General features: G+C 44.1%; 7 protein-coding genes and 1 long non-coding RNA gene across 33 annotated transcripts; 5 read left to right on the top strand and 3 right to left on the bottom strand.

Moving 5' to 3' along the window:
* Positions 1-70,695: 70,695 nt before the first annotated feature.
* On the top strand, positions 70,696-114,214 carry LOC142021305 (uncharacterized). Its single transcript, XR_012647658.1, has 4 exons — positions 70,696-70,824; positions 92,455-92,619; positions 92,791-92,835; positions 114,163-114,214. It is a non-coding gene; the product is annotated as an uncharacterized LOC142021305 (long non-coding RNA).
* A 2,885-nt stretch (positions 114,215-117,099) lies between these two features.
* Positions 117,100-311,054, top strand: NR3C1 (nuclear receptor subfamily 3 group C member 1). Of its 2 annotated transcripts, none has more exons than XM_075009950.1 (9): positions 117,100-117,128; positions 166,541-167,699; positions 267,097-267,260; positions 275,122-275,238; positions 287,871-288,149; positions 293,555-293,699; positions 307,058-307,188; positions 308,700-308,857; positions 309,695-311,054. In XM_075009950.1, exons 2-9 carry the CDS (start codon positions 166,555-166,557, stop codon positions 309,845-309,847), a joined length of 2,292 nt encoding a protein of 763 aa, XP_074866051.1. In that variant the 5' UTR covers positions 117,100-117,128; positions 166,541-166,554; the 3' UTR covers positions 309,848-311,054. The 2 variants fall into 2 exon arrangements, with proteins under 2 accessions (XP_074866051.1, XP_074866050.1); XM_075009949.1 differs by lacking the exon at positions 117,100-117,128 and adding an exon at positions 163,786-164,264.
* Positions 311,055-350,631: 39,577 nt separating this feature from the next.
* Positions 350,632-895,297, bottom strand: ARHGAP26 (Rho GTPase activating protein 26). 10 transcript variants are annotated; one of them, XM_075009637.1, is made up of 28 exons: positions 895,274-895,288; positions 867,456-867,487; positions 819,620-819,730; positions 810,949-810,999; positions 698,526-698,692; positions 678,933-679,284; positions 578,815-578,910; positions 577,133-577,194; positions 573,042-573,113; positions 566,069-566,170; positions 560,612-560,722; positions 556,396-556,500; positions 553,921-554,050; positions 551,693-551,793; positions 547,731-547,825; positions 538,922-539,000; positions 504,366-504,402; positions 494,251-494,316; positions 492,219-492,293; positions 477,759-477,846; positions 475,261-475,319; positions 472,808-472,913; positions 438,631-438,790; positions 423,083-423,221; positions 410,952-411,105; positions 365,561-365,671; positions 358,805-358,896; positions 350,632-351,004 (listed from the first exon to the last, which is right to left on the bottom strand). In XM_075009637.1, the coding sequence occupies exons 7-28, from the start codon at positions 578,822-578,824 to the stop codon at positions 350,916-350,918; spliced, it is 2,043 nt and encodes a 680-aa protein (XP_074865738.1). In that variant the 5' UTR covers positions 578,825-578,910; positions 678,933-679,284; positions 698,526-698,692; positions 810,949-810,999; positions 819,620-819,730; positions 867,456-867,487; positions 895,274-895,288; the 3' UTR covers positions 350,632-350,915. The 10 variants fall into 10 exon arrangements, with proteins under 10 accessions (XP_074865738.1, XP_074865740.1, XP_074865741.1 ...); XM_075009639.1 differs by lacking the exon at positions 810,949-810,999; XM_075009640.1 differs by lacking the exon at positions 698,526-698,692.
* Positions 706,774-771,505, top strand: FGF1 (fibroblast growth factor 1). 3 transcript variants are annotated; one of them, XM_075009646.1, is made up of 5 exons: positions 706,774-707,026; positions 711,195-711,394; positions 757,927-758,128; positions 766,497-766,600; positions 770,216-771,505. In XM_075009646.1, exons 3-5 carry the CDS (start codon positions 757,960-757,962, stop codon positions 770,408-770,410), a joined length of 468 nt encoding a protein of 155 aa, XP_074865747.1. In that variant the 5' UTR covers positions 706,774-707,026; positions 711,195-711,394; positions 757,927-757,959; the 3' UTR covers positions 770,411-771,505. The 3 variants fall into 3 exon arrangements, with proteins under 3 accessions (XP_074865747.1, XP_074865749.1, XP_074865748.1); XM_075009648.1 differs by lacking the exons at positions 706,774-707,026; positions 711,195-711,394 and adding exons at positions 726,713-728,561; positions 729,094-729,193; XM_075009647.1 differs by lacking the exons at positions 706,774-707,026; positions 711,195-711,394 and adding an exon at positions 739,905-740,038.
* Positions 895,298-895,543: 246 nt separating the features above from the next.
* On the top strand, positions 895,544-913,150 carry SPRY4 (sprouty RTK signaling antagonist 4). 2 transcript variants are annotated; one of them, XM_075009937.1, is made up of 3 exons: positions 895,544-895,727; positions 908,026-908,978; positions 910,750-913,150. In XM_075009937.1, exon 2 carries the CDS (start codon positions 908,073-908,075, stop codon positions 908,970-908,972), a length of 900 nt encoding a protein of 299 aa, XP_074866038.1. In that variant the 5' UTR covers positions 895,544-895,727; positions 908,026-908,072; the 3' UTR covers positions 908,973-908,978; positions 910,750-913,150. The 2 variants fall into 2 exon arrangements, with proteins under 2 accessions (XP_074866038.1, XP_074866037.1); XM_075009936.1 differs by having other exon boundaries at positions 908,026-913,150.
* Positions 913,151-1,003,056: 89,906 nt separating this feature from the next.
* On the bottom strand, positions 1,003,057-1,037,735 carry NDFIP1 (Nedd4 family interacting protein 1). Its single transcript, XM_075009692.1, has 8 exons — positions 1,037,375-1,037,735; positions 1,022,003-1,022,090; positions 1,017,548-1,017,678; positions 1,014,983-1,015,070; positions 1,012,100-1,012,224; positions 1,010,638-1,010,704; positions 1,008,751-1,008,856; positions 1,003,057-1,004,023 (listed from the first exon to the last, which is right to left on the bottom strand). Exons 1-7 carry the CDS (start codon positions 1,037,417-1,037,419, stop codon positions 1,008,753-1,008,755), a joined length of 648 nt encoding a protein of 215 aa, XP_074865793.1. The 5' UTR covers positions 1,037,420-1,037,735; the 3' UTR covers positions 1,003,057-1,004,023; positions 1,008,751-1,008,752.
* Positions 1,037,736-1,051,063: 13,328 nt separating this feature from the next.
* GNPDA1 (glucosamine-6-phosphate deaminase 1) lies at positions 1,051,064-1,061,621 on the top strand. 11 transcript variants are annotated; one of them, XM_075010147.1, is made up of 8 exons: positions 1,051,094-1,051,241; positions 1,054,146-1,054,241; positions 1,055,663-1,055,792; positions 1,056,575-1,056,676; positions 1,058,028-1,058,210; positions 1,059,352-1,059,536; positions 1,060,411-1,060,585; positions 1,061,483-1,061,621. In XM_075010147.1, the coding sequence occupies exons 3-8, from the start codon at positions 1,055,669-1,055,671 to the stop codon at positions 1,061,578-1,061,580; spliced, it is 867 nt and encodes a 288-aa protein (XP_074866248.1). In that variant the 5' UTR covers positions 1,051,094-1,051,241; positions 1,054,146-1,054,241; positions 1,055,663-1,055,668; the 3' UTR covers positions 1,061,581-1,061,621. The 11 variants fall into 11 exon arrangements, with proteins under 11 accessions (XP_074866252.1, XP_074866245.1, XP_074866248.1 ...); XM_075010146.1 differs by having other exon boundaries at positions 1,051,096-1,051,241; positions 1,054,107-1,054,241; XM_075010150.1 differs by having other exon boundaries at positions 1,051,166-1,051,184.
* Positions 1,061,622-1,066,216: 4,595 nt separating this feature from the next.
* RNF14 (ring finger protein 14) lies at positions 1,066,217-1,083,070 on the bottom strand. 3 transcript variants are annotated; one of them, XM_075010138.1, is made up of 9 exons: positions 1,082,981-1,083,070; positions 1,079,120-1,079,282; positions 1,076,717-1,076,868; positions 1,072,890-1,073,417; positions 1,072,101-1,072,329; positions 1,071,875-1,071,904; positions 1,071,419-1,071,591; positions 1,069,804-1,069,934; positions 1,066,217-1,066,355 (listed from the first exon to the last, which is right to left on the bottom strand). In XM_075010138.1, exons 2-9 carry the CDS (start codon positions 1,079,271-1,079,273, stop codon positions 1,066,298-1,066,300), a joined length of 1,455 nt encoding a protein of 484 aa, XP_074866239.1. In that variant the 5' UTR covers positions 1,079,274-1,079,282; positions 1,082,981-1,083,070; the 3' UTR covers positions 1,066,217-1,066,297. The 3 variants fall into 3 exon arrangements, with proteins under 3 accessions (XP_074866239.1, XP_074866240.1, XP_074866241.1); XM_075010139.1 differs by having other exon boundaries at positions 1,082,897-1,083,009; XM_075010140.1 differs by lacking the exon at positions 1,071,875-1,071,904.
* Positions 1,083,071-1,083,848: the final 778 nt, after the last annotated feature.

Raw genomic sequence — 1,083,848 nt, forward strand, 5'->3', positions numbered from 1 at the left:
TTTCTGACGATGAATTAGCTTCTTATCCACGCCGCATTTAGCATTCCTCCAACCACAAGCAGCTGTTCCCTCTCTAAATTACAGATAGTGCAGACAGGTTTATTTTGGTTTTTGTCTCTAATCTGATAGTATTAAGGCCTTTGTTCTCCTGGGTGTCACTGGCTCCCTAGGGGAATGGTGCAAGGGATTTGCATGGTGGCATTTGTGAAATGAGTTCAGCTCAGTGACAGTTCTCAGTGGATTTGCTCCTTTTGTTGGGAGACTTAGGCACATAGGCTGAACTTCTTTCACTCAGAAAGGGATTTCTTCCAGTGAAAGGTTGAACACATCTGGCAGAGAGACAGCCTTAAGCACAGCTGCTGTATCTGTGGTGTGCCTGTGCCTGGTGGCCTTTCAGAAGGCTGTTCGCAAGTGCCTGGGTATTCACCTTCCCTCCCTCGCTGACAGCTGATTTGGGAGATGTTATTAACGTTAACTTCATAACTGATGCAAGAATCTAGAAACCACAATGAAGGGCCCCCATTTCCACTCACCCCAGCCAGTTAAGCTAAGCCTCAGTTGGTGCCAAGAAGCTGCACACATAACTAAGAGTGAGACCAAAATGAGATTTAAGTAATTACTGTTTAACCAAGCTTAAAATATAACACAAGTGTTCAGAAAATGACTCATTGTGCAGGCTGTGTGAGCATTGCCTTAAGATGTTGTCTTGAAGGCTGACTTATCAAGATACATAAATTAATCAACTAACAACAAAACTGATGCAGGAATGAATGTTAATTTTGACATTTAAAACCGTTAAAATCTTTTAAATGTTGCCTGTGAGTTGGAAGTTTTTTCTTTTAATTTTTAAAAATGCAAAAGTATACGTCCTCTACATTTGTGTCTCCAAACATGCTGGAAGGCTGATGCACTACTAACTTCTCTTGATCATAACTGACATTGACACAACAAATGCAAACCAGATACTGCTCACTTTCAACTTCCTGTCTGATGTAAAACACACGCTCTTCAAATTTTTTCAGTCATGTCCTGTTACTTTTCATAGCAGTGACAGTCAACAGGCTTTAGGCTAACATGGTAGAAGCAACCTTAGCATAACGTATTGCAGCAAATAGATTTCAAACACAAATGCCTTATTATCCTATCTCACACTATAGTAGTATGTTCAGCAGAAAATTATTGCACCTGGTTCCTGCAAGTTGTGGTTCATGCAAATCTAAACAAAATAATTCTGAAGGATGTTTTGTACACATTTTCTTATGAAACCTCTCTAATCTGGGACCTGCACAGAGCCCTTCAATATTAAATTGTATTGCTGAAAGCACAACATGTTTACCTTAACAGCAAGAGTGAAGAGCCCCAAAACACTACGTTATATACCCTGTTGGCTACCTGCCATTCATATTTGTCCAACACACTAATAAACCAGCTGGAAATCTTCCCATTTGGCACATAATTTCACATTAGCAACTTCCCCTTTGTAAAGAATAAAGGAGGTAACCATGCATGAGTTCCAGGTTTGAGCAACTGAAACCACATGAGGTCAAAGGCCAGACCAGTGTGTGGGTGTGGAACCAGGAAAAAGCATGTATAGCTTATTTAAAGATTTCAGTCTTGTGGAGAAGGGTTTTGTACTTAGTGAATATTTGAAATCTGAAGTATTAGGAATAGAATTTTTTTCTTCTGTCTTTTTAACTCACAGACAATTTTTTGGAAGCTTAAAGGAACATCCTGTGAAATCAATATCACTAGGAATAGAACTATAGTTAGGTTAATATTTCCTAACTGAGATGGCCTCCCAAAGCTCACCCCACTTTCCTACCCACTGCAATGCGGGCTGGCTGGGATTAAATGAACTCTAAGCAATGCAAAACAAACCAGCAGTTATGTAGCACTTTAAAGACTAATAGGTGATGAGCTTTTGTGGGACAGACCCGCTTCTTCAGTTTGATCAGAAGAAGTGGATCTGTCCCACGAAAGCTCATCACCTAATAAATTATTTTGTTAGTCTTTAAAGCGCTACATGATGGCTGGTTTGCTTTGTTAGAATACTGACTCACGCAGCTACCTCTGTGTTCCTAAGCAATGCAATGTGAGAGCCTGCCTGATAAGGCTGTGTCAATAAAAACCACCTCTAGTTTTCTCCATTTCTACTAAATTGTTCTCTAAAGCTATTCTTATTGCTTTCTCACTTTGGTTACCCTGTCCCCTCGTGATGCATTCCCAATTCTGTAGAAAAGACACCTGTTCTTTGGATTGGATCAGTTCCAGCCAGAGGATTCTCTTCAGAAGATGAAATCCATTGACCTAGGGAAGGCTGGGGAATGTGAGAGGAGAGGCCATGCCTGTGTGACTTCCAAGAGATCTATTTTTAATTCCAACTAATTTTCCTCAGTCTTCTTAGGACAGAATAAATCTTTCTCTGATACTTGTGATCGCTCAGCAAAGGTCACTGTAGAATAACCTAAAGCTCCTTGCCCATCTACAAACTAATCTCACAATTCCCTTGACTGCTAGTAAACCTCTCGCCCCGTAATAATAACTCAGCATGCTCTCTGCAAAGCAATTTGCCAACACTGATGATTTCACTCCTCACACTTTTGTGAGGTAGTTAAATGTCATCCCCATTAGGAGGTGAACAGGGCAGATTTTCAAAAAGTGCTCAGCATCCAGCAACTCCTTTTACTGTTCCCCTTCTTACCGCCTCCATATGGGAAACCTGGGTTCATATTCTGACCATTTACCCTTTCTCCTTGGAGCAGCTAGATACTTGAAGTGTGTGTGTGTGTGTGTGGAGAGAGAGAGAGAAAGAGGAGTGTTTTAGTAGTACAGGCATGTGATTTTATCTCTAGTTGTGCCAGTTGTGTGATCTTGAAAATCATTTAGGGCTATATTTTCAAGAATTCAGCACCCAGTAGCTCTGAGGTATACATAGATATAGGTATATAGATATAAAATCATGTATATACACACAATCCAGCCCCTTGGCACTGCCCTTTGTGAAATATGTTTGTCTACCTGCAGGCTAAAGTTAATGGTGAGAGAATGCCTGTTTTTGCATCTGAGACAGCTTTTAATTTTCCCCATTAGGGGACTCTCTGGATTTTGCTTTATAAAACTGAGCAGCTAAATTTATAACAGCTGCAAAATTTTATCCAGTTTCATCTGCCCTTTAAAATGTCACCATCTGCAACTTAAAACATCAGCATTTCACTTTTTAGTTTTCCTGTGTCTCCTCCTCTCTTCTCAGCCCTACTCCGAAACAAATTGTCTGCCTTCTCCTCCCTTTCCTCTTGTCCTGAGTGCAGATGCTGTTACTCACAAGGAAAAGAAGCATGGAAGCAGAATACCAGCTTTGATGCTGATATATTGGTGTTTTTCCTCTCATAAGATGAATGTGCTGGCACTTTGGCTTTAAGGAAGCGCAAATAATGATGTAACCAGATGGAGAGTTGATTAAAACACATCTACTTGTACATATTTTAGTGCATTTTCATATAATGGCATCATACAACTGTATATCCCCTGCTGGAATTCATTACTCTGTGGGTGATATCTCAGTTGGCAGCTGTGGAAATGATAATGTTACCACCTAGAATTGTGACCTCAGGTGGAAAATAAGCAGCGGAAGTAGAGGAAATATTAAGCCATAAGGATTCTGTTTTCACACAAATTTTATTACAACTGAAGGAAGAGTTGAAACCCTGGCCTGCAAAACAGAGACTTTCTAAGGAAGTCCCTACCCATAACTGCCTGAGTGTCTGTGAACCATCAGCTCTGGCCCTCCCTCTTACTGGGACCCCACTCTTTAAATACCCCTCTGAAACCACCTCCTCACTCATGCATCTGAAGCAGGTCTTTGCCCACGAAAGGTTATGCTCCAAAATATCTGTTCATCTGTAAGGTGACTCAAGACTTCTTCTTGTTCTGTGAACCATCAGCTGCTCTTTGATATATGTGTTCTTTATCTATGCAGCTTATCAATGATACTGAAATATGGAAGAAGCATCTAGGCTGATAGTTAAGTATGTTTGAATTAATGCTTCAAGGTACTAGGGGTAGAAGAAAGGAGTCACGCCTGGTTCTTAGCAACTCTGCTATGCTTCTTTTGCATGTCTGTGGATAATGAAAACTTCCTCAGGACCTGTCTTAGAGCAGCTACTCCTCTTTTCAGATTCCCACTGGGGGTGGGAGGGAATTAAAACTCTGAAGTCTGTTGGTGCTAGTCCCAGCTGGCCCAAAACGGGGGTCTCTGGAGGGTTCTAAAGTATTTCTTCTTCTCCCACAGCAGGAACTGAATTCTCTTGCTGTGCATTGTCCAGCTGAAATTTGCTCGTATGATCTGGCCCACATTTTCTGAAAGCTTCATGAGTCAGGTATGAGCTTTGCTTTATTGGCAAAACACAAACCCTGGTATGTTTTGCTTGTTTTTTTTTAATAATATTACACACACCTCCCTCAACTGACCACGCTGCTTCCGGGGCATCAGTCCCATCCTTGGCTGGAGCCTTCAACTTTGGAAATTGCCAGAAAAAAGTATTTATGTTAGGTATTTTTGGATAGCACATATTTAATCTCTTGTAAGTGACATACATGACCCATTACTTTCCCAGTATTCGCTGCCTTTAATTTCTCTCAGCATCAGCCACAATGAACAGAATTCATAACTTCTTTAATTCTTCATTTGTGTGACCTAAAGACCTCCAACCAAAACCAAACCGAAACCAACAAGAAGTCCTGTGGCACCTTATAGACTACCTCTCTGATACTTCAACACCATACTGCACCCTCAAGAGAAAGCAGCCTCTCTTTTCACCTTAGAGAAAAGTGACTGTAAGGCGAGAAGCTTTAGAACGGTTCTCAGATCTGCGTGGAAGCCAAGTTAACGTGTTATTGTCTCTGGATCATTTTATTTTAGGTTGTTTAGTTTCTGATAAAATGTGGACTTTGCACCATGTGAAGTGTACTTAGATTCTTTGCTCAAATGAAAAATGATTCCTTATCTGTGCCAGTGTTAAAGCACACAGAACCGTGGGGGAGGGAGAGAGAGCTGAGAGAATCTTATGAGCTGCCAATGGTAATAACCGCTAGAAGGTTTTACTGTGTATTTTACTTGAAACCACATAAAGCATATTGTGAGTTCTCTATGAGGGGAAAAGTGGCAGAAAGGGCAGAGTGACATCAGAGAGGGTGTAATAGTATGTATTTATCCTGTCTACACTGCCTAAGAAAGCATTTGGGCAGTGGGTGCTTTGCTGGTGTGCTCTAAAAAATACCTACTTCACATTAATAGGACCATGTTAATATGAAGTAGGTTACCTTTTAGAGCACATCTGCAGGTTCTTACATGGGGAAGTTAGAGCTTAACATGTGAGAGAGCTCTATAGCAGTGGTTCTCAACCAGCAGTACTCACATGCCTGGGGGTACGCAGAGGTCTTCCATGGGGTACATCAGCATTTCTCAACCAAAGGCTGGAGAATGAGTGGGTCGGGGGAGGGTCGCAAGTGCAGGGAAGGCAGTTAGGGCAATTACCAGGGGTTCTATGTCACAGGGGAGCCAGGAAAGCTAACTTAATATGCTTCAGGACCAGGCTGTGGGCTTCGGGCTTCAGACAAAGTTCACAAGTGACAGGTAAGTACAATATACGTACTCCAATTGACTGAAGTTATAATCTTAGAGTAAAAATGAGAAAGTCAGCATTTGTTTCAGTAATAATGTGTTGTGACACTTTTGTATTTTTATGTCTGATTTTGTGAGCAAGTAATTTTTAAGTGAGGTGAAACTGGGCATAGGCAAAACAAATCAGATTCCTGAAAGGAGTACAGTAGTTTGAAAAGATTGAGAACCACTGCTCTATAGATCTCCTGCCTCTAGAGCTCTCTGCCACACTGTGTAGAGAAGCTCTTAATGTGTGTGTGTGTGTGTGTGTGTAATCAGACTGGTCGCAACTTTGAGATGGCCTATACTGCTAACAGATTGGGGAGGAGCCTGTGTTTCTTCACTGTGTCAGTGTTGCAGGAGTAATCATGATGACCAGCACAGTAACAACTGCAAAGTCCTTGGTGGCCAAAATATTTGCGACAAAATGATTGCTGCCTTCTTAAGCCCCAAGCAAGCATGGAATAGATAAAAGCAAAAAAGCTGTCCAGTAGCACTTTAAAGGCTAACAAAATAATTTATTAGGTGATGAGCTTTCATGGGACAGACCCACTTCTTCAGATCAAGGTTCTGTCCCACGAAAGCTCATCACATAATAAATTATTTTAGTCTTTAAAATGCTACTGGACTGCTTTTTTGTTTTGATCATATATAGACTAGCACGGCTTTCTCTCTGCTACTATGGAATAAATAGTGCAAGTTTGGTGCAAAAGGTACAATTACCGTAGGCAGTACAAAAGTATGAATTAGTTATTGAAGGAGGAGCCACCAGCTCAGATATGGTTCGAGGATGGTTTTGGAGAAGTCATGTAGCAAGGCTAACCTAGATATGAGGCAATACCTGTGGCCTAAGGTTACATGCAGGGAACTGCAGATCCCATGAGCATTAGTTACAGTGTTAGTTGCACCAATCAGGAATTAGTGTGAGTCCAATGTAATGAGCACAGTCAAAACAAGATACAGAGTACTGACTCCACTATGAGTTAATGCCATTGCAACTGTGGAAAAATATTGGCTTCATTGAGTGGTAGATGCAGATAGAATAATAAAATAATAGAACACTAGAACTGGAAGGGACCTTGAGAGTCATCAAGTGCAGTCCCCTATATTTGTGGCAAGACCCAGCTCCACCTAGATTACCATGACAGATGTTTATCTAACCTGCTCTTAAATATCTCATCAAAACAAAAAGCAGTTCAGTAGCACTTCAAAGACTAACAAAATAATTTATTGGATGATGAACTTTCGTGGGACACACCCACTTCTTCTGTCCCACGAAACCTCATCATCTAATAAATTATTCTGTTAGTCTTCAAAGTGCTACGGGACTGCTTTTTTGTTTTGATAGTATATAGACAAGCACGGCTCCCTCTCTGTTAAATATCTCAGTGATGGAGCATCCACCACCGCCATAGGCAATTTATTCCAGCGCTTAACCACCCTGACTAGAATTTTTTTCTAGTGTCCAGCTTTAACCTCCCTTACTATAATTTAAGCCCATTGCTTCCTGTTCTATCATCAGAGGTTAAGAACAATTTTTCTCCCTCCTCCTTATAACAATCTTTTAGGTATTTGAAAGTTGTTTTCCTGTCCCCTCTCAATCTTTTCTTTTCCAAACAAAACAAACCTAAATATTTCAATTGTTCCTCATAGGTTATGTCTTCTCCATCTTTAAATATTTTTGTTGCTCTTCTCTGGAGCTTCTACAATTTCTCCGCATCTTTTCTGAAATGTCGTGCCCAGAACTGGGCACAGTACTTCAGCAGGGCCCTAATCAGTCCAGAGCAGAGGAAGATTTACTTCTCAGGTCTTGCTTATAACACCCCTATTAATGAATCCTGGAATAATTTTTTCAACGGAGTCACACTGTTGACTCATATTTAATTTCTGGTCCACTGTGACCCCCTAAGTCCCTTTCTGCAGTAATCCTTTTGAGACAGTCCCTTCCCATTTTGTATGTGTGAAAATTATTGTTCCTTCCTAAGTGGAGGCCCCAAGAGGCCCCAGGGACAGAATGGTGCTGTCAGTTGCAAAACTCTTCCTAAAGCTCCTTTGATGCTTTAACATTGATATTAAAATAAATAGTTTCAGAAGGGTAGTCATGTTAGTCTGAAGCTTCACAAACAAAAAGCAGTCATGTAGCACCTTAAAGACTAACAAGTTAATTAGGTCATGAGCTTTTGTGGGTAAGACCCTCTTTTTCAGTAGGAGAAAAATCTACTCCAGTCATCTGAGGAAGTGGGTTTAACTCACAAAAGCTCATGACCTAATTACTTTGTTAGTCTCTAAGGTGTTACATGACTGCTTATTACAGCTAGCAAGAGAACATACTCTTTCGCTCTTGTCCCCTCATACAACAAACACTTGTGAGGCAGTGGGTCATTTAGTCACTGTTTATCTACATCAGTGTTTTTAAACCACAGATACAGGTACTCTTCAGGTTATACGGAGGTCTTCCAGGGGGTACATCAACTCATCTAGATAGTTGCCTAGTTTTAGAGTAGGCTACAAAAAAAAAAGCTAGTCAAGTCAGTACAATCTAAAAGTTCTTTCATATAATGACGTATTTCTACTGCTTTATATGCCTTATGCTGAAATGTAAGTACAATATTTCTATTCCAATTCATTTATATCATAATAAGATGGTAGAAAGTCAGCATGTTTTCAGTACAGGTTGAACCTGTCTTGTCCAGCACTTGTTGGGACCTGACCAATGCCAGGCAAGAGAGTTTGCCAGACGATGGAAGGTCAATATTTTCTATCACATTACCAACACTTCCACTGCTTATTGGGCTCTTAGAAGAGATTTTGGAGGTAAATTACAGCATGGAATACCAAGAGCCAGGACTGGTGGCTGTATATAACATTCCTGGGACCATGGGAAACTTGGCCACACCCATGATGAATGGTTGTCTGGCTAACTAAAGTCATGCTAGACTACAGAGTTGGCTGAATGAGAGAGCTCTGGATTTGAGAGATTCAACCTGTCGTGCCCTTCTGTGATATTTTTGCATGTTTTTGTAAGTAGTTTTTTAAGTGAAGTGTAACTTGGTGGAATGCAAAACAAATGCAACGAAGGGTCCTGTGGCAGCTGATAGACTAACAGAAATGTATGAGCATAAGCTTTTGTGGACAAAGACGCACTTCGTCAGATGCAGGTCTTTGCCCACAAAAGCTTATGCTCATACATTTCTGCTAGTCTATAAGGTGCCACTGGACCCCTCGTTGCTTTTGCAGATCCAGACTAACACGGCTACCCCTCTGATACTTGATGCAAAACAAATGTGACTCCTGAAAAGGAGTCCTGAGTAAGGTTGAATGGCAGTTGTTTCAAGACCTCAGATTACCTTTAGGATCATTTTTCTCAGCCAGTGGTACCTGTACTCTTAGGGGTACATTACAGAAGTCTGGAGGTACTTATCTTTTTTTTTTAAAAAGGGGTGCTTTATAACAAAAGATTGAGAAACACTGTTCTACATGGTGTGGCAAAGGGCACCAGGAGTGTTCGATTTGTATAAGTCTAGCATTCTGTGCTCTAACTGTCCTCTCTAGATCCTGCCAGAGACATCAGCAGAGTTTACCTAGGACTGGTAGAGTAAAACACATTTGTGTACGATACAGATCACACCTCTCTGATGTGTTTTGCCATGCCATGTAGCAAGCTCTTATCCTTGTCTCCCTTAAACTGCCTGTGGCCCTTCTTTATAATATCTATACTGCTGCCCATGCTGAATAATAATCTACTGTCTCCTGTAAATCAGTTTAAGCCCTATGACATGGCTACAGTAATGATAACAGCACTTCAAAGTTACATGATGCAATGGGTAGTTACTGAATAGCTTTTTATTTTCCATATCTGGCCACAGAGGCAAAAATGAGTGTAGCAGTGGGTGGTAGTAAACATGTCTCCTCCTAGTCACCTTTCAGCCAAACTAGAAATCCACTTCTAGGTTGAGCGCTGCTCACTCCTCAGAAGAGAAAGGATACTTTAAGACAGGACTGAGAGGCCAGGATGAAGTTGAGGAGCCCAGATCTGCACTATTCTCTGCTACAACAGCCAGTTCAGCAGAGCTAGTCAAAAATTCAAACCACCATTTTCTAGGTTAGAAAAGTGGGACACACACACGCGCTCACACACATACACATGCACACAAACTTGCCCATTTTTCAATCAGCTCTTACACCCTCTCCTGCCCAACTAGAAACCCCAAAATGAAAGAATGCTGACATTTTAGTGTCTGCCTTTCTGTGTCTCTTCCCTTGGCGATGATGACAGCATTTCTGTTGTTAGACACAATTACCAGTGGGAGCCTGAACTGTGTCTTCACTATAGTTACCCATAATATCAGAGCTATAATATAAGACACAGGATGGATCGAGAACAAGCATAATCAGTACTGCAGGAATTAGAAGCCAGTTCTTAAAACAATTAGTCATATTAAACTCCATCTACCTTCCACTGCCCTCTATATTACATCAATCCATCCTCCCTTTGCTACCGTTTGCACGAGTAACTTCCATTTCTCACAATTCCACCTCTTTCATTTTACTCTATTCTTTGTAAGTCCTTTTTCCTTTTCTGCCTGCCTGAGCTGCTGAGCCCAGCTCCCTAAGCTGTACTGCTCTCTGCCACAAAACATTTTGCAGCTAGTTTTCCATTTGTAAGAAGGATCAAGTGATGGACTATCAAAGCATCACCTAAAATGAGAAGAATGATTTTCCTATTGAATATCTGATCCTCAAAAATGTAGGAACCACCTTTTATTTTGCTTTGATTAGCAATGCCTATTCCTGTACAATACTAAATAAATCAACATCGTTGCTTGGCTAGTAATTTATAATGCCGAGGAAACCAGTTCTGTTGTCATGTAAAAAAAAAATCAGAGTTATTTGTAACAGGCTAACATCTTGTTATTGTGATAGGCATGTCACCAGCGTGATGAGCAGTGACTAATCCATTTTAAAGGGTGCTACAAAGGATAATTCCACCTAATCTTCCTTAGCAACTGAACATTTTATCTTGCTAATCTCTGAAGAATTACCGACCCTCATCTCCCATTTGCAAATCACTGCTACAATACAACTCTTATTAATTAGTATAATTGTTAAAGTACTGTAAAGCTGCAGGGTTGAACGACTTGCTTCAGCCACATTCAGAGTAAGATTTCTAAAGTGGTTTGATCATGTGAAATGCTCCTGAAATATTTTACCTTAGTGTTAGGCTGTAGAAATATTGCTAGTCCCTGAGATTAGAGAAAAGAAATTTATATTGACACACTGACTCGTTTAGAGGTTAGACACCATCTGTAATATAATATAAGGACATACACATCTCATAGAGCTGAAAGGGACCTCAGGAGGTCATTGAGTCCAGTCCTTTGCCCTCTGGGCAGGATCAAGCACCATCTCATTTTTAATCTGTTTGCCCCAGCTCCCTAAATGGCCTCGTCAAGGATTGAGCTCACCACCTTGATGTTTAGCAGGCCAATGCTCAAACCACTGCACTGTCTGTCTCCCTACTTCAGGCTAGATAGCAACAGAGGGAGGAGATGCAATGAGGAAAAGATCTGTCTTGCTAAAGAATCATCCCCAAAGATTCAAAGATAGAGAAGATGAATAAATTAAAGTTTGTAGATAATTCCCCTGGCTCTCCCCTCACTTCCCCATCCCAGAAAATCCCATAACTTCTACTTGGATATCTTTATGATAAAAAGACTACTGCCTCATAAACATAAAAAAGCATGAAAACAAGCCCAAGGACTAGGAGACCAAGGGGAATGAAGTAGGAAAGCCAGCTGTGGATTGCATAAATTGCAATATTGACACATTATTCCATCTGAATGTTGATTGGGTTGGAACTTGTTTATGTTCTGATAAAGGTATGTGATAATAGACTCTTTATCCTTGCCATGAAAGGGCATAGAGATTGTGCAGGATATGCCCTGGGTGAGGGGTCATACTGATTGCATGAACATATGAGGAGGTTAATGAAGCCCACACTCAGAAATTAAGTAGGGGAAAGGGCTGTGGAGTGTGATCCAGGATTCTTCTGGTGACCGGATTTGCACTGAGTTCCCCACCTGGAGGTTTTTCTTTCCTGAATTGGAGAAACTAGACCAGGCAGCTGCAGGAAGAGCAAAGGTGAATTGACAGCAGGGCTGGAAACAGTATGGAGGTGATTTCATGTCTGAGCCCGGCAAGGCTGATATGGCTAGCCTATTCCTGTCATTTATGTAATGAAGCAGGGCCCAATTTTCTCTGGACAGGAGCAAGTCAATGAAAGAGAGCCACCACTAGATGTTCTCAACTACCACTGGCTTGACACCCACAAGTGGAATTTTAGGTGGGTGGAGTTTGAGTGCAACAGAAATCCATATCTCCAAGAGCTAGATAGTTCTTATCTTGGACTGAGGTCTTGGTTGAAGTCCTGGTGTATTGGTTTATGTTTCTCAGTTTCTTTTGTGGCAATAAATTGATATTTGTGTTCCCATGCTCCCACGGATGCTTGAGTACAGGCAAGTGAGAGGAAAATGTCTTCAAAGGTATGTGGGGTGGTTTAATTTAATTTCCCAGAGACAGGAATAGAATAAAAATATAAGAATGGCCATACTGGGTCAGGACCAATGGTATCCATGGTATAGCTCTACACCCTTTTTTCTGACAATGGCTTAACCCACTACCTTCAGAGGGAATGAACATAGCAGGACAATTTTGAGATAACTATCTTGTGTCCTCCAGTCCCAGTTTCTGACAGTCAGCACTTTAGGACCCTCACAGGATGGAGTTGTATCCCTGACCATCCTGGCTAATAGCCACGGATGGAACTACCCTCTATGAAATTCTCTAGCTCTTTTTGGAAACCAGTTATACTTTCGGTCTTCACAACATCCCCTGCCAATGAATCCCACAGGTTGACTGTTCATTGTGCCTATGTCTACAGTAGCCCACCTTTTGAATGGGGGATGCTAATGAGACACTTCGGGATATGGTAATGAGATGCTGCAATGAGCTGCAATGTGGCTCATCTACATGGGGTCCTTTTTGAAAGGACCCCACACACTTATTCCTATAACCAAATAGGAATAAGGGGATTTCAAAGTGTGTGGGGTTCTTTTGAAAAGGATCCCACGTAGATGAGCTGTGCATGATAGAAAATGGCACTTTCTAAGTGCCGTGGCAGCCATTATGCTAATGAAGCACTGCATATTCATTTCAGCACCTCATTAGCATATCCTGAAGTGTCTTATTAGCATCCCCCTTTCAAAAGGAGGGAGCTAGTGTAGACATAGCGACTGGGTCTACACGAGCCCCTTCCTTTCGGAAGGGGTATGTTAATGAGCAGGTTCAAAAGATGTTAATGAGGTGCTTCCATGAATATGCAGTGCCTCATTAGCATAATGGCAGCCACGGCGATGCAAAAGTGTGGCTTTTTGAATCACGTGCTGCCTGTGGAGAGGGGGACCTTCTGAAAGGACTGCCCAGTTTTCGAAGGCCTCTTCTTTCTAACACCAGATAGGGTGGCGCGCAATTTGAAAAGCCACACTTTCGAATCACCGTGGCCACCATTATGCTAATGAGGCGCTGCTTATTCATGGCAGCGCCCCATTAGCATCTTTTGAACCTGCTCATTAATATGACACAGGGAGCCTGTATGAAGTAGCAGTTCCTTATATTTGCATTAAACCTGATGCTTATTAATTTCACTGAGTCACCTCTGGTTCTTGTCTTATGTGAAGGGGCAAATAACATGTATTCTTTTTCTCTACACTATTCATGATTTTATAGTCCCCTCTCCTCCTATTATGTCTCTCTTAATCATTTCTTTTCTAAGCTGAACAGTCCCAGTCTTTCATCTGCCTGATATAGAAACAGTTCCCTAAGTCTAATGCTTTTGTTTCCTTTCTCTGTACACTTTTCAATGTTTTTTGTTTTGTTTTTTTTTTGAGATGGGACAACCATAATTGCACTTAGTGTTCAAGGTTATGGATTTATATAGTGACATTATGATATTTTCTGTCTTACTTTCTCTTTTCTCATAGTTCCTAACATTGTTTGCTTTTTTTGACTGCTACTGCACCTTGACCATATGACTTCAAGATCTCTTTGTTGAATGCTAAAAATTAGTTTAGGCCTCATCATTGTGTATGTATAGTTGGGACTACATTTTTCAATGTGATTTTCTTTCTACTAATATAGTTTGGGGGTAAAGGTTGGGGGCAAGAACCATAATTCCTTTTTTGTGTCTCACACTTCTAGAAAAATGGCCCCAGCCTTTGCTGCCATTAGTATGTGAAAAAAGCATCTTATGTGCATACAATCTTCATGCCTGATAACCAGAGCAAGCAGTTGTCTGACATTGGCCAAATGCTTGAGTGGAAGGATAATAGTGTAACATTTTACCATGTATCCTTGTGTCTTGGAATAAACCTGTAGTAGCACTATCATGCTGCATGAAATTCCATTCACCAGCCTCTAAAGGTTATAAAAAATGTCAAGGCCCACAAACTGCAGTGTCAATTTTCTAAGGCCTTCCAAAGTCCTTACTAATATTCTTCATTTTTTGTAAAAGTGTGTGCTCAATTAACAAGGCCACCCACCTCTCCACAATGACTAGTGGTTTCTAATCTGATAGTCATGCCAAAAGTGCTTTTCCTCAAGTGGTAATTCATAGATTAGTAGGACTGGAAGGGAACGCTGATAACATCTCATATGATAACATTGACCAAAGAATTTTAGCCAGGGATTCATCCATCAAGCTTGTATCCTGTGGTTCATCTTGAGCACAGTGGCATGGAAGGAGGAAGTCAAGTTCTGCCTGTTCTGATGCACAATGGCTGAGCGAGTAGTAGTGATTGTCAAAGCTGGCTAAAATCTGACATGCTCCAGGTACTCCCTCAATACCGCACTTCATGATCACAGATTATGACTCCTGTGGTTCTAGTTAGGATCTCCTGGACAGACGTGTCCTGTCCAGAGGATGAGGTGGGGTGGCTGCCCGGGCCCAGCACTTTTGGTAACCTCACAGCAGCTGCCCCAACTACCCTATGGACCGAGGGCTGTGGTAGCAGGGGTCACCTCCCATCCCTTCTCCTCACCATGTGGGCAATGGGAGCTTGGAAACTGCTCCACTCGACAGCACCCTCCTGGCCTGGTGCTGCCTCTCCACTTCCTGCTACTGCAGACAAGTGGGACACAGCAGGGGGCTGGGAGAGTAGTATGACAGAGCAGAGCACTGCTCCCGGGCCCACCACCCACGTAGTAAGTGGGGTCAGTGGTGGCCCCTGCTGCCACAGCCCCGGGCCCTGTAATTCCCTGGGCACAGTTGCTGAGGGGAAGGGATAAGGCAGAGCTGTGGCGGGGACTGTGGCACGGTGGAGTGGCAGGTTGCTCTGGGCCCTGGACCTGGGCCATTTGCTGGGGGAGGGTTACCCCAGGCCTGGGCCCGTCACCCCTCCTCAGGACAACCATGCTCCTGGATAATCTAACCTAGCCCCTACACATATTTAAAGTGACAACAAATAGAACATCTCATTGCTCTTAATTGACTAGATGTAAGAAAATCTCCAGAATGATTATGCCAAATTAAAAATAATAGTCTAGTAGTTCACCTAATATCACCTAATATCTATCTTGGAAATTCTGTCCTTTACGGAACTGCTAGAATTTACACAAGTCAAATAAATAACATAATTTTTTTCATGTCTCCAGTTTCACTTTGTTAAAATTGAACAAATATTAATTGATATTTAAAATTAGTATCATTAACAGCAATTGAGTCCATTGGAAATCAGTAGACTCCAAATTAAATTCTATTTTATTAGACTATGACATTTGCCTTTGCTTCCTTTTATAAACTACATTAACACCTCAGTATCTGTATCCCTAGTCAAGTTTCTTTGAGTCATGTACTAGTTACAGGGAATAAAAGACGTTTGGGGAACTATAAAAATGTTGTCATTTCTTTGGAGGTGCAGTTGGTTAGACATCTGATCCAACCCTTTTAGCAATGTTTTGAACATGGTATTATCGGTCAGTCATTTGCCCATCAGCTCATCTTTGTACTAGAGGTAATGGACCTCCCATTTAGTTTCCTAAATATCCTGCTTATATTACCCACCAATGTTGGGCTTGCTTTGGCATTGGGCTTAGTAACGAATAGTATTAAGAATGATTGATTGATTGATCTCTGGATTTTTCCAGGTTTGTTTTGAACAGATTAGCTATTTATTACCAAGATTTCTTGGTTCAGAATTTTAGAAAACAACTCTTAGTTGTTTTTCATGTTTTGCTGAGCTTAATAGTATCTCATTATTAATGTCCTACCCCAAATTTATCCTAATCATCAGAGTATCACCACAATATTCAACGGACTACATATCCCTTTAAAACAGGATCCTATAAATGAAGGCATCCACATTTAGGGATGTATTTAAGTGCTATCGTGAATAGAAACAGAGTTAAGTTTGTGTTTAAATACTTTCCTAAATTTTAACACCCTTAGTTACCAATCCTGAGTTACCAATGTCTTTCCAAACAGCAAGTCTAAATAACCTCACTAATTATAAACCAATCCTTTGTTTAAAAACAAATATCCCTTGCTATGCTTGGCTCTACTTTGGACCAGCTGAGAAAATGTGTAGCCTATTCCCCTGGGAGACAAGATTTGTTTACCACTTTTTAATATAATTTCCTCTATCTAACAGTAAAATGAAAGGGACTATAATAATAGGTATAGTTTGTAGTGTTATAGTCACCCTAGGCCAAGTAGTGGAAATGGTATCTCCCTATGGTACATGTGGAACACTTGTTAAAATTACTTGTATTCAAGTGAGTTCGGTGGCAATCAATCAGAGCTATGCAGTACAAATGTTCAAATTAACATCAAGTTGATTGCGGCCCTGTTAAAAAAGAAATAATTTGTAGCCGGACTATTTTGTGTACCTGCTTGTCTTCGAGGTTTGCACAGGGAGAGTTGAAACATACATTTCCATATACCTTTTTCAAAGCAGATTAGGGGTGACTGACTAACCTGACCCAACCCTCCCTACCCTGTGCTCTCCACCCTGCAGGCCTGGCAGGGCCCCGAGACAGACTTGTCTTTCCTGATATCTGGTGCCTCATCTACTGGAGACAGCATATTGGGGGGACACAGGCCCTCTTCTCAGATTTCTGTTGGGGCTCACACCAGAATGTGGTAAGAAGCAGCCTTTCTGCACTGTGTGGGAGGGAGGGAATGGGAGCTGCTCCAGCTGAACGAGGGTGTGGGTGGGCATAGGGGTGACACAGAGTCATTATTAAGGGTACAACCGCAAACTATTTCAGTGCATAGAAAAGATAGGACATGCAGCAAGAGACCACTCTAGCTTAACCAGGAAATCTTGACTGATTTAAAAATCAAAAAGGAGTCTCGCAAAAAATGGAAACTGAATCAACTCACAAATGACAAATATAAACAACTAAGACAAGTACGTAGGGGTAAAATTAGATAAGCAAAGGCACAAGATGAACACAAACTACTAAAGACATAGAGTGTAACACAGAAACATTCCACGCATATATTAAAAGCAAGAGTAAGATTCAAGGCCAAAGCCCATTATTCAATGAAGAAGGAGAAACAATAACAGAAAAGGTGGAAATGACAGGAGTGCTTAAGGTCTTCACTAGAAAGGCTGGTGGTGTTTGGAAGCCTATCATAGTGAATGTTGGAAAAAAAGATATAGGTTCAGCAGAAAAAAAAAGGAAAAGAACATGTTAAAATTACTTAGACAAGTTAGATGGATTTAAGTCACTGAAGGCTAAAAGCAAGACCTCCACCATTTTGATCATAGAGCTCCACTACACAGATGACAACATGGCTGCTGCTCTTTCTCCTCTAATACATCAAACCATGCTTAAGCATCTTCCCCAAAGTAAATGAGAATCGCAGGCTCACAATGAACATCAAAAAGACCAAAGTGCTCCACCAACCCTGGCAAAGAGGACAATTTCATGTGTTCTCTATCAAAGTCAACAGAGAACTGCTGGAAAACATGGAACATTTCCAGTGCCTTAAAAGTCATCTTTCTGCAAAAGTCAACATTGACATGGAAATCCAGCATCATCTGAGCTGTGCAAGCTTTGCTGTTACCTGCCTGAGACAAAGGGTCTTCTGTGCCAAGACAAAATTCCTTGTATACTGTGCCGTGGTTGTTCCAGTACTACTGTATGCATGTGGAACCTGGACAATATGCAAATATCATTTGAAGGCATGTGAACAATACCATCAATGCTGCCTCAGGAGAATCCTAAGTATCTCTTGGAAAGATAGGCATACGAATACTAGCATCCTGGAACAGTCAGACGTGACCAGCATTGAAGCCATTATCATTTATCAACCACTTAAGTGGACTGGTCATGTGGTCTGGATGGCTGATCAGCTCCTCCCAAAACAGATTCTGTTTTCTGACTTGAAGGGAGTATGGAGGATCATTGACGGTCAGGAGAAGCAATTTGAGGACATGCTGAAGACACACATGAAAATGGGCAGCATCTTGGGAGAACCTTGCCCTGGACCATGGACAGTGGAGAGCAGTATCCACATGGGGGGGTGGCACAATTTGAGAAGTTCCACTGGAGCACAGATGAGAAGAGGCAGAGAAGGTGAAAAGAGCAGCAAAAACTGTCCCATGCCCCTCCAACAGCTACCAACATTTGCCCCTTCAGTGATAAGACCTGTGGCTCCAGAATAGGGCTGGTCACAGCCATCAAAGTACTTACAAATAGGAGGGTTATAGGAGTGACTGCCAAGACACCTGCTGAGGATATAACTTTCACTTTAAACATAGCACCAGCATAGGAGTCTATAACATGGCTTTGGTTCAAAGGGTGCATCTACACTTGCATTCCTCTTTCAAAAGAGGTGTGCAAATGAGGTAAATCAAAAATGTAAATGAGGTATAAAATTGCATATTTGGTACCTTATTTGCATATTCTAATTTTGAAAGAGCTTCTTTCGAAAGAAGAAAGCCAGTGTAGACATTGCTCTTTCGAAAGTAAAACCCATCTTCCAAAGAAAGATTCGAAAGAAGTTCTTTCAAAATTAGAATATGCAAATGAGGCACCAAATATGCAAATTTACACCTTGTTTGCATTTTCAATTTACCTCATTGGCATACCTCTTTCAAAAGAGGAATGCAAGTGCAGACATACCCAAAATGTCTTAAGAGTATGTTCACAGAACGCAGTTTTTAGAAACACCGCCATTCTAGTACTATTCAAAATCGTCTTGTTTACACTGGGAAAATTTTAGAATTTCTCACTGTTGTAGCACTGGACAGCTACATGGGTGGACGTATACATGGATACCAATGAACACAATATGGCCTTAAAGGTTTATCTTGATGGTGTTTACAATGTCTTGGCTTATGCTCTTTGCAAAGATTTTTTTTTATTTTGTTTGCTTTTCATTTAATTGCTCATATTTCTAAGATTAACTGCCAACACAACCTATTTCCTCTGTTCTTTTGGGTTATGTGGCATAAATCCACTACAACTCAGTGGCTATGGTTACATTACACTGCTCTGTCAACAGAAGTCACTGTCAGAAGAGATTTCCCAACAAAACTTCTGTTGGCAGAGTGCAGCCACACACAAAAGCAGATTGCGAGAGTGCTCAGCTCTGTTGACAGAGCAGCCAGGCTGCCCAGCTGTTCTCTTGACCAAACTGGCACCCGGAAGCACAGCAGACAGGGCAGCCCATTGTTGTGAATGCCCTGTCTGTCAAGAGAGGCTGCCTGGGGGTGCTTACGCAAGATTCTGTCGATAGCGGTATTATGCCTCAAGGCTTTGAGGCAAAACGCTGCTGGCAAAAGCACTGTGTTTTGTCAAGATACTGTCGACAAATCCCATTTTGTGTGTGCACACTGCAGGAGTTTTGTTAACAAAACTCACTAGTGTAGCTGGAGCCAGTGAGTTAAAGGTTATGGACAACCATTATTGACAACCACACCTGTTCCAGTAGCATGTGCCAGAGCCTCACCTCTTCCCTCCTCACCCTGCTGTGAGTAGGGATTGATCATGAGCTTTTCAAACTTGGGGCTCTCTCTATTTGCTTTTTGAATTTTGAGCCTTTAGGGTTTACATGCTTATGCCTTTCTCTGCAACCATCAGGGCTACAAACATTCCTTGTGGGGTTTGTTTTCATTATTTTTTTTAAAAACAACAAGAAGTCCTGTGGCACCTTATAGACTAACAGATATTTTGGAGCATAAGCTTTTGTGGGCAAAGACCCACTTCATCAAAGTAGGCCTTTACCCACCAAAGCTTATGCTCCAAAATACCTGGTAGTCTATAAGGTGCCACAGGACTTCTTGTTGTTTTTGAATATACAGACTAACTCGGCTACCCCTCTGATTATTTTTTTAAAAATACCTTCGGGTAATTAAATTAATCTGAGAACTGGGACCTTTTGGAAATAAATATTATGGCTGTCATTAGAATTATGACAGCTGGTAACACTGGTGAGGGGAGGTGGAAATTAGAAAATCAGGGTTCCCTCTAATTTTTTCCTTCCATAGGCAGGATAAATTTTGTTATGTGCCTTAAGGCATGTGCGGATGTGCACCGCCAATAGACGCATGTGCCACCAGCTGTGTGTGGGTGTGAGTGCTCTTCTAATCAGACGGATGGCACCTGAATCTCTCCAGGGTGGTCGCCCAAGCACTCAGCTTACAGGGAACTCTGCCTCTGACCTAATCCCAACTGAAGCCTCATTGCCTAAACTACACTACTCTGCTTTAGAAGGATGAATTCAGCCATAAATTCCTGGCAGGGAGTTTGTGCTGTTGCTTGATACTTCAGAAAATCAGCCTCCAGTTTTTCCATTTGAGTTTTCATTTTCATTAATTATTTGTTTTTATTAATTAATTACTTTTATGAATTAATCCATTTCAAATCAGATTGCTAGGTTTTAGCCTTGTAGGATTCACTGATATCACTAAGATATGGTGACACATAAATCAATGTGCAGGCATTGCTTCTGAAGGGTCCCTGGGTATAAAGAATCACAGACTTGTGATGAACTGGGCAAGCAGGAGTCTACAAATCCCTCCCCCTTCCCACTGCACAGTACCTTCCTCTTAGGTATAAACACATGCCACATACACCACGGCTCTTTTAAAAATAAATCTCAAAACAACTTTCCCCCACTGGCAGCATGGTTTTGTTGACTGATCTAGTGTTTATGTTAACACACAGCTGTGTTTAATGACACCAGCTTTGTCAGGGATTAGAATGGGTCCATTCAAGCTGCCCTTAGTCACTGACTTCAGGAGGCATTTTGCCTAAGAACTGATGTGGCCCAGCGAATGTGATGACAGGTATGTGGGAGAGAATGGATGCACAGAGTGAGGGCTGCACTTGGTCAGTCAGAGTGCACGGACATGACAAAGAAATTGCTGTAAGTCATTAACCACCTTCGGAGAAATTGAATTTTAGAATCAGAGGAGCGAGTCTCCCTCTGGAACAGCCTAGGCCCATCATTCGTGTCCAGGGAGGCTGGCCACTGCCATTACTCACATGGAATGGTTCCTTTTTCCATCCGCCTGGGACCACTCCCAGATGAAAGGACCTGCTCAGCACTTACAAGATTGGCAGAATTAGCCATTAAAATCATACCTGACTTCTACCTTTCATTCCCATCGCCTCGAAAGAGCAAAGCAGCAGCAGCAGATAAAACCACAGAAAGCGGTGTCAGTGCTGAGGCAAGTACGAGAGAAGTAAGTCTGGGACATGAATATTTAAATCTGAAATAATGACCATCAGTAGGCTCTCACGCTTTTTAACATACAACCCGTGGTAAGAGGTGGTGTGTGGCTACTGTGCCTCAAGGAAGTACCAGTGTGGACGGTACCTACCAGGGCAGGACTAGAGCGGGAGTCATTTCCCACACTCTTGTCAGGGGTAGCATACTCTTTCCTCCCCTTTGACTAGCCAGCTTCTCTGCTCCATCCACTGAAGCACGGAACTGTGGCCCTATTCTCCATTTTGCCCACCTTATTTCTTCCCCACGCTCCTGGGAGAAGCCACTGGACATATGCCCTGGGGCATCACAGCTGTAATTGTGGCTGGTTTGTGCAAATAAGTGTGATCTTGCTTCCACCTATACTCCTGCACAGCCACAAGAGAGCACAGCATAATCTAGTGCAATGAATCTATGGGGAAAGAAAAGCTCCATTCTGGGGGTCGGGGGTGATATCATCTGAGCTCAAAAACCTAATTAATGAAACAAGAGACAGTACTGCTGGTTCAGGAATGGTGACAACTTTAGTTCTAAAGGATATTAAACTCTTAAAAGATTAGATAGGGAACCTAAATAATAAGACGGTGAGATCTAATCTCAACGTTATTGGATTTCCAGAATGCTTATATGCCATGTCTGCTGTGAAAAATGAACTGCCAGCCTTTCCCAAGCATGCTAGGAAAGAATGCCTCAAGAACCAGTTCCACTTGCTTTCGGCATCAGCAGGCTTCTCTCTCAGAGATAAGGTTATAACATTCCCCAGACCTGCAGACCATTAAACTCCGAAAACCAGGGAACCAAGTGATACTAAGAGCCTTCTTGGCTTTGCACCGCCGTTATATGTTATAAACCAAGCACAGCACTGAATTGAGAATGTGAAGAAAGGGCAACCGGGTTTAGACACAATGAAAATAATTCCTTTTGACAAAAGATGGATGAAACCCCACACAGCTAGCAGTTTTCAGTAAAGCTGGGAGAATGGCAGATCATTTTACACAAATGGGTAAAAAATCTAAATGAATGTATGAAACAAAACACTTTTCAATAGCATGGCTTCTCCCCCACCCCTTCCCTGGTGAGGCTGAAATCCTGCCATCAGTATTCAGACAAAGGCCCCAGTAATTTGAGTTGACGCCCAGTTTACATTTAAATTGGTTGTTAAAGAAGCATTAAGGTTTTTTATCCATCATGGTATCGCTACAAAACAGTGTGAAGGTTGATTGGGTCCTTTAGCTATATTCCTTTTCATGCTTTTCACATGTTCTGATTTAACTTTACCATGATTTCTAAATTTCAGATTTGGAATTGAGTTTGCATTGTTTGCTTTAGTCATAATTATATCATTGTTCCAATGGCTTACCTCAAATGACCAATTACTCTCTAGCAGCCTCTACTCCAATTTAATGTAGTGTTGTTTGTTCATTTGTTCTGGGAAAATATGCATAGGCACCGGCTTCCCATTTCCCACAGGGAAAAAGTCAGTTCCAATCCACCCCATCCCTCAAGCCCCTACCCCTGTTCTACATCTTCCCACCCTTGCTCAACTCCCTGCCCAGCTCTCACTCCAGCTCTTCCCCCCAGATCCCACCCTGCCTCTTTCTGCTCCCTGTCCAAGCACAACCCATCCTTATTTCACCCCCATCGTCCCAGCACTTCTTGCATGCCGCAGAACAGCTCCGTGGTGGGTGGGAGGTGCTGGGAGGGAGAGGGAGGATTTGACTGATGGGGCTGGCAGTGGACAGGAGGCACTGGAGCAAGAGGACGATTATAACTGCTAAGCATCTGCTTATCTTTTTCCACGGATACTTCAGGGCTGGAGTAGCCACAGCATCAGTGCCCATGAATATATTTAAAGTGCCTAGTGAGATTTTTTTCAAAACCACCTGAGGAGGAATTTGGAATCCAATTAACTTTAATCTACACCCCCCAGGTGGCACTGAAAATGTATTCCATAAAGTACTGTATAATGGGATCTATTATTTCATTGATTAGTGAAAAGACCCATTTGAGGTACAGAAATACTAATGACAAGATTATCAAACACTCAAAGGCATACATTACATTTCAGACCACCTCAAACTTTTGTTGCTGTTATAAATAGTAATAATTATGGTAACCCCTCAAAGCCCTCATCATGAACCAGGACAGCTTTACGCTAGCATCTGTACAAACACAGAAATTCTCTGCCTCAAAGTGCTTACAAATAAACGTAAGACTAGCTTGATCAGGATACCAAATGGTTCACAGGGAGTGAAAGGAACTGGCAAGACAATGTTGTCACATTGTTGACAAAAGCTGGTTTCATGGAGAGTTTTGAAAGGAAAGTAATGAAGTAGCTTTGTGGATGTTTATGGGTTGCTTCTTCCAAGCCTGAGGGGCATCAGGGGAAACCACAAGGGGGGCTGGCAATGTGACAAGCAGAAAATGGAAGCTGATAATAGCCTATGCCTTTTGATGACAAATGTGAGGTGATGTCCCCTTTACCTATCACCATGGCTTGTGAGTCACATATTTCTCTTTTACAGTTAAATTACAGCTCACACCCCTCTTCCCTCCACACTAACCCCATTCTCCACCCACCAGACTGGCAGTGGAAGCTTGGGACATCTGTCCCACAGTTGGGTGTTGGTGACAGAGGCTTCTGTCCCACTGAGTTCACCTGCCAGGATTCGGGGTTTTAGCAGGAGTGGGGCTGAAGCCCTGATCTCTGATGGGCAACCCCCATGGGGCCAAAGCCCCAAGACCCAACAGGCACACCCCATCTCTTGAATTTCTGAAGATTGTCATATGCAGCTTGGATGGTCAGTAAGTTTGGCCATTTCAGCATAAGTCATGAATGGATTTGAAAGAGAATACAAACAGTGTATGCAGAGGATTTTAAGAAAGGGATGACACAATCAAGGTAGCAGGCATTCTTAATGGAGCTGAGAGAGACAAGACTGCATTTGCCCATAGGAAAAGATGTTCCTATAGTCGATAGGTGAGATGAAAAGCATCTGGATAAGAGATTTAGCTGCATGGACAGATACAAAAAGCCCTCTCTTAGATGTTATGGAGAAATAATTGCCAGACATTGACATAGCTTGAATGTGAGAACCCAGAAAAAAAGGATACTCATTTTGTGCTTGATTAAAAGGCAGACTAGTGGTGGTGTCCAGAATGGTTGGGAAAGGAAGGGATGAATGGGAGGAGAGAAAAGAAGCTCTGTATCAGCTGTGTTGAGTTTGTGGTTTTGATGATGATGAGAGCTACACAGAGAGGTGTCAGAGAGACTGGCCATGTTTTTGCTTGGACAGAAGGGACTAGGTCTGGAGTAGAGAGGTGGAGCTGTGAGTTATCAGCATACAGATGATAATTAAATTAGTGTTTCTGGATGAGGTTATCCAGCAATAAGGGGACCCAGGACAGAATCTTATGAAACCCCCAGAGCAGGTTAGGGAGTGGTGATGAGGATCCTTTGAGGGTCCTGCTGAAGGAGTGATTACAGAGCCAGAAGAAGCAGCAGGAGATAACAGAGTCAGGGAAGCCACAGAAGGACAAGATGAAAAAGATGAGAATGGTGATCTGTGTCAAAGAAGGCTGAAGTATCAAGGAGGATGACAATGGAATAACAGTTCTGAGCTTCAGCTAGGGAGAAGTGATAAGAGACTTGGACAAGGGTGGCTTCAGTGGTGTATGAAGGGTAGAAGTAGGGTTGGAAATGATCTAGGCTGTAATTGGAGGAGAGGAATTCCCATCAGTGATTGTAGCCAGAGTGTTCAATGAGCTAGGAGATGAACCAGTAGTTGAAGGGTCAGGAGGGTTCAATGTTGTGTTTTTTAAAAGATGAGATTGACTAAAGCATTCTTGCAGATGGGGAGCCAGGGGAACATGGGTGGGGGATGGGAGTGAACAGAAGAGAAATCAAAAGATGGGATGGGATCTCTACAACAAGTACAGGGGTCAGAGGAAGAGAGCAGATGAATTGGGAAGTGAAGGCAAGCCAAGAAGAGGGAGACGAGGTGTTGTTGCCATTCCACTAACATATGGTAATGTTTCTCTCCAAATCGTCTATTGGAGAAAGATTTATAGGCCAACAATTCATACATTTAAAATAAATAACGGTGTTTTGTAAAATTATCTGCAAACAAAACACTTTTTAGGTGAATTTACTGTACAGAATGTGGTTAAAGCAAAAAATCTGTAAATTCCTTTGGCAAATACAAAACTCTTTTTAGTGTTTAAACAAACAGCTGTGACAGCACCTCTCAGCCAAGATGTTTGTCTGCAGTTTCATGCTTTAAGGCCTTAACTTCACATTTACGGTGGAATGATGGATGATGATTTCAATTCCTGCCCTTTCTAATCCCCAAAAAACAAAAAGTGTTTGTGTGTCACAAACTGGAATTAAATTTGGAGCCAGATTCAGATCCTACTTCATGGCAACATTTGTAAATCAGGAGCAAATTCATGGAAATCAATGGAGTTTATGCTTGAGTAATATTGGTGGCCAGTGGTTTTTTTTGTTTTTTTGTTTTTGTTTTTTTAAATAGGAGACAGTACTCTGCTGACTCCCTGCCTCCCCAGGCAATTCCAGGGCTGGGGCTGCCAAGGTACCAGTACTAAGTACTGGCAAGTATTGGCACAAAAAAGCACTGTGGGTGGGGCAGCAGAATTAGTTCCTTAAGCTTTCAGTTAAAAATTAATATAAGTAATAGAGCTTTAGTACATCTGCCATATATTCTCTGCCTTTAAAAATAAAAAAAAGAAAACAAGGGTCTGAAGGTAACACACCATCTAAATCCTTTAAATCAATTAAAATATTCTAGATCCAGCCACCACTGTCACTCTTTTTGACCTCTTCCTTTGGATCTGACAATGAACACCTGTCACTCCCATTGCTGTTTCTCAGAACTTGTGAAGTTTGAGTCCTGGATAATAAAACCCAAAGTTTATGTAAATGTCTCAAGAGGATGTTTTAGAGGAAAAAGAACAAAAGGCACACTTGTAAGTATAATTGCCCACATCTATTTTTCTAATGCAACCAGAACCCTCTGTTAATCAACTGGACACACTATTTTCTGTCATTTTCTCACCCAAATTAATATAAATGAAAATAAAAACAAGCAGCAAAGACAGAATCTGAATTTTGAACTCCTCAAACTTCAGTGGGTTTTGGATTCGAGGGTTGAATCATGCCCCTCTCTTTCAGAATGTATGATTCCAGCTGTCCTGTGCAGAAAGGGTACAACACCAGTGTTTAATAACTACCATGAAACAAAGCTCCCCTATGTCAGTAGAAAAGCTCCCTGTGGTGGTGATAGAGTTAACATACTTTCTGTGTAACAAGATACATAATTAAGATACAAAATAAGGTCATAGTAAGATTAAATGTTAAATAAAGTAGAAAAACTGAGATTCGTGTGAAGCTAAAACTCAAGGAAATGTCACCAAACAATATAGTTCAGGTTAAATACTAATATAATATAACATAGCAACCTGCACCAGGAAAATCAGGTGTATGTGTTGAATGTCTTATTTAGCCTAAAGGTTTTCTTTAACTGTGCCACCCCTCTAATCATCTTAAAATGGGATCCAAACTTGTAGTGTAAGTCACCAGATTTGATATGATCAGAATACTCAGCCAGCCAGCTGCAGTGATTGGCTGAGCACCCCTGCTGGGCCTAGAATGCTAAAGTTGATCAAATGTCATTGCTATAAATGTTATCATATTTTTGTCAAAAACACAACTGTGTTCATTATTTGACCAGCTCTCTGTGTGGATGAATAGCACTCTGCAAATAGTGTCCATGGTAAACATGGTTTTGCAGAATAATTTTTGACAATTATTCATACTACTTTAGTTCATTCTATTGTCTTTGAAAGCTTCATAATGAATTTCTAACGACGCACGTCGGCCACATCCACACGGGCAGCCTCTGTTGACAGAGATCACTGTCTACAGAGAAACCTCAGCAGTACCTCTGTTAACAGATAGCACCTACGCACAAAAGCAGATTGAAACAGCAAGCTGCTCTGTTGGCAGAGAGCAGTCAGACTGCCCTGCCGTCTCTCAGCAGAATGACTGGAAGCTCTGCAAATGGGGCTGTCTGGGGAACTGGAAGCCATCTCTATCGACAGAAGTGTCTATGCAGGCATTCTGTCATCAAAACACTGTTGACAGAGGCATTATACCTCTGGGAACAGGGATAACACTGACAACTGAACAGCTGAGTTCTATCAACAAACTCTGGACAGGGCACTTCAAACATGTAGATGCTTGGCAAGTTTTGTTGACAAAAGCCCAGTTTTGTCGACAGAAGCTGCCTGTGTAGATGCAGCCACCTAGATTCCAGTGAATGGTAAGTTATTGACTGAAGGAATAAAATCCAGGGACCGATAGTAAACACAATCTTTTGAGGATGTCCCTCACTTAAGACATCCAGTCCACACAGATTTATCATTCCCTGCACATTATTGTAAATGATTTATATTAGAAATACTCAGTCATAAGGCAATGGTTATGAAAAAATACTATTTTGTTGAATAATTGAAGTTGCATTGTGTTTTTTAGCCTTGGATTTAAATCTCCATAATTTGAGGGAATAGGGGTTCAAAAGCAGGATCAGTCATAAAGGTATTTGAAACAAAAAGACCGTGCATCGTACACAGTCTCACAGGGAGTTGTAGAACACTACTAAGAACTTGGTGCAATTCTTTGGAAAATAACCCTGCAAAGGTTACTATGTTTTGTGAGTCTATGAATATAATTCTCTGGAAAGGGAATATACTGAATGTATTTTATTCCAATCTCTGTAAGCTGACCTAAACTAACGAACAAAAAAAAATCTGACCTAGAACTTACCACTTTGGTTTGGTTCCAAATTTTACATTTTAGATAAAACCATAGATCTTCTTTTCAAACATTACTCTTCATTACTTGTTGGCATCTGATTTTTGTGCATGAAGGAGGACTGGCTGTTCTCCCTTATATACTTTATCTAGGCCAAGTTGAAACATCTGGTCATTATTATGAATCCTTATAGATATACTGGTTAGAGATTCTCTGGCAAAACTGAAAGGGATCATTTTAAAATCTTTTTCATTTCTCATTTTCAGAGTAAAGAGGTGCTTCTTTGGAAACTGAATACAATTCAGTACATAGTTTGTACATGTAAATCTTAGAATTTTCTTGTACACTCCTGACTGTAAAAAGGTAGTTGAATTTGAAGCCATTTGTTAGCAAATGCTTCACAACAATCACAGATTATTGCTGCATTTGTGTATCAGTTCAACACTCATGCAATATGGGATTGTAGCCCCTGAAATCAATTGGATGGACTGTCCATCATAAACAAGCTGGGTTTGTGCTCTTTCATGTTCAAGTATTTGCTTCACTCTAACATGCCCCCTACTTTCAACAGTGTTCTCAGCTTTTTCTTTCTTTCTTTCTCTCTCTTTCAAATTTAATTTTTTCTGATGTTGCAACTCACTCTAAATCAGCTAGAAAATAATCTTGAAAGCTCTCCAGGCATGTCTTTTGTATATGCTAAATGCACAACATGAATCTGTGAAACTGCTCAAGAAAGCCATAATTGCATGTGTCGTTGTTTCTGGTAGCCTAAATAGAAGCTGCACCGTATTTGTCTGTTTCATCTAAGTTAGATTTTGTATTCAAGCTTTTCTCAACTTCAGGCTTCAGATATCTGACTGTGCTCACTGCAACAGTACCTAAACAATTTTAGTGATCAATATATTTAATCTGCTCCATTAATATTGTTAGTGTAGGACTACACAACACAGTTATTTCAAAATAATTATCCCAGCTTCTACCCTGGGCAGCTGTTATTTTGAAATAATTTTGAAATAGTGGCCATCTTATTTTGAAATTGGTAAACCTCATTATACGAGGAATTGCACCTATTTCAAAATAGCTATTTCAAAATAGTGGCTGTTAAGACAGAAAATAGCACCTATTTTGAAACAAGCCATAGTTCATCCAAAGGCTCTCTAGCAAAACAGGTGCTATGTGTGTAGACGCTGCATTTAGAAAAATAAGTGCTATTTCAAAATGCAGGTTTGTGTGTAGCAGCATTATTTCAGAACAAGCTATTTCAGAACTGCCCTTCTGGAGCAGCTTATTTTGGAATGAGGCTGCTGTGTAGACATACCCTTACAGATGCAGTGTAAATTCACTATTCTTCTATGTCTGCAAAACTTGTCTGCCTTGCATATATTTCCCAAGTAGCCAAAACTAGTTGGCCGCATATGTAGGTGTTTGAGTATGACAAAGTTGCAGAAAGACTGTCTCTCTCTACATTTACATTTTGACAGAAATTTTTGTTTTAAGGGCCGCCATTGCGACTATACTGCAAAGAAACTTACAGACATGACAAGTTGCAAAAGAATATGATATTTCTCTACACACGCCCCTATATGTCTCCTTCACTTCTTCCTATATAATACATCAAGCTCATTGGAGACCCACATCTTTAGGAAAGAGACCTTTCTAAGTACACAGATTTCAGTTGTCAGCCTCAATTATTCAGCATAGTAAAAGATTATGCATAGCCATGACTGTTAGGAATCTCACAGCAATAGCAGGGAGACCAAGCCCTCGCCACTTGAGTTATAAGAGGCCCTTACAAAAGGAAGGATGGTCTAGCGAGCAGGTACTAGGCTGTGACTTCAAAGTCCCAGAGTTCCCTAGAGTTCAAGTTCTCATCTCTACTATTTACTTCCTATGTGACCTCATAGTTGGGCGACCGTTTTCCATCTATCAAGGCTTTGTTTCCTCTCAGGGGTGCTGGGATAATATATATACACTGAAAGATGAACACTGCAGAAGGGTTCATATAAGTACCATTGCTTAGATGGATTACACACTATTAATGGCTTGGCAGAGTTCAACTTTTTTAATCATATGAGCTACGTCTACACATGAAGCCTACATCGAAGTAGCCTATTTCGATGAATAACGTCTACACGTCCTCCAGGGCTGGCAACGTCGATGTTCAACATCGACGTTGCGCAGCACCACATCGACACAGGCCCTGCGAGGGAATGTCTACACGCCAAAGTAGCACACATCGAAATAAGGGTGCCAGGCACAGCTGCAGACAGGGTCACAGGGCAGACTCAACAGCCAGCCGCTCCCTTAAAGGGCCCCTCCCAGACACACTTGCACTAAACAGCACAAGATCCACAGAGCCGACAACTAGTTGCAGACCCTGTGCATGCAGCACGGACCCCCAGCTGCAGCAGCAGCAGCCAGAAGCCCTGGGCTAAGGGCTGCTGCACACGGTGACCGTAGATCCCCACAGGGGCTGGAGAGAGAGCATCTCTCAACCCCTCAGCTGATGGCCGCCATGAAGGACCCTACAATTTCGATGTTGCAGGATGCACAACGACTACACTTTCCCTACTTCGACGTTGAATGTTGAAGTAGGGCGCTATGCCCAACCCCTCATGGGGTTAGCGACTTCGACGTCTCGCCGCCTAACGTCGATGTTAACATCAAAATAGCGCCCAACACATGTAGCCGTGACGGGTGCAATTTCGAAGTTAGTGTCTCTACTTCGAAGTAGCGTGAACGTGTAGACACGGCTTACAACAGATATCAGTGTTTGATTTTAAGTATTTTCTTCTATTTTTATTTTTTTTTAAATTGTGGGACAATATGTAGGGGGGAGAGCTCTGACTATCATTTTTCATCACCACCTAGGCTGAGTTTCAAAAAGTTAAAGCTTTGTAACTTTTAAAACTCAAGTTGTCAATATTGTGTCAAAATATACAAAGCAATATAATCAAAAGATTCTCAAACAGCATTTTTCTTATTTTGCCTACGTGTACATTTGATTATTATCTGTGAGAACAACTTCTTCATTTGTTTGCATGTAGTGAAATCAATATTGACTGATAAAAATCTAATCTTTCAATCCTAAAGCTTATAGATGAGTTGTTCAGATTCTACCCACTAACAGGGTCTATTACATGGGCACAGTTACGGTATAACAGGAGTTATTTGAAAACCTCTCAAAACCTTGCTGTCAAGTGTAATTTGTACGACCTCACATGCATTGCTGCATCACCAAGAGCATCCTCCACTCTGATAATGTGATAAACTCTCATCTCGATTTGTACATGTTCATCTGCTGATCATCTCCTTTATATGCCATTACATTCCTGCCCACACATTTCCAGTTGTTCTCTTGAGGTTAACAAACACGTTATCCAGCTCTTTGAATGACTACTAGAGTGGCTTTACCAACCAGATGCTAGAAAAGACTATCCAGGTTCCCAAACATGGTCATCCCTGATGAGTAGTCACTTCAGGGCCTAAAGGGCTCAGGACAGCTCCTCACCTCAGTTTCCTTTCTTGGATCCCCAGATAAACTCCACAGAGGCCTTTTCCAGTCTAATCACAACAGCCCATTTTAGGTCTGATTTATTAACCTGAAGTTCAAAACTAAACACAAAATTCTTCCCTCCAGCCAGGTACAGCCCAAGCTCCCCTACTCTGGCCAGAGCCCCTCTTGCTTTGGCAGGCTATTCCCAGACATTCCCAGCTGCAACAGTTCCCTGGGTCTCAGGTTCTTTCCTACAAGAATTTCCCACATTCTACAGTCTGCAGCCTCAAGAGCATCTTTACAAGCAACCACCTCCTTCTCTATATGAAAGTAGGACGTTTTTTCAGCTTTGCCTGGCTCCAGGGCTGGCTTGAGGTGATGGGGCTCATGCAGCCTGACAGACAGCTTCTCCCCAGGGCTGGTCCAGGGCAGTGGGGACTACATGGGCCAGTTGGCAGCTGCTCCCCAGGGTCAGCCAGGGATGATGGGGCCGCACACTATGGTGGCCCAGGGGAGACTTGGGGCAGTGGGGACTGTGTGCTAGCCAGCAGCTGTTCCCCAGGGCAGGCCATGATGGCACAGGCCATGCTGCCAGCCAGCAACTTCTCCCTATGACTAGGGTGCTTATTGCCTCCCTCCATGGTCATTCATGAGCATAACTGTCTCTCCTATCACACCCTTCCCTCTCCATTTGATGTGAAACAGTAGCATTCCACACATATCCCATTGTCCTGGCACAACCAAACCCTGACTTTGCTCTAAGTCATGATAAGAGGAAGCTGAATACCATATTTGGTGGGCCTAGCTCTTACCATTTAAGAGGCATTCTTGAAGAAACACACTAACAGATGGACAGATAGGCACACATATGGCAGATGCACAAACTTTCTAAAATACACAGTAGATTTCCTGAATCCAAGCAAGTAGAGCTCATTTTGTAACCATGTTTGGCTTGCCCAGGGGCGACCTACCCTCTGGCAATCATCTGATGAAGGGGCAAAGGAAATAGCATGTTGCATTATAGTAATTGCATGTGCTTACTCCTTTGTATCAGTGATTTTGAATGAAGCTAAAACTGAGCAGTGACTAATGCAGAACATGATGTCTCTCATTTCCCCAAGTAGCTCTTGTGCATAACTTTTGTATTCATAATAAATAATAATTCCACAAGATCATCTCTTCAAGGGTCTCCAAGTGTCATAACAAAGCATTTATTTACGTCCCTCTCCATGTTCTTTGGGATGCTGCATGATTCAGTAGATATGACACTTAAGCGGGAACCATGAACTGTAGGTTCTGTTCCTGCCTGTGACCTACTGCGTGATTTTTTTGGTCAAGTGTATGGCCCCACAATGAGCTGTGAATCCAAATAGATTCAGTTTTATTTGACTATCTTGTACAAGCTCCTTATTATATTATAATTGTATCCAATTGCAGATGGGGAAACTGATCCTGTTTTTATCCACAGACATAGAGTTGATAGTACAGTTGGGAACAAATCCAGAGCTCTGGGCCCTAGTAGCATGCCTTGACCTTTATGCTATGCCCATCATCACTGTCTGTATTCATTATGCAGTTCCAGTCTCATTTTAACTTGTCCTTATCCTCCAGTTTTTACCAGGTGACCATGTTGTTAAAACAACTTTTTGAGGTAGTGCTCTGGCTTTTCAACTTTTCATGCCACTCAATCCTTTTAGCAGAGGTTGACAAAGTACACCAAAAGTTACTTGAGTAGAAGTGCAGCTGCTTTTACTATGTGTGCATCTGTGTGTGTGTACTTTTACACAAGTAGTTTTCCAGGGAGACACTGATGGCTTGTACTTAAGTACATTTTCTGCTTCCCCCCCCAATAGCTGCACTTTTACTCAAGTAACTTTTAGTTCTCACCGTATCTAACATGAGCCTCTCTCAAATACAGAACTTTTATATCACATTAAATGTAAGTTATACTTAGGTATTTTGAGCTAATAAATTGAAGCAAGCTTCAGGAAATTAGATTGAAATATGTGTTGCTTTGGTTTTATATCATCAACCCTCTTAGAGGTAACAATACAGCAAATCCTCTTGTGTCAGCGATCGGACTGTTTATATCCTTTGTACAGTTACAGTTTGTCTCATTTAGACATCCCCATCTAGCCTCATGTCTTCTTTTTTTAAAATATATATATATATAATATTCTGAAATTAACTAGGCCATTTAGTATGTATCAGATTTTTGGGAAAATTCAAACTAACATTACTTCAAATATAAATCTAAATACACCTGAGAGGTTAATTTTGGGAGGAGGTAGAATTGCAAACTGGAAATTTTTTCACTTCTCACTCTAGTGTTCATTATTAATTACCATCTCGTCTTTCCCATTTTCAAGCTGTGCTCCTCATCCACCCAGCACTTTAGAGTCTGTATGGAAAATGGGCTCTTTTTTCCTCCGTCTCCTATTGAGCTACATCATTATTTTGCATACCCCAATCTTCCTCATGACATGTAACGAGTGTTCAGAGTTGACAGAAGTACATCAACACCTAATAAAGCAAATGACTAAATCCATTCTTTCCACTATGACCTATTAGACCAGGGATGGCCAACTAGTTAGAGACAAAGAGCCAAAATAGCTGTGGGTAGAATATAAAGAGCCACGCATTATATATTTATTTTATACATCTATATGTCTATATAGATGGATGGATGGATGGATATAAATAAATATATAACACGTGGCTCAGTGCCCTCCCGCTCCCCAAGAGCTGTGCACTACCAGCTCCCTCCTTCCCCCATTCTAACCCAAACTCCCTTCTATCCCCCAGATCCATGCAACCCCAATCCAGTCACCCTTCCGTCCTCCAGAGCCAGGCACCCCGAGTGCCCTGCTCTAACCAAACCTCCCTCCCCGACTCCAACTCTAACCCTCCCATTCCACCAGAGCCAAGCACTCTCAGCTTCTCGCCCCCTGCAACCCCTGGCTCTAACCAAATGCCTGGGACTCACTAGAGCCACCACCGCCACCATGCATTTCTCCCTCCAGGCTCTGGAGCGCATGCACAGAGTGGCAGTAAGCAGTCCAGTTGCATGGCTCCAATCAGAAGCTGCATTTCATTGATGAAAGAGCCAGCTGCATGTGGCCTGAGAGCTGTGGGTTGGCCACTCGTGGATTAGACCATATATTTGGTAACTGGAGGAAATAAAATGGACATTATTAAAATCTTCCTGAGCTATCAAAGTTTTTTCATCCTCCACCCCCACATAGTGTCTCTGCTATCCTCTCCACAGTCATAGACCTTAACAATTACAAGGGAGTACCTGGGCCCCAACCCTCCCCTCACCGAAGGTGATGACTAACCTGTCACTGGCTTCTTTTGGACCAGGATTAATGCCGTAACTTTTAATGGAATTAGATATAGGGCTTAATCAAAGGAGCTTAGTGCCACCGCAGTCAGTGGGTGTTGAGACTCTTCTACAATCACCCCCTTAGTTTCTGTGACTCACTGAGAATAAACACATCTCATTTCTTTGGGTATGGAAGGAGCACAGGGTTTGTTCTGCATTTCTTTAGTGACATGATTAGCATATACTCTGTTATTTGTAGCTTCTTCCCAGAACAATTCATTATAATGTCCTTATGATAGAGGAGACTTTATAGCACATCCTTCTGTGACAAATTCTCACCTTATTACCTTCCATCCACTTAGAACTTTGAGAACAATTTATGTGGTGATAATTCTGTGAGCCAATGTAGATCGCCTACTTTGCATTATAGTATCTGCCACTAAGCAATGAGTAAACCGTAAAGGCTATTAATGCTGTATTAATAAAGACTTGGCATTAGAGATGGGCTCAAATAAAATTTGGATCCAAACTCTTCTGAAGTTCAGATTGTTGGGTCAAGCTCATCTGAGCTCAGAATTTGAATGCAGAACAGTGGCCATGGAAAAGTTAATATAGCCTTAGGTGTATCCAAGTGTTCCTTGCAGGAAAGCCTCATCCTTACCTATTCATCCTCTTCCCATTGCCTTTCTGCCCCTCCCTGCAGAAATCTGGGAGAAAACCTGTAAAGGTATCCCACACCCAAGGTGGAATTAGCCAGGCAAGTAGGTGAACCCAGCAGCTAGCTGTGACTGTCTTTGCAATGCAAGACTATTTATTCCACCACTGCTCATCCTAGATTAGGATCAACTTCCCTTTGGGGAATACAGAATTAATCTAATCCTTTGTCCAATTCAAAATCTAGAGTGAGGTGGTAGATTGAACAGCACTAACAATTAATTGGCTTTTGGGATTGAATGCCAACGTTAAATTCAGATGTTGAATTAGAGTCCCAGGTCCCAGCTGCCTCCCTTCATTATTCCAAGGATGGTAACTCACCTTTAGCAACACAATTCACGCTTACATTTTAGCTCTTTGTCTGCTTCCCTTCACTGCCAATGTTACACTCCTCTTTTCACCATCCAAAAACTCCGTAGCTGCACTTTGAGGAGCCTTCAAGGCCCTTGCTCCCATATCTACCTCCTGCTATCCTCAGTGTTAAGAGAAAATGTCAGAGTAGAAGCTGGCCTTTCTGAAGTGCCGTTCAGAAGCACAGGTGTGATCAGACTGAGAGATGATGTATTAGCTGTTGAGTGGTGCAAATGAGAAGTGTTAACAATTCTGCCGTTCCTCACAGGAAGGAAAAAAAGGTCCCCAGTGAGATTCAAATCCAGCTGATCTTTCCTAAAGACAATTATAGGATGCAAATATTTATAAACCACAGATTTATTTTGCACCCTTCAATATATTGATGCACTGTGCTTCCATGAAGGTTGAACAAATCCTGTTCGTGAATTCTTTTGCTCCAGCTGCTGCTGAAATGGGGAGCTAGCAGCATCAGCAGGATGCTTTTTGTAGTGCACACTGACTTGAGGAGATGTGGTTTTTTGTTACATCCAGCTTGGCTCCGATGCCCAATAGCTTTACAAGTAAAATCAGATTATTTAGGACAAGTAATTCCCTACGACAAAGTATGGTCCCATCCAATGTTCCCTGTAATCTTTCCCATCCATATGTTAAATACTGATGCATGTGTAGCACTGATAGAAACAAACCATCTAGCTGTGGGTGAATAAACTGTCTTTAAGAAGACTTTTACATATCATTTCACTATTTTTTAGATGTTTGCAAATAGATTTCTTAATTATTTGCTCCTTTGCCGGCACAGAAGTGAAAATGACTGATTTGTAGTTTTCTGGGTGGTGTTTATTTCCTTTTTCACAGATGGGCACTCTATTTGCCCTTTCCAGTCTTCTGGAATTGGCCCTGTCTTCCATGACCTTTCAAAGATAATAGCTAATGGCTCAGATACCTCCTCAATCAGCTCCTTGAGCACTCTAGGATGTCTTTCATCTCACTTATCAGAGAGGTAGCGGTGTTAGTCTGTAGCTTCCAGAACAAGAAGAATTCCTGTGGCACCTTACAGACTAACAGATATTTTGGAGCATAAGTTTTTGTTGGTAAAGACCTGCTTTGTCAGATGCATGGGGGGCGGGGTTCAGAGGAGTATTTAAAGAGGAGGGTCCCAGTAAAAGGGAGGGCCAGAGCTGATACGGTCTATTCAGTCAGTGGAAATGGCCCACTGTCAGCGGTATACATCAAGAGAGGAGAAAACAAGTCAGATCAGTCAAGGGGGATGTGGCCCATTGTCAGATTCTAATGTGGAGGTGTGAACATGCAGAGCAAAGAAACTGCTTTTGTTAGGGTCCAGCCACTCCCAGTCTCTGTTTAATCCTTGGCTGATGGAGTCAAATTTGCAAATGAATTGTGGCTCAGAGATTTCTCTCTCCATTTTTTGTTGTGGTTGTTGTTGTAGGACTGCTACTTTTAAATCTGTTACTGAGTGTCCAGGGAAATTGAAGTGTTGTCCCTCAGATTTTTGTATATTACTGTTTCTGATGTTTGATTTATGACCATTTATTCTTTTACACAGAGACTGTCCAGTTTGTCCAATGTAAATTGCAGTGTGGGGGGCATTGCTGGCACATGATGGCATATATTATAATACTTTAAATTCTTTAAATACTCCTCTGAACCCCCCCCCACTCATGCATCTGACGAAGCAAGTCTTTACCAACAAAAACTTATGCTCCAAAATATCTGTTAGTCTGTAAGGTGCCACAGGACTTCTCATTGTTTTCATCTAACTTGAAGACATAACTTGGTTAAGCAATCTTCAACTTGTTCTTTTCCTAGTTTAACTTCTGAACCTCCTCTGTTTTCACCAGTATTTACTATGTGAGGTGTCCAATCACCACCAACCTTCTTGGTGAAAACTGAAACAAAGCAGTCATTAAGCATCTCTGTCATCTCCACATTTTCCTTTATTGTTTCTCCCTCTTCATTAAGTAATGGTGCTACACTGTCCGGATCTTTCTCCCGTTTCCCATATATTTTTAGAATATTTTTTGTTACTCTTTATGTCTCTAGCTAGTTTGATTATGCATTGTACATTGGCCTGTCTAATTTTGCCCCTACATACTTATGTTATCACTGCTGTTACTTGTTTATGTTCATCCTTTGTAACTTGACCTAGTTCCCACTATTCGTAAAATTGCTTTTTTATTTTTAGATCATTTGAAGTTATCCTGGTTAAGAGAGGGTGTTGTCTTGCCATACTTCTTATCTTTCTTATGCAATGGAACGGTTTGTTCTTGCACCCTTAATAATGTCTCTTTGAAAAAACTGCCTTGTCTTCAATTGTTTCTCCTCTTAGACTTGCTTACCATGGGACCTTACCTACCAACTCCCTGAGTTTGCTAAGATCAGCTTTTTTGAAATCCATTGTCTTAATTTTGCTGTTCTCCCTCCTACCATTCTGGAGAATCATTAACTCTATCATTGCATGATCACTTTCACCCACGCTGCCTTCCATTTTCAAAATCTCAACCAGTTCTCCCCATCTGTTAAAATCAAATCTGGAACAACTTCTCCCCTAGCAGCTTATTTCTCCACCTTATGAAATAAATCTCCAACACATTCCATGAACTTGCTGAATAATCTGTGATCTGCCTTGTTGTTTTCCCAGCAAATGTCTGGATAGTTGAAGTCTCCCCGCCTCCCCCTCCACACCCAGCCTCCCCATCACCACCAAGTCCTCTGCTCAGGATGATTTTGTTAGCTCAAAAAAAAGTCTTATCCACCTCTTCTTCCTGATTAGCAGATGAGTACTAGACCCCGCTACCATGACTTCACCTTTGATTTTTACCCCTTTTACCGTTACCCAGAGACTCTCAACAAGCCTGTGTCCTATTTGCTTCTCAACTTCAGACCACATGTATATTTTTAATATATAAGGCAACACCTCCTCCCCTTTTCCCTGCCTATCCTTCCTGAGCAAGCTCTACTAATAATATTAATATTCCACTCATACATGTTATTCTACCAAGTCTCTCTGATGCCAGCTGTGTCATAAGTATGTTTATTTATCAGCATTTTATGTTCTTCCTGTTAACTCCCCACACTTCTCGCTTTAGCATACAGATGATTAAGATACTGATATGATTTCTGCAGCCCATGCTCCTCCCCTGCCCTCCCAATTTCTGACCTGTCTCGTGGGTCTCCCATGTTTTCTGACTTATCTGTGGGCTTTAATCACCTGCCATCATTGAACCTAGTTCAAAATCCTCCTCCCTAGGTTAGTGAGTCTGACTACAGCTACACTACAGAAGTATTTTTAAATAAGATACTTTGAAACAGCTGTTTTAGAAAATCTTATTTTGAAATAATACAGGTGCACCCAAAATTAATTTCAAAATAGCACCCAGCTATTTCAAAAAGCATTTCTGGAGATACAGCGATATTTTGAAATGGTGCCATTGGGCACCATTATGACTTATTTTGAAATAGGGTTATTCCATGTTTTAATATCTGTTTCAAAATAGGTGTTATTCTGCCTACAATGTGGGTTACCAACTTTGATATAATGCACCCACTATTTCAAACTTATTTCAAAATAGGAGAAGTAGCTCTCTTAGGGGGTAGCTCAGTGGTTTGAGAATTGGCCGGCTAAACCAGGGTTGTGAGTTCAGCCCTTGAGGGGGTCGTTTAGGGATCTGGGGTAAATAAACTTAAAAAGGGATGGTGCTTGGTCCCGCCAAAAGAGTAGAGGACTGGACTCGATGACCTTCCAAGGTCCCTTCCAGCTCTGTGAGATGTGTATCTCCATATATTATTTTTATTATTATTATTATAGTGTAGACACTAGCAAATTTATTTCAAAATAACAGCTGTCACCTCGAAGTAACTCTGTAGAGTAGACGTAGCCTCTGAGTCCAAATCCTCTACCCTTCTTTGATATGTGGACCCCATCTCAGCTAAGCAGTCCTTCTTCCTATGGCCAAGGATGCCAAACTATTATGAACCATAAAGAGGCCCAACTGCAGAACCAAAGAGCATTTGCCTAATATCTCAGCAGTGTTTAGAAGCTGCACTGATTATACTTGTGGCAGATTACTCCACCATTCACCCAATTCCCAACAGCTCAGTTGCACTAGTTGATATGATGATGAACAGAACCAAGAGTCTGCCCGTTCTCTTCCTCTGGCTGTTACTTTCCCTCTGTCCCAGTCAATGGCTCACTTTGATGGTCTCTTTATCCCTGTGAAATGCTGTAAGACCATAACACAATCTGCCTTTAATGGACTTTTGCAGTCCTTGCTCTAAATCTTGCTGTTTTATGCTGCCGTATATTGTGGGGTATGGTACAGAGGAAGCTCTTAGCCTAGCTGTGTTTTGCAGCAGGAAATCACCTAGACACAGCTGAGATTTCTCTTGAATTTCTGTCCATTTGTTAGTACAACATGAGCTGAAGAGACTTATGCAACCATAAATTGGGATTTATACACTCAAAATGCTTTCCGCTCGATGTTTACCATGTCCTGTCTATCCACTTGTTTGTGAACTGAGCTATCTCTTTTTCTGTTACTGCCATGGCAACCACTTTTTTGTTTATTTGTTTAGCCTTCTTGTCGTTAATTTCAATCATGGTTTTATAAGTCCCACTGTCCATGTTATCAGCTTCTGAGTGCAACAATCTGTTAGTATCATTGCTGCATTAGCCTAGCACTAATGAAGCTGACAGCAAAATTGCAGCATTTCAGTGATTATAATTATGTCTATCTCCTATCTGCTATGTGGAGATGAGTGGCCCTCCTCCACAGAGTGCCCATCAAAGCCAGCCTCCATGGGTTCATCAGAACCTTTCAGCTCTCAGCATTTAACGTGCTACATAGAGACAGCTAAGATTCAACAATTTTTCATTCTACTTAGTCCAGGGAAAAACCACAACAACTGTTGACAAATGTTAGTATTTGAATGGTCCACTGGCCAAAGCTAGAACCAGTGTGCTACCATCCAGTGCCCAGCGCAGAAATAATTTATTTTTCTCAGTGTTCTGGGTATGGAAAGTCTGAGTTTGATTAAACTTAGACTGGATTTCATATTCATACAATTTCACTTTTGGGCTTTATTCCTGATTTGCATCAATGTAGATGGGAGCAGACCATCATAAAGACTGATACTGTGGGACAGATTCCTGTGTTTGGCTAAGCTGTGTTGGTGCAGGACTCTGGGACAGAAAGGAGACCCTAAGCCACCGTTCTGCTTCCCCAGTTCTTGGCCGTCTGAGGTCCTCAGGGATGCTCTTCATTGTGTAATTATACCATCAGCCACTGATCACTAGAGCACAGTGCACCCTTGTTATGCCCTTCCACCATGTGCCCTTGCCTCACCCCCTCTGGTGAGAGCCAGGAATAGGTGGTGTTGAGTTTGTTACACCAGCTTTATTACTTCTCCCGACAGCAGGAGAATCTCCAGCTGATCAAGGGGGACACCTTTCTGGGTGTTTTGCACTGTAGGACAGAGGCTGAAGATCTGGCATTGTCTGTCTATCTTAGGGTTTTCCCCCTAAATTCAGGTGAATGTCATGTTAATGTTACCCAAGTGCCTCTTGGAGTTGCATCTTTTAAAGTTGATTTTCCTTTTCATTTTAATTTGATTGACTCTTTTGGTTTTATTAATGAAAAACAAGTTGCTTTTTTACTTTAAGGAACTCCACCAATAACTGCTGTACTTTCAACCTTATTACTGTGGAACAAGCATTCAATAAACATACCTAGTTTGTTTTCCTCGTCTGTTATCCTTCCATCTCTGGCTTATTTTCATTACCGATGGGCAGAGTACAAATACACACTATCCTCAGGTCCTGCCAACATCACTACAGTGTAAATTGTTCAACCTGCCTTGCACCCAGCTCAGCTGAGACTCACCAACATGTAATGCAATTTCTAAGCCACTAACTGTAGGTACAGTTTCACCCATACTGCAATATATTCGATCAACTCAAGGCTCAAGGGATATGGGAAACAGAGGCCTCACATGGACTAGTAAGTAGTACTGGACTTGCAACTGTAAAGTTAAGTCAGCCTCACTTGACTTCTCCATGCTGCCTGGAAAGTAAAGTTTCCTTCCACACCTTTCGCATTTGCTCTGTTAAGTAAATAGAAAACCAGGGGGATATCTTGCCTATATCTGGATTGTATTTACCTTGCTAAATTACTTACAACCTCTGAGATGGGGATTTTTTTAATCCCACATTTACAGCTGCCACCTAGGTGCATTGCAGTTACCACCCTTCCAGATGAAGACTGGAAGCATTCCCTTTGAAGACTGTCAGAATTGCTAATTTAATGGCTAGGATACTGTTGGGCCAACTAAACACTCCCTTCCAAGGATTGCTGGGGATTTCCAGGATTGACTGTGCTTCCCCCATGTTATTCCTGCTAGCCTAGGCCCAGGAACAGATATGCTGCTACTATTTACTTTGGTTTTTGGATGTTTTGTTGTGCGTGAGTCTCTGAATAGATATAATGAAATTATCCTTTGGGGGATGACCACGGTTTATCGTAAGAGCTCCACTGCCTGTGGGCCAGCACATCCTTAAAGGTGACTGTGTTTATAATATACTTAATTTACACTGTATTTGAGTGTGTAATTAAATCCTGCTCTGAAGTAGGCTGATTTTATGCGGTCAGGGGGTAGAATACTGTTTCATGGAGCACAAAAAAGCGTAAGAACCACTTGGAGAAGATGGAAGAGAGTTGGTCACATTAAGAAGTAATAAGGAAAATGAAACAGGTGTATGGGGGGGAGGGTGTCATCAGTGAGTTCTCTGATCACTTAGAATATACAACACAAAAGGAAAGAGGGAAACTATAGTCTGGAACATGGCAATCACCCTGTGAGGCGGCATGACAGCAAATAGAAGAGTGAGAAGGCATTATGGCCAGCTTAGTAATAGGACAAAGTACATGATGGACAGATTCATAAGCCTGAAACTTTGTAAATCTTAAAATGAAAGGCTCAAGATAGACAATCAAATACAGTGTTGGGCTACCAAAGAACACGCTCCAGCCCTTGTCTAGAAATCAGAAATAATTAAAATTCGGAAGGGAAAGTCATTAGTACTTAGTTATTTAGCACCAATAATGTGCTTGGTGTTAGACAAAGAGAAGTATAGTCCCTGATTGAAAGAGATTGGAGAGAGATTTCATATTCGGATGCACACTATGAGCTTTTGTAATGATCTGGAAGAAAATCAAATAGTGGATTGCCCAGCTGATACACGTCATAACAAGACTAGCCAGGCTATTACTGAGAGAAGGAGCTGGAATCCAAGCAGTCAAGCATCAACACAGAGATGTATTTGTGCTTCAGGATCTCAATTCTAAGTTAGTGGAAATCACAAGGCTGGCCTGAAAGGAAGGTGATTTTGAAAACACCACCTCCACTATTCCTACTTATTCTTCACTGAACGTCATAACCCAGTCTTTGTGGTGTTGAACCCATTTAACAAGAACCAAGCATAAGATCACAAACAAAGAATCTGTCGTGACTTCAGGAGGAGGAAAAACAAGAGAACGTGAACTCTCATCACACAGGAATCTTATTTTAGTGTCAATAAAATAACAGAAAATCTCTAATATATAAACAACACTCATATCTTTATCAAGGAAGAAAAGTCTGTATTCTAACAAAACAAAGCAGCAGTCATGTAGCACTTTAAAGACTAAGAAAATGGTGTATTAGGTGATAAGTAAAGTGAGTCTGTCCCACAAAAGCTCAACACCTAATAAATTGTTTTGTTAAAGTGCTACATCACTGTTGTTGTGGAGAGAAGAAGTTATTGAGGGATTAGAGGGGAGTAAATAAGTAATACCAATCTTGAAGGGAAAAAAAATGGGAAAGGCATGATCTCAGTGGTAAATGAGTTGACAGAAATTAAGAGGATGATGTCACATAACAGCTGGAGGAGTTTGAGCTGACATTTTAAAAACTAAAGAAGTCCAATTATTTGTAACTAAATCAGAAAATCTTACCTGACAAATCTACTGGGATTTCTAGATCATATCATGGAGAAAGCAAGGAGAGCTTATAACCTCTGTCAACCTAATAGCCTATTGGCCTTTAAATCAGTGAGTAAAGTATTGGAGGGCATAATACTAGAATGGATAAGCAACTAATAAAATGACTGGGTGTACACTTGTGATGCAGATTTAACTTCTATTATGGAAATTAACCAAACAAGAAATAAAACCTATTCATGAAAATGAAAAAACAATATTACATTTCCCTACAGGAAAAAAAAACAGGAGCTACTCACCCAGGCTGAGTGAGTGAGTGAGCAAAATTTTGCAAGGCTGATTAAATGGTGAAAAGCCTTCTGGCAGAGTAAGGAACGTTATGACTGAGTGGAAATGCCACCAGGATCTACTCAAATTATCAATGAATGATGTAGAGTTCTCTGTTGCTGATCCTCTACAAAGCCTTAGCGCTCTGAGTAAGGTCAGGGACAATGAAAATAGGAAATATGTGTTAGGGTGGGATTGCTGGCTGGCTTTCAGAAGGCACAAGAGCAGAATTGCCTGTAGTGCTATGAATATTCTATAGTCTGTTCTGCATAGCTGAGGCGTTGTGGAGAATGAGCTTGTGTCTGGGGCTTGGGTCAAGCACTGTCCACAGAGCTTGATAAGGTTATATTTCAGGCTGGCAAGTTGCTCCAAATTACATATTGCATTTGGTCTGAGAGGTAACCCTGTGCTAGGTCCAGTGTTGAAACCAGGAGATTCAAAGGACTAACATTAGGATTAGACCTGGAAAAAGTGGCTCCAGGCAAATATTAGGGCTGGAGTAAAAATGTGGCTAAGGCAAGTGCATGACCCTAAGCTAGTGATAGCTGGAGCTACAGCTGGCTATCACGAGCAACCCTATGCTAGCAGTGCAAGTATAGTCAAGGTGACACACAGGTAGAAATCTGGTTGGGCTCAGCAGATGGTCCCCATCCAAAGGCAGGGTTGTGATCACACAGATGATCTGGGAAGGGATTAAGGTTCAAACTTGCATGTATACTTTGGGTAGGAGTAGAGGTGAAAGCAGTGGGAGGTCAAGGGCTTAGGTTAAATTGGGAATGATGAGTGGCCCCAGGGGCTGAAACCAACAGTTGGCCACAGGCACCAGATAGGGTTGGATACAAGATCTGCCCTGGATTAGGGCTCAGATTGCTAAAGATATGTGGCTGTGACCTGGAGATAATTTGGTCTGATAGGCCATGTTAGGACTAACATGGGTGCCAGGTTATGGCAAGAAGTTTACTTCAGGACTGGAGCGTAGGCGTACTTCGGTCCTTAACTTTCAGTAGAATACTAACAATTTCATCACAAAACTGGGAAGTCAAAATAAGGTCTGAGCAGGTTGAACTATTCATAGCACATAATTTATTAACCAACTTTAGCCCTGTTTCAACTTGCACATTGTCCAGAGAGCTATGTTGATTTTGATGAGTTTTTAATGCCAATTCTGAGACTTCAGGTGTAGCCCTGCTCCCCAGAGGATGCCCACTGAAGACAATGAAGCTGCACATGGGCCTGACAGTTCTATCTTTTGCAGGATTCAGACTTTAAGCATTTTTAAAACAATTTGAACATTTTATGTTATAGATTGTCCTTAAACTGAGTTGGTTAGTTTTGATTGGACATGTAGAACTTGTGACATTGTTTCTGTTCCCTAATGGGCTGGCCGTAAGTGTGAAAATCCAGATTTTGGCAAAACATTGAAGTTCATAAATTCAAAACATTATTTTTGTAAACTTCCTCTAGCATTTGTTTCTGCAACCATCCTTGCCAATGCACTTGCTCACCAAGATATTTGCTAAAAACAAGTGCACAATGAGCACAAACACGGGAGAAGCAAATTTTCATTGTAGGTGAATATTCATGGCAAAACATTGCAACATTTGCCCAGCTCTGCTTATTTGTGACTTATACTTACAATGTGTTCTAATAGCCAATTAAAAAAACATCCTGGAATTCTCTGGTGAGTTTCCAGTACTAACTCAGCTTTGAAGTTCTGTAGTAGATTTGTTTACCAAAAAAGACATCTCCTTCATTAAAAACAGTAATGGGAAAAGATTCATAAAAGTCCTCTCCCTATGAGATCCCCACTGCCAAATCAGTAGCGGTAAACATTGGCTCAGAAAACTCTCTGCTTTCTGCCACTCTTTGCAGTGTTTCCTGTTTTGATAGGTAATATCTATCAAGTGTGAATGGAATTAGATTTCAATAAAGCTCATTAAAAAGAGATGAGGAGGAGGGGAAATGGAATAGCCTGTGGCAATGGTACATACCATCTCCTGTGGTTGTAAATGCACCTTCCTTTGCCAATCTCCAGAATATCAAATGGGAGAGAAAATATTAGAATAATGGCCCTATCATTCTGAATAATCTATAAACATAATCAGCTCCTTTTTACTCAGCTCTAACAAGTTATTTTATAGCATTTTGCATGAGGCGATATGAGACGTATTTCAACATGAAAGCCATATTCTGCTGAAAGGAGTAATAATAATGGCCGGCTGTCATGGTATAATGAATTCTTTGGAGGGGTAATTGGCCTAAATTATTAAGTTGTTACTTTTATTTGCGTACAGATGGAATTTGTGCTCTATTTTGAATAGCATGCAACATGTTCAAAGGGAAAACCATGGTACCAGTCAAATCCCAAATCCTATTGTAAGCTTCACTATCTGTTTTAATTAATTTTACACACAGTGTATAGCCAGCTCAGACAGATGACAATGTATTGCCTTAATAATGTAAGACACATGTTCTCATGTAAAAGCCATCACTGATTACAGCATCCAAAAAAAATAGTACTAATGCCCCACTTCACACATAGGCGGACCTCTGCATTTATTCAGGGCCCTATTCACTTCAGCACACACATCCCACATTAGGCTCCAGAGCTTAGTCATCACCACTATTTGGGTCTTCTAATGCACGCTTTCTAATCTGTCTGCAATAGCTCATAAGCAGAGACTGCGTCTTTTATATCTTGTGAAGTACGGAAGCCATTGTTAATAAAAGTCATTTCTTAGGAAGTTAACCCTTTTAATAAGAAAAGGAGGAGAGTTATTTATACAACTAAAGGACTGGTATTTTTTGGTGTTTAGATGCCTATTGCTACTCATGTGGTCCACTGAGATGAAGGAGGGCCACTCATGGAGCCCACTTGGTTGCCCATCACTAGCCTAGTAGTTACTGTAGTTGACCAGAAATCAGGATTCCTGAGTTCTATCCCTGGTTCTATGAATGATAGTGTAGGTCGGGGTGGCCAAACCATGTTTCTAGAGCCGCATGCAGCTCTTTGAGCAATGAAATGTGGCTCCTGCTTGGAGTCATGCACCAGCAGTGCACACCATTGCTCTGCACACGCACCCTGCCCCAGCGCTTGAAGGGAGAAGCATGTGGTGGTAGTGGCAGCTCCAGGGAGTCACCAGCATTGGGTTAGAGTTCGGAGGGGCTGAGGGTGCCTGGCTCTGGGGGATGGATTGGGGATTGGGTTAGAGCAGGGAGGTTGGGGGTGCCTGGCTCTGGGGAAGGAGAGGGAGAATGGATTAGAGTGGGGGACTAAGGGTGCCTGGCTCTGGGGGAGGGAAGGGCATTAAGCCATATATTATTTTATTTATTTATTTCTCTCTCTCTCTCCCTCTCTCTCTCTTTATATATATAATAGATAGCTATAAACGTAGATATTGGTAATACATAGTTATATATAAACATATATGTAAAGACATGGCTCTTTGCACTCTATCCACAGCATTTTGGCTCTTATTCTCTAATTGGTTGGCCACCCTGGATTGTAGGCATTATATGGAGCACATCACTGTAGTGTTTTGACTTCACATGTTTAACCTCTGGCTATGAGCATCCCCCTCTGTAAAGGGGAGATTACACTTGGCTATCTCACAAGGGTGTGGCAAGAAATATTATTTCCACAGTGCTTTGAAATCACTGGCTGCTGTGGAATGCGAGTGAGAAGTATAATGATTAATGAAAATGTAGAGTAGCTGAGCAGATACAGATTTCAGGACACAGTGGGTTAAGGCTGTGTTTTCCTCTACCTCCCTTGTCTTTCCTGAAGTGCAGTAGGACGCTGTTAAAAATGTGCAACACAGTCTGCTGGCAAGAATCCTGGATGTCGCAATCAATAAAGGTAGAGTGTGGAGTATAAAGTATATGTGCACTTTAATATTGATACATTAAAAAGTCAATACTGCGGCTGAGATGAATGCTAAGTTTAATTAAAAACAAAACAATACTGTCAGTTACCGTGGCAGCAGAGAAAACGTAGGTAAACATCCTTTTTTCTAAAAGAGGATCTTGTTCCTAGCGAAACCTACAGCCTCCTGTCCCCAACGTAAATGTGTTTTTGTTGACTTTTTTAAAGCCATGTTTCCTGTTGATGAGTCACGTAAGCAGCTGGCTGAAAAATAAATTATTGAGACCCTGAAAGCTACAAAATTAAGGATTGCAGATGTACAACTGACGTAAACCAACTAATGATGATAGGCTGAGAATTTAATAGGAACACAGGAATTTAATAGGTATGACTGAGTAACACTAGAAAACAAGCCTATGACATACTTTGTTTCTTTGCTTGCTTATTTACAAACTCCATGGCTTTTAGAGCTCTGTGCTTTACATTGCTACAGAGAAGCACCACTACCGCTTTGTTACAAGTTCAAAACAGAGCTGAATGTGGCACACCACTTAGTGCCTGAGTCAAAGCACACTGACAGTGGGAGTACCTCAATTGATATTAATGGACTTTGGATCAGGCCATTAGTATAAGGGGAAAAAAAAAACACTGTTTCATGAATAAGATGGAAAATAAGCATACTGATCCATGACATTTTTATATTAGCTATTCCTCTCTTGACAAATATGCTCCAGGGTGCTGGAGAGCCATGTATGTTATAAGGTATGTGCAAGGTTGTTACAAGGAGGAGCAAGAAAAAATATTCTCCTTAGCATCTGAAAATAGGACAAGGAACAATGGGTTTAAATTGCAGCAAGGAAGGTTTAGATTGGATATTAGAAAAAATTTCCTAACTGTCAGGATGGTTAAGTACTGGAATAAATTGCCCAGGGTGGTTATAGAATCTCCATCATCGGAGGTATTTAAGAACAGATTAGGCTAGAGCCACATTACCGAAAGGGTGCTTTCGGGGGGCAGAGCTGACCTGGGAAATCATAACAAGCAGTGTGGATTAAGGAAAGTCAATGGAAGAAACACTCCCATTGACATTCCTCCATGTGGACAGACATTGAAGTCAACTGCTGCTAAGTCCATTTTAGCTATGCAATTGGCATAGCTAAAATTGTGTATTGGTGGTTGACTTCTATGTCTAATGTAAACACTGCCTTTGATAAATATCAGCAGGGATGATATAGATGGTGCTTGGTGCTGCCGTGAGGGCAGGGGACTGGACTTCATGACCTCATGGGGTCCCTTCCAGTTCTTGAATTTTGTGATTCTATGATTCTGTGTTCACACATATATGAATAAAGTACAGGATGGGCAAGCTTGTTGCTATGACTTCTAGCCTTTAAAGACTCACTTCTGTGGGGAGAAGTATGGGAGAAGTTTTATCCACTAAAAGAAGTAAAAAAACAATCGGCTAAAACTACTGGGGAACAGATATTCATGTTTTTGTTTCAAGACTCCCTGTGCTGTTACTAGCTAATAGCACGATACCGTTTATTCTGCCTGCTGTTGGACCCATGGCATTTTGTCAAATTAAAATTACAAAATATAATATAAAAGTGCTGTTCTGGACCTTTTGTTCCTCAAGGCTTCTGTTTTCTGAATTGTGCATACAGGTGTGGGTATGTGTGTACATATGTGCATCAACTGCTTCATTGACCTGCATGCATCACTATATGGAATGAAGGATGTTGCTAACTCCTTAGCAGTTAGAACCTCATCCCAAGTATCACCACTGTGAATCTGCAATACTACTCTTGGAGTTTTACTTAATAAAACTTCAGCATGCAAATCTGAAGGAAACCAGAACAAAGGAAAAGTTTATTTGAAACTTTTGCAAACTGCAAGTGCTTAACTTGCATGTTGTGGGTGAAATGCTGGTCTCATTGAATTAATTGACAACTTCCCATGAACTACAATAGGGCCCTGATCTTGCCATCTAGAAATTAATTCTTATAGGGTGTGTCTACATTAGAAACTAACTTCGAAGTAGACTGCCGAGAGTCTACACATGTTTTTCCTTACTTCAAAGTAAAGGAGCTCAACTTCAAAGTCCTTACTCCATTCCTGTGACGGGAGTAGTCTCCTACTTCAAAGTTCAGCTTTGAAGTAGGGTGTGTAGACACTCAAATTCCAAGTCTGTTACTTCGAAATAAGCAACTTCAAAGTTATATTTGTAGTGTAGACACAGCCATAAAGTGGACAAATGATAATTTTACTTCGACCTAGTTATAATGTAACAGCATAGGCACTGCTTCTTAATTCTTGCTCTTACACTAGTGCTAAGCAATGTGCTCAGTTAAACCAACCTACAGAATATTTTAGCTGAATTTTTGAGCAATTTTCTCCATCTGTTTTTTCTCAAACCTTGGCAGCTTCTAACACAAATGCCAAGTTTAAGACTTGGGCCTCAATTTTAAATGTGCTCGGCCCTTGCAGCTCCCTCTGAACTTAGCTGGCTTTTTAAGTGCTCAGCTCCTCTGGAAGGTAGGTCCAAGAATTCTCATGTTAGTCTTCCAAAATTAGAGGGTTCTACTGAAAATTTGGACCATGGTGAAAGACACAAAAAGCAGCTTGGAATTATGTACATAAATATGGCCTGATCACTATCCTGTATTTTTACACAGTTTACTTTTAAAAAAATTACTTAACTTAATAGAAAGGTTCACTGTTTTCACCACTGAGTTCAGTGGAGCTTGGATTTCTCTCATAATGGCTGTATTAAAGATGTGCAATTTGAAAGACTTCAAGGGACCTGAATCCCAGAATGAGATTAAGATTGAATTTGTGCTGTTGTACCTTGCAAGATAGTGGAGTCATATGAACTAATTCTTTGGGGTGGCTTCATATGTACAGTAACAATTATGGACCAGCTCAGCATCTCATGGCCCTGATGTTACTGTCTCACTCTTTATTTACATAAATGACCGCTCCCCGGCTCTAATTTTGGTATAGGAATGAGTGTAAGAAGAGTGTAGATTGTGCTCACTATGTCAAACCATTACTTCATTCATTTTGAGACCACCAATGTTCTTGTGGGATAAAAGACCTGATGTTCTACCACTGAGGTTTAATGGAACCTGATGAGCCTGAGAGTCCCCAGGTACATGTGCTTCCAAATAACCTCTTCTTTAGCTTCGTTCTATTACATCATTATGATATTCAGATGAGCCATGACACTTGGAATGAGAGATTGAAAGGTTGTTCTGAGATAGACTGGTGTGCCTGAAAGTGTTTTTCAAATCTTACAGTGAGGCTGTCCAGGAAGCAAAGTGAAGTATCTCTAAAATTCTGATCAAAGCAGCTATGGTGGATAACACACAACCTTGGTTGATCTAAATTATTTGTAGCTGGTGACCATACTATGTGTATTACTGTGGCAATAAGATCACTGTGATTCAGAATGAGCTGTATGCCTCCATGACAGTGGAATAAGCTTGTAGGTGGACTTATGTATATTTGTGTTTTCTTGAGTTTCGCCAGCTGGTGCTGCCTGTCCTGCTGAATATGCTACAATTTACAAAGAGAATCACAATAGCCTCTTCTGACCTTAAAACCCATGTGTCAGTGAGCTCGCACATCTTTCCTAGATATGGAAAGCAACTGGGCAGGCATTTGGTGCACTTATTGAAAAGGTTTCTCAATGTCTTGTTGAAGGACAACAAAGAGGCAACTGTCAAACTGAGATGGGGATGATCATACCTACTGGTCAGAGCCAGGGAGCAGTACCAAAATCAGGAGTCAAGAGCAAGGTTGGCATGAGGCTACAGAGAAAACAAAGCCTGAGATAGCTGTTGTGGTCTGACCAGAAGGAATGCCAAGCCCTGAAATAACAATGAGCAGACTAAGATACTTTTCCTCCTGTGCAGTTTATGGAATTGATGCTAGAATCACCAGACTGGTTCCTGGTTTGTGGATTGGCTGGAGGGGTCTGACACAAGCATGACTCATCAGTGCACATGGCTTAATCAGTGCACATGGCTGAGCCAGCCTTTTTAGGTGACAAATCTGAGGAACTCACTCAGATTGAAGTGACATTAGAGGAGGTTTTGGAATTAATTGATAAGCTGAATAGTAACAAGTCTCCAGGACCAGACGGCATTCACCCAAGGGTTCTGAAAGAACTCAAATGTGAAATTGCGGAGTTATTAACAGTGGTTTGTAACCTATCCTTTAAATCCACTTTGGTACCAAATGACTGGAAGACGGCCAATATAACACCAATATTTAAAAAAGGCTCTAGAGGAGATCCTGGCAATTATAGACCGATAAGTTTAACATCAGTACCAGGCAAATTAGTAGAAACACTAGTAAAGAGTAAAATTGCAAGGCACATAGAAGAGCACGAATTGTTGGGCAAAAGACAGCATGGTTTCTGCAGAGGGAAGTCGTGTCTAACTAATCTATTAGAATTCTTTGAAGGGGTTAATAAACATGCGGACAAGGGGCACCCAGTGGACATAATATACCTAGATTTCCAGAAAGCCTTTGACACGGTCCCACACCAAAGGCTTTTATGTAAATTAGGTGGTCATGGGATAGGAGGAAAGGTCCTTTCATGGATCGGGAATTGGTTAAAAGACAGAAAACAAAGGGTGGGAATAAATGGTAAATTTTCACAATGGAGGAGGGTAACTAGTGGTGTTCCCCAGGGGTCAGTCCTGGGACCGATCCTGTTCAACTTGTTCATCAATGATCTAGAAAATGAGGTAAGCAGTGAGGTGGCAAAGTTTGCAGATGACACCAAGTTGTTCAGGACAGTCAAAAGCAAAAGGGATTGTGAAGAACTACAAAAAGATCTCAGCAAACTGAGTGATTGGGCAGCAAAATGGCAAATGAAATTTAATGTGGGTAAGTGTAAGGTAATACATGTTGGAAAAAATAACCCAAATTACACGTACTACATGATGGGGTCAAATTTAGCTACGACAGATCAGGAAAGGGATCTTGGAGTTATAGTGGATAGTTCTCTGAAGACATCCACGCAGTGTGCAGCGGCAGTTAGTAAGGCAAATAGGATGTTAGGAATTATTAAAAAAGGGATCGATAATAAGACAAAAGATATCATACTTCCCCTATATAAAACTATGGTACGCCCACATCTTGAGTACTGCGTGCAGATGTGGTCTCCTCACCTCAAAAAAGATATATTGGCATTAGAAAAGGTTCAGAAAAGGGCGACTAAGATGATTAGGGGCTTGGAAAGGGTCCCATATGGGGAGAGGCTAGAGAGACTGGGACTTTTCAGTTTGGAAAAGAGGCGATTGAGGGGCGATATGATAGAGGTACATAAAATCATGAATGGTGTGGAGAAAGTGAATATAGAAAAATTATTTACCTTTTCCCATAATACAAGAACTAGGGGACACCAAATGAAATTGATGGGTAGTAGGTTCAAAACTAATAAAAGGAAATTTTTCTTCACACAGCGCACAGTCAACCCTATGGAACTCCTTGCCCGAGGAGGCTGTGAAGGCCAGGACTCTATTAGGGTTTAAAAAAGAGCTTGATAAATTTTTGCAGGTTAGGTCCATAAATGGCTATTAGCCAGGGATAAAGTATGGTGCCCTAGCCTTCATAACAAGGGCAGGAGATGGATGGCAGGAGATAAATCACTTGATCATTGTCTTCTGTTCTCCTTCTCTGGGGCACCTGGCATTGGCCACCGTCGGCAGATGGGATGCTGGGCTCGATGGACCTTTGGTCTGACCCAGTATGGCCATTCTTATGTTCTTATGTAATCAGGATCTAATTCAGGGATGACTCATCACCTCACCGGTGAATTTCCACCTTGGTTCAAAGCGCTCATTACTGAGATCTCTGTGGCTGCCCTCTCTTGGATCACTCCATTTTCTCCTTTGGGAGCTGCTCCTCTGCCCGCTGGAAATTCTATTTTGGTAAATTGTAACACTCCTCAATGCTGAGCATCATCAAACATGGAAACAGCACTGGTGGACTCAGATAAAGGGATTGTATCTGCTTACCCCAGTTGGTCCTTTTTTGTCAAACTCTTAAATGGGGGAAGAGGGTTAAAAAGAACTTTCTCTTGACGCAGTTTCCCTCACATGTATTATGAAACTCATTAGTGCAACATCAGGAAGTGGTTGTTTAGCTAAATTACAGTTTTTCTGGGGAAAGTGAAAACATTCTGGTATGTTCAGAACTCAAACATTTGCTAAAGGATAATTGTGATGAAATTGTCTATGGCAGTAAATGCCTACACTTTACAATTGCTCACAGCCATGTGGGCAATGAGTTTTAGCCTATTTTAATGGCTCTCATGTCAGTAAATGATGATCAAGGCTAAACAAGAAAAAAGTACCCCAAAAGAAAGCTATGCCAATTAATGATTGGGGAATTTGGTAAGAGATGGAGGGGGAAGGCTGTAATTTGAATATATTGAATAAGTTATATTTGCAGAATTATTCGCTCTCTTGAGATCCTTCTAACATTGTGGTTTGTATGTATTACACTCATGCATAACTAGCTGTCTGTATGCCTGGAACAATTTTTTTCCTTTATAAATGACAAGATTTGATTTCACATCATAGTTGGTTTAATGCTCTAGTCCTCTGAGATCATTTTAATATGATGACAACAGTTGTGGTATTAGCTTACTCTGTCAATCCTACAGCACCTGCATTTTAGCTTCCCTTGCTCAGTTTCATCTGAATTATATTTGTGATTGTTTTTATCTTAGCACTTATCCTATAAGTATTTCGATAAGGCTTTAGGAAAGAACTTTGGGCAACAAATAGGATTGTACATCAAACTAGAACATGGTGGTTTCTAGTCCTACATTTTCATTTTGTTTGTTACACACTATCCCTGGTGACAGTCAAAAAAGTTGATTGGTATTTTTAGCCACGGAACGATGATGGTTCCATACTTTTTCTCAAAGAAGAGAAGTAGGATCATTTCCATGTTGTGAAGTGTCATGTAAAGTATCTAAAAGAAATATAGAAGATGCACAAAGGAAAGGGTTCCACAGATATTGTCAAATACACAGCTTAAATACTATGTCCTAACTGGACCCTGGTCTCCCCGGTGAAAGCACATTTGATTTTTCTTATGAAGAATAAGGGACAAACAGAAAGACAACTGTGACATTGTTGGCATCACAGAAACTTGGTGGGATAATACACATGATTGGAATGTTGGTATGGAAGGGTACAGCTTGCTCAGGAAGGAAACACAGGGAAAAAGGGAGGAGGTATTGCCTTATGTATTAAAAATGTACACACTTGGACTGAGGTGGAGATGGACATAGGAAATGAACGTGTTGAGAGTCTCTGGGTTAAGCTAAAGGGGTTAAAAACAAGAGTGATATCCTGCTAGGTGTCTACTACAGGCCACCTACCCAGGTGGAAGAGGTAGATGAGGCTTTTTTTAAACAGCTAACAAAATCTTCCAGGGCCCAGGATTTGGTGGTGATGAGGCACTTCAACTATCCAGATATATGTTGGGAAACTAACACAGCGACATACAGACTATCCAATAAGTTCTTGAACTGCATTGGAGACAATTCTTTATTTCAGAAGTTTGAAAAAGCTACCAGTGGGGAAGCTGTCCTAGATTTGATTTTATCCAATAGGGAGAAACTGATTGAGAATCGGAAAGTGGAAGGTAGCTTGGGTGAAAGTGATCATGAAATCATAGAGTTCACAATTTTAAGGAGGCATAGAAGGGAGCAAAATAGAGACAATGGATTTCAGGAGGGCAGATTTTGGTAAACTCAGAGAGCTGGTAGGTAGGGTCCCATGGGAAGCAAGATTGAGGGGAAAAACAACTGAGGAGAGTTGGCAGTTTTTCAAAGGGACATTATTAAGGGCCCAAAAGCAGGCTATTCTGCTGTGTAGGAAAGATAGAAAATATGGCAAAAGACCGTCTTGGCTTAACCAAGAGATCTTGCACGATCTCAAAATAAAAAAGGAATCATATAAAAATGGAAACTAAGACAAATTACAAAGGATGAATATAGGCAAACAACACAGGAATGCAAGGGCAAGATTAGAAGGTAAAGGCACAAAATGAGCTCAAATTAGCTACAGGCATGAAGGGAAACAAGAAGACATTTTATAAATACATTAGAAGCAAGAGGAAGACCAAGGATAGGGTAGGTCCATTGCTCAGCGAGGAGGGAGAAACAGTAACGGGAAACTTGGAAATGGCAGAGATGCTCAATGACTTCTTTGTTTCAGTCTTCACTGAAAAGTCTGAAGAAGGAACACCTAACATAGTGAATGCTAGTGGGAAAAGGGTAGGTTTAGAAGATAAAATAAACAAGTTAAAAATCACTTAGAAAAGTTAGATGTCTGCAAGTCACCAGGGCCTTATGAAATGCATCCTAGAATACTCAAGGAGCTGATAGAGGAGGTATCTGAGCCATTAGCTATCACCTTTGGAAAATCATGGGAGACAGGAGAGATTCCAGATGACTGGAAAAGGGCAAATATAGTGCCCATCTTTAAAAAGGGGAATAAGAACAATGCAGAAAACTACAGGCCAGTCAGTTTAGCTTCTGTGCCAGGAAAGATAATGGAACAAGTAATTAAGGAAATCATCTGCAAACACTTGGAAGGTGGTAAGGTGATAGGGAAGAGCCATCATGGATTTGTAAAGAACAAATAATGTTAAGCCAATCTGATAGCTTTCTTTGATAGGGTAACGAGCCTTGTGGATAAGGGAGAAGGGGTAGATGTGGTATACCTAGACTTTAGTAAGGCATTTGATACAGTCTCGCATGATATTCTTATCAACAAAGTATGCAAATACATCTTAGATGGGGCTACTATAAGGTGGGTGCAAAACTGGCTGGATAACCATACTCAGAGAGTAGTTATTAATGGTTCTCAATCCTGCTGGAAAGGTATAACAAGTGGGATTCCGCAGGGGTCTGTTTTGGGACCGGTTCTGTTCAATATCTTCATCAACAATTTAGATATTGGCGTAGAAAGTACGCTTATTAAGTTTGAAGATGATACCAAGCTAGGAGGGGTTGCCACTGCTTTGGTGGATAGGGTCAAAATTCAAAATGATCTGGACAAATTGGAGAAATGGTCTGAGGTAAACCGGATGAAGTTTAATAAAGACAAATGCAAAGTGCTCTACTTTGGAAGGAACAATCAGTTTCACACATACAGAATGGTAAGCGACTGTCTAGGAAGGAGTATAGCAGAATGGGATCTAGGGATTATAGTGGACCACAAGTTAAATATGAGTCAGCAGTGTGATGCTCTTGCAAAAAAAGCAAACATGATTCTGGGATGTGTGTTGTGTTAACAAGTGTGTTGTGAACAAAACACGAGAAGTCATTCTTCCGCTCTACTCGGCACTGGTGAGGCAGTATTGTGTCCAGTTCTGGGCACTGCATTTGAAGAAAGATGTGGTGAAATTGAAAAGGGTCCAGAAAAGAGCAACAAGAACGATCAAAGGTCTAGAGAACATGACCTATGAAGAAAGACTGAAAGAACTGGGGTTGTTTAGTTTGGAAAAAAGAAGACTGAGGGGGGACATGATAGCGGTTTTCAGGTGTCATAAGGAGGAGGGAGAAAACTTGTTCTTCTTGGCCTCTGAGGATAGAACAAGAAGCAATGGTCTTAAACTGCAGCAAGAGAGGTTTAGGTTGGACATTCGGAAAAAGTTCCTAACTGTCAGGGTGGTCAAACACTGGAATAAATTGCCTAGGGAGGTTGTGGAATCTCCATCTCTGGAGATATTTAAGAACAGGTTAGATAAATGTCTATCAGGGATGGTCTAGACAGTACTTGGTCCTGCCATGAGGGCAGGGGGAAGGACTCGATGACCTTGCAAGGTCCTTTCCAGTCCTAGCATTCTCTGATTCTAAGACGCTAATTCCATTAAACACAGCTTTAAAAACCACGGCTGTACTTACGTGATTAAAATATTTGTGAACAGCCATATTTGGGGTGAGGATCGCCTCATAATTAATTGATTTTTCCTGCAGATGAGCCAGAACTGAAATGGAGGGCCATAATTACAAGTATTTGAGTCCCCAAATTCCAAATCTTTCTGCTCTTGCATCATTGACTCCTAATGAATACAAACTCAACAGTTAACTGAACAAATGTGATGTTGCCCAAGCTGTCTGAATGATCAGGAACTTACTGTATAGCTATTTTAGCTAACTAACCTAATTTCGTACAGCCTATCCTTGGGGAACAGGGATAGGTGGCTGAGATACCCCCCTCCCATGTGCCCCAGGTGTCGGGCCCAGGCGAACCCCCACCCTCCACAGGCCACACCCCTGCTCCACCCCCGCCAGCCCCTGAGAAGCCTGCACCAGCCAGGTAGCAGCAGACATCAACCCCACCTCACATTCGCCTGCTCTGCTCCACTGCAACACCCTCTCCAAGCCCACTTTGCTTCTCCACAGCAGGGGAAAGCAGAGCACAGTGGGGCAGTCTGCTTCCTGCTGCTGTGGTGAAGCTGCATGCAGTAGGCTGGAAGAGGGCAGCAAAGCAGCGTGAAGTGGTACTCCAGCTCTTGCCACTGCACTGTGTGTGGGTAGGGGCAAGCCCTGCTGCTACCCCATGCCAGGTCCTTCCTACCAAGCAACCCCCTGGGCTTCCTGGGGACCCATCCATAGGATGATTGAGGTGGCCACTGCAGGAGCCCTGAAGCACAGGGCCTGGTACGGCCCCTCCAAACTGTCCTATGGACAGGATGGTTCTGGGGATCGGTAGTCGGATTTGTGTTTAATTCCCAGAATTTACACCTCCAGAAGTATTGTAGATACCTCCAGGAATAACATAACAATCTTCTGAAGACTGTTACTTCACCATGAATTGTCTGTATTTCTAGGAATCAGTCACCAACCTCATGGCTTTTTTACTAATCCAGAATGGATCGAGTGATGCCACGAAGTGTCTGAGGTTCACCAATTAACTCATCCTATCTTAAATGCCATCCTCTTCATTTTTCTGTTTAAAGGAATTCATCACTCAATCCTCAACGTGAATAAAAGGATTTAGGTGTATTAATGACTTGCTCCTCACAACACACCTGAGATAGATGCATAAGGACAGGGAAGTAGAATGCCTAAGCAGAGACAGAATGGGGGCTCAGGGATTAGCTCAAGGTCTTTCATAGAGAAATTGGTAGAGCCTTGTGTAGAATTTAGGCATTCCTGGCTCTCAGTCCCGGGTGTCCGCTGCCAGATCCCACTGAAGCTGCTATAGATCAGTTAACTGAAGTGCCCATTTCAATAAAACACCTACCGGCACACACAACTGGTTTTGCGGTGCTTTGCCAGCTATCAGCAATTTGGCTCTACTAGGTGAAGACATGTTCAGGCAGGAATATAGCATTTTTGATGTAGATAAAGTGAAGAATGTTTCTTCCCCCTGTCCCCCTCCCAAGGAAGCTCTGCTTTTCATCCGTTCCTTTTCACCAAACAGGATGAGTGTAAAATAGGGTCCTTTTGTACCTGTTCTCTTTGAGCGTCTCTCTCACATGCAGAGCACCAAAGTGCAGAAGAACATGTGGAAACAACTAAGTTTCTTAACACAGGTTGCACCTTCCTTGTCCAGCATGACTGAGACCTAACCGGTCTCAGACAAGAGAATTTGATGGATGCGGGAGGTCCAGGGCTTTTGCCTGGGGCTGCTGTAACTCCAGCCTCTCCCCTGGGACTTTGGCCCCAGCCCAGGCTACCTGGGGCTGCCCCAGGGCTTCAGGCCCTGTCCCCCCAGCTGCAGTGAGGCAACGAGGGGACTCCAGCTCTGTCCCCTGTTCTCCCAGGGGCAAGCAGGGGCTCTGGTTCCCTGCCCCACTCTGTCTCAGGGCAGAAGGAAGCTCCAGCTTCTGGCTTGATGCTGCTGTGGAGTAAGCAGGGGCTCTGGCTCCCAGCCCTTCTGCTGTGGAAGTAAGCAGGACTCCTGCACTGGCTCATACACTGCCATGAGAGTGGGTCTGCTCCCAGCCCCAAGTACAGGCAGGGCTCCTACACTGGCCCCAGCCTGGTACTCTCTCATAGGGTGCGTCTACACTAGCCGGCTACTTCGAAGTAGCTGGCACAACATCGAAATAGCACACGTTGCGTCTACACGCGCTGTGTGCTATTTTGACATTGAAATCAATGTTAGGTGGCGAGATGGGACTAGTGCCCTACTTTGATGTTCAATGTCGAAGTAGGGTGTGTGTAGATGATCCGCATCCTGCTACATCGAAATAGCAGGGTCCTCCATGGCGGCCATCAACTGAGGGGTTGAGAGACACTCTGTCCAGTCCCAGCAGGGCTCTGTGGTCACCATGCGCAGCAGCCCTTAGCCCAGGGCTTCTGGCTGCTGTTGCTGCTGCTGCTGCAGCTGTGGGGGAGTCCATGCTGTGTGCACAGGGTCTGCAACTTGTCGGCTCTGCAGACCTCGTGCTGTGCAGGCCGAGTGTGTCTGGGAGGGTGCCTTTAAGGGAGCAGCTTGCTGTTGCCCCAGAAGGACTAGTCCAGACTGTGACCCCATCGGCAGGCTTTGCTGGCCCCTTATTTCGATAGGGAGCGCTTGTGTGTGTGGATGCTCCGCATATCCTTCCAGGGAGGCTCCTTTCAACGTTCCCCGTTGCTACTTCAACGTTGAACGTCGATGGCACCAACCCCGGAGGATGTTCTTACTTCAAAATAGGCTACTTCGACATAGTGTACTAGTGTAGATGTAGCCATGCTGGAAATACCCATGGTCTTGCTGGACCACGGATGTTGCCAGCTGAAAGACTACCAGATTTGAGAAGTGCAATCTGTAATGCAAACAATTTCATTACAAACAAGAATAAACTTAAATCACCACCATCCCTCACCCTCTAATGAAGTGAAGTAAAACCTTTTGATGCTGTGCTACCATATTTGTCACGGAAATGTTTCTGACTATGAATATGCATAACTCAGATATGCTTTATGCAAAACAGTGCAAATAGCCTATAGTTCAAGATTGTAATCCCCAAATGTGTATATTCTATTTGTGAGCAAGGAACATTCTTATATGTCAAATTAGAACTATACAGCACAAACCTGCTTCTTAATCTAGGTCTCCCAGGCTACGTCTACACGTGCACCCAACTTCGAAATAGCTTATTTCGATGTTGCGACATCGAAATAGGCTATTTCGATGAATAACGTCTACACGTCCTCCAGGGCTGGCAACGTCGATGTTCAACTTCGACGTTGCTCAGCCCAACATCGAAATAGGCACAGCGAGGGAACGTCTACACGCCAAAGTAGCACACATCGAAATAAGGGAGCCAGGCACAGCTGCAGACAGGGTCACGGGGCGGACTCAACAGCAAGTCGCTCCCTTAAAGGGCCCCTCCCAGACACACTTTCATTAAACAGTGCAAGATACACAGAGCCAACAACTAGTTGCAGACCCTGTATATGCAGCACGGACCCCCAGCTGCAGCAGCAGCAGCCAGAAGCCCTGGGCTAAGGGCTGCTGCCCACGGTGACCACAGAGCCCCGCAAGGGCTGGAGAGAGAGTATCTCTCAACCCCCCAGCTGATGGCCGCCATGGAGGACCCCGCTATTTCGATGTTGCGGGACGCGGATCGTCTACACGTCCCTACTTCGATGTTGAACGTCGAAGTAGGGCGCTATTCCCATCCCCTCATGGGGTTAGCGACTTCGACGTCTCACCGCCTAATGTCGATTTCAACTTCGAAATAGCGCCCAACACGTGTAGACGTGACGGGCGCTATTTCGAAGTTACTGCCGCTACTTCGAAGTAGCGTGCACGTGTAGACGCAGCCCCAGTGAAATCCATTAGTGGTACTTAAGGAACTTAGGCTGCGTCTACACGTGCACGCTACTTCGAAGTAGCGGCAGTAACTTCGAAATAGCGCCCGTCACGTCTACACGTGTTGGGCGCTATTTCGAAGTTGAAATCGACGTTAGGCGGCGAGACGTCGAAGTCGCTAACCCCATGAGGGGATGGGAATAGCGCCCTACTTCGACGTTCAACATCGAAGTAGGGACGTGTAGACGATCCGCGTCCCGCAACATCGAAATAGCGGGGTCCTCCATGGCGGCCATCAGCTGGGGGGTTGAGAGATACTCTCTCTCCAGCCCTTGCGGGGCTCTGTGGTCACCGTGGGCAGCAGCCCTTAGCCCAGGGCTTCTGGCTGCTGCTGCTGCAGCTGGGGGTCCGTGCTGCATATACAGGGTCTGCAACTAGTTGTTGGCTCTGTGTATCTTGCACTGTTTAATGAAAGTGTGTCTGGGAGGGGCCCTTTAAGGGAGCGGCTTGCTGTTGAGTCCGCCCCGTGACCCTGTCTGCAGCTGTGCCTGGCTCCCTTATTTCGATGTGTGCTACTTTGGCGTGTAGACGTTCCCTCGCTGTGCCTATTTCGATGTTGGGCTGAGCAACGTCGAAGTTGAACATCGACGTTGCCAGCCCTGGAGGACGTGTAGACGTTATTCATCGAAATAGCCTATTTCGATGTCGCAACATCGAAATAAGCTATTTCGAAGTTGGGTGCACGTGTAGACGTAGCCTTAATGTCCCGGTGCTCAAGATAATGATCTGTAAATAGTTTTGTTTGTATGGAAAGACTGATTTGTGAGTGGTCCTACAAAGACAGGTGACCATGCCACCTGGTGCTGGAATCCATGTTGAATTTTGTATTTTTGGAATCGGGAAGGGAGAGAACTGAGCAAAGGATTTCCATCCTGCAGAAGTTCTATTTAATGAATAGGGAGCAAGCAATGATTGTCTCCAGCTGGCTAGACAACTTGTTTCCCTCCACAAGAGGACACATGAAGAAGCCTGGAAACAAAGAATGCTAATGAGACGAGAAGCTATTAGACCCTGGTCAGAGAAGAGATCAGCCCTGTCTTGAGGCATTTTAGCCTGCAATAAGGACGAGGGTGAGGAATTATGTTGTGTATCACTTTCTTTTAGTGTATTAGGCTTAGCTGTTGTGTTTTGTTTATTTTAGCTTTGTAATTTACTTTGATCTGGCTGTCACCACTTTCAACCACTTAAATCTGACTTTTTATACTTACTAAATGATTTTTGTGTATTATCAAAACCAGTGTAAATAACTGTTGCCTGAGGGGGATCAACAGCTGTACATATCTCTCTTCCATTGGTAAAGAAAGCAAACTTTATGAGCTTTCTCTGTGTAAAACTTATACAAAGCAAAATGGTTTTATTGGGGATTGGGTCCCTATTTGGGGCTGTGCCCCTGAATGCTATCAAGTCCCTGTAACTGAGCCCTCCCACAGCTGAGTTATGAGTGTCTGTTATTCTGCGGGGGGGGGCTGCTTTCCCAACTCTGTGCCTTTGCTGGGGGAGATCAGAGTTTCTGGCTCAGCAGGTCATGAAGGTGGGTGGCCCCAGATAGGCAAGTTCAGTGGTATGATCAGGTGACAGTAGAATTTGTTGCTGCAAGTGATAACAGAAGCTCTGTGACCCAACCCATCACAAACATCATTTCACAAAGGTAGACACGAAGGGCTTGTCTACACTAGCACCCTACTTCGAAGGGAGGATGGTAAGTAGGGCGCTGGGAGTTTATTAATGAACTGCTGCAGTGCATATGCAGCACTTCATTAAGCAAATTCCTCCCCCCACCAGCAACTTCGAAGTGCCAGCTCGTGTCTAGGTTATGAGATTTGTCCTAGGCAGTGGTCCTTTAGGCCACCCCCTTCTCAAACGACTTGGTAACATAGCTTTGTAACCACAAGGCAATTACCATAAGAGTGAAGAATGCAATCTTGTGCCACTGAAGGCAATGGCATGGAAGCTTTGCTAGTGATTTCAGTAGGACCAGGATCTTACCTGAACTGCCTCCTTACCTTCGGCAAAGAGAGGTGAGAATTACTTAAGTCGTGTTTGAGATGCACTCTGGAAAGTGTATGGCAAGAGCTAAATATTTGATCATTTGTGCGGAAGGGGAGTGGCCCATGAAAACTGTATAAATGCTACAAGCCTCCAGGAGGCTGAAAATTGCCCATCAAACAAAACTTTGATACTCAAATACTACCTTATTCTACAATGCCCATCACCTGAAGTCTCACCTCTCATCCAAGTTCTCCCTGTGCATGCAGCTACATATTGGGGAACCAGGATATGTGGAAACTTCCTGAGCAGCCTTTAGCCTTGTTTGGTAAATATGGGGAAAGAAGCAGTCAAGCTGTGGGAAGCAAGATGAGCTGCAGAGTTACGGGATGAGGAGTAAGGGAAACCTCCTGATTTGGGCTTACCCAGCTTCAGCAAACACACCAAACAATTTGCCAGGATTGGGGTAGTTTGGCTCCAAGGCTTTGTCTGAAGTATGTGGGGAGAGCTGAGGTCCCAGACATGCATCCTACCCAGAAGAATGAGTATCTTTACTTCCAGTTTTGCATCAGAGTGAAGCTGACAGGACTGTCAGACTGATTTTTATTTACAATTTTTTTCCATGAGTGCCAGTTCTGCCTTCACTACACAAAAGATGGGAGCTAATTATTTACCTCCAAGAAATGTCTTGTTTGGTTGGTTTGATGTTTAATAAACCAGCTTTCTCCCCCTCTGCTTTAGACTGAAAAGAAATTTCAGCTTCCGTTCAGCAGAGGAAAATTCCATATGCAAGTCCAAGTCCCCAGCTCTCTTAAACTTCGTGAATATGTCTGCGCCTATCAAGACAGCATAATAAAAGCCTGCTGGGTGTTGGAAAGCTGAAGAAATATTTACAAAGCCCTTCAGGCTCAGGCTTCATGCAATTACTTTCTTTGTTGTCAAAGAATTTAAACATGCAGTTGCTGACCTGTAAATATTTCCAGAAATTTTCCATGGCTAAATAAAATTCCTCCAAAAATTACTTCACTTTTGGCAACTGGAGACATGAATACGTGCTCTACATTGAATGCCCTCTGGGAGAATTCTTGTGGGGCTGATCCTCTCTGGTGCTGAGTGCACAAAGAAGTTGAGGACACTCACAATACCTCTGTTAGGTATTCAGCAGCTTGCAGAAATAAGGCTTTGCAAGAGAGCCTGGAAAATGTCAACATTCTTTGAGCTAGTAAAAATCTTACTGTAAAAATTCTTCTCATATCTTAATCCTTCCCTCCTTCCAAGAATGCTCTCCCCCCTATTCTGGTTAGTTAAGCTTGAAGCCTCAGAAAGTCAGCTCCCAAAGTCTGTGGATTTGAGAGCCAGGATACAACTTTCCGCATGCGGTTGAATATTGATTCATCTTAATCATATTCAGCACTTTAAATATACAAGTCTTACATGTATCTTTTGTCCATATACTGAAGGCAAGCATGGCTAGCTCAATTTTCCCTCCTTTGGTTTTTCATGTTCCCATAAACTGTTGGGAATGGGCCACAGCCACCCGGATTGCATTGGTCTCGTTAGCACAGGTCCTACACGCAGGAATGTAACATGCCAGTCTTGGCAGCTATATCTATACCTGCCAAACTGACATTGCCAATTCATGCGTCTGGACATGGAGGGTGGCTGAAAGTCTGGCTTGGGAGGGCAAAGCCCTGTCTGGAGCCTTCTGCCCAAGACTGACTCTTCCATGCCCATTGGAGCCCCGTCCCCGTTGTGGCCACTGGCCCCTCTCCGGCAGCCTATTCCCCTCTGTTTTGGCTGCTACCTGCCCCTGCCCAAGGCTAGTGCATTGCTTTCCGCCACCACCACCCGCCCCCTTACCGGGCAGCCATGCAGCCCTAGCATTCCTGCCCTTGCCCTGCCCAGTGCCATCCCCTAGCTGCACACAGAGAGCCATGCTGTGGCCTTAACCCCCACCCCAGCAACAGATGAGCAGCTGTGCATAGGCCCAGCCCCCAGGGGGTACATAGGAGGTCACATGCACCCCCAGCATCATTCTCCCCCCTCACGCCCAGCACTCACTATCAGTGCCATGCTGCGTTCTGTGAGTGTGGGGCCATTCCCACTCCGTCCCCAGAGCGGCACACTTCTGAGCCGGTACTGCTCTTGTGCCACACTGCTCCAAGGGGGGAGACAGCCCCTGCACGTCCCAAAATGGACAAAGTGGAAGAAGTGGGCAGGGGTGAAGCTGGGGAGGGAGCAGAGCAGGGCTGGGAGGGGGAAGGGTTTGGGGGGTACACAGGAGGCAGGGCAGGGGCATGTGGCTGGTGCCTTCCTCTGGAATCTCCACAACAGTTGCCTCTGGGACTTTGAGCAGAAGGAGAGGAACTGGGCTAGTTCCCTCCTTCCCCCCAGCCAACCCTTCAGTGCCGCCTGGGGCTCTGGTAGTGATTTAAAGGGTCTAGGACTCTAGCTGTTGCTGCCGTAGCAGTGGTGGCAGCTGGGAGCTCCAGGCCCTTGTAAACTGCTGGGCTCCAGGGCAGCTCCCCTCTTTCCTTCTCCACCCCCCGCGCCCTCCCCCCACCCATCAGTGGGCCTGAGCAGTGACTGCGACTTAGGTCTCATACCCCAAAACTACATGCCCTAACCCTGGGGCCGGTAACCAAAACAGCAAAAAGATCCAAAATTCCAATTCAGTAAAAATAATAATTCAAGAGCCGCAATGCATGTGAATATGAGACAGTCCTTAATAAATAGCGTCAAACTGTACTTTTTGTAACCCCTATTTTAAGAACAGTGCAGACACAATGATTTATAAAGTGATACATGTTTACTGCAGGGCGCTAACAAACTTCTTGCATATTCTATTTCCTCACACTTTAAAAGTTTGTTTGTATCACTCTGGCTACATCTACACTAGCCAAAAACTTCGAAATGGCCATGCAAATGGCCATTTCGAAGTTTACTAATGAAGCAATGAAATACATATTCAGCGTCTTATTAGCATGTGGGCGGCCACGGGACTTCGAAATTGACGCGACTTGTTGCCGCACGGCTCGTCCAGATGGGGCTCCTTTCTGAAGTCCCCTTATTCCTATCTGTTCATAGGAATAAGGGGACTTCGAAGTAGGCAGGGTTCTTTCAAAAAGGAGCCCTGTCTGGACGAGACGCGCGGCGACAAGCCGCATCAATTTCGAAGTGCCGCAGCTGCCCACATGCTAATGAGGAGCTGAATATGTATTTCAGTGCTTCATTAGTAAATTTCGAAATGGCCATTTGCATGGCCATTTCGAAGCTTTTGGCTAGTGTAGACATGGACTGTCTTCCTGACGATCACTCCCAAACCATCTTTCTCTCTTTCTCTCACTCTCTCTCTCTCGCTCTCTCTGGAGAACATTGAGGGAGTTATCCAACGTTTCGAGGTCACATATCATTTGCTGTTTAGACTTGAGTTACTCATTAGACTTTTAGACATTCACTGCTTATTGAAAATAATCAGGAGGGTTTGTTTGGTTTTGGTTTTGGTTTGTTTGGGTTTAGTTTGTTTTTTTTTTTACTTTGCAATTCAAGTGTTAGGAGCCACAAAGAAGTCCCTCTGGAACCTGCATGTGGTTCCAGAGCTTCAGGACGCAGATCCCTGCCCTAACCCATGGGATAGTGGGATTTAAAAAAAAAAAAAAACCCACAAATGTTCATTTTAATGTGAGAACAAGGGAATTTCACAGTGTGGGGTTTGTTTCAAAGTGCCCATCTCTATACAGCCAGTCTGCATTTTCGAAAGCAGCACTTTCGAAGCATGACTGGCCACCATTATTCTAATGAGGTACTGAATATGTATTTATGTAGCACCTAATTAACCTGTTCTGAAGTGCCTCTTTACCATGCTATTTCCGAAAGGGAGGGGCATGTTTAGACATGGCCAGAGTGCTAGAAGGGGCCTATAGTAGCTTTACACCACTAAGCGATCATTCTTCCTCTGGGTGATCATCTCTGAGTCACTTAAACCAGTTTTAGGCCAAGGCCATGCTGATTGTCTTATGTAAAACAAGAGAAAGCAGGACTGTAATTGTATTTCAATTTCTCACAAATCTCCTGCCAAAAGAAAACACACACACACACACACACACACACACCAGCTCTTGGGCCCCATTGAGGTGCATATACATGTTAGGGTGTTTTCCACAGTAAATATTTTGTCATGTGAATACCACAATATTCTGTTCAGTGTTTTATCTTCTTGTTTGTCTAAAGGTATGAATATGTGAGTAACAGCCTCTTCCTGGATTCAGGTTTAAGAGGAATATTAATAGTACCAGAAAACTAACACTATTTTAGCAGTTTCATGTAATGGATGATTTTTAAATTGGTTTTATTGCTCAGCTGATCTATCCATGATCCATCCATCCTGGACCCCTCTGTGCTCCTAAGCATAATGGGAGTTAGTACAGTAAACCCCCAAAATGTGTAATTTTGAGTTGTACTTACCTTGGGTTAAGCACAACACACAATCCCACTTCTTTCAAACCCCTGACCCCACACAGTCGCAGCTCAACCCCACCTTCGGCCTCAGCTCAATTCCCCCCCACCCCTGCCATGGCTCAACCCCCCCACCCCCACCCCAGCCCCAGGCAGCCCCAGCTTAAACCTCCCAGCCCCCGGCAGCTGCAACTCAATCCACCTCCTATCCCAGCTCATCCCCCCTTATGGCTGCAGAGCCCCAGCTCAACTCCACTACCTGCAGCCCTAACCCAATCCAGGCTTAACCTCCCTGCCCCCCTCCCACAGCCCCAACCCACCGCCAGGCTTAACTCTCCCCACATGACCCCACCATATCAGGATTTACCTTTCAAAAAGAGCTCCAGGTGCTCCTGCTGATTCCCTGGCTGCAGAACGTACATTCTGCTGGAGACAAAAGCCCCCTCCCTCCCACTTATGCAAAGCTCGAGTTACACGAGGGTGTGTAGGAAGGCAACCCTCACATAACTCAGGAGACTACTGTACTGAGCATTCCCAAAAGGATATTATGCTAGAAGTCTATTCCTGTTCATCGTAGGTCTGATGAGCATGTTGTTAGATTTAATCAGACGTTTCCCATTAAAAATGAGGCATACAAATGCATTGATCTGTGCTATTGGATAACTGAGGATATTTTGCTTTTTCTACTAGGCAGTTTCACTTTCAGCACTGCAGTGTCTGGGTTTCAGATGTTAAAGGGGAATGATTTTTTTCTTTAATAAACATATGATTTCACCAGAATTTTTATGGTGGGAATATTGTTCTTTGGCACAATAAAAACAGCCTGTACAAAATTTACATTTGGTCATAGCTTAAGATGTCCATGACTGTGACATCTCTCTGTCATGCAATGGTGAATGTCACCTTTCAATTAATATTTATCCAAAGAAGCACCATCTTCTCCTATCCTGTGATGTGAGGCTGCTCAGTGGAACACGGCTTGGATCCAGTGCCCACTGAGGACAGCAAGAGTTTTATCATTTGGCTTCTGAGATCGGTGAATTGGACCTTTCTTGTGTCTTCCACTTTGTGCAAATGTATAATTTCAAGTACTTGTCTATGTTTCACTGGCAAATTTAAAGAGAACAGCAAAAACACTATGGGCTTGTCTACACTACTATCTTCCTTTGAAGGAAGATGGTAATTAGGGTGTTGGGAGTTTACTAATGAAGTGCTGCTGTGCACAGGCAGCACTTCATTAAGCAAATCTTCCCCCCCACACTCCTGCCTGCAGCAACTTTGAAGTTTTAAACTTTGAAGTACCAGCACGTGTCTAGCCACGGCTCACCCACTGGTATGTCGAAGTGCCGGGGCAACTTCGAAGTCCCCGTACTCCTTCAAAGTACCCTTACTCAAAATTTTGAGGAGTAATGGGACTTTGAAGTGCTGGGGCAACTTCGAAGTACCGGCAGGTGCGCTGTGGCTAGACGCGTGCTGGTATTTCGAAGTTTAAAACTTTGAAGTTGCCGCAGGGGAGGAATTTGCTTAATGAAGTGCTGCCTATGCACGGCAGCACTTCATTAGTAAACTCCCAACACCCTAATTACCATCCTTCCTTCGAAGGAAGGTGGTAGTGTAGACAAGCCCTATGATTATTAGGGGGAAAGCTATCCTTAATTTACTGTACCTGAAATCTCAGCACACAGTAGAGTACATAACATCACATAACATGTTTGCCTCCGACTCTTGTAATACCAGGATGTAACAGGGCAATTTGCAACCCAGGCATCAGCCTGTTCAGGCTGGAGGTTGGTTCACCTTGTGTCAGTGAGTGTATTAGCTTTAGTTAGTATCATCAATGCCATGTTCTTTTTTGACAACTGTAGCTCTCAGCCTGTGAATAGGAATATTCAGGGGGTTGTGACCATGCACTATATTCTATTTTAATTGTTTGTTAGAACAATTTGTTCTCTGTAAACAAAAAAACATTGCATAACCACCGGCAGGAAAAAAAGGGTGCATAAGTAGGTTTGTTCCTCAGCTGTACTATGTGCAGGGCTGTGTGCAGCAGTAATCTAAAGTGAGCTACTTTGAGTTCCTATCTGGCAACTTCACCATGAATGGCCATTATATAAGAGAGAAAATGTTGGGGATGATCTCCACCCCAGTGGTAGAAGGGGAACAGATCTGCTGCTGAGCCAACATTGACGCAGGTAAGGCTCTGTCTTTCCTAGCACTTTTGTCGGTATAACTTACGTTGCTCAAGTGGGTGAAGAAAACCTGAATGACATAACTTACATGGATGGAAGCACAAGTGTGGACAGCGGCATGTCAGTGGGAGGGGCTCTCCTGCTGACCCAGCTATGACCACTTGTTGGGGCCTTTAATTACATTGAGAGGAGAGTTCTCATCAGCATAGAGCAGCTACACAGGAGGTCTTGCAGAGCATCACCACTGCATCAGTGCTGCTGTGAGTTTCCTAGCGTAGCCTTGGCCCTAAGAATGGAGCTAGCTGTTGAAAATGAATCAGTGAAATCTGACTGCGGCGCTACATCCCTAGAAAGCTGGACCCTACCTGGAGCCAAGAGAGTGACGGCAGAGCACCTGAGGAGACAAAGCCGCAATTGTTTTCTATGGCTTCGTTACAACAAGAAGGCGGCTTTTTGCCCACTCAGGCATGATGGAAATGGTGAAGATATGGAAACAATCAAGATACCCTTGCAAATAACTAACGTGTAGCTCTGCACTTAGGCAGCACTTCCATCCACATGTCCTCTGCCCTGGAAGACATAGTGTCAGTTGAGTACAGCAGGTAAGTGTTGTCTGGGCCAGGACTCAAAATATGGGCATAACCAGTGATAAACTGCAGGGGACGTATGGCTCCTCCAGCTGTGAGCCCATGGAGCAGTACCTACTGCCTCTTTTTAGGCTGTGTCAACTCTTGGAGCTGGGGCTGCGAGTCACCACTCACAGAGACATATTTGCACTAGCTTTCTATGATCTAGCATGCTAAAAATAGCAGTAGAACAGAATCCAGGTAGGAATGTTCTCAAGGCCATGGTTCCATTCACCATGGCTCGGGCTGTCACAGGTGCACCACTATTTTTAGGGGACAGACCTGATGGACAGCTAGCACAGGTCTGTCTACAGGAGCTGGAAATCGCACCGCTAGCTCCAAGTATATGCATACTCATGCTGTCCTCTCAACGCAGGGGAAAAAATGGAAGCTGTAGATGGTGACACAGATTAGCAGGGCCCTTAACTGAACTGGAGCCCAGATCTCCTTTTCCAGTCCTAGTTTTGTATAATAAGAAAACAAGGCTGCCCCTGGAAGTTATAAGCAGGACACAAGACACAAGATACATCCTCCTGAGAGAGTGAGCTCAGAAGAAAAACCTGAGCTGGGAACTTCAAGAATGGGATGTCCCTGAAGGAGAGACTGTGAAAGGTCCCTGTTGTGAGCAATGGATCCAGATTAGGCTAGTGAAAGCAGTCAGGAGGAATGCAGGGAGGTTGTCACCTACACATTTCCCCAGGCAACACAGCCATAGCCAGAGAGAGCTACGAGCAGCGGAAGATGATGCCTTGCTATCTCTATGAGCCAGAAAGCTGAAGCCAGTAATTGCTGAAGGCTGGGCTATGGTGGAAGATTGGGCCTGCTGATGTCTCGGGCCAAGACTTAAAACCGTGTCTGAGGATGAAACACAGCAGACAGGCATCCCAGATGTGGGGGCTAGGGTGAGGCACAGTGAGAGAGAACAAAGTCATGCATGAGTGTCCCAGTAGGTTGAGAGATACTAGAGCTGCATTTGGTGTGTTGATGAACTGTTGCATCCTGAAGATTGAATCTGCCCTGTTTGGACTGTGCTGAGGAATTCTGGATTATGGTTATGGGACTCTTATAGTAAATTAACCCAACAAACATTTATTTGTGTTCAAAAAGCTGGTATGATATTACTGGGGGCTCTTGAAGCAGAAAATCAAGGCATGGGTGCTGCTTGCAGGGCTCTTGCTTTATCAACCTTTTGTACAGAGGGGGAAAAACACTTTCTGACCAGCTCTAAATACCCCCAAGGTCCACTTGTGTTCAGATCCAGTGTTGTGGTTCTTTTAAAACATATGTTTAAAAATGTCCTTAATTCCCGCAAACTAACCCTTCAACGAATTGCCATTTTTCCATTTGAAGGGATGGAAGTGGACTGCCCCTAAAGTAAATCATGATGTGGCTCTCTAGGTACAAAACTGTTACAGCAGAAGTGCCGGTCTCCCATTGGACACCACTATCTTGTTCCACCCACTATTTCTGATCAGTAGCACAGTAACAAAGGTTTGAAGTCATTGACTCTGAAGTCATTGCCTTGAATAGTTTCTAATATATATGTGTTTTCATAGCTTTTTAAAATATCTACTTTCTTGCTGTTTTATAGAAATTAATATTTCTACAGATTTATAAACACCAGTTAAAAATTGTGAATTCATTTAGCTGTACAGTGTATTCGTCTTTGATAAATTCAAGCATAGATTTAAAAATGTTCAAGTCCACATATGGATCCCATATTGTCTTAAATATTTCTAGCTCTCCTTTAACATAAGTAATATATTCCAGTGGAACAAAAACACGCATTCATTTAGTTGATTACAGTAATGATGGATGGAATTTGTTATCCAGCTTTTGTGCAGACTTTTTTCACCCCTGCTAATTATTACGACATACTTAGTGTTCAAAAAATGTAATTCTCTTGATACTGAAATGTATCAAGTCATCCCTCATGAGTATCTCAGTTAAATATAATTTCTGTGCTAATTTATACATCCCACGCAACCCCACTGGAGTCGAATAATTGGTTTTAAAAATGTAAGTCACTAAGTATTTTAAGGAAAAAAGTCCTGGTCTGGAAAGCAGTTTAATATGCTATTTAAGCTTATGATGGGACTTAAGTACATGCTTTAGCCTTTCCTGATGGATGTAATTAGCAAGTACTTCCTGAACTGGGACCCTAGCAGCTGCTCTACTGTCTGTGCTCTCAGTGACCCGACTGCTATTTCTTGCACTAGAAATAGGAGCAGAGCCAAAGCTAAAATAACTTTGGTCGATTAATAGAGTAAGTCAGTTGGGTTTAATAGGTTTCTTGCCAATATTGAAATCAGTACTGGCTTATGCCTCTAGCTGGAGGATAATGTTTTATACTTATTAGCTGTGTTCTGGAAATGTTAAAACCCTCCGTGATTGGAATGCCGTTCTAGTGCTAACTACAGCAACCAAGATGATGTCAGCATAATGATGCAATGTTTCCATACATAATTGTCAGAATAGAGCAACTATGAGAATGTAAAACACATTCTCTTGAGCAGACTGAAATCAGAGCAATTCATTTTGAGTTTTGACTTATGTTTCCTGTTATAATTCAGGTTTCACATTCAAGGGTTTTTAATGTGCTGGATTCGTTCACAAGTTAACTGTAAATTATTAGAACAAGAAAATCATAGTCATTTAGTAATGTCACAGTTATGTCTGCTACGCACCAAGGCCACTCAGTACTTTGTGGAATCAGTCTGGTCAGCCTGTAACACACAATCAGCCATTTTTACTTCATCCAGTAGATAGCAGTGGTCCGGGAAGGTTAAGGAAGTAGAGCTGCTCTGTTTGCTACAGAGTCATTGGAATGAAACATAGGGTAGTGAGGGTCCCTCTGCTAATAAGCCTTACAGAAAGGTCAAGACCCTGTATAGCTGGAAGAGGATAAACCTGAGATGGGAAGTGTGTGGCGGGGGGGCAGGGGGGGTGAGTGAGTGAGAGAGAACCTGCTTTTTTGTCAACTTGTTTTGGTAGCAGTCAGGCTAAGTCACAAAAGTTCACCCCTTGTGTATAATCACTTTATCAACACAATGGTAATGGGAGCTAGAGAACCAGTAGGGAAAGACAGCACACCACCACCACCACCCATCCCAGGGGAGACTGAAGCAGATCCATAACCAGAAGCCAGGAGAGGAAAGTCACTCAGTCATGAAGGTATTAAACTTGTTCCTCATGTGGAGCTCAAAACATGTAGAGGTTCCTGTTTCATTTAAAACAATGTTTTTCAGCTATTAGTAAATAACCCAGGATAGATATATTTATACAACATTAATTTCTCCTCTGCTCATCTCTGGTTCTCTGTTGGTCCTATCCAATATTCTAGTTCCAAGAGAACCCATTTCTCGAGAAATAAGATGGTGCTGTGTGAGAACACTAACCTGTGAAGCTTCTTGAGTGACAACTCAAATATGCAGGCCATTAATCCGTGAATACACAGACCATAGTGTTCCCTCACCCCTCTGGATTTTTATGTTGGTGAATTTACAGATAGAGTATTTGTGGAAATTTGTTGGGACTTAAGATATTTATTCATATGGGAAAAACTTCTTTAGATCAGATGTTGCTTAATATTGAAAATATCACGTCTGAAACACCTCTGCATTCTAGTATTCTAGTTCCAAGCTAAACAGAGTCAGCTCAGCCTTTAGTTGCTCCAAACTAGATAAGTTCTTTACAGTTTGTGATACAGGTGTATTTCAGACTAGTTCTTTTGACAAGGAGGCATGGATGTTTAGGGGTCCAATATATTTTTCAGTGAGGCATGAACTTGCCCTACTGTTCCTCATTTTAAAAAGTTCCCTCTAGTGGTGTCTAAAACTTCCTGTGCACCTCTTAATAGTCTTCATAAATTCCACACAGGCTTTTCTTGTCCATTAGTTGCTCCTTCTCGGGGCATCCCCATTGAGTCACATAAATAAAGTTCACTGTGCCAACCCACCCACCTTTTTCTTGAGTTATTCCCAGGCTTTTAATGCCTGTAGCCTCAGTATGGAACCATCATACCTTTTTACTTGAGCCTGCTCATTCCCAGCAATCTCCAATGCATCCTATTGCCAAGTCTTCCTGTTTGGGGCCTTTCCTGTTTTGGTAAGTCGTTCCCTGGGCCTCCAGGGCTGCAGCTTCAGGCTTCTGGATCTGAGTTACAAGTCACCTGGTACCAAGGTCTTTCATGCTGGGGTCTTGTCTTCCTGTAGTTTTCTAATCTCCCTGTTTTGCAGGTGCATGCTTTCCTTCACAGCAAATTACCTGAACCAACCCAGTTGTGCCTCTTTGGTAACCAGGTTGACTAGCTCCAAGCCTTCCCGCCCCTAAGGACAAGCCACCTCCTCCTGTTTTTCCACTGGTGACCTCTCCCACTTCCCGCTGAGATGGCTGCATTGCATTGACAGCTAGTGTGGTTCCTTGAGAGAAATTTCAATCCACAACTAAATTATGAAGGTAGAAAAATGGGTCCATGTCTGTTTTCTGCACTACACTTTGCAAGTGACCTACCATGCATTGGGCATAGGCAGCAAGGGCACCATGTTAGGACAGCGGGGCATGTATACCAAGTCACTGTTTGCTCTTCTGCCCCTTCCCCTGACTATCAGGGAGGGAGGGGGAAGTACATGGTTTGTGTACACGCCTTGCTCTCCTGGCTGAGGAGAAGAAAGGGCAGAGGAGTCTGAGGCACAAGCTGTGTGCTTTCCCCTTGCTCCCTGACAGTCAGAGGAACAGGCAGAAGAGTAAGCGGAGTCCTGGCACATACAGCTGCTGCCCCTACCCCCCAAAAAGGTCACCATTGATAGGCAGCCTCTTCCATGCACCAGCCATTACTGCCTAATGCACAGCAGAATGCTAGCAACAGGGAGTACTTGCCACACTGAAATACCTCCCCCTTAAAGCTAACAGTTGGTTGTCACCTATCTGTTGAATGTTCTAGCCATGCACGTTTTCTGTGCCATTATGAAGTCCCAACACTGTTTTCTGTAGTCAGCCCTGAAGAGGAAGAGGTACCAAACAATATTGCTGCTTCCTCTGTTAGTTTTAACCATTACAGGATTGGTCCATACCATGGGAAGTCCTTTGGTAACCTGAAGGATGAAAGGTGGTTTAGCAGTTTTCTGGAGGTGACCTTCAATTTATACAAATCTAAACTCCCTAAAATTTAGGGGTGTCAGGGAAAATACATTTTTTGTCTGGGCCCCTATCTATACTAATCTGTTAATATTTATCTGGCCAAACCCTGAAGTCCTTTCTAGGTTGATAGTTCTATGGGAGCAGAGACAGACTCCTATTGACATGGAAAAGGAATTTTATACCCAAGTGAGGATTTTGAGATTCATTATTGCTGAGGAGACAAAGAACTGCATACACTCATATTAAAACCACGTTTTATCTTATGTTGGAAATGGTTACCCTTCTGATGTAATTTTTAATAACAACTTTTTTCTGGTTATGGCTTAAAAATGGAAAATAATCATTAAATTCCCCTGTGTCAGATTTGTGACAAATAGCTCTCCCAATTCCAGTCCATTTCCTCAGTGATGATGATACAGAAGGAGCCAAAAATCGCTCAGTCCCACTAACCGTATGAACGATTCATGGGCTCTGCCCTTAGTATTGTACACAGAAACTCAATTTAGATGATGAGAATACTATATAAATACCATGTCCCATTAATCATACATCTGTATTCATTTCAGCTTAATCACAGGAACAGCAATTATTCCTCCCTAGCACAGTTCTCTTTAATGACCTCCTAATGTGCCAAAGATAAATTACTAAATAAACAAAATGTTTAAACATGTTGGCAGTGACCAACAATGTATTTCATGTCACTGGCCCTCTTCTAGCCCCCTGTGGTGCAGCTAGTGGAATCTGAACAGGTTCCAACGGGCTAGCACTGGCAAAGTAATAAATACACTTAAACGTAAACATATGTAATATAGAAAGATCTCATCACCCACCACTGGTATAATACATCTGGGAGCACATTTTTGTGTTTGTACCAGATTACTCATCCTGAAAAAAAAAGAATAGGGGGAATAAGACAGTGCTAAAGAGCCAAAAAACCATCAAAAAATAGGTGTTGGAACAGGGATGCATCCACACCCACTGGCATGAAATGTTTTCCATCCCATACAGTGTTTACTGTTTGGTTCAATGGCTTGCAGCACCCCCCGCCCCTTTATAAGCCCTGTGCCAGCACCTCTGCCTCAAAGAGAGATTTAGAAAACTACTTCCATGGTTCTTACACATACAAGGGGAAATCTTCCCTGTACTATTTGGAGCCACTTTGGATGGAATGAAAGACTGAAATGTAGGAACCAGAATCACCACTGTATTCAGCGGGTGGCGGGAAAGCAAGCTTGCTGGGGTGCACTTGTTATAGTACAAGGTTTATTGCCTTCTCTCCAACGCTTATGTGGAGAAAATAGGAGCACTCACTCATGTGCCAAGTAGCAAAAGTGGGAGAAGTTACTTGAGTAAAAGTGCAGCTGCTTTCACTTCTGGGTACTTTTGAATACAAAAAAGATGTAAAGTGTGTGTTTGCGCAAGTGTACTTTTACTCAAGTAGTTTTCCAGAGGGACACCGCTGACTTGTACTTAAGTACATTTCTCCCTCTCCCCACTTCTCCAAAAGCAGCCGTACTTTTGTTCAAGTAGCTTTTTCCACTCCTGCCAAGTAGCAACCCATGACTAAATCTGTCCAGGCAGCAAATGCTTTTCCCCATCCTAGTGCACTATTAGGCGCTCTTGCAATGCATGTTGGAGGAGGAGAGGAATACATCTGTCCCCTTTCCCCACTTAATGCATTAGAGGGCAGGATTTGGCTCACAGAATGAAATCTGGTCTCAAGGTAAATGAAGGACTGAAACTGATTCTAATATGAAAAGCATCTTAAGCAGAATCAGGCCCTGTACTTGTGCCCTGGTGCCATATGCTGCTAGTTAATTGAACAGCAGGACATAACAACTAAGGTCTCAGTCCTGTGCAATTCTGAGCACCTACTTTAATGTGTGAAGTAACTTTAACTTCCTCAGTGCCAATAGGATCTGAAGGCTCTTTGCATCCTGTAGTCTCAGGGGATAGCCGTGTTTAATCTGTAGCTTCACCGTAAAACAAGCAGTCCTGGAGCACCTTAAAGACTAACTATTTATTACTTATTAAATTTATTATTGTTAGTCTTTAAGGTGTTCCAGAACTGCTCACATCCTGTGGGATTAATGCTGAATATACACATTCCAGCAATTTTTTTGCTGTCATGATTTTGCCTGATAAGCAAAGATGATTTTGCTTTGCATGGGCTGTTTGCAATGACATCTCCAGTGTTCTCTAAACTAGCTCCAGGCCAAAAAACAAAGAGTGAATAGTGTTCGTGTTTGTCTCCTACTGGGTGCTAGCACACAAAATTTCCTCACACTCATTTCCATGTAGGGTAGTGCTCAGTTGGCAGCGTTCCTTTTTCAAACATCGTCAGCTCTAAATGTGAAGATTATCATCATTCTTTTAGCATTTCCTGTGCCAGAGAAACGCAGTAAACACTTCACATTGTACTGATAACACATGACACGCAGTTCACTGGTTTGCATCTAGAGGGAAGTTACCATGTTGCATGCCCCCAGCTGTTCAGGACTGTGGAAACCTTTCCAAAAGTGATTTTTTTAAAACAAGATTTTTAGTCACATTGTAAATAGGGTAACTGTGCAGATCTGGATTTCTAAAGTTTGTATCTAGGCAGGAATTCTGTACATCTGAGCTTATGTCTAATGAGAATTGCCTCTGACCATCTGACTTGTCAGACTGTTAAGCTGAGCAAAATGGATGCTCTTTTCCCTCTATTAGCACAATTTAAAATGGCCTTTAAAGTACTGGATAGAATATTATGCCCAAGGCTATTGACTGATGAATTACGTTAAAGTACTCTAATTTGGTTACATTTGGGAACCAAAATATGATCTATATGTTTTCCATAAATCCATATTTTTGTTTTGTTTTTTTAAATCTTCAGTAAATATAATTTATCTGCCAGTTACCCAGTGCTCATATATACATAGCATCGCAAACAACTCCACAGTTATGCACCACTCTGTGTGTGTGTGTGAGAGAGAGAGAGAGAAATTTCAGAAAACAGATTTCAGATTAGGCTTCCAGAGTGGAAGAACACTGCAAGAGCACTTAACAATGCACTAGGATGTGGGAAATTCCTGATTTTGGGCCTGCTTTAAATGTACAAAATATGAACTTAATCCTATCCAGTGGGTGGGTTTTTTTTCTTTTTTTTTTTGTGGGCGGGGGGTCCACATTTACCAGTTCCAGCCAAATAAAAGCAGATTTTTTTTCTTGTTTATCATGTTACTCAAGTTTCCTTTTTACCCTTCTTGCAGTCACACACCATTCCCGTTACACATATACCTCTCTGCCAGCTGTCCCCCCCGACCCCCAGACAATGGTCTGCATTGTCTGATTGATGCTGTCTTATCCTTGCGTACCTCAAACACCTGTCTGAACAGTACCATTGTCAAAATATCCACAGCACAGCACAAATTATTGCCTTGATGCTCGATTATAGGTGACACTTAAAACAAGCTCATCTGACACCTGTGTTTACTGCATTACAACTGTATCAGGATTTTTGTTTGTTTCCAACACTTTAAATCTTTACCAAAGCATAGCCCTTCTGGGCTATATTCTGCAACTGTTGCCCAACCAGCCAGTGCCTAGCTTTGCATCACCTCCTCTGAAATCAGTGGCACTATATGCAGAATATGGCACTACTCAACTTCTACCAGTGAGGTGCAATCTGGCTCTACATTTTAAAGGTGAGTTATACCCATTGTTCGTTCTTCTTTCTCCCTAGTGCACAGAGTTTATCTTCTACTAAAGTAAAGGATTTATTTTTTCCTTCTTAGGCTGGGTCTATACTTGCCGTGGAAGATCAAACACTTAGGTTCGATCTTTCAGGGTGCCATTTCATGTATGCACAAAACAGTGCATTCCAGGGTCAATGTTGACTCCGGAGCAACTTGCAAGGTGCAAGGATTAAGGAATGCCAGCAGGAGGAGCACTCCCATCGGCATTGTGCAGTGAGGACAGGGACGAATATCGATGGCTGCAGAATCGATTTTTGGTACGTAATTGGCATACTCAAAATTGCGTAGCAGCTGTCGATTATTCAAGGTAAGTGTAGATCCAGCCTTAGTCACCCTTAATCTAACACGATCATTTACTGCCCAGTCCATATTCAGATAAGATTACTGTTGAAATCTATCGAACAGCCGTTTTGACTGATAAAGTCCTGCAATATTAGCTTCTACCCTATGAATCTTAGGAAATTCCCACCTCTATATTTATGATACATTTGACAATGTGGAAAGTTCACTAAGCTACACAGTATGTAGTTTATACAGTTTCAAGCTCCATAGTCTGACCTTCCTTAATCCGGAAACGTCTGTGATCCAGCATCTCTGTGGGTGCTCTGGGGCTAGAAAAGTCAGGCCCCACACTCAGCAGCTCCTCTCCTGCCCACACAGAGTTTTCAGAGTGCTGCAAATACCTCACCTGTAGCATTCAAGCTCAGTAAGGGAGGAGCAGGAATCGAGGGACTCTCAGGGGAAGAAGCAGGGTGACTGAGGAGCCTCCCAACCAGCGGGGCCAACAGCCACGGCAGGCAAAATGGGAAGGGGACCTGGTTCCATGCCTCAGAAGAGGCGGGGCCAGGGAAAGAAGAGGAGGGGCCTGGGGCAGTCAGACCTCAGTGCAGCCAGGACTGCCTTACTGGGGCCCTCTCCCCATCCCTCCCAGACACAAGGAGCAGCAGAACAGTGCTGCTGTGGCACTCAAAGGGGCTTGGAGTTCTAGGTCCCTTTTGAAACACTGGGCCCCAGGACAACTGCTCCTTTTGTGCTCCTTCATTGGTGGCCCTGCTCACGGCTGAGAGCAAGGACCACAGCATATGGCCAGCAGCAGGGGCCAGGAGTGCAGCCCCATGGGGGCTGTGACTGCAATCCAGCAGCCAGAAGCTGTAGCTGACAGTGGGAGTCATGAGCGCAGCCTGGCAGCTGCAGGACTCTGCTCTTAGCCTCTGTCTAACCCTAGAGCTCCACAGCTGCCCTGCCTCTTCGCTTGAGCACCCTCATCTCCGCTTAGCTGGTGCCAGCTTCTCCATGCCTCAGACCCGAGTCCTTCAGCCGGTAGCATCAGATGGATTGGCCCTGGCCTCCCCTGCCCAACAGAGTCCCTGGTCCAGGACCAATCAGGTCCCAAGAGTGCTGAACAAGGGAGGTTCTACCTGTACAATGTGTGCCAGTTGTCATAGGTGCAATGATTTACAATGTCCAATGGGTGGATAGGTCATCTTGTAATTTACAGGTTTTTATTAGACTTAGCCTAACACTCCGAACGCTGTCACTGTGCCACTCTCTTTCAACTGACTTCATGTTTTCATTACACAGTAACATTATTTTCAAATCTAAAGAATCCCATGGCATGTATCTTCCTTGTCTTCCAGTGTTAATTCACAGGAGGGAACTTGATATAGTCGGTGCCTTCTTTCCATTGCCATTACTAATTACTTACCTCTGTTCAGCATCAAAGTCTGATCACCCTGACACACGAGTCTTTATTTTATAAACATGAAAAGAGCAGAGTTTCTTTGTAAGGCTCTTATTAAATCCATCTTGTTGAACAAAAACATTCTAACAAGTCTGGTCTTTTTATCATTCATTTGTTTACTCTTGATATAAGTAGTATTTTTAAATTTAATATGAGTGAGAGGAAAATTGTATCTTTGTTTGACAGGTTCTTTTGTTATTGCTACTTGCTAAAGCTGGAAATTGTTTTTAAAAAGCAAATCAGCCAACAAACAAAATTGTTCTGCATGCATTGACTGAGAAGGTTTAGGGTTTTTCTTTTTAACTGTTTCTCTCTTGGAAAGTAAGATCTAATATGATATTGCTATAATGCAGCTGTACTGTGGTAGCACCCACATGCCCTGCCCATGACTGCATGACAGATAGGGTGACCACACTTCCCATTTTTGACCAGAACACCCAGCTGCATAGTGACCCTGGGAGCTGTAGAGCACTGCCAGCTGCACCATTACAAGTCTGGACAGTGGTGCTATGGCATTGAGGCAAGCCAGTTCCCATCTGTCCTGGGACACCATGCTATGTCCTGGATGTGATCTGCGGGTCTGAATTGAGGAGGGGAGGCCTGTGGCTCCATTCACTTCCCCCACACTGAGCACTGTCTGCACACTCCCATTGGCCTATTTCCAGCCAATGGGAGCTGGAGGGCAGTGCTTGGGGGTGAGCTCAGCACATGCGGCATGCTGCGGAGCCTCCAGACACCCCTCCCACCTAGGAGCCAGACCTGCTGGCTGCTTCCAGGGTGCAGTACGGTACCCCAGGACAGGCAGGCACCAGGCAGCCTGCCCTAATGTCACTGGCACACCAGGAGCCACACAGATAAGGCAGCATCCCAATCTCCTGCCCCAGCTCTGAGCTGCCTTCCAAATCCACAGCCATTTCCTGCACCCCACACCGTCCATCCCAAACCCACTCCAGAGCCCACACCTCCGTCTAGTGCCCTTACCCCCCCACACACACACCCTGACTACCTGCTCCACCCCAGAGCCCCCTTTTTAGAGCAGATCACCAGCCTAGTGAAAATGGAGGAGGAGGAGGAGGGCAAATTACTGAGGGAGTGGGGAACATATTGAGTTGGAAGCCAGACCTGGGAAAGGTGCATGGCACGGCAGGGTAGGGTGTTCAGTTTTATGCCAATGGAAAGTTAGCACCCCTCATCCCCCTTCTTCAGGCAACTGGTCTCTCTGACTGAAGTCTCACGTAACTGAAGTTTTGCAGGTTCACCTCCTTACTCCCTGGCCCTGTGTTCTGGGTAGTGTCAAATAGATGGTTGGGACTCAACAAGTAGTAATCATTTACACACTGTTTGTATGCCTGGCTTGACAGGATGTTTCTGTCACTTGAGAAGCTGTTGGTTGGATTTGAACCTAAAATAATCCTGCCTAATGAGAACAGATTGTCCAAACAGACTATGCACAGAGTGCAACAACAGTTGGGTTAGTCTGTTTGCCCAACTATCTCTTGCTGGGATTCTCCCCATCATTCTGAGTACAGCCTGAAGACACTGGTAGCAGACAATGAAGATTTGTAGTCAATGTTGTGAGACACCTCTCCAGCAGCGACTCATGAAGTACAGAATATTATTTTTGGAAGAGTTTGTGCTTCAAGTATCCCCAGCTACTGAATGTAGTGTCGATCAGTCTGTGCTAATAATCTCATCATAACATTTAAAGATAAGGTAAAATCCTGGGTCCACTGATCCATTGATTTCATTAAGATCAGGATTATACCCACCCTTTTTTTTTTCTAATTATGACACACAATATCCCACTGGTCATTAACAACGCATGACTTTGTACCATTTTTCTGTACTCAGCATAAAAATTATCTGAAATTGTGAGTTCTCCACTAAAATCTTTTCTGCATAACTTTCCTTTCTGTGTCCAAAGTGAATGTTCTGCATAGTTGTTGGTAAATAAAGGTGAAGTCCATCCAGATAGCATTTTGGTAACATAGCTCATTGACTAGATAAGTCAATGAATTTGAATGGCAAGAATTAATTAATGAACTTGCATGCCATTCAGTTGATAGGTTGGAGACGCATTGTAACTGAAATAGTTAGCACCTAGGTGCACATTGTGATTTTTCCTTCTGAAAGCTAAAACTTCCTCAGAGAGCAAAAAGCTTGCAAAGCTTTTTCTCACTTCAGTGAACAATTCTTCATCTGTATAGTTCCACTCAAGTGAGGAGATTATGCCTTGCAGTGAAAGAGCACCATGGGGTGCAACTTCAACAATAAATTGTCATTCTGTTTCACTGAATCCCATAATTAGTAACCTACTAAATATCCCTACCATTTGGCTGGACTTCAGCATTTAACAACTGTCTGTGGGCTTGTGCATTCGTTTGCCTACAGGAGTGTATATTCTAATGCACGCTCGGCTGTCACACGCTAACTGGCTCACATGAAGCCTGCTGCCACACAACATAGCCCGTTAATGTACTCCCATTTCTAACAGCGCTACGTGCATGCATACAAGGGGTCTCGTAGTGCACAGCTATCCACATGGGCCTGTGGTGCATAATACCCCAGTGCACCCTACAATTTACATTCCTGCGGTGAGGATTAATGCATGCTGCTGGCAAGCCTATGGTAGATGACTGTACATCAGGGAGTCAGCAGCCTTCCTGAGGACGAGTGCCAAAATGTGATCTTTTGAGCTCGATTGGATGGACGGAGTGCTGGAGATATTTTTTAAAGTCACTAAGGCTGTGTCTACACTAGCCCCTTCTTTTCAAACGGGGCATAGTAATGGGTGAGGTCAAAAGATGCTAATGAGGTATTGTCATGAATAGCAGTGCCTCATTAGCATAATAGTGGCTGTGGCAGTTCAAAAGTGCCACTTTCGAATCAAGTGCCGCCCGTGTAGATGGGAGCCTTTCAAAAGGGCTCCCCAGTCTTCAAAAGCCCCTTATTCCTATTTGGTTTTAGGAATAAGGGGCTTTCAAAGACTTGGGGGGTTCCTTTTGAAAGGCTCCCGTCTACATGGGAGGCATGCGATTCGAAAGCGGCACTTTCGAATTGCCACAGACATCTTTATGCTAATGAGGCACTGCATATTCATGGCAGTGCCTCATTTAGCATCTTCCAACCTCGCTCATTACCATGCCTTTTTCGAAAAGAAGGGACTACTGTAGACATAGCCTAATAGTCATACTTACAGCGACTTCATTAATGCATAAATTAATAGGCAGAGTTTTACCGTTTAGGTAGTGGTTGGTAGCATTAGCTGGTCTTTCATTAATCATCAGGTGGCATGGCTTTAAGCAAGCTCCCAACTGCAGGGGGGAGGAAGGGTGGGGCTGAGCTCCCAGCCCATGTGCTGATGAAAATCGACTCGCTTGCCACTCTTGGTGCAGTGCTGGAAGTTACTGACCCCTGATGTACAGGAATGGGGATACTCTGATGACCACTTACATGTATGAATAAAGGATTTACAATCTATTAGATTAATCTATCTATCAAGGTTAAAGCCTTCTGACAACTAAACTATGGAGACTAATCTATTAAGTTTAGAGCTGTATATATATCTTCATTTTATTAGTGAGGCTGGAGTTGGTTACTTTTAGTGTTCAATAAAATACACTTCTTTGTCTCATACTGGCTGCATGTTATATTGACTGGACTTCCTCCATTCTGCAAATGCATCTGTCCTTGTTTGCTACAAATCTCCTTTTCCACCTAATAAGCTTCATCTGAGCAGTGAACCTTAATATTGCCAAAGTGAATGATGGTTACACAAAAGCTGCGTCTACACGTGCACTCTACTTCGAAGTAGCGGCACCAACTTCGAAATAGCGCCTGTCACGTCTACACGCGTCGGGCGCTATTTCGAAGTTAACTTCGACGTTAGGCGACGAGACGTCGAAGTCGCTAACCTCATGAGGAGATAGGAATAGCGCCCTACTTCAACGTTCAACGTCGAAGTAGGGACCGTGTAGACGATCCGCGTCCCGCAACGTCGAAATTGCTGGGTCCTCCATGGTGGCCATCAGCTGGGGGGTTGAGAGATGCTCTCTCTCCAGCCCCTGCGGGGCTCTATGGTCACCGTGGGCAGCAGCCCTTATCCCAGGGCTTCTGGCTGCTTCTGCGGCAGCTGGGGATCTATGCTGCAGGCACAGGGTCTGCAACCAGTTGTCAGCTCTGTGTATCTTGTGTTGTTTAGTGCAACTGTGTCTGGGAGGGGCCCTTTAAGGGAGCGGCTTGCTGTTGAGTCCGCCCTGTGACCCTGTCTGCAGCTGTGCCTGGCATCCCTATTTCGATGTGTGCTACTTTGACGTGTAGACGTTCCCTCACTGCGCCTATTTCGATGTTGGGCTGAGCAATGTCGAAGTTGAACATCGACGTTGCCGGCCCTGGAGGACGTGTAGACGTTATTCATCGAAATAGACTATTTCGATGTTGGCTGCACGTGTAGACGTAGCCAAAGTGAGCAAATGCCCCTTATATTATTTGTCTCACATGAGTCACTAAGGTCCATCATTCTTGTGACTTAAACTAAGTTTTGTATTAAATTGTGTAGGGTTTTTAAATCCATGATTCTTAAGCCTATTAATCCTGCATATCTGAAATCCAGTGGCAAGCCCTCTTCCCCCCTCACCTCGCCCCCCTCTCTCTCCCATAGAAGTTGGATATGGCTTTGTTTGTTTGAAATACAGTGATGTGTGTTCTGCTGTAGCTATGATCTGAAGAAGTGCACCTGTCATACAAAAGCTCATCAGCTAATAAATTATTCTGTTAGTCTTTAAAGTGCTACTGAGTGATTGGGCAACCAAACGGCTAATGAAATTTAATGTGGATAAGTGTAAGGAAATGCACATTGGAAAAAATAACCCCAACTATACTTACAATATGATGGAGGCTAATTTAGCTATAACTAATCAGGAAAGAGATCTTGGAGTTATCGTGGATAGTTCCTTGAAAACGTCCATGCAGTGTGCAGAGGCAGTCAAAAAGGCAAATAGGATGTTAGGTATTATCAAAAAGGGGATAGAAAATAAGACAAGGAGTATCTTACTGCCCCTATATAAATCCATGATACTCCCACATCTTAAAACTGTGTGCAGATGTGGTCTCCTCACCTAAAAGAAGATATCCTGGCACTGGAAAATGTTCAGAAGAGGGCAACTAAAATTATTAGGGTTTGGAACAGGTCCCACACGAGGAGAGGCTAAAAAGATTGTGACTTTTCAGTTTAGAAAAGAGGAGACTGAGGGGGGACATAATAGAGGTATATAAAATTATGACAGGTGTGGAGAGGGTGAATAAGGAGAAGTTATTTACTTGTGCCCATAATACAAGAGCTAGAGAACACCAAATGAAATTAATAGGTAGCAGGTTTAAAACTAATAAAAGAAAGTTCTTCTTCATTCAGCGCATAGTTAACCTGTGGAACTCCTTGCCAGAGTAGACTGTGAAGGCTAGGACTATACCAGAATTTAAGAAAGAGCTAGATAAATTCATGAAGGTTAGGTCCATAAAAGGCTATTAGCCAAGGATAGGAGTGGTGTCCCTGGACTCTGATTGTCAGAGGCTGGAGATGGATGGCAGGAGACAAGTTGCTTGATCTTTGTCTTCAGTCCACCCCCTCTGGGGCATGTGGCGCTGGCCACTGTTGGCAGACAGGCTACTGGGCTGGATGGACCTTTGGTCTGACCCAGTATGGCCATTCTTATGTTTATGTTCTTACGTACTGGACAGTTTTTTTGTTTTTATAGTATATAGACTAGCACGGCTATCTCTCTGTTACTAGTCCTTGGCTACGTCTACATGTGAAGCCTACATCGAAATAGGCTATTTCGATGAATAACGTCTACACGTCCTCCAGGGCTGGCAACGTCGATGTTCAACTTCGACATTGCGCGGCACCACATCGAAATAGGCGCTGCGAGGGAACGTCTACATGCCAAAGTAGCACACATCGAAATAAGGGTGCCAGGCACAGCTGCAGACAGGGTCACAGGGCGGACTCAACAGCAAGCCGCTCCCTTAAAGGGCCCCTCCCAGACACAGTTGCACTAAACAACACAAAATACACAGAGCCGACAACTGGTTGCAGACCCTGTGCCTGCAGCATGGATCCCCAGCTGCCGCAGCAGCAGCCAGAAGCCCTGGGCTAAGGGCTGCTGCCCACGGTGACCATAGAGCCCCGCAGGGGCTCGAGAGAGAGTGTCTCTCAACCCCTCAGCTGATGGTCGCCATGGCGGACCCTGCTATTTCGAAGTTGTGGGACACGCAACGACTACACGGTCCCTACTTCGACGTTGAATGTCGAAGTAGGGCGCTATTCCTATCCCCTCATGGGGTTAGCGACTTCGACGTCTCGCCACCTAACGTCGAAGTTAACTTCGAAATAGCGCCCGGCGCGTGTAGCCGTGACAGGCGCTATTTCGAAGTTAGTGCCACTACTTCGAAGTAGCGTGCACGTGTAGACACGGCTCTTTAGTGGTTGTTCATTGTTATTGATTTCCAATTCATGCTGGTCTGAAGAGATTGTGCCCAATTTTGGGACTGGAACAATAGAATCAATATAATCAAGTTCAGTAGCTGGATTTGGAACTCCAGTGTGTATAGTAAGATACTCACATGGAGGGGAAGCAAAACTTTAAGCCCTTTTAATAGCTCAATTAATGTGGAGAGAAAAGCTCTGAACCATATAGAAAGATAGCAAAAACACATCAGGACTCACACCCTTCCTCGGGGCGGTAAGAGAGAGAGGACCAGCCCTGTCTCTGGCATGCCAAATAAGTCCAATAGTCAAGACTGAAATCTCTCAGTAGACCCTCCTTGCATGGTACTCTGCTCTGTCATAGGGTCTGGGGCATGTCATGACTTTTCATTCAAATGTCTAGCCTCTGTCAAACCTTACTTCCCTTATGTAGGGGTGCCTTTATCAGTATTAGTATATTTATAACTCTTTTATCACCATATGCCAAAATAAGTTTGTGTTTAAGCATTTGCCAACACTTTATCCTAAAATAGCCAAGTATCAGTTCAGTGTTCATTGCTTACCCAGTATAAACTTTCCCCTTAAATATACCTTTCCTGACAAAGATAAATGGCCCCAAAAAAGCTTTATGCTGACTGCTTAAGTGAATGTCTTACAGGATACAGGCCTCTAGGTTCCTTTGAGATCCTACTGAGTAAAATAAAATACTAATGCTAGGTCTGTGACAGGAGATATTGCAAACAGTTTACCATCATTAGTCTTTCCCATCTTCCTCCCACTGCCCAGGAAAATAAATCTTATATAAAGTCCTAATGTTGATTTTTTTTTTTACACTCTTTGCCCTTTGTTCTTCCAGAGCAGTATAAAGAGGCCTGATGTGAATGTAACTTATATCCACTTTATGGTCACTCTACACTGTCAGAGTGATGGAGAAGAAAACCAGGCTTGCATTATATTTCAGTAAGCTGCCTTCTTTGTCCAACTGCACAGGTGTATGATGGTGCAATTCTAAAATTATTTGTTCAGTTCATTGAAGAATAATTTTTTCTTGGCTTCTATCTGTGTAATAAGTTTCAGCCAAACTGACGGTAGATTTGCATCCTGAAACAAGCACAAATTTAATCCCATTTAAGTTAGCAGTATACAAGGAGGTTCCATAATTACACAAAATTCTCTTCCAAATGTGGAACAACAATAAACTATATACTAGAACTCAAAGAGCTCCTAATGGCATCTTTGCTTTTTCATGGAAAAAGTACATGGAAGAAGTAACTGCCTTAATTACATGGGATGTAATTTGAGCAATGAATTTCAGAGTAAAAGCAAAGTAGCCACCCTTGGCTAGCCACATTGTGTCTAGATCCTACAGCTCATCTGATAGCATGTCAAATTGCCTAATGTTCTCCTTCAGCATAGGAACCTGAGAGCTGAAATGCCTGGGGATAGCAAGGTTAATTATTTTTCTTGCACTGTAGCACTTTACCCAGCCTCTTCATGTTACCCTCCTACCATTCTTTGCATTCTTACCTTTTCATCTTTAATGGTAATATGAAAATACTTACAAAGCATGAATTCTTTTTGATAAAAAGTATATTTAAAAATGCAGACTATTGAACTCAATGGGTAACTGCATATTTAGATTTATAGAAATAATATCCATTGTAATTCATAGGGGTCCCTTTGAGGGAGCAGGGGGAGAGGGAGAAGAGACTTTTGGCTGGAATGTCAATCATTTTGGCAAGTTCACTCCACTAATATCTAACACAGTGGTTCTCAACCTGTTGCCTGTGGACCGCCGGGGGTCCATGACGGTATTGCAGGGGGTCTGTGAAAAAGATAAATAAAAATTATCATAGAAAATAAGTTTTTATTAACTTACAATCAATTATTATTTTAAATTAAATATCTTCCAGTAAAGTCATTAACTGCTGTCCAAAAATCTATGTTGGGGCACCTTTGTTTTATGATTCCTTATTTATGTTTCCTTTTTCATTTAATGACATGTACATAGCAACAAGAATTGGTTTTGATGAGGGTCTGCAAACGATCTGGGGGAGGGGATTGGAGGTCTGCACTAGTGAAAAGGTTGGGAACCACTGCTGTAATGTGTCAGTCTCCCTTTCTATCTAAATTTGAAAGTAATTCTATTGAAATATTAGGCTACCCAAAACACTGGACAAAAATTAGGAAAATGTAACCAAAAATCTTGTGTCTTTCCTCATTTTAAACTGCTGCCCGAGAAGGACTCTCCATCTATGTCTATACTACAGAGATCTTTCAAAAGAAGCACTTCCAGAAGATCTCTTCTGAAAGAACTTCTTTCAAAAGAGAACATCCACACGCGAAAACGTGGATCAAAAGAGCAATCTTCTCTTTTGAAAGAGAGCATCCACACAGCCCCTGCTCTTTCAAAAGAGTGGGCTCCATGAGGACTGCTCTTTCGGGGAAAAGAGAGGGCCTGCAGGGCAGCTACACGTCTTCCTTCAAAAGAAGCTTTTGAAAGGGGGTGCTTTTCCTCAAATGGGAAAGAAAGAGTGATTTCAAGTGCTGCATTCTTTCAATTTACTTTAGAAAGGATGTTTTTTATGTGCATAGATGCTACATGGGATCTTTCAAAAGAGCCTCCTTCTTTCAAAAAATCTTTTGAAAGAACTTGCTAGTGTAGACGCAGCCTCTGTGGTTGATTCTTTCCTGAGAACTGGAATTCACCATAGCTTCATTACTGTGGGAAGATCTATGCAGAAACACAGGTCTGAAGCTGAACTGACTCAAGCTCCATATCCAAGGAGCATTCACTGTGAATACCTGGCCAGTGGCCAATGTGGGTTTCAACTGTGGACCTCAGCTTGGTTGCGCCTGTTGATTGCAAATCTGCAATTCAGAGCAGAGACTGAGATAATAGCAAAGATACCTAACCTATGTGCTCTAAGCAAGCTCAGGCGATTAAAACTACACGTTATATTGAAAGCTCTTCAAACATTTTTCTCTTTGTAGCACTTGTTAATTTCTCTTAGCATTTAGAACACACAGGCTGCGTCTACACGTGCACGCTACTTCGAAGTAGCGGCAGTAACTTCGAAATAGCGCCCGTCACGTCTACACGAGTTGGGCGCTATTTCGAAGTTGAAATCGACGTTAGGCGGCGAGACGTCGAAGTCGCTAACCCCATGAGGGGATGGGAATAGCGCCCTACTTCGACGTTCAACATCGAAGTAAGGACGTGTAGACGATCCGCGTCCCGCAACATCGAAATAGCGGGGTCCTCCATGGCGGCCATCAGCCGGGGGGTTGAGAGATACTCTCTCTCCAGCCCTTGCGGGGCTCTGTGGTCACCGTGGGCAGCAGCCCTTATCCCAGGGCTTCTGGCTGCTGCTGCTGCAGCTGGGGGTCCGTGCTGCATATACAGGGTCTGCAACTAGTTGTTGGCTCTGTGTATCTTGCACTGTTTAATGAAAGTGTGTCTGGGAGGGGCCCTTTAAGGGAGCGACTTGCTGTTGAGTCCGCCCCGTGACCCTGTCTGCAGCTGTGCCTGGCTCCCTTATTTCGATGTGTGCTACTTTGGCGTGTAGACGTTCCCTCGCTGTGCCTATTTCGATGTTGGGCTGAGCAACGTCGAAGTTGAACATCGACGTTGCCAGCCCTGGAGGACGTGTAGACGTTATTCATCGAAATAGCCTATTTCGATGTCGCAACATCGAAATAAGCTATTTCGAAGTTGGGTGCACGTGTAGACGTAGCCACACAGTTCAGTTGGTCTGTGGCCATACTTTAGGCACACATGGGCTCTTAACTACCATCCTCCTAATAAGTGTTTGAAAATAATTACTCTATCCATTTTTATAATAAGAATATCCAAGCCTTTTTGGTATCTTTTCAAAATCAAATCCTTTTTTCTCTAAATCACAGACATTGTGTCCCTGAAGAGTTAGAAGCCCCACTGACCTTTGAGATTGCCTCTTTGGAAAAGACATTGTACAGCTCAGCATGGAATATTGACATGTAATGAAGAGATTGCCATGGCAAATATGCATGTTTATGGAATCACAGAGACAAAAAATGCATAAAACTCATGTAAGTTGTTGGTGCATATGTTGTTGCTGCTCAAGGCTGAAGTAATTTCTCTTTACTAAAATAAGTTTTTGTTTTGTTTTGTTTTTTGTTTTTTTGTTAAAGGCATGCTAACTTATACATTATATTTAGACAAGGATCTTTTTAAGCTTATTTTTCTTCCTTTTCTGTTAGGGTTACCAGTGAAAAATGTCCACTTACCCAAATTGGAAAAGGAAGGTAATACATTATTTACATACATTTGCTAATGACATACATTGATAGGACTTTTGTTTTACATTTCTTTCTCAATTTAAAGAACCATGCCATGTGTACAATAATAGCACAGTAGCTTGAGAAAATCTTAAGTTTGGCATTCTAAGATAAATCTGCTGAAATCTGCTAATTAACTTTAACAGCAATGAACTGTTTTTTGCTGGAGTTTTCAACTCTCACAACTGCAACACTATGCAGACCTCCTTTAAAAGTCTCCTTAACCCTTTATGTTCTCAATTACAGCTTATCAAAAGTTTTTCAGATGAAAATATTTGTAACAAAATTTAGCTTATTTAATGGAAACTTTCACGAACCTTTTAAATGTTCCAGTTATAGGGTATAGTCCAATTTTCATATGAAAATTAAAAGGGGATCCATACTCTCTATTACTATGCGTAGAGATGTGAGCACAGAAAACTCTGCATGATGAGAAACCTATAGCTCATGGATAATGGATTTAAGGTACAAATTTTAAAGTTTAGATACACTAATGTTATATATAGACCAGACATTCAGATTTCCATATGATCAGATCAGGTTCTTTGTGCATGCAGTTACCTAATTTGCACATGCAGTTGTAGTTGCTTGCACAAATGGCTTCTCGGTTGCACATGCATTTTGCTTACTAAATTGGACTCTTGCCTCTTGAAATCTGCTCTTTACTATTGCCAGGTAGGTCTGCCCCGTGAAAGCTCATCACCTAATAAATAATTTGTTAGTCTTGAAAGTGCTACACAATTGCATTGTTTTTTAATTCCAAGGAGGTAAGGCAGTGGTTTGTGCTGTGAGAACTGTCCAGGTGTGCTGTGAAATTTTGCCAGTTGCCCCTCACCACAGTTGTTTGCAGAGACTGCAGGATGACATCACACCAGCTCAAAGAGCAAGGCTGCCTAACTCCCAGCTGCGTGGGGTTTGTCAGTCCCCACCCCATGGTAGCTCTTTGCAAAGCCATTGTGAGGGAAAATGCCAACCCCATGAGACCCACTTTGAACTGGGAAGCAACTGAAATGCTGCTTCCTGGCCTTCATGAGCTGGTGGTGAGCCCGCCTCACTCCCTGCTGTGGCAAAGGAGAGGGAGGGAGATGGGAGCTTCTTGAATCTGGGATTCAGTTTAAATGCCACGTCGGGGAGCGGAGCTGCTTTCAGTGGTTACTTGTTTACTCAACGTCCCTAGCATGGCATTCAGCAGATTTTGAAAATGTGTCTGTGCTCGATGTCTAAGTGGTGGGTTCTGTGGTGGATTTGAAACGTTAATGCATTTGATCCTTGTTTAGCTTGTTGTGTGCACTATTACATTGTGAACAACTCAAGTAAGTCTGTAACCCTAGTAAATGTAAGTAAATGTGACATTTATGAGCAGTCGATTCAGGTGAAAAAAGTGGGTGGGTTGTGGAATTGTTTCTCATTGAAGTGTGCCATGTTACTGAACTGGTTGGGAGCCACTGGAGTAAGGCACCAAGTTGATATTTCCTTATCAGACTTCTGTGTAAATTACCTTTTAAATCTGTGGTACAGCTTGGAACACTTTGCTACATTCTGAGTAACAAAGTATACCTTTATATAAGTGATCAAAGCAAAAAGTAACACCACATCTGGAAACCCATGTTTTCTGATTCATATCTTCACATTCTTTTCTTTATTTTTGCCATTTCTTCAAGGTCAGTTAATAATAAGAGACTCTGCAAATGATTGTCCCCTGCTACTGCACACACGTGAAGATTCTGGTGCATTGGAGGCCGCTTTGCTGAAGCAACAAAAATATTTGGCCTCACAATCAGCCTCAAGAGAACTATGGTGTTGCATCAGTTATCTTCACCACTCCAGACCACGTCCCATAGCATATCCTTTAGTGCAATCCAATTAAAGCAAGCCAATAGGTAAAACTATTTCAACAGTGACATCTTTAGTAATGGATCTCTTGACAAAGAGATCACGATTCAGAAAATTTCTCCTTCACTAAGGGTTTGTTCACACTCAGACAATTGAGACTGCTGCAGTCGATCTTCTGGAGTTCGATTTAGCACATCTGGTAGGAACACATTAAACTGAACATTCAGGGTGTTCCCATCAACACCCCTATACTCCTTGCAGTCATGAGGAGCAAAGGAAGTCAATAGAAGAGTTTCTCCCATTGACCTTCCACTGTGGGGGTGGTGGAAAAAGTTGACCTACGGTACTTTGACTCCAGCTACACTTTTCTCATACTGGAGTCGGGTATCTTAAGTCAACTTTCTTCCCTAGTGTATACCTGCCTTAAAAAAACTACACAAGAAAGCCCTAAAATTCCACAACATAAGCCTGTCAACAAAAATAAAACTGTGCAATCCTTTTGTGCTTACATTTCTCCTCAAAGCAGTGAGACTTGGACATCACACAAATGCCATATCAGACACATAGAGGTCTTCTGTATGTGTTCTCTGAATGCCATTGTGTAAGTCGGCTGGCAAGACGAAGTTACCAACCTGGAGGGCTCCAAAAATCAAGGGCAATGTTGATAAAATCCCATCTATGCTGAGCTGGGCACATCATTAAGATGCCTGAATCTCAATTCCCCAGAAAAACTTTCTGTGCAGAATTGGGACAAGGACACTAGACTCAAGGCTGCCGCAGAAAGTGCTACAAAGACAGCATCAAGATCAGCCTACACTTTGGTGCAATAAAACTGGATGATCTTGAGAAAGCTGCATCAAATAGATCAGCATAGTGGCATACAACCCTCAAAGCTTTCCAAGTTGTTGAAGAGGATGGAAATAATCAATTCTTAGGTGCATCATAGCACTGCTATAGCTCCCCAGATGCTCACACAAGACTTCACCAAATCTGCTCACAAACACGCGTGTCATAATTTAGACTTCAGAGTTGCTCCAGAACCCACAAAAAGAAAATATTGTTGAATCAATGGACTATGTGGGGAACCATCATATGCTTATTATTATTATTACTACACCATCATTTCTGAATTGCCTCAAGGTCACCGTTTCTCAACTAATTTATAATTTACATTTAAATAAAGCCTCAAGCTTTATATCTTCCCTATATTAACATTATTCAAAGGCTTTCCTTTGTTTATGGCACAGAATTTCTGCAGGTTTGTATTCCACACTGTTACTCTAGGTCTCATTTTCGTCCTTGCTAGATCCAGCAGTGCCCACAGTTTGCAGCACTGCTTATTCAAGGCTATCTATTTTTAGCTCATTACTGATGGTTGCACTGAGTTTAGGTTTTTCTTTTCTCCTTCATCATCAGTTCTAAAATCACATTAATTCCTTTTAATATATGTTAAAAACATACATAAAAGGATACAAAACTCAGTGACTTGCTTATGCTGCCTTTTCATTTGCTGTTATCCTAAATTGTTTAATTGACATTTTGGGGAAGCTGATAAACAATTCGCCCACGAATCACTGATACATTGATAGACATCTAGACAGTGCTTGGTCCTGCCCTGAGGGCAGGGGACTGGACTCAATGAGCTCTTAAGGTCCCTTCTAGTTCTAGTGTTCTAGAATTCTATGACTGAGAGCTATTTAATTAAAATGTAATTGTTTCTTTCCAGGGACCTAATTCTATTCTCTTCCACCCCTCCTCAGTAGCCATGTCAAGGTCTAATAATACAGCCACTCAAAAAACCTCTTTCTCCTTGTTCTCAGAGCTTGTTTTGTCACATAATATTTTGCATATCCACAGCACCTTCTGTTTGAGAATTTTTTAAGCACTTTACATGTAAGCCTCAAATAATCCTTTGAGCTTACAACTGGAGATCTGCAGCATGGAAACTGGTGCAAGTTCACACAGAAAGACTGTGGGAGAACCTAAAACAGAACTCTGGTTCCCTCACTTGCCGTCTTTTCCTTTACTTAACCATTCTGTACCATTTACACATCTCACTGAGAGTCATTGTTCTTTGTATATGAAGGGAACTACTACTGCCTGTTCTCTCTGTACAGCTAAAAACTTTATTTAAAAGGTAACTTTTTTCATTCTTGCAGGTGCATATGTGTGACAAGGTGTAATGACCTCATGCAAGAGTCAAAGTGGTTAAGGAGCTGCTCTGGTCCTAGACAGCTCTGCCCCACCACACCTGCAAAGCCTTCACGGGCTAAAGGAGGAATTTAAAAGGAGAGCAGAGCTGCCCACTTGCAGGCAAACCGAAGGAGCACCATGGGAGATCCAGATGCTGAGAGCTCTGATTATTGACTGTCTACCTCGCCTATTGACGAAAAGGGACTCTGGACATTTTGCAAAGTCTGAGACAAGTCTTGGGTTTATTTTCTTCACAAGTCTTTGCTCTTCCCTCCAGCATGGGAAGGCTGGTATGAAGTAAGGCGGCTGCATTCCATTCCAGAGTGCAGTACTCAGCTGCCTGCCTATGGGTTCTGGGTCAGAAGTTGGTGGAGAGGGAGGGCCTGGCTTCCTCTATCCACTTCCTGACGGGCTGGAGACAAAAAGTCTGTCTTGTGTATCACACTCAGGACTAGGAATACCACATATCCCAGAGACTGTGAGGCTTTGGCTGAGGGAAACCTGACACACCTTGCCTGGCAGCAGAATTAGCCTTTGTTGAGCTCTTGTTATTTACTTCTGAAGGGGTGAATGCAATTTGTGACCCAGATGAAGAAATAAGCCACAGAAGAGGACAAACCATGGCAGGGCTAGAGTGACTATCGGCTAGGTGGCACCAAGCCAGAAGAGTGGCTGTCATGCCCTTGCCCTGCCACTAGGCAACGCCTGTGGAACAGACACCTTCATGATGAGCCTATGCAAAGCTATTAGTAATGCAAACTCTAACCATCTGGACTTCATAAGGTGTAAATCCCACCATATGTGGCATATTGAGGATGGCCAGAGATGCTTCCTGTGCATTCTCTATCATGAGTCCTTTGGGGCAGAATGGAAGTCCCTGGGGAGGACCAGGAAGAAGATAAAGTGCCCATTATTGATCCTCTTTAGATGTTTAGTCTGAGTCCTCAACTACTGAATGTTGCTAACACCTATATAGGCCTTACTCATGAAGTTCTGGATGCAAACCTTGACAACCTGACCTTATTTTGGTGATGTGACCTCATGCCTGACTGACCAGTATGGAGAAATCTTGCCCTACTGTTAATGTTGGAATCAGAAGGTTTCCATATTATTTCTCTGTTTGCCTTGCACTGCCCAGCGCTGTACTGGAGAGTGAAGATCCTGATTTTGCAAAACCTTTTGGTGAAAGGAGCACAGACCTGTAGATAAACAACCAAACTGCAAATCAAAGCCTAGGTTCTGGTTCTGGCTTTGCATCATCTTAGCACCTGCAATGCCAATAGGGCAGTATGGCCCAGTACACCACAACAGTAAGCTATTTATAGCTGGTATGGTGCACTGGAAAGGGAAGAAACAGAACATGGGACTGCAGCTCCTCCAGCACAACTGTATCACGCCCAGCCCTTCCACACAGGGCCTCAGAGTTCTCTGTCTGTACAGCAGCCAGCTTTGCCAGAGAACTGCGCAGGGGGAAAGGCTGGTGAAGGGGGGGTAGTACAGTCATGCCAAAGGAGCTGTGGTATGAGGCTACCCAGTGACCCCAAGTTTTGCTTCTTTCCCTGACTTGATAGCAATAGACAAAAGGTACTATAAAACATTGCAAGTGTTATGGCAATAGCCAAATTAAAATCAAGGTAACAATTTGCAAAATCAGGCATGTTCTGTCATGTTTCCCCGTCCTTCATCACAATTCTGGGGAAAGCTTTTTTGAAACAGTGCAGAGAGAATTAATTATGCAGTGCAAGCTAATAATTGGAGTTCTGTGAACACCTGCCCTGTGCTGTAATACATGCCAAGGGGTAAACTGGCAAATGGTTTACAAAACTAAGCGAACCTACCAAATTTCTTCTTATAAGAAAGAGTCGAGAAATATAACGTATTGAAGCCTGTACTGCTATAGTCTACCAGACTCCTTTCACTGTCCCTTCTTCACTCCCAAGCCCCAAAAAAGAAAAGTATTTTGGGGAAGGTCAGTAAGTTTACATTGGAATTTTAGCTGCACCTTCTGTAGCATATCACTTGTGTCTTTCTAATGCATCCTTATTTTCCAAACAACCCACACCAGCAAAAAGATCACTTTTGTAATAGAAGTACAGATGGAAGAGTTGATCAGCTACAACAATGAAGCTAAATGCAGATGATCCACTTGGGTAAAAAACTTGTCATATGTGGGACCTGTGTCTGCCAGGGTCATCCATGTATAGTCCCTTTTGAAGCATAGACTTTAACTGTAGAAAGTCTGGAAGCTTCACTTCACTTCACTTCACCCTTTGTACTGCAGGTGTAGGTCATCTACAAGTTTCCTTCACTTCACTCTGTCTCAGGACAAAACTTCTAGCTGACTACAGGAGTACTCCAGTTGTTCTTCAGTCTCAGTAGATCTTTACGATGTCCAAGATCTTCCTCTTTTGCATTTTCCTTGTGATTTCCATTTGAGATCTTGACAAACTAGGCTGAATGATGGTTTTTTGAGAGTGTGGCCTCGCCATCCTCACTTTCTTCTCTTGACTTGAACATAAAGCGCATCTTATCCCACTCCTCATCTGTGAAAATAGGGGGTGATAATAGGTACATGCTGTCACCCCATAACTGGAAATTTCCCTGGGAAAAGAAGTAAAAGTCAGAGACAAATCAGTTGTGGTGGTTTTAGTATGCTGGTCAGAAAGAAAGAACAACAAGCCCTGATAACAATAGCAACAACCAAATAAAGAGTATTCATCAGTTCAACAGACAGAATAGATCTACACAAGAAGCCTCGGTCAACAGAAGTCACTGTCAGGAGGGATTTCCTGGCAAAATGTCTGTCAACAGATTGCATCTACAGGTAAAAGCAGATTGAAAGAGCAATCCACTCTGTCAACAGAGAGCAGCCAGACTGCCCTGCCCTCCCTTGACGGAATGGCTTACTGGAAGCTCTATAAACAGGGATCTCAGGGGAACTGGAAGCCCTGTTTGTCGACAAAAGGGCCCCGGAGCATCTACATAGCTGTATTGTCAACAGAATACTGTCGAGAGAAGTGTTGTACCTGAATGGGGAGAGGTCTGATGCTGTCGGCGGATGTGCTGGGTTTGTCGACAAAGCAAATTTTGCGTGTAGATGCTATACAGTTTTTCCCAACAAAAGCCCAGTTTTGCCAGGAAAACCCTCTCGTGTAGACGTAGCCACAGAGTATTTACAGCAACAAGAGTATTAGTTACAGTCCGAAGAATAATGTTTTACTCTACAATAAGAGCAGACCTTGGATGTGGGGGTTAGAATCACCTCACATATACTCAACCCACTTATTAGGCTACGGCACCAAACAGAAGACACTGGAAAATTAGAACATGGAATGGGGCAAGGTAGTAAAATTCCAGAGTGCACTGCTAAGCTGCAAAGTATAGAGAGGGGCCTCAATTCAAACCCACTTCGGGTTGCTGCCCATCTAAAAATCTGAATCCAAAAAAATTCCCTTGGAATTCAAATGCTCAGCCTATGACCGGAATCAGTTGAAGTTGCTAACCCTGTGCTCACATTTGTTAGGCCCATTTGTAGCAAACAAGTGTGTGACATTCATCTCTACATTTTAGCTAAGGTCTTTTTGGTTAGTAATTCAGGGACCACAGCAAAAATAGTCCAGGTCTGGAGCCAAGAGATAATAAATAGGCTAGGCTATAACTGCATTATCTATCAGTAGCCTCATCTCAATAATTAATCCCACACAAAATAAAGCATTAGTGCTGAAGGTAGCTACTTTGGTGCACCAAATTTATTTCTTCCTTTAGAAAAGTACCAAGACTATTATAGGTGGAACTGGTAACTACACCCACAATTAAGGTTTCCCTGTACTTTACATAAGACCTGGTTGTTTATAAGTTTGCCAGATTGTAAGTTTTCAGGCTGAAACTTTCCATGTTGTGTGTGGTAACCATATCTGAACTTCAAAAAAGTGAACACTCCTTCTCAGGGGGTGTCCGTCTGTATCAGTATCTACCAACTCACCTTGTATTAATGTGCCCCTCTTAGGAGTGTCCTTTTGTTTTGAAAGTTCAGCTATGGTAACCCTAATGTTGGGTATTTCCCGCAAGTTGAACTTTTCTGGAAATCAGAGCAAAAATGGTACAACCATTTCCAGGAATAAGATTAAGAAAAAAAGTCCTTTGGTGATGGTTTTTTTAAAAAAAAAAAGATGAAGAAACCATCACATCACAACTCTTTGAAGGAGGGGCTTTATTTGGCAGGGATGTCAACTTGGGTGTCAGGAATGTACCTTCTGCTGTTCTCTTGAGGAACTGCCCAAATCTTGCAAAATCTGGCCTTTGAAAAACTGAAGTTTGCACATACTCAGTAGTGACTCATCAGAGTTCAGCAAGAGACAAAGTGGGTCAGGTAATATTGGACCATATTCTGTTGGTGAGAGAGACAGCCTTTTGAGCTACACCTACCCTCGAACAGCCTCAACATAAAATATTACCTCGTGCACCTTGCCGCTGATATTCTGGGACCAACACGACATACAGCTTCTTAGAGTTTGGAAATTAAATTCTCCAGAGATAGTGTTGATACTGAGCGTACACCATCCTGCGGTTTCAGGGTCTGAGCAGGATTTTCCATGTAGTAACTGCCATGGTGTTGGCATGAATGGGTGATGTGTGCTTTTAATGGTCTAATTCCAGGCAGCTAGGTTCCATGGAAGTGGAGGATGCCTGACTGGATTGCTGACAGGATACGAGCTGGCCTCTGGAAGTTAGCAGAAGGAGCAGATTGAGACAAAATCTATGGAAGGGAGTAAGGGAAGTCAGGAAGACTGGGTGCGGGGGGCAGGGAGAGAGACTGGTTAGTCAAACAGCCTGGAAGTGGAGACGTGGGGATAACAGAAGCAAGGAACCTGGTGTGTAAAGACTGAGACAAAATGTAGAACATGGGGTGAGGGCAAGAGAGGGAGTTGGACTCACTCTCCAGATTGTAATACAGTGTGATCCGCAAATATCAGCTACAAAATGCATAGGGCTTTTTGCCAGCTGAGTGCTTTCTGTGCACCGTGGTGTTGTGTTACCCTGGTAGGAAGTTGGTAGAAACACTATTGGCTCCTGTGAAACTCCTGCTTATTTTCTGTGTTGTGAGATGAGAATCAGGCCCAGTATGTGAGCATGATCATGGTTTCTTGAACACCTTAGTCAGGGCCGTGTGACTTTTGCTGTTCCTGAATGATTCTATTGCTATTGCTGTGCCACTCACTGGCATGGCACTTACCCTACCAAGCACTTACTCAGTTGGTTGTTTAATAATGTGCTTTGCTCAATGTTGCATCTTTTTGCCTGAGATAAACCCTACCTTGCTGAAAATTGTAGAGGATTGCCTGAGGTGTAGCAAGTGTAGCACATCAATGGAAGTCTCTCTCCATTAGAAAAACTGCCTCTCTGGGAAAAAATAAAAAGGAAGGCCAAACAGGAGATCAAACTAGATTTGTAGTTCTACATCTCTCCTAAAAAGAGCTAGGGAAAATAAAAAAAGTCCGTGACATGATGTGAGAAATGGCTGAATGTTTGGAGGGGAATTCTTGGATGGATGAGATCTTAAAGGAGACATTTATCTTGATTAAGCAAGTTCATTGCAAGGAGAAGGAGTAATATTTGAGTTGTTTTCTGTCCACTATTTATGAGACACAAAGAGCAACCCCAGCAGAACTATGAAGTAAGCTCTTATCCTGTTCGTGGCAGATTCTGGAAACCAGAAACCATTGTGCAATGGGATCTGTAGGGTCTCCAGGAAACTTTGGGTGCGATACAAAAACCTTTTTATTCAGACCTCACAGACATGAGCTAAGTAGAAAGAGGACCTTTTGGAGCAGAGAACCACCAATTATACCCTATTGTAGTAGTGGTTTAGTGATGTACACAACATTCTAGAAGCCTACTGGTGAGAATTTTTCCGTTGATAAACCAAGGAATGCACATCACGCTTTTGCATTTTGGGATATGACCACTAGAGTGTAACTCAAGATTCCATCAATCTTTGAACTCTAAGGCACAATATTTAAAAGAATCTAAACATGCCGTTTGCATCACCTTATCAGCCTTCTGGATGCAGGTCAGAGATAGCTATGGCTCATAGAGCGTCTGTGTAGTTAGGTAGAGAGGAACACAGGGAATAAATAGGAGGCCCAGAATAAAGACGTTGTGAGTGTATTCATATATTTAACAAGGTATTTAATATATACTGTCATCATAGAGATCCATTCTGCCAGCCTTATACTTGAAAAGTAGTGCCACCAGCGACAATCAAAGAACAGCTTGTGAAGGTGCTGCTCATCACAAGTAATCAGGCCCCTTTTGAAGGTCAGGGAAATTTCTTGCTGTGTCCTGCTTAGGCTCTGTAGTGTAGACAACCCTTTGCTGGTACAGCTGTACCAGCACAGCCACTTAGAATAGATGCAGTGTATGCCAACAGAGATTTTTCTGTCATTATAGGAATATCCTCCTCTGAACAAAGTAAGCTATGCCAACAGAAGCACCAATTCATGAGAAGTATGAGAAAATCCCTCCTTAAAAGACTGGAATCACAGCAGGGAGAATAGCAAGAAGAGAGAAATGATGCCCACAGGAACAGGGTGTGAAGCTCTTGTATCTTAAGCTAGGTCTACATTGGCCATAGAAGATCAAACGCGTAGGTTCAATCTTCTGGGACATCATTTCATGCATGCACGAAAGGGCACGTTCTGGGTCAATGTCTGCCACAGAACTCCTTGCAAGGCGCAAAGATAAAGGAGTGTCAATGGTAGGAGCGCTTCTGTCAACATTCTGTAGTGAGGATGGGGACCAATGTCAACAGCTGCAAAATCAATTCTAGATATGCAATTGGCATACCTAAAATTGCATAGCAGCTGTTAACATTCCTGGTAAGTGTAGCTGTAGCCTGACTTTGCATTCATTTATTACACTGAACATGACTTGTATTTAATCACACTAGATAAGTATTAATTCTAAAATCCCCTTTCAATGAATTTAAAAGATTATCACTTGATTATAGGATCATCCAGCTGTTACTGTGCGAAGAACGATCTTGCATTAGTCCTTCCTCTCCCATGCCCATCCTTCAGTTAAAAGGAGTTACACAAACCAATCCACATAAGGTGAGTACCCATTGCCTTATTGAAAGAGTGTTAATGACAGCAGCTGCTGCACACAGCTCTTCTGGGAACACAACACGTTTTCTGACAAAAGCACTGATAGACAGGGGCTGCCTGCTGACCTGGGAGAGAACGAAAGGTTAATTTAAGGGATTAAATGTGAAATAAAAAACTGTGCAATTTGCTTATGGTTTGCCCAGAGCATTGAAGAATATCTTCCTTTACATGTTTTAAGGAATTAAGATTGAAGGGGAACTCAGAATGGATCCTTTTTGAGGTGAAGGTACATCTACACTGCAAGGTAAGCCCAGGCTCAGACTCAGATTCATGCACAAACCTCGTTCTATCTACATATGGTTCTAATTCAGGCCTGGGACCAGGCCTCTAGATCCCACAAGGATGGAGGGGTTTGAGTTCAAGTCTCCTGGAGGTTTAGGCCCAAATTCCATCACTTTGCAATGTAGACACAACACAGACGCAGGTTTACTTGGATCCTGTGAGTCCATTCCTGCTAGCCCACAGTCCCAAGTGCCAGTGTTCTTTGTCCTTTCTATCCCAAGCTTGCCCAGTCAGTTCCCAGGAAATAGAGGCAACCCTTCTGGTTCAAGTGCAGCTGCTTGGTGCTTAACTTTGCAGTTTGGTCTGACTGATGAACTGCAAGTGGCGTGAACCCTCTCCTGCATTTATAATGGTCACCAGTGTGAAGACGTGCTTAGCAAAGCCTGTGACTAGCTGGAGCACATCCAGATTTGGGTTACTAGCTAATGCCAGGTGAGCAAACAGTTTGATTTTAGCAGAAGTTCCAGGGTTGCCCAGACACCCCAGCTAATAGTGAAAAAGCTGGCAGTATTAGAGATTCACTGGATCAGTGAGCAGTGCAGGGAGCAGACCAAGTAGCTCAAGATTGACACTGGAAAGCCAGGGACAAGAACTGTACCTGTGAGAACTCACCACCATCATGCCCCTTAACAAGATACGTGAGCAGATGCTGTATATTCTGCTGTGTACTAAGCCACCAGCTCTTTCCTGCAGCCTGGTCAGCTGGGGCAATAACCTTCTCACTTCTGAATCCAGTATAGGGCTGGAGCTGGAGCCAGCAGGTGCCTGATGAGACTGGCAAAGAGCTTCTTGTACAAGATCAGTCCCTGAAGTGGCTTTACCACTGGTGCAGCTGCAGCTTATTGTGGGTTCTTACCTGAAGGAGCTTTTTGATACTTCCCCAGAAGAGCTGCCAGCCATATAACCAGCACCAGAAACACAAAAGACAGAAGTAGCCCCTGATCCTGATTATTTTGGCTCCATTTCATTAATACACAGATGAGAGGGATTTCCAGTTTATTACCCAGTGGAAACTTTATTGGTAACCACAAGACAAGAAGTTGTGCTGCCACCTTAGTTGTGAATAATTGTGACTAAAGTACATTGATTTGTCAAAATTGTGACAAGTGATATAAAATCTTTCTAAAATTACTCTTTTAGGTCACAAAACCTTTTTCCCCCTGGTCAGGTTTGTAGATCTGTGTGAATTCATTTAACTACCACCTTACTGCCCAGATTGCTCAATAACAACAATAGAAACAGCTTAAGATGTATTGAATTCCCGTACATCACTTCCCTGAAGGTTATAAAGTAATCATTGTCTCCTGCATGGTATTATCTTCATGGGTATTAGTTTATTGTAAGTGTTACACTAACAGAACTGAGTTACAAATGATAGTTAAGTTTTTATCAATGGTCTATTAGGGTATGTATTTATCATGTGTAATTTACAAATGATTTGCAGAATTTTCACAACATAGAACAATTCTAACTTACTTAAAATGAATACACTTCTGTGGTTTGCTTGGTTTGCTGTAAATGACCCAGTGATCATGTGTGTAATTCAGAATGAGGCAGGCTAGTACATTGATTTACTGTAGTAGTCTTAAGCTGTGATAATAGCTCTAACTGACAAAGGGAGTATCTATACTTTCAAGCACGCCCATAGTGTTTAGACTGGAAAGCAACAATAGTAATGAAAAACACCCAGTTTTGGGGACAAAAAAGTTCCTCTTGAAAAACTTCCACCTTCAAGAGGAATTTTTTCTTCTCGCCCTCCCTGTACTGTTGACAGTCATGCTGTGTGTACCACCGATGGCTTCCTCCCCACCTCCCACCCCACTTTTATTGACCTCCTGGATGTTTCCCATAATGCCCAAGTAGCCACTCTGGGCAGCACTTTAAACTCTGCTGCTCTGCAGCCAAGTAAACAGACACCTCCCCCTTTTAAGCCCCAGAAATTTTAAATTCCATTTCCTGCTGGCTGTGTTCTCACACCATCTCCCCAGCTGATCAGATCTGGCTATTGCTCCAAACACTTCCTGCCTGGGCCTTTGTGGAGATTTTGGATCTTATCAGTTTGTGGGAACAAGAGCCTATGCTGCCCCAGCTGTGAGTGATTCATAGAAACTGGGACAAGTATGGGCACATTTCTTGTATGAGAAGGGGTATGATCAGGACCCACTGCAGTACAAAGCAAAGATAAAGGAGCTGAGGCAATCATACCACAAGGTGAGAGAGGCAAATCATCATTCTGGCGCTGCACCAAAGACATGCCATTTTTATAAAGAGCTGGATGCAGTCTTGGGTGGAGACCCCCCACCCCTATTGTCAAGAATCATGAAGATACTCTAGAAGGTGCCAAGACAGCAGAAAGAGGACCTAACCCAGAGGATGAAATGGTAGAACTGGATGAGGATGTGGGTCCTCACAGGGGGTCACCTGGCATGGCAGATAGCCAAGAACTTGTCTCAAATCCCAAGGCAAATGGCAAAACTCAACAACAGTTTGACATGGAGCAGGAAGCTGTCACATCCCATTCTTTCATGGGCGTGTGTTACTCAGATGTGGAAGGAATGGGCTGCAGTAGGGAAGCAACTCCAAAACAGAGGCATTTCAGCATCCCTCATTGTCAAAGGGGTTCCTCAAAACCTTCCTGATGTTAATGGGAGCCCTATGGGCTGCTCTTGTGGCCCTAGTGTCTGTGTACCCCAGTGCTGTGCCTCAGTGCTCCACCCAGGAGTGGATATTTCCCTCTTACTTTCATGCAGATGATGTAAACAGCAGCATGCAGCTATGTATTCTGTGGCAAGGCAGGCTGGCGCACCAATTGGAATACGTGTGCCGTTTATGGCCCCGTCACAGTTAGGAAAGCCCATCTCTGCAAAGCCAGTTACTGTGCCATTCATATATCCCAGAGGCACAGTCCTCCACAGCAAAATGTGATTTATTGCCCGAACACACCTGCAGAAGTGCAGCCCCCATTATAGACTTTCCCACCCCAAAATGATTAGCAGTCAGTAGCTGCCAGCTTCCACACAACAATTACCATACACTTCCCTACCAAGAGGGCAACTCGCATATGTGTGGTCTTGCATCACAATTTCGGGAGGCCAGCTCAGTACACATCCTAAAGTGCTGTAGCCACTGGTGTGCAGTCTGCACCCGGGTGCCAATGCTGTAGCCCAAGAACAACAGTCTACAGTGACCAGGCGCTCTGCAACAGCCAAATGCAATGCAAGTTTGCTGCTGTCTGTGTCACTCAGTGGTGTCTGCCTGCAACTCCTCTTCCTCTGTCAGTAAGTTCAGAAAAAACTCTGTTGCAGTGTGTGATGATCAGCATAGGAAAGAAGCATGGGATCCGTGATGCTGAAGTGCATAGCAAAGGCTGGTGGTTTCACAAATGGTATAAAAGGGAGCCAGAAGCCCATGGAGAGCTGGGAAACAAAGCCTGATGGGACATTTTTCATGTTCCCAAGATGTGTTGCTCTCATTTGGCATTTCCACATTGCCTAGTGAAATAAGTTGTCATCTCTAGGTGCTTTTGGGTGCATTGCTCAATCTGTCTATGCGCACGCTAAAAAAGTGGTCATGATCTCTCAACAACACCAATGTAAACTCGCTTTGGCAACTTTTTTTTGGTGATTTCTGTGTGTTGACTTTAATTTCATTACCAAAATGTTGCAGTGTGGACATGACAAAAGATATACTGAGATCAAACGGCTGGACACTGAAGTGACCCAAAAGCTAGAAATAAGGCACAATACCTTAACAATGGGGGTAATTAACAAATGAAACAGCTTAACCAGGGTTGTGGAAGATTCACCATTCCTTGAAAATTTTAAGTGGGGTTTGGATTTTTTTTAAATGATACAATCTTGCTTGAACAGGAGTTAAACCATAGAACTTCTCTGAATTATACAGGATGTCAGACTAGATGATCACAGCAGACCTTTCTGGCCTTAAAATTCTATGAACCTTATAATGACTTGTTTGCTGTAAATTCATTATAAATTATCCCTAAAACAGATATAAATATTACACTGTACTATCTTTAGCATGTCTATAAATATTCATTTCCATTACAGGCAGTCATTAAACTGAAGTGTTACTTCTTTCCAAGCAATGCTTTCCCAATTAACATCAGTAGAATTTTTTATTCTTTATCTTTGTCCTGATCTGAGAATAATTTGACCCACTTAGAGTCCCAGAACTAGTTCTGCAGAGTGGGCTTTTTAATTTTCTTTAGAATCGCACCTTAATTTCTCTATATCCTAGAAGAAAGCTCAAGTTTGTGTTTTTGAACTCTCCAGAATATGAAAAACGCTGCCTTAATATTATAAAAGGGACCTGCAAAGGAACAAAATAGATTGTGCCCTTTTTATATTGTTATGTATAAAGAAGGTCTGAAAGGGTATTTGCCCCTTTTCTAAGGCTTTGTCTACACCAGTGGCTCCCAATTTCTTCAGTAGCATGCCATGCTTCAATGAGACAAACGATTCCACAGTGCACCCATTTATTTCAGCTGTATCGACTTCTCATAAATGTCACATTTACTTACATTTACCATGGTTACAGTCCTACTAGAGAGGTTTGCAACACAGCAGTGCATACAACAAGCTGAACAAGGATCAATGGATAAATGTTTCAAATCCACTGCAGAATAAACTTCCTTAGACCACAAGCACAGCAACATTTTCAAAATCTGTTCAGTGCCAATGCTAGGGATGTTGAGTAAATGAGTAACCAATGAAAGCAGGATCCCCGCCCCATCAGCCTGTTGGAGCGAGGATGCAGTATTTAAACCACGTCCCTGCTCCAACAGGCTCCACGCCAGCTCAGTCAGATTGGAAAGCACCATTTCAGCTGCCTCCTGAAGCAAATGGGGTCCTGCAGGGTTGGCATTTCCCTCATGGTGGCTCTGCAAAGAAATTGATTGTTGGGGAGGAGGGAAATTGATGATCCCCACACTGACTGGTACTCCAATAGCCTTGCAGCTTGAGCCTCAGCTGCCTCAGGGTCACCAAGTCCACCCCCCAACACACACCAACCTCATTGTGGCTCTGCAAAGAGCCACAGCGAGGGGCAATTGACAAAACATCACAGGTGGGGACTTTCTTTCCCAACCACAAGATCAGATAAGAACAACAATTTTTCACTCTCTTCTTCATACCAAGCTTTCACATACTTTAAGAGATATGTCCCCTCTTCAGTCTTCAGAGCTGGACTAAAACAGCCCCAATTAGTTTAGTCTTTCCTTTCCATAGCTAGAATTGATGTATCTGAAATCGACTTACTTGACTCTCCTCACTGAGGGAGGTTGCCTGGAGTGTATTTTCCCCTGACCTCCCTTGCTTCTCATGATAGCAAGGAGTACAGGGGCTGACTGCTGCTGACTGCAAATGCCATAGCTAGAATTGCGTATCTGAAATCGACTTACCAGCCTGGTGTAGACTAAGCCTTATACTGGATGCCTGGACAGCATTAAGGAGTGATTCAATAACAGCCTGAATAACTGCAGTATGACCATTGAATGTGCCTTTGGCAGAGTAAAGGTCTGTTGGTAATGTCTTTACGGCAGGTTAGACCTCAGTGAGGCTAGTATTCCCATGCTCTTAACCAGGTGCTGTATTTTGCATTTTTCTTTGAAGCTAAGGGTGAAGTGTTGAGTCCAGGGTGGAGTGCTGAGGCACTGCTGTGTTTGAGCTGGTCTAGAGAATATAATCTACAAGGAAAGGAAAGACTAAACTAATTGGGGCTGTTTTAGTCCAGCTCTGAAGACTGAAGAGGGGACATATCTCTTAAAGTATGTGAAAGCTTGGTATGAAGAAGAGAGTGAAAAATTGTTGTTCTTATCCACCGAGAACAGGAAAAGAAGCAGAAGTGGGTCTGTTCCACAAAAGCTCATCACCTAATACATTATTTTGTTAGTCTTTGAAGTGCTAGTGGACTGCTGGTTTGTTTTGTTAGAATACAGACTAACACGGGTATCCCTCTGTTACTACAGAACAAGAAGTAGTGGGCTAAAACTGCAGCAATGGAAATTTAGGTTAGGGACATTAGGAAAATCTTCCTAACCATAAGGGTGGTTAAACTGGAACAAATTACCAACAGAGGTTGTGACATCTGTCATTCGCGGTTTTTAAGAGCATGTTAGAAAAACACCTGTCAGAGATGGTCCTGATGATACTCAGTCCTGCTTCAGCGCAGGGAGCTTGATTAGACACCTTACTGAGATCCCTCCAGCTCTGCATTTCTACAATTCGGTGACTGGTGAGCAAGGGTCTATCAGCAGCTACTCTGAAGCTGAGATACATGTCACTTCACTGTATATAGCTGTGTAATTATCACTTCCCTGCAATGTTACATTTTCAAGACCTCTCTGCCGGACCGCAAGACTGAAATAAAAAGAATGAAATTCATTCATTCAGCTGTTTTTTTCAAAGGCAGATTTCCTGCTCGAAGTTCGTGTGTTGCTACGTCTTATGGGCCGTGTCTACACAGCATTTCCCTTTCAGAGGAGGAACGCAAGTGAGGGTGATCGAAAAGGCAAATGAAGTGCTGGTTTACAAATCTTGCACCTCATTTGCATAATCTCGCATGATCAAGTTTCCAAAAGAAGCTTTTCCAGAAGCAAAAACAGCTGCGTAGATGGGGTTCCTTTGAGGAAAAAAAAACATGCCTGAAAGAGCTCTTCTTTCTGAAATGAATGAGGGAGAAGGGTTTTTCCCCAAAGGAACCCCATTTACATGGCTGTTTTTGCTTCCAGAAACAAGATTGTGCGAGATTTGTAAATCGGCACATCATTTGCATTTCAGATCACCCTCATTTGCATTCCTCAGAAATGGAATGCTGTGTTGATGTGGCCATGGTGAATATTCAATAAGTCACCAATTTTTTTACTTCTCTATGTTATGCTGCGAAATGTATTCACCTGTGATATGCTGAGATACATAAAAATTAAGGCTGGAATTTTCAAAATGCCAGAAGAATGAAGTGCATGTATCTCATGGATTTTCAAAAGGTTCTTTTGAAAACCCCAGCCTACATAAACAAAATTTAGATTGAAAAAGACATTTACTCTTTAGCTGTGTCTACGCTACAGAGTTCTGTCGACAGAAGTCACTGTCACGAGATTTTTGTTTTTTTAGTAGCCATCCTTCAGTCTACGTAGACTATGGATCGCGCCCTTCGTAGGTCCATTTGGGATCATCATTTGCAGCATCGACTGTGACTGTGAAGGCCCACACGAGAGTGACAGTCCTTGCTGCATCTGTTGCATGTGTAGTGGGTGTCTGGCAGGTCCTTACTGTGCTTTCTGTGCGCTCGCTTCTCCTCTGCTAGCTGTCTGATCTTCATCTCACCCTTCTGAAGGCCCTTGTGTAGTTCCTGCCTCCATCTGTTGCAATCATCTGCCAGCTCCTCCCAGCTGTCTGGCTCAATGTCTACCTTCCTGAGGTCCCTCTTGCAAACATCTTTGTAGCACAACTGGGGGCATCCGGGAGGTCTTTTGCCAGAGGCTAGCTCGCCATACAGGATGTCTTTTGGGATCCTTCCATCATTTATCCTATGGACATGGCCAAGCCAGCGGAGCCGTCGCTGCCTGAGGAGGGTGTGCATGGTTGGGATTCCAGCTTGCTCAAGGACGGTGGTGTTGGGCACTCTGTCCTTCCATGATATTCCAAGGATGCACCTGAGGCAGCGCAAGTGGAAGACGTTCAGTCTCTTTTCCTGGCAGGCGTAGGCATACGGGGTCCAAGACTCGCTGCCGTAAAGGAGGGTGCTGAGGATGAAGGCTCTGTACACTTGCATTTTGATGTGGGTGTACAACTTGATGTTATTCCACACTCTCTTGCTGAGTCTGGAGAGAGTTGTGGCTGCTTTTCTGATCCTACTATTTAGCTCAGTCTCCAATGACAAGGTGTCAGTGATGGTGGACCCAAGGTAAACGAACTCATGGACGACCTCTAATGAATAGTTGTCAATGCTGATTGATGGAGGTTCAGCAACGTCCTGACCAAGTACATTTGTCTTCTTTAGGCTGATGGAAAGCCCGAAGTCTTTGCATGCTTTGGAGAACTGATCCAGCAGTTTCTGAAGCTGGTCTTCTGTGTGTGACACTACAGCAGCGTCATCTGCGAACAGCATATCTCTGATGAGGACTTCCCGCACCTTAGACTTAGCTTTCAGCCTTGCATGATTAAACATTTTCCCATCAGATCTTGTGTGCAAAAAGATGCCCTCTGTTGAAGATCCAAAGGCATGCTTTACGAGGAGGGCGAAGAAGATCCTGAACAATGTCGGAGCAAGGACGCATCCTTGTTTAACGCCACTCCTGATGCTGAAAACATCCGATAATGTGCCGTCATATTGGATGGTTCCTCTCATGTCTTCGTGGAAAGACTGGATCATCTTGAGTAACCGTGGTGGACAGCCTGTCTTGTGGAGCAGTTTGAACAGTCCATCCTTGCTGACCAAGTTGAAGGCCTTGGTCAGGTTGATGAAGGCAATATAGAGTGGCTTCCTCTGCTCCCTGCATTTCTCCTGCAGCTGCCTCAGAGAGAAGACCATGTCAATAGTAGATCTCTCTGTGCGGAATCCACACTGTGATTCGGGATACATCCTCTCAGCAATCTTCTGGAGTCTGTCGAGGATGACGTGAGCGAACAGTTTACCAGTGATGCTTAGGACGGAGATTCCACAGTAATTGTTGCAGTCGCTTCTGTCTCCTTTGTTCTTATACAAGGGTATGATGTTAGCGTCGCACATATCCTGTGGAACCTCTCCCTCTCTCCAGCACAGGCACAGTAGCTCATGTAGGGGTTCCAGGAGGGTGTCCATGGCACACTTGATTACCTCTGGTGGTATACCATCCTGGCCTGGGGCCTTTCCTACTGCAATGCTGTCAATGGCTTTCTTCAGTTCATCCACAGTTGGTTCCTGATCCAGTTCGTCCATTACTGGTAGGAGCTTGTCGGCATTGAGGGCTGTATCAACCACAATGTTCTCGCGTGAGTACAGCTCAGAGTAGTGCTTGACCCAGCGCTCCATCTGTTTGGCTTTGTCAGTGATGACTTCACCAGATTTGGATTTCAGAGGTGCCATCTTGTTCTGGGTGGGTCCTAATGCCTTCTTGATGCCCTCGTACATTCCCCTGAGATTTACCAGAGTCAGCACTGGTCTGGATGCTGCTGCACAGCTTGAGCCAGTAGTTGTTGACACAGCGCCTGGCTGTCCACTGTACTGTTTTTCTGGCTGCTCTGAGTGCTTGCAGGGTGCTCTGGCTTGGTGAGCGTTTGTGCTCCAGGAGTGCAGCGCGCTTCTTTTCGATGGCTGGAATCATCTCATCGGAGTTAGCTTTGAACCAGTCATTTGTATTTCTAGCTCTTCTTCCAAACACCGACACCAGATATTTCCTGACAGAACCTCTGTCTACAGAACAGGTCCACACCTAATAGATGCTCCCCCCATCAATGCCCTCTGTTGACAGAGAGCAACCAGACTGCCCAGCCCTCTGCCGACAGAGCCAGCTGGAAGCTCTGCAAACAGGACAGCCTGGTTAACTGGAAGACCTCTCTGTCGACAGAGGGCCCACCCCGGAGCATCTACATTGTTCTTTGTTGATAGAGGCGCTATGCCTCGTACAGTCAAGACAGAACTCTGCTGGGAAAATCGCTGTGTTCAGTCGACAGATTCTCACTCCTTAGTTTTGACAACAGAAAACCTCTTCTGTTGACAGAACTCGGTACTGTAGACACAGCTTTTGTGATTAGAAACTATAATAGCCCTCATGATAGTTACCTTTCACTTTCCCCAGTTCCACCCAAATGTCCCTTTTTAGCTTGTTTTTGCTTCTCTCCACACTGTACAGTAGGAAAGAGCAGTCTACCCTCAGGAAGAAGAAAATGCCTCTCTGAGCGCTAATACACTATGTGTGTGGGTCCGTATTCTGTTCCAACTGTACTTGTCAACTGGCATTGGTTAAGGTAAGTGGCAGATTGAAATGACTGCAATGTTTTCCATTTGGAAAACAGCTGCTTTAGCCAGATACTCAATAGAATTTATTTTATTTACCATTAAACACATTCCAGCTTCATTTCTGCCCAAAGATGAGTCCCAGTGACAGCTGTGTCGACTATAGAGCAACTATCAGAGCTACGAATGTTAGCCTCTCTTTTCAAAACTGGAAAAGAGAGCTCTTATTAACTTGAAATTGATTGTATGTGCTCAGCTGCACAGCTCTCCTGGGTCAGAGATGATTACCAATTATTATGGATGGGAACTGCCATCATGATCCAGCAAGTGTGAAGAGTAATAAGATTTAAACCTAGCTCTCCACAGCCTCACACTGTCAGCTGGTAGCATCCGTAACCTGGCTTCTCCCAGTGACCCACAATTCTCAGAGGCCGAATGCCACAGGAAGTTCCATCTTGAGGGATCAGATTGACAGTTGTTTTGCCCAGCCCTCAATGCCTCCTTGATCCTATGCAAGTCCCTGGTGTGAGGTTCCCACAGTGGTCCATCTTCTCTGCCTTTGAACTCTCAGTACCGACCTTACCTCTGACTTGAATCCTGATTGACCCTGGATACCCCAACACTGATTCTGATATTAGCCCTCAGATCAGTTCTTTACTCAGACTGTGTCTCTGACTCTCAGCATGACTCCAGCTCCAGTTCTGACCCTGGCTTTACTTCCTGGTTCCCAAGCTCCTGCCACAAGTCCTGCCTACCTCCACCCAGGAGCCTGACAGCAAGTTGCTCTGCACAGATGTTAGTTGTTAACCCTGTCAGGGCACTGCACATTCTTTTGCACATGAGGCACTTCTGACATTTATTGGGGTATTTATATCATGTCATCTGGGCATTATTACGACTCTCAGTCTATGTATATTGCTCGTGGTTATAGGATAAAGTCATAGCTTGTGTTGCTTTACACTTTAGTTATGGAAGGAAGTGTGTGGCGATAAGGGAGAGGATTGCATAATCAGGCCTGCTGACTGGAGGCCAGAGGTGGGCAATTCAAAAGGTCCCAGGGCTGCCAGCTGTTGCTGCAGCTACAGAAGCAACCACAGTGGACAGAACCCCAGCCCTTTAAATTGATGCCAGAGCCCCAAGTGGTGCATTCTGGAAGCGCTAATGGGTAGGTGGGGAACAGGGTGGCCTGGGCAGCCTTAAAGGCTGGCTGCCCCACCTCCGGCCCTTCTGTCTGAGCAAATCTCTCAGCTCACCTGTGCAGAATCCGTCAGTCACATGAGTGAAACCAAAATGGTCAAACTCAGTTTGTCTCAGAACCATACTAATTCCGACAGAGAAGGTAAATGTATCTTGAAACTAGTTGTTTAACAAAAGTGTATGTACATTGGTAACAAACATACAAATTATAGTCCCTCTCATCCTCATCGTGCTATCTCTCATGGTCATAGATACTTCTACACCCCATCTGTTCGAGCAGTAAAGCACTTCCTCTCTCTCTGATATATTGGGTCAATATGGAGTGGAAAGGAAGAATCTGCCCTTCTGAATCAATCCTGCCTCTTCCTTCAGCTGCTTACTATTCCTTTGAGGGCTGCCATCCAAATACAAAGCTCACTGTCTGCTTTTGAGACATAAGACTCCAGAATAATATGCATTTGTCATAAGCAAAATTGAGTCATTTTATTTATGGACAGAGACACACAAAAGTTAGTTGCAGCCACAAGCAAATCCAACATTAATAAAAACTGAATTCTGTTTGGGGAAAACCCATTCTGGCAAGGGGAACCCATTGCACATCCATGGCACTGGGTCTGGGGTAAAGGTCTTTGTAAACCTCAGCAACATGGGATCATATTGCTGAAAAATATGCAGTAGCGTATTACTTGTTAGAGTTTTGTTTTGACGTTGTTTTTAGCATTGTTAGCATTAAAAACCTCAAAATATAGCTTATTTGTTCTTAGCTTTAGATTAAGGGCCACATGCTGCAAATATTTATGCATGAAAGCAGTAGTGTTTGAACTCTTTGGGCCTCTGCAAACGTAAAGGTACTCCCATGTATAAGTGTTTATGCTCGGACTCTAGCTCCCTTTCTCTGAATGTTGTTTAATATTTTATTTTTAATGTACCCAACATAGGGCCATGCCCACCCTCCCTGGCACAGGGGACAAAGGGAAGAGATGGGAAGAATTCTAGGTCAATGCTGAGAAGTGCTGTGCACCTGCACTTTCCACGAAGTCTGTGTGAACTGCAGGTGCATAGCACCTCTCAGGATTTGACTTCACTGGAGCTAGTGCCATCAGTGACCCATTACAGTTACAGGAGCTTCAGAACTGGAGGTTCTGAGGCCCGTGAAGGGCAGGGTGTCACTGCATAAAGAGGTCTCTTCCAGTTCTCTTATGACAGTGGCAAAATGAGTCTCATTTCTTCTTTTATTTGTCACATACCTCAAAACAATACGTCTATCAACATAGTGTCATTTTCTAGAAAACAACAGGAAGAAGTAGTCAATTCAGCAGGAAGGAAGGAAATACCTATCAAATGGACAAAGTGAGAGAGGCATTGTAGATTGCATTCTGTCCAGTTAAGACCACGTTTGGGAATAGCTAAGGCCTTCGGGTCAGTCAGTCTGCATCTCTTTTCCCAATATCAGTGAGCACAATTTCGTGAGATCTAACCGAACGAGGTGCTGGGCTTAGCATGCAGAAGGGGCTGAATACGCAGTGGTCTGGTTGCTGTTCTGGGATGTTCAATCCAATTGTTCTTGTCGTTTAGTGCACATCTGGAGATCAAGCTGGCGGAAGAGAACTGTAGGAACGGTATGCGTGTATGGAGGTATGTCTTTCCACACTCCTTATTCAACAATGGCGTAATTTGCTGCGGCTTCTATTGATCTAAAATAGGCAGGATTAGTGGAAGTAGTTGTGCGATAACATTGAAGCCTTAAGCACTGGTGATCCAAGGCCTGGAAACCTACTTTGGAAGGGACGGGAAATTCTTCATTGCCAGCTTTGTTGGGCAGTTTTCTGTCTGCTGAAATGAAAGAGCTTTAGGAAAATCCATCTGAATACAGAGGGGTTTTAACTTTCGCTAACTAGTATATAGCTTAGTTTTGAAGGAGGAACCCAAGAAACAGCAAACACGGTGAATAATTACACAAAGCCTGAAGCATGGCACCTTGAAAATAGCACAGTCGCATGCAAGCAACCCAATGTCCAGATAGCATTAATTTTTAAAAAGACATTAGAAATACCAGTAAGTTCTTTGATGAATTTTAGAAGATTTTGCAAGGTTTCTTCAAGTAAATAAGCAAATATATTCAGAAATTTTTTAGTGCTGGTAGTTTGAGGGGCTCTGAAAATTGATCCCATCCATGTGGGGCTGAGCAAGCAAAGCAATGCATCTCTCTACATTCCCTTTTCACCCCAAATTTTACGTATTCTAAAATAAGTTTAACTAAAATAAAGAACACTGTAGAATTAAAGTTATCTATTGGGAAAACAGAGATCACCAGCCATCTGAGTCTTCTCATGAAGCGGAGGGACTGGCTTTTCCTTACTTTTATTTTTGGGGTGCTGGAATTCAGCTTTGGTTGTTTGAAAACAAGGCTGAGAAGCACCAGTCTTCCTTGCTGGGACCATTGGCCTTTGCCTTGTGCAGGGTTTCAGGGCCCCATCCCTTTTCAGGGGCCATGGAGATATTCTGCCATTTTTCCTTTTGAACAGTGGCAGGGGTGGGGAACCTCCAGCATGCCACACTGGCTGTATGCAGTTCATTTGGGTTAGCCCTGGTGGGGAGCCAGACTGTTTACCTAGATGTCCACATGCATGGAGCCCCACAGCTCCCAGTGGCTTTTGTTTGCTCTTCCCAGCCAATGGGAGCTGCAGGAAGCAGTGGCCCAGGGTCTGAGGGTCAAAAGCAGCCAGATCACTGTGTAACTACAGCATGGGCACAAACCTAATTATCTGAAGGATTTATGCTAATGAACGAATGATACCCATGTGTTGCTCCAAACAAGGAAGGCAAAAACATGAGCAAATATTCTGGCCATTTGCTTCAGTTATTCTTTAAAAAAAAAGTTTGATTCGTATACAAATTAAATGCACATTGCCTGTAATGGCCTTCAGATTTGCAGGGTTTATGCATTAGTGGTGAAGAATATGGATTGAGCCCAGCCACATAAAAATTTTTGATACTAATTATCTAGTTCTCAGTAGGCTTCACTACAAGAGGATCAAACTGCCTCTTCTAACAACAGTATATGAAACAGGCCTGAACTACAGCATTCCAATCCACCTCTGAACTTTCCTCACACTTGGGAGTGTTTGTATTTGAGATTTGGGTTTGTTTCAATCTTATCGTAAAAATATGCATACGCCACGGAGTTCAGATCTATCTGCTAAAAATATCTGAGTGTCTCTCAAAAATGTCATTCCCTCAAAGGCCTCATAACGGGCTGTGTGGTTGTGGAGAGCTACAAATGTATTTTCCAGACTCCATCAGTTGGTCTCTGTGTGTTGGCCAGAAGGAAGGGGATACAGGCAGTGTTGCCTGTAAATGGTGCATGTGAGTGGCCACCCAGGAGAGCTTCAGATGCTGCCCAACTGATTAGCAGAGCTCCCACAGCTGGCAGCATATGTTTGTATTGGTGGTGTACATCTGTTCATGCTTTGGTGCACTTAACAAAATTTATTCCACACACAGATGGAAAAAAATCTCCTTACAAGGCAATGATGACTCTTCTAGCCTGATTTCCATAGTATTTGGCAGGGTGTCCTAATCTAAACAAACTAGGAGTTAGTGCAGGAAATAGGACTGAATATTCCTAGCTCCACCTTCACAAACAATAGGTTTGTATGAAGAATTATCTCCTCCAAGCAGGCCTTTATTTGTAATAATCTTCCTGCTTCTCTGTCTTTTCAGTTCCTCCTGCCTCAGTCCCACCATTGTTGATGCAACTCCAGGGTCCACACCTGCAGGGAGGGTACCTTGGGCCCCAGAAGCCCTGGAGTAGGGCCCAGCCTTGACTGCAAATTGTGGTATGTGTGTGGGAGGAGGCTTGTGTCAGAAATTTGTACTAAGCCCAAAAAAATTATGGCTGTACAAGACTTTTCCTGTGCACTTCTGCATCTATGGAATAGACTTCCTATATCTCTGTGTTTCACTGACTCTCCATTTCATTCTCAAGATCATGTTAAAACCATCAGGCCAGATCCCCAACCTTGGTACATCGACATAGGCCAGATGGTCCATAGTGCATCTATGTTGATCTATTTATCTGAGGATATGTCCCATCTCATCACCCTTACTTTGGCCTACCTTTGCCTCTGGTGGTGTTTATTGTTTAGGTCCTACCAGTGCACCTTCTAATATTTTCCATGCATGTGTGGAATAAATTTTGTTATGGGCACCAAGGCATGTGCAGATGGGCACCACCAATAAAACCTATGCTGCTGGTTGTGAGTGGCTGTGTGTGCTCTGCTAATCAGCTGGGTAGCATCTGAATCTCTCCTGGGCAGCCACCCAAATGCTTACCTTCCAGGGAACACTGATCACTAGCTCAGTTTTGAAATTGCAAGCAGTGACACCAAATACTTTCACACACACATGACTTTGGTCACAACAAAATAAAAATCAGAAAATAAAAGCGACTTCCAGACTACACTAGTGCCCTTCAAATCTGAACTAAAAGGATTAAAATAGCTGATTGGTAATGGTGAGGGCTACACTGTAAGAGCCTGATTAATTAATCTAACAAATCACTTGGTCTGATGTTTCTGCATTCCTGAAGTAGAAGTCGATAATTGAAGAGGTCAGAAGCTTTGTGCAAATCTATAAAGATGGCTCAGCTACACTGGCCCTAAGCCATTGCATTTGGCATGTCCTTTTAGGAGGGGAAGAGGGGAAGTGTCTCTTCGCTGCACCCAGATCCTCCTGATATTATTCACTGTGTCAGTTCCAACTCTCTAAATTTAAGTTTCTAGCTGCTATGGGTGTGAATGAAGGTCTGTATGTTCTGGTTCATGGTTTAGCATCCACTCACATTTAGGCATTAGCATGACCAGGGCTGTCCATAGGATGGGTGGGATGGCTGCTGTGGGGCCCCAAAAGAGCAAGACCTGGGGTAGCCACCCCAGTTTGCCCTATGGATGGAATGACTCTGAGCCTGGCATTACATCTACATGGTAGGTATTTTAGTTTTTCACAAAGGCAAATTACATAGTTTAATCAGCAACTGAGCTTTGTATCAAGCAGCTACGGAAAGAAATCTATATTTGAGGTTGTCAGTTTCTATATCTTTCTTTGGCTCAGTTTGGTTTCACTCCCCTTTAACCTCATGAGGGAGAAGAAAATTTTAAAAAAGTGTTAATTGTCCTAAGACAAACTGCAAATGCATTAGCCAAACTATTTTCTTTGCCCCTATCTTCCATTTTTAATCTTGATCCCATAATCAAGAATGAAAATCATATTTCATTCATATTTGTTATGCTTTGGAGCCTCCTTTTAAATCTGATTATAACTTCTCATTTAATTGAAATAAATGCTGAACTCGGGGCTAGAATGAATGAAGTTAGCTCAGTAATTCAGATTATATTATTATTTTGCCTTCCTAATTGAATTTGTACATGAATGTGATTCTGTTCTATTGGCCAGTTGTCATTAAGTGCTTCTGTAATGCCAGCAATGTACCATGTGCTTCTGAAAACTCTTACATTCTAGGTAAATACAATAACAATTTCTGTTTTTCAGCCCAAGCAGTTTGCCTTGGATACGTTATATGCTTCATTTGGGATTCAGCCATAAAGAGGCCATTTTCTTTGGCTAGCAAAGAATGCCATCATCCTGGGATATGACAGCTGAAAATTGTACTATACTACATGTCATGTGACAGTTAATTTCACCCAGTTTTGATGGAAGAGCCCATTTTGACTAATAACATTGATGTTGTTAAGAAGTAGCACTTTTATTATGCCATATCTGGTCCTTCCATAGGCACTTTCCACCAGTTTTGGTTCTCTAAGAATGCCCAAAGGAATCATGTAACATTTTTGAAGCTACAAAGGGCTTCTGAAGGAATTAACAAGGTCCCTCTCCATAGCACTATGATTTGCCATTTTGCTTTTCAGATAATTGAAAGAGTCTCTTTCAAAGACACTAAGCTTTGTTTCTGTCCCCTTCAGTGATAGAAACCCAGAGTGGAGAGGCTTTTATTCCCCTCTTTAAGGATTTGGCCTGTCTTTCTAGCATAAACGCTGTCTCTGATGGGATTCCCCACTCCCCTGGGGTGTAGCCTAGGTCCATGGGAAAACTGTGCCCCTTTCGCTCCTTCCAGCCTGGGCTGCCTTTCACAATGCCTAGCTAGTGACTATTTGGATGCTGGGAAGTGAGCAGGCCTATGCCAGCCTAGTGGGAGTGGCTACCGGACCAAGGACCCAACTGAGTTCTTGGGACAACAAATGAGAAAACAGGAGCCGGAGTGCAGGTCACAGGTCACAAGGGAACCAGAGGGTGACACCGAGCAGAGAGCCTCAGGCAGTGGCCAGTGCTCCTCAAAGCCATCCAGGGAGCCAGGGGACACTGCCCAGTGGAACTCTGCCTGGGTGTGTGACACAAGGGAGAAGAGGAAATAGACCCCAGAGTCTCAATGTACCCCCTCATCCAGCATCCTCCTCCTGGTGGTGTAGCTATAAAGGCTGATGAGGAGGTGCTGTGACTTCATGAGACCTCTGATGGGGTGTGCATAAATAAACAGGTGAGGGGGAAAAGTGCAGCCAGAACCTCATAAGGAGGTTCTGGAGGAGCTGGAATAGGGGCTGCAACCTGGCACACTTGAGGGTAGACATGCACCAGGTTTTCTGTCATGCTGCAGGAGGGCCAAGCATCAGGGATGGTGGTGAACCATGCCAGGTTCGCACCCATGCTTGTGGCTCCATGAAGGAGCCACCAACTGCTGTCCCCAGCAGGCCTCAGGACCAGCGTGGAGTGAAGGCTGGCCCACCAGGGTTCCTCACCCTCTTGAAGGGACAGATAGCCCACCACTTGGTGTCAGGGGTGGGGGAAATGAGGGTGAGGAGGTGGAGCATATGGAGCACTAGCATGTGCAGGAGGTCCTCTGGGCGCTGTCCAGAAGCAGCTTGTTTGTGACAAGCACCAAACCCTTCAAATGCTGTGATCATGCAGCACAACCACATGTGGAGCCTACACTCTGCTGGATTGCAGAAATGCTCCCCGAGTCACTCAGGAATCACACAGAGAAAGGCACCAGAGCCAGATCTCCCCAGCTCCCAGTACTGTACCTCAGGAATTGACCATCCAGTCTGCCAATTGGTTCACCACTTCACCAAGGGAAAGTTGCTCTACACCAGCCTTTGTACAACCTGAGACGATTTGCTACATTCTTCGTACCAACTCACTGGTAAAGATAAGCAGTAAAATAAGTATTGACTACAGAGAGGGAATCTGAGTGGTATTAAGCAATAGGCAAAAAGTCAGGATAGCTTCCAAAGAAAATAAATTTATAAACACACAGTCTAAATTCTCAAACCGATCAGATTGGGCAACAACTAAATCAAGTGGTTTTTTCTCATCCCACTGGATAATTGCAGGCTATAGCATGTGGATTTCACCCTTCAAATCTGGGCCAGTACCCTCAGTTGCAATCTTCTGTCTTTTCAGTGTGTTGGTTGCTTGCAGCATAGGTGGGCAGAGACAGTCATTCCAATTCATGTTGGGGAGAGAAGGCCCCTAGGGGTCCCCCCAAGCTGGGGCCTTGCCCCCTCCTTTGTCTGTCTGTCTGTCTGTCTCTCGCTCTCTCTCTCAGCCCAGACCAACTTCTTTCCAATTCCTTGTTCCAATTCAAAATCCTCAGGCTCCATCTCCCCCTTTGTCTGCAGTACAGAGGTGCCACCTAGGTTACCTTCAGCAGGAGCCCCACGCCCTCTGTGAGCCACACACATATCCCCCATTACATCACAGTGATGGAGGAAGACCTTGGACCCGTAATTGTTTTTTATACCATTAGTCCATGCTTTTGCAGAATGCAAGTTCAGGCATGTCTGGTAGGCATTGCTGAGTCCCTAAGCAAAGCTCAGTAATTCCCTTAATGTGGCCTCAGGAAGGTGAGTCATCAAATTCTGGCTTTCTTACTGGACAAAGTCTATTCAACAACACCCACTTGTTTGTTGGTTACCTCCCTGATCAGTGTCTCTGTAGAGCTAGTGTCTGGGTGCTTCCCAAACCCATACCACTTCACACCATCTACAGTCTCTATGCACACAGCAGGGCCAGGCAAAATACAGCCCATGGGCTTAGTCTGGCCCAACACACCAATGGATCTGGCTTGCAGAGCCTCAAAAAGCCGGTGCAGGGCCATGCATGTTTGTATATGCTGAGACCCCCAGGAAGGGGAGAGGCTTCTCATCTGCCCCACCCCCAAGAGTTTCCAGAGGCTGGTTTCCAGCCTATAGGAGCTGGCTATCTGCAGGATGGGCAGCATGTGAAGTACCCTTCCCGCACCCCAGTTCACAGCTTTCCACTCTGAGACATGGAAGGTAGGGACCTGGCTGAGGAACCTGCTGGGCTGCTGGCCAGGAGCCACCTAGGTAAGTACCTCCTGGCCAGAGCCCGCCTATAGCTCTCCAGCCCCCACACTGTCCCCAACACTCTGCATCTCCTCCTGTACTCCTACCCCATGTAACCCAAACCCTCTGCATCTCTGCTTCTGCACCCATAACCCTTCCCACATACTGAACCCCCTCCAGGTCACAACCCCTTTCCAGACAAATCCCTGATCTCCAGTCAAAACCCAAATCTCTGCACCTCCTCCTACACCTCTCCTCTGGTTCAGAATTCTCTCCTGCACCCATACCCACTTCTAGACCCTGCAACCGTCCTGCAACCTAGTCCCCTGCCCCAAGTCACAACCCCCTCCTGCTCCCAAATTTCCTCCCAGATCCTACGCCACCACCAGCACCCTAATTCCTTACCTTAAATTCCCTTCTGCTCCCACCCAGGGCCAGACCCTGGCCCCATACTTCCACCATTAATGTCATGGAAAGGTGTAGCCTTTACTACTTACCAAATCAAAATTATTGCCACCTCCAAGATAAAGGGGCAGAGATTTAATCTACATTACTTCTGGGCTAAGGCTGAGTATTAAATGTGTCACTCAACATGTTTTCGCTTTCATTCAGGGTGAATAGGAGACTCTGAATTCTTAGATGCTTAAATATTATACTAGCTAGTTGGGCAGCCAAAAGCCGTTTGTTTTTAGGTCTTACTGAATTAAAAAGGAAGCTTTTTGCTGCTAAGCAGCACTACATTTACCATTTTAAGACCTACCCTTCAGGAAACATGAAAGGGATACCTATCTTACAAGAGCTGACAGTATTAATAGGCAATTGGAAGTCTTTGCAACCTATAGTTAGTTACTAGTCAGACTCAGTCTATAGTCTCAGAGAGAGGTGTGTGTTTGCCATCTCCAGGCCTCTAATTTTCTTGTCTGTTAACCCCTGCTCTGCGGGAGTTCTTGTGCTGAATTGTACCAAGCAGCATTCTGATAAAGAGATTTTTTTAATTAATTAATCTTTTTCTTTTGCAATCACATCAGGTCTTGGGCACCAGGATGCAGTAATATGGAGGGCAGGTCCTGACCTTTCATACAAGCATCAAAGGACCATTGATGGCAATATGTTCAAATCTGAACATTTCAATTGTTTCTACAGAACTCAGCATAGAGAGCTGAATTTATCTGTAGCTCTGTTCAAACTTTTTCTGCCCCCATGTGAATAATAAAAAAGTCTCAAAAATAGTATTAATAATTATTGTTAATAATACTTTTTAGTTCCTGTCATCTGAGGAGCTCACAATATGTTATAAACATTACAGAATTAAGCCTTGAAATAACTCTGTGTAGTAAATAAGTTTTCAAGGAAACTGCAATAGGCTAAAACTGAAATTTTTAAAAGTAGTTGGCAACTTTGGCGCCTACATGCTTAAATCACTTTTGAAAATAGGATTTCAGTTCCTGAGACAATTTGATGACCCTCAAAAGTCAACACCCAGGCTACAAATGGAACCCAGGTCTCTCATTCTCCACCCATACCCACTCACTGCCTTCCATGCATGGCTACGGTGACAAACTGGTTTTGTCAGTAAAACTGATGGAATAGCCACACACACAATGTGTTTTGCTGACATGTCAGCCATGAGGTATAACGCTGCTGTCAATAGGTTCTGTTGCCATAAAAAGCTTTTTGGACACTCTAATGGGCCTTCTATCAACAGACAGGGCATCCAGAACAATGGCAGCCCCATCTAGTGAGCTTCTGGGTGCCTGTTTTGTCAAGAGAGCAGCTGGGCAGCCCAGCTGCTCTGTTGACAGAGCAGAGCCCTATTCCAATTGACACTTGCATGTGACCGCACTCTGTCGACAGAAATGTCACCCGGAAATCTCTTCCGACAGTGACGTCTGTAGTGTAACCGTAGCCCATATGTAAACAGCTCTTTTTTTTCAACTTCCACCTGCATTGGGATAATCTTGGAACATTCATTCTGCCTGAAGTAGCCTCTTCTCTTTTTTCAACTGCATCCCTTATTTTCCACAGTGAAAACAAATTACTTCAAAGCTAACTGATGCGTCACATATCCACCTGTTGGCTTTCTCTTGGAACGTAAACTGTTTCTTCACTTTCCTCTCCCTTTTCGTGCAATAACTCGTACATCCATTGTCATTGTTTCATAGAGCAGTCCAGGGCCTGAGCTTGCAGCACTTCCATACCCATGACTCCCATGGAAGGCAATAGGCTTGTTTGGTTTGCCACTGTCCTACACTTTGTGCTTTCCTTGCCTGACAATGTAAGAAGGATGCAAAGTGATGTACCACAATAGCATACCACAATGGTAATATTTCACATACCCACTTGGGGCAGAGAGGTGTGGATAATTCAGCCAAAAAAGCATTTTAGGGGTGTAATAATTGAATTTATAGGCCCACTAACTCTTTAAAAAACAGGTAAAACCTTGTCTGAAAGGAGGTGTGATCTAGTGGTTGGAGGTCAGGAGGAGGAGCTCTGGTATTACACTATTCCCGCAGTGCAAGAGAATTGCCATATATTGTACAGCTGGGGAAGGCATAGTTGAGTGTTACTGAGCTCCAGTCATGCTGGAATAGTCTCTTGAAGGCATTATATGTCCATTCGAAATTATACCAGGTGCCAGGCTGAATCCACTGTCTTTGGCTTTTCTCCCTTTCCTTCCCCCCAGTTGTGTCATACACTGTGTGGCTGCAGTTGAAAACACAGCACTCTGTGCCTCACTTTCCCTACAAGTAAAATGGGATTATATAACTTCGCCCTGTCAACGTGCTGTTGAGATAATAAAGGGTCTCATTCTGCTCCCACTGAGGTCATTGGATGTTTCCCATAGCTAAAGGAAACTAATATTTTAAAGTGCACTGGAAGTAGAAGTGCTCTATAATGCTAAGTCTTCTTAATTTTGAGCAGAAAGTGTGATAGTTTTTCTGGAGAGAACAGAGCAAATCACCAAGAAACCAATCACTTAAAAACATCCTCAATCTCACAGTTTCTGGGATATTTTTCTCTTTGCTTTATTTTGTTTTTCACTCCACTAACATGTCAATTTCCAAATGGTCTGGAGAGAAATAAGGCAGCTAATATTTCCCTTTGCTTCTTCTACTAAAGCAAATGGCGGTTGAGAGCACTCACAGAATAATCTAAAGTGACTAATAGTAGATCCAGGTGGTGGAGGACAGATATCAACCAACAGAGCCATAAAAAAAGATGCTGTGGAAACGAGTTTTAAATACCTTGGTCTATACTTAATAATCTCTTGTGGGAAAAGGGTGACATGGCAGTCTTTTTGCAAAGTAAGAGATGTACCGACTTGGATATCCCCACCTGCAGTAAAGCGCACAATAATATGTAGCACAGTGATTTTTATTACTTTGTGTGGTGTCTGCAGCCCAGAGATGTTTATGCAGGAAATGTTTACAATAATTCACTGCAAATAACTCTGGCTCTTTCTGCTGTTACTGTAGTCTCATAAATCATCCCCCTTGCAGCTCTTTTGCCTTATATAACCTCTCACATTGGCTACATCTGCACTAGGGCACTACATTGCAGTAGCCTGTTTTGAAGTAACAACATCGAAATTGGCTACTTTGACGCATATCTTCCACACGTCCTCCAGGGCTGGTGCCGTCAACGTTCAACATCAAAGTAGCAATGGGGAATATCGAAAGGAGCCGCCCCGGAAGGAGACACGGAGCATCCACTCACACAAGTGCTCCCTGTGAAATTAGGGGCCAGGAAAGCCCGCGGACGGGGTCACAGTCTGGACTAGCCCTTCCGGGGCAAAAGAAAGCAGCTCCTTTAAAGGTCCCCTCCCAGACACACCCGGCCTGCACAGCACGAGGTCTGCAGAGCACTAGCCACACTCTCGCAGACTGAGGCAGAGCAGCTATAGACCGCCAGCAGCAGCACCTGGAAGCCTTTCAGGTAGTCACTCTGGGAGCAAGCGCCCTGCTAGGTGCTGCACGGGAGTCCGCCCAGCAGCCCTCCTCGGAGGCAGATGGGGATGCCCCTGACCACCATGCTCCCCTGTTCCTCCCCTACTGGGTGCTCCGCCGCCTCTGGAGCTACCCCACCAGCTCCGAGTGGTGGGAGCAGCTGGTCATGGGGGAGTGGGACAACGACCAGTGGCTGTGGAACTTCCGCATGCGCGGGCAGACCTTTGTGGAGCTCTGCCAGTGGCTCACCCCCACACTGAGGCACCAGGACACCCAAATGCAGCACACCCTCCCCGTCGAGAGGAGGGTCACAATAGCCGCCTGGAAGCTGGCCACTCCAGACAGCTACCGCTCCGTGGGACACCAGTTTGGAGTGAGAAAGGCCATGGTCGGGGCTGTCATCATGGAGGTAAGGAGTGGGAGAAGGGGGGCCTGGGGGGAGGGGCCTGGGGCACCCTGCACACCCTCATGGGCGCTTGTGTCCCCGCCCCACAGGTGGTCTGTGCCTCAATGCCATGCTGCTCCAGAGGGTCATCCGAGTCGGGGACCTGGACGCAGCTGTCGCTGGATTTGCTGCCATGAGGTTCCTGAACTGCTTTGGGGCCCTGGATGGGACCCACATCCCCATTCACGCCCCAGACCACAGCGGGGGAAGATACATCAACCGGAGGGGCTACCACTCCATGGTCCTGCAGGCCATGGTGGACAGCAGGGAATGCTTCCAGGATGTGTATGTGGGCTGGCCCAGCTGTACACACAACGCCCATGTTTTTAGGAACTCGGGCCTGTGCCGCCAGCTGAAGGCGGGGAGCTACATCCCCCAGAGGGAGATCCCTCTGGGGAACACCACTGTGCCCCTCTGCCTTGTGGCAGATACAGCCTACCCCCTCCAGCCCTGGCTCATGTGCCTGTACACTGGCTACCTCACCACCAGCCAGAAGCGGTTCAATGCCTGACTGAACCATGCCCGCCAGGTGGTGGAGAGGACCTTCAGCTGCCTGAAGGGCTGTTGGCAGTGCCTCCTGGCCCACCTGGATGTCAGCCTCCAGAATATCCCCCAGGTTGTGGGCGCATGCTGCCTGCTCCACAACATTGTTGAGAGCAAGAGGGAGGCATTCGTCCAGGGGTGGGCAGTCAATGCCGGCATGGGCTTCCCCCAGCCAGCCACCGCACCCAGTCGCCAGGCCCAACGGGAGTGGGTATGGGTCTGTGAGGCCCTGCAGGCCCATTTTAACAGGGAAACCCCTGAGCGCCTCCCTGGCCTTCCCCGGAGGGCCTTCCACACACCACCCACACCACCCGTACACCGCCCCCCACCACCCGCACAACATCCCCCCAACAAGCACATGTCTCAGGTTCTTTGGAAAATAAAACTGTGGATTATTGAATACTGCTAAAACTGTCTTATGTGCACAACCAAAACTGGAACCAATATACAAAGGGGGACAATTATATACAAGGGGGACAACTACATACAAATGGGGGGGGCCAGTGGATGGCTTGGCCGTCGGACCATCAATCTGGGGTTGGGTTAGAGGAGTGCAACCCCCAGCAGGTACGGGTCACGGTCCCCCCCTTTGTCCACGGTCCCAGCGTGGCCAACTGGGGTCTGGGAGGACCAGCAGGTACAGCCGGGATGCCTCCACCAGCTGGTCTTCAGCCCCAGTGGGCTCTGGTCCTGGGGGGCTGAGGGGCGGCGTGGCAGGCAGCGCAGCAGGTGAGGCGGTAGGCGAGGCAGGTGGGGCAGCAGGGGGGCATTGGGTGGAGTGGCAGGGAGGGCGGCGGGAGGGCAGCAGGGAGCAGGAGCTGGGTGACAGCTTCCGGGACAGACCCAGCTATGTCCTGGAAGAGGCCCATGAATGCCTGCCATGCCATCCGGCGCCAGGTGGACTCCTCCCTTTGGAAGTGGAGCCTCTCCTCGGCCACCTCTGGAGAGCCGCCAGGAGATGGCGGGGTCCACGGGGGCCATCCCCTCGGTCCAGCAGTGGTGTGCCCATCCTGCTGACCTCGGAGGTGTCCCCAGGTTCTGGTGGTGCCTGAGTTCTGGCAGGCTCTCGGGGACCACGGAGGGTGCCTGGCTGCCTGGGGCCTCAGATGGTGCAGCTGTGGAGATGGAGAGAGGGAGGGGAAGGCTGTTAGTACTGTGCCCTGGCCCGTGGCCCATTCCCCCTGTCCTTCCTTGGGTGCTGGGTCTCCGTCTCCGCTTGGTGAGTGTGGTGTCCCTGTTAGAATCATAGATTCATAGATTCTAACAGGGACACCACACCCACCGATGGGGGATGGAGACCCAGCACCCAAGGAGGGACGGGGGGAATTGGCCATGGGCCAGGGCACAGTACTAATAGCCTTCCCCTCCCTCTCTCTGTTGGCTGGCCCCATTGTATGGTCCCCCCTCCCCCTCCTGATGTTAGGACAGGGAGCTGTCCATGGGACAGCTCTGATGGCCATGCTGCCGTCCTGGGACCATGCTGTGGCTGGGCAGTTGCGGGTCGGGGTCCTCTGGAGGTGTGTGGGGTTATCATTCGTGTCTGGTGCCCCATGTCCCGGGGGTGTGTGCCCTGTGGGGTACATACCTGACTGTCCACTGCTGCAGTTGGGGGAACCCCGGTGGGCAGACGCCTGGCTTGTGCTCCACGAGGGGAGGTCTATGAGGAGCTCCCCCTCGATGCTGCTAACCCCTCCTCCACCGTCCCAAGAAGGGGTATCCTTGGGTGAGCCCCAGGGTGCAGAGCTGGCCTGTGGGCCAGACTCTGGCTCTGAGGCCTGCTGGGATTTCTCGGCTGCAATGTCCAATGTGGCCTGGCGGGAGGAGGTGTCCTGGGGGTTCATAGTAGCCCCGATCTTCCTGTAATAGGGGCAAGCGGCGGGGGTGGTCCCAGACTGGCTGGCTGAGTCCTGGGCCCGGGTCTAACCCTGCTGCAACTCCTTCACCTTACTCCGGATGTAATCCAGAGTGTGGGCAGGGTGACCCCCAGTGGCCAGGCCCTTGGCTAATCAGGCAAATGCTTCCATGTTCCGCTGCTTCCTCCCCATCACGTGGAGCACCTCCTCTTCACCCCAGAGCCCCAGCAGGTCTCGGAGCTCAGCTTCCAACCAGGAGGGGCCCTGCCACTTTTTGGCCCCCCATTTGGCTGCTGCAGTCCCTGGGTCCCCTCAGGGGAGGAGCCCTGGGGGAGCTCAGGGAGATGGTTTGATGCCATAGTGCTGGGTGGTCAGGTCGGAGTCCATAGAGGGCGTGCAGGGCAAGCACGTGCGTGTGCTGCTGCCTGCACACTCTCAGCTTCCTGCCACAGGAAATCTGGGGCCGTGGTGCTTTAAGGGCCACTGCGCGTGGCAATCATAGAGCCCCGCAGAGGCTGCACAGCACATCTCAACCCCTCAGCTGATGGCCACCATGGAAGACCCTGCTATTTTGACATAGTGGGACGCGGGTTGTCTACACACACCCTACTTTGAGGTTGAATGTCGAAGTAGAGCGCTATTCCCATCTTCGGATAGGAACAGCAATTTCGACGTCTTGTCACCTAACGTCAATTTCAATGTCGAAATAGCACACGGCGCATGTTGACGTGGCGCGTGCTATTTCAATGTCGTGCTGGCTACTTCGAAGTAGCCAGCTAGTGTAGACGCACCCATAGTGACAGAATGCATGCCACCTTCTGTTACATGAATATTAACCAGTAGGTTTCATATAATTCATGAAAAACAAGGGAGAAAACATATTGTCATAAACTTTTTCCAAAACAACTGCTATTAAACTCTGCCTTCCATAGCCAACTCCTGCAAACCCTCCTTTAGCAGAGTGCTGCAGTTGACTTCAATTGGATCATTAGCCTAAACAAAGAGTGACAGGTTGAGACCATAAATGCTGCTGCTTCAGTCTGTACTCAGATAAAACTCCCTTTAATGTCAATGAGTAAGGACTTCAGAATCCATGGTATTTGCAAGTAGGGCCAACTTCTTCTCCCATTTAGATTAGTGTGAAGCCAGACCAACTCCAGCAACATTTGCACAGTTACTCTGGACTCAAATGTGTGTAACTTAGAGATGATTGTGGCCTGGAGTCTCCAGTAACTAACGGCCAGAGGTGGAAAAAGTGCCCAAAAAATTGCTTGAGTAAAAATGCAGCTGCTTTCCCTGCTGGGGACTTGAGAACAATGAAGATGTGGGGCGTATGTGCACGTGTGTGTGCTTTTACTCAAGTAGTTTTCCAGAGGGACACCAGTGGCTTGTGTTTAAGTACGTTCCCCTCAAAGCAGCTGTATGTTTACTTAAGTAACTTTTTGGGTATTTTTTCTACCTCCATAAGAATTAATCTTTAATTAAAGACTGTCATGTGATGAAACCTTCAGAAGTGCAAAATTGGCAATACTATAGGATGATCCTACATCATAGGCACCAGCTGGAGGAGCCGGGGAGAAAATCAGTGGATGCCGAACACCCACGACCAGCCAAGCTCCCTGCTTCTACCTCCCTCCCCCCACATATACACCTCTTCCCTGCCAGTGCCCCTGCTGGCTAACTCCTCCCACACTGCTCCCTGAGCACCACAAACTTCTGATTCACAGGGTTCAGGAAGCTCCAGGAGGGAGTGGGAAGGAGATGGGGCATGGAGGGAATGGGGTAGGGGTGAAGTTTGAGGAAGGGGTGGAGTAGGGGGAAGGCCCTGGGATGGAAGGTGAGGTCAAGCAGCCCCAAGCTTCCAGGGAGGTCAGTGCCTATGCCCAATATGCAGACTCAGTTTGCTCTTTCTTTTTTTAAAAAAAAGTTGGCTTTGTTCTCCTACTCCATGTCTTGCCACTTGAATGCAGTGTAGAAGTCAAACTTGTCAGTTTCATGGTATTAAACATCTGGGGACAGGTCTGCTGGTGTAAATCTATGTGGCTGCTCTGATTTCTCTGGTGTTGCATGGATTTATGCCCCCTGAGTATCTGGTCTGCATGTTTTGCAAAATATATTTATTTAAGTAAGCCTACAAACACATAAACCAGCACATGTCTATATGTTCTTGATGCCCTTGATATAACAGGTTGAACTTCTCTCATCCAGCAACCTCAGGACCTGATCAGTGCCCGACGAGAGACTTTGCTGGACCACGGGAGGCCAATATTGTCTGGCACATTACCAACACCTTCACTGCTTGTTGTACTCTTAGAAGACCTTTAGGGGTAAATTACAGCTAAATAACAGCACAGAACACACAGAGTCAGGACTGGTGGCTGTAAACGAACTTTATGGGACCACAGGAAACTTGGCCACGCCCATGATAAGTAGGCGTCCAGCTAACTAAAATCATGCCAGATTATGGATGTTGCCAGATGGGGAGTTCTGAATTTGGGGTGCAATGTATACAAGAAAAATAAAATGTCCAAACATAACTGGAATGTAACTGTATTATTGAATATAACCTTCAAACCAGGAGGCTGAAAAGTTTGAATACAGCCCCAGACAGTTTTTCACCTGTCTAGGAAAAATATAAGCTTTGTAGAATGCCATGAAAGTCCCTGAATTTAGTCTATTTCAGACCAAGGAAGGGGAAGTGAACTGTAAAACTGTGGGTCCCTCACAGTGACCTCTAATGCCACCAACCTTTTCTCACAGGAGGCAGAACACTTGCCTTTGCTGCTGTCGTGGGATGAGACAACAGGAAAAGAGAATGGTTCTGCTGTAAACTGGAGAGGTTAACCAGGAGAAAGAAGACAGCAGTAATCAGCAGCTATGCTTCATTAGAAGCAAGTCTTTATTATTATACATTAAAATGAATTACAACAAGTGAAGTTAAACAGCCAGAAAAATCAATCTGGGTTTCAAGTTCACACAGACCTCTAAATCAACATGTGAAGTCTATCCCACATGCGTGCCCTGAGCCCCTACCTGCATCAAAAATGTGTGGAAAGTAAGGGAAGGAAAACTGGAGTTACTCCCTTCCTTACTGGAGACGTGACCCTTATGCACCATCACATTAGTTCTCTAGAGGCTGAACCTCTGTAATCCAGAACTCTCTCATACGGCAACATCTGTAATCCAGCATGATTTTACTTATCCAGAGTACCAATGTGTGTGGCCAAACTTCCCACAGTCCCATGAAGTTTGTTTACAGCCACCAGTCCTGGCTGTCAGCGTTCTGTGCTTTTATTTAGCTGTAACTTACCCCCTAAATGTCTTTTAACGGCCCAGTAAGCAGTGGAAGTGTTGATAACGTGTTAAACAATATTGACTTCCCGTTGTCCAGCAAATTCTCTCTCGGCACCAGTCAGGTCCCAAGGGTGCCGGACTAGTGAGGTTCAACCTGTAGTACAATGCATTTTTTATGCTTTGTGTTGGCTTCTACTGGAGTTACTTCCCATACAAAGTATTCAATAAAGAAGCTCTTTCCATACAATAAAATATTAATGGATTTCCCCACCCCCCACCAAGCTGTGCTTGCTTTGTTTGCTGACAGTTGGCACAAATTGAAGATTGTATTAGGCAGTGTGATCTCTTGTAATTATGTAAATTATTTCCTTGAACTACTCACCCAAAGATGTGGTGATGTGTGCACAAGGGTTTTGGTAGAAGGAAAGGACTCTGATACTTCATTTAAATTCTACTGAGGGATTCACCCTGTCTTTCGAATAACTCCCTCCAACACTTTTCCCCAAATAAAGACATCTTTCCTTAGCAGTAGTTGATTTTTGCACTGTTTTTCTGATGGACATGTTAGCAAAAGAGAATAATAGATAGGGAGACCTTGAATGTATAGGCTTCCTTCTTTGTTGTCAGACATGCAGACGCAATTTGAAGTCTGCTATTTTATTTTTCCCTTTTCCACTCAGTCTCCAACATTTGTATAGTAATCACTTTACTCTCGTCCCTAGTTCATAAGACTTGTTGTCGTTGCTGAAAATAGAGGAGTTCGAGGGCAGACAATTAAACTGTCTGCCTCTTTAGAACTGGTGCTTCAAAATCTTGCTCAGAACCAAAAAATGTTTGACTTCACTGAAAAGAAAATTGTCTTTTACCTGAATGTTTTACCTGAATATGACGGTGGTGCAAATGTCACTAGCACGACTGGAGGAAAGCACTGAATGCAGCTTTCATTTTCGTTCATATTTTTTCAGTTTTTTTTATGCTGTGGAAATGTATGTTGTTGTTTCCTTTTAAATTGTCTCACAGTTGACCTCCCCTTTTCTTGTTCTCATAAATAGACCTGACTGGAAATAGTCGATTTCATGTGGGGAAAATGAGTTAGTTTTATTCAAACAACTTGATTAAACAAATTGATTTTTTTAATTGGGGGGGAACCCACATTTCTTTAAAAGAAAAATCTTTCCTCTCATAATCTTTTTCATTGTAAAAGAGGAAAGTAGAAGGGTAGAAGAGGAGCAAAAAGGAGGATAGTGGAAATCAAACCTCCCCACAAAAAAAAAATAAAAAAATAAAAAAGATATTTCCACTTTTCAAGTTTTGATTCATCAACATTATTTTAAAGCAATTTTACATTAATAATTTTGTTTTAGCAAAATGGCAATTTTTCCTCCAAACATTTCTGAATGAAAAAAATGTAACCAATTCTATTCACAGACAACATGGGAGAAATGCTACTCTGACAATGTATATTACCAGGATTACAGAATGTTGTACAATTACAGAATGTTGGCAAAACAAGCTATCAACAAATGTAGGAAACACCCCACATATATCTCCTTATATGATCCCAATCACAGTAGCCTCTGAGTGCTCGGTGATCGTTAGTGGAAAGTGAAGAAGGCAAGTATTATCCCCATTATATAGATGGGAATCACAGGCAAAGAGGTTAACTATGTTGAACAAATCTCCCCAGTCTCAGCCTAAAGTCTTACTCCCTCACAAGTGTCTCTCAGGAGAAGGTAGAGCCCACCCACAATGGGGTTTCACAATGTTTGGTGTTTTGTTGCTGCCCTTTATCTGCCACCATTTTCCCTTGCTAATTTGGATGCAAGGTTGCTATGCTGTATAGAGTCCTCTCTGCAATAGCTTGTCTATCTTCCAGATTCAGAATGGTGTCTCACTGAAGCAAACAAGAGTGCGGCTGAAGGTCCGATTCTAAAGCACTTAATGTTGGGCACATGTTTATTGTGCTTTCCTGAATCAAGGTGTAAATCAGGATGGAATTTAATCTTCATTCTCTGGTTTGCCTCTGTTAAACTGGTAATATACATTCCAGACTATGCATATTTATTTGGATAGGTATACAGTGGGGCCAACAGCCACCATGGGCCCCAGGGCAAGGTGGGAAGGGAGCCCGGCTCTATGCCCCAAAAGAGACAGGGCCAAGGGCAAAAGGGATGGGGCCTGGGGCAGCCAGCCCTTAGTGCTGTTCAGACCGCAGTGCTGTCCCCATTCGCAGCTGCATGGAGTAGCATGGCTGCAGGATTTCAAAGGAGCTTGAAGCTCCAGCCCTCACCACTGCCAGAGTAGCAGTGGTGACAGCCAAAACTCCGGGCCCCTTGGAAAGGCCAGGCCCCTGTGCAACTGCCCCTTCCACCCCCAACCCCCACCCTCCAGTCGGCAGGCCTGGGTATATGCAAGTATCACACTGTGTAAGAGACATTTAAAAAAAAACAAAAAAACAGAGAGGTATGTGTCTTCTGTACACAATGTTTTCCCAAGGGGAAAGTAGTTCATAGTTATGTAGGGAACTTCAGGGTTTGTCCCATAACAAACATATTCTCTACATCATTTACACTGATGAATAACTGCCAGTTTGAACAGATACACTCCCACCTCTATGCCCCACTGTGTGTGAAGGGGAGGGAAAAACGAAAATGCAACCACCACCAAAAAATCACCTCTTTGGAAATGGACATATTAAATTTCAGAATTTAAAATAAAGTGATTTTTGAGTTTCCTATTCTCCCCGTCCCCCAAAAAATCTTTAATGCAATCTTGTCTCCTCCTCCCACTGCTCTGATTCACTGAGACCACAAATATAATATGCAGCTTGAAATAACTTTTTCTGACAATTTTATTATTACAGGTTGAACCTCTCTCGTCCGGCATCCTCAGGAACTGACCAGTGCCAAACGAGCATGTGCCCAACCAGAGGAGGTCAATATTGTCTAACACACTTTCACTGCTTACTGGGCTCTTAGAAGACATATGGGGTAAACTACAGCTAAATAACAGCACAGAACCCTGAGAGCTAGGACTGGTGGCTATAAACAAACTTTATTGGACCATGGGAAACTTGGCCACATCCATGATATAGGGTCATCCAGCTAACTAAAATCATGATGGATTACAGATGTTGCCAGACAAGAGAGTTCTGGATTACAGAGGTTCAACCTGTACTTGAAAATAGAAGTTTTGCTGAGAAATCTTTCTCAACCTGGGTGCCTAGCACACTGGGGTCCTATCCATGACTGGGGCTCCTAGGTCTCACTGCAACATGAATAATAAAGGTCAGATGTGTTCCATAGGCAGGCTGGTTAGTCTAGTCTTAGTGTAGTCACAGTATGAGTCCTATGAGGAAACCTGCAGATGCCCTTAAAAGCCTGACTTTCTTAGCATGGACCAGCACTTCAGATTTAGTGGAATGTATTATTAAGCAGCATATGTGCTTGAAAGTGTAAATTCAGAAGTAGGCTGCATCTATCAGAGTCCCCTTGCCAGAGTAGGTGGGGCATTTTCTTGCAGTGCCAAAGATGTAGATTAATATGCCTCTGTGTTGTGTGTGCTGCCAGCACTTATTGGAAGCAGTTAGATTTTTATAAAAAAATTCACGTTGAATGGCTGTGGCACAGATATCCATGGGATGATTTTTATGCAATTTAATAATTGTTTGGCCACTCTCAGTGCACAAAAGATTCTAATTTATCTTGCTTTATTTGTTCAAAGCAAATTTTCCCATAATTCTGTCTGAGGCATTTATAAATTGCAGCAGCTTGAGCATCTGAGATGGAAACTGGAATGTCTGACTCTGGGTTTAAGGACAGTGAGATTCCTGCAATCAGGTTTTTAAGAAGCATTCCAATTACACATATGTGATTATAGCAAACTGGTGAACAGACGATATTTGAATTGTCACTTGGGGAATATTTAATGCCATTGTTATGATATAAATTACCAATAGGTAAATTACGCTGTTGGAACGAAGGACAATTTACAAAAATAGAGAGAACTCTGATCCAGCCTGCTGTAAATTACTGAGAGCTTGATACTGAGAGACTGATACTGAAATACACTGACTGTCCTGAGCTCCCATTCAAATCAGGGGAAGCTCAAGGTAATCAGCATTTGGCAGGACCGTGCTTTCTGTCTTGTGGTTGCACCCCACATTGCTATTGAAGTCAGTTAGAGATTTAGAGTGTCCTAAGGGACATCTATTCCTTTGTGTCTGTACATGGGAAGATGCTGATGGACAGTGTTTCCTGTAAACTGAGTGCTTGTGCAACAGCCCTACCCAGCTGATTAGCAGACTGCCTACAGGCAGTAGGTTGTGTTTCTATTGGTGGTGCACCTGTGCATAAAACAAAATTTATTCCACATGTGTATGGAAAAAATGGGAGGGACGATTGCTCATGCCTGTGGCATTTTTAAAAACAGCATTTCAGAAACAGTTTCTGACCCTGGTATGATTATAATATATATTGCTGGTGTTACCTAAGAGCCCACTCAGGGACCAAGATCCAGGGTGCTTTTTAATTCCTTGTGTTTTCAATACTGATACAACCTTCACCCACCCAAAGTTACAGCCTTCTATCCTACTGATTTTTCCAGCCACCAGCTTAAGGGTGTGTGTACACTCTGCAGCTTTTAGCAACAAGGGTATGTTGATAGCCCTCTACTAAAGTCAGCGCATGTGAATGCTGTTTGTTGGTACTTCCGCCAACAAAATACTTCCATCCCCAACAAGCAGGTTTCACTGAGCACTCCTGGTGACAAAGCAACATTCACATGTGCACTTGCCATGGCAAAACTGTCACTCATAGGGGGCTGGTGTAAATAGGTGGATCATCTGTCCCATATTAGCTGGAACTGTCCCTTGTTTTAGCTGCCTGGAAAACATCCTGATGTTTTTTTAAAAAAACAGGCTAATTGTCCCATATGTTACAAAGCAGGGACCTGAAATTTAAAGACAGCTCCTTAAGCAGCAGGGGCTGTCTGTTTCAAGAGCCATGCTGGAGAGGCTGGAGGAGGTGGGTGAGCTCTTTAAAAAGATTGTTTAAACACCCTGTTTCCAGCAGCCCCCAGGGTGATGGGAGTGGGGATGGAGACTAGGGACTAGGGGGTTGGGCTGTTGTTCAGTCTTTGCTCCCACTTCCTGAGAAAGACAGAGGAGGCTGTGTCTTAGGAACTCCCCCCGTCACACACACAACACTGCCAGCAGGTATTAGGATTGAGGTAGGGAGGTCAGAGCCCTGTGATGGACAACAGGGGGCAGCCACTCAGGGGTAAGAGGGGACAGCTGCAGGGGGTTACACTTAAGTTGGTAGCCCACAGGCAGCAGGAAACAGGCAAGTCTCTGAAGTAAAGGGCAGCTTGACCCAGGCCAGGGGTTAGATGTGGGATCCTGGGTTTGGAGGAGTCCCTGAAAGGGAGGGGGACAGGGCTCAGAAAGGGCCAGAGACAGGAGGAAGGGCACAAAGAAGGTGAATCACGGAGGTGGACTGGTAGGGCTGGATTAACTCTCCTGGAGGCCATAGCTATTAGATTTTGTGGGGCCCTATGCAATTTGGAGGGAGGACAGAAATCAGAAAATGAGGGGGGGGGGGCTCCAGGCTTGGGTGTGAGATGGGCAGAGGGTGCTCCAGCTGGAAGTGCATGCTCTGAGGTAGAGCCTGGGTGAAGAGTTTGGGGTGCAGGAGGAGGGGGCTCCAGGGTGGGACCCAGGTGTTGGGAGTGTGGGACAGGGCTCAGTCTGGCCCACTGATGGATGGGGGGGTAAAGAAGGTGAGTGCTCAGGACTCCAGTCAATTAAAAAGGGTTTGGGAGCCCCAGACTCTTTTAAATTGCTCAGGCATGTGTGGTAGGTGGAAACATGGCCCTTCCTTTGGGGACACCAACTTCCTGTGCCATTCTTTCTGCCTGTGCCTTTCCTCAGAGGCCAGAGCCCCAGCCTCCCACCCTTCTAAAGGAGCTGGAAAAAAGGTGAGGTTATGGGAGAAATAGTGTGGTGGGTAGGGACTTTGGCTGTTCCACTTTGCATAGGTGATAATGGTTTAGAAGGCAAAGAGTTCTTCTTGCAACATAATTCTGTTGGAGTTTCGTATCTATCTGAAAACTGATCATTATTTAAAAAAATCCTGTTATTTTGCAAATTGTTGTATGGTAATTAAAAATGGGAAGAACTTTACCATCGATCCTGTTTATTTGTTTGACTTTTCAATTACAGTTTGATTTCCAGATAAGCGATTCCATCAAGTTTTAGCATTTGTTTGGGAAAGGGTATTTGAACCATTATGCTGCAGCCCTTATCTGAATCTGACCTTGCCCTGGGGAATGGGGGAGCTAGCTAGGTCAGGACTGCAGAGCAGGGGAGGAAGGGGTGGCACAAAGGCAGTATCTAGGAAACAAACAGGAGCAATAATTTTTTTTTGTTGTAAAGTCACTGACGCCAGTGAAATGTAAATGGAGATGGGGCAGGGGGTTGGGTTTAAACTGTCCTAGTAGGTTTCATTCTCTTTTTATACTACTGCAAAAATATCATATGGTTTATACTGTTCCAGAACGCAGCCCCAGGGCTCCTCCCTGCTCTAAGCCTCCTGCACATACACCTAGCCCTATTTTCCAATAGCTCACTCAGTACCCCAGCCCTCCCCCACATACCACCAGACCCCTGCTCTGACTCTTGCATCTCTCTCTCTCTCTCCCTCACACACACACTCACTACTAGCCCACCCTCTGGAACACAGCATGATGAGGACAAGGCAGGCAATTCTATAGGGCAATAATTGCTTAATTACAGGTAGGGGTGTGTGTGTATGTATGTATATAATTTTTACCTACTTTTGTTAAAATAATGCAATATGGTTTAAATGGGGGCTCAGTCAAACTAATGTTATATTGACTGAATGTTTGTATTGCCTAGTTCTGATAGATTGCCATTGATCTCACTGAACTCCAAGCAATTTTACTAGGTGTCCTGAATTTCACATACGGAAATGTGGTCACCCCAAAAGCTTTGTCAAGCAAGTGTAGACAGCCAATAGGATACTAGATTCTGACCTCAGATGACAATAAACAAAAGGAACAGGTATAACCTTATAAATCAATGACCCTCTTCAGCCCCTGATAGTTAAGGAGCTCCCCATGAAAATCAACAACTATAACTCTTTAACACTGATGATTGATCAAAGCTGCATGCTTGTAAATGTTCAAATAATAAAACACAGTGGAGAGGTAACATAGTAAACAAAATATAAAAGGTAGGCCCTCTCTAAACAGCAGGTCCTTCCCCCCCACCCTGCTGAGCTTTATATAAAGATCCAGTAGATGACAAATTTATATGACTCATTTTATACTATGTTTTCATGTTGTTTATAGGAAGACTTGTTTTAAAATTCAGATCCTTTCTGTTTGCTATTTACTTTGCTTTTTGTCATACAGAATAATATTGTTTGGGCTGAGTGTTTTTTTTAAAAAGATAAAAGGTTCTCTCTTGGTATTACAGGAAGAATCCAGAAGGCATTTAAATTTAATACAAAGTCTTTCCCTTGACTTCACCTGTGGTTGACGTGGGCCCTAAATCAGTACCAGTTTGCTGCAGCATGTTTAAAATTTGTATTTTTTTTAAATATTCAAAGACATTTCATAGCTCTTTCCTCATTGGAGTTGAAAAGGATGTTTTTTAAAAGTTATCTGACATTTCAGAAAATACACAGTGATCATAATATATTCTCTCACGTGCTTTTTTCTCTCTGACATATTACTTAGGAACCTGATTTTTAAAACTGCATGATGTTGGCTTCTGAATTCCTTTTCATTAGCAAATTACTCACTTAGAGTTCTATTTTAATGTGACAGGTTTCAAATTTATTAAACTTTTCCTGAAATTACTAACTCAGATAGGACTGAGTTTAAAATAGAGCAAGTAAACATTTGTTGTGTTCCATATTCCTGAAATTTATCATTCACATGAGGAATACACTATAGTATACAACTGTCTATTAATTTAAAAAAAGGTAAGGTTGGGATAACTTCATTAATCTATAAGTATCTCTACAATGGGAACCAATATTTCCAAATGGGCTCCTTAATCTAACATAGGAAAGTATAACAGGATCAAAAGGCTGGAAGGTAAAGTTAGACCCCAGGTGGGCAATAATTTTTGATGGGAGCCATTCAAAGAATTTGGTAAGGGTCAAGGGCTGCATTCTTCCATGATGTTTATGGAGGAGGTACAGGGTCTGAGATAGATGTTGGGTGCAGAAGGGAGCCTGAAGTATGGAATTGGGGTGCAGGTGGGGGTGTGGGATCTGGGAGGGAATCTGAGTGCAGGAAGGGGCTGTGACTTCAGGCAGGGGACTGAGGTGTGGGAGGGGATACAGGTCTAGGAGTAAGGCTGTAGGAGAGAATTCTGACTTGGAAGAAGGTGTAGGAAGGGGTGCAGGACTGGGAGTGTGCTGTGACTTGAGACAGGAGTGCAGGAGGCAGTGCAGGGATTTGAGTTGTGACCAGGGAGCGGAGATTGGGGTGTAAGATGTAGGAGGGGGTTCAGGGTCTGGGCACAGGAGCAGAAGTGCAGAGAGTTTGGGTTACAGGGGTTAGGAATGCACTAGGGCAGTGGTTCCCAACCTTTTCAGTAACATTGCACCCATCAATGAGACAATTCCATGGCACACCCACTCTTTTCAGGTGAAATGATTGCTTGTAAACATCACATTTACTTACATTTACTATGGTTACAGTCTTACTAGAGAGGTTTGCAGCACAGCAGTGCATACAAGCTAAACACTTGTAAGGATCAAATGCATTAAAGTTTCAAATTCACCACAGAATACGCCACTTAGTGAGCACAGATGCGCTTTCAAAATCTGCTCAGTGCCATGGGAGGGATGTTGAGTAAATGAGTAACCACAGAAAGCAGCTCCACCCCCCAGCAGCCTATCGGAGCCAGAACATGGCATTTAAACCATGTCCCAGATCCAAGACGTTACCACCCTCTCCCCCTCCCCCTCACCACAGCAGGGGGTGGGGGTGGGCTCCCCATCAGCTGGTTCAGGCTGGGAAGTAGCACTTCAGCTGCCTCTGGGCGTGAATGGGGTCCTGTGGGGTCAGCATTTCCCCTCAAGGTGGCTCTGCAAACAGCCACAGCAAGGGGAAACTGATGCAATTTCATGACACGCTTGGCCAGTTCTCACATCACACCAGTGTGCACTGGCAAACTCATTGAAAACCACTGCTCTAGAGGGTGAAGAGGGCTTGAGGGGAGAAAGGGGCTGTGGTGCCTGAGACAAGCTCTGGTTGGGAGGCATTTACCTGGGTGACTCCCAGCCAACAGCCCAGAAGTTTTCTTGGTCAGGGTCCCCACCTTTCATGTTCCCACATGTGCCCAGAGCAGCTGCAGGGGCCGGGTGAGTTGCTCTGAACTGAACACTGAGAACCAAGACAAGGGAGGGGTATTTTGCATGCTGGTAGTCCTGCAAACAGGCAGTTCCTATTAGCCAGAAACCAGCCAGTGGGAGCTGCTGGGGGCAGGATGCAGTGTGAGAATCCTCTCCTTCTTCTGCATTCCCCCCACACCCCTGCTCTCAGCATTCATACAAGCATACATGGCCCTGCAGCTGGCTGTTCTGAGTGCCAGACAGGGGTGTGTCAGGCAGGGAGCTGGCTGAGGCTCCCACAGGCTGGATCCGGCAGCTTAGCGGCTGCATCTGGCTTGTTGGCTGTAAAAAGCCCAGTCCAGAGCTAGACAAATTCAGACTAAGTAAAACACATTTTTGACAATGAGTTTAGTGAAATATTGGAACAGTTTAGCAGAGGCTGTGATAGGTTCTCCATCACTGATCCTTTTACATCAAGACTGGATGCTTTTCTGGAACATATACTCTACATATTATTTTAGGAAAGTTTTCCGGTTTGTGTTATACAGGAAGTTAGACTGAATGATCATAAAGATCCCTTCTGCTTTAGAATTTATTAATTAATGTCTATTGTATTAATATCCTAGCTGGTTTGAATTCCATTTATTGTTCCTGCTACAACTCTGTTCTTATGGAATTATTCTAGACTCTGCCACAGAAATGCACACAAAATTCAGATGCTATTATTATGTTACGTGCTGTATGACTTCTAACATAGGGCTACACATGTATCTGGCTTATGCAGCTGTTTCTGGACCCTCCCTCTGAACTCCCCTCAATATTAACATATTCAGAGTTGGAACAGAGCAAGTCTGAAGGCCTCTGTGCATAGCCAATTTACTCCTTTTTTGCCACATACGGTATCAGTGGGAATTCTGCAGCATGGAGAGGCTGATACAGCTCCTTTGCCAATGTCTGAGTTTCATCTCTTTCACACTGTATTTTATCCAACGCTCCCCACTTCCCATTTCATCTTATTAATTTTATATTAGACATTGAACCACAGGAAAAAATTAGTTGTGAAACATAAAGGTGGCTGTTCTTGTCCAAGCATCCTGTAATTAGCTAAAGTTTTCTTTTTTTCACAGCAAGAGCTTGATGCACAAACAGAAAAGTTTCCTCTTTGCTGCATGTTGTTGCCAGATGTTTCCACAAACCTAAAAAAAACAACAGTTATTTGTGTGCACTGGTCTATATGACCTCATCCCTAATGACTTTTTCAAAATGCTGCTGCTCCTCGTCCTCAATTACACCAGTTAATTCTCCTCCAATTTTTTTTTGTAAAGCATTTCTATTGTCTCATTTGTCACAGCATTTCAACCATTTGTTATTGTACTATATCCAACTCTTCAGAAGGGCTCTTCGGTAGAATTTAAACAGTTTCAGGCTAATCTCCAATGCAGCTGAGATGTCTTATATTTTCCACAAGGCTGTGGCTACGCTGCGTTCCACTTTTGGAAGCAGAATGCAAATGAGCAAGATCAGAAATGCAGATGAGTCACAGATTTACATAGCTCATGCCTCATTTGCATATTCTCATGCAATCACGCTTCCAGAAGAGGCTTTTGCAGAAGCAAAAATAGCCATGTAGACAGGGTTCCTTGGAAAACAAACCCCGTTCTTGAAAAAACCTTTCTTCCTGAAACAAAATTGTAAGAAGGGTTCTTTTGAAAATGGGGTTTCTTTTCAAAGGAACCCTGTCTACATAGCTGGTTTTGCTTCCAGAGAAGCTTCTTTCAGAAGCGTGATCATGTGAGAACATGCAAATGAGGCACAAAACATGTAAATCCATTCCTTATTTGCATTTTCAATATTGCTCGTTTGCATTCCACTTCCAAAAGCGGAATGCAGTGTAGCTGCAGGCCAAAGGAAGTGCAAATAAACAAAGTGTATATCTATACTTATCATAAGATCTCCATGCCCCAGTCCATCTTCTGGAGATTGATTTTGCCACGTGTTATGACATGGCAAAATCAATCTCTCTGGGATCAGCTGCCAACCCTGGTATTGCATGGAGTAAGGGACATCAGCATGATCCTGAAGAGCCCTGACCTACGTTAGGGCAGAAAGTCAATTCTGATATGTCGATTCTAGCTATATTAATGGCATGGCTAGAAGTGCGTATCTGAGATCGACTTTATTCCCTAGTGTAGATCTAGTCAAAGACAAAAACACCTTAATGTTTTGACACTTCAAATCCTAGCTATTGCTAGATTTAGCACTCAGCATTGTTTTTGTTGCTCCAGTAAACGTTATGGGCCAAATTCTCTGCTGGTGTACAGCTGCACTGAAGTCAATCAATCTGTCAAGTTATACCAGCCCCATGTTTTGTTTCATTAGTCAGGTATGAACTTGCCTTTAGTTCACTATAAAATATGATGCATTTGGTTGAGAGGTCCATCATATTCAGACTCTTGTAGCGTTATTTGATGAGATTTTAAATTTCACTGAGCACCTTTTCCTGTCTCTGAGCCATTTCTTTTTCCTGTAGGGTGACCACATTGCCCTATGGTAAACATGGGACACTGTCCTTCGGGGATGGGGGCTGCTGTCCCATGTTAGGGATCCTTGGCAAAAGGGGCAGCTGCCCCAAGGTGAAGCACCAGGGGTGGGGGCTCCACAGCCTCCCTATGAGGGGGAGCAGAGAATGGGGGTCCTGCAACCCCCGGCAGGGGGGTGCCAAGAATAATGGTTTCATCACCACCCAGCAGGGGGGAGGCAGGAAATGCGGTAGCTGGCCTGTGGCAGGAGTCCCTGGCAGCAGGGGCTGCTGCAGTGGGGAACAGAGCAGCCAGCCCAGAGAGGAGCTTCTCTGCAATGGGAGCTACCGCTTCTAGGCATGGGGTGGAAGGAAACAAGGCAGCTGCCCCATTGCAGAGCTCACTGGCAGTGGGGGCTGCTGCTGTGGTTTGCAAGGAAATGGGGCAGCTGTCCCATAGACAAGCTCCCCTGCAACAGGAGCTGCAGCCCCAAGACACACTGGGTGCCAGGGAACAGGAGCTACACAAAATATGGGACAATTTGCCCATTTAAAAAAAAAATCTGGACGCCTGTGAGACAGCTTAAATAAGGGACTGCCCTGGTAAACGTAGGATGGATGGGCACCCTGTTTTCCTGTGATCGCACTTCCCTATTCACATCTGATCCTGCTACTGACAAAGATTCAGCCCTTCACAGAAATGGACTCTTCACACCAGCTTAGCTGGCAAATGCACTCTTCATTCTTTGCTCCTTTCTCATAAATGTAGCATGTGTTGGCTAGCTCTATTAATCATAGCCTTTCCCCAGTATAGATCCAGGGTTATATATTTTACCTTAATTTACCTGGTTAAGGTCAATGCCAGACATCCAACAAAGGCCCCAGTCCATCTCCAGTAAAGTTCATGGGAAGACTCCTAATGATTTTATTTGGAGCTGAGTTTATCACAAGGATACCAAAGATTTCAGCATTCAGGGAAGGCAGACAGAGCAGAGTACATGGTATTAGGAAAGTACATTCCAGACAAGGTGAAATTTCCAGGGCAGAACAGGAAATTTAATCCAGAGATGCAAGATTAAGCAAACCAACAGACATTAGAAAGATGATCCAAGTGTGTGGGGGGTTGATAGGGGTAAACCACCCTCCCCAGCTCTCTGGATTGTCACCTTGTCACGGTGAGTGGGCTTGCATGATCCAATGAACCCAAGAGCAAAGCCATAGGGAGTCTCGTGCTCCTGGCAGAGTCACTCATGGCAGCAAGGTCAAAAGGGAGGGTCCAGACCAAGAACAATCCTAACAGTCCTCAGTGGCAGAACAGGAGGCTCTGCACGTGGCTCTGAGTGAGTGGGGGAGGGCACTGGGCAAAAGTAATGCTACAGTGGTTGTGAAGATGGATAAAGGCTGCAGCGGATAGGAGACTCCCAGTCATCGTAGATCCCATGCCATTGGACCTGTGCCTTCTATCCATCAAGCTGCAGTGCAACGGTCCCTGACATTTAAAAGTCATGGACAGGCACCTTCCTACATACTATGAAAAGGAAAAATCAAAATGGGTGCAGGTGGGAGCAATGCAGAAGACTCACTGACTGAGGCAGATGGATAGCAGGGCCAGTGGAAGGGAACCAAGAAAGAGGAAGACGTGGAGGAAGTAGAAAAGTAAAAAGGATGTACCCTAAAGAGAACAAAGGACAAGATCAAGGGTTGCCACTCCTTCCCTGGAAACTTCTTTTTGGATACTACGGCCTCATTAATAAGTTTTTGTTTTATGCTGCTTTTGGTGCTGTTTTGACAAAATGACCACTATGTGTAATCAGTCACCGTGCATTCATGCCATGTTCCTTTTACGTTAGTATATGGGTCTTGTTTTGCAGCATCTGATTTTTCATTCACATTACCTATATAATTGCAGAAGTCCGGAATGTCATCTGACTTATCTGAGTGCCTTTACCTGAGTGCCTTGTAACCTGAACAGCAGTTCTGGAGGCCCATAGGCAAGGTGAGAGGTGAGCCTGGCTTCCTGCCCCAAAAGGGGCAGTACCAAGGGCAGAAGAGGAGGGGTTTAGGGCAATCTGCCCTGTGGCTTGCCACACACTCACTCAGAGCTACATGCGGAGCAGTAGCACAATACTCCAAGCCATATCAAAGGGGGTGAAAGCTCCAGCGGCTCCTGCTTTGGATGTGAAGCTCTGGGTCCCTTTGAAAAGTCGGGCCTCAGGACAACTGCCCCTGTACCCTCCCAGTCAGCAGGCCTGAACCTGAAATGTTGTTTTATCAATCTCTTACTTAATGTGCTCTATCCTATCTTAACAAAGTAGACCCTGTGTTCTGAAACTTGACACCCCAATCCCCTTAATTGAGAGCTGCTGATCCATTCTCTGGTTTCATGAATCTTTTGGAACAGATAGTTGCTATCTCCTTTCATAAGCATCTCAGCAAATGATTTATAAGGAAAACGTCAATTGGTTTTTTTTTCTGTCCTACTTCTAGCCCTGAGAATGATTTAGTTCTGGTCTTCCGGGGTCTCCAAGTCTGTGACCCATTTGTCATTTTACTCTTTTATTACTCCCTGTCAGCAGCCTGTAACTAAAGTACTTTCATTTGGTATTTAAATTTACCAGCAGTTATATGGCAGCAATTTACTACTGTTGGTTTTCCATGCTTCTAGTGTGTACATTTTTCTCATTATAACTCTAAGTCCTCTTATCTACTTTTCTTGCCATTGTCATTATGCATTTTTAAACTTCAAAAGATTGTGTATTATGATCTGTGATAGATCATAATGCACACAGTTTTGAAGTTTAAAAATAAGGTTCTCCGTAGAGCCCAGAAAAGCCAGATCTTCAGTATTTTTGTTTTGTTCCCTGTGGCCCACAATGAACTCCTCTGGTGCTGGCAGAAAGGCCTTTAACATTTTAGAATGTTATAAATGCACACATCTTTTTCTCTATAAATCCCAACAATATCTTTAATGGTAAAATGACTGTCTAAATTAAATACTACCTACATTCCATACATTACGTAATGAAGTTTTGTTTAATGTCATTATTTATTAGGCAGTCAAGGTTACCAGTCTCTGTCTTTCAAATATTGTTATATTGTGAGTTTTATTGTCTCAAAAATGTATAGACACTTACTCATACTCTTTTAACGTAATGTCTTGACAACGGCAGGTCATTCTAATCTGTGGAATAATGTAGCAGCTCACAGAAAAGTTTGCATTCACAAGATATTCATATTTTTGGATATTCCCTAGAAGTGGGGCCTCAGAAGGCATTACATCAATTTTGAAAAGTTTCCAATTCTCTCACATAAAGCTATGGATGAACTTTTTAAAGTCTCTAGGCCAAATTCTTCTATTATGTCAGTGGAGATTTTATGGTGTAACCGAAAGCAGAATTGGATTCAATATAATCACACTTCATGGCAAGGCCTCTTTGGTCCTCTATGTTCTTGCTTCTGCTTTTTAGGCCCTGTTTTTCACTTATCTCTTTTTATTCTAAGTCATTTACTACCTCTTTCACAAACTGAAACTTATAAACTTGTGGAAAGAGCTTTCCCCTCTTACTCTGATTTAACTCCTTATCCACTTGTGGTTGATGTTCTATAGCTATGAAAAATTTTAAAGATGAAGAAAAATATGCTCCTTTTTAGTTTAACTGTTTAGAACTGTTTTACATGGCGTTTGACTACAAAACAACACAAGACATTTGCATGAAGAGTTTTACATTGTGTAAATTATAATGAGCATATGGAAGATCTAAGATACCTGTACATGATAAATTCCACCTGAAGATTTAAAATCAAATGAGGAAATCTCACCAATGTGCATTCTGTTTAGGTCATGGTAAATTGTGTGTGGCCTAAGTAAAATGAGTTAGCTGTCTTAGTACAGCTCTTAGAAGACTGACATTCTCGTCAGGAGAAAAAAAAATAAAACAATATCCCAGATTAAATGTATTGACAAGCATAGTCCCAAATTTGATTGGACATATTTCTTCATAACATATTATAGTCTTTAATTAAAATTAGTCTTTAATTCCTGGAGACTCCAGGACAATCCTGGAAGGTTGGAACCCTAATTGGAACCCACCTGGAGTACCTCAGCTGGACAGAGAAGTCAAGGGCTGTGTCAGTGTACAGTTGTAACTGTGGATGTGCTCCGGTTGCATTTATAGCAGAATGTGTCCTCAGATTTCCTATCCAGGTACTGAAATCAGTGCAGCTGCTAGCAGTGGTGGTAGCGCTAGTGTAGATAGTTCTGAGGTACATTGATAGAGCAGTGATGGGAAGAGGTTTAGTGCAGGACTGGTCAGAATGCACTTCTAAAATGTAAGAACATTGTTACTAATCTGACCACAAGATACTTGCCTATATTTTCTGTTTGAGTGTAGATTAGCGGTGGTAGAATGGCTCAAAGAAGAGTATTGCCTTTAGCAATTAGACTCTCTTGTAGATGTTTTATATTACAAGAACACAAGCCTTTCTGTGCTATCTGGATCTTCTGTAGTCACTGTTCACATACACTGCACAGACGCACTCTGTACGCTGTCACGCTTCACTAGAACTATGTTTAGAATAGAAAATAGGAAGTGTTTGAAGTTGTGTTTAACAGATTTTAAAGCCAGAGGGGACCATTTTGATCAAATAGTCTGGGCTGTGGGCCCTGTTTAATGACCCTAGACACCATTTAGCCCTTTCTCTTTCTATGGTATGATAAAAGAGCTAATTTAGACTCAATTTAAAATCTTGTTGCATGCTACAGAGCTGAAATCACTAGTACCTAGGTCTAAGAATTAGACATACTTTCGGACAGTGTGACTGGTGCAAGAAAACTGTCTAGTATGTACCAGCAATGAAATTCAGACACTAATAGCTGAAATCACTGAGTTGTGGTGTGTGTGTCCGTGTCCTGAAGACATCTTGGTGTCTGGCCAGCAGGGCAGGTGATGAAGAAGCCTAGAGCAGAGCCTTGCAAAGAGGCATGGTGATCAGCCTTCGGGGTGGTGAATAAGTGCCCAAGGAATGGAGTCTATAAGGTGCCTCATTTCCATCCCTCCCCCTCCTCCCCAGGATGGGAGGTGAACTCTGCAGATGAAGTTCTGAACTCTGGGGCTGTACTGACCAAGGACAACAACTGTAAGTGGGGTGCGGAAAAGGGTCAAGCACATTAAAGGGATTTTTTGAGTTGCTGCCCTTAAAACTTGAACACTGTCCAACTTAGTTGGGAGTGGGTCTTTACGCTCACAGTTTATGAAGCCTACTTGTGGTGTTCTCCCAAATTCATGCTGAGTTACTTCCCTCCTTTTATTAAAGGTGTTTGCTATAATCAAACTCTGTGTTTGCAAGACCGGAAGAACAGCCTCTTAAAAGTGCCAAGGAGGGTTCACATAATTGTTCAATATCACTGGATGGGGGCTTAAGTTGTTTTTGTGTTCTGTTTTTCAAAAAGGAACCTCTAGATACTGAAACCATCTCTTTTACTGTAAATTCTGGCTGATAGAGGGGTTACATATACATTAGTGAAGACAAAGTTTAACCTTGAATTGACAGTGACCACTGAATCTACACTACTCTTTTAGAGTGTAACTCAAAAAGTATTCACTAATATATTTTTATAGTTTAGAGAGGGGCTAAGAAACTTCTGTGCAGAGTTCTGAAAGAGAACAAAGGGACAAATCAAACATCATTTTGCTCAATCATATTAGATTACTCATATGAGTAAGACCAAAAGCCAGGTGAGCAAGAAATGGAGGTATGTTAACTTCCACACTCTGGAAGTCTTTTTGTGCATGAAGCTGATAAACCAAACAGTAATGAGTCACCAGGACCAGGTGACATTCACCCAAGAGTTCTGGAAGAACTGAAATGTGAAATTGCAGAATTACCAACTGTGGTTTGTAACCTATCCTTTAAATCATTTTCTGTACCAAATGCCTGGAGGATAGCTAATGTGGTGCCAATTTTTTAAAGGGCTCTAGAGGTGGTCCTGGCAATTACAAGCCAGTAAATCTAACTTCAGTACTGAGCAAATTGGTTGAAACTATAATAAAGAACAGAATTGTGAGACGCACACATGAACAAAAATTGTTGGGGAAAGTCAATGTGCTTTTTGTAAAGGGAAATCATGCCTCATCAATGTACTAAACTTTTGTGAGGGAATCAACAATCATGTGGACAAGGGGGATCTAGTGGGTATAGCATATTGAGATTTCTAGAAAAACTTCGACAAGGTCCCTCACCAATGGCTCTCGAGCAAAGTAAGCTGTCATGGGATAAGAAGAAAGGTCCTCTCATGGAATGATAACTCATTAAAATATAGGAAACAAAAGGTGGAAATAAAAGGCCAGTTTTCAGAATGGAGAGAGGTAACTTGTGGTATCCCCCTCGGGATCCATACTAGGCCCAATCATATTCAACATATTCATAAAATAGAATCATAGAATTCTAGGGCTGGAAGGGACCTCAAGAGGTCATCTAGTCCAGCCCCCTGCCTAAACTAGGATCAACCCCAACTAAATCATCTCAGCCATAACTATAGCAATCTGGGACTTAAAAACCTCTAGGGATGGAGATTCTACCACCTCTCTTAGTAACACATTCCAGTGCTTCACCACCTTCCTGTGAAATAGTTTTTCCTAATATCCAACCTACACCTCTCCCTCTGTAACTTCACACTATTGCTCATTGTTCTGCCATCTGCCACCATTGAGAACAGTCTCTATCCATGCTCTTAAGAGCTCCCTTTCAGGAAGTTGAAAGTTGCTATCAAATTGCCCCGTCTTCTCTTCTGCAAACTTAATAAGCTCAAATTGCTCAGCCTTTCCTCATAGGTCATGTGCTCCATCCCCTTAATCATTTTTGTTGCCCTCCGCTGTACCTGCTCGAATGCATCCACATCTTTTCCGTACTGGGGTGCCCAGAACTAGACACAATACTCCAGATGTGACCTCACCAATGCCAAGTAGAGGGGAATAATAACTTCTCTAGATCTGCTGGAAATGCTTCTCCTAATGCACCCCAATATGTCATTAGCCTTCTTGGCTGCAAAAGCACACTGTTGACTCATGTCCAGCTTCATATCCACCATAATCCCCAGGTGTATTTCTGCTGCACTGCTACTTAGCCAGTCAGTCCCCAGCCTATAACGGTGCTTGGGATTCTTCCTTCCCACGTGCAGGACTATGCACTTCTTGTTGAACCTCATCATATTTCTTTTGGCCCAATCCTCCAAGGTCACTCTGGATCCTTTCTCTACCCTTCAATGTATCTACCTGACCCCCTATCTTAGTGTCATCTGCAAATTTGCTGAGGGTGTAATCCATCCCCTTATTCAGGTCATTAATAAAGATGTTAAAGATGGAACAATACTAGCCCTAGAACCAGTTCTTGGGGCACTCCACTTGAAACCAACCACCAACCAGACATTGAGCCATTGACCCCTACCCATTGGGCCCATCCATCAAGCCATTTTCTATCCATCTAACAGTCCATGTATTCAATCCATACTTCCTGAACTGATGGGCAAGAATGTTGTGGGAAACTATATCAAAAGTTTTGCTAAAGTCAAGGTATATTACACCCATTGACTTCCCCCTATCCAGACAGCCAGTTACCTCATCATAGAAGCTAATCAGATTGGTCAGGCATGACTTGCCCTTGGTGAATCCATGTCGACTTCTCTTCATCACTGTCCCCTTTTCCAAGTGCTCCAAAATGGATTCCTTGAGGATCCCTTCCATGATTTTTCTGGGGACTGAGGTAGGGCTGAATGATCTATGGTTCACTGTCCTTCTTTCCTTTTTTAAAGATGGGCACTACATTTGCCTTTTTCCAATCATCCAGGATCTCTCCCAGTCTCCATGAGTTTTCAAAGATAATGGCCAAAGGCTCTGCAATCACATCTACCAATTCCCTCAGTACTCTTGGATGTATTAAATCCAGACCCATGGATTTGTGTATATCTAGCTTTTCTAAGTAGCTATTAATCTGTTCTTCTCCCACCGAGGACCTCCCACCTCCTTCCAATACTGCATTGCCTAGTGCCGTAGGTTGGGAACTGTTCCTGTACATGAAGATGGCAAAAAAGCATTGAGTACTTCAGCTTTTCCTGCATCATCTGTCACTAGGTTACCTCCCTCATCCAGTAATGGCCCCGCACCCTCTCTGACCACTCTCCTACTGTTAACGTCCCTGTAGAAACCCTTCTTGTTATCCTTCACATTCCTTGCTAGCTGCTGTTCCAATTGTGTTTCTGCTTTCCTGATTACTCCCCGGCATTCTCCAGCCATATATTTATACTCTTCCTTACTATGTCTCCAAGTTTCTACTACTTATACACATGCTTTTTCGGCTTTAGCTTGCCAAAAATTTCCCTGTTAAACCAAGCTGGTTGCCTATCATGTTTGCTTTTCTTACTGTGCATCGGAACGGTTTGGTCCTGTGCCTTCCATAAGGCTTCTTTAAAATACTGCCAGCTCTCCTGTACTCCTTTTCCCTTCATATCTCTTTCCCAAGGGATCCTGCCCATCAGTTCTCTCAGGGAGTCAAAGTCTGCTCTTCTGAAATCAAGGGTCTATATTTTACTGCTCACCTTTCTTCCTTTTGTCAGGATCCTGAAATCTACCAACTCATAGAATGGGTGGCAACTTGGGCTGCAGTGACTATTTCTCCCACTAGTTCTTCCTAGTTTATGAGCAGCAGGTCAAGCTGTGCACAGTCCCTGGTCAGTTCCTTCAGCACTTATACCAGGGAGTTGTCCTCATCGTTCTCCAAAAACTTCCTGGATTTTCTGTGCACTGCTGTATTGGTCTCTCAACAAATGTCTGGGTGATTGAAGTCTCCCATGAGAACTGGGGCTATGATTTGGAAGCTTCTCTTAGTTGTCTGAAGAAATCCTCATCTACCTGATCTGGTGGTCTATAGCAGACACCAACCACAACATCATCTCTGTTTCTGCCTCTAAGCTTAACCCAAAGACTCTCAGCTGGCTTTTCTCCCTCCAGATAGTGGAGCTCTGAATAATAATACTGCTCTGTTCACATACAGCGCAACTCCTCCTTCTTTTTCCTTTGCCTCCTTCCTGAACAGTTTATACCTTTGTGTGACCATGCTCCAGTTATGCAAGACATCCCACCAAGTCTCTGTTATTCTGATTACCTCATATTCCTTTGACTGTGCCAGGTTGTCTAATTCTTCCTGTTTATTTCTCGGGCTTCTTGCATTTGTGCACAAACACCTAGATAATAAGATGATAATAATCTGGGGAAAGGCATAAACAGTGCTACAAAACTGCTCTGGATAGTTAAGTCCAAATCAGTCTGTGAAGAGCTTCAAAAGAATCTCACGAAACAAGGTGACCGGGCAACAAAACGGCAAATAAATGTCAATGTTGTTAAATGCAAGGTGATGTATACTGGAGAACACAATCCCACCCATACCTGTAAAACAATGGGGGCTAAATTAGCTGTTACCACTCGAGAGATCTTGGTGTCATTGTGAATAATTCTTCTAAAACATCCACTATGCAGCAGCAGTCAAAAAAACAAATAGAATGTTAGGAATCATTTAGAAAAGGGTGGAGAATAAGATAGAGAATATCTTCTTGACGCTATATAAATCCAAGCTATGTCCATACCTTGAATACTATGTGCAGATGTAGTCACCTCATTTCAAAAAAAGTTATCTTGGCAGGAGAGGGCATCAGATATGATTAGGGATATGGAACAGCTGCCATATGAGGAGAGATTAATAAGACTGTGACTTTTCAGCTAGGAAAAGAGATGACTAAGTGGGGATATGATAGAGGTTTATAAAATCATGACAGATATGGAAAAAGTAAATAAAGATTGCTAAACCCAGGGTTATGAGTTCAATCCTTGAGGAGACCATGTAGGTGTCTGGGGCAAATAGATTTAAAAAAAAAAATCAGGGATGGTGCTTGGTCCTGCCGTGAGGGCAGGGGACTGGACTTGATGACCTCACGAGGTCCCTTCCATATATTATATATAAAGTTATTCACTCCTTCCCGTAACGCAAGAACTAGGGGGCACCAAATGAAATTAATAGGTGGTAGACGTAAAACAAACAACAGTACCCCTTCATACAACTCACAGTCAACCTGTGGAACTCCTTGCCAGAGGCTGTTGTGAAGTCCGAAATTATAGTAGAGTTTAAAAAAAGAGCTGGATAAATTCATGGAGGATAGGTCTATCAATTGCTATTAGTCAGGATGGGCAGAAATGGTGCCCCTAGCCTTTGTTGTCTTAAGCTGGGAATGGGTGACAGAGGGTGGATCACTTGATGCTTACCTGTTCTGGTCGTTTCTTCTGGGGAACCTGGCATTGGCCACTGTTGGAGGATAGGATATTGGGCTACATAGACCTTTGGTCTGACCCAGTATGGCTGTTCTTATGTAGGCTCTGCTATAGTTCAGTCTTAGTAGCATTTCTAGTAAAAGAACTATGAGTCAGTAATTTTTCTTAGCACCACTGTATGCTGAAAACTGCAGTAGAGATATCCACATGGAGATGGAATGAATTTTTCATCTGCTCTATTCTACACATCTGTTAAAATGAATTCATTTTAAAATCTGAATGCATGTATACTCTGGTGACTCTAGGACAATGATAACATTTCACCTAAAACAAACATGAATTTCTGCTCTTACTTTTGATTTGCAACTTTCTAGCAAATTGTGAGCTCTGTGAACAGTGAGCTGGGAACAAATAGTCTGTTTAAATGATAATAAGTAATGTATTCCCCCATCTTGCAAGGTGATACCTTGCTATGCTGATCATACTATATCACAGGATATTTGGGTCCACTTAAATGTCTTCATTTTTAACCAAGGAAGAGATTCTTTGGTCCAGTGATGTGCAGCCTTTTGTTTACCATTGTCCATGCACCAAGTTGCCGGATTCTGCTGGTTTCTGTCCACGTAATTTTCCTACTGATATCATTAAAGTCAATCCAAGGTTGAGCAAGGGCATGTGAAGTGAGGTGTGTTCTGACTGCACACGGCATTGACTATGAGAGCTGTTTATGGCCTCTGAAGCCAATCCAAACACAGCTATGGTTCAATCAGCACACCCTGCAAATTTTATGTATGCCAACACTGTTAGCAAAACTGCCCAATCCCTGGAAATTGCCTTGGTTATAACAATCTTAAGGCCCACTGAAACGAAGGAGGGCCACATGTGTCCGAGTTGCTCAGCTGAGGTTGCTCAGCCGAGGTTGCTCATCACTGCTTTAGTAACTGTCCTACAGTGTTGTATAATATTACTGAGTGATGCTCCTATATTCTGTAAAGCAAGTTAGTTTGTTTCTTCTGGATAAATAGTGAAATATTGGGATATGGTATTATTATTGTTCATTTCAGAAGGAATGTCCTTACATGCTCCAATTCAAAACCAGCTGCAAGGGAGCATTACAATCTGAGGTTTTTAAACGTGGCTTCAAAAGACAGCTTAGCGAGGTGAAAAGAAGCAGAATTTGGGACACAAATTACCCTCAGGAAGAGGATTGGAGCCATGTGTTATGCTGTCCTAGTTCCCTCAAGCCAGCAAATACTCATCTACTTTATATAGTTAGACTGGTTTTCTGGAGATGGATCTGAGTGTAGGACAAAGCCATATGATGCCTATAGCAGGAAGTCAACAGGGTTGCCAGCTTTCTAATCACACAACACTGAACATGTGCCCCTTTCCTAAGGCCCCATCTTTGCTCAGTGCATTTCCCAGCCCCAGGTGGCTCACTTTCCCTCACCCTCACTCACTTTCACTGGGCTGGGTCAGGGGTTGGGGAGTGGGAGGGATTGAGGGCTGTAACTGGGGATGCCTGCTCTAGAATGGGTCCAGAAATAAGGATTCAGGATGTGGGAAGGGGCTCTGGGCTGGAGTGTGGGGAGGGTTTGAGAGACCTGGCTGAGGGTGTGGGCTGTGGGGAGGAGCTTGGTATGAAAGGTTTGGGGTGCAGGAGGGGTCTCTGGGCTTGGGGGAGTTCAGGGCTGTGGCAGAGGACTGGGGCTCAGGATCAAAGCATAGGCTTACATTGGGTGGCTCATGGTCAGCAGTGCAGAAGAGCTAAGGTACACTCCCTGCCTGTCCTGGCTTCATGCTGTGTCCTGGAAGTGATCAACAGATCCAACCCCTAGGTCTGAAAAGGAGAGTCTGGGTGGTGCTCTCACCCACAGGCACCACCTCCACAGCTGCCATTGGCCATGGTTCCTGGCCAATGAGACTGCAGAGGCAGTACACAGGTCGAGGACAGTGCATGAAGGCCCAGTGGCCATGACCTATCTAGGAGCCAAACCTGTTGGCCTCTCCCAGGTGCAGTGCAGAGCCAGGACTAGTAAGGAGTAGCCTGCCTTAGCCCCCATCATTGCCTACTGGACTTTAACAGCCCAGAGTAGGGGCTGCTGACTGGAGCTACCAGGGAGGGGTTCTTTTTGACCAGACATTCAAGTTGAAAACTGGACACCTGGCAACCCTAGTACGAACACATCAGCAAATTAAAGTAGACCTTCTATGTGGAGACCTAGATATTTAATGGAGATGACTCCTAATTTCCACCCAACATTCTGGTGCTCTGCATAGCGTCTTATGTGGTTTATCTGTCTAGGGTCCATATAGACACATACCATATCTGAGTGCCTGCTGATCTCTGAGCACCTGATAACACTTTATTTCTAAGACGCCTTCACTGTTCAGAGATATTGCAACCTTGTTCTTCCACAGCTTTTTTTGCTGAAGAGAAACCTGGGGCATGTATTTTGCTTTACGTTACAAATCCATTGTGTCATTCCCAAAACATATAAAGGCCTGTACTTCAATGTCATTTCATATATGACAGTCCAAAATAATTTTAGGATAAAGATTATACAGAAATGTCTCTAGTACTACTTTTGTCCAATAACTGTGATGTAAATTAATGTCTCAGAGGGATAGCCACATTAGTGTGTAACTTCACAAAATACAAGCAGTCCTGTAGCACCTTAAAGACTAATGAATGTATTTATTAGGTTATGAGCTTCTGTGAGTGAGTGGAAAGCTTGAAAGCTCATAACCTAATAAATACATTTGTTAATCTTTAAAGTACTACAGAACTGCTTGTCTTTGTAAATGTGAAATTAAGGTGTATGTATTTACACTACATATTTAGATGTGTATTAACATACTCTTGGAAAATATGACATTACAAAAACATTTGAGATAAAAATCTTATCTGTCTTCAGAGTTCAAAGCATTTAGCTACTTCTCAGTTTTTAGCTAAGAAACTCTCCACTCCCCAAATATCACACACCCCGCCAGCTTCTGAAAGCATAGTCTAATGTTTCTTTGCTTTGTACCCAAATATGTCAAACAGTTTTAATTCATATATTACTGTTCATGCTTCCAGAGCCTGACATGTCTTGCAAGTGAATAGTACAATTCAAATACAAGAATTGTTTCATCATTTTCCTTGAGGTTTCTTTTCCTGCTAAAATGTCATTAGTCACCCATGCCCACAGACATAACTTATCTAGAAAAATCAGAATAGTTTATTGTAAGTTAGAAAGCCATGTTACTCACAAAAATACTCCTACAAGTCTTGGTTAACCCTAGTGGAGACATGAGAACAGAATGATTTTTACATGACTAAAGTAGTGTCTGCAACTAAGATTAAAGATATATTGGCATTAGAAAAGGTTCAGAAGAGGGCGACTAGGATGATTGGGGGCTTGGAAAGGGTCCCATATGGGGAGAGGCTAGAGAGACTGGGACTTTTCAGTTTGGAAAAGAGGCGATTGAAGGGCGATATGATAGAGGTATATAAAATCATGAATGGTGTGGAGAAAGTGAATATAGAAAAATTATTTACCTTTTCCCATAATACAAGAACTAGGGGACACCAAATGGAATTGATGGGTAGTAGGTTCAAAACTAATAAAAGGAAATTTTTCTTCACACAGCGCACAGTCAACCTGTGGAACTCCTTGCCCGAGGAGGCTGTGAAGGCCAGGACTCTATTAGGGTTTAAAAAAGAGCTTGATAAATTTTTGCAGGTTAGGTCCATAAATGGCTATTAGCCAGGGATAAAGTATGGTGCCCTAGCCTTCATAACAAGGGCAGGAGATGGATGGCAGGAGATAAATCACTTGATCATTGTCTTCTGTTCTCCTTCTCTGGGGCACCTGGCATTGGCCACCGTCGGCAGATGGGATGCTGGGCTCGATGGACCTTTGGTCTGACCCAGTATGGCCATTCTTATGTTCTTATGTTCTTAAGTCACTCTCTTGTTTTTTTGTTTATTTTTTCAACAAAAATGAAAATCAGAGTTTTAAAAATCTAAACTGGTGAGCAGAGATGTCATGAACCACATAGGTCTGCAGATCTTAATCTGTTTCTTTTTTAAATGTAATCTTTTTTAACATGCTGTAATAAACATTCCTTTTTTATTTAACACGAGCAAGCTTAAGAGATACTGACAATATTAGTATAGAATTACAGGTTTGTAGGTACCCATGGTGCTTAGGGTCCTATATGGAGCTAGACGGAGGGAAAGATGGTCAAGATTTTCAAGATGTCTACTGACTTTGTGTTTAATTACAATTAAATGTTTTAATACTTGACTGCCCTTATTTTTAATTTAAATTGGTTTAAATTAATCACACTGTTTAATAAAACACCAGTTGAAATTTATTAAATTGTGGATATTTCCTACATTTTCAAATATATTGCTTTGTTACAACACAGAATACAAAATGATCAATACAACAGAGGTTATAAATGTAGAATTATGTGCAAAAACCTACTACAAGTCACTCAGTAATACTTTTTCTTCAGCCAATCACTCTGGAAAACAAAATTTGTAGGAAATAAAGCTACCTGCTTCAGGTGACATAAACCAGAAAGTGAGAACGGGTATTTACATGGCACTGCTGTAGCACGTGTTACGAGATGTTTACATGTCAGATTTACTGAAGATTCACATGTCCCTTCACGTTTCAATTACCATTCCAGAGGACATTCCTCCATGCTGGTGAGGGGCTCTGCTCGATAAGCATCCAGACCACTGTGGACACATGCACGTTCATTTTCTTCATCTGTGTCAGAGACGACCAGCACAAGGATGATTTTCTTTGGCTGTTTAGGTTCTGTAAGTTTAACATCACGGTGTTGTTCTTTTTAAGATTTCTGAAAGCAGAAATCCACCCCTCATCCCTCTCAGATATTGGCAAGTATCAGAGGGATAGCTGAGTTAGTCTGTATCATCAATATTGGCAGTTACTTGAGATTCTTAAACCTTGGGTGTAGAGCTTAGCTATCTTTAGAAATCTCACATTGGTACTTCCTTTTGAATTTTGTCAAAACTTCAGTGAAAGAGTTCTTAAAATGAACAACATGCTGCGTCATCATCTGAGATCGCTGTAACATAAAATTTATGGAAGAATGCAGACAAAACAGCAGGAGGCATGCAATTCTCTGTTAAGGAGTTCCGTCAAAGTTAACACATTTTTTAATAGTGTCATCAGCAAGGATGGTATTTAAAGCATAAAAGGGGTATAATAATGTTTAGCATACATGGCACATAAATACCTTGCAATGCCAGCTACAAAAGTGCCATGAGAACACCAAATCTTATTTACAATGTCACTTGAAAGTAAGTAGTCAGGAGCTTTGTTCTGTCAATGGCAATTAATTTGCTACACTGAATGACTGGCAGAACAAGAAGTAGGACTGAGTGGATCTGCAGGCACTAAAGCTTTAAATTGTGTTGGTTTTGAGCTAACATATGTAACAAATTACATTTGTAAATTTCATGAAAAAAGATTGCACTAAAATACTTCTATAAGGCGAACTGAAAAAATACTATTTTCTTTTATTTACATTTTACAGTGCTAATATTTGTAATGAAAAATAGCACTGTATACTTTGCATTAGATGTTGTAATTTAAATTAATCCAAAATATTTAATAAGTTTTAAATGATTTTCTGTTGTTTAACAATGGGATTAAAACTGCAGTTAATCATGTTTCATTTTGAGTTAATTGTATGAATTAATTGCAAATAATTGACAGCCCTAATTAAAATGTACCGGGGTAGCCATGTTAGTCTGTACCTGCAAAACCAATAAGAAATCCTGTGGCACCTTATAGACTAAACAGGTACATTGTAGCATAAGCTTTCATGGGCAAAGACCCACTTCATCAGCTGCATAGGTTATGGTTAGATGCAATGATCTGCAGATGGTGCAAACCACTGACTAGCCAGTTTTGAAGACTGTGGTCATTGTATTTGGGTGTCATCGTCAGAGCTTTTTCGCTTACACAAATGTACCAGTCATCTCCAGGAATTCTAGTAAGTCCGGAGGGTGGTGGGGGAAGAGGGATCACCTGCCTTACACATCCAGAGAGGCAACACATTTCCTAGCAGCTTTTACTGTACTTTTTTCAGGGGCTAAGGTGATTGGCTAAGAAAGCCCTTCTGCAAATTGCTCATCAGCAGTCACAAAGGGGAAATTAATGCAACTCCCATCTGAACCATCTAAATTCCCAGCTGGGATTTAAAATGAGAAACGTTTACCCCATTGCACTGCTTATTCTGGACTTCCTCTTCAGTGCTGCCCCTTGTTGCCAGGACCATTCAGCAACAGGTAGTGCTACTTTTAAAAAAATGCTCTTTTATGTTATATAAAGGTGGAAGGCTTTTAGGGCTTAAACAGCATCTGTCCAACATCTATCACTGCAAGATCAGATAATATACTGCAAGGGATGTGCTGGTAGCTCCAAGAGGAAGAAGTGGGAGCTGTCCAGAAGACAAACAAAACATTAACTCAAATATAAAATCTGTCTGAGCTGAGAGATTGGATGATGGTGCAGCAGCAAGGACCAGATATCAGACAGTAGTGGCAAAGTAAGTGAGTTGCACTTAACATTGAGATTGAAGCTAGAACCATAGAAATGTCAGTTTTTATTGCATTTTTTGGTCCTCTGTACTTATGTATTGTATTGGAAATGAAACTGATCTGATGAAGTGGGTCTGTCCCACACAAGCTTATCACCTAATAAATCATTTTGTTAGTCTTTAAAGTGTTACATTGCTGCAGATTTGTTTTTCATAGAAATGGATAAAGTTGTCCAGGGAAAGAATGGAGGAAGAAAAGAAGGGAACTAAAGTCAAAACCCCAAGGGACAGGGCAGGCAGGTTGGAACCACTGGGAGAACAACTGGTGAGGTCTGGTAAGAGGACAAGGCAGCCACCTCAAGGGTCGTGAGAAAGGCTGATCACTCCCTGATCTCTCACATATTCTAAGTGAAAGTAGCCGATAAATCAAAGGCAGAGAAGAGCACCTAATGCTCAGGGAGATCGAGCCCTATGTACATCCATGGATATTCGCGGATCTCTTCCGTGGATCGCAGCCTGGATGCCCACGCCAAATCTTGTATCCCCGCAACACGGCTCTCTAAGTGCTTTGCTGACAGCCAGGCTGGAAACAGCTCTGAACCCTTCCCGCTGTCACAAGGCGAGAACGAGCTGCTGACCAGGCACAACCCCTGCGAAAAATAAAAGGGAGCGTGGTTACTGCAAGCCCCCTGCCACCCCTGCCACCGAAATCCGCCAGGAGTGGGGTCGCAGCAGGGAGTCGCCCCCTTCCCTAGGGGCGGGAGCCCGGACCCCGCGCCCCGTCCGGAGCTGCACTGGGACGGGAAAGAAGCGGGGCCGCCTGAGGCTTCCCCTCCAGCGCCCATCCAGGGGCTACCGGTGCCGCGAGAGCCAGCCCAGCCCCAGGCGCCGGGGCCCCAGCCCTGCAACGCCAGCCCCGCCTGGCCTCCCAGTCCCGAGCGCAGGGAGGGGGAGGCGGCGGCGGCGGCGGCGGGCTCCGGAGGGGAAGCCGGAGGAACTTGGGGAAAGCAGCGGGGAGGGCCAGTTTACAACCCGGGAAGGGAGGGGAGAGGAGGGGGAGCCGGGGAGGGACGGAGGGAGGAGGCGGCGCGGGCGCTCCCAGCTTTGGGGCTGCAGTTGAGCGGCTCGGCCAACAGGTTGCACCGTTCTCCCTCGTCCGGCTCAGCCCCCGCGGAGACGTGCGAGCGAGCGCGGGGTGCCCCTCTCCGCCGAGCGAGCGCTGCCTGTCGGAGCGCTCCCGCCGCGCGTCTGGGAGGAGACGGCCGCCGCCGCGTCCTCCATTTTGTGGCGGGGCCGAGCGCTGCCGGAGCCCCGGGCTGCCTGAGGCGAGGCGGGCTGGGCGCGGGCCGCCGAGCGGAGCGGGAGGAGCGCCTGAAGCGAGCGGGAGGCCGCCGGGATCTCGGGCTCGGCTCGCAGGAGCGGCTGCCCACCCCCCTTCCCCTTCCGCGCGCCCAGTTGTTTATTCCTCCCCGCTCGCTGCCGCGGGAGCGATGGACGTGGGTGGCTAGAGGTGCCAGCGGCCCCCTGCCGGACGAGGTGAGGGGAGTTTGGCCGGGGACTGCCAGCCCCGCGGCGGGGGCTCAAACTTTTCGGGAGGCGGTGGGGAGTCGCGCCCGCGGGTGGGGGCGCGGTGTGTGTGTGTGGGGGGGGAACTCTGCTCTCGCTCCCCCCGAGGAGAGGCGCCGCAGAGCTGGGCCGGGCCGGGACTCCCGCCCCTATCCCCTGGACCGCTCTTTAGCCTGGAGGGGGACGTGGCCGGGCCCTGCGGCTGCCCCTCTGAGGTCCCGACTGCCGGGCTTCTGGGGCGGGGGGTGTTGGACACAGCAGCTGGCTTGTGTGGGGCCAAGCTACTTCCTCCCTGAGGGGGTGTGTGTTGTGCGCGTTGGGCGTGGGTGTGTTTGTGTGTGTGCTGGGTGCGTGTGGGGCGTTGGGGGGTGACCCCCCCCTCCGCTCTGCTGGGCCGTATTGACCTATTTTGACTGCCCGGTGTTCTTAGGGTCGCGGAAGTCTTCCCCCTTGCCCAACAAACGTGGCTGCTGGCTCGCTCTGGCTGGGCTCGGGGGGCAGAGAAAGGGAAGAGCCAAGCGGGGCTGGAAAGCGCCCGAGCTGGCGGCTGTTGTAGCGCTCGCTCGCTCGCTGCTATTTGGCAGGAGTGGGCGTGCCAGGGGAGAGCTCAACAGGTCTCGACGCATTTCTCCTGTGAAAACTGCACTTCGCAAGGGGGGTTTATTTCAGTTCAAGGAGCCCAAATATCGGCGGATCCCCTTTGCCGTCCTCCTCCCTTCCCGTTAGATCGAATCGTGCTGCTGCTCGTGGTTGCTTTTCGGCAGGCTGGTTATTTTGGACAGTCGATTGCGTGATGACATTAGGTTGTTGCAAACTTGTCAAATGCGGTAACTCCAGTTCTTTTCTGCTCCCATTTTCCCACTTTTCTGGGCCGCCCACGCCTTCCACCACCACCAGAACCTGCTGCCACCCCCCGGGTTATGTTGTCTACGCTAAATGGCCGAAGAATAGTTTAGTGTCGCTTGCAACTTTTAAAGAGAGGATGTGGCTGCAGGCTCGTTTCGATTTTGCGCACGCTGTTTTGCTTTCGTGTTTGGTGGTAGCAGTCAGGAAGGCGGCGTGAAAATACAGTAGGCACCCTTTCTACATGTTCTCAGCTGAACACTGCAAGTGGAGGGGAAGCTAGAATATTCTTTTCTGCAGTATTAAATTTTAGGTTCACGCTTTATGTGAACTTTATTTGGGGCGTAAGAAAGCTCATGTTTTTAAAATATGGTTGCACATACTATTTATTGATCGTTGATTTCAGTCTGAACTTTTTGCTTACAGAAAGCCAGAGCCTTCTACATGCAGTCATAATAGCAGTAGCTGGGTGGTTTATTTTCCTAATCAGTATGGGCTGCAAAGTATAGAGGCTTTAAAATGGAAGTAAGTTTATTGTGGACGCTTTAAGAGACAGTATCCTAATTGAAGGGCAGTGAAACTTATCATAAACAAATTTTAAAGAGGGACAGTACACATAGTTGAAATGTATATAGTGTTGGACACAATCAAAATAAGACTTTATTTTTCCTTTAGATCAGGAAAGGAGGGGTATGTGTGCCTGTGTGTTTTAGCTTTCATTTTCTGTGTATGTTTCAGGGTTTGTAAGTTACACTGAGGAATTCTCTTGGGGGGGGTAATATGTCTGATCTGAAGTTAGCGAAAGTTCTGTATTTTATGCTTTTTTTCTGGTATTATAGTAGTAGACTAGACGGCGGTAGGAAACCATTGGGTTTTGTCTAGTCAGCAGAGAATTTATGAGGAAGTAGCTTGGGAATTCTGACATTGGATAGATTCATGCCAGCAGATGCATCTGAACTCTCGGGAAGATTGATTTGGAAATGGAGGTTGTAATAATATGGTTTTCTAAAAAAACAAAAGTACATTTGAAGCCTAATTAATATTGTTAAAAACGCATGAACAATTATAACTTTTGTAACTGAATGTATTACTAATCTGATACTCCTTCAGTTGGGCAAATGAATAGGTGAGATAGGTGGAACTGTGAAAAATTAATCTTGAGAGAGGTAGGTAAAAAAGTTGTTTTGCCTCCTATCATTACAGAGCCAGAGTTCAGAAAAGTTTTTAAATCTAGTCAACACCATAGCTACCAGCAGTTACATTTACTCAGTAACAGCTAGAAAGTTAGGCTTGTGTTTCTTTTCAAATTAGGTTCATCATATTGCTAATCTGGGTTTCTTGTGTTGTGAAAATATTTACCTCTGTGCTAACTGAGTAAATATCTTTTTTTTTTCTTTTACTAGCCCGTGTTAAAATAATGGACCCCAAAGAATCACTAAATCCCATGGATGGGGAGGAAGCAGGGAAAAATGTTCGCTTCAGTGACAAAGGAAGGACTGTGATGGACTTGCATTCAACCTTTAGGGGTGGAGCTACTGTCAGAGCTCCTGCATCTACATCTCCCCTGCCCACATCTTCTCAGTCAGAATCTAAAAAGCAACCCATTTTGGGTGACTTTTCAAAAGCACTAGTAAGCAATGCACCTCAGCCGGATATTTCCAAGGCAGTGTTGCTCTCAATGGGACTGTATATGGGGGAGACAGATGCAAAAGTGATGGGAAACGAGCTTGGATTTTCACAGCAGAGCCAAATTGGCATGTCATCTGGGGAAACAGACTTCAGGCTCTTGGAAGAAAGCATTGCAAGCTTGAACAAGTCCTCTAGCTTGGCAGAGAGCTCGAAGGGGAAAGTGTCCCTTGAGCAGGATTTCCCAATTATGGCTAACAGCAGTTTCCCTTTAAGCCAGGCTGGGGCTAATGGTGGCAATTTGAAATTGTTTTCTGAAGACCAAAGCACCTTTGATATTCTGCAGGATTTAGAATTGCCACCTCTGTCACCAGGTAAGGAACCAAATGGGAGCCCATGGAAACTGGACCCATTACTAGATGAAGGGGACTTGTTGTCTCCTATGACGGCAGATGAAGCTTTACTTCTGGAAGGAAATGCAAATGAAGATTGCAAGCCTCCCATCTTACCAGACACTAAGCTTAAAATTAATGAGAGTGGCGATCCTTTACTCGGTTCCAAAATGCGGGTGCCTCAAGTGAAGACAGAAAAGGAGGACTTTATTGAACTTTGTACCCCTGGGGTAATAAAACAAGAGAAAATTGGCCCTGTTTATTGTCAAGCTAATTTTTCTGGGCCAAACCTAATGGGTAGCAAAATGTCTGCCATTTCTGTCCATGGTGTGAGTACTTCTGGAGGACAACTATATCATTATGACTTGAATACTGCATCTCTTTCTCAACAGCAGGATCAGAAACCAGTTTTTAATGTCATTCCATCTCTCTCTGCCGGTTCAGAAAATTGGAATACGTGCCAGGGATCTAGGGATGACAATATGGCTCCCTTGGGAACCGTGAACTTTTCTGGAAGACCTGTTTTCTCAAATGGCTATTTGAGGTAAGAGTAGTTTTATTTCTAATTTTATTAAAATTATTGCTATTCAGCAATGTAATTTATATATGCTGACTAAAGAAAAGTTGGGTTTTTTTTCTCTCTCATGGTTTTCATAGCAGATTTCATTTCACATACACAGTATAGAAAAAAAGTGATTTTATTTGTTCAGCTATGGGTATAACATATTACTGGCCTCCTGTTTATAAAAGTATGCTGTAAGATACTTAAGGGGAGGATATGAAGACCTAATAGAGATCTGCTGCACAAAATGATGAAGACTGGTTTGCAAGCCTATGCAAAAACCATTTTACTTACTCTCAGGAATAAAGGGGTTTAATAATTTTATCCTCTTTTTATCTTTTTAACGTTACTCTGCATGTTCAGACCAAAAATTATTTTTTTGCTGTGGAAGATTCTAGAGTTAGATTTTAAGTTGAACAAGGTTTATGTTGGTGATGTGTTTACAGTACCATGCACAGGATAACAAAATTCCACGTGCGAGATTTGTAGGAGTTTGTTCATTAACAGCAGTTTATAAAAGATAAGAGAATTTACAGTAAGATTTAGCTGCATTTCACAATCCAGTGTTTGCAAAATTTAACCGTAGAACTGAATAAGGCAAACAGTTTGATACACAAATAAAAATAATTTTATTAAAATACGTATGTTCGAAAAGTTATTTTGGAATGGCCATTTGAAAAATTGTTGTATTCTTGAATTAAGGTTTCAGATAGCTGGGAAATAACATTTTCCTCTCCTGGATAAGAGTGCTAGTGAGAAGGCATCCATTTCTTATTCACACCGCTTGTGCTTAACTCAACCTTAGTAGGAACAACTATTTGTAAATGGTATGGCTTCAATACTTCTTTATTTCTTATATGGTATATATTAATAGGAACATTTGTTTAAGGTGTCTGTCTCAATGAATTGTCAGTTTTCACTGAGTTTTGTTATAGTCTATTTTAGCAATCTACAACTATTGGCTTTTGCATAAATACTTTGTATGAAAAAGCCATATTTCTGAATTTTGTTGGAATTTCTTATTTTAATACTCTTAGTTTTCTGCTAGTAACAAGTTAGTGGCTGGAGATCTTTACTGGCAGACAGATTCAGCTTTCAAGACCTTTTCCATTCACACTGAAGTGAGACACATTATAAAGTGTTTTGCTTTTGTTTTTTCATATATGTGTAATTAACAATTGAGGAAGTGACACTTTGGTCCTGGGGCTCCTTATCAGTACTGGATATCTTTTTTTTTAAATCATGATTGTCTTTTTTTTTTTTTTTTTCTTGTAAAGAGTTTTAAAGCAACTTGCTGAATAAAAAAAAAACCTGGAAACTTTCAGAAAACTATTAGAATTAACAGAATGGAAATACAGCTCTGTGAATATTTAAAGTTCTTATATTATTCCTTTTGAAATTTTAGTTAAAGTATCTTGTGCTGATAGCCTTTGAGACATCTGTTCAAATTTCTTGCATGGTAAAAATCATCATAAGTAGCATGGTATGGTGGCCAGTAAAAAAAAAAAAAATCAGTAATTTAATTTAGAAAAACAAAACTTTCAAATCTGGGAAATTAACTTCAGTAGACAAGTACAGAAAAATCCCAATGTAGAAAGATCCACATGGAAAAAATATTCTATAAATTAACACTATGCTAGACTACTTTTAAAAGGTTTTTTTTTTCCCTTGTATCATTAGTGGATTTTATATTTTTACTTTTTTTAATTTTACATTATAAGGTGATTTGATTAAGATGATTACAGTTTGGTTGTTATGAATAGTCCACATGCAAATATGTTTGTAGGAAGTGCATTACTTAGATGTGTTGTTTCACATAAGCACCGTTTCTGTGTACTTTTGTCATTAAGTTAACGAATTTAGTGTTATTTTCTAGTAGCTTGTGTGAAGAAGGTATATAGTCTAAATTACTGAAAAAGAACACCATCCATATATGTTGCTTCTGCTACTGTGAGGCAGACTTGAGCAATGTGTTTAAAATTGGAAAATATTACTTCAGTGGTCAAACTCCATATAAGGGTCCAGTGGATCCCTTTGAAGGGTGGAACCCATAGCAGAAGGCAGAGTGGATTGAGCTAATCAAAGCAATTTAAATAACTTATTTTAATCGTGCGTTGCATTTTTACTCTCTAGTTATTTGCCTAACGAGAACCTATTTCTCATTAGTTGGCAATCATCAAAACATGTTGTTTGTAACTAAACATATTCTTTGCAATAAATTTGTTGCTTCTTTTTGCTAAGTAGTAGGACGCATATCTATTACAGAATTTATATACATTTCAGTAATTATATAGCTTAACTTGCATTTTTCAGATTCATAATTTTTACATTTTTTACATTACAAAATGGTGCATGGTGCATCTTATTTACCAAATGATTTGTTTTTTTTTTTTTTTTACTTGTGATTTGTATTGAGCTCTATTTGGATAGAAATTCAAATTCAATTAAAATGCCCTTATGTCATTTAAAACTCTTTATTAAATAAAACAACCTTAAAAGTGTTCATACATACATAAGAAAATAGTTTACCAAAATATCTTGCATTTAAAAATAAATTAAGATCTGTAGTTCATGACCTGAATTGGTACGGTGTCTGATCACTCATGGTCTTCAAGATTTTAGAACTCGTAGAGCCCATCTTCTTACCCCGAGTTGTTGTTGATAGTTTAGAAGAGGAAAACAACTTTTTCTGCTTTTTTTTCAACTCTCAATTAGTTTCTTAACTTTGAACAAACTAGTCACTGAATTGAACTAGCTTAATAAACTGAATATTCTCTCTGTTCCTGTAGGGAGGGGCTACTGCTTTCAAAAGCTTATTTAACACTTCCACATACTCTGGTTCCAGTTCAGTGGTCTGACTTTCTTTAAAAGTGGGCAGCAAACCTACTCCTTAATTTTTTTGATGTTTAACTTGAATTATTTAAATATAAATAGGTTTTAGTATAGGTTGTCACTTCAAATTTAAATTAACCTATATTTAATAAGAAATTCAATTGTACATTTTTAAATTATAGCTTTTTATCTGGCAGAGAGGACTTAAAAATGAAGTGGTAGCCAGGCATTAACCTTGACCACTGACATCTTTAGAATAGAACTGGTAATTCATCATTGTACAAATGACAAATAGTTTATTTAAAAGTGCTGACATTCCTATCTCCTACAGGACTTCATTATCTGTCATTAACTCTTTCTTTCTGCATACTTTGAGATGATGCATTTTCCCCAAAATGAATTTTGAAGGGGAAGGGAATTTTTGAAACCAGTAGCTGAATTTTGGTCAGTAAACCTCACACCTGCAGATCGAATATTGGGGGCGAGGGGAGGTGAGGATAAAATGCTTTCTTATTGTGATTGTGAATGGATTATTAAAATTCTAAATCTAATCCAATTTTTCTGTGTTTTTCCTTTATTTTTTCAACTGAAAATTAGATTCTTTCATTGTATTTCAAAATTATCCTTTACTCTCCAGTGAGTTTTAGGCACAGTGCTGTTAGGCAAATTCTGTTTGTGTTGACATAGGTGTGTAGTCCTAGCTTCTGCAGGTTTTAAAGTTGATGCTTTAAGGCCAAGAGAAAAATGGAAAAAAAAAATTGGTGTGGTTGGGCACCTGTTTTAAAAAAAAAATATGATTGCCAAGGATCCTTTATTCTCCTTATTTCTATTGAAACTGGTTCCTTTAGCTCCAGACTGAGTTCTTAGGCTGTATTTCCTATGTTGATGAGGTGGAAGAGGAGAGACTAGCTAAAGTTATGTTCCATTGAAAATGTTTTGTCAGTCTGTGGCATGGACGGTCTGCTTTAAAACTTAACACTTTTAATTGGTGTGTGAAAAGACCACATACCCATGGTATCATAGTTATGCTGACAACACCCCCAATGTAGTGAAGGTGTGCTGACTGAAGAAAGATTGTGTTGGCATAGATAATGTCATTTGGCGAGGCTCTGTTTTGAAACCAGTAGACAAATTCCTTCTTTTGATTACATCTACAGTAGAGGGTTATTCTGGCATAGGGTATTGTGTAGACAGATCCTCTTTTGATTTTAGCATTACTAATTTGTTAATTGTTGATTAAACAGATAGGGGAAGGAAAGTTTAAAGCTTATCTTTTGATCAAATGGTATTTAATGATTTCTTTAGTGAAAGCACTTAATGTTGACATGGTCTCTAGGCTTGCAGACTTGAATTGATGCAATGCAATTTTTAAAATATTTGGACTTCTTAGGATAGCATAGCATATTGTCTTACAAAAGAGGAGTGGCAGTCGACTAGTACAAGTCTGTTTGTCCGTAGGAAATATAAAGCTTTCACAGGTGAATGCTGTCAGTTTTCTGCAGAATCTAAACTTAAAGAAAATTTTAGTCCTTATGGCTGTGAGAATAATGTGCCAATTATGATATGGGTATAACTAATGCAGTGTTGGATTCTTAAGCCTTCAGACAGTTTGCACCTTTTTGTTTCTTTTCAAAGCTGTAGCACAACAGCTTTTCAACTACTGATGTTCAGAAGGCTTGTGAACATCACTAAAACCAACTGGAGTCATAATAATGGCCATTCTGGGTCAGACCGGTGTTTCATCTAGCCCAGTATCCTGTCTTCTGACAAAGACCAATGAGAGGTGCTCCAGAGGGAACGAACAGAACAGATAATCCTCAAATGATCCATCCCCTTTTGCCCATTCCCTGTTTCTAGCAAACAGAGGTTATCCTGGCTGTCTTTACTGGACCTATCTTTGGTGAATTCCTGTCGATTTTTTTGAACCTTGTTCTTGTCTTGGCCTTCACACGTCTCTTTGGCAAAGAGTTCCATATACTGGTTATGCGTTTTGTGAAGAAAGATTTCCTTTTGTTCGTTTTAAATATGCTGCCTATTAATATCTTTTGGTGACCCTTGTTCTTGTGTTATCAGGTGTAAAATAATACTTCCTTATTTACTGTCTGCACATCAGTCAGGTTTTTTGTAGAGGTGTGTCCTGTCCCCTTTGGGTGTATCTTTTCCAAGCTGAAAAGTCTGTTTTATTAATTCCTCCTCATTTCCACTCTTTTGCCATTTTTAAAAATTCTGAGCATCAAGATAGATGAGCTGTAGCTGTTAGCTGGGCAAGAAGGGTCAGAAACCAAAGTGAAGTGGAAGAAGGAAATGGAATAGGCAATTGAAAAGAAGAAGCACCTTGATTTTCTTACAGAAAAAGTAGAGTGAGATTGGGTGGGAGGGAATCTATTAAACATGGTTGGGTGAATAGCATTCATTAAATCTATTTTTGTTAACTTTACTGAATAATTTGATGTGTTTATGTGATGTTTGATTGGCTCTGATGTATGCCATAAATACCGGTGAAACTTGTTGTACAGTTTTCAACAAGTTCTTTGTGTAGTTCATCTCGCCCTAGTGAAGTTAACTTCCAAATTTAAGTGTTACAGTTAAATACACTCTACAACTGTTTAATTCCTCTAGTATCGAGAAAACTTGGTTCTGTCTGGCACAGTTTGGGTTAAGAGGGGGGAGAGAAAAGAGCAGCATAATATGTTTCTTCCTGTCTAGCAGGCCTGGAGTGAGAAGGTAGTATATACTTTTAGCCTTGCTGTTTAACGTTAATGTAATGATCCTAACAGTGGTAGTGCTTCTCTTATTTTGTCGTGGATCTGCTGATACATCCAGTGCTAGAAGATGTTGTGCGTGGGGCTAATAGAAGAGGTAAAAAAAGGAGAAAACAGGCCTAAGACCATAACCAAGTGACTGAGTTTGCAGAGTGTTTGTTCTACAGCACATATGCTGAAAAGCACCCTTTAATACAGAGAGAAACTTGTTGGAAGAATAGATTTTTGCCCTGTGGGATAATGCATTTATGATGTCCACAGTGTTTGATTATGTGACTTTTGTGGAATAACACTATATTTTTATTTATAGTTTTAAAAAATACTCTGGCATTTTTGGTAAAAAAGGGATTATATCAGGAATTTTGGTAGAACAATGTGAAGCTCTGGTCATTTACATTAAATGATCCGTTATACAAAATTTAATGCATTTTTGTACCCCTATTTGTGCTTGAAATACCTACTTGTACTAGGAGAGATGACTTGGTTTATATGAAAAATTGTATAGGCCTGATTAGAGTTGTTCTATATGATTTTTCATTACAGTTCTTGTTTAAACCTATTTTCTAATTATAGAAAACTATTTGGTTTTTCGACATGATGTTTTGTTTACACTTTAAACATTAATAAATAGTGGATTGAAATTTTACCACTTAGTTTTACTCTTCAGTTGGGAATAACCACAAAACTACAGTTTAAACAAATCTGATTTACTTTAGTTTTTCATAAGTCAGTTGTGTGAAGCTGCAGTTACTGTCTGTGTAAAAGCACTGCATTAACGATTACTATGTTTACACATTGCAATTATATTGTCTGCTGAATGCAGACACACTTCCATTTCTCTTTTTCCTATGATTTTTTCATTTGTATTCTTTAGGTGTTGTGGGTTTCTATCAATGTGAGACGGACGAGAGAGTTGCGAATTAGAGAGGTTCAACCTGTATTCTTACTTGGAAAATGAGTGGAATGGTTGTCTTTGGATTCACTTATTTAAAAAAAAAATCACATGGAAAAACAAGGGCTGATAACTAGTTTTGGTGGTTGGTTAATATTATGCCGTATAAATTTTTAACAGGCAGAATTTTAAAGTTTGTGTTTTAGTTAGAAAAACACTGAATGTGCTGTTAGTTTGTGTATAGTAAATATGAATTTGAATTGGTTCAATCCATAGCATTTGTGTATTTTATGTCTGAGTAATTTGGCTAGATTCTGCCACTCTTATTCGTGTTGACTAGTATCTTATTCTGAGAATAGTCTCAGAAGAAAGATATGGCCAAATATGTATAAGGCAGTGAAATCTGATATTTGATATTACTCATGATCATACCAACCAGTATTTTATTTTGAAAGTAGGTAGGACTTCTATTGACAGGTAGCTTTCAATGACTTTTGGAGGCTGTAGGCCAGATTCTGTCCCTCAGAATGGTTCATAGTTCTCCTTCACTCAAAACAACAAACTTGTTCTCTTGAGGTATAATTTTTGTATTATAGGAATTAGTAAAAAAAAAAAAAAAATTCTGTGAAATATGTTTTGCTGTAACAAAGAACGTATGAGCTTGTCTATACTACCACCTTCCTTCGAAGGAAGGATAGTAATTAGGGTGTGGGAGTTTACTAATGAGGTGCTGCTGTGCATAGGCAGCACTTCATTAAGCAAATTCTACTCCCCCCGCCACCATGGCAACTTTGAAGTTTTAAGCTTCGAAGTACCGGCACAGGTCTAGCCACAGCTCACCCGCTGGTACTTTGAAGTGCCGGGACAACTTCGAAGTCCTGAGTAAAGTACCGGTGGGTGAGCCACGGCTAGACCTGTGCCCGTACTTCGAAGTTTAAAACTTCAAAGTTGCCGCGGGGGAGGAATTTGCTTAATGAAGAGCTGCCTGTGCACGGCAGTACTTCATTAGTAAACTCCCAACACACTAATTACCATCCTTCCTTCGAAGAAAGGTGGTAGTGTAGACAAGTTCTGTATGTAGCTTAATTTAAAACAAATCTTTCTTATGAGTTTAAATTGATATCTAACTTTTGAGGATTTATAAGACTGGACTCCATAATTGCCTTATGCAGAATTGCTTGTACATCCTTTGATGCTCTGGGCACAGCAGTTATTGGACACAGGAGAAAATAGACTCAATGAACCCCGATCTGCCTTAATGTGGCAATTCCTAATCAAAACGTAGGACAGTCCATGAGTAAGTCTGCCAGTTTCAACTGGAGGGATTTTTGCATCCTTTTTCTCCCAACAGGGTAGATTGATGTAAATCAGATCAGTTTAAATAATTGATTTAAATCACCAAGAAGAAGAATCACTGATTTTAAATCAAGTTTCTGGTATTTCTTCATGTATCTCTTAAACAGTGCTGCAAATTGATCACTAGAACATGTTAATTTACAATGCTGTACAACATTTTTGCAACATCTAAAAGGATATAGCTTGATTTTTATTTGTTTTGAAAATAGTACATTATACTCTTTACCTTTATCAAGCTGCAGATGCAGCAGAAGTACATTAGGAATGGTAAGCACTAAATCACACGCATAAACGCAATAGCACTTTCTGTTAAACTAGACCTTAAATGTTATATAAATGTTCCACATTTGCAACTGTAGCAGTATCCTGAGTTGTCAGCTGATAGCAACATTTTTTTTAATTTCTAAATCTTATTATTTCTAACAGACAAGTCCTTACTGCACAAAGTATACCATGTCTTTAACACTTCTGCAACTAGCTCTCACCTTTCCCACTCTCTCTCTGTCATTTTGATTCATAGACTTAAACATAAATATGAGTTTTCCTGCTTTTTCAACTCCTGGTTGATTTCTTAGCTTTAAGTGAATAATATCAAATAATGAAAATATTGAGTGAATAATATAAAATAATGACTGCAAGGAAGCTACTGCTGTGTAAATTTTGCTTAGTAACTGAAGGAACTCTGTTTTAAGGTGCCTGGCTAATGATTTCCTCCAGTTCAGGGGAGTGACTTTGTTCAGAACATCATCAATAAACATGTACTGATTAAATAGTTCCACTCTAGCCCTGAAATTTATTATGATTGGCATAATTGAGGGTGGTTTTAAGATGCCCATGTCATGGCAGTGTCATTGGCTTCAAAACCTAGGCATCTACCTTTATATCTGACATTGAAAATATTTACAAAAAAATGAGTTGTAACTAGTGCTTTGATCCATTCAGTTCTTTATTGCCTACAATTTAACCTTATGGTGAGACAGACAGCAGCAGCATTGATTTTTATCCATTCACAACTGTGGCAGTTAGTTCTGCTTATCTATTTTCTCCTGAACATTTCTATTTTAGAGTGGAGCTTCTGTTATTCAAATACCATTTGGAATAGCATGGTAGAGGTGTAAAGGACCACTAGAGCTGGCACAATCCCCTCAGTGCGACCCTCTTTATTAGGAAGAGTAATCCATGGAGGCTACTTTTAAAATGGTGCCTTTTTGGAGGTTGGGTGTAATAACTGTTCATTTCCCTCCTTTAGAGGGCTGCATTAATAGGGAATAGTTGCAGGTATGATAGCAACAGGAGGTACTATTCCCTTTCAGGTGCCATGTCCTCTACCTCTCCTGTTTCCTGTCCATCTCATCATCCCTAGCGTCCAGAGGGGTAGCATGTCTGTATCCACCTTGAGAATTAAGAGGTACTCTTCTCTTCACACTCTCCCACTCTTCCCAGTGGTGGAGTAGGCCTCAGGGCAGATACTCCTCTCTTTTCAAACTCTCTTGCCTGGTTTGCCAGAGAGGGAGGATGCTCCCCACTGTGCAGGAATGCATTAGTTTGTTCGGCACTGAGAACTATGATGGCCTGATTCAGGCAATATGGTTTGTTGGGTTTTTGTTATTTGCTTGTGGTGTGCACAGGAAGATCTAGGAGTATGGTTGTTCAGATTCAAGGAAAAATTATCTGTTTGCTCTTGACCTATAAATTTATCTTTTCTGTCTGCTAGAAAGGCCATGAGTAAGCATAACTTTTTGCATCAAATCCTGAGGAAGGATCTAGTCAAAGGATTCCTGATTTCCATAGCTCCTTACTATATGTATCTGAAGATTTTTTGTTGTCTAGTCTCAGATTCTGACTGTGATGTAAGGTGACCAACTGTCCAGTATTTGGCTGGACGGTCCTCTGTGTGGGATGCCAAAGAGGTGTCCTGACTTATATTTTAAAAGGGATGAATTGTCTTGTATTTAGGCCCTCAGGGGCTGAGAGTGGGAGCAGGAGCGCCCACAGCCGCTGCTCTCCCAGGATTGTGTGCCGAGAACACCTGTGGGCCGCTGCTGCCCCAGGGCTCTGGGCCACCGCTGCCCCAGGCTGCCGCTCAGGGCCAGGAGCGCCCATTGGTGGGAGGCGGGGCAGGGAGTGCTGGCTCCCCAGGGCTTGGTGCAGCTGGGAGGAGCCTCACCTCCCTGTCCCATATTTGGGGCAGGGAGATGTGGTCACCCAACTGTGATGATAGAAACTAGTTCCTCCTCCTGCGTCCTCTATTATCTAGCCTTGACTCTTGATATATTGAAGTAACTACGTCTTAAAGCTTGGTATGGAGAGAGAATTCTTGGAGGGCCAGGTCATCAATGTTACTGAACTGCTGAAAGTATTTTATTTTGAATACTGAGAGGATTATGTAAATTGAATTTGGGGAAAGATCACTTTCTGGGTACCTTTTTTTATTTCTCAAGATGGCCCCTATCATGTTTATCAAGTAGTGAAATTCTTTTTGAAGGAATTTGGAAGAGAAGCAGCACCTAAAATCATGTGGGGTCTTGCATTATTATTCTTAGAGGTTAGCAGTGATGCATGCAGGGAATCTATTAATAGGTCCTGTTGCAGGAGTCCATCAGTTTGTGCAGTGGTAAAGTTGGTTGCTAGCTCTCCTATCAATTCTAGGTCTTGATTTTTAATGCTTCACTGGCTATTTTTCTTCTCATTTTGAACCCCGCTGCTTAGTGTCCCTGTTTAAGTTCTAAGTAGAGTTGGTAAAGAAGACCAAAGAATTTCTCAACCAGTAACATGGTTAATTTATTAAAGGTTCATAGCCAAAGTTCTCTCTTCCTTCGCTGGTAGCCAAGCCACATTCTGTCAAAGCAATGATCATTTCCCATGCAGTAAGAGATTTTACCGGGCTGCCTTAGATGTAGAATCTTGGAGGCTGTAATTCAAGGGAACATGGTCCAATTTTAAAAACAATGTGAAGTCCTGTGGCACGTTAGAGACTCAGATTGACTGGAGAATAAGCTTTCGTGGGCGTAGACCCAGTTCATCAGATGCTACATCATGTTATCCGGTAAAGTGGTTCTTTGCCATGAAAGCTTATGCTCCAGTAAATCTGTTCATCTACAAGGTGCCACAGGACTTCGTGTTTTTCCGTATACAAACTCACATGGCTACTCCTCTGATACTTGATGCAATTTTGTGACTATTATAGTCCTGATTGGGATTTGTGGGCTCTGATAGATGTAACCTGTGTTCCAGATGAGTGAAGTCAAAGCAGGCAAAGAAATACTAGTGTGATGATATATTTGGATTTCTCCATGATGCTTTCATTTAGAAAGATCATCCAATATTTAGCTGTGGTGTTCTGAAATGGGTTTATTACTAGCTAAAGAAGAAGACACCTGGAGCAGGAGTGTAAGACTGTGTTTTTAAATCCTCAGGTCTGGATGACTAAAACTATAGATTGCCTTGCAAGGAGGAGATACAAGCATGTTCCATAGTTGGAGTTCCACACGCAAAACTCATTACAGAGTAGAATCAAAGCTTCTTTTACACTGAATAGCAGCTCAAGAGAGAATTTGTCTTTTTGTTTCTCCAGGCCTCGTCTCCCAAAGTTTGACAATATGTACATCAGAACTGAAATTTTGATGCACCCTAAAGTACTAAGATATGCTGTGATTTAACCTATTGGTTATTTCAGCTATTTTCATGGCAGGGCAGATGTTTTCCAACTATCTTTAATGTGAAGTCCATTTATGGTACAACATTGATTTAAGCAACTACAGTGTTCATAATTATTTCAAGAACTGATACTATTATAGATGATGATGTGTTCTGGGAATAATACAGATACTATAATTGGGTAACCACACTGGACTGGAGTGGAAAAAAATCAATATATCTGGAGTACCTGGCATGAGTGAAGATTTAAATACTGATAGTGGTTATCTTCAGATTCTCATTGTAACCGGAGCCAAGGTGTTGACTTCATCTAAACTTCTATCAAACGACTCATAAGTAAATAATTCAGTGCAATCATAATCCTAGTTAGTGTTCATGTAAGCCGTGTCTACACGTGCACGCTACTTCGAAGTAGTGGCACTAACTTCGAAATAGCGCCCGTCACGGCTACACGTGTTGGGTGCTATTTCAATGTTAACATCGACGTCGAAGCCGCTAACCCCATGAGGGGATAGGAATAGCGCCCTACTTCGCCGTTCAACGTCGAAGTAGGGACCGTGTAGTCGTTGCGCGTCCCGCAACATTGAAATTGCGGGGTCCTCCATGGCGGCCATCAGCTGAGGGGTTGAGAGACGCTCTCTCTCCAGCCCCTGCGGGGCTCTATGGTCACCGTGGGCAGCAGCCCTTAGCCCAGGGCTTCTGGCTGCTACTGCTGCAGCTGGGGATCCATGCTGCATGCACAGGGTCTGCAACCAGTTGTCGGCTCTGTGGATCTTGTGTTGTTTAGTGCAACTGTGTCTGGGAGGGGCCCTTTAAGGGAGCGGCTTGCTGTTGAGTCCGCCCTGTGACTCTGTCTGCAGCTGTGCCTGGCACCCTTATTTCGATGTGTGCTACTGTGGCGTGTAGACGTTCCCTCGCAGCGCCTATTTCGATGTGGTGCTGCGCAACGTCGAAGTTGAACATCGACGTTGCCAGCCCTGGAGGACGTGTAGATGTTATTAATCGAAATAGCCTATTTCGATGTAGCGTTCACGTGTAGACGTAGCCGTAGTGTACTATAAAGGGAAATCACAGTGGTTGATTTGTTTACAGATGAAAATGGTAATTTATACATTAATGGACAGAGGAAGAGGGCTGCTGGTTTTTTGATAGATATATTGCTTAAATATTTCTGTACTTTACCCTATAGATATCACTGGTTGTGTTCATGATCCAACGTGTTCTTATATATCATACTCTTTTATTGAAACAAATGTGTAAGAAACCAGTATGATGTTGAGTGGTTTCTGAAGTATTGCTTAGTACGTGAGGCATTTATTTCTCTTTCTCACTCATGCTCAACCTTCTAGAAATTTTTTTCCTATCTTATATTTTCATGGAGATCCAATAGTGCAGATATCCTGCCTTGATTTTTTTTTTTTCCTCCTTTAAAGGGAAGTACTGCCAAGGGACATCTGATTGGTCTAACTTTAACACAGGAATTTATGTGGGAATTCATTCAATTCTGCAGGAGCTGTAAAAAGGATAATAGCCCAGGATGCTAATATATATTTATCTGACCAATGTGTTTTGTAGATAGCATGTAGTACTAACCAAAGGGCCATTCGTACAATTTTATAGGCATCATTTGCTGCAGTTCTCTCATGAAAATCTGGAAAAAGAAACAAACTTTAAAAGCCAATTTAAGTACTCTTAAATGTTTAAACTGAAGAAGTCTGTCAAATTATTATGGTCTTGGCTGTCTATTGTATGTTAGACTTCCAGAATCAACCTCTGTTTATCAAGATCTTATTAAATGAACGTGATGCTGAAATACTAATTTTAAAATGCATGAGAATTTAAGTACAAAAAGCTGGTATAAATATACATTATTTTTAATTATCAGTTCTTTTGTGGCCTTTCATCAAAACAAACCATTTTCAACTTTTCTCATACCACTGAAGAAAAATGGCCTTAGTAGAATATGTAAAAAATCCCCATTCTTTAAAGGACTATGTGGTTTAATTACACCACTCTGGTTTAAGCTTTTACAACACTTTGAGACTGGGAATTGGATGGAACATTGGTTTAAAAACAAGTATACATCATTCTGTTTCCTTAAGCCCCAATTCTATGTAAATATTGAATTCTAGGTAGGGCTGTTGCAAGACAGTGACCCCCTGTAAGTGGACAGTTTATTGTGCCATATGGGAGCTGGTTGAAGACACCTTCTGGTTTACTCTTTTCAAATAAATAACACAAATGGGAAAAAATCTGGAGTGAAATATTGGCCCCTTTAAAGTAATTGGTGCATTGACTTCAGTGGCACGTTAAATCATGTGGGTTCAAGGACTAGAAACAGTGTTTTCAGACTTGGAAGAGCCATAGACCAGTCCATCATCAATCCAATGGAGTGGAAATGATTTTATTTCCCATATTTTGTGACTAAGCAGCGACACATAACCATCTATGCATTGAGGTATGAGTTCAATAAATCATAATTAATAATCTAGAGTTTTAACTGATTTTATTTCTTAAATATTCTTACAGGAAATTGGTTTATTAAACATCTCTTTCTGGTTCAGCAAAATGACCTCATCCCACAATAAGCAGTGGGAATAATTGTTGGAAAACATGTATTGCCTCTTTAAAAGTGGATAGAGAGCAGGACATATGGTGCCCTGCTTAAGGGCAGCTAGACAGTAAGTTACTTATAACGTGGAGGTAGCTGCCTCCCAGGTCATCATGGGGATACTTATTCAGCCCTCCCTCAGGTAATCATAGTGAGGACAGGGGGACTATTTATGCCCATGTCTCAATAGTGAAAGCCCTCTTTTTACTTGAACAGGCTGAACATCATCTGATCCTACACAAGGAAGTAGTTGAAATACCAGGGTTTTGGTATGGTCTGTTTTGGACATTATGGTACTCATGGGGTAAGCAATAATTTTTTCAGGATGGGGCACTCCAAGATTTTTGGCAAGTGGTCATGGGCTGCATTTTGCCATTAATATAATGGAGGAGATGAGATGGTCTGGGATGGAGTTTTGGTGCAGGGGGCCAATTTCTGATCTGGAACAGGATGTAGGAGTTGATTCTGACCTGGGACGAGGGTTGGGGTTTGGGTGTCAGATGCAGGCTCTGACTAGGAAGCATTTCTCTTAGCCATCTTCCAGCTGGTGTTTCAGGAGGCATTCATGCAACGGTGATTCCATGCTACTCAAAGTGCCTGGCTCTTCTGGCTAATGTGTCTTCATGTGCCATATGACGGGAGGGGAGTAGTGGGTCTCTGTGTGCTTCTAGTGCCTTGCAAACACTGCCCCTGCAGCTTCTGTTGGCCAATTTTAATGAGCTAAGAGCATTGTTATATAATTTAGTTAAAAAACTTTTCTTCAGAATTAGACTTTACTGTAGTACAGTCTTCTTTCTACATGATGGAGTTTACAGTTAACTCTGTGTGTCAAACAACTGGTGATGATGCTTATAAGTATGCATTATGACAACAGAAAACTTAATCTGAGGCATTTTAGTATTTCATGGGGAGCAATTTACTATATAGTTGCTTGAAGTGCTCAGGGACTAAAAAAATTATATTGCATGTCTTTGAATGACATTACAGCATTCAGGAAGGTGAAACAGTTGCCTTTGACAGTGTGTCAGTTTTCAAATCAGCATGAAGTTCCTCAGTTTGGGGGTAAATCCAGGTCATAAATGCTCAGTGCATCACAAAACCACCGCGTGGAATATGCAGTATAAGGTAGGACTGTTTGGTCGAATAGACTTTATGAACAGATTATTATTTAATTATTTATTTAGTCATTTAAATAGAGACTAGTACCTTGAAATGGAATGGTTGATTTCAATAGGTTCTGAGTACTCACTACTCCCATTGCTCAGCACTGAAGCGTCTCTTTATAAATCAACATATTAAAAATTAAGTTATTTATAATGTATTATGCCACAGGTCTAACTAAATTAAGGGTTTTCTTTTTGTTTGATTTCAGCAAACTGTTTACTATTCTGTATCTATTACTCAATATTCAAATGAAGACCTCTGCTGTAACTTTCGGTGAGACAGTTTCTTACAAGTCTCAATGCTTTCCTTGTTCAAAAGAATATGGAGTAGTCTGGGAGAGAGGAGGGACAGTGAAGGAAATACATACACATTTGTGATCACAAACAAACTCAGTTCCCTTGGCTAGGAGTTGGCAGTTGGCCCAGCTATAAAACTGAGATTTTCTTCTCTGGTTGCTAGTTCTCCAAAGTTCTGATGATAGGGGGGAATTTTTTTGAGAGACATAATTTAATTTTTCAGCTGGTAAATGTTGAAAATCTAAGGCTCCATTGCTGTTTCCAAATCATTTAGTAATCATCTTGTTTTTTCAGTCCTGCATGGTAAATGTGCCAAATAAATTGTGGCCCCTGAACTTACAATGAGGTCCTCTGCCCCTAGGTTGTTAGCCATAGGATTGATTGTAGCACTGTAAAGCATGGGAATTCTTGCTGATGCAAGTTTGGGATTTCTAAATGTTTGTTTCATTTCAGAGTTGATTTTCAAATAATTAATGCACAAGTTTTACAGAGTGCAATTTTAATTTGAAAACAATTGCATGCATATTATTTTTTCTTTAAAAAAAAATCTATGAAATAATTTTAACAGTCATCTGCCTCTGGGTTGCTTGTGCAAGTCATTTCACCTCTTGTGCCCCAGTTTCCCCCACAGTAATTTGCGTAGAGTGAGTTCACAGTTTGAGGATAACTGAGATCGAATTTTCAAATCTTAAGTGTTGAGTTCAGAGTTACTCCACATGGTATGCACCGACGAGCGCTAACACGCTAAATATGATTATTAAATTCCTTAACCATCATCCACTTACCTTGGTATAAGATGACCATGTACACTAAACAGCTGCTGCTACTGATTTTACACTGATTTTACTTTTATTTCTGAGACCAACAGGCTGCTCTAAAATACCGCACAATATTATTTACTATAGAAAACTACATTAATCAGTATCAAAACGAAAAGCGGTCAAGTAGCACTTTAAAGACTAGCAAAATAGTTTATTAGGTGAGCTTTTGTGGGACAGACCCACTTCTTTAGACCATAGCCAGACCAGAACAGACTCAATATTTAAGACACAGAGAACCAAAAACAGTAAGCAAGGAGGACAAATCAGAAAAAGATAATCAAGGTGAGCAAATCAGAGAGTGGAGGGGTGGCGGGGGGAAGTCAAGAATTAGATTAAGCCAAGTATGCAGACGAGCCCCTATAGTGACTCGGAAAGTTCCCGTCCCGGTTTAAACCACGTGTTAATGTGCCGAATTTGACTATAAAAGCCAGCTCGGCCGTTTCTCTTTGAAGAACGGTGCAAAAGTTCTTTTTCAGTCACACACATACCTCAGTCACACACATACTGAAAAAGAACTTTTGCACCGTTCTTCAAAGAGAAACAGCCGAGCTGGCTTTTATATTCAAATTCGGCACATTAACACGTGGTTTAAACCGGGACGGGAACTTTCCGAGTCACTATAGGGGCTCGTCTGCATACTTGGCTTAATCTAATTCTTGACTTCCCCCCGCCACCCCTCCACTCTCTGATTTGCTCACCTTGATTATCTTTTTCTGATTTGTCCTCCTTGCTTACTGTTTTTGGTTCTCTGTGTCTTAAATATTGAGTCTGTTCTGGTCTGGCTATGGTCTAAAGAAGTGGGTCTGTCCCACAAAAGCTCACCTAATAAACTATTTTGCTAGTCTTTAAAGTGCTACTTGACCGCTTTTCGTTTTGATAGTGTATAGACTAGCACAGCTTCCTCTCTGTTACTATTCTGCGTTAATCAGTAGTTTGCTGCAGAGCATTTCACAAATGCTGTGAAATCTGTCAACTTTTTAAGACTTTTTTTATTTTGCTAATTTCTGCAGTTATGTTGTTCTAATAATGATGACATTAGATACTCTCGATCATGTGAAGGTTTTTTAAGTTTTATTGCTATATTTTCTAGTTTGTTTACCAATGCCACCTTCCACATCATTGCTAATGGTATCTAAGTACACTGGACTCTGTGAAAACTAGAATACTGAAAGTTTCAGTAGGCATAAAGTGCTAAAATCTGTATCAGAATGTAAGTATAGACTTCCGGTTTCAAGAAAATCTGTTAAATATCACTGACATAATGCACATTACTTCTGTAGACTTCAGTTGCGTCTGATGAAGCAGGTGTTTACCCACAAAAGCTTACTTTCCAAAATATCTGTTAGTCTATAAGGTGCCATAGGACATCTTGTTCTCGAAGATACAGACTAACACCCATCAAGGGATCTTAAAATATTTCATGAACTTCGTTGAGTTAAGCTTCAGAACATACCCTAGAGATAGAAAAGTATTTTTCCACTAGTCTATCAGCATGTATAACAGGCAGAAATGATTAATGGAGTTGCTGAAGCTCATATAGAAACTCTAGGACAGAGCTAGGGAAAAAAAAATCTTTGATTACATGACTTCCATTTTCATGCTTTAGCCACTTGATCCTGTTGCTTCATATATTGTCAGAGAAAATATGAAAATCATTTCCTCTTTCACTTGCCATCTTCTAAATGCAGCAGATGGGTGCACCACTAACATTAAAGTAGCGCAGTGAATGTACCTCTTTGTAGGTCCCTGAAGAACTTTCTCTTGCTTTTACTGTACTTTGTCTGTCTGTACTGATTGGCTGTTTGGTCCAATCATTTGCTTCCCTTCCAGTCTCTTTACTCAGCATCATTCCGCTCCTTGCCTCTCTTACCTCTTCTTCGCTATCCCGCCCCTCTTTCTTTCAGTGTCCTCTCTGCCCATTTACCTTATCACCTCCTATGTATACCCACCTAAAAGAAAAAGAGAAAAAATGAAACTGACATGCTGTTTGCTACCATCATGTTTTTCACTGTTTGTATTATGCTTATTTTTCCAGCTCACTGGCTGTCTTGTCTGTTTAGTTTGTAATCTCATCGGGGAATAGACTGTCTTGCTTTGTGCATGTATAGTGTCTCTAGCACAGGAGCAGGCAAATCAAGGCCAGCAGGATGGATCCTGCCTGCCAAACATTTGGATCCAGTCTGCCATGGCCCAGTATAACTCTCAGGCAGGCTCCCTGCCTGCTATGACCCCACACACCGCTCAGAGCAGTTGGCAATTTTGGTCAGTGTTTGTCCCTGCAAAGTGTGCCCCTTGGGATGACTGGAGGTCTCTGTGCCCTGTCCGCACCCTCCAGCGCTATCCTCGCAGATTCCTGTTGGCCAGAAACCAGCCAGTGGGAGCTTCAGGGGAAGTGCTTGTGGGCATGTGCAGCACATGGAGAAACCTTGTCCCCTTCCCAGAAGGGGCATGATTTTCAGAGAAACACACCATTCCCAGCAGCTGGCTGCTCTGGGCGGCTTGTGGAGCTGCTGCAGGAGGTAGGTTACCTGCAGCCTGATGGTCCTTCTAGGCCACTGTGTGAGAGCCGCATATAGCGAGCACCTCCCAGCTGGACTCTGCACCTGACACTCCACCAGCTCTCACACAACAATTCCCTGCTCCAGGTTACAACCCTCTCCTGTACCTAAGCTCTCTGCTCTCCCTCCTGCACATCTGCCTCAAACTTTAGCCCTCTCCTGCATGCACACACATTCCCTCCTGTACCCAAATCCTCTACCCCGAGCTTCTTCCTGTACCCAAACTCTTTCCAGGACCTCACATTCCTCTGTTAATGTCAGAGGAAAGTGTGGTCCCTGACTACTTACCAAATTCTTATCAAATAGTTGAAAATTATTGCCCACCTTTGGTCTAGCACAATGAGTTTCTGGCCCTTACCTGGGCAACCTGTATGCTGTAAATGTTTAAAAATGTTATTGTAGGTGATAGTCATGTCAACTGCTTCAGGAATAGTGCATATTCTTGAAGAATGGTCTTAGCATGTAAAAGGCCAGAGCTTCTTTAAACTGATGTATGACTATCAAACTCAAGCTACAAAATAGTTGATGAATGTCGTAATGTGAGTTTCATAAATTAAGGGTGTAAAATCCCATTTAATCGGTTAGCCAATTAAATGCTAGGTTTAACCAGTTAACTGTTGAAATGGGTTGTGGTAGTGGCTGGGGAGGCCATTCCAGCCCAGCTGGAGGAGCCCTGTTTGTGGTGGGCCTGGGTGTGCCATATGCAGTCGTTCTCCAGTTGGGCCAAAGCAGCCCTGGTCCCAGCATGCTGGGCAGAGGCACGCCAGCGCATCGAAAGCAGCCCCACCTGTGTTGGGGGGCTACTCCAGCCCAGCTCGACTGGAGTGGCTTCCTCAGCTGCCCCTCTCTTTTTTTCCAGCTGCCTCCCATCACCCAGTGGCCCTGTGGGACTGGAGCAACCACTTGCCAGCAGCGGGTGAAGGGTTGCATCAGCCTTTGCCAGTTAACTGTAGCCATAAGCCTCATCCATTTAGGGTGAGGCTTATTGGTTAACCGATTAAACTTTGACATCCTTAATGTAGATACATATAGCATTATTTTATTTTAAGGTATAACAACTATGTAGGGGAAGTAGCCGTTGTGTTTTCTACTAAAACTTATGTATGGAATTCATTCAGAAGTGTCAGCTAAAGAAATATATGATTCTGCACTCAGATAGCAGAACTCCTTCCAAAGATATTTTTGTCAAGTTTAGTGCCAGGAATGTACCAATAAGCAACCGTATTAGTTCAAAAAAATCTCTTCTTCCTCCACACCCTAGCTGTGTGATGTGCTCCTTTACCATGCTACTCTTAAATCTTTTGATTGCAGCACTGTTTGTACTGGTGTGATTTCCCATGGAAAGTCTGGAAATGTTTGGGTAATGGCATCCCTGTATAACTGGTTGTAGCCTTATGTTATACTATTAAGTACAGTGGATAGAGAATGACTTTAATAGATTGCATGTGTGTTTTTATGTAGAGCTGTACTTCCCCCAGATGACTGCCTTTGCGTCAGCCTAGTCATGCTCTTAAAAATTGTACAAGATTGAGGCAGCCAAAAGGACAATCCAGTATTATTGTGTAAATGACTTCATCCTTGAGATGCAAAGACATCCTTGTTGGGGCTCATTTAGTTATTTTCATCATATAAATAACCAAGGAACTTTTAGTTATGTATTTCCAAGGGAGGACTAAACCAAGGCTGGGCAATAATTTTTGACACAGGGAGGCGATTCCAAGAATTTAGTAAGTGGTCAGAGGCCGCACTTGCCTGTAATACTAGTGGAGGATTGTGGGGTCTGGGTTGGAGTTTGGGTACAGGAGGGAACTCTGGATAGGGTCGGGATCAACAACCTGTGGCTCTGGAGCTGCATGTGGCTCTTTGAGTCACTTGCAGCTCCAGATGCTGCCGATGGTGACTCTTCTGCACTCTCTGTCCTGCTGGCGCTGAAACAATAGAACTATATTCTGTTGGTTTATGGCTGGCAGGGATTCTGCTGTTAAACCAACTGAATTTAGTTTTTCTGTTTTGGCAGGGGCAGGGCAGAGAGCTGTGGAGGAGTCAGCAGTGACAGCATCTAGAGCTGCAGAGGGTCCATTTGAGCCCTGGGAAGGAGGGTCTGGCCCCGGAGGCAGGTACTAGAGGACGAAGATGGGAAAAGTACCCCCAAAATCACTTGAGTAAAAGTACAGCTGCTTTGCGAGGGGAGGGTGGATTTAAGTATAAGTCTCCAGTGTCCCTCTAGAAAACTACTTGAGTAAAAGTGCACGTATACATCCACATGGTGCATTTTGGTTGTACTCAAGTATCTAAAAGTGAAAGTAGCTGCACTTTTACTTAAGTAACTTTTGAGGTACTTTTTTGCCTCTGTTAGAGGGGGCGGTTCTGCATTCTCACTCTCCCTCCCACCTGTGTCGTTCGTGTTGGCTGGCTCCAGCCAGCTCCCTCTCTCTGCCTGGTCAGTGCAGGTCATCAGCAAGGTGGCATGCCAGGTAAGGTAGGCAGACCTGGGGACTGAGAGGGGAGGGGAAGGGAGAATGGGTACAGGAAGATGGAGGGAGAAATGGCACTGCTGGGTCTCTTGCAGGGGACTCCCATGGGGCTGCTGTCAGCCCCTCTAGCTGCCTTTGCCACAGGTGATAAGCACCCCCTCCCAGGCAAGACCTGGCCGCAGAGCTCACAGGAGCACGTGGCAGCCTGAGTGTGAGGGGAGCATGTCCCCAAATCTGCTTCCTGGTGCCAGATGAGCTGAACTCCTGAGCCCCAACCTGTGAAGCTCAGCTAAATTTGGCAGCCCTTACATCTGGGCAGCACCGCCCTTCCCCTCTCCCAGAGCTGGCCCAGTATAGCTCAGGTGGCCTCTGTGGCGGCTGCTCCTGCTGTCTGTCTTCTTGGAGAGAAGCCTGCTGCAGCCAAATAAGAGTGTCCCAGTTCCCTCCCCACCACAGCAGTGAATGTCCCAGGCAAGTTTACAACAAACTTTCCTCCCTTCCTTCGATCCTGAGCAGCCTCGATCTCCCCTTGGGACAGGAACATGCCCCTCTACCTCACCCACCCACCCACCCACCCATTTAAACTGTGAGGAAATAGAGTATGTAAAAAGTTTGTGAATATCCTGCAGTAAACTTACAAATCATTGTGTGTGAACTGTTCCTTAAATAGGGGTTACCAACAATATGGCTTTATCTTATTTATTCAGGACTGTCTCGTATTCACATGCATTGCGGTTCTTGAAGCATTAATTTTTGTAACTGAATTTGGAAAAAAATGGGTCTTCTATTTTTGGTTGTAGACCCCTGGGACAGGTGATTAGTTGTAGGAGGCAGGTCTGATCTATGGCAGGGGAGCATGGGTGCGTCAGGGTCAGGGCGGGAGTTTGGATGCAGGAGGTGGATGGGACCAGGACCAGAGGAGTGTGAGGGGGTGGAGAAGCAGAGGGCTTGGGTGCAGGAGGGGGTTGTGATCTTTGGCAGAGAGTTGGGGTGCAAGAGGGGTTGAGGGTGCCAAGTGTATTCTCTGGCCAGGAGGTGTTTGCCATAGGCAGCTCCTGGCTGCTGACTCATCAGGATCTGCAGGCTCCCTGCCTGTCACAACCCCATATGTTGTTCAAATTGGCCTGCTGCTGGGACCAGCATGTTTGTCTGTCTGTGGTGCACCCTTTTGGTGGGAGGGAGTAGTGGTCTTCATATACTGAATGTGCCCACAGTCACTACCTTTGATAGGCCATATTCTGTCACCAGTAGAACTTCTTTCTGAGTAAGATTTTACCTACTCATCATGACTGAGAGAGGTGGTATCGGATCCATAAAAATTAATGGGCAGTCCATTAATTTACAGAAGCTGGCTTTTGTGGTTTAGTTTCTCTTTTTGATGATCTGTTAACATAAGTATGAACAGCACACTTAGTAACTACCATGGGTAGAAGAGGAGTTAATCTGCACATATACTTTTTTCAAAAGAACTGCATACATTTATAATGGATACAGGTATGATGGAAGTGAACATTTTTTGAGGTACACTTGCTAAAATGGTTTGGAATAAATTATTAATAATAATAATAATTTCAGAAGACCAGCATGACTATGTACTATTCCTTCAACAAATGATGGTGGTTTCATAGTTTAGCTAAAAAATTGCAGAGGACATAGTTTGTTTTTTGTCATTACTCTAGCTGAAGAGCCTAGTTGACACTGGCTACTAGTAGATTGAATAGTTACTGAAAGACAAGTTTAGATTACTTTAAAAAAAAAAGTGGAGGTCTGTAAAAGTGGATGGTAGCATGATGATTATTTGCTGTTTCAGTAGAACTCTGTATAGGAGAACTGTCACAAACATTGTTTGGAACCATATGGTAACCACTAGCTAGCTATTAATGGGTTCAGCTTGCTGGATGCAACAGTTTTGTAAAAATAATTGTCATTTAATTTATCTGGTTTTCTATCACGGTAAACTAAAATCAGCATGGGTTACCATACAATTGTGCATAAGCTTTCATGGGCAAATACCCACTTCATCAGGTGCATCAGACTGTTAATCTGTAAGGTGCCACAGGACTTCTCGTTGTTTATACAGTGGTGTTCTGTGTAGGAAGCTTGGAATCTGTATGATCTTGAGTCTGCTGTTAAATTTAAGTTCATTGTGAGTTTGCTAAGAGTTGAGGATATATACATGTAGTATGACTTTTTAGGGGAAATTAGGGGAATGAAGATGTTGGTAAAATGAAGATGGTTGTTAAAAGAATGGTTTATCAGTAAAGGATTATGCAGTATAAAAATAATCTGAGAATTTAGGAGTGGAATATGTCTTTTCGATGCCTTCATTGTCATATATCTTGATTTTTAGTAAGAATTCTTACACAATCTTACACATTCTTATAAGCAAACTAGGAAAACATGGTCGAGACAAAATAACAGTAAGGTGGGTGCACAATTGGTTAAAGACCCATACTCCGTTATTAGCGGTTTCCTGTCAAATTGGGAGGGCATGTGTAGTTGAGTATCTCAGAAGTCAGTCCTGGGTCTGCTACTATTTATTTTGATTAGTGATTTGAACAATGAAGTAGAGAGAAGCTTAAGAAACTTGTAGATCCCACCAGAGTGGGAGAAGTCAAAAGCACAGTGTTAGATTTAGAGAACTGGTATGAAAACCAAGAAGATGAAATTCAGTAAAGACGAGTGCAAAAGTATTTCACTTGGGAAGGAGAAGTCAAATGCCCATCTACAGTAATAAGTGAGGAATAACTGACTAGTAATATGTTTATAGTGAATCATAAATAGTATATGAATGAACAATGTGATGCAGGTGCTTAAAAGGCCAATATCATGATAGGGTATATTAATTTAACAGGAGTGTTGTTTGTATGACGAGAGGTAAATATCACACTGGTTGCCACTTGTGAAATTTCAGCTGCAGTATTGTGTCCATTTCTGGGTGCCACACTTTACTATGTGGATACGTTGGAGAGGGGGAAGAAAAATCACAAAAGGATTGGAAAACCTGAAAAATGAAGGAAGGGGTTTTTATTTAAAAAAAATGGACTTGTTTAGCTTTGAGAAAAGGAGACTGAGAGTGGGATCTGATAAATATTCACATATGTTAAGGGCAACAGCCACAGCAGGGTATCAGGGCCAGAGCCACACTGGGAAGGTGGGGCAAGAGCTGCAGGTGAGGTGACAGGGCCTGTGCCAGAGCCACCATGGGGTGACAAGTTGGGTAGAGGGGAGGAGTGCCACCTAGCTCCGGTCTGCCCACAGTTCCACCGGCAATCCCGGGTTCCTGACTGCTTCCAGCTCATGGACACAATGTCAATTCTGGCCCCAGCTTGCAGCTGGGAGGTGGCCAGAGTCAGAGCTGCAGCTGAGACTGTGGCCAGAAGTGGGTCCGTAGTCAGGTCCATTGCCAGGAATGGAGCTGTGGTCAGAACGGGCCAGGATGGCACTCCCTCCTCATCAACTGTCGGGGCTGCCTGGGTCCTGCCATGCCCTATGGTTCCTCCACATACATCTGGGGGGAGTACTTTGCAGTTTGGAGATCACTGGCTTATTATTTCCTAATATCTATTTTTTTTTAAATTTTAAGCCAAACTACTCTTTACAGTCAGTCCTACTGTGTAAACATCTAATATTTACTGGAATATAGGCAGTTCGTGGGCTAATCCTCTAAAATATGAAGTAAATTAAAATAATATCAATAAGGAGATAGCAATGTAGCTATATCGATAGCCCTCTGCTACTTTTATTGAAATTCATGGCAGAACTCTCCAGAGGGCCTATATGTTTTGTCCTTTGTATCTAGCATGACTATACCAGCTTCCTTTGGTAAAAGTTCTTGTGTCCATATCAGCTCCTTGAGTTCGCTTGTGGCCAGTTTGTTTATCTGACTCTTAGCTACCGTCTCAGTCAGGACCTGGGAAACTGCCCAGCGCAGCAATGATGGTCAGTTTCCCCTCTCTTGTGGGCAGCAGGTGGAACGGAACCAGGCTGGTAAGTTTCCTGGCTCCCCCAAGTTATGTGAAATTTACTTACGAGGGGTTGTGCAAGAATGCAACCTCCGCATACATTGGGGGTCTGCTGTACATGTAGTGGGCAGCCCTGATCTAGTGCTTAGGCTCCAGGAGGCAACCTACAGTACCACAGATTTCCACTGTTCTCCATCGGCCTTAGCTTAACAATTAGTAAGGTGACTTCACAGTCTGCCAAGCTATGAATTTTCCCCAAAATGTATACTCTGAAGTGTTCTGGAACATTCAGAGGAATGTAGAAATTAATTCTCCTTTTAAACAACCAGTATCCCACAGGTTGGTACTTCTAGTGTGATTACCAAACACTTCAGTTCAAACACTGCACTGGTTTGGTATAGAACAAAAATAAAACAATTTACTTAATTCCAAAGAGAGAGATTTAAGTGAATACAAGTATAAGGAGTGTAGTAATGGTTACAAAAGAAGTAAAGATTGAAACACTTTCTAGTAACTGAAATGAAACAAGCTAGACTTGGTTCCAGGTAAAATCTTCACCCCATCAAGAAGGCTGACTGAACTCCTGGACCAGGAGCTGTCTACCAGAGTGAAAATGCCAATACAGTAGATCCCCTAGTTACGTGAGGGGTTGCATTCCTTGCAACCCCTGTGTAAGTCAAATTTTGCAAAAGTTGGGGGAGATGGGACCCAGGCAGCCGTGGTTCCTGTCTCTCTGCCGATAGCAGGACCTGGGAAACTGATCAGCCATCTGTGGGTCAGTTTCCCAGGTCCTGCAAGCTGTGGGAGGAGCTGGGAACCAAGTGGCAGCCTGGCTCCTGGGTCCCTACTCCTGGTGGGAGACCGGTATGCCTTCTCTCCCACTCCCCCTCTGCTGAGGGAGCCCAGCAGGCAGACAGCTGCTGCAGCGGGGCTTCTGCCCTCCTTCTCCCCAGCTGGGGGCCTGGAGCACTTTTGATTTGCACTTAACTCGCGCTAATGCAAGTTAAGCGCAAACTGAAATTGCGCATACCGGGGGATTATTGTACCTGGTGTTTCCTTAGGTGAATGATAAAGAGAACATCAAGAAAAACCCAAAGTTTATAGTGCTGAACTTTTTACATGGATTCTTCTGAGAGTTACCCCTGGATAAAATTCATTCAGACCATGAGGAAGGTGACATGGAGTCTTTGGGTAAAGAAAAAGTTTCCTGTTGTCTGATAAAATACTAATTATTTAATCTCTGCCCCGTCTTGGAATTGAATGAACATTGGACATGTAATTTTCAGTCTCATTCCCTGCGTGGTAGTATGATGTTTGTCCATACCTCTTTAGCTTAATGGATCTCTTCGTGCATCGTATAAATACGTTCTCATTGTCTTTCAAATAACTTTGGAAGCAACTTCTACATGGGAAACTGCAGTCTTTTGTGTAGGGTGGAGTAACTCCTTCTTGGTTGACAGATATATTTAAAAAATTATGGTTTCTCTATAAATTTTCATGAGTTACTTGTACTTGCGTGGAAATATTAATAAACATTGAGTTATGAGCATTTTGTTGACACCTGCATGACACTTCTCTGACATTAAACAATTGGGATACACTTGAAGTGGTCAAGCCAGTTGCAGTTTATTACCTGATATTTGGGTGCTCCTTCCTTTCTGCCTGTGGGCTGTTTAATATCACAAGGCTGTTAGGACTTTTTGTTCCATGTTCATATAACATGTAGCACAATGGGGTTCTATGACTGGCTTTCCCTACACCCTATAATAATACAAACAATAATAACTGTCACATTTTAGCGTTACATTTCACAATTTCTATACTAAGAAAATTTATGGGGCCTAAGAGCATTGTAGAATTTATTCTAATAAAAAAATCTCAGTTAAAGAGATCTGATATCTTTCAGTTGTAGTTCTGAGCATGAGGTGCATATTTACTTTAAAGCTAGTTTTCTCTGAAAGGGGCTATCCATTGCCCAGTGCCCATAAACACAGTTTTTTGGAATCTCTGAAAAATTAGCTAGTGATAAGGAAAAAGACTTGGTCTGAATGTTAAGGAAGCTGCCCCAGCCTCAAGATTATGGTTACCAGATGTCTCAATATTATTGGGACCATCCCAGTGTTACATGCCTTGTCTTCTGTGTGCAACAATACCCCCTCTTTGCCTAAAACAAAAATGTCCTAATTTTTCACAGTGAGGTGCTATATGGGCACCCTTGTTAAGGAAGAAAATAATGTAAATCTAAATGGCAGGGTTGTAAAGGACATCCTGAGTCAGCTGGTCCACCCCATGTGCCGTGTTGTCTTAATACAAGCTACACTGCTATTAAAAGTGAAGTTATGGTGTAATAAAATGACACAGTACAATACACCCGTTTTCCTGTCTTCTAAAAAATTTGCAGCAGCACTAAGGAGAGCGAACCCAGCCTTACTTTCTCATGTCAGAGTGTGTTTGTAGATCTGAAAATGAATGAGGAAAAAAAAATGTTTTATTTTAGAAACTTGACGATGATGTTGAAGTCATTGAGAGGCAACAAATACAGTAGAACCACAGTTTTATGAATACCCAAACTTACAAACTTAACCATATACCTGACCTGGAAACAAACGTATGCAGTTAGGCAGTGGCAGAGACAGAAAGAGGGGAAAAAATCAAATACAGTACATTGTTGTGTTAAATGTAAACTACTAACCCTATTTTGTTTCATTAGATTTATTTTTGAAAGAGCCCCGTCTACACTGCTTTTTTAATTCTAAAGAATCTCTTCCAAAATGAGATTATGCAAATGAAACATGAAATATGTAAATCAGTGCCTCATTTGCATTTCTGATTTCCCTCATTTTCATTGCTCTTTACAAAGAGGACTGCAAGTGTAGACACAGCCCAGATGTTTGTCCGAGGTTTTTGTTCTGTGATGCATTTTTAGTCTTTTTAAGAGCAAAACTTCAGTGCTTCTTGAATTACCTTTCATATTTTAATCTGCTTGAAATCAAACTACTTCTGTTTATTAAGGAAAGAAATGATAAAGTAATGTTTACTTTTCAGAAGAAATATAACTTACATATGTTAAACAGTTTTGGGGTTTTAGCAATTGTAACAGTGTTTTTTGTTTGAATTATTACATACAATTAAAATTAGAGTTTCTTTCATGTCGCATATGAATTTCCCCTATTACCACAGTATTTTAATACAGAAGTTTAAGTTAGGAAGTATTTACACTTCAGGGACTAAGAAATTAGGTGTAATGCTGATCCTGACTCATTGTTTTCTTTTGGTAAAGTTTGTTTTTTCTTTTTTTGAACCTGCTAACCTAGGTCATTTGGAGTTTTTGAGTCAGAGCTAAACAAACAGCTATTTAAATTATGATACCATCATAATTGTGTGTCTGCTATTGAGAAGAAACATGCTAGGAAAAGACACAAAGTGTCAACTCTGAATTAAATGCATGATGTAGGACTGAGTTTTAAATGTTGGAAATCAATGCAGTGCTCTGAAGCTTACACACCAAAGCTCCAGCTTTGTGATGATAAAGACCAAATCCATTCTGATAGTCTGTTTTTAATTTATCTTTGAATATATCTTTGACTATATCTGTGCCCTGCTAATGGATGACCTTATAGGTTTGATTTAAGTCAATGGAAATCTTTCCAATGACCTCAGTGACATTTGGAGAAAATTAAAATTGTATTTCTCAGAAAAGACAGTGGTATAAAATTGAGACCAACAAATGAAGAAGTCATAGACTGTATAGGTTAACCAAAGAGCATTAACTGGACTAGAAACCAAAGGAACTTCAGCACCCACTCTTCTTCCCCAGATCACTAAATAAATCAAGATTAAATTCAAGTTTACAGAAGGGCAATGATATGTTTCTTTTGCGTTGACCTTTATCATTTTCTACTCTTGACGTTTTTCCCCTTTGAAAAATAACCTTTAATTATACTTTCTTTATATTCCTGATTGCTTAGATAACATAAAATGCTAAGCCATAAACTGATAAGCTTTTTTTCTTTTGTCCGCTAAAATTATATAGCGCTTCAGTGTTATTCTGCAGTGCATAAGAGATGGAAGTGACTCTTTTCTTCAATAAACAACCGTGGGTTTGTCTACCCTACCACCTTTCTTCAAAGGAAGGATGGTAATTAGGGTGTTGGGAATTTACTAATGAAGTGCCACAGCGGGGAATTTGCTTCTTCCACGGAAGCAACTTCCAGGTTTTAAAGTTTTAAACTTCAAAGTACTGGCATGCATCTAGCCGTGGAGGACTAAGGAGACTTCAAAGTTGCCCCAGCACCTCGAAGTACTGGCAGGTGAGCCGTGGCTAGACATGTGCCAGTACTTCAAAGTTTAAAACTTCGAAGTTGCTGGGGGGGTGGGCATTTGCTTAATGAGGTGCTGCCTATGCACGGTAGCAGTTCATTAGTAAACTCCCAACACCCTAATTACCTTCCTTCCTTCAAAGGACGGTGGTAATGTAGACAAGCCCTATGAGTTGTTGAGTGCCTCCTCTTCTACCCCATCAAGCATATTTTCTAATCCATCTCAGTTGTGGCTTAGGTGCATAACTCCCAAAGTACACCTTTCTCTTTCAGCTGGGGAATTCTAACATTGCTGCTCCTCTCAAGTACCTGTTTCCTGCACACTTATTTAAGCTTCTCCACATTAGTTTGCAGGAAGGCATCCAGTGCTGACTTCTCAGCCTTAACATTTACCCCATTTTTAAAATACCATCTAGCTGGAAATTAGCTAGCTAGTAGAACATTCAAAATGAATTAACTTTCTTCAAATTAGAGGAGAGAGAACTATTCATGTATTTCCTAAAGTGTTCTATGAATGATGCACAGTACTGTGAATAAAACTCTTGTGATAAAATATAAAGATGGTAAAAATGCAGCTGTTTACAATCCTTTAACAAAGGATTACATTTGACTCTTTGTTCATGTCTTTCTTTTTCTCTTTTTAAATTAGCAGTTATGATGACGATGCCTACGATGTTGTATGATTATTTCACGCTAACTATTTAACGGTTAGTGCTAAACAAATAGGTAGCAAGAAGGTCACATGAGTTTGGAGCCAATGAATTTGAAGTAGTTAAGGTTTATGTTGTCTCTGACATGTTTTTTAAATCCCAAAGGAGAAGTTCAGAATAATGTTAACCGTGGTAAAAACAGATGTATTAAGTTTGTCACAACCTTCAGAACAGGAATGTGTGCTGCTCCACTCCTGCAGAATGCTATGAAATGAGGAAGTGGGCTGGCTCCACTTTTTCCTTGGCTGACATTCCTGAGGACAATTTGGGATCATTTAACATTGGTTCTTGCTTCTCTCTAGCATATTACACTTTGCAGGAGTTTCACCTCTTTCTCCTAAAACTTATTTCAAATAAAAATCCTACATTCTATCCAGATAAGAGAACCCACTCCTTTGGGTTGTTGTGAAAATATTCATTTTTGCTGGACTCTGTTGCTGTAGTGATGAGCACCTTAGAAAGTCCACAAGGCTCTTTCTGACTTGCACCTCACGTTTTTTAAAATTGTGAAAAATACCCTTAAATACTTAAATATACAAATAAGGCTACATTGACGCTTTCACTTATGTCAGTATAGCTTATGTATCTCACGAACGTGAATAAATTATCCCCTTGAGCAACATAAGTTACCCAACCTAAATGCCAACATTATGTTCGTGGGAGAGCTTCTTCCGCTAACATAGCTCGTTGAGGATGGTTTAATTAGGTTGATTGCAGACATGCAGTTTTGCTGTTGTAAGCTGTGGATTATGATGTCTCCCAAAATTTTAAAGAAGGTAAGTAGCGAGTCAATAAATATATACAAAAATGGAAATGTAAAAATGTATGTTACATTGATTACTTCTCTATTCAAGTTAAAAGCGTGTTTGCTTTGAATGGACAGTAGTGAGTGAAAAACAAGACTGTATGAGCTACTAGTAGTTAGGACTTCTGGGAAAGCCCACAATTAACTTTTTATTACAGTATTGTGGTTTTATGGTAGGTGTTTTTCTTGATTTCTTGTATTAAGTCCTTGCTACAAGGAAAATAACACAATGCAAAAGAAGAATCCACCACATGCAGCTAATGGAAACTAGAAGTTGCTTGGGGGCGGGGGGGGGGGGGGGCGGGGCGGGCAGTTTTAAAGCTGGCAGGAAGTAACTGCATGAATTCATTGAATTTTAAGCTTGTACCAAATGTGCTATTCATTGTGGTTTACTGTGAACTACATAAACAGAATTTATTTCTGGCTGAGATTATCCATGAGCACATAACATTCACCTAGTTGGTGAGGAATACTGAAGCTAAAAGTGTAAAGCTCCTGAATCCTTTGCAGTAACCCTGGCTTATTGCTCCTTCCATCTGTATCATTAGTACCTAATTTCAAAAGCTTCTCCCAAGCGCATAGATGTTCAACTAGGACAGCTCCTAAATCATAATGTGAGTAGGCAATTACAAGGTATTTAAGGGGGAAAAAAAAGTAAAAGGGGGAAAAAGAAATCTTAGACTTTGTCTGGATTGGGAATATTGACCTGTATCACTGTGGTGTAACAGTTGACAGGGTCAGCACTCTGTTTTGCAGTAAATCACTCTTAGCTTAGAATAATGACTTTGCTCACAAAGCAAAATATTCAGTTTTTGCTTTTCATTCTGGTAATTCTCAGTGGAATAATTTTTGTTTTGTTTTTGTTTCTTGTTGTTCTTATTTACCTTTCTTGGTAGTACTTCCAATTTAAATAATAACCTTTATCTGCATCACCAAATCAACACTTGAGTAGATATGCTCATGCACACAAGGATACATATAAATCATCTCATTGATTTCTTCCTCACTGTTGGGAGATGGAAGGGAATGAGATTCTTTTGATCTGAATTAGTATAATCATTGGCCTTGTTTTTCTTGCTCTTTGCTTTTATTTAACATCACTTATGTGTTTTATTCCTGAATATGTATCTTTTATACTTCCATTTTCTGACACTGAACATCCATGATCTTTGTACAAAATGCATATTGCGAAATTGTCATTTGAAAGCTAAGAACTCGCTGATCATTAATGTTCTTGCCTGATGTACGTATGCAGTGACTGCCAAGTTATGAATACATTCTAGAATTATGGCTGAAGTATGTGTAAACCAGGTATGTTTGGGGGTGGTTAAACTAGTCTAGCCTAAACAAATTTCTCTCTCTCTCTCTCTCTCTCTCACACATGCACGCACGCGCGCGCACACGGAATGTGCTTTTATTTCTCTCACCCCACCCCAATAAACTAAATAGGACCATCAGGTCAGCAGGGGAGAGATTGTCAGGAAACTGAAGCATTTGCTTTCAGCAAAGGTAAGCTGGAGAGAAAAAACCATGGGGCTTCCTTTTCCACTAGACTCTTTATTGCCTTTTTCATGGCTTAAATAAACTTTACTTTGAGGGGTGACTCTCAGAAGAATCCATTTCAGAGGTTTACTGCTCTGTAAAGATAGGAGCAGGTGGTATGATGAACATCAAGGGATAAAAAATGTTGTCAGTTGATGACAATATTACTGTATTATATGAGTATCTAGAGTGATGCCTTACGTGGAAGCTGATACATTGGTGTTAAATTTCATTGTGAAATGTGGGTATTAACACTATATGAGGAAATTTGAGTAGGTAATGATATTTTAAAGGTTGTAGCCTAAAATATTTCTCCCCAGACAGGATGGAAGGAACTGTTTACCTCCCTCTTATGTAATATAAGGGTGGCAGTATCAAAACAGTAGAAAGCCCATTTACATGCAGGGTGATGAGAAGCCTACAGAATGGGAAGAACAACATGAGGTCATCCTATCTTTTGAAACAAAGGCATTTGACTTTTGGAAGAGATAAGCAAAGAGAAGCCATCTTTGACATCCATCACTAGACAGATGCAAGAGACCAGAGCTCTTGCAATTTGAGAAAGATGTGTCCTTCAGCACAGGGAGAGGAAGAGTTGGAGTCTTTGGAACTAAACATGGGGGAGAAACCTGCTTAGACAAGACAAGAGAAGCAAGCACCTTCTACTTTTGTGAAGGATCCTGACAAGGCAAATGATGACTGGTGAGAGAAAACATCATAAACATAGCTTGTATCTTGCTAGGTTTTAGACTTTTAGACGAATTTTCACTGTTTGCTTGTAACACTTTTTAACTTTGTTCCTTTATGCTTGGTCTCACCTAACCTATATCCTATTAATGTACTTGTTATATTTTTGCTATAAACTGACAATGCTCTTTAAACTAAAGAATGTATTTACGCCATATAAATTAATAAACTGTGATGAGCTTTTGTGTCTTTAGAGGAATAGATGAACCCCATTACTTCTCTGGACTGTTTTGGAGAGGGTTGGACATAACAGAACACACAGTTGGGAAACCTGGAAATGGAAGTGTGGTCGGGTCACCTTGCTGGTTTTAACATAGGCTGATGGAAGCAAACATGTGCACAAGCTTTTGTCTCATTGCTGTTGACCCAGAGCTGTCTCTTGCGTGCACACACACTTAGGTCACCTGCATGCTTGTAGGCTTGTGAGTATCCCAGGCTGGGATCTGCAGCAGCAGGGGACTGTAAGGCACACAGAGTTGCAGGGCACATGTGTGACACAATCCCTGACTGATCTGGATTGCACCCAAACCCCATAAGACTTATTAATAGCTTGTGGCATTAAATGTTGTAATAGATTCTGTTAAGATGATGGACATCTTTATAAAGGTAAAAAAGTTTTAAATGACACATTGCTCCTCTATACGATACCTTAGTTGTTGTATTAAATCTGTGTACTTTATTCAGTTTCCATTACTCAGTTTCATATCAGCTAATCATAAAACACTTTTAAAGATTTAAAAAAAAATCTATTGTTTGGCACACATGGGCACTGTTACAATGTAGTATGGTTTGTGGCCCCATTGTATGTGTTTGTATACTGGCAAGCCCCTGCCTCAAGGAGTTTACAGTTTTAAATAGAAAATACAGGCATGGGGGAAGAATTGAAGGAAAAATACAACCAAGTGATTGAAGAGAGAGAGAGAGAGAGTGTGTGGGGGGGGGGGGGGCGGGGGACAGAGAGGGAGCAAGAGAGAGTGAGCAAGCAATATTCACCGTAATTATAGTCCCACTTTCCGTGGTGTTTTGGAGCTTGTCTACCTGGCTTTGCAGTATGAACTATAGGAGCGTGGAATTACATTGTACACTATTTTACTATAATGTCCTTGTGGACCCCATTTGCGTGGACTAAAAGTTCACAATAATGTAGCCCTGTTTCAAAGTAAATCCATTTTGAAGCAGGTGGAAGAGGGGAAAGTGATCAAGAGTAGTCAGCGTGCATTCACCAAGGGCAGGTCATGCCTGGCCAATCTGATCAGCTTCTGTGAACATGAGCAAGTCAATGGATGTGATATACCTAGAATCTAGCAAAGCTTTTGGTACGGTTTCCCACAATATTCTTGCTCCTAAGTTAAGGAAGTATGGATTGATACACAGGGTAGAAAGCTGGGTCAATGGTCAGGCCCAGTGGGTAACGATCAATGGCTCAGTGTCTGGTTGGCTGTTTGGTTTCATGTGGAGTGCCCCAGGGATCAGTTCTGTGGTTGATACTACTCGATATCTTTACTAATGACCTTGATGAGAGGATGGAATTCTCCCTTAGCAAATTTGAAGATGACACTGAGCTAGGGAGACAGGTAGATACGTTGGAGGGTAGGAATAGGGTCAGAGTGACCTAGACAAATTGTTGGATTGGGCCAAAAGAGATCTTGTTGAACCTTATCAAGAGAAGTGCAGAGTCCTGCACTTGGGATGGAAGAATCCCAAGCATTGTTCCAGTCGGTCCCCAGCCTGTTTAAGTAGTAGTACAGCCAAAAAGGACATGGGGTTTACAGTGGATGAGATGCTGGATATGAGTCAAGAAAGCTAATAGTATATTGGGGTGCATTAGGATGCTCATGTTCAGCAGATCTAGAGAAGTTGTTGTTCTTCTCTATTCGGCACTGGTGATGCGACATCTGGAGTATCGCATTCAGTTCTGGGCCCCACGTTGTAGAAAGATGTGGATGCATTGGAGCAGGTCCAGCAGAGGGCAACGAAATTGATTAAGGGGCTGGAGCACATGACCCGTGAGGAGAGGCTGAGGGATATGGGGTGGTTTAGTTTGCAGAAGAGAAGATTGAGGGGCAATTTAATAGCAGCTTCAGCTTCGTGAAGGGGGTCTCTAAAGAGGATGGAGAGAGGCTGTTCTCAGTAGTGATGGATGGCAGAACAAGAAGCAATGGTCTCAAGTGGCAGTGGGAGAGGTCTAGGTTGGGTAGTCAGAAACTATTTCACCAGGGGAGTGGCAAAGCTCTGGAGTGCGTTACCTAGAGAGGTGGTGGAGGAATCTCAATCCCTAGAAGTTTTTAAGTCCTGGTTGGAATGATTTAGTTAGGGTTGATCCCGTTTTAAGCAGGGTGCTGGACTTGACCTTTTGAGGTCCCTTCCAGTGCTGGGATTGTAGGGTTCTGTGAAACAGGAATACATTAACATGAACTAAGCATGCTCTAGTTTGTGGTCTACATATGGAGTGGCAGTATAACACTTCAGTGCATGCTGCTTTTATCACTGCTGTTGTCTACATAGCAGGGTCATGTATATGAGCTTTTAGGCTTAATGCAGGAAAGTTACTTTTGTCTCTGTGAAAAAATTTCATATAAAGTATATTTTGGGGTTTCTTCATTTTTAACATTATTTGCACTTTAATAGGTAGTTTTTGTTTCATTCCTGATTTTTCACTTGCTGTTTATCTTAACATTTTTAAAAGCCTCTTGTTTATCATAACCTCTTATCTGTTTATTTTTAAGTGACAGTAAATGTATTTGGAACACCATGTTTACTTAGAAAATCCAGATTTTGATGGCTTTTTAAGGATGCGCTTTTTTCACTTAAGTTAACTACCTGGAGAATGCTTGATAATCTCTGATGACAAAGAGTATATAGATGCTTTGGTGTTAAATGTAAACATGGTTTTGATTATACCTATAAGGTAAAAGCTTTGAGTTTAAGATGTGGTTGAGCCGGCTAACAATAATTGATGCACACGTTAGCTTGGTAAAGCTTTTTTTGCTGACTTCATATGTATTGCTGTGAACTTAATACATAATTTATCATATTATCAAGAAATAGCCATGAGCACTAATGAGGCCAGTAAGTTGCTGAAGACAGCATAGTTACTTTGGTGTAGTTTAATATAGCACCATTGTTGTGGTATCTGCTTTCTGTTTTATGGATTCAATCATGAAAGTAAAAGGAACTAACCACTTTTCCTCTAGATTGTTTGCATGAATTTGGTATAAACTGTTTCTGTTTTCAAGTTTGCTTGCAGTCTGTGCAGCCAGTTCTTACCTTTTTTAATATTAATTTATATAATATAAATATGAAACATGCACAAAACAGAGTTCCTGTACTTTGTATATGGTCAGGTTGAACCTCTGTAAACAGGGATTCTGGTCAGACAATGAATGTTCCTGGAGCAGAGAGCCATGATGGCAGGAGTGCTGGCACCCAGCCATGGCTGGGAGTAGAGCTGGGTAGCTGGCTGCTTGGGCAGGGAGCAGAGCTGGTCTCATGGCTGAGGTAGGGGACTAGTTGTGGGACTGGTGGCCAGGGCCAGGAGCAGAGCTGGTCTGGGTGGCCAGCGACCAGGAAGGTCAGAATTTACCTCGCCAGATCTAGCAAACTCCCTCAGGCAGCACTGGTTAGGTCTCTTTCTTCCAGAACCCTGTAGTCACTTCTGATCTGTTGAGGGCCATACCTCTCAATATCACTAGTTCCCACAATGATGGTTAGCATGGACTAGCTGTCAGAGTGCTGGCTGATCCTTGACAAGCCCTCTAATGTATTCAATAGGGGCTCCTGGTAGGCAACATACTGCCTGGGATGTCATGGGAAACAGATGTGTGCCTCCATTTCCCTTGGACGAGATCTCCAACTACCAGTATCCTAGTTTCTCTCCTGAGAGTGATGGCTGGAGACCTCCCAGCCTTGGGGATACATGGTTTCTCTTCCTCCACCTGAGGTAGGTGTGATTCCTCATCACTTATTTCCATGGCAGCATGTCTGTTTTCCACCACCATGGTGGATGGGTTGGAGGCAAAGGTGGAGCGCTGCCTGTTGTAAGAAGTAACGGGCAACTAGTGTCTGCCCTGTGACCAAGCTGTATCTTTCTGCCCTGGCGTTGTGACAGCAGTCTTCTGTAGTTGGATATCTTCTTTAGTTTTGGATTTCTCCACATGAATATTCTTGAGGAATTCCTCATGGGCACAGCTTCTTGTCTGCCTAGCTACCTCTTTCTGTAGCTCTACCACCTGCTTCTGAGCAATTCCATCAGCAGGCACCTTTCACACTGGATGGCTGGTTTTCTGTGAATGGGAAATGCAGGCCACATTCTCTGTAAATCCATACCAAAATCAGGATAGAGCATCCATTGCCAATGGTCCAGCTAATCTTTTCCATCCATGTACAGATTTTCTCTATCTAAGTGCAGGAATAAATTTTTATGTGCCCTGAAATGTGCAAATTTTCACCACCAGCAGGAAAAGAAAAGCTCTAGCTGGTTAGCAGAGCGCCCACTCCTAGGTGGCATCTACATCTCTCCTGAGCAGCCACACAAGTGCACAGCTTATAGGGAACACCCTCCATGGTTAGCTTTTCTGTCTGGACAGAGGTGGAGGAGACAGGAGTACTGTTGACACTGGCAATGTGGTCCTTCCTAACCATAGCAATTGTATTATGACTCCCTCTTAAAAACACCCGTTTTGTGGTCTGGTGGCCTCTTAGCTTCTAGCTTGTAAGGCCTTCTCTTCAGCCCTACCACCTTGTTAATCACACCAGGGGAGTAATCTCAAAAGGGTAGCAGAGGGATGGTGATCACAAAGTGATGTTCTTGTGCTTGGAGTATCTTTCCCAAGCATCTGTCACTTCTCTTGTTTCTTTAGAGCTGTTAGAGGCAAATTCTTTGAGAAAGTCACAGAGTACGAGTAGTTCATGTGTGTATTATACTTGTTAAAGAAAAAGTAAACTATGTGCACAGGAGGAAGGATCGTTATACTAGAGTAAAAATGATGACCTCTCACTACAGTACATTTTCACTGTCTTTTATTCTTGTTAGGGCTACGGATCCCTTAAAATTGGAAACTCAGCTGGGCTTTATTTTCAACTTATGTATTGAGAAAATTGATGATGACATTTTGATTGCAGAGTATTTTTTGTTGGTGATATGTGAACCAGAAATAATGCATCCTGCTGTTTAGTGTACAGGTAGAAAGTGTGGTGTTTCAGTTAGGAAAAAAAATAATCTCTACATTTTAAGTGGAACAGATTTAAGGAGTCACACAGAAATGATTCCCCCATTATTACATTTTATGAAGTCACTCCTTAGCATAAAATACCTACTTTAAGCAAAAAGAACAATACAGGACTGTTATAGATGGAAAATCAGGAAATAGAGCTGTTAAGGTTCCACATAAAGGCAACTTCATCTTTCCAAGTCCTAGTCCCCTGTGTCCTGTAGCCTGAGCCACTCTCTCTAGGAGTTAGTCATTAGTTACAATTACCCATAGAGTATATGCTTGCCAAATAAACTGTGATCTTCCACCAATCCCAAATGAATACAAAGAGCCTACAGAGGGATTGAAACTTTTTTGATTACTGGTCCCAAACCAGTGCATTCTGCTGGTCTTGAAAGCATGTGTACTGAGAACATTTGTCTGCTCTGCATTTCTTATTAGCTTTATTTCTTGTGTAACCCAGTTACATCATTCCTTACTTCTGCTGGTTCTGAAGGCATTTGTACTTACCTGCTGGAATGCTACAAGCCTTGTCTGGTTGTGGGAAACTGGTCCTTTGAAGCATGAATGCTGCTTAATATTTATGGGCAGGAGTCAGCAAGGAAAATAGCAAGAAAAGCCATTTTTTCGAATTTGGTAAAAACTCAATAATTCATGAGTTCTCAATGCACATCTTAAAGGGAGAGTTATCCAGCATCTCACGATCACATATCATTTGCTATGTAGATATGAGTTGTTCATTGTTGGGATTTTAGACGTTTACTGTTTATCGAAAATAATCAGGAGGGTTTTTTTTTTTTACTTTGCATTTATAACGTTGGGAGCCGCAAAAGTTGTTAACGAGCTGCGTGCAGCTCAGAGACACCTGATTATGGATGCTAAACCACGTTTGTATTACTGAATGCTTATTTTGTAAAATTTGAAGAATGAAATATAGTAAGCTAATTTTCTTAAATAAAATTAACAACCTATATGTACATTTAAATTTTCACAGTTGCAAAAAGAATATATGTGAATGAATATTAATACTAGGATGTACCTGTGTAATGGCCAGTGCACACCGTATGCCTCAAAAGAGTGGTCTGTAAATTAGGTTTGTTACCTCTCTTGGTAACACCAAGCAGTAACTAGAATTATGGGCTACTTCTACACTAGAGAGTTTTGTCAACAAAACTCATGAGGTGTCCACATTACAAATGCGGTCTGTGGACAGTAAATCAGCAAAACCTGGCACTTCCATCGACAGCATTCTGCTGTTCCCCCAGGAGGCAGAACGCCTTTCTTGACAGAATCTGTCGACAGAGGGACATTGTGGATGCTCCAGGGGACCTTCTGTCCCCAAGGCTTGTGGGACACTGGGCAACTCTGTCTGCTGTGCTTCCGGCTGGCCATTCTATTGAGAGAGCGGCCGGTCAGTCTGTACACTTTCTGTCGACAGAATGGATCTACAGAGCAATCTGCTTTCGTGTTTGGCCACAATCTGTTGACAGAAGTTTTGTTGGAAGATATCTTCTGACAGAAACTACTTTTGACAGATCGCTGTAGTGTAGACATAGCCATGCTGTGCTTCTGTAATGGGAGGGAAGTAGGTTCCACAGTATGCATTCTTGAATTATCTCATGGAATCTTGTTCTGGACATATCGGAGTGCAAAAGAAACCCTTGGCAGTATTTCTGTTTCTTTATTTACAGACTAGTTCATTAGTACTTCTTATAAGGACAGTAAGTTATTAAAAATCCTTTTAGGTTTAGCACATATATGCTATGTCTACACTAGCACCCCCCTTTCGAAAGGGGGATGCTAATGAGACACTTCAGGATATGGTGATGAGGCGCTGCAATGAATACGCAGCACCTCCTTAGCATAATGATGGCCAGGGCACTTTGAAAGTGCCACTTTCTGATCATGCACGGCTTGTCTACATGGGGTCCTCTTTTGAAAGGACCCCACACGTTTCAAAATCCCTTTTTCCTATTTGGTTATAGGAATAAGGTTATATATGGTTATTCCTATTTGGTTATAGGAATAAGGGGATTTTGAAATGTGCAGGGTCCTTTTGAAAAGGACCCCATGTAGATGAGCCACACGTGATCAAAAGTGGCACTTTCGAAGTGCCGTGGCCACCATTATGCTAATGATGTGCTGCATATTCATTGCAGCACCTCTTTAGCGTATCCTGAAGTGTCTCACTAGCATCCCCATTTTGGAAGGGGGGTGCTAGTATAGACACAGCCATATAGTTGTGTAATGCTCACATGTGTTTGAGAGACAGAAAATTGAAAGGCTTTTGAATCAAACCTGGTTTAAGATCAGAGTGCTGTTTGTCTTGCAGCAGTCAGTGATGTAACTAACATCCAGACAACAGTATTAACCTCCAGAGTGCAAAAATTGAGATGGGCTCAAAAATGGAGTTTTGCTTTGTTTTCTATGTTTTTTTTTTAAGTTGGATTCTGATGTTTACTTGCAAGTTGCTATCAGCAGTCATGACTGCTAAAGTTTTTTTAAAAAATGAAATCGGAGATTCTCGTGATACCAGATTCTAGCTGCTTGGGCACGAAGAAAAAACACTAGATATCGTGAGTCTTGAAATGAAATTACAAAAGTAAGCAACTGAAGGAGAGATCTTCCTTGCTGTGCTGGTTGCCTGCTCCCCACTTGGGAGCACACACCCGTGACCTCAGGGAGACAAGGAGTAAATCTTCTATTTTGCTTTCACACACACTGCAAATACAAATAAAAAGTTTAATAATAAAATTCTACATATTTTAAAGAATAATCTTTACCATTTAAATACGAGCATGTAAAGCAACTTTGTCTGTCTTTAACACATTCTTCTAAGATAGGTTGCCTATTCTTAGCTTGATTAACAGCAGATTGCTACACATCTCTTTTAAAAAAGCATTAGCCCACATTAATATGGAGCTGATTTGTAACAACAATCGGTGTGGTGCAACAGCCCCAGAATGCTAATCAATCCTGCATGTCTGAATCATTGCTTGGTGGTTGTTTTGTCTTTTAGGGGAAACTTTAATTCTCTTTGCACTCACGGATTCATTTGTTGTATATATGGTTGGTGGATATCAAACTCAGTGTAAAGGCTCTTTGCCAGCTGGGGATTAGGGTTTGAAGCTTTGACTTGCACTCAGGATTAGGAAGATGTCTTGTAACTTGTTCCTTTCCTTTCAAATGAAAAAAACAAACAAACAAAAAAAAGATCAGCATACTTCTCTGAGCAAACTTGCTAGATAGCATCTCTGGCACAAATTCAAGAAAAGGAGGACGGAGATAATCAAATACTGATGTGCAATATTTTTTCTAAAAGTGTTTGCAAGTTGCATGAATTTATTTAGAACCCTTCAAGGGACAATGCTGAGGTTGGTAAGCTCAGAAGTTTGGCTTACCTTGCAAATTATCTCTGACTGTTGAAATATTTTGATTTCACTCCTGTCAGGATTGCAGAAATATAGTTGTATCTTTCCTGTAGCTCCTCAGAATTGTTCTTTTAAATAAATAAATTAAATTAAAATAGCCTTGACTTACTGAGAGATTCATGCTAAATTGATAACTTTGGCATGTGAAACATACAGTAGACCCGTGATTTACACTGGGGTTGTGTTCTTGCACAACCCCGTGTAAGTGAAATTTTGCATTATTTGGGGGAGCCAGGAAACCGTCCAGTGCTGCTGCGCTGGTCCGTTTCCTGTCTCCTGTGACTGGCACAGAGCTGGGAGCCAGGTTCCAGTTCCCCACCACTCACAGGAGCAGGGAGCTAGAACCTGGCTCCCAGCTTCCAGCTGCTTACAGGAGACAGGAAACAGGTCAGCACTAGTGCCTTGGTCAGTTTCACAGCTCCTGTCAGTGGTGGCAGCCAAGAGTCAGGCTGCTGCCCTGGTAGAAGCTGTAAAGACCCATCAGTCCCATGACCTGGCGGGCCATGCCCCCCACCCCTGTGGCCAACCCACACCATCCCTGTGTCTGATGGCCTTGCAGCCCTGGGGGATCCTGGGCCCTGAGGGGTCCCTGAATGGGTGGGGCATGTGCTGGGTGCAGTCTCCCTCCCCGGGCATGTGGCTTATGGGGCTATCTAGGGGAGCAGGTTCTGAGTGTCACGTGTGGCCCTCTTCATGGCCCTGGGATGCATCCAGATAGGGGCCAGCAGCCATCCTCCTGTGGTGGGGGCAGGTGACCCTCCCCCATGCCCCGGGCTGTCCAAGTGCCCAGTATCTACTGAGGGTCCCTCGAGGAGTCGGGGGAAGCCCTAGTGGAGGGTGCATGGCTTGATGACCTAGATGGGAAGGCAAGTGTCCCATCTGTCGTCATCCGATGTTGGCTCCGACTCCTGCTTCTGGGTGGTGGTTCAGCCTGAGGGTCCTGGCTGGTTCTCCAGCTCTGGCTGGGGCTCTGGCTCGTGCCCCATGGTGTTGAGCGCTGTCATGAGGGGAAGGGGAGGATCCTTGGGCCTGAGAAGGCTATGGAGGCTCTTATAGTGAGGGCAGCCAGTGGGCGCTGCCCCTGAGCAGCTAGCTGCATCTCTGGCCCTGCAATAGGCCTGCTGCAGTTCTTTCACCTAGGATCCTTCTTGATGCAGTGTGCGTGTGGAGGGGTGCCCCAGGAGGACTTCTGCATCCACCCCACAGGCAGAGGAGGTCCCACAGCTCTACTTTGGTGCAGGATGGGGCCCTCTTCTTTGAGCCCTGGTTGGGCTCCTGGGAGCCCTCCACTGGCTCAGTGTGGAACCCTTGCGGGGCGTGGGGCTCCTGACTACTAGCTGTGGGGTGTCCAGGTGTCTCAGAAGGCTGCTGACAAGGCTGGAGGCTGCTGCAGAGTCGGGGGATAGCTGCTGCTAGCATGCTCTCAGCTTCCTGCCACAAGGTTTCTGGGTCCCTGCGGCTTTAAATGTGGCCAGATGCAGAGACCATAGAGTTCCAATAGTGCTGGAAGGGGCATCTCCTCATTCCAGCTGGCCAGCGCCATGCAGGACTGCTCTTTTGAAAGAGCAGCCCGCGGAGCATGTTCACGTTTTCTTTCGAAAGTGTCTTTTCGACAGAAGGTGCTCTTCTTGAAATGGGAAGGAAAGAGTGCTTTCCAAAGGAGCACTACGTTCTTTCTAAACTGATTTTGAAAGAAAGCATTTTGTGGCTAGACGCTCCAAGAGATGTTTCAAAAGAGCCCCTTCTTTCAAAAAATATTTTGAAAGGACCTGCTAATGTAGACGCAGCCTCTCTGTTTAGGAGGATCGTCTCAGAGGCGTAGCCATGTTAATTTGTAGCTCTGCAAAATAAAGCAAGCAATCCTGTAGCGCCTTAAAGACAAACAATTTTATTTGTTAAGTACTGAGCTTTCATGGGAAAGACCCAGAATCTGAAGAAGTGGGTCTTTCCCATGAAAGCTCATTACCTAATAAATAAAATAGTTAGTATTTTAAGCTACTACAGGACTGCTTGTTTTGTTTTGTTCAGGAGGAATTCTTGATCAAATAAACAGACTCTCTATACTGTATAGTAATTTTGCCTAGGTAACTGGGGCGTTTGCTGGGGTGTGATTTTTTTTTTTTTTTTTTTAAACCCCTAACAGACAGAGCTGTGCTCACAAAACTTTTAATAGTACACTAGGCTTCACAGTTACGCCTCTTGTTTTTGCTCTGAAGAGCAAGACTCTCCCTCTCTTCTGCGTTCCAAATGGAGAGCTCTTCAATCCTAGATGACCCTGTAAAATAGGACATGTTATTTTAGGCTTACTAGCCTTGATGGTGATAATATTGCATGTTCCTAAGAATTATGTGTTTGGATTAGACATAAAAGTCCTTTTTAAGGTGAGCTCTATATATACAATAATGCCAGCATACCATACTGAACATAAATGCTATTACTTGCATAGAAATATTAATAAAATCTATTTTGCCTATTTAGTTTGCTTTCAGTAAGCATTATGTTCTAACTGAAATTAGCAGAAAGTTTGTGAATGCCATGGCAATAAAAGTGAAACTATGCAAACATTCCTTGGGGGCAGGCTTGCTTATGCATTCTATAGAAGTTTTGTTTTCAACTTAATTTAACCCTTTTTTTCAATCCTGGGAAGGAGATGTATTTTAATGTGTTGGCTATCATCCAAACAATACTATTTCACAACAGTATCCATTGCAGGCAACTATTTTGCTTGCTTTGCATTTTTATGGTAGTGTAACCAAATAGAATAAACTAGGTAATTAACACCAAGCAAGTGTCATTTCTGCATAATCATAGAAAAGGTTCAGTATTCTGAAGTCTGGAAAAACAGAACAGCTTTAGTAGTTAGTTGTGTTTTGTGAGCTGGTCACTTAGTTTTTAGAAGGCTGAAGAGTAAATAAAAGAAGTTTTTTATTTAAACACTCTCTGTCCTCCAAAATAAATAAAATTACAGGATAAAATGCTTCACATTTTTCTTTTGGTGAAGAAGTGGGGAAGAAGGGCCTCTCCTCTGAAGTCACTTGGAAGAAGATTTTTCATACTGTAACTTAGTACTGAATTGAGTATCTGAGGGAAACATTAAAGTAATTTATTAGGCATTTTTGTTTCTGAGGAATATTTCTTAATGTCCCAAGTGTGATTTCCATTACATATATTTTCATATTAAAAGACTTAGAGCATATAGCATACACTGCCTTCTGTACACTTTCTGGTCCTTCATTATAGATGGTCTTGTACTTTTCAAGATTGAGGAATAGTCATATGATTAATTAGTTTTTCTTTCCTATAGCATTGTGTATGCCTATCTCCACTATTTAATGCAGGAGTGGGAAATAATTTTTGATGATGAACCACTCTAAGACTTTGATAAATAGTGTAGGGCCTCACTTTTCTCTTTTGGAGGTGTGGAGTCTGGGATCAAGGTTGGATGCAGAAGGGAGCTTGGGGTAAGGGATCGGGCTGCAGCATAGGGTGTGATGTCTGAGAGGGAGTTTTGTTGATGGAAGTGGTTGTGGCCTGGCGTAGGGTTTTGGGGTGCAGGGTCTGGGAGGGGATATGGTTGCAGGAGAAGATTCTGGCCTGGGGCGGGGTGTAGGAAAAGGTGCAGGGTCTGGGAGGGAGTCGGGGTACAATGCCAAAAGAAGGGAAGTGCTTATCTTAGCAGCTACTGGCCAGCAGTACTCCAAGGCAGGCTTCCCTGCCAGCTAGTAACCCCTGCCCACTGGCTGTTCCATGTAGTTCTCTGGGCTTCATACCCTGCCCCCACCTCCAGCAAAATCTCTCAGCTCCCGTTGGCCAGATTTGCACGCTGCCCTTGCCCCAGCAGTATCTTTTAGCTTTCATATGAGAAATTGTAATATACTTTCTCTGCTCCCGATTTCCAGATGATAAGAGGTGAAAGATTTTGCTGGGTGTGGGGGCAGTGCATGGCCAAGGAGAGCTGGGCCCCTGTCCCCATCAAAATTTCTCACCTCCCATTGGCTGATTTCATGCTCTGTCTATACCTCCAGCAAAATCTGTCGGCTGCTATTGGTTGGGATCTGGCCAATGTGAAATGAGAAATTGCAGTGCTGCTGCTTCTCTCAACAAAATCTCTCTGCTGCTATTTACAGTCAATAGGAGCTGAGAGCTTTTGCTGGTGGGGTCGGGGAGGGGGGCAGCATGTGAAACTAGCCAATGAGAGCTGAGGCTATGTCTACACAGCCAAGTTATCTTGAAATAACAGCAGTTATTTTGAAATAACTTTTTGGCATTGTTTAAATGACACACATGCTATTTCAAAATAAATTTGAAATAATGGGTGCGTTATTTTGATTGCAGTAAACCTCCTTCCCTGAGGAATAATGCCTATCTCAAAATAGGCCATAATGGGCTCCAATCACTATTTCGAAATAGTGCTATGGACTGGAAATGCTATTTTGAAATAGCTAAATGCTCTTTTGAAGTATATTTTGTTTGGTTGTGTTATTTCGAAATAAGACATTAGGTAAGATATCTTATTCTGAAATAAGATTGTCATGTAGACGTAGCCTGAGAGAGTTTGCTGGGGTGCGGGGACAGCAACTTTATGAAAAGAAGGGAAACAAATATTAACTACAGCTATCTGAAGGTGAGCGTTTGGTCCCTGAAGCTGTGAGGTACTGAAAAATAATAAATGTGGGTTTTATGCTTGCTTTCTGGTTTTTGAGCTTTTTGGAGTTCATAGATTGTCGTGTTTATATGCCTACAACCATGGAGGATAGAAACTTTTTTTGGGAGGGACGGGGGGGTGTGGAATAATGAAAGCTGAGATTCTCACATACTCACGTGAGTCAGGACTGTAAGAAAAATGCCAGGTACTGCAAGAGTTGTGATAAAATTGCAAGTTGTTAGCATGGGGAAATACTCACTGAAATGAGCCATCTACGATTGAGATGAAAAACTTCAGACCTTTGTCTCTGCCTTTTCTTTCAGTCCATTGCAAAAGAAAGTATTAGCTGGAACTTGCACCCTTCATTCCGTATTTCTCAGTAAATACAAGATCAATCTGTGTTTAGTAGTTTTAATTATTTCAAATGGGAAAACTTTAGTATTGGCCGTTCAGGGGTTTTTTTCCCTGATGCCTTGGCACTTGAGTAGCTGTTGAAACAACATGACATAGTATGCCACTAAACTACCAGTGTCCTTACTCTATGGCTACAGCTATGCTGGAGAGTTTTTTTCAAGAAAACTCACCACATGTCCAAGCACAAAATTCTTTTTTTGACTGTTTGTCGACAGAGCTTCTGCCGACAACCCTCTGCCTCTCCCAGATGAGGAAGAGCACCTTTATGGTCAGATTCTGTCTGCAAAAAAGCTGTGTGAATGCTCAGGGAGGCATTCTGTTGATAGACAGGGCTTCCAGGACACTGGGCAGCCCTGTCTGCTGTGCTTCTAGTTGGCTGGTTTGTCGAGAGAGCAGCTGGGGAGTCTAGTGTATGGCCACACTCAGTCAACAGATGTTTTCTCAGAAAAGCTCTTCCGACAGAAACATCTGTTGATGCAAGCTTCTAGCGTAGCCGTATCCTACTTGTCAGCACTCCTGACAAGTTAACATTTAACAAGTTAACATTCTTTATGAAGGGCTTAAACTCAGGGCCATCTGCATCCTGAGCAATTCTGCAGTCTAGCCCATGCATGGTTGCTAGCACCTGAGTCCCTGCAGCCCTGAGGGGGTGTCTGCACCCCTCCCCCCAAGTCCAGCCCCTGCTCTGCCAGTGTCCTGCCTTTTTCTGCTCCTGCTCCCCCCGCCACCTCCATTGCATCCCTTCTCTGAAGCCCTCTCCCTGAGGGATGCAATCACAGGGATTACTGGGATGTGGGGTGTAGGGTGGCAGCAGGATTCAGGTCCCCTCTCCCCCCGCCCCCGATACTCACTGTAGCTGCAGGGAAGAATGCAGCAGCCTCTATTCTGCCGCCATCTTCCAGGTGAGGCTGCTTGCTCTGGTTTACAGCAGTGGTGGGAAGCAAAATGCTCCAGGCTGGGGGCAAGCTAGCTTGGGAGATGGCTGCAGAGCTGAATGTTTTTTGTGGCTTGGCTTCCTCACAGCTCCCATTGCAGTGGTGAGTGCGGGGCCGAGGGAGGATAGGAGGAGGGAGGGGAGCCCCTGATACAGCACCAGCCTGACCAGGGCCCTGCAGGCTAACCTGAGTTTGGTGGACTCTCCTATCTACAGGACAGTTGGGGTGGCCACCGCAGAGCATCCCAAAACATGGGCCTGGAGAAACTGTGTTGAGCCACCAGCTCAGGGCCAACAGGGACTTGTTGACAGTGGCACAGAGCTAGCCAACTGGAAGCCACTCTTGTCCCAATGTGCTTAGTGACCCAGCTAAAGAAGCTTTTTATATTATAATGATACTAATGTCAACATACACTGTTACAAATGGTTGCTTACACATACAACTGTAGAAACAAAGGCATATAATTTACCTTTACAGACTTGAAATATTTGTAGTGAAAATAATTTGATTTTTCACCTTGAAAAAAATTGTAACTTCTTGGCCATTTCTCTGAATTTTCAGCTCCTCTAATCTACTTGCTGATTACATCCTATCTGTGGAAGTTATTTTGTAACTTTGGCAAGTGAATCACACACTTTCACAGATTGTGAGCACAACTGGAATATAAATTGATTAATAGTGCTAAACATGATAACAATTTTGTTTAGCTCAGGTGTCGTAACTATGAAAAAATAGTTCATTTCTCTCTTCTCTCAACTAGGCTTTGTTGTTGTTACTAAGAAACTAATGAGTTAAATGTATGAAATGCTGCTTTTAACTAGTTAGAAATCAAAAGCATTGTGTTTTATTTACTGTGGAATGGTTCTACAAAGATGAAGGCCTAATTGTGGCTTGTTGGGTGTAAGCAGGGCAAACGTAGCACAGATTTACAAGTAATGCCTAATCACACAACTAGCATTGCACTGCATGTACAACCATGAATTTAAGTTAATCCCTCTTAAAATAAGCACTTAACCACAGGCTTTAACAAGAGCTTAGTTGTATAAGGATTGAAGCTTGGGGCCACTGCTTGCTTTGTTCCCTGCCTGCAGACTTTTTTTTTTTATCAATTTGATATTTTAATGTTTCTCAGCTGGATCATACAATTAGCTGAAGAACAGAAACATCATACCTATGCCTTTAAGTCATTAGTTCAAAGGCTATATCTGTTTTGTAGCAAATTTTGACTCAAACAAGATAATCATATGTGATTCCATGTTCTTAAAGCTTCTTTGATGACTGTTTCACAGGGGAGGGCAAAGCACAGACCACAGGCCAAAACAAGCCCACCAAGCTGCTAGATATGGCCTGTGGTCCAGTGGGACCCTTGGGCAGTATCCCTGCCTTGACTCAGGGCATTGGAGGGGTGCGGGGGAGGCACATGCCTCTCTGAATGCTGCAAGTCAAGGGGAAGGCAGGGGGAGGAGGGGAGCCTTTGTTCACTGCCCCCATCCTAGGCAGCTACCATTGGCTGATTTCCACATGAAAGAGTGCAGCCCTTGATCACTTATTAATTTTCTTGGAGTGCCCACCATCAAAAATTATTGCTGTATGGCATCTTAATCTGTGATAGTTTGAATCCTTACAGAAAATGAGTGGCATGCTCTAGAGTGCATTAGACAGGGCCAGGAATAAGTCTGACACTGACTTCCTCTCTAGCTTCAGGCTGTATCACTTTAACTCTTTTTTTTCCTTCGTTTCTACATCTGTTTAAAAATCTAGGTTATGAGAATGTTATTACCATTGGTGAATTACTGTAAAGTTGCTTTGAAGAAGAGCAAAATTATAGAATGATTAAGTACTTATTTATGAACGGCCTGTCCTTTATACCCTAGTTATATTCACTATTAGCCAAGTGTGCTTTACTAACATTTGTGTTGAAAATCCTGAACAGCATTGCTGGATGTTCTTTGATTGAATGACTCTCGATCTGTTACTGTGAGATGGCTGCCACATTCCTAAACTCTAGCATCTGCTGAAGGCCATTGACATTTTCTCCATTGACTTCAATAGGGCTAGGATTTCATCCCTAACGCTTGTACCATTTGGGGAAAGCTGGAGTAAGTCACAGAAGGAAAAGCCTCTTTGTCTGAACTGTCCATGAAAAAGCTTGCAACTGCAAATAAAAGCTTTTATTCTCTGGCAGCTGTGAACAAATGCTTCCATTTCCCAGTCAGCTGCAACCAAAAGTCCCCTTATTACTCCAGAGTTTCATATTTTAAAATGTCTGGAAGTATCTTCAGTGGAATCAAGAAGCAGCTTCAGATTATCAGACAATGATGAGATTTCCAGTTAGATTCATCATGATTTTTCTATAAAGTTCTCTGGCTGATGCTGATGAGATTTCTGGATATGCTCAGCACATGGGTGTTGATGGTGGTAGGAGTTGGGGAAGTCTTTACTCTTTTGTCTACCATCCTCTGTCTCTGGCACATTCAGCTAGTACATGATTACACTTAAGCCATAATACATAATTCTTGTAGGTTTGTTCCTATATCAGAAGGGGAGTGATAGCTCTGTAGTTTGAGCATTGGCCTGCTAAATCCAGGATTGCGAGTTTAGTCCTCAAGGGGGCCATTTAGGGACCTGGGGCAAATAGATTTAAAAAAAAAACAAAAACCTGTTAGGGATGGTGATAGGTCCTGCTGTGAGGCCAGGGGACTGGATTCGATGACCTCTGAAGGTCCCATCCAGCTCTATGAGATAGGTATAGGTATATAACAATAGCTAAATAGTTCTATTAAAATGATCAACATTTAGAATGAGTGATTTTTTTTTCATTATTAGATTTGACATAAGCACATCATCCTTTTGTAATAGGAGGCAGTTCGTACTTCAGGCTATCAGCAATCTCAGATGATAATGACGATTTACGTGAGTAGTGACCCTAGGAGTGACCCACTTGGGATTTCATGCACCACAGGCACCTTGGATCAGAAATTCTTGGTACCGATCCCCTGTCTGTCAGTGCAAGTGCCGTACATCTCCTTATGCTCTGCTCTGAAGGTATATAGGGCTGTGCTCTTAGTTCCTTCTCAACTGCCTTGGCTTGCATTGGAGTGTCTGGTGTGGCTTCTTTGCTATTGGTTTAATTTGCTATTTTTATTTCTACTTGAGACTTTTATTACTACTTGGCTTAGTTTTGTTAGAGTAATCTGCATTTATATTTCCTTTTTAAGATCTTTATTCCTTTTTCTCCCCTCACCACTGCTAAGGTCTCTTTCCTTGGTTGGGGTGGTATGCCAAGATCGTTGGGATTCAGTTGTTGTCCTGGCCAGCAACAGGTGTTCCTGTGCACTTACTGTCTTGGGACAAACACCAACAGCACCTTGCCCACAATTTCCATGGTACAGCAGAATTCTAAACAACCTCATGCTACTTACTCGTGGAGAAAGTAAGCGTCATTTTTACCAATGATTTCCATTACCAGAGACTCGTAGAAGCAGACCTCTTTCTCATCTCTGGAAGCTCATCCAGCACTCCAAGAGTTAGATACTCTAAGGCCGTGTATGTCTTTGAGCCACTCTCCCCTTTTAAGCAGTACTTACTGATACCAAAGGGGTTATGGTGACTGGAATTGCAGTTCTCTCCAGTACTCCTCAATTCTGCACTAAAGTCTGAACTAAGTGGAGCTCTTCCTTTTGGATGTTGCAGAGGACCTCTGATCTGACTTCAGCATTTTGCTGCAAGACTCCCCTGTTTACCAGTGCAGGACTCACTTTCCTGATAGACATGGGAAAGGATTTTATATGTGACAGACATGTTCATGCTCCTCCTTAGGATGAGCAACAGTGGATGCTACCTGCCTATGGCTTATGGTTCCCCTCAGTGGCTATATTGGAACCCTTGGGCTACTTGCCAACCACAGTTTTCATGAGCCTCTAGCCTTTCTTATCAAGACAACCAGTCTCCCGTATGTTCCTCCTCAGCTGTCTCAGTTTCAAGAAGAGATCTTCTAAGAATAGGAAGCTGCTCAACAAACTAATATTTTTGTATCTTTAACAGGTGAAGCTATTATGTCTCCCTGCTCTTTAGGACAGTGACTGTAAGCAAGTTCAGGACCTTGTGAAACAGATTGCAGACTCACTGCAGATTCCATTAGAAGAGATCCGTGAGTCTCAGCTCAAACTCCTGCATAGTTTTCAAATGTCATCCTCTGTGTGAAGGGATTCATTTATGGGCAAAAGCATTCTCTCTTTTGCCAAAACTAAGAGGCAAACTCCAGCTAATGTATGATCTACATATTAAGTGTGCTGATAAAAATTGCATAGAAACAATGATGTGATGGAGAAAGAAATGAGGGTGATTTGCCTGTGCGACCCTGTAATTGCTCAGGTGCATGTGCAGGTGTAATAGTCATTGCTACCAATAGGCCCCATGCACCTTTGAGATGACGCAACCATACACACATCTTGAGGACTTACAGTTACTGGACAAGGTGAATCATCTCACTATCACATTTTGAAGGCTTTTTTTTTTTTTTTTAAAAAACCATGAGGATTACAAACTCATATGTTGCGGAAGTGCATACGGTACAGACCTCTGAAAGACCATTTCTTTTTTGTTCTTTGTTCATACAGTGCAGTTCACAGTGGGTTCTACTCCAGGTCAGAGGCTCTTGGGTTTCTTTGTAGTGTCTAAATTGTGGACCAGAACCCTGTTGTGCTAGGTGTTGTATAAACTCAGAACAAAAAGATGGCCCCTGTCCCAAGTAGCTTCACTCTTACTATTATACAAGAGACAATAGATGGACTTAAATGGGGTAGCACAAATAAACAGTGAGACAATCCTTGTCAGTCTCTGCACTATAGCAGCCTAATCCTTGTCCCTTTTTTAAGTAGGCATCATGGCAAAGGAGAAGGTTCTTACAGTGTATTGAAGGAGAATACTGAGGTAACTTTGTGAATGTTTAAAGGAAAAACCTTCCATGTATGAAGAGCAGTGTGGGAGCAAGTACAAAGATCTAATTTGAAAATATAACGAGGATATTGAAGGCTGGCATAATGGGTGCACAGAAGCAAGGACTCACAACTCAGTATCACATGAGATGGATGATAAGGTGGGGATTGATTGTGAAGAGCCTTGAAAGTGAATACAGTCAACTTGTGTTTGATGCGATAGAGAAGGGGTAGTCACTGACAGGTTTGAAAGAGAGGAGTAAAATGAAGGCTAGTGAAATGAATTTTGCAGCAGTATGAATGGAGATCAATGGGGTAACATTTGGCCATTAACGTCAATAACCGTGGGCTCAGCACCCGTTGTTGTCTGATGCCTCTCTCACTATTTCCTTCCATCTTTCCCTATCCAGTGCAGAGTGGCTTAGTTTCTGTAGACTAGCTCCGCACCAATCTACTACATCATCTATCCATTCTCTGTGGGGTCTGCCTCTCCTATTCGAACCATCCATTATGCCAAATACTAGGGTCTTGATTTTTCATTCGTTGTTCATTCTGCAAATATGTCCAAATAGTTGTAGCTTCTGTTTTATAACCTTCTGCAGCAGGTTCTCTTTCGGCTGTATCTTCCTATATAATTCCTCATTGGTGACCTTCTGCATCCATCCTGTTCTCAGAATCTTTCTATAACAACTCCATTTGAATGCCAATATTCTTCTTTTCAAATCTTTCATTATCACCCATGTCTCACATCTGTACAACATGCTGCTGAATACATGTATTCAAGATGCCCAGCTTCATTCTTAAGCTAATTGCTTTGCTTTTCCAGATTTTATCCATTGCCTTCAAACTCGCTCTTGCTTTCGCTATTCTAGTCGCTATTTCCTTCTTACAGTCTAGATCATATGTTATGTTACTCCCCAGATATGTGAACTTCTCTACATTTACTAGTTCAGTACCATCAACACTGATCTTCCTTCCTATTTCCTTATCTCCAAATGCCATTGTTTTGTTTTATCAATGTTCATAATCAGTCCATACTGCTTCCCTTCTTCATTTAACACCTGCAGCATTTTCACTAGCTTCTCCTCATCTTCCTCAATTTTAACTATATCATCCACGAACTTCAAGTTGTTAATTCTTTTCCTATGCACAGATATCCCTTCTACCTCTTCCTTGATCTTGTCCATCGCTCTCTCCCGATGTGCGATGAAGATACTTGGTGATATTGGATCTCCTTGTCTTGTACCTCTACTTGTTTTAAACCAACTTCCCAACTCCCCACGTGTTCTCCACTGCCTCCACATTATCATTGATGTCTTTCAACAACCGTATCAGTCTGCTATCCACTCTGAATGACTCCAACACCGCCCAAGTCACTTTCTGATCTATACGGTCAAATGCCTTTTGAAAATCGACGAAGCAAGCGTATACATTTTTGTTCTTTCGTCGAGCTGTCTCTGCCATCAGTTTTAGTGCCAATATCTGCTGTATGGTACTTCTATGTTTTCTGAACCCTGCTTGCTCATCTGCTATATGTTCTTCTATCTGCAGTCTTAATCTCTCAGTCAGTATCATCATCAGCACCTTACCTAGGTGACTCGTTAAGGCAATCGTTCTGTAGTTCTTGCACTCCAATGTACTTCCTTTCTTGGGTATTGTCACTAGCACAGATCTTGTTCATTCCTTAGGTGTCTTCCCTTCTTTCCATGCTATATTACATATCAGCGTATTTCCTGAATCGTGCTTTCTCCGCTATATTTGATCATCTCTCCTGTGATCTTATCATTTCCAGGGCTCTTGTTGTTGTTTAGTCATTTCACTGCTTTTTCTGCTTCCTCCTTTGAAATATCAGTCCCGCTCTTGATGCTCAGAGGAGATATCTCTTTCAATTCTTCAACCAGTCTCTCTGAGACACTCAGGTCCAACTGTGCTTTGTATAGATCGGTGCAATATCTCGTCCATCACTGCACAGTCTTCTCCCTGTTCATGAGCACTTCTTCGTTCTCATCTTTGATCACCATCTGCTTTGGTTGCCGTTTCCTATTAATATTCCTAATTGTCTTATACACCTCCCTGGTCTTACATTCCCTGTAATACCTCTCGATATCTTCACATTGCTCCTATAACCATTTCTCCTTATCCTTTCTGGCTGCTTTCCTTACTTCGTTGCATTTCATCCTATATTGCTGTTCTGCCATCTCAGAAACATCTCTTCTGATCTTCAACACTCGTTTTCTCTTGAACCAACTTCAGTGTCTCCTGGGTAATCCACTTCTTATTGGTCTTTTTCTTCTTCAGGAACAGTCTGCTTAATTGCCTCTTCTACAGTGATGGCTGTCCCTGCGACTCTCTTATCTAGGTCTTTCTCTGTGGCGATACTCTTAATCTTCCCTTCAAACGCTGTTCTGTATGCATTCCCTGTTTCTTCCTCACATAGCCTCGCCACATCTCTTCTTTTCTTAAACTGTCTTACATTTTCTTTTGAGTTTTATCTTGATGTTTGCGATCACTAGACTGTGGTCTGAGTCTGTATCCGGTCCTTGGAAAATTCGGCACTGCTGTACTGATGTTATCCATCTTCTTCTTATCAAAATCATGTCTATCATGTTCTTGGACTTCCTGTCATTCGATCGCCATTTCCGCCTCCTACAGTCCTTTTTGTTGGCATCTCGTGCTCTGTAGCAAACAGTTTCTCACCTCGTTCGTTTCTTTCTTGGTATCCAGACCTTCCCGTGACTCTCTCCCAACCTTCATTATCTGTTCCAACCTTTGCATTCCAATCTCCTCTGATGGTCAACACATCTTTCTTTGGTGTCTCCTCCACTGTCTTTGTCAAGTCTTTATAGAATAGCTCAGTCTCTTCGTCCGTACTGTCCAACGTGGGTGCACACACCTGAATGACTGAGATGTTGAACGGTTTTGCTTCGAATCGCGCAACCATCATTCTTGCACTCACCGGTTTGTATCCTAATAATGCTCTTCTAGCTGTTTGCAGCAGTATGAATGGAGAGCAATGGGGTAGCATTTGGCAATGCCAGAGTGGATTTTACAGTAATCGTGGCAGGAGGATGATGAGAGCTTGAACAAGAACTTTAGCTGTGTTGATGGACAGGAAAGGCTATGTCTTACTTATATTATGCGAAAAAAAATTGTCAACATTGAGTAATAACCTGGGTGTGAAAAAACAGGTCCAGTTCAAAGATGACACCAAGATGATGGGCTTGAGTGACAGGCAGATGACTGTTGTCCGCAGTAATTGAGAAAAGGGGTAACGGGGATGACAAGATGGGGGAAGAAGAGTTTATTTTTAGATGGATTTAGCTTGAGCTGGCAACTAGACCTACATGAGACATCAGAGTGACAAGAATTTTAGGTGGGACAGAAAGGGACGAGTCATACATAAATGTGCATTCTCAGCAGAGAGGTGATAGCTGAATTTCTGTCTGAGGATGACTTTAAGAGCTACAGTTGTGATATTAAATAGTCATCCAATGCAGTGGTGTCCAAAAGAAACTAAATGGATCGACCCAGGCATCACCACGCCCCAACAAGGCGCTCTCCCCACCCCACCCCGAGATTACTCACTGGAGTCACCACCATGCAGCTGGAGTCACAGCCACAGGAGTCTGTGGCTTGGAGCCCCTTCTGCCACTGATGCCACATGCTTGTCCCACCAAGTGGTGGGAGTGTGTGCAGAGCAGAAGGAGGGCATGCCCCATGCATGCAGCTCTCCTGAGCTGCATTTTGTCACACCAAACTACCCCATTCGCCACATATGGCAAATGTGGAGCATATTGGACACCGCAGATCTAAAGGTAAGTTGTATTGCTATTGTTTAATTGGTGCTGCTGACAAGAATTAATCAAAACTGGTTTCAACTAAAATAAATTAAGGCCACTTCATTTTGAGTTAGTGTCCATACAGCAGTTTCACCCAGTTTAACTAAACTTCTTTATAGTCACAGTTTTTTAATTTTTTTTTGAATTTTTCTGAGACCTCAATGAACATGAGCCCTTGAAGGAAGAAGAGGAGAAAGAGTGTCTATTTAGGCTTCAAGGCTTTCAGCATACTAGCATCTGTATATCACATAGGTCTCAGTTAAGATAAAATTGTCGATATACCATTTCCCTTTTGTCCACCAAAGAGTTGAAATGCTAAACATTTTTCACCATTCTCTCAATTTTATTTTTGTCAGTAAATCACAGCAGGAGCAACACTATTGTGTGTCTGATTTGTTATACAGCATGTGTACTTAGTTTAAAATAGTGGTTTTGTAAATACACTTTTGTGCAAATTTACAATTTATATACTGTAATGCACTTGCACTTTAAAATCAGCAAGACAAGTTGAATATCAGAATTTTATCTTCAATTGCATCTCTAAGCACTACGTTTTAATATTATAATGACAGTCAAACACATTACTTCTTGAACAACTGATGTTCAAGGGTAGCAGTCTTCACTTTTATTGGCTTCTTCTGATTTTGGAACACCAACTTCGTGTGTATGTGTGTGACACACACAAATATATATTTTCCCCCTTTTTTGTTTTATCAATGGGAGAGAGTTGTGCAAATGCATCTCTTCTTTTCCCTGTTGTTAAATAAATTATAATCTGCAAAAGCAACTTTTTGATGTAGGGAAAAAAATAAGCTTAACTTCATAGAAACTTGAAATGTGCTTAAGCAGAGGTCCTGGATAAGCTGACCATTGTGCAACCTCTTGAAGGGGGTTTGGTATTCTGCTGCCACACTTCATACAGATGCCCACGTGTACCTGTCCTTCATCTGGGACAGAAGTAAGCCCATTATTTTGCTTTCCCTGGAAGTAGATTGTGGTAGTCACATATAGCCTTGATTATTCCCGATATCTAGGGGAAGGATTTTTTCGTTTTGTTTAAGTAAGCAAGGGTATATTGTTCTGATTCTGGGAGAGGAGTGTGAGGGAGAAAATAGTTTTAATGTGCTACTTCTTTTTGCTCCTTTCTGTAAACGTGTGTGTTTTAAGCAGGATGATTTTGGACTAGCCTATGATGTTTCCATGGTTTCTTTGCTCTGAAAGTAAGCTTAGTGGCAGCCTTCAAATGGCGATAACACAGTATCTTTGTGAACTAGGTATTCATGATTGTACAGCCCTTTAAAGATATAAAATACTAGAATAAGTACCACATGTTCAAGGACCTGTTAATATACACATTATTCAACATTCCTTCTGGCTAGTCATACTAATATGATGAAATTTTGTATTTGTGACAGCCTAACCAATTCTACTGGATAATTTCAGCATTAGTTAATGTAAAACTAAGTGCAAACCGGTAGAAATGTGTGTTGGAGGGATGTGATCCATTTCTCCATTCTCACGATTTTTGGGTGAGGAAATACTTATTAGAACCAATAAGATAAGATTAAAAACAGGAAAAAATCAGAATGTGATGTTCACAAATGCATTTCTGAGAGTGGTGAAAGCCACCCAAGCAGTCACAATGACTAGAACTTTATGGTGATGTGTGCCATATCCGTTCTGAACCAGCAGGAGTTGAGCCATCAGATAAGGAGGGATGGGTAGTAACATTGGTGCTTTTATGCACTTGTATTAAAGCTCAGAAGGAGGGAATAAACAACGCTCTAATGAGATTCACAGATGGTACTAAATTGGGAGGAGTTATGAACACAACACAGGAAGAGAGAGAATACAAAGGGGCATAGATTAACAATGTGGTCAGGAAATAATGTGACGTTTACTATGGGAAAAGTGCAGCCTCCTCCTTATAGCCTGAGAAGAAAAAAATCATTTGAAACCTCCAGGAGAATTCTGGAAGGCAGGACCTAGGGAATGTTAAACAATGTAACAGACAAGATGGCAAGGAGATGTCAGTAGAATATACAATGGTACTTGGGGATTCATTCACAAACATACCCTCTTGTGGAGCAAGGAGACAATAGTATACCTCCTTATGGTTGAGAGAGAGTAGTAGTGTTAACTTCACCCTGTTGTATTCTTAAACAAGACATAACACTAGAACTTGTAAGTGACAGAATGTTGGTCACAAAACCAAAATGGACATATTGAGTAAACAAAAAGTATGTGGAATTTAAGTTAATTGTTGCAGCAGTAGTATGAGCATGAGGAGGAAACACATTTCAAGGAGAGAGAGGTGTTTGGTCATCCTAAATATGAAATCCTGGACATACTGAAGTCAGAGTTTTGCTATTTAATTCAGTGGTGTGAGGGTTTCACTTTTGGACCTTTTCCTTCCATGCCTTCATTCATATATGATTTTTTTACTCTGCTGGAAACTGCCTGATGCTGAACACTTTAGATACCTACTCAGAAGCATACACACACAAATCAGAAAGACAGGAATTACACATTTTGAAGTAAGAAAAATATTATTTTAGATATTGAAGTATACAATTAAGATGCCTTTTAATTGTCATTGCTGTTGTGTGAAGATTAATCCCTTTTCAGCAGAAAAAGCCACTGCATTCTTTCCAGGCACACACAAATCCAATCCCTCTTTTGAAAGTGTGGATTTAAAAGCGGAGTGCTCTGTAAATATTATAGTTGAAAATGAATACTTGCTGATCAGGATGGTGTATTGGAAGAAGAGTAGATTGCCTGCTTCCTTCTAAAAGCACACGCTAGTGACCTGCTCTTTTAACCAGAGTATAAAATGGTGAACCATGTAATTGGCCCTAATTATCTGAGTGATCACCTCTGTCTCCATAATCATGTGTGATCTCACAACATGTTCCACTGGAAAAATGAAACTAAATGAACTTAGTGAAGTTTGTGTTGCAGGAAACAACTTCCATAGGAGTTGGGCCTAAATTTTGGAACTCCCTCTTGAGAGAGATAAGACTAATCACTTGCCTCAGAAATTCAAAACTCATCTTTGAATTGCTAATCGTTCTGTTTCTATATAATCCATGTGCACACATCCTATAAACCAATCGAGCTGTTTCTCCCATGGGTTTGAAAGGAAGAAAGAAAGTGTTTTATATAAGTATTTAAGAATAAGTTAATTTTGTAACTTATAAACGTGCACCCATTATGTAAGTCTCAAAACGCATTTAAACAGTAACTTTGCTTAAAAAATCAACACCGCATATAAGGGTCAGTGTAATATTTAATGGTATGGTGTGTGTGTTCTTTCCTTACATCATCCAATGAGTGTTCTAAATTGTCTGTATTATTTCTACTTCTTGGGAAAACTGGAGACATACACAAAGCTGATTCCTTCCCCACCCCAGCTTGGTCCTGTAGTATTGAGAATTATTTAAGTGGTGCCATAATTGTACACTGCAATTTACAAATTTGCAAAGAGGAAAATCTTAAGTTCTTAAAGTTAATGAGTGTGCAGAGTGGGCTGCCACTGCAATACAAAAAGTTCTATGAGCTGATATCAACACATAAAATAATCAGTTCATATTTCGAGCCCTGCAAAACCATAGATATCTGCTTTAATCCACAGGTATCCACATCCACAGAGGTAGGTATGAATATCTGTGGCTCATTTTTTGCAGATACAAAAGCATATACAATTTTTTTTATCTAGAACCCTGCAAAGTTGCAGATGTCCACTTTATAACCAGGAATGTCAATATAGCTGTCTGTGGCTAATTTTTGTGGATGTGGATACAGATTTTGTATCTGCACAGGGCTCTCTTCATAGTTTCTACAAAACAATATATAGCAGTTAATGGAATGGAAGTGGGTACTTAACCTAAGACATATACTTTTATGTAAGTAGCTTTGGAAAATCAGTTAATTTAGAAAATTAGATTTTTATGTAAGTACAAACTGGAAATTGTTTGTGATAAAAGTAGTAATATTCTGCAAAGCATATTGGGAGTAGTGGTTGATTATGAAGTAAACTCCTGTAACCTGAAAAGTATGCAAAGTAGCAATGTTGAAAATAAAATAGCCACATTCCGTTGAAGTGACAGCCTTCAAAGCCAAAGTTCAGAATTATGCCACTTGTTTTAAGTAGGCGCTTCAGCAAAGATGATGTTTTGATCATACCAGGAAGTATAGAAGTGTGGCTGTGGTGAAACTGAAAAAGGAAAAAAAAATAGTGAGATATGCTACGTGAAATAATCTTTCCTGATGCATTGTCTATATTTTAAATGCTAATTTGTGGCTCTTTAAAAATAATTAACCACATGCTTCTTTAAAGAAGCTATTAAAAACATAAAGACTTCAAGAATTCTTAATTAAGACTACTTTATTTCTGAATGAGAACATCATAGAGGTTTTAATTTTCTTTACATTATGAGCATTAATTTACCCCCTTAAGTAAATTTTGTCTGTTTCCTTAGTGTCATCCTGTTGGCAGCCTTTGAATATGTCCTTATACTACTTTTTGTGACCAGATTGATTAGCGCTGTATTTTTCACCATGTGATGAGATTTGAATTTTAGTAGACCTTGTACTAGTTGATCTAGCATGTTTGAACACCATCCCGCATACAGATGTTTAACCAAGTACTCTTTCTAATCAAATACCTGGTGTTTTTGAAGGCCTGCTTAAATTTCATACATCTGAGAACGTAAGAATTGCCATCTAGCCCAGTATCATGTCTTTCAACTGTGGTCTAAGACAGATGTTTCAAAGGGAGAGAACAGAATATTTACCTAGCGATTCCTCTCTTATCATCCAATTTCAGCATTTGCCAATCAAAGACTTAGGGAAATACAGCGCAGTAAGGTACAATCCTTGACCATCCTAGCTAATAGCCATGGCTAGACCTATTCTCCAGGAATTCATCTAACACTTTTTTTAATCCAGTTTTAGCTTTGACCTTCACAACATCCACGGCAATGAGTTCCACAGGTTGACTGTGCATTGTGTGAAGAAGCACTTCCTTTTGTTTATTTTAAACATGCTACCTTGGAGTCTAGTGGCTTCAGTGAAGCTTCAATATAATGCACACAATAACTCTGAAAGTTATTAAAGCTGTTCGTTAAGTTTCTTGAAGATAAGACTCCAGCAAAGGTACATGTTTTTCTTTCTACACAAACACACGTGCACAGAGTTAATTTTGTTTACAATTTTTCGGTTTTTAAAGTGGAGCCAATAGTTTCTGCCCCTTATTATGAAGATGCTAATATTATATAATTAAAACTTGCAAAAGTGCTCTTGAAAAAGAAGACAATATAAAATGAGTTTTTTTTATGAAAGGTCACAAATTTAAAGCTAATTTTAACCATGATAGTTTTCTGTAGTTTTGGACACACTGTCTCCAGAACAATACTTTTCCACAGCCCATGACTAGATGACAGAGATGTGGTGAATCTTGCTGGTCGTCTGACCAATTGTGTTTATCAAATGTCATAAGAGCAGATGAATTTTACTAAACATAGATGTAATAATGGAAATTGTACCCTTAGCTGTATGGCAGTGTTAGCAAGTATAATTATAGCACTCAAGTGAGAGACTTGACTTTCACCTACAGGTGCATAGTCTACACCAACTATGGGCATACTGTAAGTCTGTGTTAACATAGTTTTGCTTCCGAATATTATGACAGTTTGTGTAGATTTTGTTGCAACTAAAAACCAGTCTATTACAGATGTCTTCTTCCTTTTTTTCAGAGCTCCTTGTTCAATGTTGCTGTCAACACAAGTGGCAGGACAGTTGCAAAAAATAAATGAGATACTAAAGAGATTTCATAAAGCTGTTTATTTTCTAACATGGAGAAATACTTTTCTGGTGCAAGTGGCTGGGTTTCATGGTTTGAAGTATACATTCACAAAGAATTTATATGAAATAACATAAATGTACAAAGTATCACAAAACTGGGACTTTGCTTTTTTAGGTACAACCTGCAGTACATTGCACTGCAGGGCAGCCTGATGTGTGCCTTAGGGATCTTAGCAGCATGCCCTCATATTTCTTTTGTTTTTCCAGCAATTTCTTGGTTTCATAAGACAAGAATTTAGTTCACCCAATGATTCCTGAATTTTGCCTTCCACCTGCTCTTCAAGAATTAACATCTTGCAGGAGGTGAAGAAGTGTATTTTTATCACCTATTTCTGGAACTTTGATTCTGCTTTTTTTTTTTCTTAAGTTAAATGACTGTTCATGATCTAGATGGGCTACATTCAGGTATGTGGGCTGGCAATGTACAAATTTTCATTTTACTTTTCTGCCAGTGTTCCTCAATCTTGACCCGTAATGGCTTCTGGAGTGTTTTCAATCATCCACAGCATAGTACTAAAATAATGGGAAGACTTTAGTTGTTTTCCAACAGAACTTACACTGTTGTAAATTTTGTGGGTTTTTTCAGTTTTTGAAACCAATTCTCTCCTTTCTAAATACATGTAAGACATTTGAAACTTTCTGATATCCTTTGCATTTATACTATATTGCTTTCCTTTATTCCAAGATATGAGTTGCATATATTGTTTCTACAGAAATTTTGCATTAACAGGGGCTCCTTTTGTTATCTATTTAAACTACCAAGCCTTATCTGAAGACCAGTGGATGCCGCATTAAATTTAAAATTGAAATTTACTTCTGTGAAGGCCAAAGCCTGCTGATAGACCTGTTGCCTTAAATGTAAAAACAACAGCGAGAACAAGACTTTGTTTCAAAAAAACGAACATACTGAAAATCAATGTTGTTAGAAAGATTAAGACAATACGTGATACAGATTTGAGTCTATCTGCCATTAGAAGGGACTGGCACTGAGAATCTGGGTCTACAATAAAAAGCTTCAAGGAGTTATGTAGCACCTTAGAGACACTGTAGGTTGCACCTCCCTTGTCCGGCACTCTCAAAACCTGACTGGTCCCAAATCAGGGAGTCTGCCAGATGAAGGGAGGTCCTCTACTCTGTCTGCCCAGTCTGCTGCCAGCTCCTCTTTCCTCTCCCTTCGCCCTCCCCCACCACCGCTCTAGCCCTAGGGCCCTCTTACCTGCTGCCTGGACCTTGGCCTCTGCTGAGCCAACACTTACCTGGCCAACTTGAGCCCTGGACAGACAGCCAGACACAGTCCAGGCCCCGTGGGCACCGGCTTTGCCCTGACTGGACTTCTGGTGTGGGCTCTGCCTGTGGCTATGGCCAGGCTGGCAGTGGAGCCCCCCACCCCACAGAGATCAGCTCTGTCCCTGACCGGGTTGTCTGCATGGCCCTAACCCCACAGGCATTGCAAACAGCTCTGGCCTGGCCAGCTGTCACCTCTGGCTAGTGATTCCAGTCCTTCTGGGCTCCCCTGACGGAGGCAGCCAGGCTCCCCTTATTTACCCTCCCACCCCAACATCTCTAGTCCAGTAACATCCATGGTCCGGATCAGAGAGTGCCCATAGGACTCCTCCTCATTTTTATAGGTGTAGACTAACACAGCTGTCTCTCTGAAAATGAAAAGCTTGTGTTTGTTAAAGAAATAATAAACTATTTAGTTAAATGACTTACATTTTCTCTAATTGTTGGCTTTGTTGCATTTTTAACAGGAAGCACCACACTTTTGAGCACTGGGAAGCTGCGTTATGACAAGGCACAAATGATAAGTGCTTTAGTAACATAGTACAATATTCCATAATGAGGGAAGTTGCATCACTTGTTTCATTCACTGCTTATTTGAATTTGTCAGTGAAGGAAAGAGTTCACACTTTCTCCCCTTATGTTCTGTTTTGGAGGAAGGTAATTTTTGACATCACAGAAGAGACTGAATGAAAGATGACAGTTTTTTAAAATATTTAACAGGCATTCAGTAACATTGAGGAACTATATTCCAGCAATGTTTGTGATGGCTTTTAACTGTATTAACTCAAAAGTAGTTGTAGTTTTAGAGGGGAATATTTTCTGTATGTGAATAACATTTCAAAAAGGCCCCAACTATTTTGTATACTAGAGTTTTTTGAACCTTTGAAGTCATGTTCAATTTTTGAAAAACAATAACGTGTGAAAAACACATCAACTTTTTTCTGCTGAATCAATTGTTCATGAACATCGCATTTACTTACGTTTATTATGGTTATGGTCTTACTAGAGTGGTTTATAATACAGTAGTGCATACAACAAGCTAAACAAGGATCAAATGCATAAATGTTTCAAATCTACCACAGAGCACACCATCTTTGACAGCAAGCACACGAATATTTTCAAAATGCGCTCAACTCAATTATTTCTAACTCAGTGCAAATAACAATAAGGAAAATGTTTAGAATCTGAAAGATTTTTTTTTTTAAATTTACGATGAGGTCTACAGATCCAGGAGATTGGAAATGCTGCTGCATGCAGCCCTAGAGGCAGACCAAACCCATTACTCTGAGACCTGAAAGTTTGTGGTTCCACCTCTGAGAAACCACCAGAGTTTTCATCCGTCTGTCTCTGCCAGGGGGTGGGTGGGAGCCTTTAGATGTGTGTGGGCTTGAGCCCTCCCATTTCCCCAGAAACTCAGCAAATTCAAGCAAACTGAACATTCTTTCTCTGCTGCAGAGCAAATTTAAACAAGAAAAAGAAGCTGGGGGAAAAGGTTTAAAATATCCTGTCTGTCGGAGTCAGCCTTAATCTCCAGAGATTTCTTCTCTTCTCTTAGATTCCGGATCTGTTGTGAACCCTTTTTGCCCTTGCAGAGTGCTGTGTGCCCAGAAGGTTTGAGAGGGGAATCCAGATGTTGTTCTTGAATGTCTTTTGTTGATTAAATGGCTGTGTGAAGATCTGTGCCTGTTGAGAGAGGCCTGAGTCTCCATTGAAGGCAGGGTTTCCTGGGACCACCTTTCTGAAGAAGGAGAGCTTATAGGATGCAAAGGCAGCACCTTGGTAGCAAAATCTCATGGTTCTAGCACAAGTGACAGCATCAACCCCAGGATCAGCCAGCCCTGGCTCTCCTTCCCATAACTTAAAGCACATATCAAAAGAGCAGGAAAACTTCCACCAGCTTCTGAAACCTAGGGTCAAAACCACATTTTGACCAACAGAGCAGCTGCTCTGTTCCTCCCCTGGAATTCTGCAACAGAAGGGAGCTTCCCACCTTAGGTAGACATACTTCAGCTAGTTCAGTTCGAACTAACATACTAAAAATAGCAGTGTGGATGCAGTGATGTTGGCAGAAGCTCAGGCTAGCAATCTGCTTGTCTTGGATTGCCTCAGTAGGCCTGCACAGCTTGGGATGTGGGCTCCCAGGTGCAATGTAAACATGCTGCATAGGCCAGCTTTTCTAGCCTCTTCATGGCAGTGGGTGACAGTGAACTTTAATCTTGCTTAGGTATCCGGTATCTTTCTTAAGAGAGCAAATCTTGTCTACAGTCTCCCGATGTAATTATTTTATAGGATCTTACCTGGTTCACATTGTCATTGCAATTATTTTCTAATGGTTAGAGTAGCCCTCTTTTATGTCAGTCGTGTATGGACAGACAACTGAGCTAGGAGCTCTTTCTCTGGAGTCTCAGTACTAAATGTTCCATAATGAAAATGGCAATCTGAGCCAATCCTTCCTTCATTCTAAAGATGAACTCCAGGCTCCTGGAGCACAGAAAATAGTTCTTCCATGTTTCTGTCTAGCTCCGTTGAATTCTGAAGAGAAACTGGCATACTCTGGAGTCTGCAAGGCTCTCAAAGCGTATATTTCTCACACAATTTAGGTCAAAGAAAAATGGTTTGTTTGAGATGCTATTCAGTGTTAATGGGATAGAAAGCTTCAAAATCCACTGTTTACAGGTGGGTAAGATATTGTATCTCAGAAGCAAACTAGTGGGGAAAAAACTTCACTTCCTATTCCCATATCGGAGCTTACTCCCTTAAGGTTGAGGGAGCTTCATGAAAGGATCATAGTCTTACACTGGAAAATCTAGTAAAGCAGCCACCTGGTCATCTATTCATACCACCTTCAAATTCTACAAGCAGGACATTCTGATGCTTCTTTCAGTAGATGGCTGCATACTGCCATGTTGACTACTAAGAATGAGTTACTCCCTTGAACATATGTTCATAGTTTCCCTTCTGTCTCCCTGGACAAAAGAAGTAGCCATTGCTGTAAAAATCCTAGTTTCATGAACGTTATTACAAATAAGAATATGAGAATTCATCTGTGATTTACCTGAAAATTTCCTTACTTAGATTAGATTCACAAATCCAAATGACTCTGAATGGGCTCTTAACTGGGAAAAGATTCTGTCAGACTGGAAGCAGTTGGTTGTAGGAATCTGATAGAGAGCTGATACTTCAGGAGCTGACTGAGTGGGTTTCTATTCCCTGCATTTAAAAAAAACCACACTTGAGGCTTGTTAAGAGGTGGCCTGTAGCAGCAGGCTCATTAGACACCAGCAGCCAGGTAAGGCCTGTGGGTTCACCTTTAAAAGGGTTCCCTCAGGTAAAGGAGGGGGAAGAAGAGGAGGAATGGACCAGGAAATGACACTGGAGAATTGAGGTTTAGAGGAAAGGGGAGACTAGGTACTGGGAAATGGCTCTAGAGGTAAGCGGTAGAAGAAGTGGCCCAGGGAAAGACTGCTGTAATTGGGACAGAAGAAAAGACCCATCAGCTGCTCCTATTTAGCATCCTGGAACTGACTCCAGGGTAGTGGGCAGGCCTTGGTTCCCCTAGAGAGCTGCCCCAGCAGAAGGATGGGGCACCAGGATCATTTGAGGGGTCTTCCCCATACTAGAGACTTACCTATGATGAGAGAGGTTTGGTAAGTGGGAGACCCTTGCTTATGGAGGGATCTGGGGTAATGGTGGTGGGGGTTTGCCACAAGCGTCTGAGGCAGATGGACAAAGCCACCAGGAAGCATGGGAGCCAGATGGCCAGAAGGCCTGCCACAAGAATTAATTAAGTATTCCTTAAATTCTTTAGTCTACAGGAAGAATGCTTTATTTCGTCTTAATGCTTCATTTTTTGTGCTGATATGCACAGTGCTTAGGTTTTCTTCTTCGAGTGTCCCCGTGGGTGCTCCACATTGTGTCCCCGTGGGTGCTCCACATTAGGTGTCGAGCTCGCCCGGCGCCGCAGATCGGATCTTCCAAGCAGTTTCTGCCGGACCGTGCATGCGCCGGTGCACGCCACTCCCCCGCGCACTCCCGGCCACGTGCGCGATCCGGTCCCCGCCAGTTCCTCTTAACCGCCGTCGTCTGCAGACGGAATCCGAACTAGGCTAAGGCCAAGTAGCGTATTCAATGGCTTTAACTGTTTTTTCTTTAAAGTTTTTCAAGTACTTAGGCTACTGCAAGTTAGCCGGTTGTTATTTTTAAAAAAAAAAACAACAACAAACAAACTACAAACGGGACAGCTTCAATCCAGTCCCAGTAACAAGCGCCGGAGGCCAGGAGCATAGGGCAATCAGCCCTCCTGCTGCAGCAGGCCATCGGACGGGGAAAACAGCACAGGGAAGGTGCTAAGTACCCGCTTAACAACTGAAAGACTCACCAACAATGTCCTCTTCAGGATTTAAAAAATGTGAGTCCTGCCCAGAGGCGATTAAGGAGAGACAGGGAGATGCGGCTTAAAATGCTGCTTTTGATAAGGCCCTCCAGCCAGATGTGCCGGAGCGGCCGCAGCAGGAGGGACCCTCCGGGGCCCATAAAAGGAGAGCTGCCTCCCTCACTCCATCAGCGCAAAAACGGAGGAAAGTCTCCCCAACCCGATCCCTGCCGGCAGCAACAGCGAGCGGGACGGGAGGAGCGAGCAGCCCCCAGCCGCAGCAACAGCTGATCGGCGGCGGCACAGAGAGCCACGTGGAAGTGGCTCAGCCTCCGATAATCAGCCAGCCGCCCCGCACCGCAGGCAGGGCGGCGGCTTAAAACTGCTTTTCATAAGGCCCTCCAGCCAGACGTGCTGGAGCGGCCGCAGCAGGAGGGACCCTCCGGGGCCCATAAACGGAAAGCTGCCTCCCTCACCCCATCAGCGCAAAAACGGAGGAAAGTCTCCCCAGCCCGATCCCTGCCGGCAACAATAGCGAGCAGGACGGGAGGAGCGAGCAGCCCCCAGCCGCAGCAACAGCTGATCGGCGGCGGCACGGAGAGCCACGTGGAAGCGGCTCAGCCTCCGATAATCAGCCAGCCGCCCCGCACCGCAGGCAGGGCGGCGGCTAAACAAGCAGCGGTACCGGCGGCAGCGCAGGCAGTGGCACCGACCCCCGGGGAACCGGCGGTGCAGAGCGCGCAGGCACGCAGCCTGCAGGCACCGGAGGACACCGCACCTGCGGCACCGCCCTCGAGCGTGCCGAGCTCGGTGCGGACGGGGCCAGGATCCCCTGTACGTCAGGGGGCGGAGTTACCTCCTCCAGGGAGGGGGAAGGCTGCACACAAGAGGAGGCATTGCAGCCCCTCTCCGCACGGGGCTGTGGAGTTGCTTTCTCACAGCCCTCCGCTTATGTTGCAGACTCCAACCAGAAGGCAGGGGTCCCCCCTAGCCTACCCGGAGCCCCCTTCTCCATTTTTTGCAACCAGCCTCACCCTGGCTGGGACCACCTTCACCCTTCCTGGGGTTTGAACCGCTGGACTATTATGCAAAATCGCTCTCTCCAGCCCTCCCCCAGACGCAGAGGGTATGCACCAAGGGAGTAGTCTAGGTCACCTTCCCAAGAACAGTGCCTATACTGCCATGGTCACCCCACCACGCGGGACATAGACACCATCGGCTATCTACTAGGGAAAGATCCCCACAAACGATCTCGTACCCCCGAGGGCAATTGCGACCGGGGACAGAGACTCAAGCATCTCAGGGGGGACTGGTTATGGAACCCTGAGATTTTCCCTCGCAAACCTCTAGTGAGAGGGTGTACCATCACCAGCAGGAACCGGAAGGGTCCAGAGAGACGTACCCCAACGGTTCCTCGCTCTCCTCCCCGGATGAGGCTACGGCCCCGGGGGACGTCCATCCTCCGGACGATCTCAAACAGTTCCAAGAGCTGTTTTACGAGGGTGGCCTTCACGCAAGGCATCCAGACAGCTAAGGTGCAAGAGAAACACCATAAGCTCCTCAAAAATCTGAGACCTCCGGCCTCCTCCAAAATAGCAATACCGCTTGATAACGCAATATTGGAGTCTGCCACTATGATATGGCAGACTCCTGCGACTATTCCGCCTGTCCACAAGAGAGCGGGGAAAAAAAAAAAACAAACCTTCGTGCCCACAAAGGGCACGGAGTTCCTGTTCAGCCACCCACAACCAAATTCCTTGGTGGTGGAGTCGTCGCAATGTGGGGGAACAGACAAACATGCCAAAAGCTAGAGCTGTTGGGCAGAAAGGTCTACTCCTCCTCCACTCTACTGTTGCGAATGGCAAATTACGCAGCGCATCTAGCGAACCATAATTTCGATAACCACATTAGGTTAACCTCCCTCATGGACTCGCTTCCAGAGGGCAAGAAACCAGTGCTCAAGGCCATCATGCAAGAAGGCTACGCGGCCTCGAGGACGGGAGTTCAGATCGCCCTGGATGTTGCGGACTCAGCAACAGCGTCCCCAGTACCACAGGGGTTACGAGCAAGGGCGGCATCAACAGCACCAGCAGTACAGAACTCCCAGGCGTCGTTCCCAACACAGCCGTGCGTCCTCGGGGCAGGGCCAAAGGCCACAAGTTTGGCACACAGATCCAGGGCTGCGCCATCACTACCATCGCAAGGTCATCCGAAGCGGTTATTCCACCATCGCCTCCAACCATTCTATAACCAGTGGCAAAGGATCACCACAGACAAATGGGTGCTGGAGATCATAGCCACGGGGCACGCCATTCCCTTCCAGTCGCTCCCACCGCCATGACCTCCACCCAGGCCCCACCTCCAGGAGGCCTCCCACGTAGCGAGGCTCAAGCAGGAGGTAGACCATCTCATGCTCATAGGGGCAGTGGAAAGAGTGCCGGAGCAACTGCAAGGGAGAGGGTTCTACTCGAGGTGCTTCCTCACGGGGAAAAAGACAGGAGGCGGGAGGTCCATCTTAGATTTTCGAGGCCTCAACCGGTACCTGCGCAAGCAATGCTTTCGGATGATCACAATCGCCTCCATTCTTACGGCACTAGACGATGGAGATTGGTTCGCAGCTGTCGACTTATAAGACGCGTATTTTCACATAACTATTCATCCGGCTCACCTACAATTCCTCTGGTTTTTCATGGTAGGCAAAGAACATTTTCAATACAAGGTCCTACCGTTTGGCCTCTCCTCGGCCCCCAGAGTCTTCACCAAGCCCTTGGCAGTGGTGTCAGCCTACCTGCACAGACAGGGGGTATTTATATTCCAGTATCCGGATGACTGCCTACTCAAAGGGGCCTCGAAGGAGGAGGTACTACGCATAATATGCGTCACAGCAGGCACGTTCTCTTCGCTCGGCCTGGTTATCAATCTGACAAAATCAAAGATAGACCCCACACAGGACATAGAGTTCGTAGGGGCACGCATAAATTCTATTACAGCGAGGGCGTATCTACCAGAGACTCACTTTCGGGCCGTCGGCTCCCTCGTGCAAGTCATCACCTTCAGCCCTACGGTGCTGGTTCTGACGTGCTTACAGCTGCTGGGCCACATGGCAGCAGCGACGTTCGTAGAACAGAACGCCAGGTTACACATGCGCAGCATGCAGCACTGGCTGGCGAGCGTATACACCCCGGCAGCACACACTGTTCACAGGGTGGCGTCGCGCACAACAGAGGTGCGCAAATCCCTGCAATGGTGGGTAAACCCCGAGAACCTGCTAACAGGGGTACCCTTCCACCAACCACACATATTGGTTTTTCTTACTACAGATGCCTCCCTCGTAGGGTGGGGAGCGCACATGGGCGAAGAGGTGACGCAAGGGCTGTGGTCCTCCACGGAGCAGTCACTGCACACAAATATACTGGAGCTCAGAGCAGTGTTCAACGCCTGCAGACACTTTCGAGACCATATAAAAGGCAAAGTAGTCGGGATCAGTATAGACAATACCTCCACCATGTTTATATAAATCGGCAAGCAGGAGCTCGGTCCCGTGCCTTATGTGCAGAAGCAGTCCGGTCGTGAAACTGCTGCATCGCCAACAATATAACCGTGAAAGCCTCGTACTTCCCAGGCGCTCACAATGTGAAGGCAGACCAGCTGAGCACGCGTTTCGCACTCACGCACGAGTGTCAGATCCGTCCCGATCTGCTGCAACCGATTTTTCATGCATGGGGTTTTTCCCCAGATAGACCTGTTTGCTACTCAGCACAACAAGAAGTGCCCACGATTCTGCTCCAGGGCACGACTGGGATGGGGGTCCCTGAGGGACGCCTTCGCGATCTCATGGAGGGGCCCCCTGCTTTACGCTTTCCCTCCCACAGTGCTCATCCACAAAGTGTTGCAGAAAGCCAGGAGGGAAGGAGCCTGAATGATCCCGATAGTCCCAACGTGGGATCGACATCAATGGTTCCCCCTACTCCTGCGCATGTCGGACCGGCCACCGATGCCCCTTCCGGTGGCGCCGGATCTGCTCATGCAAGCCCAGGGGTCCATAGTGCATCCGCACCCCCAAGGCCTGCGACTACAAACGTGGTTAATCCATGGCTCAGCTCCCTAGAGAGCACATGTATGGAGGGAGTGCAGCAAGTCCTAGAAAGTAGCAGGAGGACTTCTTCTTCGAGTGTCCCCGTGGGTGCTCCACATTAGGTGTCGGGCTCGCCCGGCACCGCAGATCGGATCTTCCAAGCAGTTTCTGCCGGACCGCGCATGCGCCGGTGCGCGCCGCTCCCCCGCGCGCTCCCGGCCATGTGCGCGATCCGGTCCCCGCCAGTTCCTCTTAACCGCCGTCGGCTGCAGACGGAATCCAACTAGGCTAAGGCCAAGTAGTGTATTCAATGGCTTTATCTGTTTTTTCTTAAAGTTTTTTCAGGCACTTAGGCTACTATAAGCTAGCCGGTTGTTATTTTGTAAAAAAAAAAAAAAAAAAAAAAAAACAAACAACAACGAACAAGCTAGGAGAGGGACAGCTCAGCCAGTCCCAGTAACAAGCGCCGGAGGCCAGGAGCTAGGGCTATCAGCCCTCCGGCTAAGGCAGACCATCGGACGGGGAAAACGGCACAAAGAAGGTGCTAAGTACCCACTTAAAAACACAAAGACTCACCAACAATGTCCTCTTCAGGCTTTAAAAAAAAAAAAAAAAAAAAAAAAAAAAAATGCTGCTTCTTGACAAGGCCCTCCAGCCAGAAGTGCCGGAGCGGCCGCAGCAGGAGGGACCCTCCGGGGCCCTTAAAAGGAAAGCTGCCTCCCTCACCCCATCAGCGCAGAAACGGAGGAAAGTATCTCCAGCCCGATCCCTGCCGGCAGCAACAGCGAGCGGGACGGGAGGAGCAAGCAGCCCCCAGCCGCAGCAACAGCTGATCGGCGGCGGCACGGAGAGCCACGTGGAAGCGGCTCAGCCTCCAATACTCAGCCAGCCGCCCCGCACCGCAGGCAGGGCGGCGGCTAAGCAAACGCCGGTACTGGCGGCACCGCAGGCAGCGGCACCGACCCCCGGGGAACCGGCGGTGCAGAGCGCGCAGGCACGCAGCCTGCCGGCACCGGAGGACACCGCACATGCGGCATCGCCCTCGAGCGTGCCGAGCTCGGTGCAGACGGGGCCGGAATCCCCTGTATGCTCCCCAGCCCGATCCCTGCCGGCAGCAACAGCGAGCGGGACGGGAGGAGCGAGCAGCCCCCAGCCGCAGCAACAGCTGATCGGCGGCGGCACGGAGAGCCACGTGGAAGCAGCTCAGCCTCCGATAATCAGCCAGCCGCCCCGCACCGCAGGCAGGGCGGCGGCTAAACAAGCGCTGGTACCAGCGGCACCGCAGGCAGCGGCACCGACCCCTGGGGAACCGGCGGTGCAGAGCGCGCAGGCACGTAGCCTGCCGGCACTGGAGGACACCGCACGTGCGGCACCGCCCTTGAGCGTGCCAAGCTCGGTGCGGACGCCGGAATGCCCTGTATGCCCCCCAGCCCGATCCCTGCCGGCAGCAACAACGAGCGGGACGGGAGGAGCGAGCAGCCCCCAGCCGCAGCAACAGCTGATCGGCGGCGGCACGGAGAGCCACGTGCAAGCGGCTCACCCTTCGATAATCAGCCAGCCGCCCCGCACCGCAGGCAGGGCGGCGGCTAAACAAGCGCCGGTACCACCTACCCCCGGAAAACCGGCGGTGCAGAGCGCGCAGGCACGCAGCCTGCCGGCACCGAAGGACACCGCACATGCGGCACCGACTTCGAGTGTGCCGAGCTCGGTGCGGACGTGGCCGGGATCCCCTGTATGTCAGGGGCGGAGTTACCTCCTCAAGGGAGGGGGAAGACTGCACACAAGAGGAGGCATTGCATCCCCTCTCCGCACAGGGCTGTGTAGTTGCTTTCTCACAGCCCTCCGCTATGTTGCAGACTCCAACTAGAAGGCAGGGGTCCCCCCCCTCCTTGGCCTACCCAGAGCCCCCTTCTCCATTTCTGCAACCAGCCTCACCCTGGCTGGGACCACCTCCACCCTTCCTGGGATTTGAACCGCTGGACTATTAGGCAAAGTCGCTCTCTCCAGGGTCTCGACGGTCTCCCTCCCCCAGACGCAAAGGGTATGCACCAAGGGAGTGGTCTAGGTCACCTTCCCAAGACCAGTGCTTATACTGCCGTGGTCGCCCCTACCACGCAGGGCATAGACACCATCGGCAATCTACTAGGGAAAGATCCCTACGAACGATCTCGTACCCCCAAGGGCAATTGTGACCGGGGACAGAGACTTAAGCATCTCAGGGGGGACTGGTTATGGAACCCCGAGATTTTTCCTCGCACACCTCTAGTGAGAGGGTGTACCATCATCAGCAGGAACCGGAAGGGTCCAGAAAGACGTACCCCAGCGGTTCCTCGCTTTCCTCCCCGGATGAGGCTACGGCCCCGGGGGGCGTCCATCCTCCGGACGATCTCAAACAGTTCCAAGAGCTGTTTTACGAGGGTGGCCTTCACGCAAGGCTTCCAGACAGCAAAGGTGCAAGAGCAACACCATAAGCTCCTCAAAAATCTGAGACCTCCGGCCTCCTCCAAAATAGCAATACCGCTGATGACGCAATCTTGGAGCCTGCCACTATGATATGGCAGACTCCTGCGACTATTCCGCCTGTCCACAAAAGAGCAAAAAAAAAAAAAAAAAAAAAAAAAAATACTTCGTGCCCACGAAGGGCATGGAGTTCCTGTTCAGCCACCCACAACCAAATTCTTTGGTGGCGGAGTCGTCGCAACGTGGGGGAATAAACAAACATGCCAAAAAGCTAGAGCTGTTGGGCAGAAAGGTCTACTCCTCCTCCACGCTACTGTTGCCAATGGCAAATTACGCAGCGCATCTAGCGAACCATAATTTCAACAACCACATTAGGTTGACCTCCCTCATGGACTCGCTTCCAGAGGGCACGAAACCAGTGCTCAAGGCCATCATCCGACCATTTTATAACCAGTGGCAAAGGATCACCACAGACACATGGGTGCTGGAGATCATAGCCACGGGGTACGCCATCCCCTCCCAGTTGCTCCCACCGCCATGACCTCCACCCGGGGCCCCACCTCCAGGAGACCTCCCATGTAGCGAGGCTCAAGCAGGAGGTAGACCATCTCATGCTCGTAGGGGCAGTGGAAAGAGTGCCGGAGCAACTGCAAGGGAGAGGGTTCTACTCGAGGTACTTCCTCACGGGGAGGTCCATCTTAGATTTTCGAGGCCTCACCGGTACCTGCGCAAGCAACGTTTTCGGATGATCACAAACGCCTCCATCCTTACGGCACTAGACGATGGAGATTGGTTCGCAGCCCTCGACTTACAAGGTCCTACCGTTTGGGCTCTCCTCAGCCCCCAGAGTCTTCACCAAGACCTTGGCAGTGGTGTCAGCCTACCTGCACAGACAGGGGGTATTTATATTCCAGTATCTGAATGACTGCCTACTCAAAGGGGCCTCAAAGGAGGAGGTACTACGCATAATATGTGTCACAGCAGGCACGTTCTCTTCGCTCGGCCTGCTTATCAATCTGACAAAATCAAAGACAGACCCCACACAGGACATAGAGTTCGTAGGGGCACGCATAAATTCTATTACAGCGAGGGCGTATCTACCAGAGACTCGCTTTCGGGCCATCGGCTCCCTCGCGCAAGGCTTCACCTTCAGCCCTATGGTGCCGGTTCTGACGTGCTTACAGCCGCTGGGCCACATGGCAGCAGCAACGTTTCGTACAACAGAACGCCAGGTTACACATGCGCAGCATGCAGCATTGGCTGGCGAGCGTATACAAACCGGCAGCACACACTGTTCACAGGATGGCGTCGCCCACAACGGAGGTGCGCAAATCCCTGCAATGGTGGGTAAACCCAGAGAACCTGCTAACAAGGGTACCCTTCCACCAACCACACGTATTGGTTTTTTCTTACTACAGATGCCCCCCTCATAGGGTGGGGAGCACACATGGGCGAAGAGGTGACGCAAGGGCTGTGGTCCTCTATGGAGCAGTCACTGCACACAAATATACTGGAGCTCAAAGCAGTGTTCAACGCCTGCAGACACTTTCGAGACCAACTGAAAGGCAAGGTAGTCGGGATCAGTACAGACGATACCTCCACCATGTTTTATATAAATCGGCAAGGAGGAGCTCGGTCCCGTGCCTTATGTGTAGAAGCAGTCCGGTTGTGGAACTGCTGCATCGCCAACAATGTAACCTTGAAAGCCTCGTACTTACCAGGCGCTCGCAATGTGAAGGCAGACCAGCTGAGCAGGCGTTTCGCACTCACGCACGAGTGGCAGATCCGTCCCGATCTGCTGCAACCGATTTTTCCACGCATGGGGTTTTTCCCCAGATAGACCCTGTTTGCTACTCAGCACAACAAGAAGTGCCCACAATTCTGCTCCAGGGCAGGACTGGGACGGGGGTCCCTGAGGGATGCCTTCGCGATCTCATGGAGGGGCCCCCTGCTTTACGCTTTCCCTCCCACAGTGCTCATCCACAAAGTGTTGCAGAAAGCCAGGAGGGAAGGAACCTGAATGATCCCGATAGTCCCAACGTGGGATCGACAGCAATGGTTCCCCCTATTCCTGCGCATGTCGGACCGGCCACTGAGGTCCCCTCCGGTGGCGCGGGATCTGCTCACGCAAGCCCAGGGGTCCATAGTGCATCCGCACCCCCAAAGCCTGCGACTACAAACGTGGTTAATCCATGGCTCAGCTCCCTAGAGAGCACATGTACGGAGGAAGTGCAGCAAGTCCTAGAAAGTAGCAGGTGGACTTCCACCAGGAAGACCTTCAAGCAGAAATGGACTCGCTTTACGGCATGGTGTTCTACCAAACAGCTAGCCCCCTTTCGGTGCCTATGGCTGTGATATTAGAGTATTTACTGGACCTCAAGAGAGGAGGACTCTCGCTATCCTCGTTTCAGGTCCACCTGGCCGCCATTTTGGTGTTCAGACACGAAGAGGAAGGGCACACGGTGTTCGCCCATCCCATGGTTACCAGGTTCTTCAAAGGGCTGGTAAGCCTATACCCCCCTCAGAAACCGCTTCCACCTCTGTGGAACTCGGACCTGGTGCTTAATGCGAAAAGGGGACCACCGTTTGAGCCTTTGGCCACGGTTTCCCTCCGCCTCCTTATGATGAAGACGACCTTTCTTCTCGCAATCACGTCAGCTCGCAGGGTGAGCGAGCTTGAGGCAGTTATGGCAACGCCGCCCTGCGCTGTTTTTCCAAGGAGGCGGTAACCATACGGCTGCATCCAGCCTTTGTTCCTAAAGTTTCTTTCTGAGTTTCATACTAACGAACCTATTGTTTACCCTTGTTTATCCAAAGCCTCATAACTCTAACAAAGAGGTGCGCCTACACCTCCTGGACGTGAGCAGGCGCTAGCTTTCTATATGGACAGGACCAAGTCCTTCCGGAGAACGGATAGGCTCCTAGTCTCTATCGCTCCCAAATCAAAAGGAGAATGTCTCTCTTCGCAGAGAATCTCTAAGCACATCGTATCTTGCATAAAAATGTGCTACAAACTCAAAAAGACTCCTTTACTGGCCACGCCCAGGGCTCATTCCACTAGGGCGGTGGCAGCATCAACAGTCTTTTTTCAAGGGCGTTGCGCTAAAAGACATTTGCAGAGTGGCGACCTGGTCATCCTGTGACACCTTCGCCAAACATTACGCCCTTCACAGGGTATTCCAAGAGGATACCCGTCTCTTGGCAGCGGTCCTCTCGGGGACAAGCTGCACATAATCCGATTACCCACCTCCTATCTTGGGTTACTGCTGGGTAGTCACCTAATGTGGAGCACCCACGGGGACACTCGAAGAAGAAAGAAAGGTTACTCACCGTAGTAACGGTGGTTCTTCGAGATGTGTCCCCGTGGGTGCTCCACTACCCGCCCATCCTCCCCGCTCCGGATCTCTGTTTAGTGTTTTGCAGGAGCATCCGAGGCGGTTGGTCAAGGAACTGGCGGGGACCGGATCGCGCACATGGCCGGGAGCGCTCGGGGGAGCGGCGCGCACCGGCGCATGCGCGGTCCGGCAGAAACTGCTTGGAAGATCCGATCTGCGGTGCCGGGCGAGCCCGACACCTAATGTGGAGCACCCACGGGGACACATCTCGAAGAACCACCGTTACTACGGTGAGTAACCTTTCTTTCCACCAGGAAGACCTACAGGCAGAAATGGACTCGCTTTACGGCATGGTGTTCTACCAAACAGCTAGCCCCCCTTTTCGGTGCCTATGGCTGTGATATTAGAGTATTTACTGGACCTCAAGAGAGGAGGACTCTCGCTATCCTCGTTTAAGGTCCACCTTGCCGCCTTTTTGGCATTCAGACACGGAGACACAGGGCACATGGTGTTCGCCCATCCCATGATTACCAGGTTCCTTAAAGGGCTGGTAAACCTATACCCCCCTCAGAAACCGCTTCCACTTTCGTGGAACTTGGACCTGGTGCTTAATGCGAAAAGGGGACCACCGTTCGAGCCTTTGGCCACGGTTTCCCTCTGCCTCCTTATGATAAAGACGATCTTTCTTCTCGCAATCACGTCAGCTCGCAGGGTGAGCGAGCTTGCGGCAGTTATGGCAACGCCACCCTGCGCTGTTTTTTCCAAGGAGGCGGTAACCATACGGCTACATCCAGCCTTTGTTCCTAAAGTTTCTTTCTGAGTTTCATACTAACGAACCTATTGTTTACCCTCGTTTTATCCAAAGCCTCATAACTCTAACAAAGAGGCGCGCCTACACCTCCTGGACGTGAGGAGGCGCTAGCTTTCTATATAGACAGGACCAAGTCCTTCCAGAGAACGGATAGACTCCTAGCCTCTATCGCTCCCAAATCAAAAGGAGAATGTCTCTCTTCGCAGAGAATCTCGAAGCACATCGTATCTTGCATAAAAATGTGCTACAAACTCAAAAAGACTCCTTTCCTGGCCATGCCCAGGGCTCATTCCACTAGGGCGGTGGCAGCATCAACAGCCCTTTTTCGAGGGCGTTGCACTAAAAGACATTTGCAGAGTGGCGACCTGGTCATCCTGTGACACCTTCGCCAAACATTACGCCCTTCACAGGGTATTCCGAGAGGATACCCGTCTCTCGACAGCGGTCCTCTCGGGGACAAGCTGCACATAATCCGATTACCCACCTCCTATCTTGGGTTACTGCTGGGTAGTCACCTAATGTGGAGCACCCACGGGGACACTCGAAGAAGAAAGAAAGGTTACTCACCGTAGTAACGGTGGTTCTTCGAGATGTGTCCCCGTGGGTGCTCCACTACCCGCCCATCCTCCCCGCTCCGGATCTCTGTTTAGTGTTTTGCAGGAGCATCCGAGGCGGTTGGTCAAGGAACTGGCGGGGACCGGATCGCGCACGTGGCCGGGAGCGCGCGGGGGAGTGGCACGCACCGGCGCATGCGCGGTCCGGCAGAAACTGCTTGGAAGATCCGATCTGCGGTGCCGGGCGAGCCCGACACCTAATGTGGAGCACCCACGGGGACACATCTCGAAGAACCACCGTTACTACGGTGAGTAACCTTTCTTTCCTGGGTTATTGGAGTATCTGAACTAGTGGTTTCTCAGATGTGGAGCCATATCTCCTCTGCCTCTGACTCGTCTCATCTGCCTCCAGAGTATCCATTTTATCATAAATCTTTTGACCTCATTAATCGAAGACAGGAAATTTTCAGGAAAGACACTTTCCTACTTGCTCTCTGACTGCTGCTCGTTCTGGGCCTCATTTCCAGAGATGACACTCAGATTTTCATGAAAGTAATAATGTGTACAGTTGGTAGCATTTGGAGAACTGGCTACCTGATTTTTCAGACATACACAGGTAGGGTTGTATACTATCTGCTGATTATGAACACATATATGTGGCTGCAGAATTGAAGGCACCATAGAGTCCTGACTGAAAAATCTGGCAAATGGGTTGGAGAGAGGGTGGAAATTGGCCCATGCTGCCACAGGTACACATTAACCAGTGTGCACTGCATCCTTTTGCAGAGGGGCCCCCATCTTTCTGAAGTCACCAACCACTGGGTGGAACAACTCAGGGCCAGGAAGGGAGAGAAGTTTTTGTAGTGGGCTCCACCTGTGTACTGGGTTGAGATCCATTGTGTAGGAGCAGGGAACTAGGCAGATTTGCTCTCCAACATTCCTCCAGGCAGTCAAGAAACTACCTCATCGATATCAGTAGCAATATGCAATATTTTTTGACAGCAGAACTGATTCCACTTTTTTTTTTTACTAGATTGCTCATCAAGCATACACATCACAATACGTTTTGAACAAGGCTTGATAAGTTTTTCTGCAGTTGTATGTGCTTCTCCAGCTAGTGCAATATGGTAATTCACTTTGTAGGATGCTTATCTTGCATTTTCATTGTCCAGTTTAGCAATTTTCATCACTGAGAGTTTACTGGTTTATGGTGCATCAAGCTTTTGCTTGAAAACACCATGTGCCTTTGTCTGTGTTAGAATGATTTGTTTCTAAATGCCTTCACCGTTAGCAGGTATTAGAGGATTGTTGGGAAATACTTCATTGCACACCACACGCTGGGCATCAGTAGCATCTTTATTTCAAAGGAAATAAATCTGAAAGACAAATAATTCTCATCATACTTGTGTTTCTTGTTGCCTGCTGCTTATGCAGTGGATGAGAGTGGTTATTCCTTGGGCACCTTGCTTGCCAATTTTTCCGTCACAAAAAGCTGTGATTATCCTTATTTTCCTGTCTTCACATTCTGCTTGTTTGTTCCATCTAAAGTCTGATAGTTAGAAGCCAAAGTTTCATTTTTTTTTAGCTGCTTATCCGTGTAGAATGTAATTGGTAATAAAAGTAGTTGGGGATGTGGTGTGATACATTGAACAAAAAAGCAGTGTGACGATCACTCTATTGCAGCGGGCTTTGGTTCGAAGAAAGTGAGCAATAAATATCTTAAATCTTTCAGTTGTGAAGATGTAGGCCAGACAATGGAATCAGGTGTTTGAAGCACCTAATACGTCATCAGGCCTGCAGCTCATGTACTGCTTCCTATTTGCTACTGTAGTGTGTCTTTATTTATTTACTGTAGTGTCAGTGTTTCAACGAGGTATGCATAGTTTTTATACCCCAGTACCATCTCATGTTGCAATGTTGAGCTTGTTGCCAAAATAATTCTCAGTGTAATAGGTTATTTATAAAAGCAGTATTCTCAGTGTTTTGTCAAAAAAATTGTTTAATAAAACAGTCAGTATTTTCTCACAGAGCTCCCTGGACCCATCATGCAGCGCACCCTACTCCAAACTAAAGAGTGCTTCTGTGCTTAACTTTATGCACATAGTACAGTAAACTCTATTATCTGGAAGTCTCAAATAACGAGCATTTTAACCATAAGTAAATTTTAGTTATGTTTTCCATAAGTACAGTATAGTGAAATTAAATGCAGGAAAATCCTGGTTATCCAATCCCCAGTTATCCAACAGTCATTTTATCCAACACTGCCTGAAATTGAGTGTTGGATAACTGGGGAGTTAGATAATCTACCTCATTGTTGAAGCTAGCAGCCCCAAAGGGTCAGCAGCGGCTGCCGCTGCAGGCCAGCTGGGGCTCTGTGCCATGGCCTGGTGGCGGGGATGGTTGTCTGCCCGGGGATGGCAGTGAGGCAGCTGGCAACCCACATGGCTCTGCACCCCGGGGCCAATGGTGACTGCCCTCCCTGGGTCAGCTGGGAGTTCATGCCCCAGGGCCAGCTGAGGCTCCCTAACCCGGGACTGGTGGCATCTCTGTTCCCTGGACCGGCAGCAGCTGCCTGCCTGGGACTGGTGGCAGCTCTGACCCCAGGACCAGTTGGGGCTCACAGCCCTGGGACTGGCTGGGTCTCAGTACTCGAGATAGCAGAGACTGCCCGCCCAGGGAGCCAGCTCTGCAGAGGCTGGCGTACTGTGGTCTGCCCCAGAGGACCAGCTGCCAGCACTTCAGAAGTGGCTCAGGCAGCCTCCCTCCCCCACACCCCGTCTCCTGTGACCCCTCCCCACCCCACCCCCAATTATCTGACATTCTTGGGTATCTGACCATTGGTCGGTCCTGATTATGTCAGATAACCAGGGTTTTACTCTACAAATACATACAGTAAATACAGTATATGTTTGTGGTGTACAAACTGTAAATGTAAATAAAGTATTCTGCATATGTTTTTGTTTATTAATAGTTAATCTTATTTTTCTTCAATGTTATGCATTGCTAGCCATACCTTTCTATTATGCAGAATGTTTGGCAATGTCCCAGTCCCGGGGTTACCGGTTATGAAAGCGTTTACTGTACATTGATACCAAAGAAAATATGCATGTGTAATGCAAGAAGGCACTGCAATATTGAAGCCTAGAACATCAAGGTTTTAAGAAGCTCCATGGTGGCTTGAGTCCATGTTTTAACTTAAATGCTTTTTAAAGGCAGGAAGTTGGCTTCTACTTTCTTTGACTCTTCTTCAGGCTATTCAGTAACGGAAGGAAAGGCAGACAATAGAAATAATTGAAAAGACTTTCCGAAAAAATGGGTTACGTAGAAATTCTTGAGTCTGATTGTAATATTTTTCCTGCTTTACTGTAATAAATTAATACAAATAAAATATTTATATAATTGAATTTTATTTGTCTTACATACTGTACTATATATGAAATCCTCAGAGCTCTACCTAAGGTTGCAGCTGCAACAGCAATTTATCCTTCCAAGAAAGCTCTGGCTGTGCCCTTGAAACCTTTACATTCTGGACAGTATCCAAAAAAAAAAAAATCACATCACTCACTGGCTTTAGATGTTTCTTTTCCACTCCTGTGAAAGCTGTAAAATGGTAGCAGACGCCATTTTAAAGAAGCGTAGAAGAATGTCTCTAATGAAAGTGGTACTGAAGTGAGCTGAAGAAATGCACACTTTTTAGAATGTAAGCAAATTCTGTTAACGCCTGCTTTTTCAACTTCTGAGCTTGGCAAATTAAAGTCAAAGCTGAGACCCTATGCAGTAGGTGATGATTCTGATCCTTGTTAGCATATAAGTGCAGTGCCAAAGTAAAGCTGGTCATTGACCACCAAATAAGCTTGCTTTTCAGAAACAAATACACATTTTGGAAAGAATTTCATAGCACTTATTAAAAGACTAAGTAGAACAGTAGTAAATTCACAGGGAAACTACAGCACTTGACTTGTCTGTTTTGCTTTTAGTCATTTGGTGTTTTGATAAAAGCCTGTGTACAGTTAGGCCATTCTTTGCTAATTTGTATTTATATTTACACTTGCATTGCCTATTGCCTCAGGATACATGTATACCAATAGACAGCCATTTATAAGAAATTTAATAAACTGTAGACCATAGTTGCTGGGATCCCTTTGGCCAGGATGGCATGAAAGCACAAATTCTATGAAACTCTGCCCTTCTTGACACTTTTTCATATCTGAGATGCTAACTCTGCAAATTACATATGCTTTCCAAAAAATGAGGACTCTTGTAAAGTGGTTCATTCTGTTTATATTTGTATACCATTCCCATACTGTAGCATTTGCATGTCACTTCCTGCTTTTTTATTGGACTGGGTGATCTACCTAGGCGCCGGCTTCAGACCAGCACCAATATTTCTAATTGCTTTTAATGGACCCTTTGGCTCTCGGATGGATTCTTTTAAGATGTGTTTCATGTATTCTAAGGATTGGTAAGATAGGTAAATATATATTAAGAAGATATTATTGCTGTAATAATACTAATTTCATTATGTCCTTGGGATGCTTGATAAAGGATAGTTGAGGTCTGTTCTCAGATTCCATTTGCCCTTTGGGATATACAGACTTCAAGCATCTCAGGGTCAAGAATTTGTCTGGTTCTTGTGCAACAAATATACAGAGTTTATACTCATTGCATTTTATGTTTGCCCTATATATAAAAGCTTTTGGCATTTTAGAATCTAAAGTTGTTAAAGTCTACATACTGCAAAATAGAAAATCTAAATAATTTGTGTATTTGAACTTTATAACTATTTTACATCTCTTTAAAACTGATTACATTTTACTTTATATCCTTGTACTGATGTGAGAGAAGTAGATGTCTAGGTTTACACCTGGCCAATAACAATTTTAGTTCAGGTTGAACTTCACTAATCTGGTACCTTTGAGACTTGACCAGCGCTAGATGAGAGAATTTGCTGAACCACACAAAGTCAATATTGTCTAGATGCATTACCAACACTTTCTCTGCTTATTGGGCTCTTAGAGGATATTCAGAGGTAAATTGCAGCTAAATAAACAGCACAGAACACTGAGAGCCAGGACTAGTGTCTGGAAACAAACTTTATGGGACCATGGGAAACTTGTCCACACCCATAAGTGGTCATCCAGCTAAAATCATGCCAGATTATGGATGGTACCTGATGAGAGAGTTCTGGATTATAGAGGGTCAACCCATATATGATCATAGAATTCCAAGAAGCGCTTTCTGCCATTAAGCCCCTTGTACAGTAAGAAAACAAATATTTGAAATTTATAGGTCGAGAGCTCATCTTAAGATTCCCTGTAAAAGACACAGAAGATATGTGGGTGGAGGGCAGGAAATGTTATTTAACAAGCAAAATGTTAAAGAAACTTTGACAGGCTTTTAATGACATTTTGGAATGTTCAGATACCAATTAAAGTATTCTAGGAAAGCCCAAGTTAACTACTGTCACGTTGTTTTCATTGTGGAAAGATGCATAGTCCTCCATAAATTAGATTGAAAACACATTCCCATTGTAAGTTTTTCTACGTTCTTGTGCTGAATTTGTTACTCTCTAAAGGCTTTGAAGCATCTTTCTCTTGTTGAGTAAGATTTCCACCTATAGCTGAGTGCGAAGGTGAGAAATTGGGCTTGTTCTATCTAGGAGCGCACTCTGTTGGTAGCTACACATGAGATCTTCGTCTTCATCAGCGCCAGTGTAGGTCCAGATACGCTCCTTACATTGGGATCTTTGGTCTTCGTAGAGATGATGCTTGATTTCAAAGTGTTGAGCATCATTCTTGATGGTGGCTTTCCAAATTATCTCATCCTCCACCAGTCTCTCCCAGGTGTCTTTACCAAGTTGTTCTTGAGGATGTCTCAGTAGTGCTTCTTCTGCCCACCATGAGACCTCAGCTGCTTGTAGAGAATCTGTTTGTGCAGTCTTGTTTCAGGCATCTTGACTATGTGACCAAACCATCGTAGCTGTGCGTGGGTGATTGTTTCTTTGATGCTGCAGGAATCAGCCTCTTTGAGGATGCTAATGTTGGTCCATCTGTCTTACCACATGATGCCCAGTATTCTGCATAGGTCTCTTTGGTAGAATTTCTCCAGGTCTTTCATATGATATCTATGAAGTGTCCAAGCTTCAGCTGCATACAGCAACAGTGGGATGATTGTGGCATTGTTGTTATCAGTCTTGGTCTGCATCTTGATTTCATGGTCATCAAAGGCTTTCTTCTATAAGTGTCCACAACCTCCACTGGCACTAGAAATTTGGTGGCAAATTCATCATCAGTGTTAGCATTGCTGGACCGATCTCTTGCAATGAAGAGGAAGCTATTGATGTTTTCCAGCATTTGCTCATCCACCATGATGGTTGGTTCAGGTAACAGTATGGCAGATGTTGGCTGAAAGACCCCTTTGGTCTTTCATGTATTGAAAGGCAGTATCCACCTGCGGTAGGCTGCAGTGAAAACTTTGACAATTGCTCGGAGACCATCTTCTGAGGTAGCACTGACACCATATCATCAGTGTGCTGGAGTTCTACCACTCATGATGGTGTGGTCTTGGGTCTGAAGTGGCCCAGATTGAAAAGGCTACCATACATCCTGTAGGCTACTTCAACTCAGCTTGGGAAGTCATCTCCAGTAATAAAAATAATCTTCCTGGAGCATGACTTCTAGGAAGATGTTAAATAGCATAGGTGCTATCTCACCCCTTTGTTTTGACTCGAGTCCTTATGTCAGTTGGTTTAGTTGTGTCGCCATTGTTGGGTATCACAGCCTGCCTGTTGTCATTTAAGAGGCGTATGATGTTGATGAATTTTGGTGGACAGCCAAAGTGTCACAGGGTCTTCCAGAAGGCCTAACAGTTGGCTGAGTCAAATGTTCTAGTCAAATCAAAGAATGCCGTATACAGAGGCTGACATTGCTCCTGACACTTTTCTAGTATTAGGCAAGCAGAAAAGATTGTCAGTTGTTCCTTGCCCTAGTTGGAAGACACATTGTGACTCCAGAAAAACTTCCTTTGCTAATGGAAGGAATGGATCAGAAGAACTTGGGCGAGAATTTTACCTGTTCCCCATATCTGTTTTGACATTCTAGCTAAGAGGTTATCTGTTGTTTGTATCAACAACTTAACTATATTTCTATGCTTTTTCTTCTCAGCCTGTTGGGGGCTTCCAACCAACATAACTCACATGGAGCCAAATGGATGTTAGACTCTCTTTCTAGCTGTAAAAATGCTTATTTAATCCTTTCATGCAAACACTGAGGGTGGTGTTACTTGAGCAGCCCAGTAGGAAAGTGATTATTTTATATAAAATATCTTAACTCCTCATATGAAGTGTATGTGGTGAATGATATATAAATTAAATCGTTTTCCCCTGTAAATGGTGTTCTATCTAGGATCATGAAATCCTAAAATGATTGTGTTCAGGGTTTGTAAATATAACTCTATAATTTGAAACACTTTCTGCGTGCTCTTTTCTACCTCTCTGCCACCTCAATTTTTTCTTTATTTAATTAGAAAAGAATCAGAGTTAAGTGATTTTCAGAAGATCTAGGATATGGTTAAATATATGATTCTGCAATGAAAGGATAGACCTTGAAGTATAATATATTTGCTTAGATGGTAGGAGTTTCCATCTTATGATGCTTTACATTACTAGATTATGGATAAAGAATTATGTTAATCACACATCTGGTTAGTTAAATATTTACTAAAAATTGCATTCTGTCTGAAATTCTTTGGTTTTCATTTATTGTGGAAAACACCGCATCTGCCAATTTTTCAACCACTGAAGATTGTCTTTATCTGATGTAGCCTAGCTTATAGTAGATGCCAGAAATCCAGTTTAGACAGTAATGTTCTGTTTACTCTTGTATTAATCAGTTTATTTTTAATTTTGTAGGTCATATTTTCTGCTTTCTATCTCATACTGCATTTTATATGGTGTGTATATATAGAGCAAATGAGCCTTAATAAAACTGCAGCTCTTACTGTAGGTTATGCTTGACATAAACTTCATAAAAATAAGTAAATGTTTCATTGAACAGAGATTTAGTAAAAAATGTCACAGCTTTAAGGAAGGAGGAGCTGGGCCTCAGGTAACTTGATTATCTTTAGGTACTCAAATCTATTTTAAGTAATGCAGTACCCCCCCCATTAGAGAAGTTTCTGAGCCTAATCCTGCCTTCCAAGAATTTATGCTTGCTGCACCTAGCATTGAATAGCAAAATGCCATTATCATACTCATTTTATAGATACTGGTCCAGACTAGAGAGAAAAGGTGTTGTTTTTTTTTTGCTGCTGTCAATGCTGACCTTGTGGTCTTCTCTAGTGAAGTCATGGTCTAAATGACTTTGCCAGAATAACACCTGGACTCTGGTGGAGTGGAGAATAAAACCAGTCTCTCACGTCCCAGGTTAGTGCCTCATCAACTGGATTTACTGTCTGCAATCTCCATAAAAATTAAACAACTGTAGTACTGATTTCATGGTATTGGGGATTTTTATGTTTTTTTTAAATATCTACATGTCGGCAATGTGCTTGGTACAGGTAGAATTTGTCCAATTCTGGATCCATACCACAAGGATTTGACAGTCTAAATCAAAATGGTAATATTTCTTGTGAATAAAATATTCCTCTGACAACGGAACATTGGAAATGGTGAAACTATAATGTACTATTGTTCACAGACATCATATTGTGTAAATAAAGAACAAGTGATGCCTTCAGAAAATATTTTTCTCATGAACTTGTTAGAAGAAGCCGTAAAATTGCTACTTAATTGTGTAGTGTCAGCATGGGAGGAGTGAAGATAGTTTGAGATATACAACAAGGGATATTAAAAGTTTGGTCATATATATGAGTGCTATGAGAGATTGTTAAACTTGGACCCTGTCCCCCACCCCCACGCACACACAGAGTTATGTTTATGTTCCAAAGTCCAGCATCAAAAATGTAGGAGTTACCTGTGCAATTGTAATTCAGAACCCTAGTGCCTATCCATTATGACAGTCTTGAATTAAATGATCAGATATCATTTTTTACCCACACAACAGGTGCACAAGATATACCTGCTCCAGGGATGAAAAGGAGTTGCGTAGTGAAGCAGAATGTTATCCTTAGGATCCCTGCCACATTTGATGCACATGTTGGAAAGTACATAGTGAGAGAGAATTGCAGGAGGAGAGAGTGCCTCATGTTTAAAGTACAGGTTAAACCTCTCTCATCCAGCACCCTTGGGACTGGACTAGTGCTAGACCTAGAGAATTTGCTGGACCGTGGGAGATCAGTATTGTTTAGCACTTTACCAACATTTCCACTACTTACTGGGGTCTTAGAACGCATTTAGGGGTAAATTACAGTTAAACAGCAGCACAGAACACTGAGAGCCAGGACTGGTGACGGCAGACTTGGTGGGATTGCGGGAAGTTTGGCTGCACCCATGATAAGTGTTTGTCCAGCTAACTGAAATCATGCCATATTAAGGATGTTGCTGGATGTAAGAGTGCTGGACTAGAGAGGTTCAGCCTGTAGCTGAATGCCATTGTGCACACCCAGAGACTCTCTTCATGGAGCTCTTGTGTTGTGCTGGTCAGGTCACTCAAACCAAATTTTCTTAGGTGATTACTCATGGGCTATGGTTATGCTACTGTGATCTGTCTACAGAAGTTACTGCAGAAGAGGTGTTTTGACAAAACTTTTATTGACAGATCGCATCTACACATAAAAGCGGATTGAGCTTTTGATCCACTGTGTTAACAAAGGGGCCCTCCAGAGTGTCTACGTGGTTTTTTGTCTACAGAACTTGCTCGTGTAACTGTAGCCATTGTGAATTTCATTAAATTTTGAGGGCCCAGCAAGAGAAACTGCAGTCTCTTGAGCATTCACAACTGCAAGTAAAGTAAATGAGAAATGTTCTTAAATATATTAAGTACTATGTAATATTAAGGTACTCTGAAAAAGCAGCTCCAGATATCTTGTATGTGGCACACAAAAATTTATGAATACTTCATCTTAATCTTGTTGTGCCTCAGTTCTCTGTGCGTAAAAGTGATGGCAATACCCATTTATTTCACAAGGGTGTTTTGAATATCAGTTGTTTTGAAGCACTCAGTGGTGAGTTCCATAGGAAAACTCAAGAACGCATTTGATATTCATAATAGTGGTTGAATAGTGTGAAGTAAATCTGACTAGGGCCATGTACTGAATAATGAGTATAAACTAAAATGGAATAACTATTTACACTATTCATTCTGTTCACTTAATAAAGCATGGTCCTGTGGGAAAAAATGTGATCCTGTGATTGTCATAATATATGTGCACAAGGTTGCATGATCAGTCTTAATTCTGCCTCTTCTGATCTTCAGTGTATGAGTTGGCAACAGTAATATCTTTACCATTGTGTATGTAATTGCCTGCGTTTCTAGAAAAGCAGACTAAAAAACTGCAGAAATTCTGTCATGTGACATCACGATGCCATACATGTTATCTGGCATCATGTACAGATATCGTCTACTTGAGCTAATAGAGTACAAGATAGCGTTTACATTGTCATCCTGTGTGTGGATTCCCACCAGTGGTGGGAGTGAGATATGCATTGTTTGTTGGGGGAGCAACAACACATCATTTGTAAAAGATGTCATGCCTCTCTAATCTACTAGAGTTCTTCAGTGAAAATAAGGATGATCCAGTTGATACAGTGTACTGGGATTTTCAGAAACCCTTTGACAAGCTTCCTCACCAAAGGCTCTTAAGGAAACTAATACTCGTGAGATGAGAGGGGAGTATCTCATGGATAGTAACTATTTAAAAGGAAACAAAGGATAGAATAAATAGTCGTACAAAGTACACAGTTGATCTGAGGTGGGTTGTGTGCAGTTCAGAATATTCACTAATGATTTGGAACAGGTGAATAGCGTAGTTACAAAGTATGCAGATAATGCAAAATTATTCAGTATAAACTTTGCTCAGTCATCTGTGAACTTTCAGGAGGATGTCACTAAACTGGGTGATGGGGCAGTATTCATCAACAGAGTTAAGCAGTAAGTGCAAAGTAATGTACATGGGGAAAAAGTGAAAATATCTAATGAGTGCTAAATTAGCTGTTGCAATTCAAGGAAGAGTCACCATACGTAGTTCTTTGCAGGCTTCATCTCTGTGCACTGCTTGGTCAAAAAGCCTCACAAAATGTTAGGAGCCATTAGGAAAGGGATAGAAAATAAGACAAAATAAAATGCCAGTGTATAAGGGGGAAAACAGTAGGATTTCTCCAACATCCCCTTCCTAATTCTGTATATTCCCCATGAAGCTCAGATACTGGCTAGTGTTGGAGACAGGATACTGTATTAGCTGGACCATTAGTCTGACCCAGTATGGCTGTGCTTGAGTTATCCTGTCTGCAGGGAACATGACAATAATAAAGACAATGTGGAAAGAGAATATTTTAATGAGTTAATAGGTTCTAGTATAATCATATAGAAACAATTTTGTCAAAGAACAGTAATCAGAAAGAGAAGAAATTCAAAAAGTAATCACAACCAAGAAATAAAAAAAAGTTGTCAGTATAAAGCTGATTGGCCAGCAATTGCAAAAGCTAATGAGCTTAAGTTTTCTGGAACTGAAAACAGTTACGCTTAATTTTACAACTATTCAAGGAGCAATTCTGTCATTTCAATGTGGCAAAAGGAGTTTAGTGCATTGTTGGGCCCTGTTCATGTTATGGTATGGAAAAGCAAATTTTTCGTGCAATAGGACTTTGCATACATGAGCAAAGAAGAAAGCATGGGAGCTTTGATCTTTCCTGTGCTTGAAGACCGTGGTTCCTTTGATCTGAGATGCCTACAAGATGATGCAAAAGGAAGCATTCTCTCCTCAGTTTCAAAGGCAGGTAATAACACTGAATACACTATCGAAATGATAGCCAAATAATCTCTAAATGTTTTCCCTCTTCCCTCCTAGGAAAAGGTTAGTTAAGAGTAGGGATGTAAAAATCCTGTTAGTTGGTTAAATGTGATTTTTAACCAGTTAAATGATTGAAGAGTGAGTGGGCTGAAGTGGGTCTGGAGCACTTCCTGTCCCCACTCACCACTGTCAAAGGGTGCTTCAACCTGGCCAGAGCAGCCCCTGCCTGTGGTGTGCCATGGGTTACCATGGACAAGGGCCACTTTGAATGGCAAGAGCAGCCCTTTTCTGTGGTAGGCACCACTGAGCTGGAGCAGCTCCCTGCCCATAGTGGGTGTGAAGCTGCTCCAGCCCTCACCACTTAACTGGAACCAGTAACTATCAAACAGTAAGGTTGCTTAAAGGGTGATGCTTACTGGTTAACCTGAAAGAACTGTCTAACCAGGCAGTGGAAGACTTTGTTAACTTTCCAGCTGTGCCACAAATTTTTCATGAGAACTTAGAGAAGTTATTTGCTCACCTTTTGCTTCAGTTTCCCAGCTGAAAAGCAAAACTACTGCTATTTAACTAACTAAGGCAGGCATTGAGGATAAATAGCAAAGGTTCACTCAGATTGTGGTTGTATAATTACATAGTACAGTCACAGACTATCTTGTTATATTTATAATATATCATATGTATTATTTTTGCTGTGTCTGTCCGTATTTCTGTCTGAGCAAGGTTGCTACCATGTTCTCCCCCAACCCCACAATCTGCAGGCCCCAACCCCTCCCTGGACCAGTGCAGGGCCCAGCTCAGCCCCTTATGTATTTCCAACACTCTGCCAGCCCCTCCCACGCCCAGTGCACAGCTGGGCCCAGCCCTCCATTGGAGTCCCTCTCCCCCACACACCATGCTAGCCCCTGCCCCTTCTCTGGCTAACGCAGGGCCCAGCCCAGAAACTTTGGATATGTATTACAAACAGTTCCTGTCTAGAACTTTCTTCTAGCCCAACTTCTGCTACCAAGCAGAGCTGCAACCAGGCCTCTAGTTACATTGGATAATAACTAAGACCTTTCAGATCATACACATCTCTACACCATAGCTGCTTTGGCCATCATTGGGATAATGTATGGTAATGGGGGGAGATCTAGCTTCTTCTCTATTTCCAAGCCATTTCCTATTCGTGTATTTCTCTCTGCCTAAGATCAGAAATGAGCTTCTCTTTCCACAGCATCTATCAGTAGTTGCCACAGTTAGTATCTTCAAGACCTCATTCAGGTACCTTACATGAAAGAAAATATTAGAAATGAAGATAAAATAATAATAATGAAATACATACTTGTCACTGAATGATTTGGGAAGGTTTGGTAGGTTGGCTTTAATCTTTTTCATAAAAGACAAATTATAAGATGCCTGAAAAGCTCATGTGATACAGGGTTCTTATTTGTCCAAAACAAAAGTTTGAAAGTTTTTGGTTTTTTGTCCCATGTCAGTGTTCAGGTCTCAGATGTCAGTCATTCTGACTAGAGCTCCTGTTTTTGTATATCCTAGGCTACATTTACACTTACAAAAAACTTCGAAATGGCCATGCCAATATCCAAATTGAAGAATACTAAGCGGCACTGAAATGAGTATTCAACACCTTATTAGCATGCCCCAGGCTGCAGCACTTCAGCTGATAGGAATAAGGGGATTTCAATGTTGGCAGGGTCCTTTTGAAAAGGACGCCTCTGTAGGCGAGTCGCTGGTGAGTGAACTGCGGCACTTTCGAAGTGCCATGGACAGCAGTTTGCTAATGAGGTGCTGAATATTCATTTCAGTGCCTCATTAGTATTCTTTGATTTGGTCATTAGCATGCCCATTTCAAAGTTTTTCATAAGTTTAGACACGGCCCTAGTATGGCTATTTAATTGAAACGTAATACTTGAAATCAGTATTGGTGAAACTATTACCCACCCTATTCTGTGTGGAAAGAAAAGGTTATGTCCTCTACTTAGTGAGAACAGGAGCCAATAATAGATGGCGTGAGTTATATGTAATCCCAGGATGAGCAAACTTTTTACATTGGGATGCACTTCTCATCCCTGCAATTAGCAGCTTTTCCCCACCCCAGTCTCTATAATGTAATCCAAACTGGTGGAAATTTCAGTTATGTTCATAAGCAAGGGGGGACCTCTTTTGGCACAAGTAAGGAAATAAGTATGAAGAATGTAAAAACGTTTTATTAATTTGTATATAAAGGTAAATACACATAAAGACAGTGGCATATTTCAATATTTAAAGGAAAAGGATGAGCCTAAGACCCAGCAGCAGATTGTGCTGCACCCCACTTCCATAATTTCACACCCCTCACAGAAAGGGCCTGCCCTGCATTTTGTGCACCACCAATATAATCAGGTTGGCAAGGCCTAGTCTTGGGTACTTCAGCTAGCTGAATCAATCTTGACATCATTACCAATTATCTTTGAGAATTCATGAAAGATGGATAAAGTCCCAGTGGTCTGGAGAAGGGCAAATGGTAGTACCTGTATTTAAATAGAGCAGGGTTCTGCAATGCAAATAGCAAGAAGAAACATTTTTTCAAATTCAGTTACAAAATCAATACTTTATGAGATGCAATGCATGTGAATATGAACCAATCGTTAATAAATAACGTCAAATCGTACTTTGTCACCCGTTTTAAGAACAGCGCGCACACAATGATTTGCGTCAGTCAGAAAGTTAGGTTACCCCCATCTCCCGGCTTTACCAGCCTCAACCCCCAAACCCACCCCATATCCCCATGTTTAACCCCTCTCAGCCCCAAACCTGCCCTCTCCCTATCCCAGGATTTACCTTCCTCAGCTGATGAGCTCTGCACACTGCCGCTGCTCCTCCACGGCCTCCACCTCTTCTGCCCCCATTGCTCCCCCCTGCTGCCTCCTTCTCATTGTGACTGCACAGCTCCAATGGGGCAGGCTCAGCTGCTCCTCCCGCCAGTTCTTCTGCAGATTGACTTCTCCCACATGGAGCTTGCAGGCGGCTCCCTTCCCTGCCATCTTCCCCCAGGCACAGCTGACTGCTCAGTGGCTCCAGAGGCTGCTGTCGCTTAAGCAAAAGAGGCTAAATTCCATCTTAACTGCAGGCATTGTTTAAGCAGTAGCAGCCTCCAGAGCAGCAAGTGGCATCAGCTCTTGGAGCCGCAGGAGGCTCATTAAAGAGCCACGTGCAGCTCCTGAGCTGCAGGTTGCCAACCCCTGAAATAGAGGAATTCATAGAAGTTGGGAAACTATGTGCCAGTCAGCCTGACTTTGATATCCACTGGAACAAAATATTTATCGATTTGTAAGCACTCAGAGGCTGCGAGTAAAATAGCTAACATGAATTAGCCAAGAACTAATCATGCTGAGTCAATTTAATTTCCTTCATTGACTGGGCTGCTGTCCTAGTTGATAGATGGGAAGTTGATATATCTTGATTTTTTAGTAAAGTTTTTGATGCAGTCTCATATGATATTCTCATAAACTAGGGAAATTACTGTGAGCTGGGTGGAAACCTGGTTGAGAGACTGTATTCATAATATTATCAATGGTCTTCTATCAATGTGGGGGTATGTATTTAAGGAGGACCCACAGGGATGAGGCCTGGATGTGATGCTGGTCAATATTTTCATTAGTTAATTGGATAATAAAGTAGAGAGTATGCTCATTAACTTTGCAGACCACACCAAGATAGGAGGGGCTAGTTGGAGGACAGGTCAACCTTGACAAATAGGAAAATCAATTTGAAATCAATAAGATGAAATCCAATAAAGACAAATGCAGGAAACTACACTTAGGAAGGTAAACTTCAATGTACAGTTACAAAATGGGGATTATCTGACTAGGCAATAGCACAGTAGGAAAGGATCTGGGGGGTTACAGTGGCTCACACATTGAATATAAATCAACAATATGGTACAGTAACAGAGAGGGAGCCATGCTAGTCTATATACTATCAAAACAAAAAAGCAGTCAAGTAGCACTTTAAAGACTAACAAAATAATTTATTAGGTGAGCTTTCGAGGGACAGACCCACTTCTTCAGACCATAGCCATACCAAAACAGACTCAATATTTAAGGTTCAGAGAACCAAAACCAAATCAAAGTGGACTAACCAGAAAAAAAAAAGATCAAGGTGAGCAAATCAGAGAGCAGAGGGGTGGAAGGTGGGGGGGAGGGTCAAGAACTATTCATACTTGGCTTTATCTAATTCTTGACCTCCCCCCCCATCTTCTACCCCTCTACTCTCTGATTTGCTCACCTTGATCATTTTTTTTCCTGATTTGTCCACCTTGATGACTGATTTTGGTTCTCTGTGCCTTAAATATTGAGTCTGTTGTGGTATGGCTATGGTCTGAAGAAGTGGGTGTGTCCCGCGAAAGCTCTCCTAATAAGTTATTTTTTTAGTCTTTAAAGTGCTACTTGACTGCTTTTTTGTTTTGATAATATGATACAGTTGCTAAAAGGGATGATTTTTGGGGGGAGCACCATATCTAAAATATAAGATGGTTATTGTCCTGATCTCCTTGGCAGTGGGGTAGCCCCAGTTGGAGTATCATGTCCAGTCCTCTGTCCTTTCTCCCTTCCACCCTGGAGCTTAACAAAGATATTGACAAATTGGAGAGAGTCTGGAAGAGAGCAACAAAAATGGTAAATTAGTTAGAAAATTTGGCTTATGAGCAGTGTTTCCTCCAATCTTTACCATCCATATGCAGAGTTTTTTGTTTCATCCATGTTTGGAACAAATGTTTTTAAGTGCACCAAAGCATGTGCCAGGGTACCTAGCTGTTGAAACTCTGCTAATCAGATGGTTGGCATTTGACTCTCTTCTAGGAGGCCACACAAGTTGACATCTTACAGGGAGCACTGCTCCGGTGGAAAGGTTTGAAAAACTGGGTATGGTTAGTATTGAGAAAGTGACAGAGACTCAGTTACCTGATCATCTTCAGATGTATTAAGGATATTTATATAAAGTTGACAATGATCAGTTGTCTCCCCATTCTCTGAAGGTATAATTAAAAAGTAATGGGCTTAATCTACAGCAAGGGAAAATTATATTAGACAATAGGAAGACCTTCTAACTGTAAAGTTAGGTAAGCACGAGAATATGCTTCCAAAAGAGGTTCTGGAACTCCCTCCTTTGATGTGTTTTTAAGGACAGGCGAGGCACACACTTATGAAGGACGGTCTAGAGATTCTTGGATGTTAACTTATTGCAGAGGGCTGAACTTGGCGATCACTTGTAGTCCTTTCCAGACTTCATTTCTGAATCTGTACTTCACAAAGAAAAGTATTTTTCATTTTTTTTTTTTTTTTAGAATTCTGAATTTATTACTACAGTAAATTATTTTCACCACTGTCTTCAGAAATTATCGGTGAAGTACAGTACAAAGGAAAGGTCATGGCAGACACTAGATGTTAATATCTTTCAAACCTGCTTGTAGGGTTGCCAATTTTGGTTGGTTGTTGTCCTGGAGGTTTTATCACGTGACATAATGAAGATTGATCTTTGATTCCTGGAGACTGTAGGACAATCCTGGATGGTTAGCAACTGATCTGTTGATAGTGTTACCTCCTAAATACAAATGAAATAAAACAGCAACCTGTGGTTTTGTATCAGAGGAGTAGCCGTGTTAGTCTGTATCTGCAAAAACAGCGAGAAGTCTTGTGGCACCTTTATAGCAGTGGTTCTTAACCTGAGGTGCATGCACCTCCTGGGAGTGAGAGACTTGCCAGAGTTTTTTAGAAGTTAAATATCAAAAACACAAATTAAGCCAGGCACATAAGTACAGCTACTTTGTTTTAACAAAGCTATGTATTTATTAACATTATACAATATTTAACAATTACGGTAATATGCAAACAAAAAACTAGTTTCAAGTTTTTAAGCTAATTGTAGTGAAATTATCTCACTACAAAATAAAGTGTACCGCCACGTTGTGGGGTATTTCTTGACACATGCACAGATGATTATGTGGCAGCGCAGTGGTTTTGTTTGAATTCAGTTAGCTGCTAACTGTTAGTGCATCGGTTACGGTTCACTTCCACAGCAAAACTTCATAAAATCTCTGGATAGTACTTGCATATTTTATATGCCTATTCTACCATTATTTGTGGTGAGTAATAACATAAAACTATTTTACATATATCTAATATGCATTTAAAAGTGTATAGGCCCCCCCATCTCCATTTTTGATAAGAGGTGCGAGAACATATTTTGAGAACCAAAGGAGTACAGGCTGCAGTAAAGGTTAAGAACCACTGCTTTTAGACTAACAGATTTATTGAGTCATAAGCTTTTGTCAGCAAAGACCCACTTTGTCAGGTGCTTATTCCACACATGGAATATGCTTTATTCCATACATGGATGGAAAAAAAAATCTGCATAGGCATGGTTTTTTGCAAGCTAAGATCCTCTGTCAGAGGCTTATTTCTTCATCTTACAGTCATCAGTCACTAAGATGATTTGAAGTACTCCAGATAAGCATTGCAAAAGCAAATGGTGAAAACATCTCACTCAAACACGATGTGTGAAGAGGTGCAAAGGAGACACCTTGTCAGAAGTAGTGTTGAATTTAGAAAGCGCCAAGAGGCCATATGATATTCACAGTTTTAGAGAGGTTTGAATGCTACTGTAGAGATAGACACTGGTAATAGCAGTGATTCATTCAGGAACTTTTGTGAAGACCAGATTTTGTGGTCTTAACTCCTGATCTTATTGTTAGAAAAATACTTACCATTAGTGAGAAAACAGCCGAATATCAAAAGTGAATTCAAAATGCAACTCCATTCCATGTATGTTTTCATTCTGTTTCCTGGATTCTCTGAATGAATGGTCCTACTAAATGGCACATTCACCCGTTAATGAAGTTGATTTTTTTCTCCACAATAAGAAATAAAGAAGAGTCATTGAGCATGAGGGTTAGTCATGTACCAAGCCTTTAACTGTTTGATCTTATTACATTTTTCTCTACGATGAACTTGGGTTTGTTTTTATTAATCATTTGATAAACAAGCATGTGGGTTTACTTCCACATGAGACTTCTGGTTGTTATTACTCTGTTTGTAAGCATATCAAGTGGTTTGAGCACTGGCCTGCTAAACTTAGGGTTGTGAGTTCAATCGTTGAGGAGGCCATTTAGGGGCTGGAGTAAATAGATGTCAGAGATGGTGCTTGGTCCTGCCAGGAGGGCAGGGGACTGGACTAGATGACCTCCCAACTTCCCTTGCAGTTCTAGGAAATGTGTATCTCCCATTATATATCATTTAAGATGTTCAATAGAAAATCCTACTTTCTTACTCTACATTGCAATCTTTTGTTTAGGTGGACAAAGTAATTCTGCATTTTGCTGCATTTTGTTGTTTGTCTCAGTGGAATCTGTTTCTGACTAGTTCATACTCTTTCTGCTCATGGATTTTAATTCTTCCAGCCAAATTCCCAGATGTTGGTTGACTTTGACTCTTTCTTTCCTCTTGCTTATCTTACTTGTTGTGGGAAACTATTACAAACTGTGCAGTTCCATTATGAATTTCTGTGATTAATTAGACTAGAAAAGGATATTGTTTATTAATGACTCTGATATAAGCTATACGGCATTTTAATACCTGTTTAATAATCTGTAACAAAGATGATAGATTTCACAGGTCAAAAAATTAATAACTTTTCAAATATACAACATAAATACATTAGAGAAGTTATTCAACATATAATGACCCCTCTTGTCATAAAATATTTGACATGTTTTTCCAAAAATTATTAATGTAATTTTTTTCCCTCCTATTTGTTTTTTAGCCCTGGATTGAGATCTGATGCAGCCTCTTCTCCATCCACCACCTCAACAGCAACAGGACCGCCACCCAAGCTTTGCCTGGTCTGTTCTGATGAAGCCTCTGGTTGTCATTATGGTGTCCTGACTTGTGGCAGCTGCAAGGTTTTCTTCAAAAGAGCTGTGGAAGGTAGGATGTGTTTTGGAGAGTTTATTGTCTTTTACAGATTACAAGATATATATACAAGCTAATGCCTCTGCAGGTAGCCTTTCTGCTCCCTACAGTCCTATGGGAAATTAACTTTAGTCTACAAATGCTGATCCCTTTATGTATTCTATTTTGGGTATATGCCTGAAATTGGAGAATTTTGAAAGCAGTCTGTGGATCCGCTCATGTCCCCTCAGTATCTTCAGTGCTCCAACATTCCATTTGTGGAGGTATAGAACAGAAGTGACCAGTCACTGCTCCAGTTCCTTTGCGCCGCCACGTGGCCTAATTCCAATTCTCCAGTGTCCAGGGCTTTGTCTTCCTTCATTCTTCAATCTATAAAATTATACAGTAGTGAATTTTACTCAGTTTTAGCCAAGTTTTATAATTAGATAAGCCTCCTGATTGGGGAATTACCCTCCTATACTACATTAAGGGTGCTGAATAATATTCAGGACGATAGACTCTAAGAACTGTGCTTGTTACCTATACTCCCCTTCTCAGTTGATGCTGTCTGTACTGACATGGTGAAAATTGGGTCATGGCCTGGCATGGTATCTGGTCCATGTTTTCCAGTAGTGACATAAAGGGTGGAAATTTGTTTAAAGAAGCACTTAATGGAGAAAAACATGAAACTACAATTAGATCCAGGCTGGGGCATCTTCCTCCAACCCTGTTGAGCAGTTTGATTCCTCAAGAATTGTGTATTCTTCCATGAGGTCAGGGTCTTGTCTGGGAGGCAGGGAGCATAGTCACAAATATGAGAAAAAATCCTCCTCCTCGTCCACTTCTAAGAAATTGAATACAACCCTATATGTAAGTCAGTAGATCTTCCTGCTCAGCCCATGTGGACAAAGAATATTTTGAGTCTCATGGTCATGATAAGAAAGACAGTTAGTCTAAGGTTCTGTAAACACCAGACCATGCTCTGAACACATCAGTTTGTCTAGCAACAAGTAAGCCAAAAACTGGAAACTAACAGCATCAACAAAGGGCAGCCATCAGGAACTTCAAACACCAATAATACCAGCTTTCCCTTGTTTGTGGCACAGACTGTATTTGCTTAAGTTCTCTTGGTTGGGACAGCAAGTGTCGTGCTCCAACTGATGATATTTTTGCTGTACCTGATTCACCAGTCTCAATCAACATCAAATCCTTTCCCCCTGAGATGCAGCTTATGGGAGGAATGCATCTCACATCCTATTGTTCTGCTATGGTTTTCTTCCAGCCAAACGGTCAATAACACAGATGTATCCAGAACTGGCATTTTCTTTCTTGGTAGGCTGATTCACCTGAGGAACTGTTGTGTGAGGCACACCTTTCTTGACAGGGAGCATGGACTTGTCTGGGGCCAACTTCCAAACTTTTCGCCTCAGCTCCTGCCTCACAGATGTTGGTACTCCATGCTAGTGGACCTCCACAACCACCTTTTGACTTGTCTTACAAATGTATTGTGGTCCTACCACCCTGCAGAATTAACATGACCTGCTACGGAGTCAGTTCATCCTTCCCCTGAGAAAGGACAGGCAGAGTTTTCTTCTGACAAAATTGGAGGGGGAGAATTATGATCCTCCATAATCCATGGATGAAACATTTGCTTCAAAATCTCCCCACCTCCTTCCCAGTGGCCATAAGCAGTTCCTGGAACTTTTATGTAGAATGGGAGTGGTATAGCCAATCTCCCTTGAGGAAATTCAGAACCCCCAGCATAAATTACTGGGCATCCTTCTGTTCGGATCTAGCCAAATAGTGCTTTTTGTTAGTGAAGCCATTCTGGAAACAGCCAGAGCAGTCTGGCATAACAAAGCCACTAGTGTCCAAACCCTAAAAGGGTGGAAAACTGCTCTTATAGTTCTAGCCAAAAGGACAGAATGTGTCTTCTTCTGCTCTTAGTTCTTTGGTTGTCTAGTTTGTTATGGAGACATCTAGCCATCAGTACCCTAAGTCTCTGGTTGACAGAGTAAACAGCAGTTCAGAATAGCCAGTTAGCAAACACTGTTGCTTAAATATGATTACCTGAAGTACTCCAAATTCATGGATTTCATCATCATGGGAGAAAACCTGTCTTTTAATCCCATCTCCTTCACCAAAAGATAGAGGTAGGTGTCTTTACACATGCTAAGGGACTCCAGGTCCACTTTCCTCTCCCTGGAAATATATACATTGGCTCAAAGAGATGATTCCACAGGCAGCCATATAAACCTCACAGCTTTACCACCAGTAGTTGTATAAAGTACCCAGGTAGTAATGAGTTCTGAAGTTATTTCCCTATGCGCCTTTTGCCAGCATCAGCATCGCTTCCCTGGCTCCCAGCTACTCCCACCCCACCCTGGAATTGATATTTTTGACAGAAGGCCAAGAGCTGACACCAACATCTGCTAATTTCCACAGATCCTAGCACTCTTTTTCCAACCTCGACTGTAATAACAATGAACAAGTGGGAGTTCATCATCATCTATTCCAATTATGCAGCTGAACTTACCCCTTTACTTGTCTCCAAATCCACTGTTCCTGCCCCGTTTCAGGGTCATTCTCAGGAGGAAAGAAGTACCACAATGAGCAATAGAGCAGATTCCTCTTCAGCATCAAGGAGTGGGTAATACATCATTTGGGACAATGATCCTTCAAACAGCTGTGTCACCTGCATCCTCACAACCTCCCCCTGTTTATCATTCACCCAGTGGAATGGACATAGGAACCAGCAGTCAAAGAAGAAGAGAAAATTACTTAACTTGAAAGCAAATTAAGATTCTTCTGTGTCTGTGAAGGAACTGCAGACCTGGTCATTCTACTCGACCCTCTGCAATTGGAGCCATAGAGAGAGTGAGAAGGCATGTGTGACCTGAGGGTACTGCCTTCAAAATTCTTCAATTTTGGAGGTATGAAGCACATTCATACCCACAGTGGAATACATATAAGGACCAACCATTTTGAGGAATTTCTAGTTACTATAAAGTAAGTAACTTTCTTTTATCTAGAGTGTGTTCCTATTAAAATAAAATTGATAGTGATGTGAGTTCCTATGGAGCACATTTACGCTTACATAATACGCCTGTTCAGTGTCACAGGGTTTAGTGCTTTTTTAGCTTGGTATCATTTGTTTTTGTTTTGTTTTCTTTCATTGATTGTATTTTTGGTGTCATTTTATGCAAATTGTGTGCTTTAATATGTGATTGTGAGTTTTGAATATCAGTTGAAGTATATTATATGCCAGCTCTGTGTGATATCCCATACAGAAATTGGTATTTATCTTAAATGACACCGTAATGGTATTATAGCAGTTTTACAACTTTTGCTATAAATAATAATGTTCATCAACACATATTGTTGTGTGAACGTGTGTATATATTTTTGAGATCACTGGATGACAGCATTGTGATAAATGACTGTCAACATTTTTCTCTGATCTCAGGAATGTAACAATTTTAAGAGAGAGACAGAGAGATCCTGATATGAACTTGCAATGTGTAAGGCTGCTCAATGCCACCCTCTGCCCCAGCCCCCAAAGCACCTATATGATTTTAGGCCACATAACACAAGCATTATGTAATGGAACAGGTTCTGTCTTTTTATATGACAAGCAGAAAGATGTGAGCAGCTTGCTGTTGTTGAAGATACTTTTATTTAAAAGAAGATATCTGTTAGTCTGTAAGGTGCCACAAGACTTCTTGTTGTTCTCAAAGCTACAGACTAACACAGCTACCTCTCTGATACTTTTATTTAAAAGCTGACTATAATTCTCACAGCCTAAGATACATACTGGCAGCTTTGCCTTGAAAGAATCAAGCTAACTCTTAACGGTCAGATGAAAAGGTTTGGTGTCTAATGTCTCTTGCTTGCCGCAATCGTTTCCCATTTTGTGGTGAATCATCCACACATCTTTCACAGGTAATACTGACATGGATAGACATTATTTTCAAGCAAAATACCTCTAAGGCCTTTTCCCTGGCAAACAGTAAGATACAAATCTGTTTCACACAGGCATGTTGGTCTTTGGTCCTTGAAATTAAAACTGCAGACAAAGCAGTTCCTAGCTTTCTTAATGGTATAGTGGAAAGCGTTTGTGAAAACCTGAGGCTATTCAGAATGATCTGAAAAGTCAACTTGCAATCCTGGCTCTGGCAGACACCATACAATAGATTACAGAGTTTTGGAAAGTTGAAGTAGTCTCTGAAGTATAACAGGAAAAAATACCACTTTGCAAGGGGTAGCTAGAACAAGGGCTGAAGTGACATGAGTCACTGTTCTCAGTTACCTCAGATCAGATCACTCCACATGGCCTCCAGCCAGCCCTGTCTGGAATTAGACTCCCTGTCTGTTGCCAGAGTCTTTTATTTTGGGACTACATGGCTACCTATAACTTGGGTAAAAAAAAAATTGTCATGAGACATTGGTCTCGTCTGTTACCCAGAGGTGACATGCCTGCAGTGTCGTCGATGATACAGAGTAGTTAGATCAACAACATTTACTGCTCCCATCATGCTCCACTATAGTCTTCAGCACTACATGTCAAGCATTCATTTCTGCAATAAGCACTCATAAAATACTTTGCAATTTGGACTCTGACTACCTACTATGTTGTTACAAAGGTGACTGACAAGGGGGACTTGGGGCAACATCTCTGTACCTTTGCAGAGCTACCAGGCATGCATGAAGCAGAACAGTTTTTCAATCTCCTTGCTTCCATTCATCACACAGTTAATTGTGGGACAGACATCCACAACAACATTGAAGCAGTTGAGCATTCCACTTCAGAAAGGAATGATAGCTACTCACTAATGGTAGCAAAAGACAATGCATCAGCACCATCAGTTGTACCATGTGTCAGGAAAAGAGCAGTAGCCCCTAAAGGCTACTTGCTTGGAACATAACCTGTACAGTAAGGTTGCAGAGTAGGTGGACCCAGAGTACGCGACCCCACTCTTACATGGCTGACCCTCGATTCCTACAGTAAACCCTGGAAATCAGCCATTTCCAGTTGCACTTAACTCATACCCCGCACCCCACCCCGGGCCCTGGCTCAGCCTCCTCTCTCCCCCCTCCCCCAGCTCCGCTCACCACCCACGCATAGCTCCAGCTCACCCCTCAACCCCACCTCTGGCTCTAGCTTGCCACCCCGCAGGTGTAACTCCAGCTCAACTTCCCCGGCCCCAGTTCAGCACCTCTGGCTCTAGCTCACCCCCACGCCCAGCTCTGGCTCCGGCTCACCACCCTTCATGCATGACTCCAGCTCAAACACATATACCCCATGTGCTCTGGTTCAAAGCCCCGTGGCCCGGCTCACTGCCCCCACGCACAGACTGCAGCCCCAACCCACCACCAGGTTTAACCCTCCCCAACTGCCCTCCCCCCCCCCCTGCCCCCAGACTTACCTTTCTGCTGCTTCCCTGGCTGCAGAACATGTGTTCCACCAGGGAAAAAGCCGTATTCCCCACTTATGCGAAATCCAGGTTACGCAAGGGTGCATGGAATGGAACCCACACATACTCTGAGACCTTACTATACTTGTTCTGCAACATTCATAATCTGAAAGCAGGAAAAATTACCCCTTTGCATTCTATCACAGGATTTTGCATTTCTTTCTACTTAGCTGATCTGCAGTGTTCAGTTGCACATGTATCTTTTTGTATGCACGCTTACATACATATTTGATAATGAGAACAGGTGTCCTAGTTGTGGTATCTATTTACTATTTTCATTCTGGTCGTAACTTAGTGATGGCTTCCTATTCTCCAAATAGAAGATTTTTGGAGCTTGTACAAAACTGAATGGAAAAAAGGTTCCGCCGAATATCAAGAAGTCAGAGTACTATCTAAGCAAGTATGCCCAAGTGAAGCCATTGTAATAGTCTTTGTACCCCAATCTTCAGTTATACAAATTGACTGGACACACTCCTTAATACAACTTTTTTTGCTGCTAAGCAGAGAGTTTTCACTGCTCAGTTATCAGGGAAAGCTGAATGCTTATTTTTACCCCAGAATAACCTTCCATAGGTAACAACAAGAAATCTTGTGGCACCTTATAAACTAATAGATATTTTGGAGTATAAGCTTTCGTGGGCAAAGACCCGCTTCATCAATGGGTCTTTTGCCACAAAAGCTTATGCTCCAAAATATCTGTTAGTCTGTAAGGTGCCACAAGACTTCTTGTTGTTCTCGAAGCTACAGACTAACACTGCTATCTCTGATACTTCCATAGGTAAAGTATCGGTTGTCACAGAATCTGGACATACAGTCAGAAGACTTTAAATGCTAGCCAGTTAAGTGAATTTGAAATCTGTTTCCTGTACATTTGATTCATTCTCAGAGAAACTTGCAAAGCAGTTTTTTTACAAAGAAGTTTCTTCGCTTAGGGCAATGTAGAACAGAGGGGGTTACTTACTAAACAATTTGTGCTCGTTGTTCAGTAAACACTGGAATACCCTCTTCCTCTTTGCTGGGAGAGGTGATAATGGTGATACATTATAAAAAACATTTTAAATCACAGGTATTTTTTAAAAACTTCTTGACTCTCTCCTGCAAAGGTAAAAAGTGTTTGTGTGTTTTCAACTTACATGCTGCGGTAGATGAGTGCTATGTAAAAATTGCCAGGATAATGATGAGGACTGTAATGGTCCATTATAGAGAAAGTTGGATTCAGTTTTCTCCTTGATTACAAAATCTTAGAATTACCCTGTAATCAGCTGGTGTAAGGGCATTAGATCAGCTGAAGAGGGTCTATTTTAGTTCTCAGGCTGAAGGACAGGATGTGCTTTGACAGTTATTTCTGAGAGAAAATTAGTCACAGGTTAAAGAGTTAAAATTCACTAATGTATACTATAGTATTCCACCTTTTTTAACTTTGCTAAAAAAATACATCATGGAGAGAAGCAGCTCCTTAAGTTATGTAGTTCAGTTTTCTAGGCTTCTATAAGGTCAGATTAGTTTTGGATCCATAAATACCAGGAATACCATAACTACCAAGGGATTTTGTCTAGCTACTTTATAAGCTCCAAAACCCAGGATCCCTTTCTCAATGTTTAGAAAGTGGTAAAATCAGCGTATCTTGAAGAATTTCAGAATGATCAGTCTTGAACTGGCCTTTCTGGCAGCTGGCCTTTGGCGCTATTGGATTTCTTTAACCTCAGAACTGCAGAGCTACAGAAATCTTATTTTCCTATAAGCAATAAAGTTTGATAGTTTAAAATGGGCTGCTTTATGAATGATTATTTTTAAGCACCAAATTTCTTTTAAGGGGGCTCTTTGGTACATTTAGACCATTCAGGAATTTCCGCTTACCTCTAACTTTCCTTACACTCATCTGGGAATTCTAATAGTAATAATTTTTGTGACACTAAAAAAGCATTATGAAAATTTAAAGAGATAAAGTAGGGGATGACTTATGATAAATTTACATATCTCATAGAGCTGGAATGAACCTTGAGAGGTCATTGAGTCCAGTCCCCTGCATTCACAGCAGCACCTATAACCATACCTCGCAGATTTTTTTTTTCGTTTTTTAAATCTTACCTCTCCCTTCAAGGAGTGAACTCTGGATTTACAAGGCTAATGCGCTAACCATTGAGCCCCCACCTCCCCAAGATTTACAAGAAAAATTGGTCATAAAGGAATGGAATTTTTAAGCATTGATTTAAGAAGTTGATTTAGTGATTTCTTCATATATCTTAGGAAATCTGTATGGTGATGGGAAGTCGTGGATACCAAAATTACTATAATAAGTCAGCTAAAAATGTGTGGTAGATCAGTACATTGTATACTTTCCACTTTCTTTACTCTAAAACCAAATTGTGCTGGCCAAATTTACCCACAGGTTTAACTATCCTGTTTTTCTTTTGTAACTACAGGACAGCACAATTATCTGTGTGCAGGAAGAAATGATTGTATCATTGACAAAATTCGAAGAAAAAACTGTCCAGCCTGTCGCTACCGGAAATGTCTTCAAGCTGGCATGAATCTAGAAGGTAACTTCAGTGTACTTGAATGGATTGTTTGTCTCTGAAGCCCAGTCAAGGTTCATTCCATTTTAAGATGTAAGCAGGCATGTGAGCAGTGCCTTAACACAGTGGTTTTCAACCAGTGTGCCATGACACACTGGTGTGGTGCAAGAACTGTTCAAGTGTGCAGTGAAATTTGGTCAGTTCTTTCCCCACTCCTGCAGGGACTCTTTGGCATTCCCCCTTACAGTGGATCTGCTATCTTACAGAACCTCTATGTACTGGGAGGCAGCTAAAATGCTGCTTCCTGGCCCAAACAAGTCGGAGGGGAGCCCATCTCCCACTTGCTGCTGTTGGAGGGAAGGAGCCTGTTAGAGGTGGGGTGCTGTTTAAATGCTGTGTACTGCCTCCCACGGGCTGGCAGGGCCAGGAGCCTGCTTTCAGTGGTTACTCATTTACTCAACATCCCTAGCATGGTGTTGAGCAGATTTTGAAAATGTTCCTTTGCTGACTGTCTAAGACCACCACCACATGCTGTGGTGGATTTGAAACATTAATGTATTTGATCCTTGTTTAGCTTGTTGTATACACTATTATGTTGCAGACCTCTCTAGTAAGACTGTAACCATGGTAAATGTAAGTAAATGTGTCATTTGTGAGCAGTCAGTTCAGCTGAATGAAGTGGGTGTGCCGTGGAACTGTTTGTCTCATATAAGTGTGCTGTGTTACTGAAAAGGTTGGGAACCATTGCTAACATATTTTAAATATTTATTCGTTATTTAATGGTATATCCCCACAATCTTATTGGTAAAAATTAGTATTTTCTTTGAGTCATTTTTCTAGTCTTTCTTTCTGTCCTACAGCAGCTGTATCTCTTACCATAGTCTGTCTTTTAACAATACACCCGAGACCACTATTGCACTCTTTTCTTGCTGTAACCCTCACCCTCCAGCCTGTTCCTGCATCCTCTCTCCCACCCACACCACTCACCCTCATCCTTCTCCTGCACCCATCCTCCCATTTTTGGTCCAACTATGGGCCCTCAGAAGAGTTAATCTGGCCTGGGGGTAGTCCTGAACCTCAGTCCTCCCCACCATCTACACCTGCTGCCTGTCATGCTGGAGCATGAGGGGAGTGAGGTGTCCGGTTGGGGCCACATCAGTGAGGGTGAAGGAGGGTTTTTTTTTGTGTGGTTCCCCCCCCCCGCCCCGGCTTACTTTTGTGTCCCCTGACTGATGTTTTCTGTGGGTCACTGGCCTCTGACCCAAGAAAGTTTTCCCATCCCTGCAATATAGGGATGGGGATGAGTACTCTTTGTTACATTACCCTTGTAGTATTCTTCTTTTTTTTAAGACAATAACTGGCGCTGTAAAGAGAGGTTAAAAATTAATTGTGTGATTGATCACACTATTAATAATAGAATACCATTTATTTTAATTTTTTGGATGTTTTCAAATAGATTGATTTCAGTTACAATACAGAATATGACATCTATAATGCTCACTTGATATTTATGATAAAAATAGTTGCACCATAAAGAACAAAATAATTATATTTTAATTCATCTCATACAAGTACTGTAGTCCATGCTCTTTATCACAAAAGCTGAACTTACAAATAAAATTATATACCCAGGAAAAACCCTGCATTTAAAAATACAAGTGCATTCAGTCCTACTTCTTATTCAGCTGATCATTCAGGCAAACAAGTTTGTTCACAATTTGCAGGAGAATAATGCTGCCTGCTTCTTGTTTACAAATTCAGTTGAAAGTGAGAACAAGCTTATACATGGCACTGTTTTAAGTAAAGGTCTAGACTGACCTTTGGTCTGACCCAGTATGGCTGTTCTTATGTAGTATCCAGGGTTCATTATTGTTGTTTGTTCTCTAACTCAACTGCTTATAATCAGACTTCATAAGCCCTGTTATAATATTGAGTTCCCAGTGTTTTTTTAATAGAATTGTTTTCAAGTCTTTCTACCTTATTCCTAAACTAATTGTGGGTTTAACAGTAGCATATCATATACGGTCTGCTCTGGGATTTTTTATTTCCCAACTTTTACATAGTGCATGAACTTAACATGCAAGATATTTTTACAAAAGCAGCCAGGTTTTAAATTAGAGTGTGATTTACCTATCCTGGTGTACAATAATAGACAAGTGTTGCCTTGTTATGGGTTGTAGTGGCCTGGTTGTGGGTAGAATTTATAGTAATAGAAATGAGATGGAATTTAATAATGCAACAATTGCACTTAAGCTCTCACATGACAGCAAAAAGATATTAGTCCTTATCAGTTGAAAGCAGCAATTGATAAGGACCATATGTTTGTTGATCACAGGATGACTGAACCTCCAGTGTGATGTACCTCTGAAGTGGGGAGGGGACTAATGCAGTTTTAAGATGCATTATGCAAGATGTATTTCCACTATAGTACTACTGTACAAGGCATCTGGAGTACTGTGGTGCAGTGCTGGTTTCCCATGCTTAAAAAAGGTGAATTCAAATGAACTGGTGTAGAGAAGGGCTGCTGATGTGACTGGAGGAAATGAAGATCTATCATATGAGGGGAGGCTCAGAGTTTGCTCTTTCAGCCAAACCAAACAAAGGCTGATGGGAGATACAAGTGCTCTCTGTAAACATGTCAGGGGGCAAATACCAAGAAGAAGTCATTATTGAATTTAAGCACCAGTGTTTGAGACAAGAACAGATGAATGTAAGCAGGCCATTAATAAATGTAGGCTTCAAATTAGGGAAAAAAACGAATTCATAGTTGCAGAACATGTTTAAATTCACACCCTACTTCATTCAAGATTAACTTTTATGTGTAAACAAGACCTAAATGTTGCTGTGGAAAGAAACATTTAATGTACATTTTCAGTTTGTCAAAATCAAGTTTTGCATTGATCATTTTAGAAATATGGTTGGCTGCCTTACAACCATCAAGAGACATATCTTTTACATTTCTTATTTTAACCTTAAGAAATGTTCTCCAGACCATCTGATATTTTTTTTAACTTGGAACCATGCAATTTTATTATAAAGTGATAGGCCCAAAATTATGTAGCAAGGACAAGGCTGTAGAGCTCTCCAGCACTCATAGCTGCTGAACATAGAAGGTTTATTGTTGTCTGTCATGGTTTGCTGCTTCAGAATTATTGCAGTTATAGACAGCACAACTTTTTCCATCCAGTCTTTAATTTGATTAATGTATATTTGTTCTTATACCATGGACTGTAATCTGTCAGTTGTGGTGCTTCATTTCTGCTATCCAAAAGGAGTCAGATAAGTGCAAAATAGGTTAATGGAAGCAATTACGAATCAGAACTCAGCTTACAACTAATGATTCACTGTTCGTAAATCTATCCCACTGAATCAGATTAACAGCAACTGTGTCATTAAATGTAAAAATGGCATTAAGTGACTAGAACTCTGTGTCTCATGAATACATGCCGATGTGCATACTTGAAGTTTCAGGTGCCATAAATTACTTCATCAGATTCAGCAAACTTCATCAGTTTGAGTATATATTTATCTGTAAGCAAAAGTTAAACATTAGTTTTATTTTAATTTAATGTTTTGAAACCTACTATTTTTAAAGTCAGAAAAATCAAATTATATAGTAAGAAAATGAGAAATACTTGCATTTGAAGCTAAGTGGAAAATTGAAAAGCAATACAGAGTTGAGTGTTTTGTATTCAAAAAACAAGATGGGTTTTTTTTCTTTTTTAAAGGAAGCTTCCAAATAAATAAAAGAGCAGCAAAACCAAGCAGTACGGGGAAAAGTTTATGGAAAAGTTTCTTGAAACCCTGTATTGGCATCTTTGACAGGATTACTGGCTTAGTGGATGAGGGGATGTAATGGACATGATATGATGTATTTTGATTTTGAGTAAGATTTCAATAAAGACCCCTCCCTTAAGGACATTTTCCTAAATAAACTAGCGAAAGAGGATTAAGGTGAAATTACTATAAAATGCTGCACAACTTGTTAAAAATTATATAAAGAGTGGGTATGGCTCATTTTCATACTGAGAACGTGTATCTCCCGGTGTCCTGGCTCTGGTGCTATCCAATATTTTCATTAGAGACCCAGTCAATGGGATGAAAATGTGCATATATACTTTCAGCTGATGCCAAATTGAGAGGCTTGCAAGCACTTTGGAGAACAATACTAAAATTGAAAATGACTTTGCTAAAGTAAGATTTGTTCTGAATTCAACAAGATGAAATTCAATAAAGATAAGTGCAAAGTACTGCACTTAAGAAGGAAAAATCACAACTACAAAATGGAGGCTGTGGTGCTACTACAACAAAGAAATGAGAATTAACATTTTTACTTGGATTAGAACAAAATCTCTGTCCAGGCTTTACGGCTAATTCTCAGTTCATCAACAGAATTGTTACCCTGAACTCTGACTGCATGCTCAAAATCAGCCCTTCAGTTCAGTTCATATATGCAGCCCCATCATAGGCAGGACCAACTGTTGTGTATTTGGGACTTTGATCTCCAGATTTTAGGGTGAACTGATAGTTGAGGGTGAAGAACACTACTCGTTTAATGGAACACCATTTGCTAGGGAATTACATAAAGAGAATAACCCCGGGAAGCCACATTGCCATCAGATGGTGCCATCGATCACCACTAGAGTAAAAATGTACTTTCATGTTTTCAAGCATGCTTCTACATCACTGACTGCATGCTGATCAGTGAACAAACACATTAATGCAGAAGACGTCTGGATGTACAGAGGCAATTGAGTAAAAACAAACCAGTGCTATTGAATTCTTCTGATGTTAGTTAATAATTTTCCCCAAAAAGTATCATGGGAAAATGACCGCTCTTATTCTAGGGTTCAGTATACTTATTGGTCGAGTAATGTGATTGCCTGAAAAGTTAAATGTTTTTAAGAATAAAAACACATCTTTAAAACTGAAAGGATAAATATTAGATGCGATAGAAATCTTGCTGCGTCCCCATGGAAGTTTCGTATTTTCATTTTGTGTGTATTTTTACCACTGAACAAAAATGTTCCTACATGCTTTGCCCATGTCCAGCAAGGCTGACAGCCATCAAGGGCCCTGAGGCAACGTATGGGGGTTTCCTCTGGGCCTCCAAAAGAGGTAGGGCCTTGGGCAAAAGGACCAGAGTAGCAGGTCCTCAGCACCACTTCCATCCCGCAGCTCTCAGAGCCGTATAGAGTGCCTGGCACAGCGCTCTAGCAGACCCCTTAAATTACCAGTCACCAGGCTAATTGCTCCCTTTGCCTCCCGCCTTCAGCAGGCCTGCCCATGCCAGAGTGAGTGGTGGTAGCAAACTGAGATTAAATAAGAAAAAGCTATTGATTATAAATGTCAATTAGCTGACCAGCTGTGCTATACTAGTAAAAATATATGGATTTTTGCCTATAAGGAGGCTCATCCTTGGCTATCCCCATGATTAACGATAATAATTTCTTCTGAAAAACATAAATTAGTAATTTTCTTTAAAAGTGAACTGCAAATATTTTATTCCCTCAGAAGATTCCCTGCTTAGGCCATTTCAGGGAAGAAAATAGTTAACATCTGTATCTAAACACACAGTGACATTAATCAAAATAAATATCTAAATTTCTTCTCAGTTCTTAGCTAAAATCAAATATAATTAGTTTATAGCTGATATATCCATTATTGGGTGTAGTTTCTTGCACTTCACATTATTTTTTTTTCTCTAATACCATTCTGTCCCACTATGATAATTTAAGCATTGACCCTCAAGGGCCAACTTGACCTTATTTTCAAATTTGACCTCATTTGCTTGTGAAAAAGGCTACATGTAAATTTTTGTGGGTCCATATTTGTACACTAGCTGGAATTTCAGACTTCAGTTTTCTTCTTCTGAATGACCATGAACATTTTTTTCTTTTCCTTTACACATCTGATGAAGTGAGTTGCCGTAATTGTTAATCTTTAAGGTACCACCTGACTCTTTGTTTCATTGAAACAGACTAATATAGCTATGTCTGAAACCTGTCATTGTGGAACATGTGGGTTTTTTTGTAACTTACTAGAAAAGTTTATCAAAATAAACTTAAAAGTATGTGAAAATTGTATGTTAAAGGAAAGGAAATAAACATCTTAGATAACTACATTTTGAAACTGAAATGATCCAGCAAATTTCAAATACTGGGAAGCATTGCTTTTAAAAATGATAGATTCTGCTGGATTTAATAAGCCATCTTGTAGGCATGACATTATTATTATTATTTACATTCTTCTTACACCAGTGTTGGCATACACCAGAAACTAGACCCTTGCATCCTTACATGTCACTAACTGCTGCTTCCTTCTGTTCTGTGGCATTGAGATGGTCTGTTCTATTCTACCCTCCCTGGTAAAGGTGGTACTTAAGGTTTTTCTTGGGTGCCCCTGTTTACTCTCATCAGCTGATTTCCCCTTGACTGCTGTAACATTACTTATATTTTTTTCAAGTTCAAAAACATGAAAAAGATATTTCTAAGTGTTCTGAGTGCTATAGAAAACTGTCTTTTCCTTTAAAAATGTGAACATTCATGTAATAAATGTAAAAAATGACAAGTGGGATTTTTTCAGGTATGTGGGGATGAAGGAGGGGTTTGCACCTCCTTCTGGGCACCCAACTGCACACATTTTAAAGAACAAAAAAGCAGTCCAGTAGCACTTTTAAAGAACATGAGTGTTTTTAAAGAGGGCAAGTGCAGAGCACTTTCCATTTATCAGGCCATTTTAAGGTGTCTCGAGTTGGACTCTGAGAAACTGAAGAAATAAAAATCAACAGAATTTAGGCAATAGGGATCATTTTTATATTGGTGCATGGATATTCCCTGTTTCTGATTTGGGTAGACTTTTTCCTTTATTATATATTGGTTATGTTGTAGTGTGTTTAATTTTAAAAGTATTTAGGGCAGTGTCCATGAGCAAGTAAATGTGGCTTCAAGATATAAAGCATCAGCAGCTTTGCCTGCCAAGTTTTGCTTTCCTTCTGCTTTCCATTTTATTGCTATTGATTTTGTTTTTGCTAGTGTCAAGAATGTTTACTCAGATTTAGTGATCAATCAAACAAGTAAAAAGGACAGTATATGAAAGGAAACATTTGCATGTTCTTTATTAAAAACTCTGGGAAGTCAAGACTGTTTCATTAATGTCAACTGCTAAGACCATTATCATTTTAACTGTTATAAAATGGGGATTATTTGTTAATTAATTTAGATCTTAAACTAACTATTAACCTTAGACCACCATCTTTGTGCACTTTTAAGTTTGTGCTGATGTAAGCTGTTGTAGGTTCTGAGAAGTAAGCTGATGTCTGCTATGCCTTTTTACACCATTTCTCCTGTAATGTAAAGTTTCGATGTTATTAACCATATGGGAAAACTATATATCAAATAACGTTTGTGGCTATCACTGCAAGCTCAGTCTTGAGAAATGCTGAACACATGCAATTGCCAGTAAGGGAATGAGAAGATTAGGAACTGAGTACCTCTTGTGGTTAGACGTACATAAAGGTATGCTATGCTATCACAAGAGGCCACCTAGAGAAAATATTTTTTCATTCTATAACTGTTAGGGAAAACCTCTACTGATTGGGGCAAAATTTGCAAACAGTTGTATTGGAGTCAGCCGCTCTTGTTGTGTCTTAAACAGTATAGACAAAGTCTTTGGAAACAAATCTTGGAAACGAATCAGTTTCAATAGCTAATAGACTCTGATACTTGGAATACATCTATAGTTGTCACAGTGATGTGTAATTTGCAAACAAGAGGGCAGTTGGTCTGACATGATATCTATATGAAGACACATCTGTGTAAATATTTGAGAAACCCTGTGCTATATCTTACAGAAGATACATGTTTAAAAACAGTGTCCTGGGGAAAAATACATTACTTCAGCATTTTATTCCATGGGTAATATTGGCATATTATTATGGGCTGCTTGCCTGACATTTTTCATTATAATAGATCTTGTTTTCAGTTACTTATTGCTTTGTCAAACTTCAGCCATTGAGGCAGAAATTTTCCATGAAGATTTGTGAAAATTGTAAGCCAAAATGTTTTAGTCATTTCTCAAAATAAGGATAGGAAAATATTTTGTTTTCCCACATATTAAAAAGTTCTTTTTTTTTAAAAATTCATTACTAATACTGTCAAACTTTATAATGGGCTTGAACCTGTCAAGTGTCAGGGATGTGCCATAACCCGATTTGCTCAAGTTGTAATCCTTTGGAAAAGTCACCATTTTCCCACGCATTATGGAGAATTGTGTTGGTTTTAGCAGTTAAATCTCAAAAAAGCACTTTTCTGAGACTCCTTGAGCCTCTCTTAGGGCTGACCGCATTCCGCTTGCATCACCTCCTCATGCTTCTTACATCTGATAGGACTGTGTGTATGGATGCTAGCTCAGGGTTACAGATGAGGGAGAGAAAGGAGTAGAATGAGACATGGAGTCTGACGAGACTTGGGGAGAAAGAAAGAGAGACTGGGAGCTAGGAGGAAAGGTGGCTAGAGCAGAGAGGCTGCAGCTATATCTACACTACAGCCAGGATCAGTGCTGTACTCTTGATGCACCAGTGGTTGATTTAGTGGGTCTAGTGAAGGCCTCCCAAATAGATAGTAGATTCCTCTCTGGTTGACCCCATATTCTATCTCTGATGAGAAGAATAAGGTAAGCCAATGGAAGGGTTTTTCCTATCAACTACCCACAGTGTGTAGAGCCTGTAGGGACTGTAACTCTGCCTGACATACATCAACTCCATCTAAGTTAGGCTTACCATGGTAGTGTGAATGCTACCATTAAGCTAGGGACCGTTAGGCATGGAACATGGATTGAGGAAGGGTAAAAGTAAGACAAAGAACTGGGGAAGAACTGGCCGTGGCTTCACAAAGAAAGTAGCTGAGGAGCCCGTCAGGGTGAGATTGGGACAAGGAGCTGAGGGGAAAGTGGGAGTATGGCTCTAAGATTAGATGAGGACCCTGAAAAGGGAAACTCCTGGGCAGTGAAGAGGAATCAGACAAGTAGTCCAGAGGGAAGAACTGGAACTGGCTTGACAAGGACATTGGGAACAAGGAGTTTGGGACAGGAGTGGAGAAATTGGAACTGCCTGGGGAAGGTTCATCCTGTGCAGTAAATGGGGCAAGGGGAGTGAGCCGAATATTAAGATTGTATATGAAACCTTTAACTGTGGCACCTCCTAACTTGAGTGATTGGCGATGAAATGATAATAACATTTTTTAATGTATTTTTGGGTGTAATTTTCTTTAGGATTAAAATGTTCTAAAATGGTTGAAAATTGCAATGTGATAATTTCTGAAGTCCTTCCAAATTAAAAAAAAATATATATATATAACATCAGTTTGATATTACTGATAGCTGTTTTTAAAAAATAAATTCCATAATTTTCTCCTACGCACCTCTTTTAATAATGTTGTTTATTAATATTAATTTCTGTTATTACTCTTAACACAAGTATCTGTCTTTACACAAGAATTGTGCTATGCTTGGTCTCAGATGATAAGATGGAAAAAAAGGAGAAATTGAAGAAAATATGTTACTCATTCTTGAAATATTGCAGAGTTGGAAAAGTATACTTTCTTGATTGTAAATTGCTATTGTAATAGTTAGCCCAAAAAGTCTCAAAATCTGGCATCAAAAACATAACATGTGAATAATACTGTGTATTGAGGAGAATGTCCATGACGGAATAGGGAAAAACAGTTTATTCAATAACCAAGCTATAAATCAGAGAACGAGTAACTGTGTTCAGAAGCGTGTTATCTTTTTCACACGAGCAGCATCTGACAACTCCCCTTAATAGCTTCCGTGTACATTTTGCTTGTTCAGCCTCCTAGGCACAGAGGTTGCTGCTGGAATAATTTGCATGAAAGAGATTAAAATACCTTCCTGATTTGCACATGGATGAATCCTCCAGTAAAGCAGTGACTCTGAATCTGGGATACTATAAAACTGAGGTGTAAAAATAATTGCAGAACTTGTAGGATTAACTACAATTCTAGGAAGCTATTTGAACAGAGACAGAGAACTGAAAAATCACTCTCTTCTGTTTAAAAATTGTATTGCCTCTCATACTACAGGTTGAACCTGTTTAGTCTGGCACCCTCAGGACTAACTAGTGCTGAACCAGAGAATTTGCTAACCACAGGAGGTCAATATTTTCTAGCAACACTACCCACACTTCCACTGCTTTTCTGGGTGCTTAGAAGACATTCAGAGATAAATTAGAGCTAAATGACCATACAGAACTCTGAGAACCAGGAATGGGGGCTGTAAACACCATTATGGGACTGTGGGAAACTTGGCCACAACCATGTTAAGTGAACATCAGGCTAACTAAAATTATGCTGGACCATGGATGTTGCTGTATCAGTGTGCTGGACTAGGAAGGTCCAGCCACTACAAAGCAACACTGAAATACAGTACTGAAAAATTGTAGGAAATAATATTTCTCTTGTTTTCTTTGGGCTGTTATTTTGCCAGTTTCACTTTATTGTCCAGATAATCACTTATGGCCTAATCTATAGACAGCTGCACTCACTCACTTGCCTAAGCGAGATTTTGAGCCTCTCACTCACACTGATGAATTCTCCACCTGAGTAATATTGCTGACTTCAGTGAAGTTGTTCAGGTAAATAAGGGTTAAAATTCTGTTTTTTTTTTTTTTATTTTTCTCCCCAAGATCGTTATGTTTATTTTTAGAGAGCAAGGGAGAGAGCATTTAAAATAAAAAAAAGTGTTTGTAAACTACAAAGGGGATTCTGCCCACATATAGTGTATGAAACTATTTTTCATTTAAAAATAAAAGGTTTTTTCACATTCCCAAAATATACCCCCATACTGTAAATCTAGACTTTTACATTTTCTGACTTTATATTCTGCTGCACCTGCTACCTTACGATTGTTGAAATGTATTTTTTCATTTAATTTTTTTAGTATATGTTACCTCCAAAAATTTAAAATCTGTAAAATCACTGAGTTATCAAATACATTTTCTGATAATGCATTAGTTATAATCAAGGCATTAGTTGGCATGGAGACATAGTAAAATTATCCATTTATATCACATTTCTTTAACATAAATTTTGTTCTTTAGACATTCTATATGGTAATGCAATGTTTTTAAATGCAATATCAATTTACTTCCAATATTCATTGTGAGTAACTTGTCTCTCCTAGACAAATTTATATTACTTACAGCTTGAGTAGAAATGGAATAATTGAAAAGTTATGGAATTTAAAACTGAGGTTTTTGGAGGAAGGCTCTGTATTATGTGTTCATTTGAACTTGTGGCATCTTTTTATATCAATGTATCCATTCAAAATGGTAACTGAGACAATTTCTATCATGATCTGTGACTTGTAATCATCTGGGCAATGGAGTGGATGCAATTAAAAGAGAAGTCATGGTCTCAGACTATGTGTTTTATTTTTTGACTTTGCAATGATGGTACATCAAATTATTAGGACGGAAAAATGTCCCTTGCCCCCTTAGATGTTATCCAAATGACATTCTTATGTGATGTTGGTATGTCTAGTATGTACCCCATTGCATACCAAGATGCGGACTTCAGAAAATAGTTTTGTTTCCTGTATTACAAAAAAATTACTAAATCTACACAGTTGGCAATCTACATTCTGGAGAGTCGCAAAGGAAACAGGAGACTCAATTACTTATGATATGCTAACAAACAGTCTTTCTATTTTAGAGTTGACATCTCTGGCAATATGATGCTTACGCTTTGTTTATCAGGAGAATATTTGTTACTGTTTAATTACTACAGCAGTTCTATTGCAGCTGTGTTGCCTGAGAAAATTTTCTTCTCCTGCCCTGTGCCATCCCCAAAAAGTGTTTTTCTTGGCTTTTAGTATTCATTAGCATCCTGTTTATGAAATGCAATTATCCTTTCTTCTGTGTGTTTTTCTGAAGTTCGCGTATTCGGTATGTGATAAAGTATTCAATCCTGCAAATAGTTAGTACAGCTTGAATCTCTCTAATCCAGCACCCTCAGGACCTGACTAATGCCGAAAGAGAGAATTTGCCCAACTACAGGAGTTAAATCTTGTCTAGAAGCATTACCAACAGTTCCACTGCTTACTGGGCTCTTAAAAGACGTTTAGAGGTAAATTACAGCTAAATAACAGCACAGAACACTGAGAGGCAGGACTGGTGGCTCCAAACAAACTTTATGGGACTGTGGGAAAGTTGTCCACATCCATGATAAGTGGTTATCCAGCTACCTAAAGTCATGCCAGATTATGGATGTTGCTGGATGAAACAGTTCTGGATTAGAGAGATTGAACCTATACTAAGTGAAGCTCAGTGTGGTGAGAAGCCATATTGAAATCTAGTGATCACACTCTATATGGTTTGCAGTGTCTGTCTTGTTGTATCTCTGATATATTAACTTGACTTCTCCTTTCTTGGAAATCTCTGAGATCAATCAGTTTCCAACAGGAATTTAGCTTTTACTTTTACATAAACCCGTGGAACAATATTTTAAAAGGTGCCAGTGACTCATATAAAGAAAAAGGGAGTATTTCTGTATAAACAACACTTCCTGTCTTATATTTTTATAGTTGTATAGCTTCCTTACTTTACTTAATTTACATGTAATTTCTAATACCTTCCCTAGCTCGAAAAACAAAGAAGAAGATAAAAGGAATTCAGCAGTCCAATGTGACAGCAGCCACGGATGCTTCTGAAAGTCCAGTGAGCAAGACTATAGTTCCTGCATCTCTGCCGCAGCTAACTCCTACCCTGATTTCCCTGCTAGAAGTCATTGAGCCAGAAGTTCTCCATTCAGGCTATGATAGTACACTACCTGACACAACATGGCATATACTGTCCGCTCTCAATATGCTAGGTGGACGGCAAGTGGTAGCTGCAGTAAAATGGGCAAAAGCAATACCAGGTAATATAGAAGTGTATTTAAATGTGTCAGATTTTGTACCAAATATAAATCTTTAATCTTCAACACTTTTCTGGGCTCTCTCTTACTGATTAATATCTTAGCGAAATTAAGTTTCGAATACCTATCAGTAAAACAGAATCTCTGGGTTTTTTTAGATTACACCGTGAGGTTAAATTAGCTTGGACTGTTCAGTCCCAGGGTGATAAAACAAACACATCACGTGAACAGCTTTTTAAAACGCTAACACAGAAAAAGCGAAGTCTTCCTGAGTCTGTTTCTATGGCAGTTTTGAATGTAGTGCTTCATTATTAATATTTAGCAAGAGGATTTCCATCATTTAGAGGGCAATGTATCTCCTGATCTCCTCCTCCTCAACTAAATTGTCCTGCATCTTTCTGTCTTCAGTTGCCGCTTGGTCCTACACTTTCCATTCATTACCACCTCTAGTCCTAGGCTAGGAATGAAGCCTGCATAGCTGCTTCCAAAAAATTGGGTGTGTGACATGCAAGGTTCTTGCTGCTGGCGGGGCTCCACACTCCTGATGGCTCCTTGCTGCATAGGACACCTGTCTGTGTCCCTGGGGCTGGGGCTGCCAGCAGGGCTCTGCACCCCTTCTGGCTCCCAACCCCAGAGCTGCTGGGGTTCCTCTGGCCAGGGCCCTGGGGCTAGAGCAGCCGGAGGTGCTCCATGCTGCAGCTGGCTCCCAGCCCTGCGGTTGCCAGGTTCCCCTGGGCCTGGCTGGTTCCCAGGGCTGGATCTGCTGGCAGGGCTCCACATCCCGGCCAACTCCCAGCCTTGGGGCTGCCAGGGTTTCCCTGGCCAGGTCCCTGGGGCTAAAGCTATTGGCAGGGCTGCCAGGGTTTCCCTGGCCAGGTCCCTGGGGCTAAAGCTATTGGCAGGGCTGCCAGGGTTCCCCTGGCCAGTCTAGGTCCCTGCAGCTGCATCTACCAGCAGGACTCCACTCCCCAGCCGGCTACCAGCCACAGGGCTAGCAGGGTCTCCCCAGACCCCTGCCGGGGAGCCCTGCTGGGGCTGCCGAAGTGACAGTACATGGGACTCATAAAGAGGAATTGCCAGTATGCTTCGCATTTGCAGATAAGGGTGCTGTAGTTACAACTTGCATTGGCTTGCTTTCACATAAGAAAAGAGGTAGCTAAATGAGTCCTCAAGTTCCAACATCGTATGATAGCATCCTCTTGTATGGCCTATCATTATCAGTTTAGGGACTGATAATGTGATCATGTTGAGCCTCTTGAAGAGCGATGAACAGGAAAGCTGTCACATCTGCTTTTGCTGTATTTGGTTCTAGCCAGTATATTAGCCTCTTGTTTCCATAAATTAAACCAATAAGTGATGTACAGTTACACATAGGTAAAGATACAATTACCCCCTCTTTTTACATGAAGGTCTCAACTTTTTCTGGAAAATAAATCTATTTGGAGTTGCAAGGAAAGACTAGATTCAAACAGTTAACGCTGGAAAAGGAAGGTTGAAATGTTCCTTATGGCTTATCTACATTAGGAAAATAATGTGAATAAAAAAAGGTGTGACGCTAAACAGGATTACTGTATATTCTGAGATAAAAGTGACTTTATTTTGAGCTAAACAATCTGCATCAGGCACACACTTTTTGGAATAAAAATATCTTTTACTTTGAATTACGATGTCCAGATGAGGAACTATTCTGTTTAAATTCCCAGTGTAGACAAGCTGTTATTCTTACAGAAGAGGATATTCCTTGAAAGGACATTCTCTTATTTCATGGTAATGTTACTAGTAACTCTTCTGATTGTACCAGGTCTCTTTAGCTTCCTTTTCTTGATCAGTCTATCAGGAAAGGAACACTGTGAAACAACAGTGTTTCATTTGATTAAGTTTGTTTACTCCTATTGCTTACAAGTTCTGCAGGATAGCCCTCCATTTGGGATACCATGGTTGCTGTGAAAATGTTTATGATGGCCCAAGGACAATTACCTCAGTCAGTAAATAAATGGGGTTCCCAGTATTGATTGTACATATTCCTGGCAGTTTCATCATGACATAATCTTCAATTCAAAATTCATCTTTGATTCCAGGAAAATCTTGGAGTGTTGGTGACCCTAGAAATAAACAATGCAAGCAAATGTAACTGTTAAAGAAGAAAGATCCTTTTGTTATAGTTACTTCACAATAAAGAATGATGAAATAAATCTATAGAAAATTAAGATGAGCTGTATCCTGAAGGTTTTATTTCAGGAAAGTTTTGCCTGAGCAAAGTTTGAGTAGGAATTACAAGGCCTGATCCAGTAGGCTTGAAATAAATTCTAAATTGTATTACTAAAGTTTTGTGAAATTAGCAATATGGAGGGTTTTTTACTATCCTCAAAGTTGGACTACCTTTATTTTGTAGTAGACTAGATTAAGAAGCTATATAATTTGGTGATATGTTAATTGACTAGACATTACCATTTTAAACATTTAAAGGGAAATAGCACTGCAGTGACCTTTATAGGATGCCAAGTATCTGGTGGCATTAAATAAAGTCAACTTAAATCTAAATTTCAGTATATCAGAAAATCTTGCTAAAAGCAGAACATTCTTGACATGATCTACCTCTGTAGATTAAAAACTGCCTACAATGTAAATCTGCTCAGGGGAAAAAATTTAAAATATAACACATTTCTTCATTATTTTTATTGGCCCTATTCATTCTTTATATTGCTGTAATGTTACAAGCAGTTAGTGACATATTCTGTGATTTGTGACTGTGGAGTAAAACCACTGTTAAATAGAGAGAGTTTATTGGCTGGTAGACTTCAGTCTGAAGTTACTGTAATGTTTACACAAGACAGTTGAACCAGTTTGTCTGCTTATGAGGCTATAACTTAATTAGTCATCATTTGTAGAATATTTTTCTTTCACCTGCATTTCCAGTGACGTGCAAAAATATTTTCTAAAATTTTAATATTATACTCCCTTCTGATTTTTGTAATACTTTTCAAGACATCTCCAAGTGACACAGATTCTTTCAGGAAGCAACAATCACTTGAAAGTTAGGGGTGGAATGTGGATATGCAATTACATTGGAAGGGTAGAAGGGAAATAACTTACTCAGGGTAAAGTATATAGTCCATTGGAAAAGTTATCCTTCCTGTTACTTATCCTTTTCAGTGTATTACTGTTTTCTGTTTAATTAAAACCTATGAAAGGCCACAAATTTAAACCAATTCAAGAGTTTAGTCATGTTAAATACTACAAAGTCTGAAGACTGGCCATCTTCTTCTTGGCGGTCACTCAATAATGAGTAGGGCATCTTCATGTCACCCTCCTATTTATGAGTCCGTTGATGACTGATCACCCCAATTCTGGAGCTGCAGATCTTATCACAGAAGAGGCAGGTGTTGGTAGCTGTTGGAGGGATGTGGGGCAGTTTTTGACACTCTTTTCTACTTCTCCATCTCTCCTTGTCTGCACTGCAGTGGGACCTTTCAGATTGCACCACCCCCTCATGGATTAGTGTTCTCCACTGGGGATGATCTTGGGCAAGGTTTTCCCAAGTGTCAACACCAATATTGCACTTTTTCATATGTGCTTTCAGTAAGTCCTTATATTGTTTCTGCTGGCCCCCAATGCTCCATTGTTCTTTCTCTGATTCCGAGAAAAGATTCTGTTTTGGGAGGTGCTGATCAGACATCCAAGCCACATGATGACCAGTCCAGCGAAGTTGTTGATGAGTGATAATGGCTTCAATGCTGGTCATGTTCAGTTCTTCCAGGATGCTGGTGTTTGTGCGCCTGTCATCCCAAGAGATATTTAGGATTCTCCTGCGGCAGTGTTGATGATATTGTTCAAGTGCCGTAAAATAACACTTGTATGTTGTCCAGGTTTCACATGCATACAGTAGCATTGGCACAACCACTGCACAGCATACAAGGAGCTTTGTCTGGGATAGATGTCCCAGTTCTTGAAGGCCCTCTGTCTCACCAGGCAAAAGCAGAGCTTGCATGGCTCAGACAATGCTGGATTTCCACATCAATGTCAACTTTAGCCAAAAGATGACTTCCAAGGTATGGGAAGTACTCCACATTTTCCAGCAGTTCTCCACTGACTTTAATAGAAGATTGGATGAGATTGTCCAGTTGGTGAAGATTACCATCAATGAGGTAAAGTGTCATGGTGATGAAGATGCAGAACATTGATGGGGTAATGATGCAGCCTTGCTTGATTCCCATTTTGACCTCAAAGGGGTCTCTTTTGGATCCATTGTTGCTTAATACAGTGGCAGTCATGTTGTCATGATGCAGCCTGAAAATGATAATGAACTTCTTTGGAGCAGCTGATCTTTGAGAGCTACTATTGACTGAGTTGAATGCTTTGATCAGGTCAATGAAATTCATGTTGAAGGCTTTGTTGTGTTCACGACATTTTTCTTGCAGTTGTTGGGAAGTGAAGATCATATCCGCTGTTCCTCAGAATGGTCAGAAGCCAGACTGGAATTCTGGGAGAATTTCTTCTGACAGTGGCAGGAGTCAGTTTGCAAGGATTTGAGCCAAGATTTTCCCTGCCGTTGCAAGGAGGGAGATGCCACGGTAGTTTCCACAGTCCAGCTTGTTATTCTTCTTGAAAAGACTCATTTATCAGTGTGTCTCTGAAATCTTGTGGCATCTGCTCCCTATCTCAGATCCTGAGAATGAGGAAGTGAAGCTGTTTGTGGAGCTCTGACCCACCTGCTTTGAATACTTCGGTGGGGATTCAGTCTAGTCCTATTGACTTGTTGCACTTCATCACTTTGGCAGCGTGGACCTCAGTCAGGGTAGGAAGTGTTGCAAGATCATCTCTAGGTGGTTGCTGAGCGGCTTAGTCAAGGGAAGACTGGTAGAGAGATTTTGATTGTAACCACATTAAGTTGGGTCTTGTAGGTGTACTACTTCATCTCTGAATAAACAATTTTTGTAGACTTATTAAGGATTCATTACAGTTGTATGCTAAACAGTTGAATATAATCTTAATAACTTCAAAGTTATGCTGAAGTTTTGCATATTTCCTTAATCAAGAGCAAGAGTTTGCAGGTAAGAAGGCACTGTATTGGTACTTTTAATCTCATCTCTTCATCTTTCTTATCACCACTAGCACATTCTGCTCTTCCTCGTTGTACAGATGAACTTTTAGTTAGATCAGATAACTTAACATCTAATAACATAAAATACAGAAGTACTTGATTATGTCTTTTTTTATTGCAGTTTGATACAATTTTGATGTCTTCAAATCTGCGTACTGCTATAAGTGGAGAAAAAATTTAAACACATTTTAATATACTGCTGAGTGTTAATAACACTTTATTTGTGATTGTGATTGTTTAAAAGGAGCATTTCCCAAACTTGATGTTGATGTGTTCAGTGCCTGTTCTGTTCTATTTTGTATTTTAGGTTTCCGAAATTTACATTTGGATGACCAAATGATCCTTCTGCAGTACTCATGGATGTTCCTGATGTCATTTGCTCTAGGATGGAGATCATATAAACAATCAAATGGAAACCTGCTGTGTTTTGCTCCAGATCTGGTTATTAATGAGTGAGTAGCATGAGTCATTTTCCCTGTATGCTAGAGCTGTGTTAAACTCTCTGAAACATTTTTCTGCCACAAGAGTACTCTTTTAAAGAGAATGAATACTACTACTATATATTGCTACATAACAAACGTGTGCAAGGAATCACTGCAGTACTGACATTGTCAGCTGAAGTAACGGTCTTTTGGAGATAGCTGAAAGTTTGTGTTTCTGTCTAGAATAGTGTGGGGATTGATGGGTGGGTAGATGGATGGATTCTATATTGCTGATGCAACTGCAGCATTCATTATAATAGTTCTATAGGTTGAGGAAAATGACGACAACAGGATGTTTTTTCTTAAATTTTTTCATTGTAAAAAGAATATTGGCGAATGGTGGAAGCACCTCACAATAACATAATACTATCATTATCCCTGGGTGGATCAGTTAAATCAGTTGGTTGCAGTCTGTATGATGGTGGATAGTTAAAATGTTTGCTGAAGTAGAATGCACAAAAAAGAGAATTTTACAAAGCAATTTAAAGAATTGTGTAGCTAATCCTGCTTCTGTGTCATCCTAATTGCACAAGTTGGCCTGTGGATTGTGCTTGTAATTCCATAGCTGTTCTGTTTCAAACTCGCTAATAGGAATCTACTGTAAAACTGCAGATTGCAGAAAAGTCACAGATTTTAGACAAATCCTGTGTTTAGGTCAACAAAATAACCAAATTTATCCATTTTCAGAAAAATTTGTGGTGGGTAGTTATCATGCATTTTTTGAGTAATTTACTAGAGCATTTGGACTTTTTTTTTCCCTCTTGTACTTACGCATTCTCCTCTGGTTGCTTTATTGTAAGTTGTGAGCAAATCCATTCAAGACAGTGGAACTACACTAGCATATTAATCTAAAAGAAAATTAATTGTTTTAGTTGTTGATACTTTGATGCCACAATGAAAAACAGCTTTTGTAGTTTTAAAATCAGATTTGTGTGTACATACTAACTTCATTTTAAATCATATGTATCTATTGCGTGGGTAGTGTTTTCAAAAGGCTGAGGAACCATTATAAAAATAGTTTATACGTTTTCTCATCCACTGTAGCACCACTTAAACAAGACTTCATCTTCTTGGTATGTCTAGAGATGTTTGATTTTTTTTTTGTTCGGTTTTTTTTTCTAGTAGTCTGAATACAGTAGAAACTGTCTTGTAAAATGTTGCACATTAGTTTTAATTTTTTTTTAAAAAAAGAAGGTGAAAAATCAGCTGTTCCCTGAAAATATATATAATCATTGAAGATGAAAAACAGTACCTGGAAAAAGATACAAAACATATTAATTACCCAACAGATTAGGATGGCTTCAAGGTAGACTGGGCAATCAAGTAGATAAATTGATAACATAAAAATATTTATGAATTTTAAATATTTATATTAATATTTCCATCTTAATGGCTTTAGAAAGAAACACAAAAAGGATTTATACCACAAATCAGAACAATGTCCAAATATATATTGTTTGAAGGCTGAGTCAGAAACTGTTAGGGAAGCATGACGGTGGTCTGACAGAGACCCATTCTGCTCTTTTATATTTTGAACCATTTTATCCTAATAAGTTGAGTGTGTTAAAAGTTTATGCCACCTAAAAATATATGTATCTTACTTGCCTCTCTCACATGAGGTAAATCTTCCCTTGGGTAGCAGAGCTGACAGGCACCTGGGGTCCTTGGGCAAACTGGGTGGGGGAGCCAAGGGCAGTCACCCTTAGTAACGCCGGCACCATGTTGCTGTGCTCCACATAGAGCCGCCCTACCAGCGCTTCCAAGGGGCCGGGAGCTCCAGCCACCATCGTTGCAGTGGCCAGAGCTCCAGGCTCCCTTGAAAGGCCAGGCCTGGGGCAGCTGCCTTTTCCCCACTTTCCCATGGTGTGCCTGCCCTTGGAAAAGAGGTGATGGGATCATATTGCAGATACTATGGTGCATGAGGCCATGTAAGTATCTAACAGATAAATAGTAACTATGATAAATAGTGTTTGAATAGCACTGTGTATTTTCAGACACTGATTTTTCCCATGCTCTCTGTTTAGGTAAATAATATAACTGTGGTAGAGCCATTCTTTTGTTTAAAAAAAAATACAATTTTCTACATTTATATTAAACTGCCTTGCTGTATTTCTTTTTAAATAAAATGTTTTGTGGGTAGGTGCTCTTTACTGAATTGTTGAAAACTTCTGAAGGTAAGATTTTAAATGTTTCCTTTTTTATTTTATTTTACCCTTTCATATGGGTTTGAGTCTTGTTGGGTAAGACAACTTAGAGGGTGGTGGTTCCTTCTGTTTGATAGAAAAGCTAAAGCAGGAGCAGGGAGGCTAAGTTAAGAAACAGTGCTGCTGCCTGTGCATTTCAGTCAGGTGAAACCAGTATATGACTGCTATGTGTGTGGTATTTCCGACAATATTTGGTTTCTTCTAAATATAACACCATATTTTTAAGTTACAGGATAATTTGTAACTTAGGTGTAAGGGCTAAGACCCTTCTTTCTACTTGAGATGGATCTCAGTGGAATTATCTACTACCTCAGCTTTAAACCTTGTCTAAGGAATAGAAGTTGTCAAAATATTCTACAGTAATTATTTCAGATAATCTTCCATAGCTTCAGCTCCAGTGGTTCAGCAGTTCTGGGAAAGCTTGTATTCCTACCATCACGTTGTCTAAACCTATCCCAAAGTAACTGGAAGCACTGGAGGAAGGATGTGTGTACAGTAAAACCCTGACTTACGTCATTTTGAATTACGTGTTTATTGGATTAATGTGAGTTGAAATGAACAAATGAATGGTAAAGGGAAACCCTAGATGTGCATCACTTGTGTATATATGCGAACACATGCTCCTGGGGTTCCTGGCAGCAATGGGGGCTGTCCAGAGCACAGCTCCACTGCCAGCTCCACCCCCAGGGAGCCACTTGGCCTGGGTGGGAATCTCCAGCAGCCACAGGGGCTGGGAGCTCAGTGAGGCACAATGCTTTGCCCCAGCTCCACCCCCAAGGAGCCACCATGGCCTGGGGTATCTCTGGCAGTAAGGGGGCTGGGATCTGGATGGAGTAGTGCACCCCGCCCAGCCCTGTTACTGCCGGGGATCCCCCCCCCTACCTGGTCACGGCAGTTCCTTGGGGCTGGAGCTGGGGTAGAGCGCTGCTCCCTGACTTGGTGCAGCCGGTCTCTGGCTTCCCTCAGCTGGGGGAGCTGTGGGGTGGCAGATTGGTGCAGCTGTTTCCCAGCTGGGGGGCAGACTGGCACAGCAGCACAGCTGCTCCTCACATTCCCCTGGCTGGGGGAGCTGGGGACTTGAGCCAACAGGTGGAGTGCTGCGCTGCCTGGCCTCCTCACAGCTGCTTTGTTACTGGAGATTGCCCCAGCCAGGTGGCTCACGGGGCAAGTTGGGGGGTTGTAGTAGGCATTGCTGGTCCTGCCAGGCCCCATAGCTGCTGGGGATTCCCCTCCGCGTGGCTGGAGCTGGTGGGGGTTGTGATGTCTCTCTCTCTCTCTCACACACACACACACACACACACACCCCTTGCACAAACTCTGCGGTTGACTAGGCATGCAACCTGTGCATAAGTCAGGGTTTTGCTATAATGTTCTCTAGCCAGGGAGAAAACAAATTAGAGAATTCCTAATGCAGCATATTAGCATCAAATTTGAATAAGTCACTTTCTGTGTTGTATTGCTAAGCTTTAGAGCCTGATTTCCAGAAATAGTGAACATCCATAACTTCAGTGGAAGGCAAGAAGAATTTCAGTTGATTCTGAAAATTAGGCCCTAATTCACATGAATTTTAGAGGTGATATTACTATGCTAAAATAATGTTCAGGATGAATGTGAAATCAAGATGAACCAATTGTGTAATAATAACCAATGATTTTAGCTGTTTAAAATAATGACTGTAAGGATGAACTGTCAGGGCACCAACATTTGCCATGTTACCTTGGACAAAATACTCAAGGCCCAGTCCTTCACCACTGAACCCAGTGTGACTTTGATTTCCCTGTGAGCAAAAGTGGCTTCAGTTTCCCCATATTTAAAATAGCCAACTCAGTTGTGAGAGTTTTGAGACTTGTTTAATGCAGTTAAACTACTTTGAGATTGTTAGACAGAAGGCATTGTAGAAGCAGAAAGTATTACATTGTTTAAAGAATTTTCCTCCAGTTCTGTCTTTGTTTGCTGACCGGAGCCAGTAATTCTTTTAGTTTCAATATAATTGGTCATTTGTTTCAAATATCTTTTCATGTGTTCATTTCATTTTTTTTTGTGCATATATTTGTCCTACCGTTTGCAAACATTTATCATTCCTAGTAGTAATTATGTTGTAAAAGCCTTGAAGTTTTGCCCTTCTCACACTGTTCATGTATTAAAATGTTTTGAATATGCCTTTGTTGCATAGCTGAAACCTTCATGGGGTTACTTATGCTGATACTATTGGTAATAGGGTTAACACCATCTAAAGCCTTAAACTGGTCCACAAAATTTTTTACCTTTTGAAAGCTTCAATATTTGATATAGTTAAATATGCATAAAACTTTACAGGCAAAAGCAGCGTGACTTCAATGAGCTTACAGTCTGAGTAATAGACTAACACCTATGGTTAATTCTCAGACACAACTAATTTATTTCCATAATTTAATTATAATCTTGAAATATTTTTTGCGTATACAGTTTCATTAATTTTGAATAATGGATGTATGCTAAGAGATTAAATTAGCCAGGGGCTTGTGGCATTGTATGTTACAGGAGTGGCACTTTCTAACTCCTTGTTTTCGGTATGTTACATATTCCGTAGCATGTTACATGCTGAAATTTCTCAAATATCACTTGTCATTAAGTTGTAGATGTTGCTGAATGAAGTATGACAATTGTCAAAAAATGCAAAAAAAAAATGCACAACTGCTATACAATAAAAAATTAAGAATATATTAAACTGAGACTATAAGGATAACTCTGGGCTTTGTAGACAAAATATAATCACCAAAGCTAGAGATTTTAGGTAGGATGTCAGGGTAGTCGCCCGCCCGCCCACACACACACACACACACACAATATGCCTTAGAATTTTTAAAAAGCACAGTTGGCCAGCGCCACGTCTTCACATGTGACCCAAAAGATGGCCAGCTGAATCACAGCATTCCTTAATACTGTGTGGGGCTTTGGTTCAATATTAACTCAAAAGCAGGACAACTGTCTGTTGAATCGCTAACGTCACTTTCTGTTGAAGTTAGGGGTGTTTTGAATGCCTGACATGCAGGTGTGAACCGGTCTCAACCCTACTTAATCTAAATAATAGAATATAATGACAATCCAAGGTAGAGTGGTAAATTTCATTTGTTGGAGGAGCCAGGTTTTAACATTTCCAGACATTTTGAATTATGTAATATTCAATTATTTGAAAATGAAAGGTGCTGTTTAGTATTATCAGAATTCTAGCATAGTGTAGCATTGACCTTGGGTTTTTTAATAGTACACTCATCCCTCACTATACAAGCACAGTTGGTTCCCAACTTTCTGCTCGTAGACGAAAACTTGGGACACTAAATTACCATTAAAATATATATAAAAGTCTCTGGTTGGTTCCTACTGCTCCTTACTCAGCAAAGGAGTGGCAGCATGTGGCGCTGCTTTTGAAAGGTAAGTGAACCTTGGGTTTGGAGGCGGGTTGAGGAGGGTTAAAGGCTGGGGGCAGTTTGGGGCAATGAGCAGGAGGCAAGGTTAAATCCTGGTGGCAGGCTGGGTGCATGGGATGGATGGGGGCGTTAAGGCTGCAGTGGGTTGGGTCCATGGGGTGGACAGAGAAGGGGGCGTTGAGGCTGCTGCAGGTTGGGTGTGGGGGGGTTAAAGCTGCAGCAGATTTGGGTCTGTGGGCCAGCAGCGAGATCACGCTGCAGCAGGTTGGGTGTGCGGGGCCGGCAGAGGGGTTGGACTGTGGTGGGTTGGGTGTGCAGGGCCAGTGGGCTTGCAGACTGAGGCGGGTTGGGTGTGCAGGGCTGGCGAGGGGGTCAGGCTGCAGCAGGTTGGGTGTGTGGGGCTGGTGGAGGGGTCAGGCTGAGGCAGGTTGGAGCCACAGGTAGGGGGGTAAGGCTCGTATTAGCAGAGGGAGTTTGCTCCTCTAGTGGGCAAAGGTAAGTATATGTGTCCTTCATTTTAGCGAGTATTCGTAAGTAAAGTACTCATTTAACAAGGGATGAGTGTAATTTTTCTTTGTGAATTACTGATATTTTAGCATCGAATTCTGAAAGTTGAAGGCAATCAGCACCTGTGAAGAGATGTCCAGTGCCCAGTGAATCAGGCACTTACTCTTTATTGGTTACAGTATCAGGATCATATATATAGTGTTTGATCTCTCTATCTCTGTGCAAGCAAAATGGATTAGCCGGAAACTATTTATTTCAATGAAGCAACACAGGCATTAGAATTCTACACCGGAGCTCTGACTTTCCATGCAATATTGCGGAATTCTAACAAGAAAAGAAAAATATTTGGAAATAGGAGGTACCTGAGATTTCCATCTTGAGGCATGAAATAGCCTACAACATTTCTGTATTCCCATCCTTTTATATTGCACAACATTTTCTGTTGGCAACTATAAAAGTAATCATCTGTTTTGGCCTCACATATGTTTAATTTCAGTTACAGGCAAATAGTGTTTCATTAGGTGCTTTCCCTATTTGAAGTAGAATTGTCTGCTCCTTTTCTTGATCCATATCGTACTAAATTAAATTAATTTCAGGAGATGATACTTTTCTTTTAGCTAACTATTGCATAACTGAAGATTTGGCAAGATCCTGCAGGCTGTAGGGCCTCATGCAGGAGGGGTGGACTATATTTGTTAAATCATAGAGAACTGTGGCAAAAAAAAAAAATTCTGTTTGTAAGACTCATTACAACAATAAAAATAGGTTGCATAGAACATGGTGTGAAATTATCATGTTGAAGTACTTACATAAGCAGTGAAAAGTGTTTTTAATCTATAGTGCTCTTCACCCAAATATTTCTGGTTACCTGACAAACAACAAACGTGGTTTCACAGTACCTGTTTGATGAAGGAAAGAAATAGCGTTTGTGTTCCATAGTTCCCCACCAACAATATGAGGGTAAATGATGTGACCAAAGTCACAAGGGAAGTCTGTTGCTGAGTGAGGAATTTTTGTTGCTTCTTGATTTACAGTTCCAAATTCTAGCCAATTCATGTATTCATATATGTACATATTTTTGAATTTTACTGTTGCAAAACTTTTAATCAGAACCTGAGTAGAAGAGGCAATTTTAGAATACAAAGCTGAGAAATGTGAAATCCTTATTAAAATCCTTTCCTTCCCTCAGTTTGCACTCTGACGGCATTTAGAAGTATTATATTTATTGGCAGTGCAAGTTGTTAATAATCACAGTATTTTAATAATTTGAAATGATTGATTAGGACTTCATCAGATCCCATCTTTATGTATCATCGCTCCCCTTAAAGCCACAGAGAAGGTAGAGCTGGTCTTAAGCTATTTCCTGTACAAAGATAAAACCATAATTTGCTGCAAGGATAATGCATAGAAAAAGTTACTAAGCTGAACTGATTCAGAGACTTAAAGGCTACATCTATGTGGGCAGCCTCTGTCAACCAAACTGGGCTTTTGTTGACAAAATATGCCAAGCATCTACATGTTTAAAGCACTCTGTCAACAGTTCGTCAACAAAACTCAGCTGTTCAGCCGGCAGTATTATACCTCTTCCCAATCAGGTATAACGCTGCTGTTGACATTGTTTTGTCGACAGAGTGCCCATGTAGACACTTCTGACGACAGAGATGGCTTATGGTTCCCTGGGAGCCCTGTTTGCAGAGCTTACAGTAAGCCATTCTGTTGAGAGAGGGCAAGGCAGTCTGGCTGCTGTCTGTCAGCAGAACAGCTTGCTCTCTTGAGCCACTTTTGTGTATATTCTGTTGACGGAGGTACTGCTGAGATTTCTCTGTTGACAGTAGCTGCCTATGTAGATGTAGCTGAACAGTATTATATATTACTCCTATCATATTAGCAGTGTGTGATTCAGGGGCACATCAAAAATTGTGAATAATTCTCATATAAAGAAAGAACATGACAAAAAATGTTAGCTGTTTTTTAGCTGTACAGTTGTAGACAGGTATATTTTATATTTTTTGTGCGTATTATCTAATCAGTTCTTGAGATTTAAAGGCTCATCAACATGGTGCTTGAGGGGGAGAAATTATCTGCTAATGCTATTCCACAAATAAAGGAATTGAATAAGTGTGTAGAATGTTTATAATCCTTTCTATCTCAGCTACTCGTGTGTCTCACCCCATTCTTCCCATTTCATCATTAGTGTATTTATTAACACAGCACCCTATGAGTATTGTCTGTATTTCTCAGTTAAGTGCTGAGGTGCAGATTGTTTAAGGGGCAAATATTTTAGAAAAATTTAGGCTTCTCAATTTTCAAGAGCATCTACGTCAGCGGCGGGCAACTTGTGACCCATGTCCACATGCAGCCCATTAGGTAATCTTATTGATTGAAGGCAGCTAGACATTTTTGTTGACATTGGCAATCAGCGGACACCTCCCCCTACAGCTCCTAGTGGACATTATTCACTGCTCCTAGCCAATGAGAGAGAGTTCCCAGAGGAAGGAACTACAGGGATGTGTTGGCCATTGTTTTCCACAGTTTCTGTCTGCCTGGGAGATGCCTATGGATGCTTAATATTAGCAAAATGTCTCATAGCCCACAATCACATAACTGTCATTACCCACCAATAATCTAAATTCCTAGTAGTCATTGAAACAAAAATTTCTTTAACCCTCCCTCCACCCCCCCCCCAAAAAAAAAACCATTGGAAGGGAGTACAAAATCTAATTTTAAAAATTATCCCCACGTGGGAGCCATTCCCCTTTGTGAAGTAACATTTTAATACTTAAGAAATGCATCGCATTACATCTTGAAATGTGGAAAAACCATATCCAAGGTGTGTATGTGTATTGGCTTACAGATAACTACTATGGCATGTGCTTATAAGGCCCATTTTAAAAAGGTGTGGTGGAGCTTGGCAACCCAATATATCTGAATCTCCAAAACATGTTTAAGAATTTTGTCTCTATGAGAATGTAAAATTGTACACTGTTGTAACATTACCATCAAAAATTGCCATGCAAAATAAACACTTTTTATATCACAGCACGCATCAACATATTTCAACTACAGTCTTCAAGGCAAGGCCTCCCAATGGTATATGAATCATATTAAGCAAAAGCAAGTCACATGCAGTTGCAGTCATGAAGCAGTATAGGGCGTGTAATGACTGCATGACCTTATAAAGAGACTTTTATAAATCATGTCTTAAAACTCCTATTCTCATTTTCCTGCTCACTACCTGAGCAGCTCTCTGTTCTTATCTCTGTCTGTTCCTGTTTCATTTGTTCCACAGTTGTATACAAGCTATAAAGCATTATGTAAGTGGAAAGAAAAAAATTGAAGTATTTTGGCATTTTGAAAAATGTTAAATGGCATGATTTTCATATTCCCAGAACAATTTTTTTTAAAAGAATGTGATTGTAAGTCAGACTGTTGAACAGCTGACTGATTCAGGGTGTCAGCACCTTGTTTATTGATTTTATTTGTTCATTAATAAAACTGAGTGACTCATATCAAATGCTGAAAATCACATCTTTGACTCCCTCTTGTGTCCCAGACAAACCTCATATGCCCTTTAACTGTAAATTACATAGATTGTAACTAATGTTGTATAGTCTTTGTAAAATTTAGACTAATTCAAAGAAGGCAGTCTTTAAAACAGAACATTATAATCCACATAGCTACGTAATCTTTCTAATAAAATTGTATGTGCTTTTGCTGTGCATGGGAGCTATGGTGTTCAGATGGTTTATGACTGGTGATGGTTTCCGCCATTGTAATATAAAGTAGACATACAGCACAGTGCACTTTGAATCATAGTATATGCATTGAGAGGTGGGATTTTCTAATGGCAGTGTGTTTCTAATGTTAGCGCTTACTCAGCAATTCTAGACCTTTATGCATTAGTATCCATTTCTTGCTTTTAGAGACTGGCCAATTATTTTATGTGTGAAACACACAGCCCATGTCTACGCTTGCTCCCTACTTCAAAGGGGGCATGGAAATGACATGGACCAGGGAATATCAATGAGGTGCTGCCATGCATATGCAGCACCTCTTTAGCGTAATGGCAGCTGTGCAAATTTCAAAGCTGCTAACTTTCCAGTGCTGACAGGTAATCTAGCCATGGGCTCTTCAAAATATGCACCCAACTTCAAAATTCCCTTGCTCCCAAAACAAACTAGGAGTAAGTTTTAAAATCATATCAGTTTTAAAATCGCTATCAACAAGAGCGACAGAAGAGGAATAAGTAATAAATCGTTTATTTTAGTTAATGGTCCACTTATAAGAAATAGCAATAATTACATACTTAAAAGGAAAACCTCTCTTTAATTACACTCTAATTGCAATGTAATTACTCTGTAGTTCCCAAAGTCACCTCGATAAGCATTATCTGTGTTACTGTTTTGCTATTCTGACACTATTGGTATAGGTATATACTCCCTCTTGGACCTCTCATTACTGTGTGTCATACCTAATTATAAATTCTTTGCACTTTGAGTATGTTACTTTTCAGGCACAGTCCAAAATTAGGCTGTGCTAGTTACAGTAATTAAATATTAGTCCCAATTTATAAGTAGATAAACACATTCATAAAATTGTTAAATTATGTGTAAGGGATAGTAATGGAAAAGAACCCAAGTTCCCAGGCTCTTGCTTGGTTCCTGCTTCATCATTTGTGCATAATCCTTTTGTCCTGTTCCTTCTCTTCTGTGCTTCACTGTGGCAGCTGAGATCATCTGATGCCAGGAGATCTCAGAATAGAACGTCTGGGACCTGCTCCCAGACTGTTTTCCAACATTGAAAACTCTCCACTGAATTAGCTTTCCCGTTTTTTTGTGACACAGACTGTCTGTTGCCTTTCAGGATACAGTGCAATGCTCATCTGTTTACTTAGCCTTGTCTAAGAGGAGGAAGGGTATGCCTATACTCTGTGTTTTTTGGTAGAGTGTTATTTTATGTAGTTTTGGTAATAACATTTGTATTTGGTTTTGTACTGGTACCCAGACACTTACTGTATTTACAATAGATAAAACTAAATAATAGACAGTCTCATTTCATAATATTTATTTTCACTTTCTGCCCAGAAATTGTCACACTTTACAAGAGAAAACATTCTGAGCATTCTCTTAAAATGTGTTTCAGTTACTCGGTATAAACCATTTACATTTCTCTTTGCTACACAGAGGAGACAGAAGGAAATTAGCCAGATGGTCCTACTGTGGATGTATGTCAAGGTTCCACAGAAAAGTTAGGTCATTTAATGTTTATTTGAAGCCCTATGTGACCGGTTGCCTTGTAAGAATACTTTGTTATTCTTTCAGCTGCTGCTTGATGGTTAAACACTTACATTATGTCAGGGGTGAGCAAACGCATTATGTCAGACCACGTTTTTTTATCCCTGCAATTAGCAAGGCCCCTGCAACCTGTCTAATGTAATCCAAACTGACAGAAATTTTGGATATGTTCATATGAAAATAAAAACCTTTCAGCATGTGTGAGAAAATAAGTGTGCAGAATGTAAAAACTTTATTAATCGGTATATAAATGTGAATACACATATATAAAAACAGTAACATTCTTAAATTACCCATCTCAGGTCATTTTCTTTCTGGTTGTTTTTATTGTGTCTTAATGGAAGAAGCATGTGCCTCCTTGGTTTCAATCATTTTTTAAAAATGATAAGTTGTGGGTTGAACATTTTTGTGAGTGTGTATGGTATATTTCTCTTGCATGTGATAGTGGAAAGAAACCTGAAAAATTATAATAGTTTTGGAAACAAATGAGAAATTTGTTGTGCAAGTTCTAATTTTACTCCAGGGGAGAATTCTATGCCAAAGTTAAAAATTCTGCACGGTAGTTTAAAATTTACAAAACTGTGCATATGCTATTTGTCAAAATAATACACTATAATCACTCCAGTTTCAGGTATTTGGGTAATTTATTTCAGAATACCTGTCAGCAAGTGTGTCTGTAACAATAGAGACAACTGCAAAGATTCTGGAAGTGTTTTTTGGCAAATGGATTCCTTATTAGGTGTATTGCTACAGAACCTTGAGTAATAATAGATTGAAACTAAAACAGAGAAACGTATCTCCTGTGCGCCTCAAAAGCAGTTGAAAAACTTGGGAGAGAAGGTGACAGAGTAGCTGAGGAAGAGGGAAGGTAGTTGCTGGGAAGAAGCCTGGAAGTGAACCTGGATGGTGGTTGGGCATGAGTGGGAGAAATATAGAACAGTTTTTGTGAGGGTGTGGGTGTTAGGGAGATGGGGAATCCTTCCCCATGCAGCCCCTGGCTGACCCTTAGCATCTCTTGCTCAGCCTGGCGCACCTGCCCCTATCTATATATGACCTTGCAACCGCCCCCATATCTGCATATGTCTCTGTGTGTCCCTGCACCCCAGCTCACATGACCTTGAATCCCTACTGCCATTCAGCCCTACCTGATTGTTGCCACACCACTCTCTCTTGTGCCCCTGTCCCAGTCTGTCCCCCTAGTTCTTCTGAACCCCAGTATGTCAGTCCCCCCCATATCCTGAGTTTCCTCACTTGGCTCTCTGCAGCTGGCTGTGAGCCAGCAGCCCTCTCCTGTGTCCCCTGGTGAGCGAAGGGAGTAATTGCAGTGTGGCCTCTGTTGTGGATCTCTGCCAGAATCATTTATCCTGCAGGGATTAGGAGTGGAGATTTATGGGGGATATTAATTTCAATAGGGACACCCCGTTCCCTTGGGATCATTTGATAAGCCCATCTTAATGTGTTATTTCATTTCACTGTAGCCAGTGATGGATCACACTGTTAAACTGGTAGGCATACTAGTGTTGGGAAGAGAAACTAGTTGCAAAGGTGTTGAAAACATGTTGTTAGCTACCTCAGGTAAAATCTCCAAAGTTGTCTTTTGGCAACTAGTAGGATTCCCAGATTACTAGATTTATGGCCTGATTTAAATAGGCTTCTTTTGTGAAACTGGATTTGTCTACCTGCATACAGAGCGGGATTTGAATTCTTTATTCCCTTTCTTTTTCAGCCATTCTCTAGATCCATTTATCAGCACAGTAGTCCCAAACAAAACCACCGGTTGTTGAACGTGAAGATTCCTCTGTTGAAATATTAGAGCATAAAATAGGAATCTTTCCCCCCGTCTTTTATTACCCCAAGAATGAAGAAATGGAGAACCAGATATTGTACTTAATTGATTTCATGCTGTTATTTTTCAGGCAGAGAATGAAATTGCCATGTATGTATGACCAATACAAATATATGCTTACAATTGCCCATGAGCTATCACGGCTTCAAGTGTCATATGAAGAATATCTCTGCATGAAAACCTTGCTGCTTCTCTGTACAAGTAAGCGGACAGTTATAAACTCCATGTGCAGAATGTGTCTTAAAATATTATGAGATTGCATCTGTGTAGTAGGTGGGTGCTATGGCAGGTATCTCACACAAAGTGACAGTTCAAAGTTTGAGTTTCTTGCTGATTACTGTGCAAAAATGCTCCTTCCCCAACATGACTGCGTGGTGCTATTTACAATAACTGTGCTTCTACTGATTATAACTGGATGTATTATTAAATTGAAACTACCCAGTGGAAAGGTATTGCAACCTAAATGTTTGAACCATTGTAGAAACAGTGTGCAAAGCCAAAATCTTCAGAATATACAGCATTTCAAGTTATTCCATAAGTAGTTTCACTCACTGTCCTGGCAGAGGACCACAGTGTAGCTTTGAACCTTCCAAGCCAAGAAATTGGAACAAAGATTCTTTTGAAAGGAAGCATTCATAGTCTATCAGATCTACACTTGTATGTGTATTGTGGAGCCTTTGGAACTGAAGTTAAAAGACAGCTCTCTTCAAACTCCTTGAATGTTTTGAATGTATGGCACATCTTCGAGGAGGTACACCAGTTTATTTCCTAATTTTCTAGACACCATCCTATAGATATAGATGATGTGTACGCTGCTATTCTATACAAAATAAAGAATCTGTGTCAGTCAAACCCCAGGCCAAGGATAAATTTTAAAAAGCACTCAAGTCCCATGATTTTTGACTTCCCAAAAGTAGACTTAGGGGTAACATTGTTCAAAAAACAGAACAAAAAACAAACAAACATAACCCTTTTGCTTGAGAATGTTTGGCCTCTGAGAAAACTTTTGCAAATCAGAATCATCATTCAAGATTGAGGAAAAAGCAACAGTGTGATCTCTTATTTCATGTACAGATGGTCCACACAGCAGTATTAGTTCAAACTGACACAAAGACCTCACTTCCTTTTGTGAACTTATGTTGGAGCATAATTTGAGCTCATGTTTTTTTTTTTATTTTACTTAAATACGACATTAATGGTAAGCTAGTCACATTTTATAAACGCTAACAATTATGTAGATGTGTATGCTCATATGGGTAAGGGGCAGAGATGATGGCTTCATATGTGGCTGTGCAGAGCCTTGTACAATGGGCCTTGCTTCTTAATGGGGTTCCTCTATGCGATTGTAATAAGTTTTAAATAGTAGTACATATAACTATGTGTGCCCGTGAATGAATTTATTTGACCAAAACACCTGTGAGGTGGGGCTGAGCATTAGCCTCATTTTACAAATGTGGTACAAAAAGGTCTAAAGCAGGAGCGGGCAAGATACGGCCCCTCAAGCCTCTGGATATGGCCAGAGACTCCAGAAAGTTGAATTGCAGGACAAGTCCTGTTTAGGGCCAGGTACACATTAAAATGTAAATCACAGGTAGATTCTCCTGTGCCAGTTTTTGTCATACAATTAGTGTGAAGAGAGCATTTCTATAATACTTGTATTGTAGAACCAGCTAAGTTCTGTAACACATTAAAGGGTAATTTCAATATTTCAGTTCCCAAGGCGGGCCTGAAGAGTCAGGCTCTGTTTGATGAGATTCGAATGACGTACATCAAAGAGCTGGGGAAAGCCATTGTGAAGAGAGAGGGGAATTCAAGCCAAAACTGGCACAGATTTTATCAACTGACTAAACTTTTGGACTCCATGCATGATGTAAGTTTTTAAAATGTGGACTGTACATGTACTGAATAGATAAGTTTGTGGAAAGGTACTGTGCCCTTAGAACCTGAACTTATCAGACCACATAGATTGGCTAAGTTAAAACATTTTGTTGGACACTGTTAGCTTTAAAAAAATCAGAAGTGTGCTTGTGTTTTTTCGCTGTGTTACATACAACATCTAAGATGATTATTAGAAAGTCATCAGAATTTTGGTTTTTTTAGTTTATTTTTGTGTACTTGAAAGAATTTTTGGCAGACGTTCTAAGTTGCAAGTGTAATATAATACTTTGAACTACTTTTAGCTTCTGTTTTGAAACTAGGTTTAATATTGATTGTCTCTTTTTTTAAAACAGAGTAACACAAGGGATAGCTCAGTGTTTGAATATTGGCCTTGTAAACCCAGGGTTGTGAATTCAATCTTTGAGGAGGCCATTTAGGGGCCTGGGGCAAGTAGATTTAAAAAAACTGTTAGGGATGGTGCTTAGTCCCGCCAAGAGGGCAGGGGACTGGACTTGATGACCTCTCAAGGAGCCATCCATTTCTATGAGATATGTATGATATCTAAAAATGTTTTGAAATTTATTATAGTGTTTTTATCCTATCATATCCTTACAGAATGATACAGTAGCCAATATAACATTCCATCTTTTAAATATGATTGTTTGAGCTAAGTTCAGATATTATGTCTATTCCCATTTAAGCATAGTATCATCTGCAAGACCCTCATTATAGCATAATATGAATAACAATAAAGAAATATAGTACCAAGTAGGGTTATTTTCTCTCTGTGTATTAGTGTGAGACTAAACCATCTCTTTATTAATTGTAGGTGGTTGAAAATCTTCTAAAGTTTTGCTTCCAAACATTTTTGGATAAATCCACGAGTGTTGAGTTCCCAGAGATGTTGGCAGAAATCATCAGCAATCAAATACCAAAATATTCAAATGGAAGTCTAAAGAAACTCTTATTTCATCAAAAGTGACTGCCTTAATACAAAAAGGTTGCCTTAAGGAAAAGTCAAAACTATAGCTTTTTTGTACAAATGATCAGACTTGTTCATTTTGTCTTGCAACGGTGTTTCTTTTGTAATTATGCACTACATGTGGTTTACAGAGGGCCAAGACTTAAGCTACAGAAGCAGCAGGTTGCTCACATTGAATTAAAGTGGGGAGAGAGAGGAAATGAATGAAAATTAACCCTTATGTGCTTGGAACTGGGTTTCTTCTCCCACTCCCCCCAAGCGCAACATCCATGGGATGCATCAAAAGATACTGGTGCCAAGATCTGAGGCTGACTTACGAGCATTCTATTAGTAATTTCTGCATTGGCTGGATAACATTTTCTGGTTTTTATTTCCATTAAATGGTTTGGATTTTTTTGTATAGTTAAGGTAGAATTTTGATTTATGCATGTAACCGGAAAAAAAGTTTACAAGTGTATATCAGAAAAGGGAAGTTGTGCCTTTTATAGCTATTACTGTCTGGTTTTAGCAATTTCCTTTAACTTTATATACCGTGAACGAGGCTTGCTCATTTTTTTTTCTTACATAATTTTTTGTAATACTTCAAGATGCCTATTGTACAACTATTTTTTAAGGTGGGGCAGCTTGCAGCTTTCCTAAATGACCTCTAGCCATTAATGCTTGAGCATATTCATGTGAAAATGGGTTGGCTTTTCTAACCCGATTGTTTTAATTATCAAGATGACCATTAAAATTTGGCTTGTTTTTAAAGGGTGGAGGGTAGAGTATTTTCAAATCTAACCCAAGTAGACATAAATGAAACACACACTTTTGGTATCTGTGAAAATGTATTGGATATATAGATTCATAGAAAATTAGCCCAGTTCTAACTGGATGTAAATGAGCAGGTTATTTTGTATTTTTAAAAAACTGATTTTTGCATATAATACAACAGCCATAAATGCAGTAACCTTGGGCTGCATTGATGTCAAGATCAGTCCTGACTGCCCATCAGGAAACTTTTATAAAAATGTGCATATCTTAAAAAGTAGTTCTCTGTAGAGAAATGCATATTTCCCATACATGTAAGTGTCTCATCATACAAGTTAATTTAGAAAAATATTATTGGCTTATGAGACAGAATTGTAATTATGTCTAGTATTTTTTTAATATTTATTGGTTCTTGAATTTTTTTCAATTAGATCTTTACCTTTACGCAGATAGTAAACAGACCAACTGTACTGACAAATTATAAATTGCTGAGTATACAGATCTCAAATCTAAGTGTGCTTAGTCACCCATTTTCATGTTTTCATCGGTCACTGATTGGATCATCATCTTCTTCTGGAGAGCAGGAAGGTTCCGCTAATGATTGTGTAGTTTAGAATTTGTATGTCAGACCTATGTCTTTGTAAAGCTGCATCCCTTCATGTCAAATTACTAGTGTGCCATAAAATTACCATATGTATTGTGAATTACTACTCTTGTCACCATTAATAACAATGTTTTAAATAGTTTAGAAGCTGTAATAGCCCTTTCTATGTGCACCTTAACAGCTTTTGGTATGAACATAATTTAAATACTTGCTAAGCCACCTTGAAATTAGATTTTTATTCAAAGTGACCCAATTATTTGTTCAATAGAAATTGGGAGAAAATCTAATTGATGAAATATGAAATCCCTAATATATTTTTATATTTAGTTTTAGTTTTAAATATATACAATTGGTATATTCACTAATCTACGCAAAGAAAGGAAGGGCTACTGCAGCTTTAAAAAAACTTATTGAATGATTGCTAAATAGCGTGTATAGTGTATAATAAGTGATTTTTAGATGCAGGATTGCTTTATCTTGACACTTCATTTTAGTTTTTATAGAGGTCACAAATATGCTGAATTGTAACCCATACAAATTGTGTTTTTTTTCTGAAAGTATTAATAATGGCAGCATAGGCGTTAGGTATCCAAAGAGGTACTCTTGTATGTGTGCGTGCGTGTGTTTGTTAAAAAGGAAGAAACCCATGTTGAGTGGGTTGTTCTTAGGGCTGAAATTTGCATTCATTAGATCACTGTATAGAACCACAGCTTGGAACTTGGAACTGCCAATGGTTGTTTACCCTTCACATTCCAATAGTAAATCTTCAGACTTCATAGGTTTACTTGACCTCCACTGCAAAAAAAAAAAAAGTGAACCGAAAAGATGTGTGTGTGCATGTGTGTGCATGCATCACGGAGCTTATGGGGTTAATTTCATATACAACCTACATGGAATAGCAAAAACAGTTTGAAGAATTTGGCAATAATATGCATACAGGTACCAGCAATATGTAAATATAGAGCATAGGTTGTTCACAATACACTAATACATTTCTATTGTTCAGCAGAAGTTTGTTTCCAAGAAAATAGGAGACTGCATATTAGTCATCTCTTAAATCATTTTCTGAATGCTATACCTATTCAAAAGATATTATATTCAGTACTCTGGAGTAAAATATTGCGTTTAATAAAAAAAATTCTGTTCTCTGTGAATGATCTCTAAAGAATATGTACATTTTGTAACAGTTAAGCTAAACCTCAAAAAGTATCTTAACTGTTGTTGGCCACCCAACTGGATGAAAATAATTGATGCTGTTTGAGGTACAGTTAGGAGATTTGTAGAGGTTTCTTTAAAAAACGCTCTTCAATTAAAAGCATGGTCTTAAACTGTTTTTGTTTCAGAGGATGGTCTAATACTGAATCTGAGACAAGTCTCATTTTAGTCCCAGATACTCCATTTGACCTCTCAAGAAATTCCATAGTGTGTGCGGACAAAGATAAGTGCTGTGATATGTTTGCCAATAGAAAAGTAACTGAAATGTATATGAAAATAGTGAAAACAAGTACATCAGAGGAAAGAGGCTCTAACCCCTTTGATCTGTGCGCCCGTGTCTTCTTGGGGATTCAAAGATGAGAGGAAACTGTGACGTTGGAAGAGAGAATTCATTCTGTATGTGCTGTTAAAGTCTTAAAGTCACACCGTTTTAAATGTGATCATTTAGCAAGCAGTGAAACGTACATGTTCCCTGCAAGATTAGAGTTCTAGCAATGAGGAAAACCTACATTTTGGATAAAGGAGAGACTCCTCCTTTCTGTCTCTTCAGTGCCTTATCACATAGTGCATACATCTGACAAAGGGACATTTGGATCCCCCTAGAGATACATGCTGTATGTTATAATTGCACATGGAAACTGAAAAGAATGGCCTTACATAGGATAAGCCAGGGCATGGGATGAGGAGTGGAGGACCATCAATCTTGTACAGTGTTTTGTAAAATAATTCTGCTTAGAAATTAAGAGCTTTGCAGTTGGTTAGAGAGGAAGAATGTATGGGAGTAAGTGCCAACCTAGCTTAAATAATAGCCTCTCTAGTCTCTCAAAAATTAAGTGTCGAGAATGGGCAAAAAGTAGGAGAAAGTGCCTGGAGCAGTGACCCGATCCTGTTGCCCTTAACCACACATGGGATTTTTGTGTGATTTAGGACTGCAGGAACCAACCAAATGAAAGAATGTTTGAAAAAGATTGTATTAAATACTAGATGAGTGGTTACAAGCTCCACCATTTGTCAGGTCCGAAGCCAGATATTAATGTACCATTGATGTCACATAGGAACAGTTTTTTCAGGATAGGAATACAGCCTCTTTACAATAGTTGGGTGTGTTTTTTGGGGGGGGGTTGTTTTGTTTAAAAAAAGAACTTGGAGGGTTTTTCTTCTGATAAAAGGTAATGTGTATGAAAATATACCCCAACCCAAACTAATTTACTTAAGAGCATAGATTCAACAGTGTGTCATTATTCTATTTTGTATATTAAACAAAAGATATATAACGGGGACAGATCGTATATTATACTGGTGTATGGCATATTAAAGGCTTTTTTCATTATTTTTTATCAAAGTAATTTTAAACAGTGTAAAAAATAAAACCAGTGACTCCTGTTTAAAAATAAAAGTTGTAGTTTTTTATTCATGCTGAATAATTCTGTAGTAACAATTCTGTAGTTTTCACCTACTCAGTGATATGTTGAACTGTAAAATCTTGTGTGGAACTGTTGAACATTTATTTTTCATTTAAATTTGCTGTACTGATAATACAAAACCACACATCTGTACAGAAGTTGCAGTAAATGTGAACCGTTTACAGCAATGCCAAATAATGGACAGAGATCACATAATAAAGTTCTGTTTTTTTCATTAAATGGCTCCAAAATGTTTTGGTAGAGCTGTTGTGTAGCTGACAAAATTCATTCAACTCAATTAACACAAGCGGTTTATTTTATTCTTCTACATTCACCGCATATACTGGAATGAACATGGTGCTGTTCTAAAGCCGATCTCTTTCAGTTTTGGCATGCAAGAGTTTCTGATTGCTAAACTCGATAAGTGAAATGTGCATCAGTAAAGTCACTCAGAAAAACACGTTAAGTATCATAGAGGAAAAAACAGATCAATTTAGAAATAAAATGTGTCTGCTAGAATTAAACTTTTCTGAAGAATTTGCAGTTGCAAATGGTGGAAAGAAACAATCCTCACTGTGTGGTGGCATGGGAAACTGAAAGGGTTAATGCCAGGAGCAAAATGAAAACAATAGCTACTGAACACTTGTATGCCACACGTTTAAGATGGGGGTAGAAAGCACTGTGAATGAATGTCTCCCACAAAGCATTGTTTACATTATAAATCTAGTTAGGCTAGTTCCAACAGACTTTGAATAGTCTGTGTTTGCACAGCAGTAATAAAAGGGGGAGCAGCAACAACTTAAAAGATAAGCCTGCAGTAATTATACCATTACAACAGTAATAACCAATCAGTTTTCACATGTGGTCTGTACTGTGGTTACAGGGTAAAGTCCTGGATTGTGGTTTATCCCATGGCTGCTAATCCCTGAGAGGTGCTGACCACTATTTATCCATGTTGGGTTGTCCATTGTAGTTCCCATGCAATCCTGTCTTTTAATATGAAATGTGACACTGCATTGTACTGAGGGTCTGGCTTAACTCCCTTTAACACATCTGCAGATGCAAGAGCAATCTAATAATATGAGTGCAATTGTATTGTCTGTGGCTGCATCTGAGAAAGTTTTGACTGCTCTGCTAGGTTCCATTATAAATACTGGTCAACAAAGGTCTGTAGCAGTGGTCACCAGCCAACAGATCAGGATCTACTGGTAGATCCTGGAGTCTCTGACAAGTGATCCTGTTTCGGCTAGAAGGCTATCAAATGTTGGCATGTGTGCTGCCCCTACCCCCATTGCCCTGCTGTTTCAGCCCTCTGCCTTGGCACTTTTCCCTCTCAGAGCATCCTGCTTCCAGCGTAGGAAGGGAGGAGGAGAGTGCTGATGGAAGAGTGTCCCACTCCCCTACCACTGTATCCTGTCTCTGCAGAGAGGAGCAACACAGTGGCTCAGGATAGAAGGAGCTTGCTGGCAGCTGCTCCTGTGCCTGAACATGCTTGGCATACTTAAAAGTGGGACAACCTGAACCTCTGTCACTTTCACCCACTGTGTGTGTCATTCGCACAAACACTGCCTTGCACACTCACTCCCTGATGCAATGCATGCTTGTGGTGGTGGTACTTTTACGTCTTTCAAAGTGTGTGACTTTAGGCTTTTGACTGGCTGGTGTGTTTCATAAACATTTTATTTATCTCATGCTTAAATTTCATTCTTCGAATAGTGAGTTCTGGAGTAATTATCCCCACGGTAATTTTTGAAAATATCTCCGTTGGGGGTTTTGGTTTCTATTGGTGGTGCCCATCTGCACATTACCTCAATATTGAAGCACGTAACAAAATTAATTCACTCATTTTTTTTTCCATCCATGTGCGCAAAACTGACCAGGAAGCCGCTGAAATCAGGTTCAATTTCCTGGACGTTCTGGACACCAAATTGGAAGATGGGCCACTAACAGTCTGGCAGCATGACATGGGTAGGGCAGGTGTTCTCCCATCTTGTCCCTGCACTGCTCCTGGAAGTGGCCAGCATGTCAAACCATCCCCAGGGAAACGCAAGGTACAGAGGTCCACACGCTGCCCTTGCCTGCAGGCACTGACTCGAAAACTCCCATTGGCCAGGAATGGGGAACCATGGCCAATGAGAGCTGTGAAGGTGATGCCTTTGGATGGGGGACAGGGCCATCTGTCCCTCCCCCCAGGAGCCCTTGCTGGACATGCCAACTGCTTTCAGGAACGGCACTGGTCCAGTGCAGGAGGACCCTACTGAGCCACTGCCCGGGAGCTGCCTGACTTAGAGTGGATCCCGCCTGAACCCCTGCCCCAGTCCTGAACTCCTTCCTGCATCTCAACCCCATGACCAGGCTCGGCTCAGAGTGCCTCCCACACTCCAGGCCCCTTGGCCCAAACCCAGAGCCTGCACTCCGCTGCACTCACTCACATGCTGCACTCTGGTGAAGAGTGAATGAGGATGGAGAAGGGAGTGGATATGAAGTTATCAAGGCAGGACCTCAGAGGAAAGGAGGTGGGGCAAGGGTGTCTGGGTTTGAGAGGGATCCTGGACTGCACTGTGAAATTCGAAAAGCAATCCTGTGTTTAAAAAGGTCAAAGGCCACTGATGTACAGTGAAGGAGAAGTTGTAGGTGGTATACTTAGGAAAACTTGCTTGCTGATTGGTGGTGAAAAACACGTTTACTGTGGTTGCTGACAAATTATAAAAGTACTGTATTCTATTTGCTTCTATTATCAGTCATAGAGCAAAGAGCTGCCAGAAATTCACTTCCTGGTATGTTACCATAACAGATTTAAAGCTGCAATATGAAGTATTTTGAAGCCACCAGTGTATAAAACACCACACTGTATTTTTTAAAAAATATATCCCCAGCGCTTTTGCCCCTCTTCCACAGCAGTGAAAGAGTGGAGTAGCACTCTAATAAAGACTCTGAGCCAAGCATAACTGGAACAAAAGTTAAAGACAGATAAAAAGTTTTTAATATTTGGTGGTGGACCAGTGGAAGACCTTTTTAAACAGCATGTTCTGAGGTGAGTAACCAGTCTATTTCAGAGTTGAATTCTAATCACAGTGAGATACTTGAAATCATCTGTAATGTTGCCCATAGAGCAGTGGTCCCCAATCTGGGGTCAATGGGCCCTGCGAGGGGATTGCAGAAGGTCCGTGAAAAAAATAAATAAATATTGACCATAGAAAAAAGTTTTAAATGAATTGAAAATTTTACAATTATTTTTAAAGTAAATAGCTTCCAATGATGTTGTTGCCTGAAAATCTGCGATGGTTTACTTTTTTCATTTAATAAAGTGTAAATGGGCCAGAATTGGCTTTGATGGGAGTCCATGAATGGTTTGGGGGTGTGACTGGGGGTCTGCACTAGTGAAAAGGTTGGGAACCACTGCCGTAAAGCAAGCCTCTCATGTATGTTTGTACTGCAGGTGAGAGACACGATTCCCAGCATGGGTAGGCAACTGGTTACATCTGCCTACCCACTCTGGAAATCACACCTCTCAGCTGAAGCACAGGCATATGCTCAAGCATCCTGCATGATGTAGAGCATTACTTAAACCCCAGACTTACTTTTTCACTGAAGCTCGATGAGCCCCTTATATTGACAATTACATCAGAAACAATCATTTCATTGAGCATACAGACTTTATGCTACATGCACAAATCCTATCTGCTCTTAAATTCCCCACATACCATTTTAATATTCCCCTTTCTGTCCTTTTACCACACATGATGTCTCATGCTGTAGCGTTCTGTTTCTTTACATTAATACCTCCCTCACAGGGCATGGAGTATGTGACAAGATTCCTGATGGCATTTCTAACTAGTGGTGTTTGTTCCATCTAAATGCAGCAATTTGTAGAAAACCAAAGTGCTTCCACCCCACTTTAGTAATTTAGTAATTTCACTTTAGTCATTGCATCTGCACAGTTCTGCATTAGCTCAAATTAACTGTTCGACATTCTGGGTAGATATCCCACACAGTTCTGCTCTGTAGTGTGTTGTTATAAGAGGCATTCTAGAATGAATAACACAAGCGCAGTTGTTCGCCCAGTCATTACAAACCCAGGTATTAATGTTTCTAATGATCAAATACCACATTGCTAATACCTATCTCTTCCTCATAACTCATGTTCCCTCTTCCAGAGAGGTGTCCTTAGTGTGGAAGGATACCAGAACATCATCTGGAAAGAGAATCCACACTGTGGGATCACTTCCCTCTGCTCCAGTTGGATGCTCTCCTTCCCTGATACGTTCACCCTCCTCAACTGCACAGAGGCTGTCTGACCAGAGGTGGGACCATACTACTGTCCTGGAAAGTCTCATCTATGTAACTCTCCTGCCTCCCTTATCTCCTCCATTAAGCACCCTGGTCTCCAAAGCCCGTGCATGGTCCCTGAGGCCCAGCAGCACCTTGCACTGAATGCACACACATGCCGCTCTCCCATAGGGCAGGTAATCATATATGCTACATCGGGTGCAATACACTGGATACCCCCCAATCTGTTGCTGGGCTTCTGCCTGCATTCTCTGTTCACTCCTGGAATGTCTTGTTATCCTGATGGGAAATATATTATTAAGATCAGGTTATCTTGGCTTTAAGCTTAAAGAATGCTGTGTATCTAGCTCCTCATACATGCTCCTGCTAAACTCCCTCCCAAAACTTCTGTTCTCTAGCTCCTCTGATCACTTAGAAGCAGGCTTTTTAAAGCCCAGGCTTTCCCAAATAGCCCAGCCCCCTGGTTAAGGATGGATGGTTGCTAAACAGGTTAGGGAGCAAAGCCTCATTAAGAAGCTCTTGTGCATGTCCATGTCATGCAGGCTGATAGATTTGGCTCTGCTGTTTCATGGAGCTCTTGATGCTGTGTGGCACTGCTAACTGTGCAGGAGGAATGTAAGATGAAATCAAGCACTTCTTCCTGTTTTCTGGAGCACTTGTATTCAGTGAACTGCTGCTTCTGTCACCAGCCAAGTAGCACTGGTTCATGGGTGACAGTAGTGAGCTTGAATAGAGATGAGCAGCAGTAGTGGAAAACGGATTTCACTGAGGACCAACAGCAGGAGACTAACGTGAGAATTGTCCCTCTGAGGAGTGTCCTGCCAGCTGCCAACCAGTCACTAACCAGTTTTGTCTCATTGGATCACCTATCAGCGCTTCTTTCATGGTGGTTTCTGATGCTATGGGGAGGATGTTGAGCTGGTTATGAAACTGGTCAATGCCCAAGGTAGATTTGAAGGCCTCTCTGGATGATAGTTTCCCTCTTTGTGCTACCCATTCGGTGGGTGTTGAGGGAAACCAGAAAAAAGTACATGGATACTAGTCCCATTCCTCACCAACAATGATCAAATACTTCTTTTGCCACCATTTTGGAACACCATACCATCTTCTCTTCCCCTTATGGTTCCCTTGGCAGTGGCACAATGTTTTCCAATTATTTCACCACCCAACCCCCATTCCATGGGGAGGTGAGTGAGTGGAGGGGAACTTCCCGGGTGCCTGTAATTTCTTTTTGAAAGTTTAGGTTCTATAGGGTGGGAGATTGAATACTTCTTTTCTACGGTGGGGCTCTGGGGCCTGCAGGGGGCAGGTAACTAACTGCATGAGCTCCTCTGCAGGCTGTCATTACACACGGGATGAGAACCTGCGGCAAGTCCCCAGGAGAAATGGGCAAAGGCAATGGGCAAACTGGAAAGCTAGGCAGGGCTGCTATTTGATGGACAGTTTCCTTCCCCCACTGCTGGTGCAGGTCTCAGGAAACACTACCTACGTAGGCAACTCTGAAAGATCTTTGTCAGGCAACGTTCATGCCATAGTTGAGCCCTTTGACTTAATGGCTCTCTTATGACTCCTATACCTCAGCATAACATGCACTGCAAAAGGCAGCAATTATTCTCCATGAAATGTGTTCTTGTGCTTGAAAACATCTCTTCATTTTGAAAGGTCCTGCCTGATTTGGGGCTTTTAACTCGTGAACTGTAAACTTCAGTAAATGCTGAGTGCACTCATGGAAGTAGGAGCTAGTGTCTCTTTCAATGACTATTACTGTGCAGTGTTGGGCTACACTACAGCTGACTTCTAGACAATATATTATATTTAATGTCCCCCTCCTGGGAGTCTGGAGGAGGAAGGGAATAAGTCTGCAATAGCTTGCGTGAGGAGGGAGTGCAAGCAGGCAGCTTCCGGGCCCACAAAGCATGGTTAGTGTTTATGAGATTACAGGATGAACCTCTTAAATCCAGTACTCACTCCTTTGGCAGTGTCCGTGGTCTGGCAAGACCATGGATGTTGCGGGACCAGACTGTCCTGGGGCTGGGGCTGGCAGCCTGACCAGAGCCCACACTGGTCACACTGCAGTGGGGGGCTGGGACCAGAGCTCCCACCTGCTGGAGCCCTCTGGCAGCTCTAGATGTACAGGGCTAGGGGACAGAGCCCCAGAGTAGCCTGGAGAGGCTGGATTCAGGGTGGACATGGGGCCACCTGGGGCAAAAGCCATGGACCTCCGCTGGTCTGGCAAATTCTGTCTTTTGGGACCTGTCAGATCCCACCCATGCTGGACCAGGTAGATGTAAGCTGTAGTTACTGCCGAGTAGTACTTACATAAAGCTGCAAGTCTCCTATACCATGCAGAGCACACTGGCTGGAAGGGGGTTAGATGCTAAGTGTGGAGAGAGACTGCCAGCTCCACCAGACATGTTTCCTGACAGCCTGTACCCAACAAGAGTAGTTTAAAATCCCCAGATACACTTGTGTTGCAATAAAGCACATCACACTTACTGGCAGAGCTTCCTTGGGTTCGGGGTCAGCTGTCCTCTCCAGCACCCTCAGTCTGACTGCCTATGTGGGGTTCTTACCTGCTAAGTCAAATAGCTTTTGAACCCCAATACTTCTCTGTCTAGTCCAACTCCATGGCATGTGTGGGGCCAGGGGACTCGGCACTGGTTTGTTAGGTGGGTTGCAGGCTCTCTTGTGCTTGCTGTGATCTCTGTGGCATTACCTCAGCTTCAGATCTGATGGCAGGTCTGTGGCATTACCTCAGCTCTCATGCCCCTTTGTCTTCGAATATGCCTGCAGGAGCTCCACGGCATTGGTTCTGAGCATGTGCCCTCACCTTCATTTCCTCTGATAGTACCTTGTAGGTGTCTGCATTCTGGCGAGGCTTGTCTGCACGAGCCTGGACATGCATATCTCCAAAGAAGGCAGTCTTCTGCAGCACCATGGCAGCAGCCGGTGTTGAGGCACAGGGACAACACAGTTGCTCTGACAGATGTGAGCTCACTGCTGCCTTTGGCAAACTCCAATTTGATTAATGATTTTTCTGCTTTCCTAGAAGTCCTGCTCACAGTTTCCTGTCCCCAGCCTGGGTAGTGTTCCTGAGCAGTGTTAAAGAACCAGGACATATCCAGAAGTGCCTCAAGCAACCCCAATTAGGAGCTTCATGCACTATCTTGGGCCCTTTTCTCTAAAAGGCACTACACGTGGCATACAGATCTTCAGACGTTATTTTACATGCTTTGAGGGTAGGAAAGGGTAGCCATATACTGGACTATACATTTTTCATGCAAGGTAACATTTTAAGACATGAATATGAAGTAATTTCTTATTTCCACTTCGGCAAGAATATTGCTGGCTAAGGCAGCATTCAGTTTCATGCATATGATGGTTATCTTTTGTTAAATTACTAATTTCTCTGACATAAGGTTTAAAAAATCCTTCCTATCCAGTAACTGTCTTAAAATAATTAAAAGTTATATCTTTAGCTTGACGGAAGAAGACCATAAACTTAATTGACCTAAATTACGGTCACTGGTGATTGTATTTGTAAAAACATGCTATGGATTAACATTCTTAGATATTCCTATACAATGCATCATAGGTCTGGCACAGTTCCAAACCATAATTATGGGTGATTTATAAGATATTGGCATGAACCTATATGTCTAGTGAGGGAAGGAAAAGCCAAAAGAGAGGAATCATTCTGATTATAGGTTTCTGTTGATTCAAGATTAAACCAGGTGGAAAATGTGAAGGGAAACTGCTGATGCAGCATTTAACATAGCTACTAATTGCACCACTAATGCGATAGGACAACCGTTAGACTTTCTGCTTGATTTGGTCCTGCTTCAAAAAGCAGTGTATTGTGCCCAATTAAGTGATGGAGGCACCATTGCTGAGCTGGCTATAAGTGGAGCTGTGACACAAATAGTGTCTGTCCAAGTGTGAGCAGGTTCCTTGTCCAACCTGCTGCAAAATATTCCACATATTACTTAGAGTCAAAAACCTCAGGTCTTTCTGGGGGCAATTGCTTTTATAAGATAAAACTAATCTCTAATCTTCTGCCCAGGTATGCAAGATTCCAGGACTCCTAACTCAGGGATGTTTTGCCCACGCTTTACATCAGAGGTCTCAGACTCCCACCCCCGAGGCTATCCCCAGCCAGAGCTGTTGTAATATGGCCCAGGAGTACCAGCAGGCGAGGGTGGGGGAAAGTGTCTGTTCCTGTCACTCAAGCCCCACTCCATACACAGCTGCTCTGCCCTCTCTTCCCCCACCCTCATTGTACCCGTTCTCTAAGGGATGCGTCCTCAGGGATTATCTGGGGCCTAGCGTGAGGTGGCAAGAGGAGCCACAGGGAAGCAGAGCTAACTCAATGGGTACACTCACATTTGGGGTGCAATAGTAGGAAGACAGTGGGGTGGAGCAGTGACAGGAAGGGGTGGGGCTTGGGTGACTGGGAGAGGCAGGCCCCCTCCTGGTCTGCTAGAACTCCCAGACAGGATTGTGAAACTGCTCCAGCTGGGGATGGGCCACAGGCCAGGAGTTTGAGACCCCTGCCCTAGAGCCTCTAGCCCCTCCTGTTACCTTTGCCTGGGTAAAGTAACAAGCTATCTGCTGCACTTAACCCTTCCCCAGAAGGCTAACTGCCTGCTGACAAGATGAGATGTTTCAGGTAAACACCCCCAGCCTCTTATAATAACTTGGACTTAGTTTGAATGTTCAATAAGTCAATGTACAGATGGTTTTAGACTAAAACTCTACCCAAAAGGCACATGCACAATGTCAACTCAAAATTCAGAAGTCCGTGCTGAATGCCAAAGTCAATGCCTTCACAAGAAAAGTTTGTCAGTGCTTTGTCAGGCGCTGAGAATATTATGCCTAGTCCCTCTGTGGATTTAAACCATGCAGCTGATAGTTACTCTACTGGCCAGCTCCTTTCAGCAGCAGGCCAGCAAAATATAATCAGTGGCACTAAATATTCTGTGAATAATGCCACCATGCAAGACAAGCAGCTCTAGTTCTGAAGCAGATGAACATACAAGTATGATTCAAAATACAAAATTGCCTTGATAACTGATACAAAATGAAATAGTGGCATAACTTCATTGTCTTCCTTACGTCTTTTTTAACAAGGACCTTTGTTCTCAGAACGCCATCTGATCAGGTGAGAGACACAGATGAATTCCGTGTTACTCCTTTTAGTCTTTTCTGTTCTCCACATGTTCTCAAAATGAGTTTTTATGCAGACTTGGTGGCCAAAATTATTTGATGAATTATTCTTGGGTGATAGCTAGGTCACACAGCTTGTTTCTGACATGTACACAGCAGTCAATATATGTTAGTTTTTGACTGGTTGGAGCACTGATGGCATCTCTTTGGTGCTTTGGCAAGCAAAAGCTCTTAGAAGCTACTTTGCTATGGTCTCACAAAACTTTGCTATATTCACCATCCATAAACAAATGCTATGTGGTCACGCTAGGTTTGCACTGGGGTGATTCCCACTACCTATATATTGGGTGGCTCACTTTACTAAAGATTACTCTCAGGTCTGGTGCCTCCCGTTGGCTTTATGGAATGGCATCCCTTCTGCAAGTCTGGATTTGACCCTTGTTTGTCCTTGAGGTGGCAGTGATTTTTAGTATCACAGAGCCACTTCTATGTAAGCAGAATGGGGAAAAGATGCTTGTTTAATCTTTCATTTTGCTCTTGCTGGGTCTTTCGAAACAAAAGACTCCAGCCTTTGGCTACATCTACACTACAACCAAAACTTGACAAACTACACAACTCCAGCTGTATGAATAAAGTAGCTAGCCTTGAGGTATCTGAGGTCAAGTTATCATGAGCTCTGCACCATGGGAGTGGGGAGGGTTGGAGGGAGAAACTCTTCCATCGATTTCCCTTATTCTTCTCTTCCAGGGTTGACTGGTGGGCAATCTGCAATCAATTTGGTGGGTCTTAACTCGACTCTCTAAATCAACTGCCAGTGGATGGCTGTCAGAGCATTGATCTGAGCTGTAGTGTAAACATAGCCTTTGATCTTATATGAAAGGATATGAAGTTCCTGGGAGGGGAAACAGATGCACACCTTAATTTCTGCAGCATTCAGCAGCAGTATCCATTGCTGTACACCTGCTTCCATTCTTTCATGGTGAGAAATGGGACCAACGCCAAAAGCACCATTAATTTATTCCCAGGAGTTACGAATAATGGGGGGAAAAAAGCTGAGCACTCATAGCGGTCTGAATCGCCTCAGAGAAGTGGATTTTATGTGAGACTTCAGCGACAGAGGCACATTGTCTCTATTCGCTGCAATATGTCAATGACTACTTCCCAATGCAGCAGCAACCCAGATGGAATCCACAGACCTGCAAGCTTTCACGAAGTGTTTCCTCCTGAACAAAGTCAAACCCGAGGACTTGGAAACCACACGGGAATAGTGAATGCTTCTGGCCAAGAAGAGCACCCTAAACAGCTGTAGTGGAATGGTCATGTTTCACCAATACATCATGTTTGTAGAACCTGAGGTCACCCAATGGCCATGAGAAGTCATCCCCTCTGGCAGAAAGAAAGTGTGTTACATTTGTAGAGTACATCACCACTGCATGACTGGAGAAAAGGTGACCAGAACAGCTGTAGGATACACTTGGTCTTTTATTAAAACTGTGAAAATCCAATGGAAACAAACCTGAAGCTAATTACTCCAAAGCAGGATCATTTTATGGCACCAGAAAGCTGACAGCCTGGTGTGAATGCTTTGTTTTTAAGACCTTATGATTCAGTGTGAATACCCAGCATTAAATCTCAAATGCTCTTACCATACCAGCTAGTTAGAGAAAGCTCTGCAGTGAGCAGGGAGTTAAAGCCACAGGGTCTTTATTGATAGATCTTGTAGGTCTGCATGACCTCACCTCACAGCAATAGCTGTTTATCTGACATCACCAGAGGGAAATTGCAGGAGTAATTGTACCTGCAAGTCCTCACAGACCAATAGAACATAATGATAGCTTGCTAGGAAATCAGATGTATGAGAACAGCCATCTTATCTGCAAGATCACTTGCAAAGGGATTATATTTACATGGGATTAGGTCTGAGTTTTGGTTCTGTAAATTGTTGCAAGAAAGCCTGAGAGAGATTTTTCCTGTGCTGCCTTTAAAATATCAGCTAGGTGCAGTCTGGCATTTGCTGTTTTTTTGCAGCAGCATCTGTGGAAGAGCTCTCCAAAAAAGTGTGTCAAAGGGTCCCCCATTTAAATAAAGGACTATCTTTGTTAGAGAGTCAACTCCCATGTCAAAATCCTTAACCACTGCTAAAGCTGTTTGCGGCAGTGTTGTAGCCGTTTTTGCCTCAGGGTATTAGCATGGCGAGGTGGGTGAGGTAATCCCGGTCATCGCATCCATGGATGTTCGTGGAAGAAACAAGATTTGAGCTACACAGAGCTCTTCTTCAGGTCTCCACTATGGTGTTCAGGGGGTGTAAATGAGGGGCTGTCTCACCACCTCCTCTGCAACCTGAGTTCCACACCATGCTTGACTGTCACAGCCTGAGACGCTGCTGTCGGCCTACGAGTCTGCAGGTCACTAGACAGCCCTGGTTTAGCACCTTTGATCTCTCAAGCGCTCTGCCTCACACACACAAAATCTGTGCCACAAAGGCTCTATCTGTCACAGACAGTCTCTCCACACACACACACACACACACACAAGCCTCATCCCTTCCACCTCATGGAGTCCTCCTCCCCCCAGCCTCTAAAAATCATTACCCTCCCCGCTGCTCCTGGTGTGCTAGCCTCAGCTCTGCTGCCCATACGTGGAATCAAGAGGCAGTACTAAAAGCTGCTGTGTTAGGAAGTGGTCTACCTTGCCATGCCTACAGCAAACTCTGGCCATTGGCCCACAGCCAACAATTGGGCCCCACTGGCCTGCTCAGAACTTCTGCTCAGCTGCTGCCTTACCACAATGCTTGCCGCAGTAGGGGTGCGTGCAAAGTCCTGCCCCTGCCCCTGCTCATGCCTCACTCTTCAGGGAGATGAGCAGGGGAGTGCATCTGGTCAGCTTATACACTGGGTGCCTGGGCCATGCTCGTATCTTTTCTGCAAGGCCTCCTTCAGTCACTGCACTCTGAGCGTGCCCAGTGGACTGGGCCCTTCTGAGGCAATGACAGGAAAGGGCATGTTTGGGCCTGCAACAGGGGCTTAGAGTTATAACACCCCAGGCTTTATGTGGTACTAGCCCCACGTGCCCGGCTCCCCTATGCAGGGCTGGAAGTTATCCCACCATGTTAGCCCTGTCCTTCCCTTGCCACCCCACAGTAGCCTTAGCCCTGCTTTGAACGATGCCCTGACCCACAGCTGCGCAAGGGCGTGTTACCGTTCTAGCACAGCAGAGTGAATTTTTCCAGCCCCTGGAGCAGGCTGATGAAAATCAATGTGTTACAGGTGGAGGAACCAGCTACTAAACACCCCAATTCTGAAGGGCAGTGCTTGTTTATGTAGCAGTGGTGACCAGGGCTCCCTGCCTGCTCATCTGTGCCCACACCTGCATGGACTGGGCTGTCCAGTTATTGCTGTGGGGGCTTACTGAGGTGAGGGCCAGGCGGGACATCACTGGTACAAAGGTTAAAGGCACTTGGTGGGGCATACGGAGGTACTGTTGTCTTCTTATACAGAGCAAACAAATTGCTAGCTTGTAATACAGCCAACCGTCTAGTCTGCAGTCTGCAGCCCTGCACCTTAGGCAACCGAAATGGGCAGTCAGTTACTGGGCCATTCATACGCATCTAATTAATTAACTTAATAGAGACATATTACATTAATTCAAAGATTATGGTAAACAGGCACAAAAAAGGCTGTTGAATTATTAAGCCCTGTCAGGCTGTGATTAAATCCGTGCAAGGTAGCCAAGATGAGCAGAGGCCAGTGCGTGGGCAGCTATTAAATATTTCATTCATAAAGCGTTTGCGGTGCTGGTGTGAAATAAATAAAAGAGGTGACTACGTGCCCAGTGAGTGCGCCAGACAGTAGAGGGAGGCAGAAGTGTGGCAGCAGTGCAGGCGGTAACAACTTTCTGACAGGGCCTGTGTGAGCACAGCCTCCCAGGCCTCAAAGGGGGCAAGGTTGTGATACCCCAGTACCTGTGAGAGATCTACATGTGGCGTGGTGTGCAGCAGGGCTGGGGGTGTGGGAAGGGCTCAGTGCAGGGACTGGGGGGCGGGAGGGTTTGCAGTGTGCATGGGAGCTGGGGAGAGCACACCACTGGGATGATTTAGATGGGGTTGATCCTGCTTTGGGCAGGGGGCTGGACTAGTCGCCCTCCTGAGGTCCCTTCCAGCCCTAGAATTCTATGAATCAAGACAAAGCAGGGTAGAGGTTGGGGGGGAGGGCAGTTCCCTGATGCAAGAGGCTGTGATGGGGAATTCAGGGTATAGCAGTACTGGGATGGGAGGGGCAGCTGTCAGTGCCTGGACCACCATGCCACCCCGACTCCCCCCCCCCCAATGACCAGTATCACCGTTGGACACCTGGAAACCCATCAGGGTGAAGGAATAGCACGCCTGGCAATGTGTTGACCAGCTCTGCTGTCCTCTTGTGTTTCAGGGCAGGGGAGTCCCCCCACCCGAGGCCACTGCCCCCTGGGAGTGCAGGAGGGGCAGCACCTCCTCAGTGTCGCCTACAGTTGAGGCAGGAAGAAATTTTCTTCCCATAGAACTGGAGGACCCATGAGAGGAAGCTCTCCCAGCTCTATACCCCCACGTGCTGTACCACTTTACCCAACCCCTTCCTTCCCAGGGTGGGGGATGTGGGAGCCCACATGTTCCCTGTGGGGAGGAAGATACAGAGCAGTCTGTCAGTCCCTCCTTGGGGCAGGGCACCAGCCAAAAGGTTCTTGTGGGGCCCAGTGGGGTCCCGTGTGTGGGGAAGGCAGGATCTGGCGGGGGGTCTTTATGTGGCCATGGGTTGGAGGGTCAGGTGCCACAATAAACTGTTGGATTGCCTTGGAGAAGCTGGGTGACATAGGCTCTTGTGTCAGGAGATACAAGAGCCTGGTGTGGGGCTGTGAGCCAGCACCCTGCAGTGGTGTGGGGAGGGTCTGTTGGCCTGTTGCTGGGGATGGGTAGGGCTCCCTATGGAATGGCGGGGGGCGGGGAGGTGGCGGGAACTCAGTGAGCATCTGTCAGCGTCTTCCTCAGGAAGGCAAAGATGGCAGGATTCCCGTGGCTCCTTCTGGAGGTCCAGGGCACCCTAGGGGTACAGGTTGCACCAGTCAGTAAAGCTGCATCTTACACCTCTATTATTATTGGCTTTTAGTCCCTGTCTTCCCCCCTCCAGCTGTCAAAGTGAAACTGTGCTTATGAGCTGCATCCAGGTCGCTGGGAACCTCTGTGTGTATCATCCTCAGGACTAGTGCGGCCAAGGATAGGCTCTCATGTCCCCGCTACGTGGAGAGTGCTTAATCCACCCCCACCCCCAAGCCCACCCTCATGCCATCCCATCACCCAAACTCCACTCCAGGCCTAGTTTCATTTCACGCCCCACCCCGCCCCACTTCCCTTCCACCTCTTTCTCCAAGCCCTGCCCCAACCCTGCCTCTTGCCCAAGTCTCCTTGGCTTCTCTCCACACTCCCTGAACTGCCTGAGTGCCACAAACTAACTGTGCATGAGGCTCTGGAAGGGTAGTGGAGGAGTAGCCAGTAGCATGTGAAAGGAGGGAGGTAGAGGGAAGAACTTGGCTCTGGGTCATTTTGCCCCAAAGAGTCTCCAGTCTCAGAGCACCCCTGGAGTCCATGCCTAGGAATATAAGGGTTTGTATGGGGTCCACTTTGGTGTGCTGCCCTGAGCCATTCCCTCGTTAGGCCAGCAGGCTCAGTGTCCGAAGGTGAGCTAGGCCAGGGAACACCCACTTTGAGAAGCCATTCAGGTCAGCAGCGTCACCAGCTGGAATTTAGGCCCCGCAGGGACATTACCTTTGAAAGGGTGGGTAACTAGAGGAGCAGGAGCACGGGAGGGAGAATTCTGTACCTCTCAAATGGACTTAGATGCTAAAGTGGCATTTACAGAGTTAGCCCTTAACATCTGTGCTCATCGCTGCCCCTCGCTTGCTGTGAGATGTAGAGCGTCTTGACCTTCCAGGCTCAGTTTCACCACCTGTAACCTGGACGTGGTGCCCACCTTTGTGAAGCACTGTGGATGCAAAGTTGTGCGCCTTGCTTACTGAAGGCGAGTGTAACAATTGTTCTCTCTCCAGTGCGCCAAATAAAAATACCACAAGGTTAGCAACCGAGCATAGTTCTACAATGGTGGTGAGCACAGAAGGGGTCAGCATGTGTTGCTATAATTTTGTGTTTCATCCAGGGGTTGTCCTCACTCTAGCAGATGCATTGAGAAGTTCTTCCAAATGCTTAACTTGACTTCAACAGCTTTGGGCCCCATTTCATTGTTTACTCATGCAAAATGCCTCTTTAAACTGACCAGGCTTATTGCCAAGGGAGCATAGGGCCAAGGGAGCCTCTTGAAGTGAGCTAGAAAGAATTCCAAATGCTACAACCTTTGTTGAGCTCCAGGAATTCCCCAGGTTCAGTAAGAGAGACCCAGCTTGCAAGAGGCAGCGACACAATGGAGCTGCTGCTTCTAGAACTGAAGCAGAAAGCAGTGACCTGAGGTGATGTCCCACTTGAACTAGAATAACTTCTTGTAAGACCTTCACTGAATTGTGGAACAAAGGAGTTGGAAGAATGGTGCCAGCTTCATGCTGGAACAGCTTAACTTATCTATGGCTATGTTGACACAGCAGCATTATTTCAGAATAAGCTATTCCAGAAGAGCGTATTTGGCATGTCCACACATAAAATGCATATTGAAATAGTTTTCAGCTATTCCAAAATGAAGCTGCTGTGTAGACCTAGCCCAAGGCCCCCTGTTTCCAAAGTGGAGGCCCCTATTCTGAAATATCTATTGTGGAATAGGTGCTATTCTTCATAGAATGAGGGTTACAGAACTTGAAATAAGCCATCCGCTATTTTTAAATTATTTTGGAACCTCAGTTTTGCCATGTAAATGCTCACAAAGTCATTTGGTCATAGTGGCCGTTATTCCAAAATGATGTTGCTGTGTAAATATACCCTATAGGAGCAGGACGAATTCAGGCACAGCAGGATCTCTGTTGGGGAAGGAACTCTCAACCATCTGCTACATTAGTAAACATTCTCTCTACTTCAACACTGGCCAGTGTGTGTCCCTAAATGATCACTGCTTTGAATAAATCATGACAACATGATATTCAAACAGTGACTTGAGCTGTTTCAGAACAGACAGTGATTTTCCAGCTTACACACCCTCTTTATTACTGGGTCACTGCTCTGAACAACACAATTGCACTAAATGGTGGATTACTAAAGTTTCATATTAATGAGGCTTCTTTGGTCCATAACATCAGAGAATAGTGTGTGGCTATTTTTCAAGCCACTGTTTCTCTCTGTCATTTGACTCACCAAAGGCTCTTACTTAAATTACGTTGTCATTGGCTAAGAGGGAGGAGCCTTTCTTGCATTGAGAATTGGTTAAAAAACAGGCAACAAAGGGTAAGAATAAATGGTAAATTTTCAGCCTGGCGACGGGTAACTAGTGGTGTTCCCCAAGGGTCAGTCCTCAAACCAATCCTATTCAAATTATTCATAACTGATCTGGAGAAAACGGTAAACTGTGAGGTGGCAAAGTTTGCAGATGATACTAAACTGCTCAAGATAGTTAAGACCAAAGCAGACTGTGAAGAACTTCTAAGGGATCTCACAAAACTGACTGATTGGGCAACAAAATGGCAAAGGAAACTTAATGTGGATAAATGTAAAGTAATGCACATTGGAAAACAATAACCCAGCTATACATACAATATGATGCAGGCTAATAGACCTACATCTAATAAGGATAGAGGCTCTTGGCCTCATCATGGATAGTGCTCTGAAAACATCCCTGCCATGTGCAGCGGGGCAGTCAAAAAAGGGAGATTAGAAGAGATTCAGAAAAGGGCAACTCAAATTACCAGGCGTTTGGAACAGGTTCCCTATGAAACGCGATTAAAGAGAGTAGGACTGTTCAGCTTAGTAAAGAGGCGCCTAAAGGGGGATATGATAGTGGGTATATAAAATTATGAGTGGTGCGGCGAGTGACCAAGGAAAAATCATTTACTTGGTTCCATAATGTAAGAACTAGTGGCCACCAAATGAAATTAATGGGCAGCAGGTTTAAAAGGAAATTCCTCTTCACACAGTGCAGTCAAAATGTGGACCTCCTTGCCAGAGGAGTCTGTGAAGGCTAGGACTGTAAAAGGGTTTTAAAAAAGGGCTAGATGTATTCATGGAGGTTAGGTCCATTAAAGGCTATTAGCCAGGCTGGGTAAGGAATGGAGTCCCTAGCCTCTGTCTGTCTGAAGCTGGAAATGGATAGCAGGAGCATGATTGTTACCCTTTTGGTTCACTCCCTCTGGGACACCTGGTATTGGCCACTGTTGGCAGACAGGATACTGGGCTAGACTGACCTTCAGTCTGACCCATTATGGCTATTCTTATGCCTTGCCTCCTACAAAAGAGCTTGAGGAGACAGAAATCTGCAAGTTAACTACAGCAAGGCCTAAATCCTTTTTAATTCCTAGCCTCTTGGGCTATGTCTACATTGACACCCCCCCCCAAACCTTTAGAAAGGGGCATGTAAATGCACTGGATTGAAAATGCAAATTTTTATTAATTTGCATATTCAGTGCCTGGTTTGCATAATGTCAGCCACTCACCTTGCCAGGAGAGCTGCTTTTGAAATGCAAAACAGCTATGCAGACAGAATTCCTTCTAAAGGAAGCCCCTGCCTGCCCACCCCCGCCCAACCCGCTTCGAAACGCCTGTCTTCCTATTTTTTTTTTTCAGGAAGAAGGTGCTTTCAAAAGGTTTGCACTGGGCGGGTGGGGAGGGGCGGGGCTTCCTTGCAACGTAATCTCATCTACACAGCTGTGTTGCATTTCGAAAGCAATTCTTCCAGATCAGTGAGTGGCTGGTGTTATGCAAATGAGACACTGAATATGCAGATTAGCACCTCATTTGCATTTTCAATCTGGCACATTTGCATGCCCCTTTTGAGAGGGCAGAGCCAGTGCAGCCCTAGCCTTGAGGAAAAGGCCAAGACATTGCATGTGGTTAAACTCAATCTGTTCAAGAGAGGTTCATGTTAGTCCTAACCAAAAGAAAGGTGAAGCAATGATGCGACCCAAGCAGACGTGTTTTGGCATTGGGTCTCAACTCTAGCAACCCGGACATCAATCCACTGCTTAGAAGAAGCTGTGTAAATACACAGATTATGAGTCTAGTAATACTTTTGGTTTTACCACCAGCCAAAGATGTCAAAATTCATAACAAGTTGAGATCTGAGGCCTCACGAGCCCCCCTTGGAGATGTGGGAGTACCACATTCTTCATTTTATAGAAGTGGACACAGCTGACCAAGAGGCTGTGATCTGCTTTTGTTCAGAGTGGAAAGCTGTGAGCAGAGGACTCAAACCTTCCAAGCCTCTATTTTTAACCACAAAAACCATCTTTTCCTTCAGAAGTTTCTAGATTGAATCTCAGGTCTTTTTGCAGCTCCTGTGACCTAGCTTGCCGGCCACAGACTTTTGGGTTCAACTTGTAAAATGATGAGTTTTATGACAGCTCTTCTCTGAAACAACAGATGTAGCACCACAGAGCTGCAAAATTCTACATTGTGGTATTCAGTCCATGGGTGGCTCAGGAAAACACCAGCTATTCTCATTTTGCAGTACTGGCTCAAATATTTAAGCGATTATTTAGTCTGGTTGCCTCTTGTAAGTGGAAGCTATGTGCTTAAGGAGCAGAATCATTTTTGCTTGGGACAGTTATCATGGGAAATTCTCTTCATCCTGGTGTAAGTTGTGAACCCGAAGTCCCCATAGCAATTATGGCTTAATAAGCCATCATAACATTAATGTTCCCAGCTTGATGAAAGAGGATGGAATTGAGAATAACAACTAAAGAAATCTAGTGTAGCACTCAGGAGGGCTAGAACTACAATCATTGTCGATATATTCTGAACTATCAGCCACCCAAGTAGTACCATCAAATTGATTACCATGGCTATTTTTAATATTCACTAATTCTTCAGTTTTCATCTAACAATTAGCAGACAGCCGAGGAGCATGGCGAGACTCAGCATTCAGACTTCAAGAAGGCTATTTTAAAAGGCCAACAATGTCAAAATTGTGATATCTCTTGGGCCCCAAACACAGCCTATTTGCTCTGGAAAAAAAAAAAAAAAAAACCTTACAAACATCTATAAATAAGGTGCAAGGTTCAAACACATTTGGATCTCATCAGTCATACATGACCCAGCACAAATAATAGCTAATCTCCCACTAATCCACTTACAAAACTCAAACATTGCTGTTAAACCAAGTGTTACTGTATGAGCTGTTTTATAGCCCTCAGCAATACCAATGCACTTTTGCTGAACTTCGTCATGTAACCTGAAATTTATCTCTACACACATAGCTAAGCAAAAGCGACTGTTGGTTAGTCTTTACAAGCGGGAACTGGAATGTTAGTGCCCACCAAGCATTTAAAAAGTGGAAGGTAGGGGAAAAAAATGACAGAGGCACATTTAAGGTAGGCAAAGGGTGTAACAAGAGCATATTAAGTGAAACTGAGACAAGAAGCTAGAAAACTCTTGTATTTCTATTATGGAACTGTTCCAGTGGACAAAAGGCCCATTTCTCTATACATACCTTTGGGAATAGCACATAGGAAACAGCATTATATAACCAGACATTGCTTAGATTTGCCTTTTCTCCAACACTCCTGGGAGTCATTCACATTTCTAGCAATACAGGACCATTCACAACATATTGGCCCTCTGTCACTATCACTGTGTGTGTGCATGCGCGTACGTCTGTGTGTGTGTATAAATACACCCACACTACCTCACTTAGTCCAATACAAAATGAAGTCCTTCCTTTTCTCCACCATCCTTGTCTACTTGATATGTGACTGAACTTTACCCATGCAGCTTATAAATATGAAATGTCATGTGCACATGGGTTCAACTGGTTTTCATGATGCACATGGAGCTTCATGAGCCTATGTAGACTCTTTACTCTGAAGTTCTAATGTAAATGATGTGGCCATGCCAGGAGAAAATACTAATGAAAAATAGAGACATGAGCCAGTGTTGCGAAGACTCACAAATTTACCCCAAGTTTCACATGTGTTGTTTTTCTTCCTAAAACTCTGGCTCCTAACTTATGGTCATAAAATGAAAAGTGGGTTTCTATCCATTATAATGGTAGAGGAAAGCCTAAAAATATGAAACCTAAATGTTCAGCACACAGAAATTAAGAAAAAAAATATCACTTCAGTCTTTTTATCTTTTGCAATTTCTTAATATGTAAGTATCAGAGGGCAGGTGTGTTAGGCTGTAGCTGCAAAAACAACAAGAAGTCCTATGGCACCTTAGAGACTAACAGATATTGGAGCATAAGTTTTCATGGGCAAAGACCTGCTTCATCAGATGCACTGGAGTAGAAATTCCGGAGGCGGGTATAAATATACAGGCACATGAAAAGTAGGGAGTACCAATCAAGAGGAAGGCCAGAGTTAATGAGGTCAATGTCCACAAAAGCTTATGCTCCAATATATGTTCGTCTTTAAGGTGATGATTTTTTTAAGCCTCTCGTGATTTTTTTTTTTTTTGGAGGCCTGACACAATTTTAGGATGCTCGAGGTTGGCCATTCCCCACATACAGAACAGAGTAGGTTAAATCTGTTATTGTATTGGTAGCCAATTAAAGAAAATGATAACTGCTTCGCAGATGTTTTTGCACACAGTTTAGCTAGGATGACACTGCTCCATTCTCAATTTTTTGCATCCTCGTTGGTTTCCTTTGCTGCAGTTTGCAACATATTTCATGGAAAAATGCCTTCTTTTTTGCTTCTAAATGAAAGGGAAGAGCATACCAGGAAACATAGGTTCCTCTCAATGCTTTAATATTGTTGTCTCGGCTCTTCCTTTTGTTTTATTTGCACCTGTGTCAATCCTCACAGAGTTAAAACTCCAAATGCTTTTACCTGGGCTATGGCTGAGCACTCAGATCTCCTCTAAGGGTGTGTTTGCACATAATGGCTAGGTCTACACTATAGTTGTCTTTCGAAAGTTCTTTTGGAAGATCTTGCCCCCCAAAAAAAAAATCTTTTGAAAGGTCACACACACAAAAAAGCAGATTGAAAAAAAATCAAGCCACTCTTTTGCTCTTTCAAAAATAAAAAGAAGCCCCTCCCCCGCCCCCTGGGCAGCTCTACATTTTTTTCTGAAAGAATCATTCAGAGAAATGGCATGCCTCTTCCGGGAGCAGAAAAGGAGGACTACTAGAAAAAGTGCTGCATACTTACGATTTAATATCGAAAGAATGCATTTTGTGTCTAGATGTGCCGCAGGATTTTTTTGAGAGTCCTGATTTTTTTTTGGAAAAGCTCACTGGTGCAGATGTACCCAGTGGGTTTAAAATCACAAAATTCCCCCTCTGAATATAGCCATCGTGAGTAGATAGTAAACAGAGACCCAATCTGCTTGTGCATTATTTTGTTCATTTTGCATTGGCTGGCTAATACCTGGTGTATGTAGCACTGAGGCTCCAACTACGTGAAGAACACAGATGCTGTGTTTGTGGGTGTTTTTGTTTTAAAAAAGACACAGCCAAGAAGCAGCATATTGATTCCCGGGCCCCAAAAATATTTATTATACATTATGAACATAAACAAAATTAATAAGCTCTAAAAAGGCACATGTAAAATCATATTTACAAAATTTGACAGACTACCAGCTTCAAGACAAAACATATGCAGCCCATTATTTCTTCCTTCCACACCTACATATATAGTGATGCATCTTTACTGTGTTGTGCAGCCAACTGCATGACCTAGCTCTACAAAAATTCTAGATTCTCAAAACAGATTTAACTAGTTCAAGGAGTGCACTACTTTTTTTGCAGTACTGTCAGCAGACCAGTATTTCCAGCACTACAATGAAAGCGTGAAAGGATGGGTTACCAGAGGCAAAGTAAAAGGAGATATATGCTCTTGATTGTCACTCAGGCTTGGGCTAACATCCTTGTACCATGGTTTTGTGGCTGCACCTGCTCAGTAAATATAAACTTCAAGTATGTTTCAAGTGCTCCAGTCCAAGGCTCTTGGGTAAGTCAGCTGGAAGGAAGACTTACACAGCCTTATATTTGCCGGAGTTGTATCATAACACTGACCCACATCTGGGACACATCTGGCCTCAGGTATGCTGGAAATAATCTATATGCGAACAAAATTAGACTAAGAGGCTGCATGCTTGCCCCAAAGATGTTCTTATTCTGGGTAGAAATCAGCTCAACCACAACACTCATCCATGCTGTGAAACAGCTCTATCCGTACCTGGCTCCATGCTGATGTTGCTCATGCTACAGATCTGGGAAGCCTTTTTTTTTTTTTTAAATGTGTTTTAAGTGTCATCTTTCATTTTTAAAATGTGACCTGAAGTGCAAAGACTGCATTGTCCAATTCCATTGGGACCATATCTTCATTTACACAGGGCTATAGTAGATTTAAATTACACCCCAATCTTTCAAAGTATAGCGGGAGCGATATGTGTAAAGCCAAACTCTTCCTTTGGGTAACACAACTATATTTCAAATCACATGTTAATATTTTTCATGAGGCTGCACCGGACTCAGTCAGACAAGCCTATAAATGGAGATTATGAAAAGGGGAGGCATTTCAAGTCCTGAGTGCCACTAAAATGTCCTCCTCACCCAGCATTTTTTGCAATGCACCACTGCCCACTTTAAGTGAGAACCCACCAAAACGCCGGATGATAAAGTCCCCACTTTCATTTGCCCTGACTCCTAATTTAACGGTAGTACCAAGGGTTTTAGAAAAGGAACATCCCATCAAAAGTGATCCCACAAACAGCCTGGTTTACTATTGGACTATATGAAACACTAAGGCTGTGTCTATTCAGTAGCATTATTTCAGAATAAGCTATTCAAGAAGGCTGTGTCTACACTAGCCCAAATCTCCGAAATGGACATATTGAAGATTACTAATGAGGTGCTGAAATACATATTCAGTGCCTCATTAGCATGCCACCAGCCACAGCTCTTCAAAATTGCCACTTTTTGCTGCCATGGCTTGGGCAGATGGGGGTCCTTTTTGAAAGGACCCCGGGAACTTCAAAATCCCCTTATTCCTATCTGCTGATAGGAATAGGGATTTCGAATTTCACAGGGTCCTTTCGAAAAGGACTCCCATCTGGATGAGCCATGCGGCAGTGAAAAGCGGCAATTTCAAAGAGCCGCGGCTGGCAGCATGCTAATGAGGCACTGAATATGTATTTCAGCGCCTCATTAGTAATCTTCGAAATGCATGGCCATTTCAAAGAGTTGGGCTAGTGTAGATGTAGCCAAAGAGATGTTTTTCAGACCAGCTATTTTGAAATAGCACAGCTACACACAAATGCTGTGTCTACACTTGCCTTCCTCTTTTGAAAGAGGCATGCAAATGAAGGAAATCAAAAATGCAAATGAGGCACTGATTTGCATAATCTCATTTCAAAAAAAGCTTCTTTTGAAAGAAAGAAAGAAAGCAGTGTAGTTGGGGGGGGGGGGGCTCTTTTGAAAGTAAACCCCGTCTTCAAAAGAACCTTTTATGGAAACAAAATAGGAAGAAGGGCTCATTCGAAGTTGGGGTTATGTTCAAAGAGCTGCAGCTACACTACTTGTCTTCTTTCGCGAGAAGAATATGTAAATGAGGCACCACATATGTAAATCTGTGCCTCATTTGCAATTTCAAGTTCCCACATTAGCATGCCTTTTTCAAAATGCAAGTACAGACACAGCCAAAAAATGCATATTGAAATAGCTATTCTGAAATAAAGCACCCACACACACTCGAGCCTATTTCAGATTAGAGCACCTGGGAGCACTATAGCTTATTTCAAGATAGTCCTTAGTCCTTGTTTATGCAGCTCCCTAGTCCGAAATATTCCTCATACAATGAGGTTTACAGAATTCAAAATAAGCAGTCTGCTATTTCAAAATCATTTCAAAGTAGCAGTTTTGCTCTGTAGGCATTTGAGAATTTATTTCAGACTAGTGGCAATAATTCAGAAGTCACGTTGCTGTGTAGACATACCCTGACAGAGCAGGCTTATTTTATAGCATTACTGCAGGGCCAGCCTACAAACTTTTTCTTGCGTTTGTGGCATTTTCACCGGCCCCATCATTCTTCTATCAAGAGGGCCCAGCCAGCTGAAACAGCTGATCCCTGGGAATACAAAGTAACTGGCTTACAATCAAGTGCATATTTTTCCATGTGAGTGTTCTTAAGGTTTGTGGGTTTTTTTTTTTGTTTTCGTTTTTTTTTTTGTTACCTATGACAAGATTTACAGTATTATGCAAAAATACTAGGGGGCCTAGTTTTTGGTTGTACAATAGATTAATTCCTTCTTCCCGCCCCAATCTCACTATTAGTCTTTGGTCAGCTGCTGACATGTACAACATGCCAGTAGCATTTAATCACAGAAGAAACCTAGCACTGAAACAGTGCAAAGCAAGTGGGCAAAAAAGTCTGTGCATTCAAAATGCAGGTGGCCTATAGCCTGTCACGCAGAAATGGACATTTCCAGCTGTAACCCCCCAGCCCCATACATTTTTTCAATTTGTTTTCTAAAGGTATGTGCACACTGCGTCAGAAACCTGTGGCTGGCCTCTGCCAACTGAGTCGAGCTTGCAGAGCTCCAGCTAACGAGCTTAACTGCAGAATAGGCTTTCAGGCTCAAGTTCTGGCCTGGCTTTTGGACTCTGCAAGGTGGGCGGGCCCCAGAACTTGGGCCAAAGCCTAAGTATCTACCCCACAATATAACACCCAGCCCGCCTAAGCTGAAAGTCTGCATCAGCTGGCATGGGCCAGCCAAGGCAGTTTAACTGCAGCATGGACATAGCCTAAATTGTATAAACTAGTTTAGCGTCTGTTATCGTCTCTGTTTTGTTCGCAACTCCTCACAGATTGTTGCTGGAAAAAGCGCATGAGGGCATCTGATCACTTTTTCTATGGCAACAGTCTCAGCCACCATGATATAAAGAAAGAGGGAAGATGATGAAGGAAGTGACCAGCAAGAATGCAGCAGTTTCAGTGCAAAGACCTTGACCATACAGATGTGTCCATGAAGATAGTCTTTCTGTGTCATATGGTAATGCCTAGCCACCCCAGTCACACCCTGGGACCTCACTAGCCAAATAAGATTCCAAGCTGGATTTGAAATGCCCTGAAAGGCCGGCAGAAGCTTGAAGTTTTGGTTAAGAACTGGACCGTGTAGAATCTCAATTCTGGATTAAGCCCATCTCTAATGGAAAATAAAACTTTGCTAAAATTAAATTGTTTCTGCTTCATGTGAAGCAAACAAAAATTGGCCACGTGCAAATGACTAAATACTACCCAGAGAAATGCACTAAAGTGCATGTACCCAACGTCAGCTAATTGTGAGAAGAAACAATCACCCGCAAAACATCACTGATGAGCGCAAGCTACTAACAGAGCATACAGCTGACTTCTGAAGTGCTTGTGAGACTTGAGGTAAATGGACATAACTGAGGTGGATAAAACCTGGTACTCCACTGGGGAACTTGCGTCTGCTATGGGCTGAGCACTCTTGCTTGAGCTGTCAAATTATATAAGCACCTGCTTAACTTTAAGCATGTGAACAGATCCACTGAAACTGTATATCTGATTTGCCGTAAGTGTAAACCCAGTGTGACCCCCCTTCTTATTATGCTGTGGATAAGAGCTGGAAAATCAAAGAAACTAGCTTAGGAATGAAGCTGTGGCTTGAAAATATATCTATTCAGCAGCATGTTGTACGGATGTGAGACCTGGGTGGTAACAAAAGATTTGAAGAGAAGAATATTGGCACTTGTGAGGAGTTGAGTTGATCCTGAAACTAGAGTGGATGGAGAAGGTCACCAACAAGGAGTTATATAGGACGATACAGCTGAAAGAGAACCTACTGCAGGATTATGCAATGGACATTACAACTATTCGGGCCTATCTGCAGAATGACCAACCAGTGAAAAGTCAAGCCCCTGATATTCTTCATAATGGACAGTTCGAATAGGAGAGGCAGACCCCCACAGAGAATGGGTAGATGATACAGTAGATTGGTGCGGAGCTAGTCTACAGAAACTAAGCTGCTCTGCACTGGGCGGGGAAAGATGGAAGGAACTAGTGAGGGAGGCATGAGCCCATGGCTGCTGTTGTTGATGATGCTGATGCTGAACCCCTTCATGTTGGTATTAAATGGCTATTTGTCACTGCACTGGCTTTTACCCTTTGAAACAGGTTGGAGTGAATCTATTCATCAGCAGATTCCACTTATCTAAATTCTACTCTGATCTTGCCTTTGGACTGAAGCGGCAATTTATTTGGAGGGGATGTGGAGATCAGCGTGGCTGCTCCTTTTGCGAATGCCAGTCACAGAAAAGCTATTTTATGGAAGTCCACTGGCCTTAAGCAGAGAACAAATGTCCATCCTCTGCCTTTTCCCAGGAAAGGAAATATAATTAGAGCACAGCAGCAGAACCACAGGATGAGCTTTCTTTTTTAAATAGTGCGTCAGTGAGTTTTCGAGCACAGGTGCTATTTTCAAGCCACTTTTGTCTGAGGTTTAGAAGAGAGCATAAGCTTCATTAGCTGAAAGGAGGGTTTGTAATAGGTAATCGCTAGGTGCTCTTTCCTGGGCAATCAAGCAGTTGTGCTAAATTACACGCTGCTTTCTCAGTCTTGGCTTTCAAATAATCAGTTCACCGCCCACGGAGTACAACAAAAAGTGGGTTTTTCTTTAAAAAGGGAGTTTCTATTCCTTAAATGATAAAATAAGGTTCTAATTAGCACAAACCTGCAAACTCTAATTGCTCTGAGTTTTTTGGTCGAGTACAGTAACTCAAATGCTGTGCGCTTTCTAATCAAAACAAGGCCCTTTAGGACCGGGCTTGCTCTTTGCATACATGACTTTCCCCAATTCTGCAGCAAGGAGTTGGTTTAACTTGACTCGCCACTGTGTTGGATGACATTCAGCTCTACAAAGCGGGGAGGTGGGGGTGAGGGAACTGCCTCAGGAAATACGAAACAGAGGGATTTCCTGTGGCTGCAGATGTCTTCACCACACACAGCATCCCAATTCTTCAAACAGTGCCCCCCCCCCCCGCCCCCAACATCCAGTTAGCCTTACAAACCTGTGCTGCAGCCTTTAAATACCTCCCTCCAAACAGACCCCATATAAGACCATGCAATCAAGGTGCAAAGCCAAAAACCATGCTGGGCAAACATGAGTGCTGTAATTGGCACAGTTTCTCTGGAATACTGCACTCCATGAAGCTTGTTTCAAAACATGCTAGACAAAGCCTTGCTGGTTTAGTCTCTTCCTTTTGCTGGCTGTAGCACTGAGGGTATTCAAATGGTGCCTCAGTTTCCTTCACTTGCCATTATGAAACAGCATTTAAAAAGAGGCAGGCTAGCCAGTTGGGCGTTGGACTGGTTAATTTGAGTAGGTCTAGCATCTTTGGCACTCCTCGCCTTCTGGCTGGTTGAGGCTCTCTCGAGCCTGGCCTCTGCTGCAGAGAATCTGAGTGACGTCACAGCAGAGGCTACATCAGCGCCAGACTATTCCGATGTACTGTATAATTCTTGGCAATCCTGAGCTCTCGCCCACGGAAAGAAAGGGGGCGGGGAAGGGAACCTTCCATTTGCCGTAGGTCAAAAATCAATCCAACTAAACAAGACCCATCTGCCAGCCAAACCCAATGTACTGACGAGACCTTGCAAGTTGTTATTCTACCATAACAAGAAAGCCACAACTCTATTCAGCCCGAAGGGACCACCCCCGCCCCCCTCCACTGCAACATGAACACCTCTGCACCGATTTCCAGAGCTATCACATTCCGGCAACATGATTGCCCAGCACTGTCAAATTTAAGACAGTGATAATGCAGGGATTATACAAATCAGCACAGTATGAGCCTCCTCGCTTGGCTAAGGGAAACAACAGATGGCGCAGGCATTGCTGGGCTCATCATTTAATGCTGCGCCTTGCAGCACCCGATTAATATAGGATTTGAGGGCTTCACTTGGCCTGGGAAGGTCACAGCCTTACTCTGTTTGGTGTTGGTGGTGCTGGTTGTGGAATGGGGGAGGGGTTGGTTTTTTTTTTTGTTTTTTGTGGAGGACTAATTAATAATGCAAATCAGATTGCGGTGCTGGCACATGGGCAGCAGGGGGTTGCATGGATATGCCTTTAGAAAGTCCCTCCCGTAAGACACAGTTGTTTTTTTTTTCTTAATCATGTGTGTCAATATGGCTAAAAACAGGCACAACAATAACAGCCCAACACACCTAGTAGTGGCAATGACTCTGGCTGAAATACCACAACTCATACTTTCAAGGCCATCTGAGGGAAGAACTTCAATAGCACCAGGTGTCCAACTATTTCTAACCCTGGTGTCCCCTTGCATCTACCCCCCCTCCCCCGGATTACTTTTCACTTCAGAAGTGCTAAAGTTTCAATCCAGCTGTCCTACACGTTATAATTCCTTTTCCTAGGGCACTAAAGGTTCAGGGGTTTGGCTGTGTGTTTCTCGCTTTCTCTATTTGTAAACAAATTTCTCTGCATGTGATGTATTGTGTGTGCACATCTGAGCTCCTCCACTGCATGTAGTTACATAATTTATTGTATTTTTAAAACATTTGGAAAGTGAGGTTGGAAAAAAAAAGGGGGGGGTTATGCTTTGTAAAATTGGACAAACCAAGTAGGTGACACAGCGAGAGCATATTGCCAAGAAGTGTGACTCATTACAAGTGGCCTGACCAAGTCCCATGCAGAAATCATGAGATCATTCCTACCATGGGGCACGATGTCATTCAGCCCCAGTAGTGTATGTGCTCGTGGGAATAAGGGGACTTCGAAGTAGGTGGGGTCCTTTCAAAAAGGAGCCCTGTCGGGATGAGCCACGCAGCGGCGAGGTGCATCAATTTCGAAGTGCTGCGGCCACCCACATGCTTATGAAGCACTGAATATGCATTTCAGCGCTTCATTAGTAAACTTCGAAATGGCCATTTGTGTGGCCATTTCGAAGTTTGGGGCTACTGTAGACACGGCCCTTGTAAACAAGGCAGGCACAGGCAACACACAAAGCTGTGGTTGTGTTAGTAGGGGGTGAGCAAAAAGCAACAGAAGTGGCACATCACATAGTGCTTGGTTTACTGTTTGTGGTCTTTAGCTACATTTTTGGTCACATTAATAAACCATTTTACAAAGAACTTTGTGACTTGCTGCAATCACCATGCAGTTTACCATGTTCGGGTAGCACCCACTTATTTTGCTTTTTCACCTGCTCTTTTTCATTTCCACTCCCATCTCCAGCCAGGAGCTGAAATGGAAATGAAGGCTTGCTCTAAAGCTGACCTCTATGGAGTGTCAGGATGGCACATGGTAGGTGCTTAAAAAAAAAAATCTCATGAGCAATGCCTCTTCTTGTGAGATTCCACCCTCAGAGCATTCACATACTACTTGGGGGCTTATCTGAACTGGACTAATTGCTATTTGCCTACCACTAAATATCCAGCTGCAGTTTACACTGCAGGGTTGGTGGTGCCCCTCTGCCAGGTGGTTCCCAAGTAGGGCCCACATCAACAGTTAGCATTGGTGTCACTGGGTTGTACGTGTGCTAAGCAGAGGTGGTGAAAGGCGAAAGCATGGGCTCACAATGCTGCACAAACTTCCAGTTAGGGATTGGGGCGGAGGGGCCTGGTGGGGTGAAGCAGTAAATACCATTGCCTGAGCAGAAATACAGGCTACTCGCTACATGTCTGTTGTATGTGCACTTTCCAGAACCTTGCCCAGGACTGGAGACTTCTCAGAGAACTCTGGCATGGGGAGTTCAGCCCCCCTCTGTCATGGCTTCAGTTGTAAAGTTGGTCAGATTGTCAACAGTCTTTTAAACTGGGGATTGTACTGGAGAGCGGTATCCATGGGGGGAAGGCACAATTTGAGAGGTCCCATCGCAGCGCAGTTGAGGAGAGGCAGAGAAGAAGAAAAGAGCATTAAAAAGTGTCCTGCGCCCCTCCAACAGCTACCAGCCCCTGCTTCTTTTGCAACGAGCCCTGTGGCTCCAGAATGGAGCTGGTCAGCCACCAACCGCCTCACAAATTGGAGGGTGACATGAATACATCCGACTCATTATCGAGTGATCGCCAAGAGAACCGTGTTCCTGTCACTTTCACTGCCCTACAGCTATAACACAATGAATTACAGTTGTCTTGATCAGAGAATTGTTCTGTGATGTATGTTTAATAATCAAAATGCAATTCCAGCTGAGAATGATTTACAGGACCCAATCACATAGAAGGCCTTGGAACTGGGAGTCTTGTATTCCTTCAATCACCTTTTGTAGTGACACAAACATCCTGCAGCAGGGACTAGGGGTTTGATTCCTCAATGTGGGAGGGCTGCAGGGCAGCACATACCATCTATGGGAGAAATGAGTGGTTAGCAGTGATTCCCCTTGACAAAGGAATGGCAAGAAAATCCCTGTGCTAGGTCTTGAACACAGGAAAACAGAAGGCCTTTGGTGCCTGAAAAGCATATAAAGCCCATCAGGGTGAGGGATCCGGTGAGGCTATGGAGTCTCTTTTCTCAGAGAACTCTGGTATGGGGAGTTCAGCCTCTGTCATGGCTTCAGTTTTAAAGTTGGTCAGATTGTTAACGGTCTTTTAAACTGGGGATTGTACTGTGCTACTTGGGGTTTTGAGAGCCCTGTAGGTCCGACTGGCTGTCTATGCCTTACATACTCCTCAGGCAAGTTGCTCAGAGATGGAACCTGGACTGCCTTAAACACTCCGATTAGCTGCATTTTATTCCTTCTAACCTTCTGTGTCATTCTTTTTATTTCTCAGCTTTCTTCTTGCTTGACTGAAACAATTATAACGTCTTCATTTTGAATTGATCCCTTGTGGCAAAGCCATCTAGATTTTAATAATGGAGAATGCGAACCTTTCCTTAGGACTTTTAAGATGCCCAGCAAAAGTCCATTGAAGGGAGCTCAGTCTCTATTAAACAATATGGCCGTTTTCAGAGCTTCTGAGCCCCTACTTAAGTCCATGCAATTGTAAAATTAGACCACTAACTTTCCTCACCTGAATATATGCTTAGGCAACTAATGCTGGATGCTCAGTTTTTGGCAAAGTTGGCCATTAAACTAAAAACTGCTACTTAAAACTTCCACAGTTTAAAACTTTGACTTCTGATCCTGAGTCTCTCAGTAACAGCAACAAAGAAAGTGGCCTATATAGAAACGGCCTATGGGTGCATCTACACTTGCATTCCTCTTTCTCAAGAGGTATGCAAATGAGGTAAATGAAATGCAAATGAGGTATAAATTTGCATATTCAATAGTTATTTTGCATATTCTAATTTTGAAAGAGCTTCTTTCAAAAGAAGAAAGCCAGTGTAGATGCTGCTTTTTTTGATAGTAAGCCCCTTCTTCCCAAAAATTTTTTTTAAGATGCCCAGCAAAAGTCCACTGAAGGGAGCTCAGTCTCTATTAAGCAATATGGCCGTTTCTACACAGGCCACTTCCGAAGGACGTGGCATGCTAATACACGGAGCGAAAGACGCTAATGAGGTGCAGATGCAAATTCCCCGTACCTCATTAGCATAATGTCACGTGATTTGGAGTCCGGACGACTGTTCTTCTGGACTCCAAAATGCCATGTAGAGTGATTTGCTCTTTTGAAAGACAGCATCCACACAGCCCCTGCTCTTTCAAAAGAACAGCCCAAGGCTCAAAAAATCCAGCACCCTGAGGACCACTGTTTTGAACAAAGGGCCCTCAAAGTATCTACACATGCTTTTTTCCTGAAAGAATCTTTTGGAAAAAGGTGCTTTTCCTCATTTGGAAGAGGAAGAGGGCCTCTGGAAGAAGCACCACGTTCTTTCAAAAGAGTGCATTTTGTGTGTGGACGTGCCACTCGTTCTCTCAGACAAGGGCCTGATTTCCCAAAAGGACTTGCTAGTGTAGACGCAGTCAAACAAAGAGTTAACAAATTTATTAGGTCAGGAGCTTTCATGGGTAAGACCAACTTTCATTGATTCTTCCTGGTACTACCTACAAAAGCTCATCACCCACAAAAGCTAATAAATACGTTAGTCTTTTAGGTGCTATAGGACTGCTTGCTATTTGTGAAGCTACAGACTAACTTGGCTACCCCTCTGAGACTGTGAAGCAGGCACTGTGTCTGATACATGTACAGTAGCCGCTACTTTGCCTGCTTTTGGCACAAGAGAGCACTTTAAATGCTGCCACCTGTAATCTCCCTATTAAACATCAGGTTACTGCTGGCTGCACTGCAGAACTCAAATGGGACAGTTCTGGCTTGCAGTCTACCTGTGGCCCTGAAAGACAGAAGCACAAAAGCTAGGAGAAATGGAAATCTTGCCACACCTGTACTATTAAGTATCTGTGGGTGAAGAGTGTGCTGAGAAAACTGATCACCGCAGAAGCACACTGGAGTAAGTGTTTGACATGATTAGTAATCACACAAAGACTGAAATGTTTGTGGCAAGCTTAACACAAAGATGAGCATGCTCCATTGGGAGTATCCCTACTAGTACATTCTGAATTTAAAATCTGACCAACCCAAGGTACTGGGGGAGACAGTGGCATTGAATAATGTAGCTTTGTAGCATACAATGGAGTTGGCAACCTTTGAAAAGAAGCATGTTTTACATATTTGTTCTTTACAGGCAAAAGTCAAAAGGTTGCTTCAAGTGCAAGCTTCTAGTCCATCCTTTCCCCCAGACAGGAGCTTAGCAGCACTGAGCACAACAGATATTTGATTCAAAAGCATATTGCCACTCACTTTTCATACCTTGTCACCCTAACCTGACCAAGAAGGGAACATGATGAGCTGCTAAAGGGATTACATTAGAGCCACACACCGAGTGAATCTGTAAGAATTCTGTACCAAGTTGTAAAGTTAAAATTAAAAGGTACATCCAGATAACATACAATTTTACAATCACTGCAGACAACAGCATTAAAACACTGAATCTGAAGTTTAAATCAGCAAATTTTATGGGATAGTATTTTCACAGAGGTGCCACTTATGAGGACTTTATTAATATTTATTACTTTATACAGCATTTACGTTAGGCTTGAAAATAATCTTTGTTCATGTGTTAAACATGCACCCACGTTGCTTTTAACACTCTCCATATTTCATTAAATGCTTATAAACAGCTTTTCATTGCATCTGTTAAACCTGGGCAACCACAGCACTATGGCACATTCTTTTCACGGTGTTAAAGAACGAAGCTGTATGTTGTAAATAGTTGGTATAAATATTAATAAAGCATTTCAAAATGGCATTTTGATGCAGAACACTACATTTTCTCTTGATCTCTCCTCCCTGCACTTTAATACCTCAACTACAGTAAGCTATTGAAGAAAACCTACTGTGATTGGTTATAGTGGCTTATGCTGCTATTTAGGCCTTAAAACATTGGCAAAGCTCCCATTGGGAGGGAATATCATGTCTAACTAAAACAAAAGCTGAAGGGGAATATCTGATACTTAGTAATTAGAGACAGCCTGAACCCCTGATTCAGACTGAATATTACCTTACTCCAAAAGTAGGACCATTAACTTTAACTAAGCTTCACACAGAATGAGGCCCTTGAGGCCTTCCTGGAAATGGGTATTAACTCCCTTTATGCCTGATCCAAAGCTAATGCACATCAGTGAAAAGACATCACCCCAACAAAACCTTCATGGATGCAAAGACAGTGCCCCTAGGGTTACCTGCATAATTATCTTACGTGATTTTTAAGGTCTTCATCACCAGCCAACTGCCATGAAGTGTTCTCTCATCTTGGTCACGTACAGAGGTGAGTAAAGAAAGCCCTTAGCTTGGTTCCACTTTGCTGAAGAAACTCACAAAGGGATGTGTGTGTTATCTCTCCTGCACACCTGGGCATGACGGCATAATACATATACACATGCTGTCTCACATCTTTTATGTATAATATATTGTAAACACACAAAAGCAAGACGGAGGTCATGTCCTTTTAAATTAATATTGTACATTAAAATGTGATTTCAATGACAACTGTATATCCCTTTAAAACAAAACCCACTAACTACACAGACAAATCCTAAACAAGAAGTCCATTACCTCAAAAGTCACTATCAGTGCAATAATCATTAGAGCTGAGGAAAAAATCTGTCTCCTTCTTCTGGATCCTTCCAACACCAAGGCTACGTCTACACTAGGCCAAAACTTCGACATGGCCATGCAAATGGCCATGTCGAAGTTTACTAATGAAGCGCTGAAATACATATTCAGTGCCTCATTAGAATGCTGGCAGCCGCGGCACTTCGAAATTGACGCGCCTCGCAGCCGTGCAGCTCATCCAGACAGTGCTCCTTTTCGAAAAGACCCCGGCTACTTCGAAATCCCCTTATTCCTAACAGCAGATAGGAATAAGGGGATTTCGAAGTTGCCAGGGTCCTTTAGAAAAGGAGCCCTGTCTGGACGAGCCACGTGGCGGTGAGCCACATCAATTTTCGAAGTGCCGCGGCTACCAGCATTCTAATGAGGCACTGAATATGTATTTCAGCGCTTCATTAGTAAACTTTGAAATGGCCATTTGACTGGCCATTTCGAAGTTTTGGGCTAGTGTAGACACAGCACAAAAGTCCAGGAAGATTAATGAAGATGAATGAAATAAAAAAGCAAAGCAAAACTCAATCCAGCTGGCTGACAGAGTAGGTGACAAAATGAAGGAGGGTTCAAATGTTTAATGGCTAGGTTGTGTGCCTAGGTGTTCTGCCTCGTAAACTGGTTTAAAATATCAATGGGACATCGCAGCATAGCTACACTACAGATATCAAATAGAGCGCTCCCCCACAACATTTCAAATTATCCTATTTACATATTTTTGCATCAATAAAAAGTGAAACACTCAGCAATTCAAGCCCTCATGTTTGTAAAAAAATAATCTGAAAAGAAAATAATCCAGTCCCTAAATCCCATCTCTGCGTGATAATATGATGGCTAGACAAATAATTCCCCCTGCCCAAACACCAGCTCTTCTCATGATTTTATATTACAAACTGTTGTAGCACTTGACATCATATCAGGAAAGTTTGAATTTTTTTTTTATTTTTTTATATAATCTGAGCTGCGCTAAGGATCATGCCAAAACTTTCTTGAGAACAGTACAAAACTGGAGTGGCATTAAGCCAAACCAGGTGCTCAAGAGACAAAGCTTCAATACTTCCCAATGAAAGGGAGGGAATAAAAACCACTGGAAGGACAAACTGTTTGTTTTCCTTGGGATTCCAATTGGTTACATGAACAATAAATGCTTACATAAGTACAAAAAGATTTACTTTGTATAATCGGTACTGCATGGACTTGGCATCACCATGTTGCAAAGCTAGGCTGTGAGCAAAGACACCACCTATAAAAGCAACTGCAGTGAGTGGCAACTGTCACACCAAATTGACATGATAGGGGCCCGGGCGTTAAGTAAGCATGGGGTCCTCCCTCTATAATGTGCACTGGTAAGTGATATGAATCAGCAAGTCACACAAAATAAGTGGTATTTATCAGGAGCTGCATCTTGCCTTCCAGGAAGGAAATGCCAGCTGCACAGATCATAGATGTTTACCCAGCATAAATCTAAATCTAAAAGTTATGAGAGGTTTGGTCCAAAATATTCTCTTCTCCTTTGTGCTGATGCTCATCAGAGCACTGCAGATTCAGAGCTGACACTGTGCTCACCTTACAGAGATCACTCAATTTCTTTTGCTTTTGCTTTCACCATCATGAAACAATGGCATTTAAAAAACACTACTAAGCAAGTGGGGCTATTGTCAGCACCAGGGCATGGGAACAATCGGAGCGTTGTGTTTGTCCAGAGTGGACTGAGTCTCATCAATGATGGCTCAGCACTGTGCAAACTGCTGCTGCTGAAATGGTTAGTGGTTCGCAGTATGTAAACAGCACCTTAACCTCTTCCCTTCCCCAGCGGTATGAAGGAGAGATTGCTTTCCTGCAAGCAAGTAAGAGATTTGTTTTGGCTGATTCCACAAGGAGGGAAGAATATGTGAGGCAGGAATGGCAACAACCTCTTCGCTCCTTATAATCCCTCCCTCCACCACGTGGAACGGTGGCTTCGGGTCCAAACCGCTTCTTGTGCTCACATAAGCTGTTCCACTGAAGTGAACGTTGACATCAGTGGGGCCATTCATTTGCATCAGGGCTTTGCAGACTGCGGCCCTGAAATGGGTATTAATGCTCCTCTTTAGCTCCTGCACGTTGCCCTTCCTTTCACTGATACAATGGCTCCACAAAAGGAACAAAGTTGAGAACATGGCAGCAGTGGCTGCAGGCATCGCTCGCCTTTATTAGAAGTTGGAAGAGTTGAATGACTTCCTTGGAGCCTCTGACCGCCGCCCCTTCTGCAGTATACTTACACACACACACCACAACAGAGCACTGAAGGAGACATACACATTACCATTCATATAAACATTAATTTCAATAGGAATTGGAAAGTCCTTCACCCTGCACTTCACAGTGGCAAAGAGCAAATGATCTCCAACATTCAAATCAGCAGTTGTCATGGATACCATGTAAAGATCAGCAGTGTTGCTTTATGTGCCCAAAGTTATAGGAACTCCACGTAGTTTTCAGGGATTAGTCCCGTCTTCCCATTCAGGGTTCCTTCCAACCAGCCAGGCTCCTGAGATGGATGAACTGAGGAGAGAGAACAGATGGTTATTAATACCAATCTTACAGGAGATATTTTCTTGTGGAAAGGAGATAAGAACACTTTCGCCCACAATCTCATTCAGTTCGGGCAAGTTTTGGATTCTCCTATCCTGCAGCACAGAAAAAGCAGGCTCCCTTCTCCTTGCTGTGCTTTGAAGCTCTCTGGGACAGCAGTGGTAATGAGCTATTTTCTGCACTGGCACCAGCGACTGGTTTCAGAATCACATCCTCTCTCAGCCACACAGGCAAAATGCGAGTTTCCACTGTCACTGTCAGAACATAGAGCCACTGTGTCAGCTGCATTAGCCAAGAGAATCACTGGGATTCTATTTATAAAACCCCTTATTCATTTTCCTTCGGGCAGGTCTACACAGCAAAGTTATTTCGAAAAAACTATCCTGGCATCTACACAATGCAATAGCAGTTGGCTTATTTCAAAATTGGTCAACCCTCATTATAGGAGGAATAGTGCTTATTTCAAAATAGCTATTTTGAAATAGGTGCTGTAAAGACAGAGAATAGAGCATATTATGAAATAAGCCATAGTGCATCCAATTACTCCATTTCAAAACAGGCTCTTTTGTGTAGAGACACTCTATTTTAAACAGCTAAGTGCTATTTCGAAATGCATTTTGTCTGGGTCTGCACGTATCCTTTCCTTTCGAAAGGGGCATGTAAATGAGCAGTTTCAAAATATGCTAATGAGGTGCTGCAATGAATATGCAGGGTCTCATTAGCATAATGGCGGCCGTGGCGATTCGAAAGTGCGGCTTTTCGAATCGTGCGCCACCTGGGGAGACGGGACCTTCCGAAAGGACACCCCACCCCCATACTGCTCAGTATTGCAAGGGGTAAGGGAGGTAGACAGGAGAAAGGCTCCCATCAATCTTCCTTAGTGAAGACAGTCACAAAAGTCGATTTCCGATATGGCGATTCTAGCTACACAATTGCTGTAGACTTGGCCTTAGGCCCTGGGATCTAAAATTCTTCCTTCACCCACCCTCTCTGGCCTTGCTTTGATGTCCTTTCTTAGTACATGTGTTTGTAACATGGCATGAAGAAATTATCTCTGTTTGTGATGACAAGAGGATTATATTGGCCTTGTCACAAGCCCTGGCCAGCAGAAAAAAGGGAAGGAAGGGTTATGAAGGAACTATTGCTGTTTGTGTGCTGATAATAGATAAGCCCTTCTCAGGAGAAAACAGGGACTTACTGGCTTTTCTAAAATACCATTTTAATTACAGAAACTGATTTTCCACGGAGGTTGAGAAAATTAAAGCCTTTTCACACTCTGCTTCATAACTTCATGGGCTTGCTTCAGAATAACATTCTCTCTTCCAAGCTCTGCACTGAATGCAGGCTCAGGGATGAAAAATCAAGGGTCCAAGTAAAGAACAATTTTCCCAATAATGATCCAGGGTGTGGAGTTTTTTGGTGTGAGGGGGGCCAAGAGAAGAATGTGTTTAGATATGGTAATGCATTCAAAATACTGCCAAACCAAGAGCTAAGACTTATTTGAACTTCAAAACATGTGGTTAGCCACACTGTGATATGATTCTGCACTTCCTGGTCTGGGCCTGGACCAGACTCCATAGAAAAAAATACCAGCGTTTTCTAGTAAGGAATCAAAACACCGCAGTATCACGTCTGTAAAATGAGACACTCTGAGCTGTTCCTGTAGGATACTGGAATATTTTATCTTCACTCATACGTAACACTTGGATATGGAACAAATTATTGTGAAAGTGCTTGTTTTAGAAACAACAGTTGAGCTGATGCAAGCATAAATGTATTTCATGTCCTGACACAGTACATTAGCAAATGACAACAGCCAATCAAAAATTCAGATTCATCCGAATTTCCAGTAACATGATGTCTGGGTAGAATTCCAGAGAGAAAATGGGACACCACAAAAGGAAGAAAAACTAATTAACTTGTGCTTAACCTTCTAAACCTCTCAGTCGGCAGCACAGTCTGCTATCCTTAGCTGGAAATCTTAGTTCACACGTTAACCCTCTCCTATATCTTCAAAAGGATAGACTCCTCTCCAATTGTACAAAAGCATTTCCAGTTGCCAATAAAGACAGCTACATGAAACCAATGCCCTGTTGCCTAAGCTCAGCCCTACTTCGGATACATCTACATTACAGCCCGGACTGACACACTGAAGTCAATCCACCGGCAGTTGATGTAGTGGGTCTCGTGGAGACCTGACTCTGTTACTCTGTCCCGGACAACAAGAATAAGGGAAGTCTACAGGAGAGCCTCCCGTAAACCTCTCATGGTATAGAACCGCTGGAAACTTAATTTAAGGTACACTGACTCCAGCCACCTTATGCATGGAGTTATATAGTTTAAGCTGATTTTCTGCTGTAGTGTAGATGTAGCCTTAGAAGGACACATTGTTGGGAGATGTATATATTGGGATGCTGGAGGAGGAGGGAAAAACAATCAAATATCTCAGCATCACTGTTTACCTGGGGTATGAATGGGCCACTGATTCTTCCTACTTCCTCAAAGAAAACTTTTACTTTTCCTTAGGACTCATAAAGCTTTTACTTTAAGAGAGAGGCAGACCCCTTGTAATTTTGTGTTAAAATATAGCATGCCAATAAAAATTAGACTGGAAGGTCTCCCCTATTATGGTTCCATCCAGGCATTTATTGTTCTAAACAAAAGCACTGTTGAATCTAATAGTATAAAAAAAGCCAAAAGATGAAAGTCATGAGACCCATCTAAGGACTTCCATTAGCCAAGCCAATAGGTGGCATGGGAATGCTCCTTTCATGTATAATATGCATGCTCCTGTTAGTTTTATTAGACTCAGATTAACTCTGTCTGGAAAGTGATGCCTATTAGAGATGGGAGTGACTTTAAGGCCAAAACACCCATCAAACTTTGGGAGAGTTCAGAGGTGGATCAGAGCTTTGTAGCTTGGGTCTAGCTTTACAGCATTGCTATGTCAACACTAGAGAGTTTTGTCAACAAAACTCATGAAGCGTCCACATTACAAATGCGTTCCATTGACAGTAAATTGACAGAACACAGCACTTTTGTCAACAGCATTCTGCCGTTCCCCACGAGGCAGAATGCCTCTGTTGACAGAAAGCAAGTGTGGACATTCTGGGGAGCCTTCTATTGACAGAAAGGGCTCCTGGGAGACTGGGCAGCCCTGCTTGCTGACTTCCGGTCATTCAACCTAAAACTTTATCTATGCAGTGTCCCATGTTGAAGCTCTCTCCTTCATGTGCATTTATTTTCCCTAATCTGGCTTGCCCTGTCTTTTGGGTTATTTATGTTGTCAGAGGCTACAGTGATCAATTTGGGAAAAGAAATGGAAAGACTCCCAGAAGGGGAGAGCTTCACCGTGGGATCCACTGTTGGCTAATTTTTAGACTGAAGAAAATTGGCTGTGTCCATGAAAGCCGGTTAGACACTGATTTGCTGTCTGTGGCACTAGCACTTCTTTATTGATCGTGGGTCTCAAACGGGATCCCTTTTTGGCAACCTCCAGCACGCAGCTAGGAAAGAGTGTTCCTCATTCAAAACTTTTGAAATTGTGGCTGAAGGAGCATACAATATATGCGACTAAGGGCTTTTCACTGTCTGAAATTGCAGGTGGTGGCACCAAGCAGAAAAGGTGCAGCTGCCACAGTGAGAGTTTGCACAGTTTTCATAGTCTAGTATCAGAGAGGCAGCCGAGTTAGTCTGTATCTTCAAAAACAAGAAGTTAGTCTATAAGGTGCCACAGGACTTCTTGTTGTTTTTCATATTCTAGGTATCTGTAAATGTGCTTGAGATAATGCTTTATGGAAAGTCACATGGGTTCCAGAGTCTACTCTTCTTTTCCCTTAAAAATGACCTAACGTTCCTGAGTGTGCCATCAAGTTCTCTCTGGATACCATCTAATAAAGCAAGTCACATGCAATAGGTGCTAGAGGGCATCTTAACAATGTTTTTTCCCTACTACTGTATAAAATAAGAATACAAATAGAACACAATATTTCCATATTTCCAGCAAACAAATCACAGCATCTGGCAGCAGCAATTAAATTCAGTGGTTTGAGCATTGGTCTACTAAACCCAGGGTTGTAAGTTCAGTCCTAGAGGAGGCTGTTTAGGAGTCTGGGGCAAATAGATTAATTAAAATAAAAAAAATTGCCAGAGATGGTGTTTGGTCCTGCCAAGAGGGCAGGGGACTGGACTCAATGACTTCTGGATGTCCCTTCCAGCTCAATGTGATGTGTAAGATATTTCTTTGGTTAACTTAAAGGGGCATAGGTTGAAAATATAGCCAACATCTTTAAATATGTTCTTAATCACCAATACATATACATGCTAAGTACCCACAAGTCCTGTTATAGACCACGGGATCTGCAGATTTTCTGCAGCCCTAAGAAACAGGGCCTAAATCTATATTTAGCCATCTACGTTTAGAAAATCAAGTTTGAATATTAGATTTAATAAAGCTATTGATCATGTTTCCTGATCTGTGTCACTAATACTTTACAGATAATCAGGCTAGACACAGCAGTCGACCAGGTACATAGCTAAAATGACTTATCAGCGGTAGACTTCAGTGGCTGTCTACATGGAAGAAGGTTGACGGGAACATTTCTCCCATCAACCATCCTTAATCCTCTTTGCTTGCAAGGAGTTCCGGGGTTAACTTTGACCATGGAAAGCGGTGTTTCGAGCATGCACAAAAAAGAACTTAGAAGACTGACCCTGAGTGGGTCCATCTTCTGGAGCAGTGTAGACATAGGCTCATTATAAACTTCTTAACTTCTTCCTGTCTCTTCTTCCGGGACTTTCCACCTGTCAAGCTGGGCACACCTCCCATCTATCACTATGATAAGGGCACAGTGGTTACAGCCCAACCCACACTCAGGGTGCGAAGCCAGGTCTGAGATTATTAAAATGAAAATAATTTTAATAATTCTTATATTTACATCTTGATACGTGTACTACAGATGGGAAGGATGGTTAGGGTATGAATCTAACACCCAGGAAATTTGTGATCAGTTCTGTGCTCTACCAAAGACATCCTCTGTGACACATGTGCAAATCCCTGAGGATAACTGAGACACAGAAAGGCACATTGTGAAGATAACAGAATAAAAATTGTGAAGTGGTCTGAAAAAGGCCGGAAAGCTTATACTGCAAGTGCTGCAGAAGACTAATTAAATCTAAAGAAAAAAAAACTGTCTTCCATCAAAAGATTTTTTAATTATTTGAAAACATTGCTCTTAATAATAGGTCTCCTAAAAACCTGATTATCAAACAACTAAATGTGGGACATTATCAACCAGACAGTGTCTGTTTAGCTTCCTTCCTTGATTCCCAGTGACCATATGTTTTATCTGTTACTGTTATTAGGGAAACACTAAATGATTACGGAATTCTGTGTGTGTTTTTTTCTTGAAAGACCCATCAATTTTTACCTAGCAAGTGTTGGATGTTTAAATCAAACTTGCCCGTGTTTAGTTGCTGCACTTTGTCATAAGCTCAGAGAGGGCACTCTGTTAATTATCAAGGAGACAAAGACTAGGTGGCAGTTGTTTCCAAAGTGACAACATACACAAAACTAACATTCAAGCCAGTCTGGCAGAAAGTCCTTTTCATATAATGCAGCTACATCCAAGAAAATGGTGAAGAATTCCATTGAGCATAATATTTTTATTCTTTTTTATTGGCGGAGGAAACAGTCTTACGTTTCTTAGGAACAACTCCCATAAACAAATCTGATTGTCCCAGAAACTTGTCAGAGAAAAAGGATGTGTGTATTATAATTTTGAATAAGACACTTGCTTTCCCCTTGCATCTGAAGCACAAACCATTACAGCAGTTTCAGAGTGCAGCTCTTGTCCAATATTCAAAAGCTAACCTGTCTCTGTCACATTCACCTAGACAGCTGCTCAGCAATACTAACCAGTCAGGAAAACTAACATTAGCTTTTGCATCTGGGCCTTGATTATTAGGAACTTCTTCCTTACAAAGGAGGTTTATTTATGAGACCCAAAAATATAGAAAGGGAAGCAAAAAATGCATGAGACAACACATTAATGTGCACACAAAGCAGAATGTATTGTCATGTGCTTAACTTCATTCCTTAGCATACTCAGGGTGTATTCCTTCATCATTTGACTACAGAAGCCATGAAGACCCAACCTGACTGCTGTTCCTTTTTAGGAAGTTCATGCGCTGCAAGTTCCCTGACCTTAACAATATTCCCAGTGCATGTAATGAAACCTGAAAGTCTGGGATCTGTGGTCAAGATTTTTTTTGGGGAGGTATCTAGATTGTGGAGAGAGTCCCTTGTTTGCTTTGGTTTCCTTTTGCCACTGAAAGATTTCAAATAGCATCACCACTTGCCTCTTCATCAAATTTCAGCATGTGCTGAAATAGTACCAGCTCCCTGAGAGAACTTCAGGGGGAAACTGAGGCAGGGAGCCAGCACACCATGATGCATAATATCTTTTAAACTAACAAGTATCTTTTAACTTGCATTTGCTCAGTATATTGCATACAAACAACGAGAAGTCCTGTGGCACCTTATAGACTAACAGGTTTTTTGGAGCATAAGCTTTCGTGAGAAAGACCCAAGAGGGATGTTTCTGCACACACAGACTAACATGGCTAGCCCTCTGATACTTACCACATAAAGTAATTTTATCTAGACCAGCAGTTCTCAGACTGTGACTCAGGACCCCAGGGTGTGTTTGGACCCCATGTGAATGGGGTTCCCAGAGCTGGTTTAGACCTGTTGAAGCCTGAGCTGCACCACCCATGGCCTAAGGGCTTTGACTTTTGGCTTCAGGGGTCAGGTTGCAGGGCACCTGCCAGGGGCTGAAGTCCTTTGCCTTTGGACCCCCTGTGCAGGATGGCGGGGACAGATATTGGCCCCTTCCCATGCAGGACACAGGAGGTTGCATGGGTACAGGCTCCAGTTCTCCGCTTCTGGGGTTCAGTAGTAATTTTTGTTGGATGAAGAGAGTTGCGGTTCAATGAAGTTTGAATACCCCAGATTTAGAGAACTGGGTTGCATGCATTTCAGGAAATACTATGTCTATCAGCAACTCGCTAGAACATACAGGGTCAGAACAGGAAAGCCACTCACAAGCAGTACCAGAGAGAATACACTTGCTTGATTTTCAACCCTGTGTAATACTGCAATGGGATGAAGGGCTCTCCCATGCTGAACATTACGCTACATTTCTACTTATTAAATATCAGAGCACTTTCTATATGTAGTCCTGACAATAGCAGCAACCCCTTCACTTAATTCCCACCCATTCGTACAAGGGGATGATGCCAGGCTGTCTTCCACGGCAAGATAAAGCCTGACCATATCCTATAATTCTACTTTCAGTGCTAACCAAATGCAGTGGCTATAGTTGGCTAAAATGAAACCTATATGACAGCAGATTATTAACTTTCAGCATTGTCCTTCTCAATGCCTCTCCACCCCACCTGCACTCCCCCAGCAATCCTCCTTCCCTAACAAGGCTCCTTCCTGATGAGTGCTGCCACTTTCTATGAAGTGCGGCACCTTCCCACCCTTACAAAATTAGCTTGAATGCGCCTGAATTTCAGAGGTGCTGAACAGTCCAGTCAACAGGACTGCGGAGTTTTCAGAACCTCTGAAAATCCCACCTCTTCCTCTCTTTCACATCATCTCTGTAAAACCTCTCTTCTCTCTGGCTTTCAATGGTCTCTTCTTCTCACTCCAAGAAACATTTTGTATTACATTACATTGCTCATCCCTGTGAATTAAAGACTCACCATTCTCAAATATGGTGCCTGGTGTGAAGGAGAGCTCTGAGTCATGTTCTGCTTTGCAAGCATACAGGGCTCTGGCTTTCCGGAATGGTGAGCTGTGAAAAGAGAGTATTTGTGTGAGAGAGAATGTATGCAACATGAAGAGAAAATCTCTATTAAAAATACCACACAATTTCCATCCCCATTCTCTTAGGGGAAATTTTGAGGAAGATGCCAAACAGCAGGAATAAGGGTAAAACCATTACCCAGGTCAGGAGAGGGGAAAAAAGAGAAATATGTCATATAAAGTTCAGCTCTCTCAGAGATATCACTTCCTCCTAAGTCCCATTTCACCATATTGGAAATTTCATTGTGAGCAAAACTGAAGCATTGCGGAACAAGGTATGCACAGAGTTGGCCAACACATTCAGCAGCACTGAATCAGAGGTCACTGGAAGTTCTTGTGCATTAAAAGGGAAAAATCAAATTAGGCCACCAGATTAAGGCAGGAATATTTTGTGAGTCATCAAAGAGAATTTTCTCACTAAAATCCCAGTTTCTATTTAGGGCAGAGAGGCTGGCAGCAACGGATGTCATCCCTGGACACTGTAAATAAGTTAGAGCGGTTTGTTTTTAACATTTGTTTAAGACTAGTTTTGAGCTCATATCCACCTGTCTTTGCACTGTGCTAGTTCCTGGGAAGAACTCTGCACCCACAGTGGAGCACTTCAGAAAACAGAACAGGAAGTAGCTTCTATTAATAACATGTTGCCCTTCTTCAGAATCCACCACCTGAGGGTTTCAAAGCCCTTTACCAACTTGAAAAACTAACTCTATAACATACACTGTGAGGTAATGTAATACAAAGTCTGTTTATTGATTTAGTAAAGTCTATTGATTCTATTCTAGTTTGAATATTAGGAACCTCCTAACAGAATTTTCAGAAGCATTTTAAATTCATGGTGAACTTCACACACTCAGGAGATGACTTCCTGTGATCTGCTGAACACCATCATTGTTCATTCACTATCATGACACTCTGCCACCTCTTGGCAGTTACTCAATAATGAGTAGGACTTTTTCGTGTCAGCCTCCTTTTTGTGAGTCCATTGATGGCTGAGCAGCCTGATTCTGGAGCTGCCAGTCTTATCACAGAAGAGGCAGCTGCTGGTAGCTTCTGAAGGGCCACAGGGCAGCTTTTGATGCTCTTTTCTTCTTCCTCTGGCTCTACTTGTCTGCACTTTGACAAGACCTCTCAAATTGCACCACCCTCTTACGGATTACCGCTCTCCACTGGGGATGGTTTTAGGCAAGGTTCTTCCAAGTGTCAACACCTATGCTGCACTTTTTTATGTGTGCCTTCATCACATCCTTATAACGCTTTTGCTGCCCCGCTCCTGCCCCCAATGCTCCTCTGTCCTTCCTCCAACTTGGAAAACAGAATCTGTTTTGGGAAGTGCTGATCAGACATCCGGACCAAGTGACCCCTCCAATGAAGTTGTAGATGAATGATAATAGCTTCAGGGCTGGCCATGTTCAACTCTTCCACCCATTCCATCCGCAAAAGCTTTATCAAGATTATTTCCACCTCTGCACATGGTGTGATCTATGCACGAGTTAGTTTTCTGACAACAGTTAATTTGATCTTCACCAGGACAGCATCTGAAAGGCTTTGACCTTCTTCTTAGAAGCAGCATCAATAGGTTTCCCAAAATTCTCATCCATAAGTTCTACAGAAACAAGCATGTTTTTAATTAGTAAAACCCCCAGTGTAAACTGAGGCAGAAAGTAGTTGCAGCCAAAAGCCAACCAAAATTCACTGGTAAGGTTGGGAACAGAATGCAGGAGTCATGTGCTTCTGGCTCTTGCTTCAAACAGCAGACCACAACACAGCCTTAGTTATCTCAGATTTCCAGTCAGGTAGGCAAGAATTAGCTGAATCCTCCACTTCTGTCCTAAGATCAAACAAGACTGATTAGTAGGAACTAACACAAGCTAGAATTTATTATTGTATTTTAAGTGGAAAACTGCAGTTTATTTTACAGTGGAAATGTTGCAGCTTTGGAAATAAGGAAACTGGGAGATTCCTCTCTTTTCAGTGAAGCAATTATGCAGGAAACTACAGGTGGACACCGCCTCAAATGAAAAAGCCTCCTGCCCAAATTGGGAGTATTGGAAGGCAGAAACCTTGGGCTTGTCTACACTATCACCTTCCTTCGAAGGAAGGATGGTAATTAGGGTGTGGGGAGTTTACTAATGAGGTGCTGCCGTGCATACACAGCACTTCATTAAGCAAATTCACCCCCCCACGGCAACTCTGAAGTTTTAAACTTCCAAGTACCGGCCCGTGTCTAGCCGTGGCGCACCCACCGGTACTTCAAAGTGCCGGGGCAACTTCGAAGTCCCTTACTCGTCAAAATTTTGAGGAGTGAGGGGACTTTGAAGTTACCCTGGCACGTCTAGACATGTGCCGGTACTTCGAAGTTTAAAACTTCGGAGTTGTCACGTGGGAGAATTTGCTCAATGAAGTGCTGCCTATGCACGGCAGCAATTCATTACTTCAGTAGTAAACTCCCAACACCCTAATTACCATCCTTCCTTCAAAGGAAGGTGGCAGTATAGACACAGACCTTGTGTAGGTGGTTTGGCTATACGTGCACCAGCCATGCAAATGGGATGCTTGTTGCTTGTCCAGTTCCTTCCTGGGACTTGATTCTTCCGCAATCCAAGCGATATGGACTGTGCCTCTGGTTGAACAAATAACAGAGACAGCACAGACATGGCATAAAGGTGTCAAGATTTTGGCTCTCAAGCCAATCAACTGCTTCTAAAGATATATGAAAACTCTGAACTGATAACAGTAGATTCAGACAACAATAATGTCTTATTAAACTGAGTTCAGGGTTTCTTTTTATGAGCATTACTGTAATGGAGATTTGGTGGCCTCCTGCTCATGGAAGAATCTTCATCATTTTGGCATTTAGACTTGAACTTTTTGCCCTACCCAACACCACAGGGCTTTATGTAAATTGCCTTCATAGAGCAGGGTGTATTCTTTCCTCAATTGACCACAGAAGCCATGGAGACCCAACCTGACTGCTGTTCCTTTTAGGAAGTTCGTGCTTTGGGGCTTTCCCTAACCTTAACAATATTCCCAGTACATGTAGCGCAACCCAAAAGTCTGGGATCTGTGGTCAAGATTTTTTTGGAGGGAGGTATCTAGATTGTGGAGGGAGGGTCCCTAATTTGCTTTGGTTTCCTTTTGCCACTGAAAGATTTGAAATAGTATTACCATTTGCCTCTTCTTCAAGTTTCATCACATACTGAAACAGTACCATCTCCCTGAGATAACTTCAGGGGGAAAGTGAGGCAAGGTGAAGCACAGCATGGTGGGCCACAAGAGGGTGCTGTGGAAGTCAGTCTCATACAGTCTTCTAAGTCACATCCTGAAAGATGCCTGATGTAGGGGTCCTGAAATGTTCATCATCTAAGAAATAGGAGTCATTCCATTACTCCAGGCAGTTATTACAATCCACATCTTTATGGACATTCTGCGAACACAGGTCAGACTCAAGGGTTTCCAGTAGATAGTGGCATTTTCCATAGGTGAACTAAAGAAAACTTACGCACCAGAACCCAATAAGCCACCATGGGCAGGAATGGTTTTCCTAGCTTCTGTTTTCCTCAGGAGGTTGTGCATCTCCACTGTTGGAGATATTTGAGAGCAGGTTAGATAAACATCTGTCATGAACAATTCAGCTGGTGCTTACTCTTACCATGTGTGCAGGGCACTGCAGCTGATGACCTCTTGAGGTTCCTTCCAGTTCTAGTTTTCTATGATTCTAAGCTGGGCATGGGTGATGGAATGGATCACTTCATGACTACCTGTTCATTTGTTCAAGGGCACCTGGCACTGGCTACTGTCAGATGACGGGACACTGGGCTAGGTGGCTCTTAGGTCTCACCTAGTATGGCTGTTTCTAGGGCTGGAATATACAGTAAGCTTCTTGGTGGAAACATCAGGGAATTTCTGGAGAGATTGCCTTGACAGCAGTTGCTGGAGTCTCCAGCCTAAATTCCATCTTTGTTGTCAACTTAATTATTTGCTTGAGATCCAACGCCTCTAAATCTTTTTCTAATCATGGGGTAAAGTCCTGAGCACCTCTCCCCTGATGCAAAAGTTTAATTGTCCCATGTTCCATAATGTGTGAGGTTTTGTTCATGACAGCTTGATGCTCCTCATCTTCTTTCAAGGTTGATTTTTAATGATAGATCCCATCTGTCTCTATGCAGAAACTTTTGAGAGGAAATCCATCTTTTCAGGATTTACCCTGGTCTTTGTCAGGTATTACACTGCCCTGGCATACTGTGGTTGATCAAGAGAACATATTTGGATTCTAGGACCCTGTAGGATTCCAAACAACAACCAATAAAACAGTGTTTATTTGTCCCATAAAAGTTCATAATCATCTGTCCCACCCTAGCCTTCTGAGGTTTGCTTTGAGATTGTGAGTTCTTTTTCCAGGTAAATCTTGGATGAAAATGTCTGTTTTCTCCATCTTCTGACTTGCAACAATCAGTTGGCCCAAATTTACTCAAGCTGGCATGGATTCACCCAGAAGTTCTGTACCCTTTTTGAGGAACCTGGTCAAATTCATAGCAAAACCTTGGAGTGGGAAATTTTCATATGGCTTTAGGATTTCATGGACATGCTTTGGCACAGCTCTGAAGCTGCCAAAATTTTACCATCCAGTTTCCCACTGGCTGCAGAGGGTGGGGAATGGCACTGTTAGGTAAACACAACCAAAAGAAGTTATGTCTCTACCATTCAGGAGCTATGTGGGTGCATGCAAAGCTTTGTGGAGCTCATAAAATTAAAACAAAAAGTGTTGTCCTGGCAATGGCCCTGCATTACTTAATCTGTTGCTATTCTTGTGCCATGAGCTCTGTTGCTTGGCCCTCTTTAGGCCTACACACACTTTTTTTGCCCTCACAGCACCTCAGTGCACGTTGCTACTATCAGGACTCTGCCATTTCTGCTGCTGCAGTGCCCTTCAAGGAGATAAAAAGCTTGGATCCCTCTGATCACTCATTTTTAATTTCTGCCTCCAAGCATGGCATAGGGCCAGGAAAGCACTCAGTGGAGTTTTCCCAATGTGCCCTTGTACAATTTATAGAACAAGGGAGTCGTCCTCTCAGAAGAGGGGCGACTTAGCTGATATTACCCCACTGTTAGGTCTTAGCAGGCACCCATCAAAACAAATAAATAAACCTGCTGGACAGACAGGAGTTAAATGAGGCATTTGTAAGCTGCGGGTGAGGGTAGTTTAATTTTTTTTTCCTATAAGGAGCAGCATCCAAGCTCTGCATCTCTCCCTGAGATGGGAGAGACATCTCTCTTCATGCTGCTCTGCAACATTTATGCACTAATGAATACTAATTAAAGGATGCAGGAAAATGGAAGTAATATGGCTTTTTATCGCAGATTTTATGAACTAATGGAAGTGAAGGGGCCTGCTCAGAGGGCAGTTTTCTGGAGGTCATATTGCAAATTATTAGCGAACGGCTATTGCCACCTCTGGGTTACATACTGCAGCAGTGCAGTTGCCAGTGATGGGATGGGGCTCTGCCTACTGATGAGTGTTAGTTATTAAGGTATTGATGCAGCACAGCAAAGCAGACTGGAGCTGTGGCTAACCAACCAATCACCTTGCCTAATGTAGCATAGGGAGAATGGGCAGGGGGAAAGGAAGTATAGTACAGATAATTGATCTGTGGGACAATCTAACAGCTTCTAGCATCCACGCCCATACGAATAGGATGCAAATATATCAAACGATGCTGCATCCAATTTCATTTCTTTTGCAAGGTGAATATTCTTTGCATTTCCCCACCTGCCATAATACAACACACATTCAGTGCACAGGTTTACACTGAAGAGGGGCACATTCCTGCTATCCATGGCAAAATACAGTCAAAATACACTAATCCCAGAAGCTAACTAGAATACTCAAAGTTGTCAGGGCTATAGAAGATGGTACATCTGCAAAAAAGAAAATGGCTATTTTAGCAATTAAAACCATGCAGCAATTTTCAGGACTTGGATGCACCATGATGCTAGGCACTTTGCAAATAACCTTGGTAGAGCATTATTTAATACCATATTCTTCCACCTCACAGGGTAAGATTTTTACACCTTCCTTCAAGCTCATGTGATGTCTCATGCCCAGAGGTGATGCAGACACAATTAAACATATGTCTACATTTCATAGCTGCATTCAGTAATTTGCACCCATTAAACTGTAGATGTGATAAAGACTAGTGGGCTCGGGGGTGGGGGATGGGCATTTAACAGTTCTTGGGAGTTCAGTACATCTCTTACCCGTTGTAGAGACAGATAAACTGAGGTTGAAGTAAGTTAAGGACTTTGATAAAGGTGACACAGCAAGGCAACAGTAGCAGTGGGAATAAGACTATGGAGTTGTGATTTCTAGTTGCTTGCTCTGACCACTGAGAAATTCTCCCAGTTTGGGAGAGAGGAACATTTGACAGATAATGTTAGGTCATCTCATACCATTCCTCTTGGCTCATGGGATGTTTGGAAATTTCTGCTCTTGCTTCATGAAGGTAGCTGAAGCTCAATGAAAGCTAGTAAATAAAATAAGAAGCTAAAGCTGGGCTGCACTGGGGGGAAATTAAGCAAGACAGACACACACACAAAAAGTAAATAAAATATAATTGCAGCAGCAACAGAAAACAGGAACAAACTCTGCAACAGACCTGATGGGGGATGAGTCGCTGGACGTAGAGGAGGTGGGCATAGGACTTGATGGCGCAGAGAACATGGGCCAGGACGGTGAAAGGGGTGATGTTGGGCTTGGATTTTGAGTGCTGCAAGACAGAATCAGATAACTTATCAACACACAACTAAAACAAACAAACCAAACAGAGAAGGACATTCCAATGCTGTCCAATGATTGTAGGCACCTGGGGAATATTCACAGCATGAAACAAAGCTACAAAATGAAACACTGAGACCTTGAGAAATGTTTTCAAGGCCAGATATGCAATTCCTTAGACAAAAGGGGCTAGCCCTTGCAATTAATCCCTGCTCTATTATTCTTTTGCTGGCAAGCTAGCTGCTTTGTTGTACAGGAAGACTACATTCTAGGTGACAAAGGTCATCTCACTGCCCACAGCTGCTTTCTTTCACCAGCTACTTACCTGCTTTGTTTTATTTTCCCCATTGTTGTTAGATGCTGTTGATCATATTTCTGGACATTAATGATATCTGTAACCAGCCTTTCATTCCTCTTTTTATTTTGGTGTGTAAGTACGAAAGGCTATTCTCTGGGCGGCAATCCACAGCGCCTGAAAACAATTTCCTGTTTACAGTTTTAACTAAATGGCCTTACACATTGGAAGCCCAGAGGAGTTCTTTATCTGAAGGATGGCAGAGAAGCCTTTTCACTCTAGTATCTGGCTGAAGAAAATTAATAAGGAAAACCCTAAAACTGACATGCCCCAAATCGCATAACTTATATAACTACTATTCAAAAAAGATTCTTCAGTCCAATATCGACAAGCCACATTAGAACACATATTTTACCTGTGCTCTGTGACTAACACAGATTGCAAACAAACTCCTCAGGGCTGTGGAGAGACATTTGAAACTCCTGGGCAGGTGAGCTGGCTCTGGGCCCCTGCAGGAGGCGGAGCCTTAGGCAGAAGGGGTGGGGCTTGGAGCTAACCTCTGCTAGACTGCCCTTCTGCTGCCCCAGGGCCTGCTGATTTATAAATAAAATATGGAACCATACCTGTCTCATGGAGTCCAGTCCCCTGTACTCACCACAGGACATATTACCAGCCACGAGGGTTTTTTTTTTTTTAAATGTATTTGCCCCAGATCCCTAAATGGCCCCCTCACGGAGCGAGCTCATAACCCTGGGCTTAGCAGGCCAATGCTTAAACCACTGAGCTATCATCCCTGGGCTGCCTGCTGGACCTGGGGTATTTGTTGCTGTCTGCCACTACTGTAGCAGCAGCTGAGAGCCCTGGCCCTTTTTAAATCACTACCCCTCTTCCCCCGCCCCCCCCGAGCCACCCTCCATCAGTGGCCCTGTAACTCCTCCTCTGTTCTGAGAACAAATGAAAAACAAAGTTTTAAGTATAACTTATTTTGTGAAATCAGAAAACGGCTACTGAGGAAAATATCAATGCCCTATTTAATGGGATTTCTGCCAGGACAGCTAGAAGACCTATTACTCATAGTCTGCAGCTAAACACCACTGGTCTATAGCTGTCAAACTTATAAATGATCAGCAAGCCTCAGGAGCCTCTGTTGGGACTCCAGCATGAACCAATCTATCACTGTGCAACTGGGCTGTGGGTGATGTGAATGGCTGATACGCAGGTAATAGAGGTTGCTCATTATTTTTGCAGCGCTTGCTTTGATTCTTTTCCTCTAAGCTTTCCATTGCCCTTTTAACTGTCTTGATTTAAACTTCACTCTTTTCCCTCCTCAGAACTCAACTCAGCTAGTGCTCAAATTTATTAGCTACTGATTCCATACTTTTCCTTGAAGTACTAGCATCACAACACAGAATAAGGTGGAACTACCTTACAGCTGTAGTGAAACTCTTCTGACAACGAAGCGCAGTAAAACTTCTTTAACTGTTTCGGTGCCTGTTATGGGATCTAAGTCAATTCGAAACAACTGCACTAAAAGAATGTGCACCACTTGGAGTCTTAGTTATCCTCTAGCCTTCCAATGTATTTGGTGTCTGACCAGTTTTGTGTGTCTAGTTTAGATACCAAATGCCACATTTGGTACAACACTCAGCTCTTGACAAGCACTTCATAAAAATGCAAAGGTGGGATGCATTGTAGAGAATGATTTCATGCTTCAGCCCCAAGAGAGAAATCAAGTTCCTCGTTCCATTTGATCCTGGATATGCAGTGAGGCTTGCAAGCTAGAGAACATGCAGTCACTGGCCTATGACCAGCCACCAGTATCGTAGAGAAATACTGTACTTAAGGGGAGGTGACAGACTCAGGAACACACTGGCCCAGAGGATTCAATCCTAAAATAATATGGCTGATGAGCCTTAAGAGATTATGTTTGTGCTTGAGGGAGAAAATGGCAAAATGGATCTGTTTCTTATGGTAAGAAGTTCTCAGAGGTTGTTACTAAGCCTGGCTACGTCTACACAGCTGTCCTATTTCAAAATAACCTATTTCAAAACAGGGCTGCTACACACAAAAATTATTTCAAAATGGCACTTAGCTATTTTGAAATACATAGTCTGCATGCATAGCTCTTGTTTCAAAATAGGTGTTGTTAAAACAGGGAATGGTGCTTATTTTGAAACAGCTATTTCAAAATAAGCGCTATTCCACATTTTAACAGTACCTGTTTCAAAATAGTTGTTTCAAAATAGGCTTTATTACTCCTGCAATGAGATTTACTGATTTCAAAATAATGCACTCACTATTTCAAATTTATTTTAAAATATTAGGTGTGTAGCATAGACAACAGCAAAGTTATTTCGAAATAACAGCTGTTATCTCTAAATAACTTGGTTGTGTGGCTGTAGCCCCTGTTCCCACCCAGCTCTGGTTTGCTGTACCAAAAGGGAACTATCCAAAGTTAGTAAGCTTTTCCATTCTTTGGAATGATTTGGAGTTAAGAGAGACATGGTCTGAATGACAAAAAAGGGGATAGTCTGGTCTTCCTCATATGCCAGGCCATGGGGATAATGCATTCTAGGAAACAACATTGGCCCATGAAACCCGTCTTCTGGCTCCTTCTAACTAATCACTCCTTACATTATTATACAAATCATGTTAGGGGCAATATCTGTGGGTTTTAAGCATCACAATAAAAAAGTTTGCTTTTTTTTTTTTTTTTTTAAAGGAATAAAGACAAGAAAAAAGCATCTGCAAACAGTGATCTTATGGCAGACTGTTTCTTATCATAGACTTGGACTGGTCCAAAATCTGGAATATTTTATTAGTATGTAACAGAAAAGTCAACAGAACAGACAAGATGTTTATTCATTTTCAGGTTATGTTTCAAATGCCAACCTCTGATTATAAACAAACCAGCAGTTTTGGGGATAGGTTAAAGGATAGCATTGAATAACTTTTGGTACCTTTTCTTTCCTTTGCTTGTTACCCTTTTCCATAGTTTGAAAATAAAATTTAACTCCCTGAATAACATGCCCTCCCTTCAACTTGTGAGTTAATGGACAAGCCATTATCTCTTGTCAACATTTTGTTGTTCTTATGCATTATTGCCCATTCTTAACTCTGCCTCTCAGTTTTCTAAAACTGGCTCACTAACACTCCTAAGTCCCTGTTAGTCTACAGGAGGAGAGAACATGCCACATATCAAGATTTCCTGCATCCCCTTTTACTTGCACCATTACTGGCTAAACTGCACACAAATCTCATCTGTCCCATGCTGGAGTCATCACCATTGGTGAGAGAAACTTGTGTTAAAAGAGTGAGTGGGTGCAGTCCATTTTCTGGTGAGAAAGTGTCTGTATCACAAAACCAATATTATTGTTCACACAAAGAGGACATTCTCCACTACAGTTTAAAAAGAGGTCAAATGTTTGGCTTACACTACTGATGTCCAAGCTCATTCAGCGATAAACCCTTTCTTGCTGTATTTCCTTGAAGTAGATAAATTAGAATTTCCTTTAGAGTACAATGTGGAAAAAATTGGAATGTTTTTATACATACTTATATCTCTAATTCCTAGCACAGTTCCAGCATGGATATCAGCATTTTTTTTAAAATGTCTTTATTCTGATATTTTACTAAAAATTGGTCATTCCTCTATAAAAATGACAAACCATCCCTAGTCCTTTTTTATTTATCTATTTTAGCAAAACTTCTTATGTTACTTGAATTTATTATATCAAATATATTCTATGTTTAAACAAAGAATAGCACAGCAAAAGAGGCTATTATCCCAGATCATAAAAATTAACACATGAAACACCAATTCTTTGTAACACATAAAGGTTTAGAGCTCATGTGGGAGGCAAGTACAGTTTATTCAATGTGTGAATAGATTTGCTTCTGCTCTCTAATGGAAAATTATGCTAGATCAATTCAAATACAGTAGACCCCCAAGAGACACACACTCGAGTTGCATGCATCTCGGGTTACTACGACTCTGAGTGGCAGGTGAACTGACCAGAACTGTTGCTCTGGTCAGTTTCCTGGCTCCTGTCAGGGGCAGCAGCCTACTGGAGAGGTTCCCCGCTCTTGTCAGTGGCAGCACCTGAGATGCTGCCATTGACTGGAGCAGCTGTCACCCCGACAGGAGACGAAGAAATGGCTCTTGTCAGGGGTAGAAGCCTGACTCTTGCCACCCCGATAGGAGCGGTTTTCCAGCTCCTGTCAGGGGCAGCAGCTGCTCCTGTCAGAGGTGGTGGCCAAGAGTCAGTCTGTCAGCTGTCGCTGTTGGAGCGGGGAAACTCATCAGGGCGGGAGCTTGGTTCCTGGCTCCCCTCCACTTGCTGGAGCCAGGAAAGTGTCGAGGGCTGCTGCCCTGGTCAGTTTCCTGGCTCCCCGAAGTTGCCTGAAATTTGACTTACATGGGGGGTGGGTGGGTTTGCAAGAACACAAACCCTGTGTAAGTTGGAGGTCTACTGTATACATATCATCTCTCAACTGCATGAAAAACTTGATCTCTTCCACCTCCACTGGCATAATCAAGCGCACTGATGTGGTGAGTGGGCCCCAGAGGGCAGTTGCTCTGGAGATGTAAAAGGGCCTGGGACTCCCAGCTGCCACAGCGCTACTTTGGCAATATCCAGAGCCCTGGGCAGTGAGTGCCTGGCAATGCTGAAAGGCTGGCTCCACCTCTTCTGCCCCAGGCACCTCTGGTAAAGTCTATTCTCAGCCCTTGGCCTAATAAAAAGGAGCTTTTCTTTTAGAAGCCGAAATTCATCACTTCTGTTCTGTTACTCATGCTAAACCTAAGCAATGCTAAGGAGCTATGGACCATCACAGTGTCACATTCTTACATGGTAAATACAATGGAAGTACATTAATTTGTCTTTACAGTAGTGGACAGGATACATATATTTTTATAGTAACAAAGAGGAAGCCGTGCTAGTCTATACACTATCAAAACAAAAAGCAGTCAAGTAGCACTTTAAAGACGAGCAAAATCGTTTATTAGGTGAGCTTTCGTGGGACAGACCCACTTCTTCAGACCATAGCCAGACCAGAACAGACTCAATATTTAAGGCACAGAGAACCAAAAACAGTAAGCAAGGAGGACAAAAAGATAAAGATATCAGAAAAAGATAATCAAGGTGAGCAAATCAGAGAGTGGAGGGGAGCGGGGGGAAGGTCAAGAATTAGATTGAGCCAAGTATGCAGACAAGCCCCTATAGTGACTCAGAAAGTTCCCATCACGATTTAAACCATGTGTTAATGTGCCGAATTTGAATATAAAAGCCAGCTCAGATGTTTCTCTTTCCAAAACAGTGCACTAATTCCTTTTCAGTAACACACATACCTTCAGGTCATTGACAGAATGCCCCATTCCATTAAAATGTTGAATAACTGGTTTGTGGATCTGGAGTGTTTTGATGTCTGTTTTGTGCCCATTGACCCTTTGTCTAAGGGAGTTAGAAGTCTGCCCAATATACAAAGCATCTGGGCATTGTTGGCACACGATGGCATATATGATGTTAGTAGAAGAGCATGAGAAATTGCCCGTGATTCTGTGAGTAACCTGGTTAGGTCCAGTGATGGTATTTCCAGAGAAGATATATGGACAAAGCTGGCAGTGGGCTTTGTTGCAGGGAAAGATTCCAGGACTGGTATTCCTGGGGTATAGAGCGTGGCTGTTAGTGAGGATCCTCATGAGGTTGGGAGATTGTCTGTAGGAGAGAACAGGCATGTCACCCAGGGCCTTCTGGAGTGTGGCATCCTGATTAAGGATAGGTTGTAGGTCTTTAATAATTTGTTGCAGTGGTCTGAGTTGGGGGCTGTAGGTGATGACCAGTGGTGTTCTGTTCTTGGCTTTTTTGGGCCGATCTTGGAGTAGCTGGTCTCTGGGTATTCGTCTGGCCCTGTCGATATTTTTATACTTTCTAAAACTCCTCTGCCTTTACCTGGCACCTCCCAAGAGAGGCTGTCAAAGCACTTTGCACAGGAGGCTACCACACTACAGATTGTTAAACCAAGGCGTAGAGAAGTAAATTGGCTTACTCCGGCAAGCCAGTAGCTAATGTTGAAATAAGACACTTGACTTCCTGCCTCAGCTCTGTCGTCAACCCCTCACCAAGCTGCCTTGCTGCCAAACATTCTGCAGTTTCAGAATGAGTTACAAGAAAACTTTTATTATATGAAAGACCTTTTATCTACCAGTGAGTCTTTAATAGTTAGAATACCAGTACTACAGAACTTGGGATACTTATGAATGTGTAATTAAAAGCATTTCCCTCTCTATTGTGTATTGGGTTTATGTACTTTTTTTGTGATTGAACTCATTTTGAAATAATGCAGTTTTCATTAATCTTAAAGACAGCTGCGTCACCACAAAGTATTTCCACATTAGACATTTAGTTCACTGCACTAATGACAGTATAAAATATAAATCAATAAGGTTCTCAGAAATGAGAGCTATTTCCGTTTGGTTATTTTATTTAAAAAATTTAGAGTAAGGAGCACAATTTCTCAAGCTAACTTTCGTCTTGGAAGTTGTTACAGTAAGTTGCTTGGGCCAGGTACTGGCTTTCATGTGTGTCCTGATTAGCACAGAAACACTCTTGGTGCTTATCAAACTGACCAATTAAAACAACAATAATTAATGAAGCTATGTCTTACATTAAATGGAAAATTATCCCATTTCAACAGATTTACACAACTCTCTTCAACTGGAGTTGCATCAGGGTTGATTTTGGTCCAAGTTGATGAAGCTATTCTCTGCTAAGTCTTATATTTTCAGTAAGAATCATTATAGCAAACCTCTTCATGAAACAGAGGTTACGTTTTAGGGTTGTGGAATATGTCATGCTTATGTACATACTTATCTGCTGTATAAGCAACACACAAGTAAACGGCCTGCTCCGTGTCAAGATGCTTTTCTTTCTTTTTCCTTTTAAAATCTACTCTGACATATTGCTTGACTTTTACAGGGGACGGATAGCTCAGTGGTTTGAGCATTAGTCTGCTACACCCAGCATTTAGAGCTCAATTCTTGAGGGGACCACTTAGAGATTTGGGGTAAATAGATTAAAGAAGGAATGGTGGTTGGGCCCTGCTAAGAAGGCAGGGAACTGGACTCAATAACCTCCTGAGGTCCCTTCCAGCTCTATAAGATCTATCTCTCTCTATATATATATATATTGTCCAACTGTTCCAGTGATGCAGCCACAGAGCCTATGCTTTCCCTAGGTCTCTTTGGCAAGTAAGAGTGTTGAATAAACACATGCTATTCTAGGATCTCTTTGTATCTTGCAAAGCAGTTATTTTTGTATGGACTGATTTCTTTTCTCAGTCTCTCACAGGAATCTCGGGCGGCAGTGGGGCATTTGAAAATGCCAACTGCTGTCTGAGGTCAACTGGACATTTTAACCGTATGTTCATTCCATCTTATGTTATGTATTTACCCTGAATAGCTTGTAGGGAGCCCTTCCAGTTTGGTGCATAGTGAGAAATAAAACAGAAAAAAGAATTGGTGGGAACACAAAAGCCAGAAACAAAAAATATGACTCACAGTCGCCGAAATTAGAATCTCTAAACCAGGATATTAACTTTTTGCAAATAGCTGCAGGAGAGGGAACTCTGAATTGGCAGTCCAAAATATTCCACGGCTTTAGAGCTTTCTTTCATGTTCATGACATGCCTCTTTCCTGAGTAAACTCTGAAGAATGCTAATAACAGTGACCTACAACTGTGGAAGTGCATGAAAAAATAACAGCACACGAATTGGTAATGGTATTTTTGGAGGAACATGAAGGATTTTGGCATCCACTGACTTTCTGTAAGCATTCTTTATCAAACTCCTATGTGACCCTTTGAAAATTCCACTCTGCAAGCAAAAAAGGTATAATTAGAAATGAGTAAAATTGTAGCAGAAAGATTTTCAGCCCAAATGCCCCTTCTTTATTGTATGCTGTACTTCTGATTATCTTCCCAACCTGGTGTTTGATTTGGAGCCTGCACAAATAAAAAGCAATGGTTTTATTTCCCAATTTTGATCTCATTCCCAGATGCTGTATCTAAAGTTTCAAATCACTGCCTCCCCGCACCCCCATCTATATCCTGTTTTCTCTATTCCTCCTACTACACTGCCAGTCCACCTACTGTCCCTCTCTAACATTTACGTGACATAGCTCAAGTCTTGCAGACATTTACTGGTTTAAATAATTATCCCAAGCATGGTTTTGAGACAAAATTTCACCCCCTCATCCATATGTCTCACAGGACAGGATCAAATCTGCTGGAAGAAACTTTGCAAATGATTTTCTAAGGAACTCAATATTCAATTAATTACTTCTAGCATAAAAATAGCTTACATGTGAATGGTAATTTCACTAAATGGAATTTGTCCATCAATGAATCAGCTCTATAATATACTCAGCATCCCCATGCTGTGTTCTATATCAATACCTGACTGCATAAAAAAATCACTTTTATCACCATTCCATTCCTACAAAACAAACCCGCTAAGCTTCAGGCTCTCTCAGTGTAGCAGCCAGAGGGTAGTCAAATGTTGTCAACAGAGGTCCATGTTAGTAAATCAAAGTATACAGTTATTCTACATAAATAAAATGAACCTCAAAACAGCTGCCCTGATATAATACATACATCTAGGCGACAGAGTCCATGACTCCAGCATGCAAAAAGGCATCTTGATGAAAGTACATTCCACATCCACTAGGATGGAAGGATGCTAGCACTGCATTGCCATCATCTATACAGGATGTACCTCCATGTTAAAAATGACATTACAAAATCCCTCACTCTCATTTATCATTGGGCTGCACTTTAGTTATCCCAAGCTATTGATTTTCATTCATATGCATGAGACATTTATGCAAGATACAAGGGTTTCTCACTTAAAACAAAATTTGCCTTTTAAAAAAATACTTTATATGGCACCTTAAAATGCAGTGGTGGCAAAGCTAGGTTTCTACCCCAGGTTTTATGTAGCAACATAGTTATTCAGCAGGGAACAAAAGCATCCTTAAATATCAAGAGTAGAGAAGCCAGTAGCCCACGGATTGTGTTACCATTGTCAAACAAGTGCTACCACAACAGTGTCTTCAACAGTAGTCCTTACTACATCAGTAACTACAACCACATCTACAGATCAGCCAGGATTGACACTCCAAGATCAATGCACCAGTGGATGATTTAGTGGGTCTAGTGAAGACCCATCAAACAGACTGCATATTGCTCTCCAGTCAACCCCAGTTCTCCACTCCTGATGAAAAGAACATGGTAATCAATAGGAAAGATGCCCCCATCAACACCATTCCCCCATGTCCCTGTGATGTAGATCCTGCAGTAACTCAACCTAATGTACATCAACTCCAGCTACATTATTCTCATAGCTGGAGTTGCATACCTTAGGACAACTTAATGCAGTCATGCAGACATAGACCATGTCTTCTTAAGTGTAGTCCATCTTCTCTTCCCTTTTATAACATCACTAGGTCATCCCTGCATTTTCACAGTCTTCAAGATGCCTTTCACATTGATTTGCCCTCTCGTTTTTTCTTTTTGGCTTACTTTTTCACATTCCCGTGCGATATAGCTTGCATAGCTTTCTCTGCTTTGCTAACCAGGCTCTAGCAATGCTGAGGAGTTTCATCTGCAGTAAATGTATAGTAGCACAAAAGTGTACTTGAGTGATAGAGGGACTAGGCTGCACCTACTCCCAATCACAAATCTGTAAATGCAGCAGTCATCCTCTGATGTCAAAAAAAGAAAGAAAATTTATTTTTATTGATCCACTCTATGGAAAGCCTCATTTCGTAATATTTAGAAGTCATCTTGGAAGTCTGGAATGAATGTACTGCCGTCACTCGGTTGCTAGCCCTTTGCACGGTAGTTTACTGAAAAAGCTGGGAGGCATGATGAAAATCTAATTAATCAGAACGTACCTATTCAAGGGAATAATCATTGTGGGATGGTTTGTCAGTGTAGATCCCTTCCACGGTGGAAGTCTTCTATTGCCTAGCAGTAGTGGGGACACAAGTTATTTATTATCTGCACAACTAAACAACACTGTGGCATCAGCACCCCATCGTTGGTTATAGGAGGGCATGGACTAAATGGGGCCCAGACTCATCAAACCTTCAGTCCTTTCCTCACACATCATGCATACACATGCACTCAAAAGGGGTGCAGAGGCTGACTCTTCCTCCCCAAATCAGACCTCTCCTTAGAGACTCTGCTCTCACCCCACTCCCATGACATGGGATGATTATTCCTCCAATTAATCTAAAGAGGGGATGACCTGGAAGATGTGGAGCAGTTCATCTACGTGGGGCATATTCTAAGCAGAGACTAAGGAACAGACAAGAATGTCAATGCCAGAACAGGGAAAGCAACAGCTGCATTCAAGACTCTTTGTCCCAAATGGAGTTCACGGTATCTGTGAGGATGAAACTGTGGATCTTCAACACAAATGTGAAGACAGTGTGCTCTTGTAAGGACGTGTGACCTGGCATTCTAAAAAGTCTTCAAGTCACAAGCTACAGACATTCATAAACAGATGCCTGAGGTACACCCTTCACATCAAATCGCAACACCTGGTCACAAATGAGGAGCTTTGGAACAGAGCAGGACAAGAACCACCTGATGTTCAAATCAAGAGAAGAAAGTGGGGATGGCCAGGCCACACTCTCAGAAAGCCATCATCCAGCTTAGTCTGTCAAGCTCTGAAATGGAACCCGCAAGGAAAATGCAGAAGAGGAAGACTTTGCACAACATGGAGACGATCTACTGAGACTGAAGGACAACAACTGGGGTACTCCTGGGGTCATCTAGATTTTTTGTCCTGAGACAGAGTGAAGCAGAGGAGACTTGTAGATGACTTTTGCTCCACCCAGAGTATAAGGTTTTAAAGAAAAAAATAAAAGAAAGAAAGAAAACTAAAGAAGAACTGGAGCGTATTATGCTGAAGTCAATGGAGATGCACAGATGTAAGGCCTCTGATTTCAGGACTAACAGTTGTGTCTTGTTCCTTCACACCACAGCCTAGATCCAAAATATCCTGACTTATTCCACCTACTTTCTTTGAAGTCACATTTTCTACTGACGGGTCCTGTGGCACCTTATAGACTAACAGAAAAGTTTTGAGCATGAGCTTTCATGAGCACAGACTCACTTGCATCTGATGAAGTGAGTCTGTGCTCATGAAAGCTCATGCTCAAAACTTTTCTGTTAGTCTATAAGGTGCCACAGGACCCTTCGTTGCTGTTACAGATCCAGACTAACACGGCTACCCTTCCGATATTTTCTACTGAATAACTAGTGCCCCTGCTCTATGTCTGTCCAAAAGGCTATCGGTGGGACTGAAAAATCAAGCTAAGTGGTAGATTTAGTGTTGAATTAAATGCTTTCAAACCCCATCACAGATGTCGATTATTAATGGAATGGTTGCATGTGTCAACAGAAAACCATACTGCATTTGAAGAGGGAAGGGTTTGTAAATCAGGGTCTGGCATCCTATTAGCCTCTTTCTTCGTTAGTGGTTTCTCTAATACACAAGATTTAAGGTGCATCTATTATCAACATATTGTGCTCATTGCTAAGAAAATTGATATATCCCTCTAGGTACCTTTCTTTTGATGGGACATTTGCTCTCACACACAATCCACTATCGTTTTATTTTATTTAGAAACAGCTACAGTTTTCAGGAGTAGCTTCAAGAGTTAGGAAGGAAGTCTTACAAAATCTCCACTATTGCCCCATGGTTATGCAGAAAACTAAAATCCTCCTAGACTCTACAGCTCTCATCTCATTATTATAGTCACCTGGGTGTGACCAAACTTCTCAGGAAAACATGTTCTGCACATTTTCGGCTGGACAATCTGGTCCATTGAGTCCACTTTGCAACACCCAAGTGCTGGAAAGTGGTCTTCGTGTGGCTGGACATGGCCAGTGGAGCATTATCCCTTATAGACACACTCTCTGCTGGGTAAAACAGACGAAAGAGGAAAAACTGTCTCCGGTATTAACTATCCTCACCCTCAAGTATCATGACCAGGAGGCAAGAACTCCATGAAACCCCCCTGCTTGTGTATGGTTTCTCTAGGACCTCATCACAGTAGTGTAAGGCACAACTTCTCCTTTGCAACTTACACTTGCATTAGGGTCTCGCTGCTTAGGATCAGGAGCCACAAACATAACATACACAGCTCTCATTTGCCCCTTTATCTCCATTGCATCCAAACAGAGCTCAGAGTGGAGAATCAGCCCAGATCTACATTTTCAAAAGATCGGCCTCCTCTGGCCTGGCACAACCAATCAAGGGGGGCAAAAATACACCTGTATAGCCTTGGAAGGAATAATTTGCCCCACATAAGTGAAAGATATTCTGGCCTCTAATAAATTCAGTTGCTCTGAGCTAATGATTACACTCAACCTTCCCCTCCCCGCCACCTGTATATCTGATATGCCCCAGGTAATGTAATGTTAAGCTCAAAGAGAAAGTACTGTTTTGCAAACACGAGTAAAGAAGGGCTATCTGTATGGTCAGGCTGCAACAGCTAAATCCTGAAAGTTGCCATTACCAGTAACCGATTCACAACATGAAGGAAACAAAATCGTTTTTCAAAGTACTATCTGGTGATGGACATAATGGTCTTTCCTTTAACACACGTGCTCTAGAAGAAAATTCATTGCCTGTTTAATATTTTTTGTTGCATAGCTGTAAATTCTAACACAAAACTAGAAGTATTTATTTTAGGGTTCAGGTATGCAGGAGGCGAAGAAGTTCTACCATGGTTCTTTCTTTCATATTGAAACAGTTCATGCAAAATACAAAGAATTAACACCTGCGCACACCAGTGACAGAATTTAGGGATAATAATGGATAATAATACCTCCCTAAATCAATTTGAGACTAATGGATGGAACACACTAAACAAATTATTATTGTACTACTTTTCCGAAGGTACGAATATGCCTACCTCTCTTTCTGAATAAGGCCATGTACTCATGTAGTGTTTTATATTTTCAAAGTGCTGTACAATATAAACATTTTAGCAAAACTATTTTTCAGCATATTGTGTTTTTAACAAAACTATCTTTTTCCCCCACCAAAAAAACAAAACAAAACTTCTTTCTGCAGAAAATTTTGATTTTTCATCAATAACCTGAAAAACCAAAAGCTTTCGAGCTGCACACCAGAATCTTTCGTTATTTTGGTGTTGGATGAAAAGTATTCCACGGTAGCAGTTTGGGTCCCCCCTCCTCCCAGAAAGTCAATGGTTTCAGGGGGAAAGAGACATATTTCCAGCTAGTGCTAATGAATTATCAAAATATTCCATGTTACTCCAGGAGGAAGTGGGACAAAGGACATACCTATACTTACTGGAAGATGGACACGTTGGCAGTTCATCTTCTGGGGTTTGATTTAGCACGGTTAGTGGGGCTGTGCTAAATCAAACTAACAGGGCACCATTAAGCCCAGTACTCCACGCAGTCATGAGGAATAAGGGAAGTAGATGGAAGAGTTCTTCCCCCTGAACTCTTGCTGTGGAGATGGCAGCAAAAAATCTATGTAAAATATGCTCACTCCAGCTATGCAATTTTCACAGCTGGAGCTTCATATCTTAAAGTGATTATTTTTCCTGTAGTATAGACCTAGTTGGAGATATTAAGGATACATGACAAGCTGATGTCAGACCTGGGACTAGAACTCAGACATGCTAGCTCAAAGGGCAGGTCTACACTTAGGGAGAAAGTCAACTTGAGCTATACAATTCAAGCTATGTCAACAACATGTCTGGAGTCAACAAATCAGTATCCCCACAATGAGATGTCAATTGGAGAAAACTTCCCATCAAATTCCCTTGCTCCTTGAGACTCTGTGGAGTATGGAGTTGAGGGGGAGCGACGAGCAGTCAATGTAGCGTGTCCCTGCTAGACCCATTAAATTAACACCCAGAAGATTGATTTTCGGAGCCTTGATCTCTGGTTAAGTGTAGATATGCCCTAGATCTCAGTCCATTAATAATCTGATCCACGGACCACTGAAGTTAATTACAGCCTCTCTGTCAACTTCAGTAGTCTTTGAATCAAACCCTAGACCTTCTCTTAATATGTTATGATACTTCAGCAATGCTCTGTAGTGGAATTCATATTCCTGCAGTAGGCCATGTCTGGTCTCAGGCTCATTCAAGCCCTATGATAAGATCTTCACTCCCTGACATACCCCGAACTGGGGTGAGTTTTATCCTAATTTCTTTGCTCTGTGTGGCTCACTGTTCCATGCAGTGGTACCCAGACCACTTCACAGAGAAAGAATGTGCCCTCTAAAAGCATAAGGTGAGAGCCAGGTGGCCTTTATCTCAAACTGTAGAGGTGCCAGCACTGAGCTCTAGAGGTCCCAGGTTTGAGCCTACCTGAGGTCAGTTATACAATAATTGTATAAGATGTGAAACAGGGTAGGGTCTCATGACAAAAAACCAGAAAAAATACTCTATACCATACAAAATTAAGGCCACAGATGCATACGTTTTGTCAATTGCAAAACATGCTGGATACAAGCCAGTCTGCCACAAGTTTCTTCTCTGAAGCCTACGTAGTCAGTTTAACAATGCGACAGCAGAATATTAGTTGGCTTGACTCTTCAATGAAACGGGGTATCAGAGGCAATATTCACTCTAACTTTTTCCACATATGAGCAGAATACATTTTGTGACGTGCATCAAGACATATGCAGATGTGCCCCACCAACAGAAATACACACTGCCAGCTGAGGGCATTGTGGGGGCTTTGTTAATCAGTTGAGTAGCATGTGAATCTCCACAGGGCAGCTGCCCAAGCAACCGATAAGACGGCAAATTAGCATAGCCTGGAACATTCTCAATGCCTTTGCGCATTTCATTTATTGAGTTTAAGTTCGGTCTTGACTTTGTCTATTCTGAGTGCTTTTGACCCATTTTGCACAAGCCCTTATCAGCCAATGCTCACTAGGGGGGGTAGGTGTGGAGAGAGATGATCCACAACGATACCAAAAAAGAGTGATGCTATTAGATTGCATACTGAACAAATTCACGGTTATTGAACCTTTAAAAGTGTTATGAATTGCTCTACTAAAAGCCTGTCAAATCACAACACAAAGTGGATGGGAATCCAAAGCCTATCGAAAATGTTTCTTAAAAAGTGGGGGAGCGGCAGAAATCACAGCTAAAATTAACAACTTATTTTGTTCGCTTTAATTTCTTCCTCTCCATAGGCAGCCAGCCATCTCTCTTCAGAACACTCACTGCTCATGTAAGAAAACACATACACATAGAGCCTCTCTCCATCAACCTTTAAACTAAAAGTGGGGAGGATTATTAACGAGAAGAATGTACTTTAAAAAAGATGATCCTCTGGGCCTAATCTGCCACAATTCTCAGGAACATGGTGCAACTCCTGGCAAGTATGTAGTCCATTTAAAAAATGGCTGGCATTAGCATTACTCACTTCTGTCACCAACAACAAGTGTTTGATGTGAGCACAGCTGCAGAGGCATTAGCTGGATAATGAACTCAGAATATAAGAGCAGACAACAGGGAAGGGAGCAAACCATTAAAAGGAAAAAAAAGCAAGCAATTGGCAGTGGTTCTTAGGCTATTGATAATTTCATAGCTTAGCACTCCCTTGTCAACTGTGTCTGCACATCAGCTTCTTTGCAACCATAATGCAGCTGAATTGAAAGCGTACAAGGGCAAATTAATTGGTGGTTAGGATCCATTACCATGACAAAAAGAACCAATGAGATTATATTACATCCATTTTATGTTAAAGTGATGGTGTTACAGCACCAGCTAATTTATGAACTTAATTAAGCACAAGGATCTTCTTTCAGAGCGAGACAGGATGTCTTTGTGACTGAACAGTTCTATTTTTCCTCCTGCCCCTTTAGGGGAAATTGTCAGCGTTTTACTGAGAAAACAGATCCGGCTGGACAACAAGGCCTGCTGGCAAAGGAAACTGGGAAACATATGAAGTGTTTTAGAAGACTGAACAGAACCTCAGTCTGAATCCAGCTCATGCTCTCAATCATCTGACAGTTCTTTAGCTCATTCACAACTGGAAATTGCCAAAGCGTGAGCAAATACGAAGATATTACAACTTACTGCCTCTTGTTTGTCTTTGCAGTAAAGTTAGAGACTGACACCTCTTTCAGAAATAGGCACATACTATTCGAGGAAGGACTTCTACCAGAAAAAGTCAAGGCTAGATATTAGATTATGAATGGCAAAGGAGAAACCAATGGACACCTGTAAACACCAGCTACTCTTTGTGTGGGATGATGATGCAGAGGTAGCGTATTTGTTTCATTTACTAGCCTTTCGCTTCCAGAGATCCCCTTTTAAACTCAGACAAAGGGAACTTTGGGAAGACTGTTTATGATCAACTCAGAGCTGGACTAAGCAGAAGTGCTGTGAGTAAAGACTGAGATGCATTGATATAGCTGGGCTGGGAGTGAAAGTTTTTGTTATCAGGTGACATAAAGTCAAGCAAAGGACAGGATCTGAGGCTCCCACACAATGAAATCACCTGCAGGAGAGAGAGGAAAAGCAAAATAAATGTTGGCCAGCAGAGAAAGTAAGTTTAAGATTCACACACTACTTAATTCACATAAAAGTTCATCCTGATTGCAAAAACACACACTGTTCCATAAATTGCTTTAGGGAAGGCTTTCTTACAGCATCTCTGCTTCCTAGTTCAACATTAATTTCCCCAAAATGCCCTTAATCTATTTTCAATATGCTTTTATTTGGAAGGAATATTTCCAGTAGCCAGTGTTTTGACAATCTGTGTTGCAGTCATTCTTGCTGAAGCAGGCACTGGTATGCAGCCATCTCCACCCTAATTACCTGAATTAAGAAAGGAATAGATGTGAGCTCTAGATATCATCTTCCTTAGGCTTTCACATAAGCTGCCTTTTTAATTGTATGCTACTGTCAGGTTTAAGGCACACCTTTTAATCAAGGCAAAACCATGAAAAATCATAGGTAGCAGAAGTTGGCTTCAAAGTAAATGCAAAAATACTGAAAACTGTCAACAGTATGATGACATTATCTATGCATCAGATTGACCGAGGGCCAGCACACTTAATATGGGCAGGAGTACGCACAATCGAAGCTCCATTTTATTCCCTCTGTGAAAGGAAAAGGAGCTTCTGCTTATATTAACAAAAAGGGACTCTTAACCTGGCACATCAGTTCTGATCTCCCTAGGCAGATGTTCTCGGAATCTTCTGGTACATGGTTTTGTGGTTCACATGGAATCAGCTGCACAACCTTTCACGCTCTCTCTCTCTCTCTGCCTTGCAAAAAGCAAAACATTCCTTATCAGAATGTCTGGTTTAGTGTTGACACTTAACGCATAGGGGAAGAAGGTGGGGATTTTAAATCAAATATCAGTCGTAAAAATGAAGAACGCTAAAACATTAATATGTATTTGTGCCAATATCAAAGAGATGGGAAAAGCCCTCACAGCAGAAAAACAGATGTGCAGTAAACTCTTTCATATCCAGCAGCCCTGGGACAGGGAGGTTGCCGGTATTCAATCATAGATAATAGAGAGATACACCTAGCAATGCATAACACTAAAGAAATGCAAGATTAGCTATTAAGAAACAAACAAGAATGTATGTGGAGTACTTTATTGACCAACAACAGCAGTATTGTACACTGTAAACCTATACGATATTTGCTGTATTTATTTGTTTTTACTTTCACTATACTGTACTTATGGAAAACATAACTAAAATTTACTTATGGCTAAAATGCCGGTTATTTGAGACTTCCAAATCATAAAATGCTGGTTAAACAGAGTTTACTGTACCACCCTAGTGCCAGACTTTTCATTCTGTGCACTAAAAACAGCACCCACTGCATACACTGTTTCATAAAGCTGGTATGTTTTTCAGATACTGGGTATTTCCTTTTGATCAAACAGCCTTAAATATCTCTCTCCTCAAATGAAGGCTTGTAATTTCCCTTTTGCCCTCCCAAAACAAGACTCTTGGTTTTGTGGTCTAAAAGCCTCTCGCTTTTTCACGTCTTAAAATACCTCACAGTAGCATGAAAAAGCAACTGAAATACCTCTCGAATGATTTAAACATGGCATAGGACAGGATTATGTAAAATACATATTGAAAAAAACCTGTTGCCACCATTGGCTGAGCCTCAAAACTACATGTCAACAAAACCTACGAAGTGGGCTGCTTCTGTTTTTCATTAAATGAATTTAAAGATGTGTGCCGCTAGGCGGTGAGACGTCGAAGTCGCTAACCCCATGAGGGGATAGGAATAGAGCCCTACTTCGACGTTCAACGTCAAAGTAGGGACCATGTAGTCGTTGCGCGTCCCGCAACTTCGAAATAGCGGGGTCCGCCATGGCGGCCATCAGCTGAGGGGGTTGAGAGATGCTCTCTCTCCAGCCCCTGCGGGGCTCTATGGTCACCGTGGGCAGCAGCCCTTAGCCCAGGGCTTCTGGCTGCTGCTGCGGCAGCTGGGGATCCATGCTGCAGGCACAGGGTCTGCAACCAGTTGTCGGCTCTGTGTATCTTGTGTTGTTTAGTGCAACTGTGTCTGGGAGGGGCCCTTTAAGGGAGCGGCTTGCTGTTGAGTCCGCCCTGTGACTCTGTCTGCAGCTGTGCCTGGCACCCTTATTTCAATGTGTGCTACTTTGGCGTGTAGACGTTCCCTCGCAGCGCCTACTTCGATGTGGTGCCGCGCAACGTCGAAGTTGAACATCGACGTTGCCAGCCCTGGAGGACATGTAGACGTTACTCATCGAAATAGCCTATTTTGATGTTGCTACATCGAAATAAGCTATTTCAATGTTGGCTTCACGTGTAGACGTAGCCATTGTCTCCATTCAAATTAAAATTTATTGTATCAAGAAAAATCTGTTACAATAGATTTCCCAGAGAAAGCAGTACTTGATATCTGTGAAACTTGAAGTTACGGAGAATATACTGCAAAGAAACATTCCGAAATTGGCAGAGGCATAGACTTAAAGACCTTCTCCTGCTTTACTTTAAAAAACAAAAAATATTAAGTTAAAAAAATATCCACGACAAATGTTACCAATGAGCAAAAGAAAGTATTAAGGTTGCTTAGATCAGGGTAAATTTCTCAAAGAATTAATCTGCCAAGATATGCAGAAGGGATATTTAGTTCTGGAAGAAGGAAGGCAGGTGAGTGTTTACAAATCAACAGTGCAAATGAAATACCAGCTCAAGAGGTAAAAACATAGGTGGACAAACAAATGGGATTTTCACATTATTTCTTTATTGATTTTATATCTTTATAAATGACACCAAAGCTATTGAAAAGTATGAATTCTATATTTCCCAATTTAAAATATGCATGTAAGCAGCCACTATTATTCACTAAATAATCCATGATTCCTCCTCTAACTATATTTACAGCTAAACAAGTCAGTTATCTTTTATAAGAGCCTCTTTCATTACTTTTTAACTGCACTGCCTTGTAGTTTGCACGCAGTTTAAAAAAAAATCACATGATCTTGCTATACAAAAGCAGTGTTCTCCTTAAAGAAGGTCTCCATTGTTTTGTAAGAAAGCACAGATTTTTTTTTCTTTTTTAAAAATCTCACTTCTTCTCAGGGTTAAATCAGCCAAACCCATCAATCTAAAATTGTATTGGACAGGCATACTTAAAAGGAGAATTCAGCACAAAGTCAGTAGCTGGTCAGTTTTGCACTTAGGCTGCTTTATACACACCCCCTCCCATCGGAGGTGCCATGGTAATGAGGCAATTCAAAGCAGCCTAATGAGGTGCTAACGTACATGTTCAGTGCCTCATTAACATAATACAGCTTGACAGTGTAGATGGGGGCAGCTTCGAAATAAGCACCCCACTTCAGCATTCCCTTACTCTCATTGACCTATTTCAAATTGCCTCATTATCATGCCACCTCTGATGGAAGGGGGTGAGTGTAGAAGCAGCCTTAGTTATGTGGATTGGTAAACAGGAAAGGGATTCCTTAAAAATTGATCTGTTTTCTGTGGGTTTGGCTTAGCAGTTCTGCCAAAATATGTTACTGACTGCAGAGAAATAAATAGGGGCACAAGGACACTTAGTTGGCCTCCTTTTGGTTCAATCTAAAATGTGACTCCCCTACAGATCCATCTGGCAATGCCTTATCTTCAGTAGCAACATCCTTCATCAAATGGGAGAAGCTGATAATTGACCCAAAATGTTTTTACATCTGATTTGCCTGTAGCCAGTTAAAGCCCAGTAATGGGTTAACAGACTCCCCTCTGCCACCCGCCCCACCTCCACAACCACATGCCTGCTTATTTAACAATCTCCTCCATGAGTATATTTAAGTTCAGAGGCACACACGCTCACTTTAATCATCACCATCATCATCAACCATGGGCTCAGCACCCATTGGTGTCTGATGCCTCTGACTATTTCCTTCCATCTTTCCCTGCCCAGTGCAGAGTGGCTGAGTTTCTGTAGACTAGCTCCACACCAATCTACTACATCATCTACTCATTCTCTGTGGGGTCTGCCTCTCCTATTTGAACCGTCCATTATGCCTAATACCAGGGTCTTGATTTTTCATTCATCGTTCACTCTGCAGATACGTCTGAATAGCTGTAACGTGTGTTGTATAACCTTCTGCAGTAATGTATCTTTCAGCTGTATCTTCCCATATAATTCCTCATTGTTGACCTGCATCCGTCCTATTCTCAGGATCTTTCTGTAACAACTCCTCTCAACCACTAATATTCTTCTCTTTGAATCTTTCATTATCACCTGTGTTTAACAGAGCACAATATGCTGCTGAATACACAAGTTTTCAAGGTGCTCAGCTTTGTCTAATCTCCTTACTTTTCCAGATCTTATCCATTGCCTTCAAACTCGCTCTTGCTTTTCCAGTCACTGTTTCCTTCTCACTGTCTACGTTATGTTGCTTGCTCACTTAAATGACTTGGGACAAATTCTGAATTCCAACATAAGTGTACAACTACTCCTTAGGTCAACATAAGTTTTGCGAACATATTGGGAGAGTAGAATTTCATCCTGAAATTATTTGGTTTTGACAGCACTTTTTAAAACCTATTAGCCCTGTACAACCATCATAAATATATGAGAATGATCTGAAACTTATTTCTTCTCTTGCACTAACAAAATTGAATTCTAGCTGTGTTATTGGTGATGATGTATGGGGTATAAAGAACGCAGCTGGATTCCAAGATCCCATGCTGAATCTGTGACATATCGCATAGAAAATCCATCTCATTTTCTATAGATTCTAAAGATGATGGAGAGGGGCTGTTCTCAGTAGTGACGGATGGTAGAACAAGGAGCAACGGTCTCAAGTTAGAGAGTCGGGGATATAGGTCAGATATGAGGAAAAACTATCTCACAAGGAGGCTGGTGAAGCACTGGAAAGCGTTACCTTGAGAGGTGGTGGAATCTCCATCCCTGGAGATTTCTGAGCCCTAGCTCGACAAAGCCCTGGATGGGATGATTTAGTTAGGGATGATCCTGCTATAGCTGGACTTGATGACCTCCTGAAGTTCCTTCCAGCCCTAGCATTCTATATTACTAAGCAATTTCGACCTGCTAGTTAGAAATATAAATATGGAATATTTTTAGAGTTACCAGCTAGAGTACAGCCACAATTTAAGCATTAGATCAGGCCAGTCTGAAGCACGAACCATAAATATAAAGATACTTTGGGAGAAACATAAAGGTCATTTGTGGGCGCTAAACAGAGGACGTCTGTTGGGGGAGACGGAGAGCTGGGAAGCTGAATCAGGTCAAGATATTGTTTTTAACTATTTATCCTGTGGTAGCTCTCAGGATCCCCCAAAAAATCAGGGTCATACAAGACTGAGTTAAGCAACTCTATATTGCAGAAGAAGCAGAACCTATACTGGGCTATTCACAGAACTGCAACTCAGTTTTAAGATTCTGCAGACAGTATGACCCTGCTTGTGCATCAGAGCTGCAGTAGTCACTTGGGCTTTAGCTCTTATTTATAACACTCACTGGATGACTTTGTTTTCCCACTTCCTGCACAATGTAGAAGTGGTCTGCCGCGGAGAGTTTCTTTTTTTAAAAAGTCATCAACATGGAATTACCTTGTAACTGCAACAGTTAAATATTAATTTCAGTTACTCTTGTTTTAAAGGTGTGATGGTACATAATGAAAAATGCAAAACAAAAAATTCAGCATCAACATTTGTATTCATCACAGTTGGAAACTCAGGTTATTCATCTTTTAAAATTACTGATTGAATGAGCTCCTTGCATGAAATTAAATACTGACAAGCAGTCCTCATTTCAGCCCCTCTTGCAGAAATATGCATGCAAAGGAAGTATTTGCTTTTCCAGTGTAAATAGTAGGGATTGAAGTCCACTTCTTTGGGCAAGAGCTATAGAGTAAGAATTACTGGCTTCTCTTCCAAGATCTACAGCTGACTAATTGGGCAAATCACTGAAGCCTCCCTGCCTCTGCTTGCTTATCTGTAGAATGGATATAATAGGTCAAGGATTTTGTGAAACTAGGTAATGATTGCAACGCATTGAGCCCCTTGAATTAAAAGTACTGCACACACACAAAGTATTATTAAAATACAAGACAGCTAATACAGATATGCTTCTGCTTGACCTGGTCTGAAATTATATGGGCTCCAATAGGCTCTGCTTGGAGGAGGCTGCAGAGGTTTCAAAACATTAAAATCAGCCCCTAAGATGGACAAAAGAAATATACTAGCACAGTGAAGTGACAACGTCAATGACACTTCAGTGAAATGGCAGTAAACGCTTACAGGTGACTCTACCACTATTGTAGATAATTCCAGATGATGGAGTTCATGACAGGCTGTTTTTGGGGCCAAAGGCAAGGACAGACAACAACCAATGCCACCCAGAGTGCCTCAAGCTAGTTTTTTTTTTTCTCTCTCTATTGGTGGTGTATGTTCCCACATGCCTAAGTGCACATGGAAAAATTTATTTCACATATGGATGGAAAAGATTAGCGGGAATGTGGCTGTTGAGTAATCCCGAAATCAAAATCACAGGTAAATTTTTAAAATGAGGGCTTGTCTACACTGCAAGCTAAGCATGTGTTACCAAGCGTCAGAGCCCAGATCGTGGCTGGAGCATGCAGCGCTCGGGTCACAGAGCCAGTGGAGCTCTAGTCCACTGTTCCAGTTTTGCTTTATCTTTTCATTTAAATTAAACTGAATCGACTTGTGATCACATGATCCAGTTACTTCTTACTACCGGCTCTTCCAGGATACATCCTCTATCAGACTTTAACGTCTTCTGACAATCTTTCCCCAAAGCCATTTTGACCCACATGCTATCACTTTTCTTTAAATTGTTTAACGCTGAAGTAATGTAGGGTGCTCCCCACCACACCTTCACCTTACTTCGACCTTTCCTAAGCACACCCTCCAATGCCTGTATTCCAGTCTGACCTGCTACTTTAGAATGTTCCTCTAATTCCAACAATAACTGGTTTGACCTCTGACCCCAGTAGTTCTAGCTCCTCCATTTTCTTCCCCAGACTCTTGTGAAAGTGGTCTACGTGCCACTACATGGAACAGTGAACCATGGCGTGTGGGTTACACGTTACATTTGCAAACAAGCATTTCCAGTGTTTTCTGGGAACTTGTACTTGTAAGGAAGAAAAACAGTCTTGAAAAATGCAACTTTAGTAAAAGCAGGAATGGAATCTAAGGACATTCACTTTTAAGGATAAAGCCTAATACTCACAACCAGGGTGACCAACAGACTTGAGTTGGAAGGGCTCAGCTCTAGACCTTGGAAGAGGCAGGGTCTCAGGCAGAAAAGGCAGAGCTAAGCTAATTTCCCTCAGCAAAACCTTCGGCACCATCCAGGGCTCCATTGTGATTTGAAGAGCCTAGGGCCCTGGCTGCTGCCTTTTCCACTGTAGCAGAGGCTGGGAGCCCTGAGCCCTTTTTTATTGCTGGGCCCCAAGGCAGCTGCCCCATCTGCAGACCTGCTCATGACAGCTCCAAACAGGTACATGCTGCCAGGTTTGGCTTCCCTCCACTGATAGCCAGATAATATTCTGCAAACCCCAAAGAAGAAACAAGGATGAAGAACAGGAGGATCAGGATTTTTTTTTAATCTCCCAGAATACGTTGTGATGCTGTTTATAGCAGAACAAAAAGTACAGAATTTGAAAATCCAGCCCCCACCCCGCATCCTTTCCTTCTCAGTCCTCCTAAATTCCTACTGGTACCTATGTCCCAGACACAGGGGACAATCAGTTGACCAAACCTATTCTGAGAACATTGCAGTGATGGGCTCTTCATTCAGACCTTTAAGGGTGGAGGGAGGCAGAGCAGGAAAGCCTGTTTGATTTGTGGAGGATTGTGCCAGCCACGTCCGCCAAAAAACCAGGAGGGTGCTCTCTTTTTCAGATTAATGTACTTCAACTCTCTCCTGGCTATTATTTACTCCTTCATCTGCTGCTCTTTTCTGCCTATTTCCACCAAGGAGAAAAACTGACCACACTTGGGCATTACGACATACGTGACACATGATGAAGAACCATTTTTCACATTTTCCTTCATATTCCCCCTCCAGGGCAGAGAAAAAGGAAAATTGGGAGTGGGGTTAGGGAGAAGAGTGATCACATCACCCCACACTATGGCACAAGGTGGTGTGGGGGGGGGTCCTATAAAAGGCTGTAGTCAACCTGCTTCTTATAGGACTCTGAGCTACTAAATATCTTACAGGAAATCTAATAGCAGGTCTGAATTATAGTGTGTGCCACAAATAGCCAGAGTGACTGCACAGTGGATAACCTAATGCCATGGCAGGAACTACGCATGTATCCAAGACAGCACTGAGAAGAGGTAAACAGAGCACATAACTCAGATGACAACCTCCTTTGCACCTTTACTAGGGGCTGCAACTCTTGTCTAACCCTATGGCAACATGAAGTCTTGTTAGGACATGGTACTGCCCTACAACAGGGACAATTTTGGAGACTGTTTTAATGCCCTAGCCAGCGCTCTCAGCCAAGATTGGAGGCAGCCCAATCTGTTTTATTCCACCTCTATTTTAGGGCAGAAAAGAGACGTTTTAGCATAACGAGAGGCCAACCTGGAATGGCTTCCACGCATACTCACTTATCTCCACTTACTCTGTTTCTTTGTAAAGCTCTGTTAGTTAATGTGATTTTTACCCTCACATCCAGTGGATGGTGTTTTCCAAACTACACCATCAGATTGGCAAGAAACGGTTATTAAAACAACCCCTCCGTACTAAAACAGCAAGCACTGTGGTGCTCATTTTATCGGATTGGTTTTTTCCTGAAAGGGTGAGGATGTTAACAGGCGTGAGTGAGTGCACTTGTTTTGTGTGTGAGCTCTGACTGTGAGGTTGCTAGGACAACGTCTAATAATTATTGAATTACTTGGGCAAAGTAACATAGACCCATTAAGTCCAGGAGTTAAGAAAACCGAGAGGCAGCCTTAGCCAACACTCTGCCTTAAGTAATAAACAGCACTTTTTAGTGAGAACTGGACAGCTCAGGCGCTTGACTATCAGGAGTGGAGCCAAACTCCTTCTATGCCAGTTTACAGTGACTGACAGAGTAATTAGCATCTGTGAGCTGTTCAGTGTCTTGCACAGTGTAAACTGAATAGATCTTGGTCCAGTTCATAGTGGAGAGGTAGGCACAACACAGAAAAAATACCACCCTACCGCTGTGTCTCTTGTCTCTACTGATGGGGAACAAGCTACCATGTAAGACCCAGAGCTGTCTCCAGTTTGAAGGCCAAGAAGGCCAGGCACAAGATTAGCACAGGGGGAACTGCACGGCACAGAGCGCAAACATTTCCAGAAATTATCAGGTTGCACTGTCAAGCCAAAATAAAGGGAAAACTTAAACTAAAGTTCTTGTTTCAGTTAGCAGGAATGATGTGATAGTGGGTGTATATTTCATGTGTCAGCAGTGCAGCCAACAGCCACTGCTGGCCCAGGGGCAAGGTCTGGAGAACCCCCTTCAGGCAGAGCCTCAGGCAGAACAGGCAGGCCTGGGCGCTTGGCACTCCACTCCAGGCCTCAGAGCCATGCAGAGCAGCAAAGGGGCACTTTTAAAGGGGCTCGGGGCCCTTTGTAATGCTAGCCCTAGGGCAACTGCCCCCCCACCTTCCTTCTCCCTCATCGGCAGGCCTGTGAATCAGTGAAAGGGATTTTTCTTCTAGCATTCAGCAATGCTTTTTTAGCTGGGTGAGAGGTTTTAAGTTGCACTGAGTGCTAGGGCTTCTATGAACACAGTGGCCAACTGTACAAGCAGGTGGTAAACGTTTGAGTGATGTGGAAAGGCTCTAAATCACAATCACATTTTACTTAGAAATGTGTTAAAAGGTTACCAAAACTGCAAAAAAAATAGAGAACGCAAAAGTTAGGGAATATCAGAATTCAGGTTGTCTGTAATCTTAATTCAACTTGCATATGATTAGGATATGGTCTTTAATTACCTGACTGCATACCATTTTTCCCAAGAGCCCTCTTGGTGCCTAGAGTGGACAGAGCCCATTCATTCAACATTTTGTTTTCTCCTCCTGGTTCCATGTGTGACCCCCATGCCTTATTCAAACCCTTTTCTGAAGACAGAATCATTCATTTCTTCATGGACTTTTCCCTGGCATTCATCCCTCGAATATCAGAGTGTTTCTTGAGCATTACTGAATTACATTTATTTTCACATCTCCCCTGTGAGATCAGGATGGATGTGTATATCTTTGTTTTGCAGATGGGTAATGAAGGTACAGATAAATTAAGGTCAAAAGGGACCAGTAATTTTGTGTACTTAGAATGATAATTGGACTCTATGGTCGTGTCTACACTACAAAAGTAACGTCCAAGTTGCTTACTTCAAAGTACAACTTCGAAGCTGAGCATCTACGCACCCCGTACTTCGAAGATAAACTTGAAGTAGGGCACTACTCCATTCCCGGGAATGGAGTAAGGACTTCAAAGCTGAGCTCCCTACTTTGAAGTTAACTTCCAAGTAAGGAAAAATGTGCATCGACTCTCTGCAGGCTACTTCGATGTAGTGCCTAACTTCAAAGTTAACGTCAAAGTTAGTTCCTCGGGTACACGCACCCTATATATTCAAAGTATATCTCCAATTGATTTCAGTCACAGCTAAGAGTGCTCTGCTTTTCTGCAATCAGATATTAGGTGCAGGGATCAGCAACCTTTCTGAGGTGGAAATTTGACCTTTTGACCTCTATGGACAGTCCAAGTGCTGGTGATATGTTTTAAAGTCACTAATCGTTCCACTTGCAACAGCTTCATCAACAAACAAATTCAGATGCAGAACTTTACCGTTGAGGTGGTGGCTGGCAGCATTAGCTGGTCTTTTGTTAATCCACAGGCGGCATGGCTTTGAGCGAGCTCCTGGCTGCATGAGGGAGGAAGTGTGGCACCGAGCCCCAGCCTTGTGCGCTAATGAAAATTGGTTGGCCTGCCACTCTTGGCATGCGTGCTGGGGGTTGTTGACCCCTGCACTAGGGTTTCAGGTGAGGCAGCCAGAAAACAAGGAATACCCACTTCACAATCACCTATGAAACATTTGGTTTAAGCAACTTGTCCAGCTTCACATAGGAACTCTGTGGCAGAGCCAGCCACAGAATCCAATTCTCCATAATGGCACTCAACTTCCGTGACCATGAGAACATCCTTCGTCTTTCTGTCGTCTCTGCTTCATTCATTGCATAACTTCCAACTTTGCAACAAATGAAGTAGGTATACTACAGACAATAGTCTCTTGTAGTACACAAGCCTGATTCATTCCAGTGCAGGTGTATCCTGTGCACTGAATGCAGTACGAGTCCTGGGGAAAAACATACTACACAATTATGTCATTAAAGACTGTATCATAATACATATGCACAAGTGGACTGAATGGAGTTTCTCAAGTAGTGTGTCTGTGTACTCCAGGGCGTATGCAGAGGTCTTCAAGGGATACACCAACTCATCTAGACATTTGCCTCGTTTTACAACAAGCTACATAAAAAGCATTAGCAAGTTTACATGAAAAAATTTCATACACTGATTTGTTTATACTGCTCTATCTACTATACACTGGAATGTAAGCACAATATTTATATTCCTATTGATTTATTTTATACTTATAAAATAAAAATAAGTAAGCAATTGTCCAGTGTCCTGTGACGCTTTCGTATTTTATGTCTGCTTTTGTAAGCAAATAGTCTTTAAGTGAAACTTGGGAGTACACAAGATATATCAGACTCCTGAAAGGGATAGAGCAGGCTGGAAAAGTAGAGAACCACTAGCATAGGCAACCAGAATTTTGGCATTTCCTAACGTTTCAGTGCTTGCTCTTGCACGCTTTACAGTACTCTTTAACACAGCTTTTCATGTCCCATTTCCTAAGATTTTTAAAAGCGAGCAAACAACAACAACAAAGAGGAACTTCCATTGTACAGCATCACCTTGGCACTCCCAATGGTTCATCAGCAGGGCTTGAAACTTAGATTCTCCTCAAAGACCTCTGCCACTTGTGACACCCAAGAAACCACAATTGTAGGTTGTCATTAGAGGGGGATAAGTATCAGAGTGGAAGCCATGATAGTTTGTATTCGCAAAAACGATGAGAAGTCCTGTGACACCTTATAGACTAACAGATTTACTGGAGCATGAGCTTTCATGGGCAAAGATCCACTCTATCAGGAGCATGGCTACATAAAGTTCCATAGGACTTCTTGTTGATTAGAAGGGGGATGAGACAGTTTGCCAGTGAATTTCACAAACATTTTTAAGACAGACGAGAAAGGGTGAGACTTGGGAATCTCACATTCTCTTCTGGATTCTGGAGAAGAGTGTGAACGAGTGAACAAGGCTCTGGTGCCTTCAGGCATGATGCCTTCTGCTGTGTGTTCCAATCTGTTCCAGCCCTGCCTCTTCCCAGACCCAGCTCCTTTTCCAAGTTGTATTCTCCTTATTTATCTGGTCCCATGGTCCATTCCTCAGGCCTCTCTCTCATCCACGTCCTATTCTCCTTGCACAGCAAGTCCTATTCTTGTCCCCGGCATTACCTGCCCACTCTCCACTTCATACTCTGTGCCTTGCCATTCCTAGCTCCATCCTTAAAATCACCCAGTTCTGGTTCCCTCATTTCCTGGATCCTTATCTGATTTCAATCACTCCCCACTGCTTATTGAATTCCCAGGCCCCCATCCCAATTCCTAGACTTCATTTCCTTCTCTTCAGAGCAGGCTCTTTGGCCCTATCCTCTCTGTTTTCCTGCAGGTCTAGCTCTTGTTCCCTCTTCATGAGCTTTCTTCTTCAAAATAAGGGGGTCATTAAGAGCACAGGAGACCGCATCTCTGCTCTTAGTTCAGAGGTCCTGTATGGCCCACAGCGTCCCTGTTCTGCAATGGCAGGCTAGCCCCAGGCTTGTGCATACCCTATGTGGACAGAATATTTTGGTCATTTAGTTTCTAAAATCCAAGAGGTCCCTAATGAGCAAGTGAGAACACTGATTTTTTTTCAGTGACTTACAACTGGGCCCACTTTGGGCAGAAGTTTACAGGACTAGCAGAACAACATCTCAAACTAGACTGAACAAAGCTCGAGAAAATATGCTGTAGGGAGCAATCCTAACTAACTAACTGGATCACCTACTGGTAATAGGTCTTTCCCAGCTCTTACTTCTACAGAAGATGGACATTTTATCCCACGATGCTCTCTGAATGGACAGCACTGGGTCAGGTTCACAGCTCCTTTAAAGCCACTGGCAAAGCAAATAAAGTGCAGACAGCTGAGTTCTGTGTCCACAATTACAGGACAGTTCAGTTTAAACCTACACCTTCCTAAGAGACATCTGTCTGTTGTGACAGTTCATGTTGCTGAACACTGCCGTTCTTTCATTGCCTAACATGGTACATATGCTAGTCTCTGTTCCCAAGCAGCTTACTGCTAAACTTGCTGTGACGAGCAGCTGTTCTGACTTCTGGGGGCTATCCTGAAAAAAGACAAGGGGGATTCATCCTAGGTTTCCCACAGATTTAAAAAAAATATTCTGAATGGCTGGAAAGGCTTTGGAGATCATGTGGACTGATTCCTCCAGCTGAGCTGCTTGTGTGCCAACATCATAGCAGGAGAGCAAGGGAAAGCATGTGCCTATTTGATATTCTCAGAGGAGAAACACCAGGGCAGTCCATCTGTTTAGAGCAGAGTCCTTCTCCAATGCCTATGACCAGTGTTCCTTCTAATTTCTTCCATCTATGAGCAGAATAAATTTTGGTCACATGCACCAAAGCACCTGTGGGTGTGTACTGACAATAGAAACACAGGCTGCCCACCGTGGATGACTGTGGAAGTTCTGCTAATCAGCTGGTGGCACCCAAATCTCTCCTGGATGGTCATGCAAGCCCTCAACTTACAGGGAATGCTGCAAACAATCAAGTTCAGGGTGGAATTACTTGAATACCACCCTCAAAAATAGGATACGCACACGAAGATAGTCTAAAGTCAGCATAAAGATGACGTTGTTCCGTCCCCCATTGGAAAGTGGAATTCACTGGCCATAACCACTCAAGAGAGAGATCTTGGAATCACTGTGGATAGTTCTCTGAAAATATCCACTCAGTGTGCTGCAGCAGTCAAAAACGCAAAGAGAGTGTTAGGGATAATTTAAAAAAGGATAGAGAATAAGACAAAGAATATCTTATTGCCCCTATATACATCCATGCTATGCCCATATTTTACATATTGCATACAGATGCCTCATCTCAAAAAAGATATATTGGCAGTGGAAAAGGTTCAGAAAAGGGAAACAAAATGATTAGATTAGGAATTTTCAGTTTAGAAAAGAGAAGATGAAGGCAGGATATGACAGAGGTTTATAAAATCATGACAGGTATGGAGAAAGTGAATAAACAAAAGTTTACTTGTTCCCATAAGAATTAAGAATCACCAAATGAAATTAATAGGCAGCAGGTTTAAAACCAAAAAAATAGTTTTTCTTCACATAGCACACAGTCAGTCAATCTACTCCTACACAGTCAAGGGAACTCCTTGCCAAAAGCTGTTGCGAAGACCAGGACTTTATCAGGATTCAAAAATGAACTACATTAATTCATCATGGTTAGGTCCATCAATATTTATTAGCTAGGCTGTTTAGGAATGGCGTCCCTATCCTCTATTTGTCAAAGGCTGGCAATGGATGACAGGACAGGGATCGCTTGATGATTACCTGTTCTATTCACTCCCTCCGGGGCATCTGACATTGGCCACTGTCAGAAGACAGGACACTGGGCAAGGTGGAACTCTGGACAGACCCACTATGTCTGTTCTTATGGCCTCAGAACTGGAAATCTGAGCTGAGAATTGTACAGCCTCGAGGGCGAGCTGGTTAAAATTTCCCCAAGGCATTGGAGAGCAGAGAAAGGCTCGTGATAACAATGGAAAGGATGCCACCTTTTCCCTCCTCCTACAATCTATGTACAAATCCCCGAGAAAACAGTCCTACTGACAAAGAAATTCCAAGTGGGAGAGGAGAAACCAAAACCCCAGCCACTCTGTTCACATCCACTTGGTCATAGTATAATTTAGAGATCATGGCATTAATTGTTCAGCTTTGCAGATGCACTCCCATTAACTATATCTCGAAAAATGCCCACTGTGGAAAAATGCCCACTATAAAGTTTAGGTAGACAGACAGCACAAATTGCTGATAATTACCGTTTACACAAAAATACTATTACGCAGCCCAGCTAGAGGTACATTAAATGCATGATTTCACTACTGTTTTCCCTCATAGTCCCTCCCCACTTCACAAGTATGTCATGGAAACAATAAAGTAGCTCTTTTTCAATTCGATTTTAGTTATTTCAGGGCAGGCACCAAGTCTTCACATATGTTTGTATAGCACCTTGCATGACAGGGCTCTCTTCACAAGAAAAAGACGTAAAGAACTCAGATTTCTGTTTCAGCCATTCCTAAGAAATAGCTGGAAAGCAAACTGCACTGAGTTTACCTATATTGCATGCCTTCACCATAAGGATTGACACAGGTAGAATTTTTGTATTTAAAATGTTTCAGAACCACTGCACAAAGTTTTCAAAGCCCTTCCAGAAAAATTCACGTGTTTGAACAAATATTATTTATGCTTTTAACATAGGCAGAGCTAGCGAGTAATTTAGTTTGCTAACTTCCATTTTTCAGTTGAAGTGTGTCTGTGGTGGGTAATCTTTTAAAGGGCCACCTCAACAAAGCAGAGGTGAAGAAAATGCACACTTTTAAGAAGAGAGGGATTTTTTTTAGATGTCTTTAGTATCAGTGAGTAAGCTTTAGTTTGTCTGCACTCCCTACTGAGTGTCTTTTGGCACAAGACAGAAACCTGCTGACTCATGAAGTACAGCTACTGCTTGTAGTATTTTTTTTCCATAAAGAACACCCCAAACTGAATAAATAAACGCATTCATGTAATAAAAATAGGATTTCCCAGTTTAACGATTGCCAAGTTTTTATGGACAGAAACAGGAAAATTTAAAAATAACCAGTTACTTTTTATTACAAGGAAACTGGTGATAACAATGAATGCAAAAAGCACTCTGTAAAGAGTGGCTGCAAAAGTAATTGTCTAACCTCACCTGCAATCCTGTAGCACAATGCAGAAAGCTGGGGAAAGCACTCTGTGTGTGTGTGCATGCGCGTGTGCGTGCGCATGTGCGTGCGTGCACTAGAAGTATGTGAAAATACAGTGTACCACAGCCATTCCTGGTCTCTCAAATCATTGTGGAGTTGAATTAAAATATGTCTTTTAAAGTTGAGACAGAAAAGCCTTTGTAAATATAGTCAAAAAGAGGCTAAGACCTCAAGTTATTTACAGAATGTTTGCACAGTTCTTTTTAATTACAAATACATTTTAAAGCAATACTTAGAAGTATAAATCCCTCATTTACCTACCACAACAACAAAAAAAGAAAATCAAGTAAATTCTGAAGTTATTAATCTATTATTTTCTATGTAGGAAAAAGCTCCCATTGAACGCCACACAAGTGTCATCAGAATAAGAACCTCAGTATATTTGGCTCAGTAAAAACTTCTTGTACAGACCTCTGTTTTCATTACAGGATCTCAAAGTACTTTACAGACATTAACTCGGGGTAAGCAAATTTTTACGTTAAGCCCCACTTTTCATCCCTGCAATTAGGCAGCACCCCCACCACAGTGTGTCTAATGTAATCCAAAACAATTAAATGTTGTTTATGTTCACATGAAAACAAAAAAAAAAACCCTTCAGACAACGGAAAGAAGGTCATAGAATGTAAAAACTTTATGAATTGGTATATAATTGTGAATACACAGACAGAAAAACAGTAACTTATTTCAACATTTTTAGCGAGATGGCTGAGCCTGACACCCAGCAGCTGATCGTGTTGCACCCTCCCATTTTAAATTTCATACCCGCCCCCAAGGGGTCCCACCCCCAACTTTGCTCACCCCTGCATTAACTTACTGAGCCTCAGACTGGTCCTATTTCTTAAGACAGAAAGGTAGCTAACACTTCTGGAATGAGAGGCAGCTGTTCGGACGCCGTCCTTCAATGCTACACAGTAGGTTGGGAAAGGAATGGAAAAACACCACAGCCAACTGAAAACTGCAGGGGTAATAAGCGAGGCAAGGCAGAATGTCATTATCCTGGTTAGAATCTGGGAGGCACAGCAAGAGGAATAAAACAGCTTCTACGAAAAATGTGACATAAAATCTTAGATTACAAGTGAGGGCAACTGTGGTTTTATGCCTTATTTGAGTATTGTACCTGTGTTCAAGGTTTCATATTTCCCCCAGAAAGAGCTAAATGCCATTGCAGTTCTAAAGCAGGGTAGGGACAGGTGATAAATGGATGTGGACTAGTTCTTGCAGGTGGGTTGGGAGAGTCTGAATTCAAGTCTTTACAAGTAAGGGGGAAAAATCTTAAGATTTTTGTCATAAATCCCAATTATCTGCATAATTCTGTGTCTGCATAGGAAATAAATTACTGATTTTGAGATCGCTGTGCCTATTGCACAGCAGAAAGCTGTAGGACAAAGGGGAGAGTGGATGGAATTTTTCCAGAATCTGGTTCCCCGTCAAACGTGTGAGACATCAAAAGCCAATGATGGGCACTGTGGAACAGTTTAGGGGGAATGACCCATAGATGTACCCCAAAAAGAGCAATGGGTCCAATAAAAGCCACTCATATGTGAGGACTACTCTTGTGTTTCCAGGAGTGATTTGCCTGGAGCTTTAAGACTGGATGAAGTAGGAACACACATTAATACTACTTTTGTAGCTGGTAAGAATTTTACATGGGACTATTCCTATAATGGCCAGAATTTGGCTGTTGGAATATTTCTGCTGGCTGCAGTGTACTTCCAAATTTAGTAGCTGTTACACTGGCCAAGCTGTGCAATGTTTATGTGGCAGTGTTGCAAAGGAAAGCCAGCAATTGAGAGCTCACACATCACTCACCAGTGTCATCAGGCAACATAACACTCGGGGATTTTAACCAGTAAATGTTTGATTTAAAGTTTTAAACGCCAAATTGCAGGCCATTCCCAGATCAAACCTGCCAGCACAGTTAACACAGGATGCAAAAGGTCCGGAAGAAAACTGCGAGAAAGGGCTGGAAGCATATGTGGAAAAGGAAAGTGACAGCAATGGAGAAATCAACGCTTCTATGAAGAATATAAAAATCAACAAAGCTGTTTAATGACCATCAGGTTTATTAGTTCTTTAGATTCCATTCAAACAATGCTAGACTGCAAACCAAACGAGTGTGAAACACTGGCCAAGTAAACTGTAATCCGTCTGAAATGAACTGCAACAAGCATGCAGAGCTGTCATTGCTTGTAATGGGCGGAGGCCATCTTATCACAATAATTAGCTACGGCTCTGTGGGACCAGTAGTAAACTAGCTCTAATCTTCTGCTTGAGAGAGACCATAGCTGAGATCCCTCTTCCCTTTACCCCATTCAGGGGATGTGCTTTCCTTTATCATAGTTAGTGAGGTAATAGGCTATTTAATGAGAATGGGGCTTCCTTGTCCCTCACAACAAGAAAACTAGAGCGTGGTGTATAGAATGATGCTGGAGCTCATAGAGGAAGGATCTGGGTTGGTTTCCAGGGCTCTCAACACCATGTCAAGAATTAAAAGGCCAATTTAGTTGTAGGACAACAGAAATGAAGTCCAGGGTCACCTCACATAGCTTGGTATAAGTGCCAAGATCTTACTGACACAAGTGACAGAAGGAACCCTTCAGACTTCCCTGATATTCCTCCCAGAAATCTTACAGCTTTCCTCAAACTATAGCTAAATTACACTTTACAGGTAGCCAAGGTAGCAACTAAAATAGGTGCAAGTTTGATTTTAACTTTAAAACAGGCCTTGTTTGTAGTTCAAACTCAAACCCTTGTTTTAAGGCTGCAGACTAGCCACTGAAACTTAAAGGGCTGCTTGGGTTTTGGCAGGTAATTAAAACCTTGGTGGAGACCACAGGTATGTCAATAAAAATTACTTAAAACCTGTGTGTTAAAGGGGGAGGGAGAACGGAAGAGAAACCTGTAGTATTTATAGGGTGCATTTCATCAGTTTGTGTTTGTGGAGAGAAGGCACTGGGTGTCAGAGAGGCCACTTTTTGTTGTGGGGATGGGGTGGTGGCGCAGGGAAGAGGCAGAGGAATGATTTGGTCTGTTAGTTCTAAAGTGCCATGTGTGCATACTTATTTCTTGGTTACTGTTACAGCCAATCTGATTACGAGGAGAGGGCTGGCAGCTCCAGGGCAGGAAGTGCAAACCTTACTTTTTCCTTCTTTCAAACTTTTTGTTGTTTGTAAATCACTTGGGATCTACAATTTTTTCCTGTACCTGTTTGGCCCTCTTTTGTTCTGATCCTAACCTCAGTTCCTCGTCTGGCACAAAACAAATGACATTGGCTTGCTTGACTCATTTGTTTTGTTCAGTAACCTTAACAATTCCAGGACAAATTCATTCAAACTATAAGAAGTCCAAACATTTGAAAGTATGGAAATGCACAGTTAAGGCACCAAAACAATTCACTCTAACCCACTCGTACTAGAAATAAGGATTACTTGGTCAACCTGTTTTCCTTTTACTGGACAGTGACACATCAACAGGGCATTCATTGAGAATGGCTATTATTTCTCAGTTTCTTGAATTGTCTAATAATTCACCTTTGCAATAATTCACTTTTTATTTTAAATGAGATATTCATAATATACTATGGCCTTTTTTTGTCTCAAGAGATGGTGGTTAGCAGTGGTGGTGAGGATCTATCAGCAGTGTTTGAGTCTGCAGCTTCTCTCGTGACTTAGCCATCCAATATTGGATTTGCACAGTCGATTGCAATAACGGCATGTCAGTCTATTTCTGAATTCTTGAGGCTGAGAGATTTTCCTTCTAACACAAAGTTCTTTTGCATGACTTGCACATACACTATTGAAGGATGATGTGCCCTGTCACAGCAATTGCCAGGTATTTCAATCTGATGATGTAGATTCCCAGGAGTTAAGACCGATGTTGAATTTCTTCATGAAGTTGTTGAATATATCCTTGAATTTTAGCTTTAGTCTTCCTCTTGTTCTCCCCGCACGTGGCAGTTCACCAAAGAGGATTTCTTTGGGAAGACGTTCATCACCCATTCTTCTCACATGACCAAGCCATCATAGTCTTCTGCTGTTGAGGACTGCCGGGGGCTGGGTATGCCAGATCTTGAGAGGACATCTACATTTGAAACTTTATCTTGCCAGTTCACATTCATAATTCTGCGGAGGCAGCGAAGATGGAAGCTGCTCAGTTTTTTCTCCTGGCTTGAGTAGGTGGTCCTTGTTTCAGATCCATATAGCAGGATGCTCAGTACACGTGCCTGGTAGATTAGTATCTTTGTTTTCACTGTCATTTTAGGATTCTTCCATGCTCGAGCACCAGAAAAATCAAAATTGCCCACATTTTTGCCTTAAAATTCTCGAGTATCTCTCTTTAAAACCTATAGATTAAATCAGATGGTCAAAATACTAATCTCAGCCATTGGCAGTACTACCTCTTTGTGAGCAAGATACACTTTTTACTAAGTGAGGTGAATATATAACCATATGGCTGCAGCTGTTGCGCAAGGAGTTTCTTGTTCTGAAGTAGTTTCTGGGTTTTAAGTTTGAAAAGAAAAGAGTCACTTTCTTCCACCCCACACTTGCAATGTTAAGACCCCTTGTCTGCACACTTTGTGATTCAGTTGACAATCAGGGTTACAAGTCATTACTCTGACTGAGGTATCTGATAAACTATTGGCCAAGGGACACTGTAGGTTTAATCATCTCGGATTGACTTTTGAAATATGGTAGCCCTGACACAGGGACGATAGGGGAGCGATGGCAGTGGGGAAGATGAAATAAAACTGAGCTGGTGCTCATAAGCCTGAATAGAATTTAGCTGGATTCTTGAAAGCATGCAGAGTGGAAGGTTTCCCTGATGTCTCTCCACTGTGATGTACACAGGAATTCAGGATCAGGTACATTCTAACATCACTGTGGCAAATATTAGGGGGTTGACTTCAGTTTCCATAACTGTTCAAGGATTTACTATAAAATCCAAATTATTCAGCAGTTTAAAAAGCAAAACACAGTTTAATGAAGAAATTACCTGAATACACCGCACACAGTCATAATCACAAAGCTTGATGCAACACTAGCTTTGTTCTGAATGTCTAGCATTGACAGTTTTTCTGTTCCCAACAAAGTGCGATTTGTGATCTGCATCATTCTGAAGCTTGAAGGATGAATTCTGCTCCTCCTGGCACATTTTCTTCCCAAGTGGCAACCAAGACCACACCTCTTTGTTCTCATACTTGACAATCCACACTGGATTTCTGACATGCACCAACAGAATGCTAACTACAAAGGGGGAAACGTTCCAGAACTGACAAAAACAACACACAGAGTAGTGGATTTCTTCTCCTTATAAACTGCCAAGTTAATCTCACAATAGCTCTAAGCAGATCTTCTCTCGGGAGCAATAGCATTGCCCAGTGCTGGGAGACCAGTCAGCAAAACAGGATTCTGAGGTTTCATGCCCAGCAGGTAATGCTCCTTAGCATGTGTGAGCCATGCACAGCACAAGTGGGCTCTGATCTCATTTGAGGTCTCTGGCTGCTACAGTAGCTAAAATAAAACTAAGATAAGCACCATCTTTTCCTTAAAGCTGCCTACAGCAGGTTTTCCACCATTCACAGTTCAGCAAGAAAAGTAAGGTATGCAAGCAGCTTGGATGGCAGCCTTGTTGGAACACCATGTTATAAAAAGAAACACTCAAAATACACATTACTTCATCAAACAGCGAGCACGTCCCATACAGAGTAAAATAACCCTAACTATCAAGCTTGCTTTACACAGCGCTAACCCATGCATCCAGAAAAAAAGCTGTGATGTTTAAAAACCCATGTTCCTTCTCAAAACTAAGCAAGCAAATGAGCCTCTCTGTACATGGTGTTCCCTGCAACACATCCAAAAGAGTAAGCTTCTCCTTACAACCAAAAGCAAAGATTAAGCACCATTAGCCTGTATTGCTGGTTTAAAAAATATTATATCAGCATATAGAAGAGAATGGATTTGTAACTGAATTATTAAAGTACTGTCAACAGGAATTAGCAACAAGATTTTACATGGGATACCACATGAGGTTAAAAGCAAATATTTAAAGATAAATCAATACACTTTGACAAATGTTCAGAACAACAGCAATATAGCTAAGAATTGGGAGAAGGGAATTGATTTATACGAAATGGACTGAACCATGCTATGGTTCATATAAAACTCAAGACACATACAGGCTGGGCCTATGCTTGCCCCCAACTTTGAAAGTGGTATGTTAATCAGGGTGATGGGAGATTACTTATGAAAAGCTGCGGTGAATACACAGTACTTCTTTAGGCGGATTCTCCCCTGCAGCAACTTCAAAGTGTCAAATTCGAAGTGCCGGCATGTGTGTAGCCTCAGGCACTTCAAAGTAACCACAATACTTTGAAGTGCCTTTACTCCTTAAAATTGTGGGGAGTAAAGGTAATTCGAAGTACTCACAGCCACATGCCTGCTGGCACTTCGAAGTTTGACACTTTGAAGTTGCCGTGGGGGAGAATTAGCCTAATGAAGTCCTGTGTATTCACCATAGCACTTCATTAATAATCTCCCATCGCCCTGATTAACATACCCCCTTTGAAGTTGGGGGCAAGTGTAGGCAGGCCCATAGTGAAATAAGCAATGGTACCAATCATCACCATCATACTGAGAACGGTGTGCCAGCCAGTGGGACTGCAGCTGACTGAGTTGCATTAGGAATCAGGTAGTGAGGTTTTCAGATCTCACCCAATCCTGCAAGTCCATGACTCTTTGCGGCAGCCTCACAGGCACTGCCAAGCAGGGCAAGGCATGAACCTGTTTGGGAGCATGACATGCTGCAGTATTTCTGTCTCGCCTGGTAACAGAGCTGCATACTATGCCACTTTTGAATACAATGAGCAACTGAAAGAAGATCTAATCCCTGGGAGACTGCAAAATAGCATAAAGTCAAACCACTTTATTCTCAGGTGCTGACAGCATAAATGGAATGGCTCTAGGTGCAAGAAGTTCCTGACCCATAAGGCAATATAAGTAGCATAGTACAGAGATCTGAGAGATACTAAATTTTGTGTTAGTAGAAAGACGTTTCTGCATCCATAAGCAAGACATTGACTTCATTCAGGAGACAGCGAGAGCTGAGTTTATTGTGACCGTGTGAACTCTGCTTGCAGTTTAGGTAAATAAACTCAAAGATACTCTCCGCACTCTGTGTGAAATGTCACAGTACTTAACAACCTTCCCCACTCCATTGGAGCACTGGAGTTCTGGAGGCCCAGCTCTGAGGTGAGAGATATCGGTCTTCTGCAATGAGGCATTCAACCCCATCGCGTGAGGGGCCTTTTGCAGATTGTGAAGGGTGAGGCTGAAATTCTCTGACTTCTCCACAAGCAAAGAAACGTAGTCTTGGTTTCATTTTGTTGGTGAACACTTCCTGACCAACCTTAAGTCTGGCATTTGGAGTGGCAAGGTCTTACATCTAGCTGATAGCCCAAGAGGAAGATGCTGAGGCAAGAGGGCATTGCAGCTGCACACCTCAAGGTGTGTAGAAATACATCAAAAACCATGAACTGATGAGTAGTAACAGAGAGGGAGCCATGCTAGTCCGTATACTATCAAAACAAAAAGCAGTCAAGCAGCACTTTGAAGACTAGCAAAATTTCCAATTTGACAGTTTGAAGTTGCTGCAGGGGAGAATTAGCCTAATAAACTATTTTGCTAGTCTTTAAAGTGCTACTTGACTGCTTTTTGTTTTCATGAACTGATGCACTCTCTTGCACCTGTACCAGAATGAAGAAGGTGCACCAGACATAGCAGAACATCTGCAATGCCATTTCCTTGTAGTGAGAGCCAAAGGAATCAAAACACATTGCAAAACCTGACTGCTGCATCAGTTATGTATTAAGAAGCAGCTGCCTTCCAACCAGAACATGAACTGCCAAACTCAGTAGCTGCCAAACTCAGTGAGAGATCCTTTGTACAGGGACACTTTGATGCCACCTTTTCCTTCCTCTGATAACTGCCTGATGCCCACATCTTAAAGAAGAGCTGATGCAGGCTGATGCTCACTGGTTCAAAGGGACTTTTGAGCAGCAAGGATGGAATACCATGAGGTCCAGCAGCACAACCATTCCATAATTTTTGGACAGGCTTTTGTACTTCCTCAAGTGACAAGGAGCAGTGTTTATCTCTGGATTTGCAGCTGTGCAGTATGCTAGGTCACATAGCGCTAGACAGTCATCTGCAAGCATGCAGTTCAGCACATCTCCATAATGTGCTTTCCATCGGTCCAAGACATCATTCATGGATGAACAGGGAGAGATGGCTGGTTTCATGATGGGGATGCTCAAAAGCTATTCATGGCTGCCAGCCTGGAATACATGGCTCAGTAGGCAGACAGCAGATGGTTGTAGTTTAAGCCATCTCTGGCGTTGCCAGGAAGAGAGTCGGAGAAGAGATCAGGGTCATGTTTTACCCAGAAAATGCCTTTCTGCTACTTACATTCTTGGACATCTTCATGCTTGTTGCATCTGCCCTTTTCCACAAATAAATCAAAGTCCTCTTCAAAAAGCAAAGGTTCCTTCTGTGATAGTCTGAAGTTGCATGTTTCAGCAGCAGCACAGGATACAGCATTATGTATGCCACCCCAGGCAAGTGCCATATGTGATCCTCAAAACCTGTATATTATATATATCATACACACACACACACGTATATCTCACAGTTTCAACAGCAGCCTTGGATAGACACTGGATCCTGAAAATCAGACACCCTCCAAAACTACAAGAAGTTGGAAGAGTTGAAAGATGCAGTGAGAACTGAGTGACATCTGGTCCAATGGTTTTCAACCAATGTGCTGTGAGAACTGTTCAAGTATGCCATGAAATTTCATCAGTTTTCCCTTGCTGTGGCTCTTTGCAGAGCCACTGTGAGGGGACCTGCTGACCCTACAGGATCCCATCCATGCCAGGAGGCAGCTGAAATGCTGCTTCCTGGCTCAAACAAGCTGGCAGGGAGCTCACCTCCATTCCTGGCTGTGACAAGGGCGGGGAGAGAGGGAGGGTAGGAGCCTGTTGGAGCTGGGACACAGAAGTTTTGTCAACAGAAGTCTGAAGTCTAGACATAGCCTGGGAGATGTAGAGGTGTTTTGTTTTTGGAAACAGAACCCTGCTTCTAAGAAATTTTTCCATCAGATGTCATTGGTTCCTGAGGTTCCAAAACAATACTCAAAAATCATTATTCAGCTGATCGAAATCAAATAATCTCTTGGAAGAGAAATCCCCGAGAAAACAAAACTCCTCACTCACCTTCATGACTCACCAACAGTCTTTTTGGGTCATTCACAGTATCTTGCACACACTCAGCCTCAAAGATAAAGTACCGGAGAAAAAAATGTTGCTTAAGGAAAATAACTAATCATTAATTCACACCCTTTCAGCCCTGCAGATAACGTATCTGGTATAGTACTGCTTGAACCTCTCTAATCCAGAATTTTCTCATCTGGCAATATCCATAATCTGGCATGATTTTAGTTTAGTTAGACCACTTATCATGGATGTGGCCAAGTTTCCCGTGGTCCCATAAAGTTTGTCTATAGCCACCAGTCCTGGCTCTCAGTGTTCTGTGCTGTTATTTAGCTGTAATTTACCCTTAAATGTCTTCTAAGAGTCGTGGAAGTGTTGATAATGTGCTAGACAATATATACCTCCTGCGGTGTGACAAAGTCTCTCATCGGGTCCTCAGAGTGCCAGACGAGAGAGGTTCAACTTGTAGAAAAGACTTCCAGAAGAAACAATCAGTGAACCCTTCAAGTGATAGTGCGTTCTGCGGCAGAGACTAAATTGGTTTACAAAGCCCTAAATTCAGCGTAAAACCTCAGATAGTCAAAATTTTATTTCACTAGCCAGATCCCTCATTCATGATATCCATGTTCTAATGACAATTAGAATCGATAAAGAGGGGTAAAACCTATAGATGGAAAACAGAACTTAGAGTTTCAAAAGCATGTGCATGATAATGGCTATGTCTACACTAGCCAAAAACTTCGAAATGGCCGTGCAAATGGCCATTTCGAAGTTTACTAATGAAGCGCTGAAATACATATTCAGTGCCTCATTAGCATGCGAGTGGCTGCGGCACTTCGAAATTGACGCCGCTCGCTGCCTCACGGCTCGTCCAGATGGGGCTCCTTTTTGAAAGGACTCCAGCTACTTCGAAGTCCCCTTACTCCTGTGAGCAGATGGGAATAAGGGAACTTCGAAGTAGACGGGGTCCTTTTGAAAAGGAGCCCCGTCTGGATGAGCCGCGTGGCGGCAAGCCGCGTCAATTTCAAAGTGCTGCGGCTGCCCGCATGCTAGCGAGGCGCTGAATATGTATTTCAGCGCTTCATTAGTAAACTTCGAAATGGCTATTTGTACGACCATTTCGAAGTTTTTGGCTAGTGTAGACACGGCCAGTGTGTGCTTCATTTACACAGGGAATTACACGAATGGTAGTATGTGCATGTTTTCCGCATAACAAACTCAACCAATGTTGACTAACTCTTTACACACTGATATAACTAATATAGAGGCATTTCCATCCAGCTCAAAAAGCTACTCTCAATGCAAACAGCTTTGTTTTTTAAAACTCTACAGAAAATAGCTTTGCACTGCTGGCAAACTCATTCATTCCCCAATTTATCAAATCCCAGGTGGTTAATTACAAAAGTAGATACAGGGGTTAAACTAGTAAACCTCATCTGGATTAGATCGGTGGATTTCAAGCATTTTTTTCCTCACAACCCTGTTGAGGAAAAATGTTGATCTCTGCAAACCAACATATCTTTTCACTGGAAGGTGGGCTCCATGAGGGTCCTGGAGTACAGCAGGATGCTCTGGGTTTAGCAGGGGGTGGGGGAGACTGGGGTGCAGGGTTATCTCCCATGGCTACGGGTCAGCAGCTCTGCAGACTGTGCTGCAACTGGAAGCAGCCTGCAGCAGGTCTGGGTCATAGGCAGAGGAGCACAAGCAGTTTTGTGCACTGCGCTCTCACCTGCAGGCACCTCCTCCCCCGCCCCGCCCCCCCAAATGCCCATTGGCAGGGAGTTTGAAGCCAGTGCTCAGGATGCAGGCAACACATGGAGCCCATGTCCCATTCTCCCCCACCCATGAGGAGCTGGACCTGTTGCTGGCTGCTTCCAGTGAACTTCATGGCCCAGCAGTGCCGTTCCCGTTGGTCACTTGGTCACCCTATAGCAAGGTGACCCAGTGCCTGACATGCCTTCACCCAGTACTAGGTCACAACCCATACTTTGAAAACCATCAGACTAGGTGACTTATCTAGGTCCTTTCCAATACATTTCTACGATTCACTCCCAAGGGACCAGAAGGCTTTTGGAGGGGGTGAGGGAAGAGGGACTCTTCCTTTGATCTTAGGTCACACCATGACATCAATGCCATTCTTGTCCAAGCACACTATCCCATGCAACATTCTTCTTAGTTATTCTAAAGGGATGTCTGTAGACATGATTTATTAAGTGGCATAACGAAAGCACACTGAAAAATGCAGAAAAACTGGGAGCGACACTAAACTTGGCGTGTGCTGGTAAGAATTCCAGTGTTGGGTGGGGATTTGTTCAGGCCTTCAGACCCTGTGGGAAGAGGAGGTTCTATGGGAAAATACTGACAGACAAGTAAAGCCCCAAAAGGGAGGAAAGTCCCCTAAACAGCACGTGCCACAGCTCAACTGTGCCTGGTTCAAGGGACTGCACAATAATTCAGCCACCCCCTGGGAGTCATCATCAAAGCTGCTATTTTTTGCCATGAACTTTCCTGATGAGCGAAATCATAGCAGGAGCAATGGCATGCATTTGGCAGGAGACCAAATGTACTGAGAGCAATCTTAGATTTTAACTAAAGCAGAAAGAAACAAATTTCATTAGTGCTGAGTTCCACTGTTTTATTTACTTTCCTCTATGCTTCCCAGAATTCAACACCTTTTGCTTCACAACAATGTAAGCAATAACCTAAAGATCTACTTGAAAATGGTCAAAATATCTCAGACATTCAAAATAATTAGTGCATCAGGTGCCAACAGGTACAGAAACCAGTAACTAATTCTAAAATTTAGACCATGTTAAAAATGCAAGGCATATAACTATCCTCCCATTAACAAAACAGAAAGATATGTCTTCAACAGTCTGACTCAAAGCAGTCTAAGGCAATGTCCTGACTGAAGACATGTAGGCTGGCTGAACAAAGACCACGACATACTAATTATCACTGTACTTACAGTGAGTTTGGCCGACTGGGTTTAATTACTTCTAGGTCAGGGTCACTTGAGTTCAGGTTGGGTTGGAGAGTGCTGTTGGAGTGGAGGAAGCTGTTTGCATTTGAAGAGAGGACAGATTCTAGACTGGAGTTGAAGATACTGTTCTTTGTCTCTTCTGGGGAAAAAACACCAACATAGATTTTACTTAACGATAATAATATATTAGCGTGTTAGTAAAGAATACACTTTTGCAAGGCAGAAGAGTTCCTCTTAATAGCTTATGTCTTTATTTTGATCCCAGGGAAGCACATAGATTATACAGAAGTCTCTTCACCTGTGCTTTTTTTTTTAAAGCTGAAACCATATGAACAATGAGGTTCTCTTTTGGGTAAGTAAAAGCCTCACTGGTTTTCTCAGGCCATCAATATCATTTTGCACAAAAATTCCAACCCCCCTATGCACACTTCAAATAAACATTCCAAGTTAGACAAAGAAATCACCTTCCCCATAACTGATATTCAGCCCCCCAATAAGGTGCAATAACAGTTGTTCGAGAATGCAAAGCAACAGAGTGGCATAGAAAGGAAAGAAGAGATTACACAACTAAAATTTAGTTGGGCAAAATGCTATTACCTAAGATGGAACGGGGTTAACAATTAGAGCTATTTCCCAACTAACTCCATAGTCCGAAATGAGATGTTGACATAAAGAAAATGTTAAGACTACTTCTGTGCTGACTCAGCAGGAATGATGCAACTGACTCACTAGCATCTCTTTTTCAGACACCAAAATGATTCTAAGAGCGTATCTACACAGCAATAAAAGACCTGCAGTTGGGCCTCTGCCAGCTGACTCAGGGCTCATGCTAAGGGGTTGTTTAAGGCTAGACATTGACTCAAGGGCTCTGTGAGGTGGGAGGGTCCCAGAGTTTGGGCTGCTTCCACTGTAGAGGAAGACCGTGCAATCATGAAGAGAGGTCACAGAGAACCGCTCTTTAACAGTTAATCTTTCAAAAGAGTGATTTTCCATTTGAGTGGTAACTAAAGGCTATCAACAAAACTAAAGAGAAATTATATGAATCACTTATTCCCTGTTCCTTCCAAATCAGACACTTATGCTGAAGTCTAGGAAAAAACCTGTAATCTACCTCTATATTTTTGTACACAGAGGAACTAGGAACAGAACAGAAATCCAACATAAACAATCTGAGTGGAATGCCTTTGTAATACGACAAGTTAATCTTGGCTATGCAACAGGAAGAGATCTTCTATAGTGCTGTGAAACAGAAACAATATCATCACAATCATAATGAAGCATGACACTGAGTAACCTCTTCATCACCAATTCAAAGGGATGACTATATTAACATGGGGTTCATGGAGAAGGGCAAAAATAAAACCAACGCTGAATTCTGACTCAAAACTACTGGCTTCTCTCAATCTGTCAGCTCAGAGACACATGCTCTGTTCATCTATGCGGCAGGTAACATGTTTACGCTTTGTACCACCGGAGTAGGGCCTTTGTCATTGTGTTTAATCAGAGGGGTTTATTTCTTGTTTGTCTGCAATTCTGGTATCTCACGCAAACAAATGTATATTTATTTAAGACAAATGGAACCAGATGAGGAGACATGCTTGGGTTAATTAGAAACCCTGGAGAAACTAAAACCTGAGTTGGTGCAAATGTTGTAATGGGAACATCCTTTCAAAGTATAGGTTTGCTAAAGGTATACTAGTCATAAAGGTATTCTTTATGTCCAATTTCTCAGGATTGCCAAAGGTATATTAGCATAGGCCAGCCTGGATATGGGGAGAGCCAGATGTGTAGGCTTGCAACCAAACTAGGCACCCAGGAGTTGGACACAGACCAAGGTCTGAATTTCCTCCAGGTTTACATTTGTTTGCATCCAGAGTTCCTCACTCTCTCTCTCTCTTGGGGTGTATTCAAGTACTTTTAGAAAATTTGGATTGATCTTAACAATATTTTGCAAGTGTGGTTAAGCATCTTCCCCTACACAGCTCTGAGAACGTACTTCAAGCTTGATCTGTAACCACAGCTCCACATAATTTGCCATTGTGATTTTGTAATGTGGAGCTTACGCAAGTTACTCAACTTCCCCTTGCCCTCATTTACCCACCTACAAAATGGTGATGACATTGTGCTTTGGGAAAGCACTGTGCACACATGCAGCAACTTTCAGCAAAGTATCTCAAGTAGAATCATTGCCATGTTTTCATTTCTTCATTTCCTTGAGTCTCCAATTGTTGAATAATACTGCCTTTGTTTTTCCAGTAGGAATTTTACCCTACTGACTTCAAAGGAGCTACTATGGATTTACACTGGCATAAGGAACAGAATTTGACCTTTCTGGTAATAATGCAAGACTCCTGAGGATATGGGACTTAACAGCAGGCCTTGGGCAGTGTTGGGGTGGTACTGAGTGGATAGTAGCCTGCTATGGTTGTTGAATGATACCAATGCCAATGCGGAGGCAGTGGTCAGAGAGTTGGGAATTTGGTTTAGAATGAGTAGAGGTATGTGACAAGGAGATTCGATATCACAGACTATCTTTATCACGCACCTAGAGAGAGTGATGGATAAAATCAAAGAAGAGGCAGAAGGGAAAACAATGTATAGGATGACAATCAACAACTTGAGGTTCCCAGATGATATAGTTATCATTGAGGAAGATGAAGAGAAGCTAGTGAGAATGGTGCAGGTGTTAAATGAGGAAGGGAAGCAGTACGGACTGATTACAAACATCAATAAAACAAAGACAATGGTATTTGGAGATAAGGAAATAGGAAGGAAGATCAGTGTAGACAGGATCAAACTAGAGAATGGTGAGAGCTTCACATATCTGGGGAGCAACATGATACATGATCTCGACTGTAAGAAGGAAACAGTGACTAGAATAGTGAAAGCAAGAGCGAGTTTGAAGGTGATGGATAAGATCTGGAAAAGCAAAGTGATTAGCTTAGGAACGAAGCTGAGCATCTTGAAAACATGTGTATTCAATGGCATGTTGTATGGATGCGATACATGGCTGATAATGGAAGATTTGGACAGAAGGCTATCGGCATTTCAGAGGAGTTGTTATAGAAGATCCTGTGAATCGGATGGATGCAGAAGGTCATCAGTGAGGAATTATATAGGAAGATACAGCCAAAAGAGAACCTACTGCAGAAGGTTACACAACAGAAGTTACAACTATTTAGACATATCTGCAGAATGAATGGTGAGCAAAAAGTCTAGACCCTGGTATCTGGCATAATGGACAGTTCAAATAGGAGAGGCAGACCCCACAGAGAATGGGTAGATGATAAAGTAGACTAGTGCAGACCTAGTCTACAGAAACTAAGCCACTCTGCACCGGGCAGGGAAAGATGGGAGGAAATAGTGAGGGAGGCATCGGACATCAACTGGCGCTGAGCCCATGGTTGTTGATGATGATGCAGCTGTGGTGCAGCTCCACTGGAGGATGTAATGCCAACATCTCTGTCAACTGTTATGCCTCCCCATCCCTCCACCTAGGTTTATGAAAATTGGCATTATCACATTTCTAAAGCTACAATTGTTGAATGTAACAATGCTGTGGCACCTTAAAGTCTAAAAAAACATATTACATCATGAGCTTTCGTGGATGAAAAGCCAGTTCATCAGATATACTCTGCTTCTGTGAGTGCACCATTCTTGTACACGAAATTAGAAACACAAAGTGTGAATCTGCTCATAATTCTAAATGTGCTAATGGGAGCTATTAGCGATACTCCAGAAACGTAATGGTTCAGTATGTGCCAGGACCCCTGATGCTGGACCTCAGTTTGGATTTTGTACTTTTCCACTCAAGGGGAGAAAAGTCTGAACTGAATACAAAGAATACCTGTCTTAGGCAAAGGGGCCATGAAGCTGGGAAACCTAATGCTAGAGAGAGTTACCAGATGCCAGGAGACACCCCCTCTTATTTGTGATGCATGCTGGAAACATCTGAGACTGAACCAGGGAAAGATCAGGTCCAAGCTAGAAGGCTGCATAACTGGTGATAAAAATTATTAGAACAATTGTTAAGGTAAGAAATTGCATATAAAAGTTTCTCAGTGTATTAGGCTTAGTTGGGGTATTATGTTTATTTTGACTTAATAACTCACTTTGATCTGTTTCCACTAAATTCTACTTATTATACTTAATTAAAACACTTGTTACTTGTAGGAGGAAGTCACAGCTGTGCCTCTCTCTCTTTCATTGACAAAGAGAGAGTGATCCTTATGAGCTTACTGTGCATCATATATTTACACAAAGATTGATTTATTTGGGATTTTGGACCCCTTTAAGGGTTCTGTTCCTGGATGCTGTCAACAGCCCTATAACTGAGCCTTCTCAGAGCTCAGCTGGTTCAGCATCTGTGTTGTTCTGCTGGGGAACTGTTACCCCAACTTTATGTCTCTGCTGAGAGAGGCCAGAGTTTCTGACCCAGTAGTACCAGATGGTGGAGTACCTCAGGGGACAGGTAAGTGGGCTCAATGGCCATGATCAGCACAACTGGTGACAACCCCAAGGGGAGCTCTGTGATAGAACCTGTCACATTCACAATAGTCAGCTTTCAGAGTGATAAAAACCTGTCTACACTAGCAGCAACTGCACCATTGCTGTCACTATCATACATAGATGGGCACTTTGTAAGACTCTAAAGGTGAAAGAGACTGGGACTTTTCAGTTTGGAAAAGAGGCGATTGAGGGGCGATATGATAGAGGTATATAAAATCATGAATGGTGTGGAGAAAGTGAATATAGAAAAATTATTTACCTTTTCCCATAATACAAGAACTAGGGGACACCAAATGAAATTGATGGGTAGTAGGTTCAAAACTAATAAAAGGAAATTTTTCTTCACACAGCGCACAGTCAACCTGTGGAACTCCTTGCCCGAGGAGGCTGTGAAGGCCAGGACTCTATTAGGGTTTAAAAAAGAGCTTGATAAATTTTTGCAGGTTAGGTCCATAAATGGTTATTAGCCAGGGGTAAAGTATGGTGCCCTAGCCTTCAGAACAAGGGCAGGAGATGGATGGCAGGAGATAAATCACTTGATCATTGTCTTCTGTTCTCCTTCTCTGGGGCACCTGGCATTGGCCACCGTCGGCAGATGGGATGCTGGGCTGGATGGACCTTTGGTCTGACCCAGTATGGCCATTCTTATGTTCTTATGAATGAATTCTGATACAGGCATCATAGAAAAGATGGGAGTAATGTAATAAACTAGAGCGAGAAGTAGAAGCACGGCAGAGTGTGCCAATCCTTAAGGGCTTACAGTGGCTATTCCTAAAGTGCATCTGCAATGCTCTAATACTCTTCGCTGATTGCAGTCATTTTCCCATTGTCTGGATAACTTTGGATTTGCAGTGAATGTCAGTGAGCTAAAAGTATCAGAGAGGTAGCCATGTTAGTCTGTATCTGCAAAAACAACAGGAAGTCTTGTGGCACCTTACAGACTAAAGGATATTTCGGAGCAAAAGCTTTTGTGGGCAAAGACTCCCTTCATCAGATGTATCAAAATATTCATTTGTCTATAAGGTGCCACAGGACTTGTTATTTTAGTGAGCTAAAACTCTATCTGATTAGGAATACAGTGATGGTAAAGAAGCAACTGGAGATGGTGACAAATGTCCTTTAGATATATTGGCATCGGAAAAGGTTCTAAAAAGAGCAACAAATACAATTAAGGGTTTGAAATGGCTGTCACGTGAGGAGACAATGAGAAGATTGGGACCTTTCAGCTTGGAAAAGAGTCGACTAAATGTGGGGAGGGAGATACAATAAAGTTCTATAAAATCACAACTGCTGGAGAGAAAGTGAATAAAGAAAAGTTATTTTTAGTCCTTCCCATTACACAAGAAATGGGGCTCACCAAATGAAATGCATAGGCAGCAGGATTGGAACAAACAAAAGGAGTACTGCCTCACATAGTGCACAGTTGATCTGTGAATTCCTTGGCAGAGGATGTTGTGAAGGCCAAGACAATAGCAGGGCTCAAAAAGAGCTAAGTAATTTCATGGAGGTTAGGTCCATCAATGGCTATTAGCTAAGGGTGGGCAGGGATGGTGCCCCCCCTAGCCTCTGTTTGTCAGAAGCAGGGAATGGATGACAGGAGAGGGATCATTGGTTCTCTTTTCTGTCCATTCCCTCAAAGGCATATGGCATTGGCCACTGTCAGGAGTCAAGATATACTGGGCCAGACTGACCTTTAGTCTGACTCAGTTGGGCCATTCCTATGTTCTTTTCAATGGAGTGGGTAAGCCCATGAACTGTAATTTGGATGTACAAACTCAGGCTGATATTAAGGACATAAGAACCGCCATACTGGTTCAGTGCAGAGGTCCCTCTAGCCCAGCATCCTGTCTTTCAACAGTGGAAGATGCCAGATGCCACAGAGGGAGTGAACGTAACAGGTAATCATCAAGTGATCCCTCTCCTGTCGTCCATTTCCAGCTTCAGGCAAACAGGGGCTATTAAATCATCAGCTACTACTTCATTTCTAATAAGCAGTAATGCACATGCGTGCTCTTCTCCATCTTGATTAGGCAAGATGATTGACATTTCCTGTAAGAATGGATGTCAATATAGTTAGCCTGATTAGCTCCCACCCTGGAATGCATTTCACTCTGCATGAGACTACCCATGAAAAACTACCAGCAAGCAAAATACCTGCCTGCTTAATGAATGGTGAAGTATATTACACATATATTTTATAGATTGTACTGGTTTCAAGTCAAGGTTTCATTCTGATCAACAAAAGACAGCTGTGGTTTGGGTCCTGCCAGCCACAGAGATTGTCTCTCTTTTCAACGTGCATTATGACCACCTGAAATGAGGGATAGGTCAGTGGTTTGAGCACTGGCCAGCTAAACACACAGTTGTGAGCTCAGCCCTTGAGGGGCTAATTTAGGGATGTGGGGCAAATAGCTTAAAAAAAAAATCTGTCGGGGATCGTAATAGGTCCTGCTGTGAGTGCAGGGGACTGGACTCAATAACCTCTGAAGGCCTCTTCCAGCCCTATCTGACACGTAACTGTTCCTAAAACTTTATGTCTGGGGCATGGAATGCTCACCAAAGGATCTCCAGCTCCTGAATTCTCTTCTTACTTCCTTCCTGCCTGCTTGGTCTGACAATCTGATGACTTGCAGAGCATGGTGCCTGGCATGTATTGTCTCCTCAAACATTCTTTGAATGGGCAGAATCAAACTTTTGTGGGGTGGAAAGATTTTCAATATATTGGTGATTCAGTCAATTTGGATTAATTTATGTATTAAAACATTAAAATGTTAATGCTCTTGCACTACACATGCTGACAGCAAACATTATAGAGGGCTGAGGAACCCCTGCCTGGAAGACAAAGAGCATCTCTTTCTGTTTTCAATTGAAACATTATTGTGTAGGTTTAAAACAGTGTGTGATTTCATTCTTGTAAATATAGCACCATAAAACGGGTTCTGTTATTAAAAACCTAACCGTACCTGGTTGAGGGTTGCACGTTAAGGTACTCAGAAACCCTACTTAATAATAATAATAATAATAATAATAATAATGGCTTATGTTAATGTATCACCTAGAGGCACGGCTGAGATTAAGACTCTTGAGCTAGTATTAGTGCAAACACATGGAAGAGACACTCCCTACATTTAAGTGTTAACAGTCTAAATAAACAGGACAGAGAAAGGCTGAAAGGGGCTAATAAAGGCATGTGGAGGTTCAACAGATTCCAAGGACAGATGACACCATCAGATTATCTTGTCTGACCTCCTGCCTATCACAGACTAATTAAAGTGCACCAGCTTGCCCAAAGTCTCAACAGTTGTGACAGAACTGCAAATAGAACCACAGTTTTCTAACGCCCTTTACACTAACCACACAGTCTTTCCCCGCTGCTGTAAATAATCAATTTAGCACAACTAGGAAAGGACAAATGCTGGAGGACTCCTGACTTCTAACCGTTCTGCAAGAAGCTGCTGGCAACACAGCAGTGTAGTGCCACTGGCTATCACTATGAAAAACCTCTGTCCATCAGTCATTCTTAAGGTCAACCTTAAAGAATAACTTTCGTATAGCACAGGCTACATCTACACACTACCATGGAAGATTGACCTGCTTTGAACAATTTGCATATCTTCTGCCAACAATTCTCGGCAATCTAGACATAGCCAGAGTTAGCAGATCACCATTTCCCTCAGGCCCCTTGCTATTTCCAAGCACTTTCTGCCTGAGGCTAAACTATGAAAATAAGGCCCTTGGGCTTAAGAAACTTGTCACTACCAGTAGGTAATAAACTGAAATCATTCACAGACGGGGAACTGAAGATGTTTTCTCTGAGGAGACTGGGAGAAGAAATATATTGTTGGTGTTTTTAAATTCTTTCCTCCTTTTTAAAAAGGCAAAATACTCGATTTAAACGTTTGCTTTTACACAGTAAAAGTTAAGGTTTCTTCATGATGAGGGTTTATTTGGCCCTACATCTCCAAAAATGAAATAATAAACACCCTAGAATAAATTCATTTCTGTTATGCACCCGGCAGAAAAGTCACTTTACAAAGTGTCTGTGTAATTTAGAGGGCACTTGGCGACTCATACCTGGAAAAGTTCTTGTTCGGGATGATAATCTGTACAGCGGCTCAATCATGGCATGCCTAGAGATTACGATAAACACGTGCCTGTGTTGAGCAGGCTTTCCTTCTGTCTGCAGCACTCCTGAACCAGCTGCTAGCAGACAGTTAAGATTTTGTTCCTGCTTCCCCATGATAATAAAGCGTCCATTAATAAATTACATACACAAGTTGTCTTCTCAAGACTCCTTACAAACACCCTCTGGGCATTGCAAAAATACTAAAAATGCAGCCCAAGCATAAGCAAGGTTGAGGTCTTGTGTCTTCTGCAATCATCTCCCTCATTTAAAAAACAAAACAAAACAAAAATTAAACATGGCTTCAGATTAAACTCTGCAGCCAGTCTCATTTCATGGTTTTTCTGTCCAAGAGCCAACAATGCATCAGACAGGCTGATGTCACACTGCTTTAGCTAGGATCCTTTGTGATCTATGACAAAAACATCTGCAAACAAAGATTCAGTTGAGTCTCTCCCACATCTCCAGTTTCTTCTACTCATGCTTCTAGTAACTTTTTGCTTTTGTAAGTCACTGCATAGATTATTCAGTGAAAGCTGGGCTACAGGTAATACGATACAGGTTACCCCAAAACAGCATTGTGGATGAGAGAAGCGACGTTATTGTAACAAAATAAAAGAACCAGAACAATATCTATAAAGAGAGAGGAAGGCAAAAGTGTAAGGAATGATGTACTCCTGGTTCAAATGCGGCTAAACTCATTAGTGAGCAAAGATTCAGATATTTATAGATTTTAAAGCCAGAAGATACTATTATCCTAATCTAATCTGCATAACACTGACCAGAAAGTTTCATTCCTGAATTAAGCATAGTAGCTGGTCACTGATTTAGAGTATATATTTTAGACAGACTTCTGATTCTGATTTAAATGTTTCACATGACAGAAAATCCACCACATGCTTTAACTTGTTCCAATGGCTAAACTGACTCAATGTCAAATATTTGCATCTCATTTCCATTTTGAAGTTGCTTAGCTCTTCAGTTTCCAGCAATTACCTCTTATTATGCCTTTATCTCTAGACTAAAGGTATTACTTACAGAGCATGAACTCCTTAACTTCTCTCCTTTTGGATTATCTAAAGAGACTGAGTTAAGCACCTCAGTGCAACGCATGCCTTCCATGTTCAAATAATTCTTGATGCTTTTCACTGAACCTTTTGCACTTCTTCCATCATCTAAAATGAGGAGATCAGAAGTGCTTTCAGCCCCTTTTCCAGCAGATGGTTGGCCACATTAAAAATAAACCCAAAGACATTCCAGCACTACTTGTGCTGATGGAGGTGTGAGTGGAGTTGCCAAGGTCTGATTGAGGCAGAATTGCCGCATAAAGGGGATCATTCCAAGGTACAACTCTGACATTTGAGGAAGCCGAACCTGTTCCATGATAGCAATTTACAGTGGTTTTATTTAAAAAAAAAAAAAAAAAAAAGCTTTTCCTCACATGTTGTGGTCTAAGATTTTAACAGACACTTAAAAAAATTGAGGGGGAAAAATCGTAACCCATCTTTATCTTATTCGTTGGGTCTTTGGAACCAGGGAGACTAATGCAATGGAATTTGACTGCTGACACCCTGGAAACTGACAACATGTGACTTCCTTACAAATAAAACAAACATTCTTCAGCCACCTCTGTTATTTTAAAGATTATGGGCCAGATTCTTGGCCACAAGTAAGGAAAAGCAGCTGGAAATGTGGCAGTTAAGGATTCTCTTGGCACAGAGGAAACCTCATATGGTGTAAAACCAGCATTATTATGCTATTCTCTCTCTTCCACCGTGGGTACATGGGGGCATATCAGGCAAGCAGATTCGTGTAGCTGGAATATCTTGGGTTTCGGCTGGCCCAAGGGATCATTTGTTTGAGTGGAGCAGCCTTATGTTAAATTATCAGAGAGGCAGCCATGTTAGCCTATAGCTTCGAGAACAATAAGAAGTCTTGTGGCACCTTATAGACTAACAGATATTTTGGAGCATAAGCTTTCATGGGCAAAGACCCACTTCATCTGATGAAGCGGGTCTTTGCCCATGAAAGCTTATACTCCAAAATATCTGTTAGTCTATAAGGTGCCACAAGACTTCTTGTTGTTCTTGACGTTAAATTATGTTGATGAAATTTGGCGTGAAGGCTGCCTCAGAATTGAAGTAGCAGAAATGTAGCTTAAGCCCACCCTCAGCTGCATGGAGAAGATCTTGGCAGCAATGAGGATGATCTAGCCCTACACAGTATGAATTCAGTGGAGCTCAAGTTCATGTACTGTCTTGAGCCCTCCATGTTCTGGGCTGAGAAGGGTAGAGCACTTAGGCTCAGGAAAAGGAAGAGGATGAATCTCAGATCGTTCTTCAGATAACAGGTGCAGCAGAGATGACAAACTCTAAAAGCACCTGCAGCCATACCACACTCCCCTGGAGGAAAGGCTGCCCAAGAAAAAGCTTCTAAGGGTGAGTGGTGGTTATCTAAAGGGGCATTGGCACGAGATTATGTATAGGTCAGGAAGAAACATAGGAGAATGCCTTGAACACAAAAGAAGTCCTGTTTTAATGTAGGGAGAGGGTACTATCTAAGGGACTGGGACTCAGGACTCATGCATCTACTTTAGGGTCTGCCAGGTAATACTGAACTAGTGCTTTAAGTCAAAATTTCCATAAGTGGCCTCTGATTTTGATGCCCAGCTTGGAAGCTGTACTTTAATTTTGCAGATGCTCACGCTGCCTTGTAACGGATGCTCAGCATTTCTAAGTCACTTGGCCTTCCAAAAAAGGAGCCACTCCAAACTCATGGCCCCCTGAGATCTGAGGCAGGAAGGCCAAAAATATTAAAGTTGGGGCAAATTATACTTGTCTACCTGATGGTCAAAGTGTAAGGGACTTTCAGATTCCTGGACAAAAGAATCAAAGAGTAAATAGTAGTCACAGTAATGAATTAATGATCTAGGAGATTTTTACACTGAAGTGAAGCATTGTCCTAGGATGATGTAACATCTGATGCTTGGAATTTCTATTTCTTTTAAAGGAAAAACAGCTACTGATGTCCAAAACCATCTCTCTGAAGGCTGAACTGGAGAGGGGAGGGGTTGTCCTTGCTGCAGATGTTCTGCTCTGAATTAACTACTATCTCTCAAGCATACAAGATAGGAGAGGGTGCAGGGTTATGGAAGATATGAGAATTAGAGAGTGTAAAACTGAATGAGATGGGGAAGGAATATCTATTTTCTACACTGCAATTTTTATGGAGCCTGATTTCAAAGCCCTGAGGTTAAGTGCTTGTAGGCCAGACAATCATTAGCTCAGTCTATTAATATGATGTTTTAGAAGCCCGGGGCCTCTCATGCTATAAAGATATGTATCACTCCTATTGAAGTTAATGAGCGAGAATGTGTCCTGTGGTGTGAGAACTGAGACCAATCAGTCATGATCCGAAACCTTGCGAGTAGGTAAGAGTACAGCATTGTCATGCAACTCAAAGCATCTAGGACTGACGTACTTACGCTTTTCATTGGTCTGAGCCGTGTGGAAGAGTGTTAAGGGTCTCTCACTGCAGGAAGGAGGCTTTGAATCAGTACTCTTCTTACGAGATAGCAGCAGCTGCGAGTTTGCCAGTAGCGTCTCCGGTACAGTGTTAAATATCTATAAATAAAAGGATGGGGATTTGGTGGGGGTGGTTTTGGTTTGTTTGGTTTGTTTTTAAGAAAGGTCAAGTATTGCTATGAAACAGGAAATGGAGGGGTAATTCGCACAGAAACAGCCTTTGAAAATCAACTGTTTGCCAAGTCACCTTTTTAGGGCACAGTCAGTGACATTTTAAATTCCACCCCCACCTAAACTGAACTATCCCCTTTCCTCTATTCCTCACCAAAGCTTTTTTGTTAATTTGCAAAACATGAGTAATTCCCTTAGCCTCATACCCTTCCCACTCACATGGATGGCTTGTGCAGAGCAGCTGACTGAGAAAGTTGACACACACAAAGTAAAAATAAATAGATATCTATATATTTAAATCTACATGCTGTGCAGCTGCTCCCCATAGGCTGGCAGTTCACAGAGTCTAGTAAGGCCAACCAGCTTGTGAAATTCTTTGCAATTCCCCGGCACAGCTGTCTGAAAACTGAGTTATTCATTTTTTTTCCCCTAAAGGGAACAGAATTTTTAAAGGAGATCAACAGAAACAGCAACATTTCAGTGCTATTTATTTCCTTTTTTTTTAACCCCAGCCAGTACTGGGCTCTCTGATGGATACTCTTCCAAGGGCTCCCACAGCAAGAATGTATTAAACACACTTTTCAGTGCCATTTTCTACTCGAGCCCTCTGGGCCCCAACACTTCAAAGACACAGGCTGTACTGGGAAGTAAGGCTGCACAATACTACGACTGTAGTTTGCCACAGGAAAATGGTATTTCAAAAACACCTCACTCCCTACTCCTCAATGAAGGCAAGATATGTAGCCAGGACACAACTATAATAGTGCTTTCAGATGCTTCCAATCCCCTGTACAAAAGCTAAAAAATTTCAGCTGCTAACTAATATGAATAGCTGCCAGAAATGCACTGCTTTATTGTTTGCATAGCAAAAAAACCCTCCACACTAATTTTAAAAAATAAATGCAAAAACACGGAAGCCGTAATCAGCTATTTCAATGTCACATCTCTCCTGGAGGTTACAAAAAACAGGATCAGTGGTAAATGTTAGTGCTAACAGCCCTTTAAGAATTAGTATTTAAATTACTCTAATCTAATTGGGCAGCTGGGAGTAAGTAGGCCTTGCTGAAGATCTGTCCCGGCCAGTATAATTCTTTAGAAGTCTTGACAAATACTAATACTTTGGCTACCCAAGTGCCAGGGTGATTGTTGCACTTTATAGGTATGTCTACATTACACCAGGGATTGACTCCGCAGCGATCAATCCACCAGCCGTTGATTTATCACATCTGCTTAGACATGATCAATCAATCTCCAAGTGCTCCCCGGTCAACACCAGTACTCCACCGGAACTAGAAGAGCAGCTGGAGTTGCCAGAAGCAGAGCTCCCTGTCCCCGACCTTACTGCACGCAAGATGCCGTGGTGAGTATGTCGACTTCAGCTGCACAAATAGCGTAGCTGAAGTAGATTGATGGCGCCGCATAGTGTTGACCAGGCCTATGCCCATGCAGATACAAATGGTCTGATAATTTAATTCTGAAGTATTATGCAATTCACTCTAAGGGCGGCACAGATCTGACTCTTTAAAAAAAAGCTGATCTCCATTTTCTACTGCAACTTCTTCCCATGAAACCAACCAACAGCAGCACATCTATGTGGATAATCAAGTCCTCTGGGCCACACAAATGGCAGCACATCAACCGGATTTCCTATCTGTTGATACAGGTCACAGATTCTGTAGACTAGGCCAGTGCTCAGCAACCTTTCTCACCTCATGGCACACTTCGACACTCATTATAATTGAATGGTACACCCTATATCTACAGGGTACCTGGCTCTGAAGGATGGGGAGGGCATTTTGTTAGATTGGGGTGGGCTGGAGGGTACCTGGCTCAGAGGGAGGGGGAAGGGATCGGGTTTTTTACTTGTGGCATACCAGTTGAGGAGCACTGGTCCAGGCCAGTTTCTCAAACTTTTTGAGACCACGGAACACCAAATAATAATATTTTTATATGGAACACCTATGAAAGTTTTCTTCAAAAAAATTGCTGTCAGAGCAAAAAAAAACCTGAATAGCAAACACATAGAGCAAAACCAAAATGAAGCAATTTAATCAGATATCATAGCAATGAAGTAGTAACATTTCATCTGGTTTAATAACAGAAAATGCACTCTTTGAATCATTTTTCCATATGTTCACAGCATACCTTCAAGTTGTTCACAGAAAACCAATGTTCTGCAGAATATAGTTTAAGAAACACTAGTCTGGGACACCTACTGTGTAAAGGAACAGGAAATGGCAATTCCTCACTTTGCAAAAATTCTTTTCATATTCAGAGCCAGTGAAGAAGGCCCTGATCAATGAAAAACTAACTTGAGTGTAAGTAGCTGAGCAAGCTGCAATTGCATACTGTGTATTCCTACTCTAGCTCTTCTTTTCAAGTTCTGCATACTGAACTCACGTATTTGTTCATCATTTTAATTTGTGTATCAGCTGAAGGAATGCCAAGCCTTGCTTGTTTGTGAGGGACAGCTCCCTTTCAGCATAACCGCTCTGACAAGCTCGGTCCATTTCACTTGCTACTCTTGCTCCCTGCAGCTATGTTTACACTAGAGCATTTTGTTGACAAAACCCACGGAGTGCCTACATTCCCAAGGCGTTCTGTTGACAGCCAATCAACAGAACGCAGCACTTTTGTCAACATATCCCACTCGCCACAAGGAAGAAAGCCTCTGTTGAGAGAAAACCAGTCTCGACATTCTGGGGGGGAGGGGAACGTTCCATCGATAGAAAAGACCTCCACAGTGCCATGCAGGTGCCATGGGGGACAAGCTGTCCACAGCAATCAGTGCTCTATGGTACCTGCCTCTGGCCATTCTTGAAGATGCAGAGAGCCTAGGAAACCCTATGGCAGGAAGCTGAGAGCACCAGTGCACTGGAGCATCACACTGGTTTTCCCCACACCCTCAGAGCCACTCCTTCTAGCAGAGCCTTCACAGATGGAAGAAAGCCAGGCCCCTTGTGGAATCCCATGGTCCTTCAAGGGGCCACAGCAGCCACCCCAGGGCATGAGGTGTAGAGCCCCCTCCTGGACCAGGGCCGAGGGCCAGGCCTTGTTGGACTTGGGGGGGCGAGGAAGAGACCCTCCTGAACTCCAAAAGCAAGCATCACAGCACCCCCGCATTCACCCAGCTGGCCACCACCCTGGCAGCATGGGGCCATACAGCCTGCACCATGAAGTGGGTGTTGGCCAAGGTGAAAGAGCTCCACAAGGGCTACACCTGGGCCCACAGGGTCAGCTGGAGATTGGGGCAGGGCCTGTAACCTCTCCTACTACAGGGAGCTACATGTGCTCCTGGGGGCAGACAATACGTCCTCTCCGCCTGCCCCCGTCAATACAGAAAAGTTCCCCTCCCCGCCCCGAGGAGGAGGAGCAGCACCTCAGGACCCAACTCCTACCAGAGGCAGACATGGGGTCCAAGATGAGTGGCATCACCCTCGTGTCGGGTCCCTCCAGCCAGGCCACCTCCAGAGTGTCCCTTCAGTAAATACCCTGCATGTCACACACTCCAGCTTGCAGGAGGTGGGCACAGACAGGGTGTGCCGTGAGCATCACCAGGCCGGCTTGGGAGGGACCTTGCACTGCAGTCCCAGCATAAGAAACCATGTGCAAAGTAGCGTGTCCCACCTGGACCCAGCAGGCAACCCCCCAGCATGGATCCCAACCTACTGCCAGCCTTAGGGGAGGCAGGATGAGCCCCAGAATCCAGCAGGCACTGGCCTGACCCCAGACACACCAAGGACTGAGGGTCCCAGCCCACAGACATCCACACAGGTGGGAGTCAGCACCTGCTCCCGCACACAGTGCTTCAAGACGCACGTGGGAGGTGGGGGCAGGGAGGGCCAGGCTGTGCTCGGCTCACTTGCCACCCATGCACGGACCTTTCTGACTTGACCCACCCTTGGTTGCTAGCACATCAAGTGTGAGGTTGGGAGGGGGTACAACAGTCAGCCTAGTCCCTGAGGCACTGCGGAGTCCCTGTGCAGCAGTGTTGCTGCACACGGTGGGGAGCAGAGCCTTAGGGGCTGTGTTGCGTGAATGACTCACCACCCCTCCTCCTTGTCTTCCTTACAACTGGACCCACATCTAGCAAGGGCCAAGCCAGCCCCACCCTGGCACCACAGCGAGGCAGCCCTGAAAAAAATACCAGGGTGAGCCAGCACCCCTCACCAGGAGGGTGGGCCTGCAGCTGTCAGTGGGCAAACAAGATCTCAAGAAATGAAAAGAAAAAGACACTATTTATTAACTGGATCGTATGCGACTGCTTCTCACAGAAAGAAGGAAATTAATTTCACACAACAAAACAAAAATAGTCACCTGCTTTAAAGCAAATATGTATGTATCTTCTCACTAAATAAGAATCATCTGAGACTGTGTGGTTTTAATTTTGTTGAAACCCATTATAAACCAATTTAATTAAACCTATAAGTGTACCATCTTGCCCTTCATAGTTTACCATAATTTTTCTTTGCAGTTAAAGTTTTTTAATTGATCCTAATGTTCACACAATGGGCAGGATCATATAATCACAGAGTCTTGTGCTCATAAATTCAGTGGCTCAATTTTGCAGAACTGGAGGTCACTTTGCAGAAAAAAGGGGCTAGGAGTTTTCAGAAACTCTATGAACTTTATCAGTGTTTTCCTTCCAGGTAATCCAGCCCTTACAGATTGCTACATACTTATTTACAGAGTGATTTTACAGCCTACATTCCATTCACTTAGGTGATGTCAGTCATCCAAAGTTCAATAAATACCCTCCCCATTGGTCTTTCTGCTATTTTATAAGTTTCTTTATCAAGCCAACACTACTTTTTAATCAAGACAGCCTCCCCACCCTCTGATGTTGACTCCATTTTTTCCATCCCTGGGCAGATTACTTATGTGGGCCAAGGCATATGTATATGTGCCCCACCAGCAGAAACACATACTGTGGGCAGCTGTGGGTACTCTGCCAGACAGCTGAGTGACACCTGAACCTCTCCCGGGTGGCTGTTTTAGCACTCAGCTTACAGGGAACATTGTCCATCCCTCACCTCAGCATACAGAACTGGGCCTGTTTAGTTTAGAAAAAAAAACGCAGAGAGGACATGATAGTGGCTTTCAAGTACCTTAAAGAGAGTTACAAGGAAAAATGAGAAAAATTGTTCTCTTTGGCTTCTGAGGATAGGACAAAGAGCACTGGGCTTAAACTGCAGCCAACGAGGTTTAGATTAGAAATTATGAAAAACTTCCTAACTGTCAGGGTGGTTAAACACTGGAATAAATTACCTAGGGAGGTTGTGGAATCTCCATCACTGGAGATATTTAAGAGTAGGTTAGACAGACACCTATTGGGGCTGATCTAGATGGTGCTTGGTCCTGCTCAGAGGGCAGGGAACTGGACTCTATGACCTCTTGAGGGCCCTTCCAGTTCTAGTGTTCTATGATTCTATGTACCAACCCCAATGATTAGCTGTGTTGATGGCCCTGAAGAAGACCACATCTTAGCAGATCAAGACAGTTGTTTTGTAGACAGACAGGAACAATGAGTCTCTTTTACAACCTTAGATGACAGCCAGCTGCCTTTTAGCTCAAACTGTAGAGGTTCATGCATTAAGCTCCAGAGGTCCCAGATCAGAGTCCATCTGTGAGCCACTACATCTGCATTTGTGGAATACTGATTCAATCTTGTTAGAGAAACTGAAATACGTACTGCAAGTTCTGAAGACCTTTACTCTGAAGCTTGGACAGAACAAGAAGGAGAACTTTGCTAAGGCTACTCTTGCAAATTCTAAAGCCTTGTTAAGATACAATGGGTGACATATGCGGAAACCATCAGGCACAGCAACACATATATTGAAATACACTATGTCCCCTTTTTGCATCAAGTAGCACTGAAGCTAGAAGCAGTTGCCTACAATGAGCAAGAGAGAAATCAATACATTGGTCAATTTAAGAAAGCACAGATGTCTGTTTTCAGGCTCCTCTTCAAGGCCTTGAAGAAACAAAGGACTAGAAAGTAAATTTTAAAAAATTGCTCTCTCTTTGAGTGATATTTTTTGTATCCGGAAATTGCTACATGTCTTTAACAGAATACTTTGAGACATTCCGTCTGCTGGACTCAAACAGGGCACTTCCAAAAGCTAAAACTATCCTTACACAAAAGTTTAAGTTGAGTATTCATTCAAAATCCACCCTCCACTAAGTATGTTATCACTCATGCATACAAGTGCCAATTAACATATAGAGAAGCAGTTTAACAGTTAGAATAAGGAACAAGCCACTAAGATTTGAAAAATTTAACCATAGTTCTGCTGTTGCGTCTCTTTGGGTGTATTTAAATGGCAACTGGGAGATTTGATTTTAGCATATGTAGACATACTCAACTAGGTTTAATCTAGTGCTTCAAGGTAGGGCTTTATACCAGGTTTGTTGGGGGACAGTGACCTAAGCCCGGAGGTAAGAGAGGAAGTGGGATACCAGGAAGAAACCCAAGAAGGAAGGTGCAACAGAGGAGGACCTCTGATCCATACAGTAAAAATAGGGCAATAAGTTAGTTATCTTAGGTATATGTGCACAAAAGCAGGAAACCTGGGAAACAAGTAGGAAGAATTGGATGTGGAAAAAGCTGAAGCTGTCAGTGCTTTTTTTTTGCCCCTGTCATCACAGATGAGGTCAGCTCCCAGATTGCTGCACCACACAGCACAGTAGGTGGGCAGCTCTCACTGGGGAAAGAACAGGTTAAGAACTAGTTAGAAAAGCAGCACATACACTAATCCATGGGGCTGGATCAAATGCAGCCTACTGTGCTGAGAGAGTTGGCTGATACGATTGCAGAGCCATTGCCCATGATCTTTGACAACTCTTGGTGACTGGAGGAGGTTCTGGGAGATTGAAAGTGTCCATCTTTAAAAAAAAAAGGGAAGGAAGAAAATTATGGGGAATACAGACTGGTCAGCCTCACCTCAGTCCCCAGAAAATCTCATGGAATCCATTGTGAAGTACTTGCAGGACAGGAAACTGCTTAAGAATAGTCAACATGGATTCACCAAGGGCCAGTCATGCCTGACCAACTTGATTTCCTTCTATGATGTGGTAACTGGCTCTGTGGACGTGGGGAAGGTGATGGACGTTATACACAATGGCTACATCTACACTAGCACAAGACTTCGAAATGGCCATGCAAATGGCCATTTTGAAGATTACTAATGAGGCGCTGAAATGCATATTCAGCACCTCATTAGCATGCTGCCAGCCACGGCTCTTCGAAATGGCCGTGTTTCGCTCCCACGTGGCTCGTCCAGATGCAGGTCCTTTTTGAAAGGACCCTGGAAACTTCAAAATCCCCCTATTCCTATCTGCTGATCCCAGGGTCCTTTTGAAAAGGACCCCCATCTGGATGAGCCGCACAGGAGCGAAACGCAGCAATTTCGAAGAGCCGTGGCCGATGGCATGCTAATGAGGCGCTGAATATGGATTTTGAAGACGTGCTCGTGTAGACATGGCCAATGACTCTACAAAGCTTTTGATTTGGTCTCCCACAGTACTGAAGTATTGTGTCCAGTTCTGAGCCCCCATTACAGAAAAGACGTGGACACATAGAAGAGGGTCCAGCAGAGAATGACTAAAATGATTACGGGGCTAGACCATAAGATTTATGAGGAGAGGCTGAGAGATTTGGGTTTATTTAGTCTACAAAAGAGAAGAGGGAGGGGGGGAATTTGTTCACAGCCTTCAACTACCTAAAGAGGGGTTCCAGTGAGGATGGAGAATGGTTGTTCTCAGACGTGACAGATGGCAGAACAAGGAGCAATGGTCTCAAGTTGTGGTGGGTGAGATCTAGGCTGGATATTAGGAAAAACTAGCGAAGCTCTGGAATGGGTTACCTACAGAGGTGGTATAACCACCTGACATAAAGGTCTTTAAGTCCAGGCTTGACAAAGCCCTAGGTGGTATGATTTAGTTGGGACTGGTCCTTCTTTCAGCGGGGGTTTGGACTTGATGATCTCCTGAGGTCTCTGCCAACTCTATGATTCTAGTACCAACCACCATGAAGCCACGAAGTAGATGGAACAATATAAAGTGTCTTTGATCTGGCTCAGAAAAGGAATGGAGTGATGGGGCCAAAGGCCAGGGAGAGCACTCCCATTTCAAAGGATGAATGAGCACCCCTACAGCACAAGTCTATCATCAGCGAGGTAGGTTTAAACAGGAATGGTTGCTTCACACAGATGACTATGTGGGGGTGGGTGGGAGGAAATCTCCATAGAGTGTGAACCAAGTACATTCCCTTTCTCATTATACTCAGGCAAAGTGGAGTGTTGCAGAGGCTAGGATCCCAGAAAAAATTGGGGGAACTCAAGCAGCGAAGGCCTACTGCACAACGTTTGTGTTTCCTATTAAGTTTCCCTTCTTGTGTGCACCGTCAGGATGGGTATTTTAGACTGGGTAGTTTGCTGCCAAATTTCACATTGATCCTGAGATGCCTCCAAAGAGCCTCATGCTAAGGATAAACGGAGATTCATCTGAAACATGTTGGTGGTAAGGTGTCAAGTTCAGGCTTCTCAATGAAATCAGCAAGCTGATGTTACTCTGTCATGCACTCTTTGTCCTACAGCATTTATGGAAGCTGCAGGATTTTTCTCCATACAGTTCAATTACCTCTGAAATACAAGCCCAACAAGGATCAGGAGAGAGGTAAGTTAACACAGCTACCTGAGTTGAAAAGAAATACTGAATACTTCACAATTTGCTCAGGAAATATGAAAAACCACCTGAAACCATAACATAACCTGTTAGCAGCTATTCAAATTGGAATATATCACTGATAACTAGTTTTGTAACAAAATTATGACAATAATATTAACAGGAGAAGCACTATGCTTACCTGGGGGAATATAATGTAATGTCAGACACTTGTAAATTGCCAGAAACCGTTCGTATAAGTGACTTTTTCCTACTGAATGTACTGTGTCATAATCAGTACATGTCAGACAGATAAAAGTGAACGTTTTTCTTTTACTTTAAATTGAATTTATTTTTCATTTTATTATTTAAATTATATTAACAGTCTGCTTTTAAAAATGGAGCTGGTTAATAAAATCTGAATTTAAAAAATATATGTTAAGACTTAACTTGTATTAACCTCTTAAAAATATGCTGAATTTATATGCTCAGACAAACTTGAGGGAGTTTGCTGCTGGATTGCTGATGCTGTGGAAATTTGGAAAAAAATCTTCAAGAAAAATATCCAACAACAAAATTAAGCTGCAGGCTGTAAAGACGGTCTGCCTCATTTTCAAGTTGATATACTCAACCCAAAGCGGTAACTGAGAGCTAACCCAAAGTGGTAACTAAGTGGTAGCTCATGGCTGGTCAGCTTCCTGGTTCCCGCCAGTGCAGGCTTAGGCAGGCTAAGAGAGCCTTCTCCCTGCTTTCCCCCAGCGGTGCTGCTGTCAGACTAACAGTCACGCGGCTGGGGAAAGGCAGAAAGAAAGGGCTCTTAGACTGTCTAGCTGCCTGCAGCTGCGGGCAGGTAGGCAGGCTGACAGACACAGAGCACCTTCAAGTTGTGCTTAACTTGTGTTCAAGAAAGTTATGCGCAACTTGAAGCCGCGTATTTTGAGGGTTTCAGTATCTCCCTTGGGAAGGTTTTTATGTGCTCTCTCATCAATTAATATTAGGAAATATACTGAAAGGTGACACCCGTAAAGAACCAAATAATGAAGCAAGGATACGGTCTTAAAAAGTTTCTCCCTCTTTACTACTATCTTCCTCCCCTCCAGGACAATGCACAGCAAATCCATGCTAAACGGTAACGCTGTCCAGTACTTATTTAATATAGAGCTTCTTTGTACTAGTGGCACAAATGCAATTCATTTTTCAAAAAGCATGTCAGTTCAAGGCTTAACACTTCAAAATCCTCCGAAACAAGCACTTCCATTGACAGCTTTGGCAATCAGCTGCCATTAATTACGCTCAGAAAAAATCAATAGCACTGATGAAATGCTAACCTGCCAGACAACAACTGCCCATTCCCAAAAATACACATTATGAATCTAAAGCCTAACAAGGGAAACAGTTTCACAGATGAAATATGTACTTCATGAGCAGGATGGGGCCACCAGAACTGCCAGGTCCCTGGGCCAGGTGGCAGTGGGGAGGCACTGTGCTCCCAGAAGGGGCATGGCCTTAGGTGGGAGAGCAGGGCTGAGGCTAGCTTACCCCCAGCCCTTCAGCGCTGTCCCCAGTGTGCTGTGCAGGGCTGTGGAGGTGACTTCAAGGGCCCAAGGCTCTGGCTGCTGCCTCACCAGCAGCAACAGCTGCTAGGAGTCCTGGGACCTTCTGAATAGCCAGCCTCTGAGGCAGTTGCCCCCACCCATGCTGACTGTCTGCTCATGAGACATTAAATTGTTACTGAACATTTTGGGTCTGGTGGAGTTAACCACCTTGGGTTTAAAAAGCGGAGCAAATAAATTATCACTCTTGGCTAATTACTGGACTTGGCATTGTGACCTGCCAACATTTTGAGCAAAAGAGACAGTTATGGCTATTCTTAGATACTGCCTTCCCTTTCCTCTTTCTCACCCAGTTGAGGAACTGACCCCTTAAATCAGTTTTCAATGTGGTTACCAGTCACCATCATAACCTAAAACTGTGCAAGAGCGGGAGCAGTAGAGGTGCTACATCAACAGTAAGAAAACACTCCTTTCCCCCACAGAGAGTCAAAGGGCCGCTGCAAGGCAAATCCAGGCTGAGCCTTTCTGTGCATGACATTGTCAGAAGGGAGCAAGATGCGAGTTTCCACCCTGGAAAGGCAATGGCTGGGGAGCTGGACCCCTGAGTGCATGCCTCTGCTGGACTGCTGAGGAGAGATACAAGCACAGGGTGCACATCTGAAATGTGGTACTCTTGCATCCAGCAGTAGCCATGGGCCAGCCGGATGTTGCCAGGCGAGAGAGTAGCAGCTGGTGCAGGCGCCCCCGCAGGGCTGCGAGCCAGAGCTCCCACTTTACTCACAGAAGATGGGGCCAGGTTCTGGAGCCCCCACCTGCCTCGTGGCAGTAGCGGCTGGAGCCCTCACCTGCCCCACAGCAGTATGGGAACTGGGGTCAGAGCCCCCGCTGGAGTGCAGGGGGCTGGGGAAAGGGGGCCAGAGCCCTCACTGGTTCTATGACAACAGAGCCCTGCTGGCCCATGTCAGTGGTGGGGAAGGTAGGAGCTCCTGCCTGCCCCACAGCAGCCAGTGGGCCATGAGCGGGCTGCAGCCTGGGTTGGAAAGGGAGGCTGCAGGCTAGGGCTGCAGCAGCCCTGGATCACAGGACTTTCTGCCCTTCAGAAGCCCTACGCCTCCTCTCATCTGGCAAATTCTCCTGACGAGGACCTATCAGGTCCTGAGCATGCCAGATAAAGGAGGTGCATCCTGAGAGGTTTTTCCTTTTTGTTGGGAGCAAGGCAAAAGAAGGGACAGAAAAGTCCAGTAGCAGTTCGGTACGATGGTGACAGGCACTCCACAAACACCAACCAGTTTCCAAACGCTGTCATCTCTCCGTGAATTTGACCAGACTTGAGCAACACCATCATTTCAGCCAAATGACGGGCACCAGCCCAACTGGTTCCTACTAAATGGGCATAACTGATACATCTTAGACCTGCAGGTGGTTGCCAAAAATTGTATTTAAATAGGTGATGGGAATCTGCTAATTTCATCATTGCTGAATACCAAGAAACAAAAAGAAGTCTAGCTGGCAAACAGAGATTGGCATTCCAGCCGAGAAAGAGGCAGTCCATCAGCTGGACTGGTTCTGTCTGAAGCAAGTATCTCACTACGGGAGTGGAATGCTCTATCCGCTGACGGACTGCCTCCCATGTTTCATTAAGGGATTCGTGGGAGGGTGTAATAAATTGTGATCAAGAAAGGGCATAAAAAAGGGCTCCATCAGACCACCCTGCTGCTTGTGACGCAGATGTTAAAGCTCCTCCCTGAAGTGTCTGAAGTGCTACACGACTGCTGGTTTGTTTTGTTAGAAGACACACTAACAGCTACCTCTCTGTGACTGTTCCTTGAAAGGGGCAGGGAATGGCTCTGGATATCATACTGCTTTTGACTTAGTAGTAATGTTAAACAGCCAAAAACAGTAAGATTCTGCCTGCTTGTTCTACTAGGTCCCACTGAACCTTGCACTGTGTGGCAGCAGTGCACACTGCTGAGCATTACAGAGGTCTGCAGGTTTATATACCTGCTATTCACATGGTTCACTGCTTAGATCAGGCAATTTCATAAGGAAGCAATCATTTCTATTCTGTTCCAAGTAAAAAGGAAAGGGAAATAAATAGCTCCCTTGTGCTGAATAAATGCAAAGGTGTTTACATGCTGCGTGACAGCAATTTCTCTGAGAATAATCGGAGTTGCCGCTGCTTTTCCCATTCTCTACGCACTGCATTGTTTCCATGTTCAACAGAACATCACCAATGATCTCCCTCAGCTTCCTGTATTTGTTTGGAGAGACAGGTGAAGGTCCCCTGTCTTAGCAATAAGTTGTGAGTGGCTGACGTGTCCAATGCATGTGGGCACTTCTGCAAGAGCTCTGGAGAAAGAATAACCCGTGGGTGTCTTTCTGAACAGAGTAGCATCACACTAAATTAGCCTGACTCTGCGGCAGTGTCTGCCTAGCCCCATCGGTGGAGGTGCCTGGCATGATACAGCAGTCTATTTAATTTAAACTAAACAGGTGGAATACTCCATCCTGTGTATGGTCATATACTGAGCCTGCTACCGAGGGCAGCCCTCTCACAAAGCAGTACAGACACCTATCTGAAAAGACCCTGATTTTGTGCCCTGAGCACTGAACTGGGAACCATGGTATGCAGCATTTCACACAATGGGGCTCCAATATCCTGTACTTTGGCTGATTAGCATATCAGAACTTTCTTTTTCAGACAATCAGACAATAGCTAATGGAACAGTGATGCTCTGACGTCTCCCTAGTTTAGCCGTTTATTCTGAAGAAGCCCCTTTTCCAGTTGTTTCTGCTAATTACCCAGATACACCTATGGTATGCTGTATGTTTTGCTTTCAAATTACCTCAAAAGTAATCAATACCATTGCTGGGGGCAAGGGGGATAGCCTGGGACAAATGTGTCCTCCTGCCAGTCCATTCCCTGACCATCTGCCCAGCCTGCCTAACCGCTGCTCACCTCCTCACATTCTCTGCCTGCCTGCTTCCCACTCTCCTCCTTGCTGTCTGCCCACATACCTACCATTCAGCTCCTCACCCACCTGCTCTTGGCTCACCTCCCTGTTAGTCTTCTGACACCCCAGCCTCCCAGCCCCCACCTGCTGTTCTCCTCCTCATCGTCCGTCCACCCACCCACACGCCTCTTCACCTCCCCATTTGCTCCCTCATACCGCTTGTCCTCTCTCCTCACCTTCCTGTCTGCCTCCTCACTTGAATATCAGTACAAACGGTGACCTCATCATACATCGGTCAGGACTAAGGGCAAAATATTAAGGCAGTCCCAATTTTATTAAAGTATGGGGGCCCCCAAATCAGAAGGTCCTAAGCAGTCACCCTGATTAGTCCTACACCCAAGGGAGGCTCTGCAAGTAATCTGGCCAGGGCCCAAGCATCCTAAACCGGCATGTGCCACAGACCAAAGGTTGGGGTAGAGCACAGGGAAGCCCGGTCACTTTTCTTCAGACCGAGAGCCCAGCACACTAAGCAACACTCCCCACCCCAAACAAAAAACCCCAAGACAGAACCACTTTTTCAATGCCTTTGAAAATGTGACTGTTTTAGAACTACTCTTGGCAGTGTTAAGCCTCCTTTGTGTGACAGCCATCTCACCGTCTCACCCACATAGCACCCTTGTGAAGTAGGGAAGTATTAGTATTTCCATGTCACAGAAAGGAAACGGAGAGCCTCAACATGGCTTGGCCCCAGTCACATGGAAAATCTGGGCAGAGCAAGGATTTGAACACAAAGTTCTCAACTCCCAGACTAGCGTCCTAGTCACTTGACCTCTTAAAACAAGCAACCTTATTTGACCAAATGAAAAGGTCACAAAAGGGGAGTTTTGTTTTTTTTTAAAGAGACAATGAATTCAGCTCAAGCCAAGTAAAGCAGAAAAATAAGTTACTCAAATTACTGATGATGTGATTTCAGCTCAGCCAAATCTCCATTTGGCGATACCATTCCATTTCCTGTATTTTCTCCTGGCTGTCAAGGAATTTTTCAGCTCTATCTCCATAAAATCCTGGTCCCATTTGGTCTGTCTACACTGGAAAGAAAATGTATCCAGCTGGCCTGGCTTGGCAACCTACTCAGGATCATGGGACTGTTGCATTGCTGTTTAGACTTCTGGGTTTGGGATGGACATCGTTCTTCAGGGCTGTGTGGAGAGGTCTGGAATTCCGGTTCCTTCCTGAGCCCAGAAGTCTACTCAGAAACAACACAGCCCCATGGTCTGAACCCAGTGAGCACATGTTGGTTGGCACAGGCCACCTGTCGCTTTTTCTTTGCTGTGTAAACATATCCAATGATAACCAAGGTAGTTTCACCACTGACTTCTATGTGGTCAGCATATCACCCTAGTATTTAACTGGAAGTATAGTTCACTCATGGAAAATGTTATTTCTTATCTGCGTTATTGCAGCTCATAGGAACCCTAGTCATGAACCAGGGCCCCATTATACAAGGGTGCTGCACGAAAATCACACACAACTACTCCCAGATACTTAGAACAGCTATGATCCAGATTAGTTTTGGGTATACAGTAGACCCCCTAGATACCCGCACTTGAGCTGCACATATTTTGGGTTAATGTGACTGAGTGGTGGGGAAACTGACCCCTCCACTTGCTGGTGGCAGAAAACTGGACAGGAGCAGCTCCTGTCAGGGGAGGTGAGTCAGGCTGCTGCTCCTGAGAGGAACTGCAGCAGCAAAGGGTCAGACTGCTGGCCCTGAGAGAAGCAGGGAAATGGTCCATTTCCCCAGCACATCAGCACTGGTTCATTTCCCCTGTCCTACGAATGGTGGGCAGCCCAGAGTCAGGCTCTTGGCTGCCCAGCACTCACAGGAGAAGAGGAAACTGACGAGTGCTGCTGCGCTAGTCAGCTTCCAGGCTCCCACCTGAGCTGTGCAAATTTTGACTTACACAAGGTTGTGCAAGAACACAACCCCCGTGTAGTTCAGGGGGTCTACCGTAATGGACTTTAGCTAAGAGAAGTGTTCTTCTCTCTTGCAATGCTGTGTACTGATCATCTCAAGAAGGTGGCTAATTGAAGAAAGTGTCTGGGGATTGTCAAAAAGACAAATACTTTATAAACTTACTAAAATTCAGAAGAGGCAAACGTTACCTTTTCATGGTTTTCTATTAAAATCTCAATCACAATATTCTGAAACTTGATGTCCATAATCGCTGCGACAGTTTCTTCTTGAGGTCGAAGTAGCGTTGGTCCAAACACCACACCCAGGTTGGCAACAGTCATTAGATTCTGTTTGTGATTATTAGCAACACTGTAAGGAAGAGGAAAGAGTAATTAAGAGAAACAATCAGAATAATCCCTCCATCTCTGATGCAATTTTTACAATTGTTTATATTTCTAAACCTCCTGATGAACTCCTTCCAGGCTCAGCCATGTGGAAAAGTACAGACTTCATTGGAACATTACCCCAGTAACTTCAGCCTCAGGATGTTTAGTTTAACCCTTTTCTGGCCACTAAATTCTAAATGGCTGAATGTGCCAATCCACAGCTTACTCCCCAGAAAACTGTTTGAATCAGAAGTGTTTCAAATTCTCCTAAAAACAAGTACAGTAAAACGCCAATAGTCCAGCATCCAATTGTACAGCACTCCCAATAGTCTAGCATCAAAATGGCAAGAGCCTAGTGAGTGAGCTTTAGCAAAAAAAATGAGTCACAAGGCAGCAGTGGCATTACAGTACGTACAATAAAAGAGGTAAAAAAGGGTTAAGAAAACTAACACATTACAGTATACTGTATGTACGTACTATAAAAAGGATTAAAATCACTTATACATATAAGAGGGTCCCAAAGGTTCCAGACTATCGGAAGTCTACTGTAGTTGAATCATTAATATGTGCTATTCTTAACTAAATGAACAACCTAAAATGTTCACATTTCAAGTCCCTCAGTCCCATTTAGGCTTTTGCTTTCTCCAAAGGTCAACACGATTCTGATCCAATCTAAAAAATATCTGAAAAGTAAGGATTTTGTTGTCATCAGACAGAGGGGGAGGAATGTGTACACAGATACATACAAATGCGTATAGCCAGTATTTTCCACCAAAATGGAGAACCTTCTTAAATAGGAAAGTTTCTTCAAGATTCAAATTAAGACCAATATTTTGTTAATGACTGCTGCTTACGAGAGACACCTCACGTAATTTATTGATACCCAAACTTTATTTCCTTCTATCTCAGGCTGGTTTGATCTCTCCTCTGGCGTCAGCTTTCAGAGCCTCCTTAGTTCTGATACATGTCGACAACCCCACTGCTCCTGCTGCTTTCTCCTGGGAAAAAAACAGGTGACTCTACACATCTCCCAGCCTTACACACTACAAGCAGCACTTCCATCAAACTCCAGTGGCCTATCTGGCAACATGATGGAGAGCAGCACTATCATTTTAACAGTAGGTAATGTGCTAATAAGACATTTCTCTTTATAGAGAATAAAACCACCCCTTTTAGTGAGATTAGGATGTGTTATTCACAAAGCACTATTTGCTCAATCACCTCGGGAGGCAGAGGGACAGCTCAGTGGTTTGAGCATTAGCCTGCTAAACCCAGGGCTGTGACCTCAGCCCTTGAGGGGGCCATTTAGGGATCTGGGACAAATAGATGTAAAAATAAAAAAGTCTGGCAGGGATAGTGATCAGTCCTACTATGATTGCAGGGGACTAGACACGATGACCTCTAGAAGTCCCTTCCAGTTCTGTGACCTAGGCATCTCTCTCTATAGATAATTAATACCGAGAGGGGAAATGTAAGTACTCATAATATAAAAGCTACCTATGCATTACACACATATATAGACAAAATGCCAGAAGAAAATAGGAATTTTCTCAACCATGACAATGCAACTGAAAAACAGTTCAGGGGTCCAGATTACCTGGAATGGCTAGTGATTCTGGATGCTTCCCCTTTTCAAGTGTCCAATCTGTGACAGCATAGAGGGGTCTGGTTTACAGTGAATGTTTTAGGGGGAAAAATAGCAGGCCCTCTTAAGATGTTCCCATATTCGCACTCCCACATTGGAGTGGAAACACTGGAAATAAGCCATCATTTTAGAAAATTCTGGTCCATTGTTCTTACAGCCATATTAACCATGTTACATTGTTACTGTCTCTTAAATTGTACATTTAAGTGCATAAAGTGTGATCTAAAACAATTCTGTAAATACAGACAACATGGAAGTGCATTCACATACACACACCCTGGATCCTGAGTAACAACTGTAATAAGACTCAGAGGGGTAGCCATGTTAGTCTGTAGCTTCACAAATAAAACACACAGTCCTGCAGCACCTTGAAGACTTAACACATTTATTTATTTGGTAATGAGCTTTGGTGAGCAAAACCTCTTACCTCTGAGAAAGTGGATCTTGAGTTTTCACAAAAGCTCATTACTTAATAAATAAATTTGTCAGTCTTTAAAGGTGCTACTACTGGACTGCTTGCTAACTGTAACAAGGAATGTGTATTCTGGATAATAACATCACACTGATTAATTCCCTTGAACACTCACTGGGAGCTCAGACTCCACAAATATCACGCAATCAGTCCATAAAGCTATCAATTGTCAGACTACTGGCATTCTCTGCATTAGAATGTACAAACATATACGTATCTAACAAAAGAAGATTATTAGTTAAAGTTTCACAATGATGATTCAGAAAGTGCCAGATGGAATACAAAACAGACATCCAAGTGACTAAAGATTGAGGCTATTAATTACCTTAGCCTCTTTAATTAGAGGTAAACAGTTAGCTCAGCGCTTTATACACACAGCTGCCATTTGCTGTTAGACATATTTTTCTACAGAGCTATGCTTGCTAACATGCATTTACCTACACTCTGTTGAGGCTAGATCAAAATGATTCCACCAAACACTTCCCACAAATTCTGACTGTGTTGAGTCATGTACTTGAATTACTCAGATTACGTAATGCATATGAAAATTCTATCGCTCTATTACACCACCTCTTAATTAATCTTTATGGCTTCTTCTATCACCCTCTCAAGAGCTTCCTAAGTTGAAGACTTCAGTCGGGGTATCGCTGAGTTCTAAATTAAGCTTTCATGCAAGCATCCTTCCCCTTTTCTCCTGCTCTTCTCTCATCTGAGGAAGAAGCCACAGCTCAGGCTGAAGAGCGCTAAGCAATTCTAGATTGCACAAGACTGAATTGAAAGTGTGGCCAACCCTATTCTTCAACTGGACATTAAGCATCATCCCAGGTGTCATTCCATTTTCAGATCTGAAGAAGTGGGTCTGCCCCACAAAAGCTCATCACCTAATAAATTATTTTGTTAGTCTTTAAGTGTTACATGACTGCTTTTTCTGTTTTAGCCTAGGCATGTGTTCATCTTCTGTCTTTCCATGGCACCAGGAAGAAGAGAGGACAACTCTGTACACTAAAAACTTGAGTTATGGTAATATTTTCAAAAGTACATAAGCAAATGAAATTCATGTAGGTGCCTTTGAAAATTTTAGCCTTTATTCCCTCTGGTATCAAGAAGGAATAACTATCTTAATCACAGTTCCACATGACTGATAAATTTTCTCTGTAAATATAAATATTATAGTGCTGTGGGAGCTACCAAGGCTTTTGAACTGAACCATGGAAAGGCTCGGGTTACTGAGGTAGTAAACTGCAATATAATGCGTGCTGTCTGTTAACCAGCACTGATTATGGGAAAGAAAAAGCACATGCTACTGATTCAGCCAGTAGGAGGCACTCTATCCACCAAAGAGTTCTATTAACAAGGTCATGGAAATTGACCTATCCTAGAGGATATTGTTTCAAAAATAAAGTGCGTCTGTTTCAGGTTTTACTATGAACAAAAAAAAAAAAAAATCAAAGCAAAAAGTTCCTACCCACAAAAAAGGAAGAAGGTACAGTAGTCTCTCAAGTTACATGAGTCTTGCATTCCCACACAGCCTTGCATAGTTCAAATTTCATGTAAGTCGGGGGCAGGGGGGCAGCTTTTTTCCCTGGTGGAACACATGTTCTGCATCCAGGGAAACAGCAGGAGCACCTTTTGAAAGGTAAGTCCTGGGGTTGCAGGGGAAGCAGTTGAGGAAGGTTAAGCCTGGCAGTGGGTTGACGCCATGGGAGGGCGGCAAAGGGGTTAAGTCTGGGATGGGTTAGGGCTGCGGGGGTGGGGTGAAGTTGAGCTGGGGCTGTGTGAGGGGGAGTGGGTGTTGAATTGGGGACGTGCAGGGTAGCTGAGGGGTTGAACTGGGGCCAAGTGGGGCCGGGGGGTTGAGCCAGGGCTGTGGGGGGCAGGGTGGGGGAAGAGAGCAGGATTTTGAGTTCCACTTAACTCAAGTTAATAAGTGTTAAGCGCAACTCAAAATTGTACATTTTGAAGGATTACTTCACTACTTATTCTCTTTGCTGCATACAAGGCGGTATCCAGAGAATGAGACACAGAAGGCAAACATGGATTAAGGTCCGCTCAGAAATTTTTCACTAACACTCACCGGGGAACATGTACAGCTAAACCAATCAGAGTTCACCATCACCTCTTCACTACAGGACTCCTCCCACTTGCCCCATTGATACCAATACAGCACTGAGAACGACACAAGTTTCCTACAGACCTCATTCCCGCACAGGGGATTGCCTTGGGCAGTATTCTCTCTCCCTAGGGCCATCTCCTCGACCACAAGTGGAGCATGATTTATTCCTCTATATTCCCTCTCCCACCGGCTCCTTTAATGCAGTGAACGGCAACCTAGGCTAGTGGGTGGGTTGTACAAGAGGCCCTCCATCTCAGTGGGCCACAAGATTGTCCTGATCAAGACGTTCTCCTGGGAGAGGCAGTTTTGTTAACTGTGTTGATGTACCTAGAATTTGCAGGGTGTGCCGAATGAGTCACAGCAGCACTTTGATGCGATGGAGGGTGTGCATGTCTCTCACAATGTTGTGTGCAGTCAGCACACACCCCGTTTCACATGCTCCTGCTTGAAGTGTTCATCAGTTTCTTTTCCTATTAGTACTGCAAAAGGATGTGGATGAAAACCATCAGAATCTGGCAACCCTGTGCATGAGCAACAGTAAGCAGAACTCTTGCGGCCCACACAGAGAACCCCCATGGACTACAGGTCACCTACCATTGCTTTACACCACTGCCTCCCATCCCACTTATCAAATGGTATTTTCTGCTTGCACACATAGAGCATAGCCCATACCACTCACTTGCCTCATTACTACTCTTTCTTGCACAAACAAATGAGAATGGGGACTGTTGAACTGTGTGCACAAACAGCATGTTTCTCCAGTTCAAGAAAGCACCAGACTGAATGCTGCATCATTCATACTGTGCGAAGCAATTTCACAGTACGTGTTGGAATATACACAATCATAGCATGTCAAAATATCTCCAAGAATTTTAAAAGTAATTAATTCAGACTTTAGTTTTAGCCAGTCCCTTAGCAAGAGTTTCATGCTAACCCTAACCATGAATGGATCAAAAGCAAACAAAGAAAAGAAGATACATTCGTGGAGGATAGGCCCACCCATGGCTATTAGCTACTATAGTCAGGGATAAAACCCCATAATTTGTGCTCCTAAGCCTCTGACTTCCAGATGCTGGGACAGGATAACTGAGAATAGATCATTTGATGACTGCCCTGTTCTGTTCATTGCTTTTGAAACACCTGCAATTGGACACTGTTGGAAGATGAGATATTGGGCTAGATGGACCATTGGTCTGACCTAGTATGGCCACTCTTATGTTCTCTGAATTCTCTATGTTCCAGTCATGTTTGTATTTATAAACGCACAGACATCTGCATGGACACTACTTGTTTGGAGTTTGGATCCAGGTACAGTAGCCACGACTCTGCTATGTTGAGATCAAACAGTTGTGAAAGCACTTGAAATGTTTCTGGTCTTCTTAGTTTAGAAACATCATTGCATTTATAGAATTCGTATTGTTCCACGTCTTACAAATAAGCTCTGTTAATTTCGCATTACCATTATCATGTAATGCCTCCATGAAATAAATTGCTCTGTCATTGTATTATCACTGCCAGGTGACCTTAAATGGTTATGTTAATTATAACAGATTGAATTATTAATGCTTTCACAAGCATATCATCCTACAGAATAAACTATAGAACCATCTTGCATTGCAATGGGTGTGTTTATGCTAGGCAATAACTTCGAAGCAGCCATCAGAGAGTCTACCCATATTTTCCCTTATTTCGAAGTCCTTACTCCAGTCCCAGGAATGGAGTAGTGCCCTATTTCGAAGTTTAACATCGAAGTAACGTGTGTGTAGACTCTCAACTTCGAAGTCCTTATTGTAGTGTAGATACTGCCAATGTCTGCTATTTGAACAGACTTGCCTAAATTTTCAAATATGTAAAAGCAATGGTACTGATTAAAGTTCCAATGCCACAGCCTGCAGGAATCTAGTCATTGTTATACTCTTTTAAAGCTCAAAGTCCAAATTATAACTTTGTAACTGAGCAGCTTTTGTTCCTTTCTTCGCTAAATTAGGAGAGCGTTTGAAGTCCTGATCCATTACATGGGTAATGTTTCCACAAGAAGAGAATTCTTTACAACTCTAAATTACAGAAGATATGCTACAAAAATGTGATTCATCTTTTACATTCTTGAGTTTCATATACTTTATTTATATGCTCATTAACTATAAATTATACCTCTTCATCATGTTCTGTGCTAGAAAACAATACCATAACCTTCAAAGATGGGGCAGTCTCACCTCAAGGTACCTTTAATATTGATCTTGGTTACAAATGCTTTTATTCAGCCATTATTAGTTCTGTCCCTACACACCAGCGTCTCTGCTGCTATTTGTGTAGTTTTCTTTTAACTTTTTTTTCCTTTCTGGCCCAGTAAGTTTTGAAAGAACATATACTTATATTAATTTACATGGATAGGCTTTCAGTGCTTTCACATTCATGCTTTATCCCTAATTCTTCTGTATATTATTTTAAATATGAATAATGAGGAGGAATTGGTAGATAGTGTAGAAATGCTCTAAACAGCCTATTCATTTGTGTTCTTCTACAGACTGGGTTAACAACAGACTTCTGGGCAACTAGACTTTGGCTCTTCTAATTTTGTACACCTACAGGACCATCAGGGGAAATGAAGGTCGGATAGTTCCGTGAAGCGATCATAGGCAATGGAGCTTTTATCTTCTAAGTCAGTAATTCTGCTCCAACCCACATAAATAGTGACCAAAATTCAGCCATGTGACGACAGTTCATTGGGTTCTGTGATGTGAGCTGGAGGTCTGAACCTGCCCAATGGAAAGCTAATGGGCAAATGTTTCATTCTGAGCATAGATGGAGGAAATATTTAATGGGCAGAATGAACAAATACCTGTCCACACAGCTACAGTAGTCCTCCCAGGTTAGGATAGAGGAATGCTGGGGTATTATGTGGAATTATTGGTATCTGTGCTCCAAACATTCTGCAGGTGGACAGTGAACTTATGCTTCAGGGCTGTCAATCCAAATCCTTGCATTAACTCTACATTCATTTTAAGAGAAGAAAGGTGGTGGGAGAGTAAACTTATGTTTTGTGTTAGATGATGAATAAATTGCCTGGATACTGGATAACATAAGGCATAGAATCATAGAATCCTACGGCTGGAGAGGACCTCAGGAGGTCATTGAGTCCAAGCCCCTGCCTAAAGCAGGATCACCCTATCTAAATCACCCAGCCAGGACTTTGTCAAGTTGGGACTTATGGAGATTCCATCACCTCTCTAGGTAATGCATTCCAGTGCCTCACCACCAACCTACACCTCCGCATCTGTAACTTCAGACCATTGCTGCTTATTCTGTCATCAGTCACTACTGACAACAGCCTCCTTCCATCCTCTTTAGAGCCCCTCTTCAGGAAGTTTCAGGCTGCTATCAAATCACCCCTCAGTATTCTCTTCTGCAAACTAAATAAGGCCAAATCTCTCACCCTCTCCTCATAGGTCATGTGCTCCACCCCCCCAGTCATTTTCGTTGCCCTCTGCTGGAGCTGCTCTAATGTATCCACATCCTTTCTATACTGGGAGGCCCAAGAACTGGATGCAATACTCCAGATGTGGCCTCACCAGTGCAGAACAGAGTGGAATAATGTCTCTAGATCTGCTGGAAACGTTCCTCTTAATGGGCCCAATATGCCATTAGCCTTCTTGGCTACAAGAGCACACTGTTGACTCATATCCAGCCTCTTATCCACTGTAATCCCCAGGTCCTTTTCTGCTGCACTGCTACTTAACTGGTAGGTTCCCAGCCTATAACAATGCCTGGGATTCTTCCATCCGAAGTGTAGGACTCTGCACTTATCCTTGCTGAACTTCATCAGATTTCTTTTGGCCCAATCCTCCAATTTACGCAGGTCACTCTGGACCCTATCCCTACCCTCCAATGTATACCTGTCCCCCTAATTTAGTGTCAGCCACAAGTTTGCTGAGGGTGCAATGCATCCCCTCATCCAGGTCCATTAATAAAAGATGTTGAACAATACTGACCCCAGAACTGATCCCTGAGGCACTCCACTTGAAATCATCCACCAGCCAGACATTGAGTCATTGATCGCTACACATTGGGCCCAACCATATAGACAGCTTTCTATTCACCTTACAGTCCACATATCAAATCCATACTTCTTTAACTTTTGGGCAAAAATATTGCGGGAAACTGTATCAAAATCTTTGCTATAGTCCAGGTATACTACAGTCACTGACTTCCCCACTTCCACAGAGCCAGTCGCCTCATCACAGAAGCTAATCAGATGTAATTTAACAACTAGTAATGATTTGTCATGCCTCCCTTAGAGTGAATACACAGGAATAGTAAACATTTATTTGTTGTACTGACTTGAAATCAGTATAAAATAAAGATGAGGAAACCCAGTGTGATCCAGCATACCTCACAAGTTGTTTCTGCCCCATTTTCTAATTCATAAAAACTAATTCTGCTATAAATTCAGCCCATATTTATTTTCAAGGACATCAGTTAAAGACTATGTTTGTTTGCTTATCTACAGAGAAATCTGTTTTAAGCAAAGAATGAGGGAAACTCAGAAGAAAACACCAATTCTATGCTACAGAAATATTGCTAAGACCTGACATGTAACAAAATGCCTTAGACCTAGGGCAGCTGGTTGAGTGCACTACATTTTAATATAATTCATACAGTAGAATCCATTGAAAAATGTACTAATCTAAGTATTCAGGGCCATGAGCTAGCAACAAGAGTATTTGTTATTGTTGACAACACGATTGTACTGGTACATTTTGTTACCTTAAGTTAATGCATTTTTCTGACTCACTCAGGTCACTGGTAAGCTAGATAACCTCCCCTAGCCTCATCGAGTTGCTGGAATTTGATGCATTTCAAAGAAAAGCAATTTTTGGGTCAAAGGAATACCACACGGCCGCTCTGTACAAAGAAGCGCCCACTGATGTTTTCCACCACTGGAAAAAAACCTCACAACAAACAACTGTAGCTATCATCTGAGGTATTATTGAGAGAAACGGTTCTAAGGGACCATCGTGGCAAAAGCTCAGAGCTTTTGCTTGGGGATGATAGTTGCAGATCTACTAGAAGCAACAGTGTGGGGCTATCAGCAAGCACAGTATTGCTCGTGGTCAAAGTGCCCTTGGTGCACAAGGTGGCTAACACTTTTCTCAATATCAAAAGCCAGTACAAGATTGCGACAAGAGGAGGAGTAAAGTGAGATGGTCCAAGACACAGGTGGCATCTACCTCAGGCTGCCGTGTTTGCAGCAGTTTACAGACGGCAAGAATTAACCTTAAGGATAAAAAGCAAAAATCATACAGCAGGCAGATGACATGTTTGATGGCAGGAAAGCATGTGGATTTCACAGAAGCCTGGCTTCCACTACAAGAAAATAACTTAATAGGTAAAGAACAGGTGAACGATCAATGCAACCAGTGCACAACTTACATTCCGTGTACGTCCCCTCCACAAGTAAGCTCTTAGTATGAAAGGCATTGTGGCTCAGAACTCAGATAAGGGACTGAGGATTTTCTCCCATTGTTATATTCATCTCAATGGGAATATGCAGCCAGTGTTCTGTTCCCGCAACACTGATGTGCTTAGTCGTATCAATTTAATTTGGCTCTGACACATGCAGGGACTGAGAGAGGGCTGCTGCCGGCTATCAAATAGGCGGTATTTTCTGAATACAATCTAATGAGTTCTCGGAACTGTTCCTGGGTGTATTCAAGTCATCCCTGCACATTACTAAGTTTAATTGGACTGTGGCCAATGAGAAGTGTGTGGGTGGAAAGACTGAAGAGGAGAAAAGTGACTGTCATTTCATCCGCTCCTTTCTCTACAGAGAATACAAAGATCTGCGCACTTGAGGGGGAATAAGAATCTTGAGCATTATAAATGCAACAAGATGTGTCACCTTGCAGACACCCAGAGAGATTACAGGGATTGCTTATCTGGAAAGCCAAACAGGCACAGAATACTCCAACATCCAGCAAAGGCAACAGATTTTCCCACTCTGAAACAAAAACTGGAATTGAAAACAGTCACAGAAGAGGAATTATCCCTTTGATCTGCGTACAAAACCTGGAGAAAATGTACCTGCCACGCACAGGTGCAGGAAAATGCTCAGTTGGGAAGAAGCTGGAGTAGTGGGGGGAAGAGACAAAGACAGGCTGGAAGGAAACTGTGAAGCAGACTCCATTATATCATTGAGACTAAAATGCAGTAACGGAAAACTCGCACTCCCGTTACTCATTATTAAAACAATACTCGAGGACCTACTGTGATGGCCCCACATACTTCAAAAAGGTGGAGCAATTGGGATAGTATGTTTTGAACTGTGATCATGGCATTTTCAAAAAATATCTAAAGGAGGGATAAAAGCAATTATGCCCATGGGCTTCATATAACATTTGTGGATGCGTCATGCAGTTGTTCAAGGACTTTATCATGCAGGCATGAGTGTGTGGTCAAGGGCTATTGCTGAGAATGAATTTAAGTTCTGTTGGAAACTAATTTGGTAAAGGAGAAGCTTAAACAACTGACAGGAAAATGTTTTCAAACCTTTTTTGCCCCCTAAAACACAGACAGCAGCTTTTTTTAAATTAAATTTTCCCTCCTGCAGCGTCAGAAAGAGTGCAAGAAGCAATTCTTTCAGAAAGTGCCCTCTGAGTGAGCACAACCAAATGCACACACATTTGAAAAAGACCAACATTTGGACACAGTTATTAGAATTTGCATGTGTAGAAAACAATCTCTGCTCCCAGGGATTTAAGTGTATCGGTGGAGCACATGGACAGAAAACTCAAAAGGCACAAACAGAAGCCCCTCTGAAATGGCCCTAGCTCTCTAGTACACAGTAAGCATAAAGTGGAAACTCACTAGGAATAACTAATGATGGTTAAGCTAGTTAAATTCCATTCTCCAAGGGGAGAACAAAAAGCCAAACAGCAAAAAAATGATAAAAACCAAGATTTAAGAACAATACCATTTTCTCAACCTATTTTATCCTATAATAAGCTCTTTCATATCTGGCAGTCCCGGGACTGGGAAGTTGCTGGTTATTCAAATATTTTGACTAATAGAGAGGTATACCTAGCAATGCATAACACTGAAGAAAAACAAGATTAGATATTAAGAAACAAACAAAAATGTATGCAGAGTACTTTACTTACCAAAAACTTATATCGTATTTGCAGTATTTATTTGTATTTACTTTCACTATACTGTACTTTTGGAAAACATAACTAAAATTTACGTAAGGTTATAATGCCAGTTATTTGAGACTTCCAGAATATAGAACGCCAGATATGAAAGAGTTAAAGGTAATTTCTTAGGTTCTGGCTGTTACCTGGGCCTTTTGGTTGGCTACTGGGAATGAGCTTTGCCTGCGGCAAGTTTTTTCAGCTGCTAAAAGGAAGAACAGCCACCCAGGACTCATCTCAGGTTATGTATACACAGCAGCCTAATTCCGAAAGTAGCTATTCCAGAACAGCTATTCCAAAATAGCTTAATCCAAAATAATGCTGCTACAATCAAAAATGCATTTTGAAATAACACTTAGCTATTTCGAAATACATCATCTAAACACATACAGCCTATTTTGAAATACAGCCATTTGACACACTGTGGCTTATTTTGAAATAGGCTATATTCCCTGTCTTAACAGCATCTATTTTGAAATTTCCGTTGCTATTTCAAAATAGGCGGTATTCCTCATGAAATGAGGTTTATCAACTTCAAAATAAGACAGCTGTTATTTTAAAATAGCTGTGCTGTGTAGACCTATCCTCAGTTCCCCCTGGCTAGAAACCTTTCCTCATTCCATGATCTAAATAGTTTAGATACTCCAAATCAGTGATGGTAGACCACAGATGGAAATTGGAAGGCACAAAGCACACCCCTAACTCACACAGAAGCACATGTTAAATCAAGTCAAAAGGATGGACAGACACGGAGAGGCACTCCAAGTCTCCTATGTCCAAAATATGAGGGTGAGTGAGACTGATATTTCCTTCAATTATCAAGAAATACAATAAAATAGGAGGAAAACTTAGAAGGGGGAAAAAAGAGTGGATTGTGGCAGAGTAAAGGACACCATTGATAGAAACCTCCAGGATCAAATACCATCTAAGGTCCCATCCTGCATAGATTGTAAACTGTGTCAGAGAAAGAGGCAGAGAGGCCAGATTTTTTTTGTCCCTCTTCTTCATTACACACTTTTGCAACACTTCTGAAATGTGTGTCACTGACGAAGTCTCACTGAATTGAATGGTACTTGTAGCATAACCTTACAACCCCTACTGGTTAGAGGAGGAGAGATCTCACCTTGTTAGGTAGGGAAGACAAAGCATGGGAGAAGCACCAGAGCAGGATAACAAAGATGGCCCTCTAAATGAGGTTATGCATCACTTCTGTAGGGTTTAATGAGTAAACAAAGGGAAAGCACAAGATTTTTTGAGGTTGGGAATTAATGGGGAGCACCACAGGGGTGGCAGCAGGACCCCCAGATGCAGCACAGAGTAAAAAATGGGGGGAAAACAGTCTCTTGCAGTTAGAGGAGGAGATAAGAGGTTTGATAGCAATCAGGTCTGTGATTTTTGAAATGTATGTAAGGGGAAGAGGCACCCAACTGCAGTGATTTAGATGCCCAACTGAAACAATGAGGAGTCCTATGGCTGATTGCAGTCAATCAGGGAGAAAATTATGATAAGAGTTACTACTCAGGCTTGGTCTACACTAGGAAAGTAAGTTGATCGCAGATATGCAACTCTAGCTACGGCAACCGTGTAGCTAGAATCAGCTTATCTGAAATCTACTTACCTGGCCATCCCCACAGAAGAAAGTTGATGGGAGAGTTTCTCAGTGAGCAGATCTTCCGAGTAATGTGGGCAAGCCCTTAGTAACAGGCTTGAAAGTTGCCCTATTTGAGCAAAAAAAAAATTCAAAAACCAGACTGCAGCATGAAACTGCAGAGCTTGAACTGATGAGCAAACTTGATATTATCAGACTGGGTCTAAACAGAGACTGGGAATGGCTAGCTCACTAGAAAGCAACTATCTCCCACACCCTACCCTCACACCCCTTTTGGCATTCTCACCTTCTTACCAACTGTTGGGAAAGGACCACACCCACTCTGACTGAATTGGGTTCATTAGCAGTGGTCCTCCGTACAGTAATGTAACAGCTCCACCTTTGCATTTGTGCATATATCCCTACCAAACTGCAGTTTCCATTTCATGCTCCTGATGAAGTGGGCTCCAGCATACGAAAGCTTATGCTCAAATAAATCTGTTAGTCTTTAAGGTGTCATAGGAGTGCCTGCTGTTTTTGCTAAAACAGACTAACATAGCTACCCTTCTGGAACTAACCAAGAACATTTTGCTTGCCTCAGTTCCATGCTGATGCTCTGAGTCATATTCACAAGTCAACAACTTGGAATACTCCAGAGGGGAACAGCCAGACAGGGACTAGAAGGGGGATGTTGTTCTCCCCTCTATGTTTTGCTAGTTCCATTTGGCAGCCGTGTGAGGCCAATTATAGGGGCAGACCCAGGAAATGCTAACTCAACAGACATCTCAGCTGTCTCACCAGTTTCTCTCCTCATCCTTCAACGTTTTTTTTTCCTTTGTTACACTGTGCTGTGTTGGCCAGATGCAGACTCTTCCCCCTGACATCAGAAGGGAGGTAGGAAGAGACTCTCCATTGCAATACCCTGGCTGACCGACTTTCCATTGTATTTGGGGATCATGCTAGCGTCTCCACCACATCCTAGTGAATTTAGCAGCTAGCTATTGTCTGCAAAGGTAAGAGACTAAGAGCCAGCTGGTGAACAAACCTGTCACATGAGCGCAACAAAAAGTGCTGGAACATCTTGCTAATCAACCAACCAGACACTGCATCTTGAGAATAAAAATTTCATAAAGAAGCCCCGTTTCCTTCTGACTCTACTCTCAAATTCCTCTGTTCACTAAGAAGGAGAAGGGGGAGGAAGAAGAGAGGGGTTTTACACTGTGCAAGTCTAATAGGTTTCACTTGCTCCAGCAAGAGTTCCGTTTTCTTCCCTGGCAAATTTGACCACAGCTAGATGTTTTGGTTCACTGCCAAGGAACGTGTGTTGCATATCACATCAAGGAGATGCATGGATAAACTCTAAAATGCAGTAACTGAAAGCTTGATTACAATGGGAATACCATCCATACTATGTGTAAATGCTAGACTAAAATCTTATGACTTTCAAATTAAACATATATGCCAATGCAAATCTCCTCTGAATCAGGTTTATAGAGAAAGCAAACATGCCAGTCATTGTTGACAAAGCTAAGATGAACCTGGTAGAAAGCCCAAGGTGCAGATTGTGGCTTAGAAAGAGTTCCCTATTCTCCTAACCCTAGGCACTAACTTAGACTGCACTGTAATTTAGAACAGGGCTGCCTCAAGTTACATGGTGTGGAAAGATAACTCCTGGAGGGCCACTCCAGTAGACCAGGATTTATAGAAGAAGCAACATGGGCTCCAGATATGTGATCCATGCAGAAGATGGCCCAGAGAAGCTGGGAGTGAGGCGTGAGGCCAGGACCTGTTCTAAAATTCCAATTTATAGTTTTATTTTCATCTGTGAAGCCAAGAGAGATGAGTAAAAGAATCTTCACTTCCAGCTGCACCTGAAGGACAAGACTCGTCATTTGCACTGAGAAATCAGAGGTGAGGGTACTGCTTTCCTATTTCATGGGAGCATTATGAGATCTGACTTATATTAGTACTTGAGCAGAAAGCCCTGGGAGAAACCATCCATTTAACTCAATGTAAATTCTGTTGTCCAAGGCACTAAGGGCATAATGGCTGCTCAGCTTCTCACTATCTAGCACCTTACTTTGCACGGCATTTTGAGATGGTAGGCTTACAGCAGGCTTACAGCATAACACATTTTATCTGCAGCCTTCCCTCCAATTTATTTTCCGTCCATGGGTGGAATCAATTTTATGTGCACCAAAGCAAGTGTGGATGTGCGCCGCCAATAGAAACAAGCACATGCTGCCCAATGTGGATGGCAGTGGCCGCTTTGCTAATCAGCTCGGTGGCACCTGAGTCTCCCCCGGGCAGCCGCCCAAGTGCTCAGGTTACAGGGAACACCGATCTGCGTGCCACTGCTTTCTTGTGGGAGCAATGAGTTGCTTTCAGGGACATCAAGAAAAATGTCTATATCCCATTTACATGATCACTTCCATACTGGAGCTAGCCTAGTACAGAAACACACATCCACATTTCTCTAGTATAGACAGAGCTTCAGTGTCAATCAGTAGCTCTCATACTAATCAGAGAGCATAGGAAGAACAAACAGTAGGTGTAGGTGATTCTCGTTCCCCCAACACATCCCAGATGACCTCTTTTCATACCAATTGTAAACAAACAATATTGTGGGTACATGACTGAGCTACTGTGGCTTCAGGGTTACCATCAAACTCTTACCCCTAAGAGAAGGCAAAGCAGATACATCACGTTCTCAGCAGTTTTCCCAAAAGGTATGTATCAAATAGACAAGGAATTTGGAGATGTTCAGAAGCAGAGAGACAAAATAAATACAAAAACTCTTCTGGTCATTTTCCAGAACACTCTCTCTGACAACAGCATTATTGTTGGAATAAAAGATCCACTATTAGGCTGTGTCTACACAGCACTATTATTTTGGAAGAAGCTATTCTGGAAGAGTTTATTTTGAAATAGTGCCTATACTCAAAAAATGCATGTCGGAATAGTGCTCGGCTATTTCAATATACAGCTTCCCCACTGATTTACCTGGCGGGTAAGGAGAAATCAGTCTGATATTTGCACTAAGCATCTCACCACCTCTTTGAACTGGTTGGCCAGCAGGGCATTGAATTGATTGGCCAGCAGGGCATTCTGGGTGGGGCTGGAGGCCCCCCTCTTTCAAAATAGCCCCTATTCCTTGTCTATACTGCCCCAATTCTGTGCCCTCTATTTTGGAATAGGCACTATAGAATGAGGGCTACAGAATTCAAAATAAGCCATTCACTATTTTGACATTATTTCAAAACAGTGGTTTTGCTGTGTTTTTTCAGAATAGCAGCTGTTATTCTGAAATAATTTTGCTGTACAGATATACCCTTACTGTGTAGACTAAAGTGCATGTATTTTTATTACAGGCTGAACCTCTCTCATCCACCACTCTTGGGATGTGACTGGAGCTAGATAAGAATTTGCTGGACATGGGAGGTCAATATTTTCTAGCACATCACCAACATTTCCACTGTTTACCAGGCTCTTAGAAGACATTTAGGGATAAACTACGCTAAACAGCAGCACAGAACACCAACAGCCAGGATTGGTGGCTGTAAATAAACCTCGTGACTTCATGGGAAACTTGGCCACACCCATGATAAGTGGTTGTCTGGCTAACTAAAATCATGCTACATTACGGAGTTTGCCAAACGAGCGCGTTCCAGATTAGAGAGTTTCAACCTGTATTACTATTATATTTGGGAGGAAGAATTCTCACTGCAGCCCGTAATAATATTAGGCTCACTTTTATAAACCCTGCCTTGCTACTGAAAAGGAAACCACCAAAGTAAGAGATGCTCAGGTAAGGCCAGGAGGAGAAAGCTGGAGTGAAAAATCTTGCAACAAAATAAAATATATTGGCCCTTATTATTCTTGTTCAGTATTTATTTACAGCTTCAATTCACTTCATTCATCAAGATTTTTTCTTTTTAAAAAAATAGTAGTGCTAGAATCCACCCATGATTTCTTCTGCTTACAGTTGTTATTGCCAGCACTCTACACTACTATATGTGACTGGAACCACACAAATCAACTACAATACTAATACCTGTTGCCATAGTAGCAGTTTTTCTCTTCTTTGCAGGAAGCATATGGCAAGCCACTCCAAAAATGAAAAAGGCATTTTGTTCTGTCACCACTGCTCTGTCCAGTCCGTCATCCCCCAAAAATATCACCTTCCATATACAATACCCAGCTTGTTGAAAACTGAATTATCGATGTTTTAATTGCACCACTCAAATGAGAAAAATCTACACGTGCAACTGCAAAATGGAAAAATCTGAGGAGCAAATACGTGTTATAAACATCTACCAAACTGGTGAATAATACGCTGAAGCCTGGCTGAAGGACAGAAAACATTAGAAAGGGGGATTATTTGCAATAAATGAGCTTTCAGAAAGCACACTCTGAGAACAGACTCTGATCTTCCAGCCAGTGCTAAACAGTGTAAAGCTCTCTAGGACTCTCTCCAGCCACAATCTGTCTTACGTAATTAGTAATGACTGAACTGAAAGCCAGCTAAGTAGCATTGAGAAAAAATTACTCCATCACATTACCTTGTAAGCTAATGCAAGTGAATGCCCAAAATACTTTAGTAATAAGAAACTTTTCTGAGTCCGGCACAGCTATGTTCTTTTCATTATTTTTCAGTTAAGACATTATCTTGGAGCATATTCATCCGACACACATATCCTTGGCTTCCTTAATCCCCTTGACCTAGAAGTTTTTGCACCTATGGCAGCTGAGACAAGCAGATGTCAAACAAACTATAAACTGGTTAATAATAGGAGAAAGCCTGGTTCAGTTTAAGTCAAACCCAATTTTGCTATAGATTTCAATGGAGCCAGGATTTCACACTGCATTTTTCACCTTCTCCTAAGTCCTTATTTAAACTGCAGGCATGTGGACCACTTCTGAAATCACTGACAGTCAATGAATAGATTGCAGAAGGTAAATACTTGTGTTTTGTTCCATGAGCTCCATATCAACCATGCAGCATATTTTCCCTCAAGTTACTGTAATGATCTGGACACTGAGCAGTCATCTTCTGAGGCCTGTCAGGATGTACATTCACATGAGATAAAAGAGATCAATAAATGCTAGAGAGGCGAGCAGCATCCAGAGCTAGAATTCATTGAAGATTTTCAGTGTCACAGCCATAGACAAATAGCAGCAGATGGAGGAATTGTGATATTGTATATAATGAGGATGCAGAGTTACAAAAAAAATGGTCAACTATTTTGGTAGGTTATTTTTTTCAATGGGTAAGGAGAAATCAGTCTGATATTTGTACTAAGCATCTCACCACCTCTGAAGGGGTGCAAAAAGAAGCTTGCTCAGTATGAGAAGTGGCTCACCCTGCAACTATTAAGTCTTGAAGGAGGAGAACTTGGCCCCTAATTCTGCAATAGCATGGCTAGCAAGAAATCAGCCATGGTTTAGCACTTCTCATTCTAGTCAAGGCTCGTCAAAAGATCTGCTTTGTTAATGTGGGTCATTTGTTCTCAGCTCAGGGCCTAGCTTAGAACAGTTCAGCAACTGAAGTATGGAAGGCACTCTGTTCATGGAGTTACAGTGTTTAAGGTCAGAAGGGACCATTGCATTATCCAGACTGACCTCCTGTACATCACACACCACTAACCATGACACAGCCACTTGCACATCAAGCTCAACAGCTACAGTAAGACCAAAGTGTCACAGACCAAACTTTTGTACGTCACAAGGAAAGAACAGGCTGGACTGAGGAGTGCCAATAACCAAGGCCCATGCTGCAGAAGGAACAGACTGAGTCTGATATTCCCATATATCCATACTCCATGCAACCAGGAGAGGCTGCTACTTTCAATTCACTAAAACGGATTTGGGGAATGGACCCCTAGAAGTGAAGGGAACAGCTGTCTCCAATTGTTCCACGGTACTACAAATGGTGGAGAAGGTAGTGATGACTGCTATCATTGCATAAGAATGGCCATACTGGGTTAGACTAATGGTCCCTCTAGTACAGTATCTGGTCTTCTGGCTGTGCCAGATACTTGTGCAGTTTGTTAAGTGAGGCACTACCAGCATTTTAACTTGAATTTTCTTGTAACTACTTCTGATTTTAATGCCTCATTACCTGTACTCCTTTAAAATCTCTCTTTGTATTTAATAAAGTTATGTGTTTCTTGCTTTCTCTAATCCAATATCTTTAAATGGAAGCATTTGGAAAACTCCATTTGGAAAGGCAAGTTACATGTGCGACATTTCTATTAAAGAAATAACAGATTTATATACATTTCTATTGTCCAGGATACACATTTCTGAGCAAAAATCTGAGACTGGGAGCGTGCTGGCATCACCCTGAAGTGTGACCAAGAGCCAAAGCGTGCCTGTTTGGCTGGCTGCAGCGCACACAGAACTGGGGGTGACTCACATGCTGTAGTCTGTTTGTGAGCAGTCTGGGCTGGAACTTACAACAGCAAAGAGGCACTCCAGGTTAGAGGGGAGAGAGGACACAGCTATCTGATGTGGATTGTACTTAGTATGTCACAAGCTCTTTTCATCTTTCGGGTGAACGGAACAAGCCAATACAGACTATAAACTGAATGCTTTGGTGGCCCCCCAGGAGAGATACAGGTGCCACACAGCTGATTAGCCGAGCGCCCAGCCAGCGGCATGTGTTTCTACTGATGTGCACATCCACTTGTGCCTTGGTACACATAAAATTTATTCTGCACATGAATGGAAAAAAAAAGTGGGATTACTGGTCCAGACCTATCTTTCTGCTAACCATGGGGTTGGGGTAAAAGAGAGAAGCAGGAACCATGACAAATGAAAAGTGAGCAGGGGAGAGATAGGAAATGAAAGGAGAAGGAGGAAGCAAACTGGGAAGTGAGAAAGGGGGATGAAAGCAAACCTAGGAGATAACTGAGCACTGACATCAGAATATAGGAAAGACCGAGATCACAATAGGGAAATATGGGATCAAATATAACAAGGACAGATTATTTTCTGAAGGGCACATTAACAAGGTATCATTAACAGGAGAATGAGATTGATTTCCAAGGAAGGGAGACACCAGGAGGAAGCCTGAGATGAAAATAAATTGCACACAAAGAGGCTAAGAAAAAAAAAGGAAACAATTACAGTAATAGAAGTAAGAAAGACAGAAGCCTTCTGGAATAGGTTTATTTTTTTACATAATTTTTACTACATGAAGATCGTCTTTATTACAAAAAAAAAATTCAAAACTATGAGCAAAGTGTTCATACATGGAACAAAAGGAGGGTTTTCTTGCCTTGACTGGGAGGCAGTGTTTGAGGAGTGGAGTCAGCTATTCAGAGGCCCTCAGTGCAGCTAGTCTATCCTGCTCCACATACACATCCCCAACGCACATTTAGACTCCACTGACTAACACTCTGTCCTAGTCAATTGCTTCATGGATTAAGGTGCTGTAACAAAAAAATTGCCAATCAAAGCCCAGGGCGGTCATTAGAGTATATTCCTCTGTAACTGACAATTCTGGGATTCTTCCGGAGAGTTCAAGTTTCCCTGTGAGTAGAAGTGGGTATGCACAATGAAAGGCTTGTTTGTCCCAAGACAAAACAAAACAAAACAAAAACAAAACAAAAAAAAAGCTATTCTAGGCTGCAGACTTGCATAGTTTCTGCAAAACAAAACCAAGTCTTTGACTACTGTGCTTCAAGAGGTTAAAAGTTCACCCATAAAATGAGAGCAAAACATAGATAGTTTATAGGAAACCAGCCATTACAACACATCTTTATCAATTAGGGCAATTCCTCCCCCCATCCGCCATCATCAGAATTTCCTGTTCAACCCCTCTTCCTCCCAGGTTTGGTTTCTTCTTTGTTTCATAGAGTCTAGCCCAGGAATCCTGAGAAAATGACACTCATACAGGGATTCCCTGTGCCAGATTATTCTTGGAGCATTCAATCCACTACCATTTGTTAGGCTACAAGAAACGGATGAAGTTGGGTTGGGGTTGAGGCTTTTAGGAGAGTTTCGTCAGTTGAATTTTTAAAAAGATACCTGATGGAAGACAAAATGTGCCCACGGGGAAAGGGAAAGAACTGCTAACATATCAGCATCGATGCTGCTTATTCTATTGCCTCTGTACTCTCTTCCCACACTTCTTGCATATATAGTTTTGTCAGCCTTCTACAGGGGAGTTATCAAAATTTTATGGCTGACATAAGTGAGACACCAAGCAAAAAAGCCATTTTCATGGAAAGGTCTTCAAATAAGGAGGGTTTCATGGTTCTGCTTCCATTTTGCCAGAGGTTGGCAACTTGCAGCTCTTTAAGGAGTCATTTGCAGCTCCAGATGCTGGCTCCTCTGTGGCTCCCTGCTCTGATGCCACTGAAATAATACCACTAAATTCAATTGGTTTAATGGCCTGCAGGGCAGTGGGAGGAGAAATAGGGACATATTCTTGAGAATATTATTATTTAAGAATTATTCTTAAAATAAGTACACTCGAACACAAGGATCCCAGAACAGGTTTTTCAGCTTCTTGAGCAAGCGCATATGGAATTTCTCCTGACATTCAGATCTTCTTTGTTCCCTCACTGTATTGCTGACTCCAAAGGCAGTTTTCCATTCAAGCAGTGTACCATTGATTTTTAGACTCAAGTGTTACCACAGCATTCTGGGAGGATGTGGTCGTTAGTTGTCTGCGTGGGGTCCAGGAATGTATTCCATGTATAACAACTGCCAGCATTACTCTGAATTCCCGTGAGAATCCCACTATTCAAAACACTACCAAACTTCAATGGAATAGGTAAGAAGCAAAACGTTCTGCAGCAGGTCGACAATAAAGAAAACAAAGGGAACTGAAATGTTGGGAACCAAAACGTGCAAATTCTATTAATGTTTAAAATATGTGAGAGTTTAAACAAGCCTGGCAGCTGACACGGTTCCCCACAAGAGGCACTGCAAGGGGAATAAATACGGACCTTCAGATTCTTTGTCCTTTTCACAACAACTGCAGGTGGTTTCAGTTAAATACTGAAATTAGCCACACAATGTGGTTGCTCTAAAATTTCAAACTAATCTTCACAATGATCTCCTCAACTTCTGCTGCTTCTCCAGCATTGAAACAAACCCTAAACCCACACAAACCCAAACCTGATGGAAGAAGAGGTGAATGCCTGAAGGATTTCATGCCCCACACATCAGTGAAGGACAAGCTGCATGACAATCTGAAGCGGGCTTCAGTTAAGCAATTACTTCCATATCCATCCCATCACACATCCACATTTCTCCTGTTGGTTTCCATCTTCCAATTACCTTCTTTCTTCACAGCAACTCGAGTCACAGAGAACTGGTTCTATTGTTTTAGGTTTGCTGTTCCAGAGTAAGCAAGAAAGAAAATAACTTGCTGAGGGTGCTAATAAACTCAAAATATGAACATCAAAAGCATTATTATTACTCTTCATGGGCTTGTCTCCAATTAGCAAGCGCCTCAAGGGTATGGTTTGAAACAGTTTCATGGACTGACAGGCTATAAACCTAGGAAGGGAAACACTCTTAGTAAATAAAACCACATTTCATAGGGCTTATTAAGTGGCGATCTTTCACATAGATTCTTAAATGTGGTGGATGTTCATGAGCCATTGCATATTTTGCAAAACTTTTCTTGTGTGTCAACAGTCAAATGTCCCTATTTTACTGTTCTTCATCTACTGCTATGTCCTGCCCCATAGATGGCTATACCACAACACATAATTTGCTTTGAAAAACTTAACACAGGTATCAATTATTTATTCATGTCAATCAATGGCCTCTACTCATTATCAGTGGTCTTGGATTTTTTTTCTCCATTGCCTTGAGAGCAGACTTGACTGTGCTTTGCTTCATGACCATAGTTTGGTAAATCAGTATACTTTATGATTAGCATCCTTCCATAGGAGAACCAGCATTATTTTCTATTTAAAATAGTTTTTGGCCAGCCATCAGTTGTCTGTTTTGAAGTCTTATTGAAGCATACGGTTTAGTGCATCTGACTGGAAATCAGCAGTTCTGAAGTCAAGTCCTAGCTCTGCCACTGATTCGATGTGCCCTTCGACAAGTCACTTCACCTCTCTGGCACCATTCCCCTATTTTTTAAATGGGGATAACACTTACCTTTGAGTGATATTGTGGGAATTCACGTTAGTGGCCATAAAATGCATTTACAAAACCCCTGAGATAAATGAGCTAAATACTAGTTCTGCTTCTGCTCTCCATTTCCTCTGTTGGCTTCACCCCGCCTCAACTCATACACAAACTTGTCTGTCTGGTTTTCGAGACCAGAGTTGTTAAATCTGGCACCTATCACCATCATTAAAATGAATTAAAATTTTAATTAAATAAAAAGTTATGGGTTACAAAGTGTTCAAAATGTGCACTAGCTCTGAAATTCCTGGCAAAAGAAGAGACACTTACTATGTAGGGACTGAAGTATATTTGTATAGAATGAGCTGTTAGACAGGTCAAGAATTTTTCAGAAAAGCAAATCCGGCAGCAATTTTCTCAGCAGTGAGCCCTTAATCTGGATAACCCTAAAAATACCACAGGCTGAAGTGCTACTTGATAATTCTAACTGGGTTCCATTGGCAGGAAGAGAGATGTGGAAAGGAAAAGTTAGAATTCTAAAATTTTATAAAGTCACTTCAAGCTCTAAATCATTTCTCTTTCACGCACAGAAAATAAAAAGTTAAAAAGTGATCTCCCCCCGGCACCTAGTCTCTAACATAGTGTTTCCCAAAATGGTCACGGAACACTCTTGGGCTTAGAATATATTGACAGAACACATACATGCTGGTTGGGGACAGGGAAGGTTTCATACCGAAAAATTGCTGCACGTAATGCTCAAAAGTTGATTTAAAAGAGTTTTTTTTAGACATTTTTTGTTTTACAAAGAACAAGAGAAAATCATCTGAATCAACCACAAATATCCTTCCAATAGAACAGTAAACATTCCTATAATTAAATATAAAAATTAAAAATTGAGTATAAACCCGAAACAAAACATCAATAGAACAGCCAAAAGAAGGATAGTTAGTGTCATTCTTTTGTACAAGAATAGAAAGGACAATATTTTTTTTAAGAAAGGACTGTCCTTTCTTAAAGCTTAAAATCATTTTCATTAAAAAAAATGCAGAGCTAATTACATATTTTTAAATTTGTTTTTCTTTTTTTTTTTTTTTTATAAAATTTGCTATTTTTCAGAAAACTACTGGAAAATAAATAAAAATAAGAGTGTTTTGCATGTTTTGATCACAAATCTGCTTAATATTAGGAACGATGCTCGAGGGTTGGGTCCTCCTAACTGCAGCATCAAGTGATTTATCTGAACATGACTCTTGCTGAAATTATGTGAATCAACTCTGATTGTTTTGGCACAAGTCACAGAATAACAACTGCACTATTATGAATGCATTATAAATATTAATATTCCTACAATTTAAATACTATTCAAATTCCTTGGTATTTTTGATGCACACAATTTCATATTTTAGAACAAAACACATAGCTAACGTCAGTTTTTCTTCATAGAACACCTATTCACATTGCACAGAACACCCATCTGGGAAACACTGCTCTAACATATTTAAAGGCATTTTACGTATTTATAAAACACACGCACATATAGGCTGTGTGGGGGTACGGGCACAGGTACATTGAGAGTTCCAAAAGTTACTACAGGCTGAAGCTCTCTAATCTGGAACTCCCTCGTCTGGCAACATCTGTAATCCAGCATGATTAGCCAAATGGCCACTTATCATGGGTGTGGCCAAGTTTCTCATGGCCCCCTGAAGTTTGTTTCCAGCCACCAGTCTCTGCAGTTATTTAGCTCTTATTTGCCCCGAAATGTCTTCTCAGAGCCCAAGAAGCAGTTGAAGTGTTGGTAATGCTGTTTGACAATACTGACTTCCCAGAGTCCAGCAAATTCCCTTTTCTGGTGCTGGTCAGGTCCTGAGGGTGCCAGATGAGAGAGGTTCAACCTACAGTAATTTTGGGCTCCCTACTGTATGGGTGTCAACTTGAAACATCTGAAAGAGGCCTGATTTTCCAGAACCCTGAGCACCTGCCCTTTGCAAATGAAGCCCCTTTAAGATACCAGGCTGTGCATTCAAAGTCATTATTTCCATCTGAAAGCCCCTGCCTGCCTTCATATTTTATGTATGCACGCACACATGCAAAAGGAGTATAAATTTCTAACCACAGTTGTATAACTAAAACAGATCAGATCACGTGCTTAATTCTGTAAATTGTTCTTGGCCAGCTCTTCCTCATTCCATTTTTAATATGCTCTGGATTCATTTTGGTGTACAGTATTATCTCCTTGAATCAAGAAAATAAAACCACTAACAATGTCATATAACTAGCTTGGGGAAGGGGAACAAACTTAACTACTCTGGGATAGTGCTATCCAAAGGAAAAGGCCTGGCAAAACACAAAAGTTAATGGGGCAACTTTCACCAGGAGAGCATAATCTCACACCAAAGGCAGATGCGTCTGCACGTGCTCAGTGATCTTCATGCAGTTGATGCAAATTTAATTGTTTTGAGCTTTTACATGAAACTTCTCACATAAAAATGCCCAACATCAAAGCTTGCTCAGTGTGGGAACCCCAATAGCCCGAGTGTTCCAAGAAACCAGAGATCTGTTGTCAACAATCAACGGGCCCATGTTTTAAAGAGCCTGTGCATTCAGCTGAGTCTGCAGCAACACAGGAATTACCAGACTGAATGAGCCCCATAGTGTATCCAATCCAGGATCTTCTCTCCAACAGTGGCGTGCACTAGATACTTTGGAGGAAGGTGAAAACAACCAGTCAGCAGATGTGGGACAGTCTGCCCTCACAGAGACTCTCTTCCTAAATCCTGGTAGTTAAAGACCTGCTTAAGTTCTGAAGCATAAGCTTTCATATACCTTCTAAATTATTAGACTATTTATTGCAAAAATACTGAACATTGTTTTTTTGTATAAGTCCTTTTTGGAATGTGCTACTCACTCTTCAATGTTATCCTATGGCAATGAGTTCTACAGTCCAAGTATTTACTGTGAGAAAATTAATTCTTGGTATCAGCTTTAAATGTGTTGTCTTTCAATTCCCTTGTGTTATCTCTCTCATTCTTCTATTATGAGACAGGGACAAAAACAAGTTCCTGATATACCTGCTGACTACCATTCCGATCACCCAGACTGACACAGAACCAAACAATACTGAAGCAGTTCAAAGAGTTGTATTAAAGGTCTACAGAACATGAGTTATGAGGGAAGACTGAAAGAACTGGGCTTGATTAGTTTAGAAAAGAGAAAACTGAGAGGGGACATGATAGCAGGTTTCAAATACCTAACAGAATGTCACAAGGAGGGAGAAAAATTGCTCTCCTTGGCCTCTGAGGATAGCACAAGAAGCAATGGGCTTAAACTGAAGCAAGGGAGTTTTAAGTTGGACATTAGGAAAAACTTCCTAACTGTCAGGGTGGTTAAACATTGGAATAAATTGCCTACAGAGGTTGTGGAATCTCCATCACTGGAGATATTTAAGAAAAGGTTAGATAGACATCTATCAAGAATGTTTTACGTGCTTGGTCCTGCTGCGAGGGCAGGGGACTGGACTCAATGACTTCTTGAGGTCCCTTTCAGGTCTACTGTTCTATGCTTCACATATATCTGAATTGGAATCATTTCTAATCAGGTGACTCTTATTCTGCAGTGGAAGTAAGCACTGAGAAGACCATAACCTAAGATTTCTCCTATGAGTTAATCAAGAACATTAGCAAGTCCAGATCTCTGTCCAGGGCTGTAATGTCCAAAGGACTAGGACAGGAGTATCTGGCAAAATTAAAAAGTTTCCCACTTCAGTGGAAAAGAGACAACATTTTCCATGTAAGGTTCAGAGAGTGGGCTTGTTTTCTTTTGTCCAGTCGCTGAGGAGCCCACTCACCACCGCAGCGCCTCTTGCAGGCCATGGTGGGAGTTAGCTCAGTTTATGGATGTGCTGCCTTCTGGCTGGTGTCTTCTCTGTTGTCTGTTCTGCTTTCCAGCATGTCTCCATGGACCCATGCTGTCCCCTAGATCACAGTGTCCTCTTCAGGATGCTACCCTCCAGCACTGCCCACCACTCCATTCTTCCCGTTCCAGAGATATCAGTACTCCTCAACTGATACACCTGCTGATGACAGCCTTGTCCTGCCCTCTTTCACTACCTTTAACTCCTCAGGCTCCCTGGGCCACTGCCCCATGACCCTTTTATCTTCGCACCCCTCGTATCAAAGGCCCACAGCCTGGAAGGTATCAGGCTGAAGCTTCTCTTCAGCTCTCCTGGCCCTGCCCAGCACTGCTCCATCTAAGGTGCTTTTCCCAGGGAACCATTCATTACTCTTCGCTGGTAAGGACCCAGCTGTCCTCTGCTCTGCTGAGCAGCTCCTTATATCAGGGCTGCTGAGCAAACCACCCTTTGATTGGCTCTGTATAAGTCTCTCTCTAATTGCAGGAGGTTTATGCAGGCTCCTCCAGCATGCTCTTCATCCTTCCATTGCTAGAATGGGACAGATGGAGCGCTACACCACCAGATTGGGAAGAAAAATGTATGGAAATTCTAGAGTCAAGAAATTTCCTGACTATCCTATTCAAGAATGTATTTCTGCAAATAGTGTTTAAATCCAACAATTGAACAGTCACAGCAGACATGAGGTGAAATCAGACCCACCACGCTAAGGAGAAAAAGCCTAACTGTTTGTTGCACGATCAGGGAAAAAAAGCCTTTCCCCAATTTCACAAAGCACATATATACTACCCAGGCCAAAGATATGACTACACAGCAAAAGCTATATTATACCTGGGCACATGGCCCTGAAGGACTTTCTTGCCAACAACCCTTTAGCAAGAAAATTATTTGAGACCTGGATAAAAGTGTTTGTAATTAGTTTTATTGCACACCCTGTACACCTACCTTCTTTCATTCTTTCACAACCTCACACATACAAGTAAGCAAGCCATAATGTGGAAAGATCTGTGTAACTTCCACTCTTGCCTGACATCTGAGAGTTGCTGTCTTGCAGAGCCAATGGAAAGTAAAGCTGAGAACAATCTGTGCTCCAGACAACGAGAACTCCCATGCTGGTTAGAACATGAAAACCAGAAAACGCTATTGTACCGACAGCACAGGGAGCAAGCCCCCATTGGCCAGGCTGCTGCTGTAAATGATTAAAGAGATTTAATCCTACTAAATGCATGTACATATACTTTAGACGCAATAAATGTAATTGTTTTGATCTCTCACAAGAAAAAGGAAATAGATGCCCAACCCAGAGAAAATGGCAAGTCTGTTGCCTCAGACACACTGGAAATATTTGGAGACAGAAAGACAAACAGCAATGGGCGACATAAGTCCCAAGGGAAACACCATTGAGGGCACTTCAGGAGCCTGGACCGAAAGATACTACAGAACTACAGTGTATTTATTAATGAGCATGGTTCACACAGCTACAACAACAAACTCTAAGACATAAAAATAAATCAATGAGACTAAAAAATTCTAACTCCTAAAATGTAAATGGCACAAAATCTTCCCATTCTGCATCTCCAAAGCATTTACTACTTATAGAAACACCCAGAAGGGCAGATGGGGGTGAAGACGTGAAATCTGGCTCCAGAGACTGAGAAGTGATGCTGCTTGGACACCTGGCAATAAAGGATTTGACTACGCTGTTTCACACTGGTTTAATTAAACTGGCAGAAGAAAAAGTTTTTGGGTTAAATCAGTATAACCATCTCTTGTTTATTCATTTAGACCAGGGGTGGGTGAAATCACACCCAGGGGCCAGATCCAACCCACCAAGCATTTCTCCTTGGCCTATCAAGCCAATTAGCAGAGCGTGTGTATGTACAACCAGCAGCAAGTGCAGCTGCACCTCTGCACACCTCGTTCTGCCTGCAGCCGAACTGCTGCTGGGATTCTCCTGCTACCTGTGCAGCACAGGAGGGCATGGAGAGAAGAGGGTAGTGCTGGAGTCCCCCTGCCCCTGCACCCATCTGGGCAGAGCAGAGATCCATGACAGGGAGACATGCAGCAGAGCCTCTCCAGTCTGATGGTGACTGAGCAGCACAGAGCAGGACACATTTCCCTCAAAGAGACAGAGGATGACTTCTCTCAGAAACGTACCCAGCAGCAGCCAGCACACACACACACTGTGTCACTGTCACACATATGCAGCCTATGCCACACACACAGTCACTCTCATGCATACACTGCAGCATGAAGTCTCCCTCTCAAGCCCGAAGTGTTTCTCTTTCATACATATGCTGTCTCCTTCTGTAGCCTCTCAGTCCCACCCTTTTTGCCCAAAGCCCTGCCCCTTCTGGGGACCCAGAGCCAGCCTGCCACAATGCCAAAATTCATGCAGTGGCTCCTCTGAAAATTATTGCCCACCCCTGATTTTGATGGATAGCCAAGTATTAAGCTAAGGCAAAAACCTTAGCATGGACCAACCCTAACGATAGGTGTTAGGGCCCAAAGGGGATTTACATTGCAAAAAAGCCTTACAAATCTGCAGGAAAAAGCGTGTTGCTAGATGGCTTTTGGTTTATGATAGTTTACCAAAGAGGGGAGGATAGCACATTAACTGTTGCCTCATTTTCCCTTTCCCTCCCTCTCCCACAAATGAAGAAAAAAAACCCCTCAGAATGTTTATATATAAATAAAGAATTTTAAATTCCAAGTCATACGGAACACCTGCCAAAGAATAAAGGTTCTTCAAGGAGAATTCTTAACTCCAGCTGATTTTTACATAAAATGTTTTAAATCTTGTTTTGTCAAAAAAGTTACAACTTTTTTTTACAGATTTCAAATAATTTTAATTTAAATACTATTTGCGTTTCTATGTATAACAGTGTTTGGTTTTGGGGATAACTGTACAGTATCTAAATTACAACCTTGTGTCAGACACCCAAATGAACAAACTACCATGGGGCAGAGGTAGGAGACGAGATTGTTTTAATTTATTCTGTTGCCTCCCCCATTGGCCTTACCTCCCCAACCTATACTCATGCCACACATAAGCCATTGCAGGGGTGTTTTCTGAACTCACAAGATTCAGCCCTGGTACTATTCTAGCACTGCAATGACCTACTATGTAATGTTGTAACAAAGCGGTAGCTGCGTTAGTCTGTATCCTAACAAAACAAAAAAAAGCAGTCATGTAGCACTTTAAAGACTAACAAAATAATTAATTATTAATAATAATTAGTAATACATTTTGCTAGTCTTTAAATTGCTATGACTGCTTTTTTTTTGTTCTACTATGTAACAGACATTTTCATACAATCAAAAGAAAAATGAGAATCCAGCTACACTGCTATGAAGAAAAATGTCAAAAGTCAGTACTAAAGTACTACCCTACTTTTATTTATTTGGAAAAGTCAGCTAAACTGTATCCACCAAACTCTAAACAGATAGCAGCAGAGGTTTTGGAATCCTACCTAAATTTGCAATACTCTATTTAATTGAACTTTGTTTTTAAATTATTTTCTGCACATGCCCTTAGCCTAGCCTATTCTACCTTAAACAATAGAACCCAACACTTTCCCCTCCGAGTAAAAAATCAGAGATGTAACAGATGGATTAAACAATAGAGTCCTATATCTCAAACAGTAATAAGATACTCCCAAGAAAAGATTTTATGCATTAACCTTTTGTTTATGAAAATACTCTGGAGTTCTTTGCTCAGGTTTGGGTTGTTCTTTCACACCAGGTTGGAAGCAAAGACCAGGCAGTTTGTCAGTCTCATTGTAACTTCTACAGGCCCCTGGGTGGAAATTCTAGTTGCTAAATTCCTGCTAACATCAGCCAGAATAGCTGTAAACTTTGGTTCAGTTCAAGTAGTATGGGCTGAAACCTATCCCTGCCTCCTACAGAGGGGTTTCCCAAGTTAAGTACAACAAACTACTTCTTCCCTTTCTCACTTTAAGTGATCACGTAGCCCAAAAGCAAAACCCACCTTCATCCAGGGCTTGAAGTCTGTTTCTGTACAAAGCAGGTGGGGACAGAAAATGGTATTCTACGCTCAAGTGCCACTTGCCACTCCCAAAGTGTTAACCTCAAGGGCTTAAGACTCCAGCTCTGTAAGGGCCACTCGAGTTTAGCGTTTGAGCACTTTCTAGGTAACACTCTACTTCACACGTACTAAGAGATCCGAGATGCTCATCTCAGATGGGAGATTTTAATTTTTAAAAGTAAGAATTGCCATTTCAAGTGTATCAACAGTATTAGTCATTTTATTAGTAGTAGGATTCTGGGGGTGGGGGTAGGGTGTGAAGAGCCCTCCCCTCCCAAGGGGCACATGCCATGCAGAGACACACACTGGCCCCAGCAGCTGGCTACTGTGGCAGCCATGGAGGTTGCTGAAGGGTCTCGCTGGGCCAGATCCAAATGTTTGGCAGGCCAGATGCAGCCCATGGGCCATATTTTGCCTTCCCCTGATATAACCTGATTGTGTCTCAGGCATAACGGAGAGGGTGACTCCAGCCACAACTGATACCTTCTTATATATAAGCAAAACAATACAGCTATCTATTCCTCTTAGCAAGCACACGCAGGCAATGCTTGCTAGGATTGAAAGAGTGCCTCTACATGGCCTTTTAGCTCACTATTCCTTAAAAAAAGCAAAACCAGCCGTTAGTTATAGTGACTTCTCCCCTTCCCTTGGGATGAGCTATTCAATGGGGAAAACTGCTCAGAGCAATTGTACCCTTAAAAACAACACATTCTGCCACCCTTGGTTTTTTTGTCATTGTTTTCAAGTCCCTTCCCTCTCTCTTAACCAAGCTCTGCTAAAACAGCATAAAGCCCACTGTGCTCTCCCATTCCCGCTCCACGCTGCACTCCACATACCACAGTGAATACATACGAGTTCTCCTTTAAATAAAACAAACGCCACTACAAAAAAAACCAAACCAAACCAAACCAAAACAAAAACCCGCCAAGCACTGAAGCAGTCATGGAACTCCTTGCACATATTTGGCTGGTGGAAATAGTTGGTGCTCCCTCGCCCTTGGCTCGAGCCTGTAAGACTCTGAGGTTTTGAAAGTATGATGTAAACCAGCTTTGTTAATGGTCTTGCTCTGATTCCCTACAATAGACACCAATCTCATAAGAAAACATCTGGAGGCTTTTGGAGGCACATTTCAAGTTTGTTTTTTATTTTAAAAAAAAAAAAAAAAAAACTTATGCTTTCCCGACTTATTATTTACAGCCTGCTTAACCCATTCCACTCCTGCCTCAAGTCCTGGCTATTCTTTCCTCTACGAATAGCAAAGGCACGATTTCCAATCCCTGATGCTGGCACGTGAACTGCTCAGTCATTCTGGTGTTGGTCTCACAACTCTGAACACTGGCCAATCAGCTCGAGGGTAATTATGAAGGCAAATTATCGGTCAGCCCTATTACTGAAATGAAAACTTTACCAAAACATCTGCCCCAAAACATTTCAAGACGACCTAAACGCTGGCTGTGTGATATATCAGGCTGTATGGAAACAATACATATCATGTGGATTTGTAGTCTAACATTTCACTGAGATAACTCTGATCCTCCTTATAAGTTTCATTTGTTTTTTACCTAGGGTGACCATACTTCCCTACGTCAAGCATGAGACAAGGGTGCGGGGCAGCTCCCTGGCTGCGGATGCCAAGAAAGTGCAGCTCCCTGGCTGCCCCATGCCACAGGGTGCTGGAACAGGGCTGCCGCATCACAGTTGCAGAAGAAAGGATGGTTCTCCATCTGCCCCATGCCACTGGGCTCTGGGAATACTGCAGGGGTGCTCCATGGCTCCAGCAGTGGCTGCCCTGTGGGAGCCACCGCCTTGCGGGTGGGGAGGTGACTCCCTGACTGCAGGGGGCAGCTGCAGCTCCTGGCTGCCCCACAGCTCCAGGCACCAGCACTGCGACTGCCACCCCACTGGGAACCTCCCCAGCTGCCTCACACCTCTGGGCACCGGGAATGGGGCTGTGGCCTTGCAGATAACTCTTTGGCTGCCCCATGCCTCCAAATGCCGCAATGGGGCTGCTACCCTTCAGGAGAACTCTGTGGCCGCCCCATACCTTGGGGTGCCAGCAATGGTGCTGCCGTCCCACGGGACAGCTTGGTGCCTATGGCGGCTCCCTGACTGAGGAGGCAGCTGCCGCCCAGGTTGGGGTGGTGTGGGGTTACACAGAATGCTGTCCTGCAGAGGGAATTGGGCTACCTTCCCACGTTGGTCTTCCAGCTGTTGGGGCATCTGCCCCCATGGAGGGGCTGCCCAACTCTGCTGGGGCACCAGGTCCCCCTGAAAATCTTAGAGTAGGGACAAACCACACTACCCTAGCCCCCGGCATACCCTGCCTTACCTCTGTGGCAGGGCCCCCGACTCCCTCTCCTGCCGCTGCCTGTATTGGCTGGTCAGTACATGCATGTGCTGTCCACCCAGCTCCTGATTGATTTCACTTGCAGCTGTGCTGACTTGGAGAAAGGGCAGCTCAGCAGGGGAATGGATATACGGGACAATTAGCTTTTAGGTTAAAAGAAGACGGGACGCCTGCCTAAAAGACTGGGCTGTCCTGGTGAAAATGGGATGATGGTCACCCTATTTTAACCTCTATCATTCTGGCCCTGCCAATGTAACCCCTGTACAACCATCTCCTATCAACATGCCATTGTAAGCTATGACACAGTTCCATAAGCACAGTGACTGCATTCTGTCTGGCAATATCTGAAACAAGCACACAACAATGAAGTAGTTAATGAAGAATGAAGCATCACATGTGCAAAAAGTTTGGATTTCCTTCCAAATGCATCTCCCCTGTGTCCTTTTTGGCATTAATGCTTTTTTCACACATAGGTTTACAGTTACTGTTATGCAGTCAGAGCTGACTCAAGGCCACATACACAAGAACGTTTTCTAGGACTATTAACATTTTAGATGGTGAAAATCACAAGCAAATCAAAGCATGGACTTACTTTGCCAAGTGGTTCATGAGCATCTGCAGCATCTGTCTGTTTTTTTCTGGGAGTCGATGAACAAGGTTGTGGATCTCTGAGATTCTGGATTCCTGATTCTCCAGTTCTATATTGGGAAAAAAGAGTTTGTCACCTGCTACCTGCTTCCCCCCATCTATTTTTAACACTAACACACCCCTATCAGGACAGAGAGATTCGATCACAGATACAGGGTTTCTTGAACAGAGCTAGGAGGGAAATGGTTCAAGAAAAAATTCAATATACGCACGTGTGAAGCGCTTAGAGGGAGGAAAATCCAATGCACAACTACAAAAGAGGGATATAACTAGCGAGGTACTGGGGAAAAGGATCTGGGGATTATTGCAGATCACAGGGTTAATAGGAGCCAACAGATGTGTATGGTGCAGTTGCAAATAAAGATATCACTCTGGGGTGCATTAACAGGCAAGCACTAGATTTAAACCATGGCAGGCAGTGGTGCAAGTAAACGCAATTTCTCACCTGTACAAGAAGGGAAGGCATACCAGCTGGGGGGGGGGGTCACATGACCTCCCCATGCGACTCCACCTTGCCCCCAGCCAAAGACTTCTATGCTCTTCCCCTCCCTGATCTTACCTTAAGTGTGGGGTTGAGGGAAAGGACCGGGGATGGTACAGCAGCCCAAGGAGCTGCTGGCAGTTCTGCTCCTTTCCCTGCCACCCCTCCCAGTGGGGAAAGGAGGGGAACTCACAGCTCTGCCCCTCCACAGAGCAGCCATACCTGAATACAGGGCTGGGTGGTGGGGTGCGGGAGAAGGGGGAGTTCTGGTCCTTTCCAGTGGCAACTCCTCTGGCTTCTGTAGTGCTCTGAGCTCCATTGCTCAGACCTCAGCCTGAGCAATGGAGCTCAGAGAGATGAGGCAGCTCAGTCGAAAGACTGGGGATGGCTGGCACAGAGTCTCTCCAGTATGCCGTACCAGCTAACCTGGCATTTTCAGCTGGAACGGCATACCAGACCAGCCTGGTCCACTTGCACCACTGATGAGGGATGGGGGATAAGTCTCTTGCTTTGCTGGTACTGATCAGGCCTGAGTTGGAAAGTCCAGTTCTGCGTGTCACACTAGGAAAGATACACACACATTGGAGAGCCCAGAGGCTGGCAAGAGGAAGAGGAAAACCAGACTTGGGAGGAATCGTTAAAAAAACGGGTCATGTTTAGTTTGGAAAAAAAGGAAGGGAGCCTCATTACCATCTTTAAATAGGTTATGCTCTGCTATAAAAAGGAGGGTGATCAACTGCTCTCTGTGTCTGCTGAAAGCAGGACAAGTAGTAATTGGCTTTAACTGAAGGACAGTAGATTTAGGTTAGATTAGGGTAATCCTTTTAACTGTCAGGATAGTTGACCAGTGCACTTGAGTAGGCTTCTCAGGAAGGTCCTGGGATCTCCATGTTGCGAGGTGGTCACCCAGCTCCAGGAGGAGAAAGGGTTAAAAGCAGCCCTGGGAGAAGGCTGTGACTGTGGAGCCAGCAGCTGAGGCAATTAGCTGCTAATTAAGGACCATGTGCGACTGTAAAAATAGGGCTTCTGGGAGAGGAGGCTCTTGCTCTAGCTGTGAAGCAGGTGGGACCTGGCTGCCAGGAAAGCTACAGAGGCTTCCTGAGATAGATTAATGCTTGAGAAAGGCAAGCAAAGATGGGGAGCTCTGGCTGGGCCCCACTTCCAAGCTGCTGGGCCTGAGGGCGCTAGGGCTGCAGGGAGGCAACCAGTGCAGGAGAGGCATCAGGTCCACAAACACTTGCCACTGATGCCTCTGAGGTACGCAGTTAGGTGACAAGTGGCGGTGAGTCACTGAGGCACAATGAGGATAGGGGCTTGGGATTCCCTAGGAGGGGAGGACCCCAGAGCATGGGGCACTGCCACAGGGCAGTACCCTGAGGGAAGAGCAGCATGGCTTAGAAAGGAGATGGTATTAGTATGGAAGGTAGTGGAAAACAAACAGGTAACAGAGAGTGAGACACCGCCAGGAGAGGCCATTCTGGACCAGCAGAAGGCATCAGGGTGATGGTTACATCCCATCATCATCACTGGAGTTCTTAAAAACAAATTAGACACACCCCCGTCAGGTTGGCCGAGGTTTATTTAGTCATCCCTTCCATCCATACACCGCTACGCTTTCCCAACCTTGAGACTGAAAAAACCAATTCATAAGAACTCCAATAACCCACCTGCATACAAGTATGTTTTTCCTTCCACTTCCCACCCACCAGCATCTAGACTCATTTTCCTCCAGACTACGTCCCACAACAACATGGCCCTTGTATCTTAATTCTGAGTCTGCTTTATGGCATTTACCAAAGTCTGAACTCCTGAGGAGTAGGCAGTGGGAGAGTGCTGGAGTAGCAGTTACATTGCGTTTCCCGCAAAGGAATTTTTGTCTTTAGAAAGTTGTGACAGGCACACATGCACAAACTTACTTGCTGCTTTGATGAAGCTCCTTTGAAACTGGTACATCATGAGTGGCCCAGGGAGCATTCTGGAAGAGGAACAGCAATACATACACAGTAAATAACCACTGAAATTCAGCTTGAAGTTTGCTGTTACCATAAATCATTCTGAAATCATTAAGGGTACAGCTAAGCAATGTCAACTCTCCTAACTAGATTCCACTCATCACAAAAAACAACGTACAGAGGAGACAGTTTTATTCTTCCTGTCCTCCCTTTAACTGAAACAAGCACAATGGCAGAATTACCAAGATATATAAAAGGAGTAACACAGACCAAATGTGCGTGTGTGTGTATTCTTGAGACTGTGTGTGTAAAAACTGAAATATTAGAGCAACTTAACCCTAAAATACGTCACAGAAAACAGCTCTACAATTTTAACAATCATCATTTCCACATCCACCCACTTCTGTGCCTTGGAAGTCTCAGCACATATTTTGAGGGAAATCTTGTGTAAATTTTGGTGCTGATGAAAATGAGGGACTGATGACACTGGTTAAAGCTATGGATGGCACATGAAAGTACAAGTGGAACTTCTCTAGTCTGGCACTCTTGCATTTCGCAACATCCACAATCGGGCATGATTTTAGTTAACCGGATGACCACTTAATCATGGGAGTGGCCAAGCTTTCTGTGGTCCCATAAAACCTGTTCACAGCCACCAGTCCTGGCTCCCAGCGTTCTGTGCTGTTATTTAGCTCTAATTTACACTTAAATGTCTTCTAAGAGCCCAGCAAGCACCAGAAGTATTGCTAATGCTGCTAGACAATACTGATCTTCTGTGGTTCAGCAAATTCTCTCATTCGGCATCAGTCATATCCCAAGAGTACCAGACTGGAAGGATTCAACCTGTACTGTGCTAATTCACTCCATACAGATCTTAAAATGGACCACAATACTGCACTGTAAATCTCTGATATGTTCCTCAAAAAAGTGAGGTGTATAGATTTGCACATATCCCTCAGTCCTGACCTGTGAAATGGCCTGCTATTCCAGTCCTGTTTCTCACATTCTCAGTCTTTCCTATACACCTTCTTCCTCTGCTAACAGTTCAGAAACTCTCAGGGGCAAGATTGCCATTCATGAAAAAAAACCCAAAAAACTTATGTTGTGGCTTTGTGACTAGGTTGAGATGGATCAACCTAACTACATTCGTCTCCTATGTTGGCAGAAAAAAAGTACTGACAATATTTGATCTCGAAAGATTGGATAATTCCCCCTTTAATACATGCAGTGCATTGTCGGATATGATACTGGATCTGTGTTTTGATCATGTTGCTAATAACGTCTTGATTTTGAAAAGTTAAAACTTGCGGCATTCCTGCTGTTAAGGGCAACACACATTTTTAAGAAAAAAAACCCGGAATTAAATGAGAAGTAAAACTGGCATAATTAGCATGGCTTCAGGAGTCCAGTCAGTACGACAGTAGTACAAACATACACATGTAAAGTGTGAGGAAATAGAATATGTACAAAGTTTGTGGACGTCCTGCAGTAAACACGTATCACATTATAAATCATTGTCTGCGCTGTTCTTGAAATAGGGGTTACAAAAAGTATTATTTATTAAGGACTGTCTCCTATTAACATGCATTGTGGCTCTTGAATTATTGAGTTTTTACCAAATTTGGGGGTAAAATGGTATTTCTTGCTATTTTGGTTGCCAACCCCTGCACTAAACCATCAGGAGAACAGATCCGTCAGAGAGCAGGATACTGGAATGCATTGTGTCTTTGGTTATAGGGAAAAGGCTGAATCAAGAGACAGGCTGAACAGTGAGAAGCATAAGAATGAGCTTTTATACATTACTGCTACATCTTCACTACAGCAATCTGTCAACAGAAGTCACTGTCAGAAGAGATCTACCAGCAGAACTTCCGTCAACAGATTGCATCTGCACATAGAAGCAGATCGAAAGAGAATCTGCTCTGTTGACAGAGAGCTGCCAGACTGTCTGGCCCTCTCGCAGCAGAACGGCTGACTGGAAGCTCTGCAAACAGGGCTGCCCAGTGAACTGGAAGCCCTCTCTATCGACAAATGGGTCCTGGAGCATCTACACTGCACTTTTGCAAATTGAACTCTGTCGACAGAAGCATCATCACTCAACGTGGAGAGGGATAACACCACTGTTGGGCAAAGTTCTCTGTTTTGTCAAGACTGTCAACAAAACACCTTTTGTGTGTAGATGCTCCCTGAGTTTTGTTGACAAAAGCCCAGTTTTGTTGACAAAACTCTGTAGTGTAGACACGGCCTATGTCTATACCACATGAGCATCTACAGAGTATTCAGTAAGCTCTCAAAGTCCAGCTCAAGCATGCATGGGGTTCAGTAGAAAAGCCCATGTGGAGTCTTTAGAAGCATTTTCTTCCTTAACTGTTTTAAAAACTTTCTCTTGTCAAGAAACTTGGCCAGAAGGTGGGTTTGCAGAATGTTCCTGTGGAGACACTTAGCACACATTTCTCCCCTACCTCAAATAAGTTTTCAATGCACTGGTAATCGTCTTTATCTCCCACTCTTCACAGATCTCTGTTTCTGTTTCAGAGGCTGCTTTGGGATCTAGAGGAGAAAGGCAATGAAAGAATGAGTGGCCTAAAGAGAACACATTACAGAACACAGTCACCTCCAAAGTTACTACTGTAGGGTTAGCTCTGAAGGAAGATTCTCAATAGTCTCTCCAAATCACCACCACCAATAGACTCTTTGAGAGCTGTTCCTGCTCACATGGATATAGATAAAGAGAGTGACCACAGGCTGGGCACTAGGACTCATTTGTACCTGCTCAAAAGCAAAATGAAGAGGAGCGCCTCACTCCTAGGTGATGAGATCAGTGGTTTTGTTTCAAGCATGATTTAAAAAGAAAAAAAGTTTCAAGACACTGCTGTGCTCAGGTACTGCATTAATGGGAGCAGAACAAACATCAGACAGAGGCAGACAGACTGAATACACACTGTTTAATTTAGACTTTGGGGCACAGTTGTATTATAAATAACACAACAAAATAACAAGAGCGATAAGGGCACTTGCAGCAAAGCATTCCTAAATGACTGATAAGTAATGACAGCGGTACAAATTAGCGAGGGGGAACACCGACCACTAGAGACCAGCGCTAGCTGTATCACACAATTAAAGCAGGCAAGGGCCTAGGGCAGTAAAATAACAAGGGCAATACGTCATTGATTCCCTGTGTGCATGTGATACTGTGGGCTGAGAAAGGTAGACATTTGCATGATTGCCGAGGGCAGAACAACAAGTAAACCCAGCCCTCATGGCAATTGAGGGGGAAAAATTACACACATGCTTCAGCCACTTGATTCTGCAGCTGGAGCAGCAGAAGAAAACAAAGTTGTCACACACAGTACTACATAGCAGGATACTGGCACAGCAGCACCTCAGCAAATTAACCATTTTGTCACTTGACCTTGTAAACCCCAGCTTACTACTCTAGAAATGTGCTGCCAGAGGACTGCTTTTGCCAGCCCGACATTTGCTGCTAGAAGGTGAAGGGAAAAAACTCAGGCCATAAAGTTCCCATTGGCTTGCAAAGGCAGAAACATCCACAAACCTCCTCAGGGGCCCTGCTGGCAAAATTTGACAGCATGGAAGCTTACACATGATCAGTTTCCTCTATAGGTAAAAACTCTATTGAAAAAAATGGGGTATTCTTGATTATTTTATTTATATCAATGATGAGAAATACCAAAAATCTATTTTTAAATATTGCACAGCAGTGAGTCTGGGAAGTCAGCATGCGCTGGGTGGGTTATTGGCTTACAAGAATCATACTTTGGTTTGTTTTTCCACCTTTGGCCTCTTGATGTCATTCTATTCGTGTCCTACATCCTCTTCACAGCAGATTGTTCCTTGGCATTCTTAGAGATTTTTTAAATGTCTGATTCATCCTTCCCCATCCCTGGAGTCAGATGCAGAGATTTACAAAAACTTCTGCACTTCCACAACATGAGCAAGCTCTGGAGATATGTCAAACCTAATTGCAAATCTCTTAATGCTAGGGGCAATCCAGCTTGAACACCATGACAACAAAAGACAGAGCCTGGCTCAAAGTGAGCAGAAATTGGCAAGTTTTACATGCGCAAAGCCATTGCATGAACCACATCTAGTAAACCAGCTATTCAGCCTTTGCCTATGCCAGGCCTTCAACCAACCAAATGTTACGTAACATTACAGAGTTAAAAAGACTCAAATAACAGTCAGGCAATAAGGCTTTTTATAGCAATATGAGGCAAGTCTCTCAGAGCTGAAACACATCCATTTTAATACACTGCATTTCCAAGCCAGCCTGTCCTGAGACTGCCAGGCAATCTGTGTTTTCAGAAAGGGCTGCCAATGTCTGCACCTCCCTGTTGATCTCTCTGGAATGCTAAGAGTTAGAGTCTTCTGATACTCAGGGCCTACCGGGGAACAAATTAAACTTTTCTGGCTGTCTCTGAGTGCTGTGTGTTCGTATTCACATTACTAGTTCCCTTTCCCATATTGACTCATGCTCTCTACATGCCAGTGCACTCATTTGTCCCATGCAGCTTTAACTCTGCCCCTCACCTTCTAATTGCTGATGTTGCAGCCACCATCATTGCCCAAGAAGAGTTGGGTTGGACTCAGGAGCTTGTTCAGGCAGTCACTGGACTCAACCCTTAGCAGCCCAGAAAGTGAGACGCCTGAGCTAGGAGCAGAAGCCTACATCTCCTGCTTGGCGGCGCAAAGTTCTAACTACTGAGCCTTCCCCAGGACTGTTTTTAAACTTTGTAAGTCCCAAATACAAGCATTCCTTCATACACCACCATGGAAGCACAGGAGGAGAGAGGCTCCATTGCACCAGTGGGACAGGGGAAGAAAACCGCTGTGCAAACTATGGCCAGATCAGAGAGAACCAGCAGCTCACCTTTTAGGTCAGTGTGTTCGTTTTCCCCAGGCTTCTCTAGCCATGTCACTGTAAGTGGCTACTCTCCAGCCCCTTCCTCTGGCCAAAGAAGGATACAAAGACATCTTCCTCTGGCTGGTGTCAACACATATGGAAGGAAGCCACTGCAGCTGGGTGTGGCTGCCTTCTTCCAGCCCACAAAAACGCAGTGTCCACTATTACCTCTCTGCCGAAGGAACGCTCTTTCCCCATTGGCAGCTCCTAGGGCAAGCTACACCTAGCACTAACAGAGCCTACCCTCAGTTTGCAAGACAGTCCAGCAAGGCTTCCGGTTAAGCAACACCCTCCCACTCCCCAGAAAGGAGAAAAAATGTAATTAGCAGTGAAACTGATTGCGTAGGACCCAATCACGCAAGGTTCTGCCAAGTGCCCTCGACTGCTCTTTCCATGGGCAAAGATGCTGAAGACCTCACAGGACCAGGCCCTGAACACAAAGGGAATCTGGATCCTTGGCTCTCTGATTGCCTCTGTTGCCACACTCAGACACGATAGGTCAACGAATGGCTGTAAATGGCAATTCTGAACCCTGTGATGCACAATTTCAGGAGAAGCTTTACCAGGCCCCATCATGCCCAAGACAGGTTGCTATACTTAGCATCATGGCAGCTCAAGCAAGAAGCCATACGTGGAGACAGTCTTATCTCCTCGGCAGTGTAAAAACACAAGGTAGAATTCTACGAAGCCCCTTACAGAGGCAAAATATAAACTTTGCTACTGGGTGGAAGGATTTCGGCCAGCGGTCAAGGGCTGAAAGTCATTTTGCAGCCTCCTAATCCTAGGCTGCTGCTGCAGGATCTGAAATGACTCTCAAAGTAGCTTAGGCACTTAATCTGCTTACAGCTCTTGTAGTGCACAGAACTCTCCTCACCTGCAGACCCTGGCATACTCCCTACCTTGGCACTTATGGGTGAATGTGCTCACAGAGCAGCCTATTCTGCCTTCACAATGTCTATGCCAGGGCAATTCTCTAGTTAGTTCTGAAGCTTTTGTGGCCTGGCCAACACCACAACAGCGACGGAGGCCAAAATGGGTTTTGAGCTCAAAAGGGTCCACATACGTGGAGTGAGGGAGCTTCTTCTCCTCCCCCTAATCTTCTGCACCGACCACTCCTCCCTTTGTGTGTGTCCCTTTAAAATTCTTTTAAACAAACAAACAGCTGTTCTGAAGAGTGTGAACACCCGGCTTTGGCTAGCAGGATGTTTTCCTCCACAACATGAGATCTGAAACAACGGCAGAAGAAATTGTGCTTTTAGGAACTTGGAGTCATGCTGCCTCTTCTCTGATCTGTAAGCCTCCAACCAGATCAGAAAGCCGCAGGTTGTTTCAAAGCCACTGTAGTCAGAAAATATTTAAAGCAGAATGATATGACTGCTGTGGGGAAACTCTGATGAAATAGCCTAATGTCATTACAGTAACGTAACTGTTGAAAAAGGCAGTAACCATTTTTTTCTTCCTGCAGATTTCTAGCATTTTGTAATTTAGGGCTACGGGACCAAAAGATTACCAGAATCAGTTCCCAAAAGATGGCTGTTCAGTGTTGTAAGTGAATGGAGCAGTGATCTTCAGGCCAGTTCGTAGCAGACGACTGTCCATGTCCCAGAGATCACTGAGACAACTGTCACTGAGAATTAAAACCAAATGACACTAAAAACTACCTTCACAAGGGCATTAATTGGCACCATTGGTGATTACCCAGGGAAAAGTGCAGGTAGGCAATCTGCACAAATGAAGATCAAAGCTCCTCCAGGTAAAGATCAAAAAGCATTGCCTGGCTGTTGTTTGAGAAGCAGGGGAATGCCATGAATAAGTTTTTTTTGCAGGCACAGGTGCATGCTTCCACCGTTTTTGTGCTTGGTACATTCCATTTATGAATTAATTTATTTATCTACTTTCATTCGCAATCTCTTAACTCTTGGTAGGTGAATTGGACTATACTAATTTCCTGACCATTGAAGAGTTATAAATAAAACCTACGCCTTGATTACAAGCTCAGGACACTGAATGCACACAACCCAGATACAAAAATAGAAAGTGAGCCTGATTTGCCAACAGGAGCATTTCCATTAATCTCAGTGACGCCATTGCAAAAGGTGCAATTGCTTTTAATGCAACTGAAAAAGTGCTCGATTTTCAGCCTGCAGGAAACAGAATCCCAAAGCACAGAATGACAACCAAAGCCAAACACCATACTGCTGAGTGCAGCTGATTATCTTCTTATCATTCCCTGGATTCAACTCTATGGTTAAATTTTCTGCACTCATGTAGAATATGTGCCTGAATTTTAAACAATAGGTTAAAGCTATAGTTTTGAAGTACGTATTGAACAAGTTAGGATTTCCTTAATGGCAATGTTTTTGTTTTAAGGAATAAAACATCAAAAAGGATAGTGAAAATGATGAACATTGAAAACATTCTGTTTTAATAAGAAAAATCAAGTATGGGTCACATAGCCATCACACAATTAAACATAATCCTTCCTGTACTGGAAATGCTATTGATCTGATGAATGTTGATAAATGCAAAGTAATGCACATTAGTGCATACACTACAAATATAATCCCAACTATACATATAAAATGATGGGGTCTCACTTAGCTGTTGCCACTCAAGAAAGAGATCTTGGAGTCACTGTGCATAATTCTCTGAAAACATCCACTCAGTGTGCAGTGGCAGTCAAAAAAGCTAACAAAATGTTGCGAATCATTAAGAAAGGAATAAATAATAAGACAGAAAATGTCATATTACCGCCATATAAATCCATGGTATGTCCACATCTGGAATACTGTGTGCTAATATGGTTGCCCCATCTCAAGAAAGATACATTGGAAATGGAAAATGTTCAGAAAAGGGCAACAAAAACTATTAGGGGTTTGGAACGTCTGCCATATGAGGAGAAATTAATAAGCCTGGGACTTTTTAGCTTGGAAAAAAAGACAATGGAGGATAGGATAGAGGTATATAAAATCATGACTGGTGTGGAGAAAGTGAATAAGGAAATGTTATTTACTCCTTCTCAAAAACAAGAACTGGGGCCACCAAATTAAATTAATAGGCAGCAGGTTTAAAACAAACAATAGGAAATCTTTTTTCATACAACGCACAGTTAACCTGTGGAACTGCTTGCCTGAGGATATTGTGACAGCCAAAACTATAGCAGAGTTTTAAAAAGAACAAGATAAATTCATGGAGGCTAGGTCCATCAATGTCTATTAGCCAGGATGGGCAAGGAGGGTGTTCCTAGCTTCTGTTTGCCAGAGGCTGCAAATGCGTGACAGGTAATTGATCACTTGATGATTACCTGTTCTGTTCATTCCCTCTGGGGTACCTGGCATTGGCCAATGTTGGAAGACAGGATACTGGGCTTGATAGACTTTGGTCTGACTCAGTAATAGTAGTAGCATCCCTCAGTCTACGTAGACTATGGATTGTGCCCTTTGTAGTTCCATTTGGGATCATCATTTGCAGCATCGACTGTGACTGTGAAGGCCCACATGAGAGCGACAGTCCTTGCTGCATCTATTGCATGTGTAATGGGTGTCTGGCAGGTCCTTACTGTGCCTTCTGTGGGCTCGTTTCTCCTTTGCTAGCTCTCTGATTCTCAACTCACCCTTGTGAAGGCCCTTGTATAGTTCCTGCCTCCATCTGCTGTGATCGTCTGCCAGCTCCTCCCAACTGTCTGGCTCAATGTCTACCTCCCTGAGGTCCCTCTTGCAAACATCTTTGTAGCGCAACTGGGGGCGTCCGGGAGGTCTTTTGCCAGAGGCTAGCTCGCCATACAGGATATCTTTTGGGATCCTTCCATCATTTATCCTGTGGACGTGGCCAAACCAGCGGAGCTGCCGCTGCCTGATGAGGGTGTGCATGGTTGGGATTCCAGCTTGCTCAAGGATGGCGGTGTTGGTCACTCTGTCCTTCCATGATATTCCAAGGATGTGCCTGAGGCAGCGCAAGTGGAAGACGTTGAGCCTCTTTTCCTGGCAGGCATACAGGGTCCAAGACTCGCTGCCGTAAAAGAGGGTGCTGAGGATGCAGGCTCTGTAGACTTGCATTTTGGTGTGGGTGTACAACTTGATGTTATTCCACACTCTCTCCCTGAGTCTGGACAGAGTTGTGGCTGCTTTTCCGATTCTCCTATTTAGCTCAGACTTCAATGACAGGGTGTCAGTGATGGTGGACCAGAGGTAAACGAACTCGTGGACGACCTCTAACGAATAGTTCTCAGTGCTGACTGATGGAGGGTCAGCAACGTCCTGAGCAAGTATCTGACTCAGTATGGCTGTTCTTATGTTCTTATGATGAAGTGGGTCTGTCCCACAAAAGCTCATCACTGAATACATCATTTTGTTAGTCTTTAAAGTGCTACATTACTACAGTTTTATTTTGTTAGAATAGAGACTAGCACAGCTACCTCTCTGTTACAATCCTTCCTGCTCATGTTCAGTGTGACTTGCCACCCAGAAGAAAGTGGGGATGGCTAGGTCACAGTCTCAGAAAGCCATCATCCAGCATAGTCCATCAAGCTCTCAAATGGAATCCACAAGGAAAATGCAAAAGAGGAAGACCTCAGACAACATGCAGAAGATCTGAGATTGAAAGACAACAAGGCTATGCCTGCAAGGTAGGCACTATTTTGGGATATGAAGGTATCTCAGAATAGCTGCCCATGTCTAAGCAACGCACCACCCATTGTCTCAAAACAGTTTTTGAGATACTAAGCACATGCTATTCCAGCACCCGTGTCCGCCAAAAGAGTACAGGGAGGCCTCAAAATAAGTCTTTATTTCTGCATGTGGCACCCTTTAGACAGTGCCACGTGCTGAAATATTCTATTTCAAAATCTACTCAAAATAAGCTATGGAATTGTGTAGCTTATTGTGAGCTTACAGCACCGGGTAGACATAGCCCAACTGGGGAACTCCTGGGGTCAGCTAGAAGTTTTGTCCCGAGCCAGAGTGAAGAGGAGGAGACTTGTAGATGAACTGTGCTCCACCTGGAGTACAAGGATTTAAATCAAGTCAGTCAAATCCCTGATCATTTTCAGTGTGACTGGCCACCTGACTTGCTTTTTGAAAGGAGACCATGTCTATTGCTTAAAAATAACCTGATATGGTCAAAACAAGCAGAAGTTAAAGGCTGTGAGTATCAGTGCCTACACAGGGGCTTACGGAAGTCACAGCAGATAGACAACCACAGCAAAGATGAATGTGAACAATAATGGGAGGCAGAAGCATGAAAACCTCTTTCATGAACTCCTTATCAAAACCAAAATGGAAGAGATCAGCTTGTCCACTCCATAATGCCCCTACCAGCCAGTGCAAGCTCCTTCTCCATGAATATTAACTAGGGTTTTGTCTGGCCTAATCATAAGCTCCCCATACCCTGGAATTTCCACAGCACTGGAGCTGTCATGAATAAGCTGAACAAGAGGCCAGATTGATATTACGATTTAAAGGATCACATGGCAGCCATCTGAAATAAAACAAGGCAGCCCCAAACACAACAGATTCCAAGATCAGCAGAAGTCAGGATGTGGGTTGTGTTTTGGGATTTTTTGGAGACAATAGCAGTGGTGACTGTGGGGAACTGTAGGCGTCACCTCCAATCCTGAGCTCGCCCACTCAGGAATACAACCAACTCAACGGCTCCCATGGGACAGTGAATCAAGTTAGCTGGGGTCGCACAATTTCAGCTTGCTGTTAAGTTACATGACTGAGAGTGATTAAACCCTGGAAAGAACAAGCACTCTGATGGAAATACAGCAAGACACTTGGGTGCAATGGCACAGCTGATCCCCAGAGTGTGACTCTTCCATATGGTGTCTGAAATGCCCATTAGGCTAGCCAATGACATCTTTCCCAGAAGTACTGCAGCCACAATTTCCGAATGTCTTTAGTTAATTTCTGTGAGACATAAGAGGAAGGCGAACAGTACCAACCACCAGCGTGCTGTTATTTCAGTTCCTCATCACTTTCTGTATCAAGGCTTTCTGGATTCCAGTCATGTTACCAGGTATGGCTTGTACCTCCCTCATCTGGCATCCTTGGAATCTGACTTGTCCCGAACAAGGGGAGGTCAGGCTGACTGCCTGGAGGGGGGATCCCCACTTCTGCTGGGTTTCCCCCTGTGTGGCAGGAAGTCCCCACACTTGCAAGGCTGCTTTGTGCCACATGGCTGCTGAGGTCCCCACAGCTGGGGCTGCCAGCTGGGCCCTGAGACCCAGCCACCTCCCTGCTGCAGTATTACTAGGTTCTCCCAGCAAGATAGGGATCCCCACAGCTGCAGGGCTCAGTGACCAAGCCAGATCCCAGATTCAGGGCTGCCAGGGTTACAACACCAGGTTCCTGAGGCTGGGACTGCTGTAGGGCTACTGGGGTTCCCCAGTTGGGGTCCTGCTGCTGCTCTCTGGTCTAGCAATATCTACTGTCCTGCTGGACAAGAGAGTGCCAGATAAGGGAGTTTCAGCCTGTACTAATTCAAATGGCCACTTCAGTGATGTTAAAATGGTTTCACTAACAGCCATAAACACGTCTCATTAAAAAGGCCAAAGGCTATAGAACGTTTCACTCATTACTGACTACACTTCCATCCACTAGCATGGATCAGTAGGATCATACAATACATTATACTCCTCCACGTATCTTACTTAGGACCCTCTACAGAATAAATATGCATGTTGGTTCTATTACTATACTGCATACATACGTGTGTATTTCTTAACAATACAAAACTTCAACAACAGCTGGGCATGGAGATTCTTAATTGCAAGGGCTAAAGCAATACAAACACTTTACAAATGTTGAAGAATTAGGCCTCAAGAGAACCCTGACGGAGAGGAAGTCCTTGTTTCACTAGTACGGAAACTGAGGTTCCACAAAGGCAAACGATTTGCCCAAGTCCCACAGCAAGAGTGGGGCAGGTCCCGTATCTGAGTCTAATGCAGCTGCTGCCAGTGCAAATCACCACCCCAAATACTCCCCAGCTCTGAGCACAGAGCAGTACAGTGCCTTCTGTAGAAAAGTGTCACTCACTTCTCGGGGTGTGCTGCTTACAGCAAACGCTGCTCTCTGAAACCTGAGCCACTGGCAATTTAATCCGGATGGGCATCACTAATGCTGAACACATTCATTTCTAAATATAAGGGAAACGTTAAGTTGTAAGCAAGACCTGGCTCCTTGGCTCATCAGGGTTTGATCTGAATAGGAAACATTTGAGTAAGATGTGGATTCTACCTTAAACACATGAAGTCCTAAACAGGTGGTGGGGACATGATGGGAGCAGAGCTCAGTTTGGCTCTTCCTTCACAGAAAGCTTGTGTCAGTCTGAAGGCTGGATCTCAAGAAAGATACACCTCTTGGCGTCTGTTGTTAATACAAGGAGGTCAAGACATGCCCTTTCCCAGCCAGGCAATAACAATACTGAAGGATCAACAGAGATTAAAATAATGACCTTGCAACGCCTACTTGGGTGACACCTCTGAGCACCCAGCCTGCCAGCAAGCATAAGGCTCACTACTATTCTTCTGACATCAGCAGCTAATGAAGATGTAGCAGGCAACACACAAACACTGAGTATCACCACATTGTGAGGCACAAAGCCAAAGACTGAGTGTCTTCAGCTATTAAGGAGATGATGCTTTTGGATGGCCACCAAAACCTTTGATTCCTCTCAGCACTAAAAAAGCCACAAAGGACAAAATCCAGCCATCTGTTACATCCAGAGAATCTTATATAGAAACAGATATATTTGAGACAATGGAACTGAGCCTGTGATTTGGCCCACCATATGGAGAAAACAATTCCAAAGGCTCTGATAATTCTTAACACTATGCATCCTGGTTAGAAACCAAAACAACCCAAAAAAAACCAGAGGACCTGGCATAGCGGATGAAATCGTTCAGTAGGGGCATTCAAACAAATAGCTTGCACCTGCTGCTTTTTTGAGCCGAGCTGGCAATTGTATGATGTAGTTACATGGCCCATAGGACATATTCAGCTTCTGCATAAGCTAAAATAAACTTTCATTAAAACAAGAGCCCTTGTGACTGCAGAGAGCCAAGTATGAACAGAGTGTAAAGTTAACTGATGAAATGCTGTCTGCTTTAGTTGGCCCAAAAGTTGCCAGGTATCCAGTTTGTAGCCAAACATCCAGTCAAAAAGGGACCCTCCCCAGTCCAGTGAAAATGACCGAGTGGTAGGGAAAGCAAGTGGGGAGGGCAGGGCCTCAGAGAAGTGGCAGGGCAAGCGTGTTTGGTTTTATTTAGTCAGTAAGTTGGCAGTTGTTGTCTGCAGAGACCTCAAAACAATAACTTGAAGGTGTGATTGGCCTCTGTCCCATTAGCAACCCTGGCAATCACAGAATGGTAAAACTAACGCCAGTTCCAGGCAAATTAGTTGAAACAATCGTAAAGAATAAAATTGTCAGACACGTACAAGAACATAATTTGTTGGGCAACGGTCAACATGGTTTCTGTAAAGGAAAATCATGTCTTACTAATCTATTAGAATTCTTTGAAGGGGTTAACAAACATGCAGACAAGGGAGATCCAGTAGATATAGTATACTTGGCTTTCCAGAAGGTTTTTGACAAAGTCCCTCACCAAAGGCTCTTGTGTAAATTAGGTTGTCATGGGATAAGAGGGGAGATCTTTTCATGGATTGAAAGTTGGTTAAAAGACAGGAAAGAAAGGGTAGGAATAAATGGCAAATTTTCTGAATGGAGAAGGGTAATGAGTGGCTTTCCCCCAGGGTCAGTTCTAGAATAAATCCTGTTCAACTTTCTCATAAATGATCTAAAGAAAGGGGTAAGTAGTGAGGTGATAAAGTTTGCGGATGATACTAAACTGTTCAAAATAGTCAAGACAAAAGCAGACTGTGAAGAACTTCAAAAAGATCTCGTCAAACTGAGTCACTGGGCAACAAAATGGCAAATGAAATTTAATGTGGATAAGTGTAAAGCCATGCATATAGGAAAAAATAACCCCAAGTATATATTCAGCATGATGGGGGCTAATTTAGCTACAACTAATGAGGAAAGAGATCTTGGGGTTATTGTGGATAGTTCTCTGAAAACATCCACGCAGTGTGCAGCAGCAGTCAAAAAAGCAAATAGAATGTTAGGAATTATTAAAAAAGGGATAGAAAATAAGACAAAAATATTTTACTGCCCCTTTATAAAACTATGGTATGCCCACATCTTGAACACCACATACAGATGTGGTCTCCTCACCTCGAAAAAGATATTTTGGCATTAGAAAAGGTTCAGAAAACAGCAACTGAAATGATTAGGGGTTTGGAACGGGTCGCAAACAAGGAGAGGTTAAAGAGACTGGGACTTTTCAGTTTAGAAAAGAGGAGACTGAGGGGGGATATGATAGAGGTATATAAAATCATGAGCAGTGTGGAGAGGGTGAATAAAGAAAAGTTATATATTTGTTCCCATAATATAAGAACTAGAGGACACCAAATGAAATTAATGGGTAGTGGGTTTAAAACTAATGAAAGAAAGCTCTTTTTCACACAGCCCCCAGTCAACCTGTGGAACTCCTTGCCAGAAGAGGTTGTGAAGGCTAGGACTATAAGAAAGTTCAAAGAAGAGCTAGACAAATTCATGGAGGTCAGGTGCATAAAAGGCTATTAGCCATGGGGTAGCAATGGTGTCCCTGGCCTCTGTTTGTCAGAGGCTAGAGATGGTTGGCAGGAGACAAGTCGCTTGACTGTTGTCTTCAGTCCACCCCTTCTGGAGCACCTGGCACCAGCCACTGTCGGCAGATGGGATGCAGGGTTAGATGGACCTTTGGTCTGACCCAGTAATGGCCTTTCTTATATTCTTATTGGACCATCAACTTTAAAGCGCAATTATGAAAGTTCAGTGTTAACATTAAACAAGCTGATTACTGATCATTTTAGTGGTTAGTCTGGAGGTTACGATTGGGAATGAAGTAAAGAATTGGGGATTGGATTTGCTGCAAAGAGAAAATAGAGAGTGGGGTGGAAATAGAACCAGATCAAAGACAAAGAAGGGAGAGAGAAACCAAGACAGGACAATAGAATGAACAGTGCACTGGTCCCAAGGATAGAAAGCACAGCAGTCCCAAGGGGAGCAGATTTACCAATGAGTGATGAATGTGACAATAAAGCACTGAACAAAATGACTAAATATTGAGCTACAGGCATCTAGGTTGAGATACCTACTAAATCATATTGGGCCTCCTAGCCACCAAACAACATGAGGTGGGGTGGAACACTGCCACTTGGACTAATGGTGCTGTTTTTAAGTGCTCTTTTCACACATGCATAGGGTGCTTGGAGCTCTGGATGAGTATTTCTTTTTCCCCGTGGAATTATTAGATCAAAAGCAATAAATGATTTTTTTTTTAAATCCAGCTGAAACAGGGCTTGAAACCACATGCTTCAGCTTACAAGCAGTTCATCCCTTTGCAAACCTATATGGAAACTTCCTTCTGTGACGGCTTCATTTCAGAACCCTGAGCAATTGGGCCAAAAAAAGCCACTAAATTGCTCTCTCATGTGAGCAGCTGTAACTGCTCCAAGTTCTGCCGAACTTTTGCATCATTATTTCCAACCTGCCGCTTGAACTCTTTGCTGCCTGTTGTACATTGATACTGCCACAAAAACAAGGCCAGGGATCTGTGGCATAGGTGACTGCCCAGTACTGCAGACTTTCCATAAATTGTTAAGTGAGGAATAGTCCTGACTTAATCCCAAAGAGCCATGCTCACATCCTGGCAGGGGCAGCAGCACTGAATGGGGGTCAGTCATGGTAGGATGGGATGGGACTCGGGGACTTGCAACCCTTAAGTTTCCTGTCAGAGCACAGAGTGGAGAGACAATACCCTCCCCCTCCATACACACACTAAATGAGATTAATTACCCAGCAGGGTCTGCACTGACCTCTGAAGAATTGCACCTTGCTATTCAGTTGCACTTGCTATGAAATCTTCAGCATTCAATACTCCCATGAGTTGTAGCTCTCCATACTTCATAGTGAGGGCAATGGAACAGCGAAGGTGGAAGGCAGACTGCAAAGCAGGGAGACTTACCATGAAGTAGGAACCAAGAAGGAAAGTTCACATCACCAGACTGCTCAGCACGCACACAGAGAGGAACAATAGCCTTGAACTTCAAAGAAGTTAAACCTTTCCTAGGAGGGCGGGACGTTTGAAGGCCTCTCTGGGACTTCTATCTCAAAGGGACAGCCTCAAAACAGTGGGTTCACCTCGTGGGTCGGGCATGGAGCCCTAACGCGTCCTTTTGCCCTTCCCTTTAGTACATTCATCTACACATAAAAAAGCTCATCCAGAGAGGTCTATTGAAAAAAAAAAAGATGAAATTATGGAGCAGCCACTGCCTCCTGCATTCACACAGCAGCTAAGAGCACCACACACAGCTGCTAGTCCCATCCACTCAATCTAAACATTCCCCTTCACGCTCCGACCAACAGCTTGGACGGCTGTGTTAAAGTGTGGCTGACAATGCAGTTCTTTGATGACCTACTGTGGGGAAAGTTACTAACAAGAATGGGTGTGTGGGGGCAGGGACAAAATAAGGCTCCCAGCAGTAAACATACATGGATGGGTTTAACGGGAGAGCAACTAAAACTATGAGCAACATGAAATAGAGACAACTTGAGAGAGAGCATGTGGCAGGTACAAGAATAAAAATGAACATACAGTTCAGCTGTTTCTTCTGAAGGTTATAAGCTGCATTTGGGAAGACTGCCAAGACTTGCAGAGCACATGAGTGAGGCACAAGCAACAGAGCAGGTGAAATATAAGACCCATTTAAAGGGAATGCCCTACATAATTCCTAGTGTTCGGATCCTCGCACTCTCCTGACCCCTCTGAGAATATGTTAATGAGAATACATTTCCCAAAGTAGAATTCCCAGCCCAGGCTCTGGTATTCTGACAACAGCCTCCATCACCTGGGCTGGTAATAAGCTGCTTCCCTCTACTGCGGATTTGAGACACTTACCCATTAAGACACTCAATAGCTTTTGAACCCTGGAGTTGACTCCAACAATTCGGTAGAGCCCCTGCTCATTGATCCCTGGGAAAATAAAGAGGTTTCCTAATTAGGGGAATGTTAAAAGTACTATTAACATTTCTTTCATTTTCTTGGCTTTGCTAATAGCTGAAGTAATTAAAGCTTTTCACTGGCCACGTGCCACACTTTTAGCCTGGCTAGTACAGAAAAGCTTGTGATTTGATTTGGATTCCTGGGGTTTTTATGTATTCGTTACAAGAAAGTGACAAGTCCTGTGGCACCTTATAGACTAAACAGATTTTTTGGAGCATAAGCTTTCAGGAGCAAAGACGCACTTTGTCAGATGCATGTCACAGCTACCCTTCTGATACTTGTTACAAGAAAGTGTTGTCTTGTGATCAGCTCAGGAATCAGAGGATGGGGGTGCCTGTTCTCCATACATGTGACAACAGGGAAGCATGGGAGCATCAGAAACAAGTATTATTTGACTGGTGGCAAGTGGGTAGGTTGGGGAGTCTGATGCTAAGACCGGCTGGTCCAGGACTGTGTCTTTTCAAGTGTTAGCAGAGTGGGCAGCACCAGGTGATTTGGATCCAAAGAAGGGCGCACGGAAGTACAGAAATACAAGACAAGTGACACAATTATTTTGCTGTCACAGACGAAAGTCCAAAGACCTGCCTTTAAAATGAAAAAACAGGGTTTCAACCACAGCCAGGCTGTTATTTTAACAGAGCCTGTATCACAGACAGCAGGAAAATATCAATAATGCAAACTATTTTTCTTCATTTTGGGCGCTGCAGAACTTCACCTGCCTGCAGTTTCTCAGTAACCATCATAGGCACATTGCCTTGGGATTGGGGCCTTGGCAGCACAGCAAATGCTCAGTTCGAAACAACACCCAATGTCCTGAGCTCCCTTATAGGAAGGAAAGAGAGTCTAGTGACTGAAACATTGACCTGTGACTTGGAACATCTAGGTTCAAGTCTGGCTCAGCCACTAACTTCCTGTGTTACTGCGAGCAAGTAACTTTTTCTTACTTGTGCCTCATCTGTAGAACAGAGGTAATACTTTGTACCTTACATGGGTCTTGAGACTAAAATTTGTATTTGAGAGATGTGCAGATACAACATTTATTAAGACTATCTATGAGCACCTGGTCTGTGGGTGGAAGGGTTAAAATGTATTTGTACTCACTATCCTCTAACTAAGAGAACAACAAGAAGTCCTGTGGCACCTTATAGACTAACAGATATTTTGGAGCATAAGCTTTTGTGGGCAAAGACCTGCTTCATCAGATGCATGGGGTGGGGGGGGTTTCAGAGGGGTATTTAAAGAGTGGGGTCCCAGTAAGAGGGAGGGCCAAAGCTGACAAGGTCTATTCAGCAAGGTGGAAATGGCCCAGTATCAACAGCACTTATCAAAAGAGGAAAAAACAAATCAGATCAGATGGGGGATGTGTGCCTTTGTCAGAGTCTAATGGGGAGATATTAGCACCTTCAGTCCTTTTGGTATGATGTATTTCTCTTTCAATACCCCTCTGAAACCACCTCCCTCCCCATGCATCTGATGAAGCAGGTCTTTGCCCCCGAAAGCTTATGCTCCAAAATATCTGTTAGTCTATAAGGTGCCACGGACTTCTTGTTGTTCTTGAATCTACAGACTAACACGGCTACCTCTCTGATACTTATCCTCTAACTATGTATTTGCACATTAAATCATACTCGAATTAAATTTTAAAGAACATTCCCCACTTTTTTCAAAAAATCTTGACCAACATTTCTTGGTTTGTTCTTTTTTTTTTTGATAACTGCGTAACACCTGTGTTCTAGCCTTCTTCAAGGTAAAGTACATGCCCGGCTAGGGCATCCACGTGAGCCTATAATGAGATATATCAAACATGAGTCTCCCTGGGTTAATAAATCATTTCTAGGCACAAAAAGAGAAGGTGAATGCGCAGACTATGATAGAAACAGATGCAAGATCTTCCTTAAAAACAAGGCCAGCTGGTGAACTACTATACCTCTTGTTTCAACAGCATGTATGCATTTCCGGATAATGCTGAATCCAATATCATCCAACTGGGCAGCTGAAAGGAAGAACAAAAAAAATTGACAAAACACCTAGCACAGGGGATGATTTCACAATGAGCACGTCACTCATCCAGCAGAAACCTCTCAGAGGTTGGATGAGATACTGAATTGCTTTTAAAAATAATTTTGGAGGATGCATTTGGTGTCCATGAAAAGGAGAGACTAGCGCACTACCTTTCATGAGGAACAATATAGGCAAGTACCTGGCACAGCTAATACCGTTCATTTCAAACCCCATGCTGTTCCAGTCCTGGGCCTACCCACAGCTCTGCCAGTGCACTTCACTCTTGACCTGCAGCATCACCGGCAGTCCTCATGCTCGATAATCACAAAGACGCCGGTTTGTGCTTGTGTATTCATTCAGGGCCAGGATGTTATCTCCTGTAATGGACTTCTGGCTGGGAGGTCTGTCACTCTTATTCGCCACAAGCCACATTATTTCAGGTGATCCATCTCTAAACATGCCACGAATCCCCTACCTTGCTTCTTGGATCAGTTATTTCCTTCCTAATCTCCCTCCAGCTGAAGCATGATGGCTGTTCCTGGAGGGGTGACTTCACCTTGAAGTTTCCTCCTGTGTCAAACTTCTGTCTGTCTAGAGACATGGGCAGTGGCTAGATCTTTTGACTGACTTTCATGTTTTGCTGCGAGGCAGGAGGGAGGGGTAGTATGATCTATTTTGACTGACGCCATGTAAAATGTGCCAAATAAACAACTGGAGAAATAGGAAAGGTGACCGAGGGGAAACCAGAAAAAAAACAACTGGATGAGGTTGGAAAAGAAAAAGTTTGAGTGGGGATGAAGGGAGAATGGAAAGAGAAAGCAAAAGAGGTGAAGATCTGTAGCTCTGAGTGTCACCCAGTAGAAAGAAGCCGGAGTACTTTGGCAATGGGGGAAGGGACCAGGTGACAGGGTATGTGTATGAATTCCTGGCTGAAGCAATAAAGGGTTTGAAACTCTTCAAAGCAATTGTTTCCAAATTGCATCCCATGGCACACTGTTGGGTTGGTAGTGAACCAATAAGTCTTGTGGTGATGAGAGATTTAGACTAAAAGTAACTTTTCCCACAGAGGACAAAATGCTAATCTTTTTAAAAACTCTATATAATACTTCCCTAGTATAGTAAGCAAGGTTTGTGAGATGTTCTAGAGAGGAGAATGGTTCAAGTCATCACAAAAAAGAGAGGTTTCCACAAGACGCAGTCTATTGAGATGTGGCCTAAACTTTTTGAGAATCAATGCTACAAATCAGCAGAAGAGACTTTGCACAGCGAATGGTAGCTTCTCCTTCACTGTCTAGGAGGGAACAGACCTAACTGTTATCGTAACAGACCTATGAAGGATTCCCGCCTCAGACAAAGCTAACCCAGTCCCCTGAGAAGCCACCTTGCATCTTAGGTGCATTAAATTATTCAAGTAAATGACTTTGAGTCCCCAGCTGTAAAATGCCCAAGTAAAAAGGTTTTTTCACTAGGAGATTGCACACAATACAACAGGTTTTCCTCCCTCCTTTGCAGACTTGCATACTGGAAACAGAGTCGTTTCTTCTATTAGTATTAATGAAATATTTATTATGTGTAAATTAGGATGTCCTGAAGGCATCCAGTTCTGATCCTGAGAGAAAGCTCTCTAAGTTTTATACTAATGGGATAGAACACTCAATTAACTTGTGCTGTTGCAGTATTTTGAATTTAATTTAAACAAATTACCAATATTTTTGCCCAAATACCTGCCAGGATCCCAAAAGAATATTTAGCCCTTACTCACCTCTACCTCAGTACATGGGGCACACTGCCTGAAGCCAGCCATTCTTCAAAGAAAATTACTTCTCTTATTTGGAAATACTTGAGAAATATGACAAAAATCACACTAAAAGTGCATTCAAGAGCATGCAGAACATTACGCACAGCCTAAAGGTCTCATTACAAAGCAAGCATGATCTATTGTTTACAGCAATGAGAAGAACTCAGGAGAAATGAAATTTATTCTTAACTCTGACAGACTTTGGACAAGTCATTTAAGCTTCCCGCGCCTCTGTTTTTTAATCTGTGAAATGGGCAATAGAGTACTTTCCATCAGTGCCTCACAGAACAATTGTGAAACTAAATTCATTAACATACATTTTAAAGCACTCTGGGGTCTTTGTATGCAGGAAGCTACAGCAGAGAACAGTATTATTGACAAAACTGCTGATTTTATTTCCTTCCATACAAATGCAGATGAATATCAAATTTCAAAAAGACACAGAACTGTACTATTTCTGGATTCCAACAGGAAAAGTTCCAGGACACATGGCAGCTAAGCAGGAGCTGTGCAATGTTCTTCCTTTACCACTTCCCTGATTTTTAGTAATTCAAAAGCACAATAAAGACTCAGCTAATTCATGACACTGAGAAAGTTTGTTGGTTGCCCGTAGCTTGTTAGTCAATTTAACCCCCTCCAGTCGTCTCCTCATATGCTTTTAAAATTCTGCACCGATACCATTACTCACATGGCGAATGGCAACAGACACAGAGACAATATGACTTAAACACTTGTACTCTGGGTGGAGTCATCTACAAGTCTCCTCCACTTCCCTCTGTCTTGGGACAAAACTTCTAGCTGACCTCAGGAGTACCCCAGTTGTTCTTCAATCTCAGTAGATCTTCTCCACATTGTCCGAGATCTTCCTCTTCTGCATTCTTCTTGCGAGTTCCATCTGAGAGCTTGACGGACCATGTTGGATGATGGTTTTCTGAGAGCGTGGCCTAGCCGTCCCCACTTTCTTCTCCTGATTTGAACATCAAGTGGTTCTTGCACTACTGTTCCAAAGCTCCTCATTTGTGATCCCTTTCTATTCTTGATCACAATGAACTGGATTACGAGCAGGACAACAGATGGCCATTAATGCAGCATTTAGTGGACTCTTGTCAACCAGCTAGAGGACATTAATTTTGCTGACAAGGTTGCCCTCCTTTCACACTGACGTGAGAGACAATATGACTTCTCTAAATTCACCTTTCTGAGAAAACATGCTGAAATGCTGAGCCAACACACACACCAGGTGAGGAATGGTTACGTTACAGGACATGCCTACTGACAATGAAGTTTTATAGGTCTTGTTGACAGCTTGACAGGTCCTTTAAAACACCAGGTCTTCCCCGGAACAGACTTTCTCTGGGGTACTGTGTTTTAAGATACAGCCACACTTGCCAGAAGATCGACCCTGACTGGGTCCATCTTCCAGGGTTCGATTTCATCCGCCTAGTGGGGAGATGCGAAATCAGATTATCAGGGTTCAACAGTCAACCCCTGTGCTCCTTATTATTGCGAAGAGTGAGGGACGTTGACAGGAGAGTTTCTCCCATCAACCTCCCTTAGCGAAGACGGACAGATAAGTTGATCCTAGATAAGTGGATTCCAGCTACATAATTGTCATACCTGGAATTTCCTATCTAGGATCAACTTTCAGGTCTAGTGTAGACCTGCCCTTAGGTTAGGCTTTCATTAGAACAAATCAAAACTGATCAAAGCTATTAGGTTGACTTCAGAGCTCTTTTGCCACACACTAGGTACAGCAGGCCCTTGGCAGCTTTTCACAGCAGCAAATTACAAAGAAACAAAAACAGTTTCAGCAAACCCAGCGGTGTACATCTGGTGATTTGGAGTGCCTGAGATTTCAGATGCCCAACACTGCAAAGGGGGCCTGATTTTCAGAAGGGCCTCTCAAAACGGATGGTCAAAATTTAGCAGAATATTTTTTGCCTTCAGTATGGCCTCCCCTGTAGTCTCCTCATCTCTTGCACATGCTGCCTTTCGTACCCCTTCCACAGTTGATATTGAGAACAGGAAGGTTATAAATGCATTCCCTCCCTCATTCCCATAATTTATTCCCATTCGTCCTGAGCCCACTGCACCACTCACTACTGACTGGGTTACGACTAAAGGGATCATAGCAAGACCCTTCAACAGTATTTGCCAAGACAGAGTGAGGAGGCAGGATCAATCGTACCAGATGAAAGTGACAGAGCATAATCCTCTGCAAGCTGTGGAGTCAGCTCTTTAGACTCCCAGCTGAGCTCTGGATCACAAAAGGTCAGGGATTTATTTGCAATCTTTGTATCCTTTTGCTCTCCAGAAATATCTAATTAAAGAAATATCCAGGCAGCCTTAGTCATCCTTTAGTTTGACTTTAATGAGCCCCCTAGAAAGCTGAATTTCCACTCTCCTTCACAGAAGCTTCTTTTTTCTCCCAGTTGTACTCAGCTCAGCGATGGCAGATCATCCCTGCATCTGGAGCTACTAATGCTGTGATCCTTAACACCCATACCATTCGCTCCATGCACTCTGTGCCCTGCAGGACTAAGCTGTAGCTAGATTTCCCTTGCCTCAGCAGACAATTCCTCATTTAGACTCTGCCTGTCAATATCTGATGACTTGGACATAGTGGTGGAATGTGTCCCTGTGATTGAGCCTGTTGCATTCAGAGCTAACACCATGAGCTTCCAACAGGAGCTGGAGGGTAATGGGAGTGATCCCTCCCAACCCCCTTAGATACACAAGATGCCTCTTAGCTCCCTATAATAAGGGGTGTTCCTCGTGCCTATCCTGTGTTTCAGGAGTCAGTAACCCCCAGCACGCATGCCACTCTTGGCACACGAGCCATTTACAGTGGTACCTGTCGGGGAATCAACCCTGCCCCTCCTCTCCCATGCACCAAAGCCCCACTGCATAGCCCCGACCAGCTGGGGCCCTGGTCCAACCCCTCCTGCTCCCCCCCCCCCCCCGGCCCACCATCCATTTCTCAAGTCACTGCTCTCTATACTCCCTGAGCAAAACAAGAGAAATCACTTTACAGGTTGCTGGACATCTGGTCACTCGCCAGCTGATAAAATGTGTCCGTAAACAGAGGTATGTCTATACTGACCCAGCGTTTGATGCACCACGATCAATCCTCTGGAGTTTGCTTTTGCCACGTATGTGAAGACATAGCAAAATCATCTCTCTGGGCTCGGCCGTGAACCCTTTTACTCCACACTATCCCATGAAGGAAGGGATATCAGCATGGGCCCAAAAAGCCCCAGTCTTCACTAGGGAACAAAGTCAATCCTGATAGGTCATTTCTAAGTATGCTATTGGCGTAGCTAGAATAGCGTATCTTGGATCGACTTTGTTGCCTAGTGTAGACCGGGCCTAAGACAGCGGCAAAGAAGCAGACCTCAGTCCAACATCCTGGGTCTCAGACCACTGTAAGTAGGTCAGTAAAATAGCCCCAGTCTCTGGACTTAGGCACAGACTTCAAAGGAGCCCTCAACCACTGAATCTAATTTAACGTCTTTGTAGGCTTACAGGCAAATAACATAGCCAATGACTCAGTCTCTGATGCTTCCTTTCCCTGGAATCTACTTGAACAGAACTTGTCATACGTACAGTTCAGTTTGTGTATGCTTTTTAAAAGGGTACTAGACCCCGGTAGTACGTTGGAACACACGAGCAGCTGCTTTAGTCTGAGTTACCATATGAAAATTATTGCCATGGGCTAATTTCGTATGCACCTTTTACCTAAGGATCTTGGGGCTCTTTGCAAATAACCAATGCAGTCCCGAAGCAGCACTTCCCTCATTTTGCAGACGTGGCCTTGCACCAGAGAAGATACTGAGAAATAGGTATCCTTGTCCAAGCCTTTCCAACTGATTACATTCTAGATTCTCAGCTGACTGCAAGCAGCAGAGAAACTTGGGCTGGGTCTACACTTGTCCCCAGCTTCGAAGGGAGCATGGTAATCGGGACGATGGGAGATTACTGCTGCAGAATAAAAGGGTCTTTGAAGTGGCATGGGCACGTCAAAGTGCCCACGGCTACACGCATGCCGGCGCTTCGAAGTTTGAAGCTTCGAAGTTGCCGCGGGGGAGAATTTGCCTAATGAAATGCTGTATATTCACCGCAGCACATCAGTAGTAATCTCCCTTCACCCTGATTAACATGCCCCCTTCAAAGTTGGGGGCAAGTGTAGAGCAGCCCTTCATGTTGGATCTCCTCTCAAACACCTCCCTCTAAGCTTTAAAAAGCACCCAGGCACCTTGGTGAGAAGGGTCATTCAGGGTCTATGCTCCAGTTAGGAACCAGGGGCTGGCATTTGTTAGCTGGCTCAAACTAAGATGCTGTGTAACTATGGTGTAGACATTCAGGCATGGTCTACAGCCTGAGCCTCTTCTCTTGCATGGTTCCAGAGCCCAGCTTGTTCTACAAGGTAAGCGGATCTAGGCCAGCCATATGTGTTTAGCTGCAGTAATAGAGGTACTCAGACTGCGCTTACTGCAGGCTGAACCTCTCTAATCTGGAACTCTCTCATCTGGCAACATCTGTAATCCGGCATAATTTTAGTTAGCTGGATGACCACTTATCATGGGGTTGGCCGAGTTTCCCGAGGTCTGATAAAGTTAATTTCCAGCCACCAATCCTGGCTCTTGGTGTTCTGTTCTGCTATCTACCTGGAATTTACCTCTAAATGTCTTCTTGCCCACTGAGCCGTGGAAATGTTAACATGCTAGACAATATTGACTTCCAGTGATCCAGCAAGTTCTCTCATCCAGCACCAGTCAGGTCCCCAGGGTGCTGAATTAAATAGGTTTAACTGTACTGCTGTAACAAGCAACTTTCCCAAAGCTGCACAGAAAGCCCATGTCTGGGAACAACAGGCAAGAGGAAACAACAAAAAAGAAAAAAAAGAATCCGCTAAGCCACTCCCTTCCCTTTGAGAGTAAAAGGATACAGTTCCTACAATGAACACCACCAGTCCCCATCACAGCCAGCTGGAAACCCAGCTAAGACTTCACCATGCTGCCAGCCAAATACTAGACACCATGTTGATTCAGACTGTCACTGCACTCACGCGCTCCAGGAGACATCAAGTACAAATGGTGCTACCAAACAGAGTTTTCACCTCTTCCCCAACAGCCAGCCAGGCCCGGTTTGCATGGCACACAGCCATGAACTGTAACCTCCCTCATAGCTGAAGGAATTTATGTCCCTCCTTGGTCACTGTGTACCTAAGGAATCAGCTGTTAACAGCCTGCATCTCATATAATATATTGCAGCTTCAACTCCGCGAAGTCCGAGCCGTGGCTAGTTATACCACTAGTTATATCACTCAGGAGTTAGCAGCACTGCACAGACCACCCAGGTATCTAATCACCTCTCCTTGCACCATCTTGTATCACTTGCCATCTCTCTAAGAAACCAAAAGTGACAAATCTGTAAACCTTGCCTTGGCGAGGGGAAAATATTGTGGGGAGAGGAGCAGGGCTGAATCATGCTCTATTTATCGGCGACAGCAGTGGCTGGCAAGGGCAGAAAGGAAGGCCAGGCTACCGCAGCCTGCTCAGTCAACAGAATGTCAGACCTATCACATGCAGGAGCTCAATCTCAGCAGCAAGTCTGGAATTCCCCATTCGTGTGCATGGCCCTTCTCAGATTCAGCCGGGGAAAACATTCTATTTACAAGCCACGCACCGGCCAGTATCCTACAGCAACAAAGGCCGATGATATCAGGGGGTTTTCAGCACAGCTACTGGCTGCCTAAAAACAGCAACAGGACTTTCATCCTCCTGCCCTCTGCATGCCAGCCTCCACCCAGCTCAAGCCCCGGATAAAGCTGCCAGCGAGCTGGTCAAAGAGTTAGATGTACCTGTGGGAGCTAAGGAAACAGACTGTGTGTAAATAAACTTGCCCGTGAGAAGTGGCCCACAGGAATGGAAAGGGAGCAGACTTCCCCTCAAGAGAATCTGCCCCCAGATTTATTGGAGCACTGCCCAAGTCTACAGTAGGAGGTAAACTTAATTTTAGACACACAAATCCAGCTATAAGAATTGCATAGCTGGAGTGCACTTCCATAAAATTGGTTTCTGCCACCATCCACACAGCAGGAGGTCAATGGGAGAAACTCTCCCATCTGCTTCCCTTACTCCTCCCAACTGACAGGCGTACTGGAGTCAACAGCAGCAACATGACCGTTTGATTTAGTGCATCCCCACTAGGTGCGCTAAAATCGAACCCTGGAATATCAACCACCAGTGCCTGGCTCTTCCCATAATGGCAGAAGCACCCACTGTGTATCAACAGCCTATGCCAGGCACTGAACAGCCACTGCAAGTTTTGCAAATTCCGTGTGCCCTAAACAAAGGGAGTGATGGAGAGGCAGAGAATGCAAGTGACCGTGGAAAGCTTCCCAAGGATGCATGACCTCAACTTTACCACTGCCAAGGTACTGTGACTTTTAAAAGTAACAATATAAACCGCTATCATTTTGCAACCAGACCATTTCTGGGAGGTCAGAGGCAGTGTTCCCCGTAAGCTGAGTGCTCAGGCAGCCACCCTGGAGATTTGGGTGCCGCCCACATGATTTTTACAGAGTGCCAAGTGCTGCTACAGTGGTCAGCATGTGTTTCTATTGGTAGTGCACACCCACACATGCCTGGGTGCATATAACAAAATTTATTCTGCCCATCGATAGAAAAAATAGAGGTAATGCTCATCACAGGCCCAGGTTAAGGTTCTGATTGAGCGGTGATCTCTTCCTCTGACGATTTCTATGTGCCTTATTTTGCCCAGCTGTAAAATGGAGATAATAATGTTTGGAGCTCCTCTGAGACAAGGTGTCATATAAAGACAGTGTACAGGAAAAGCCCAGTCATCTGGCATTCAAATAACCAGCATGGTTGGTTAACTGGTACACCCACCTGGGGCCAGCTCCCATGAGGCCAGTGTCCCAGCTAGGGTTGGATGCCACATGGCCAGTTTCCCACTGCCTGGCTGGGGGTAGGGAGTAGAACTGGGTGGACTGCTGGCCCCAGCTCTACTAACCAACATGTTTTAGTATCTGGCACGGGATGCCAGACGATAAAGTGTTTATCGTATTACTCCTTCTCATAGCCCTCGGTGAACATGAAGCACTATGTCAGGGCTGAGTGTTCGCCATTTTGCTTTGCACAGAAGCATAATAAAAATACCAAATGTGATGAAAACCACAGGCAGCCAATGAACAGAAAAGTGAAAATGCAGAGGCAAGTCCATGTCTGCAAGAGCAGGGCAGGGGAGTGGGACAGCAAGAGCGGAGAGCAGCAGCAAGAAAAATAACATTTGCGAGCACTCCCGCACTGAGTGTTGTTTCACTAGGGAGAGGTGCTTCCAGGCAAGCGTGAGGACAGGTCCCCACCCCAGAGAGCTTACAATCGTAATAGTTACTTCAAAAAGAGTTTGCACTGAAGGTTCCTGGGCACACTGATGCCTTTAAGAGCGTTGAGTAGCCACAGTTTGGATGATATCTAAGCTCAGTGCTTTTTTTTGTGCATGTCAGAGCCCCAGCTGCGGCATTGACGGGGGAGTGGGGAAGCCGTCTGAGTACCAACTCCTCCTCTTTTTTTTAAATTCCAAAGAAAGCCCTGTCTGTGCAAGCCCAAACCTATTTAAAATGGCCCTATTAAGCATTCTGAGACATAAAAGGAAAGAGATGAGACACTAAAGGGAACACTCTTCTAACTCTAGGAGACATGGACTGTCTGTGCTATGAGATTTACCAAGCCTTTAAGAGCCATTTGGGAAGGCTCCCCAGGCGCTGGCCAGCTCTGAGTCCTCTTTTGGTAAAAGAGATAGTTTAGTTTACTAGGCCATTTCCTCGGTCACACTGGAGAGAAGGAAGGGCTGGTATGGCTTATTTTAATTTTTAAATATCAGTAATAGCTTTAAACAAAACATACGTGATTTTTTTACAATAATCCCTACTTCTAGCTCATACTTCTGAGTGATTTACTAACTGATGGCAGATCGGCATCATCCCAGCGTAACGGAGGGAGAAATGTGAGCATTGTGCTCCAGCGCAGATGAGACAAGAGAGTTAGTCCCACTTCCCAGTCCCTTTTGTCTCATTCAAACTCTTCCGTGATTACAGTCCACCGACAATAGCCACATCTGTAATTGCTGCATACGGACGATTCCGAAATGCAGCACCTCCTCCTCACAACGCATCATTATCCCAAGCAACAAGGTCTTGTTCTAAAAACAATACTTACTGCCTTCACTCTGATTGTCTTTGTTCGAGTTGTAGACCTGGAAAACAGAAGGAAAGTCTTCAAGCTTTTATTCAAATAAATATTCCACATGTAGTTACCAGAACAATTATAACTGATCATTTACATTACAGAAATGTCTAGCAGTCTCAACAAAGGTCATAGTTGTTTGGGGTTGGGTACTGTACAAACACATCGTAGGAGACAGTCCCTGCTCACCAAGGTTTACAAACTAGACAGACAAGAGCAAGAATAAGCAAAAGCCAGCATCATCTCCAGTTTTTAGGGGGGAACCAAGACGTTGTGAAATTAGGCGATCTATCCAAGATCACACAAGTTCTTTGTCTCTCTCTCTCTCTCTCTCACACACACACACACACACAGGTCCCGTATTTTAAGCACAAGCCCTTCTCTTCCTTAACAATTCTGTTTTTTGTGGATGGCACCATTAAGTCTCGGTCACTTTTAGGTCACCCAGGATGCATCCTGATGGGCACAAAAAGGGTGTTTTCAAATCGCATTAGCTTAACACAGCTAAAATCCCTGTTCCCATGCAGGCAAACTCATTTCAAACCCTGTGGGTTGCCTCCACTGATAGTTAAAGGGACTTTGCCACACAGATGAGTCAGCGAACGTATGATGATGAAGGTGCAGCTGGGCCAAATTCAGAGAGCTGTGTTGTGGAGCACCAATGGGGAAAAAAACTTGTGGGTGTTGAGCACATACTGGCAGCCCCCTGTTAGCAACCCAGACTGCCCCCAATGTCTCCCACCTGCTAGTGGGCACCATGGACCAGCACCTCCCCTCCCTTCTAGCACCTCTCTGCTTCTGCGATCAGCTGTTTTGTGGTGTTTAGGACTTGGTGGAAGGGCAGGGAGTGAAGACAAGACACGCTCCAGAGGGGGCAGAACTGCAAGGGAAGAAGTGTGGTGGAGTGTGGAGGCAGAGCCTGGGGCAGGACCAGTGTCGAGCAACCGCTCCTGGTGCTTTTCAAAGTCAGTGCCTGTTCTGAGCATAGGCAGAGAGTTGTATGGGCCCACAGTGCCTGGGCACCAGAATGTTCCTAGCCATGGGGCCTTACTCCACCAAAGCTGGAGGACGGGTCATTCCTCCGCCTCTGCCTGCCATCCCTGGGCAATTTTAAATGACCTAGGGGCCCCCCTACCAGCACTGGCAGCACCTCCCTCCTCCTGCACCCTCCCAGTGCCTGCACCCCTCTCCCCATCTGGCACTGCCAACTTCCTGTCCCAGCGCAGAGCCTGCACCCAGTACCCAAATTCCTACCCAGGGCCTGCACCCCTCCCTCCCCCAAATTCCCTCCCAGAAGTCAGGCAGGTGCAGAGGGAGGACATTTTGAAGGAGAGAAGGGCTGGAGGCTGGGGGCCTTCTGCAAACCTGCTGCCCCTGATGCTGAGCAATACTGCGACTTTGTGCCAGGTTGCAATAAGGGGAGTGCCAGAACTGAAACCACCAGGGTGGAGTGAATGCAGGTTGGACTCAATTTCCTGCCACCTTCCCCCACCTTGGAACCTCCTCTCTGCAACAGACCAGGATGAAGGTTGTTGCACTGGGGAAAGGGTGCTGGTGTAGGTGATCGATGTACTTCAGGAGGGCAAGGAGAAGGTGGAGCATGCTGGTCTGTGACTTTGGATCATGAAAACAAACAAACAAAAAAGCAAGTAAGCAGTTGGTGGGTGAGTGGCCCAGCTGGGTGCAGGGACAGATCAGTGGTTTGAGCATTGCCCTGCTAAACCTAGGGCTGTGAGTTCCATCCTTGCAGGGGCCATTTAGAGACAAATAGGGGGTTTTCTATTTTTTTCCATCCCCTTTAAAGGAAGGGGGATGGTGCTTGGTCCTGCCAACAAGGCAGGGAACTGGACTCAATGATCTCCCAAGGGCCCTCCCTGCTCTATGAATGTGACAGAGACTAGTGGAACCAAAATGTGCATGCAATCTCTCAACCAATGCTGCACACTGTAGCATTTTCTTCATGGTGGGACCAAGCTGTGAAATTCCTTTGCAAGGTTGACAATGGTTCAGCCCCATCCCAAAGCAGCTGTCATGCCAGTTCTTAACCTTAACAGGAAGAAAAGATTTTAGGGACCTTCCCCCATCTTGACACCACGCGGACAGTAACAGGACAGTCGCCGCTCGCCGTGTATCTGAAGAAGGTGGGATAGAATGCAGAGGGAACTCAGAGCAATCTCCAGAGGATAAATTTCCTTTAAAAATCATGCAGGCCTCCTCCACCACTTACTGATACCCATCTCAACAGGCAAGTGTCATACACAGGTTTGTATTTACCCAAAGATCAACCTGAGCAGGGTTGATCTTCAGAGGTTCGATTTAGTGCAGCTAGTGGAGACGTGCTAAAAATCAAACCTTCAATGCTCCACAGTCAACCCTGGTACTCCTCTTTCTCGCAGGGATTATGGGAGGTTGATGGAGATTTTCTCCCATTGACCTCCCTCTTTGTGGGCCGCCTGATAAATCGATCTTAGCTACATCAGTTCCAGCTTGGCAATTGTTGTTGATGGAATTGCATATCTAAGGTCAACTTTTAGGTCCTGTGTCGACCTGCCCTCAGACTTGCCTGTGGAGAGGGAAGCTGCCCACTTGCTATCAGTGCTCTGATGTGGTTACTTCATTGCAGTCAGGCTCCTGGCACCAGAGTGCTGGACAAACCATATTGCCTGTAGACTATACTATAGTCTCTGCTTCAAAGTAAGAGTGGAAATTAAAACAAGACACATCTGTTATTAACCAAAGCAAGAATACAATCTAATTGTTTGGTGGCTCCTGTCACTTATCCTCTCCCTTCCTTCTCACTTTTCTACCATCTTCTGCCAAGCATATGGACTGTAAACCCCTTGGAAGTAGTGACAGCAGGTCACCTCATTGCCCCATTGAAGTCAATGCCAAAACAGACACTGACTTCAGTGGGGCCAGGACTGCACCTTTTGTCTGTGTGTATTGATTGCAACTGAACAAGCAACAGAGCTTCACCCCTTAAAAGAACAAAAGGAAGAGGGTTGGGGAGCATGTACATCGAAGTCATCTGATAAGAAAACTAGCCTGCACTCAGTATTGCTCTCCCATGTGGCTGCTGGATCTTGGCGGGCTCGCCCTTAGAATAAACATACCTTCAACACACAGCAGATGCCTCATCAATGAGCTCCTAGGGGGCACATGCCACCAGCTGTTCAGTGGAGAGCTCATTAATCTAGGTTTGATTTGAATAAATGAGCCAAGGAGAACAAGCTCTGTAACATAACCAACAAAGCGAGAAGCCAGCCCAACTATCAAGGACAGTACAAGCAAGTGGGTGAGAATGTAGGTGCGCAACGATAAAATTGGCAACTAGGGGCGACAAGACCTGCAGAAGAAACCAAATCTCTATTAATTCATGTTCTTATTGTTTCTCCCCTCCCCAAAGAAAAGGTCAAAGAGAAAAGGCATGCTTTCATCCTTACAGGCTATATCTACACTAGTAGATGCATCTTTCCACAGGAAATGTGCAGACAAAACTTCTGTTGACAGACTGCTTCTACGGATTGATCTTTCGACCCACTCCGTCGACAAAAGGGCCCCCCGGAGCATCTACACAGCTTTTGGTTGACAGTTTCTGCACACAAAATGCATTTTGTGCATAGATGTTCTGCGAATTTTGTTGACAAACCCCCAGTTTCATCTACAAAATCTTCTAGTGTAGACTTAGCTATAGGGAGGCACATGCTCTTGCTTACTTGTTGACTTGGGTACCAAGGGAGAGACCTGTGATGTGTTTTAGTAGAGAGAACCAGGAGGCAAACGGAGCTATACTGAACCCCTTTATGCTGAACCAATGGCTGCAATTAAATACAGAAAACTGTCTTTAAAAATATCACTTGTCTTCATGTCATATTGGGCTTTTGCAACAATTTGTATTTACACATAGTTAAGCCCCTTAAATTGATGCATCTCTTGGGACTATCAAAAGACCAAGTTAGCATTCCTTGAATTCTTCTTCTGGTAACCCTTACACCATGATATGGGCCTTACTGAGAAACCACAGTAACACTTCTAGGAATTAATAGAGCAACATAAAACCAAGGGACCCAACCAGGGACACTGTATTTTTCTTCTAGGATCTAAGCAATTTTGATGATACATTTCCCAACAAATACACTTCTCCAGCTCTGCCTTCGGAGCACCGTTTACAATAGTATCTAGGCACTACAGATGAGCTACACTTGAAAACTAGAGATTCCGTTGGCAAGCAAGGGCTTGAAACGTGTAAGAGAGATGGATTACTCGACTGAAAAAAAAAAAAAAAAAAAAAAAAGCCACAACTGCAGAGGTATTGTCCTCCAGGGAAAACGGGCACAGCAAAGAAAAAAAAGAAAAGAAAAAGAAGTGAACACAAGCAGTAAAGGGAACAGAAAAATGAAGGCTGACTGCAAAGTCTCTGACTTTCCCCAAAGCTCCCCTCCCTCCAGTGCCAAAGAATCCAATCTCTCAGGCAGCTGTAAGGGGAGGGGACAAGACAGAAGAGCTGGCAGTTAACCTCTTGTTCACCAGGGGTCAAGCAATGCTCTACGCTTTACCTTTGCGTCCCTCTCAGGAGTTGAAATATGCTCACTTCTCACGCACAAAACCACCCGTGTTCCAGGTGACTCTGCTCTTCATCTCATTTTTTTAAAACAATAAATTCCCTTTCATCAACAAATTAAACTCTTCCACAGTTCTAGTGTGGCACAGATCTGTGCTGTTGAAACGCACATCACTGGTTCCCACATAATGAAAGTCACAGTGGGAGTTCTGGTTGCCCACATGTATTTCACCCCCCCCCGCCCCCGCCCCCGACTCTGATCTGGTCAGACGAGGGTGATTGTGACAAATGAGTGCTTAAAAGAAAGGGAAGAGAAGGGAAGCAGGTTTCAGAGACACATTGGATATGTCTACGGTGCTGCTTGGAGCGTGTGTCCCAGATTCCTGCTTGCCTGGCTTGAGCTCTTGTGTTTAGGGCAGACAGCTGCATGCTGCAGCACTGGCAGTGGCTCCAGCTGGTTTGGACCCCAGGCGTTGGGTGTGTTTGCACATGGATGATAAGCCCGAGCTGCTGCAGACGACACAATATCCACCCTGCTATATTTAGTACAGTGCTCTGCACCCAGTGTGCCATGGCACACTGATGTGCTGAGAAGCAGCACTTAGTGTGCCTCAGAGCCATGTGATGGGACCACCCATCGGTGAATGCAACCCACTGCTTGGTGGGAGAAGCACATGGCCGGAGCAGTGGCAACTCTGAGGCATCACCAGCATTGGGTTAGAGCAGGGGAGAGCTGGGAGTGCCTGGCTCTGGAGGAAGGGTGGGGAGTTGAGTTACAGAGGGGAGCTGGGGGTGCCTGGTTCTGGAGGAAGGGAAGGGGATTGGGTTAGAGCAAGGGGCCGAGGGTGCCTGGCTCTGGGAGAGGGCATTGAATTAGAGCAGAGGCACTGGGGACGGAAGAACTATGTTATGTATATTGAGTGTGCTGCGAAGTTCGAATGAGTGCTGAAATGTGTCATGAGGTGATAAGATTGTTGACCACTGATTTAGCAGACTGGCTAGAGCTGAATGAGCACAAGTCTATGTCTACACAAGCCCAGGAGATTGACCCACTCAGGGTCGATCTGCAGGGGTTTTATTTCATGCATCTGGTAGGGACGCATGAAATCGAACTTTCATGGGTCACAGTTAATCCCTGAACTTGATGTGAGGAGCAGTGGAGGCAACAGGAGAGTTTCTCCCATTGATCTGCAGCCAGGAAGGCCAAGTAAGCTGAGCACAGATACACAATTGCCATAGCTAGAATTGTGCATCTGCCGTCATCTTTCTTTGCCCTGTGTAGATGTTGCCTTAACTGAGACCTTCACTCCCAGCTGCAGAGTACACACACCCCCAGCCCTCCCGTCCCCAGAACAGTTTGCAGCAGCTGCCCCGGCCCTTTGGAGGCCCCATGGCACCCTGGGGGATAGCCTGGGATGGGGCTGTAGCAATCCCTCCCACCCCTGCACTTGCTGTAGTGGCAGGCTCCAGAGTGGCCCAGCAGCCTGCTCTGCCCCGCCACCCTCTCACGCCCCACGGTGCTCAACTTCACCACAGCAGCAGCAGAGTGTCCCAGCCCCAGGGCACTCCATTTCCTGCCACTGCGGAGAAGCAGAGCACAATGGGCTGGGAGAGGACGGCTGAATGGAGAAAGCAGGCTTCTGGGCCGCTCTGGCTCTCACCGCACAGTGACGGCAGCAGCAGAAGGAAGCCCTTGCTATGGCCCTGCACCAGGACACGCCCCCCAGCCCAGTAATCCCCCTGTTCACATTGCTCAGGGGAGGGAGCAAAGGGCTGGGGGCAGGGACAGGGCTGGGGAAAGGAGTGGAGCGGGGGCAGAACAGAGGTGGGGTGAGGCCTGAGGCAGGAGGTTGTCCTGGGCCCTGCGACAGGACCCTCTCCTTAATCCTCCAGCTTATATGGCTCAGGCAAGGGAGCTCTGGAACAGGGCTGGAATGGGGCACGGTGGAGCTGGGGAAAAGAATGGACTGGGGGCAGAAGAGGGGCGGAGTGGGGCCTGAAGCAGGAGGCTGTCCTGAGCCCCGTGCCACCCTAGGAATGGCCCTGAACATCACATCAGTGCCCTATATGGGTATTAACAGCAAAGCATGTAGATAGAGTAAAAAGGGGCATTTGTATTTCTATTTGTCACATGGCTTTCAAATGATGTGTGTCTAATCCTCCATCTACCCTTATTGTGAAAAGAGATTTTTGTGTGTGTCAATCCTTTAGACCAATTCCCTAACATTCGTGCTTTTTGTTGAGTGCCATTAGTGAAACAGCATTTCAATTTCACAGAAAGGCCACTGTGCTTGAAATGGAATTTCTTACACTGTGGTTAGATTCTGTCAGTAATTTGAAATTGGATGTCTTGGGCCACTTCACTGTTACAAAACCCATCTTTCTCTTCTTAAAACTCCCTGAACCCCGCCCCAAGAAAAAAGTGTCCTTTTCCCCAGGGAAAGGTCTGGACTACATAGGATTCCATCTCATCTTCAGTATGAAAAATCCAGCACCATCCAAAACATCAAGTGATGTGTTGAGCTTCCCCCGCACAGAACAGGTACACCTACTTGAAGTGCCCTATATTCTTTGAAGAGAGGTGCTTATTAGGACAAGAGCCAGCTTCCCAACTTCAGCTGAAGCTCTGTTAACGAATTATTCAAAAGGTCCAAACAACAGTTTTTAATAGCACCTTAGGGACTATCATCTGTTCCCCTGTCATAAATATCAGTATAGCACATCCAAAACTCTGCCAGCACTAACCAGCTTAAATCCTCTTTGCGGTACTGGCATAGCATCACTTTTCTTCCCCAAATTAGTTTTTAGGTACACAAATATATCAATCTGTTTGAACATGTTCTGGATAGGTGCAAACAAACACAGGGCATTAAATCTACCTGTGTAAGTGAAAGATGGTGACAGGATGGATCTATTACACGGGCATGAAGATGTCATCTGCTTCAGGCAGTACACCAAGCCAGACATCAACTTGGACTTTAATAGTCCAGTTCCAAAATGTTATGCTCAATACAGCATGGGTAGTAGCAAACCTCTTTCACTCCTACATCTTGGAGCATAGGCTTTTGACGGCCATTCGCCAGTGTTCCCTATCTTGGGCAATCTTTTCCAGTTCTCTTTTGCCTAAGTGGACTAAGGACAAACCTAGAAAAATAAATGTCTTTCTCTGGGGCAGAAGTGCAAAATATACATGGGGTGGGAGACAGAACCTGTATTGCAGCCCCAGAAAAACCAAAACCTTTTAAAAGTGGAGAAAGTTAATTAGACTTGTGTAGATTTTTTTTCCAGCTATTTATAACCACTTGATGATAATGGTAGGGAGTCTAACCACGTGTAACAACTGCTTTCCACTTCACCACCTTTGATATTAAAGGACGTGTCCTATTTTAAAGGTACACATTCTAGCACCCACTCGACAACTGCTTTTCTTGCTGTACTCCCTTCTCCTAACCTTTTCAGCGCATGATTAATATCATTTTAACCACCCTCCAGTTTCATCTTTCAATTTGGCCTAAAGATGACAGTTTAACATTTAAAAGATTGAAAAAATTTGAGAGGTCTGTGGGCAACAGTTTCCATGAACTGGACTTGCAGCCATCTGAAATCTCAGGTCAGCAATACATTTATGCATGTTTAAAAGTGCTTGCCTAAACAAGTGCAGTTGGAGTCTGAACGCTCAAGTCTCTTGGTGGTCAATTATTTTGCCTGTTCGTGTTTGCAGGATTTCATGATTGTTAACCCCAAATCATCCAAAATCCAAGAGTCAGGAGTGAAACAGGAGATTGGCTTAAAAATCCTGAGACTTTTTAAAAGTCATAAATGTAGAGCTTTTTTATTTGCTTTCTGAGCCTGTGGTTGCTCTATAATAATTTATGCATACCAGACTGTGATGGTATTTGGATTTTCCTGGCACGAATAGGTCTGCTCAGTTCTGATACTAGAAAAGCAACAGAAAACAGAGCAAGTGTTAGTCAGGATCCGCAAAAGCAATGAGGGGTCCTGTGGCACCCTACAGACTAACAGAAATGTATGAGCATAAGCTTTCGTGGGCAAAGACCCACTTCATCAGATGCAGGTCACCTGCATCTGATGAAGTGGGTCTTTGCCCACGAAAGCTTATGCTCATACATTTCTGTTAGCCTGTAAGGTGCCACAGGACCCCTCGTTGCTTTTGCAGAAAACAGAGAAATGGCTCACCTATCTACCCACACACAAGGGAGGAGACAAAACCATTCACTCTGCGCTCTACTTCTGACCCTGTGCTGAGCTCACCAGAGCCTCCCAGTGAGCAGTATTTCTTCTGGTGGTGCACATCCACATATGCCTCTGTGCACATAATTTTTTCCACTCGTGGATGGGAAAAATTGAAGGGAACCCTGGTCACAGTGCCAGAATGTCTTCCCTAATTATTCCCTTCTGATTGAATTTCAGGATCCAAGACAGTCTTCACTAGGAATTTGAGTTGTTTTAATACAAGGCTGGAAATCCGCTGTCCATTGTTAATAGGCAAGTAAAAAAAATCCAGCTAATGGTAGTAGCTATATTTATCACCTCAGTTTCTGGAAACAAACCTCTTTATTAAGGTTACAAACACTGGCACATATTCAGACTTTGGTGCCTTAAAACTAGGTCCCAAATCCACATTGTAGCAGCTAATTACCTGAGTCCCAGGCTGAGTAAACCATGATCACTTTCAACGTAATGGAAACTGCAGCTGCTAAGCTCCTCTGAATTTGGATGCTGAAATAAGAACTTTGGGACCAAGATGTGAAACTTTTGGGCTTCATTTACAAATGATTTTGCTTGTTTGCTTGCTTGCATTTTACAGGTGTAACTAACAATTCCCAAGTTAAGGTCACATGAAGTAAAATTAAAACCCCTCTATCCCACATTTTAATTTGGAGACAAAATTAAACCACTAATTCAATACTTAACACAATGACTCGAAAGAAAGAAAAACACCAAGTGAATTTTCCATAATATGTGTTTGTTAAAACATCTTGCTAAGTTGTGTGGAGGAAAAACTTTAAATATGCACACATTAATAAGCGTGGGAAAATTAACACACTCGCACTTTAACTTTGTGTTAAGGTAGGCAGATGGCTTGGTGGTAAAACATGCACTCAAAAAATAACAAAAGCAAGGTAATAAGCAATTGTATTATTCCATGTTCAAAATGTATTTCACTGATTCTCTAGTTTCCACTGCCATGTTTCTATCAGTCCATGGATTTATACCTCCCCCGTTTTGACCAATTAATGGCAAACCTATACTGATTACATCTAAATATATAGAGATACACATCTCAGAACCGGGAGGGACCTCAGGAGGTCACTGAGTTCAGTCCCCCGCCCTCTTAGCGGAACCAAGCACCAACCCATCTGCACCCCACCCCACGTTTGTAAATGCCCCCTCAAGGATTGCACTTACAACCCTTGATTTAGGGGGCTAATGCTCTGAACCACTGGGCTACCCCTCCCCCCCTTGAACATGCTCTTACAATATGTGCTAACCACTTATGTTAAGCCATCCCTTCAACCTTGTATTTTGCTGTGATGCTCCCAGACCTGAAGTGGAGCTCCATATGGCTGGAAAACTTCTCTCACCAATAGACATTGGTACAACAATACACACACACACACACACACACACACACACACACACACACACACACACACACACACACACACACACACACACACACACACACACACACACACACACACACGGATTTCAGTTCTGTAACTAATACATGAAAATTAATACCAAACTTAGCACTACCATTAACTACATAAATCATGTGGTTTTTTCCTAAGCATTGAAGAAAAGTATCTTGCAGCCACCCTTTCCAATCTGACATGTACCTCACTCACATGCCCATTAAGAACAGAGGATGGAACAAATTTAATCTGTTTATTTTTAAACCCATGAACACGCTACCAAGGATGGTTGAAATTCAACAATGACTGGGAGTTGTTCAGGGTGAAGGTGCCAATGTGTGGGCTGCAGGTGCTAGAAAGAGAAGCAGACGGACTGTGAGTAGAGGAACTTGCAAGAGAAAGCAGTCAGTGTCTTAACTGCTTATTTCCTTGTTTAGGGTTTATGTTGGTGGGTTACGAAATCTAGCAGCTTCCACTCCGAGTTCACTAAATGTTGCTGTTATAACACTACACATGCACACCTACACATATAATCGATTTTAGATGCAGCCCTATCGTTTTAGGTTTGGATGTCAGGCTGCAATTCCTAGAACGTATCGGATAACATTTGACTTGGTCAAGTTTTGGCTCTCTTGATTGTGCCGTGCAGGAGAAGAGGTGCAGAAGACAGTATCCTAAATTCTGAGAGTTGGGAAGACAACAGTGCTTTATGCAAACACCTACATGTACAGATTATGAACGGGTTACGTTCTGAACACCTGGCCATAACTCGATTTGGTCATGAGTCGGAAATACGCTTATACTGTAATCCCTTGAATTTCGCCTAAGTCAGGGAGGGTTTGGGTTGGGGCCCTGGGAGGGGGCAGAGGGGCTAAAACTGGGGTAGGTTGGGGTGGTGGGACGGTGCAGTCAAGCTGGGGCTTGCAGGGGGTTGAACCTGGGCAGCAGAGGGTTGGGGCGTTGTTTGAACCTGGCCAGGGGGCTGGAGCCGGAGCCCCAGGCACAGGTTGAAGCCGCAGCCCCACATGCGGGGGAGTGTGAGCTGGGGCCATGGAAGATTGGGGGGGTTGAACAGAGTGAACTGAGGTAGGAGTGGGTGGGCTGATAGCCAGAGTCCCAAGTGCAGGGGGGGGAGTGAGCTGGGGCCATAGGAGGGAGGGGTTGAGCCGGGAAGAGGGTTGAATGGGGGGTGCACACCGGGATGAGGTGGTTGAGTGGAGGGGGGTTGGACCACTGCTGGGGGGCTGGGATATGAAGTCCCAAGCACGAGTTGAATTTGGAGCCCCAAGCATGTGTGGGGGGGGGGTGAGCTGGGACCATGGTGGGGGGTGTTTGAGCAGGGGTGCATTAGAGTGGAGTGCTTGAGCAAGGGGCAGGTTGGAGCCCCATGCGTGCTGAGCTAAGCTGCATGGGGAGGGGTTGATCTGGGGCCGCACGGGGTCAGGGAGGGGTGGGGGGTTAGGGCACGGGGGTTGGGGCCAGGTCTGCAGGGGTTGGAGGGGAGCCCCAGGTGTGCGGCTAAAGCCCCTTACTGGAGGAGATAAGCTGGGGTGCGCAGAGGGGTATTCTGGGGGCGCATAGAGGTCAAGGCCAGGTGAGGGTGAGTTGAGGCCGGGGGGGGGGGGGGGGGGTTGGGGCATGGGGGTTGCAGGGGAGCCCCAGGCTTGTGGCTGGAGCCCCCCACTGGGGGAAGTATGCTGGGGTGCATGGGGGGGAGGGGTGCTAGAGGTTGGTCGTAAGTACGAATAGTTGTAAGTCGATGTGTTCGTAAGTCGGGGACCACCTGCATATCTCAGGCATTGCTACTTAAAGATAAGATGTGAAGGAAATCATCTGTGTGGGCACACTTGCACAGCCACAGAAATCAGAAGACATCCAGTTCTTCGCCCACCACAATCTCAAAAGGGAAAAAGCAATTTGATCATTTAGCCCAGGGGTCACCAACCCCACAGCACAGGTGCCCAGAGTGGCACGCCAACGGATTTTTATCAGCATGTGAGGTAGGAGTTCAGTCCCCACATCCTCCCCCAGGCAGCTGGGCCCTTGCTCAAAGCCATGCTGCCTGTAGATTAACGAAAGGCCCAATGCCACCAACCACCACCTACACGGTAAAGCTCTGCATCATAACTTATTAATGAAGCTGTTGTAAGTGGGACTATGAGAGGCTTTAAAAAGGATCAGCAGCTCTCAGACCATGCATAGAGGTCAAAAGGTCAAATTTTGGCACCCTGCCTCAGAAAGGTTGCTGAGCCCTCATCTGGCCACTGCCCTGTAACGAAGGATTTTTCTTGCAGTCAAGACCTATTCTTCTACCCAGACTTTCTGTTTAGACTACAGCTTACTGTCAAGGGGGCGGGCCCTGGCAGAGTCTCTCAGCTTTCAAGAAGGAGCTTAGTGTTTTTCAAGCAGTGAGCAATAGAAGGAAATGCTGCAACGCTGTGCAATTTCCTTGTGATTCACATTCAGAAAGCCTCAAAACCACCACCACCACCGAGTTCTTCAATTTTCGACTTGCGAGATAAACAGGCGAAAATTAATACGTAAATAGAAAGTGTGGCTTTCCCCAAAATGGTGAGCATGGCTAGCATATCAGCTACTGGCAGGCAGTTTGCAAGAGGTAGGCCAGAGGGAGCAAGCTGAAGTTAACCTGAATGTGTTTGAGCCCTCTTCTATATAGGATGAAGAACAGAGATTGGAATTAGGCATGGGCTTCTGAAATTCATCTGCTTGGGACCCTTTGGGGAACTAAGTATAACTTATTTATGGAATATTGTATGGCTGGATGTCTGAGCAGGCTGTGACCCACCCACTGATCATGTAGGCTCACCCACCTCAGTCTCAGCTTTGCTGCTGCTATAGCGCTTGCTCTGCTTCCCCCTCCTCACTCCAGCCAGGGCCCCAGGTTGGGAACTTGCCCAGCTCCAGTGCTCCAGGTGGGGAGAGAAGTGTGGGGGATGAGGACTACCTCACTGGGCCATTGCAGACAGGGTCCAAGTTCAGGGCACTAGCCTTGCCCTGCTCTGCCCAGCCAGCGGTTTTGTGGGAGCTTGTGAGCCCCCAGTCTCTACACCCCAGCTGAAGCACTGGAATGGGGCAAGGCCCTGACCCCTGACTGTGCTCCATGGTGAGAATGCTGAGTGGACAGAGCAGGGGAAGACTCTGACGCCCTGCCCTGGATAGCATGCTTGAGGATGCGGGGAAGGGTGCACATAGGGATACACATTTTTTCAGCTCCCATTTTCCCAGGGCCCCTACCACTGCCCAAGGAGGTTGGAAGAGGAGAGTGGTGGCCCCAATAACTCCAACCACTGTCTCCTGCCCACCCTAAATCCCAGTTTGCCTATGCTACTGGTTTACTGGCAATGCATTTACTATCCAGCTCTCTCATTCATCTGTTTTTCTGGCTATAACGGAAGTTTTTGGTCACCTCTGCATTTCCCACTTTTGTTTTTCCATTTTTCAACCTTGGCAGCCGGGCAGGGCATTTCTTAAATAAAAATCCCTGGCGGCAACGATGTGGCATGGAAAAACAGGCCTGAAGGTGAGCCTGCAATTGGAGGAGAAAAGATAATCCTCAGCTTTTCTCACCCCTCAATTGCATAGCTCTGGTATGAGTCGGTCAGAATTGTACGCCTTGATCGCTAGAAGCTTGTCAGATTCCTCTGGGAGTGGCAGTGTCTCAAAGGGAGCAGGAATCCCAGGGCTTGGGTTCTACTTCCCCCACCCACAGCCCAGCAGAACTGAGTGGCTACAGATTCTAATTGTATACAGCTCACTAATCACTCCCAGACATCATTTGCTTTTGCCTCTGCCAGTGCCAAATATGCAAAAGAACTGGCAGATTTACCTGTCAGATTTTTACAACGTGTAACAGCTATTACGATCATTAGTAATTTACCCACTGGTTGGACACATGTTCCCAATAAGGAAAAGGAATCCTGAATTTTTTTCTGCACCAGAACAGCCACTGCAGCTGCCATGGAGTTGAGATCCTGCCTCATCTCGCTGTTGTCCCATTCCAACTAGATGTGGCTACGATATACTATGGAAAGGCAGAACAGGTAGTTGTTTGCAGTGGCAAAACTGCCATGCTGCTAAATAAAATGCCATGTGTGCTACTACAAGCCTTGTTAGCGTGCTGCTATTTGAAGACCTGGGAGTGTACAGAGGTTCAACAGGTCTAAATATCCAGGAGAGACAGTGAAGGGAGAAGTTTCCACTCTGGCTATAGCAGTGTCTAAGCCAAAAAGGCTGTTCCGATGCCTCAGTTGTCGGCACCAGGCACGCTGTTGCAGAAGACTGGCCAGCTCAGAACCATAGCAAGTAGCAGAAAGCCAGCAGAGCACGGAGCTGGGAAGGCTCATGTGGAATACAGCAATTGACCTTGTTATAGGCAGGGCACCTGACAACCTTGGTGAAATGACCCCTGTGGCTGCCTCCGTCTTATCAGCTCTGCTCTAATCTTGTCTGCAGGCGGGGTTTTCACACCACCCCCCAGACTTTGCTCTGGTGTCGCAAGAATTAACCGACCTAGGTTTCAGAGCCAGGAGGAAAGAAAAAGAAGAGAGAACTTCTACTTTGTTTAGCCCACATCTTTCCAGTGGGGAGAAAAATTGTTCTCCTTGGCCTCTGAGGATAGGACAAGATGCAATGGACTTAAACTGCAGCAAGGGAGGTTTACGTTGGACATTATGAACAACTTCTTAACAGTCAGGGTGGTTAAATATTGGAATAAATTGTCCAGAGAGGTTGCAGAATCTCCATCACTAGCAATATTTAAGAAAAGGTTAGACAGACATCTCTCAGGGATGGTGTAGACTGTGCTTGGCCCTGTCCCTCGAGGTGTCTTCTGGTTCTAGTGCCCTATTATTCTATGGAACCCACTTGAAGAGGGACTATGCCTTGATTTTAAGTTGCAAAATCAACAAGTTTCGTAATCCTGCTGTTAATGTCTAACATTCAAACAAGAGCCATTCACTGTCCAGTCTCCCTAGCAACTCCTTATTTCCTTCCTTCCTGCCTACTGTACAACACAAAACTAACTTGCTGAAGTCTATGCATGTTCCCCCCCTCTCTTCTCCCTCCTTCAAATGCAGATTTTAACCTCACATTTTGACAGTGATATTTCCAGGTGATAATTAGAAGTGAAACATCTGGGGTTTGAACTCTCAGTTTAGGTCTTGCTCCTCTGTGTGGCAGAACTAAACTAAACGATGGTTCTTATTAAGAATTAGCCTGTGTTTGATTGCAAGTGCAGGCATTCCCAAGCGTGTCCAAAGCTGAAGTTGGCTGGGCTACCTGCCAGCCATCTGGACTGCTTAGCCCAGTTATATAACCCATTACATTTCCCACCTAAAGAAAAAAACTACTTGGGTCAAGCTGTCAGCCTACTCTGTGTGAATGTCAAAGAGAAATCCAGCAGCAGGCAGCTTGAAAGCCAGGGAAGGTACAAACCATGTTTTACATACGGTAGTTTCTCTCCATAATAAATGAGCTAAAGGTCAATTGGTTTATAGAAACAGATCTTTAAAGTATCCAATAAAGTGAAAACTTCACTGAGAAGCATTTTAAGTAAATTTCAACAGAGCAGCAGTGGAAAATGCAGATACACATGGAAAATTCAAGTGATTAATTAGAAAGGGGAAACCTCCACTCGTTTAACAACTTCCCCTCAGTTTCCTAGGATGTAGAAACAATAGTTAAAAAACATCACTTCTCTTGAAGTCCAGCCAAACCCCACTCCCACCCACCCTAGGTATTCAGACAGTCAGAGAAAGTATCCAACGGAGCCACAACTAGCTTCATTTTGAATTGTGTTAGATCACTGTCATTTAAAAATGTTTTTATGCAAGATAAACATGTCTCACAGTCACTCAGCTATAAAATATTTTTAAAGTCAGATAATTCCTCTCATATGTTAAAGGTTGCTAGGTATTTTGTGAGCTATTGAGGCTCTTTTTGTTCTGTGTTTGTACAGTTCTTTGCACAATGGGATCCTGGTCCATGACTGGGGATCCTAGGTGCTTAACAAGACAAATAATAAGGAATAATTAAGTTCCCTACTCCCTTTCCAAGTCAACAGGAATAGGGCAGCTATCTCCCATCTGTACCTTTGAAAGTCTCCCACTGAAAAAGTAAGGGAAACTTTGTTGGCGCCTCAAAATCTAAATGGGAAGGATCATTATGTGCTTGTTGCCTACAGAAGATCATCTCAGTTACTCATGGGACTCACTAACCAGCAAAGAAAGCAGAGGAGATCCCAACAATCCTACATCCAAGGTCTCAACTCTGCCAAAATTATCCTCCTTGATTGTCCTGATCTCAAAACGCTTTCCTCAAATTGCCAAAACGCTCCTCTCCTAATCTGCAATAGAATATTCCCCGCTACCTGCCACAAACCCAGAGTTTCCTACACATTATTATTTTTTTCCTTGAACGGGGGTGGGTGGAAGGGTTAATAATCTATTTTGGAGAAACGATTATTAATTATTTCTACAGCTCCACACCTAAGCGTGGCATTCAAAAATTACAATATAACCATCACCCCTGCCCCTCAAACAACTCATGCATACAAGTTAAAGCATGGCATGGACAGGAATGGTAAACCCTGGACCATTTGGGAGGGAAATAGTTAGTCAACCAAACTATTCCTCGGCTTAAGTTAGCCTAACTGTCCAGATCTTTCAAGGGACATGAATTTTTCACACCCTTAAGTCATCCTAAGTTTTAGATGTAGACCACACTTAAGATGAAGGAGGCGAAAATAGAGAACGCTAGGTAATAGCGAATCTAGGCAAGCAGGCAAAGAGAGTGGTTTGATGTGAGTGGGAAAATGGAACAAAGGCGACAGTTAGCTTCATGGGCTGGTTACACAATGGCACCCTCCCTCCATTTCCTTTCCCTACTCTCGATTAACAATATTTTAGCTAAAACGCTTCCACTGAGCTGCCTCCTATGTAGTTGATTAATCTAGTAGTTGATCTAGTCTCTGAATATTTACACTGATCTGCTACTGGTCCTAAGCAAAAACAATCCAGGAAGTAAGGAGAAAAGAAATAGCATCCTCACTCATCCTTCTTTTCCGTTGGCTCATTTGTGTCTTCCCAGAGAGACTAACCTCATCGCTGAAGAAGCCTGGGGATAGATCCAGCAGAGAGGCGGGTCTCTCAGTCCTAGCCAAAGCTGAGCACTGAATCACTCTCTGACCTGGAGTTAAGACACTTATCCTGCCTGGGCCTCACTTAGCCCATCTGGAAAAATACAATATAAAGCAGGAACAGCAAAACCCAGTAGCTCCGGAGAAAGTTTCCTAAGAAAATACATTTTAAAGGGCCAATACCTTTAAGTAATACACATTTTGCTAGCTTCTACCACTCACATGACAACAACTCTACACTGCCTCAGCACTACTGGAAAAGACAAGCAAATACTAACCTTCAACTGAAAGACTCAAAGGCTTTGCAAAATCCCTGTTGCCTACAAAATCATTAACGGTTTTGACATAGGCACATTTGAAACACAGTGAGCCAGTGAGGCAGTTCCCCTGGTGGAAATATATTTTAATATATTAAAGCCAGGCGAGAGAGTTATTTTCTTGAAATATTTGAAAGCATGTATCCTGTTGGTACCTGGGCCCAGGACAGAAATAAAACTAGAACACATTTCGTTGCTCATCGCAGAGGATAGAAATAGTGTTCTCTCCTTTCCACAATAAGCCATGTAAGTCTTCTACCCAGAAGATAGAGAGACCTCTTGCCCAAGAATAATTCAGCCTCATCACAGGCATAAACATGGTCAACTTTCAGAAGGGCAGCATGCTCCTGCTGGTTTCAGAGGCCATGTTTATAGCTAGCAAAAATGGCTTTGGACCATAGTCTCCCAGACTTGGTGTCATCCTGAAGTCCTTCCCCCAGCAAGCCCTCGTGGATCCGACAAGATGGTTGCAGGAAAAAAAAAAAGTATGGTCATCTACATACTTCCCAAGATACTCAGACAAGAAAACCCAAGCAGACCCTTCACATCTGAAGGAGTATCAGGACTCACAGAAACCATCTTCAGACTTCTCAACATACTACCCTGTCTCTGTCCTAATTAGTTTTCCCTTGGAAGAAACTGGTGAGATCTTGTGCACAGAGAGAAGTGGAAGCAGGAGATGGGAAGGCTTGAGAAGCAAATCCAAGGGACAGAAAAGGTAGCTGGGACTGGAGGCATGAGATGAAGCTGAGTAAAAGCAGCAAAGTTGCTTAGCTAGGAAGATGGCAGAACTGAAGGAGGAAGAGAAAAACAGGGAGTGGAAGAAGTCTGCTTGGTCACTGGGCTTTCCACCAGCAATCTGCAAGCAGGAGGAACAGAAGCAAATGACAGTGGTCAGCTAGGAAAGATATTGCAATGAGAGGGAGTGGCAAGAGCATTAGGATGGCAGAGAATGAAGCAGGGAGAGAACAGCTAAACCAATAGAATGGCAGATAGGAAGGAAGGAGAGGGCCGAGAACAGACATGAATCCTTAAGTGCTGACAGGCTAGAAGGCACAGGAATTAAAGACACTAGGTGGAGGGGAACAGTGGATATCACTGCAAGAGACCAGGGGATGGTCAGCATGAGAGAAAAGTGACATAGTGGCAGTGCTTGGGAAAAAGCAAGTCAAGCGAATAGCCAGTTTGGCAAGTGGGACAATTCAGCCAGGGCTGCAGGTCAAACGAAAAGGTGAGGGTGAGGAACTTTCAGTAAAGGCGTCTCACTCATTTTCAATTGGGGTCAGAAATGTAATGGGGCAGAGTTGAGAGAGAGAGAGAGAGAGAGAGAGAGAGAGCAGGAGTATGTGGGCACACACATGCCTTCACTCAAAATCAGAGAGGAAAGCAGATGGGGAGGCTCTAGGTGGATGGCAGAGGAATGCAATGACAAGACAGATACAGTGCTGCTCAAAACTGAAGAAAGAATGGGAAGGAAGTGTTGGAAGGAGCCTGAATGGGATAGAAGTCCCAATCCCTCCATGGCCAGGGCTGAGAGCATCCAAGAAAGTGGGCTCTGTAAGACCAGTGACTGTAGAAACATGAGGTAGTAACAGAGGGAGAGACAATTACATCTTGAAATACCAAGAGGGCAGCAATGGTAAGATATCAGTTTCTTGTAAGAGGACAGTTGACCCATACTATTCTTGCTATTTAACGCCAAAGCTTCTCTTCTCATCCAGCTCCTCAGAGATTTATGAAACCACCCGTCACAGAGCTTTCTGGGCTCTTTTTCAGAAGACTGCCAAACCCTACCTCTTCAACGCAGAAAAACAGCTCTAGCTAACTGCAAACATTCATCTCATCGCATTCAAGTCAAGCTTTGTTGTAAACCCAAATCATGGCAAATCAAGCAAACGTGCATGTTGGATTTGCTGTTGGAGCCACCTTCAAAGATCTGCCTGAATCACTAAGGCCTATGAAGTATTTAAATCTCCTTTTTCCCCCAGTTGTGGAGGGGTATGGTGGGTGGGTTGATTGGCTGGCTGGTTGTTAGCAAAACAGGATACAGAGATGTTTAATGTCATGGAATCCTAAGATCATCAGCGTCAATGCAGTCATGTTGTATAGAATGTTTGGACTGAGACCCACATGTCAATTTTATACAAGGACCGAAGAGTTTTAGGATTAGCCAATGTTACAACACCTCTCCAAGAGCTGATAAGAAAATGGACCAAAAAGTCTAGTCTACAGAAAAGCTATTCTAAGCATGCTGGTATGAAGGAAAGCCAACAGAGTTACACGGGAGCAATGTACCACCACATAGATGGGAAAAATGCCTGTACCATCTTCCCCCATGCCTCATCATGGGCAAATTTAGATCAGCAGAGACTGTTGCAGGGTGACATGAAGCACAAAAGCCCACTACAGAAAGATGTCTGGGTTCATTGTTCAGAGATGTAGACACAGAAGAACAGGATCCTTCATGAGAGTGCAGGGCAACTAAAAAATGAGTTGTGAGTCATATCCAAAACATCTTTTGCTTATTAATTCCCCAGCTGAAAAATATTTCTGCTTTTAATCTTAACTGTGGTGGCGGCGGCGGCCTTGAAGTTTGCAGGCACAAAATCACATTTCAGATTTGCTCAGTATTTTTTGTTATTTACTAGGGCTGTCAAGCATTTTAAAAAATTACATGTGTGATTAATCATGCAATTAACTGCACTGTTTAACAATTAAAGAGTAACATTTATTTAAATATTTTGGATGCCTCCTACATTTGATTTTGATTACAACACAGAATACATAGCGTGCTCACTTTATTTTTGATTACAAATATTTGCACACTAAAAAAAATAGACATTTTCAATTCACCCAACACAAGTACCATAGTGCAATCTCATGAAAGTTGAACGTGTAAATGTAGAATTATGTACCAAAAAATCTGCATTTAAAAACAAACTTTACAGCCTAAAAGTCCACTCAGTTCTATTTATTGTTTATCCAATTGCTCAAATAAATGTGTTTACATTGGTAGGAGATAATGCAGCTTGTTCCTTGTTCATAATGTCAACTGAAAGTGACAACAGATGTTCACATGGTACTTTCTACATATTTCATTGACTACTTTGCCCCAGGAGCATAGTATTGCTGACATCAAAATCCTGAGCAAATTAATCATCTGCCTGGTCATTTTGCTCTTACTCTAATTTTGTGTTCGCAACAGATACCATTGACCTTAGTTTCAATTAAAGGGAGTTTCAATGTACTGTTTTACTGTAAAAAAAAAACAAAACCTCTGATACTATAGTGATGAGCACAGCATAAGAACCTACAGAGAACAGATGAGTGACCTCTGAGAAGCAGAGGTAAGGTGTGATCAAACCAGTTCACAACTTCCAGTTAGTTATGGTGTAATGCAGGAGAAGATCAGAAATATGCACAGTTTGTATTGCATTGGGGACTTATGACTGAAGGCATTCAAGTTAATTTATTTTTCTGAATGAGCCAAAATGATTGGAATGCAGATGTTTAAAGCACTGGAGTGAATTCAAAAGACACATTAATTTCCACTGGGAAATTACTCTTTTACTATTTTGTGTAATTAGAAGAGGAAAATGAAAAACAATTTTGGAAAAGAATTCCCAGCAGCAAAATTTAAGGGAAGAGGGTCACAGACTATGTAGTGGATGGGAACGCAAGGTTGAGTTTGGCTGCTTTGCTTTGGTATAAAAACGCAGAAGTGTTGTAATACTAAATTACTTTTCAAAAGCAAAAATTCAAAAACTGGCTCCAGCACCACTGAATATCTGTCAGACGAGGCTGTGATCTAGAAGTCAAAATCAGAGATTAGAAGTCAGATGTCTTCACATGTATTCCCCAGTCAGCTACAGATTCACCCTACAGGAACTCACGCAAATCATTTAAAATCTTTTATCCTCAAATTTTCCTATCTGTTCAGGGAGAGGGGATGGAATCTTGTCACACGGGGCCTCACAAGGGATAATTTATGTTTGCAAAATATTTCCGAGATCGCTGGAGGAAACGGTCATTAGATGTAGTTGGACGATGAGATGGTCTTTTATGGTGATGTTCAGAGGAAGGTTAGCTGGCATTAAGATACCAGAGTCTTTCCCATACAAGTATGTCTAACAGCTCTATACTACCAATACCACTGGGTAACTACAACCAGCGTGGCTGCACCTGCTGGGAACCAGGAGTTCCAAAAAAATGTTAGCATTGAAAAGACCTCAGGGCCAGATGCATGCAGGTAAGACGAAGGAAGTTGATACATCCACGCTCTTTACCTACTGGGCCTATAAACTGAGACTGAACAATCAGTGTCCAGGGCTGTCCATTTGGTATCTGAGTCCTTACATTGGAGACACTTTAAAATGTAGGCTGCAGATAATATTTACAGCTGACAAAGCATTGCAAAAGGGGAATTAGAAAGGAAGGAGGATGCACCCTCACACTGTATAGGCTCAGAGGCAGACAAACATTAGACTGGCACAGCTCTAACACTAACAAAATCATTCCCAGGAGCTGCTGTGTCCCCATCACCTTTCTCGCAGGCCAGCACCCGTTTCTAGCGCCCTATATCCACCTGCAGGCCCCACATATTCTACCCCGTTTTGCTAGAAGTAAGGCCCCTGGTCATATGTGGCACACTAGACCCATAGTGCACGGACCGAGGAATTATTAAGCACTGCCCAGCCCAATCTAATACAGACTCAGCGACAGATCTCCAGTGTGCTACCTCTACACAATACAACCCCCAACACCTTTGAGCAAAAAGCCATGACAGAAAGCTACAGGACAAACTTGATCGCATTTCACAGGCACTTCCGACACGTGGGGGAGATTTGTATTGTTCCTTTCACAAATTCAGAGAGACAAACTGAGATGTATTAATATGGTCACAGCAGATCACCATGGTAACATGCAATCCCAACAGCGACTGAATCCACCGTCACCGAGCTCTCAGTGCTGCCTCTGAACAGACAACAAATGGACGGCTCCACAGAATGGGGCTGAAACGCAGCTTGTTAACAGTGGCTGAAGTGTGCACTCTGAACATCCCTCCCCCATCTTGCACTGGAGCGGGCAAAAGCGAAAACACCTGACTGAGAGAAGCCAAATAGACAAACTAATGATAATGGGAAGAGGCTGGGGCTTAGAGGATTTTCGCCTGCCCTGCCTCCATCCATCAAAAATTGCTACCTGGTTTGAGAAATGCCAACAGCTCCTTTAACCTGAGAGCAGGAAGGAAGAGACAAAGAGAAAGTTACCTTACGCAGTAACGATGGTTCTTCGAGATGCACCCCTGCTGTGGGTGCTCCGCTCTGGGTGTTAGTGTGTCCCTGCACCAGCACTTGGAGATTCTTCAATAGCCATAGTTTCTCATGCCTCGCATGTGTAATAGCTCCTCCTTGTGCTTTGCGGCATACTTGTGGCATGGGCCCCTCCATTCTCTCTCTACCCTAGCAAATAGAGCAGGGCGTTCCAAAACTGGGGGAATTGGAGCACCCACAGGGGAACACATATATCTCAAAGAACCATCATTACTGGAAAACAGGGGCAGAGGCGGTAGTGGAATGGATGGTGACCAGACTGTAAACCAGCTGGAGCAGAGAGATCTCAGTCTCCCAACCAAACCCTCAAAACTGTTGCTTGGGCTGCTGAGGGCAGGATGCCGTAGATTATTGGTGTTGTTGCTGATGAGGCTTGCACGGCTGGGGCATGTGCAGTTCACGGCACTCGTAGCATTGCGGCTCCTGCTGGAACTGCTCCCGCAGCCTCTGATAAGGAGGCTACCAAGTGGGGAGGGGGTGTATATCCCCAACATACGCAGTGTCATACAAGATTCCTTCACAGAATGCAGGGCCCTCTCCTTTTTTTCAGCAAACAGGTGCTGTTTTTTCGAATGGCAGGTTCTCCACTATGTGCTGAAGGTCTTTGCATACCACGATGGTTGGAGCCACCAAGTGCACCTCATGACTACTGCAGAGGCCGTGACCATAGTGGACTGGAGAATAACTGAGGTTGTCATAGTCGGCCAACATGGCCGCATAGTTCCCTGCCTGCAGAAACAATGTGCCCAATGAATAAACTTTGTGCCCCAAGGTATCCCACTTTTTGCTCACCTTATCCTGAGGAGTGGAACAGAAGGACTTATTAGGGACAGCACTGACCATCAGCGAGTTTGGTTGCACATGGGTGAGGAGGAACTCCACATCCTTGGAGGCCATGAAATACCTCTTGTTGTCCCTCTTGTTGCTGGGAGGAACGGATGCCGGTGTCTGCCAGATAACATTCATGGGGTCCATTACTGCAGCGCAATTCTGGAGGAGGTGGGGGGTCTGCATGGTGCGAAGAAGCCTGTGCTGCTTAACCTGCACCTCCTGCAAGTCCTTCTCCTGAGCCCAGGACACACGCCAAAACAGTTCCTGAGAACCCTGTGAGTCATCCTTAGGGTGAGGTGAGACCAAGATCACTGCACCATCAGGGGCAGAAGAGGAATGGTGCAGTGGGGACCTGTCTTCACCCTCCAACAGGGAGTCCTCTGGCTCAGAGTGCTCTGATGGGTGATAGGTTGCTGACGTGGTGAGCTGCTGCGACACAGGGCACTGGACATGATGGACAGTGCCAGTGGGGCATGGGAGAGGGTGACCATGCTGCCAAGGCAACCAGCAAGGTGTGGGCTCTTGCGCCTATGGACAGTGGTGCGCAAACCGTGGTGGGCTGCCTGTGGGCAAGCCATTGTAGGCGGCACATCTTCCCAGTTGGAGTGTGTAGGACTGGAGCGCCACAGTGAAAAGACACTCCTTCAGTTGGAGCCGCCCCTCCTGCGATGTGGTTTGGTATTTGAGCCACGCGAGAACCCCAAATATCTAGATGAACACTGGGATGGAAAAGGCACCAGAAAACCACGGTGCAGCAAACTGGGCAGTTCTGGCACTAGTGCCATGTACACCCTTGGTGGTGAGGCTTCACAGTGCCGCTTGGATGCCGCGATGCAGGCTTAGGCAAGGCGGCGTCCCAGTGCCACTTGGATGCATTGCCCAATGCCACGTGAGAGTGGCGCAGTACCTTGGCTCTGGACGTGAGCAGTGCCGAGTCCAGTGCCTTGTCCAAGCAGCATGGAGACTTGGTGAAATGCCTCTTGTGCACTGTTTCCAGCACCACGGGCGGGGTCTTAGTTTTTGATGACCTCTGATGTCCGGGAGTAGAAGCAGCCAAAGCTGGAGATGCTGACAGTGTCAGAGGCACCGGATGCTGGTGGCTCAGTTCTGAGAGTGCCTGCTTGAGTGGTGCCAACTTAGATGGTGCCAGGGTCAGTGCAACAGCCTTTTCAACTGGCACAGCCTGTGAAGACAGCTGGGACAAGGAACGCGCCAGGGAAGGACCCAACTCAGCAGTCGGGGTGCTGACCAAAGTAGAGGGACATGTGGAGTCTGTGCCTTTGGTCTCCCATGTCTTTTTCTTTTTGGTGGAGGACTGCTCCAGGGCCAGTGGTTGGAGGGACTTGTTGTACAGGTAAGTCTTGAACCTATTGACTTGGTCACTCCTTGCTCTCGCTGTGGTTTGGTTTGGTGACCCTTACCCAGTCACTTAATGCAGGACGCGTGGCCATCAGGCCGGCATGGTTTCCCTGCACGTTGCACATCATTTGAAGCCCAGTGAGCCTGGCATTGTGATGATGCAGTAATTAATTCTAACACTAAGCCTCATGAAAACTTTTTTTTTTTGTATTTGAAGTTTAACAGGAAAGACAACTCAGATAAGGGAAGAACAAACACCAGCTAACTCTTTTTCTGTCTTTTAGCGAGGCAGACAGCAAAGCTTCATCTGCAGCCGAGGGTGGTAGAGAAGGAACTCAGGGGCCCATGCCGCACATGTGCCAGAAAGCATGAGGAGGCACCACTGCACATGTGCAGCATGGGAAACCACGGCTATAGAAGAATCTCTGAGTGCTGGTGCAAGGATGCAGCGACACCCAAAGCAGAGCACCCATGGGGACACTACACAAAGAAGAGGAATGTTTTCCTCAAGAGGAGCATGCTGCTGTTTGCGCTTTCGTGGGGGAAGGGAACGAGGAGGGAACTCTTGGCCTCCGTGCTATGGAACAGGATGAGGCAAAGCGAGGGGGTTGGGCCCCCTCAAGGAGGCATGACATTTCCTAAGGGGGGTGGGGGGGCCTCAGTCTGGTCCATCTCATTAAAACTGTTGAACTGTGTTACCCTTTTTACGTATGTGTATTCACATGTATATGCCTATCACTAAAGTTTTGACAGTCTGCATAGTTATTTTCATACACGGGCCGAAAGGGTTTGTTTTGGTTTGTTTTCTTTCAAATGAACTCAGCTGAAATTGCCATCAGTTTGACTTACATTAGACAGGCTGGATGGGGCGAGTTGGGGTGGGGGATCTGCTAATTGCAGGTACAATAAGGGGCCTGATGTAAAAAGTGTGCTCGCCCCTGCTGTAGACAATGGGCTCGCCCTGTTGTGGCAGGAAAGGGGGAAGGCCAGCAGAAATTTGAAGGCTTGAGGTGGTACGGCTTCGGGGGGAGGGGCAGAGCGAAACTAGCACAGTTGGGAAGAAGGAGCAAAACTGAGTGAGGAGGAAGGGAGCAGGAAACGGGACAGGACTGTGTACTCAGTTATTCCTGGCAGGGCTGATCCAGTGTGCTGGCTGCTGGTTCTCTGCTGCCCCTCTGGATGTCAGGCAGAGCTGCACCCAGCTGGGACAGAAAATCAGGACTCTCCTTGCGCTGCTACTGTCTTGCTGTTTGTGGAGCTGAAGAGGCTGCGGGACGGGACAACAACTTCTTGCAGCTCAACTGTGTGTCTCCGCGCCTCACAAGCGCACTCCAAAAAAAAAAATTAGAGCAGAGTGTTGAGCAACCTCGCTGCATGCAAGCAGCTGCAGAGACTGCGACTGGTGCAGGGTGATGTGAAGCACTCGCTTTTCCTTCCTCTCTCCACCTCCTCACCCCATTTTCCTCTCAGAGCTGGGCACGCTGCCTCCCACCGCCATGCCAAGCCACCTCTGGCCTGGAGAGGGAGAGCCCAGCAATTAACCCCAGCCTATCCTGCGTGGCCGTATCCTGCAGACACTCACTAAGAGATTCAGAGGCTTTTTGTGCCACTCGGCAGGACACTCTGCCACTAGATCATCAGGGTTTCATGCAGGGCATTTTTTCCACTCCCACACTGCCTTTTTATATAGCTGAGTTATAAAAAGTCATGGTGAACAGGGGAATGGCAACTGGCCAGTTGCTCTGCTGGAAATCCCAGCTCTCCTTTACCTCCAGGCACAAATGCAATGAGCCTGTTGGTCTCAGCTTGCCATCTAGTGGATAACAGCCCACATGGCCATTCACCACACCCAAATCTTTTCTTCCTCTCCATTTTGTGTTTTTCTAGAGGAGAACCCCTCCCACAGCACTTTAACCCCTGCCTCCTCTCATGACCTTTCCTTCCAAGCCCTGCGAGAGCAACCTGGCATCCAGCTGCAGTAGGCTTGGCGGCAAAGCATCCTGTCGCACGCTGCATACAAGGCAGGCAGAGGTTTGTAGAGCCTTTTGCTCTTCATTCTGCAACAAGCAAGCTCAAAAGGAACAGACTTCTGGGCAAGGCAGTTACTTGCATCCCTAGAACAGCTGCTCAGTCTCTTCTTCACCTCTGGCCTAAGCATACACACAGGTAAATAGTGACCCTAACAACAAAAAAGCAGAGTTTGCTCTTTGGATCAGAGCTGCAGCTGTGTTTGTTAGCGGAGAGAGATGTTGTTTAGCAGGGCTATCTGAACAGGACATCAGTGGACTTGGAAAATTACAAAGATGTCTGCAGGAGGAGAGGATAGCTCAGGCAGAGGCACTTTGGAAACATCAGGATAGATAGTACATGCAGTTTAGTGAAGGATCAACAGGCAAATTATGCCCCATACTAAATATGAGCCTGCATCTGTAGAGCTTCAGGTAGATCAGCATTTCTAAAACAATCAAATCTTGTGTGGCCCCTTTAAGGCGCCTAGCTCAGCTTCCATTGACTTCACAAAATTTAAAGGCTCTCAGCACCTTGCAGGATTTGGCACCAGCAGAGACCAGACAGTCACTAAGAGTTTCAGAGGTTTTATGCAGCTCAGCAAATAAAGAACTGAGGCTCTGGGTAGGCGTACACTGCATTTGGAGGTGTGACTGCAGCTCAGGTAGGAACACCTGTGCTAGTTTAATGTAATTAGCATGGTTAAAAATAGCAACAAAGATGCAGCAACACAGACATCGGCATGGGCTAGGAACCCGAGTCAGTAACCCGAGTTCCAGATGTGCTTATACTACTACCGCTACTTTTAGCCACAACAGCTGGATTAAAAGTAGCAGGGGGTGTCTACATGATTGCTGCATAGGCATCCTGTGTGTGTGCACAATCTGCATGCAAGCCCAGGCCAAGCAGCTTATCTATGCACTGAAGAAGCATGCTGAGAACTGAAGAAACTCTATGACATTTGGCTATTGAAAGTGGATTCCCCATAATCTCAGTGTAGCAGGCACTATTTATTAAGGTTAGGTGCACTGGATCAACTTGAACAAAAATTAATCCAAAATGGGAATCTAATAATCCTGGGAGATCAATAGAAAGGGTCAGTTTGGGTTATGTTTGAACAGATACAATAGACTGTGGGACTCCATTAGTTCTCCCCTAACTGTTACTGAGCTTTCTAAAGCTCTCAGCGTTCATAAATGGGCCCAGATTTTTCACAAGAGCTCTGTGCCCACTTAGGAATCTAAACAACGCAGCCAGAAGTGCTCATAACACAGCCAATAATACAAAGAGGGGGCTGCCTTTTTGAAAATCTGACCCTTGCATCTATTATTATTTCTCTTCACAAGTTATCCTTGGGAACTTTTGGAAGGTTGTCAGAATGAGACTGCTGAACCTTCTGATGTTTGCTCATTGCTGGTTTTCATTAACTGCTTAATAGATGATTTATTAATTAATAAAGAGTGCCTAAATTTGTACTGGGGCTTCTCAGAATTCGGATTCTGACTTTGGCCTCTCAAACAGGCAAATGACAAAGAATTAAATAGAAAGAAAAACAAAAGGAAAACTGGACCGAGAAAGATCTGTGTTTTGTACCTTAATTTCAGCATGCTACACTAGGAAGCACATTGAGCAAAGATTAGCTCTGAGTGCCTCAGCATAACCAAGGAGATTGCCTATTTCAGTTTACAGCAATGACGACCAGTTCTAAGAAGTGAGTCACGCCTGAAGCAATCAACGTAAAAGTCTCTCACTGTGTGTTATTTGTCTCTTATTTTTTTGATAGGGCCATTACAAATTTACCTATTAAGATAAGTAAGATAGATGCTCAGATCTACACCATATTTTTGTCTCCTACAATTCCAGGATGTTACATTTCCCATTTAAAAACACAATTTTGCAGCTATAAACTGGTCAAGGCCATGTAATGAGATAATATGGCTCAGCCAAGGTGTGATTTGTGATGTTTCACACTCCTAAGCCTTTGCTTTCCCTGGCCAAAGCTTGTTTTTAAACGACAAGGTGGGTGAGGAAATATCTTTTATTCGATCAACTCTCGGCTGTGAGAGAGGCAAGCCTTCAAGTCAGACAAAGCTTTCTTCTGCTCTGGGAGAGATACTTGGAGTGTCACAGCACAATGCTAAACAATCTGCTCCACCTTTCATTTTGCTGAGCCTCTGAGAGCCTTCCCCAGACCTAAAGAGCTGCACAAGGCTCAAAAGCTTGGTCTAATAAAATATATTACCTTGCCCATGTTGTCTCTCTAATATCCTGTGACTGACACCGTTACAACTAGACTGATTTTTCTTGACATACACCTTTGAACAACTCAAGCTCCAAACATTTCAGGAAAGTTGTGGCACATTTCAGGATGCGTTTATGGAAGATGATCTTTAGGGCTCCAACTGTTAGAGGCTGGGCAAGTATTAGCAAGGTAACGTTGACCCTACGATCTCTCCTCTGGCTGCCGTACTCAGCGCAAGTTGGCAAGAAAAGCCCCAATCTTACTAAAATGCTTATCTTGTTCTATTCCCAGCCACAAAGCAAACAGCCTGATTTGTGCCTCTTCTAATCCCATAGTCACGTTTACAAGCACATACAAATTTTATCCTTGACTCCATGTCCTATAAGAAGCCCTGTCCGAATATATATGTTTTAATATTTGACCAGTTGGGGGAGGGGAGTTAGTAAATTTTAATGCTGAAAATATTAACAAACACTCTGTGATGAGACTGAGACATCTCTTCTTTCTAGCTTTCATGAATGACATAACACAAAGGAAACTTATGATTATTAGTACAACTAATTACATCATTGAAAGCTAATAGACTAAAGTAAGATAGATCTGATGGTTGCTCTTAGCACTGATGGTAAATTTTTTCAAGGTGTTAAAATAGCTTGGCTAATAATTCACATTCCATATTTAGTTCTGGTTAAACAGCAGTAATGTGTTGGTTTTAGTTTTAAAGTAAATTCAATGAAAACAAAATTCAAGTGAAACCACTTTATTATTACTACACACTGAACTTCTAAATTTACTCAGGGGAATTATAGCCAACACTATTTTTCCTATGTTGAGCCTTTAGACCAAGAAAAGAGACTTGGAGGTGAGATCTGCTTCTCTTCTACACTAATAAAATAAGGCAAGTAAAAAAGAGTGACCTTAGAATCAGAGTGCAGAGCATTGAGAGTCCAGAGGCTCAACTTTCTTATTGTGCAAAGCACTCCTTGTGAAGTAAGCCTCCCATCTGACATCCTGGTGTCATAAGACAAAGCCACAAGCAAAACAAATTTACAACCCTGTTTCCTGTAACTTTAGAGGTGGGGAGGAGGTAGCTCAAGGATAAGGGATCTGCCTTATCCACAACATACTGTCACCACTAATGCCATCGAACTGCAATTCTGTAAGCTGTTTCAGAAGGCGAGGCTGCCAGAGGTACACATGGACAGCCTGTTCCAAAGTGCCATAAACATGCATCATGCACTGCCCAAGCAGATAATCTGTGGAGGTAGATACATAGGCTGAACCTCTCTAATCCAGCACTGGATGAGAATATTTGCTGGAATACATACATATCTCATGGATCTGGAAGGGACTTTGAGAGGTTATCAAGTCCAGTACCCCTGCTCTCTTGGCAGGACCAAACACCATCCCTGGCAGATTTGGGTTTTTTAAATCTATTTGCCCCAAACTGCTAAATGACCTTCTCAAGGATTGAGCTCACAACCCTGGGTTTACAAAGCCAAACGCAGGAGGTCAATATTGTCTTGCAGCTTTACCAAAGCTGCCACTGATTACTGGGTTCTTAGAAGACACTTAGCGGCAAATTACAGCACAGCCAGGACTGGTGGCTGGAAACAAACTTTATGGGACCACGGGAAACTTGGCCACACCCATTATAAGTGGTCATCCAGCTACCTAAAATCACGCTGGCTTATGGATGTTGCCAGATAAGAGTTCCAAATTAGAGAGGTTCAACTTGTACTAGACTAGCAAACTCCTAAAAAGGTGGGCATTACAGGGAAGAAAATACCTGTGCAGTGGGCAGCATGCAAGACTGGTTTTGAATTAGTTCACAAAAAACTAGGGCCACCAACAGAAAATCTGGGCTTGGTATTAATGTACAGCAAATTTTGCGTATTTGTCATTTCATAAACAAGCAAGAAATGCAGTCCCTGACTGGAGATGCTTACAGTTTATAGCACAGATCCTGTAATCGGGTCCTAACACTGACCCTACTATCTGTGCAAAGCCTGAAGAAGTCAACAGGGCTCAATGGATCTGCTTCCAATGGAGGGATCTCACAGGGCCTATATTTGATATTTCACAATAAAATGGTACCGTAAAACTGGGAGAGGGAGAGTAGAAGAATAGGCCCATTTGTGATCACGTTATATTCTACTGTTCAAGTCTTGCTGGTTCTTGCAGTTGATTGTGCTGTTTTTATTATGGCAATTTGGAGGAGGAAGTGAAATCACCATCTCATCTCTGCAGAAACCAGATGGGCTTTCAATATAAAAAAGAAAAGGCAGCTCAAGGATGAGCGCCACATCCCTCGATGTGAATTATATAGGAATTTGTTCCTAGTATGCTTCAGCTAAGGCAAGGCATGTGCTGGGGTCCCAAAAAGTTAGGGGGAAAAAGGAAGGAGTGGGATGTTCTTGGTTTTTGGCATTATAACATACACCCAGTTGAACTAACCCCAATCCCCTCTGGTGCCTGCCAATGTTCCCTCTCTGCATGATGCCTTCCACACGAGACTGCTCCTGGAAAGGAGAGGTCTGTAGATACAACCAAGGGCTGCCCCGAGCTCAGTTTTAGTGTCAGAGGTCCCTGGGGCGGGGCAGGGTAGGGATCAGTATTTCATACATCTGAGCAACTGATCAAACACCAGTTTCTCCCAGCCTTGAAGAGCTCAAAGCAATCAGGGAGTAAACGCCATGTTTGAACTGTAACGGGGGCACACACACTTAAGACTTCAGATTTTTTTGAACCATTGCAATCAATCAAGATGAGGTAGCCTGACCAAAACAGCCTCTGCTACGCAACTGCCACTTGAACTGTCACAAGAGGCGAACAGCCCAACAGATCCAGGCATGTTTCACATTTGCTTAATCGTCACACCTCTAGCACAGCCATCAACCTCTAAGCTACAAATACAAGCATTGCCCTACCAAAGGTCCATCTAAATCACTAGCCTGTCTTTCACAGTGGCTTCTGAGGCAACTGTGAGAGACCCAGGGTGATCAGATTTGGTCTCCTCCTGATCGCTAAAGGAGACTAAATTTAAACACTGGAGCGAAAGGTCAAAAACTTTTCCAAAAATGTGCAGCTACGGATGTCAGCTCCAGATAATCTAGCTAGCCAAAAAGCTAGTCCCTTTGTGAACACGCTGTATCCTAAGCCTCAGTGACCGCTTGGGGCACTGGAGGCCCCATTCTATTTATGCACTTCCTTTTAGTCAGTTTTGTATGCACCATCATTTAAAGGGGGCCTCTTTAAAGTAAGATCTCAACATTTGCGAGGATTCCGTGTTGAAAACCCCCGTGAATACTGAATTGCACAAACAGAGTACAGTACTGTATGGCAGCCACTCCCACCTGGAGCCCAGCTGCCGGTGCTCTCTGCCTGGGGTCCTGGGGGAAGTGGACGCTCAAGAATACTTGAATTCGTAAACCTTACGATCATGAATGTTGAGATCCTACTGTACTCTGAAATGTGAGAGTAACCAGCTTAACATGTTGCCCAAGAGTCTCCACAGCATCTGCAGTCATGCAATTTGAGTTTCACCTAACCCACTGCTTTAATGCTTAGGTCATAACTTCCTGCTTTAGTCCTCAAATCCAATTGCTGTTAACATTACACAGGAGCTAATTCCGATGGTTTATTACTGTGCTATTAGACAACACTAGACTCAACATTGTAACGCAATGCCCATGGATTATCAGTAGTAAAAGTCCTCCCCACTCAGCAGCAGAATTGGCATACAAAGGAAACCTCCATCTTTGGATAACACCGAGCTAGGCGGAGAAGTAGATATGTTAAAGGGTAGGGATAGAGTCCAGAGTGACCTAGATAGATTGGGCCAAAAGAAATCTGATGAAATTCAACTAGGAGAAGTGCAGAGTCCTGCACTTGGAACGGAAGAATCCCAAGAATTTTTACAGGCTGGGGACCAACTGGTGGAATAGTCATACAGCAGAAAAGGACCTGGGGATTACAGTGAATGAGAGGCTGGATATGAGTCAACACTCTGCCCTTGTAGCCAAGGAGGCTAACAGTATATTGGGGTGCATTAAGAGAAGCATTTCCAGCAGATCTAGAGAAGTTATTATTCCCCTCTATTTGGCTCTGGTGAGGCCTCATCTGGATTACTGCATCCAGTTCTGGGCCCCCCCAGTATAGAAAGGATGTGGACACATTGGAGGAGGTCCAGCAGAGGGCAACAAAAATGATTAGGGGTCTGGAGCACATGACCTGTGAGGAGAAGCTGAGGGATTTGGGCTTATTTAGCTTGCAGAAGAGAAGGGTGAGGGGTGATTTGATAGCAGCCTTCAACTTCCTGAATGGGGGCTCTAAGGAGGATGAAGAGAGGCCGTTCTTAGTTGTGATGGATGGCAGAACAAGGAGCAATGGTCTGAAGCTACAAAAGGAAAGGAGTAGGTTGGACATTCGGAAAAACTATTTCACTAGGAGAGTGGCGACGCACTGGAATGTGTTACCTTGAGAGGTGGTGGAATTTCCATCCCTAGAAATTTTTAAGTCCCAACTTGGCAAAATCCTAGCTGGGATGATTTAGTTGGGGTTGATCTAGCTTTAGGTAGGCGGCTACACTAGATGACCTGTTGAGATCCCTTACAGCCCTAGGATTCTATGATTCTCCACACTTGTGAGGCCATTGGTTGTGCTACTGTGACAACGCACGAGTAAACACCATCACAAGACATGGGCTGCAGTACTATGAGTCTTACCAAAACATCGTAAAGCCCCGAGGCCAGCAGGTTCCAAAAAGCCCTGCAAATCACACACCATGTTCTTCCTTCACTCTTGTTGTTGTGACTTCCTATTAACACAACATAGCAGCCCAGGAGCATGTTTGTACTAGTTTAGCCTACCTATGTTCCACAGGAGCGAAATAGTTACCTTCAAGCCGTCCTTGCCAGAACCAGAGAGCTGACCCAGGGATAGAGTTCTCATGAAGGTTAGTAGGCTCAGCATGACATGCTTCACAGCGGACAATCTCCCTTTAGCCATGAAAAGAGCCTTTTTGTTCTTCTCAAGCATTATCCATTACTGTCCCTGCTTACCGGTTCCCGGCCATCCATAGCCTCCATCCAAAGCCTTCTGTCCTCTTCAGAAAGTGCTTGCATGGTGATCACACCAGGACTGTGGAGAAGAAAGGAACACTGCAGTGAAAAAGAGGTATTTTTGAAAAAAAAAAAAAAAAAAAATCTCATGAGGTGAGCCAGATGGGAGAAGATACATTTAGCACAAAGCTCATGCAGGTACCCTTAATGGTCCAGCTCTCAACTTTGCAACATATGAAATTAAGCCTCAAGGAAGCCACCCAGTGTTTTACAGCAGCACTAATATAATCCTGGAATAGGACATCTGACAACAAATTTTTCTCTTTTGTAGTCTGGTACAACTCTAGTGACTTCAGCGGTACTGCATTGATGTATCTGATGGTTGAGCATGGGCTGTGGAGTCTATTGAAGGCATCCAATAAACAAGGAGCAAACCAATTGTAATAATGAATCGAAGGACATGAAGGGCTCACAGTAGCCTGGGCACAAACACGAGAAAACAACTGCATAACAGCTGCCACACTGCAGTGAAGTTTCAATGAAACTTGCATCCTGAATTGTGAGATATAAACTTAACATTAAAAAAAACTTATTTTATATCAATGGCCATGATGGGTTGATTACCCATTCAAAATGCAGGGATTGCTGCTCTCCATCTTGGGAATTCCATTTTATTCAATACAAGCAACCAGGATGTTTTGCTGGAGAGTCATCCCTGTACCACACTGAAACAACAAAGGGAAATGCTGGTCGCTTAGAAATTAGCATGCTACTCCTCCGCACATTGGAGGAGGTGGAGGTAAAAGAGGATTTCGTGGACTGCTTAGTATAAATCCTGATGAGATCTTCTGGAATTGCAACAGCAACCAAACAGGCTCTGCCAGTAACTCATGTAAACTAACAACAAGTGCCCATCTGGGTATTTTTAAATTTACCCAGAAGCTTCTCCATTCTTGTACACCCGCTCCCACTGTTTGCAACTACACTGCATACACACAATCTTTGAACAACATAGAAAACCGAAGATTCAGACCTCTTCTTGTTTTCATACTTCTAAATTTCCATATTTTCTACTCACTGCATTGCAAAATGCCCCTTCCTCATATCCAGTTTTCTCTTCTCATTCCTTACTCTTCTTTCCCTGTTCATATTCCCTTTCACAAAAGTTATAGAGAATTTACACTTTAGGACCTATAAGCGCTGCAAACAACAGTTGGCTCTCCCGTAACAATTTTCTTCTGAACATCTAAAATTGCTTAACAAATAAGGGGCTCATTGACTTCAGTTTAGCAATTGGGAAACAGACACAGGTGAACTGAACTGCCTAAGGCAGGTGTCGTAACTCCCACCCTGGCACTGCCACTGTGGCAGCTGAGATGTGACAACAAAGAAAACTGCCCCGGAGGCGGGGGAGCACTAGAGGGAAGATCAACTCTGCCATGGTTGATCTGGAGTTCAATTTAGGACCCATTAAATAAAATGTATAGGGTGCCTGTGTTGGCACTGGTACTCCTGCCCCTTGTTAGGAGTAAGGGAAGTCAACAGGAGCAACCTCTGTTAGTGGAGACAGCATGGAAGCCCAAATTAAGGTACACTTACTCCAGTTATGTAATTAATGTAGCTGGAATTGTATCCCATAACTTGATTTTCCCCTGTTGTATAGACCTGCCCTTTGAGTATCAAGGGAAAACACTGAAAGGAAATGAAATGGTATAGAGAAAAAAGGAATGGGTCAAGAAGCTGTGCTAGATGAAATAGCACCTGAACATAGTAAAGAAGAAGCCTAAAGTACATGAACAGAGAGACTGTCTACTCTACTGATGGAATACAGTTAAAAAGGTGCCTGATGTCTGGACCAGTCAGGTCCCTCTAAGTGAAGAAACCCATCTTGTGGATAAAGTCAGTGGAAAAAAAAAATCTACAGGCACAAGAATATCAACTCTAAGGGAGCATTTCAAACCAAAGAGAAGTAAAGAGATGGACTGAGAATCAAGGAGGGGAAAGATGATTATTCTCTGAAGTGATACAGTATATTATAGAGCCTACAAGGGGAGGCATAGCTCAGTGGGTTGACCATTGGCCTACAAAACCCAGGGTTGTGAGCTCAACTCTTAAGGGGGCCATTTAGGGATCTGATGCAAATAGATTAATTTAAAACAAAATAATCTGTCAGGGATGGTGATAGGTCCTGTTGTAAGTGCACGGGACCGGACTCAATGACCTCTGAAGGTCCCTTACAGCTCCATGAGATGATGATGTCATTTCTTTTGTTGTTATCAATGCATTTGGTACTAACTGCCCTTATGTGTACTTACACACACTGGTTCATTAGCTGGGAAGCTACGGTTTATTAGCTCTATGTTATTTATTTCATGGTACAATTCTGGGGGTTTCCCTTATGAAGTTCCAACCATTATGGTTATCTCGTCTTGTTTTGCCTCTGTCTCTCCTCACAATCCGCACAGCCTACTAGCTTGGCCAGCTCCCCACACATGCTATGGGGGCAGGCTGGGAATGGAATCATGTTTAAAGACTACTGGCTCCCTTTGCAGAGTCAAAACATGGATTTGTTGATACTGCGCACAAATAGCAGGAGGACCCTCAATATGATTGACAGCATATAGCACACCCCAGAACTTGGATGCAATTCTGCATTAGAGAAAGGGATCTAGGAAGCATGCCGCCAAGACCAGGGAGTGGCAGAAAGATTTGTGGGAGAGGGGCATGAAGCTTTATCTAAACAGAATAAAATTTACTGATCTGGTTTTTAATTTGACCCTAAAAATCCCAATGTATCCTTCTGCAATCAGCCCCAGCAAACAAATCTGAACTGGCCCTCTCACTGCTAATTTTGGACGTCTGTATCAATATCCCAATATAGTAGTGCATTGTGTTTTCCAAAAGAACACCAGGGAAGCCAAGTCGCATGCTCCCTCATTGGGATTCAAAAGAAGCATGCAGAGAGTCTACGTACTGTGCTGCTTTCATAAAGCCAGGTTATGGGGAACAGGCCTCGTTCTGAATCTGACGTTGGAGATTGTGCATAGAGTAGATTTTTCCCCCAGCAGGTTATTTTCAGTCCCTTTATTACTACCATTCATTTTATGTGACTGAAATATACAGCTTCCCTGACAACAGGAAAAATACAACTGTGCAACTGCAGGAGGCACAGTGAGAGGACAGAATGCATTCAGAAAAGTGTGTTGGAACTCTGCTTGCAGGAATATTTGGGCATCATCAACTCACCAAAATCTTGTCTGTGTGCATGGCATGTGCTCCACTCTGAGAAAAGAAGCAACAATTCCTTCCGAAGGACCACTGTTCTCAGGAGCAAACTAAAGTTCACGAGGCTAGAAGGGAAGGGGCACACTAATTTCACAATCTTTGTTCTAGCTGCCAGCAACGAACGTTCAACACAGCACATACCTTCCTTTTGGTACTAAACCTCCAGTACAGATGAAGGCTGTGAGAGCCTGAGTTTCCAACATGCTCTGCCCAAAGATGATTTAAAAGCTGAATAAAAGCTATGTGATTGTTATGAAGTCTGTAGGGCCCCTGATAAGAGAAGGGCCTCTGCTAGCCAATAAAACATTAATAAGATATTCCATTTTGCCAGGACTGATTTTTCTTGTCCTTCTTCTATAGCTTTCCTGGCCCTGTAAACAAACAAGAACCAAGCCCAATCTGTGCAAAACTACCTCCCCAACCTTTACAATGCAGCAGTGATGCTAAACAAACTTAAAGCAGCTCTCAATTTACTCAGCAGAGGACTTGGGCTGTTCAGGCTAGAAAGATGTTAGCTCCAAGTAATCCAAGAAGAGTTTGTTATCTTTGTTAATCCCCTTGGTGAGTCAGTCAGGCTTAGTGCTTTGGAAGTTTACCTATTTTCAAATGGAGAGGAAACCACTTGAGCTCCGCTCCTCTTGGAAAAGAAACACAGTGGAAACCTTACACCAGTACTGTCAAAGCAAAGAACAAACTTCATTATCTAGCAGATAAGAGGATTTGATGGAAATAGGCAACTCAGTATCTAGTGGGTGGATAATTACTTACAGTATTTGTTAAGTGCTGACAATGAACCTTTTCCTAGAAATACATTTATGAACTGGGGAAGGTTGGTACCAACCTTTTCTGTGGTGGGCAGAGATCACAGCATGTATTCCTTCTAAAAAGAGAATTTACAGGCAAAACACTGCTGGGAGTGCTAATATCTTAGTTAAGGATCACTGCAAAAAAGGGTGTGTTCTCAGCTAGATATGCGAGTGAGAAACAAACAAAATATGGTAATTTCAGGCAGACAAACAGGAACAGGGGAGCAGAGTAGCTCAGTGGTCAGCAGGTAGCGTAGGTGAGCTCCCCCACCTTCCATGCTCCAGAGAAGGAGCAACAACATACTCTGCTGGTGCCTGACTCCTGATCACACCCACGTGGACTGGGCTTGTGACCAGTGTTCCCTGTAAGCTGAGCGCTTGGGCGACTACCCAGGAGGGAGTCAGGTGCCACGCACAGCTCATTAGTAGAGTGGACATAGCCACCTACAGTTGGAAACGTGGGTTTCAATTGGTGGTGCACTTTGGCATATGCCTTGGTGCACATACAATTTATTCTGCCTCTGGATAGAAAAAATTAGAGGGAACACAGCCTGTGATTCTCTGAAGAACAGCTGTATCTTTGTGGGTTAGTTCTTATCTTTACCTAGTGGGATGTGAACCAGGGGGCAGTTGCGCAATACCCCAGGGTGCAGGATTTAGCTGTCTACCCCTAGGCTCTGGACTGCGGTCCACTGGAGAGGGTGGGCTTGGGCTTCTCTATCAGCCCTTAACAAGGAACAACTACAGAGCCTCTGCCTTAACAAGGGGAACCTAGCTGGGGAGAAAGACCCAGAAGATAAAAGGGTCTGGACCACAGGTTCTCAACCAAGCAGGAGGGTCTTGAGGCGCTCTGGACTCTTTATATATATATCCTGAAAGGGACAGACTTGAATAGAGCCTGAGCCAGAGGGAATGGTCACTGGACAGACAGAAATCAACAGTGAGAAATGTAGAGGCTTAAAAAACAAACTGCTACCCCCTACTCAACCACTGGCTGCTTCAGTGGCAAGTATTTCCCTTCAGAATCAGGTATTACCATACAGGGATATACCTTTAATATCTACATTAATTTTGCTACCACAAAACTTGAATCCATATAAATTCTTGAGACTATCTTGCATTTTTTGTTGACAAATGAACAAGGTTTAAAAGATGCCTATCCAAGGAAAGCATGGGGCACAAAATCAAGGTTAGTACCAAAAAAGTCAAAAGTTTAACCCTAAAGGTAAGGCAGAAGGGGGAGAAGTTGCTTTTCTTCTGCCAGAATAAAGACAGAAAGCAAGAGAAAAAAAAACACAACAGCTTTGACTCATGTAGCCTCTTATCATGCCAAGACAATTTGTGGCACTATAAGAGACATAAAACAGCTTAATGATACAGTCTGTGAGGCTGAACTAAGAGCTGAACTAAGAACTGCAGTGCTGATTTAAGCAACAGCAACATGACCTTGCGCTGGCAGCATGACATACCTCACACTGCTATGCCAGTCTCAGGAGTCATCCTCAGATCAAACAGCACCTCTCTAGGCAAAAGGGCAAGTCCCCAAAATGAAGTATGGAGGAGGGAGGGAGGAAAAAAGTTGCAAATAAGGCGGGATTTAGTGCCTGAGCTGTTGAAGAGTGACTCCACTGACAACATAAGCGGAGGCCTCGCCTACTGCCCTGCTAGAAAATTCCCCCCATGATGCAACACACAACAGGCACCTGAAGGGTAGTTCCTAAATGCAGTCAGTATGTTCTTCCTACACAGCAGGGCAAGCTACACTGTCACCTCCCAAAGCCCACCCAGGGTAAGCAAAGGAGCAGGTTACCTTTACTGAGTATTAGCCATAATGTGACAACCCCAGCAATTTCCTTCTTTAAAAGGTCACTAGAAAGGCGATACCAGCAAAGGAACAAGTACAAACTGTATTGCATGCGGCATGAGGAGAACCACCAAAACTCTTTTGCCAGAAAAGGGAATGCAAGTCAGATGACCAGCTGCAGGGGCTGGAGGTGGGGAAAAAAGCACTATCAGAGGTCCCCATTCAGATGCGACTATCAGAGATCCTAGCAGACCAAGAAGCCCTGCACAAACAGTTCAGATTCCCAATTCAAGCGCGCAGCACTCACAGCCAGCCAGTACAGTGGACAATCAGCCTATTCAATGCTGTTTCAGCAATTATATAGTACAGAAAGCAACCACCGTTCAGAAAGCACGTGGCTATATTGGACGCCTGCATGCTTCAGGAGTACTGTAAGTACCAGCTGTTCCCAAGCCACCAATACATGGGCTTTCTAGCAGAACGCCATCATACTATAACAATGTTAACTATCTACCTTGACTGTAACATTCAACTAAGTAATAGGACAAACCTTAAATACCTCCAGTTCCAGTCAACTAGAGTTAAAAGTGCTCAGCATGTAGTTCACAGTTCCAATTCACACTACACCAAACACCTGGGTACTCACCAAGCCAGCAACAGCTAACGGTAACGCCCCTTTTCCCAATAGTCATTTTACAGACTGCTTTTTAAACTAGATTTAATGCAAAGCCTACATATAAGCAGTCACAAACACCAAGCTGTATTATACCCCACTCAGCGTATCAGACCAGCAAAACAGGGTTATACCAGATAGGGCGGAGGGGCTCGCTTCATAGTGAACGTACAAGATACATTTTGTTCAGAATGTTAAAACTTGCCTCATTTGCTTCCCACTAACTAAAATCAAAATTATGAGCATTTGTCGTATTTGAGACTTTCCTTTGCTCCCCCATATATACTCTGTGTCTTGTTCGCAATCTTATTCCCTGACCAAAAACAAAAAAAAAGCAAAGTACTCATTTGGAAGCTGTGGACCACAAATAATGCTCAGTCATTTCTTTTTGAAGTCTTGATTCATCTTTATTGCTGGAAAAATTAGGCACAGCTATTTGACAGTAATTTTCATAGGGATTATTTTCCAAAATGCCATGCACTATTGCAACACAGGCAGGCCCACAATAAATTGAAAATTAAACCAGTATCCCAAAATGCAATGCTTGCAGCATTGCTATTTTCACACTGATCATAGAATACTCGGGGAGAAAACAATACAAGACTGCCACCTAGAAACTATATAGTAGACCCAAGATGCAACTTAGCTCTGGATCTCTGTGATAGTGATTTCAACCAATCACCATAACTGTGGCTATACCATTACTTTTCTCTCAGTATTTTAGCATCAATAGAATTTTAGAAGAACTCATTTCGCAGCATTGGTGAGCTATAAACACTTCAGCAGAATATGAATTTTCCTCCAAACACTTCTGTGGTTCCCACTAATATTTGAACAACTCTCAGTCATTAATCGATTTTATCCTCACTGCGCCCCAGTGGGGTAAAACCGCATCACCATCACCCCCATTCTACTGATGGCGAAAGCAGCGCAGGCAGATTAAGTGACGTGGCCATGATCACACAGGAAAGCCTGCAGCTTTGTCCCACCGCAAAGTCCTACCCACTGCCGTGCTTCTTCCTTCTCCATTTCTCCTTTCTCCCCTCAGTCAAGATACGTATAAGACATCGAGTCACAAAGCAAATTAGTAATGAAAAACAACCAAGTAGCACTTTTTATTCAAGAGGCTGTAAACACTAAAAATGTAGTTAAATAGGACTTAGAAACTCCACCTACTTCCTTGCCTTTTTTTTTTTTTTTTTTTAATCATCGCCAGTGCGCACGTCGGAAAAGCAAGATATACGTAAGCGAAGCCATTTGCTCAGGACCATACAGTAGGTCAGTTATAGAGCAGAAACTGCATTCTAGAAACCTTGGGCCTCTAATCAAACCAGTACAAATTGAACCTCTCTAGTCCGGAACACTCATCCAGCAACATCCGTAATCCAGCATGATTTTTGTGAGCCAGACAACGACTTACGAGTGTGGCCAAGCTTCCTGTGTCCCATAAAGTCTGTTTACAACCACCAGTCCTGGCTCTCAGTGTTCTGTGCTGTTATTTAGCCGTAAATTTACCCCCTAAACATCTAAGAGCCCAGTAAGCAGTGACAGTGCTGGCAACATGCTAGACAATATTGAGTGCCCATTGTCCGTCAAATTCTCTCATCTGGCACTGGTCAGATCTCAAGAAGGTCAGACAAGAGAGGTGCAACCTGTACAAGAACATGTCTGAATGCATGTGAGTGGGAACAGCAGGCAACCACACTCATATTGGCCAACAGAGACAATATTCAGAGTCAACAGCCATTCTACAGCACAGAAGCTGAAGTCATGTTATATACAAAACACCAGAAGGCTGTGCAGTGTCTCTGCCGTGTAAAAGGGCCTTTCTAAAACAAAGACTGAAGTCTCTTTTCCATTGTTAAGACTACTCACCCTACTGGGTCAGACTCTGCAAAACGGGACATCTACTGACATTTGATTAAATTCTGCACCTCTCATTGAATTAGTGCTTCATCATGCAACAAGCCCTCACGGTAAACACATGAGGAGGGAGGTGCAGGGGCTAATGGTTTCCATTCATGGAGTACCTGACTAAGGAATGAAAGAAACATATGGCTGGACTTGCACAAGAATCTTCCAACAAGGCCAAGAGGGTCTGTGTGTCATGCACACATCGCTGCTGGTATGGCCATGTGTACACAAGCACATGTTCTGGGCTTCAGCAAGTAAATCAAAGCCTATGGGATCTAAGGGTGTGCACTTTCCACTAGGGTGAGAAAAGAAGACTGCTCCTCTCACCGATCCACCGCTTCCACGTCGAAGCAGAACCTCTTCTCTATTGAGTCAGTTTTCCGACGTGTGCAGGACTTGAGGGTGACAGCTTCATCTTCTCCCTGTTGGGATAGAAGACTTCTAGATTAGGTTGAGAAGAGAAACGTGTATGACACACAATCTGCCTGCCAGAATTACTTTAACAAAATAAACCCTCGAGATAACGGACTAATGGTGGGGAGGGGCGTCCGTTAAAATAGAAAGTCTGTTATATCCGAGGGTTTACTCAGAAAGTGGCAGCTTCTCTGGCTCTGAGCAGCCCGGACTCAGGGCAGAGCATGGGTCCTGCTCAGCTGTGAGTCACCTGCGTTCTGCCCCAATTCCAGCCGCGGTGGGAGGGGACCCCAGCGGTGGCAGTCCCAGCCACAGCCAGGGACCTCACAGCTGTGGGGACGGGGGGACCCAGCAGTGGGTCTCCCATCCACAGCCAGGGAGCCTGCAGTTGCCGTGGCCCTATTTTCTTCAGGGGGAGGATAGCGGACTTCCATTATTACCAATGTCTTGTAAAACAGGGTCCGCTATATTGAGGGTTTACTGTATGTATTAACCCCAGCATAATCCGCCAAGCTCTCAAAAGGAACCCGTAAGGAAAACGTAAAGAGGAAGACCTCGGACAACATGGAGAAGATCTACTGAGGTTGAAGGACAACAACTGAATTACTCCTGGAGTGAGTTAGAAGTTTTGTCCCAAGACAGAGTGAAATGGAGGAGATTTGTAGATGACCTATGCCCCACCTGGGGTACAAGAGTTTAAGTCAAGTAAGTCAACCCCACAGAGGATGGCTTGTGGGTCTAAGTATAAGGATCTGAAATATTCACACTCACTGGAATTACAACATGCAAATCTCTGCCAGCTTGCTTTCTCTCTCCATCCGTGCCAAGTAGTTCGATTTAGTCCCAGTGTTCCTCATGGGTTCCCCTTCAGAAAACACTTCAGTACAACCGCTAAAAAGGGGAGCACGGCCCACTGTCCTTGAGCAAAGTCACCCTTCCCTGGCCATACAGTGTTCTGTCCAGTTGGATATCACCCTGCACCCCACTGATGGCGTCATTTTAGTGATATTTTGCCTGCATGTGTCTTTGACAGGTAAGCACCCTATAAAAAGTGTATTAGAAAGCAAAGAAATGCCAAAACCTGTGCACCCATCTCCTCTTCTAGCACTCCTCCCCATTCAGTGTTCCAACCCATTCTGGGGTCCCAGCCCATAGGCTGAGAACTGCTGCTTTAGCTTGAGTCGGGTATCTGTACTGACAGCATTCACAGACCCTGCCGCCCCTGCACACTAACCCTGCACCGAAAGGCAGCCACAAATACACTACAACTAAGGCTACGAGTTAGTCAGGGGTGCTTTTAGCTAAAGTCATGGACAAGGCATGGGGAATAAACAAAAATTCATGGCCCATGACCTGTCCGGGACTTATAACTACTATTGACTAAACATGGGGAGGTGGGGGAAGATGCAACTCGGTGGGGGCAAGCACCTGGAGCTTTGCTGGGGCAGGAGGGCAGGGCCAGCAGCATCCACCCTTCAAGGAAATGTAATCAAGACAAGAATTTCAGTGACAATAAAAGCCTGGTGCAATGAACCCTGCAAGGATCAACAGTGCCAGCTGGTGCCCATTCCGAAACCACCCTGAAGCTAGCTGGATTTGCCCACGGCTACCAAGGAAGCGGTGTTCAAAGACAGAATGCATTTGGACAGAATGCAATTTTAAATTTATTAATATGCGGCACCAGACCCCCGCCCAAGACCTACAACAGCAGAGGTCACATATCTCCCTCTTGCTGCTATCTGCTTCAGAACAACTCTTGGAATGCCTTAGAGGACTTGAAGCCTTGTAAGGCCTCTAAAAAGCTACTGCATTGATTAGAGTAGGTAGAGTCACTGTGGCTGGTCCATACTTGCAATCATATTGGTATAACTGCATAATTAACTGATATGATGGGGTGGGGGTTTACTGATGCAGTGATCATAGCACAACCTGTAATAAAATGCAGTTATACTGGTGGAAAGGTACATTATACTGACATAGTTAAAGCAGAAAAAAATTCTTCTGGTGTTGGACAAACATTGAGTGGAGTGAGCAGCCCCTGGCAAAGAGTCACACTGGAGACCAGACAGCAATGGCAGAGCATCCATTCTACCTCACACGGGGTGTATGTAAAAAACCCTGCATGCCGGTCAGCCAACTTACCGACTTCAGGGGATACGTTGTGCCATTATTGACGTGTAGGGGAACATAGATATCATGACCTGGTTACCCTTAAACAAGGGACTGACCTCGATGAATGCTTGGTTAAAGAAATATAAATGCACGCAGTGAAGAATGTATCTGGCACTGGACAACGTCAGAAGACGCAGCACTGAGCGAGACAGGTCATTGGTCTGACCAAGTACAACCATTAAGTTCCTAGAACAACAAGAAGCCTTGTGGCACCTTATAGACAAACAGATATTTTGGAGTATAAGTTTTCATGGGCAAAGACCTGCTTTATCAGATGCCCCATGGGATGTCTTTGCCCACGAAAGCTTATGCTCCAAAATATCTGTTAGTCTATAAGCTGTTACAAGACTTCTTGTTGTTCTCAAAGCTACAGACTAACATGGCTACTTCTCTGATACCTGTCACCATTATGTTCCTGTGTCACTATACCAAATTTAGGCCGCTGTACTTCTGATAGTGTCTATGCAGAGCTCTGATGCAGTTTAACATCTAAATAAGTTCCTTTTGAAAAGAATGGTCACAATGTACTTCAAAACTGAGCATTCACACTAGAGAGCCCGATTTTAAAATAACAACAATGGGATGCCTCCCTGGAGGCCAATTAAGTCATGATTACCCCCTGCTTAGTGCACGTTGAGCCACTTTTGAAACTGAAAGGTGGGGGAGGAGGGTTGACAAAAATCATTCATTTTGGTGGCATTACTATTTCGAGTTAAATGCCCAGTTATCCAGAACAACAAGCTTTGCAGTATGGACGCAATGGGGCTCTTTCCCAGGAAAAAAAAAAAAGTTTGCTGAAGAAAGAAAAAAAAACAAAAACAAAAACAAAAACAAAAACACCAGTGCAGACAAGCCCTTTGTCTGTACTTGTAAGTTTATAATGCAGTTACAGCACCACGGTCATGGGCACAAGAGCTCTCCCAGGGCTGTAGGTAACCACCTCCAGGAGTGGAGTAGCAGCAAGAGCCTGTTTACACTGGTGCTTTACAGTGCTGTTACTTGCTGCATATTAACATTGTAAGCCACCCTCTCAGTGACTGATTAGCTAGTGCTGCGGGTGTGGGCCAGAGACAGTAAAGGTTAGCAACTGCTTAGAGAGTCCTCACTGGAGGGGAAAGCTTTAGACCGGAAGGCAACAGTAGCCTTTCCAACAAAAAGTCCTCTCCCAGGGAAAAGTGGGGTTCCAGCTCCCAAAGATTAAAAAAAAAAACAAAAACATCGGTGCCAGGCCTGCACCTCCTGTGTCATTCTGCTAAACACATTTCTAGTGAAGGTTAGTGGGGAGCCATAGTCTCTCCAATTTTTTTCCATCCCATGGGGAATAAATTTTGTTATGTGCACTGAGTAATATGCAAATGTGCACCATCAATAGAAACATGTTGCTGCTGGATGTGGGTGCGCTGCTAGTCAACTGGGTGGCATTTGAATCTCTTCAGGGTGGCTGCTAAAGTGCTCAGCTTTCAGGAAACACTGGCCGGCAGAGAAGAAAATTACATGCCTGGGTAGGCTCCATCGATGAATCCATCAGTGCCAAGACTTTGGAAGCTTCAGGGGCAACTTGTTGACAGACCCCACCACACTCCAAATTCAACATTTGTTGCGCCAAGAGCAAAACTCACACCAGTGTCTACTTGCCAGAAAGCCACCATTAGGCTGATCCAAGCATAAGTGCATACACACTCCCTTGGCATATTTCCACTCACCCCTTTTCCTCCAGATTTCTGGTCAAATGGTACCATAGTGATTCGTTTAGATTCCCTCTGATATGTGCAGTAATGTTTCACCCAGGAAGTCCCAAAATGACCTATAATGGAATTTAAGTATTGAAATTCTAGCAATTAACTACAGTCTACAAAGCAGTCATGTTACCAAAGCCATAACTTTCACGATAAATTGAACATCCTAAACAAACAAACAAAAAAACCCACCTACAATACCAACTTCTGCACCCGTAGTTCTCAAAACACTTTATAAACATGAGCAGAAGCACTGCCTTCCCCACTGAATGGAGGGGAAAGCTGAGACAGTTAAATCCATCACTGGCAGAGTCAGGAATAACATCCAAGTCTCCATTCCAATGTCCCGTCCACTGAGCCAAGCAGCCTCCCTCTGACAGACCGGCTCATTAGCTTTATATTCAGTGATATAATCAGAGAATTAGCTACAGAAAAAGTAAAAAACAGACCTGGTAGCACTGAACTGGTCCATCTTTCGTCACTTGTATATTTGCCACACTTGGCGCCATCGAATATTGGTATGTACCAAAGAAGGAGGGATCAGCAATTTCACTTGAGACAATTACTCCTCAGTTTGCTATATTAGATCTCCCCAAAATCACTGGCCTCCATGTCATTTCAGATTATTCCTAGAGTGTGTCATTTACTCTCTCCTTACAAGGCAAAAGTGGGCATTTAAGTGAAGTTCTCATTCTTTTATCCCACTGTACAGACTCCAGACCTTTTTTGCAGACAAGTTTCTAACTCATAAGACATTCTACTAATACATTTTTCACTTTTCTCTGAAAAATCACCAGTTAGAAAATCAGAGATTTCTGTCTGTTCCTGTTACCATAGCATCAGAGCACATTATTGCTGCTATCCCCATTTTACAGGTGGGGGAACTGAGTCACAGAGCAGTCAAGTGACATGCCCAAGCCAGAAAAGGGAACAGTGGAAGTGAACCAGTCTCCTTAGTCTGTGGCGAGAGCTTACCCACTGGACCATCATTCCTCTTCACAGAAATTAAAAGATAGAACTGACACAGCAGACCATTTAGGAATCTTTCCTGACAGTAGGATCAGCCCCTAGTAGCTGGATTCTAGTTCTTCTCCCTACCAGGGGTTGCTCCTTGCAGCCTCTTCTCTAACACTGAAGTCTTTACTTCTGCCCACACAGAGCAGTCAGACAACGTGCTGGGAAGGACTTCAAATCCCCTGCCAGGCTTGGGGAATTTCATAGTTACATGGCCAGAGCAAAGTGCTCTGGAGTAGTCCCAGCCTAATCAGGTTAGCGCTGGGCACAAGTTTCAGGGATGGCAAAGAGAACATGCCAAAGAGCGAATGGTCTCTGCAGGAACAGCCTGCCTCACTGGGTGCAGAAAAACAGAAGGCAAGTTAAAAAAAGAACTATAAAACATAACCTAGGGAACAACCTAGTAGGTGGTTTGCCCTGCAGGATACAGCTGCAGCACAAAGATGCAGAGTTGCTCAGGAAAAAGCTGAAGGGGCTTAAGATAGTTTCCCAGAACTGTAGAACCTGGGCCCACCCTGTTGACAAGGGGGATGTTCCTGCAGACAGCTGCACGAGTGATTACCCTACTCCTGTAACTCAAACACAGCTCAAGAACAAACAGGATTTATTTCTTCCCCTACTTTTCCCACCTCTTGCCATTTCACGTTTTGCACAGCCTGGGCTCCTCCCCCTCCCCACTTTTATCTCCTCTTGGCTACGTCTACACGTGCCCCAAACTTCGAAATGGCCATGCAAATGGCCATTTCGAAGTTTACTAATGAAGCGCTGAAATGCATATTCAGTGCTTCATTAGCATGCGGGCGGCAGCAGCGCTTCGAAATTGACGCACCTTGCCGCCGCGTGGCGCGTCCGGACAGGGCTCCTTTTCGAAAGGGCCCCGCCTACTTCGAAGTCCCCTTATTGCCATGAGCTCATGGGAATAAGGGGACTTCGAAGTAGGTGGCGTTCTTTCGAAAAGGAGCCCCGTCTGGACGCGCCGCACGGCAGCAAGGCGCGTCAATTTCGAAGCGCCGCTGCCGCCCGCATACTAATGAAGCGCTGAATATGCATTTCAGCGCTTTATTAGTAAACTTCGAAATGGCCATTTGCATGGCCATTTCAAAGTTTGGGGCACGTGTAGACACGGCCCTTGAGTGGCAGCCCAGAGAGCACATCATTAATTTCAAGGCAATAGCACTTACGTTTCTCCTGGACATAGAGATAGCCCTCCATTGTGTAGGGGCTGATGTTCTTGTGTTCATGGGGATTCTCCTTCATCTTCCTCATCAAAGACTCAACCTCCGACCGGGTTCCTTCAAAACGATTTCTTGTCTGCAATTTTTGAAAAATGTATTATCCACATGTCCACAGAACATTCAATACACACAGCACTTCCTATGTGCTATTACAAAGGAATTTATCTAGAGGCAACCAGTGAACAGTGGCTATCTTATCTGATTCATACTATATCTCTTTACCCTCCATAAATCTAGATGTAAACCCTGAGAGCCTCTCCAGCCCTACTTCTGCAATCCATGCCTATACAGCAATGTAGCAAAGCCCAAGTTTAGGTCCCACTGACTTCAGCAGGACTCACATTCATATTTAAGTACTTATGAATGGATTTAACTTTATGCTTGGCTAAGGTGGCATCTCTGTTCCCTCAACTCAGTTTTTAAGGGTACTAGTTATGGTTAGAGCTATGAGAACAGCCAACTATTCAAGCCACCCAACACGTCCCATTATAAACCCCTGTTTTCTATCACTCTGTCAAACTAACTGTTTGGACTGATGTTTTCTAGGCCAAGACACTGCTTCAGACTGAAATTTTCTTGGAAAATTTCAGCCAAAATTATTTGCCCATTTCTGAGAATGAGGCAGGGGAAAATGCACATTTTATCCATGCTAAATTCTGAGATTTTCTTTGAGAGGTTTTAGTGCTTTGGAGTAAGGGCTAGTAATTTAGCATGAGGAAAAAAAAATCAGTCTGATTTGGCCAAATCATAAGCCTTAGAAAAACAACAGTTTGCACTTGCTTGGTAGAGTCTTGTTAGAGCTTCAGCTTAATTCCCTAAGGATCCCATCCTCTGTATGCAAACTCTAGACTGGGGCTGAGCAGGTCTGTCCCTGCAACTGCAGCTGTGGGTCTCTGTGGACTGTGCCAGGTCCGGCCACTGGAAATGAGAGGTGTCAGGCAGCCTGTCTGTGCTTTGTTCAGCCCAAGCAAAACAGGTGAGGAAGCTGCCAAGAAGGGACAAGATGACGACCTTGGGGGTGGGGGGGAAGCAGATTGTAGAAGGAGCAGGAGAAGGGAGAGGAAATGGAAGCCAGAGAAGCAAGGAAGACAGATATGACCAGGATCTAGGACACAGGGGGAGAACTAGGACTAGCACAGGCAGTCTGAATCCTGGCATTTCTCTCTCTCTGTGGTAAGCCTTGCAAGAGATGCGGTACAGTACTGTGCCGAATAGGTTCAAAACACAACCACGGTACTGTGGCATTTTGGGAAGACAGGGAGGCAGGAGTTTGAAATTGTTTTGTTGGGGTTTTTTTTAGCCAAGTATGGTCACCTCCACAGTTTCCAGTGCTTGGCCCTGATGAGGAAGCTGGAAGTCATATGTGATCTCTTGAACAGCACAGAGCATGAGGGCTGCTAGCAGAATCACCAACCACACCTCATTCTGACAGGTACCTAAAGGAATTCCGGTGCTTTTTCTGTGCCAGTACTTGCTGGTACTGAGTACTGGCGCATTGGCAGACCCAGCCATGGGATTGGCCAGGGGGCGGGGGGTAGGAGGTGGGCAGCCAGCAGCGGGGAGCCCACTGAGTACTGGCTCCTCTCTCTCTTTTTTGTTTCAGGAAAAAAAATTGGCACTGATGAATTCTATGCAGTTTTCTTAACTAGCATTCAGGGGGCCAATGCTGCTAAGGTGACTGACCACTAGGGGTCACCATTTCTGCAGTCTTTGCTGAAACTGGCTGCACTCTACAACTATCAATGCCCTATCCTCCATGATGGAGGAGCAGAAAAGGCTTACCCCTACTACTGCACCACGACAATAAGCACAACACACCAAACGGCCACCACAGATTCACAGGGCTGTATTGTTAACTTGGGGTGGGGGTGAGCAAGCACTGAGATAGGTGATGTCTTCTGTGGTTTTTCTGGTGATTTTATTTCAAAGAGAATTAAGCAAATTCGCAGCCTTTGGAGAAATATAGTAATCCTAATAAAAAAAGGCAAGCACGCAATGCACATCTGATGTCCCAAACACAGGCACTAGTCCACATGCCTGGCTGTCAGGGATGGCAACTAGCCAAATGCTAATCCACAGAAATCCCAATGTCTGCTGCGGACCTGGCCCCTTGGTGCACCACCCGCCAAAAAAGGGTTGCAATTCTTAAAACAATTCCTTGCAATACTTGCTAAAAGCATGTTGCACTTAATGCTTGCCAAGTCCTGCTGGGAACGTCTAGCTCTACACTTGCTCTGCTCAAGAGAATAAATTGCTATTTGGGTTACGGCTGTAGCATAGAGTCATCTACCAAAGGAACGGGAAAGAGAAAGAAAGCCTTGTGCTGAGCGGCTCACAGGAAAGGTAATTACATATAGGGGAAAATGTAAATTCTCCGTGAAAGACATTCACACACAGACTTTCCCCTTTACATACACTCACATTCTGTATGCTGATCGTCAACTCGGTCTTGAAGTCGCTGAAGTCCTTTGCGAGTTCATAGCCATGATGATAGAAGGTGAAGAGCCCCTGAAGAAATGCCAGCAGCTGCAAAGGACGACGTTCATCAATAGATACCACCATCTTTGTCAAACCGACGCTTGTTGACAATGTCATTGAGCAGATCAACATTTTAGAGAAGCAAGTACTTGAAGGCATCAATGGAAACGAGTAAATAAGTTAATCTGTGGGAGTTCGGCATTTACCACCTATTGGTGACTTTGAAAAATAATTCCCTTTGCACTGTGACAGGTGCACAGACAGGAGTTGAAACCTTTAGGAATACAGCTGAACCACTCTTGTCCAGCACGCTCGGGCCCTGACCAGTGCCAGATGAGAGAATTTGCCAGACTATGGCAGGTCAATATTGTCCAGCAGCGTCACCAACACTTCCACTGCTTCCTGGTCTCTTAGAAGTCATTAGGGGTAAATTACAGCTAAACAACAGAACAGAACACAGAGCCAGGACTAGTGGTGGCAAACAAACTTTATAGGAACACAGGAAAGTTAGAGTCACCCATGATAACGGTCATCCAGGTAACTAAAATCTTGCAAAATTACAGATGTTGCTGGATGAGTGTTCCGGATTAGACAGGTTCAACCTGTACTTGTATGGTGGAGCAAACTAAACAATGCAGAATGAGGGAAGAAGAGGATAAGACCAGGATGAGACTGAAGGAAGCTGAAGGCATGTAACCTCTATTTTCACTCTTCAAGAATGGCTAGGGACAGGAGATGCTGGCAGGAAGGCACACACAGGCCATTGCGGGGACAAGTCCCTGTAAAGAAACATTCAAGACAATAGCAACATGCAGCCTAAACAACCCTACCACCAGTTCAGGTCCAAATTATAGCTAGTGCATGCTGTGACGCCCTGAAAGCCAGCACACACAGTCCTCCATTTCCCAGCACCAGCTGCGTCATGCCATTATAAACAAACAAAAGGAAGGTACTATTATTCCTATAAATCACAGAGAAAAATTCCTCCCTCTGCTCCAGGATACAGCCATTGAACACCACAGTGTTAATTAATATTGCCCTATTATAATCAATATGTTCTATAGTATTAAATTGTGCCCCCCTTCCAGAAGGAACTGGGCTCCATTTTCTACCTCTTCCAACTCTGCCTCAAAGCTGCTCATTTTTTTCCTTTTCAGAAAATGGAGTAACAAGAGGGCTGGTTGAACCAACTTGGTTTACAAATAACCCCAACCGTCCTAGTAACCTCTAAACCAAAAGAGGTGGGTCTGAAAAACGTCCTGTGATTTACTGTTCATTCCTGTGCTCCTCTGCACTTCAATAAAGATTGGGGATGTGAGTGATTCAGGATTACAAAAGAATTCATTTCCTCTTCTATCTAGATGTATATGGTGTGTGTGCGTATGTATGTCCATCATCTCTGTAGCAACCAACTGCCTTTCAACCATTAGTGGATCTTATTTCCACATCAAGAAGCAGTTAGTCAGTATTTCCCCATTTTACTGATGGAAAATTGAGGCACAAGAAAGTGCCAAAAATCCCTCCTAAATTGGGAGCTTAACCCACGTCTCACTAGTCTCAGTTCAGTATGGGTCATGATTCCTTTTTTCCATGAGACTTCCCACCTTCACCGGTAACTGGCCAGATATAAACCAAAATGGCAGCATCTTGGGTTTTGCCCATAACCAATTCACACTGGGATTCCCAAACAAGTAACTTTTTGAACAAAAATCAGTATCTAATTAAACACCCCTTCTTTCTGAGGCTTCTTTTACCCTGCTGTTTCAAGTCTGATGTCTTCATGCAGATCCACGCTCACAAAAGACTACAATAAACCCTTGAGAAGCACAATTTCAATTTGCGCTTAACTCATATTAACACGAGTTAAGTGCAAATTGAAACCAGCCCCCAGCTCGGGAGCCCAGCACACAGACAGCTGCTTGTGGCTCAGTTTCTCCCAGCTGGGAGAAACCGGGCTGCAACAACCTGTGTGCCTCCCCCAGCCCCAGCTGAGAGAAGCTGGTGGCTGCATGGCTGCCCCCCACACACTTCTCCCAGCTGAGCGCTATCCCAGCCAGGGGAATTCTGAGGCTCTTGCCAACCCCAACCCCCACCTCGCAATTTATGTAAAATCTGATTTACGCAGAGGTTGCCCAGAACACAACCTCTGCATAAATCAGAGGATTACTGTACTCTATTCTTCACTAATATGCCATGTTGTATTGAAAAAAGGGCCTGTCTAGACAGCACTTGGAGAATATCACGCTGAGCCCGTCCAATAGCTAGGCCTTCTGTTTGTCTAGTAAAAATCCTGCATAGAATCCCTTCTACATTCTTCAGTAGTTTACCGGTCACTTTTCTGAGGAGCATAATCATGCCTTGTGCAGGTAAACCAGATGACAAGCAGCTAATGCTGAAGGTCAAAGCTTCCATGCACTTTGATTTATTCTTCTATTGGAAGGACTGCAATAGAAGATTATCAATTGCTTCAGATGGTCTTCAGCAGGCACAACACGTCAGCACATAGAGGGAACACGGGAATTTTTCGATTTAATTTTTATTCCAGTATCACCACTTTAATCCCATTTTTCCCCCTTCTCTCTTCAAGTCTCTGCTCACCTCAGATGGTACCTGTTATTGGCTTTCTTAGGCCCTTAACAGATACATTTTTCAAACTGGTTTTCATTCACCAGTTGTCCACTCTTTGGCAATGAGTGCCTCTCATCTCTAAGACTTTACCCTGTGAAAGTTCCTGTAGAACCCATAAGAGTTTTGTGCCCAGTGAAAAAGGAGCCAATAACACCATCTCCAATAGCCAGCCTCTTCCACAATTGCTACCCAAGCCTCTGTGAGCACAATGGGGAGGAATGTTTTTGGAAGGGTTGGTCTCTAGAACCAGAATCCACTTCCCCAGCTGACTTCAGCTATCCTCTTTTTTTTCCTGCTTAGAATTTGTTGTACATATGGGTCATAAATTCTATCCATTAAGGAACACACTTGATGACTAAAATGTATGGTTGTTTTCTTTTATGCACAGTCCTTCCATTAGCTTACAAATCCATCTGCTTTCCACTGGTTTCTGCAAACTACCAGTAGCTCAGACGACCAAATGTTCTGTTCCTAACCTTAGCTGCCAGCTGGAATCCATTAAAAATATTCACCTGAAATTTCCAAGAGAGTTATCCCCACTGCTGCACTCTTCTCTTCTTTCACTTGCGTCTCTCTCTCTCTAAAGCCGTGTCTACACGTGCATGCTACTTCGAAGTAGCAGCACTAACTTCGAAATAGCGCCCATCACGGCTACACGTGTTGGGCGCTATTTCGATGTTAACATCAACGTTAGGCAGCGAGACGTCGAAGCCGCTAACCCCATGAGGGGATGGGAATAGCGCCCTACTTCGACATTCAACGTCGAAGTAGGGACTGTGTAGCCGATCCGCGTCCCGCCACATCGAAATAGCGGGGTCCGCCATGGAAGCCATCAGCTGAGGGGTTGAGAGACGCCTTCTCTCCAGCCCCTGTGGGGCTCTATGGTCACCGTGTGCAGCAGCCCTTAGCCCAGGGCTTCTGGCTGCTGCTGCTGCAGCTGGGGATCCATGCTGCGTGCACAGGGTCTGCAACTAGTTGTCGGCTCTGTGGATCTTGGGCTGTTTAGTGCAACTGTGTCTGGGAGGGGCCCTTTAAGGGAGCGGCTTGCTGTTGAGTCCGCCCTGTGACCCTGTCTGCAGCTGTGCCTGGCACCCTTATTTCGATGTGTGCTACTTTGGTGTGTAGACATTCCCTCGCAGCGCCTATTTCGATGTGGTGCTGCCCAACGTCGAAGTTGAACGTCGACGTTGCCAGCCCTGGAGGACGTGTAGACGTTATTCATCAAAATAGCCTATTTCGATATCACTACGTCGAAATAAGCTATTTTGATGTAGTGTGCACGTGTAGACGTAGCCTAAGTGTCTTAAGGGTTAAAGTTCCAGCAACCTAAGGAGTCTAGTCACCACAAGAACACAGCCCTCGTACATGGGTTATTGCAGTTTGTCTGTCATATAGTTCTGGAATAGCAGTGATACCAGTACTCCCATCCGAACAGGAGAAAAACAGTGCCTCAGACCAGTCTTCTACGACATAAAGTCACTGAATGGCCAGCAACATATAGTTGGCTAAGAAACTTTGAACATTCACTTACAGGTTCCACGAACTCAAACATCTTCCTCTCCTGGACTTCTTGCACCTTGAAGACATACTCAAGGGAGACTTCGTAAAAATGCTGTCGAACCAGGTCCACTTGGCTGTCTGCCTGTGAGCACCATGTGGATTAGAGAGGAAAGAAAGTATAAGAAGAGATTGCAAACATTTGGCTTCAAGATCACAAGAAAACTAGGTCAAAAGGGGATGTGTCCTTGCAGGACGTATATTTAGCACCAGATGCCAAAGCAGGGCTGAGCAAACGACATGGAGATTACGCACAAAACTAGTTCACATGAAGGCACAGTTTTGGGAACAGAGCAGGGCAGAGGCAGGGCCTGCAGCGCAGGGGGAGGTTGCCTCATTCCCCACACCAGAGGCACTGAGGCAGAGACTGCCCCAGGTCCTCCCCTCCCCCTCAGGACTGCCCTGTGTCCAGCACAGGTGGATAGACAGCATACAGTAAAGCAATAAAATACACAAAGACTACAGTTTGTCTCCCCTTTGCTACCCTGCCCCAAGCAGCAAACCCATGCTGAGAAGAGTCCCTCCAGTAACATTGCGAATGGTCCAATAAATGCTCAGAAGCCGGGATGCATCTTGCACTTCACCATGAAGGACAGAGAGTTCTGGTTTTGATGAACCAGCCGAAGGAAAGCACAACAGACAGGGACTCTCCTTTGACAGTGCTTTGACTCCAAGGTCCAGGAGAGCACAACCTACAAAAATCCTTAGCCAGTGTGATGGCGCATCTGGACAAATATCTATGTGCCAAGGTGGAACTACGTCACACCTATGTGAGACACTGTCCTCTTTTTTAATAGACAGATGAATTAAGGTAGCTGTCGGAGCTCTACTCGTAGAAACCTGTTGACTCTCTTTCCTTTGTGACTGCAGATTCAATTCTCCTCAGTGAGCGAAGCTGGATATGATCTGCTCCCATACCCCAGTGACATCCAAAGAAAAAATAAATCGACTCAGTAACTTATAAATGTACTCTGTCTCCGTCTTCTGTTATTTAAGGATTGCATAAACACTCAAAACCTCGTGACCAGTACCTTGAAAAGTAGTTAAATATTTCTGCCCCTACTTTACAGATGGGGGCAAAGGTTGGCCACAGCAAACCCCCGTGCAATCTATCCCAGGGGAATACGTCACACACCAGCAACGGGTAACCTAGGCTAGCAAATGGGCCACATGAGTGGCCCTCCATCTCAATGGACCACAAGATTGTTGTAACCAAGACCGATTCTCAGAATAGCGTAGTTCTGCTAACCACACTCGTGTACCTAGAATTTGCAGGGTGTGCCAACTGAACTGAAGCAGTGGATGGACTGGATGCAAAGGGAGCGCATGTCTCTTACAGTTAATGTTGGGTGCAATCAGCATGCACCTTGCTTCATATGCACTTGCTTTACATGCATGTCACTTTATTAATACTGTTAGGAGAAAAAAATATGCAGACGGAAAACAACAGAATCTGGTAACCTTGTGCAACAGAACAAAATGTCTTGCTGGCCACGTGTAGAATCCCAACTGGCCAGATGAGGCCCTCAGACCACAGGTCATTCACCACAGCCATCCACTATGCCCAATACAGAGCCTTATCATTAGCTGCTTTTACTTTTGCCATTCACTGCTGGTAACTGCTTCCTTGTTAACAGGAATTTATTCCTGTTCATCTGTGACAAAGCCATGAAATAGGTTATTTCATAGAATCATAGGGCTGGAAGGGACCTCAGGGGGTCATCTAGTCCAGCCCCCTGCTTCAAGCAGGATCAAACCTCACTAAGTCATCCTGGCCAGGACTGTGTCAAGCCAGGACTTAAAAACCTCTAGGGATGGAGATTCCACCACTGCTCTAGGCAATGCACTCCAGTGCTTCACCGCCTACCTAGTGAAGTAGTTTTTCCTAATGTCCAACCTACTTCTCTCCTTCTGTAACTTCAGACCATGGCTCATGTTCTGCTTCCTGTCACCAGTGAGAATGGTTTCTCTCCATCCACTTTAGAGCTCCCCTTCAGGAAGTTGAAGGCTGCTATTGAATCACACCTCAGTCTTCCCTTCTGCAAACTAAATAAACCCAAATCCCTCAGCATCTCCTCATAGGTCATGTGCTCCAGCCCCTTAATCATTTTTGTTGTCCTCTGCTGAACCTTATCCAGCACATCCACATCCTTTTTATACTGGGGGCCCTCAAACTGTACACAATATTCCAGATGTGGCCTCATCAGTGCCAAATAGAGGGGAACAACCACTTCTCTAGATCTGCTCGCAATGCTCCTCCTAATGCACCTTAGTATGCCATTAGCCTTCTTGGCTACAAGGGCACACTGTTTACTCACATCCAGCCTTTCATCCACCATAACCCCTAGGTCTCTTTCCGCTGTACTGTCAGTCCCCAGCCTATAACAATGCTTGGGATTCTTCCACCCCAAGTGCAGGACTCTACCCTTCTCCTCGAACTGCATTACATTTGTTTTGGCCCAATCCTCCAATTTATCCAGGTCACTCTGGATCCTCTCTGCCCTCCCACGAATCTACATCTCCCCCTAGCTTAGTGTCCATCATGCAGCTATCCATGTGTTTAGCACAATGAGCTCAGCAAACTGGAAAACATGACACAGTATTTTGGACTTGCCAGCAATCAAATGGCCAATTAGATACACTGTGCTATTTAATACTTTAACAGCTGGATCCATAGAGCAACAGGCTCTCTGCCATTCCCTTTATTATAATGGTCATACATGTAGATATTTCACTCTGCCAGATGTGTTGGCACTAACAGGAAGTTGGTGGAAAGTGAAGGGTTTCCCAAACAAACTACTGTCTCTTAGTAGGTCAGGTCCCCCATCATGCAGCTGTAGAATGCCAACAAGGTACAATATACCCTCTTCTCAAGTTACTACATCACCAACCACATACTTTTCAACATGCATCTGTCCTCCTTTTGGCTGACTTCCCCTCTCTGGAATCCTAATTCACAAGCAAAAGAAATGCATTGTACTGTTCTTATGTGTCATGAAGAACCATTGCCAATGTTTACAAACTTGGAGGCTTAGAGTTAGGTGTCAAACTGGGAGGTGGTGCCTAATGGGCTGTGACTTTCAAAGATGCTTGGTGTACGCAGCTCCCTCTGGGTCAAGTTTCTTGAGACTGGTGGGAGCTGGGGGTGCTTGAGTACCTGTGAAAAACCAGGCCTTTGGATTGGATGCCTAAAAATGACATGAGCTGCCTTCCTTTTACACAAGCACCTCTGAAAGCTGCCAAGGGAGTACAGTAGGGTCTCAACATTTGCGAGGGTTCCGTGCTTAGAAACCTCACGAATGTTGATTTTTCTTGAATACTGGGGGTGCTTGGAGCCCCAGGGGAAGCAGCCATTCAAGAATAATTGAATTTGCGAACGTTCAGTTCGCGAATTGTCAGACTCTATATATTGACTTCTTTGCAACAGAAGCTGAACGTAAAAAAAAAAAAACAAAAAAAAAACCAAACAAACGCTCCACCAGGTGGCAATGGTACTCCATGCTGCTACCTCTACAATCCCATTCACATGGAGCAACAGGAGGAGCTACCACCACGAGGCTTTTCCTTGCAGAAAGGTACCCAAGCCTCTGAGGAATACTCATTTTAAATGGCACAATGCATTCCTTACTGCTAAGTTCCCTCCCCTTTCTAAAATAGAATCCTCCCGCTCCAGCACTGCACAGCCCTGAACATGCATAGTCCTTCAAATTCCAAACGCAAAATGGTGATCAGGGAACAGCGAGATCACAATATTTAGCAGCCTGATATAATAGGGCCCTAATCATCCAACCACAACCCTACTGAGGTCTTAGGGCACTGCTTGTATTAAGTAACATACAACTCACACGCTATCTGTGCTACCAAGTAGGGACACACTAATAACTTACAACTGGATGTGGAGATCTACGAATCAAGAGACGAATGTGAACACTGTAGTTAGAAGGGCTGGTGGGGGTTGGGGCATGTCAAGAATTTGCCTGACCTTAGATTTTAGAGAGGCGAGTAATTATTTGCAGTGCTCTTTGCACCAGTACTGAGTACCGGGCACCTCTGCAGCCCCAGACATGGGACTGGCTAGAGGGAGGGGCGGGGACCCGTCTGAGTACTGGCCTTTTTTTTAAAATACAAAAAATGGAACTGGTTATTTCTATTATTGTAGGGCCTAGCAGCCCCAGCCAGGGACCAGGATCCCATTGTGCAAACTGCTACATAAACACAGAATGAAAACACAGTTTCTGTGGTATAAAAACACAGAACAAAAACACTGGGCAACTCAGGGAGCACTGAAGCTCACAGAAGTGGCTCAGGGTATGTCTACATTGAGAGGAAAAAAAAAAAGGGAGAGAAATAAAAACCCACACTGCGTGCACATGTCCTGCAGTGGACAGCCTCAGAGATTGGGTCTACTGACTCAGGCTTGTGATATGAAAACAGAAGTTTAGACCTTGCAGCTTGGGCTGGCACTCGGGCTCTGAAGCCAGAGCTCCAACCCAAACCAGACCGGCTATGCAGTTATTTTTACTGCCACAGCAAGAGCCCCGAAAGCTTGAGTTTGTAGACCTGAATTCTGAGACTCTGACACTGTGGCTGGGCGGCAAGGGAAGGAGCAGGACTGGAGGGAAGGGATTGTGGGTTGCTTGGTTTTCCAGTGTAGATGGAGATAGACCCCCACTTAGTCTTTGGCACAGGAAATTGTTAATAATTAGATCGCTTCCATCTGATTAGAGCAGGGGTCAGCAGCCCCCAGCACAGATGCCAAGAGTGGCATGCAAGCTGATTCTCATCAGAGCACAAGGCGGGAGCTCAGCCCTGCTTCTCCTCCTCCATACAGCTAGGAGCTTGCCCAAAGCAATGCTGCCTGTGGATTAACGAAAGACCAGCTAATGCCGCCAACCACCACCTAAATGGTAAAGCTCTGCATTTTAATGTATTTATTAATGAAGCTGTTGTAAGTAGGACTATTAATGACTTTAAAAAGTATCACTGGTACATACGGGTCAAAAGGTCAAATTTCAGCACCCTGCCTTGAAAAGGTTGCTGACCCCTGGAATAGAGGGTGTTGTGCAGTTTTGAAAAGTTAATGAATTAAGCTCACAATTTTTTCTGAGTTATTAATGGGCCCATTTTGCAAGCTAGGAAACTGAGACACAAAGTAGGGAAGTGACTTACCCAAATGGATACAAAGTGTCTGTAGCAGACCCAGGAATAGAATTCTAGTCTCCAGATGGCGGGTACTTTTAACTGTCTTCCCCACCAGGCATTGTCTTTTTGTTGGTATCTTGCATTTGCTTTATCAAAACAGAGAGAAAACCCACCACTCTCTGCCAGCAGGAACACGTCCCCTTTACAACCACACACTGGGCTCTGCTAGCTGCAGACAGTATCTGACTCAGGAGAATGCCAGAAATTGAACACAAGAGCTTGCTCTCACCTCCTGAAGTTGGGATTCTTTCTTCTTAGAAGACAAGTTCAAGTGTTTTTCTAAGACACCGCAATACTTCTCTGTCTCCTTGTCATACTTTTTCTTGGCATCCTACCAAAACACACAAAACATCACAAGCCAAATGTTATATTAACCCAGCAAGAGCAGTCACAGGACAATGGCTCCGTAGGGGAACCCAATACCAAGATAATCACATTACTGATATTACCACTGCTGCTAGATCATGGTTTCCCAAACTGGTGGGCATGCCCCCCCAGGGTGATGTGAAGAAATTCCAGAGGGGGGTGTGAGGCAACCCAGGACCACCCCCAGTCACCTGAATAAAAAGCTGGCCCTTGCTTCCAGCTCTCAGCCCTTGCCATTTCACGTGGGTGACCCGACGCAGATGCTAAAAAAAGCAGGCAGCCAGCAAAGGCCCACATTGAGCTAGCTGCCTCCTACAAAGGTGAGTGAGTGTGGATTGTGGGGAAGGAGGAGGAGGAGGAGGATGGGGTTAGATGAGGGACTGGCGGTGCCTGGTTTTGGGGGAAGGGAGGGGAGGGGCTCAGGCAGGCAGCTCACAGGCAGCTGGGGTCGCTGGCTAGCGAGGGTTTCTCAAAAAACAAAAAGAGGGGGATGCGACGCCGAGAAGTTTGGGAACCCCTGTGCTAGATGGTAGTCCCTAGTCAGGGACCAAAATCCTAACATGCCCAGCACTGTTTAAACACAGAACAAAATTGTCCCTGCCCTAAATGACTTATGTTGTAAGTGCCAGACAAGAGAGGGCAGATGGGGGAATGCCATGAAACACAAGAAAATGCTGCTCAGCACAGCAGACTGTGGTCTCAGCATACCAACAGCCTGGCTGTAGCCAGCTGAACGTGAAAGAACAATTTCCATCCAGGAACCTAGTTCCAATGTCATCCTAAAAGACAGATCTACAAGAACCAAGACAAAAAATAATGGAGTATTTGTAAAGTACCAAGAACAGTAGAGTTCACCAGGCTACAAGAAAGAGAAGAGTATATACAAAGCACCCAGGTGTCTTCTTTCTTTGGCCCAGTTTTCAACAGGACCGGATGCATTCACAGTGCCGTTAACAAGGGTGCAAGTTAACTGTGGCCATACATTCACTTCCTAAATCCTCAGTGAATCAGCCTGAAGCCATGGGTGATGTGTGGCGATACACAGAGGGCCACCAGCGCTGGCTTCCACCTACCCCGCACTCGTCAGCTGCCGCTCCAATGAGTGCAGAGGCTCTCCCAGAGCAGCGTGAGAGCAGCAGGCACTCCCTAGCTCACGCTATTCGTAGGCTGCGCTGATTGGGGCGGGGGAGGGAAAGCAGGCGCAAGGTGGAGACTGCCCAACAGGCACTGGAAGCAACAGGCAGGGGCAGCCAAGGGGGATGTTCGGGCTTGAGCAGGGGGGACATGGGTAGAGGAAGGTGAGTCAACAGCAACAGAAAATGAAAGCAAAAAGAGGTGTTCTTTCTGCCAGCTATTCTGCGCTACCTGTTGCGCCTCCTTAGTCCAGCACCCTCAGGTCCTGACCAGCTGCAAATGAGGGAATCTGCCAGGCCAGGGGAGGGCCACTGCCTCCAGTCCCACAGCCTGCTGCCAGCTCTCCAAGACCAAATGCTAATAATGTCCCATAAGGAACAACGTCCAGCAACCCCACCTACCCCACTGCTCTTGCCATCAGCACCAGAATTCACACCTACCACACAGGAAACTGTCAAATCACCTTCCTCAGAACTGTAGGCACTTCCCAAGGCCCTGGCCACCTCCCCAGGTTCTGAGAAGATCCAGAGGAATCATCTGAAGTTGTGGAGGGTTTACAGTTCTGGTTGAATGACAACAATCACACTTTTGCTGATTATCCCTGCCCTGGCAACCCCAGCATAAAAACAGCAATGCAGATAAGTTGCCAGCCCATCTCAGCACAGTGAGCCAGACCCTTCAAAGGTCTATGGAGATTAACAAGATTTTGCCTTCTTTGCACCTGGAGCAGACACCCTGCAAAGACAGTGCTCCAAGGGACAGCACAGCCTTCTCCAAGGTATCTGATACTATTAACAATGCCTGACTTCTGAAGGACCTTTTTCAGCTGTAGACATCTCCCTAAAGCAGCACAGGAACTGCTATACTAAACCAAGCCACTGTACCTCACACAACAGGATTTTAATCTTGCTGAGGCCCCTAAATGCTACTGTAATACAGGTAATAAAGCTCATACGCATTAGCTGCTATTTCTTGCAGGCAGGAACAGGTTGTTATAGTAACAGAAGAGCAGCAGACAGAGGAAAGAAGCTGCAATTTTAGTTTCAGTGAGAAGACAGCAAAGGGAAAAAGTGGGGGTTGCGATTCAGTAGAAGCCATGAGATTCTGTCTTCTACTGTTGTTATTGTTAAACCCACGAACCCCAAGTGGGGCATAGGTTATCCACAAGGCTCCTCCACCTGGTTCTATCTTGGGCAATGGCTTCAATCTGGCCCCATGAATATCCCAGTTCTTGTGCTTCCGTGACTGAAGATCTCCTCCATGTTATTCGGGGTCTTCCTCGGCTGCGTTTCCCCCGAGGATTCCATTTTAGGGCATGTCGAACAATGCTGGATGGGGGTTTCCTCAAAGTATGTCCCAGCCATCCCCATTTTCTCCTTTTTATTTGGATCCCCACTGGCTCTTGGCCTGTTCATGTCCACAGATGTTCATTCGTGACTTTGTCTTGCCATCTTATTGTAATATGTACCTCAGGCATCTATTCGAAAACGTCTGCAGTTTGTGTGTTGAGGACTTTGTGGTGCGCCATGATTCACCGGCACACAGCAGGACGGACTTTACATTTGAATTGAAGATTCTCAGCTTTGTGTCAACAACGATGTTGTGTGATCTCCATACTGTCCACAGAGTTTGAAATGCTGCTGTGGCTTTGCCTATCTGGATTTGATGTCTAAGTCAGTACCACCATCTTTATTCACAACACTACCTAGATAAGTAAATTGTTTGACGTCTTCGAGGGTCTTTCCTCCTAAAGTGAAGTTGTCTTGTTTAGTGTGGTTGACCCTCATAGTTCTAAGTTTTACATCTACTGATTTTCAGGCCTGCCTTTGAGGCAGTACTATCCAGTGCTGCAACTCTGCTGTCCATATGCTTATGCCAATGTGCCAGGAGAGCAATGTCGTCAGCAAAATCGATATCCTCCACTGAATACCTCTCTGGTGTCCTCTTGTTGTTTTTAGCATAATCCAATCCATAACTATAAGGAAAAGGAATGGTGAAAGTAGACATCCCAGTCTCTCAACTGTTCGGACAGTGAAAGATTCCTTCAGAGTGCCATTATGTACAACCTGGCAAGTGGAGGGTTCGTAATTGGCTCGAACGAGATTAATGATCTTCTGGGGAATGCCATGAAACTGCAACAGTCTCCACAGTGTATTTCTGTCTACACTATCAAAGGCCTGTTCAAGGTCTATGAAAGTTATATACAGTGGGGAGTTCCATTCCAATGACTGTTCTATGATGATCCTCAAGGTCGTTATCTGGTCTACACATGATCTCTCACTCCGAAAACCAGCTTGTTCATCCCTCAACAGCCTGTCAATCTCTGCTTTCATCCTCTCCAACAGGATCCTGTTAAAGACTTTCCCAGGAATAGACAGCAGAGTGATACCTCTCCAGTTTCTGCATTCATCTACTGAGGTCTGCCCTATTTAGCAAAGCACTTCTAAATTAAAACTGAATACATTCCAGTTACATAGGAGGCAAGGGAAAAACAGACCTGGCCATAACTGAAGCCATTCCAAACATACATACAGTTTTGTGGGAAATAGATCTGGACGGGGGAAAACAGGTGTTGAGAACTTCATTTACATAATGCAAACATAGCTGAAGGTTTGAAGAAAAGAATACTAAGTTTTGAACACACTGTGGCTAGGGCTAGACTGAGCTGTAGTGCCAGCTTGATGCAAATGATCAGTCTCAAAAATGCAAATGGATGCTCATTTGCATATTCACATGATTAATTTGCATGTTTTCAAGAGATCAGCCCACCAGCAGAATACAAGATATTTTACCAGCATAAGGGGCTGCCAACAAAGGGGGTTGTTACTGGCAGAACCACATCTACACTGTTCGTTTTCTGCCAGCAGCAGCCTCTGCTGGCAGGGTAATCTCGGGTGAATATGCAAATAATCAGCCATTTGCATTCTTGAGACCGCTCATTTCCACCAAGCTGCTGTCACGACAGCTCAGTGTAGCCCTAGCCTTAGGGTATGTCCACACTACCAAGAAGATTGACCTGGGCAGGGTCAATCTTCCAGGGTTTGACTTTGCATGCCTAGTAGAGATCACAGAATCACAGGGCTGGAAGGGACCTCAGGAGGTCATCTAGTCCAGCCCCCTGCTTCAAGCAGGATCAACCCCCACTAAGTCATCCCAGCCAGGACCTTGTCCAGCCGGGACTTAAAAACCTCAAGGGATGGAGAATTCACCACCTGTCTAGGTAACGCATTCCAATGCTTCACCACCTGCCTGGTGAAGTAGTTTTTTCCTAATATCTAACCTACACCTCTCCCTCTTCAACTTCTGATCATTACTCCTTGTTCTGTCATCTGACACCACTGAGAACAGTTTCTCACCCTCCCACTTTTAGAGCTCCCCTTCAGGAAGTTGAAGGCTGCTATTAAATCACCTCTAAGTCTTCTCTTCTGTAAACTAAACAAGCCCAAATCCCTCAGCCTATCCTCATAGGTCATGTGCTCCAGCCCCTTAATCATTTTTGTTGCTCTTCACTGAACCTGCTCCAGCAAATCCACATCCTTTTCATACTGGGGGGGCCCAAAACTGGACACAATATTCCAGATGTGGCGTCACCAGTGCCGAATAAAGAGGAATAACTACTTCTCTAGACCTGCTCGAAATGCTCCTCCTAATGCACCCTAGTATGCCATTAGCCTTGTTGGCTACAAGGGCACACTGTTTACTCATATCCAGCCTTTCATCCACCATAACCCCTAGGTTCCTTTCCATCGTACTGCTGCTGAGCCAGTCGGTCCCCAGTCTGTAACAACGTTCGGAATTCTTCCGCCCCAGATGCAGGACTCTACACTTCTCCTTACTGAACTGCATCAGATTTCTTTTGGCCCGGTCCTCCAATTTATCCAGGTCCCTCTGGATTCTCTCTCTACCCTCCAACGTATCTACCTCTCCCCCTAGTTTTGTGTCATCCACAAACTTGCTGAGGGCGCAATCCAGTCCCTCATCCAGTCATTAATAAAGATGTTGAACAACACCAGTCCCAGAACCGAGCCTTGCAGCACTCCACTTGAAACAGACCACCATCCAGATATTGAGCCATTGACCACTACCTGTTGGGCCCGACCATCAAGCCAGCTTTCTATCCATCTTATAGTCCAAGGATCCAATCCATATTTCCTTAACTTATGGACAAGAATGTTGTGGGAGACCGTATCAAAAGCCTTGCTGAAGTCAAAGTATATCATCTCCACTGACTTCCCCATGTCCACAGAGCTTTTCACCTCGTCATAGAAGCTAATCAGATTGGTCAGGCAGGACTTGCCCCTGGTGAATCCATGTTGGCTACTTTTGATCACTTTCCCCTCTTCCAAGTGCTCCAAAATGGGTTCCTTGAGGATATCCTCCATTATTTTCCCAGGGATTGAGGTAAGACTGACAGGTCTATAGTTCCCTGGATTGTCCTTCTTTCCTTTTTTAAATATGGGCACTACGTTTGCCTTCTTCCAGTCATCTGGTATCTCCCCCGATCTCCAAGAGAGTCTTCATGGATAATGGCCAAAGCTTCGGCAATGACCTCTGCCAATTCCCTCAGTACCCTGGGGTGCATTAAATCCAGACCCATGGACTTGTGCACATCTAGTTTTTCTAGATAGCTCAGAACTTGTTCCTTCCCCACAGATGGCTGCCCTCCACCTTTCCATACTGCATCGTCTAGGACCGTCATGTGGAAGTTGACTTTGTCCATGAAGACTGAGGCAAAAAAAGCATTGAGTACTTCAGCTTTTCCTGCATCATATGTCACTTGGTTACCTCCCTCATCCAGTAATGGCCCCACACCTTCTCTGATAGCCTGTTTATTGTTCACATGCCTGTAGAAACCCCTCTTGTTACTCTTCACATCCCTTGCCAGCTGCAGCTCCAACTGTGCTTTCGCTTTCCTGATTACTGCCCGGCATTCTCCAGCCATATGTTTATACTCCTCCTTAGTCAACTGTCCACGTTTCCATTTCTTGTATGCATCCTTTTTTAATTTAAGCTGACTAAGGATTTCCCTGTTAAGCCAAGCTGGTTGCCTACCATGTTTGCACTTCTTACTCCGCGGCAGATGTGCGAAAACAAACAAACTCTCTGGGGTCGGCAGTCAACCCCTGTACTGCTTGCCATTACATGGAGCAAGGGAAGTTGATGGGAGAAACTCTCCCGTCAATCTCCCTCAGTGTGGACAGCCAAATAAGTCAATTGCAGATAAGTCGATTCTAGCTACGTGATTGCTGTAACTAGAATTTCATATCTGCAATTGACTGAACTCCCTAGTGTAAACCAAGCCTTGATCCTCATCCTATCCCACCTTCTTTCACACAGGGTCAGGAGTACCAAAGTACTGCAGTCAGGGCTAGAAGGCTCCCAGGAATGTCCTCACCTCCACACAGATATGTTTAGAGAAGGATTTTAAACAGAAGGTGTGAAACTTTGACACTTTGCTTCTGAGGGATGAACTCCTTGTACGTCTGTGTCCAGCACACGGAGCCAGGGGTTTGTACGTGCAGTCCTGTACCGAGCTGGGCATCACTGAAAACATTTCAAACAGATTTCATTTCTGTGAGGAGGGGAGGGGAGAATTAGGGAATGTGTTCACTATGATTTTACACATTTTCAGGCATTTCTAGTTTTGAGCACATGCAGAGATTACACTCAGCTCGCAATTCTCAGCAGCTCGGTCGGCCTACCTTAGCAGCACCGATTTGCTCCTTGCGGAACTTCTCCAGTGGAATGATCAAGACCTCACCAGCATTCTCAATCTGATGGGAGAAAGGCAGAGGTTATCATCATCTCTCCCACATCTCCCCTTCCTATGCATTTATACACACTTCAGTGCAAAATATTTTCAACCCATCCAACATCTTAGAAAAAGAACCACTTGGTCTTTGATCAGAGGACCTCAAAACATTTCCCACACATTAACTCCCCTGCGAGAAACAGGGTCTCCACCACACTTCACCAATGGATAAAGTGAGCCACCTAGAGAGCGAGCGAGCGAGCGAGCGAGCGAATTTGCCTGTCACATGGAGGAAAATCATTACATAGACAAGTATATGGTCACTTAAAGCCACAAATCCCAATGCCCTAATTCGTCCAGTAAGCACCACTTACAAAAAGTGAGCTCTTAAATTCTTTTGGAAAAAGCTGCACAGCCATGCTTCCAGCCAATCCGTATCTTGTGTTGGAAAGGGCACCTTTTAGGAGGGGCTTAGGGATCTGTAGTCCCTCCCCCCACGCTTGAACGCCCGGATTTCATACATGAGGTCTGCTTAAAGCAAGTACTCTAGCTCCAGACCCAGCTCTTGCTCTCAGCTTTCCCTTTGGAGCACGGATTTCGTTTATAAACAGAAGGCAGCAGGGTGATTATGATAACAAAAGGCTTGTCATTCAAGTAACTGAAAGATAGATGATTGTTAAAACATTAAACATTCAAACATCATTAGCTACTCCACTTAAAAGACAGGGAACAAAGAGTAGGAATAAATAGCCTTGTGCTCCAGGGGTCTCCGTTAGGACAAGAGCTATTCATCTTCTTCTTAAGTGATTTTGAAAAGGGGACGAAAAAACAAGTTATGTAGCACCTTGAAGACTAACAATATTTATTAGGTGAATAGTAACAGAGCGGGAACTGTGCTGGCCTACATACTATCAAAACAAAAATCAGTCAAGTAGCACTTTAAAGACTAGCAAAATAGTTTATTAGGTGAGCTTTCGTGGGACAGACCCACTTCTTCAGACCACAGCCAGACCAGAACAGACTCAATATTTAAGGCACAGAGAACCAAAAACAGTAAGCAAGGAGGACAAATCAGAAAAAAATTATCAAGGTGAGCAACTCAGAGAGCAGAGGGGCGGGGGGGGGGGGGGGGGGGGGAGTCAAGAATTAGATTAAGTCAAGTATGTCAAAGAGCCCCTACAATGTCCCCAAAAATTTGCAGCCCGGTTCAAACCACGCGTTAATGTGCTGAATTTGAATAAAGTGCTACTTGACTGCTTTTTTGTTTTGATAGTATATAGACTAGCACAGCTCCCTCTCCATTACAATTTATCAGGTGATGAGCTTTCCTGGGACAGACTCTCTTCTTTAGATCTGGAGAATACTGATAAACAGTGAGATGACAAAATCAGCAGGTGGTACAAAATTACTCAAAATAGTTAAGTCCAAAGCTGGCAGCAAAGAGTTAAAAAAGGATCTGGCAAAAGTGAGTGACTGGACAACATGATAGCAGACGGAGTTCAGTATTGATAAATGCAAAGTAATGCACCTGGCAAAACAGAATCCCAACCATACATACAAAATTATAGGGTCTAAAATAGCTGTTACCACTCAAAAAGAGGGATCTTAGAATCATGGTGAATAGTTCCCTGAAAACACCTGCTCAGTGTGCACTAGCAATCTAAAAAGCTAACAGATTTTTGCGAATCATTAGGAAAGAAACAGATAGTAAGACAGAAAATAAAACCTTGCCCTATATAAAGGCATGGTATGCCCACATCTTGAATGTTGCACACAGAGCTGGTTGCCTCATCTAAAAAAGATGTATTAGACTTGGAAAAGTTACAGAGAAGGGCAACAGAAATGATTAGAGGTAAGGAACAGCTTCCATATGAGAAGAGAGATTTGGATTTTCAGCTTGGAAAAGAAATGACTAAAGGGTTGGGGGATGCATACATTATGGGTCTAGAAAATTATGAATGGTGTGGAAAATGGAATAAGAAAATATTTACTCTTTCACGAACATAACACAAGAAGTTCACACAGTGAAATTTATAGGCAGCAGATTGACTGCGACAACATAATTTCTTGTGTTAGGGTATGTCTTGACTACCTGGAAGATCAGTCTGGTCAGGGTAGATCTTCCAGAGTTCGATTTCGCGCATCTAGTGTGAACGCATGAAATCAGACTATCAGTGGTCAACAGTCAACCCTCATATTCAATCTCACAAAGAGTAAGGAAGAGTTTCTCCCAACTTCCATCAGTGAGAGTGGCCAGGTAAGTTGATTGTAGATAAGTTGATTCTACATACGCAACTGCCATAACTGGAATTGCATATTTGCAAATTGACTTTAAGGTCTAGTGTAGACTTGTTCTCAGTTTTCAATCTGTGGAACGGCCCACATTATGGCTGGACTCCAATAAGAACAAAAAGTTCAAGGAAGATAGGTCCATTAGTGGCTACTAGCCAAACTGGGAAGGGATGGTGTCTCTGTTTGCCAGAAGCTGGGAATGGCTGATGATATATCATCATTTGACAACTGCCTGTTCTGTTCATATCTTCTGAAGCACCTGGCACTGGCCACTGTTGGAGTCTAACATTAGCTAAGAGGGCCTAACCTCCTCCTTCTTTTACATAGTAATTAGATATAGTGTTCTGTTGGTTAATTGCTAAATTATATGCCAAGAAACCAGAGCTTTCAAATAGCTTAGTAGCTCCCAGATAGAGGTTGGGAGGGAGGAGAAAGGCAGGGAGGTTGAGTCCCCCTCTCCCCGATTTGCTGCTTGGATTGTACTGAGCATGCTCAGTAACACTGCTGACACAGCTGCCCTCAGTCTGCCCCCCACTCCCATGACCTCATTCTGCCCCCCTCTACTGTGGCGTGCACAGGTCATGCTCCCCAAACTCAGAAATGGCTCCCCTAGCTGTTGAGCTTTGGACTGGTCTAGCACTCCAGGAGATGGCCCGTTCAGCCATTTATCCTAGTTGGTCCCCGTTATACCAGTGCATAGCAGGGTACATCTTGCAACTCCATGTTACTCAATTTAAAATCACCACGTATGAAAATTAAAGCAGTTAATGTTCTTTACAGCATAAAGCCAGCCAGGCAGAAAACACGGAGCCCCAACTTCCTTCCCAAGAATGAAAGCCCAGAAGTTATTGCACTGCTGAGAGCAAGGAAGAGCACGGTCTCTTAGCCTAACGAAGCTTCTGCACTTGACAGCAGCACTGTCAGGGCACTCAGGGTGAAAGCAAAAATGTACCATCAACCTGAAAAGAATAATTTGACCTCCGTGTTCTCTCAACCTGGGGCTTGTCACACTGAGATACAGCTCACTGCAACTTGCCACTTCCCACCCCGGCATGCTGTCAAGATTCGGTCCCTAAGAATGACAAGTCCCATCCTTTTAGGCATAAAATCCAGTAATCCCAGCTAGTTAGCTACCCAGTGGCTTGTGGCCTTATTAGGCAAGAGGGATTCGCATAACAGTTTTGTGCTCCGCCCTTATAGAAGTCATGCAGACAGCCCTCGCCCTTAGGTACACAGGTCAGGAGGAGACACAACAACATCCATAAGACAACCTAATAATCATTTGCAAGTTGCCAAAACCTGATGAAAAGACCCAGGTCAGCCCGTATTACGCCAAGAGCCCACATCTCAAAATCAAATTCAATGCACTCATCCATTTCTATTCACCACACACCACAGACCAATGTACCTAAAGCCCATTTTCACTCTCCAGCTGATGTGAGCAGATGACAGGCCTCTCCCAATACTAAGATGACCCCAAACTCGTTTTGTGGAGATACACATCTCATAGAACTGGAAGAAACCTCAGGTGGTCATCGAGTCCAGTCCCCTGCCCTCTTAGCAGGACCAAGCACCATCCCTTTTTTTAATCTGTTTGCCCCAGATCCCTACCTGGCCTCCTCAAGGACTGCACTCACAACCCTGGGTTTAGCAGGGCCTAACCCTAACCCTCACCAACCCTCCCCTCTGTATCAAAAGATCACATAGAAGGTGGTTTAGCTCAAAAGTCATAAACCTGAAAGTCCATACCATGCGCATTCGCTCGTCTTCAAGATTCCGAAGAACGGTGGCAAATTCTTGCAGGGATTTTGCTGAAAGAGACATACCAGCAGGTTCAGTATGCAAAATATGCTGCGAAGTCTCTAACATTAAAGTAGTTCGGGTTACGCATTTCAAGCGATTCGTCACTCAGCACAAATACTGGGCAGTTGGGCTAGGATCAGGCAGCTGCAACCCTATTTTATTACCAGGTTGGCTGGGTCAGTAAGAGCTAAGAACTGGCTTTTGAGTTTTTCCAGAATATATTCACCAGTAGTGTCATGGAAATCTCTTCTGAATAAGAGCATGGAACTCCCTTTTGGCACAGTTATGCTTTTGGCTGATAGGAAGCACTCCTTTGCAGTCTTGCATGTACAGGCTGCTCTTGGGTTCAAATTCATTGCACTTGGATTTTTCCAGGGGACATAAAATAAATGGCAACAACCATTTCAGACTTGCTTCTCTCCTTTCACTTTTATGAAGTAGTGACAGAAAAGTTTCTGAACCTTGGACTTCAGTAGTGCTGATAGCAAAGATAGCATACCTGTTCAGAACCACAATTGGTACAAGTTGTTTCTCCCATACTAGCATTTCCCTGGTGTATCTTCCTCAAACCAACCCACCAGTCTTTACACTACACTGCTAGATACATACAGCCGTAGCGTGACATGTCTCCTGCCCTGCCCCCAGCCCCTTGGGAGACTGACTGGATGACTCAATAGATCTTCATCTCTATTTTTGACAGTTAACTGCAGGTAGTTATGAAAAATAAAACTGATTTGTACGAAGTGCAGCCCTAAAATTATACTCCCTGCCCCACAGACAAAGATGTAGCATTGATCTTGAAAGTAAACAACCCAATGGACAATTCTTTATCCTCTCATGGATCGGTCTCACAGGAGACCTACAGCATCTCACCCAGGACATGAGGTATGACCAGTGCACTTGGTCACCCCAGCTGACAAGCCTCTCACAGCTTAAGTGAGACTGGGGCTTTGCTACAAAAAAAATCATCCACTCAAATAAAATTGACAGAGAACACTCTTACTAAAAATAAGACAAACCCAATTTAGATACCTAGGCTCCTGTTTGCGATTAAAAAGGTCGATGGGTCAAACTGAAGAGAAGAGAGTTGACGTTGGTTACAAAAACAAAGGGCAAAGGAGCAGCTACTGCCTCTCTTTTGGTCTTCCCCCAGCTAACCAGGTTGACTAGGTGAGGAGCCCAGTCAGATCCTTATCTCCTTCTGTTTGTCCAGAGAGCAGTGGCCAGGAAGGCTTGTTTCACCCCTGCTTAGCAAGAAGTTTGCAGCCTTCACTTCGGATCTGGGCCTTGCTATATTTAGACATTCCCTTTCCCCAGACTCACTATAAAACATGAAGGGGCTAATGGCAGTGTGTTGCCAGTTAAAATCCCTGAAACCTGGAGTTCCTTCCCTGGGCTTGATAACACCAGCTTCAGGGCAAACTGCGAGATTCCAGTTTTCCTAGGCTTTTGCACAAGGGCTGAGTTAAAAGGAACATATTGTTTCTGCAGACGGGGAAGCTGAATGGAACGTCTGGGCCCACAGGTGCTTCACGTGCATTTCTGTTGTCTGTCTGTGAACCTCACGTTCTGATCAGCACACTCCAGAAACACAAGAGAGGCCCATTTAACAAAACCTTCCCACTTACCTATGCACATTTCGTCATCTGTTTCTGCATCTCCTATACATCGAAATTTAAACTCATTTAGGGAATCCGCAAACTTCCGCTTTGCTGAAGACAGATCTGTTGAGCAGTGGGGGAGGGAGGGAGCGAGAGACAGAGTGGGAGGGGGGAGGAGAAAATCAGATGTATTAAAAAGTATGCAGTAGTCAGCCATATCCTCTCACCCCTGGATCTTGGCCTACGTCTCACAAGACTACTCGAGAGACATGCACCCATCCTGCCATTCAAGGGAGACCCCTGGGCTGAAGTCCCAACCCCACTGATGTCAGCAGGAGTCTTGCCATTGTCTTCAGTGGGATCCACATTTCACCCCACATGCTGAATGGCATTTTTCCTTCTGAGTCCGTGCTAAACCGGGTACTTGTGCAGTAGTGTAGGAGACAAGAGTTTCAATATCCTGACCTGGATCCCACAGAACTCTGCAGAAGTGTAAGGATGACAGCCCATGAGTTCCAGCTCAAGTCTAAATGCACAGTGCTTCACAGTCAACCTCCTTTCTGCCATAAACTGTCGTATGGTGTTATTGCAGTCTATTAATCAGCTGCCAAATTCACCCCAGGCAATGACAGCATTCCAGAGGCAGGTGATGCAAGCCACTAGACTGCCTTGTGGTTCTTTTTGGCTGAAAGGAGCTAAGATGTTTATAATACATCTCTTCATTACGTTACAATTCACAGCTTCTGTTCACCATGCAACCTCTGTCCCACTGCCCACTCCCCCCCAGCCCCCTTTAAGTTAACACTTGGATTAGCCTGCCACTTGTAAGGTGATATTTTTCCAAAGATCATTAAGTGACTCAGGAGCTCAATGTCATTTGGTTCTGGGTTCAGAGCCACGTCAGGGCTTTGGAAATCCCACTGCAGTCACCGGATCTAACTGGAGCATGGGCACACATGATAAGCAAGATGATTATCTTAGGAAAGTGAACATATAATCCAGGCTCAGGAAAGGATCCAACATCAGCAAAGAAAAGGCCAGGGAGCAGCACAAGTTGCCAGATAGGTTATGAATGGGAGGAAGACAATTACTGCTCTTTTTATTCCCAGAAGGCAGCAGAGCACACCACAGTTAAGTTTCATGTCAGGAAACGCACATTTGTGACTCACAAAGATTTCAGTAGGACCCACTAGTGTTTCTTTTGGGAGAAGGAGCCAAGTGCGAAGGGACTTTTGGAGGCCGTTCTGGACATCAGGATAAATTACGCTCAAGCACATGGCTCAATTGCCTGGAAGGGACATGGGAACAAAACATTTACATTCTTAAAAAGGACACTCCCAAGAGCAGGGTCTTTTGCGGCAAAGTCTCTTTACTGGTTACTGAAAAGCCCTTTACTATCTCATCCTTTAAGTAATTGCTTTGCTTTTTCCACTGCCATTCACACAGAAAATCTACAAAGGCTCGTGCATTTGGACCAATGTTGCTCGACGAAATCCTCTCAAGACCAAGAGTGTCTCAGAAATCAGAACCTACAGCCTCCAGATTTCAAAAAGGCTCATCTGCTGAAAGATCCCTAGTGGCAGGCACAAAGCAGCCTCTCCTCCTGGCAATTTGCCCATACCCCCTACCCTCAGCCTGTTCCTGCGCCCTCCCTACTGCCCAGACCCCTCACCTCCAACCAGCTCATGAACCACCCCCACTGCTGCCCCCCACTCACCCATGCACCTTACCTCCCACTCAGATCCCCCAACCTCAGCCCACTCCTGCGCCCTTCCTCCCACCCAGACCCCAACCTAATCCTCAACAGCCCTCTTCCACACACTCAACTCTGAACCCTCCTATTTTTGGTCTCTCCCCAGGCCCTCAGCAGATTGTATCTGGCCTGAGAGGAGCCCTGAACCTCCCCTTCTCCACCCCCATGCCTGGGGTGCTGGAGTGTGAGGGGAGCCTCACTCAGAGACCACATCAGTGAGGGTTTTGTGTGGGGTCTGCCCCGCCTCACTTATGTGGTTCCCAGCTAATTTTTTTTGAGGGGGGTCAGTAGGTTTGGGGGGCAGAAGGCTTGGGGGGCAGGGCGGGGGGTGGGTGTAGGTCCAGTAGATCGGTTGTATTTTATAAGAAAGTCTTCTTGCCTCGCTGATTTGTTTTGTTGGGGATTTGGTTCTCTTTTAAAGGGGACTTTGGGGACAGTAGATGGTTTGTTCTTTTACTCTCCAAGTTCTGTTGCTCAATACCACAAAGACTTCAGAAGGGCAGAGCATTCAGGGAGGACAAGGACACAGCTGCAGCATCAAATGCATGGGCTGTAGGGCCTCAACTCTTTCCTCAGCAGTTAGAAAGCGTTGTGTGCTGGAACAAAGCCTCTCCAATTAATACGCTGCCAGGTGAGCGTGGCCATCAACACACAATACCCTACTTAAGTAATTGGAAATGTTATTTTTATTAAGGGACAACATAGCAAAGAGGTCAGGGTGGCAGGTGTGTGCGTGTGGGCAGTTTATTTTCCCAGAAAATCACTATTTAAAAGCTCACTGCACAGAATGCTGAACTCTGGTTATGCTGAAGTCTGTTGCTTTGGTTTAATCAGGAATGGTCCCATAACCCGTCCCCGTCATCCTGACACCTACCATGAGTTTTGATTGTTTTGCAAAACAAACCTTCTGTTTCAGCATCTGATGGAGGAGATGGGGAACTAAACCCCTTCTCCTTTTCCTTCCACCTGCACCCGCCACTGCCCTAGAGAGTTAGTGGTCTTGTGAGGACTCAGAATTCAACAGTCATTGAAGAGCTACAACAATCTTCTGCCTTCCTAGTTAAAAAATACAGACACTGACGTTAATTACACAAGGAGTCATTTCCTGTTTCCAAGCTCTGAGCTGACCACCATGGCAGCCTTCCCCCTCCCCCACCCCCACCATATTTTGCTGTACGCATCCCTTTAAACACACCATAGGCTTAATGACATCCTGACTATATTATGTGCTGCAGCTCCCCAGTCAAAACAGATTTACTACGACATCATTCACTCCCGCAGCTTTCTGGGCAGCATCCAAACGCCACATTCTGCATGGAGAGGGGGAGTGGAAAGCAGCTGGTGAAAGAGCTGGCCACAAGCCAAATGCACACAACGCCCAGCTCACACATTTCCAACCAGCAGTGTAAAACATGACTGAGAGCAAACCACGGTCAATCAGATTTACGTTTCTGTAGCATCCACGGGCATGGCCACCCACCGAAATAAAGCGTTTTGTACAAGAAATTGGGAGCTAGGACAACTGGGTTCTTTTCCTAGCTCTGTTGTAACAATACAGGCTCCATCGTAGTGAAAGGCAACTGTATCTTTTCTGCAGAAGCCCCTCAATCTGAGGAGGGCACAAGGCTCCATTTCCGCTCCATGAAACAGTGGGTGGAGAGAACATGTGGCCAACCGTACACTGGTGGCCAATGTTCCCACTAATCTTTCCCAATCAAGTGTGGATTTTTTCCCTGTATGTTGAATAAATTTTGTTAAATGCACCCAGGCACAGGTGGATGTGCACCACCAGGAAAAACACCAGCCTAGCTGTGGGCACTCTGCTAATCAGCTTGCTGACACGGGAATCTCTTCTGAGAAGCCGCACAAGCACCCAGCTTACAGGGAACACTGCTGGTGGCACCTGGCTTCTCTCTCTTTTCAGTCAGACCTCCTGATGCCACAGCTGTGTCACAGGGTCTACAGAAAACCAGCACCTAGGTGAAAAACAGCAGCCTCACAACCAAACCATGGCAACATTGAAGTGATGCTGCTCAGATGGAGGAAAGCATTTGAGAATTAATATGGATCTCATCATCCTACTCCCACTGAAGGCATCTGGGAATTGTTTTGATGAATGAGGGACAGGATCAGTGTCTAGCTAGGGAGAACATATTTCCCCAAGGGAAAACTGGATGCTGGCTGGGCATGGCCCAAGACCCTCCCTCCTCAGCCACCTGATCCCGCCCCCATCCTGAGCTGGTCCCACCTACTCATCCAAGACCTGTCAGCTCCTGGCTGTCACAAGTCACTTAAACTGTGCCAGCCCCTGTACTCTAACATTCCACTATCTAGGCCACGCTCCACTTTGCTGGCATAAGTGGGCATTTGTCCTCTTTGTGCTTGACAACTAATCCCGCTTGCAAAACTATGCAGGACAAATGCCCACTTTTGCCCAAAAAGTCAGGATGGCCTACACTGGGCTTAAAACATGGGCTGTCCTGGCCAAAATGGGACATTTTGTCAGCCTACATCTTGCTCAACAAGATATACTGAACACTGTTGGAGGAAAAAAAAAAAAAAAAACCTAAGTTACACAGAAAAATGCTTCAGCCCTGCAGAAAATCCCAATGCAAACCAGATGGCTGAGGAAGTGGGGGAGAAAAACTAAACAGGGACTTGCCCAAGGTCTTCCAGCATGTCAGTAGCAGAGCCAACGTTAAAATTCAGCAGTTCGCAACTCCCAGATCAGGATGATCCCTGACTGTACTTCTGAATTCTGACGCGGTTCATACAGTCACACATTACATAACAGCTGCACAGGCTTCCCTTTTGTAATCAAATAATTTCAGTGGCCCAACTAGCTAGATCAGCTATTTTAGGTGAAGATGTGTAGACCATTATAGCGAGGCTGGCTTAAGATCTGGCCACTGTTGCAGTCGGCTGCACATTTAAAACATTCTTTGTGGTGCCAGCTAAGCAGAAGTGCTTCAAAGCAAAGCAGCAGCCTTTCAAAGGCCACGCCTGTCTTTTGCTACACTTCAACAGCCTCCCAGTGTGTATTATAAATAGACAGGAGACAGCAGGGAGAGCATTTCCAGCACAGAGAGATAAAATGAAAATTGCTCACAGCTACTTGCTAAGCCACGCAATCAAATCACAAGGAATAAGCCAGGCAGCTCAATTAGAGATAACCTGAATGTAACAAGGGAGGCTGTGCAGATAGAACTAAAGAGGGAGGAGTAGAGAAGGGACAACTGTGCACAGCTCATCTATTACCAAAAAAATTAAATAAATGAGAACCATCTCAGGCCAATAAAGACAAATGAGGTTTCTATTCCCCTTTCTGCACCAATACTTAAAACAACACTGGAAGACATGTTTAAACTCCAAGTTACAGGTTTCCTAAAAACCCAACTTTTTGAGGTTGGGATTGATCTTCCATAGTTCAATTTCACCCCCCTAATGGGTGCAGAACAAAAAAATCAAACTTTCAGGGCTCAACAGTCGACACTTGAATGCCTCGTTATCGCGAGGAGTACAGGTGGTCGACAGCAGAGTTTCTCCCACTGACCTCCCTCAGCCATACAATTGTGGTACCGGGAATTGCATATTTAGAAATGAGTTTCAGGTCTAGTGTAGACCTGCCCCTAGATCAACAAGCATTTCTGTCACCATGATTCAAAGAAAAAAAGTAATGAAATAATTCACTCAATATACAGCAGAGGTGAGCAATAATTTTTGCCGGGGGGGGGGGGTGTCACTCAGTGAATTTGGGATGTTACCATAGTAGAAAAGTGCAGCCTATAACATTTCTACTATATTAACAAAGGGGCTGGGGCAGAGGATTCAGGTCCGGAAGGAGTGTGGATTGAGGACGGGGTTCTGACCAGGTGGAGCGGTTTTGGGGGTGCAAGGTGCAGGCTTTGGCCAGGAGGTGCTTAACACAGGCAGCTCCCAGCCCACAGCACAGCAGGACACTCAACAGGCAGCCCAGCTGAGCATCCTGCTGCACTGGGGCTTGGACTGAAACATTACATGGGCTGGGTTCAGTCTATCGGCAGAGTTCCCTATAAGCTGCACAGCCATGCAGCTGGCTATCCATGCATCGTACAAGTGCCCAAGGCACCCATGCAAGGAGTGGAGGAGGGCCGCCCTACCCTCAATCTAGCCTCCAGCCTGGTAGCGAACCAGGCATCTCCCACAGCTCTACTCCCTGCTTCTCTCCTGCTGTCTGTGCGCCAGAGCAGCTCAGACCTCCAACCTGGGGCCAGACCCCTACCTTCATTGTGGTCAGAGTCCTGAGCAGCTAGGACACCCTTTCCGTCATCCTCACCCCTTGCCATGGAGGCAGCCCAAACAGCCACCACACCAACACCCCCTCCTGTGGCTAGAGCAGCCCAGCCCTTGAGCCCTCCAACCCTGGAGCACCCCACCCTCTGCTCCAGAACCACCCGAGAGTCCAAACCCTCAGCCAGAGCCCACTGCATCCCAGCCTTCTGTCCTTCATCCCTAGCCTTATTCCAGAGCCCACACCCCCAGACAAATCCCTCACATTGCAGCATCCCAACCCTCTCCCTCCAGCCTGAACCCCCTCCCACATGCTGAACCCTTAGTCCTACCTCCGCCGCATGAGTTTTGCTCTGTGCACCAACAGGAAGGTGATGGGTCATACATCAGGTCCACGTTGGCGTACAGAACACAATTCATTCCACTCGGGGTGGGAAAAATTAGTGGAAACACAGCTTGTGGACCACATTTTGCTCTCACTTGGTGTACAGGTTCCTGTGTGCATGGTCTACAACCCAAACAATGAAACACTGGGATAGCACATGAGACCCTGAAAGTCAGTCAAACTTACTCGTCTCCAGGGGCAAGAGCTGAAGGTTAATGCAGAATGCAACCAGCAAACAGTAGAAAAAAAGAATGGATATTTTAAAATGCTTTATCTTATATGGGGTGTTGTTAACTAAACATGCATTACGTGACCAGAAACAAAAAGGTAGAGAGGAGACTGAAGACATATAAAGGGAAAAAGAAATTAATCTCAAGAGGCATGAAGGCTTCTTCATCTGTTCTGGTGGATGCACAAGGATCCTTTGGCGATTATTATAAAAATTGGCCAAGGACACCGAGACAAACCTCAAAACTTTTGGAGGCCAAGTTTAATTTGGTTTCTCAACATCGTAGGAGGAAATCATACCGTTCTCTAAAATCCACAACCCTCTTAAATGACGTGCATGTCTAAAGCCAAACTTAACCAGGTTGTCTTTCATCACATCTTGGTACTTATAAGATAACTCTGTATGTGAATTGAGTGCTTGAATTCTCAGAGATGTGTCTGAACCATTGTCAGGCTGCACGCACGCTCTCCCTGCCCACCTTTTCCCAGCCACCTCTCAGACAATTTTGAGTTTTACAGATGAAAGCACTCTGATGAAATTGCTCTGTTTTGCCTTATATTGGGAAAGGTGAGGGTTAAATCATGCATGACCACAGTACTCCACACAAGTTAGACTCAAGTCTGCCTCCCACACAAGGCTGGCAAGCCTTGCAGAACCTGAACAAAGAAATCTTAATTTTTAACTACATCTGAATCGAGGCAAAAATTACAAGTAGAGCTGGAAGAGCTATCACTAGATCTGTCATCATCTATGAACTGCATACTAACCCCAAGATCTCTGCCACCACTAGGTGGTGTCCCATTACATGACAGATAAAGCATGAAAGGAATGTACTTGACAATAGCTCAAACAGATTTTACCCAGACAAAAGTATGCCAGTGAATTCATAAGGGAGGAATTTACAAGTTTCTTTTTACATGGGTTTGATAGAAAAGACTCAATCTTTAATTGGGGGAGAAGAAGGGTGAAGTCTGTTTAGGCACATTCAAGAATCCAGTTTTCTCAGTTTCCAGCAACCCTCATGAATAAATGTACCATTAGTGCATACTGCAAATTCCCTGCATAAACGCTCCCCTCCCAATACCTCATCCCCAAAATTCTGATGCCTGGCCAGAACAATGACACTTAGCTTTGGAAGCAATGATTCAAATACAGACACATTGTAAGATAGCACCTAAATACCATTTCAACAGCCCAGGCATTTGTATTTCTAGATTTATAACAGCATAATGCAATTTAAAAGAGGTAAACCAAATCAAGAATGAGTTAAACAGCCAATACTGTCTCCTGCAACAAAATCCATTCACTTAGTTTTGGTATAGTGTCTTGTACACGGGTAGAAGGGTTGGAAAAATGAACAACAATCCGATGTTCTGCTTCTCCTACTGCCCTTTCTGCTCCCTCTGTATTTCACTGTGCATTGTTACAATAATAGAACCAGGAAAGCCTGTGGATAGGATCTGAAGTGAAGGAAAGAAGAGTTTCCAGAGAAACGGGGGAAACAGGTGAAAACATGACAACCTTCCAAGTTGATGGGCAAAACCAAAAGAGAGCAAACCACAGAATAGGACAGGAAAGGCAGGCCATGTGACTATGGCCACTGAGGACCTTGAAAAGCATTTGAGAAGCAGATAGAAGAAATGAGAGATTTTAATCCAATCCCCACAGTAACTACAGTGAGACTGGATCCTTTGAAAGTCTTGGTAAAATCTTGAGCATAAGAATTGCCATAGCAGAAGAGAGTATGGATTCCCTTGGTCAGATGCTGCAGGAGGAAGGATGAGAAACACCCCAGGACAATTTCTTCCTAATGACCCTTAGCAATTTGCTTGTGCCTTATAAAGTCTAATCCTAATCAGTAAAATGTGGGTTTTATTTTTCATCCAACGCTCTTTGACATCATGTTAAGTTCTTGGCCTCAGTAACATCTTGTGGCAATGAGCTCCACTGATCAAATTCTGATTTGTGTAAAATAACCCTCTTACTCATGTCTTAGGTTTGTTGCTTTTTCATTTCACTATGCTCCCCTCATTCTGGTATTCCAATAAAGGGTCAGGAAGACTTCCTCCCTTCCCCTCTCTGTACCACCTGTTGCTTTACATGCTTTTATCGGAACCCTTCTCAATACGATCCTCACCAAACTGTAGAGTCTGCACCCAAAATGCACCCAAACACATCCTGTTCTTTCACAGTGGTGTTAGGATGATCATTCCAGAGAAGTTCACTTAACAGAAAGCAGGCTGAAGTACTGCACAGTGCAGGTCTGACCACGTAACTATGGCAACTAGGAATCCAAATAAAATGCCCTTTTTAAAATGATGTATTGGCTCATTATTGCAACGTAGTGTTACAGGCTGAAAATTTATGGTTACAAATACAGCAGCACTTTCCTTCTGGAGAACTTCGACCTTTCTGGAAGGAGGTTTACAAATAAAAAGCTCTGCCAAAAAAATGAAAGAGAACCCAGGAAGCCAGGAGAGAAGCTAGATTTGAGGAGCTGACAGTAACATAACCTAACCCTTTAAAGGGATCACACAGAAAGGCAGAAGGACAAGTCAGAATTACACTGCATAGGTCTTAAAAGGGTAATGGTGTACAACACTTATTTCCTCATTACGTCCTGCCCTTAGTCTTCCTTCTCTGTGCCATTAAGGGAGTGAGGGACTGGGGGAGGAAGGAGAGTCTTATGCCCAGCAGGATTTAAGCACATGGAAAGGCTGGCTATGAGTCACAGAACAGTTTTATACAAACAAGATTATAAATATTATATGGACTGCTTGTCCGAGTTTTGAAGGAGACTTTGCCATTCAAACATAAGAAATGATTGACTGACAGCTCACAAATGTGCCCAAGGAGAGCCTCCAGATTGTGCCCCCCCTACAACAAATTTACACCGCTCTTGTAAATGAGAAACTGAAGACAAAACACATTTACAGGTGCCAGACTGGACGAGTGCTCTTCTCTGCTGCCAAGTAGGGGGCATTTCAGCCCGAGAGCTCACAGTCTCAAGCAGCATTGCCGGAGCAGATTTCAGATTAGGAACAGGGTTAGGAGGGGACACTCCAGCCTGGCATTTGCCATTGTTCTTGTCTTGTGACTAGAGTCCAACAGAAGAAGGTCCCCCTCTAGCTGCAGATGCCCTTGGAATAGCTTCTTAACCAAATAGTTTTTGCCTTCTATCGTCATCTTGGGTGAACCCCAGAAGATTCTCACTCCTGGTGGAATTCTGTGCTAACAAATTTAAAATTCTTGCACAAAAAAGTTAAAAGTTGAGTGCATATTCTAAAATTCTGCAGGTTTCATTTTGTAAAATAACAATGTAATCACACAGCGTTCAATTATTTTGGCACAATGCAATAGGCAGAGAAGAATTGGAGCACACTGGAGGCCATCCCCAAAGTCCCCTTTGTCTAATAGTAATATATTAACCCTTTACTTCTAATTATTAGTCAACAAATAAATGCAGCAGCTGTATGCTCAGTCTTAAATCCCAGCTGAGCGAAGAGCAAGTGAGGGCTGGGGACTCAAACTCACAATTTGTATGGGCTAATGACCATGCCACAAACAGCGTCATTCTCTCATATACACGCATGACTCCCCATCTTCCACCCCCTCCCGGCAGTGTTTTTACCAGGCACTTTGGGTGCCCAGACTGACTTGCCTGCCCTGCTGGGAAAGGACTCATGACTACTCTTGTGGCTTCCCTTTACTTCTCCATTAGAAGCCTTTTATCTGCAGGAAAGCAAAGAAATCTGCAAGGGCCATGAATTCCACACACAAACACTGATGCAAAATTCCCCCAAAAGTAGAAGGTGCGATCCCAACAATGGAATTCACTAAGTCATTGTTCTGTGAGATGCCCTTGCTTGCCTGAAAAGCAATTTCCCCCGCTATCAGCAAGAGCCTCCAAACATTTCCCTGTGAGAGCTGGGTGGGGCATCACCCCTGCATTATACCCAGGGGCAGAAGACTCAAAACACCTTCTAACAGAAGGGAGGCTTCAGATTTCAGCCAGAAACAGATTAAAAAAATGCTTAAGGCAATCATGGCAGTACAAGTAAGCAGAGCACCACATTAATTCCCAGCACTGGAAAAGAGTGAGGTCTGTCACTACAAAACCAGACACTGCTACTGTCAAGAGATCTTTTCCAGCTTCAACTTTTTTAAGAGGATGGGGAGAGAGGGACCAGGCATCAGCTGCTCAGCTGGCCCTTTTCGTACGCTATCCTAGTGGTTCCCAACCTTTTCAGTAACATGGCACACGTCAATGAGACAGACAGACAATTCAGTGGCACCCCCACTTTTTTCAGCTGACTCGATTGCTCATAAACATCTAATTTACCATGGTTACAGTCTTACTGGAGAGGTTTGCAACATAGGAGTGCATGCAACAAAACTAAACAAGCATCAAATGCATTAATGCTTCAAATCCACCACAAAATACACCATCTAAGTCAGTGAGCACAGACACATTTTCAAAATCTGCTCGATGCCAGGCCAGGGACGTGGAGTAAACGAGTAACCACTGAAAGCAGGCTCCGCTGCCTGCCAGTCCGTTGGAGTCAAGATGTGGCATTTAAACCACATCCCAGCTCCAACAGGTTCCTGCCCTCCCGCCATCCTTCCCCCTCTCCATAGCAGACAGTGGGGGCAGGCTCCCCGCCAGTGCATTCAGGCTGGGAAGCAGCATTTCAGCTGATTCCTTGTGTAAACGGGGCCCTGTGGGGTTGGCATTTCTCCCCATGGATGCTCTGCAGAGCCACTGCAGGGCGGGGAGGGAACGGACAAACCCATGCCCATTGGGACTCAGGCAGACTTGCTACTTGAGCCCCAATTGGCATGGGGTCCTCAACTCCTCCCGCCCCCTCCAACCCACAGTGGGTCTTTAAAGTGATACAGTGAGGGGAAATTGAGGAAATTTCACAGCACGCTTGGCCAGTTCTCACCCCACAGCAGTGTGTCCTGGCATACTGGTTGAAACCCACTGCTCTATCCCAACCTCACGTCTGTGTCTTCTTTCCTGGGGCACTCAGGCCTAAAACTTCCTTCTTAACTCCATCAACTATGCCTCCTTCTCCTCAGTCCCCACTGGAAAGCCACTCCAGAGCTGCTTTTGAACTATAGTTCTACCCACATCAAGAAACTGAACAAGATCTAAAGAAGCTGTCAATGTACCAGCACTCCTGTCTGAAGAGGCCATGTAGTTTTCTGATCCTAACCGATTTCTACACCTTCGCCATGGTGATCACCTATTCTAATTTTAGTTGTAAATTCTTTGGGGCTGAAGATCTGTCTCTTCTCCAAAATCCCATGCGTAGCTATGGAGTTAATAATAATAAAAAAAGACCTTTTGCCTGCATGATGTTAGAATAAGCTTTGGAAGAGTGGTGTTTACCCACAGCACAGGAATCCCATGGCACAACAGTAGAAATACCCTTGTGTATTATATAAGGTTTCACCTGGATTTACAGGAAGTGTACCAAACCCTCAGCCGGTTTAAGGAATAACACCACACCAAGGACAAATCTGACCCTATGCCACAACTGGGTTAGATAGGGCCTATGGGCCTGATCCAGTCTGCCAAGCCACCAGATTCAGCCCATGGACAGCCCTGCTGGGACCCTCAAGTGCACAGCAGGAAGCCACTTAAAACAGTGTGCTGCCAACCCCACGCTGCTTTAAGCAGCTTCTCACTCCATGTAGCTCTCTGCTTTGAAGCCCTGGGGAGTTTCACATGCTGCCCCTGGCCCTTAGAAAAACAAATCTCTCAGCTCCCATTGGCCAGTTTCTGGTTTCCTGCCATTAGGAGCTCGATTCTGCTGATCCTCAATTCTGCCAAACTTTCCCCTCCCTTCGGCATCTGGAACAGGCAGCCACATACAGCAGGCCTGATGGATCTCCAGCTGCAGCAGGCAGGGAGCTTGCCTCAGAGGGCTGCTGGCCAGGAGCCACCTAGATCACAACTCCCTCCCAGGCCCTGCATCCCATCCTACATCCCTCCCCCAGGTCAGAAACCACTCCTGCACCCAGACCCACTCCATGACCCTGCCTCAAGTCACAACCTCCTTCATTCAAACTCCCTCGCAGACCCCGAGTCCCTCCTGCCTCTCGTTCCTTGAACCAAAGCTCCCTTCTGCACCCAACTTCCGTCCCAGACCCTGCCTCCCCTCCACAGAAAAGTGCAGCCCTTGACCACTTTCCAAACTCTTGGGAGTTGCCCCTCATTAAGAACTATTGCCCACCCTTGCCCTGTGATCATTACAAGAGTAGCCCCTAGTAGCCACAGGGTTGGGGGAAAAACCTTTTAACTTGATAGAAACTGAGTGTAGCATCCAAAGAGTTAAACTGACATGCCATCTGATGAAGCTGCCGAATACCCACCTCATTTTCAGTGAATTTCTGTGCACCACAGAATAGGAGAAAATATTCAAGATTTCCTCCAGAGACTGCGCTAAGCTGAGAATGTTAAAACCCTAAAACAAATAAAGCTAAGGACCCAGGAGACCATTTGCAGAACCAATGGATTTATTCACACAGCAGCAACTTCTCCCAAGCTCAAGGTGTTTTACAACGTACAGGGAGGTGCGGGGGGGAAACAAGCAGGAGTCTGTCAGAAGGAGCTGGGTGCCGGATCTGGGGGAAGGGTTTCATCAGCAAGACATGAGCTGGCAGCCACCCTCCTGCCTTTGGCAACCTCAGCAGTGCCAACTCTTCAGAAATTCTTAACTCTGATTGCAATGAGATCTAGACCCTGCTCTCATGTAGATGCAAAACTACCTGCACAGTTATTGCTTTCACTTGGGGGGCAAATTATTTACAACAGTGGTGGCAGAGAACAGGTTGCAGACAATGGTATTTGCACTAAGCTGCTCCTAATATATGTTAAGCTTTCTTTTCTATGAGATACAGTACAAACAGAAAAAAAATCAATGCCGGACCTAAAGAGTTATATGATGCCTTCGTCATGAGCAGTGGTGCCCTGAGGGTTCTCATGCAGCAGTTTTACTTGGGTCCCTGAGGTCAGGTTTTGTTTTTCCCCAGTTCAGCTGAACAGAAATATTGAAACCGACCACAGCGTTGTGCTACTCGAGTCACTGCCTCTGATCTTTCACAGTTCTTTAATTACATAAGCGGCCAGGACTGTAAAGCTGTCATTTCACAGAAACACTCAGACATAAAACAAAAAAGTCAGCAACTGAACACAAAAGATGCCTCACTCCCCAGCTTTCTTCCAGCAATAACAGAAAGAAAAAAACGTCATCCAGCGAAGTGCTACAGCTACCGCTAAGCGCACTGAATCCTTGGAGCAGCAGCAGATTTTCAAAGCCCTGTACAATTTCATTTGTGTTCTAATGACTCCACCGAAATCTGGCTCTTTGTGCCCTCATTCTGCCCCAGAAGGGAAGCGCAAAGAAAAGCCGGGGGGGGGGGGTAACTTTAAAAGAACCTTCTTCATTTTGTTTCCATTTCCTCTCAATATTCTTGTTATCATCTTTTCATTCTATACAGTATGTGCATCTTGGAGGGCGGCAGGGTTGTAATGGAGGGAACAAGACAGGTTGTACTTCATGAAAATGATAATGGTTTCACTTGTCTCCAGCAGCTCGGAGAGGCTGCAGGGCTGATACGCAGGGTGCAGCATGTCCTTTGATCCAAAAAAGTCCAGAATGCACCCCAGGATAGTTCTGGGCTCTCGTTTATTTTCCTTGTTCACAGGGGGTAAAGAAGTCACACACAGAGACAATTTGTTTCGTAGAATGAGTACAACATTTGCCAGTCATGGTAAAACATTATGAAGATCATGTGGTTACAGCATGTGGGTCTGATTTGACAAGTGACCATCTGTCCCATTTTTACTGGGACAGTGCCTTATTTAAGCTGTCTCACAGGCACCCCGACTTTTTGAAGAAAATGGACAAGTTGTCCGGTATTTCGCCAGGCTCCTGTTCCCTGGCACCCAGTGTCTTGGGGCAGCAGCCTCTGCTGTAGCAGCTGCCCCGTTCCCTGGTGCCCTGTGCCTCGGGGCTGCAAGGGAGCTCCTCCATGGGGCGGCTGCCACGTTTCATGGCACACGCCAATGACAGCCCCCTCTGCCGGCAAGCTCCGCCCACAAGGTGGCGGCCTCATACCCTGGCATTCCGTGCCTGGGGGAGGCCGCTCCTGCTCAGCGGAAGCTCCTCCATGGGGCAAGTACCCCCTGTTACCCAGGGTGGCAGCCCCTGCTCCCAGGGATCTCTGCCAAAGGGCAGCTGCTGCATTCCCTGCCCCCAACACCCCAACAGGAGACTGCAGAGCCCCTATTTTCTGCACACACCCCCACCAGGAGCTTGTGGAGACCCCATCTTCCACTTCCTCTCGCCAGAAGGCTGCAGAGCCCCATTTTCAGTGCCTTACCATGGAGCAGTAGCCCCCATCACAAAGGAGCCCTGACGTGGGAGAGGAGCCCCCCATCCCTGGAGGCTGGTGTTCCATATTTGCACAGGGTAATGTGGTCACCCTAGTCTGATGTAATACAATGAGTACTGAAATGATATTATGACCTGGGAGGAACCCTGTAGAAGCAGGGAGCAAATGCTGAAGTATTCCTCTTCAAGGATCTTTCTTCAACCCAGGCATTGAAGTTATTCAGGTACAGTATTTCTGAGCCAGTACAACTAATCCCCCTCCTACCTCCAGCAGTATCGGGATGTAGAAGAAATTCAGCCTTAACTTTGCAGCTCTGGCAACTCAGTTTTTCTCAATCATAGCATTGTTTACAGAAATTATGCAGTTGGGGCTTGGACTAGGCTGGGGGTAGCCAACCAGTTAGAGACTAACAGCCAAAACACCTGTGGATAGAGTGCAAAGAGCCATGTATTATATCTCTATACAGATACATAAAAATAAATATACAATGTGTGGCTCAATGCCCTTCCCCTCAGCCAGGTACTCCCAACCCTCCCCTCACTCTAACCCAATTCCCCCCCACCCCAGACCCATGCACCACCAAACCCCTGCCCCTCCCCCCGCTCTAACCCAATGGACCTGGCAACCTAAACAGCACCTGAACTAAAAGTCCAGTTACCATAATATAGGAAGAGATGCTGGTTCATTAACACGCCGCAGGACCTGCTCAACTGGGGCCACCCCTACCTGCAGGTAAGATCCTTGAGATGGGCCAGCAAGCAGGGGTAGGGGGACGGTGAGTAACGTGGGGGAGGTTTTGGGGAAGCAGCCAAGGCAGAGCATCAGGGATCTGGTTACCAGGAATTAGAAAAGAGGCAACCCTACCCCGTTCCTGTGTTAGCATTTTAAAGTCCTACTTTTCCCTCAGCAGTAAGGAGAGCAAAAGCAGGAACCAAGACAAACTACATAATCTCTACCAAGAGGACAAACCGTAACCACATGCTCCTGAAAGTCATTATGTGCATGCAGCTCACACTAGAGAAGTTTTTTGCATGCAATATTACAAACCATGTGGTCAAGGTAATCACTGACTCAGTGCTGTAGGGATCCCCAAGGTCTGTGTGGAGATCCCACAGAGATGTTGTCTGACATCTTGAAAGAGAAACTGTAAACCTAGCTGTGCAATACCCTACAAGGCATGCTGGTCCTCACACTGATGTGGATAACTTAAAAGTATTAAAATTACACTCCCCTGTCCTTTCTGTCAGCATACGAGCTGTATCAGCACACACCCAAATGCGTCTCTAGTGCTGAGAGCTAGGGTCCTTGCCAAAGCTTGTTTAAACCAAAACTTCCCACTCCATCCCCCCAAAAGCAATTTGGAATAAAGTATGGGACTATGATCATCCATAGAAGAGGCTTTTGCAACCCTGTTCCATTTGTACATCAGGCCTCCAGACATGAAAGTCACACTTAACCAGGGACACTGCTGCTCTCTCTGGCATGGCCATATCCCAGAAGGAACCACAACAGGAGTCCATGCCAGGCAGGTTACCCTCCCTAGAATGTAATTAAGAGGTGGGAAAATTATATAATTAAGTCATTTTGCCTGTCCTGGCAATAGTCCAAGATTCTTCTATACATGCCCAGTTTTAGATGACTCAGTCAGTCAATGGAGCTTCCTCCAGTCCTCTTGAGAGATTATCTCGTAGCCTAACATTTCACTGGGAAGCTTTTCCAATTATTGGCTTTCCGTTCTGTCCTACTTTCACCCTCAGGGGCTCCTAGTTATAGCCTACCACCTTGTCCCCTGCAAGTGTCTGAGGAGTATTTGCAGGCACTACAATGGGAGTGGATCATAGGGATGGGGTTCAAATAAGATCTTTCCTGGAGAAGCACTGACATCTGAAACTTATTGGGTCTAATGAAAGGCTAGCAGCCTGAGCAGATTCATCGCATGATGTTTTGAAGCCAAGTTGCAAACTAGAGACTTTGTGTTCTAATGAATAATGATAAGAGATTAGCCCCTACCTGCTATGAGCTTTTCCACTCCTCCTTCTTCCAAGACAGCTGGTTTATAACCACAGGGCCCAGAACTATCAGCTACAGCAAACAGCCGCACACCACCACCATTAGGCATGAGACAAGCATATTAAAAACTCCTGTGGAGAAGATCTGTACCTGCAATAGCACTCATGCTAGTGTGAATTATAATCATTTAGTAAGAAGGAGGGGAAATGGCCCATAAGAACATAAGAATGGCCATACTGGGTCAGACCAAAGGTCCATCAAGCCCAGCATCCCATCTGCCGACGGTGGCCAATGCCAGGTGCCCCAGAGAAGGAGAACAGAAGACAAGTGATTTATCTCCTGCCATCCATCTCCTGCCCTTGTTATGAAGGCTAGGGCACCATACTTTATCCCTGGCTAATAGCCATTTATGGACCTGACCTGCAAAAATTTATCAAGCTCTTTTTTAAACCCTAATAGAGTCCTGGCCTTCACAGCCTCCTCGGGCAAGGAGTTCCACAGGTTGACTGTGCGCTGTGTGAAGAAAAATGTCCTTTTATTAGTTTTGAACCTACTACCCATCAATTTCATTTGGTGTCCCCTAGTTCTTGTATTATGGGAAAAGGTAAATAATTTTTCTATATTCACTTTCTCCACACCATTCATGATTTTATATACCTCTATCATATCGCCCTTCAATCGCCTCTTTTCCAAACTGAAAAGTCCCAGTCTCTCTAGCCTCTCCCCATATGGGACCCTTTCCAAGCCCCTAAGGAGCTTTTCCAAGGCCCAGGAGCGCTTTGCCTGCTGAAGCTTCACCAAAGAGCCGTGGGACACTAGCAGAGGTGCTGTTCTCAGGAAAGACAGAGCAAGCACAGCCCAAAGCTTTCCTTCAAGGAAAGAAGCAGTGCCCTACAACCAAGCAACACTTGCTGCTTTCCTCCCCTTTCAAGTCTAGTTAACACCACTTTCAAGCAGGGGTCTCAAACTCAAATCCTCCTAACAAGCCAGCAGGCATCCCCTCCAGCAGGTCATGGGGGTGGGGAGTAGGACAGGAGCCTTCACAAACTCCTTCCCCACACATCCTCCAGCCCCACCTGGAGAATTTAAACCTGCTGGAGGTCCCCCATCTTCACCACCATTAGTGCGACAGGGTTAGATCAGCTTCTAGCTGTTAACTCCACACCACTGCTATCCCATCTCCGTGGCCTGTGGGTGGTATGTGGAGAGCTGTCCCATCCATAGGGCAGTTCAGGACGGCCACCCCAGGCACCACATTTTGGGGGGCCCCCTCTGCAACCACCCCAACTATCCTGTGATCCTCCATACCCAGTTTAGCCTGTGGGATCCTGGTGGGCTAGGCCTCACACCAGGGGATTGTGGAACTACTCAGGCTGTACATGGCCCTTGGGCAGACTCCGGGGGAGATTCAGGTGCCACCAAGCTGATTATCCAAGCACTCACAGCCACCCACAGTGGGCAGAATGTGTTTCTACTGGTGGTGCACATCTCTTGGTGCACATAAGAAAATTTATTCTGCCCATGATGGCAAAAAAGAAAAAACTCACACCTATGGGCCATGAGTTTGGGGCCCCTGCTTTAATGCAAGGCAGTATGGAGACATACAAGTTTTTCCCACCATGCTGGAAACATGGTTTGAAGTCCTGGCTTAGTTCACCTCCTCCTGCCTCAGCCGGTCAGATCACAAACACACTGTGCCAATTCTACCTGCAGAAAGAAACGTCCAGGATGTTGTGAAAGGCCATGAACTAAGGCAAATTGGTAGCAACCTGGAGGACAGAAACCAGCTGTGTACCAGATCTAGCACTGATTGCGGCATGACAAATCCCAACACCATTTTGTACAGAAAGCTGAATTAAAAATGGGTTTCCCAGCTTTAATACTTAAACCCAGCTTCTCGGCATGGAACAAACAATCACTTTTTGAAAGACAACTGAATGTATTTATTTTTAAAAGTCATTGTTTACAGCTGTCATGACTATATTTCAATGGTCACCTCATTTTCTTAAACCTCTGACTTCTGGAGTCACATGATTGCGAGGATTTCTCAACTTTAAAAGAGGAAGTTTCTTGCCTTCATGGTTATGGAGAAATCTTGTAAATGTGATCTGAAGTCACCCTACAAACTCAGCAACGGTAAGGCACAAATAGTAACTATTCCTCAATGTTATTTTAAGTAATAATTTTCGGAGATAGATTCACGTTTTCAAACACTGGGTTGGCAACAATGATCTGCAATGTGAAAGAGCATCCTTCCCGGAATTTTGCTCTGACACACCCACTGCCTTAATCCTCATACTCTCCAAAAGGCACCCCAATTCAGACAGTGGTCACTTTTTAACACGTAAAGATTACATACTAAAGGGAATAACTGTCACCAAAGCGGTCTTGCTCTTGCACATGAAAAGTTCACTGCTTGGATCCATCCTTTACTTCCCTGTTACAACTACAAGAGTAGCTGCCTCTGTAATATCATTTCAAGCTCCCTGCCTAACCAGTAGGGCAATTTTCTCACCCTCCCATCACCCCCGAGCAAGTAATAAAGGGCCAGGGAAACCACCACAGGAAGGGCAGAGTTAAATGCCCAAATTCTCCAATGGAGAGCTTACTTACAATCAGCTAGCAGGTGCAACCTCTTACTCCGCTCAATCTCCTATAAAGTATTTTAAAGGGTTAATTTTAAGAGGTTCCTAGTAAACACAAGTCATTGTCTTTATTCCATTAAGCAGAATAGTCATGATTTTAGACAGGATTCACAGTAAGCTGCCTTGCCTTCTATTCCCAGCTTCCCCACAAATTACCCAGCCTTAAGTTTATATTAGATTTCTCTCCTTACCCCTTTTCTAATCTTTGCTCATCTTGACAGATGGTAGCAGCAATAGGACCCATAATTCAAGCAAAGCTCCAGCCAACACCTGCCGACATTTTAGTCGCTGTGCTTCTTAACCGGCTCAAAAGACCCTTTGAAAAGCCCACACCCTTGCGCAAGGCAGCTCTAGTGAGCAAATCCCATTAGATGGAGTTATGTCGACAGGAGGGCTTCACCCATCAACATCATGAACGTGCTTCAAAGCAGCGAATTAGTTCGCCTGTCAGTGTGGGGGCATCTTTGCTGAAACAGTGCAGTCATGCCACTGCAGAGTTTTAGTTGTGGACCTGTCCTAAACTTCACCTCAGAAGAGGCCTTTGGAAGGAGCTAGGAAAGCACAGGGTGTGGTCACCCCGCATCACTAAAATTACTTTCCCCTTATGTTTATTGTCTATGCATAAAAGCCAACCCAAATTAGATCTCAATTCACGTACCACCATGTCTCCATACCCTACTCCAATACATCATCTGCTTCAACAATGGCAGAACCAGTCTTTCAGGTACCTCTGGAGAGCCGCCCCACCCCCAGTGGCAAGACCATCAGTGACTAAACAAACTCTCAAGGAAAACTGGAAATGTCTTCTCTCTCTCCCCTGTCCAATCTCTGCCCATGCAATCACAAGCCAACAACTGGAAGCCTGTACTCAGCGACTTGAATGTGGGGGGGGGGAGGATTTTATTGAGCTTTCCACAAAATTTAAGCCAGCTGTAAAGAGATAACAGATTCCAGACACTTAAGAAGACAAAAATGAAAGAAATCAGCTTTGGAAGAAAAGCGTTTCTGGCTGGGTGAGCAAAGTGACTGTGCTATACATAGAGGTGGGTAGGGGGTGAGGAGGAGGGTTATTGCTATGCAACTGGGAAACAAACACTAGCTTCGAAAATGGTGTCATTCAGTGCAAAATGAAGGTTTTAAAAGTCTTAATTGCCTCCAAAAATGTGAGCTGTTTGAGATGTGTCATCTCCAAATGCAACTGTGCAGGCTAAGCACCTTTCCCATCTTCCATGCTAAGCCAGGGGTGAAGCTCTGGGCCCTAGCAGACTACCAGAAATACATCTCTTGGACCAAGACTAACTCAGCGTGAGCAACAGTGCCAAGCAATTTCATGCTGTGAAAGCAAACAGAGATTAGAATCAGAAAATCTCCATGGAAGCCCTACAAACAGCAAGCAGTGAAGCTCTGGGCCTGGCTCTGAGGGCATCAGGAAAATGAGTTTTGGCTATAGAACCAGAGGCTGGCCAGCCCCACTAAAGTCAGCACAACATTCTTCAGCAGCGGTCAGAATTCCCAGCCCCCCATTCCCAGTACAGCTCCACTCATGCTGAGCACAAGCTTAAAATACACTGGTAAAAGCCACCGGATTCAACATGCCCCAGATTTTTCTGGCCAAGTTGATGAGGAGACAAAAATTAACTACCCTGGTAACAGGAAGGAGACCTGATTGGCTGTTCCCCAGATGCCACTGTTTTCAAAAATCGGGTCAGCCAGAAGAAAATTATGGCTGACAGCTTAAAGGAGCTAGGAACTGAAAGGCCTCCTGAAGATTCTTTTTCAGCAGGCTTGTTGTTTAAAAGTATATTAGTAAAATTATAAAAATCGCCAGGCACAGCTGCCATGAAATGGGACAAATTTAAAATCACCTGATGAGGAGCTTTACCTGAACACCTGCCTGGAATCACAGCCAGGCAGCATCTACATGCTGATTGAAAAGCAAAGATGAAAAAAAGCACTGCAAATTCAACATGAGGGAGAAGGTAGGACCCATTGCAAGAGCTGGTTCATCTTTTTGCATTCAAGAAACCAAGGTATAATGCTGTCGTAACGGCCACTGGCAGCCTGTGGGTACATTTGAATGCTTCCTGCAAGCTAAAAATAAACATCTAACCTGTACTCCCAGTACTTCTATACTTCCTGTTACAAAATGTTGCAGTTGGTTGCTCAATATCCTGTATGCAATACCCAAGGGGACAACAGGAACCGAAAGCCATTCACCCCTGAAGCCTCCTTTCCCTCCTTGTACACAGGATGGAAGGAGGATGTGCAAAGCAACAGCAGCAAGGAGAGCAGCAACGTAAGCTTCCACTGAGCCACGTTGGAGACAGCCACTAGCCTGGCTGGTCCACAACTGCTGCCCATTAGAACCCAGTGACTTTTGAAACAGTAAAACGCAAATCTCCTTTCCAATGCCTCGCCCTCTCCTTTGTTACGAGGCAGCAACAGTAGGTGGAGTCACAAAAAAGGGCATCATGGGAGGTCAACTGCGCTCAAGTTAACTGATATTCTAAACCAGGGGTCAGCAACCCCTGGCAGGGGTGCCAAGAGTGGCACACAAGCAGATTTTCATCAGCATACATCGCATGAGCTCAGCCCTGCCCCTCGTCCCCCATGCTGCTGGGAGGTTGCTCAAAGCCATGCTGCCTGCGGATTAACAAAAGACCAGCTAATGCTGCCAACCACCACCTAAACAGTAAAGCTCTGCATCTTAATTTATTGATAAATGAAGCTTTTGTAAATAGGACTATTAGATCTTTTGGAAAATCCAGCCCTTTTTCGAAAGAACACGTGGGTGTGTCTGCACACAAAATGCGCTCTTTTGATCCGAAATCGAAAGAACACGGCTCTTCTTCTGGAAGCCCGCTTCTGCTCCAGGATCAGGAAGTGAACCTCCTTTTGAAAGCTTCCTTCGGAAAAATAAGTGTGTGTAGACGCTCCACAGGCCCTTTTTTCAAAAGAGCAGTTCTCCTGACGCTGGATTTTTTGGTCCTTGGCCTTTTCTTTCACAAGAGCAGAGACCTTATGAACACCCTCCATCAAAAGAGGGGGAGGAATAGCTTAGTGGTTTGAGCATTGATCTGCTAAATCAAGGGTTGTGAGTTCATTCCTTGAGGAGGCCATTTAGGGATCTGTGATTGGACTTGCTGACCCCCTGAGGTCCCTTCCGGCTCTATGAGATGTGTATCTCTGTATGTTTTTATTTGTGTGTGGACACACCTTTTTGAAACAAGGGTTTTTTTGGAAGAGCCCTTCCAGAAGAACTTTTTTCAAAAGATTGCTGTAGTGTAGATGTGGCCTTAGTCACTTTAAGCAGTATCACCAGCACTGGGACTGTACATAGGAGGTCAAAAGGTCAAATTTCAGCACTCTGCCTCAGAAGGTTGCTGGCACCTGTTCTAGACTATGAGGAGGACAATATTAAAATATTCAAGGAGTGAGTCACTTCTGTTTCCACTAGATCATTTTTATTTACTGAAATGTTTTAAACATTAGAAAATACAACTCTTACTTCCAGACAGCAAACAACAAAAATTACAACGGAAAATGAACACAACAGTTTGTTTTTTTCTATTGTTTCATTTTAAAACTGCCCAGGTGGCAGCTTTAGGTACACGCAAAATGAAACATGCAAATTCCATTCCTGTATTTTTAGGAAGATCTATGCACCTAATCTCATGAAGCCCTACAAATTGGAGCTGCATTGTAAGTGTCTGGGGCAGTGTCCCCAAACTGTAGGAGGCATAGAGGAACATGCCTGGGAACATGGCTGGGACTGGGTCAGGCCCCACAGGGGCGGAGGGGTAGCTACTTAGCCCGGTTCTGCCCCAGCTGCAGCCCTGTCTCAGCTTCCCACTGCAGTTGTGTGGGTGTGGCCGGGTGGATAAAGTTTGGGATTCACTAGTCTAGGGATGTTTGGAAAGGATTCTAGGCAGAGATCAGAACTGCCCCAACAGCCTTACAGGCACCCAAAAGGTGCTTTCTTCTTTTCAGACAAACTATTTGCCACCCCCACACACATTCCATTTATTCAGTCAACAACAGCTAGCTACTGCAAGCACCCACATCTCAACGAGACCAGGGTATGTAAATACATCCTACCTCAAACCCCACCAGAGCAGGAAGACCAATCCATCAGCTGTCTGAGATTCTCATTGCTCACAAGCCAAAACAAGGGACATCTGCAAGCAACTCTATCCTGTAAAGCATGGTTTCCCAAACTGGTGGGGGGGGGTGCTTCTCGGGGGTTGGGGGGTGAGTGAAGAAATTCCAGGAGGGCATGAGGTGACCCAGCCTCCCCTCCATCATTTCCCCCACCTGAAGAAAACTACAGTCTTTGCTTCCAGCTCTAAGCCGTTGCCATTTTACATGGGTGACCCGGCATAGACACTATAAAAAGCAGGCAGCCGGCAAAGATCCACATGGAGCCTTCTACAAATGAGAGTGAGTGTGGGTTGGTGGGGGAAGATGGGGGGCTGAGTGTGCCTGGCTTTGTAGGAGGGTAGGAGAGGGGCTCAGGTGGCAGCTCGCAGGGCTTACAGGGTTTGGGCAGCCAGCCAGCTTGAGAGAGTTGTGGGGCTGAGGCAGCTGGCCCCGGCAGCATGGGGCTCAGGCGGCTCGGGATGGCAGGGGGTGGCAGGCCCTAGCAGAGTGGGGCTTGGGCTGGCGGCTGGTCCCGGAAGCACAGGGTTTGGTGGCTAGCAAGCAGGTAGACAGCTGGCCCCGGCAGCTGGTGGGTGAGTGGGTGGTTGATCCCGGCGGTGTGGGATTTGGGCAGGCAGTTCTGGCAGCGCAGGTCACAGCCAGGTGGACGGCTGGCATGGGCAGCTCTGGAGGCTGGCATGGGGCTCAAGCAGCTGTCCAGCTGGGGCTGCACCAGGCAACCACAAGGGGCCAAGAAAAATTATTTGTGCTTATTTTTACTTTTAAATAACATTTTTATATCAAGCTTTTTTGTTTATTTCAAATTATGAATTGATTTTTTTGTTAAAGTGGGGGTTGGATGATGGTAAAAAAAGGAGGTGGGGGGCATGAGGGTTTCTCAAAAATCAAAAGGGGGGTGTGAAGCCAAAAACTTTGGGAACCACTGATGTAAAGACTGCACTGTCTGTCAGCCAGCAGAATGGGCCTGACCACAAGCTGAACACTGGAGGTCAGAAGAGGCAGGCTGTGCTGCTGAAAATGCTGGTGAGGCGCCAGGAGGGGGATATGGCTGGCATCACCTACAGGGGGAAGTGTGGGTTAGTGTTTAGAACACAGGACAGAGCAAGGAGCCCCGCAATCTATTATGTTGTGTGCCAAAAACTCATTCTAGATACTATGGTGAGGGATGCAGTAGACATACTCAAGACAGAAGAACACTTGGATGGTTCAGACTCCTCCAAGCATTGGTTTACTCAGTTTACCAACATTCCTACCTCTGCAGGATTGGGAAGAAATGCAGAGGCACCACTGAACAGGAACAGCATTGACACAGATTTCAAGGTGACCTTCCTAAGCTAATGTGACGATGAAAGATTCATAGTCATAACACACTTCAATGCGCTGTATACCCACTAAGCTCTGCAACACTCCTGTAAGGCAGGCCGGCATTACCCTATTGTACAGATGGAGGAAAAACGGACACACAAAAGCTAAGGGAGCTGGGAGCCAACTTGATCCTGTAAAGACTGCACCATCTGTCAGCCAGCAGAAGTGGACCTGACCATTAGCTGAACACTGGAGGTCAGAAGAGGCAGGCGGCACTGCTGAAAATGCTGGTGAGGCACCAGGGGAGGGATATGGCTGGGACACCATCGTATGAACCAGTAGCAGATTTGGAAATGGAAACCCGAGTGCCCAGCTCCTGGTCTGCTGCAGTAATCTCTACAGACCATGCTTTGATCATGCAATCCATGAAGGAATGAACAGGTGAATTCATAAAGAAAAAAAAAGGAAAGAGATCCTTATAGATCTCTACACCCACAAAACATATACACCTCAGCTTGTTTATTCTGAAAGATTACATTGGTATGTTTTACAGAGGGAACTAAAACAAGGAGTGAGAAAAGTTTCTGGACTCTGAGAAGGAGCTGGAAGCTGAGGACTCTAAGGCACAATTGGCTGTTTGACCCTCCAAGCATTTATTATTGCCTTTTGTAAGCTAACAAGTCTAAGCCTTTCTGGCTCTGTCAGGGCTGATTATCTATGGCTGTGTAAAACCCTTTAGGGACTTGCAAACAGCTCATATCCCCTAACACATCCCTCACTAAAATCCCCTCTCAGCTGTTTCCCTGTTCATTGCTCAAAACACACTACAAGACCCAAAAAAACATACAGAGCAGCTGGGAAATCTAATGGGAAAGTCTGCAATATACTTCTTGGAATGTCTTAATAGTTATCACCTTGGCAAACAGACAAGAACCCATCAACAGAACATAAGCAAATATTTGCCAATAAAACTGGGTCCAATTTTCATCATCCATCTCATTACCTCCACTCTATCAGTGACCCAAATAATAGGCCCATAGCCACTATGCACCGTATAAAAAAATATTAGTCATGACTCAACACAACCCAGTCACACCTTAAGCTGAAACAGTGGGGTTGCAACTGGAACTTCTTTAGTATTAAAGGACAAATCCCTGTTTCTTCTGAGCACATCACATAGCCCCAACTAGGTTTCCCAACTGAATAAGAGTGCCAGAGAATGTCATGAAGTCATTCAAGGTCCAAGCTGTCTACAGATGGTATTTATATCTGACCCCCAATACTGCAACATTTGAAGACCTCACAAACTTTACTGTATTTATCCACCACCCTGCTGTGAGCTAGCAGTCCCCTAACACTGCCATTCTACAGATGGGGAACTGAAGAACGAGGATAAGTGACTCAACCAAGGTCACATAGGCCACAGAGCAGGGGACTGAATTTGGGTCTCCAAGCCCCAGCTGCTGGCCCGTTCTTCTCCAGATTATTACTTGCTGTTTGTATTATCATAGTGCTTGGGCACCCCAGTCAGGGAGCAGGAGCCCATGTGCTAGGGGGTACAGCTGTACCCCCACTTCCTGAGCCATCCCACTGGTGTGCATGGTGACAAGAAGCTGTGGGAGTGGGTGGTGAGTCGCAGTGGATTAAGACATTAGGACAGTACCATGGTGCGAGTGATGATGGTACCTAGATGCACAGAATGAATCCGCAGAGGCTGGCTGGCTTTCTGTGGCAATTTAGGGAACCTGAACTCTTCACTGCTCCCCCGAAGTCAAAGCCAGTGCTGGGTGAAGTCTGCACAAAGGCCTGGAGACCATCACCATGCACTGTACTGGCACAGGATCAATACAATCCCCTAGAGTCAGTGAAGTTATTACTGTTCTCTCTCTCTCTCTCCTCATCCACCACCCCAAATTTTACTGCTGAGCAAACAGTCTCAGGGTTCTCTCTCTTGGGACTGATCACACCTCTGACAAATCCTGTCAGAAAGTCTTCCTAGCCATACTCACACACAAACATCCATCACCAGGCCCCTCTCATGAACTGCAATGGCACCAGACTCCTGTGCAGGCATACAGGGCATTGCTCTTATCACTGAAGAGGTGCACTGTATGCCCGAGTGCTGGGACAGGGGGTGTTTAATGCAGGGGGAAATCTGAGGGGTCAGCAGTGTTCGTCTCAGGGGGAGGCAGGTGGACCTCAGGACTGCAGCTCTCAGAAGGGGGAAGTGCAGGTCCCCTGCTTAGCCCCAAAAGCGACTCTGATCCCAACCCAGCATCAATGCCTGTTCAGAGATGCTGAAGGCTTGAAGCACACTGGGGTTGCAGCCTCTAGATCCCACACAGCAATCCAGTGAAGGTGCAGGAAAGGGAGCTTCATTAAATAAATGTTATGCATGCTGAGCATGCAGGGTCACAAGGCCAGAACCCTCCCTGATTGCATAATTTCAAAGATCCACTGAACACAGCGTGGTCTATATTGATGGGGTCTCTCCCATTTGGCTCCCCCAAGGGCTCTCACCTACAATCTGACAACAAAGCTGGAGAGGAGACAAAGGATTTTCCTTCAGGGGTTTGGGGGGGGGGGTCAACAGTGTCAGGAGATGATGAGATCACAGGGTTTGATCCTGCTGGCCTGGACAGGGCCATCCACTGTAATAATCACGTCACCAAGCCCAGACACACGACTGTCAGGGCCAGAAAGAGCAAACCACAACTGACAGGCACTTCTTCTCCTTAGCCCTGAACAGAAGGGCCAAAAAAAAAAACCACCTGAGGAACCCCGGATAGACAGACAGCTGTTTCCTGAAGACTGCTGAGAAAGTGAGGGAGGGGCTGAGAAAAAAAGGAAGGATATTGTTCAAAAAACATGAACTTTTTCCAAGTGTTTCCCGTTAGATTTTTAAACACGAGTCCCAACACTGGAACCAGCTCCTTAATGCCACATGCAGATACTCGGAACCAAAATCGGGATTAAATACAGCTTTCCCCTAGACCCCCACCACCAAAGGCTGAAAATCATTCCAGGGGCAAGAAGGGTAAAGAAAGGAACTGGAAATCCCACTCTCTAACCTATATTAATTACTACCAGATTCAGTGGCCAGCCAAGACCTGAAGCACAGAGAAGTGACAGTAGCAAACGCACCCACAGACAAGTAAGTAGAACCAGCACTGTTCTGAGGGGAAGTAGCAGGCATAATGGTTCTAAGCAGTGTTCCCTTGAGGCTGATCACTTGGGCAGCTGTCCAGGAGAGAGTTAGGTGCCACTCACCTGATTGGCAGAGCACCGGCAGCCACCTGCATTGAGGATCATGTGTTTCTATTAGTGGTGCACACAGCACATGCCTTGGTGCACATAAAATTTATTCTACCCACAGATGATTAAAAATTAGAGGGAAGGTTGGTTCAGAGCTGCTGAGTGCGCTGCGGCCTCCCTTTCAAACCCTTTTTGTGTCCACCTCCTGCACAAACAGAAAAATCTGCTGGGCTCTTAGCAACTGCACTACAACAAAGGCATTGACAACGACGAACTAAGGCTTTCGACATTTTGGTGCATTGGTGTTTTATCTCCCTGGCATTTCCCCTGCCAGCTGAATCTCCCCCAGCTGCAAAACAAGGAAGGAGAAACCTCATTGGTAGCCCTCAGAGTCCAAGAGTCTCAAAGCTGGAACAGAGAACACTCCGATGCATAATTATCCACTGTCAGGCTGTTGTCGTCTAAGAGTGATGGTCTTGTGATGGAAATACTTTGAAATTAGCTGACTAGAGATATAAGTTTTATTCTCAGTTCTGCCACTGTACAGCAAGACTGTGGATAAAATGCTTAATTTCACTGTGCTTCAGTTTTCATATCTGCAGGAAAGAGATCATTTTTACCTACCTCAGAAAGCGTGTCAGGTTTCTTAAGCTAGAATCACTTACATTGCAGACCATTCTGCGATAACCTCACAACAGCCATTTGCACAAGTACAAGGTACCTGTACCATCTAACCTCACCTGGCCTGATGGTTAAAGCAATCAGATACAATATATGTGGCTGTTAGTCAGACCTCAATAGCAGTCACTGAAATTTTTTTCACATAACAGTATAGTTCACAGAGCAAGAATCAAAATAAAAAAAGGGGATTCTTTCTGGGAGACAGAATTTTAAACACATTGGTCTTAAAAATGAAATTCAGAACCACTAACATGATACCAACCATAGCATCTTCCTAGAATTCTTACGTTTACAGGGCACCTTTTGGTCTGAGGGATTCCAGAGCATTGCCTATAAATTAAACAAGCCACACGCTATTCACCACTGAATCACAGAGACTCTTCTACAGTTAAGCAAAAGACAGCTCAAGAGCGTACCGTTCAAAAACAAAAAGCGAACAATACTGTAGCCATCAGAAATTGGACAGGGAGGACCATACCCTACATCTGAAAACCATAAAAGAAAATATTGATGAAAGGAGAAATGGGATAGACATACATTTCACTCAAGTAAAAGGTATGGCTTACACAGAGAGAGGAACTCCAGTGACAGCCCAGGACTCAAAGGTGAAACACTATGCAAATAGAACAAATAAAGACAGATCTAATGATTTTACAGTTCAAGAAGAACTTCTTGGAGAGAAAAAAAAAATGATATTCTGCTCTGGGGCAGTGGGAGGATGTCCCTCCTAGATAAAAATTAACACTAATGTCCAATAGTCCATGGCACTGTCTTGTAAGAGGATCCCAGATTCCTTCTGATGGGGTTTGTGGGGAAAGCTAAAGTCTGGAGTGAGACAGATGGTTTGTTGGTCACTATACTGACACCATATTATCAAAGGGTCCTTCAGGTGTTTGCCTGCAGACTCACACCTCATCTTCCTTTACCTGCTGACGCAAAGACTGGAAACCAAGACTGAGCCAGCAGCCTCAATTGGCTAGCAGCTGGGGTGGTTGGCCTAGCAGGGAACCTGAGCATCAAACAAGTAGCTCAGAGGCACCGGATGAAGCAATGGAAAACACTTGCTTAGGATTTTTTCCTCACTCCAGCTTAGTCACTGTTTTCTGGAAGCCTTAACTTTCCAGCAGCTTCCTCTGCTGAGCCCAGAGATGCAACCTGGAAATTCTCATGACGTCTTCCCTTTGTTCTCCCTGACCTGACAACCCAAAAGAGGGACTGTAAGCCTCGCCATTCTCCCTTTTAAGCCTCATTACTTAATTCCCTTGGCTGTGTGGTAGGAGGGAAGAGCAGGGGGTACTTCATCAGGCACTGCAGCACATCTGAGCTGGAGAGCACAGAGCTGGGCTTTAATAGGCCACGGTCAAAATGAGGGCCAGAATCTGAACTACTTCCCCACCCTCTCTCTCTGGTCATTAACTCCAGGTCATTCTTTCCTTGGCAATTATATACCCCAGGCTGCTTTCAGAAAGAACCTTCGCCATCAAATGGAGGCACTCATGAGCAACCCTCATGCATCTCAGGCTGAGGCGGCTGAAGTGTTTATGGGTAGTGCTGCTGAACAGGGATTCACAATCTGAGTTGGACCCAAAAGAGGAGTGAAGCAGACTGACAGGTGCTAACTCCCTGCTGGGTGAACTGAGCTGCCTTCCTTAGGTACCAGCCTGAGGGCCCAAGAGCAGGAAGAAATCTACTTGGGCATCATCAAAACATAACAAAGAGCTCAATGCTTGACTGCAACCTGTTCCCATACAGCCTTAACTCAGTCCTGTGACCAAACACCAATCTTTTTTTAAAGGGGGCTGCAGCCATTTCTCCTGTGGAAGCTGGCTGTCGAAATGCCTACACGCAGCATCCATCAATGGACAACTGGCAGCTGCTTCTCTTCTAAACCTGATCTCCTCCCTGCACTCCCTCCCCTGATGCAGCCTCCCCACCTCCGCAGCCTTGTCTGGTCTTAGCATCAGAGCTTTACTAAGCAGCTGCTGTCTCCTGGGCCCTGCTCCATCTCATTTTATGGCCCAGAACTAATCTATCCTAGGAACACGGTTCCCCCCTCCACACACACACACGCCCTACACACACGCTCCCGTCCCTTCCTCCATCTGGACTCCCAACTGTCAGAGTTAGCAATGCTGTAAGAGAAGATTGCTTTGCTCTCCCCTATGGAGTTCCAGATTTTCATGCTGTGTTTCTAGCATGGCCCTTACCCTGCTCCTCCTCCAGCTACACATATAAAGGAAAGAAGCTGTTCCTCCTGCCCCTAGCTGCCCCGTCAGGCTGGCTGATAAGAGCCCACAAAGCCAAGAAGAGTGTCACAAATGGCAGTGCCCATCACTTGTAAGCAGCGCCCATTCACTCCTTTGTGGTTTTGCAACCTATTTGTCTCTTTCTAACTTTGCAGCTGGGCCTGGGCAATCAGGCTGCCACCTTTGGAACAGCGGAGACTCCGCCCTTTCCCCAAAGGCCCCATCCCCCATCATGTCAGTCCTCTCCTCTTCTCCCACCGGAGTTTGCTGAATGCCATGCCCAGGCTGGAGCTCTACGATTCTGGTTTTAGTTACAAACCAGTTATCTAAGGGGCTGAAGAAGTAATTCCTTTAAACCTAAACCGGTGAGGGATGTTTCATCTGATTATAGTAGCTATAGGCCAGTGGCGGGTAACCTGTGGCCCACTGGGGTTCTATGTACGGCCCATGAGACAGTTTGTTTACCGGCGTCCATGCGCAGGGTTGCCAGATTCTTTCAGCTTCCATCTGCATAGTTCTTTTCCGACCAGTAAAGTAACAGGCACATAAAGCAACAGCATGTGAAATTAGGTCTGTGCCTACTGTACAAAATGTCTGTGAAAAAGGTGCACTCTGTCTGCAGCCAGTCAAAGCACGGCTACGGTTCAATCAGCACACTCTGCAAATTGTAGGTGCGCCAGCTTGGTTAGCAAAAATACCCTATCCCAGGAGGCTGTCTTGGTTACAACAATCTTGCATCCCACGGTGATGAACGAGGGCCACTCAAGCAACCCACTCACTAAACTACATTACTCATTGCTGCTGTAAGACCACATGAAGTTATAGTCAGGTGGCTACACAGGCTTGAATTTACAGCAGTGCAAGTGCCTTTACAAAGACAGCAATCATACCTGCTGGAACTAGGGGAGCTGCAGCACTCCTTGGCTTAAAGTGGTTTCCATAACCGAGTTGCATGTGTCTCAGGTTAACAAGACAGCCACCCCAACAGGAGAGGTTTCCCTGTTCCTGTCAGGGGCGGCAGCTGCTCATGTCAGTGGCCAAGAGTCAGGATCTCAGCTGCTGCCCCTGACAGGAGTGGGGGAAACTGATGAAGGCACCAGCCCTGGTCAGTTTCCAGCTCTACAATGGGAGGGGAGCCCCAGCAAGGACATTGACCATGACTGGTGCCCTTGTCAGTTTCTTGGCTCCCCTGAGTTGCACAGGAAATCTGACTTGTGCAGGGGCTGCAAGAATGCAACCCCCGTGTAAGTGTACTGTACAGCATTTCCAGTTCGGTTCAACAGTTCTCAGCATCCCCACTATACAAATTGTACCAGTGCTGCCACACTCCCCACATCAGCAATACACTGCCACTCAATTTTCAGCAAGTAACGTCAATATCTAATGTCCAAGGCAGTTCAACCCATGGTCAACAAGCATGAGAAACGAGGAGTTTTGGATGTGTGTTTGTGATCAAATGCACTGGCCCTGCACAAAGGCTAAGCTATCCTTAAATGATTAGTTAGTTACTGACAGCATTCCCAGAGGTAACAGTGCTCAAAGACTAAGGCTGTCCCAACCCAGAGGAACTTATGAACCAAGACAGAAAGTCAGGCTAGAAAAGACAACAAGCTCTGGGGAATCCAGAGTTGGGAACGGCTTAGTGGGTTTGACAAGCCAGGGGAAGAATTTAGCTCAATGAAGCCTATTAATGGATAGAGTGCAAATATTCTGCTTTGCGGGAGTGAAGTCAGGGGAACTCTGATCTAATGAAGCAATTCATATGGGAATCTGGTATCCATAGCTCCATGCCTCAATCAGTGTTTATAAACACTGATGACTCTACACAGACTAGCAATAATACAGGCAAGGCAGGGTTTCTCTGGGCTTGACCCACCCCTCAGTGCAGTCACTGTTAAGAATTGGATCAGAGTCATTCAATACAGTGTCTGCTTTGGGAGATTTAAAAATACTGTATATCAAAGCCCTTTCTTTTGGTGTCCCCAGCACAGCTAAACAAAGGGACTATTAGTTATTTCAATGAATCCACACTCACCTAGGTCAAAGTAAGTGTAGATGAGAGATTAACCCCACGATACTTTGATACTTATTAAATAAAACAACTTGTTGCTAATTAACTCCTCGGTCAGGCATTCAGAGCGTAATGAGATTTTTAGTGCTGCAGTGAAAATGTTTCCAATAACTGGTTTCCATTCATCATGATAAAAATTCTAAAAAACAGAGAACGTCTACAATTTCCAAATAGGCATTTCTTTCAGTGCAGCACATATGTCTCTGCATAAGTGGTTTTTAAGAGTCTACATAGGGAATATTCATATGTGAAGATGGAGGTTTAACTTTAAAACGTACCAAATGGAAAAAACAACAAATAGCATTAGGTTTGAAGACGTTCCACTTCATTACTATTGTTTATGATGATAGAACAGTGCAGTATAAAGAGAAATACAGCCGCTGTCTTTCCCCCCAAGAGCAGAGGTGGAAAAAGTACCCCAAAATTAACTTGAATAAAAGTGCAGCTGCTTTCACTTCGATACTTGAGTACAATCTAGATGTGACGTGTGTGCATGTGCACTTTTACTCAAGTTGTTTTCCAGAAGAACACTGTTAACTTGTACTTAAAGTACATTCCTCCGCAAGAAGCTGTACTTTTACTCAAGTAACTTTTTTAGCTATGTTTTCCACCTCTGCCACTGAGCAAACAACTTCTTATTGTGTGTCTCTCTTGATGAAATGACTTTTCTCTTCTGGATTTTCCAGGATGTCATGACCTTAATTTCTTCTTTCACTGGGGAGGGGAGGAGATTTGTGGGGAGGGCAGTCAGATTCTCTTCCTGCTTGTCGTTGGTTTGTGGTTTTAGAATATAGGCGGCCTTCAGGAGGGACCAGAACGAATAAAGGAAACAGTATGGGCAGGTATGTTCACAGAGGCACAGACAGACACTCTGAGGAGAGGCAAGGTAAAGCAAGACAGGAAGAAGAAACTGGGATTCTGGGCTTCTGTCTTTTTTATAATCTCCCTGTTTCTTTGTTCTATCAACAAAACAAAAAGGAAGAGACAAGTAGGTTCATAAAGAAAAAGAGGCAAGTTTCCAGGCATATTTAATACAATTACAATTTGATTTTTGTTTCTAATTTCATGAGTTTTCCTAAGGAATTTTACTAAGATACTCTATCAAGATTTAAACAAATCTGCCACGAATACCTTCGTTTGCCTGGGGGAAATTAGACAAGGCAGCAGAGCCAGTCCAAACACCCCAGTGCAAATCTAAAGAATATACTGTCATTCTCAAAAAGCCACGTAGTTCAGTACAACCTTTAGCTCAGTTGAACAGTGATCAAGCCCAACGGCTTGAGTTCAGAAGTCCAACCAGTGAGCTGTTTGATCAAGGATTTGATGTGACCTTCATATACAAAGAGCACCACAGAACTGTAGGGGGCAGGTTTTGTGGTCAGAATATGTATTGTATTGTGCCAATGTTTTATATTAAGATAGACAGTATATCTGAAGGAAGCTGCACACAGCTGAATACGAATTCTGCGACTTGGCTAATCCAATGGGTCTTTTTCAACTCTACCTTTTATGAGTCTACTTAGAAGTCTCTCCTGTGACAAATAAAAACATAATTTAAAATGGAGAACTAAGTTCTCTTTAGCCAGAACATGACTATATATTTGCTTTAAAAGATTTCAATACATATTTATATTGGCTACAGACTCTTTTTAAAAAAAATAAGTACGTCACAAATATGCGTCCAGGCCTAAATCAATGTGATCACGGTCTGAAATTGCATTTTAACAGTAAAATTTAAAAGACCATATTTCACTGGGAAATATAAACAGAATAGCCATGTGAGGCAATTGGCAGAGCTGCAGAACGTTACTATAGAAACCTCTTCATCAACATATTGGACTCTCTCTTACAGTTCACACTGAAGATTGAATTGTGGGCATTAGCAAATAAGTAAAACAAATAAAAACTGCAGCACAGATGCTACAGCACTGCGAGTTCTTTGATCATTTGACAAGTCTCGTTTAGTCTTGCTTATGAAGGACAGCTCCTAGAAAGGATTCTGTAACAGATTTTATAAGGGCAATGATATTGCAACAAAGGACCTCAAACTATAGCATCTGCATGTATGCACGAAGTGGAATAACCTCTCAATCTGTGCAGGTGAGAGGTTACAGGATGTGCAAATCAGAAGGGTTTTAGAAATCCAGCTTTAATTTACTACCCCAAGTTAAATCAAAGTAGGCAAAGTAAAAATTTTACGTGCTTCCATGTAACAGGTCTAATTTTTCAACCTAATTACTTTAGCTCATGCACTTTTCTAGCATGAATGCCTAAGCTATGAATTCATAATGGAAATCCATTGAGTCCCTCCTTGCCAGGGCAAAGGGCCCTCAATCTCTACAATGTATAGAAACAAACATACTTAGACAAAATGATGGTGCAAAAAGTCATTTTTTGCTTTTTCAAGGGATTATGCAAAATGATGGAGAAGACAGGACCTGACCGGTTTTGGGTAGTAGGGTGCTGGAAACAAAGAGTGCAGATAAAGTATAAGTCAAATGTAAACAGAATATTGCCATTGGTTGAAGTAATTTTTCTTCTGAATATCAAACCATGACAGCAAGTCTACAGGGTAGAACTGGGGAAGTCGGACAGGAAGGGAAAGAAAGAGGAGATGGTGTCATGGAAAGGACGCAGTAACTAACGTTTCTTTTCATCTTCTTGATATCGAAGCAGGTCAGCTAGGCAAGATCAAGAAAAACTCCATTAGAAAAGGGAAACTGTTTTGCCTCTGATACTAGCCCAGCAATACTGGTATTTTTTCTATAGGGCCAACTAGCTTTATGAGGAGAAAAATTTTTAGAATAGATTTCAAAATACAAACAGGTTAAAGGGGCTGGGAAGGAGAAGAGGGGGGCGAGAGAGAGAGAGAGTTACATGAAGAGTCTTACACCTCTTGCAGTAGCACCCCTCGAGACCCACGTATCTCTGCCTGGTGCATAAGTGGAGCCTCGACAGCCAGATGCCACCTATAAGAACATATTGATAGACCCAAACATCACAAGCTGCAGAATGGGCCCTCATGCAAAGGAAGTAGAAAGAGTCTGATGTGAATTAGGAGGAAGCAGCCATACAGAAGACAATCATCTGTGGAAATAGTTACCAAATGAATTCAGACTCTCAGCATGAACTCAACAGAACTCCCAAACTGTTCTGGGCTTAGGAGCTGCACACTGCTGTTGTCGGTCTCAAGCTCAGAAGTGCACATCCTCTTCACGTTGCTGTTAGTTGATCCTAGAGCTGCTACAGAGAAGCTGAGCATATAGTACTGAGGCCCAGTCCTCAAAATGTGCAGAATGCCCTAAATTCTCCCCAAATTCACTTTCCTCCCCTCCACAGGCAGACAGTTCACGGGGACAATCACAAATGCACGAACAGGTCTAAGATTTCATAACATGTCACAGCAGAGCAGCGTGGCACGCATTGAAAAAGCTACAGAACATCTTGAGTCATGTTGCAGGACCCAAGCTGTGCCCATGCAGAGCCGCCAGCTGGCAAGCTGCAATTACATCTGCCATTTACTCTGAAGTAAATGGGTCACGCATTATACACCTGTTCTGAGAGAAGATGCCTGCTCACCACAAATGCTACTTTTGCCAATACAAGAGCTCGGGAAGCCTGGTGTCCCTGGTACCAGTACAACTTACCAGCCTGTGTGCATCACCATTCCCCTCGGTGCTTATATCTTGCAGGTAATGGATTCTCTCTCTCTCAGCTTAGGTGGTAGGAGCCTGTGTGTCCCTGGAACAGGATGGCCCAAGTCCCATCCATGACCTCACATATGTGGCACCTCACTGTGAGCTAGGGCTTCTCTACAAACGCTGCTAGGGACTGGTTACATTACATCAGCAGTTCTCAAACTGTAAATTGGACTCCAAAGGGGGTGGGGAGCCCATTTTAATGTGGTTCTCAGGATTGGCTTAGACTTGCTGAAGCCCGAGCTTCACTGCTCAGGGCCCAAGATCAAGCCAGAGGCCTTCAGCCCTGCACAGCAAGTTTAGGCTACAGGCCCCTCCCTCTTCCACCCCCACACTTAGATCTAAAGCCCTAGGGCTCCAGCATTGCCCCTGCCCTTCTCCCCACCCCACCCCAGGCAGCAGAGCTTGGGCTTTGGCTCCCCAACCCAAGGCATAGGGGTTAGGGTGGGCTTAGGCTTCAGTTGGGCTCCTGTAGCAATTTTCATAGTCAGATGGGCACTGGGATGTTTGAGAACCCTGCAGTGCACCATTCACAAAATCACAGGAGAACCAGATCACACTTACTTTGTCCATTATAAAGGACCCCCATCCTATCGGTTTTGATTCTGAAGTTGGTATGTGTCTAGAGTGTTTAAAAAAAAAAAAAAAAACACCCACACACACACACACCCCCATCCACACACACCACACTGGATTTGGGCAGGTTTTTCAAGAGATCTCTTTCTCCTTGATCTGAACGAGGCCCCAGTCACAGAGAGGTAGCCATGTTAGTCTGTATTCTAACAAAACAAACCAGCAGTCATGCAGCACTTTAAAGAGTAACAAAATAATTTATTAGGTGGTGAGCTTTCGTGGGACAGACCCACTTCTTCAGATCTGTAGCATTTCTAGTGCAGACTGACAGTTATACAGCACAGGGGTCCGGAAAAAACAAACTGACAAATCAGATACATGGAACTGAAGAGGAGAGTGAGGGGTGGAAATACTAAGGCTGCTGCTACTCTACTATTCTCCCTTCGGAGGCGCCATGGTAATGAGGCAATTGGAAGCAGGTTAATGAGGTGCTAACTTGCATATTCAGAGCCTCATTAGCACAACAGCAGCTGCAAGAACAGACTTAGCATTGCAGACTGACAGTGAAGATGGGAGCAGCTTTGAAATAAGCACCCCACTTCAAGATTTCTTTACTCTGATCTAGTTCTGCGCTTATTTCAAAGTTGCCCCCATCTTCACTGTCATTCTGCAATGCTAAGTCTGTTCACGTGGCCACTGTTAGGCTAACGAGGTGCTGAATATGCACGTTAGCACCTAATTAGCCTGCTTCTAATTGCCTCATTACCATGGCACCTCCCACGGGAGAATGGTAGTGTAGCAGCGGCCTAAGTGTCTTGCTTGCATGAGGCGGGTTAGTCTATCACAAGCACTGTCAGGTGTTAGAGGAAATCATTTCCTCTATCTCCACCTAAGAGCTCCAGCCACACAACAGAAATCAGCGGTCAGAAAGCAGAGGCGCACTCAAGACAATGAGGCTACGTCTACACGTGAACCCTACATCAAAGTAGCCTATTTCGATGTGGCGACATCGAAATAGGCTATTTCGATGAATAACGTCTACACGTCCTCCAGGGCTGGCAACGTCGATGTTGAACATCGACGTTGCGCAACACCACATCGAAATAGGCCCTGCGAGGGAATGTCTACACGCCAAACTAGCACACATCGAAATAAGGGTGCCAGGCACAGCTGCAGACAGAGTCACAGGGCGGACTCAACAGCAAGCCGCTCCCTTAAAGGGCCCCTCCCAGACACACTTTCATTAAACAGTGCAAGATACACAGAGCCGACAACTAGTTGCAGACCCTGGGCATGCAGCATGGATCCCCAGCTGCAGCAGCAGCAGCAGCAGCCAGAAGCCCTGGCCTACGGGCTGCTGCACACGGTGACCACAGAGCCCCGCAAGGGCTGGAGAGAGAGCGTCTCTCAACCCCCCAGCTGATGGCCACCATGGAGGACCCCACTATTTCGATGTTGCGGGATGCGGATCGTCTACACGTTCCCTACTTCGATGTTGAATGTCGAAGTAGGGCGCTATTCCCATCCCCTCATGGGGTTAGCGACTTCGACGTCTCGCCACCTAACGTCGATTTCAACTTCGAAATAGCGCCCAACACGTGTAGCCGTGATGGGCGCTATTTCGAAGTTGGCACCGCTACTTCGAAATAGCGTGCACGTGTAGACACAGCTTGAGTGTTCCTTCCCCAACAATTCAGTTCATCTGGATGCAGAATGGTGCATAAAGCTCAGAATATTCACCAAGAACCTGCCCCCTCTCAGAGAAAATATGACAGGCAATCACTGCCCAGTCTTTCTGAACTTTTGAACTACAATGACACTGGCACAAAAGGTGCCCCGTCCAATGCTTTAAAAAGTCCAACCAAATTTTAATATAGGGTGAACCTCTCTAACCTGGAACTCTCTAGTCCAGCCACATCCATAGTCTGGTATGATCTTAGGTAGCTGGACAGCCACTTATGAGTGTGGTCAAGTTTCCCAGTGGTCCCATAAAGTTTCTTTACAGACACCAGTCCTGGCTCTCAGTGTTCTGTGCTGTTATTCAGCTGTAATTTACCCCAAATGCCTTCTGAGAGCCCAGTAAGCAGCAGAAGTGTTTGTAATATGCTTGAAAATATTGACCTCCCAGGTTCCGGCAAATTGTCTCATCCGGCACTGCTCAGGACCCCAGGGTGCCAGATGAGAGAAGTTCAATCTGACTTCTTATTTAGGTACCCTGTAAACAACTCTTTGTTCCATGTAAACACAGCAGGGCTCTGATACAATGCAAGAGACTGTCCCACCTATAACGTACCCTCATTTGTGCCCCCTCAGCTCCCCAGGCCAATATTTATTCTGCAATTTGTTTCCTAGGGAAAGCTGAACTCACAGATATTGTTTGTTTGTTTGTTTGTGTTTTTTTTTTTAAGTAGAAACTGTGGTAAAAAAATGGAAGCTTCCCAACTGGATTCAGGCAAAAGAAAAGTGAAGTGACCTAACCAAGACAGCAGGATGAGCTAGTGCTCAGCTGGAATAAGAACCAGAATCTGCCTTGGTTCCTATTCAATCTTTTCTTCCAGCCAGAGCATGTTGTACTCCAGCAATATAAAACAGGGACAGAGAATCTATTGCTGGATGAATAGAACTACTGACTGAGCTCAAGAAGCAGATCAAAACTGAGTTACCCACAAGACCACTCATTTCATTAACATTTTGAGACACAAAATTCTACACTTCCCAAAAACAAACTCGATAAGGCCAGGAGACTTATCTGCTGGGGCAGCAAGAACTGGGGGGACAAGATTCCTGGGTTGTCTTCCCAACTTGGATACTGTGGGCACATGATTCCACCCTCCATGTAACTGTCCACGAAGGGTTGATATTACCACGCATTCACTTCTGGAGCTGTTGCGAGGCCTTGGTGCTTTTTGTGGAGCTCTGGGAGACGTTTGGATGAAAGGCACTGTACACCCACATACAAAATACGAGGTATTGTCAAATTATTTGTGAAATGCTTCCTGAAACTGAGGAGAATTGCCTTTTGTCTCCATGAATTCATCTGCAATCTCCCATGCAGCAGAGAAATGCTGCAAGTCAGCAGCAGACTCCACCTTTAAGACACAGAGTGCTCAGAACCTACGAGAGAGCCGCATGAAAAAGGCAGAGATACGTTTTTCATTAAGCTGAGCGGCCTTTTGAAGCTCAGGGTTGCTTTTGCAGAAGTTTATAAGAATAAAATGTGAATCGAAACAGGTTTCACACACGTTGGGCCTGTTTCCTACGCTCACTCTGTCTCTTCCCCACAAGAGAAATCAGCAGCAGCAATTCCACCTCTTCATTCTGCCTCTCCTTTTTTCCCCCCCACTTCCTGACAAGACCTTAGTATGGTCTGAAGAAGTGGGTCTGTCCCACGAAAGCTCACCTAATAAACTATTTTACTAGTCTTTAAAGTGCTACTCGACTGCTTTTTGTTTTGACCTTAGTAAACTGACTGCTGAGAACAGGCAGGAGCAGTTTAGCTGTTGAAGGCAGTTGTTTGAGACGAAGGAAAGAACCCTTTCTCAGGATTCAGTAATCACCTGTTTGGAAACAAAACAAGGGCCATCTGCAATTAAGAGCTAATGAACATTCACAGCTCCTTGCTTGGAAGTGACACTGAACAACAGTTACACCAGAAAGTAGGTTACAGATCCAGAAACAAATGGTTTCATTCTTCCATGTAGCACTACCAGTGCCACAGCAACCAGTTTCTCTTGGCCCATTCCTAAAAATGCACTTTTGGTTCATTTAATTTATGGTTTTAGACTATTCTGTTTCAATCATGTAAGTGGCACACAAGCCAGGTTTTCAGATTGCAGTGGCAATGGTGTGCACACATGCATGAACGTATATTCGTTGTAACGGTGCACGCAAACAGCCAACTGGTGTAGTTTCACAGAAAGAAGCAGTAAGCTACTACTATGTTCACTGCATACACAAGTTCTGCATTTGCTATTAAGTGAGCATTTTCTGTGTATGGAGCTCTGACAATTTGATCTTTTGTCTATAGGTTCTTAAATGTGCAGTATAGACAGGTACTAAATAAACCAATATTAAAGCAGGCACGTAGCATTTTCTCCTTTTGTCCCAGATTGTTCTCTTTTGTAAGCCTCCATTCACAAGGGACACAATTCTTGTCAGAAATAAAAAGACGAAAGTAGGACAGTTCAACTTACTTGACCTATAACTGAAATTACGCCCCGGTTTAAAAAACTTTCCATCTACAAGCAAAAGCGACTGACGAACTGGCTACAAAAGGAAATAGAGGAACTTTTAGTTAGCAATGAGTGTACCAAAATAGACTCAGGCTTTGTATTATTGCAGAGAGAGTTTACAAAAAGACAACTAATTTCCAAGTTTTATGTATGCTTTTATTTTTTTTTATTTGGGGAGGGGGCTGGAGTTGTTTTAGATTAAGCTGCCTTTCCCCATAGGAGCTCCGAAGGAAGGAAGGTAGGTAGGTAGAAGCTAAATCAATCTTCATTTCTTTAGTCTTTCCTCAGTCTATAAACAACTTGACTTTGTAATAAAAAGGTCCCACTCTCTTGAGAAGGCTATTCTTTTTGTTTGGAGGAGGGTCAGATGCAGAGAGGACTCAGATTGAAGTTGGAAGTAAAGGGAGCTGCAATTAGCAGGAAACCTGGGAAATAAGACAATAGCCTGATGTCAGGATGTAGCTTCAAAACTTCCTAAGTAATATTTGACAGTCAGATTTTTTTCAAGGCCAAAAAGGACTTTTAAATAGCCTCTAATCTGAACTCCTGCATAACATAGGCCATAGACCTTTACCCAGAATCCACAAGAAAAGCCTGGGATGTAAATTTGAGCATGTTATTTTGGGGTACTGTTGAATTTCAGCTTCAGGCCTCATTTACGTTGGCCTGCATGTATGACAGGGGTCGGCAACCAAAAGAACAAGAAGAGCCATATTTTTCAAATTTATTTAAAAAACACACACCTCAAGAATTCAAGAGCCGCAATGCATGTGAGTACAAGATGGTCCTTAATAAATAACGTCAACCGTACTTTTTGTCACCCTTATTTTCAGAACAGCGCACGCACATATCCCACAATGCACTGCACATATTAAACGGAGAGTTAGCCAGCATCTCAAGATTGCATATCATTTGCGATTTAAACAGCAGTTCATTGCTGGGCTTTTAGACTTTCACCGAAATATTGAAAATAATCAGAAGGGGTTGCTTTTTTTTGGTTTGCTTGTTTGTTTTGTTTTTTAAACTCTACAATTCTAGCACCGGGAGCCAAGTCCTTAAAGAGCCACCTGTGGCTCCAGAGCTGCAGGTTGCCGACCCCTGAATGCTGCCTCAAGTGTAGACACAGCCTTAAACCAATATTGTACATGCCACAGTGAAATATTGTGGCAGAGCAAGGCAATGCAGAGGAGCAGCACCTGACCCTGATAAAAAACGGCAGTGTAGATATGGGAGGCTCCGTCTGGGCATATATTGAATGAGGGAGGTCCACTGACAGGGAGGGCAAAGGGGACAGTTGCCCCCAGGCCAGAATTTCAAAGGGTCCTGGAGCTCTTGCCGCTGCTACTTTGGCAGCAGCAGTGGCAGCTGGAGCTCTGGGCCCTTTCAAATGTCATGGCAGCGCTGCTCTGGCTGTGTGCAGGGGCAGAGGGTGGGGTAATGCCTTATTCTGGGTGGCACTGAAGGCTGAATGCCCTAGGCCCTGCTCCATCCGCCCTTGAGCCCGCCCATACTGGCGCATGGCACCAGGCCTCCCTCCCACCTTGCCCCATGCTCTGCGGCAGCTGTCGGCACCGCTGGAGCCATGCAAGGTACACACTGTAAGATTCTGGTCTCTGCTCTGCTAACCTAAGCAGTACCTTGCTGGCTATGCAGCTGCTTGTACCTGTGCTAGCTGGATGTGCGGCGTCTGTACCACTGTGCAAGCAGACCCACCCTTAGTCACCAGGGCAGTGTTCTCAATAGCAATCAAACAAGTACAGCAAAGTCAGCCTGACCCATTGCCAGGGCAACGTCCCATAGTACAGGTTGAAGCTGTCTAATCTGGCACTTTCATCTGGCAACATCCGTAGTCCAGCACATTAGCTGGATATCCACTTACGAGTGTGGCCAAGTTTCCCGTAAAGTTTGTTTCCAGCCACCAGTCCTGGCTCTCAGGTGTTCTGTGCAGTTATTTAGCTGTAATTTACCCCAAATGTCTTCTAAGAGACAAGTAACAAGTGGAAGTGTTTCCAAAGCTGACAGCCAAACACCACACAGCACAAATGCTACTCCAGCTTCCACACCACTTGTACAGGATGCTGAGGCCACAGGAAATGTTCAGTCATAAACTCCACAGTCCCATCATGACACCCATTTACACAGCCCTAGAACAAAAACCCTGTCCTGAATGTCCAAATGCTGCAGAGTTCCCTATATATGCCCACATAGCCAACATAATCTCTAATCATCATGGAGCAACTTGCATGGCTCTTGTGCACCAGGAAGGATTTGCCCCACAGGCCTGAATTCCCTTGCTTCCATGTTTCAATTCTTTGCAAACTTCCACGGAAGGCAGGTGTTTAAGCTGGGGTGGATAAGTGGTCCATGGGCCAGACGTAGTTCACCAGGGTTAGCCACTGGTGGACTGCTGGACACCTTATTTAGCTGTGTATCTGCAGGTACAGCCCCTCAGAGTTCTCACTGGCTGCGGTTCACTGTTCCCAGCCAATGGGAGCAGCAGGAAGCCACACAGACCAGGACACTGCTTCCCACAGCTCCCACTGGCTGGAAACAGCGAACTGCAGCCCATGGGAGCTGCAAGCAGCCATACCTGCAAAGGCACAGGTAAACAGAACATCCAGCAACCCGCCAGGAGCTCACCCTGCTGAACCACATCCAGCTCATTATTTAAATTCACAGCATTCAAAACACATTGCTGAGAAGGGGTCAGGTTCTCAGCTAGTGCAAATCTACGTGGTTCCACTGAAGTCAATGGAGCGACACGAATTCAACAACTTATCTGATCTTATGAATGTCAAGGCCACCCCTGATAATAGCAGGAAAGTCCATTCAAAAGGGCACCCTGGCATGAATGGAGACAGGAGTGAGGTCTGCCAAATCAGATGAAGCTGGTCTGGTACCAATACCACAAGTAAACCCCTGCATGGACCCACACCCCATGGAGCTGGGTATTTGTTTAGGACTGCCTTATTTTTAAGAGAAGATGGGAAACAGCCCAGGTGGAGCCATTTAATGGCACACTCCATCAGTAGGATAAACCCTCACATAAATCTTCCTACAAGTTAATAACCTGCTGGCATTTATACAGCCTTGAGCCACAGAGTAAGACTGCCGGCAATAATAGCTCCCCAGTGTCACAGGAGCTAGAGAAGAGGGCACAAAACCATCGCTAATGGGTTCCACGGTATAACCTCAAGGTTTCCTCTGAGATTATGTGAGTATTTATCCTCTCCCTGCCTCCACATTCTCCAAATAAATCCAAGAGTCAAGCTAAACCATGACTGACTATCTCTGCATGGAGTTTCTCCTCTTTGCTTGGTATTCACACAGAAAGCGAGGAATAAATTTCCCTAGGCATCCGAACAGGATTTTCACAAGTGACTCTTCCAAAACAAAATGGCACTGCAGCCTCTCACATTTGATGTACAAAAAGGGTTATTTATGGAGAGGAACTGAAGTGTGAGATTAGCTGTACAACATCTTCATTGAGGGCCATGGAGCATGGAGAAAACAGAATGATTCAAGAAATTAAAAGCAGATGCAGAGAGATCTGCATTTGGACAGATTACAATGTTCTGACTATATTTATGGCCCGAAGAGAAGGAGGTGGAGAAGAATATAAAAATCACACACATGAAACCACATATCACGCATTGGATGGACCTCTGATTTCTTGAAAACATTTAGCGTATGCAGCCGTCTGTCCCTGTAGGAACATGCTTCCCCGTCCAGCCTTCTGAAGCAAATAGTTCCCATTCTAGCAAGAGAGGGAGCAGTTTGTGGGAAGCTATGATAAGGGACAGTGTTTGTTCCATGACAATAAATATTAGTTACTGATGGAAGATATCTAGAGCCCTTCTCTCTGCCAGGCCAGGATGTAGCCCCCTCCATTGAGGGTTTTACCTTGAAAATGTTATTAAAGCTGATGCCTGAAATCAAGTTCACGTCACGCAAATTACGTAGGAAGACACTGTACAGCTGGTGTCAAACTCAAGTTATGAGAAATTACAAGTATTGGCTACTGGGTTCACAAAGTACATATAGGGTACATAACCAGTCCTGTCCCCGATCAGGGTTTGTGAGTATTTTAGCATCAGGGAATAGGGGTTCTCTGGTATGCCACCCATAAATCATCCAGTCAGAGGCAATGAAGCAGATAGGTGGATGGGTGGGGTGCATCCCTTGGTCCTTCAGTGTCTGGTGGGTCTTCTGTAAGAAGATATCCCATGTCAAGGAAGGAATTCGGTTACTTCCCTGATCGTGTCCTTTGTCAGCAGTATTGTAAAATTGATTCAGTGGTTTACAATGGCAAAAGAAAGGAAGGGTTATTATTGTACAGCTTTCCTACTATTTGGGAAATTATTGTTCTGCCAATGCACCTCTTAACAGCAGAGCTCAAAACACTTCATACATATTCAGTGTTGTAACCTGAAATGTGGGCAAGGAAAATGGTCCTATTACAGAGGAGGAAAAGGAAACAGAGTGAGGCCTAAAGTGTGTGGGCCAAATGGTTTAAGTGGGTCATAGTTGTGTCTCCTGACATGGCCCATTTTGTACTTCTGGGCAGACTCTTCCAGGAGACCATCTCTGACAGCTTGACTTCCATGGGCCATTAACATGAAGGATGGTTTTTACACAGCAAAGATTTACCCAGCAAATAAAAATGCTTTTCTGCTTCCCCACCCAACTGCCATGTCTGGAATGTTTGACCACGTTTATTTCTGTTCACAGCCTGGTATCGTTTTAAAGCAGAACTACCCCCAAGGCTCCTTATAACCTATAATCTTGTCAATAAGTAACTGTTGGTGTCTGGCAGGAGGCTTGCTAGCAGCTAAACTCCTGCACACTGCAGGCTATGTGCTGTGGAGAAGTACAGTCATACAAAGGATATAAGTCAGAGACAGTCAAAACTACAGGCCCTGGAAATCGTAGGGGTGTTCGCTTAATTGCGATACCAACTAGCATTTAGTGAGAGGAATATATTCAGCATACTGAAAAACAAGGACACAAAGGAATTGTAACAGCAACACAGGTAAGTGAAACGTAAAAGTCTCCAGTAGCTGGGGAACTAGCTGATGTAGAGAATAACAAAACAAAGGCTATTGTTCTCTCATATTACTTCTAAACCAGACAGAGGTAAGAATGAATGGAGAGTGAACACCTGCTAGCTAGTTAGTCACTTACTTACATTAGTGCCTTCACAATCTCACTCCTATTAGGCAAACAGCCATGTTACAGAAACACAACAAAAACTGGTACTCTCGGTGACAGCACCAGAGCCATACAAGACAGTATCAGTGTGGTAGAGGAGGTAAGCCTGCTGCAGCAGAGTTCATAGGCTGAAGCAGCATTAATTGCTACCCTCGTTTGGCAGGGAGAGGATTTCACTCTGGTACCAGGGCCAACCTCAGGTTTAAAGGTGCTTTTGGGAACATAAGCCAGAATTGTTAGTGTCTGTACTTCAGCCCTGGCCTAGAAATCAGTCCTTGCCAAGCCATGCTCTCTTCAGAGGCAGATTTCCCAGGCCTATGACCAGTAGGGTTGTGAAAGAGCTTTTAACAGGAATAATAAAATCACGAGTGCATATTTCAGGGTCACCTGTACACTTTTCCTATTAAAGGCGACAGATATACAAGGCCGAAACTCGGAATCAGCATTCCTCCACCCTTCCTACCATATTAGCCGTAAACAGACACCGATGAACAGTCTTATTGGGATAGTCTCAGGATTACGCAACATTTACTCAGCTAAAAACTGGGACAGGCTCAAGATTACGCAACTGTAAACTTCAGTCATTCAAGATTTCTCACGTTACTGAAGACACAAGGAATTAAAGGTATCGATTTTCCAGCTGTAAGATCGGCTTTTGCTCCCAAGCTGTTTGTCAGTAAAACACCATTTGAGGAAATGGGCACAAGGTTTACATTCTACATAGAACACACAGCTCACATGGGGCCTCAATCAATATCCCACAAGTTAATAGGAATTTTCCCATTGCCTTCAGTGGGCTACAGACTAGATACACAAAGGTGCTTAAAATATGACCTGGATAAAGGAGGCGTTCCATGCCAGTATGTATTAGGAGCTAAGTGCTGTTGCATCTACCATTGGGGTCTCCAGTTACAATAGCAACAGCCACACTAGCACACAAGGACATGACCAGCATCAGTGCTGATCTGACAAATGTGCCTGTCTGAATTTGTAGCCAGAAGGCCCACTTGGGAGGCTCAGTCGGCATCTCACCTGCCAAGAAGTCAAGTATTTTTGTAATAAAAAAAGTTAGAAATCACTTATCAGAACTCAAGGAGATCCTGATGCTAAGTTTACAAAAGTAGTAATTAATTAGTAGCTTAGGCCTCACAAGCGTTCCCTGTAAACTGAGCGCTTGGGCGACCACCCAGGAGAGATTCAGGTGCCACCCAGCTGATTAGCAGAGCGCCCACACCTGCCAAAAAGCAGGCATTTCTACTGGTGGTGCACATCCACACATGCCTTGGTGCACATAACCAAATTTATTGCACCTATGATGGAAAAAGTTAGAGGGAACACTGGCTCCCAACCCTCAGAACTTCAATCCCCTGACAAAACACACAACTCCCCTTGTCTATGCTGATTTAACCCCAATCAAGCTTTACACTCTGTAGTAGCACGGTAACCCTGATCTATTGGTAGGTTTGTTGTTCTAACAGATTGCCTGTCTCCAGTAAAGTAGCCTTCCATTTCAAAAATAAGAAAAAGAACTTATGGAAGTCAACCCAGAGTTGTTCTTTGGTTTCTCTTCAATTTATATGTGTTTATTCATACACGTTCAAATGAAGAAAAGAATAAGTGAAAATATTTTGCTCAAATTGTATTCTGCTCAGGAAAATGTATTTACCCTGTGAGGATTTTTTTTTCCTGTAGTTTTGAAAGTAGAAGACAAGAAGTGATCCAGAGAATTTTACCCAAGACTTCTCTGACTGCAGACTGGAATCACATTTCATTAAACCAAGATGGTCTTGTTGAGGCAGTTTATCCATACGAAGGATGTTAATCCTAAGGAAATTTGATTCTGATTCGCAAATACCAGGTTAGTAAGCTGAACATACAAGAGAAGGAGCCAAAGGTAATAATTACTAAAATATTTGTCAGCTCCGGTACTATGCAGTTCTTATTTTTTGATTATTATAGGGTTTTCTGTGGTTTTTAAAAGTTGCTTTTCTAAAGAAGAAGCCTTCAAACCAGACACTATGTGCAGACACCAAGTGAAGACATGGATTACTCAGACAATAACTATGCATTTGGATTAGTTTGTTATTAACACTAATTAGTTAATAGCTGGCCCAGCAGAGAAGCTGTTCCCACTTTTTCTAAAGTAGGTTTTGATGCACAGGGATTTCATATGAAATGAAACAGACCTCCGGTGAGCCCTAAGCTGCAGTGCTCCGTTAGAAACCATGACTCTTTTGCACCCCACCTCTGTCACAACCTAGGACAGTGCACAAATTAAAAGGAATCTGCCCACTGTCTGTTTAGAATACAACCAGGACATCAGTATTTGACAGGAGGCTGCAAGTTAAAAAGCCAAGTATGTGACCAGGAAAACAAGTGTAGCAACATTGCTTACAGTAGCCATTGCTCTGCCATATCATTACTTTCTCAGGTTTGATGTCACAGTGGCAGCACCATGAGTAAAGACGCAGACATTGGGATGAGCCACCGTAAAAACCACCACATGTCGACAAATGTCTTTGGTGCAGTCCAGATTATGCTCAGAGACCAGGTTTCCACTGATGCCTGATGCTTGGCCGCTCATCTATGCAATGTTAACAAGAAACACATGAGTCATTTCAAACAGTGCTAACCATAGTTACGCAATAACCTGTGGAATCTGGAAATACTGTTTGAACCTCTCTAGTCCAGCACCCTGGGGACCTGACTGGTGCCAAAGAAAAGAATTTGCCGGCCCACATTACCAAAACTTCCACCGCTCACTGGGCTCATAGAAGACATTTAGGGGTAAATTAAAACTAAATAACACCACAGAACATTGACAGACAGGACTGGCGCTATAAACAAACTTTATAGGACCAAGGGAAACTTGGCCGTACGCAATAAGAGGCCATCCCACAAACTAAGAGCGGGGTTGATTACAGAGGTAGCCAGATGAAAGCGTGCTGCACCCGAGAGGTTCAATCTGTTCAAGAAGCCAAAATAGCCAGCTCATACTGTCATCCTCCCTCCCCACACTCCTTTTCTACACACAGGCCTGTTCTCTCTGAAGCTCTCCGTAACATTATACAAAGCAACAGGGATCTCTGTATATACACGTCAGCTCAGTCACAACATCAGCTCAAACCTCACTTCACCTCCAGGCTATCTCCATCCTCAGGAATCTGCAGCCCAGGCAAGCCACCTACCAATACACATGCCCATTGTGTTATCTAGATGACAATATTTCCAGGATGCTTTCCCGTTTCAAATAAAGCATCTGAGGAGAGACATTAGTCCATTTGCTATTGGCGGCCATCAAAAATATGAAATGCAATTATGGCAAGAGTGAGCCAGGCACTAAATACATGTACACAGGAAAGAAAAACCTATAGCTGGTCTGTGCCAATCAACTCGGCCTGTGAGGCAGTTTCATGCTGTGTAGACTTGTGAGCTTATGCAGTAACCAGAGTTCTGGGACTTCCCCTCCCTATAGGGCCCCAGACCTTGGGCTATAACCCAAACCCAGAAGCCTACAAAGCAATGAAAGAGACCTGCAACCCAACGTAAGTTGGCTAGAATGGATCAGCCACAAGTATCTAATCAGTGTGTAGACATAACCAGTGAGGCTTCGTCAATGCTACAGACTTTATGTTGGTATAACTACATTGTTCAGGGATTGGAAAATTCACACAAGTGATGCAGCTATACCAGGTCTACACAGTCCTATGTTGTCAGGAAGGCTTCTTCCATCCACATACTTACCAACTCTCTGGGAAGTGGAATAACTAAGTCAATAGAAGAAGCTGTAGCATAATATAAATAGACAAGTGCTGAGTCTCCTGAGCTTTTTTAAAAAAAGTACAAACCAGCCTGGAAAGCCTGGAATGGAGCGGGGAAGAAGGGCTCGTAAAAGGACCGTACTAGAGAGGAAGTGTCTGCTGAAAGCAAAGACTCACTAAGAACCGTTTTCGTTATCCTTATCTGCTGAGGCAGCATGAAATACCAACAGCCTTCAAACCCCCAACTCTCCTTTGATATTTCCTAACCCTATCAAGGAAGCTGCCACCTTCACTAAGTGTTTCTGGTCAATTATTGTCAGCCTTTTAAAAGTGCTGTAAAAATGAAGGACACACAAGGGTCAAGTCCAGTTCAAAAGAGAATCAGATTTCACTCTCTCACCCACAAATTAGAAGAACTCGCCCCACTTCCCGAAGGAGAAATATCAACCAGTTACTCTGATTAAGCAACCAGGAGTCACCTCTGCCACGCCTCAAATGCTGGAAAGCATGGACGAAACTGCTCAAGCAACCCCCACACGCCAATGATTCAGGATTGATGGAGAGAGGACAGCAGAAGACAAATGCTTCTGATGACTGCTGCCAGAACAGACGTGTTCATATTCTCCTGATCTTAAATCCCCCAGCATGAGCTACTCGCATCCCTCAAAAAAAACCCACTGAACTCCCATCTCAACCTCTGAGCACTGCAAAGAAAAAAAAAAAATTATATTTTCCAGAACACCTTAGCTCTCTGAAAAACAGGTAAAGGATCAAGTATTCCCAATAATGGGGTTAATGTGGAAGGACTCTCAACAGCCAGCCAGCCCTCCGAGGATATGACAGTCCAGCACTCTCAAATGAGTCATCAGCAGGCCCACAGGCCTGAAACAGCCTCATCCACTGCTTTCACATGGAAGAATTCAAGTGTCCTCCTTCACCTGACAGAGATAAGGAACTCAATCCCTCTCCAAATCTCCAAAGGCTTGAGCCTCAAGCACCACCACATAGCAACACCGAGACTGTTGGCAGTGAGAATTCTAAACTTTCCGGACTCCTGCAGATCACTGAAAATGCCACAAAAAGGCAGTAAACACTTCTTATGAGCAGAGATAATTAACATATCCTACAGAGGAGATCTAAATGAAAGGGGATGCTCTGTGTAGCTGTCCAATAAAGGAAAAATCCTGTAGTTCTGAGTTAGTGTTTACAGCAAATCTAGCACAAAAAAAACCATTTCAAAGTACTGGAAAGTTTTAGATTCCCAATCAAATTCTCTCTTTAAGGCTGAATTTAGTCATAGTTGTACAGCCATTCCCCTTTGCAGGCTCAACTAGAACTGTCTGTGGGTAATATTTTGCCTCTAGGAAGGTATTGACTTTTTACTGATTTACAGGGAAGAGGGAGCATTTTTTCCCCTTGTCATTAAAACAGTGCTTCTAGAGCAGGGGTGAGCAAACTTTAATGTTCAACTCCACTTTTCATCCCTGCAATTAGCAGGACCCCCACCCATACCTGTCTAATGTAATCCAAACGGATGGAAATTTTGGCATGTGTAAGAAAATAAGTATGCAGAATGTAAAAACTGTTAAATCGGTATGTCAATGTCAATACACATATAACAATAGTAACATGTTTCAACATTTTTAATGAGATGGATGAGCCCAAGACCCAGCAGCCCATCATACTGTGCCTCCCCCTTACAAAATTTCACACACACCCCACTTTGAGCTCCCCTTCTCTAGAGCACCTTAAAAAAAAAAAACTCCATAGCTCTTTGACGCTTTGATTGGTAAAAGAGGAAGTAACACACAACTGATCGGAGAGAAATTAAGACTGACATCTTGTAATACTGGCCCTGTATCCACGCAAGACTGTTATTCTTCACATATCTTTTTCTGCCATTCCAACTGTGAAAGAGGAAAATCAAGGAGGATTGGTTGCCAGTGGAAAAAAGGGATGAGACTAAATAAGAGATGTTATTTAATTCCCTTACCCTCAATCCATCAGTACTTCATGAAGCCAAACACTGTACAAAAGAAAGTTCTATAAAACATGATCATGGGGTATATTATGAACTTACAATAGTGCTTGACCTGTTGATTGAGTCATTTGCCCCTTGCTTCGGCATAACAGACTATCAAAGAAGACTTTGTATTACAGACTGGCTCTTTCAAGTATTATTTTATGGTTAATTCAGCTGGGTAGAAGGAGTTGTACTAGAAGTCACTGGGACGTACTCCAATAACAACAGACAATGAGCCATTCTCCCACTTCCTTCTACTGAAGGAACTCTATCTACATCACCGAAAGAACCCAAACCAGTCCAGCAAGTCTTTGGAAGTGAGCTTTTAAAGTTAATGCCACCTCAGACTCTGCACTTTGGAAGGAGGAACTGCAATTATTACTGACATTCCAGATGCTTGATTTGGAGGCGATTTAGCCCAGAGCGGAAATCCCCTCTTCCAACCACTTTTTTAATTTTCTGTTTGCACGTCAGCAACCACAGAACTTTGTGAACTGGTTCTTGGGAAATGTTCTTCCCATATTGACTCTGCCAAAGGGCAAATCATATTCGCTATTGTCCAATAGCTCATGGGTGCTGCTGCTTATCAAAAGCTTAGCCTGGGCAGGTGCTACCGCTGTTTCTACTAGGTTATTTTTTTCACTTGGAGTTGAGCTTACTCATAAGCCTGAATTGTCTCTCTCTCTATAGCAGAAACCAGAGTGATCTCTTCCTTACCTCTTCTCCTCCATCCACCCCACCTCTCCAAACATTCAGCTACTGCTTTGTCGCTTTACATTAACCCTTCCTAATCAAGCATCAAATGTAACATCCATACCCCTCCTCTAGAATGCATAAAGAAGGCTTGAAAGATTCCAACACCCCCACCCCACCCCCACACTCTCTAATCAAGCACTGGTCAATCCTAAAAGCTGAGCAGTGGTGAGGAGAAGGAAATTTTAATGAGAACATAAAGCTTTGGTTTCGTTAATGTGTGTGTAACCCCAAGGGCTGATGAACACTCTGGAGAAAGAACATAAATTCAGCAACCAGTCCATTCAACTAAGCGGCAAGAGCTTACAATGCCCATCCTACAAACAGAGAGAAAGCCGTGCTAGTCTATATACTATCAAAACAAAAAAAGCAGTAAAGTAGCACTTTAAAGACTAACAAAAAAGAATCGATTAGGAAGTGGGTCTGTCCCACAAAAGCTCACCCAATAAATTTTTTTTGTTAGTCTTTAAAGTGCTACTTTTCTGGTTTTTTGTTTTCATCCTACAAACATGTCAGAGGGTGTTCCTTGCAGAACAGGGAAAGCGCACCCCAGCATGGATGGATCTAAAATAAAACACGAAAAGGAGAAAAAAAATACTTCGGCTTTTGTTATACGTAACGGAGCAGCAAGAGAAGGCACAAGCCCATTTTTAAAAACGCTTCACAGGGAACTTTCAAAAGCCAAATAGGGAGCAGAGTCATAAGCATAGGTCAGCAACCAAGACAGCAAGACGACACTTTTTTTTTTAAAATCAGTTTTAAAAACAAAAAAAAACACAACACTTCAAGAGCCTCAATACATGTAAATAAGAGATGGTCCTTAATAAATAATGTCAAACCATATTTTTGTAACCTCTGTTTTAAAAGCAGCACACACACAATGATTAGTAAGGCAATACATGCTTACTGCGGGACATTCACAAACTTTTTACATATTCTATTCCCTCACGCTTTACGTGTGTGTTTGTATCACTGTCTTACTGACTTGTCTCTCCCTGGAGGATGCTAGGGGAAATTATCCAACAATTCAAGATTACATATTGTTTGCTATTTAGATATGAGTTGCTCATTTTAGAGATTGCAGATGTTCACCATTTATCGAAAATAATCAGGAGGTTGGGGAGCTTGCAGCCCTGAAGCCACAGGTTGCAGATCCCGGGTCACAAGTAATAAATATCTGGGAATCAACTCAAGTTCTATCAACAGAGTGCCCACATGGCAGAGCCAAGAAGTGGTCTTAGGCACACAACGTGATTTCTCAGGATCTCAATTTACCAAGCAGTAATGGATCTCTCCTGCACAAAAGTGGTGATTGAGTTTAATTAATGTTTGTTTAGCACTGATAGTTAAAAGACACTCATGAAGTATTAAGTAACCAGTTGGCTCTTGGGGACAGTTTTGTTTCCAGCTGCCAAAGAAAACTACAGCAATAAATTAGAAAATGCTCCAGCTTTATTCTTCTATAAAGCCGCACATCCATTTGTTATACAAGAGTCTTTAACAGACTGTTTTATGCTTGTACTTATGATCTGCCACTCCAGCTGCTCCAAGAACCCTCCTGTGCAAAAGAGATTTTGGAATTCAAAAGTCACCCTCCCGATATCAATAGAGAGGAAGCCGTGCTAGTCTATAGACTATCAAAACAAAAAGCAGACAAGCAGCACTTTAAAGACTAGCAAAATAGTTTATTAGGTGAGCTTTCGTGGGACAGACCCACTTTGGGTCTGTCCCACGAAAGCTCACCTAATAAACTATTTTGCTAGTCTTTAAAGTGCTACTTGACTGCTTTTTGCCCCGATATCAAGAAATCGAGCTCTGTGAAATAATGGTATTAGTAGGAATAGTAGTAGGTAGTAAGTCTCTTCCACTCCTACATCTTGGAGCATAGGCCATGGATGACCGTTCACCAGCATCCCCTGTCCAGGATGATCTTTTCCAGTTCTGACCAAGTATATCCTGTCTTTTTAGTGTCTGCCTTCAGGTCTGAAACCCCGGTACTGGTGCATGCTGTTGCACCCCACCTACGTGAAGAGATCTGCATTCCTAATAAAAGAGACAAAGAAATCGTGCATAATGGTAGCTTAGAGCAACCAGCAAATGCACAAGTGTTCAAAATATCTAGGTAGCAACTGGGAAATGGCACATTCACTGTGCCAGTTCTCTCCCCACTGAAGTAAGCTCCAGCAGCCTCCACAACAACCATGTCATTTCATGCACTATGACCAATAAGATAACCGGTACAATTGAATAGCTGTGAGTTAATTACAGCCCTCAAGGTGGGAATCTCTTTCAACCACCACTTCGCCAGGAATGATAGGCATCTCCCATTACGTCACTGCATAGCCTTTTCTCCTTTCAAAAATAGTTTACCCTCAAGTCTGCACGCTCACCGCCTGCTAGGCACAGCACATTTTCACCTGCACACACTGTGCATCTCCCAAACTTTAAAACTCCATTAATGCAATGCAATGAAATGAATGTACTGAAAGCAGCCAACAAGTTCTAGGTAAACTCTGTTGCTCATACCAAATGCAATGCTGTCACACCATCTCTGTAGGCCAGGGATATGGACACAAGAGGGTGGAGTGAGCAACCTACTCACAAAAACAATCAAACTGATCAATAGAACTGCCTGTGGATGTGAGGGGCAACCAGCTTATCTGTACCACAACGTGTGTGCTGACAGTCTGCCACACTTAAACATCAACTTCCCCCCCAAGTATGAAATGACCCTCGTAGAATGTGAGTAACACTTCATTCCTAAGGAAGAGCCTCTCCGACCCTTTCTCCAAGGATCCTAGTTTAGCTAAAAACTAAAACGTCATCCTGACAGAGGAGCTGCTTACATCTAACCTGCTGTAGACAAACAAGCAGAAACACCAGAAGGTCACCAAACACCAAAGACAACCCAATCCACTGAACAGGCTAAAGACACTGCACAGAGATTGCATTTGGAAACTCATCTGAGCTCATTTTGAATTCCAAGTGGGCACAATGTCACACTCTAGGGTTCCCTATAATTTTTTTCCATCCATAGATGCACACCAAGGCACGTGTGGCTGTGCACCGCCAACAGAAACACATGGGGCCAACTCTGCTAATCAGCTAGATGACACCTGAATCTTTCCTGAAACTTCTCAGCTTACAGGAAACACTGGTAAAGGCACACCCTACACAAAACATAAGTATCTGCCAATGCTTCCTGGAGAACAAAATCTCTTTCACCTGTAGGAGCCAGGGGAAAATTGATGTTACATTCCCACCTGTCGCCAGATTTCATTTGCGTATTTACCATGTGCTCCAGTGCAATTTCACGAATTGTTTACGGATGTCTTATTTAAAGGCTCATTTCTGTTCTATTCTTGGAAATACTGTTTAATTGTTATGCAATTAGGTACCCATACATGCATACACAAATCTACAAAGAGAGCAAAGGGCATGCGGGGACAGCATGTTTCCTCTGCAAGAAGTCAGGGGACAAAGCAGGGCAGCTGCTGCAGGCCCCAGGGGCAGCTGCCCAAGCCATCCTATGGATGGGAGGGGACACGATTACGTGGGCTAGGGTGCGACAGCAGGGGGGTCGCCTCTCCTTGCCCCTCCCCCCCTGCACTCACCACACAGGCAGTGCAAGCAGCAGCCTCCTCTGCCCTATCATGTGATGCTGCGCCCTCCTGGCCAGCTGAGCCCCTTTTCTTCTCTGCAGTGGGAAGCAGAGAAGTGGGGCTCAGAGGGCTGGGAGAGCTCAGCAGAGCAGGCTGTCACTGGTACAGTTTGGCAAGTGTGAGGGAAAGCGACCCACAGCTGCTGCTGCTGCCACTACCATGGTCTGCCCCAATTAATCCCCAGACACATGAAATCGAACTCCCAGAAGATCGACACTCAATAGGTCGATCTCCTGGTAAGTCTAGACAAGCCCTTACACACACACTAGGAGACATAATGAAACCTTTCCTTCCATTGCAGTCTCTCGCAGGAAAAAAATAGGTCCTCAGTCCATAGTGTCCACATGCGGCTAGCTGTCTTGAATAATAAATATATTTTCAGAATAACGTGGCTAGTTCACTATAGCTTCAGAACTGGATGGACATCACAGGTCTAGACAGTAGGTCTAAAGGTTTTGCTACAGTCCACTTTTGATTCCAAGGTCCACAGCCCAGGACCCTTCTGGAGCACAGTAAGTTGCTCTTGGGAAGTGGAAGGAAGCAGCAAGAAGAGGTTAAAGAAGGGGCAGAAATTCCTTATGCACACTAAGGAAGCCACAGGTCTCCTAAAGTAGGTGATATTTGCAGTGTTGTACTTGGAGTCTGTTCCACAGGAGCAGCATAGTCTTCAAATATCCACGGACCACAGAGCAGAAGACAGCAGCCCTGTGATGCAGGAGATTGTGAGCGTATATTAAAAATAAATAAATAAATAAATAAATAAAAGAGTATAGTATCACCTTCAACACGTAGAGCCAATGGGCAGTGGGAGAGAGGGATTTGGTCTTGGCCTCAAGCTCAAAAAGGGGCCTCAAATCAAGAAACTTTTCTTTTTTTTGGCAATTGATAAGCTTCACAACTTGATTTAATGTGCATCCCCCATAAGTGCATTTGCCCAGAAAAAGGCCAGAAAGGCTTCTGTTAAATAATTACATATTTTCAAAATATGTCTCACATTTTAGTGTTTTATTTGGTTTTCACATGTCACCATTTTTGATTTTATTATGGCGAGAGGCCTCAAAAGCTGGAATTGGCCCAGGGACTCTTTGGACCTCTGAGAGGCCTGTTAACGGCCTCAAAAATAAATTCTGTTACCGCATACCTCCTCTTACTCTCAAGGAATCAGTAGTATGATGGAACAGGAGCCATGGCCTCAGTCACCAATTCTTCCACAGTAGCAGAGGCAGTGGAAACTCATAGGAAAAACAGCAGAATCCCCCTCCAACACTACCTCCATAACACCATCCAGGGACTTTCTGGAGATCGCCAGCAATCCAACAAAAAGAGAGACCTATTATTTTTCCCATAGATCATTGCAAAAAGCAGGTTGGAATCCCAAGTGCTCTCTCAAAATATCATGCATGGACAAGTTGAGGAAACTCTTATTCTGTCCTTTGGCGCCTGGCCACAAAGCAACATTGGTCCAATGGTACCAGTCCCCATAGTTAAGTAGTGATCTGCACAGAAATTTCAGTCCCATTGCCTCCTTTGGCTAAGGACCATCCACAGAACAATTATTTCTAGGCACTTTAGGCCAGTGGCTTCTCTGAAGGACATCTCACAGAGGAAACACCCTGTCTCTGCATCTCTTAAGCGTATAGTCCAGGGGTGGCCAGCCCACCACTCTTCAGCCACATGCAGCTCTTTGAGCAATTAAATGCAGCTCCTGCTTGGAGCTGTGCACCAGGAGTGCTGTCTGCTGCACTGAGCACGTGCCCCAGCTCTTCGTGGGAGAAGCGCATGGGGGCAGTGGCAGTATTGGCAGCAGCTCCGGTGAGTCACTGGCATAGAGTTTGAGCAGGCAGATGGGGGGCCTGGCTCTGGGGGAGTCACCTACTATGTATTTATTTATCAATACAGATACATATTAGATAGCTATAGGTAAAATATATAAAATGCGGCTCTTTGGACTCCATCCACATGGCTCTTAGCCCCTAATTGGTTGGCCATCCCTGGTATAGTCAAACACATGAAGTTATTGAGACAATGTGTTTACTCCACTCGCCTTTCTGCAGAAAGACAAATGCCATTCACTCATTTACATGTGTGCATCAATAAACTCACACATGTCTACCATGCAATTGAACAAGAATGGCCAATCTGCGTCAGCTGACTTGAGCACATGGGGCTTAGACTGCTGGGCTGTCCAACAGTCCTGTAGAGTCCTCAGGCTCCCAGAACCTGCGCTCTAGCTTGAACCCAAAACATCCACACCACGATTTCAAAGCCCTGCAGTAGACATTTTCTACTGATAAACCACGACTGCAAGAGATTAAACCAAAACTGGTTTTCTCAAGTGGGATGAATGCAACACTGATTTACTCCACTGAAAAGCCTAGCTGAGGGGTCTGCAACCTGCAGCTCCAGAGCCACATGAGGCTCTTTAAAGACTTCTTTGTAGCTCCCAATGTTATAATTGCAAAGTAAAAAAAAAAAAAAAAAACCTCCTGATTATTTTCAAGTTTTGGTGAACATCTAAAAGCCCAACAATGATCAACTCTTATCTAAAATAGCAAATTATATGGGACCTTGAAATGTTGGATAACTCCTCCTTTAGTATTTGCAGTGCATTGTGGGATGTGTGTGTGCGCTGTTCTTAAATTGGGGGTTACAAAAAGCGTGGTTTTATGTTATTAAGGACCATCTTGTATTCACATGCATTGTGGGTCTTGACTTATTGAGTTTACCGTATTCGAAAAAATAGCTCTTCTTGCTCTTTGTTTGCAGCTGTCTGGCCTAGCTAATCCTGCCAAGTGACAGAAACTCAAGAAGAAACCCGTTCCTCTGTTTTGTTTTTTTACACAACATACTGTAGGGAGTCTATAAAGATGCATGTTCTCCTTACTCTGTCCCTCTCACCCAGACATTGGCCCATCACTCTCATTATCACAAACCAGAAGAAAGTGAGGGTCAAACTGTGTTGTGCTTTTTTTTTAAAACAAAAATTAAGCTTTGCACAACAGTTGCTAGGCAACCAATATTTGATGATGGCATCATTCGTGGAAGATTTCTGGGTTTCTGCAAGAAACAGCAAAGGACAGATATTGTTTAAAAAGACACATCCAAGTTAATTTCAAAGGCCAGACTATGGGCTGAGGATTGTTAATGAAGCATGCTCTGAGATTTTGCTTTGTACTTCCCTCCTCAAGACAATAAACGTGATTTACTAGACGCCACTACAAGAGGCACACAAGCAAATGAACTTGATGGCAACAAGTGAAATATACCAAAATAATCACACACACACACACACACACACACACACACACACACACACAGGCTTCCCAACATCAACAGAATGACTGTCCTGAAATGCTTCCATGCCGTAAGAAGCTCTCTGCTAGTTGCAGCATGTAACACCCAAAGGTGGAAGTAAGCAAGTGAGCCTTGGTGCGCAGCTCCAGCAACAGCTGGCTGAGTGGCAGTAAAAGCCATCAGGGAGCTATTTAAAGAGATGGCAGAGACCTGGGCTGCAATAGGACAGTACCTGTAAGAAATGTTTTGTTACTTTCACCCCTGGCAACACCTTGCTCTGTGGGTTGCTTTCAGTCTTTTGGGGAAAAAATAAAAAGGAAAAAAGTTAGATTGTAAATTCTTTGGCACAGGGACAACATCTGACATGGCCAGCAGTTCTGAGCACTGTGCATTTAGAATAGTGTTATTTCTTTTAATTATCAGAGAGGTAGCTGTGCTAGACTATCTTCAAGAACAAGAAGTCCTGTGGCACCTTATAGACTAGATCCACTTCCGATCTTTACCCAGGAAAGCTTATGCTCCAAAATATCTGTCAGTCTATAAGGTGCCACAGGACTTCTTGTTTTAATTATGTCATTTAAAGGCCCTTCTTTTACTCCCTAGGTTTTTACAAATCTTGCCTAGCTAAAAATAAAACAGTCCACCTTTTTTCCTTTGGTTCTTTACACTCATGCTGCGCCAACAGCAAGACAGAGCGCTTCCGGCTTTAGAGAGAAATCTGTCAAGCTGGAAACATTTCTGAAGATGAAAGCCGAAAAGCATGCAACCCAGCAGCGGCCAGGCTAAAGTCACATATTCAATAATCCAGAGGGATGGTTCCTTCATCTGCACCCCATACATGCTCCTTGAACCTGCCATACAAAGTTCACTTCCCCCTTCAGCTAGAAGTATTCTGCGGAGAACACTAAAAATCAGAAGGCATAAATCAACAACAGCATGATAAGCAGCTGCTCCAGGATACAAACAGCGCCCTCCTAGATTATCACAGGCTCTGCAAAAGCCATCACAGGTTATAGGAGGAAGACAAATGCTCCTTCTTTAGGCCGATAGAAAGATTTGGGGGTTGTTTTCTTAAAACATTAAGAACAATTAAAAGAGGCACTTGGCCACATCAAAGAGTTCGTGCATTAACTGGCTAACCCAAGGCAGCCATTAATTTGTGACAAATGCCACGTGTGTCAGTTGCGATTAAAGGCAGAGGAAATGGCATCTGCACCCTTTTTCTGATCACTCATATTTTACACTCACGTTCCTGGTCCCATATGCAGCGCAGCTACCCATCATTTAAACACACAGAAACCATATGGTTTGGAGGCTTGTGTACTTTGCAGAAACTGGAATGAGAAACTAGCTTGGCATAAAGACAGGAACTGAGGGACTGCTCGTATACCACAACCTACCCTCTCCACCCCCTATAGCACCTTCTCCCACTACAGTTTTACAGCACAAGCACTGATCCATCTTAGGTAGTGCCATAGTGGTGATGCCTCGCACTTGTTAATGCATTAACCCTCAACAACTCAGAGGCTGGAAAGTAATATTATCCCCATTTTACAGATAGAAAAACTGAAGGGCAGAGTAAGTCACATGCAGGAACACTCTTACATAAGAAAATGTAACTCTGTCTGTTCCTCCTAGCCTCAGACATTGCCATCAAAGAGCTGGCCACACAAAAGGGATCATTCATGACCACGCTGCTCCAGAGAGTCAAGAAAGCAGGTGCAGCTTACCATAGTTCAGTGAAGGAATGCCAGCCAAGAAAGCAGACAAACAGATTCAGTGCTGCTAGTAGCAGTGCTCACTGACAGCTCGCTCACATGCACAGAGCATAAAGGGAGTGATGATTCATAAAAAGAAGAGCTGAAGTGAACAAGCTGTGCAGATTTCAGTGCAAGTTCCCCCTCATTCCCTCCCCCTTCCCACCCACACTAGGTCATGCTAAATCTATTTGTCATGCTGCACATGAAACGTGTTCTCTTGCTTATACTTTAACAGGCCAAACAAAAAAGGAAAGAAGCAGCAATAAAAATACAAAAATGTCCAAAGACGTGTCCTCCTCTTGTAGCCGCTATTTGATAAATAACCTTTCGCACTGTCTCAGATTCTTCACCTGCAAAAGATCATTTCAGGTGTGTCTTTTCAGAGGGGAGGGAGGAAGTATTTAATGGACACAAAGTGTTTAGAACGCGTAATACAACATTCAAGGGTTACTTCTGTACAATGAATTTCAGACACAGAGTGCAGAGAATTTGCATTTTTACCAGTAGCATACTGCCAGTTTGAGCAAGGATTTTTAAGTAATCTTGAATCCAAGTGCTACAAAGTAAGTATCACCGGTGGCCACTCTGTAAACAAAATGCATACGCAAAACTGTTTTTTAAGAATAATTTATACACTTGCATGCATGGATATACACCCATCCAATTTTGAGGAAGTCTTTCATGGTAGGCACTGTGTTGTTAATATCCTTCCACCCCCCAAAACTGATTATTCATGTGCACAGCTAGCTCGTCACAACTTCGGGACAGCCTCATAGGCTAAACATACGCTACAAGCCCTGCAGGAAGTGATGCCTGCCACTCATCCTCCTCCCTTCCCGCAAAACCTGGCATTTTACATTTCTCAAGTGGTCTCATATTAGTTTATAGCTTCACAAAAAACAAGCAGTCGTGCAGCATCTTAAACACTAACAGATTAATTTATTAGGTTATGTGATGTGGTTAGATCCACTGATTGTGTCTCTACATATCTATACTAGAGATACCATCCTGGGACATAACCACATCAGCCACGCCATCGGGAGCTCATACACTTGCACTCAGTAATGTGATATATGCCACCATGTGCCAACAAAGCCCCTCTGCCATGTACATTAGACAAATGGGACAGTCTCTACACCAAAGGATGAATGGACACAAATCAGATATCAGGAACTGTAATACACATAAACCTGAAGGGGAACATTTTAATCCCCCTGGACATTCAATAATGGATCTTAAATTTGGCATTGTCCCACAAAAGGATTTTATCACAAGATTCCAGAGGGAGACATCTGAACTGGAATTCATTTGCAAGTTTGGCACATTTAACCTTGGGCTTAACAGAGATCCCGATTATCTTACAGGATACAAGGGCCATTTCCACACCTTTGATATTCACAGGAATAGCACCCATCCCACTTCACTTACTTCTTCCACAGGTCCTATTAAGGACAGGTAACTCCCACCCCTTTCTCCTCCTACTCCCCCCCCCCACACACACACACGCTATATAAACCATGGATTCTTATTTCTTCTCCAAATCTGATGAAATGGGTATTATCCAAGAAAGCTCATTAATAATAAATAAAATAATAAAATTGTTAGTCTTTAAGGAGCTACAGGACTGCTTACGTTCCTGGAGATCATGATAGTCAAAATTCTCATTAACATATTCAGAAACACTGTCTCACCCAGCCCCTACAAGCTTCTATGTTTAGACACGTCACTCTAGCAAAGAGGCATCATTCAGTCCTGTGTTAAAATGCCTTAATGAGGGCTCAGGAAGGTGAGGAGATAGGGACACTGGAATCTCACAGGTTTAAGATATTGGTAGGACCCTACCAAATTCACAGTCCATTCTGGTCAATTTCACAATCAGACAATTTTAAAAATTGTAAATTTCATTATTGCAGCTATTTCACACTGAAAGGTCATTGTTGTCATTGTAGGAGTCCTGTCCCAAAAAGAAGTTGTGCGGCAGGCCCAAGGTTATTTTAAGGGGGGGTGCATTGCTACTCTTACTTCTGCACTGCTACTGGTGGCCTCACATGCTTCAGAGCTGGGCAGCGGGATAGTAGTGGCTGCTGGCTGGGGGCCCAGCTCTGAAGGAACAGACAGCAGCAGTAGCAGCACAGAATTAAGGATAGCATGGTATGGTAGTCCCATCCTTACTTCCACACTGCTACTGGAGGGACACTGCCTTCAGAGCTGGGCACCCAGCCACCAGCTGCTGCTCTCCAGCCACCCAGCTCTGAAGGCAGCACAGAAGTAAGGATGGCAAAACTGTGACCCCCGCCCTCCACAACTCCCTTTTGGGTCAGGAGCCCCAAATTTGAGAAACACCAGTCTCCCCCAGTGAAACCTGGACAGTACAAGGTAAAAGCACACAAAAAGATCAGATTTTGTGGCCAATGACACTTTTTTCATGGCCACGATTTTGGTAGGGTTCTAGACACTGGGTAAAATTTTAATTGGCCTGCCCCAAAACTTGACTAGTTCTCAGTGGCTTGGAATGCCCATCAAGCCAGTAAGAAAGAAGTAAACTGAATGCATGCCAGATCCAGCAAGCATAAGTTCCAAAGAACATCTTTCCCCACCTCCAGAGTAACAAAAATTGTTACCGTCAACTCATTCTCTGGCAATATCGGCCTGTCTATGAAGTGCTGCACAGGATGCCCATTTACAGTGGCTATGTGTAATTAAAGTCCAATCCAAACATCTTAAACAAAGGACTTGCTGCTGCAACCCTGCTAAATTCACTCCACTGATTAGTCTGCATGCCTCCCCTCCCCCAGAAGAGAGCCACTCAAAGCCCAGGAGTTAATGTCGTCTGAAGGTTACTGATTTCAACTTAAGGGGAAAAAAGTTAATGTGGCTCCTTAATTAATTCCCCAACCCACTGAAGGTTGAAGACTCCCTCCACTTACATTAGGGCTGTGTCCCAGCTGAATGCACAGCAATAAGACGAAAACACAGATTTCAGGATATAGGAAGCAAGGAGGAGTCACCTGGAATGACAGGCAAAGATTACCATAGGAAGAGGAGCCAGAATATGCACGTTTATCGTGTCTGTCACTTGGCAGACTCTAGCACAGCCGCAGAAATGGGATTTTCCTGCCAACAGTTTGATTGCATTCCACGAGGAGGCACCACGAGTGTCCTCGGCACTGTGGAATTTGGCACAGGAACATATATCATTGGTCCATGTAGTGTTATCCTGGGGCCTGCAGTGATCAGCACTGGATGTTTCAGAGGGAGGTGAAAGACTCCCATAATGCATCTGGCTAGATGTACATGACCTAGGGATGGAGGATGCTTTCCTGAGCCACATGGTTACTTATTTCTATCCTTAACTAGCCATGGAAGGGAAGCGAAGACACTTGTCATTTCTGAAAAGCAACTGTAGAGGCAAGAATATAATAGAACTTTGGTTTGGTTTGTTTTCTTTTTGCCAGTATGCTGCAGAACCTGACAACCAGAACTTCTCCATAGCAGAAAGGATAGTATTCTGCTCCTCCTTCTCCATAAGCAGAACACTTCAGCCAAGGAAGAAGCTGTTAGCAGTCTGGAGCCTATGTTCTAAGTGAGCCATTCAAATTCCATTCAGTGGAGGGCAGCTGTATACCTGGACGCTAATTCATTCCAATGTTTAACTGCCTCCATAAAAGAATGAATAATGGACAAAGTACCATTAAAATTGCCAAGCCACACCACTATCCCCAGCATACAAAGACTCTTTCTTCCCAATGCATATGGCTTCTATGCAGAGTTATCCCAACTGCACTCACCCACACCACAGAGATTAGACAGGAATTGTGGAAGGATGGAGAGGATGAATAGAAGAAAAGGGCCAGAAAAGAGGTGGGTGCAGAGCTTACTACAAACAAAATAACTACTTATCAAAGTGTAATGACTAAATTGAATGTCCAGTGCTTCATACTCCTCTACAGGTTGAATCTCTCTGATCCAGAACTTTCTAGTCCATAGTCCAGCCTGATTTTAATTAGCTGGATGACCACTTATTACATGTGTGGCCAAGTTTCCCAGCGTCCAATAAAGTTTGTTATTTAGCTGTAATTTACCCCCTAAATGTCTTTTAGGAACTCAGTAAGCAAGGAAAGTGTTGATGATGTACTAGACAATATTGACCTCCTGTGGTCTGGAAAATTCTCTCATCTGGCACTGGTCAGGTCCCGGGGGTGCTGCATGAGAGAGGTTCAACCTGTACAAACAAGAGGTAAGTCACCCCTACTGGCTTTCATGAGAGGCCGAAGGGTAGATTATGGCTGTCTTTGTAGAGCAAAATGTAACAACCAAGTTACACGTTGGTGACCCCACGTTACAGGATTTTGTACTTAGCTAAAAAAAAAAAAGTCATCCCAGTTTAAACTCCAACTAAATCTTCTGCTTTATTTATAGCATTTCAGTAGGCACACATCCAAAAGTAAAACAGCAGAGAGTTCCCAGCACTGGACATGGCATATACAGAGGTCCCATACAGCGCACTCTCTCTTTTCCACTCCATGGGCAGAATAACTTTTGTTACGTGCACCAAAGCATGTGCAGATGTGAATCAACAAAAGAAATACACAGTGCCCACTGAGGGTGCTCTGCTAATCAGCTGGGTGGCATCTGAATCTCTCCTGGGTGGCCGCCAAAGCACCTCAGTTTACAGGAAACACTGGTCCCAAAGCTGCCCCAGAGAGAATGGGGAAGTTTTTGGAGAGTTTACTTCCAAGAGGTCTGTCTGCGCAAACTAGAGAAGGAAGAAAGCAGTTCACATGGAATGGCAGAAAGAGAGTCATGCAGGAGAGAAATTACCTAAGGAAGCCAGGCATTTAACTCCCTCTGGCTCTAGCCTAAATGACTACAATGGAGTAAATAGAGAGTATCTCTATCAGACAGTAGAAACATGGTGCACGTGGGAATTTATCCAGGAAATGTGTCTCATCCTAGCTATACAAGTTATTTCCTTGATCACCTAGATCTTCAAAGACATGCCAACTGCAGCTTCACTCAGTGAGTACTCCACAAAGACAATGGAACAAGTGCCCTCTTGAAAGATGTACAGTGTGTGTTGCAACCCTTGAAATCTATGTCTGTGCGACAAAGGTTGCACTTCCAAAGGAGCACAATAAAGTAAGCAGTAGTATAAGCAACAGTCACATGAAGGAAGAAATCCACTCCATGGTTGTTCCTCTGGATCAGTGACAGAATGGTCTAACTGTGGAATCTGAATTTGCTATTATCGTACATACCCCCCTAGCTGTGGAATAATTGCTAAACTGAATCTGCATTGAGCCTTCCAAAAAGGAAGAGGAAAAGAAATATTCCTGGCACTGATGGTCATCATATTTGAAACAGAGGAAGACTGCAGCATCATTTCCCCCCATCAGATCAGTGGAGTGCAAAGAGGAAGTTCACTAGCAGAGACTTGAGGCAAACCATTTTAGAAACAAAGAAAGCCAGAAGCAATGTGTTTTACATCATGAACTGTTCCTGTGGTTAGCTTATGTGGGCAACGTAAACAAAGCTAGCCAACAATGCAGGAATGATTTACAATATCCCACTACTGCCTTATTTTCATTGTCAATTAAAGATCTTCAGAGACTGAAATGGTGTGATCCTCAAGGACTTGCTTTACAAGAAAGACTTCAGCAGTTTTTAAATTGCAGCATTCGTGCTGCAGATGCCAAAATAGAGAGAGAAGGTCTCTTTCTACTTTCCCTTTCTCTTAGCAGCAGAAGCATGCTAAGCCAGTCACCAGGCTGGTCTCCATCTTACAGGTTCTGAAACAATAGGTTTCCTCTAAATCCTTAGCATCCATCACAATAGCCACTCACCATATGTATTTGGCTGGTTGAGAGTGTCTCAATGGCTTGAACAATAAATATATTTTCAGAATAATGTGGCCAGTTCCCTACAGCAGTTAAGAACTGGTTGGACACCATGGCTCTAAATCGAAGGCAAAAGAGAAGTGACACAAAAAGGCAGGACCAGCCAAAAGAATGAAGGAAATTACAATCAGCGTCAACTCCATTTGGAATATGTCAATATGCGCAGAATGGGGGAGCAACCACAAAGTTGTGCCTCCAATTCACTAGATGGCCTTGGAAAAGTCTCTTATTTCAGCTTCTTGTTTTGGTTTGTGCTTTTGTTTTGATAGTATATAGACTAGCACAGCTTTCTCTCTGTTACCTTTGTAAAATGAGAATGCTCACCTGCCTTGCAGAGGACTTAAGGATTCGAGGATTAGCTGGTTGAAGTCTACACTTTCTCTGAACATACACAGTATCAGATATGTAGCCTGAGGGTTCCTTTCAAGCTCTTGAAAAGATTGCAGTATCCATTCCAAATTTCATACACAGTGACAAAAGCACACAAATCCTTCATGAGCCCAACATTTGCCTTAAATGTAACTGAACTCAACGGACTTAGCAGGTAAAACTGAAAACACAAAAAGGAAATCCAGGGTCCTACAGAGTATAATCTGGTCACCATCTCTTGTGCAAACAAACATCTTTAAGCAGAAGGTTGGCCTCTTAGGTTTAGTCTCTAGGAAGTGAATTATGATTTTGTGTGTACTTTTTATTATAAATAAAAAAAACTTTTGCTTCCATGATCTCCCGAACCTTAAATAAACTTACTGAGTTCAGTGCTGTACTACTAAGCACAGGTGGAAAAAGCACCCCAGAAGTAAAAAGCAGTCCTGTACCACTTTAAAGACTAACAAAATAATTTATTAGGTGTGAGCTTTTGTGGGGCAGACCTACTTCTTCAGCTATGGAGATAGCACTATACTGGAAATGTCTTTAAAGTGCTACAGGACTGCTTTTTTGTTTTATTAGAATACAGACTAACACGGCTACCCCTCTGTTACTGTTGATTGAAAGTGCATCTGCTTTCACTTCTGGGTACTTGAGTGCAATAAAGATGTGATGTGTGTGTGTAATTTACACAACTACTTTTCCAGAGAGAGAACAGTGACTTATACTTAAGTACATCCCACCTCCGCCCCCAAAGCGGCTGCACTTCTACTCAAGTAACTTTCTGGGTACTGTTTCCATTTCTGGTACTAAGATAGAAACTGATGCTCAATTGTATCATAAACACTATTCCTCTGGGGACCACAGAATTAGTATTTCTGTTTATCTTCACTGGAGAAGAGGACAGATGCTAAAGGGGACCACTTGAAAGGGACTCCAGAACTCAGGTGTAACTACTGTTAAGCTGCCTGGCAAAGTACAGTCTGGCATAGCCCCGAGGACAGTATTTGGATAGCTAACAGGCTGGTGGTGTCAGCTCCAGCAGGAGCCAGAGTTCCTCATGCCTGAGACTGAATTGGGGAAGAGGTAACAAGGGGACTCACAGTACTGGATACGTCCAAGAACTTTCACAGTCCTCTCCCACCTTGTACAGAATGCTGATCCTCAGGGGTGAGCCTCCTGTCACACCCGGCCTTAAGCTGCTCAACTGTGTTCCTTCAGACCTCAATGGGCCCGAGGAAACAGAGGTGATCAAAAACGGCGTGAGATGCCAGGGCTGGATTATGCCTATAACACAAGCATGCACTTACACTTGTTAGTTGACATCAACAGCACAGTTTCCTCATCTGTCCCTCCCTGAGATCATAATGCTCTTGTTCAGTGTCCTCCAAAGAGGCAAGATCTGTTCCGCATTGAAAGCATCACCAGACATCTTTGTAACATCATTATCCCATTACAGCTAACAGCTTACGAACGTGTGCTCAGCTGGGGCACCCAGATGCTGCTTCCTATTTCAGCAACCACAGACTCAAGTTTGGTGGCCATGGTAACCCAGGAGGGAACACAAGCTTCTTCCCTCTCTGGAAGCACGACTCTCCCTCTTCCCTTAGTTCACAAGACGTGGCTGTAGTGTAGTCCATCATCTAGCCTCGGCATGCACAAAGTGGCGGCAGAGCCCCCTGGGAGGGCTAGGTAATTTTGTAAGGGAGTACAGCATGATCAGCTGCTGGGTCTCAGGCTCATCCATCTCATTAAAAATGCTGACGTATGTGACTATTTTTGTGTACGTGTATTCACATTTACATATCAAGTCAAAGTTTTTACATTCGACAGACTTTTCTTATGGGTGCTGAGAGGGTTTTGTTCATACGAACCCAACCACATTTTCCACGGGTTTCGATTACATTACACAGGTGAGAGAAGGGGAGGGATCACTCCCCTCCTCTGCCACTGGCGGGGATGAAAAGTGGGACCCAACATAAAAAGTTCGCTTGCCCTGATCTAGCCAGGAGTACAGGCCTCTAACCGCTCCTGTTTACTCCTGAAAAAACAGAGACGCTGATTTGAATGTCAGATCGGTTACAGACCCAGACTAACATGGCTACCCCCCCGATACAGATCTTTAATCTGTGCTTCAGTTTCTTCTGCTGTGAAGAGGTTATAGTGCTTACCTCCCTGCCCCCTCACAAGGGTAAGAAGGAAGCAATCATTTAAAAATTAGCTTTTTTTTTTTTGTTTTTTTTTAAATCCAAACAAATCAGTTGAGATCTGCCCAGAAGTGCATCTCCTCCAGCTTTATGGTTTTCAGTAGTGTGGTGCAAAAGGCTTATATCAGATGAATCTGTTGAGCAATCAGTGGGCTACACAACAAACCCAGATATCTGTAAATACAGCCAGATGTGTAAGAATGTAAGTGTGAGGGAGAGGCTTGGATATTTATTTAAAACAACTGCCATTTACAAGATGCTTCGGCAACACTTCCAAGAGGCAGCAAACAAGTTTTACTCTGAAGTGTGTTGTTTTTTTGCCCCCCCACCCCACCCCCATGATGGTCCTCTTTTGGTGTTTGTAAGCCCTCAGCTAACAGACATGCTATAAATAATACTGCTCTGCAGCACAGGAGTACCATGTTACAGTCTCTCATAAGACCAAGATGCTCCCGGCCCTAGAGAAAGAGAACCAAGAGTGTTCCCAAGGACAAGGTGGGCTGTGGAGCAGAACAGATATTGTTTTAAACTCTTCCCTCTAACGTACTGGAGAGTTTTCCATTAGTTTATGGTAGGCTTCTTTCTATCTCCTGCCCTGAAATCAGGCAAGCCACGGGCAGCAGGCTTCATAGGTTGGGGTAGGCTGTGCTTCCCCAGGACAGCCTATCATGACCCCACTCCCAGGCCAGCATGCCTCCTGCAGGGACTTAGAGCCGCTGGTGCTGGGCAAGGCCGCTCTGCCTACCTGGCAGTCTGGGACTAGCTGGCTACCCAAGCACCAAGACTGGGGTTACTGTGGCCACAAGTGGGAGCTGGGGCCTCCCTTCTCCCACTTCCCTAAGTCCCGCTGCCCAGCCCTGGGGCCAGACGCTGCACTGGGAGCGCTTAGGGCTACTGAAGGGCAGGGGAGTGGGGAAAAAAAAAAAACAGGGAGCACAGAAGTGAAGGGAGCAGCCTCCAGCATAAGGGGAGGGGCCTGGGCTATCCTCCCTGGCCACCCACATGGCAGGCTGTTTTGGTACCACTGCCATTGACTGGAGTCTGCAGGGACACATGACAGCCTGGAATGTAGTTCGCCATTTGATTTTCACCGCACAGCACTCTTGGTTGTAAAACCACCACGTTTCACCTGACCTCCAACTCCCTCACTGCCCCCTGGAACCTGAAGAGCCCTCTCAAATTCCAGGAGGAACAAAGGTCAGTCAGTTCTCTGGCCGAGGTTCACACTCCTTCCACAGCTAGTTTCACAAAAACACTCAGCCCTTCAGCAATCTGCAGCTCGCTGATTTACTGCGCAGGCCCCTGTTCCCTGTAAGCCGTCCACTTGTGCGGCCACTCAGGAGAAATTCAAATGCCGCCCAGCTGCTTAGCAGAATGCCCACACCTGGCTGTGCGAGTCTATTGGAAGTGCATGTCTGAACGTGCCTCAGGGCACACAAAAATGTATTCCACGCATGCCTGGAAGAGATTACAGGGAACATGGATGGACACTGCTTGATTTGGAGTTCTGGGACTTAAAAGACATTTGCACAGAATTTTCCATGCACACCTCTACCTGCGCCAAAGGTGACAGTCAGATGCCCAGACTGAAAACCTATTTGGTGGGTTGGCAGCTGATAGCAGGCAACTCAGCACAATCAGAGATGATGTGCAAGTCCATAAACCAGTTCAGAAAAGACATTCAGCAACAAAGTCCCTTGAGTAAAGCTTCCTCTTGGCTGGACCTCAGATTGTAGGCAGGGAGAGAACTTTGTTTCAACTAGGTTAATTGAAAGGGGATTTAGATACAACAGATTCTTAATAGATAATTGAAACAAGGCAGGTGAGGTACAGCAGCTGGTGAGACAGACAAGATTTTCAGAAACAAATAGCACTTCTTAAGGTAAAATAGCTGTCATTCCTGGGCAGAAAAAACAACAGTGCTATTACTCCACGCGGAACCCTGCAAACAAAAACAAGAAGAAAAGCTTTGGTCGGTATCAAAATGCAAGCTACCTGTTCTCACTTCCTTTCCCAACGTAGGCCAAGTCTAACCCACACACTATAAATCCACTCTCCTGAGCAGTGTTCCCTGGAAGCTGTGTTTGTGCAGCCACTCTGGAGAGAGTCAAATGCTGCTCAGCTGATTAGCAGACCACCCTTAGCCAAGTTTTTTGTTTCTACTGGTGGTGCACATTTGGACATGCCTCATGAGAAAAAAAATTATTCTGCACATGGAAGATAGATGAGAGGGAACATTACCTTTGAGTGCTGCAGTTAGCACACAGGCAAACCCAATGTACACAGGTGAGCTTTTCCTATTGACATAGCTGCTTCCTCTGGCCAAGGTGGAACAACAGCCTCAAAGAAAGTTTTCCAATCAGTATAACAACTTCTTCACTGAAGTGCTACAGCGGCGTCACTACAGTGTTTTCAATGTAGACCTCCCCTAATTCAATTGTAAATGGTTTGTTTATTTAAAGGCATAATCTGACCAATGAAGTGGAAGGAAGGAAAATACTACATGTAAGCTCTCAAAAGAATCAATTTTGTCTGTTGCATAATCACTGTCTACAATAGGGTGATCAGTAAGGCATGAAAATAAAGAGGATGGGGGCAGGGCGTGTGTGTGTGTGTGTGTAACAAAAAACAGAAGGAAGAGGTCACATTTTACACAAATATTATGCAGTAATAAGCAATATTATAAGAGGCATCTCTGGCTAAAGTTACACAAAGGCATTTTCTTATTAATAGACCGATAACTGCTTGTTAAATCTGGGGGAAATTATTCAGCTGGAACAATGGAAAGAAACCAACAAATTTAACTTGAATTTCTAGCCAGTTACACCTTGATTTCTCATGCACCACCTGCCATTAATGCTACAACCCTTTAGGTAGGTGATTTCTTTTTCCTTTAAAAGTCATGGACATCTTTGATTGGATAAAAGCTTGGCTACAGTGAAGAGAGAGGAGCAATTTAAAAATTAACCTCAATCCTGTAATGTTTGATTTGAGGAGAGGTGGCCTAGGAGAGAGAAGAATGTAACACATACTAAGGCTACGTCTATACTACATGATAAAGTCGATTTTAAGGCAGTTAGCTGGATTTTACAATGTCACTGTCTTCACTGTGAATACCATAGGTCAATTTTAGGGAGTGCTAAATTCGATATTATTATATCCACAAAGCGAGTTGGTGTAGCACTAAGTTCAAATTGAAAAGATTGAATTAATGCTAGTATGGAAATTCCATTTCTTTAAATTGACCTTATTGGCTTGCAGAGGTCTCCTGTATATATCCCACAATGCCCCACGGTTGTCCACTCTGGCCACTTCCATCTCTGCTGCTCTCCAGGTGCACAGGAAGTCAGTAACAGAAAGCCCTCAAATTTGAATTCAGCACCAGGGAAGCTGGGAAATTGAAGTGGGCACCTTTATTATCAGCTCCCCCACCACAAGGTTTTTGTTTCTACTGCTTGTGCACATGCTTTACTGGACATAAAAATTATTTTGCACACTGACGGAAAAAATCTGCATCTGGACAGAAGAGATTATAGGAACCATCCCTGCCTAGAAGATGATTTTAAACCGTCACTGCTCTCAAAAGCCCAATTAGATGGTTTGAGAGCCAATAACTAGACCACACATCTCAGCAGGTCAGGTTAACTTCCTCTCTTCTCTGATCATGGCCCTTTCTTGGCATAGCCTTCTTCTCTGTTGAGTGAAATATAAAAGCAGATGCCCTTCATTTGCACAATCACACCTCTCCTGTTACAACAGTGCCATTTCTCCAGAGCTCTTACTGACGCAGGGCAAGAGACCACAAGAACTCTACAAAACAGGGCAGGCAGAAGGAAGATAATCCACATACAACACCAAAACCATCTGTTTTCTGAAAAGCCTGAAAGAGAGAAGGATACACATACCAGGCAAAGTAGCAATAAAAACAGAGGTCCATTCTCAAACCCCATTACCAGTTCTGGCTCTCGGTTTCTTGTGCTGTTGTTTAGCTGAAATGTATTGCCAACTGTCTTTTAAGAGCCCAGTAAGCAGTGGAAGTGTTGGTAATGCTGCAAGACAATACTGACCTTCCATGGTTTGGAAAATTCTCTCATTTGGCACTAGTCAGGTCCCGAGAGTGACAGATTAGAGAGATTCAACCTGTAGTTAAAAGTAAGAGCTCTCTTTAAAGATTAGAGGGCAACTGAATTTCTTTAGACCTCTAGTAAATGGAGTGTGGAGAGTGATCAAACCTACTGCGCCTGCAGTTGTAGATAAGAGGGAGGAAGGGGCACGCCAATATCTCTGATCTTATTCAAGACACATACCTGCTCCCATACCCTGAACAGCAACAATGCAAACGGAAACAGGTGCCAGGGGTCTCAAAAGGAGCCACAGTCCAGTTCAGCACTAGCATGCACTTGAGGTATGGTTTCCTACCATTCCTAGTGAAGGAGAAGAAAGTACGGACAAGCCATATGATGTTACAGTGACCTGGTTTCTCAGCAAGGACAACTTCAGCAGGAATGCTAAATAACCATATTGGCAGGCACCTTTTTATCTCTCCAGAAACCCACTTCACCCCAAAAGGACAGCGTAACAGCAGCACATCCCATATTGGTTTCAACCCAAAACAAACAGGAGCTGGAAGAGAATGATTCCTTTCAGCCAGGAGCCATCACGGCATCAAAGTGATTCAAGCGCTTCACTTCAGTGTCGTGAATTGAGGGCTCCAAGCCTAGTAAGAAGAAAGCAAAAGGGCAGGAGAAGACCTGTGACAACTCCAAGACAAGAGTTCTTCCTGTGAGACCGCCAGCCTGTAGTGGATTTGGAGCCATGATGAGAGCCAAATGCTCAGAACCACATGCCTTTTGCGAGTTTCCAGAAGTCCACACATAGCACCAGACCATCCATGGTTAGTTCAGGTTTTACTGTGAGGAAGGTAAGGAATAAAACCTGAGGCTAGTTTGTGGGCCACTGGAGGCCTGGCACTCTCCCCAAGGTCACACTTTGCACCTACAGGAGAGTGGTCTAGTTGTGACAGTGTTTGGGAGGTGCTCAGCAGAGTTCCTACTAGCTGAGTGCTTGGACTGCCACCCAGAGGAGTCAGGTGCTGCCCAGCTGATGAACAGAGTGCCCAGAGCTTCCCATAACCAGACGACTGTTTATCTTAGTGGTGCACCTCTACACATGCCTCAGTGCACATAATTTATTCTTGATGGAAAAAGTTAGAAGGGACCCCGATGTTCAGTGTAAGAACTCACTGATTTAGACTCCAAATCAAAAAAAGAGGTATCATAGTGGGTATCCCCTTGTAAGATGAGGGCAATATGTCTAACAGACCCCCATGCCAGAACAAACGCAAAGGGGGTGCCAGGGCCCTACCTTGCAAAGAGCACCCTGCCAATGCTCTCGGTGGCAGTGTTAGCTGGCAGTCAAGGATCTCCCCTCCACCCCGCTGTTGCCTCTGCATGAGCTGTTAACTACTCCAGTAACCCAGTATTCTTTCAGAAGTAGGAACTTCCAGGGAGCAGGGAAGAACAACACAGATTAGATCGAGTAAGATCCATCACAGGGAGGGATAATTGTTAAGAGGAAAGTTGGAATATATAGTACCACTCACACAATGAGCAAAACAGAGAGGTAAGCAGAGTGAAGCAATTCACTAATCTCTTCGCACTGCAGTAGACCTGGTAATTAACAAGCCCCCTTCTGTTCCAACGTTACTGTACATATGTGAAAACTGGACAACATGCACGCATCATTTGAAGGCACTTGAACAATATCAGCACTGCTTCAGAAGAATCCTAAATACCGCTTGGGAGGACAGGCATATGAACACTGCCTCCTGGAAGAGTCCAATATCACCAGCATTGAAGCCATCATCATTCCTCAACAACCTCATTGGTTCGGACGTCCGATCAGCACCTCCCAAAACAGATTCTGTTTTCCAAATTGGAGGAAGGACAGAGGAGCGCTGGGGGCCAGCAGAAGTGATATAAGGACGTGCTGAAGGAACACATGAAAAAGGGCAGCATTGGTGTCAACACTTGAGAGAATCTTGCCCAAGACCATCCCCAGTGGAGAACACTAACCTGTGAGGGGATGGCACAATTTGAGGGGCTCCAACACAGTGCAGATGAGGACAGGAGGAGGAGAAGAAAAGAGTGTCAAAAACTGTCTTGAGCCCCTCCAACAACAGCGACTAACACCTGCACCTTCTGTGATAAGATCTGTGGCTCCAGAATTGGGCTGACCAGCCACCAACGAACTCACCAACAGGAGGGTGACGTGAAGATGTCCTACTTATTATCGAGCGACCATTAAGACTGTTCCAACATTGCTTTCCTGCCGCACATGAGGCAAAGTAGATTCATTTTCTGTTGTCAAGTACAGGAAATTTAACCTCCCACCACCACCCCTTTCTTCCAGGAAGGGCATAGGAACTATTTATTCACTAGAATTCCTCCTGCCCTGCAGGGCGAGTTAAAATTCCAAGGCTAACTCTAGACCACTGAAACAGGCTTAGAGTTATTCCAAGATACGTCTGTTTACACTTGGGGCTTTAGGGCATGAACCTCAGCCTCCAAAACAACTCTACTAAAAACACAGCCCAAAATTGAATGAAGCAAGGCATGGAATTCAAGCCCCAATGTGACAGACACAAACTAAAATTTCATAGCAATTCACAGAACAGCCTAACCCCAGAGAACAATGCTGTTTGCAAAACAGCCATTGCGTCACTCACCAGTCTGTGGGTACACACAGACTACACCCTGCAGCGCCGTTTACCTGCTGACATTTAATGTGTTAGGCTTTGTCTGCAGGTTCAAATTTAAAGCTCTGCCCTGGCACTACTTTAAAGCAACAGAGTGGTCACGGTAAGAGCAGGAGACAGGAGAGAGCTTTCCCAGTGCTCTAAAGTAAAACACCTCCAGCAGGGAGTAGCTAACCCAGAACTGGGAACCTGTTTACATGGTAACTAGCTGCCCTCCGGTTGGTGGTTTTACCATGCTCCAGAGCGACAAATTTACAGAGCAGTAACGTGCCAGCGTGGACAAGGTGGTGATTGATCAAGGCGATGTGCTGACCCAGAGAGATAGCACTCATCGCTACAAAAAAAAAAAAAAAAAAAAAAAGGACACCCACACTGGGCTGAGACTCAACTGCAACAAGAATAAAGCCCTAAATTCCGTAACCTACCAAATTAGGCACATGGAGAAGAAAGCATCAGACACAGCATGCAAGTGATGCGAGGGCATTCAGTGAGCCAGAACGAAAGCGCATGGGTACATTAAAAAGGAACAAATCCAGCCCACCAACCCTTTTAATCCAGCCTGGTGCCTACACAAGGGAGCTTTAAGCACCTCCCTGACCCCCAGCAAAATCTCTCAGCTCCCACTGGCTAGCCAGTAGGTGCTGAGACATTGTGCTGGGAGCAGGGCAGCTCAGCACAATTTCTCAGCTCCCATTGGTGAGTTTCCTAGCATTGGGGACAGATCAAGCAAAATCCCAGATCCTTGACCACTTAGCAAAATCTTGGAGTGGCCCCCCAACAAAAAAAAAAAAAATCACTGCCCATCCTTGTCTTAGGCAAACATGCAAGAAGCTTGGGTTGTCAAATTTTATCCCAGATTAAATAAAAGTGTAGCAATATTACTGCAGCAGAGATCCCCAGCAAACTGAAGAGAATCTGCTGCCAGCTCTCAGTGAACTCAGTAAGAATGCAGCTCTAGAGCAGATGCGTGCATGTACATTGAGTCGTTCTTCCTCTTCTGACTTGAAACGTAAAGCAGCTGTCTTTGCACAAGATCAGACTTCATGTTCTCCATGGTGCTGGAATCGTTAGAATGATTTGAGGTTCAGTGGCATGTTTGGTGCCCATCATGTGACTGGAGTTTTAAAGACTCACTCAGTAAAGAAACCTTCATCTTGCCTCTGGAATATCCTGGGACCAAGATAGCTGAACTACATGCCATACAATGAAGAAAGGTCACTACCGGAATGCATCTACTGCCTGATTATTAGCTTCTATTATGGGCTACTCACCTCCACCTCTTGAGATGTGCTTTTGCATTCTCATCCAAGAGATTCTTGTGGAGATGGGGGTTGTTTTATTTTCTGCTTGCAGGGTTCTTTTCTTCCATTTTATTCAAGGAAGAGCATTTCCTGTATGGATTTTCTCTGCCACAGAGTGGCTGGACGTCACCTTTTAAATACACCCTTATACTATCTAGTATTTACATGGGCCCTCACATTAACATCCAGGCACCTTTAACCAGCTGCCGAGACAGCTAGTGTTATCTGCACAGAGCAAGCAGGACAAAAGCCACTGGGTGCTAAGATCAAGTACCTGATAGGTAACAAACCAGAATCCTACCGCAACCAACCTGTACAATACCCAAAATTAGAAGAGAACTGTTCAGAGTAATTTCCCAGCCACCATCTCTCCCAGCATTGCAAGGAGAGAGAGAGAGAGAGAGAGAGAGAGAGAGACACACTCAAACACTGTGCAGTTCTGCAGCATCTTCAAAGTGTGTTTACAGTGTCATGAGTCAAGATTCAGCCTCTGAGTTGTAGCCCCCTATTTAGAGAGAAAAATTAAGTCAGACAGATGATCTGACCTGTCCAAGGCCTCTCAGGAAGCCTCTGACGGAGCTACGAAGAAAACTCACATTTCCTTAGTAACAGAGAGATAGCCGTGTTAGTCTGGCCCTGTCGACTTGTTTTTTACTTCTCCTGGTGAGTAATTCAGGTTTATCAACTTTCTTGAATTTTCATTTTCTTGTTTCTAGCATTGTGTTTTCCAGCTCTATTGCTCAAATTTTCTGCAGTTTTTCCTTGGTGAGACAGTTCTAGCCTGGCAATCCAGCAAATTCCTCTCCACTAAAATAAAAAGACAGATATTAGCCACTGTCTTAGACCCAAAACCCAAATTTCTCCTATCCCCCAGACCTCTATTGAAGGCTGTACCAACACTTAAAGGAATACTAAACTCCAGGGAAGCAACACTGGCCAAAGATCTGAGTTTCTTAATCCTGCCATCATGTTTCCATCTGAGACACAGAAGACACAAAGGGAAAAAAAGGGGGTTGGAGGTCCATTATTCCCACTGCCTGCAACCACACAGCTTTGTCAGCTAACCTGCATCGGCTCTGCCCATAACCACAGTAACCACTCTTTACCGCTCACTGTTAATGCCACTTTAGATCTCAGATTTTGCAAGACTTTTGGAAGGATTTATACCTGGTGTCCCAGAGAGATATTTTCAGTGGCCAAATTTTCATGAAATATCAGCAAGAAAACAGGGACAGTGGAAACGGTCGGATTCTTTCTTACTTAAAAAAGTAAAGCCAAAAAATGAGGAAAAAAAAACCACTCCCTGCAGAAACGGGCCCCATGCACTGCAGAATTTTGAATGAGTTAGTCTTCAGCAAAAGCTAGACTTTTTAAGCCACATGTATTCAGTGCTAAAACTCCTTCCGTGCTTTTAAACACATGAAAATAGTGCAAACCCAGGAAAGCTGATCACAGAATACATAGGAAAAGATTTTGTTTAAAAAATAAGAACAATCTGGATTTATGGTGAGTCAGAAAGTTTAATTATACTCATTTCAATCATCCTTCCTGATTAGGTAGACAAATAACGGTGCTTGACACAGTTGATTTTAACAAGCTAGATGTTTTACGGAACTAGCTCAGCAAACCTGGAGTAGGAAAAAAAGTTCTTGCTCAGGGATACCTCTGCCTATATATACCAATCAAACTGGCAAGGAATATACCATTCTGACTCTGGGACTTTACGTTTTCATTCACAACTGTTCAAGCAAGGCCGGTAACTCAGTAAAGAGAGAATCTCCCACATTTCTCTGACCTGCAGTCCAAGGTGATTAGCCTGGAGGGTGTGGGTATAGGTATGAGGGGTAATCAGCCTGGACAGTCAACCCTGTCATTTATTGTCATCAAAAGAGCCAACAATTGACACACCCGCTGTGTGTAAACTGAAGTGAAGAAGATAGAAAACAGTCAACACCAAAGGAAAGAATGTAAAGAGGATATTATCAAGCAGATATGTAACTAGTTTTACTACATCACGTGCACTTGTGTGTATGTATGTGAAGATCTTATACTTAAAACACCACATCCCCTCCTTTTACTAGTTTAGTAGCTTGTTTCCAAATGGAGCAGCTTGGTTGCCGTTCTCATCCAATATTGCTTCACAGCTCATCACACACTCATTGCTGCAGCAAGGAGCCAAAGGACAACAAAACCTCCCTAGGCGGCGTTTGAAGGCCAGAAAGAACCACTAGACTACAGAACTTGTTATAAGGGTGAATTAAAAAATGCTCTTTTGTCATTTTTACAGTGCAAATATTTGCAATAAACAGTAATTATATGAAGTGAGCACTGCACACTTTGTATTCTGCATTCCAACTGAAATTCATAGATTTGAAAATGTAGAAAAATATCCAACATATTTAATACATTTCAATTGGCAGTCCATTGTTTAACCAAAAAAGAAGCAGCTTTCTGACACAATGTCAAAGGTATCAAAACAAAAAAGCAGTCATGCAGCACTTTAAAGACTAACAAAATAATTTATCAGGTGATGAGCTTTTGTGGGACAGACCCACCTCTTCAGATCATAGCCTTACCAGAACAGACTCAAGATATAAAGCACAGAGGTCCAAAAATTGTTTTCAAGGTGGACAAATCAGAGGGGCAGAGGGATAGGGGGTGTGGGAGGAAGTTAAAAGTTAGATAAAAACATCAAAGAATGTAAAAGAGTCCTTATAATGGGTCAGGTAATTGCTGTCCCTGTTCAAACCATAGTATATAGACTAGCACGGCTTTCTCTCATGTGTTAATGGGTTGAATTATATCAGGCAGGACAATTAACCTCCCCTCAACCCCACATCCCCCTCCTATGTATTTGATTTGTCAGTTTTTACTATTTTTTTTGGTCATCTATGCTTATAAATATCAGTCTGTATTGAAAATGAGCATTCTTGGGACAGACCCACTTCATCAGATCAATCTCGTCACCAAATAAATTGTTTTGTTAGTCTTTAAAGTGCTACATGACTGCTTTTTTGTTTTTCATAGAATACAGACTAAAACAGATCTCTCTCTCTGTGTCAGTTTAACAGTGTGATTAAAACAGCAAAAAAAATTTTTAATCATGTTTCATTTTTGAGTTAAATCCGAGGAGTTAACCGCAGTTAACTGACATCCCTAATAAAGAGTGTGGAGTTTGTTGGTTATGAAAGTAAGACACTAACATCCATGGTTATGTCCAGCTACAGACTATGGCAGGTTTACCCCAGGTCACCCCATTGGTTCTGCCAAAAACCTCAAGATTCCTCCACAGTGATTTTGTGGAGACATGTAGACAGAGACAGCCAATTAGCCTCAGCTGGACTAGCCCTGCAAGGGGCCAGGCATCAGCCCTCTCTGAAGTTACTGGGATTTTCACACTGAAGAGCAGAAGAGGAGCGGTTCAGAGGAAGATGTTAAATGGGCCAAAATCTGTTCTGTCACATCATTGTAACTCCACTGAAGTTAACAGATTTTCTCCAGATTTACAGCAGTGTAACAGAGTAGGATCCAATTTACTTTAAGTCATTTTGACAGTCAATATTTGGGACAAGCAAAGAAAAATAAAAGAGAAGAAGAAGAGACCCACACTGGAGCTGCTACATTTTAAAGCTTTTCATGAACAAGCCTGCTGCTTTTGCATTACCTCCATTTATTCTAGCCCTGCATTATGGTTTTGTGAAATGCATTATAATTGTGACCCAATTCAGAATCACCCTGCCTCCAGAGTTGAAAGGTCAGGGTACTAATCAAGCATATCACAGAACCCCTGATCTCTCTTTGGAAGCATCGCAGTAACAGTTTTACAGCAGGTGCTTTTGGGGAATTCCTACATCTCAATACTGTCACTATGAAATGAGGCTTTCCAAGCGAACAACACCGCCTCCTTCAGCTCTTGACTTTTCCTTTTAAAACTTTGCCAACCCATTTAAAAAAATAAACCTCAAATTATATTCTTAAAATGGTCCACAGAGGGGGGGAAAAAAAACAAACAGTCACTTCAGCTGAAGCAATGATGTTTCAATACAAAAATACTCACCTAATAGAACAGGGTGATTACTTTGCATGGCACTCAAGACAAACAAGATCCACATACATTCTCCAACTAGTAGGTTTGACTGTGACCATCCCCGTATTTCTCCAGCAAGACGTCTTAATTTCGCCTTTAATTTAATGACTCATGGAAAAGGGCCGTTTTCTCAATGCTATGCACCTCTCTTCTAAAACTTTTCACCGAATTAAGATATTTTAAAAACTGCACCACAACAATGCTCACGTGTCTGGCTCAAGAGTACGGTCCATATTATAATTAAGAGGATAAACACCGTGGGGCAAGAATGTCTCTCTCTCTCTCTTCTTACTTACTCAGTTACACAAAGGTGGAGCAAATCAGGAGTAACAGAGATCAGATTGCAGACCTAGCTTCATACAACATTAAGTACAAAGAAATAAAGATATTCCACAGACCACAGTGGTGTATGAAGTAATTGAATCACAGCAACTAGAGACAGAAAGACACTTATTGAGGTATCTAATCTAGCTCTGTGAATATATAGCATGTGACCACCCAGACGGAGTTTGTGCCAGTTATTACACAGCACACTTGATTTTAGCCAAACAGCCAGCACAATAGTTCTATTGCTCACAAAGTTTTCACTTTAGTAACAGATCAACCTGCTCATTACTAAGGCAATCTGAGAACAGGATTGCTGAGAGAAGTCAGTTATCTCTACTCTGACAGAAAATAACTTGTTGCTTTAACAAGCCAAGAGAAATTTAGCACAGTGTCTTCTAGCCCATTTGCTTTCAAACAATATGTCCACCACTATAGTGTGATGCCGTTGACAACAGTCAGTCTCGAACACTCCCCTCATCTTTCCTCTGAAGTCACTTGGCATTTTTGCTATCATCTTATTCAAGGCCAGGATTTCACCCAAGATGTTTATTAAAGTGAAGGCAGGGTGGAAAGATTGTCATAAGCTGTTCTTTCCTTCAAGGATACCAATTAACTTTCTTCCCACCACAATTGAGATAGGAAGACTTTGCAATTCTATCACCAAGCAACATTGTAACTCATCCTCGTTGCTGCTGGAGCAGAATCTTAGGAGCTGTTTTGGAATATGGGTCCCTTTCCATATGTCCAAGAATTAACAGCCAAAACCATATAAGGCAAGTGCAGCATCTTGGAGAAGCCCACATATACAGAAGCCACTAACAAAAGGCAAAACACACATTAATTCAGTGAAGCATAAAAATGTTTATCACCAAGCATGATCATGACAAGAAGAGAAAGCACTTTTTGATCAGGTCTTTCCTTAAGAATATATTTCCATTAATCCAAAGAAATTCAAAATTACAAATGAATTGTCCACTACTATAACACAAAGAGGTATGCTGGCTTCAAGAATATAATTTTGTTAGTCTGTGAAGTGCTATATTTCTTTTGTTTTGTTGGGGTACAGACTAACATAGCTACCTCTCTGTTACTATTCATAATGCTTATAGACGGTTTAGCCCCAAATAACAGGATGACATTCAGCAGGAAAAAGGCTTCCTTATGAACCCAAATAATTAACCAGGCTGCTGCTACATACAGTCTCAGATCTGCACACAGGCAAATTTGTGGGCACGTACTCTTTGACAGCCAGCCACCCAATGCATAAAGATATTCAAAGGCAAATCCTGAAACACAGAAATAAAACACCTGCAGGCTCAAAATCTGTCCTCGGGGGAAAGAGCACAAAATCTAACAGCTGCAACTCAGCATTTCTGTGGAACCTTCCAGTGATAAGCCAATATGCAGGCACCCTGGATAAGAATGTCACCTGTCCAGATTTTCAGTGGGTGACCTATTCTATTTCTGAGAAGCCCAAAATAATTCTCGGGGCATGCAAAATACCAGGCAGCAGTGTCAGACTATGACAGCATCATAACTTTGTTGTGCAGGAACCACAGCCATAGTGGGTGGATGGCAAAGGTTTTGTCTGTCTTCTCCCTCCTTTTCCCCCTTCGATTTCTAATTATCATATTTTAAAAATAACCCAAATAATTATCTATTTTTGATTTATATGATACTTTGACAAAGGGCTTTTAAAAGAACATGAGACACATTAGTCAGTGAAAGTATCCATATATTAGAGCCTCTCTACAGTGGGAAAAAAAAATTGTATAGGGAGAGTACATTAACAATATAAGCACGTGCAAGACTGTATTTTATGCAACTTATTCTTATCCATGTCTAACCATATCACGCCTATATTAATCAGGGTTGTAACATAGTTCATTATCACAACTACACCCACTGGGTCCCAAGTACATGAGCAAATCTAAGACTGATCAGGGTGGGGACCTAAGATATGTAAAATACTGTCCACCTATAATAACCATATTCTGAACTAGGATACCTTGTTTTTTTTCCAGGACTGGAAAAGAGTTAATTTGAGGGTCGCGTCTTGATTCCATCCACTTACAAAACAAAAAATAAATGTTGGGATAAAATGAATAGGCTTAACTTGCAACCAAACTTTACAACAAACTGCATTGTCATTACAAAATTCACCACTTCCATTTCCTTAAATGGCTTTGGGGCAGAGGGGAGAATGATACCCACTGCTGGGAAAGGTCAAGTTTTAGGTAAAACATGAAACATACCACCCAAAAGAAAGCGAGAGTCTGAACAGCCGACTGCATAAAGCAAGGCAGCAGGTGTTGTTACTAGTTTCTTTGAAATGATGGATTTCATTACTGAATCCATGCTTCACCATAACAAGATGTATTTTTTTTTAAAAGTAATTATGTATAGAGATTTCAAATTCAAAAACAGATGCTAATACTTTTCCTTACAGCAGACAGTCATCACTCAGCCTTTCAAACAGATATGTTCCAGGGTTTCCCTGTGTATTTGCATGCCCTGTGAAATTCAGAATCCTTTTGCTAAGGATGCCTGCATTGCCATGAATAGAAACCTCCCACAAACATGTTCCTTCCGAACTGATGGGAAAACAGACCTCAGTCTAAAAATCAGTTTGATTTAACACCAGCAGTGTTTTTTAAGAGAAAACAGAAAAAGGATACAAAGAAGTGTGCAGCTCTTCCATTTTAGTTCAGAAACAAGCAAAAGCAACACCTTTATCTAATCAACTGTCTTTTAATGCAGCCATACATGTAACTCATTCTCATTCTTCAAGTACACAAGTCATGAGCAGCAACCTTGCAAATCAGGTACAACATCCACAGGGAGAGGCATTAAACATTGCTGGTATTTATGAACCATGAACAAATGGCAATTAGCCTAAAGACGAAGAGACATGGGGATTTCAAAGCTACATTACACATGTTCCTCACATAGGTGAGGAACAGACTGTACAATTGCACCACCAAGGTTGGACTTTTTTTCAACTCCTCGAGGAAGGGAACTCAGATGGTTTAAAGCATTCTCCATTGCTTTCCTAATTATTTAACTGGCAACATCTTTTAGGGAGGAGGCAACCGTCTTCCCATCCCCTCTCCCACCCTATTACCAGACATAGAGTAAAGAATTTCAAATGGAAGAAGACACTGCTCTACTCAGAGTGAAAGCCAGAATGAAGGAACGATAAGTGCTTCCTTTCAAATAACAAGGCAAATAAGCCAACCTGCAAATCCCTCCACTCCCCTTTTTGTGAAGCTGCTTTCACAGGGGCCTTTCCCACCAGAAATATGCTAGGGCTTTCAGAGAGAGAAGGGAAAAGTCAGTGCAGGCCAAACCATTTTAATTTACATATCAAAAGGTGACAGACAGGTAACTGACAGCTCACCCCCAGAGCTGCATTTTCGAAGGCACCCCCAAGACATTCTCATTGGGAGTTCTTTATCTCCCCCAACACCTGTGCACCACACCCCAAACACCACTACCGAAAAGACACGTTTGTTACATAGTACAACTGTGCAGAAACAATCCGATATTGCCATGAAAGGGATCATACAAGACTAACAGTAACTCAGCTCCTCTTTTCCCCACGGCTTCCTGCTCCTACAAGCCTAACCCTCTCCTGAGGCTTGCATCTGTCACTCTCTGTTGGTACACCATGCGTGGCAGCGGACGCTGCAAAGGCATCCCGGGGGCACTGGTCAGAGATGCATGCGATTGGGGATTCCTTGTTGGAGTCAAACCTCCTCATGCCCACTCCTCCCACCCTTCAGAGTTCGGACACACCGTCACTTACTCTTGAGCGCTGCAATGAGCGACTTCCCATCTTTGATAAGCTCCTTGATGAATTTGTTGGTTTTGTCCAGCTCCGCTTCGTGAGACTTCAACCTCTCTCGGAACTGGGGGCTGTCTAAGCAGCAGTCACTGAATTCCAGAGCAGGCAGCCCCATGGTTTTCTCACGCCCCCCCCCCTCCACGAAACCCTTTTAAAAAAAAACTCACCGAAGAAGCAATTCCCACCAATGCAACCCAATATAGTGTAAAAAAACAAGGTAAAATTACAAGGGTCTCTTCGAGGGCTCTTTGAAAATAAAACAAAACTATCCACAGGAGAGCACGGCTCTCCTCCCACCTGGTGTCACAGATTTCCAGGAACCGTATATGGAGGAAGGGAGAGGAATCAATTAATTAAAAATAATAAGCAGGTTAGAGGAGTTAATGAGGCTCAGGGCTTGCACTGGGATCCGCTTCAGAGGCTAGGGGGTGGGAACAGGAGCAGCAAAGATGAGAGGGGTCGTGCTGCAGTAGCAGCAGTTGCTGCTGCCTGGGAATGGCTCATGGCGAAGGCTTCCGCAACCGCTGCAGACCCAAGGGTGCCTCCGCTGCTGTCTCCCAGCCCATTCAATGCTGCCGGCTACCCAAAGTTCCTCTAGCGGGACGAGAAGCAAAGCAGGAGCCCAGCGGCCTCACTCAGCAGCAGCTGCTGGTCAGCCCCGCCAGACCTGATGGCATCCGGGACCAATCGGGACGCTTCCCTTCCCCGTTGGAACGTTGTGTATCATTTTTCCGAACGCGCTTCCCATTGGAACGTCAGCTATCTTTTTTTCGAACGCTAGGCCTCCTCTTGCGCCAGCCGGAGCCAATCAGCGCAAGACCTGCTGGGGGGCAGGGAGGGGAGAGGGAGGAGGGATGTCCCTGCGATGATAAAACTGCCGAAAAGGGCGTGGCCAGGACTGTGTCAAACCGCATGCAAGAGAGGGAACCCCCCCACCGTCTCTTAAAGGAACAGCTACGGAGACCGCAGAAGGGGTGGGGGAGGTGCTGGGCCACAAACCAGGGTTACTCAAGGACATTTCTCTGAAACCTGTTGCTACAGCTTCGTGCGGGACACAGGAGACCCCACAAGAGCAGCGCAGGAATTTAGGGGGAGGACGCCTAGCATTTTGTGGCACTCCTGTTCCTCTTAACACTGCTAAACCCCGTCTAAGAGCGGCGGGCTTTCCTTGTCAGTGCTCTGCGAAATCTCCAGAGGTTTAAATAAAGCCCTGCAAGGCGGGAGACCTGGGGTCTGTTCCCACCTCTGCCGATGGGCTGCAGTTTGTGAATTTTGGCCAATCATTTCACTCTGCTGCCTCCATCCCCGCCCACCCTTCCTGTGGATTATCTACATTGTAAGGAATGCTGGTGGGGATGCTGATCGTTTGTTCTTATGAGCTGTTCTATATTGCAATGAAACTTCTTTTTTTTTTTGTAATTTTCATTGAAATTTTCTTTTAAAGATTTTCAGGTCTTGTCAATTAAAATAAAATCTCAAAAAAAGTGTGTTTACTTTATTTTCAACTGAAAACAAAAAAAGTTAGGTTTCAGTTTTTTGTTGTATCAGAGAGGTAGCTGAGTTAGTCTGTATCTTCAAAAACAATGAGAAGTCCTGTGGCATCTGATAGACTAAGAAATATTTTGGAGCATTAGCTTTTGTGGGTAAAGACCCACACTAATTTTTTTTGTTAAATATACTTAAATGCAGACATTTCTCATCAGGTGAGAAAGTTTTTTTTTTTTCATCAAAAAGTGCTTTAAAGAATAAATTTTGACAAACTCTAATTATAAGTGCTTCAGGGCATGAAACAGCTATTACTATGTGTAGCACAATGCTGCCTCAGTAGTACTAAAACATACACAGCCTGTAGATTATGAAGTCCTGTTTTTCTTTGTGTTCATTTAAAGACAGCAATGTGCTTGGGACTGTATAGTCTCACAAAGAAGCCCTTATCCAAAGAATAGTCTGATAGTGAAACATGTAGATAGAATGATTTGAGCAAACCCTTCTCATTTCTGGCTTTTTCAATGCATTGAATCGTCTATCAGACCTATCTCTATCATACAACATACAATTTTTGTGTTATGATTCTGCAGCCGTGATGACAATACTCATAATATTGCTGCCACCAGTGTTTCCTGCAAGCTGAGCACTTGGGCAGCCACCCAGAACAGATTCAAATGCTGCCCAGCTGATTAGAAGAGCACCCACACCGCCCACAGCTGGCAATACAGGAACACTGCCACATACTACAGTCATGATCCCTTACAATATCAACAGCTCAACATTCAAATCCAAGCAGTGCTGATGCAAAGAATGAGCAGACTTCTATTGATCAAGGCTGGAAGCATCTCAAAGGGGTCCCAGTTTAGTACCAGCCCAAAAATACTATACATTTTTTTTAATGTGGCATTTTTAACAAGTTTATTAGTACCTATAGGGTTGCAGGTTTTTTGTGGAAATAATGCAAAGAGTAATTTTAGGGAAGGGGGAATATTGCTGCAGGAGAGCATTGCCTCTGAGCCCAGACTATAGTAAACAGCTTTACTCTTTTACTTTACTGTAATTTTCAAGAAAAACATGCAATTCAGTGGATCAGCATACTCATCAGTGGTTCTGCCACTGCCTCATAATGTGGCTGGAGGAAAAACATGTAACCATTAATGCTTGGATTATTCCAACAGTCAAATGGGGTAACAGTATTTCCCAGAAGTATTGTAATGCTTAAATCATTGAAATTTATCTACAAAGAAAACAGTGAGTTTGTGTGTTTGTTTTTAACTTCTTTATTCTGTAAAGAAGGCCTCAAAGTTAAAGGGCTTGATTAAAAAGAAACACAAAACCTTAGAAATTCAGGTCCTCTGTAGCCTGGAAGACTTCATAGCCCTGGGGCTCCATACAGGTAGATCCTTATGTGTAAGTCAAAACTACATTGGTCTTTTGCATTGTTATTTCATGACAAAATCTCACATCTAATTTTCTGTTCACTCACAACCCTAGGTTTCTTTCAGTATCACTGCTTTCCATTTACACATCTGGGTGTGAGATTATTTCCCTGAATTAATTAGCAGAAAATGAGAAATAAAACTTTAATCTTTGAAGAGAATTTGCCGTGAAGGATGGGTTAGCATGATTTAGTAGGTCAGCTCTCCAGAGAGAGATTCCATGGAGGTACCATACCAGGCTAGCAGTGCCTCTGTCTCTCCAGGCTGAGAATGTCAGTGCAGTACACCTCCTCTAAATATGTCACACTCTGCTAGATGTGTAAGATCAGAGATGAACAAGATAATGGTGTGTTAACTACACCACACAACTCAATTACTTTCATTTTTCAGTTGCATATGTTCACTTTGGATAGGACAATATTATGCATTTGATACACCATGTCAATAGTGATAGATGTGTACAGTTCTGAAATACTGTGAATTCAGAACAAGCCCATTCATCTACTTCTCTAGTCGAGGCTCCCAGACACAAATTCCAACCCTCAAAGCAATTGCTATTGTTAATTCTTTTGGCTGTGGCAAGCATGAGATGCATGGAGGGTTATTATCAGTTTTAAAAAAGGAAACCGCGTCAGCGGTAGCCCTGTGGTGTTCTCTTTTAAACGACCAAGCCAAATTCAGGCTGAATTCATCCCAACTTCAGTATGCTGCATTTAAAGGGATACTAACATACTTTTTATGCTACCAAAGCAACTGAGAAAAATAGTGCCCAAGTAAAGCTTCCTCAAAGAAATCTGGGAATCCCACAAAATGATTATTAAATACAAAGTATCCCATACAACACAGCTTTAAACAAAATTTTATGAACACTGGAATGAAACATCTCTTTTTTTCCACTGTGTTTTACCTTCGAGCCCAGGGTTTCCCAAATTTTATATAGTTGGGACCAGATTTTTTAAGTACCCTTTTTTTGCAGCCCAAAAATAAATGCATATATAAAAAATAAAAAATGAATACATTTTCACTGTTTATGATTTATTTATTTATGATAATAATAGTACACAGTGATCATTTGTATATTTTCTAAGGTCCGTTTTTTTTTTTTTCCAAGGAACGGTAATGGGTTGTGGATCACACGTTGGGAAACACTGTTCTAGCCAATCCATGACTCACATCTATTCTGTATTAGTTTGTCGGTGCATCTGCCTGTCTCTCTGCCTGTTTGTTCAAATATTTTTCCTACACAGTAAGAGCGAGGACCACCAAATTCGATACACAGCTTCTTCTTACCATAAAGTAAAGTAAGGGGTTGGTTGTGCCAGGCAAATGGGGTGGGATTGCTTCTCAGGAAACCATACAGAAAACAGACTGACTTACCAGCAGGTAAAAGGGGCTGGTGGGGGGCACCCTGCTCCCTGTCCAGACTGCTCCAGCCCCAAGCCCCCATTCCACATGTGCCCTTTAGGGAAGGTGGGGAGGCTGAAACGACTCCTCATTTGTAGGGGAATACTGACTGTTCCCCTTTGTCAGGGAGAGAGAGGAAAATGCACAGTGTGTTCTGTTCCTCACTTTGGCTGAGGTGTGCCGAGCCAAATGAAAGCTGGATCTGCCCCAGTCTGGGGACATTCTCCCCTTCCCCAGCTGTGCCCACTGGAGCTGCAGAAGCCATGGAAAAGCACTTCTCACCTGGTCCCAAGTTGCTGTGGTGACAAAGGGCTGTAGTAGTTCTTCTGTCCCCAAGGCAGCCTGCATACTGAACGCCTCATCCCCAACCCCACCCCAGAACAATGATTTAAATGACATGTATATTTTCATTTTGTTTTCCAAAACACAAAAATTAATTGAGTTAAGGACTCAAACAATGCTATGTAAATCTGCAAGTAAAATATATGCCTGTGTGTAACGGAATATATATAACCACATAACTCAAAATAACTTATGCAATGAAAATTGCATAAGATATTTCAAAATAAGCGGCTACTTCGAAGCTTCCACTACTCCTCTTACAACGTAGGCTAGCAGAACCAGAATACTGCATTCAACACCGGGCTGCTATTTTGAGCACTGTGCTTAGCCATGGAGTTGCTATTTTGGGAAGAGATTTTCTAGAAGAGATTTTCCGGAATAACCTATGTTTTTAATTACTATCTGAAATAGTACATGTTTACTCAAAATGCAGATCCAAATAGCATTCAGCTATTTCAAAATAGAGCCTCCACATCGATTGGAGGCCCCACGATTTCGAAATAGCCCCTATTCCCTGTCTCTACAGCCCCTATTTGGAAATATGTATTTTGGAATAGGTGCTATTCCTCACAGAATGAGATTTAAAGAATTTGAAATAAACCATCCGCTATTTTGAAATCATTTCAAAACAGCAGTTTTGCTGTGGAGGCACTCACACAGTTATTTTGGAATAGCAGCCATTATTTGGAAATAACTTTCCTGGGTAGACACACGCTAAATGATCTGGATCTGAGCTACATAAGAAGCTACTTTTGAGAGTGTATTTCCTCCCTATGCACCATCACAATGGCTGTGATCAGCCAGCTCTACTGACAATCACTAGATGAGCACTCTCAGCACTGAGTAGTGAGCTCTGGAATTGCCTTTCATGTGAGCCTGAAACTGTTTGCTCAGGAAAAGGGGTGATTTCAAATCCTGGCAGTTCCACTTTCTGTCTTTGTGTCCTTCAGTAGCCACGCGTCGGCCTTTGTTTCCCTCTCGAGCTAAATGTAACAATACTTGTTTGCCTACCTCAGGCATAATGTAAAGTTTAATTAGCTCATGTTTACATAGTCTATGTGCCACATCATAAAGTGCTAAGTATTATTATTGCTCACTTTAAAGTTTACTTTAATTGGTTTAGTTTTGTCTACAAAGGGCCAAAATGTCTCTGCATTTTTATTGGTTGTGTATGCTTACAGGGCTTTTGTTTTTGTTTCATATTAATAAGTTGTGTAGCCCATAAGGTTAAACTGCTTGCCTGCCATATTAGACAACACAGTTTTCTTGGGTAATTCCTACTAATTCATTATTTATTCAGTATATAATCACAGTATGTATTCCTGATAAGGTATTCATTGTAAGTATCCATGGTTTTCCATTGTATTTAGTGGTAATGCAAGAAACCTGAAGGCCTGTTCCCTGTCGAAATAGCAAGCATATTAGCAGAGTAAATTAGCATAAGCAAACTCTGTCGTGGATAAAATGCTTACTGCTCCTCGATTTTGGGGAACCAGACAGGGGAACTGACCCTAAAGCTGTGCTGGTTCATCCAGTGCTAGAACCAGTTGGTGACTGCAAAACAGACATCAGGTCAGTGTGGCCTCTATAAGGACCAAAGGTAATGGTTTCAGGGATGAGCTAATCTTATTTATACACAGCAATAATTTACTAACTTACAGAGCAGAGGTCAGCACCTCCGGCATGGGTGCCAAGAATGGCATGCAAGCCCGTTTCCATCGGCACATGAGGTGGGAGTTCAGCCCTGTCCCCACTCTCACATGCAGCCGGGAGTTTGCTCAAAGCCAGGCCTCCTGTGGATTAACAAAAGACCAGCTAACGCTACCAACCACCACCTAAAAGGTAAAGCTCTGCCTCTTAACTTATTTAATAATGAAGCTGTTGTAAGTAGGACTATTAGTGACTAAAAAGTATCACCAGCACTTGGACCGTGCACAGTGGTCAAATGGTCAAATTTCAGCCCTCCGCCTCAGATAGGTTACTGTGCCTGTTATAGAATAAATGCACTGGCGAATTTATCAGGGTGAGGAAATAGCATATGGGCATAGTAAGCTGGGCTAGAATCCAGCTATACCAAGACCCTGTAAAATAAAATATCCAGGCTTTCAAGTTAGCTCTTTTTTTGTACAATCCGAAACTCCCCAGTCCAAAACTCTCTCGTCCAGCAATATCCCCGTAATTGGGCATGACTTCATTTAGCTGGACAAGCACTTATCAAGGGTAGGGCGAAGTTTCCCATGGTCCCATAAAGTTGGTTTACAGCCACCGGTGCTGACTCTCAGTGTTCTGTACTGTAATTTAGCTGTAATTTATCCCTAAATGTCTTCTTAGACCCCAGTAACCAGTGAAAGTGTTGGCAATGTGCTAAACAATATTGACCTCACGAAGTCCAGCAAATTCTCTCATCCAGCACTGGTCAGGTCCCCAGGGTGCCATACTAGAAAGGTTCAACCTGTCGTTCAGTTAGTTGTTATTGTTACATGCATTAGAAATGTGTGCAAGCTGCAAGCTTCTCTACCTACTATCAACTGTAGCTTAGCTTTACAGTATAGTTCAGCCACTCAATGCTCTACTTATTGAACCCTTCAGCTTCATCAGACATGCCAGCTATGAGGCTGGTCCTTGGTCTCTTTTCATCAGGGCTTCAGAAAGGTGAATGAATATGCTATGCTAAGTAAGTCTTTATCTTAGTAATGTTACCAGAAGGAGTCCTAGAATTTTATTATGTTCTGATAACCTTGTGCTTTCTGATGTCTCCTATTCTTTCATGTACTATAATAACAATTTTAATGAATTGGTATTGTCTTCAAATTAAGTGGGCTTGCTACATGCACTGAAACTCCCCTTCTGAGATTGAGGTTGTGGGGTTCTTTTGCTGCTTGTAACCTGAATTGGGACAAGGAACTAAATATCCTCTGGTCAAATGCAGCCAGTGGCAAGCCATAACTCCCAGCCTATAAATTTAGGTCTGCATTTATCAGATAACTAACACAGGAGACCCTATAACTGGCTGGACACTTGCAATAAATGTACCGGGGGACGAAAGCTGAACTCTGTACGAATAATTTGTCATGTCACTTTGGGGGCAAGTTTACCGAGTTAATATTTCCTGATGTTTATCAACAGAGGTATATTAAGGTGTCATTTAGAGGAACAAATGCCAAATGAAGCATTTTGTAAATGGGGGGATATCATTTTAAATGATGTAAAATCTGCAATATACAATATTAGTTGGATGGGGAGAGAATAGAGAATAATACACTATCATACAACAGTAAATGAAACAGTGCAAAATCATGCTGTAATTTTTACAGGAATAAGACCATGCAAATTCATTCTCTTGGGTGACCTGTGACAGGACTGGAACTCACTTCTCTTACCATTCAAATAACAATGCTGCCTCACTTTTCGTTTTTCCCTGTCTGCTTCCAATATGAACATTGGAATAAATTCTTTACATTTGAGTTCTCGGTGCACCGTGTCCATTACTAGAGACAGGAATGCAGGAACTGGAGAGGAATAATAGCGACTGAGTCATTTCAAACAAGCTTTGTTGGGAATCACGCATCCAAACTGTAGCAGAATGCCATGTTGCAAAAAGAAACCAAAGCTTCTAAATCCACACACTAGACTTTTGCCAACTGCTTGTGCCCTAGGCAGACTCGCATGGGTTTTTGATGCTCCAGCAAACTTTCCATCTAGCATAGCCTCAAGCCACATTAACTTGACACATTTTCAGTCCTGATCCTCCACCCACAGAAGCCAATAACAGCATTCCAATTGACTACAAGGGATTCAGGACTGAGCCCCTCATTAGGCCCAAACGAGTACAGTATTCTGTACTTTTCCCAGGCATTAACCAGCTATCACTGAATGACGCAGACATATGAGGGTGTAAGGGGCAGATGTGCTTACATACACACAGATGTGCTTGCATGCATATACAACCCTACCGTGCATGCATGTGCATGGATGCCCATACAGTTATGACCAACAACCATCAGAAGATATTTAATGGTGTCATCTCTCTTCAGAATGTCTTGCCACAGTAAATATAGACACAGCTGGCAACATGCAAGTTGCACAGTCAGCTCTTGTTCTACAATGCCAATGATCATAGGAACAAAGATGGTTGTGGTACGGAGGGTACGGTGACCATTTGTCTTGTATTTGATGGGACACTCCTGTATTTGGGATGCCAAAAAGGCATCCCTACTTATTTTTTTAAAAGGGCCTAATTGTCCCATATTTGGGGCCTACCGACCCACTGACCTTTTCTACCAGCAGCTGCTGGCTGGAGAGCACTTGGCTGCTGTGTTCATGACACTTCCCTGGTGCTCCAGGGTGGGGGTGGGAAGGAGGCAGGTGGCTGATGCTTCCCTGGGGCTGGGGGGCGGGGGAATGTTGGCGGCTGCTACCTCCTTCCTGGCTCCCTGGGGCTTGGTGGAGTGGGGAGGAAGCACCCCTCCCACCCTCCATATCTCCCTGTCCCATATTTGTGCAGGGGTGGGCAAGGACCAGGGGCCAGACCAAGCCTTTTAATCCACCTGGCATCTGGCCTTACAACTACAATGGGGGAGAGGGGGGACCTTCCAGGGCAGCTCCTGACCCCAGCAAAACTGGCCAATAGAAGCGCAGAGATTTTTCTGGAGGTGGTGGCAGTGCAGCACAAATTCTCAACTCCCATTGGGCGGTTGCTGGGGAACAGGAACTGAGAGATTTTGATGGGAGTGGGGGCAGTGCAGAAAACCCCAGTGCAGAGAACTACATGGAGCAGCCAGGGGACTGGGGCAGCTAGGATGATTTAGTTGGGGTTGATCCTGCTTCAGGGAGGGGGGCTGAACTGTATGTCCTCCTGAGGTCCCTTCCAGCCCTAGGATTCTATGATTCACCTCCTGGCAACAGCCTGCCTCTGCCACATCACCCCAACTCCCTGCCAGACCTTGCCAACACTCCTACACCCCTGTGCCAGTCCAGAACCTTCTCCTTCCCTCATACCCCCTCCTGGACTTCCACAAAATCCCCTTCCCCAAGTCACAACCGCCTCCTTCATCCCAACTCCCTCTCAGCCCCCTCACCCCACATCACAGCCCCCTATGCCGAGCTCCCTTCTACACCCAACCTCAATTCCAGACCCCGCGTCCCCTCCATACGAAAGTGTGGCCCTTGATTACTTATCAAAATCTTGGAGTGGGTCCCCATCAAAAATCATTGCCCAGCCCTGCAGTAGTGTCGCCCTTGGCAGAAGAAATGTATTGCACATCATGTTGCTTCTCACGTTCCCTATCTACTGTTTGTGCCTTGGACAATTCCATGGTTTCCCAACTCTAAGTGTAGTGCCCCAGCTATTGCTGCTACTTCCATTATCATTTATTTCTTTTCCCTTTCCCTTTTCTTTTCTTCCTCTGATTGGCCACCGTTACTACTTATACCCTGCAGCATTGTCATATTTTTACACATAGTTGATACCGCTTTGCTTTTAATCTGTGCTCTCTCTGCCCCACTCCCTTAGGCCCAAATCGAACACACTGCAGTACTTGTAGCCTATTAGAGCTGTGCATTGGGGTTCTCCCCTTTAGTTGGAGCGAAGAAAGGAAAATCCTGGGATGAATCAAGTACTTACTCTGTGACCCTGGGCAAGTTGCTTGCTGTCATGTGCCTTTTTAAAACGCAGTTGGAAAAATTGGGAACATGGCAGGAATCTGAGTGAAAACGCGACGTCAGAGCCAATGTACCCTGGGAATAATAAATCACAGCTTTCTTTCATCTTCTTGGCAGATGTCAACTAAAATAAACTGAAATCAGTCTCCAGAACCCAATAACAGAGAGTCTGTGACGCAAAGCGCAGAACTGTTCAAGGATCTTGGATGACAGGTACGCTGCCCCTTGAGCTGTCACACACCGCACCTAGGTTAGTGGCTCTGATTCCCTATTTAATAAAAGACACCTTGGCATTATCTCACATCTGGGACTAACCCCACCCACTCTCCAGTGCTCCCCTGGCTGATGCAAAGGCGACATTAATGGACCATAAAGAGAGACGCATCCAGCCATTACCTCAGAGGCAGGCAGGATGCAGCCCACGAGCCAGATCTGGCCTGCCAAGTCTTCTAATCCAGCCAGCAGCTGGCTGAGGAGAGGGGAGAGCTTTAGGGGCTGCCCCCGCCCCAGCAAAATCTCAACTCCTATTGGTCAGAAACATGCCAATGGGAGCTGAGAGGTTTTGCTGGGAGCAGGAGCACTACAGTACAATTGCTCAGTTCCCATTGGCTGGTTTGTAGATGATAATAGCTGAGAACTTTTGCTTGGTGTGTGAAAACAGCCAATGGGAGTTGAGAGATTTTGCTGGAGCCAGAGGCAATGCAGCACGGTTTCTCAGCTCCCATTAGCTGCTTTCCAGCCAATCGGTGCTGAAAGATTTTGCTTGGGGTGGTGGGCAACACTCAAAGCCCTCCTGCCTCCCAGCAATGCTGACAGCCACATAGAACAAGTAGGCTGGGGCTGCTGGCAGGCAGGGAAGACTCCCTGAGAGCGCCGCTGGCCAGAAGCAGCTCAAACACCTGGTGGCCACAGCCTGCCTGTGACACTGCATCCCAGCTCCATCCCAGACCTTGCACCTACTCCTACACCCCTCCCCCAGGCCAGAATCCTCCCCTGCACCCCTCCCCTCCCCTGCTCCCAGATCCTATACGCCAATCCCCTACCCCAGGTCACAACTCCCTCCTTTACTCAAACTCCCCCTCCCGCACACCCAGTCTCACACCCTGAGCTCCCTTCTGCAACCAACCTATATCCCAGGCCCCACACTTTCTCCATAGAGAAGTGCAGCCCTTGACCACTTTCCAAAATCTAGGACTGGCCCCCCATCAAAAATATTGCCCACCTCTGTATTAGCAGGAAGGGAAGTTGGCCTCCTTTTTGTTCTGTGCTTGTCAAGCGCCTGGTACCGTGGGGATGTACTCCATGACTGCAGCTCCTAGGAGCTACCATAACACAAATAATAACACTTAGGGGTGGATGATGGAAGTAGGGGACCCAAGGAAGTGCAGAAGAAATCCCCCGTTCCTTGCCCCTTCCACCAATCGCTCAACTGAGAAAAGGTGTTCTACAGACATGGAAAATCCCACGGCACTATGGACGAGAGGGGAGGGATTGTTCCTCTACTCAAGTCAGGCCTGAACGTCCAAGGTGCTGAGCGCCCTCAACTCCCCCTGGGCTTCAGTGGGAGTTAAAGCGATTCACCTTTTTCTGGCTGTCAAACCTTTTGCACACAGCAGTTTAGTCGTTTGCACAGTAGCTTGTAGGGTACATGTGTTCTAATGCCATACAAGTTACTGCGGCGCCTCTGCCTACATGAGATAAGGTAGCTCCCTGTGTTCAAGGAATCCCTTCTGTTCACACACTGTTGTTCTTTAAAAGTCAATTTACTGTTCCTTTTTCAGTTCAGCGCCTATCCAGTTTCACAGAGCTGCAAGAACTGTTAGCTAACCTCCGCCTTCCTTCAGATTGCTGCTAATGACCTTCTACTTTAGCTTGTCTTTCTGTATTTGCTCTGCTGGCCCCTCTCTGATTTCTTGGTGTTCAGCTGAAGGAGCTGGCTTTTGGGGTCTACCTCGTTTTTTTCACATTTTAAGTGCTGCCAATGCAGAAATTCTAATCCTTGGCCCAGCTCCACCTGACTCAAAATAGACATCTGCAGCTATTTAGTTTTAATAGAATTGATTTACGAACCCGATCGTAGCTGTCTGCAGCTGGGCTTAAGGTATCTGTGTTTGTTCATGTTGTAAAATAATCCCCCTTGTTAGCTGGAAAATAATTGAGGACAAGGCTGAGACACAGAAAACTCATTTTCCACTTGTGCTTTGAAACCAAGATTAGAACCCAGTTTTGCAGCAGTGGAGTATTCCCACTGCAAGCAGGACATGCTAATAGAAGGGCATGAACATAACATGTTTAGCACCTTTCTGTCTAACCACCGTCCCCTTGCTGTTCATTGGCTCCCCTAGAACTCTGAGAAAAGAAGCGCTGCAGGTGTGTTTTGTGCCAAAAGGGTTAATAAGGCTTTTAGGAAACAAATGCTTTGTGTTATTCTGACTTTCTTGGTGTAAAGCTTTCTAGAATGCAGCTGATTTAAAACACATCATTTTGGAGCTCCAACTACCATGTTTTAATAAACTCTTACTACTTTATTGAGACATTTACTTGTTACCATCAAGCCCAAACCTGACAAAGAGCTCTTGGTAGCTCAAAAGCTTGTCTATCTCACCAACAGAATCTGATCCAGCAAGAGATATTACCTGATCCAGCTTGCCTCTTGATATCCTGGGATCAACACAGCTACAACACCGCATACTTTATCAATGTCACAAATCTGCCCCACAAACAGACCTTTCCATCAGCTGCAGTCCTTGCATGTCAGACTTTCTTCCTCAAGAACAGCACAACACTCTGCAAAATGTACTGAAGTCAGGTCGTAGTACCATGATTCACTCCAGACGTACGGAAGCTCTGATTTTCTCCTCCTGTGAATCCTCCACTGTGCTGTCCTGTCACCTTTCACATTGATGGCAGCATTCCACATAGCTTCTACTTCGGCTTTATTTGGTCTTGGGCAACCCATGTAAACATTGTGTGCTTCAGTTTACCTATCTGTAAAATGGGGATAGGATGTTAATAGAATGTCCTGTGCTCTCTCTACTGAAGTGCCATGGAAGAGTAAAATATTTTTGTCACTCTTATTGTTGGTTTAACAGTTAATCTAGACCTGCCCACAGACTGGACATAAAAGTCATTTAATAAGTGATGAGTCATTTATAAGATTCCAGGCACTTAATTACTCAGTTGTACAAGTCAGTGTTCCATTCAAATGGCAATGACTCTATTCTCACATTAAAACAACAGCCAAACCATAAAAGTTACACAAAACCACATGTACAGCGAAACCATAACTAGCAGGATGGGTGGTTATAACACAGCTTAGGAGGTGTTAGAGGGCAGGAAGACAATGGTTGGGTGTCCATAACCAGAAGAGCAATATACAACTGTCCTGCAAGGCAAGGCTACTGTAAGAAGTTATTTACTCAGAAATCTAGCATGTCCTGAGGCTTTAAACACACAAAACAATGCAACGTAGCTGGATTTATGCATACAGAGATGTTGCTGCTTGTGTGTGTGTGTGCGTGCGCGTGCATAGATAATGCCAGTCTTTTGGGCAAAGAAAGGATCACATCTGCATGCTTCTGTTGTAAGGTGTCAGGCTATCGGGTGTAGGAGGAAGGAAAGGGTGATGCATCTTCCAGTGACAGTGGCTGCTCACCTTCAAGCCCATGAGGTCTAACAACTAGAGCCACATGGCCTATGGGCACAAAGTGCATGGTTAACCCTTACTGGACCAGTGTGGGGTTGGAACACCCTGTGACATTCTATACCTTGGGAGAGCACGCTATAACGCCCACATTACGCATCTGCATATAACTGTGATACTGCATGCCACATGAGCTAGTAGGTGAAAGTTATGAACTGCTGACACCCCACTATGCATCTCTTTATGCACATGAAGTTATGAGATTGTGTTGTATGGTTGCCACTAAAACAAGCAAGTTGGGGAATGAGCCAGATATCAGCTCCCCAGAAACAACAGCAAGGAAAATAACCAACATCCTGGAGGAGGTCAAACAACAATGGACAGCCATTGTCCATCAAGGGAGATACACTTCGATGACTCACCTGCATAAGGCCCCACCAGGGGAATTGCTCAGCCTTGCCTGAGGACTCAGCAATGCCCACCAGACATGCCTGGACTTGTGTTCTCCAAGCACTTGCACCAAAGGTATGAAACAGAACACAGTGAGTCTATGCTTCACCTTTCACCTGCCCCATCTATGCTGCAAGCAACATGACACTCTAAAGACTGAAGGCTCCAACAGAGGAGACTGACCCCAGTGGAAGGAACAAACCTGTATTATAGACTGTAATATCCAGTGGGGCGTGAACAGCTGCTTAAACTAGATGTTGCCCTGTCTGGCAGGGTTCATCATTTAGATTGCGTACTTATTGGTGACCACTCGGTTTTTTCTGCTTATTGTGTAAAGTCACTTAAAAGCTACCTTTTGTAGTCAATGAACTTGCTTTAATATTCATTTTTACCAGTGACTTGGCCTGAAATACTGGCGTCCACAGTCCCAGCTCCCTCAGGGCCCTGGAAGAATCTTGAAATTTCCTCTCCCCACCCCCAGTTTTCTCTCCTTTAACTTTCCCCTGAGTGCATCATACATACTCCCCTTTCTAGAACGGAAACAAGCGAAACAATAGGACTTGGTTAAACACGACTCCTTACCCCAGTGTCTCCCACGCGGCGTTCCATGGAACCCCGGGGTTCCTCAAAGTGAAAATAAGGGTTCTCTGAGAAAATGATGAGGGGTCAGCAACCTGCAGCTCTAAGGAGTCATTTGTAGCTCTGGATGCTGCCGCCACTGACTCCTCTGAGCTCCCTGCCTTGCCGCCACAGAAACAACAGAACTAAATTTAATCAGTTTGATGTCTGGCAGGGCAGCAGGAGGGATCTGGCCATTAAACCAACTGATTTTAGCTCCATTGTTTCAGTGACAGCAGGGCAGGTGGCCGCAGAGAGCCCCTCATTTGCAAAGTAGCTGGTGTGCTCGCAATGGGGGTGGAGCAAAGGGAGCCAATGGCTATCCAGAAGGGGAATCAGACAGGTCCTGCAGTTCCTGCATCATCCTCACCTTTCATTGGCTGCAGTTGGTCTCTCACGTTACCGTAGGGCGGCCAATGAAATCGGACCCTCAGGACTAGAGTCAGAGGAGCAGTGGTGGCTCAGGTAGGTTCATCTGCCATGTTGGGTGAGGTAACGGGAGGAGCTAACTCGGGCGGAGTTTGTTCAGGCGGAGTTAGGCTGGGGGCCTCCTTGGGTGGATTGGTTAGTCTCGGGGTCTGATTTGGAGCTGAAGCAGGTTAATCCTGGAGATGTGAGGGCAGGTTTTCGGCTGAGAGGGGTTAAGCCATATCTAAGACTGTTATTAGGGATTCTGCAAAATTCTTTCATGTCTAAAAGGGTTCCGTGGCCAAATAAAATTGGGAAACCCAGCCTTAACCCTTCAGTTTGGAAACATTTGCATCACACGCAAATAACTCCATATATGACTATTATGTCCCCCATGTCACATATGACAAGGGGGCGTAAGAATCTGCCAGACCTGTATACACCAACGATCCCACTAGTCCAGTAGCCAGCTGCCTTGGGCAGTGGCCTCTAGTGCTGCATCAAAGGAAAGAATAAAACCCTTGGAATATTCCTAGTTGCACAATACTCAAACACTGCTGGGAATCTCCTTGTGAGTCGCCTACGAATCAAAGGACAGGGTGTGATCAGCATCATGTAGGAAAAGTGGTGTTAAGATGAAAAGGTGACCCCAGTTTTTCATGGAAAGAGGGAGAACCTGCACTTAGAATCATCTGCTCGGCAGCCTCTGAGCAGGTGTGACATGGGAGGAAATGGAGACCTTTCTGTTGGATAAGATAATGGGGAACCTGTCTCCATTAACAGCCAAATGCATGAAGAATGGATCAGAAATGGGTCGCGAGTTGAATGTGAAAATGAAATTAAACTATGGACAGCCTTGGTGGAAAACTCCAGAGGAGGAGGAAGCCTAAGTGGAAGGGGATCCAGTGAACAAAATAAGAGACTACAAACCTTACAAAAATGTCCAGAGAAGGAGTGTCTAAACAATGTGGGTAATTAGAGACAAAGCAAAGCTTCATTCAAGCTGTTATTAGTCACACGGCACAGGGACAGGTCCATCTCTTGCAGCTCTCATGTTCCATCTCCTTCAGACATACTAAATATCAGCTGATCAGTATGGCTCAGCAGGGATTTTAGTCATAATATAATGGACGAACACGGCAACACATGGGAGAGAGAGCCATTACGTGGCTTGGAGAGATACAGCAAGGCGTGGGAGTTAGGGAGACTGAGAAGAGCCGAGGGCAGAAGTATCTTCATCCCTTCCTGACAGGTAGTTTTGTGTGACACCAGAGAACCTCACTCGGACACATTCAGGTATAGACTACCTTTCTTATCCTCAGTGTGACTGCGGCTGTACCAAAGATGGAACACCGAGGGTTTGCTGCACACTTCCCTTGGAAAGCTGTAACACAGTCTCATGCCAGGAGACCACAATGGTATGCCCCACACAACTTGTTTGGAAAGGACGCCCTTCAGAAATTGTCTAATGCAGCCAGGCATCTGATACATCTAAAACTGTGGCCTTGAAAACCAGACTTATGCTAGGCAATGAATACTGTTGCAAACTGGTATCGCCAGCCCCTCTGCTACTTTTATGCAAAGCTTTCAAAAACTTCATGGCTTGAAGGAAACCCACAGCCCTGTGTTCCTTGGCAGTTCTTTCCCTTCCTTCCCAAAGGGCTATTTCAGCTTTTTGAGGCTGCTCACACACAAGAAATATGCTTGGGCCTAAAGCCTCTCTGAAACACATCAGGTTCTAATACTCAAACAATATACAGATCGGTAGCTAGATGATTGGTTGAAAGAGTATATTTTTGTAACAGCACAATTTTGCTATCCGAGGTTTATAATACAAGAACCATAGAATCAGGAACATAATGTATGCTCCATGCCTTGTAAGCAAGTGTGTGTAGCTAAGCAGTCAAAGTGTTGGAACCCAGAACTAATGGCTTCTGTTCCTGCTTCTGATTCTGGCTTATTGTGCAATCTTGGATACATGGCATAAATTTTCAAGGAATCCACTAATTTTGGGCAGACAATTTCAGACACCTTGGGCCTGATTTTTAGAGCAGAACACCACTCACAACTCTAATTTAAGGCCTTAGTGTCTCAAATTAGGCACCAAAAATTGGAAGCTCTTGAATTTAAGAAATGAGGCTTGACAATCTCTGTACTTGAATGTACAAAGCTTGCATTAGGATTAGGCTCTGGACAGCAATCCCACAAATGTCCATTAGAGATTCATGCTGGGCTGGCTTTAGAAGCAACCCAAAACCTCAGCCACATTAAAAATGGGGTAGGCTCTATTTTTTCCATTATAAAAAGACAAACAAGATGAGAGGAACGTTCTTCAATATCCTCAGAACAACTGGGAAAAAATGACAAACCGCCATAATATTGTTTTACAAATTTGTTTCCAGGAATTAAAACCAGAAGTTCCCAACTCAAACTCCAGTTTCCTGGACGACTTCCAAAGATGTCCACAGTGCAAAGCCCTGATGCCACATATAAGATGGATGTCAGCAATGAAACTCGAACATACATAAATTCAGGTCCGCCCAGCTCTGCTCAGTCACCACCTCAGCAACAGGGACCTTGTTGCTCCTCCTTGCCCTACTCCGTGTCATTGGCCTGGGAACAGTGATCAAGATTTTGCTTTACCTAAGCAACTGGTAGCTCTTCATCCATCCCTCAGCTCACGCCTGAATCACTTCTCACTGATACCTCAGGGTAACTTGATTGGCTTCTAGGCAGTTGCTCCTGATTTTCTTACATGCATCAAGGCCGTTGTCTTTTTCTGAAAAAACCCTGCAGAGAAAGTTAGCCAGGCCTGCAAATCCTATGGGCAATCCCTGTTATAGTCCCTAGACTCTGTCCTGAGAGGCTGATAGATTCATGCTATGTAATGGGCAAAAACATATCTCTGCCTCCAAACACCCCTGAACTTTGAGATGAGACTCAGAAACTGGATCTGGAGATGAATCCGGTGGTTCAAGCCAGTAGGTTAATGTAGCTTTTCCTCTTTCAAGAATTGCACTTGCTGTTTAGGCTTAGACCCCAGATTTCAGCCCCATATTCCCAATTTGCAAATTCAAAACTACACAAATTGAATCTTTCATTTTTGTTCTCTTTGTCAAGTGTAGCACTGGTGCCTCCTTTTTAGCTCAGGGAGGTAAGTAAGACTTTTCCCTTTCACTCTTCACTGTAAATTCAGAGATCCAACACGCCTAGTCAGTGTCTATCTACATTACAAACATTTTGAAAGTTAAACATAATTTGTCCAAATGCAGGGTGGGTTTTGTTAGTAGTAGGTAGTAAGTCTCTTCCACTCCTATAGCTGAAGCATAGGCCATAGACGACCATTTGCCAGCCTCCCCTGTCCTGGGCCATCTTTTGCAGTTCTGCCCAGGTGTATCCCCTTTTTTTTTAGTGTCTGCCTTTGGGTAACTGCTCCAGGTGTTTCTTGGGCACTTTCTTGTCCTTTTCCCTTGTGGGTTCCAACTTAAGGCATGCCTTGTGATGTTGGCAGTTGGTTTTCTGAGGGTATGTCCAATTCATCACCATCTTCTCTTCCTCATTTCTTCTTCGGCAGGAAGTTGGTGAGTCAGTTGCCTCAGATCTTGGTTGTTGATGGTGTGTGGTCGGAGAATTTTGATACCTAGCAATTCTGGTGCCCACTGAGCTGGTTGTGAAGTGAGCCATGCAGGCTTGGGAGTCAGGGGGATAAGTGGGGCAGTTGCCCCAGGGCCCAGAAATTCAGAAGGCGCACGGGCTCCTGGCCACTGCCAGTGCTGCTGCAGCAGCAACAGGGGTGCGTGGAACCCTGGACCGTTTAAACTGCCAAAGGAGTGCTGTGCAACATGCTCCAGGCAACGCTAAGGACTGTCTGGGATGGAGCCATGACACACTTTGGGCAGCATTAAGGACTGGCTGCTCCAGTTCTGCCCCTTCTGCTCAAGGCCCCACCTCTTCCAGGAGTGCTGAGTCAACCTCCCACCATCTTGCCCAGGGGCCCGGTGAGGTTGTTGCCTCCCATGGAGCCATGATACATCACGGAAGTGGAGCTCCCTGAAGAGACAGCAAAATCAGAAAACCAAGAGGAATTACAGCCAGTGTGAGCACAGGAAGAGAGACCGTAAGGCTGGCCATACTGGTTCAGACCAATGGTTTTAGCCCTGCATCTTGTCCTCCAGCAGCAGTCAGTGCCAGATACTTCAGAGGTGAACAGAATGATGCAGTTTATTGACTGATTCAGCCTGTTGTCCTGTCCCAGCTTCTAGCCATCAGAGGTTTAGAGACAATCAGGGTTAAAGGGTTGTGTCCCTGACCTCCTCAGCTAACACGATCCACTATCCTGGATGAACCTATCAAATTCTTTTTTGAACCCCATTACATTTTTGGCCTCTAACACATCCCCTGACTTCAACAGCTTGGCGGAGTGCTTTGTGACAAAGAACGTCCATACATTTGTTAGAAAGCATCCTTCATTCACCTGTTATGTGAAGCGGTAAATGCACATCCTTAATCACTTCTCCATGCCAGTCATGATTGTATTGACCTGTCATATCCTCCCTTCATTGTCTCTTTTCCAAGCTGAACAATCCCAGTCATCTTAATCTCTCCTCGTATGGCCCGTCATCATTTTGTTACCCTTCTCCGTACCTTTCCCAACTCTCTCATACCTGGTGACCACATGCTGCATATCATGGATTACGTAGGGACATTATGGCACTATTGAGCCTCTTATCAACTTGTTTCCTGATGATTCCTAAAACTCTGTTCACTTTTCTGCACTTTGCAGTGAGCAAATGCTTTCAGACGGGTGCGGGGAACACCAGGCTTGCCAGGCCCCTGGACTCCGTAGTCCCAGAAGTGGGCGAGGCCTCAGGGAAAAGAGGCGAGGCTGGGGCAGCCAGCCCTCAGCACTGTCCAGAGCATGTTACATAAGTCTCCACAGCCTCTGAGCTGCCTGGAGTGCACTGTGTGGTGCTCCAGCAGCGACTTAAAGGGCCCAGGGCTCCAACCACCACTACTCCAGAAGTAGCAACAGAGGCAGCTGAGCGCCCTGGGCCCTTTTGAATCCTGAGTCCCAGGGGAAGTGCTCGCTTTTGCCCCCACTCCCATTGGCAGACCTGTTTTCAGAGAACTATCCACAATGACTCCGAGATCTCTTCTTGTCAGTAATCACAGCTAATTTAGACCCCCGTCATTTTCCACGGGCCAGGAAATTTTTTTGGCTTTTGTTTTCTTAAGCTAAGAACCAAGCTGCTGAGCTGTTCATCAGGAAAGGGGCCAGCTCCATTTTCCTCCAGTAAACTAACATACACAAAAAGGGATCAGCAGTTTAAAACAAAAGCTGTTTTGTCCTGTGGAAAGGGACGGCCTCTTCTGAGCTGTATCCACACCCTGAAAGGATTAGAAGCATTTAGCTTCACTGCTTTGTACCAAAAAAACCATTTGACAACAGGCCTCCTGCTGGGCTGTAATAGAGAACAAGCTGAAAACGTGACATTGAGGGTGATTGGGAGTGGGAAAATTGCAGGGTGTCAAGTCAGGTGCAGAGGATTTACGTGAATAGGACAGTAGCTTTTCTGTTGGCCACTGCACCTCCAGCGGAGGACAACATATGAAGGCAAATCAGTGCAAGAACTCACATCTCACACCCAGGCCACGTCTACACTACAACCATCTTTTTGAAAGATGATCGAAAGACCGGCCGGAAGATGGTCTTTCGAAAGATCGTGTCCACACATATAAAAAGCTGCCCCCACCCCGGGCTGAGGGACATGGATGTGCTGGAGCAATGGCATACATGCCCAGCCACACGTGGCCTGTGTGCCGACTTGGGGATGGGGCTGAACATTGCGGGGCCCCCTCCGCCACTGGGGAATGGGCTTGTGGGCAGGGGGATCATCTAGGCATGTGGGGGTCCCTGCACATGTGCAGATGTGCCAGGTGCAGTCTGGCTCTTCCCATGCCCCCCCCCACACACACACGCATGCAGGTCGCAGCGCTGTCTTGGGGTGCAGGTGCTGGGTGTCACCTGGGGCCATGCCAGTGTGCCTGGGCCACCTCAGGGCATGGCAGGGGCAGGTGCCCCCACCCTGGGGAATGCAATGTGTTGGGCACTCACCTGAGGATCCCTCGAGGATGTGGGGGGATGCCTGGCGCGAGGGCGCATGGCTAGAGGAGCCGGAGGGCATGGCAATCATGAGGTCCCATTTGCGGAGTTGTCCTTCTATGACACTTTGGACGCTGGGTCTGGCTCTGGCACTCTGCCCTGGCTGGAGGGTGCTGGCTGGTCCTTGGCTGGAGCCGGCTCCCACTCTGGTGTGTCAGGGGTCTGCAAGGCTGCTGTGTCTGGGGGGCAGGGGGCAGTGTGCAGGGTGGAGAGCTGTCCTCTCTGGTGAGGAGCCCATGCAACTTCCGGTAATACAGGCAACTGGCCAGTGCCTGCCCCGACTGCCTGGTGCTATCCCAGGCCCGCACATAGGCCTGCCTCAGCTCCTTGACCTTGCACCGGACCAGGTCAGTGGTCTGGGCAGGGTGGCCTCAGGAAGTAAGGCCAGTGGCCAGCTGGGCATAGGTGTAAGCGTTCCACCGGTGACCAGGGTGTCCTGGAGGGCCTCCTCCTTTTCCCAGAGCCCCAGGAGGTCCCAGCGCTCTTGCTCTGTCCAGGAGGGGGCCCTCCATTTGGCTTCTCAACCATAATGAATGTAAGTCAGTAAGGGCCCTCCTGTGACCCCCTCAACCAGCTCCTTGCGGGGCAGTCCCTGTGGCTTGCAGGGCTACTGGCTGGCCAACATCGTGGTTCCAGACGCCACAGGCGTGGCTATGAGGGCGCAGGGCTATGGGGCTTCTCTCCTTGCTGCCTCCACTCTCTCAGCAACCTACCATGGGTCCCTGCAGCTTTAAAAGTGGTCGGACAGGGGGGAGCATAGAGCTCCGCTTAACGCTGGACAGGGTGTCCCCCTGCGCCAGCTGGCTGGCGCCATAGAGGACTGCTCTTGCGAAATAGCAGCCCTTACAGCAGCTACATGTGCTATTTGCCGAAAGATTCTTTCGGAAGGAGGCGCCCTCCTGCTCCAGGAGCGGAAGAGCACTTCCAAAACAAGAGCCACGTTCTTTCCATTTTCTTTCGGAAGAGCACGTTGTATGTGTAGATGCTCAGTGGGATCTTTCGAAAAAACTTGGTAGTGCAGATGCAGCCCCAGTGAAGAAGGTGCATCCTCTAATCCCGTGGTGCCCAACATGTGGCTAGTTGGCCAGTTTAGTGTGGCTAGTTGGCTTGAACAATAACTGTATTTTCAGGATAATGTGGCTAGTTCACTGTAGCAGTAGCCATTACAGTGGCTACTGCTTCAGAATTGAGTGGACACCATGGTTCTAAACAGAAACCACTGAGGTGCCTATATCCACAGAAGCTGAACCAAAGGACAAGTACAGTAAAAAGGGATAAATTCATACATGCTCTTTTTTAAATGCATGGTGCTAGTATTTGCAGGACCTCTATCTGCCATTGAGAAGGAATTCACAAGTGTTCAATGAGTGCACCTGTAACAGGAAGCTGGTGCAATGCAATGCAAGCAGAACCATGTCCGACGTGTGCCGGTGTCAGAGGTGGCTGTGTCAGAGAAACTGAAATCTTCAAGGAAACTGGAAATTAATAACTGGACTCTTAGAGTACAAGCTCCAGGATGACACTGTAGAATAGCGGTCAATGCGAACAGGGACTGGAGAAAGGTTGAAATTCTGTAATCTGCCACTTTCTTGTCTGGCAAAATTCGTAATCCAGCATGATTTTAGTTAGCCGAACAACCACTTATCAGGGGTGTGGCCAAGTTTCCCATTGTCCCATGAAGTGTGTTTACAGCACCAGTCCCGACTTTCAGTGTGCTGTGCTGTTATTTAACTGTAAGTTACCCCTAAATGTCTTCTAGGAGCCCAGTATGCAGAAGTGTTGGTAATGTGGCTAGACAATACTGACTTTCCATGCTTGGACAAAGTCTCTTGTTTGGCGACTGTCAGGTCCTGAGGATGCTGGACTAGAAAGGTTCCACACGCACTGACAATTGGATTATATTGACCCAGCTTGGGAATAACACTTAGCACTTTCAGGAGTGTTTCTGCAGATCACACCACTCTGTAAAGGTGAGTAAGCACTATTACTCCCACTTTACAGATGGAGAAATTGAGTCACAGTTGGATTTCCATTTTGCGTCAAGCAAAATGAAGCAGACAATCCCAAGATCAATAACCAAATTAGTGGAAAAGGCTGCAATGAGATCCAGCTTCCTGACTCCCAGGCTGCGTCTACACGTGCACGCTACTTCGAAGTAGTGGCAGTAACTTCGAAATAGCGCCCGTCACGTCTACACGTGTTGGGCGCTATTTCGAAGTTGAAATCGACGTTAGGCGGCGAGACGTCGAAGTCGCTAACCCCATGAGGGGATGGGAATACCGCCCTACTTCGACGTTCAACATCGAAGTAGGGACGTGTAGACGATCCGCGTCCCGCAACATCGAAATAGCGGGGTCCTCCATGGCGGCCATCAGCTGGGGGGTTGAGAGATACTCTCTCTCCAGCCCTTGCGGGGCTCTGTGGTCACCGTGGGCAGCAGCCCTTAGCCCAGGGCTTCTGGCTGCTGCTGCTGCAGCTGGGGGTCCGTGCTGCATATACAGGGTCTGCAACTAGTTGTTGGCTCTGTGTATCTTGCACTGTTTAATGAAAGTGTGTCTGGGAGGGGCCCTTTAAGGGAGCGACTTGCTGTTGAGTCCGCCCCGTGACCCTGTCTGCAGCTGTGCCTGGCTCCCTTATTTCGATGTGTGCTACTTTGGCGTGTAGACGTTCCCTCGCTGTGCCTATTTCGATGTTGGGCTGAGCAACGTCGAAGTTGAACATCGACGTTGCCAGCCCTGGAGGACGTGTAGACGTTATTCATCGAAATAGCCTATTTCGATGTCGCAACATCGAAATAAGCTATTTCGAAGTTGGGTGCACGTGTAGACGTAGCCCCAGTGTGCTGCCCTGCAGACTAGACCAGGACATTTTTGGAAAGATTAATTCCAGTGTCAAATTAGTTTACAGATTTTTAGGGTGCTGGCAAGTCCACCCTGTTTGCACATGGAAAACGGGCCTGGTGATAATGCCTAGCAAAGCAGAGGAAGATACTGAGTAGGAAGGCACAGAAAAGACTTCCCTTATTTGAACCTTAATCATGCATGTGCTTGGCTTTATTTTGTAGCTTGCTTGTCTTGGGAGCATTTTTACTGTTGGAGGAAGAATAGTGGATTTCATTGCCAATGACCAGAGCCAATATTTCAAGGTCTATTCTCTTATATAGGAATCACAGACATTGTGACAGTTACTGACATCAGTACAGGCCACACTTCACTCATTTTCCACGGGTCGAAAACTCCTTAACATCAAAACAAATTTTGTGGTATTTCTTCTTTTTTATTCCATTGGGCTGGATCCATTGGAAACAAAGCAAAAGAACCAAGGTTTTCAGGAATAACACTAATACATTTACTTTCCCTGCACACCTGAGAAGGAGCTTCGTTGTGCATGGTGAAGAACAATAGGGAAATTTAGCTGGATATGAGGTGAATAGCTGTGTAGAAAAAGAGAACACATAGCTATTCCTTTCATTTACATTCTTCTGCTATTTTGTCCTTTCAAGGTTGTCCCATAAAATGGCCTTGTGTGCTACAGTGTACATCAGCAAATTAAGCCAACAGGAACTGTGCACAGTACGTAGATCTGCTGTCTTGCACTAGCCTTTTACTAGCACGCTCATTATATCATGCTGACATTTAGGACAACATTTGCAAAGGACACACACATCAAGCAAGCAGTAAGATGCAGATAATAGAAATATCTTCATCCATCAGAACGATTAAAGGACTTTTGCAGCTGAAGAGCCTGACTTCAGCTAATACATGAAGTATCCCAAAACCATCTCCCTACGTGTCAGGGAATTCACTGAGCATCAGTCTCCATCACATCGGGTGGCTTCTTAATCATCAATGAACGTAAGTCAGTAAGGGATGAATTTTAAAGAGATCAGAAACTGCTTAATGAGTCCTCTCTGTCTGATCGCTCCATTCCTCCAGAGGCCCAGCCAGCACCTGTGATCTTCTGCAGACAGAATGGCCGGATCAGAACTTAAAGAAGGTATTTTTTTCCTGTGTGGTTGGGTCCCTAACTGAGCAAACACAGATCTTCACACAATCAAGGAGGCCTATGTCAAGTTAAAAACTAAAATTATGTGGGCTTAAGCTTTCGTGGGCTGGCACGCACTTCAGGAGACGCAACCAACAAAGTGGCTTCCAGCCTACAAAAGCTTAGGTGCAAAAGAGAAATTGTTAGTCTTTAACATGCCTCAGTGTTTTTGCTGAAACAGACTAACATGGCTCTGAAACAGACCTTCAAATTGTTCACGGAAAGTGACTGGTTTCCAGGAGCTACTCAGTCACCTCTGTCTCATCCATTCTACTATGTCAGTGGCTCCCAAAAGCTCCTTTTCCACCTTTAATGAAACACACAGGGGCCTTTAGAACTAAAAAGAGCAACAAAGCATAGGATGATTTCAACTGAGGCTGAGACAGAGAGGCTAAGGGTTTGTCTACACAGGCCAGTGACTAAGCTGTAACTTTCTCGTGAAAACACACCCCTCCGAGAGCAGCAAGGAACAGCACTGTAAAGCATCAGTGTGGACAGTGCTACTGGGCTGGGAGGTGTCTAACCCAGAGCGTGGGGAGAGCTCTTACCATGAGCATACTGCCACGTTAAACTGCAGCGCTTTAAACTTCAATGTGTAGACACAGAGCAATTTCCCTAAAGAGAGTATCATTCTCTTAACCAATTACTTTAGAATGCCTCACATGGGACTCAGATTTTAGGGTCAAGTCTCCATCTCTAAAAGTCTTACTCTTCTGAAAAGAATGCTGAACAATTGTGTATCTGTGTGCTCCACTTACAGGATGAAAAATTGCTTTCTTTCACCACCTTCCTCCCACCCCCCCAGTTCAAGTGACAAAACTTGGGAAATCTCTGGCATTTATTCAGACAGATTTGGCAGCTTGTTCACGTTCACTTGGACTGCAAGACATAATCTGAATTTGGGACTCTCTTGCAGTAAAAATGTTACTTTTTACATAACTGCACATTTGTTACTAATAGATAGGATTGACGTGAGCTGTGTTTATTTTAAAGCTGTTTGTTAGTACGATGTACATTCTTTTCCAATGTTTTCATTTTTGTGTACTTGATATGTATTTTGCTCCCTGTGTTCCTAAGAGCTGTATTGTTGTTTTAATGTGGATCCACTTCTCATGTGGTAAAAAAAGTATTGGAAAGATCCCTTGAAAGAATAAAAAGCAAGAACATTTTCAAAATGATTTTGAGATTTAATCCTCCAGAAATTCAATTTGTAGGAAGCAGGGAGTGAAGAACTGAAAAGAGAACATTTTGGAATAAATCAGGATTACCTACCCATGCAAATGTAGTGATCCAATTTAGGCATACCATTGTGCTAATTTATTATAAGAGCATCACAACTCCATCAAATAAACTGTGATGTCCAATCCTGACTGATTCAGGCAATAATATGGATTTCATAGGCATGTTCCATTTCTGCCTACTGTGGTTCTAGGATTTATTGTTATTTATGTAAGTGTCTAGTGGTTAAAGCACAGAATTACGAATCCAGAGATCTGTTACTGTTGGCGTTCACAGAAACTCCCTGTGCAATATTGACTCAGTAATTTAACCAGTTTGAGCTTGATCATGCTCCCTGGATGACAGCACAAGTCCTCTGAGCATTGATTTCCTCATTGGTAAAATGGAGATAGTGGTACTTAGCACACCGTGGCATTGACAGGCCTTGTTTGTTGACATTTTCAAAACACTTTTACAGTGCTTAAATCAGTGGTTCCCAAACTTCTCGGCATCCCGCCCCCCACTTTTGATTTTTAAGAAACCTTCATGCTCCCCATCTCTTCACCATCATCCACCCGCCCTTTTAACAAAAAGTTCAATTCGTAATTTACAATAAACACAAAAATGTGATATAAAAATGTTATTTAAAATTAAAAATAAGCACAAATAGTTTTCCTTGGCCCCTTGCAGGTGCCTGTTGCTGAGCCCTGTGCCAGCTGCCCTGCCCGCCTGAGTCTACGCTGCCAGAGCCACCTGCCCAAGCCCCACACTGCCCAGGCCAGACACCTGCCCACCAGCCCGAGCCACCCAAAACCCATGCTACCAAAGCCATCTGCCTGCTCACCAGCCCGAGCTGCCTGAGCCCTGCAGTGCCAGAGCCAGCCACCCAAACCCTGTGAATCCTGCAAGCTGGCTGGCTGCCCAAGCCCACAAGCCCTGCGAGCTGCCCTCCTGAGCCCCTCCCATCCCATGAAGCCAGGCGCCCCCAGCCCCCCATCTAACCCCATCCCCCAACCCACACTCACTCACCTTTGCATGTGGGTCTTCACCGGCTGCCTGCTTTTTGTAGCGGCTGCACCGGGTCAACCCATGTAAAATGGCAGGGGCTGAGAGCCAGAAGCAAAGGCCAGCTCTTTCTTTGGGTGAGGGGAATGATGGGGGGCTGGGTTACCTCGTGCCTCCTCGGAACTTCTTCATGCCCCCGCCCCCGTTAGGGAAACCATGGCTTAAATGATCCTTGGGTGAAGGGAGCTTTAGAGCCATAGAGTAATGAAGAAAGTGGTGAGAGAGAGAGTGTGTGTGTTTTCATACTGTGAAACTTGCACCAAGATATTTACAGTTTAAATCAGACCTGTTCAATACAATCCTGCTGCCTGCAGTGCTTTGGATAAAGACCAGATGAAGATTCACAGCATGTTTTTCACTATGGGCTTGATCGTTGTGTAGCAATCCATCCAACGGGGGCAGATTAAATCCACTGCAGAGCTCTCTCTTGTTGATGCCGGCACCTTGCCAAAACTAGAAGAGTAAATGGAGCCGATGGGAGAGCGTCAGCTGTCAACTTATCACTGTGAAGATACCGTGGTAAGCTGAGCTAAGTATGTCCATGTCCACTATTTTGTTCATGTAGTGTAACTTAGGTTGACGGCCTGTGGTAGTACAGACAAGGCCTCAGGAGTTAGGCCATGAGCTCTCTGGTGTGAGGATTGTCTTTTTGTTTAATATTTGCACAGCACCTTGCACAACGGGGTCTGCATCCATGAGCTGATCCCATAACTCAAGTAATAAATACGCATAGATAACGCGGGTGGTGGGGGTGGTTATTGTTGAATTAAGTTACGTATTTTGTTACAAAGGCAACTATCTGTGTTAATGGATGACCCCTACGAAGCGCAACCGTTAGCTTTTGTGCTCTCTGCAAGGTATTCAATAGCTCTTTGAACTAAATGCCGGCTGTATATGTGGCATTTGTGGGATAATTAGATCCTCAGTCAGATAGCGCTGGAGAAGGAAGTGCCAACTACTCTTATTACAATTTCACCATAACAGTCTTGAGTTGTACGTGTAACACGGGGGAGTCATTGAATGTTTTCGCCCTCACCTTTTTTCCCATTTTCCCCCCAAATTTGATCACATTTCCTCACATGCCTGCTATCTTCCAGCAAGAGTCTTGAACCTTGAATCCCGAGTGTGGAGCTCTTACCCATAGAATTCTGGGATCTCACCACAGTGGATTGCCAAAATGTTCATACAGGACAAAACAGCTGATGGCACTCTTTAACTGAGACCTCTGTTTAGATCAGAATGGAGCATCTCAGGCAGGGATTTGGAGTCTCTGTCTGTATTGGGATCTGTTCCTAGTGGGTGCTGAGCACCATCTCTATATAACCAAAATGTAGGGCGACCATATCTCCCTGTCTCAAATACAGGACAGGGAGGTAGGCACCTCCTGGCTCCACCAAGCCCCAGGGAGCTGGGAAGGAGGTGGCAGCTACCAGCCTTCCCCGGGAGCCCCGGGAAAGCAGCAGCTGCCAGCACTCCCGAACCCTGGGGAAGCAGCAGGGACTTGGCAGCCGCCCAGCTTCCCCAGGCTCAGGCAACTGACTCCCACCAGCAGCTGCACCTGCACAGCTGCTGGCGGAAAAGGTCAGCGGGGGAGGGCCCAAATACGGGACAATTTCTCCCCTTTATAAAATAAGTAGGAACGCATTTTAGCAGTCCCAAATACAGGATCGTCCCGCCTAATACAGGACAGACAGTCACCCTACCACAATGGGATTTGCAGTTGCTCTGTGCCTCTCAGAATCAGGCCCCACTCTGTTCCAATGTAAGTTTACTGGGAACAGCCCCCAGGGTCTTGGTGACTAGTCATCACAGCCCCACAGCAGGGCCCAGCTATGTTGCCCTTCCTATATGGCAATCATCAGGATTTCACCATCAATGAAACAAAGCACCCTGGTAACTTGAACTGTGTGGCAAAGCCAATCTGGACAAACTGCTGGATTCAAGAGGAGATAATGAAATTCTGTGGCTGAGGAAGAGGTTTGTAGATGCTGAGAAGGGCGCTTTAAAAAATGCCTGAGACGAGGCAAGCTGCAATTTTCTGGGTTAACTGCTTGTATGCCGTGGAAGGGAAGAGTCAGAGTTTTCTTTGTTCAAACTTCTTATGCCACTGTTCCAGAAGAATGGGTTGTAACCAGCTTCACGTTGCATGAACTGGCCTGGCTGACACTGGCTGTGTCTACACGTGCCCCAAACTTCGAAATGGCCATGCAAATGGCCATTTCGAAGTTTACTAATGAAGCGCTGAAATGCATATTCAGCGCTTCATTAGCATGCGGGCGGCAGCCGCGCTTCGAAATTGACGCTCCTTGCCGCCATGCGTCGCGTCCAGACGGGGCTCCTTTTCGAAAGGACGCCGCCTACTTCGAAGTCCCCTTATTCCCATGAGCTCATGGGAATAAGGGGACTTCGAAGTAGGCGGCATCCTTTCGAAAAGGAGCCCCGTCTGGACGCGCCGCGCGGCGGCAAGGAGCGTCAATTTCGAAGCGCGGCTGCCGCCCGCATGCTAATGAAGCGCTGAATATGCATTTCAGCGCTTCATTAGTAAACTTCGAAATGGCCATTTGCATGGCCATTTCGAAGTTTGGGGCACGTGTAGACACAGCCACTATTTGCACAAATGGCTCAGCTGAGTGAAGACAAAATAAGGAATTCCTTGAGATTTTGGGGAGAGAGGTATCCACTGGAACAGCAACTTTTTGTCTGAAGGCTGCAGTTGTGTTTTGAGTTTTTCTCTTGAGGATCAGATCAGAAAGTGCAATTGTATGATGTAGTACTTTTGGGCTGGATGGAATGTTAGATGCTGGAAGTGCTGAAACCTCACTTTGTCACTCTTTCGACAAAACCCACGGAGCATCCACATTCTCAAGGCGTACTGTTGACAGTAAATCGATGGAATATGGCACTTTTGTGACCAGCGTTCTGCCGTTCCTTCATGAGGCAGAACGCCTCTCTCAACACTTATCACGAACGTGGCCTTGTTTCCCGCCACTAGTCCTGGCTCTCAGTCTTCTGTTCTGTTATTTAGCTGTAGTTTACCCCAAAAGTCTTCTAAGAGCCCAGTAAGCAGTGGAAGAGTTGGTAATGCTGCTAGACATTAGTGACCTTCTGTGGTCTGCAAATTCTCTTGTCTAGGACTGGTCAGGGCCTGAGGATGTTGGATTAGAGAGGTTCAACCTGTAGTTACACAGGATACAGGGCCTTAAGGATTCCCGAGCTCTTTCATACTGCCCTGTGTAGAAAAAAGTGAAGACTACCTGTCAACAAATTTGGTGTAAGCAAATGATCATGGAGGAACCCTGGACCCTTGGCTCCCTGATCATTCAGAAACTTTGGTGTGATTGTGGTGAACGGCCTAGCATAGGTTTAAAAGCGTATGCATATGGCAAAGGAGCGGGACAGCTGCTAGCTGTTAATAGAAGTGACGCTGTAATTCCTGTTCCAATGCCAACAAGTAATGGATTATAAAATGTCTAATCTAATAACAGAATAATTAAAAAAAAACAAATAAGAATTACCCTGGTCTGATCTGTCGAATAAGTGCTTTGCTCAGAAATCATGAGGAACTAGGTCATCTTAATGAGAATCATGAGAACCATCATTGTTTCCTGTCACTTTCCCCATCCATCTGCAGCTCCTTTTGAGAGAAGGCCCAACTCTGCTCTTCTTTAGCAGCTCCAAATCAGCAGTGAATGAGCAGGAGTCAACGGGCCAGGTCCTAAGCTGGTGTAAATTAGAATTTACATCAGCCGAGGATCTGTCCCAATGGAAATACTCATGATTTATGCTGGTGTAAATGAGAACAGAATTTAACAGTGAAAGATCAGAAATTCTACATACCCTGCAGAAGTGTCTGAGGAGCTGTTGCTGTGATTCCTCTATTGGCTTGATCAGATAATTAGATGGAAAGAGTGCTGTAAGGGAATTTCTCAGGATGTTTTCAAATGTCAGCACTTGAAGAGGCAGCACCGCTATGGATACTGCGGGAGCACTACTACTATTTCTGCAACTAGCAAGTGACACCGAATATGCTGGGGGAAAGAGAGACTAAAAAGAGGTCCTGTCTAGAGATGCTGCAGCTCTGAAGCACCTCAGTTGTCCGGATTTACATGACGTGATCATTTGTCTGACTATTAAAAAAGAATATAAAATTACGTGTCTTTGATACCAATCATTTCTTCCATGTAGCAGAAAGAAACCCGGTGTGAGGAGGGGGACAGGTGTCATCCGAGGGGACACAGGATTTTCAGTTTCTCCTAGTCCATGCCTACGCTTAGTAAAAACTATGAGTTCATAGGAATAAGGGGATTTCAATGTTGGTGGGGTCCTCTTGAAAAGGACCCCAGTGGAGACGAGCCACACGGGCACTGAAACACAGTAATTTCGAAGTGCGGCGGCCGCCAGCATGCTAACGAGGTGCTGAATATGCGTTACAGTGCCTCATTAATGTTTGTCAATCTGGCCATTAGCGTGGCCACTTCGAAGTTTTTACTAAGTGTTGACGTAGCCCTAGGGGCTGATAGTGATGGGTGTCTCTGCTGCTGATTCATTGTGTGACACAACGGACAGCTCAAGCTACCACCCCGTACCTCAGTTTCCCCACCTGTAAAAAAGGAAACTTACCAAGTGTGCCAAAGGGTGTTGCATTGACTGAGGCTTTAAAGGTGTGTTCAAGTTTCATCAATCAATATTTGCAACATGTGTCAAAGCCCTCTGCTGTCAGGCACTACAGATGTGCCAGCTCTTCTTATTGCTGTGAACAGACTCTTGAGCACGTCACGAAAGTAAACCTGAAAAGGCACATGGAGCTTTTTCACCAGCATGAACTCAACAGAAAAATACCCCTTTTAGATGTGCCTTTGAAAGGCAGGCGCTCGGTTCCAGCTATTTCTGGAGCACTTCCAGACAATGTGCACAGAGCTCTACCTTGTGGTAAAAGCTCTCAATAGCCAGACAGGAGCTTTTAGACTAGAATATAATCATCTGTGTAGATTCCAAAGTCAGAAGGGGTGCATGGGATCACCTTAATGGACCCCGCCGGTGCAGCACAGGCTGATAGAACAAAGCCAAATTAATTCCTGCAAAACACCTTTGAGAAGAACATCCAATCGGGATTTAAAAATTGCCAGAGATGGACACTCCTCCATGACTCTTGTTCCAATGAAACAAACGAGCAGCCGTGTAGCACTTTAAAAACTAACAAAATAATTTATTAGGTGATGAGCTTTTGTGGGACAGACCCACTTCTTCAGATCTATAGCATTTCCAGTACAGACTGACAGCTATATAGCACGGAGGTCCAAAAAAATGAAATAAAAATTCACAGATCAGCTATATGGAACTGAAGGGTGGGGTAAAGGGGAGAGATACTAATTGTCTTGTCTGTCTAATTGTCTCACTCATTACAAGGACTGTTTCCCTTCCTTTGGTATTTGTAATGATCTCAGGCAAGACAACTAGTATCTGTCCCCTCACCCCCCACTTCAGTTCTATGTATCCACAGCTACCTCTCTGTTCTTGTTCCAATGGTCAATTACCCTGACAGTTACAACTTTACACCTTATTTCTAGTCTGAGGTTGTATTACTCCTCTCTCTGCTAGAAGGAACAGGTCATAATCGAATGTGTTCCCAGTACAGGCACTTATTGTCAAGTCACCCCCTACACTTTCCTTTTGTTAAGCTAAACAGATTGAGCTCCTTGAGTCGATCACTATGTAAGGCAGGTCTACGCAGGTATAAAAGACCTAGGGCATAGCTGAGGGAGGCCCATGTCAGCTGATTTGGACTCACACGGCATAGTCTGAGGGGCTGGAAAATTGCTGGAGCCCCAGCTCTAGTATCCTCCCCCCCCCCCCCGGAGTTGGGACTTCAGCCCAAGTACCACATAGTAATTTTCCAGCCCTGCAGCCTGAGCCCTGTAAGGCCGAATTAACTGACCCAAACCAGCTGCATGTCTTTAGTCGCTGTTTCAATGTACTTTATCAGGCATGTTTTCTAATCCTTTAGCCATTCTTACAGCTAGTCTCTGATACTGTGAGGTCCGTTTTATACCAAGCCAGTGACACATAGTGAACTTTTCCATATGTGCCTTAAAATCATCATTTGACATCCTGCCTTTGGACTACAAGATATAATACATCTGCCAGCCCACACTTTGCCTCAGAAACTGGACATCTTTGCTATTTGTTGCTTGATTTGATAGCAGATTAAACTGGGATTTTAGGAAATCCATCACATTACAAAAACATTTATTAAATTTCTCCGCTACAGTTCAAAGTCAGCGATGTTACATGTGTGACACCGTCAGACTATTTCAATGGGGCGCCGATCTCAGTTAGCAGCAATGAAATGCAGATAACAATCATAAGCCCTGTCAGGCACAAGATTACTTTCTGAACAGAGGAGCTGAGATTTGCACCCCATTCACAACTGCTGTATAGATATGGCAGATTTTACACAGACAGTCCAGTCACAAAGATTAAATGCTGTATTGGAGAAATACATTTCCCTGATATTACTTAAGGAGTTGGTTAACCCGCGTATTGAATTCTGCACGGAAGATGGAGTGACATAGGGACTACAGGAAAATACTGAGGTTTCGGAGCTCTTTTTACATTTTGTTAATTGCTTGCTGGATTACTTATGCCCAAATGTTCCAGAGGTCCACTAGGGGGCTCAAGTTGCAAGAACTCCACATGAGAAAACTATAGGCTGATTTTCAGAGTCCTTAAAGATTCACAGTTTCAGCTGAAGTCAATGGAGCCTGCAGTTGCTGGCACCCCAAAAACTTGGTTGTCAACATCCGAAGTGGGACTCTCAAAATAAGTGGACCTTTACAATTTCTGTGCCATTTGTGAACTGGGAAGAACACTAAATTACAGGGTTGTTGTAAGACATAATGCATATGTGTAGAGCTGGATCTCAGCCATAAACCTGGATCCAAACACCCTTGAACCTGGCGGGAGTTCACATCCAGTCAAGCCTGCCAGCAGGGGGGGCAAAGGAGGCAGATGCACTCGGATCCCTTTGAAATGCTGCAGCAGAACCACTGTGACTGCTCACAGCTGTGAGGAAGTGGGGGTCTGGGGGGGTACGAGGGCAGCGCTGCAATCTGGGTGGCACTGGGGGTTGATTGTCCTTGGCCTGCCCCTTCTATTCTTGCCTGCCCCGCAGAGGCACCCCTCACACCTTGCCCCAGGGGCTGGCTTCCAGCTGCAAAATTTATGGCCGGTGCATAGCCACATAACGATCCTGATGAAAACCCTGATCCCATATTTCTGATGTCAGTCCCCTATCTAATTTGTACAGCTCTTCAAGATTCTCCAGTGGCAAGAACAATATATCTGTAAAGCAGCAGTAACAATAATAATAAATAACAACACGAAAAATTATTTACTACCAAAACTAGTAATTGTTGATCTGTGTATAAAACTGAGCCTCTTGCTCTCCAAAAATCCTTGTCTTGCTCAGTTTCCTGTCCACATGCAAAACTCAGACTATTACTGTGCATGCCACTGGGCTTGGTCTTAAGCAGTGCTGAGCACTGACAATCCCACAGAAGACAACAGGAGCTCTGTAGCAAGCAGGCCCACTGAACGGGGAGAGAAGGGGACAAAAGGGGCAATTGACCCAGGGCTTGGCATTTCAAGGGAGCCCAGATCTCCAAATGCCGCCACCACAGGACTCTGGGCCCCTTTGAAATGCTGGTAGTGCTGCTCCATAGCTCTGTGCAGCTGTGGGGGACCCAGCGCCGTGGTCCTGGCAGCACTAAGGTTGACTGCCCTTGGGCTCTGCTCCTTCTACTCTTGGCTCCACCCCTTCCGGGGCACGGAGCCACCCCCTCCCTCCCACTTTGCCCCAGGGCCCACAGTGGCAGTCAGCCCCGCTGGTAGCAAACAGTATGAGGCCCTCTGTGCCCCAAAAAACACTGCAAGAAGATGTTTTGCACCGATCCTGCCAGCAAAACTTCTCTGATCAGCTTATTTCCATCTCCTCGTCTGACATTGTGTCTCTGGGACACCGAACGTCAGGGCAGACACAGCAATGCTTTCTGCAGCAGGGAAACAGCGAATATTTTAAACGTACACATAGACGCTCAGGATGTGAGGGAGATTTCCATACCTGAGCCATTCTTCTTTTGGTGACAAACCTGAGGAACTGCCCCAAATGAGGTGTGATTATAGGAGGCTTTTGGAACAAATGGATGTATGTACAGGTGAATATACAGAACTAGGTCACCAGGACCAGCTGGAATTCACTCGTGTTCTGAAGGAACCAACATATGAAAGTGGAAAACTAGTAACTCTAACCTATCATTTAAATTAACTTCTGTGCGAAGTGACTGGAGGAGAGCTACTGTGATGCCAATTTTCAAAAAGGTTCCAGAAGGGATACAGGTTGCACCTCTCAAATCCAGTGCTCTCTCGTCTGGCAACATCTATGGTCTAGCAGGGGCCGGAGCCCCCTAGCAACCCTGCAGCAGTAAGGGGCTGGCCAGAGCCCCCTGGCAGCTCCATGTCAGCTGGGGGACAGGGGCTGGAGCCCTGTGGAAGCCCCAGAACTGGGACTAGAGTCCTGGGGGAAGGAGGCTGGAGGTGGGAGCTGGGGATGCAGCAGTCCTGGTAACACTGGGTAGTCTGGGGGCAGAAGCCGGGAACCTCCCCTCGTCCAGGTAATTCTCTTGTTCAGGACCTGTGAGGTCCAGACCATGCTGAATAAGGGAGGTGCAACTTGTACCAGCAATTACAGGGGATGGATCACTTGAGGATTACGTGTTCTGTTCACTCCTTCTGGGGCACCTGGCATTGGCCACTGTTAGAAGACAGGATACTGAGCTCGGTGGAATCTGACCCAGTGTGGCTGTTCTTACAGGGGAAGACATGCTCCTTGAACATAATAGCCCTAGGAGTCAGATACAGTTGTCCTGCAGAAGCCCTGCACTTCTGGCAGCCTTTTTGCTGGACTCTGCGGCCACTGACATGATACTCCAGCAAAGTGAGAGCCATTAAAACAATTATCCCACCCCTGCAGCTTACTGAGCCTGGCCCTTCCGCCCCTCTTTATATTAATTCTGGATGTGCTCTGCACACTGCAGTCCTTTTTGGGCTGGGACCATGTGCTCTGCTGTGCTCTGTTAAACCTAAGCACACACCATTGATTCCTTAAGAATGGTCCCAGCTTGTGAGACACTCCACTGCTATAGGGGTGTGATCATCTCACCTGGGCTTAAGAGTTGCCCAGAAGGCTGGAAGGAGCAGTGGGGAGGCTCAGAGGCAGGAGTGGGAGAGGTGTTTGGAAGGCATACACCAGCTCAGCCACGTGCAGCATGACATCTGTTTAAATGGGAGTTGTACCCAGTGTCTGAAGGCCACAGGTTTCTTGGGCATGATTGGTCACTGGTGCTACCTACAAGAGACTAGAGATGGGTCTGAGCTGTCAAGTTCAGATCTAGAATCAGGTCTGGAGGTTTGCTGTGCAAGGGAGAATGGACAGGGGGTGAGAGAACAGTCCCTGATTCCCTCACATCAGCTGCATTTCAAAGAGCTCAGCTGGGCTACGGTAAAGATGGGGAACCCACCTTCCCACCCCCTTTTGCTATAGATCTGCCCAAGTCCTTGAATGTGGTAGGGATCCGAGAGAGCAGCCAGCTCAGAGCAATCCACCTTTTCCCTCTCCCAACACTCCCACGCTTCTCCCCCATTGCCCCGGTGTCAGGAACGCTGCCCCCACCTTTCTCCTGCACACGCCATGAACTCCAGCAGTTCCTTCCCCCAGTCATATTCCTGTGCTTTCTCCAGTGACTTTGCTGCCTCTGGAAACTCCATCCACTTTCACAGGGTACTCTGCCCCTCCCCAGACACCCCCTGCCCCAGTCCTGCTCCTGTCCCTCCTGCAGCAGCTGCTCGCCAGGCGCTGAGAGCTTTCAGCCCACAAGTACGTCTGCTGCCCAGGGCCACCCCTTGAAACTCTGGTGCCCTACACCGTCCCCCATGGTGGGAAGTGGGGAGGACAGCCCCTCTGTGGTGAGGGCAGGAGCTGTAGGGGAGGCAGGAGCAGGGCAGGAAGTGGAGCAACTTGTCTGGGAGCCAGCGGAGTGGACTGGGTTGGGGTCATGCTGTTCCACTCCCTGCTGCTGCCGGTGAGCGCAGGAACAGACCTAACCCTCTTGCTGGAGCCTGCCCCCAGACCCCACCCTGGCTTCCCCCAGGCTTTGGGGGAAGGGGTGGGATGAGGGAAGAGTGGGAGGGGGGTGTCCTGCACAGCACCCCCAGGGATGGCTCTGCAGGGTACAGCTCATAGGGGTGGGCATGGAGGTGCAGTCAGGGGCTGCCCCATGTGCAGCATGCAGCTGCCTAGGGCACCGAGGAATCTGAGGCAATTTGGTACCCCACATTTTGTGGTGCCTATGCAGCTGTGTACTTTGCACATTGGTAGGGATGGCCAAGCTGCTGCCCCTCCTCCTTCCTCCCCCCCCCACCCCACTCACCAGCTCCAAAGCACCTTGCAGGGATGCTCTGCTCCCCACATTTCTGCCCCCAGGGGATGCGTTTGCACAAGCAACGGGTGGGGACAGCATGTGTGTATGGTGTGTATGTACAGGTGACAAGCTGTGACTTTTCCTCCTCCCCTTCTGTGCTACGGCCATGCGGATGAGTGACAAAACTGTGTCTATACTTCACCATAGGCCCTCCCAGGTGTATCCTCGGTCCTTTGCCAGTTCAAAAGCCTCTCTGGGCAGGGCCTGTACTACTTCTGCTTGGACCGGGCCCAGCGCTGTGAGGGCCTTGGGTTCTCCCCTCAGAGAAGTGTTTCTGGCTGTTGTTACTAGCAAGTGCAGAGAGAGGGAGCAGTCACCCAATGGATAGAACAAGCAGGAGCATGCAGAACGGGAGGAGGGAAGACTGAATTCCCTTAAAACCTTCCAGAATGTGGGACACTGAATACGGGCCCAGCTCCCTCTTCTCATTTGCTTTCCCAGAGCTTCCCAACTCCCCCTCCTCTTCCCCAGCTGTTAATGCAAGAGTCGAGCCAGAGAAGCACTCCCGCAAATGCTGCTGTCTGTCACAAACACCCTGTTTCAAGCCCTCCAACATCTGCTGCGATCTGCCAGCTCCAAGCTCTTCGAGTGACTGAACAGTTTACCCCACCCCCACTCCAATCCCTCAGCGTTGGTATTTCAGGCTCCAAACCGGTAGGATCACGAAGAGAAGCAGTGCAGCTTGTTAGCTGGCAGGTGCCAGTGTTCGACAGCTCCCTGACCATAATTCTTTTCTCCCTTCCTCCCACAGAAAGGTCTGTCAGACAGTGGCATTTGGCTTCTGTACAGCACCCCTGCCAGCAGGAAGCTCTGGCCATGTGTGTACGACTCTGGAAAGACTTGAGTTCCCACAGTACCTACCGAAATCACCCGTTGAGTGCTTCGCTGGATCAAGTCCACCCCTTCTTAAGGCTGCTGCAATATGCTTGGAACATTTTTATGTGCCTCCTTCCTCTAACCCAGCATTTCCCAAACTGATTTCGCTACAGAACGCTTCTGGGCTTGGAATATATTGAATGAACACATACATGGTGTTTGGGGGGAGGGGGAAGGTGGGGAGGAGGGTTTCATACTGAAAAATTGCCACACATAATGCTCAAAAGTTGATTTGATCAGAAAGTCACTAAGCATAGGAAAACAGTGAAAGTTCTTTTCTTCTACAGACGAGGTCCAAAATTCCAGTTTCCTTGACAATGAAACAATTTTCTCTGTTGCAGTAAAAGTGGCCACCTTCTTTCCTTGCAGTGACAAATTCACGTAATTTAATTTTGTGAAAACATCTGCTAGGCACACAAATCTCAGCAGCCACAAAGAACTTGTCAGTCAGAGAGTCGAAACATGGAATCCAGGAGTTTATCATGACGCTCAAAAAGTCTTACAAGCACTTTGCCTCACTTTAACCACCTCACGGCCGTGTGTAAATGAGCACACGCACACAATTTCATACGTAATATTTTAGAAGAAAAATATCACGAGCATCGACCTTTTTTCCTGGGACACCTAGTCACATCGTGTGACACACCAGTGTTCCATGGAACACAGTTTTGGGAAACGCTGCTCTAACCAGATCCTAGCACATGTGGATTTTCTTGTGTGAAACCATTGTCAGAAACACACTCACACCATTTACAAGAACTCAGGCAATCCTGCTTCTTCCTACCCAGGCCCTGCAGTAAGCACAGTACACAGAGAACTTCCAGTGAAAATTCTTTATAGTGACTTGGCAAATAGGTAAACTGCCTGTGGAGGGAGGGCAAGTCCCACATGAGTTCAGGGCAGCGTACACATAGCACTTCCACGCATCATGAACCACCTCTGACCACAGCACAGCTGTTTGGGGAGAAAAATGGCTTTGCTGCACGAGGGTGACACCGGATGACGGGAAAGAATCAGTGAGAACACCACACCTACCCAAGGAGCTCTTAACCCCATCGTCAAGGCAGCTGTTCCAAGCTCCCTGGAGCCCTCCAAGCATATGGGGGAGGCAGACTGGATGAAATCCATGTCCTTTCACCTGGGCTCAAGTCCAGCCTCAAAATAGCTCAAAATAGCTCTTGTGCCAAGTCCAAAAAAAAAAAAATCGCATGAGAGGGAAGAAAAGAGCAAAGTAAATGATTATCCATATTTCTTTAGTTTGTCATGTGTAGGTGCCAGTGTAGCAACCTGAGCTCCCAGGAGACCCTCTTTGTCAGGGTCCCACCTCGTCCTGCAAACCCTCACACTGAGTGACAGCTGCCAGATTTTAACTCAGACTCGACGGTGATGTGGATTTGTGGGCTCAATGATACTTTTTACACTTGGAGCCTTTTTTCGTGAATGTGTGTGTGTGCGCACCTCCCATCAGGATCCCTTGGGCCTTCAGTGAAGAAGGCCAATCTGTGAAAAGGCACCCCTGTCCTAACACAATACCTAATCACCCCACAGACAAGTCAACAGCCTGGCCTCCGTTAGGGAAACTCTCTCCCTTAGCCATTGGCAGGAACTCCCTTCCTCCCACAGGTCCAGCCCTGCTGCTCCTACTTTCCAGCAGCCTGTGCTGACCAGAGCAGAAACCAGCCTGAAAGCGCCTCTGAGCTGAGAACGAAGGTGAGTGTTACAGGAACTCAGTCCCCTCAGGGGTTTCTGAACTCTTGGGCTCCCCTACAGGGCACCCTGCCTTGGCATGACACTCGGGAAGCTTCCCAACATCTTCGATGTTTGTTTCCCCCTCTTACGTGATCTGCAATGTGTGGGTTTTGTTTCTTTGGGTTTTTTTTTGTCATTAAAATCCCACCGAAGCCTACAGGCTGGGCTGGGTTTGCATCACAGGGGAACAATCTGGCTTTCTCTTGATCTTTGTGCTTCAATTCTTTCTACTTGTGCTGCAATACAGTAGAAAATTAGGAAACTAAGAAAACTAAGGGGGCAGGAGCCAAAGAACAGGAATTTCTCCATTTCATTTCTGTTGCCAGGTTGTATCCGACTGATTTACACTTGCTGAGCCATTTGACCATTATAGCTTCAGGAATAATATGAAGCCAAGCAATATTACAAGGGCAACACTCTGTGGGTCAGTGTATATATGTATGTATTTAACCAGCTCTGCAGGAAACCTCTGTTAGGTCAAATGGTTTCTGTTATTGCTTCTTCCTGGTTTTGTTTGGGTGGGCGGGTGGGGTGGGAGGGAGAAGGAGAGAAAGCTGGAAGGAGGGGAGACTGAACCACATACTCCCTGTGTGTGAGAGAGAGAGCTGGCAGTCACACCCACTTGTTCCTGCAGGGAGAAAGTGGCTCTTTAGTTCATTGTTTACCGTATTTCCAAAGAGCCCAATAAAATGTATGGGATTTATGGGGTACTGGGAGGCAGCCACATGACTGCGCGTCAGGAGGAGGACATTTGAGGCAGTAAGGGGAGGTTATTACGGATGCCTAGGGCAGGAGTTAGCCACCAGGAGATGTTAAGGGGATTGGTAAGGGTAAAACAGTCAGGCAACGTGGCCAGGGTTTGCAGTGTGTGTTGAAGCAGAGTCTGAAGGAGACTGAGGGAACGTCAAACACACCCACACTTTATCTACCTGACAGTATGTCTAGACAGATAATAAGAAAGCCGTACAGAAGGGAAGCTTAGTAATAGCTTGGGACAGGTTATTTCTGACCTTACTGAGTGTCTGCCATTCAGTGATTGTAAACAGGCAATACACTGCGCTCAGAACTCCATGCTGGTGAATATACTCCTGTCCTAAACTGGTGCATGCTTTTGCTGTTTGCATTTAAATGATTGCTGTATTCCATCCCAGAGGTGGCTGTACTACAGGAGTGGAGGAAATGATGCCTGAATACAGTGTACAGAGTTAATAACATTTGAAAAACTTCTTTGGATGATTATCAAAACAAAAAAGCAGTCCAGGAGCACTTTAAAGACTAACAAAATGAACTGCTTTTTTGTTTTGCTAGTATAGAGACTAACACGGATATCTCTCTGTTACTATTCAACATTCTTTGGATGAATAGTGCTATATTACATTACCATTCTCACTCTGTCAGATCTCCCACTGTGGTCAAGAGGTACAGTAAGAACAGAATAAAAGTTAACTAAGGACTCCAGGGTTTGGTGACAGTTCTAAGTGACTGAATCAGTTCCTTGTTTTAACTTGGGTATCCTCCTATGCTCTGCTCCTGATAACACCTGGAAGATGAAGCTGAGAGCGAGAGGTAAACAGATGCTACAGCAGGGCAAGAGGATTTTTAACATCTACATTCAGTGCTAACACATTTTAAAGGGCCTCCCATTAAAACATGTTAGCGAACACTTTTGTTAGTCTATAGACAAGGCATCAGTTTATTTCCAGCTAGGACTGGATCGCCAAACACTTGGGTCATAATCACACTACGAATAAAGGGACACTTTAACCATGTGCTGGCTAATGCTTGTTAACTAACACACACTGGAATCCCAGTATAGACAAAACAAGGTGTAATTTTAATGTGTGTTAGTTGATCAAAACCCCTGGATCAGCAAACCAGTTAAAACTACAGCTCGCCTGGGTTATAAAATTTAAACATGGCAGCACATACATCTTTCCTAGAAGCGGTAAGGCCACAGAGAACAACAGCTTTCATGAACGACAGTGGTTTAGAAAACAAAGGGACGCTGCCAAACTTGTGGACACTTCAACAAGTTTCAGCTCTCTTGAGGCCAACCTATCCCTAATTCAGGATCACGGGAATGCGTCCATTACCACAGCACCTTCTTGCATAGATTCTCTTCCCACTCTCTGCCACCTGAGCGGCTCAAAAGAAAATCAAGAGAAAACCCCACTTAGATTCTGCACCTTGAGAGTTCCTACCACCCGCAGCCGTGATTCTCAGTCAGATGTGGCTTCAGTGTCCAACACTCACTATTGAGGCTAGTTTGACCCTGCAGTGAGACTAAATGACCTCCCTCTGGACCAGTTCACTCCTCCTGCTGCTGGCAGCTAACCCTGCCTAAGCACCTCGCAGCAAATGTGGGGATGGAGCAAGAAGCGTAAGAGTAGAACCTCACAGCTGTTGTGAGCAGATGAGGGAAGGAGGCAGATGTCCCTACTAGACAGCCAAGCCCTTTGTGATGTCCAGGACCAGCTGCAGAGCAGATTGGAGCCTGACTGGCCCAGGAGATGGAAGAACTCAGGGAAATACTGGCGGAAGAGCCACCCGACTGCGAGCCAGAGCCAGAGCCAGAGCCAGAGCCAGAGCCAGAGCCAGGCAGCGGCGGCATGATACCAGGAAAATCAGATAGGACATTGCCCAGAGAAACCAGCCATTGGTCTGCTTGTACTGCCACAATGTGAGGCAGTGATCTTATATTTCCCCACTGACCCAGTGATGGGCTCACTCACCACTGCAAGGCCCCTGGGCTGGGACTTGGTGGAATAGGGTGGGCTTGGGTTCCCCATCCCTGTTGCTGCTCCACACCTGGAGCTGGCAGGATATTTACATAGGCCATAAGGCATGCACCTGCCTGTTGTTGCTTTTTTCCAGCCAGGAGGCTCATGGCTACGGACTGCTTGCTGTACCCCACCACAAGGCTAGAGCCACAAATTATTATTGCTTGGCCAGTCATGAGGCAAGAGGTCAAAGACTGTGCAATTGCTCAGGAGCCCTCCACCCTAGACCAGGGACCAGCAACCCCCAGCATGGGTGCTAAGAGTGCCCCAAGCTAATTTTGATCAGCACACAGGGTGGGAGCTGTGCCCCATCTGTCCTCTTCCATGCAGTCAGGAGCTTGCTCAAAGCCACACCGCCTGTGGATTAACCAAAGGCCAGCTAATGCTACCAACCACCACCTAAACTGTAAAGCTCTGCATCTTAGTTCATTTATTAATGAAGCTGTTGTAAGTAGGATGATTAGTGACTTTAAATACTATCACTGGCTCTTGGACCATACATAGAGGTCAGAAGGTCAAATTTCAGCACCCCGCCTTGGAAAAGTTACTGACCCCCGCCCTAGATATTTGATTTGTGCTCCAAGCAGAGGCTGGGGCTTGTGCTGGGTCTTTGGTTGGAGATTGGAAGTGTGGAGTGGGCCAGTCCCTAGCCACAAATCGGGCCAGGGTTACAACATCAGGACACCTTCTGGACTGGAGAAGAAGAAACCATCGCATACCCCAAAGTGCCCATCTCGATGTGCACATGGAGATAGGTGCATCTGGAATCAGATAAAGGTTAGCACCTTGTCCTTGCTTTGCAGCCAAAAAAGGATCCAAATGTATAAAGGTATGAGGCAAATTGCTGGGAAACAAAAAGAAATACTCCTTTCCCTTCTGCTGTTTTTCTGATCCCACTTCACCGCAATCTACTGTTTCCTTGGCAACAGAAGCCTCAAAATAAACAGACGCCTGTTAGGCTGGGTCCAGTAGTCCTTTCAGTTTAACCATCTGCCCAGAAGAAAACCTTTTTAACATGATTTACTTAAATCCTGCAGCAGTGCTGACTGAGTGACTGCTGGCAGCTCTGCAATGCAGACCAAACAGGTCACTGGCTTGTCATTACTAGCCCTCTTGTTTGTCAGGTGATGGTCTCACATTTATTTTTAAGCTCTGTCATCTAATGGCAGGCTGTGTGCATGCACGTATGTGTATTACTGCCTCTCAATAGGCAAGGCCCCAGGCTGAAAGGAGTTAACATAACCCAGCTGCCTCCAGTCCAGTTCATACAGAGGTTTCTGGTTTCCCTGCTGGTACCCTCTTTGGAATTCTTTAAACAACCTGATGTGCATGTTGTCACCTCCCCACAGACCGAGTTGCAGGAGCAAGGGCACCGGAGAACCCACAGCACAGAGGGAGAACTGCAGCAGAGAGAAACTGCACAGGCGTCAAGCGACTGCAGCTTTGCTCACACCCCGTTCCAGTGCGACAGCAGAGGAGTTTTCTGCCTGACACAAGCACAATTCCCAGAGCTGACAACCGCCTGTCTCTCAGGAGTACCGTGCTGCAGGTAAGCTGCTACCATCCTGTGCGAGAGTCCTAGACAAGGCTGCAGGTGGAGGAAGCACAGGGAGCAAGGTGTGTGACGGGGAGGCAGAGGGGAGAGATGGAGGAAGACGGTTGCAGTAGATGATGCTGTGATTCCTACAAGTGCTGCAGGCTCCTAGGAATAATGACATATGCAAATCTCCAGGGCTGCATCTCAGTTTATACAATGCAGAAGCTGAGGCCTCCAGAATCCTTCTCCTCATACCTGACATTTTTATAGCACATTCCATCGCAATGCCGGAAAGCAAGCACGCACGCCTGGAGGGAGGGAACAGGCAGCAGGCTGTACAACATGGGGCTGTGGGGATTCTGGCCAAGCATGGCAGGGTAAGCTGCTCCAGTGCTTACAAAAAGCACTCTGGGACCTTTAAAGGCTGCTCAGCAAAGACAGGACCATGTTGTCATCCAAATGCCACACACCCAATACACGGCACAGGAATGGTAGCTAGTCCAGGAAGAGGGAAATTAATCCAGCAAAGACTACAAGCAGTTCCCGTGAGTCAGCATATTTCAGCACCAACTCTCATACCAGGACGTTATTCTCTCAGCTCACAAGGGCCAGGTGTTAGAGTGGATTCGCAAAAGCATTTCCATGAGCTAGGAGCACAGGCTCCCTTTTAACTCCCTGGCATTTGTGCATCTTACTCGTGTGAGCACGTCTGGAAACTGCAGCTGAGTCTGGAGTGGGCTGGTGCCGCTTGCCCCCGCTATATAAAATGCTTCCTCTCACAGGCCCAAGGGGGTGGCTCTTTACACCCCTCTGACACAGGGACAGAGTGGTGTGATTGAAGACTCTGCCATGGGCACCATTTCAGATTAGGGGAGAGGCAATTTGAGCCATAATTCCGGGGGCTGTTCTAGGGTTGTTGCTTTGATGGGATCACTGTGCCTGATTCCTATATAGTATACAAATAAAGCAATTAAAGCTGTAGTCTACGATTACTTGTCAGTGTAGAAGAGACAGCCACTGGAATTCTTCCAGCCTCCAGCAGCGTGCGTGTAGACGAGGTACGGTTTCAACTTAAGAACTGGCACTGCCAGCTCATAAAGTTCCTACTGAAGTGAAGGGCACCATGCAGGCCCACCGATGGTGGGAGGGAAGCAAAGGGAACAGCTACCCTGGGGCCCTTTAAATTGCTGCTGGAGCCCCAGAGCCACTGAGGCAGCAGTGGCAGCTGAAGCCCCAGGCAGCACACTCTGGGAAGTGCCGAAGGGCTGGCTGAGGGAGTTAAGATGAAGCTCCACCACTTCTGCCCATGGCCACAGCCCTTCCAAGGATGCAGAGCCAGCCACTGCTTATGGATTATGGATTATGAGACAGTTGCAGTCGAGGATGCTGTGATTCCTGCAAGTGCTGCAGGCTCCTAGGAATAATGACATATGCAAATCTCCAGGGCTACATCTCAGTTTATACAGTGCAGAAGCTGAGGCCTCCAGAATCCTCCTCCTCATACCTGACATTTTTATAGCACATTCCATCACAATGCCAGGAAACAAGCAGATCTCTAGGAGCAGGCTGGGAAAAATCAGCAAGATGAACGTGATTGGTCCACCATCACATTTTACATATATGTGTAATTACTGCCCGACGTCTACTGCATTAATAACCAGGGAGATGCGTGGGGGTTCACAGGGGGCCACATGCATCCCCAAGCAACCCCCTGCACTCACTATCATGGCCGTGCCGCTCTGGTGGAGGGGCAGGTTGGCCACCATACTCCCTAGAAGCTGTGCAGCGCTTCTGGAGAAAGAAATCGGGGGGCGGAGCAGGTGGGGGGGCATGGCTGGAGCATGGAGGGGGAGGGGGAGGGCATTGGTAGGAGGGGTGGGGCAGGGACATGTGGCTGGTGCCCCCTGGAGTCCCTGCACTAGTCACCTCTGTTAATAACCCAAAGTCACTTATAAACCACCCCATATGTAGCCTGATTTACTGAAACACATTTTTTAACAACATATAGGGCTATCCCTTTAACAAGACTCTAGAGTATAATTAAATGATGGGTGTTAATAACTTAGCTTTATAATGAACATTTTTGGCAGCCAAATATTAGAAGTTTTTTGGATTGATTTGGATTTATGTTCATGGGAGGGTTTATACAAATAGTTGATAAATATACAGGATTATGTTGGACAGAGATTCCTAGTGTGTTACTGTAAGGGCAGGAGAAAGTAAATATCACCTCTGTGAAATTCACTGATGTTACCCAAGTCTGTGAGACTCTGCCATGCCCTCAGAGATGTTATAAAATTAGAACAGGAGATAAGAATATTTGCCTGCTGGAAGAGGAGAAGCTACAGTAGGCAGCTGCAAAATGGATGCTCGAGGGCAGCAGCTGAGGACAAGCAGATCCTCATATCCTGGGAAACAGGTCCTAGAAAAATGCAGCCCACGCTGGGGAGAGTTGGTAAAATCCTTGCATTCGCAGAGCCATCGGAGATTCTGTGGCACAGCCCCTGGACCTGACCTGACCCAAAGCCAACTTCAGGCAAAGGACAGACTCCCGCAGATAAGTGGGACTAAATGGTAGAATTAATGGCCGCACTGGGATACTGCCACTCACTACAAAAATGAGAGTTAGAAAAAAACTTTTTAGCACAATTGAAAAAATAGTGGTGGCAGCTGCTCTTGCTTGTTTCCTTCCTGCAGGGAAAGATGCAGCGCTGCTCTTGCGGCCTGGAGCACCCAAAGCTGGTCTGGCTGTGAGGCTAATCATCCCTTGCATGTGCCTGGGGCAGCAGCCCCCGACCCGGCTAAGCAGCCCTGCGTCTCTTGGTCTCAAAAGGGGCTTGCTCCTGCCTTTGTAGCACACTGACTTGTGAAGGTGAGGGACAGATCTTGATGAAACCTGCAGCAAACTCTTTGCCACCACTCTCTCGGTGTGTCTGTTTAAGGAATAAAAAAGTGCTGCAGAGGCTTCCAGCCCTGCTATTGGCTCTGCCGGATACTCCTGAGCAAAGAACATGCCAGGCAGGCAGGGCAGAGAAGAGAAGAGTGAGTGGCTCCCAGCAGGTGGTAGAAAACTTGGAGAGGGCCAGGAGCCCCCCTGAAATGGCATCTATATACTCTGTCCTATCCATTCGTTTCTGAGTAACTAGTGCCCTGGGGCATGCAAGCAGGCAGCAGCAGTCACTGCACTCCGGGGCATGCAAGGGCTGGAGATGGCCTGAGTGGGGCTGTGGGAGGCATCCACAATTAATAGCATTCATTAATGTTTAATCATGAACAATGAGAAAGATTTTCTGATGTCAAGTCCAGAGTTCCAGAAGGGAGGCAGGAGGGTGAGGGCAAGAGTTGGGGGTAGGAGCAGAGAGGCCATGGAATATGAGGTGAAGAGAGAACACAAGAAGACCACGGATGAAGTCCCAGCATAATGGCAGAAGAGACCGCAGGGACAGCAGAAATGGGACAGAGAAAGGCAGAGCAGGGAGCAGACTGAAAAGAGTGATGTGAGAGACAAAGGGGATAGAATACATGACAGAGCCAGGAAAGGGAAAGAAAGATTAGCTTACAGTGAACGAGTTGGACGTAGTTTCTCTCTGTACTTCCCTGGCAGACACCCTGTCTCTGCATGCTCTGTGATAAGGTGGGGCGCCTATTTGGCACACAGAGTTTGTTGATTAACATTGCAGGCTCTTCCGGATTCCGTAGTTAAATGAATAGAGGGAAGGGCAAAGAAAACAGAAAATGTCACCCGAATGCGCACGCCCCACTCCTGGAAGTGAGTTAGCTGGCGGACAAAAGAGCCTTGAAACACTTCTTTCCCAGTGTTAGTAAGTACCCATGCACACCAATCCAAGAAGCTGGGCTCTGCTTTGGCAGCAGAAAGGGACTGAGGGTGGCAAAAAGATTCAACCCTCCTCCATTCTTCTGTCGCTAAAACCCACTACAGGGCCTACTAAAAGTGACCTTGTTGGCCCTTCTCCTTGTCGGCCCTTCTTACAACCAGACAAGGCTGTAGCAGCACCATTAAATAAAACAAAAATCATGGTGTCACCAATACTGGTCCGGTGAGCAACGTGGTAGCCTGGGAGGGTCTCAGCCCTTGGAAGGGCCACTTGTGTGCAGTAGCCAGAATGTACGGAAATATCTGTGCAAACAAGAGTATAAAGTTTAATTGGTTTCAAAGGACAAGACAGCACTGGGTGATGAGGCAGCACAATGCTTAACTGTTTTCCCTGTAACTCTGGGTTAGTTCCTCTCCCTCCAGCCTCAGGATTATGATTCAGCTGTTCAGGACACAGACTGAATACACGGCATGGATTAAACCTAAATTGACTTTGGATCCATCACACTCTCCAGCCAAACATATAACTTTGGGGCCTCCTGGACAGATTTTTTTTCTCCCCCAACCCCACCACTGTCCCTGGGAGAGATTCTCTCTCCCATCCTCCCTAAATGGACTCTGGCCTGCCTCTCACTCCTGCTCTTCCTCCCAAATGAAGGAGTTCAGCAAACAGCTGGCTGCAGCTTCTTCCATTTCTTTATTACGCATCAGTAAGGCTATGGTTCAGTCATGGGTATTTTTAGTAAAAGTCATGGACAGGTCACAGGCAATAAACAACTCCCACGATGACTTGTACTATACATACCCCTGACTGAATCTTGGGGCAGCCTCTGCTGGGATAGGGTGGTCACCTTAGGGGGCTGCTGCTGGGTGGGAAGTCCAGGTGCAGTGTCACCAGCTGCTAAAGGCCACCAGAGCAAGGTCCCTGGGGTCTACTGCATGGGTTGCCGCTCGGGTTATCCCTGAGGCAAACTGCCTGGGCCCCCTCTGCAGTGACTGGTACAGTGAGCTCCAGGACTGCTCTAGCAGCATTTGACTGCCGCTGTCCGTGGAGCCGCTCCGGCAGCGGCCAGCATGGCTGTCCCTGGGCCCACCAGACCAGCTGGCCCCCAAGCTAGCTGCGTGGGCCACCCTGGGGTCAGCCACACTGGCTGCTGCAGAAGTCACAGAAGACACAGAAATGGAGCCACACCCATCGGCTGTGCATGCTCCCCTCCTAGCTGCCTCTCTGCCAGTGGCCTCACTGATGCAGGAGGCTACAACTCGGGTATTCGGGTGTTGAGAACTGGGCCTAAGACAAGAGGTGCAGCTCATAAGCTGGATGGACAAGATAGAGCGCGTGTTTTACAAGCTGTTGCAAAGTACGAGCAAGATGCTGTATGAACATCCTCAGGGGTCCTTCAGGGCTTTGCAGGTCCTTTACTGCCTGCTAGCTGTCCTCATTATATGTCATCTTCTGTCCTTACGTGAACATTTGCAGACTAGACCTGGTCTTTATCCAGCACCCATGCCATGGTATCTGCATGCCTTTGGGATTGCAATTTCTTGTACTGCAGGGATTCAAACCCACTGATATCCTGCTGGTACCCTTTGATATTTTCTACCGATGATTTCACTCCTGTGATGAGAAGGTGGTGCCCCTAGAACAATAGAGTCCAACCAGTTCTGCAAAGTCCAGCCAGTGAACTAGCTGCATTATTCTCAAAATATATTTATTGTTCAAGCCAACTAGCCGCAGTCAACTGGCCAAACTACAGCATATGGTTAAGTGTGTTGAACACCACAGCCCTAAAATAATGAGAGAGCAAATCAGCCAGTGTGGGGCCACTGAGAAGAGCTGGAGGGATAAACAGAACTTGCCTCTGAATGCAGCTTTTTAGAAAGAATAGGTCAACCATTGCTAATACTCTTTGTCTGTGTGAAACAGGGTGGATTTAATTGAAACCTCCAGCATTCAGGCTTGGTCCGTCTCTGCTGTGTTTGTTGGAGTTTGATGCTGAATGCACTGGGGTAAAATTGCCCTTCCAGTCCTGCACATGGCACAGTCTGTGCTGTCCTCTTGTTAAACTAAACGCCGCGTCCAGCATTGTGCTGAAATCACAATGCCCACATTCCTCCCACCCACAGTGGTGGAGATGAATCACTGGATAGCTCAGGCGGTATGATTGGGATATGGAGGTGGTCAGCTCTAGGGTACTTGTTGTCGGGCAACACTGACTGAAATCATTACTATTAATCATCTACAAAATGTGATAGGTTCTGTCAAGTCCATAGTGCACATGCATCCACCCCACAATTGGGCCCTTGGAAAAGGGACCAACAATTGAAAGGATATAGAGTGAAAACGATCTTCTCAGTTCCATAGTGGGGATAAGGGTCCTTCCAGGTCACGGCCGGGGCCTGACCAAAGGGCAATATTTGCATGTCACTTTCTGTGCTAAACCAACAAGAAGTCCTGCGGCACTTTATGGATGAACAGATATTTTGGAGCATAAGCTTTCGTGGGCAAAGACCCACTTCGCCAGATGCAATTTGAGCAGCCCTGTAATGACCAAGTGACTGTGTGTGACCATCTGATGAAGTGGGTCTTTGCCCATGAAAGCTTATGATCCAAAATATCTGTTAATCTATAAGGTGCCACAGGACTTCTTGTTTTTGAATATACAGACTAACTCAGCTACCTCTCTGATACTTTCCGTGCTGTACACGTCCTGCGGAGACTTCAGATGCCAGGGCTGGCCAGTCACAGACAGGCATTTCATGCCATGTTTGCTTTACTCCTATTTTCATTTCTGCTGACATCTGTGAATGAGTTCTAATGCTCACAAAAAAGGAGAAGGGAAAGCAATGGCTGGTAGCCAGGCTGAACACTGAGAGGTGCTGTATAAACTCACACACACAGAGCTTTGCCAATACACCTCAGTTCTGGCCTGCAGCATCTCAGGCAAGTCCAGCCTGAAACTGCCCCAGAAAAAGTCTGTTTCCTCTTCCCAGCCATCTTGAGGTTTAAAACCTGCAGCAAACGTAACTGTTCAAACTTGACACCTTGGTGGAAGTTTACATGTAGCAATGAGAGTTCTAAGTAGGACAGGAATCAGGAGAAAGGGTATGGCTAAGGTAAGATCACAAACTCCACAGTGGCTTCAGTCATGAGAGACTCCACTTACACAAATGTATGTTGCTTTGAATACTTGATATAGGCTAAAGCAGATTAAAAACACTCATTCAGAAAGGTCTGGTTACTCTTTCACACCCAAGTCAGTGAACGCAAATGTATCAGCAAACAGAACACTTTATACACCCATGACTGCAAATGTGAGGATTATCTTTGCGTTATTGCTGGGAAAACTGAGACTTTAGGCCATGTCTACTCTAGACCTTAAAGTTGATTGTATATATGCAACTCAAGCTACAGCAATTGCATAGCCAGAATCAACTTATCTACAATTGACTTACCTGACCGTCCTCACAGAGGGACAGCAACAGGAGAAAGTATCCCATCAACCTCCCTTACTCCTTGCAATAATGTGGGGTACAGGAGTTGACTGTCAACCCCGATAGTTTGAGTTCATGTGTTCCTGCTAGGCACGCAAAATTGAACCTGAGAAGACCAACCCTGACCCGGTCAGTCTTCCAGGCAGTGAAGACATACCCACAAAAAAGCTTATGTGATCTGGCCAGTGTCACACAGTGAAGCTGTGGCAGGCCAGGGAATAGAACTGTGGTCTCCTCAGTCACAGCCACCTGTTCTAACCTCTTAGGAGTGGGCTTGTGGTAAGAGGGAAACACAAGCTCTTCTAAAGAAATGCTTCGTGTCATTTCAGAAGATGTGTCACTTTGCCTCTCTCACATAGGGGCGGACACTCTGGGCTGAATCCAGCTCTCACTGATCCCAGTGGGAGTTGAATTGGGTTCTTCTTTAGGGCAATGTCTACACTAGCAACCCCCTTTCAAAAGGGGGATACTAATGAGATACTTTGGGATATGCTCATGAGGCACTGCATATTCATTGCAGCACCTCATTAGCATATCCCAAAGTGCCTCATTAGTATTCCCCTTTCAAAAGGGGGGAGCTAGTGTAGACATAGCCTAGGTGCAGTATCCAATCAAACTACTTCCATCCCCTTTTCTGTATTATTTGCACAAGAAACAATATGCAGGAGGGGGCATGAAAAAGCATTTTCTTAAAGAGAAATCACAATCATCAACTGCTAAAACAAATGTACACCCTAAATAAAGCTATTTTAAGAGAAATAGTTTAAAAAACTCAGCTCTCATAACTTTTTACCTAGGAAGCGATAACTGAGTTTTCGATTAATCTCATCATAATTATCAGCTGTCTGTTGACCTGGTTCCCGTCTCCTTCCCCTGGGGGCTGGGCATTCCGTACTTGCAGCCTGACCCAGGGGTTTCAGAGTGCCATTTACAGCTGTAGGAAATTTTGCAGAAACAAACTATTCATCCCTTTGCCTTTCCACAAGACTTTTTTATTTTTTTTAAATATTGCATATTAAATCTCATTGCAGGACTGAACCTCCTCCCCTTTGAACTCTGCCTGGGCTAAAAGCGGGTAGTATTGCTACTCACTTTTGTGCCCAATGCTCTTCCTGAGGCATTTTTATTCTTCAAGATGCATAGGCCTGAATTCAGTGCAACATGCTAAGATTCCCCAGCCCAACATACTTAAAGATGTTTAATACTTAATATTAAATATGAATTGACTGGTTCAGATAAAATAAGACACATTGAACCAAAGGGAAACCAACCCCCAGAACAAAAAGTGGGGTTGTTTGAGGGTTTTTATTTTAAGTTTGAAATATTTCCACTAAAATGTAGTGAACATTATTTTTCTTTTCCTGGAGGCTTCTGCACTTGTGGGTTTCATCCACACCAGGTTCTTTTTTTAATGCCACTTCCAGTCTGACTGGGAGTGGTGGAAATCTCACCACAGAAGTCTGCTTCCAGTGACATTCTCACCTCTGGGGTTAAATGGAGCCTCCCTGACCTACACCTTGTTAGGATCTCACCCTTCAGCCATTTGGACAATTGGGATGCACAATCAGGTGCTTGCTTACCCCACACCAGGTCATAGGTGTTCTGCCTCTCCCTGGTTTAGATACTTATGATGCTCGCTTTTCCATAGCATAACAGAAACATGAGAATTAGACCATCAGCCCTTGGGGAGGTTAGTTTCCCATGTGTTTGTACAGAACGAAGCTCAATAAGATCTAACACCTGACCCCTGCTGCAGTACAAATAAGTTGTTTAGTAGAAATGGGCAGCTGACAAAGGCAGAGCAGAGTTGTACTCCATCCCTTTGGGGGTGCTGTGGAGTGGTCTCCGCAGACAGGACTTTGCCTGATCAGGGTGGATTTCAGGTTCCTGTTTCAGGTTCTACTGTACTCCTATCTGCATGTGCCACAATGAGTGAAACATTTAAAATACAGAAGGAAAGCCAGCTTCTGAGGTCACCTGTCTAGTATTCTGCTTAATCCCTCCAAGACTGGAAGCCAGGCTCTCATTGAAAATTGGCAGTGTGAAGTTATTTATTAGAAGTCCCTTTGAGGCTACAATAAATCACCCCATAGGCAGTCCAAACAAACACAGGGTGTTGATCCTACTGCAATTAGAGGGCGAAGGGGCATTTTTCACAATGCTCACACCATTACCTCAGAACTTGAAGATGAAGTGAAAGCTTCTCTTTCAAAATTAAGCACCCTGTTGAATAGCAGAATGGATGGCTGGGGTGTAACTTGTGTACACAGTCCATTTTAAAACCTAAACTCTTGAGGCTCAGATCCTCCTGTATCCACCGGACTGGCCAAGCCACAAGTTAATAGTGTCATGTTTTCCAATAATACCACTCAATGTCACGAACACCTTGTGCAACACCTGACTTGGTTTTAGAGGTCAGCAACTACATCAACTGCCGTAGAAGAAAACCAAAACTCTGAACTTGGTGTCTTTCAGCTTGCCTTAAGCAATAGCAGGAGCATGGCTCTCCACCTCGTCAAGGAGCTACAGTAAAACTTGCAGCATGAGATACATTTGCAGCAATATCCCTGAATTTCAATACAATTACTGTATGAAGTGTGACTGGATCAAGAGGAGGAAATACTTTCTATAGAACAAATTCATGGAACCATGTGCATGTTTTAGGGCCTGTTATTATGGTGGTATTTCAATTTAGCAGGAAACAAGACTATCACTGTCTCCTCCTGAATCTGGTACCTCTAGAGCATGCTGTTTCTCTCACACGTTTGTGGGTGTTAGAAAAGGTTGTAGGAAAGCCTTCATATCAGATACACTAACTGCCCGGAGATACTTCTAAATGAAACAAACTTTAGGTCTTGACCGCTTGTGGTAATTACAGGTCTTGGAGCACTTTTCCTAAGAGTGGGGGTGGTTGGCACAGTAGTACCTTGGTAAAATACCAAATTTAGATAATTACATATTCACCCCTGAAGATTCAGTTTCAGTTGTTTCTGAACTGCTATGTGCTATTCAACCACTGCATCCTCCCAGCGATGCCAGTTGCTTTGGGGGACTTTTATGTTATTTTAATAGCTTTCTTCTCATCTCCACACACAACTACAGAATTCCACAGGGATTCACGCTAAAAACAAAGATGCCCATTAAGTGGTGCTGACGGGAGTCACCGGGTTCCTTTTCGATTATGTGTTTCATCGAAAACATGGCACCTGGTCACCCTATATTATTTAAATGTAGCATTTCTATTACACTTTACAATCACCTGAAAGCTGAGCAAACCTCACGGTAATCCCAGGTAGCTGTAAATTCATTTGAAATTTTGAAGGAAGAGACACTTGGCACTGCCTAATCATATCACGGGGCAAAAAGCAACCTCTCCCTCCCGGCAAGTCCAGGGAAACTACTTATTAGCTGTAACTTTGACCTCATCTCAGCTCCCAAACACACTCATATTAGCCTTTCCCCTAACTGTGAGAATAGAGTTTCCAAAGAAAAGAGAAGTTTGTTTCCATGGACCTTGCCAGTTGCTGCGAAGTGGGATGCCTCTAGAATCAATGGATCTACAAGCCATACTATGTATTGCACAAGGGTCCAATTATTAATTATTTGGGACATTCTTATAAAAGTAGATTGTTTTGAAAGTGCACGTGACGAAAGTCTGGGGCTATTCTTATTTTATACACATGGATTTCCATCTGTAATAGACGTTTGTCTGCAGAGAGGTGCATGTGTCTGGGTTTTTAGAACCAGTACAAAACTAGGAGATAGGAATGCCTGCTCTGTTGTCACAGTGCTGCCAATGACTTTCTGTGTGGCATTGGGCAAGTCCTCTAACCCTGCCTAAGTGTCTCCATCTGTTATATAGAGATGTCAAAGCTGATTCCCCACCTTGGCACTTTGTATGCAGGTAATGGGGGGCTGGTTAACCAAATAAAACACTGTTACACCTGTCTCTGCAGTCCCTGGAGACAGAAGAGTTTTCCTGATTTCAGTTTTTCCTGAACTCAATCAATAGTTGCCACCACCAAGTGCACAAAATTCTCTTTCCAGGAAAGAACTCCTTGGAATCTCTTCCCTGAGGGCAAAACCCACAGCCTCCTTTTCCTAGGAGTTGGAAATTAAAAAAACAAAACAAAAAAAACAACAAAACTCCCCACTAAACCATGCAGGAAGCTGTGAACTGTCTGGTAATGTGGCAGCGTCCAGGCACAAATTTTTAAGACCCTGTAGGACACAATGGATCTACCAGTACTTATTAAAAAAGAAAAAGCCCTTGTTAATTATTTAAACAAGACTATCTTTGCAAGCATTGTACCTGGCTAATGGCAACCATGAATTACAGCAAAACACAATGATTCTTCCCTGGGTCAGACTCCTGGTTACAGGAGAGAACAAAAGGAACAAGTAACCAGATCAGACATAATTTCCAAACCCCCAAACAATAAAAACTATAAACTTTAGCAACTACCTAAACTTTTCCTTTCTCTCATTCTGATGTAAGCCCAGGAGACCCATTCTGGAAGAGCTTATTTCTTCCCCTCTTTTCTTTGTTTCCTAACAAAAGAAGGATATTGCTGAGATTCAATTTCAGGTTTGAATTTTCCCCCTAGCTCCCATTGGCTCTTTGCCACTTTTCCCCAAGTCCCTTCCCTCAGTGGCAGGTTAGCTTAACCCTCTCCTAGCTCTCCAGGGAAGCTTTGACTTTCCTTGCAGCTCCCATTCATAACAGGGGAAGATGACAGAGTATTTCACAATAGTCTGAGTTATATTGTTGACCCTAATTCCAATGCCAGTGTGCCTGTTTTAATGCAGATATCATATTTTTTAGTGGTAGCAGATGCAGATATCACATCTTTTAGTGGTAGCAGATGCCAGGGCTGTGGGGATCAGCTTCCCAAGGGAAGCAAAATCTGAAATCTGGCTACCATCTGTAACTTGCTTTATTTCCACTCAGGGTTTTTTTTCTTTTTTCCTGGGGAATGCACAGGAATGGAGTTCCAGCACCTTTTTCAGAACTCCGAGCTGTATGTGCAGAGGTCAGCAACCTACGGCCCCAAGCACTGCCGACACTGACTCTACTTGCAGTTCTAGAAGCGGACGCCGCTTAAACAGTGCCTGCCATTAAAACTGAATTTAGTACTTTGTTTAAGTGGGGGCAGGCTCTGTAGCCACTGAGCAGTCAGCTGCTGCAGGGAGCCTCAGAAGAGGAAGCCGGCAGGGCAGGGAGACACCTGCACACTCCCCATGGAGGGGAAGTCTAAGCCTGCAGGAGAGCTGGGGGGAAAGGCGGCCAAGCCTGCCCCCATAAGAGCTGCACTGAAAAGAAGGAGGCAGAGGGGAGCAGTGGGGGGAGCCAGTGGCCATAGAGGAGCAGAGCACGAATCCTGCTCATCCCACCCCACAGCTGCGGGTGCCCCCTGACCGTGCCAGGGAGATGGGGGAAGAAAGCACCCAGCTCAGCCCCACGGGCAGTGCCGCTTCCTCTGCTCCCAGCCCTGGGGGCCTCATCCTCTTCCAGCTGCTGCCCTGCTCCGTCCACCTGGATGGTGCTGCCTGGCTGCTGCAGCCTGCCCCAGGCGTTGCGCTCAGCAGCAGCAGCCTGGCGGAGAGTGGGCAGCTCCACTCCAGCTGTGGTGGGGAGCCACAGCCGAAGGGGGAAGAGAGGCAGCGGCTCTTCTGCCAGCTGTTTGCTCCCCCCTTCCCTGCTACTGCCGATGGCTCAGAAGTGCCCATCTGCAGCACTCAGCGCTAGCGCCACCACTGCCTGGACTGCATCCACCTCCACTGCAAGGGGGCTGGGGTGGGCACCAGCTCCAGGCCACCTCCTCATATGTCAGCAGCCAGGGGCAGGGGGCTGCAGACAGAACTGTCATCTGAGGCAAGAAATCCTGGGAATGTGCAGGCAGGTTTGGGGCTGAGAAGGGTTTAAGCTGAAGAGTTTGGGGTGGGGGAGCATGGGGCTGAGTTCTGGCACCTTTTTTTCTAGAAAAGACGCACTGGTCATACCTATGCACCAGCCCTGAAATGAGATGGCCCAACAGCAAGCAGACAGTATCATCTTCCAGGAACTTCAGCCCAGCACCAATGCCTGGTTCTCAGAGATCAACTATGCCTCAAAAACTGATTAATCACAGACCACAGTGAGAAGAATATTATCCTGCAGCGCACACAGCAATCTATACCCAGACCCATGTATAACTCAAGAAAAAACACCCCAACTAGCATTTCCTCCAAGACTAAACACTTGCTCACACACTAAGATGAATAACTTGTAAAACTCTGTAACAGCACCAGCTGCTGGTGCCTTAGTTTCTCCATCGATTAAAGAAGGAAGATAACTGCTAGGTACAGTACCTTATAGTAATGTTTTGCAGCACAGTTGGCATTTATGAAAACCCTTTTAAGCTGCCTCAGGAGAACCCTAACTATCTCTTGGTAGGATAGGTGCACGAACACGAGCATCCTGGAAGAGCTGAATGTGACCAGCATTGAAGCCATTTTTATTCACCAACAACTTCACTGGATTGGTCATGTGGTTTGGATGTCTAACCAGAGCCTCCCAAAACAGATTTTGTTTTCTGAGTTGATGAAAGGATGGAGAAGCATTGGGAGCCAGAGAAAGTGATATCAGGACGTGCTGAAGGCACATATTAAAAAGTGCAGCATCCATATCAACACTTCAGAAAACCTTGCCTAGGACTATCCTCTGTGGAGAGCAGTAATCCATGAGGGGGATGCAGAAAAGATGGAGAAGATGAAAAGAGCATCAAAAACTGCCCCATTCTCCTCCAAAAGCTACCAACTCCTGCCCCTTCTGCGAAAAGACCTATGGCTCCTGAATTGGGCTGATCAGCCATCAACAGACTCACAAATAGGAGATGTCCTACTCATTATCGTGTGACCACCAAAAGAAGAGAGCTATATGCAGTCAGTGTTAGGTATTAGTATTTTATCACAGTGCACCAGTTTAACACAAGCTTGCAATCCAGATTGAGAGTCTGGCTTGTGTACTTTTGGTTTAACAAGATGGAAACACACAGTTTTCTAAGTCTTTTCTAATAAAAAATGCAACATTTGAAGCGCTCCTGCCCTCGTGTTTGCTTTCTCCATCTAAATTAAACAAAACTCTATGCTTCTTTGAGTATAGTGGTGCTGTCCAAGCTCTCCCTCCAGCTGTGCCTGCCATTCCTGGCTCCCAACACAACTGTTTTTGTAAAGAGTAAGTAGCATGATTCCAAATCTGCTTCCAGGAACCTGAAGAGCTTTCAGCAGCACCAGGACAGAGCCGGGAAGAAGAGCAGAAAGACCAGAGAATAACATGAAGGTTGCAGAATAGAAAAGGTGATGGGGATCCAGGTTGCTCACTGCACGTGAGAACAAAGGCTCAAGGAAAGTAATGGCTGGTAACTGCAGAACAAGTAAAAGGAAAGCCATCTGTATGTAGCAAATCTTTGGAGCTCACTGTCCAGTGGGAGTTATGTAGTCAGACACTGAAGCTGAGCTTAATATAGGATGGAAAAATTCAGGTCACTAGCAATTGTCATTATTGCTTCCTTTCACATGTCTATACCAGAGACACCATCACTGGATCTAACCATGTCAGCCACACCATCAGGGACTCATACTCCTTCATCTTGGTGGTCCCTTGATAATGAGTAGGATGTCTTCATTTCACCCTCCTATTTGTGAGTCCGTTGGTGGCTCACAAGCCCTATTCTGGAGTCGCAGGTCTTATCACGGAAGGGGCAGGTGTTGGTAGCTTTTGGAGGAGTGTGGGGCAGCTTTTGCCTCTCTTTTCTTCTTCTCCGCCTCGCCTTGTCTGCATTGCATCAGGACCTCTCAAATTGTGCCACCCCCTTGCAGATTACAGTTCTCGGCTGGGGATGGTCCTGGACAAAGTTCTCCTAAGCGTGGACACTGATGCTGTACTTTTTCATGTGTGCCTTCAGCATATCCTTATATCACTTCCTCTGGCCCCCAACACGCTTTTGTCCTTCCTCCAACTCAGAAAACAGAATCTGTTTTGGGAGGCACTGATCAGGCACCCGAACCTTCAGGTCACTAGGAGTTGTCATTATTGCTTTCTTTCAATTTAAACATCATACAAGATGCTCATCCCATCTCTGCGTGTCTTGATATGAATTATAACTATGGTTTGGAGAGCGAAAAGCAGAACATTGGCAGCAAGTTCTCTCGCCTCCTCCACCAGAGCAGAAAAGAGCCAGTCAGCAAGAAACAAGAGAATTACCATGATGATTTATATGGAGATACACATCTCATAGAACTGGAAGTGACCTCAGGAGATCATCAAGTCCAGTCCCCTGTCCTCTCAGCAGTTTTCACAGCTAAACTCATGGTAATGAAATCTAATGCTTCAGTGAATAAGATGGTTGTCACAAAAGTCGGGAAGGGATTGGCACAACTGATCAGGCACATCGTGGTGGTGTCAAGGGAGCGACTGGTGAAAGTCTGACAACTGTCATCTTAAGTTTCTACAGGCCAAAACCATGACATTTGCATTCTGAGTCAAGTAGCCAGGCTCTGTGGCTAGGGTCTGGAACAGACTCTCATTCTCTGTGGCTCAGGTATAGAGGGAGACATACAACGTGGCCTTGAGCAGTGATGTAAAAATCTGAGCTCATCAGAAGGACAGACAGCTCTTTTTAAGAGAGACAGACCTGAAAAAGTATGGCTAAGGAGATTAGCCCAAGAACAGTCCAAATCAAGAAAAGAAATGCTCAGCTCTGAAAAACAAGGACGTGGAGTTGGCAGGAGAGATGTACACAGTCTGCAGAAATTTGGACCTGACCTTCTCCAGGGACTGAGGGTATTTGGATCCTGGGAGTTCATTCAGTACCACATTTAGTTTGTAGCTTTGGGTTTAGGCAATTGATAGTGACCAGATCCATCAAGCATCCACGAAAACTAAGAGGAATGTATTCAGTCATACACCCAGTAGAATTTATAGCTTAGCTTCTGGTGTTTATCTAGTCTGATTTTTTTTATTGGAAAGTGCATAGCTCTGCCCTGCTTGTATTCCACTAAGTTAGACAGGTCACTGGTTTATTTAACTTGCCATTCCCACCCTCTTGGAATAAGGAAGCCTGTGATGAGATGGCTGGCCAGTACCACCAAGATAGACATGCTACAAGCTAGTATGCTAAACAGGAGTAATTTGGCTAATCCTCACAACAAAGATTAGTAGAGCCCTGCCAATCTGCCAGTATCCGCTTCATATCCATGGATATGTCTGCAGAGATGCACAGCTACTTTTTGCAGATACAGAGGCAGATACAAATTTCGTACCTAGAAACCTGAAAATTTGCAGATATCCACTTTATGCTAGCGGATAGCTGCATCCACAGCTACGAATGCGGATATCCGCAGTGCATTTTTGTGGATATGGATGTGGCTGCGGATACCAGGTTCGTGTTTGCACAGTGCTCTAAAGACTAGAGCAGAAGCAGGAAAGGTAATAGGCACTATTTGAATGACGAATATGACTAGTATGTGGTACTGTTCTAGCTGAACACAGTCCTGTAAGAACTGTGAGCCAGCCTCAGTCTCCAAACTGGCACCATGCTGTTGAGGGCAGTGGCATGACATTGGAGGTGAATCTGACCTTTTTGGACTGCCTTATGCTTGCTTCCCCCCCTCAAATTTCTATCCAAAGATTTGTAATTTGCCTGCAGTGGCCTAGCACCCCGAGGTATGAATGACACCAGAAGATCTTTTGCTTAAAATGTCTAGTTTGTACCTTGCCTTTTCTTACTGTAGACTTTTCCTTTCCTTCAGGAGGTTAGAAATCTGGGAGCTAGCCTTGACCATGGACTCCCCACCCCCATCTCCTGGGTCAGTAAATCTGATTGCTCCATCTCCTGATTAACATTGCCACAATTTGCCCACATATTGATCTTGCTTTTGCTTTTGGTTTTGCTGGAACCCTTATTCACGCCTTCAGGGCTTCCTGGCTTCGCTGTTACAATTCCCACTTTTAAGTCACTCCCTCTAAACTGCAGGTGCTCCTGACCTGTGGACAGACTGCTTCCTTGCCAGGGAAAGTGAAATCATTATTCCCCTCTCCTTTGCTGGAAACAGTTGCTGCCTTTCTAGCTATCTCTGATCCAGCTCACAACCGACCTTGTGATGTGCAACATTCTCCAAGATCTTCCCACATCATTCCTCTCTGACCTCATGCACCCTCCCTCTCTTCCACGCACTTATTCCAAACCTTCCATCTCTGTCCCCTCTGCCTCTCCCTTTGTCTTGGTGCGTGCGGGAGTCACTCACCTTTCTTTGCTGATAATGTCTTCCTCAACTTACCGTAAATCCATCCCCTTCTCTATTGCATACAATTGACATGTGCTCTCTGTCTCTCAAGCAGATTGCACATTAAGGATCCTACATAACATTGAAAGGTTTTTTGACCCGATTTACAGCTGGCCAGCTCTCCTACCAGACTTGGCTTTATGCAGACCCCACTGGTAAGCACTTCCAACAGACAGGTAGGGGAGGCTATGCTACCTAATGGCCACTAGGAGCAGTAAGTGTGGAGAGTGAGGAGGCCCAGCTAAGCTACCAGATGGCCAATAGGGGCAGCAGAGTGTGTATGAATGAGTGGCTATGCTGCCTAATAAGGGCTATAGAGAGCGGAGTGTGTGCAGGGACAGTGATGCTGCCTAATGGACTCTTGGGACAGCAGAGGGCATGGGGAAGAAGGGGCAGTTATGCTTCCTAATGGTCACTACGGGCAGCAGAGGCTCACCTGATTCAGTCCACTAGGGAAAGAAAGTCAATTGCAGATATGCAATTCTAACTAGGGCAATTGCATAGCTAGAATCAACAAAGCTGCAACTGACTTACCTGGCTGTCCCCACTGAAGAAGTAACTCTCCCATCGACCTCCCTTACTCTTCGCATCTCACGAGGAGTACAAGGGACGATACTGACGATAGGCTGACGCTGGGGGGGCACTGCTACACATCACTTAAACTGGTGATAGGTATGAACAATCTCTGTATGGGTCATACACCCGACAGGCTGGAGACAGACAACACTGGTGTACCTTGAACTTTCATGAAGTTTTTGAGTGGTTTTATGGGACCACAAAATCTAGCTGGGTTTATGACATCTTGTTTTTCCTGTAGTGTCTGCATGCACATAAGGGTATGCACCTAGCTTGAAATCTCCACAAAATTTTTAAGCAATAAAATTCATTGCTTAAGGGGCCCAGATATTGGAGCAATATGAATTTAGTAGCCAACGATTAATTCAGTATCACTTAGCAATGAGCTTTGTGAACCCTAGTGATTAAGTTAGGGTGTGTAACACTCCCATTTGCACTTTTTACAAGGAAGTCTCCCACAAATATATGTTCACTTTTGCACCTTAGCAACAGAAGAAAATTCTTTAGCACTGAAATGGCTTTCCATCCCAGCCATGGATCTTAAACATTATTACAGTTTGGAATGTTAGTGTCCAAAACTAATTGGGGAGGGGATGAGATTCTGATCAAAATAAATATCTGAAGGTAAATTGCAGGGTGAAGGGCTGAGTGGATTCTTATCAAAAGTTAGCTATGCACTAGCATGGGTAGCTATGCATGAGCATTAACATCTGACTTCAGCGGTTCCCAATCTCAGCCCTGCAAATCTCTGGGGGTCCACAAGGGTATTGGAGGGATTCCATGTAAAAAATAAAAAATAAACAAAAAGCATCATAGAAATTAAGTTTTAAATAAACTGCAAAGTTACAAATCAAAAATTTTTAAATTAAATATTTTCCAGTAAAGTTATTACTTGCTGTTTGAAAATCTGTGTTGCGGTTTCCTTTGTCATTTAATGAAATGCACCTAGCAGCTAGAATTGGCTGTGATGGGAGTCTGCAAACAGCTTGAAGGGTGATTGCGGGTCTGCACTAGGGAAAAGCTTAGGAGCCACTGCCTTATTTCTCATCTTAGCTGTACGTGCCATGCAAATTGAGCCAGGAGCGCCCTCTTCTGGGGTTTTATTCAACTGCTACCATTGTCACATCAATAAAATTGCTGCATTTTTTTCTATCCTATTCCACCTTAATTTTTTTCTTAAAATAAAATGTATATCAGCCAATCCATCCTCCTTCTTGCTAATTTTTAAATGTGCTACATTTTCAAGCTCTCCTGTGGGGTTGCATTTTTCTATGTCTTTTCCTAGTGGTGGTTTGGGTTATATTTGGTTAGGTTTTCAATTGGGAATTCTTAGTGTCCAAAAGTAATTGAGGAAGGGATGAGATTCTGAGCCAAACAGATATCTGAAGGGAAATCATAATTTTCAAAACACTGTTTTTTAAAACTGTTTTTCCCTTTGGATGCCCCACTTTACTGCTGACTGTCAGAAGCAACTGTAAACTATCGGCTTCTGCAGAAGTGTTAGAAACTCTTGGGGTGCCAGTAGGTAGTTTGGCTCAAGCTCTTCCCTTCATACGTGGCTCTGTGAATAGATGGTATGTTCATGCCCTAAAGGGAAAAAGATCTATTTACCAGGCTGTGAAGCGTGATGCCAAATGCTCCCATTTTGAAATCTCTCATTTGCTTGCCAGTGAAAGCTCACAGGAATAAATAAATAATGCGTAGCGCTCCACAGGAAAGGATCAGGTCTCTTAACAAACATTAAGTAAGTTTCCAAATAGAACGGGAGATAATTGCAACACTTTATACTTACATGAAGCCCTAACTGGCTTGTGAGCTGCCTGTTTAAGAGAACTGCCCACCTGCCACCTCTGTTATACTGCCACAGGTGAGACTGGTGGAGGTGCTGGAGCCCTCTGACTTTAGTGGGCCGGGGATGACCTGCAGGGCATCCTCCATGAGTGGCCCTGAATTTTAGAATTTGCCCCACTTGAGTTGGACATGAATGGCCCAAACTGGTTGACTTCCAGGCAGGGCTGTCCTGTGAGGAAAGGATATGTGGCATCCCCCTCCCCAGGGCTCCAGGTACCCCCCACATGCTACAGAACTCACTCCTCCCTCAATTTACGCCTGCCCTGCCCCCTTGCCCGCTCCTTCCAGGTAATGGGGCCTGGTATTACTTGGGGCTGAGGGCTGGGCATGGCAGAGGCAGCCAGGGTCACCTCCACTCACCCCACACTCACCACGTGAATGGTGTGAGCGGCAGCCTGCTCCACCCTGCTTCCCCCTCCCGGCTCACTGTGCCTCACTTCTCCGCAGGTGGTGGGAATCAGAGGAGTACCATGCTTCTTGCTGCTGCAGAGAAGCAAGGCACAGCAGGGTAGGAGGATGCCATGGCATGGGGCAGCAGGGTGGGACAGGTTGCTGTTCCCACCACCCATGTGAATGCAGAGGGGACGGGAGGCAACTCCTGCTACCTCTGCCACCTGACTCTCAGCCCCTGGTAGTCCCCTTCCCTCCTCTCCTTAGGATGGTTGGGACAGCTGCCCCAAGGCCCCCAGAAGTGCAGAGTCTGGAGCAGTCACCCCAGTTTGCCCTATGCATGGGAGAGCTCTGCCTCCAGGACTTGCTGCAAAACCTCTCTCTCTTCTCCTGCTCTTGAGGAATGGGATTAGGGACTGATCTTTCATTGCACAAGGCATTTTTGGAATAGTTCTGTTGTGAGGTGAAGCCACTGGATTTAGTTTAGTAATGGGGCTTCAAGGTTGTATTTGTATTATAAAGGAATAAAGACAGCCCAGGAAACTACAGACCAGTCAGCTTAACTTCTGTACCAGGAAAGATAATGGAGCAAATTACTGAGAAATCCATTTGCAAATAGCTAGAAGATAATAAGGTGATAAGCAACACTCAGCATCATTGTTCCCTATAAGCATGCACTTGTGTGCATACATACCTATCTCATAGCACTGGAAGGGCCCTCCAGAGGCCACAGAGCCCAATCCCAGGACCAAGCACCATCCCTGACAGATTTTTTCAAGTAGATTTTGAAGTAGGTTATTCTGGCATGCTGAAACAAAGCCCTATTTCCAGGCCTCTCTGTACTCCTCATGCAATGAGCTATACAGGGATGCCCGAATAGCCTGCCCATTATCTCAAAAACTGTTTCGAGACAACAGGTGCATTGCACAGACACAGGCAGGTATTTCAGGATACCTCCGTGTCCCAAATAGTAATCACAGTGTAGACATAGCCACAGTGATGGAGCAAGAACTACAGTTGTGACAGCCACTTCTTTGCTGTAATCACAAAGCAACACTGCCTACCAGTGCTTTTTCTCACCTAAAAGGTTACAAACAATGGCACCACCTAACAAGAACTTTCTTACTTGCTCTCTCTTACAATCCCACTTATTGTCCTGGGAATATGTATTGGTTTCTCCTTTGGGGTTAGAGCTGGGTGCGCCTTGGTTGTAGTATCAGCTTTCCCATTACGTTAAGAACGCTGAATCTTTCTTTAAGTCAGAAATGGATCTGAAATATCAGCGCCTGAGCACTTTTTGAATAGGGCTCTGCGTTTGAGTATTAGGACTGTAACTTCATCAACCCTGTGTCTACATGAGCTTCTTCCTTTCAAAAGGGGCATGTTAATGAGCGGGTTCGAAAGATGGTAATGAGGTGCTGCAATGAATATGCAGTACCTCATTAGCATAATGGCAGCCACAGTGATTCGAAAGTGTGGCTTTTTGAATCCCGCCGCCCGTGGAGATGGGACCTTCCGAAAGGATCCCCCCAGTTTTTGAAGGCCCTTCTTCCTATCTGGTATACGAAGAAGGGGCTTTCGAAAACAGGGGGGGTCCTTTTGGGCAGTGGGCAGTTTCCCACTTTCCAATTTCCAATTGCTGTGGCTGTCGTTATGCTAATGCGGCACTGCATATTCATATCTTTTGAACCTGCTCATTAACATGCCCCTTTTGAAAGGAAGGGGCTCATGTAGACCCAGCCCAAGTGTTTAAAACTGGATGCCGCCCATTTATTACTTGTTCACACAGATGCATTTTCAAAATCTGCTCAACACCATTTAGGGACGTTGAGTAAAGGAGTGACCACTGAAAATTTCAGCAGCTCCTCGATTACTCGTGAATGGAGAAGAGGGCTGCGGAAAGCAGGCTCCCCTCCCCACCAGCCCATTGGAGCAGAACATGGCAGATCGAACAGGCTCCCCATTCTCCCTGCCTTCCCCTTGCCACAGCAGGCAGTGGGGGTGTGCTCCCTGCCAGCTTGTTTAGGCCAGAAAGCAGCAATTCAACTGCCTCCAGGCACGAACGGGAGTCCTGCAAGGTCAGCATTTCCCTCCTCTGCAAAGAGCCACCAGGGAGAGGAAATTGATGAACCATGCACCAGCTGAGACTCAGGCAGCAAAGAGCTGCAGTGAGGGGAAATTGATGAAATTTCACAGCACACTTGGACAATTCACAGGGCACACCAGTGCACTGCAGCACACGGGTTGAAAACCACAGCTCTAGAGCTTCAGATTCCCCTTGGCACTTTCACATCTGGGGCAGAGTCAGATTCCAAACTTTCAGCAAGGTTTGACAGATCTCAGTCTGGTGTTCTGACCAATGTCTCTCTCTAAACTGGGATAAGGAGAGTAAGCCAACAACTGAGGGCATATCTGAGGCATACCCCAGAGCCGGAGGCCTTCCCAGTTAGTATTCAGCCAGAAACCTGCATAAGTCACAGCATTTTACCAGCATTGCAAAAAGTATGTACATTGCAATCATTCTTTTTTTTAACCTAGAGAAACAGTGGGTGACTTACCTGTCTGTTCAAATAACCAACATAAGTGCAATACATTGCTATTTTTGAGGTCTTAACTAGTGCCTAGGGCTTGTGCTAATCTTCCTCACAGGGTGAGTGTCAGACTGCTTCCCTTGCTTTGATGCTCGTAAATTATCTCAGACAGGACAATTAACACCCCCCACCTCTCACCCCCTTCCTTCTATCCTATTTGATTTGTCAGTTTTTATTGCAATATTTTTCTTTTTGGTCCTCTGTACTTAAATGTCAGTCTGTATTGGAAATGAAATTAATCTGAAGAAGTGGGTCTGTCCCACGAATGCTCATCACCGAATAAATCTTTTTGTTAGTCTATAAAGTGCTACATTTCTGCTACTCTTTAGAAGGATAATTTCCATTTCCATCTTGTGAAACCTGAGACTGATATAAATATCTCCACAAATAATAATATGCTCAAAAGGAAACTATAGTTGTTTGGATTCAAACCTCTGCTAGCATATTTGCAACCCAAATTTTACAGCTTCGGGCTGCAGAACCTTAAACTGGCTACAAAACAAAGTGAAATTTACCAGTTCTATTTTCATTGTCCTGGCTAAGAGAAAATGCAAACATGAAACAAATCATTTAGCATTAACCACAAAAAGAAGATTTCATTTTAAAAACTCTTTCCATTTGGATGGCAAGAGTGTTAAAAATAGGTTCTAAGAATTTAAGGCTCCAGGCGGGGGCTGGGGTGGACCATTAAATCATCTAGTCTGAACTCCCATGTATCTCAAGTTATTCAGTTTCACCCATTTACCCCTTCCTTCAGCCCAACAACTTTGTTTGGCTAAAGCATCTCTTTCAGAAAGGCATTCAAGAGACAGAGTCTCCATCACTTCCCTTAGTAGTTTTTTTTTGTTTTAATGGCCAGCCACTCTCACTGTTAAAAAACATTGTGCCTGATTTCTAATTTGAATGCGTCTTGCTATAGTTCCCAGCCACTGGTTCTTGTTTTGCCTTTCAGCTCTGGATTAAAGAGCCCTTTGGTACCTAGGAAACTTCTGATTTATTTTGATGGGAAAAAGTGACTCTGTTTTCCCTTTTGTCTTGTATTGTTACCTGCTGAATACAAAGAGGTTTATTTCATAGACAGGTATTACTGTGACTGGCAGCAGTAGGGAGAGGGTAGAATGTCACATAAAAATGAACAATCTTTTTTGTTATGAATAATCAAGGACTGTCAACTTGTGGATTGAACAATAGGATCGTGGGGTATTTAAAGACTATTTTTTGTCAATGACTTTTGAGTTCAGGGGGCTGGTGGTGAAAAGCAACAATTAAAATCAGTGGGGGGGACTAAAGAAATAAGCAGAGAAAAGGGTGACAAACCCCTTCATCCTCCCTGAAGGAAAGTGAATAAACTGGTTTTTACCCAGCTTGGAGAAACCTGGCAAAGCAGTGACAACTATATAAAGTGTCCAGCATGATCCAGAGGGAGTCATGTTTACCCAGCCCAAGAACTCCCAGCACCCCAGACATGGGAGAAGTGGCCGTGGAACACCTGGAGGAGCAGAGCTGATGGTGGGGGGGCAAGCTTGGGGGGACAGAACTGATGGGGCTAAGGAGGCCTGGGCATATGGGGGTGGGCAAGAGAGGCAGAACTGACACAGCCAACAGAATTTGTTTAGGGGCTGGGGTTAAAGGATTAATTAGCTGAGCAGAAGAGAGGGTGATCGAGGGGTAAGAGCTCCTACAGCCAGAACCACAAGTCACCCTTATCAATAACGAGAGTGGGCACCATTAACACACACACAACATCCTGTCATGATTTTATAGGCCAGTGAAACTGGTTTTGATCTCAAGGCTGGCAACCCTGTGCATAAATAATACTGCACTTTCTGAAGTCTGGCAGATGACTGGTTAATTCTTGCCTTGGGCCTGGTAGAGAAGAGGACAGCAGGAGTGGAACTAAACTCAGACCTGCTAAGGTGATAATGAATTGCAGGAGAAACAGCAGCCTAATCTCCTGTCTGCAGGGAGAGGAAGACCGGCTCCTGCCCCTCCAAAAGGGGACAGCGGGAGGCCTCAGATCTAATAAGGTATCCTCAGAGGGGCCATAACAAAGTCAGAGGTGCAGTTACCTCTGGAACTCTGACCCCTTCCATATATTATCCCTGTGATGGTATTTATACACTCTACTCACTCACTGGAAGCCCTCCAAACAAATAAGAAACGTGATTATTTTCCTTCATTTTTACTTCTGTCTTATTAACTTATAGGCTACGTCTACACTAGCCCCAAACTTCGAAATGGCCACACAAATGGCCATTTCGAAGTTTACTAATGAAGCGCGGAAATACATATTCAGCGCTTCATTAGCATGCGGGTGGCCGCGGCACTTGGAAATTGACACGCCTCGCCGCCGCGTGGCTCCTTTTCGAAAGGACCCCGCCTACTTTGAAATCCCCTTATTCCCATGCATTTCAGCACTTCATTAGTAAACTTCAAAATGGCCGTTTGTATGGCCATTTCGAAGGCTGGGGCTAGTGTAGACATGGCCATAGTGAGCCAACCACTCAATCAGCTACAAAATTAAACAGGAATTATACTGTGCTCTTATTAGATACTAAATGAAGAGTTACAGTACAGAGGAGGAGAATATGGGGCAAAATTCTGACAGCTAGTGTTTGCTAGAATTTAACATGACAAGATACACAGTCCCCCTCTCAGAAGTAGCACAGTTAATACCCTGTGGTTTTCCAGGGTTGTAAATCAAAATTGATCTTATGGCCAACCAAGAAACCGAGGAGGTCTCCCTGGAACAACCCCACCTTGTACCACACTTTGAGAAGCTTGATTGTTCAGTGATGATCAGCCACAAGTTCAGGATGTTTGCATTATCTCTTGGATTGGAAACAAAAATTTACATTCCAAACACTCCTAAAAATGGGGCAGGGGAGGTGCTTGAAATCTGGATCCAAACTCAGGTCCAGATTTTGCAGCCAGGACATGGTTTGGATGCTTTTCTAAACTCCAGCTGGGGGAATTATTCACTGTTACACCTGACACCACATGGAGATTCCTCATGCTCAAAGTTCACTATGAAATCAAGACTTGGAGTGTGTCAGGGAGCTGATTTGCTGAGATGACAGAATCTTTTCGGCAAACTAAGCACTAGCTCATGATTCAGCATTGCCCTCGGCAGTGATGCGTGGTTTCATGGAGTTTTAATGGGGAAACCTGGTGAAACTTGGGCGTTTTGACTGAGCTTTGCTTGAAGATTTGGGATTTGCAGCTGGGTGAGATTTCAGTGGTGGGAGCTGGGGGGTGTTGAGTGCACCACAAATGCCAGATCAGGGCCTCTGCAAAGGAGCAAAATCCTGGGGTGGATTCTTTCATTAGGTTCTACCTCCAGTATACTGGACAGAAGCTATCATTGAATGCTCAAGTTCCCAACCTCAGACAACTGAGCACTTATATCTTCATTCCCAAATATACTAAGACAGAGGAAAAGGAAGAGAAACTCCCAGAAGAAAGGTGTCTATATATGGAACCTTAAAATACTACTGTTAAAAGTCTGCCCCTGGCCTTGAGATGAGATGTGTGACCCTGTTTGCCTGTTTCTGGGAAAACCTAGCTAAAGGAAGTGGCTAAATGGTGTGCAAGTCCCTACGTGGGAGGCAGCTTGGGATGGCTCTTACCGCCGAGGCAGTCACACCTGCAGTGAGACACTAAACAAACCTGGGCTGTATTGTTTTTGTGGTCTGACATTTAGTCCTGCTGTGCTGCAAGGTAATTGGAGTGGGGGTGGAAGGGGGAAAAGGGTGACATTTGAGAGTGTAGTGAGTGTTTCACCCTGTTTAACCTCCCTGCCTGGAGACTTGCTTGGGACTGAGAGAATCAAGACCGGCCGTTCCCACCACTGTAGAGCCACTGCTTCCAGGATAACAAAGTGCTTCACTAATAGAGTGACTACATGAGGGATGAACAAAAATCATGTCCTCAACCAAGGTTGCCTGCTGGTAAAGATGGAACTTACTTATACTCTACATCAGAGCACACTTCCAGACGAGCAGTAGTGGTTCCCTCTAATTTCTTCCATCCATGGGCAGAATAACTTTTGTTATGCGCACCAAGGCATGTGTGAATGTGCACCATTAACAGAAAGACCTGCTGCCAGCTGTGGGCGCTCTGCTAATCAGCTGGGTGGCACCTGAATCTCTCCTGGGAGGCCGCCCAAGCGCTCAGCTTCCAGGGAACAGACAAGCAGTACTAACAGGTCAGAAGCTGCCTCACAAAGGTCATGTCCTTGTGCAGTTCTTACTGTATTCATTCATCCCTGCCAGTTTAGAGCCCATAATCATAGTTCCGGTACTGCACAGTGCTGACGTTGAGCCACATTTCCCATATGTTGGGAAATGAAACCCCAGGATCCCACAAGGCACGACAGCTTTTAGGAATGTCGTATATTACATCAGTGTCAGGGCTGGGATTGGAACACAGGGCTTCTGATGAGCACTTGCACGCTTTAGCCACTAGACCACACTGCTGCATGGACATAAGAAGTATGTACCCTTTGCAGCCTGCCTCATGTGCATTAGGGATGCAAACTGGATACTCAACCAGGGTGGCCTACTGCCTTTACCAGGCAAGAGTGGGCACTGGCACAAGGGAGGGGGGTTTATTTTAAGGACTCTATAAAACATTATTTTTCCTCCTATACCCTGTGAGATAGAACCGAATCATCCCTGTTTCGCAGGTGGTGAAACTGAATGCAAAGGAACTAAGTGTGCAACATCCCTATAACCCCCAAAACTGTCCTGAGCCCAATCAGCTAGTCAGCCGCAACCAACCAATACGTACAGCCCACCTCTCAAGGGCAGTACGAAACCACTTGCCGTATACAGCACTGCACTCACCAGCAAGCCCACAACCACCACGCCAGGAGGGAATACATATATTTCAGTTCTAAGCTCTATTATAAACAATAGGAGTAAAACCTCTGTATTTCAGGATGACTGATGATACCTCAAGGTAGCTCAGGCCTTTTAATGCCAGTTGGGCTCCTCAGAGCTGTGGCTTGAGGGCTTGTCAGAAGGGGGGAGACTCATTTTGTTGTGGTAGGTCCCGACCTATAGTTTGGTGCTGATGTCCACAATGAGTAATGGCCCTTTCCATTTTAAACCAAAAGACTAGACAAGCGGTGATGACAGCACCAATTGATGTGGGTTTCAGGCCGAGAGCAGGAGACACTATTACTCACTATTACAACAGGCAGTGCAAGCCAACACTACTTTCAATAAGATGTAAGTTATTTTTCTTCTGGAGCCAAATGATAACATAAACCCAAACTACTGGCCTCTAGTTATTTCCAGGCACAACTGTGACAAAGAGCAACGGGGCTCTTCTCAGGTCTGGCTGGTACTCGTATGGTATCACCACATCAGACGTGCTGACAAGGCCCTGAAGCAAAGCATGCATGTGTGATATGCTTTCCGCTCGATTCCCAAATAGCCTGAGACACAAACAAGCCATCCCTTCTGTAAAGCTGGTGCCAGAGACAGAATTGGGGAAGGTGCTTGTTTATGTGGAGAAATATTACGTGCTAGCAGACTGTTCCTCAGACAGGGTCTGCACTGGCTTTGCTGACTTGCTTGCCACCAGGTAGGAAATATCTTTTATTCTGCTTACAGGCAGCGTTGGGAGTGGGAGGAATCACGAAGCTTGTTGCGGTTTCAAAGGAAAGAACAGTGGAGATCATTGTTTTATGTAGCTCGCACGGTTGAACCTGATGCACAGCATGTCGTGGAAATCACTCTTTTATGTAGCTTGCACGGCAGATGCACAGTGAGTGTTAGGTGGAATAACCTGTTTGTGACAGAACCAGACAGTCTTCCTTTTCTTTCAAAGGGAAGGGTAAACAACACAATGGTTTGCAAAGAGAAGGAATCCACATCTTACACTCTGTTATAGTAGCAGCAACAGGAGCATCAACAAAGGCCAACTACCTTAGGATTGTCTCAGAGGGGTAGTCAGGTTAGTCTGTATCTATAAAAACAAGGAGGAACCCTGAGCAGTGTTTCTTAAACTATGTTTCACAGAACACTGGTGTTCCATAACCAACTCACAGCTGTGCTGCGAGCATCTGACACTTTTTTGATATCAAACACCCATGGCACATATTTTCTGTTATTAAAACCAGATACAATGATACTTCTTCATTGCTATGATACTGATTAAATTACTTCATTTTGATTTTGCTCTATATGTTGCAGTTTGGTTTTTTTTTTGGGGGTCTGACAACAATTTTTTTAAAGAAAATTTTCATAGGTGTTCCACATAAAAATTATTATTGTTTGGTGTCCCATGGTCTGAAAAACTTTAGGAAACGCTGCCTTAGAGACTAACGAATTTCTTAGGGCTTTCATGGGGAAAACGCACTTCATCAGCTGGAATGAAGAGGAAATAAAAAAGGTAAGTATATATGTAAGAAAATTACTGGGGGAGTAAGGAACAGATCGATGGAGCTAGACAAGTACCCAGAAGTCACGCACTTCAGAAGAGGGCCAACAGGAAAAATAATTTCCATCTACAAACAAGAAACAGCCTCCTAGCTATCAAGTACCAGAGGGATAGCTGAGTTAGTCTGTATCTTCATGAACAACAAGAAGTCCCGTGGCACTTTATAGACTAACAGATATTTTGCAGCATAAGCTTTTGGGGGCAAAGACCTATTTCGATCTTTGCCCACAAAAGCTTATGCTACGAAGTATCTGTTAGTCTATAAAGGTGCCACAGGCCTCCTAGCGGATAATTGACAATTTCCATTCTTTTCTGAAGTTCATATTCTAATCAGACACTTCACTTACTAGACAAGATCCAGGATTCTGGTTTTGGGTCTAACACTACTGACCATTCAATTGTTTGGCTCAGCCAAAAGGGCCATGCCCTGCAAGAATCTAGGCACAGCAACACTCAGCTTCTTTCCCAGTAGGACTATTCTTTGTTCAATAAACATGGCTGATTGGTGTTTTTTAAAAAACTGTCCATTTTCCTTCTTGGACAAAGGGGGTGGCAGGAAGCAGCCACCAAGTGCTCCTTGGAAGGACTACAAAGGATAATGAAACCAGAGCCCAAGGAATAAAAGTGTCCCCCTTAAGGCTGTAGATGCATTATATCTTCCATTACATTCTTGATTGGCTAAACAGAGCTCATGCTCTGCTGTGTCCATTGTATTCCTCCCACAAAATAGACTCCAGAAATCTGATTTGTGTTGGGAGTCAGCAGTTAAGCCCTCACATGAGACAATGGGACAGGTATCGGCAGCTAGAGTTACTTGTGTTTTTCTGTTTCTTTGATTTGAACCCAAACAGGCCACGTAGACACCCCTGCACCCCACCAGCCTTCCTGCGTGGAGTAAAGTAAATCTGCAGCAGAGACATACCCTTAGGTATTGCAGTGCTGGGTGCAGCCACACCTGACACCAGTAAAAAGAAATGTGGGCCAAAATTTTCGGTCACGGGGACTTTGCTTGTGTATCCAGACAGCACCCAGCCATAGTGGAGCCCCACTCTGGCCTGGCGCCTCTGAATGCTTCAGTAAGATAAATATTTAGGTACTACTAAACAGCAACCCTCAGTTATTCCCAAGAAGGCTCAAGGCCACCTTCCTGCCTCACCCAAGCCTGGAGCAAGCTGGGGGCATAACCAGCCCCTGCCACAAGTTAAGCTGACCTAACACTGGTTGGAGCAGTACCCTAAAGACCTTTCTGCTGTCCCAGAGCTGCTGGGGGATATTATCTACACACCGAGCAGGAGCGAGTCTCAGGGCTCAGATTTGGGTTCACACCATTGTGCTAAAATAGCTCTGTGAACATTGTGGGTTGGGCAGCGGCCCAGGGAGCAGGTTTTGGCTCCAGAGTCCAAGCGCCAGCCCAAGCCACATTGCTATAGAGCTATTTCTAGTGCCAGAACAGGAAGCCCAAGTCTGTTGTTAGGGGTCTGGAGTCTCACTGCTGCAGGCTGCCACTCAGATGTACCCTTAAGCAGGCTTGTTTTGGCTCTGCCCTGTGTCCCCTCGTGTCCCTGGAATATCTCCATACCATTGGGGGAATTCCCTTAGGTCAATCCCTTTGAACAGTGGAGAGGGACTTACCTGAGTCCAGGATCTAACCAAAAAATAAAAAGAATAATTAGAACTTAACTAAGGCTATGTCTACACTACCCCAGAAGATCAACCCATTCAGGGTCAATCTCATGCGTCTGATAGGGATGGGAAAAATTGACCTATCGGGGTCAGCGTTGACCCTTGTACTCCTCACAAGTTGCATGAACAAGGGAGGTCAGTGGGAGAAACTCTCCTGGCAACCTTCATCAGTGAGGACAGCCAGGTAAGTAGATTTCAGATAAGTCAATTCTAGCTATGCAATTGCCGTAGCTAGAACTGAGTACCTGAAATCAACTTTGTTTCCTAGTGTAGGCATAGCGTAACACTTCCGGAAAAGGAAGGAAACAACTGTCAATGACTAGAATTACCACCAGGTGTCACCATTTCAGGCAGCTTCATAGAGTTTACAAAGGACAAGCAAAACCCCAGTGGCAACAAACTAAACAAAACCTAATTAAATGCACATGGATTTAGCTCATTTACTAGAGGTCCCATCTTCCTGCTACCTTAGACACTGAATAATTTTCTGTGTAATCTGTGTTACAGCACACACATCAAAGGAGAAGCAGAGAGATAACCTGCATGTGTTCAGGTTTATATTTTTAGGCAAACACGAGAGAAAAACAATTATCAAAGAAAATATAAGCATTGCGGGGAGGGGATGGCTCACTGCCCATGCAGCAGCTTTAGAAGTTTGACTTTAAACAAATAAACTGAGCAGCTTTTTTGGTTTCTACAGTATGGCTTCTACACAGGAAGGCTTTACTACCTTCCAATTTTTAACTACCATTGGTTCAAAAAAGTTGTTGGGCCTTGTCAGTGAACAAGAAGGCTGATCACACTCTTAATTCTAATCTCTTGCAAAAGATAAGAATTCTCAAGCAAGTGGAGAAAGAGGAATTTTTAGTCGGCTACCCTACAGCATTGTTTTATTATGTTCCATCTTAAGAAGACGTGTGAGTCGTTCTAATGCAAAGATGCAACAAAAGGTGGTATATGGCCCAGAAGGTTTAATGCACTGATCAAAGAAAATCCCATGCAAGAACCATATTTATGGGTAGAATATAACAGTGATGGATGCAGACAGCCTCATCACACTGGAGCAGTATAAAGCAACTACCCTGTGTCTACATGTGCCCCTTCCTTTCGAAAGAGGCATATTAATGAGTGGGTTCAAAAGATGCTGATGAGGCACTGCAATGAATATGCAGTGCCTCATTAGCATAATGGTGGCCCCGGCTATTCGGAAGTGCGGCTTTTCGAATTGCGCGCCACCCGTGGAGATGGGACCTTCCGAAAGGAACCCCCCCAGTTTTCAAAAGTCCTTCTTCTGATCACCAGATAGGAAGAAGGGCTTTCGAAAACTGGGGGGGTCCTTTCAGAAGGTCCTGCCTCCATGGGCAGCGCGCAATTCGAAAAGCCGCACTTTCGAATCGCTGTGGTCCATTATGCTAATGAGGCGCTACATATTCATTGCAGAGCCTAATTAGCATCTTTTGAACCCACTCATTAGCATGCCCCTTTCGAAAGGAAGGGGCACATGTAGATCCAGCCCTAGTGAACTATTGAACTCCTTGATAAATGTTCCCCCTTCCTGGGTCTTTTTACCCCCTAAGAAAGAAACAACCTAAAGAGAGGATTCTAAGAATTTGTGGTGTGGAAAATTTCTAGCTATTTGGGGGACTTTTTTCCAGTGTACTCAGTCTCTTTGGATCTTTTTTCTTACCATGACCCCTTGCAGAGGTGACATTCAACTTCACGTTAGTAAGCAAAGAGCATTCGAGGACTCTATCAAGACAGACAGGCTATGTCTACAGGGCAGCCTAAACTCGAAATGAGCTGTGCAATTTGCGCTTATTTCAAGTGTAGTTTGAAACAGACTATTTCGGCATTTGGTGCTGTCTAAACAGTGCCAAATGTCAAAACAAAGTGCTGTTTCAAAGCATTCATTACTCCTCATGCAACGAGGAGCACGGGGATGCCAAAATAGCGTGCCCAATATTCAAATATTTTGAAATAACAGGTGTGCTTCAAAGACGCGGAGTAGCTATTTCGGGATACCTCAGTATACTGAAGTGTCCCAAAATAGCTCTGCCATGTAGACATAGCCACTATGCATGGAATGGACACGGAGCCCTAAATACAATAGGTAAAATTTTTAAAAGTAACTGCTTCCCGTTCTCAAGTGATAAACAATCCAGGAAGTTACTGGTTAATCCCTCTGCCTGAAGTGAAAAAAGCATGGAGAGGAAAGACATATGATTTGATTATGCTAGACAAGGCAGTAATGCTACAGGAACTTCTTCACGCTACTATAAACATTCTGCAACTTATTTGTTTCAATAAGATTAGCAGCAATTCTCTCAGGGTCTAATTTAAAGTCCATTAAAACCAACAACATTTTTTTCCACCAGTTCCAGTGAGCTTGGGACTGGGCCCCTGATAACGCTTTTGTTAGCCTTCCACAAAGAAGTAGCCTAAAAACAAAGCCTGATTTTTGACAGCCTCTTTCACGTTGAGGCAAAGGAATTTCCATGAACAGGCTGCTGCTCGGGACAGAAGCTTTAGGAGGCTATTCTTCTTGCCCTATGCACACAACTCCAGTTAATGTCAGTTAACAGGAATTTCAAGTGCATAACAGGAGAGCGGTCAGAAAGTGAAATGCTGCATAGTGGATCACAGCACAGGATGTGGAGTATTTACACTAATGCTGCATTTCAGGGGGTCAGGAAGCCAGGCAGCATCCCTTCTGCCATAGCAGGAGTCAGGTTGCCTTCGGATAACAAGAGTTTATTATTTCTGTGAGGGGGTTGTAATGTTTCTGACACCAGGTAATGATTTTGATTGCGTGTGTGAAGGCATACTGTAGCCAGTAGCTCTGCATTAGCAAGGAACACAGTTTACTAGTGTACAGTTCTACACAGAACTGACTCCCAACTAGCCACACAGTATAACCTTCAGGATCTGACTGACTAGATTTTCAGTTAAAAAGTTTAGCCCATCAGGAATAGCGCCATCTAGTGGCGCTCAATTGTCCCAACATCTGATTTCCAACCGAACTGAAACTTAATAAAATCAACCCTTCCCTTTCAGCAAATCTGAAATACGGTTGCGAATTCAAATCTTGCAGCTAGTGATGCAGTAAGGATGGTATATATATTTATGAGAGGGGGGTTTCTGGATTCTTCTGGTTTTATTAGTGCAAAATTTTCTGCGTGAGGACTGCAACATGTGGAGTGAACAGATTTTTTTCAAATATATTTCTATAGTAAAAGCCTGTTTGTCAAAAAGGAACATATTTATACATTGAGGGATAACTTGCATGCAATATTTACGAAGTACTAGAGCTCAATATTAGTACACAATACTACATAATACATCAAATAGCTGAAGTAAGTTTTAGCAGGTGACTGAGGTGATAAGTTGTAACTGATCTGGGATGAGAAAGATATGCCCATTTCTTTAAAGATTTGGCAAAGTTATACTTTCCATGGGCTAGTAGCATTCTGTGGACACTGAATATTAGTGGCCCACTTTTGTTCCCATTTATCCCAAATGTACACAGCTGTAACAGTATATGGCCCCAGGCAGTTAAGATCTTTCTAATTCTATACATTTATTTTTAATGTAAATGACAAGTGATTACAATTACACTCTTTCACTGATGATTTCAAACTTCCATTGCAGATCTGCTTATTTCTGAGTCTCTGACACATTTCTTATTCCTTTTATAAAGGACAGAATCAGCCAATACTGTTTTCGTGCATTTGATTCAAAATCAAATCTGTCTTCAATACATGGTCAATGAGATGTGGCTTTGTGCATGGAACTCACTGTTCCTATTTTAGAAGATTAAAAACCTAGGCTCACCCTGAGACTGTAGCCTTTCAGCTTTTACAGAGGACATGCAGAAAAAACACTGGATGCAGGAATGACTGGCCAATCATTCTATCAGGCTCCAGTTCTGGTTGGCTCTTCAGTGCAGTCTGAGGCAGCCTACTGAGCTGCAGTTGCCACAATCAGTTGTGACTTAGGCTTGGTCTGCACCAGTCGGGCCGACAGCAACCATGGGCCCTGGGGCAAGGGGGGAGCATGGCTCCGTGCCCCCAGAAGGGGTGGGGCCAAGGGCAGAAGGGGCAGAGCCTAGGGCAGTCAGCCCTTAGTGCCACTCACGCCCCTGTGCGGACACTCCCCGCCCACCACCACCACTAGCTGTGCAGAGCAGTGGAGCAAAGCTGCCCTGGCATTCATTTCAAAGGGGCCTAGAACTCTGGCTAACACTGCTGCTGAAGTAGCAGCACCAGCGGTGTCTGGAGCGCTAGGCCCCTTTGAAATGCCAGGCCTCTGTACCACTGCCCAGGCCTGATCTACACCATCGATCTAAGTCACGCAACTTCAGTCACATGAATAATATAGCTGAAGTCGACATACTTAGGTTTGCCTACCACAATGTCTTTACTGTGCTAAGTCAACACCTGATGCTCTCCCATCAGCTCTGCCCATGCTTCTCGTTCCAGTGGAGTACCAAATTGATGAGAAAGCACTCGTCGGCTGATTTATCGTATCTCTACTAAACATGAGAAATCGACTCCTGCTGCATCAATTGCAGTCAATCCGACGGATAGTGTAGAAAAGCCCTGCAGAACTGGATCACTGCACTGTGCTTGAAATTTGTATGCCAATCTGCTCAAGCTGATCTGGAAAAGTGGGGCTGTAGAGGAATGCTTGCTAGGCTGGGTGAGTCAGGAGAGGTCAGAAGAGAAAACGCAGTTGCAAGAAGCTACTGGAGTGAGACAGAAAGAGAGATGCCAGGGAAGAAAGAGACAGAAATATCAAATCAGCTGTACAGGCACCAACAGTGCAGATTTCCCCATGCTACTCCACCAAATGTGCCCCCACTTGCCCTTTCTGTCTTCAGCCTCTCTGGTGAATAAAAAGGTATAAATGAGCATCAGTGAATAGAAGGAGATGAAGGTGATGAGGCTGTTTGGCAGGCATCTTAGCTCTACAGATTAGACTGAGACTACGGACCTCACTTCCCAGCAATCACTGGTCACCACTCACCCAGTCTAATGGTGCATCCGGAAAAGCAGGGCAGAGAGAAGGTATTATGAGCTATGGGTTTCTTATTGCAGTACTGGGCTCTTTACTCTAATCTTCTATCTGAAGACACTCCTTGATCCTCTTTCAGCTACCTTAGCCAAGCCCACTACTGACCACAGCAATTGGACAGATGAGCTAAGAGCTAAGAAAGAGAGGGTAGGCTGAAGATAGACTTGGACAAGAAAAGAAAATGCTGCAGAAGAGCTGTCCACTTCCTCCCTGCAGTCATTTCTGCCATAACACAGGGGAATTTACTTCTTCAACTGATAGTCCAGGACGGTACACAGGATTCGCATTACCCTCTCTATTGTCTCCAGTTGTATTCTCCCACTGAGACAATACAGTATTATCACTGTTGTGTCTGTACCAGGGAATCTGTCTGATTTTATGATTCTCTCATATGAAATACTGATATCCCAGAAAAGTGGCTGAGGCAAGTCTGTGCTTGACTGCCCTAGGCTTCAACTCATAAACTCAAGAGAAGGTAACAGAAAGGTAGCTGTGTTAGTCTGTACTCCAACAAAACAAAGCAGTAGAAATGTAGCACTTTAAAGACTAACAAAGTGATTTATTCAGTATAAATGAGAAGGTGTAAATATTATCATATAAATGTTATTCTTAGTGCTCAAGGAAGGTGCTGGGAAGAGAACAATGTATTGTTTTAAAAGAGGACTAGGAAAAACAGTCTTTTTTATGAGAAGAGCTAGTTTGTAATACTTTTCTTCACATGCCACTGCGGGTGGGGGTAGGGGGCTGAAAGAAGTTAGAAAAACACAAATTAAGAAGGAAAGAGAAAGAAGAACAAGCCCTCAAAGACCAAAGCAGAGCTCATGCCGCCTCTTCAGCCTCTTTATCTTAAGTGCTAAACATTTCGGTAAAGCTGGACTATGATTTGAGCTACATGTTATCCCTAAATCTCAGATTACAATCCGGGCTTGTATTCAAAATGGCTCAACCTGTAATGTTCACATCTATCTCCTTGGGCAGTTCAGATGCAGGGTTCCAGTCCATTTCTAATATTTCAAGATGGGAAAAAGGTGACGGGTTAACCACGCTGGAGAATGAAGCCTTTTATTTGTCAGTAGAACATGGGTAGCGTCACTGGGAGCTTTTGCAATGTTTCCCAACCTTGTGGATCAGGGACCACTACAAGAGATCAGAAGGGTATAAAGTTCCTATAGTCTATTAATTCCTTGGCTTACCGCTGAGATTGCTAAAACAAGATCCACGTGAGGTCAGCTGTGGTGGAGATTTAGGATTGTGAGCACTTTCAATTTGAACTTAAAAGTTTTAGTGTTTTCCCTACAGTCCCAAAACAAGGGTTGGAATGGTGCTAAAATCCCATTTCTTTGCTGTGGACTTAAAACAACCACCACCACCACCACAAAAAACAAAACAAAACAAAAGAGCACTGGACTTCTGGTACACAATCAGGTTGCAAAGCAAGGACATCCACCCTGTCCTCTGCTTTGCTGATTTGCATTGTGCTTCTGAACAGAGATTAATGCAGAAGAAACCAAATATCCATATGTCTCACAAATCAAGCCTCATCTCAGATCTCAGTGGGGAAGTGAGAGGGTGTGGTTAGGAGTCTGTTCTTTCCCTGGTTAAGGTAATTCATTGGCTAGCCTGACATCTTCGTATGATATGGACTGACTGATTTTAAAGCCAAAAGAGACCGTGATGATAATCTTGTCTAAACTCCAGCTCAGCACATGCTATAGAAATTTCACGAAGTGAATTCTGCCTAGAGCATAAAAAACTTCTCATTGCACTAGAGCACATCTGTTAGATGGATATCCAAGCTTCATTAAAGGGCTTCAAGAGAAGGAGAATCCAATACATCCATAAGTCACTTACTCTCACTTAATTGTACTGCATGGAGTCCACAAAAAGCAAGAAAGAGAATTGAATCTAGAGAGAGAAGTGGGGACTTGACTACAAATAGTAGGCCTCTGGCATATCAACACCAGACCAAATTAGTTACAAATGCCTAAATATTCCAGTTTAGAACTACTGCCCTACACCAAATCCTGATGTAGATTTATCAGCAATTGTGTTCATCCTCCAAGAATCTTTTCCTTTTGAACTATTTCATTCTCGCTGTGGGGCATCAAGTAACTGCAGAAGAGAGATGTCTCTCAGTTTAGCATCTTGGATAAGTTTTGATATTCCCAGTCCAAGCTATTTAATCATTAAGAGGTGAAGCCTTTACCCAGCAAAATAAGGCCTTTTATGTTGTCTTTGGTTTGAATTCACTCTTACTCTTTCATTCCCATAAAACCTAACATATTCTTGCCAAATGTATAATAGTAGGCCCAGGAGTGGTACTGTGTGTGGAATACCAACGACGCGGTCATAAAAGTATGAGAACAGCATTAGTGGCTAGAGAAGAGAGACAATGGGAGTGGAAAATAGTATTCATTCAACTTTTCTTGTGGTGTTAAAGGCAGCTGGCAAGCAAGAACATGTTCTAAAATTAGAGTAAATCCTTAAAGGAAGAACATGAAAATTAAAGAAACAATTCCAGAAGCCACTCTGTTAAAGCTATCCACAGATGCGCTTGGATCTCCAGACAATCAAGTACATAAAGGAAACATAATAGTCTGTAAATCACTTATTTTGGCTACTGCAACAATTTGCTGGGATTCTGTTTTAAGCCTCAGGCCTTGGGATCTATGTTGCTCATTTCTAACATTCTGTCATAAATGCTGCAAATTCCTGAGTTCCTTTTACTCTGGGACAATGGTGCAAAGCCAGCTTCAGTTGTGATGAGTGAAATTACTAGTTTTAGATTCATTCCAGGGACAAAACAGCATACAGTGACAAGCCTGTATATCATTTGGAATGGTTCATGATTCCTGGCTTCTGGAATCTCACCCATCTTCCATGATTTTTCAAAGATAATACTTAGTGGCTCACATAGCTCCTCAATCAACTCCTTGAGTATTCTAGGATGCATTGACTTGAAGACATATAACTTGTCTAAGTTGTCCTTAATTTGTCCTTTTTCTATTTTAAGTTCAGAAGCTATTTCATTTTCACTGGAATGCATTCTGCTAGGCATCCAGTCACTACCAATCTTGTTGGTGAAAACCAAAACAAAGAAGTCATTAAGCAACTCTGCATTTCTACCTTTTCTGTTACTGTTTTCCCCTCTTCATTGAATAACAGTCCTTCCCTGTCCTTGCTCTTCCTCTTGTTCCTAATATATTTATAGAATGCTTTCTTGTTACCCTTTAAGTCTCTACCCTTTATATCTGTAAGTTGGGCTCATTTTGTGCCTTCACCTTTCTAACTTTGCCCCAACATAACTGTGTTATTTATTTATATTCCTCCTTTGTTACTTGTAGGACTCCTTTTTGATTTTTGTCTCATTCAAGATTTCCTGGATTAAGCCAGGGTGGTCTTTTGCCATCCTTCCTATCTTTCCTACACAACGAAATAGTTTGCTCTTGCACTCTTAATAAAATGTATTTTAAAATACCAACTGTCTTCAATTGCTTCTCCTCTTAGAATTGTTTCATTTGGGTCCTTTCCTTCTAACTCCCTGAGATTTCTAAAACCTGCTTTCTTGAAATCCATCGTCTTTATTTTGGTGTTGTCCCTCCTACCACTCCTTAGAATCATGAATTCTTATTTCAAGATGACTTTATAGTGCCAGTGGAAAAAATTCCAAGTACAGCAACTAACATGATCAAGCATATGACATCCATATTAGGAAATTAATATTATTCAACTTGGAAAAGAGACAACAGGGATGCGGTAAGATAGATGTCTTTAAAATCAAAAATGGTATGGAAAAAAGTGAATTGAGTAGCCTTTCGCAACTGGAATGAACCAATGAATGAACCAACTTCATGCAGTGAAATTAATAATTAATTAATTCCCAAGACCTGGAGTTCATTCCCAAGGGATATTGTAAAGACAAAAGAGAATAAATGGGGGATGGGGGGAGAAAAGAACATAGAATTCATGGAAGATAGCACCATTGATGGTTATTAGCCAAAATGGTCAAAGATGCAACCCCATCCTCAGGGTGACCCTAAATCTCTGACGATCAGAAGGCAAGAGATGAAGACCAGGGATGACCTCTACAAAATTGTTGTGTTCTGTGCACTTCCCCTAAAGCCCTGGCACTAGCCACTGTCAGAAGACAAAACAAAAAGCAGTCAAGTAGCACTTTAAAGACTAGCAAAATGGTTTATTAGGTGAGCTTTCATGGGACAGACCCACTTCTTCAGACCATAGCCAGACCAGAACAGACTCAATATTTAAGGCACAGAGAACCCAAAACAGTAAGCAAGGAGGACAAATCAGAAAAAGATAATCAAGGTGAGCAAATCAGAGAGTGGAGGGGTTGGGGGGGGAAGGTCAAGAATTAGATTGAGCCAAGTATGCAGACAAGCCCCTATAGTGACTCAGAAAGTTCCCATCACTATAGGGGCTCGTCTGCATACTTGAACCCCTCCACTCTCTGATTTGCTCACCTTGATTATCTTTTTCTGATTTGTCCTCCTTGCTTACTGTTTTGGGTTCTCTGTGCCTTAAATATCGAGTCTGTTCTGGTCTGGCTATGGTCTGAAGAAGTGGGTCTGTCCCACAAAAGCTCACCTAATAAACCATTTCGCTAGTCTTTAAAGTGCTACTTGACTTTTTTTTGTTTTGATAGTGTATAGACTAGCACGGCTTCCTCTCTGTCAGGAGACAAGATACTGGACTAGATGGACCATCGTTCTAAATCAGTGAGTCTGTCCAAAGGCTCTTAGCTAGCTGCCCTTTAGTTTCCCTCAGAGCACAACGAAGAGAAGTTGGGCTTGTCCTTAACTGTCTTATTGCTGCTTTAACAAAGCCACTGCATGGGGTGGGACAAGTATCCAGTGCTGTTCTATGATACATATCATCCTCAAAGGGACACTTCCCAGGAAGAATGACCACACTTCAGAGAATGCCACCAGACTTTCACACAGCCCAGCTGCTACAAAACACATCAACCAGGAATCCTCTCCACTGAAACTGGAACCTGTGGAGCTCTGCCTGCTGCCAAAACACTAGAAGTCCAAATGTGCTCTTTCCAAGCATGCAGTTGCTCTCATTCATTAAATAAATAATTAAAGTGACAATAGGCAATTACACGTCAGTCATCTTTCTTTGGAGACATACAGATGAGCAGTTTTGGCCATGTGAATGGGTCCAAGCTTTTGGGAGAATGCAGTTTGACAAACATGGCCCTTTCTCTCACACACAGATTCAATGCCCCATTAGGCTTAACAGGGTGTGCCCTTATGTGGCATTTGGCACAACCGGCTAGTTTAAAAACTAGGGGAGGACCAAACCACCTCCATTGTGGTTCTGGAAACATTTATCTGATTAAGGAATGCATCCCAGGCTTTGATCCAGAAAATTTTACTTAGAAAACAAGTTCAGAACTATCCTGGAAGAACCAGGTTTAAAATAATATGGTGCTGAGGCTCTGCAGAACATTTTCCTGTTCAGTTTTGAGTACCAGTGATTTAGTACCTGAGCAAAATTTCATGAAAGCTGCGTCTACACGTGCACGCTACTTCGAAGTAGCGGCACCAACTTCGAAATAGCGCCCGTCGCGTCTACACGTGTCGGGCGCTATTTCGAAGTTAACTTCGACGTTAGGCGGCGAGACGTCGAAGTCGCTAACCTCATGAGGAGATAGCAATAGCGCCCTACTTCGACGTTCAACGTCGAAGTAGGGACCGTGTAGACGATCCGCGTCCCGCAACGTCGAAATTGCTGGGTCCTCCATTGCGGCCATCAGCTGGGGGGTTGAGAGATGCTCTCTCTCCAGCCCCTGCGGGGCTCTATGGTCACCGTGGGCAGCAGCCCTTAGCCCAGGGCTTCTGGCTGCTTCTGCGGCAGCTGGAGATCTATGCTGCAGGCACAGGGTCTGCAACCAGTTGTCAGCTCTGTGTATCTTGTGTTGTTTAGTGCAACTGTGTCTGGGAGGGGCCCTTTAAGGGAGCGGCTGGCTGTTGAGTCCGCCCTGTGACCCTGTCTGCAGCTGTGCCTGGCATCCCTATTTCGATGTGTGCTACTTTGACGTGTAGACGTTCCCTCGCTGCGCCTATTTCGATGTTGGGCTGAGCAACGTTGAAGTTGAACATCGACGTTCCTGGCCCTGGAGGACGTGTAGACGTTATTCATCGAAATAGCCTATTTCGATGTTGGCTGTACGTGTAGACGTAGCCGAAGAGAGCAAGAGAATGCTGTGAACTGATGATCGTCAAAGAATTGCAGCCTTGGAGAAGACAGATGTTATCTTTTTTCTTCCAGTGTTTTCCTGTCCTGAGGAAATTCTTTTTTTCCCCTAAACACCACAAAAAAGCCACATTTAAGAAAGAAAACAAAACAAAATAAAGCCTGGAATTAGTGTGTCTACCAGAGCTGGTTAAAATGTTTTGTTCAAGACATTTTTTTGATTAAATAACGAGGCTTTTCTAGCCAAAAAGAATTTTCCACAGCATATGTCCTTTTTGGACAATCCATCAGGTTTTTGTACAAAAACAACCTTTTGGGTTTTGGAAAACAAAAACTGAAAAACTGGTTCAATTTTTTTTTCCTGCAGTTGTGGTCTCCCCTTCATAAATGGGATAGACAATCTTTAGCTATGCTTGTCATTCAGATGCATTTGCAAATCTGAGACTTGAAACCTGAAGTCAGGTATACAAAAATCAAGTACTCAACTTACACCTGCAATTTATTTTAATTTAGTGGGTGTTCTAGGTGCTTAGCTTCTCTCTGATCAGACTGTAAGCACGATGAAATAGTGGCATGCATACCACTAGATATAGTATAGCTTTATGTCCTCTAACACATTAGAAGCAAAATCAAAGCTAAACAGATGAGGTTTTTAACATAAGTTGTTGGAAAAACAATAAAAATAAACCATCTAAGTTATATATATATTTTGAATTACACTGTGCTCTGTCCTTTTTAACAGCAACAAAGGGTCCTGTGGCACCTTATAGACTAACAGAAAAGTTTTGAGCATGAGCTTCCGTGAGCACAGACTCACTTCATCAGATGCTGGTCTTGGAAATCTGCAGGGCCAGGTATAAATAAGCCAGAGCAAGGGGTAGTAAGCCTCACCCTTGCTGACTGAACTAACCTTGTTATCCCCACCCTTGCTCTGGCTTATTTATACCTGGCCCTGCAGATTTCCAAGACCAGCATCTGATGAAGTGAGTCTGTGCTCACGAAAGCTCATGCTCAAAACTTTTCTGTTAGTCGATAAGGTGCCACAGGACCCTTCGTTGCTGTTACAGATCCAGACTAACACGGCTACCCCTCCGATACTTGTCCTTTTTAAGTCTATCAATACCCTTCTCCACATAGGAGACAGACTTGTTGAGAGTCACTGGGGCTGCATCTACATGTGCACGCTACTTCGAAATAGCGGCGCCAACTTTGAAATAGCGCCCGTCACGGCTACACGTGTTGGGCGCTATTTCGAAGTTGAAATCGATGTTAGGCGGCGAGACATCGAAGTCGCTAACCCCATGAGGGGATGGGAATAGCGCCCTACTTCGAAGTTGAACGTCGAAGTAGGGCACGTGTAGACGATCCATGTCCCGCAACATTGAAATAGCGGGGTCCGCCATGGTGGCCATCAGCTGAGGGGTTGAGAGACGCTCTATCTCCAGCCCCTGCGGGGCTCTATGGTCACCGTGTGCAGCAGCCCTTAGCCCAGGGCTTCTGGCTGCTGCTGCTGCAGCTGGGGATCCATACTGCATGCACAGGGTCTGCAACCAGTTGTCGGCTCTGTGGATCTTGTGTTGTTTAGTGCAACTGTGTCTGGGAGGGGCCCTTTAAGGGAGCGGCTTGCTGTTGAGTCCGCCATGTGACCCTGTCTGCAGCTGTTCCTGGCACCCTTATTTCGATGTGTGCTACTTTGGCGTATAGACGTTCCCTCGCAGCGCCTATTTTGATGTGGCGCTGCCCAACGTCGAAGTTGAGCGTCGACGTTGCCAACCCTGGAGGACGTGTAGACGTTATTCATCGAAATAGACTATTTCGATGTAGCGTGCACGTGTAGATGTAGCCTGGGTAAGGATAAAAGGGCAGGACTGATGTCATGAGTGGGATCTACTATAGATGATCTAACCAGGAAGAATAGCTGGATGAGTATTTTTAAGCAACTAACAAAATCATCCAAAGCACAGAACTTGGTGGTGATGTGGGACTTCAACTATCCAACATTTGTTGGGAGAAGAACACAGCAGGGCAGATTATCCAACAAGTTCCTGGAATGCACTGGAGACTTTTCTTTTTTTTTTTTATTTCCGAAGGTGTAAAAAGCCTCGGGGTAAGCGGCTCTAGATTTGATTTTAACAAATAGGAGGAGCTGGTTGAGAATTTCAAAGTGGCAAGTAGCTTGGGTGGAAGTGATCATGAAATGACAGAGTTCATGATTCTTAGGAGTGGTAGATGGGAGAACAGCAAAATAAAGACAATGATCTGCATCCCACCTGGAAAAGCCACCATTACAGAAGAGAGGGTATTTCTTTCTCTCCAGACCCACTGAGTGCTGACCCAGAGCTGGGTTTCAGCTGCACCTATTTACACCAGTGGAGGATTTGGCCATCAGTATTCACTATGCATGCTGAGCCTGGATACTAACGGTAGCTGATTGTTACGATATAGTGTGATGGAGTCACTTGACCAGTGAACACTAATCTAACCCAACCACCTCATATAATATAGGTATATCTTCTCACCCTGTCCTCCTGAGTTATCGCCACATGGGTGGTCAAGAAGCAAAAAGGCTTTAACTCTTATTAGCAATCCCCTAAGGATTTAAAGAAAAGAAAGACGGTACCCAATTCCTGTTCGATTACCAGTTGAGTGCTGTATTATTGTGGCTGTACAAATTAGCGTGTACAAGATTGCAAAACCTGGCTAGAATAGCTTAGGAGCAGAGCAAGCATCGTTAACACCAAGCTTCCTGCCTCTTCTGGGTTCCAGTCAGACACTCCACAGTTTTTGAAACACAGTTGTTGAGCATTCGAATTTTAGTATGTGTGCGTCAGTAGCAAGTGCAAAGGAGAATGTAAATTTAAAACGAAAGAAGTCCTTACATTCCTGGCTTCTGCTAATAGGAAAGTGAGAAACCGACCAAAAGCCCCATTTCACTTTGGAACTATCAACCCTTGAGGGAGCCTCAGTTTTTTCTAGTCCATCACTGCCTCATCCATTGTGCAAATCACCTGCAGAAGTTGTCGTCAACGATTGTCAGCAACTCCTCTAGGCCTGTCTAGGACCCTTCCCAGCCCCTTGGAAAGTGTGGCTGCAAGAAATGTGTTGCACCCTTTGGTTATGTCAACACCCACGGTGACCAAAACAGTTGCCACTTGCTACATGTGGTGAACGCAACACCACAGTGTGGAGAATCCAGTTCTGGCATTGCACATGGCTCTCGGAGCCTTTAAATGCAGCTCCTCCTAGAGCTGCACATGGGTGCCACTTGCCCTCGCATGAACCCCATCCCTGGTGGGAGAAGTGCATGGCAGCTCCGGCAGCTCCACCCCTGGTGGCCCCAGCCACTTCTCCAGTCCAGGCAGTGGCTCCAGCCCTGGGAGCTGCATCCCTGGACACTGCAGTGGCAGCAGCCCTGGTGGCTCCTCCAGCCCCAGCTGCTCCTCCAGCCATGGCAGCTCTGGTGAGTCACCAACATTAATTTAGAATGGGTGACTGGGAGTGCCTGGCTCTGGGGGAGGAGGAGGGCATTTATGTAGAGGGGTGGCTGGGGGAGCCAGGCAGCGGGGGCTGTGGTGAATATAGAAAGATGACAACCACAAGTGTGGCAATCTTTCAATACCCATTGGATTCCACTGGTTTACACAGCAGCAGTATTTCACAATAAGCTATTCTGGAAGAGATTTGCTGGAATAGCTTATTTCAAAATAGCGCCTCTACACACAAAAAAGTGTATTGAAATAGCGCTCACCTATTTCAAAATAACGCTGCTTGTAGACATAGCTCAAGGGGCCCTATTTCAAAATAGCTCCTATTCCTGTTTATACAGCCCCTATTCCAAAATATTTCAGCATAGGGGCTATTCCCTGTAGAATGAGGTTTACAGAATTTGAAATAAGCCATCCGCTATTTTGAAATGATTTCAAAATAGCTGTTTTGCTGTGTAGACACTCGCAAAGTTATTTCGGAAAGCAGCCAACATTCTGAAATAACTTTGCTGTGTAGACACACCCTTTGTGGCCATTACTGCTATGAGCCAGTTGCATTTCTTACAGCCTTGAAGCAGTGCCACGGGAAGAGGCAAAGAGATGGCCGAAGGGGAAATAACTACCTTCACTGCCCTGACCGAAAAATTCAACCTTCCCATGGGGAATTACAAGAAGCCCAAACTCCTGTATTGCAGCAATGGAGGCCACTTCTTGAGAATCCTTCCAGATGGCAAAGTCGATGGGACAAGGGACCGAAGCGACCAACACAGTAAGCAAATTAGAAGTGTATTCAGGACTCAGCTCTTACTCGGCTTATGCGACTAATGCTGCCTTTCCCTTACTGCTGCTTTTTCTCTGGGAGGCTGACATTACACATCAGTTGTCTTTCCAGCCCAAAAGGGACAGTAGGGTGTTTACACTCTGCACTAGGTTCTTCCCTACCCCTGCCAAGAGCTACAAACCACCGAGAGGTTCAGCATGGGAAACGAGGTCTACTACCTCCATCAATATAGTATGTACAATGCCTCACATGTAAAAATAGCGAGTATGAAGTTAATCATTAAAAAAATAAACCACAAAGTGACCACAGCAGGAGAGACTGAAATTCTACCTGCAGCACAGTTACCAATTTACACAGTTAGTTGGCAGCTAGAAGAAAGGAGTTTAGGAGGATGTTCACATACTATATTGCAAACTCAGCAGTCAGAGAGACATGGCATCTTTGCATTTACCTCTGCCTACAACAGCGTTTCTTTAACTTTGTGAGACCACAGAACACCAAACAATAATATTCTTATGCTGAACGCCTATGAAAATTTTCTTAAAAACAAACAGAAGCCAAAATGAAGTGATTTAATCAGGTATGACAGCAATGAAGTAGTAACATTGGATCTGATTTCAATAACAGAAAATATATATACCCTCAGTGTACGGTAACAAAATAGTGTCAGAAGCTCGCAGCACACCTGTGAGTTGGTCACAGGACACCGGTGTTCTGCGGAACATAGTTTACAAAACACTGCTCCAGCAGATTCAGCATGGTGTGGCTGTTACGATGCCACAGCTGTGCCTTTTTTTTGCCAGTTAAGTCATGCTCTGGAGTAAGAATCAAGGCTCAGATTCCTAAGAGTGTGGAATGTATTCTGTCTGTATGCTTTCCACAGGATTTATTCTTGCCATTGGGTGATTAATTTTCCCTCATGTAGCGAAGTGGAGGACATTCCCAAGGGATGAGTAAGTTTTAAAAGTGGAAAGACTCCACTGAAAGAAGTTATTGTGACTTATCTTTTTAAAAATACACTCCCATTACATTTTCTCAAGACAAGGCTGACTAATTCTTCACTAGTGGTTATGTATTTTATGTGCTTATTTGTGCCCCTGAACATACAGCAATGTTGTGACTACCCACTGATGTAGTAAAACATCAGACAAAGACTTAATCAGTAGAGACCTGCAAAGCTGATGACATCCACAAATATGGATATCCATGGACCACGTTTATGAATTATAGATCCAAATTGTGTGTCCACACAGGGTTCCAGTTATCAGAGTCGCCTTCTGTGATTGGATTGTTTCCTCCTCCCATGTAACTTGCATCTTACTAGGGTCAGGACTAAAGTTCCCTCTAATCTTTTCCATCCAAGTGTGGAATAAATCTTTATGTGCACGGAGGCATGTGCCAACATGCACCATCAATAGAAACAAAAACCTACTTGTGGGGGCTCTGCTAATTAGATGGGCAGCATTTGAATTACTCCAGAGTGGCTGCACAAGTTTACAGCTTAAGGGAACACTGGTCAAGACAGGAATCAGAACTGCTGCAGTCCACAGACATCTCCAGCAGATAAGAGAGAAGGGGACCTGTTCTGGGCCAAGCCAGGAGAAGCACAGAAACAGCTATAATCTGTCTTACAATTTCCATAGTCCAATATAAAGGCATCTTCAGATAGAAAGAGCAATTTCATACACTTCAACCTGTGCCAGAAAGGCATCCCAGTGAGCTGACAAGCTCTGTTAGCTGTCAAACAGGTTTATCCTGCAGTCAATTCAGCAAGAATACACCTTCCCTCTGAGTCACTACCAGAGATATGCCTGCGCTGCACTAGTCAGAGCTGAACTTCTCCAAAATTTCCGTTTGTTCAGATACAGTTTTTCATTAGGTCAGCACCAACCAGTAATGAAGCAACACCACAGCACGGTATTAGGGGATGTGATGCTGCTAGATTTAGAAAAATCCCATGACACATTAGCACTAGTACCTTGGGTAACGTTCCTTTGCTGTTTCAACTAGAGGCAGAAACATGCTTCACGTTTGGTTCTTAACTGCTCTACACTGTGCACGGTCATACAGCTGGTGCATTTCATGCCATTTCAGTTGTGGAAGGACTCCACCCTGGCTGTAAATTGAATAAGAGTCCAAGTTAGAAAAGTGTTTTGGGACCCTTTAGGATGAAAGCACAATAAATGATTAATACAGAATCTTTTTCTCAGAAAACTCTTGTTTTATTTAAAGCAGACTTTTATTACCCACCGTTCTTTCATAAAAGATTGTATTTTGGAATGTTTTGGTGCTATCTATTATTGGGGAAAGAATCACAGAACTATTTTAACAAGACGCCCAATCCCTGCAAAGATTACAACTGTCATTCAGTCAAATCAAGCAAGGGTTAAACAGGGGTTTTAATCCATTCCTGATGCTAATCTCATTTCCTTTGTACTGCCGTATAGTTCTGGGCTCACATATTCTTTGGCTATTGATATCTGCACACTTCCAAGACTGTATAAAATTACTATTTTCCTTATGAATCACATACAGCATGTAGGCTATGTGACTCCTCTATTTTCCAATCCATCTTGCCACGTAAGTTTCTCTCTCTCAACGTCTTCCCATTGCAGGCGCTCAATTTCTGAGGCTCCATGCTCCTTTCCTAATGAGGCAGATAACTATGCATTCTACAGTGTGATAGCCTTGGACAAGAGAGCTTTAGGGAAAAAACAAAAACCCAAAGTGCTGTCTATTCTGTGTAGGGAATTAATGTTTGCATAGTGAGGCCAGGTCTACATTTAGGAAGAAAGCTGACTCAAGATACACAACTCCAGCTACACGAATAGCACACCTGGAGTCAATGTACCTTAAGACAATTTTTTGCGCCATCCACAAGGCAGAAGGTTGACGGGAGAATCTCTCCCATCAACTTCTCTTACTCCTTGTGACCTCATGGAGTACTGGGGTCAACAGGAGTACAATCATTGGCTGATCTGTATGTCACTACTAGACCCGCTAAATTGACCCCTGGGAGATCAATCTCTGAATCATTGATCTCCAGGTAAGTGTAAACATGTCCTACGTAAGAATAGGAGCTTCCGGACAATCTTAGCTAGGAATATTCTCTCTATGCTGCTGTCACTGGCAGCTGCCCTCTTTCATCCCAGGTGTGGCTGCATTTCAGAGGTCTAAAAGTTTTTGAAGTGCATTTTGGAGTTCTTCAGAATGAAAACTTGTATACAACAGTAAAGTTTTATTGTTCATGCTTTAAATTCTACTATTATTGCTGCTTTGTAAAGTGCTATGGGATACCATGTGTTTTATGAAAGCCTTATATAAAAAAACAAATTCTACGCTTCTCTGACTAGAAAGGACAGATGGTTGGAATCTTCCATAGCTGACCATCTTAGTCAATGGGCTTGCCTGCAAGCACTTTGCCATACATGTATAAGGAATCCACAATTTGGATGAAGAAGACCCCAAGGCCAGATTCAAGGATCTGACCAACCTGTGGATGATCCAGGACCAAAGAAGAACCACATTTGTTCACTCAGCTGTGTTTCTGCTTCCTTAAACTGCGGCCCTACAGGCTGCTACAGGTTATGCGAGCAGTAGCAGTTCTTTTATGTCCATAGCACTTGTGGGGGATTGCTGGGAGTGCAAAGCAATCCCAATGTGTCCCCTCTGCCAAGATAGCGCAGATAGGATGGCGCAGAGCTGGTTACACAGCTCTATGCCATCCGGGCATGGGTGGCAGGTAATGTAGACAAGGAAAGGCATTGCCTTCCCATCCCATAATTGTCCACATCCCTGCTCCCCAGCAAGGCTGGGGCTGTAGTGTGGCACTCCATGTGCCTAGCCACCAGGAAGGGCTGGGGCTAAAGCACATCAGCCCAGCCCTTCAGGTGGCCAGGAAGGATTGTCCTGGGGTCACGGCTGTTTGGCTTCAGGGGACAGGTCTCAGAGGTAGAAGGGGCAGGGCCTCGGGCAGAAAGAGGAGGGGCTAGGGCTTGCCTTCCCCAGCTGGGCCTTCGCCTGCTGCCCATGCACCTGCGGTTCTCTTACAAACAGAAAAATCCCCAGTAGCAACCTTAAGGGGGTTTTCTGGATGCTTTGCATTAACTGAGCAGTGGAAAGCAGCCCAACTGTGGGAGGGGCACCGGGGTATGTTCCAAAAAGTTGAGGGGACGACTCAGCCCATAACGCTTAACAACCAGCAGTTGAAATACTCTGGTGCTCTGCAGAACAACTGGTTCTGCTAAAGAGTATTCAGTCACAAATGAGACAATAGCTACATCAGGGAAGAATGAAGGACTTAAATTCTGAGGAATCGGCTTGGAAGTTCTAAACTGTTTGGGTTATTCACTTTCAAAAGGTTTGGAAAAGCTTAAAATAATGAAATGCTTAAAATGCTTTTTATTTTAAAATACCAGAGGGAGAGTGCATTGGGTGATGGGACAGGGATGGGCAAAGGAATCAGTACCTACTAGCTTAAGATGGCCTAGGATTTATGGATTGTAATGCTATGATTTTCATCACAACACATCATCTCAACGTACGGATTCCAGAGCAAAGACTGTTTGTTTGTTTGTTTTTTTGCGCAGGTGGGGGGGTGTTGGGTTTTTTTTTTTTGGTTGCATGTTAATGAGCAGAGACTGGCATATTACTGGACTACACACTGTGGCTGTATCTGTCTAAAAGGCAGTGTTGGCAGAAGCCAGATGTGCTTTACAAACTCTAAGAAAATTCAGTGCTTTTTTGGTGCAAGTCAGTTTGTGGCAGAGTTTTAATTATAAATGTCATTTACACACACACACACACACACAACTTCCCAGCAGATTGAATGAAGGTGACCTCACACTGGGTAAACATAGCAAGGGAGGGGAAGTCTCTAACCTAGAATAAACTGGGCCTGTAACTGCTCTCCAATCCTGCTCAGAAGAAGAAGTGGGAAAACAAGCATGGGGGATTCTCGGGAAGGCAGGATCATGCTCACAATATACACACGTCAAAGCACTGCCTTCTCTGTCATTTTGGCACAGAGCTCCTGCAGCTGGGATGATGCGTGGGTAGCCCTGAGACCACTCACACACAGCAAGTTTTGAGTTTCAAACAGCGAGCCAAGCCATTTGCCAAGGGGCTTCCTAGGAATATACTTTATTTAAGCCTAAAAGCTGCTATAAAGTCCATTAATAATAAAGTGTCTGACATAAACCAATGAAGGCAGAAAAGTTCTGGGCCCTGTGGCCAAATAAATTGACCTCACAAATCTTCCTAAGCACATGTGTGTAGGAACATAAGCTTATGATCACATCCTAAGCACACCCTGGCTTATTTTGCAGCTCAGTCATTTCTGAACACTGGTGTCTTCAAGTGAAAACACCAGCCCAAGACCAGTGCACCCAACTGTACCCATGTTAAAGTCAATCACTCATCAGGACTGGGGAGGGCAGGAAAAATCAGGAAATGAGCAAAGGTTTCAACCAAACTTTCATGAATTGAGTGACTTTCTCTGTGCTTGAGAACTTAGAAATGCTGGGAGCCTACGGCCATCACAGGCTGCTAACTCAAACACAACCAGGAATATGGACAGGGCCAGTAATGATCAATGTTGCTTTTCCACTTTGCTTTATGTATTTTCACAATGCTAGATTTAGCTCCAGTGGCAGCAACAACAACTGTATAACAAGGTATGGCCTGATCAGCGGCTTTGCAGGCTTCCCCCAATGCATCTCAACCCTGAGCTGGGGACCACCTTGCCAGGTGAAAAGCAGTTCATCTTCTAGGCTTATTCAGCCCTTACTCTTTCTCCTGAAGCTGTCAACAAGAGTGCCAAACATATTCCAACAGGAGTGGTGATTTGTGAAACAGATTTACTATGAACTAGCACATGGCAATCAACTAGTTGCCTAGAGGCCATCACATAGCAGAGACTTTTGAGTGCCAGCCTCACTCACCCCAAAATCAGGAATAGTTCTGGGAAATCTGTTAGTTTCCCACCCAGACCTTTGCCAGCTCCAAGCATCAAGTATGTGCATCCCTGCCTTTGGTCCCTTCCTCCAGTAAGGAATCAGAACAGGCTGCACTCGAAGGCAACAGCTAGCTTACACGGGAAGCTCTCCATCAGGGTTCATTCATGACAGGCTGCTTACTCCCCTCTGGAAATCCGTTGCATGTCCCCAGTGCTGCTTGCTGAAGGATGTAGGTTTACGAACATTTGCCAGAAAGGAACCTAATGTCAATGAACTACTAAACTTGGACATCCTGATGAAAAATATTTAGAGAGAAAACTCCTTAAGGGAAACATGCCAATGGAATATAGCCCTGGGTACAGAGAACATTTCTGTGCCGTGGAAGTTATGTGCTTAGCAGGTTCCATGTTCCTCTATATTTTAGATGTACTTACGCGAGAGGAGAATTTGCCCAATAAAACACACAGTCAATGTGTAAGCTGGTGATCTCACCTGGCCAGACTTTTCTCTTTGGATGTCTTGAATGTTATGGTACCAGCAAAATAATTCACTCTGCTCAGAAGCAATAAGAAGGCCAAGCCCAATGTCACAGCTGAAAACAAACCAGCCTCAGGTTACACGAAAGCAAAGGGGAAGTGCCGCCCAGTAATTTATCAGGGTTTTTCTGTCAAGAGAGCTAGTGGAGCACTGGTTTATACTTGCAAATGCTCACTCAAGCCCAAATCACAAAAGGTTTGGAATGTGAGGATAGTTCAGGTAACTATCCAAAACTTAAGATGCTTATCCAAGAGGAAGCTTGGGTAGAAGACCTGCTGAGAGCAGATCAGTTAGTAACAAAGGCATTTTTAAAGCAGGTGTACATGCGTGTGTGTGTGTCATGCACACACACACACCATGGAGGGAAGGAGGGAGCCCAGCCCCCCCCCCTCCACACACACAACTGAGAGAGAAGTGGGAAGCCCAGCCCCCCGCAGAAGGAAGGGGGAAATCCAGCCACACACACATACACACGAGGAAGTGGGGAGCCCCCCTCCACATTCACACAGAGGGAAGGGAGAAGCCACACACACACACACACACACCAGTGGGAGTACAGAGGGGAACTTGCCTCCGGGCCAGCCCTTCAAAGGCACTTGAGATCTCCTGGCCCCTTTGAACTGCCACACAGAGCAGTGCACAGGGGCTGGAGCAGCGTTGTGCCTCTCTGCCACTCCACTAGCTTGAGAGAGGGCCTGAGGACAGACTATCCTCAGCCCCGCCTCTTTCACCCTCAGCCCTGCCCCTTCTGGGGGCATGGTGCCAGGCCTCCTTCCACCTTGCCCAGAGGCTCCCTATGGATCTCAGCCTTACTGCCCCCCCACTCCAAGCAGAAATGGAAATGACACCCTTGTATACAGGTTGAACCTCTCTCCTCTAGCACCCGCAGGACTTGACTGGTACCAGATGAGAAATATGTCAAACCACAGGAGGTCAATATTGTCCAGCAGCATTACCAACACTTCCACTGCTTACTGGGCTCTTAGAAGACATTTAAGGGTAAATTACAGCTAAATAACAGCACAGAACACTGACAGCCAGGACTGGTAGCTGCAAAGAAACTTTATGGAACCATGGGAAACTTGGCCACAGCCATGATAAGTGGTTATCCGGCTAACTGAAATCATGCCGGATTATGGATGTTGCCAGATGAGAGGGTTCTGGATTAGAGAAGTTCAGCCTGTACTATCCAGCTCTTTCTTCAATAGCCAATTGTTTTACCTCTGTTTACATCCTGAAGATACACCAGAAGATAGTAATATAAAAATGCGATAACTTGACATGTCTTCAAAGAAGATATTTTTTAAGAAGGAGACTAACCTTTCCTACTCCTTCAGTACCTTTTGTAACTAGGAGAAAGCTACACTTAGACATTAATAAACATATACTCAAAATGTCCTATGAATAAGAAACGTTTAAATAAAACAAGGTTCAGGGCTGGACTCTGCTCTCAGATGTATGTACATGAAACTAGAATAACTCCACTGTCATTGGATTATTACTGTTATTATTCTTAGTATTCAATTAGTCCCAATAAGCTCCAACCTAGATCAAAGATCTAGATCTAGAACTGGAACCCAGAGCTCTTGAATCCCCATTCAGTGTGATTTTTTTTTAAATCTTCCTCTGCTGTAATAAAATGTGACCCTTTGTTCTTAAAACATGCGTACGGGAATTGGACAAGGAAGGATTTCACTGCTACATTGTCGTCTCCCTTACAAACAGTCTCACCCTTATGAACAGTGACATTCAATTAGAATATAGCTCTTCCCTATTGCTAACCTTCCTACCGGCATTGCCATATCTGTGACAGCCTCCTCTTTTCTCCCCCGTTTTTGTTGTTGTTTTATTTTTACTTTCAGTTCAGCTGCAGCTAAGTGCGGAAAGCGTGGGTGAGGTATATATAAAGAGTACCGAGTCTGGACAGTTTTTAGCCATGGACACCAATGGACTTTTATATGGATCAGTAAGTATGAGGTTGATGTGGTACCAGACATAGAGCGTTTTGAGGTTAGCAGAAACCTTGTACCTCTGAGTAACATAATCCACAAGCAACATTTAGTCTCTGTTATTTTTGCAACTCAACCGCTGCTCTTTACCCAACTTTATTTTTGGAATAAATAAATAAATAAATAAATAAAAGGCTGTAACGGGTGCCCCAAAATATGTATCATATTTCTGTACAGTTTGTAGTTGGAAGCAGTAGCAGTCTGGTGTCCCTTCAGTTGCCAGTTTTCAGAAAGAGATTCCATGAGGCATTCTGAGCCAAAACTTATCTCTTGCCCATAGACTACATTGAAGATGAGGCTGTTTGCACCCAAGCTGGCTGTTCTATAAACTCCCTTTTTTCAGGACATACAACATCAGACTCTTCTTTCAATAATATGAACGTGGCATTGCGACTTAAAACTTCTCCACTGCCTGGCTAGGTGAATTTAGTACTTCTGAAAGGTATTGATTTGAGGTGATTTGAGGATAGGACAAGAAGCAATGGGCTTAAACTGCAGCAAGGGAGGTTTAGGTCGGACATTAGAAAAAACTTTCTAACTGTCAGGGTGGTTAAACATTGGACTAAATTGCCTAGGCAGCTTGTGAAATCTCCATCATAGGAGATATTTAAGAGCAGGTTAGATAGACATCTAACAAGGCTGGTCTAGATGGTGCTTGGTCCTGCCATGAGGGCAAGGGTCTACACCCAATGACTTCTCAAGGTCTCTTCCAGTGCTAGTGTGCTATGATTCTATGAAGTTTTCTATTTAAAGCTCTCAGCTACCTAGTTACTCACTTGCCTCAGCTGGGATCTGCAGGGAACACTTGTGTGAGGGAGAAGGCTGAAGTGTCTCCAAGCCCATTCAAACTTTGATCTTTCGGGTAATTCCACAGTAACTGGGACACTTAGGCTACATCTAAACTAGCATTCCTCTTTTGAAAGAGACATGAAAATGAGGGAAATCAAAAATGCAAACAAGGTACAGATTTACATATCTGGCACTTCATTTGCATATTCTTCTTTCAAAAGAAGAAAAGCAGTGCAGACATGGCTCTTTTGAAAGTAAACCCCATCTTTGAAAGAACCCTTCTCCCCCCCCCCACCTTTTCTTTCTTTTCTTTTTAGGAAGATGGGGACTACTTTTGAAAGAACCACATCTACGCTGTTTCTTCTTTCGAAAGAGGAGTATGCAAATGAGGTGCCAGATACGTAAATCTGCAGCTCATGTGCATTTTTGGTTTCCCTCATTTGCATGCATCTTTCAAAAGAGGAATGCTAGTGTAGACGTAGCCTTCGTACCACATGTGATATCTTAACCAACCTGAGGTAACCCTGAATTTTGGCATTACATACAATTGCTGATTTCTCAGTGAAGCTTGTATGTCTGTCACAGGGGCCCTGCTCTGCTCCACCTTCCAACCTGCAGAACCTGCACAGAGCCCTCCAGGTGCACTCTCAGTGAAGATTTATTTCATTTCCACTTATCTGCAGTATTTCCAAGCTTTAAGCTCTCTCAGTAGGACCTGGGGGGAGCAGAAGTCTCCTTCCTGTGAGCCCTCTCTCTGACTAGACCCCAGCTAGCCCTGTTCCTCCTTTCTTCCCCTCTCTCTACACCCCACTTGCTCTTCCTTCTGGTGCCTCTTATCAGACCAGGGCTGACGGGCCAATTGAGTTCACTAGTCCTAATCAGCTTTTCTTGGGGCACCATTTCACTTCTAACGCCTGGTCTACGCTATGGCATTAGACTGAGGTACGACACCTTACAGTGACCTCATTATGTCAGTGTACACACTGTAGCCTTGCTCCCGCTGACGTAAGTACATTACTTCACTGACATAACAACTGTACCTTCACAAAAAGTGGAGGCCGTATGTCAGTGCAATTGGGCAATGCAGTGACCCTGCAGATGCTGCGTTACTTACCTCTGTTGGCTGTCATTCTTGTCAGTTTCTTGACTTCCTTGGAGCCATGAAATTGACAAGAAAACTATCTTCTGGCTCCCCAGTCTGGCTGCTGCCTGGTTTCTACTCCAAGCCAGACTGCCAACCAGAATCCCAGCTCCCCACTGGGACTATGGCAGCCAACTGGACTCCAGGCATAAATCACAGAATCATAGGGCTGAAAGGGACCTCAGGAGGTCATCTAGTCCAGCACCCTGCTTCAAGCAGGATCAACTTCAACTAAGTCATCTCAGCCAGGACCTCGTCAAGCCAGAACGTAAAAACCTCTAGGGATGGAGAATCCACCACCTCTCTAGGCAACCCATTCCAGTGCTTCACCACTCACCTGGTGAGGTAGTTTTTCCTAATATCCAACCTACACCTCTCCCTCTGTAACTTCAGACCAGTGCTCCTTGCTATGCTATCTGACACCACTAAGAAGAGTTTCTCACCATCCTCTTTAGAGCTCCCCTTCAGTAAGTTGAAGGCTGCTATTAAATCACACCTCAGTCTTCTCTTCTGTAAACTACACAAGCCCAAATCCCTCAGACTCTCCTCATAGGTCTTGTGGTCCAGCCCCTTAATCATTTTTGTTGCCCTCCGCTAAACCTGCTCCAGCACATCCACATCCTTTTTATACTGGGTGGGGGGGCCCAAATTCGATTCAATACTCCAGATGTGGCCTCACTTGTGCCAAATAGAGGGGAACAACCACTTTTCTAGATCTGCTTGAAATGCTCCTTCTAACGCACTCTAATATGCCATTAGCCTTCTTGGCTACAAGGGCACACTTTACTCAAATCTCCCTGCCTGAAGCCCTGCTGCTCCCTCCTGGCTCCCTGCCAGAAAGGGAGCAGCCCTCAGTTCCAGATACAGATTTCCCCACTAGGAGTCCCGCTACCCTCCTCAGGCTCTTGGCTTCCTGCTCCACGCTGGGAGCATGACTGCTCTCATAGGTCATCTGAAGTGTAGACATGCCCTAAACGATCAAAGAGCAGGCTCACTCCCTGCCTTTTGCCTCAGTGTCTCAGAGCTGCTGAGTGCTCCTCAAAGCAGCTCACCAATATAATTCCACAGCTTGAGCTAGCTACTTGGCAGCTGCAGAAAGATTGGGCCCCCTCCACTGATTTCAAGGAAATACACCGCAGATGAATTGGGCCCAGGTTGTGCAAGTGCTCAGGAGATGACAAAGGAATAGACTGCAGACAGGACAGTGTCACAGCTCAACTGTAGATGACTGAAATAACAGGTGCCATGAACAAGTTAGTGGTGAGAAGTTACCTAAGCCAAGGAAACCTGCTTAGCACAAGCTTCCACCAATTTTAGGAAACTGTTTGTTTTAAACTAATGCTGTTTCACTAGAAGGGAGTCAGATGTCAAATAGTCTTAAAAGAAGGGTTTATATAAGGGTCTATAGCTCAGGTCAGAATTTTTCAGATCCGAAGAAGCAGACCTGCCCCACGAAAGCTCATCACCTAATGAATTATTCTGTTAGTCTTTAAAGTGCTACAGGACTGCTTTTTTGTTTTGTGATGATACAGACAAACATAGCTACCTCTCTAAGAGTCTAGATCGTCGCACTTAGGTACAACAGCAATGGGCTTGTTTGCGTCATTCACGCTGACAAAGGATACTTGCAACTCTTTTTCAGCTGTTACAGAATGAGGAATGCTTGTTCCTGGAAAGAATGGAGGAAAATCATTACAACACATACACTTCCAAGAAGCATGCTGATAAGAACTGGTTCGTTGGCTTAAAGAAGAATGGAAGCTGCAAACTGGGACCGCGAACTCACTATGGGCAAAAAGCCATCCTTTTCCTTCCACTGCCAGTGTCAGCTGACTAAGAGAAGTATCCACAGTGCCATAAAATGACCCATAGTCTTACGCACCACCTATTATTCCTTCTCTCTCTGTCTTTCACTGGGCAGTGTGACAACTTCATTTTAGACCCAAACATCTTAAATGTAAATGCTTTAAAAATAGCGCAATTTAATTTTGCACTAACCAAGTTCAATAGGGAGGTGGGGAAAAACTTGTAAAGCAAGGGGCAGGATGTCCCTCCACTGTATTCTTGCTGACAAGTCTCCATTGTCAGACCTGCTTGTGATGCACATTTGAGGCAAAATGTGTGCACTGAAAAATGCAAAATCACTCCATAGAATACACATAAGCTCTTGTTTCAAAGGGAGCACACAGGTGCATGAATGTCCTAAACACATGGCTTACTATAACACTAGACCAAGAAATTACCACAGGTGAATGTATGGACTGAGGGCGAGTAGGTGCATGCTCTGTCCTCCCATAAAAATGAAACTCCCCTGGAATACACAAGCATTTTATTGCAATCTAGACAGCATCTAATACACAACTGAAAAATTAAAATTGCATCAGTATCAATATATCTACTAAAACATAATCAAGAATGCTACAAATATTCTATTTGTGTACAACTCAACAAACCATGATCCATGCTCTTGAAAACTAGTCATCTAACCCTGTCATGCACTACTAAAATTGCTATGTCTTGTTAAATATCCTTCATATGTATTTATTAAGTGACTGCCTATACTTCATAAACAGTTCAATAATACTCCTTACGGGCAAAGCCAGTTAATGTTATCTCAACAAGATGCAGATGCGATGAAGAAAGGATATAATTTTGACAAGGAAGTCTAGAAGGAAGGTGTTTGGGAAAAGGGAAGTAAACCAAGAACTTTTTTACTGTAAAATAAACACCATTTTTATTTTGCCCCACAAGCTAATTTTCTATTGAAAGTGTATTGAAAGTGAAAGTGTAGCTCCACCCTGAATAATAGAATTGTGACATTATACAAATGGCATTGGGGATTTCATTGAGTTCCATGTCAAATATGCTAACTTTACTAATAAAAAGTTATTTTCCACCTGACAGCTCCACCAGCATGGGAGCCGACAGGCAAACTGGGTCCTTCTCTTCTCGCATTTGTTCACTAGGAATGAAGGCTCTGCTGGTCACATTCAACTTTCACTGACATTTGTGTGAACTCATTGACTTGGTTTACACAGCCGTAACTTGACTGGAATGAAGTACACGTTTCCATTAACAAAGCACAAGAAGAAACAGAATCCAATTCACTCACCTAAACTGGAAAATTGGTTGGTTTGACTGTGTCAACCTACATCACTGAGCATCATAGTAAAATGGACCAAAGTCCCTATGTAGACACAGAATTCTTTGGTCAACCTAGCTCAGGGAGATAGATTATCTACCTGGGAGAACCATATTATGTGTAGACAAACACCTAGTCTCTGCCATTGCTATGGCTAGTATCACCTCTACATTTCTCTGAATCAGTCTTACTCCCACTGAAGCCTGTGGAGCAGATTCAAGCATAAAGTGCACCAGGTGAGTTTCTTTGCTAGGAGTTGAGCTTGATGACTGTCCACATGAATTAACCCCTTCCTTCCTGTTTGGGGACATCAACACCACTGTGTTTTGCACTGTTAATGGATTCTGTCACTCCTCTCTCACCAGCATGGCCCTTGACAGTGAATGAGAATTCAGCACACAGAGAAATTCAGCACACCCTAGAAAATCTGTACCTTCATTGGAGAATAAGTTAAAAAGATTTGTTCTAATTCTGCAAAATAGCCTGAATTTCTGGAATTGCAGAAAGGCTCAGATTCCCAAGAGCAGGAGTGAGCAAACTCGGGCACATGTGCCAAGAGTGGCATGCAAGCGGATTTTCATTGGCACACAGGTGGGAGCTCAGCCCCACCTCTCCTCCGGCATGCAGCCGGGAGCTTGCTCAAAGCCATGCTGCCTGTGGATTAACAAAACAACAGCCAACCACCACCTAAACAGTAAAGTTCTGGGTCTTAATCTGTTTATTAATGAAGCTATTGTAAGTAGGACTATTAGTGACTTTAAAAAATATCACCAGAACTTGGCCCATACATAGAAGTCAAAAGATCAAATGTCAGCACTCCACCTCAGAAAGGTTGCTGACTCCTGCCCTAGTGTCAGGACAGACCACAGTGCTAAGGTGATTTTCACCCTAACATCTTCTCTCCTTTGTCCTGTGAGACATTTGGGGTTCTAGATACAGCTATGTGACCCATCAGCCTTAAGCTTCCCATTCACTTTTCATCACACTTTCCTTTCTTTCCCATGACTTACACTTGACATTAAAGGAGAGAATAGGTCCCTAAACTATTCTAACCCTTCACAATTTTTTATTTGATGACTCTAGATCAGTAGGGACAAGGGCTCGTGGGTAGATCAAAAGCTTGGGAAATTGGAGTTTATTTTCATTGTTTATATTACAAGTAATTACAAATTGTGGAACTACATGTGCACTGGTTGCATTAAGACAGTGCATATCTAACATCTGGAAGAGGAACATCAGACAAATTTGAAAAGATTTGGTCAAACTTTTTAGAAACCTTTGATTAATTCCTAAGGAAAGGAGACCGAAGATACTGTGCTCCTTTCCCTTCTTTCTCCTCTTCTCACTTTCTTTTACTTTTCTGTTGAATCTTCATCCTACCCTGTTATTCTCTTATTTGGAAGGGAGGATGTTTCTAATCAAAGACTACTCATCTGCTCTCCTCCAGCCTAAAATTGCAAAACTTAGTAATAATATGCAGAATATTTCTAAAACTGCACAATGAATGTTGTAGTTTGCATATAAAACTTCTTAATTGCCACAACAGGCTAAATTCCTGGTGATGCACTGAATCATAGAATGGGAAGGGACATTGAGAGGTCTTCTAATCAAGTTCTCTAGACTATAAGCAGAACTTTTCTGGATCTGATTTCTGGCTCTGTCAGACTATTCATCAACTGCCAGGTGGATTGTAGAAGAACCTGAATACACAAATTCATTTTAGTTTAAATGTGCTGTGCCTCCTGAAAACATCAAGACAAGTCTGCAGTGTCCACTAATTAGATATTATAATCTATTTCTTCCGCTTTACTTTTAACACTGCCAAGAGACACCACTATCCTTCCCAGAAAGGGGTGTTACCTACAAGGCTCCTTCCATTACTTGAGTGTTTTCAATGACACTCTTTGTTCCTGAACAAACATAACTATGGGATGTTCTGCTACCCAGGAACCATCGGTTCCAAAAGCAGCGGAGCAAGTTTATGATTCTTTCAGCCTGATTTGTCACTAATCACGTTAAATTAAAGTAATAATAAAATGGCCATGATTGCCCTGCATAGACTGTAACGCCAAACTGAAGAGGCCAGGGCAGTGAAACAAGTTTCAGAAGCAAGAGAACATATTTTTTCACAGAATTTATGAAAGCTTTCAGACCTCACTTCTCAGTGTCTCTCTTTCACTTACAACAATGCTCATAATTATAAACTACACTTGGTATAGAGCTATTGTCGTTTGTCCCCACCAGTTCATTATCTACTCCCCACTCCATAATGTCCCTCTTTAGAGTATATCTCATTGGATGGGATAGTCTCCTCAGTGTGTGCTTCCATGCACACACATGCAGCCGTCATCAGCGATCACAAGCCTAGAACAGAAAGTCTTTGGTGTCATTCACAGAACAGCCCACACAAAGGGTTATGTTGTCCCTTACACAGGTGGCAAAATACCTTCAATCAGGTCTTCAGGTCTGTGCTGATGCACTAGATCATGTACAAAAATATCCCCAAAAGTGCATCTCTTGCACATGCAGATGCAGTATCTAGATATGTCTGTGGTCCACTCAAAGGGTAACAGGTCATTTGATTACAGCAGAACCCATAACTATTCACAGTAAACTCACCGCCAATTTTTGTAAAAAGTAGTGAAAATTTGGCCTTTCCAGCTTAGCCATCTAAATTGTCAACAGTCTGATTTATCAGTAAACAGGGAGACGTTCCTTGGCTAAAACTTTTTGTGCCTGATCTTGGGATTAATCAAGAACTTCCTGGCTTGTTTTCAGAGGGGCAGAGAATCTGAAACAACTCTGTATCCTGGGCTGTGAATCACAGGTTTTTCGCATGCATATTGAAAATGAACCTAAGACACAATGGACAAAGACAGCATGAAAGAATGCCTGCCATATTTATAGCTGAAGTGTTGCACACAAGTACTCTGCCCTCCTGTGTACAGTGGCACTGACAACTGTTGCAGGCCTCTGGGCAAGGTGGGAGGGGAGCCCGGCTCTGCGCCCTGGAAGGGGTGTGGCCAAGGATGGAAGGGGCAAGGCTCAGGGCACTCAGCCCACCCACCCCCCTCACACACACACTCCCTACAGTGCTCTGGTATTTCAAAGGGGCCTGGAGCACTGGCCACCGCCATTGCTGCTAAAATAGGGGTGGCAGCAGCCAGAGCTCGGGGCCTAAGGTGACCATATTTCCCTATGTGAAATACGGGACACCTGGTAAAATTACTTGGCGTTCAGCGAGATCAATGGCAATCCATTAGAACTATGCAGTATAAACATTCATTATAACATTAAGTTGACTGATTATCATTTAAACATATATTGCATTATTGTAACAAAAATAGGTAAATACACACACACACACACACACACACACAGTACAATTAAGTAGTTATTGCTCTATGGAAGTGCCTGCCTTGCCCCCATCTTGCTGTCCTCCAGAGTGTGGGCTGGTAGCAAGAGAGAGATGTGCAGGAGCCAGAGCAGGGGGCTGGGGAAACATCAGGGAGTGCTGGGGTCTGTGAATGAATGGCTGGAAATCAGGGCTGGGTGTGTGTGCAGGAGGGCGGGAGTCAGAGATGGGGGCAGGAATCTGGAAAGGAGATTCGGAGCAGGGAGGAGCTCTGGGGCTGGATTCTGGAACAGCGTAAGCCAACCGATATTTTTGCAGTGTATAAAAAGAGAATGAAACCTACTAGAACAATTTAAACCCCTCCCTCATTTAAATTTCACTGGAATCAGTGGATTTACAATAGATGAACTATTGTGTCTGTTTGTTTCCTAGTTACTGCCTTTGGGTCACCCCCTTTCTCCCAACTTCTGCAGTCCTGGCCTAGATAGCTTCCCCATTCCCCAAGGCAGGGCCAGATTAAGATGAGGGCTGCAGTGTAATGGTTCAAATACCCCATCCCAAACAAATGCTGAAACTTGATGGAGATCACTTATCTGGAAATCCAACTCTAACTGAAAAGTCAAACAAATTAACAGGATTTACCGTAAAGTTCTTCCAGTTTTTAATTTGTCATGCATCAATTAGTAAAGTAACAGGATATTTTAAAAAACTGATCAATTTTCAGATAGCTGCAAAACTCCAAAAGAATTATGTTGCAAAATGTTGCTAAGTGGGACAGCCAAACTCCCTACCCCTCCCCGCTTATTTTTCCCATCACCTCACTCTTTTCCACCTCTTCTTGAAGGGTGGGGGGCTTTGGCTCTGGCCTCTGAGGAAAGGCACAGGCAGAAAGACTGGAACAGGGGGTTGGTGTGCCCAGAGGAGTGGGGATTCCACCTGCCACACCTGCCTGAGCAATTTAAAAGGGTCTGGGGCTCCCAAACCCTTTTAAATTGCCTGAGGTCCTGGGCACTTGCCCCCTTTACCCCCAATCCATCAGTGGTCCAGGCTGAGCCCCCTCCTGTGCTCCAAACCCTGGGACCCACCCTGGAGCCCCCCTCCTACTGCACCCCAAACCCTTCATCCCAGGCTCTACCTCAGAATATGCACTCCTAGCTGGAGCACCCTCACCCCACCTCATTCCTCAGCTTTCTAGCCCAGCCTGGAGCACTCCCTTCCCATATTCTGAACCCATGATTTTTGTGCTCCCCTAGAGCCTTGGGGGTCACAAGACCTAACAGCACTGGCCACCAGAAGAGTTAATCCAGCCCTACCACCTCTCCTTCATGATTCATCTTCTTTGTGCCCTTCTTCCTGTCTCTGCTCCCTTCTGAGCCCTGTCCCCCACCCTTCATGGCACTCCTCCAAACCCAGGATCCCCCATCTAACCCCTGGCCGAGGCCCAGCTGCCCTTTGCTCCAGAGACTTGCCTGTTTGCTGCTGTCTGTGGGTTACCAAATTAAGTCTAACCCTGCCCCCAGCAGCTGTCCCTCCTTACCCTCAAGTGGTCGCCCCATGTTCCCCACCCTAGCACCCTGCCCTCCCTGTCCCAATCCTCTTACCTATCAACACTGTTTAGGGGATGGCAATATCTAAGACACAGCTTACTCTGTCCTTTACTCTGTCCTTCTCAGGCAGCGTGAGCAAAAGGTGCATGGAAGCCATGCAGCCTGACCCCCTTACCCCTCTTCCATCACCCTGGGGGCTGCTGGCAATAGCATGTTCAAACAAACTGGTTAAAGAGTCCACCTGCCTCCTCAAGCATCTCCAGCTTGGCTCTTTAAACAGACAGCTCCTGCTGCTTAAAGAGCTGTCTCTTTAAAATTCAGGTGCCTGCTTTGCAACTTAAGGGACACTTGGTCTGTTTAAAAAAAAAAAAACAGTACGGTCTGAAGGGAGCTAAAAAAAGGAACAGTCCCAGCTAAAACAGGATAGATGGTCACCCCATCTGGGCCCCAGGACAACTGTCCCCTCTGCTCTCACCTGCCGTTAGCAGGCCTGTCTGTATAGGACAGTGCTGTATAGCACGTAGTTCACATTATCATTGAAGATGCTGTAGGTTACATCTCCACAGGTGTATGTATCTGTTGATGGTAGGTGCAGATTAAGGCGAGTTAAGCTTTTTTGTTTTTTTGGGGCGGGAGGAGGAAGTGCAATTGTGCAGGTGTACACTTCCAAACTTCACCACTTCTTCATTTCCATTTCACTGTGATGGAAAATATCATGTCTTTCTAATTTTTATTCAACAAACATTTTTCATAAAGTTTTCTTCCCTTTACCCATCATATGTTCCTACAGTTAACCCTATTAACAAAAGACCAGCTAATGCTACCAGCCACCACCTAAATTGTAAAGCTCCGCCTCTTAATTTATTTATTAATGAAGCTGTTATAAGTAGGACTATTAGTGACTTTAAAAAGTATCACTGGCACTCAGAGGCCGTTTCTACACAGGCCACTTTCTTTGAAAGCGGCATGGTAATACACGGCCTGAAATATGCTAATGAGGTGCGGATGCAAATTCCCCACGCCTCATTAGCATACGGTCACGTCATTTGGAGTTCGGAAGACCATTCTTCCGGACTCCAAAACGCAGTGTAGAAGCACGGCCCCCGGGGAGCTTCCGGAAGGAAGTCCTTCTTCCGGAGGCCTCTTCTTCCTGAAAACTTTTGGGAAGAAGGGGCCTCCGGAAGAAGGACTTCTTTCCAGAAGACCCCCCGGGAGCCGCGCTTCTACATGGCGTTTTGGAGTCTGGAAGAACGGTCTTCCAGACTCCAAATGACGTGACCGTATGCCAATGAGGTGCAGGAAATTTGCATCCGTACCTCATTAGCATATTTCGGGCAGTGTATTACCATGCCATATTTGGAAGAAAGTGGCCTGTGTAGAAATGGCCAGACTGTGCATAGAGGTCAAAAGGTCAAATTTCAGCACTCCACTTTGGAAGGTTGCTGACCTCTGCTGAAAGCTCTTCAAGGCAGTCTCTTTTACTACCTGTACATACAGTACCTAGCACAGTGGGTGAGGTTATACAAATGGCAACTTCCAGCTTCAATTCATATTCCCAATGGCTCACTCCATACAACTGCTTTACTATTGCGGTTACCTTCCAAATTTTAACTCCAAGTACTTATAAAATGCTTTTTTAAAAATCCACTCACTCTAGGCATCTATTGTCTGTTTTTAAATAAGAAACTATTTGGTTGCTCAGAACCATCCCGGTGAGGTTAAAAGAACGGACTTTGCACTTGAACCAGTATAGGGTCACAACCATTTGCGAGTCTGTTTTGAAATATAGGTTTAAACACCTGCATTATGACTCTGACACTCAATGGAACTGCCTTACAAGGCAGTGATGCAAGTCCCTCATCACTAAGGTGACCATCTGTCCTAGTTTCAGTGGGACAGTCCCATATTTGGGATGCCAGGATGGCATCACTATTTATTTTGTCAAAGGAGCTAACAGCCCGGTATTTTCAGGCAGCTGCTGCCCACTCCCCCGGCTCCCCTGTTGCAGCACAGCTGCCCCACAGCTCCTCCCAGTTGAGGGAGCTGGACCCGGCCGTAGCTACACCTTCCCCCAGCTGGGGGAGCCGGACCCATGCAGCAGCGCAGCTGGTCTCCAGCTTTCCCCGGCTCCCCTGCAGTGGCACAGCTCCCCCCAAGCTTCGCCCCCGCTGGGGGAGCTGGGAGCTGGACCCACGCCATATCTGCCCCCCACCAGCTTCCCTCAGTTGGGGGAACCAGGCAACTGCCCCCTCCCCAGCTTGCCCCGGCTGGGGGAGCTGGAATGGCAGCACAGTGGCCCCCCAGCTGGTGGAAGCTGGGAGCTATTCTGGGAGGGTGGCAGTCCCCACCAGTATCAGAGAGTAGCCGTGTTAGTCTGTATCTTCAAAAACAACAATAAGTCCTGTGGCACCTTATAGACTAACAGATATTTTGGACCATAAGCTTTCGTGAGCAAAGACCCACTTCATTAGATGCACGAGTGAGGGGGTTTCAGAGGAGGGTTTAAAGAGGGAATCTGAGTCAAGGGGAGGGCCAGAGTTGACAAGTTCTGTTCTGTCACAGAGGATGTGGCCCATTATCAGCAGTTAATGTGGAGTTGTGAACATCAACAGAGGAGAAATCAAGTCAGTTCAGTTAGGGAGGATGTGGTCCATTATCAGTAGCTAACGTGGAGGTGTGAACATAAAGAGCGGAGAAACTGGTTTTGTAATGGGCCAACCACTCCCAGTCCCTGTTCAATCCTTGGTTGATGGTGTCAAATTTGCAAATTAATTGCAGCTCTGAAGTTTCTCTTTGGAGTTTATTTTTGAAGTTTTTTTGTTGTAGGAGTGTTACTTTTAAATCTGTTACTGAGTGTCCAGGGAGATTGAAGTGTTCTCTTACAGGTTTTTGTATATTGCCATTCCTGATGTCTGATTTATGTCTTTATTCTTTTACATAGAGACCATCCATTCTGACCAATGTAAGTTGCAGTGGGGCATTGCTGGCACACAATGGCATATATTATATTAGTAGATGGGCAAGCGACAGAGCCCCTGGTGGTGTGGTTGATGTGGTCAGGTCCTGTGATGATATTGCTGGTGTAGATATGTGAGCAGAGTTGGCACCAAGGTTTGTTGCAGAGATTGGTTCCAGGTTTACAGTTACTGTGGCGTGGTCTATAGTTGCTGGTGAGAATCTGTTTAAGGTTGGCAGGCTGTCTACAGATGAGGACAAGCCTGCCTCCCACAGGGCAGCCACCTCCTGACTCCCAGATAGGGTGACCATCTATCCTATTTTGCCCAGGATGGCATCATTCCCCTTGTCTCATATTTGGGCAGGGGACATACCATCACCCTACTCATCACGTTAAACAACTTAGACTTGAATCTCAGTGTTTATTCCGGTGTCATGTTCCGTGGCTGCTTAAAAATGACTGGGATTTAACCAAGTACTGGGAGGTAGCCAATTCCACAAAGATCAAAATCTGTATTCTGTCCAGGTAACACAGAAAATTTGTTGGAAATTCTGAATGCAAACATACAGGTTGCAAAAATGTTTCCAGACATGTCTTATTTCTTTACTGAAAAATACCCCTCCGGCAGTTCCAGTTCTTGGGAAATATTAAGCTGTTGGTTATAGTAAGAGACACATGGATTCAAGCTGGGACAAAAGGGAGCCATGTAGCTCATGAATAGCAGAAGCATTTTCCCCATCAAACGTCTCATTAATTTTTCCCCTCGTAGGGCTAGACTGTCACTCAGAATATAAATGTATGTATGCACAGGTGATCAGGATTTCTAATTTAACAGGAGAGCTAGAAACTGTAATGTTAGATTTAGCTCTGCTATCTTCCAACACCTCAGGCCATTTCTTTCCTTAGATATCTGAACCCCCAGTGACCTCCTCAGATATCTACTTAATACTCAACCAGGGGTGGGGGGGTGCCTCAACCCTTTGTCTGAACAATAATCTTCCAGAAAGCTACACTAATTGCTCCAGATAAACCAACAAGCAAGAATGACATTAGCAGCTGAAGTTAAAAAGCTCAGAGAGTTTTTTCCGCAGGTCAAGAGGTAATGTGAAAAAATACCTTTATGACTGAACACATTATTGTTATGCTTAAAGATACTAATAGCTAGCAAATGGAAATCAAATGGAACAGCGCTGGAGGAGGAGAAATGGTGCATGCAAATCTCTCTGACCTACAGAGTCACATAGGGTTGTGATGGAACTCAGAACAGCAGCAGAGCCACAGGCATCCATGAAAAAACCTGAGCTGAGCAACAGCAGCACAGGATGAGGAGAGTTTGAAGCCTATAACTGCACTTTGAAACAGGAAGCAGAGGAGGCTTTTTGACTGATTCCCCAGGATGCAGAAGAATCTGTCAAGGGGGCCAGGGGAACTAAACACACAAGCTGAGATCCTGAATCCCAAGACAGGATGATCATTGGATAGTTGGGGGGTGGAGCCCGTGGCACAGACAAACCAAAGTGAAAGAGTGAATAGAATACAATTACTGAGCCCCTGGGTTAGACATTCGGCGCCTGACTTAAGGGAGGAACCTCTATATCTAGGACAAAAAAGATAGGTTATTCCACATTGTGAGGGGAACATCAATATTATGCAGTTGTTATTGACTCCCACACAAAATTTCTACAAAATGAACAACTGAGGAGGGTCTGAAGTTTCCACTTGTTTCCATACCTGTTAGTAGCCCAATGTGAAACCCAGCTCTAGTGACTGGGCGACAGTTGCAGATGCTATATCATCTCATTTCAATTGTGAGGGATTATGAACAACCTCATTCTCAAAACATGCCCTTCTGAGACTGACTGCCTGCCTGCTATAGGAATTCATAATGCTATATTTACCTTTGCAGTCACTGGGCCTCAGTTTTCTGCCAAAAAGTTTTTAATGACAAAATTTACCCCAGTTCCCATCAACCCATGTGACTTAAAATCCCAAGTTCCTAACTCCTTTGAAGCACACTATGAAAACAGAAAGAAATCCATGTGGCCACAATCTGTCAAGAAAAGTTTTGGCAGAAGGTATCTTCCGCCAGTAACTTCTGTCAACAGGTCACTGTAGTATAGATGTAGCCACTGTGTTTTGCAGATGTAACATTAGCCTTAGGGGGCTATTTCTTTAGATCCAACTTTCACACCAATGAAGGAGCACACCCCACTGATCACTGTGTCAATTATTCACTGTAATGTCAATTCCTTTTTAAGGTATCTTCCAAGTGATATCAGGCCCATGAGGGACACTGCAGAGCAGCAGTGGAAAACCTCCCGCATGGCAGCCGGATGTGGCTCACCATAGTTACCCACGTCAGGCCACCAGATGATTTGTTTACCTGTGCCTTTGCAGGTACAGCTGTTGGCAGTTCCCGGTAGCCACATTTCACCATTCCTGGCCAATAGGAGTTGTGAGCAGCTGTACCTGTGGATAGTCAGGTACATAAAGCAGCTGGTGGCCTGCCAGGAACCAACCATGGGGAATCACATCTGGTCCATGGGCCGGCAGCTCCCCACACCTGCTTCAGAGATTCCCTCCAGCCCCATGTATCCAGCCTTGAGTTTGCTCACACTCCCATAGACACTTTTGTTAGTCTTTAAAGTGCTACTGGACTGCTTTTTTGTTTCGACAGACTATAGACCCACACGGCTACCTCTCCGTTACTACCCCATGGACATGCGCATTTTGCAGAGGAAACAGGAAGGGGCATTAGCAATTGTATTTTATCTCTGCTCCTGCCTGCCAGCAGTATCCAGACATCCCAAACCCAGTTTACTTCCCCATTCATTAAGAACATAAGAACATAAGAATGGCCACACTGGGTCAGACCAAAGGTCCATCCAGCCCAGTATCCCGTCTGCCGACAGTGGCCAAAGCCAGGTGCCCCAGAGAAGGAGAACAGAAGACAATGATCAAGTGATTTATCTCCTGCCATCCATCTCCTGCTCTTGTACTGAAGGCTAGGGCACCATACTTTACCCCTGGCTAATAGCCATTTATGGACCTAACCTGCAAAAATTTATCGAGCTCTTTTTTTAAACCCTAATAGAGTCCTGGCCTTCACAGCCTCCTCCGGCAAGGAGTTCCACAGGTTGACTGTGCGCTGTGTGAAGAAAAATTTCCTTTTATTAGTTTTGAACCTACTACCCATCAATTTCATTTGGTGTCCCCTAGTTCTTGTATTATGGGAAAAGGTAAATAATTTTTCTATATTCACTTTCTCCACACCATTCATGATTTTATATACCTCTATCATATCGCCCCTCAATCGCCTCTTTTCCAGACTGAAAAGTCCCACTCTCTCTAGCCTCTCCCCATTGCCTGTTACCCAGCTGAAGCCGCACGTGACTATCCCCAGAAGGCTTTTCTGCTGTCATGTACAAGCAGGTGATACACTTGTAACTTATGGAGCGTATCAGAGCCACTGTGAGCAGTTAAGGAGCTCTGGGGATATGAGGAAAGTTGATTTGGAGGCAGGGTGGGAGGGGAATAAGAGTATTTAGGAGAAGCAGCTCACTGTGCCAGGATGCAGCTCACTTTGGTGGGCTCATAAGAAGGAACAATTTATTCTCTTCGGATTTTCATTCACTATGTAACTTGGGGAAGATGCTGAGCATTACTGAAGCAGGGGGGCTGACACACCTGTCAGGCCCCTGGCAAGGTTGGGCATCGAGGTGCCTCGCACACCCAGAAGGGGTGTGACCTAGGTTGGAACGAGCAGGGCTGGGGGCAGCCAGCCCTCAGAACTGCCTGGAGTGTGCTGCTTCTGTGATACTGGCAGCTGGGAGCTCAGGGCCCAGGGGCACTTTCCCGCCTCCCCCATGCCCCGCATCAGTGGGTCTGCTGGGAAGGTCTTTACTACAGAAAAGCTTTGAGTGGACTCGCTCTAACATGCGCTGTTTCAGTCCTCAGTGTGTTCACTGTCAGCTAATTCCTGAGCTAACCACTGCTCTCCAGCTGGCAGTTTTACCTTTTTTCTGTGCATTGTGATCCTGGGGTTTAGCACTTTTGAAAGCCTCTGCTTAGCACTACAGTTGATGGAGGGATTCAGGGGAGGATTGGAAGCACGGGAAGAAACTACAACAATTCAGCCATGACTGGACCAAGTCTAATGACGTCTCTGTTTTCAGGACCACAAAACTCACCACACAGCATACCCTACCCCGCCAGAAAAGGGAAAAAAGGAGACTTTGAAGAATCCGTGGGATGGGGTGCTCCACTCTCCGCTAGACGGTGCCTCCTTCTGCTCACTCTAGGGAATAGCTCATGAAGGCAATGCACCCCTGCCCACAGTTCCGCATGGTCTCTTAGCCTCTCTCGCTTTGAGTTGCAGCTTCCTCTTTGGCTCTTGGACCTCTTCCCAGCTCTCTATTTACATTTTTCCATTCACTGCTGCATAGTGCCATGCCCTCAGTGGGTGGCAGGGGAACCCCCAGTGCACCCTCTATTCCAGATTTGGCTCAGGAACTCTCCAGCCAGCAGTCTGTCTTCTCCTGACCCTTACAGCCTTTCCCTGAGCCCTTATTTAACTCTCTGACATTCCCCCTTTCCCTCAGGGTCTGCCTTTTTATCACTCCCTCAGCCCAAAAATCAGCACAAGGCTACATGTCTCTTCAGAGTCTAAACACTCCTTCCTTCTCCCAGGCAGTGACTGCAAACACTCCCTTTCCAATTTCCTGCCTTTATAATCCCCTAGCAGTCATCTGGGCTCCTTCTCTCAGTCCAGAGATTACTTAGCCACCTGATTCCCCTCTCCTGTGGCCTCTTGGGTGAATTAGCCCACTTCTCAGTCTGAGTTAACCCTTTCAGGGCAAGTGAGCAATGAATAATGGGGTCACCACATTCCAATAAAGCTAGGGTTGGCAGACACTCTTTTCACTGGATCAAAAAAATCTCACACAGAGAGATCTCAATATACAATTTGAAACCAGGACCCATAAGCCAAGATGACTGTAGAACTGGCAGAGAGCTGTAAATCTTGCTAGCACCCCAAGCTGGTTGGTTTGTGGGACCTCTTTAGAGATTTAAGACCGTGCTGCCAGTTCCTGTTAAATGTTTGGCCTGCTCCCCACACGAAGAAGGGCATGAAAAGTCACGCACACTATAGCACTGGAGAGGCTGAAACTATTTTTAAAACATTGTACTTTACATTAAATGAACAAACTTTTGGAAGTGGTGCCATTTTTTAGCAAAAAATGTAAATCTGCCCCTAATGGCCCCCATATACTCCCCACTTACTATGAGAATATGCCCATGAGTGGTGAAATTCTGGTTAGGCTTTAGGTCTCAGAGCTGAGTTTCACCGGCAGGTGCATAACACGCTGATAATGAGAACCTGTTCCACAATACAGGACACTGGTCATTCTCTCAGAGATAAGATGGCTTTAAAACAGGGGTGGGGAAGCCCCAGGCTGCAGGCTGCATGTGATTCATCAGGGTTAGTTGATGATAGACCGCCAGATGCTTTGCTTACCTGAGCGTCCACAGGCACAGCTGCTCATGGAACCCAGTGGATGTGGTTTGCTGCTCCCAGCCAATAGGAACTGCAGGAAGCAGTGGACAAGCCCATGCTGCTTCCCACAGCTCCCATTGGCCGGGAGCAGTGAACTGCAGCCACTTGGAGCTGAGGGGGCTCCATGTTTGCAGAAGCTCAGGTAAACCAAGTGACTGGTGGCCGCCAGTAGTGCTTCTTGTAAGCTGAGCGCTAGGGCAGCCATCTAAGAGAAATTCAAATGCCATCAAGCTAATTAGCAGCACACCCACAGGTGCAAACAGTGCTCCCTGTAAGCTGCGCACTTGGGTGGCCACCTAGAAGAGATTCAAATGCTGATTAGCAGAGCACTCACAGCCACTCACAGTGGGGACCATGTGTTTCTCTTGGTGGTGCTTCCAGTCTATAATGAAATCACTTAAGAGTGCTCACCCCACCGCAGCTCAGAGCAACCAGGGCTATGTCTACACTAGAGGGGTTTTCGACAAAATAGGAGTTTTGTCAACAAAACCTGTGGAGCGTCCACACTATAACTGCATTCTGTCAACATACTGTCAGCAGAACTCAGCACTTATGTCAACAGCCTTCTGCCTCTCCCCCACGAGGCAGAACGCCTTTCTCAACAGGATCTGTCAACAAAAAAGCCATGGGGACATTCCCAGGGGGGGCCCTCTGTCAACAGTCAGGGCTTCTGGGTCACTGGGCAGCCCTGTGTGCTGTGCTTCTGGCTGGCCATTCTGTCAAGAGGGCCACTTGCTGTTGACAGAGCAGATCGATTTTTCAGTCCACTTGTGTGCGGATGCGCTCTGTCGGCGGGACTTTTGTCAGAAGATCCCTTCTGACAGTAACTTCTGTTGACAGGTTGCTGCAGCAGAGCCATAGCTAAGGTTTTTATGGTGATTTTTGCCATTGCTGTTTAATGTCAAAACCAGCGTTCCCTCTATTTTCTTCCATCCACGTGAGGAACAATGTTTGTTATGTATGAGGCACGTGCAGCTGTGCACCACCAGCAGAAATACAAGTTGCTGGCTGTGGGCACTCTGTTAATCAGCAGGGGGTGGCATAAGAATCTCTCCTGAGTGGCTATCTGAGCATCCTCCTTGCAGGGAACACTGATCATAACCCAGAATCTTTGAAAACAGCCTCAAACACAATATTTCAGCCCTTACAGTAGCTGGCAGAGGGGTCCAGCAGCTACAATGCGGCCCTGGAAACTCAGGCAAAGATTATTCCCAGCTCTGCCGGCGTCTCACTCTCTGACCTCAGGAAACGCTACCCTCTGCTCCTCAGTTTCCCCATCTGTGCAATGGGGAGACCAGTTCTTGGCTACTTTGGAGTTCTGCGGATGAGACGCATCATGTGCAAGTGTGGCTATTATAAACTGGAAGCTGGAACAGACAAAGAGCTTAGAAGAAAAGTTCAGAGGCTGAAAAAATAAAAAAAAAAAAAGCTGGGTTCTGGGAAGAGGGGTAACTTTTGGGGAGAACTGTGTTGTTTCTGAACCATCTCTCTCTCCAGGAAGCATGATGGTAAGAAGAGAAAAGGGACATGTAGTGAGAAGGGCAGGGAAGGGTTTACCTGAGGAAAGCAGATCAGCTAAAAGAGAGGCCATGAATTGCCTTTATTTGACCTTCTACCTTTCATAAGCAGCTTGAAGCAACTCTAAATCCTCCCCTCTGGTCAGGCTTAGGGGACATGTAGCCCACCCTGAGCGCTAGCACTTGAAACCAATTCAAAGTGATTTGGGAAGTGGCTCCTGCCTGAGGGGGCAGGGGCGGAAGGGAGCTATTAACTGCAGCGGGGAAGAAGCGGGGAGATTGCTTCCTTTGGAATGAGAGCATTTGGAGGCAAGGCAGGAATGTAAGCAGGATGCGGCTGTCATAAAACAATCTGACAAGTGTGTGTCAGTCACACGGGGGCTGGAAGCGACATAGCATGTGCTGTTCTCCCCACCCCTGCTGATCAGCTTGAGGCTACACTGAGCCAGAGGTGGAAACAGCCTTCTTTCCAATTATTCTCTGTTTATTTTTACCTTGGGGCTGGAAAGCGCCTGATTCTGCAGATGGCAAAGGGGAGTGAACATCTTCCAGGGCTTTTGTGAGAGCTTCCTGACAGCCAGAAGGGGTGGGTTATGATTATCCCAGGACTTCATCTATCACAGAAACTTCTCCACTTCAACTCCTCCTACCATGGCCACTCCCCAGCTGCCAAGTGGGGCCTTGATTCTAACTTCCCTGCAAGCCAGGTTTGGGGTTGCAGAGGGCAGCAGGGCTGAGGGTGCAGTTCCTCCCCTTTCGGGATTGGAAAGGGACACCAAGGGATGCCAAGTTTTCTTTTCCCACGAAAGCTTATGCTCCAAAATATCTTGGTCTATAAGGTGCCACAGGATTTCTTGTTGCTTTTCTAACCTTGACTCCTCTGCTGTGCAGGTTAGTCAACCAAGGAGAACAGAGTCCCTGCACAAGGCCACCGCCCAGGAGCTGCTCTTCCAAGCAACATTGATCAGGTGGCGTTTGGAAGCGTAGCCCTTGCCGTACAGGGTTTGCAATACAACCTGACCACCTCAGACAGGCTGAATGCCACATCAGTTAGCACTGAAGGTGCTCTCCAGCCAGGGATTGGCTCCTGTCCTCCAGAGCAGAGGTGCACAAAGTGGAAGGCAGGCCCCCATGGGGGTGTGTATGGAAATGTTGGGATGAAGAACGATTGGCTGCTGGGTCTCAGGCTCACCCATGTCATTAAAAATGTTGATCTATATATTTTATGTATGTGTATGCACACTTACGTACTGATTAATAAAGATTGTTACATTCTATGGACATAGTTTCTCACACCTGTTGAAAGGGCTGGTTGGTTGGTTTTGTTTCTTCATATGAACGTAAGTTTCCGTAGGGTTGGACTGTATTAGACAGGTTGAGGGTATGGGGAGGTGGGGAGGGAGGCTCCTAACTGCTGGGAGAAAAAGTGGGGCCTGATGTAAAAAGTTTGCTCCCCCTGCTCCAGCGAGAAGCCCTACATGAACTAAAGTGCTTTCGCTGTCTCTAGTCTCCGCAAGGTGTACAGGGAAATGTGAGCATTCAGAAGCTGGGGCGGGGGCATACGTTTATTGACGGGCACTGCAGGCAGGATGGAGGGGAGAGCAGGCAGAGCCTATAGGGTGGCATCACACAAGGCTCCACATCAAGCTATAGCAGCATAGTCATTACACTACCCCTTCAAAGCTGGCGGCATTTGCTCCTGTCCCACCCAGGGACAGCGAGACCCTCTTCACTCAGCTGGGAACAAAGACTGTGAGTCTTGCTTTCCCTGCAGTGCAAATGGCACATGCAGCATCCGCTGCAAGCCCCAGGGCCAAGCGGGAAGCGGCCTTCACTGCCACCCAGACTACAGTGCTGCCCCCTCCTCCCCAGCCACAGCACTTCAAAGGGACCCAGAGCTCCAGCCATTACTGCTGCCAAAGTTGAGGCAGTGGTGGCCGGAGCTCCAGGCCCCACTGAAATGCCAGGGCCCAGGGCAACTATTCCCTTTGCTCCTCCCTGTCGGCAGGCCAGGGGCATCAGTAGAAAGAGTCACTTGCCACTTGCTGGGCTCACTCCATTTCTTGCTCTTGCGTGAGTGCAGGGTATAAAATGAGCCCTGCATCTCATATTCAGGGCTCCCCTGCAGACGATGGTGCAGCTCTGTTCATTTTTCAAATGCAGATCTCCAAAGACATGGAGAAACTGTGCTCTTCATTTGTTACATGCATCATCTGCTAATACTAAGGCCACGTACTGTACAAGTGAACAAGGAGGAAGAAAGTAGACCCCTTAACAAGGTTAAGTAACTTGCCTTTCTAGCTGCCAAAGGGAAGTCGCTCAGCCACTTTTTCCACAGAGAGGCAAAGGAGGTTAAATTCATCCTCATGTAATGTCAATGGAAGTTAGCCCAACTCATCTGTTACCTGGGAGAGCTTCAACATCAGGCTGAATGACACCCTACATGGAAATCAATTACTTCCCAGTTAGGGCTCTCTAGCCTGGCAGTTTGAGGAGGACGGAGCTGGAGTAGCGTCTGCTGGATCTGCACATCCCTACTCTGTTTTCCAGCAAGCAGTGGCAAAAGAAAGTTTTCAAGAATGTTTTTTACACTACAACGGAACGCTGCGCTGTCTGGCCACTCTAGTAGGAATTTTCTTCAGGCTGCGGCGTGGCTTGTCAGATGCTTGTTTTCTGTTTGTTGCACACGCCATCTGCCCCTTTCGACAGCAGGTCATTTTTACATACCCAAATGGAGTTTTTTTTTCCCATTTGTAAAAGATGAGGTTCAATGTTAATAAGTAATCAAAATATCCAGCAGGGGGCAGTGCTGAGGCAGAGATGAAGTCTGGGAGAAGCAGCTTATTTTCAGCATTGTTCATGTCTGCCCTCTCCGTAAGAAAAACGGCCTCTGGACTTAGCCCAGAAGAGGGTGCTACCTACCTCCAAGATGCAACAGCAGGACCAAGTTTATACTGTAAAATTTAACACCTGCACAGGGGCGGCTGGTTTCCTCCTCCGCACCCTCTGTTTGTCAGCGTTCCAAAAGGAAACACTTCCCACCGCCATGCCAACAGGAAATCCACTAGGCAAATCTGATCACAGGAAGCGAAACAGCCAAGAACCTCGTCCAATCTGATCTGGATAACAAGAAGCAGGAGTGGAGAGTGAAACCACACATCCACATGCGCAGCTTTGGTGGAGCACCGTAAAACAGGGAGACAATGAAATCAGAGGTCCTGGACCTGTCTCCAAATGGCAAATGGAACAAGAAAGGGAACTTGAAAGAAAATTGGAAATGGTGAATAAGGTTTGAGGAGATGGTTTCCACAAAGCTTTTGCTGGGAGAAATCAATAGGATGGTGGGGGAAGGGGAATGGGGAAGATGAGTATCTCTTTGCACTGAAAGATAAAGAATACATCACCGGAAAGGAAATGAGATCAGTCAGTACAATGGTGCTTCCGTGAGCTTTCTGAGTTTGGCATTTTGCTGAACTACACGTTCCTCCAACTCTACCCCACTGGCTGATCACCATCCCAGCGCTTGGGCTAGATTTCTAATATGCTGCTTCGGTTACCAGCTATTCAGGGATCTTTAATAACAAGCACACACATTTCCCAGCTACCCACCTGAGGCCTAGCAGAACCACCCCCTCATTCCAGCTGTGGGGACACTGGCTTTTATTATGATCCCTGCTGCTCAAGACCATGGATGCCTGGCTACCGCTCGCCTCGCTCACAAAATTAATACTATCAACACCACAGCAAAAGGCTACCTTGAAATGACGCCCATTGGAAGCAGCAGTCAATCCTGCCCAAAAGCCCATCCCTAAGCCAAAAGCTCTGTGCAGAGTGACTGTCCGATGTCTGCTAGGGAGAGTGAAGATTAGAAAGACACAAAGCAAGTTATGCATGTGCCTGGAAACGGTCGTGTGGGCATTTGGTCCTGCAGACCGTGAAGGCCTTTTTCTCCCCTCCCTCTTTATCTCTAGAAATCTGCCTAGCTCCAGGGGCTAGAACTAAGGGCAGGTCTACACTAGACCTTAAAGTCATTTGCAGATATACAATTCCAGCTACAACAATTGTGTAGCTGGAATCGATGTATCTACAATTGACTTAGCTGGCTGCCCTCACTGAGGGCAGTCAATAGGCGTACGCTGGTTGACTGTCAACCCCTGATCATTTGATTTGCGCATTCCCCACTCAGCACATGAACTCAAACCCCGGAAGATTGACCCCAACCAGGCTGATCTGGGTAGTGTAAACGTACCATCAGACAGAGCTGTTTTCCAACCACCCAAGTTCCTCGCACCCCAACCCCTCAAAACAAAAACACCAACAACTGAGCCAAGAAAGCCTCAAATAAGTCAGTTGTTTTGTTGTGGGAGCCAGAGGAAGCCTAAGCAAAAAGAAAGTTTGGGTTTCTGTTGTTTCTCTGTGGTTGGCCTTTCAGAAGCCCTGCAGGAGGGTGCACACACAGGGAGAGACCAGAGGGATCACAGTTGGTGGGACTGAACTGGGGAACAGAAGGTCAATTCCAACACCACAGTAGTTTGTGGTCACTAAACCAGGTCACCAAACATCTGGCTGCTAAGCATTGTCTGCAAGGACTGCAATGTGTTCTGCTGCTGAAAATGAACACCACTCACTTTAGGAGAGGCCAGAGTTCTTGGAGCAAGGGCCATGGGAGCCAGGACTCCTTGCAGCAGGCATAGTAGCTGGAGCACTAGCACTGGCTGCCTGCGACACGGTGGGGGAGCCCCAAGCCTCAGAGGTCCAATCAAGGCAAGCCACAGGCCAGATCTGGCCTACAGGCTCTGCTTGGCAGGAGGAAGGAAGCAGCTACAGGGTAGCACTCCCGGCAGATGGTTCCCCACCACTCTCCCGTTGCTCCACTGGCCAGGAATCGTGCAGAGTGCTTCCCTGTAGCACAGGGCTAAGCACAGCTGCACAGAACCGCCTCTGGCAGCCCAGGAGCTGCACCAGATAGACTCCCCAATTCCCTGCCCTCTCCCGCACTGCCCCTCCCTTCCATCCCCCCTCCTCCCCTGTCCTGCACCCTCCCTCCCAACCAGACCCTGTGCCATCTCCTGCTCTTGTGCACCCTGCCTTCCACACCCAGCCGTCTCCTGTACCCCTCCAACCCAGGCCCTGCACCCCACCTCCTGCCCAGACCCTCCATCCCCAGCCCACCCCTGCAACCTGCCTCCCTCCCAGACTCAGCACCCTCACACCCAGCTCACTCCTGCACCTACTTCCTGCCCAGACCCCCACCCCAGACCCCACCCTCACCATACCTCCCACCCAGACCCCACGCACTTACCTCAAGTCCACTCCTGAGCAGCACCCTCCCACACACTGAACTCCGCAATTTTGGTCCCACCCTAGAATGCAGGAGAGGTGGGGGGCATAAAATCTACTAGGCCCATGTCCCCAGAAGAGTTAGTCCAGCCCTGGTTAACAGCAGGCCTGAGCCGTGGCACCTCTCCCACCAGTTCCCCCTGCCCCCGCAGCACAGGGCTGGAGCTTCAGGGGAGAAAGGGCTTTTATTTTCCTGCTTCTCAGTTGGGGGTCACATCTCTGAGGGTTTTCTTAATTCTCACTTGGGGCCAGGTCAGTGAGGACTTCTCAATTGGGTGTGGCCTCTGACTGATTTTTTTTATGGGTCAAAGGCCCACCATCTTAAAAAAGGTTCCCCAACCCTGACAGGTTCTGCTGGTAACCTGCTGGACGGCCTTTGGACAAGTCACTTAGGCTACATCTACATGGCAGAGCTATTTGGGGATACCTCCGTATCCTGAAATAGCTACACCATGTCTTTGACATGCACCTGTTCTTTGGGAATATTTTTTCAAAATAATGGGCACACTATTTTGGCCTTCCTGTACTCCTCGCTGCAGGAGGAGTTAGGGATGCCTCAAATAGCACTTTATTTCAAACTACACTTGAAATAAGCTCTGCAAGTTGCATACCGCAAATTGCGTAGCTTATTACAGGTTTAGGTGGTCATGGAGATGTCGCCTTAGTGTCCAAATCAAAAGGAGTAAGGTGGCTTAATTCCTTCAAAGATCTGGCCCCTTTGGCCTGATTTTTATCATGGTCAGGGTCAGCCTTTACAGCACTCACTGACTTTAATGGGAGGCAGAGATGCTAACTAAGCACTAACAGTAGCTATATTCTCAGTTTCCCCACCTGCCCGCTGCAATCAACCCCATTTAATTACCTCAGAAGCATGTTGAGAGGCTGTGTTGCATTTTTAGAAGCACATCAAGCACCTTGGATGAAAGGTACTGAGCATATTCAAATTTTCAACAATTGTTTATAATTATTATTGTCGTGCAAAACAGGGGCTGGCATTTGGGGTTTTTTTGGGTGGTTGTTTGCAGGAAGCATGGGGGCCAATTTCCATTCATTTTAAGGGGGCCAGATATGTAGGGGTGGTGCAGGAATGAATAAATCCTTTTAGGTCAACAACAAGGCCTCTCTGAGGAGAATCCTCAGCCTCCCCCCCAAACCCATAACTTGTCACCTTTCCTTTTGATACCCAGAGGAGCATGGACCGCTCAGCCACCCTGAAATCCAGGCCAATCAGCTCCACATCTCCATACACACAGCCTAGCTTTGATTCATCCCTGGGAGCTGCTGCTGACCTGTATCCTCCCAAGCCTGGCTTTCCAGGGGTCCTTCCACTTCGATCCTCACGCCGCTGCATTTCCACTCACCCTCCCTGGAGCATTCCCTGTGTAGTTTTCCCCCCTTCTGAAGGGCACAAATCAGGCTTTCCATTACCTTAAAATGACTCCATAAAAGAGCTACATGTGCCTGAGCTAATCCTTCTGCTGGTCACGAGTTCATTGATTTCTTTCTTGGTACTGCACCTCCAAAGCCCGTTGTTTTCTAAAACGTTACAGTTCTAAACATGAGCTGCTCAATAGGCAAAACTCCAGCAGGTCAGGGATTTTGGTCAGGAATGGGAGCATCTCAGAGCAGTAGTTAAAAGGCTTGTTGCAGGGATTCTGCTTCCCCCACCCAGTTCTCTCATTTTGCCTCAGCTTGATGGACAGCAGAAATGCTCAGTCGTGCTGAGCCCTGAGCAGTGCTGTGATCTGTGTGCACTGGGATGAGTTTAACAAGAGCAAATACGTGACCCAGCATTTGAAGCCAGGACTCCTGATACAAGAAGCCAGTGATGACAGGACCTGGACCAGTGAGGTCAACAGCCAGTGTGGGCCTCAGGCTCCAGCTGGGGCCCGACTCTGTGTCCCTGGAAGGTGAAGAGCCTCAGGTGGAGGGACGGGGCTGGGTACCATGACCATGACATTACCCCTACCCAAGACCTCAGATGCATGTAGAGCACGCCCAGCGTGGTGCTCCAGCAGTGATTAAAAGGGACCCAGGATGCTGCAACAGCAGTGGTGGCAGCCAGGAGTCCCAGGGCCCTTTGAATTTCCGGGCCCCAGAGCAACTTCCCCCCACCCCAGTCAGCGGGCCTGTGTGGCTGCGTCTACACGTGCACGCTACTTCGAAGTAGCGGCAGTAACTTCGAAATAGCGCCCGTCACGTCTACACGTGTTGGGCGCTATTTCGAAGTTGAAATCGACGTTAGGCGGCGAGACGTCGAAGTCGCTAACCCCATGAGCGGATGGGAATAGCGCCCTACTTCGACGTTCAACATCGAAGTAGGGACGTGTAGACGATCCGCGTCCCGCAACATCGAAATAGCGGGGTCCTCCATGGCGGCCATCAGCTGGGGGGTTGAGAGATACTCTCTCTCCAGCCCTTGCGGGGCTCTGTGGTCACCGTGGGCAGCAGCCCTTAGCCCAGGGCTTCTGGCTGCTGCTGCTGCAGCTGGGGGTCCGTGCTGCATATACAGGGTCTGCAACTAGTTGTTGGCTCTGTGTATCTTGCACTGTTTAATGAAAGTGTGTCTGGGAGGGGCCCTTTAAGGGAGCGACTTGCTGTTGAGTCCGCCCTGTGACCCTGTCTGCAGCTGTGCCTGGCTCCCTTATTTCGATGTGTGCTACTTTGCCGTGTAGACGTTCCCTCGCTGTGCCTATTTCGATGTTGGGCTGAGCAACGTCGAAGTTGAACATCGACGTTGCCAGCCCTGGAGGACGTGTAGACGTTATTCATCGAAATAGCCTATTTCGATGTCTCAACATCGAAATAAGCTATTTCGAAGTTGGGTGCACGTGTAGACGTAGCCTGTATGACCAATCATTTGGGCTAACTTCAGAGATGATGATGGGAGCTGCATGTCAGCAGAAGGAGGGTGAGAGGGACTCTAACTTACAAGCTGCGGGTCATGAGATAACAGGAGAGTGTTAGAGGCTGTAGGGGAAAGTAAACCATCCTCCTTACCTCTTACTAGGCCCTTCCCTTATTCATGGGCACATAAGTTAGAACTTCCTTAAACAAACCCACTTAACATGTGGACACATACATATATACACCACAGTGGCACACGACCTCTGATGTTTGCAAGAACAGTGAGGCACAGACAGAGCATTCCCTGTGCATGGAGCTGAAAAAATGGAGTATTACACAAAGTATTCCACAGACTGGCTGGTTTCGTTTCTTTGCTCTCACTAGAAGTTCGTCTGTACTGTACTATTTCTAAGCACACGTACGAGTTTGTTCTGGCCCGAGCGGATGCCTTTGGCAATTTCACCAACTGCTTCATGTTCAGATGTTCATCCCAGTTTCTGGCTTTCAGCCCCAAAAGAGGCAGGAAGGAGGAGTCTGCTGAAAGCTGCTACACTCCTCCAAAGACACTTAGCTTTCCAGCTCCGGATGCTAGGGCTTAAATGTCACGGTAATCCCCATGGAAAGAGATGGTCCCTTGTAATGGGTTTACCTGCTTAAGGCTCTATGACCACTCCTGGCTCTCACTGCTTCCCTTTCTTTGCTAACACTCTCCCTCCTCCCCTGCCAGGAAATTCTGCTTCCTACATTAGGTGGATTTTTAGCAATAATATTATAGAGATACATTTGTCACACTGAATTCCCAGAACTTACACAGTGGAATTTCCAGGATATGAATCTACTGTCATTCACGGCCTCCTGCTCCACGTGTATTCATTTGTATTGTTGCCCAAGGAGCAGAAACCTTTCCTGTTGCTCCCCATCTATCATCCCTTGCCCCTTCCCCAGGTCAGCTCTGTTGTTGTCAGCATAAGACAATGTGACGAATCCTGTTTCTTGCAGAACCACTCAGATGGTGACATCTTCAAGGGCCTGATCCAAAGCCAGTTGATGTCCACGGTCTCTCATTGCCCTCGATAAGCTTGGACTCAGGATGTCAGTAAATTGTATCAAAATAATAGGGACTCTGTATGAATACTGAATATGATTAGGAAAAGTTGGTCACTCTCCCCTCCAAAGAAGTGATTTACTTGTACCAGTTTATTCTCCAGGAATAAGAATCTTGTGTTTCCTTTCACTTGGGAAAAGAGAGGGCAGGCAGAAAGAATCAAACAAAACCAACCCAACCCAATCGCTCCGAATTGTGACTCATAAATAAAACTGGATGTTCGATTCAAAGCAAATTTACAAGCACTGGACTAATGCAGGAAAAACAGCTCTGTTAAATCACTCCGAGCCAGGACTTTGGCTCCCAGTGGAAGCTGTCAGGATTCTGCTCCACTTTTCTTACAGGTTTTGCTTAGGAAGCAGTACTCCCACACCACAGCGTTTTATATTTCAGATGTATTCTTGGCCTCACGGGAATCCCAGCCATAGGCTTCTCCTCCAATCTGCCCTTCCGAAACCACTTGAATCTCATTTATCCTGCAGCCGATTTTCTTTCTCCCTGAGATGCTAAACAATTTCTGTGGATCCATCTGGATGTTATTACAAAAATGTCTTGGGTCCACGGAGGCGGCTGGCAGGAGGCCCCTTCCTTCCCTTCCTCTGCCCTGAATGCCTGAGGCTGAGAAGTTGACTTTCACAAGGAGTTTGGAGTAGATGCTTATAAAAAGAAACAGTCAATATTTTTCAGGTGCTGAGGGTTCACAGGGTGTATTCCAGTCCCAACGACTTCCCATTGCAAACTCCCATCTGCTGTGCTGGGCCTATGCTCTCTCAGGGCATGTCCTTCAGGCAGCTGGGAGCAACTCGCCCAGCGCAGAAGATCGACTTGTACCAGCAGGGCTGGAGTTAGTGCATGGAAAACAGCAGTGTGGATGCTCTGGCTCCAGTTGTCAAGTACACCCAGTCCCCCAGGCTTCAGCACCTGAGCTTCAGACCTGCCTTCTGTTTTAGCTCACTGGCTCAAGCTCCACTAGGAGGCTTACTCCCAACTACAGGACAGACACAACCAAGGGGGCCCATGACAGGTGCTATGCAGGAGTATAAACCCCATTTGGAGAAGTAACACTAGAGACCACTACATGCAACTTATTCATCCAACTTGAGGGGCAATTGAGCTATGGTATTACACCCATTTGTTGATGTTAATAAATAATAATAATTCTGTGATCTCCCCATCCTCTGGGGAGCCCAGAGCTCTACCCAACTGACGCTTTTCCATGGATAAGACTCCCATGAAGTAGTTTGTTTTATTTGTTGCAGTTGATTTTACAGAGCGCTCAGGCATTGTATTAGTAACCACTTTGTGCCTCAGTTTCCCCAAAAGGGACTACGGTCTTGCCTAAGGTCAAGTGGCAAAGGGATGGCAGAGACAGAAACAGAACCCAGTGTGCCATGACACTCCATGTCCTTTACAAAAATAGGCTTGTGGTATGAATAGGGCACAACCAGGCCCACCAATGGGGTGGAGTGCTACTCTTGTTCTGCTCATGGCAGCATTCAGAACTATTGCATTTTAAATTCACACCCCACCTTTATCTGCATGAAGGAGCCTAGACAAGCCTGCAGTAATTAAAGGAGTGCTGAGACCTCTCTAGGTCACCAAAGCAAAGGAATTTCAGCCTCTTAGATCCTTCTAGGTAAAATGCTAAAATGCAAAAGAAAATGTTGCAGGTGGAAATAATCAAATCTTGTTGCATTATAGTCACTCCACCTAGAGAAAACCATTGCATTCCAGTCTCCCCACTGCCACTAGGCCCAAAGAGTCCCACCCCTGCCTCCATTCTGCCCAAACACCTCACCCCCTACTGGCACAAGGATCTCCCCCCACTCAGACTGAAACCCCTGCACCCCCAAGGCCACAACATCCATCCCGGCCCAACTCTCACATCCTCAGCTCAAACACTGCACCACTCCCCCTACCCCCGGCTTGGCCTGAGAAGTGGAGGATTATCGGGGAAAGGGGGAAGGCGGTGGCAGCAGCAGCCACAGGGGATCGTTTCCGACCTCGCAGAGCTCACCACGTGGTGCTGTGCCACGACCTCTCAGCCAGCTGAGCCCTGCTTCTCTGTGGGTGGCTGGAGGCCTTCCAGCACACACACACCCTGCCCCCCATGGAGAAACAGAGCTCAGCTGGCTGGGAGACAGCAGCACAGCATCATGTGCTGAGTTGGGGGGGAAGTGGAGGGAGGCTGCCATCCACCACCCAGCCCTGGCCTCAGATAACCCCCGGACAGGCTGATCAGGGAGGGGGCCGGGGTCAGGGTGGGAGCAGACTGGAGAAGGACAAGGCAGCCCATGGAAGGGTGCAAATGCACCCCTTGCACCCACCATGTACGGCCCTGCATTCAACTAGGATAAAGCCGATCATAGTGCAGAGGACTGGACTCACGGAGCTCTTGAGGTTCCTTCCAGGTCTAGTGTTCTATGACTCTGCACTAGTGAGACAAAATTGTGCCCCAGCATGAAAATTTAATCCTTTGCATGCTGGCTGCCACCCTAATTTATCTTATAGTGACAAATACATCACAAAAGTTAAAATCTCCAGCCTCCAGCTGATGGCCCACAGCCAGTCCAGGCTTTAGGTTTCTAAGACCATTGCATGCGTCCATATGTGTGACTATGTATGTGAAGAGATGCCAAATGCTGAGCCCATACAAAGTGGGCGGCTATCCCACTTTTTCATCTTTATTGTACCAACCTTGCAATGCCAGAGGAAATTACACTGTTTAGGATGATAAATGTTGGGACACTTTACAGCACATTTGAACAAATAATACATTTCCCCACCAGCAGCCTCACATCTCACTCCCTTCCCTCTGTGCTCATGTAATTCAATCCTTTCTCAATTTCTTAACAAACAGTGATTTTCAATGGTCACAGTTTGGGAAATGCAATTCCCCTAAGCCTTAACTAACGTCTGTGAATTTGAGTATGTTTTTATTAATCCATTATATTTACATCCTGAATGAGGCTATAAACCACACTTACCCTTTACAACTTAACTTAGTGCCAAATTAGTCTGAGTTTATGGTCTGTGTTTATGTTAGTTTGCAGCATTTGCTGCAGTTTTTGCCGGCGGTAATTGGCGATTTTAAATCAGCGAAATAAAAAGTTAACGAATAAGGAGACAATAACTGTGTGGCACAAACACACCAAGAGGATTTTGATAGCTTTCAGGGCTGCAGTTCACATGTGTACCTGTAGTACCTTCTAGCGATATGGCCATATGGGATTTTTGTCGCTATTCCAAGTTCCTTTTCATGAAACCTTACGTACATCTTACACATAGGTACGTGCATATATTTTGCACGTGTGTGTAGAAAGATCTATATCTACTTAGACACCTACACACTGTATGCTATCTATATTTACATTATATGCAAATATATTTTTGCAATACTGTATCCATTTTGGAAGCTACCTTCAAGTCAGAAAGTTGTAATTAAACAAAGCCTTGGCTGTTTGCATTAAGTATATGCATTGCAGATGCAACAATATACTACACCTCAAAATGCTTCCAGGCATCAGTGATCAAAATTGCCAAAACAGGTATTCCTGAAATCTGTACAAAGTCCAAGAGGTTAACAGTAACAGCTTTGTTTTATCTTTCCCTCATGAAGGCAGAATCAGTGTTGTCAACACCATGTAAACAACCAGGGAAGTATTTATCAAGAGAGATTAGGGAAGCTAGACAGATTACCATGCCCAGATCCATGTCCATCGTCTTGGTATTTGCAGCCTTTGTGATATGAACATAACCCCTTTAAATAACTATTTTATGTTTATTTTTGCAGTTATTTAAAAGGATTATTTTTCAAACCACAAATGTTTGCTACAAGCATCAAGTGAACGAATGCTGATCTGACAGGGTAATAATATAGGTTAGAAAATACATATTCTCAAATGTGTATAAAGCCACAGCCATAGTGAAAATTTAACAATCTACAACATTTGAGTGTTAAATCTTTTTGTTCTGATTAGAAATGGCCAGAACTGGACTCTTGGGTTCAAAGCCCTCACCCAAGCTTCAGAGAAACACAGTTTCATATTTCACCAGTCAACCCCAGCTCTCATTCAAAGACATTCAGCTCTACCCTTGATTCACCCAGTCAGATCTATTCTTTTGATGGAGACTCAATACACGTGAAGTATTTACAACACCAAACGTGAATCTCTCACTGACATTCACGATACCGGCACTGATCTCAAATATTCACAGAAAAAACAGTTAACAACTGTGTTTAATTATTATTTTCTTTTAATGTGCTGAGATTTAAAAACACAGAAATTTGAAGGAGCACTAACATATCATATTTGGTAGAGAGAGAGAAATCAGAAGACAAAACTCAATATCCAGGTCCAGGTAACAGAGTAACAACCTATAATTCAAATATCATTTGATAGCTTTTCTTCAGACTTTGCAGACACATCCTACTTTGCTTCCAGAGTAAAAATGTAGTTTTCTGGCCAAGCTAATTTTTCCAAGCCAAAGTCACAGAAAAGGCTCCGGTAGGGTTTTGTAATTAGACCTGGTTCCAATCTTGATAGGGGAGACTACTGCTTGTCCATACTCACACTCCAAGGACAGGTAAAAACAGGTGGGGACAATTCTAATTTCCTGACCTGAATTTTCTCATATTCCAGGATTAATTCAGGAAGGTGAATGAGAATAGCCTAGAGTCTGTTTTAACAGAGCACAAACAAATAAATCACATGCCTTGAATTTTATTGAGCTGGATAACACAAAAGATACAGTTCAAGCAAGTCTGGAGGGGACATTCTGAATAAGACCAAGTTTTATCTCCTGCTTCAGGAACTGCAAAACATTCTGACATTCACACACATGGAAAGTCAATCACAACGATGGTAAAATTAAAATGAGGGTAGATTTAGGCTTTTCGTCTTCATTCAATAACAAAAATTCTGTAGCCTTGTGGTTATTTACTGAGCAATAAAACACAAGAGGCAATGGATATCACTGGAATTATTACAAACCTGAGCTGAATTGCCGGGCAGAAGCCTGAAGAACAAGTGTTTTCAACTAACTCTGAAGTCCAATACTGCCCTCTACATAAGCACTGCTTAGAATGCCTTACTATTAGCTTGGATCATATGTATTTCCAGTCATTTTAATATGTGTTTCATTAAATCTATCATCCTGTTATGAAAAACAGATTGCAGCAAAGATGTAAGCGGAAAAGGAAAGGCAACCACATGAGATATACTGCTGAAACTTATGGTCGCTTCTGGGCTGGAGGGAAGGAAGTGTTGCCAAGCCACTGTGGTGACAGGGGGTACATTAGAAACAAAATCTGTTTCCAGTTTGCTGATTGCTGCTGCCAAAATCATCTCCCTCTCCCATTGATCCAATCCTGTCATTCCATTAGCCAAATCCCTCCACCAACCTCTCTTTTGCCTTTCACAAACTCCTAATACTCACTTTCATGGCTGAACCTCAGCCCTTCTTTCCACGGCTTCCTTCTGCAACTGCCCCAAGCACATCTGGGTCTCCCTGTCCCACTTCAATCACTGTACTGACTTCCAGGCCAGTCCTTAGGCCGCAGGTCTGCTACCTGCAGCTCTCGAGCCATGTGGCTCCTGAAGGAGTTCTTTGTAGCTCCCAACGCTTTCATTGCAAAGTTTAAAAAAACAAAACAAAAACCAAAAACATCCCTTCTGATTATTTTCGATATTTCAGTGAACATCTGAAAGCTCAACAATGAACAGCTCCTATCTAAATAACAAACAAAATAGGCTCTCAAAACGTTGAGTAACTCCCCCTTTAATATGCACAGCGCATTGTGAAATGTGTGATCTGTTCTCAAAATAGGGGTTACACAAAGTCTGGTTTGACATTATTTATTAAAGGCCCTTCTTGTATTCACGAGCAGCGTGGCTCTTGGGTTATCGAGTTTTTACTGGATTTGGAAAAAATGGCTCTTCTTGCTCTTTGGTTTGCCCACCTCTGCCGAAGACAGAGGGAGCCCCAAGCCAATGCTCATGCACCTTTTCATTGTTCAAATTCCTCCTGAAAGTGTAAATCTTCTGTTCTGAAGCTGTTCGTAAGTATCCACTTATCTAAAACGCTTCCAAGTATTTCAAAGAGTGCCACCTGCCCCCACCTAAATATTTAATCATCTGACCATTATGAAACAATACCTACTATATCAATAATAAAATGAGCTGCAAACAGGCCCACTGATGGGGGAGGAGGGCCAAAGGGGGCAGATGCTCCTGGACTCTTTGAAGTGCTGCAGCAGTGCTGCTCTGGCTGCACACAACTGTGAGGAGGTGAAGACGGACCCAGTGCCACGGGCTGGGCAGTGCCAACAGCAGACCCTCTTGGCTCCACCCCTTCTGCCACTGGCCACGCCCTTTCTGGGGGCAGAGCCAGGCCCCTCTACCTCCTTGCCCCATGACTCACAGGAGTTATCAGCACCACTGTCTGAAAAGTTAAGCTCAATGCAGAGAAATTACTATCACAATGCAAGCCCATGTTTATTTTCTCTTTGTGATTTTTTTCATGGAAAACACAAATCAGTTGAAAAGCAAAATTAGAACAAAAATATCAAGGAACGCCATCTTAGGCTCAGAGTCAAATTGGGCTCTTTCTGTCTCTCACACCTTCGCCAGCAGCACAGGGACTGCTACCAAGCTACTTTACAGCCATCTTTCAGTAATGCCCCATTGCCCCATGTAGAAGCCCGTTATCTTCAATGCTGCTGCACAGATATAAAGGACTGGAACTTAGGGCAGGTCTACACTAGACCTGAAAGTCGATCCTAGATATACAATTCTAGCTACAGCAACTGTGTAGCTGGAATCGATAAACCTACAGTCGACTTACTTGGCCATCCTCACTGAGGGAGGCCAATGGGTGAAACTCTCCCATTGACATCCCTTATTCCTCACAATAATGAGTACAGGGGTCAACCCCAATAGGTCGATTTTTGCATCCCCCCAAGGCACACAAAATTGAACCCCAAAAGATCGATCCTGACAGGGTTGATCTCCCAACAAGTGTACAGGTACCGTTAGTAAGCAATCTGGCTGGCAATACCTAAGAAGGAAAAGAATCCAGCTTATTCCCCATGTTTGGTAGGCTCTGAGCTGTGTCGGAGAAAAGAGCAGGAAAGGAGCTGGAATAAACCTTCTGAATAAGGAAGGGGCATTTTAATTGTCTTGGGCTTCACATAGTAATTGCATGGACTTAGTACAAATGAACAATAAACATCACAAACGAGGGCTCTGTTCTACTAAGTGCAGTTCAAACAGAACAAAATCAGTTTTTAAATACATCTAATTAAAATAGGGGTAATCCACTTACACGGAAACTCTGCAATGGGCTTAATTTGGTTTGTTACTGTTTATATATGCATGGAAGATGCACTGGTTTAACTTTAGGTGTGATTTTAAACAAATCCAGAGTAGAAGACTAAGCAGTGATACCGATGTTGGTTCAAGAGTGAGCTATTGTAGGCTAGCAAAAGTTTTCTCCTACACAAAATAAGCCTGCCTGAAATAAAAATATATCAGCCATAGACCAGAATGGCACTTGTTTACTGAAGCAAAATCTCTAAATGGGTCTCAAAAAGGAAAGTGAAAAGAGAGGGAGCCAGAGAGAAAAAAACTGGATGGGAAAATGTTCCAGGCAACCCTGTCATCTATCACTATTTACTGACAAAACTTCTGTCGACAGATTGTGGCCAAACTGCCCAGCCACTCTATTGGCAAAACCGCCAACCAGAAGCACAAGACAGAGCTGCCTCGTCCCCCGGAAGCCCTGTCTGTTGACAGAGGGCCCCCCCAGAACGTCCTGACCAGCTTTTTATCAACAGATCTCAGTTGACAGAGGCGTTATTCCTTTTGGAAAGCAGGGTGCAGCTGTTGACAAAAGTGATGCGTTCTGTCGACTTACTGTTGGCAGAATGCCTTGGGAATCTGGACACTCTGAGGGTTTTATAACCCCAGTAGTGTAGACATAGCCTAGGTTCTGCTTAGAGACACGGTTGTTGTCCTATAATTCAGAATGATTAGGACAGCTAAAAAGGCAAAAGCTGCATCCAGGTCACAACTCCAACAGAGGCCACACAGTTAGCAGCAAAAGATTATTTAAAAAGTTAGGTCACCACTTTCCTAAAACTGGGCAAAATCCCAAAGCAGCAGCTCCACCTGGAGGTCCTTACTGAGTGATGTCAGAGCTAACAGTCTTGAAAAGAGGAAGAGACAGGGTTTTGCGCCTGACCTCACCTGTGTTGGTTTTGGTAACAACTTTTTAAACCATCACTTCCTCCTCTTTGCTTTATTTATCCCCAATGTTTATTTTCTATCCTGTTTCTGCTGAAACATGTCAGTGTGTAACTTTCCAGGCCATCCCATCCCGCAGGGTAAAATCAATATATGTGGGATGACATGGAAGATTAAGTCAACCATTATTACTATTATTATGCTCAAGCTGCTGCCAACTCTTCAGTTTCTTGCTAAACTGGCTCTTTTAAAGTGTACTGTCTTTAGGCATGGAGGAATTAGGTTTGTATTGGCAAATATCTATAAATGTCAATTTCAACTGTTCACATAAACCAACAGAAAATAGTTCCATCAATAATACTTCAAATTTATAGATAAGCCAAACATGAAAAATACCGCTTGAGAACTAGTTTGAAATAGATTTAAAGATTTTTTTTGGTATCTTTTAAGATGATATTGGCCATTTCTATTTTAACACAGGTTGGACCTCCCTACTCTGGAGCTCTCTCATCTGGCAACATCCGTGATCCAGCATGATTTTACTTAGCTGGATGACCACTTACCATGGGTGTGGTCAAATTTCCCACAGTCCCATAAAGTTTGTTTATAGCCACCAGTCCTGGCTCTCAGTGTTCTGTACCACTGTTTAGCTGTAATGTACCTCTAAATGTCTTCTAAGAGACCAGTAAGCAGTGGAAATGTTTGTAATGCTGCTAAATAATATTGACCTCCCATGGTCCAGAAAATTCTCTCATCTGGAACCAGTCAGGTCCTGAGGGTGCTGGATTAGAATCACAGAAAGTTTGACTGGAAGGGACCTCAAGAGGTCATAGAGTCCTGTCTCCTGCCCTCACAGCAGGGCCAAGCACCGTATAGACCGGCCCCAATAGCTGTCTGTCTAACCTGCTCTTAAATATCTCCAGGGATGGAGAGTCTACAACCTCCCTCAGAAATTTATTCCAGTGTTTAACCACTCTGACAGTTCGGAAGTTTTTCCTGATGTCCAACCTAACCCTCCCTGGCTGCAGTTTAAGCCCTATCCTCAGAGGCCAAGGAGAACAATTTTTCTCCATCTTCCTTTTAACCCTCTTTTAGGTACTTGAAAACCATCATCATCTCCCCTGCTCGTTAGACCTCAATTAAAGTAATATGACCAGTTCTGGACACCACATTTCAAGAAAGATGTGGAGAAATTTTAGAAGGTTCAGAGAAGAACAATAAGAATGAATGAAGGTCTAGAGAACATAAGCCATGACTGAAGACTCAAAGAACTGGGCTTGTTAAGTTTAGAAAAGAGAAGACTTGGAGGAGACGCGATAATGGTTTTCAAGTACCGAAAAGAGGGTTAAAAGGAAGATGGAGAAAAATTGCAATGGGCTTAAACTGCCGCAAGGGAGGGTTAGGTTGGACATCAGGAAAAACTTCCGAACTGTCAGGGTGGTTAAACACTGGAATAAATTGCTGAGGGAGGTTGTAGACTCTCCATCCCTGGAGATATTTAAGAGCAGGTTAGACAGACAGCTATTGGGGCCGGTCTATACAGTGCTTGGCCCTGCTGTGAGGGCAGGGGACTGGACTCGATCTCTTGAGGTCCCTTTCAGTCTAGTGTTCTATGATCATCTGAGATGTGCTTTCATTACAGTAAACAGTGAAAAGAAAATCAAGCTTTGCAGCAGTGTATTCTGAGCTGGCACCTCAAAGCAGCGAACCTCTCCATTCCTTTGAGGCCTTTTAATTTTTGGATACATAGTTTGTTTACCTAGGCAACTAATTTGGCTTTTTCGCCCGACTTCTAAATCCTCATCTGAAGGCCAAGGGAACGTATGAACCTGCGCAGATCTGAACAACTCCAGTCCTGCAGCACAGGGCTGCTAAACCTCCCACAGTAGTGCAAAGTGGATTCCCTGATGTTTAAACTTTCAGCATTAACGCCTGGCCTCTTCATTTAAGGCATATTTCTACGTACAGGAAGATTGATCCTCCGGTGGTCGATCTTCTGGGGTTCGATTTAGCACATCTAGCAGGTCGTCGCCCTTAACCCCGGTATTCCTTGCAGTCACTATTCTCAGACCTAGAGTTGCATCTCTTAGGTTGACTTTCTCCTGTTGTATAGACCTGCCCTTACTTGTGGCTCAGTCTTTACGTAGACACAGAGATTATATGGTTGGAGTCAAAGTAGCATGCAGTACCCACTGAACCTAAGTGCCACCCAGTTTGAGTAGTATCCTGGGGAGCTTTCTGGAATGTGTGTTGTGCATATTAGATTGGGGCTCTGCAGGGGTCCTTCAGGAAGTGTGAAAGGAAGGGTGGTCCACTGGTTAGAGCACTAGTCTGGGACCAGGGAGACCTGAGTCTAAATTCCTGTTCCACAACAGATTTCCTGTGTGACCCTGGGCACATCACTTAGTCCCTGTCTGGGCTTTGAGTCCTTATCTGTAGAGCAGAGACAATAGCACTGCCCTACTTCATAGCAGTGTGGGGAGAATAAACACATTAAAGACTCACACACTATATTACTGCAGGCCACGCAAGTCGGATACACAGACACACAGACAAACAAACTCTGGTTGATGTCAGTGAGACTGCTTTGCTCAATAAACATTAGGTCAACTCTGAAGATATATTTTTACATGCAACCAATTTTCTTGGAGATGAACCTATCCTGTAAGTCTAAAGGCAGCTCAGGAATTTCAAAGTAGGCCTCTTTTCCCAGCAGGACTCAATATTTTTCCCCTCTTTGTCATACCTCCTCCTTGTCTCCTGGCACAGTGCAAGGTTGCCTTGGTAACAGCAACAAGCAACACCCTCTGGTGCTAATGCACCCACTGTCCACTAACTCCATCACCTCCATATGCTTCTGTGCACCCAGGACCTTTCTAGACCTCAGTCTGCGCACATGAGCTGCCCCCAATTTTAATACAGTCTTTCCCCGCCTTATGAGGGTAATTTGTTCCTGAAAAACTCCTCCTAGGGTGAATTCTTGTAAGTTAAAATTTTAATTACCATTAATTTCAATGGGAAAAAATTTATGCATTCCTGAGCCCAAAATTTACACCCATTTATACTAAAACACCACCAAATCCCATTAAAATGAACACAATTACTTCAATAGTTAACATTAGTTATCATAACACAACCTAACAAGGCATTTTCCCTTCATTAATTACTCTACAATATGTCTGTTTACCTGCAGAGACGGTGGAATGGAAATTGAAGAGCGCCTGGGAGGAGGGCGCAAAGCCAGGTAGCTGCCTGCGGCTGCAGAAGTGGGGCCGGTGCAAGGGGGCAGTCAGGGCAGAGCAGGGTATGGGGAGGCAGCCTGGCCTGAGCACAGCTTAGGTTAAGTGGGGAGGGGGCAGTGTCAGGGGCTGGCTGCGTGGGGAGCTAGGCAGGCACAGGAGGCCCCCAGGAGGCAAGGGGTGATGCCTCGCTCGTGCAGGGCTGCGCGACGGAGAGACCCCACCAGCAGCGGCCAAGGCGCTAAATGCAAAGGAACGCCACAGGCGGCAAGCAGCGCCTGAGGCACAGCTGCGCAGGGCAGGCAGCGGTGGCCCCCTAGCCACCCAGGGAGCGAACAGCAGTGGCGGGGCTGGGCTGGGCTGCACACCCAGCAGCCACATCTCAAGGGAGCACCTGGGAGCCAGCGGCCACCGGCTGGGCCGGGGCACACCGCTGCTGCAGAGCCGAGGCGGAGACCCAGACCAGCCACAGGTAAAGGCTGGGCCAGGGGCTCCAGGAAACCACCACCAGGCGCTGCGGAGAGACGCACTGGGTGAGATGCAGCTACAGGCAGCCGTCGCCTGGAGCCGCAGCCTCTCTCCCGCTGCAGGGAGTCCGCGTCCCGCTGAGGCGCACGAAATTGAAATCGGTCCTCGTAGATGCCTCGTAAAGACGAGGTAGGGGTTTTAAATCAAACTCCTCGTAAACTTGAATTCTCATAACCCGAATGGGTGTATCTCAGGGTATGACTGTACCAGGGTCTGCAGAGGCCTTCACCATATGCTCAAGTCATGTTCACTGCTACGACCCCCCTGCACAAAAACCGAGAATGGGGGGCGGGTGGGGAGGGGAAAAACAACCAAACCTTTGAAATCAATTTTAACTCAAACAAAATTGATCTCACAAGTTCCAGAAACCACGAGCATAAATTTGGGTTTGGCTTGGGTCTGTGTTTTCCTTGGGCTCCTCTGCAGCACATCTGAAGCCCATTTTAAAGCGATTTGCTAGAGTGGTTCAGCATATTACAAGGGCTAGCATGCTAGTGGCTCTGTTTCTGTAGCCAACAGATGCCTACTTGAGAGATGGGAGGCAGAGATGGCCTTGAGCACAAGGAAAAAGCGCACAGTTAGTTTGACCCTACATACACGTAAACGCCGTAGGCCAGGAGTCAGCCTCAGGACCTGGAAAGTGGCACAGTATGGGGAGGGGAGGAAGAGGGTGAAGAAGGAAAGGAAACGATGCACGCTTCCTAGAAAAGGGAGTGGAAGATGAGGCGATTCAGAGCCTAGCTTCTCTGCTTTCACCAATGCGCTGCAAATGGCAAGACCCTCACTGAACAGATTTTCACAAAGTTGGATGCCATCAGGGAAGTAGCTGCTCTTGTAACTCTTCAACCAACTCTGTGCTGCATCTGAACAGAGTGAGCGTTACTTTGCCTCTCCTTTCCATTGGCTGGGCCGGGGAGAGCAGAGATGGGCCCACATGGCAATGTTGAAATCCCAATCTGAGCACACCAGGATTTCAGCAGAATTTGGGTGTGGGGTTTTGCTTTTGTCCAGGTCAGAGCCAGAAAGCAGTTGCACAGTACCAATGTGGATCCAAGCTTCCCTAATGCTCAGGGAAGGAATGTAAGGCTGGGTTTTGGTTCAGGCCCATCTGTTATTTTTAAAAAGTTATATTTGAAGTTAAACCAGACAATATGGGTGGATCAGGCATCTATATTTTCAACTTGACACCAAAGCAGGACAGAAAGGAACCCACAGTTTCAAGTATTTGTCTAAAAGCTGGAGTTGTAGGAGGAGTGAGAAACGTCAAGGCATGTTCCAAATGGTTTCCTTAAAAATAACAGAAAAATGACTCACTTAAGAAATGTGGTACCTTGCCCTCTTTTCCTGATGTGCATGGGAGCCCTGTCAACTGTATAGCCCCAGAAATGGTTTGGGAGAAAAAGGAAAAGGAAAGACAGCAATTTACTCTGTGTCAATTTTCCAAATGAGCTTATACTCCCCCCTCCCCGCCCCCCAGTCCTTCCCTCCCTTTCAGTTGATCCCCAGGGATGTCTATCATTCCCTTGAAGGGGTAGCAGGATATCGCTTTACAGCGAGAGAGGAAGCAGCAGAAGAGGAAAGAAAGCAGACAAATTACTGAAGGAGGAGGCAAATTAGACACTGTGCATGAATGCTGTGTTGTCTCCCTGGGTTTCAGTTGCCCAGCCTGTGTACTTTAGGGCTGAGGCACAACTTCAAATTACAGAGCTTCGGCTTGGGGTCATTTGTACAACACCAAAAAGAGGGTCAGTTTTATGCAATGCTTCCCTAACTTTTCTCCATTACCACACTATCCTTTAGGTCAAATTCCTTTCAAATCACAGTCTCCTTATCACAAAAGCAGAATACATGAGCAAAGAGCTGTCATCTATTGAAGTTTTTCCATTTAGAAAAGCTTTGGAGGTTATTTGCAGGCTTAAACTAATGAGCAAACAATACAAAGGAGAAATGGGGGGGACAGTTAACATGTACCAAGTAATGATACTTTACACTTACATTTCACCCATGGATTTCAAAGCACTTTACATGAGTGAGTAGGGTATTATCACTCCCATGCTACCTGAGCGGAAACTGAGGCATAACTTTGGTCTTATTTGTTCAGGTTAAGAAATGTAAATACACAAAGGCTGGGTAATAGTTAAACCTATTTAAACCTATAGGGGGCTGACGAATTAAACGAATATTATTCATCTCTAACAGCAAATTATTGTGGCAACAACCATGACAACAGCAACTTTTTTCAAATGTGTTTGATCAAATTGTCAAAAGGTTAATCCTATTGTACCTTTTATGGACATTCCTGTGGCATTTGATAGCATATTATACCCCCGCTCCAGAATTTTAGAGGACTTGAAAAAAATACCACCTCTACCACGCACAGTGATGGAATGGTTATCAAATAAATTCAGTAGGTTTTTAGAAGTCTATTCCATGTCTGTAGAACTGTACTGATATGTGACCTGACTGACAGCCCCTTGAAGTCAGGGAGAGCATTTACATTAATGTGAGTGAGCCTTGGATTAGGCCCTTAACATCTTTTAATTCCTACAGGGACATTTAAATATATCTGATTTACTATCAGCTCCATGTTGTAAGCAATCAGATGATCCACAGGAAAAAAAGACGGGCTTCAGAGATGGCACTGTGAGCTCCAAAACATTGCAGGACAAGTTCATACATGTGCATTTTTCTGAGATAAAACTCATACTCACGGAGATAATCTTTGTGTACAACATAAGATACGGTTATGTTAATTAGAGTATAAACATGGTTTTGCCATGTGTCACCATCCAAACACCTGGTCTCTATCATGCATTTGGTTGAAGATATAGCCAGATATAAACATGGGCTAAATTGCCCTATATTCTACCTCAGTAGAGTTATCAGACTTGCTGCTGAAATGTGCATTAGAATGTACACGTGTACTGCCAATCCTCCCTCCCAGATTACGTATCCAAAAGATGCTTGTATTTAAATCTTTCAAATCAAGGGCTTACGCAAGCAGGAAGAAATGTCACATCAGGCCTTGTCTGGTCCAGTTGAGTGGCCTGTAGAATAAGAAGCAAAATTCAGTATCTTCTATCGTTGTATGTGGTGTTGTAGCCATGTAGATCCCAGGGTATTAGAGAGGCAATGTGGTTGAGGTAATCTCTTTTACTGAGCCAACTTCTTTCGGTGAGTGAGACAAGCTTTCAAACTTACACAGGTTACAGGTCCTGAAGAACACCTCTGTGTAAACTCTCTTTCACCAGCAGATGGTGGTACAATAAAATATCACCTCACCTACTCTGACTCCGCATCACCAGTGTCAGTTTGGCCCTGGTTCATGGCAAACTTTTCAGCTGCCTTCCTCAATGTGGCCCTCTAACAGGGAAAGGAGGAACGATCTGGGGCCTTATGACTCTCTGATGCTCCCCAAAGTTCCTTCTTTCCCCATAACCCTCCCAATGGCCCCGGGGCTTCCTTACTCTCTGTAAGACTCGAGGGCAGCAGAGAACCTGCGACCCAGGGCACAGCAAGCCAGGGTGGCTTTTAGCCATGCTGGAAGGTTCTCCTCCCCTTTTTATTACTTAGGTAGCCCTGAGAGCCTGTGTAAATTTCAGCTGCTTCCTGGTAAGTTTGCCAGCTCAGTAATATTTAAGAACTGGATGCTGCAGTAGGAGTGCTGGGACCTCCCTCCCACTCAAGCCTCATCTCTGCCCCACCCCTTCCCCTTGAGGCCACCCCCCCCCCCCCCCACACACACGTTCCTCTTCCCCATTCCAGCCCGATTTCATTCTCAGAAACTACCAATAGGCCCTTAGTCTCCCAGAAGCAGAGCCATCCGGTCCATAAGATGACTCAGGTCTGCTGCCCCAGGCCCTGCACTTTGGGAGCCCCATGGCGGCCACCTCAACTATCCTGTGGCTGGGTTCCAGGGCAGCCCAGAGGGTTACCTGGGAAGGGGGGCCTGGTGCAGAGCAGCAGCAGGTGTTGGGGCCCCCAGCTCCAGGCCTGTTGATGGACGTGGACAAAGGGGACCATTGCACCAGGGTCAGGCAATTCAAAGGAGCCAAGTGCACCAGCCACGGCCATTGCTGCAGTAGCAGTGGTGGCAGCCTGAGCTCCAGGCCCATTCAATCACTGCTGGAGTGCCACATCGGAGCACCGGCCGTGTGCTTCCAGCAGTGCTGCAAGGCGGGGTGCAGGGCAGCTCCGAGCAGCACTGAGGGCTGGCTGCCCTTGGCACTGCCCCTTCTGGGAGTGCAGCGCTGCTGCCACCATTTTACCCAGGGACCCACGAAGGCTGTCTGCTCTGCTGACCCGAGGGTGCTCTGCGAGAAGCTGAGCTCAGCAAGCTAAAAGAGGGCGGCGGGGAGGAGCAGCGCAGGCTGCCGGGCCCCTCCAACTACTGCTGACTCAGTGAGTACAGGGGGCGGGGGAACAATCCCTACTGCCACCTCGCACTCGGGGCCCCCATAATCTGCTGGCTTGTGTTAGTCAGTAGAGGGGCAGAGGGTTGGGACAAGGGGCAGGACCTCCGGCAGAAGCACTGGTAGGGGACTGCCCCAGGCCCTGTGCCCCCCCACCAGGGATGCCCCTACCCAAAACACTCCTGTATGGTTCTAGAGCCACACTAAAAGTTCTCCCCCATCCCCAGTGTTTCCTCAGAATCCACCCATCGGGCTCCACTTCACCTTCTAATAAGCTACCACCTCCTTGTTTTTCCTCAAGAACAAAAACACCCTCGCTGCTCTTTCTCCTTCACCACAAATCAAACCTTCAGCCCCACTTGCCACCTCTCATTCCTCCGGGAACTGCCTTGCTGCCTTTCCCTTCCCTGAAGGGAGCCAGTAATTTTTCCACTATTGAAAATATCCTCAACTATTTGACTGGATTTTATCCATCTCATTCTGTTATTTAGGCAAACAAACCTGGAACAGGATCTTACAGAATTCCACCCCAGCCACGAAAACATGCCTTGCAGAAACACTTCTCAGAATGAAAGACAAAACCAGGGCAAACAGAGCAGCGCAGAGGTTTCTGCAGATTCTAACAATGTGGTTTCAGCTATGCTGACTTCACTTAAACAGGAGGGGAAATGAAGCATAAGGGAGCTCTCTCTGACAACCATTAGAAAATTCCAATGCGGTGCAGAAAAATAACCTCTTTACTGAAAGGTACATTAGTGTGCAAGTTGCAGCTTTTGCTAGCAAAGTTGGATACTTTTAGGAAATTGTGTCTTGTTACTGCACTAAAACCCATTCTTTGTCAGTCAAGACTGAGTCTGTCTCTCCCCATGTGCTCACACGCAAACAGATGGTAAAAACAATATTATACAAGGCGAGTACAGGTTAAATCTCTCTCACCCGGCACCCGCAGGACCTGACCAATGCTGAACCACAGGAGGTCAATATTGTCTAGCACATTACTAACATATCCACTGCTTACTGGGCTCTTAGACATTTAGTTATAAATTATAGCTAAATAACAGCACAGAACACTGAAAGCCAGAACAGGTGGCTGTAAACAAACTTTATGGGACCATGAGACACTTGGCCACACCCATCATAAGTAGTTGTCCAGCTAACTAAAATCATGCTGGATTATGGATGTTGCCAAAGGAGAGAGTTCTGGATTAGAAAAGTTCAACCTGTATTATCAACCTTATTCATGTTATAGATGGAGAAACTAAGGTACAGAGTGGAAGAATTAGGCACAGAGTCAGGAGTAGATCCTTGATCAGGAATAGACCTCTACTACCCTTGTCTCACCAACAGACTTTAAAAACCAACGAGAAGTCCTGAGGCGCTTTATAAACTAACAGATATATTGGAGCATAAGCTGTCATGGGCAAAGATCCACTTCGTCAGATGTACCTTTGCCCACGAAAGCTTATGTTCCAGGAAATCTGGTAGTCTACCAGGTGCCACAGGACTGCTCATTGTTTTTGTAGATACAGACTAACATGGATATCCCTCTGATACTTCTCAGCATGTTAGTATTCTTCATTTGAGATTCTCAAACAGCTGTCCAAACCTTATATATAAACCCTAAAACAGCCATATAAAATGGGTGTAATAATACTTATCTCCTTTATCATGGTGCAAAATATTTAGTAGGAGTAATGCCACTGTTGGACAAAAATTAATGTGTTTACATGTGCTTCACAGGGATAAGCCGTAACACCTACGCATACAGCAACAATAAAGTACAATCACCTCCGGAGTGTAAGGTACAAACTGGGCAGACAATCAGCATGCACAGAGTACCATCGACAGAGAAAAAGTTCTGGCCAATTACAGGAGGTAACCAGTATTTTTATACTTTTATATGTTTATGTTTAAGTCCCCAGAGGCCCAGAAACTTTAATGTCCAAATGGACAAAAGAGAATCAAATGTCTTGTCAAAAAACAAAAACACCTATAAAGTCTCATCCAGCTACAAAGGATCTATCTGGAGAGCTTCAGTCGCTCTGTTGGCATTTCCAGATTATGGATAGAAATGTGTGAATAACTGATCTTTCAGAATGCTTACAATTCCAAAAAAATCCAAAACCAAACTGCATTTCCAGTCAACCCAAAAATGGAATATTTAAAAATTTTCAGCAAATAAATACAGAAAAAATATCAGAGGGGCAAATTAAATATTTTGTTCAATACAAAATGAAACAATTTTTCAGTTTCAAGCAATTTTCAATATTTTTACTTTTTCCAATAAACATGAAGAATATTTCAAAATGAAGTCCTTTCAGATTGAAACGTGACATTTTCTAAATGAACAGTTTCAATCTGAAATGACTTCATTTTGAAATACTTTTCAGTTTTATTGGAAAAAGGTAAAAATGTTTAAAATTGCTTGAAATTTAAACATTTCATTTAGAAAACATCAAACAATTTTTCCTCCAAAATGAACAATTTGGGAAAATCAACATAAATTTGCAAAGTGTTTTGGTGTCATCAATTCTGCATTTTGCATGTTGGGTGGAAAAATATGTCCAATTCTGCTTGGGGACCCAGGAATTCTGGTATTTCAAACCTAACACTTAGGCTATTCTGATAACATACCTCCCCCACTGCCATGTGTAGAAGAATATAGAGCTGAACAAAAATTATATATATAGCTTAGAGTTACAATCTCTGCATCTAAAATGCAATCTTAAAATTCACTGGTGCTAAATATCTACAAAGACAGAGATCAGTGCTCCCTTTAATTTTTTCCATCCATAGGCAGAATAAATTTTATTATATGCACGCAGGCATGAGTGGATGTGCACCAACAACAGAAACATATGCTGCCCACTGTGGGCACTCTGCTAGCCAGCATGTATCCTGGGCAGTTGCCCAAGTGTTCAGCTTACAGGGATAACTGATAGAGACGTACATTATATGTATGTAGTACACCCTAATAATCTCTTTCTGACAGGTTCGAGACCTATATTACATACTTTACAAAATATAAGGTGGTGGAGCAGTGGGACCCAGATAGGCTAGAAATTTTTAGTTCAGTTGGATCTGAGGTTTGGGTTCACTTTTTTCTTTGGGACCTGTTTCTAACGAGAACAATGTTGCTGAGACCTGCATATACTGTGTTTTATACCTTCAAAGTTCTGTTCAAAAGGTTACAAAACTCATACAACTCTACCCCAATGAGGCAAGAAATTATGCATCTATATACAGTATTTATGCATGGTCTACAGGCAAATTCTTGTGATTCACCTATTGTGACCTTATCATTTGTCTCATCCTGAAAACTTACATTTAGTCTCTCTTTCTCTATTATTTCTTTAAACTGAAATAATAAATCACTCAAGCCAAAAGCACATTCCACTCAGTGTGTGGGAGACAAACAAATGTACTGTGTACCTCCAAAACACATGTCCATGGCAACTTTAAACTGCAGCCATGGCCAATGCATTCCGTCCAGCTGTCCAGCAATTAAATTGGCAAAGTTGCAGAATATTATTTAGCCAACGACCACGAGAGTTACTTGGTGAGTGAGGGTCTTCCCTTCCTCACTGTAGAACATTCACCCTAATTCATCTGAGCCAAAAAATAACTGTAATAGTGACACTCAGAGAAGCTACAATTCTATGGCTGAAGTTAAGCCAACTCTGAGCAAGGGTAACTGAAGTATTCCCTTTAAAAACGCCTGGCAAACAACAAGGCAGAAGTAAATCAACTGCTGCAGAATTTGCACCTTTATGCATTTGAGTTCAGAAGGCTTGGGTGCAGCTACAGGGTGTACAGCAAGCTTGCTACAGAAAATGCAAGGTCTTGCACATACAGCATGTGCAACTGTGTGGTGTAGTGCAAAGGTATTCTTTACACTTGTTCGCAATGACATGCACAATGCATCCATGGCTTGATCTTTCATGAAGAAATATGACCAGTCCAAACCCACATCAACATTACCTTTACAAAACATCACATGTTCCATAAGAATATATTACTTCTAGAGACTATATAATACTGTGGTGTGCAGGACAAGGTGATTTGGCATGAATCCAATGGGTTGTCTTCACTATATTTGCTGGTAGTAAAAACCATGAGTGAGTTATTCACAGATGAGGACTAATAAAACCTCAATATCACCTTAAAGCAAGATGTTTTCTGCACCTGCCACATGTTAGGGAGGAACAATCTTTCAAAATGTTTGAGCTTTTTTTTTTTTTATCATTCTACCTGTAAAGCCAAGTAGTTGTACTTGGCTACCATGAGTTCAACTGCACAGAACATGTAAGGAGTCACACACAACTAAAATAAGTTGGAGGTATGCATGTGTATCAACACACACACAGACACACATGCACAAAGGTGTATCATCCACCTACTCTATTTATGCAGAAGTCAACCCGAGTCCTGCAGCTAGAAGCGTCAGGCTTTCACGTTGCCTGTGTCTCCTAAGTACCCACAAACAACCCTAAACTCATCAAATGGAAAGACATAGTTTAATGCAAATTCTTCATGTGTGACATTCTACCTCTGCTCTCTCCAGAACAACAACAGATGCACATGTTGTGCTGTTATTTTGAAGAAGTGGGTCTGTTGGCCTTTCAATACTCTTGGGCTCTGCTCTTGCAGCTGTGTAGAAAGGAAACATTTGACACTAATGTAATCGTGTTCTCATTGCAGCTTTACCTCATCCTTGGCATTGAAGCAATGCAGGGAAGGCAGTAGTTTATTAGAATCTGTGGTTCATTAGGTCTTCATTTCCCTGATCTCGGTCTTCTCTCCCTGACCCCAAATCAAACACATTTCAACATATTCAGAAAGAAGCTTATGGTGGCTTGCCTCATAGAATGGGTTCCTCTGTTACAACTGGCGGCATAAATGATTGGCCCAGTCATCAGCCAAAGAAAGGGTGGTATCCTGGACATAGGAAACAACACATTCTCTGGAACACCATGAACGGAGCTTGCTTTTAGATCCCACAGGAATTGCACAATATCTCATGGCAAGTGCCCAAGCCACGTCAGTTACCGTAAGGTTATTGGTACTAATAATTCACAGTGCTCATAAAGTAAGAGATGGGGGCTTGGACTTTTTAGAGATCCCTCCGCACTTGTGCTTTTATAATTCTGTATTACATCTTCCTAGATATGTTGCAGAGAAGCCAAGCTTTCAAACAATGGACTACTGTCTAAGATAAGGGCCAGCAACCAAAATAGCAAGAGCAGCCATTTTTTTCCAATTTGGTAAAAAAAATTAATAATTCAAGAGCCACAATGCATACGAATAGGAGATGGACCTTAGAATCATAGAATTCTAGGGCTGGAAGGGACATCAGCAGGTCATCTAGTCCAGCCTCCTGCCTAAAGCAAACTAAATCATCCCAGCCAGGACCATGTCAAACCGGGACTTACAAACCTCCAAGGATGGAGATTCCACCACCTGTCTTGGTAACACATTCCAGTGCTTCACCATCCTCCTGGTGAAATTGTTTTTCCTAATATCTAACCCACACCGCTCCCTCTGTAATTTCAGGCCATTACTCCTTGTTCTGCCATCTGTCACCACTGGGAACAGTCTCTCTCCATCCTCTTTAGAGCCTCCCTTTCAGGAAGCCGAGGGCTGCTATCATATCATCCCTCAGTCTTCTCTTCTGCAAACTAAATGAGCCCAAATCCCTCAACCTCTCCTCTTAGATCATGTGCTCCAGCCCCCTAAGCATTTTCGTTGCCCTCCGCTGGACCTGCTCCCATGTGTCCACATCGTTTCTATACTGGAGGGGCCAGAACTGGATGCAATACTCTAGATGTGGCTTCATCAGTGCTGAGTAGAGGGGAATAATAAGTATTCTAGATCTGCTGGAAATGCTTCTCCTAATGCACCTCAATATGCCATTAGCTTTCTTGGCTACAAGGGCATGCTGTTGACTCATATCCAACTTCTCATCCACTGTAATCCCCAGGTCCTTTTCTGCTGCTCTGCTACTTAGCCAGTCAGTCCCCAGACTGTAACAATGCTTGAGATTCTTCTGTCCCAAGTACAGGACTCTTCACTTGTCCTTGTTGAACCTCATCAGATTACTTTTGGCTCAATCCTCCAATTTGTCTAGGTCACTCTGGACCCTATCCCTACCCTTCAGTATATCTACCTGACCCCCTAGCTTGAATAACATCAAACCATATTGTTGGTAACCCCTATTTAAAGAACAGTGCACACACAATGATTTGTAATGTGATATGTTTACTGCAGAATGTTCACAAACTTTTTTACATACTCTATTTCCTCACACTTTACGTGTATGTTTGTACCGTCTTCCTGACTTTCACTCATGAACCTTCTTTCTCTCTGGAGGACTCTAGGGAGAGTTATCCAACATTTTGAGATCACATATCATTTGCTATTTAGACACAAGTTCATTTTTGGGCTTTTAGATGTTCACCATTTATAGAAGATAATCAGGAGGGTTTTGTTTTTTTTTTAAACACACTTTACAATTATAGCGTCAGGAACCACAAAAAAGTCCTTAAAGAGCTACATGTGGCTCTGGAGCTACAGGTTGCAAATCCCTGGCCTCAGAGAAAGTCATCCAGGCAAAATCCTGACTCTTTCGATGCTGTAGGACAAAGACCAAGGAGACCTGCAATGTGTTCACTGAGAGGGCCATCAGCTTCAACACCAGGTATATGCTCAAGCCCACTGGCAGGGTGGAGGGGGTGCAAAGGAGGCAGTTGCCCTGGAGCCAGCAATACAAAAGGGCACAGAGCCCCAGGCCTCTTAAATCACAGCTGAAGTACCACACGGTGAGCTCTGGGGAGCCGTGAGGGCTGGGTAAGGGACGATGCACCATGGCCTGGGTGGTGCTGAGGGTGCTCCCCTGGCCCCGCCCCTTCTGCCTTAGGCCCCGTGGGGCTGTCAGCACGAGTGAGTATGCTTATCTTTTAAAGAAGATGTTCTCAAAGTGTGGTGCACAGCTGGATTCAGGAGGTCTGCAGACAGCCCCCTTTAAGGTGAACTCCTAGGCAGTTGTACACAAGAGAATGAAGGACTGTCCTTCTAAAGAGCAGCTCTCAGGCTTGGCTCCACCAATTAGATACCTGGATCCTGGAGCCACATGTCAGGTGAAGTGGTGATGTGGGCAGGAGATAGGTGGGAGGGAGACAGGGGCATTAGGTGGGTAAAATAGGAGGTAGGTGGGCAGGCAGAGGGGAGAGAACAAGGGTTGAGGGGAATTTCAGACCTGCAGGGCTGCAGCAGCCAGAGAATAGGTGATTTTCCCCAACTCCAGGCCTCCAGGGCTTCGGCGGCCAGGGAGAGATGACCCTCCTTTCCAGTCTCAGCTCTGTGGCTCCTGTGGTGGGGAAGAGACGTTACTGTTACTAAAATATGAGTTGTGCACTTTTGTTTGTAGAACAAAAACATTAATTATTATTAAGGTTTGGTTTTGTATAGTGCTTTTATCCAAAGCATTTTACAAGAGTCAGCGAATGGCACAAACTACATTTGGAAAGATCATTAAGTGGTCCGCCAAGACCCTCAGCACTTTTCAAGTGGTCTCTGGCAAAAAAAAAAAAGTTTGAGAACCACTCTTTCAGTGTGCTCAGGAGAGAGCTCTCTTGAGCAGATTATAGAGAATATCAATATTCTTTGTCGCTTGCCAGACCAGATTTTTTATCACAGAGGAAGTGAAGTTACATTTTCTCTTCCCCCTGTTAAAAGGTTCATCAGCTAAGTTTGGAGTTTGCCATGAGAGACTGCAGAAGCTTTAGGGGACATAGCTCATGTCCAGAGCCAACGAGAATCTTCTGACTTTTCATTTTCGTGGACTTTTTATCAAAATTCAATTTGTCACTTTTTTCCAGTTTTTTGAGCACCAGCAAAGCTACTTAATTTTTAAAATTTAAATAAAAATAAAAACTAAAATAATTTTTGTAAACATTTTCATTACTTTCATTAGTTGTTTTAAAAAAATCTCTGTTTAGTTGTCTGTTCACAAGCGTTGCTGAGACGAGGCGATTTTATCACTGCTTCTGAAGTGATGTAATAGATGAAATGGAACAAAAGAAACAGGCTGCCTGAGAGTCAGGGCTGCCCTTTCACTAAGACATAAAGACAAAACAGCAATATGTGCTCATGCTACTGATTGTAAATATCAGCCTTTTTCTACAATGCAATGGCAGCAACCACCTGCTGCAAAGGGAAAATAAACTTCCAAATAATTAATGAAAACAGGATTGTGAAAAGCAAAAAGTACCAGGTGAATTTGTTTTATTGTGGCTGAAGAATTGGGGAAAAAATGGATGAAAGTAAAAATACTCAAATACATGAGAATCATCTGACCACAAACTGACTTCTAGCAAAAACTATTTCAACCTTCTATTCAGGGAACAAGAGAACCCAACAGCGTCATTAAACTAATACACTGAGCACAAGTGTTATATAATTTGCAAAATATTCAAAACTAAAATGCAAGTATTTTTGTAATTGGTTAAAAAAAAATTAAAAATGGACCATTTCTGTGAAGAATTCCAAACATATATAGAAATGTAAAAAAAGATAAAAGGCCAACTTTTTGAAAACAGGCACACTTTGATGCCAACATGATTTTGTGTCAAAGCCACAGGAAAATATTTTCACTATTAAAATAGCTCCCCAACACTGTGAAGAGGAGCACAGTGGGATGGCAGAGTGCAGCAGGCTGCTGGGGTCGCTTTGGCTCCTGCCACTAGCACTAGGACAAGCCCTCCTGCCGAACTTCAAATCCCTGCTGCAATGCCTGGCCATGCTACAGCTTCTCAATGAATGACTGCCATTTTTTCAAACATGGGGAAGGCTGCAGGCTTGTCACTTTCAACAAATTATAGAAAAGGCCCAGGTTACTAAATGTACCATGACTGCTTCCTAAAAAAACACCCTTCTCCTTGCCCCACCTGCAGCATCACCCTCTGATCAGGCACTGCCAATCCAATCCCACCTGATGTGACCCATGGAGACTGTATTTTGGTTAACTTTCACAGTCTGCCATGAAACTTTCAGAACCTACAGCACATAGAGTCAGATGTGTAATGAAGAGTGGCTATGTGGGGTCATACCAATGGTACATCTAGTCCAGTACACCATCTTCCAACAGCTGCAAATTGGTGGTCTCAGTCCAATTGTCCTACATAGCCATCCACATCATCACGATTGCCATTAAATTTTAGCAACCCTCTGTGTAGCCTCAGAAGAGGCCAAACAGTGAATAAGCAGGGGGACTGGGCTCTCAGCTCACATTCACCAGTCAGGTTAGGGAGCTTAAGGAACACTGGCACAGCAGAGAAGGAGAAGCTTGCACTGCCAGGCTTTGCCCTATCTTGCTAGTCAAGAGGGGACTTTATTCTTCAAGTTCAGCACTCTCATTCCAGCATCTTTCGCGAGCGGTAGAGTCCCTCATAATTTAAACAGTAAGAAAAACAAAAAGATTTAGTGACGAGAAACATGAACGCTCGGAAATGAGTATTAACTGAAGGAAATCAAGAGCTGAATGAGTTATACCTAGCATGGAAATGAGTTAGCATATGGAAGCATGTTCGCTGCAGCTCAGAGACTGCGGTTCAAATCCTTCAATATCCTGTTGCTCTTGGTAAGGACTAGATTCCAGAGCATTTTGGTCCAGCCAGACCTTTACAAGGTGACAAATCTGAACTCAGAGGAACATGGCAAACTAGCAAAAATAGGTCCATTAGGGGAAACAGGGCTCCTTCCCACTCTATAAGGGCTGACAGCTTTTTGTCTCAGAGAAACAATAACAGGTATTTCCAGTGCCAAGTTGTAGTCACTAGATCATACCATCGTTTTCTTGTATATTTATTATGGTAGCTCCCAAGGCCCCAGTCAGGCCTTGCATGGGATACTGCATAAGATACACGTTAAAAAATGTAAAAGCATCTGACTGATGTGGGAACCTAAGTCTCATTAACACAAGGAATAGAGCCAGAGAGCCACCATAGTCCCACTAACATTGAATGAAAGTTCAGAGCACGAGTGCCAAGCTGTTTTAAAAAAGGAACATGGGCGCTTTTGAAAATTTTGCACGTGGTCTTTGCTTCAAACACTTGACAACACGGATTGTGACAAATGTTGTCATTATATTCCAGCTCCCACCTACGTCCCGCTCACCCAAACAGGCCTATTAGTTTTAAATTGGACTACCTGGAAGCAAAAGTTTCTAAAATTTTCCTGGACTGACTTAACAGTCTGTGGGAGTACAAGCATAATCACGTAGAGAGGGATTCAAACAGAGCCTCCAAGCTCCAGTACTTGTCAGACTGTGCTTTGATATTTTAGAAATGGAAGCTCTTATCAGGGTGGGGAACCCCCAGACCATGGTCTGGATCCGGAGCAGAAGGCTTGGGGCTCCCCTCTCTGGCATCCAGCCCACGGTAAGGGGGAGGGTTTGGAGCCCTGAGCCACGTGAGCCTAATCAGGAAAGCCAGGGCTAGATCTGGCCCACGGACTCTGCTGGGGACAAGGCAAGAATTGGATCTGTGCGGCACCCCTACCACTAGCTGCCATTGCCCCAGCTGGTAGGGTTACCATATTTGACCTTTCCAAAGAAGAGGGCACCCCTGCTAGGGAGCGTATCTGCATCAGTATCTACCAACTCCCATTGTAATAATGCACCATAAACACTATAACACGTGAGTTGGTAGATATGGACACAGAAACGCATCCTTGCAGGGGTGTCCTCTTTTTTATATGGTAACCCTAACAGCTGGGGAAAGGGCAGGGTGGAGCAGCAGCACTGTCCTGAGGCTTCATCCTGCTGCTCTGACTGGCCAGATTTCCAGACAATCAGGACAGCAGAGGGCAGGGCTGTGAGCAGGGTGGAGGGAGAGGAGGAGGGGGCATGCAGAGCCATGTGCATCTGGGGCTGTTGCCCAGGTAAGCTGTAACCCCCATTGCCCAGACCACATGCCCCCAGATAGCCCCTGTATCCCCTCCCACCCAGTTCTCCACTCTGACTCCCTACACCCATCCTGCTCCTGCCACCTCCAACCCTCCCAGACCCCATACCCCCAGCCCACTCCTGCACACATTCCTTCCTCCTAAACCCCCAGCTCCAGTGCACTCCAGAACAGCCCTCCTGCCCAGACCCCCACCCTTCCCCTGCACTCCCTCCTGGCCCTCTGCTACCCTGCTCCTGCACCCCACTGCTGCCTAGAACCCCAAATTCCCAGCCTAATCCTACACCCGCCCTCCTACCCACCCAGCCCACTTCCTGGCAGCCCCCTCCAACACTGAACCCCTCATTCCCATCACCCACCAGCTCCAGAGCCTAGAGGGCCCACGAGATGGGCTAACCCTAGCCTTCTTAGGCTCTGGGGCTGGTGGGTGAGGGGAATGTCTCTTTTTTGGTGTTTTTCAGTCGGGGACCACATCAGTGAGGGCTTTTGTTTGTTTGTTTCGCTTCTTACTTGTGTGGTCCCCAACTGATTTGTCTATGGGTCAGTGGCCCCCAACCCTAAAAAGGTTCTCCACCCCTGTTCTACCCATACCTGTCAGAGGTAGATAGTAATGTTCATATAGTTTATACTGTAATATAGAGTTATGTAGCTGTCCTCTGCTAATCTGCTGGGCGGGTGCGCAGCTTATTGGCAACATGGTCAGAGGCTGCCTCAGGAACATGACTTAAGCCTGGAAATTTCTGCTAGATAAGTTCATGCTTGGCATACAGTACACATTTTTTTTAAACAGAGATTGTAACTGACCATTGGACCAACTTCCCAAGCAATGGGATGGGTTCTCCATCACCTGGCATCTTTAAATCAGGATTGGATTGGTCTTTCCACAACATTCATCCAGTCCCAGTACAACTTGTTTTCTGCAGCTAGCCCAATCACTGGATGAAATGGCCTACGTTATGCAGGGGGCCACACCAGATGATCACAACGGTCCCTTCGGCCCCCAAAATCCATGAGAGGCAATTGGCAGGTAGAACGATGGCACTGGCATTAGAACCAATCCCAGGAACTCATGGGAGTACTAAGTACCTTAATGTTGCTCTCTGGTGCCATCCTTCTCTGGCCAGTTTGAAAGAGGGCATTGAGAGAGCTGAAATAACCTACAACGTGGGACCCGTAAGAGCAAGAGCAGCAAAAGAGATAAAAATATGAGGCGGGAGAGAAGCAATTGCAGGGGATTCATCACATAAATTAGGAAAAATAATTTATAATTTTTTATAAAGGAACTTATAGAAGGTACTGCCCAAAGAATCCCCAAGGCACTGCACAGAATTCTGCCCATATAGTATCCCACCTCTGTGAAGCAGCTGATTTTTGCTGGTCCCTTGAGCGACCACTTCAGACATTATTCACTGTACATTTTTATTGAATTCCACAATGCAAACTGCTAGCAGTAGAGCTCTGCAAAACTGCTGTCATAAAGTTCAGGAAATGTGCCTGCTCTCAGATCCTCTGGCTAAGGCGCTCACCCCACGAAAGAAAACCCTGCCAAATCTTTCTGTCGTCTCCGGGTTCCAAGGAGAGTAAAATGGAGAGATCTGAGGAAATACTCCTCTGAAACCAGGTGTTGGGGTTTTTTTGTTACAAAAGTTGTTGGTTACTTAGCCAAGCTATCAAAATTCACCATTTTCCCAGCACTCACACAGGAATCACTGATTTTATTAAAGTTCTACAAAGAAACTTCAGTTTCACCCCAGAAATGGGTCAAATCAAACCTCTGGATCCAACTTCCCTCTGCGGCAAGGTGGCCAGGGTCCAGATACTTATTTCAGAGACGGCCAACTTAGACCTTAGGTCATCCAGTGCTTTGCTGCATACTGAGCTACCCACCTTTGCCATCCTTGTATGTCAATTGCCCTTCCCTCCAAACTTCAGATTAAGAAGTCTGACATCAGCCATGCCTTCTACAGCTCCCAGCTATTTCAGATTCATATGAACCTAACTCTCCAGAAGGAAACTAGGTGCAGAACCATAAAAAATAGCAGAAAGGTTCACTGGAACCAAGAAAGTTATCCCAGCATGAGTAAGAATGGCTGGGATAGTACAAATGTTTATCAAAATTACAGAAATAATTCATTTCTCTCATATAAAGGCATCATGGGAAGTAAAGAGTCTTGTCTGTATTATTAAGAGCTAGATCTTGCAAAGTACTTAGCAATTCCATTCACTGCCTCTGGCCCCCCAGTCCCAAATTGCCTGGTCCCAGAACAAGTTGGAGCTGCAAGAGACCAGCTCTAATATGCCACTTCACAGATGTAATAAAACTTTATTCAACTGTGCTCTTCACTGTCCCCATCTGTTTTCAGCCTCGCATCTTTCTTCCCACTTATCCCCAGGGTGATACAGAAGATGAGAGAGCCACATCCTCCAGTTTTCTCCTGATGGACCATTAAGCAACGCAGGGAGAATATACACTTGTCTTAGACTCTGTCAATTTACACAGCAGTCCCCATTTGTATCAAGATAGCGCATATTATCCCACGTACAGGGATTATTCCACCCATAATCTAAGGTGTAGGAGCCTCTGGAATGGTTTGCTATTGCTCCACAGTTTTAGCAGACCAGTGAATGTGTTCTATGACCCTTTGAATTACTCTCACCCTGATCACAGGCACCCAGACAGAAAGTCAAAATTTCATGAAAAGTATCTATTCTTAAGGCTTTTTGGCTAAGATGCCTTTACTCAAAACAAGTTCAGTCTCTTTGGCTGTGCTACGGTTACCAACATCTCACAACAAATAACTTACCAGTTTTGTAGGATATGAAGAGAAAGAAATATTGAAAATACCTTGTAGGATTAAAAATGACTTGTGTGAACATTACATGAATGAAAGCATGAAATACCAATGCAAAACATACTGAATGATTTTAAAAGGCTATATTCCCCTCTGCCTTGGTGAAATAAAATCTTATTTTATTTAAAGGAGCAGAATATTTATAGCTTTAAAAGAGCTATAAATTAATTTTAAAATTATGCAGTTTAACTGATGAGCTCTTAAACTGATCACTAATGGAGGACTGAACTGTCACTTCTGTAATTCAGACTGCCAGAAGTCACTGGAGTGATTGGGTAGCGACCTCTGCCATGGGACCAGGATGATCCTATTGTGCAAACAAATAAAGTTCAGTCTCTGACCAGATCTGCCTCGTGTCGTGTAGAATCATAGAATACTAGAACTGGAAGGGACCTCGAGAGATCAAGTCCAATCCCTTGCCCTCATGGCAAGACCAAGCACCATCTATATCATCTCTGTTCGATATTTATTCAACCTGTTCTTAAGTATCTCCAATGATGGAAATTCTACAACCAACCCAAGCAATTTATTCCACTGCTTAACCACTTTGACAGTTAGTGCATGCATCAGTGTAATTTGGGGTAAAATCATAAACATGACAGAATGCACTCTACCCCGAGCCATCTCCACCAGGTCTATTTCCAACCTCCTGAGAAAATTCAAAGAGCCAACCCTTAAAAAAATAAGTATTACAACATTATTTGCTTTCCCCCCGCCAACAAATGTGAAACTTCCCTCCAGATTACACTGACCTGAGTTACAAGATGGGCAATTTTCAGTCCCATACTAATGCTAAGTAAAAGGTCCAGTTAATTGTGACCAAGCAGGACTAGAGGTGGGTTCAAAGTATCATGGAAGAGAGAAGACATAGAGCTGGGATATACAGCACTTACTATTACCTTCAAAAATGTCTTTAGATACTAGGGGGGAAATACTGAATGATTCCAGTGAGGTCGCTATGATTTTTGCTGTTGATTTCAACAAGACCATGTTTTGATTCACCCTGAATTGTAAAATGGTGGCATTCAGATAAATGGAAAAATCTAGCTTACAAGCAATTTGTGTGAACATGCAACAGACATACTATCAGTCGATAAATATAAATTAGGGTTTGGCATGTCACAGAAGCCCAAGGGAGTTAGGAGGTCACTCATCATTGAAATTGAATGAATGTTCAGCACTTGCCTCCCTTTGGATCACTGCACTGAAAACCCCAGCAGATATTATGCAGTCACAGAAGTACAAAAACCCACCATGACTGACCAGATAGCTCCAGTAAGCTCTACAACATACTATCCGAGTACATTTGCATGCATACATGGACAGCTATGATATTTCTTAGTTTAAAAATACATAGTGGAATCAGAAAGGATTGCATATCTGCTTGGATGAACATACTGAATACAAGCAGAAGTCCTGTGGCACCTTATAGGCTAATAGATATTTTGGACCATAAGCTTTCGTGGGCAAAATATCTGTTAGTCTATAAGGTGCCACAGGCTTTCTTGTTCTCGAAGATACAGACTAACAGAGCTACCTTTCTGATATTAAATACAATTGCTGAGCCATTCATTTCCTCAAGAAAAGAAAAAGCAAAAGGTTTTACACTGGTTGTTGTTATTTTCTTTATAGGCAAGTATAGACTGAGAAAATGATCATTCTCCTTATAATCCCAGTCTCAAATCTATAATACCCGCAAAGGAAACCTGCACTGCACAGCTATGTCTATTGGGGGCTGTTGAAGCTTGGGTTCTCTAAAGAATTATTTTCAAGCTCCTCTCTGTGAAGGATATTATGAGTAATAAAATAGCTGCAATTGTGGCTTTTTAGAAAGTGTTTTTTATCAGCCAGTTCTAGAAAGGATAACTCAGACGCTGTGTTGCTGAGCTTGTGACATGCTGTCTTGGCTACCTGTTATATAGTAAGTGCATTTTTGTTGGCATCTGGTTTAGCCTATATTTTAATCTGTAAAAATTGAAAACTTCTTGGCAGAATTCCACAGCCTACAAAAATTGTTCCTCTTGAAAACTAGTTACGAGTTAATGATAATTCCACTTTGGGCAGGAAGGAAGGATTTAGACTGGATGTCCCTGAGTGAATCAGGAGAATGTTCATCACCACCTTGTTCTCTGTTACTCAAGTCTTTTTGAAGAAAACAAAACACTGTCCTTGTATTAGATACATTAATGATCTTTCCACAGAAGAAAGTTAAATTTAAAAGCATTGAACAATCCCGAGTACATAAAAATGCTGTGATTAGTGTTTGAATCCAGCAAGCTCTATGATGCATTGCCTTAAAAGCAACTGAAAAATATTAAGTTCAAAGACCTGTTTTAGAAGCTCCAGGTAAAACTACAGACGTTCTAAATGGTTCAGTAGAAATACTTTCACGGAGTTTAAATACAGTGAAACACCATAGTTAGGCACAATTCAAATCCTAATTTACTTCTGTGTATTACCATGAGTGGACTGCAATTTTAGATAGTGACCACTCTTTCTAATGAGTTCTATGCACTTGCAGTCAAGCCTATGTTGAAGTTCTTCTGTGGAAAAAAGTGCAAGTAACTTTGTTATTTGGAAGGTTCAACTGCAACATTCATGAAAGCAATGCCAGCTGTTTGTGTAACCCACACACCTATATGTGGCTCACGGTCCCACATAGTAGCACTTAAACCATGTCACAGAGAAAAAACGAGTGTACTCTACAAACTAAGCCGAAAGGCAGCTAACTTTTAGCTCAAACTGTAGAGGTACCTGCACTAAGTTCCGGAGGTCCCAGGTTAGAGTCTGCCTGTGGGCAGTTATAAGTGGGTTCTGAAAATAACCAATATGAAAAGGTCATAAAAGTATGTGCTCGGCAGAGGTGGAAGAATACCCAAAAATTTCCTTGAATAAAAGTGCAGCTGCTGTCACTTCTGGAAACATGAGCAAAATCTAGATGTGACATGTGTACTTTTACTCAAGTATTTTTCCAGGGGTGGGGGTGGACACGTCACTGGAACTTGTACTTAAGTACGTTCCTCCCAAAGCAGCTATACTTTTACTCAAGTAACTTTTTGAGCACTTATTCTTCCTCTGGTGGTCAGATGCATGAGTTGTCTCATGACTAAGAGATATTGTTATATTAACTTAGTTTAAATACATATTTTAAAACAGTTAATGTGAATAATCATGTGAATGAAAATCATTTTTTAAACAAAGGTACCATACATGACTACACAGAGCTATGATTTTTTCCGAAAGACAGTCACTTGAAAACACCACGCAATTTCTGACATCTGAGCATCGCAGGCAGAGGGACTTGTGGGGAAAATTTAGAGATACATCACATAGCCCCACTAGAATAGGGCTTTGGTCCTGCAAAACACTACACGTGTCACTCTAATCGTGCAGAATAGTCCTGTAGAGACTGTTCCTGTACTCCCTGTAAAAACACGCACCTGAGCATTTGTAGGATTGGGGCATTGGGAGAGCACTTTGGAAGGGAAAAATGAAGAAAATGGTCAAAGAATGATGGTAATGACTTTTTTAGCTACAAATGCCACACAAAAATAGTACATTGCACACAAAAAATCAGCATCGTTTCCTTACCCTTTAATCTTTGCTGAGGAGTAGAATTTTGTAGTGAGGAATGATATTAATAACTAAGGTTTCATCACATTTTGGCGAAGTTCAAACCACTTATTAGCAATCTTTATTAACTGTTAACTGATCTATCCTTGCTGAACACAAGAACAAGGCTTATCAAGTGGTACAGAAATCTACATCTGTGTTTGTTTACTTGCTAATTGGCAGCATTGGCTGATGGGTTTCCCCAGCAGGAGCATGAAATGGTGAAGATCTGCTGCCTTTTGTCTTAGGCTAAACAAATATGTGCTTACATGGGATTGTTCCTCCTCTGTGGGGAGAGAAGGCCCCTTACAATACTGAGGCACAACTGATACAAACTACAAGCTTTAATCTAGCAGTTCAAAAGTACAGTGGTCAAGTAGGCCTTTAAAACACACACACACACACACACACACTAAAACAGGTGGATGATACTGAAGAAACAACAAGTCAACGACAAGGAAACAAGATATTAAAAAATGTAAATGAGAGGTAAATTTTAAAAACACATAAAGCCCCTCTCCCTAAGGGAACAGCTGTGTATGCTAATCCCTCCTGGGCTGCTCCTTTTGCATCTCCCTTCCTTCCTTCCTCCGTCCTTCTCTAATAGCTCCCTTGTTCCTGCTGGACAAAACTAGCCCTTTGTGGCTGCTTTCAGAACAACATTAAAAACAGGAATAGGGAAATTGTAAACAGGAGGCTTCTGGCCTACAGGCCAAGGCACACACAGGCCTCTGAGGCCTACTTCATGCTAAGCAAAGAAACAGATCTTTGTTGCTAAAGGGATTAGGGCTGCGGGATTTCTGAGGCACTGCTAAGGCATTCAGCTGGCCTGAAGTAGGGGCTTTGTAAGGAGATACCTCCATTAGATATCTGCAAGCGGAAATCATTCATAGTCTTTATACAATCTGGGTAATGTGATATTGTTGGACTGTTAAACAGCTCCAGCGAAGCACGGCCCTATCTACTTGAATGGTAAATTCTTCAGCAGCTAAATAGATGGTGGTATAATTACCTCAACTTTAAAAAGAAGTGACCTATTTTTAACTCTTAGCTGGTGTAATAAAGAGCAATTACAATCAGATACATGGAAACAGCATTCCAGGGTTTGCTAAGAAATTTCATGGAAATGGTTTCCTAAACCAGCTTATCATCTGAATCTCATTTATCCCAAACCTTCTACTATTCAAAACAGGTTCTTGTCCCATGATACCTATTTACTGTATTGTCAGTGCCTTCTACTACCTGAAACTTTCATAAGTCAGATTTATCTCCAATCAAAATTCTTCTAGTACATACAACAGCCATGAAGACAAAGCTATGCATATCAACAGCACCCACATTCTAATACCTAAACTCCCCTGTATTTCCAATGGAGAAGTTATTTGAAACTTCTCCTTTTAGACATACTGCATCAGAGCTGGCTGCATTTGAACTATAGGGCAAATGATCCCTATGCACACCATGACATAAACTGTCTTGATATTTATGAGGGCTATGCTACAGAAATCAAGAGATAGATACCTACATGTGATAGACATGGACCCAATCTAAACAGTTCAGACTTGGATCCAAGTTTCTCCAGAGTCTGAGGGTGTTTGAACACGTTCTTGTTTGAATTCAAATACAAATATTTCAACTAGCTCCCAAACTCTCTACTGGGCCAAACCAAAACCCCATATCCAAGTCCTAGAGTGGTCAGACATACAATCCAGTCCTCATCTCTTGTCTCCTGTATAGTTATAGTTACGAACTGAGAAAAAACCTTGTTATGGGTCGAGTTCAAAATTCATTCAAACTGATATGTGACTTCACCCTTCTTTTAAGACAATTCTAAGAAACAGTTAAGGAACCACACCTAAAACAAAGCCTTAATACAGTCTTCCCAGAAACTAGCACAAAGTTTTTTGGCTTGCTTTCTAGCCCAATAATAAATAAATTTTGCATGTAGCTGAATTTTTTTTTCCAGGCACTGTCTGCATTCCACCCTTCCACCTTTTTGGGCATAGCTTCAGAGTCCCTTCCCAGGAAAATGTTTGCAAAAATAATTTTCTATAATTAGAAAACGTTTAATTGAAAATTTGTTACTGGAAGGGTTTCCCGCATTTGCTGAGTTAGGCAGACTTCAAGACATTTTACTGAGTTACATTTACTGACAGACTGATAGCCAACAGATTTCTACATTTGTACTAGGGCTGAGTACCTGCCATCTGAACAAACCAAGTATGACGCCATGGCTACGCAAAGCGTATGCCACTTGTCTGCCTTGGCGAAATGTATGTCATTCAGAGGTGTGAAAACACACACAAACACCACGTGACAGAAGTCTAGCTGTTGTCAGTGGAAGTGTTCCCAACACTGCATTGGCAAGACAGCTTCTCCTGCTGACATACTTACTGCCCGCGCTCCCTGTAGGCTGAGCATGTACGCGGCCACCCAGGAGAGGTTCTGGTGGCGTCCAGCTGACTAGCAGCGCACCCACAGCCATCCAGAGTGCACGGCATGTGTTTCTGTTGGTGGTGCACAGCCCTGTCTCAGGGCACATCAATTTTATTCCACCCATGGATGGAAAAATATAGAGGGAACACTGGCTCTGTGAAGGTGGTGGTGTTTTGTCAATGGGAGAGCTCTCTCTCCTGTCAGCCTAGAGCAGCTACAAAAGTGATCTTACAGTGGCACAGCTGCACTGGTAATGCTGTGCCACTGTAAGTTCGCTAACATAGACATATCCTTACTTATGTGGACGTTATATCCTCTGTTAGGGAGAGTACATGCTGCCTGGGCAAGGATGTGTGTGACCTCACTAATGCTTATGTTGTATTACAAGTAAGTATCAGTCTCTGCCCAGCTGAGCTTCTAATCTACAGGTATGAAGAGACACAGTTGCCGTTTTGCCCCTCACAGTTTTATTGCAAGTCTGACAATATTTGGGGTTTTTTTCTTAAATCCTCAGTTCCTGGAGTTAAATGATGGTGTAAGGATCTCAGCTTTCATTTAACTTCCTGTCTCAAGTTTCTAGCATTCATGGTTGCAAGGAAAAGCTACCTTTAAGACTCAAAAACCAGATGGCAAATAAAGTAAATCCCACCAAATATATTATTTGTGTAATATATAATGATTTTAAGCCAGCTTCTTGAGTTTTGAGACCCTAGTTCATCATTATGCATTCAGGATTGGCAATGCTTCAAAGTAATTATGACAGCTACTTCACAAGTCTTCAGTCATTGATAACTGCTCTTTGCATTTATGTAGTGTCTATGAGCTCATCCACTCTGTGTAAGCATGAAGAAATTAACAAGCTTCGTCTCCTTCAGGAGGTAAGGGAGTATTATTATACATAAAGAAACCAAGTCAGAGGGAATTAAGGTGAGTTGCTGAAGGGTTTGTCTTCACTACAGCTAGGATTGACTTCATGGTGATAGATCCAATCGGGGGTTAATTTAGCAGGTCTAGTGAAGACCCACTAAATCAACCACCGATCACTCAGACATCAACTCCAGTACGCCATTGGAATGAGATGAGTAAAAGGAGTCAATTGGTGAGTTTCTTCCATTGGATCAGCATGGTGTGGACCCAAAATAAGTAGATCTCAGCTATGTTGTCTTGAGATATGCTACTAGCAACTCAAATGGCATAGTTTAGATCACCTTGACCCTGTAGTGTAGACCTGCCCCAAGTCTAAACTGGAAGTTTGTGACAAGAAACCTGGGATCCATTTCCTGCTCTAACTTGCAGACCCACATTACTCACGATTACTTTTCCTCCCTCCTATAATGTGAAGTATGCTCTGGCCAAGTATTAGATGGAACAGATAGGTCTTTCAGAAGTCACTAAAGGAGTAAACGGATGTGGTAGAAAGAGGTTTGACATCTTTTACTACAGTTCATGCTTGCAAGATACACTCACGTTAGCTCATCTTTTAGTACTTTAATTAATTAAAATATTCACAGGCATGAAAACACTGTGCTGTCATAGGTATTAGAAATATTTGCAAACCAAGTTTCTATGTCCTTGGGAATACAAATAAATTAGTAAAAGAACATAAAGAATGGCCACACTGGGTCAGATCAAAAGGTCCATCTAGCCCAGTACACAGTCTGCTGACAGTGGCCAATGCCAGGTGCCCCAGAGGGAATGAACAGAACAGATAAACATCAAGTGATTTATTCTGTCACGATTCCCAGCTTCTGACAAGCAGAGGCTAGGGACACCATTCCCACCCATTATGGTTAATAGCTATTGATGGATCTATCCTCCATGAATCTATCTAGTTTTGTTTTGTTTTGTTTTGTTTTGTTTTGTTTGAACTCTTATGGAATTGGTCTTCACAACATCATTTGATAAGGAGTTCCTCAGGCTGACTGTTCATTGTGTGAATAAGTATTTCCTTTTGCTTGCTTCAAACCTGCTACTTATTAATTTCATACAGCTGAACTCAAAATTTTGAGGAGTAAAGGGTCTTCGAACTAGCACAGGCACTTCAAAGCTCCCGCGACTACACACATACCTGCACTTTGAAGTTTGATGCTTCGAAGTTGCCGCAGGGGAAAATTAGCCCAATGAAATGCTGCGTATTCACCGCAGCACTTCATAAGTAATGTCCCATGACCCTGATTACCATGCCCCCTTCAAAGGTGGGGGCAGGTGTAGACCCTGCCTCGGACAGCTGAAAAGCCATTTAAAAAAAAAAATCTCTGTCTTAATTAACATTAGTCCAGCTGTATAGAATTATTCAAATTAGATTTCAGCGGGAAAATGATTTTCTGGTGTCTCAAAAATTTTCAAGATACAGGTTGAACCTCTCCAGTCTGGAACTCTCTCATCCAACAACATCCATAATCAGGCATGATTTTAGCTAGCTGGATGGCCACTTATGGGTGTGGCCAGGAGGCAGTGGAAGTGTTGATAATGCTGCTAGACAATATTGACCTCCCACGGTTCAGCAAATTCTCTCGTTCAGTACCAGTCAGGTCCCAAGGGTGCTGAACTAGTGAGGTTCAACCTGTATTGAAAAAAGCTTTCCTATCTTGAATTGGGATGAAAATTTAAAACCCAAAAAACATTTGCCATTAAAGGTCTAGGCTCTAAGGGGACTCTCACTGTGGATAAATCAAAATATTTTAGGCCAATTTTTTTTTGTCTAAGCTATCTTATATTTTTAAACAAAAAGTCATGTTGAATCAGAAACTAGAAAAATATGTTTTGAAGAAATCGTAAAATTTTGACTGTTTCAGGAATGTTTTTTCCCAAAATATATTCTAATCTAAATAAATAAATAAATATAAATCAACCTTTTCCTGTGAAAAGTTTCTATGTTGACAAATTATCAATGCCCAAAGCAAAACCTTTGGTCAAACAATCCCCAATCAATTTTAATTCACATACACTTATTGGAGAATATTTAGAAACCTCTAAAAATAAATAGTTTCTCTCTGTACAAAATAAAGTCAAGCCTTCAAAACCTGACTCTCAAGGTATTTCCAGGCTTGAATCAAATCTGGTGAATCCCAAGGAAAGTTGGGAATTTCACCTCTTCGGAAGTAAAAACCAACCAGACAAGCAAAGAAAAAAAAAAAAACACAAAAAAAACACCCTTCCCTTTCTAGCTGTGCAAGGTAGGTCATGAAACATTGGCTCGGTTATTGATGCAGACAGCAGAACCACCAGCCTTGCCAGGCCCCTGGGCAAGATGGGTGGGGGCCCTTCTCTGTGCTCCCACAAGGCAGGGGATCAATCCCATGGAAGGGGTGGGGCTGGGGGCAGCCAGCCCTCTGTGCTGTCCAGACTGCAGCATGTCCCTCTTGCCCTCGGCACTGCCTGGAGCACACCACATGGCACTCCCGCAGCAATTTAAAGGGCTCAGAGTTCTGACCACTACCACAGTAGCAGCAGCCAGGAGCTCTAGGCCCTTTTGTATTGCCAGGCCCTGGGGCAACTGTCCCCTTTGCTCTTGCATATTGCTGTGACTTGGCCTCAGATAGTTGGAAGAAAGATCTCTGACTTGGGGCACTGAACTACAGCTTGGGAGACCTAGTTTCAATTACCTGCTCAACAAGAGGACTTTTATTGGGCAGACCAATCAGCTCTTCACCTCTAAAATTATACTTCCCTACAAATACCGTAAAGACTGGGGGATGTTCAACTATTATGATGATACCGTGATCACGTGTTGACGGCACTGTTGGAAAGTGCGCTAAGTCAGGAAGAATTCCATAGCAGGTGAAAAGTAGTAAATAGTTTCTTTGGCCGTTATTTAATTAAAAATAACACAGTTGTTTGAAACTACTCACCAGAGTGCAAAGTTTGAAGCAGTCCTGACAGGGTACAGGAAAGGTGGTCAATGCATCACATACATATCACCCCCACCACTTATAAATAGCAATAGTTTTAAAAAATACCCACCCAAAAAAAGGGCTGAGATTCCCCCAGAGCATATGCAGTGAATACAATAAAGAAGGAGAGATGGTCTATCTGACTTGAGCTTGTGCAAATATACACAGACTTGCCATTTATTCTGGACCCTTTTCAATTCTACGTTAGAAAAGAGGGAGGCATAAATTATGACTGAGACTAGCCCAAATAAGAACATTGGTCAGACCTCTAAAAATACCCTCATCTACGCTAATGTACTCATTTGCCTGATATATTAAGAGACCCTTTTAAGACCAGCCAGACCACTCTATAATAACAGATTGCTATGTGCAGCCGAGCTTGATTTCCCAGAGACATCATTACTACATGCAGGATTTTGCCATGAAAAAGGCAAAATTAACAGCTGGAGTAAACTGAAGGACTTGTCTGAATTCTACAATCTGCAGTGCAGATCTCCAGTTCTGTACTAGTGGGAACACATGATAGCATTTTAATTCATTCCCTTGTCAGTAATCTTAATGTCAGTTTGTGGCTAATCGGTGCCGTGTAACTGTAATATGTAAACTAGATCACTTGCAGGTGCAGGCAATCTACCAGTATAACCACTGCTTTAAATCTTAGCATGTGGGAACTACCCCAAAATTATATTCTGTGATGGTATCAAACAAGTGCTATTAGCCTAATTACATATACACATGTCAAAGAGAACTGCCAGAAATTGTAAGATGCTATTTATATCTGCTAATTACTTTAAAAAAAATCCCACACACATCTGGAAGAATTAAAGAATCATACTAACTAACTGTGAGTAAGATCCTGTCTCATGGGAATAGGAAGAGATAGCAGAAGAGAAAAATCTTAGTTCTTTTAGAACTGTCCCATGATCAAAGAGGTTTTAGTGTAATATCGCTAGAACTCCAAAATGCACTAATGAGCACTTTTCTTGGTGGATGGGGGGGAGGGGGAGTTCTAGCCATATACTCACTAGTGCCATACACCTGAAATACAACTATGCCAAAACCCTCATGTTTCTACTGGATTTGATAGCATCAAAACTGCCCTGAAACGACTCGTCCATCTTTCATCTTGCCGACCTCAAACCAAAAGTGGGATGCTGCAGCCATCTCCTCCGGACCCACCCACTCTTTTGGCAGCTCTGCTATTAAGTCTCCAGCAGTCACACACGCTGCACTCTCATAAGACTAATTGTAGCCATTCTTACAGATTTGTGGGCTGGATTAAAAATTGAATTAGGAAATAATGCTTTTGCCCTTGCATGCAGCTTGTCTGCATCCCCAATGTTAACATGGCAATGTAGTTCCAATCAGAAATCGTATTATGTGCCTTTTAATCATTCTACCCACTTTTTCCTAGGCTTACCGTATTTGAACTTTCAAAAAAGAGGACGCCCATGAGAACGAGTATATCTGTATCGGTATCTACTAGCTCACATTATATTAATGTGTTATATCTAAAACGTGAGTTAGTAGATACCGATACAGATACACTCGCTCTCAGGGCGCCCTCTTTTTTTTTTTGAAAGTTCAAATATGGTAATTGCACTTTTTCCAGAGATCCTCTGTGAAGAATTTAAAAGAATGGAAACAGCCAGATACAAAAGCTTCTGTTTCTGAGATGTGCTGAGCCCCATTAAGTCCCATTGACCTCTGAAGACGAAGCCGCCTAATAACCTAGATCTATTTAGAACCATAAGAACACATTTTTTTGTTTTCAGCCCACTGCTCAGAACAGATCCAGCATATGCTAGTCATGAATGTGCAGGACGAAGCACTTTGAGAGCAAAACTGTTAAAAAAAATAGAAACAGGAAGAAAATTCATACCTTGAACTAATCACTCCAACAGATGGGTCTTTCTGCTTTTATTATCCATTCTGGTCTGGGACTTTTCAAACACAATAGACCAGATTGGGAACTATTTTACAGTACTTCTCTGACAAATTACACGATAATTAAAAGACTGAATGTGGGCTGTGTGTGGAAGCCTTTGCATATAGGCTTTAATTATCGTGCTGCAGTTTCGCCAGAGAAACTCAAAAGACAATCTCCATCTTGGCGCTGAGGGCACATGTGGCTTGCGTAGGTGAAGAAATTTACAAGCGCTGCTTTGGATAGGAAGTGGGATTTTCCTATGGCACACAGCCCATCATCGTGAGTAATTAACCCCTTTTTAAGTCTGTAATTTACATTTCCCTAAGCCACTTAAAATATGGCCAAAAAGTTTCTCCAAATATTGCTGTTCTCTCATTTGTGACGTGGTACACAGTCTTTTACATATACTCACATTTACAGAGTTCATTCAGCCAGATGATAAAAGAAAAAGTTGAGGAAAATACAGAGTTGCACATGTATATAAAAGACAACAGAAGAATGTTTTGGAATCTTGCAAGTTAAAGAGAAAGAAGAAAAGAACCTAGAAATAGCATCTCTTTAAAAAAAAAAGAGAGAGAGAGAGAGAGAGAGGCTAAGTTCCACATGAAACATACTGTGGGCAAGGATCTGTGGCACACACACATACAGCCCTGCCACTACACTTTGAGTAGCAAGAACTTCTGTTACTGCAGTCCTGGGTCCTTCTGTTGTTGGTTTATGACAAGCATCCACCAGGAAATGATGCCCCAATGCATTTTCATTAGTGACAGCTGTTTTACTTCCTATTTATAATGGTTTTACAGCTCTGTCATTCCACCAACTTCAGTGGTGTTTGTCCTTATCTGTATCAGCAGGAGATCAGAAAGCAGGGTCCCCTAACCAATACTGAAGCTCAGATCACAACAGGTGAAAAGTTAACGCATAGCAATGTAAGCCGACAACAAATGATCTCCCCGCCAACCCTCCCCACCCAATTCTGACCCATGTGAAGACAGGGGTACTACAGATGTGTTTTGTGTGGCAAGTGTCTCTAAGCTCTTTTCTAGGCCTGCAGAGACATCCCCTGTAATCACATAAACAAAGGGTGAAGAGGCCCTCTGTGGAAAAATCCAGAAATTGCAGAAAGTGGTGATCAGCAGGTGGCATTATTATTAACGAACCAATGCCCCAGCGTGGTGTTCAGGAGAACCCTTGAAGGAGGTGCCGTCTTTCAAATTAAACCTTAATCTGAATTTCTAGCCACATGTTTTGTGAAAGATCACAAAATCACCTTGCACCTTGGGGTAGCAGGAGACAGTAGAGGTCTCAGTTCCAGTATCTAGGCTGAATTCCATTTTGAGGAGCTACATTCTATTTGTCTTAACTTCCTCCTATAGCCACACATAAATGACGTCGCAAACTCTCCAAATGTTGCTAAGTGCTATTAAACGTGGTGAATTCCACACTAGAGGTCCCATGTCAGGAGGTACCTAGAGCAATTGCTGAATTGTCTGTAAAATGAGTTGGAAATTTTTTTGCTTGAAAGAAGCTATGCAAATGGAAGTCATTATAATCTTCCTTGTTCCAATTTCCTTCTGAATTGCCACCCACCCCACCAGAGTTCAGATCCACTAGAAAATTTCAAATCCACACTCTAAAATGGATTTCAATTCTCTCATTTGCATCCTTCCCAAGTGTCCGTGGAAGGCTGAGCAAATCAGGGAGCAGAGCAAGGTACAAAATTAAAAAGGAGTGGAAGGAATTAAACAGGAAAGTGCCCTGCCAAGATTTTCTGACTGGTTTATCCTGAATAGCAGCTTTTCAAGCCATCCACAAATTTCAGCAATTTTTACCCATGCAAAAGGAAAGCTTTCTGAACTTAAGAGAAATGGCAAATAAACATTGGCCCCATAAATTCCTAAATAGCCCTCAGATAAGGAAAGATCTTTCCCCTTTTGAATCCAATGTCCTTGATGCCTGATGGCACAAGACTGGGTTGTAACAAAGAACAATTGGTAGGTCTTCTGCAGAGATGTATAGGGACACCAAGAAAACTGCTGCTATTTTCTTTGAGTTTATTTCCTTCACAAATACATTCTCCAGTTACCTTTTCCCTTCTCGGTTAGCAGACATGGCTGCCTTCCAATATTTCCACCTCAACAATGGAGCTATATGAACAAAGGCTCCCAAAATGGCAATGTAAGATTCTTAGTAATGCATTTTCCAAGGCACATTCCTTTTACTTGGCTCCCATCCTGCTCCCCTCACTCATTGAAGTGGTTCCAAATGACCTCAGCAGGGTCACACCTATGAACGAAGAGAGTAGGAAGTGGCCCCATGTTGTACAATAGCCTGGCTTCATTCCAGTGTTGCATATTTTGCTACTTTTAATACTGTTTAATAAGGACAGAGTCAAGCAAAGGAAGCTCTGTCTCTCTGAATAGCAAAAAGCTATAAGACTAATGGAGCTGACTGAGCAGAACCGAATATTAAGAGCCTTTCATTTAATTTATTAGGGAATCTTCACTACTTTTCTATCTGAGTGCTGAAAGCCTCATCTGGCAAACATGACTCCCCGGTACATAATTTGGGGGAGATACTGCTGCTCTAGCTTCTAGCAAAGGGGCAAATCCTACAGTCTGTGCTGAGGCAAGAAAATCCTTTTGCCTCAAAGGGGGGTAGAAATTGCCTTAACTCAAAACACAGAATCTTGATGGCCATGTCTACATGAGCAGCATCTGTCAACAGAGGTCATTAATCGACAGAGAAACCTCGGCAGTGCCTCTGTCAACAGATCACATCTACACATGAAGATGGCTCAAAAGAGCAAGCCACTCTGTTGACAGAGTGGCCAGACTGCCCTGCCCTCTCTCGACAGAACAGCTGACGGGAAGCGCTACCACAAGGGCTTCCCAGGGAACCAGAAGCCCTCTCTAGCCACAGAACTGTCTACACAGGCTCTCTGTTGACAAAACACTGTTGAGAGAGGCGTCGTACCTCATTGGGAACAGGGATAACACTGCCAACTGAACAGCTGAGTTTTGTCAACAAACTCTCAACAGAGCACTTTAACCATGTAGAAGCTCAGCGAGTTTTGTCAACAAAAGCCCAGGTTTGTCAACAGGAGTTGCCCATATAAATGCAGCCATTGTGTATTAAAAGATGAGGGCCAAGTAGATGAGGTTCAATTAATTGGCAGCAAATCTAAAACAAACCAAAGGAAGTATTGCTTCACACAAGGCACTGTCAAGCTGTGGAACTCCCTGCCACAGGATATTGTGAAGGCTAAGACTTATAAACAGGCAGAGCTGTCCCATCCATAGGATGGTTTAGGGTTACCAGCCCATAACCCACAGTTTGGGGGTGCCATACTTCAGCGGAACAAAGAAGCATGGGGCCAAGGATTGCCCTGGGGGTGGGGGGGGAGCTGGCACAAGCAGGAGGGCTCAGGCCCACCCTTGCACTCACCAGCAGAGGCAGGAAGCTGATCAACCTGGTCCCAGTCCACCCCACTCAGCTGGCTCCCAACATCATTTTAGGGTGGCGCCAAAGTGAAGCAAGAGCAGGAAGAGGTGTGAGGGCATGGGGTTGTCCCAGGCCCCACAATCCCTTGGGCCTCTCTGAAACCAGGGCTCAAAAACAAACTAGATCAGTTCATGGAGAATGGGTCCCTCGTTGGCTATTAGCCAGGATAGGCAGGGAGGGTGTCCTAAGGTCTATTTGTCAGAAGCTGGGAATGCGTGCCAGGTGATGGATCACTTGATGGATCACCTGTTCCGCTCACTCCTTCTGGGGCACCTGGCAATGGCCACTGCCAGAAGACAGAACACTGGGCTAGACAGATCTTTGGTCTGACCAGTAAGGCCATTCTTATGTTCTTACCAGTAGATTTACATTAAATACAAACCTGATTCATTAGAACACTTGGAGGCGTGTTAATCGTGAACCCATTGATGGATTTCACCTAGAGCCAGGTGTCGGGACCCTACAAAGAAGGAAGCTCAAGCTACTGTATTATCAGGTCTCATTTCTGTCCCTCCCCTGGGATAAACCAGTTCTTCAAAAGGCAGACTGCACCCATAAGCTGATACGAAACAATTGTCACTTGGGCCTCAGGCAACAGAACTCAGATACCCCCTGAGCAGAGCTGCATTTCAGACACACAAGAAGATGTGTAAAAACAGCAGGGATGACACCTGACATGGGGCAAGGTGGGAGAGGGGCCTGGCTCCACGCTCCAGAAGGGGCGTGGCCAAGAGTGGAAGGGGTGGAGCCAAGGGCAGTTGACTGCCAGCATCACCTGGACTGCAACACTGCCAGAGGAGGAGCAGCAGGAGCCAGAGCTCCTTGTGCCTCTGGAAACAACAGGCCTGGAGACAATTGCCTATTTTGTTCCCCGCATTGGACGGCCTGCATAACATTTAATGCAGGTCTCCTGTTACTGAAGAGCACAGGTAAAAGCTGCATAGACCCTGTTGAGCTACTGTGAAACCCACACAAGTAAACAAACCAAACAGAAGTGCATTTCCTTGCATTCATTGCACATAAACAGAAAGTTCTCTGCCATGAACAAGTTTGATTTTGGCATTGAAAATATTATGGAAGACGTGATATCCAGTTCCTCTGTGGCTTTCATTTCTCTACCACCTTCCTTCGAGTTTGATCTCCCCCTTTCTTAATGTCCTTTGAACGTTTAAAAAGGGACTTTGAAGACGTCATCAAACAGCTTTTAAAAAAAAATCATTATCCTCTCTTTGATGATCTTGCTACTTTGTATGAACTGCAATCTCAGCAGGGTGTGGAAGCCAGAAGATCTGAAAGCAATACTGACCAGAAAGAATAGAAAAGTAGCAGCTTGGCCAGCTTTTTGGTCAACAGCTCATTTAAGAAAAGTATCAGAGGAGCAGCTGTGGTAGTCTGTATCCTCAAAAACAAAGTGACGAACCGGGTCTTTGCCCATGAAAGCTTATGCTCCAAAATATCTGTTAGTCTCTAAGGTACCACAGGATTCCTTGTTTTATTTTAAAAAACTACAACATCCCTTAGTCTTTTCACTTCCCAAAGCTAAGTTCTTTTTTCGTGTGTATGTCCGCGTGTGTGAGAGAGGTGTGAGGCAGAGAGAGTGTGAAAGAGGTGTGTGTGTGTGTGCATGCGTGTGAGCGTGAGAGAAAGAGAGGGGGGTGGGGGGGTGACAGAGAGGTGTGTGTGTGTGTGTGTGTGTGTGTGTGTGTGTGTGAGAGAGAGAGAGAGAGAGAGAGATTGAGAGAGAGGGTGAAGAATTAGGCTCAACCTGCTGCTGCTTGGAGGATGTGCCAGATGAACAAACCACAGAGGCCAAAGCACAGCAGGAGCAAGGAAGGATACCAACCCAGCAGACTCCCTTTCCCGTCCCGCCTGTCCTATACTCGTGAACAGAAATTATCTGGCTCCTCCAACAGCTTCCAGTATCTTTTGAGAGAGAGTTCTGAAAAAGTCAAATGTTAACTGTTCCTCTTCTTTTGCCTCCCTCCTTCATTCAAAAGCTACTGAACTCAGAGTTCACAGAAGTGGGAGCTGGGTATATGTTCACATCGAAACCCCAACTTTAAAATTCAATCACTTGGATGAAATTATTAGGTATAATTCTAGGAACAATTTGCAGAAGGAGGCAATGTAGTCTATGGACCAGAACAGTAACCTAGGCAGTTAGAAAGTAACAAAGAGATAGCCGTGTTAGTCTTATTGGAAATAATTGTGGGTGAGAACAACTAGTTAGAATTGCCTAGGTTCTATCCCTGATCCTATCAGTTACTCTTTTTTTAAAGGTTTAGATAAGTCATTAAGGTGGAATTTTTAAAAGTATTCCGTGTTGATTTAACGCTGCTTCTATCCAAAGCAGTGTGGAAACTCGTGTTTTTCTGCTGGCAGTTCTAACACCAGGATGACCTGAAAAGGTGGATCAAGACATGCCAGCCACGCTTCAAAGAAAAAGGATTCACTGTACCACCAGGTGCACTGGTCCACCTTGCCGGGTGTGACAATTTCCCAATGCTTCAGAGGAGAAAAAGAAACAGGAAAACAACCACCCAGAATTCCTAAGCCCAGCCGTGCATCAGAGAAAACAAACAAATGCTTCTGTGCCCTGCAGATGACTGGCTGAAACCTTGAAGTGCAATCTCAAACAACACACAATGTGCAACAAAAGTCAGAGTAACAAGGTCTTGCCACGTACCCAAACTAAAACCAGCATGTCCCCCACACGGAGCCCCATGGGGCACACAATTCTGACAGTAAGATCAGCTAAGATGTAACACAGGCTAAGAACTTTAATTCAGGAGTATTATAAGCCTCATTTGTACAATTTGTTAACAAGTCTCCTGGACACGTCCCTTTCCAGAGTGTAGTGCCTGGCGCAGAGGCTGATTCACGCTCCAGTAAAGGGAGATGTTTATTTAAATAAAATAACATGGCAATTGTCACTGCAGTCAAAAGAACTAAAGTTAGAAACATTCCTCTGATTACAGCACTTCCTGACGCTCTCAGAGACTTGGCCTGGTGCAGAGGAATGAAAACAAAAAACTGACTTGATAAATGGAGGAATGCAAAGAAGCAAAAGAGAGGGTTGATTTGTGACTTTCACCAAAGATATGAGGAGAGCGGGAGGTTGTTGTTTCAGGTGTCCGTTCTGTTACCCTTTTCTCAAGGACAGGAAAAGCCCAGAGATCTTCAAATGCTTTGGGATGTTAAAAGGTTCCTGCGCCCTATCTCATCTTCATCCTCCTGCATTCGCCGAAGTCGCTACAAAACAAGTCAAAGCAGATCAAGTTCTCCTTGGCACATGGAGAGGGGGAAAAAGATCATCAGGTTTCATTCATCAAATAGGATGTGCTTTGCCCTAGTCTTCTTGCATGAACTTTTTAATGGGCAGGTAATGGGATGCAGGCTACACCAAAATTGCATCTATTGTCAGATAGAAACATTAATTCTCTCTTTTACCAGTATTTGGAGTTAACTGGATCAATGTTATAGGAAGCAGTTCTGCAAAAACTCTGGAGCATTATGACTCCAAATTGGTTCAGAACTTCATCCAACTCTGGGAGCTAATTGCCTGCTAGCTTGGGATGTTTTAAACTAGACTAGATAAAACACTAAGAGCAGTCCTGCAGAAGGGACAAGATGGCCTAATGAAGACAGATTTTTAGTTGCCATTATCAGGATTCTATGTTTCTGAATGAAGGGAACCGGGATCTGAAACGAATCACTTCCCTTATGACATATTGAATAGTAACAGAGAGGTAGCCGTGTTAGTCTGTATCTTCACAAAACCAAAAGGCACTCCTGTAGCACTTTAGAGACTAACAAAATAATTTTGCAGAGAGCTAGCTGTTATTTTGTTAGTCTCTACAGTGCTAAAGGAGGGCTTTTTTTGATTTTTTAGCAGAGCCTTAAGGCTCTGATTATTCAAAAGCCCTCACCTTTGCATCCAATTTTGCCCCCAGAAATAATTACAAGCACAACTTTGCTGTGCAGATCTTAGCATACTTAAATGGTAGAACATCAAGTGCTGCATGGGAGACAAAAGTTATTTATAGGTGAAAAAGTGGAACAGACTAAGAAAGCCAGGTGCAAAAAGCCTGGATGCCCCTTACTTGCCTCTTCTTAAGGTCCACTTCTGTCTGATTTTGGAAATCACAGAGAAATGAAATAAATATTTACTATGCCCTTGACTTCAAAAGTCCTCCAATTGTGAGGCAGGAATGCTCATCTAGACCAGTACCATATAAATCCTTGGATATATACACGAATCCTTTTCATACAAATGAAACCTTGGTCTGGTCCACCAGAATAAGGCATTAGGTGTCCTGTATCACAGTTGACTAGAGACTGGCAGTGTACCTTGCCACTCTCTTTTGTCCTCTTGTAGTTCAATATCAAAGGATCATCTCAATGAGTTCCTGCAATCAGTTGTATGGGTTTGATAACTATCCCCTCCCACTCCCACCTGCTACAATTGTGATTTGCCCTGTTGCCAAATATGGAACACTGCAAGACTTTATTAAGTACCTACAAAGAAAAAAAAAACATCCTCGCTCAAAACTCAGTGCTCAGTCTTGAAGTCCAGCCAAGGAAAAGACTAACAAGTCTATAACTGAATAGTAATAGAGAGGTAGCCGTGTTAGTCTGTACTCCAAAAAAACCAAAGCAGCAGAAACGTAGCACTTTAAAGACTAACTAAATGATTTATTCGGTGATGAGCTTTTGTGGGACAGACCCACTTCACCAGGATCTGATGAAGTGGGTCTGTCCCACGAAAGCTCATCTCTGAATAAATCATTTTGTTAGACTTTAAAGTGCTACATTTCTGCTGCTTAAGTCTATAACTGATAGAGTGAAGGGGGTGAAAATTTACATGACAACACAAATTCTTTACATCTAGCAGAATTGGTCTAGTAATTTTCTTCACATTAAAGCCCCTTCCTTTCAACTAAAAGACTTGACTCTGAAACCCCAGCCTGTCTTAAAACTCAACCAAAAAAAAAACCTTGCACTTAGTATGTTTCCATATTAAGAGTCAAATATCTCCACTCCTGAGTTGTTTGTGTAGAACAGGTCCTCACGGCATGAAGCCGATAGCCAGAACCTCTCAACTTTACTTAACCCTAGGGTACGGACTTGTATTAAATCATTGCAAGAGAACCTCGTAGTGATGGATAAACAGAGGTTCAGATGCAAGATAAGCTGTACGTAAATCTTTAGTGGTTATTAGTAGCTGAGTGTTTATTAAAATGCTGACCAAGAGCAGGAATTTAGAGGCAATAACCCTGAAACCAATTAAAAGAATTTTTAAACAAAGTTAAAAAAAAAAAGAGAAACAAAACAAAACAAAACAAGCCTTTTTTTTAGTAATTCCTTTTTTCTTATAACACTGCCTGATTCCTTTTCATTGTGAAGTACTGAAGGATCAAGTGCTGAGCGCTCAGCTCCTGCCTTGCTGTATCCCTTTTACATGCTCGAGGTGGAACCTCCCATTCAGGATGGGGAAGCAGCTGCTCAGAAGCCTCATTCACTGCAGGGCTAGTCAATAGCAGCTAGGTCATACCTCAGATATATCAAAGCCCCCTTATGAGGCATGGTCCAAGGTCATGGATATTTAGATTAGTAGTGGAGCCAGGATTCGAACCTGGCTCTTTGAATCCCTGGCACAGGCCACGAGTCAGTAGCCTAGAGAACCTCAGGAGCCGTGGTAGCCTGTATCTTCACCAAACAAAAAAGCCATCCTGTAGCACTATAAAGATTAACAAAATGATTTCCATAGGTCTGACAGACCCACTTCCTCAGGTGCGTACCTTTCACAAGCTCTACCTTTACAGGAGAATGCTGTCCAAAACAGAAGCTCTTTGACAAGGCGGGAGGGTGGAGCGTAAGAGAAACGTTGCTTCCTAACCTAATGCCAGATTTTGAAAAGGTGTTTTTGCACCCACAGAGACAGACACCCAATGGGATTTTCATAAGCACCTAGGTACTAACTTTAGTGGTGCCAGATGCTCTTGAATATCCCCTGGGGCATCTGTCTGTATCTTCAGGAGCCTAAAGATTTTTAAAAATCTGGCTTCTCTCATTATCATTTGGTATTTTCCTGTAATATTCTTTGTTTCTTTGCTATTTCAGATGTCTGGTTCCCCTGTTCAGAGCTTATTATACCTATTCAAGCCTTGGCTTTAAAGAGGTGCAGCCTGAGGGTATTTATTAACAGAGGGACAGGAAAGGAGGAACCTGACAAGTCATTAGGGGACATAAGACAGCTCATGGTGCCCAGCAACAATATGTTCATCAAAACAAATTCTTCAGGCACTGAGGTCAAATTCAAATCCCGAAAGCACGGCTGCAGCTCACAGCTGTCTCTGGCCTACTTAAGGTCAGCAAACAACCAAAATTTTGTTTCTTTGCCTTGAAAAGATGCACAGAAACCTTCACAATCAAATGTTCAGAACAGATGTCATTCAGTTAAAAAGAAAGTGCAGGCCAGGACCTCAACAGGGGGGTGAGGGGGTCGGCTGGGGGGTGGGAACTGCTCTGGGGCCCAGTGATTCAATGGGTTTGGGGATCTCTGCTGCCACATTGGCAGCTCTGAGGGCTGCCCAGGCATGTGGGGGTTAGGGGGGAATAACCCACACAAGCATGCTCCAAGCAGTGCTGAGAGCTGGCCCCACCACTTCCACCTGAGGCCTCGCCCATTTGGGAAGCATGGCGCTTCCCCTCCCGCCTACCCTTGCCCAGAGGCCCAGCAAGTGTAGGATAGGCACGTGGGTGAAAATGGTGAACTCAGAAGCAGGAAGAAAAATTAGAACCTTTAAACTTCTCTCAAAGGAAAAGAGCAGTGCACAGAGATTCAGCAGGGCACCTGAATCTGCTCGCCTCTTGACTTGAGTCACCATGTGCCCTGGAGCAAGTTGCGTAATGTCAATTAACCTTTGCAAAATGCTCTGGAGATCTTCAGAGGAAAAGTGCTATTCAAAGTACAGAGTACTCAGATCGTGCCTCAGTTATGTGGATTGCAGGGGGAAAAGGCAGAGGTCTTCGTTAGGGGAGTTATGAAAGGTTAAGGTTATAAAATTTTGCAGGTGACAACAGCACTGGTAAAATTGGCAACTGGGAGGGATTGAAAGCACTGTGGAGGACAGAATAAAAATTCCAAACAAGCTGACAAATTGGAGAATTAATCTGAAATCAACAAGATGAAATTTATTAAGGACAGGTACGAAGTATTACACTGAGGCAGGAAAAATCAAATGCAGTTAAATAATGGGGAAAAATGCTAGGCAGTAGCACTGTTGAAAAGGCTCAAGGGTTATAGCCTATGACAAACTGAGTATGACCCAACATGAGGCAGTTGCCAAAAAAAAAAAAAAAAATTAAATAAAAAATCCCTCCTCCTAACCCTGGATATTTTGTGAATGTATTAACAGGAGCCTCTAAATTGTGGGATCTAATTATCCCACAGTTGGTGAGGTCTCAGACCGAGATTTATGTTTAATTTTGGATGCCACAATTTAGGAACAATAAAGATACTGAATTCTGGGAAAACCTGAATTTGGATCCGAGCTTCAATGCTGCCCCTTAGGCCATAACAGGCTGAAACAAAACAGTACAGCCAAACAGCCCAGCACTGTCACAGAGAGGTAGCCGTGTTAGTCTGTATCTTCACAAAACAAAAAAGCAGTCCTGTAGTACTTTAAAGACTAACAGAATAATTTATTAGGTGATGAGCTTTCATGGGACAGACCCACTTCTCCACATCTGGAAATGGTGCTGAAAATGTTAATTTTCATTTTCATTTCAATTTAAATTTTCATTTTCAGCACTATTTCCAGATCTGAAGAAGTGGGTCTCCCACAAAAGCTTATCACCTAATAAATTATTTTGTTAGTCTTTAAAGTGCTACAGGACCGCTGGTTTGTTTTGTGAACCCAGCACTGGTTATGCTATGTATAAGGCCATGTCCTGCAGTTGCGACATGGAATGTCTACACACAACTATCCCAGGTGGTTTACAAGCATATTTAGTGTCACCTGGTTGCAATGCCAGCTTGAAGGTAGCTGAAACTGTGCCAGGTTTTTCCCAGTGCGGACTAACATTAATTCGACAAGTCCTTCTGACCTTTCACCACACCACAGAGCACCACATTTGGAATCTACCCAGACTGTGCTGCAACACCTTTTTGCCTACTGTAACAGGACACCACTCAATGCAAAACCCTGAGGAATGTGGTAGACAGGAAGAGCTAGCAATGCTATTTAAAGCCATTTGAACGCCTGCCTTTTCATTTGCAGGGTAGTTCACACAGCTGTTTCAGTCAACACCCTGTGAATTAGTCATCCTGCTCCACCTCCTCCCCTTCCCCCACTGCAACCTAACCAGGTGCAATCCAACAGCTCTGGAGTCATTCATCTGGACAAGTGCAGCCATATGTTTGAGCTGTATGCTGGGTCAGTCCCAACTGTTCAGAGGGCGCACACAGAGGACATTAGGTCAAGTAAGAGTGGCAGAAACATCTGGGGTTTCTGAGCAATGTGCTGCAAGTAGAAAAATATATCTCTGTCAGCCTGAAACAACACTTGGCTGCACGGCCATCCCTGTGTACAAAACCTTGTAAAACCTCTGACAGAACAACTTCAAGGGTCAGATATAATCAACAATGTTTTCTTAAAGACACCTAATTGTTTCTGAGGTGCCCATGGATCCATTTACCAAATCTGGCAAACAACTGATTAATCTATGCCACGAGCAAGCTTGCACTCAAATGGTTACTATTTACCAGTAGCAAAAAGCAGTTAAGTAGCACTTTAAAGACCTGGTCTGAAGAAGTGGGTCTGTCCCATGAAAGCTCACCTAATAAATTATTTTGTTAATCTTTAACGTGCTACTTGACTGCTTTTTTGTTTTGATAGTATATAGACTAGCACAGCTCCCTCTCTGTTACTATTTCCCAGAAGGTGTCACTAAAAAGTTTCTGGTTTTGTGTCACTTTTTTTAACCTGTGTGAATTTAGTGTCTTGAGAGATGCCAGAGGGCAGCTGAGGAGACTGAAGACCTGTATTTCATTGACAGCAAAGATACAAGACAGGTAGCAATAATGCAAACTTCCCCTGCTTTCCTCATCAGCCAGCCTCAGTTCTCTTCTGGGGGTACCTGCTCACTGAGGCTGTGTCTACACCAAAGGTAAGCTGAGTGCTTGGGCAGCCGCCAAGAGAGATTCAGCTGCCACCCAGCTTATTCGCAGAGAGCCCACAGCCAGCAGCAATGTGTTTCCCCGGTGGTGCACAACAGCAGATGCTTTGGTGCATGTAACAAAATTATTCTGCCCATGGATGGAAAAATCTCAGAGGGAACTCTGGTCTACACCACACACTTCCTTCAAATTCCTGTTGCTGAAGGCAGCATTGGCAACAAAAATGGGCAATTTAAGGAGGGGTAAAACATATTCCAGACAAAAGCTCAGGGAAAAAAAGAAGTCCCCATAGCCTAGCCAAGCATCATTCTCTCTGCAGCTTTCCAATGGTGGCAGCTTCCAAGGTGTGGATGTGGAATGCCCCTTTGGAAGTGGCTTTGATCATCAAACTAACTTCACAAAGACGACCAGATAACAAAGAACATCCACTTTTGTCTCTGCTGACCAGGTTTACATCTGAACTGGTGTCTTAGAGTTAAAAAACTCGCTCTCTCTTACTACCAGTCACCTCACCCAAGACTTCTCAAATGTTTCACGTGGCATCTTAATACAGAAGTTACCTTGTGGTCATTTCACATCCTGCTTTTGATCAAACGGACCCCGTCTCTGTCTCCTTTAGGATCACAGAAAGCCAGGCAGAAGTTACAGCTGTGGCTTACGTCAAAATAGGAGACCAGTTCATGTATGTTTAGTCCCTTGTAATGAAATTCAGCAGCTGGAAGCAGGTGGCATGCAAGGACCACGTGATCAGACAGTTCTCCACTGGATACAATTTGGGAACTTCTGCTCTAAAATGTCCCATCTTCCTTTACGCTACTTCATTGCTTAAACCTGAACTATTCAAAGGCCAGCAGGGATGGAAGGATGTGGGAAGCGATGCGTTTAAAACTGGCTGTGCATCAGTCACCATACGCCAAATCCCACAGAGAAAAATCTGGCCTATGTTACACTACTGAGAATACTGGCATTTACCCTGGCACAATAGGGTGAGTGACCCTTGCACTCACAAGAGGCGCAACTACAAGTAGATATGTGCCTGCTAAAGAGAGAAGATATGTCTTGGTTTCATGTAGGGTTATTGCATTCTTGATTTGAGCCCCTCTCCAGTTTCCATAGAGAGACTTGGGGTCAGGGGTTAAGGGCCTGTTCAGCAAAGACATTCTGACTGCAACAAAAAAAGACAGCATCTCTTTACTATTCGTATCTCCAGCACATGGAGATCGAATCATTGGGTGGTGGGGAGAGGGGGAAGATAGCTGCAATTGGCCTGGACTACTCCTGTGATCCTAGATTTCTCAAACAACGTATGTCAGCGACATCCTTCTGATGAAGTCAGTCTCGTCAGAACTGGGTAGAAACGCATGTTCTCTCGGGCTGCATCTATACTAGCAAGACATTTCAGAAAATCAGGCCCTTTTTCACAAGAACACATGGAGAGTCTACACACAAAATGTGCTCTTCGATCTGAAATCAAAAGAATGCTGCACTTCTTCCGCTCCCAGATCAGGAAGAGAACATTCTTTTGAAAGCTGCTTTTGGGGCGGGGGCGGGGGGGAAGCATTTGTAGACTCTCCGAGGGCCCTTTTTTCGAAAGACCAGTCCTCATGGTGCTGGATTTTTCGATCCCTGGCCCGTTCTTTCGAGAGAGTGGGGGCTGTGTGGACACCCTCTATCGAAAGAGCGGATCGATCTTTTGATCCACTGTTGTGTGTGTGGACGTGAGCTTTCAAAAGAAGGGTGTTTTCGGAAGAGATCTTCCGGAAGAGCTTTCGAAAGATCGCCGTAGTGTAGACGTAACGTCTGCGTACATGTGTGCGTGTTTGAGTGACGTACTTGGGCAATACACAGAGAGCACATACACACCGTGATACGCGCCTAGTACCAAAGACAACAGGAATGTAAATACATTTTAAGCCTAATTACGGAAAGTACTTTGGCAGGAGGCAAACAGGGGCACAAAGAACTACTATTTAGATCCTCCAGGCTATGGCCTCCATTCAATACACAATCAACAATATTTAGACAGTATGGTCTAGTTCCTTCCTTCAAAAGGTAACTTCCTCAGTCTGGCAGGCCTCAAGCATGCAAGAAAGTGACCTTATGTTTAAGGACAGTGTCAAATTAAACAAACAGTTAAAGTGCAATCTTTGTCTAGTTCCATGTGTATGCAACAGTTGTTTTAATGGTTCCCTTCTGCTTTGCCTGCAGGGTAGAGGCAGCTTTCCTCTGTTTGAAACGAAAAGTTACTGAAGCAAATCTTACAGTGCTGCCTTGGCAAGGTACCAAATAGGCAGCAGTTGGAGACTGTTCCCTGATCGGGCCAGGCTATGTGACACACGCACATAAAATGTTACACAGAACAGGCTCACAAGAGGTACATGCACAACAGGCTGGAAATAAAGCTGTAAAACTGGAGACCTGAAAACTAGTGAATTTACATTTTGACATTCAAATCAGGCAGTTACCCCCAAACCTGCGTCAGGAAAACGCTTCACCATAAGAGGACTCCATGTTTACTGACATACTTGCATTTCAGCTGTTGCAGCTTCACTGGGCTGATTTATTTATTTATTTATTTATTTGGCCATTCAAAGTGTTCCCTGTTCCGATCAGCTACCCATAACATTTGGTTCCAGACCACATGGCACATGGCTTAGAAAACTCTGGCTCTACAGCCAAATAAAAAGCTTTTCATTTACACTCAAGTTTATTTCCAGCCCTTCCAAAGCTTTATTTTCATTTCGTACAGAGCTCCTACTTGAATAAAATCTTAAGTGCCACTTTTCCATTTGCAAATTATCGAATGTTGGGAGCTCTGACTGCTTGATCAGAGGCTACATTCAGGTACCTAAAGGCACTAGAAAATATTACACACCATGTGAGTCAGTCACTACTAGTTTTATCCATAACAACCCTCTTGGAGTGCTTTGCTGCATTGTACACTCAATCAGCCACTGACCCTCTAACTTTGAAGAGGGGCATCTTATACGGTAAAGTTGTGAGTTTCATAGCAATGGACCTTTCTATTGTGGACAGGTGGAAGGCAAGGAAAAAGGAGAGACTGTTCATTTATTAAAATACTGTGGAATTCCATTGAGGAGACTTTGCCCTGTGGAAAACAAATTACGATTATAAAAAATTTCTTGTCTTCCTTTCTCTCTCCACCCTCCCCGAGCCCTTCCAGTTCCTGTTCGCATACCAAAAAAAGCAGAACAACTCCATTATAAGATGACATTTGCAAATGCTGCCCCTTACAAAGTCATAGCCAGAAAAGGAGATGATGAGATTACCAGATAACCCAGAAATAGGAGGAATAAACTAGTCAATCATATTTCTCCAGGTTCTGAAGTTTGGTTCATGTCTCATTAGGCAAACCACTGAATTTTAAGGGGACTTGACTGCAAGGCAGGTGACAGTTTGCCAAACTAGGGGGATGGAGAACCCCATCCCCCCAGTGCCCCAGGTGCAGAACCATGAAAACCCCTTGTGCCGCAAGCTTCACCCCTCCCTCATTCTGCCCCCACCGCTCCCCCAGACCCCTCCCAAAACAGACCGGGGTTTTTGTGGGGCAGGGTGTGGCAGGCGGTGTCAGTAGCAGGGAGTCACCTCCCCTCGGCCCCCTTCCTGCAATCACCAGATGGTGCAAACAGCTGCTTGCTCTGCTCCACTCCACCACACCCTCCTGACCCAATGTGCCCTGCCTCTCTACAGGCAGCAAGGACCACTTCCCCAGGGCGCAGTGGGCCAGGAGGTCACTGCATGGCAGAGTGAAGCAGAGCAAGCTGCCACCCACATGGTGAGTGCAGGGAGGTGGAACGGCCACGGGCATGGGAGCAGGTGACACCCTGCTGCTGATGCCACCCACTTCTACACCCTGCTCCAAGTAATCCTCCCCATCCCATCCACAGGACAGCACAGATGGCTGCTGCAGGGCCCTCAGAAGCACGTAGCCTGGAACAACTCCCCCACCTTGTTTTATGGACAGGATGGCCCAGGTGGAGAATGTCCACCTCACTCATGTCGACTGCGTCATGCAAAAAGGCACTGAATTAGCCACTAACGACACTTCAGTCTCAGGTAAAGTAACGTGAGTCCAGATTTGGGCTCCACACTTGAGCACAGACATGAACAACTGGAGAACATCCAAAGGAGAGCAACAAAAATGACACCAGGTTAGAAAAACTGACCTGTGAGGAGAAGTTAAAAAGCGTAGCTTTGGTTGGTCCTGAGGAAAAAAAAAAAAAGACAGACGGGGTGGACCTAATAATCGTTCAACATATTCTCCATGCCCATGAAAGCTCAGACAAGAAGTAATGGGTCTAATTTGCAGCAAAGGAGATTTAGGTTACATATGAGGAAAAAGATTTCCGGCTATCAGATTCATTAATGTCTGGAACAGGCTTCCAAGGGAAGTTCTAGAAGTTTCAAAGACAACCACAGGCTGGACAAACACACCGCAGGAATGGTCTGCTTTTACTTGGTCCTGCCTCAGCACTGGGAGCTGCGCTAAACAACTTTCTGAAGTCACTTCCAGCCCTACATGTCTTTGATTCTATGACACCCCATTGCATGGCACTGTTGTTTGAGGTGGTGGGAGAAAGTAGCAAAGAACAAGATCAGAGATGCAGAACTGTACACAAATCAGAAATGAGGACAAATACAGGCTGAACCTCTCTAATCCAGCACCCTTGGGACCTGATCAGTGCCAGAGAGAATTTTCCAGCCCCCAGAAGGTCAATATTGTCTAGCAGCATTACCAACACTTCCACTGTTTACTAGGCTCTCAGAAGACATTTGGAGTAAATTACAGCTAACCAACAGCACTGAGCATGCAGAGAGCGAGGACTAGTGGCTAGAAAAACTATGTGGGACTACAGGAAACTTGGCCACACCCATGATAAGTGGTCATCCAGTTAACTAAAATCATGCCAGATTACATATGTTGTCAGATGTTAGAGCTCCAAATGAGAGAGGTTCAACCTGTAGTTAACACTTTATGATTTGTAGGATTTCGTTCAGCAATCTATGTAAGTATGGGCTTAAGTCCTACTAATGTCCCATGAAGTAGATGAGATGCGAATCTGGGCCATAAACCTGACATCAGTAGGAATTTAGAAAGCAGATCATGAATTATGGATCAATTCATTACTATCTGCAGACATGTCAATAACTGGGACAATGTTTCATGTTGTCTAATGCAATGTTAAGCATGATTTAGCACGTAACATGAAAAGGGACAAGTTGTATTTAAAAACATGTGAGGTAGCTGTGATTAACCTTGGGATACTAAAAAACCAGGGGTGCTATTCAAACCTGTTCCTTTTCATTTTATTTAGTAAAGGGTTCCACAAGTCCATCAAGTGTCCTCCTGATTAGAATAGAGAATGCCAAATTTTATCAATTAAATTAAATTAAATTAGGGCATTTAGCATAGACAAATATTGCAAAAGAATCCCCACTCTTTCCATAGGTCAATGTTTTCCCAGTAATGCAGGGACAGAGGCACTAGGTGGCAAAAAAGGCCAACAGGTCCCCATTAGTCACTCTTTGGAAATAAGTACTCACATTTCTAAACTGCATTGAAGTCTCAGAAATGGAAAAGGCATTAAAAGTTAAAATACCAGTAACTGAATAAATATAACTTGAACTACAAATTTGCAACTCAATTTGCAGTTGTTTATTTTCATCCTTTATTACGCTACAATCCAAAAATGGTCCGTATTCCACATGAGAAATAGCTGCAGGGCAAGAGCAACAAGACTTTTCTTTCTTTCTTTCTTTCCTGGGCAATTATTAGGCAACATCACACTCTAATGGGCAAAATAAATCTGACTCCCTCATATCACTGCATAAATTGACATTGAGAAGGGGCGAAGGATAATTGTTAGTTAACCACGAGCAAATCAAAAACCCCATCAAATTTTGTGTTGATGCCTGCAGTTGTCAGTGATTTCTGTACAATCCTTCCTTTCTAGTTATGCTTTTTCAGATGCAAAGAGCTCAAAACATTTCACAATTTACGTAAAGACAGTTTTGATTTTTCCAACAGTTATATGGCTATGAAAGCACAGCACAGCAGGGTTAGGATGTGTTTATTCACTGTCTGAGTTCCTTATCAGAGCCATCAGCAATAAACAAGAGGAAGTAGTCTCATTTGTTTTGGGAGCTGTCACTGCCACAAGGGTATTCTCAATTTACCATAAATATTGATTAGCAAAACGGTTTATGTAAACTAACAAAACATTAAATGAACTGAAATTGTCATTATAACTTTAAGCAGACAAAGAGAGTAAGGAGCATACATGCTTCTTTCACACATTTTCATCTGAAAAGTCAGAAAATGTGTCTTTAACTAACTGACTATTTAAACACCTCACATATGAAATATAGATGATTTATTATATAGATTCATCTTAATTCTGTTTATCATATGTATTGCTGACCAAATCAGTTAGACAAAAGGAAAAGAAACATAATATACTAAAAATAAAAGAAGTTACAAATGTCTTTAAACAGCCTTATAACCATCATCACCTAGATCCCAGTAACTCTAGGCTCAGATTTTGTTATCAATGCAAAATTGAGCTCAGATAACTTTTCATGATGCTTAGGTGAATTCTAAGTGAACCCAGGCCAACTTTTAGTTGAGATAGAGATGGGTCTAAAGTGCAATGCTAGCATCTGAATCTAAACTTTCCCAGAGTTTTGGGCATTTGGTTCTGTCCAGTTATAACCAGGGGTCAGTTACAAAGTTTGCTTTGAGATACAACTCACCTAAGTTTTGGAGGTATTCAGATCTGGGCTTCCATTTCAAGCCAGTATCTAGTAATGGCCAGATGGAATGTTAATCCATAATGGGTTTGTCTATACTTACTACCAGGTTTACATGATGAAGGTTGATCTCCGGGGTTTGATTTAGTGGGTCTAGTATGGACCCACTAAATCAAATGCTGAGGGTGCCCCCTTCAACCCTCCACACAGTCAATGAATTTCTCCCATTGACTGCCTGTTAGGACAGTGGAGAAATTCAACCTGATATGTTGACTCCCACTACACTCTTCTCATAGCTGGAGTTGCATATGTTAACTTTCTCCCCTACTATTGACCTGGCTTGAGATACAACAGGCTTCCATTCAAACCTAGTTTGTTTAGCAAATACTAAGGCCAGGTCTACACTAGACCTAAAAGTCGATTTCAGATACGCAATTTTAGCAATGGCAATTGCGTAGCTAGAATTGACATATTAGAAATAGACTTTTGTGATTGTCTTCACTGAGGAAGGTTGATGGGAGCATTTCTCTTGTTGACCCCCCTTACTCCCTGCAATAGCTGCTGACCCCAGATTGATCGATTTCATCCATCTCTACCAGACATGTAAAACTGAACTCCAGAAGATCAACCCTGACTGGGTCAATCTTTATGGAAGTGTACACAAGCCCTAGGTCTTGCAACCAAAATAAGAAGTGCTTCACAGCAAATTCCCCATGTGCAGAGAGAAGTAATGATATGAGGAGATTATGGATCCTACAGAGAACAGCTGTAGCCGAGTCAAGAAGAAAAAGAATCCAGAACTCCAGATTCCTAGGACAGTACATTTCTTTAGACATAAGGCCACTCTTACGCTCATTAATTTTAATAGCTGTGTGTTGTTTTACTTCAAATATGGGACCTAAAACACTTATTTTGCTTCTTATTTTGAGCAGAGAGTGTAAAATATACAAACGCAGAAGGTATAAAAAGCACACACAAATACAAATTGCAGGGGGTGGGGGGAGAGAGGGAGAGAAGGGCAGCAATGTGTATATCACTACAATATTTCTACTACAGCAGCCGTCCCAGTTACACACAAGAAACCATTTTCTTATTGTGTTTTCCTGTCCAATGGGTCTTTCCCCCCCTCCTGTGGGTCATTATTGAAGTTAAATTAAAACAGCACTTTCTGGCAGGTGCTGAGCCCAGATCTATTGGGATCCCTGAATTCCTGCCAATTTAAATTGCAGTTGTGGGTGCTCAGTACCTGCACGCAGCTCTCCTGGGTAAGACCTTAGCAAAAAAGGAAACACAAAAATGTCAACAGATAATCAACATTTTATTTTAGCCTGTGGTTATATGGTTTGTTGGATTTAAAAAAAAATGTGGCCCTGGTAAAGTTCCTGCATAAAGAGAAAAGCAAACAGCTGAAAAACTCTCCTTGTCCTTTGATCCTCTCTGCGGAGAGTTAACCATGAAGTGTTTGTTAAAATGCTAATCCGATTTAAAGCTGCTTCTGAATGAGTTAGAAGAGGAAGTGCCAGCTACTGATCTCCTGTCCAGCAGTGTTTTTGAAGTCATGTCACTCTAGTTTAAAAAAAAAAAAAAGACACAGGTATTCTATTCACACATGGTCACTGCTTAGAGCAGACCAGAGAACAATCATCCCTCCGGTAAAGTTTGTTCAAAACGGAGGGCCAATGCATTTTTTCCCCTTTTCCAGCAGGGTCCTTTTCCCGCTGAGGAGGTAACAATGAACCCAACAGTATCAAATGGACAAGCTGAACTCCTCCAATTCCTGCTCTGAGCAAGAGATTTGGCTTGACCTGACAGTCTCCCTGATAATAAATGAATGGACTGACTCTTGGGTGCTGAAGCCCAATAACTTTGCTCTTCTACCTGTGCTCTCCATCTGATTGAATCTTATTTCTCTTAATTAAATCAGGCCACTGAAGGCACAAGTCATTCTAATTCTCTCATTGGGAGAAATGGGAGAGTTTTCCTTTGGATCCTCCTGAGTAACACCACCCCACCTTTCTTCTTTTCAGCTCCTTGCCAAAATGATGAAGTGAAAAAGATCAACAGCTCCATAGAGGTGCCGTACATGGACGTAAAATTAAGGCACATTCCCAGGAATTCCATTTCTTAATTCTTGCAGCCTTCTAAGAACAATAAAATATTATCTGCATTGCTAAATAACTGGCCCACTAGTATTAGCACTGGTAAATTAGATTGTAGATACCAGCTTCAGTCCCAAACACCCAAATTCTCAGCTACAGTAAACAAGGAAGAAAAGATTTAACAGGCAAGAACTGCAAAAGTTTTCAGAGCAAAGCAGCCAGCCACCAGTCAGAAATGGACAATAACGTAAAACTAGCAAAGGGGTAGAAAATCCAGCTATTCCTTTACTACGGTCAACAAGTCTACCTCTATATGTTGATCTTGGTGCATGAACTTAGCTATACATATGTATTGGGTCACAGCAATAACGGCACAGAGAAGACTAAAATCTTTAAGGAGCATATTTCATAAAATGATGAGGAGTCCAATGGAGACTTAAAGACAAACAGATTTGAGCATAAGCTTTTGTGGACAAAACCTCACTCTCTGCATTTTACAAAGTGGGATTTTGTCTATGAATGCTTATGCCCAAATAAATCTATTGGACTTTAAGGTGCCACAGGGCTCCTGGTTATTTTTGCAGCTACAGACTAACACCACTACCCCTTTGATGTATTCCACAGAGTAGCTGTAGCAGATTAAAAATATACACAATATAGTACCTTGCCAAGTACAATGCCTTATGTAAAAGGAGTAAAAATATGCTTCACAAATAACCAGTAGCCCTGTAGTACCTTAAAGACTAACAAATGTATTAGGTTTCATGGGTGAGACCCACTTCTTCAGGTTTTACCCACAAAAGTCCATTACCTTATACATTTGTTAGGGTATTTCTACACAGCAAAGTAATTTTGAAATAACCGCCATTGTTTTGAAATAACTTTGCAAGCCTCTACACAACACAACTGCTATTTCAAAATAATTTCAAAATAGTGGTCAGCTTATTTCAAAATCAGTAAACCTCATTGTATGAGGAACAGCACCTACTGCGAAACACCTATTTCGAAACAGGGTCTATGTAGACGGAGAATAGAGCCGATTTCAAAATGAGCCATAAGTGCACCCGTTTTGAAATAGGCTCTATTGTGTGTAGATGCTGTATTTCAAAACAGCTGAGCGCTACTCTGAAATCCATTCTGTGTAGCTCTTCCAGAATAGCTGATTTCAAAGTAACACTTCTGTGTAGACATAGCCTTAGTCTTTAAGATGCCACAGGACTCCTTCATATGTGGAACTACAGACTAACACAGCTACCCTCTGAAACTAAGACTATCCTTGTAATTTAGTTTTGAAATTCAAGGTGTATTGTTTTCTCCCAAACACTTTGTGCTGCCTTCATTTACCCTGTCTAAGTGTTAGCAGAAGGGGGTGACACTTTGAAGTAATGCTTCATGGCAGGAAGGACTGAAATTAGCCAATTCACACCTACTGTCCTAGAAGCTTTACTTCCTCAGGAGCACACTGCTAGAAACAGCTGTGATCAAATTATAGTTTGCAGATCTTCTTTTCCTAGTTGGTGAAGGAAACAAATGTGACCTTAACAAAACAAGATAGCACATCTGGTGGCAGGCCTGTGTAACTTTGTCCTCACCCACAACTGTTTCTGATTTGGGGACAATTTATACCTCCAGCTCAGCAGCATTGCTACAGGACCCACAGTATGCTAACGATTTTATAGCTGACTTAGAACAATGTTTCCTCAGTTCCTATCCCTACATTGATGATCTCTTTATCATTTGGATCCAAGCTAAAGAGACCCCAAGAACGCCACAGAGCTTTCAACAACCTGCACCCCACCACCAGTCCCAGCCTTGACCATTCCACACAAGAAATCCATTTTGTGGACATCACACTACAAATCACCGATGGCAAATCAATCCCACTCTCTATTGCAAACCCACTAACCACGACTCTTATCTACATGCCTCCAGCTTCCATTCAGGGCACATCACACAATCCATTGTTTATAGTGACGATGTGCCGACCTACTCCGGGTCCCGTGGGTGCGCGTGGGGTGTGATACAGCGGGGGGAGTCGGGTGGCCCAGGACCAACCACCCCACCTTTATAGCAGCCTGATATAGTGTAGCAACAATATGTGATTTAGTGTATTTACTTTAAAACCTAGGTTTCCACAGTATTATGAGTACCAGAAACAATAACACTCCGATTGTGAACACCACAATGCCCTGTGGCTGTTCTAAGTCCCAATAATTCTCTATACAGACCCAGCTAGACCAGCTAGTGGTATTTACCAATAGTGATTTATTCATTTATTTGTAACTACAATTACTTAACACTTGTTATATATATATATATAGATAGTTATTTATTTGGCATAAGCTAAATACTAGGTTACATATAACTATATATAATTACATGTGACTTACCAATAACATCCAATGCTCCCACATCTCACCAATAACTACGTTACAGCGGCCCTTCAAGTCAGAGATACGGCTTGGTTGGGACCTTTCGTGGTGGTGACGTCCGGGTGATCAGGCCGGGGTCTGCTGTCTGGACTGGAAGTTGCTAGCCTCCGCCTTGTGTCCAGGAGCCCACCCCCTTATTCCTGCTAAATCACCTTTTATATTGTTTCTTACTTGGGGGTTCGATACCTGGCCAATTAAAGCGTTTGTTACCTAATTTGGGCTTTCTATTCTCCCGGCCTGTTAGAACATGTTACAAGATTTCCTCTGTCCTTGGTCTTTTTCTGAACCTCCCCTGAGACCCTCTGATGTTGTACAACCAAGATGTTCTCTTTGGGGGGCTTCCAGCTACTAGCCCCAGCTGTTCTCTTTGGGGGCTTACTATCTGCTTGTCAGGATGTTCTCTTTGGGGACTCTCCAACTACTTGTCAACTTTCTGATTTCTTTCTCCTGGCCTGACTTCAGACCTTCCCGCCGCTGTATGATAGCATTCCAAGATGGAGTGTATGGTCATTCTGCCTTGCGAGTGAGGCCCGGCCACCAGGTGCTCGTGCTCCCACATATAGCAGGGCTTTCTTCTGGAGGGATGTACCAGAATGGTGTTTTGCCACCTTTTTTCTTGTGAATCCAGATCACAGAGCCAGCAACACTGCCATTTTGGAAGCCAGCTGGGCAGCTCTGAGCTACAGGTGACTCTTTAAGGAGCCATCTGTGGCTCCCACCACAGCTGCTGCTCCCTCCTCTGGCTCCCTGCCTGCTGTGCTGAAAGAGTAGAACTCGATTTAATGGGTTTGATGGCTGGCAGGAAGGATCTAACCATTAAACCAATTAAATTGAATCCTATTATTTCAGTGCAGCAGGGAGCTGCCCCTGCCGCGCTGTACGCGGGGGGGAGTAGGAGGGCTGGGGGAGCTGCACAGCTGCAGTGAAAAGACGACAGAGGCCTGGCAAAGGAGCAGCTGGGAGGGTGGCAGCATGCAGAGCTCCTGGGTAAGTGAGAGAATCCTGGGGTAGGGGAGTGGTTTGGGGCCACAAGGGGTTAAGCCTGGGGGAGGTTGTTTGGGGCTGAGAGGGGTATAAGCCTGGTAGTTGAGGGGGCATTTGGGGTTAAGCCTGGAGGTGGGAAGGGGGGTGGGGTGAATGAGACTTGAGTTCCGGTACCTTTTTTTCTAGAAAAAAGCACTGGTTTATAGTTAACCCTTAGACACAACTGCATCTGCTCCAATCCTACTGACAGAGACCAAAAACTCCAAAAGCTCTCTCAGGCATTTGTAATACTGAATTACCCCCCCAGGAGAACTAAAATAACAGGTTGACAAGACCAGATGAATACCCAGAAACCAGCTACTTTTAGACAGGCCCAAGAAGGTTAATAACAGACCCCCACTTGTCATCACCTATGGCCTCCAGCTCAACCCCCTGCAGCACATTATCAAAGAGCTACAACCTATACTAGAACATGATTCTGCACTCTCACTGGCCCTGTTCTTTCATGCAGACAGCCACCTAACCTCAGGAAAATTCTCACTAGCAACCACAGGCCACATCACAGAAATTCTAATCCTGGAATTTTTCCTTGCAACAAACCCTGTTGCAAACACTGTCCACATATTTGCACTGGAGACACCATCACTGGACCTAACTGCGTCCGTTATACTATCAGGGACTCATATTCCTGCACTTTCTCCAATGTGTTATGCCATCATGTACCAGCAATGCCCCTCTGCTATGTATATTGGACAAACTGGACAATCACTTCCCCAGAGAAAGAATGGACACTAATGAAACCTCAGGAAACTGAATACAGGAGGCCCCCAACTCATGGGGTTTCAACTTAACATACTTCTTGCAATAACACGAGTCAAAATTATGAGTGGCAGAGAGCTGGGAACCAGGCAGCAGCCTGCCTCCCCAGTCCCTCTGCTTGTGGGAGCTGGCAAAGTTTCCTAGCACCCAGGAGTGGCAGGGAGCCCAGAGCCAGCTGAGGCAGTGCTGGTCAGTTTCCCAGCTCCTGCAAGTGGCAGGGAGCCAGGAAACTGACCAGCGCTGCTTTTCCAATACAGCATAGTCTATGGGTTAGGGAATGTGAAAGAAAATCAAAAGCCACATACTCTACTCCTGGCTCTGCCCCAGACTTTTTAGACCAGTGTTTCTTCAGCTTTCTGAGACCCTAAAAAACTTCAAACAATATTTTTTATGCAGAACACCTATGAACATTTTCTTCAAAAAAACTGTCCGACAAAAAAAAAAAAAACCACAACCCCAAACAACATATACAGCAAAAACAAAATAAAGTAATTTAATCAGGTATCATAACAATGAAATAGTAACATTGTATCTGTGAATTGTACACCGACAGCATTCTGTGGAACATAGTTTAAGAAAAACTGTTCTAGACAAAGTTGCAGAACCACTTTGTGCCTCAGTATTGCCATCTGAAAACTGGTAACCACAGTGTACTCTAGCTGGATTAGATCAAGCACTCTGCTGCATCATTCTGAGACTGAAAAATGGTAGTGTTCAGCTCCCATTTGTATGGCAAAGCAGTGGAAATCGCTAAATGAAAAGCATCCTAGAGGCACAAGGAGCAGCTGGGCTTGACAAAAGGGAACTCCCTGTAAAAGAGCATTGCCAATCTTTCTTGGCTATATTCCTGGGAGGTTTCATCACACGACCCTCTTTAATTTGAAGATTGATCTTTAAATCCTGGAGACTCCAGGATGATCCTGTCAGATTGGCAAACAAGCCAATCCACACCTGAAGCATGTGTGTCCAGCCATTAACACTTGTACTGAAACACTAATTACTGTACACTCTTTCGTATCCAGCAACCCCGGGACCAGGAGGTTGGCAGATATGCAAATATTCTGGTTTATCGAGAGTAGCTGGGGGGAGGCACAGCCAGGAGTCAGTGCTCCCCCATAAGAAAGTTCAGCTCCTCCTGCCCCCACCCCCCAGCACCAGCTCCCCCACCTTTAACTTTTGGTGGGGACAACAGGAGCTGCTGGCAGGGCTTTCACATGGCCACGCGGTGGAGGGAGCTGCTGGCGGGCTCAGGGATTGGCATGGGCGAGCCGCTAGGGAGGCTCAGGAATTGCCACATGGTACTGGGAATTGCTGGTGGGACTCAGGGGTTGCCGAGCAGCATGGGGAGCCTCTGACTGCTGCCCTGCAGCCAACCCTCTGCCCGGACAACAGGGATCTGTGAGCACCCCAGCGGGTGCTGGGAGGAGCAGCCACAGCACAGGGTGACTCGCCTGGCAGCTCCCAGCAGAGAGCTGCCAATAAACCCACTCAGCCTGGGAGAGCTCGTGCAGCACCTGGAACTGTCTGGAAAAAAAAAGCCGCATCATGGCTGAAGGTTTGCTGCGTTATGCCGGTGATCTGAGCATTCCGGTTGATCAAATACCAGACAAACAAGAGTTTAACGTAGTTTATTGTTAGAATGACAAAGTTGCACATCTATGCACAGTGAATACAAATATAAAATTACCATTAAGTATAAGGACCACATTTGGAGAAGAAACGCAAGGTCAAGGCACCACTGTCAAAACAGGACAAATTTGGGGCCAGAATAACTTTGAGTTCCTTTTAATGGTAGATTTTATTTTGATTTGGATTTTTTGAGAACTAAGTGAGAAGGAATAAGATCCCTGTGGATTTTTTAATCCTACAACACTGCAACACAAATGAGCATCTGAAACAGATTTGCTGCCACACAGTATAATGTGTGTACTGGGACTAAACTCATAATAAAGCTTTTTTGATAGCCCACATTACATCACCCCAGCTTTTGGCATTTGAAACCCAAATCTTACATTAATCCCTCTCAATATCACAGTTCTTTACAACATTAACCATACTCTGCATCCGCAGGATGGAGGATATAATGTGAGAGCACGGAGGAAAGGACAGGATACAACGTATAAGTCCAAAAAGCGGTATCAAAACAATTCAGAATTTAGAGAAGTATCAGAGAGGTAGCCGTGTTAGTCTGTAGCTTCGAGAACAACAAGAAGTCTTGTGGCACCTTATAGACTAACAGATATTTTGAAGCATAAGCTTCCATCGGCAAAGACCTGCTTCATCAGATGCATGACTCATGCATCTGATGAAGCGGGTCTTTGCCCAAGAAAGCTTATGCTCCAAAATATCTGTTAGTCTATAAGGTGCCACAAGACTTCTTGTTGTTCCAGAATTTAGAGAGTTTTCCCAGGCAGTCTCAAGGTGATCAAAGGCTAACAATGACTTACCTAAATCCCCTGTCTTTTCAATATAATCCCCCCTCCCCCCACTATTTCTGTCTATTTCAGTACTCCATCTGTATAATTTAGCCACAAGACTTAACAGTGCAGAGCTAAAGGATTAAACACATACCACTTGAAAATGTCCACATTAATGTGTTACTGGAAGTGACTTGAAAAACTACATAAAACTGGGTGACTTTTACACACGCACACAGATTGCAAGTTTCAAAAACAAACAGGAAACTTCAATGTCCACTTGCACTAGCTTATTTTTATACCATATATTATCTGAAATCCTGAACTAAGCAACTTACTTGATTTCTGTGCTACCCAGTGTGACTCTTCTCTTCAGCTCAGAATCCCTGTTGCATTTGTACATGTGGATCTCGCTCATGTCTGAACAATTGTTTTAAAATGCAATTTAACTAGGTGGCGTTGAAGTGGTTCTAATAAACAAAATTGGGTAAATAAATGCTTTGTAATAATTTGAGGCCCAAATTAAGGCTCAGGCCTCCATTTCTGCTAAAAGCTGTACACATATAAGGATGATCATCGCCTTCAGGCGTGTGCAAAGGAATCCACACAAGAGCTTTCAGCTGTTTCGACCTGAATTTCACATCTGACTGTCACCTCTGTAATAGGACAAACCAAAATTCTGACCCAGACCCCTATGCTCATTGGGCAAGTCTGGAAGAGGAGTGGAACTCTGCACTTCAGACATCTGAAGGCTTGTGTAATTATTTCTTGACTATACAATTTATAAAAGGGCTCCTGCAGGCACAGTTTTCCAATGAAAACCAAAAGCCTACGCACGGTGAGATTAAACACATTGCTAGCATTCTAGAACAGTGTTTTTGGCTAAAAGGGATAAGCATTGTTTTTGTCTTAAATCTTTGTTATTAATCCCTGCTACAGAGTGGCTGAAAGAGATTAGGGGATAATCTAGCAAACACAAAGTCAGCATGACTACTCATATGAATAAAGCTACCAAGTGCTTACTGGGGAGTTCTAGCTTGTAGCAAGCACAGTTCTGGGGAGAAGATTTTTTTCTTGAAAGCAGGGTTCCTGTGGAAAATAAAAAAAGTTCCTGTTTACAATGACCACAGAAGCCAATGCATTTGTGATCCCAATGTGAATTAGGTCTAGAGATCCGTCATACCATGAAATACTCACATGCATTTGAAATTAATGAAGTCAGGAGGAAGCTGTGAAAAGAAAAAACAAAGTCTTCATATATGTGCAATTTGCTTTCTAAAAAGCAAAATGACTTGTCCTTGAAAGAAATTGTTTTTATTAAAAAAAGCAATCTCCTTTCAGCAAACATTACAACACACATGCACCTCTGTGCAAGTCAAAACTCTCTGCTTTGCATCACACACATTGTTTTTAAATTAGATCTCCTTCTTCCGAGATGGAAAAAAAACACGCAGCATTTATATATAAATATTATTACATTCCTTAAAAGTCAGAAAACAGAGTGTACTCCCTGACATGCTAAGAATTCCTTGTTGCAAAAAATTTTTAAATAAACGTAAAAATCTATGTTTATACAATAATTCTGCTGTCACATACAATGATCTGTTTACACTAATTTGGGGTCAATCAGCTATAGAATAAACATTTGATTAAAAAATTAAACGCAAAGGCACCTAAAGAGATCAGTTCTGCTGCAGCTGTTGCTTGAATTCTTCAATATTACACATGAACGTAACATTGCTCTAATATTTGGTCCAGACCATTGTTTTATTTTTCCCTGTTGGTAGAGAACGACCCATGACTACCTGCACATCCGTGAATGGGAACATTTTTAATCAGGTGAGGCAATCATTGCGGTGAATCTTTTAAAAATAAACACATGAAGAATCCATGTCTAGCAGTACTTGCTCCGTACTAATGCATCTCAGTAACAGAAGTACACCTTAATTCATCCACCATAAAGCCCATGAAAATGCTGCAGATCTGATGCCCAGGACTCTGTAGCAGACCTATTAACCGGTTACTAAGATCAAGTGTAATATCCACTTACTGTAGTCTAGTCTGATCCCACTTATTACTGGGTAGAACTTACTACTTAAAATTTGTCAGTGCTGCACAACTATAAGAGTCTGGGGGGCAGAAAAGCTAAATTCTTTACTGGGAGACTTCAGTTTGTTCTTGCAGGAAGACAGCTTTGATATTCTGCCACCGTAAGTCTTTCCCCTCGCTAAACTACAACATGGCCTGAAGCGGCAAATACACATTCCCTATCCAAAAGGATAACAGAGCTAGAAAGGACTTCTTGATTCATCTCACTCTAACCCTCCTGTACCACATAGTAACATCTGTGCAATTCTCCTAGAAATTTTCTAAGGCCAAAGTCTATGCTGGCAAATTACAACATGGTAGATCCGCTCACAGCCCTGTAACTCCCAAGGTGTCCACAATGGCATCTTAGAACTTGCTGCTCTCTGTGCCAGTATGGACATCATGGTGCACTACAGCGCTGTGACAGGCCTTCGGTACCTGTCCCGCAATGCCTGTTCTCACCGTTCTGGTCATCAGTTTGAGTTCTACTGCCCTCCCCCAGCGTGAGCACCCTGCAGACCCGCCTTCTCCATCCCTTTGTAATTTTGAAATTCCTCTTCCTGTTTGCTGGGGACGTGCAGGGTCTTCTCAGCACATCCTTCCAGGCGGCCGTGTCCACTCCACACCAGAGGCAACCAGTGTGGGAATTCCAGGGGGGAAGCATCAATCACATGCCCCTGCCCTGCCCAGGCCCCTCTCCACCCATCTCTACTCTGCCCAGGCCCCACCCCCGCCTGCCTCTTCCGGCAGAAGCACTACGCCGCTTCTGGTGAGCGCATGGCGTTTCTCCCTCTTCCTCCTGGCAGGGGCACAGCCTGAGGGTCACTCAAGCTGCTCTCAGGTCACACCACACTGGGGGAGAGGCAGGACCAGCCCCTGCACTCATCAGAAGTGGCACAGTGCTGGGAGTGAGAGTGTGGCGGGGGGGTAATGCCGGGGGATGCACGTGACCCCCTGTGCACCCTCCACGCATCACCTATGCTCCACACACCTGGCAATCTCCTTCTCAGACCCGGGCAGAGGTCTTGGACCTCGTAAGCACCTCGGAAGAGGACTCCGAGGTGGCACCGCTCAAAGGGAGGGAGTGGGGAACCGCCCCACACACACTGGAAGCAGCAGACGGGGCGGAGCAGGGCATGGGAGGAGCAGGGCAGGGGCATCTAGCCAGTGGCCCCCCCAATTCAATCTCTGCCGGTCGCCTCCACAATCCACGCACTGCTAGCACCGCAGACGGAGCAGCTCCCGAATGTCCCATCCCCACCTCCACAGCCAGCATCCCAAAACCATTTTCCATGAGCCTCTCTCTCACTGCACAACACATTCTGGCCACCGCCCTTTCCCCAGTCAGCACCCGCTGCACTCCATACCTTCCCCTTCCCCGCCCAGCCCTGCAGACTCCCACAGGCACCCACGGCACCCCACCTCCTTCTCAGGGAAGGTTAGCCCTGAGAAACCCATGGGAGAGCTCAGTAGACTGCACGGCTGAACGGGACACCAAGTCTGTCTGGCCCATAGAAGCTCATCGCCTAATAAATTTTTATTATTCTTTAAAGTGCTATAGGATGGCTTTTTTTTTTTTTATACTGCATAGGATTACCAGCACGTAAAAAAAGAGGACACCCCTGAGAGGGAGCGCGTCTGTCTCAGTATCTACCAACTCCCATCGTATCACTGTGTTACAGTACAGCTAGTACATTCATACAACGGGAGTTGGTAGATACTGAGACAGACGCGCTCCCTCTCAGGGGTGTCCTCTTTTTTGGAGGGTCAAATATGGTAACCCTAATACCGCAACCTCACCTCCTCCCCCGCTACCCCTGTAAGCTGCAGAGATGTCACACTGCACATGTCTGTTTGTTTTAATAAATGAGATTCTCGGGTTTTAAAGCACTTGTTATTCCTACACAGAAAAACAAGTAAGTACACCACAGCAAAGCACACAGTGCTGGTGTACAAAGTGCACTGTAAGATCAGAGTCCCCCACTTGCATTGCAACCACTGCACTCCTATGGTTAGCAACTATATTGCTGGCTTTCAGCATCAAACTGCTGCCTCAGGGCTTCCCTGATCCTTACAGCCTCCTGCTGTGCTCCTCTAATAGCCCTGGTCTCAGAGGCTGCGTCTACACGTGCACGCTACTTCGAAGTAGCGGCAGTAACTTCGAAATAGCGCCCGTCACGTCTACACGTGTTGGGCGCTATTTCGAAGTTGAAATCGACGTTAGGCGGCGAGACGTCGAAGTCGCTAACCCCATGAGCGGATGGGAATAGCGCCCTACTTCGACGTTCAACATCGAAGTAGGGACGTGTAGACGATCCGCGTCCCGCAACATCGAAATAGTGGGGTCCTCCATGGCGGCCATCAGCTGGGGGGTTGAGAGATACTCTGTCTCCAGCCCTTGCGGGGCTCTGTGGTCACCGTGGGCAGCAGCCCTTAGCCCAGGGCTTCTGGCTGCTGCTGCTGCAGCTGGGGGTCCGTGCTGCATATACAGGGTCTGCAACTAGTTGTTGGCTCTGTGTATCTTGCACTGTTTAATGAAAGTGTGTCTGGGAGGGGCCCTTTAAGGGAGCGGCTTGCTGTTGAGTCCGCCCCGTGACCCTGTCTGCAGCTGTGCCTGGCTCCCTTATTTCGATGTGTGCTACTTTGGCGTGTAGACGTTCCCTCGCTGTGCCTATTTCGATGTTGGGCTGAGCAACGTCGAAGTTGAACATCGACGTTGCCAGCCCTGGAGGACGTGTAGACGTTATTCATCGAAATAGACTATTTCGATGTCGCAACATCGAAATAAGCTATTTCGAAGTTGGGTGCACGTGTAGACGTAGCCAGATTGTTGAAACGGCTTCCAGGAGCGGAGTCTCAGTGGTCCAGCCCGGAGTAAAGCTTTCACCCTTCCCTTCAAACGCTATGGAGGGTACAGCACGCACAGCTGTAAGCATAGGGATGCTCTCATCGGCCAGGTCCAGCTTCCCATACAAACATTGCTAGTATACTCTTAACCAGCCAAAAATGCACACTACAATTCTCCTGTACCTGCACAGCCCTTTGTTCAACCGCTCCTTACTGCTGTCAAGACTCCTAGTGTATGGCTTCTCCAGTCACAGCATCAAGGGGTAGATGGAGTCTTCCCAGGATCACAATGGGCATTTTGACTTCCTCCACCCCGTGATCTTCTGTTCCGGGGAGAAAGTCCCCACCTGCAGCTTCCTCAGCAGGCCCATGTTCCGAAAGACACGTACGTCATGTACCTATCCGGACCAGCCTGTGTTAATGTCTGTGCAACACCCATGGTGACCCACCAGCGCCCAGAGTACCGGGGAGAAATATACCTTTTGGTGACTGTACTTGGAGACTACATGGTATGGATCAGAATTGGAATGTGTGCACCATCTACCCTCCTCTTCCCCCCACCTCCTGCAGTTAGGGAAGCCCATCTGTGTGAAGCCAGCCACAATTTCATGCACACTATTTTTACATTTAAATGGGTTTCTGATTTTTTAAAATAAATAAATAAAAAAATGCTAAATTTCTCATTTAATAATAAGTTACAATTAAATCTCATCACAAACATGCTACACATACACTTAAAATTTCATAAAAATGAATTAATGGCTCTAGCTTCTCCAGCCTGCCTACTAGTTCTTGCTTCTTGAAAGTTCTGGGCTTTCAATTTCTTTGTCGCAGCAGATTAAAAAGTAACAGGTGCAAAGACAGACACAAACTGCACAGAATTGCTTTTGTTCTGTGCATATGTGGGGTTGGACCTTGGCCAAACGCGGCAGAGGAGTTAGTCAAGATATTGTCTTTTGAGACCAAGACACACACAACACATAGGAAAGGATGGAGGCAGCACAGAAGGGACCAGTAGAGTGGTCTTGAAAGAAAAAGGAAAACAGCAGTCATGTAACACTTTAAAGACTAACAAAATAATTTATAAGGTGATGAGCTTTCATGGGGCAGACCTCTCCAGGTCTGGACAAGTGGGTCTGCCCCATGAAAGCTCATCACCTAATAAATTATTTTGTTCATCTGTATTCTAACAAAACAAAACAGCAGTCATGTAGCACTTTAAAGACTAACACGGCTACCTCTCTGTTACTATTGAAAGAAAAAGGGAAGACATTGTTCAGCACACAGAGCTTTCTATGTCACCTCATGCTTTTGCCACAGAAAAACTGCCATGGTCTCTGGGTGTAAGAGAGACCCTATCTGGGAAAATTTTGAAGAAATTTTTTCCCTGGTTAAAAAAGGAAAAAAAACGTGTCAAGCGAAAGTAGTGCAAGATGATGATGCAGGGCCAACTTGCACAAATAAAACGTCAAAGGAAAACTACTTATTGGGAGAAAGTAATGTGGATGGGGATATGACTGAGTGGATCAACTGATTAGTAACTTAATTCATTTTGCAATGCATCAGTCTTCAAGACTCTCTCAGGCCTTTTAGCACAGGTGTGATTTGACAAGTAAATTCCCAAGCAGCTTCCTTTGTTGGACGTCGCTCGGAAAAAAAAAAAGTTTAGTTCAGCTATGGATTGTTTCATGTGTTAACTAGGTTTAGAATCCGTCACTCAAGTTCCCAGTACAGAAAGAGGCAGTAGGAGAAATCTAGAGTTGCCAGTTGCCACTGAGTGTTGTTTTCTCATGTTTTATTACATAATACAAGTCCCTTATTTTGGAATATTTTCATCACAGACCATAATGCTGATGACACAAACCTATTCCAGGATAAGGTGGGAAGTGGGCCTGGCTCCGTGCCCCCCAAAGGGGTGGAGCAAATGATAGAAGGGGAGGTGCCTAGGGCAGTCAGCCTTTAGTGTCACCCAAACCACGGTGCTGCCCCCCAGTTCCAGCAGGGCTCATCCACTCCCCTTTGAAGTGCCAGGCCCCAAGGCAACTGCCCCCTTTGTCCCTCCCAGTCGGCAGATTCTGTGAGGAAAAAGCTGTGTGAATGCTCTGGTGAGGGGGGGCCTTCTCTCGACAGACAGGGGCATCCAGAACAACGGGCAGCCCTGTCTGCTGAGCTTCTGGGTGCCTGTTTTGTCAAGAAAGTAGCCAGGCAGTCTGGCTGCTCTGTCGACAGGGCCAAGCATTCTTCTGATTGGCTTGTACGTGGCCGCACTCTGTCAACAGAAGTGTTGTCGGGAAATCTCTTCCGACGGTGACTTCTGCTGACAGATTGCTGGAGTGGAACCGTAGCCACGCTGCCCAAGGTGGGTGCCCGTGAGCTCTCCGCAAATCAGCTGGGTGGCACCTGAATGTCTCCTGGGTTTGCAGGGAACGCTTGTTTGTTAGGATACAGAAGTTAGCGGTAGCACTCCTCTGAAGAGAGCCATGAGACTTTAAAGAGCAGAGGCCAGTTTTAAATTACACCTGCGAAATTGGTCGCCTACCACTGCTGTAAGTCCTTCTCTTTTTCCCTCGTTTGCATTGCAGTCCCGTCAGAATAGAGCCCCAGTCCCACTAGAACCATTACGATACACAATCAACAGATGGAGGGCTGAGAGAAATCAAAGTCAATGAAAACATGTATTCCAACCAGACAAAGTGGCACCGATACCCTTCTTCCTGTAATCCCCCACACCAAGCTTCATTTCTGCTGCTGAGTACACTGCCTCTAGAACTCACGCATACACGCCAACAAACTGAGTCAGATTTGCAAAGCTGCATGGTGGTGCAATGGGGGATGCACTAGAAGAGATCTACAGAGCCAAGCATAAAGCTTGAAAGTCCTCATATGATGGATAAATACAAAACGTGATTACACTGTTACAAAGATAGTCAGTGCACACATTCAGTGCCATGATCTCCTGCAGCCAGAGATTCCTCAGACTGACAACACATAGGACTCTATGCTTGTCCTGGAAGTTCCAACCTCCGTGATTTCTGCAGAAGCCAGTGTGACTGTCCTCAGGCAGCTGCTCTGAGAGATAGCCCAAGCAGTGGTGACTCAGGCTAGCCCTGGGGACCACCTAGCAGTGGTCCCTGAGCAGCCAGAGGAGCCAATTCATAGGAGGTCCCAGCAGCAGACCCTCCACCAGCCAGAGTAGCTACTGCTCAGCAGGCTCTGCTCCCCCTCAACAGAGCCCCCACCCAAGAGTTATCCAGGGGTATTTATAATATAAATCATGCAAATCTTTGTTTGTGGCCCGTGACCTGTCCACAATTTATACTAAAAATACCTGGGACAAAATTGCAGCCTTAATTATATATTGTGTGAAGATATATTCTTTTCCATGTGCTCTAAATTTACCAGTCACTACTTTAAATGAAACAACTCTTTTTTGCTGTATTGTAAGGCAGAACTGCAAGGAAGGATTGATTGATTTTCACTATACCTTGCACAGATTCTGAATACCGCTGTTGAGTACTCTTTAACCCTGCCAAAGTCTACATTGCCACTTTACTGTGCTGTAACTTTCTGGCTCAGGAGTTTGAAAAAACCACCCCCCGCCCCCTGCCCCAGCAAGCAAGTTACAGTGAGTAACATACTAGAGTGCTAGATTCCCTGGTGTAAGCAGTTCACGCAGCACTCTCTCCCAGCACCGTATATACCATAAAGCACATAGAGCTGTGCTTTAATTTTAAAAGTGTAGACAAAAGCAACATACTTTCCCAGTCTCTGTCATTACTCGTTATAAAACAGAACCACAGAATACTAGAATTGGAAGGCATCTTGAGCGGTCAGGTCAGGTCAGGTCTGGTCCAGTCCCCTGCCCTCACAGCAGGACAAAACACCATCTATATCTACCCCGTTAGATACCTGTCTAAATCAGTTCCTAAATATCTGTAATGATGGAGATTCTACAACCACCGTTGACAATTTATTCCAGTAATTAACCACGCTGACAGAAAATTTTTCCTAATGTCCAACCTAAACCTCCCTTGCTTCAATTTAAGCCCATTGCTTCTTGTCCTATCCTCAGAGGCTAAGGAGAATAATTTTTCTCCCTCTTCCTTCTAACACCCTTTTAGGTCCTTGAAAGTTAATACATCCCCTCTCAGCCTTCTCTTTTCCAAACTAAACAAACCCAGTTCTTTTGGTCTTCTCTCACAGGTCTAGCAAATATGACCTTTAATCATTTTAGTTTCTCTTCTCTGGACACGTTCCAATTTCTCCACATCTTTCCTAAAATAAGGGGCCCCAATTGGACACATTACTCCAATTATGGCTTATTCAGCACAGAGTACAGTGGAAGAATTACTTCTCATGCCTTGCTGACAACACTCCTATTAATGCATCCCAGAATCAAGTTTTCTTTTTTTAAACTCATACTCAGCTTGTGGTCCATTATGACTCATGGATCCCTTTCTGCAGTACTCCTTTCTAGGGAGTCTCTTCCCATTTTGGATGTGTGAAACTGATTGTCCCTCTCTAAGTGCAGTAGTTTGCATTTGTCCTTAGTGAACTTCATCCTATCTGCCTCTGATCATTTCTCCAGATCTTTCTGAATCGTGACCCTTAATTGGGTCTTGCAATGCCTCCCAACTTGGTATCATCTGCAAACTTGATAAGTGCACTGCCTACGCCATTGTCTATTATGAAGATATTGAACAGAACCAGGCCCAAAATATGCACATCCTTCCACATCTTAACCACGTTTGTTGGTCTTCTTTGGACCTCTTCCATCTCAGGCACTAATTTACTGTAAGTAACCAAATCTGGTTATTTGCCTTTGTTATTAATGATTACTGATTGGAATAAACAATCTTACTAGGCAAGGAAATTAAGGATTCCTGCAGAGAATGGGGTTACAGGAGTGCAGCAAGGGCCTCATTGAACTAGGGAGTTGGGCTATTAGGTTTGGGAAATAGAGATCTCCAGCATGACTGGGGAGCCACAAATAGTAGCTACCATAAAGCTTTCTCCAATGTTGTTCTCTAGTCCCACTGACCACCTCTATGCTGACCACCTCCTGACCTTTCCTTACCCCTTTTCATTCCATTTCTCTTTGCAATGCTGCACCTACCCTGAAAAAACAACACATCCCCAGCTTTTGAGCTCAGGTTGAGTGAGAGTGGAGAATGGAAACATGTGGCAACTCATTCCTTTCACTTTTCTACCCAAAACTGGTTATGAAAAACTAGAACAGTAACGCCTACATGCAAAGAATTTGAGTGCAGATACCGAGCCTGTGTCCAAGAGACAGTAAAGATGAGTTACTGGGTGAAATCTGAAGCCTTTTGGAACATTTTAAGTTTTTAAGCAAAAGGAAACCAAAGAAACATGAGACAAACCAGTCAAACTTTTAAAACAGAGCATTTCTTACCACTTCCCCTTCAAAAATTTGCACTTGCTTTTAGTTTCCTGGACATTAAATTGTCCCAGGCAGTTACTGTGCCTAATGCAGAGGATGAAGTTAAATCTTTAAAACTGAAAGTGAATTTTAGACCTGCGTGGAGTGCAAGTCTCAGCATTACCTTCACTATGGAGTTGTTCCCCATGTCTGCACAGTGCTATTACAGTACTCTCTCCACTATTATTTATTACTTGTATTTCACACTGAAGGAGCACCGTTTAAAACAGGGTACAGATGCGTCTCTCCCTGCCACACACCCCTCTGACTTTCTCTTCCCTTTTCAGGAGCCTCCTGTGCACTCCAGCAGCCTGATATTCCCCTGCCCCCCCCCACACCCCCTCCAGGAACATGAGCACTTACACCTGTTCACTCCACAAGTGAGACAGTGACATTGTTATGTTTTCTGTGCAGACGTCATGGGTTATCACGAGCTTTAAAAACATTCTGTACGTTAGAGGGTCTGACACTGCATAATACATGGATACCTCCACTAAGACGTGCACAGGAACTTCAGATTCTGTCGTTGGGGTAACTTGCAAGTCTGAGCCCTCTAAACTTGGATTTTAGACTATTCTTGTCTATGTGCATTACTCTGTATCTGTCCATGTTACTTTCCATCTCCTTTCCTGACCACCCCCTCCAATACCATTTAAGTCCACCACGAGTTCCCTGCAATGCTGACAAAAATTAACAACCATGAATAACCTGAAGTGCAATTGGCAAATTTCACCAGCTCACTCACCCCTTATTCCGGCAAAGCTTTAATACAGCAAACAAATCCTGGACCATTAGTGAGACACTTCACTGCTTGCTCCTTTCCATTCTGATGAGCAGCTGCTCATCAAACTCTGTTTCTGGATACTAAACAAGAGGGACAGCAACCAAACCACCAACAACCAAACCCTGGATTTTAGAGGAGGGTGTGGAATTCTGAATCATAACACCAGGTTGTCAATCAGTCCTGCCCAATGCATAATGCAAAAAAAAGTGTTATTTGTTTTTCTTGGGAGATATTTATGTATTTATGCACATGCTAATTTTAAATCCATTGATGTCAATGGGCTGGCTCACTAGATTAAAATGCGTCGTTGAATTAGTAGATGCATGAAGAAGTTTTATCAAAGGCTTTGTTTGAAAATTAACTGGGTCAGTTTGTCTGTTCTCATTAATTTTCCATTAAAAAAAATCAATTTGGAGAGTCCCCACTTCCCTTGAAGAAATCTCACTGGGTCTGCCCCAGCATATCTGGTTTATCCACCGAGGGATTACTGTACTCTCAGACTCCCAATCGTTTTGAGAAGATAAAGCTTATGAGGGAAGTTTCAGGGAACTGGACACGTTCTGTCTAAAGGACAGAAAATGGAGGAGACGTAGGGCCATCGACAAAGGGATGTAATCAGTGGAATAGGAGTCAATTATTCTCACCAGTCAGCAAGGGCAGTACAGAAATGAGTTTAACCTGGAGCAGGGAAAACAGACTTTGAAGAAAAATCTCTATAAGGACAGATTGGCAACAAAATAGCTGCCAAGGGAAATTATGGAATCACTGAGGACATTCAAGGCTAGTTTAAAAACCCATCCATCAATGATGCTTTAGGAATAATTAAATCAGTCCCCCCGCAATGCAGAGGGATAGGCTTGACCACCTCTAAACAAGAGATACCTTCCAACCTAAATAAGCATGAAACTGTATCTTTCATTGCTTCTCTTTTTTCACTTACAGGAGGTGGTTTCCCTTTATTCACATTTTCCTTATAACTGTAATGTCAATGCTACATATAATTTTCTAACAATTTTAACTGGAGATGAGTTTGATCTGCATGTTTTCTATCCTCCAAATGGTATAGATTTTGCCTAATGATTTAAAATGCATCTGACTAACTGGAATTCAGGTTTCTTTACATACTTTCTACCCTTTTTAACTCATATCCCTGCCTGCTTTCTGCTTAGGAACCTACCACGTGTCATTCCCCTTTTCTCTAAGTTAGAAAAACACTTCTTATAACACTAAAATCAACATTGTCAATGGGGTCATGTCCACTGTGGTGGTGTGGTAAGCAAGCACCATGTATTTTTGACCATAACTATGGGACAGGCTCGATGTCAGATGTTTTTAGCAGTTTGGATCAGCTCAGATTTCTTGAACTATTATAAAGGTTTTGTTTCTCGGTAACCAATATTTCCCCGTTAAAAATGCCACCATGCTATTCACTAGGAGAGGGGAGCACAAAGTGGGGGGCAGGCCTTGGGGGGGTGATATTTTGTAAGGGGGCACAACACAATTGGCTCCATCTCATTAAAAATGCTAAAATGTTACTGTTTTATGTATGTTTATTCAGTTATAATAGCAAACGACAACATTTTCACATTGTACATTTTTTCCTCACACGTGCTGAAGGGGGGGTTGGGTTGTTTTTTTTTTTTCATATGAACATAACCAAAATTTCTGTTAGTTCAGATGACATCAGACAGGTTGGGGGAGGCACCCTGATAATTGCAGGGATGAAAAGTGGGGCCCAGCATAAAAAGTTTACTCACCCCTGCCCTAGGATCAGAAAGAAAAGGAATATGACAAAGAAAAATAGTAGGGGAGTCACAAATAACAAGCAGTCTTGTACAACCTTAAAGACTAACAAATTTGTCAGCTAATGAGCTAATCTGAGGAAGTGGGTCTTACCCAGGAAAGCTCATTACCTAATAAATGCGTTCTTTTTTAAAATTTGTTCTACAGGATAGACTACAGGGCTACCCTTCTGAGACTGGCACGGCCATGAGATCTCAACCAAGATCTCACAGAGACATGTTGGGTGAGGTAAAATCTGTCACTGGACTAACTTCTGTTGGTAAGAGACCAGCTTTGAAGGTTACACACTCTTCTAATGCAACAGAAAGGAAGATTTTGTCAATTAAAAATTATTTTTAATAAAGAAAGTTTGGTTAAAGGCGGAAGAAACCACAATTTACTTTGCTCCCTTATCTTGTTGAAAGTTCCCATTCTATTTGTCCACTCCTGTGATCCTTGCTGAAGCAAATCTACTTAAGTCACCAGGCATGTTTCCACAATAAAACCTGCTGGATTGGGCCCCTGAGGAGTTGAATTAAATACTGATCTATAGGACAGCTGGTGTAAATCCTATTCATGGAAGAGATCCCTTGGAAATCAGACATTTCCAGCCCGTCCGGTTTCTGGTTTTTGTTTGTCTATATGTATGTCTGGATGTTTGGAGGATGGGAAGGAATTTATGAAGGTGTTAAGACTTGGTAATTATCCCAAGCTAGGCAATACGGGACCATTTATGCCCCTATAGTATCCTGAATAGTAAACGAGTTAGGATAAGCGAATAGAGACAATGCAACTGGTTTTGTGCAGACACAGACGGACCATGCACCGGGACGCCTGGCTGCCTTCCCCCTGAACTAGCTTTGCAGCCTAGATGCCAGCGAGAGAGCAGCCTCCCCACCACCACCCCCAAGGTGTCACTCATGTGCTAGCTAATGTCAGCTGGATTTAAAGGGGCGGGGGGTGCAAAACAAGGTGGGGTCCATTTGCCCGGCAGAAATCCTCTGGAAACTGCAAGCCACAGCCGCTCTCCTCCGCTGGGGGGGGAGGCGGCGGCGGCGGAAGGGAGGCAGGCAGACAGTGGGGATGTTTAGAGGAAATTTACAATCATTTCCTCTCTGTGGTTTGGTTACAAATCAACAACATCCTGTTCTTTTGTGAGGCTCAGGGGCGCCTGCCAGGCTGATCGCTGGAGTCCTTAAAGCCACAGAGCTTCCCCTTCTCCCCCCCACCACGTACTTTTTAAAAAGTACTAAAAAAGTAGATGTAACTAACACTTTCCAAATGAAAAAAACATCCCGTGCGCGTTCCATGGAAACTGCCCCGGGGCCTCCAGCTGGGTCTCAGAGCACTCAGACAGCTACACAAAGTTACGCAAAAACAAGAAGTCCTGTGGCACCTTACAGACTAACACATATTTTGGATATTTCTTGTTGTTTTGGAAGTTACAAATTAACTGGGCTACCCCTCTGATACAAAGTTACACACACACTCTAAACCCCTCCAGGCCCCTTATATTTACCCAGGGGGCAGGGACAGGAAGCAGGCCATTACCACTTCTGTACCAAGAGATGCTTGGGTTCAGGATCCTGCCTGACGCTTTCCATCACCACGGTGTCATGTTCTGCTTCCAATTAAAAGTAGATCATCTCACACACTTCGGATCCACAGGGGTGTAAACACGCCTGGCGTGGTTAGAATCTTCTCCCATGGCGAAGTGAATCTGGAACGTGCCCCTTCCCCAGTTGTTCCCTAAAGGAACTGATTTTCTTTCAGGCCTTTCCTTATAACCTCAGAAATAAGGGCTCCCTCGATCAATAAACGTGACCGTCTTTTGCCCTGTTGTTTCTCTCCTTTACACACACACACACACACACACACACACACACACACACACACACACACACACACACACACACACACACACACACACACACCTTTTTACATTTTCATTAAAATAGTTTAGGGGTTTTCTTCAAGGTTTACTTTAAGTCATATTATTACAGCCCACAGAGGAGGTTGGGTTAAACACGCAGTTACTCGCAGCAACCCTTCGAGAGCATCAAAGATGGCTCTCATAAAATTAATTTACAATTGAAAAAAGGGTAGTTTTATGTGATTACAGCCGCTTCGCTAATTGCAAAGCAATGGAAGCTTATTGGCACTGAAGTACTGGCATTTTAAACCTTAACCTCAGGCATACAGTAAGCTGTCACCACCAGCAGTTTTGTAACTAAATATAGATCCCCTTGATTCAATGTGTATATTACTCAATTGCCACAGGTCAGCTCCTGAAATGCAGCAGGAATGGAACATTCAAGGTGGTTTGCTAATCAACAAATGGTTGCAAGCTAAAATCGTTTGTATATCTGCTTGATTTTTTTTTTTTAAAACAACAGCCCTAACCTCTTACTTAATAGACCCAACTGGATTTTCCACAGCAAATTATTTCTAAAGCAGTGAAACATTTTGTTTTAAATTGGTGATATTTAAAAAAGCAGCAGCAGAAAAAAAAAGTTTTGTTCTGTTTTGGTTTTGTGTAACAAGCCCAATTCCAAAGGAAAAAATATACAATAAGGGAAATTGAATCAGTTATGTTTGCGTTTTAAATTGTGGAATTTCATTTACTGTCGAGGCTCGTCTAAGATCACCTACACTTCTACAGCTTAATTATTCCATAACAAACATGAATTGTCCTCTGCTCAGATCTCAGCATCTAGTGCACACAAATGAAAACAAGTTTTCTTTGTTATTCTGTTAGCAGTGTAGTATGGAAATGTGATCTGATCAGAACTGGGTAGGCTCTGCCTGACTCCTCTTTTTTTTGTTTTTGTATTTTTTTTCAAGTGTCTGCTTTACTGTTAACTAATAGATCACAAACCAGCTTTGCAGAGAAAAAGTCTTTCCCATTTGGAAAGAGTTAAGCCATTGCTATTTAAAATTTAATAGGACAGTGCTGTTAAGGAGTGGTGCTCTATTTTTCCTACCAATTGCTGTTGATAGCTTGCAGTTCTCTTTATGAACTATAATACACAGAGGGGTGAAGAAAGCAATCAAGACTAGTACTTGCATTTTCAGGAACACACAGGCCTACAATTTATTTTTCGCTGTAGTAACATGATTCCATAGAGGCTAATAAAATGCTGCTTTAGGACTGCTCTAACATTTTATAATAATATTTTTACCTGATGGTGCTGTGTTTGTCAGAAAAGAAATCTGGAAATTCAGGCTGTTTTCTTTCCTAAACCATAAATATAATTATATACATTTAAACAACTGGTGATAGTGGACACTAATTTACAGAATCCTCATCTGCTTTTACATTTTCTTTTTTCCCTGTTTCATTTTTTAAAGGAAAATATAACTATCATAAGCACTCCTTGCGAACCCACAAGAAAAACAACTGATTTGTTACAAGTTAAGCAGAAAATGAACAATACTGCCATACTGTATTTTTTACTATATAGCATAAGAATTCTGGGATAAGAACTTATATTTATTTCTATGTTTCAATAGTATCTAACACAAAATGTAACTCAAATTAAAAAAAACCAAAAACTATTTTTGACTCCCCATAGCCATGTATTTGCATTTATTCATTTAGTTACAAGAAATATCTAAGTCACATGGGAATGCCTGGGAACCCAGCCCACCAATTAAGTTTATAAGCAGAATGGTGTTTCTGGAGTTTATTGAGTTGAGCAGCAAATAAATATCGGGGGAAAATAAAATATGTTAATGGAGATGACGTAATCAATTTGAGATACAGAAATCTATTTCTCATAGGTTGTTCAACTGCACAACAGCTGAGATCAAGTTGACAAGTAGTCTTCTAGGGATGCTGAGTGGGCACAATTTCAGGCTTGGATTCTGTGGTTACAACGTCCTTGTCAGGGGGGAGACAGGGGACAGGACAGACTATTCTGCCAGCCTGGGAGCCAAAGAGAACCACAGGTCTTGTCTGTGTCCAGCAGCCTCAGAAAGACTCCCCTTTAACCATTGTCACTGAGACACGTCTCTTTTCTACCATGTAGGACCCTACGTGCATACAATACAAGGGCAATTTCTCTACCTTTGATATTCGCATTTCTATATCACACACCCTGAATGAGACACATCCAGCTTAATTTACTTCATTAACTGATTTTACTAATGACAAGTAACTTCCTTGTCCTATTTTTTTTGGCAGCTTTATATACCCTAGATTCTGTAAATCTCCCCTCCAACCCATCTGATGAAGTGGGTCTTACTCATGAAAGCTCATGACCTAATAAATTTATTAGTGTCCACACTAGCCCAAATCTTTGAAATGGCCATGCAGATGGCCATTTTGAAGATTACTAATGAGGCGCTGAAATGCATATTCAGTGCCTCATTAGCATGCCGGCGGCCATGGCTCTTCGAAATTGCCACTTTTCGCTGCCACGTGGCTCGTTAAAACAGGACCCCGCCAGCTTCAAAAACCCCTTATTCCTATCTGCTCATAGGAATAAAGGGATTTCGAAGTTTCTGGGGTCCTTTTGAAAAGGACCCCCATCTGGACGAGCTGCACAGCAGCAAAAAGGGGCAATTTCGAAGAGCCACAGCCGCCGGCATGCTAATGAGGCACTGAATATGCATTTCAGCACCTCATTAGTAATCTTCAAAATGGCCATTTGCATGGTCATTTCGAAGATCTGGGCTAGTGTAGACGTAGCCTAAGGGTATGCCTACACAGCAGCATTATTCCTGAATAGGCTATTCCAGAAGAGGTATTCCAGAATAGCTTATTCCAAAACACCCAGCTACACACAAAATGCATTTCAAAATAATGCTCAGCTATTTTGAAATACAGCATCTACACACAAGAGAGCCTATATTGAAACAGAGCCATTGGACGCACTATAGGGTTTATTTCAAAACGGGTTCTATTCCCTGTGTACACAGCCCTTATTTTGAAATACGCGCTATTCCTCAGACAATGAAGTTTACCAATTTTGAAATAAGGCATCTGCTATTTTGAAATTGTAGAATAACTTTGCTGTGTAGTCATACCCTAAGGTGCCACAGGACTGCTTATATTTATTGCAGTCTGTCTCTAGTCCTTATCTTGCTGGGTTATGGTTGCAGAAGTGCTATTGAAGTCAAGGGATTTCTGCTCTAAGTCAGTGACAAAAATACACTGACAACGTATTTGTTGAGTTCAGATTTTCATTTAGAGACACAGCCAGAACACAGCATCTGTACATCAACTTGTTACCCTGGAAAAAAGGAGACAAACTGCACAGGAATTTTGAACCTCAGTGGTTCTGCTCCTAATACTGGCAACAGTTTGAGAAGCAAAAACTGGGAGGGGAGTATTTGCAACAACGACTAGACTTCCACACACAGCAAATATAGTATCCACTATCATTTATTAGCCCAAGCACACAAACACATATGCGCACACAGGTGCTGAAACTAGGAGTACAGGGGTGCTGCAGCACCCTCTGGCTTGAAGTGATTTCCATTATAGAGTGGGTTTTCAGGTGGGTTCAAGACTTCTCAGCACCGCCACTATAAAAATTGCTCCAGCCGCCCTGTATATGAGTAATTTCTCACACATACAAACACACACAAAGAATCCTACTGGGGGTCAATGGGACTCTTCACATATATAAAATTATTCACATACTTAGGTGCCTGTAGAGTCAGGTACATGGTGATGGCAGAAAGTAGCAGGGCTAGCTTATATGGTTTACAGTTGAAGGCTGAACTTGGAGGGTATTAGCATATACCTGTAATACGAACCATGGAGAACTAAGCAACTATGACAGCTGCTTGGGAGAAGAGTATTTCCCATTGATGTGAGCACCTCTCATCTGAACGAAGGTAAGCTTATTCAGAGACACTGCTTTGCAGAGTACCAGTTTGTGCCTGCAAAATGTAAGCCCTTTGAGTCAGGGAACGCATCAGGTCCCTGGCACAGCAGCCCGGCATTATGTACAACTGGGCTTGGGTTGGGTTGGTATTTTAAAAAGCACACATCTAAGAAACCGTGGTATTCTGTATAGCCCATTCGCTTCTCATGCGCCATCTCACGGCCTTCAGTCTAAGGGCAGAGACACTATGCTCTCCTTCCCCACACCTGAACAGACACACAGGCAGCCCAACTCATGTTCCCTCTTTGATTCAAGAATGAAACTGAGCACGTGCCTTGAGCCAGGTAAAGCAAGAGAACAAAATGCTAAGGAAGGAAGGAAACCAAGCTGTCTGAGTTGATTATGCAAAACTGATGTGACTTGTCGGATGTGATTAATGCCAGGATACGAGCAACAGGTGCCTGATGAGGCAAGAGGAAAAGCCAGAGCTTTGTTTTGCATAGCAGGGCTGGACCAATGTCATGTCTCCGTTTGTAAAACAGAGATAATGTCCTAACTTCTCCTCTCGAAAGTGAGAGCTGGTGAAGGGCTGCCTCCCAGAACAGAGAGCCTAAGGAGATGAGGTTCTAGATCGTGGTGGGCACCCTGTGGCCCACATGCCACATACGGCCCACTGGGGCTCCACCTGCAGCCTGCTGACCCCCCAGCTGCCCACTTCTTCCACATGCCTCTCACCCATCAGAGTCACACAGCTGTTTGCAGCATTCCATCTCTGGGTGGGAGGGGGAAAAAGCAGGTACGGAGCATGAATCAAGCAATTAGCATGCTCCGAAAGTGCTGGGAGGAGCAGGTAAATTCAGGCCTTCAATGTGTAAGAGGCATGGGGGAGGAGGTACCTGGGGGGTTGTCCATGAGGTTGCAGGTGGAACACCTGTGGGCTGTGGGCTGGTGTGGCCCACTAAGGTGAATGAGGTCCACTCGTGTGTCCAGCCCAACTATTCCTAGTTGCCCAACCCTGTTCTAGATCATCATGCTCTGTGATCTAAGGAGGATAGCACAAGATGCAGTAGAAAAGGGAAAGGATATGTACTGTGGCTCTGGGAAAGGCTGTATGAGGGGAGAGAGAGAACTCCCCTCAGCCCTCTGGGACTCATGCAAAATTTATGAAATGGTCTTAAGAGCTTTTCAGAGTTCCACCCAGCTCACATCTCTAGGCACCCAATGCAGCAATATTCCTACCAGAGCTGGCCTTCTGACTGGCTCCACAGGTTAGTCTAGAGCTGGCTGTGGCTCAAGGTTGCAGATCTGTACTTCTGCCAAACTGACAGACTAGTACGTTCAAAAGTTCTCCGGCATCAAACATATCTCATGGAACTGAAAGGGACCTCAGGAGGTCATCAAGTCCAGTCCCCTGCCCGCACAGCAGGACCAAGAACCATCCCCAACCGATTTTTTTAAAATCTAACCTGCTGCAGACTCTTGTGAGGCCCCCTCAAGGGTTGAGCTCACAACCCTGGGTTTACAAGGCCAATGCTCTAACCATATGAGACCTACATATGCTATTACACACACACACACGCACAGAGGAGCACCCTTAATTTCATCTACTTCATTTATCATTAGAATCACAAAATCATATTACGCTTCAGCACCATAGACTGAATTATTTTACAACAGGGTCACAGCTATTTCCAAGCCTGTGGCACAGCTTCTCAGTAGACACCAGAGAAAGAGATTGCATGTTGCAGGCTAAAAGCCAGGATACAAGATGCCTCTGAGTCAGGCCATAAAACTCTGCAATGCCCTCTGTTTGCATGCCCCATTTTCAACAGGAGGTTTCCATTCTGCAGTTTCCCTTTATGTATTCTGTTTGGAAATAGCTAGCAAATAAAAGAAGAAAAATCTCAGTATTACATCTGCCATAGATGGCAAAAGTGCCTATACAGGCATTCCATTTCTGAAAAGACGACCAAATCGTAAGTCGCTCCTCCCATGTGCAATTGTTTGAGTTCATACACACTGTGATTAGGCATATAATATAAATAAATGCACAGACAATTTCCTACTTAGATGCTCAACAGGACATTCCTGCTCACAAGTATCCCATGTGCAGGCTAAGCCACCATAATGCTTCACACCTGCTAGGGGGAGTCCCAGATCTGCCTGGGGGATGCCAAAGGGCTAAATTCTGCATGTATGCCTTGGAGTTGGCATAAAGATGATAAAATACAAGTAGCTAAAGATTGCCACTGACTACACATCTGAAATGTCTTGACAGCATAAATGATGACGGGGTAGTCAATTACATTTTGTCAGGGTATACTCAAGGCCCAGACTCCAGAGAAAATAATGATAATGGTAAGTAAATTACAAAGATTTCAGGGTTCACTTGAAAGCATCTGGAGGTCCAGAGTTGACCCATTTTCCATTGACTACCCCTGAATTATGCATTCCCCTGGGACTTGCAATTTCACTTACTAAATTGATTTCATGTTTGCCTTTTCCAGGTGGTAGATTATGAACCAGGCATTTCCTAAAACTGTCACTATGGGCCTAAATGCACACACCACTCTTTGGAGATATGCTGGCCCGCATTCTCAGCTCATGCAGATTTGCAGGCCCATGTCAGAAGGCCAGCCAGTCCAAAGTGAGCTGGCAAGGAGATTGGTGTCTGCTAGTTAAACTCTTCACTTAAGTCAGATTCTTCTGGCCCAGCAGATTCTAGCTACAGAAGGAAGTGGAAAGGAAAGGAAAGGACTTTTCTGAATGTTACCAAGTCCACAGCTTTGCTTCCTCTAAGCTGTACTTGTTAAAAAAAAAATCATGGTGAAGGTGGGGTCATATTCCTCCACGCACCGAGCTTTAACTTTTGAGTCTTTAAAAACCTAAAGTGTCCTTTCTAAATATAAATACATTTAAAAGAAAAAAAAAACAACAGTTGGTCTTAGCAGTACCCTTGATAGGGCACATGGATTAATTATGAAATTCCCTGAAGCCCTCTGCAGATATCAAGTTATTTCTTACTTGCAGTGGGGATTTATTCATTCAAAGACTTATACTGTAATTTCCATTTCAACAATTTACTGAGGGACGGGGTTGATTTTCCATCACTAGCTATTTTAAAATCAGCACTGGGGGTTTCTCTAACAGACTTGCTCTGTGAAATTTTTTTGGGGGGGCCTGGAGTGGGGCAGGGAAATTCTATGGCCTGTGTTATACAGAAGATAAGATGAACTGACCACAGGATACCTTCTGGCTTCTGAATACAGTAGGGTCGCAACATTCATGAGGGTTTGGTGTTCAGAACCCTCAAGATTGCTGATTTTCATGAATACGGGGGGGATCAGAGTCCCGGGGAAGCAGCAGACGCTGGCGCTTCTGGCCCTGGAGAAGCAGCATTTGCGAATAATTGAATTCGCGGATGTCGCACTCGCGAATGTTGCGACCCTGCTGTTCTTGCATGTATGTAATTGAGAAGAAAAGCTACACTTTAGTGAATGCTACCATAAGACGTTGGGAACCCCTGCTCTCTGACAATACACTAGATTGGGCCCCCTAGTTCACTCTTTTTGGAAACATGTGTCTATAACTACTATTATTTTGCCTATGTCTATTCGGCTTGCAGGTTTGGGGGGTAAGTTCTGACCAATGGCTAAAGTGGTGAGACACACAACACACAAAAAGGGCTTCACCGTGTGGGCATTTGAATGTGCATGCACATGCACTCAGCTTGATGACATACACAGCATCAGATTAGTGTGTATGCATGTTCTGCTTAATAAGTGGCACAGCTGTCAGAAAGACACTCTCCATTGGTCCGCTGCCATCTGGTCAGAGCCATACTTAGCACTCACCTGAGGATTTCAACGTTGGCTTTACCCACAATAACCTAATAACTAACAGCAGAAAGTTTGTGCTGTGTAATTTGGAACGTCGTTCATGTAAAAAAGACAAAAGAATTTGGGAACTTAAAAACTGGAGAGTAAGAGACCCTGAACCCCCAGGATGACTGAGCCTGGGGCTACTCAAAACAAAAAGAGTTCTCAGCCATGCTTGTCCCAGTTTCCATCACTTGGCACTACAGTCAACAGGCAACCAAGACTTCCAAGTGACATTTGAGATTATTGTATATGCTGGGTGTGTTGGTGGCTGAGTTATGCAGAGAGAGTTGCATGGATCTGCATGAGTGGTGAATGAAGGTTGTGCTGCAGTAAGAGACTGTGTGTGTTTGGCATGTGTGTGTGTGCTGGCTGTATTGTGTGTGAGTTGTGTTCTGCTGGAAAAGTTGTGTGCGTGGTGAATAAGGGGTTTGTGCTGCGGTGAGAAATGGAGTTGTGTTTGGGGTTAACGTATGCACTGGTAGTACTCAGAGTTGTGTAAATTTGCCTGTGGAGAGTTTGGTTAACTTGCATGGGAGATTTGTGCATGAGTTGTCTTCTGCTGGAGATTTATGTTGGTATGTGTAAGGAACAGTTGGCCAAATAACACACCATCTGTGCGGTCTCCCCTTCTATAAAATTAGCTGTAGAATAAAAAAGGAGAATTACCTCTGCTATCATAATAGGCTAGGAATTTTAGCATGGCATACGTGCTTGACTTACGGCAGCAGCACTTACACAAAAATTGATATAGAGAAGACTAGCCTGGCCCCTGCACAAGGACAGCACGCATATTTGCGTAGCTGTGCACCGCGTGCTGTAGTTCAGAAAGTCAAACTAGCTGAAACTTAAAAACAGGATAGTAAGACCATAAAAGACTCACTGATGATTCAAGCTGGTGATATTCTAAACAAAAAGCGCCCTCGACCATGCATGAACATAGCCATTTCCATCATCTCAGACACACTCAACAGATGTAATACACTAGAGAGTGACATTCATGGGATGTTAGATAGACCACGGGTAAATACATAAGTAAAGTAAATAGGAATTAACACAGAGCACAAAATTTCCATTTCAAATGCCATTTGTAATCAATTGCTAAACTAATCCCATGCACAATACTAAATCCTGAAACTGTATTGTCACCGAGATCACAGTCAGGAGTAATCCAAACTCAGAATAAAGACAGTAGAGGAGGACCACAGTCATATATCTGCCATTCGTCAGGAGTCCATCAGCATGTGCCCATTCAAGACCAGTAGTTAAAAAGAGACAGTGATGCACTGAGTTTTATGTGAGCAATTAATTTACAGCACAAGAAAGGTGTGCAATGGGCAGTTTGTATGCCACTAGCATTTCTAATTGTTGCAAGTTTCAAAGCCGCAGCTCCTGGAATCATGTGATTAGGTGAAAAACTCAGCTCTCCTGTAAATAAAAATCAAGTAGTAAGTTTCAAGTACCATGGCTGAAGAGAAAAATTGAAAAATCGAAAAGGGGTCAAGAGAGAGAGAGAGAGAGGACAAATAAAAAGAACCTAAATCTATTATTTTAATTTCATTATTATTCAAACTCATGATCTTTCAAAGCCTGACCCTTGAGCTGTGTGCTTGAGGTTTGCCATGCCAGGCCAATATTGCACAAGCCCAAAAGTGAGTTGCTACAACAGGGGCTGACAACGTTGAGGAATCATAGAACAACAGAGCTGGAAAAAAACTAAAAAAGCCATCCAGTCCAGCCCCCTGCCCTAGGCAGGACCAAACCCATCAGATCAGCCCAGCCAGGGCTTTGTCAAGGTGAGACTTAAACACCTCCAGGGAAGGTAGACCATTCCAATGCTTCACCACCCTCCTAGTGAAAAAGTTTTTCGTAATGTTCTACCTGGACCTTCCCAACCACAACTTGAGACCATTGTTCCATGTTCTGCCATCTGTGACCACTGTGAACAGTCTCTCCCCAGCCTCTTTGCAACCTCCCTTCAGTAAGTTGAAGGCTGTTATCAAGTCCCCCATCAGTCTTCTCTTCTGCAGACTAAACAGTCCCAATTCCCTCAATCGTTCTTCATACATCATATGCTCCAGCCCCTAATTATTTTGGTCACCCTCCACTGGACCCTCTCCAGTGTATCCACATCCTTCCTATAATTGGGGGCCCAGAACTGGACATAGTACTCCAGATGCAGCCTCACCGAAGCTGAATAAAGAGGAATAATCACTTCTCTGGATCTACTGGCAACGCTCCTCTTGATGCAACCTAATATGCCATTAGCCTTCTTGGCTACAATGGCACACTGTTGACTCATATCCAGCTTTTCGTCCACTACAATTCCCAGGTCCTTTTCTGCAGAACTACTACTAAGCCAGTCGGACCCCAGCCTGTAACAATGCTTGGGATTCTTCCCGCCCCAGTGCAGGACTCTGCACTTGTCCTTATTGAACCTCATCAGATTTCTTGCGGCCCAGTCTTCCAATTTGTCTAAGTCACTCTGGACCCTATCCCTACCCTCCGGCGTATCTACCTCTCCCCCAGCTTAGTGTCATCCACAAACTTGCTGAGGGTGCAATCCAACCCCTCATCCAGGTCACTGATAAATACGTTGAACAGAACAGGACCCAGAACTGAACCTTGGGGCACTCCACTAGAAACCGACCACCATCCCAACATCGAGCCGTTGATCACTATCCGCTGGGCCCGACCTTCTAGCCAGCTTTCTATCCATCTTACCATCCATTTATCCAATCCACATTCCTTTAACTTGCTGACAGGAATACTGCGGGAGACGGTATCAAAAGCTTTGCTAAAGGCAAGATAAATCACATCCATTGATTTTCCCCTATCCACAGAGCCAGTTATCTCATCATAGAAACTAATCAGATTCATCAGGCATGACTTGCCCCCCATGAATCCATGATGACTATTCCTGATCACATTCCCCTCTTCCAAGAGCCTCAAAATTACTTCCTTGACGAGCCCCTCCATGATTTTTCCAGGGACTGATGTAAGACTGACCAGCCTATAGTTCCCTGGATCATCCTTCTTCCCTTTTTTAAAGAGGGGCACTACATTTGCTTTTTTCCAGTCTTCCAAGATCTCTCCTGATCTACACGCCTTTTCAACGATAATGGCCAAGGGCTCATCAACGACATATGCCAACTCCCTCAGAACCCTTGGATGAATTAGGTCCAGGCCCATGGACTTATGTACGTTTAGCTTTTTTAGATAGCTCCTAACCTGTTCTTTCCCCACCAAAGGCTGTCCACCTTCATCTCAGAGTGCATCACTTATCACTTTAGTCTGGGAGCTGTCCTTGTCCGTGAAGACAGAGGCAAAGAAAGCATTAAGGACTTCAGCTTTCCCTACATCATCTGTCACTGGGTCACCTCCCTCATCCAGTAGGGGCCCCACGCCCTCTCTGATCACCTTCTTCTTGCTAACATGCCTGTAGAAACTTTTCTCGTTATCTTTCACATTCCTCACAAGTCGCAATTCCAGTTGCACTTTCGCCTTCCTGATAACTGCCCTACATTCTCGACCTAGACATTTATGTCCCTCCCTAGACATCTGTCCAAGTTTCCACTTTTTGTAAGCTCCCTTTTTGTGCCGAAGTTTTCCAAGGATTTCCCCCGTAAACCAGTCTAGTCTCCTAGCCAGCATATTCAAACCTGGAACTAAAAGAGAACTTGATGTAGCTCTTGAGCAGACCCTTTTGATCAAAGCTCAGAGTGAAGACACTGGGCTCCTAAGGAAGTCAGAGGTGGAGGGGATACAAAATGGATTGCCTTGACAGAAAATCTTCTCATTTTTTTGAAAACATGATTAAAAAAAGCTTATTCATTATGAAACTTATGTGGATACTAACTATATTGTAAGCCTCACCATTTCTAGCTCTCTTCTCCCAAGCACTCAGGAATTAAACTTTTATTTCCTTTCTTAAGTGCAGTGGTTTAATCCTTGGTGGATTCTCTTCTTCTGTGTTCACTGTTAGAACCTATATCAAAAGATTATAGGCTCTTGCTGTGCTGTGCCTACAGTCATACTGTTGAATCAGCCTTCTTCGAATCAGTCATATATATAAAATGTATGTCGGGTACAACATACAGAGAGAGAGAGAACAAACAAAAAAAAAAACCAACAAGCAGATCTTTTTGTTGTAGGACTTTGTTTTACAAAAAAAATACACATTGGGCCCAGGCTCAGGGGTATATTTGCATCTCCATGCGCACATCACTGATGTGATAAGGAATACAGGTTTCGCTGTTATCCAAGTGCAGGGATAATAGATTTTTCAATGCATCCATTAAAAGGTAAAAGGATACTTCAGGTCAGTTTTGTCTTATGTGCTCCAATTGTTAAATGTGTTATTATAAAGTATTGCCATGAGAACATAAATTACTTGTTCTTTTCTGTTTCTCCCTCTCTCCCTGCCTTCCTTTTCATTTGCAGATGGTCCAATAACAACCCTTGTGCATAATTGGAAAGGTTCCTTGTCCTCGAAACATACAAACACATGATTGAATAACAACTGCAATCTATAGGGTTTACTTTTATTTGAGATGAAAAAATTATTTTGCATATTTCACCTAATGCACAACACTGCATTCATCCTAAACAGTAGATAAATAAAGAATAAAACATTTTCAAAATGCTCTGCAAGGTCTTAATGATATGTTCCATTGATTGTACTGGGGAAAAAAATCTGCTAGGCGCATGAAAAGCATCCACTTCAATGACTACCATGCATTCAACAACAAAATACTATTTATAATAATTTCTACTTTCATACTGCTTGTCTGTGCAAGGATCCTGAAGAAGGTTGTAAAGAGTGATCGGTTTTATATTGACTTTATATTCCCCTCCACAGAGCAGTAAAATGTCTCTGGTTACACATGAGAACTGGAAGCACTTGATTTTCAGAAATTTGCTCAGCACCTATAGTTAGGACAAGATTTTCAAGGGAGCTGAAGCAGGACAAGCATGCGTTGGGTGCTGAGCACCTGAAAATCTGACCCTGCTTCTCATTGTCTTCAATGGACTCTGAATGATTGGATCAGGCCACATTTGTCTTGCACAAAACTGCACAGGAAGCCAACAGCTGGGCTGAGAACAGAAATCTCACTCAGAATCCTAGTGCCTACCACAAGACATCCTTATCCTTGGGATAAATTTAGGGGTGGCAGACTAAATCAATCAGTGAAGAATGGCATGGTGGATTACACTCTTAAACTATATCTACATTCATTGCATCTCAGATGTATTGTCCCTTACAGCCTTAGCGGTAACGATCAGCGGGGATGTGCTATTGGGATGACATCGCTGTCTAGCTATGCTGCACTAAAAAGATCGAACTGAGAGCCCAGCTACTGGAAGATGACGTAGCAAGCGACTTTCCAGCAACGAGAGGATTCACATTAATTTTTTGCTCTCCCACCCACACAAAATGCCACATTCTGGTGGCCAGCATCAGCTCCAGACCTTTCCCTTCTTTCTCCCATCTAGTCACATTCATGCACATAGGCACCATGTAAACAAGCAAGGACACCGGCCCTGCCTGCCTGCCAAAAGAAATGATCTGCTTTCCTCCTAAAGAAAGGCCATTTTCGCTGTACCTTATTTTCCCTTCTCCCTCTCCAGAGCATGACGCAAGTTCTCATTGTTCGTCAACAAGGCAGGAAGCGCCTCTGCTCTTGTCTGGGAAGTGCCATGCACTCCACTGGGGGGCTAAACCAAGAATGAATGAATGATAGAGAGACTCCCAGTCATTTCACTCCTGGCCGAGATACCCAACGCCTAAAAGAGCAAGCTACAGATTTTAACTGAGAAGGCAAAACCAGCACTGATGCTCGCGCACCACGATCAGTCCCTTTTCCTCCTATTGAGCCCTATGTTCCTGGGGCTGGGAGAAAGCGGGGGGGCGGGTTTGGAGGAGAAAATAATCGCAGCAGAAACCAGGGGCCCCCGAGGGCCCGGGCTGGGCAGAAGGTCAGCAGCCCTGCCCGCTGCAGCTCAGCAGGACACCCCGGGGCGCGCTGGGCCTGGCCCAGGCAGGACAGGCCGGGCCGGGCGGAAGGCCGCCTGGGGACGGGAGGGGGGATTTCACGCTGTCCCTACAGCGCTGGGGTGAGGCGACACGGCGCCCGCCGAGCGGCAATGCAATGCAATGCAATGCAGCGCCGCTAGAACAACGCTCACGCGCGCCTTGAGCGCTGCAGGGACTCGCCGGCAGGCTCCTGCGTGGGGCTCAGGCACGAGCAACTTGCTCTTTTCCGACCCCTCCCCGCGACATCACTCCCGCTCTTCCCCTCCCCCTTATTCTCCTCATTGCACATACACCCCGCGCTTGCGGCAGTTTGCTTTACCTTCAGCCCAAGCCAGGGGGGTGTGGTGCATGCGCAGCTGTTGCCTGCCCTCCATTCATAAAAAAAAAAACCCAACCCAACCCAACCCACATGTAGCCTTTGGAACTTGCAACAAGTTCCCTTCCGGCCCCCCATTCATAAAAGAGAGAAGAGCATGCGCCTTGGGGCTTCAGTGCCCACCCATTCATAGAGTTGGGAGGACAGGCATGCGCAGAGGGGGTCCCTTTCCTCCCATTCATAAAATAGCCATTTTCCCAGGCAGCAGTTGTTGCAACATCGAGGGCCGAGGCGAAGCAGGGGGAAGCTACCGCTGCTGTCAGCACAGCACTTGCAGGTCCTTCCCTGAGATCCAGGGTGTTTCGTGCCAGGAATTTTGCAGGTCCAGCCCTTTGATCTGTCTCGGATTTAGGATTAACTCGCCTGCTGAGAGATGATCTTGTCTGAACTGTTTAAAGTAAGTGGGAGACTCAATGTTCGTGGCTCTATATAAATAGAAAAACTAATCCCGTCCCCTCCAAAGCGATTCTTTGCTCCCTTTTTAGGTGTGTTTCTCTGTTCCCCTTGCATGACCACTGATCACCGACATAGCTGGGGGTAGTACGGTTTTCCTAACAGCACTCTATGGACACCTCTGTGTTATGCCCGGCTGCCTGCTGACCTAGTGGGAAATCTGCATTCTTGCCAGACATGTAGTAGCCTGGGGGTTCCTGCACATTTCGCCTGTGGCCCGCGGATCCTTCCCCTGCTCTCCTGTTAACTGCTGCATTTGGCGCAGGGACTCGGCCGGCGCTTTTACCCGACTTGGGTTGGGATTAGTTCCGTGGTTGGTTGGTTGGTTGAAATAATCGCATTGGGCTGCTTTTGATGGCGGAGACGTCGCCCCTGCCCCGCTGCCCCCCACACGCACCACCCCCTCGGTTCACCCATACAGACTGGACCTCGGTGGGGAGCGCAAATGGATCTTCGGCGTGTCGCCCCCCGCAACCCCCCCTGTCCGGCTGTGTAGCTGGTGGCTCCGGAGCTGTCTCCATAATAGGCCACCTAAGCGCTGCGCCGCGGGGCTGTCAGCTCTGCGCTGGCTGACCTTTGCTCTTGGCGTTTTCTTTCGTGCCGCTGTCCTGCAATTCCGCTTGTCTGTTTCTTCTCCCTCTTTGCTCGGTGCCCCCACCCCCGGCGGGGGTGTTGCTGCACTTACCCCTTGGGAGGGGGCCGGGGTGACCCGATTGCAGGGGGAGCTCACTGAGGCAGATTTGTGCCAGGAACCATTTGTATTTGCACGCGTATTTTCTCCATAGAGAGGTATTTAGAAATGTCTTGCGTGCCCTTCTCCCTCAGTTGCGCAGCAGGGACCAGCGAGGGGTTCATTTTCTGGTGCCAGTCCTGTGACCAGAGTGCAAAGACAAGGCTGGGCCCGATATAGTGTGAAAAGTCATGATCAGAAAGGAAATGGGGAAAACAGAGGGACACAGGCGAGGCACAGAAGTCCAGGAGGCCAGCAGGATCGGAAATGGCAGTGCAAGCAGGAATCAGCAGTGAGCCCAAGGGGAAGGGGCTCCAGTCCTTCTTTCTCGTGCAGCAATAATTCATCACGGGGGCTGACCTTTCTGCAGTATAACCTTTCCAAAAAAGGAGCTGATTTCTCACTGTCAAAATACTGTACGGCCGCGCTTTACTGAAAGCAGGGTAGAGGGCACAACCCTCAGGCATTCCCCCCCCCCCCCACTAAATAATCTCTTTTAGTCTTCAAAACTCCTCGAATTCCCCTTGTTCCATAGCTCAGTTGGGCTTTAAAAATGGAAACCCTGCACATTCAATATTAACTCAATCCTCTCTGCTTTTGGCTGTCAAAGAATAAAGCTGTCAGTGGTGCAATGAATCACAATTACCTTCATGACTAGCGCCTCCTCCTTAATATAAAAATGAATGGTCAAGGAAGGAGGGGTTGCTCTCATTATTGGAACCCTATTGGGACGTCTCATTGATAGATGTACCATATTCCCCAGGCTGTATTTGTTCTGTAGAGTGGAGGGACTCTATTGCTATTGCAAAATTAAGGAAACATTTTCTGAATCTGAAATCCCCAGTGACGTATGTAAAGGAGAGGAAACAATTTGTTCATCTCCGAAAAGAGCAAAAGAGAAATAGCTTTCTCTCTCCCAGACCAGGCTGGGGAAATTCTCTTTTAAAAAAAAGTGGCCAGCAGAAATGACCTTAACTACAGTTTCCCACCATCTTCACTTGAATAAAGCAGAAAGTTCATCATCAGACATGTTGACCATACAACAAGTGTCTAAAGTCTTTTAGGCAAATAACTGTCCAAACAGCATGAGGGTGGGGGACAAGTGTTTTTTTGTTTTTTTTCTTAAATTTAAGATGTAATGCAGTGTATAATTCCTGTCATTTACTAAAAGATCCTCTGGTAGTATTCATCAGTTAATGTTAACTTATAAAATTCTAAGTGTGTTCTTTGACATATTGTATGTTCACATTTATTTTAGTTAAACAAGAAGAGAATCTACTGCAGACCTGTTACTTTCACAGCTGAAAATTCTCCGTCCAAACCTTCAGGGACTGCACAGGGTGCCTTTTGGAATATTTACAAATCTGTCTTTTCAGCTTCTCTATTTAAGGGTCCTTGGCATGGATTTGATACCTCCTCTTAAAGTCAGATTTCTCTTTCCCCTGGCTCCCACAAGCTTTTTGTTTTCTCCCCCATCCCCTCCCATGCCCTATTCTTTCAGTGGAAAAAAACCTGTAATTATCTTCACATAGGTAAAGCCATTAGGCAAGAAGAGAATGCAAACCTCTCATTCATTTGTATGTACAAAGAGTGCTAAACACTACAGAAAATATTAGGCACCAGTTTTCTTTGTTAAAGAGCTTACAGTTTAAATCAAATCTGACTTAATGAAGTTTGAAGCTATAGACATTCTAGTCACGCAGATAAATGTGTACTTTCTACACCACTTTTTGGTAGGGAGTGTCTCCTTTAACTTAGTGCCCAGCTTTTTATGATGCTTTTTTTGCACCAGTAAGCCAGTTTTTCTCTTCCCCTTATAACTCCTCTGTCCTTTATCCTTCCAACTACATTTTCAGAAGATGTCATATAACCTTTAGATTCCTGCTGGTAACAGCACATCATAGATTCTATGATTTACTACTGTTAGTGTGACCAGATAAGAGGTTCTAACTAAAGGCCAGGTTAGAATTTCTTCAGATATCATTCAACTGTTTGTCTGTGTGATTCAGAATGAGTTAGGGGTTGTTTTTGTTTATAGCTCTTGTAGTTACACAGTGAACCTGAGTCACCATTCTGAATCCTTCCTGTACTGTCAAAGATCATTTAGCGGATGCAAGGCTTTACCATTCCTATCTATATTGGACTGCTCTTTGCGTGTCCCCTATGTTAAGTCCGTAAGTTTTTCTTCTATCAATACTGTGCTATGGAAGGATTATTTCAGTTAGCCCCCGTGACTTGTGCCTCTGGCTGCCTCATGGTATGCCTATTATGAGGTACGGCCTCGCATCATTCTTGAGACCTTCCAGATACCTGTCTTCAGTTCTGCATAATTTTGGACATAAGGAGGTGCTGAGATTTGTCTAAGTTCAACCTTACCCCACCCAAATAAGAATTCAATTTGCTCGGGAGGAAATTCGGCAGGTATAACTGACTGCTGTTCTTTCTAGAAAAACAACAAGAAGTCCTGTGGCACCTTATAAACTAACAGATTTTTTTTTTTTTGGAGCATAAGCTTTTGTGGGCAAAGACCCACTTCGTCAGAGGCATCTTTCTAGCATGATCTAGCAATTGAATGACAGGTCTGTGAGTCAAAAGATCTGGATTCTGTTCCAGGCTCTGTCACTGGCCCATTATCTGAGTTGGGCAAGTCTCTAAAGATGAAATCCTGGCCCCACTGAAATTAGCTGCAAAACTGCCACTGACTTCAATAGGTTCATAATGTTTCTCTTATTTTCTGCATACATACCTCCTGGGAGTTTTGTGGTGCTTTACTAATACTTGTGAAACTCTACTAGATCTTTAGGAGGAATATACAATACCAAATCAAAATTAGCATTTGCTATGCTAGAAAATTTCTATTGGTTAATAAGCATGGCATCTTTCACAATCAAGACACTTACATCACTCAAATATATCTAATGCCACTTCTTTAGGCCTGATCTTGCAGACCTTCCTTGGGTGATACCAGTGGGACTGCTCACTTTGTAAGTGGTACAGAAGCCATTATTAATCCTTCATTTTCGGTATCTTGCTATTACTACACCGTTATGATGTGCTGATTGGAAAAAATACAAATATTAGACAGTTTAATTGTATGAAGATGTATACATCTGAACTAAGTTAACTCAAAGTCTGTTCTATATTTCAGTAACTAGAAGGTGCCCAACCATTATGAACATCCAAAGAATTTAAGAGAGAAACTATTTGGATTCTATAGCATTTAATAGTGAATGAGCCTGTCTCATATAAACCATTCCACAGAATTCTATGATAAATATATATTTTCTATTAATAGCCCAAAAATCTTTATAAAAATACTTTCCCATTAAACTCTTCTTTCTTCCATCAAGGGAATCAGACAAAACTTCCAAGCTTGAAATGGTACCAAAAAACTTTTTTTAAAAAAAATTATTTTAGGCAACTATTATGCAGCAAAATAGTTATTTGGATACTGAGAAGAGGAAGTGGTGAAAAGGGATCACAGCAATTTAGTGAAATTAACCAGAAAGTTAATTCCTGTAACTGGTTGTATATTCGTTTTACATCAAATGTCACAGACCTGTTACGTGGTCACTCCTATTTCTTGAATGGAAAAAAGGACACATTTGCTCGAGATGGATGTTTATTCTCGACTTCTCTATTTCAAAGTAGAATTACTGGAATTAACTTGAAAATTAAACATAAAACCAATTGCAAACACCTGTGATGTTTCCTTTCTATTGTTTGTTTTCAGAAAACTGTCTGTATAGTCAAGACCTGGTGAATTTGTGCCTGGCTTAATATCAGTGGTATCTCTCAATTTACTAATGATTTAACATTTAACTATTTTATGTCCATGTTATAGGGATATTATTTTTTAAGAGAAATTAAAATGATATTTGCATCCATAATTACATCCATGCCTTAAGGGACTGTATTGGTTGCATGCATCCCTACCTCTCACATGGACTACCAGAGGTTTACTGGTGTGCTTAAAAATATGCACATGCTTAAATACTTTGCATGAATCAGCAGAAAGGCAGCTCCACTAACTTTAGAAGAATATCAGTAGGACCTTTACGGGTACCACTCTGGGAAATGACTGCTGTAGGTAGTCTGTACAATGAGTTAAGTTTTACTTGATACTGTCAATTTTTTATTAAATTATCTGACTGCTAGTTGATGTGGCTTATCACCAAGCATCTTGATATTTGTGGGCCTTATCTCACAGGTCTTAAAATTAAAGTTTGTAACATCGGATGGATTTTGTTTTCTGATTTACTTATTTATGTAAAGCAGTGGTAGGCAACCTGCAGCCCACTGGGGTTCTGTGTGTAGCCCATGAGAAATCTTGTCTACCATTGCCAGATTCTGCTGGTTTCCATTCACGTAGTTTTTCTCCTACTGGTACAGTAAACTCTTCAATATCCGGCACTCTATCATCTGGAGCTCTCAAATAACTGGCATTTTAACCACAAAAAATTTTAATTGCATTTTCCATAAGTACAGTATTGTGAAAGTAAATACAAATAAATACAGTATAAGTTTACAATGTACAATACTACTGTTGTTGGTGAATAAAGTACTCTGCATATATTTGTTTGTTTTGTTAATAGCTAATCTTGTTTTTCTTTTGTGCTATGTATTGCTCGGGATACCTCTCTATTATCCAGAAGTTTTGACTATCCGGAAACATCCCAGTGCTGGGACTGTCAGATATAGAAGAGTTTACTGTATTAGTGAAGTGCCATACACGTAAAGCAAGGGCGCCTGAAGTGAGGTGCATGCTGACTGCACGCAACATTAACTGAGAGAGCTGTACTCTCCCTCTGCATCCAATCAAAGCTCTGCTGCTGTTCAATCAGCATGCTCTGCAAATTCTACATACGCCAGTGCAGTTAGTAAAACTACCCTATCCCGGGAGACCATGCGGGTTGCAACAACCTTTATGGTCCACTGAGTTGAAGGAGGGCCACTCATGTGGCCCATGTACTAGCCTAGGTTTCCCCATAGCGGACGTAAGGATTTGAAAGAAAACTAATTTCTAAAACCTATGACAGTTCTGGTTTTGTACTCATTCTTTTACACAGACCAGTACATTTGATTATGCATTCTTGCCTGAATATTGGCTTGACTGTTATTTGTGAAGGACCTATGAAAGCTGCAAGTTGTTCCAGCCTTCCAAACAACTAAAAGCAGAAGTTCCTCCCTCTGCTTCCGCCAAGTGGATCAGTTTCATGCTGGGTAAAGTCCTCTATCAGAGCTTGGGCTCACAGCCCAGTGCTGACTAGCTGTACTTAGGCATTGCTGCTACATTACAGGCAGTTTGGATGAAATATTACAGTAAGATCCTTTTCCCCTTTCCTACAGCTGTCAGACTCCACTCACCAAATATGTAAGAGAACTTGCATCGTGTGCATCTACCCTTTTTCCAAACGTTCAGCCTGCAAGAAGCTGTTTTTTTCATGGGACCCAGGTCCTAAAGATAAAAGGGGATGAAGCCTGAGAGATAATGGCAGTTCCCAGGGCTCAGATGAGCTGCTCAAGGGTATACACTGGAGAGAGGCTGAGTGAGTGATCACAAAAAGACAAGTTATTGCATCATACAAGGTCCTTATGATTCAGAGTATTTTTGTAGGAATGAGAATACTTGCTACTAAACCTTGGCATAGAATAGAGAGAAGAGCTTTAATTCAAAAAACAAAAATGGTAATGTGTGTATGTATATCATTTACTCTAAAGAGGAGCAGTGTGTCTAAAGCATAGTACAGGCTGAACCTCTCTAATCCAGAATTTTCTCTTCTGGCAACTCCATAATACAGCATGATTTTAGTTAGCTGGACAACCACTAATTATGGGTGTGGTCATGTTTCCAACGGTCCCATAAACCTTGTTTCCAGCCCCCAGTCCTGGCTCTCAGCGTTCTGTGCTTTATTTAGCTGTAATTTACCCCTAAAGGTCTTCTAAGAATCCAGTAAGGCCTGAAAGTGTCATAATGCTGCTAGATAATGTAACCTTCTGTGGTCTGGCAAATTCTCTCATCCGGCAACAGTCATGTCCCGAGGGTGCCGCACAAGAGAGGTTCAACCTGTATTAAGAATTCTGGGTTTTTCACTTCTGCTTTTCTCAGTTTCTCCATCTGTAAAATGGGAGTAATAGTACTTCCTTGCCTTTGTCCAAGTGATTGAGATTTCTTCAGCCTTTTTTTGGGGTAGGTGGGGGTGTTAAATCCAAGAAATAAAGCTGCTGTTCAGACCAGCATCAATTATCTCAGTTAAAACCACCTGCTAACGTCTGTCTGCATGTGAACTGTCACAGAGAGTATAACAGTTGCTGGACCTGGCTACAGTCTCTGAATGGTCTATATCTAACTTGGAATACTTTGAATATGTAGCTATTCTGACTAATTCTGTTTAGCTAACTCTGTATTTGCACAGCCCTTCAGAAAAATAAAAAGATGTAGTACAGCCTCAGCTTCTCTAGTAAACGTTGCTCAGTTTGTCAGAGAGCTGCCTTTTATCACAGAGACAGCTAATGTTTCTTGATGCAATATGCACATTTATGCATTGAATTCAGTGGGGGGGGATCAGACCCGTAGTGTGCAAAGTTAAGCTAGCCCAGGCACTTATGTTAGACACTACCCTATCGGACAAATGTTCTATCCATCTTATCTAATGGTATATAATATACTTTAAATGGTGATTCCCCCCCACCAATTTAGACCTGCTCCAAATGAGCACAATTTTATTAGAGTACAGCTGAGGCAGGGGTTCTCAACTGATATTTGGATGCTGCAAGTGCATATGCTCTAGTTTAATTTTTAAAAAGATTTCTAATGGAAAAGCCATTGGTGGCTGGCGGGGTGGGTGAGACAGGACTGTTTTAATACAGTGCAGTATCTCACCATTGTGTACAGCTCCAGCTCCTTTCATACCAATATCAGCCAGGCTGAGCGCACACCTTTCCAGTTTTAAAAAAAAAGCTCTTGTGAAACATAACTCTCATCCTTTAAAAATGCGTATTCTCTGGCTGGCAAACTGAGTACGGAACGCTGTACTTCCTATGCTACGACACGGAATTCTAGGCTGAGGAAATATACATTTCCCCCCCACCCTTAACGCCCCAGCTTATTGGAAATCATTGCTTAATTTTTTTTTAAAGAGACTATTTCATCACAGCGTCTCATGCAGTTAAGAAATAAATCCTTTCAAAACCCTTTGACTTGTAGCTCCAAAATGTCAGAACTGTAAACATTTATAATTTTATTTTTTCAAGGAACAAATTCTAAGTTTTTCTTTCTTTTCTCTCTTTCTTTTGTGTGGCAAATGACTAACTGAGGAGGAAGAGTAACTAGAGAATTGTTTAAATGGCAAAGAACACAGGCTTAAAGGCTAAGCCACCTTAAGTAGCTTCATTATTCCTTCTAGATAAAGCATTTTGTCCCACTTGTTGCCTTGTGTGGCAGACTCCTTCAAGCTCAGCAACCAGTACTATGCTAATACAACAGGAAAGGCATGTACTGTACTGATCACAAACTGATGTTTCACAGCATGAGCCTTATCCTGCAAGATGCTGAGTACCCTTTGTGAGGTGCTGAGCTACTTCACTTCTTTTTGGTTTTACTGTGATTTGAGGGTGTTCAGAACCTGTCAGGATCTTATCCCAAGTGCTCAATTGAGAAAAGGTTATGCTAATAATGAGTTCTAGTCATCATTTTATAGCAGATAGGTTCTCTCTCACCCCCTGTCCTCCAATAAAAATATTTGTTGATGTAGGGTGTGTGTGTACAGGGTGAGGGGTGTGTGTACATACATATGTACATACAGGTTATTTGTTTGGGGGGATGGTTCCTGGTACAGTATTTTTAATCCAATTAATTTAACTAGTAGGAAATGATTTAACAGCCATGCTGTACAGGAAACTTTTGTGTTAGACACACTCAAAGACACAGAAGGGTTTGGGTGGCTCTTCCAGTTTAATGTGCTCTTTCCATACATACTATTCTTATGAACAAATGAGTCCCCATTGCCTGACTTTTTGGATGTATTCATGCAGTTCTAAGACTTTTTATGTTATTGTTTAAATCTCAAACAGCTCACTACATCCTTTTGGATTCTTCCTGGCTGAAAGCCCTCCAGAGATCCTGATGGACTTAAATTGCAGCAAGGGAGGTTTTGGTTGGATGTTCAGAAAAACTTCTCAGTGTTTCCAGGTGGCTAAGTACTGGAATAAATTGCCTAGGGAAGTTGTTGAATCTCTGTTTTTGGAGACATTTAAGAGCAGGTTAGACAAAGCTCTGGTCAGAGACAGTCTAGATGGGGGTCAGCAACCTTTGGCCCTGGAGCCGCCTATGGCTCTTTAACGAGCCACTTGTGGCTCCAAGCACTGCCGCCACTGACTCTTCTTGCAGCTTCGGAGTCTGCCGCCACTTAAATAAAATAGCTAAATTCAGTTGCCTGCCGCTAGACTAATTTAATTTAGTTTTGTGTGTTTAAGTGGTGGCAGCCTCTGGAGCCACTGAGCAGTCAGCTGTGGCAGGGAGCCCCAGAAGTGAAATCTGGGGCAGGGCAGGGAGTCACCCCACATGAGGAGGCAGGCTAAACTGACAGGAATGCTGGGGGATGGGAGCAGCTGAGCCGGTCCCTGCCAGAGCTGCTCAGCCTGCCGAGAAGGCAGCAGGGAGCAGCAGAGGAGCTATGCACGCTGAGGCAAGTTAATCCTGGGGGCAGGTGCGGGAGGGTGGGGCTCAGAGGGGTTAAGCCTGGGGATGGGGCTAATTTAACTTTCTAACTCATAGAAATCATTGTGTGCACGTTGTCCTTAAAAGAGGGGTGACAAAATGCAGGTTTGACATTGTTTATTAAGAACTGTTTCCTATTCACGTGCACTGTGGCTCTTGAAGGATTGATTTTTGTAACCAAATTTGAAAAAATAGCTCTTCTCACTATTTCAGCTGCAGCCCGCTGGTCTAGAGGGTGCTTGGTCCTACCCTGAGTGTAGGGCACTGGACCTGATGAACTCTTGAGGTCCCTTACTGTTCTAGTATTCTATGCCCTAGAGGAAGCAGTGTTTCTTAAATTATGTTCCGCAGAACACTCATGTTCCATGAACAACTCACAGGTGTGCCACGACACTTTTTTGGTATCGTACGCTGATGCTATAGATTTTCTGTTTATTAAAGCCAGATACAATACTACTTCTTCATTGCTAGGATACCTGATTAAATTATTTCATTTTGGTTTTGCTATATATGTTGCTGTTTTGGTTTTGTCTCACAACAATTTTTTGAGAAAATTTGCATAGGTGGTGCATGTTAAAAGTATTGTTTGGTGGTCCGTGGTCTCAAAAAATTTAAGAAATGCTGCCCTAGAGGTCTCAAGTTATCCTCCTCTCCCTCTCCCCTGCTTTGTCGTGGCTTTGGTTGGGGCATCTTACAATTCTCCCGAATGTCTCCAGACTACCTTCTCAAAACACCCCAAGCTGTTCCGAACATATTTATCTCTTTCCTTCTCCTGCCCCCTGCCCAGCCCGTCCTAAGATTTGTGACTCTGTAGGGATGTCTCAGGCCTCCCAGAATTGCGTGAGGGATGAGGGTAAATCTGTAGATTACAATAATAGGCCCCCCTTGTACTCGCTCCCCTCATGGCCAAACGCCAGCCCTCTGAGTGCATGGGGAGACAAGTTCTCCACTGATATTTTTCCCGCCTCAGGTCTTCGTTAGATTACTCTGAAGTTTAACTTGCTGCAGCTTTAAGCTGATCCTGAGTACAATTCATAAAAATAAAGGTCACTCAGTGAGGAAATGGCCCATCACATAGAAAACAATGTGCATTTTCTAAATTTGAACCAAGTCGTTTCCGTTCTTTGATTTAAGTTTAGATACTTCCTGTGGTTTCATGTCCTACACTGCAGTTGAATCTTTGGATTACCTCCAGTATAAATTGCACTCTTTCAATGAAATTAGAAAGTGTAGGACTGGATAGTTGAGCTGGTCTGTCTTCTAAACTGCATTTAGGCTAAATATTGTTTTGCTTTGTGTTTGATAGCAATAACCTAATTATTTGGGTGAAATGATCTCTGATCATATTTTCAGTAGTCCCACTGAAGTGAGCATTACCTGTAATTTGCACCTATCCATTGTGGATGCTTTCTTAGCTGGCTGTGTTGCTTTGTGAAAGCTATAGCTTCCTTTTAAAATTCCCCACAATGGGGATGAAAGTAGAAAACTGGTTATTCGGTTTGGGGTTTTTTTAAGGCCAAGAACTGTCTGATGGAGGGCAGTTTGTTGAGGCCATCTGTGGAGACAGGTTGCAGAATTTATCCACGTGTATGGGTCCCACCTTGTCTGCTCCAAACACCTTTGCCATTTGAGGTTCCCAAGGAAGCAGAGGAGTTGGCAGCATGGACAGCTGAAGTTCACAGGGGAAGAAGATAGATGTTCAGAACACTGATGCATGTTTCAAGTCTGCGTAAGGCCCACCGAGTGAACCCTGTACATTGACTTCCTTGGGTTTGAGATGTGGGGGGGAGAGTCTAGGAGAGGTTTTTAGCGGCATTATCCTGAGAAACCCAGAGTGATTCTCCAGAAGAAGACTGGTTTGCGACTGTTGCTGTTAAGTTGAATGAACTTCTGCCCTGTGCCCAGGGAAAGGGATAGGAGACGAGAGATTAGACCAGGCCTGGACAGAGGAAGGCGGGGGTGTCCCAAGTAAGCTCTGGGACTCTGTGTGGGTGCCTCAGCTCTCCAGAACGGCATAAATGAGAAAGGATGGGGGTAAATGTGTGGATTAGAATGACTGGCCCCTACATTCACTCCCCAGCAGCCAAATGCCACCCTTCTGAGCATGAGGGGAGACAAATTCTACATTGATATTTTTCCTGCCTCTCTCAGGCCACCCACACAGAAACCTAATTCAGGCCTGAGTCTTTGTGCTACTGAGAGCGAGGCCAGGTCTACACTAGACCTTAAAGTCGATCCAAGATATGTAATTCTAGCTATGACAGTTGCACAGCTGAAATCGATGTATCTACGATTGACTTATCAGGCCACCCTCACTGAGAGAGGTCAATGGGAGAAACTGTCCCACCGACCTCCCTTATTCCTCACGAGAATGAGGAGTGCCCTCCGTGTACTAAACCAGCACTTCCCAAACTTGTTGAGCCAATGCTTTGCTAGGACAAGTGTGCCAGTAGTTGCCCTTAGCCCTGGCTGTTGGAGTCCCTGGGAGGAGACAAGGTAACAAGACAAGCAGACAAAGAAAATGTTAACAGGCTGCTAACGCTAAGTCTGGAAGCTCAACTTTCTTCCTTGCCGCCCCAGCAGTGCCCAATAGAGAGAGGGCTACTAACGCCCAAAATAATGTTACCCCCAGCAATAACTGGGAGCACTATGCTGGGCCTTGCTGAGAGCAAAACTGTGCTCGTTATTACTTCAGCACAACAGCAGGTAGGGCAATGAACCTTTCTTGGGTGGGGACGAGTGGCAAAGGGAACTAATTAGGAACCGTTCCCCTTTTTTCTTCTCTTTTTTCAGGACACTTAAGGCAGCGCCCCCGCCAGCGGTGCCGGACAGTCTGACCAATGGAACCCCGGATGCCCCACAACATAACTGTGGTCCCAAACTCCATCATGGTGCAGCCATTATTGGACAGTCGGATCCCCTATGGGAGGCTGCAGCACCCCCTCACCATCCTGCCTATCGACCAAATGAAGACGACTCACCTGGAGAACGACTACATCGATAATCCCAGCCTTGCCCAGATGGCTGCACAGAAGCATCCCCGTGGCCACCACGAACCCACACTGGTCAACCAGCACCTGCAGAGGTGTGAGCAGGATGTCACCCACCCCTGGATCTCTTTCAGTGGGCGGCCCAGCTCCATCAGCAGCAGCAGCAGCACCTCTTCTGACCAAAGGCTCTTGGATCACATGGCGCCGCCCCCCATGGTGGATCAGTCCTCCCCAAGAGCGGTCCAGATACAGCCCAAGGTGATTAACTGCAAACCCCTGGATCTGAAGGGACCTGTGTCTCAGGAGCTTGACAAGCACTTTTTACTGTGTGAAGCCTGTGGGAAATGCAAGTGCAAGGAGTGTGCCCTGCCAAGAGCTTTGCCTTCTTGCTGGGTATGCAACCAGGAGTGCCTCTGCTCTGCGCAGAACCTGGTCAATTACTCCACATGCATGTGTCTGGTGAAGGGAGTCTTCTACCACTGCACTAACGAAGATGATGAGGGCTCCTGTGCGGACCACCCCTGCTCCTGCTCTCACTCGAACTGCTGTGCCCGCTGGTCTTTCATGAGTGCCCTCTCGCTGGTCCTGCCTTGCTTGCTGTGCTACCTGCCAGCAACTGGCTGTGTGAAATTAACCCAGAGATGCTATGACCAAGTGAGCCGGCCAGGCTGTAGATGTAAAAACACAAACAGTGTCATTTGCAAGGTGGCCCTGGATGGCAAAGTGAGCAGGCCAGAAAAGCCTTTTTGATCCTTGGTGAGGACATAGGAAAGGTGGAAGAGACACCAGGGGGGCGGGGTTATAACCTGTGTTCTGAAGATACCGTGCAGTTAGACTTTTGCCATCAACAGAGAAAGCTGAAGTACTGTTTCCATAAACTGAAGCACTTTGGGTTATTCAGGGTTTTGGAATTGATTATCTGAAGTTAAACAGAGGGGGGCAAATAAAGGAAATTCGTAATACTTTAGAGCCCAGGCCAAAAACCAACATAGACCACAGAGTGCAGATGCTTAAAAAGTCTTTTCACCATCTGGTTTGGAGCGCTGGCTGCACACTGTGCCTACATCCAGCAAGAATAATTAAGTGTTAGCTTGGCAGGCACATTCTCAGAAGCAATATTCATTTTCATTCACAGAAAGAACAGTGGCTGTAGAGTGTAGGGTGGATTTCCTTCCTTTTCCAATTCGGCTTTGTTATCAGCAGCCTGTTGAAGGTAAAGGGTTAACCTTGTTCTTTTCACTTGACAATTAAAAAGGGCCAGTTGAGTACAAAGTAATGTTTTTCCCCAGCTTTTTCCTGTTCACTTTCAAAACAGACTTGGAAGCAGAAATCATTTTCTATAACTGTCTTTCCCACTTAGATATAGTTCTACTCCTGCCCACCTGCCACAGTCTACATTTGATGCCGATTTTATTTTCAGACAGTCACATGAAATGTCTGCCCCTCACCTCCTGCTAACAGGAGGACTATAGGCATAATATGGTGTTCCCAACCCAGAAATTTTATATTGTCATTTTGCTAGTGAGCCTAAGTCTGCAGCCTCCGATGTCAAATTTAGTGGATTTTTGAAATACATTACATCAATAATAGAATATTTTCCAAGGGGATATGAATTAATTCAGCTTCTGTAGTATGATTTCTTGCTCAGAAAATGCAGATGCAGAAGTCCCATTAAGCTGAGAAGTTTCGGTTTGGTTTTTTTTTTTCCCCCCTCCTTTCTCAGCCTGTATTAAGAAGGTCAGAAAAAAAAAAATTGAGCACAATACACCTGTCTTTATTTTTAATGGGTATCAACCCAATACCAGTTCTCATTGAACAAGCTCTCCAGACTAACTTTACTGATATTAAGGACTTTTTTTTTAACTGAATGCCATTTGCTTGAAGAATTTTTTTTCTTTTCATTTCTCTTGCTGCTGCTCAGCTTTTGACTTTTCTGTATAATAGTGTGTCTTTGTAGAGTGTAAGTAGAGAAATTAAAAAGTGTCTATTTTAGTGTTTGAGTATGGGGGAAGTCAAGGGTGCATATTTATGGAACCTTGCCCTTGGTTTTCAGTAGCTGACAATCGTAGGCATTGTCTGTACAGTTGTACAAGGGCCAACTCTTCTTTCCCTCCGGCTGCAGTAAATCCTCTCTCTCTCTTGACAACTGTAAGGTGCTCTACAAAAACTTACTCCTAACATGCAACATATCAAATAGATAGGTACTTGTTGCATGCTGCAAGCTGATCTAAACTGTGTAGGGTTTTTTTGTTTGTTTTTTAATTAGAGGAAATGTACTCTGTAATGACAGCACAGCAATGATAGCAAAATGTCATCTTTAATTAGATAAGCAATACACAGAGGCCATGTAGCATTTTCCAGAAATCACATTTGCTTGGTTGTGATACAATTGCTGTTTTGTGTTTTCAAATGTACTGATGGGAGCTTTTTATTTTTATTCATTTATGAGCGGGTGACTTTAAGTTTAATTGTAGGTATTTATTAAGTGGGTAATTTTTTAAAAAAATGTTCCTTTTTATATTCATAGCATTAGCTGGCTTGTTTATGGAAATCATAGAAAAGGGATACTACATCTGTGTTACCAGATATTGATTCCTGTTGCTTACCCTGACCTGGAAGATACTGCGTGTGCCGTGAAGAAGTTTGTATGTTTAATCTTGCACAAATCAGAGGGAACCTTGCAAAAAGCGGGGGGAAGAGAGCAAGCAAGCGAGAGCCCCAAACTGGCTGAACTGGTGCTCGAATGTATAAGGCATTTCTATTTAATGAAATGATATAACTTTCCGAAAGTACAAACAGGCTCAAAGATGCGGTAACAAGCACAGAACTCAAGATCAGCAATCTTCCGCCTGGAACATATGCAGTGTCCAAATGGCCTCCATCTATCCATTTCACTTTCACCCCAGGCCCTAGGTTAGTGCAGCAGGTATCCTGATACAGATTTGCAACAGCAATCCTGTTGGCCAGCTGCATGTTCCTGCAAGCAAACATCACATCGGAACGGTCTCCACTGTGCCTCTCCACGCTCACACACGCACTCATCCACCAATTGTGATTCCATGTTCTCACATTCTCCTCTCATAAAGAGGGCCTCCTGCATCTTCTAGTTTCGTTGTACATAGCTGTAAACACCTATTTCTTTGTTGGTTTCTTTTAATCAATAAACCCTCCTCTAATGTAAGCTGATCCCATGCTGAAAGACTGTAAAGCATTAGTGCAGTGGTAAATGTAGCAGAATGGAACTCCTTGTATTCTTCAAGCCCCTTTGGTGTAGCAACGGGTCAGCATGTTTCACCAGCACTTGGCCTGAGGCATAGCAACAAACTTGTTGATCTTCTTGCTGAGCATTTAAAAGACTCTGGGTTAGCCCAGGCGAGAGGAGCTTGGATAATATGACACTATTTCTTTAGATGCCTTTGGCTGCTGTGCTGCTAGGGAGTATTTTTCCAGCCAACAACTAAGTTCCTCTCTCTCTTCCAGCCTTCACTTTTAAGGGACATGCCCTCGCTTTGACCACCTCATGCTACTCCTGAAACAAAGTATGCAGGGACAATGTAATATGCCATCTGAATTTCATCTAGGCTACAGCCACACTTACTGTAGCAATGGTAGGGTGTTTTCCCCATTGGCTTGGGAAAACCACCTCCCCATGTGATGGTAGCTAGGTTGACAGACATGTTCTTCCACCCACCTATCTGTATCTACTTGTGCGGGGAGATTAGATCAACACAGTTCTAGGTCTTGGGTGACATTCTCTCTAACCTTTTCCATCAGTGTGCAGAATGATTTTCTTATGTGCACTCAGGCCTGTGTGAATGTGCACTACTAGCAGAAACAAAATCCTAGCTGTGGGCATTTTGCTAATCAGCTGGGTGGCATCTGAATCTCTCCTGAGTGGCCGCACAAGCACACAGCTTACAGGAACACTACTCTTGGGCACGGCTGTTTTACACATCCTGAACACAAAAGGCACATTAACCTACATAGAGGCTGGGCCTGATACAGGAGAATGGCTGCTGGCTAGACTATATAGGTATGAACCCTATTTAACAACCCCTTGGGCTACTCTGTGGTCATGTTGGCAAAGTGCCAGAGACAGCTTGCTCCTACAGGTTGAACCTCTCGAATCTGGAACTCTCTTGTCCGGCAAACTCTGTAAAATGGCATTGTTTTAGTTAGCTGGACAGCCACTTATCATGGGTGTGGCTAAGTTTCTCACTGTCCCATAGTTTGTTTTGAGCCAACAGTCCTGGCTCTCAGGGTTCTGTGCTGTTGTTTAGTTGTGATTTACCCCTAAATGTCTTCTAAAGCCCAGTAAGCAGTGAAAGTGGTGGTAATATACTAGAAAATATTGACCTTCTGTCATCTGGCAAATTCTCTTGTCTGGCACCAGTCAGGTCCCAAGGGTGCCAGATGAGAGAGGTTTAACCTGTATCTCCATTCGCACAAGTGGAAGCAAGGCATCTGAGGACTTTCCCATTTTGCGCATACTGGAAGAGCTGTGGCAGCCTATTTTTAACTTGCATCTTCTGTGTACCCATTGCAGGGGAAGCAAAGGCATGCCATCTGAGGTATGCTATGGCTTTGAACAGAACAGGAGGGACAGAATTTGGCACAACATACATTTTACTGCCTTTTGGACGTGGTGGCTCGTTGCCTTTAGTAAACTATAACATCTGTAGTTTCTTTCTTCAGTTTCTGTCTCTTTTGCAGCACTGGGATTTTTTTCTTCTTTTCCATGTTATGAAAAGCTATTCAAGGATTCCCTCCTTTACCTATCACCTCCATATACATACACACCCCAAAAGTTACTACAGAAGGTTCTCTTTGTATAGAATATTTATTTTGAAGCTCTATTTTAATAGTATTTATTTTAGAAGGTCTACTATTGTAAAAGTTCTTCTGTTTGTGAAGAAAAACAAGTTAAAACTGAATGTACTGATTTAGAAATATATATATAAAATATATATTGTTAAATATGCAAGTGACTCTTTGTGGTTTCTTTAACTAAGGTTTCTTTAGCATTTTATTCTAGAAATATGAGCACAGATGGGCTGATCACAGCATTTGGATACCATTTCAGGCTGGTATTTGCAAGTAGTTCTAGAACCTGAATTGCATCAGTCCCGGAAGTGGGAAAAGTACCTCAAAAATTATTTGAGTAAAAGTACTGCTGCTTTGGGAGGAATGTAATGAAGTAAAAGTCACCTATGTCCCTCTAGAAAACAACTTGAGCAAAAGTACACACATCACATGTTGATTGTACTTAAGCATCCAGAAGTGAAAGCAGATGCACTTTTACTCAAGTAACTTTTGGGGTACTTTTTTCCACGTCTGATCAATCCAAACAGCTCATATGTCCCTTATGAGCACCAGTTTGTGAAATCAGGAAGCTCTTTAGGGGGTAATCAGCAAACTGAACATTTACACCAGAATCTACTACAATTAATTAATTTCTGGCTGATGGACTGAAACTGACTGCAAAAACTCAAGTTGAGGCTTGACCTGGAAGTAGCCAAAATAAAATGAAAGTTATCAGGGCCCACCCCCATGCCAAAAAAAAAAATCCACATGAATGAATGAACCCACACTCGTAGAGCTGATCATTCTGCCCATGCAAAGGTCTCAGAAGAGAATTCTGAAAGCTTTAAAAAAAAGCAGTTATGAGCAAGAGCAAGTGGACAATCCAGAAGTTTTTGGATTTGGCTTCCTCTGGTCTCCCCTTTTGTTTATTTAGCTTAGCTGATGACTTGTTCAGCCCTGGCTCTTTCTTACAGACAAATAAAGTGGTAACAATGTTCTACAATGATAACACAATACTCTGTCAGACTACTATTTAGTACTGGAATTGCTTTCTTTGTCTAAGCTGATCAGACAAATTATTACTTTTGGGTTCAATTTATGCCTTTTCACCAGTGCTTTTTAATAAAGTTTTAGAAGGATGATCACCCAGTACGCCCATTCTTCCTCTATTAAATGAAATAGATCCCACTACACCCATTGTTGACTCAGTAGGATGCTAGGTTACATAGCCATGCAGTATCTTGACAGAGGAAAGGGAATGCCACAGAGTCAGTCTATCAGGGCTGTTTAGCAAGAGTAAGGAAAAAGTCCAATGCATGAGTTGCAAACTTCCCCTTGTGACTACAGGTTCTTTCTGCAGATGGAAGTTGAAGCATTCTTTGCTTTCTGGGTCAGCCCAGGCTGAGGCCTGCAGCTATCATGTGGCTAATGCCCAAGTACCAATCCGAAGGCAAATAGAATCCTACCCCATGTTTCCTCCATTACCCATACCCATCAGTAGATGACAAACCATATCCTATCTTCCACACTACCCCACTGTGGCTTTGGCATACCTTTATACACAGTAAAACCCCAACTTACATGCAGGTTGTGTTCCTGGGCAACCATGCCAAAGTCAAATTTCATGCAAGTTAAGGTCCCCACAAGGATGGGGAAGGGGCAAAAAGCTAGCCCAGGGAGAGGGGTGCCCAGCCGCCAGCAGGTCCCCCAGCTGGGGCTGTGAGTGGTGGAGGGGCTTGGCAGCCACAGAGAAGATGATAGCGGCTGCCTGCGCCTGCCACTGCTCCCAGCATTCACCCTGCTGCCTGGTTTCAGGTCCCTGCAGCTTGGGGAAGCCAGGAATCAGGCAGTAATTTTTTATTTGGACTTGCATTACTCCAAGAAATGTGCAAGTTGAAATAATGTAATTTGGGGGTCTATTGTGCCCTAATTCTTGTTGATGGAAAGGCAACCACAGCCAACCTGGGGCACATGGAATGGGATCCTATGAGAGGAATAAAAAACCCCAGGATCCTTGAGTGGTTGGACTCTGCTGTCCATCCCTAACAGCTCTGCATGCTGGAGACAGACCTCAAGAACAGTCCAGATGTTACCACGACCCCCCATAAGACACAGGAAGCCTCAAAGACATGTGTAGTGTTCCACCTGCATGGATGTTTTCTAACCTCAGTTTTGTATTTCAGTAAACTTACAGATTTGCTGAGCATATCAAAAGAGGTATTTGAGGGACACAAGTTGTGATACAACCAGATAAGATTATGGCCCCTTGGTTTAGTTAATTCCTGCTCATGCATGGATATAAAAACGGCATTGATTTAGCATATTTACAGAGAAAAGCGAGCAAATTCATATGTTCTGGGGTGGATCCTGCTCTGTCTGTAGGAAATGGCTTTTGGCCAGGAAGAATTTGTTTTCTTCTTTAACAAAGGTTAAGGGCAAGTAAAAAATCAAGCTTGTTTAACATGACTGCAGCTGGGGCTTTAGCATATTGCAGCTGAATGCAGGGTTAAATCTCCTCCACTGAGAAACACTTGGCTGAGTTGCAAGGGCTCCTCCCCTGAACAGCTAGCCCTGCTCCCCCGCCTGTCCCTGCTGTACTGTTTTTATTTCACAGACTGTAGCCCTGCCTCTGTACCAAACAACTGTAAAACAAGTTGACTTCAAATGTACAGTTGTAACTAACTGGATTAACCTAACCAGGCAACTGTGTGACAGAGGAACGGAGGCTGAAGCAAAGGCCAGCCAGATGCCCCCTCTGCCACCAGTTTTGAAGTTTACTCATCCAAACTCTAATAAAACAATATGCTCATGGCCTGAGGCAGGTGTAATTTTCATAATTTAAGGGTCTTTCAGAGAAGAAGAAAGCTCCAGGTTTTATTGTGTTTTGTACGATAAATGGCATTCCAATTGTCTACACGTTAGTCTTTCAGGCTGCCCTGTCTGGCAGGAACACACATCCTTTCGGAGCCCACCTGTGCCTGCCACCCTCAGGCACAGGATAATTATGAATACATCTGTATGTGTTAAGCAGGAGATGATTGAAAAACTCTCCTCATTTCCCCATGTTATTAGAAGACACTTCCTGTACGGACACGGATATTAACACTTCACAGCTACAGGCTTGAAATAAACTCCCCACGCTCCTTAAACCTCTTCCTTGTTTATACCCCCCACTGCCTCTCTGCACAGATGCTTTTCCTTGCTTGTCATGTAAATACATGTACACTTGTTGCCGCAATGCTAGCTGCCGAGACAGAAGAATGGCCCTCCTTTGCTCTTTTAATACGCACAAGCACACAACCCATGGGGCCAGGGACAAAGCGTCCTAGTATGAAAAACACTTGTCAGCAGCCTGGCCTGTCTGGCAAATGGCCAGTCAAGCACAAGTACTGGTCAGAGGCAGTTGGCACTGGGTGTCTGGAGATCAGCTCTGCAGAAGAGGCATAGCATGCTGGCCCTATGAGCAACGGACAGTGAGACTCAGTTCTCTGGGGGGGAAGCTAAGCACAGGAAGCTGTTGTGTGTTGAGTTATTACTGCACTAGCATTGTAGAATCAGCTTGACCTGGCACAAACACAGCAGACGCTACGCACGCTTCCCACATACGGACATGACAGTGGCATCAAGGGCCATGTTGTGACACGTGTTTGGCTGCACAAGCAAAGGCTTCCTCCCACATGATAGATTTCGTGCTGTGGACAAAGGTCAGTTTGGACTAAGAATGATTCACCAAACTCTTGTGAGCGGAACCTAGCTGCAAATGCAGCTCTTCATAGGGGAGATGGCTCAGTCAGTCACTGTGTCTCTGAGCCTGAGAAGACCCTGCCTGCTGAACCTTTCCTGGGCGTTGAGAATCCCACAGGAGGTCCTATGCTGCTCCCTCAAAACCAGCTGCAAAGAACTCACGGTGCCACTTGAAATACACGGTAGAAATGCAGAAGCCTAAAAGGAACATAAAGTGAACAAGCAACACACCAAACATATGCTGGTAATCACAGAAGTGGCGTTATTAGTTTATTAGACCAGGGTCGCCCAAAAGTGGTGCATTGGTTCCTTTGACTTTATTTTATTTTTTCAAAGAAAAACATTAAAAAGGAGCACAAAGTCCTCTGCTAAGAGCACGCATAGGAACTGCTATGTAGTATAAGCAAGTTATCACAACAGGGTTTCCTCTAGGACGCTGTAGCAGTAGATAATAACTAACAAGCTGCACTATACATTTCAGAGGAGGGAGCGCACTCATAAATGAGAGGGAGCAAGGACACCTCAGTTCCAGTCTGGCCTCTATCACTGACTCCAGGCACTTAAACACTTTGCTCCTGAGGATCCCAGGATTTAAAATGGGGACAATGTGGACTTCCCTGTCAGCAGTACCGTGTTTGTGCTAAGAGTCGCTATGTTATTGTTTAAACACCTGAGAGACAATCAGCAGAACCGTCCCATCCATAGGATAGTTTGGGGTGGCCACCCCAGGCCCCACACTAAGGCAGCCACCACAACCATCCTATGGACAGGACCCAGGGTTGCTCTGGGGCCCAGTGGGGGCTGGCAGCAGAGGTCTCCCCCACCACTCGCTGTGGCATTGGGAGCCGAAGCAACCCAGCAGCCTGCTCTGCTCCACCTGTTCCAGCTGCCCCTCTCTCGCCCCCTGCGCTCCGTTTGACTGAAGTGGAGCACAGAGAACTGGAAGGGGGTGGCAGGATGGAGCAGAGGAGGCTGTGAGGCCACTTTGGCTCCTGCTGCTGCAGTAATTGTAGAGGGGCAGGGACAGGGCAGAAATCGAGCCCTGCTGCCATCTGCACCAGGCCCCAGCCCCCATAATCTCCAAGCTCACGCTGCTCAGGGGAGGGGGCTCTGGGCAGGGGATAGGACAGGGTGGAGCAGGAGAAGAGCTTGTGGAACCAGGATGGGGATGCAGCAGGGGCAGAGCAGGGCCTGTGGCCGGGGCACTGGTGGGGGGTTGCCCCAAGCCCCACGCTTCCCCATAGGGTTGGCCCTGACAACCACACAGAGAAGAGCTGCAGGCTCAATGTAACAAACCCCATACAGATCTGCAATAGATCCATTCCAGTCATACGGGTGACTACTGTCACATACAGCATGGAGATAAATTGTTTTTAAAAAAAAGCCATCCTTCCATTGCTATGGATCCATTAGCTGCAGCTCCAGCTGCCCTCATCAGCTGCGCTGTTTCTGGAAGCCACACATACCTCCCACTGCCCTTGGAGGACCAGGGTGCTCAGCAGTGAGGCCAAGCTGCTCCACAAAGGAAGCAAGCCCCCAAGATGGCAGGGAAGTCAGCTCCATAGACCCATCCAGACTCTCCAACATGTTCTGTCTGAACAGGTCCCCACTTGCCGTGGTGGATTCATGTTCAAAACAGAGCCCTTGGCAATCCCACCATTTTAACCTGGCTTGTTTTAAAGGCCACAAAACAGCCTTTCACACCTCATTGTTTAAATCTGAGCTGTGCCATGCCTCACTGGGTCAAAAGCAGGGAATGCCAGAGGGGCTAACACTGCTTGCATGGATGCTGACAAATCAGGGCTGAATGGTGGCCTAAATGAAATACCCATGAAAACCTTCCAACGTAGATTTGGCCCCTGTTCCCCAAATCATCTTCATCCCAATCCCCTTTAACTTTGAGCATGTCTAGGCCTTGGATTGTTTTCAGAGTTTTAGGGAGAGGTGAAGATGGTGATAAACAGAGAGAAGTGAATCATTGTGCTGCCACTAGTACAGACACAATTCTGATGCACATTCCATACTCTCACCAGTGAGAGAGACAATCACTACAGAGACAAGGACTGCGTGCAAAGGAAAATAGCAATGTGACTCCATTTTCCATCTGTGAAATGGGATTAATAATTTTTAAACAAGACAATTTGCATTCACATTGATTTTCTGAAGGCACCTCAAGGAGGCACTGTTCTGTTAAAATATTTGAAAAAAATACTTAGCTATGTAACCAGCAACATATTTGAGGATTAAACATTAAAGGATGAAAATTCTACTTTGCTTTTTATCGCCACAAACTCAGTAGAGAAGTCACTGGATGAAAGGCTGTGTTATTTGGGAATCGAAAGGATCTTATCTAATTGTCCCTTCTGGCCTATTAATTGGTTGAATGGAGAGGAGAGTGTTCCACTTGCTTTGGGCAGTGAAACCTCAATTCCTTGGGGGTCCAATCACAAATAAGAGCATAGACCAATGAATGCATGACAGTGGCAGCAATGTATAATGGTTAAAGTGGCTTGAGACATGAGGTTTGTACATTTACTTTCTTTAATATAAAGTATTGCTGCACTCAGTGGGTAAAGGACTCAACCTTTAAATTAGATGAAACTGGACCAAAACTAGAGGGGATTTTTGGTCAAGGATGTGAAAACACTTTGCAAACACAAGTAATGCTGAGAAGAAAAACACCCTGAACTTTTCTTGAAAGTTACCAGCCTGGCAGAAGACATAAATGTGAACCTTGTTAGAGTTTGACATATTGATGTCTTGTTCGTAGGGCTTTTGAAATCTTAATTGGACATTTACATTTCCCCTGTGGGAAGCTGAACAAAGGAATCTTGCTGATTTTATGGGGTAGATGTTAGGGTGATAATGTTCTAATCCAGATTAGTATCTGTTTTCTAAAACATTTTTATTACATTTTCAGTGACTGAGCATCCCTGCCCCCATCTCCAACACCATCAGTGCAGGGTGAATATAAAACCAGGATATATACATTGCCATGCTGGACCTTTATATTAGAATGCTGCTATGAGTTGGGTGGTAGTGGGGGAAAGAACTGATGGGAATATTTAAAGTTAAAAATGAGAGGCCAGTCTCTAGAATGAATGGAATAGCCAGGATAAAGAAGAAGAAACATAATAAAGGTATAAACATGATTTATGATTGGATACGATGATCCATATTGGGTAGCATTCAGACCTCTTACAACCTAACTTCACATTTGGCCCAATTCTGGAGAACGCTGAGCACTCTCATGAGGTGCTGAATACCTGCCAGGCTCACACTCAGCATAACTCAGGCTCACAAATGTGACACAGCTGGTCCCATAATGAACCTGGATTTTATTGGATCTAGGAAAACCAGTCCTTTCAAATTGAGCTCCTTCCCGCATATGGTTAATCTATTGCTCCTTGTAAATGGGATACAAATATTCTCCCCCATATACAGGCATATACACGTTGTACGTACACAGGGCCACTGGTGGCAGGCAGGTCAAGGGAGCAGCTGCCCTAGGTATGGACAATTTAAAAGGGGCCAGAGCTCGTGGCTGCCACCACTGCTACCTCAGCAGCAGCTAGGGCCCTTTAAATTGCCACCAGAGCCCTGTGATGCCATGCACCTTGCAGCCCAAGGCCCCACCCCTTCTGAGGGGCCCTGGAGCTGACTCCTCTAGCGGCCTGGCGACGACTCTCATCAGCCCTGTATGCACCTAATTAGCCAGCCATATTCATTCTGTGTAAGGAGGGATAACTGGCTGCCGTTCCACTTGGTGAACACTTTCTACTCTGTTTATATTGAAACCTGATAAGAAATTCAAGGCCTGGTCCTTCTGTGCCTTGGGAAAGTTATTTTTACAGGCTGCAAATTGACATTCCTAATGTACTGCTGATACTAAGACCTTTCGCCCATTCACCTCTCAAACGGTCAGGTCCCAAACGCTACAGAGATGGCCACAAGCAGAGCTGCAGCACAGGAAGCTTCCAATTAGTTTGGCGTTAGTTCCACAACACACATACCCTTTTCTATAACTTCCGTTTCCTGAGTCAGCTTTTCCCTTGTAAATAATTCCTAACAGCGTGAGCAAATGCCAAAGCGGTGTGGAACGGAGTTTTAAATCTGAGGTAACAAGCAGGGGAAGTCCCACGTAATGGTGAGAGTTTGGCTCAGCTCAGATAAGTCAAAGGCCATTATACATCACCCATATAATGAGCCTGGCTTTTTGTGAGAGTTAGACAAATGGTCTGGATAAAGATAAATTGCCTTTGCATTTTGTTTTACTTCCTAATGATAACAACTTCTGTGTGACACTAGGCTCTTCCCCTGAGAGCCATAAAGCTTTACAGATCTCCATCAAAGAGTTGAGAGCCACAGCTACCGTTCAGGGGGCATCTACGTCTGCATGCAAAGCAAATGCTTCCTAGTCAGAAAATAAATTAAAAGGTCAAAGAAAGAGTTTCAGAAATGGAAAATCCGTTTTAAGATTTCCTTTCTGTAGCAGCAATTCTCATGCGAGTTCTGGGGAAAGCGGTACTGTGAAAGTTAAATTACTCTGCAGCTTTGTACATCTTATTTGAATAGAAGAACGAAAATATCCCAGGATAGTAACAGGAACACTTCACAAGGGTATTCAGAGTGGAAAGAAGGATTTAAAAAAAAAAATCTATATTTTTATTTTCTCAAAGAACATCATCTGGAGCAAGCCCAGCTTCTCCGATTCTGATCATAGAATTTTGATTGCTTCTCCTTCCGGGTGTCCATTCAAAAATATCAAGACCTGGTTTGTGAAAACTAGTGAGCAGCTGTTGGTTTTACTGAATTCAGCTGGAGCTATGTGTGCTCCACACTTCTGAAAACTCAGGCCTTCAGCTCCCCTTGGGGTACACTTTTGTTAAGCCACCCGAATTTGGCAGCTACTTTCGAAGATTTTTGGCTTTAACATCTTAAAGATATCAGAAAAGTGGTCAGTGTTCCAAACAAATGGGGCAGGGGGAGGAAATACACTCCAAGGTGATTTTTAAACCATTTTCACAGGATTGCGTGTGTGAATTTGGGCTAGGGAAAGGCGCTGGGTTGACTGAACCAATGGCACACTCATGGGATTCTTGAGTTCACTTCACAAATAGTTAACCTGCCTGGGCTGCACAGTCAAACAAAGTAAGTCATAGAATCATAAGGTTGGAAGAGACCTCAGGAGGTCACCGAGTCAACCCCTGCCCCCTCAGTTAGCAGGACCTATCCCAACTAAAACATCCCAACCAGGACTTTGTCAAACGAGGTCTTAAAGACCTCTAGGGAAGGAGATTCTACCACCTCCCTAGGTAATCCATTCCAGAGCTTCACCACTCTTCTAGCGAAATAGTTTTTCCTAATATCCAACCTAGACCTCTCCTTCAGCAGCTTAAGACCATTGCTCCTTGTTCTATCATCTGTCACCACTGAGAACACCCTTTTTCCATCCTTTTTGGAACCGCCCTTTAGGTAGTTGAAGGCAGCTACCAAATTGTCTCTCACTCATCTCTTCTGTAGACTAAATAAGCCCAAATCCTTCAGCCTCTCTTCGTAAGTCATGTGCTCCAGCCCCCTAATTATTTTTGTTGCCCATCACTGGACTCTCTTCAGTGCATCCACATCCTTTCTGTAATGGGGGACCACTAAGTTGAAGAGCCTCCTCCATGACTTAAAACACAAAGCGTGGTCAGCAGCAGTCTTGACCCAGCCTAGATTCTTGAGTTGCAGGGAAGGGAAGAGGTGGATGCTATCCCTTCAACTTACTCACCCATGCCCTGATTTCACTTATGAACTGTCCTTTTTATATGGCCTGCTGGGCCCCAATTGGCTGCTCCCAAGTCCTTCTTGTTCAATTAGCAGCCGACCCTGGGACACCTTTATAGCCAGACCAGAAGGTCCACATCTTCTGCTCTTCACTTCTCAAAGGGCCACTTCCTGGCATGGGGTGTACCAAGGCAGTAGACTCTCTGGCAGTTGGCAAAGAAAGCCTGATACATCACACATCTCTAAGGACTGGAGTAATTTTCCCACAGATGCTATACAGCACAGAACAGATCACTGCAAATGTTCCCAGCTCTGACAAGCACATAAACACTCATTCCCCAACCCCTTGCTAAGTACTTAGAGGGGAGTTCACTCTCCATAACCTATGCAGTCCCAGCTGAGTGATTTTTGTGATACAGATGCTCGTGGTCTAAACTACTGACTTCAGTGGGATTTGAAACTTCAGTGGGCTTTGGATTCAGAAAAGGGCAATAAAAATTATTAGGGGTTTGGAACAGATGCAATATGAAGAAAGATTGAAAAGACTGGGTCGTTTCAACCTAGAAAAAGGAGACTAAGCAGGGATATGATAGAAGTCTATAAAATCATGAGTGGTGTGGAAAAAGTGAACACAGAAAAGTTATTTACTTGTTCCCATAACAAAAGAACTAGGGGTTGCCAAATGAAATTAATGGGTAGCGGGTTTAAAACTAGCAAGAGGAAGTTTTTCTTCACACAGTGCATAGTAGGCCTGTGGAACTCCTTGTTAGAGGAGATTGTGAAGACCAAAACTTTAACAGGGTTCTAAAAAGAACTAGACAAATTCACAGAGATTAGATCCACCAGCGGATATTAGCCAGGATAGATAGGAATGTTGTCCCTAGCGTCTGTTTGTTGGAGGTTAGAAATGGATGTCAGGAGAGTGGTCGCTTTCAAGATCACCTATTCTGTTCACTCCCTGTGGGGCATCAGGCATTGGCCTCTGTTGGAAGCCAGGATACTCGGCTGGATGGACCTTTGGTCTGACCCAGTGCGTCCATACCGGCCACTCAACAAGGAGCAATAACTTTCAGTCTGATCTGGGCGTCTTCTTATGACAAGCTCCATAACCCATAACTCTTCTCCTAAGCCAGTCCCATGTTCAGAGTCCCACTGTCTAATGCTTAGTCCAGCGTTTTCCAACCTGTATTCCACAAAACACTGATGTTCTGTGTGATGTGTATAGGTGTTCCATGAAAAAATGTTGATGCTAGAGATATTTCTTCTTCTAAAATATTGAATATGAAAATGTGTTTATCAAAATATTAAGGTATTTTAATAGTATTTAGATTGTAGGTATATTAATATTTATAAAGCATTCATAATATTATAGTTGTAATTATGTGACTCGTGCTGAAACAATCCGAGTTGATTCGGATTGCTTCAGCACAAGTCGTCTGCAGAGAACCCACATGATGCTGCACCTGATAAGGAGGTTCCAACTGTCCCGCATCATTCCTAATACTAAGCAGATTTGTGATCAAAAGACACAAAGGCCTTCTTCCCATTTAAAATAACTGTCAAATGTTACTTATTTTTATTTTCCAGTAGTTTTCTGTAAAAATAACAAATTCATTAAAACACAATATTTAAAAATATTTTTCCATACCTGATTTGTTTTGCATTTCTTTTTCATAAAAATGTTTAAGCTTTAAGGAAGGACAGTTATTTTTTGAACAATATTTCTTACACAACAGAATGACACTAACCATCCTTTCGGCTGTTATATTGATGTTTTGTTTTGGGCTTGTACTTAATTTTTAATTCTTATACTTAATTATAGGTTGCTAACCATCCTCCTATCAGAAGGACATTAGTTGTTCATTCAGATGATCTTCTCTTGTTATTTTCTGCTCTTTGTGAAATGAAAGACATCTAACAAAACTCTTTTAAATCAACTTTTGAGCATTATGTGCAGCAATTTTTCAGTATGAAACTGTCCACTCTGCCCCGCCAAGGAGCACATATGTGTTCCGTCAATATACAGCAAACCCAAACGTGGCCAAATTAGTTTGGGAAACACTGGCCTATTCCAATGCACTCATTTAGAGGATCTTCTCAAGATAGCACCCAGCAACCAGACTGTCGCTTCAGATTAAGGCAGTTTTAAAGTCTCTTATTGACAGTGGTTGTATTACACCTATATTACATATTCAGTCACAGAGGCACCCCTCGCTCAAGAGACATCAGACCTGACTGCCTATCCTTCCTGTAATACGACTGAATGCCTGGCTGGCTGCTCTCTCCACAACCTCTGTTCCATCTCAGTTCATTCATCTGGTTTGGCACCACCCTGGGTGCCCTCCCAGGGAACGTGTGCCCTGGTTGGGAACCACTGGCCTAGAACAGTGCTCAGCAACCTCTATCACCTCATGGCCCACTTCAGCTTTCATTCTAATTTCACGGCACACCTAATACATATAAAACCCAATCCTCTCTCTCTCAGCCAGGCACCCGCCCCATCTCTAACTCGATGCCAGCGACTCACCAGAGCTGCTGCCACTGCTGCTGCCGCCCAAGATCCATCACCGCTGCCACCCCAGAGCCACCACCGATGCCACCATGTGCTTCTCCCACCAACCAGTGGGGGGCATACACAGAGCGGCAGACAGCACTCCTGGCGCATGGCTTGAGGCACACTAAGCACTGCTTCGTAGCACACCAGCGTGCCATGGCACACCAGTTGAGAAGCACAGGCCTAGCATACGCAGATGAGGTCGTGTGGAGTACGATCTCTTCTGACAACACACAAACCCCCATTATTCATATTGTGTTAGAGAGGGGAAAGTTAATTTTTTGTTTTGTTTGTTCTTAAAATATAGCATTTTTTCCACTGACTCGTTTCTTTCTTTTAGAGAATGAATAAAAATGCATGTGTGACAAAACACCAAATAAACCATAAAACCAAGTTCTGCTCAGCTCTAGGTATGTTTGTGATTATGTTATACTGTTATATAACTTCTTCTTCCTAATCAGAAACATCTACTCTTCTTGGAGCACGAAATTAAAACGGAGGGATGTTGTGTACGTCTGAATCGTCCCACTTGAGTGGAGCATTGCACTTAGAAAACCAACATTCTCTCAAAAGTGCTCTAGTCTAGTCCAAAGTACACTTGGACCTGTTTCATGTTTTAAAGCAAGCGGTTAACTTAATCTTTACAAGGGAGCCCTCTTCTTCAGATAGGTACTTTAAAAATATCCACTTTTTTGTATTTTATTATTATTTTTTCTTAAAGTGGTCACAGTAATTTTACCACTGGTCTCACACTTTAGGTTTTAGGAGTCTGATCCAAAGCCCACTGAAGTCAACAAAAGTCACTTCATTGACCTAGGTGAGCTTTCAATCAGGCTTCTGAATGGGAATTTTAAAAATGCCTATTCTTGGCCTAACTGCTCTAATTAAAATGACTGATAAAACTCCCACTAACTCCAAAAGATGCAGAATTAGGTCAACACTAATTGCTTCCACTCCAGGAAGAGCCTGAGGGAGTCAGGGTGAGGCATCCACAGGGATCCAGGTGTGCTCCAGGGAGCCCTGAGTTAAAGCCTGTAACAGGAGAAAGAGACCCAAGGGAAGCAGGTTAGGTTCCTGTGTGGGAGCTCTGAGCTCAGGACTAAAAGCATAAGGAAAGAGAAGGGAAGCCTAAGAGGGACAGAAAATTGGTTTATGTGGTATTTGGGCTCCCAGAAAGAAAAAGTCTGGGAAGTCAGCACTCTGACACGAATGAGGAAAAACTGAAAGAAGCCTAGGAGAACCAAATGATCTGTGATGTATGTCAGCTGAGACTGAGTACCCCAGAAGGCTAGAGAGTCCCACTGTGGAAATCCAGAGAGGCACTCAGGAGAAGGCATCAGGACTGGTCATCATGGCCGAGGATGTGGCCACTTAGATGCAGAGCCTAATGGTAAAAGATGTGAGGTCCCGTTGGTGCTGTGTTCACGTGTGAGGCCTCAGAGGTGAAGATGCACCTTTACAGTCTGTTACGAAGAGGTCTGCAGATGCCTTTACCAGTAGGTAAAGCACTGGATCTTAGAGTTACTACAAGACAGAGGATCAATGATATTGGACTATTCCAAATCATGAAATGTGTAGCAGCCAAAATTCCTAAAGGTTGGTGCTCAGTATCCAGAGCTCCTCACTCCTACAGGTCCCATTAATCAGGGGAATATTACTTAGGTGCCTATTTTACCTAAATGGTATTTGGCTTCTGTAACAAAGAGACTTCTCCAAGTCAGTAGCCAAAATGGAAGCTCTTCAAGAATCAGACAAGCTCTTGCTCTGACATCTTCCAGATTATGGCTTAGTTCTTAGAGTTACCCTGTCAAAGTGTTATAGCTTCAGTTATTGTACCAGGAAGATTTTTAAATATATGATCCATAGGGACTTGAAATTATCACTGAAGTCTTGTGTTCTGACATCCAAATGCCAGCAATACTCCACCGACAGCTGCTGTTTCAAAAGGCAAAAGTTATTACTCCAAAGCCATATTCTCTTGACAAACTGAACTCCTCCTTTTACCAATATTTTACCCTCTAATTTCTTTAGTGAACAGTGCCCAACCTATCCCAAAACTAGCGGGGGAAGTGCCTTGACATGTGACCTTTGAATGAAAAAGATGGGGGAGTAAAACAAGAGATGAGAAGGATCTCCCTTTCTTACCCCTCATTCCTGAGGGAAAAAAGAAACTTTTCCAGAATGTTGTTCAGCAATTCTGTTTGCTTTAGAATTTTAGTTCCCCATTACCTAAGAAGGATATTACCTCTTTAAACAGAGTTCAAAAACCCCATTCATTGAGACACGCCCTGTGCAGTTGGAAAATGATAGAACTTTACTTCATGTCCCAATTCAGTGAACAAAAAAGTCTGGTTCAGATTCCCGCAAGGCAGGAATGTACTTTGACAATCCACTGGCCTCCTCCTTTTTTCAGAATTAGCTTGGCTGGACGTTGTAAATTGCAAAAGGAAGCCCAGAGTCACAAACAATTGCAGGAACCTGACAACACCAAGTTCCTGTGGATTCCATGAGAAATACAGTTTTAACCGCTCCAACCTGTCTGTCTGAGAGGAAGTGGGCAATAAATAGCAGCCTAGCTGTTATCAAGAGGATGTGAGCTATTTATAAAAATTCTTGGGGTTTTTGAACTCTGTTTAAAGAGGTAATATCCTTGTTAGGTAATTGGGGACTAAAATTCTAAAGCAAACAGAATTGCCCAACAACCTTTTGGCAAGATTTAAGATTCATGCGGTTACAGCAACAGACATACAAATAGTAATGTGTCTTGTTTGAAACAGCTGCTATATGTTGTCCCTATGTCTACAGAAGGGGAACAAAAGGTCTTTCAGCATGTACTTCTGTATAGCAAGTATGTTCTTGGATAACTGACAACTTTTAACATGCAAGTATTTGCCAACTGCAGGTCAACAGTTCATATGGTTGGCATGCGGTTATTGAATGAAACAGGCTACGTCTACACTACAGAGATCCTTCAAAAGAAGCCCTGCCAGACGATCTCTTCAGAAAGAGCTTCTTTCAAAAGAGTGTGTCCACACACAAAGAAGCAGATCATAAGAGCACTCTGCTCTTTCGAAAGAAAGTGTCCACACAGTCCCCGCTCTTTCAAAAGAATGGGCCAGGGATCAAAAAATTCAGGTGCAATGAGGACTGCTCTTTTGAAAGAAGGGCCCTGTGGAGCGTCGACACACATTTTCTTTTGAAAGCAGCTTTCAAAAGATGGCACTCTTCCTGAAATGGGAGTGGAAGCACACTTTCAAAAGGAGCGCCACTTTCTTTCCATTTACTTTTGAAAGCACATTTTCTTGTGTAGACACTCTGCAGGATCTTTCAAAAGAGCCCCATTCTTTCAAAAAAAATCTTTTGAAAGAACTTGCTAGTGTAGACGCGGCCACAATGTTTTACCTGTAACCTAAAAGTTCCCAAAGTGCCTTCTATTATATACTATACTTCCAGCACAATTAAATGGTAGCCATCTTTGAAGTAGAGGGTAGGTCTCAGCTGGTACACAGTTCTTCAGTGGAGGAGGAGACTTTTGGCGGAGGTAGCAACTGAAGTTCATAGGCTTACAGAACGTGTCATGGTCTCTTAGTCCACGCAGAGACAAAAGGCATAAGTCTCTCAAGACCATGGTTCTTGTGGGTATATGGGATGTCTTTTAAACAAACGTTCTCCATTTTCATCAGGGTAATAGTAGAGAAGGCTTTGATATCAGGTGGAAATATCGTCCAAGTCTTGGTCTACACTGCAAAGTTATGTAGCTATGGTGATGAGGCAAATAGATGAAAAATGGAATGGTGCTTGGTCCTGTCAAGAGGGCAGGGGACTGGACTTGATGACCTCCTAAGGTCCCTTCCCGTTCTGTGAGGTGTGTATCTCTATATTATCAATCAGGTTGTGGGGTGTGGCGGGGGGAGAAGAGCACAGCCCTGACTGATGTAGTTATGCCAACCAATACGCCAGCGTACAGGTACCTATGTCAGTGAAGAGGGCTTCTGTCAACATAGCTAACTTCGTTCAGGAAAATAGTATTCCTACACCAACAGAAGAATTCTGCATTGTTGACCCATACCAAGTCTTTCATGGGTTAAGAACATAAGAACAGCTATACCGGGTCAGACCAAAGGCTCATCTAGCCCAGTATCCTGTCTTCCGAAAGTGGCCAATGCTACTGTCACCAGGATACAATGGTGGGAACTGTAATATAGGAGAACTTTCAGGAGGAAGAATGGACCTGTGGAAAAGCATGGAGCAAGAAATAAGAAACTGAGATTCTTAGACATCCTGTGTGACCTTGAGTAGATCACAATCTCTGTCCGTTGATCACTCCATCCCTAAAATGGAAATGAGTAACTCACAGGGGCCTCAAAGCTAAATTTTCAATCACTCTGAGATATTTAGATAAAAAGGACTATGGACCAGATCTGGAGGAATGTATCAGAACAATACCACTGACTTTATGGGAGCTACACACCAGCTGAGCAGCCTGTCCCATAGGTGCCCATACAGCTACTGTCCCATATCTTGAAAGTACGTCTCTTGCTTCTGTTTATTATCCCATAATCAGCATGGTCCATTTGGAAACCTACATCAGCTCCTTTTTTGCATTTCTGAGTGCACAAAGAACAGCCATAGGGCAGACAACGTTTCGCTTCTGTGGGAACCACACACAAAGTTGTCCTCACAAAATGATGGCATGGTCTAAAATACACAAACATGCTCAAAAGAAGGAAAACCATGAAATTAAGGATGAACAAACAACAAAGAGAAACACATTCACAGAATCTGTTAGTGTTTATGAGTCACCCAGACCTTTCTGCCTTGTCTTACAAATTGTGGGAACCTGCAGTGGTACGTCCTCCCCTTAAATGACTAAGGTGCTATTTTCCTCACATGCCAAGTGACTGGGGCAAGGTGTCAGGGAACAGAGCTCTTTGCAAAAATGAAAGGGTTTTTGTGTGTTTGTGTCAAACCAAATCAGAGGAGCAAATGCTTCAAGGCATGTAAACAGAGGCAACGGCAAAGCCGTCTTGATGAAATCATCGACTGTTCTGGCCCAGTGCTCTTTGCAAGCCACAAAGGAACAACAACAGAATGGATATGAAATACTAGGAAAACTTGGAGCTTCAGACGTTAATTCCTTATTATAAACAAATGATTCCTCCTTCCCTCAACCCCCACCCTCGCCATTGATAAAGATTTTGTTTCATTATTGGGTATTTTAACCCCCAACCCCACACTAGAATTTTTAAGGCATCTCAGTAACATTGCTCTGTTCTAGTCAGGTTCTTATGTCAAGACCACACAGGAGCCAACAGACTTGCTGGAACAAGGTGAAGGGAGTAGCTCTGTGCTCCCCAAAGGGGCAGGCCCTCAAGCAGAAGGGGTGCAGATGGGGGCAGCCAGCCCCCTCCATCCCCCAGAATGCACTGCACTGGCCCCTCTCCCAGCTCTCGGAGCTGGCCAGAGTGCACCAGTGCACATGACAGCAGCAATTTAAAGGGCTTGGGGATCCAGTTGCCACCACTCCTGGAGTAGCGATGGCTGGGAGCCCTGGGTCCTTTTCAGTCACTGCCCATTTTGCACCTGCAAACAATGCCCCCCACCTGCATTGGCAGGCCTGCAAGCCCATCCCCATGGGAAGCTGAACCCTGACTCCAGACACCCAAGGGGAAATCCTGGTTCCACGGAGGTCAACTGGAATTTATCCACTGACTTCTCCTACCGGTTGAACCTCTCTAGTCCGGTACCTTCAAGACCTGATTGGTGCTGAACCAGAAAATTTACCAGACCACTGGAGATCAGTATCACCAACCAGCAGCATTACCAACAACTGTGAACCCAGAGAGACGTTTACGGGCGTGTGTTGTTTTCACAGTTGTAACTTTCTGCCCCGTTCCTCTATTTACTTACAACGTTTACTTACCTGTTCTTTGTATTTTTGCCTGCCCGTAGTGTTTCTAGTTTCCAAGAGCCTAATTTGTGCTAGGCTCTTCCCTTTTTAATCCTGCACTGTAACAGAGCCACATTTTTCAAGGCAGTGGAAAAGGAAGGTACCTCAGGACTTAGTGGTAGAAGAGGCACAAAAGATTTGTATCTTGGGCCAGCATCCAAATGCGAACGTTTTCTGCAGCTAGCAGAAGTGCACAAAACCTAAATGAGAATACTAAAGGAAGCAGGATACAAGCACCTACTTACGTTTCATTCCATGTACCTATCGGTCTACCCAGGGACTTATATGGCCCCCATCAGCGAACATGGTATTGGAGCACAATCATCAAAACTGTCAGTATAAACTAAGTCCTTGTACTTAAGCAACATATTTGCATGCTACTGCCAAAGCACCTCATCTTTTGTTTCCACCGTCAGATTCCCCAGCTGAATTTTTCTGGGGAAATGCCAACAGCCATTGGCCACTTAGGCGACTTCTATGGGTTGCCTGTCTTTCCATTAAAACCCCACCGGATGTGCTGCTTTTTCCATCTGAAGGAGATAGTGTGATTCAGAGGCAATCAATACTTGCTCTGTTCAACAACATACCTCTGTTTAACACTCCCATTCATCGAGCATGACTCATTCTGTCAGTTCAGAAAATAGTTTTCCTGCTTCCTCCCGGTTTCTTGGTTTTCATGCCACAAGGACTGGAAACAAAAATACTATAATAATGATAATACCAAAAAAGGGCTACCCCAAAAATTACATATTTTGATGGAAACAAGGGAGTCGAAAACCCTGAAATGTCAACCAGCAGTGATCTAATTATAGGTTTGCACTAACTCCAGGACACGCTTCAGCAGTAACTTTCAACACCAATAACATCTCACTTGCTTTCCATGAGTGGAACAGCTATCAATGCAGGAAGTACAGCCCAAGGCTCTGAGGTGGATGGCTAAATGGAGATGACAGGTTGTAATAATTGCAGAGACCTTGTTACTGACTGGGATTCACTCAGCAGCTAAAAATACCGAGAGGAAAAAGACTTTGGTTTTAATGCAAGATTTTTTTTTCTAGGTTCTCAACAAGGATGTGAAGATTCATGAGCCTCTAAATAGGGGTTTATTGCCCAGCTGCAAGGAGGGTTGGTTGTGCTTTTTTCTTTTGCTCTTCAGCCCACTAATTGCTAGGGCAGAGCACATTCCTGGTGCTTACCTGTCTGAACAGCACTTCTAGCAACTCCTCAGATGGGGTGTTGTCAGAAGCAGCAGTTCACTGCTAGAACAGCAGGAAAGTGTAGGTTTGGGAGAAGCAAGAACATCGAGGATCTATTCCCCGGCGTCTTTGTTTCAGCCTGGATGTCAAGTGTGACAGAGCTAGAGCATTCTGTGCTGATAATGCTCTGCAAGTGGAATGGCAACACCAGGTGGAAAGCAATGGAGAATCTGGCCTTCGATATTTTGCTCCTTCCCCCTCCCCAGAAGTGCTCAATAACCACAGCACTGCAACTGACTTCCTCTGTGATCTTTGGCAAGTCACTTGACTTCACTGCTTCCATTTCCTTTCACACCTACTACCCTCTAACAGGTGGTTGGAGCAAACCAATTTGTAAATCTCTTTGGAAGTAGCCTTTCTTGACACTAAACCAAGCTAATATGCTGGTTACAGGGTCAACACTATTTTATAATTGATAGTTCCTGGGCACGAACAGACTTGGGATATTGTGTACCATTCTTCAGATTTACTCCAAGGTAATATGCGACACTGTATTTGATGGAAGGAAACAGAGTCATCTTTAGAGTGTAAGGAGAAAGACCAGTGTGGTTGCTGATGCCCCAAAGAACTTCCCGTCCCTGTTTGTACCTACTACCCATCATGTTTTAGATTTCCGTTCCCTTCTTCATACCACTTAACAGTATAAACTTTTACTTTGTATTTCTCCCTGAATTTGTGCAGCAGCTTAGTGAAAAAGTGTGTTAATGATAACCACTAATGTCTTAGTACTCCAAATTCTCAGCTCATCCAAAGCGTCATGGCTCTATTTAATTGAATGGAGCCAGGTATGAATCTGGCCCACATTTTTTCATTCTACTTCATCTGCCTAGGAGTCCAATTTCCATTTTTTTAATTCTCTGGTCTCTCATATACTGCTCGTGTCCACATCATGCAGGAGGGTACCCTTCCTTGCTCTATCTTTGACATAGTTTTAAATAGTTTTAATTTTTCCATTTTCCCATAACCTGCAAGACAGTCTGAGCTGCTTCCCTTCTTCGCGCACAATGTGGAACAAAAATTAACAGGTCAACTGTACATCTCTAAGCACGACATGCCATAGAGTATTTCTGCTCACATTTCATTCTCCACTTGCAATAGGACAAAAGCATTTTTCCCACATGCAAAAAGCAGAATTGGAAGAAAGAAACATCAAATGCAAAGTCCTATGTGATCCCTCCCTCCCTGCTTCAAAATTATTGAGACAATTCATGTCATTCTGTAGAGTCCGTAGCATTGACAGACATCTTAACATAGAGGAAAGCACAGCAGTTGCCACAACAGATCAGGTCACTAGCCTGTCAACGCTGGCAAGTGGCCAATATCTGACACTTCAAAGAAAGGTCACACCCCTCCCTTGAAATGTGTCGGGCCAGCCGAGCAATGCCATGGCATACAGCAAAAGAGGTCTGGAGATGCCATCTCTGCAAAAAGGCTGAATAACAAGGCTGATTTTGCTCCTCTCTTTCGCCTTTGGCTCAGCTGATTCTGCCATCTCTTCATTTTGAAGGCTGAGAAAATGAATTGGAATCTGCCTAAAAATGTTTGTGACACACTTACAACAGCCCTATCAAACAATGATTTTTTTGTCTTTAAAACCACAGAGAAAAGCAGTCTTCTGAGCATGCAGTATTTACTTGACTTTGTTAATTTCCCCAAGTATTGTCCAGACTTCTTACAACAAAGCTAAGCAACAAAGGAGCAAACAGAATTGCTGGGCCTTGGCCAAGGTGGGCTGGGGGGGACTTCGCCATGCTACCAGAAGGGTAAGGTCTCAAGGGGAAAGGGCAGAGCCAGAGCAGCCAGCCCTCAACACTACCTAGAGCAGGCTGTGCTAGCCCCAACCCAGCCCAGCCCTCAAAATCATGCAGAGCGTGCCACGTGACACTCCAGAGGTACTATCAAGGGTCTGGGTCACTGGCTACCGCTGCTCTTGTGGCAGTGGGAGCAGTGGCCAGGAGTCTTTCAGGCCCTTTTAAAGCACCAGACCCTGGGGCAACCTTCTCCTTTGCTCTCCCATGCATTCCTCTCCTCCTTCCGCCCCCGCCCGCAGGCCAGCTATGCAATGTGGCCTTGAAACAGTTTTGTCCTATCCCCATCGGACTGCCAGACTTTGGAAGACACCATTTTAGCTGTAATCAAATTTAAACATGTTCTCCTCAAGAAAGGTGTAAGAGTGACTTACCTTCTCTTCATAAGTCAGCTGCTGTTCAGTTTCACCTTGAGAGCTGGACAAGCTGTCCTCCAGGCAAACCCAAGAATTTCTCCCTTTCTTCCACACCTCCTTGGAAGCTGTTCTAAAAGGCTAGTTTATTCTCGGCACCAGGTAAAAATATGTCAAAAGAATGTACATGTAGAGGTGTGTCCTGGGGGGGGGTCACCCCCTCCGGGGCAAGGAAGGCCACACCACCTCCCAAAAGTCAAGGAGCTGCCCGGTTCTGAGCAAGCAACTGTTTCTGTGGGGTCCAGTTCCCCTTTAACTAGGCTGGCAAGTATTATTGAAGGGGCCAACCCTGGGCAAGGCTCGGCAGTGGTCACCCTAGGCTCAGCCCTTGTAACAGGGCTGAGCTACCACACAGAACACAAGCCCTGGCCCTGAGGCAGGGCGGGGCAGCAGTCAATTATCAGGCTCAGCACCTGTAGCAAGGCTGAGCAAACAACAGACAGTAAGGCCCTGGAGCAGGGCGAGGCAACAGTTAAGAGGAGGCTCAGCTCCCTGTAACAAGGCTGAGCATAAGTATGCCAGCAAGGCTGTGTGGGTCTGGGGAGGCAGAAGCTACCTCTCTGGGGGGAGACAGTAGGGGAGGTGCAGGCCCACCCACTCTACTATACCCAGTCCGGGGCCCTAACAGCTGCTGGCAGTAGCTGCTGGTCGGTGAGGATCCATGCCTCTACTTACTGACATAGGCTCTGGCAGGGCATCCCCCAGGCTACTTCCTATCTCTGGTTCCACTGAAGTGGGGGTTCCACTCAGGATTGTCTGGGAGATCAGGCAGGTCCATGTCTTCTGGGTAAGTGGCAGATGGCAGGTCCAGAGACTCAGGCAGGTCTGTGACCTCTGAGTAGCTGGCAACGTTGTAGGCTCCGGTAGGTCCAGGACCTCTGGGAAGTCAGCAGCCTACGGGTCTGTAGGCTTGGGCAGGTCGGGGCCTTCTAGGTAGCAAGCCTGCAGCAAGACAGGGGGCCCAAGTAGATCAGGGACCTCCAGGTAGTGGGCAAGCGGCAGGGTCAGAGGCCCGGTCAGAGTGGCTGGTGGCCCAGCACGAAAAGCACTGAATAAGGGTAGATCCGTACAGTAACTAGACACCCACTGCCGGCCTGTGCATAGTACCAGTTAATTCACCCTTGTGCTGTGAGCGTGGGAAGTGGGTAAGTTTCTCCATCTCCTGTGGGAGGTTTGCTCCCTGTTCCCCTTCTTCTGCCCAGGGAGCTGCCCTCACACCACCCCGCTCCACCCCAGACATCAAGCCCCTGCCTCCAATAAGGCCTCCGACACCGGCCACACACTATATCTCTCCTCTCCTCCAGCCCCCACCTTCTGAGGTGCCACCCCTGCCTGCCACTCCCCACTTCTCTCCTCTCTTCCAACTCCTTCTCCCATCTGGCCCCTCAGCACCTGCTGCTTCACTCCCTTCTTTCACCTTCCCTACCCCTCCCACGCATCCCTGCTCTCTCCAACCCTCCTCCCCATGAGGCGCCCTGCCTGCAGGTCCCATGTTCCTCCACTCTTTCATCCCCTTCCCTCATGAGGCCCGGACTGTGTCCTCGCTTTCCTCCACACACACTCTTCTCCTGTGAGGCCCTGTGGCCTGCAGGGCTGTGGTGGGAAGAGGAGTTTTATGGGGGCATGGACCGGAGGATGGACACAGTAAGTGGCAGAGAGCGCCAGAGATGGCAGGCGAGGTGGACGAGAGGAGGGGATTCAGCCAGGTAGCCGCAGGCGGTGGAGACGTTGGGAGCAGGGGTGGTGCAGAGAAAGGAAGAGGCAGAGCACAGGCAGGGCCACCACAGCCCACAATCGCAGGGGTGGGTGAGGCAGCCGGGCTGTGTAGACTTCAAGGCATTGGAAATGCATGAGAGGGGCCTGGAGGGCCATGTGCCAGAGCTGTTGGGCAGCTCAGAGGACTGGCAGGGGCCTGACACTCACAGCCGGGGTCTGCCCTCTTCCCCCCCACACACTCACCAGCAGTAGTGGGGAGAAGTGGAGCAATGGGGCTTCACTCCCCAGCTGCTGGTGTGTCACTTGGAGGAGGGCAGGACCACCCCCTTGCATTCACAGGTGGGAAGCAGAGCCACGCCATCGGCAGCCAGGGAGCAGAGCCATGTCGCTGCACTCCCTGCCCCCGCATCCGACAACACCATCAGTGAGTGCCCAGGGGGTCAGACCCACACTGCAGCTGCCAGCGCTTTCCTAGTCCCCTGTGCCACATCACTGGGGCAAGGGCCTTGGGGGACAAGGCTGGGTGGGAGGTGGAGCAGGGACAGGAAGAGGTGGGGCAGGGCCAAGGCCTGTGGCAGAGGTGACATCGTTCTGGCCCTTCCCTGGGGGACACAGGAAGGAGTCCTGGGGTTGGGGCAGCCAGTGCCCCCTTGCATCCTCCTTCACCAGTCGTCGCTGCTCTGGAACCAAGCCTGAGGTAAAGCCTGAGCTGTAGGACCCTCCCACCTCACAGGGTCCTAGAATTTGGGCTCCAGCCCAATCCCAGAAGTCTACACAGCAATGAAACAGCCCCGCACCCTCAATCCATGCCTGAGTCAGGCAACTCAGCTGACAGAGGCCAATGGTGGGTTTTTCTTTGCTGTATAGACATATCCTTTTTGGTGCCAAGTGGCTGCAGGCCACTGTACTATCTGGTGGTAATAATTACAGGTGATCCCACATGGCAAGATTTGGATCCTGATTTCAAACATTCTGAAGTTTCATGGGTGTCCTGCTTTGGGTGTGCCTCTAGTAACAAATTTCAGACAAGGTCAGCGTTGGCTGGATATGAAGCAGTACCTATAAGGCGCCATGTTCCATATCCCAACTTGTGGCCAGACTCCTGAACTGTCTACCATTCTCTTCTAGCATGCGTCTTTAGGGGGAAGAAAGCTTCTTTTTCATCTGAGACAAATGAGAGAAATTGGAAGCGAGTGGCTGAGAATCCAAAGCTAATCCATTTTCAAACAGGGCGAGTGTGCTAAGGAAATCGAAAAGACACTCTCTGGAATATATTTAAAAACAAGGATTCTTATGGTAGGAACACGAGATATTTTGTATTGTGTGGTTGTGGCTCTTCCTTTACCAAGGAAGGCTAAGATGGCTGGGACATGGCGGTAGGATGATTCCCAAAGCTGCCACTGTAATTATTACTACACTGGATGCCAGCTGGAACAGATGGGCAGATGGACCCAGAAAGGAGTGGCCTGAAACACACACAAGAATGTAACCAAAGACAGCCTGACCACCAACAGAACAAGCAGTGCTGCCGGGGGCAGGAAGCTATATCATCTGTTGTTTGAGAGCCACATCCTCTCAGGCACATCCATCATCTCTGTCTGAATGCAGGAAACGCTCCTTTAAAATGATTTAATAAAAAAGATTTGCCGCTCTCTGATAAAGAGCTTCTGTGAGACCAGGTGCGTTTCGAACAGGAGTTAGAAAAGGCCTGCAAAGCTCATGATTTGTATAGCATCATGAATCGAGGCCCTGCAGCGCCAGGCTCTGTACAAACAGAAGGATGAAAGGTACAAGGACCTCACTGAGGGGGCCCGTTGCCTAGCTAGTCGAATAAGGTGTGTGGCCCTTTTAAGGGCCAAAGAGCCAGGATGTGACTTTCTCCTGCACCTGCCAACCAGGTCCGGGGGAGGAGATTATAGGCCCACGCCAGTGCCAGGGCAGGACAAGCCCTCTTATAGCTGGGCTAGGAGGAGCAGCACCCAGTCTCCCACCCATGGGAGTGATGCCAGGATACACTGGACACGGCCAAGGCAAAGTAGTGGGGGGAGGGCGTTTGCCTTCCCCACAGCTGACTTGAGAGTGAGGGTCCGACTGGGCCAAACATGAAACAGGAATTAGGCTATGATGTCACAACCATGTAAATGAGGGATACAGGGACCTAATCAAATGGATCCATAAAGGATTTAAAGGAGGCATTCTTTAAAGGAGCAGAAATGCCTGGGGGAGAGAGGGGCATTCAGGGCTCCTATGACTGGGAAGCTCAGTCCCTTATAATTCCCCTTAACTCAGGGGTGTGTAATTTTTGAGGGGGCGGCACTCCTAGAATTTGGTAAATGGTCAAAGGCTGCACTCTTTCAGGTTATTTATGGAGGGACTGCAGGGTCTGGGATGGAGGGTTGGTGCAGAAGGGAGCTTGGGGTACGGGACAAGGGTGCAGGAGGAGGTATGGGATCTGGAAGGAAGTTGGGTGAAGGTGGGATTGTGACTGGGGCCAGGGATGGAGAGGCAGAGACTGGGAGGGCACAGGTGTAGGAGAGAATTCTGATCTGGAGAAGGGTATAGGAGGGGGTGCAGGGTCTGGGTGGGGGTCATGACATGGTACAGGGGTGCAGAGATATTAGGCAGAAGTTATGTCTCAGCCTGTTTGGAAAGAGCCCAGCACTCCAGTGATCACTGCTGCTGGTACAGCCCTTAAGGCTGTTGACAAGTTCTGCTACCTCAGAAGTGTCCTGTCCTCGAACACAAACGTGGATCATGATGTATCTGCTCAATTAGCCAAAGCCAGCGCTGCCTTTGGAAAATTGACCAAACACCTATGGAATGACGGTGGGATTAAACTCCATGCCAAAGTAGCAGTTTATCAGGCAGTTGTCCTGAATATCCTGCTCTACAGCTCGGAGCCACGGACAACATATCACAGCCATGTTTTGAAACTCGATCAGTTCTGTATGTGCTGTCTGAGGAAGATCACCCATGCGAATTGGTGGGATAAAATTCCTAACGTGGAGGTTCTTAAACTGTGTGGTGTCATTGGCATGGAATCAGTGCTTATGAACAGACTGTTTTGCTAGATTGGTCATGTTGGTGTTTCTACACAGGCCACTTTCTTTGAAAGCAGCATGGTAATATGCGGCCCGAAATATGCTAATGAGGTGTGGATGCAAATTCCCCGTGCCTCATTAGCATGCGGTCATGTGATTTGGAGTCCGGAAGACCGTTCTTCTGGACTCCAAAACACCATGTAAAAGCGCGGCCCCCAGGGGGGGTCTTCCGGAAGGAAGTCCTTCTTCCAGAGGCCCCTTCTTCCTGAAAATTTTTGGGAAGAAGGGGTCTCTGGAAGAAGGACTTCCTTCTGGAAGACCCCCCCGGGGGCAGCGCTCTTACATGGTGTTTTGGAGTCCGGAAGAATGGTCTTCCGGACTCCAAATCACGTGACCGTATGCTAATGAGGCATGGGGAATTTGCATCCATGCCTCATTAGCATATTTCAGGCCGCGTCTTACCATGCCACTTTCGAAGAAAGTGGCCTGTATAGAAATGGCCGTTATGAGGATGGATGATACACGTATACCAAAGATGGTCTTCTATGGCCAGCTTGCTCATGGAAAGTGCTCTGATCAGTGGTCAGTATAGGCATTATGAAGATATCTAAAAGGCCAAAAACATGAAGTCATGCAGCATATTTCCCAGTGAGCTGGAAACTCTGGTTCAGGATAGATTGTCCAGGTGTCAAACCATTGTTAACACTCTTAATTGCTTTGAGAGTCAGCATATCCAGGCACTACGGGAGAAGTGTAGGATCTGAAAAGAATGTACAACGCCCTTAATTTGCTGTTTTTCATGTGACATCTGTAATCGGCTCTGCCGGTCAAGGATTGGTTTAGTCGCTCACCAATGACATTGTAGAAGATGAGATCTGTCAATTGATGGCTCAGTCCAAGAAGAAACTGTGAGCTGGAGGGTAGGGAGGGATACTTCACGTGCAGCCTGTCCTGCAAACAGGCAGTTTCTATTGGCTGGAAACTAGCCAAAGTGAGCATAAGAAGCCTCCACTCCCACCCCAGTTCACAGAGCCCAGCAGCCAGCTCTTCTGAGTGCCAGGGGTGTAGGGGTGGGAGGGAACAGGCAGGGAAGATGATGCAGTCCCAGCAGGGTGTTGGCTGGGGACCAGCACAGGTGAGTGGCCAGGCTGTCAGAAGCCCCCTAGATATCAGGGCTGGGTTATGACATTTTGAGGCCCTAAGCCAAGGGCAATATGTTGGGGGAGGAAGGGGTCAGCAGCCGGCAGTTCCATCCTGTCCCACTCCCTCAGGTCCCAGGTGTGTCGCCTGGGGGAGGAGCCTTGAGGTAAGGGCAGTTACTGGCTGTGGGAAGCAGAGCAAGTGGCTGGGAGCCGGCAGAGCGGAGTGGGCTGGGGTGGTTAAATATGTAGATTCATTTTCTGAACAGTTCCCCAGTCTCATATCAAGTTCAGCCACTGGGAACACTTAGCCCAGCAGACCTTTAAACCTCTGTAGCATTAGAGTCTGCAGTAAAATATTATCCAGCTTGTTGCATGTTACCATTTTCTTGAGTGATCCTCATATTTACTGTGCTTCATTATAAAAAAATAAAACATTCACCAAGAATAAACTAACTCTACAATAGCAGAAGCCTGAGAAGCACTTCAAGGCACCAGCTCTCCTCCTGTTGTGATGTGATGTGATGCGATGGTGATCCCTCACCGCCAAGTATGATCTTCGTCCATGGGAATTGTGGATCCTCAGGTGGCTGACAAGGCCTACTCTTGAATCACAAGCTCTACTACAGTGAGGACAGAGGTTTCCAGGTATGGGAGGAGGCTGTTGACCATGATTACAGGCCAGTCTCTCCTTCCGACTGTGACTCTCATCCTCCTCGGCTTGTCGGCGAGCAAGTACAAAATGCAGGGGGCTATTGCTAAGGGCTTCTCTCCATTTTGAGTGGTCCTGGGTGAATGTCTGCCATGTGTTAATCTTAATATTGCACTTCTTAAAGTTGTCCTTCAGCAAATCCTTATAACATTTCCGTTGGCCTCATACATTGTGGTACCCTTCTTTGAGCTGAGAGAACAGGACCTGTTTTGGGAGGTGATGGTCTGGCATTCAGATGTGACCAGTCCAATAGAGTTGCTGATGGATGATGGTTGCCTCAATACTGTTGGTTTTTGCCATTTCTAGAGCACATGTTGATGTGTCTATGTTCCCATGTGAGTTACAAGATCTTGCAGGGCAGCGTTGATGGTACCTCTCAAGGACTTTCCAGTGATGGCTGTAGGTTGTCCAGGTTTCAGCCCCATACAACACTGTTGGGAGAATAACACTTGGATAAACAAGAAGCTTGGGGCCTGTTCGAACATCATGATCTTTAAAAACCCTGTGTCAAAGGAGTAAAGGCTGCACTGACACAGCTCAGACAGTGTTGGATTTCTGCATCAATATCTGCCTTGGGTGAGAGATGACTTCCAAAGCAGAGGAAATTGTTGACATTCTCCAGTGCTTCTCCATTGATTTTAATAGATGGCACCTGTGGTATCTCATTTGGAGAGTGCTGGGGTGGGTGATGTAATAAATACTGTGCCAATATTGATAAGAATATATTTTGTGCATTTCATCTGAGAAACTTGGAATAATTTTTTCCAGCATGAACTAATTATATCTGACAACATTCATGGGATATTGGAAACTATCATCCATAGATGTGATGGTGGTAAGCACTGCAGAACATACAAATAGATTATGTTAGAAGACATCCTCCGTTTAACAATGGGAAAAAGGAGACCTAGCAAGACTGAATGATTTGATCCACGTCAGGCAGCATGTCAGTGATAGAGCCGAGGACAGAAGCCAAGAGTCCTGGCTCCAGTGCTGCTCTTACCTCGAGGCTTCCAACAAGTTGAGGAATTTTGTGCTCATTAAAAAAAAATTGTATAACCCCTAGATAAGTATTTCAAAACTCCTGAATATTCTGCACTCTAGCAGTCTCATAAGGTGGATTGCTTAACATTAGGTCACATAAACAAAATATTGTGTTGTGCTGCCTTCAAAGTACACACACACCTCCCAACCTCATGAGGATCCCCACGAACAGCCACAGTCTATACCCCAGGAATACCAGTCCCGGAACCTTTCCCTGCAACAAAGCCCACTGCTAGCTTTGTCCACATATCTTCTCTGGAAATACCATCACTGGACCTAACCAGGTTACTCACAGAATCACGGGCACTTTCTGATGCTCCTCTACTAACTTTGTATATTGGACAGACTTCTAACTCCCTTAGACAAAGGGTTAATGGGCACAAAACAGACATCAAAACACTCGAGAGCCACAAACCAGTTAGTCAATATTTTAATGGAATGGGCCATTCTGTTAGTGACTTAAGAGTATGCGTGTTACTGAAAAAAAAATTTCGCCCCGCTATTCAAAGGGAAACAGCCGAGCTGGCTTTTATATTCAAATTCGGCACATTAACATGTGGTTTGAACTGGGATGGGAATTTTCTGAGTCATTATAGGGGCTCGTCTGCATACTTGGCTTAATCTAATTCTTGATTCCCGCCCCCCCACTCTCTGAGTTGCTCACCTTGATCATTTTTTTCTCGTTTGTCCACCTTGATTACTGTTTTTGGTTCTCTGTGCCTTAAATATTGAGTCTGTTCTGGTCTGGCTATGGTCTGAAGAAGTGGGTCTGTCCCACGAAAGCTCACCTAATAAATTATTTTGCTAGTCTTTAAAGTGCTACTTGCCTGCTTTTTGATTTGACACACTCCAGAGTATTAGTGTGGGGGTGTTTGTTATAACTATTACCCATAGTGCTGTAGCGCTTAGGAGCCACAGTTTGGGGTGAGCACCCTGCTGTGCTAGGCACTGTGCAAATATCTGCTGAGGTTCTTATATGGCAGCCTTGGCCAGCGTATCCATGTGACAGGCTCACTATGCAATGCAAGGAAGAGGTAACGCCATCAGGGGAAGAATGCTAGGCACGTCATCTCCATGCACAGCAGGGCCGACGGCCACTGAGGGCCCTAGGGTGGGGTGGCAAGCGGGCTGGCTCCACGTCCCCGCAGGGGGCGGGGCCAAGGGCAGAAGAGGCAGGGGCCTAGGACACTCAGCACCACTCAGACGACCACGCTGCCCCTCCCCCGCCTCCCCAGCAGCACGCGGTGCCGTGCTGCCAGGGTGTTTCAAAGGTTCCTGGCACTCTGGCAGTCGCTGCTGCTAAGTAGCGGTGGCAGCAGCCAGAGCTCCAGACCTGTTTGAAACTCCAGGCCCCTGTGCAGCTGCCTCTTTGCAAGCCCCTTCCCTCGACATTGGCAGGCCTGTTCATGCATGATCAGGGAACAAGAATGATTCACCGCACAATGATATGAATCCATAACGCCAAGACACAAGCAAACTGACAATATGATTGTGTAAATAAAGAGGACTCGACCGAGTGCCTGCCAACCGCAGCAATAACTGCCGAGCGGGGGCAGAGTATCCAAGGACAGAGGATTTTTATTGCTGATGAACGTGAATTTGTAACCTCTCTCTTGTTCTTTTTTCTGCCTTCCCTAGAGAAAACAGTGAGAAGCTGAGTAGTCACAGCGGCTGGCACTGACAAGTGCAGAAAACACTGATCACTCTCCTTTTATACACAGCCAACAAAGAGCAGCTACTGCAAAGGAAAGAGCTGGATGGCTGCTCCATAGCCCCCTTTTCCAGCTCAGCAAACTTCACACATGAGAACCCTCCTCGGGGAATCACCCTCTGGTGACCACATTTAACTCTTTCTGCTTGGCGAGAGTTTCTTCACAGTATCGTTTCACTCTCAGCAGAGGTTCTCTGACATGGGAATTGCACTGAAAGGTGGTGGGACAGCCAGGCCATTTCACCCCCTCCTGGGGAAAAGCTAACCTCTTTTGTCAAGTTTCAAAACCCATGCAGACAATGCAACTTGAACTCGTGTGTCTTTGGGTTTGTACTGGGCTTAGGAGGGAGCACATGGGAAAATGCAAACAGAACAATCCCATGACGAAATCAGAGTAGAGTGAAACAAGCACTGTGCCCCTCAGGAGGTACTTGAGTGAGAGCTGCCATCATGGGTAATATACCAGACTTGGACCAAAGGCCCTCCAGGGCTAAGACCACAAACTGTTACAGAACAAGCACAGCTCTGTGCTCATGGTTCCACACTCACCGGTGGGTTATCCTTGCATGGGGTGTTTAATGCACATACTTTTGTTGGGGTCTGACCCAGGAGATCCCTGCTGATGAGCCTACATACCCACATCCTCAATGTAAAAACCAGCGCACACACGTTTGCATGAAGTTAAATTTGTGTGCATTAGGTAGGGCGACCATATCTCCCTGTCCCAGATACAGGACAGGGAGATATCGGGTGAGGAGCGGTTTCTCCCAGCTCCACCAAGCCCCAGGGAGCCAGGAAGGAGGCAGCAGCTGCCAGCGCTCCCTGAGCCCTGGGGAAGCGGCAGCCCCCAGCGCTCCCCCTGCTTCCTGGGGAAGTGACCTAGTGCTCTCCAGCACAGGCACAGTTGCTGGTGCAAAAGGTCAGCGAGAGAGGGCCCAAACACAGGACAATGAGTCCCTTTTAAAAAATAAGTCGGGAAGCCTTTTTGGCATCCCAAATATGGGACCATCCCACCAAATACAGGACGAATGGTCACCCTACCATTGGGCAAACCTTCTCAGGGCTGGGAAGAAACACACACACAAGTACACCAAGGGAGGGGAGGGAAAGCAGGAGAAAGAGAGACAGAGAGAGAGAGGAAGGAGGCCAGAGTGAGATCACACTATTCAATTCTCTTTTTCCACAGACATTTCCATTTAAACCTCACTGGAGAGACAGTAGAAATGAGTGGAGATGAAGCAACTTAAATGGGCCAAGTCTGAGCCAGTGGCATTGCAAGCCTAGCACTTGGGGGCACACCACCGCTCAGCTTTGCCTTGATTGCCCCTCTGTCAGGCCAGCAGGAAAGAGGCTCTGGCTGTTACTCTTGCCCCCCTCCCTACCATACACCTCAGCCAAGTTCAGGTTCTCACCAGTGGGGGGCATGGCCCAGTTTAAAAAGAGGAGTTCAATGGCCCTTCATGCTGCCCCTTCTCCAGCACCTACGTCCCCACAGCGTTTGGTGTTAAACCCCATCCCCACCAGGACGCTGCAGTTTAAAGCACTCCACTTGTGGCTCCTCACTTCAGGCTCTAGAAGGGCCAGCAGCTGAAGTATCCCCTTCCCCCACCCCGTTCAGGTCAAGGGAATGCCTGAGAGAGAAGCATTGCTGGAAACGGCAACTGGTGCAGGTGCTGAGGTGCCAGGCTTTCACGCAACACGTGCCACAGTGATTGGCTGGCCTTTTCTGGGCGGTGGGAAAAGGGGCTGGCTAGCCTATCAAACAGGGATTTATCCACAGGCTAATGGATTCCCCCCAGATTTGGCAGGGCTGAGTCAGGCAACTGGGAAAGGGGAGAAGCCAGCTCAGAAGGGACCAGTGCTTGGCAGGAAGGGCCTCCAGCCCCAAGGAATGCCAGGGGTGTAGGCCAGCGGAGCCCTGGGCTGTTGACCTGGGGTCCTTCTGCTGAGTGCGGGGCACAGAGAAGGGCTAGGACCAAACGCCAGGTTCAGCTGGCATCACACTGCAGCTGCATCTCGGTGCAGCTAGCCCAGCTTCCGGACCCCACAGACCCCAGCCACTCTGAGAGACATTCTGCCTCCCTCAGCCTACGTGGCAAGGGACGAGGGCTGCTCGAGGTCGTACGCCCTGGGAGGGCACTTCTCACGCCGGTGGCATCTGGGAAAAGATGGTTGCTTTGACTGGGCTGTTGTCACCTTGTCCTGCTGCGGTGCCAGCTGCCAATGCCATACCTAAGAAGATGCAGTTGTGGCTGTAGGTCAGCCCTCGGCTGGACACTACCATATTTACAGCTGCTGCTAAGTTAATTATTTGTGAGGACTTTCGAAAATGCCCCCGAGGCCTTTGCTGCACCAGCCCTTTCTCAAGTCCTGCGACACATGTCCTTTGTGTGTGCAGCGGATTGTAGTATTTGTACAGCTGCCCTGGTCTGACAGTTTCCAGAAGAGGAGCATGTTACCATGTTCAATTAGCTGCTGGGAGCAAACCCCGGAACTGGGATGAAGGTTTTCTTTTACACATTCTTGTTTCCCATTTCTGAGCCCGGCAGCTCTCCTGGCACTCCAGAAACGTCAGTAAAAGGACCTCACTCGGCAACAAAATTTCTGCTGCAAGCTTTCAGCACAGGCAGGTACAACCATCTGGGGACCCAATCCTGTGGTGTGCAGAGCCCTTAATTCCCCCAGGAGCTGAGAGAGTTCAGCTGCACCTTGCAAAGAGCAGGATGTAAAGGAGGCCTTTTCAGCCTATCAATTTCCCACAGGCTGACTCGGCTGAAACCTGCATCTCTTGATGGATTAACCCAAAGGAACAAACAGCCAGAGAGGCAGACCAGACACAGCTGAGGTAAGTGCTTTTTGCTTGGGACAGGCCAGTGAATTCCAGGACTTTTGCCTTAACAGACTCCTATTGGGCCCCTGATCAGAAGCATGCAGTTTAATTTAAAAATGTGATCTTAAATGCATCTCAGCTATGTACCTGGTCACAGCAATATTCAGTGTTCAGCCAATGGGTGCAGCTTTCTATTGAAAGATTCAGTGCAAAGAGGCACCGAGAATCATGTTGCCATGTCTCCACCACTCACTCTTGGGGCCCCACAGAAATTCTTGGCTGACCAAATAATTCTTAATTTGAGCCTATTTTACTATGGTTTTGGCTGGCTGCGATCAAGCTACCTGCTGTGGAATTATTTTGTTCATATAGTGCCCAAAAGCGTTTCACAGACTCGTGGGAAGGCAGGTCCTTGTCCCTAGTATGTGACAGTCTTGAAGTCGGCTCCCATATATGCTTACTGCTGAATACAGCAGCACTGACAGGAGTGGGTCCAAAGATGTTTGTAGGTCACTGAGTAACACAGTGATGCTCTCATTGGCCGAATCATGAGCTTCCACTCCTTCCCTCACCATGATTAACACATTTTCATACCAATAGTTCTGTCAAAACTAGGGGTGGATCCAAGCATCTATGGCAGGGACAGGGAATCTTTTCCGGGTTGGGGGCCACTGACCAGTAGACAAATCAGTTGGGGGTCACAAGTAAGAAGCAAAAAAATTCACACCTCACTAATGTGGTTGATGGCTATAGGTCTGAGTGGGAGTGAGGGTGCAGGAGCGGGCTGGGAACTGGGGGGTCTGGGCAGGAAGGCGGGTGCAGGAGTGGGCTGGAGTGGGTGATCTGGGCCGGAGTGGGGAGCAAGGTGCAGAGGTAGGATGGGGGTGGATGATCTGGGTGGGAGAGTGGGGTGGGTTTTGGTGGGAGGGGGTGTAGCAGAGCCTAGGGGTGTAGGCGTCTAAGTAAGAGGAAGGGTCCAGGAGGGTTTGGGGTCTGGAAGGGAGGGGTAGGTGGGTGTGAGGGGTCTGGAAGGGAGGGTGCAGGAAGGAAGTGGGAGTGGGGTTTGGATGGGAGGGGGAGCAGAAACTGTCCGGGGGCGCAGGGTCTGGGTAACAGAGGTTCAGCTTACCTTTGCAGCACCCCCACATGCACACGGCTAGGGTGCATGCAGGACCTAGGGTGCATGCAGGACCACATGCAGGACCTAGTGCACATGGTTCTGTGTCCCACCCTCTTGCTCCCAGGCACTGCCCTCCACTGCTCTGATTGGCTGGAATCCCGGCCAATCAGAGCAGTGGTAGGAAGCCTCTGGGGAGGCTGGGGAGGCCAATGCTGCTCCCACTCCCTTCTCCCAGCTGGGGGGACAGTGGCGAGCTGCAGTGGAGCCAGGAGACACTTCTTTCCCTAGCCCCCAGCAGAGCATGTGGTCTGAATCTGGACGGCAGATCCAGCCTGCAAGGCTCAGGGCTCCAAACCCCCAACCCCACCATGGGCCAGATGCCGTGGAGGGGAGTCCCAAGCCTGGGAGTCCAGACCCACACAAGCTGCAATCTGCATCTGGACCGCAGGCTGGAGGCTTCTCACCCTGTTCTAGGGGAAAGTTCAAGACTGGGTCAGAATTTGGCACCACCCCATGATCCAGCCCAGAGACACTCCTGTGTGGTCTTGTACACAGAAAACACTGCCCACAAAACTGCCGTGGTGTCCACTGCGGAGCTGTGCTCACCCAGCTTCTTCGACATCCAAAAAAAGAGTTCCTGTTTGTTTGATTTCCTCCTGTCACCCACCTGACCCCCTTGTGGACAACCTTATGAGCAAGGCAGGGCCAGAAGCAGTCTTCCCTGTAAGCTATGTGCTTACGCAGCCAACCAGGAGAAATTCAAATGCTGTTCAGCTGATTCGCAGAGCGCCCACAGCCACCCACATGTGTTTCCATGGGTGGTGCACGTCTGCAGATGCCTTGGTGCACACAACAAAATGCATTCTGCACCTGGACGGATAAAATTGGAGGGAACGAAGGTTGGAAGGATGCAGCGTCCACAGGAGATCTTGAGCATCTCTGTTTTGCGATGGTAAACACTTGAATTACATTCAGAGGAACTTTTTCCTTATTATAACTCATTAGTGGCCGCACCGGAAGCTAGTGTGATCATCAGTGAGGTTCCATAACACCTGCTTCTAAACTGTTGGAACACAATGGTTCCCTTCATCTTTCAGCCACAGCAGGTGGCTGAGCTGTTTGATATACAGGGTGACCAACTGTCTCATTTTGGCAAGGACAGGCAGGAAGGCAGGATGGCATCCCAACTTATTTTAACAAAAGGGCTAATTGTCCCATATCCATGCCCTCTGCTGAGCTGCCTTTCCCCAGGTCAGCACAGCTGCAGCTGCTGTCCGGGGAGCTTGTGTAGCAGGTACTCATGGGCCATGTGCACAGGCAGCAGCGGGAGAGGGAGCCAGCAGGGGCCGTGCCATAGGTAAGGCAGTGTACGTTGAGGTTGGGGGTTGGAGGGCAGAGTGTGTCCCCCAGTCCTTTCCAAGATTTTAAGGGTACCTAGTGCCCCGTGCAGCTGCCCCTCCAGCCAGGTAGACCCCACTCTGGCAGGGCTGCAGCCCTGTTCCCAGCTCCCCATGGCTTGGGGAAGCTGGAAGCCTCACTGGCAGATTTGCAGCCCTACTCCCAGCAGCCTGTGGCATGGGGAGAAGCCGGGAGCCTCGCCTGCAGGGCAGCAGGCCCATTTCTGGGGTTGGAGGTACGGGGCAGCCAGAGAGGTCCTCTGCAGGGCAGCAGCCCCGTTCCTGGCACCTGTCAGCATGGGTCATCCAGTGACCCCTCTTCCCTTCTGCAGGGCAACCACTTCAACCAGGGAGCTTCCCCATGGGACAGCAGCCCTGTTCAAGCACCCCCTGGCATGGCGCAGCCAGGGAGCTGCACTTGGTTGGCAGCTGCAGGCAGGGAGTTACCCCACTGCCAGGGTGTCCCATATTTGGCCTAGGAAAATATGGTCACTGTACTAATACAGTACCAGATAACCATTTCTAGATTTGCTTTTGCTACATTTTATAGCACACAGTTCACATAATTAGTTCCGGGACAGAACTTCACAGGAGAAACAACACCCCTGCCCCCACACACGTCTGCCTGTCACTTGCTCTTCCAAAATGGAGATAGTAACTGTGTATCTTGAGCAACACAATTCAAGGGGACCACAACTAAAGGCTCCAGTTCCAAAGCAGTGTCTCCAGTTAATGGGAGTTTCTTATATCAAAGCATTCCCTGACAGTGAATTACACAACTATGGGTTTTATTAGTCACATCTGCACTGCTTGGATAGCCTGACTGACTAAAATTTTCAAGTTCTGTCCCAACATTCATTGTTCTAAGTGAAACAACCTGGTTTATATTCTCTAGAATCGAGGCTCCTGTTTGGTTACTCCAAAATCCTGGTTAATCGCTGGGAGTTGATGTAACCAGAGCATTACATCTAGAAGTCAACTGATGTGCAACATCATTTCAGAGCATTAAACAAGAACACAGGAGCCTGGAGATCAGCGGGAAACAAGACGAATGCTTTGACAGAGCTGTAGTAAATTAGTTGTAGTTATTAAAGTCTTGTACAGGGGATTTTGTTTACCTTGAAAACAAAGAACAAACCCCTATGTGAGGTATTAGTGACTCTTGTTTTCACTGTCCACTTTGAACATGTACACACACAAATTTTCTCTTTTTTAAATTTTTGTCTGATGACTCACATGACAAGCCTAAAAGAAGCTTAAACAAATAACCCGAAACATACAAAAGGTAAAACTGTTTTACATTAACTTGCAGAGCTCGTTGCTGTCTGGAGAAGGAATTATAGTAAAATGTAAGAACAAAAATAAGCCATGTATGGAAAAATATTTTAAAACCCCCATCTTAAAAATGATTCCGTTCTATTGGGCCCCTAAATACTGCGTCATTGGATAGGGAGCTTTCCTGCTCCCAAAGTTTATTTGGGCAATAAGGCTTCTGAAAAAGTCATTAACTTGTTCAAAACACACACCTCACCCTTTAAGAGAATTTTTCTGGCACCTCAAAGACCATTTTTGCTGTCTTGAGGCTTTTACCTTGGTCATATAATATTGGAACTGAACCCAGCTCTTAAGAACAGGATAAAACAGGGGTCGGCAACCAAAACAACAAGAAGAGCCATTTTTTTCCAATTTGGAAAAAAAGTCAACAATGTAAGGCCTGCAATGCATGGGAATATAAGACGGTCCTTAATAAATAACAGCAAACCGTACTATTTGTAACTCCTGTTTTAAGAACAGTGCAGCAATACATGTATCTCGCGCTGGGGTACTAGAGTGCTGGGGCGCGTCCTCAGGGTGGCGGATTGAGGAAGCCCTCCATGGAGTGATCTCTAGGGGTTGCACTGAATAACGCAGAATAAGGTGTCATGGACCAACGGTATCTAGGAGAAGGGAAATTTGGATTCCAAACCAGGGCAGACTGAGCTCGCTAAGCCTTTTTAGCCACATGAGTCTAGGAGAAGGAACCTCTGATCTCAAACCTGTGCTCTCTCACTCCAGTGCACGTGTCACAGTTCTTGTGCCTGTGCACAATGGACGATGTGAGAAGAGAGAGTGGGGTTGGAACTCACAAGCCGTCCTCACTTAAATCTATTCATATCACGTGAAGGTCTCTCTCTCGCCGCTAAAGAATTACCTCTTGATGAAAGTCCTACAGCAACGGGCAAGTGACGTCAGATGTGGGTGGAGGATACCACTGGAAACATTTAGTCACAACCTGCACATCGGTGGCCCGTGTGTGATGGCCATCTGTCTGCTGACCTGGAACAACAGCTGCTCCCATATCCTGGGCAGGTGTCAAAGCATTCCTGTTTCGGGACAGTGCTGCTTTCTTCCAAAGAACATGAGGAGAGAAAACAATCCTAAACACAGCTTGTTCCAATTGTTCCCTGTCAGATAACTGAGACTGACTGGATATCGAATTTTTGCAGTCCCAAGAGAAAATCAATGACTAAACAGAAACTACACTTTGCATCCTGGAACATACACACACTTCTTGATCGCAGCGATCGCCATGAACGCAGGACAGCAATCACTGGTAGAGAACTTGCATGTTATTAAATTGATGTTGCCTCTTTAAGCGAAACATGTATTTCTGGCACCAGCCAGTTCACAGAGGTTGGAGCAGGCGATTCAAATTTCTGTATGGGCTGCCCTGAGGGTCATCCAAGGGAAGCAGGAGTTGGCTTCACCATCAGAACACCACTAGTCCCCCAGCTTGAATCCGAGCCACATGCCATCAGTCCTCGCCTTATGACTGCAAAGCTTAGACTGAGGCAGGGACAATGCCTTGTACTTGTTAGTGCATACACACTCACTTTGACTGCTGCAGATGCTGAAAAGGAGGCTGTGGGTGAGGACAAAGTCACAAGAAAGCTGGTAGCATAACGTCTGAGTGGAGAAATGAGTAGACCCTATGCTACCAGCGCTACCAGCTTTCTTTGAGATCCCGCCAACTTCCTTAGGAAACTACAATTCATTGGTGACCTTCCTGAAAACACCATCCTGGCCACCATGGATGTAGAGGCCCTTTACACCAATATCCCACAAGAAGATGGACTTCAGGATGTTAGGAACATTATCCCTGATGAGACCAAGGCACAAATGGTGGTGGAGCTTTGTGACTTTGTCCTCACCCACAGCTATTTCAGATTTGAGGAAAATTTATACCTTCAAATCAGTGGTACTGCTCTGGGCACCCGCATGGCCCCACAGTTTGCCAATATTTTTATGGCTGATCTGGAATAACGCTTCCTCAGTTCTCGTCCCCTAGTGCCCCTCCTCTACTTGTGCTACATTGATGACATCGTCATCATCTGGACCCATGGGAAAGAGGCTCTTGAAGAGTTCCACCATGATTTCAACAGTTTCCATCCCACCATCAACTTTAGCCTGGACCAGTCCACACAAGAGATCCACTTCCTGGACACTACCGTGCAAATAAGTGATGGTCACATAAATACCACCCTATACCAAAAACCCACGGACCGCTTTGCTTATCTACAGACCTCCAGCTTCCGTCCAGGGCACACTACACCATCCATTGTATACAGCCAGGCACTAAGGTACAACCATATTTGCTCCAATCTCTCAGACAGAGACAACATCCACAAGATCTTTACCAGCCTCTCCTGAAACTATAATACCCACCTAAGGAAGTGAAGAAACAGATTGACAGGGCCAGACGGGTGCCCAGAAGCCACCTGCTACAAGACATGCTTGTCCGTGTCCTAAACAACGGTACAAATATCAAATATCAAACGGTACAAAGGAAAGATGTGTCCTTGCTCCTCTCCTGTTCAACATCTACTTTTCAGTGATGCTGTTGGTTGCTTTTAAGGACTGTGTGTTGGGCATACCTATTCAGTGCCGAACAGATGCCAGTATTTTCAATCTCCTGAGACTTCAGGCTCGGACTGATGTGGTTGCTACAACTGCCTGTGGCCTTCTGTTTACTGATGACTGTGCACTGTTGGGTCATTCAGTGAAGGATTCATGGGAAGTTTTTGATCATTTTGTTACGTCTGCTCACCGCTTTGGACTCACAGCGAGCCTCAAAAAGACAGAAGTTATGCCTCAGCCTGTTTGGAAAGAGCCCAGCACTCCAGTGATCACTGCTGCTGGTACTGTTCTTAAGGCTGTTGACAAGTTCTGCTACCTCAGAAGTGTCCTGTCCTCTAGTATAAATGTTGATCATGATGTATCTGCATGATTAGCCAAACCCAGCCCTGCTGTTGGAAAATTGACCAAACACCTATGGAATGACAATGGTATTAAACGCCATACCAATGTAGCAGTTTATAAGGCAGTTGTGCTGAATATCTTGCTGTATGGCTCAGAGTCATGGACAATATATCGCTGCCATGTTTTGAAACTCGATCAGTTCTATATGCGCTGTCTGAGGCAGATCACTCATGTGAATTGGTGGGACAAAATTCCTAATACAGAGGTTTTTAAGCAATATGGTGTCATGGACATGGAATCAATGCTTATGTACAGACAGTTTTGCTGTCTTGGTCACTTTATGAGGAAGGATGAGACACAGATGCCAAACATGGTCTTCTATGGCCAGCTTGCTCATGGAATGTGCTCTATTGGTGATCAGTATAAGTGCTACATAACCTTAAAGGCCAATGTGAAGTCATGTGGCATACCTCCCAATGATCTGGAAACTGTAGTTCAGGACATATTACAATAATGCAAGGTAAGGAGATTTGGCTTGCCTCACACCAAATCAGCCGCCTCCTCGCCATTTTTAATTGAGGTTCATAAATTTTAAGTGTTTATATTACAGTAACAATTTAAGGCCCATTCAGTACAAGGGCTCAAACTGCTAAACGAAGGACACAGACACTCAGACACCGAGACAATCCCTGCCCTCCAAACCTTACAATCTAAGAGTCCATAAATGATACCTGGTAAAGTATCATATTAAATTCAGTGGGCTGGAACAATCCTCTTTAAAAACAATTTGGGAAAGGGGAAGGGAAGGAGAGAGAGAGAGAACATACCATCAGGACTTAAAGCTCGAGAGGATTTTCTGGAGAAAGATTTTTCTTGGTAAGACCCCATCAATATTTTACTTCCTGACTCATCTAGGGGAAGCCTCCCCTGAGGGACACTTAAGGCTTCTGGGACTGTGCATCCTATTTCATTTCCTGCCTTCAAGCTTTGCAGGACTCCAGTCTTGTCAGCACTGCAGAGTTATCCACAGAGACACACAAAGAAAAAAAAGAAACTATATTTTAACCAGGAAAGCAAATCAGCTGAACGGTTTAAATCATAATTTTTTTCCCCCTTCTGTGCTAATTATAACCTTCCTGAGGGGAGCTATGAGCTCTTGGTTGACTCACAGCTCCAGTGGAGTTTGAAAATTAAATACAATCGCTAGTAATATACAGACAGATCCTTAACAAGAAAAAGTTCTGTGAGACTGAGCGTGTTGCAATATAACCGTTACAATTCTGATTGTGCCTAGCAGCTGCCAGAAAGAAATACCAGCAGGAATGGAAAAATGTTTCCATTTATTTTACTAGGCCTTGTGCCACTAAACCTGGAACAGGGGTAGAAGGAGACTATCACTGAAATAATGTGTTTTGACAATTCGCTTTATCAACAAACAAACTTTGTAGCTGCTTTTGTAAGATACTATAAATACCATTTTACACCCTGATCAGTAAGGCACTGGGCAACCCAAAGGGTTTGTTCCAATCAGTTTAAGGAATGGAAATTGGCCCCCTCTGCAATGCAGAAACTAAGAGCTGAACTTTAGATCACTTCCTCTACCTAAGTAACAATGCATGGAGAAATTTCCACAAATCCCAAGTCTGTTGTAACTTCCACTTCTAGAGTGGGAAAAAGAAGTGCCAGGACATTCCTTTGTTGTTCCAGCTTGCTCACTGTTTGATCTGTTTTAGTTCACCTGAGCCAAACAAGAATCCTCTTTTGCCCAGGATAAAGCCTCAGTCAGTAACGAAAAGCAAGCGCTCTCCCTCGATTTTAATGAATTGTCCTCTGAGCTGAACCCAAACCTGATGCCTTGTTTTGGTCAGTGTGGTTTAAGCCTTAAACAGAACTGTGGCCAGAAAAAGAAAGTGTTACAGGCATTTCTACTCCTTGCTCACACAATCAAAAGAAACATCATGTTGCTGTTTTTATGAAATTGTGGCACCGTTCAAGCGCAGAAGTTGGTTGAAAAAGTGATCCTTCCAGCTGCACTGAACTTGGATCCGTACACTGCATACACGTCAGTCCTCTACCAAACTGTATCCTTGCACTGCTAGTACTCCATGATCCCTTAGTTCTGCTGGCACTCAGCATTGTAGGGGATTCCGTGTTGTGGTTCTTGCAGAGACCACATCTCCAAAGCAGAGATCGTCTCCTGTGTTTGTTCCTACAACACTGGGACTACAATTAGTATGATGGAGATGCAATATCAGGAAAGTATTTATGTGTTTTAAACAGCCTTCCCCTGTCGTGTGTGTTTTTGTCCATTTTGTCTCCCTTCCATCGGCTTCTCTCTCCTGTAAATGCTTCTTTGTCTGGTGCTTCTCTCCCATTGCACCTCTCTTCCTGATGTTCGGTTCCCTTTTCCCTTTGTACCTCTGGGTATACTGCCTGGATCCTTGATTTCTCTTGACCTACATATTCCTCTTCCAGTGGCAGCAAACAGCTTCACTGCCAGTGGTTATGATCCCAGAGCATGGTTCTTATTCCCTCCCACGTTGGGGTGACCCCAAAGTTCCTCCTCCTTTCCAGCTTCTTTAGAAGGCTTCTGGGCTCTTCTGTGCCATTAAAGATCTGGAGAAGGCCTGAAGAAGCAGATGGAAGCAAAGAGACGAGGCAGCATCATGTGACCAGCCAGCAGACCACAGGGGTGCTGGAATGATTTTTTGAATGGGGGTGCTGAGAGCTGTTGAACGCAGCTGGAAGCCCTCTTCATAATGGAAACCACTTTGAGACGGTGGGGCTGCAGCACCTATGGCAGACCTCCTGCAACGTCTCAGCAGATTAGGGTTTTGAAACCGGTCATTTAGTGCATAGAATCCGCTAATCAAGGTCTGGTCATTCTGACAAGTTCCAGTATTCTAGCAGTCCTTGATCAGCCAGCTAAGCATACCAGATCCTTTGCACAGCACAGCCAGACAAGTTTCCACAAGGGTCCACCTTTTCTGTTTCTTCCCTTAATTCTGATTGAACTCTGGAAGGAAAACTTCCCATTCCTTGGACTTCAAAAAAAATCCCAGTGATATAAATTACAAGATTTAAATATGTAAATAATGTTCACTTGTAAAGTCTCAAACAGCCACTAATGTGCTGGAACATTTTTATGCCCATCAAGGAAACCCTGTCAGAGAGATTAAGTGCCTGTCCCAGGTTGCGCAGCCAGGGAGTTAGAACTAATTAGGAACCATAACAAACCAAAATCATTCAGCCAGAAGCATATTCACAAACAACAAAATAGGGTATAAATGACTAAACATCCATGCTTCAATCAGGAAGACATGAGCCTTGAATTTGAGGATGAAGAACTGAGTTCTTCTTGTTCAACTGAAGTAATTAATTTCCTACATCTAGGGAGGAGACAAAAAGGGGAGTGGGTGTTTGTGTCTGCTCAGTGCCCCATTCACGGTTCAGGGGTGCTGTTCTACAGAAGAGGATGCCATCTTTCTGAGAAGAGAGACATATTCAAATGGCACTACATAAGATATTCTAATCCAGGTCTCCCTGACTGCCCTACTCATAAACATAGCTGCACTAACTCCAGTGTCCTAACCAGAATGCCAATTCCTATCTGCTTACCTAACGACCTATTATGTTTTAAATCATGTGTCTAAACTATTGTGTGGTCTTACCCTCCCTTAGCAAACAGCTGCTGTGAGCCATGGTAGAGGTAATTTCACTTCAGCAGTTGAAGTGATTGGATACAGCCCGTACTGATGTAAGAAGGACGTTATGATCCTTAATTAGGTCCTGTTTGTAGAGGGCTTTTGCATTCCTGGAAGACATCATACACATGGGAAAGTATCATCCCCATTAATAAACACCCTCCAACTCATGCACTTTGAAACCTGATGGCTGCACCCATTTCATTCCAGCTCTGCTTTACCAATCTGCTGGGTTCAGTCCTAGGAACTGACCTCAAGAGCTTCTGCCATGCAGCTCACTCACCTCCTCCTGTCTGCTCTGCAGCTTAGCTCTTTCCAGACCCAACATCCCCTTCTGTCAGCCATCCGTGTGCCCTACTGCCAGCATTCCCTGGAAGCTGAGCACTTGGGTGGCTGCCCAGAAGAGATTCAGGTGCTGCCCAGCTGATTAGCAGAGCACCCATAGCTGACAGCATCGGTTTCTATTGGTTGTGCATGTCGCACATGCTGCTGTCCACAAAATAAAATTTACTCTGGCCATGGATGGAAGAAGTCAGAGGGAGCACTGACTGCCACCCTTCTCTCTCTGTGATGCAGAGTACTCCCTTTGTGGCTTGGACCTGCAGCCAAGTCACTGTGTGTTTTCCCCTTCCAAGGGTTTGTCAAAGTCTCTCCAACCAAAATGGCTGTCTGCTCCCGCACTGTCCTGACTGGGCCCCTTCCCCAGTGGCAGACAGAGGAACCCAGCTCTGCCCGCTACTCTGGGCCTGTTAATCAGCACCCAAGGTCTGCAGTGTCCCACCTGCCTGCCATTTCACTGTCTCTGCCAACTCTTCCCCTGTCAGGCTTTCCCTCCACCACTGTTCTGAACAAGCCGCTTCCTTCAGGACCTGAGTCCCAGAGTTTCCAGTCTGCCCCTGAATTTCCTTCCTCTCTTGTGAACATTCAGAGTGTGGCTGCAGACTCCCTCACTGCAGCCCTGCCTGTTCATCGTCCACTGGGCTCCATCATCCTTCAGGGTTACTTAGGCCACCTGATTCCCCTGAACTGTGGCCCATCCGATTAACTGACTCCTTCTCAGTTTCATTAATGCCTTCAAGGCTAGTGTAGGGTGAACATCCCATCATAGCCTTTAGATGATTTTAATGGCACATATGGGGTGGCAGGAAAGTGGCTGATCTCTTGGACTTCTGGGTCCTGGACTACCCAGGTCCCTAAAGGTCACGACCATGGCTTGGACCCAGAAGCAAACCAGAAGCCCATCTGGAGTGCAGGGTAATGTGTTTGCAGGGAATTATCCCATTCAGCTGTTGGGGCAGTGTTAAGCAGCTGGAGCCTCCAGGTGGAGAACCAGGCACGCAATACAGTGCACTAGCCTGAAGGGAGCACTGATGTGGATCACTGTTATAAGGCCCATATCAGACAGGAATTGGTACAGACTTCTGGCTAGCTGTGAAACATAAAAGCTAATGCGTGTCAATGCCACTCCTGCTCCCTATCCTCTCAGAAGCAGCAATGAACCCATCAGGATGCGATAACAGGGCCATGAACAATTCTGGAGCAAGGCAGGTGTGCACCCTCCACAGCTGTGTGTGGAGAGATTTTCTGCCTCTTTTCTGTCTCCCTTTTCTCCAGCTGTTTTCATGTCCATCTGTCCATTGACCACAACCCGCCGGTTTTCATCCATATCCCCATCTCAGTTATGAAAAGGAGGAGACCAAGGAAGAGGAGACACAGATGAACACTGTCTCCCTACAGTTAACAGTGGAGCCCAAACACTGCAGCCCAACCAACTCAATCGTTCACTAGCTTCACACACGTATGGAAGAAAAGGAGTCACAGGATGGAACTATATCAGACCCTGCACAGGAAGAGCCTCAGAGATGAAGCATTTCCAGGTATTGCTTTCTGACAGTGACTTTCATTGAACTACTCCAGATCCTGCTGGAAGGTCAGTAATAGCCCACATTCCAGGCTATCAAGAGTGGCAGGTGAGAATAAAATGGACATGTTGAATTTATTTGTCATGAGAACACCAGTGCTTTCTTTGTGCTGGTGTGGCATACTGGCACCTCTGTTCAGGGTGCCCCAACCAGCTCCCAGCCACGAGGTCCCCCTGCCATCCGGCCAGGGATCCAGTGGCTTGGGCTTCCAGTGGGGCTCCATGCACCAGCTGGCTCCCAGCCACAAGGCTGTGGGGCCCTCCCACTCCCAGCTGTGGGGTGAGTACCAGCACCTCTCTTTTTTGCATAAAAAAAACACTGAAACAAAATCTACTTCTCACACCAGAACAACCAGGACTGAAAAAAATCTATGGAATCCACGCATCAAAGGAATTAGTTAATGGATTTTTCTGCTTCATCACTTTGTTGAAGCAACTCCTATCTGGAAAAAGTAAAGATTAATTTGATTCCTTGTAAAATTTTCAGAACCCTATTGTTGCATTAGATCTGTCTTTTTCGTGACATCTTATCATGCAGGGATTCATTAACCAGAAACTGTGTGTGCTGTTTATTTTCCACTTGTCCATATGTTCCCCAAAATCCAGCCTAGCCTCCGTTTTATGTTTATACTTAGAAACTATAATTGCAACAGATGAACAAAGGCATGACATGAGACGGAAGCAACACAAATGAAAACAAACATACCATATGTTTCAGATTCCTGCATTCCCCAAGAAGTGAGAGTCTGTGCAATGCTCTAATGTTTTGATCATGTTATCACAATAGACATAGAAAGCTCTCCAGGAAAATGCATCCTGAATTATTAAAGTATGACTAGAAAACTAGCATCAAAGCAAGGGATAGCTGACCCCTCTTTTGACTAGTGGCCGATTCAGAAATTTCAGGTCACAAAGTAGGACTGTAGTTTCTTGCAACAGTGAGACCACAGTTGAGTCAGAACAACACTGAGCATTTATACAACGCCGAATGTGCCTAATTTGAGCCTGGTGCATTCATCATCATCATCATCATCAACCGTGGGCTCAGCGCCTGTTGGTGTCTGATGCCTCTCTCACAACATCTTTCCCTGTCCAGTGCAGAGTGGCTTAGTTTCTGTAGACTAGCTCCGCACCAATCTACTACATCATCTATCCATTCTCTGTGGGGTCTGCCTCTCCTATTCGAATCACCCATTATGCTGAATACCAGGGTCTTGATTTTTCATTTGTTGTTCATTCTGCAAATATGCCCAAAAAGTTGTAGCTTCTGTTCTATAACCTTCTGCAGCAAGTTCTCTTTCGGCTGTATCTTCCTATATAATTCCTCATTGGTGACCTTCTGCAGCAGGTTCTCTATCGGCTGTATCTTCCTATATAATTCCTCATTGGTGACCTTCTGCAGCAGGTTCTCTTTCGGCTGTATCTTCCTATATAATTCCTCATTGGTGACCTTCTGCAGCAGGTTCTCTTTCGGCTGTATCTTCCTATATAATTCCTCATTGGTGACCTTCTGCATCCATCCAATTCTCAGAATTTTTCTAAAACGACTCCTTTCGAATGCCAATATTCTTCTTTTTCAATCTTTCATCATCACCCATGTTTCACATCTGTACAACATGCTGCTGAATACACATTTTCAAGATGCTCAGCTTCATTCTTAAGCTAATTGCTTTGCTTTTCCAGATCTTATCCATTGTCTGCAAACTAGCTCTTGCTTTTGTTATTCTAGTCACTATTTCCTTCTTACAGTCTAGATCATATGTTATGTTGCTCCCCAGATATGTGAACTTCTCTACTTTTTCTAGTTCAATACCATCGACACTGATCTTCCTTCCTATTTCCTTATCTCCAAATGCCATTGTTTTTGTTTTATCAATGTTCATAATCAGTCCGTACCACTTCCCTTCTTCGTTTAACACCTGCAGCATTTTCACTACCTTCTCCTCATCTTACTCAATGATAACTATATCATCCATGAACCTCAAGTTAATTCTTTTCCCATGCACAGATACCCCTTCTACCTCTTCCTTGATCTTGTCCATCGCTCTCTCCAGATGTGCGATGAAGATACTTGGTGATATTGGATCTCCTTGTCTCGCACCTCTACTTGTTTTAAACCAACTTCCCAACTCCCCGCATGTTCTCACCACTGCCTTCGCATTGTCAATGATATCCTTCAACAACCATATCAGTCTGCTATCCGCTCCGTATGACTCCAACACCGCCCAAGTCACTTTCTGATCTATGCTGTCAAATGCCTTTTGAAAATCGACGAAGCAAGTCGATTTGTTCTTGTATATGTTCTTGTTCTTTCATCGAGCTTTTTCTGCTATCAGTCTCAGTGCCAATATCTGCTGTATGGTACTTCTATCTTTTCTGAACCCCACTTGCTCATCTGCTATATGTTCTTCTATCTGCGATCTTAGTCTCTCAGTCAGTATCATCATCAGCACCTTCCCTAGGTGACTCGTTAGGGCAATCGTTCTGTAGTTCTTGCACTCCAATGTACTTCCTTTCTTGGATATCGTCACTAGCACAGATCTTGTCCATTCCTTAGGCATCTTCCCTTGTTTCCATGCTATATTACATAGTCAGTGTATTTCCTGAATCATGCTCCCTCCACCATATTCGATCATCTCTCCTGTGATCTTATCATTTCCAGGGCTCATGTTGTTCTTTAGTCGTTCTACTGCTTTTTCTACTTCCTTCTTCAAAATATTGGTCTCATTCTCGATGCTCGGGGGAGATAGACACTTGGGTCCAACTGTGCTTTGTATAGGTTGGTGCAATATCTCGTCCATTGCTGCACAATCTTCTCCCTGTTGACGAGCACTTCTTCATTCTCATCTTTGATTGCCATCTGCTTTGGTTGCTGTTTCCTATCAATATTCCTAATTGTCTTATATACGTCCCTGGTCTTACATTCACCGTAATACCTCTCTATATCTTCACATTGCTCCTATAACCATTTCTCCTTATCCTTTCTGGCTGCTTTCCTTACTTCATTGCCTTTCACCCTATATTGCTGTTCTGCCATCTCAGAGACATCTCTTCTGACCTTTAATGCTCTCTTCTCTTGAAACAACTTCAGTGTCTCCTGGGTAATCCACTTCTTATCGATTTTTCTTCTTCTGGAACAGTCTGCTCAATTGCCTCTTCTATAGTGCTGGCTATCCCTGTGACTCTCTTATATAGGTCTTTCTCTACGGTGATAATCTTCTCTTCGAGTGCTGCTCTGTATACATTCCCTGTTTCATCCTCACATAGGCTCGCCATGTCTCTTCTTTTCTTAAACTGTGTCTTACATTTTCTTTTGAGTTTTATCTTGATGTTTGTGATCCCTAGACTGTTGTCTGAGTCATTATCTGCTCCATGGAAAATTCAGCATTGCTTTACTGATGTTATCCATCTTCTTCTTATCAAAATCATATCTATCGTGTTCTTGGACTTCCTGTCATTCGATCACTAGGTCCACTTCCTGCAGTCCTTTTGTTGGAATCTCGTGTTGCAGATCACCACCTCATACTCTGTAGCAAACTCTAGTAGTTTCTCGCCTTGTTCATTTCTTTCTCCATATCCAACCTTCCCATGACTCTCTCCCAACCTTTGTTATCTGTTCCAATCTTCGCATTTCAACCTCCTCCGATGATCAACACATATTTCTTTGGTATCTCCTCCACTGTCTTTGTCAAGTCTTTATAGAATAGCCCAATGTCTTCCTCCGTACTGTCCGATGTGGGTGCATACACCTGAATGACTGAGATGTTGAACGGTTTTGCTTCGAATCTCGCTACCATCATTCTTGCACTCACCCATTTGTATCCTAATCATGCTCTTCCAGCTGTTTTGCTAAGAAGGAATCCAACTCCTGCTTCATGCTTCATTTTGTTTCCTGACCAAATGACTTCACAACCGCATATCTCTGCTGATCCCATCCAATGCACCTCTGCCAGTCCAATTATATCTCATCGGTATCTCTCCATCTCCTTCTGAAGCAGCTCTAATTTTCCAGTTGCCCACAGTGTTCAGATGTTCCTTGCTCCAATGGATAGCATATGTGTTAGTTGTAATTTTCTTTCGGTAGCCAACATATCAACCCAACCCTGATAGCTCAATTGGTATTGCAGTCCTTGTTTATCTGGGTGACATCCGAGCCGGCATCTTTTATCATTTAGTTGTACTGGCATCAGATTTCATTCGTATTGTTGTTTGATGGTCAGTGCATCAACACACATCTGACCAACCCTCCTCCTTCATCCAGGCTGGGGACCAGCACGGAGCTCATAGAGGCTTCATGGCGGAGTTCCTGGTGCATTCAGCAGAGTTAAATCAGGAATGTATTTTGCTTAACAGGTTCAAGCCACTGCACAAACATTAAAAACTTAATTCTCGCACCTCCCCTGTGGCTAGGAAAGTATCATCTGCTTTACATATTAATGAGGGAAGAGATGTTGAGCGCGTGCTCTTACCCAGTGCCACTCAGTGTGTCAGGCACAGAGCCAGAGGTAGAGCACTCTGTCATCTCCAAAGGCCAGCATGGTCAGAAGCAGCCTCGGCCTTTGTGTGTCAGTGTCTAGATGCTGAACATGGGGTCATGTTATGCCTGCTTTGCAGAGCTGTACATGACCCATGGCTCCAGGTTGACCAGGTAGCTGGGGCGCCTCTGAAAATTTGGTGCAAGATTCCTATCATCCTCAGCTGTGCTGAGGTCACAGAGAGTGCAACTGACAAGAGTCAGGCAAAGACAGCTCTGACCTGACTGTCCACCATTCATGAGCCTGAACCAACCCTATGGGAAAGTCAGAATCCCCTGGGAACAGTTCCACCAAAACGGAACGAACACTGGTCCCACTTCCTCCACATCCTAGGACGGGGTGAGCAAACTTTTTACACTGGGCTGCACTTTTCATCCCTGCAATTAGTAGGGCCCCCCCAACTTGTTTGAACCAATAGAAATGTTGGTGATGCTCATCTGAAGAAAAAAAAAAAACTTTTGGCATGTGTCAGAAAATAAGTCTGTCTAATGTAAAAACGTTATTAATCGGAGTATAAATGTGAATACACGTTAACAAAAACAGTAACATTTTTAATGAGATGGGTGAGCCTGAGACCCAGCAGCAGATCATGCTGTGCTGCCCTTAGGAAATTTCATGCCCCACTTTGCGCACCCCTGTCCTAGGACCTTTTCATATGCTGGAGATGATCAGAATGAATGAGCTCTGACGTTCTTTGGCCTCCTAAGGAATGGTCTGCCAGCTCAAGATGCCCAGAATGTAGTGTGCTCAGGCCTGGCACCCTCGCAGCCTCACTTACACCAAATTTACACCTCTAGGAGAATCCTCTGCTGCCCCCCTTTTCAGCTGCTTCATGTTGTGTGAGCAGAATAAAGCAGCCAGGAGGACCCAGGATCTGACTTGACGTCTCAATTTGGGCAACCAGAAACCAGAGGCCTACAAAAGTGGTAAACTCTTCTAAAAGTGTGGCGGCATAGCTGTGGTTGTTCCAGTGAACATTGACAAATGTATGGAAATAACCATATTTTTATAGACAAAAAATTACTTCTAATTTCATATCACCACTAACGAGTATAAATACACCGGAACAGCTGCATGCAGTATATGCTGCCAGCTGCTTAATGGTTACCACATTTACTGATGTGTGGTCGTGGTCTCTATGGATAGCCATTTTTTGACATGCACATCCCTAATGTTCTTGGAAAGGCTGTGTATCCAATGTGCTGCATCATGCTGCGTGATTCGGATTTATCGAGCACTTTTAATACCCGAGTGCCAGTATATGCAACATTGTGGCTACGTCTACACGTGCACCCAACATCGAAATAGCTTATTTCGATGTGGCGACATCGAAATAGTCTATTTCGACGAATAACGTCTACACGTCCTCCAGGGCTGGCAACGTCGATGTTCAACTTCGACGTTGCGCAGCCCGACATCGAAATAGGCGCAGCGAGGGAACGTCTACACGTCAAAGTAGCACACATCGAAATAAGGGAGACAGGCACAGCTGCAGACAGGGTCACGGGGCGGACTCAACAGCAAGTCGCTCCCTTAAAGGGCCCCTCCCAGACACACTTTCATTAAACAGTGCAAGATACACAGAGCCAACAACTAGTTGCAGACCCTGTATATGCAGCACGGACCCCCAGCTGCAGCAGCAGCAGCCAGAAGCCCTGGGCTAAGGGCTGCTGCCCACGGTGACCACAGAGCCCCGCAAGGGCTGGAGAGAGAGTATCTCTCAACCCCCCAGCTGATGGCCGCCATGGAGGACCCCGCTATTTCGATGTTGCGGGACGCGGATCGTCTACACGTCCCTACTTCGATGTTGAACGTCGAAGTAGGGCGCTATTCCCATCCGCTCATGGGGTTAGCGACTTCGACGTCTCGCCGCCTAACGTCGATTTCAACTTCGAAATAGCGCCCAACACGTGTAGACGTGACGGGCGCTATTTCGAAGTTACTGCCGCTACTTCGAAGTAGCGTGCACGTGTAGACGCAGCCTGTAACTGATGTTGCTGAGGACAAGTCTACACTGCAAAATTTTGTCAGTAAAGCTAGGTTGCTCCAGAGCATGAAGAAAAAATCTAAATCTGCACCCCACTCTCCCCATCTGCCATAGTTATATTAGCAAAAACCCCAGGGTAGGTGCAGCTATGCAAACAGAAGAGTGCTAAGTGGCCAGCAAAACTTACCTTCTTTCAGCATATACTGCGTCCACATGTAGAGGCCTCTGCCAGCAAAGCCATGTGGCTGTAGCTCTATGGGCGAAGCAGTAATAGGGTAAGCAAGGCCTAACCCTGGTACTTGGACAGGAGACAATGAGGGAGAACACAATGGCATAGCAATCCCTTTGCTGGGACTGTAACTCATCCTCGTGCAGGGGTGGGCAAAGACTGGCCTGCGGGCCAGATCCACTTCCCCAGAGCTAGCCCCTGGCAGGCTACTACCGATGTATCTACCTGCACCTCCACCGGGCAAGGCATTTGAAGCTCTTGTGGGCTGCAAATCACTGTTCCCCGTGCTGCAGGATGCCGTGTCCCGCTCGGTGCTGCTTTCCACAGTTCCCATTGGCTGGGAATGGTGACCTTCGGCCAATTGGAGCTGCAATAGCCTGTACCTGCAGAGGCGCAGGTCAATACAGCAGTGGTGGCCTGCCGGGAGCTAACTCTAGTGAACCGCTGCTGTTTTATTGCCCACTTCTGTCCTGGTCAGGGTGGTCCCTACTGTGAGGTAAGACACAGCTGCGTAGGGCAACAAAATATGGAGTACTAAAGCGCTCCAAATTTCATGCTGTCCAGTACAGCCGCATGTGGCGTGTGGGTTTCATCTGCCCCATCCCCATCCCTTGTTCCCCCCCACCCCCCATTTAGTGCTGGTCCAGCACCCTGGCCTCGGACCAGAGAATTCCTGTTTGAGGCAGCCATTTGATAAAGCTGTGCTGATGAGCGTGAGATCCCAAGGCCAACCACCAACAGCTCCCTGCAGAAGGTGACTGGCTGTGCAAACTACTTCCGTTCCTCCTATTTTATGAGCTTCTTAGTCATGAGCAAAGATTAATACAATATCATCTCCCCCTCTTTCGACCGGCTTCCCCTCGTTGTTTCCCAGGAAGGCTTCTCTACACCAGTGGGTCCCAACCTTTTCACTAGCGCAGACCCCCCAAGCACCCCCCACACTGATCGCAGACCCCCCATCAAAGCCAATTCTAGCTCCTACGTACACTTCGTTAAGTGAAAAAGGAAACCACAACATAGAATTTAGACAGCAGTTAATAACATTATAGGAAGAGATTTAATTTAAAATAACAATTGATCATAACTTTGCAATGTATTGAAAACTTATTTTCTATGATCATTTTTATTTATCTGTTTTTTTCACAGCGTCCTGCAATACCCACATGGACCCTCAGGGGACTGCAGATGCCAAGATGGGAGCCACTACTCTTCGCACACAGTGATTCCTCATTCTCGTTCTGTTTAGCTGAAGGCTTTCTCGGACTCACGTGCAAGCCCATCAAGGTTGTTCCTTAGCCAGTGGGATGCCATTAAGAAATAAAGTTCATTCCCACAGGGCTAAAGGGGCTGCCACTGCACAACTCCCCCTCCCCCGCACCCTCACTTCCATGGGCTGCAGAACCAGGGGCCTGGAAACAAATCACACTCTTGGATCTTTTCAAGACAGTGTATGAGTGGAGTGGGGCATTAGGCATATTGAATTCACCCAAACCTAGTACGTGTCCCTGCCTAGGATACAAATACAGGTTGCATCTCCTACAACCAGCATTCTCTCGTCCAACATCATCCCTTGTCCAGCAGTACTAGGGATTTTACTGGACCAGAGAGCCGGGTAGGAGGATGGAGCCAGTATGTGAAAGATAATATAGAATCAAATGAAATAAAAATCCTAAATGAATCAAAATGTTCCATAGAATCACTACGGAGAGCAATTCCTTCCTCTGATGGGAATATAGCACTAGGAATATATTATCGACCACCTGACCAGGATAGCGATAGTGATGCTGAAATGCTAAGGGAGATTAGAGAGGCTATCAAAATAAAAAGCTCACTAATAATGGGGGATTTCAATTATTCCTATATTGACTGGGTACGTCACCTCAGGAAGGGATTCAGAGAGAAAATTTCTTGATGCCTTAAATGACTGCTTCTTGGAGCAGCTGGTACAGGAACTCACAAGGGGAGAGGCAATTCTTGATTTAGCACTGAGTGGAACACAGGATCTGGTCCAAGAGGTAACTATTACAGGACCGCTTGGAAATAGTGACCATAACATAATAACATTTAATATTCCTGTGTCGGGAAGAACATCACAACAGTCCAGCACTCTGGTATTTAATTTCAAAAAGGGGAATTAAACAAAAATGAGGAGGTTAGTTAAGCAGAAATTAAAAGGTAGAGTAACTAAAGTAAAATCTCTGCAAGCTGCATGGAAACTTTTCGAAGACACCATATTAGAGGCCCAACTTAAATGTATACCCCAAATTAAGAAACACAGTAAGAGACCTAAAAAAGAGCCACCATGGCTTCACAACCATGTAAAAGAGGCAGTGAGAGATAAAAAGGCATCCTTTAAAAAGTGGAAGTTAAATCCTAGTGATCAAAATAGTAAGGAACATAAACACTGCCAACTTAAATGTAAAAATGTAATAAGAAAAGCCAAAAAAGATTTTGAGGACCAGTTAGCCATAAATTCAAAAAACAATAGTAAAATGTTTTAAGTACATTAGAAGCAGGAAGCCTGCTAAAAAAGCAGTGGTGCCCCTGGACGATAGAGACATAAAAGGAGCAATCAAGGAAGATAATGCCATTGCGGAAAAACTAAATGATTTCTTTGCTTCAGTCTTCACGGCTGAGGATGCCAGAGAGATTCCCAAATCTGAGCCGTCCTTTATGGGTGACAAATCTGAGCAACTGTCGCAGATTGAAATATCATTAGAGGAACTAATTGATAGGCTAAACAGTCACAAGTCTCCGGGACCGGATGGTATTCACCCAAGGGTTCTGAAAGAACTCAAATGTGAAATTGCGGAACTATTAAAGGTGGTTTGTAACCTATCTTTTAAATCAGCTTCGGTACCCAATGATTGGAAGACAGCTAATATAACACCTATATTTAAAAAGGGCTCTAAAGGAGACACTAGCAATTATAGGCCGGTAAGTCTAATGTCAGTACCGGGCAAATTAGTAGAAACAATAGTAAAGAATAAAATTGTCAGGCACGTAGAGGAACATGATTTGTTGAGCAAAAGTCAACATGGTTTCTGTAAAGGGAAGTCGTGTCTTACTAATCTATTAGAGTTCTTTGAAGGGGTTAACAAGCATGCAGACAGGGGGGATCCAGTAGATACAGTATACTTAGATTTCCAGAAAGCCTTTGACACGGTCCCTCACCAAAGGCTCTTATGTAAATTAGGTGGTCATGGGATAGGAGGAAAGATCCTTTCATGGATTGGGAACTGGTTAAAAGACAGGAAACAAAGGGTAGGAATAAATGGTAAATTTTCACAATGGAAGGGGGTAACTAGTGGCGTTCCCCAAGGGTCAGTCCTGGGACCAATCCTGTTCAACTTGTTCATCAATGATCTAGAGAAAGGGGTAAGCGGTGAGGTGGCAAAGTTTGCATATGACACCAAACTGTTCAGGATAGTCAAAACCAAAGCAGACTGTGAAGAACTTCAAAAAGATCTCAGCAAACTGAGTGACTGGGCAGAAAAATGGCAAATGAAATTTAATGTGGGTAAGTGTAAGGTAGTGCACATTGGGAAAAATAACCCCAATTATACATACAATATGATAGGGGCAAATTTAGCTACAACAGATCAGGAAAGGGATCTTGGAATTATAGTGGATAGTTCTCTGAAAACATCCACGCAGTGTGCAGCAGCAGTTAGTAAAGCAAATAGGATGTTAGGAATAATTAAAAAAGGGATAGAGAAAAAGACAAAGAATATCATACTTCCCCTATATAAAACTATGGTACGCCCACATCTTGAGTACTGCATGCAGATGTGGTCTCCTCACCTCAAAAATGATATATTGGTGTTAGAAAAGGTTCAGAAAAGGGCAACTAAAATGATTAAGTGTTTGGAAGAGGTCCCATATGAGGAGAGGCTAGAGGGAATGGGACTTTTCAGTCTAGAAAAGGGGAGACTGAGGGGTGATATGATAGAGGTGTATAAAATCATGAATGGTGTGGAGAAAGTGAATACAGAAAAGTTATTTACTTGTTCCCATAATATAAGAACTACAGGACACCAAATGAAATTAATGGGTAGCACGTTCAAAACTAATAAAAGAAAGTTTTTCTTCACACACCGCGCAGTCAACCTGTGGAACTCCTTACCAGAGGACACTGTGAAGGCCAGGACTCTAACAGAGTTTAAAAAAGAGCTCGATAAATGTTTGGAGGTTAGGTCCATAGATGGCTATTAGCAAGGGGTAAGGTATGGTGCCTAGCCTTTTGTCGAAGGCGGGAGATGGATGGCAGGAGACAAATCGCTTGACCATTGTCTTTGGTTCACCTCCTCTGGGGCACCAGGCATTGGCTACTGTTAGCAGACAGGATACTGGGCTAGATGGACCTTTGGTCTGACCCAGTGTGGCCATTCTTATGTTCATCCTCTGGCAGCCCTCGAAGGGGCGACAGCAAGCCTCCCCAACAGCTCCACGGGGGCAGACATGCAGGACCTGGGCCAGCATCCCCTGGCATCTCCACAGAACCAGGGGCAGCACCCTGGGGCCACAGCTGGCTTCCCCCAACAGTTCTGGGGGGCTGGGAGCAGCCATGCAGGGCTAGGGATCCATATCCTCAGTGCAGGGCTCTGGCTGGAAGCAGCTTCCCCGTCAGCCCCTGGGGAGGCAATGTGGACGGTAACCCAGCAACAGCCCACGCTGCAGCCACCAGCCCAGCAGCAGGTGAGGGAGGAGCACAAAGTGTGTGTGGGGGGAGTGGGAGGCAGCTTGGGGGCCAGAAGCACCTTCCCTGATCCAACAAATTCTCTTGTTTGGGACCAGTCGGGTCCCAGCCATGCCGGATGAGGATGGTGTAACCAGTACAACTATCATTATCGTGGTGGTGAAGCACAATTGTGGCTTTGCCGTATTTTAATACGTTAGTCACACTTGTCAGAAGAGGCAGGAAGTTGGGAAAGCCACAGACCGGAACTGTGGGTCTCTTTCGGCGCTGACAGGGGTCACTCACCCCAGTGGCAGCTTCTCCTGGCTGGGCTGGGGACTGGCTTTGGAGAGGCACTGTGCCCTCCTCTGGGGGTGTCATTCCCCAGGCAGCTGCACTCAGGGGGCTCCCTCTTTGTGCTTCTGGTCACCTGACTCCGCCCCCTCCCCCTTCCAAGGTACTGCTGAAATCTCTCTTGAGACATGGATTGAGGCAGCTGTTCTGCTCACTGCTAACGTTCCCGCCCATCTTTCCCATCCAGGGTTGGAATAGGGCCTGTCTGGATGTGTACCACCAGTAGAAACACAAGCCCGGCTGGGCAACATTGGAATCTCTCCTTATGGGGAACACTGCTCACTGCGCAGCTTCACCACCAGCACCGCTAATAGAACTGCTGGACCCCTGGGTAAGGCGGGGAGGCCAGCTCTGGGCTCCCAGAAGGGGCAGGGCTGGCAGAGGTTACACTCAGGGTGCACCGTGGGTCCCCCTTCCCCCCACAGTCACCATCAGAGTCACACAGCTTCTGGGGAGCATGGGAGTACTCCTGCCTCTCCCCTGGAGTGGTGTGACCTGAGTGCAGTGCGTCCTTCCTAGGTCATGCTGCTCCTGGGCTGCACTACTCAAAGGGAAGTGGGGAGACGGCCCCTGCACTCCCCGTAAGGGCAGGGAGGGACAGAGCAGGGGCAGGGGAGAAGGAGGGTCATGGGCTCAGCAGGGAGTCAGGGGAGCGGCATGGGTAGAGCATGTGGGGGAGCAGGTGGGGCATGGGCCAGGAGTGGATGAGACACGGGGCCAGTGGTCCATCTGGAATTCCTGCACTAGTTGCCACTGGGACCTGGGGAGTAACTTGCTCAGCCAACCCTCCAGCACTGCCCAGGGCTCGGGTGGCCATGTAAAGGGCCCACGGCTCTGGCTTCTCCCACAGGAGCAGTGGGGAAAGCCAGGAGCCCCAGGTCCCTTTAAACAAAAAATCACTGGGCCCCAGGACAGCTGCCCCTTTTCACCGCCATCTACAGCCCCGTGTGCCTCTCTGGCTAGTACGGTGACCCTGGGCTGTCTTCCACTCTGTGTTCCAGCTCAGCTGCTGCAGCTAACTTCTGTACAGGTGCCACTCCTTCCTGCCTTGAGACTCTTCAAATTAGTTCCCTGTCTCCTGCTCCAGCTGCAGCCTGGGCAGTTATTAGCTCACTTAGCCACCTTATCCCTTGCAGTCCTTGGGCGGCCTGGACACACTATCACGCCTTCCTATTGCCCAAGATTGCGTACTGCAGACCTAACTCATCCGGTACTTACACAAGGAAATGCAATCTCATTCTGACTTCAGATAGGTCTGCAGAACATATCACTGCCTCCAACCCGTTTGTTATCCTAGGGCTTGCAGGTATGGAGAGTGGCACTGGTTTAATTAAAGGAGTGAGTTTAAGACACTTTGGTTAAATGGGTGCAAACCCTTGGGTGTATGCTTTTATTTCAATCCGAGAGTGGCAGGTTTTGGAACAGGTTTAAAATAAAACCCAGATAAATCTGTCTGACTTTGAAATAGTACTTTGTTCCCATTTATGAGAAAAAAACAATGCAAGTTTGTGTGTAATAAGACCTAACTTTAATCTTTCCAGCAACATAAATAGTATAAAATACTCTATATTCTATAGGCCAGTGAGGGTATACTGTACTGTATGGAAAAAATTCAAATACTAACAAAGATGCAGGATTTAAATGGCCAAGGTGTTTCTTTTGGTCTAGAGAAGATGGCATTTACATTATAGTTAGCATTTTTCTCCATGGTTTAGTTTCTAAAACAGGAGGTCAGCCATAAGGTTAATGAGAGGAAAAACTAAAGCCATGACAAATAAGAGTGACTCATGTCTGACTGATGTTCTTAATTTCTAATCTGGAATGGTAATTTTCTACTGGACCAGATTGCAAGTATATTTTTCATACTGTTCAGACCATAGTTCCTAGCTATCCACTGACTAGCCCACAAAAAGGGCATTAGAGACCATCTGTGTTTGATAGCTGAATGTACCAAGTATATCCAAATTCTCAACAGTACATCAAGAAAAAAAAAAAGAAAAAGGTTGGAGGGAGGAAAAACCCCTGCAGGTAATTGCAAAAGCAACAGTATTATCCAAACCACCAAACAAATGCATGCTTCTAGAAATCAGCTGAATGTACCAAATTAATTAAAGGGAAAAGACTGAAAGCAGACTAAATAATGGAAATCAGGAACTGGAGCCCAACTCATCATGATCGGAAAGGGAACTTTCCAATTTGATTGCAGAAAGCCATTTACTTCAATTAGTGTGGATATAAACAGAATGATTGCTTAATAGAAGTACTGCATCTCCCCAAAACAAGCCACCTTAATTGCCTCTCTTTGCTTGGTGTCTGAAGAACTTTAAAATGTGCACCAGCAAGAGACAGGTTGAATTAACACTTTGATTGCCACTCAGCAAGCATTGTGACGTGAATGTGCCTACTACAGCTTGAGGGTAGCACGCTAATTTGGGATGTGTTTCCTGTTTTCAGAATGAGGCGGGCATGTGTTGGTCAGAAAGCAGGGTGGATGAGGAATATATCAGGAAGAGATTTTCCTCCTTTTTAAACTGCGTAACACAATCAGTCAGATGCCTTTGGCTCTACATCATTTAAAATATGCTGGAGATAGTAATTCACTGTAAATTCAGTATAATCAGAGTCCAAAAAAGAACTAGATAATTCACGGAGTTTAGGTTCATTTATACTACTTAGCCAGGATGGGGAGGAATGGTGTCTTTAGCCTCTGTTTGTCAGAGGCTGGAAATGGATGACAGGAGAGGGATCACTTGATGATTACCTGTTGTGTTCATTCCCTCTGGAGCATCTGGCATTGGCTACTGTTGGAAGACAGGACAGTGGGCTAGATGGACCTTTGGTCTGACTCAGTGTGGCCGTTCTTATGTTCTTATGAAGTGTGAACCTAGAATATGCTATTTCTTCTAGATTTCCAGTCAGAGGGGCTTGAATCACATGTAGTGAATCATCTTCAGCTAATAGAAGCCACTCTGTAAAACAGGCCGTGATCCCACAGCTAAAAGAAAGCAGGTTTATGGTATCTGATACATTCTTACTCCCATTATGCTTTCCTTAGACAAATTTCATCTAAGAATTTATAACAGATTTTTTTGAAATTTACTCTACCTTTTCAGATCTATAGACCTAAAAAGTAATGACCTATCTCCAATGATTTAGGAGTTTCAACCCACTGAAATAGTAAAAAGGGAAAGGACGATGAATAAACACAGGTACAAGAAATCGGGATGAACTGAAGAAAATGCAAATGACTTATAAAAAATGGGGTACAAGAGGTCCTGGGGACAAACCAAGAGACAACCCTTTCGCTGGGAAGTAGTTTAAGTTAAACTGCAATCCTAGCCTGAAAAGTAGCTCTTTAAAAATGGCCCTGAAGTTTGTGTGTCAGTCACTCAACGGCCAGTGCGCTCTGCCTGTTAATAACCGGTCGCCCTGCAAACCCCTTCTGGTCTCTTAGAATCAAGCTGGCTTCATTGTTACTTGTCACCAATAATAAGGAAATGAAGGTTCTGCAAACCAAACTGGGGTCTCAGTGATATCTGCAACCGTGGCCTTCACTTACACTTACATACCTACTATGGACTCACGTGGTTGCCCAGGTGTCAGTGAGGGCTTCATTTGGAGATGCAGGATTTTCACTGCTGTTACTGAATATACACTTTGGCTTGCATAAGCGAAGAGTCCAGATCCCTGGGTGAGTTTGCCAGGATAGCAGATCAATGGGTTGAGCATCCTGTTTGTGACAAGGCTACATTCCTCAGACTAAATTTATCCCTGCAGTAACCCCTCAGAGTTACACCAGGGATTAACATAATCCATTTATTATTGTCCTCTCTCTTTTCTCCTCTCTGTGCTTTCAAGCCCCACCCACACTCACTCCCTCTGCTTCAAAGGCTCAAGCTCCTCACCCGAATAGCAGGAAGTACCAACTCCCCCTTTCTACCTCTGTCCCGTACAGCTCCATGGGTTGTGTCACTGGTGACCCAGCTGCACTTCACTTCAGTGAGATTGAGCTGGGCTGTCTTAGCTTCTTTTTCTGGCTTTTTCAATTAGATTTTCTCGTTGATGGTCTGACAACCAGATAAGTCAATAAGCCTCTCCGCCTCAGTGTCCCTCCATGAAAAAAATACATCCAGTGACACAACTCAGACATGTGGCAAAGGTTCATTTGCTAATGGCTGGAAAGAGTTCTTGAGATAACACACCTTGAATATTATTATTAAGAAAGACACAGGTTGCACAGATGTTAGTATCCTGAGTGTTTACTTTTTATTTTGAAAAGATGCCTATTTAGATGGAAATTTACATGCAACCTTCAGGGTCCTAGGAATTGGCCAATGTGGCATTTGGTGTTGCAAAGTCTGGTCACTGTACCCTACTGAAAGCACAGTTATAAACTACTGACTTGAAGGAAATCCACCAGCAGATATCATTATGAACTCTTGGATGCTACTTATTACAGTTGCAAAGAGCTCTCTCCATGTGCTCATAAAAGCTGCCATAATTCCAGCCTACCCTTACTAAGCAACTATAAAAAGATAATTTACTTGTTCCATTCACAACTTTTCCCCTACTGGTGTTCTCAAGTATCTGAGAGTTCAAATGGCTGGGTCCCAAGTGGTAGCTCCATGGTAGGGACCTCTCCAGAGCACAGTACCACTGATGTGCTGTAAAAAAAAAAAAAAAAAAAAAGCATACCAAAGAAATTGAGAGCATGAGATCACTCATTATAATCCTTAGCTCCCAGCTCAAACCACACGCAGTCATCCAAACCACAGACCAGCTTGGCAGTACCACTAGCCTCTTACTGTTACATAAGCTTTTCAATGAAATAAATACAAAGTCATCTTGAAAGAATTTAAAAGGCCAATAAAGAGAAAGCAGTGTTACCACCAGTCCACTTATTAGTGCTGAGGTCTCAGCAAAGTGATGTCGTTTTATCATGGAAGATACTAGAGGTTTGAGGGCTGCTCTGTAAAGAAGTATGGCTAATCATCATGTGAGGTGCAACTTGTGGACTTCCCAAGTCCACTGATATGCAGCATATGCAGGGTCCAGAACTGAGAGCTTGAAGAGCTTAATTACAAATCCTACCCTCTGGTTTCCAGCACACTGCAGAGAAACATCCCTCCCATCCACAAACACGTGTGGGGTGAGGGGTGTCAAGAAAGTATATTGACTCATAAGAGCATAAAAACAGCCATACTGGATCAGGCCAAAGGACCATCTAGCCCAACATCCTGTCTTCCAACAAAGGCCAATGCCGGATGCTCCAGTGGGAGCAAACAGAACAGGTAATCATCAAAGTGATCCCACTCCTGTCATCCATTTCCAGCCTCTGACAAACAGAGGCCATGGCCACCATTCCTGCCCATCCTGGCTAACAGCCATTGATGGCCCTAACCTCCATTAATGTATCTAGCGCTTTCTGAACCCTATAATGTCTTGGTCTTCACAACTTCCTCTGGGAAGGAGTTCCACAGGCCTACTATGCACGGAGTGAAGAAAAACTTCCTTTTGTTAGTTTTGAATCTGCTGCCCGTTAATTTCACTTGTTGACCCCTAGTCCTTATGTTTTGGGAATAAATAAATAACTTTTCCTTCTGCACATTTTCTGTACCTGACTCACAAGGATACAGCTGTAGTCAGCAAGGTCATCTCCTCCACAAGAAAGCAAGGTAAGACGACAGGAGTCAGAAAGGCATTATATTCATGGCACACAAATAAAGGAGGTTCATAAACCATAAGCAACTCATGTGTGAAGGTTACAGTGTAACACGATGGTCTTTCTGAACATCCAGAACTTTAACACTCAAAACCTAAAATTAAAGAGAGACAAAGCAGGCTGCTTCTAGAGGCAAGAGACATGGTTCATCTCCCATTGCTATAGGCTGGCTCTTTGCAACCTACCTTTCCCTACCAAGACTCCCAGCCTCAAGCATGACCATTATTAACAAACTGATAGCTTGTAAGTTTAACACCGGATTTGCTAACACTTTCACAAGGAAACATAAGATACCAAAATATGAGGTCCTGTCCAGTTCTGTCACACCGTGTGACAAATAGCAGCCTATTAGTCACCACCATCTCCCCCTAAGTATATTTCACATTAGTGCTGAGAGTGGGTATATGGCACATCTGGACATACCTGAGCAAGCTTTGATCAAGTTAGCTCACTGTAACCAGCAGGGAAACTGCAGCAGCAAGGGCTAGACCAGGGGTCTACAACCTCCAGCACAGGTGTCAGGAGTAGCACGTGAGTCTATTTTCATCAGCACATGAGGCAGGAGCTCAGCCCCACCCCTCTTCCCTCGTGCAACCAGGAGCTTGTTCAAAGCCATGCCACCTGTGGATTAACAAAAGACCAGCTAATGCTACCATCCACCACCTAAACAGTAAAGCTCTGCCTCTTAAGTTATTTATTAATGAAGTTGTTGCAAGTAGGACTATTAGTGACTTTAAAAAAGTATCAGCAGCACTTGGATGGTACATAGAGGTCAAAAGGTCAAATTTTGACACTCTGCCCCGGAAAGATTGCTGATTCCCGAGCTATACCAACCTGCTTGGGCTCTGGGTATGGGGCCCAATAACGTGTTTTTACAGCCATTTCCAAGCTTTTGTGGACTTAATTCTCAATTTCTGTGACCATGACAAAATTATAGCCCTGCAGGCTGCTCTCCTACCAGAGGTGAAAATAAACAGGTGCTCCCTGGTGCACAGCTCGACAAGAGCTGGCTGAGCTGTAGCAGAACCAGCAGGGAGCTATTTAAAGAGGGGGCAGGGACCTGGATTGTTATAGGACAGTATCTGTAAGAAATATTAAGTTACTTTCACCCCTATCTCCTACATCCCAGTTTTGCAGGGTCACCAGAACTAGAGGAACACCAAATTAAATTAATGGGTAGCAGGTTCAAAACTAATAAAAGAAAGTTTTTCTTCACACAGCGCACAGTCAACCTGTGGAACTCCTTACCAGAGGATGCTGTGAAGGCCAGGACTCTAAAGCCATGTCTACACGTGCACGCTACGTCGAAGTAGCGGCACTAACTTCGAAATAGCGCCCGTCACGGCTACACGCGTTGGGCGCTATTTCGATGTTAACATCGATGTTAGGCGGCAAGACGTCGAAGCCGCTAACCCCATGAGGGGATGGGAATAGCGCCCTACTTCGACATTCATCGTCGAAGTAGGGACCGTGTAGTCGTTGCGCATCCCGCAACTTCGAAATAGCGGGGTCCGCCATGGCAGCCATCAGCTGAGGGGTTGAGAGACGCTCTCTCTCCAGCCCCTGTGGGGATCTATGGTCACCATGTGCAGCAGCCCTTAGCCCAGGGCTTCTGGCTGCTGCTGCGGCAGCTGGGGATCCATGCTGCATGCACAGGGTCTGCAACCAGTTGTCGGCTCTGTGTATCTTGTGCTGTTTAGTGCAACTGTGTCTGGGAGGGGCCCTTTAAGGGAGTGGCTTGCTGTTGAGTCCGCCCTGTGACCCTGTCTGCAGCTGTTCCTGGCACCCTTATTTCGATGTGTGCTACTTTAGCGTGTAGACGTTCCCTCGCAGCGCCTATTTCGATGTGGTGCTGCGCAACATTGAAGTTGAAGATCGACGTTGCCAGCCCTGGAGGACGTGTAGACGTTATTCATCGAAATAGTCGATGTTGCCACATTGAAATAGGCTTCATGTGTAGACGTAGCCTAACAGAGTTTAAAAAAGAGCTCGATAAATGTTTGGCGATTAGGTCCATAGATGGCTATTAGCAAGGGGTAAGGTATGGTGCCTAGCCTTTTGTCGAAGGCGGGAGATGGATGGCAGGAGACAAATCGCTTGATCATTGTCTTCGGTTCACCTCCTCTGGGGCACCAGGCATTGGCTACTGTCGGCAGAAAGGATACTGGGCTAGATGGACCTTTGGTGTGACCCAGTATGACCATTCTTATGTTCTTATGAAGGCTGCTCACCCAGAGCACAGCATTATGGCTGCTGAGAAATGTTTTTCCCAATACTTTCTGCAGCATCCTACCACCCTGTCTGTAGAGACCTGCCTCTGGTTTCCCATATTGATTCCACCTGTCCTTTAGAGGTTTCACAAACCTATACTGCCAAACTAGCATTAGAGCAAGCCAGGGTAGCTGAGGCTTGGTTTCCTTATTTATGCATAACTCAGGTTGGTGTAGCATGTGTACATTTGGCATGGACTCTACACTGCATCTAAGCAACAGCCGACAGGCAAGAGTCAAATATAGCAGTTTTACCAGCTACAAACACAGAAGCAATACACTGAACTACTTGCTGTCAGTCAGTAAAATTTATTTACTATCAGGGTAGAATCAGTACACACTACATCAGCTCCCAGACACCAGATGTGGGTTTTAAACATTTATTAGGTTTTTTAGCGCTTAAAAAGTGGCCTTAATTGGCTACACATTCCCATGTAGGGCATTGCCACTTGTTGACGTAAATAACTATAAAATATTATTTTAAATCTTCAGAAAACTACTTAGTAGCTATTGTGCAATTACAAAATGACTTTATTTTCCACATCATCTTCCATGCAAACTGTGGCCAGAAGCATTTACAGAGTTTAATATACTGCAGCTGCTGACACATGTACAAAATAATATCTGAAAGAAAGAGACCCCGATGTTTAAAACAGAGGAGAAAAGATGTTTTTTTCAGCCGAACTATTTAAAGAGAGTCATTGCAGTGCAGATATCTAAAGATGATGTCCTAGGTGACAGGAGCTGCAGAGGAGAAGGCTCTTGCATCAACACGGACTACATTTCGTGGACAGATGGAGGGGAACATTGTACTAGACAAAGCAGGCCTGTGGAATAAAAATAGGGACTCCACTTCTGGGCTTCATTAGAGGTCCTTTTTGCAGCTTCAGAAGTATAAAATTAAAGCAGATGTATATCCTTCCCTAGGAATTCCCTTAGCACCCCTTCGTGGTGGCACAGGGCTGCCATAACTGTCATATGATTCTGGGATGCATTAGCAGGTGTGTTGTGAACAAGACACGAGAAATCATTCTACCGCTCTACTCTGCGCTGGTTAGACCTCGGCTGGAATATTGTGTCCAGTTCTGGGCACCCCAATTCAAGAAAGATGTGGAGAAATTAGAGAAGGTCCAGAGAAGAGCAACTAGAATGATAAAAGGTCTGGAGAACATGACTTATGAAGAAAGGCTGAAAGAATTAAAAAAAGAAGACTGAGGGGGGACATGATAGCGGTTTTCAGATATCTTAAAGGGTGTCATAAGGAGGAGGGAGAAAACTTGTTCTTCTTGGCCTCTGAGGAGAGAACAAGAGGCAATGGACTTAAACTGCAGCAAGGGAAGTTTAGGTTGGACATTAGGAAAAAGTTCCTAATTGTCAGGGTGGTCAAGTACTGGAATAAGTTGCCAAGGGAGGTTGTGGAATCTCCCTCGCTGGAGATATTTAAGAACAGATTAGATAGATGTCTATCAGGGATGGTGTAGATAGTGGTCGGTCCTGCCGTCGGGGCAGGGGACTGGACTCGATGGCCTCTCGAGGCCCCTTCCGGTCCTAGTGTTCTATGATTCTATAAACCAGCCCCAAAGTAGAGGGAAGTTTCAAACGGGAGGAGAGAGGGTTGTTGCGGTAGAATGCAGCACAGCCCATGTGTTTTGTGCTCCAGCTGTGCCAGGGGGCTGCTGGGCCCCTGTAGGATCTCTGCAGCCTGGGTGTATGTTAAAGCACCCTGCAGCTGCTCTCACCTATGCTGGAGGAGGGCCCAAACTAACCACAAAACTTGTCCCTATAGGTCCCATCAGTCCTAGGCAGTCCCTTTTGCAATAGGTGCAGTAAAGCAAGTTATGTGGTTATAAATGCCCATTATTACCCACTGGTAGTGATTATAGTTCCTTGCTGGGTCTTTACGTCAAGGAACAATGCCCACGCCACCATGTGAACTAGAGATTTTTTTCCAATAGTCACAGTTCACTCTCACTCGCACCCACGCAAAGGCTGAAGACAACGGCGTATGCCCAGATGTAACTTGGTGGGGTCAGTTCACCTTACGCATAAAACACTCCAACCCTGCTGAGGCTTCTCTCACTGCAATGACATGTTTTCCCTTCCTAAGGCTTTGGCTACGGGTCTAAGGGCTTGTCTACACTGGCAAGTCACTGCGCTGTAGCTTTCTCACTCCTTAGGGTGCGAAAAAACCCCTCTCCCTCAAGCACCACTCTAAACAGGCTCCCAGTGCTCTAGCTACTTTCCTCTGGGAGGTGGTTTACCGGGACAGCTCTCTCCCAGCGCTGGTGCCGTGACCACATTGCCACATTAAAATGCAACTGTGGCTGTGCTCTATAAAAAGGCCGTACCTACAGAGTCAAGTTTAAAGCACAGCCACAGCCGCACTTTAACACAGCAATGCGGTCACAGTTGAGAGCTGGGAGAGAGCTCTTGGTAAACTACCTGCACTAGGAGGGCAGCAAGCAGTGCTGGGAGCCCTTTTACAGTGGCACTGAACAGGGCTGTCACCTGCTGCACTTGGGGGAGTGTGAGAGTTTTTACACCCCCCACCCCCCCGTGAGAAAGTTACAGCACAGTAACTTCCAGTGCAGACAAGCCCTAAGATAACAACAGTGAATCTATCAGAGGGTAGCCATGTTAGTCTGTATCTTCAAAAACAACCAGAAGACCTGTGGCACCTTAGAGACTAACAGATATTTTGGAGCATAAGCTTTCGTGGGCAAAGACCCACTTCATCAGGTGCATGCACCTGACAAAGCAGGTCTGCCCATCAAAGTTTATGCTCCAAAATATCTGTTAGTCTCTAAGGTGCCAAAGGACTTCTTGTTCTCGTTGCTTTTAACAGTGAATCTGGGGATGCTACCGAGATGGGTTAGGGCATTGGTGAGGTCTGGAAATGCCCATGGCGTACCAGGCACTTTCCATACGCAACAGAAGTCCCAATCTCTGTCTGACAGTCTATGCCTAAGGCTTATGTCTACACATGATGGCAGCCTCTGGGGGTTTAGTGTAGCGTAGATATACCCTGACAAACCCAAATGGCGAACAGCAGCAGCACATCTGAGGGGCTGCTTTACTCCTGCTGTAGAGCTAGAATCTGGGCACCTCCAAATCCACAGCATATTTTAGTGAAAACCACACAACCCAACTCATATAATTTCATGTGCATTGATGATATTCCTATTTAGATAGAAAAAATGACATATCTGATCATAACCTTTCCCCTGGTACCTCACATTGCATGCTTTATGTGCAATATCACAGTTATATACAGAGGAGGAATATAGGGGTTACAGGGTGCTTCCCCCCAGGTGTTGAATGTCACAGTCATCATGACGCACTCAGAGCTAGAGACAAACCCATCATTCACAGCACTGAGAACCACCAAGCAAGGACAAGACGTGGCTTTTGTCAGGGAGTGCCAGGGCAAAACTCACTGTCTTCAACAAGAACAAGATTTACAGCAGGCTAGTTCTTTCTAACTCATTGCCTCAAACTGACCCAGGGCTGCTTGTGCCACCGTGGAATTTGCTTGCACAGACTGCGCAGGCTCAGCTGAGCCACAAAGCTGGTAGAGGAACTTGGCAGGCTGTAAATTGCTGCTGGGATCCGTGTGGGATACAGGAAGGCCTGGGGGACTGGCTACTTGCTGTTTGTTATGGGGTAAAGAGGAAGCTCTAAGTGATCTTCTGTCCTCTATTAACAGCAGGATGGAGTCAGGATGGAGCCAGGAGGCTGCAAAGTCAGCCTCGTTTTTAAACGCACATGGCAGGACGAGGCCTTTTAACCCTCCAGCCCCCCATGGTTCCTGAAATAAGAAAACAGTAGCCTTTGGTCTGGAAATTCATAGCTCAGGGCATTTCTCTGCCAGCTCAGAAGCAAACAAAAGATAAGATTATATTGTGATTAAAGGAGCCACCCTTTTATAAGGGGTTATTAAAACCAGGCAGTCTGGACTGTCTGTCACACTTTGTACTCAAAGGCTATCCTCTTACTGGACCCAGGGCACAAGCAAACCATCTCGAAAACACAACCACCCAAGGCTGTCACATGACTCACCTGAGACTGGTTTATTCCATATCTACCATTTCTCAGGTCTCCTGATCATGAATGCCCTGGGAGAGCAGCAAGCACATATTGTGCCACTGTTCCCTTTCTTGTTCCGCTTGCGAGAATAAAGCGATAGCAGGGATTTGGATTGGATTTGCAGGAGACACCCTTCCTCTCGCTGTTAAGAGCGCAGGGCGGCAGGTCTGGTGCCAATCCCAACTCACTGGGTATTTAACTTCTCCATCTCTCAGTTTCGCCAGTGGTCAAAATAGGGATAATACAATTTACCCACATATTAAGAGGGCTTTGGGTGGGGTCCCTGGTTAAAAGAGCTGTAACATTAGACAGACAGATGCATTCTCACTAATTCTGAATGCTTGAGTATGCACAGCTCCTGGAACTTGCAACTAATAAACCCATTGAGGCTGTTTATGTACAGTGCTGGCTGGAGGAAGAGAACATGGCGAGACACAGATAAATCCCAACACTTATGCACACGCCTGTATCTTATTGTTTTAAGGATTCATGAAAGTGCAGGCCTGGCAACTGTCCTGGGGCCTAGCGATTTGAAAGGGCCTGGGCCTTGTGGCAGCAGCAGTGGCCAGAGGCCTGGGCCCTTTAAATCACTGCCAAAGCACAGCACAGCATGCTCCGGGTGGCGCTGAGGGCTGCCTGCTGGGGTGGAGGCAAGGTCCACAGTGTGGGGCATTTCCACGTGAAGCCCCAATGCTTCCAGGAGTACAGAGCCACTTCCTCTGCCCACCCCCTGCCCCTTTGCCCAGGACCCTGGCAAGTGTGTTGGTCTCCCTGGGCAAGGCTTTTTAGCTGACATTTGCCACTGAAACATCCTGTGACCGACGCTCTACCTGTACCAGGGCAGGAAGTGGCAGCCCCAAAGAGGAGGGCATTCTGGAATGGCGGCCAGTCAAACTTTGCACTACAGTATTGCAAAGAGTTATTTCTGTCATCAGAAGGGTGGATCATCTATGGAGTGGGTGGAATGATGTGGGTGTGAGGAGAAAATGGTATGATAAGGTCCTTGTGTTATAGATGAGTGTAGGAGTGGAAGCAGAGAGTGCCCCATATAAGGTTAGGGACAGAATGCTGGATAGGAGAGAGAAGCCTTAGGAAAGCATTTGGAAGAGTAGGGGTATGTCTACACAGCAAAGATATTTCAAACAACAACCCTTGTTTTGAAATAACTTTGTTAGCGTCTACACAATTTCAAAATAGCAGTTTGGCTCATTTCAAATGAGGTAAACCTCATTCCATGAGGAATAGCGCCTATTTTGAAAGAGGGGTTGTGTAGACAGGGAATAAAGCTTATTTTGAAATAAGTCACAATGCATCCAGGATAGCTAAGTGCTATTTCAAAAGGCATTTTTGCGTCTGGCAGCATTATGTCAAAATAAGATCTTCCGGAATAGCTTATTTTGAAATAAGGCCACTGTGTACACATACCCTAGGAGGACATTTACACCATAAAAGGATGGAGGTTATTACAAATCTGAGGCAGTATGAGAAAGACAAACAGGCAAGACTCACCCCACAAAATGTTAGAAACTAAGCAGTGTCCAGGTTATGGTAGTCTTAAACTGCTGGGACAGTGAAGAGTCTTTGACAAACATCAGAAAGCAAACTGCCTCAGAAGGTGAAAAACTCATCAAGAGGCAAGCTAACAAAGCAGTTTGTTGCTGTATACCTGGGAAGCGGCTGTACAAACACCCAATCCCTTTGGATCATATCTGGGGGCTGACTGGCCCTAGTGATTTTAGAGTTCTCCTTTTATACCATTCGCTCCATAGTTTCAGGTCTCAATTCTATTGGCACAGTGTACAGAGTGCTATTCAGTCTATGAGCTGCAGCCCAGGCTACAATCAAGTCAGAGGAGAAAAGCGTATTTGTTACTATGGGACAACCTGACTTCTTCCAATCCACGAACCTATCCCACAGCAGAGTGGTCTTGGGGAAAAGTTTTCTGTACGGCTGGCATTCTACTGACCTCTACATTCAAGATTCAATTTTGCTGCATTTAAAATGAAGCTTTTTGTTTTTTGCTAGAGACAAGAGCTAGTGCCTAAAACCAAAACCAAAAATGACCCTCCTTCTGAGAAGATCCAGCTTGTTAGCTTGTTCCAATATCCAGGGAAATGCTCTTGAGTTGGTGAAAACAGGGCTCTTCAGTGGTAATTGCCTTAAGCCTCTGGAGGGAGCCCCGAAAAGTAAGCCCTTGTCATTTTTAATGGAGGTAGCTTCTTGGCTTTGTTTTCATGAGTCGTCTTCTCCAAAAATCGACCCCTTCCTCCCGCCCCCGGGCTCTCGCTGGTGATGGTAGTGGTAGAAGCCTGGCATGTTGACAATCACCTCAAACAATCCTTTCCGCTTTGGGACAAACCTGGTGATGCCCTTAACATCTAACAGTATGGGAAAGGCAAGATGGTTTCAGGATACCTGCACCTGAGTCCACGCTCTTTGGTAACATCCACTGAAGTCTCAGGTCTCACACATCACCGTTCTCTGGCCAGTGACCTTGTCCCAGTCTCTTCTGACTGGGTTTTAAGGTTGCAGAGTTCCCTGCCTTACCCTGCTCTATCCCAGCAAGATAGTCTGCCCAATGGCCGCTGCCTGGGGGATGCATTCTCACTGAGGGCTCTGAATAAGGCTGCAAGTTTCTTACAGATTCTGTAAGTTTTCCAGACCTCTGATTTCTGCAGTGACCACAGCTGGCCCAGGACTGCCTGAGCAGTCAGAGCAGCTCTGGGCCAGCCACACCAGCGGCTGCTGGGGCAGTCTCAGGCCACCACCTTCAGCAGCAGCAGGAATTTGGGCCTGGAAGGGAGTTCAGGGCTGGGAGCTGGGGCACAGGAAGGGGTGAGAGCTTCAGGCAGCACAAACCTCAGGGGGTCCCTGGAGGTGGCAACGTGTCCCTTCCTCAGCTCCTAGGTGGAAACATGGCCAAACAGTTCTCTGCACTGCCTGTGCCCACAGGCACTGCACCTCCCACTGGCTATGGTTCTCAGCCAATGGGAGCTGCTGAACCAGCACGCGGGGCAGAGCCTCTCCCTAGGCTATGAGGGAGGGACATGTCATGGCTCCCAGGGAGCGAGCCAGGTAGGGACTCTGCCAGTCTGCCACCCTCCTTGTAGCATCTTGCAGCTCCTCTAGACTGCACCCTGGGCCACCCCTCTAGAGCACCTGCAGTGTCCCATGCCAAGAGCACCCACTATTTCCCTGCTGCCCCACAAGCACCCAAGATTTAGTCAGTACAAGTCATGGATGGGCGATGGGCCGGGAATGTTTATTTACTGACTTTTACTAAAAGAAACCCATGACTGAAATGCAGCTTGAGCTAAGAACATCCTGCCAGTTTTAAGTTACCACACAATTCTTTCTAAGCAAGCACATCTACAGGTCGAAGCATGACAGGGAAAACATACAAGCTATGTCTACACTAGCCCCTTCCTTTCGGGGCATGGTAGTGAGTTGGGAAGATGCTAATGAGGTACTACCATGAATACGTAGCACCTCATTAGCATAACGGTCACACGCAATTCGAAAGTGCCGCTTTGGAATCGCATGCCACCTATGTAGACAGGGCCTTTCAAAAGGAACCCCCAGACTTGGAAAGCCCCTTCTTCCTATTTTGTTTTAGGAAGTGTTGAAGTATCGATTTTGTAACCAAATTTGAAGAAAAAGCTCTTCTCGCTATTTCGATTGCAGACTCCTGCCTTAGGGCATTCTGAGGACAGAAAGTCCTGTCCATCTGATGGCTCAAGAAAGGGGATTCTGAGTCAGTTTCAATGCAGCCTTTTTATGTCAAAAGCCATTTTCTTTGGGTGTTGGTTTCTGAAAAACTCGGTTTGAACCAGCACATGCAAACCCCCCTGCAGGGGATGGACATGTTTAAATGATTCACACACTGATTTTGGTTCCTGGAAGAACTCTGGTAATCCTCTTCCCTGGAGTTCCATACAATCCCTGGAGCACAGAGACACATAAACCACTCATACGCTTAATACAAAGACATTGCATGGGGCTGTAATATCTGTCACAGTAATTAACCCCGCACCAGGTTCTAGTTAGGACTCTCCTACCATTGAGTAACATAGGAAGGACAAGCTGATCACAACCTCCAAGAGGTCAGATTTCTGGCCTTCAACTCTGACTTCCTCACACCTGTTTGTGACCTCCAGGTTGAGGTTTTCTGCTCTTGAGCAGGGATAGACAATGTGATAGTTACAAAACCAGCATTCAGACAACATTAATGCTCCCACCATTGAAATTTGATGGAAAAAGCTCTGGTATAAATACAATATTTGCCCATTTCCTATTTTTGCTTAATTATTAATAACCCTGTATGTAAGCAGAGGGTTGAAGTTATTGTTTTTGTGCCTTGTTCTTTATATTCTGCTCTAACTTCACAAGATCTTATTGTTTCAATTTATGTCAGACACTCTCTTGTATAAAAGTCACAAATGGAAAATCCAGGTATTTACTGTTTTCAAATAGCCACAATGCAATGGATGTTTGCACACATCAAAAACTACCACTGAAAACTAACCCCAACCAGCGACCTAGGCAATATACATAGAAAAGGCAAGTCCAGAGGCTTAGGCTGTGTCTACATGACAATCTCTGGTAGAATACATGTGCAGACAAGGCCACAGGGAGAGGCATATAATTGGAAATGGGTAGAATTTTCTATTTCACGCCCCCCCCACACTATTACTTTTAATTCTTGTACCTCTGCACAGAAACACAAAACCTTCCTCATCTTTCCATAGCTCACCCATCACACCCGGGCAGAGCCTGAAAACTCAGACACAATTACACTTGCACTGCCATGTCACATTACACCCTGCATGATTCATTTGGGTTTGAAACCATCTCCTGTTTGTGGCTGATGGCGAGATTCTTGGCAGTACTACAATCATGTCCAATGGCTGGAGTGGCTACTGCTCTGTGCTGGGATTCGCTTTCTAACACATTCATACATATGTTTTTCAGTAATACTGGTTGTGGTCGCTTTCCTTTCTTATCACTCCTGTGACCTTTGCTTGTTATAGATTAGTGGCTGGAGCCAGTTGGATTTGTTTGATTTTTGTTGATGGTTATTAGGAAGAGGAAGTGCCAGAAGGGATTTTGACCTTGAGTTTAAACCTATTCCCATTACAGCCACCAGGTCCTTAATTATAGCTCTCTAGCTGCTCTGCTGTAAAAAAAAAAAAAAAATGCTCAGAGATGCACTTTCTTTTTATCATTTCTCTAAATCTTCAGCAGACAAAGGACTGTTTTGTCTGTGCATCACATTATTGTAAATTCACGGATGCTCAGTTAATATAGCCCTTGCCTGCTAAATGCAGGGTAGGTTACCAAGCTATGGGGACTGAAAGTGAACATTTACAAATTCAACCCAACTGTATGGGCTAGATCCCCTTCTCCATTCAAGTTGTGAACAGCCCAGGACTGGGTGAAGGTAGCCAAAAATGGCTTTAAGCCTTCATGCTTCCTTAGTTCTGGGGCCTTGCTAGTGCAGCTGTGTATCAGGGATGCCCATAGCACACCCCTGCACTGAGGCCTGGAATATGCAAGAGCAGAGGAATCACTGCTCAGTGCCACCCATGGAAACACCAAAGGGCATTGCAGACTGCAGGCTTTATGGATGCTTTGCAGAAGGACGTGTCCTATATTAGACATAAGTGCATATTCCACATCCCGCCAGAGATGCATGTGAGTCACAAAGTTTAGATCTGAACTTCCCCCAAATCAAGCATTTTTGGAGCGGAGGTTGTGCATTCAGCCCATCCCCAATATATTTGAATGACATCTGGATAATCTGTTCTACCAAGGATTTACCCTGACGACAGTGCATAAGGCTGCAGCGTTACCTTCCCCCACCGAGGCTCACTCCTTACACATGGCTGATTCTCCTGCTTCCTGCCTGCTTTTCCCAGCTGCACCTGAAACCAGCAGCTACGCTGGCCATAGCCAGAGCTGCTCGCCTGAACAGATGGAAAAGCAGGCTGTTGCAGCAAGGTTAAATGCATTATGCGACTCACACCCCCAGTCTCAGAACCAATTACATTATGTTTGTATTGTATCAGCAGCACCCTGCCAGCTGATGGGACCAATGCCGACACATCCAAAAAGTAATTCCTACCAGCACTGACTACCACATGGAAAGCCAGTTAGTTTAATGGTGATGCTGCAGCATGGGGGATTAGGGAGCACGGTTGCAAGAGCCCAACTGTGGAGCACAGCTGCAGCTTCCAAATCAGAGCCTCATTCGTTCACTTCCTGACAGTCGAGTGGTGCAGAGAAACAAGCATAGTGCAGGCGTGCGCACCTGGAGAACGGACGATCTCCTTCTCGCCCCCAACCCAACCGAGGCAGTGGGAATGGACATGCCGCACCCGCTTCCGCCCAACCTCAAACGCTAGCTGTGCCCAAGGGCAGCCAGCAAAACGATTACTTAAATATGGGGCCTCTTCCAATTTGTTGATGTCAGTGGGGATCTTTTCACTGACTTCCACGGGACTTTTATCAATCCCAGCTCATGCATAAAGCCGGTGTATAGAACACGGATGCCAAGAGTAGCACATGGGGTGGGAGCTCAGCCCCCTCCCCCCCACCGCAGCAACAGCTTGCTCAAAGCCATGCCACCTCTGGATTAACAAAAGACCAGCTACCAACCACCACCTAAGCAGTAAGGCTCTGCATCTGAATTACTAAATGAAGCTGTTGTAAGTAGGACTACGAGTGACTAAAAACTCTCACTGGCACTCAACCGTACATAGAGGCCAAAAGGTCAAATTTCAGCCCTCCGTCTCAGAAAGGTTGCTGCCCCCTGGTATAGAATCACATCTTGGCCATAAGGCCAAGTTGAAGTGCAGCAGAGTTTAAGTATCTGGCCATTAGCCCCTTAGGGAGCTATGTCCTGCTGTTGTTAAATAGCAAATCCTTTGTTCTTATGGACCTAAGTTTTTGAACAACAACGAAGGAGGCGATGCTGGGAAGCGACAGGATGTGAGAGTTCCCTGGCCTAGGACTGTACAGTAACTTTCATACAATATAAAGAGGGCAAGACACAGATGGTACAGGAAAATTTGCACCAGCTGCTCATGCTCTACTCTGTCTCACTGTCAGAGCTCTTCACTTCTACTCACCACGATATGGTTTTTTCCTCACTCTCTTACTGAGGCAGATAAAATGATACATCACTCCAAACTGTTCCCTAGTGGCAGTAACTCAGAACAGACAATTTAACTCGGCGCTTCTCGGGCACAGGATATAGCTTAGAACCTTGTTTCACCTTTTCTAGTCTTTTCTCAGAACAGGGTGATTAAGCTCTGGTATAAATCCATCACTGGAGAGATTTCAGAGAGGGTTGGAGAAACACCTGGCAGGGATGGTCTAGACGGTGCTTGGTGCTGCCGTGGGGGCAGGGGACTGGACTCAATGACCTCTCGAGGTCCCTTCCAGGTCTAGTGTTCTGAGATTCTATAAAGCAGTGGTGTCCAAGAGAAATTTAACAGATCGCCACAGCCGCCCCACCCCTCAACTTCCAGCCAAGCAACAACAATTCCCCGTCAAGATTACTCACTGGAGCTGTGGAGAGGCCCTGGGCTGAGCCGTGCTGTTTGAGCTGCCGCACAACTGAACCCCACTGGGGCCAAAGGAGCCACCTCCGTTGCTGCCACCATGTGCTTGCCCACCATGTGGTGGGGCGCATGCATGCAGAGAGCTGCCCCATATGGGTGGCTCTCCTGAGCTGCATTTCGCCACACTCCACTGCCCCACTGGCCACATGTGGTGAACTGGGAGCATGTTGGACACCGGAGGGATAAAGAATCGCACACTTTGGCACTGTGTTCTCCAAATAAGGACTCTCCTATGTATGCAGCAGGAGGATGGCGAAGTACATGAACTTGGGCTCTGAGATCCTTAGCTGTCTGCCAGAGTCTGGGAAAAGGTTGGGGGAAAGAAGGGCTCAGGCTAGTGTTGGGAAAATGAACTTTTCCTATGACTATCCACCAAATTAATGGGCAATGAAGGGCACTGTGTAGGAAGACACCGATAAGAACATCGTCATCCTTAACCAGTGCCACCCAAGCCAGAGTCCTTAGGGGATGTCTGGGACCTTCCTCCCACATTCCTCCTGAGGGCTCTGAAATAAGTGAAGAGGAGATGAACCTGAGACAATACATCCAAAGTTTTACACTGAGGCTAATGCCACGTGGCACGGGACTCTGCAAGTTTAGCTCATGCTGTGCAAATAGTTATACTCAAGCTCATGGCTTTGTACAATGCGTATGTCCCAGGGCTTTAAATCACTGCCTCATACTCTCAGATGTTACAGATGTGGGGAAGAATACCAGACTATATATACACTACCAGACAGAGAAATGCTGTCTCACTTCATGAGCCTATTGACTACACCAGTCTAACATGGCTGAGAGCCTAGGTTTAATAGCTTGGTGTTACAGCCCATCCTGCTCTAGTGAGTGCAGGTAGTTAATGGTCACCACAGGTGCAATGCAAGACAGAGTCACCATGGTTTCTCTTTACACCTACCTAAATAAAACATCCTAGCTAATTAGTCCTGGACTACTCTAAGCATGTTCTTGAGGATACCACACCTGTATAATTAACTATAACATCCTGTTCCCAGCACTGCCTGGCAGACATTTGCTCTGACAGGAACGCTGAAGCTGCACCACTGGGACACATCTGAAATTTCCAACTTCACACTGGTGTAGGCGGGTAAACGCATGTGACTGATGAATGTGTGTGAATAAACATGATCCCAGATAAGGCGCTGATACCATGCGCTTATGCTTCTGCCAGGTCTATTTAAACATTGATAGACTGATAAACAAAAGCCCTTTTGTGCATAGTGTACCTGAGGTTACCATTCCTCGGTTTTCATACGATCTCAGCTTCTGCTCAGGAAAACTAGATTGTTCCTCATGACATCCTATTCCCGCTTGTGCTTGCACCAGCACAGCTTACCACAAAGCCAATGCTGAAGAAACTGTCACCCAATGGCAGATGACTTACTTGCTTTGGGAAAAATCTGCCCCTTTTGGTTCTGCTGCACAGCGAACAGCTTTGTGTGGCTCACCCCGAGGCCTGCACTCCTGTGTCATAGGACACAGACAACAGAGGCTAATGTAAGACAGAGCTCTATCATCAAAGCCTCCTACAGATGTTTGCATCTTACTCTAAATTAACCAGTTCTCAGTAAAGCAAACTGGATATTTTTATCGCCTGGCTTAACTTTGTCCCATTTCCTCCAGTGGGTGCACGCAATGCAGGCTGCCCTATGAGAAACCCCCAGTATAATTATTTCCTGTATCCATTTTTTCTATTATAGCTTCCCAAATACAATAAACTTTATTTAGAGGCTAGGACATTTGTTTGTTTCTGTCTGGCTTAAATTTTACATCAATCTGGTAGATATTTTCTCTCTTTTTTTTTTAAATTGTAGGACCCCTCAAGACAAGTGCAGTTATACCCTACATCATCTTAGAACTGGTTATTAATAATGTGCCCTATCTCGCAGGCTGCTCAGTACCCTCAACGCCTGTTCATTTTGCTGAGCATTGTGGGAGCTTAATGCACCTCAGGAGGCACTCAGACCCTCACGTACTGGGCGCTTACTCTCTTAGGCTGCGACTACAGTACAACAATCTTTCAAACAAAGATCCTCAGGGAAGAGGTCTTCTGGGGAATCCCCTTTCAAAAGGTCGCATTCTCAGACAAAAAGTGGATCGATTTCCCAGTCTGCTCTTTCGAAAGAGCACAGCCACACAGCTGCAGGCGCTCTTTCGAAAGAAATGAGCCAGGAAATGCTGCGGACAGGGTCATACAGCTGGCCACGTGCTCCCTTACAGAGCCCCTCCCAAACACCCCCTCCCTGCACTCACTGCTGAGGCCTGCCGAGCTGTTCACAGTGAAGCTGAGCCTGTGCCCAGTTCTGACCTTCACACCGGGGAGCCATGGACCCACAGCAGCCCCAGAACCACCTGCATGCCTCGGCTGGGCTCTAGCTATCCTCCTTGTGGCTGCCTTCCACTGCTTCCTGGGGGCCCCAACCCACCATGGACCCAGCCATGCCCCTAGCCCCAAGCCTGCTAACATCTCTGAAGTGACCCCACCAGCTCCAAATGGTGGGACCGGCTGGTCATGGGTGAATGCAACAACGCACACTGGCTGCAGAACTAGCAAACGAAGGACACCTTCCTGGAGCTCTGCGCCTGGCTCAGCCCCACCCCCCGACACCAGGATGCGACCCACTTTGACTCTGGAGAAGCACATGGTCATTGCCATTTGGAAACTTGCCACCCCAGACAGTAATCGCCCTCTGGGACAGCAAATCGGGGTGGGCAAGTCCACCATCAGGGCTGTCTTCCTCGAGGGAAGGCACAATCACTGGTTGGCCCAGCACGGTGGGGAGGGGGCTGCCAGGAAAGGAGGACCCTCAGGGGCATGAGGGGGCAGGTGGTGGGGAAGCTGGCCCTGGGGCACTGTGATGCCCCACCCTCATACAGGCTCCCTGCTGGAGGGGGGAAGAGGGATGGGGGACAGGAGGGGACTGGTGAGCCTACCGGGGCCATGGGCACCCTTCAGCACCCATGAACATGCTCACCCTCCATCCCCCACAGGTGATGAGGGCAGTCAATCAGGTGCTGCTCCAGAGGCTCGTGTGTATTGGGAATCTGGACATGGCTGTCACAGGCTTCACCAACCTGGGTTTTCCCCACTGCTTTGGCGTGATCAATGGCACCCACATCGCCATCCGAACACTGGACCACAGTGCCAGCCGATACGTGAACCTTAAGGGCTATCGTTCTGTGGTGCAGCAGGCACAGGTGGACCTCAAGAGCTGGTTTATGGACAGATACGTGGGCTGGCTGGACCTAGCCCACAACACTCAGGTCTTCTGCAACTCCGGCCTGCCAGAAGATGGAGGCAGGGATCTACATCCCCCAGCCGGAGCTCATGCTCTGCGACGTCGCCATTCCCTGTGCACAGGGGGTGACCCAGCCTAGCCCCTGGAGCCCTGGTTGATATGGCAGATACAGGCCACCACAATCCATCACCAGGAGCTGTTCCATAGCCATCTTGCCTGGGCATGCTACCCAGTCGAGCGTGCATGTGGGCACCCAAAGGGGAGGTTCAAGTGCCTCCTCGTGTGCCTGCAAGTCAGGGTGCAGGATGTTCTCCAGGTCATGAGGGTGTGCTGCATCCTACACAACCTGTTTGAGGTAAAGGACACCACCTTCCTCGTAGGGTGGGTGGTCACAGCTGGGCTGAGATATGAGCAGCCTGCTGTGACCCTCGACCATCAGGCCCAACGCGACAGGGTCCACATCTGGGAGGCCTGCTGGGAGGCTTTCACCTGCAGGCCCCAGTGACCCTGACCTAGGCAGACCTCCTGCAGGCTCCTCTGGCCCATAGACCCACCCAATCCCCCCATTACCCCTCCTGACCATCCACCCCTCACCCAATCCCCCACAATGACAGACATGGGGGTGCTGAGGCAATAAACCACATTTTAAAATAAGCCAGAATGTTTGTAAACAGATGAAGAGTCTCTGAACTACGTACGGGGCAAACTATAGACAATGGGGGGGTCCTGTGATGGAGGTGGGAGCACAGAAAATAGGAGGGGAGGCCTCAGGGGGCCTCAGTTCTTGGAGGGAGTAGAAGGCCACAAGCTATGACCACCACCGGAGACCCTCCTGCCCTGGGTGCAGGGTCCCCCTCTGGGCTGGGATGGGGCCAGGATCATGGGGAGGTAGGGGCATGGGGGGAGCAGTAGCCTTGGGCCGGGAGGGCAAGCGGGGGAGCTGCCAGAGCTGAGCCAGGTCTCATAACGAGCCATTGGCAAGGGCCCACATGGCCACAGTGAGGTGGTCAGGCGGGACCAGGGTAGTGAAAGCCGCAGGGATGGGGGTGGGTGGGGCAACAGAGGGCAGTACAGGGGGCAGCTGGGAGGGGCGAGGGAGGCAGGTGGCAGAGCCAGCAGCTCTGTGAGGACCTTGCAAATGGTTCAGAGTGTATCCATGACCTCACCTGAGGTCTCCTGCTGCCAGGCCGGGCCAGGCCAGCACAGTCCAATGCCAGTCTCTCCTGGAGCAGCTGGTTCAGCTCCTGGAGGGCGACCGTGTAGACAATGACCTCATTCTCCTGGCCACAACAATGGCTCCTCCAGCTGGGGGCCTGCCCAGCCATGGGTGGTACAGGTGGCCAGACCCTCTCAGCTGCCAACGGGGAACTACCTGGCTCCATGTGGTGAATGGGGCTCTCCCAGCCTTCTGACGGTACAGCTGCAAGGATGTAAAGGGAGGAAGACAGTACATCAGTCCTGCAGCCCAGCCCCATATGCCATGCGCCCCACCCCCATGGGCAGCAGCCCCCACCTTGTAGGGGGCGGAAGGCTGCGAGGGACAGGGACATCACAGGAGCAGTGTCTTATGGGCCCTGCTGCACATGGCCCCCTGCCAAGCCTTGGGGATGGGGCTGACTACTGGGGAGCCCCCACCAAAGAACAGGCTAGGAGGGAAGGTGGGATGCCTGGCCAGAGAGGTGTCCGTGCACGGGTGGCGGGTGAGCCGGGCACAGCCTGACCTTTCCCAGACCCTGCCACATACCTGCAGCGCTGTCCACAGGGGTAGGTGCTGAGTGCACATGCAGGTGTGCCCACATGCTGGGGGTGCACTTCTTGGTGGGCTGGCCAGGCTTGGGCCATCACCCATGTGGCTGTGGCAGGGCTAGCTGCTCTCTCCCCCGCCACTACACCCCAGTGTGCACAAGGCACCGGGCGTTTACCACACAGTAAATGGTAAATTTGGCTCCTCTTTGGGCACCGCAGCAGGGGTCTCCTTGGCCACTGTGTTGAGGCTAGTGTGGGGGGAGGGGGGTATGTCCTTGCCCCCAAGGAGCCCACGTAAAAAGGACAGGTGTCCACCCTGCCCCTGAGCAATTTGCGGTGTCCTAGGCCCTCATTTATCCTGCCACAGCTCCTTCACCTTGGAGCAAACTTGCTCCAAGGTGCATGCAAGGTGTCCTCGGGCAGTGAGATTTCTCCTCTTGCCTGTTGTGGTGCAGAGGTCTTTGAATTCTGGCTCAGTCCAGGAAGGTGTCCTCCACTTGGTGGGCAGGGTGGGCTCCTGGGACCCTTTGAGGCCTCTGTGAGGGGCACCTGGAGGTAACATCGGGGCTGGCTGGTGGCCATCACTCATATCTTGTCCATAGCGGTGGCCATGAGAATGTGCTGCAGGTGCAGGAGGCTCATGTCTTTGCTGCCAGCAAGCTCTCAGCTTCCTGCTATGGGGATTCTGGATCCCTGCAGCTTTAAACACGGCCAGACTTAGGGAGCATAGAGCTCTGCTAGTGCTGCCCAGGGCATCTCCATGCCCCAGCAGGCTGGTGCCATGGCTGATCCCTCTTTTGAATGAGGCGCCCACGGAGCATCTACATATGCTTTCTTCCGAAAGAAGGCACTCTTCCTGATCCGGGAGTGGAAGACAGCTTCCAGAAGAGGAGCCGTGTTCTTTTGATCCTGGATCAAAAGAGCGCATTTTGTGCATGGCCACGCCGCCTTGTCTTTCAGAAAAGGGCCTGGTTTTCCAAAAGAACTTGCTGGTTTAGATGCAGTCTTAGTGTAATGGTAAATATGATATTAGACATCGAGAAAGTCGTCTAATTAATGGCTTTAAATTCCAGGTTGTGTCTACTGACCACAACTTGTTTCCTCTAAGATTCCATTGCTCTTTTATATGTTGATGAGACTCACAAGGGCAAGGGCAGCGGGTAATGGAAGCAAGGGCCCACATGGGGCCATGGCACAGCAGCCCAGCTCCCAAGCTGCTACAGAGGACTGGGGCCATGGCATAGCAGCCCCAGCCTTCCAAGTGGCCAGGAAGGATCAGGCCGGGGTTGGGCAATGCTTGCCACCATGGGGGTGGGGGTAAGCTGGCTGAAGGGGAGGAGCCTCAGGGCAGAATGGGCAGGGCTGGGGCTAGCCTTCCCCAACTGGGCCTTCTCCCACAGTTCATGTCCGTTGTTTTAAATGTATTTTCTTCTATCACAGACTCACAGGTGACAGGACAGTTCTACTCCATGTGTGTACATACAAAATGTCTATAAAAGTATCCTAGTCTTGACCTGCACTAGTTATTTAATGGCGCCTGCCTAAAATATACATTAATAATATAACCCTTACAGTTGTATTTCTTGCTCTGTAAAAATGCTTAAAAATAATAGTGGGTAATAGTTGCAAAATGGATGTAAATCTGAACAAAAAGAAACACTACTGCTTTCCTGCTACCCACATTTGCAGGGGACATTTACTGTGCTTCGTAAGTAATTTTTAATATCTATTAATTTATTGAAAAAATTTAAGTCAAAACATTAACGCAGTTTTTAAAAAGATTAGGGGTTCAAATTAACTTGTAGATGCCCAAGTAATATTCCTGGGGGAGATCATGCACCCAAATGACTGAAGTCTTTGCATGTGTTGACCCAAGTTATGCACATAAGCCTACCAACTGCATGTTCAAATTAAACATGAAGGTTTTGCAAAGTGAACAAATGAAGACTATTGACCAGATAGGAATTCTTCAGTCTTCACTTCCTCTGTTCCATGAAGAGCACTGTAAAGCCCCCAAAACAACACAACAGCGTTTTCACACAGCTAAACACAAAACCTAAGAAATGTTTGATGTACACATGAGAAACCATGGTCGAGATCTACTGTGTGACAACCAATGGGAGTTTTCTAGTTTAAAAACCCTGCAAAACCAACAAGCTCTGCTCCAGACTCCAAAGAAATAGCAATCCTGAGATGTTCCTCTTAAATCCACTATTCTAAAAATAGCATGCTTGACTTGGTCATTTCAAAGCCAAAGCACTACTTTAGCACAAGGATTAGGTAAGAAAGTTGTAAGAAACAATTATAGCCTGCACCTACTTTTGTATTAGACAATAGACAAGAGTTGACATGTGTTGCTGCTTTCAATAAATTGAGCCCCGAATCACTGATTTGCTGATCTTTAGGAATAGCTACAAGAGGTGCGATAATCTCTTTAACCAAGCCTGTCAACAAAGCAGATGAAAAATAAGAAAAACTTTAAAAAATTCCTTCACTAATAGGAAATGGAAGAGCGTGAGTATCTTTAAGTGAAGGCATAAACCCATTTTGCACAAGCGCCCCCCCCCTTTGTTTTTTAAAAAAAAGGAAATTGGAAAGAGTTGTGCCTCTTCAAATAAAAAGAATTACCTAATTATCTGCAGGAGGCACTCATTCTGTTGCTCATATTATTGGAATACCAAACATAATACAATTTCTAAACCACTAAGACCTATAATGTTAGCTATTTCTATTAGAACACTCAACAAAGCACACTGGGTTTATAGGCCAAAGGGAACACTTTTGCACTGGTTAATCAACTTCTAAGAAGGAAACCCTGCAGGCAGATGTAGTCCTAGGTTCATTTTGTGAGCACCAGCTGTACTCAAAACAGTATTTTATACTGAGGCTAGCATGAATGAACTCAGTAACCTCTTCCTGTTCCTAATATTGGTATATGTTTTTATACGATGAGTAATAAGTGTCTCTAATAAACCCAGCCTTGTAAATGCTCTGTATTCAAGGAGTTTTTAAAAGCCTCTTTAATCCAACTGCTACTAGATTTGGCTTATTGTACATATTTTCCGCAACACATTTGTTTATCTTTCCCTCTAATTAAAGTATACTCTGTTCTCAACATGAAGAAATAAAAGATACAACATGTGTTATGAGAACTTATTTCATGATGTAATGAGATGGCAGCAAGTCCCACAAACTCTCTAGATATCATCTGAAAATACAGAAAAATACACACCAAGTTACAGTAGGTCAATCTGCTTTTTGCCTAAATTATGGGTCCAATCCTACACAATACTAAACACCTCATATATGATACTGAGTACCTTCAAATTCTACTAACTTTAAGGGTACTCAGCACTTCCCAGCACCAGGCCCAAAAAAAAATTAAAAGATCAGGCTACACCACACTATAGAAAACGGGCCAAGATAATTCAAGTAGTGAATCATTTATATGAAGGAAGCCACCAAAAACAAGTTCAAGTCACTGGCTTTGTGGTGACCAAAGTGCTGCACAGTGAATGCACTTCAAACACATTTTTCCTGTAGCCTTTGGCATACAGCAAAGTCCATGGAAGTTTTTAGGTTTTGGGGGAAAAAAAAAAGTTAATAGTATTCAACCAGTTCTTGGAAACATAATCATGTTAAAATAAAACAAAATCAGCTGGAATGAAAGGAGGAAAAATTCTTCCATCTTTTTCAGCAACAGGGAGGTCTCCCACTACCTTGTTTCATTTCTCAGTCTTAATCCTCACTATTTTCACACAAAGACTGTGGACAATTAGCAACAAACCTTTTCCTTTGAAGCTAAACTCCTATTAGGACTGAATAAAAGAACAAAAGGACAGATTTCAGACATCCCCCCTCCCCCTGCACTCCACCTGACAGTCCTCCATTCTTTGGAAACGGATTTAATTTCCTGTGACACATGGTGTTCTCCTCTCATCATCTCATCCTCTCTCTCCACACGCTTTTCCTTCCTTCCCGGGAGCTGGAAATAAGACATCAAGGAATGTTCTTTAAAATAGCTGGGAAAAAATCCAAATGGGACTTCTAAATGGTTGCAAAGAAAAATGGTGAATCATTCAAATATTTGGATCAACTTGAACAGTGGCTTCTCTCTAGCACAGCATATTCTTCCTGTATATAAGCTAATGATGATGTAAACAGTTAACCCTATTACTTTATTAGGCTTACAGTGAAATAATCTTTTGGTCATAGCTGAGGACTGGGAGCCAGGAAATCCTGAATTCAAATCCCATCTCTGCCAAAGACTTGTTGTGTAAACTTAACCATGCCAATGTGTTGGTTTTTTTTATCTGTAACACAGCATGGATAACAATTGGCTACTTTAGTGACACACTTTAAGACCTGGAAATAAAGATATTAGGGTAAATGCAAGGCACCATCAACCATCAGGAAAGGTGGGAAAACCCCTAAAATAAAAATCCTACAGTTCTACCTCTGAGCTGAAAAGTTTGATTCCTAAGTGGAAAAGACAGAATACCGGGCCAAGGAAACAAGTCAGCCTTCTTGAAAGACCAAACAGTAAAGAGTGGCCCAAACACAAACAGCCTCGGGCTCTCGGAAATTTGGATCTAAGTTTTGTGGCTCAAGCCCATCTGTACTAAACAACACATATTGGGTTTTATTTTGGCAAAAAATTCCCAATTAAAAATTCCTGGAAAACCAAACAGAAGTATTTTAATCATCTGGCACTACATTAAAGCAAATTGTAGTGAGGCTGAGAGAGAAGGTACATTTTTTAATTTGCAGGCAAATGTTGGTAGCCCGAGCTAAAAATAATCTGCACTTTAATATCTTGAGGTGGCACTCAAGAGAATTAAAGGAGTTGTTAGCAACAGGAAACTGATGCCACATATCAATCTACCACTGCTGCATGGAAACCCAGAGATGTATTTTGCACACTTTGATAGGGTTTCAAAAACATGGGCTGCACTTCACAACTTTAGAGGCACGTCTGCTAAGAAGGAGTTACAGAAATAAATCCAACTCCTGGAATCACTGAATTAAAAAAAAACCAAACCTAAGTTAAAAGCCCCTGCTGGTATTACCACAACTCCAAATGTCACTTCTTAGGCGTTGCAAAGCATCGCTACACTCTAGCTGGCAAACCAGGATTAAAGAAGAGCCACGCTAAAGAGCAGGGCAGACCCTGGGACACAACGTCCAAGAACCCACTGACTCCCTCTTAGCACCTCTGCTGAGTTCCCATGCAGAACTAGCTAGCTCACCCAGCTAGCTGCCCACAGGTGAGCAGGACTGGCTGTCTGGGAGCTGAGAACTCAGCGAGGCCTGGGCACTGGACTATACCAGACAAGGGGAGCCCAACCCAGGCATGTCCATAATGGGTCCCGTGCCATGGCACCAATGTAAATTTGGCACTGAACACACCCCAGAAAACGGCATGCGCCAGAAAGGACATAATGCCTCTCTAGAAAACAACTCTGCAAGGGGCCAATTGCTGCCATTGTGCCACACAACCTCCTCATGTTTAGAGAGTCACTGTGATCATCTGGTCTGCCCTCCTGCATAGCACTGGCCATCAAACTTCCCCAGAATAATTCCTAGAGCATTTTCTTTCAGAAAAGCATCCACTCTTGATTGAAAACCAATCAACAGCAATGGAGAATCCATAGTGATCCCTAGCAAATTGTTCCAATGGTTAATTACACCCAAGGTTAGAAATTTACACCTTTATTTCCAACTTGAATTTACCCATCTTCAACTTCTGACAATTGGATCGTGTTATAACTTGGACAGAGTGAACAGCCCACTATTAAATACTTGTCCCTATCAGTGGCAACTGGTCAGGAGCACCCCAGGAGGAAATAATCCTCGTGCCCTCCCTCAGCCCCCCTCCACTCCAAGTCCCTCACTGCCCTTGCTTCGTCCCTGGTCCTCCCCCCTTAGTTCTTTATCAAGTGAAATATTAGTCCATTATCTTGCCCAGGATTGATGTCCAGCTGACAGGCCGATAATTACCTGGGTCATCCTGTCTATTTTTTAAAAACTGACGCATTAGCTATCTTCCAATCTTCTGGGACTTCCCTAGTATCCCAAGGCTTACTGAAAATCAACGTTGAGTCCAGTAAGCAAGCTTAATATGACTGAAGCTAATAAAATTATACTCTGATAAATCAATTTATCTAAATAAAAAGACAGAGGAAAACACAGAGTGTGATATAAAGCTCTTATGAGTTTAGGAGGGCTGCTTTACTGAATCAGTTATAGACAGCATCCCAAATATGTACAAATAAACACCATACACCATGTATTGTGCATAGGCCATGAGATGGTGGGCATTACAGCTGTCACTGGGACAAAGGTGAATGCCCATCTTAGGCCTTAAGACATTAACTTTTGGGGATGGTGGTGTGGGGGGGGGGCAGACAGGTGAAGGGGAGACAAATATATTTTTCCTTGAATGTAGCCTATGTGAGGTTGATATAAAGAAACCTGCCTGCTATTTGAACTAGGTCAGGAATTTAAAATACTGGGAATCCTAGTCTGATGATCCTAGGGTAGGGGAAAGAGGCCAAAGGTATGTGGTAAATTTAATTTATCACACAACTGCCTTTTCCCCCGCCCCACATCTCATGTGGTAAAAAATGTTTTAGGTGACATAAAAATAAATTAAATAAATACATTTATTTGAGCTCAGAATTTAGAGAAGTTGGGGTGAACTCCATTAAACTACAGAGGCTCCAAACCCAGCCATCCCTCCATTTTGACATACTATTCCCTGGTAGGTCTCTACACAGCCCTTCCAACAAAGTAATTATTCCTTTAAAAGACTAACCAGAATTGACGTTTTAACCAGTAACTGAACACTAGAGGGGACTGACATGTCTTTGGCCACCAAATGAATGGAAACAGCAATGTCAAATATTCCAGTTCTTTGAATATACAAGAATAAATAAGGCCCAAATGTCAAGAGAATGAACACCAGGCCAATCTACCAAGTTTGGGCAAATGTGATTTAGAGTCTCTAAGGAGGCAGATTTTATTTTTCAGGATAAACTTAATTCTCCCTGCCACAAATGTGTACATTTATTCTTGTTTAAAAAAAAAAAAAACTCTATGCAACCTACATAGATCTTTATAAGTTCAATCTCCCATTTATCAAAACTGCATAATCATGAAGGCTATGAATAACTCATATGACAGACAATTATACATTCAAGATTAACAAAAACAATTCAAAATTGTTCATATAACCACTCATTTCAAAACTGCCAGATGGATAGCTAGAATTTGAACATTACCTGAAGGACTAGGCAAACTGTTTGTGTAAAGGGATAAAGACCTTGAATTTCAGGAAACAGATGTGTAGAAAACTTAACAGAAAATAAAGTTCCACTGCTTTGCAAGACATAAAATAGATGGTATTGGCAGCTGATAACCAGATTCCAATAAAGTGCATTTTCTAAATTAAACACTAACCTACAGAAAAAATTGCTACGTTAAGTGACATTTATTAATGTTCTGCTATATTTACAGATTTAACATAGTAAAACTCCAAAGTGAATTACACTTGGCAGAAAGCACAAAAGTGCACATTACATCTACACTTATAATGCATCAGAGCTTCTGCTAACACAAATTATAAAAGCAAGAATTAGAGATATGTTAGGGATCATCTCAAAAGTCCCAAAGCCAACAAGAATGATGACTGTTTTTTGCAAGATCAATTTTTTGTACAAAGTTGCATTATCATCTTTGAGTTTTACACTACAAGCATATATTGCAAAAAACCCTATATAGTCCAGTGGACAGTATGGAAGTAAAATATACTGCAAGATTTAGAACAGTCTTTATAAAAAAAAATGCTAGTGCCACCTTCAAATACTTTGTTCCAATTGTACCACAAATAATCTATTGTGCATACTGAATTTACTTTCAGGCACAGAGACAGCAGAGTTTTAGATTTGTCAGCTGATAGGTATGTGCTGAAATGTAGCCATAACAAAATAGTTTTCTAAACTTTTGAGAACACCCCTTCAAAATAGCCAGCATTATACATATTTTACACTAAAATGATGGATTCTAGAATAATGCTTAAGATGGAGAATGAAAGAAAGCAAGACTGCCCCCGACTGTCCACAGGGGCGTTGTTCATGCTATACTACAAATACTATATAAGGCATTATTATTAGTACATCACAGACTTGACTGTAATAGCTTTTTCAAACATTAGCCCACTAATGATTCAATGATTACAGAATTCTGCATTAACTATTAAAATTTTACACCTAGAAACAAAAAGAAAAATGTTTCTCCTTTTCAACAGTACTTTTATTTGTTTATTTTAAAGCAGGTGATTATTTTTTCTTCTGTGTTCAGAGTCTTGATTCACTTCCTGCAGGTGTCCTGTTACTTCTTGAGGGAGAATTCATTAACGCAGGAAGACATTTGCCAGAAAACATCTGTCAGAGAAGGATATTGAATATTGAAACTATAGTTAGATTGTTATTTTGGTTAAGAGAAGGATGTAGTTCACAAAGAGCGCAGGATGTGGGAAGACATACAACGTGCACCTGACCATAGGTAAAAGATTATAGCGATGGTATACATAGTACTTTTAAGCCTATTTGCAACCCACTTAGACATAAAGCAACAGAAAAAAGGAAGGCAGTGGGCTGGATTCTGAACTTGGTATGTTGGTGTAAATCCACAATAATGTCACTCAAGTCACTAGAGTTAACCTGTATTTGAATAATGGAAAAGCAGAGTCTGACCCCACATTTGGTTTGATTTCCCTGAGCCCTAATATGGGCACATTAAGCCGCACCTCCTAAACTCTTTAACCTGATTACTCTGCCTGAGATATTTTTTGCACCAAGCATAAAACTAGTTCACCTACATTGTGGTTCATATCTTCTGTTTGGATACCGATTTGCCCTGCCAACTGCATGCAGTCATATGCTAGGAAGATTTCCAGCAGTGATACATAACATGAACCATTAGTATGCAGTGTTTAAAATAGCACATGACAAGCTTTCAGCTAGGTTCATTTTACTGTTACTACTTTTGGCTTGTACAAAACACCATTCCCAGTCCCTAAGAAAACTTAATCCAACCACCAGCCTTCTAACAACGACAGGTTCCAGACTGTTCCGTGCACTTCTCTCATTCATTCAAAGTGGACAGAGTTTTAGCCGAGAACAATTCCGTTGGCTTATTTGCATAAAAAGTTAACTCGAGTTACAAGCCTAGGTGTCGTAACAGGCATACCCTCACAAAATGCCCATCTCAAGTTCACAAGCCACTTGCTAGCAATGAGCCTGGAGCCTCTTCTGAAAGCCGAAGCCACGTTTTGGAACCAATCTACCTTCTCCTCATTCTGTTGCCTCAAAAGGTCAATCACTACAGGCGTATTTGGAGGAGGCTATGATATGCCTGATTCCATCACCAAATTTACATTCGCTAACTCTAAAAGGAACAGGTCTTTAATGGAAAGTAAACACCGAGACCACAACACCAACTTCCTCACCAGGTTCCCAATGTCTAGCTAGCAATTCTTTCCCCACCTACCTTCAGTATTACTACAACCAGTGTATTTATAATATCTCCTCTTTGTTATGATCAGCGTGTCTGGCTCTCATCAATGGCGCTAGAATGAGGGTAGAGTGAACTGCAAGCTAACACCACTGAGAATAGTATTTTCCTTTCTTCAGCAGTCAGCACTGTTCACAGCGATCTATTCTCAGAGACTTCAAGGGTATTTTAAAATCAAGCTAATTAAAATTACACTTCTCACCTTTGGCTAATTCAGCTCTCTCAAAAGGAGAAGACCGTGACACGAGGGAAAGCAGAAGAGCTGATGGTTTGGCCCTACAAAGGACCTACACAGACCACAGAGCAGCAAGACAAGTGAGTGGTCCTCACCTTCATCTTAGAGGGCCACTGGGATTCCACCTGCAGCCCACAGACCTCCTGTCTGCTCCCCCGCTCCCATGCGCCACTCAGACACTGGAGCCCTGCACTTCCTGCTCCTCCCCACCAACAGCACTTCTGAAGCATCATGAGTGGCTGGTTCATGCTCCATCCTCACTCCCCCCATGAGCTTGAACAGCCGCAAACAGCTAATTCAGTGCTGTGCGAGAGGGTGAGGAACAGGGATGGAGAGTGAATCAGCTGTTCATGATGCTCAGAGTGCTGGGAAAGAGGAGGAAGAGAAGGAAGTGCAGGGCTCCAGTGCCGCAGTGTGCGAGAAGCCTGTGGGGGATGGGGACAGACAGGGGTCCACAGGCACACAGCAGATGTAGAAACCCCAGTGAGATATGTGCAGCTATAGCACGTGGATGGGAACAGATCAAGCATTGCAGTCCTCCTAGCTGACTTTCACAAGACAGTCTTTAGTATTATCGCTATGGAAAAAAGTCAGCCTCTATGTCCTCCTTAAGACAGCACTTTTAGTGGGAGAGGAGGACACATTCCAGGGACTATAGGTGAGAGTGAATATTTGATTTGTTTGTTTATATCCAGAATGGATTTCTGTTGTTGTTACTGTTATTACACTATTATGAGACTGTCAAGAACACTAACAGCACTTTGTAGAGTTTATTTTAAATATAAATATGGTTTAACACAGGCCTGAAAATCCAATGCTTTGGGGCCACAAAAATCCCTTTATAAAATTTTTTATATTCTCTGTCTTCAAAATGTATACCTCACACACAGCATTCAGTGTGGACAAAAACTGAAAGGACTTTCAGAGAGAACACACATTTCAGCACTTACAGCATATACATGCTTGTAACAACTGAATCAACTGTTGTGTAATCAATACACCCATCTGCTCTGGCACACAGCTAGCATAAGTAGGTAGGTATGAACAACTTTATAAATTACCCATTTGACTCTTCTCCACAGCAAGCATGAGCTTTGCCATACAAGAGATTTCTCAGTCTAAGAGGAGTAAAAGGTCATAGACATTCTGATAAGGACTCTAGGCTCCTTCATATATATTTTTTTTTTAAGTTAGGTTCTCCATGCTATGAAGACAAATAAGCCAAACTGAATCACTGAAAACAAGCTACTGTGCATTGGAACAGTTTCAACAGACAACACTCTCACAAGAATCAAATTCTCATCCTTCTTCTGAAGGGCAGACAATACTCTGATTTGGTTCTTTCAAATTTTTAACTGACATATCTAATCTTCCCATTAATTATGGTGGTGTTCTCATTCTCCCTAACAGCTATCCTAAAGAATCTCCTTTTAATATATATGGGTCTCAATTCATTACTTAGGAAAACAAGACAGACTTCCAGCTACTAGCTACAATTAGTGTATGCCAACACAAATATTTTTAAAATACACACTCTCCCTTCCAGGTATACGGAATGAAGTTAAGACTAACCCTCTCTGAACTTCTCCGTAACAGAATCAACAGAATGATACCATCACCATGCAGTGCTCATTATTGTTCTAGATACTAGAAACACGTTTTAATTGAAAGTAACCTCTAACTTTCATAAGTCATTTTTAGATATATAATCAAGATTTTTTAATTTGTGAGGAGGTAGATAGTGAAATAGCGTCTTCCCTTCCTTGACACCAGGAAAAATCAAACGATGCTACAGTAACAACAGAAGTGTTCTGTGGTGTTCCTCAACATTTCACACTGCAGGTTTATCAAAAGTCACAGGGAGTGCAGATAAGGGCACGTGGAAACATCAAGGCCTCAGTTTTTGTCAGTGCCTAGTGTTTCTGGATGCCCAACTTGAGACATCTTAGAGAGTCCTGACTGAGAGAGCGCTGAGCACCCACACTTCTAAAGACAAACCACCTTGATGTGTTGCGCGTTGGGCACCCAAAAATGAAGGCACAAAATCACTAACTGCATTTCAAAAAGTAGGCCTCAAAGTCTGTGCTACCAGAAAGCAAGCAGTTCCCATAATAAATGAAGAACTGCTTTCAGGAAAGAAGCAAATCAAGTCACTTGTTCCAGCAAGAGAAGCAGAACATGAGTTGCTGGAACCAGAAACAACTTTACTATTCAAATATTACATATGTGGTTGTACAACCACTAACAATGTGATTTTAAGAGGAGTTCAGAGCTTACCACAAACCCAAAGAAGGGAAAACCTGAAGAAACAACCCTCCACACAGCAATTTCTTTTTATAGCGTTTCCAGGTTCAGTTTATAAAGCAGAACCTTTTGCAAAGTATGTGGTTTTTGGCCTAGTGAAGAGACATAGGAACAGGAAAACAAAGCCTTGGTTTTGAGGGCCAAACAATTTAATGACACCTGGGGAACGCTGGAGCATCATGTTGCATTGATCAACTAGGAAACAACCTCTTATTTACAGGGATTTTTCTTGACTCAAAAGAGCAGAAGTCAATACTAGCTATTATCTATTATAAGACGGAAATGCATTAAACACATAAGCCTCCATCAAGGTCCCATCAAGATTTTAGCTAAGGAGAAGAACACCAAAACACAGTAATTGCTGCCCAAAAATGGGTGAATTTTTGATGGTAAAGAAACCTTTACTCAGGTACTACAATTAGTTAAACGCATTGAGGAGTAGTACGGCTATGATCTGAAGAACTGGGTCTGTCCCATGAAAGCTCTTCACCTAATAAGTTATTTTGTTAGTCTTTAAAGTGCTACTGGACGGTTTTTTGTTTTGGTAGCAGTTAGGAGTGGCTTTCAGAGTTTCTCCCAGAACTTGACAAAGAAAAAACAATATAAAATACAGAGATAAATTGCTGGTTCTGGGATATAAGCCAAAACCATTGTTACAGGCCACTGCTCAGGTTTGGTTTATGACCTTAACTCATGGTGAAGATGTGCCATATGTTTCAATTCAAGTGCATTACTAGTTCTTAAAGCCACATCATCCAGGATGCACAAGTGTACCAAGCAATAGAGATGTCTTCTGGTATTTCAAATGTTGAAATCTAATGTATTTAAAATGCTCAATCAAATTCTGGAATAGATACTTGACACGTTACATCAAGTCAAATTAGACACGTGATGTGCTGTTATAGTGAACATGGACAAAGAAGAATGTATAATAGCAAGGTACCAGGAAATAAAGTGCAAGACACTGGGTTTGGCTGGTGAACACACAGCAGAGCAGACCCAGCCTAAAGAAATTGTCTAGTAAAGTAAAACCAAAAAAAAGTGTGTAAGATTTACCTTTAGTAAATGAAGAGAACTCTGGTCCTGGGAAGAGTAGAAAATGTATCTGGCATCTTCCGAACTTTTGCATAATTGATAAATCCTCTGAGAAACAACAGAAAGCCTAAGGAGGGCAAATCACATTTGTTCAGGTTAAAGAAAATCTATGTAATTTCCACTGTTTTCTTCTCTATTTAGAAAAGGACAGTGCATCTCAAAATATCTTTCAGAGAAGGCCTCTGATTCTTAGCAGTTACGGCATTTACCTGACTATAGACTTGTTTCTGAACTACAATACAGTATTTGAACTTTGGATTTCCGTATTAATGAACAACAACAGGAGAATGTATTTTAAGGGTGAACTTAATTACCAAGAAGTTACTTCTATAAATCTGGAAGTCAGCTAAGTAACTCTTAATTACTGAACAGGATGAATGTTTGAGTGATCAAGACCATCTAGAAAAACACAGTAACTCATACAAATGACAGCTTTATGAAATTCGGTCATTTTCTTGGTAATTTATGATTATGTCACTAAAGACTGGATACTGTTTTCTCTGATAACATTGCTGTTCATTTTGTGTGTTACGATTTGAGATATCTGGACTACCAATGTTACAGAAAAAGAGATTATTACTACTACTAATACACACTTGGTTGTGATATTTTTCTACATTTATCAATAAAGATACTTTAAAATAGTACAAATTAAGAGCCCCAGCCCACAAGTATTCCACTTTTGATGGGAGCTCTTGCCTGAGTTAAGAGCTTGCAGGATTAAGCACCAGGAAAGTCTTTGAATCTGAAACTCAAAAACTGTCCAACTGTCTTATTTACCATGTGCAGCATTGGAAGAACAGACCCAGACAGTTTCTGAATCAAATTACCTTTGAGGTAGATTTCAGTAGAAGATTAAAGGGAAAAATTATTACTCATTTTCCTAACATGACAAACTACAATGAGGTACTTTCAATGTTATTACAATGATTTTTTTCTTCTATCATTGCAGGAACCTTAGTTCATCAATATTTCCAGTGTTTGAGAGCATCAGAAAAACTTACCTCCTTTGTATGCAACAAATTAAATTGCCACTAGATGGCAGAATACCTTTACTTAATCCAATCAACTTCGCACATGCCAAGATTCTTAAAATTAGGTAAAGGAATCAACAAAAGCAACTGCAAAAAGGTGCAGCAGAATTGTACTGACTATGTCAGGGAGACTTTGGGGGGGGGGTCTTTTCAGGGAAGAAGCTGCTTAAGAAGGATGGTCTCTTGTACCAGTTTTATTGTACCATAAATTTTATTCCACCACACAGACAGATTTACAGCTGAACAGAATTGCTGGGTATCAGCTGGCCATAACTCCAGGAGGCATATATGGAACACTGACATGCATTACGGATTGAAACTGCAAAGTTAAGTATCACTTGATACCTAGATTAACGCTTTTGGTGCAGCGAAGGTGGTCATCTACATATTTTTAGATAATCAGTGTTTCTCAAAGGGAATACCAGTCCACACAACATCCCAAGATTGTCTGACAGACTGATTTGTTCCATATCCTCTACTATTTGCATTTTATTCACTTGAGTAGAAGAGTTTTTTCTGTAAGCCACAGTCTAGTGATTGAACTCCAGAAGGTACTACTGTCAGTGTGAGAAAGTGCTGATCTGATGTTCATCATCTCTTTTGGCCAGATGATTTGCATGCTTTTGCTCCTTCATTTTCAGATGATAGCACAGGAATTTAAATGCACACATAAATCTAGAAGATATTCGCTGCCAGAATAAACTTTTTCAAAAAAAGATTAACATTTTGGCATTATAGCTTTAAAAGTCTGGTAACAAAAAAAACATCTCTAAAAGTCACTTTTTGTATAACTTGAAATGTCATAAGGACTTACCTAATACAAGGAAAACCCACCAGAGCCAGTACTGACCATCAAAGTAACCAGGGAAATAGGTTGAAAACTAAAAAAAGAAACAGAAATTACAACACTTGATACTTTCTGGGCCCACTCCCGCTTCCTTGATGCTGACATAATTATAGACTCAAATTATGTTGTCAGTGGTAGATTTTTAAATTGATTTTTTGTTTTGTTTTTTTTTAAGTTTAAATCAGAAGATAGATAAGTTAGAAAAACTAGACATTAAGGTTGAAATCAAATTCACAGTTAAGGCTGCCAGTGTCTCACTTCATTTTCTTATTATCTCAGGAAATGGCACTTACGTCTTCTGCACAAGACGCCTGTAGTACCTACCATGGTACAATGGAGACAGTTATCTCACTAGATGTCATTTTTGCAAGATCTGAGGTCTAGCACAAAAGGATAAAGGATAAATAGATGGTCTTAACTCTGAATCCCTTTCCTTCTAGTCTTGAGAGCCAATTCTTTAATGTATTTATTTTAAAATACTGGCTTCCCTTGCATATCTGCTTGCTATTTTTCTAGTCATTGGCGTTTCACAGACTACACATACATTTGCTTGGACAGAAATTGGTGTGACATTTTCACAAAGTTTTTTTTATTTTATTTCTTTCCCCATTCACTAATGCTTTCTTGATTTTCCTTATATTCACAAAGAGTTTCTTTTTTTTTTAAATACTTCAAGAATAAAATATTTGGAGTAACCAGGCATTTTACCAAGCCAACATTGCTTAACATAGAGCTACATATTACACCAACTGTTTTACCAGTAAGAGACACTTATAAAAATACAGTACTTCTCTGGCACATAACTCTCATTCACTACAACAAGGACCAGCCCAACATCTGACAGTAATCCACTCTCTTCAACCTCTAAACCAGAGGTGAGGAATTCTTTTCAGTTAGGGGTCACTGATCCACAGAGAAGTCATTTCAAGCCCCACACTCAAGTAAGAAGAAAGAGTCAGCATGAAGTTTCTCATTAGCCCCACTGTGGGTTGTCTAAGGGAGGCAGCCAAATAGAAAGGCTAAGGGAGCCCATCCCCTGAATACTGTGGAGGTTAACTCCACACTGCCCTAAACAAATCAGGGAATAGAGATCGTTGTGGAAGCTAAACCGTCAGACTGAGTGATCCCATCAGTGAGTGTAGTGTGGCAGCAGCTGCTCAAGTGGGTTGGAGCATTAGCCACGGATGCAATATATCTTGCTCGTGGGATAAGAAAGGACAGAATTCCTCTCCCTTCCAAAACCTCTGCTTAGTGCACAGTACAAAGCCCAGTTACTCAGGCTTTGTGCAGATGCATATTTTGCAGGACACAAAAAATGTTTAATTGTGAACTGAGATTAGCCAATTATTTTAAGCAAGGTAGCAAATACACAGAGGCTTTATCTTTGTCTGGGCTTCCCTTTTTAAAGCAAAATTTTGCATTAACTTACCCTGACAATCAGGATCCATTTAATGAGAGACAGACCAAACCCTGAAATGGCCCCGTATCGTCCTGCAGCTGAGGTGGTCAGACAGAAGGACAAGAAAAATCCAATCCAGTTGAAGAGGAAAGCCACTGAGAAAGTAAAGGGAAAGAAGTAAGTCAAAATGACTGGAAACTGAAGTTCAGACTGGAAATAAAGAACTTGTTTTTAAAAATGAGATTAGTTAACTATGGGAACAACTTAACTCAGGCTATGGTGATTTTTTCCATCACTGACAAGTTTTAAATTAAGAATTGGGTATTTTTGTAAAAGATCTAGTCTAGGAATTATTTTGGAGAAGTTGTATTACTTAGAGGAGCTCACTCTAGATGCTCATATTGGTGCTTTATGGCCTTGGAATTTACCCATCTACTAAACACCTTTTTCAAATTTTAATTCATCTTTGTCTCGTGTCCTTCCACAGACAGGTTTTTCTAGTGGTGAGCACATGCAGCCCTCCAAACCAACATGTGTTCCATTGTGTGTGAGTCACTAGCATACCCCTCTCTTCCACATACAGACTTCAGACCTCCTCACTATCATGCAGAGCTGATTTAACCTTCTCCAGGCTAATCACTCCTTCTCTGTGCATGTCAGACAACAATTAGCAATGTCTGCATACTGTCTGATATCTTTGTCAACTACTTGGAGCTGTGCACACCACATTTTCAAACGTGTTGCCATCACGGATTTTTGAGTGGCTTTGTTGCAGGTGGGAAGTTTTTCTGAGATTTCAGGTGGCTAACTGCCATGACGTGACCAAACGGCTAGGTAATGGCACCTTCAATGGGTCCTAATCATTCCATGTTGCTGTGACCACTCTCCTGATTCCAAAAAGCACATAAAGCCTGATCACGTTTGATGGTTTTAGACACAAGAGGATCCACACCAGTACTTGTGTTGCACCTCAGTCACATTGTCTGAATTTGCTAATCCTGCTGAAAACTTACTGCTATAACACTTCAGGTAAAAAACAAACTCAGGCCCAGGACATCCTCAGTTCCCAGAAGAAACTGCTTATTCCAAAATCCAGTCCCCAGAGTAGAACATTCATTCATACAAGTTGTTGCAAGTGAAATGAGTGTTTCCTTCTCTCTTCCCTTGTTGACAACAGTGAAGGTTTATGAACAGCAGACAAACCAAGATTTAGTATCTGATCTTCTGCGTGTCCAGAGCCATGATACCTGGCATTCTAACCCCTTTAACTCAGACGAACAGCAAACTTCAAGACAATTTAGCTCTGCTAAATTTCCCATGCTTTCATGCTCATCACACATATGAATGCTGAGACAAATGCTGCTAGCCCATTCCTAAATCACTTAGACTTATTTCACTTTTGATGTTAATCCATTACCAACCAAAATTTTTAAGATTTCAGACCGTGGTTTGTCCAAAAACGTAAGTATAAACAGAGAGCCCAGGGAGTTTAACTTAACCAGGTAAGTAACTAGTTTTCAGAAAAGAGCAGAGATGTTTTAGAATCTCTCAGTGGCATGGTCAGCCGCATACTATTAAGATAGACAGCCTTGGAACAGCTGATCATCTGTTCAGTTTACGCAGCCATTTTTTTTTGGGGGGGGGCCCCCGCAGGGGGGACACAGCATTTACTGTACTTTAGCACCCTCTTGTGGTATATTATGGAGTGGCACTGAGATTTTGCAGATGTCTCCAGTGCTATTGCCCTTCAACAGAGATGGGAAACCTTTTTGGGGGTCGGGGGTCACTGACCCACAGAAAAATCAGATAACAATTGACAATAACGCCCCCAACCCTCACAGATGTGGCCCCAACTGACAATCAGTGGAGGAAAAAAGACACTTCACTCCCTTCAAGCTTCAGCCATAGGGGACATTATAGGACTCAGGACTTAACCTTGGGCCAGATTAACTCTTCTGGGGGGGGATGTGACTAGAAAGATTTTGTGGGGCCCACCCAGGCTCTGGGTCAAAGCCAAAAAAAGAGGGGTTCAGTGTGCGAGAGGGGGCTACCAGGAAGTAATCTGGGATTGGGGATGCAGGATCTGGGCAGTGATAGGGTACAGGAGCAAGCTGAGGGAAGTGGGGGGGTCTGACAGGAAGCAGAAAACAGGAGTGTTGTGAGGGGGCAGGGAACTGGGGTGCCTACGTGGCACAGTTCCTGGGTGAGCACAGGTGGTTCCATGTGCTGCTGGGAAGCACCCCCTGAAGCATGCCGAGCTGCCTTCTCCCACTGCCAGAGTCTATGGACTGGATCCAGCCCCAACTTGCCTTGATAAGCCCCCCATCACCAAGGCTCAGGGTCCCTGTACCCCCGCATCAGTGAGCCAGAATTAGCACTGCAGACTTGTGCCCTCCAGATGGCTGGAGAGCCAGCACCAGCCCGGACATCAGACAGGTGTTGGAGGGTGGAATGAGGAGGGGGCTGAGCACTGAAACCTGCAGGCTGGATCAAGACAAGGTTCCTCACCCCTGCCCTCCTAGAAATTTTGGGTTACATTATGGGAGATACAAGGCAAGAGCTGATTTTGTGAACAAGTAGGTGTATCTCCACATTCTAGTCACTGCCTGGTGGAAGTGAACAGATCTTCACAATATGTTATTAATGGGGTATACAGGAAGCAACAAACAGATACTGGGAAACACACTTTAGTGAAAAGAGGTGAGGAGTGGGTTTGTTTGTCATAAAGCCTTAGACTAATGTGTTGAGTCTTACTGGTAGATCATAAGCCAAACTTCTTTCTAGAGAAGGAAGCGAACCCAGAATTTCATACAGGCCTATCTACTTTCTCCAGCTACACAGCACACCAATAAAAAAAGTTAACTTATTCCTGTCTTGGCTGAGGAAAAGCTCAAGGCTCTCCTCTGTACTTACTGAAGAAAGTCAGCATGAAGATGCCATCATTTCCTATCCTCAGCTGATCAGTATCATCAAAATCATCCCGTGCCACAAAGTCATCCTCCTAAAAGTGAGGAGAGACAAAGCATTGAAGGGAGGTCATGTACAATGCACTCAAAGCCATAGAGCAAGCCTGAGGTTATGAGTTTCCATGAGATTATACAGGAAAAGGTTCTCCATTTGCAGAGCTCGCCTCACGAGTACAAAATATTTTTACCTTCAAGAAAAAGCTGCTACAGAACAATATTTCTGCATCTAAAAAAAGACACACATACCCCTTCTATCTGAACAACTGCTAAAGATAAGTCAGTATTTCATGTCCCAAGCTGTCTGGTGAAAGTCTCTCTTTTAGATTTCCCATCCCCCTCTGAAAAAATAAGGTTATTTCCAATACCTTCCATGCAACTTATCTCTTGTCTTTCTCTAACATTGTCCCTCACTGAGACAACATTGTATGCTGTCCCAGTGAGACTCAGGCTCTTATGAGAGAAGAGCTACTAACATTAGACAGCAGATGCTGGTAGCACTACCGCCAAATGATATCGACAAGGGAGGAGAGCAGATAGCAATGGAGGAAGAGAAAAGGTAAAATATATTCTGCGAGAGACAATAGATTTTACTATTCACAGACCAGAAAAACTAGTTCAAACAAAGCAGTAAAGAACTCAAATAGGACAAAACTTGAAAAGTCGGTATCACATTTTGATCCGTGGGTAGGATATGCTCCGTGTGATGAGTGTACAAATGAGCCCTGACCTCCGAAGTTTTGACAACTCCCATTTCATAACACTTAGGCTATATCTACACAGGTGCATCTACACTAGCCAGCTAGTTCGAAGTAGCTAGCACAACGTCAAAATAGCACACATCACGTCTACAGGCACCATGTGCTATTTTGACGTTGAAATTGACATTTGGCGGTGAGACGTCGAAATCGCTATTCCCATCTGGAATAGCGCCCTACTTCGACATTCAACATCAAAGTAGGGCATGTGTAGACGATCCACATCTTGCTACTTCGAAATTGCAGAGTCCTCCATGGCGGCCATCAGCTGAGGGGTTGAGAGACATTCTGTCCAGCCCCTGCAGGGCTTTATGGTCACCGTGTACAGCAGCCCTTAGCCCAGGGCTTCTGGCTGCTGCTGCTGCAGCTGGGGGTCCGTGCTGCATGCACAGGGTCTGCGACCAGTTGTCAGCTCTGTGGATCTTGTGCTGTGCAGGGCAAGTGTGTCTGGGGGGGCCCTTTAAGGGAACAGCTTGGGGCTTTGCTGGCCCCTTATTTCGACGGGGAACGCTTGTGTGTGTGGACACTTCGCATTTCCTTCCAGGGCGGCTCCTTTCAATATTCTCCATTGTTACTTCGACATTGAACATCAATGGCACCAGCCCTGGAGGACGTGTAGACGATACGCGTCGAAGTAGCCTATTTCGATGTCCTAACTTCGAAATAGGCTACTTCGACGTAGTGTGGTAGTATAGACATAGCCCACTTGCACTCCTCTTTCGAAAGAGGCATGCAAATGAGGGAAATCAAAAATGCAAATAAGGCACATATTTACATATATGGCAACTCCTTTGCATATTCTTTAGAAAGAGCTTCTTTCAAAAGAAGAAAAGCACTGCAGGGCTGTGTCTACACTTGCATGCCTCTTTCGAAAGAGGTATGCAAATAAGGTAAATCAAAAATGCAAATGAGGCATAATTTTGCATATTTGGTGCTTCATTTGCATATGCTAATTTCAAAAGAGCTTCTTTCGAAAGAAGAAAGATTCTTTCAAATATGGGTTTACTTTCGAAAGAGCAGCATCTACACTGGCTTTCTTCTTTCGAAAGAAGCTCTTCTGAAATTAGAATATGCAAATGAGGTGCTGAATATGCAATTTATAACATTTGCATTTCTGATTTACCTCACTTTCATGCCTCTTTCAAAAGAGGAATGCAAGTGTAGACACACCCTAGATGTGGCTCTTTTGAAAGTAAGCCCCATCTTCGAAAGAACCCTTCTTCCTATAATTTTTTTTCAGGAAGAAGGGTTCTTTCGAAGATGGGGTTTACTTTCAAAAGAGCTGTGTCTACACAAAAGAAGCTCTTTCAAAAGAGTAAGCAAATGAGGTGTCATATGTAAATCTGTGCCTCATTTGCATTTTTGATTTCCCTCATTTGCATGCTTCTTTTGAAAGAGGAATGCTAGTGTACACACAGCATGTAAGTATATGAAAGTGTATAAACTCCAGGATGTTTTGAGATCTTCTGATGGGAAGTACTAATTTGTAGCCAGTGAGGCTACACATTAGCCTATATTAGCTGGTCATATGAATCTTCATGATACGCGTTAGTGTTACTGAGAAGCCTCACATCATGACAACTGAACAGAGGAAAAAGGTTTTTATTTTGGTTTTTTTCCCCCAAAAAAATAATTGTAGAGAACTGAGACAAGACAATGCGAAAAAAAAAAATCAAGATTTTGACTGACAAATTATTTAGGTTAATTCAGCTGTATAAATTCTAAAAAAGGACCCTTAGCACACAAAGTGAACTTACTCTTCCAGGAACCAAGGGAATAGTAGCTTCAGCCTTACTTCTCTCCGCTTCATCGTAGCTAGGCAGTGATGTGGCCACATTGTAAGAAGGGGGTTTGGGAAACCCTGACTCGTCTTTGTAGTCAAAATATGCTGCAAAGAGAGAGTTTAGGTGAATTGAAGGATGTAAAATACCTCCAACTCCCAGTATAAACAGCTCTATAACCAGCAAAGACGACAATGTAAAAATTACCATGTGTTCTTTGGTGAAGGACTATAAACTCACACGTCCACAACTATTTACACACCATAATAAAGAAACATTAAAACTAATTTGAGACCTACAGTACAATTATGATCAGAATTAATGTGATAGTTCATTGGAAAAGTATTAGTGGCTTTCAATTCAATTATGATCATGCAAAAAAGGTGGTTCCTCACAAGAATTCTCCTTAGAAGGTTTAACTAGCTCCACTCCCTTTTTTACTACGAGACTATCATGGCCATGATCATAATTACCTCTACATTGAGGGTAATGAAATGAATGCCAGTCCAAACCTTCACACAGACTACATAGCTTTGGTGCACGCACATTACCTCTGTGCTGCATACACACCTTTTCCCAGATGCCAATTTTAAGTGTCTAGAAAGCTGTAACTGATAGAATCATAGGACTGGAAGGGGCCTCGAGAGGTCATTTAATCCTGAACTCACTGCAGGACTAAGTATTAGACTTGTGGAATTTCCATCAACGCAGGTTTTTGAGAGCAGGATAAACCACCTCCCTAGGTAATTTATTCCAATGCTTAACCATCTTGACAGTTAGGACGTCTTTCCTAAAGTCTAACCTAAACCATCTGTGATGTGGCATTCTATACGCTTTATGAAAATATGATATGAATATGACATAATAGATGTCATATGTAAGATGGCTCACATTAGGTATCATTGGAAAGGTTATCATTTCCTGAATATGATTATCCCATTTGTGTGCATATATTATGTTTGTATTAGAGGTTAAGAATATTGACCTGCATATCTGTGTTTCATATTTACTGCTTTAGATCACCGCCACTGCTGACATTTCAGGGACTATGAGTACAGAACATTGTGTGTGTCAGGGGCATCTGAATCATGGAAAAATCATCAAGGGGCCACACAAGAGAGAAGGGAAAAAACCTCACCTCACTGATGTGGTCCCCTGACAGAGAAAAACAACCCTCCCCTCATTCCCCTTTCACACCAGCCCGAGAGCTGGGGGGGTGGGGGGGAAACAGGGCTCATAGATTTTGTGGGCCTCCCCTAGGCTCTGGGGCAAAACCAAAAATGAGGGGTTCAGCGTGGCAGTAGGCTGCCAAGACATGGGCTTGGGGTGTGGGCAGGAGGTAGGGTGAAGGAACCAAATGAGGGTGGGGAGTCTGGGTGGGAGAGGGGTACATTAGCAGGCTGAGGGTGGGGGATCTGAGCAGGAGGGGCATGCAGGAACAGTCTGGAAGGGCAGGGTCTGCAAGATGGCATGCAGCATTTACTTGGTGCAGCTACCCAGGGGACACATGTAACTCCATGTCCTCCACCACTCCCAGGCACCACCTCCTGCTGCTCTGATTGGCCACAGTTCTTGCCACTCAGAGCGGTGGGAGAAACGCCTCCAGGCAGCACTCTGCCAGGGAAAGGGGAAGGGAGCAGTGGCAGCAAAGCACAGAGCCACTTCTTCCCCCACCCAGGCAGAGGCCATGAGCCAGAAGCGGTCCTGACTTGCCTAACTCCAGCTTCTGAGGCTCGGGACTCCACACTCCCCACCCCACAGCAGGCCAGATGCTTGGGAGGAAGTCCTCAGCCTCGAGGGCCAGATCCAGGCAAGTCATGGAATGGATCTAGACTGCAGGTCCCAGGTTTCCCCACCCCTGAACTAGACTAATGGACTGTGAATAGGTTTGTCCTTCTGATGGACAGTCCATAACACTACTGACTCACGGACGATGGAGTCAGGTGACCTGCTCACCTAATAGTCATCTGCATCTTGGACTGCTGAACTCCACATAAGTTGTGGGAGCAAAACAATGATTTTTTTTCAGCTTGTTTTATCTTTGCCTCCACACCCCAAAGATATAGTTGAAAACATCTGGAAACAAAATGATTGTGAATGGGTGAGAGCGAGGAAAGAACTGCTGGACCCAGGCTTAAAAGCTACCTAACTTGTGAAGGACTCTGCGAAAAACGATAACTAGGATGAGCAATTACCTTTGCAAACAGGTTTTTAATTAATCTAATTTACGATTGCGTGCTTTGTATTATGTTTTAGTAATCTACTTCGTTCTGTTTGCTAACTCTGACCACTTAAAGTACACCTCTTCAAAATTAATAAACTTAGCTCCAGTTTATACATAACCCAGTTTATGTAGTTTCTAATTTGGGATGGAGGAGGCTGTGCATACCTTCCTTCATGTTGAGGAAGGAAGCAAACTTCATGTAACTTTGGTTTTGTACTCCAAAGGAGGTGAACAGCTGGGTTCTTTAGTAAATCCATTAAACGGGGTCCTCCCAGACCCTATCTCAGTGTGTTCATCAGCAGCTAGATGTACTCCTCCCTGGGTACTTTGCTGAAGGAGGCTTAAGAGCCTGGCTCAGCAAAACTAGGTAAAAAGGGAGTCCAGGATGACTAAGAGAAAGGGCTCAGTAGTTTCTTAAGCACCTCAGTTGGCATCCCAGGGGTCCCAAAGCATCACACCACCCTTGCAATGATTTAAATCCATTGCTTCTTGTCTTGTAATTAGAGGCTAAGGGGAATAATTTTTCTCCTCCTCCCTTTATATACTTAAACTATTATGTCCCCTCTCAATCCTCTTGATTTGGTATTTGTCTATATTAGAAACTGTCTTTATAACTTCACTCAGGTATGACAGCAGACATCAACTGGCTTTTACTAGGTCCCTAGATGTGAACTTGAGAACTGGAGGAACAGCATTCTCACAGACAAATCCCTAGTTGTGGAAACTATTCCCAGGAGCAGACATCAAAAGCTTCAATTTGTTAGAACAAAAGTGCAAAATTCATGTTTTGGGACAACATTTTATCAAATGGGGCTGAACAAGGCATTTATTCTTATTTTTCTGATATCCTCAATTTAAACAGATGTTTGCTTTATCTAGTATGTGTTCTGATGTGACAGACCACATACAGGATAAGCTACTGAAAAAAAAAAAGTGTAGCCTATTAACAAGTCTATTTCTACTCAATATCTGGTCTAATTATCAGAGAGTAAGACGACAGCCATGTTATAGCTGAGTCGAGTTCTCTTTTAAGCTTTCCATTCCAGCCACTTTATTTTCTATAATTGCAAATGATGGCTATTTAAAACATTGCAATGCATTCAAGCATTATTAAACTACTGCATCATAAAAGCATTTGTATATACAAGACAAAAATTCAACATCAAGACAGCCTTGAGAAAGGACAGTAAAAGATACCAGGAAAGATTCCTCTCTGGAAATAGCAAAAGACCAGACGATTAAAGACAGATCACACCTCATAGCATTACCATTTTCACCTTCTTCTCTCAGGTAAGAGTGCAATAAAGAAGAAACTTGAATATTAGTTTATAGAGAAGAAAGGTGACGATCCATCCCATTTTTACTGTGACAGTCCTTTATTTTAGCCATCTCACAGGCATCCTGACTTTACTGAGGAAATGGCCAAACTGTCCCATATTTTCTGAGGCTCCTCTTGCCTGGCACCAAGTATCTCAGGGAAGCAGCTTATGCTGCTGGGGAGCACCACTGCAGGGCAGCAGCCCAGCTCCCCAGAGCCCTATGGCTGCTTCTGTTGCTAGGGAGCACCTCTGTGGGGCAGCTGCCCCATTCCCCTGGATTCCATGCCTGCAGCCCTCGCTGCCAGTGATCTCCACCATGGTACAGCCACCTCGTTCCCTGATGCCCCATGCCTAGGGGAGGCAGCTCCTGCTGTCAGGGAGCCCCTCCCTGGGGCAGCTGCCTTGTTTCCCTGTATCTCACACCTCAAGGAGTCAGCTCCTATTGTAGGAAAGCTCCTCCATGGGGTGGCTGCCCTGTTCCCTACTCCTCCCACCACTGGGAGGCTGTGAAGCCTGTATTCTCAGTGCCTCCTGCCAGAAGGTTGCAGAGGCCCCATCCCCTTCTCCCCCTGCACTGGAAGGCTGCAAAGCCCCCATCCCTGGTGCCTCACTGTGGTACAGCAGCCCCATTGCAGATGCCTCCTGTCCCAGAGGCCAGTGTCCCACATTTGCCCTTGGGCAATGTGGTCACCCTACAGAGATGGTGTAAAGAGATTGCTACCAAAGCATATTTTCTTTCAAACCACAAATAACCATAATCTCTTCAAATCAAGTCCCATCTGCAATGCCAGATATCAGTGAACACATTGTATCAAAAGAAAACTAAAGGAATGGCAAAAAAAATATGAAGAAAACACACAACATTTATTTCCTTGCTGCTCAGTTTACCTGCATTCTCCCCAGAAATGCTGCTGTATGGTGGAGGGGCATCGTTCACAATGTGTTCAGTCTCTCCAGGCTCCTCCTCATTCTGCAACTGAACAAAAGTATTTACAATGTAACAGGGCTGAAGAAAAACAACAAATAAATTAGACTCTCCCATAACACAGAGATGTACACTATCATGGTGTCCTGATCAAAAACACAATTGGATTAGTTACATTCTGCCGACTTAAATTACCCCTGCACTTTCAACTGCATATGGCAGGCCCTTCTCATCTTAAACTGTTGTGTAGCAATGCAGTGCACTGATAAGCACTTGCCATATTTCGCCCCAGACGTAGCTCAAGTAATCCTATTTGTAGATTTTAATCAATAGGGCAGTTGCAATATGTCTGCAAGTTAAGCCATATTTTTATATTACAGGTTCCCAGCTGCTACAGAGCAACCATGTCTTTTTTTTTTTTGTAACTTTCTTTTTCTTTGGCATTAATTTAAAAGCTTTTGGGTCATACTAATTGTGAGAAGACCAAACAGCACTTATTTTAATTTTTAATGGTAGGAGAGAAACAAACAGAACCCAGAAGAGCCTTCAGCTGTATCTACTCTACTGTACTTCCTTCCCCATTAAATCTTTAAAATATTATCAAGAAAGCTTTTAGATAAAAGTAGTATCAGACTAACTTCATAGTCACGCCCAGCTCATTAAAATATTGCTAGTCCAAATGCCAGTAGGTAGGAGAAGATGAAGTTATCTGCAGACAAGGAATGATCCATGTAGCTTGTCATTAGGGGAAAAAATTCACAACGTGAAAAACAACTGTATTCTAAAAGGAGGCAGCTGAGTTATCACTGCAGAGACTGAAAAACAGATTGAGGAAAACCCAAGTAATGGGGAACAGACTTGTAAAATGCAGAGGTTCAGACCTGATGACTCGTCTATCTTTCCCTAGCCCTATTTCAATCCCTTAAAGTTGCACTGGAAAATGAAATGCTACCCATGGATACTGCAGCTCTGTAATCTGGACATCAACAGTGAATGAAGTAAGGGTCTGGAACATGAGATGTTCTGTTACTACTCTCTAAGGAGCATCACCCGCTATCATAACAGTGAAAGGAAGTGTCCTGGTGCCTTTCTAATGTTTATAAGGAAAAGAGGGGGTTTGAGTGGGGAATGAGAGACTTGAGAAATGTTAATCCCAAAAGGAGGAAAAATTAAAGTGCTGGAAAAGTGACACAGCAGTACAAAATAGAATAAAGAAGAAAATGTTCAAGTGACATAAGACGGTAGAAAAAATATTCCAACAAGAAGGAAATAAACTGGACTTAATGTTAACCACAAATCACACCAACTCATGTGATAAAACAAAACATAACCACGTATTAGACATCTTAAAATCGGGCAAGCATTTAGAAGATTCCAAAGCCTCACAATATTTTGCTGTAAATGGTTATATGAAACAGATTTTCCTTCTAATACTTATGGTACGCAGACATGCCTTGCAGCCTTTTTAATGTTTCCAGGCATCTAAAATTCAACTAAGTGCTCATTAACTAAACAATAAGGGTTCATGTGGCAGGAAGAATGAATCATCAGGTCTCAAGTGGCTCAACATTGCCATGACAGCTCTAGTCTTGCATTTTCTAGGATGGTGCAGGCACCTGGTAAACACAACTAAGAATGGTTTATTATCTGCTACTACAGGAGATTTTCTCCCTTCTGGCTACTAAATTCTTCATAACAAAGAATTCTGATATAAGCACAACTTGAGCGAAATCAGAAGGGGGCGAAATCCATTTCACTCACTGATCTAGGCCAAGAGTTGCTTTTCCTTTGATTCACTGAAGTATTTTACTTTAAAAACATTCTTTCCTGGGAGATTTTTTAAAAAAAGTCAGATTAAAATGTTAGTAGACACTTAGTGAGTTAGTTTAAAAAAATTGAGTATTTTTGCCTCAATTATTTAAAGCAGTAACAGCAGCTGTGGTTACAATATATGATGACACCCTGAATATTCCACTCCTAATGAAACCATGAGTTTGCTGTAGATCATAAGCAAGACACTTACACAAAGAGAAACAGACACAGAGGGTAAGAGGTGTGTAACAATATTTATATATTTCCACAGTGGTGGCGTGAACTTCAATCTTTGTAAAATGCTTTTAGAACTCTGAAGATTTTTCTACTAATGCAGACTTTATTTAATAACTAAAATGTTTTCATTTTTACAGTCTTTCAAAACATAATGTTACATGGGCTTCTGATATACTATTATTTCTGAAATGTCTTTAGTTAAATCCCAGGTTTAAGCTATCCACAGACCCCACATGGCAATTTCAAATTCATTTTCCTTCTTCATGCTTCCCTGAACTATTCCAAGTGCAATCCTACAGAACAGAACAGGTGCTGAAATATAGAGTAGAATCCTATCTTTTAGATGTCCATAGTTACAAAGCAAATGTAATCAAAGAGAACAGCCTTCAAGGAGGCGTTTTAATTTTTTCTTGTATAAATCATTCTACAAAAGTATGATTTATTACCAGCAGAAATAAATGAATGCAGATCTGTCTCTGATATTAGTGCCATGACAATATGACAGGGGGCAACAAAACAAGCTCTAAATAGAATTCCATTCCCAAGTGTTCCTGGAAAAAAGATAAGCATGAGGGGGAATTTGCTAGCAGCCTCCAACTGCCTGAAGGGGGTTCCAAAGAGGGTGTACAGAGACTGTTCTCAGTGGTAGACAGAACGAGGAGTAATGGACTCAAGTTTCCATAGGGTGGGGAGAATGGGGGTCTAGGTCAGATATTGGGAAAAACTATTTCACTAGGGCTGTGTCTACACAGGCGCAAATCTTCGAAAGAGCCATATTTCGAAGATTACTACTGAGGTGCTATACTGAATATTCATTAGGACACTTCTGGCCGCGGTGCTTTGAAAGCGCCGTTTTTGAAAGCGCGCGGCTCGGCTCGGCGCGGCTACATAGGGGGTCCTTTTCGAAAGGATCTGAACCTTTCGAAATCCCCTTATTCCATTCAGTGAGCGGGATAAGGGGATTTCGAAAGGTGTGGGGTCCTTTTGAAAAGGACCCTCATGTAGCCACGCCAAGCCGTGCACTTTCAAAGCGCCGCGGCCGAAAGCATCCTAATGTTAATGAGGTGCTGAATATTCAATTCAGTGCCTCATTAGTAACCTCTGAAAAGGCCATTAGCATGGCTATTTTGAAGATTTGTGCCCGTGTAGACACACCCTAGGAGCAGTGATGTTTTTGTGCCAGTAACCTCGGCAGCCCCAGCTGCAGGATTAGCTGGGAGGCGGTGGCAAGGAGCCAGATATGTACCAGCTCCCTCTCCTACCCCCCCTTTTTTTTATTTTTTTAAACTAAAAAAGCACTGACTAGGAGGTTTGTGAAGCACTCAAAAGGGTTACCCAGGGAGGTGGTCGACTCTCCATCCCTCAACGTTTTTAAGCCCTGGCTGGGATGACTCATCCTGCTTTGAGCAGCGGGTCGGACTAAAGATCTCCTGAGGTCTCTTCTAACCCTGTGATTCTATGATTCTAAGATCGGTCAGGCCAAAATACTGACTTTCAATCTAGCACTTGAGATAATCCCTATGAAAAGATTTGGGAGTGGGAGAGAAAAAAAATTAAACAGTTTCCACCTTCCAAGAGGTATTTCTAAACAAAAGACATGTTATAAAACATACCTTAACTGTGTCCATTTTAACAATCAAATTAGTTCATCCAGTATTTTTAAACGATTGAATTCTAAATTATACTTGATTTTAAAGTGACTTCTTGTAGATAGTAAGCCAAGGTCTGTTTCAGTACTGTGGAGCATTAACTAGACCTCAGTTGCCGGAAAGAATAGATGAGCTCTGCAATCTTGAACTACTATCCCACTAACAGTTATACACATTATTAAAACAAAAAGCAGTCAAGTAGCACTTTAAAGACTAGCAAAATAGTTTATTAGGTGAGCTTTCATGGGACAGACCCACTTATTCAGACCATAGCCAGACCAGAACAGACTCAATATTTAAGGCACAGAGAACCAATAACAGTAAGCAAGGAGGACAAATCAGAAAAAGATCATCATCTTTTAGTTCATCTTTTGCTCACCTTGATTATCTTTTTCTGATTTGTCCTCCTTGCTTACTGTTTTTGGTTCTCTGTGCCTTAAATATTGAGTCTGTTCTGGTCTGGCTATGGTCTGAAGAAGTGGGTCTGTCCCACGAAAGCTCACCTAATAAACTATTTTGCTAGTCTTTAAAGTGCTACTTGACTGCTTTTTGTTTTGATAGTGCATAGACTAGCACGGCTTCCTCTCTGTTACTATTCTTGATTTTAAAGATCCTAATTATAAAGTTTCCATCCCTAAAAAAAATCCAATATTACGAGCCTCATTAAAAACATACAACAAAGCACTTATCCAATACTTCGCTATCAGTGGTCTTCTATGATTAAATTATATATGGAACAATCTGAATCAGTTTTTGAGGGTTAAATAAAAAAAAAAAATTTTTTTTGTGAACTAAAAAGGATTCACTAACTGGAAAAATATCATCACGAGTTCACAACTGCATATACTCAACCAAAGGAAACTCTGATAAATACTTAGCAACACCAGTGTTACTGGGCACAATCGACACAGAATGTGTATTTCAGTTATTGAAACACATGCCCACAATTTCTGTGGCGTGCTCAAGTAGAATTGCTGAACAGTCCCATTGTGACAACATACAAGAAACTAACTGCAGATAATCTTCATCTGATCTCACATCTCATGCTGTTTATATGGTAGTATAACAAGTTCTATGAGATTTCTAAAAAAGAAAACACTGAAGTCAAATACTTCATAAGAATCAATATCAAAAGTTATAGTTTTTATCACAGTAAAATCACACTTTCAACCTATGTATTGCTAATAAATTAGAGAGTGGTAATAGAGAGCCAATAGCCTCCCCACATAAAGGCTGCAAGTAATTCTCATTGTTCCCCTAAAACTTTGACTTGAAATAAGATACTACCTAAAATTACCGTATGTATTTTGAAGTCAAAGGAAAGCATTTTTGCAATCTATGAAGGAAAACAGAAACATTTCTGAATATGTGTTAGACATTTAACACCTGAAATGTTGTCTTGTGGCATGATGGTGCTTTGCATCCTTCCAGATCAAAGCCTCCAATCTTTCTATTACAGCTAGATCTCTCTGAAAATTCAGGCAAAAAAAGAAAAGGCTGTAATTAAGCAAAGTGATTAACAGGGGTTTCTTTTATTGTGGATAATTTTGGGTCCATTTATCTTAATGGAAGTTATGGGCCCAATCATACTCACATTAATGTAACGTGGCATTTTTTCACATTCACTTCAATAATAATAGCATCAAGCACCACAAACCCGATCCTGCAATCAGATACATGCAGCTGAACCTCTGTGAAGCTATACTTACACTAAATGGTTTTGCTGACAAAACCCACGGAGCGTCCAGATTCCCAAGGCATTCTGTCAATAGTAAGTTGACAGAACATAGCACTTTTGTCGACAGCTGTACCCCTCTCCCCATGAGGAATAACGTGTCTGTTGACAGAGATCTGCCAACAGAATGCCTAAATGGATGTTCCGGGGAGCCTCTGTTGACAGCCAGGGTCTCCAGGGTACCTGGCAGCCCCATCTGCTGTGCTTTTGGTTGGCTGTTTTGCCCACAGAGTGGCTGAACAGTCCAGCCGCTCTCTGCCGACAGAGCGGGTCACTCTTGTGATCCACTTGGCAGTTGGGCCAAGATCTGTCGACAGAAATTTTGTTAGGAGTTATATTCTGACAAAAACGTCTGTCAAAAAATCCCTGTCATCTCGACATCGCCTCAGTCTCCACCACACTGATAAGGCATAATCATCTGTGGTTCTGCTGTGAAGGACAAAATGGGTGCTTACATCAACACCATTAGCTCAGCTGAATTAATTTAGTGCAACAGAAAAGCCATCTTAACATTCACTGAGTAACAGGCTAAGGGTCTGTCTACACATGCTGCTGTTCTTAAACCTTTAAATGGACACACTTATTCCAGAATAAAAGCAGCTTGTTCCTGTTTTGCTTTATTCCAGAATCAGTGACTTGTTCACAGATTAAGCAAAATAGAAGCCAGGAGCTTTTATTCTGGAATAAAGTATGTCTACACATGGAGCAGTTCAGAAATAGTTGCTGTACTATGAAATCACACCCTACCTTATTCTGATACAAATTTCAAACATAAACAAGCCCTCTAACCTTAGACTAGGCCTACACAAAAAAAGCTGTGAGGGCCAGCCCCCAAGCAAGCTTGAATCCTGCAAGGACAGGTAACAATAACTATGAACAGTGTAGCACAGGCTTCACCTTGGGCTAGCAAGACAACTGCGTATCACAAGGGCCATGCTGGGTTTCTACTCCCCATGCTGAGGCCAATACTGTCACTCATGCCAGCTGGATCATTTGAGATCCCACCTTGTAAGGTGAAATGCACAAGAGGGCTTGTCATTCCCTTTCTGCTAACTCAGCTGGCTAACAAGCTGAACTAACAAGACTGAGGAAGAAACAAAAAGTACCTACGTCTACTGGAAACTTCATGCCTAAAAACGTCACCCAAATGACCATACATTGATCAAATCACATCCACTACGAATTGCAAGAAGTTAAATAAGAGAATTGCATAGTTATGGACATCATAAACCTAACTGTACCCACACAATAAAACATAGAACAAATGTGCCCTTGGCATTTGATTTCACACCTTGGGCCTTAAAACCCCGCTTCAACTGAAAAACTGAATATAACGTTAAGTACTGAGTTGCTACTGATGTCTTCATAACCTTTATATTTCATTACCAACTCTAAAGACTGCAGGATCTTCCCAGACTCAGAGAGTACACCTACACCGCAACAGAAGACCTGTCACATGACCCTGGCTGACTCAGATCAGCTGACTGTGGTTCATGCGGTTCAGACTGTAGAGCAAAAATTTGCAGCATAGGCATACAGGCTGGAGTGTGCAACTGAAACCACAGAGGAGGTGGACCTAAGAGACCAGTCTCCAGCTTGAGCATCTACACTGCAATTTTTAGCACTGAAGGCCAAGCCCAAGTCAATGGACCAGCTCTCAGATTTGATGCCACAGGTTTTTGTAGCAAACATAACTCCAAGAATGGGGGAATGTGGCTTTAAGCAATCTTCACAACATTCAGATCCTGAGCCACTATGGAGGCTGGAGAGGCCACCAGCATAACTTAGTCATCCCTAGAAGCCTGCCTAAATTATGGCAGCTTCGTGGAGTTCCCCTAGGGCAGGGGTCTGCAAACCCAAATAGAGAGGAGAGACATTTTTTCAAATTCAGTTACAGTATCATTACTTCAAGAGCCACAATGCACGTGAATACGAGACAGTCCTTAATAAATAAAATCAAACAGCACTTTTGTAACCCCTATTTTAGGAGCAGCACACACACAATGATTTGTACCACTTCGAAGGTTTAAGTTACTTTCACCCCTGGATTCAAGAGCAAATGAAGATGAGGAAAATGCTGCACCTAGTTCGCATCAGCTCTCAATGCCTGACCCCTCTCCATTCCCAGGCTCTATCCCCACTTGGCCCAAACTCTCACCCACTCCCCAGGCTTAACCCTTCTCGGTCCCAAACCGCCCCCGCCCCCAAGCTCAACCCACCTCAGACTACTAGCTCCACACTGCCACTGCTCCTCTGCTGCTGCCACCTCACCTTCTCAGCAGGCCTGCGTGGCTCCAACAGGGGCAGACTCAGCCGCCCCTCCCCACAGCTCTCCTGCTCACCTCCCCCACCTGCAGCATGGGCAACTTCCTGCCCCGCTGCTGCTGAAATAACGGAACTACATCTAACTGGTTTAACAGGCAGACCCCTCCGGCTGCCCCACCGGCTATTAAACCAATTACATTTCGTTCCACTATTTCAACAGCAGCAGCACCTAGAGCCACAAGCGAAGTCAGCGGCAGAAGCGCCTGGAGCCGCAACTAATTCCTTGAAGAGCTACGTGTAGCCTCCGGAGCCAAAGACTGCTGACCGCTGCCCTAAATTTTCACACCACTATGTACTATGGCTCCTACCACATCCCTCCCACAGTATACCCCTTATGCCCTATATCACGAAGGTGGTCCTGAAAGTTGTCCTAAAGCTCTCTTCCAGCATTCCCCTCACCAGCTCCTATAAGCTCCCCCTGCCACTTTTCCCTAATGTACAGGAGATGGTGGGATTGAGGAACTCGCCATGAGTGACTTCAACCTATTAAAGAAACACAACAAACTAAGCAATATGTATATTAAGCAAAATGTACATTAGAGGAATTGTTACATCACTTTGAGAACACAAGCATATGCTCTTTTTGACCACTATCATCTCATGTCTGAGTCAATCGCAATGGCTCACAAAAGCCAAAAGATTAGCTTTGTTAAAAAAACAAAAGCAAATGAGACACGCCAGTCATGCACCAAGGCAGGGCTCCTGATAGAGAAAAAGGCCTACAAACAGTTCTCAGTGGAGGACAGGTGCTAGAAAAGAGGACAGATTTCTTTTCTTACACTGAATTTTGCCATTTTGTTGTCTTTAGGATATCTAGACAAACCACCTTTTTTAAAACCACTTCTACTTTTTGGAAGAAGCACTCACACACATTTTACACACACATAAGTAGCCCCATGTGCTTGATGGGGTTGCTCAAATGCATAAGTATTAGCAGGAGTGAAGCTTAAGTTACTGTACTATCCATTGATAATGCATCTAAAACTCTCGCGTTTTGCTAACCATGGACCAGCAGTAACTAGTCACAACCTCTATTACACAATCTGAAACTTACCGATAAAGTAAAATTAAGAAAACCTCTAGAAGCAGGATTTCCACCCTCCTCTCCCCTTCTCATAACCCTGTAACATGCAAATTAAGTATGAGGTTTTGCTGTATGAGCCTGGACTGTGGGCTGCTTTCTGTTAGCACAGTTTGCCTGTGGAACAGTTCCTGGAATTAAATATATCCTCTGTGATTATTAACTATTTCACATCATAGTCACAAGTGACTGATCCTTACTCACTGTTGTCATGACAGGACATAGCAATGCACGATAAAGCAGCTGTAGATCACTGAGGATGCATTAGAGATGTTTTTAGCTGTGGGCTGTAGGTGATGACCAGTCCACATAAGAGATCCACTTCCTGGACAGTACAGTGCAAACAAGTGATGGTGACAAACACCACCCTATACCAGAAACCCATGGATCGCTATGCTTATCTCTACATGCCTCTAGCTTCCATCCCAGACACACCACACGATCCATTGTCTACAGCCAAGCACTAAAGTACAACTGCATTTGCTCTAATCCCTACAGAGAGCCCACCAACCTGAAACAAATTCTCACCAGCAACTATATATAGCACACCACAGTAACTCTAGTTCAGGAATCAATCCCTTCAACAAACCTGGGCGCCAGTTCAGCTCACATATCTACACCAGCAACACCATCACAGGACCTAATCACATCAAGCACCAGCCATCATGTGCCAGCAATGCCCCTCTGCCATGTACATTGGCCAAACTGGACAGTCTCTACATAGAAAAATAAACGGACACAAATGAGATCTCAGGAACGATAACATATAAAAGCCTGTAGGACAACACTTCTGTCTCCCTGGATGCTCAGTAACAGATTTAAAAGTAGATATCCTGCAACAAGAAAAAAAAATTCAAAAACAGACTCCAAAGAGAAACTGCAGAGCTACAATTCATTTGCAAATTTGACACCATCAGTCAAGGATTGAACAAAGACTGGGAATGGATGGCCAACTACAAAAGCAGTTTCTCCTCTCTAGGTGTTCACCTCTCCACATCAGCTGCTGGAAAACAGCCACATCCTCCCTGACTGAATTGACCTCATCAACACTGACCTTCCTCTGGATTAGTACTCCTTTCTTTTCATGAGCCCGTATAATTAGACCTGCCCTGAAGCCTCCATTCCAATGCATCTGATGAAGTGGGTCTTTGCCCACGGAAGCTTCTGCTCCAAAAAAATCTGTTAGTCTCTAACGTGCCACAGGATGTCTCACTGTTTTTGCCGATATAGACTAACATGGCTACCCCCTGGCACGGATTTAAATTTGACATCCTCAGTAGCAGAAAATGTGTTTCCCCCCACCATCCTTTCTACGGCTAAATGCAGCTATGTGCCTTTATTTTCACAGCATGCACTTTTAGAGCAAGACAGACCACAGCACACCAATCAATCCCATAACATCTCCTTTTGTAAAAGAAATAACTAATTGAGAACCAAAGATTTCTTCTTCCCTTCTTGCATGTCCCTTAGGGTTCCCCCATTCCAACTATGCTCACTGTCAAAGAGCCTGTATTGTCACAGCCTTTCACAGCACCTTCCATTTTCTGATGCTCCCTTTGAAGCAGAGACTATCTTTCTGATCTTTAGAGCATCATGAAAGTTACAGCACTACAGCAGCAGCAACAACCCTGTTATGTGCATGGATAATATGCTGGTAGGACCTGGCAAAATGACAGCTTTAATTTCCTTACAGTAAACTGTGCCATGTCGTTCTTATCAGTCAGAAGGGTAACTAAAGAGTAATTTAATAGTCTCCTTCTGGGGAGGCAGCATGCTTCCTCCACATATCTCTCTATGGGCTCAAGACCATTAGATCAGAATTTGAATCCCTCTGTACCAGAGGCTATGGCTTCACTAGAAACACTGCACCAACACAGAGACAGTACTGCACCCTGTGCCACTACAGTGTTTGCATGTAGATGTTCATTACAGCGATAGCAGGGGTTCTCCAATTGCTGTAGATAAGCCACCTCCATGAGAGATGGTAGCTAAGATGACAAGAATTCTTCTGTCAACCTAGCACTACATAAACCAGGTCAGCTTAACTATGTCACTCAGCTTGTTGAGACTCCGTGGAAGACAGACCTGCTCGGGTCAATCTTCTGGGGTTTGATTTCATGTATCTGGTCAGACACGCGAAATTGAGCTACCTGGGGTTGGCAGTCAATCCCTGTAGCTCCTCAATATCACAAGGAATAAGGGAAGTCAAGGGGAGGGTTTCTCCCATTGACCTCCTTCTATGAAAACAGCCAGGCAAGTCGATTGCAGATAAATCAACTCTAGTTATGCAACTGTCATAGCTAGAATTGCATGCCTATAATCAACTTACTTGCCTAGTTTTGACCTGCCCTCAGAGGTGTGGATTTTTCAAACTTCACAACATAGCTAGATTGACCTAACCTTTTAGAATAGAACTGGCTACAGTCCAGCTATATCTATGCCATAGGTGCTACAACAGCACAGCTATGATGCTGTAGCTCATACTGCTGCATTTCTATAGAGTAGATACTCCCTACAGTGACAGTATGTAATTCACCTCCCTGGTTCTTCCAACAACCTAGTGGTGTCTACACTGGGGGTTGGGTAGGCATCACTCTGGTGCTTTTTCACATCTCTGCACAACATACCTTTTAAGTGTAGACCAGGCTTCTGATACTCAAAGGTGCCATAAGGGTTAACGTTTAAATACTTTTGAGATAACATGATGGAAAGTACTACAGAAGTGTAAACATTAGTGTAAGGAATTAAGTTTTTGAAATAGCTGAGTACAAAAAGAATGACTGAAAACACCTAACAGTCTTGAAATTTTATCTCTATTAAAATAATTAAACAGAGCTTTTTTTAAAAAAAAAAAAAAAAAAAAAAAAAAGTGTATAAAATACCCTAGTTACTGAGTTGAGAATAATCATGAAAATTGAATCCCAATGGGAAATCATGTGAAAGTGTGAAGTGATCTGGAAAGAGAAAATGCTGTTATGGCATAATATCTACAACAGCCATGAGCAATGGAGGTTAGTGCCTCTCCATCTTAATGGGCCGCAAAGCTGGCATAACCAAGACAGTCTTCTGGCATAGGGTAATTCTGCTGTTTGTGTACCTAAAATGAGGGAGTTGTGCTGAATGAACCATAGCAGCACTTGGATTGGATGCACAGGGAGCACACTGCGCTCACAGTCAATGTTGAATAGTGACAGAGCGATAGCCATGTTAATCTGTATACTATCACAACAAAAAAGCAGTCAGGTAGTACTTTAAAGACTAACAAAATAATTTATTAGGCGATGAGCTTTTGGGGGACAGATCCGCTTCTTCAGATCATAGCCTTACTAGAACAGGCTCAATATATAAAGCACAGAGGTCCAAAAATTATCATCAAGGTTTGCAAATCAGAATGGGGGTGGGGAGGAGGCATTAAGAGTAAGATAAAACATCAAAGTATGTAAGAAAGTCCTCATAATGGGTCAGGTAATTGCTGTTCCTGTTACCCTACTCTGGTAAGGCTATGATCTGAAGAAGTGAGTCCGTCCCACAAAAGCTCATCACCTAATAAATTATTTTGCTCATCTTTAAAGTTCTACGTGACTGCTTTTTTGTTTTGACAGTCAATGTTGTGTACAATCAACACACACCTCACTTCACATGCCTTTGCTTTATGTGTGTGTCACTTTAATACCTACAGAAAAAAAAAGACACAGATGGAAACCAGCAGAATCCAACAACCCTGCATGTGGGCATAGGAAACAAAATGTCTTGCAGGACACACATAGAACCCCAGTGGGCCAGAGGTTGCCCACCGCTGACCTAGAGACACTGCAGTGAGTAGTTAACAGTAAATATTTCACACAAATTCATTCTTCTCTTAAAAATTTAATATACTTTCCACTGCTCATACTGTTGGTTTACTTCCTGCTCCTCGGTCAGAAAGAACAATTAAGATCAGTCAGATTAACCTTCTAGTACAGTAGTCTTTTGAATTATGCAAAGGTTGCATTCCCTCCCACCCACCCTCACATAACTCGAATTTCACATAAGTCGGAGGGGAGGCTTTTTTCCCCAACGGAACACATGTTCTGCAGCCAGGGAAGCAGAAGGAGCACCTGGAGCTCCATTTGAAAACTAAATCCTGGGATTGGGCAGTTGGAGAGTATTAAGCCTGGTAGCGGGTTGGGGCTATGGCAGATGGGCGGGGGGGGAGAGGATTAAGCCTGGGGTGGGTTAGGACTGAGGGCATGGGGAGGGTGGAGTCGAGCTGGAGCCATGCAGCGCGGCAGGGGGTTGAGCCGGAACTGTGCACAGGGAGGAGGGGGGAGCCAGAGCTGTGTGGGGAAAGGGGGGCACCAGGGCCACGTGGTGGATGGGGGTTGAGCCAGGGCCGGGGGGAGGGGGAGAGCGGGATTTTGAGTTAATGCGAGTTAAGCGTAACTCAAAATCATGTATTTCAAGGGATTACTGTACTGATGCACTAGCACAATAATGTAATATCTGACTTACAATTGCTGCAGGAGAATGTTGAAGTTCAAAATAAAACATTATCTTAATTAGAAATATTTTAATGACAGTAAAACTGTTAATTTAATTTGAAGTTTGGTAATTTGCATTACCCACACATACAAATTGTATATTCTGGAGACCAGCAAAGCAAAATGAAAAAAAATATATCAAAAGGAAAACCTTGTACCAAGCTCACACAATCTGGTCTGCGCTGCATGGAAGAACAGGAAGAGAAGAGAAATACTGTGTGAAACCAAAACTGAAACTGGGAACAGAAATTAAAAAGATTTTTGCAATGCTTTTTATAGTGATGATGATTATTCTCTTTTGAGAAGGCTCCAACTTTATATATACAAGGTAGGGGTAAGGATGCACTCGTCCTGTCAATTGCAGGACTGAGGCCTTTGTTATGTGTCTAAAATATTTTGATAGGCACAGGTTCCAAGCAAGATGCATTTCCTCCCCACGGAAAGTCTGAATCATGTAGAGTGGGGAATGGAATTCAGCTCCTCACTATGTGGGCAAACTCTAGGGCTCCTTTTCAGGTTCTTTATTGTTAATTTTGTGTGTATTACAAACAATTTGCTCAGACAAGGAAAAGGTTTCTGCCCAAACAAGTTCTCAACTTAAGAGAGTCACACAGAGCACACTAGCTGTAAAAGGAAATCTAGAGGTGGGAAAAGTAGTTATTATAAAAGATTAATTCTTCTTACAAGCACTACAAAAGAAAGTGCTTTTTAGGAAACACTGGAATAAGATAAGGGGCCCTGAGAACTGGAACTGGGAGTTCATTAGATGCAGTAACTGTAACAAGGAACTCCACACAGACAGCTAAGGAAGAAAGAAAAGGAGCTGAACATCAAGACTTTTAAGTGCACTTCCATCTCCCTTACCTTCTGACCCACCCTCCCCTTTCACCAACCACTCTGAAAACAACGGTCAAGAACTGCTACTAGTCTACTGAGCACATCCACCGCAGGACAGGCACCAAGCACTGTGTAGCTGCTTAGCTCATACCAAATTCCCATGCAGAGCACGAGGAGCATGTAAAAACCCTACTTTGATCCTACAGGCATGAATGGATTTACTGTCACATACATAAAATTATCTGAACAACGTGCACCTAAATTCCCACCATTAGGGGCCTTTCTTTATAACTCTTCTATCCAAAATCTTCACTGTGGAGAAGGTGCTTTAACCCCCTCAAGTACCCTGAAAAGTACAAACGCCCAAATAAATCTCACTTGGTTTAATTTACTCCGGACCCAACGCCACTGAACTGCTGATGAGCACCAGGCAGTCACCCCATTACACCCTACCGGTGCCCACACAGCCTCCTGCTGCCCCAAGACACATCAGCCCACCCCAGACACCGTCTGCCGGCTCCTCCAAGCGGTGTGGTAGGTGCACGTCGCCCCCGGCGCACGCTGCGATTACCCAGGTGCGCGCGGCCTAGCGGCTGGTGGGCAGATTTCCCTGCCCGCTCTGCCAGGCTGCACCAGGCCCAGAACTGCTGACCCGGGGGCTGATGTCTTGTTCTCCCCCACACACTTACGTGTAGGTGGGGGGGGGCCTTGGCGCTAGCTAGGGGGGATTACAATCCACACAGCACTTTCCCCTGGCCGGGCTCGGCGCCCCCCAGGCTCCCGGGCCGCTGCCCGCCGGCGGGCCAGGCTGCGAGCAGCAGGGAGCCGCCAGGGTTGTTGCAGGCGCATCTCGACGGCGGGGATGCGGGTGGGAGACAGCCTGCCCAGGCAGCTGTGACCGCCCCGCGGGTTCATGCAGGGGCGGCGGATCGCTGACTGCCGCCGGGCCCAGGGAGGAGGCTCTGACTAGGGGGACGGGGGGCACATCTCACACCTAGGCCCGGCGGGGGGGGGGGGGGGGAGCTCGGCTCTCCCTGGAGCCGCCTAATCCGGGCCGCGCGGCCTACAAAGCCGCGGCGCTCCCCTGCCCGCTGCGCCGGAGCCTGGAGGCGGCCGGGCCCGCTCGCTCCGCTCCTCACCTGCTGGTATCGGCCGCTGCTGGGCTCGGCGGCCACCGCCGCCATGGCGCTGTGGAGGGAGTGTCCGGCGGGGAGCAGAGAGCGGGCGCGGGCCCCGCGGGGGCTGGCTGGCTGGCTGGCTTCGGCAGGCCCCGGAACGAGTCGGGGCGGCGGCGGTGGAGGTGACGCGGCTCCGCTCCCACAACCCGGCCTCCCTCCCGCACCACAGCGGCGCCGCCCGTTCCCCCGGCTGGAGGCGGACGATCGCAGCAGCCGGGTTACTGGGCTGCAACCGCCTCCCTTCCCCCGCTGCTGCTGCTGCCGCCGCCGCCTTCCGCTGGCACACGCCCTCCTCCCTCGGCGCAGCCCGGGCCGGGCCGTTCCCTCGCACCTGCGCTGGGCGCCGGCTCTGCAGCTCGGGCTGATGGGAAAGGGGCTAATCGGTACCAAAGGGAAACCCAGGGCCAGTCCCACGCCTCCCGCAGGCGCCAAGCACGTCCCTCAGAGCGGGTTTAGGGGGCTGCCTGCAGGTTGCCCGCGAATTTTTCCATATGTGTGTGGAATAAATGTTATGTGCACTGACATACATCGGGGTGCACCACCAGTAAAAAGACATGTTGGCTCTCGAGGCTCTGCTCCTCAGCTGGGTGGTATTTGAATCGCTCTCTTTAAAGTGCTACCTGACTGCTTTTCTGGTTTGATTCAATACACACTAACAGGGCTCGCTCTCTGTCACTATTACGGTTTTAGTGAAACCCCTCCTTCCTGTATAGTCTCCATCTTTCCCAAAAGTTCCCCCATTTCTAATAAACTAAAGTTGCCATCCCTGCACCATTCTCTCATCCACACATTGAAATCCTGCAATTCTGCCTAAATGGTCCTGCATGTGGGATTGGAAGCATTTCAGATAATGTTACTGGACAGCCTGGACTTACCTATCGGCCTAAGGCCTAGTCTATGCTACAAGTTTAGTTGAATTTTGCCGCATTACATCTATGTCATAACAAATAAGTCTGCCCATCCAGCCCTTTCTGCTGACTTTAAAGGCAGTTAAAGTTGATTCCATACTCCTTCTGTTAAGCATAAAAGCCTAAGGTTTGGTTTAATGTCAAATATTTAAAGATTTACATATTAATTTTTGGCATTATAGGATATATCCATCATCCATTTTGTAAAACAAGATGAAAGACAGGTTACATGTCCTGTGTCTGTTAGGTTATGATTTTCCCACCTTTGGCAGAAAAGTGGTAAAAAAGTTCCAGTTTGAACTGGATTTACCTCAAAGAATCTGAGTTACCTCAGAAAATCTCTACTGGGTCTCCCTAGCAGGGGCAGATGCTGTGGGGTCTTCCTTGCAGGGGTTTCCCACATGAGAGAGAATAAAAGGCTGACAGCTGGAAAGCTTGGGGCTGCCCATCCTAGAGGCAGGATGCACAGGGTTTTCCTTTGCTGGTCATTGGACTCCAGATTCAAGACATCTACAGCCATATGGAAGACCACCTGACCACTTAAGCCACCCTAACCACTGCTTAACATCAGCTCCAAAGAGGGCTACAAGGAGTCCTCAGAGTTCCTCTCCTGAGGCTCCCCATGAGCCAAGGGAGACTGAGGTCCTGAGCAACCATCCAGGAATTAGCAAGAAGGTTGATATAAACTTTTGTTATTTTACTAACCTTGCCAGTTGGATTCAGCCAAAATTATTCTTTTTCATGTGGGTTTGGGAATTAATTATTGTACCATTTATTGTTTGTTTTAATTATTCTTGCATACCCCGTGAATCTCCTATTGTAAATTTAACCTTAATAAATCTGTCATTTGTTCAGTTCGCATAAAAATTGGTCCTTTGATTTACTGGGTCACAGCCACCAGTTGATAAATGCTGGCTGTCACAGGACTTGAACAGAGGGTTTGGTTTATTAGGGAACCTTTCTGCAGCCTTATTGTTCCTCCATACATTCACTTGACAAGAAGAGTAGCCAACTTTGGGGTAGTGCAGACACAGTGTAATTAAAATTGACATTCTTAGACTCCAGGCAATGTCCCACAGTGCCCCAATGTGACCACTCTAGCCAGCACTTTCAACTCCGCGGCTCTCCAGCTACACAGGAAAAGCTCCAAGAAATTCAGAATTTCATTTCCTGTTGGGCCAGTGTGGTGAGCACAGCAGGGAATACACCCTAGGAGCACACCTGACTATAAATGCCCAGGGTTGTAAAAGAGCTCCAGTATGGAGCATGCAAGAGATACTGGATATGACTGCTATATGGGGAAAAAAAATCAGTGCAGGCAGAAATCTGAAGCACCCCACCAGAAATTTTCCTCCTTCCTTTTACATATAGGCCGCGTCTACACATGCACACTACTTCGAAGTAGCGGCGCCAACTTCGAAATAGCACCCGTCACGGCTACACATGTTGGGCGCTATTTCGAAGTTGAAATCGATGTTAGGCGGCGAGACGTCGAAGTCGCTAACCGCATGAGGGGATGGGAATAGCGCCCTACTTCGAAGTTGAATGTCGAAGTAGGGCACGTGTGGACGATCTACGTCCCGCAACATCGAAATAGCAGGGTCCGCCATGGCGGCCATCAGCTGAGGGGTTGAGAGACGCTCTCTCTCCAGCCACTGCGGGGCTCTATGGTCACCGTGTGCAGCAGCCGTTAGCCCAGGGCTTCTGGCTGCTGCTGCGGCAGCTGGGGATCCATGCTGCATGCACAGGGTCTGCAACCAGTTGTCGGCTCTGTGGATCTTGTGTTGTTTAGTGCAACTGTGTCTGGGAGGGGCCCTTTAAGGGAGCAGCTTGCTGTTGAGTCCGCCCTGTGACCCTGTCTGCAGCTGTTCCTGGCACCCTTATTTCGATGTGTGCTACTTTGGCGTGTAGACGTTCCCTTGCAGCGCCTATTTCGATATGGTGCCGCCCAACGTCGAAGTTGAACATCGACATTGCCAGCCCTGGAGGACGTGTAGACATTATTCATCAAAACAGACTATTTTGATGTCGCTACATCGAAATAAGCTATTTCGATGTTGTGTGCACGTGCAGATGTAGCCATATTATGGAGCACACAGCAAGCAAGCAAGCAATAACCATGGAAACATTGCTTCCAATGCACCTGCAAAAGCATGCCTTTAAATGGCCAAAGGCACCGTCTACCACCATTCTGCAACTGCTCAGTGTGAAGTAGAACTTCTTATTGCTGTCCAGGCTGCTGGTGTACAACTTCATGAGCCATGGGAGCAATTGGTATACTGGGTTTCCCAGGATAACTATTGGCATTTCAATGTCTCAATAGCAACTCTCCAGTTGGGAAGAAAGTTCAATCTTGCAGCTTTCTGAAGAGATCAGAGTTCCTGAAGACGTATGCACCACACATCTCTCCTAAACATCCCATGCTGATGTTGATTAAATGGCTCTTCACCAGCACCTGCAACACCACTGAGAAGTACCCATTGCAGTTTACATGCTCCTTCACAAGGTGGTCTGGTGTCAGGATAGGAATGTGTGTTTCATCTTTTGCCTCACCACAGTTAGGTAATCCCATCCTGGCAAAGCCATCTACTATATGCTGCATATTTCCCAGAGTCACTGTCCTTCCTAGCATAAATATACTGATTGCCCTGGCTACTTGAATCACAGCAGCCCCTGCTGAAGATTTACCCATTCCAAATTGATTCCCAATTGACTGGTAGTAGTCTGGTGTTGCAAGCTTTCACAGACCTATCACCATTCACTTCTCAGTTGTCATTCTCATTCTGGTATTGCTGCTCTTCAGGGGAGGGGAAAGCCATTTGCAAAGTTCAATGAAAATGACCTTACACATGCAAAAGTTCTGCAGCCACTGGTCATTGTCGCATAGCTGCATAATTATGCTGTCTGACCAGTCTGTGCTTGTCTCCTGGGATCAGAATTGGTGTTTCACTCTGTCAACAAGCTCAACTATGCAAGCATATGCCAACTGCTCCATTCAATGGGTTCTTGCAACTCTCTGTTTGTGGCCTCCTCACTTTCTTCCTTGTGCCAGCAGCTCCTGGTTAGGCTCTGAAAAAAAATGTGACATAACGCGCCAGGTGTATGCAATGCTTGCCAGAGCTATTTGCAGCTGAGCAGTGTCCATGCTTGCCACACTGTGGCATCTACACAGATAATCAGGGAAAAAAGGATGCAAAAAAATGTTTTGCTATTGCTTTCAAGCAGGGAGGGAGGAGATATGTGCATTATAGGAGGCTGACAAATGTACCAGGACAACCCATTGCAATGTTTTTGTCCCATCGGGCATTGGGAAGCTAATCCACAATGCACATTGACATCAGGAACTGTGGGATAGCTATCCATAGTGCATTGCTTTTAAAGTCGAAGGAGCCACTCAACTGGGGATGCACTCCTTTGATCTCATGTGCCCAATGAAGACATGCACCTTTGACTTTGTAAATTCAACTTTACTAAAATGTCGACCTTAATAAATTGTCCTGTAAGCACACTCTAAATTTGGCCTCCAGGATCTCTCTCCTATCTTTACCTTTGTCATTGGTACCAACATGTGATGTACCACAAACACCAGTTCCTCCACAGCATTATGTATAAGCATGTTGAGATGTCTTGAGAGATCTGTAACCTTCCCACCTGGCAGGTAATTCGCCATGCATTTCCCCTAGCTATCTATATTACAACTAATCAAATCCCCCACTATTACTTGTCTCTTCCCAACAACTGTAGTTCCCTTCACTGGAGAGGTATCCTCGGAGCAAGTGGATACCACATCATCATCTAGAGCAGTGATGGGCAACCTAGGCTAGTTATGTGGGCCACAAGATTGTCATAACCAAGATGGTCTCCTGGGTTAGGATAGTTTTGTTAACAGGGCTGGCGTAGATAGAATTTACACCATAGCAGCACTTGGATTGGATGCAGAGGGTATTTACAGCTCTCTTAGTCAATATAGTGTGCAATCAGCACATACCTCACTTCACCTGCCCTTGCTTTATGTGGATGCCACTTTGGTGATATTGGCAGGAAGAAAACTATGCTGATGGAAACCTGCAGAATACAAAAGCCCTGCATGTGAGCAACAGCAAGCAATGTCCCACAGGCCACACAAAGAAGCCCAATGGGCCACATATGGCCAGCGGATTGCTCATTGCCTACCATTGATCTGAAGGAAGGGTTCCAACTATGGGATCATTTTCCTCATCTCTACTTTGTTGTTCTCCTTCCCTGATGCTTTCATGCTCCTGAAAAGCACACAGCCTGTTCTACTGTGCAGGTGGCTGCAAACTTCATTGGTTGTAAGTGGTAATGATAAGAAGTGTTCTCTCATTTCTAAAGTGTCCAGTTTGCTGTAAGACTCATATAGTGGAGGCGTTAGGAAGCACACATCTCATACCCTCCTACTACCCAGACTGGATTACTCACAGCTGTGAGTTAACCCAGTCATGGAACATTGCGGGGGAGGGGAGAGATGAATCCAGTTGCCAATTGCATAGCTAAAATCAATTTATCCATGGTCAACTTCCATGTCTGTCTGAACAGCGGAATGTTGATGGGAGCATTCCCCACTTATTCCTCACCTCTCTCAAGGAATATAGGTTTGACCAGGACCCCGAGAGTGTCATTTTTTGCATATGCAAAATAAAACCCTAGAAGGTTGATCCTGAGTGGGTCAATCTTCTGTGGTTGTGTGGCTGTAGCCAGAGAGATTTGAAAGAGGGTAGCAGGGGATAGGAGGCAAGGGTGTTCTACAGAAATTAAAACTGAAATTTTTCTTCTCAGAAAATACAATTAAAAGCTTCTCAAGCAACTCCCAAATGGGAAACTCCTCTTTGTAAACTTTTCTGGGTTCTGCTGAAGGCAACAGAGAGCATACACAAAATACTCCACATATTAGTCAGCTATTTAAAATTCATCTACTCTGCAAAGCAGAGTTGTTTGCTTCCCCATAATCTGCTAGTTGCAAGAAGGAGGACAATAAGCCTGTCCAGGTACCATGGAATTGTTTAACAATCAAATCACTGACAACAGCTAACTATAAATAAGAAAACACAAATACATAAATAATCATAACTGCACATGGACTCACACAATCGTGCAAGAGCGGGAGGGATAGTTCAGTGGTTTGGGCATTGGCCTGCTAAATCCAGCATTGTGAGCTCAATCCTTGAGGGGGTCATTTAGGGATTAGGGCAAATAGATGTCAGGGATGGTTCTTGGTCCTGCCAAGAGGACAGGGGACTGGACTAGATGACCTCCTGAGGTCCCTTCCAAGTCTCTAGGAGATGTGTATCTCTATTATAAAAAAATATACCATACTTAGCACTCATAACATACAGTACACCTAGCTGCCCTCATAACTTGATGCACCCACCTGGTCGCCCCTTGAGTTTTTTTCCCTCCTGCTTTTGGGGTTTATTTCTGCTTTGCTTTTGTCAGAAACAGCCCAGAACCCCTGTACCTTTGCAGGGGTGACTATCAAGTGTCTTCTAAACAGAATTTAAAACAAGGGCTTGACCATTTAAATGTCATGGCATTTTTATTCTAGTTCCCATACTACGAATTAGGTCCATTCAGCTGCTTGGTTGGATGTTGTGAGATCAATCCTCAGAAGCAGCATTGCTCTATTTAGTGCATCCGAGACTGGCGAAGGACCATTAGAACAGAAGAAAATGCTGCAGACAGTGACAGGTTTGGACAAGTACCACATAGAACCCTTTGAATCAGACTGTGCTGTAATCACAGCAAAATAGATGACCCAGCTGCTTCCACCCAACCCCCTAATGTGCTGCTTCTGGGAGAGGCTAGTGTTGTTGCTCTCACAATCAACTCTTACGCAGTCTGTGTCTTCAGTATTTGCTTTTTAGAAAACTCAGAGACCTGACCATGTTACTATAGTAACAGCATGAGATGTGAGCTCTACCAGGGTTATCTGGAGTCTAGGAGGTTCTTGAATGTTGTTGCAGGGGGACTGTTCAACATCTGCCTTTAAACACTAGACGCTGCATGTGTCCTTCAGTAATTGAAATGTTTAACACAGATTCCAGCAAGTGACATGGTACGGATAGGGAAATTTATCAGAGGAACCAGAGATCAAGGCTCTTTTCTATTTCTGATCCAATGGACCAGAAATGGACAGAGCCAGCGTTCCATCTAATTTTTAGGATCCATGGGCAGAATAAATTTTGTTATATGCACCAAGGCATGTGGAGCTGTTCACCACCCATAGAAACATATGCTGCTGGCAGAGGGCAGCTGTGGGCACTCTGCTAATCAGCTGGGTGGCATCTGAATCGCTCCTGGGCAGTCACCCAAGCACTCTGCTTACAGGGAACAATAACTAGAACTTAAAATTATCATTGGTCCCTCTCATTAGAAATGTTTGCTGGCAATGATGTAGATCAGAACTGGACATTTCAAGTTACAGCTGTGAAATCAGTGTTTCATTCTCCAGGGATTAATGGAATTGGTAATTCATTGCCTATGAATTCTCTTGAGATAAAATGATTTAACCCTCACAAGGCAAAAGATAACAAGCATTATCACACAGGACCATTGATACAAGTAGATTTATTGGCCATTATACTTTCTTCGCATTGTGTGGGAGGAGGTATATGGAGACACACACATCTCATAGAACTGGAAGGGACCTTGAGAGGCCATTGAGTCCAGTCCCCTGTCCTCCTGGCAGGACCCAGCACCATCCCTTATGGGGGGGGGGGGGGGCGCTCATGTAATCACAGCCACTGACCATGATGCTCACTCTGTGGACACTCACAGCTTATCAGGTTTTGGCTCTATTAGCCAACATTACACTAATTTAAACATTTAAATAAGAGCTAGAAATTTCAAGCAATTAAAATTAATCATGATTAATTGCTCTGCGAAACAATAACTTAACTTGGACCCTTGTACCCCAAGTGGAGCATAAGTCATCTACAAGTCTCCTCCACTTCACTCTGTCTTGGGACAAAATGTCTAGCTGACTCCATGAGCACCCCAGTTGTTGTCCTTCTGTTAAACAATAAGGCTGCATCTACACAACATTCCCCTTTCGGAAGGGGAAAGCAAATGCAGCCAATCAGAAATGCAAATGAGGCACTGATTTACATACTGTGCAATTCATTTGCATAATGGCAGCCACACACTGTTCTTGAAGTGCTATATTCAGAAAAAAAAAAAGCAGTGTAGACAGGGTTCATTTGAAAACAAACCCCTCTTTCAAAAGAACCTTTTTCCTGAAAAATATGAGGAAAAAGAAGCTTTTGAAAGCAGGGTTTGGTTTTGAATGAAACTTGTCTACACTGTCTGTTTTTTTTTCTGAAAACAGCATTTCCACAACAGTGGGCAGCTGCCATTATGAAAATGAGGTGCACAATATGTAAATCAGTGCTTCATTTGCACTTCCAATTGGCTGTATTTCCATGCCCCTTCTGAAAGGGGATGCAGACGTAGCCTAACAAAATACAATTTATTTAAATATTTTGGATGTTTTCTACAGTTTCAAATATATTGATTCCCATTTAAAAAACACAGAATACAAAGTGCACAGTACTCATATTTATTTTTATTTATAAATATTTTCATTGTAAAAAAAGAAATATTTATCAATTCAAGAAAGTTGAACTTAAAATTTAGAAATAAGTACACAACACCTGTACTCAAACAAAACAATGTAAAACTTTAGAGCCTACAAGTCCACTCAGTCCTATTTTTTGTTCAGCCAATTGTTCAGAGAAACAGGTTTAGTTACAATTTGCAGAATATAATGTTGCCCATTTCTTATTTACACTGTCACCTGAAAGTAAGAACAGGCAATTGCGTGGTTCTGTGTTGCAAGATGTTCCAGATATGCTAAAGATTCTTATGTTCCTTCATGCTTCAACCACAATTCCAGAGGACAGGCATCTAGGATGATGATGGGTTCTGCTCGATAATGATCTAAAACAGAGCAAACTGAGGCGTATTCATTTTCATCATCTGAGTCAGATGCCACCAGAAGAAGGTTGATTTTCTTTTTTTGGTGAGATGGATTCTGTTGTTTCCATAGGAGACTGATGCTCTTTTAAGACTTTTGAGAGTATACTCCACACCTCTTCCCTCTAAGATTTTGTAAGGCACTTCAGATCCTTAAACCTTGGGCTGAGTGCTGTAGCTATCTTTAGAAATCTCACTAATCTGCTGTGAAAGTGTTCTTAAAACAAATACGTACTGAGTTATCATCCAAGATTGCTAGAACATGAAATATACGGCAGAACGCAGTAAAAACAGAATAGGAGACGTACTATTCTCCCAAATGAGTTCAGTTACAAATTTAGTTAAGAAGCATAATCAGCATGGAAACATGCTTTGTGGAATAGTGGTTGAAGCATGAAGGGGCATACGAACATTTAGCATATCTGGAACATAAATACCTTGAACATCAGCTAGAGAAGTGCCACATGAATGATTATTTTCACTTTCAGATGACATTGTAAATAACAAGCATCTCCTTTAAATGTCTTTGTGATTGGCTGAACAAGAAGTAGGACTGAGTAGAATTGTAGGCTCTAAAGCTTTACCCTGTTTTGGTTTTGAGTGAGATTATGCAGCAAAAAAAAAAATCTACATTTGTAATTTACAGTTTCACAATAAAGAGAATGCACACCAATACTTGCATGAGGTGAATTGAAAAATACTGTTTTTGTGATTTTTACCATGCAAATATGCAATAAAAACAATGATATAAACTGAGCATTGTACACTTAGTATTTTGAGTTGTAACTGAAATTAATATATTTGAAAATGTAGAAAAATACCCCAAATATTTAATAAATTTCAATTGGTACCCATTAATTAACAGTGAGGTAAATGAGGTTAACCTTTTAAATCACAATTAACTTTGAGTTAATCGTGAGTTCATTGCAATTAATCAACAAGCCCGAATTTAAATTAATAAAACAAGAAAACCACACAGGTAGCATCCCAAGAGAAATACCATCCTTCAATAATAAAATCCACAGTTAATAATAATCAGTAATGCCTAGCACTTATAGTTTTTTTGTCCAATAGATTCCAAAGCACTTTACTATGGTGACTAACAGTTACTGTCCCTCTTATGTAGATGGGGTAAGGAAGCAGAGAGAGACAGTTATTTACAAAGGTCAAGTAGTGAGGTGTGCTACTGGGATGGTCAGTGATCTAATTTCCCCTTCCCTCTCCCAACTAGAAATCATTGTTGTCTTCTTCTTCCTCCCCATTCCATTGGTAAAGTGAAGCAAGAGAAGAGTGTTTTAGATCTGATTTGGAAAGAGGCAAGACTTGTGGACTGTCTGGCCCAGATCCTCAAAGGTGTTCAGATGTTTAATTCCCACTGACTACATCGAGACCCTCACAGATTATATGAAAGCCTGAAGAGTTTATAATAATTAGGGAGCAGGATCAAAGTCAAGGAAAAGAAGCTAATCTGAAGCAAGTCACTGCAAAATGCTGTTAGGGGAAAGATTTAGAGAAAGCACATTTGAAAAAGTGAGAGAAGGTGCTTAGTTTCTAACCCCGTTGAGACACTGTTCCTGGCTTTGATTCACAAGGACTTGGTTGCTGAGATACCATACACAAAAGCTGAACAGCCGGGTCAAACAGATCATTACAGTGAAATGCACTCTGCTAAAAGAAGGGAAAAAAAGAGAGAGAAAATTAGGATTTGTTGGCCTTTTAATGGCAGAGAAAAATGTGCCATTACTTCTAAAAATGCTGATTTCTTTATATTTCTAACACATTTTAAATGATTTTCTGAACAGGAATACATTTAAACAAAGCATTGTCTTTAGAAATTATTTATCTGAACACACTTAACAACCATGTCCTTTAATTATGGGAAGTATTTAAACTAAAATAGCTACTATTTTAAATCCTGGTCCAACAAAAACTTCAACAGGATAACTCCTGTAAGTAGAGTTAAGCATGAGCATAACTATTTGCAGAAATGTGTCATTATTATTAAAATTCTACATCCAAATCTTTGAAAGGAGATGCCTCACAAAATGATAGCATTTATAAAAGAATTTTACAACTACTTTTATAATCACTTGCAAAGGATTTACCCCTACAGAATTCCTTCTCTTTCTGACTTTTCAAATCAAAGACCCAGTAACGTACAAGATTTTATGAGCAGCATTAAAAAATAATACACCAAACATTTTACACTGATAAAGTAGATTAGGATTACAGAAATGTAAAGCCAACTGTGAGAAGGATTTCATTTTCAATGCTGTAGTTTAGATTTTTACAGTACTTTTGGAATAAATTTCACTTTTGATGGGATGATTACTCACCCATGAAAATTTTACTACAGGCTTAAACGTGTCATAACGTCTTACCACAAAAATTGAATTTTGAAGGACAAGTGAGAAATTCAGTAATAATCTGGATTTACCATCAATTCTAACCAGTTCAAAATGCTACTGTGTGCATTTCTGTAGAAGGATGCTACTAAATCCTGAGATAGAACCATTGTAAATCTTCAAATGCTGTTATTGTAAAATTTACAAGCCAGTTGGCTAACAGTTAGTATTTTTGTGGGTGTGCTGAAATCTATTGTTAAAGATTTTCAAGCGACAAAGATAGGTCTCTTAAAAACTGGGACAGCTGAATAAATTACCTGTTGTATGGATATTTAAACAGATGAAAATGGAACATAGAAAGGTACTAAGTACAGTAGTAACAAAATTTCATGAGTTGGTAAAAAGCAACTTTTTTCCCCCTTTTGGGAGAGAATGTTTTTTATTAAAACCAATTTAATTTCAACAGGGATTTTTTTTCAGATAAAGTATTACTCCACACCTCTGTATCAATTCCTGTCCAACAGTTCCAAACCACATCACAAACATCTCATTAAGAATTTAATGAATAAAATAGAGTTACACCTTATCCACCAGTGAATGGTAATCACCTCTAAGGAAGTACACTGTCTTTGCTGAAAATATATATATATATGAGGCAACAAAAGAAAGAGACTATTACAGCAAGGTCACAACATGTCTGCAAATTCAGTTATTCGTGAGTGGCTGCCACGTCCCTGGGTGGGGAGTGCCAGTAGTCACTGCCTGGCCAGGGCTGCCCTGGGGGAATGATATTCACAAAATTCAACATTCTCAAGGGTTCTCAACACCAAACCCTTGCGATTATTGCGACCCTACTGTATGTTGGATTTGAAATTGCAGGCTGAATTTACATAGAGAAAGTACTCACTCAGTAAAAGTCTTCTAAAACAGTGGTTCCCAACCTTTTCAGTAATACAGCACACTTCAACAAGACAAACAATTCCACAGCACACCCATTTTTTTCAGCTAAATCGATTGCTCATAAATGTCACATTTATTTACGTTTGCTTTGGTTACAGTCTCACTAGAGAGGTTTCCAACATAGTAGCTCATATAACAAGCAAATCAAGGGTCAAATGGGATGTTGAGTAATCAAGTTACCATTTCAGCAGTTTACTCCTGGGGGTAGGGGTGGAGAGCAGGCTCCCCTCCCAACCAGCCTGTTGGAGCCAGGACACAGGCATTTAAACAGCATCCCAACACCAACAGGCTCCTGCCTTCCCTCCCTCTCCCTTGCCACAGCAGGCAGGGGGTGCAGGCACCCCACCAGCTTGTTTGGGCAGAGAAGCAGCATTTCAGCTGCCTTCCAGTGTGAACAGGCTCCTGCGGCTCAGCATTCCCCCTCCCACCCCTGCCACACACACACAGTGGCTGTGCAAAGTTTGCAGGTTGCCAACTCCTGTAAAGCCAGAGCAAGGCTGGTCTAGGCCAGAGCAAAGTTAGTATGAGCCAGGCCCTTCCCTCCTTCCTGGTGATGAGGCAGACTGTTTCATGTTGAGGATTGCTGGTGGGTGGGACCAGACATGCTGGAGCACAAGTGGCTTCCTTTCCTTTCCTCCTGAGGATGCTGCCCCTGTTGCATCTCCTGGGTGCAGCCAGCATATGATCACCTCTTGGGCAGTCCAAAGAGTTATGTGGGGGTGGGGCTGGTACCCCCTTTGTGTCCCTCACCACTAGTCATCTCAGCCCCCAAGCCCTGTCCTTGCAACGCCTCTTCCCCAGGTCCCATTCCCACACTACTGTTCCTCCCCAGACCTCAGTCCATTTGTTCCTCTCCCCGTCCTCCCTACTTGCCCTTAGGGCCAGCTACTGCGAAGTGGGAGATCAAACCTCTCTCATTTCTAAAAGTGCAGCTCCCTGCAGAACACTGCAGCTTACCTCTCTCCGTCCTGAAACCTCTTCCATCCTGCCTGACACTCCTCATTGCTTCATCAGTCAGTGACCCAGCCTCCCCTGCTGGCTTTGCACAACAGCCTTTGGTCAGAGACTTTGTCAAAAATGGTTTCTGAAAGTTCAAGTACACCACAGCCATTGGGACACGTGGTGACTTGGTAGGTGGGTGCCCCCTCTAATTGAATCTGCCCAGGAAGTGTTGCTGTGGCTACTTTCAAAGACAGCTCTTGCTTGAGAAACAGGGTATTACTTCAGGAACTACGGGTAAGCAAACAGGATTGTGCTGCCCCACGACACAGCTCACAAAGGAGCCCAGACCGGATAAGAGAAGCAGCTTGGGAACTGAGCTACCAACAACCCCTGCCAGCATCCGGCCAGCCTGCGGGATCACTAGGGGGGCGCTCAGGGGCTTGAAGTCCGCGCAGCTGATTCAGTTCCTCCACCAACGTGACCCGCCCCAGTCATATGACTAGGGCCCGTGGCTCGGCGCCCAGCCGAGTGGGGGGCGGGCGCACCTGGGCTGGTAACTGAGTGCGGCGTGGGTTCCGTTGCGTTCTCCGAGCTGAGCAGCTGCGCGGCGCTGGGGCTGCGGCGGTAGGAGGCGCTAGAGAGGGGGACGCGGGGATTGCGCCGGCCTCCGCGCAAGGGGAGGCAAGTTCGGCAGGGCTGTGAGTTCGAGTCCCCGCCGTTCCATTCCGGTTAAAATGGCGCCGGCGGGAGGGGGCTGGATTCTCTTTGTTAGTAGGACTTTACATTCCCGCTTTGCCGGCGGAACGGCCGGGGCTCGGCCCGTTGTCTGCTGCCGGCTGGGCTGCGGCTATTCCCGAGCTTGCTGCAGGGCAGCTTGGGCGGGGCGTTGCTCCCCCTTTTGCAGGCCAGGGGCTGCTCAGTGGCTGGCCAGGACCTCCGGAGCTGCTGGGTCTGCGGCTTGTTCTTGTTTTAAAAGTGTGGGGTGGTTTGAGAAGTGTGCACTGGGGACGCTTTGGTCCACGGGGCCCTTGAGCCCTGACTTGGAAGGAAGGTTTTGAGCCCTGTTACTGCATAGAGCCAGCAGCCCCAAAAGAGCAGCCAGTGAGTTGCAAACAAAGGAGGTGCAGGGGGAGGTGGGTTCCCACAGAGCCTTTTGCCTTTCAGGGTTCTGTGGGTGCTGGATACACAGAGGGACGCCTAGGAGCACCATATGGCTGGTGAGCAGTCCATAGAGCCCTGCACAGATGCAGTGTTTGGTATTGGCAGGCGCAAAAATGATCTAAGGATCTCCCTGTCTGCAAATGTGGATACCCCCGGACGTAACATGGGTGTCTGCAAGTTTACAGGGCTCTAGATGCAGAATTTGTATATCTGCAAAAAGGAGCCACGGCAACCATCCACATTGGATATCCTCAGACTTTCAGGGCCCTGGAGATCAACTGCTGTGACCTGCACAGGATGTGCCACGTTTGTCTTTCTCCCAGAAGAGAGAGGTGACTTCATCTGTATGAAATGCAAAGTGGTCTTTGAACTGGAAGCAAAGATTAAAGATGGAGAGACCCAATTGTCTGCATTGCATCAGAGAGAATGGAGGCTTTCTGGATGGAAGTCAGGGTTTGGTGCTGTAGATGCAGCATGCTGAAGAGTTTGAGGAGAAGGGCTCAACAGGGAGGCCCTGCTTCATATAGCAATTGGCTGTTTATCTTAGATGCCTACCTGTACGTGAATGCAAAAACCCTGGGGAACAAACAGGAAGAACTGGAAGTCCTGGAACTGTAAAGGAACTGAGATGTGATTGGAATAACTGTGTCTTCCTGAGAAAATTCACATCTGGAGCCCTGTCACAGATGAGGGGAGGACAGGCAGAGGAGAAAATGTGGACAAGTTACAGTGTTCATCAGAGACCAGTATGATTGCCCAGAGCTCCTGCAGAAAAGCCTGTTGATAGTCTTTTGGGTTAAATTTAGAGGCAAGAGTAACAGGTGATGGTGTGGTGGGCATCTTCTGCAGACTACAAGGCCAGGAGGATGGGGTACACCAGGCTTTCTTTCACCAACTAACAGAAGTTTACAGATCACAAGCCCTGGGCCTCATAGGGGACTTCAATCACCCTGACATCTGCTGCGAGAGCAACACAGCAGTGCACAGACAATTCAGGAAGTTTTCGGAGAGTTTTGGGGATCACTTCCTGGTGCAAGTGCTAGAGGAGCCAGTCCAGGACTGTGCTTCTCTTGACCTGCTGGACACAAATGGGGAAGAATTAGTAGAGGAAGTAGAAGTGGCTGGCACTAGCCATGAGGTTGAGTTCAGGATACCCAAGAAAGGCGAACAGGAGAATATGGGCACTGGGCTTTAGAAAAGTAGGGAACTGACAAGCAGGATCTCCTGGGAGGCCAACATCAGAAGGAAGGAGTCCAGAAGAGCAGGCTGTATTTTAAAGAAGCTGTATTGATGGCACAGGAACAAACCATTCTGATGCGCAGAAAGAATAGCAAATATGATAGGCAACCAGTCTTGGCTTAACAGAAAAATCTTTGGTCAGCTTAAATGCAAAAAGGAAGCTTACAAAAAGTAGAAACTTGGATAGATGACTACAGAGGAGTATAAAAATATATCTTGAGCATGCAGGATTGCAATCAAGAAAGCCAAAGCACAATTGGCATTGCAGCTAGCAAGAGATTAAAAGAGAACAAGAAGTGTTTGTACAGGTACGTTAGCAACCAGAAGGTCAAGGAAAGTATGGGACACTAAATGGCAGTTCTGCAGAAAAGGACCTGGATTTTACAGTGGATGAGAAGCTGATATGCGTCAGCAGTATACCGTAGTTGCCAAGAAGGCTACGGTCATATTGGGCTGCATTAATTAGGAACATTTGCTAGCGGATCAAGAGAAATGATTGCTCCTCTCTATTAGTGAGGCCACTTCTGGAGTACTGTGTCCAGTTTTGGGCCTCTCCATTACAGGATCTAGACAGTGAAAATGATTTGGGGGTTGGAGGCACATGCCGTATGAGAAGAGGCTGAGGGAACTGTGTTTATTTAGTCTGCAGAAGAGAAGAATGAGTGGGGGTCCAAAGAGGAGCAGGAGAGGCTGTTGTCGATTGGTGGCAGATGACACCACTGGTCCATGTTGGTCAAGTTACAGTGGAGGAGATCCAGGCTGGATATTAGGAAAAATTTGTTTCACCAGGGAATCTACTGAAGCACTGTAAGAGGTTGCCTAGGGAGGTTGTGGAACCTCCATCCTTAGAGGTTTTCAAAGTCGGGCTTGATGTACTCCTGGCTGGGATGATTTACTTGGGCTGGTCCTGTTTTGAAAGAGGGCGAGGAAGGTTGGACTGGATGATCTCCTGAGGTCTCTTCCTATCATACCCTATGATCTGCCTGTTGGTGAGCATGCAGGCCACAGCACCTGAGGTGGTCAGAAGCAGACTGGTGGGTGCGGCAGGGGTGAGGTGCCTCACTAGACTGAGTCAGCAGTTTATTAGTAGTGCCGCAGTGGTGGGGGGATGACCTCGTCTGGGAACAGCCTTGTTTGTTTTGACAGGCCCATTGCTGCTTTTCACTTCCTCTCTGTCCCCTGAAGGAGGCTGGCTAACATCTGTCAAGGAACCCTGCCACTTCCCGTTTCCCATCAGAGTGATCACTCGTCACCCTCTATGCAGAGGCTGCTACTGCAAAGGTGTCCATGTTCTTTAGTGGACCTAAGGAGGGTGTGGGAGGAAGGGCTGAGGTCCCAGAGAAAATGTAGGACACAGCTGACCCCTTCCTAGAATGCTCTCTGGGGCAATTATCTGTCATTTTTTTCCTTCTGATTAATTAACACACATCAACCCTGAGGTGAGTTAAGGGAGGTCACCCAGAAGCAGTGATTTACCTCTGCTGAGCCCTCACTTCCTTCTGGAGAAGATTGCTTTAGAAAGAGCTTTCCACGTCTTCAGACTAAGGGTGGGTTCAAAGGGGATTCAGGGTGTTTTACTATACCAGAGTGCCAACATGCCTGCTTCCTGTTAACTTGGGATTGTGTCCCCTCCAGGCAGGTGGAGAGCAAATTAGGATCTAGTAGAGCAAAGGCCTGAAAAGAACCCAGTGTGCTGCCTCTGTGCCATTGTTAACCTTCCTCCCCATCCCCACTGGCTGATCTAGGCTGTTCATAGGATTTGGGGGGAACTGGGTGGTGGTGTAAGAGAGCTGGTGCCTGTGGAGGAAGCTATATATCCCTCAAACCCCACTGCAATAGGGTAAGTTAATGCTGATCTGGCCTTGTTCTTAACTAGCCTTGTTCTTTCCCTTTGTAAGTGGGCAGATTCTGGGACACTGGCTTACAAAAAAAACCTCTACCCTCGTACCATGGCTTCTGGCAGTATGGACAGGGAAGGAGAGTTTGCATGAAGGTGTGTGCTCTTGTCAGATTAGCCTGTGCCTTCTCTGACTTGAGGAGGGTTATTCTCAGGAACCCTCAGCCAGGTTCTTCCAGATCTAGAATACAAAGACCAGAACTTTAAGTGGTATCAAAAATAATTAGATACGTTCATGGAGATTAGGTCCATCACTGGCTCTTAGCCAGGATGGGCAGGAATGGTGTCCTCATCCTCTGTTTGTCAGAGGCTAGAAATGGATGACAGGAGAGGGATCACTCAATGACTACTGGTTGTATTCACTCCCTCTGGGGCATCTGGCATTGGCCACTGTTAGAAGACCAGGATACTGGGCTAGAGGGAACTTTATTCTGACCTAGTATGGCTGTTCCTATGTTTTGTTTTTATGCCACACCATTGCAAAAATGCCCTGGATGCTCAGTAAAACCCAAGCTCTTTTTCATGCCCTTATATGGGAACAACTTGCCCAGGGAGCAACCTGAACTTTAGTGTCCAATTCGTCTTGGTAGTATCTGCTGTTGGCCAACAGCATTCCTTTCACAAGGCTAGCATAGTTTGGTTATTTCATGGCTACATTAGATATGATAGGCACCTCTTGCAGTGTGAGTTGAAGGGAGAATGTAACCATAGGGAAGACTTAGTAGTAGTGTAATGAGTTCTCAGTATTTATTTCATCCTAGAAAGTAAACTCCTTTGTTTGTGTGTGTTTATTTTCAATGTGCAGGTGAAAATGAAACTCATCATTCTGGAGAACTATGCACAAGCCAGTGAGTGGGCTGCAAAATACATTAGGAATCGAATTATCCAGTTTAACCCTGGCCCGGACAAATACTTCACTCTTGGACTTCCCACAGGTAAGTTTTAAAAGAGAATTCATTAAGATGCTGATGGTACTTTCTGTTTAAGCAACAATAAAGCACCCTGACTTTTGGAATTTAAGTGGCATCATGTTCTCCTAATGCAAAGGGGGTATTCCTTTATGCAACACATCAGATTCCCTATAGATGAGTTTGGGGAACAACAGGTGATATGATTTACTTCACTTAGGAAGTCTCTCTGTTTTTAAAGTAAGCCAAGTATATATAGTGATGCCTCCCAAATGACAACTAACAGTCCATGCAGACAGGAGGTGAAACATTGCAGGACAAGACCTCTATTTAGATAATAGAATAGTTGGTAGAATTATGTGCTTACCCTATATGTAAATAGAGAGCACATTCATCCATTTCCAATACTAGATCCTTATTGCCTGAATTAAAGCAGAATCTGTAATATTAGTCTTACAGGGCTGACACACTGTGGAGCAGTTCTGATTCTGTCCAGGTGAGGATGACAGTACATGCTCAGCTGGATTATTGCAGCAGGACACCTCAGCCCCAAAGAGACAATGTGATACAGTAGTTGTGTTAGCATCCGTGAGGTTCTGCTCTGAGTAGGACTTTGAACAGCTGGCATTAGTACTGAATGTCAGATGACATTGTGTGGGTGAGCCAATGTTTTGTAATTAAATAGTTCAGGCCTTCAGTAACATAAAACACTGAATCATACAGAGTGTTTACTCAGTCTTTCACAGTGCTGTGCATATGCTATTTCCACTAAATGTTATGTTTCCCACGATCCTCCTTCTCTTTCCTAGGAAGCACTCCTTTAGGATGTTACAAAAAGCTGATTGAGTATTGCAAGAATGGAGATTTGTCCTTCAAATATGTGAAAACCTTCAATATGGATGAATATGTAGGTGAGTCATCTGATGAAATGTTGTGCTAAGGACTCAATCCAGCTTTTTTTGGGGTAAGAGGTCCCAAACTTATTTGATTATGCTGAATGAAATCATACATTTACGTTAAAACAAAATGCACCACTTTGGAATAGAATGCAATGTAAAATGATCCCAGAACAGATTAGGAGGGGAGGGACAGGAGCTTGTAGTGTTATGTAGTACAAATTACCAAGATAGGTTGGCCAGGTTTGCTGCGAATGGTGTCTGGTTGGGAAAGTTGGCAACCCTATAACAAGCTGCAGTTTTGTCCTCTGGTTAGAGAGATCACATTAGCTAGAACTTTCAAAAAGGTGACTGATGTTATCTGAGTATATGATTTTAAAAAGTCCACTGAAGATGCTGTTAGTAGATGGTATGTAACAACATCTTTGTTTCCCATTTTAGTCCAGCTTTGTTGTGATAAGGGAATCTGCTGTTACTTTGGATGCAGTGCTGCAGCCCTGTCCATAGTTAGTAAAGGACACAGGCAGTGATCCAGCAAGACTTCACTTTAGACTTACTGATATGTAGCTGTTAGCAGCAGATTGCCTTGTTTGAAGTTGTGATGCAATAGTCTCTTTGAGCTAGTACAGAGAGACCAGAACAAATCCTCTGGTTATCAAGGTACCAAACATGAGTGCTAAAAATGCACATTCATTTGCTCTTTGACCTTAATGTTATTGCATTCTCTTCCGGAGTTGATTATTCGCAAAAAGCCCATCCAGTCATACAGTGCTATGGATCAGGGTTGTGTAGCCTATAAAAGATGACTCTGTAACAATCAGGGTATTCTTGGAAGAACTGTTAGTCACTGAAGTTGCTTCTCTGGTTTTGACATACTATTAATGAGCTTGAACTAACAAGTCTGCAGAATATTGTAAAGACAAGAAAATTTAATCTGCTCTGTATCTGCTCATTTGGAGAATGTATTCCAGAATATTAATGCATCTTATCTATATAACTCAATCTACCTCACCCTAATGCTGATCTCACTGGAGCTATAGTGACTGTTTTATAAACTCACTTTAACGAAGCCCAGCTTGAAGGGTAGATGGGGATATCTGGCATTCACTTGTACATATATTTGCATAAACAGGGGTTTTCTTACAAGTTTTTATCTAGGTTATTTGTATCCCTTTCCCTCGTCCTCACTTTGCATTTAGGGTCCCAGCCGTAAAAGTTGTAGCAAATGGGGAGTGAAATACAATGGCACCTCTTTGAAGCAGGGATTGCTTCTGTACCATGTCCAGCACAATGAGACCTGGGTCCTGAAGGGGACTGCAGATGAGTGTAATATAGACCTGCAATGATCAATGTTCCTGATCCCCAGGTCTCCCCAGGGATCACCCAGAAAGCTACCACTCCTTCATGTGGAATAATTTTTTCAAGCACATTGACATCTCTGCAGAAAACACCCACATTCTGGATGGAAATGCAGCTGACCTACAGGCAGAGTGTGATGCTTTTGAGGAGAAAATCAAAGAAGCTGGTGGAATCGAACTCTTTGTTGGAGGTGAAAATCTAAATAAATAACAGCCTGAGGGAATACAGCTTTGTGCTCAGAAATCCGATTTTGTTAAATCACTTAAGAGATTGCAGTCAGTCAAGCACTATGTGCATTCCCTTGCCAAAGTGTATGCATACCTGTTAAGTGTCTCCGCTAGCCACTCCCTTCTGTGTCTTTGTTGGGGACAAACACACACGCTCTCTGTGGTTTTATTTCTCTCCAATGAAAGGCTTAATTTGTCCTAGAAGCAGCTCTATCCCTGCTCCAGCCTTACTAGGTCAGTGTAATGTGTGTCTCATATTCTGAGATCCATCTACTTGAAGACGAGTCTCAGGCTGCTGGGATATGGGGATACTGGTGGCGTGGTTCTGACTCTTGGCTATGCATGACCTCTTTAAGGAGTGTTCTTTACAGGCTTAGTTTTTAAAGTCCAGCCGTTTTTGAGGGGTGCTTAGACGGAAGAGGAAAGAAGTGTAACGTTGTTTCATGGAAGTCAAATGGCTAAAGAAATGTTGGTGAAATTCCTGCTCTTACGTGTTTAAACACCATTTTATTTAAGATCTAGATTGGGAACTTCACTCCCATAGGTGAATTCTTGAGAAGAATGGTAGGGAAGGGAGGGCAAGAAGGAGCTGTGGTAACCGAAATCGTGCTGCAGCCTTTATAGATAAGTTTTTTACTCTGTAATTGCTGTAACCACCTATAAGCCCTCTAAGGCAGTGGTGACTTCAAACTTGAGGTTTCTCCAGTCAGTTTTGCTTTTGGGTGCTAACTTCCAAATTACTTCCCAAAATACAAAGGAAGAGCAGCCCTAACATCTGATGAAGCGGGTCTTTGCCCACGAAAGCTTATGGTCCAAAATATCTGTTAGTCTATAAGGTGCCACAGGCCTTCTTGTTGTTTTTGAAGATACAGACTAACTTGGCTACCTGATACCTGCTCTTGTTGACATCTGTGGGAAATTTGCCATTCATCTCAAGGGAAGCAAGATCTTGAAGTTTTAGCAAAGTTGTAAGTTCTTGTATGAAAATCGTGTTCTGTAGCTATTCGTAGGAGACTATAGCGTCCTTTTATTAAAAGTAATGCTGGCTTTGCTTCCTATGATAGTTTAAGTATTATGTCACCTTAACACTTATCTCCAACGCAGGTATTGGCCCCGATGGCCATATTGCCTTCAATGAGCCTGGCTCAAGTCTGGTGTCCAGAACTAGAGTGAAAACATTGGCTATGGACACCATATTGGCTAATGCTAGATTCTTTGATGGCGACCTCTCCAAAGTCCCCACGATGGCTCTGACAGTTGGAGTAGGCACAGTCATGGATGCTAGAGAGGTGAGAAGGAAAATACAGTGACTCAATATAGTGCTCCATGGAGCATCAAACGATTGTCTAGTCCTCAAGCAATGATACTTTCTGCAGCCCAGCTCCAGATGTTAGTTTTCAGAAGCACAGTTTGATCAACAAACCAACACCACAACTACCTTCTTGTATCCTAGAAAACTGCCTCATGTCCCCACCCACCCCCCGAGGCGGCTTTGACTCCCAATTTAGCTATGATCAAATTAGCCATGCAAACTGAAGGGTACATAAATGTGGATGAGGGCGGAGATTAGGTTCTAATGAAAGAAACCATATATGCAGGGTGAGGAAAAGGGGGTTGGCTTACCAAATGGTCACGTTCATGACATCAAAGCAAGCATCTGGCTTCCATTATACTGCATTAACATTTTCGTGTAACTATGCAGTACTCTTGTATTTTAGCTTGGGAAGCTGAATAAGGAAAGATTCTGTTTCACAGAGCAAGTGGGAGAACTACTGACTTACTCAAAGGCATATAGCAAATTGTGAGTCACAAGGTAGTGTGTGGTTGAATTTATTTTTATACCTGTAGCTCATAACTCAGTCATCTCCTTTAGCTGTCTAAAGTGCTGTGCTGTACTCTCGAATAAACACAAAAGGAAGCATTCAGAGTTACAGGTGGCTAAACTTTAAAATGGTCAGGCAAGCCATAATTTTGCTAGATAAAATAATCCAGCCAATGTGAACAATACTCAGTGACGTGAAACCCTGCCAGGGAGGACTGAAATAGTTTTCTTTTAGATGACTTGCGCATCTACTAGCGTCAGATCACACTGGGGTTTGTTCCTTTTGAATGTACATCACAGAACCTAACAATATGATTCCTCTGTGTGTGTTTTAAATTCAGGTTATGATTCTAATCACAGGAGCCCATAAAGCGTTTGCTTTGTATAAAGCCATTGAGGAAGGGGTGAACCACATGTGGACAGTATCTGCCTTCCAGCAGCACCCCAGCACTGTTTTTGTATGTGATGAAGATGCCACCCTAGAACTCAAAGTTAAAACAGTAAAATACTTTAAGGGTAGGTAACGGGCCAGATCAGGCCATTTTTCCAATTAGTTGGTCTCTACTTTAAGTGCCACCACTTGTAGAAAATCTTTCCTGTCAGACATACTGTGCTTTGAAGGAAGGGCTGTCAAGTAACTGTGATACTAACCCTAATTTAAAAGACAAAACTCTCCCCGGACTAGAAATTTATTCAGGGTAACCATTTAAATGTTTAGATTTTCTGCTAGTGTCACGAATTGTGGCTTGTTAGTAACTCAAAACTAGGAAATGCTATTAATTAGAAGCCATGATGAAAGGAGTGAGGCTAGCTTAATGCTCTAAGCTGAGTGAAGTATCACCATCTTTTTCTGTACATAATGAAAAGTAAACTACAGGTTGAACCTCTCTAGTCTGGCACTCTTGAGACCTGGTCAGTGTCGAGTGAGAGAACTTGCCAGACTATGGGCAGTCAGTATTGCCTATGAGCACTACCACCCCTTTGTCTGCTTACTAGCTCTTAGAAGACATAAGGTAAACTACAGCTAAATGACAGAGCCAGGACTGGTGGCTATAAACAAATTTTATAGGACCAGAAGAAGCTTGGCCACACCAATAAATGGTCCTTCAGTTTACAAAAATCATGCCAGATTATGGATATTGCTGGAGGACTGTGTGCTGGATTAAAAAGGTTCAACTTGTAGATTTAAGTCTAGTGGTGCTGAATGATGATTTTTTTTTTAAATGAATTATGCGGACACTCCCTTTAACATCAAGCATAAAGCAATGAAATGGAAAAATACTGAGTTTAGAGGGTTGTGTGGGAAGGGGGGAAAGAGCAGATCATTAGTACCCTTAACTGCTTAAAAGCAAATGTCCTCCATTCGTTGCACTTCCATGCCCCTATGTAACTTTCCTTTTTCCCCCACACCAGGTTTAATGCTTGTTCATAACAAGCTGGTGGAACCCCTGTACAGTATGAAGGAGACAGGAGCAGAAAGACGACAGTCTAAGAAGCCATACAGTGATTGATTTCTTGAGGTCTGATATGATGCTAAGCGGGCTCTCCTCACAGAAACCAGCACGGGAGGAATTCCTATGCATTCTTCTTGTATTTGTTCATAAATCACCAAAGATGTGCTCATTTATTGTCTCAAGAGACAGGTTGAGTACATTGTTCTTAATAAATTAGACAATAGGATTTTTGTACTGTGTTCTAACAACCTCCAACATGAATTACTTTTAAATAATGAAGCCAATTGAAATAGTGTGTAATCAAACCAGTAACTGATTACAGGAAACATATCACTCAGCTCAAAGGTGAGGTGAAAGTAAAATCACGAGGACCTAAGTTTGGGGGGTTTTTTCCCCTCCTTCCTCTCCCTAAAATACCTATTGATCTCAACTGCACTAGAATCATGAAATTGAAATACTAGTCCCAACTTGAGCTAGTAATAAACTTTGTCAAAGCACCCCTGCATTAATGTATACTGTGCTAGTCTTCGGGCTTTCTTGAAGAGATGCTACCACCTTCATGGTTTGCTGATGTGCTTTCATAAAAGGCCTGATGCTGTGATGTGCACCTATCCTCCACCTCAGCACCATGACAAATGTTGCACCAAATCTGGCCCATCGGTGCTCTTGGCTTAATGAAATGGCTACCACCCAATTGTTCTTTAACTCTAGCTATTATGCTTGTTGGTCAAATTTATAAATCCAAACAAAGTGAATTTTGGTGTGCATCAATACTTAAGACATGGTATTAGACACACATTTTACACAAGTCTAAATGTGTGGATTTGATTTCCTCCCTGTACAGTTAAATGTGCTGCTGGCTGTAATAGTAAGACCCCATCATCCTCACCCCCACATCTTCCAGCCAGCTTTCTTGACATTCCTCAAAAACCATGTAGGTACATTCAGTGAGATCTCTGAGGCTGTCTATACAGCAGAGTTATTTCAGGAGTCCTTGGTCTTTGACACATGCCTGTTATTTCTAAATAATGGCCATGGTATTTCAGCATCAGTGTAGCCTCCTAGCACTTTATTTTGACATTGGGTGCAAATTGCATAGCTTATTTCAAGTTTAGGCGCTCATGTAGACATAGCCTAAGGCAGTTGTCTATAAACTTAGCCCAAGCATTGGTGCTTAATACCTAAATCAACTTTGATGAATGAAATCCTCTGCTGCTTCCTGAACTCTACTGATTTTTACCCTTTACTACCAAAAGGGCTTATGTCAAACATCTGCAAGTCACTGGTGATGTGGCAATCCAACAAACTGTTCATAACTTTTTACATTAAACACATTTTTATCCAAATTTAAGTCATGCTGACTGTCTTTACCCTATAACTTCAAAAGATCTACCAGGAACAACAACATCCTGCAAGGCCACACCAGAATAATTATAGCGGACAGATGCTGCTGTTTCAGAAAGGTAGGTAGCAGTGTGAGGCTTTCAGGTAAGGTCTGATAGCTCACTGAAAAGAGTTCCAGGGAAAGATGATGAGATGCAAGCAAAAGTACAAATTTCAAGAGTAGCTAAGTGACTTAAGACTTAGTGAATGTCAATAGGACTTGCACACATGTAACACTTCTTCAAACTGAGACAAGACAGCAAGACAGTTCATTATGTGGCAGACCCTAAAAAGGGATGCAAATCTTGGCTTTCCGTATGCCATTTGTTCTATTACCACCTCTGGATTTAAAAGCAACTTGTAAAAATTGGCAGGAAAGCATGTTTGATTCCAGAGTCACCTACTTCAAGCAGGCTTCCATTGTTGCAAGAATCCTGTCTTAATTGTAAATTTGTGACACTGAACCAGAAAACTGTAGGAAGTTTTTAAAGCAGGCCAGGTACAGTCAATTTGGTCCTCCTACAAAAGTTCAAAGCTGCTGCAGAAACTATTTTGCCTGAACCATATCTTGGACCCTGTTGCAGCTACCAGTAACATATTGTTAAGTAGCTAGAACTATTTCAGCTTCTATAACTAGTCAGTCTTTACATGTGAGCTATAGCAATAAGTTGTGTATGCATATCTAAATTTGAAACTTGGCTCAGCAATCTGATTGCTAAAGACTAACATACTGAAGTACTGAGTATCAATTGTCCATAGAAAGGGAAAGTAAAACTCAATTATGTGAAACCCGCAGCAAAGTCACTGAAGCTAGATGCATGTTCTGTAGTTAAAGCAAATAATTCTAAATTCTTAAATAACTTTTATTCATCTGTCTTACATTCATCTTGATAATGCATATTTACTTCCTTTTTACAAAGCTGAGAAAACAGGACTCTTTTGAACCATTAAAACATGATTTTAAAGGATAAAAATTACCAACCTCTTTATTTCATCATTGTATCTCATAGCTATTTCTACAAATGTTTTGCAAAGCTAACACAGTAGGATGAGAGGGGTTAGGAGGCAGACCCTCTTTCTCCAGATGCTGTAGGTATAAGCCATTTCTGCAAATACTTAATATGCAGTAGGATGAACTTTTATAAACTTTTTGAATGATAGACAAGCACATGCCAGAATTAGTACTTAACTAGGAAAGCTTCAACTGAATCCACTTTAGTTTGAATTCTTGATCACTGTATTCAAATGGTCTTCAGAGCAAGAAGTCTATCCAAACAAAACCTTTTAGAAGGAAAACCCTAGGGGGGGAGGGAGTGTCTTTATTTTTCTTCAGTGATTTTTGTGAACAGGTGAAAATCCCAGAAATCCTATACTCAGCTGAGTATGCACAAGTGTGGCCTGGACACTTTAGGTTATTACAAACAGCTAAGCTAACTTACAGCTGAAGTGATCACAATTGCTGTCTTGAAGCAGAATAATCTATAGACCGATACGCATCCCATTATGGACAACTGTGCAAACAACAATTTTACTTTTAAAAGGTGAAGCTACTGCATGTGAAATATGCTGGAATGCAAATTAAACAATCTGCACACAGTAGTGGTCAAGCCTCCACTAACTCAACCAAGATTAAGGCTGCTTAATTCTAGGCAAGGCGAACCTATCTCCATGGGCATCTGTCTTTGCTCTCTCTCAGGCTTCCAATCATAAGAGGGATCTTTGTCCTTTCTAGAAATGAACTAAAACCTTTACTCAGATGCCTGTTTAGCTGAATTGCATGCAAGATTTATTTACGAATAACCAAAGCTGTGTGGGAAGAGTTGACCTTGACGCACTCTCCATTAGGTAGCTCCAGAGCCATTCAGGCCCTGCTGTCTTATTTTCAACAAGGTATTTCTCATTACAAAGTCAAGCAGCAGTTTTCTAGCCCATTTTACAAGATAAAAATATTTCTAACAATATACTCCAACCACTGTTCCCATGCTTAAGACTGGTTGTGAAGCTACCATGCTAGGAAGATGTTTTTCCAATAACTGACTGAGGTCTGATGGCAATGCAAATGAGTGAATTAGTCCAGCTATTTACAGAGAGGTATCTGGCCAGAAGTTGTAATTTCACAAAATTTGCTACTAAATTAGAAATTGGGAAGGTAAAATGGTAGTTAAGTAGTTTGTCACACTTGACAGTGTACAGGTTGCGCCTCTCGAATCTGGGACTCTTACGTGGGAGCATCCCCCATCAAGCAGGAGATGATCTAGGACCTGCATGTTCCAGGGATAGGGCTGGGGCCGTCTGCCTGCCCCAGAGTAGCATGAAGCCAGAGCCAGAACCCCAGAGAGCGTTGAGCCGGAGTCCATGAAGAGCATAAGGCCCCTGAGACCACAGGGCTACCTGGCAGCAGGAGCCTTTAATCTCCCCTGGTCTGGCAAATTTTCTTATTTAGAAACAGTCAGGTCCCAACCAGGAAGGTACAACCTGTACCTGTAAAATTTCTGTTAAGGGTCTGAGGTTGATTTTCTTTGTTAAGCACTTCATTAATATTTGAGTAAAGAAACAATGTATAGAATGTTAGAGACTGTTTTAATATCCATCATTATGAAAATCACCAGATCACAAATTCTCTCCCCAGTAAGATATGAGAGCAACATGGAAATTATAATGAAAAACAATCAAAGAAAGTGATAATTATGAAAATAGGAAATGCTTGTCAGTAACTTTCCACCCAGGTATTAGATCTGCTCTGTAGGAGTGGAAGAAGGAAAGGGGTGCAAAAATTCTCAAGTGTATAACCCTCTACCTCCCTAGTGAGGTGGGCCAGTGCTAGAGCTGTGAGCCACCACTGCAAAAATCAGTTTGGATCCAGGTTGGGAAGTGCTATGAAAGGCGCCAGCTCAGTGTCTGAGGAAGAGGAGAAATTCTTATGCTATGTTTAATGAATCTTCTTGCAATGGACACAAGCAGCTTCACCAAAGGACTCAAGAGAGCATATCTAGCCCACCTCAGACAGGAAAGATTACTGCGAAGTATGCAGGATGCAATCCAGAGATCCTTTCCATGCCAAATTTCCTGGAAAAATTCCCAAACAGCTTTTTAGAATGTTTCAGAAAAAGGGCACAGACTGGTATTAATTTTCTAGATTATTTTTAAAGCCTTTGGATGACAGGTTGTTCACTCTATCTAGCACTGGATATATAGCTGAAGAACCCAAAGCTCCATAAGAAAAGGAAAATGGACTCCTGTATTTGTGGCAACAGCATCCAAATGGCTGTTTACATCAGCAGCCTGCAGTGTGAATTGTTACCACTCTTATATCATATCAAAACAAATGAACTTGACATTAGTGCAAAAGATGCATTCCTGGTTCTTCAGCCGTAGGTGATACTAGTGATAACTAGTGTTCATCTTCAGCATCCCAGAATTCACCATCGACAGTCATAGCTTGAAATAACCTGTGAGACAGGCCAGAATGTGTTAGGAACTGGTGAACATCAACATAAATTTAAAACTATGATTTGAAAACTGCTGCAGCTCCTTTAATTTTGTCATTTCATTGAAATGCATGCATTGCAACAGCCAACACAATGACTAATATTTTCCATTTCTATACAAACAACAGCGCCTAGTACAGTGGCCTCTGGATCGATGAAGAGGGCTGATAGGCACGGGGGTCACACAAATAAATGATAATTAACCCCCCAAAGACTCCTGAGAGTATTATTTTTAATCCTGTTTATTAAGGCCCCACTGTCGCAGTAGTTGAGTATCTGGTCCTGAAAAGATAACTTAAGTAGATAAGGGAGGGAGAATGGGGTGTCACACATAAGCAGAAAGAAAATTAAATGCTGCAAAAATACCATATTAGCTCAATGATTAAATTATTTTCTGGGGGATGGGTTCAAGTTAGGAGGGAATAAGCTAAATTGAAAGAAAAGAGAAGGGAGATGAAATATTGAAGGGAAGCTGGATACCAGGGGCGTGCCCAGAAAGGGGAGAAGGGCAGTTGTGGAATGAAACTGAAGAGAGGAGAGTTAGAGCAAATGGCTAATCAGCACAAGTCAGAGAGCCAAGTCGTGGACTATCTGCTGAACATAGATCCTTTACCCATTTTACAGAAAGGTAAATTGAGGCACCGAAAATAGCTGAATTTTGCGATTGACTTTCACTTACTTGAGGACAAGGACCAGAGGTCAGACATGCTGGCTCCTATTCCTTGCCACTAAAACATCAACAGAGTGTGTAATATAAAACCTCAAAGTCCTGGTGCTAATCTTTCACGCCCTCAGTAACTCGAAGCCTGTCTACAGAACAAGACACTGGTCTCCTTTGCTAAAACCTGCTAGAATCAAAGGTTCTGTTCAGGCTGATGAAACCCAGAGCTAAATTTTCAGGTCATCAGGCCTTCTACAGACAACACCATGTTGCTGGGAAGTTCCTATCACCAGACATTAGGAAGATGCCAAATCATGTTACCTTTAGCTGTTTCTATGCAAATTTCCCAAAAATTTTCAGGAAGATGAGGCCTCCAGAAGATCCCCCAGGGGCTGTGCTTCTAAATGGCGTTTTGGAGTCTGGAAGAATGTCTTCCAGACTCCAAATCACGTGACCGTATGCTAATGAGGCACGGGGAGTTTGCACCTGTGCCTCATTAGCATATTTCAGGCCATTTATTAGCATGCCACTTACAGTATAATGTGCACCACTCCTCTTTTGCACATAATTTACTTCATAAATGGCTGCACAATAACCAGCAACATTTCCTCTGGAGATAAACATACCTGAATACATCCACTAAAGAACCACAGAACACTAGAACTGGAAGGGGCCTCGAGAGGTCATCAAGTCCACTCCCCTGCCCTCACGGCAGGAAGCAGCACAGGTTGCATAAAGCAACAGGTTGATATAAAAAAATCTTTCAATGATATTAAACTTAAACATGAAACAATAAAAGCAAAAAAAAAAAAATCTGCTGCTAACACCAACCTCAATATGCCATTAATATGAATAGAATTTGACAGTTTACGTAAGGGATGTGACCTGCTGCTAACCACCTCTGGCTTCTCCATTTTCCAGCTGGCAAGAGATTAGCCTACCACCTTTATTCTCATAAGATTCCCCCCTCCCCACCACGGGAAAAGTAAAAAGGACAATTCTGTTCCAAACTTCAAGTCTCCTTCACAAATACCTACTTAACTCTGGGCCCTAACTAATACCTATTCAAAGATGCTGTTGGGCTTGAAGCTGTGAAGCAGGGAGGAAAAAAAAAGACTAAGGCAAACTTAACGCTGTTGGTTCCCTTTACATGATCTGTTGACTAAAGCAGTGGGGAGACTCTGGACCAGTGTTAACAAAGAAGAAGGTTGGTGCCTTTCAGTTGTGAATGTGAACACTGCTCGAGTCTGATCTTGATGGGATTAACACATGAAAAAGTTAAGCCTATTTATACATTAAAAATCCAGTCATGTTAAATTTACTAGCTATCATTTTTTTCACTTTGATTTACACCCATCATTGACAAAGATTTAAAAGAACATTCCTTTGTAGTATGGTAAAGAGCCACAGCACAAGGCACTAATTCTGCTTCACCAATATGAGCACTGAGGAAGCACGACATTTCCTGTTAATGTCTGAAACACAGCAAAGAGGGAAAGTGGAATCTTTCATTGCTTCCCAGCCAGAGGAAAACACAGGTGGTTAACCAAAGTAGGACCATAAAGGAAACCACACTGTGTAAAACACAGCTCTCAGAGACAGAAATTTGTAACTGGTTCATCAGATTAAACATGAATAGAAACAAACCAAAATGTATTCCTCAGCCTCCAAAGCATCAAGGAGAGTTGCTCACTTCACTTTCCAGCCACCACAAGCTATTACTCATTATTTGCTTCACTCGCACCACAGTAATCATTCCCCTGGAAAAGATATTCTCGAGGAGATGCTCCCTTTAGGCACATAACTCCAACACCTCATGTGCTGTGCTATATAAAATCAACTTGTCTCTAAAGCCTCCCAGTAAGTTCATCCATTTAATGCACATTGGCCTTCAGTCATTAAAGGATCATCTTCCAACACTACCCTAACAAGTGCTTTAAACCCAACAGATTGTAATGCTGACAATATTTTGGCTCTCTCACATGTATAATGAAAGGGAGCAACTGTTAATTTGATGCCATTTTTATTCCCGCCCCCTCTTCAACATAGCCATTTAGGTCATTTTTCATTCCAAAAAATATCAACTGAAGAAGATATGTTTACACTAGGTCCTGAAGAGTAAATATATTATACTAAAACCCAATAACTGACACAATTATAAGCAATGGAGTGGTGAAAAAAATTAGTTTTAGTACAGCATTAATTTGATATGACATCTATAATACCACAGTGATGGGCACATTATTCATGCATGAGAAGATCGGAGCATGGAACACATTAGCAAATAATTCTTAGATTCTGCTTGATTAGCAAAATATTTCAAGATACAGAACATAAGTCAGTGAACCAAACTTTTACACTATTTCATCTCTCTCACCCACTTCCCCCTTCCCTCTGTCTAAGGCGTAATGATCTCCTCTGTTCTTCCACACAATCCCCATGTTAATGGCATTAGCCTCCAGACTCACCACTAGTCTATACCTGACTCACCACTGTGATATTTGAGTACCTATACATGAAAATGAACAATTCTAACAGAAAAAAACCCTCAAAGGCATATCACATTCCACATCACATCTGAAAACATTTCATTCCTTCGCCTACACCTCAAAAACTTCTCATTTTTATTTTAACTTTGAAACTAAATATATCATTAAGTAAAAAAAGTAATTCTGAGAGAGCTTGCAAGAAAATGCTACACATACAGAGCTTCTATTATGTTTGAGGGCCTATATTATGACTACATACCGGTTAAAGCATGGGGAGCCTGGATCGTTGAAGTGCATATATGGGTTCATCCTAGACAGAGAACCCATACAAAGCCAGCAGAAGTGCTGCCTGCAGCCAGAGCATGTCATCTTGTTACAACCGTCTAGTTTCTGGTGGGGGAAGAAAAACAGCAGTAAGAATCAACCAAATCTCATGGCACTTCTAAGCCTTCAAACTTGCCTTTGTGCAACACCAACAATCAGTACGTGATAAACGATAATGTGTATTTTCAGAAATGGAACATCTGCATAGTATTTTACTCCATTTCACACCATCTTTGACTAAAGATTTTTATAGACTATTTACCCACTGTATGAATGAAAAATATTCAAAAATAACTTTTCATCACCATTTATCACATTCAACAACAAGGTCACCCCAAAATAGGTCACCAGCAGAAGTTACCATCCAAGAGTTCTGGTTCTCCAGCTCCCCAGCACAGACCTCTACTTGCTTGAACTATAGGAATAATTCATCCTCCATGTGGACTAACCACTAAAAGCAGGATCTAAGTCACATAAGACAGTTTTCCCAGACTGTTGCACAGCTACTTGTTAAGACAGCAGTAGAATATTACATCAGGATTCCTGGGTTCTATTTCTAGCTTTGGAATGGGAGTGGCACTTACAGGTTAGAAAGGATAATCAAAATACATAGTTTTGCCATATTCTGTCTGCAAGCCTGTGTTGCAAAATGTCAAAAACTTGATTCTGCTATATTACAGACCTTTGGTTTTCCTCCTGACTCTCCCTGAAGTGACTCTGTTAATTTATTTGACTATGGGAGATGAATACATGACTGCCTTCTAGGGTTGGGATACAAGGCTGTCCATGGTCACCAATAAAACCTGAAATGGATGGCAAGACTATCAGCAATCAGAGATTTGAAATTATGGGGGTTTTCTGGCTGCCACATCAGCACACTTTTGCTTAGTTTACAGAGTATTTGGTTGCAGGAGTGTTTCCCTGGGGACTGTGGAGCACTGCCTGCATTCAGCCAAAATGCAGAAAGGGCCCATAAAATCTCATGTCCTTGTGAAGTTTGTTGTGTGTCCTCACTTCAACCTGATTTCAGATGATGTGTACTCAGAGGAGGCATTTTCTCTTACTGTAATGCCAACTGCAGAAATGATAATGAGCTCTATTACAAGTGTAAAGGTACTTTTATGGGAAGACCCACGTACTGGCAGATGATCTTCCAGAGTTCAATTTAGCAGGAATGCACTAAATCAAACTGTCGTGGTGGTGAGCCCAGTACTCCTGGCGTTGTGAGGAGTAAGGCTAAGTCTGTGGGAGAGCTTTATTTGGCTAAATTACTGAACACACTGGAAACTCACTTTTTTCTGAACTGCTTGCTGGCAATTACCTGGCACATAGGGAAATACCGATAAAAACACCTACTTTTTATTAAATATAATACTCAAAAGGAAGACTAGCATAGTCAGCATCAAGGATGAGACACAAATGGAATCATATGGACTCTACAAATCAAAGCCCTAATTAACTAGCATCTATCGTGAATCACATTAGCAACGTAGGACATTTACCATTAAGAATAAATTGTGATTTTCCCTAGCTTGGCTCAAGAAACTCACTTCTATAGGAGTGCCGCAACAAGGGCAGGCCTTTGAGTTCTTTTCTAACCATCCTTTACTTTCCATCTCCTCCAGGGCTTTCTGCATCAATCTTTTGCCATAGCGCCGCTCCAAAAATGTTTTAGTGTCTTCATCTGCTTCTTGGTACTCATTACATAAATCCATTAGCTTTTCTAAGGTATGAATTAAAGACAGTAAAAACACATTAGCCTTACATACCATTCTGCATATGGATGTCACAATCTTACCTAAGACAATGAGCCAAATTTACAGTAAACAAAATCCAGGAGATTCTGAAGATTGCAAAGATCAAGAGGATTCCAATAACCCTGATAATTCCAATGACTCTGTTCAATATACAGCCGCAGTTAATAAAAGCAGACAAAAAGGTAAGATGCCTGAGGAACAGAAAGGAAGTTTATACTGCAAATATGGAAATGCCATTGTATGAATTACCTTCTCTGGAATGCTGTGATCTAGGCCAGCCTACCTCAAAAAGGTTAAAGTGAAAAAAAAAAAAAAAAAAGCATTCAGTTAGTGATCAGTAAGTGTCAACTCACTTACCCTTAATACAGTACATACAAAAGAAGAACAGTTTCTGAGTATCTATGTATTGTCACTGTATTCTACATTGACAGCTGCAATTCACTTTGTATTCCATTTCTGAAACAGTACAACTCACCTGCAGTGACTTTACATGGAGAGACTCCATGATAAGTCATTCTACAGAGGGTACAGAAGGCATGGTTGCAGCTGGAACATATGCCCATGGTGCAACCTGGCTCTTGCATCACTGGAGTCTGACAGCGTGGCCGAGGACAATATACCACGTCTGCCATCAAATCCAAGCTGGACTGCAGAAGCAGGCGGTCATAACGTGCAAACAGCTCCTCTCCAACCAGTTCCTTAACCTCAACACAAATCCAGAATTACATTTGATAGCTTCAGATACTGAATTTATAAGCACTGAGAGAAAATATATTTTTTGGATACAAGTACCGACAACTAATATGAATCTGCTTTCGTGCATTTTAAATATTACTCTCATTCTGATCAGGGGATTACTACAATAATCAGAGAGAAAGTAAACACGTTATTGATGTTGCTCTGTAATTAAATCTCATCTTATGAGCGTAATTATCTTAAATATTCAGAAGAACAGATTCACTAGCAATTCAAATCCCAGGCAATGACAGTTTAGAATCCCACAGTGAAAACAATTAGCACAGTCACTGGGATCATATTAATCCAAATTGGTGTTCAAGACAGCTGAAACTAGTAGTGGGCAAAATTGGTACCAGCTGATATAATTTTAACTCAAGTGTGTGCAAGCATATAAGTAACTCTGGGTAGTATGAAAAACTCTGTATGCTTTAATTACTATGGTCTGAGCAAAAATCCATTATATACAATTCAGCTTTATTAGTAAGCTGGAGGTGTGCATGCATTGTTTACATATTTCTGCTATTACCTGTCCTGGAGTAGCAACAGAAGAACATTTTGGTTCTGGGCAGCTGAGGCAGTGGACCTGACCATCCCTGATCTGAATTTCAAAGTAGTCCTTTAAACAGGATTTGCAGTATATATGCCTGCACTCCATAAAGTACATACATTCACTACCCAGCTTCTCAGAAAAGCAGATGCTGCACAAGAACATCTTACTGTTAAAGCATTTTTTCTGCTGAGCCTGATCAAAGTCCAAGATTTCCCTTATCAGACTTGGCAGAGACTCCACATCTTGTATGGCTCTTTCATCAAGTATTTCCTCTTCTGCTGTTGCACCACCTGCAGCACCACAACAATCCAACTCAGAGTTCAGAGGGAACAAAGGTGTCCTGTTCTGCCCATTCTCTTGGTGGCATATTTTTAGTTCATACGGGGAGGTGATGTTCAGGTAAGTTAGTGTTTCTTCCTTAAGAAACTGCATCCAGGCAAACAAGACCACACAACCTCGGTTCTCTTCCCACAAGTTGTCTAAATGCTTGCAAAGTGCAGTAAGCTAGAAAAGAAAAGTTAGATCTTAGCACCCCCCACAAGAAAGCTCCATCTTCCAACAACTCTTTACTCATCTTAGCACAATTTCCCTCCAAACCCTTTTAAGAAAACTTCAGATACCAAGTTTAGGTCATGAACTAATTTAGTTTAACAAGGTCTTTGTTGCTTGTAGTCTTTCAGAAATAACAGGAGAGCATCACTTTACATCCTCATACAATCACTTGCTAAGCTCCAAAGCATAAGTCCTCAGTCTACGCCTTTCCCTACACAGAAAAAAAAGTCAACTTCACTACAAAATACTAGAAAGTATTACAAATATTTTAAAGAAATATAAATTTAGAAATAAAGATCACAGGATGTGATAAGTAACTGAGGTAACAGTTTTATATACATTACTATATTGATTTAATAACATTTGCTTCAAGGTGACCTAGTTAAAAAATTTGAAACTATGCCTGGTGCCCTGCCTTTTATGATATTTAAAGAAAACCTGAACAGTTGTTTTCAAATCTCTCCTCTGCTGGATTTTCCCTCAAAAATATCAGATCATCTCATCTTCTTGCCTTCCCTATTTTAACTGAGGATTCAAATATACATTGGGAAAGATTTTAGAGTTAGGCTTATTTTTACTTGTCAGGGTACTCACTCTTAAATATACTATTCCTTGAATTGCTCCCTATACATCTGGGGTGCAAAAATGGAAAGACAGAATTTTTAAACAGCCATTTAAAAATTATTCCCCTTTCTCAGATTAGTTTTCACTTGCTTGATTATCTATCACAATGGAGCTGGCATGTAAATGATTCTGTAATACAACAGCAGCGTACAATAATTAAAAGTTTATGCAACTGAAATGTAAGTTCACTTAGGCGGAAAAATTACAGATGACATTTGTTTAATATAAACTTATTGCTGCATGGCAAAGAATGTAATGCATATAGCTGCATACTACATAACTTTCATTTAAGGGATATCAGCTATTTTGCAAGTACCCAGTAACATTATAAATGGTCAATTGGAAGTATACAAATGTGTTATATCCATTGTACCCAAACATAATGGATCTATTCTTCCATTTATGAAACAGTCTGTGACATTATTTTGTATAATCTCACTAACTAATACAGATTTTTAGTTTGTGTACTTTTTTTTTAAATGTACACATCTCACACATGGTTCTGATAATGTGGTTTTGAATAAGGAACAAAATGTTTAAAGAGTCTTTTTGTATAAACCAATTGAACTCTTTTGTCCAATTCTGAAAATGAAATGCCCTCAGTGTAGACTGCTCTCAATCCACACATGCACCCTATATTGTTACTTTAGGATTGTTCACAAATGCTAGGTTACCAGCATCTGATGATTACAAACATCAGAAAAGGCAGGTTAAATTCTGGGGCTATCAATACTAAAATATTAATCTAATATTCTGTTTATCAAACTTTGGATCTCAAGGTCTTTATCTGATATTGACAGAGCTATACCTCTCTACAGAGATTTTAAAAATACGTGCACTTATGTGTTCTTTCACTAAAAAGTTTCGTTCAAGAAAATAAATTTTAATACTAAAAGGAGGAAGAAAGAAAACATTTCAAAAGTATACATAAATATCAGCTGCCTTAAACGGTGGAGAGCATCACTAGAGCCCTACCAAATTCACCCTTTGCTTTGGTCAATTTCAGAGCCACATGGTCTTAAAATTGGTCAATTTCACAATTACTTGGGGTGGGGTGAGAGGGAAAGAGAAGAAAGTGGGTGAAGCCTGGAGCTCAGGCAGGAGCTGTAGGGGGCAAAAGCCCCAGATACTGGCAGACCCCCCTGAACCCAGGCAGAAGCCATATGGGGTGGAACCTCTTAATCCCAGCTGGATCTTTTGGTGGCAGCTGCCCCCAGCCCAGGTCCCTGAGCCCAGGGAAGGAGCTGCAGCATATAGAAACCCTGAGTTTCTGCTGGAGCCCAGGTGCCACCCACCGCTTCAGCAGAAGCTGCTGGGAGGGGACAGCAGCCCAGAACCCAGGACGGGAAATGGGGGCAGCAGCAGCAATCTCAGTGCTTACTGGCGCTCAGGCAGGAGCCAGGGGGCGAGGAAGGAAGGAAAGAAGGAGAGAGATGAAGGGGGTGGCAGCAGCAATCCCTGTACTCAGGTGTCCACAAACCCTAGGTTGGGCAGAAGCTGCAGGGACTGGAGCTGCAGAGGTGGCAACCCTAAGCCACAGCTGGACACTATGGGGGCCCCAGCCTCTGCAGGAGTTGTGGGGGGCTGGAGGAAGGGGAGCAGCAGGAGCCCAGAGTCACTGCGAAAGCTAGAGCAGCAACCCCAAGCCTGGGCAGGAGCCCAAAGCCAAGCTCTGGGACTGCTGCAGCACAGAAGAGAACTCACTTCTGTGCTACCTGTGGAGGTGGTTCTGATCTCCCACCAAACAGCCAAGCAGGGGGAAGGACATATCCTGTCTCTCTCGAGCCCAGCAATTGCCATAAGTAGGGCCCTACCATACAACACAAAAGATTTTCAGATATAAGCTGTACTGGGCAGAGGATGGTGTATACATATTTATATATACACACTCTATAGTGCACAGGACATAAGCAGAGAAGAAACAGGACATCGAATTGCTGATTTGGATTTTAAAAACCAGATTTCCAAATAGACGCCCAGAGATGCAGATAAGCACCTAGTAAGAATTACAAAATTGCCTAAAGCAAGTTAGGTACCTACCAACCCACTGAAATCATGTAAGCACTTTTGAAAATATCACTACGCATTTCTCTGTATCTTTAGATGCATTTAAAATTCAGGCCATCAGTGACTTAAGAAATTAGTCATATTTTCCAAAATGTGAATGGCATATTTTCACAAATAAGGAAAATATATTTTGTTGATCTTAAAAAGACTGCAATGTCAATGGGACTTAGGCTCCTAAGTAATTTAAATGATTTTAAAAATTTATCTTAAATGATTTAGCAGCCTAAATCTATTGATTTTCTATGGGACTTGCGCCCATAATAATTTTGATGCTTTTCAAAATTCCTACTTTATTCTTCAGACTTTCGATCATGAAGAGAAAAAAAGATTGTTGCCAAAGGGTCGCAATAAAAACTATTCCTTAAACAATTAATTGAAAGTATGTATTATACTTCATGATGATAGCGGTCTCCTACAACTGAACTTGGATGTTAAAAATAAAGTTCTACATGACTTCTCTTTCCCCTGCTGCATTTACAACTATCAGAGTATTAATTATTAAGAACTTTATTTATGTCCCTGAAAGGTACAAGAAATGGCAAAAAGATTTTAACCCAAACCTGAGTCCGGGATAGCCACTTGCCACTGAGTGTGAATGCAGGTGGAGAGACTGATGGGTAATCTGGAGGGAGTTCAAAATTCAAGACAAGTGGCGGCAGGAAGCTAATTGAGTATTCAAACCCATTGTTCTGGAGACACTCTGTGGGACTGCCTGAAACAAATACAATTGATTGACGCAAATTGAGAGAGATTAACAAAACTATGATTCTAGGTTTTGCAACCTAACAAAGTTTAACTACATTATAAGAGTCCCAAGAAAACACTTTTCATTTGATAAATTTTTAGTTTAATCGCTTTACTCAAACTTTAGAAAGCAACATGACTTTTTAATGCTACAACATTTCATAAACAGTCGCACACTGGAGGCTGAATATTCACTTTGCTAGTATTATGATCTGTCAAATAAACAACAAACCGGACCGCCTGGAAAGGCAAATCCCCAAAAATAAGGATATATATACTTTGCTGTTCTAAAGAAAAGGAACAAGCCTCTCTAATTTTATCTTTCACTGGCAGTTTTCCTTATATCAAAACCAAATTCATTTTTCAGAGAAGGGAGTGTCTAGTGGAAAGTGCGTAACATTGCACAGTGAAACAGTGATAGATCAACAATCTTGGGCAAATACAGGTTGAAACTGAAATCCAGCACGCTCTTGTCTGGCAACTTCCATCATCTGACAGGACCACAGATCTTTCAGGGCCAAAGAGTACCGGGGCTGGGAAGGGGAGGGGCCAGCCAAAACAGCTTCAGGAGCTTAGGGCAGGGCAGCCGCTGCTGGTTTGGCAACAAGTGGCACATGGAGAGAGACAGCAGAAGCCAGGGAGAGCCCAAGCTGGTAAGCTCGCAGCCCAGGCTCATGGTGGCTCATCCCTGAGGATAGGCAGGAAGCCGCAGCCATGGGAAGCCCCTGCCAGTCCTGTGCACAAAGCCTCTGGCTGCGGAGCATCAGCTCATCCCCAGGGCCGGGCAGGAAGCCACGACAGGGCAGCACGCAAAGTTGCAGCCTGGGGAAACTGCGGCTAGGGAGGGGCAGTAGAGGCAAGAGCCAGCAGCTGAGGAGTCTGCAGGGGTACGGGGGAGTTGGGAAGCCACAGGGACAGCAGGGAGGGGATCCGAGTAGCAGGGGCTGAGGCCAGCAGGGGGCACAAAACTGACCATCCCAGTCCGGCAAAATACCTGGTTTGGGACCACTCAGGTCCCCGGGGTGCTGGACCAGGGAGCTTAAACCTATAATAATTAAGAGGTAAACTGAAGCAGAGGCACCTCTCTAAACCTACTTTATAGATTCTGTTCCTTTTAAGCTTCGCAATTAACCTGAAAAACTGTCAAGTTGAAAAAGAGTTAAAAATAGTTTTAAGACCCTCTGCTACAGGTTTAAAAATGCATGTTTGTTGTTCTTATCCATGTTGCTGACTGTGGCCATACAAACAAGGGAACTGAATGACTGCATACAGTAATCAATTAATTCAGCTACAGAAGCACTGTGATATCAAATATATAAATTAAATCGCCTGAACAAATACAAAATAATATTTTCTTGAAACCAACAGTTTAATAATTCTCAGAGTTACAAGTAAAAGAGTAGGTGATATTTTTTCGAAAAGCAGTATCATTTTTAAACTGACAAAGTCCTTAAACTAATATTGCAAAACCAAGAGTCTCAGATGAACAGCATTACATAAATGCAATGCAATAGCATACCAGACAAATATGAAAATAACACTTAAATACCTAAATCAGTTTGCTCCAAGAGTAAACCATGGAACAACAAATGCTCAATTCACACAAAAATATTCCAATCTTAAAATATTTAGGAAAAAAAAAAGTATTTTTAAACACTGCAGGTTGAACCTCTCAATCTGCAACTCTCTCATATTGCAAACTCTGTAATCCAGCATGATTTTAGTTAGCCAGACGACTCATGAAGTTTGTTTACATTCACCAGTCCTGGCTCTCAGTGTTCTGCACTGTTATTTACCTGTAATTTAATCCTAAATGTCTTCTAAGAGCCCAGTGAGCAGCAGAAGGGTTGGTAATGGGATAGAAAATATTGAGCTCCCATCATCCAGCAAATTCTCTCACTGGCACTGGTCAGGTACCAAGGGTTCCGGGTGAGAGAGATTCAACCTTTATATTTGAATTTAAAAGTCTACCCTACTTAATTTTGATTTTAAGAGAGATGTGCAAATACTTAAATAATTACATTGTGAAGTTATAGCCACCCTAGCTGTAATGTATGATAAATTGTTCATGACCTCAAAAACTGTAGGAAAAGAAAATAAAGAATATTTGGATAACCACCTTTGGAACATGTGTATAAAGACCATTTGAATAAAAACTAATTTACACACACTCTCTCTCTCTAATACAAACTACAATAATGCAAAATGTCTGGACTTACCACTCACAAAAATTTTGAAATTTTGGGGCAACTCCAGACAAATTCTTGTTTCTCCTCCTTGGGCAGAATCTGCCCTCTTAAATTCATCTTCATCATAAATACTAGCCAATGCCAGCAGCTCGTCCTCCTGAGCTTCCTTATCTTCTGAAGACATTTAACTTTTCTACAGAATTAAGAACAGCAACCAAAAATCAGTTAGGAATGAAAAGACAATTCAAATAGTCTGTTAGTATATACATTTAATAGTATTGGAATGAAATTTAAAAAACAATCGCCCAACAAGAAATTACTCCCTCTGTAATTACTCTTTGTCTTCAGGTTAAAGGTCCTGCACATGCTCTATCATTTGTTCTCAGTTTTAAAATAATAAAAACAGGCTCTCTTCAAAGCCAGATAATCAGAGACCAGCCCTTAGAAAGCAGAGGCTGAAGAACACTGTAGAATGAAATATACAATGCAGTCATAATAGTATCAAGATGGCACTTTATAAACCAAAGGACAAATGAAGAAAAAGGGACAGGAGAGGGAACGGAAGTATTAACAGTGAAGCTCTTTTTGCGTAGGCTGGCTATTTTTGATTAAAATTATTTTGAATGACAAGCAAGAACACACAGACCCTAAACAAACATCATGTTGAAGTGTTTCTATACTAGTAGCATGGCAATTTAAAGGTGCACTTTAAAACAAATCGTTGCAATTTCATTACCTTTTCAGTAACAGTTGTAAGACAGGAGAAACTAGAGTTGCAGGTACTGTTAGGCTGTCGCCACACTTGGCCAAACCTTTGAAATGGCCATGCTAATGGCCAAATTGAAGAATACCAATGAGGTTATGAATTGAATAATCAGCGCCTCATTAGCATTAGGACGCTTCCAGCCGCAGCGCTTCGAAAGCATCACTTTTGAACTCCTGCAGCTCGGCGGGGGTCCTTTTTGAGAGGATCCCACACATTTCAAAATCCTCTTATTCCTCTCAACTGAGGGGAATAAGGAGATTTCGAAATGGACCCCCATGTAGCTGTGGGCGTACAAAAGCGATGCTTTCGAAGTGCTGTGGCCGGAAGCGTCCTAATGCTAATGAGGCACTGAATATTCAGTTCAGTGCCTCATTAGTATTCTTCGATTTGGCCATTAGCTTGGCCATTTCGAAGTATGGCAAAGTGTAGCCACAGCTTTAGCAACCCAGCACAGCCATGGGGAACTGAGAGTCACAAGTTTTTATTGTTGGAAAGAAAGATGACTGTAGGTTCTGCTACCAGGGCAGGCGTGATAATGAATCTCAGAATTTGTCTACTGCTGCTAACAAAAAATTAGAGGTATTAAAATCCTGTCAGAACTTCCGTTATATGCTGTTGTTATTAAAGGTTTCACTTAAGTTAGCGTTGGTGGGAACACTCAATTAGCTGCAGTTTTTTTGTTTTTAAAATCTTTCAGTAGTACACACAGCAGTTATGGATATAAGCCCTGATCCTGCAATGGCGTTTATTTGTACAGATCCATGGTCTGAAACAGTCCCAGTGAAGTCAATGGGGTTTTATGCTAGTGCATCCAATTGCAGCGTTTGGGGTTTATCTTATTACAGCTCAAAAAACTGCTCACTGGTAAATAATGAGTGGGAGAAGGTCTGGGTCAAATCATCTGATGTTATCCATGATATTCAAATGAGTAAATACGTCTGAAAAAAGTTCATCCTTGCATACTTCTATGTTTCGTTAATATGACCAAAAAAGGTGCAATTAAAAAAAAAAAAGAAGAGACAAGTCCAATTCAAACCTCTACACAGTGTGGAAACTCAATTTAATTATATAAATCTGAAATCACTCGTTTAACGTAACAGTGCCTTGCATATAAAGAACTCTGCTAATTCTCACTCAGCTAATACAATAGAATGACAATTCTCTGAAGGGCCTGTGTGGTTTCATCACCATGCTTCCAAACAAAACAAATAATATGTAGTTTAAACTACAATAATTGGAGTACATTTTTTATACCATGCTCTTGATTTCATGACTTGTAAGACTTATTGCAAAATAAGTAAACAATCAGTGCAAGTTGGTGATGTTCAGTTCAGTTCCAATCAGAGGCATAATTTACAGCTTGTGTAGTATCGGAGGGGTAGCCATGTTAGTCTGGATCTGTAACAGCAATGAAGGCTCCTGTGGCACCTTACGGACTAACAGAAAAGTTTTGAGCTTGAGCTTTCGTGAGCACATGAAGTGAGATTTCCAAGACCAGCATCTGATGAAGTGAGTCTGTGCTCACAAAAGCTCATGCTCAAAACTTTTCTGTTAGTCTATAAGGTGCCACAGAACCCTTTGTTGCTGTTCGCTTGTGTAGATGTATCCAGGTTAGTTTTAATCTAACAAACTTACTAGAGAAAGAGGCAAGGACACAATAGTGGAGGGCAATCGAAGCCCATCATGGTCCACTAGCTACACACCTGCACAATCTTCCTGCAATGCCATTTACTCCACTGCTATGTGAAATCATCCACCTAGATGAAAAATGGTACAGGTACCTCTACGCAAGCTGAAAATCACAACACCAATTCCAGTGTAGATATAATCTCAGGCCTCATTTACACCTAAATATTAGTCAACCCGGCTACAGCTCTATGCTGCAAGAAGTTACATGTCTCAAGGACTGCAGCTGTATTAATGGAAGATTCGTCTGCTGACCTAACTATAACCTCCAAGTAGTGAATTAACAACACCACAAAAAAAATCCCTCCGACTGATGAAGCATCTACACTACAGTCGAAGAGGTGTAGAGTAGACCTGGCCTTAGACTCCTGCAATATTTAATGCATGTCTTTGTGGCTGTCAAATTATAATTCATGTGTGGCCCCAACCCAACACCTGTCCACATACAAAAACTTGACTGCAAGTGCACTATACTTTGAATTCATGTTGCCCAGCACATCAAAGGATGAAGACTATAGCTCAATTAAAATAACTTCTCAGCTGCTCACACAATCACACTGCAGATCAAGTAATATTTCGAGTTCCCAGCATGCCCACTGTTGCTGGAGCACTTAACTCTAGTGTGGGAAACTCAGCACTCATAAACTCTAGAACAGCATCAGATACAGAGAGCAGGTCTACACTAGCCCTGAAAGTCAATCCTAGATACACAATGCCAGCTATGACAATAAAGTAGCTGGAATCAACTATTCTGGCTACTCTCATTGAGGGAGGTCGACAGAAACTTGCTGGTCGACCTCCCTTACTTCTCCGGATAATGAGAGGAAAAGGGGTCAACTGTCGACCCCTGATAGTTCGGTTTTGTGTCTCCCCACGAAGTATGCGAAATCAAATGCCAGAAGATAGACCCTGACCGGGTCAATCTCCCAGTAAGCGTAGCTGTACCTCGAGCGTGCACCACCTAGGGGAAAGTTGACTCTCAAGTGCAGAGACGAAAGGGTTGAGGTAACAGGAGGGGATGGAGACTGTCTGAAAGGAGACTCAGGCCTGGGAAGCTCAGCGCTAGCAAACAGCTGCAATGGGACTTTAAGAAACAACAGCGAGGCCCTTGATTTTAAGTTACCCGACACTTTTCCCAACCACCTTCCCAGCCAGCCCCCCTTGAACCCTGGCCTACCCCTCTCCACGCACTGCCGCCCACCAAACCCGCCAGCCCCTCTCTCCATCCCTCCCCCGCCAGCCCTGAGCCGGCACCGCTTCCTTCCTCCCCCGCCAGCCCCTCTCCCCGCACCGCTTCCCCCCACAGCTGCCCTCCATTAGCCAGCCCCACACCGCTCCCCATCCTGGCCCCAAACCTTATCGTGGCCCTTGCTCCAGGCCGCCCGCTCCTCCGCCCTCCTTCCCGCTCCCAGCGAAGTGCCGTGGCCGGGCCCACTCACCACCGGCCTAGGCCTGGACCTCCTCCGCCTCCCCACTCTCCCTTGGGCCTGCGGGCGGCCTCCACCTAGAGCGCCCAGCGGCGACCCGGCCTCAGCTGTAGGCTGAGCTGCCAGGCGCCGGCTCCCCCTGCTGGCGGGAGGAGGGCCCTGCGGAGCGGAACTGCGCCCGGTGAGGGGGGCGGGGCGCTTGCAGCAGCTGTCCATCCCCGGCTGGAGGGTGCGAGGTGATCGCTTTGGGAGCGTGCGGCCTGGTCGCTGCTGCTGGTCTGAGACACGTACTTAAGAGTTGGGGGTGGTGAAGCGGGGCTCGGGGTAAGAACAGCCCAGAACAGAAGCCAGGCCGCGTAGCCACAGCCTGGCTGCCGCAGAAGCTACAGCTTGCGGTTAAAAGATGTTGCAGGGGGCCTCGGTGTCCATGATCCAACCCCGCAGGGGTTCATGTTTTTAGGGGGAGCTGCTCAGCAGACTACCGCTGACGTGGGTGGATAGTAGCTTCACCCGCGCTCTGGGAAACCAAGTCTTGAGCATGGCATGGGCGAGGGGTAGAGTAGTAAATCCTCCTCCAGTAGCCTTCAGAACAGGCAGCTGGGGTAATTATAAAACGAGCTTTACAGGTGCTGGTGCAACAAATTTAAGCCCATGATTAAATTATACACTTGTTAGATACCACTCAGTAGGTGTTGGACATGTAAGGTAAGAAGGGTTTAGGAGGACGATAGAAGGGGAATAGGCTGTTCCTGGCCAGGGCAGACTTTGTTCCTTGCTGATTTTTAAGCAAGCTTTTCTTCTTGCTGAAGGTTTGAAGTAGATAAGCACAGTTTCATCAAGATTCTAACTTAATAAAGGCAGCCGCTGTTAAAATATAACT

Source organism: Carettochelys insculpta, chromosome 15, assembly GCF_033958435.1.
Source record: "Carettochelys insculpta isolate YL-2023 chromosome 15, ASM3395843v1, whole genome shotgun sequence".
Taxonomy (NCBI): Eukaryota; Metazoa; Chordata; order Testudines; family Carettochelyidae; genus Carettochelys; species Carettochelys insculpta.

Bases quoted from the DNA above. Each gene is read 5' to 3' on its own strand.
- NR3C1 (XM_075009950.1), top strand. From the start codon at position 166,555: ATGGACCCCAAAGAATCACTAAATCCCATGGATGGGGAGGAAGCAGGG. The intron at 275,239-287,870 runs GTAACTTCAGTG...TACCTTCCCTAG, and splicing joins AGCTGGCATGAATCTAGAAG to CTCGAAAAACAAAGAAGAAG. The intron at 293,700-307,057 runs GTGAGTAGCATG...GTTATTTTTCAG, and splicing joins CCAGATCTGGTTATTAATGA to GCAGAGAATGAAATTGCCAT.
- ARHGAP26 (XM_075009635.1), bottom strand. From the start codon at position 666,077: ATGGGGCTGCCTGCTCTGGAATTCAGTGACTGCTGCTTAGACAGCCCC. The intron at 551,794-553,920 runs GTAAGTGCTATT...ATTCCATTATAG, and splicing joins TCTCTATGTCCAGGAGAAAC to GTCATTTTGGGACTTCCTGG. The intron at 351,005-358,804 runs GTGAGTCTTTAA...CTCTCTCCTCAG, and splicing joins AGGCACCATATTTGAGAATG to TTCATCCATCTCAGGAGCCT.
- FGF1 (XM_075009646.1), top strand. From the start codon at position 757,960: ATGGCCGAAGGGGAAATAACTACCTTCACTGCCCTGACCGAAAAATTC. The intron at 758,129-766,496 runs GTAAGCAAATTA...TTTTACTTTCAG, and splicing joins GGACCGAAGCGACCAACACA to TTCAGCTGCAGCTAAGTGCG. The intron at 766,601-770,215 runs GTAAGTATGAGG...ACTCTTTTTCAG, and splicing joins ATGGACTTTTATATGGATCA to CTGTTACAGAATGAGGAATG.
- SPRY4 (XM_075009936.1), top strand. From the start codon at position 908,073: ATGGAACCCCGGATGCCCCACAACATAACTGTGGTCCCAAACTCCATC.
- NDFIP1 (XM_075009692.1), bottom strand. From the start codon at position 1,037,419: ATGGCGGCGGTGGCCGCCGAGCCCAGCAGCGGCCGATACCAGCAG. The intron at 1,017,679-1,022,002 runs GTAAACTGAGCA...CTCTCTTTGCAG, and splicing joins CATTTCTGGGGAGAATGCAG to CATATTTTGACTACAAAGAC. The intron at 1,008,857-1,010,637 runs GTAAGTCCTTAT...TGCCCTCCTTAG, and splicing joins GTGGGTTTTCCTTGTATTAG to GCTTTCTGTTGTTTCTCAGA.
- GNPDA1 (XM_075010141.1), top strand. From the start codon at position 1,051,295: ATGGCGCCGGCGGGAGGGGGCTGGATTCTCTTT. The intron at 1,051,328-1,055,662 runs GTTAGTAGGACT...TTCAATGTGCAG, and splicing joins GAGGGGGCTGGATTCTCTTT to GTGAAAATGAAACTCATCAT. The intron at 1,055,793-1,056,574 runs GTAAGTTTTAAA...TCTCTTTCCTAG, and splicing joins CACTCTTGGACTTCCCACAG to GAAGCACTCCTTTAGGATGT.
- RNF14 (XM_075010138.1), bottom strand. From the start codon at position 1,079,273: ATGTCTTCAGAAGATAAGGAAGCTCAGGAGGACGAGCTGCTGGCATTG. The intron at 1,076,869-1,079,119 runs GTAAGTCCAGAC...TATTTGTTTCAG, and splicing joins TTTCAAAATTTTTGTGAGTG to GCAGTCCCACAGAGTGTCTC. The intron at 1,071,592-1,071,874 runs GTAATTCATACA...TTCATACCTTAG, and splicing joins ATCACAGCATTCCAGAGAAG to AAAAGCTAATGGATTTATGT.